Genomic DNA, 1,108,401 nt, shown 5'->3' with positions numbered 1-1,108,401 from the left:
ATTTATAATAATGTTTTCAGCAGTCTCTGGAGATACAACCTTGGTTTGCTCTCCTAAACACACCTTTTCACTTCATAAATGGACAGCCTGCAAATTCCGTATCTTTTTGTTCTGCCTTTTAATTATGTTTTATCTTTAAATCATTTCTACCTCTCACATCTTACTATATGCAGTTAAAAGAAAACACGTAACTCTTTCAGTGTTCTGCTTAGAAATTTCTTCCACCAGATATTCAGTTCATTGGTCTTAAATTCTGCCTTCCAATAAAGCCCAAGGCATGGTCACAAATTAAGCCAAATTCTTTGTTAATTTCTAGTAAGGATGGCCTTTATTCTAGTTTCCAATACCTTGTTTCTCATTTCCGGCTGAGACCTCATCAGAATTGCCTTTGCCATCCCTATATTTATCACCGTTCTGATCACAACCACTGAAGTAATCTCTAAAAAGTTTCAGACTTTCCATACAGCTCTTCTGAGCCCTCACCAGAATCACCCTTTAACATTCCACCCACAGCAATAGTCTTTTTCTAACATTCACTTCAAAACTTTTTCAGCTCTTCCCCATTACCTAGTTCCAAAGCCACTTTCAGGTATTCGTTATAGCAACTCCCCACTTTTCCAGTACCAATTTTCTGTCTTAGTCTGTTTTGTGTTGCTATAACAGAGTACTACAGACTCAGTAATTCACAGCAAACAGAAAAATATTGACTCATGGTTCTGGAGGCTGAGAAGCCCAAGATTGACAGGCTGACATCTTATGAGTGCCCTCTTGCTGTGTCATCTCATGGCAGAAGGGCAGAGGGGGTGAGAGAGACAGCAAGCCAGCAAAAGGGGCCAAACTCACCCTTTATGAGAAACCCACTCATGTGATAACAAACCCATTCCTGTGGTAACAGCATTAATCCATTCATGAGGGCAGAACCCTCATGGCCTAATCACCTCTTAACAGTCCCACCTCTTTTTTTTTTTTTTTTTTTTTGAGACGGAGTCTCGCTCTGTCGCCCAGGCTGGAGTTTAGCGGCGCGATCTCGGCTCACTGCAAGCTCCGCCTCCCGGGTTCACGCCATTCTCCTGCCTCAGCCTCCAGAGTAGCTGGGACTACAGGCGCCCACAACCGCGCCCGGCTAATTTTTTGTATTTTTAGTAGAGACGGGGTTTCACCGTGGTCTCGATCTCCTGACCTTGTGATCCGCCCGCCTCGGCCTCCCAAAGTGCTGGGATTACAGGCGTGACCACCGCGCCCGGCCTCAGTCCCACCTCTTAATACTGTTGCATTAGGGATCAAGTTTCTCCCAAAAACTTGAAAATGAACTTTGGGGGATACATTCAAACCACAGCACCTTCCACAAAATAAAAGTAAGTATTACCATAACTCCTTATTTTTAATCAAATCTCTGTAATGTCACTCTGTTCATAGATTAAGATTTGTACCTCCAAGTCCAGTTTGCTCAGATTGGGCAGATGTCATTGATTAGTCATTAATCATCTAGAATAATAAATCTTTCCCACCCAAGATTTCAGATTGCTTTTAATTTGTAAACAGTAAAATGTAACATGAGGAAGACTATTTGAAGTGCTATAGTAAAATTAGGTTTTGCTAATAGGACAGTGTGTTTCTCCTCTTAGGTAACATTTTCACATTAACAGAGGTCTTCTGGAGACAGTACATTTACTCAGAATTTCTGAAAAGTTGTTCCACAGAACACTAGTACTTAATCCTACTTGAAGGAAATGATTTTGTGAAACATGTGAGAGCTCTGTATACTATATTTCTTGGGGGAAAAAGTCATATTAAGTGCCTATCAAAATGAAAGAAAATGGAGTTTTATTTTCTCTAACTCAGTGTAATTCAGACTTCACCATAGAACTCCCATTCCCAATACCTATTGCAGATGTGATTCTACTTTGGCAGATGCTGCCATAACCAAAAGGACTTCAAAGATAAAAATGTCAGCATTATGGCAGATGTATGGTTACTTGTATGGTGAGGAAAGCAACTCCCATCATGCTTTGTAACCAACTGCTTGGTTTTTTTGAATGATACTTTTCAATAGAATAGAAAGCCCACTGGCCCTATCTCTTATATTTACACTATATGTATTTAAACTTTCTTATTGATCAATATTTAGGTGAGAAGCAATTTCTTGCTGTGAAAAATACCTTATTGAACAGGTCTGTGTTTATTACTGTACATAAGCAAGAGTTTCTCTAAGGTATTTATCAAAAGTAGAATTGCTCAGTCATAGTTAATATTTATTTTCAACCTCACTAGATACTGTCATAGAAGTAGAGAGCATCAGTATGCTCCCAGTTCACAATCCCTTCAACCAGTGAAATATGTTTTCCTTATATCCTTACTTCTGGTATGCATAGTAATATTTTCCTGGTTAATAGTGAGTTGGGCATCTTTTCACATCTGCATATTGGCTCAACACTGTAACTTGCCAATTTATGTCTTTGCCTGTTCCTTTAAAAAAGCTTTTAAAATATAAGAATTATAGGATTCTTAAAAAATAAAATTCTAGATAATAGTCCTTTATTATAAATGGACTTACCTTCTCCCATATTGTTTTTATGTTGATACTGTCATATGAATACGTTAAATGTGGATACAGTCATAGCTTTCATTATTACCTAATAATCTTTAAAATTTTACTTTTTAGTAGACTGTTGGTTTTCTAGGCAATCAGGTGTGTCAAGTACAAATAGATATAATTTTGGTTTTATCCTAAATATTTATAGTGATTATTTTTAAAATTATTGTTATTGTAATAGAGTCTCCAGAACAAGGTTTAGTATTCATGGTGATAGCAGGCATCTGTTCATTTTCTCCAATTTAATGAAAATTACTTGGTGTAATGTTTACTCTAGGTCTGAGATAAATAGATTTTGTTTTTTTTTTTTTTTTTTGAGACGGAGTCTCGCTGTGTCACCCAGGCTGGAGTGCAGTGGCCCGATCTCCGCTCACTGCAAGCTCCGCCTCCCGGGTTTACGCCATTCTCCTGCCTCAGCCTCCGAGTAGCTGGGACTACAGGCGCCCGCCACCATTAGTTTTTTTTATTTTTAGTAGAGACGGGGTTTCACCATGTTAAGGATGGTCTCGATCTCCTGACTTCGTGATCCACCCGCCTCGCCTCCCAAAGTACTGGGATTACAGGCTTGAGCCACCGCGCCCGGCGATAAATAGATTTTGTTGTGGCTTAGTTGTCTCAGTTCCTGTTTAACTTTTTTTTTTTTTTTTTTTTTTTAGAAATGTCTGCTAAATATAGTCAGATGCCTTTTTGGCTCATTGATACGATGTTTTTCTCCTTGAGTTTGTTAATGTGACAAGTTGTACTATAGTCATTAAGGCAGGTATGTTAGAATGAACAAGAATGTTCATTCATGTATGTTAGAATGAGCAAGAATGAACAAATAGACCAATGGAACAAAATGAAGAGCCCTGAAATATCTCTCTCTGTATATATATATGTGGTTGTCTAATTTGTGATAAAGTTTCCTCGGCCATGTGGTTGGGAAATGGTGGTCTTTTCAATAAAAAGCACTGGATCAGTTGTGTATCTGTTCTGATAAAAAAATTCATCTTGACCCTTACCTCACAATACATAAATCAATTCCAGATGCATGAGTGATCTAATCGTAAAAGGGAAAGCAAGAAGGGCTTCAGGAGAAAATGTAGAATATCTTTCTAGCATTGGAGAAGCAACACGATTTTTTTTTTCTTTTTTTTTTTTTTTGAGAAATTTTGAGAAAAAAGCCAAATTTTAAATGATGATATTAAATTGTTTAAAAAACCGGCCGGGCATGGTGGCTCATGGCTGTAATCCCAGCACTTTGGGAGGCTGAGGTGGGTGGATCACCTGAGGTCAGGAGTTCGAGACCAGCTTGGCTAACATGGTGAAACCCTGTCTCTACTAAAAATACCAAAAAAAAGAAAAAAAAAAAAATTAGCCAGGCACGGTGGCACACACCTGTAGCATTCCCAGCTACTTGGGAAGCTGAGGCAGGAGAATTGCTTGAACCTAGGAGGCAGAGGTTGCAGTGAGTTGAGATCACACCATTACACTCCAGCCTGGGTGACAAGAGCAAAACTTCGTCTCCAAAAATAAAAATAAAAAATTGTTTTTAAAAAACCAAGTGTGTTGGATATCAGTTGTTGTTGTTGTTTTGTTATAAGTATTCTACTGTGCCCCAGGCTCTTTTTTGTGCTACAGAGGCTGGAAGCCTCAGCACTACAGTTTTTAGACCCTCTTGCCTCTAGAATTCCAGATGTGATCTATGTTCTTCCAGTGAGATAAACTCATGCAAGATTAGGAAGACAGAAGAAAGCAGAAAGCAACAGCTTTCTCCTTCTCCTTCACCAGTGCTGATGGTATGAGGTTTTGCAGCAGCTTCTGATAGTGCCTTTGTCATGAAGGTATTTAACAAAAGTTGAGGTCATAAATTATACGATATTACCACAAATGATTAAAACACAAGGTTTGGTACATGTTGGGCCACTTTCAAAATATGCAAATTTAATGTAAAGTACATCCACAAGATATAGTTTTGGAATAAATGAAGGCTCCAGAAATATGTTGAGAAATAACATGGATTTAATTCCTGGTGAGGCACCTTTAGTTTTTATGATTTCAAAGTTAGTAAAATCATATATATGTGTGTGTGTGTGTGTGTGTGTGTGTGTATATATACACACACACAAATATAAATATGAAAAAAATTGAGTAGTTGGAATTACAGATGTGCCTCACCATGCCTGGCTAATTTTTGTACTTTTTTGTAGAGTCAGCTGTTACCCAGGCTGGTCTTAAACTCCTGGGCTCAAGCCATTCACCTACCTCATCCTCCCAAAGTTCTGGGATTACAGGCTTGAGCCACCGTGCCTGTCCATGACCTGTTAATAAGAACAACAAAAAGGTTAGAATGACAGGTTTTAGATGTACAATGGAAGGGTTTTTGGAAAGGACACTGCTCTGTGTCAAATGATGGAGCATTTGACACGTGGGTTTTTTTTTTTCTACTAAGAGAAACTGCAGATGTCTGAGAGGCAACTGAAAATATTAATAGTACGGATTTAGATACTAAGAAAAGAAATGAAACTCTCTGAAAGAAACACTCTTATTCTGCATGATTATGATGAATTGAAGATTCAAACTGCTTTTTTTCAAACTGAACAATACGAGAAAAGAAACAATCTGAAGAAAATCCTATTTCAGAAGGTCAGTGAGCATGATATTGGTCTAAGCGCGCCATCATTTGACACAGAGCAGGGCCCTTTCCAAAAATCCCTCCATTGTACTTCAGTGAAGTCAGGCGTTAATTCTCTGGTGCTGTTGGACAAGGCAAATGACCCACAGTTAGTTATGTTCACCAGCAGTCTCCTCACCAGAGAGGGTGTGAAGAATTTAGCCCCTAGTGTCAGAAGGCCTCAAAACTTAGTCAAAACAAGGCCAGGTGCAGTGGCTCAAGCCTGTAATCCCAGCACTTTGGGAGGCCAAGGCAGGCGGATCACTTGAGGCCAGGAGTTCGAGACCAGCCTGGCCAACGTGGTGAAACCCTGTCTCTACTAAAAATACAAAAAATTAGCTGGGTGTGGTGGTGGGCACCTGTAATCTCAGCTACTCAGGAGGCTGAGGCAGGAGAATCCTTTGAACTTGGGAGGCTGAGGTTGCAGTGAGACAGTATGGTGCCACCACACTCCAGGCAGGGTGACAGAGTGAGACTTTGTTTCAAAAAAAAAAAGTCAAAACAGAAAGAGAATATGGAGGAGATGTTTTAATAATTCTTTTTATTGCTTTTTTTTAATGGAGTGTTGATTTTCTTACATAAATTTAATTGATTTTACTTTGGGGCCGGGCGCGGTGGCTCAAGCCTGTAATCCCAGCACTTTGGGAGGCCGAGACGGGTGGATTACATAAATCGAGACCATTTAATTGAAACCCTGTAAAAAATACAGGTACATAGGGCACTGTGATTTTGAATTTAAAAAGACTACTTTGGGACTTCAGCCTTCTTAGTAGTTTTGTTTGTTTGTTTTTGTTTGTTTTTGATATGGAGTCTTGCTCTGTCGCCCAGGCTGGAGTTCAGTGACACGATCTTGGCTCACTGCAACCTCCGTCTCCCAGGTTCAAGCGATTTTCCTACCTCAGCCTCCGAGTAGCTGGGACTACAGGTGTGCGCCACCATGCCCGGCTAAATTTTTTTGTATTTTTAGTAGAGACGAGGTTTCAGCATGTTGGCCAGGCTGGTATCGAACTCCTGACGTCAGGTGATCCACCTGCCTCGGCCTCCCAAAGTGATGGGATTACAGGCGTGAGGCACCGTGCCTGCCGCCTTAGGGTTATATAGTAGCTCAGATTTTTCATTTATCTCCTATTTCATGCATATCCTATTCTTTGCAAAATGAAACAAGATTGCCTAGGCATTTTCAAATATCTTCTAAAGTTTTATATTCTTAAGGAAAGAACAAAGTATTTCATGTATTAACTAATATATCAAAGAATTTGGGATACAGAAGATGCCCCAGGGTGGTCCCTGGTGGGCTTATCCCATTTCTTTCCTGAAGGAACGCAGGGCAGGACAAATTCAATCTTATCTGAGACCTCTCCAGTTAGTATTTTTCTTTTGGAACGGAGTTCTGCTCTTGTTGCCCAAGCTTGGGTGCAATGGCGGATCTCAGCTTAATGCAACCTCCGCTACCCGGGTTCAAGCGATTCTCCTGCCTCAGCCTCCCGAGTAGCTGGGATTACAGGCGCGCGCGACCACGCTCGGCTAATTTTTTGTATTTCTAGTAGAACGATACATTCACAATTGCAGGAGATAGGAGACACACACACACACAGAGAGAGAGAGAGAGAGAGAGAGAGAGAGAGAGAAAGGAAGGGAGAGCGCAGTGAGCACAAGCGACCTTTCTAGGTCTAGGTCCTGCTCCAGGTTCTGGTGGGCTTTGAGAGTATTTTCATTGCATGCCTGATGTGTGCCCACTCCTTGCTTGGGTGTATGCAGTGAGTAACTGCTAGCTGTTTAGTACACGTATTAGGCACCTGCTGGTGCCAAAACTTCTTTCTAAATCCTCCGCAGCTGAGCCTGGTGCCTCACGCCTGTAGTCCCAGCACTTTGGGAGGCTCAGGCGGGAGGATCTTTTAAGCCCAGGAGTTCGACTTGGGTTGGGTAACATCGCGAGCTCTGGTCTCTATAAAAATTAAAAAAATTAGTTTGGCGTGGTGGCGCGCGCCTGCAGTCCCAGCTACTCTGGAGGCTCAGGTGGGAGGGCAGCTTGAGCCCGGGAGGTCGAGGCTGCAGGGAGCTGTAACTAATCACGCCACTGCACTCCAGCCTGGGCGACAGAGCGAGACCCTGCCTCAAGAAAAAAATAAATAAAAAAGTATTCCTCAGCGACAAAAACAAACGCAAGCCCGAGCTCGCCTCAGCCCCAGGCAGCCTGGAAAGCCCTCACGCCCCGAGCATCCAAAGCTCCAGCGCCCGCGCATGCGCACTCCGCGCAGCCTGTTGGGGCTGGAACCAGTCCCTCCCATCGGCGGACTACATTTCCCACAGGCCTCCGCGCGCAGTTCTTTCCGGCTTCCCTGCTGGTGTCGGCTCCGAGAGGTGAGTTGGTCGCGTGCACCCAGGCAATGGGCGCGGGGGCGGCGCGGGGGCGGCGCGGACCTCTGTGTGAGCCAGGAGGCCGTAGCTGTGGAGTTTGTGGCGCTGACTGGGCGCCGGGTGCCCTGTTGCGTCCTCTGCCTTACCGCTTCAGAGCCGCGCAGGTCCAGCGGCCCGGAATGGCTCCGAGTTAGATGCAGGAACCCCAGAGTGAATGAAGGCCCCCAAACAAAAAGACGCAGTCTTAAGAAGGACTGCAGATTGCACAGCTTTACCCGAGCTCCCTCCCATGGAAACTGCGGGGAACTCGGAGACAGATTCCAGCCCCTTCGTGTACCTGGCCTTTCTCTCTGATACGGGAAAGGGTCAGCTTTATTCCAGGCTCCCTGTTATTTCCATCGGGTTTTGCGCGCAGTAGACGGAGGGAGCAAGTGCGCTAGCGGGGGTGTGTCCTGATCAGCCAAGGCCGGCTGCAGGAAAGGCCTGGGGTCTCAAGATTCCCGTCTCCTTTCCCAATCCTGCTGTTCTTTAGGTTGCTGTTGCATATACACAAGTCAGCATCCAGATGAGTGTTTCCTTTTTGTTCCATGAAGTGTAATTTTTATTTTTCTGGGCGTGGGGACATTTGCTTTCCTCTTCTGTGAAGGGGTGAAAATCAGCTCGGACTGAACAATGAAGCAGCTCTGTCATTAATCAGGCTAGGAAGGAAGAGACAGATAAATCCAGTTGCAAAATTAATAGAAAACATGATTTCTTCCCAGATGGTGCAGTAGTTGTAAAATGGCATAATGACTCCCTCTTTGAGAGATTACAGTTTTCTTACCAGTGATGTTCTAGACTTGCTTTGCTGTTTTCATTCTATTACTGGGGATACCCTCTTGATTACACTCATGATTGCATTCAATATTTCATTAATTCCTGCCTCTCATAATCTCTCCTCGGAAACAACAACCATTCCAGATCGCAGCTGTCATTAGATCCTCCTTAGAATCCTTCAGCTGGAACTCAACCGTTTACAAAAAGAGCTTTTCTCCTCTCTCTCGTCCATCCTATTCCAACCCTTCCTGTGGAATTTTCTCCCTTTCTACCAGTCAATAGATATGATTTTGTCGGGCTATGCGGGCTTGTTCCCGTTAATCTTCAGCTGGTTAGGCTTTAACTCCTGAAATGTCCTGTCCACTGACCTGGTGCTTTGTCCTTCCTTCCCAGTGAATGATGGGGTGATCAGGGTAGATTCCAACTTCCTACCCCTTTCCAGTAGGTTTTTGTTTTGTTTTGTTTTGTTTTTGAGATGGACTCTGGGTCTGTTTTTTGAGATGGAGTCTGGGTGTGTTACTCAGGCTGGAGTGCAGTGACAGGATGGGCTCACTGCAACCTCCGCCTCCTGGATCAAGGGATTCTCCTGCCTCAGCCTCTCCAGTAGGATTACAGGGATGAGTCACCGCGCCCGGCTTCCAGTAGGTATTGACGTGAGCATTTGGCAGTAATTTAGTTTCTCTTATGAGCTGCCTCTTTCTAATCATTTGGATGGTCTGGAAGTAAACCTCCTGAAGAGAAGCTAACTGCAGAACTTTATTTTATTTTATTATTTATTTATTTATTTATTTTTTTGGAGACAGAGTCTTGCTCTGTCGCCCAGGCTGGAGTGCAGTGGTGCGATCTTGGCTCATTGCAAGCTCCACCTCCCGGGTTCTAGTGATTCTCCTGCCTCTGCCTCCTCAGTAGCTGGGACTACAGGCGCCCGCCACCGCGCTTGGCTAATTTTTTGTATTTTTAGTAGAGACGGGGTTTCACCGTGGTCTCGATCTCCTGACCTTGTGATCCGCCCGCCTGGGCCTCCCAAAGTACTGGGATTACAGACGTGAGCCACCGCGCCCGGCCAGAACTTTATTTTATTACTTACTTTTTTTTTTTATTTTTTTTTTTGGGGGGTGGGGACACTCTGTCCCTTAGGCTGGAATGCAGTGAAGTGATCTCCCTTCCTGCAGCCTGGACCTCCCTGGCTCAAGTGATCCTCCCACCTCAGCCTCCTGAGTGGCTGAGACCACAGGTACGTGGCCCCACGCCCAATTTTTAAAATTTTTTGTAGAAATGAGGTCTCCCTATGTTGCACAGGCTGATCTCAAACTCCTGGACTCAAGGAATTCTTCCACCTCAGCCTCCCAAAGTGTTGAGATTACAGGCATGAGCCACGGCGCAGAACTTTCATTCGATGGTGATTAGTTGAGGAGTTTACAGTTTAGATGGAATGACACACTAGGTCTCTTTGATCCCCACCGCCCTGAGTTCAAAAGCAGGGAAAGGTAAGGAGGTGGTTTGGCGACAGGATCTTTTCTGCTTTTGAGGCTTTTAAGGAGTGATAATATGATAGGGTTTTTAGTGGAGAGGTGTGTTAACAAGGGAAGGGGTTATTAGAAGGGAAGGGAAGACAGTAGAAATTTGGAAAGTGGTTTGAAGTTTTTGACAGGGTGAGTTTGTTTCAGGCCACGTATTTATCAGGTCTCATGAGATGCAGTTTAGTATAGTGACAGTCGTCTGGGTTATGGAGCTAAAGTAGCGGGGTTCTAGTCCTCAACCTGCCACTTAGAGCTGCCTGAGCTTGGGACAATTTATTTCATCTCTTTGTGCCATAGTTTCATCATCTGCAAAATGAGGATAATGATAGACCCTACTATATAGGATGGCTCTGAGTAGAGGAATTAATATATGCAAAACCCTTAGCTAATGCTTGGCACATAATAAATGCTCAGTAGATTTGTTACCGTTAGGTTGTAATTTAATATTTTTCCTCATCACCCATATCCAAAAATTAGTATCCTACCACATTTGTCTTATCTGTGTACCCTCCTTTTGTAAACTGTTGATCATCAGGAAGGATTGCCAATTAAGAGCAGGGCTATGAAGAATGTTTTTTGTTTGTTTGTTTTTTGAGACGGAGTTTTGCTCTGTCATCCAGGCTGTAGTGCAGTGGCACGATCTTGGCTCACTGCAACCACCCCCCCGCCCAGGTTCAAGCCATTCTCCTGCCTCAGCCTCCCAAGTAGCTGGGATTACAGGTATGCATCACCGTGCCTGGCTAATTTTTGTATTTTTAGTAGAGACAGGGTTTCACCATGTTGGCCAGGCTGGTCTTGAGCTCCTGACCTAAGTGATCTGCCTGCGTTGGCCTCCCAAAGTGCTGGGAAGAATTCTAAAAATAATTCTGGGAAGAAGCATATGTAGTATTCTTCATCTTTAGTAATATAGCTGACTTATGAAATGCTTATTTACTATTCTAAGTGCCTTATATGTAGTATCTTATTTATTTCTCATAACAATTCTTTCAGTTAGAAACTGTAGTTCTCACCATTTCATCTGCGGGAACTGGAAAGTAACCTAATATCGTGCAGTAAAAAAAAAAAAAAAAAAAAAAAAAAGCATATATTGGTAATTACAACAGTATACCAAATATCATCATTATGCATACTTAAAAAAAAAAATCTGGCTGGGCGCGGTGGCTCATGCCTGTAATCCCAGCACTTTGGGAGGCCAAGGCAGGTGCATTACCCGAGGTCAGGAGTTTGAGACCAGCCTGGCCAAAATGGTGAAACCCCATCTCTACTGAAAATACAAAAATGAGCTGGGCATGGTGGCACACGCCTGTGATCCCAACTACTCGGGAGGCTGAGAATTGCTTGAACCCAGGAGGTGGAAGTTGCAGTGAGCTGAGATCGTGCCACTGCACTCCAGCCTGGGTGACAAAGCGAGACCTTGTCTCAAAAAAAAAAAAAAAAATCTTCCTGCTTTATTCAGCAATCTCATGATGAAGGGAAGAGATATCAATCTGATAGATATCGATCTGATGATGGCACGCACTGTCAAGTTTTGTCCAGATTATACTGAAGCTATAGGGTCTTTATGGAGGTAACTGGATTTCATACAGATGTATGCCTTACAGTTTTTATTTTAATGATGTTATATGCAAAGTGAGACCAGTTGGTCAAGGAGACCCAACATCAGCTGGAGGGCTTCATAGGCATCTTAGCCAAAAGAACTGGTTCAGACGCAAAATAAACCTGTTTGTCCAGAAGATGTAAAAGGAAGCAGCATGGGGCTGCCTTCAGTGCTTAGAAGACATCAGTCAGGGACTTTTTGTCATTCTTTTCTAGGCCATACTCCAACACACATGGGCAAATTAAATCATAGCGTTGGTTCATGAATGGGAAGCTGAAGTGAAAAAAAAAGCCACTCAGGAAAAACAGCATCTGTTTTTACAGTATCCTTAGCTTTTTTTCTCAGTTAAAGGGAAGACTGAAAGAAAAACTTGAAGCGGGAAAGTCTTATTTGGAGTATTTGGGTATTTCAGGCTCACGCTATTTAATGTGGTGATGCGTGTTGCTGGCTGTGACTGTAAACATTTTAACTGGTCCTGCTAGGGAAACATGATTTTTTTTTTTTTCTGTCAAAATAGTTTCACACTACACATGCTGGTATTTTCTTTTTTTAAAACACACTGGCTTCACCCATTCAAAATTAAGGCAACATCATTTTTAATAGTTGCATCATTTTCAGTGGTATGGATAAACAACAGGTTATTGAATCATTCCAAAATTAGGTTCCTTTCAGCTTTAATCCATTATAAACCATGCTGTCAGCATAGCTCTGCATAAATTTTTTTTTTTTTTTTTGAGACAGAGTCTCCCTCTGTCACCCAGGCTGGAGTGCAATGGCATGATCTCAGCTCACTGCAACCTCCGTCTCCCGGGTTCAAGCGATTCTTCTGCCCTAACCTCCCGAGTAGCTGGGATTACAGACACCTGCCATCATGCCCGGCTAATTTGTGTATTTTTGTAGAGACAGGGTTTCACCATGTTGGCCAGGCTGGTCTTCAACTCCTGACCTCAGGTGATCCGCCCACCTCAGCCTCCCAAAGTGCTTGGATTACAGGCGTGGGCCAGCGGCCCTGGCCATAGCTCTGCATAATCTTTATGTACAGATACAAACAGTCCCTTTAGTGTCGGAAGTGGAGCTTCGATTCAGAGTTTACAGGGTTGAAATGCTGCTTCACATAGCTCTAAATGTGGACTGACTTAGTGTCGGCATCCCCACGACCTTGCTGATATACGACATCATCCGTCTTTGAGGTCTCCCAATGCAGTCCTTGTAAAAAGGTACATTTTGTTTAACACTCATTTTTTTCTTTTCTTTTCCTTTCCTTTCTTTTCCTTTCTCTCTTTCTCTCTTTCTCTCTTTCTTTCTTTCAACAGGATCTTACTTTGTTGCCCAGGCTTTAGTGCAGTGGCATGATCTCAGCTCACTGCAACCTCTGCTTCCCAGGCTCAAGCCATCCTCCTGCCTCAACCTCCTGAGTAACTGAGACTACAGGTGTATATGCTACCATGCCTGGCTAATTTTTTAATTTTTTTTTGTAGAGATGAAGTCTCGCTATGTTGCCCAGATTCTGGTAACTACCATTCTACTCTCTACTTCTATCAGATCAAGTTTGTTTGTTTGTTTATTTATTTATTTTGAGACAGAGTTTTGCTCTTGTTGCCCAGGCTGGAGTGCAGTGGTGTTATCTCAGCTCACCACAACCTCCTCCACCTCCCGAGTTTAAGTGATTCTCCTGCCTTAGCCTCCCGAGTAACTGGGATTACAGGTGTGCACCACCATGCTCAGCTAATTTTGTATTTTTAGTAGAGACGGGGTTTCTCCATGTTGGTAAGGCTGGTCTTGAACTGCCAACCTCAGGTGATCCGCCTGCCTCGGCCTCCCAAAGTGCTGGAATTACAGGCGTGAGCCACCACCCCTGGCCGAGATCAACTTTTTAAGATTCCATTTATGAGTGAGATCATGTGGTGTTTATCTTTCTGTTTCTGGCTTATTTCTCTTAACATAACGTCCTTCCAGGTTCATCCATGTTGTCACAAATGACAGGTTTTGTTTCTTTATCATAGCTAAATAGTATTACATTTTATATACATAGCAGATTTTCTTTGTCCATTCATCCATTGATGGACGCTTAGGTTGATTCCATGTGTTGGCCATTGTGAATAATGCTATAATAAATGTGAGAGTGCAGAGATCTCTTTGACATTCTGATTTCATTTCCTTTGGATATATACAGTAGTGTGATTGCTAGATCATATGGTAGTTCTGTTTTTAATTTTTTGAGGCCTTTCCATACTGTTTGTCATAATGACTGGCTTCCCAAAGTGTTGGGAATACAGGCAGGAGCCACCATGCCCAGCCTGTTCAGATTTTTTATTTCTTCATAATTCAATCTTGGTAGGTTGTATGTGTCAGGGAATTAATCATTTATTCTAGGTTATCCAATTTCCTGGTGTATATTTGTTCATAATAGTCTCTTGTATTTCTGTTGTATCAGTTGTAATGTCTCCTTTTTCATTTCTGGTTTTATTTGAATATTTTCAATATTTTCTGTTTTCTCTTGGTTAATATAGCTTAGTTAGGTTTGTCAATTTTGTGAGGTTTTTTTATTTTTTCAAAAAAAAAAACCTCTTAATTTTATTGATTCTTTCTAATGGCTTTCTAGTCTGTGTCATTTATTTCTGCCCTAATCTTTATTATTTTCTTCCTTCTAACTTGGGGCTATACCTGGATATTTACCTTTCCTCGGGTTTGGAAAGTTTTTTTGCTTCTCTTTTTTTCTCTTTCCTCTTTCTTTTTCCTTCCTTCCTTCCTTCCTTCCTTCCTTCCTTCCTTCCTTCCTTCCTTCCTTCCTTCCTTCCCTCCTTCCCTCCCTCCCTCCGTCCCTCCCTCCCTCCCTCCCTCCTTCCTTCCTTCCTTCCTTATCTTCCTTCCTTTCCTTTCATCTCACTCTGTTGCCCAGGCTGGAGTGTAGTGGCATGATCATAGCTCACTGCAACCTTGAACTTCTGGGCCCAAGTGATCCTCCTGCCTCAGCCTCCTGAGTAGCTGGGACTACAGGCACCCACCACCACGCCACCTATTTTTTTTGTATTTTTTAGTAGAGATGGGGTTTCACCATGTTAGCCAGAATGGTCTCGATCTCCTGACCTCGTGATGCAACTGCCTCGGCCTCCCAAAGTGCTGGGATTACAAGCGTGAGCCACCGCGCCTGGCCTATTTGAATTCTTTATCAGGCAGTTCAGACATCTCCATTTTTTTAGAGTCAATCAATGGCACTTTATGTTGTCCTATTGGTGATATGTTTCCCTGATTGTTGTTGATCCTTGTGACCGTGCGTTGATGTCTGCACACTTGAAAGGACTGTGTATTTATTCCAGTCTTTGCAGAATGAGTTTCATCTGGGAAAGCCCATCAGTAGTCAGCCCATCCAGTGATTCTGGGCAGCCTGTGTGGTTTGGTTCTTAAGGCTGGGGCTGCTATGGTGGGTATAGTGCTGGGATGCTCCAAAAGGCTGGAACCACATTCTCTGATGTTGCACATAGCATGCCCCAAGGCCAGGGCCAATCTGGCCAGTGCAGTGCTGTGGCACGCTCAAAGCCTGAGACCACTGTGAATGGTGCCATACTGTTATGTGCCTGATTGCAGAGGCCACTGAGGCCTGCCTGTTGCTGAGGGCTGTTGGAGCCCAGGGCCTCTGATGTCAGCCTGATGGTGGTGGCAGCCTGGAGGTGGAGTTCATCATGAAAGCCTGAAGCCTGGGCTTCATGATCTTTCTTGATGCCAGAGCAGGTCTAGAGGGTCAGTCTGTGGCTACTGGCCTGGAGTCTGGGGTTGGGAGTCTCCCTGTTGCTGGGCAGGCCTGGTATTAGGGAACAGGCAAAAGTTCTGTGCTCACTTTTCTGACTTCCCCAAATGGGCAATACCTTTGTCTACACTGTGCTGCCTTGAGTTGGGGAAGGGTGACATGGGTAATGTCGAACTCTCCTTCCTGCACTCTTCAGTGCTTCTTTTTTTTTTTTTTTTTTTTTTTTGAGACGGTGTCTTGCTCTGTCACCCAGGCTGGAGTGCAGTGGCTGGATCTCAGCTCACTGCAAGCTCCTCCTCTCAGGTTCACACCATTCTCCTGCCTCAGCCTCCCGAGTAGCTGGGACTACAGGCACCCACCACTTCGCCCGGCTAGTTTTTTGTATTTTTTTAGTAGAGACAGGGTTTCACCGTGTTAGCCAGGATGGTCTCGATCTCCTGACCTCATGATCCGCCCGTCTCGGCCTCCCAAAGTGCTGGGATTACAGGCTTGAGCCACTGCGCCCGGCCTTCTTTTCTTATTATTGTGCTACAACCCAGTACTGCGATCTCTCACCTGGTTGCCTTAGCTATTGTGAAGGCATTTTTGTTCATGGATAATTGCTCAAACTGATGTTTCTGCAGGTGGACCATAGATGGAGAGAACTATTTTGCTATCTTCTGAGATTTAATATTTTTTGAAAGATTATTAGCTGGGCATGGTGGTGCCCACCTATAGTCCCAGCTACTTGGGAATCTGAGGTGGGAGGCTGCTGTGAGCCAAGATCATGCCTCTGCAGTCCAGCCTGGGTAACAGAGTGAGACCCTGTTTTTGAAAAACAAAATAAAATCTACTGTTAGTTATTACTCTTTTTTTTTAGTAAATTGCTGATGATCAGATTTCTCCTGATGAAGCAGAAATCCTTGCTTCAGAGACAAATACCTGAGTTGAAAGAGAAACTGGCTTTTAGGCTGGGTGTGGTGGCTCACGCCTGTAATCCCAGCATTTTAGGAGGCTGAGGCAGGCGGATCAGTTGAGGTCAGGAATTCGAGACCAGCCTGGGCAACATGGTGAAACCCTGTCTTTACTATAAATACAAAAATTAGCCAGGCATAGTGGCAGGCGCCTGTAATCCCAGCTACTCAGGAGACTGAGGCAGGAGAACCGCTTGAACCCTGGAGGCAGAGGTTACAGTGAGCCACGATCGTGCCACTGCAGTTCAGCTTGGGTGACAGAACAAGACTCCATCTGCAACTTAACTGATTCGACCCTTGGGCATTAGTTTCCTGAGCTATTAAAAGGAGAGCACTACATTGCAGAACAGTACTGAGGACAACTGACAGTGTGTATAAAGTACCTAACACATAGAGGTTCTCAATGAATGTTGTTGACCAACTGCAGGAATCATGAATCCCTTCCGTCCCCAGCTTGGATACTAAAAGGAAAGTGGGACCAGGCGCGGTGGCTCACGCCTGTAATCCCAGCCCTTTGGGAGGCTGAGGCAGGAGGATCACCTGAGGTCAGGAGTTCAAGACAAGCCTGGTCAACATGGCGAAACCCTGTCTCTACTAAAAATATAAAAATTAGCTGGGCGTGGTGACGTGTACCTGTAATCCTAGCTACTCAGGAGACTGAGGCAGGAGAATCGCTTGAACCCGTGAGCTGGAGGTTGCAGTGAGCTGAGATCGTGCCATTGCACTCCAGCCTGGGTGACAGAGTGAAATTCCATCTTAAAAAAAAAAAAGAAAGTCAATAAAAGAGAAGGAGTGGTGAAGGATGTCAAGGTATGGGAGGCCCTGTTTGGAAAACTGGAGTGGTGAGCTTCCTGGCTGGGGAAGGCAAGGGTAGCCTCACATTGGTGGAAGATGCCAGGTTCAATCTGTGTGGTCTTTTAGTTGTTGTGTTTAGGCAGTTCAGGCAGGATTCTAGGGGCAGGATTCAGGGCCCATCTCAGTCCTGAAAAGTTGTCTTACAGTGAGGAGGAGCTGCTCAGAACAAATCTGAGTAATCCAGTGCCTGGACCAGATCCATCCACATTGCCAGAGGGCGACCTGGTCCAAAATCCTCTTGCAGAAGTAGCTAGCCTTCTACACCAAGTTCATCATTTGTCACCTATTTCTTCAGAGCTTTTCTTTTTCTTCTCTTCTCTTCTCTTTTCTTCTTTCGCTCTTGTTGCCCAGGCTGGAGTGCAATGGCACAATCTCGGCTCACCGCAACCTCTGCCTCCTGGGTTCAAGCGATTCTCCTGCCTCAGCCTCCCAAGTAGCTGGAATTACAAGCATGTGCCACCACGCCCGGCTAATTTTGTATTTTTAGTAGAGGCGGGGTTTCTCCATGATCGTCAGGCTGGTGTCGAACTCCTGGTGATCCGGCTGCCTCGGCCTCCCAAAGTGCTGAGATTCCAGGCGAGAGCCACTGCACCTGGCCAGAGCTTGTATTTCTTTAGACTCCCTATACTTTTCCCCAGTTTATGTGGGTATAGGATAGGATGGTCATAATGGTAGGTAGTAGTTTGGAAGAGCCAATGGAAGTAGTTTGGGAGAAGGAATGGAAGAGAAAAAAGTTTTCATATTTATGATGTACATCATTTTGGGAGCTCTGTGGCACAGCTTATTTCATGGTTTCTTTTTTTTCTTTCAGCTCTGGCTTATCAGGACTCCATAGTTCTCCAACAGAGAAATCTTGAAAAGGACTGACCAGTTTTTGCGCTTCTAAAACCATGGCCCATGTAAGTTAATGTTTCTCTGTCCTTTTCGAAATACTGTCAATTTCTGTATCATGTATATAGATTCATTTTTTATTCTGAAACTTCCTGCTTACCAGAGCTTCATCCAAGAACCTGCTCCATGGCTGGGCACGGTGACTCACGCCTGTAATCCGCACTTCAAATGATCCACCTGCCTTGACCTCCCAAAGTGCTGGGATTACAGGCATGAGACATCATCCACCATGACACCTAGCCTTTTTTTTTTTTCTTTTTTTTTTTTTTTTTTTGACACAAGGTCTCACTTGGTCACCCAGGCTGGAATGCAGTGGCATGATCCCAACTAACTGCAGCCCCAACCTCCCAGGCTCAGGTGATCCTCCCACCTCAGCCTCCTGAGTACTGGGGACTACAGGCACGTGCCACCACTCCTGGCTAACTTCTAAAATTTGTTGTAGAGATGGGGTCCCACTACGTTGCCTAAGCTGAACTCGAACTCCTGGGCTCAAGTGATTCTCCCACTTCAGCCCCCCAAAATATTGGCATTATAGGCGTGATCCACCGCTCCTGATCCAATGCCTTTTTTTTTTTTTAAACAAAAATAACATCCAGGAAGAATCTTGTTATATCCCAAATACAGTTGTTAGACCAATGGAACCATCTGCAGATGTTTTGAAATGTGTGTAACTATCATTCAAGGGCATATGTGTACCTGGTGCAGCTAGTGACTGAGGAGGTAGCAGCACCATCCTGAGCGTCAGCTGTTCCTGCTGTTACGTTCTTGTTGGAAACAATTTTCCATACTGTGCTTCACATGTAGCCCTCGTTTTTGTCTAGTGTAAAATGAGTTCCTAAAAGGTTGGAAAAGTATTGAAGAAAATTGTGGAGAAAGAAACAAAGCAAGTGAGAAAAATGAATTTAGTAAAAGAGATGATTAAAATACTTAAAGCAGGCTGGGTGCGGTGGCTCATGCCTGTAATACCAGCACTTCGGGAGGCTGAGGAGGGCGGATCACGAGGTCAGGAGATCGAGACCATCCTGGCTAACATGGTGAAACCCCGTCTCTACTTAAAAAATACAAAAAATTAGCCGGGCGTGGTGGCGGGCGCCTGTAGTCCCAGCTACTTGGGAGGCTGAGGCAGGAGAATGACGTGAACCTGGGAGGCGGAGCTTGCAGTGAGCCAAGATCTGCCACTGCACTCCGGCCTGGGTGACAGAGCGATCTCAAAAAAAAAAAAAAAAATACTAAAAGCAAAGATATTGTGTGTGCACTGACCCACTGTGTCCCATAGTTCTATATTGGAGGAAAATGTGCGAAGCTAGTTTGAGGGATGGAATTGACATACAACACTTTATAATGCTCTGATTTAACATAATGGGAGGCCATGTGTAGTGGCTCACGCCTGTAATCCCTCCTTTGGGAGGCCATTGCTTGAGGCCAGGAATTCAAGGTTGCAGTGAGCTGTGATCACATCACTGTACTCCAGCCTAGGCAACAGCCTGGGCAGCAGAGTGAGACCCTGTCAAAAAAAAAAAAAAAAGAAAAAGAAAAGAAAGAAAAGGGAAGGAAGGAAGAAAAGAAAGAAAATAGAAAATACGTTATGGAAAAACAGGTACCTGGTTAATCGTTAAAATGTCTGATTTTCAGGAATTGATTACTGATGTTAAGTGGGAGGTCCCTATTTTGAGCTTTCCTTAAGATCTGTGATTTGATGACAGAGAGATTTTGGTCTTATCTGATTGCTTATGGGGAAAACTCTAAACTTCTCCACAGATCTGAGTTTTTCAAGTATATAAGATAGGATTTAGTGTTGACTGACCTTGGTTTTTTTGTGTGTTGAGACCCTATGCTATGGAAGGCTTTTAGGGTTAGGTGAATTGGGTAGAGATGTAATTGGGCCTTATAAGGTAAGGCCTAAACTTTCATGTGTGCCTTGGCACCTTTGTCGAGACCCTAAAGGCCTAACCATGAGTTTCCCTGCTCTTACCCGACATGCCCACCCCCAGCGGGAAAGGCTTCCTACTCAGCTAGTTCCCCTATGAGCTGGACAAGTTACACCCCTCATGGTCCTCAACCTAATGGGTTTCACCTCCCTCCTAGCCTATGGAATTATTCAAACAAGCCAATCACATACCACTACAGGAACCAGGGAACACCTCACCTTGTTATTACTGTAAAGCCTGCCTCCCACACCCCTGCTTGTTCATGCTGTTCTTGAATGCAACCCCCTTGTGCCCCTGCGTGATGTATGATGTCCTCTCTCAGGCTCTGAATATATGCATCTAACAAATTGCTGTCAATCTCATCTGTCCGGCGTGGGCTATTTGATTGTCTTGTACTTTTTAGGGCAGGGATCCCTCCTTCACCAATAGGGTGAATAGGATGTGATCAGAATAGGACTGCAAATAGATACATCAATCAATGGAGATTTCCTCCTGCGGAGAAGAATGCCAGGAACGAGGTCCACTGTGTATTTTTACAGGATGTGCTGGTCTAAAGCAGGATTTCTCAACCTTGAAACTATTGACTTTTTTTTTTTTTTGAGACCGAGTCTTACTCTGTCGCCTAGGCTGGAGTGCAGTGGTCTCAGCTCACTGCAACCTCCGTCTCCTGGGTTCAAGTGATTCTACTGCGTCAGCCTCCTGTAGCTGAGATTACAGGCTCCCACCATCACACTCAGCTGATTTTTGTATCTTTAGTAGAGACAGGGCTTCACCATGTTGACTAGGTTGGTCTCAAACTCCTGACCTCAAGTGATCTGCCCACCTTGGCCTCCCAAAGTGTTGGGATTACAGGCATGAGCCACTGCACCTGGCCTGAACTATTAACATTTTGCTGGAGAGTCTTGTATTGTAGGAGGCTGTCCTGTGCATTGTAGGATGTCTAACAGTGTCCTTGGCCTCTACCCATTAGATGCCTGTAACACTCACACCTTTTCCTCCAATTGTGACAACCAAAGTTGTCTCCAGATATGGCCAGATATCTTTTGGGGAGCAAAATGACTCTTCATGAAAATGACTGATACAGGGGGCCAGGCGTGGTGACTCGCGTCTGTAATCCCAGCACTTTGGGAAGCCGAGGCGGGTGCCTCACGAGGTCAGGAGATCGAGACTATCCTGACTAACATGGTAAAACCCCGTCTCTACTAAAAATACAAAAAAATTTGGCCGGGCATGGGGGCGGGCACCTGTAGTCCCAGCTACTCGGGAGACTGAGGCAGGAGAATGGTGTGAACCCGGGAGGTGGAGCTTGCAGTGACCTGAGATCACGCCACTGCACTTCTGCCTGGGCGACAGAGTGAGACTCCGTCTCAAAAAAAAAAAAAAAGAAAATGATTGATACTGGTGTCCCAGTGATATCTTTATGATATCTTCATGATTCAGTATCCTGTAACTCAGCAACAAAAAAACGATGTTTGAGAGATGATAGATGGTGACAAGCAAGAAGATGATTCACATCCGTAAGGATTAGATATTGTAGACATTGAGAATTGGGGAAGACTTTCAAGATTTTATTGAATTAAAATATCTAAAGAAAAAAGAATCTAATATATTAAAAATGTAGACTGCCATCGAACAAATTTTTGAAAGTTTGCTAAAAAATTGGTTATAAAAGGGAAAGTGTTTATACTAAAACCCGAGTTTGTGATGAATTTGAATCTATCTTCTTAGAGATTTTGTAGCACATGTGAGATAAATTTTTATCAATGTTTTTAAATGATCGTTAAAGGGAAAAAGAGAGCCCAAGACCTCATATTTCTTTTTTTTAAATTTTTAAATTTTTAAATTTCTTTTTTTGTAGAGACAGGGTCTTGCTAATGTTGATCAAGCTGGTCTTGAACTTCTGGGCTCAAGTGATTCTCTCATCTGGGCCTCCCAAAGTGCTGGGATTATAGGCATGAGCCTCTGTACTTTGCCTCAAGACCTCATATTTTTAAAGAATTTATGGTGGGCCAGGCGCGGTGGCTCAAGCCTGTAATCCCAGCACTTTGGGAGGCCGAGGCGGGTGGATCACGAGGTCAGGAGATCGAGACTATCCTGGCTAACATGGTGAAACCCCGTCTCTACTAAAAATACAAAAAACTAGCCGGGCGTGGTGGCGGGCGCCTGTAGTCTCAGCTACTTGGGAGGCTGAGGCGGGAGAATGGCGTGAACCCGGGCGGCGGAGCTTGCAGTGAGCCGAGATCACGCCACTGCACTCCAGCCTGGGAGACACAGCGAGACTCCGTCTCAAAAAAAAAAAAAAAAAAAAAAAAAAAGAATTTATGGTGGAGGCACATAGTATTCAAAAGGCTTGTGTGCAATATTTCATTTAATTAGGATTTTTTGGGTTACGTACTCATTTCTAGATATGTTTGGATGAAAATGTCATCATATCTGTAGCCACAGGACTATTTAAGAACATGTAGGCTCAATGCTTCAGAAATACTGATTTTCTTACTGGCCCCTACTCATGTCACAAGTTTTCAGACCAGTGCTGTTTGCATGCCATGTTACCCCTCTCTGCAATGCAATCCTCAATCTCCCCTCTTTCCATTGTAAAAGTATTTAATTTATTTTCACAAGTAATAACTGAGTTTGTTTTTTCAGGGTTCAGTGACATTCAGGGATGTGGCCATAGACTTTTCACAGGAAGAATGGGAATTCCTGGATCCTGCTCAGAGGGACTTATATAGGGATGTGATGTGGGAGAACTATAGCAACTTCATTTCATTAGGTAAGTTTATTTATCCCAAATGATATTAACTTTCTCTGCTGTCAATTTCAGGACTATATTTAGAAAAACGATCTAAAACTTCCACTTTCTGTTCCCAAAGGAATGATTTAAGCTTTGTTAGGTTGGAACTAGGCCTCTCCATTTCATCATGTCCAGTCAGCTATGCCCTTCAGGCTTCCTTCAGACTCTGTAATTCCTGATTTCCTTAGTATCCAAGGAGATGGATTTGAATATGGCAAAAGCATTGTTCAAGAAACCAGACTTCACCATATATTGGAGCTTGGAATTGACATAAATGCTTCACACCACTTTCTAGTCCATCTGCAAGTAGAATACCTAGACATAGGGGTTCTGAGTTTCTCTAAAAATCAAAGGAGTCTGTAGAACATAGATAGTGTGAGATGGATCCAGAAAGGTTGTTTAGAACTCGTAGCCGGGAATGGTGGTGCATGCCTGTAATCCCAGCTACTTGGGAGGCTGAGGTAGGAGAATCACTTAAACCCAGGAGGGGGAGGTTGCAGTGAGCTGAGATCACACCACTGCATTCCATCCTGGGTGACAGAGCAAGACTCCATCCCAAAAACAACCCCTCAAGGCCAGGCATGGTGGCTCATGCCTGTAATTCCAGCACTTTGGGAGACCGATGCAGGTGGATCACTTGAGGTCAGGAGCTCGAGACCAGCCTGGCCAATGTGGTGAAACCCCATCTCTACTAAAAATACAAAAATTAGCCAGGCATGGTGGTATGTGCCTGTAATCCCAGCTACTTGGGAGGGTGAGGCAGGGAGAATTGCTTGAAGCTAGGAGGCTGAGGTTGCAGTGAGTTGAGATCGCGCCACTGCACTCCAGCCTGGGTGACAGAGCGAGACTCCGTCTCAAACAGAAAAAACCCTGAAACACATTCTGTTTCCTATAACAGACGTATTCAGTTCTACCTACTTCGTAATTGAAAATTAAAATCTAAAAGCCTGGCCTTTAACATTGAATGAATATCCTAGAAAAGATCTGAGAATGTCTCAATAAACCTTTTATTATGCACTCATCAAAATGATAACAGTAAATAGCTAATAGCTAATACATATATTATGTGTATATGTTAATAAACATCACCATATATTTGGGCTTAAACATTATTCTAAGCATTGTTCATTATTAATTAATCCTCACAGCAACTCTATGAAAAGATACTATTATCTTCATTTTATTTGAGGAAACATAGACACAAAAGGTTAATAATTTGCTAGGTAACACAGAAACAAAGGCAGGATGTAAAGCCAGACAGTCTGGACCCAGTCTGTGTTCTTCCCTCTACACAATACTGCCTTTCAACAGAGCCTGTGTGAGGTTAAATTATATTAAGGCCTGTTCTTGACCAGATGGTTAATATAATGGCCTTAGTATAATTAATTTAACCTCACACAGGCTATTCGTTGTGACCCTCAAGTTACCTTAATATGAGCATTCTTCAACTGCCTTGCAATTCTTTGCACTTAGGCTTTATAAAGTGTCATATTGATTTATAGTTAATTATAAATTTAACCAAATCTGAATCTAAAGATTTTTGGGTGTATAATTTCATGTCACATTTTTCTTTTAAGCAGGACCTTCCATTTCTAAACCAGATGTGATTACCTTATTGGATGAAGAAGGGAAGGAACCCGGGATGGTTGTAAGGGAAGGGACAAGAAGATACTGCCCTGGTGAGTGAGGGCTGAGCAGGCACTGAGAAATCATTACTGCAGGTAATAGCTAAACTGACTAGGGTGGAGGCACACCCTTGAGATGTTGGGATCTCTCTTCAAAAAGTCCGTGGCCTATGGAGGAAGGGCTTGGGACTTGAAGCAAATTAAGATCTTTTAAGCCTGGACTAGCAAAGGAACTTTCTATTGACCTTGATTGCAACACTGTTTCTCATCTTTCATATTTCTCTCTCACTTTAAAGAGAAGAACTATTCCTGATAGAAGAAAAAAATAATTAAATATAAGAGCAGAGATCAGCAAAATAGAAAAGAAATAAAATTAATAAAGCCAAAAATTGATTTCTTGAAAAGATCAACAAAGATGGTAAACACCTAGTAATTTATGTTCTCTTTTTTTTAAAGAACATAAATTACTAATATCAGGAATGAAAGAGGAATTTTCGCTTTAGATCCAATAGCCATTAAAAGAATAATAAGAGGCCGGGCATGGTGGCTCATACCTGTAATCCCAGCATTTTGGGAGGCCGAGGTAGGCTGGACACTTGAGGTCAGGGGTTCCAAACCAGTCTGGCCAACACAGCAAAACACTGTCTCTACTAAAAATACAAAAATTAGCTGGGCATGGTGGCGGGTGCCTGTAGTCCCAGCCACTCTGGAAGTTGAGACACAAGAGTCTCATGAACCTGGGAGGCAGAGGTTGCAGTGAGCCAAGATCGCGCCATTACACTCCAGCCTGAGTGACAGAGTGAGACTCTACCCCTACTCCAAAAAAAAGAATAATAAGAGAATGCCATGAATTACTTTATGCCAGTAAATTTGATAACTTAAATTTTAAAATTTCTGGAGAAATACAACTTACCGGAACTGACACAAGATGTAAAAGAAATTGAATACCCTTATGCTATTAAAGTAATTGAATTCGTTATCAGAAATCTCCACAAAGAAAATGCCAGCCCCAGATGGTTTCACTGGTGAATTCCATTAAATATCTAAGGAAGAAGTAGCAGCAGTATCGTACAAACTCCTTCCGAAAAGGAATGCATTTTATGAGGCCAACATAACATACCATAACCCGAAAAAGAAATTACAAAAAAAGCATAAACCCATATCTTTTCCATACATAGATACAAAAATTTTAACCAAATATTAACAAATCAAATATAATGATATACAAAAATGATGATTAAGTAGGGTTTCTTTCTACCTGTTAATTCACCATATTAACAGAAAAAGTGAAAGACCATATGATCATTATCTTAGTTCATTTTCTGTTGCTTATAACAGAATACCTTGAAATTCAGTAATTTATAAGGAAAAGGAGTTTATTTCTTACAGTTTTGGAGGCTGAGAAGTCCAGCGTCAAGGGGCTGTGTCTAGTGAGGGCCTTCTTGCTGTTGGGGACTCTGCTGAATTCTGAGGCTTTGCAGGGCATCACATGGCAAGGGGGCTGAACATGCAAATGTGCTAGTTCAGGCCTCCCTTCTTATAAAGTCATCAGTCCCAATCCTGTGATAACCCATTAATTGATTAACTCACCAGTCCGTGAATAGGTTCATCCATTCATGAGAGCAGAGCCGTCATGGCCCAGTCACCTCTTAAAAACCCCACTCTCAATATTGCCATTAGGAATTAATTTTCAACATGAGTTTTGGAGGCAACAAACATTCAAACCAGAGCAGTCATCTTCATATATGTAAAAATAGCATATGACAAAATCCACCATCCATTTATGATAAAAAGCTTTCAGCAAACAAGAAATTGAAGGGAACTTCCTCAATCTGGTAAGGGGCACCTATTAAAAAAATACACTATAAACTGCAAAAATCCATTATCAATAAGAAAAAGAAATGAGACATAAATATCAAAAAACGAAGACGTAAGTCTGCATTTGGAGATGACATGATTGTGTACATAGAAAGTCCTAAGGAATCAAGACAACAACTATTCGAAATAGTAATTGAAAAATCACAATAAGGTCACAGGCTATAAAGTTAATGTTAAAAAATTGGCCGGGCGCGGTGGCTCACGCCTGTAATCCCAGCACTTTGGGAGGCCGAGACGGGCGGATCACAAGGTCAGGAGATCGAGACCATCCTGGCGAACCCGGTGAAACCCCGTCTCTACTAAAAAATACAAAAAACTAGCCGGGTGAGGTGGCGGGCGCCTGTAGTCCCAGCTATTCGGGAGGCTGAGGCAGGAGAATGGCGTGAACCCGGGAGGCGGAGCTTGCAGTGAGCTGAGATCCGGCCACTGCACTCCAGCCTGGGTGACAGAGCGAGACCCTGTCTCAAAAAAAAAAAAAAAAAAAAAAAAAAAAATCAGGCCGGGTGCAGTGGCTCACACATATAATCCCAGCACTTTGGGAGGCCAAGGCAGGCAGATCACTTGAGGTCAGGAGTTCGAGACCAGCCTGACCAACATGATGAAACCCCATCTCTACTAAAAATACAAAAATTAACTGGATGTAGTGGTGCATGCCTGTAATCCCAGCTACTCAGGAGCTGAGGTGGGAAAATTGGTTGCACTCAGGAGGCAGAGTTTGCAGTGAGCCGAGATCATGCCACTGCACTCCAGCTCAGATGATAGAGCAAGACTCCATCTCAAAAAATAAAATAGATAGATAGATAGATAGATAGATAGATAGATGATCAGGGCTGGGCATGGTGGCTCATGCCTGGAATCCCTGCACTGTGGGAGGCCGAGGTGGGTGGATCACCTGAGGTCAGGAGTTCAAGACCAGCCTGGTCAACATGGTGAAACCCCATCTCTACTAAAAATATAAAAATTAGTCAGGCATGGTGGTGCGAGCCTGTAGTCCCAGCTACTGGGAAGGGTGAGGCACGAGAATTGCTTGAACCTGGGAAGTGGAGGTTGCAGTGAGCTGAGATCACACCACTGCACTCTACCCTAGGTGACAGAGTGAGTGAGACTCTGAGTCATAAGTAAATAAATAGCTAAATCAGTTGTGTTTTATATATTAGAAGCAAAAAAAAAAGGAAAAGTAAATAACAATTTATGGGAGTGTCAAAAAACATAAAATACTAAAAATTGAGTTTGATAAAACATATGCAAGACATCTACGCTAAAAACCATAGACCATTGCTAAGAGAAATTAAATAAGGCCTAAATAAATAGAAATAATCATTTTTGGAATGGGAAGACTCAGTATTATAAAAATTTCAATTTTATTAATTCAATATAATTCCAGTCATAATCCTAGCAGGCTTTTTTTTTTTTTTTTTGGTAGAAATTAGCAAGCAGATTCTAAGATTTATACAAAATAACAAATGACTTAGCATATCCCAAGCAACTTGAAAACATAAGAACATATTACAGGACTTAGATGACATGACATCAAGATATTTCAGGATTTAAAATTACCCGATGTTGGCTTGGCACGTGCCTATAGTCCCAGTTACTCAGGAGGCCAAGGAAGGAGAATCGCGTGAATCTGGGAGGCGCAGGGAGGTCGCGCTACTGCACTCCAGCCTGGGTGACAGAGTGAGACTCTATCTCAAAAAACAAACAAACAAACAAACTTCAGGATTTATTAAAACTACAGTGATCAAGACAGTATGATATTGGCAAAGATCACCGAACAAAACAGAACAGAGGTCCTAGAAACATACCCTGCCATGCACACACTTAAAGGGTCATTTATTGTTTGACAAAGATGCCAAAGCATTCCAATGGGGAGAAGAAAGTCTTTTCAACATATAGTACTAGAATAACTGGGGAAACAAATAAACAAACCTCTCAACCTTTACCTCATACCAAAATTAATTTGAGATGGTTTTTAGACCTACATATAAACGCTAAAATCATAAAGTTTTTAGAGGGAAACAGGACAGTGATGAGTATCCCAACTTATGACTTGGCAGTAGGCAAAGGTTTCTTGAGTGAAAACAATAACCATAAAAATAAAAAAATCAGGCCGGGTGAGGTGGCTTACACCTGTAATCCTAGCACTTTGGGAGGCCAAGGCAGGCGGATCACCTGATTTTGGGAGTTTGAGACCAGCCTGGCCAACAAGGCAAAACCTGATCTCTACTGAAAATACAAAAATTAGCCGTGCGTGGTGGCATGCCTGTAATCCCAACTACTCGGGAGGCTGAGGCAGGACAGTCACTTGAACCTGGGAGGTGGAGGTTCCAGTGAGCCAAGATCACACCACTGCACACCAGCTTGGGTGACAGAGTGGGACTCCGTCTCAAAATAAATAAATAATTAATACATTAGACTTTATCCAAATTGAAAACTTTGTCTCATGAGAATATACCAATAAGAAGATGAATGGGTAAGTCACAGACTGGGAGAGTAATAGTGGTAAAACGTATCTGACAAGGGACCAGTATCTAGTGTATATACAACTCAGTGCTAAAATGATAAGTAGCCCAATTAAAAGTGAGTGAAAGGCACACCAATACCATGAATAGACTGAGCAACAGCAAGGAATAAACTCTTGATACATGCAACAACTTGGGTGAATTTCAAGGAAATTATGCTGAGTGACAAAATCAATCACAAATGGTTATGCACTACATGACTTTACGTATGTAATATTTGCAAAATAACATAGACATGGAAAAACAAATTAGTGGTTTCCAAGGGTAGGGATGTAGGGAGGAGAGGATGGTTTGGGTTAGAAAGGGGTAACACAAGGAAGTCTTGCAGTCATGGTACGGGTGAGTATCTTGATTGTGGTGGTGGTTTTAGCAGGCTACCTGTGATAAAATTGCATAGAGCTATGCACATAAACACACGAGTGCACATAGAACTGGTGAAGTCTAAGTAAGCTCTATGGAATATACCAACATTAATTTCTTTCTTTTTTTATTTTTATTTTTTTGAGACAGAGTCTCACTCTGTCGCCCAGGCTGGAGTGCAGTGGCGGGATCTCGGCTCACTGCACCCTCCACCTCCAGGGTTTATGTGATTCTCCCACCGCAGCCCCTCAAGTAGCTGGGATTACAGGCATGTGCCACCACACCCGGCTAATTTTGTATTTTTAGTAGAGAAGGAGTTTAACCATGTTGGCCAGTCTGGTTTCGAACTCCTGACCTCAGGTGATCCACCCATCTTGGCCTCCCAAAGTGCTGGGATTAGAGGCATGAGCCACCGCGCCTGGCCACATGAATTTCTTGATTTGAATATTGTACTATACTTGCCTAAGATGTTAACACTGGGAGGGGCTGGGTGAAGTCTACACAGGACTTTTCTGTACATTTTTGTGCAACTTCCATTGGATCTGTAATTATTTTAAAATAAAAAAAATTTTTTAGGCGAGGCGCGGTGGCTCAAGCCTGTAATCCCAGCACTTTGGGAGGCCGAGACGGGCGGATCACGAGGTCAGGAGATCGAGACCATCCTGGCTAACCCGGTGAAACCCTGTCTCTACTAAAAAATACAAAAAATAGCCGGGCGAAGTGGCGGGCGCCTGTAGTCCCAGCTACTCGGGAGGCTGAGGCAGGAGAATGGCGTAAACCCGGGAGACGGAGCTTGCAGTGAGCTGAGATCCAGTCACTGCACTCCAGCCTGGGCAACAGCACGAGACTCTGTCACCAAAAAAAAAAAAAAAAAAAAAAAAAAAAAGTTTTTTTTTAAGGATGCTGTTGAGGAGAAAGGGGAAAAGATTTGACAAAGAGAGGGGCTACTCTTTTTTTGAATCAGTGACTACAGTTTCATCTCTATCTAAATCTGTATTAGTCATCTTAAGCTGCCATAACAGAATACCATAGTCTGGGTGGCTTAAACACCAGATATGTATTTTCTCACGATTCTAGAGGCTGGAAGTCCGAAATCAGGGTGCCGGGTTCTGGTGAAGTCTCTCTTCCTGTCTTGCAGGCAGCTGTCTTCTTGCTGTGTCCCCATATGACACAGAGAGAGAAAGAGGCCATTCTCTTCCTTTTTTTTTCCCTTTTTTTTTTTTTTTTTTTTTTTTTTTGTTTGAGACAAGGTTTCACTCTGTTGCCCAGGCTGGAGTGTAATGGTACCATCACAGCTCACTGCAGTCTCCAACTCCTGGGCCCAAGCAATCCTCCCGTCTCAGCCTTCTGAGTAGCTGGGTTTACCGGCACATGCCTCCACACTTAGCTATTTTTAAAAAACATTTTTTGTAGAGACAGAGAGCTCACTGTATTCCCTAGGCTGGTCTTGAACTCCTGGGCTCAAGTGATCCTCCCACCTCAGCCTCCCAAGGTGCTGGGATGATAGGCGCAAGCCACTGCACCTGGCCCTCTTCCTCTCCTTAAATTACCTGGCCAGTAATTCTAGTGGATTAGGACCCCACCTTTAGGCCTCATTTAACCTCAATTACCTCCTAAAAGCCCCATCTCCAAATACAGTTAGTTAGGGCTTCAACATTAAAATTTTGGGGAACACAGTTCAGTCCATATTTAGGACCCAGTTTCTTTCCAGCTTCTATCATGATTAGGTTGATATGTCTTTCATTGGCTAGAAATATATTCCTTCATTTATTTGGCAAGTACTTGAGCGCCTAGTCGGAACTACGTGTCGTGCTGGACGCTAGTGGAGCAGATGTGAATGAGACCGATAGGTCCCAGCAATCATGTTTCCATCTTAATAGGAGTAAGGACATTAAGTAAACAAGTACACCAATACATAACACTAGGTAGCGACAAGGATTAAGTAAAGTAAGAAGGGCCAGGCGCAGTGGCTCATACCTGTAATCCCAGCACTTTGAGAGGCTGAGACGGGAGGATCACTTGAGGCCAGGAGTTCGAGACCAGCCTGGCCAACATTGTGAAACCTGTCTCTGCTGAAAATACGAAAATTAGCTGGGTGTGGTGGCACACGCCTGTAGTCCCAACTACTCAGCAGGCTGAGGCAGAAGTATCGCTTGAACCTGGGATGTGGAGGTTGCAGTGAGCCGAGATCCCGCTGCTGCATTCCAGCCTGGGCAAGAATGGAAGTTGGCAAGTAGAGAGGGATATTTTAAATAGGGTGGTCAGGACATTTTGAGGAGGTGATACTTGAGTAGTGACATGAAAAAAGAGCCGGCCACATGAATATCTAAAGCAAGGACATTCCTGGCAGAGAACAGCAAATACAAAGGCTTTGGGTGGGGAGAGGGGAGCTTTGTATGTTTGAGGAACTGCAAGAAGCCCAAGATGATTCAGATGCTTATTCAAAAGGTAAGTGAAAGGTATAGAAACAAGATAATGTTAGGCAAAAGCAAGATCATGTAATGGTTTGTATATCATAGGAGAAGGCATTTGACTTTGTGTGTGTGTGTGTGTGTGTGTGTGTGTGTGTGTGTGTGTGTGATGGAATCTCGCTCTGTTGCCCAGGCTGGAGTGCAGTTGCGTGATCTCGGCTCACTGCAACCTTCACCTCCCGGGTTCAAGCGATTCTCCCACTTCAGCCTCCAGAGTAGCTGGGATTATAGGTGCCTGCCACCGCGCCTGGCTAATTTTTGTATTTTTAGTAGAGACAGGGTTTCACTATGTTGGCCAGGCTAGTCTTGAACTCCTGACCTGGTGATCCACCCACCTTGGCCTCAGCCTCCCAAGTAGCTGGGACTATAGGCGCATGCCCATGCCACCACCCCTGGAAAATTTTTGTATTTTTTTGTAGAGACGGCGGTTTTGCTATGTTGCCCAGGCTGGTCTTGAACTCCTGGGCTCAAGTGATTCTCCCACCTCAGTCTCCCAAAGTGCTGGGATTACAGGCATGAGCCACTGCACTCAGCTGCATCTGACATTTTTTATTTTAAGTGTGGTAGAAAGCTGCTGGAGATTTTTGAGCAGGGGAGTAACATGAGCTGGTTTTTTTTTTTTTTTTTTTTTTTTTTTTTTTTTTTTTTGAGATGGAGTCTCGCTCTGTTGCCCAGACTGGAGTGTAGTGGCGTGATCTCAGCTCACTGCTGAGCTGGGTTCAAGTAATTCTCCTGCTTCAGCCTCCCAAGTAGTTAGGATTACAGGCACACACTACCACACTCAGCTAATTTTTGTATTTTTAGTAGAGATGGGGTTTCACCATGTTGGTCAGGCTGGTCTCGAACGCCTGACCTCGTGATCCACCTGCTTCAGCCTCCCAAAGTGCTGGAATTACAGGCATGAGCCACCACACCCGGCCTACATGAGCTGATTTTTAAATATCACTCTACAGAGAATAGATTGAATAAGGGCATGATGGATCGTTGGAAGACCCACTAGGAGGCTATTTCATTTGTTCAAATTGAAGATGATACTGGTTTTGCTGAGAATGGTACTAGTGGGAGGTTGAGAGAAAATGTTAGATTCCTGATAGGTTTGCCTGGTACATGCTGGGCTGCTCTTCTCTGAATACTTCCCTTACTGCGCATGGACTGCAACAGCCTGCACTAGGCTGCCCCCATCAATGGAAACAGCATCCTATCCACAGTGTTGGTAAGGAAGATCTTTTTCTTTTTCTTTCTTTTTTTTTTTTTTTTTGGGAGATAGGGTCTTCTCTGTTGCCTCAGGCTGGAGGACAGTTACATGAACATGTCTCACTGCAGCCTCAACTTCCTGGGCTCAAGTGATCCTCCCACCTCAGCCTCCTGAGTAGCTGGACCTACAGGTGCGCACCACCACACATGGCTAATTTTTAAGCATTTTTTGTAGACACAGTGTCTGACTGTGTTGCCAGGTTGGTCTAAACCTCCTGGCCTCAAGGGATCCTCCCACCTTGGCCTCCCAAAGTGCTGGTATTACAGGTGTGAGCCACTGTGCCCAGCCATTTTTGTCTATTAATTGATGTATTTTATCCGTCTACATTTCATTAATTTTCTTATATATTTGGATTTAAATATGCTGTCTTCCCAGTGTTTTTCTGTTTGCTCAATATGTTCTTCCTTTTTTCATTCACCTGCCTTTTTTGGATTAATCAAGCATTTTTATTCTAGTTTTTCCTTTTATAACATGATCGTTATACATACATTTAGTTCTCTTCTTGTGGTTGCCTTAGAGATTAACAAATACATTATTTACTTATTGCATCGAACCTGCAATTAGCTTCTTTATATCTTTCTCAAACTTGTAGGGATCTTAATATAATTTTTTTTTTTTTTTTTTTTGAGACAGAGTCTGGCTCTGTTGCCCTGGCTGGAGGGCAGTGGCAAGATCTCAGCTCAATGCAAGCTCCACCTCCCGGGTTCACACCATTCTCCTGCCTCAGCCTCCCGAGTAGCTAGGACTACAGGTGCCCACCACCACGCCCAGCTATTTTTTTTTTTGGATTTTTAGTAGAGATGGGGTTTCACCGTGTTGGCCAGGATGGTCTCAATATCCTGACCTTGTGATTCACCAGCCTCGGCCTCCCAAAGTGCTGGGATTACAGGCATGAGCCACCACACCCGGCCGGCTCTTAATAGAATTTAAAAAAAAGTATTCATTTATTTATAGAGGCAGGGTCTCACTCCATCACTGAGGCTGGAGTGCAGTAGTGTGATCATAGCTCACTGCAACCTCAAACTCCTGGGCTCAAGCAGTTCACCCACTTCAGCCTCTTGGGTAGGTAGGACTACGGGTACACACCACCATGCCTGGCTAATTTGTTTTATTTTGGAGATGGGGTTCTCACTGTGTTGGCCAGGCTGGTCTTGAACTCTTGGGCTCAAATGATCCTCCTGTCTCAACCTCCCAAAGTACTGTGATTACAGGCGTGAGCCACTGTACCCAACCCTTAATAGTAGTTTAATTCCTTTTATGTGTCCTCAGTTTTTTGTGCATTTGTTGTCATATATCTTTTTTTTTTTTTTTTTTTTTGTGATATACAGTCTCACTCTATTGCCTAGGCTGGAGTGAAGTGGTGGGATTCTAGCTCACTGCAACCTCTGCCACCTGGGTTCAAGTGATTCTCCCACCTCAGCCTCTTGAGTAGCTGGGACTACAGGCATGCACCACCATGCCGGCTAATTTTTGTATTTTTTAGTAGAGACGGGGTTTCACCATGTTGGCCAGGCTGGTCTTGAACTCCTGATCCCAGGTGATCCCCCCACCTCAGCCTCCCAAAGTGCTGGGATTACAGGCGTGAGCCACTGTACCCAGCCATGTTGTCATGTATCTTAATTCCACAAATTAATCCCCACAGGGCATTAATTTCTAATTGTAATATGTAGTGAATGTTTGTTTACATTTGCCCACATGTTTACCTTTTACAGTGCGCCTTATTATTTTCTGCATTGCATTGCTTTTATCTGGAACCATTTTCTGTGTACCCAAATAACTTACTTAGTATTTATTTTATTGTGCCCACTGGCAATACATTCTCTTACGTTTGATTAGAAAATGTATTTATTTCGTCTTAATTTTTTTTTTTTTTGAGACGGAGCCTCGCACTCTGTCCCCCAGGCTGGAGTGCAGTGGCACGATCTTGGCTCACTGCAAGCTCTGCCTCCTGGGTTCACGCCATTCTCCTGCCTCAGCCTCCTGAGTAGCTGGGACTACAGGCGCATGCCACCACGCCCAGCTAATTTTTTTTGTATTTTTAGTAGAGACGGGGTTTTACCACCTTAGCCAGGATGGTCTTGATCTCCTGACCTCGCGATCCGCCCGCCTCGGCCTCCCAAAGTGCTGGGATTACAGGCGTGAGCCACCGCGCCCGGCCGTTCATCTTAATTTTTACAGGGTACAAAATTTTGTCTTTATTTTTGTGGAGAATAGAATTCTGAGTTGGCAGTTATTTTCTCTTAGCAAATATCCCCTCCTTGTCTTCTGTCTTTTATTATTTCCATTGAGTAGTAGTTTGTCACTTACATTGTAACTCCTTCAGAGGTAATTGTTTTACAGGTATTTTTTCCTTTTAGCTGCTTTTAGAATTTTTTTTAAACAGATTACTGTGGTGTGCGTACCTTTATATTGCAGTGAAATGTAAAAATCCCAATTATATTGTGGAATAGTTTTATAGTGTGGTGGATATTGTGGTGTTATCTGCTGGAAGTATTTAGGAAGTTTTTTTTCTGTTTGTTTGTTTGTTTGTTTTAAAGACAGGGTCTTGCTTGGATGCCCAGGTTGGGGTGCAGTGATACGATTTTAGCTCACAGCAGCTTCACCCTCTTGGGCTCAAGTGATCCTCCTACCTCAGCCTCTCAAGTAGCTTGGACCACAGGTGCACACCACCATACCCAGTGAACTTTTGTATTTTTTTAGAGATGGGGTCTCCCTATGTTGCCCAGGATAGTCTCAAACTCCTAGCCTCAAGTAGTTTTCCCTCCTTGGCTTCTCAAATTGTTGAGATTACAGGCCTGAGTCACTAGGCTCAGCTGGGAATTTTTTTAAATCTTGGGTTTGATGTCTTTTGTCAGTTTGGGAAAATTCTGGTTACTATATCTTCGGATAGTGTTTGTTTCTCATTTTTGTTCTTTTCTCTGTGTGGGTTACACATATGTTAGACACTTTAATGTTGTTCCATGTATCTTTTACATTCTTTTCTGGTTTTTGGGGTTTTTTTGGTTTTTTTTTTTGAGACGGGGTGTGACTCTGTTGTCCAGGCTGGGGTACAGTGGTACAATCTCAGCTCACTGCAGCCTCCACTTCCCCGGCTCAAGCACCACCAAACCCAGCTACTTTTTTTTTTGTTTTGTTTTGTTTTTTTGTATTTTTAGTAGAGGCAGGGTTTCACCATGTTGGCCATGCTGGTCTCAAGCTTGTGGAGTTTGAGTTCAAAGCAATCTGCCCACCTTGGCCTCCTAAAGTGCTGGGATTACAGGCCTGAGCCACTGCGCCCAGCCTATCTGTTGTTCTTTTTTATTCCTTTCAACCTTGGTATCTTCTTCAAATCCACGCCTGTATTCATTAGTCTTCTCGTGTGCTAAGTCTAACCTGTTGTTAAAGCTACCTGTTAGATTTTTAATTTTCATTTCAACATTTGTATTTATATATAATATAAAAATTATGTATTTTATATATATATATATATATATATATATTTTTTTTTTTTTTTTTTTTGAGACAGAGTCTTGCTCTGCCACCCAGATTGGAGTGCAGTCATGTCATCTTGGCTCACTGCAACCTCTGCCTCCTGAGGTTCAAGTGATCCTCCTGCCTCAACCTTCCGAGTAGCTGGGATTACAGGTGCACACCACCATGCCTGGCTAATGTTTAGTAGAGATGGGGTTTTGCCATGTTGCTCAGGCTGGTCTGAAACTCCTGAGCTCAGGTGATCTACCCGCCTCGGCCTCCCAAAGTGCTGGGATTACAGGCATGAGCCACAGTGCCTAGTCTGTAAATTCACATTTTCAAAGAGCATTAAAGAAGTTAATTAAACTGGTATATTATTCTGATAAAATACAACCTTTTTTAGTTCTAGAGGAGAATAAATTATGTTATTCCTCTTTTTTTTTTTTTTTTGGAATAGAGTTCCCCTCTTATAGCCCAGGCTGGAATGCAATGGCGTAATCTCGGCTCGCTGCAGCCACTGCCTCCTGGGTTCAAGTGATTCTCCTGCCTCAGCCTCCCAAGTAGCTGGAAATACAGGCACGTGGCACCACATCTGGCTAATTTTTTGTATTTTTAGTAGAGATGGGGTTTCACCATGTTGGCCAGGCTGGTGTTGAACTCCTGACCTCAGGTGATCCACCCACCTCGGCCTCCCAAAGTGCTGGGATTACAGGTGTGAGCCACCATGCCCGACCCTCTTCTTGTTGAATAGAATTTTCCACTGAGATACAGAGTCAGGGCATTGATAAAAAAAAATACAAGCCAGCTTAAGTTCCACCTCTTGTTTCTGGGATATCCTGGGGAGGAACCAGTTGCTGTTATTTCCTATGAGAGCTGCTTCTTCCAAAGCAGGTACAGCACTTCCTACAGGAGGTCCCAGAAGGTTGCAGCACAGGTCAAATCCTGACTCTGGAGTTCAAGACCAGCCTGGCTAACATGATGAAACCCTGTCTCTACTAAAAATACAAAGTTGGACGGGCGTGGTGGCACATGCTTGTAATCCCAGCTACTTGGGAGGCTGACGCAGGAGAATCACTTGAACCCAGGAGGAGGAGGTTGCAGTGAGCCGAGATTGCACCACTGCACTCCAGCCTGGGCGACAGAGTGAGACTTCATGTCCAAACAAACAAATAAACAAACAAACAAAAAATCCTAACTTCCCTGACTGTCCTGATAAGACATCCTCCAGAACCTACATATCAGGGAGTCAGCTGGTGTTACCCTGATAAATAGGAGCTGGGCATTCTGATCTCATGAAGGCCAACCTAGACTAAAGGGGTCAGCTTCCCAGGTTTATCAGTGACAGCTGTATATTTGTGTATTTGTGGCTTGAACACGTCAAACAGAAGTATCGACTCAAGTACCTACTCAGTCCTTTAAAAATGTACTTAAAAGCCAGTTACACAATTTCATTTAAAATGATATGTCGATCCTTAATTCAAATCCCTGTAGTATTATTGCATGGCACCCAGCTACTTATATTTCTGTTCTATAGGCTTTGCCTGTTCTAGGTGACTGTCTGGTGACCAAAGAAAGCCATTAGAAATTGACTTTTCCAAGGGAATATGTGTGGGCAAAGAGAAAGAAGACTTTTTTTTTTTTTTTTTTTTTAATCACTCTGTTGCCCAGTCTGGAGTGCAGTGGCACAATATTGGCTCACCTCAACTTCCACCTCCCGGGTTCAAATGATTCTCCTGCCTCAGCCTCCTGAGTAGCTGGGGTTACAGGCGCGTGCCACCACACCCAGCTAATTTTTGTATTTTTAGTATGACAGAGTTTCACCATGTTGGCCAGGCTGGCCTCAAACTCCCAACCTCAGGCGATCTGCCCACCTCAGCTTCCCAAAGTGCTGGGATGACAGGCGTGAGCCACTGCGCACAGCCTGATTTCATTTTTATACTCAAAGATAACTTGGAGTTTTAGGTTTTATAAAATGTTCTGGGCCACTTTAAATATAATTGAGTGCTTTCTCAAATTTTGATAATCTTCAAAATAATTTTTGGAGTGAGTCTTTCGTTACTTTTTCTTTTTCTTTCTTTTCTTTTCTTTTTTTTTTTTTTTTTTTTTTTTTTTTTTTTTTTTTTGAGATGGAGCCTTGCTCTGTTGCCCAGGCTGGAGTGCAGTAGCACAATCTCGGCTCACTGCAACCTCTGCCTCCCAGTTTCAAGTGATTTCCTGCCCCAGCCTCCCGAGTAACTGGGACTATAGGCACCTGCTATCACACCTGGCTAATTTTTGTACTTTTAGTAGAGACAGGGTTTCACCATGTTGGCCAGGCTGGTCTCGAACTCCTGACCTCAAGCAGTCTACCCGCCTCGGCCTTCCAAAGTGTTGGGATTACAGGCGTGAGCCATTGTGCCCAGCCTTGATTACTTTTTCTGTACTTTGTTAGTAATCAGCCTTGGTTGTCATAGTAGTCCATTACAATTTTCAAAATATTCTGTTTTGTTATTTACTAGTGTCCAGAACTATATTATTTCTACAACTTCACCCTACTTGCAAGCTGACAAGTTAGCTTGCCATAGTGTCATGGATGCTGGCAGGAAACACACACTCTCAGTCAAAGACAAAGGATTTGATTGTTGTCAGCACAGCCAGCAGTTCCTCCTTGCTTGCAAGTCCCATGAGGCTGGTATGGATGGGTCTAGATAGTTCCTGAGCATGCAGTGAGCTGCCTTATAGAAAAGGAACACTGAGCTTAGAGAACCCAAATCATTCATCATGGGCAATAAGTGTACGTAGCCTTAGCTTGGAAGGAGACATTACCTTTATTATCCTGAACAAGCAAGCAAACTTGCCTATTGATCCAGAGAGAGACATTATCTCTACCTTGCAAGGCCGTTTGTTATAGTATAGAAACATTCTTGAAAAGATATCCCAGAACAAAGGTAGGTAGTGCTTCTGCCAACAAGATGTACAAAAAATGTGAGAGTGACTGGGCGCAGTGGCTCACGCCTGTAATCCCAGCACTTTGGGAGGCTGAGGCAGGTGGATCACGAGGTCAAGAGATCAAGACCATCCTGGCCAACATGGTGAAACCCCGTTTCTACTAAAAATACAAAAAATTAGCTGGGCATGGTAGCCCGCGCCTGTAGTCCCACCTACTCGGGAGGCTGAGGCAGGAGGATCGCTTGAACCTGGGAGGCAGAGGTCGCAGTGAGCCGAGACTGTGCCACTGCACTCCAGCCTAGTGACAGAGTGAGACTCTGTCTTAAAAAAAAAAAAAAAAAGAGCTCTATGGTGAGTTGTCACTGAATAGCTAGTGACCATTTTTTATTTTGTTTGAATGCTTTCCTTTTTCTCTTGTTATCTTAGCTAATGGTTGTGTTCCACTGATTGTTTTTGTTTTTGTTTTCCAAACAACTTGGGTTTTTTGTTTATTTGTTTTGAGACAGGTTGTCGCTCTGTCACCCAGGCTGGAGTGCAGTGGCATAATCATGGCTCATTGCAATGTCTGCCTGCCGGGCTCAGATGATCCTCTTTCTCTGAGCCTTCCGAGTAGCTGGGACTATAAGCAAGCACCACCATGCCTGACTAATTTTTTGTAGAGATAGGGTTTTACCATGTTGCCCAGACTGGTCTTGAACTCCTGCGCTCAAGCAATCCTCCGGCGTCAGCCTCCCAAAGTGCTGGGTTTACAGGCATAAGTCATCATGCCTGGCCAACCTGGATTTTTTTATATGTGACTTTCATTTCTGTTATCTAATCAATGAAATTCTGCTTTCATTTTAATCTATTTCTTCATTCTTTGTTCCTCAGTATACTTTGTTGTTCTTTGTCTAACTTTTGAGTGGGATACTCATATTTTCCTTCATTTCTATTGCTCTAAGAATGTAAATGTATCTATGAATGTTCTTCTAAGATCCGTAGCTATTTTCATAGGTTCTTTATAATGTAGTATTTTTCAGTATTACTGTTCTATATTTAGGAAAGAGTTTTAAAATCTGAAGTGAAGATGTCTTTTGGTTTCATCATTCTGTTTTTTCCTACTTTGTTTCACAGTGATCACAAACTGTTACTTGGGTCATTTCACCAGTTTTACACATTTATTCTGTAGTCACAGAAAAAAAATTCTCCTCCTCTCCTATACTGTCTCAACCCATGTCTTTGCTTACTTCATTCAGCATTTTAGATTTTCTTCATGAAAGTACCCCATCTGGATCATGATCTTCGAGCCCACATCCAACATAGCCTTTATTTTTACTCTCGTGCATTCAGGTGACCCCAGACGCCCTTCCATTTTTGATAGTCATTCTGCTGTACTTGATATTTGCCATGACTTTTTGCTCAGGATTTCATAAGCCTTTCAATGTTAGCATGATTGAAAAAAAAAATACCTTAACTTGCGTTGGCTACATGGGAATGGATAGCACCACACAAGGGAAGGATGTGAAGGAACAAAAGTTTTGTTTTGTTTTGTTTTGTTTGAGATGGAGTTTCACTCTTATTGCCCAGGCTGGAGTGCAATGGCACGATCTTGGCTCACCCCAACCTCCACCTCCCGGGTTCAAGCGATTCTCCTGCCTCAGCCTCCCGAGTAGCTGAGATTACAGGCATTTGCCACCACGCTCGGCTAATTTTGTATTTTTAGTAGAGATGGGGTTTCTCCAAGTTGGTCAGGCTGGTCTCGAACTCCCGACCTGAGGTGATCTGCCCCCCTCGGCCTCCCAAAGTGTTGGGATTATAGGTGTGAGCCACTGCACCTAGTCAACAGAAGTTTGAGTAAGTGTAGAATTGATAAGTAATAATATAAATTCTAGCAGAGATAAGTAAATCATTATAATATGGTATAAAGCAGCAGTCCCTACCTTTTTGACACCAGGGACCGGTTTTATGGAAGACAGTGTTTCCATGGACTGGGGCGGGGGAAAATGGCAGATGGTTTTGGGATGAAACTGTTCCACCTCAGATAATCAGGCATTAGATTCTCATACGGAGTGTGCAACCTAGATCCCTCGCATACACAGTTCACAATAAGGTTCACGCTCCTATGAGAATCTAAAGTCACTGCTGATCTGACAGGAGGTGGAGCTCAGGCGGTCATGCTCACTCACTGGCTGTTCACCTTCTGCTGTGCAGCCCGGTTCCCAACAGACCATGGACTGATCTGTGGCCCGGGGGTTGGGGACCTCTGGTATTAAGATTAGAGGCAGATAAACATATTAATTAATGACTATATAATTATGAGAATTAAACTGGTAATATGTATTTGGGATTTGTTAATTAATGGCGATAATAGAGATTGTTTCTGCCCCAGGGGTAACTCAAGGATAACACTTAACAGACTAAGCTAACAGAATAATATGAGAAAATTAATAAACATATTCAAAAATCGGAGAAAGAGTTATAAATATGAAAAAGAATGTGCATGGCTGGGTACAGTGTCTCACACTGTAATCCCAGCACTTTGGGAGGCCGAGGCGGGCAGATCATCTGAGGTCAGGAGTTCAAGACCAGTCTGGCCAACATGGTGAAACCCTGTCTCTACTAAAAATACAGAAAAATTAGCCGAGCCTGGTGGTAGGTGCCTGTAATCCCAGCTACTGGGGAGGTTGAGGCAGGAGAATTACTTGAACCTGGGAGGCAGAGGTTGCAGTGAGCTGAGATTGTGCCATCGCACTCCAGCCTGGGCAACAAGAGAGAAACTCCATCTCAAAAAAAACAAGAAAAGAAAAGAGAGTTTGCTAAGAGTGTTGCTATGGTTTGAATGTTTGTCTCCTCCAAAACTCATGTTGAAACTTAATCCCCATGGGTGGGACCTATAAGGGGTGAATGGGTTACAAGGGCTTTCATGGCTTAATGGATTAATGAGTTATTATGGCAGTGGGACACATGGCTTCGTAAGAAGCGAAAGAGACACCTGAGCTAGCACACTCAGCCCCCATTACCCACTGATGGTCTGTGCACCGCGTTGGGACTCTTCCGGGTCCTCACCAGCAAGAAGGCCCTCACCAGATGCAGTCCCTCAACTTTGGAGTTCTCAGCCCCCATAATTGTTAAGAAATAAACTCCTTAATCTGTCAGAGTAGAGTAGAAATAATAATAATACATTCCTTTTCTTTATAAATTACCCATTTTCAGATACTTCGTTATAAGCAACAGAAAATGGACTAAGACAAGCGTAAAGTGCATAGACTTAAATAGGGCCAGCAGGACTAGCCTTTGTGAAGAAGTGATTTTGATTTGAGGCTGAGAATGAAAACCAGCCAACCATGCAGTGTCAGAGGATTCCTCAAAGAAGGAGCAGCCTGTGAAGAGTCCTATTTATTTGGAACAGTTGTGGGGCATTTTGTGCGTTGAAAGAGGCCCAGTATGCTATGGACAGAGAGAATAAATGGGAGAAGAGATTTGTTGACAAGCAGCAGCTTTATTATTTATGCTCAGGTATTTATATTTTATTCTAATGGCAAAGAGATAGCATTGAAAACATTTAAATAGAAAGACTCAAATATTGATCAGCATCCCAATAATGTCTTGGAGAATGTAAACAAGAACAAAACAATTACTTGCCCAGGACTTTGTCCTAAGATGGTTTCAGTCAGTTAAAAACACATCTGCATAGTTTCAACAAATCTCTAGGTGATCCTTCTCCACACTTAAATCAGGCCTTCACTGATTTGACTTGCTTTCCTAATCACCAGCCCTGCCTGCACTCCTGGACTCTATTTGCTGTGTTTCCCTTGCCCTTTTTCAAAATGATGAGACTGCAATCTGTCCCATGGTACACATTAGCAGAATAGTGACAAAAGAATTGTGTATAATGTAGAAGATGATTGGCTCATGAGTAATTGTCCTAGTCCAGTGGAGCTAGCTTAGTAGAGGTATATTTATAATGTTCAGTAGGAAAGACAAAGGCCTTCCATATGATGCTTTATTATCAGGAGCCCTTTCACCTCTGTTTTAAGAAAATTAATAATAAATGTCTGCACCCAGGGCTCCCTCCCCAGAGGAATGTACCATCAACCTTGCATGGCCTCTTATCTAAAGACAGGCTTCAGTTTACTCCCACCTTAACGACGTCCTCACTGGCTTTGGGCTTTATTTTCATGTGCAGTGTCTCAGGACCTGAAGTCTAGCATTGCTTCTTTATTTTTGTGCATTTTAATACACATGAAGTGGATTTTAGCCATGCTGAGCTGCCTTTTAGTTTATCCCTTTAGATGTCAACTAGTTTATTTATTAGTGTTCTACTGATTAAAGATGCATAGAATTGGCTGGGCATGGTGGCTCACACCTGTAATCCCAGTTCTTTGGAAGGCTGAGGCGGGCGAATCACCTGAGATCAGTAGTTCGAGACCAGCCTAGCCAACATGGTGAAACCCCATCTCTACTAAAAATACACACAGAAAAATTAGCCTGGCTTGGTGGTGTGTGCCTGTAATCCCAGCTACTAGGAAGGCTGAGGCAGGATAATTGCTTGAAGCTGGGAGTCCGAGGTTGTAGTGCGCAGATTGTGCCACTGCACTCCAGCCTAGGTGACAGAGCAAGACTCCATCTCAAAAAAAAAAAAAAAAAGATGCATAGAATTAAGTGTTCCTGCTCCGGGCCTATTTTTCCTCTGAACGCAGTAATTTTTTAGTGTATACTTTTGTAGAAGATAAAGTTTTTTAGGTACACATATGTAAGATTGTGGCAGAAATGTGTATGTTTGAGATCTGTCTCATCCATTCAGCTTGTAACAGGCATTATTTTAGTGCCTTTTATTTCTTTACAGAAGTTTTTTTGTTTGTTTGTTCTTTGTTTTTTCCTTTCTGGAACAGGAAAACAGTATGTATTTGCTTTCTTGTTTTCTTTCAGATTTGGAATCCAGATATAGGACCAATACTTTATCTCCAGAAAAGGACATTTATGAAATATATTCATTTCAATGGGATATAATGGAAAGAATTAAAAGCTATAGCCTTCAGGGTTCTGTTTTTAGGAATGATTGGGAATGCAAAAGCAAGATTGAGGGGGAAAAGCAACAACAAGAGGAATATTTTGGGCAAGTGAAAATTACCTCTGAAAAAATGACCACTTACAAAAGGCACAATTTTCTTACGGAGTATCAGATCGTTCATAATGGAGAAAAGGTGTATGAGTGTAAGGAGTGTAGGAAGACCTTTATTCGTCGCTCAACACTTAGTCAACACCTGAGAATTCATACTGGTGAGAAACCTTATAAGTGTAAAGAATGTGGGCAGGCCTTTAGACAGCGTGCACATCTTATTCGACATCACAAACTTCACACTGGTGAGAAACCCTATGAATGTAAGGAGTGTGGGAAGGCCTTTACAGTGCTCCAAGAACTTACTCAACATCAGAGACTTCATACAGGTGAAAAGCCCTATGAATGTAAGGAATGTGGAAAGGCCTTTAGAGTACATCAGCAACTGGCTCGACATCAGAGAATTCACACTGGTGAGAAACCCTACGAATGTAAGGACTGTGGAAAGACCTTTAGACAGTGTACACACCTTACACGCCATCAGAGACTTCATACTGCTGAAAAGCTCTATGAATGTAAGGAATGTGGGAAAGCCTTCGTATGTGGTCCAGACCTTAGAGTACATCAGAAAATTCATTTTGGTGAGAAACCCTATGAATGTAAGGAATGTGGGAAGGCTTTTAGAATATGCCAACAACTTACTGTTCATCAGAGTATTCATACTGGTGAGAAACCCTACGAATGTAAGGAATGTGGGAAGACTTTTAGATTAAGACAACAACTAGTTCGCCATCAGAGAATACATACTCGTGAGAAACCCTATGAATGTATGGAATGTTGGAAGACCTTTAGTAGTTACTCACAGCTAATTTCACACCAGAGCATTCATATTGGTGAGAGACCCTATGAATGTGAAGAGTGTGGAAAGGCCTTTAGACTGCTTTCACAACTTACTCAGCATCAAAGTATTCACACTGGTGAGAAACCTTATGAATGTAAGGAATGTAGAAAACCTTTTAGACTGCTCTCACAACTTACCCAACATCAGAGTATTCACACTGGTGAGAAACCTTATGAATGTAAGGAATGTGGTAAGGCTTTTAGACTTTATTCATTTCTTACTCAACACCAGAGAATTCATACTGGTGAGAAACCCTACAAGTGTAAGGAGTGTAAGAAGGCCTTTAGACAGCATTCACACCTTACTCAACATCAGAAGATTCATAATGGAATTTAATAGAAGAAAGCCTTCAAATGTATATGATGTTACAGAACATCAGAAAATTCATTTTTGAGAAAATGTGTTCCATGCTTAATTCCAAACATAATAAATTTTATATTAGAGAAAGAATATGTTGATTTAAAAGCCTTCCAACACCATTTAAACATGGTTTATCTTCAGCAAATTCCTATGAGAATAACGTAATGAATGTAGGAAAATCTTTAGCCTTATCTGTCATTATCTCCCTTTCTCCACTTTATTACCAGTGTGATTTATTGGACAAGATACTAAGCTTCTGTGCCTCATTTTGCTGACTTGTAAAATGGTAATAATAGTACTTATATGTATTAGTTATTTATTGCTGTGTAATAAATTACCACAAATGTAGTAGCTTAAAATAACATACATTTATATCTTACAATTTGGATCAGAAGTATAGGCATGACTTAATTGGGTCCTCTGCTTCAGGATCTCTTGCAAGGCTACAGATTTCAGCCAGGGCTGAGGTCTCATCTGAAGGCTCAACTGGGGAAGGATCCACATCCATACTAACACAGTTGTTACCCAAATGTATTTCCGTGAGGCCTGTTGCATTGAGATTCTCAGTTTCTAGCTGGCTGTTGGCTGAACGCTGACTGCAGTTCCTGGCCACAATAGTCTCATCAGCATAGCTGCTTGCTTCATCAAGGCATGCAAGCCAAAAGCAGGGAGAGTCTGCTAGCAAGATGGAAGTTACAATCATGTGTTATCTAATCATGGAAGTAACATTCCCTCACCTTCTACTGGTAGAAATAAGTTACTAGGATAGCCCACACTCAAGAGAAGAGGATGATACAAGAGTGTGAACAAGTCCTCAAGACAGGACCACTGGGGGGCCTTTTTAGAGTCAGCCTGCCACACTGTGGAATAGGATTGTTGCAAGGAGTAAGTAGTTAATACTTGGAGGAATCACAGTCATATAGCATGTATTCTGTAAATATTATCTATAATTGTTATTGTCATTAGTATTAGTGAATTCACATACAAGGAAGATCTGTAGATATAATAAATGTAGAAATGCCTCCTGTCACCTCTCAGAAATTATTAAACATAATTTATTCTAGGTAAAATCTAGATTGTAGTGAATGTAGGAAGTTCTTCAGCACTTGAGCTGCATTAGAAATTTCATGCCAAAAAGAAACCCTGTGAATTTCATGAATGTGAGGTCATTAGTAGTACAGCTGTTGAAGAATTAGAGGGAAACAGGAAATGATTTTCCCATAATTCCAAAAAGCAAAAGGCTTACAATCCCTGTTGTCTGACCACAGTTCAAAATTAATTAGAAACTATCAAAAATGTGGCTTAAAAGAAATGAACCACCTAGGAATTTCATATTATTGTGTATATTTATGTGTGTGTATAAAACTGCTGTGGAAAAGAAAGAAAACATCATTCTGTAAGTATCTTCAACCAGTAGGAGTTGTTTCAAGTTGAGTTTTTGATGTGATCCCACCAGTAATTTGATAGTTTACTTGATTGTGGCTGCATAATTTGGTCACCTATGGAAGATGCTAGAGCACCAATTTATATATATATTTTTTGAGACAGAGTGTCACTTTGTCCCCCAGGCTGGAGTGCAGTGGCACAAGCATAGTTCACTGTACCCTGTTCCTCCTGGGCCCACCTCAACCTCCTGAGTAGCTGGGACTACAGGTGTGCACCACTGTGCCTGGCTAATTAATTTTTTTTTTTTTTTTTTTTTTTTTAGAGAAAGGGTCTCACTGTGTTGCCCAGGCACGTCTTGAACTTCTGGGCTCAAGTGATCCTACCTCCTTGGCCTCCAAAGGTGCTGGGGTTGCAGGCATGAGCCACCACACCCAGCCCAACTAATTATTCTTGAAATCAATAAATCGGAGGAAAAATTGACATTTCATTTCTTTTTCCCATGTGAACCAAATTTCAGGGTCACCAGAAGTTCATCAGATTCAAGTGGATTTGGCCTGGCACAGGCAGGGGCTCATGCCTGTAATTCCAGCACTTTGGGAGGACAAGGTGGGTGGATCACTTGAGGCCAGGAGTTTGAGACCAACCTGGTCAACATGGTGAAACCCTGTGTGTACTAAAGATACAAAAATTAGCCAGGCATGGTGGCACGCGCCTGTAGTCCCAGCTACTTGGGAGGCTGAGGTGAGAGGATCGCTTGAACCCAAGAGGCAAAGTTTGCAGTGAGCTGAGATCGCGCCACTGCACTCCAGCCTAGGTGACAGAGTGAGATCCTGTCTCAAAAAAAAAAAAAAAAATTGAATGGGTTTTTCTTTTTTAAAGAAGTCTAATAAATCCAGAAGGAATTATAGGATTAGAAAAATCACCATTTTCTAGACCTTAATGGAATAATGGGTCCAGAAGACACGATCTTCAATGGGTACTACAACTAATAGGTGAAACATTTTATAGCGAGATTTTTTTTTTTTTTTTTTTTTTTTTTTTTTTTGAGACGGAGTCTCGCTCTGTCGCCCAGGCTGGAGTGCAGTGGCCGGATCTCAGCTCACTGCAAGCTCCGCCTCCCGGGTTTACGCCATTCTCCTGCCTCAGCCTCCCGAGTAGCTGGGACTACAGGCACCCGCCACCTCACCCGGCTAGTTTTTTGTATTTTTAGTAGAGACGGGGTTTCACCGCGTTAGCCAGGATGGTCTCGATCTTCTGACCTCGTGATCCACCCGTCTCGGCCTCCCAAAGTGCTGGGATTACAGGGTTGAGCCACTGCGCCCGGCCTATAGCGAGATTTTTATGGTGGATTTATCAAGCTGGCCACCTCTAAACCCTTTGATCTATTTTAACCTTAATAAAAATAGGTCTATCAGACAACACACATACTTCCTGACATAGTGCAATAAGAAGTCAATACCACCATCTACAAAGCCTTATTGCTGGAATAAAAAACAAGGGGACTAGATGAACAGTGTATAGTCATCCCTTGGTATCCATGGGGAATTGGTTCCGGGATCCTCCAGTGATGGTAAAATCTGAGGATGCTCAAGTCCCTTGTATAAAATGGCATTGTATGTATTTGCATATTACCTACTCACATCCTCCTGTATACTTTAATCTTTGGATGACTTATACCTAACACAATGTAAATACTATGTAAATAGTTGTTATACCGTATTTTGCAATTTGTATTATTTTTATTGTATTTTTATTTTTATTGTTTTTTTCTTCTTTTTTTGAGTATTTTCTATTTGACGTTGGTTGAATCTGCAAATATGGAGGGCTGGCTTTAAAGGGCACCACAGGAAGAAGCCAAACATATCCAGAATGTGTGAAATTCTGCAGAGCAAATTACCTGATTTCTTCAACTAACAGGTGGCATGAAAATACAAGTGGAAGGGCAACCGTTAACAGATTAAGAGAGACTTAAAGAGACATGTCAACTAAATTCAGTATGTTGGCATTACTTGGAGCCGGTTTGAACAAAACATAAAAAGCCATTTTGGAGACAGTGGGGGAAGTGTGGACATGGATTAATATTAAATGACATTTACATATATTAATTTGGTTAGGGATGATGTCAATGTGATTATAAAAAATAAAAGATCCTATGTGTTAGAGATACATACTATGAAATGAAGATTGACACATTTGGATTAAAATATTCCAGCAAAAGAAAAATAATTGGCAAAGAGAGCTGGGAACTAAATTGGCAACATGTTGATAATTTAAGTGGAGTGGTTTGTTCGTGGAGATTTATTGCTCTAATATTTCTACTTTTGTATGTGTTTGAAATTTCAATAATAAAATGTTTAAAATGAAAACTAAAATTATAGAATATGTAGAAATGAATGACAGTGAGATGCCTGCACATCTAACCTTATCAGATATCATCAAAGTTCTATTCAGTGAGAAATTAATACCCTGTAATGTGGTAAGGAAATCTTATTTGTGGATACAGTCTTCGTATTCTTCACTTACCCACAGCAGCAACACCAGGCCTGTCACACAGATGAATGTGTTGAGGGAATGAATAAGTATTTCCGTCAAGAAAAAGGAAACAACAAAATAAAACCAACCCAAGTAAAGAACAGCCAAGTGGTCAGGCATGGTGGCTCATGCCTGTAATCCCAGCACTTTGGGAGGCCACAGTGGGCGGATCACCTGAGGTCGGGAGTTTGAGACCAGCGTGACCAACATTGAGAAACCCCGTCTCTACTAAAAATACAAAATTAGCCAGGCATGGTGGCACATGCCTGTAATTCCAGCTACTTGGGAGGCTGAGGCAGGAGAATCACTTGAACCCGGGAGGCGGAGGTTGCGGTGAGCTGAGATCGTGCCACTGCACTCCAGCCTGGGTAACAGAGCAGGAGTCTGTCTTAAAAAAAAAAAAAAAAAGGAACAGTCAAGTACAGTAGAAAGTAGAAATTAAGAGAATAAAGAATATTAGACTTGATTCAATGTTAATAGTGATTAGATTTTGGCATTATAATCAAGGAAGAGAAAATGAAAGATAATACATTTAGAGTATTGATGATAAAAGACACAATTCTAGATTATATCAAGGAGATTTTTTAAATTATAAGGCAAAACTAGGCTGGGCACAGTGTCTTACGCCTGTGATCCCAGCACTTTGGGAGGCCGAGGTGGGTGGATCACTTGAAGTCAGGAGTTCGAGACCAGCCTGGCGAACATAGCAAAACCCTATCTCTACTAAAAATACAAAAATTAGCCTGTCATGGTGGCGGGCACCTGTAATCTAAGCTACTGGGGAGGCTGAGGCAGGAGAATCGCTTGAACCCAGGAGGCACAGGTTGCAGTGAGCCAAGATTGTGCCACTGCACTCCAGCCTGGGTGACAAAGTGAGACCCAGTCTCAAAAATAAATAAACATAATATGGTAAAACTATACATGTACACATGCACAAACATGCATATTCATTCCAATACAAGTAAAAATGTAGAAGGATTACATTTTTTCCCCCAAAGGAATATGTTATTATAATTAACTCACTGTAAAACCCAAATAGATTAACAAAAAATATGTGTGTGTGTGTGTGTGTGTGTGTGTGAACTCCCTGTTTAAGTAAAACATCTGATACTTATAAAAACTTTAAGGAATATCCTAAAAATTGTACCAATTAATTCTGCACAGCTAAAATAATCCTAATAAAAATTAGATGAAGATAGCTTCTGAAAGCAAAATCTAGACCACCTTCATTACGAAGATTCTGTTTTTCACAATTCTAAATAAAGTTTATTTAGAATTTATTACAAAATCTATCTTTGCTAATAGGTCAGTGTTTCTTTTCCCAAGCACCAAATACCTCCAGAAGGCCTGTGTTTGACCCCTAAATTCAACATTCTCCAGAAGTTTGCTTCAAGGAACACTAATTCTTTTTTTTTTTTTTTTTTGAGACGGAGTCTCACCCTGTCGCCCGGGCTGGAGTGCAGTGGCACGATCTCAGCTCACTGCAAGCTCCACCTCCCGGGTTTACGCCATTCTCCTGCCTCAGCCTCCTGTGTAGCTGGGACTACAGGTGCCCGCCACCTCGCCCGGCTAGTTTTTTGTATTTTTTAGTAGAGGCGGGGTTTCACCGTGTTAGCCAGGATGGTCTCGATCTCCTGACCTCGTGATCTGCCCGTCTCGGCCTCCCAAAGTGCTGGGATTACAGGCTTGAGCCACCGCGCCCGGCCGGAACACTAATTCTTGATGGTATTTGAAAAAAAGATTTGTTGGGAAAATAGGCAAATGAAGCAAAACATAAAACATCTACTTTTGCCCGGGCATGGTGGCTCACGCCTGTAATCCCAACACTTTGGGAGGCCAAGGCAAGCAGATCACCTGAGGTCAGCAGATCGAGACCAGCCTGACCAACATAAGTGAAACCCCGTCTCTACTAAAAGTACATAATTACCCGGGCATGGTGGCGGGTGCCTGTAATCCCAGCTACTTGGGACGCTGAGGCAGGAGAATTGCTTGAACCCAGGAAACGGAGGTTGCAGTGACCCGAGATTGTGCCATTGCACAATTGCCTGGGCAACAAGAGTGAAACTCTCAGCCTCAAAAAAAAAAAAAAAAAAAAATCTACTTTTGAGGAATTCAAAGTATATATGATCAGTTTGTCAAAGAGTTAGTAAAGACATTTTTATTTAACTGAGTGTATCTCAAATTTATTGTGGAATTCTCAGTCCCAATATCTGGAATAGGAACTGCTTTGGTAGATGCTGCCATAACCATAATAAATGTCTTCAAGGGTGTAATTTTAGACATTATGGTGAGTGGTGGTGTTGGGGGGTAGTAAGTCAGGGCAACTTTTTGCCGCTCACATCATGCTCTGAAAGTAGCTACCTGCTTTAATGGATGGTTAGTGCTTTTCTATAGAATTGAAAAGATTCCAGCCTGATCCTTGATGTTTGTATTAAACATGCTTATATATAATATTAAACAATGATTAAGGACATAAATGAGTTTCTGTGGTAATAAAGATGCTATATTGAATATCATTTTGTGTATTTTCTGATTTCCTTAAAGAGTAAAAAATCTAAGGTATTACCTAGAAATGAAATTGTTCGTTATAGGCTGTATACACATTCAGCTTCACTGCTTATTGCCAAATTGTGGCTCCACCATTGTTCCAGTTTTGAATCCCTTCGATCATTGAATATGAATGTTCATATTTCCCGACCTCTGCTATAAGTTTCAATATTTATTACACTGGGCCAGGCACGGTACACCTGTAATCCCAGCACTTTGGAAGGCCAAGGCAGGAGGATTGCTTGAGCCCAGAAATACGAGACCAGGCTGGGCAACATGGCAAAACCTCATATCTACAAAAAATACAAAAATTAGCTGGGTGTGGTGACATGCGCCTGCGGTCTCAGCTACTTGGGAGACTGAGGTGGATGGATCACTTGAGTCTGGAAAATCGAGACTGCAGTAAGCCGTGATCATGCCACTGCACTCCAGCCTGAGTGTTGGAGTGAGACCTTCTTTCAAAAAAAAAAAAAAAAATTATTACCTTGATTACAAGTGAGTCAAGCATCTTTTCATATGTGTTTATTGGCCAATTGTGTTTTCTTTACTGTGCTTTTTAATGATGTCTTTGCTGTTTTTTTTTTTTTTTTTTTTTTTTTGCATTCTCATTTATTGATTTTCAGGATTCTTAAAATATTTCAGGTATTGGCCGGGTGTGGTGGCTCACGCCTGTAATCCCAGCACTTTGGGAAGCTGAGGTGGACGGATAATCTGAGGTCAGGAGTTCGAGACCAGTCTGGCCAACATGGTGAAACCCCGTTTGTACTAAAAATACAAAAATTAGCCGGGCATGGTGGCGGGCGCCTGTAATTCCAGCCACTCGGAAGACTGAAGCATGAGAATCAGTTGAATCCGGGAGGGGGAGGTTGTAGTGAGCCGATATCACGCCATTGGACTCCAGCCTGGGGAACAGAGTGAGACTCCGTCTGAAAACATAAACAAAAACAAAGCAAAAATAAGCCTATTCCAAAACAAAAATAATGAAAGTATTTATTCGGATGTTTTTAAATAAAATTTTTAATCTTATGTATTCGTGTCCAAAGGTGAAGAACATAATGTACTGAAGAATGTGATGGGACTTAAGTATCTTCTGTAGGACGTGAGTCCATTTACCTAACATTTTTCTTTTACCCGGGTCAGGTTCCACCCAGACTCGCCTCTTACTGGCCCTGAGAATGCACTGACTCCATCCTTGGCATCAAGACAGGGGCCCCAGCATTTGCCCGATCTGCTCATGCGTACTCCTAGGTCAGGAGGCCACTCCCAGAAGTCTCCGGGGCTCAGGCGGTGGGCGGGGCGCCCGGTCCTCGTGGTCACTGCTGTATTTCTTGTTGGTTTTAGGACTCTGGACTCCACTTCTCAGGGGTGCCTGCCGTCCTGACTGTTCCGTCTTGGCCTACAGATTCCACGGGCGACGGAGAAATCTCGGACCTCTGGCTCCGCCTCCCTGACCTCTGCGCTGCGGGTGACCTGGTCCCATCTGAGGAAGAAGGCGGCGCGGGTCGCTGCCGGAGCCTCTGCAGCCCCAGCTCGCAGCTCGCAGCCCGCAGCCCGCAGCCCGCAGCCCGCAGCCCGCGTGGGACCCTGTGTGGCGGTGAGAGTGGAGCTGCAGGAGGCGCTCAGAGCGAGGACGCCTTGGTCGCGGGCAGGGCTTGTCTCCCGCCTCCTGAGGCCCGGGGGTGCTGGAACTGCGGAGGAGGGGGCTCATCTCTAGGGAGACAGTTGGGGAACGTCTCCTTTGTGACGTAGGGACTGAGAAGGGTGCGTGAGAGTCTTTGTGACCGGGACATAGAGTGAGTGTCCTTTGCAAAGCGTGCTTTGCTGTAGCTTTCTGGCGTCACTGACCCATGGGTCCAGGGTCTCGGTTTCCCTGTCTCCTCTCAGTCTAGTATGACTGCCACAGAGAAATGATCCAAGCGGGAAATCAGATACCGAGCCTTAGATGAAAGTTTCCAGTGAGAAGAAACAGGATGGGAAGCTTAGAGCAGGAATTGCCCTTAAGACAGTGTGATAGACTCTGTTAGAGAAAAAATATTCAGTCAAACTTCTTAAAGCATGCAAAGGAAGACTTGATTCAGGATCATCGCGATAGGTATTGGAAGTACAGCAGTGAGATTTTGCAGTGGGTGAAAGAGATTGGGTTCAACCCCAAATTCGGCATGAACGAGCGGGACTTTATAATCAAGGAGCAGGTTAGGGATCACTGGATGACAAAATACTAAGAGGAAATGTCTGCGATAAGTAGGATTCTGGCTAAACACACCTGTTGGGATTCTTTTTAAAGAGAGAGACCCGGGTGATAAGACCTCATCACCTGGGGGATGGTGGAGGGTGAAGATACGGGGGCAGAGGGTTCCTGCTAAACTGGCTAAGAAGGGGTCTTTGCTATTATTGGATTTTACAGTGAAGTGTACTGATGGGCCCATTAGAAGGAGTAAGAGCCTGAGTAAAGTTTGATCAGGCATAGTTTGTGTAGGATTCCTTCCTGGAAGGGTTATACATTCCGTCCCCATCTCCCGGTTCTTGGACTTTCATTTACATGTTTAAGAAACCGGCCTTCTTGAATTCTGACCCTAAGAACCTTCAGTGAAGGATGATTGGAGAGTCCACCCACCATACTTCTTTCTGGTTATGTGTATGAAATTATATAGCCTTGGAGGGGGAAACAGAAACACTATTTTGAGGCGTTTGTGGATTGTCCGTTTTGGACTTCTGTAGATTGAAAGCAACAGGAATATGAACTCAGTTGTGATGTGTCCTTGCAAATGAAGGAAGTGAGCCAGAATGTAAGTGTCCCAAAATAGGAATTCTTAGTCATTGGGTCCATTGTTTTCTTGGGCATGCAGGGCACCACAACCCCCCTGAAACTATATATATGTTTGTTAATTTGCATTTTTCCAGGGTTCTGTCATCCAAATTATTTAGACTTGAGCTTTAGATCTGGAATCAGAGTGTTATACCTTTGAATGGTTTTGCAGAAAACTAATGATCAAGATTATGAGAATGGTTAAGAAAATCATACAGGCCGGGCGCGGTGGCTCAAGCCTGTAATCCCAGCACTTTGGGAGGCCGAGACGGGCGGATCACGAGGTCAGGAGATCGAGACCATCCTGGCTGACACAGTGAAACCCCGTCTCTACTAAAAAATACAAAAAAACTAGACGGGCGAGGTGGCGGGCGCCTGTAGTCCCAGCTACTCGGGAGGCTGAGGCAGGAGAATGGCGTGAACCCGGGAGGCGGAGCTTGCAGTGAGCCAAGATCACGCCACTGCACTCCAGCCTGGGCGGCAGAGCGAGACTCTGTCTCAAAAAAAAAAAAAAAAAAAAAAAAAGAAAATCATACAACATTTGTGAGATTGGACATTATACTGATAATAAAATTTATGCTTATAAAGAATTTGTAGCCGGGCGCGGTGGCTCAAGCTGTAATCCCAGCACTTTGGGAGGCCGAGACGGGCGGATCACAAGGTCAGGAGATCGAGACCATCCTGGCTAACACGGTGAAACCCCGTCTCTACTAAAAATACAAAAAAACTAGCCGGGCGAGATGGCGGGCGCCTGTAGTCCCCAGCTACTCGGGAGGCTGAGGCAGGAGAATGGCGTAAACCCGGGAGGCGGAGCTTGCAGTGAGCTGAGATCCGGCCACTGCACTCCAGCCTGGGCGACAGAGCGAGACTCCGTCTCAAAAAAAAAAAAAAAAAAAAAAAAAAAAAAGAATTTGTGAATAGCTGCATACCAGGTATCAGGAAAACAAAACATAATAAGAATTTGTCATTTACGGAAAAATGGCTATGATCTAACCTTAAATAGGATTTATAGTTACAGGTCGCAGTTCTCAAAAACCATATATGCAGGCCATTTTTAAAAAATGGAAGTTTGCAAAACCTTTCGAAAGGATTGTATCTAATATGACCATTCAATTGGTTTTTCAGAAAAGAATAGAAGCGGAGAGGGCACATTTATTGAACATCGAATATGTACCCAAAATCATGTGGTCTGTTTTCTGTGTCTTTTGTCATTAAATGTGCAAAGGCCATTTTCCTGTTCATTAAGGGAATAATCTTTATAGTGAGATGTTTCTAATTATGTAGAAATGGCACAGCTAAAGGCTATGCAAGAAGACACAATGTTACCTGGTTCTGTCACGCTGATATTTTTTAATTCTAGGCCTACTATTTAGCTTTCTTATAATGACAGAAATGTACCCTTTTCCCATAATGATAGTTTAAAGTTTAATACTTTGAAATGTATTGATGTTCTATTTGTAATGATGAAATTAAGACAGGTTCATTGCAAAAATTTCATTACTGAAGGAAGTTATGAAGAAGAAATAACCCCAAATGCCCCCTGCCCAGAGAAAATCATTTTTGGTGTATGTGTTTCTAATTTTCGTGTCTGAACATCTGTGTGTAGTTTTGTCATTGCAGAAGAGAATTAATAGAGACACAAAGACTCCAACTGTTAGTTTGAAAATAGAATCTCCCTCAATTGTTGGTGTTAAACCAAAATTATGGTATGGTATTGCTTTCGACTGAGCTTCGGCACTAGGCTCCAACAGACTAGACTGAATCAAAATGAAGTCATTCATGCTGAATGCCACATTATCAAACTGAAACTTTAAGGGAGCAGATAAATTTCAAACCTGTTTTTCCTGAAAACAAGATTCCAGTCTAAATAATTGATGTTCACCAATCTTTTATTTTTATTTTTGTTTTAAAAAATTTATTTCAAAGACTGGGTCTCACTCTGTCACCCAGGCTAGAATGCAGTGGAGTGATTATGGCTCACAGCAGCCTCAAACTCCTGGGCTCAAGCGTTCCTCCCTCCTCAGCCTCCCATATAGCTGGGACTACAGACATGCGACACCAGCCCTCAGTTCTTTTTTCTCTAGTTCTGTTATTTGTTCCCACCTTACACAAAACCCACTGTTCCACCACAGTGTGTAATGAGGGCAGGGACCCTCATTCTCTTTTATACAATGGAAGCTGCCCCATTTGTGAATCCCAAATAAAAGCCCATGAGATCTATAAGTCAATTTATTGTAACTTTGTCTTTTGACATGGGTTTCCATATATCTGTGCATCTTAGGAGGAGAGGGAAGTACCAGGGACCACCTGAGGTGAAAAACAATCACGTATTTACACCTTTTAGATATTAAAAACGTCATTTAACACTCAAGAGGGCACAAATTATGAGGTAAGACATCCTCTCAGAATTAATCATTTATGCTAGGTTCATGTCTGTAAAATCCCAGCGCTTTGGGAGGTTGAGGTGGGTGGATCGCTTGAGTCCAGGAGTTGGAGACCAGTCAGGACAACATGGCAAAACCCTGTCTCTACAAAAAATGCAAAAATTAGCTGGACATGGGAGCACTCGCCTATAGTCTCGGCTACTTGTGGGGGTGAGGTGGGCGGATCACTTCAGCCCAGGAGGCCCAGGCTGCAGTGAATTTTGTTTGCGCCACTGCACTCCAGCTTGGGCCACAAAGTGAGACCCTGTCTCAAAAGGAAAAAAAAAAAAGAATAATTTAGAGATGCAAGATTACTTCAGGGAAAATGGCAGTTATATATGATTTCCAGGTGTCTTGCAACTATGAATAATATTTCCAAAGATAGTTTAAATATTATAAAACGTAGTTATTGTAATATTTACAAGTATTTACATAAATGCCCATATTTTGCAGAAAAATAAGTTTCACTATTGTTAATTTAGCACCGTATTGGATCCTGTTCATCGAACATGTATACGAGGCTGAAGGGTGTTTTCCGTAACGTCCGGGGAGTAAGGAAAGGCGCATTTTCTCCTTACCTGTCTTTTTTTTTTTTTTAACAGTTTTTTTGTTTTTGTTTTTTTAAGTAAGACTGATATTTTCTCAAAGGTGAGCCTTGAAATTTGTAAAATTGGAATTATAAGAAAGAGAAACCAGCCGGGCACGGTGGCTCACACCTGTAATCCTAGCACTTTGGAAGGCCGAGGCCGGCAGATCACAAAGTCAAGAGATTGAGGCCATCCTGGCCAACTTGGTAAAACCCCGTCTCTACTAAAAATACAAAAAATTAGCTGGGCATGGTGGCGTTTGCCTATAATTCCAGCTATTTGGGAGGCTGAGGCAGGAGAATCCTGTGAACTCCGGAGGCGGAGATTGCAGTGAGCCGAGATTGTGCCATTGCACCCCAGTCTGGGCAAAAAGAGCGAAACTCCATCTCAAAAAAAGAAAAAAAAAAAAAAAAAGAAAGAGAAACCTACAAAGCACAAACTTTAAGAAAAATAGGAAACAACAGAATTAATTTCCTTGTATACTAGTAGACTAATGGACAGGTCGTCTTTTTTATCTTCCGTGATGATACATTATTACAGTAGCTATCATGTACTTGTTTCTATGGATTATCTTGATTAATCTTCAGACCTGTCATATGTAGTGAGATGGGGAAACAGAGGCACCAAGATGTTAACATCTCACAATGCAGAGCTCAGTATCACTTCCTTAGAGGCCGAGAAGACAGCCTGTCTCCTTAATTTTACCGGGATACCACTTAATTTATGCATAGATTTTTAAAACTGTCTTTTTTCTTTTTTTTTTTTTTTTAAGAGGTCTCGCTCGGTTGCCTAGGCTGGAGTACAGTGGTGTGAACACTGCTCACTGTAGCCTCGACCTCCTGGGCTCAGCAATCCTGCTGCCTCAGCCTTCCAAAATGTTGGGATTACAAACCTGAACCACCACACCTGGCCTAACCTGTCTTCTTTACTGAGTAATTCATCCTTGATACTATTTTTCCATCAATTATATAATTTAACATTAATCTTATTAATAATGGCATAAGGCCGGGCACAGTGGCTCATGCCTGTAATCCCAGCACTTTGGGAGGCCGAGGCGGGTGGATCACCTGAGGTTGGGAGTTCAAGACCAGCCTGACCAACATGGAGAAACCCCGTCTCTACTAAAAATACAAAATTAGCTGAGCGTGGTGATGCATCCCTGTAATCCCAGCCACTTGGGAGGCTGCGGCAGGAGAATCACTTGAATGCGGGAGGCAGAGGTTGCAGTGAGCTGAGGTCATGCCATTGCACTCCAGCCTGGGCAACAAGAGTGAAATTCCATCTCAAAAAAAGTAATACTACTAATAATAATGGCATAGTATGTCACCATATACCCAAGAATAATGTTTAACCTGTTCCCACTGTGTTTTACATTTTTGATAATCAAAAATTATTTTTTGATGAATATACTAGTACATATTATATACTTCTGTAGTGATTTCCTTTAAAAAATTCCTAGAAGTGGGTTTTGTGGGGCTGGGCATAGTGTCTCATGCCTGTAATCCTAGCACTTTGGGAGGCCTATGTGGGAGGATCCCTCGAGCCCAGGAATTCAAACCTAGCCTGTGCAACATAGTGAGACCCCATCTCTCCAAAAAAAAAAAAAAAAAAAAAATCAGACTTTTATTAAGTGCTTCTGCTATGCCATACCTTCAAATTATAGTATTGAGGGTGGGACAATCAATGAAAAGAAGAGCTGCTTCCTTTAAAATATTCGTAATCTATCAAGAAGGTCATATCTAAATAGTAAGTTTAAGGCAGTATGTGATAGAGCCTACTTGAGGATATTTAGGTGACCTACCTGGTGATGTCACGTGGCAGAGACATCAGTCTGACAATAGCGATAGACTGTGAACAGATTATACTGAGTCTATGGGATCTGTATGGTGATAAACAGGTTTTATACTCTATTTTTTATACCTTGTAGTTGTCACTCTAGTGATATTGGATGGAAAACAAAGTTAATTGCAGGAGCAAATTCAGCTGCTGTCTGGAGGGTATCCTGACAAACCAGCCAGGTTTAGAAATAAAATAAACCCGTCTGTCAAGATCTGAAATAAAACTATATTGAGACCATCATTAATTCATAGAGGAAATTACTCAGGGCCAATTTACCGTATTGTTGGAGACACAATTCCAGCATCCCTGAGAACAAGTGATAAAGTGAGTTGAGGTTTTGGGATCCAAAGGAACTCACAAAAGATAAGCCATTCAGTAAAATGAGTTTAAATTTAGAGAAAAAAGAGTTTTATTGAAATCCGCACATGAAGTAACTTGAAACAACCACACATATTTCAAGTTACTATGTGCATGGTTACAAAATTATGAAGGAAATGTTAAGAAAAGTCAACATCCGCCGGGCGCGGTGGCTCAAGCCTGTAATCCCAGCACTTTGGGAGGCCGAGACGGGCGGATCACGAGGTCAGGAGATCGAGACCATCCTGGCTAACACAGTGAAACCCCGTCTCTACTAAAAAATACAAAAAACTAGCCGGGCGAGGTGGCGGGCGCCTGTAGTCCCAGCTACTCGGGAGCCTGAGGCAGGAGAATGGCGTAAACCCGGGAGGCGGAGCTTGCAGTGAGCTGAGATCCGGCCACTGCACTCCAGCCTGGGCGACAGAGCAAGACTCCGTCTCAAAAAAAAAAAAAAAAAAAAAAAAAAAAAAGGTCAACATCCAATTAAAAATCTAGGAAATGCTGATTATCAACCTCTGATTATAGAGAAGCTGCTAATCAAAGGCTTATTTTACTTCTCCTTTAGCTTTATTTAGTTGTTTCATTTGTTTAATGTGTTGACCAAAAACTGAATATACAGCAATTTATATTTACTTATTTAAAAATTTTTAAAATTTACAGATGTGTTGTCACTATGTTGCTTAGGATGGTCTTGAACTCCTAGATTCAAGCAGTTCTCCTACTTTGGCCTCTCAAAGTGCTGGGATTACAGGTATGAGCCACTGTGCCTGGCTGACAGTGATAGATGTATAATCAGCAAAACTAAAAGCAAACAAAAACTGTAAACACTGTTATAACATGGTCATATACTTTCCAGACTTTTTTTGTCTCCTGTTTGATGATTTTCTGTTTGTCATTCTCTGTGTATGAATGTATGTGTATTTATACATCTTACAAAAATAAATGTATCGGTCTGATTTTTCCATTGACCTTATTTTAGAATATTGTCCATATCCTTATATATTTTTCTCAACTTCGCATTTAATGACTCCTTTGCATTCTATGACAGTGATAGTCTATTCTACATTTACCTAGGAATTTGCATGAGGAAATTCAGCAGCTGTCTGGAGGATATCCTGACCAATCTGCCAGGTTTAGAAACAAAATAAACCCTTCTGTCAAGATCTGAAATGAAACTATATTGAAAAAAAATAGGAATCTTTGCTAGAGTCACAATGCTGAGCACTTGCCATCCATCTCCTCTGTCTTGACCAATTTCACCCAGTCTCAAGACTAAAAAGAGGTTTTGGTGTGGGTGATGTGCTCCGTCTTTGGCCTTGAAGGTGGGAAGGGAAGTAGGTGCATCTGCTCGGTGCAGGACAGAGCTCCCTCGTCTTATGTCCACATCTGCCTCACCAGAATAGTGCATTGGCCAGAATATTCCCTACTGAATTCTCTGGCTCTGGCTTCAGTGATGATATGTTTCTGTTCTGTGACTGTGTAGGTGAGACCCCTGGGAGTTTGGGGAAGAAATGAGCTTTTCCAGAATTCTAACCTTCCCAAATTGTGTGTGATGGGAGGCGGTTTGGAACCTGGAATGGCAGCGCAGGACAGTACTGTTACCCTGAGTCCTTTGGGGAACATTGAAGTCCTGTAGGGAACACTAAAGATCTCAAGATCTTCTCTTCTTTCAGGTCAGGATTCTCCCAAATCTGCTTCTCTGGTAGAAAAAACCCTGAGCACTGATTGGCTCTTGCTTGTCTAAAACCATGGCCTGTGTAAGTCAGTATTTCTCTCCATGTTGATGTGTATATGTGATTTTTTAGGTCATGCAAGTCTTGTCATCATCTTCCCTGAAGTTATTTACAGTGAGAAGGTGCTCAGTTAACCTATTCCTCAGTTCTTGCTCTTCCTGTCAAATGTGTGCCATATCACCTGGCATCTTCCCTATGTGGGCCACTGTAAATTCACCAGCACTCCTGCCATTATTGACCAAATTACTCAAGGTCCTCTAGGTGCCCATTTTTCTACTTTGGGCAGTGATAGAGAGGAAAGGAGTCAAGTTCTTTGAAGTACAGATAATATGCATTTCAGGTCAGTTGTGTCATTTGTTGAGGCCGAGGCCGTGGTTCCATTTGACCATTCATGAGAAGTCTTTGAAATTTTCCAGATACCTGAGTTTCTCAGCTGGGTAAGGTGGAAATTGGCATTGAAGGATCTCAATCTTCATGTAGGGTAAAATCACATGCTTTGTGGGAATTAGTCTATTGGATTGGAACATATAAATACAGAGGTCATGGATTTGGGTAGAAAGCCCTGAAAAATAAGTACCAGAAAATAATGATGTTATGTGCCCAAGAATCCTTCTGTTGTGTCAAAAGAAATAAAAATGCTTATGGTAAGATCTGACATAATGAAGTATTTGATGCTTGAAGAGATTATTAATTTTATGGGTAGTTTTCTATTGAGACTGGATACTATATTTTGGATAAAATATGACTAAATTTTTAAATTCCTTTCCAAGTGAAAATATTCTCAATTAGCACATATTGATTGAGAATTTATGAGGCAGATACCTCTTGGGTATTATGTATTTAATAATGATTTAACAGAAGAACTTTATTATTTTGTCATTTTCAAAAGGGTCAGATATGTAAGAGGTGTCCCAAAGCAGGCAGAAAGGTTTTTCTGTGTTGTAGTCTTCTTTGAAAATATGTAGGCATTCTGCTGAATTCCTCTCCCCTGATAGCATAGATTTCTAGTGTATGTGCTGGTTATATTGCTCTTCTGCTGCAATGCAGTCCTTCATTTTCTAAGTCTTTTCTTTAATTTCCCCAGTAATATGTGTGTTTGCTGTTTCAGGAATTTGTAACATTCAGGGACATGGCTATAGACTTCTCCCATCAGGAGTGGGAATACCTTGACCTGGTTCAGAAGACCTTGTACCAGGAGGTGATGGTGAAGAACTATGGTAACTTGGTCTCACAGCATGTGTTTATCATCTGTAGGACGTATACTTTTTCCATTGTGATTTTCAGGACTGCCTTTTAAGAAAGTAGTTAACTTGTGGGCCGGGCGCGGTGGCTCAAGCCTGTAATCCCAGCACTTTGGGAGGCCGAGACGGGCGGATCATGAGGTCAGGAGTTCGAGACCATCCTGGCTAACACGGTGAAACCCCGTCTCTACTAAAAAATACAAAAAACTAGCCGTGCGAGGTGGCTGGTGCCTGTAGTCCCAGCTACTCGGGAGGCTGAGGCAGGAGAATGGCATAAACCCGGGAGGCGGAGCTTGCAGTGAGCTGAGATCCAGCCATTGCACTCCAGCCCGGGCGACAGAGCGAGACTCCCTCTCAAAAAAAAAAAAAAAAAAAAAAAAAAAAAGAAAGTAGTTAACTTTCTTCCTCTTTTTTTTTTTTTTTTTTTCTTTTTACGGGAAGGTGTCTCACGATGTTGCCCAGGCTGGTTTCAAATTCCTGGGCTCAAGCAATCTGCTCACCTCAGCCTCCTAGAGTGCTGAGATTACAGGTGTGAGCCACGACGCCAGGCCTAAATTTGTTTTCCTTGTATTTATTGAAGTGGTTTGAGCTTTATTGAGTCAGGAATGGCAGCAGCATTAAACACTTTCATTGGTCACAAAGTTCCCTTCTCAGTGAGGAGGCTTGTGATGTGGAGAAGAAATGGGTATCTCAGCATGAGACAGCCAGTGAACTGTGTGTTTCCTTCGGTACCTACTCACCATGTTATTTTTCTTTCATTTCCCTCCCAAGGACAAGCACTGTCCTTCCAGGGTGCAGTCATTTTATGTGGATTTTGGATTCAAATCCACATATTACAATCCATAATTGCACATCAATTCATATATATGGCTCAATTCCCTAAAATACGCTTGTTTTTTTAATATGGCAAATGCTTGAATACTCTGAGCCTGGTGCCATGCTTGGCATAATCAGTGTGGCGATACGTAATGTTACTGTCCTTATGAGATTAGAGTATGTTAAGGAAGACATAAAATTCACATGAAAACAAATAAACAGATAAATCACATCAGGCATGAAATACAAAGGTCAGTAAACAAGATTAGGGCACCTTCACACAGTGTAGGGTGTTCAGGGATTCTTTTCTGTGTGGATAACATTTGTCCAGAGACATAAAGGCCTTGGGTCTTTGGAGTATTTGAGGAAGGGCGTTCCAACAAGAGTGAACAACACGTGCAAGGGCCCTAAATGGGGAACAAGGTTTGTGTGTTTAAGGAGCAGCTGGTACAGCAGAGCAGAGTTAGTGAGGGGTGATTTATAGGCTATGAAGTCAGTATGTTAGGAAGGATCAAGTCCTATAAGATTTTTTGTTTCATTATTAAGAATTAGGATTGTCTGTGAAATGTAATTAGTTGCCATTAACTGACGATATAGATTAATTTTTAAAAGATGTAAACCTTTTAACTGAAGTTTAGACATAAGCAGATATCCAGATTAAACAAATAAAAATGGATAAGTTATTGACTTTCATAGCCTTTTGGTATATTTCTTTCCTTTTGGTTTTAAAAATACTACTTAAGACTAATTGGATTTGTCTTTCTTTCGAGTTTGTAATTCTGAAATTAATATTTTTATTTTCACTATAGTCTTCAAGTCTAACACTTCAATTTTTAGTTTTTATAATCCTGATTTATGTTCTATCACATCTCAAAGTACTTTATTGTAGCGTATTTTTGAGTAGTGTGGTATTGTGTTTTTCTGGCTTGCAGCATTTGTTTGATGTGTATTTAAATTGTCTCTATGTCTGTCATTTACTATTTCTTTTTTTTTTTTTTTTTTTTTTTTTTTTTTTTTGAGACGGAGTCTCGCTCTGTCGCCCAGGCTGGAGTGCAGTGGCGCGATCTCGGCTCACTGCAAGCTCCGCCTCCCGGGTTCACGCCATTCTCCTGCCTCAGCCTCCCGAGTAGCTGGGACTACAGGCGCCCACAACCGCGCCCGGCTAATTTTTTTGTATTTTTAGTAGAGACGGGGTTTCACCGTGGTCTCGATCTCCTGACCTTGTGATCCGCCCGCCTCGGCCTCCCAAAGTGCTGGGATTACAGGCGTGAGCCACCGCACCCGGCCCCTACTATTTCTTTTATACTCTTTTGGATGGGGTTTGAACTTGAGTCTCTTTTTTGGACTTTTATATCTTTTATAACTTTTATAACTTTTATATCTATATATTTTGGACATTTATATCTCAGATGAGTTTTTCTTAACCTTGGGCAAGGTATCATAGTTCTGGGTATTCTAAGTTTGTGATTTTAGTGTGCCCTACTCTCTTATTTTGTTGTGTTCAAATTATCATGGTTGAGAGGTGAATGTAGGTATACAGCACAGTTTTCTATAGTATTGTAATTGAATTGGTATTAATCCAGTTTAAAATTGTTACAAATTAAGATGTTAATCCCCAGGGAATCCATTAACACAATAACTGAAAAAAATACATTGCAGAAAAAACAACAAGGGAATTAAAAAGCTACCCTGGAAAATATCTATTTAACAGCAAATTATGCAGTAATAGAAGAATAGAGGAATAAAGGAGATGTAAGACATATAGAAAATAGCAGAATGTCAGACATACTGTACTGTATGATTGCATGTATAGAGGTAGCTAGGGCAGTCAGATTCATAGACAGAAAGTACAGTGGTGATTGCAGGTGACTGGGTGGAAGGGAAATGGGGAGGCACTATTCAATGAGCACAAGGTTTCTTTAATCAAGATGAATAAGCTCTCGAGACATGTTGTACCATGTTTTACCTACAGTCAAAAATGTATTGTATGCTTAAAAATTTAAATGGCTAGATACCATCTTAAAGGTTTCCTACTATAATTTAAAAAAATGAACTCACTAGAAAAAATGTTGAATAAGTAGAAATGTTAAAAGGTGTTGTTCATCCCAGGGATTACCTCATGTCTCTCCGTTTTCTTATTACATTTTCCGTAAATCACAATTTGTCTGAACTTCGAAAACTGTTGCTGTAAAATGTTCCATGAAATAACAAAAGTAAAGGGATTCTTTTCATCCTTAAAAACAGTAACAGTGGATGGGCACGGTGGCTCAGGACTGTAATCCCAGCACTTTGGAAGGCCGAGCCAGGCAGATCAGCCAAGGTCAGGAGGTTGAGACCAGCCTGGCCAACATGGTTAAAACCCTGTCTGTACTAAAAATACAAAAAATTAGCCAGGCATGGTGGCACATGCCTGTAATCCCAGCTGCTCGGGAGGTTGAGGCAGGAGAATCACTTGAACCTGGGAGGTGGAGGTTGCAGTGAGCCGAGATCACGCCATTGCACTCCAGCCTGGGTGATGAGTGAAACTCCATCTCAAAAAAAAAAACAAAAAACAAAAACAGTAACAGAAATTTGGGAAATTTTATAATAGGTAGAAAGTAAACAACACAAGCCTAAACATTCAAATGGACAGAGAATAAATGAAAAGGAAAACTAGGGAATACTTTGCATTGGATAAAAAAACAAAACATACTGAAATTCATGGCATATAGCTAAAACAGTGCTAAGACAGAATTTATAGCCATAAATGCCCACATTGAGAAAGAGTAAAGATCTCAAATCAGTAACCTAACTTTCTAAAACCCAACTTTTCTTAAAAATAAGGAAAGAGCAAATGAAACCCAAAATAACTAGAACTAAGGAAATGGTAAACATTAGAACAGAGGTAAATGAAATAGAGAATAAAAGGAGAATAGAGAAAATCAATAAGTCAAAAAGGTTGTTCTTTGAAAAATACAGAAAATTGATAAACTTTAGATACACTGACCAAAATAAAAGAAGATCCAAATTGGTAAAATCATGAATGAAAGGGGAACATATCTATTGAATTTAGATAAATAAAAAGAATTATAAGGGAAAGTTAAGAATAATTGAATGCCAACAAATTAGAAAACTTAGATGAATGTTGAACTTCAAACAAAAATACAAACTACCAAATTTTACTTAAGAAGAAATAGAAAATCTGAAAAAGAAAAAAAATCTTAGTCGAGCGCAGTGGCTCATGCCTGTAATCCCAGCACTTTGGGAGGCCAAGGCATGTGAATCATGAGATCAGGAGTTCAAAACCAGCCTGACCAACATGGTGAAACCCTGTGTCTATTAAAAATACAAAAATTAGCTGGGCATTGTGGCACGCACCTGTAGTCCTAGCTAGTCAGGAGGCTGAGGAGGACAATCGCTTGAACCTGGGAGGTGGAGGTTGCAGTGAGCCGAGATTGCACCACTGCACTCCAGCCTGGGTGACAGAGCAAGACTCCATCCCATACCCCCCGGCCCCCCCGGCCCCCCCGGCAAAAAAAAAACACAAACAAGTTCTGGATGCTCAAAAAAAAAAAAGAAAGAGAAAATCTGTCTTCCTTTCTCTCTTTCTGTCTCCCGGCACTTACTCACCTCCCCTCTCTTTACTTATAAAGAGATTAAATCAGTAACCCAAAAACCTCCTATAAAAATAGGTGGAGGCTGGCCGGGTGCAGTGGCTCACACCTGTAATCCCAGCACTTTGGGAGGCCAAGGCAAGTGGATCACGAGGTCAGGAGATCGAGACCATCCTGGCTAACACAATGAAACCCCGTCTCTACTAAAAATACGAAAAAATTAGCCAGGCATGGTGGCAGGAGCCTGTAGTCCCAGCTACTCCAGAGGCTGAGGCAGGAGAATGGCATGAACCCAGCAGGCAGAGCTTGCAGTGAGCCGAGATCGCACCACTGCACTCCAGCCTGGGGCACAAAGTGAGACTCCGTCTCAAAAAAAAAAAAAAAAAAAAAAAAATAGGTGGAGGCCAGGTGCAGTGGCTCATGCCTGTAATCCCAGTACTTTAGGAGACCAAGGCAGGAGGATTGCCTGAGGTCAGGAGTTCAAGACCAGCCTGGGCAACATAGCAAGACCCCTTCTCTACGAAAAAATTTTTAGAAAATTTGCCAGTCATGGTAGTGTGCAGTCAACTATGATCACACCACTGCACTCTAGCCTGGATGACAGAGAGAACCTGTCTCAAACAAAACAAAACAAAAAGGTTGGGCCTAGATGGTTTTCCTGGTTGATTCTACCAAACATTTGTCTAAGAATTGACAGAGTTTCACAAACTTCCAAAAACAGCTGATGAGGAAACACTTCTGAAGGTACTCTTTAAGAGCAGCATTTCAATGATAGCAAAATGAGACCAGTTCAAAAAACTATAGACTAATGTTTCTTGTGCACTTAGGTGTAGAAACAACTAGAAAACCAAACGCAGCAACATATAAAAGGGATTATACGTTGTAACCAAGAGGCATTTATCTCTGGAGTGCAAGGTTAGCTCAATAAAGGAAAATCAAGGGAGTGCATTCTGTCCCTAGAATAAAGGACAACTACTTCATGATCATCCTAATAGATGCAGAAAAACACTTCCTGAAAATGCAACAGCCTTTCATGATGAAAACAATAAAATAGGAATAGAAAAAGTAGGAGTAGAAAGCAGTTTTCTTAACGTGACCAGCCCATCTACAAAAGCCCAGAACTAACATAGTTAATGGGAAGAGGCTTAAAGCTTTTATTTTTTAATTTATTTTATTTATTTATTTTTTTGAGACAGAGTTTTGCTCTTATTTCCCAGGCTGGAGTGCAGTGGCGCAATCTTGGCTCACTGCAAGCTCTGCCTCCCAGATTCCCACCGTTCTCCTGCCTCAGCCTCCCAAGTCGCTGGGATTATAGTCACCCACCACCATGCCCAGCTAATTTTTTTTTGTATTTTTACTAGAGACGGGGTTTCACCACGTTGGTCAAGCTGGTCTTGAACTGCTGACCTCATGATCCACCCTCCTTGGCCTCCCAAGGTGCTGGGATTACAGGCATGAGCCACTGCACCCTGCCTGGCTTAAAGCTTTTCTCCAAAGATGAGAAACAAGATGTCCACTCTTTACATCTCTATTTAGCTTTGTAGTGGAGGTTGTTCCCCAATCATTTAAGCAAGAAAATGAAATAAAAGGCATGCAGACTGGAAAGGAAGAACAAACAGTACCTCTGTTAGGCAATGACAGGATCTTGACTATAGAAAATACCCAGGGCTGAGTGCAGTGGCTCATGCCTTTAATCTTAGCAATTTGGAAAGTAAGGTAGAACGATTTGAGCCTAGGAATTGAAGACCAGCCTGGGCAATATAGTGAGGCCCAGTCTCTACCTAAAAAGGAAAAAAAAAAAATAGCTAGGAGTGGTGGCATGAGGAGGTGGGAGGATGGCTTGAACCTGGGTGGTCTGGGCTGCAGTGAGCTGTGTTTGTACCACTGAGCTCCAGCCTGGGCAATGGATTGAGACCCTGTCTTAGAAAAAAAAAAAAAAAAAAAAAAAAGGCTGGGCATGGTGGCTCACACCTGTAATCCTAGCACTTTGGGAGGCCGAGGTGGGTGGATCACTTGAGGCCAGGAGTTTGAGACCAGCCTGAGCAACATGGCAAAACCTTGTCTCTACCAAAAATACAAAAATTAGCTGGGCATGGTGGCATGCACCTGTGGTCCCAGCTACCCAGGAGGCTGAGCACTTGAGCCCAGGAGGTGGAAGTTGCAGTGAGCTGAGATTGTACCACTGCACTGCAGCTTGGGCAACAGAATGAGAACCCGTCTCAAAAAAAAAAAAAAAAAAAAAAAAAACCAAGGAACACACACACAGACACAGAGTACACTGTATTAGGGCTAATAAATTTGTTCACCAATATAGAATTAGTGATCATGGTAAAAAAAATATATTTATGTAGGTATGCAATCAACACAAAATCAAAATTAAGGAAATCAATTTACAATAGTATCAATAAAAATAATAGGAATGAGGCTGGGCGCGGTGGCTCACTCCTGTAATCCCTGCTCCCAGCACTTCAGGAGCTCCCAGTCACTTCATTGACCCAATTGCTGTCAATGAGAATGTATTTCTGTTTATGATTTTCATACACAAATTTAATGCCTTTTTCATCTTAACTAAGCACTTATCACACACATGGCTGTACTTTTTAGAGCTTGGGGTGCAACAAACAAGACTAACAGAAATTTCTTTTTCCTTCTTACACTTTCACCTCTAGAGGATTTGTTCTTACCATAGATTTTAGCAACCTGAGCACAGGACTTTCTTTCTTTTTTTCTTTCGTTTTTCTTTTCTTTTCCTTTTTTTCTTTCTTTCTTTCTCCTTCCTTCCTTCCTTCCTTCCTTCCTTCCTTCCTTCCTTCCTTCCTTCCTTCCTTCCTCCCTCCCTCTCTCCCTCCCTTCTTCCTTTCTCTCTCTTTCTTTTTTTTTCTCTTTCTTTCTCTTTATTTATTTACTTATTTATTGAGATGGAATCTCACTCTGCCACCCAGGTGGGAGTGCAGTAATGTGATACGGCTTACTGCAACCTTCGCCTCCCAGGTTCAAGCGATTTTTGTGCCTCTGCCTCCCAAGTAGCTGGGATTAAGGCGCGTGCCACCACGCCCAAATAATTTTTGTAGTTTTTGTAGCGATGGGATTTCACCATGTGGGCCAGGCTAGTCTTGAACTCCTGACCTCAAATGATCCACCCGTTTCAGTCTCCCAAAATGCTGGGATTACAGGTGTGAGCCGCCGCGCCTGGCCTGTATATGCAGTTGTATGCTTGCAAACATTTATATGAATCTTGGAGAACATCACGGAAAGATGTTTGTCATCTTGTTAACTGGTTATTTCAAGAGTGGAACTGGAGGGGGAATACTGCCTTTCCTGTATATTTATTTGTAATGTTTCATTTTCAATACGAACATGTGTTATTTTAATATGTTTAAATATTTAAAAAGATAGGCAAAAAATATGTTATTTTAATTCAAGCTGAAATCGTCAAGGCAATCCTGTATAATTAAATAGAGCAACAAAAACATTTAAAATCCCTGAAGGAAAAGGAGAGGAGGCCGGGCGCGGTGGTTTACGCCTATAATCCCAGCACTTTGGGAGGCCGAGGCGGGCGGATCACTTAGGGTCATAGGTTCGAGACCGGCTTGGCCAACATGGTGAATCCCTGTCTCTACTGAAAATACAAAAATTAGGCGGGCGTGATGGCGGGCATCTGTAATCCCAGCTACTCAGAAGGCTGCGGCGGGAGAATGGCTTGAACCCGGGAGGCGGAGGTTGCAGTGAGCCGAGATCGCGCCACTGCACTCCAGCCTGGGGGACAGAGCAAGACTCCCTAAAAAAAATAAAAATAAAAAGTTTGTGGGACCAATTCCAATCCAGTCCGGGGGAGCTACACACTGGCGACCAACATTACCCCTCAGGCCGCTTCAGGGTCGGGAGAGTGCGCCTGGAACAGACTGGGAAACTCCAGCAGGCAAAGTAAGGTGCCAGGAATAAAGACACCGCCTGACACATTCTCCATTCCCCCTCCGCCTACCCCTCTCCCCACCACACTTCCATCCGCCTCCAACCCTGCCCTCTCCCCAGCAGCCTCAGATTGAAACGTTGTAAGGAAGACACCGATTCTCAAAGTCACAGGCTTAGGAATCTGAGCTACAAAGAAAAATGAGCCCCTGCTTCCCCAACTCCCCGCTACTCCCCTCAGCACTGCTGCCCTGCACCTGTCCCTTCCTCCATAATTTGAACTGTCCTCCCAGAAGCTGGAGAGATGGCCCGCCCGTCAGGAAAGAAAGGACCAGCATGCGGCAAATGCCTGGGGTAGGTAGGAGCAGACGGCGAGATTAGCGCAGGGATGTAAGCAACAAGTGGCTCTCAGACCAAAGAAGACTCTGCGGCAGACGGCACACTAGACCTTCACAGATGCGTGCGCTGGACAGGAGCTCCCGTTACCGAAAGAATTGTCTGAGAAAGGCTCTGACCTGACCCGAAAGGCCCTTGGTTCCCACGGCAACGCCTCAGCGTCTTGCAGTAACAGGCTCTGTGCCCGGACTCTGGGTAGGGGGTCCCGCCTCCGCCAGCCTCTCACAGCCCAGAGGCACTTCCCATTGGCGCCTGATGGGTTAGGGAGACTTTTCTTCCAGCTGTGACAGATCCAGCCTGAGGAGCGCTCCTGGGTCTTAGTTGTTTCTTCCCGCCCACCTGCCACTCAAAGCCACAACCCACTTGCACGCCACCATGTGGACACCTTAAAGCGACCGTCTAGATCTGAACCGCGCTGAGGGAATGGTCAGCTTCGCTCCCATTAGATGGCTTGGCCCAAAGGACCTAGCGACAGCCCGGACAAAAATTTCTTCCTACAAGCTGCATGTGTCTGTGGTATGTAAGCGTCAAAACCAAACCCAAAAGAAAAAGTCAACCCACCACCTAACCCCCCCACAAAAAAAAACGCCAAAAAAACCCGCCACCAACCCACCTTTCACGTGAGGAGTCCTTGAGATAAGATGCAGACAGACATCCTGGCTAACACGGTGAAACCCTGTCTCTACTAAAAATACAAAAAAAAAAAAAAAAAAATTAGCTGGGCGAGGTGGCTGGCACCTGTAGTCCCAGCTACACGGGAGGCTGAGGCAGGAGAATGGCGTGAACCCAGGGGGCGGAGCTTGCAGTGAGCAGAGATTGCGCCACTGCACTCCAGCCCGAGGGACAGACCTAGACTCCGTCTCAAAAAAAAAAAAAAAAAAAAGATGCAGACAGACTGGGAAAGAAGGAAGTTTATTTCTGCAACCGGTTACGTGGAGAAGGGCCAAGTAACTCACCAGAGCAACTCAAAGTTACAAGTTTTTTTCTAGTGCTTATAGACATCTTCAGCTCCATGCTATGGTGGGATTGCACCTACAAGCAGGAGTGTTGCATTCAACCAACATCTAATCTTTAACTAGGGTCTAGGGTCTGGAAAGATTTCTCTAGAGTCTTGGAAAGTTTCTCAATCTTAAGACAGGCTGAGGTGAATGTGTAAAAATGCTATTATTGGCCGGGCGCAGTGGCTCAAGCCTGTAATCCCAGCACTTTGGGAGGCCCAGGCGGGCGGATCACGAGGTAAGGAGATCGAGACCATCCTAGCTAACACAATGAAACCCCGTCTCTGCTAAAAATACAAAATAAATAAATAAATAAAAATAAAAAATAATTTAGCAGGGCATGGTGGCGGTCGCCTGTAGTCCCAGGTACTCGGACAGCTGAGGCAGGAGAATGGCGTGAACCCGGGAGGCGGAGCTTGCAGTGAACGGAGATCGTGCCCCTGCACTCCAGCCTGGGCGACAGAGCAAGACTCCGTCTCAAAAAAAAAAAAAAAAGAATGCTATTATTCGATCAGACTTCAGGGTCTGAGAAGACCCAGGCAGGGTCTTAATGGGTTTGTTTTCGCATTCCATCCCTGATACTCCGGCACCAGTTTCTCCATTTCTTTGACGTTTAACTTATGCTTTCATCAAAATTACAGTCAAGGGTTAGTGGAAACTGTTCTGGTTGCTAAAGGAAACCTGGCCTGCTACACTGCGACCGGAACTAAAGCCCACTATAGAACACTGAAAATACCTGCAAACACTGACTTTTAAATTACAGAAAATCAAGTTCATGCTCCCTCCCAGCTCTGTCCTCCGGAATTGCTAGTTAGAAACGTGCACATTAGCCGGGCGCGGTGGCTCAAGCCTGTAATCCCAGCACTTTGGGAGGCCGAGACGGGCGGATCGCGAGGTCAGGAGATCGAGACCATCCTGGCTAACACCGTGAAACCCCGTCTCTACTAAAAAATACAAAAAACTAGCCGGGCGAGGTGGCGGGCGCCTGTAGTCCCATCTGCTCGGGAGGCTGAGGCAGGAGAATGGCGTGAACCCGGGAGGCGGAGCTTGCAGTGAGCTTGAGATCCGGCCACTGCACTCCAGCCCGGGCGACAGAGCGAGACTCCGTCTCAAAAAAAAAAAAAAAAAAAAAAAAAAAAAAAACGTGCACATTGTCCTAGGTTCAGTTTTGCAAAGACGGAGCCTGTCAGCGAAAGCATTTGTTTGATTTCATGCATTAATGTTTCCTTTGTCCATTTCCGTTTGTTTGTTTGTTTGTTTATTTGAGATGGAGTTTCGATCCTCTCGCCCAGGCTGGAGCGCAATGTCGCTAACTGCAATATCCGCCTCCCGGGTTCAAACGATTCTCCTGCCTCAGCCTCCCAAGTAGTTAGGATTACAGGCATGCGCCACCACGCCCGGCTGACTTTTGTAGTTTTAGTAGAGACGGGGTTTCACCATGTTGCCCAGGATGGTCTCGAACTCCTGAGCTCAGGCAATCCACCCACCTCGGTCTCCCTAAGTATTGGGATTACAGGCGTAAGCCACCGCGCACGGCCTATTTTATTTTATTTTTTATTTTATTTTAAGACGGAGTCTCACTCTGTCGCCCAGGCTGGAGCGCAGAGGCGCGATCTCGGCTCACTGCAACTTCCGCCTCCCCGGTGCAAGCGATTCTTGTGCCTCTTCCTCCTGAGTAGCTGGGATTACAGGCGCCCGCCACCACGCCTGGCTAATTTTAGTAGTTTTAGTACAGACGGGGGTTTCATCATGTTGGCGGCCGGACTGGTCTCGAACTCCTAAGCTCAAGTGATCCGCCCGCCTCAGCCTCCCAAAGTGCTGGAACTACACGCGTGAGCCACCGCGCCCGGCCCCATTTCCTTTCTTTTATTTTATTGTTTTCAGACGGAGTTTCGCTGTTGCCGCCCAGGCTGGAGGGCAGTGGCGCGATCTCGGCTCACTGCAACCTCCACCTCCTCCTGGGTTCAAGCGATTCTCCTGCATCAGCCTGCGGAGTAGCTGGGATTACAGGCACATGCCACCACGCCCAGCTACATTTCTTTAGTCTATTTTTTTATAATTTACTAGCCTGTTTGTTGATAACAAGACTGGTGGTGCACAAGGTTGGGTCTTGGTGTTCATCGGGCGGCGGGCATGGGCCAGGTGGGAGGGTCTCCACCACCTGGTGCAAATCTCCAAAGTGCAGGAAACACCATCAAGGGTGATTGTAAAGTTCTGGTTTGGCGAGGCGGGTAGGCGTTCCCACGCAGAAATGAGCACGAAAACTTTTGCTGTGGTTGTAGGCAGGTCGGCCCCAAGCGCTTCTTATTGGCTAATGTGGAGAGAACCTGCACACCCATTGGCTGAAATCTCCGTCTAATTGAGGCTGACTGAGAGCTTCCCTTCCTACTGTGTTGCCTGGAAGCGAACTGTCCGCCTAGTAACATCTGATCGCGTTTCCAATTGGTCACCGTTTACGGAAGCCCGCCCTCCCTTTTCCGGAAGCCCGGCGGACGCTGGGGCTGCAGGTGGAGTACAGGTGCACAGTGGGAAGTGTGATTGCGCAGAGTTGGGCTGTTCGGCCAAGCGCCCGCCGGACATGGGACGCTGGAGGGTCAGCGGCGTGAAGTCCTCGCCTTCAGCGTCCACGGCTGGGAAATTGGCTATCGCCACGGCGGGAACTAGGACTCTGGCTGCGTCCCGGCCCTTCCTCATCAGTCCACCGGACTCTTGGGCGCGCGCACTGGCGCGGGTGTAGTTTGCTCACCTCTGACCCGTATTGTCTTGAGATTAAAGGTAAAAACGGGGCTTTTTCAGCTCACTCGGGTAAAACGCCCTTGTATTTCTAGGCAGGTGTTTTGTTGCAGAACGCCTCGAGGGGAGGGAGTGACCGGCAGGTTGAGGTTTATTAAATAAAATACATTCCTGGTTTATATTATGTTTATAATGCACCCCAACCTTTAACAAATCTCACGTTTTGCCATTTGTATTCTTTAGTGGACTGTCTCTGATAAGGACAGCCAGTTAAAATGGCATTTTTTTGTTGTTGCTAATTAAACCAATTTTTAGTTTTGGTGGTTGTCCTAACAGAAGCAACTTGTCAGGCTTTATAAAATCATATTTCTTTTCTTTTTTTTTTTTTTTTTTTGAGGTGGAGTCTCGCTCTGTCGCCCAGGCTGGAGTGCAGTGGCCGGATCTCAGCTCACTGCAAGCTCCGTCTCCCGGGTTTACACCATTCTCCTGCCTGAGCCTCCCGAGTAGCTGGGACTACAGGCGCCCGCCACCTCGCCCGGCTAGTTTTTTGTATTTTTTAGTAGAGACGGGGTTTCACCGTGTTAGTCAGGATGGTCTCGATCTCCTGACCTCGCGATGCACCCGTCTTGGCCTCCCAAAGTGCTGGGATTACAGGCTTGGGCCACCGCGCCCGGCCTTATAAAATCATATATCTTGTGGGAAATTTCTTTGAAAGGCACAGCGAGTTAGTTTGGAATTGTTTAAAAGGAAGTAATTCCTGGTTTTGATATCTTAGTAGTAGTATTTTCCCCAGTGTCTTTAAAATCTTATTTTTGGAGCACGTGTGTAGAGTAACTTTTGTGAAAGAAACAACCAGTTAAGGAGGTTTTGGGATTTCCTTTATGAACTATAATACTGATTTTGATTATTTATTTATTTATTTATTTTGAGACGGAGTTTCGCTCTTATTGCCCAGACTGGAAGGCAATGGTGCGATCTCGGCTCACTGCAACCTCTGCCTCCCCGGTTCAAGTGATTCTCCTGCCTCAGCCTCGTGAGTAGCTGGGGTTATAGGCATGCGCCACCACGCCCGGCTAATTTTGTATTTTTAGTAGAGGTGGGGTTTCTCCATGTTGGTCAAGCTGGTCTCAAACTCCCGACCTCAGGTGATCTGCCTGCCTCGGCCTCCCAAAGTGCTAGGATTACAGGTGTGAGCCGCCGCACCTGGCCGATTTGTATATATACATATAAATCACATTCCTCTAACCAAAATGGGGTGTTTCCTTCCATGTTGAATATAGGCTGTAGACCCCTCGGGTATGGGGCATTGTTAGCAGTGAGACCACAGCAGTTTTCATGTCATCTGACAACATCTCCAAATAGCCTTTGTGGTTGTCACTGCTTCCCAAGACAGTTCCAAGGAACAGTTCCCGGTGATGACTTGCTACTTGCTATTGTTACTTAATGTGTTGAGGTGGCTGTTACAGGCACTGTTACTATGGCAGAAATTACACCAGAATTTAGTGGCTCAAATAATCATTTTATTATGTTTGTGGATTCTCATGCTCATAGTCAGGATTTGAGACAGGGCACAAGGGTAGCCCACTTGTCTCTGTTCCGTGATGTCTGACCTCAGCACGGAAGACTCAACAGCTGGGATCTGGACGCATTTGGAGGCTTTTCCCTCACAGCTGATACCTGGCTTGGGATGTTGGAAGATGGGGCTCAGCTGGGACTGAGTGCCTGCATGTAGTGTCTCCATATGGCCTTGACTTCCTTAGAGCCTGGCAGCCTCGGGATAGTCGGAATTCTGAGGTGGCACAGGGCTCCAGAGCGGATGCTGAGTGGTCTTTTATGAGGTAGCACAGCAAATCCACCCAGGATCGGGGAGACAGGACATCAATTCTGCCTCTCAAAGGGAGGAGTGGCAAGAAATGTTCAGCCATTATTTAAAACTACCACAGCAACACGCCTATGAATATATCAGAAAAATTAAAGTATCCTGATAGCTGCATTTCTAAGTAACTGGTCTCCTTTGAAATTCTATGAGTTGTGTTTTTTGTAGTTGATGGCATAATTCTGAGGAGGGGTCAAAGACTCTCCCGTATGTTAGAAGGGTCCTGCATAGAACAGGCGCACCCCCGCCCACTTCCCCCAGTGTTTGAAATGCACAGTGTTTGTTCTGGTTTATTGGTTAGGGCAGGACTTTCTCATTTGTTTTAGATCTAACAGCGGTTTAGAAATTGGCCTGTAACTTTTTTTTTTTTTTTGGCCTGATTCCTTCTGTTTCTACTGATACTGTTCTCACCTCAATAGGAATTGGGAGCTGCTTTTGCTATTCTTCTATCTTGGATGCATTGGAAGGTAAGTTTCCTTGTGAACCGTATTTTGGACTCACTTTGTAGGCTTTGCCAAATGGCCTTTTTACCCTCTTATCTTGGATTTTCTTTGGATAGTCTCATAGATTCTCAGGGATATTTCCGTATTTTACTATTCATGAGTTTAGAAGTGTGTTTACTTTCCTGAGTTTTCATTTTCTTCCTTTTCTTCTGTCGTATGTAATTTACAGAGCAAATACCCACCAGAGAGGATACTTAAGGGATGTGGAAAGTGAGTTTCTTTGCGCTTATCCAGTGAGGTTGATTTTCAGTCAATGAGCGTTCAGTATATGCCTGGGACTCTGGCTTTATTTATTAGCTTTCTGATGCCGAACCCGTCAATGAACTTCTCTGTATATTTGATTCATCATGAAATGGTGACACCGAGGGTGGCTGATTTCCAGGTTTACATCAGTTGCCCCAGGGGAAGTGCCTGGCCCTTGTGTGGTTGTTGCTGCTCTAACTTTGCCCTGTTAATTGAAGAAATGCGGCTAGAAACACTTCCTGCGGCTGGCATTTACGGTCCTCACAGTTGACAGAGAAGCCCATATTTTCAGCCTGTTCCTCGGCTTTCTGTCATTTCTAAACCATCTCACCCGACCTGGTGTAAGCTTCATTGTGTGTGAGTTTGCAGAGATGTAATTTGGGCCTACACATCTCCTCAAAGCCTAATGCCCACCTCCCACCTCCGGAAAAATCTGGAGCTCAGGACCCATCACCCTCCCCCGCCCACTGCACAACATGGTGGAAACCCTGCCCGGAGTTTGTATGATAGTGGCTTCTCTGGGGTCTTGTTCTCTGTGGGTCTGTCCTGCGCTATAGTGTGTGGAGCCGGGGGGATTTGCCCTGTGTTCCTGAAGGAGGGTCACAAGAACTTGTTGGGCAAATGGTCTGATACTTCTTTTTTTTGGGGGGGGACAGAGTCTCGCTCTGTCTCCCAGGCTGGAGTTCCGTGGCACCGTGTCGGTTAACTGCAACCTCCGTCTCCTGGGTTCTAGCAATTCTCTTGCCTCAGCCTCCAGAGTAGCTGGGATTACAGGCACCCACTACCACGCCCAGCTAATTTTTAAAATATTTTTAGTAGAGACGGGGTTTCACCATGTTGGCCAGGCTGGTCTCGAACTCCTGACCTCAGGTGATCCGCCCGCCTAGGCCTCACCAAGTGCTGGGATTACGGGCGGGCGCCTGGCCAAGGGGCTGATATTTTTTTTTTTTTTTTTTTTTTTTTTTTTTTTTTTTTTTTGAGACGGAGTCTCGCTCTGCCGCCCGGGCTGGAGTGCAGTGGCCGAGATCCGGCTCACTGCAAGCTCCGCCTCCCGGGTTCACGCCATTCTCCTGCCTCAGCCTCCGGAGTAGCTGGGACTACAGGCGCCGCCACCTCGCCCAGCTAGTTTTTTGTATTTTTAGTAGAGACGGGGTTTCACCGTGTTAGCCAGGATGGTCTCGATCTCCTGACCTCGTGATCCGCCCGTCTCGGCCTCCCAAAGTGCTGGGATTACAGGCTTGAGCCACCGCGCCCGGCCGGGGCTGATATTTCTTAAGGGCTTCCCCCAAGAAGGAAGAAGCCAAACGTACTGAGGCAAATCTTGTTTACATATTCTTCTAGGTCCAGATTTTGAAGAAATCTCTCTAGAGGTTGAACAGGTGAGGCTCACCTTTCAATAGTTACACCAAGAAAGGCCTAGCTGGTGACTTAAGCTATGGTTTTGGACTGCACGAGAGTGGTCAGGCGGACAGTGGGGAAGTCTACACATAACCCAAAGGGGAAAGAGAAAAGACCCCAAGAAATCAGGGCAAAGTCCCACAGTGTCTGTTTCTTGATGGTGTCACTGGCATGTGGGTTACCTTCCCACTGCGTCCCCCAAAGGACATGAGGCCATAGACTGCAGTGCCCGTGAACAGAGGAGCTGTGGGAGTGGTAGTTTGATCGCTCCCTTCAAACGCACACCCCGGTGTGTGCACGTCTCTTCTGATGCAGCGCCCCAATGGGTAAGCTCTGTGCTTCTCCACACAGTGGATTAAGAGTGGAAACCTTCTCTCTGTTTAGCGCTTGACGGTTTGGTTGTGACCTCAAGTCATGGTGATCAGAGCCAATGATCCTAACAGTTTAAAATTGTTGAGCTTGTGGGTAGGTTTTTGGGAGGTAGCATATGTGTTACCTGGTGTTTGTCATCTGCAGTGGTTTTGTTACTTTTTGCATAGACTGCGGAGAATGTTTACTAATTGCAGATGATAGAGAAATCAGCAGTCACTCTAAAATCCTCCCATTTCTTGGTCTAGAGCTGCTCCTGGATCCCACAGCAGCGAGGAGACCTGAAGACCAGAGGAAACACAGCAAGTAGGCCCTTTAAACCACTCATCTGTGTTCTCTTCTAATTTATTCTGTTGTATTTTGTTTCCCTCATTTTAAGGGGTTAAAATCATCTTGTTCAGACCTCAGCATATAAAATGAACCATCTGTAGACTTTAGGCTCCAGCCATACCCCAAGAGTTGTCTGGTTTGTTTTAAATTACTGCCAGGTTTCAATTGTAGATACCCCCGGAAGGAATATTCCAGATTCCCTGAGTAGTTTCCAGGTTAAAGTCCTATAGGCTTCTTCTGTTTTGAGGAGGAGTTCCTGTCAGAGAAGAACGTGATTTTGGATTTTTAACTTTAATGCTTGTGAAACGCTATAAAAAATAATTTTCTACCCCTAACTTTAAAGTACTGTTAGTGAGAAATTAACATTCCTTCAGGAGGGTTAAACTGCCATTTCAGTTACCCTAATTCCAGATGTTTTGGTTGTTACGACTCTCTAATGTTCATGAAGAAGTGTTTTATATTTTCCCTCAAGATTAATTTTCTTTTTTCTTTTTCTTCTTTTTTTTTTTTTTTAAGGTGGAGTCTTGCTCTGTTGCCCAGTCTGGATTGTAGTGTGGCAATCTTGGCTCACTGAAAGCTCTGCCTCCCGGGTTCACGCCATTCTCCCCCCTCAGCCCCCGGAGTAGCTGGGACTACAGGCTCCCGCCACCACGCCCGGCTAATTTTGTTTTTGCATTCTTAGTAGAGACAGAGTTTCACCATGTTAGCCAGGATGGGCTCGATCTCCTGACCTCATGATCCGCCCACCTCAGCCTCTCAAAGTGCTGGGATTACAGACATGAGCCACCGCGCCCAGCTGTTTTTTCATTTCTATTATGATTTGTTCTGTGGGTTGTCAGTGACTTAGCGGTATGTTTTTCACATGTTTATAAAGCTGAATAGTTCTGTATGTCAGCTCAGCACCCCTAGTGTCAGCCATGCTCCTCTCCTGCTGTGCATAGATGGGGCCTGTCCACACCCGAATCTCCTGGGTTCCCGCTGTCAGCACCTGAAGGTACCCACCAGATGTGTCTGTCACTTCCCTCCATCCACCTCTCTTGTGGTTCTCGTATTTCTGCCTCCCCAGAGACCATTTCTCTCTAGAGCAGTGGTTTCCAGTAGAAATACAATGCCAGACACATACGTCATTTTAGATTTTCTAGTAGTCACTTTAGAAAAGTTAAAAAGAGGCTGGGCACGGTGAACCCAGAATGCAGACTTTGCAGTGAGCCAAGATTGCGCCACTGCACTCCAGCCTGGGCAACAGAGTGAGACTCCGTCTCAAAAAAAAAAAAAAAAAAAAAAAGAAAAGTTACAAAGAAACAGGTGAAATTAGTTTTATTTCACCTAAAATGTTAGCATTATCCAAAATATCACTTCAACATCTTATCAAAATAAAAATTATTAATGAGATGGTTTACAGTCTTTTTTCTTGTTTTGAGACAGGGTCTTGCTTTGTTGCCCAGGCTGGAATGCAATGGCACCAGCATAGCTCACTGCAACCTCAAACTCCTGGGCTCAAGAGATCCTCCTGCCTCAGCCTTCCTAGTAGTTTGGATTACAGGCACACACCACCATGCCACGCCAATTTTTTTTTTTTTTTTTTTTTAAAGACAAGGTCTTGCTCTGTCACCCAGGCTGGAGTGCGGTGGCACAATCTCGGCTCACTGCAGCCTCAACCTCCGGGGCTGAAATCCTCCCACCTCAGCCTCCCAAGTAGCTGGGACCACAAACATGCACTACCACGCCTGACTAATTTTTGTATTTTTTTGTTAAGACAGGGTTTCGGCATGTTGTCCAGGCTGGTCTCGAACTCCAGAGCTCAAGTGATCCACCTACCTTGGCCTCTGCAAGTGCTGGGATTACCGGTGTGAGCCACTGCACTCGGCCTAATTTTTTTTTTTTCTGAAGAGATGAGGTCTTGCTATGTTGCCCAGACTGGTCTCAAACTCCTGGCTCAAGCAGTCCTTCCTCCTTGGCCTTCCAAAGTGCTGGGATTACAGATGTGAGCCACCACACATGCCCATTCTTTCTTTTTTTTTTTTTTTGAGACGGAGTCTCGCTCTGTCACCCAGGCTGGAGTGCTGTGGCCGGATCTCAGCTCACTGCAAGCTCCGCCTCCCAGGTTCACGCCATTCTCCTGCCTCAGCCTCCCAAGTAGCTGGGACTACAGGCGCCTGCCACCTCGCCCGGCTAAGTTTTTTTTTGTATTTTTAGTAGAGACGGGGTTTCACTGTGTTAGCCAGGATGGTCTCGATCTCCTGACCTCGTGATCCGCCCGTCTCGGCCTCCCAAAGTGCTGGGATTACAGGCTTGAGCCACCGCGCCCGGCCCATTCTTTCTTTTATAATGAGTATTCAGAATTTTTTTAAAATGTGTTTTCCATTTACAGCATTTCTCAGGTTGAACTAGCCATCTTCCAGGTGCTCAGCAGCCACGTGTGGCAAGTGGCTGCCTTGTTGGACAGCACAGCTCTGGAGGGTGATTTTACGTACATCCCCACTGCTCTCTGCCTCCTTTATTCCTGTCCACCCCACACTCCTGCAGTCTGTGACTATCACGTCCCTCTCTCCTCTCTTCCTGTCTCTTGTAATCCTTTAATATGGAGAATTATTTCCAATTCCGTAACATCCTGCCTTGATTTTTTTCTGTCTTACATTCAAGGTCACAGTTTTCCTCTCACCCTCATTTCCGTCTTTTCCCATACGATGTGACGTGTCTTTTTGTCTTGGTTGGGCATTTATTTGCAATACAAGAATGATTGTTTTCTTGATACATTAGTGACTTACATACTTTTCATGTTTTTTGAGTACCTCTTTCTTGACAGAATTTCAAATTAATTCTTGAGTTAAACTCTAGAAAGCTTTTTTTTTGAGACGGAGTCTTGCTCTGGCACCCAGGCTGGAGTGCAGTGGCGCGATCTCAGCTCACTTCAACCTCTGCCTTCCAGATTCAAGTGATTCTCCTGCCTCAGCCTCCCAAGTAGCTGGGATTACAGATGTTCACCACCACGCCTGGCTAATTTTTGTCTTTTTAGTAGAGACAGAATTTTGCCATTTTGGCTAGGCTGGTCTTGAACTCCTGACCTCAGGTGATCTGCCTGCCTCAGCCTCCCAAAGTGCTGGGATTATAGGGGTGAGCCACCATGCCCAACCTAGAAAGCTTATTTTATTTTATTATTATAATTTTTTTGAGATGGAGTCTCGTTCTATCGCCCAGGCTGCAGTACAATGGCGTGCCTCAGATCCCTGCAACCTCCACCTCCTGGGTTCAAGCAGTTCTCCCTGCCTCAGCTTCTCAAGTAGCTGGGATTATAGGTGCCCACCACCATCCCCAGCTCATTTTTGTATTTTTAGTAGAGACGGGGTTTCACCATGTTGGCCAGGCTGGTCTCAAACTCCTGACCTCAGGTGATCCGGCCACCTCGACCTCCCAAAGTGTGAGATTACAGGCGTGAGCCACTACACCCAGTCAGAAAGCTTATTTTAAAAGGTGTATATAGAGCCCCTTATGTTTCTGCTTGATTTTTAAAATAACATATTTAGGTCTATATATTTTAGGATGTGAGATCTCACTGTATGTGTTGCTTTGCATCATTGAACATTTTTGGTAATTATTTTTATTTTCTATGTATTTTAGATATTTCATTAAACTAATACAGAATTTCATATTCAAGGCCAGGCGTAGTGGCTCATGCCTGTTATTCCAGCACTTTGGGAGGCCGAGGCGGGCAGATCACCTGAGGTCAGGGGTTCGAGACCATCCTGGCCAACATGGGAAAACCCCATCCCTACTACAAATGCCAAATGAGCCGGGTGTTGTGGTGCGCGCCTGTAATCCCAGCTACTCGGGGGGCTGAGGCAAGAGATTCGATTTAACCTGGAGGCGGAGGTTGCAGTGAGCAGAGATCTCGCCACTTCACTCCAGCCTGGACCACAGAGCAAAACTCCTCAAAAAAAAAAAAAAATTAATATTCGCTCATATCAAAAATGAAAATTTATGTTTACAAATTTCTATCTGAGTGATTATTTTAATGTAGGAAAGGTTCATAAGAAATGGGTGTAGTGACTCTGTTCTTTCCTATGCTCGAATGGAAAATGATGAGGGGACACGATGTTAGAGCTGCAGGGAGAAGGGGTGGAAAAGAGGGATTCCGGAGTGCCAGGCACGCAGATTTTCTGGAAGGTTTCCATGAGGACTGCTGTGGTTTGAGTGTGTTCCCCGAAGTTCATGTGTGGGAAACTCAACCCCTAAGGCAGCAGCGATGACCAGTGCAGCCTTCAAGAGGTGATTAGGTGGTGAAGGCTCCGCCCTCACGAATGGATGAAGCAGAGTGGGTTAGATGTCTTGGGAGTGGGTTCCTGGTAAAAGGATGAGGTTGGCTTCCTCCCTTTCTCTCTTTCCCTTTCTCCCTCTTACATGTGGTCACTCTCTTGTCCTTCCACCTTCCACCATAGGACAGCACAGCAAGACCTTCCCCAGATGCAGGCCCCTCACTTTCCCAGTGTCCAGAACCATAAACCAAGTGAACTTTTGCTTATAAATCACCCAGTCTGTGGTATTCTGTTACAGCAACACAAACGGACTAAGACAGGGACACTCAGTGGGCTCTTCTCTCTGCTTGATGGAGCTCTCCCTGCATGGCACCTTGTATTTGTAGACATGATGCTGTAAATGCTCTTTGAGAGCCTTGAAGGCTTTTATGTTTGAGGAGTTTACAGAGAAGCCCCTACAGGCTTCAGGTCCCTTCTTCTGTTGCTGTTTGCTCCTTAGTACCTCCCCTAACCTGGTGTTAAATTAGGTCATAGTGTGGTCCTTGGGCCAACAGTATCAGTAGCCCTGAAAATCATGCTGGAAATACAGGTTCACAGGCTGCTCCCCAGAATACTGAAGCAGAAACTCTAGGGGTGAGACCCAACAATCTGTATTTAACAAGCCCCCAGGTGAGTCTGATGCACACAGAAACGTGAGCTGCGGCATTAGATGGTGTTGAGTTCATGCCAACCGAATCACTGACACACACGTCTGTTCACTGCTTGGTCTTTGCACAGTCCCTGGATCCTCCTGGAATCCCCGATCCCTGTTGCTCCCTCGGGGAGGTTTCTAGTCCCTCTGACTTGAAGCATGGCTTTCAGAGCCCGGCGCCACCCAGCTTGGGTATCTGGTGAGTTCTGTGGTCTGCACGTCCATGTTTGTGACATTCTGGGAATGGTGGCCCAGGCTGTGATTTGCCATCTACTGCTGCGGGCTATGCATGGTATTCAGAAGGGAGGGGAGATGCCGTGTGCGTGTTCTGAAGGGTTTCCCACTGCACAGACCAACCCTCTCCATAACTATTTGATTTTTACTTTATCTCCTTGTTGACTTCACAGTGTCAGTGCAGTTTGTGTAATCATCTCTACGGGGTGATGCAGGCAGATATAAAGTCTGCACGTGTGGGCAAACTCTCCACATCATGTCATTTATTGTCCATCATTACATGTCTATGGTGTCTCGCTCATTTCTCTCATTTTCTGTCATTTTACCTACTTTTACCTGAAGTACAATGACTATTTAATAACTATTATTTCATTTCAATACACCTCTATGGTATTTTTTCACCTCACATTGGACCTTCCTCCCTCACTGGACTTCAGTGGTGGGACCTGCAGGTCTCAGGCCTTCTGGGATGTCCCAGTTTTACTTGAATGTTCTCTCTGGCCGGCTCAGGCCGGAGCAGTGGGTGTTGGCGCCACCCTGTGGCTATAGGTGATAAGCCGGCTGTTGTTGACTGATCCCTGTCTTACCTTGAACCCTGGAGTTCTCACATGGGTGGATTTAAACGCTGTGTCTTTCTAAGGGCAGATTGTGCCCATTTTCCTTCTCTCCCTCCCAAGGCACTGTTTCCTGTGTTTATTGACTCCCCGTTTTTTTTTTTTTTAAAGATATATATATATATAGATAGATGAATTAGATTGTACCCCATAAATTGCATGTTTTAAAAATACTTCAAAGAATAGTTTTTCATTTTTTTCTTGCTGATTTTTACCTATCTTCTAAATTGTATATGGGGTATAAAATGATGTGATTTTTCAATGCAGTGTGGAATAAGAATCAAATTAATCTATCCGTTACCTCAAATCCTTGACTTTTTTTTGTGGTGAGAATGCTGTTTATCACTTTCACTCATCAGCTCCTGATGTCTTCCATGCCAGGGACAGGAAAGGCTCCACACTTGACTTTCCCTCCTGTTTTCTTTTTTTTTTTTTTTTGAGACGGAGTCTTGCTCGGTTGCCCAGGCTGGAGTGCAGTGGCCGGATCTCAGCTCACTGCAAGCTACGCCTCCCGGGTTCACGCCATTCTCCTGCCTCAGCCTCCCGAGTAGCTGGGACTACAGGCGCCGCCACCTCGCCCAGCTAGTTTTTTGTATATTTTAGTAGAGACGGGGTTTCACAGTGTTAGCCAGGATGGTCTCGATCTCCTGACCTCGTGATCCGCCCATCTCGGCCTCCCAAAGTGCTGGGATTACAGGCTTGAGCCACCGCGCCCGGCCTGCCCTCCTGTTTTCTTATCGCCGTCAACCCCTGAATGTGCCCTCCGGGATTGTCTTCTCCACCTTCTCCACCTAGCCTGATCCTTGTGCGTCTAGCTTCCTCTCAGGGACTGTCCTTAGGGAGTGACTTTATGCACAGACTTCACATGCTCTTCCTGCCTCCTTCATCCCCATAAGCCCCCATCCTAGCCCCATCTGATTATTTCTTCCCTCTCTCATTTCCTGTTATGCTGTTGGTTTTCTAACCTGAAGGGTAACTGCTTACTCCTTAGTTTTTTGCCGTAATTTCTAAATCTTAGGCTACTTTCAGGCTAAAAGTTTTCCTCCAGCTGTGGTTTTAGTCTCATTCTATAAGTCTTGGTAGGTAGTTTATTCATTGGAAATTTTTTGTTTTTGAGACAGAGTCTTGCTCTATCACCCAGGCTGGAGTGCAGTGGTGCCATCTCGGCTCACTGCAACCTCCGCCTCCTGGGCTCAAGCAATTCTCTTGCCTCAGCCTCCCAAGTAGCTGGGATTATGGATGCGCGCCACCACACACCCAGCTAATTTTTGTATTTTTAGTAGAGATGGGGTTTCACCATGTCAGCCAGGTTGGTCTCGAACTCCTGACCTGAAGTGATCTGCCCGCCTCGGCCTCCCAAAATACTGGGATTACAGGCATGAGTCACCGCACCCCGCCCCTTGGCACTATATTTAAGTGATATTTTTGGACACTGAGGTAGCCTCATTCCACAGGTTTAGATCTGAAGCATTTTCACTATTGCTTCTTCCCATGTATCTCCTGGTTTGCAGGTCAGTTTCTTCTTTGAACTCATCAGTGACACATTGGTTTATATGGCTTTTAATTTCTTTTTTTTTTTTTTTTTTTTTTTTTTTTTTGAGACGGAGTCTCGCTCTGTCGCCCAGGCTGGAGTGCAGTGGCGCGATTTCGGCTCACTGCAAGCTCCGCCTCCCGGGTTTACGCCATTCTCCTGCCTCAGCCTCCCGAGTAGCTGGGACTACAGGCGCCCGCCACCTCGCCCAGCTAGTTTTTTGTAGTTTTAGTACAGACGGGGTTTCACTGTGTTCGCCAGGATGGTCTCGATCTCCTGACTTCGTGATCCACCCGTCTCGGCCTCCCAAAGTGCTGGGATTACAGGCTTGAGCCACCGTGCCCGGCCTATATGGCTTTTAATTTCAAAAAATATGTTTAAAATTTCTTTTTGCTGATTTTTATCTATGTTAATTTTAACTAGACATATTCCCTGCATGGGCACCACTATTTTTTTTCACTGTTTATAATTTAGGTGGATTTTCACATCTCAAGCCAGCTAAGAGTGTGGGAAATAGGACTCCTTAAAGCAGAGATATCACAAGTGATTCAGATTCATGAAGGTAACACATTTGAGGGTGTATCATTGTACCTGGCCCACAGCACTCAGTAACTGTCACCTTTGATTTACTTTTTATTTGAGATGGAGTTTTGCTCTCCCGAGGCTGGAGTGCAGTGGCGTGATCTCTGCTTACTACTACCTCCGCCTCCCAGGTTCGAGTGATTCTCCTGCCTCAGCCTCTTGAGTAGCTGGGATTACAGGCGCCCGCCACCACACCTGGCTAATTTTTATATTTTTAGTAGAGACGAGCTTTCACCACGTTGGCCAGGCTGGTCTTGAACCTCAAATGATCTGCCCGCCTTGGCCTCCCAAAGTGCTAGGATTACAGGCGTGAGCCACCGCGCCCAGGCTGTCACCTTGATTTAAATGAATGCAGCTTTCTTAGTGTCTTGATATTTGTGAATATCTATGGAGTTTGATGCTGCTCCTTTTGCTGCTTGTTCTGTTTTTCCAGGGTCCCCTTATCACTTGGCCGCCTGTTATATTATGTTTGATTTATTACAGATACCCCATCAGCCTGGGTCTCTCTTTACAGCCTTTGTACACATAGGTCTCCACACAGGGATTTGGATTATTCCGGGATCCCACATCCTCACTGTCCCATCCCCTCCACGGCCCCCCCAATACCTTTCTGAAGTTTTCTAGTCCCTCCTTTTCGTTTGTGCTCCTTAAAGCCCAGTGCCATGCCTGACTTTGGTTCCCACTGAGTTCTGTTACAAGCATTCTACATTTGTGGAAATTAAATCTTTGGCCAGGTCATTTACCTGGGCTGGAATAGGGTTCTCGACTGATCCTCCTTCCTAAACACCCACCCAATGGGAGAGGCTGATACTCAACATGCAAACCTTGTTTTTTACTTCTCCAGGAAAGGGGATGTTGGAAGACATTCTGGAACGGGTGGGGTGTGAAGATTTACAAATAATCTTTTTTTTTTGTTGAGACAGAGTCTCGCTCTGTCACCCAGGCTGGAGTGCAGTGGCATGATCTTGGTTGACTGCATGCTCTGCTTCCCGGGTTCACGCCATTCTCCTGCCTCGGCCTCCAGAGTAGCTGGGACTACAGGCGCCCGCCACCAGGCCCGGCTAATTTTTTGTATTTTTAGTAGAGACGGGGTTTCACCATGTTGGCCAGGATGGTCTTGATCTCCTGACCTCGTGATCCACCCACCTAGGCCTGCCAAAGTGCTGGGATTACAGGCTTGAGCCACCGCGTCCGGCCATACAAATCATCTTTGAATATCTGCTTCATGATAGGTCTTGGAGGTGCCTTGTGGGTGTGGCTTGGAGGGATGGTTACAAGGAAATTGTGGATATTAAGGAAGTCAGGAAAGGAAAAGATCACTCACAATTCAACAATTCAGAGAAAGCTCCTAAGGGACTTTCTGGCTGCTTGATGCCCAGAGGCGAGGCCCTCACTTCCTATTAAGGCTCAGGACTTGATAGAGAATTTAAAGGGGCACCAGAAAAACTCGGTAATCAAGATAAATTTTTAATGTAATATATTTAAAAATACAAATTAATGCATAAAGAAAACACCCATGTTGAACAAAATGGTTACAATTGTGCCTCCTCTTCAACACTACCCCACCCTCCACCCAACCCTCGAGAAGTTTCCTTCAAGTCGAACCTGTAAGATAAAAATAAAAACCTGTAAGAGAAAAGATGAAAATGAGCTGGGCACAGTGGCTCACGCCTGTAATCCCAGCACTTTGGGAGGCCAAGGCAGGTGGATCACTTGAGGTCAGGAATTTAAGAACAGGCTGGGCAATGTGGCAAAACACCATCTCTACTAAAAATACAAAAAATAAATTTTAAAAAAATTAGCTGGGCATGGTGGCAGGCGTTTGTAATCTCAGCTACTTGGGAGGCTGAGGCAGGAGAATCATTTGAACCCAGGAGGTGGAGGTTGCAGTGAGCCAAGATCGCGCCATTGCACTACAGCCTGGGAGACAGAGGGAGACTCTGTCTCAGAAACAAAAACAAAAAACAAAAGAAAACACCTTGGGGATTTCTGGCTCAAGCCTCCGATCCTCACCACCACTATCACCAGGGGATCTTTTGCTCTTCACCCAAGTCCAGCCAGCATCCCCTACCTGGGGAAATGTGACCAGACTCTCCCCGTCTCCATTCTGGGAGTTTTCCCCAAGCCAATCTTGCTGTCCCTGAAAACAGCCTTGGGGTTCCCTATCCTGGTACACCCTCCTACTCTAGGGGACACAGGGGTGGTGTCACCCCCAAACCGGGAGCCCTGAGGGAGCATCACCTCTCCCTGAGCCGCTTCTGCCCCAACCTGGCATCTGCTCAGGAAGGGCGCACCAGGGCGGAGACTTGCGTGGTGAGCTCAGCTCACCTGCAGGTGAAGGTCAGCACACAGTGGCCACCCGGGACCGCATTTTCCAGAATCCTTCGGCGGTCCTGCGATGCTCTGACAGTCAGCAAATCTCATTGGCTTGCAGAGGAGAAACTTGTCCATGTCACTTGGGCATCTTAACAGTGGGCTCCTAAGCTTGGTTGTGTGCGCTGTGCAGATGTCCGAGGCACCCTGTGTGGGCAAAGCCAACTGCTTGCCTGCCTCTCTAGCTCCAAAACAATCCCCAGAGGCCTCTGCGGTTACATCCACTACCCACCCTACACACCTTACGTGTGTCCTATTAATGTCAGAAGCACTTCTGATCCGTGGCCCCGGCTGGTTGGCATCCGGGGAGGCCTCCCTCCAGGTCTTCCCCACACCTCCGCACCTCGTTACCTGACCGGCTTCAGGATCCACAGCATGCAGCCGCGTTCGGTGAGTGCCCTATAGGCAGGCAGCATGCCCCTCTGTGCGTCCCTGTGTTACTCACGGGGACTCAGGCTGGGAGCCGTAGATCTGTCTCAGAACTCGGGTGCTCTCCTGTGGGCACCTCCAGGCCATTTTCCTTTCACTGGAGCCCACAGGGTTAGAGACAAACCCTCACTCTGTTGCTTGGGGACAAGGGCTTCACTCCCTGGCCCGAGCTTGGGGCTGAGCTTGAGGGTGTTGGGTCATCCTGGGCCCCCTCTGGATGGGAATTGGCTGCCCTGGTGATTTCTGTGACATCCCCGACCCCAACTGTGGGGCTGTGGAGCGGACTCTGCTTCACCTTGTGGGGAGGGGTTTTCCACCTGAGAGTCAAAAAAGAGGTGAGAGTTACCTGTAATTCCATCTTGGATGTCAGCAGAATGGATCCCGTTACCTTTTCTTGCCCTGGAGGCTGCCTTGTTGGTACTGGGGAAAGTTCATTCTAGTTCTGGAAGAGCGGCTCATTCGAACAGGGGTCCTCCCTCAGCATTCCTTTCTGCTCCATCCGTACCGCAGTCACTCATGAAGTAGTTAATGGTAAACACACATGGAACAGTTTAAATAAAAGTACAGAGATGTGTGCGATGAATTGTTCAGTGATGTGGATGAAGGGCAGGGACAGCAGAGATGCCTGTGATTTCAAGTGGGTGGGGAGGACTCCCAGAAGTAGGGCTGTCTCAGCTGCCCCTGAGCAATTTGGTACCTTGGAAGTCCGGGGGAAGGCATTCCAGTGGGAGGCGGAAGGACGCCCAGTCTCAGAGGCTGGGCTCTTGCTAGTGTGGACGGATTATGGTGGCCAAGGGCCTTCCTAAGGTTGATTTTTAAATATGCTTCGGTGAAGATACAGACTAGCTGTTCACACATAGAACAAGGAGAAGCTTGATATGGGCTGACCTCTGCTCACCACAACTTCTGCCACCAGGGTTCAAGCGATTCTCCTGCCTCAGCCTCCCAGATAGCTGGGATTTACAGGTGTGTGCCACCATGACCAGCTAATGTTCTTGTACTTCTTTTTTTTTTAGTAGAGACAGAGTTTCACCATATTGGTCAGGCTGGTGTCAATCCCCTGACCTCAGGTGATCCACCCGCCTCGGCCTCCCAAACTGCTGGGATTACAAGTGTGAGACACCTCACTTGGCCAGTCTGCACTGTTTCTTAGTGTCAGTTAATGTCTTTCTCATTCGGATGTGACCTTCAGGGTCTAATTTTTGTATTTTTAGTATAGCCAAGGTTTCATCATGTTGGCCAGGCTGGTCTCGAACACCTAACCTCCTGTGATCCATCCGCCTCAGCCTCCCACAGGGCTGAGATTACAGGCATGAGCCAGTGCTTGACCTTGCCTGGCTAATTCTTTGGATTTTTCAAGAGGCGGGGTTTCACCATGTTGGCTGGGATGGTCTTGGATTTCTTAACCTTGTGATCCGCCTGCCTCAGCCTCCCAAAAAGGGATTACAGGTGTGAGCCACTGGGTCCAGCCTCAGTATAATTCTTTATCAAAATATGTAGGAAAAATTAAAGGGCACAAGCATTGTAATACTTAAGATGCAATCTGTTGCTGAAAGACTGCCAGAAACACATGAAATGTTTCATGTGGCCGGGTGTGGTGGCTCATGCCTATAATTCCAGCACTTTGGGAGGCCGAGGCAGGTGGATCACCTGAGGTCAGGAGTTCAAAACCAGCCTGGCCCACCTGAGGAAACCCTGTCTCTACTAAAAATACAAATGTTAGCTGGGTGTGGTGGCAGGCGACTGAAATCCCACCTACTTAGGAGCCTGAGGCAGGAGAATCACTTGAACCACCGGGGGGCAGAGGTTGCAGTGAGCCGAGATGGCGCCATTGCACTGCCCTGGATGAGAGTGAGACTCCCTCTCTTTTTTTTTTTTTTTTTTTTTTTTTTTTTTTGTTTGTTTTTTTTTTTTTTTGAGACGGAGTCTCGCTCTGCCGCCCAGGCTGGAGTGCAGTGGCCGGATCTCAGCTCACTGCAAGCTCCGCCTCCCGGGTTCACGCCATTCTCCCGCCTCAGCCTCCCGAGTAGCTGGGACTACAGGCGCCCGCCACCGCGCCCGGCTAGTTTTTTGTATTTTTTAGTAGAGACGGGTTTCACCGTGTTAGCCAGGATGGTCTCGATCTCCTGACCTCGTGATCCGCCCGTCTCGGCCTCCCAAAGTGAGACTCCCTCTCAAAAAAAAAAAAAAAAAAAAAAAAGTTAGTGCACGAAAGAAACACAATTTGAATAAACAAATTTAAATGAACTAAGTAACAAATGATTTCCTGTTGTTTCTTTTGGTATGTTATTTTGGGAATGTTATTAATCACTTATGTCAAGGGCATTGGGAAGAATTTCCAGATACTCTGACATGAATGACAGCTTTATCATACATAACAAACCTAGGCTATCTTAGGAAATTAGGTATCACTGCCAAGGATCTTTACATGAAAGGATAAATTAAAATTACTATCAACTTTGTAATAATCAGATGCGCTGGCAGGCAAGTTGTGTCCTCTTTTCTCAGCATTTGTTTCCTTGATTCAATAAAACAAGTGCCAGCTATCTGCAGAACACTCACTAGACTGTTTAACAATATGTGAAACGCAGCCTGCACACTCACAGATCCTTGCCACGTCTGTTGCCCATCCTTTCAAAACCTGTGTTACCCTGTGGCTAGATTTCTCAGCGAGATGAAAGAGATGAATGAGAACCATCTTCTTTGAGGTCGCTCTGCACAGCAGCTGCACGTAGACGACCTCTCTGGTGAGGTTTATCCTTGCCTAGCGTGTGGTGGCCTTAATCCTGGAAAAGACGCCTCTTAGGGTGTAGGGGGATTTAAATCCTTACGAGATCACCGTCACTCATCCAGAACCTCATCCAGATCCTCACAAACCCAAACTGGAAATGCCAGGAAAACGATTGACATCCGGCCACACCACCCACACAGAGGCATGGGAGAGGCTGAACAGAAGAAAGGCTTATGTGCAAGAAATTGCTCCTCAGTGAACAGGGCACATGTGTCCCCACGAACACGCACACACACGCGGACGGAGATAGGAAGAGAGCGCGACGGAAACAGAGAAGGCAGAGAGAGAGAAACAAGAGAGACACCTAAGTGAGCACAGACACCCACACACAGACACCCCCCCCCCCCACCCCAAGACACAGGGACATACAGCAGTTAACACCTACCCCCAGGCAGCCCCTGAAGCTGCCGGGTTTTGCTTTCCGCCACTGCGACCCAGCGGTGAGAGAGCAGCCCACGGGCACACAGGCAGACCTGTCCTCTAGATCCCTAGGGCACCACTTTTGGGGAAACTCACCGGCACAGCGTCCGCGCACGCCTGAGGCTGGGATCCCGCGCTGCCTCCCGGCGATCCGTCTGACGTTTCTTCCTCCCGAGGTTTCTTCCTGCTGCTCCACCCTCCGCGAATCCCGGCCTCCGGAGACCATCCTGGTAAGGCCCCGGCCAGGCCTGGTCTCAGCCCCGACTCGGACGCACGATCACACAGGGCTCCTACTTCGCCAAGTCTCAGGGACCCATCCCCGGGCAACGGTGGCGGTCACTGTGACCCAAGCGGCGGCTCGCGCTTCGCGCATGCGCACTGGTAGGGCCGACCCCCCCCTTGCTCCCGAGAGTCAGGCTGCGGACCCTTTAAAAAATGGCGGCGACGCGGCGGCTGCGCGGACTGAGACGCCGGTGGCCGTGGCGGTGGCGGCGGCGATGGCGGCGCAGCCCGAGGCGGCGGGTGGGAAGAGGACTGCGAGAGGGGCCTGCGGGAGACCCAGGGTCGGACCCGTAGGAGTCCTGTCGTCGGGACTTCCTTGATCGGTCTTCTGCTTCGGTTCCCGGTGGACGGGGAGCTTCAGGGTGCCGGCTGGGCTGTGCGGACCCCTCTTCGGATCCGATGATGGATCCCACCGACCGGGTGATCGGGAATGGGGTTACAATGTAGTGAGGCGGGAAGGGTCTCGCTGGGGCACAGAGAGATCCCCAGGGCCGCAAGGCGTGCCTCACTGACGGCTGAGAAGGCACCGACCCAGGAGCCCACTGCCTCCCTCCTTCCCGGCTGGAGCAGTGGCCTGCCTTCATCTCCAAGGCCCGGGGGCTGCGGCACCCCGACACTGCTTTTCGCCACATGTGCCAAGAGAGACAGAGGCGAGTCCCAGATGGAGCCAATGTGAGCACACGAGGCACTGACGTCCCCCAAGAGCAGATGGAGCGAGCGTGTGTCTTTGAGGCAGTAGGGGGCGATGGCGAGACGGACAGTCATGTCCAGCCATGCGCCCGGGGGCCACGGGAGACCTCCCCGACCAAGCTGAGGAAAGGCCAAGCACACCTGAAAACCTGCGAGACAGGGCCTGTGCCCGAGTCCAAGCCACGTTCGGGGACGCCTGCCAGAGGGTCCGTCCGAGAGGTTTCCACAAAGCACCCCCCGCCCCCACCCCGCCACCGGCTAGGTACCCCTGACGCCACCTCCCCCGCACCCAGCAAAACCCAGTCCCTTTGGCTCCCTGACATCCGTGGCAGCCAAAAGATTCAGTGCTAGGAGGCGCTTTCCCCAGGAGCAGAGGAAGCGGATGGTCCTCAAGAATCAGAGAGGGAAGTGCAGGTGGGATGCAACACCACCTTTCCTGGAAGGCAAATGTCAGGAACCGTCGGGTCGCCTCCCGCTCTTCCTGGACCGACCACGCAACCATCACGTGGGCCATGGAGACCCAGAAAGCTTCCCTGTCCCAGACAGGCATGGAAGCCCAGAGCTCCAGGATCACCACAGCTGCCCCATCATCCAGAAATAGGTTTGGAGAGGGAAACAATGGTGACACGGACCCCCACGAAGTTTCTCCCTGATGGACTGGGAAGTCTTCTTTGTTGAAGACGTTGAGCCAGACGAAGAGACCCCTAGGCTTCTCAGAAACAGGGCAGACAGAGCAAGAGGGAGGACAGAGCAGATGCCAGAGCCCAGTCAGGAAGACGGCGCAATGCCACCACCACGGGCGTCCGGGGAGGAGGGCCAAGTGGGTGACTGGGCCAGGAAGGCCAGCGTTGGAGTGAGAGAGATGCGTGCCCCATCCCGTTGCCGGCTTCCTTCTCCGTCCCTGTGTCGAGCTGTGGCTAGATTCCTCGATGAGGGCAAAGGGCGAGAGAAGTGAGAACCGTCTTCTTGAAGTTCTGTGGGCACCCTCCTGCGGGTGGACAAGGAGCACCTGGGAGGCCTTTGTCCTTGGCTGGGGTGTGGTCGTCTTGATCCGAGCAAAGAGGCTGCTCAGGATGGGGAGGGGATGAAAACCCCTGCGGGTCCGAGGCAGATGCCCACATTGCCCAGGCCTTCCCAAACCCAAACTGGAACCGCAGGGAAAACGACTGGCAACCGGCCACACGACCCAGGCAGGGTCGCGGGGAGAGGCTGCCCAGAAGAAAGGCCGACGTCCAAGAAACCACCCTCCGGCGCACAGGGCACATGTGTCCCCACGAACACGCACACACAGGCAGACGGAGATAGGAAGAGAGAGCGACGGAAACACAGAGAAGGGAGAGAGAGAGAAACAAGAGAGACACCTAAGTGGGCACAGAGACCCACACACAGACACACACACACACACACATAGACACACACAGACACACGCACACACCCCAAAGACACAGGGACATACAGCAGGTAACACCCACCCCCAGGCAGCCCCTGAAGCTGCCGGGTTTTGCTTTCCGCCACTGCGACCCAGCGGTGAGAGAGCAGCCCACGGGCACACAGGCAGACCTGTCCTCTAGATCCCTAGGGCACCACTTTTGGGGAGACTCACTGGCACAGCGTCCGCGCACGCCTGAGGCTGGGATCCCGCGCTGCCTCCCGGCGATCCGTCTGACGTTTCTTCCTCCCGAGGTTTCTTCCTGCTGCTCCACCCTCCGCGAATCCCAGCCTCCGGAGACCATCCTGGTAAGGCCCTGGCCAGGAATGGTGTCAGCCCCCACTGGGACGCACGATCACACAGGGCTCCTACTTCGCCAAGTCTCAAGGACCCATCCCGGGGCAACGGTGGCGGTCACTGTGACCGAATCGGCCGCTCGCGCGTCGCGCATGCGCACCGGTTCGGCCCACTGCTCCCTTGCTGCGGAGTCAGGCTGCGGACCCTTTAAAACATGGCGGCGACGCGGCGGCTGCGGGGACTGACCCTCCGGTGGCCGTGGCCGTGGCGGCGGTGGCGGCGGTTGCGGCGGCGATAGCGGCGCATCCCGAGGCGGAGGGTGGGAAAAGGACTGCGAGAGGGGCCTGCGGGAGACTAGGGTCGGACCCGTAGTAGTCCTGTCTTCCGGAACTCCTCGATCGGTCTTCTGCTTCGGTTCCCGGTGCAGGAGGAGCTTCAAGGTGCCGCCTGGGCTGTGCGGACTTCTCTCCCCATCGGATGATGGATCCGACCGGGTCATCGGGAATGGGGTTACAATGCAGTGAGGCAGGAAGGGTCTCGCTGGGGCACAGAGAGATCCCCAGGGCCGCAAGGCGTGCTGTCGCCTGAAAATGCACGGACCCATGAGCCATACGCTGCCCTCCTTCCTTGGTGGAGGCGGCCTCCCTTAATCTCCAAGTCCCGAGGGTTCGGGCATCCCGACGCTGCTTCCCGAGACATGGGCAAAGAGAGCCAGAGGCGGGTCCGAGATGGATCCAATGTGACTACACGTGGCACTGACGTTCCCCGAGAGCAGATGGAGTGGGCGTAGCAGACGATGGGCAGACGGTCCGTGATGTCCAGCCGTGCCCCGGGGGCCACGGGAGACTTCCCCGACCACGCTGAGGAAAAGCCAAGCACACCTGAAAACCTGCGAGACGGGGCCTGTGCCCGAGTCCTATCCCAGCCACATTCGGGGATGCTGCCAGAGGGCCCCAGAGGTTTCGACAAAGTACAGGCCGCCCCCACCCCGACACCGACACCGGCTAGGTACCCCTGACGCAACCTCCCCCGCACCCAGCAAAACCCTGTCCCTTGCCTCCCTGACATCCGTGGCTGCCAAAAGATTCAGTGCTTGAAGACACTTTCCCCAGGAGCAGAGGAACAGGATGTCCCCTCAAGGATCAGAGAGGGTGTGCAGTTGGGATGTGCCACAGCCTTTTCTCGAAGGCAAGAAGCCAGCCACAGTCACTTCCCGCTATTCGTAAAGCAATTACTCAGCCATCACTTGGGATGTGGATTTCAAGGGAGGTTCCCTGTCTCAGAAAGGTATGGAAGCCCAGAGCTCCAGATCATCACACGCGCCCAATCATCCTGAGATAAGTTTCAGAGGGAAACAACCATGAACCGCATCCTCACGAATTTTCTCCCTAATGGATTGGGACGTGTTTTTTGTCGAATACATTCAGCCAGACTAAGAAGCCCTTGGGCTTCTCAGAAACAGGGCAGGCAGAGCAAGAGGGAGGACAGAGCAGAGGCCAGAGCCCAGGCTTTATATGGCACAATGCCACTGCCTCGGGCAGGCGGGGAGGAGTGCCAAACGGGTGACTTGGCGAGGAAGGCCAGCGTTCGGGTGCAGAGGTGCTTGCCACATCCCGTTCCCCACGTTCTTTTCCTTCCTTGTTTCCAACTGCGTCCAGATTTCTCAATGAGGGCATACGGCGAGAGGATCGAGAGGAGTGACGTCGATGGGCACCTCTCATGCAGGTGGATAATGAGCTTTTGTGAGAATTTTGTCCTCTGCTGGTGTGTTGTCGTCTTGATACTAGCAATGAGGCCGCTCAGGTTGGGGAGCTGATTTAATCCCCTGAGTGTCCGATGCAGCTCCCCACATTGCCCAGGTGGTCACAAACCCAAACTGGAACCTTCGGGGAAATGAATGACAACTGGCCACGCGACCCAGGCAGAGATTCGGGGAGAGGCTCAACAGAAGAAAGGCTAACATATAAGGAACCGTCCTTCAGCTCACATGCATCCCAATATACTCGCGCACACGCGCACACACGGACGTAAACAGGTAGAGGGCGATAGTCGAGAAAAGAGACAGAAACAAGAGAGAGAAAGAGACACAATCCAGACATACTGGAGTGGCACAGTAACATTCACTCCTAGGCCGCCCCTGGAGCCTCCGGGTTCTGCTCTCCGCGACAACGACCCTGGGGTGAGAGAGGAGCCCTCGGGCACACAAGTAGACCTGTCCTCTAGATCGCAAGGGCAAGACTTTTGGAGAGACTCACCAGCACACCGTCCGCGCAGGCCTGAGCCTGGGATCCTGCGCGGCTTCCAGGCGCTCCGCCTGAGGTTTCTTCCTCCTGGTCGACCCTCCGAGAATGCTGGCCTCCGGATACCATCCTATCGACGCCCTGGTGAGGACTGGCCTTAGCCCCGAGTCCGATGCGCTCCCACAGAAGGCTCCTCCTTCGCGGAGCCTCAAGGACTCGTCTCCAGGCAATGGTGGCTGTCTCTGTGACGTGAGCATCGGCTGGCGATTCGCGCATGCGCCTTGCCAAGGCTGACTGGGCTCTGCTTTGCGTCAGGCTGCAGCCCCTGAAAAAAATTGCTGGGGCTGTGGGTATGAATCGGAGTGTGCGTATATGTCTTCGGAAGAATGTACCCTGTTCTCTGGAGGGTGGTTTCTGGCTCGTCGGCCTCTTTTTGGTGAACCTCTTTCTCCGTTTCGGCCTGGCTAGTGTAGCTGGTCGTGTGACCGGAACCGGCAGTCATTTTCCTGGCGGTTGCACTTTTAGTTTCTGAAGGCCTTGGCGAGGTTTGGTGCTGTGTCGGACCCAAAGACGTTCAATTCACCTCCCCATTCTGAGTGGCCTTGTTTCTAAAATCCTCCACCCAGGAGCAGAGAACCCGGATGTCTCTCAAGAATTAGAAAGGAAGTGCAGATTATTGCAAAGCACATGGTAGCTAACACTGGATAGATGAGGTGAACACTGGTTTGCTAATTACCCATACTTACGCCCCAGGGAAGGAGAGCCCAGCACACCATGCGGGGTACAGTGCAGCAGCACTCAGGAACAAAGTAATCAGGTGGAGGCTATCCCAGGAGGCTTTGTAGTAGCAAGAGTATGGGAGGTAACACCTGGTTCTTGAAGGAGGGTGTGATTGGCCTGTTTGAATAATTCTCCAGGCTGGCTGGAACCTGAGGCCCATTGCTAGGCAGTAAGCAGGTAATGTGCCTGGTCTCTGAGGGGAGTGGTTCGGCTAGGGCAACTTATTCAAAGGAGTACAGTGGGGCAGGGAATATTGCAGTTAATCCATTTAGGCCTCCTTGTTTTCCCCCATTGTCAGGGCACGTGTAATACTAAGCCTTAATCTTAGGCCTTATACTACACTTGACTCCTTGATGCCTTGACATCTCTTGGCAACACTGAGACTTCTAGAGTGTAGAAGTTTTACTGGATGGAAGGTCTTGACTGCAAGTTGCCCACGTTTCTGGCTCGTTGAAGAAAGAATTAAACTACATGAAGCAACAAAAGAACGAAGCCCCGAAAGAGGAAAGAAGCAACGAAACCGCAGATATATTGAAGCGAAAGTCCACTCTACAGAGCCAGAGCAGACTAGAGCAAGGGGCTCAAGAGCCCAGATTACAATATTCTTTAGGGTTTTTATTAAGCTAAAGAATTTGATAACATCCACAGGTGCCCTTTCGAGGCCTCCAATTGGTTACACCCTATGAAGGATTGGCCCGTGGCCACTCAGAAGCTGAATTGAAGACTTCTGTCTTGTTATTACAGGAGTAAGGATGTCACCTGTGTGCTGCTTAACCTGGCCTGGCCTAGAACTTGCTGCACCTGCTGTTCTTTTGCTTCCGCCTTAACCCTTGGTTATGCTAATTTTCTTTCCTTTCTTTCTTTTTTTTTTTTGAGATGGAGTCTCTGTTGCCCAGGCTGGAGTGCTGTGGCGGGATCTCGGCTCACTGCAAGCTCCGCCTCCCTGGTTCACGCTATTCTCCTGCCTCAGCCTCCCTAGTAGCTGGGACTACGGGCGCCCACCACCACGCCTGGATAATTTTTTGTATTTTTAGTAGAGACGGGGGTATCACCGTGTTAGCCAGATGGTCTCGATTTCCTGACCTCGTGATGTGCCTGCCTCAGCCTCCCAAAGTGCTGGGGTTAAAGGCATGAGCCACCACACCTGGCCAAAGTTTTTAAGTTTTTTTAAATAAAATAAAATATGTGAGTATAGGCCAGGTGCAGTGGCTCACGTCTATAATCCCAGCACTTTGGGAGGCTGAGATAGGAGGATCACTTGAGTTCAGGAGTTCAAGACCAGCCTGGACAACACAGCAAGACCCCACCTCTAAAAAAAAAAAGTGTGCATGTGTGCGTGTGTGGGTGTGTGTAAGATGACATAAACAAGTGTGGGTATATCAGTCATTGTTCACCAGTTACTGATGCTGTATAATACACCACTCCAAACTCAGTATTATAAGACAAATATTTTACCGCGCTCACTGATCCTATGGGTTGGGAATTCAGACAGCTCACAGAAGAGATAGTTTGCCTCTGCTCCTGATGTCTGTGGCCTCAACCAGGAGGATTCAAAGGCTGGAAATAACCTGATGCCTAAGGGCTGCAAACCTATGAAGCCTGATTTGCACACATGTCTGGCACCTGCGGTGAGAGGCCTCAAAGACTGGGACTAGTAGCCTCCCCACGTGACTTGGCTTCCTCATAGCATGGCGGCCCACAGCACTTGGAACTTCTTACCTGATGGCTGAAGACTTCAAACACAGGAGTTTCAGCTAATGAGGTGACGGCCACAGTGCCTCTTATGACTGAGGCTTGGGAGTCACACAGCATTGGTTACAAACAATAAACAAATCCAGATTCATGGGCAGAGGAGTGAGACTCCACCTCTTAAAGTGGGAATGGCAAGATTCTAGAAGAACATATAGGACACGCCTATTGTTGCAACTATCTTTGGAAAATACAATCTGCTGCAATCACCTTTGGAAACTAGGAAACCAATGCAGTATTCTGAAACTCATAATTCTGAAAACTAATGAATATGAATGGAAAGAATCAAGCATTTATCCTCACTTTCCTACACATACTATCCCTCTGAGTAATCAGATCGTTGATGTGGGGAGATTTTATTTTTATAAAAGGACTCCAGTAATGGAAATTCCAGTAATGGAAATAAAAGGATTCCAGTAATAGCTGAAAGAGAGACACAGTAAGAAGGTGATCGTTTTGCAACTCCTAACAACATAATGAATGTAGGCAATGATCGTCAATGAATGCATGACATTATGCAAAAGCAATCACTTTACAATGGATAAATCATATTGATGACACTTAAGCCCACTAACAAATCTGATCACAAAAACAGTGACAGGCCGGGCGCGGTGGCTCACACCTGTAATCTCAGCACTTTGGGAGGCCGAGATGGGTGGATCATGAGGTCAGGAGATCGAGACCATCCTGGCTAACACTGTGAAACCCCATCTCTACTAAAAATACAAAAAATTAGCCGGGCGTGGTGGTGGGCGCCTGTAGTCCCAGCTACTCGGGAGGCTGAGGCAGGAGAATGGTGTGAACCCAGGAGGCGGAGCTTGCAGTGAGCCAAGATCGCGCCATTGCACTCCAGCCTGGGTGACAGAACGAGACTCCGTCTCAAAATAAAAAAAAAACAGTGACAAGCAGACCTTGCCAAAATAATTGAACTTGAATTTGATCAAGCCCCTAGAGCAGAGTTTCTTAACTCTGACACTATTTACACTTTGGACCAGATAATTCTTTGTTTGGGATGGAAGGAGGCTGTCCTGTACAGTAAAGGATGTTTAGCAGCACCCTGGCCTCTAGCCAATAGGTGCCAGCAATACCATCCTTCCTTCCAGTTGTGACAACCAAAAATATCTCCAAACATTGCCAAATGTCTTCTAGAGAAACAAAAAAACCAAACAAACAAAACCACAACTGGTTGAGAATCACTGCTCTAGTTAATGACCAGATATTTTAGAGAAAATACAGAGCATCTAATTTGTTAATCAGTACCATAGGGGTGTACTCAAAGGCAGTATGTGGAAACTCTATATGAGTTAGTGTTTGATTTCTCCAAAAAATAAATAGCAAGAAAAAAGGGAAGTCAACAGATTAAAAGATATGTAAGAGACGGCTGGGTGCGGTGGCTCATGCCTGTAATCCCAGCACTTTGGAGGCTGAGGCAGGCAGATCATCTGAGGTCAGGAGTTTGAGACCAGCCTGGTCAACATGATGAAACCCCCGACTCTTCAAAAATACAAAACTTTGGGAGGCCGAGATGGGCAAATCACCTGAGGTCAGGAGTTCGAGACCAGCCTGGCTAACAAGGTGAAACCCCGACTCTACTAAAAATACAAAAAATAGTTGGGCATGGTAGTGCATGCCTGTAGTCCCAGCTACTCGGGAGGCTGAGACAAGTGAATCGCTTAAACCCAGGAGACAGAGGTTGCAGTGAGCCGATATCGCATCACTGCACTCCAGCCTGGGCGACAGAGCAAGACTCTGTCTCAAAAAAAAAAAAAAAAAAAAAAAAAAAATTAGCCAGGCCTGGTGGCATATGCCTGTAATCCCAGCTACTCGGGAGGCTGAGGGGGAAGAATTGCTTGAATCCAGGAGGTGGAGGTTGCAGTGAGCTGAGATCGTGCCACTGCCCTCCAGCCTGGGAGACAGAGTGAGACTCCGTCTCAAAAAAAAAAAAAAAAAAAAAAAAAGGAAATATAAGAGCTTTATCCTCTAAGCCCAATGTGTAGATCTTGTTTAAACTCTAATTTGAACAAATCAACTGCAACTGATTATGTGATTTTAATAAATTGTTCATTTTCTTTTTCTTTTTTTTTTTTTTTTTCTGGAAATAGGATCTTGCTCTGTCACCCAGGCTGGAATGCAGTGGTGCAATCATGGCTCACTGCAGCCTCAAATTCCCAGGCTCAGGTGATCTTCTCACCTCAGCCTCCCAAGTAGCTGGGACTAAAGGTGCACACCACCATGTCACACTAATTTTTGTATTTTTTTGTAGAGACGGGGTTTTGCCATGTTGCCCATGCTGGTCTCTAACTCTTGGACTCAAGCGATCCTCCTGCTTTGGCCCCACAAAATGCTGGGATTACAGGCATGAGCCACGGCACCTGGCCAGGAATTGTTCATTTTCTTCAGGTGATGATATGAAAATTGTCTTTTAAGAAAAGTTCTTAAAAGAACTATATTTCAGGCCGGGCGCGGTGGCTCACGCTTGTAATCCCTGCACTTTGGGAGGCCGAGGCGGGCGGATCACGAGGTCAGGAGATCGAGACCATTCTGGCTAACACGGTGAAACCCCGGCTCTACTAAAATACAAAAAATTAGCCGGGCGCGGTTGTGGGCGCCTGTAGTCCCAGCTACTCGGGAGGCTGAGGCAGGAGAATGGCGCGAACCCGGGAGGCGGAGCTTGCAGTGAGCCGAGATGGTGCCACTGCACTCCAGCCTGGGCGACAGAGTGAAGACTCCGCCTCAAAAAAAAAAAAAAAAAAAAAAAAAAAAAAAAAAAAAAAACTATATTTCATACTGAAATATTTATAGATGAAATGTCTGGAATTTTCTTTAAAATAATCGAGTGGAAATAGAGATGAAACAAAACTGGCCATATGTTAATTGTTAAAGCTGGGTTCACTGTACTAGGCTCTCTGCATATATGATGTTGGAAGTATCCATAATAAAGAGCTTGAATTTAAAAAAAATTACCTCCTTCTAAGTACTACTCAAACCAGTAAGCACTAATTTGGAAGGATGTCCGTAAGGTCTTCCCTAGAAACACAAGCTTAAAAACAAAAAAAATTACATATAATTCTAGTAAAGGCAAAAGGGAACAAAACTCACTCAATATATTTTGAGCAAGGAGAGAAGTAAAGGAAACTTACTAGACTTTTAAAATGGATAACCTTGGGGAGCTGGGAATATAAAATAACAAGAAATATATGTATATTGGTCTCTGCCCCAAGCTCCTGGTCTAGAGCTCCTTAAAACCCTTGGGTACCAGGAGGATCATTTGTTCTAATATCTGGTCTTTGACCCTAGTTCCTAACACAGAGTTCTCAAATCCCTTGGGATTTCCTGGCTGATAGGAGCGTCTTATGTTCTAATGAGGTGACTTCTTGGTGGGCTCCTGGATGGCCTCAGGATGTGATATGAGGGTTGGAACTTTCAGACCCACCCCTTGACCTCCGGGGAGGGAACAGCAGCTGAAGGTTGAGCTGACTGCCAATGGCCAATGATGTATTCCGTCGTGCCTATGTAATGAAGCCTCCATGAAAACCTAAAAGGACTGGGTTCACAGAGCTTCCAGATTGCTGAACACGTGGGGGTTCCTGGAGGATGATGTGCCGGGATGAGAGCATTGAAGCCCAGTGCCACTTCCCACATATGTTGCCCTAGGTACCTCTTCATGGAAAATCTTTGTAATATCCTTTTTATTTATTTATTTTTATTTTTTGAGATGCAGTCTCTGTTTGTCACCCAGGTTGGAATGCAGTGGCACAATCTCGGCTCACTGCAACCTCTGCCTCCCGGGATCAAGCAAGATTGTCCTGCCTCAGCCTCCTGAGTACCCGGGAATACAGGTGCCCACCACCACACCTGGCTAACTTTCGTATTTTTAGTAGAGACCAAGCTGGTCTCAAACTCCTGACCTCAGGCGATTCACCCGCCTCAGTCTCCCAAAGTGCTGGGATTACAGGCGTGAGCCACTGCGCTCAGCCCTTTTTATTTAAAAAAAATATTTTTTTGAGGCAGGGTCTCGCTCTGTTGCCCAGGCTGGAGTGCAGTGGTGAGATCTGGGCTGACCACAACCTCAACCTCCTGGGCTCAAACAATCCTCCCACCTCGGTCTCCCTAGTACTAGGACTACAGGCGTGCACCACCACACCAAGCTAAATTTTGTATTTTAATAAAGACAGGGTTTTGCTATGTTGCCGAGGCTGCCCGCTTCAGCCTCCGAAAGTGCTGGGATTACAGATGGGCACCACAATGCCCAGCTGTAATATCCTTTATACTAAATGGACTAATGTTAAGTAAATGGTTTCCCTGAGATCTGTGAGCCCTCCTAGAAAATTAATCAGACCTGAGGAGAGGATGTGGAAACCCCAAATTTAGAGCTGGTCAGAAGTACAGGTCACCACCTGGCCCTTGAGATGGTCATCTGAAATGGAAGGATCTTGTGGGACTGTTCCCTTAGCCTGTGGGATCTGATGCCATCTCCAGGTAGGTGATGTCAGAACTGAACTGAACTGTAGGACACCCAGGTGGTGTCTAATGGGGAACTGCTTGGTGTATGGAGAAAAACCCCACACATCTGGTGTCAGAAATGTTCTTTACTGAGTGCTGAGTGGTGTGAGAGTAGGAGAGACCTCGTCTAGGGAGAGGGAGAATTTTATCTTTGCAAAATGTCACTGTTTGCCCTCATTATTCAAATGAAAAAAAAAAAAAAACTTTCAGCATATGCTGCTTTAATTTGGCATCTGTCCATCCCATGAAAGTCGTTGACATCGCCCACACCACACTTGCCTGGACAGCCAGGTCCTGTCTCCCAAGACCCTGCACTCTACTGTACCCTCCTTTATCCCTAATCAATCCTGTTCCACCTCTTCTTCCTCAAGATAGACACAAAACATATTCTCCTATATCCTTACCCCAGCTTTCAACCAACCATCTTATTACACCCTGGAAATGTCTACATTGCAGAAATTACTTATGACCATGTTGTTTTCGGTCATAAACTGTAAATTTCTTTTTTCTTTGCTTTACCTGTTTTTTCAGACAGAGTATCGCCCTGTTACCCAGGCTGAAGTGCAGTGGTAAGACCTCGGCTCACTACAACCTCTGCCTCCTGGGTTCAAGAGATTCTCCTGCCTCAGCCTCCCAAGTAGTTGGGATCAAACTAAGCTAAACTATGGGGTTTGGAGGGCTCCTGGATTATTGAACACATAAAGGTTCCTGGAGAGTGGTGCAGCCAGAGAGGGCATGGAAGCTCTGCACCCCTCCCCCATCCCTTGTCCTATGCATCTCTTCCATCTGGCTGTTAATCTGTATCCTTTGCAATATCCTTTATAATAAATGGGTAAACATAAGTAAAGTGTTTCTCGGAGTTCTGTGAACCACTCTAGCAAAATACTCAAACTTGAGGGGTCGAGGGAACCCCAATTTATAGCCAGTAGGTCAGAAGCACAGGTCACATCCTGGGACCTGCAACTGGCATCTGAAGCAGGGGGCAGTATTGTGGGACTAAGCCCTTAACCGATGGGTTCTGCTGCTATCTCCAGGTAGAGTCGGAATTACACTGAACAGCATACCCAGCTGGTGTCTGCTGAAAACTGTTTAGTGTGGGAGAAAAAAAAAACCTCACATTGGTGAGTGGTGTGTAAATGTAGAAAGAAAAACACCCTGGTTGTTTCCTACCTTTAACTAAAACCGCTCATGACACTATCATGCTCTCACAACCTGGGCAACACAGACACTCCCTCTATACCTATTGACATACAGTCAACAACATAAGCAAGAGTCACACACAGTCAAGAAAAACCGTTCACGTGGCTGCAAGTGGCCACACACCTAATGCTATCACAATCATGCACGTCAAACAGCCGGCTAGCGCCACACACACACGCACACACGGAGATGCGCGCGCACACCCACTTGTGCACAGAGACGCACGCACGCACGCAGACACACGTGCGCACAGAGACGCACACACAGACACGTGCGCACACAGAGACGCAAACACAGACACACACGTGCACACAGGCAAACAGACGCGCAGAGACGCACACACAGACACACGTGTGCACACAGGCAAACAGACAAGTGCCAGAGACGCACACACAGACACACGTGTGCACAGAGATGCAAACGCAGACACACGCGTGCACACAGTGACGCGCGCACACACAGACACACGCGCGCGCACAGGTCTCGCCCGCGCCAGCTCCGACTCCAGCAGCCTTGGAGTTCCCGCCCAGCCCCGGGCTCCTGGCTCCCTCACCGACTGCATCTCGCGGGGCGATCCCGGTCGGGTTCCGCCTGAGCCAAGGCCCCGCACCCAAACCGCGACAGCGGACCCAGAAGCCCGAAGCCCGCAACCCGGCGAAGGAACCCGGACTCAGAGTAGCCTCCGGCACAGAGCCCTCCAAGAAAAGCAGCCCGGGACCCCGACAACCGTGGACAGAGCCGGGGGGGCCATAAACCCAAACTAGGCAACTCGAGGCATCATTAACGGAGGGTCCTTAAAAGACCCTGCACCCAATCACCCAGGCATCGGGGACTCTGCCAAAGCACGAATTCGGGCAGGTGGTAGCCTCGAAGCTGGGAGGCTGCATCACAAGCCTCCTCCTAGATGCGCGGTGGACCCTGGGAAATGTAGTCCAGCGCAAGCCACCACCTAGATGCGCCGTGGACCCTGGGAAAGGTAGTCCAGCGCCAGTCGCCGCCTGGATGCGCGGTGGACCGTGGGAAATGTGATCCGGGTTTTCTGCGCGGGCGCCTTAGGCGCGGAGCTTTCGGGGTTGCAGTGACTGTCCTCCCTTCGAGCCCGCCAGATCGGATCCTAGAATGTCCGGCCGCAGCCCCTTGGCTTAGAACTGGGCCTCTAACGCGGCTGGGGTCATACACGCCCTCTAGGCGCGGGTTGGTGCACGCGTTGGAATCTCAGAGGAGGCAGAAAACCCTGCAGCTCTAACCCAGGGAGCTGCCAAAGCGATTCAGAGGAGCCCGGGGGACGCGTAGCTACAGACCCCGACTCTGCGCAAATGCAAATCCATGGCTCTGGCAAGGGCAGCGAGGCTCGCCGGGTCTGAGGCCGTGGATCCCTAAACTCAAAAGAAATAAAACGTCACATGATAAAATAATTAGAGTTTCCAACCGTTTCCAGCCTAGCCACTGAACAGTAGGGATTCAAGAAAACAAAACACAATGAAGATTACCAAATAATGGCCGGGCGCAGTGGCTCACGCCTGTATTCCCAGCACTTGGGGAGGCCGAGGTGGGCGGATCACAAGGTCAGGAGATGGAGACCATCCTGGCCAACACGGTGAAACCCCGTCTCTACTAAAAATACAAAAAAATTAGCCGGGTGTAGTGGCGAGTGCCTGTAGTCCCAGCTACTCAGGAGGCTTAGGCAGGAGAATGGCGTGAACCCAGGAGGAGGAGGTTGCAGTGAGCCTAGATCGCGCCACTGCATTCCAGCCTAGGCGACAGAGCGAGACGCCGTCTCAAAAAAAAAAAAAGAAAGAAAGAAAAAAGAGAAAAAAAGAAAATTACTAAATAATACGAGAAAAGGTCCCAAAACTGACCATCAACAAGATGAAAGTCTATCGAGTACCAACCACAGTGGATGAAAAACGACACGTTCTAAGGCGTAGAATTCGACGATTCCTTTTTATTTTTTAAGACGTGCTCTTGATCTGTCGCCAAGCTGGAGCGCAGTGGCATGATCTCGGTTCACTGCAAGCTCCACCTTCCGGGTTCAAGCGATTGTCCTGCCTCAGCCTCCTGAGTAGCTGGGATTACAGGCACGCGCCATCACACCCGGCTAATTTTTGTATTTTTAGTAGAGATAGGGTTTCACCATGTTGGCCAGGATGGTCTCGATCTCTTGACCTCGTGATCCACCGGCCTAGGCCTCCCAAAGTGCTGAGATTACAGGCCTGAGCCACCGCACCCGGCCTCCTTTTCTAAAACAAATTAATTTTTTCTTAATTAGGGTCTTGCTGTTTTGCCCAGGCTGGAGTGTGCCATCCTGCTCAATGCAACCTCCACCTCCCAGGTTCAAGCAATTCTCCTACTTCAGCCTCCTGAGTAGCTGGGATGACAGGTACCCGCCACCATGCCCAGATAATTTTTGTGTTTTTAGTAGAGACGGGGGTTTCACCATTTTGGCCAGACTGGTCTCGAACTTCTGACAAGTGATTCGCCCGCCTCAGCCTCCCAAAGTGCTGGGATTACAGGCGTAAGCCACCGCACCTGGCCTTCTATTGGAGTTTTAGCTACCCTCCCAGCGCCCCCAACATGCATGTCTTCACAGGACCAGACCTAGCTTCACTTTGTGGTGAGGTGGCAAGAATAGAGAGAGAGAGAGAGAAAGAAAGAGAGGACACCCCCTGCCCCCAGCCACTCAGACACACAGACATGGGATCCATGGGTCTTTTTTCTTGGTTCGGTTGACAGCTATGGCAGTGGCAGAGCAGCCTAATGACTGGGGCTGTTGGTGCAAGGCCAATAAAGAAGAAAAACAGAAAAAAGGAAAGGCTGGGTGTGGTGGTTCACACCTATACTCCCAGCACTTTGGGAGGCCAAGGAGGTTGGATTCCTGGAGCTCAGGAGCTCGAAATCAGCCTGGGCAACAGAGTGAGAACCCTGTCTCTATAAAATGTTTAAAAATTAACTGGGTGTGGTGGCTCATGCTTCTAGGCCCAGCTACTCAGGAGGCTGAGGCGGGAGAATCACTTAAGCCTAAGGGGTCAAGGCTGCACTGAGCCAAGATCGTGCCACTGCACCCCAGCCTGGGTGACATAGCAAGACCCTATCTCAAGAAAAAAAAAAAGAACCCCTGTCTCACTCTGTCACACCGGGTCCTCTTTTGGACTCCTCTGGCTGGAAAGAAGGCGTTTCTTGTAATTTTTGCTCCCAGAACCCATCACACAGCTCTGAGACTTCCCTCCTTCCAAAGCCAGAAGATAAAGGAGGAAAATACCCCAGCAAACATGTGGTCATAGTGTCCATTCTTCACGTTTTTAACTCCCTTCACATCTGCCTGCTAGTACTTGTATTTCTGAATCTTCAAGTGGTTTCTTTTTGTATTCACTCTGGGGTGAGAGATGCTGAAATGTGCTTATCCCGTCTTGGTCAGTAATGGAAGTCTGCCTTCCCTGAGGATTTGAAATGATCCAATTTGGGCCTGGCATGGTGGCTCACGCTTGTAATCCCAGCACTTTGGAAAGCCGAGGTGGGTGGATCACCTGAAGTCAGGAGTTTGAGACCAGCCTGGCCAACATGACAAAACTCCGTCTCTACTAAAAATACAAAAATTAGCCAGGCGTGGTGGAGGATGCCTGTCATCCCAGCTACTCAGGAGGCTGAGGCAGGAGATTCGCTTGAACTTGGGAGGCAGAGGTTTCAGTGAGCCAAGATCATGCCACTATACTCCAGCCTGGGGGACAAGAGCGAAACCCTGTCTCAAAAAAAAAAAAAAAAAAAAAAGACCAAAACCAAAAACCCAACATTTACTCTCAGATAATTTCAATAGAACACAATCTTAGAAAATAACACTTAAAATGCCCTGGGTGCAATCTAAAATTATTTGAAATATAAAGAACTGGGAAAATGTGATGAATTATCAGGGAAAAAGAAAATCAGCGGATGACCATGTCAAGAAGAAACAGATACTGGACTTACACAATGACTTTATGAACATGGTTTCTTGTGCTTGCTGGACACCTCTATATCTTTTTTGGAGAAAATGATTCTATTTATTTGCCCATTTTTATTTTCATTTATTATTATTTTTTTCGAGACAGTCTTGCTCTGTCACCCAGGCTGGAGTGCAGCCTTCAGCCTCCAGTGAGGCTCACTGCAACCTCCACCTCCCGGGTTCAAGTGATTCTCCTGCCTCAGCCTCCCGAGTAGCTGGGATGATAGGCACGTGCCACCATGCCTGGTAATTTTTGTAGTCTTAGTAGAGACGCGGTTTCACCATGTTGGCCAGGCTGGTCTCGAACTCTTGACCTCATGATCCACCCGCCTCAGCCCTCCAAAGTGCTGGGATTACAGGCGTGAGCCACCATGCCCAGAAATTTGCCCATTTTTAATAGGTTATTGTTTTTTGAAATGGAGTCTCGCTCTGTCACCCAGGCTGGAGTTCAATAGCTTGATCTTGCCTCACTACAACCTCCACCTCCCGTGTTCAAATCATTCTCCTGCCGCAGTCTCCCGAGTAGCTGAGACTACAGGCATGCGCCACCATATCCGGCTAATTTTTATATTTTTAGTAGAGACAAGGTTTCACCATGTTGGCCAGGATGGTCTTGAACTCCTGACCTCAGGTGATCCACCCGCCTCGGCCTCCCAAAGTGCTGGGATTACAGGCGTGATCCACCATGCCTGGCCCAGATGATTTCTAAATATTTTCTCCCATTCTGCATGTTGAATTTGTTTCTTGATAGTGTCTGATGCACAAAGTTTTAAATGTTGACAAAGCCCAATTTATCTACTTTTGTTGTTGCTGCTTATACTTTTGGTATTATATTTACAAAATCATTGCCAAATCTAAGGTCATGAAGATTTACTTCTATGTTTTCTTCCAAGAGTTTTATGGTTTTGTATCTTGTTTAGGTCTCTGGACAATTTTGAGTTAATTTTTGTATATGGTGTGAAGCAAGAGTCCAAATGCATCTTTTTACCTCAATTACCCCAGCATTTTTTTTTTTTTTTTTTTTTTTTTTTTTTGACGCTCTTGTTGCCAGGCTGGAGTGCAGTGGTGCAATCTCGGCTCACTGCAACCTCCACCTTCTGGATTCAAGCGATTCTCCTAGCTCAGCCTGCCAAAGTGCTGTGATTATAGGTGTCCACCACCACACCCAGCTAGTTTTTTGTATTTTTAGTAGAGACAGGATTTCACCACGTTGGCCAGGCTGATCTTGAACTCCTGAACTCAGGTGATCCACCCGCCTCAGCCTCACAAAGTGCTGGGATTACAGGCATAAGCCACTGTGCCTGGTCCCAACATTTTTTTTTATACAGAGTTTTGCTCTTACCACTCAGGCTGAGTTAAATGGCACGATCTCGGATCACTGCAACCTCTGCCTCCTGGGTTCAAGTGATTCTCCTGCCTCAGCCTCCCAAGTAGCTGGGATTACTGAGTAGCTGCGATTACTGGCCCCCATCACCACACCTGGCTAATTTTTGTATTTTTAGTAGAGACAGGGTTTTGCCATGTTGGCCAGGCTGGTCTCAAATTCCTGACCTTGTGATCTGCTCACCTCGGCCTCTCAAAGTGCTGGGATTACAGATGTGAGCCACTGCCCCCACCATCATTTTTTAAGGGAATTATTCCTTCCTCCATTAAATAAATTTGGCACTCTAGTTGAAAAATCAGTTGCCCATAGTGTATCAATTGATTTGCTATCTTAGTTTATTTGTGTTGGTATAACAGAATACCTGAGTCTGGTTGAATATAAGGAACAGAAACATATTGGTTCACAGTTCGGGAGGCTGGGAAGTCCACAACTGAGAGGGTGACATCTGGTAAGGGCCTTCTTGTTGTGTCATCCCACAGAGGAAGGACAAGAGAGAGCAAGTAGGGACAAAACTTGCCCTTTTATCATGACACCAATCCCACTCATGAAAGTGGAGACTTCATGGATATCTTTTTTTTGTTTTTTTGAGATGGAGTCTCACTCTGTCTCCCAGGCTGGAGTGCAGTGGCACAATCTTGGCTCACTGCAACCTCTGCTTCCTGGGTTGGAGTAATTCTCCTGCCTCAGCCTCCCAAGCAGCTGGGATTACACGTGTGTGCCACTACACCCGGCTAATTTTTGTATTTTTAGTAGAGATGGGGTTTCACCATGTCGGTCGGGCTGGTATTGAACTCCTGACCTCAGGTGATCCATCCATCTTGGCCTCCCAGAGTGCTGAGATTACAGGAGTGAGCCACCACACCCAGTCCCTTCATGGCCATGTTAAAGGGACTCAACGTTTCATGCCATTACCATGGCAATTAAATTTCAACATGAGTTTTGGAAGGGACATTCAACCCATAGCATTTGTGGACTCTCAATTCTCTTCCTACCGATCTATGTCTCCATCCTTTTGTTTTTCCTTGTGTTTTTTTTTTTTTTTTTTTTTTTTTTTTTTTTTTTTTTTGCAACAGGGTCTCACTCTGTCACCCAGGCCGCAATCTGCAATACAGTGGTGCAATCATGACTGACCGCAGCCTCAAACTCCTGGGCTCAAGCAATCCTCCCAGCTCACCTTCCCAAGCGGCTGGGACTACAGATGTGTGCCACATGCCCAGCCAGAATCTTCTGTAGATTAGTCATAATACCTAATACAATGTAAATGCTATCCAAATAGTTGTATATTAACATTTGTATTTTTTAAATTGTTCTATATTTTAAATAATTTCCATCCAGGGTTCGTTGATTAATGGATGCAGAACCCCTGGATACAGAGGGCCAACTGTATCATAAAGAGAACGCCTTAAAATGTGAAATATGTGTGCAAAGAGGGAAAGCAGAGAAAAAGATGGGGTACATCACATTAGAAAGAACAGATTCAGACACTTAAGTATCTAATTTCTCCAAAAAGGCTAAAAGATACAGTGATGTAGTACCATTTAATAAGTTTTTTTTTTTTTTTTTTGAGACAGAGTCTTGCTCTGTCACCCAGGCTGGAGTGCAGTGGCCGGATCTCAGCTCACTGCAAGCTCCGCCTTTCTGATTCACGCCATTCTCCTGCCTCAGCCTCCCGAGTAGCTGGGACTACAGGCGCCCGCCACCACGCCCGGCTAGTTTTTTGTATTTTTTAGTAGAGATGGTGTTTCACCGGGTTAGCCAGGATGGTCTCGATCTCCTGACCTCGTGATCCACCCGTCTCGGCCTCCCAAAGTGCTGGGATTACAGGCTTGAGCCACCGTGCCCAATAAGTTTTTTCTTTAAGGTTTCAAAATCAAGCTCAAATGCTGTGTATTACTGACATTCACCATTATTCAAGAAAACCTTTAATAACACTCTTCATATTATACTGTGATGAAAATATTTAAAAATTTTCAGGAAGGGCTGGTTTACAAAACAGAACTCTGTCTAGGGTCTGAGCCATTTTTCTCATACCCGTCCCATCCTCTCTCCGTAACAGCAGTGGGAGCAGTGACATAGCTCTAGGTTAAGACCGACACACAGGTGTTGGCATCTAATGCACTGAACTGTGCAAGTTCTGCGAAGTTGTTTTCTCTTTTTAAAAATAAAATTAGCTGGGCATGGTGACTCATACCTGTAACGGCAGCACTTGAGGAGATCATGGGAGAATCACTTCACCCCAGGAGTTTGAAACTAATCTGGGCAATATACAGAGACCCCATCGCTACAATTTTTTTTTTTTTAATTAATTAGCACAGCATGGTGGTGCATGCCTGTAGCCCCAGATACTTGGGAGGCTGAGGTGGGAGGATTGTGAGTCCAGGAGACAGAGGAGACTGCAGTGAGCCAAGATCCTGCCATGGTATTCTGGCCTGGGCAACAGAGCAAGATGCAAAAAAAAAAAAAAAGATATTATCAAAAATTTAATATTTAATGCACACGTTTCCCATGTATGCAGGAGAGGAAAACTGACATTCCAAAATTAGCATAACTGAAAAAGACCAATTATATGAAGCCTGTGTATGTATGTTTAACAAAAAGTTAAAATTTTCTAAACTCATTCTGCAAAATGTTAGAAATACAAAGACAGAGGTCATATAGTGCAGCGGTGCCCAACCTTTTTGGTACCAGGGACCTGTTTCACGGAAGACAGTTTTTTCACGGACGGTTTGTGGGGGGTAGAGGAATGGGGATGGGATGTTTTCAGGATAAAACTGTTCCACCTCAGATCATCACGCATTACATTCTCTTAAGAAGCGCACAATCTAGATTCCTCACATGCATAGTTCCCAATAGGGTTCGCGCTCCTATGAAAATCTAATGCCACCGCTGATCTGGCAGGAGGTGGAGCTCAGGTGGCAATGCTCACTCACCTGCCACCCACCTCCTGCCATGCAGTTGGGGGGGAGTTGGGGACCCCGATACACTGTGTATACCATGTTAAAATAATTCAAGCATTTGGATTGTGCTGTCCTTTTAAATTTTAATAAAATAGATTAATTTCATATTACATAGAGAGCAAGTCCATCCACTCATTCATGATAAAATTTTAGAAATATTTTCTATAAAATGTTTAGTATTTGATTGGAAATGAATCCAGTATAACATGACTTCCACAGATACAGCATTCCCATCCTCACTCCCATTCTTATTTTGAGAAATTTTAAAAATACAGAAAAGTACAAAAAATAAGACAAGATATCCCTATACCACAATCCAGAATCAATCTGTATCTTCTTATATTTACTTGAAGTCTTTTGAAAGAGAAGTGGATGTTTATATAAAAAGCTGAAGTCCCCTTTAACCAATACCCACCCCACCTCCCACACTCATTACTTTCCCTTCGCCACTCTTCACAGGTGACCACTATCAAGAGTTTGGTCTGTTTCCTTCCAATCCATTTCAAAAACGTGTACATACATATATGCATCCATTACCAAGAGATAGTACTGAGTTTTGTGAGGGAATTTTTAATTCAAATTTACAAAGAGTCACTGTACTATCTGCATCCTTCTGCAACTTGATCCCCCTCAATAATTTTGGGATCTTTCTGTTAATACATGTGGATTTCATTTGTTGCATTTTACAGATATACAGTATTCCATAAGAATTTCCCATATTGTTCATGATGAGCTTTCTCCGTTGTTTCTAATTTTTGGCTACTACAAATCAAGCCACAGTAAATATCCTAGTATGTATTTCCTGAGCATTCATACTCACAAGTAGAACTGCTAAGTATTTTTGAAGTTGTTACAAGGAATGTTTCTCTATTCCCAAGGTCATATGCATTTTAGTATATAGCTTTTTCATATTTCTGTTTTTAATCTCTGGATTCACTTTTGTGTATAGTTCATGGTCTATTTTTTCCCTCTTGGAGAACAAATTACGTCCACTTAAAAAAAAATAGTTTCATTATTTCCTCACTTCCTGATGCCGCTTGTATCATATTCCAAATTCTAATAAATGCATAGGTCTTTTTCTGAAATCTCTTCTGCTGTTGAATCAATACCACAAGAGTCTTAATATTAGTTGTAGATGACCACGTCATCTATTTCTGTCTGTTCCTTTCCAATATTTACAACTTATTTTTCTTGTTACCCGCAAAGATCTCCGGATCGATGGTGGTAGCAATAAAAAACAGGCATCCATTTTCTGTTCCCGTTTTTAGTGAAAATGTGCCTAAACTTTCACCATTATCTCTGCCGCAGGTTTCTTTGTTGGACACAGGCTTTTCATCATACGCATATCTTTCTCTTCAGTACAAATTTTCTGGTGTCCTTTAAGTTTTTAGTACTTGTTAAAGTTACCCTCATTCGTGATGCTTTGCTTCAGAAGCATTATTTCTGGGGTATGATGAGGTGCAAATTTCTAATGAAAGCTTTCCCACGTTCAAGGCGTTCATGGGGTCTTAGTGAGTGTGAATTTTCTGGTGTCTAATGTGGTGTGACTTCTGGCTGAAAGCTTTCCCACATTCACTGCACTGATAAGGCTTCTTACCTGTGTGGATTCTCAAATGCAGAGCAAGGGTTGAGAACTGAGAGAAAGCTTTCCCACATTCATTGCAACCATAGGGCTTCTCACCTGTGTGGCTTCTCACATGCACAGTGAGAGATGAGCTCTGAGAGAAGGCTTTTCCACACACATTGCATTCGTAAGGTTTATCACCTGAATGAATCCTCACATGTACAATAAGGGATGTTCTCTGAGAGAAGGCTTTTCCACATTCGTTACATTCATAGGGTTTCTCTCCAGTGTGAATGTTCTGATGTTTTATGAGGTACTTCTTCTGGCCAAAGGCTGTTCCACATTCACTACATTTAAAAGGCTTCTCTCCAATATGGATTTTCTCATGCTCAGTAAGGTTGGATTTGCCACTGAAGGTTTTTCCACACTCCTTACATACAAAGGGCTTCTCTCCTGTGTGAGTTCTCTGGTGTCTGATGAGGTTTGACTTCTGAATGAAAGCTTTCCCGCAATCTTTACACTCAAAAGGTTTTTCTCCAGTGTGAATTTTCTGGTGCGTAAGGAGGTTTTCCTTCTGGCTAAAGGATTTTCCACATTCATTACATTCGAAAAGCTTCTCGCCGGTATGGGTGTTCTGATGTTTAATGACATACTGCTTTTGGCTAAAGGCTTTTCCACACTCGTTACATTCAAAAGGTTTCTCTCTCGTGTGAAAATGCTCATGCTCAGTGAGGTTCGACTTGTGGCTGAAGACTTTCCCACATACCTTACAGGCAAAGGGGTTTTCCCCACTGTAGATTCTTTGCTGGCTGAGGTGTGACATCTGAATGGAAGCTTTCCCACATTCACAAGGTTTCTCTCCAGTATAAATTTCTTGATGAGTGAGGATTTACTTTTGGCTTAAGATATTTCCACATCTCTTACATTTATAAGGCTTCTCTGTGTATGACCTCCCAAATGCAGAGTAAGGGATACGGTTTGAGAGGAAATGTTATCATACTCAGTACATTCAATGCTTTCTCTCCAGAAAAATTTTCTAATATTCAGTGAAGTATTGCTACCTTCACTGGTTTCTCTCCAGCATGAATTTTCTGCTTCTCAGTGAGACTGTCATCTAGCTACGGGCTTGTCAACACTCCTCAGAAGCACGGGGTTTCTCTTCAGCATGACTTCTACGTTCGATGAAATGTGACATGTGAGTAAAAGTTCCCCCACATTCAGTAAATTCATAGGGTTTCTCTCCAGTATGAACACTCTGGTATGAGATGAGGTACAAATGTTTTAAACCAGAGGCATTTACACTTAAAGGGGGTGAATACCATAAGGAGTAAGCTGTGGTAGAGAAGTTGCCAACTAATTCCCTTGATAATTCTTTCCTGCACAACCTACCTCATGATTTCAGTCCAGGTTGTGTTTCAAACTCAAACTTCAAAAAGCTGTGGCCTTAAAACAAATAAGGTCTGAGAACAGAGGAAGTATTTTTTCTTATATTCAATGCTCTTTCCCTCAGTCTTTACTGGAGATGGATCAACGTGCCTCTGAAGTCCTGGTGCCTCTCTCTCTGTGCATCATCTTCTCAGGCTTCCTCTAAAATAGAGTACAAAGAACCACAGCACAAAGCAGTTAATTCATAAAGTGCCCAGAACCATGGCTGGCACATGGTAGGCCCTTCATCTTGCCTTTATAATACCATCACTTTTATTTGTGAATTTTCCCATTGCTAGCAATAAAACTTTTTGAGATTAACTCTGGTAGCCCATCTTCCAATATGAAAAGAATCTATATATTTTTTTATTTTATTTTATTTTTGAGGCAGAGTCTTGCTCTGTCACCCAGGCTGGAGTGCAATGGCATGATCTCCCCTCACTGCAAGCTCCACTTCCCGGGTTCATACCATTCTCCTGCCTCAGCCTCCCGTGTAGCTGGGACTACAGGTGCCCGCCACCACACCCGGCTAATTTTTTTTGTGTTTTCAGTAGAGACGGGGTTTCATCGTGTTAGCCAGGATGGTCTTGATCTCCTGAGCTCGTGATCCGCTCGTCTCGGCCTCCCAAAGTGCTGGGATTACAGGCTTGCGCCACCGCGCCCAGCTGAGAATCTATATTATTAATGCTTCAACTAAATTATGAGAAGGGAACCCTACTTGAGGTGATCTAGGTAGAAAATAAACATTCATGGGTCTACAAAGCTGAGAGTACTCTTGAAAATTAGCCTTTCCATTTCAGAATTAGGAAGTTGTATAACAAATAATGAAAAATTGCCAAATAGAAGAAAAAGATGACTACATAAAAATTAGAAAGTCCACCTGGGATGCTAGGGAAGAAAAATAATGCTCATATTTCTTTCTTTCTTTTTTTTGAGATGGAATTTCGCTCGTTATCCAGGCTGGAGTGTAGTGGTGCGATCTCGGATCTCGGCTCACTGCAACCTCTGCCTCCTGGGTTCAAGCGATTCTCCTGCCTCAGCCTCCCGAGTAACTGGGATTACAGGCACACGCCACCACACCCGGCTAAATAATGCTCATCTTTCTAAGAAAGGGAATAAATCAACCCACAAGTGCTTCCTCCCAAAACCCCATTAAAACGATAAGAAAGGGGAAAATGGTACAAACTCACAAGAAAAAAAAATTTACAAGAGACACTGGTACACAACAATAGGTATTAACAAACTTTTCAATAATGGAAAGGACACGGAAGAGTTCAATGCACAGCAGAGTCATCTCAGGAAACTCAAATAATGCGAATGTACTGCAGAAGAGAGCGCCAGTGATTTGTACCACAAAATATCGGAAAAACTCAGAAAATGAAGTGAATTAGGTTTTTCAAAAGGAATAAAGGATGGTGGCTGAAAAAAAGTGTAAGGAGCAGTTGAATACGCACTGTCCAGTTATGAGAACAAAGGACTGGCCACATCTTCGTATGAAATGGAAGTTTATCCCCTGCAGAAATTTAATCAGAGCTCAGGGGCATCCAGCAAATGAGATGACAGGAATGAGCTGCTACACGGAAATCAGAGATTAAACCCACATATGTGGTAAGAACTGCAGCACCATTCTGCAGCTGAAGACAAAAGATGTTGGCAACCAGGTATATATACCTACGGGCAGGATACGAGAGGATCCTTCTCTGGATAAACCGAAAGGCCCACAATAAACGTCATTAGCAGCCTGGCCAACATGGCAAAACCCTATCTCTACTAAAAATACAATAAATTAGCCTGGTGTGGTGGTGCGCACCTATAGTCCCAGCTGCTTGGGAAGCTGAGGCATGAGAATCGCCTGAACCTGGGAGGCAGAGGTTGCAGTTAGCTAAGATCACAACACTGCACTCCAACTCCAGCCTGGGTGACACAGCAAGATTGTTGCAAAAACAAAACAAACAAACAAAACCTCATTAAGATGCCCCTCCAAGATGATAAGTGTCACTTGTATTCATATTTCATTGGCTAAAACAAAGGACTTGGCCATGGCTGCTCACTGGAGTCACAGTATAATCTTCTGCAAGACGGAGACCAATGGTTCAGTAAGCATTTCACTTTTCAGCCACTGAAGGATACAAGCACCCAGGCACAAAAGAGCTCATGATCACCTTTTAGTGAGCTGTTAACTAATATTCCACTAACCCCACTAACATGAAAGACATCAAAATCAAGAGAAAAAAGTTATGAGAAAATAAAGGCAAGGTCCAGCAGACAACACTAAAACCAATCAGGAATAGGTAGAAGATATTTTGTCAGTTAAAGAACAACAGGGCTTTGTAAGCAAGAAATGGAAAGAAAAGTTCCCTTAGAAATTAAGACTGTTGGAGGGAGAGGGGGGAGATAAAGCAGAGCATATCCACATTCATCAATAACAAGTCACCTTGTTCCAGAAGGCATCGCTTGCCTCACCCTAGCAAACTCAGGCATGGCTGGGTGCTCACTTGGCCGATAAAATAGGATCACAGTGACAAATGTCATTTCATGGTAGAAATTTCCATGACAAGTTCAGAGGATACACCAAGGAAACATAAAAGCTGAGTAAAAGAAGTTCCAAAAAAAGAAAACTCATTAGAGGAAATATTCAAAGAACAAAAAAACTGCCTCTACTCTAAGTCAAAGGGACAATTTGAGTAAGAATAAGACCCATACCTAGTCACATTACTGTGACATTTCAAAACAGAAAATACAGAGGTTATAAGTGTTTTCAGAAAGAAAGAAAAAGGCTGGACACAGTGGCTCACACCTGTAATCCCAACACTTTGGGAGGCCAAGGTGGGAAAACCACTTGAGCCCAGGAATTGAAGACCAGGCTGGACAATATAGTGAGACCCCATCTCTACAGAAAAAAAAAAAAAAAAGTAAAGCGTTTCCGAGACCAAAAAGTCTGAGAACAGCTGCTCAAAATATCCATTCAACAAATACTTGTCTCATTACCATGTGCATGGTACAGTTCTAGGCTCTAGGGATAAATAGTATTGAACAAAATTGATAATATCCCCTGCTCTCATCAAGTTTACATTCTAGCGGACATGCTAACAGAATAGAGATGGTTTGTTAAAAAGCAGTCCGGGCACAGTGGCTCCTGCCTGTAATCCCAACATTTTGGGCGGCTGAAGTGGACGGATCACCTGAGGTAAGGAGTTCAAGACCAGTCTGGCCAACATGGCGAAACCATCTCTACTAAAAATACAAAAAAAAAAAAAAATTAGCTGGGCATGGTGGCAGGTGCCTGTAATCCCAGCTACTTGGGAGGCTGAGGCAGAATTGCTTGAACACGGAAGATGGAGGTTGCAGTGAGCCGAGATCACACCAATGCACTCCAGCCTGGGTGACAAAGCAAGACTCTATCTCAAAAAAAAAAAAAAAAGTTTTCAGTGCTATGGAAAAAAAGGGAAGCCATAAATAGATTTAATTTCAGAAAGGATGAAATCTGAAAAGGTAAGAATCATGTTAAGACATGAAGAAAATTAAGACAATGATCCTTACAGCTATATGGAGGAAGATCTTTTTTTTTTTTTGAGACAGAGTTTCACTCTTGTTGCCCAAGCTACAGTGCAATGGCACCATCTCAGCTCACTGCAACCTCTACCACCCAGGTTCAAGCAATTCTCCTGCCTCAGCTACTCTCCCAAGTAGCTGGGATTACAGGCACATGCCACCATGCCCAGCTACTTTTGTATTTTTAGTAGAGATGGGGTTTCACCATGTTGGTCAGGCTAGTCTCGAACTCCTGACCTCAGGTGATCCGCCTGCCTTAGCCTCCCAAAGTGCTGGGATTACAGGTGTGAGCCACCATACCCAGCCTGGAGGAAGAGCTTTCTAAGTAAAAATTAAACAAGTTCACAGGCCCAGAAAAGATCCTGATGAGCTTCAGTGACAGTGATACTTATCAAACATGATGTCCTTCATGTCCTTCTTTGGCTTAGCCTGACCCCCTCCTACCTTTTATTTTTTTACAGACAGGGTCTCACTGTTGCCCAGGCTGGAGCACAGTGGCACAATCATAGTTCAGTAAAGCCTCAAATTCCTGGGCTCAAAGTGATCTTTCTACCCCAGGTTCCTGAGCAGCTAGGACCATAGGCATAGGCCACCATGCCCTGCTACTTTTAAAAACATTTTGTAGAGATGGGGGTCTCATTATATGGCCCAGGCTAGTCTCCAACTCTTGGCCTCAAGCAATCCTACCTCCCCGTCTACCTGAATGCTGGGATTCCAGGTGTGAGCTGATATATCTGGTCCCTATCTTGTAATCTTTTTTTTTTTTGAGATGGAGTCTTGCTCTGTCACCCAGGCTGGAGTGCAGTGGCGCAATCTTGGCTCACTGCAAGCTCCGCCTCCCGGGTTCATGCCATTCTCCTGCCTCAGCCTCCCGTGTAGCTGGGACTACAGGCTCCCACCACCACACCCAGCTAATTTTTTGTATTTTTAGTAGAGACAGGGTTTCACCGTGTTAGCCAGGATGGTCTCGATCTCCTGACCTTGTGATCTGCCCATCTTGGCCTCCCAAAGTCACTGCGCCTGGCCTTTTAACCTTTTTAGAATCTATACATCTTCCTGGAAGTGGCTCCCAGAATTTTTTTTTTTTTTTTTTTGGAGACAAAGAGTCTTGCTCTGTACCTTAGGCTGGAATGCATGGCACCATTTTAGCTCACTGCAATCTCCACCTCCCAAGATCAAGCAAGTCTCCTGCCTCAGTTTCCCAAGTAGCTGGGATTACAAGCGTATGCCACCACAGTCAGTTAATTTTTGCATTTTTAGTAGAGATGGGGTTTCGCCATGTTGGCTAGGCTGGTCTTGAACTCCTGACCTTAGATGATCTGGCTGCCTTGTCCTCCCAAAATGCTGGGATTACAAGCGTGAACCCCCATGCCTAGACAGAAAGAAAAGTTTAGATTTTTAAGAGATAGCAACCAGATGCAAAGCTTGAACCCTGATTACGGCCTAGAATTTAAAAAAACTATGGAAGGCATTCTGGGGACAATTGGAAAAATGTGAACATAGTCTGGGTAGTCTATAATATTAGGACAATATGGTTAATCTTCTAAGGTGTGATAATGGTATTTCATTATATACGGGGAGCTCTTTTTTTTTTTTTTGAGACGGAGTCTTACTCTGTCGCCCAGGCTGGTGTGCAGTGACGCGATCTCAACTCACTGCAACCTTGGCCTCCTGCTTCAACCTCCCAAGTAGCTGGGATTACAGGCATGCGTCACCATGCCTAATTTTTGTATTTTTAGTAGAGACAGGGTTTCACTATGTTGGTCAGGCTGATCTCAAACTCCTGAAATCTGGTGATCCGCCCACCTCCACCTCCCAAAGTGCTGGCATTACAGGCATGAGCCACCACACCTGGCCAGGAACTCCCCTTTTTGGTAGAAGATATATATCTCTAATTTTTTAGAAGTAAAACATCGTGATGCCTCAGCACACAAAATAAACACACGGATACAGACATACAAAAGCGTGGCAAAATATTAATGATTGAATCCACATGGTGGGTACATAAGAGACTGTTTTACTATTCTTTCACCATTTGTTTTATTTAAAAAATGTTCATATGAAAAAATAATTGAATGGCTGGGCATGGTGACTCACACCTGTAATTCCAGGGGCCAAGAGTTTAAGACAAGCCTGGCCAACGTGGCGAAACCTCGTCTCTACCAAAAATACACAAAATTAGCTGGCTGTGGTGGCACACACCTATAATCCCAGCTACTCAAGAGGCTGAGGCAGGAGAATCACTCGAACCTGGGAGATGGAGGTTGTAGTGAGCCCAGACTGCACCACTGCACTCCAGCGTGGGTGACAGAGCAAGAGTATGTCTCAAAAAAGAAAAGAAAAGAAAAAAGAACTGATCAATACTTCCACACAAAAAATTCATAGATTATTTAACAGCAACTCATGCATTCTCAAACTACTGATCAGAAAAATAAAACATGGACCTGCCTTTCAACAGGATTATGATGCAGACTGTAGACAGCAAAATCTAAAAATATGTTTAAGATATCATTTACTGAGGACTTGTAAGTTCCTCTGGAAAACATGAAGTAATGGACAAGCAGAGGGAAGATGAAAAAAGGCAGAAGTAACAGAAACATTTAATGAAAATTGAATTCAAGTTTATATGATAAGTAGTACCTACACAAGTAGAATATTTCATAATCAAAGGCCAAGATTCAAAAATTTTATAAACAGAAATATGTTCATATTCGTAGTCACATAATTTGTATGTTTTTTTTTTTTTTTGAGATGGAGTCTTGCTCTCTTGCCCAGGCTGGAGTGCAGTCTCAGTTCACAGAAACCTCCGCCTCCCGGGTTCAACCGATTCTGCTGCCTCAGCCTCCCGAGTAGCTGGGATGATAGGTGTGCACCACAACGCCCAGCTAATTTTTGTATTTTTAATAGAAACAGGGTTTTACCATGTTGGCCAGGCCAGTCTCAAACTCTTGACCTCAGGTGATCTGCCTGCCTCAGCTCCCAAAGTGCTGGGATTACAGGCGTGAGCCACCGAGCCTGGCCTTTTTAAAAAAAAAAAAAAAGATATGGGGTCTCACCATGTTGTCCAGGCTGGTCTAGAACTCCTAGGCTCAAGAGATCTGCCGCCTTGGCTACAGATGTGAGCCACCGTGCCTGGCCCTTTGTTCTCTATTAAAGAGAGCTTACTGTGTCTTTTTAAGGCTTGACTGATTCTATTACAAAGACCATGAGAAAAGAAATAATCCAGAAATAACATGAAACTGGTCTGAGGTAATCTCTGGATCTCGAAATAATGGGATGAAAATTGTAATGTGGGTAGCATTCTGACACAATGAGAATGAAATTAGACAGCTGTCTGTCCCATAAACAGGTAAAACTGTGTAAGGCAAGACGGAAACTCTAGAGATGCCAAAATAAGAACTGAGATTACAGTTACTTCTAACTTAAGAATGAGACCGGGAATAGTGGCTCCTACCTGTAATCCTAGCACTTTGAGAGGCAGAGGTGGGCAGATCCCTTGAGGTCAGGAGTTTGAGACCAGTCTGGCCAACATGGTGAAAACTGGTTTCCAAAAAAATACAAAAATTAGCCGGGTGTGGTGGTGGGCACCTGTAGTCCCAGCTACTCAAGAGGCTGAGGCAGGAGAATCACTTGAACCCGGGAGGCAGAGGTTGCAGTGAGCCACGATGGGCACCACTGTACTCTAGCCTGGACAACAGAGCGAAACCACGTCTCAAAAAGAAGAAATATTTATTCTTCTAAAATTGTAGTCGGCTCACAGCAACCTCTGCCTGCTGGGTTCAAGTGATTCTCCTGCCTCAGCCTCCTGAGTAGTTGGGATTACAGGCATGTGCCACCACGACCAGCTAATTTTTGTATTTTTAGTAGAGACGGGGTTTTTCCATGTTGGTCACGCTGGTCTCGAACTCTCGACCTCAGGTGATCCACCCACCTCGGCCTCCCAAAGTGCTGGGATTACAGGTGTGAGCCACCGCACCTGGCTCTCTAGCTACTTTTTATGTCTGTGAAAGAGAAAAAAAATGTTAAGAGTAGGAAGTTATAATTCTCATGTCATATGAGAGAGGATGTGAGTAGGCAGCTGCCATTACTCTTCTAAGAAAGAGTCCTTGGCCGGGCGCGGTGGCTCAAGCCTGTAATCCCAGCACTTTGGGAGGCCGAAACGGGCGGATCATGAGGTCAGGAGACCGAGACCATCCTGGCTAACACGGTGAAACCCCATCTCTACTAAAAAATACAAAAAAAAACTAGCTGGGCGTGGTGGCGAGCGCCTGTAGAAGCTGAGGCAGGAGAATGGCGTGAACCCGGGAGGCGGAGCTTGCAGCGAGCCGAGATCGTGCCACTGCACTCCAGCCTGGGCGACAGCACGAGACTCCGTCTCAAAAAAAAAAAAAAAAAAAAAAAAAAAAAAAAAAAAAGAAAGAAAGAAAGAGTCCTTTCTTATCTATTTATTTTTAAAAACAGAGATAGGTTCTTGCTTTGTCGCCCATGTGGGAATGCAGTGATTCAACCATAGCTCACTGCAGCCTTGCACCTCTGGGCTCAAGCGATCCTCCTGCCTCAGCCTTCATGTAGCTGGGACTACAGGTATGTGCCACCACACCGGGCTAATTAAAATTTTTTTTGCAGCAACAGGGACTTGCTATGTTGCCCAGGCTGGTCTCATGCAATCCTCCAACTTTGGCCTCCCAAAGTGCTGGGAATACAGGCATGAACCACTAAGTATGGACAAGAAGAGCCCTTATGTATGGTGCTCTCCACAACCATAGGACAGCTTCAAGGGCCTCATCACAGCTCCTTGCATGCAATCATGGAATCCACGAATTTAACACTGGTTGAAGGAAATTTGATGGACCCACTGACATCCCTGAATGGTAGGGAACGTAGGGCTTAGCAAGGAAAGACACACCACCCTCGAATAAAGCAGCCTGTTAGTATAGCAGGACAGAGGAAGGCACGATTTTCTTTAAAAAAACAAACAAACAAAAAACACAAATTTTAAAGTTCAAGAGGGCACAATTTTCTATCTCCCTAAATTCCTGACTTCTGTATCCAACTGTCTACTTGAATACTCATTTATATGATCAATAGACATGTCACAAGCAACAAGTCCAAAAGAAAACTCCTGATCTTTCTCAAAAATTTCTACAGACTTCCTATTTCACTAAATGATAATCCATTTTCTTCCAGTTTTTCAAATCAAAACCTCGGACTCTTTTTTCTCATATCCCACATACAATCTGTAAGCTATTCCTTTAAACTATTTTAAAAACCAGACAGATCAGGCGTGGTGGCTCACGCCTGTAATCCCAGCACTTTGGGAGGCTGAGGCAGGTGGATCACAAGGTCAGGAGAGAGAGAGACCATCCTGGCCAACATGGTGAAACCTCATCTCTACTAAAAACACAGAAATTAGCCAGGCATGGTTGCTTGCACCTGTAGTCCCAGCTACTTAGGAGGCTGAGGCAGGAGAATCGCTTGAACCTGGGAGGTGGGGTTGCAGTGAGCTGAGATCATGCCATTGTACTCCAGCTTGGGCAACAGAGGGTGACTCAGTCACAAAAACAAAAACAAAAACAGAAAAAAAATCTGACTACCTGTCACTAAACCACCATCACTTTCTCACTCAGATTTTTGAGACAAGATTTCTTCACCTAGAAATTTTTTTTTTTTTTTTTTTTTTTTTTTTTTTTGAGACGGAGTCTCGCTGTGTCGCCCAGGCTGGAGTGCAGTGGCCGGATCTCAGCTCACTGCAAGCTCTGCCTCCCGGGTTTTTACGCCATTCTCCTGCCTCAGCCTCCCGAGTAGCCGGGACTACAGGCGCCCACCACCTCGCCCGGCTAGTTTTTTGTATTTTTTAGTAGAGACGGGGTTTCACCGTGTTAGCCAGGATGGTCTCGAACTCCTGACCTCGTGATCCGCCCGTCTCGGCCTCCCAAAGTGCTGGGATTACAGGCTTGAGCCACCGCGCCAGGCCTCACCTAGAAATTTTTGAGACAAATCAGGACTTTTCTTTTGGACTTGTTACTTATGACATGTCTGTTGATCATATAAATGAGTATTCAAGTAGCCAGTTGGATACAAAAGTCAGAAATTTAGGGAGATAGAAAATTGTGCCCTCTTGAACTTTAAAATTTGTGTTTTTTCAAAAAAAAAAAAAGAAAAGCAAAAGGCCTCCAATTAACCTTATAGCCTTGGCCCCCTACATAGTTTATTTTCTATATAACAGACCTGATTATTCCTTTCAAAATGTAATTCTGATCTCATCATTCCTCTGCTGAAAGCCCTCTGATACGCCGGGAGCAGTGACTCACGCCTGGAATCCCATTACTTTGGGAGGCCAAGGCAGGTGGATCACTTGAGGCCAGGAGTTCGAGACCAGCCTTGGCCAACACAGTGAAACCCTGTCTCTACTAAAAATATAAAAATTAGCCAGGCGTGGTGGCAGGCGCCTGTAATCCCAGCTACTCGGGAGGCTGAGGCGGGAGAATCGCTTGAACCTGGAAGATAGAGGTTACAGTGAGCCAAGATCGCGGCACTATACTCCAGCCTGGGTGATAGAGCAAGACTCAGACTCAAAGAAAGGAAAAGGAAAAGGAAAGGGAAAAGGAAAAGGAAAAGGAAGGAAGGAAGGAAGGAAGGTCAGCCCTCTGTTGAGTCTCCAAAATCACTCAGAATCAATGCTGAAGATGTGATTTGACCTGTTACCTAACCACTGCTACTCTTATTCCCTTTTGCTCTCTCTCTTCCAGCCCACAGCCCTGATCACTGTTCTCTGAATGGGACAGCAAGCTTCTCCTGCCTTAGGGCTTTTAACATTTTGTTCTTTCTGGCTACTGATTTTCCACCCAATACTGCACGCCCACTCTCACACTCTTCAGATCTTTTTTCGAATGGTATTCAGTGAGACCTTTCCCCACCAGGCCGATTTAAAATTACAACCCCAACTACCCCTCTCTATGCCAGTCTCCCTTACTTCTTTCCATAGCACTTATCACTATCTGATAGTATATATTTTTTAAGTATTTACTCATTGTTTGTCTCCCCCAATTACAACACAGTCCCTAGGAGGAAGAAATTTTTGACTGTTTTGATAGCTGACATTTCCCTAGCATCTGAAATAGTACCTAGTACATATCATGCAATAAATACTTGTAGGATGTGAATATATCAGGTTGGTAGAAACATAAATGGGTTTACTTCTTTTGAGAGCAATGTGCTTATCTCAGTTAAATTTATAAACATAACTTTGACCCAGCATTCCACTTAAAAGTAAATGCTATGTACTTTTGAATCTTCATATTTCTGCAAAGCAATATAAACAAGTATACATACTTGTGTCTTCAATAGCAGAAGCCTGGAAACAACCTAAATGTCCATTAGTAGGAGGCAGGTTAAGTATATTACGTGTCAGCCAGGCACGGTGGCTCACGGTGGATCACTTGGGGACAGGAGCTGGAGACCAGCCTGGCCAACATGGCAAAACCCCATCTCTACAAAAAATACAAAAATTAGCCAGGTGTGGAGGCACATACCTGTAATCCCAGCTACTTGGGAGCCTGAGGCACAAGAATCTCTTGACCCCAGGGGGCGGAGGTTGCAGTGAGCCAAGACTGGCCTGCGTGATACAGCAAAACTCTGTCTCCAAAAAAATGAATAAATAAATAACAAATTATGTGTTGACAGAGAATTCTAAGAAAAAAACTTATGTACATAATAGAATATATACCACCATTTACATGAAAAGGAAAAATTAGGGCTTATATGTATACTTATTTGCAGCACAGATATAATATACTGGCTTATTCCTAGGCTACCTCAAGAAGGATATATGTGACACTCTTAAACATGACCACAACTTTACAAAAAAACTGCAGGACTAAGAGTCGGAGCTAAGAGGAGATTTTTTTCGGGAATCTGAGACTGGAGGATCACTTCAGCCCAGGCAGCTGAGGCCGCAGTGAGCTGTGATTGTGCCATACATATATGCCCCCACACATAAAAGTAGCATAGGGAAAACTGATTTCTAGGTCAACAACTTATGACAGTGGTACATGGTGGCAGAAGGAAGGGAGGCAGAGGAGTCCACGGATCTACGATGGCAGAGGTAAATGAGAAGACAACGGGAAGTGTGAGAACAGGTGTAAAGTATAATTCTGAGGCATTCAGTCTCTGAGAGGATGAGAGAAGGTAGTAACAAAAAGGAACTTAAATATCAGACAATATGTAAGGTCTTACAAAGTATAAAGGACAATGAGTGAGGACAGGAAACGGGACAAGGATGAAGGAGAACAGCCACCACAGTGGCAGCACAGACGAAGAAGGAAGGCTGACGTCAGAACAGCAATAGGAGGGGCGCCTGGCCCCTCTAGAATCTGGTGAAGAAGAAGAATGAAACACACAAAAATGATGACTGGAAGCATCATTCAGGAATCTAGAAAACTCACAACAAGCAATACTCTACGTCTAGAGCCTGTAAGAAAACATCCTTCAAAGCACTTCAGAGGTATTAATGCTGACTGAAAAACTGTGGCCTGCCTGTCACTGACTCACCTGCACAGAACCTTCCCACTTCTCCACCACGCAGTTTGTCTTCTGGCTTCAACAGAGGATCATAGAACCTGCTACTGGGGAAATGACAGAGCATTACAACGTTAATGCTGAGGCCAAAGTACCATCCTAGAACTCAGGTTGAGCCCTGGGGTCTCCTGGCCTTCTGAAGAATGAGGGTGCAATTTCCAAAGATGCACAGAACAAAGTAATGACCTTCTGCCTTACTGACTAAAGCACACACAATCATATGAGCAGGACTAGGGCCATTAGAATCCTAAACTTCAAAGCCATGCTCATTAAACCACTTAAAGTCTACACACATCCACAAATGGGAAAAAGCGAGAATTAACTTTCAGAATTTTACTCACACAGAGAGCTATTCACACCTCGTGTGAGTGGTTGCTGTTTTTCTCCAGCACTACACTCCCACGCAGGGTGCTGAGAGGAATTTAACTACAACCCCTATTCGTAGATGAATTCAACACTCACGTCTGACCTTAACAACATGTTCCCATCAGAACTAAAGCACATGGGCACAACGTGTAGGAAGTTGTTCTGACAGTACTCAAGAATAAAAACTCAAACATGTTCCTGGAGTCCTACTATTTACCCTCTTTGCACTATACTGAGTGAAATTCTTTCTTTCTTTCTTTTTTGAGACAAAGTTTCGCTCTTGTTGCCCAGGCTGGAGTGCAATGGTGGAATCTCAGCTCACTGCAACCTCCGCTTCCTGGGTTCAAGCAGTTCTCCTGCCTCAGTCTCCTGAGTAGCTGGGATTACAGGTGTGTACCACCACACCTGGCTAATTTTGTATTTTTAGCAGAGACAGAGTCTCACCATGTTGGCCAGGCTGGTCTCGAACTCCTGACCTTAGGTGATCCGCCCACCTCAGCCTCCCAAAGTGCTGGCATTACAGGCGTAAGCCACTGTGCCATGCCCTATTTCATATTAGAAATGTCCTGGTCCAGGTGCAGTGGCTCACACCTATAATCCCAGCACTTCAGGAGGCTGGAAGTGGGTGAATCATCTGAGTCCAGGAGTTCAAGACCAGGCTAGGCAACATAGCAAGACCCCGTCTCTACAAAAATACAAAATTAGCTGGGAGCAATGGTGTGCGCTACGCCTATAGTCTCAGCTACTTAAGAGGCTGAGGTGGGAGAATGACTTGAGCCCAGGAGTTCAAGGTGGCCTGACAAAGTGAGACCTTGTCATAAAAAAGAAAAGAAACATCCTAGAATATAGGTTTATCCATTAGTTCAAAAAACATTTTTGGCCGGGCGCGGTGGCTCAAGCCTGTAATCCCAGCACTTTGGGAGGCCGAGGCGGGCGGATCACAAGGTCAGGAGATCGAGACCACAGTGAAACCCCGTCTCTACTAAAAAAATACAAAAAATTAGCCGGGCGCGGTGGCGGGCGCCTGTAGTCCCAGCTACTCAGGAGGCTGAGGCAGGAGAATGGCGGGAACCCGGGAAGCGGAGCTTGCAGTGAGCCGAGATCGCGCCACTGCACTCCAGCCTGGGCAACAGCGTGAGACTCCGTCTCAAAAAAAAAAAAAAAAAAAAAAACATTTTTAAGCCAGGTGTAGTGGTGTGCACATGCACTACCAGCTTCTCAGGAGGCTGAGACAGGAAGATCACTCGAGCCTAGGACTTGAGGTTGCAAATACATGATCATGCCTATGAATAGTCACTGCACTCCAACAGAAAAAAAAAATATATATATATATATACACACACACACATACACACACACACACATATATTTTTTTTTTTGAGACAGATTTTTTTTGAGACAGAGACTCATTCTGTTGCCCAGGCTGGGAGTGCAGTGATGTGATCTTGGTTCACTGCAACATCTGCCTCCCGGGTTCAAGCCATTCTCCTGCCTCAGCTTCCCGAGTAGCAGGGATTACAGGCGCGCACCACTACACCCAGCTAATTTTTGTATTTTTAGTAGAGACGGGGTTTCACCATGTTGGCCAGGTTGGTCTTGAACTCCTGACCTCAGGTGATCCGCCCACCTCAGCCTCCCAAAGTGCTGGGATTACAGGCATGAGCCACTGCGCCCAGCCAAAAAAAAATTTTTTTTCTTTTTTGAGATGGAGTTTCACTCTTGTTACCCAGACTGGAGCGCAGCGGCGCGATCTCAGCTCACCGCAACCTCCGCCTCCCAGGTTCAAGCGATTCTCCTGTCTCAGCCTCCCAAGTAGCTGGGACTACAGGCATGCGCCACTATGCCCCGCTAATTCTGTATTTTCAGTAGAGACGGGGTTTCTCTGTGTTGGTCAGGCTGGTCTTGAACTCCCAACCCACCTCGGCCTCCCAAAGGGCTAGGATTACAGGTATGAGCCACCGCACGTGGCCCTCCAAAATTTTTTTAATCAATAGTAGACATTATTGGGATGACTGACCAAATTTGAATATCGACTTTGGATTAAATAATACTAATGTACCAATGTTAAACTTCCCGATTTTGATCACCGTACTGTAGTTACGAAAGAGAAGTTTTTGTTCTTGGAAAATGCATGCTAAAGTATTTATAGATAAAGGAAGCATGTCCACAACTAGTTTCAAATGGTTCAGGAAAAAAAAAAAAATCATACACATTTGGGAGAAAGAGAGAAGGAAAAATAAAACCACCAAAATGTAAATGATTGGTGAAACTGGGTAAAGGATATATGGGACTTCTCTGTACTATTCCAACTCTTCTATAAAGTTGTAATCAAATAAAAAAGCATAATCATAAAAAATTTAAGTTTCTATCACATATATACCCCCCCATCCACTATATGTTGAAAAAGCTTGATCACCAATTCCTAATGGAGTGTGTCAGAGACATAAGGCTTAGAGCATGATTTAAACCAAAACATACATGACAGGAACCTGAGGTGAGTTGGCTGGAAGCAACTTGCAGGAGGGAGATCAAGTTTGAGATTCTGTACATTCAGAGTGCAGGTTTCTGAACACATGCAGGCAGACAGATCCATTAGGCAGTTGGATATACAGATCAGGAGCTCAGAATAGGGCTAGAACAGAAATGGGAACTTGCCAGCTGTCAGACTATCACTGCTGGTGAAGACACAGGGAGAATGTTACTGTGGGCTGGATGCAGTGGCTCATGCCAGTAATCCCAGCACTTTGGGAAGCCAAGGTGGGCAGGATCACTTGAGCTCAGAAGTTCAAGACCAGCCTAGGCAACATGGCAAGATCCCAACTCTGCAAAAAATCCAGATCCAAAAATTAGCAGGGTGTGATGTGGTAAACGTCTGTAGTCCCAGCTACTTGGGAGGCTGAAACAGGAGGATTGCTTGAGCCTGGGAGGTGGACGTTGCAGCCAGCCGTGATCACGCCACTGCCCTCCAGCCTGGGTGACAAAGCAAGACCCTGTCTCAAAACAAACAAAACAAAACAAAACAAAAGAATCACAAAGCAGGAGGAGGGCTTGGTGACTCATGCCTGTAATTCCAGCACTTTGAGAGGCTGAGGTGGGTAGACTGCTTGAGCCCAGGAGTTCAAGACCAGCCTGCACAACAAAGTGAGACCTTATCACTAAACAAAAATACAAAAAATTAGCCAGGTGTGGTGGTATGTACCTGTAGTCCCAGCTACTTGCAAGGTTGAGACAAAAGGACTGCTTAAGCCTGGGAGGTTGAGGTTGCAGTGAGCCGGAAAAAAAAAAAAAATTAAGAATCACAAAGCAGATGAAAACTGAAACATAACAAAATGAACTTAAGACAAAAATTTTAAGAAGCAAGCAAAGCTACAGACTGCAAAAGAAAAACAGAGGAAATGAGTAAAGAAACAGTCACCCAAAAGAAGCGAATGGACAGTAAACAGAAGAATAGGAATGGACATCCTATTATTGTTCCATTTGATTTTTTTTTAAGGATGCAATAATGAAATTTTGAGGGATTTTTGTTTCCTCAATTAATAGATTTTCCCTGGTTGTTGCACCTGGGCTATTAGCAGTATCCTCAGTCTTTCTGCTCACACCCCCACCGACCCAGGCAGCGTGGGTAATCTACATTTATATAATCATAACCTATATCTGACCCGAAAAGCCAGTATCTTATCTAATGTAAAAACATTGAAAAGCAAATCATCATAATAAAAGTAATAGAAAAACACTGAAGGCATTTCTATTAGATTCTAAACAGACAAGGATGCCCACTGCCTCAATTATGTAATCTAATTACAAATAACTAAGTAAGGAAAACAGGGAATAATATTAATATGTAAAAATCAACAGCTTTATATATAGCAACAATGACTCCATTCATAATAGCAACATAAAACAAAATATCCAGAAATAAACTTATTAAGAAGTGTCCAAATCTGTACGAAAAAAAATTTTAAACACCCCAGACGACCCAAAAAGAAATCAGAATACATACCACGCACATAAAAAGGAATATTTAATGTCATAAAAATGTCCCTATTCCCAAGTTACATTACAAATTTAATGCAATCCCAATAAAAATAACAAAATAAGTTCTATCTTTTCCCCTTCTGGAACTAGACAAGCTAATCCTAAAGTTTACAAAGAAAAATAAACAAGCAAGAATAGCCAGGAACCACTGAAAACGACGAGCAATTAGGAGACTAACTATACCACAAAGTAAAACACAATGATAAAGCCTCAATAGTAAAAAGATAAATATTTTCCCTGGTTGTTACACCTGGGCTATAGCAGTGTCCTCAGTCTTTCTGCTCACACCCAGAAACAGACCAAATAAATGTGAGAATTTAGTATATAATCAAAGTGGCATCTTAAAAATAGTGAACATAAAGACCCTTTTTTGCACTCCAGCCTGGGCGACACAGCGAGACACCATCTCAAAAAAACAAAAACAAAACCAAAGAAAACATAAATAAAAAGCTCTTTGGTGTGGTGCGGGGATGCCTCTGTGCTCACCAACCACAGGGAGCTCATTCTAAGCATAGCTATGTTTAAAAAAAAAAAACTATTATTACTAAATTGAAACAAACAAAACCTCCTGATTCTGCAAGATTAAACAAAAAAGAAACAACCACTGTGAACAATGTCAAATGCAAATGAAAAACTTAAAAAAAAAAAAAAAAACACCACTCATTTCGTATAGGGTTAACCTTTCTAATGTATAAACAGCTCCTCTAAGGAAAAGACAACCCATAGAAAAATGGTGAAAAGGATATGAATAGACAGTTCCTAGATTAATACATACGGGTCTTTAAACATATAAAAAAAAATTCTCTCTCACTCATAAGAAGGGATGTAAATGAAACCTACACTGAAGTTCTGATTGTCTCTTATGCCCCTAGCTAAATATCAAATATTCAACACTACACATGGTGAGCTTGAGGGGAAGGTGCTCTCGCACATGTTCGTGGGAGTGTAAGTACTTACCCACTGGGCAGTGCCATTTGTATTAATAGCAGTCTAGTTTAGAGCTACTCCTGTGTCAGTATAAAATGGCACACATAAAAAAGTTATTCATTACTGCATTGTTAGCAACAGCAGAAGACTGGAAACAAACCAAATACTCAACAACTGGATTAACTGAATCAACTATGGTGCATCCAAACAATGACATCTTATTTATATAGCAGCTAAAAAAAAAAAATTATTTTTAAAGATTATGATTCAGAAGGAACATCTTGGCTGGGTGCAGTGGCTCACACCTGTAATCCCAACACTTTGGGAAGCCAAGAGAGGAGGGCTGCTTGAGCTCAGGAGTTCGAGACCAGTCTGGGAAACATAGTGAGACCTCGTCTCTTCAGAAAGTAAAAAAGCCAGGTGTGGTGGAGTATACCTGTGGTCCCAGCTACACAGGAGGCTGAGGCAGGAGGATCACTTCAGCCCAGGAGTTGGAGGCTGCAGTATGCCACGTTCACACCACTGCACACCAGCTTAGGTGACAGAGCAAGACTATTTCAAAAAAAAAAAAAAAGGAAGGGCTATCTCGAGGACATATTGTTATTAAGGAAAGTGAGATACAGAGAGGTGCCTATGGTATGCTATCTTTTATGTAAGGAGGGGGGAAATAGGAGTGAAGAAAAATATATACTAGTGAGAAAACAAAAAAAAAAACCCACTTGAACAAAAAACAAGAAGCAAACAAAAAAAACAAGACATGTTTATATAAGACAAAGAAGAATGTGACTGGGTGGGGAAGGGAGCAGAATAAGATATCTCTGTGAGACAGATCTTTGTTGAGTCACTGAAATGAATTACTTACTTCAATAGTAATCAAATTCATTTTTTAAAAAGCAGTCCCTTGGCCCGGCAAGGTGACTTATGCCTGTAATCCCAGGTGGATCATGAGATCAGGATATCAAGACCATCTCGGCTAACACGGTGAAACCCTGTCTCTACTAAAAATACAAAAAATTAGCTGGGTGTGGTGGTGGACGCCTGTAGTCCCAGCTACTCGGGAGGCTGAGGCAGGAGAATGGTGTGAACCCGGAAGGCGGAGCTGGCAGTGAGCCGAGATCACACCACTGCACTCCAGCCTGGGTGACAGAGCGAGACTCTGTCTCAAAAAGAAAAAAAAGCAGTCCCTTAACCTGAAAACAACAAATGACCGGACGCGGTGGCTCAAGCCTGTAATCCCAGCACTTTGGGAGGCCGAGACGGGCGGATCACGAGGTCAGGAGATCGAGACCATCCTGGCTAACACGGTGAAACCCCGTCTCTACTAAAAAATACAAAAAACTAGCTGGGCGAGGTGGCGGGCGCCTGTAGTCCCAGCTACACGGGAGGCTGAGGCAGAAGAATGGCGTAAACCCGGGAGGCGGAGCTTGCAGTGAGCTGAGATCCGGCCACTGCACTCCAGGCCTGGCGACAGAGCAAGACTCCGTCTCAAAAAAAAAAAAAAAAAAAAAAACAAACAAACAAAAAAACAAATGAACCCAACTGTATGTTAACTTTGCAACATAATTCCTCAGAAAAACAATTTCAAATGACTTTAGAACAGAGTGCTTTTGACTACACACATCTTCAGTGAGATGCATTTTAAAAGGTGGGCTCGGTAGCTCATGCCTGAAATTCCAGCACTTTGGGAGGCCAAGGCGGGTAGATCACTTGAGGTCAGGAGTTGGAGACCAGCCTGGCCAACATGGTGAAACACTGTCTCTACCAAAAACACAAAAATTAGCTGGGCATGGTGGCTGGCACCTATAATCCCAGCTACTTGGGAGGCTGAGGCAGGAGAATCCACTGAACCTGGGAGGCAGATGTTGCAAGTGAGCTGAGATCACACCACTACACTCCAGCCTGGGTGAAAGAGTAAGACAACATTTCAAAAAACAAAAAAAATTAGCTGGGCGTGCTGGTGGATGCCTGTAATCCCAGCTACTAGGGAGGCTGAGGCAGGAGAATCGCTTGAACCCGGGAGGCAGAGGTTGCAGTGAGCTGAGATTGCGCCACTGCACTCTAGCCCAGGCAATACCGCGAGACTCTGTCTCAAAAAAAAAAAAAAAAAAAAAAAAAAAGGTGCATTTTAAGAACAAAAATAGCTACATATATTAAAGAATTTTTTAACATGATACAGTATGTTTACAGTTACTACTATCAGCATTGTTATTGAAACCATTTTCTTTACATTGCAGGATAAAGCAAAGAAAATAAGTACTTATAACTTGTTACAAGTTTTTACTATAAAATACAACTAGGAGGCCAGGCACGGTGGCTCATGCCTGTAATCCCAGCACTTTGGGAGGCTGAGGTGGGGGGATCATCCGACACCAGGAGATCGAGACCATCCTGGCTAACACGGTGAAATCCCATCTCTACTAAAAATATAAAAAATTAGCTGAACGTGGTGGCATGTGCCTGTAGTCCCAGCTACTCGGGAGGCTGAGGCAGGAGAATCACTTGAACCCAGGGGGTGGAGGCTGCAGTGAGCTGAGATCCTGTCACTGCACTCCAGGCTGGGCGACAGAGCAAGACTCTGTCTAGAAAAAAAAATAAAAATAAACAACTAGGAGCTAAGAAATTAGGTAAAAATACTATACCATTTAAACTGAATTAGAAATACAAATATGGACTCATGATTTTTAAAAATACATTTAAAGGCCGGGCGCGGTGGCTCAAGCCTGTAATCCCAGCACTTTGGGAGGCCCAGACGGGCGGATCACGAGGTCAGGAGATCGAGACCATCCTGGCTAACACGGTGAAACCCTGTCTCTACTAAAAATACAAAAAAAAACTAGCCGGGCGAGGTGGCAGGGCCTGTAGTCCCAGCTACTCGGGAGGCTGAGGCAGGAGAATGGCGTGAACCCGGGAGGCGGAGCTTGCAGTGAGCTGAGATCTGGCCACTGCACTCCAGCTCGGGCGAAAGAGCCAGTCTCCGTCTCAAAAAAAAAAAAAAAAATACATTTAAAATGTATTTTTTAAATGTTCTGTCATTTAAACTGGCCTTAAAACAATGTTACCCCTGGGCAATGAGCACACCCTCCATCTTGTCTCTAACACCATTCTCCAATAAAAGGAACCAGAGCTCCTTGGAGAAGTGGCCAATTCCAAGTCTGGGAGGAAGGTTCAAGTAAGCCTGCAGTGCAGGAAAACCTTCCAAGATAAATGATGTCTGTCAAAATGAGACAAGAATGAACTGAAGGGGTGTCCACTGGCATCAAAAAGTGCAGCTGATTCTTTTTTTTTTTTTTTTTTGAGACAGAGTCTCGCTCTGTCACCCAGGCTGGAGTGCAGTGGCCAGATCTCGGCTCACGGCAAGCTCCGCCTCCCGGGTTCACGCCATTCTCCTGCCTCAGCCTCCCGAGTAGCTGGGACTACAGGCGACCGCCACCTTGCCCGGCTAGTTTTTTGTATTTTTTAGTAGAGACGGGGTTTCACCGTGTTCGCCAGGATGGTCTCGATCTCCTGACCTCGTGATCCGCACGTCTCGGCCTCCCAAAGTGCTGGGATTACAGGCTTGAGCCACCGCGCCCGGCCAAGTGCAGCTGATTCTAGAACACGCTAAATATACACAACTTTAGGATGACGTTTAAGAAAGAAAAAGCCGGCCGGGCGCGGTGGCTCACGCCTGTAATCCCAGCACTTTGGAAGGCCGAGGCGGGCGGATCACAAGGTCAGGAGATCGAGACCACGGTGAAACCCCGTCTCTACTAAAAATAGAAAAAAATTAGCCGGGCGCGGTGGCGGGCGTCTGTAGTCCCAGCTACTCGGGAGGCTGAGGCCGGAGAATGGCGTGAACCCGGGAGGCAGAGCTTGCAGTGAGCCGAGATCGCGCCACTGCACTCCAGCCTGGGCGACAGAGCGAGACTCCGTCTCAAAAAAAACAAACAAACAAAAAGAAAGTTTAACAATTAGCAGGCCGTGGTGGCACACCTGTAGTCCCAACCACTGTGGGCGTGGGGCTGAGGTGGGAAGGTCTCTTGAGCCCAGGAGGTGGATGGTGCAGTGAGCTGTGATCGCACCAGTGCACCCAGCCTGAGCCACAGAGTGAGACCCCATCTCAAAAAACAAAAAACAAATCTAACTTCCTCATTCCAGTTAAAAAAGGAAACATCCACAGAAAATTTGAAGTAAAAAAAATAAAATATAGAAATATCAGGCCTGGCACAGTGGCTCACGCCTGTAATCCCAGGACTTTGGGGAGGCCGAGGCGGGTGGATCACGATGTCAGGAGACCCATACCATCCTGGCTAATACTGTGAAACCCCATCTCTACTAAAAATACAAAAACAAAATTAGCCAGATGTGGTGGCAGGCACCTAAAGTCCCTGCTACTCAGGAGGCCGAGGCGGGAGAATGGCATGAACCAGGGAGGCGGAGCTTGCAGTGAGCTGACATCAGGCCACGGCACTCCAGCCTGGCCAACAGAGTGAGATTCCATCAAAAAAAAAAAAAAAAAAAAAAAATATATATATATATATATAAAAAAAAAAAAACAAGAAAAGTACATCTACATATCTTATTCTTTCAGAAATTCCTACTAGACAGTACTAATGGCGGGACTATATTTTCTGAGGAAGCATTTTTTTGCAGCTAGTAATAAAAAGTACTAGTATTTAACATTAATCAAGTACTTACTGCACACTTGGGACTATTCTTAGAATTTTACATGTATTAACTTCTGGAGCTGCACAATCACCCTTTGAATCAAATATTGCTATTATCTGTATACTATGAAATGAGCAACTGAGGCCCAAGGCTTAAGTACCTACCTGAGGTCCCCAAGGTAAAAAGTGGCAGAGGAAGGAGTTAACACAGGAAGTCTGGCTCCTTGGCCTATGTCTTCCTTTAAAAAAAAAAAAAAAAATTAGCTCACGCCTGTAATCCCGGCACTTTGGGAGGGCAAGGCAGGCGGATCACATGAGTTCAGGAGTTCGAGACCAGCCTGGTCAACATGGTGAAACCCCATCTCTACTAAAAATACAAAAATTAGCCAAGCATGGCAGCACACTACACTCCAGCCTGGGTGACAGAGCAAGACTCCATCTCAAAAAAATAAAATAAAATAAAATAAAAAATAAATTTTAGTATATATATTACATTCATAGTTAGAAAACAAACATAAATGCCTATTTGCCTTTGCCCTGTCTATTCCAGTACCCCCAGCCCCAACAGATAGCCAGTTTTATTAGTTTCTTATGTATCTTTTGAATTTTTTTTTTTTTTGAGACAGAGTTTCACTCTTGTTGCCCAGGTTGGAGTGCAATGGCGCAATCTCTGTTCGCTGCAACCTCCGCTTCCTGGGTTCAAGCAATTCTCTTGCCTCAGCCTCCCGAGTAGCTGGGATTAACAGGCATGCACGAGGCCAGCTTGCTAATTTTGTGTTTTTAGTAGAGATGGGGTTTCTCCATGTTGCTCAGGCTGGTCTCAAACTCCTGACCTCAGGTGATGGGCCCGCCTTGGCCTCCCAAAGTGCTGGGATTATAAATACATATTATTACCCCTTTTCTTATTCCAAATGCATCGTGCATCATACTCTACATTCTGCACCTTGCTCTCAGTTAACAATACATTTGGAAGTTATTTCAGTCTCAGTATATAAAGAGCTTCCTCCTCATTCTTTTCTACAGATATGTATGATTTTGTTGTATTGATGTACACCAAACTCCCAGTGATTTTGTTGTATCGATGTACACCAAACTCCCAATGATGGGCACGAACTGTTTTTTTTTTTTTTCTTTCTTTCCTCTCTCTCTCTCCTTTCTTTCTTTCTTATGACAGGGTCAGCCGGGCGCAGTGGCTCGTGTCTGTAATCCTAGCATTTTGGGAGCCCGAGGTGGGCAGATCACTTGAGGTCAAGAGTTTGAGACTAGCCTGGTGAAACCCCTTCTCTACTAAAAATACAAAAAAACTAGCCAGGCGTGGTGGCGGGCACCTGTAATCCTAGCAACTCGGGAGGCTGAGGCAAGAGAATCGCTTGAACCCAGGAGGCGGAAGTTGCAGCCAGCACAGATTGTGCCACTGCACTCTAGCCTGGGCAACAGAGAGACTCCATCTCAAAAAAAAAAAAAAAAAAAAAAAACAGGGTCTGGCTGTCAACCAAGCTGGAATGCAGTCGCCAGGATCTCTGCTCACTGCAGCCTTTACCTCCTGGGCTCAAGTGATCCTCCCACCTCAGCCTCCCAAGCAGCTAGGACTACAGGAGATCTCACTATGTTGCCTACGCTGATCTCTATCTCCTGGACTTGAGCCATCTTCCTGCCTTGGCCACCTAAACTGCTGGGATTACAGGTCTGAGCACCACACCCGGCCTGAGGCTTTATATTTTAAAATGTGTCGGGCCCCCACCTCCCCACACCTCAACGCCTTTTTTTTTTTTTTTTTTTTTTTTGAGAGGGAGTCTCGCTCTGTCGCCCAGGCTGGAGTGCAGTGGCGCCATCTCAGCTCACTGCAAGCTCCGCCTCCCAGGTTCACGCCATTCTCCTGTCTCAGCCTCCCCCGTACATGGGATTACATGTGCCCACCATCACGCCCGGCTAATTTTTTAATATTTGTTTTAGTAGAGACAGGGTTTCACCGTGTTAGTCAGGATGGTCTTGATCTCCTGACCTTATGATCCGCCCACCTCGGCCTCCCAAAGTGCTGGGATTACAGGCGTGAGCCACGGCGCCTGGCCAACGCCTTTTATTTTTCAGTTACTGGCTCTTGCAGCTTGTTTATTTTTCCATAGTAAGTCTACGATCAGTTCCCCTAGTTCCAAAAGAGAAAAGCCTGTCCATACTTTTACTAGGATCACATTATTATTATTATTATTATTATTATTATTATCTGAGACGGAGTCTCGCTCTTGTCCAGGCTGGAGTGCAGTGGCGAGATCTCGGCTCACTGCAACCTCCGCCTCCCGATTCAAGCGATTCTCCTGCCTCAGCCTCCGCAGTAGCTGAGATTACAGGCGCCCACCACCACACCCGGTTAATTTTTGTAGTTTTTTATTTTTATTTTTTAGTAGAGATGGGATTTCACAATGTTGGGCAGGTTGGTCTCGAACTCCTGACCTCAAGTAATCCACCCATCTCCGCCTCCCAAAGTGCTAGTATTACAGGCACCAACCACCGCGCCCGACCAAGATCACATTTAATTTCATACATTTACTTAAGTTTGCGTACACTTCTTAATGTCACATGGTATATTTATTTGTTCACATGTCCTGCCCCTTAGTAGTATTTTAAAGTTCTTTCCCAATAGTTTTGAACCTTTCCTAAGTTTTCTTCCACAATACTTTATCTTTTTACTGCTATTGTAAATATTAGTTTTCTTCAATTATGTATTCTAATTGATATTTGTAAATCAGAAAGCTATTTATTTGTAGATATTAATTTGGTACTCAATTAATTTAACTTTTTATAATTTAAAACTATGTCAATGACGACGGCGGGCGGGGGGTGACTTCCTTAGAAAAAGCATCTTTGGAGACGTCAGTAGTTTTATCACTTCACAAAATCCATACAACCTGAGAACGCCTCGACTCACTAAGAAATTAAGACACCTAGGATTTAGTCCAGACTCATAGATAAACACAGCAACAATTAAGCTTTCTTCAAAAAATGAGGATAACTGTGCCTAACCTAAAACCTTTGACTCCCTCATCCTGGGCGCTGTTATATGGCATTGCTTCTTAAAGTGTACAATGTTATTTAACCTAGGGCTCTGCTTAACAGCCCTATTAAAACACCCCAAAGATTTAGGGATTTGAACAGTTTGAAGCAGGCGCCCCGAAACAAAAGTTCTTCTGAAACACTCGTTTAAAAAAAAAAAAAAAGTCACGGTGATTTGCATTCCACTCCAATTAAAAATAAATGCTTTTATATAAAAACTCGTTTTTAAATTATTCAACACTTAGCTTTTCCACCCCTTCCATTTTCAAGTAAAAAAGACGCTCCAGGAAGATGGCACCGTTATAATTATCAGCACTTTCCACAAGGGAAGTGCAGCTCAAACCTTATACCTCAATGTTGGTCTCCTACATCTCCCTCTTAGGCACAATCACACACAATCCCACACCCGGTTTCACATTCACTCAACAATCCCAAGCATCGGGTCAAACTTTGCGGACAAACTCAGGGTCACACTGGCTCAAACCCGCCTCAGAGGCCCCCACCTCCGCCCTGCACGTAGGCCAGAAGCTCTTAGACCCACTCCCTGCCCTCCCGCCGCGCCCCTAAAGATCAGGAATCCTCCCCTTTAACCTCCCCGGTCCGACCGACCCGAGACGCCCAGATCCCACCTCCTACTTTGGCGCCACGTGGACCCAGGGGCCGTACTGACCCGCGGACAAAGACCAAAATGTCCACTCGGTGCGCTACGCTTGCGCACTCCGAAGGCGAGGAAGCACTCCCAGAAGTCTCCGCGGCGCGGCCCGCCTCGGTCACCGCGGCCAGGCCCAGGCTGGTACTGAATTACCTTCTATTACCAGCAACGCCGCTTCTCGGGCCTTGGACTACATTTCCCTTGAGGCTTTACTGGTCGACTCTCTGTCTCCTCCCCTCCCCCCGCGAACCTGGCTGCCTCCTTCTGTGACGATGGAGCTCTTGAGGTAAGTAGTCCTTTAGCGTTAGATAACTTCAAGCTTGCTGGAGGGGCTGGAGTGGCGACGCCCTCTCCGAAGCCTCGCGGGCGCAAAAATGTCAAAACGGGCCAGGCCCCGACTCAGAAATAAGAGAACGCCATTTTGTCTCTGGCCGATGTGGCTCTGGACTACAATTCCCAGAGCCCACAGCGGCCTGACGTTACGTCGTTCTTGACGTCGTGGCGAGCTTGTTAGCTCCGCAAGGACCCGGACGCGACCAGGGGAGGCAGAAGGTGAGGGGTCTGGGAGTCCTGGGCGGGGCCGGGGCGTGTCCGGAGCCTCGGATCTGTGCGCGCAGGCGGGAGCGGGCTGCGGATGCGCGGTTCTGAATGTGTCTTTGTGACTGTATGGCCGGGTGTGGGTGTCTGCAACTGTGCAGGTGTAACCGCCTGTCTCCAGGGTGTCTGTCTGGTGGTTTTTTTGTAACCATATGTGATAGTGAGTAGTGGGGTGCAGGGTCCTTGTGACCGGGGGTGACACTGCGTGTGTCCCCGTTGTAGATGTGGCCTGTTCGCCCTGTTCCTGGGGTGTGAGTACAGTTGTGACTGTGTGACCACTGCGGGTGTGCGGTTGTGATTCATGTCTCCAAGGTTTATGCGTGGTTTTGGTTGTCTGTGCCTGTGACTATGCGGTGACGCCGCTTGTGGGTTCCTGTGTCCCTTGGTGTGTGTGTGGCAGGGGGATGAGTGGTGCTGTGTATGCAGGAGTGGGGTGCCACTGCTTGTGTGAGTGTGACTGTGTGTATGTCCACAGTGAAAGTTCAGTTGTGACTGGGTGCCGTAAAGTACCAGTGATGGCGTATGTCCCCTGAGTGGGTGTGTGATTGTGACTACATGAGGAATTTGTGGGTGTTGGTGTGTGGGACTTGTGACTATATGGGAGTGACTGTGTATCACAGTGGAGAGTAGATTGTGTGACTAGGTGTGTCTTAGCGGGTATGTGATTGTGACTGTAGAGGTATTGTGACTGGAAAGATATGGAGGTGAAAGTGAGTCTGTGATTGTGTACTGTGTGTCTCAAGAGTGAATGTAGGGCCAGGTTTGGTGGCTCACATCAGCACTTTGGGAGGCCGAGGTGGGAGAATCACTTGAGCCCAGGAGTTCAAGACCAGCCTGGCCTGTACAAAAAAAAAATTAAAGGCCGGGCTTAGTGGCTCACGCTTGTAATCCCAGCACTTTGGGAGGCCGAGGTGGGTGAATCACGTGCGGTCAGGCGATCTAGACCAGCCTGGCCAACATGATAAAACCCCATCTCTACTAAAAGTACAAAAATTAGCTGAGTGTGGTGGCAGACGCCTGTAATCCCAGCTGTTCAGGGGCTGAGGTGGGAGAATCGCTTGAACCCAGGAGGCAGAGGTTGCAGTGAGCCAAGATGGCACCATCGCACTCTAGCCTGGGGGACAAGAGCAAGACTTCATCTCAAAAAAAATTAAAAATTATCTGAGTGTGGTGGCCCGCGCCTGTGGTCCCAGCTACCCAGGAAGCTGAAGTGGGAGGATCTCGAACTTGAGAGGTCAAGGCTGTAGTGAGCTGTGTTTGAGCCACTGCACTCCAGCATGGGTGACAGAGCGAGACCCTGTCTCGAAAATATAAAAGGGTGGATTTGTGGTTATGTTTGTGTGACACTAACTATATGTGCAGCACAAAGTGTGCTAGTGACTCTAGTGCTTGACCCATGCAGAACCTTTGAAGTTAGGACAGATTCTGGTCCTGGACAGTAGTGACCTCAGCCTTTCTGAGTGACACTGGATTTAGGCAACTGCCTGGTCTTCTCTGACCACACTCCCCTGTGTGGTAGGGAAGGGGGATGATGGTTCAAAAATGACCTGGTTGTTCATGATTCCTTTCTCTTAACCCTTCTCCAAGAAAGGTGCCAAGTTCAAGTACATCAGGTTTTATTCTATTTCCCTGAAATCCTTCTTGTTTTTCAGGACATGCTTTTCTTTCCCTCTTCTGAAACTTCAGAACCACCGCACCATCACCCTCACCCCCACCAAAGTAACCTGGTCTCCAGTATTTGCCATAGGAGTAATTTACTGGATGCCTTGGAGATGCACTGAAAGGCCTATGTCCTCTCTGCTCCCTACATACCTAATGTTCTTTTAAATTTTTTTCTTTGCTTTTCATTTTGAATTAATTTAATACTTTAAAATGTTACAAAAATAGAATTCCCATTTACTCTTGTTTTTTTCTTTCTTTTCTTTTTTTTTTTTTTTTTTTTTTTTTTTTTTGAGATGGAGTCCTGCTGTGTCACCCAGGCTGGAGTGTAGTGCTGTGATAGCTCACTGCAACTTCCGCCTCCCGGGCTCAAGCGATTCTTCTGCCTCAGCTTCCTGAGAAGCTGAGATTACAGGCATGTGCCGCCACACCCAGCTGACTTTTTATAATTTTAGTAGAGATGGGGTTTCACCATGTTGGCCAGGCTGGTCCGAACTCCTGGCCTCAAGTGATCCTCCTGCCTCAGCATTCCAAAGTGCTGGGATTAGAGATGTGAACCACCATGTCTGGTCTCCATTTTCCTTTTTGTAACTCCTTTGACACACCCAGCCAATTTTTTGTATTTTTAATACAGACGGGGTTTCACCATGTTGATCATTTATTTTGTAGAGTCTGTAGTGTAGAATGTTCCTCTCTTTGGGATTATCTGATATTTCCTGTTGATTAAATTCAGATTCTGCCTTTGGGGCAAGAATACTCCAAAAGCGATGTACCCTTCTGAGTGCATCATGCCAGGGACCCACGAGGTCAATTTGTTACACTATGAGTGGTATTAATTTTAACCGCTTGGTTAAGATGGTGATTGCCAGATTTCTCTGCTGCAAAGTCACTGTTTTTCCCATTATAATTGATACATGTCTCATGAAGAAATACTTTAAGCCTATGTGAATATCCCGTTTCTTATCCTACTTTCGTTATTAGTCTTATCCATCAATGACGCTTGCCTGAAAAAGTTGTTACCAGCTATTTGTCAAATTGTGGGGTTTTTTGGTTTGTTTCCATCATCCCTTCTATGTTTATCAATTAGATTTTTTTTTTAATTTTTTTTTTTTGTGTGTGTGTATGTGTGTGTGTGAGATGGAGTTTGGCTCTTGTTGCCCAGCCCGGGAATGCAGTGGCACGATCTAGGCTCACTGCAGCCTCTGCCTCCTGGGTTCAAGCGATTCTCCTGCGTCAGCCTCCCAAGTAGCTGGGATTACAGGCATGTGCCACCATGCCCAGCTAATAATTGTATTTTTAGTAGAGATGGATTTTCACTGTGTTGGACAGGCTGGTCCTGAACTCCTGATCTCAGGTGATCTGCCCACCTTGGCCTCCCAAAATGCTGGTATTACAGGCGTGAGGCACCTTACCCGGCCTTATTCATTAGAATCTTACTGTTAGAAAGATATTTTTCTTCTTCCCCATTTATTTATTTACTAAATTATTTCTGTAAGTATAGACTGGAATTTCTTCTGTAGGTTATAATTTTTTATTCTATAGGTTATATATTCATTGCTATCATTTTTTCGCTGAAATTATCACACATTTGGCCACTGGGAGCCCCTTCTAATTGATTCCTGTGTCCTTTCAATGTGGCCTCTTTATTTATTATTTTTATTATTTATTTTCTGGCACTGCAAGGTGTTCCACATTGATATGGTACTTTCCCTGCCCCAGTCCTGGAATCTACAAATTTCCCAGGGACTATTGGTTCCTTTTATTAGAAAATGATTTTTTTTAGCCAGGTGTGTTGGCAAGTACCTGTAGTCCCAGCTACTCAGGAGGTTGAGGCAGGAGGATTGGTTGAGCCGGGGAGGCAGAGGTTGCAGCAAGCCAAGATTATACCACTGCATTCCAGCCTGGGTGATGAAACAAGACCCTGTCTCAAAAAAAAAAAAAAAAAAAAAAAAAAAGATTTTTTGAAACCAAGGTTAGATATCTTGTTGCTTCTGAGATTTCATTGCTTCCAGGTCCTCTCAGCTATGAAATATGTTTATATGTATGTATATAGAAATAATTCATGAGTTCATATAGTATCTCCAATTTCAGTGCAACACTACAGGGTTCATTCTCGACTTCTCTCCATTTCCTTTTTTTTTTTTTTTTGAGACGGAGTCTTGCTCTGTAGCCCGGGCTGGAGTGCAGTGGCCGGATCTCAGCTCACTGCAAGCTCCACCTCCCGGGTTTGCGCCATTCTCCTGCCTCAGCCTCCTGAGTAGCTGGGACTACAGGCGCCCGCCACCACACTCAGCTAATGTTTTTTTGTATTTGTAGTAGAGACGGGTTTTTGCCATGGTGGTCAGGCTGGTCTCAAACTCCTGACCTCAGGTGATCCTCCCGCCTCTACCTCCCAAAGTGCTGTAATTACAGGCATGAGCCACCACGCCCGGCCTCCATTTCCTTTTTTTAAAATATAATTTTAAATTTTTTTGTGGAGACAAGGGTCCCACTATTTGCCCAGGCTGGTCTCGAGCTCCTGACCTCAAGTGATGCTCCTTCCTCGGCATCCCAAAGTTCTGGGATTATAGATGTGAACCATCATGTCTTGCCTCCATTTTCCTTTTTGTAACTCCTTTCTTCGACCTTGAAAATTGTGGCTCACATGAACCGTAATATGTTTTATTTATTTGCTCAGTCCTGTATAAAAAGTAATTTAAGAATTGCTGACCTCCACATACCATGCAGTTCTTTTTGTCTTTAGTCTTACAGTATATAGTGAAAATACAGTTTTCTGAAACTACTTTCTTCCCTAAACCCTTTGTATTCATAATATTTATGTGTAATATAGATTGTTCATGTGTTACTGTTTGTATTTTATTTTGGGTTCCCCACACATCCTGGTTGAGTTAAATGATTTTTCAGAGTATGTGAAACAATCACATTGTTCTAAAAGTCAGAATCAGACAAAAGGATTTACTGAGTCACTCCTCCATTATTTCTTCTCTCCCATGCCATTGCCCATTGTTTTTTGTTTGTTTGTTTGTTTTTTGGTTTTTGCTTTTTTGTTTTTTTTTTTTTTGAGACAGGGTCCTGCTCTGTGACCCAGGCTGGAGTGCAATGGCCCAATCTCGGCTCACAGCAACCTCCACCTCTCGGGTTCAAGCAATTTTCCCACCTCAGCCTCCCGAGTGCCTGGGATTACAGGCATCCACCATCATGCCCGGCTAATTTTTGTGTTTTTGTGGAAATGGGGTTTCACCCCGTTGCCGCCTGCCTCGGCCTCCCAAAGTGCTGGGATTATAGGCATGAGCCACTGTACCCAGCCCCCATTCTTTCTGCCCAGTTCCCACTTACCTATTTCAGTAACCAATATTGTTACTTTTTTGGTTTTATGGTTAAATAAACGTAGGAAAGAATTTACCATTTTAGGGTGCAGTGGCTCACTCCTGTAATCTTGGCACTATGAGAGGTCGAGGTGGGAGAATTGTTTGAGCCCAGGAGTTTGAGGCCAGCCTGGGCAACATGATGAAACCTCATCTCTACAAAAAATTAAAAACTAGCCAGACGTGGTGATGCACACCTGTAGTCCCAGCTATTTGGAAGGCTGAGGTAGGAGGATCTCTTGAGTCTGGGAGGTCAAGGTTGCAATGAGCTGTGATCATGCCACTGCACTCTAGCCTGAGTGACAGAATGAGACCCTATCTCAAAAAAATAAAAATAAAAACGCTGGGAAAAAGGCTTTTGGTTCGAGTTTTTACTCAGAGTGGTTGCTTTTTCAGGAAGAGATTACTAAGGTTAAGATGGAGATTCCTGTACCTGTCTAGCTCCCATAACTTGGCCAACTTCTCCCAGCCCCCCAGCCCAGGCCCTTGTGATGTGGGATCCTGGGCCCTAAAGAATGTCTGTGAATTGCAGAGAAAGGGAACATTTAGGTATACAGCTTCAAATTTTACTAGCTGGTGTAGAGATGGCTCAACTTTCCAGAAGGATTTGTACAAAGTTTTGATGTTGGAGCTCTAAAACAGCATGGTTTTGCTGGGTCAGAATCAACTTGTAGGCTGGGCACAGGGACTTACACCTGCAATCCCAGCACTTTAGGAGGCTGAGGTGGGAGGATCACTTAAGGCCAGGAGTTCAAGACCAGACTAGGCAACATATTGAGATCCTGTCTTTACAAAATATTTAAAAATTAGCCAGGTGTAGTGGCGTGCCTGTGATCTCAGCTATTTGGGAGGCTGAAGCAGGAGAATCACCTTAGCCCAGGAGGCTGAAGCTGTGATTGTGCCACTGCCCTTCAGCCTGGGTGAGAGTGAGATCCTGTCCCCCCGCAAAAAAAAAAAAAATTGTCCTGTAACTCACAATTCACATTTTGTTTCACACTGTGGGTTTGTGAAAAATCCCTTTGAGACATATGGAGCTGGAATTGGACAGCTCTGCTGTTATTTCTGAAGCTTCCTCTTTTTAAAAATTGCTCTTTCTCATATTGACCAAGCGTCTGAGTCTGAATTTTTATCTAGTCAAAGTATAGCCTAATTTGTGTACTGGTTAGGACAGGCTAAGTTATGCTGTGGTGGCAAACAACCCGTGAATCTCAGTGGCTTACAGAATAACATTTTATTTCTGCTCATGTGCATGTCCAGTGAGGATCAGCAGAGACAGGGTTCCACACCAAAGAAAGTCCGCCACCCTTGGCTGCATCATCTGAAACACAGATGATCACCACATGCACGAAGAGAAAAACTGTGCAGAATTGCAGAGTTTTTGCAATTCTTTCCGGTGCCTTCAACTGAAGTGACAGTCATCACCTCAGCTGAGATTTAACTGGCTAAAGCAGTGCATGGCCCTACCTAAGTGCAAGGGGCTGGAAAATGTCATTTTCTATGTGCCCAAAACTGGATAATGGTGAAACATTAGTAATGCCTACCACACTGGCTAAGACCCATTTCTTTTTCTTTTTTTTTTTTTTTTTTTCTTTGTTTGTTTGTTGTTGTTGTCATTTGTTTTGTTTTGTTTTTTTGAGACAGAGTCTTGTGCCTGGCTGAAGTATAGTACCATGATCTCGGCTCACTGCAACCCCCGCCTCCTGGGTTCAAGTGATTCTCCTGCCTCAGCCTCCCGGGTGGCTGGGACTACAGGCATGCACCACTGCACGTGGCTAATTTTTCTATTTTTAGTAGAAACCGGGTTTCACCATGTTGGCCAGGATGGTCTCGATTTCTTGACCTCGTGATCCGCCCACTTAGGCCTCCTATAGTGCTGGGATTACAGGCATGAGCCACTGCGCCCAGCCAACCCATTTCTTTTTCTATACGTAGGAAGTTGCTTCTGTAAATTAGATGTGATTTCTTTTTGGAGCAAGGAGGACGTCCCTAGACTGTGGAGAGAGGGTTGACAAGGAGCCTGTGCACAAGTGAGCGAGGGGAATGAGGAAGCTGGAAGCCTTTCAGATGAAAGGTCACCTCCTCTGCGTGAGCCAGGACACGCCCCTCAAAAGCTTTAGCACGGAGAAAATCAAGCTCCCCTTCAGTATGCAGGTTCCCAAAGGTACCTCACTGCTACTCATGAATCACTCCATTCATAGCTCCTTTTATAACCCACCCCCCTGTTGAGGATTAATTGTATTACTTATCATTATAGAATATATGCTTGCCAGGTACAGTGGCTCACACTTGTAATCCTAACACTTTGGGAGGCAGAGGCGGGTGGATCACTTGAGTCTAGGAGTTCGAGACCAACCTGGCCAACATGGTGAAAACCCATCTCCACTAAAACTACAAAAATTAGTCAGGTGTGGTGGTGCACACCTGTAATCCCAGCTACTTCGGAGACTGAGGCAGGAGAATTGCTTGAACCTGGAAGGTAGAGGTTGCAGTGAACTGAGATCATGCCTCTGCACTCCACCAAAGTGAGACCTGGTCTCAAACACACACACACACGCACACACACGTGCACGCATGCCCTTTAGGGAAAAACTTGAAAATACAGGAAAAAACAAAGATCCCCCATTTACTATATAACCTAGAGACAAATTTAAAATTTAATTGAAAATCCTTTTAGTCTGTGTTCTATGCTACATATACACAAGCTATACATGCGTACATATGTATATTTTTCCTTTAAGAATAGGATTACACTACACTTGCTGTTTTATAACCTACATTTTTCACCTAATGTTATTTATTTTACATCATTACATCAACAAATAAAGATATGTATCATTTTGTTTATGGTGACAGTGTTTCCACTATATAGATACACTATAGTTTACTTATTTATTTAATCTTCTTTCCTAGATATTGAAGTTTTCTTTAAATTCACTGTTTCATTGCCAACTGTGTCTCCATCATATACTCCACACACATGTTAATATTTAGGATAGGATTTCAGACTTGGAATTGCTTGATCAAGGGCATGTGTGGTTTAATTTCTACTAACGTTGCCTTGTTGGAAGTTGACACCAGCAATAGCTTACCGCCTGTGTCCATTTCCTCACATCATACTAGTGTGGAATATCATCCATCTTTTAAATCTTTGCCAAATTGATAACTATAAAATAGTATTTCCTTATTGCTTTTAACATTCATTCCCTTCATTACTAAGGAGGTTTAAGAATGTTTGGTAGGGCCGGGCGCGGTGGCTCAAGCCTGTAATCCCAGCACTTTGGGAGGCCGAGGTGGGTGGATCACGAGGTCAGGAGATCGAGACCATCCTGGCTAACATGGTGAAACCCCGTCTCTACTAAAAATACAAAAAACTAGCCGGGCGTCGTGGCGGGCGCCTGTAGTCCCAGCTACTCGGAGGCTGAGGCAGGAGAATGGCGTGAACCTGGGAGGCGGAGCTTGCAGTGAGCCGAGATCGCGCCACTGCACTCCAGCCTAGGTGACACAGCGCGAGACTCCGTCTCAAAAAAAAAAAGAATGAGGCCGGGCGCGGTGGCTCAAGCCTGTAATCCCAGCACTTTGGGAGGCCGAGACGGGCGGATCACGAGGTCAGGAGATCGAGACCATCCTGGTTAACAGGGTGAAACCCCGTCTCTACTAAAAAATACAAAAAACTAGCCGGCCGAGGTGGCGGACGCCTGTAGTCCCAGCTACTCGGGAGGCGGAGGCAGGAGAATGGCGTGAACCCGGGAGGCGGAGCTTGCAGTGAGCTGAGATCCGGCCACTGCACTCCAGCCTGGGTGACAGCGTGAGACTCCGTCTCAAAAAAAAAAAAAAAAAAAAAAAAAAAAAAAAGAATGTTTGGTAGGTTGGTGGGTCACTTTATTTTTTAGTGAATTTCCCATGTATATACCCTTTGCACATTTATCAAAAATTATTGCTATTTTTCTGAAAATTTATTTTATTTTATTTATTTACTTTTTTTTTTTTTTTTTGAGACGGAGTCTTGCTCTTTCGCCCAGGCTGGCATCAGTGGCACGATCTTGGCTCACTGCAACCTCTGCCTCCTGGCTTCAAACAATGCTCATGCCTCAGCCTCCCAAGTAACTAGGATTACAGGTGCTTACCACCATACCCAGCTAACTTTTGTATTTTTAGTAGAAACAGGGCTTCTATTGGCCAGGCTGGTCTCGAACTCCTGGCCTCAAGTGATCTCCCTGCTTTGACCTTCCAAAGTGCCAGGAATACAGGCATGAGCCACTGTGCCCTGCCCCTTTTAAATATAAACCAGATTATGCCATTCCTTGGCTTTAAAAGTTTAGTACCTTCCTGTTTTCCTCAAGAATAAAATCCAAAGTTCTTACAGTGGCTTCCAAGCTCCGTGTGATCTGACTTCTAGCTTTCTCTCTGACCCTCTTCCTCTCACACATTCCATCCCAGCTGCCCTTGTCTCCTTCCTCTTGTTGATCAAGGAAAGCCTGCTTCTGTCTTCAGACCCTTGCAATTGCTGCTCCTGGTGCGAGGAATGCACTTCCCCAGATACCTGCATTGCTCACTCATCCATTCAGGCTGTGCTTACCAGTCACCTTCTCAGACCACCCTCTCTTCCTCCAAAACTCCCTCTCCCCTTAATCTTCTTTGTTTTTATCTGTAGGACATTTACCACCTGATATATAATATATATATAGACATTTGTTGTTGTTGTTGTTTTGTTGTTGTTTGTGACAGTCTCACTCTGTTGCCCAGGTTGGAGTGCAGTGGCACAATATCAGCTCACTACAACCTCTTCCTTCTGGGTTCAAGTGATTCTCTCACCTCAGCCTCCCGAGTAGCTGGGATTACAGGCGTGCGCCACCACACCCAGCTAATTTTTTGTATTTTTAGTAGAGATGAGATTTCACCACGTTGGCCAGGCTGGCCTAGAACTTCTGACCTCAAGTGATCCGTGTGCCTCGCCCTCCCAAAGTGCCGGGATTACAGGCATGAGCCACTGTGCCCAGCCCCGCCTGATGTATAAACAGGAATGTCAATATCATGTCTATGCCATACCACCCCGAACACTCACATCTCATCTTTTTTCTTTCTTTTTTTTTCCTTCAAATTTTTTGTGGAGATGGGGGGCCTCACTTTGCTGCCCAGGCTGATCTTGAGCTCCTGGCCTCAAGTTATCCTCCTGCCTTGGCCCCTCAAAGTGCTGAGATCACAGGAGTGAGCTACTGTGCCCAGCCCTCAGTCCCATCTATCTCCGTATATCAGTGTTTGTTGGTTGTCTCTTCCCATAGGATGTAAGATCCAGCCAAACACAGTGGCTCGCACCTGTAATCCCAGCACTTTGGGAGGCTGAAGTGGGCAGATCACTTGAGGTCAGGAGTTGAAGACCAGCCTGGCCAACAAGGCAAGACCCCGTCTCTACAAAAGTTATAAAAATTAGCAGAGCATGATGGTGCACGCTTGTAATTCCAGCTACTTGGGAGGCTGAGGCAAAAGAATTGCTTGAACCTGGGAGGTGGGGGTTGCAGTGAGCCGAGAGCTCATCACTGCACTGCAGCCTGGGTGACAGAGCGAGATTCTGTCTCAAAAAAAAAAAAAAAAAAAAAAAACACAGAATATGAGATCAACTGGGACTTGAATTACTTTATTTCCTCGTGCCTAGAACAGTGCCAGTTGAGATAGGAGCCCAGTAAATATGAAAGAATTCTGACTTCCTTTTCTCTGCCTCCATATCTATCAGATGCCAGAAACTGTTGATTTCATCTAATCTACATTTTGAATTTATCTCCCTCCTCCTTTCTACTGTCAGTGTCCTGGATCAGGCCCTCTTTGTTTGCCTGAAAAAGTACAAGCACCTCTCAATCTTTCTGACTCCAAGGTTACACCTCTCCAAAATAACCTGGCCATATTGGTCCTGTCACGTCCATCTTTAAATTCTTTTTTTTTTTTTTTTTTTTTTTTTGAGACGTAGTCTCAGGCTGTCGCCCAGGTTGGAGTGCAGTGGCGCGATCTCGGCTCACTGCAAGCTCCGCCTCCTGGGTTCACGCCATTCTCCTGCCTCAGCCTCCTGAGTAGCTGGGACTACAGGTGCCCGCCACCGCGCCCGGCTAATTTTTTGTATTTTTAGTAGAGACGGGGTTTCACTGTGGTCTCGATCTCCTGACCTTGTGATCCGCCCGCCTCGGCCTCCCAAAGTGCTGGGATTACAGGCGTGAGCCACCGCGCCCAGCCCCATCTTTAAATTCTTAGGTTGCCTTCCATTTCATTAATAAGTGAAAACCTACTTTTTATTTATTTCTTTTTTTTTTTTTTGGAGACAGAGTCTCACTCTGTTCCCCAGGTTGGAGTGCAATGGCATGATCTCGGCTCACTGCAACCTCTGCCTCCCGAATTCAAGCGATTCTCCCTGCCTCAGCCTTCCGAGTAGCTAATTTTTGTATTTTTGGTAGAGACGGGGTTTCGCCATGTTGGCCAGGCTGGTCTCAAACTCCTGATTTCAGGTGATCCACCAGCCTCGGCCTCCCAAAGTGCTGGGATTACAGGCGTGGGCCACCGTGCCCGGCTGAAAACCTACCTTTTTTTTTTTTTTTTTTTTTTTTTTTTTTTGAGAGGAGTCTTGCTCTGTCGCCCAGGTTGGAGTGCAGTGGCTGGATCTCAGCTCACTGCAAGCTCCGCCTCCCGGGTTTATGCCATTCTCCTGCCTCAGCCTCCCAAGTAGCTGGGACTACCGGCGCCCGCCACCACACCCGACTAGTTTTTTTTTGTATTTTTTAGTAGAGACGGGGTTTCACTGTGTTAGCCAGGATGGTCTCCATCTCCTGACCTCGTGATCCGCCCGTCTCGGCCTCCCAAAGTGCTGGGATTACAGGCTTGAGCCACCGCGCCCAGCCAAAACCTACCTTTTTTGAAAGATAGAGATGAGGGCTCACTATGTTACCCAGGGTGGTTTCAGATTCCTGGGCTTTTAAGCGATCCACACACCTCAGCTTCCCAAAGAACCTAACTTTTATGTATTCAGCCTATATTTATTGGTCACCTGTGTTCTCAAGACACTGTGGCAAGTACTGGTTAGAGTGATGATGAGACCCACTGGTCCTTGCCCTCACAGTTTTTTCATTCATACACCTTCATTTTCTTTTCTTTTTTTTTTTTTTTTTTTTGAGACGGAGTGTCGCTCTGTCGCCCAGGCTGGAGTGCAGTGGCCCGATCTCAGCTCACTGCAAGCTCCGCCTCCTGGGTTTACGCCATCCTCCTGCCTCAGCCTCCCGAGTAGCTGGGACTACAGGCGCCCGCCACCTCGCCCGGCTAGTTTTTTGTATTTTTTTTAGTAGAGACGGGGTTTCACCATGTTAGCCAGGATGGTCTCGATCTCCCGACCTCGTGATCCACCCGTCTCGGCCTCCCAAAGTGCTGGGATTACAGGTTTGAGCCACCGCGCCCGGCTCTTTTTTTTTTTTTTTGAAACAGAATCTCGCTCTGTGGCCCAGGCTGGAGTGGAGTGGCGTGATCTTGGCTCACTACAACCTCCGCCTCCCAGGTTCGTTCAAGCAATTCTCCTGCCTCAGCCTCCCAAGTAGCTGGATACAGGCATGCACCACCATGCCTGGCTAATTTTTATATTTTTAGTAGAGAGGGGGTTTCATCATGTTGGCCAGCCTGGTCTCGAACTCCTGACCTCAGGTGATTGGCCCACCTCGGCCTCCCAGAGTGCTGGGATGACAGGCGTGAGCGACTGCGCCCAGCCCGTACACCTTCATTTTCTAACCCCTGATGTTATCTCCAGCATTATCTGCCTCTAGATTCTAGAGCTAATTAAATTTAAATTTAGATTAATTAAAATCAAATAAAAACTTTAGTTTCTCAGCCATACTAGCCACATTTCATATGCTCAGTAGCCACCTATGACTACAATATTTACAGCGCGGTTTTGAAGATTTCCATCCTCACAGAACATCCTGTTGGACAGCACTTATCTAGACATTTCCGCAAACTACACAACTCATTCCAAATCATTCTCAGTCTCCCAAACACACCATTCGCTTTCAGTCCAGTGTTTTTGCCATTGCATTTCACTGTGCTCACAATATTCTCTGTCCCTTTTCTGCCTATTAAACCTCCCTGAGATTTCAGAACCCAATTCCTATTCTACATTTTACGGAAAAGTTTTCTTGACACCATCCCCATCGATTAAGTTAGTCTTCCTTAGCTGGGCTCGGTAGCTCACATCTGTAATCCCAGCACTTTTGGAGGCCGAGGTAGGCAGATCACTTGAGCTCAGGAGTTCAAGACCAGCCTGGCCAACATGGCAAAACCATATCTGTACCAAAAATGCAAAAATTAGCCAGGTGTGGTGGTGCATGCCTGTGATCCTAGCTAGTTGGGAGGCTGAGGTGGAAGGATCACTTGAGTCTGGGAGGCAGAGCTTGCAGTGATCCGAGATCGTGCCGCTGCACTCCAGCCTGGGTGACAGAGTGAAACCCCATTTCAAAAAAAAAAAAAAAGTATTTCTTTTGACCCACCCCCTATGGGAAGCTTCTTGCACCTCTAATTAGATCAGATTTAATACCCTTGTTAGGCCAGGCACAGTGGCTCATACCCCGCTAATCCCAACACTTTGGGAGGCCAGGGTGGGCGGATCACTTGAGGCAAGGAGTTCAAGACCAGCCTGGCCAACATGGTGAAACCGTGTCTCTACTAAAAATACAAAAATTCAGCTGGGCATGGTGGCGTGTACCTGCACTCCCAGCTACTCAGGAGGTTGAGGCAGGAGAATCACTTGAACCTGGGAGGCAGAGGTTGCAGTGAGCTGAGATTGCACCTCTGCACTCCAGCCTGGGCAACAGAGTGAGACCCTGTCTCAAAAGGGAAAAAAAAAAACCCTCCTTAAAACTCTGACTTCTCATTCCTTTGAGACGTAGACCATTCACAGGACTTCAGACTCAGCAACTGCCAGCCTCACAGTCAATGGGGACGTGATGTTCTGCAGAAAAGCAGTAGATGGTCGGAAGGTAGTGAGTTATCTCCATTGATTGTTCACAGTCAGTTATGAATTGAACTCCTTGTTCTCTTCCCCCTCTTCTCACTACTCTACTTGTCTTTTGTTTTGTTTTATTTTGTTTTTTGTGAGACAGAGTTTTACTTTTGTAGCCCAGGCTGGACTGTAATGGTGCGATCTCAGCTCACCACAACCTGTGCCTCTCGGGTTCAAGCAATTCTCCTGCCTCAGCCTCCTGAGTAGCTGAGATTACAGGCATGCACCACCACGCCCTGCCAATTTTTTGTACTTTTAGTTGAGATGGGGTTTCTCCATGTTGGTTAGGCAAGTCTCGAACTCCCGACCTCGGGTGATCCACCCACCTTGGCCTCCCAAAGTGCTGGAATTACAGGTGTGAGCCACTGCGCCCGGCTGTCTAGTCTTAAAAAAAAAAAAAAAAAAAAATGCAGTAGGGAGGGCTCAGATGAGAAATAAAGAGTGCTGGGCCAAGAGGCTTCTAGAAATTGAGTTCCCATGGAGGGCAGTACTCTGGATGTGTGGATATGCAAACAAGAGGCCTGTATTAGTGGGGCTTTCTTGCTTCTGTCTGGTCAGTCGAACTGGGGCTGGAGGCATTGACAAAGCCTATAGTATGCATGGTGTAGTCCCATTTTGGACTTGGAAGGAGGAAGTGGAGCCAGTGAGATGCCCAGGAGGTTTTGCCTGTTGAGCCTGGAGAAGCTAGAAGACTGTTTAGGGATGTCTTTTACTCAAGATTTGGCCTGCATAGATGGTCTGTGTTCCTAGCCTGATGGTACTGTCCTCATCCTTATGCATCAAGTGAGTGTGAGTTGTAATATCCTTGCTGTAATTTGGAGCAGGTGGGAGCCTTCTAGGCCCCATCTAGGGCCAAGTTTAGCATCAACAAGATGGAGAACTGTGTCTGCCGTAATCCCTCCCTTGGTAGTGCCTGGGTTCTGTGTCAGTGCTACAGTACATCTACTTTGAAACCATCTTTCTGCTTTTAGGTTCCTTACTGTTTAGGAAGAGACTGGGTTTTGTTAACTCTGCAGTTTTGTTTTGTTTTGTATTTTGTTTGTTTGTTTTGAGACCAAGTCTCGCTCTGTCGCCCAGGCTGGAGTGCAGTGGCACAGTCTCCGCTCACTGCAACCTCCACCTTTCAGGTTTGAGCAATTCTCGTGCCTCAGCCTCCCAAGGTGCTAGGATTACAGGCGTGAGCCACCACGCCTGGCCAACTCCGTAGTTCTTTTTTTTTTTCTTTTTTTTTTTTTTTTTTTGAGACGGAGTGTCGCTCTGTCGCCCAGGCTGGAGTGCAGTGGCCCGATCTCAGCTCACTGCAAGCTCCGCCTCCCGGGTTTACGCCATTCTCCAGCCTCAGCCTCCCGAGTAGCTGGGACTACAGGCGCCCGCCACCTCGCCCAGCTAGTTTTTTGTATTTTTTTTTTAGTAGAGACGGGGTTTCACCATGTTAGCCAGGATGGTCTCGATCTCCTGACCTCGTGATCCACCCGTCTCGGCCTCCCAAAGTGCTGGGATTACAGGTTTGAGCCACCGCGCCCGGCCTTTTTTTTTTTTTTTTTTTTTTGAGACGGAGTCTCGCTCTGTCGCCCAGGCTGGAGTGCAGTGGCGCGATCTCGGCTCACTGCAAGCTCTACCTCCCGGGTTCACGCCATTCTCCCGCCTCAGCCTCCCGAGTAGCTGGGACTACAGGCGCCCGCCACGACGCCCGGCTAGTTTTTTGTATTTTTAGTAGAGACGGGGTTTCACCATGTTAGCCAGGATGGTCTCGATCTCCTGACCTCGTGATCCACCCACCTCGGCCTCCCAAAGTGCTGGGATTACAGGCTTGAGCCACCGCGCCCGGCCAACTCCGTAGTTCTTAATGTTAGTTCTTGTGTGGTAGGACATGGAGAGGTGGGAGAAGCAGATCCGAGACATTGGAAGTACAGTTCTTTTAAGCTCATCTATTTGGGAGTGCTGAGGCAAGCTCGGTTTATCAGAGGTTATCCCATCTCCCCCAATTTTGCTTTTTCAGGACTCTGCACTTGTCCAAGAGAAGAATCCAGAGAAATCAGAGCAGGTCAAATAGTTCTAAAAGCCATGGCCCAGGTATGTTGAAATTCCTTCTATCCTTAGAATAATCTGTCTTCACCCCAGATTATATGGACACTGTGTTTTTTATCCTGGAGCTTCCCTGTATCCTTTTCACAGTTCGTCCATTCCGGGAGATGAGTGATGGTGCCCAAGTCCCTCGGTGGCCCTCTCCTCTCCAGCATTGTCCACGTGTCTGTAGTCCTCTTAGCAGAGCATAGGCTGGGCGTGGTGGCACATGCCTGTAATCTCAGCACTTTGGGAGGCTGAGGCGGGCGGATCGCTTGAGGCCAGGAGTTCGAGCCCAGCCTGGACAACATGGTGAAACCCCGTCTCTACTAAAAATATAAAAATTAGCCAGGCGTGGTACTGCATACCTGTAGTCCCAGCTACTCAGGAGGCTGAGGCAGGAGAATCATTTGAACCTGGGAGATGGAGGTTGTAGGGAGCCAAGATTGCCCCTTTGCACTCCACCCTGGGAGACAGAACGAGACTCTGTCTAAATAAAGAAATAAATAATAAATAAATAAATACATGCTCTTAGCAGAGCACCAGTACGGTAGAAATACCTTCTCTTGAGAGAAATATGAGCGTCTCCCTTATCATAACTGTGGTTGAAGGGGGCCAAAGATGAAATAAAATAGTTTCATCTTTTCCATTGTCTTGGGTGGTTTCTTTCTTCTGTGTTTTTGCTTTGTTTCATTTTTTGAGACAGGGTCTCACTCTGTCACCCAGACTGGAGCACAGTGGTGCAATCAAGGCTCACTGCAGCCTCAGCCTCCTGGGCTCAAGCCATCCTCCCACCTCAGCCTCCCAAGTAGCTAGGACCACAGCCACATGCCACCACTCCCAGCTAACTTTTTAAGTTTTTGTAGAGACCAGGTCTCACTGTGTTGCCCAGACTGGTCTCAAACTCTGGGGCTCACGCAGTCCTTCCACCTCAGCCTCCTAGTACTGGGATTACAGGCATGAGCCATGGCACCTGGATTCTTTATTCTATTTTTAAATGTTACCCCCTCTTGAAAAAATCACAAGACATTTAATACTGTCAAAAAAAAATATATATATATATATATAGCTGGGCACAGTGGTGGTGGATGCCTATAACCCCAGCTACTTGAGAGGCTGAAGTAGGAGAATCACTTGAACCCAGGAGGCCAAGGTTGTCATAAGCAGAGATCATGCCACTGCACTCCAGCTTGGGCGACACAGTGAGACTCTGTCTCACAAAATATATATATAGGCCGAGTGTGGTTGCTCACACCTGTAATCACAGCACTTTGGGAGGCCAAGGCGGGTGGGTCACAAGGTCAAGAGATCAAGACCATCCTGGTCAACATGGTGAAACTCCATCTCAACTAAAAATACAGAAATTAGCTGGGTGCAGTGGCAGGTATCTGTAGTCCCAGCTACTCGGGAGGCTGAGGCAAGAGAATTGCTTGAAGCTGTGAGGCGGAGGTTGCAGTGAGCTGAGATTGCACTACTGCACTCCAGCCTGGGCAACAGAGCGAGACTCCGTCTCAAAAAAAAAAAAAAAAATTCCAACTTTCTTTTAGTTGACCAATCATTAAAGATATTTACAAAAATGTAAAACAATACCACTAAATTTTTTGATTTTGACAATAGAGTTATGTTTCATAAAATATATGTTATTGATATTAATAGGTAACAGGTTTATTTGTTGTTAAAATATTTTTAAAATTTCTCAGCTGGATGCAGTGTCTGATACCTGTAATCCAGCACTTTGGGAGGCTGAGGCAGACGGATCACCTGAGGTCAGGAGTTCGAGACCAGCCTGACAAACACGATGAAACTGTCTGTACTAAAAATACAAAAATTAGCCGGCCATGGTGGCACATGTCTGTAATTCCAGCTGCTCAGGAGACTGAGGCAGGAGAATCACTTGAACCTGGGAGGCAGAGGTTGCAGTGAGCCAAGATTGTATCACTGCACTCCAGACTGACTGATAGAATGAGACTGTCTCAAAAAAAAAAAAAAAAAAAAAATTAAATTTCTTTCTTTTAATTTCTAAGGTGGGAAAATGTTGATAGATATAACCAGCATTAAGAAAAGTTCTGGCCGGGCACAGTGGCTCACCCTGTAATTCCAACACTTTGGGAGGCCAAGGTAGGAGGATCACTTGAGACCAGGAGTTCAAGACCAGCTGGGGCAATGTAGTGAGACCCCATCTCTACAAACAAAAATTTAAATTTAAATTTAAAAACACAAAGTTAGGCATGGTGGCTCACGCCTGTAATCCCAGCACTTTGGGAGGCCAAGGCAGGTGAATTACCTGAGCTCAGGAGTACAAGACCAGCCTGCACAACATGGCAAAAGCCTGTCTCTACATAAAATATATATATACGAAATTTAGCTGCGTGCAATGGTGTGCCACCTGTAGTCCCAGCTACTCAGGAGGCTCAGGCAGGAGAATTGCTTGAGCCTGGGAGGCAGAGGTTGCAGTGAGCCGAGATCACGCCACTGCGCTGCAGCCTGGGCAACAGAGTTAGACACTGTCTCAAAAAAAAGAGAGAAAGAAGGAAAGAAATTCATTTAAGGCCAGGCGCGGTGGCTCAAGCCTGTAATCCCAGCACTTTGGGAGGCCGAGACGGGCGGATCATGAGGTCAGGAGATCGAGACCATCCTGGCTAATACGGTGAAACCCCGTCTCTACTAAAAAATACAAAAAACTAGCCGGGCGAAGTGGCGGGTGCCTGTAGTCCCAGCTACTCGGGAGGCTGAGGCAGGAGAATGGCGTGAACCCGAGAGGAGGAGCTTGCAGTGAGCTGAGATCCGGCCACTGCACTCCAGCCTGGGTGACAGAGCAAGACTCCGTCTCAAAAAAAAAAAAAAAAAAAAGAAATTCATTTAAAAGGGTGTTATGTTTTACCCAACATCAGGGTGTTTGCAGTAGAAGCCCACAGCCTTCTCTCTCCACGTAGATATGGTAGCAGTTGTAGGGATTGGTCTTGGTCTCTGTATGTGGTAACATCTGTTTTGTGAGACCTTTAAGAAGGGGCCGTGATTGGGAACTTTAGTGACGGAACACTCTTCAGTCTTGCAAGGATATGTATGAGAAATGAATAACCGTAAAATGGTCCATTTTAAGGTTGAACATATGTGTTGGTTGTAGGTCACATTTATGTAACCTACAACATATATGGAGGTACACCCTCTATCAGCTTTCTGATTTCAGGAACAAGCAGAAGTGGACAGTGAAGGAATGTGAATATTAGCAAGCATATAATAAATCCTGAAGATTTTACACATCTTGTGTTTTTAATTTTTTTTTTAATTTTAAATTTTTGTCAGTACATAGTAGGTGTGTGTATTTATGGAGTACATGAGATGTTGTGATACAGGCATGCAGTGTGAAATAAGCATATCATGAAGAATGGGATATCCAACCCCTCAAGCATTTATCCTTTGAGTTACAAACATTCCAATGACACTCTTTGTTTTAAAATATACAGTTAGGCCAGGCACAGTGGCTCACACCTGTAATCCCAGCACTTTGGGAGGCCAAGGCAGGCAGATCATTTGAGATCAGGAGTTCAAGACCAGCCTGGCCAACATGAGGAAACCCCATCTCTACTAAAAAATACAAAAATTAGCTGGGTGTGGTGGTGGGTGCCTGTAATCCCAGCTACTCTGGAGACTGAGGCAGGAGAATGACTTGAACCCCACAGCAGAGGTTGCAGTGAGCTAAGATCATGCAACTGCACTCCAGCCTGGGTGACAGCAAAACTCCATCTCAAAAAAAAAAAAAAAAAAAGTACAATTAAGTTCTTATTGACTATAGTCAGCCTGTTGTGCTACCCAATAGTAGGTCTTATTCTTTCTATTTTTTGTACCCATTAACCATCCCCACCTCCCCCTCAGCCTCCCTGTGCCCTTCCCAGCCTTCAGTAATCATCCTTCCACTCTCTATGACCATGAGTTGAATTGTTTTGATTTTTAGATCCACAAATAAGTGAGAACATGCAGTTTGTCTCTCTGTGCCTGGCTTATTTCATGTAGCATAATGACCTCCAGTTCCATTCATGTTGCAGATGACCAGATCTCATTCTTTTTGTGGCTGAATAGTACTCTATTGTGTATATGTACCACATTTTCTTTATCCATTCATCTGTTGACAGACACTTGGGTTGATTCCAAATCTTGACTATTGTGGACAGTGCTGCCGCAAACATGGAGTGCAGATATCTCTTCCATATACTGATTTTCTTTCTTTTCTTTTCTTTTCTTTCTTTTTTTTTTTTTTTTTTTGAGACGGAATTTCGTTCTTGTTGCCCAAGCCGGCAGTGGCACGATCTTGCTCACTGCAACCTCCACCTCCTGGGTTCAAGCGATTCTCCTGCCTCAGCCTCCCAAGTAGCTGGGATTATAGGCGTACACCACCATGCCTAGCTAATTTTTTGTATTTTTAGTAGAAATGGGGTTTCACCACGTCGGCCAGGCTGGTCTGGAACTCTTGACCTCAGGTTATCTGCCCACCTTGGCCTCCCAAAGTGCTGGGATTACAGGCATGAGCCACCGTGCCTGGACTACTGATTTCCTTTCTTGTATATACCCAGCAGTGGTATTGCTGGACCACAGGGTAGCTCCGTTTTTAGTTTTTTGAGGAACCTCCAAACTGTTCTCCATAGTGATTTACATTCACTAATTTACATTCCCAACAAAGTGTCCAAGGGTTCCCTTCTGTTCACATCCTCACTAGCATTTGTTATTGCCTTTTAGATATAAGCCACTTTAACATACACATCTTATTTAAGCTAAGTGCACGAAAATAGTGGAATCAACGTATCTTACAAGACATAACCTACAATAGTATGCAACCAATAACAGTCTGTGTCTTTCTGCCTGCCTGCCTGCCCTCCTTTCTAACTTCCTTCTCTCTTCCTTCTTTCATTTTTATGTATTTATTTATATTGTTTTTGAGATGGGGTCTTGCTCTGTCGCCCAGGCTGGAGTGCAGTGGCGCAATCTCAGCTCACTGCAATCTCCACCTACCAGGTTCAAGCGATTCTCCTGCCTCAGCCTCCCTAGTAGCTGGGACTACAGGCATGCACCATCATGCCCAGCTAATTTCTTTTTTGGGTTTTATTGTTGTTGTTGTTGTTTGTTTTTTTGAGACAGAATCTCACTCTGTCACCCAGGCTGGAGTGCAGGGTCACGATCTCGGCTCACTGCAACCTCTGCCTCCTGGGTTCAAGCTATTATCTTGCCTCAGCCTCCTGAGTAGCTGGGATTACAGGTGTGCACCACCACGCCTGGCTAATTTTTTGTATTTTTAGTAGAGACAGGGTTGTTTTGCCCTGTTGGCTGGGCTGGACTTTTTTTTTTTTTTTTTTTTGAAACGGAATTTCACTCTTGTTGCCCAGGCTGGAGTGCAGTGTCACAATTTCAGCACACTGCAACGTCAGCCTCCTGGGTTCAAGCGATTCTCCTACCTCAGCCCCCAAGTAGCTGGGATTACAGGCACCCGCCACCACGCCCAGCTAATTTTTTGTATTTTTAGTAGAGACGGGATTTCACCATGTTGGCCAGGATGTTCTTGAACTCCTGACCTCAGGTGATTCACCTGCCTCAGCCTCCCAAAGTGCTGGAATTACCACCATGCCCAGTTGGCAGGCTGGTCTTGAACTCCTGGCCTCAAGTGATCAACCCACCTCAGCCTCCCAAAGTGCTGGGATTACAGGTATGAGCCACCACGCCCAGCGTGGACTCGTTGTTGAAAGACATTATTATTTGCCAGGCCCACGTTTGCTGTGTGTTTTGTGTGTTTTGCTATTTCGCTTCCTTTCTTATTTATTTATTTATTTATGTATTGGATGGAACGAAGTTTTGCTCTTGTTGCCTGCCCAGGCTGGAGCGCAATGGCGCGATCTCAGCTCACTGCAACCTCTGCCTCCCGGGTTCAAGCGATTCTCCTGCCTCAGCCTCCTGAGTAGCTGGAATTACAGGCGCCCGCCACCACACCCAGCTAGTTTTTGTATATTTAGTAGAGACTGGGTTTCGCCATGTTAACCAGGCTGGTCTTGAACTTCTGACCTCAGGTGATCCACCCGCCTCGGCCTCCCAAAGTGCTGGGATTACAGGCATGGGCCATCACGCCCAGCCTATTTCGCTTATTTATGGGACCCCACTTAGCTCTTTTCTGCTCATTCCCAGGCCATGGAAGATAGAAGTGTCCTGCTGTCTGCAGACAGTTTTATCTGTAGCCACAGGAGTGCTCAAGAGTATATGAACCGTTAGTCATATAACTGTGCTTATTATGCTTCCTTCATGGCACAGGCCTGCAGCTCTAGATTCTGTCATGCTTCATTACCTCCTTCCTCCAGTGCCCTTCTTCATCTCCTCGTAAATGTCCTTGGCCGGGTATAGTGGCTCAGGCCTGTAATCCCAGTGCTTTGGGAGGCTGAGGCGGGAGGATCACTTCAGACCAGAGGTTTGAGACCAGCCTGGGTAACATAGTGAGATTTTGTCTCTACAAAAAAAAAATATTAAAAATCAAAATTAGGCTGGGTGCAGTGGCTGAGCCTGTCATCCCAACACTTTGGGAGGCCAAGGTGGGCGCATCACGAGGTCAGGACCAGTCTAACCAACATGGTGAAACCCCGTCTCTACTAAAAATACAAAAAAATTAGCCGGGCACAGTGGCAGGCACCTGTAGTCCCAGCTACTCAGGAGGCTGAGGCAGGAGAATGGCGTGAACCCGGGAGGCGGAGCTTGCAGTGAACTGAGATCGCACCACTGCACTCCAGCCTGGGCAAACAGGGTAAGACTCCATCTCAAAAAAAAAATTCTTCAGGCCGGGCGCGGTGGCTCACGCTTGTAATCCCAGCACTTTGGGAGGCCGAGGCGGGCGGATCACAAGGTCAGGAGATCGAGACCACGGTGAAACCCCGCCTCTACTAAAAAAAATACAAAAAAATTAGCTGGGCGCAGTGGCGAGCGCCTGTAGTCCCAGCTACTCAGGAGGCTGAGGCAGAAGAGACTCCGTCTCAAAAAAAAAAAAAATTCTTCTTCATCTCCTCAATATATTTACTGGATGAGTCAGCTTGTCAAAACCTGACCCTACTAATCAATTTTAACTAATCATTTAAAATGGGACAGGTGGGCTGGGCATGGTGGCTCACGCCTGTAATCCCAGCACTTTGGGAGACCAAGGTGGGCAGATCATGAGGTCAGGAGGTTGAGACCAGCCTGGCCAACATGATAAAGCTCCGTCTCTACTAAAAATACAAAAAATTAGCCGTGCATGGTGGCATGCGCCTGTAGTCCCAGCTCTTCGGGAGACTGAGGCAGGAGAATTGCTTGAACCTGGGAGGCGGGGGTTGCAGTAAGCCAAGATTGCACCACTGCACTCCAGCCCGGGCGACAGAGTGAGACTCTGTCTCAAGAAAAAAAAAAAAAAAAAAGGGACAGGAGGCTGAGCACAGTGGCTCATACCTGTAATCCCAACACTGTGGGAGAACGAGAGGGTTAGATCACTTGAGGTCAGGAGTTCACAACCAGCCTGGCCAACATGGTGAAACCCCATCTCTATTAAAACTACAAAAATTAGGGGCCGGGCATGGTGGCTCACGCCTGCAATCCCAACACCTTGGGAGGCCGAGGCAGGTAGATCACCTGAGGTCAGGTGTTCAAAACCAGCCTGGCCAACATGGTGAAACCCCGTCTCTACTAAAGATACAAAAATTAGCCAGGAGTGGTGGCATGCGCCTGTAATCCCAGTTACTCTGGAGGCTGAGGCAGGAGAATCACTTGAACCCGGGAGGTGGAGGTTGCGGTGAGCCGAGATTGTGCCACTGCACTCCAGCCTGGGCGACAGAGTGAGACTATGTCTCAAAAAATAAGAAATAAAAAAATTAGCCAGGCGTGGTGGCATGCACCTGTAATCCCAGCTACTTGGGAGGCTGAGGCAGGAGAATCACTTGAACCTGGAAGGCGGAGGTTGTAGTGAGCCGAAATCATGCCACTGCACTCTGGCCTGGGCAACAGGGAGAGACTGCATCTCAGAAACCAAACAAAAAAACAAAACAAAGCATAAGAAAAACAACAACAACAAAATGGTAAAAGACAGGCACTGTGGCTCGACTTTTAATCCCAGCGCTTTGGAAGGCCAAGGTGGGAGGATTGCTTGAGCCCAGAAGTTTGAGACCAGCCTGGACAATATAGCAAGACCTCACCTCTACAAAAAATAATTTTTAACAAAAATAGCTTAGTATGGTGACATGTGCCTGTAGTCCCAGTCACTTGGGAGGCTGAGGTGGGAGGATTGCTTGAGCTCAGGAATTTGAGGCAACAGTGAGCCATGATTGCACCACTGCACTCCAGCCTGGGTGACAGAGCAAGATTCTGTGTCTTAAAAAAATTGGAGGCCGGGCGCGGTGGCTCAAGCCTGTAATCCCAGCACTTTGGGAGGCCGAGACGGGCGGATCACGAGGTCAGGAGATCGAGACCATCCTGGCTAACACGGTGAAACCCCGTCTCTACTAAAAATTACAAAACACTAGCCGGGTGAGGTGGCGGGTGCCTGTAGTCCCAGCTACTCGGGAGGCTGAGGCAGGAGAATGGCGTGAACCCGGGAGGCGGAGCTTGCAGTGAGCCGAGATCTGGCCACTGCACTCCAGCCTGGGTGACAGAGCAAGACTCCGTCTCAAAAAAAAAAAAAAAAAAAAAAAAAAAAAATTGGGCCAGGCACAGTGGCCCACACCTATAATCCCAGCACTTTGGTAGGTCAAGGTGGGTGGATCACTTGAGTCCGGGAATTCAAGACCAGCCTGGACAACATAGTGAGACCCATCTCTACAAAAAATAAAAAATTAGCTGGGTATGGTGGTGCACACCTTTAGTGCCAGCTACTTGGGAGGCTGAGGCAGGGGGATAGCTTGAGTTGGGAGGTCAAGGCTCCCGTGAGCTACGATTGCGCCACCACACTCCAACCTGGGTGACAGAGTGAGACCCTGTCTCAAATAATAAATAAAGGCATGTCCAGTCATTATGTGCCTCCTAATGGGATGCTACAGGAAGTACACACCACCATCCCTGATATATTAATGCCCTTCCCTCGAAAATGGAAGTCAGACCCCCAGATCTAACTGCTATTTCACAGGGAATATGGAAATTAAGCACCTGTGAAACTACGTCACGAAGATGCAATCCGTCAAATCCAGAAGGTGGGAACTCTACTAATTCAAATGTTTCTTTTTTTTTTTTTTTTTTTTGAGACGGAGTCTCACGCTGTTGCCCAGGCTGGAGTGCAGTGGCGCGATCTCGGCTCACTGCAAGCTCCGTCTCCTGGGTTCACGCCATTCTCCTGCCTCAGCCTCCTGAGTAGCTAGGACTACAGGCGCCCGCCACCGCGCCCGGCTAATTTTTTGTATTTTTAGTAGAGACGGGGTTTCACTGTGGTCTCGATCTCCTGACCTTGTGATCCGCCCGCCTCGGCCTCCCAAAGTGCTGGGATTACAGGCTTGAGCCACCGCGCCCGGCCTCTTTTTTTTTTTTTTTTTTTTTTTTTTTGAGATGGAGTTTCGCTCTTGTTGCCCAGGCTGGAGTGCAGTGTCGTGATCTCGGCTCACTGAAGCCTCTGCCTCCCAGGTTCAAGCAATTCTCTTGCCTCAGCCTCCTGAGTAGCTGGGATTACAGGCATACACCACCACACCCAGCTAATTTTGTATTTTTAGTAGAGACGGGGTTTCTCCATGTTGGTGAGGCTGGTCTCAAACTCCCAACCTCAGGTGATCCGCCCACCTCGGAGAAACCCCGTCTCTACTAAAAATACACAAAAATTAGCTGAATGTGGTGGTGGGTGCCTGTAATCCCAGCTACTTGGGAGGCTGAGGCAGGAGAATCACTTGAACTCAGGACGCAGAGGTTGTGGTGAGCTGAGATCGCGCCATTGCACTCTAGCCTGGGCAACAAGAGTGAAACTCCATCTCAAAAAAAAAAAAAAAATTGAGAACATTGGGGCAATTAGAACTTAATCTGTTGATTGGGAAATTATTGATACATTAATTAAGTATGATAATGATATTCTGAGTATTATGTGTTTTTCTTTTTTTTTTTTTTTTTTTGAGATGGAGTCTTGCTCTGTTGCCCAGACTGGAGTGCAGTGGCACCATCTCGGCTCATTGCAAACTCCACCTCCCGAGTTCATGCCATTCTCCTGCCTCAGCCTCCCGAGTAGCTGGGACTACAGGTGCCCACCACCATGCCTGGCTAATTTTTTGTATTTTTCGTAGAGATGAGGTCTCACCGTGTTAGCCAGGATGGTCTTGATCTCCTGACCTCGTGATCCGCCCGCCTCAGCTTCCCAAAGTGCTGGGATTACAGGCGTGAGCCACCGCGCCCGGCTATTATATGTTTTTCTAAGAGAAGTCAATTATCTGTTGGATACTAAAGTATCTGTGGGTGAAGTATTATGATGTGTGGCATGTGAGATTTGCCTCACAGTACATGGGGAGTAAAAGATAGAAGGGAAGAGATGAAACAGGGTGCACCTTGTTAGCTGTTGAAGCAGACTGATGCATATAGGGGGTCATTACTGTATACTTTTGTACTTTTGTGCATTCTGAAAATTTTCATAATAAAAAGTGGAAAAACGTTTCTTAATATACCCAAATGTGTGGGTTTATTGTTTCAGGGACTGGTGACATTCAGGGACGTGGCTATAGAGTTCTCTCTGGAAGAATGGAAGTGCCTGGAACCTGCTCAGAGGGACTTGTACAGGGAGGTGACTCTGGAGAACTTTGGTCACTTGGCCTCACTAGGTAAGGAGATTGTATCGCACAGGCCAGACGGAAAGCAAGGCACTGGGGACTACAACCATGGGGTGCTGTTTCCATCTCTGCCTAAATGGGTGAGGAGAGGAAACTGTCACGGGAGATGCTACAAACTACAGCCATGGAGAGGGGACCAGCCAGCAATTGCTGTAGCTACTTCCAGAGCTCCTGGGTTAAAGTAGGGAGAGAGAGGGGTAAGAAATGCCCAGTGCTCGCTCTCCTCCTGTCCGCTGATCTCCAGCTGATGCTTTTTGTCTGCCAAAGCCAATGAGAACCCAGAGGGCATGGGTAATGCAGTTCTTACAGTGAGCTGTTGGGATCCCAGAGCTGGGCACAGAACAAGGCCAGAAGCATCAAGGAATAGATTGGAGGGGAAGGAGGAGTTCATGGAGAGTGGTCACCACACATCTACTCCACATAATTCAGGACTACCCTTCTGGAATTTCTGGTTTCTTCATTGTGAATTTCTAGGGTAACTTACAACTTTCTGACTGAATTTCTGGTGACTGAAAAATTGTTTTGTCCTTTGTGGAATTGGAAACAAGTCATTCCACTGGGCACCTAGGTCTTCCCATCCTTCAGACAACCTTCCGCCTGCCTTGTGATTGCGTCTTTTCCATGGTGACCAGGGAACTGGGTTTGGATTTTGGAGCAGTCTCATCACACCCCGTTTCTTTTCCTGTAAACAGGACTCTCCATTTCTAAGCCTGATGTCGTCTCCTTATTGGAGCAAGGGAAAGAGCCCTGGATGATTGCAAATGATGTGACAGGACCATGGTGCCCAGGTGAGCGAGGGCTGGTTTCGACAGGGGGAGGTCCCTGGGTGCGTCGACTGACAGGAGCAACTTGAGTTACTGTGGGAAGTTGCCTCAAAGCCCTACTGTGGAAGAAAGGCCTGAAATGTGAAGATGTGGCGAGTAAAGACCTTATTAGCATCAGCTCCCAAGAGAACCTTGGCCTACTCCCATTAATTCATCTCTCTTCTCTGTTCTCTCACATTTTCCTTCCTTTTTAAAAAGAGATGTACCTATTTCTTCCCCAGTGGCCACCTTTTTACCTGTACTTTGTATCCTTTTTTTTAGAGGCAGAATCTCACTCTGTCATCCATGCTGGAGTGCAGTGGCATGATCACAGCTCACTGCAGCCTCCATCTCCTGGGCTTAAGCGATCCTCCCACTTTGGGAGGCCAAAGTGAGATTACAGGTGTGAGCCACAGTACCCAGCCAGATCCTTTTTTCTACAAGTATCTTCATCCCTTAGAAAACTTATTTTCTTGACCAGGCATGGTGGCTCATGCGTGTAATCCCAGCACTTTGGGAGGCTGAGGTGGGTGTATCACCTGAGGTCAGGAGTTCAAGACCACCCTGGCCAACATGGTAAAATCCCGTCTCTACTAAAAGTACAAAAATTAGCTGGGCATGGTGGCGGGTGCCTGTAATTCCAGCTACTTGGGAGGCTGAGGCAGGAGAATCTCTTGAACCCGGGAGGCAGAGGTTGCAGTGAGCTGAGATTACGCCATTGCATTCCAGCCAGAGTGACAAAAGTGAAACTCTATCTCCAAAAACAAACCAAAAAAACATTTTCTTGGCTGGACACGGTGGCCCACACCTGTAATCTCAGCACTTTGGGAGGCCGAGGTGGGCAGATCACTTGAAGCCAGGAGTTCAAGACCAGCCTGGCCAACATGGTGAAACCCCATCTCTCCTAAAAATACAGAAATTAGCCGGGCATGGTGGCCGGTGCCTGTAACCCCAGCTACTCAGGAGGCTAAGGCAGGAGAATTGCTTGAACCCAGGAGACAGAGGTTGCAGTGAGCCGAGATTGTGCCACTGCACTCCAGCCTCTGCAACAGTAATTCAGCCATTCATTTATTCTCTTAACTTTTGAGCGGTAGGGTTGTGTAGTGGTTGAGGGCACAGACACTGGAGTCAGACTGCCTGAGTTCAAATCCTGGCGCTGCCACTTAGTAGCTCTGTGAGTTTGCATAAATTACTTAAATTCTCTGTGCTTCAGTTTCCTCCTTGGCAAATGGTATAAAAATATTGCCGTTAGGCTGGACGTGGTACCTCACCCCTGTAATCCCAGCACTTTGGGAGGCCAAGGTGGGCGGATCACTGGAGGTCGGGAGTTCAAGACCAGTTTGGCCAACATGGTAAAACTCCTTTTATATTTTGTAAAAATACAAAAATAAGCTGTGCATGGTGGCACACATCTGTGATCCCAGCTACTCTGGAGGCTGAGGCATGAGAATCGCTTGAATCTGGGAGGAGGAGGTTGCAGTGAGCCGAGATCACACCATTACACTCCAGCCTGTACAACAGAGGGAGACTCTGTCTCAAAAAAAAAAAAAAAAAAAAAAAAAAAAAAGAGTTGCTGTTATATGAAACATAGTGTGAAAGTGCCCAGAAAGGCAATTGTGATGACTACATAAATGTTAGTGAGTATTCTCGATTGGCACTTGGTGGACAGTATTGGAATCTGTGAATCCTGAATCACCAGTGACCCTTTCCTAACTTCTCCGCTATTGTTGTCTTTTTTATTTTTTTATTTTTATTTTTTTTGAGACGGAGTCTCGCTCTGTCGCCCAGGCTGAAGTGCAGTGGCCGGATCTCGGCTCGTAAGCTCCGCCTCCTGGGTTCACGCCATTCTCCTGCCTCAGCCTCCCGAGTAGCTGGGACTACAGGCGCCCGCCACCTCGCCCGGCTAGTTTTTTGTATTTTTTAGTAGAGACGGGGTTTCACTGTGTTAGCCAGGATGGTCTCAATCTCCTTACCTTGTGATCTGCCCACCTCGGCCTCCCAAAGTGCTGGGATTACAGGTGTGAGCCCCATGCCCAGCCTGTTGTTGTCATTTTTATTTTTCATCTAGGATCATTTTCTCTCTATCTAAAGAAGACTCTTAAAGTTTCCCTCAGTTTTTGGCCACACGAAAAGACTGGTTTTTTTTTTTTTTTTTTTCTTTAAAACTGACATTTATCAGCCTGAACAGCATAGCAAGACCCCTTCTCCTTTTTTTTTTTTTTTTTTTTTTGAGACAGAGTCTCACTCTGTCGCCCAGGCTGGAGTGCAGTAGCGCGATCTCGGCTCACTGCAAGCGCCGCCTCCCGGGTTCACGCCATTCTCCTGCCTCAGCCTCCCGAGTAGCTGGGACTACAGGTGCCCGCCACAGCACCTGGCTAATTTTTTGTATTTTTAGTAGAGACGGGGTTTCACTGTGTCAGCCAGGATGGTCTCGATCTCCTGACCTCATGATCCGCCTGCCTCGGCCTCCCAAAGTGCTGGGATTACAGGCGTGAGCCACCGCGCCCGGCTACAAGACCCCTTCTCTACAAAAAATACAAAAATTAGCCAGGCAAGGTGGCACACACCTGTAGTCCCAGCTAATCAAGAGGCTGAGGCAGGAGAATCACTAGAGCCTGGGAGATCAAGGCTGCGGTGAGCTATGATCGTGCCACTGCGCTCCAGCCTGGGTGACAGAGCAACACTCCATTTCAAAATAAATAAATAAATAAAAATTTTTTGTTGTTTTTTTCTGAGACGGTATCTCGCTCTGTCACCCACGCTGGAGTGCAGTGGTGCGATCTCAGCTCACTGCAGCCTCTGCCTCCCGGGTTCAAGTAATTCTCCTGTCTCAGTCTCCTGAGTAGCTAGGATTACAGGTGCACACTACCACGCCTGGCTAATTTTCGTATATTCGGTAGATATGGGGTTTCACTATGTTGGCCAGGCTGGTCTGAAACTCCTGAGCTCGAGTGACCTGCCCACCTCAGCCTCCCAAAGTGCTGGGATTACAGGCATGAGCCACCACACCCAGCCAGCTGATCCTCTTAATGAGTAGTTTTTTGTAAATTGTCTCTCACTTCGTGTTTGTCTAATGTTTTCTCACAGTGAGATTCTGCATTTTAGCAAGAATATCACAGAAGTGATGTTGTGTTCTTCTCTGTGTATCACATATCAAACATCAACATGCCATATTACTGGTGCTGTTCATTTTGATCACTTGGTAAGATAGGTGCTGTTCGCACTTTGGGAGGCCAAGGCGGGTGGATCACAAGGTCAGGAGTTCGAGACCAGCCTGGCCAATATGGTGAAACCCTGTCTCCACTAAAAATACAAAAATTAGCTGGGTGTGGTGGCGGGTGCCTGTAGTCCCAGCTACTCGGGAGTCTGAGGCAGGAGAATCGCTTGAACCCGGGAAGCAGAGGTTGCAGTGAGCCAAGATTGCGCCACTGTACTCCAGCTTGGGCAACAGAGTGAGACTCCGTCTCAGGAAAAAAAAAAAAAAAGATAGATGCTGTTCACTTTGATCACTTGGTAAATAGGGCCTCTCTTGTTTCTCACCTGTAAAGTTTCCATTTGTAATTGATAAATATCTTATGGCGAAATACTTCCACACTAGGCAAATGTGCTGCTTTTCCTCCTTCCACCCCCTGATTTTGGCATCCATCACTAGACCTTGTCTGCACCAGCTATTACTCTGTCACTTGCCTAATGTTGATTTTCTGTGTCCCTTATATCTTCACCATTTATTAATTGGAATTCTTTGGTAAGGAAGAGCTGTCCCTAGCCCTCTCCTATTCACTTATTTTTGTTTTGTTTTGTTTTTATTTTTGTTTTTGAGACGGAGTCTTGCTCTGTCGCCAGGCTGGAGTGCAGTGGTGCGACCTCTGCTCACTGCAAGCTCTGCCTCCCGGGTTCACGCCGTTCTCCTGCCTCAGCCTCCCGAGTAGCTATGACTACAGGCTCCCGCCACCACACCTGGCTAATTTTTTGTATATTTAGTAGAGACGGGGTTTTACCATGTTAGCCAGGATGGTCTTGATCTCCTGACCTTGTGATCCACCCACCTCAGCCTCCCAAAGTGCTGGGAGTACAGGCGTGAGCCACTTTTCCTGGCCTCCCATTCATTTATTCATTCAATGATTTCTTTATATCGTGATGAGTTCATGGGTATTTATTTTATTCTATGGGCTATAGTCACTACTTTCATGGTTTATTTCCTTGCTCCAATTGTTCAGGCTTTGGCCCTTGAGAACTCCTTAAGCTTGGCTCCTGGGTTCTCTCAACACGCCCTCATTCTCTTTTGTGTACTTCCATGTTTTCTGGTACCACAGCATGTTCCATGGTTATTTCAGATTTTTCTTGCCTCAGCCCTTAAATCAGCCAGTTCTCAAAAGAGTGCTGGCTCCTTTTATTGAAAAATGGTCCGGGAGGCAGAGGTTGCAGAGAGCTGAGATCGCCCCACTGCACTCCAGCCTGGGCAACAAGAACGAGACTCCATCTCAGGAAAAAAAAAAAAAAAAAAAATGGTAGGAAATCGTATCTTTGAAGTTTTTCTAAGCAAAGCAAGACCTTAAGATCTTTACCATCATTTACTTCCCTGTGCCCTAGACCAGGGGTTGGCAAACTGCAATCTGTGGGTCAAATAAATGCAGTCCATAACCAGTTTTTCATACAGCCCTAGAGCCAAGAACAGTTTTGGTTTTTTTTTTTTTTTTTTTTTTTTTTGAGACGGAGTCTCGCTCTGTCGCCCAGGCTGAAGTGCAGTGGCCGAATCTCGGCTCACTGCAAGCTCCGCCTCCCAGGTTCACGCCATTCTCCTGCCTCAGCCTCCCAAGTGGGACTACAGGCGCCCGCCACCTCGCCCGGCTAGTTTTTTGTATTTTTTAGTAGAGACGGGGTTTCACCATGTTAGCCAGGATGGTCTCGATCTCCTGACCTTGTGATCCACCCATCTCGGCCTCCCAAAGTGCTGGGATTACAGGCTTGAGCCACCGGGCCTCGGCCTCAGTTTTGGTATTTTGAAAGTGTTTTAAAAAAAAAAAAAGAATATGCTATAGAGACTTTATGTATTCCACAAACCCTAAAACATTTACCATCGGGCCCTTCACAGAAAAAGTTTGCTTTTATGGTTTTTTTTTGAGACAGAGCCTCACTCTGTCGCCCACGCTGAAGTGCAGTGGCACGATCTCAGCTCATTGCAACCTCAGCCTCCCAGGTTCAAGTAATTTTCCAGTGTCAGCTTCCCAAGTTCCCAAGTAGTTGGGACTACAGGAGTGTGCCACCACACCCAGCTAATTTTTGTATTTTCAGTAGAGACAGGATTTCGCCAAGTTGGCCGGGCTGGTCTCAAACTCCTGACCTCAAGTGATCCACCCACCTAGGCCTCCCAAAGCTCCCAAAGTGCTGGAATTACAGGCATGAGTCACTGCACCTGGCCTTCCCACTTTCACTTCTAAGGACCCTTGTGAATACATTGTGTCCACCCAGATAAACCAGGATAATCTCGCCATCTCATGGTGGTCAACTGATTCGCATTTTTTTTTTTTTTTTTTTTTTGAGATGGAGTTTCGTCTTTGTTGCCCAAGCTGGAGTGCAATGGTGAGATCTCTGCTCACCACAACCTCCACCTCCCGGGTTCAAGTGATTCTCCTGCCTCAGCCTCCTGAGTAGCTGGGATTACAGGCACCCACCACCACACCCAGCTAATTTTGTATTGTTGGTAGAGACGGGGTTTCTCCATGTTGGTCAGACTGGTTTTGAACTCCTGACCTCAGGTGATCCACCCTCCTCGGCCACACAAAGTGCTGAGATTACAGGCATGAGCCACTGAGCCCTGCCCTAGTTAGCAATCTGAATTCGAACTCCCCTTGCTGTGTGACATACCACTCATAGGTTCTAGGAATAAAGACACAGACATCTTTGAGTGCCGTTATCCCACCTACCACATTCTGTGTGTGTTTTTTTGAGCAAAGTTAATTGAATATGTATAAATTAACAATGTATGGATGGGCGCAGTGGCACACGCCTGTAATCCCAGCACTTTGGGAGACCGATAGGCGGATTACTTGAGGTCAAGAGTTCGAGACCAGTCTGGCCAACATGGCAAAACCCCATCTCTACTAAAAATACAAAAATTAGCCAGGTGTGGTGGCAGGCACCTGTAATCCCAGCTACTCAGGGGGCTGAGACAAGAGAATCGCTTGAACCTGGGAGGCGGAGGTTGCAAGGAACAAGATCAATCGCGTGTCTTTACTCTAGCCTTGGTAACAGAACAAGATTCCATCTCAAAAACAAAACAAAACAAAACAAAAACAAGTTTATGCGTATGACTCTACTGTAATTCCATATTAAAATATTAAGCCTGCCGGGCGCGGTGGCTCAAGCCTGTAATCCCAGCACTTTGGGAGGGCGAGATAGGCAGATCACGAGGTCAGGAGATGGAGACCATCCTGGCTAACACGGTGAAACCCGTCTCTACTAAAAAATACAAAAGAAAAACTAGCCGGGCGAGGTGGCGGGCGCCTGTAGTCCCAGCTACTCGGGAGGCTGAGGCAGGAGAATGGCGTGAACCCGGGAGGCGGAACTTGAGTGAGCCGAGATCCGGCCACTGCACTCCAGCCTGGGCGACAGAGCAAGACTCCATCTCAAAAAATAAATAAATAAAAATAAAATATTAAGCCTATTGCTGTTGATTCCACAAAAGTGTTCTTGTCTTTCACAGAATATTTGCTTGTTGTGTTTTCTAATTCCTTGCAGTTCTGAAAGAATAACAATCTTTTATTAATTAGATTTTTAAAAATTGGGATAAAATATACGTTACATAAGGGGCCGGGCGTGGTGGCTCATGCCTGTAATCCCAGCACTCTGGGAGGCCAAGGTGGGCAGATCGCCTGAGGTCAGGAGTTCCAGGCCAGCCTGGCCAGCATGGTGAAACCCCGTCTCTACTAAAAATACAAAAATTACCCAGGCGTGGCGGTAGGCACCTGTAGTCCCAGCTACTCGGGAGGCTGAGGCAGGAGAATCGCTTGAACCCGGGAGGCGGAGGTTGCAGTCAGCTGAGATCACACCACTGCACTCCAGCCTGGGCGACAGAGTGAGACTCTGTCTCAAAAAAAAAAAAAAAAAAAAAAAAAGAGAGAGAGTGTGTGAGTTTTCATCTGAGACCTTAAGGATGAGAAAAGCAGCAAAAAGCCCAGGACAGGATTCTTGAGAGATGGAAGAACCTGATGAGAGATCTGAGATGGAAAAGGCCTAGATGTATTTTACATGCTCATAGATGGCTGGTGGTTTTGTAGACCGGGAGGAAAGGGGAGAATATTCAATGTGAAGAGGACCTGCTCTTGCTGAGACAGAGTGGTGACAGAAACAAGCAGGGACCTGCTTTGCCAAGAGCCCTGAGAGCCATGGCAGTGAGTTTGTAATTTTTTTTGTTTGTTTGTTTGAGACAGAGTTTTGCTCTGTCGCCCATGCTGGAGTGCAGTGGTGCAGTCTCAGCTCACCACAACTTCTGCCTCCCGGATTCAAGTGATTCTCCTGCCTCAGCCTCCCAAGTGTTGGGATTACAGGCATGCGCCACCACGGCCGGCTAATTTTGTATTTTAGTAGAGACGGTGTTTCTCCATACTGGTCAGGCTGATCTCGAACACCTGACCTCAGGTGATCCACCCACCTCGGTCTCCCAAAGTGCTGTGATTACAGACGTGAGCTACCGCACCCAGCTTCTTTTTTTTTTTTTTTTTTCTGAGATGGACTCTTACTCTGTCCCCCAGGCTGGCATGAAGTGGTGCCATCTTGGCTCACTGCAACCTCTGCCTCTTAGGTTCAAGTGATTCTTGTGTCTCGGTCTCCCAAGTAGCTGGGATTATAGGCACCTGCCACCATGCCTGCTAATTTTTGTATTTTTTAGTAGAGAAGGGTTTCTCCATGTTGTCCGGGCTGGTCTTGAACTCCTGACCTCAAGCGATCCACTTGCCTTGGACTCCCAAAGTGCTGGGATTAAGGCATGAGCCACTTTGCCTGGCCTTTGGAATTAATTCTAAATGCACCGAAATGGGAAGGCAGTGAAATGTTTAAGCAGAGATTTTCATTTTGATTGACATCAATTTTATGTGGAAATATAGATTTCCACATAAGTGTTGAAAATATAGATGCCTTATTTACATGAAATGTCCAGAACAGGCAAATTTATAGAGACAAAATTAGTAGCTTTCTGCCAGTAATGGTTGCCAGGGACTGGAGGGAATAGGGAATGGGGAGCGACTGCTTAATGGGCAGGGGTTTCTATTTGGAGTGATACAAATGTTCTCCGCCAGGGGAGGTGGCTCACACCTGTAATCTCAGCACTTTGGGAGGCCAGGGCGGGTAGATTGTTTGAGGTCAGGAGTTCGAGACCAGCCTGGCCAATATGGTGAAAGCCCATCTCTACTAAAAATACAAAAATTAGCCGGGAGTGGTGGCGCATGCCTGTAATCCCAGCTACTCAGGAGGCTGAGGCAGGAGAATCACTTGAACCCAAGAGGCGGAGGTTGCAGTAAGCCAAGATTGTACCAATGCACTCCAGCCTGGGAGACAGAGCAAGACTCTGTCTCAAAACAGAAAACAAATTGAGAACCCCTGGCTTAATCTGTCTTCTTGCTCCCTTCTGGCACCGTGTGAGCTCTTCACATAGTGTGCTTTCATGTACTTTTTTGAAATTGTATAATATTTGAGATGTATATAAGCCATTCACTTTCTATGGTTGTTATTATTTTTTTTTCTGAGACGGAGTCTTGCTCTGTCACCCAGGTTGGAGTGCAGTGGCGTGATCTTGGCTCAACCTCTGCCTCCCGGGTTCAAGCGATTCTCCTGCCTTAGCCTCCCCAGTAGCTGGGATTACAGGCGCCCACCACCATGTCCGGCTAATTTTTGTATTTTTAATAGAAATGGGGTTTCACCGTCTTGGCCAGGTGAACTCCCGACCTTGTGATCCACCTGCCTCAGCCTCCCAAAGTGCTGGGATTACAGATGTGAGCCACCGCACCCGGCCTCTATAGAATTTTTTATTTCTCATAGAAAAGGAGCACAGCTTGTATTTATCTTTTTCTTATTTTTCAGACTTGGAGTCCAGGTGTGAGAAATTTTTACAAAAAGATATTTTTGAAATCGGGGCATTCAACTGGGAGATAATGGAAAGCCTTACATGCTGTGACCTGGAGGGCTCCGATTTTAGAGCTGACTGGGAATGCGAAGGCCAGTTTGAGAGACAAGTCAATGAAGAGTGCTATTTTAAGCAAGTGAACGTCGCCTATGGACATATGCCCGCGTTCCAGCATCACAGGTCTCACACTGGGAGCAGGGAGACTGGTGAGAAACTGATGGAATGTCGGGAATGCGGGAAAGCATTTAGCCGCGGCTCACACCTTATTCAACATCAGAAAACTCACACTGGTGAAAAACCCTTCGGGTGTAAGGAATGTGGGAAGGCCTTCAGCCGTGCCTCACACCTTGTTCAGCATCAGAGAATTCACACAGGTGAGAAACCTTATGACTGTAAGGACTGTGGGAAGGCCTTCGGTCGTACGTCAGAACTTATTCTGCATCAGAGACTTCATACTGGTGTCAAACCTTATGAATGCAAAGAATGTGGGAAGAGCTTTAGGCAGCATTCCCAGCTGATTCTGCATCAAAGAACTCACACAGGCGAAAAACCCTATGTATGTAAAGACTGTGGCAAGGCTTTCATTCGTGGCTCCCAACTCACTGTGCATCGGAGAATCCACACAGGCGCCAGACCCTATGAGTGTAAAGAATGCGGGAAAGCCTTTAGACAGCATTCCCAGCTGACCGTCCACCAGCGCATCCACACTGGTGAGAAACCCTACGAGTGTAAGGAATGCGGAAAGGGCTTTATTCACAGCTCAGAAGTTACTCGACATCAAAGAATTCATTCTGGGGAGAAACCCTATGAGTGTAAGGAATGTGGGAAGGCCTTTAGACAGCACGCCCAGCTCACACGACATCAGAGAGTCCACACTGGCGACAGACCCTATGAATGTAAGGACTGCGGGAAGGCATTCAGTCGTAGCTCATACCTCATTCAACATCAAAGAATTCATACAGGCGACAAACCCTACGAATGTAAGGAATGCGGGAAGGCCTTTATTCGTGTTTCACAACTGACTCATCATCAGCGAATCCACACTTGCGAGAAACCCTATGAATGCAGGGAGTGTGGAATGGCCTTTATTCGTAGTTCACAACTTACCGAACATCAGAGAATTCATCCCGGTATCAAACCTTACGAATGTAGAGAGTGTGGCCAGGCATTTATTCTTGGTTCACAACTCATTGAACACTACAGAATTCATACTGGTTAGAAAGCCTCGAGTGTGAGTGATAAAGAGAAGCTTTTATGTGGAGTTCACATCTGGCTCAGTACTAGGTAATTTTTAATGTAGTGTAATTAATGTCAGAAAACACCTGTCACTTCCATGATAGAACATGAGAAAACTCACACCCAAAGAAAATTCAATAAATGTGGGAATTCTTTTTGCCTCACTCAGTGTTTCCTAAGCATCAGATAATCTGTGCTAAAAAAAAAAAAAAAAAAAAAAGGAATACAGAAAAGCTGCTTCTTGCCATTCAAAATATGTTAAGTTTCTGAGAATTTCTAACACAAAATGACCCTATTAAAAGATTCTGTGGCCAGGCACGGTGGCTCACACCTGTAATCCCAGCGCTTTCGGAGGTCGAGGCTGGCAGATCATTTGAGGTCAGGAGTTTGATACCAGCCTGGCCAATGTGGTGAAACCCCGTATCTACTAAAAATACAAAAATTAGCCAGGCATGGTGGCAGGTGCCTGTAATCCCAGCTACTCAGGAGGCTGAGGCAGGAAAATCATTTGAACCCAGGAGGCGGAGGTTGCAACAAGCCGAGATCACACCATTGCATTCCAGCCTGGGTGACCAGGGCAAAACTCTGTCTCAAAAAAAAAAAAAAGATTCTGTGACTGTGCCTTTCATCATGGCATATACCTTACTTAGCAGTGCTCACTTCCCCTGATTATGGACTACATAGCATAATTGGGCAAGTTATGCAATCTCTTTGTCCCTCAGTTTACTTTTTTTTTGGTGAGACAAAGTCTAGCTCTGTCACCAGGTTGGAGTGCAGTGTTGCGATCTCAGCTCGCTGCAAACTCTGCCTCCTGGGTTCAAGCGATTCTTCTGCCTCAGCCTCCTAAGTAGCTGGGATTACAGGCACGCGCTGCCACGCCCAGCTAATTTTTGTATTTTTAGTAGAGATGGGGTTTCACCATGTTGGCCAGGATGGTCTTCATCTCCTGACCTCATGATCTGCCCACCTTGGCCTCCCAAAGTGCTGGGATTACAGGCGTGAGCCACCGCGCCTGACCCAGTTTACTTATTTTTAAGTGGTGATTATTATGCCTAACTAATAGAATTTTTATGAGGACTAAATTAGATATTTTATGTAAAGCCTTAGAAGTAATACCTGGCACACACACGTGCTCAGTAAATATTAGCTATTGTCATTAATTTTATTATCAGTATCACTGATAAGGAGTTTATATGAGGGGAGAGGCTTATGAATGTATCACATATCCAAAAGTCTTCATGACCAGTTGTTATGATCATTTATTCTGAAAAATAGTGGGAAAGCATAATTATTATGAGGCCTTCAATCAAAAGGTTAGAAATTCAGAAGATTAGAAATTAACAGAAGAGTGGCCTGGTAAGGTGGCTCACACCTGTAATCTCAGCACTTTGGGAGGCTGAGGCAGGCGGATCACTTGAGGTCAGGAGTTTGAGACCAGCCTGGCCAACATGGTGAAACCCCGTCTCTACTAAAAATACACAAATTAGCCAGGTGCAGTGGTGCATGCCTGTAATCCCAGCACTTTGGGAGGCCGAGGCGGGTGGATCACCTGAGGTCAGGAGTTCAAGACCAGTTTGACCAACATGGCAAAACCTCTCTACTAAAAAATACAAAAGTTAGCCAGGTGTGGTGGCGCGTGCCCGTAGTCCTTGAGGCTAAAGCATGAGAGGCTTGAGACTCCATCTGTACTAAAAGTACAAAAATTAGCTGAGAGTGGTGGTATGCACCTGTAATCCCAGCTGCTTGGGAGGCTGAGACAGGAGAATTGCTTGAACTCAGGATATGGAGGTTGCAGTGAGCCGAGACTACACCATTGCACTCTAGCCTGGGCAACAAGAGAGAAACTACATCCCTCCACCTCCCAAAAAAATTAGGCGTGATGGTGCACGGCCATAGTCCCAGCTACTCGGGAGGCTGAGGCAGGAGAATCGCTTGAACCTAGGAGGTGAAAGTTGCAGTAAGCCGAGATCATGCCACAGCACTCCAGCCTGGGCGACAGAGCAAGAATGAGTCTAAAAAGAAAAAAAAAAAAAAAAAAAAAAAGGCAGCAGCAGCTAATTTTAAATGAAATGTCTGAAACTTTACGTCCTGAATTAATGATGATTTCAAACTGTTGATACTTTGTCCCCATGACATCACAATGATGGGGAATAGAGCCTCTATCCAAAGTGAAATCTGGATCAGGGTTTGCCAATGAGTCTGGAATCTCAAGAAACTGATCCCCTTAGCTCTTGGGGTAGCCAGCCAATGTCTGGGGCAGGGGCCAGCTGCACTTTGATACCAGCTGTCTTACCAATTGTCTGTATGTGCTGTGGCCTATAAAAAGTTAGAAAGCAATGTTCTGTATGTCATTTTCCCTTAAGTTGTTTAGTGATTAAAATGTTCTTTCGGAGGGGCTCAAAGCTATGACATGAAAAATTGTCACTCTAAGGTCAGGCATGGTGGCTCACGCCTGTAATCCCAGCACTTTGGGAGGCCGAGGCGGGTGGATCATTTGAGGTCAGGAGTTCGAACCAGCTTGGCCAACATGGTGAAACCCCTTCTACTAAAAATACAAAAATTAGGCGTGGTGGCGCACGCCTGTAATCCCAGCTACTCGGGAGGCTGAGGCAGGAGAATTGCTTGAGCCTGGGAAGCGGAGGTTGCAGTGAACTGAGATCACACTACTGTACTCCAATCTGGGTGACAGAGTGAGACCCTGTCTCAAAAAAAAAAAAAAAAATTGTCACTCTGAATAGTTAAAGCACAGTCACAGGATAAAATTGTTAAAGTTACAATTTGTTGTTGTTGGGTTTTTTTGCTTTGTTTGTTTTTTGAGACCGAGTCTCACCCAGGCTGGAGTACAGTGGTTTGATCTCAGCTCACTGCAACCTCTGCCTCCCGGATTCAAGCAATTCTTCTGCCTCAGCCTCCCAAGTAGCTGGGATCACAGGCGCCCACCATCACGCCCAGCTAATTTTTGTATTTTTAGTAGAGCCAGGGTTTCACCATGTCGCCCACACTGGTCTCAAACTCCTTGACCTCAAGTGATCTGCCCACCTCGGCCTCCCAAAGGGCTGAGTTTAAGGCATGAGCCACTTCCTGGCCTAAAGTTACGATATGGTATGCACACATAAGTGAATCTTCACACAATAGCCCTATGCCTTTCCCACCCCATTACCTTTTATGGAACAATCACTAACACCGAGTTCTTGTATATAGTTTCTGATTTTTAATTTGCATAAACATGTAATCCCAGCATTTTGGGAGGCCGAGGAAAGCAGATCACTTGAGGTCAGGAGTTCGAGACCAGCCTGGCCAACATGGTGAAGCCTTGTCTTAACTAAAAAATACAAAAATTAGCCAGGTGTGGTGGCTCATGTCTGTAGTTCTAGCTACTTGGTAGGCTGAGGCATGAGAATCACTTGAACCCAGAAGGCAGAGGCTGCAGTGAACCAATATCCTGCCACTGCACTCCAGCCTGGGTGACGGAGTGGAGACTCCATCTGAATAATAATTATTATTAATATTTGCATAAGCATAATGTACTCTTTATACAGATATTTTACACAAGTGATAGCAAATTTCAACACATTGCTATTTTTGCTTATGCATACGTCTTGAAGATTAGACCATATTGGTACATATATAGCTGCCTCATTTTTTTAAACAACTCCTTAGGATTCCATCATCTGTGTGTTTCATAATTTATTTAACATTATCAATTTTTTTTTTTGAGACGGAGTCTCACTCTGTGACCCAGGTTGGAGTGCAGTGGCGTGATCTCAGCTTACTGCAACCTCCACCTCCCAGGTTCAAGCGATTGTCCTGCCTCAGCCTCCCAAGTAGCTGAGACTGCAGGTGCGAGCCACCATGCCCGGCTAATTTTTGTGTTTTTAGTAGAGATGGGGTTTCACCATGTTGGCCAGGCTGATCTCCAACTCCTGACCTCAGGTAATCTGCCAGCCTTGGCCTCCCAAAGTGCTAGGATTACAGGCGTGAGCCACCTCATACGGCCATTTTTTTTTTTTTTTTGAGACAGAGTTTCACTCTGTTGCCCACGCTGGAGTGCAGTGGCATGACCTTGGCTCACTGCAACCTCTGCCTCCTGGGTTCAAGAAATTCTGCTGCCTCAGCCTCCTGAGTAGCTGGAATTACAGGCACCTGCTACCACGCCTGGCTCATTTTTGTATTTTTAGTAGTGACGGGGTTTCACTATGTTGGCCAGGCTGGTCTCAAACTCCTGACCTCAAGTGATCCACCCACCTTGGCCTCTCAAAAGTGCTGGGATTACAGGCATGAGCCACTGTGCCCAGACTTTCCATTATTTTTTGTTCTTTCAAACAATCCCATAATATTTCCCTTGCACATATTTTGTACATGTGTAATATATCTTTAAGGTAAACTCCTAGAAGTGGAAATGCTAGATAAAAATGTAAATTTTTGGCCAGGCGCAGTGGGTCACACCTGTAATCCCAGCACTTTGGGAGGCTGAGGTGGGGGCGGGGTGGGGGGGTGGGGATCACAAGGTCAAGAGATAAAGACTGTCCTGGCCAACATGGTGAAACCTCATCTCTTCCAAAAATACAAAAAATTAGCTAGTGACAGCGAGATTCCATCTCAAGAAAAAAAAAAAAAAAGTAACTTTTTAAAACTTTCTGTCATAAAAAAATTTGAACATGTACAAAAATACACAGAATCTTATAATGAACCCCAGCAGCCTCATCACCAGCTTCAAGAATTATCAGCTCATGGCCAGGCTTGCTTTGTCTGTATATCCGCTTCTCTCATCTTTGTGTTATTTTTGAAGTTAATACCAGATGTATGATTTCATCCATAAACATTTCATACATTTCTCTAAAACACATGACAACATTAGAAAATATTTTCACTCCTTAAAAAAAAAAAAAATAGGCCTGGCGCAGTAGCTCATGCCTGTAATCCCAGCACTTTGGGAAGCCGAGGTGGGCACATCACCTGAGGTCAGGAGCTCGAGACCAGCCCGACTCTACTAAAATACAAAAATTAGCCAGCCGTGGTGGTGGGCGCCTATAATCCGAGCTACCCGGGAGGCCAAGACAGGAGAATCCCTCGAACACAGGAGGCGGAGGTTGCAGTGAGCTGAGATTGCACCATTGCACTCCAGCCTGGGCAACAAGAGCGAAACTGCATCTCAAAAGAAAAAAAAATGATGTTACCACCTTAATGCCATTACATGTATGATAGTGTTCAAATTTTTGTTTCATAAATGTCAGTTTTAGAAAAAATTACCAGGATCCAAATGATGTTCTCAAATTGCAGTTGATATGTCTCTTATTTCTCAATCTATTATACTCAATCTATTCTCCCTTACTGGGTTTTTTTGCAACTTCTTGTTTTTTGAAGAAACTAGGTAATTTGCCTCGTAGAGCTTCTCCAAGTCTGGTTTTTGCTGGCTGTATCTGCATGGTGTAGTTTAACATGCTCTTCTATTCCTAGTATTTCCTGTAAATTGGTAGTTGAGATTTAGAGGACTGGTCAGATTGAGGTTCTTTTTTTGTTAAGATTATTTATAAGTGGTTAATATTAGGAGCCATAATATTTAGGTGTTGCTGTTTTTGTGATGTTGGCAACCATTGATGTTTAATTGATAAATCTGTTCATTAGAGGTTGCAAAATGGTGATATCTTATTATTCATTCTTTCCTTATTAGCTAGAATATTCTTATAAAGAAAAAATTTCTGGCCTGGCACAGTGGCTCACACCTGTGATTCCAGCACTTTCGGAGGCCGAGGCAGGTGGATCACTTGAGGTCAGGAGTTTGAGACCAACCTGACCAACATGGTGAAACCCCATCTCTACTAAAAATACAAAATTAGCTGGGTATGGTGGCACACGCCTATAATCCCAGCTACTTGGGAGGCTGAGGCAGGAGAATCACTTGAACCTGGGAGGCAGAGTTTGCAGTGAGCTGAGATCGTGCCATTGCACTCTAGCCTGGGCAACAAGAGTGAAACTCCGTCTGAAAAAAAAAAAAAAAAGAAAGAAAAAAAGAAACACTTTCCTTCAGCTACTATTTAGTACCCAATGATACAGTAAAGAAACACAGCAGGCCGGGCGTTTTGGCTCACGCCTGTAATCCTAGCACTTTGGGAGGCCAAGGTGGGCGGATTGCCTGAGCTCAGGAGTTCCAGACCAGCCTAGGCAACACGGCCATCTCAATTAAAATACAAAAACTTAGCCAGGCTTGGTGGTGTGCGCCTGTAGTCCCAGCTACTCAGGAGGCTGAGTCAGGAGAATTGCTTGAACCTGGGAGGCAGAGGTTGCAGTGAGCCAAGATCACACCACTGCACTCCAGCCTGGGTGACAGAGCAAGACTCCTCCAAAAAAAAAAAAAAAAAAGGGAAAAGAAAAGAAATGCAGGATAAATGCTTCTTTCTCTTTCTTGGTTTTCATAATAATGAATTGAGGCCAGGCAGGGTGGTTCATGCCTGTAATCTCAGCACTTTGAGAGGCCGAGCCAGGCAGATCACTTGAGGTCACTAAAAATGCAACAATTAGCCGGGCAGGGTGGCACATGCCTGAAATCCTAGCTACTCAGGAGGCTGAAGCAGGAGAATTGCCTGAACCCAAGAGGCGGAGGTTGCAGTGAGCCGAGATTGCGCCACTGCACTCCAGCCTAGGTGACAAGAGAGAAACTCTGTCTCAGAAATAATAATAATAGGCCGGGCGCGGTGGCTCAAGCCTGTAATCCCAGCACTTTGGGAGGCCGAGACGGGTGGATCACGAGGTCAGGAGATCGAGACCATCCTGGCTAACACGGTGAAACCCCATCTCTACTAAAAAATACAAAAAAAAAAAAACTAGCCGGGCGAGGTGGTGGGCGCCTGTAGTCCCAGCTACTTAGGAGGCTGAGGCAGGAGAATGGCGTAAACCCGGGAGGTGGAGCTTGCAGTGAGCTGAGATCCGGCCACTGCACCCCAGCCTGGGCGACAGAGCAAGACTCCGTCTCAAAAAAAAAAAAAAAAAAAAAGAAATAATAATAATAATAATGAATTGGTTTCCCCAGCATTCTGCCATGGTAGCTGATGAATTTAGATGCAGGGGTGTGTGTTTGTGTGTGTGATGTTTAATGCGTTTCAGTTCATTTAAGTTGCACCCTCAGTGATGCTCAAATGCCTCCATGTTGGGTGTGGAAGAGCCTCTTCCAGCTGGCTCCTGTGTCCTTTTGCTATGACCCAGTCATCTTTGATCATTTGCCTGTTGTCTGCCACCACGAGATGTTCCAAGCTCATCTTGTTCATTTCCTGTCTCTCACCTTTAAGTCGCCATTTTCCAAGGAGCCCCCTTCTTTCCTTTTGGAATTTTGGTACTTTCCCAAATGGTATTTGGAAACCACAATCAGGTTGTTAGGAGTGCTTCCTGCTCCTGGTTGGCCATGTTTAAGATGTGTATATATTTTCAGCCATTCTATAGACATTGCTCAAGTGCCTTCAGGAAGATTATGCACCTGTGTGTCTCCCTTCTGTAGAAGAGATCCCAAAGCCATGCTCATCCAATCCTGGAGAATCATTTAATTTTGAACATAGACCATTGAACAGCTGAAAAATGGAAAAGTCACTTTTGTTTACATTTGCATTCCTTCAATAATGATAAAGTTACCATTTGTTCGCATATTTGTTGACCATCGGAATTTTAGCACAGTGCCTGAAACATAGTAGGTGCTCAATAAATATTTGTTAATTGAATAAATTACTTGTATGTTCATATCATTTGTTCATTTAATATGGGGAGGGGTCATTTTTTTTTTTACTTAAAAGAGCTTTTTTTTTTTTTTTTTTTTTTTTTTTGAGACGGAGTCTCACGCTGTTGCCCAGGCTGGAGTGCAGTGGCGCGATCTCGGTTCACTGCAAGCTCCGCCTCCCGGGTTCACGCCATTCTCCTGCCTCGGCCTCCTGAGTAGCTAGGACTACAGGCGCCCGCCACCGCGCCCGGCTAATTTTTTGTATTTTTAGTAGAGACGGGGTTTCACTGTGGTCTCGATCTCCTGACCTTGTGATCCGCCCGCCTCGGCCTCCCAAAGTGCTGGGATTACAGGCTTGAGCCACCGCGCCTGGCCAAAGAGCTATTTTTTGAAAGGATTACATGTGTATAAAGTTCCTAGCACCATGCCTGATGCATGCATTGCCATTTATGTCTCTGGTGACTGGCTTTTTTTTTTTTTTCTACTTTAAGAGAGAAGGGACTGGGTGCGGTGACTCACACCTGTAATCCCAGCACTTTGGGAGGCTGAGGTGGGCGGATCACCTGAGGTCAGGAGTTCAAGACCAGCCTGGCCAACATGGTAAAACCCTGTCTCTACTAAAAATTCAGAATTAGCCAGGGGTAGTGGCGTGCACCTGTAATCCCACCTTCTCGGGAGGCTGAGGCAAGAGAATCACTTGAACCTGGGAAGCGGAAGCTGCAGTGAGCCAAGATCGCAGCACTGCACTCCAGCCTGGGTGACAGAGCGAGACTCTATCTTAAAAAAAAAAAAAAGGAAAAAGAATAATAAGGAGGCCAGGTGTGGTGTCTCATTCCTATAATCCCAGCATTTTGGGAGGGGCCAGTGGAAGGATCACTTGAGGCCAGGAGTTGAGACCAACCTGGGCAACATAGCAAGACACTATCTCCAAAAAATTTAAAAATTGGCCAGTGTAGTGGCACACCTGTAGTCCCAGCAACTCAGGAGGCTGAGGAGGGAGGATCTCTTGAGCCCAGGAGTTTAAAGCTGCTGTAAGCTATGATCCTGTCTCTTGCACTCCAACCTGGGCAAGAGACCCTGTCTCAAAAAAAAAAAAAAAAAAAGAGAGAGAAAGAGATAAGGAATTTGGCCAGGCATGATAGCTTATGTCTGTAATCCCAGCACTTTGGGAGGCTGAGGTAGGCAAATAGCTTGAGCCCAGGAGTTCAAGACCAGTGTGGGCAACACAGTAAAACCTCATCTCTACAAAAAATACAAAAATTAGCCAGACGTGCTGGTATGCACCTGTAGTCCCAGCAACTCAGGAGGCTGAGGCGGGAGGACTGCTTGAAACCAGAAGGCTGAGATTGCACCACTGCATTTCAGCCTGGGCAACAGACCAAGAACGTCTCAAAAAATATATATATATATATATATGTGTGTGTGTGTGTGTGTGTGTGTGTGTGTGTATGTGCAGCTGTGCTTCTGCAAGAAGGGCCTAGACTCACCACGTCTTGAGAAGAGAATGGCCACTTCATGGGGTGTAACTTTTTCATGCTGATGGTAACCTATGTTTGCAGCAGGCTGGGTTTATCTTCCTGTCTTCCATGCACTCCATCGAGGTCAGAGTCCGGGCCTTGTGTGGAATTCTGTTGGATGCAGAAAGCACTGGAACTTGAATCTATGTTTACACTTTCGTGCAGAAAACACCAGAACAGCTTCCAATTCTGGAAGGGACATTTTTGGTTCAGTGAAGCCAGGACTTTCTGCTTTGATCATTCAACCTAAGCAGCGAGCCGAGACTGTTCAAGGACTCTTAGAGGTGGCCAAAGACGCAATCCCCTAAAGTGACTGGAACAGGACCCCAGTGGTCTTGAAGGCAACTGAAGGCAACGATAGACCTGTGCTTACTCCCAGAATGGAAGAGCCAGGCTCTGTTCTTTGAGGTAAGGGAGAGCTTCAAGAAGTCACATTTGGGCACATGCGGTGGCTCACACCAGTAATCCCAGCACTTTAGGAGGCTGAGCCAGGCAGATCACCTGAGGTCAGGAGCTCGAGACCAGCCAGCCGACATGGCGAAACCCTGTCTCTACTAAAAATACAAAAATTAGCCGAGAATGGTGACACACACCTTTAAAATTCCAGCTACTCAGGATGCTGAAGCACAAGAATTGTTTGACCCAGGAGGCAGAGGTTGCAGTGAGCCAAGATTGAAACACTGTGTTCCAGCCTGGGTAATGGAGTGAGACTGTCTAAAAAAAAAAAAAAAGTAGAAGAAGAAGAAGTCATATTTGACCAGGCACAGTGGCTCACACCTGTAATCTCAGCACTTTAGGAGGCCGAGACAGGAGGATCACTTGAGCCTGGGAGTTTAAGACCAGCCTGGGCAACATAGTGAGATCCCCATATCTACAAAAGTAAAAATAAAAAAATTAGCTAGGCATGGTGATGCGCACCTGTAGTCCAAGTTACTAGGGAGGCTGAGCTGGGAAGATCCCTTGAGCCTGGACATCAAGGCTGCAGTGAGCTATGATCGCACCACTAAACTCCAGCCTGGAGAACAGAGCAAAACCCTATCTCAAAAAAAAAAAAAAAAAAAAAAAAAAAAAAAAATCCTCCTGCCTCAGCCTCCTGAGTGGCTGGGACTATAGTCATGTGCCACTATGCCTGGAACAGTATTTATTGATTCTGATTTGAACAAATAATATATTTATGTTTTGAACAAACAAAAAATATATATGACCCAATGGAAAAAAAATGGGTATCGAACCCTGACTGGATATTTAGTTGTGTTAAGGAATTCTTGTTAACTGCTTAGGTGTGATATTGAGTTGTCTCTTAGAGATACAATTTGAAGTATTCATGAATGAAAGGATATGATGATGCCTTGGCTTTGATTTAAAAATCCATTGAGGGGAAAAGGTGGGTGAGGTGTAGATGAGGCAAGTTTGCTGAGGCTCGGTGATAGGAACGGGGAGTTCATTATTCTACTTGCTGTGTTTTTGTGTTTGACATTTCCCATGATTACGAACTGAAATATATTTCCTGAGCACCTACTGTGTGCCAGGCACTGTTCCAGACACTGGAGATCACCAGGGAACAAGACTGAAAAACTCCATGCATTCATGTAGCTTAGATGCTGGTGGGATCATAATCTTTTTTTTTATTTTTTATTTTTGAGACAGGGTCTCACTTTACTATGCAGGGTGGAGTGCAGTGGTGCAATCCTGGCTCACTGCAACCTCCGCCTCTCAGGCTTAAGTGATTCTCCCACCTCAGCCTTTCCCAGTAGCTGGGACCACAGGCGTGGGCCACCACACTCAGCTAATTTTTTTATTTTTATTTTTGTTGAAAAGGGATCTCACTATATTCCCTAAGCTGGTCTCCAATTCCTGGCCTTCAGTGGCCCTCCTGCCTCAGCCTCCCAAAGTGCTGGGATTACAGGTGTGAGCCACCTCACCTGGCCAGGAACAAATTATCCTTTTATTACTGGGAAAGGCTGGGCATGTTTTGGGGGGTGTTCTTGTTGTTGTTGGTCGTGTATATGTGTGTTGTTTGCTTTTGTATATACATGAACTTTTTCCAGACAGATACACAAGAAACAAATAAGTGGCAGTGCACGACGGCCCACGCCTGTAATCCCAGCACTTTGGGAGGCCAAGGCAGGCAGAAAACCTGAGGTCAGGGGTTCAAGACCAGCCTGACCAACATGGTAAAACTTCCTTCTCTACTAAAAATACAAAAAAAAAAAAAAAAAAAAATTAGCCGGGCATTGTGGTACACACCTGTAATCCCAGCTGCTCAGGAGGCTGAGGCAGGAGAATCGCTTGAACCCGGGAGGCAGAGGTTGCAGTGAGTCGAGATCGCGCCACTGCACTCCAGCCTGGGCAACAGAGTGGGACTCTGTCTCACAAAAAAAAAAAGAAAGAAAAAGAAACAACATAGAATAGTTTCCCCGGAAAGAAACCTAGAGTCCCCAGGGAGAGGAATACCCTGTTTTTTTTTTTTTTTTTTTTTTTTTTTTTTTGAGACGGAGTCTCGCTCTGTCGCCAAGGCTGGAGTGCAGTGGCCGGATCTCAGCTCACTGCAAGCTCCGCCTCCCGGGTTCCCGCCATTCTCCTGCCTCAGCCTCCCGAGTAGCTGGGACTACAGGCGCCCGCCACCTCGCCCGGCTAGTTTTTTTTGTATTTTTTAGTAGAGACGGGGTTTCACCGTGTTAGCCAGGATGGTCTTGATCTCCTGACCTCGTGATCCGCCCGTCTCGGCCTCCCAAAGTGCTGGGATTACAGGCTTGAGCCACCGCGCCCGGCCAGAATACCCTGTTTATCCTCATGAATTTTAAACCATGTGACTTTATCATCTATTCAGCAACTGGGAGAATAAAAGCTAAAAATTTTGAAAAGTAAGTTCTAAAACATCAAGAATGGTTAGAGTATGGGAAGGTCCAGGTGGAAACGGCGGTTGTTTCTGTACTCGCCACAAGATGGCAGCAGAGCGGCACCGAAGTCAAGTTCTGGACCCCGAAGGCCGCCCAAGGGCAGGCCCGGTTCCCAATCACAACCCGCAACTCCTGCGGGCTTCCCACCCGCTGTGTGAACCATCCACCCATTCTCCACCCACGGAAACTGAGATAATAAATACGTATTGTTTTGAACTGTGTAGCCGGGCACTGTGGCTCACGCCTGTAATCCCAGCACTTTGGGAGGCTGAGGCTGGCGGATCACCTGAATTCAGGAGTTCGAGACCAGCCTGGTCACGGTGGCAAAACCCCATCTCTACTAAAAATACAAAAATTAGCCAGGCGTGGTTGCAGGCGCCTGTAATCTCAGCTACTTGGGAGGCTGAGGCAGGAGAATCTCTTGAACCTGGGAGGCGGAGGTTGCAGTGAGCCAAGATCGTGCCACTGCACTCCAGCCTTGATGACAGAGCAAGACTCCGTCTCAAAAAAATAAATAATAAACATTATATGTTATAGCATTCCAACAACAAAAAAAATTGAATGTGTATTTATGTGTTTCTAAAATATAAGGACTTTTTTTTTTTTTTCTCTTGAGACACAGTTTCACTCTGTCACCCAGGCTGGAGTGAAACCTTGTCTTGAAAAAAAAAAAAAAGGCATAAATTTAAAAATATTTGTTTAGCTCATGATCGAAATAAGATCTCTATATTGAGATCTGTTGGTATGTGAAATCTGTGTATTTATTTATTTATTTGGCTCGATCTCAGCTCACTGCAACCACTGCCTCCCAGGTTCAAGCAACTCTCCTGCCTCAGCCTCCTGAGTAGCTAGGATTATAGGCACCCACCACTACACCGGGCTAATATTTTTGTATTTTTAGTAGAGATGGGATTTCACCATGTTGGCCAGGCTGGTTTTGAACTGCTGACCTCAAGTGATCCGTCTGCCTCAGCTTCCCAAAGTGCTGGGATTACAGGCGTGAGCCACCACGCCCGGCGATTCTGTGTTCTTTAAACCACGTATGTCTGTGCTTTTTTGTTCTAGAAGCTTCATGTAAACCGATACAGAGGAGCAGAGATGACATCCCCAGCTGGCCCTTTATACTGAGTTTGAGCTCATTTGTCCCGCAAGTTGACAAAACCATTCCTAAATGAGACCTGTGCTATGGCAGCAGCAGTTTTTGTTGTTTGGTTTAGAGACAGGGACTCGCTCTGTCGCTCAGGCTGGGATTACAGGCGTGAGCCGCTGTGCCAGCTGCTTCATTGCTTTTGACACGGACATATTGTTCCAGACCTCCTGGCACCTTGGAGTTTAATCCAGGAACTTTGTCCAGGCTGTAACCAAAGACTTTGTGTTGAGATAAGAGAAATTTTATTACTCTCTTGAGTTGAAGCAATTAACTAGATAATGATTACAGCTGTATACACGGAGAACAGAGAAGAGGCGGATGCAGCGAGCCAGAAGCGAGAAGATGATGGTGGGCAGGACCCGGGGAAGGTGCTGGGGAGGAGGAGGAGAAGTGGGTGGAATGAGACCTGGGATTCCCTCCCAGGAATTGGGATTGGAGGGATGGTAGGGAGCAGTGCTGAAGTTCCAGGCAGTTGCCATGCCAGACCCTATCCATGAGTGGCAAACTCAAATGCCTACAGACCAGGCAAGAAATAGGAATAAGTGAAATAGATGGAAGACAGGGGTTGGTGGGGACTTTGGTGAAGTAGAAATGCATGACCCTCTGTCAAGTAGCTTTTGTTGTATTAAAAAACACGGCCAGGTGCGGTGTCCTCACCCCTGTAATTCCCAGCACTTTGGAAGGCCGAGGTGAGTGGATCACTGGAGGCCAGGAGTTTGAGACCAGCCTGGCCAACAGAGTGAAACCCCATCTTTATTAATAATACAAAAATTAGCCAGGCATGGTGGCACATACCTGTAATCCCAGCTCGGGAGGCTGAGGTAGAATTGCTTGAACCTGGGAGGTGGAGGTTGCAGTGAGCCACGGCTGCACCACTGCACTCCAGCCTGGGAAACAGAGTGAAACTGTTTCAAAAACAAAAAAACAAAAAACAGGCCGGGCACAGTGGCTCACGCCTGTAATCCCTGCACTACGGGAGGCTGAGGCGGGTGGATCACCTGAGGTCAGGAGTTCGAGACCAATCTGGCCAACATGATGAAACCCTGTCTCTACTAAAAATACAAAAAAAATTAGCCAGGCGTGGTGGCAGGCGCCTGTAATCCCAGTTACTCAAAAGGCCTGAGACAGGAGAATCACTTGAACCCAGGAGGCAGAGGTTGCAGTGAGCAGAGATTGTGCCACTGAACTCCAGCCTGGCAACAAAGCGAGACTCCATTTCAAAAAAAAGAAAAGAAACTTGAGCCCAGCTTACAGCTAGTCTGTACATCATGCCGGTACCACTCAAAAGTGGACAATGGCAGCATTACAACCTCCCTTAGGGATGAACCTGAAGGGCAGTGGTCAGAACTTCATGCAGGTTGGGTGTGGTGGTGCACACCTGTAGTCCCAGCTACCTCGGAGGCTGAGGCGGGAGAATCGCTTCAACCCGGGAGGTGGAGGTTGCAGTGAGCTGAGATTGTGCCACTGAACTCTGCCTGAGCAACAGAGCGAGACTCTTCTCAAAAAAAAAGAATTTCATGCTGCACATTTAGTTGTCCAGTATGCCTGCAGGGAGAAGTGGCCGGAAGTATAGATCCATACTAATTTATGGGCAGTTGCTAATGGTTTGGGTGGATGGTCAAGTACGTGGAAGGAAGAAGACTGAAAGATTAATGACAAGGAAGCTTGGAGAAGTATATGGATGGGCCTCTCAGACTCTGCACAGACTGTGAAGATATTTGTGTCCTATAGGGGTGCCCACCCAAAGGCAGCCACTGCAATGAAAATTCCTTTTTTTTGAGATGGAATCTTCCTCTGTTGCCCAGGTTGGAGTACAATGGCACAATCTTGGCTCACTGCAACCTCTGCCTCCCAGGTTGAAGTGATTCTCCCAACTCAATCTCCCAAGTAGCTAGGACTACAGGCGCCTGCCACCACACGTGGCTAATTTTTGTATTTTTAGTAGAGACAGGGTTTCATCATGTTGGCCAGGCTGGTCTCAAACTCCTGACCTCAGGCAATCCACCCGCCTCAGCCTCCCAAAGTGCTAGGATTACAGGCGTGAGCCACCGCACCCAGCCAAAAATTTTTGTTTTTTTGAGACAGAGTCTCGCTCTGTCGCCCAGGCTGGAGTGCGGGTGGTACAATCTCGGCTCACTGCAAGCTCCACCTCCTAGGTTCACGCCATTCTCCTGCCTCAGTCTCCCAAGTAGCTGGGACTACAGGCACCTGCCACCACGCCCGGCTAATTTTCTGTATTTTCAGTAGAGATGGCGTTTCACCGTGTTAGCCAGGATGGTCTCCATCTCCTGACCTCATGATTCACCCACCTCGGTCTCCCAAAGTGCTGGGATTACAGGCGTGAGCCACTGTGCCTGGCCCAACAATTCTTAATGATCAGGCAGACAAGATGACACTTGTGTACATGAGAGTCAGGCTCTTTTCCCAGCCACCCTAATGCTTGCTCAATGAGTCCATGAACAAAGTGGTCATAGTGGCAAAGATGGATGCTATGCATGGGTTCAGCAACATCAGCTTTCCCTTGCCATGGCTGTCCTGGCTACTGTTACTGCTGAGTGCCTAATCTGCCAACACCAGAGACCAACACTGAGCCCCAATATGGCACCATTCCCTGGGGATCAGTCTGCTACCTGGTGGCGAGTTGATTACCTTGGACCTCTTCCGTCATAAAGAGGGCAAAGATTTGTCCTCACTGGAATAGACAGATATCCGGAACATGAACTTCCTTCCCTGCCTTTAATGTGTTTGTTGTCACCACCATCTGCAGACTCAAAGCATGCTCATCCACCATCATGGCATTCCACACAGCATTGCCTCAGAACAAGAAATCCATCTGAGGCTGGGTGCGGTGGCTCACACCTGTAATCCCAGCACTTTGGGAGGCTGAGGTGGGAGCATCACTTGAGACCATGAGTTTGAGACCAGTTTGGGCAACATAGTGAGACCCTGTCTCTACTAAGAATACCAAAAAAATTAAGCGAGCATAATGGTACGCACCTGTAGTGCCCCAGTTACTTAAGAAGCTGAGTTGAGAGGATCACTTTGGCCGAGGAGATCAAGGTTTCAGTGAGCTATGATGGTGCCACTGCACCCCAGCCTGAGTGACAGACCAAGACCTTATTAAAAAAAAAAAAAAAAAAATCATTTGAAAGTGAAGGAAGTGCAGCAATGGGCTCCTGCCTATGGAATCTTATAGAATCTTAGTATCTTCCCCATCACCCAGAAGCAACCGGCCTAACTGAACGGTAGAATGAGTCAGCAATGACTCCATTAAAGTACCAACTGGGAAACAATACCCTGCAAAAATGGGATTGTCTTACAGGACATGGCCTGTGCTTTGCATGAGAGACCTCTCTATCACGTTTCCCCATAGTGAGAATTTATGGGACTGGGAGTCAGGGAGAAAGTGAGTAGAAATGGTTCCTCTCTCTGTTACGCACAATAACTTGAAGAATCGCTTCTCTCCTCAATAGCTTTGAGCTCTGCTAGTTTAGAGATTTTGGTCCGCATGGAGAGGAATGCTTCCACTGAGCACACAATGGATCCAAGAACTGGGAGATAAGACTTCCACCTGAACATTTTGAGGTCCTTGTGTCACTGAACCAACAGGCAAATAAATAAATAAATAAATAAATAAATAAAATAAAGAAAAGAAAAGAAAAAGAGGCCGAGCACAGTGGCTCACGCCTGTAATCCCAGCACTTTGGGAGGCCGGGGCAGATGGATCACCTGAGGTCAGGAGTTTGAGACCATCCTGGCCAACATGGTGAAACCTCGTCTCTACTAAAATACAAAAAACTAGCCAGGCATGGTGTCATGCACCTGTAGTCCCAGCCGCTCAGGAGGCTGAGGCAGGGGAATCACTTGAACCCAGGAGGCAGAGATTGTAGTGAGCTGAGATCGTGCCACTGCACTCCAGCCTGGTGACAGAGCAAGACTGTCTCAAAAAAAAAAAAAAAAAAAAAGAGAAAAGAAAAAGAAAAAGAAAATTAAGACAGTCAAAACCATGGTATTAACTTTGTTTTTTTGTTTTTGTTTTTGTTTTTTGAGACCGAGTCTTGCTGTCACCCAGGTTGGAGTGCAATGGCACGGTCTCAGCTCACTGCAACCTCCACCTTCCAGGTTCACGCCATTCTCCTGCCTCAGCCTCCCGAGTAGCTGGGACTATAGGCACCCGCCATCATGCCCGGATAATTTTTTGTATTTTTAGTCGAGACAGGGTTTCACTGTGTTAGCCAGGATGGTCTCCATCTCCTGACCTCGTGATCCGCCCGACTTGGCCTCCTAAAGTGCTGGGATTACAGGCACAAGCCAACGCGCCAGGCCTAACTTTGTTTTTTTTTTTGTTTGAGATGGAGTCTCTCTCTGTTGCCCAGGCTGGAGTGCAATGGCGTAATCTCCGCTCAGTGCAACCTCCACCTCCCAAGTTCAAGTGATTTTCGTGCTTCAGCCTCCCAAGTATCGGGGATTACAGGCACACGCTTGGCTAATTTTTGTATTTTTAATAGAGACAAGGTTTTGCCATGTTGGCCAGGCTGGTCTTGAACACCTGACCTCAGGTGATCCACCCGCTTTGGGCTCCCAAAGTGAGCCACTGCGCCCGGCCCCCGTGGTATTAACTTTGTGTTAAGAGAATCTGTGGATACTTGGTATTTTAAGAATCTGTAATATTTAAGGCAAACTGGCCTATTCAAACGACAGGTCAATCTTGTAATTCCATTGTAAAATGTGGAATTCAGTTGGTGACTAAGACTTACTTGAAATCTGTTTATGTACAGTTTATGAATTTTTGATTCATAAAAGTTATTTAAGAATTGAAGAGTCTGGCCGGGCGCGGTGGCTCACGCCTGTAATCCCAGCACTTTGGGAGGCCGAGGCGGGCGGATCACAAGGTCAGGAGATCGAGACCACGGTGAAACCCCGTCTCTACTAAAAATACAAAAAATTAGCCGGGCGCGGTGGCGGGCGCCTGTAGTCCCAGCTACTCAGGAGGCTGAGGCAGGAGATGGCGTAAACCCAGGAGGCGGAGCTTGCAGTGAGCCGAGATCGCGCCACTGCACTCCAGCCTGGGCGACAGAGCGAGACTCCGTCTCGAAAAAAAAAAAAAAAAAAGAATTGAAGAGTCATCTGTTCATCTGGTAAGTCAGCCTACTTTGGCTTTTTTTTTTTTTTTTTTTCTGAGACAGAATCTCACTCTGTCACCCAAGCTGGAATATAGTGGTGCAATCTTGGCTCACTGCAGCCTCTGCCTCTTGTTTTCAAACGATTTTTGTGCCTCAGCCTCCCAAGTAGCTGGGATTACAGGCACCCGGGACTACACCTGGCTAATTTTAGTATTTTTAGTAGAGACAGGGTTTTGTCATGTTGACCAGGCTGGTCTTGAACTCCCAGCCTCAAGTGATCCACCTACCTTGGTCTCCCAAAGTGCTAGGATTACAGGCGTGAGCCACCACGCCTGGCCCTACTTGTGGCTCTTAAATGGAAAAACCTAACATTAAATTTACAAGCATAGTTTGAAAGTGTTAAAGGAATTTAATAGTTATAAAACCCCTCTTTAAAAGAGACTGTGGCTGGAAGTGGTGGTTTGGGCGTGTAATCCCAGCACTTTCGAAGGCCAAGGCGGGCAGATCACCTGAGGTCGGGAGTTTGAGACCAGCCTGGCCAACATGGTGTAACCCTGTCTCTACTAAAAAATACAGAAATTAGCCGGGTGTGGTGGCGGGTGCCTGTAATCCCAGCTACTTTGGAGGCTGAGGTACAAAAATTGCCCAAACCTGGGAGGCAGAAGGTTTCAGTGAGCCAAGGTCGTACCACTGTACTCCAAGGTGTGCAACAGAGCAAGACTGTCTAAAATAAATAAATAAATAAATAAATAAATAAATAAATAAATAAATAAATAAGACAGATTGTTAAAAACCTTTTAGAAGCTGGGTGTAGTGGCTCATACCTCTAATTCCACCACTTTGGGAGATAGAGGTGGGAACATTACTTGGAGGAGTTGGAGACCACCCTGGGCAACACTGTAAGACGCTGCCTCAAAAACAAACAAACATTGTCTATTGGCTGGGTGCGGTGGCTCACGCCTGTAATCCCAGCACTTTGAGAGGTCGAGGCTAGCGGATTTCTCATGCTCAGGAGTTCGAGACCAGCCTGGACAACATGGTGAAACCCAGCCTCTACAAAAAAACACAAAAATTAGTTGGGCATGGTGGTATGCACCTGTAAGTCCCAACCGCTCAGGAGGCTGAGGCAGGAGGATCGCTGAACCCAGGAGGTCGAGGCTGCAGTGAGCTATGATCACACCACTGTACTCCAGCCTGTGCAACAGAGCAAAACCCTGTCTGAAAAGAAAAAAAAAAAGAAGAAAAAAGAAAACCTTTTAGACTAGGCCAGGATCTTTCCTGGTTGCTAAAACCATTAGGACAACTGTGCCGCACCCCGCTGCCTGCCAGAATTAGAGAGCTATAAATACATATGATGTGTTTCTTAGGGTAACATAGAATACCGTTTCACCCCCAAGGACTTCAGCTTATGTTTCCTAAAAACAAGGTCATTTAACGTCTCAACAAATCTCCGAGAAAGATCCTGCCTTAGCCCTCACATTACAGATACGGAAACAGGCTCGGAGGTGCAATCTCTGGCTGTGTAGACAGAACAGGGAGTTGGAACTCGGCCTTATGCCTTTCCCTCCTCACTCTCACATACCAGCGGGCAGGGAGAGATCCAGGGAGGAGTTGCACTTGCCCCCCCGGAAATCTCCAAAAATCTGCAAAAACGGATTCCCTGGTACCGCTTTCCGCTCCTGTCCCAACAGAAATTCCGAGACCGAAAGGGGTGCGCGTTGCGGCCCGGGGTGAGGGTCTGGACCGCTTCCTCCTCGGTGGACGAATCGAGTAGCGGGACTCCCCCCACCCCAGCCCCAGCCCCGCCGCGTCCCCAGCTGTCACGCTGCGCGCAGCGGGCGGGGTCTGTAGTTCCTGGACAGGAGAGGGCCATGCGCGTCCTTGGGCGGAGAGGGGAGGTGACTCCGGCGGAAGAGGACGAGGCAGAATGCAGGCCCTGCGGGTGAGGCCCCCACGGGCTGGGCCGGGGCCCCCCACCCAGAAAACCCCGCCCTAATACGCGACTCTCCAAGTACCCCCGCATCTGGGGCCTTGGAACGTGAGCCCCCTTCAGGGCCTGGGACTCCCCGCTAAACAACCTGGGTCCCCTCCCCCACAATCCACTCTTCAGAGACAACTGGGGACCCCCACTCCAGCCCAAAGCCCCGCGTTTGAACTTAACATCTCGGGAACCCTTAACACCGGAAACGGAAACGTAACATTCTGGCCTCACCCAGGGCTTCTCAGGCAGCCTGGACGCTCCCGGGACCTCCATTCCGGTCCCCACGTTCCCGGGACCTGGTTTCCTCCCTTTAATCCAGGAAACCCTCCCCCGACAAAAATCTCAGGTCTTAGACCCCACAGAACAAAGTCCTTCTGGGTCCTCTCCCTTCCAGGACCCTCTAGGCAGCCCGGTCACCTCCAGGTCAGACTCTAGGGCGAGTCCCCTCCTCACCCAGGCTGGCAGTTCGCGGGTAATAAAATCCAAGTTATCACCCTCCTCGCCTTTGGGACGGTCGCTAGGGATGGAGCTGTTCCCACGTCCAGGTCTCAGAGAGCGGGGTCCCCCTTCAGGACACCCCTCCAGGTGTCTCCAATACCCGCCCACCTCCCACCCCACAGGTCTCCCGGGCACTGATCCGCTCCTTCAGCTCTACCGCCCGGAACCGCTTCCAGAACCGAGTGCCCGAGAAACAGAAGCTCTTCCAGGTGGGCGGGGCGGGGCTGGGGGTGGGGGGATCCGACGCGCCGACGCGCAGAGCACGGGGCAGGCGGGGCGCCCTCAAGGGAGCAGCCGGCACCCTTCTCATCAGACACCCCCACATCCAGGAGGACAATGACATCCCGTTGTACCTGAAGGGCGGCTTCGTTGACAACATCCTATACCGAGTGACAATGGCGCTGAGTCTGGGAGGTGAGCGCAGGGCACAACCCGGCCGAGCTGCCGGGGAGGCGGGGCTGGACCCAGGGTAGGAGGCGGCTGGTTTCTGGCCAGGACTGACCAGGATCTGGGTTGGGGGTTGGCGTTTAGGAAGGGGGTGGAGTACTGAGCTGGAGGGAGGGGAGTAATAGGGCTTGGGCTCGTGTCCCAGGATGGGGGCTGGGCTAGTAGTGGGACTGAGGCCCAGGGAGGAGTTGGGGAGGAAGCTCCCAGCCTGATCTAGATCAAAGCCAGGGGCCTTTACAATAGGAGTCCAATCTGAGAAGGGAGCTGGAGCCCAAACTAGAGCTGGGGTCCAGGCTGGAACTCCGGAGTCTGAAGAAGGCCTTAAAAGCCCGGGATGTCCAGGGAGGGGATTAGGTCTCATTCTGTCTCCCTCGCTTCCCCTTTCTAGGCTCTGTCTACAGCCTGTACTGCCTTGGCTGGGCCTCCTTCCCCAGGAATTAAGACCAGGAAGCCTGGGGGGCCTGAGGGACTTGAACAAGTGTCAATAAACGCTGGCCTCTGTGTGTGTGTGTATGTGTGTGTCCACCCCTTCCCCGCCAAGCCCATACTCCCACCAGCCAGCGATCTCTGCCTTGTGGACTGCGCACTACTCCCAGCCCTCAGTGCCTCACGCTGGACCAGGGCTACTCCTAGGATGTCGCTGCCTCTGGGCCCTCTGCTGGGTACCCCAAACAGCACACATAGGCTGCCCCTCGGGACCCGCGGACATGGGGTGGTGTCCTCAAGTGGGAAGGAAGACACTGACCATGGTCCATGACACAACAGAGGCAGAGGCCTCTGTTGTGGATGGAGAAGCTGCAAGAGGGGCAAACATGGCCTTGGGAGACAGGGCCAGGAGTGGTATTAAGGCCTCCCTCCAGCCCGGACTCTGGAAGCAGAAGCAGAGATCACGGGGCCTTCTGGGTCCTGTCTCAGCCTCCACAGCTCAGGATGAGAAAAAAAATACAGATAAGAAAAAGACAAGGAGATCCACAGATCCAGCCCTGGGGATGAATCTACGACCTCCCCAGTTCCCCAGGACCCAGAGCCCAAGCTCCTCCCTCCTCTCTCAGATCAGATCAGGAGGCAGATCGCATAGAGATCAGCAATCAGGTCGTGTTTATTTCCTCCTGGGCCTGGCAGTCTGGGAGCAGAATATAGACAAAGGCACTGGGGCGCCTGGGTCTGGCACGGTCTGGAGCTTGGCCGCCTGGGTGGCAACTATGAAGGGTGTGCCAGGGCGTGCAGGGACTGGAGTCATCCTCCCAGAACCGAGAGAGGGCCCTCTGGGCATGGAGGCATCACAAATGCTAGGCTTGGCACAGATACAGGGGAGAGGTTACGGAGCGGGTGTGTGCAGGGCCTGGTGGGAGTGGGGAGACCCTTGGACAGAGCTTGTTAGAGTGTTCTAGAGTCAAGAGAAACTCCAGGCAGGCATATTGGGCCCTGGATGTTGAGAAGCTGGGTAACAAGTGCTGGGAGAACAAAAGCTGTGGGTCGGCAGGCCCCACAAAGATGTGACTGCAGACAGGATGGGCCCTGGGAGAGACCGAGGCTCCGGGTGACTCCTATAGCGAGGCGGTGAGGGGGTGGGTCTGGGGCTCCAGTTCAGGAATACATAGTCAGCTGCAGCCACTGGGGAGAGGAGGGTGGAGAGTGAGGACAGGGAACCCCAGAGCACCAGCCCCTCTGCCCTCACCCAGGGACTGCTGGCAAAATAGGAGGGAGGGGACTGCAGCTCAGAGCTGGTATGAAGGGCCAAGGGGTGGGGTCCCCCCAGGCACCCGTACCCCAAGATGGGGGTTCTTACCTCCTGGATGTTCACCTGGATTTGTCCAGTGCCATCTTTGTCAAGAGATTTGAAGGCACCTGGAGGAGGAGATGGGGAGGTTTAGGGGTAGGGAAGGAAGGAGACTGGTTTTTAGCATAATAACATTACACAAATATATGGGATGACAATAATAGCAGCTGGTACTTCACTGAGTATTTACTGTGTGCCCAGCTGTGGGGAAAAGAGAGATCAGCCTGTTACTGTGTTTATATAGAAAGAAGTAGACATGGCCGGGCGCGGTGGCTCAAGCCTGTAATCCCAGCACTTTGGGAGGCCGAGGCGGGCGGATCACAAGGTCAGGAGATCGAGACCACAGTGAAACCCCGTCTCTACTAAAAATACAAAAAATTAGCCGGGCGCGGTGGCGGGCGCCTGTAGTCCTAGCTACTCAGGAGGCTGAGGCAGGAGAATGGCGTGAACCCAGGAGGCGGAGCTTGCAGTGAGCCGAGATCGCGCCACTGCACTCCAGCCTGGGCAACAGCGTGAGACTCCGTCTCAAAAAAAAAAAAAAAAAAAAAAAAAAAAGAAAGAAGTAGACATAAGAGACTCCATTTGGTTCTGTATTTGAGATGCTGTTAATCTGTGACCCTACCCCTAACCCTGTCCTTGCAAGAGATATGTGCCGTGGTGACTCAAGGTTTAACAGATTTCGGGCTGTGCAGGGTGTGCTTTGTTTAACAAGTGCCTGAAGGCAGCTTGCTGGTTAAAAGTCGTCAACATTCGTTAATCTCAAGTATCCAGGGACACATACACTGTGGAAAGTCACAGGGACCTCTTCCTAGGAAAGCTAGGTATTGTCCAAGGTTTCTCCCCCTGTGATAGTCTGAAATAAGGCCTTGTGGGAAGGGAAAGACCTGAGCGTCCCCCAGCCTGACACCCGTGAAGGGTCTGTGCTGAGGAGGACTAGTACAAGAGGAAAGAAGGCCTTTTGGCAGTTGAGATAGAGAAAAGCATCTGTCTCCTGCCCGTCCCTGGGCAATGGAACATCTCGGTGTAAAACCTGATTGTATGTTCTATTTACTGAGAAAGGAGAAAACCTCCTTAGGGCTGAAGGTGGGACGGGGGCTAGCTAGCGGCAATGCTGCTCTTTATGCACTACAAAGGTTTACGGAGATGTTTGCATATGCATATCAAGGCACAGCACTTTTCCTTAAACTTATGTCACAGAGATCTTTATTCATATGTCTCACTGCTGACCTTCTCCCTATATGATCCTATTATCCTGCCACTTCCCTTTTTCTCAGATGGTAAAGATAATGATCAATAAATACTGAGGGAACTCAGAGACGGTGCCGGCGCGGGTCCTCTGTATGCTGAGCGCCGGTCCCCTGCGCCCACTTTTTCCTTCTCTATACTTTGTCTCTGTGTCTCATTTCTTTTCTCAAGTCTCTCGTTCCACCTAACGAGAAACGCCCACAGGTGTGGAGGGGCAGGCCACCCCTTCACCCAGCTCAGTGTAAAGTGCTTTCCAGGTATTAGCTCATTTAATCCAACTCTGTGAGATAAGTGTCATTTTAAAATGAAGCACAGGCTGGGCATGGTGGTTCACACCTGTAATCCCAACACTTTGGAAGGCCGAGATGGGAGGATCAATTGAGCCCTAATCTGGGCAACAGACACCTCATCTCTGTTTTTTAAAAAAACTAAAAATTAAGAAAAGGAAAAGAAAAAAAAAAAAAAAAAAAAGAGGCAGAGAAGGGAGGGGCCATGCCCTAGGTCACACAGCAAGAAAGTGAAGAAATGAGGATTGGAATCCAAGCTGTTACCCTCCTCAATAATGGCCTCTGTGTACTGATATCACCTCTGCCCAGCTCCAGCCTCCTACTGACATCTATGCTCCATCCTCTCCAGTTCCAAGACTAACAGGCTACTAGAGGGAGGCTCTGCACTCTCTACTTCCTGCCCCTAGAGTCTTACAGATAGGTCCTCACATCTGCCCTGAAACTTGACTCCATGTTCCCCACCCACAGGGAATCTAGACACAATGACTACACTATCATCGCTCAGTTACCACAACCCTCAGGTGTCCACACCCACAGCGTCCTGCACTCCCTGGCTGCCTTTTGTTTTTTTTTTTTTTTGAGACAGAGTCCCACTGTGTCGCCCAGGCTGGAGTGCAGTGGCACAATCTTGGCTCACTGCAACCTCTGCCTCCCAGGTTCAAGTGATTCTCCTGCCTCAGCCTCCTGAGTAGCTGGGACTATAGGCGTGCACCACCACACCCAGCTAATTTTTTTGTATTTTTAGTAGAGACGGGGTTTCACTATTTTGGCCAGGCTGGCCTCAAACTCCTGACATCAGGTGATCTGCCCACCTTGGCCTCCCAAAGTGCTGGGATTACAGGAGTGAGCCACGATGTCTGGCCCTCATTTTTTTTTTTTTTTTTTTTTTTTTTTTTTGAGACAATGTCTCTGTGGCCCAGGCTGGAGTCCAGTGGCAAGATCATAGCTCACTGCAGCCTCACCCTCCCGGGCTCAAGTGATCCTCCCACCTCAGCCTCCCGAGCAACTGAGACCACAGGCATGTGCCACCACGCCCGGCTACTTTTTTTTTTTTTTTTTTTTTTGTAGAGATGGGGTCCTACTATGTTGCCTGGGCTGGTCTCAAACGATCCTCCCGACTATTAGCCTTCTTGCTGGTAGATCCAGTGTCTATTTTTTTTTTTTTTTGTAGAGATGGGGTCCTACAATGTTGCCTGGGCTGGTCTCAAACAATCCTCCTGACTATCAGCCTTCTTGCTAGTAGATCCAGTGGCTATTTCCTGGCCCTTCTTATGTGACTTTTGGCCTCATCTCCCCTTTCTGTCCACTTTCTTCACCTCCCTGCTATCTCACATACCTGCTTCTTTTCCTCTGTCACTCTTCATGCATTGTCCTGGCCATGAGATCTTTCTTTCTTTTTTTTCTTTTTTGAGATGGAGTCTCGCTCTTGTCACCCAGGCTGGAGGCTGGAGTGCAATGGCATGATCTCTGCTCATTGCAACCTCCGCTTCCTGGGTTCCAAGCAATTCTCCCTCCCTAAGCTTCCCGAGTAGCTGGGATTACAAGCATGCCCCTACGCCCGGCTAATTTTTGTGTTCTTAGTAGATATGGGGTTTCGCCATGTTGGCCAGGCTGGTCTTGAACTCCTGACCTCAAGTGATACTCCTGCCTCGGCCTCCCAAAGTGCTGGGATTATAGGCGTGAGCCACTGTGCCCGGCCTGGAGGCCGAGGGATCTTTTTTTTTTTTTTTTTGAGACGGAGTCTCGCTCTGTCACCCCGGCTGGAGTGCAGTGGTGCAATCTCAGCTCACTGCAAGCTCTACCTCCCAGGTTCACGCCATTCTCCTGCCTCAGCCTCCCGAGTAGCTAGGACTACAGTTGCCCACCACCATACCCGGCTAATTTTTTGTATTTTTAGTAGAGACGGGGTTTCACTGTGTTAGCCAGGATGATCTTGAACTCCTGACCCTCATGATCCGCCTACCTCGGCCTCCCAAAGTGCTGGGATTATAGGCATGAGCCACCGTGCCCGGTAAGGCCAAGGGATCTTTCTAAAGCCAAATCTGACCCTGTCCCTCCCTCTGCCTAGAACCTGCAATGGCTCCCCAATGTCCCTGGTAGAGTCTGAGCACCCCCAAATTTTGCACCCACAATCCTGCATGACCTAATCATGTCCACTGCTCCTAACTTCTCTTACTTAGCTCAGATCTCTGACAGATCCAAGTTCAAATTCCGGCTTTGCAACTTCCTAGCTGGGTGACTATGAGCAAGAGATTTTGCCTCCTTGAACTCTAAGTTCTTCCTCCGTAAAATAAGGACAGTAATTCCTACTTCTCAGCCATGTCTTCAGCATTCAGTACACTAACACTCAGAAGGCCACATGCAATGGCTCATGCCTATAATACCAAGGCTTTGGGAGGCAGAGGTGGGAGGACTGCTGGAGCTCAGGAGCTCAAGACAAGCCTGGGAAACATAGCAAGACCCTGTCTCTACAAAAAATTTTAAAAAATTAGCCAGGCATGGCAGTGTGTGCCTGTACTCCCAGGTATTCGGTAAGCTGAGGCAGGAGGCCTGCTGGAGCCTAGGAGTTGAGGCTGCAGTGAGCTGTGATGGTGCCACTGCACTCCAGCCTGGGCAACAAGAGCAAGACTCTGTCAAAAAGGAAAAAAAAAAGAAAGAAGAGAGAAAGGAAAGGAAAGGAGAGGAGAGGAGAGGAGAGAAAGGAAGAGAAAAGAAGAGGAAGGCAGGAAGGCAGAAAGAAAAGACAAGAGAAAAGAAAAAAGAAAGAAAAGAAAGCAAGCTAAAAGTACCAGAAGCCCCATCTTCTTTCCCCTTCTAGGCCTTTGCACAGGCTGTTCCCTCCCCCTGCAACAGTATTCCCTACCTGCTCACTAAGTTCTCTCCTCAACCCTCAGGTCCCAATGTTCCCTCTCCAGTGAGCCCTCCCTGACCCCTTGGGCTGCATCAGGTGCCTCCTGGATTGGATTTGCCCTCTAGGCTTCCCCAAGCACAATCTGAGCACACTCTGCTCACTCTTTCCCTGACCAGAGCCCCAGACCCTCAGCCTGTGCTGCCCCCATCACAACCCATCACTCTGCCCTGAGCTTCCCCTCTCAGCCATCACCAGTCTGAACTGTCACTGTCTGGGGACTCGTCTCTCCTCCACTAGACTGTGCTCTCCATGAGGGCAGAAACTGGGGCTGATTCAGTCACCCCTGTGCCCCTAGCATCGCCCACCTCAAAGTCAGGCTTAGAGGAGACTTTGGCCCATAGAGGTCATAGGAATCCCCACCCAGGAAGACAGCTGGGGCATCACTCACGGAACATGGCGTCCAGCCTGACCAAGCAGCTGATGAAGTTGTCAAAATCCATGTTCCCACTTTCATCTGAGTAGCGTCGGATGATCATGTTATAGAGATGCTCATTCAGGTGGAACCCTGAGATGGATTTAGTCCTTCAGGTGTGGGGGCCACATGGCCCAACCCACTCCCATGCCCAGGAGTCAGGCCCAAACCAGCTGAGTAAAGGTTTTCTCACCCATCCCACTCCCAGCCCCACCATGTCCCTGCCAGCCATACCTGCCGCCTCAAAGGCCCCTGGGAGTTCGCTACTGCAAATGGTCCCTGATCGGTCAGTATCAAACTGTTTGTATATGGCCTGTGGGGACAGAGAGATCGGGTCCAAGTGAGCATTGTAGAGCATGGTATCTCCGTGGCTTGGGGGTCTGGGTGCCAGGGATTTCAGAGGTTGCTACACACCTGCCACCTTTTGATGTTGTTCCACAAGTACTTGAATTCCTCAAAGCCCAGCTTCCCTGTGGTGTCGCTCTGGTGGGAGGGTGTTAAGAAGAGTGACAGCTACACCCAGATGCACGCATCACATGCACTGTGGACACGACGGTGATACAGCAAGCAGGGGAGCCAGAGCTGAAACTCCAGCTCCCGCTTGGTCCTAGTCGTATCACCTGGTGTGCAGTTTTATTTTTCATTTTATCCATACATATCGTCACTTATATTTCTAAATAAGGATTCTCTTTAAACATAACTAGGCCGGGCGCGGTGGCTCATGCCTGTAATCCCAGCACTTTGGGAAGCCACAGTGGGTGGATCACAAGGTCAGGAGATTGAGACCATCCTGGCTAACACAGTGAAACCCCGTGTCTACTAAAAATACAAAAAATTGGCCGGGCGCGGTGGCTCACGCCTGTAATCCCAGCACTTTGGGAGGCCGAGGCGGGCGGATCACAAGGTCAGGAGATCGAGACCATGGTGAAACCCCGTCTCTACTAAAAATACAAAAAATTAGCCGGGCACGGTGGCGGGCGCCTGTAGTCCCAGCTACTTAGGAGGCTGAGGCAGGAGAATGGCATGAACCCGGGAGGCGGAGCTTGCAGTGAGCCGAGATCGCGCCACTGCACTCCAGCCTGGGCGACAGAGCGAGACTCGGTCTCAAAAAAAGAAAAAAAAGGCCGGGCGTGGTGGCTCAAGCCTGTAATCCCAGCACTCTGGGAGGCCGAGGCGGGCGGATCACGAGGTCAGGAGATCGAGACCATCCTGGCTAACATGGTGAAACCCCGTCTCCACTAAAAAAAAATACAAAAAACTAGCCGGGCGAGGTGGCGGGCGCCTGTAGTCCCAGCTATTCGGGAGGCTGAAGCAGGAGAATGGCGTAAACCCGGGAGGCGGAGCTTGCAGTGAGCTGAGATCCGGCCACTGCACTCCAGCCCGGGCGACAGAGCGAGACTCCGTCTCAAAAAAAAAAAAAAAAAATACAAAAAATTAGCCTGGCGAGGTGGCAGGCGCCTGTAGTCCCAGCTACTCGGGAGGCTGAGGCAGGAGAATGGCATGAGCTCAGGAGGCAGAGCTTGCAGTGAGCTGAGATCACGCCACTGCACTCCAACCTGGGTGACAGAGCGAAACTCCGTCTCAAAAAAGGAACATAACCATGAGGAATTATATTCAACTACTCTAAAGTACACATTCCTTGCCTGAAGAGTTGTTAATTGCTCATTCAGAAAATTCTTGATAGGCCAGGCGCGGTGGCTCCCGCCTGTAATCCCAGCACTTTGGGAGGCTGAAGCAGGTGGTTCACTTGAGGTCAGGAGTTCAAGACCAGCCTGGCCAACATGATGAAATCCCGTCTCTACTAAAAATACAAAAATTGGCCAGGCGTAGTGGCACACACCTGTAATCCCAGCTATTTGGGAGGCTGAGGGAGGAGAATTGCTCAAACGTAGGAGGCGGAGCTTGCAGTGAGCTGAGATGGTACCAATGCACTTCAGCCTGGGAAACAGAGCAAGACTCTGTCTCAAAAAAAAAAAAAAAAAAAAAAGAAAAGAAAAAAAGAAAAGAAAATTGTGGACAGTAACTCAATTTCATAAATGTTAGGACATGTGAAAAACAAGTGTGTGGCCAGGCATGGTGGCTCATGCCTGTAATCCCAGCACTTTGGGAAGCCAAGGCAGGTGGATTGTTGAGCTCAGGAACATCACTTTCTCACTAAATCTTCGGGACACCAGTTCTACCAGGACTATTTCCAGAGAAAGAAACATATTCAAAGCTGAAAACTCTACCCAATATCATAGTTAAGAGCTAATGTGTACAGACCACATACTATGCGTTATGCACAATGCTAAACCTTTTGCATGTAGCTCCAATTCAGTATCACCATTATCACTCACCCATTTTACAGACAGAGAAACTGAGGCACAGAGAGGTTCAATAACATGGTTAAGAGGTACAGTTGGGATTGCTTCGCTCTATGCAATATGTCTGTGATTACGTGACATGTATATATGTGTGTGTCTGTACTGCCCTATGTGTTAAATGTGCATAAGGGCAGGCGCAGTGTCTCAAGCCTGTAATCCCAACACTTTGGGAGGCCAAGGCGGGAGGACTGCTTGAGGTCAGGAGTTTGAGACTTGCCAGGTCAATATAGTGAAAGTTTGTCTCCTTAGAAACTATTTTTTAAAACAAAAATAAATAAAAATATGCATGCATCAAAGGTCAGCTGATGGCTGGCCCATATACAGATATACGTGTGTTCCTGAGCACACTGCCTCATACACTTTCACGCATGTGGGTGTGCTCTTAGGTGTGTGTGTGTATACATGTGCATGTGGCTGTTATACATTTAGGTTCCCAAGCCCAAAAGACCTGAGTCCACAGACTGGAGTGACGAAACCTCTGCTCACTGCAACCTCCACCTCCCGGGTTTAAGCTATTCTCCTGCCTCAGCCTCCCAAGTAGCTGAGACTATAGCTGCACACCACCACGCCCGGCTAATTTTTGTATTTTTTAATAGAGATGGGGTTTCACCCTGTTGGCCAGGCTGGTCTCGAACTCCTGACCTCAGGTGATCTGCCCACCTCAGCCTCCCAAAGTGTTGGGATTACAGGCATGAGCCACCACGCCTGACCTTTATCTATAACTTGAGACAAATGACTGCTTCTCTCAGGAAACTGAGCCTCAGTTTCCTCATCTGTAAAATGGAGTATAATAATTGTGCCTGTCCAACAGGGTGGTTGTGAAGTTTCGGTCACTTTATATAATTAAAGTGCCAGCTGTAACAGCTGGCATTGTTATGATTTACTGCCACATGTCTGTAGGTGAGTGTGCTCTGATGAATGCATTTCCATATATCTGTGGATATGAAGGCTACACATTGGCTTTCCAAACATACTCTCAAAAAACTCCCTGTGCACCCAGGGCCTCTCCCACACTGCTCCCAAGGATACATCCATCACGGCCACCATGCTGCGACACGTGTCAATGCCAAAACCATCAGTCTTCAGATCAGGGTCTGTGGGCAACAGGTTGAAAGTCAGAGGCCAGAGGCCAAAGCCACTCAGGCCCCTCTGCCTCTAAACCTACCCTATTCCTTGAGCCCGGTCACTTACGTCGTGTCACAACCTTATTGAGAATGTTCATGAGTTCTGTGGCGCTGACCTCCATGTCCTGCAGGCGGAAGTTAGGGGCAGGTCAGGCGTGACTGAAGGGTCTGAGAATGTCATGGAGAATGGGAACACTGGGATTGTCACGGTCAAGGGTGTGTGCGCAAGGGCAGCCACAAGGGAAGGGATGGAAGGGTTAGGACAGGGTCAGGGAACCCCAGGTTACTTACATCTCCAGCCAGCTGGGCAAAGAGTCTCCGGAACTGCCGGACCTCCTCACTCTCGTTGGCCTCAATGTTGGAGTAATGTGTGCGTGGGGGCTGCAGAGGGAGGAGAGCTCAGAGCAGGGGGAGGGGAACCCGGCCAGGACGGCTCCCCACACCAAGGCACCCTGGGTGGGAAAGTCAGAGTGGGCTGGGCAGCTTGATGAGAAAAAGAATGAGAGGTGGTAGTGAATGGGTGCGCGTATGTGGGGCATGGCTAAGACCCATGGCGAAGCTGCGGACATGGCACGGGAGGAACTGGCAGAGGAATTTCACAAGAAGGGGAGGAAGGTGGGACTTCTCTACAGGAACAGGAATGGGACCTCGAAGAGGCCTTGGCAGGAGAAGGGGGTCTGGTTGCAGAGTGGGCTTACCGGGGGCTCCGGGTTGTATTGCGCAGCCGCCTCGCTGCGAAGAGATAAGGGGGAGGAGTTAGTGTCGGGGGCGGGGCCTCCAACGGGCAGTACTACAGAACCATCAGCCCCAACGCTCCAGACGTCAGCCGCTATCTTCCTTACTTGGTTGCTGTGCCCTTCATCTGTTCTTGTCCTCATCTGTCCCAATCCACACGGCCCTGGTCGTGCCCCTCTTCTCCCTTCCTCAGGCCAACCCCACCCTTCAGGAGACCCAGAGATCCGTCCCCTGGGAGGCTCCACTCCTGCCAGGCACACCTACCCAGTGGCAGATTCCAGTCATCTCGGCCACCCTCAACCTAAAAATCCCACACAGAATCAAAAACCCCCGCCCCTTGGAGGGCTCACTTCATAGAGGCTCTGCCCCAGCTTCCCAAGGTCTTATCCTCCTTAGGTGCCATCTGCCCAAGACTCTACTCCATGGCCCCCTTCCTAAACACCTGTCTTCCCAACATCCTACCCCAGCCATTGGTCCCCGTCCCTTCAAGGGATCACTGCTCAGTGGCCGTGACTAATTAGGCCAACCTGCCCTACCCCTACCAGGGCATTTTTCTCCATTAATCCCGCCAGTTTCCAGCAAGCCCAGCCCATTCTGGGCTATTTCCTCTATCCCATTAGGTCTTGCTTTCTCCTGGGCTCACCTCCTCATTAACCCACCTAAAACCTCTGACCACACTCATAAGTCAAGCCCCGACCGTAAAATGTCACTCAGATGCATTGGCTCCGCCCCTTTAACGTTCATCTCCAGGTTAGCCAATGCAGGCCGGGCCCAGACCCATAAGCCCCACCCTCCAAAACTCCACATCGGTCCCCTCAGGACCACATTGTCCTGGTCCCACACAATCAGACTACTCCCGTATCAAGCCCCGCTCCCAAGGACTGATATCCGCCTCATTGGGGTCCACCCCCTTATAACAGGACTCTCAAACTAGGCCACCCCGGCCTAATTCAGGTACCCAGGTTAGCCTCCAGGTTAATCCTATTATTGTTAGACCACGCCCCTCCCGGACCACGCCCCCCTGAGGCACCTCCCATTCACATTTCCAGGCCCCGCCCCTCCGATAGTCGCCGCCTTACCTGATGGCGCTGATGACTCCGCCTAGGATGCGCATGGCAGTTCCACCGCCACCGCCGCCTCCGCCGCCGCCTCCACCACCGCCGCCGCCGCCCGCGGCCCCGCTGATCAGGCCTCCAAGCACATTCCCCAGGCCCCCACCCAGGCCCCCGCCTCCCCCGCCGCCGCCGCCGCCGCCCTTCAAGAACGAGTTAACCAGGAACATGGCTGCGACTCACTGCTGGGGGGAAAAAAGGGGACCAGTGGGTGCTTCGCCCCTGAGCCCACACCCTCCCCTCAAACACGCATTTCCGGCAGCTGGACACGGGAGAAGGGATCTGAGGCCTCCGGATGGGGGTCTGAGTTTGCGAGGGCGGGTTGTCCTCGCAAGGTTTGTAACCTCCTCGGGTCTAAAAGGCACCCGTGGGCTTGAGGGAGCCTGGACTGGGTGCACGCGTTAACGGGAGGGTGTAGGTCTGGTGGGGGTTCTCTTGGTGGGGACCCCAAGTTGGCGTAAGGCGTGCCCGACGTGTCTGGGCGCTAGAATGTGAGATCCAGAGCCCAGACTGAATGTAAAGGTCCTTGGCGGGTCATGGGCGCGGAGCAAACATCCACCGCCTAAAGGGCCCCAGGGCGGGGTTTAGGAAATCCTAAATGTGGGCTTGAGAATTCAGGTATTCCCAGCGGCAGGATTCCAGTGTCACCTCTGGCTTTGTGGGCTCGGGTCTAAGATCGTGGCTGTGAGCCCTGGGTTCCCGGATAATGGGGTCCCTCGCTGGAACTGGGGGCACAGATCTACGATCGTGGTTCAAGACACCCCAAGGAAGAATTCACAGGGTATCTCTGAAACCTATGGGCCTGTATTTTGGATCATGAGACAGAGGGTGGAGAAGTACGGGACGTCCCCGGGACGGCATGAAAGGGTGTCGAACAGGTCTGAGGGTTCGAATCTGAGACCATGGATCTGGGGGGCTCCTGAGGCCGAGACTTCACGGTTCGCCAGGTCTGGGGGCCGCCAAAGCCGGAATTGCGGGGTGCGGAGGGGGTACGGGCTGGGCGCTTACCACCTCACGCGTCCGGAGGTCTGGGAGTCCGTTCCGCTGCCGCTCCCGGGCCTCCCGCAGCGTCCGGCTCCTGAGGGCGGGGCCGGTGACTCAGGCCGCAACTCTCGGGTCTGACACTGCACCGCGGCCCGGCTGTCTCCCGCGCGGTCCTAGAGCCGAAGCGGACATTGCGCATGCGCACCCCACACCGCCCTGCTAGCGGGACCCGGATTTGGGCCCCGCCCTACACGTTTCCAGCGCCGGAGGTCTTAACCCCGCCCTGACTCGGTAGGCTGGGGTCTTCCCGACACCCCTCAGGTCTGGGTGCAGGCACCGGGTGATGAGAACTCGGAGGAGACCCACACCCCCCCAGTGTCGTAGTGTGACAGCCCCTAGGGCCTGCCAATATCCTTCCAGGGTGGCAGTTTTCGGTCCGCTCACTAAGGGACTCCGCACGGGCCCTTTCCAGGTGTTGTCGCGACAAACACCTCCTGGAGGCCTGTAGTATGCTTTGGCTCACACGCAGGAGGACAATCGCCCGTGTCTGTGGCGAGGACTGAGGCTGGAGTGCCTTTCCCAGTGCCTGCAGCAGCCCGGATGGCAGTCAAACCGCAGGCAGCGCAGGCGCCGCCTCCCAGGCGAACCTTATCACGTCCCGCCCCAGTCAGGGGCCACCTGAATCATTTCTTCCTGGACTGGCCCAAAGGGTGTCCTCAGTATGCTAGTGTCTAAAGAAGGCCCCAGACACAGGAAGATTCCTTTGGCGGCGGCCGGGTTTCTTTATTTACTTAAAAAATATTGTTGTTTTGGCCGGGCGCGGTGGCTCAAGCCTGTAATCCCAGCACTTTGGGAGGCCGAGACGGGCGGATCACGAGGTCAGGAGATCGAGACCATCCTGGCTAACACGGTGAAACCCCGTCTCTACTAAAAAAAAAATACAAAAAACTAGCCGGGCGCGGTGGCGGGCGCCTGTAGTCCCAACTACTCGGGAGGCTGAGGCAGGAGAATGGTGTGAACCCGGGAGGCGGAGCTTGCAGTGAGCTGAGATCCGGCCACTGCACTCCAGCCTGGGCGGCAGAGCCAGACTCTGTCTCAAAAAAAAAAAAAAAAAAAAAAAAAAAAAAAAAAAAAAAAAAAAAATATTGTTGTTTTTACGTAATAGAGACGGAGGTCTAGCTATGTTGCCCAGGCTGCTCTTGAACTCCGGGCCTCAAGCCATCTCTGCCCTCAAGCCATCCTCCTGCCTCAGCTTCCCAAAGTCCTGGGAGGTACTGGGAATACAGGTATGGGCTACCGGCCTTTTTTTGATTTAATTTAATTTTTAACAATACTGTTTTTACATAGCCTGGTTTCTTTCTTTCTTTCTTTTTTTTTTTTTTTTTGAGACAGCATCTTGCTCTGTTGCCCAGGCTGGAGTGCAATGGCGCCATCTTGGCTCACTGCAGTCTCCGCCTCCCAGGTTCAAGGGATTCTCCTGCCTCAGCCTCCCGAGTAGCTGGGATTACAGGCGTGCACCACCACGCCCAGCTAATTTTTGTATTTTTGGTAGAGACGGGGTTTCGCCATGTTGACCAGGCTAGTCTCAAACTCCTGATCTTAGGTGATCCACCCGCCTCGGCCTGCCAAAGTGCTGGGATTACAGGCGTGAGCCAACAGGTGTCCAGTACTTTTTCAGGACTCCTCAGGGGCAGCTAAATCTGGCCCCCAGGCAGGCTGGTTGGCTCTTAGTCCCTACCCTGGAGGCTGGCTAGGCTTGAGTTGAATCCTGGCTATGCCCTGTAATAACTGCACAACCCCAAAACAGTGACTTGATGTTCCTGAGCAGCAATTTTCTCATCTGTAAAATGGGATCATGGGTTGCTCCATACCACTAGGCCCCCTATCAAAATTAAATTATATCGGCAGAGCGCGGTGGCTCAAGCCTGTAATCCCAGCACTTTGGGAGGCCGAGACTGGTGGATCACAAGGTCAGGAGATCGAGATCATCCTGGCTAACCCAGTGAAACCCCGTCTGTACTAAAAAATACAAAAAACTAGCCGGGCGAGGTGGCGGGCGCCTGTAGTCCCAGCTACTCGGAGGCTGAGGCAGGAGAATGGCGTGAACCCGGGAGGCGGAGCTTGCAGTGAGCTGAGATCCGGGCACTGCACTCCAGCCTGGGCGACAGAGCGAGACTCCATCTCAAAAAAAAAAAAAAAAAAAAATTAAATGATATCTGCAGGAATACTGATTATTAAAAAAAAACTTAAAGCAGTGGCTGGGTGTGATAGTTCATGCCTGTATTCCGTGTACTTTGGGAGGCTGAGGCAGAAGGATCTCTTGAGCTTAGGAGTTCGACTCCAGCCTGGGCAATATAGTGAGAACTTGTCTCTACAAATAATAATAATATAGAAATTAACTGAGTGTGGTGGCATGCGCCTAGTCCCAGCTACTCTGGAGACAGGTGAGAGGATCACCAGAGCCCAGGAGGCAGAGGTTACAGTGAGCCGAGATCATGCCACTGCACTACAATCTGGGTGACAGAGCGAGACGCTGTCTCAAATAAATAAATAGCTGGGCACAGTGGCTCACGCCTGAAATCCCAGAATTTTGGGATGCCAAGTTGGGCAGATCACCTGAGGTCAGGAGTTCAAGACCAATATGACTAACATGGAGAAACCCTGTCTCTACTAAAAAATACAAAATTAGCCGGACATGGTGGCACATGCCCGTAATCCCAGTTACTCAGGAGGCTGAGGCAGGAGAATCGCTTGAACCCAGTAGGCAGAGGTTTCAGTGAACCAAGATTGCACCATTGCACTCCAGTCTGGGCAACAAGAGTGAAACTCCATCTCAAATAAATAAATAAATAAATAAATAGGTGATAAATGCTTTGTAAATGCCAGCTATTAGCTCTATGTCTGTGCCTATGCTACTCCCTCAGCCTGGAGGCCACCTGTATTCCTCAGCTGGTAGACTCTTAGTCATCCTTAAATAATACAAAAACAGGCCGGGTGTGGTGGCTCACACCTGTAATCCTAGCACTTTGGGAGGCCGAGGCGGGCAGATCACCTGAGGTCAGGAGTTTGAGATCACCCTGGCTAACATGGTGAAATCCCCTGTTTCTACTAAAAATATAAAAAATTAGCTGGGCGTGGTGGCGTGTGCCTGTTATCCCAGCTACTGGGGAGGCTGAGGCAGGAGAACCGCTTGAATCCAGGAGGCAGAGGTCGTAGTGAGTTGAGATCGCGCCATTGCACTCTAGCTTGGGCAACAAGAGCAAAACTGTCTCAAAAAAATAAAAAATAAAAAAACAGATAACTGTCACTCCTCCAAGTGCTTGACGTCCATCAGCTCCCTCATTCTCCTAACAGCCCTGTGACATAGATGCTATTTATTATCCCCATTTTACAGAGAAGTAAACCCACTCTGAGGTTAAACCCAGGCAGCCACGCTCCCTAGCCTGTATCCTTAACCACTACCCTTATGCGTTAATAATATAATTAATATAATAGCTCAAATAACAAGATCACAACAGACAAAACTAGTTGCAGCTGATGTTTCCTGAGGCCTTGCTGGGGCCAGGCCAAGGTAACTGCTACGCAAGCCTTGTCTGCAAGGCAGGAGAGAGAACGGAGATTCTGAAAGGCAGGGTCACGGAGGGTGGCAGAACCAGATCTGATCCCGGGCTTGGGTGATGACAAATCTTTTGGTGATGACTAATCCAGATTCCCTTCTCACCACACCCCTCCCTGCCAGACTGCTGCAGCTCTCTGCCCTCTCCCGAGGCTCACTTGCTGCCAGCCCTCATGCCCCTGGCCAGGAACTCTCCTGCCACCTTTTTTTTTTCTGGCCTGGTTGTGTAGCTACTCAGGCTGCAGGTGTCACCTCAGGAGTCATCTCTTCCAGAAAGCCCTCCCTGTCTCCACCCAGCCTGAGACTAGGTGGAGCTTCCAGTTATATGCTTTCAAAATGACCTGTACTTTCTCATGGCACTCACTGCCAGTCGTAACCATATTGTCATCTAGTTCTGGCCCCCAACCCCTTATTCCTGGCCAGCCCCAGGTGTTAGGTCTCCATCCTCCTCTCTGTACCACTCATGCCATGGGGTGCCTCCCCTCTATGCACAGCTTAAATCCCATCTCTAGGCTATCAACGCCCAGTTTTTTGTTTTGTTTTGTTTTGTTTTTGAGACGGAATCTTGCTCTGTCACCCAGGCTGGAGTGCAGTGGAGCGATCTTGGCTCACTGCAAGCTCTGCCTCCTGGGTTCACGCCATTCTCCTGCCTCAGCCTCCTGAGTAGCTGGGACTACAGGCACCCACCACCATGCTGGCTAATTTTTTGTATTTTTAGTAGAGACGGGGTTTCACCATGTTGGCCAGGATGGTCTCGATCGCTTGACCTCGTGATCCACCCGCCTCGGCCTCCCAGAGTGCTGGGATTACAGACATGAGCCAATGCGTCCGGCCCTTAGAGGCATTTTAAGCTTTACATATCCTAAACTAAGCTTCTGACCTTCCTCCAGAACCTGCTCCCTCACCACCTTCCCCACCTAGATTAGTGGCAGCTCTGTCCTTCCAGTGACTTGAGGCCAAACACTCCGGGGTGGTCCTTCACCTCTCTCCTTCACACCCACTCCAGCCTGTCAGCAGATATTATTGGCTCCACCTACAGAAACTAAACTCTTCCCCTCCACGGTCCCCACCCTGGCGCAGCCTCCACCTGGACACCCCACAGCCTTCTCCCTGGTCTCCCTGCTCCCTTCTGTCTGCTCCCCGCTGTCTGCTCCTCTTGTGGAGCCAGAGGAAGCCTGAGACCACCTGAGTCAGGTCAGGGCCCTGCTGCTCAGAGCCCTGCCCTGGCTGCCCCCACTCCAGGAAACAGTCAAAAGTTCTCACAACAGGGCCAGGTGTGGTGGCTCATGCCTGGAATCCCAGCACTTTGGGAGACTGAGGCAGGAGGATCGCTTGAACCCAGGAGTTTGAGACCAGCCTGGGCAACATGGCAAGACCCCATCTCTACAAAAAATACCAAAAACTAGCCAGGTGTGGTGGCATGTGCCTGTAGTCCCAGCTACTCAGGAGTCTGAGGTGGGAGGATCACTTGAGCCCAGGCCCAGGAGGTAGAGGCTGCAGTGAGCCTTGATTGCACCACTGCACGACTGCACTCCATCCAGCCTGGGCAGCAGAGCAAGACTCTGTCTCAAAAAAAAAAAAAAAAGCGTTCTTATGACAGCCACCAAGTCCCTAGTGATCTTTCCCGTCACCTCCCTGCCCTCATCTCTACCCCCCGGAGAAAGTGAGAAGATGCCTGCCTGGCAGGGTCCCCTGCATGTTCCCAGCTGAACACAGACAAAACTCGGCATGGAGGCCCTGCAAGCACAGCAACACCCAAACATTCTATCTCAGGGCAGACATGAAGACATGAGGCCGCCACTCCATTACTAAGACCTTCTCCGGCCCCAGGTCTGGGGAGCAGATCTTTCAAGTCTACACATCTAGTGATCTCTGGAAGGTCCTGTCTTTTATCACCCGCTCACACACTGTGTACTTTATTTTTTATTTTATTATTATTATTATTGAGATGGAGTTTCAATTTTGTTGCCCAGGCTGGAGTGCAATGGCATGGTCTTAGCTCACTGCAACCTCCACCTCCTGGGTTCAAGCGATTCTCCTGCCTCAGCCTCCCAAGTAGCTGGGATTACAGGAGTCCGCCACCACACCTGGCTAATTTGTTTGTATTTTTAGTAGAGACAAGGTTTCACCATGTTGGCCAGGCTGGTCTCGAACTCCTGACCTCAGGTGATCCACCCACCTCAGCCTCCCAAAGTGCTTGGATTACAGCACTTTGAGCCACCACTCCCACCCCTGTGTACTTTACGTATTTATCCAGATTTCTGTCTTCTCCACTAGAATGTGAGCTTGCCATGGACCGGGATTTCTCTCTTTTTTTTTTGGAGATGGAGTTTCACTCTGTTGCCCAGGCTGGAGTGCAGTGGCGCAATCTCGGCTTACTGCAACCTCTACCTCCTGGGTTCAAGCAATTCTCTGCCTCAGCCTCCCGAGTAGCTGGGATTACAGGCGACTGCCACCACACTCAGTTAATTTTTGTATTTTTAGTAGAGATGGGGTTTCACCATCTTGGCCAGGCTTATCTTGAACTCCTGACCTCAGGTGATCCACCCGCTTGGCCTCCCAAAGTGCTGGGATTACAGGTGTGAGCCACCGTGCCCGGCTGGGCCGGGATTTCTATATGTCTTGTTCACTGCTATGTACTTACTCATAGGTATGTATCCAGTTCCTAGAACAGTGGTTGGCACATCATAGGTGCCCAGTAAACGTTTGTTGAATGAATGAATGAATGAATATATTTTGTGTGTATTTTCTCACTGGATTTTCAGCACCAGCAGTGAGACAGTAGGGCAAGCATTACTAATGCCCTCCACCATCTCCTAGGCTCTGTTGAACTCAGGCATAGTTATGTGACTTACTTTGGCCAATAAAACGTAAGAAGAAGTGTTGGATGTAGAACACTTTAAATGCTCCTTGTAGAAGTATTTCAAAACCAGTGCAACCACTGCACTCCAGCCCAGTGGACACAGCAAGACCTTGTGTTTGTGGCCGGCGCAGGGGAAGGCAGTGCAGAATGCTCCATGCTCTGTTTTCTCCTGCCCCGGCCACACTAGGAGCTGAGCAAACCTGGAGGTGCCACATGAAGGAAGAGGGCTGAGCCCTGGCATCGAGGACTTCTGCCCTCAATAGTCACCCAGACCCATAGCTAACTTTGTATGAGCAAAAAATTTTTTTCTTGGCCTGGTGCGGTGGCTCACACCTGTAATTCCAGCACTTGGGGAGGCCAAGGCAGGCAGATCACTAGGTCAGGAAATGGAGACCAGCCTGGCCAATACGGTGAAACCCCATCTCTACTAAAATTACAAAAATTAGCTGGGTGTGGTGGTACATGCCTGTAAGCCCAGCTACTCGGGAGGCTGTGGCACGAGAATCACTTGAACCCAGGAGGCAGAGGTTGCAGTGAGCCAAGATTGCAGCACTGGACTCCAGCCTGGTGACAGCAAGACTCCATGTCAAAAAAAGTGAAACAGGGTCTCACTTCATTACCCAGGCTGGAGTGCAGTGGCACAATTATAGCTCACTGCAACCTCAAACTCCTGGGCTCGAGGGATCCTCCTGCCTCAGCCTCCAGAGTAGCTGGGATTACAGGTACACCACCACACCTGAATAATTTTTTTATTTTTTGTGAGGACCAGATCTCACTGTGTTGCCCAGGCTGGTCTTGAACTCGTGGCCTCAAGTGATCCTCCCACCTCAGTGCCCCAAAAGTGCTGGGATTACAGGCATGAGTGACCACGCCCAGCCCGTGATTGCTTTATGGCCATGGCTTGCCAAGGCCTCTCACAACCCTCGGAGAAAGAAATTAACATGAGAGGAAGTGGATGTTCAGAGAGAGTCACTTGCCGGAGGCCACACAGTAGATGGCAGAGCATGGCTGATGCCAAGTTGTTATGCGATGACTAATCCGGGTAGCTGTCCGACCTCTGCCTTCCCTTCAGCAGGTCAGCACTGCTCTGTTCCCTCTCCTGTCACCAGGCTTCCTTGCGGCCAGGCTCTTGTACCGGCTGTGACCCTGCAGGATCTCCTCTCCTATTGTTTTTCTTTGGAGTCAATCCCCTGATAAAAATGATTTGCTTGGGCCAGGCGCGGTGGGTGTAATCCCAGCACTTTGGGAGGCCAAGGTGGGTGGATCACTTGAGGTCAGGAGTTCGAGACCAGCCTGGCCAACATGGCAAAACCCCATCTCTACTGAAAATACAGAAAAAAATAACCAGGTGTGGTGGCAGGCACCTGTAATTCCAGCTACTCTGCAGGCTGAGGGAAGAGAATCGCTTGAACCCAGGAGGTGGAGGTTGCAGTGAGCTGAACCAAACAAACAGAAAAAAACAAAACAGAGGTGGAGCCTGTTGCAGTGGGAGCCGAGGCGGGTGGATCAAAAGTCAGGAGATCAAACAGGTGAAAAAAAAATACAAAAAACAAAAAAGGCAGGAGAATGGCGTAAACCCGGGAGGCGGAGCTTGCAGTGTTGGGCCACTGCACTCCATGGGTGACCAAACTAAAAAAAAAAAAAAAAAAAAAAAAAAAAAAAAAAAAAAAAAAAAAAAATTATTTGTATGGCCAAACTAGTCAAGCCTCTGAATCTCCTGCTAGGCTCATCTGTGTACTTCCTTGTCAAATCCAGTTTTAGCAAAGAACCCTGCTAAGTCAGTTTAGCAAGAACCCTCTCCCATCTTTGACATCTGATCAGGTTCCTCATCCTCCACCAGCCCCCAAGTGATGTCTGATAACCTGGGCGTGTCTTCAGCAAGAATCCTGTTAGGTTGGTTGAGCCAGAATCCCCCCTTACCCCTGACATTTCGTCTTAGTAACTTTCCATCCACTGCACCCCACCCTGATCCTGGGCTGTGAATTCCCACTTCCCCATGCAGTATTTGGAGTTGAGCCCAACCTGTCTTCCTCACTGCAAGCCCCTGCCACTGTGGCCCCTCTCTCTATCGTAATGGCTCTGAATAAAGCCTTCCTTTCCTGTGCCTTATTTTATTTTATTTATTTATTTGATTTGATTTAATTTAAATTTTTGAGATGGAGTCTCGTTCTGTTGCCTAGGCTAGAGTGCAGTGGCATGATCTCGGCTCACTGCAAACTGCCTCTGGGGTTCAAAAGATTCTCATGCCTCAGCCTCCCCAGTGGCTAGGATTACAGGCGTGGGCTACCACACCCAGCTAATTTTTGTGTTTTTAGTAGAGATGGGGTTTCACTGTTTTGGCCAGGCTGGTCTCGAACTCCTGACCTCAAGTGATCTGCCTGCCTCAACCACCCAAAGTGCTGGGATTACAGGTGGGAGCCACCGTGCCCAGCTCTTCCTGTGCTTTAACAACTGTTGTTGAATAATTTTTTTTTCCTTTTTTTTTTTTTTGAGACAGGATCATGCTCTGTCACCCAGCCAGACTGGATTGCAGTGGCACAATCTCGGTTCACTGCAACCTAAGCCTCCCGGGTTCAAGTGATTCTCCTGCCTCAGCCTCCCGAGTAGCTGGGATTACAGGTGCCTGCCACCACGCCTGGCTAATTTTTGTATTTTTAGTAGAGATGGGGTTTCGCTGTGTTGGCCAGGCTGGTCTGGAACTCCTGACCTCGTGATCTGCCTGCCTCAGCCACCGGGGTTCACGCCATTCTTCTGCCTCAGCCTCCCAAGTAGCTGGGACTACAGGTGCCCACCACCATGCCTGGCTAATTTTTTTGTGTTTTTAGTAGAGATGGGGTTTCACCATGTTAGCCCGACTGGTCTTGATCTCCTGACCTTGTGATCCACCCACCTTGGCCTCCCAAAGTGCTGGAATTACAGGCGTGAGCCACCGCTCCTGGCCTAGGAATTTTCATTAATATGCCAGTCCATGATAACCTGTATAAAAGGAACCTCTTGGGCATTACTTTCTGGGTTTTTGGTTTGTTTGTTTTCAGAAACAGGGTCTTGCTGTCATCCAGGCTGGAGTGTCGTCGTGTGATCATATATCTCACCACAGCCTCGAATTTCTGGGCTCAAGCTATCTTCCAGCCTCAACCTCCTGAGTAGCTAGGACTGCAGGTATGTGCCACCATGCCCAGCTAATTAAAAAACTTTTTTTTGTACAGATAAGGTCTCATTATGTTACCTAGACTGGTCTCCTATTCCTGGGCTCAAGAAATCCTCCCCTCTTAGCCTCCCAAAGCAGTGAGATAACATGTGTACCACTGTGCTTGGCCTGAATTTTTAATTTTAAAATATATTTTGTGAGCTGTGCTTAGTAATGCACACCTGTAGTCCTAGCTACTTAAGAGGCTGAGGCAGGAGGATCACTTGAACCTAGGAGTTTGAGACCAGCCTGGGCAACACAGAAAAACTCCATCTTTACACATAATCAAAAAGTTAGCCAGTACTCAGGAGGCTGAGGCATGAGAATCGCTTGAGCCTGGGAAGTTGAGTCTGCAGTGAGCTGTGATTGCGCCACTGCACTCCAGTCTGGCTGGGTGACACAGCATGACCCTGTCTTAAAAAAAAAAAACAAAACAGTCAATTGCTGTCACCTGCAGCCCAGGTGACAGTGCGAGATTCCATATCAAAAAAAAAAAAAAAAAAAAGAAAGGCTGGGTGCAGTGGCTCACACCTGTAATTCCAGCACTTTGGGAGGCCGAGGCGGGTGGATCACGAGGTCAGGAGATCGAGATCATTCTGGCTAACATAGTGAAACCCCGTCTCTACTAAAAATACAAAAAAATTAGCCGGGTGTGGCAGGGGGTGCATGTAGTCCCAGCTATTCGGGAGGATGAGGCAGAAGAATCACGTGAACCCAGGAGGCAGAGCTTGCAGTGAGCTGAGATTGCGCCACTGCACTCCAGACTGGGTGACAAAGCGAGACTCCATCTCCAAAAGATAATAATAATAATAATAATAATAATAAATAAAAAAATAAATATGCTGAGGTTTATTTTTTATTTTTTATTTTTTTTAGACAGAGTCTTGCTCTGTCACCCAGGCTGGAATGCAATGGCGTGATCTCGGCTCACTGCAACCTCTGCCTCTCAGGTTCAAGTGATTCTCCTGCCTTAGCCTCCTGAGGATTTAGATAATACTTAATGCAGCAGTAGGTAATTGGAATACAGGTGCCTTAGGTGTCTATTACTGCTAGTACATTAACACCAAAATTTAACAATTTAGGCCAGGTGCAGTGGCTCACACCTGTAATCCCAGCATGTTGGGAAGCTGAGGTGGGAAGATTGCTTAAGGCTGCTCTGACGGCACCTGTGAATGACCACTGCACTACAGGCTGGGCAACAGAACAGATCATTTCTAAAACAAAAAAATCCCCAAACAAGGAGAGGCACAGCAACCAATTAGAAAGGGTCCAGTCAACCTAAGCAGGCATGATAGGGATGGCTCTTCTGCTTGAACAAGGAAAGTCATCTGATATGAAAGTCATCTGATATGAACCAATCTGCTTTTTTTATTTTTCTGCTTCCTTGTTCCTGACGAAGCTACTTTACAAAAACCAACCATTCTGCCATGCCCAGTGCAGCTAGGTGGCATGATGCCCAGTTCATGTATCAATAATAAATGCCAATCATATCTCTAAACTAAATTTGTTGAAAAAAAATTTTTTGGCCGGGCGCGGTGGCTCAAGCCTGTAATCCCAGCACTTTGGGAGGCCGAGACGGGCGAATCACGAGGTCAGGAGATCGAGACCATCCTGGCTAACACGGTGAAACCCCGTCTCTACTAAAAATACAAAAAAAACTAGCCGGGCGAGGTGGAGGGCGCCTGTAGTCCCAGCTACTCGGGAGGCTGAGGCAGGAGAATGGCGTAAACCTGGGAGGCGGAGCTTGCAGTGAGCTGAGATCCGGCCACTGCACTCCCGCCTGGGCGACAGAGCGAGACTCTGTCTCAAAAAAAAAAAAAAAAAAAAAAAAAAATTTTTTTTGGAGACAGAGTCTCACTCTGTCACCCAGGCTGGAGTGCAATGGTAGGATCTGGGCTTACTGCAAACTCTGCCTCCTGGGTTCAAGCAATTCTCCTGCCTCAGCCTCCCAAGTAGCTGGGATTACAGGCGCCCACCACCACACTCATGTTATTTTTGTATTTTTAGTAGAGATGGGGTTTCGCCATGTTAGCCAGCTGGTCTCCAACTCCTGACCTCAGGTGATCTGCCTGCCTTGGCCTCCCAAAGCGCTGGCTGAAAAAAAATTTTAATACATGCAATGTTTTTTTTTAAATGAATAAACATTTAAAATCCTAAGGTTCTTTTTTTTTTTCTTCGACATGGAATCTCCCTCTGTCACCCAGGCTGGAGTGCAGTGACACTATCTCAGCTTACTGCAACCTCCACCTCCAAGGTTCAAGTGATTCTTCTGCCTCACCCTCCTGAGTAGCTGGGACTACAGGCATGCACCACTATGCCCGGCTAATTTTTGTATTTTTAGTAGAGACGGGGTTTCACTATGTTGGCCAGGCTGGTCTTGAACTCCTGACCCCATGATCCGCCTGCCTCGGCCTCCCGAAGTGCTGGGATTACAGGCGTGAGCCATGGCACCCAGCCTAAAATTCTAAATTTCTAATGTGGCTAATTTCTACAGATACAACACTCATGAACCAAAGCTCTTTGAGGTCCTCAATAACTTTCAAGAGTGTAAAGAGGTCCTGAGACACAAAAGTTTAAGAGCCGCTTGTCCAGGCTGGGTGTGGTGGCTCACACCTGTAATCCCAGCACTTTGGGAGGCTGAGGCAGGAGGATCAGTTGAGGTCGGGAGTTTGAGACCAGCCTGACCAACATGGTGACACTCTGTCTGTACTAAAAATACAACTTAACTAGGTGTGGTGGCGAACACCTGTAATCTCAGCTATTTGACAGGCTGAAGCAGGAGAATCACTTGAATCAGAGGTTACAGTGGGCCAAGATGACGCCACTGCACTCCAGCCTGGGCAACAGAAAGAGGCTGTCTCAAAAAAAAAAAAAAAAAAAAAAAAAACCAGAACTGCTCGTCTAAACATCAGCTGTTACTGCAGGACCAGGACACTGAGGTGGAGAATTGCCTTTTGAGTTTAGTAACGAGGAAGGGCTTTTGCAATTATGAAAAAAAAAAAAAAAAGTTGTTTTTGTGGAGCAGAGAGAGGGAGAAGGAGGAAGTAACATATAACACCAGACCTCTTTTCTGAAGTTTGACTATGGTTTTATAATAGATGGATCAGGCTGACAATGCAATTGACAAAAATTCTCTGCTTTGCTAAACTTTAGTAATGCTTCCAAACCTTCTCCTGGGCCCATGTATTTACTTCCTTGTTTATTTATTTATTTGAGACAGAGTTTCCCTCTTGTTGCCCAGGCTGGATGGAGTGCAGTGGCACGATCTCAATCTCGGCTTACTGCAACTTCTCCCTCCTGGGTTCACGCAATTCTCATGCCTCAGCCTCCTAAATAGCTGGGACAACGCGCCACCACGCCCGGCTAATTTTTGTGTTTCTAGTAGGGATGGTGTTTCATCATGTTGGCTAGGCTGGTCTCAGACTCCTGACCTCAGGTGATCCACCTGCCTCGGCCTCCCAAAGTGCTGGGATTAGAGGCGTGAGCCACCCTGCCTGGCCTGCAGCATTATTTCTTTCCTTTTTTTTTTTTTTTTTTGAGACTGAGTCTTGCTCTGTCTGTCACCCAAGCTGGAATGCAGTGTCATGATGTCAGCTCCCTGCAACCTCCTCCTCCAGGGTTCAAGCAATTCTCCTGCCTCAGCCTCCCAAGCAGCTGGGACTACAGGCACATGCTGCCATGCCCAGGTAATTTTTTGTATTTTCGTAGAGATGTGGTTTCACCGGATTACTCAGGCTGGTCTCCAACTCCTGAGCTCAGGCAATCGGCCCGCCTCAGCCTCCCAAAGTGCTGGGATTACAGGCGTGAGCCACGGCGCCCTGCAGCATTCTTTCTAATAAAACTTTTCTTTTTCAAACTTATGCTGTCCTCAGTAAATTCTTCTTACTGTTAGAAATAAGTTCTCGGTGCCACAGAGAGAGACCAGCACTCAGGAAAAAAGTTTCTTAGCAAGGCAAAGTTTACTTCTGCAGAAGGGTGCTGCCCGGACCTGTACCAAAACCACACCTAACAAAGAAGAGCAGGGGTTTTTAACCCCATTGGCTAGGCTTGGACCTCACAATCTAAGCTGATTCCCATGGGCTATTTCAAATAGAGGCGGGTATGGGTTGCAGCGGCGAGGAGGGGCAGTTTCCCCGGGAAGGACAGTTTCCGCAGGAAGGGCAGTTCACAGAACGAAGGACAAGGAAGTTAGATATTTGAAGAGGAACTCATCCTGTCTAACATTACCAACACTTTAGCTCCCGGGGCTCTGACATCTCGCCCGGCGAAAGAGATTTCTTTTTTTAGATGGAAACGCCTTGTGCTTGAACAGGCTTGGGAGCGGACCAGGAGCCCGGGAAAGGGACCAGTAGAGATGCAGGAGGACAGGAAGGAGGCCCAGCCGGCTCCAGCCACTAAGGGAGCTCGATCGCCTCACTTCCACTGTGGCCAGAAAGTTAGCTTCGGCGCCTCCCCTGGGACGCTGGTTCCCCGCCTCGGATTAAGCTCGGTTGTCTACACTAGATGCCTCGCGCCTGCGCTGTACCGCCCTTAGCGGAGCGCGGAGCCAAATGCCTACATCCCACAATCCCCCGTACCGCCGGGAAGAGCGAGACCTCAGCTTCCAGCTTTGGGCAAGACCAGGCCCAGTTTTCTGGAAAATGCCGTTTGCGTTCCAGGCTGCTTCTGCTGTCTTTGAGACTACGCGTCCCATAATGCACCATGCGCGCAGCGTCTGAACGGTGCGCTGCTGCCCCCTCATGGCAGCTGGGCGGTCATTACCGAGGCTAGGCACGCTAAGGTTGCGGGATCTGGGAGGCTAGCCCAAGTCCTGGGAACTCCTGGGAATTCCCGCCCGACCCCAAACTTTGGGCAGGAAAGGTGGGGTGTTGACGGGAAACGGCGAAAGACTTGCAGACAGGGCCCCTGTGAGGATTAAAGGAAACCAGCCTAGTAACTGCTGGCTGTATACAATCCTTAATAATGTGACACACCATGCGCTGGTGTCGTGGTGTCGGCCCTTTTTTTTTTTGAGATGGAATCTCACTCTGTCACCCACGCTGGAGTCCAGTGGTGTGAACACAGCTCACTGCAGCTTCTGCCTCCCCAGGCTCAGGTGATCCTACCACCTCGCCTTCCAAGTAGCTGGGACTACAGGTGTGTGCCACCACACCCAGCTAATTTTTTGTTGTATTTTTTGTAGAGATAGGGTTTCTTGCCACGTTGTCCAGGCTGGTCTTAAACTCCTGAACTCAAGTGGTTTGCCCTCCTCGGCCTCCCAAAGTGCTGGGATTATGGGCAGAGCCACCATGCCTGGCTTTTTTTTTTTTTTTTTTTTTTTTGAGACGGAGTCTCACTATCGCCAGGCTGGAGTGCAGTGGCACGATCTCAGCTCACTGCAATCTCCACCTCCCAGGTTCAAGCCATTCTCCTGCTTCAGCCTCCTGAGTAGCTGGGATTACAGGCACATGCCACCACACCCAGCTAACTTTTGTATTTTTAGTAGAGACAGGGTTTCACCATGTTGGCCAGGATGATCTCGATCTCCTGCCTCGACCTCCCAAAATGGTGGGATTACAGGCGTAAGCCACTGTGCTCGGCCTCTTTTTCTTTTTTTTTTGGTTTTGAGACAGGGTCTTGCTCTGTCATCCAGGCTGGAATGCAGTGGTGCCATAACTCACTGTAGCGTCGACCTTCTGGGCTCAGGTCATTCTCCCACCTCAGCCTCCCAAGTAGCTGGGACTACAGGCATGCGCCACCATACCTGACTCATTTTTTGTATTTTTGGTATAGATGAAGTTTTGCCATGTTGCCCAGGCTGGTCTCAAACTCCTGGGCTTAAGCGACCTGCCAGCTCAGTCTCTCAAAGTGCTGGGATTACAGGCAAGAGCCACTGTGCCTGGCTGAGTTGTACATAATTTTTTTTTTTTTTTTTTTTTTTTTTGAGACGGAGTCTCACTCTGTAGCCCAGGCTGGAGTGCAGTGGCCGGATCTCAGCTCACTGCAAGCTCCGCCTCCCGGGTTCACGCCATTCTCCGGCCTCAGCCTCCCAAGTAGCTGGGACTACAGGCGCCCGCCACCTCACCCGGCTAGTTTTTTGTATTTCTTAGTAGAGATGGGGTTTCACCGTGTTAGCCAGGATGGTCTCGATCTCCTGACCTCGTGATCCACCCGTCTCGGCCTCCCAAAGTGCTGGGATTACAGGCTTGAGCCACCGCGCCCGGCCTTGTACATCATTTTTAAAGGCAAAGAATATCCCCTCCCTTCCCTTCCCCTTCCTGGTAGCTACAGCAGATGAGGTGGGAATGAGAAGATGGGGGAGTAGCAAGATATAAGGACATGGAGGCTGGCCCCTGATACAGAAGGGTCACTATTTACCCAGTGGGTCCCCAAATCATCAAGTTCTCCAAATCCTTTCCGGGTTTCTAGTGAATTTAATGCACGAGTGTCAAAAATCAATAGCAGAGGAAAAAATGAATAAAATTAAAATGGGGTCAGGAGAAAAGGGCCATGGGCACACACAGGAGGGGCAGTCAGTGGCCGAGTTAGGAGCTGGAGCAGTGGAATTCCTTGGGTGTCATATCTCGTCCAACCCGTAGTCCTCCTCTGGGAAGTCCCCCACCGTCACGACTGCTGGCTTGACAAAGGCGCCATACTTGGCCTGGCATTCGAAGTAGCGTTTCCCATTCACACTGCAGGACAGGATGGGGGTGGGTGTGGTCAGAGGATCCTCACATGGCTCCACTCCAGGTGCTAGCATGGGCAGCTCAGCCAGCAGCATGCATGGACTTACACACAAACGCACGCACAGACACCTGAGTGGGAATTCTTGTTACCTGCCATCATTTTTCCCCAGTGGCTCATCATAGCGGACACCAATCCAGTAGCCAGGCTTGAAATCTGTGAGACCTGCCCACAGAAGAGAAATCCCCATTAAACTTCTGGACATAGAAGAAATCCCATGAAATTTCAGGATCACCCTGGATCCGTGTCGGCCCACGTCTTGGTGAAAACCAATTCTTGCTACCTCCACTGCTACCACTAGAACCATCTCCATCTCCTGTCCAGACTAATATGGTAGCCACTTCGCTGGTGTCCCTGCTCCCGCCCGTCCCCCATTCACTGGGTGAAGACACCAGCCAGTGAGGGCTTCATAAAAACCTAAAGTGGATGGCACTGCTGCCTTGCCAGAGGGAGAGGCTTCAGAATAAATCCAACCTGCTGACAGCTTGATCTTGAACTTCTAGCCTCCATTACTGTGAGAAATAACTTTCTTTTAAGTCACCTAGTGAGTGGCACTTTGTTAGCAAACTAATACACAATACTCAGCGACAAAAGACAGCATCCCAATGAAAAAGCAAGCAGAGGAATATACAAGGAACTCAAAGAACTCAACACCCATCCCGCAAAAAAAAAAAAATCCCATTAAAAAGTGGGCAACACGAAGTTGAGGCAGCAGTGAGCCATGATCATGGCCAAAGGATATGAACACACATTCCTCAAAAGATGACACACTGGCCAGGCACGGTGGCTCACGCCTGTAATCCCAGCACTTTAGGAGGCCAAGGAGGGTGGATCACGAGGTCAGGAGATCGAGACCATCCTGGCTAACACGGTGAAACCCCATCTCTACTAAAAATACAAAAAATTAGCCGGGTGTGGTGGCAGGCACCTACAGTCCCAGCTACTCCGGAGGCTGAGGCAGGAAAACCATTTGAACCTGGGAGGCGGAGGTTGCAACGAGCTGAGATCGCACCACTGCACTCCAGCCTGGGCACAAAGCAAGACTACGTCTCAAAAGAAAAAAAAAAAAAACCCCGACATACTGCTGGGCGCGGTGGCTCATGTTTGTAATCCTAGCCCTTTAGGAGATCCACGAGCCTCAGGTGGATCACTTGAGTCCAGGAGTTTGAGACCAGTCTGGCCAACATGGCAAAACCCTGTCTCTACAAAAAATAAAGAAATTAGCCAGGTGTGGTGGCGCTCGCCTGTAATCCCAGCTACTCGGGAGGCTGAGGCATGAAAATTACTTGAACCCGGGAGGCAGAGGTTGCAGTGAGCTGACAGCACCACTAAACTCCAGCCTGGATGACGGAGTGGGACTCTGTGTCAAAAAACAAGAAACAAAAGGCAAAGGATCTGAATAGACAATTTCTCCAAAGATGATACACAAATGGCCATGAAAAGATGCTCAACATCATTAGCCCCCAAAAAAGTGCAAATCAAAACCATAATGATGTTCCCCTTCACACTCAGTGGATGACTATAAGCAAAAGACAGACTAAAGTGCTGGTGAGGATGAGGCCAAGATGGGACTCTTGTGCGCTGCTGGCGGGAATGAAAAATGCTGCAGTGGCTGTGGAAAGCAGTGCGGCAGGTCCTCAAAAAGTCAAGCACAGAGTTACCACGTGGCCCAGGGATTCCATTCCTAGGCACAGATAAATTAAAACAAATGTCCACACAAAAATTTATTTACTTTTTTTGAGATGGAGTCTTGCATGGTCACCCAGGCTGGAGTGGAGTGGCGTGATCTTGGCTCACTGCAACCTCCACCTCCCGGGCTCAAGCGATTCTCCTGCCTCAGCCTTCCGAGTAGCTGGGCTCACAGGCACGTGCCACCACGCCCAGTTAATTTTTGTATTTTTTTTTTTTTTTTTTTTTTTTTTTAGACGGAGTCTCGCTCTGTCGCCCAGATGGAGTTCGGCTCACTGCAAGCTCCGCCTCCCGGGTTCATGCCATTCCAGCCTAGTCTCTAAAGGCGCCCACAACCGCGCCCGGCTAATTTTTTGTACGGGGTTTCAGTGGTCTCGATCTCCAACCTTGTGACCTCGGCCAAAGTGCTGGGATTACAGGCATGAGCCACCGCGTCCAGCCACATTTTTGAATTTTTAATAGAGATGGAGTTTCACCATGTTGGCCAGGCTAGTCTCAAACTCCTGACCTCAGGTGATCTGCCAACCTTGACCTCCCAAAGTGCTGGGATTACAGGCATGAGCCACCGCGTCCAGCACTTTGGAATGTTCAGGCCGAGCATGGTGGCTCATGCCTGTAATCCTAGCACTTTGGGAGGCTGAGGCAGGATGATCACTTGAGCAGGAGGAGCTTGGAGACCAGCCTGGGCCACATAGCGAAACCCCATCTCTACAAAAAAACTGCAAACCTTTAGCTGGGGGTGGTGATGAGTACCTGTAGTCCCAGCTACTCAGGAGGCCGAGGTGGGAGGATGGCTTGAGCCCAAGAGGTTAAGGCTGAAGTGGCCAAGATCACGCCACTGCATTCCAGCCTGGGCAACAGCCACATCCTGTCTCAAATTAGAAAAAAAAAAAAAAGAAGAAGAAGGTTCATAGCAGCATTATTCATAATAGCCAAAAAGTGGAAATGACCCTAATGTCCACTAACTGGTGACTGGATAAAATGTGGTCTATGCGTTCAATGCAGGACTATTTGGTAACACTGTGGCACTGACACAGACATGCCATGGATGCAACCTGAAAGCATTCTGCTCAGTGGAAGCAGTCAGTCACAGATTGCACGATCCTATTCCTATGAAACATCCGGAATCGGCAAATTAGAGACAGAACGTAAATTAGTGGCTGCAGATGACTGGGGGATGGGTACACACAGGCATAAAGACGGAAATAACAGATAGTGGGGATGCCAGAAGCGGGAGGGTGGTGAGGGTTGAAAAATTACCTGTTGGGTACGATGTTCACAATTTGGGTCATGGGTACACTAGAAGCCCAGTCCCCACCCACTAGCAGGCAACACACCCATGTAACAACACCACATGTACCCCCTGAAATCTTTTTTTTTGAGACAGGGTCTCGCTTTGTCACCCAGGCGGCAGTGCAGTGGTGCGATCATTGCTCACTGCAGCCTCACCTCCTCCCACCTCAGCCTCCCAAGTAGCTGGGGTACCTATAGGTGCTCACCACCACACCTGACTAAAGTCTTGTGGGATTTTTTTTTTTTTTTTTGTAGAGACAGAGTCTCATTATGTTGCCTAGGCTGGTCTTAAATTCCTGGGTTCAAGTGATCCTCCTGTCTCAGCCTCCCGAAGTGCTGGAATTACAGGTGTGAGCCACTGCACCCAGCCTTTGTTTTGAGACTGGGTCTTTCTCTGCTGCCCAGGCTGGGGTGCAATGACACAATCATAGCTCACTGTAACCTCCAACTCCCGGGCTCAAGCAAGCCTCCCACCTTGTTCTCCCAAAGTGCTGAGATTACAAGCGTGAGCCATCATGGCTGGCCTGTTCTTTTTTAAAAAATCCACATTGCTCTCCACTGTGACACCACCCTGCCCATGCCCCTGACTTCACTTCTCCCCTCTCCTCCCGCTCCCCTTCCCTGGGTGAACCTCCTACGCTCTGCTCACCCGCACCGGCTACTCCTTCTGGTAGGAACTCTGCCTTCCTTTTCACCTGGCTGCTGCCCCCTTTCCTTCAGATGCTCCCAGGTGTTTCCTCTGGGCTCACACAGCCCCCTGTGTTAGTTCCCCTCACTCCCGCCCTGGTCACGCCGCCCGTTTCCCCACTGCGACTGGCACTGTGCTCCACGCTTCCAAGCGCACAGTCTGCGTGGCTCGGGCCTCTGCTGCCTCCCTCGCTGGACAGATCACTCCACCTGTGCCTCCCACTTCCCTCCACAAACACTGGGCGGTCAGTGTCGGCCGATGGTTCCACCACCTCCAGGGACTGAGATCGTTTCGAACCCCCCCACCCCGCGCCCCAAGGCAGAGCGTGAGGTCTCCGAGGCTCCACTGTGTGCACAACGTCTCCTCCCGGCCTTGCAGCCCGGGACCCCGGGGCCCGCGGACCACGCACCTACATACATGACGGTGCCCCGGCGGGGGGAGTGCCCCGCCGCCCGCACCTCACAGCGGCTGCCCACGGGGATGGAGCTGGCCTGGGCCTTCTCCTCGGCGAGGCGCTGGGCGGCCTCGGCCTCTTGCTGAGCCCGCTCCTCCTCGTTGTAGCGGCCGAGCTTGCTGCGCTTCAGGAAGGAGCGGACCGTGTCTGTGGGCGGAGCGGGCTGGAGTCAGTTAGGGTATCGGCCGGGCCTAACATGATGGCGCTCCACCCACGAAGGGCCCATGTTCATGGAGGAACTCTCTCTTCCAGGTGACAAAGGGCTGTCACCCAAGCCCCAGGTCTCCCACCACAGCCTTAGCCTCTCCCAGGACTCCTAGGGCCTCGCCACAATCAGAAACGGAAGGGGTGCCGCGTGCACCCCTCACCACAGGACCCATGGTCTCTCACCCCTTCAGCACACATCTGCCTTCATCATCCACCTTCCTTCGGCTCTGAGGCCCCGTCTCCCCCACACTCTGATCCGTCCCAGGTGCCCTCACTGACCGCCACCCTGGCCACTCACATTCCACCTGTGCTGCCCTTCACACCCCATCCGACCTCTCCATGTCTCCTTCTGACTCTGACTGCTGCCCCCAACACCCAGCCCCCACACTTACCCCTCAACTCCCTCCACTTTCCCAGCCCTCCCCCCACCACGTCTGACTGCCCACACCCCCCGACACCTCCCGGCCCCCATTCCCACCCCAGACCCCCGCCTGTCCCCACTCCCAGCCTCACCCCTATATCCTCCCAAGCTCTCGGTCCCCACTGCCCACACCACTGGCCTCCCTGCAGTGGCCCTGTCTACCCTGCCCGCCGCCACGCCTGCACATACTCCCTCTGGCCCCCACGCACCTCTCGGCGCCCACCTGCCCGTACCTTGCCTCTGGTCGTAGGCTTCTTGTGAGATCGTGTACTTCTCCACCCGGGACACGTCCTCATACTCACCAAGGCGGGCGCCGCTGTGGTCAATGACCTGTGTGAGAGGAGGGGCTCTGTGGGGATCAGGGTCTGGCCAGGGAAGCCTGGGTGCTGGGTGCAGGGACTTCAGTGTCTCCCATCTGGGAAAAACGCATCTCCCTTCCTCGCCTGTAAGGCAGCCTTCTCTCTCCTGAGCCCCGCGGAAGGGAGAAGTAGCTACCTACACTGGCCGCCTCCCCTTCCTCACCCCCATCCAAGCTCCCGGAGACGGCCTCTGTACCCAGAAGTCCCCCACTTGCCGGCATCAACATCACCAAGGGCCCCAAATTCACGGAGTCCAACCAGCAGAGCTCGGGCCTTGCCCACAGCCCTGTGCATGGCGCATCTCCTGCTGGGGCTCTGGGACTCTCCTATGCTGGCCCCAACCACAGGCCCCAGAGCATCTCTTCCTGTTCTGCCCCTCGTATTCATTCACTCATTGGGTTCTGAGCTCCCAGGGGCCCAGCTGGGCCTCATGCTGGGGACTCAGTGCAAACACAGACACACTCTGTCCTCAGGCTGTGCTCATTGTGCAGCGAGAAGGCCAACCACAAAGGAACAGGTACCTGTGAAACACCGGAGGATGGCTATGGAGAAAAATACAACAGAGAAGAGGCTTAAGGAGCGTGGGAGAGCAGGCTTCCCAAAAGAGGGGATGTTTGAGCCAAGGCCGGAAGGATGAGCATGAATGGCAGGTGCAGATGGCCACAGGTAGAAATGTCCTTCATGCTCTGGAGTGGGGGGCGTGGGTGGGGTGGAGGAAGCCAGAGCGAGAGTAGAAGACACAAGGGACTGCTGTAGACTTTGGGTTTTGTTTTGTTTTGTTTTTTTGACGGAGTCTCGCTCTGTCGCCCAGGCTGGAGTGTGGTGGTGCGATCTCAGCTCACTCTGCCTCCCCCTAAGTTCAAGTGATTCTCCTGCCTCAGCCTCCCGGGCAGCTGGGACTACAGGCATGCACCACCACGCCTGGCTAATTTTTGTATTTTTGGTAGAGACGGGGTTTCGCCATGTTGACCAGGCTAGTCTCAAACTCCTGACCTCAAGTGATCTTCCCGCCTCTGCTTCCCAATGTGCTGGGGGGGATTACAGGCATCAGTCACCGACCTGGCCTAGACTTTGGGTTTTATCTGGAGCGAGCTGCCGCCAGGGCACGGCTCTGAGATAAGAGAGCCCTGGCCTGACTCAGGTGGTCCCAGGCTCCCTCTGGCTGAGATGGGGAGCAGGGAGGCCAGGGAAGAAGTTGCCAGGATGGTGAGGTTGGGGGAAGGATGGAGGCTGGACCAAGGTCAGGGAAGTTTTTGTAGATGGAGCCGACAGGATTTGATGAGAGAATGGATGTGGGGGTGAGGGAGAGAGCGGGCCCAAGGAACACCCTGAGGCATTTGGCCTAAGCCACTGGGCTAACATGGCAAAATAGGAATGGGCTTTATTTCCAGATCAAGCATCACTGAGAATTTCTGCTATGTTGAGAATTTTCACAAATTTGAAGTTCTATTATTTTTAAACAATGAATATGGGTGATATTTATTTATTTATTTATTTATTTATTTTTTTTTTGAGACGGAGTCTTTGCTCTGTCACCCAAGCTGGGGTGCAGTGGCGCGAACTCGGCTCACTACAAGCTCCGCCTCCTGGGTTTACGCCATTCTCCAACCTCAGCCTCCCGAGTAGCTGGGACTACAGGCGCCCGCCACCTCACCCGGCTAGTTTTTTTTGTACTTTTAGTAGAGACGGGGTTTCACCGTGTTAGCCAGGATGGTCTCGATCTCCTGACCTTGTGATCCGCCCATCTCGGCCTCCCAAAGTGCTGGGATTACAGGCGTGAGCCACCGCGCCCGGCCCGGGTGATATTTATAAAAAGAATTTTAGAAAACGTAAAAATTCCCCGGTGGCTCCACCTCTGGAACTCCTTCCTTGAGTGGCCTGGGAGGTCTGTGTGTACCTGAACCACCTGGTATGAAACCTGCTCAAAGAAACCACTGCCTATGAGATACCTATGAACACCCGCACCCCTCAGCTTCAGCTGCCCAGGGTGGTCCAAAGGCTCAGTCCTGTGCACCCAGCAGAGGCCTAACCCACAGCTCCAGGCCTTGCCCCCTCATCTGAACTCTCACAGCAGCCCCCTCCTGGTCTCCCTACTCTTCCTGTCCTCCACCATCTGTTCCCCACACACAACCAGAGGGGCACCTGAGCCACGTCAGGGTCCTCCCCGGCTTCCATGCTATTTAACCACAGAAGTGGCCTGTCTTAATCCCCACCATGCTCCCTCCCACCTTGGAGTGTTTGCTGTGCCCCATTCTTAGGGCACCCCTTCTCCATCTTCAGTTAACTCTTTTTTTTTTTTTTTTTTTTTTTTTAAGATAGGATCTCACTTTATCATCCAAACTGGAGTGCAGTGGCATGATCTCGGCTCACTGCAACTTCCAGCTCCTGGGTTCAAGTGATCCTCCTGCCTCAGCCTCCTGAGTAGCTAGGATTACAGGCAGCTGCCACCACGCCCAGCTAATTTTTGTATTTTTAGTAGAGATGGGGTTTCACCCTCCGTGGGGAAAAGAAAGAGCGATCTGACTGTTACTGTGTCTGTATAGAAAGAAGTAGACATAAGAGACTCCATTTTGTTCTGTATTTGAGATGCTGTTAATCTGTGACCCTACCCCCAACCCTGTCCTTGCTGTGGTGACTCAAGGTTTAACGGATTTTGGGCTGTGCAGGGTGTGCTTTGTTAAACAAGTGCCTGAAGGCAGCTTGCTGGTTAAAAGTCATCACCATTCTCTTAATCTCAAGTACCCAGGGACACATACACTGCGGAAGGTCGGAAGGTCGCAGGAACCTCTGCCTAGCAAAGCCAGGTATTGTCCAAGGTTTCTCACCATGTGATGGTCTGAAATATGGCCTCGTGGGAAGGGAAAGACCTGATCGTCCCCCAGCCCGACACCCGTGAAGGGTCTGTGCCGAAGAGGACTAATGTAAGAGGAAAGAAGGTCTCTTGGCAGTTGAGATAGAGAAAAGCATCTGTCTCCTGCCCGTCCCTGGGCAATGGAACATCTCGGTGTAAAACCCGATTGTACGTTCTATTTACTGAGAAAGCAGAAAACCGCCTTACGGCTGAAGGTGGGACTTGCTAGTGCAATGCTGCTCTTTATGCACTAAAAAGGTTTATGGAGATATTTGCATATGCATATCAAGGCACAGCACTTTTCCTTAAACTTATGTCACAGAGATCTTTATTCATATGTCTTACTGCTAACCTTCTCCCTATGATGATCCTCTTATCCTGCCACTTCCCTTTTCTCAGATGGTAAAGATAATGATCAATAAATACTGAGGGAACTCAGAGACCAGTGCTGGTGTGGGTCCTCTGTATGCTTAGCATGGGTCCCCTGGGCCCACTTTTTCCTTCTCTATACTTTATCTCTGTGTCTCATTTCTTTTCTCAAGTCTCTCGTTCCACCTAATGAGAAATGCCCACAGGTGTGGAGGGGCAGGCCACCCCTTCAACCCTCTCTACTAAAGAGAAGTGGTGGCTCACGCCTGTAATCCCAGCATTTCGGGAGGCCGAGGCGGGTGGATCACCTGAGGTCAGGAGTTCGAGACCAGCCTGACTAACATGGTGAAACACCATCTCTAATAAAAATACAAAAATTAGCTGGTCGTAGTGGCGGGCACCTGTAATCCCAGCTACTCAGGAGGCTGAGGCAGGAGAATCGCTTGAACCGGGGAGGCAGCGGTTGCAGTGAGCCGAGATCACACCACTGCACTCTAGCCTGGGGGACAAAGCAAGACTCCATCTCAAAAATAAATAAATTCTACCCTGAAGCTAAGTTTTCTCTTCTGCAAAATGGGGATAATTACATTATCCTTGCGGTCTTACTTTATGGATTCAATTCATCATTCAACAATGATTCACAGGGCTGGGCGAGGTGGCTCACGCCTGTAATCCCAGCACTTTGTGAGGCCAAGGTGGGCGGATCACTTGAGGTCAGGAGTTCAAGACCAGCCTGGCCAATATGGTAAAACCCCGTCTCTACTTAAAATACAAAATTACAAAATTAGCCGGGTGTGGTGGTGCACACCTATAATCTCAGCTACCAGGGCGGCTGAGGCAGGATAATAGCTTGAACCCAGGAGGCAGAGGTTGCAGTGAGCTGAGATCGCACCACTGGATTCCAGCCTGGGGAACAAGGGCCGGAAACTCTGTCTCAAACAAAACAAAACAAAAAACGATTCACGGACTATCCTCCCTGTCCCAGGCACTGTTCCAAGTACTGGGGACACAGCAGTGAATTATAGTGATCAAAATTTCTGCCCTCAGGGCAATCGAATCCGGGGAGGCAGAGAGTAAATAAACCAGATGAGAGAAATCCAGAGTGTGTCAGAGGGGAATCATCGGTAAACACAAAAATCTAAAATAAAGCAAAGAAGGGAAAAAGAATGAGGTGAACATTAACACTGAGGCCAGTGAAGCCTTCGCTAGAATGGTGACACTTTAAGACAGGAAGGAAGGGTGAGGCACGCAGGCATATGACAAAAGAACCATTCAAGTAGAGGATCCAGAGGCAGTGCTCACCTGGGATGTGCAAAGAGCAATGTGGCTGCTACAGACTGAGTGAGGTGGGGAGGGAATAAGGACAGAAAGGGGCCGGGCTTGGTAGTTCACGCCTGTAATCCCAGCACTTTGGTAGGCCAAGGTGAGCTGATCACTCGAGGTCAGGAGTTCCAGACCAGCTTGGCCAACATGGCGAAAACCCGTCTCTACTAAAAATACAAAAATTAGCTGGGTGGGCGCCTGTAATCCCAGCTACTTGGGAGGCTGGGGCATGAGGATCGCTTGAACCCAGGAGGTGAAGGTTGCAGTGAGCCCAGATCGTGCCACTGCACTCCACTCCAGACTGGGCGACAGAGTGAGACACTGGCTCAAAAAAAAAAAAAAAAAAGACAGAAAAGACGTGGTGAGCGGATGCACAAAGTCCTCTGTGTTCTGGCTTATCCCAAGCTGTCCAGCCTGGTTGCTCACTGCGACCTACCTGACATTCTAGGCCTCTGTACCCCCTGCTCCCTCCTTTCCACCTCTTTCTCTTAAGTCACCCTTTCCTCATCCCTCAGCTCAGACATCCCTTCCTCCAGGAAGCCCTCTCTGATTGTCGCAGGTGGTCAGGCACCTCTCCTGGGTGGCCCCAGCCCCCTGGGATTTCCTGATCCCAGCCCAAACCACTCTAGGCTATTCCTGTCTAAAGATGGGTCTGTCACTCCTCAGGCTGCACTGGAGGCTCCACGGGGGCAGGACCTATCTTGCCTATGACTGAGGGCAAAGTCCAGTAAGTGCCTGTTGAATAGCCAAATGAATGGTGGGGCGGGGAAGTGTCCCAGGTAGAGTCCTCACGTGGATGCGGCAGCCGTCATCTACAGGGTAGGAGCCCAGCAGCGCATCCTCTTGATCCAGCTTGCTGTAGAACTTGTCATCAACACCATACAGCTCCAGTTCCATGCAGGAAGCAGGGCTGCCCACCAGCAACTCCAGTTTACACTGCGAGGAGGAGGCAGGGTGAGGAGAAGGAGGCCAGGGGCCCCGCCCCTTGCATCAATGACCATCGCCACGTCCCTGTTCCTCCAAAATACCCCCCAGTCAGGACGCACGGGGCCGCACTCCGGCCCCTCGCCTCTTGCCCCCGCCCTCTGGACCGTCGGATTTTTCGCTGGACCCGCCCCTCGTCTCTTCACTCTCGGGTTCTCTCCGGACCCGCTCCGCCGCGACCGAGTTCCCAGACTCCGCAGCCTGGGATCACCTCCAGGGCCGCCCAGTCGTTCCCCGGTCCCTCCCCGCCTCCCCATTTGGGGAACCCCCCCATTTCTTCTTCGCCCCGCCCCTCCGGACCCCGCCCCTATGGCCACACCTTGAACTCAGCGATGGTGAGGCTGCGGCTGTACCGCTTCTCTGAGCGGAAGGTGTTGAGGGAGCTGCTGATGAAAACGGTCACCGTGGGTGCCGACACCCCCGTCACCTCCATCTTGCCGCGCCCTGCCGGGGCCTGCAGCGCGGTCGCTCCGCAGCCGCCACCGCCGCCGCTGCTGGGCTATCAGCCCCGCCTCCTGTTCCGGGCCTGACCAATCCGCGCTCTCCTGCCAGGAGCGTCCGCCAATCGCCCCCGTCCCTTCCCCACCGCCAGAAAGAGGGTTCTCCTTATTCCTAGGCTAGCCCAGCCAATCCAGAGAGGCCTTCCATAGTTCACGGTTCTTCCAATAGCGACCGGGAAAGGACCACAGCAAGCGGCGAAGGCTGAAGCCGGGAGGGAGGACTGGCAAGAGCTCTCTCAGTGCGCGAAGGGCAACTCGCGCATGCGCGCTGGCCTTCAACCAAGTCAAGCGCCATGGCTTCTTTCCTGGGTGCTCAGCGTTTTGCGGCTTACAGTGCGCATCGTTTTCCTGGCTCTGGCACTCAGATCCATACTATTCTGTAAACTAAGGCGGCGATGCCCAAAAATTGGAAGCAATTACTCTAGGATATCAAAAGATTGACGCAAGCCATGAAACCTCCGCGCGGAGAGAGCCGCGCCCAAGGCCGCGGGGAGCCAGCACGTGTGCGCAGCTCCGCCCACTTTTGGCGAAGCACCTAGGCCTGGCCCCTCCCGCGACCTGTAGCGCGGCGGAGCAAGCGCAGAAGGTTGGGCGGGCTGCGCGTCGCCATGGAGCCCGACGGGACCTACGAACCGGGCTTCGTGGGTATTCGCTTCTGCCAGGAATGGTGAGGCGGAGGGAGCGGGTGATTAAAAGGGGGCGAGGAATGGCTCCAGGACTAACCCCTGGCACGTCCCCCTCCCCATAGTAACAACATGCTGTACCCCAAGGAAGACAAGGAGAACCGCATTCTGCTATACGCGGTGAGCGCTCGGGTCTTCCCCGTCCGGTCCACACAAGTGGCCCCGCCCTGCCCCCTGCCTCTGTGACCGGATTCCCTGTTCGCCCCCCGCTGCACCCCAAGTGATCCTGACTCTCCTGCCCATCACCAAAGACAGTCCTGTCGTCATACCCTCCGGGATCACCCTGCCCTCTCCTCCCAGTCTTATCTGGAATCCCGCCATGACTCCCTTATCCCCACACTCGCCCTCTGGCAGTGCCGGAACTGTGATTACCAGCAGGAGGCCGACAACAGCTGCATCTATGTCAACAAGATCACGCACGAAGTGGAGTGAGTGGCGGGCCCTGAGCTGGGGGCGGGGGTGTTGGCTCTGGAGGCTGGGTCGGAGAGTCATTTTGCACCCCCACGTGCCTGCAGCGAACTGACCCAGATTATCGCCGACGTGTCCCAGGACCCCACGTTGCCGCGGACCGAGGACCACCCGTGCCAAAAGTGAGCGCTCAGCTGGTACTGGGGAGGTAAAGTGAGGCTCGTTCTCACTGGGCGAAGGGAGGAGGGAAGGTTGCCAAGCTTCCAGTGACCGAGCTCCCACCCCCTCAGGTGTGGCCATAAGGAGGCTGTGTTCTTCCAGTCGCACAGTGCCCGGGCCGAGGTAAGTGTCACGAGGGCTTCTTAAGTATCTGGGGCTTGTTTGGTCCTTCCCCGGGGCGGGGATATCAATATGGGTGACCCAGCGCTTCTTGGAACTCTGGGCCGGACCCTTACGTATTGGTGAAGTTCTCTTGCCTGTTCTTTTGGGGTGAGGCGCTCCTGGGTCCAAACCCTTCCTAACCATGCATCATTTCTGCCAGGATGCTATGCGCCTGTACTACGTGTGCACAGCCCCACACTGTGGCCACCGCTGGACCGAGTGACCTCCCCTCTCCCCCGAGTGTAATAAACACCAGATTCCATGCGTGAGTTTCCTGTGTTTATTTGCCTCGTGGGGAGGACGCTGGCACACCGTATCAGGCTGCGCGGTGCAGGGCGCGGTGCTGTGCGTAGGTGTCCGGCCGGGAGCTGGTGAAGCCGCAGTCCTCGCACACGTGCAGCTTCTCGCGACGCTCGCGGTAAGCGTAGCTGGCCGGCTGCCCGTGCACCTTAGCAAGGTGAGCTTCCAGGGAGCAGCGCTGCGTAAACGCTTTCCCGCAAGCACTACAGCGGAAGGGCCGGATCCCTGCACAGATGGGCGCAGAGGGGAGGGCTGGACAGAGAGGGCAATGGGCTCTGGACTAAAGCGCCCCTACCCTGCTTTCCAGCCTTGAGCATTTGCGTTCCCTATTCCGAGCTCTTCAGACTCTTCCACCCATGACGCACCATCTGCTACCCTCACCCCGTGCAGACATGGGCCAGACACCTTTGTCCCCACCCTCCCTCACCAGGATGCTCTGTCCCCTGGGGGATGGAGAGGGAGGCCTTCCCTTGCCCTTCGATCTGGAGCCTGAATCGTATAACCGGCATCCGTCTGCACTCTGCATCCCTTGACAGGCCCCTATTTTCCTGCCACCTTACACCCACCCACTGGGGTCCGAGAGACATCATGTCTCGATTCCCCATACCCCACATACACAAACCCCGGACTCTCCACAGCCCAGCACCTCTCTCCATTTCCTTCCATCCCCACCTGGGGCCCAGCAACTTTTCCCTGTCCCTGCCACTGCTCACCAGTGTGAGTCCTCATGTGGCGCTTGAGATCGAAGGCGTCATGAAAGCCCTTGCCACAACAGCGGCACAGGTGGCGGCGCACAGGGCTGTGGCACTTGAGGTGCCTTGTCAGCATGCGCTGCAGAGGGAAGGCCTTAGGGCAGAGCGGGCAGCCCAGCGTCCCTGGGCCCCTGGGAGCAGAGGTCAGGTTGTCCTGTGTGGGCTGCTGGAGGGATGCAAGAGTTATTAGCCCCTCTGGCTGGACCCCACCCACCCTTTGTTACTCTGCAAATGGGTATTTACAGAGTGCCCGGAGCCACCACGGAAGATTAGGAAGGCAGGTGGGAGACAGTGATTAGTGTGTGTACCTGTCACTCTCCAGGGCCTTCCCTCACTATCCCATGGCCCTTACTTTCTCTATACCAATCCCATCTTCTGATGTGACATACACTTTTTTTTTTTTTTTTTTTTTTTAAAGACAGAGTCTTGCTGTGTCTCCCAGGCTGGCGTGCAGTGGTACGATCTCAGCTCACTGCAACCTCTGCCTTCCGGGTTCAAGTGATTCTGATGCTTCAGCCTCCCCATGAGTACACGATTACACGATTATAGGCATGCACCACCATGCCCAGTTAATTTTTGTATTTTTTGTGGAGTTGGGGTTTCACCATGTTGACCAGGCTGGTCTCGAATTCCTGACCTCAAGCAATCCACCTGCCTTGGCCTTGCAAAGTGCTGGGATTACAGGCGTGAGCCACTATGCCCGGTCTACTTTTCTAATTTTACTGGGGTTTTTTTTGTTTGTTTTTGAGATGGAGTCTTGGTCTGTTTCCCAGGCTGGAGTGCAGTGGTGCAATCTCGGCTCACTGCAACCTCTGCCTCCTAGATTCAATTGATTCTCCTGCCTCAGCCTTCTGAGAAGCTGGGATTACAGGCGCGTGCCACCATGCCTGGCTTTTTTTTTTTTTTTTTTTTTTTTTTTTTTTTTTTTTTTTTTGAGACGGAGTCTCGCTCTGTCGCCCAGGCTGGAGTGCAGTGGCGCGATCTCGGCTCACTGCAAGCTCCGCCTCCCGGGTTCACGCCATTCTCCGGCCTCAGCCTCCCGAGTAGCTGGGACTACAGGCGCCCACAACCGCGCCCGGCTAATTTTTTGTATTTTTAGTAGAGACGGGGTTTCACCGTGGTCTCGATCTCCTGACCTTGTGATCCGCCCGCCTCGGCCTCCCAAAGTGCTGGGATTACAGGCGTGAGCCACCGCGCCCGGCTTTTTTTTTTTTTTCTTTAGACAGAATCTCGCTCTGTCACCCAGGCTGGAGTGCAGTGGTGTAATCTCAGTTCACTACAACCGCTGCCTCCCAGGTTCAAGCGATTCTCCTGCCTCGGTCTCCCAAGTAGCTGGGATTACAGGGATGTGCCACCATGTCTGGCTAATTTTTTTTTTTTTTTTTTTTTTTTTTTTTTTGAGACGGAGTCTCGCTCTGCCGCCCAGGCTGGAGTGCAGTGGCCGGATCTCAGCTCACTGCAAGCTCCGCCTCCCGGGTTCACGCCATTCTCCTGATGTCTGGCTAATTTTTGTAATTTTAGTAGAGATGAGGTTTCAACCTGTTGGCCAGGCTGGTCTCGAACTCATGACCTCAAGTGATCCACCCGCTTCGGCCTCCCAAAGTGCTGGAATTACAGGCTGGCTAATTTTATTGTCTATACCTGCAGCCCCCAACCAGAATATAAGCTCCTTAAAATTGTGGATTTTTGTCTTATTCCCGCTGAATATAACGGCCCATCCCTAGAACAGTGCCTGGCTTTCATGAACATACTACATTCCAGCTGGCGCTTTCCTTCCTCCAATGCATGCACAGCTGAAATAGCCCTTATCTCCCATCGCACTCCTGTTGTCCCATGTCCTGACATAAAGCGGTTCATCCACATGTGGGGTTGAATCTTGTTCTGCCCCGCTGGACAGAGAGATCCCTGTGGCTGCCGGCCCTGGTGCCTGGGGTGGGACCTAACGGTAGAGAGCTCACTACTAGGAAAGGAGAGGCATTCCCAACAGAGAGAAGTAGGGGCAGACAGGTCTGGAGGCTGGAGGGCATGTGCAGATGGGCCTGGGGAGCAAGGGACTGTCAGCTTCATTAAGGCTGAGAGCAGGCAGGAGCGAAACAGCTGATTTTGCTGGCCAGCTACACACTCACCGCTGTCCATGGATCCCTGACACTGGACGACTGTTGTGCCGGTGGCCTCCTCAGGCTGCTGCAGTCTGAGGAGAGAAGCCAGATGGTGACGCTTTGCGTCTCTCCTGCCCCTTACCTCCAAGCATGGTGAGGGGCCCACCTGGGATATAGGCATCTCCCCGGAGCTGGTCAGGCAGGTGGCTCCAGTTGGGAGGCTGTGGACGCCGACTCCTGACCAGGAAGGCGCGGGGCATGCCCTCTGGAAGGCTCTCCACACACAGGGGCTGCCTCCACCTGCTGTCAGACCTCAGCCCCAGGATGACTATCCCTGGTGGGAAAGGAGGGGAAGCCGCTGAGGAACCTCATTCTCTTCATGCAAATTTCCTGACTGTCCCTGGGAGTGGACTAAGCTGGCTCGGGTTACTCTTGCCCAGGGACCTGCCCATCTTCTCCCAGGTTTTGGAGGTAACCGTCCAGCTTCCGGGGTGGACAAGCACTAGGACCACCAAGCAGGGCCAGGCAAGGGGAGATGGGCCTGGGGAGCTTTTGGGCATAGGAAGAGGGAACAAGGCTCCAGGGGGGTTGAGTGTCTCCCAGGGGTTGAGGGTCTGTTTGCCAGGCAAATCAGTCACCAGGGGACATCCAGCAGCCTGCCTGGTTATTCAAATCACAGCAGCTGTCTGAGGACACTGAAGGGCCCCTCTGCTGTGATTGCCCTGCTCTGTAGGGTGCAGGGAGGACAGCAGATCTGGATAAATCAGGGCAAAATGAGGATCCAGGCTGTGGCATCCTCAGGCAGGATGCCCCACCTCTCTGATCTTCAGATTCCCAGGGCTAACATTCAGCCAGAAGCACTGTTCAGGTGTAGCAGGCACTAAAATACTAATTTGTTAATAATCTAGACCCTAGTGACTGCCTGGGACAACAATCTCCCTCCCTCCCACAGTCTGGAAAGTAAAAGGGGGTTTCTCTCTTTTTTTTTTTTTTTTTTTTTTTTTTTTTTTGAGATGGAGTTTCACTCTTGTCACCCACGCTGGAGTGCAGTGTGGCACCATCTTGGCTCACTGGAACCTCCACCTCCCGGGTTCAAACGATTCTCCTGCCTCAGCCTCCCGAGTAACTGGGACTACAGGCATGCACCCCCACGCCCGGCTAATTTTTGTATTTTTGGTAGAGACAGAGTTTCACCATGTTGGCCAGGCTGGTCCTGAACTCCTGACCTCAAGTGATCCTCCTGCCTCAGCCTCCCAAAGTGCTGGGATTACAGGCATGAGTCACTGCACCTGGCCCAAAGGGGGGTCTCTTGACACAGCCAGGGGCTCCCAGGACCCTACCCCGGCACACTGGCCAAGCTCTGTTCTACATTTGATTCTTAGCCAAAAGGCCAAGAAGCAATCCAAGCTCTGTCTTTTAAATTTTAATTTTTGAGGCCGGGCGCGGTGGCTCAAGCCTGTAATCCTAGCACTTTGGGAGGCCGAGACGGGCGGATCACGAGGTCAGGAGATCGAGACCATCCTGGCTAACATGGTGAAACGCCGTCTCTACTAAAACATACAAAAAACTAGCCGGGCGAGGTGGCGGGCGCCTGTAGTCCCAGCTACGAGGGAGGCTGAGCCAGGAGAATGGCATGAACCTGGGAGGCGGAGCTTGCAGTGAGCTGAGATCCGGCCACTGCACTCTAGCCTGGGTGACAAAGCAAGACTCCGTCTCAAAAAAAAAAAAAAAAAAAAAAAAAAAAAAAAAATTTTAATTTTTGTTTTCGAGGCGGAGTCTCGCTCTGTTGCCCAGGCTGGAGTGCAGTGGTGCGATCTCCACTCACTGCAGCCTCTGCCTCCTGGGTTCAAGTGATTTCTGCTGCCTCAGCCTCCCAAGTAGTTGGGACTACAGGTGCGCACCACCCGCCCAGCTAATTTTTGTATTTTTAGTAGAGACGGGTTTTAACCATGTTGGCCAGGCTCGTCTCAAACTCCTGACCTCGAGTGATCCACCTGCCTCAGCCTCCCAAAGTGCTGGGATTGCAGGCATGAGCCGCCACACCTGGCCAACTCAACAATTTTCTAAGCTCCAGACCTAGCTTATTGAAAATGATCACGTAAGTCCATGAAGGAGGCACGCCAGTGTCAGCCCAGAATGACCAAGACAGTGAGAGGCAAGTGAGGCAGGGACCCAGCCATGACGGGGTAAAGAGGGGTACCGGGGGACCCGGACAGGCTCCTGATCCAGCCTACCGGAGCAGGGATGGCTTCCTGGATAAGCCCTGAAAGGTTTCAGATGAAAGGGGAGGGTGTGCTAGTCAGAGGGGACATCTGTACAAGGCTTGCTGGTGAGAGTGTTTCTTCATTTCTTTCCATTGCCCAAGAGTCGGTTGTGCCAATTCATTTGGGGAAGCCAGGGTGGCAGTGCTGAGGATCTGCTGGCCACTCATTGCCACTTGCTCTCTGGAGGACCCAGAGCAAGTGACTTCTTATTGAGCCTTGGTTTCTTCATCTGGAAAATGAGACTAAGGAGTCCCCTCTTCCCGGTTTGTATTGAAGATCCAGGTAGCTCACATGGAGACAATGCTTAGCATGGGGCCTGCCATGTGGCAGACATATAAGCAGTGCTTGGTTAGGAAGGCTTTTTTTTTTTTTTTTTTTTTTTTTTTTTTGAGACAGGGCCTTGCTTTGTCACCCAGGCTGGAGTGCAGTGGAGTGAACACAGCTCACTGCAGCCTCGAGCTCCTGGGCTCAAGTGATCCTGCCACATCAACCTCCCAAGTAGCTGGGACTACAGGCATGCATCACCACACCTAGCTAATTTTAAAATTTTTTGTAGAGGCAGAGTCTTGCTGTGTTGCCTAGCGCTGGTCTCAAAATCCTGAGCTCAAACTGTCTGCCTGCCTTGGCCTCCCAAAGTGTTGGGATTACAGGAGTGAGCCACCGCATCCCGCTGAGGAACCCCTCCTATGGGCAAGCATCCAGGCCTCAGTTGGGTCATCTGAAAAATGGGGTTTCAGGTGGTGTCTCCATTTTGCAATTGTTGGCTTTCCTGCAGCCCTGACTGGGATGCCTGGCACAGGCCTGAGAGCTCAGGACCCAGGAGCTGTCCTGATGGTATTGCTATGGGGAGGCCAAGGGTAGATGTGGGGGTACAAGCAGGGGGAGAGTTGCAGTGAAAGATGAACTGTTTTCCTTCCAGGGACCTAGTTCTCCAAGAACCCTCTCAGTCCTGTTCTGCCCTGCTCCGTGGCCTAGGAGGTGGACTGGGAGGCGGGGTCACCTGGGCTTCTATGCAGTCTGGCTTCCAGTAGGATTTGGACAATGGGGTGCCCTGCAGGGGGTGAGTAAAGTCAGGGTGTTGATTCTCACTCCCTCCTGTGTGGGAGTCAGGACCACAGCTCCCTCAGCACTACCCTCTCCCTGGGATTTGCCCTTTTGGGTTCTTGTTCCTTCTGTTTGTACCTTGTGGCCTGGGGGTGGTAACAGTTCCCGTGGTGCCAGTCCTGGGGTTCTGCACCAGTCCCGGTGGTTTCCCAGTCCCTGCTGCTCCTTTGCAAACGATCCCTTGGTTAAACTCTTTGGAATATCCCATCTAAGCATGCTGTCATCTTCCTGCTGGGACCCTGTCAACTCCCAAACCGCATGCACACACACTCCACCACCGGCAATGGCTTCTTAACCAGGTGGTTTGTCCGAGGAGAAAGTATGGTCCTTCCAGGACAGAGGCTGGCATTTGGAAGAGGGAAGTGGCAGACATGCTGGATCCTCTCTGATTACCAGCCCACTTGCCTTTCTTGCTGAGAGAACCTCATTGTTTGAGCCGCAACATGCCCAGGACAGGAGAGATGGTCCAAGCACATCAAAGCAATCTCCATTCCTGTTGCCTGGGACTCATCTGACCCCAGATGAAGACTCCCAGGAAACCCCTGGGAGAGATCTGCATTTCTTTTCTGCTGCCCTAGAGGGCGCCCTGCTCTGTGCCTTTGCTCCTGGTTGGACCAGGCCACCCAGCAGCTGGGACCAATAACTTGGGCCTCTGACCCTCATGGAATTACCCTTCCTTCCAATCTGTATCATAGTAGAGCCTTCCGCTCCAAGGAGTAAACGTCTGGAGCCCAAGCTGGAGGGACGTTGGTTACTCTTGATGTCATTGTGCACCTGGCCTCTTCCTCTCCTGCTGTCACCCTCTGTGAGCCCCCTGCACTCCACCTCTAACCTCAGCCTCCCCATAGCAGTACTATCGGGACAGCTACTAGGTCCTGCGCTTCCAGGCCTGTGCCAGGCCCCCCAGTCAGGGCTGCAGGAAAGCCAACAATTGCAAAATGGAGACACCACCTGAGGGTGTGCTGCTGGGTGCCCCAGCAGCCGTGTTGCAACCATGAGGCCATAAGCTGGAGACTGAAGCTTGCTCACAGAGGATGATAGAGCAGGAAAGGAAGAGGCCAGGTGCATGATGACATCAAGGGTAACCAACATCCCTCCATCTTGGGCCCTGAAAGCCAGGCGTTTACTCCTTGGAGCGGAGGCTTTACTATGATACAGGTTGGAAGGAAGGGTGATTCCATGAGCGACAGAGGCCCGAGGTGGTCTCCTGGGTGTCCGGGGCATAGGGGGCTGGACACCAAGCTTTGCCCAGGGATGTTGGGCAAGGTTTTGGGCAATGGTGGCCGAACTAGGCAGGTGGGCCTGGGCCTAGGCAGGTGGTCCAAGTTCTGGACCACCTGGACTCCCTGAGGCAAGGAGTCATGAGAAATAAGCAACACTGGACATCCCCCCAAACATTAGGAGCAGAGATTTAGAAACAAACCCCAAAAAACAAAACACTGTTCTGGATGTTTCTTGGACTTAAATGTCATGAAGCAACAAGGCCCTGCCTGGTAGGGCCCTGCTTCTCCTCACACCTCATCTCCTGCCCTCCCATTGCTCACTCCATTCGAGCTGTCCTGGCTTTGCCCCTCTTCCTTCCACACAGATCACGTGTGGCTGTCCCTGGGCCCGTGCACTGGCTGTGCTGTCAGCCTGGACATGTTCCTGATATGTCCTCTATCAAGCTTCAGCCCAAATGTCACCTCGGAAAGGCCTTCCCTGACCCTTCACCAGCAATGGATCTCCCCAGCCTACCTAGAATTACGCAGAGCTCTAATTCCTGCATCTGTTTCCCTGTATAGAAGGTAAGTGGCCATGAGGGCAGGTGCAATGCCTGATGTTCCTTCCATTACAGTGCCTGGCACCTGGGTGCGAACTGGCAGGATTTTTTTTTTTTGAGACTTGCTCTGTCACCCAGGCTGGAGTATAATGATGGCGTGATCTCAGCTCACTGCAACCTCTGCCTCCTGGGTTCGAGCGATTCTCCTGCCTCAACCTCCTGAGTAGCTGGGACTACACGTGTGCACCACCACACCCCAGCTAATTTTTGTATTTTTAGTAGAGATGGGGAGATGGGGTTTCGCCACATTGGCCAGACTGATCTCGAACTCCTGACCTCAGGTCATCCGCCCATGTTGGCCTCCCAAAGTGTTTGGATTACAGGCGTAAGCCACTGCGCCCGGCAGAATGTTTTGAACTGCAAGATTGGTCCTGATGTGTGTCATGTCATGGAAACAGAGAACCATGTCCTAGTGTTGAAGGGTCCAGCTCTGCCACCAGGCAAATTTAGGTGAGTCTCAGCTGTGTGAGCCTGGCCGAGCAGGGAAGTGCTCAGAGCATGGTGGGGGAGTGGGGTTTAGGCAAGCCCCTGCTGGCTTCCTTCCTATAGTGACTTGGGACATTGGGAATGTCTGTGTTTACACAAGAGTGGCTTTTTTTTTTTTTTTTTTTTTTTGAGATGTAGTTTTGCTCGTCACCCAGGCTGGAGTACAATGGTGCAATTCTGGCTCACTGCAACCCCCGCCTCCCAGGTTTAAGCGATTCTCCTTGATTCAGCCACCCAAGTAGCCAGGATTACAGGCGCCCGCCACCACACCTGACTAATTTTTGTATTTTTAGTAGAGACGGGGTTTCACCAATTTGGCCAGGCTGGTCTAGAACTCATGACCTCAGGTGATCCACCCACCTCGGCTTCCCAAAGTGCTGGGATTACAGGCGTGAGCCACCGCACACAGCCAAGAGTGGCTTTTTTAGCAGACACTCCATGTGGCCAGATGCCTGCTGCCTGGGGTAGCTGGTACCAGTGCCGGGAGCTCATGGAATGTAGAACTCCTGAAGGGGAAGCAGTTATCGGTCCCAGCTGCTGGTGGCCTGGGCCTGCTGCCAGGATCATACAGTGGGCAAGCCTGCCTGGGTTTCTTGTTTTACTTTGTTTTGTTTAAAGAGACGGAGTTTTGGCCAGGTGCGGTGGCTCACGCCTGTAATCCCAGCACTTTGGGAGGCCAAGGTGGGTATATCACCCAAGGTCAGGAGTTCGAGACCAGTCTGGCCAACATGGCAAAACCCCATCTCTACTAAAAATACAAAAATCAGCTGGGTATGGTGGTGGGCGCCTGTAATCCCAGCTATTTGGGAGGCTGAGGCAGGAGAATCGCTTGAACCTGGGAGGCAGAGTTTGCAGTGAGCCGAGATCACACCACTGCACTCTAGCCTGGGTGACAGAGCAAGATTCCATCTCAAAAACAAAAATAAATAAAGAAATGGGGTTTCACCAAGTTTCCCAGGCTGGTCTCAAACTCCTGGCCTCAAGCGATCCTCCCACCTCAGCCTCCTGAGTAGCCAGGATTGTAAGTGCAGGCCACCATACCCAGCTTGGGCAAGCCTGTTCATGGGTCTTCAGTTTCCCCTGTTGCAGATGGGGACACCACCACCCTGGACCTTGTGGGATCTACTGTGGCCTTGGCCCAGAGGCCCCGAGTTGTGATGTGGCAAAGCATGGGCTGCTGGGCAAGGTAGGCACATGGTGATCACAGCAGCCCCAGTGAGTTCTCAGGCACTGGCAGGGGGCAGGTAAGAGGGAGGGGCTGGCTCCTCCCTGGGGCACAACTGGGCCCCACTGGGTGAGCACCCCACATTGATCTGTGGCAGCTCTGTGGGCAGTGTGGGAGGACTGGCCCTGATCATGGCTGCAGTTCCTGAACTTCTTGGGAATGCTGGTCCCATGCTCTCCACTGACAGACACAAGTCCTCTGGGCATCACCCTCTACCCTCTCTCCCTGCTTCCACCTGAAGAGGGCTTTGTGGATAGGCCCAAACAGACACCAGGAACCATTCCTCCAAGTTGTCAGTTTATTCGCTTAAAATACCTAAGTCCTTAGAAGCAGCAGGGCTGCGGTGGAGGGGCTGCACCCTCAGTGTCCCCGTGCCTTCCTCCGCACAGCCTGCACCAGCAGCTCCGAGTAGTGTTCCAGCAGGGCCTGCAGGTCTGGGCTGGCCAGAGGGCACAGCGTCGGTGGGGAGGGGGGTCCTGGGCTGGGCAGGGTCTGGGCTGGGGCCACACTGGTCCCCACCAAGCATTCGGCCTCCAGCTGACTGTGGATCCACAGGAAAGTGGAGACCAGCTCAGTCCGTGCCTGCTGCTGCCTGGTGTCCACCTGGCCACTGGAGATCAACTGCAAGGGATGCCAGCCTTGTCAGGGGCCAACAAGGCCAGGCGGTCCCAAGAGACCCCTCAACCCTTTCCCGACTCTGGGGTTTGGCTCACCACACGGTAAAGGTCGAGGGCTTCTTGGAAGGTGGTCTGCAGCCTGTGCAAGATGTTCCCCACCCTGTTCAGCTCAAGGGGGGATGGGGGCAGGGCTTCAGCCGGCACCCAGGGCTCACTCCAGCGGGCAGGGCTGCCCTGGAATAGACCGAGTGCACCTGAGGTAGAGAGGAGGCAATAAGCAAGACGAGCTGCATTCCATTGGTGTGAGCTGCCAGGGTGGCTGGGTGGACTCCATGCTGTCCTTCTGTCTGGAACTCTTCTCTGGGTCCCCAAGGCTCCCTCCCCTTCCCTCCCACAGGTCTCTGCTCCAATGCATCCTCCTCCCTGAAGCCTCTTCTCATCCTCTGGTTTGTAATCCAACCCGTCCCCACCCTGCACTCCCTCGCCCTCCTCTGTCCCTCCTGAGCATATGTCACTTCGTGATACATATGACGGGTTCCGTAAAGGTTTAGTCTGGGCATTGCTCCCAATGAAGATGTCAATCCTCTGTTTTGTCTACCACCATGTCCCATGTCCCAGGGTCTAGCACAAAGCCCAACATGTAATGCTTATTAAAGTTAGTGAACGAATAAATGAATGGCACAGTTCCTGTGGGCAGGTCAAGTGTCCATTTTTGAAGCTGAGCCAACTAGCACACAGGATGAACTTAGGGGACAGTCCTTGCTCCAGGGCTGTACTCACTAGAAGTGGGCTCCAGGAGGGAGGCAGTGCCGCCAGGGATGCCAGGCCCGGCCTCTGGAAGCTGGGGGCTACTAGGGTGGGCAGGAAGGCCAGGGGACTCAGGAGCTGGGAGACTTGGGCGAAAGGCAGAGCCATGGAGCCTCAGGGTGCTCTCATCCACGGGGCTAGGGGCTGGGAAGCTCACTGCTGGGATGGTGATGCCAGGCTGGGCATCCACGGGGGGCAGCAGGAGCCCGTTACAGACACTTGACAGGGTCAGTCTCAGGTTGGCCCGGGCCTCGTGGTTGCCCCAGGAATGCAGGGCAGGCTCTTGGCCCTCACTGCCCAAATTGGGTGTTGCTGCAGCGGTGATGGCCTGAAGCTCCTGGCCCAGAGAGGCCAGTTCCCCAACAGACGATGGCCTACGGAGGGGCTGGGCCAGCGTGGCCACGATAGGGCCCTCGCTGTCACCGACAGAGATGCTGCGTGATATCCTAGCATGGGAGCTGGCAGTGGCCTCCATGTAGGAACAGGTGGAGGGGGTGTGGACACCCTGAGCCAGGCCTGGGGTGGACGCAGATGTGGGCGTTGGGAGCTTCCTGTCCATGGGCAGCACGGAGGAGGCAGGGACACAGGACGCCAGGCTTGTAAGGCAGGGGGCTGTAACGAAAGCAGATGGCACTGACTCCCCCACACAGAGCTGACAGCTAGGGCCCCCCGGCCCCACAGCTCGGCTGGACATCCAGCCACTTGCCGAGAAACCCAGGGTTGTCCGTCTGGGACGGGGGCACTCACGTGGTGGGCGCCAGGCCTCCAGCGTCTCTTCAGCCTTCCCCGCAGCGAGGACCTGCAGGCACAGCTCTGAGGTGAGGACAAGACCTCGGGGTTCCCAGCCCCGTGCCCTGAGGGAGGTGGCTCTAATACTCACGTGGGTCCCGTCTGGGGAGGCATAGCCAGTATCTGCTCTGGGCTGGCTTCCAACTTGGTCCATGGGCTTGACCTCTGGAGACTTCACAAGGTGCTGGGTTGCCCGGGGAGGGAGGGTGTGGGTGAACCTGTAGGAAGGAGAGGAGGGGGAATGATTCTCATTCAGCCTGCTCCGGGGCAGTCAAGGAGCCAGAGGGTGGGCTGTGCTTGGCCAGCTTCTACCTGGATGCCTTCTGGAGGCTTGAGAGGAACTGCGTGGAGATGCTCAGGCGTGGGTTGAAGAAGTACTCCTCAGCTTCAGAGGCCTCCACGTCTCCCAGAGCTGTGGGGAAGAGCTCTAGGGGAACATCCCGAGGTGACCCTCATAACCCTTCCCGCCAAGCAGCCCCAGCCCCAGGCCAGCCAACAGCCCAGTGGGGCAATCCCCAGAAACCCTTATGTGCAGACACAGGGTACAAGCAGGGGCAGTGGGCGAGGAGGCATCGTGAGGCTCAGGTCAAGAGTGAAGCAGCAGGCCGGGCACGGTGGCTCACAACTATAATCCCAGCACTTTGGGAGGCCAAGGCGGGTGGGTCACCTGAGGCCAGGAGTTCGAGACCAGTCTGGCCAACATGGTGAAACCTCGTCTCTACTAAAAATACAAAAAATCAGCAAGGCTTGGTGGTGTGCGCCAGTAATCCCAGCTACTCAGGAGGCTGAGGCAGGAGAATCGCTTGAACCGGGGAGTTGGAGGTTGCAGTGAGCTGACATTGCGCCACTGCACTCCAGCCTGGGCAACAGAGTGAGACTCCGTCTCAAAAAAAAAAAAAAAACGGAGCAGGTGTTCTCCACTCACCCTCGCGGCCCTGCTGGGGAGCCGACTCCAGGGACACCAATGCTGTGCCCAGGCTGCACAGATGGCCTTGGCAGGTGCGGGTGAGGCAGGGTCCTACCTCTGCAGGGGGACTCAGTCAGTGTCTCGAAGTGGTGGCGGAGGAACTTCTCCTGCTCCGGAGTCTGGGGTAGGGAGCTGCTGGGGACGCTGGGTCCCTCGGGCAGGGACAGCTCATCTTCTGTGGGACCTGCGCATCCTGACAGGGAAGGAGGGGAGGGACAAGAGGAGCCAACACCATGAGTCACAGCAGACGCCACCTGAAATGGAGAAAGCAGGCCCCACCCATCCCTGCCCTGTTGCCTGCAGGCTGAGAAGCAGGGATCCCCATCTTCCAGGCTCAGTGGGCTCCAAGTGCAGGGCCTGTGCTTAAACACTGTGACTGGCCTTAAGCCAGGCCCGAGCAGCGAGTCCCCTGTGTGTCTGGCCCCTGCTTACCTGGAAAATGGGGTAGCAACGTGGCAAACCGAGGGGCGGGATCAGGAGGCGGAGCTGGGGAGTGGACGGCCGCGAAGCTGCACTCCAAGTCGGCCTCTGATTCCCCCGAGTCTGAAGGAGAGAGCTGGGGTCAGGAGCCCACAGCCTGACCATTCAGGTGAGCCAGGGCCAGGGCTATGCTTCCCTGGGCTCAGTTTCCCCATCTGGAGGAGGGATGATAAAAGCACCCACCCACCATTTTATGAATGAGGGAAGTTCCACATCAAGGAGGTGGCAGAGCTGGGCTCTCAACTGTAGGCAGCTGGGCCCAGAATCCTCAGGCAGCAGCAGGGACCACATGTGTCTTCCTCGACAGACTCTGAGCTTCAGTACTGGGTCAAAGTCACCATCGGTGCCCAGAAAGGGGCCTGGCTGAACGCACAGACTGTCACAGGGTCCCTGCCTTTCCTGCACTCACCCTCAGGCGGGCTCTGGTCCTTTGGGCTGTTGGAGGACACCCTGAGGTAGGAGTCGCCCTGCTGGTCTCCAGGCCTGGCCTCCGCCTCCTTCCCACAATACTGGCTGCAGTGCCAGTGGGGGCAGAGAGGGAACAAGGACTTCAGCTGGAGACTCAATAGCCAGCCCCACCTGGAGCCCCTAGGCACCCGTACCCGCTGCTCCTGCAGGAGCACTGCCTCAGCCTCCCCGCTTCCTCCAAATGTCCCCTCCTTCCCCCAGGTCAGGCCCTCCTGTACCCCACCTGAAACCAAGGAACTAAGGCTGGGCTCCTGCCCCATCCAGGCCACAACTGTCCCCACTCCCACAAGCCCACTGGGAAGGCAAAGAACAGTTCTTCCAGGGTGCAGCTATCAGCTGGGGCTTCCTCCAACTAAAGCTCCCTTGGTAGAAAGGACACCCACCTGTCTGTCCCTGTGACTGTCACTTCTGCCTCCAGAGAGTAGAGGATGAGCTCACTGGCCTCAGATGATTCCCTCTGTTGAGGGAGGAAGGAGGGGTGCCCGCGGCCAGCTTCCTGGGGACTCTCTGACTATGGGGAAGACAGCACAGCCACTCTGAAGCAGCCATGGCTGGGGCCACTGTTACGCCAGGAACCATGGCTGGCTGCTGGAGGCTGTGACCCAGGGCCTGTGCCATGCACTCTGCTCACAACCAGCTTGTCCTGGGCTGCCCCTGCGTTATCAGTCCCTTTATAGATGAGGAAGAGGTGTGGCACCAAAAATAGGAGGTCCAACCCTCTACGTGTCTATTTATATGAAGTTCAATAATAGGAAACCCAGTCCTTGGTTAGAGGTCAGAATACTGGTTATCCTGGTGCAGGGACCTGACTGGGAGGGGCAGAAACCTAGGAGGTGGAACACACTCCAGATTTTACCCAGGGTAGTGGACACATATGAATTACACAGATAGTTCATCAACCTGTATACCTAAAATCTGTGCATGTTACTGGATGTATATTATACCCCAATAAAGATGACAAATTATAGGATAGGATAAAAAGGAATTTTGTTTGGAAAATAGTAGAGTAAGAGCTAAAGTTGCACAGGCACCTCTAAGAGCCCAGGCCCTATGCTTAAGCATGGATTCCTGTAAAAGCCCTCTGGGGCAGAAGAGATTGTTATTACCATTTAAAAGTTTTTTTTTAAAAAAGAAAAGAAAACAAAACAAAAAAATTAAAAAAATATTTTTGTAGAGGTGGGATTTTGCTATGTTGCCCAGGCTGGCCTTGAACTCAAGTGATCGTTAAGTAATCCTCCTGCCTTGGCCTCCCCAAATGCTGGGATTAGAGGTGTTAGTCACTGCCCCTGGCCCGATTATGACTACTTTTTAGATGACTGAAGCCCAGTGAGGTAAGCCTCTTACTCAAGGTCACACAACAGGAATGGGTAGGGTCAGGGCTCCATCTACCCAAATGTCCCCCACTTGGGTACAAGCCTGCTCTAGCATCCAAGCTCTTAACCCCCAAGTGACTCACTTTCCAACGACTCCCTGTCTGCCCTGGGAAGTCTTGCTGTGCAACAGTCCTGGGGCTCACCCTTCTACCCTTCACCACCTCACGTAATCCTCCCTGCCCCCATGGAGTGGGAGTCAGCCTGAGGCGCCAGGCCCTGGGGCTGTCACAGTGCCAGGGCTACAGACCAGGCTGGGGTGGAAGTGCGTACCTCACTCAGCAGGCTGGCCAGGCTTTGTGGCTCCAGTGAATCCAGAATGGAGTTCTCCAGACTCTCGGGCTTCATGGGGGTAAAGTAGCAATCCAGGTCCTGGGCATCCAGGATGGTCTTGAGGGGCTCTTGGCCAGCCCGCTCTGCCCAACGGCCGTGGGGCTGGTAGCTGCGCTTGGCATGGAAGGCCGAGCCATCTGCCACATCATCGTCCCCTAGCTTGAAGGATATGGGACAGTCAGGCACCCGGCTGAGTGCTCACTCACTGCAGGGAGCGCCACAGACATTTCACACAGCCAATCCGGGCTCCTGGCTTTCAATACCATTCAGAAACAACTTCCAGGTACGTATCTCCAGCATGAACCTTTCTCTCTCTTTTTTTTTTTGTTGTTGTTGTTTTTGAGATGAAGTCTTGCTCCGTCTCCTAGGCTGGAGTGCAGTGGTGTGACCTTGGCTCACTGCAACCTCCGCCTCCCAGTTTCAAGCAATTCTCCTGTCTCAGCCTCCAGAGCAGCTGGGATTACAGGTGCCCACCACCACGCCTGGCTAATTTTTCTATTTTTAGTAGAGATGGGGTTTTGCCATTTTGGCCAGGCTGGTCTCAAACTGCTGACCTTAAGTGATCCGCCCTCCTTGGCCCAAAGTGCTGGGATTACAGGCATGAGCCACTGTGCCCAGCCCATTTTGTTGGTTTTTGGTAGAGGTGGACTCTCACTATGTTGCCCAGGCTGGTCTCAAACCCCTGGGCTCAAGCAATCCTGCTTCGGCCTCCCAAAGTGCTGGGAATGCCCAGCTGGGATTCATGAACTTTTCTCTGAAACTTCAGAATTGCACATGCGATTGCTCTACATCTCTGTATGGATGTCTGGTAGGTATTTCAAAGTTAACATGCTGACAACTCAGCTCCTCATTTCTTCCACACAAACCTGCTCCTCCTAAAGCTTCCCCTGTTTCAGTTGTTTTTTCCAGTTGTTCAGGCCCCAACCTTGGGATCATCCTTCATTCACCTCTCTTACTCTGTCTCTTATAATCCACATTGTCTTTCTCTTTTCTTTTTCTTTCTTTTCTTTTTTTTTTTTGATACAGAGTCTCACTCTGTCGCCAGGTTGGAGTGCAGTGGCGCGACGTCGGTTCACTGCAACCTCCGCCTCCTGGGTTCAAGTGATTCTCCTGCCTCAGCCTCCTGAGAAGTTGGGACTACAGGCATGCACCACCATGACCAGCTAATTTTTGTATTTTTAGTAGAGACCGGGTTTTACCATGTCGGCCAGGATGGTCTCAATCTCTTGACCTTGGATTACACCCGCCTCGGCCTCCCAAAGTGCCGGGATTACAGGCATGAGCGACAGCACCGGCCTCTTTTTTTTTTTTTTTAAGAGACAAGGTCTTGCTCTGCTGTCCAAGCTGGAGTGCAGTAGCACAATCGCTGCAGCCTCCAACTCCTGGGCTGAAGCAATCCTCCTGCCTCAGGCCCCTGAGTAGCTGGGACTATGGATGTGCACCACCATGCCTGGCTATTTTTTTTTTTTGAGATGGAGTCTTGCTCTGTTGCCCAGGCTGGAGTGCAGTGGCGTGATCTTGGCTCACTGCAAGCTCCGCCTCCTGGGTTCATGCCATTCTCCTGCCTCAGCCTCCCGAGTAGCTGGGACTACAGGCACCCACTGCCATGCCTGGCTAATTTTTTGTATTTTTAGTAGAGACAGGGTTTCACCGTATTAGCCAGGATGGTCTTGACCTCCTGACCTCATGATCCGCCCGCCTCAGCCTCCCAAAGTGCTAGGATTACAAGTGTGAGCCACCGTGCCCAGCCATGCCTGGCTATTTTTAATTTTTTGTAGAGATGGGGGTCTCATTATGTTGCCTAAGCTGGTCTTGAGCTCCTGGCGTCGTGGCCTTTACATGTATAGGCTGTTATGACTAGAACATTCGTCCCAGTATCTCCCTGTCTCACTTGTTTCAACTCTGATCAAATATCATTTTCCCAATGAGGCCTTTCCTGTTTACTTAAAACTGCCACCCCCCAACACTCCTTATTTTCTCTATTTTTATTTTTTTTATGAGACAAGGTCTTGGCTCTGTTGCCCAGGCTGGAGTGCTGTGGTGCCATCTCAGTTCCCTGCAGCCTCGACTTCCCTGGCCCAAGCAATCTTCCCACTTCAGCCTCCTGAGTAGCCGGGACTACAGGTATGCACCACCACGCTTGGCTAATTTTTAAATTTTTTGTAGAGATGGGGTCTCACTATGTTGCTCAGGCTGGTCTTGAACTCCTGGGCTCAAGCGATCTACCTGCCTTGGCCTCCCAAAGTGCTGGGATCACAGGTGTGAACCACCGTGCTGGGCCCCTGTTCTTATTCTCTTTTTTGAGACAGGATCTCACTCTGTTGCCTAGGCTGGAGTCCAGTGGTGCCATCTCGGTTCCCTACAGCTTCAACCTCCTGGGCTCAAATGATCTTCCCACCTCAGTTTCCTGAGTAGCTGGGACCACAGAGACGCATCAGTGCACCTGGCTGACGTATTTTCCTTCTTGATTCTTTTTTTTTTTTCTTTTGAGACGGAGTCTGGCTCTGTTGCCCAGGCTGGAGTGCAGTGGCCGGATCTCAGCTCACTGCAAGCTCTGCCTCCCGGGTTTACGCCATTCTCCTGCCTCAGCCTCCCGAGTAGCTGGGACTACAGGCGCCCGCCACCTTGCCTGGCTAGTTTTTTGTATGTTTTTTTTTTTTTTTGAGACGGAGTCTCGCTCTGCCGTTCAGGCTGGAGTGCAGTGGCCGGATCTCAGCTCACTGCAAGCTCCGCCTCCCGGGTTGACGCCATTCTCCTGCCTCAGCCTCCCGAGTAGCTGGGACTACAGGCGCCCGCCACCACGCCTGGCTAGTTTTTTGTATTTTTTAGTAGAGATGGGGTTTCACCGTGTTAGTCAGGATGGTCTCGATCTCCTGACCTCGTGATCCGCCCGTCTCGGCCTCCCAAAGTGCTGGGATTACAGGCTTGAGCCACCGCGCCCGGCCGTTTTTTGTATGTTTTAGTAGAGACGGGGTTTCACCAGGTTAGCCAGGATGGTCTCGATCTCCTGACCTCGTGATCCACCCGTCTCGGCCTCCCAAAGTGCTGGGATTACAGGCTTGAGCCACCGCGCCCGGCCTCCTTCTTGATTCTTTTCCCTCCATAGCACTTATCAGCACCTAACATACTACGTCACTTCCTTATTTAATGGGGACACTGTTCCTCACCCACACAGGCAAGTGAGCCTATGAAGGGAGAGGCTTTTGTTTCCCTTGTTCACTGTTGTGTCCCTGACATCCAGAACAATGCCTGGCACAGGGCACTGATCATGAACAAAGAGCTGTCTCACTGAGCCTGGAAGGATGACAGGGCTTCTCCAGAGAAAAGAAGGACATGGAAAGGAAAAAGGGCTTCCAGAAGGCAGAGCCGGGGAGGCGTTTCCTCTGCCAGCCCCTGAGCAACCCTCTCCCTGAAGACTTACCAGCCGCTTTGCCCACAGTGGCAGCTTGCCATTGGTTAGCAGGCATCGAGGATCTGGAGAGAGACACACAGAATCCATGAAAAGAGGACAAACATCCCAACAAACAGGCCACACACATAACCGGGCAGTCCCCAAAGAGGCAACACCACACCCCAGAGGTCAGAAGGCTCAACAGCACCGGCTGTCAGGGAAATGCAAACTTAAACCATGGGACACGGTATTTGACTCACAAGACTGACCGAGGTGACAAAGCTTAATACTACCAAAGGATGGCAGGAAAAGTGTGGGGACAACGGAGAGCCTAATGCAACGCAGGGTGGAGCAGTACCGGGTTTGGAGAACTCTGGGGTTCTCTTTTTTTTTCCTGAGACAGAGTCTCGCTCTGTCACCCAGGCTGGAGTGTGGTGGCGCGATCTCAGCTCACTGGAAGCTCCGCCTCCTGGGTTCATGCCATTCTCCTGCCGCAGCCTCCCAAGTAGCTGGGACTACAGGCGCCCACCACCATGCCCGGCTATTTTTTTTTTTTTTTCTTGAGACGGAGTCTTGCTCTGTCACCCAGGCTGGAGTACAGTGGCATGCTCTCGGCTCACTGCAAGCTCCGCCTCCTGTTCATGCCATTCTCCTGCCTCAGCCTCTCGAGTAGCTGGGACTACAGGCATCCGCCACCACACCTGGCTAATTTTTTGTATTTTCAGTAGAGACGGGGTTTCACCATGTTAGCCAGGATGGTCTCGATCTCCTGACCTTGTGATCCGCCCACCTCAGCCTCCCAAAGTGCTAGGATTACAGGCATGTGCCATTGCACCTGGCTGGGGTTCTCTTTTAAAATAAAGGCCAGGCATACTGACTCAAGCCTGTAATCCCAGCACTTTGAGAGGTTGAGGTGGGAGGATACTTGAGGCCAGGAGTTCAAGACCAGCCTGGGCAACACAGTGAGACCTTTTCTCTACACACACCATGCCCAACACACACATATTTAGTTGGGTGTGGTAGGTTGAGCCTGTGGTCCCAGCGACTCACAGGCTGAGGAGGGAAAATTGCTTGAGCCCAGGAGGTCAAGGCTACAGTGAGCCATGATCGTGCTATTGCACTCCAACCTGGGCAACAAAAAAAGTGAAATAAAATAATAAAACAACTTTATAAAAGTAAAAATAACCCCCGGATCCAGCGGTGCTACTCCTCAGACTCTGTCCTGGAGAAATCCTCACATTTCGAGGAGGCCTAGGAGTGGTCTCCATCTCCATAGCCTCATTAAGAGTGATGTGAAATCAAGAAACCTAAATGGCCACCTGCAGGGGAATAACTTAAAATTTCGGAGGCCTCTGCTTTGTATTCACCAATATTCAGGTAGATGAGAGACTGTGCAGAGGAAAAAGATTTCGGACAATATCCGCAACAGAATTCAATTTATTTTTACTTATTCATTTATTTTTTGAGACGGAGTCTTGCTTTGTCACCCAGGCTGGAGTGCAGTGGCACAATCTCAGCTCACTGCAACCTCCACTTCCCAGGTTCAATAATTCTCCTGTCTCAGTTTCCCAAGTAGCTGGGATTACTGGCGCACGCCATCACGCCCAGCTAATTTTTGTATTTTAAGCGGAGACGGGGTTTCACCATATTGGCCAGGCTGGTCTCGAACTCCTGACCTCAGGTGATCCACCTGCCTTGGCCTCCCAGGGTGCTGGGATTACAGGCGTGAGTCACCGCACCCAGCCTCAAATACATTTTTGATGCCTGATCAGGTGGTGTGAGTGGATGAAGCTGACTACAGTCTGCCCTCAGAAGTGATCACATGCTCAGATGTGGACAGCTACAGCAATTGGCTCAGAAGTGGGTACACCAGTCATATCGGGAACATGAGTCACACAACCCTAAGACTCTGCTTGAGCTACTATAGGAAAGAGGTGTTCTATTCTCTATGGAGTTTTATAAGCCTGTAGTTGCTGGGGGTATCTTTTCCCCTAGTAAAGGAAGAGTCTGTCCGTCAGCAAAGCCAACATGAAGAAAAGCAGAGCCAAAAGATACAAAAAAAAAAGCTTCCTTTTATCATCTGTCTATCTGGATCCAGCCATGCTGAAAGCTAATCCTCTCCAATTTTCAGGCACCAAAAATTCTCTTCCTGACTTAAGCCTGGTTGCTTTTATACTAAAGAGTCTTGACTGATATGATTATTGAGTTTCTTTCTTTTTCTACAGACAGGGTCTCACTCTATTGTTCAGGCTGGAGTGCAGTGGTGTGATCATAGCTCACTATAACCTGGAATTCCTGGGCTCAAGCAATCTTCCTGCCTCAGCCTTCCAGGTAGCTGGCAATATAGGTGTGCACCACCAGGCCCAGCTAATTTTTTTCTTTTTGTAGGAACAGGGTCTTGGTATGTGCCAGGCTGATCTCAAACTCCTGGCCTCAAGTGATCCTCCTGCCTCAGCCTCCCATGTAGTTGGGACTACAGATGTGTGCCACTATGCCCAGCTAATTTCTTTTTTTAAATTTTTTTTGCATAGGTGGGCTCTCGCTATGTTACCCAGGCTGGTCTCGATCTCCTGGCCTCAAGTGACCCTCCCATTTCAGCTTCCCAAAGTGCTAAAATTCCAGGTGTGAGCCACCACACTAAGCCTTATTACTGAATGTTATTTATTTTATTTATGTTATTATTATTTTTGAAACAGAGTCTTGCTCTGTCACCCAGGCTGGAGTACAGTGGCACAGTGCCACTGCACAGTGGCTCACTGCAACCTCTGCGTCCCAGGTTCAAGCAGTTTTCCTGTCTCAGCCTCCCTAGTAGCTGTACTACAGTTGCACACGCCACCACGCCTGGCTAATTTTTGTATTTTTAATTGAGACAGGGTTTCACCATATTGGTCAGGCTGGTCTGGAACTCCTGACCTCGGGTGATCCACCCACTTCGGCCTCCCAAAGTGCTGGGATTACAGGTGCGAGCCACCGTGCTTGGTCAACTCCTGAGTTTTAATATGTGCCAGGCCCTGTAAACAAAGTCATGGGCAAAACCCAGCAATGATTCCCTACACTGACATAGTTTAAAATAGGGCCCCTTTTCCAACCTGGATCCAAGCTGTCTTTGGATGGTGTCTTCAGCATCTCTTCTGGCTCACACTCTTCCTCCAGATCATCCTCTGTCTGCTCTCCAGGGCTCAGGGAACGAATCTCACTAGGTGTGGACACATACGTATCCTGCCTAAAACCAGGAATGAGGACGGTAAGGAGAGAATACAGGCAAACGGGCTGGTGGTGGGGACTTGCCTAGGGCCGGGCCCTGTGCTAAGCTCCATGTTAACATATTCTTGGCTGCTGGTCAAGATGGTGCTGGCAAGTCTCTCACTTGACACCGTCTCCCCACTAGAAACACATCACCACAATAGATGAGATTAACAAAGGCCAGACTACAAACGAACACAAACTCTTTCAGGGCTACAGCAATGGGACGGAAAGCCAAGAAGACAGTGGGACTGCAGTCCTGTGCTGGGCTCCCTGTAGGTGGCAGCAATGATGGTGGCTCCTCCCGAGTACAGGAAACTAAAACTCCCTTGGCATGAGGCAGGCACTGAAGCCAGGGCCCTGGTTCATAGCTTAGGGGTGGAGTGGGAGCCTCAAAACCAAGATACCAAGATGATACCTCTAATACCACCTCAGGACCTCAGGACCAGTGGCCCCTGTTAAGGCCTGGTCTCCACAGTGCCCTGGGAGCCACATGGAGCCAATGGCAAAAACAGACACACCCAGCAGCAGGAGAGAAGAAAAACCAAAAAACCTCCCACTCAAAATGAGCAACACCCAAACCAAAACCTCAAATCAAAAACTAGAACATGAGTTATCTGCAAATAAAACTGGCTTTGCTACATAAACACTTGAAAGAACTATATTTAGAAGATTCAAAGAAGTAAGTGAAGCTACAGCTTTCAGGTGGGAGTAAGAGGACACCGCGGTCCCACTGCAGCCCTCCTCTCAGACCCCCTCCCTACCCACCCTTCCCCTTGGCTGGCCGGTCTGGGACTGCTCTGTTCCCACAGCCACTTGGGGCATCCCCATTCACAGTGCCCAGGCTCGCCAAACACTTTGCTTTTCCACTTCAATACCCTTCTCATGGCCGGGTGCAGTGGCTCACATCTGTGATCCAGCACTTTGTGAGGCCAAGGTGGGAGGATCACTTAGGCCCAGGAGTTCAAGACAAGCCTGGGTGACACAGCAAGACTCTGTCTCTATTATTTATGAAAATTAAAAAACCCCACAAAACCTTTTTGTATGTATTACTGTAACTGCAGAGTGTGCTAAGGGCAGGGCCCAGGGCTATCTTGGCCACTGCTGTGTCCCCAGCATCACTCCATGGGGCCCCAGCAGGGACTCATCCCTCTGGTGGAAGGACAGGGGCTGCCAGGACCTGGGGTGGCCGTTCTGCTTCCTGTCCTTTGTGTGCTGCTGCTGCTCCTGGTGGTCGATCTCCAGCAAGTGCTGCTTCATGCAGTTGGTGATCTCCGGGCCCAGGTGCCAGATGAACACACAGCTGTGGAGGCCAAAGAGAGACATGCAAGGCAGAGGAAGAGTGAGCATGGGAGCTGCTGCCGTGGCTGACCCTGAAGCCACCCTCACCACAGCCTGGACCCCATTCTCCAGATGCTCCTGGAAAACACACCCCTATCCGCTTAGTGCAGGGATGCTGGACTCGCCACATCCACACCCTGGGCCCAGGTCTGGGGCATCTCAGCAAACCAGAGCCTGCTCTGGAGGCCTCAAGACCTGAGGAAGAGGGCTGTGGGGAAGAACAGGGGTAAATCAAAGGGAGTTGACAAAAGGGACTTCGTTGAGCACCACCCATGTGCTAAAGAATATATGGATATCATCTCATTCATTTCTCACCATACAATTTTCTTTTTTTTTTTTTTTTGAGAGTCTTGCCCTGTTACCCAGGCTAGGGTGCAGTGGCGCGATCTCCGCTTACTGCAACTTCTGCCTCCCAGGTTCAAGTCATTCTCATGCCTCAGCCTCCTGAGTAGCTGGGACTACAGGCGCCTGCCACCATGCACAGCTAATTTTTGTAGTTTTAGTAGAGACATAATTTCTCTATGTGGACCAGGCTGGTCTTGAACTCCTGACCTCAGGTGATCCACCCGCCTAGGTCTCCCAAAGTGCTGGGATTACAGGCGTGAGCCACCACGCCTGGCCTCATCACACCATTTTTAAGGTAAACGGTGTTGTCTTTTACAGGGGAGCAAACTGAGGCTCAGGGTAAATAAGCTGCTCAAGGTGACACGAAAGTAAGTGACAGGCCTGGGATTTGTTTCTTCTTTTTAGGTTTTTATTTTTTTTTTGAGACAGGTCTCGCTCTGTCACCCAGGCTGGAGTGCACTGGCGTGATCTGTGCTCCCTGCAACCTCTACCTACCAGGTTCAAGCCATCTTCCCCCTCCTGAGTAGCTGGGACTACAGTTGTACATGACCACACCCAGCTAATTTTTTGTAGAGATGGGGTTTTGTTATGTTGCCCAGGCTGGTCTTGAACTCCTGAGCTCAAGTGATCCACCCACCTCAGCCTCCCAAAGTGCTGGGGTTATAGGTGTGAGCCATCATGCCCAGCTTAGAGCTGGGATTTGAACTCAAGGCTAGGTGTGACACCAAGACTCCCACAGTCCAAACTGGGCAGCTCAGAAATGCTTTCTACACAGGCAGGCTGAGAACAGTGCTCATGGTATCTGAGCCACAACTCTCCTAACGGTCCATGTCCTACCTGTCTCCAGATACTGTGATCAAGTGATGACAGTCATAGGTGAACTTCATGCTAGTAATAATTTCTGCAAACAAAGCAAAGAGGCTGCACTTGCCTTCGGAGTCAGAGGCTGGGGGTGGGGGTGGTGGGGCGGTGAGGAGGCCTCCCAAGCAGAGAGGTAGACCCACCTGAATGGCCAAACATCTTGGCAATGCACTCGCCCGAGTAAAAGTCAATCACTGAGATGCTTTTGTCAGAGCAGCTGGTGGCCAGGAATGTGCCTGAGGGGTCCACATGGACCTGCCAGGAAAGGGACCCACATGTCACTCCAGCTGCCTGCTTCTTCCTTATGAGGAGGCCTGGGCCCCTCCCTCCCCCATGGTGGATGTTTAGCACATGGGACCCTGGCAGGGCAGGAGCTCCTGCTCCCATTCAACAGGTGAAGAAATTAACAACCACCTCAGCAGTAACAACAGTAGCCAGGCCCTGAGCTAAGCACTGAACGTGAGCAAACTGAACTCCTCCAGAGAACAAGTCTATGAGCCAAGCTGTCTATGTGCATTTTACAGGGGATGATGAAACAGGCTCAAGAGATGATGCTTGCCCAAGGTCACACAGTCAGCCTGAGGCAGAGCCTGAATCCATAACTGTCCTAGACCAGAGGCTCTGAGAAGGTCCCCCCTTGTCCTGAGTGACCCATGGCTGGTGTGGGCAAGCCAAGAGGGGAGTCCATGCCTCTGATTCTTCCCATTATACCCTGCTGCCACTCAAAATGGAACCCACTTAGATGCCCCGCTTGGGGAAGGGCTCTGTAAATAAAGGAAACGCAGCTAGGGTCACCCTCCCCACCCTCTCGCAAGCATCCTTGTTTAACCACGCCTGAGAAGGTGCTGGCCAGCGCGGTGCACTGAGGAAGGACCAAGGCCACAGGTCTCAGGTGTGGGCCATCACAATAGGTGGCCCATCAGGGCAGCAGACAGACGGGGGTCTCCAACTCCTTACCTTCAGCAAGGACCCTTCGTCACCCTGGGAGCCCTTGTAGCACTTCTTCTGCTTCCCGTTCACAGTGTTGTAGACTCTGGGGAAGTGGGGGTGTGTTGTGACCAACAGGGCCCCGCCTACCCCACCACCTCATCCTCTGGGTCCTGCTGTCCTCCCCTCCCCTGGAAGCCCCCTGCTACCTCTTGTCCCCATCTGATGCCTAGACTGAAACTGAAACCCCATCTCAAGCTGAGGCTGTGTCCTGGGGTACCCACTGAGTTAATGCCCATCTCCCCCACACACTGCAAGCTCAGTGCTTGGCACTGAATGAGAAGGAACTGGAAAAGGGGTACAGAGCCTCTCTGCACTGCTTTGCCCCCTGCACACTCCCTCTCTGCCTCCCCCTGGCTCACTCCTCCACATCCTCCCCAGGCTCAGGTGTCTCTTCCTCCAGGAAGTCCTGCTTGATCCCCAGGTGGGGTCAGGTGTCTCTGCAGGGCCCCTGGGCTCCCCCATCTCTGACCACTCTGTCACTGTCTGTGGCTGTGAGGTGGCCATGTCCCCTCTGCTGGACTGTGAGCTCCATGAAGGAGGGCCTGGGGCTATCCTGGCCACTGCCATGATCCCAGCACCATCCAGCCCAGTTAGGTCCTCAGGGAATACAGGTGAATGAAGGAGTATATATGCCACATCAGCACCTTAGTCATCCCACACAGGCTCTAGGGAGAGCCAGAAGGAAGCCCTCTGCTGACCTGGAGGCCAGGCCTGGGAGAGCCCAGCTTCTAAGAAATACTTGCTGGTGGCCAGGCGTGGTGGCTCACGCCTGTAATCCCAGCACTTTGGGAGGCTGAGGTGGGCGAATACCTGAGGTCAGGAGTTCGAGACCAGCCTGGCCAACATGGCGAAACCTCGTCTCTACTAAAAATACAAAAATTAGCTAGTCATGGTGGCGGAAGCCTGTAATTCCAGCTACTTGGGAGGCTGAGGCAGGAGAATCGCTTGAACCCAAGAGGCAGAGGTTGCAGTGAGCTAAGATGGCACCACTGCACGCCAGCCTGGGCAACAGAGCAAGACTGCCTCAAAAAACGAACAAACAAACAAAAAACCCAAGAAGGAACACCTGCTGGGTCTCTCGATCCCCTCCCAGCTTCTTGGGAACCAGAGGAACAGAGGGAGAAAAACAGACAGCCTAGGACAAGGCAGACCAGGCCAGCTAAGGGTCCAGGGTCACCCCTTACCTCACATTGCGGTCCTGGCAGGCCACGGCCACGTACTTCTGGGTGATGTCAATGTCCATGTCATACAAGGTGGTTTTCTCTGCTACGTGGTGGGTACGGACAAAGTGTAGTCCATCTGAACCCTGGCAGGGCCGGCACGACCTTCACAGAATGCCCCAATAACCCCCCACCCCAGCCCCCAAGGAGGCCATGCCACCCTACCCGCTGGGCACTGCGAAAGTAGATGCTCTTGTCGGCCCCACAGCTGATCATCTGGATGTCTCTGTTGCCTGGGGGAGGAGGACGCTGTGTGTTAGACAGGGCTGGGCCACATGGGCAGGGGACCCTAGCTGGGGAACTCCACTGCAAGAGCCATCAACCAACTGTGCTGGGATCAAGGAAGGCTTCCTGGAAGTGGTGAGGTGGGTGCTGGGTCTGGGTGGGACTCTCAAGATATGAGCTGTGTGTGTGAGGGGGCACAGGTGGAGCTGTGGGCAAGGCAGGCTCTGCAGAGCAAGGGCATATAGAGAAACAAAGGCTGGGGACAAAGAAGGGACACCCTCTCCAGTCTGGGATTGAGATAGGTGACTTCAGCAGCAGAGTAGAGGCAGGACTGTAGCAGGGACCAGTGAAGACAGGCTGGGAGGCTCGTGCCATCAAGATCAATTGCAAGATCCACACGAGCCTTGGGCCAGGCCCCATGCATGTGGCTGGTCTTTCTGAATGCTCACCACCCATCCCACTGGACAAGTGTGAACACAGAGGTTCACAGAGTCCTTGTCCCAAGGCACACAGAGGACGGGGCAGGACTGAACCCAGGCATTCTCTGGTGCCAGGGTCAAAGGTGTTAAACACCTCTCTGAACCTGGGCCTCCCCTTTGAGCCTCAGCTTCCTGTCCGTACAAGGGGTATGGTGACAGTCCCTTCCCTGGAGAGTGGTGTGAAGCCCTTGGAACAGGGACTGCCACATGGTAAGCACTAGACACAGTCTTGCTTTTATTATTCTCATTTCTTTTTTTTTGAGGTAGAGTCTTGTTCTGTTGCCCAGGCTGGAGTATAATGCCGTGATCTCGGCTCACTGCAACCTCCACCTCCTAGGTTCAAGCAATTCTCCTGCCTCAGCCTCCCAAGTAGCTGGGATTACAGGCACGTGCCACCACACCTGGTTAATTTTTGCATTTTTAGTAGAGACAGGGCTTCACCATGTTTGTCAGGCTGGTCTTGAACTCCTGATCTTGTGATCTGCCCACCTCAGCCTCCCAAAGATTATAGGCATGAGTCACCGCCCCCTACTGTCTCATTTCTTTATAGAATAACAGTTTGGTGAGGATGAAACAACAGAACAAATATAAAACTCTTAGAGTCTCGGCACATCAGACATGCTCCTTCATGACAGGACATTTGAGAGGGTCCAGGCCTGACATACAAGTATTAGATGTTGCTCAAGGAGGAGTCGTTGGCTTACAGAAGGGAGTGAGCCCCATATAAGCGAGGAACCGTAACCTGGGAGGGACCCAGAGAAGGCCTGCAAGCCTCTGGTAATGTTCTGCTTTTTAACCTGCATGTGGTGAATCTAAGTACCGTATTTAACAATATTACGACCACGAGCAATTAGAACAGTCTCTGCTATCAACAATGTCCCAGTTCAAACCTCGCTCCTAAGAACTGTGAAGTGGATACTCGCTGGCTTTTTTTTTTTTTTTTTTGAGACAGAGTCTTGCTCTGTCACCTAGGCTGGAGTGCAGTGGCACAATTTTGGCTCACTGCAACCTTGGCCTCCCGGGTTCAGGCTATTCTCCTGCCTCAGCCTCCCAAGTAGCTGGGATTACAGGCGTACGCCACCATGCCCAGTTACTTTTTTTTGAATTTTTAGTAGAGACGGGGTTTCATTATGTTGGCCAGGCTGGTCTCAAACTCCTGGCCTCAGGTGATTTGCCCGCCTCAGCCTTCGAAAGTGCTGGGATGACAAGTGTGAGCCACCACACCTGGCCTATAGTCTTCTTCCTCTTTTTTTTTTTTTTTTTTTGAGACAAAGTCTCGCATTGGCTCCCAAGCTAGAGTGCAATCACTGGCGCAATCTCAGTTCGCTGCAAGCTCTGCCTCCCAGATTCACGTAATTCTCCTGCCTCAGCCTCCTGAGTAGCTGAGATTACAGGCGCACACCACCATGCCTGGCTAATTTTTTTGTATTTTTAGTAGAGACGGGGTTTCACTATGTTGGCCAGACTAGTCTCAAACTCCTGACCTCATGATCTACCTGCCTTGGCCTCCCAAAGTGCTGAGATTACAGGCGTGAGCCATGGCACCTGGTCATTATTCTTTTTTTTTTTTTTTGAGACGGGGTCTCACTCTGTTGCCTAGGCTGGAGTGCAGTTGTATGAACTGAGCTCACTGCAGCCTGCACCTCCCAGGTTCAAGGAATTCTCCCACCTCAGCCACCTGAGTAGCTGGGATTACAGAAACACCACCACATCCAGCAAATTTTTGTATTTTTAGTCGAGACGGGGTTTCACCATGTTGTCTAGGCTGGTCCCGAACTCCTGACCTCAGGTAATCTACCTTCCTCGGCCTCCCAAAGTGTTGGAATTACAGGCGTGAGCCGCTGCACCCGGCTCCAGCCATTATTCTTTATACTATACACAGATACTGTATTCACTTGTTTGGATATATATCTTACAGGAGAGTTGAAGAATGAATCCTTTTTTAGCAGGGTAGCTAGCAAGGCGCAGGGAGCGGGAAGGAAGGGGCTCACCAGCGAACTTGATGGCAGTGATGGAGGAGGAGTGGTCATCCAGCGTCTGCTCCAGGTTGTAGTTCTTCTCCACGTTCAGCACATGGATCAGCCGGTCCCGACTGGCTGAGGCCAGCAAGGTCAGCCCTGTGAGAGGAGAGAATAAGACTGGTTCCTGAAGGCTGCGTGGGTGCCCTGGCCTCCCAGAAGGGCAGTGTGACCAAGCTGCCCAGTTCTCGGAGAAGGGGTCTTTGGTTCTTCAACTGTAGCCAATTTGGCCCAAGCCTGGCAAGGGCCACTCCCTCAGCTCTGTGTGGTCTTTCTCAGAGTCCCCACACCCTGGCATTTCACCTCCTCACCACCAGCTCAGGAGGATGAATCTCAATAGGCGCATGGACGCTCCTCCAGGGACATCCACAGCAGACACTCCAGCAGAGCCCAGTGCTCTTGCCTGCTGGGTCCGACTCCTTGGCATGCTGGGTAAAGCCCTGGCAACCTCTCAGCCTCTTCCAAAACCAATGTCCTCTCACCCTCTGAGGTCTGGCTACTTGGGCCTTGTTCAGGTCCTATTGACTGCCTGTGGCCAGACTCCCATCTGCCACCAGCCTTCCCTACTCTGGTCACTTGCTATGTCTGAGGCCTAACAACATGATCTGAGGCAGAGGGGAGATCAGGAGAGGCGAACCGAGTGAAGAGATGTTTAAAGACAAGTTGGTAGGGCACACGGCATGGGGGATGGGAGATCGAAAGAAGAGCACGGGCAAAATCACATCAAGATATAACTCCACCATCTCCATAACTCCCAAAGTGCTGGGATTACAGGCATGAGCCACCGTGCCTAGCCGAGAAAAAATCTTGAGGAGCCGGGCGCGGTGGTTCACACTTGTAATCCCAGCATTTTGGGAGGCCAAAGCGGGTGGATCACCTGAGGTTAGGAGTTCGAGACCAGCCTGGCTAATATGGTGAAACCCCGTCTCTACTAAAAATACAAAAATTAGCCGGTGTGGAGGGGGCTTGCCTGTAATCCCAGCTACTCTCGAGAGGCTGAGGCAGGAGAATCACTTGAACCTGGGAGGCGGAAGTTGCAGTGAGCCAAGATCATGCCATTGCTCTCCAGCCTGGGTGACAGAGCAAGACTCTTGTCCCAAAAAAAAAAAAAAGCCGGGTGTGGTTGCTCATGCCTGTAATCCCAGCACTTTGGGAGGCCAAGGCAGGCAGATCACCTGAGGTCAGGAGTTTGAGACCAGCCTGGCCAACATGGTGCTGAAACCCCATCTCTACTAAAAATACAAAAATTGGCCAGGCATGGTGGCAGGTGCTTGTAATCCCAGCTACTTGGGAGACTGAGGCATGAGAATCACTTGAACCGGGAGGTGGAGGTTGCAGTCAGCAGAGATGGCGCCACTCCCCTCTAGCCTGGACAGAGTCCATCTCAAAAAAAAAAAAAAAAAAAAAAAAAAATGAGGAATTTGGGTGAAGCCTATAGGGTGTTCATTATAATATTCTCCCAATATTTCTATAGGCTTCAAACTTTTTGAAAATAATGCCTAACAATCAATCTATCTTCTTCAGTAGAAGATGAGCTCATTCACAATTCACTCATTCACACATCCACCCCTTTGGCTTGGGTGCTGGCACCAGCAGCAGGCAAGTCAAGCTGAGTCCTGCCTGCAAGTGTCTTGTGTTCTGGAGTTCCAGCCACTCTGGTCTCAGGGTCCAGCTACAGGGGCCCTTACCGAACACAAGACTCCCAGCTGTCATCCACAGACACTAACTACCCCTTTCTGTGGCCTTGCCAGGGGGGTTGCCTCCCTGCCAGACCCCCATTCCACTCCTGCTGTGGGCTCACCTGTCTCTGGCTTGGAGTACTCCAGGCACAGCACCTCAGCATCATGGGCCTCCACCTTGACCAGCTCGTCCATGAAGTGCAGCTCGTGGATCCTGGGAGACACACACCACCCGCTGAAGCCCCAGACCCCAGCCCCATGCACTCTGCCACTTCTAGAACAGGTCAGAATGGCCAGGCCGGCAACATGAGAACCCCTTATCATGGCTAAATACTCTAGAGATGTACAATCACTTTTCTCATTTAGAAACCTGCCATCGTAAAGGGAGCTGTGTTGAGACAGGGAGCCCCTCAGCAGGCAGCAGTCCCTTGTGGTGCATGCGCCAGAACATAGCCCCAGGGATCTAGGACAGTCCTCTAGGGTGACAGGCATTTACACAGGGCTGCATCAGAGGTGGTTCCTGGGGTGGGGCAGGGGCCAGGGATTAGGGGCCAGAGGTCATAGTCCAGGATAGGAGCTATGGATGAGAACATCTGATTCCAGTCTCATTGTTAAGAGTTTCAAATCTAGACCTTCCTCATTCTCCTCAAATGAAATCAGTCATCAAGTCATCCCAGCTTCTCCATTCTACCTGCATGATCTTAGTCCAGACACCTTGTGCCAATAACATCACTTACATCAGAGGGTCAGTGAGAGGATTAAAGTTAACGCAGTTAACGCAGTGCTCAGGCCTGCGTCCAGCAAGGGGGAAGAGCACTATCCCCATGTTAGCTCTTGGTACCGTTGTGCCCCTCTGGACAGTGCCATGTCAATGTGAGCAGCTCACTGACACACTGAGCTGGCCTCATACAGTGACTGGTATCAAAACAGGTGCCAATATTTAAATATTATAGAATTTCACAGAAAAAAAATCAGCACTTTCTGCTCTTCTTGACAACAGGAAGATGTGATAACTTGTAGCCTACTCTCCTGGGGCTGCCTGGTGGCTGCTGCCCCTTTATGTCCCCTCTAGCTCCCCCCAACTCTCTTCCATTCCCTAGTGGCTCCAGCACCCAAGTGGTCAGAGCAGTCATTTGTCATCTTAAACCTGGTCCCAGAGACAGGGCCTATGTCCCACTAGCACCTACTGGGTTGGTAACATCTTGCCAAACTTCAACAGGGCACATAAGCAGCCTGAACTCTCAGCTACCCCACCCTCCTAGCCCCTCTCCCAGGGCCACCAGGACCCTCCTCCAGCTGGCATCTTTGCTGACAGTTCAGCATTGGTACCATGTGGCTGGTGAAAGTATCACTCTGCCCTAGAGTCATGTGAGCTTGCCTGTGCACTCTGTAGGCAAAGTCTGCACACCCTAGCTGCTGAGGTCCTGGTAGTCACCCTGCTCTCAGCCCTTCTGGAAGCCTCTTCCGAGCTTAAGTTCCCAATGGGGGCTGTTTATGGGATTACTATTCACAGCCCCTCATTCCCAATGGGCAGCAGGAGGTGCCAAGGCCAGGGCTCCTGCCCACTGCCCTGAGAATCCGAGCTGCAGCTGGGAGGTGTACACTGGACACTGCCAGGGCCCACTTGCCTCAAATTTCCACTTCGGTCGCCTGAAGCCAAATGCTGGCCATCAGGACTGACCTGCATGACCCGCACCCCGGCTTTCACGTCCATGGGCGTCCCATTCTCACTCCCCCGGTCTGGGAAGTGTGACATGTCCTGCAGGTGCTGGATGTCATTCTCCACATACACGACCTTCAGCAGGGTCTGCAGGAAGGACAGGGCTGAGGTCAGCACCACAAGCAGCTCAGAAGCACCTCTGAAATCGTGTCCCTCCATAGCCAGTCTCTTCTTCGTTAGTAATACAACCCTAATTTTGAGCTGGGAGTTTCACCAATCAGAACAATTATTTCCTTGCCTCCCCTGCAGCTAGATAAGAATATGTGAATAAATTCTGAACAATTAAACATAAAGCAAGCACGTATTCTTCTGCTGTCTTTTCTCCATCCTGCAGCCTGGAACTCGGATATGATAGCAGGAGTCCCCACAGCCACACTGGGTCATGAGGACATAGCCTACTCCCTCAAATGACAGAGTAGAGAGCTGGAAGGCCCTTGGATCCCTAAGGGCTTCCTGCAGAACGTCTAAACTGGTTACCTCCAGACTACTTTTATGAATCAGAAACCTAACTTTTACCTCTTGAGTTTTTCTATTGTGTGCAGTCAAAAACAGCATGTATATCACAGGTACAGAGGAAATGATAGTAGCACTGGGTGGGGAATGAGGGGAGTGATAAAAGTGTACCTGTGGGGCACCTGCTACAGCCTCCTGCATCAAGGGTCTTTTTAGTTCCAATCGCACTGGCCTCTTTCAGGTTTTCCAATTCACCCAGCTGTTTTCCACTCCAGGGCCTTCATACAGGCTATTCCCTAAGTATAGACTCTCTCCCCTTCCCTCTTTACTCTTCCCAATCTCAACTTAGCTGTCCCTTCCGTGGGAAACTGCTCTGGATGTCCCAGATAAGTTCACATGCTGCTGCTCTATGTCCTACTAGCACCCTGCACATTTTCCTTCATGGTGCTTGTTGCACTTGTGATTGTGCTTAACGTGGATGGTTGTCAGTTCACTGCCTGCCCTCACTAGATTGTGTGTGCCACAGGGCAGAAAAGTCTTAGTCGCTCTTGTGTCCCTAGCATGTAGCAAAGCATGTGGCATGGACCTTAATAAGCATCTGCAGAATAAATGAATGCATGACTCAGGTCTCAGCTCCCCAGAGACGCCCTCTCACTGGCCTCACAATACTAACCAAAATTTCTTCAGCAAACTCTTCTTCCCAGCCTCCCATCATGGCTCTCGCCAGCATTCTGCCTGCACCCCGCTGAGGCCTCACTGTGTGGCAGCCAATGGACAGGGGGAGCCCCGGAATGGCCTGGCTCATTAGGTGCTCTCCCAGGGAATTCCATCTGAAGACTTAGGAAGCAATTTCACCTCTGCTGGGTGTGTTGGGCTGCTGGGAGTGGCCATATCCACACATCTGCAGAGCAGGAGCCAACTGGCAAAGAATCAGAGAGGATAGACTGTGCCACCTCAGAGAGGGAGCAGGAGAAAGAGAAACAAGAGGAAGCGATGCAGAGAGGGACTTGCCTTGGTTGCCGGCTCTTGCCCTAGTGGAACCTAACATTTCGGGTCCATCAGACTCCTTCCTGCCCCTACATTCAAGCTTACAGTATTGTTCCTCCTGAAAGATGGTTCACAAAGGAAGCCACTCACATTGCTGAAGATGTTTTTCTGCCAGTGAGAATCAGGGCTGCTGTCCAAGTTCCAGAAGCGAATGGTGTTGTCTGAAGAACAAGTCAGAAAGGATCCTGACGGCAAACAAGCTCTCTGGTCTTCAAACTCAGGATACACCTACAGTTCCCAGAGGACAAGGCAAAGGATGACTCAATGACAGCACTATGACTTACTGTTGCATTTTCATGGGAAAAAAAAAAAGTAAGTTAAAGATAAACAGGTATCCTGCAATACTTTCTATGCTAAAAATAAACAAGGGAAAAAAAAGGATACAAAATGTTACCATATGTCTATGTCCCACCTTCAGCCTAGGCCTTAATACATACCCTCAAATAAACTTTCAAGGGAAATGTGGAACTCAAACATCACTAAACACAAAAGAAAACAATGTACCATGAGCAAGAAGTAGCACAAGCAACAGAGTCTAGCAAGACTTCAAATACTGAAATTATTAAATCAAGGGAAGTGGTGCATGCCTGTAGTCCCAACTACTGGGGAAGCTGAGGCAGGAGGATTACTTGAGACCAGCAGTTCAAGTCCAGTCTGGCCAACATATGAGACTGTGTCTCCAAACAAACAAACAGACAGACAAACCAAAAACAAAATAAAAAACCCAAATTGAAATTATCAGACAGAATACAAAATAACTATGATCAATATGTTTGACGAACTAAAAGATAATTTTGACAAGATTAAAAGTATGCAGCCAACCAGAAATTATAAAGATTAACCAAGCAGGGCTGAAAAAGAACCAAACAGAACTGCTTCTAGAAATGAATAATAAAAACATATTGGCCAGGCGCAGTGACTCATGCCTGTAATCCCAGCACTTTGGGAGGCCGAGGCGGGCAGATCCCCTGAGGTCAAGAGGTCGAGACCAGCTCTCCAGACGCTAGCTTCCCCAGCGTCTCTACTAAACCCCATCTCTACTAAAAATACAAAATTAGCTGGGCATGGTGGTGCATGCCTGTAATCCCAGCTACTCGGGAGGCTGAGGCAGGAGAATTGCTTGAAACTGGGATGTGGAGGTTGCAGTGAACCGAGATCGTGCCATTGCACTCCAGCCTGGGCAACAAGAGTGAAGCTCCGTCTCAAAAAAATAAAAATAAAAAAATAAAAAATAGGCCAGACACGGTGGCTCATGCCTGTAATCCCAGCACTTTGGGAGGCCAAGGTGGGCAGATCACGAGGTCAGGAGATCAAGACCATCCTGACTTAACACGGTGAAACTCTGTCTCTACTAAAAAAAAAAAAATACAAAAAATTAGCTGGGCGTGGTGGCGGGCGCCTGTAGTCCCAGCTACTCAGGAGGCTGAGGCAGGAGAATGTTGTGAACCCAGGAGGCGAAGCTTGCAGTGAGTCAAGATCATGCCACTGCACTCCAGCCTGGGCAGCAGAGCGAGACTCCGTCTCAAAAACAAACAAATAAATAAATAAAAATAAAAACATATTAAAAACCAAAGATTAGCTCTCTGGTCTTGCCTGCAGAAGCGAGATGACGAAGGGAATGTCATCGTTTGGAAAGCGTCGCAATAAGACGCACACATTGTGCCGCCGCTGTGGCTCTAAGGCCTACCACCTTCAGAAGTCGACCTGTGGCAAATGTGGCTACCCTGCCAAGCGCAAGAGAAAGTATAACTGGAGTGCCAAGGCTAAAAGACGAAATACCACCGGAACTGGTCGAATGAGGCACCTAAAAATTGTATACCGCAGATTCAGGCATGGATTCCGTGAAGGAACAACAACTAAACCCAAGAGGGCAGCTGTTGCAGCATCTAGTTCATCTTAAGAATGTCAACGATTAGTCATGCAATAAATGTTCTGGTTTTAAAAAATACAAAAAACAAAACAAAACAAAAAAACCCCCCAAAATTAGATATAATTGAGGAGAAAATTAAGTGAACTGAAAGACAGAACTAAAGATGTTTAGAATGAAGCTGAGAAGGACAAAGAGCCACCATATAAAGAGATCTCAAAATATGGAAGATTGAGAACTAGGAAGATGATAGTAGCGGCATTAATTTTTTTAATTTCCCAAAATCTCGACATAAGAAAAACATCAACCAGATGGCAAAACCCAAACCTACAGACAACATTTATAGCAAAACTCAGTGACAAAATACTCCCATAACCCCCAAAATACAAGTGAGTGGGACAAACCACCACTAGTCACAAGACCTACATATCAGCATGCATGTGGGAGACACAGAAGCAATGAGGCATCTGACAGACCCAGCAACAGGATAATTCCAAAGTAGCCAACAGGTGTTCACTGGAAAGCACACTGGGCCAAACCGGACAGCAGCTGAAACTGGGAGGGTTTCATCCGCCCCAGCAGCAGTTGAGTGTAAGGGGTAAGGCCTAAAGGGACTGGAGAAGATCCTGTGAACTCTCAAAACTGAGCTGCCAGGGCTCCCTTTCAGGACAAAGCCCCACACTGAAGAGAAACTGCTGAGAGTAGAAACAAAACTGATCAATCACAACAGGGACAGGAGAAATAAAGTAAACAGGAGATTCAGATTAAAGGAGAGACATAACAGATAAAGAGGACCACAAAAAGGAACTATCAGAAAGCAGGCTGCCATATTTTAACACAGAAAAATAACAGAAGCCTATAATCCCAGCACTTTGGGAGGCTGAGGCAGGAGGATTGCTTGAGCCCAAGTTTGAGACAAACCTGGGCAGCATAGTGAGACCCCATCTCTATCAAAACTAAAAAATTAGCTGGGCATGGTAGTGCATGCCTGTGGTCCCAGCTACTCGGGAGGCTGAGGCAGGAGGATTGCTTGTGCCTACGAGGTTGAGGCTTCAGTGAGCTGTGATCATGCCACTGCACTCCAGCCTAGGCAAGAGTGAGACTCTTTCTCGAAAACAAACAAAACATAACAAAACAAAACAAAACAAAACATGCCACTCCACCCCCATTAAAAAACAGAAGACAGAGTTCTCTCTTGTGAAGTTGGAAAATCTGTCCTGAAGCACACCAAATTCTAATATTTCAGAAAAACTGGTATCACGTAAAAATGAACAACAGGAAAGGACCAAGGTCAAATCCAACAGTCACTCTTAAAAAGGAAGAAGAAGAAGAAGAAAAAAAAGCACATCAGAAACATATTTTCACAAAAAAGATAAAAACTATAACTTACTTTTTTTTTTTTTTTTTTTTTTTTTTTACAGAGTCTTGCCCTGTCGTCCAGGCTGGAGTGCAATGGCACGATCTTGGCTCACTGCAACCTCCACCTCCTGGGTTCAAGCAATTCTCCTGCCTCAGCCCCCCAGGTAGCTGGGATTACAGGCGCCGACCATCACACCCAGCTAATTTTTTTTATTTTTAGTAGAGACCGGGTTTTGCCATGTTGGCCAGGCTGGTCTCAAACTCCTGACCTCAGGTGATCCACCTGCCTCAGCCTCCCAAAGTGTTGGGATTACCGGCATGAGCCAGCATGCCTGGCCTACTATTTCAAAAGAAGGTAAAAGATATTTAAAAAATGATCCAAGATATGAAAAACAACCTAGAAAAACTCAGAAACAAAGTGATGTAACTTAAAGAAAGAACTAGGTCAGCCGCAGTGGCTCACGCCTGTAATCCCTGCACTTTGGGAGGCCGAGGTGGGCAGATCACTTGAGGTGAGGAGTTCGAGACCAACCTGGCCAGCATGGCAAAATCCTGTCTCCATTAAAAAAACAAAAATTAGCCAGGCGTGGTGGTGCGTCTGGAATTCCAGCTACTCAGGAATCTGAGGCAGGAGAATCGTCTGAACCTGGGAGCTTGAGGTTGCAGTGAGTGGAGATCACGTCACTGCACTCCAGCCTGGGCGACAGAGTGAGATTCCATTTCAAAAAAAAAAAAAACTTGTACTTATACGTTCATAGCAGTGGTATTCACAACAGCCATAAGGTAGAAACAACCCAAGTGGCCGTCAACTGATAACAGAGAACAAAATGTGTTCTATCCATACAATGAAATACTATTCCGCCATAAAAAGGAATGAAGTACTGACACATGCTACAACATGGATAAATCTTGAAAACATTATGCTAAGTGAAAGCCAGGCACAAAAGCCCACATATTCTATGATTTCACTTATAAAAATTATTCAGGTCAGGCATAGTGGCTCACACCTGTAATCCCTGCACTATGGGAGGCTGAGGTGAGTGGATCACCTGAGCTCAGGAGTTCAAAACCAGCCTGGGCAACATGGTGAAACCCTGTCTCTACTAAAATACAAAAAATTCATCAGGCATGGTGGCATGTGCCTGTAATCCCAGCTACTCTAGAGACTGAGGCATGGGAATTGCTTAACTCGGGAGGTGGAGGTTGCAGTGAGCTGAGATTGTGCCTCTGCATTCTAGTCTGGTGACAGAGTGGGACTCCATCAAAAAAAAAAAAAAAAAAAAAAAAAAAAAAAAAAAAAAGAAAGAGGAAAAGAAAGGAAAGAGCCGGGCACGATGGCTCACGCCTGTAATCCCTGCACTTTGGGAGGCCGAGGTGGGCGGATCACAAGGTCAAGAGATCGAGACCTGGCTAACACGGTGAAACCTCATCTCTACTAAAAATACAAAAAATTAGCTGGGCGTGGTGGCGGGCACCTGTAGTCCCAGCTACGCAGGAGTCTGAGGCCAGAGAATGGTGTCAACCTGGGAGGCGGAGCGTGCAGTAAGCTGAGATTGCGCCACTGCACCACTCTGGCCTGGGTGACAGAGCGAGCGAGACTCAGTCTCAAAAGAAAGGAAGGAAGGAAAGGAGAGAAAAGAAAAGGGAAAAGATTCAGAACAGGTAAATCCATAGACAGAAGCAGATTAGTCATCTCCATCGATGGGGGGAGTGGGGAATGGGGAGGACTGCTTAACAGATACAGGATTTTTTTGGGTGGGTGGGTGATGAAAATGTTCTGAAACTAGAGAGTAACGATGGCTGCATGACACTGTAAGTGTACTAAGTGCCACCAAATGGTAACTTTAAAATAGCTGAAATGGTAAATTTCATGTCATGTATATTTTACCACTATATATATATAATTCCCCATTCCAAAATAAACAGGGGTCAAAAGGGAGAGACTATAGTATGCAATGGCTACATATTCAGATCCTGTAAATACAGTATAACTATTTTAAAAATTGGAGAGAGTAGAGAGAACATATGCAATACAATTGTTTTAACTGTCTTCAGAACTGAAGAGCTGTCCGTTCTCAGACTGTTGCATGTAAATGTGGGAAAAAGCGAATGAGTTAATGGGGATATTCTAATTCCATCATCTCCTGTGTCCTTAAGAACTAGGCTTCTGGAAGCATCAACCCAATAGCTATGAGTATCCCTAACACTCAACTTGTGATTCTGAAATCCCAATTTTTACTAAAAAAATACACCTGGCCTTTTCTTTCTCTTTTTTCTTTTCTTTTTTTTTGTGATAGGGTTTCACTCTGTCACCCAGATTGGTGTACAGTGGCTTGATCTCAGCTTAATGCAACCTCTGCTTCCCAGGTTCAAGCGATTCTCATGCCTCAGCCTCCCGAGTAGCTGGGACTACAGGCGCCTGCCACCATGCCTGGCTAATTTTTTGTATTTAATGGAGACAAGGTTTCACCATGTTGACCAGGTTGGTCTCAAACTCCTGGGGTCAGGTAATTCCCCTGCCTCAGCCTTCCAAAGTGCTGGGATTACAGGCATGAGCCACTGCACCCAGCCCAAAAAACTAAACATGGTCTTTTCAAGAAATGGTTGATTCCTGATATGGGACAGGAAAGGTACAAGATGAGACTGGAACATATTGGCATCCCAGGCAGCAAGGTGGCTATCAAGAAATACTAGGGTCATGTCCAAAGGACTCAGGAGCCAATGTTAAGAGGCTCTCACTGGCGAAAGATGGGATGATATGAGCTCCAATAAAGTTAATAATTATAATAGATTAAAACATATCTGATATATTTAAATATATATGAGTTTATAATGATATTAAATAAAACTAGTTACCTTTAGAGGATAGGGAACCAATTCATTATCTTGAAAACTGGTAAATAAAGGGAAAGAATCAAGTATTTCTCCTGCCTTTCCTATATGAAGTATAGCACTGGGTGACCAAATGGCAGATGAGAGCAAATATCTCTTCATGTAAGTAGTCCAACTAATAAAAATAAATTATAGAATTAGAATATCACCATATTGCAACCCTCAATAAATGGGTCCAGGCATTGAGCATCAATAGCTGCTAACAGGCCAGGCACAGTGGCTCACACCTGTAATCCCAGCACTTTGGGAGGCCGAGGCGGGCAGATCACTTGAGGTCAGAAGTTTGAAACCAGCCTGGCCAACATGGTGAAACCCCATCTCTACTAAAAATACAAAAATTAGCCAGGCGTGGTGGCGGCTGCCTGTAATACCAGCTACTTGGGAGGCTGAGGCAGAAGAATTGCTTGAAACCAGGAGGTGGAGGTTGCAGTGAGCTGAGATAGTGCCACTGCACTCCAGACTGGGGCAACAGAGCAAGATTCTGTCTTGTGGCGGGGGCGGGAAGCTGCTAACGATAATTGATAAACTCTACATATCGTTTGTGTGATTTTTATGACGTTTATTTTCAGAAACATGACGAATACAGGTAGAACCTTAGAGTTATAGAAGAGAGAATAGGCCGGGCATGGTGGCTCATGCCTGTAATCCCAGCACTTTGGGAGGCTGAGGTGGGTGGATCACCTAAGGTGGGGAGTTCAAGACCCGTCTAGCCAACATGGAGAAACCCCGTCTCTACTAAAAATACAAAATTAGCCAGGTGTGGTGGTGCATGCCTGTAATCCCAGCTACTCGTGAGGCTGAGGCAGGAGAATCGCTTGAACCTGGGAGGTGGAGGATGCTGTGAGCCGAGATTACACCATTGCACTCCAGCCTGGGCGACAAGAGTGAAACTCCATCTCAAAAAAAAAAAAAAAAAAAAAAAAAAAAAGCAGAGAGAGAATAGGGTAGAAGCAGTATTGGCTGACAATTTTCTTTTTTTTTTTTTTTTTTTTTTTTTAGACGGAGTCTCACTCTGTCGCCCAAACTGGAGTGGAGTGCAGTGGCCGGATCTCAGCTCACTGCAAGCCCCGCCTCCCGGGCTTACGCCATTCTCCTGCCTCAGCCTCCCGAGTAGCTGGGACTACAGGCGCCCGCCACCTCGCCCGGCTAGTTTTTTGTATTTTTCAGTAGAGATGGGGTTTCACCGGGTTAGCCAGGATGGTCTCGATCTCCTGACCTCGTGATCCGCCCGTCTCGGCCTCCCAAAGTGCTGGGATTACAGGCTTGAGCCACCGCGCCCGGCCTGGCTGACAATTTTCTAGAACTGATGAAAAGATCTATCCACAGATACTGCTGCTGAACAGCTATATACATAAACAGTAAGGAGATGCAAAGAAAATCAACTGAAGACACATAATAAAATTGATAACAGTGAGGGTGAGAGGGAGCAGAACTGGGGGCAGGGAAGTCATCAATGTAGACTGTAGCCTTATCTATAATATTTCACCTATTTTCCCAAATTTTTAAAAATTTCATATATAAATTTTAAGTTACTAAAAAACATTCTTTGAATGGAAAAAAAGTGCTGTCAACAAAAACGTCAGCCCCATGAAGGCAGACAGACTCAACCAGAGTCATACGGCTGAATGCTGCCTATTCAAAAGGACAAAGTTCTTTGTCACGGTCCTGAATCTGGCCACTGAAAACACAATTCCTCTAGGACAAACATTTCCAGTAAGAAATTTTCAGCCCCCCTGCCATAGCCCCTGCCGAGTAGCTGCAACTATAGGCACGCCTGGCTAATTTTCAATTATTTTTTGTAAAGCCGGGGTTTCCTCATGTTGCCCAGGCTGATCTCGAATCCCTGGACTCAAGTGATCTGCCCACTTCGATTTCCCAAAGTGCTGGGACTACAGGCATGAGTCACCGTGCCTGGCTAACTTTAGAGAATTTTTTAAAACCCACAAACTCACTCTCAGAAAATAAAAACTTCAAAACCTTTTTTTTTTTTCTAGACAGGGTCTCACTCTGTTACTCAGGCTGGAGTATGGTGGCACAATCACAGCTCACCGTAGCCTTGACATCCTAGACTCAAGTGATCTTCCTGCCTCCGCCTCTCGAGTAGCTGAGACCACACGTGTGTGCCACCATGCCTGGCTAATTTTTAAAAATTATTTGTAGAGATAGGGTCTTGCGTTGCCCAGGCTCGTCTCAAACTCCTGGGCTCAAGTGATCCTCCCGCCTCAGACTCCCAAAGTGTTGGGATTACAGGCGTGAGCCACCATGCCCCGTCTTCAACTCTTTTTTTAAAAAAAGCAGTGAAATACAGAAACAATCTCCACAGCAAAGCTTTCTGCAGAGTGCACGTTCCTGCCGCAGGGCCTCTGTGCTTGTGGTTCTCCCCAGCAGTTGCAGGTCTCACTCCCCAATTTCCTGCAGGTCTCTGCTTAAATGTCCTCAGGAAGGTCTTCCCTGACCCCTCTCCTCTCTAGAATACCACCTGGATTCCCCTTCCCCTTCCCCGCCTCGTTTTTCTTCAGAGGGTTACTGCTGCTTGGCGTGTTATTCACTGATAATGTTTCCAGGTTTCCTTTCCCATACAAATGTGAGCTCTTAGGGCAGGGTTTTTGTGTCTGTGTCCTCAGCACCTAGGACAGGGCCTGACGCATAGGAGGGAGTCAATGAGTATCTTCTGAAGGAACTACTGAATGGGTTCCCAAACTGTGGAGAACTGTGCAGAGGCTGAACAGGGGCAGAGGGAGGGAGGGGGGGCTCACCTCCACGTTCCAAACGTAGGAGCTGTGGAAGAGCTCTGACCACACCTTGCCCACTCTGTTGATGTCCTTGACATCCCAGATGTAGATGCTGTGGTCCTTATACACGCAGGACAGCCACTGGTGGATGGGGTCGAAGGTCAGTGCCACTGTATCTGGGTAGATTGCTTCTGCCTTCCTGTGGAAGAGGAAGCTAACAAGGCCACATGGGTAATCAATCACCATCAATGTCACTGAGTAGTGACAGCCACCTCTAGTGACAGTGGAGCTGCCTCCCCAGCAATGCCATGCCTCATGGTATTTGTGGCCATCCATCTCTCCTGCTCCAATTCTACTTCTCCCTCTTCCCTCTTCCTCTGCTTTGCTTCTCATGTAGAGGATACAAACCGGAAACTTTTGCCTGGCCCTGAGAGCAAATGAGTTTTTGATTCCTATGAACATTTCTCTCCCATCATTTCACCCAACTCAAGCTCCTGCTCTCTCTGAGCATACAAAGATAATAGGCATGTATCTTAGGTCCCACCTCTTCTTGGCCTCACCAACGCATGATCAAAAAGCCTCTTTGCCCTAAGGAGGCTGGGGAGCTGTCTCATGGCCTGGGGTCTCCCTATGAAGGCTACAGTTTACTGAGCATTTACACTGTTCCAGGCCGAGAATTTTACCTGCAATAAATTCTCACAACCATGATAAGAGGCAGGCACTATATTTTACATATGAGAAAACGGAAGCACAGGGAGGTATAGTCACCTTCCCAAGGTCACACAGCACAACAGAAGGCAGCAGAATTGTGAGCCCAGCTACTATAACACAACACTGCCTGTGGGTTGCTCACTCCCTCCTTTCCTTCATGACACCCAGTTCCCCTGTTCAGGTCCTGTCATGGAAAAGGCACCCAGGAGCTAGTATCCAGAAATCCACAAAGAGGCAGCCCTAGGCACCCGGCACCCCCTGGTTAGGTAGCCCCCGATTCCATAAAACAGACTTGCAACAAAGGAGAAGACAAGCCACAGCCTAGCACTTCCATCCACTCTCGACACAGCAGCAGAGGGACCTAACATGTAAGGCCTGGTCATTTACCCCAATGCCCGAAACCCCCAGCAACTGCCCACTGACCTAAGGATAGACTACAGGCGCCCCACACTGGCCTCATCTCCCACCATCCTCCCCGGGCACACTGGGCTCTGGCCACACAATCCCTCACTATTCCTGCAACATGACAAGCCCAGTGTACTGTCACCTCAGTTGCTGGGACCGAGCTCTCCACACAGCAGCTCCTTCTCACCAGACACCCAATCAGCACAGCCCACCCCGGGCACTCTCCTTCCTGAGTCCTTGCTGTGTTCCCCAAAGCACTGATGCCTATCTGAAATTACCTTCTTTGTGTACTTGCTTATCATCGAGCCCCCCTGCTATACTGCACAGAGGCAGAGATTTTGCTGCTTCACTATAGGTGTATCCTGCTTCCAGCCCAGGGCTGGCACTTAGCAGCTGCTTAGTAGGGGTCAGCCATGTGGATGCAAACACTCCACCACATTCACAGCTGCTCTGCACTGTTCTTCACCATGCTGACCGCTATCTGAGATGATACTGTTTATTCCTTTGTTTTCTCACTGACTGTTTCTTCCCCTACCCAGCCTCACTTCTCACTGTGAAGCTTGCCTTGGAAGGCAAGGACTTTTCTGCTTTGTAACGCCCAGGGCTGAGAGTCATGATGAGTATTTGTGGGATGGACAGATATATGGATCTGGAAGCATGGATGAATGTCAGTCGAGAGACTCTGGGTGGGCCCCTCCCGTTCCGTTCCCTCTCCCTGCAGGGCAGTACCTGGGCTCCAGGCCCTGTGCCACATCTACCCCAAGGTAGTGTGGCTTGGGCAGGTTGGCGAGGTAGTGCAGGCTGTGGGCCTGGAAGATGCGGACTATCCCATCTGTGCAGCCACAGAAGATGAGCTCCTGGCTGACACAGAGGCAGGAAGACAGGGAGACCTGTAGGGGCAAAAGGGACCCCAGTGGATTTGGTGCTTCACGTGGCCTGGCCCAGGGACATGGGGACTGACAGAGCAGCCTTAGGCCTCCAGAGAAGACTTATAGTTCCTTGGGTCTAAGACACCCATTTTAGCATATTTTAAGATTTCTGAAATCAAGGTATAGTATACTGCTGCTATTGAAATACATGTGTCCCCAGGTAGACAGAGACATGAACGGAGACAGAGATGTCACTGCCGTCTACAGAGAAACGTAGCTATGTATGAAAAATACCTGTTCAGCAGACTGCAATTTCAGGTAAGTCACTTGTAGTAACAGGGTTGAATGTTAAGCTTAAATTTTTTTTTTTTTGAGATGGAGTTTTTTTTTTTGGTCGTCGCCCAGGCTGGAGTACAATGGTGCGATCTTGGCTCACTGCAACTTTCACCTCCCGGGTTCAAGCGATTCTCTTGCCTCAGCCTCCAGAGTAGCTGGGATTACAGGCGCCTGCCACCACATCCGGCTAATTTTTTTGTATTTTGAGATGGGATTTCACCATGTCGGTCAGGCTGGTCTTGAACTCCTGACCTCAGGTGATCCACCCACCTCGGTCTCCCAAAGTGCTGGGATTACAGACATGAGCCACTGCGCCTGGCCTTTAGGCTTAAATTTTATTCCCTTTTGCTTACAAACAACTTCATAATGACTATACTCCAAAGCAGTACAGAAAAAAGTTATAAGGCCGGGCGCGGTGGCTCAAGCCTGTAATCCTAGCACTTTGGGAGGCCGAGACGGGTGGATCACGAGGTCAGGAGATCGAGACCATCCTGGCTAACACGGTGAAACCCCGTCTCTACTAAGAAATACAAAAAACTAGCCGGGCGAGGTGGCGGGCGCCTGTAGTCCCAGCTACTCGGGAGGCTGAGGCCGGAGAATGGCGTGAACCCGGGAGGCGGAGCTTGTAGTGAGCTGAGATCCGGCCACTGCACTCTAGCCTGGGCGACAGAGCGAGACTCCGTCTCAAAAAAAAAAAAAAGAAAAAATAAAAAAGTTATAGTATCTAGAAAGGACTGTCTATCCTACTAGGAAGTGCTAGACCTCTAGACGCAGTTTAAGGAGTTTTTCCAAATCTAGAGGGACTTAATTTATGAGTCATTTAGTGTTTAGGAACTAAAATCTATCTATTGAAAGCTTTTCACTTGCTTGAAAAAGAGAAAATGATGTTTAACCAACTAGGACAAATATAAAACTTGGAACTCTTTCACACGCCATTAACCTCAAAGGTGATCTCTGGAGTGAGTTACAAAGGCAAGCAAGGAACAGGAGAGAAAACCACAACGCTCTGGCTGATAGCCAAATGGGCAACTGATTCCAGACGGGAAAATAGCTTGACACAAACTTTCAGATACTAAAGGAAAGAAGCTCTGCAATGTATCGATAGATCATGCTTTAGTTTAAAAGTTTATGGCAGGGCACAGTGGGAGGCCAATACCGGTGGATCACTAAAGGTCAGGAGTTTGAGACCAGCCTGGTCAACATGGTAAAACCCTGTCTCTACTAAAAATACAAAAATTAGCTGTGCGTTGTGGCAGGCGCCTGTAATCCCAGCTACTTGGGAGGCTGAGGCAGGAGAATCGCTTGAACCTGGGAGGTGGAACTTGCAGTAAGCCAAGACTACACCACTGCACTCCAGCCTGGGCAATAGAGTAAGACTCCATCTCAAAAAAAAAAAATTAAAAATAAATAAAAGTTCATGCATTTTGTGTAGTCTTTTTTGATTGAAAAGTTATTAAATCAATGATACCTCTGAGTTTTTAAAAATGCAATCCTCTACCAGCCAGAGTGCTCAAAGGAGAAGAGAAATGTGAAGTAGATCAAATAGTAATGGGAAAAAAACTGTCACCTTGAGCCCATTTCAGGTCACCAAGCACAGTGCTCATTGCCTATATTATCTCATGTGACTTCTTTATCAGCTCTGTGGGGAGGGCAGCAGTACTCCCATTTTACAGATGTGGAACCTGAAGCTCAGAGAGGGGGTGTCATTAACCATTAGTCACATAAGCAGAACCTGTGCGGTCAATACTGATGAACACCCCTGCAGACACATATCATGAGAAAGAGCCTGTCCAACTGATGGCAGAGAGGGAGGTGGTACCTTCAGGTTGATCCACTTCTCCAGCACCCTCTTCTCATTGAACTGGCAGAGGAGGCCCGAGTAGGACACACAGAAGGTACTGCCTGCCATCCGGCCCCGACCGCAGGCCACACCACAGAAGATATTGTTGTGTAGCTCGCCCAGGATGCCTGAGCGCCCTACAAGGGGCACTGTGCTCGTCACCTGGAGACACAGAGGGCATAGTGAGATACTGTCCACACAGCTGAGCCCCCAACAGGGCCATGATGGGTCCTGCATGACCAGATGATAGGACACAACGAAACAGGAGAACTCCAAGAAGCTCTTCCAAATGGAGGAGAAGGAAAGAAAACACTAGAACCCTGCCACTCTGGACAGGGGGGCTGGAAGCAGCAGTCCAAGAATGAGAGCTGGTCCCAGGGTCAGGGGGTTCCTGGCAGGGCCTGTGCATCAGCCCCCTGAGAGTAGGCCCAGAAGCAGCAGCTGGGCCCCTGAGAGGTCAAATGGCCCGAGACCGCTGCCCTCAAATCCCAGGGAGAAACAGGAGGCCATGCTGCCACAGATGGTGACTCCCTCAGGGCCTGGTTAAAGGGCCAGGGACAGAAACTCACCTTTGTCTCAGTGGAGACTTCCAAGAACCAGAACCTCACATGTCGGTTCCCAACAGTGACAAAATAGCTGCTGTCCTCTGAGAAGGAGAGGGCGATGACTCTACAAGATACCTTGTTGGAGGCCACTACGATGTCTTTCTGGAAGAATAAGTGCAAAGCTCGTGCCAGCACTCATTCCACTGGACTGCCTGGGCCTCCCTGCTCGTCCCCACTCCAAGTCTGTCTTCCTGGGACCCTCCAGGGAGCTGCTGTATGGGGAAACTTATGTGGGGCAACCTGCTCATTCCTCACCACAGAGGAGGGGACAGAGGCTTGGAATGGTCCCCCCAGGAGAGTATGTTCCAGAGCTCTCCCAAGGGTCTAAGCTCTGCAGCCCACACATGGTATTGGGGACAGTCATGGCTGGGATGTAATGACAACACAACCTATGGCTGTCACGGATGGGGCTCCTGCTCTGGGCCCTGCCCTGAGCCCTTCACAGGATAACCCATGAAATTCCCTCAATAGCCCCATGAGGGAGGCGCCTCTCCCCAACCCTCCTAGGCTCAGAGGGGAAGATGTCATGTGCTCAAGGTCACATAGTGGGTTATGGGCAGAGCCAGGACTTGGTACCCACTTCTGCCAGCTCCACAGCTGTTCCAAAGCCCAGTCTTCCAGTGCTTATCAACTCATTAAAGTCTTACAACTCAACAAGATAAGTAGCACTATATCCATCTAACAGAGGAGGAAACAGACTCACAGAGATGTTAAGTCACTTGGCTAAGGTCACAGCTGGTCATTATAAAAATATTTATAATTCTTCCAGCTGGGCACCTATCTTGTGCCTTACAGTAAGGGATCAGCATGTCGCAGGTGCTCAATAGCTGTCATGTGTTGGGTGAGTGAGCACTTTACTGCGTCCTCTCATGTAGCTCTCCCAGTGCCCAAGACACAGGATGCTCTGGCAGCTGGCTGCCTGCCACACGCCCGCTGGTCTTACCTTCCAGTCCCAGACGTTGAGCACCATGTCATGTTGGTAGCCCATGGACACGATGTGCTTCATATTGGGTGAGAAGGCCACACAGGCCACACCATACTTGTGGCCTAGCATCTCCGCCACCTGATTCTTCTCCTCCACATCCCAGATGCGCACAGCAGGCCTATGCCCATTCTAGGGAAGGTGGGGTCATTACTGCTGCTGGGCTCTGTACCAGGCAGGGCTAGAGGGGTTGTCAAGGCCGAAGATTGCATTGCCATAGGGTGCGCCCAAAAGCCATCTCCCCCATCTGCTATGGGGCTGTTCTGGCCCAGGAAGGAGCTATTCCAGGGACTCCCAGGCCTGCTGGGAGCGTAAGGAATGGCTCCTGAGGCCCCCCAACCCCCACTCCCACTCAATCGTGATCATGACTCACCTCCCCTGTCACTATGTACTTCCCATCAGGGGAGAAGGCCAGAGCACTCAGAGACTTCCTGGGGATAAAGAAAAGAGCTGATCACTGGTTCCGCTAAGGGTGGCCAGTCAGACCCCATCCTGGCGGCTCTGATAGGACTCTGCCCTCTCCTGCCTCCCAAGCCTCAGAAGAGGCCAGGGGAGGTGAGCTCAAGCAGCTCCCACAGAGCCAGTACTGCTGGCGTGCCCAGCACAGCACACAGAGAAATGGGGGTAAATGCAAAGCCCCTTCGACCCTGAGATACCAAACCCAAATGGGGCAGACATTGTATGGGGACCCTGCTTTCTTCTCTCTCTGCCGCAGTGGCTACCCTAAGACCCCACCCACCCTATAACACTGAGAAATAGAGATGCAGGAAATGGTACAGGCCTGGCCTAACTAAAGGGGTGGTGCTGATGGGAGGATCCTGGCAGACATCACATCAAGGTAGCCTGCAGCATGTGCTCCACTGATAAATACTCAAGATATTCTGGAAAATCCATAAACAGCCAAAATGTTTCTGATACTCCTAGCTAGCCTGCACAAGGACTTGAATGAACAGGCTAGCTGACAGGTTTCTGGCAGCAAGATTCACCATTCTGAGATTGTATGGTTTCCTTCTTCTCCCCGCTCTCTTTTAATCTTGTTTTTACCTTTGTTCCTTAACAATAATTGTCTCCCTACGTGAGATGGTAAATTGGCGTGCAGATAACTAAGTAAATGTCACTAAGTGAGACTTTGGCAACTTCATGTCAACCTGCTTCTCAGGCTTCCCGTGGTTCCTTACAGCAGCAAACAGGGCAAACTGCGTCCTGGATATCCACTTGTCTCTCTTTCCTCACTGACATAATCCCAGTTTCATGCTTGCAGCTATGCAGGTACAGCTACATGACTCAGTCTGGCCAAGGAGAAGTAAACTGACATGATGTGTGCCCCGCTTCCCACCAGTTCCCCTCCTGAAATAAGCACAGAACAGCCAGAACTCCATCTTGGGCCATAAAGTGACTTCAAGACCAGAAGCCTCACAATAAATGGGGTGGAACAGAAGGAGAGAGGAATGGAGGCTGGGTGCGGTGCCTCATGCCTGTAATCCCAGCACTTTCAGAGACAGAGGTGGGAGGTTCACTTGAGGTCAGGAGTTCACGATCAGCCTGGCCAACATGATGAAACCCCATCTCTACTAAAAATACAAAAAAATAGGCCGGGCATGGTGGCTCAGGCCTGTGATCCCAGCACTTTGGGAGGCCAAGGCGGGCAGATCACAAGTTCAGGAGATCGAGACCATCCTGGCTAACACGGTGAAACCCTGTCTCTACTAAAAAGTACAAAAAAATTAGCTGGGCTTGGTGGTGGGTGCCTACAGTCCCAGCTACTCGGGAGGCTGAGGCAGGAGAATGGCTGAACCCTGGAAGTGGAGCTTGCAGTGAGCAGAGATCACGCCACTGCACTCCACACTGGGAGAGACAGCGAGACTCCATCTCAAAAAACAAACAAACAAACAAACAAAAAATAGCCAGGTGTGGCGTTGGGCGCCTGTAATCCCAGCTACTCGGGAGGCTGAGGCAGAAGAATCGTTTGAACCCGGGAGGTTGCAGTAAGCCAAGATCGCACCACTGCACTCCAGTCTGGGCAACAGAGCAAGACTCCATCTTGAAAAAAAAAAAAGAAGTGGGGCAGGGTGCAGTGGCTCATGCCTGTAATCCCAACACTTTGGGAGGCCGAGGCGGGTGGATGACGAGGTCAGGAGATTAAGACCACCCTGGTTAACATGGTGAAACCCTGTCTCTACTAAAAATACAAAACAAAATTAGCCGGGAGAGGTAACAGGCACCTGTAGTCCCAGCTACTCGGGAGGCTGAGGCAGGAGGTGGAGGCTGCAGCGAGCTGAGATCACTCCATTGCACTCCAGGCGGGTGACAGTGTGAGACTTTGTCTTAGAAAAAAAAAAAGTGTCAAGATTCTGAAAGTCAAGAAAAGACAGAAGAGCCACGTCAGCCTGAAGGAGACTGAGGGGACAACTCAATGCAATGTGTGATTCCAGACAGAACCCTTTGGCCATAAAGGACATTCATGGGACAAAGGCTGACTCCTGAATGGAGCCCTCTGGGGAGTGAATGGGAGTGATATACCAATTTTCATTTCTTGATTTTGCTGGATATATTACAGTTTAGAAGGACTGTCTTTTTTTTTTTTTTTTTTTTTGTAGGAAATACATACTGAAGTATTTATTTTATTTTATTTTTTTTTTTTTTTTTTTTTTTTTGAGACAGAGTCTTGCTCTGTCACCCAGGCTGGAGTGCAATGGCGTGATCTTGGCTCAATGCAACCTCTACCTCCCGGGTTCAAGCGATTCTCATGCCTCAGTCTCCCAAGCAGCTGGGATTACAGGCACCTGCCACCATGCCCAGCTAAATTTTGTAGTTTTAGTAGAGATGGGGTTTCACCATGTTGTCCAGACTGGTCTCAAACTCGTGACCTCAGGTGATCCACCTGCCTCGGCCTCCCAAAGTGTATTTATTTTATTTTACTTTATTTTTCTTGAGACGAAGTCTCGCTCTGTTGCCCAGGCTGGAGTACAGTGGCGCAATCTTGGTTCACTGCAACCTCCGCCTCCCGGGCTCAAGCAATTCTCCTGCCTCAGCTTCCCGAGTAGCTGGGATTACAGGCGCCTGACACTAGGCACAGCTAATTTTTGTATTTTTAGTAGAGACAGGGTTTTGCCATGTTGCCCAGGCTGGTCTCAAACTCCTGACCTCAAGTGATCCTCCTGCCTCTGAGGCCTCCCACAGTGCTGAGATTATAGGTGTGAGTCACCGTGCCTGGCCTGAAGTATTTAGAGATATAGAGGCATCATGTCTACAACTGATTCTCAGATAGTTCAGAACAAATTAATATGTATATAGACAAAAAATGATAAAGCAAATGTGGTAAAATGCTAACATTTGGCCAAGTGCAGTGGCTCGCTCACGCCTGTAATCAGCCTTTGGGAGGCTGAGGCAGGCGGACTATCTGAGCTCAGGAGTTTGAGACCACCTTGGGCAACATGGTGAACCCCGTCTCCACTAACACACAAAAAATTAGTTAGGCATGGTGGTGCATGCCTGTGGTCCCAGCTACCTGGGAGGCTGAGGCATGAGAATCGCTTGAACCCAGGAGGTGGAGGTTGCAGTGAGCTGAGCCTGGGTGACACAGCAAAACTCTGTGTTCAAAAAAAAAAAAAGCTAACATTTGGGAAATATGTGAAAGGTACATAGGTATATATGAGCTCTTTGTACTATTCCAAGTCTGAAATTATTTCAATATAAAAAGTCTCAAAATTGCCAATGCCCAAGTTTCATCCCAGATCAATTGATTTGGCTTTCTCTTGGGGTGAGGCATAGGGACCAGGTGATTCTGATATGCAGTTGGAAAGAAAACCCCCACACTGGCCACACCACCTCCTAATGCACACCCACTGGTGGCCCAGGGTGGGCACCTGCATGCCATCTACTACAAATCCAGGCCACCCACTCCACTGCCTACAGGGATTAGGAAGGCAACACAGGTGTGAGGAACTGGCCACAACGGGCCTGACAAATGTCACTAAGCTCAGTCCATCACTGCCACAGGGGAATTTGGGCCCCAGAGGCCAGAATTTCTCACTTCTCCAAACAAGAGGGACATGTGGATTTTTGTGTTAAAAAACTTGAAATGGGCCAGGCGCGGTGGCTCAAGCCTATAATCCCAGCACTTTGGGAGGCCGAGATGGGCGGATCACGAGGTCAGGAGATCGAGACCATCCTGGCTAACACGGTGAAACCTCCATCTCTACTAAAAAATACAAAAAGCTAGCCGGGCGAGGTGGCGGGCACCTGTAGTCCCAGCTACTCGGGAGGTGAGGCAGGAGAATGGTGTAAACCCGGGAGGCAGAGCTTGCAGTGAGCTGAGTTCTGACCACTGCATTCCAGCCTGGGCAACAGAGCGAGACTCCATCTCAAAAAAAAAAAAAAAAAAAAAAAAAAAAAAAAATTGAAATGTTGTCCACTCATCCAACCTTTAAAACACACTGTATTGGGCAAGTTTGTGTGACTCTGATTTGTAGCTGCTGCCTTACGAATGCTCTCCCAATTACCAGCAGCTATTTTATTTTCAGAGGAGACCAAGGCTCTGAAAGAAGTGTCTCACCTGAGATTCCACAGTGAATAGATGCTTGAGCCAGGAATGGAACCCAGCTCTGCCCTTATCACCAGTAACAGAACCCACAGTTAGGAGCAAAAGGTCCAAAAAGCCACTTTCAAGAGGGAATGCACTTCTGCCAGATAACAAGAACCTGCCGTAGCTTAAGGACCGTATCTTAGGGACCATAAGGGCAGGAGAAAACCCACTCCTTATCCATTCACCTGGAGAACTGGGCCAAAGGAGCAGAGCCTCAGCTATGCCAAGGAGGGACACGGTATGTCTTTCAAAGGTCACAGCCCTATTGGGACCACATCCCAGGGCAACACAGTGATCAGTTCGCCCCAAGGCAGAGGAGCGGGTCCTCCCCCAATAACAGCTGAAAGGATCTTTCTAAAACCCAAATCATGTTCAGTCTTTCTCTTAGGAAATAGCCATCAATGTGCCAGACACTGCTGTTTGGTGCTGGGGACACAGAAATGAACTCAGAGAAAGTCCCTGCTCTCAGAGTGCTCACACTGAGGAATGGAGACCCACAGTGAAAACCATCAATGAGGAAATTGGACAGCATATCAGAGATGGGAGCAAATTTTGTGGAGAAAAGCAAAGCGGGGAATAGAGCTGCTGGAGGGCTGGGGGTGAAAAGCACATCCCTGGCCTGTGGCGCCCTCCTGTGGCTGCTCTCTGCACTCAGCAAGCTCTGCAGCCCCTCTCCAAGGCTGCAAGGACTACGGGATGTGGCTTCTGCCTATTCCAGTCTCATCTCCCCTGCTCCCTTTCTCCAGGCACCGGATCCCTGGCTGCTTCTAAAGCACCGAGATTCTTACCACTGCAGGGCCTTTGCCCTTGCTGTCCCCCCTGCCTGAAGCGCTCTCCCTACAGCTTCTTATGGGTCACCCTCTCACTTCCTTCAGGTGTCAGAGTCAAGGCAGCATTCCCTGAGCCTTCTGATAAGGCTTTCCTCCTATTCTCTGCCCACAAACCTGCCCGAAGACATCCCCCATCATTTCCTCCATAGCACTGATCATGATCAGCCAGTAATTTGCTGACGGGTTTACTGTCTGTCTCACTCTAGCCAGCAGAGATTCTCCTCTCCTGTGGTCACTGCTGTGTCCCTAGCACATGGAACAGCATCCAACACAGGCAAATGCTGCTGAGCCAACAGGTGAGTGAATGAGTGAGCACCTACCCATGAGTACCTCCAGGCTATGCGGGGGAGGGGAGGTGTGCCAAGCCCCTGGTTCCACCCCTGCCTCCAGGCCCAGGCCTCAGCCTACCTGGCAGTGTTAAAGATGTGCTGCTGTTTGTTCTCCTTGGGGTCCAAAATCACCACCACACAGCTGGGGAGAAAGAGGAAAATGTGCCTCAACTTCGGGGAGTGTTGGGGTCCTGGGATGATTCTATTCCCACCAGAAAAGCCCACAAATAAACAAGCTCCCTCTGCACAGAGATTCTCTCTGGTCTCCTCCTCCTCCCATTCCTCCAGGTGTTTACACTGAGAATTCTAGGGCACTTTAACATTACTATGTTCTTAAATAGAAACCAGCACTTCCTCTGAGGTAATGTCTGTCAGGCCCTAGGCTAATAAAGACCTTAGGCTGGCTACAATCCCAGCACTTTGTGAGTAGGGGGTCGGGGGATCACTTGAGCTCAGGAATTTGAGACCAGCCTGGGCAACAGAGTGAGATCTCCTCTCTACTAAAAAAAATTAGCTGGCTGTGGTGGCATGTGCCTGTAGTCCCAGCTACGTGGGAGGTGGAGATGGGAAGGTCACTTGAGCACAAGAGGTTGGGGCTGTAGTGAGCTGTTATTCACACTATTACATTCTAGCCTGGGCAACACAGCCAGACTCTGTCTCAAAAAAACAAAACAAAACAAAAAACAAAACAAAAAAAAGAGAGAGAGAGATGTAATTGTTTTAAATCCTCACAACTGCCAGGTCAGGTCAGGACTCTTTAGGCCCATTTATAGATAAGGAAACAAACCCATAGAGGGGACGTCCTTAGCACAGTGTCAGGCTACATAAGTATTTATGGAATGAACAGTTGTAGCATCTTCTTCAGTCTTCTCAACTATGCAAGCAGAGAGGGTCATGAGCTCTGTTTTACAGAGGCAGAGGAAGAGGCTCAGAGAGCAGCATACATGGCAGAGCTGGGACACAAATCCAGGTTACCTGACACCACAGCGTGGAGTTTAATCACCTGTCTTTCCCAGATCGCTGTCACCTCCCCCCTGTAGTCATAATAAAGGCTTTCATTGCACTCACTACATGCCAGGAACTGTTCTAGACAGAGAGGGGGCTATGGAATCCTCTCCACAGCTCTCAGAAGCAGGCCCCATTATCCACATTCTACAGGTGAAAAAGATGAGGCTCAGAGTGATTTACAGATGGCTTCAGGCTCCAAGTTCCAAATTCCCTAGCAATGATTGGACATCGAGGCCCTTATCTGCTTACCCTGCCAGGTAGGCCACATGGCCTGTGCCAGGATCACAGGTTAGGCCACTGCTGTTCTGGGCTGTGATGCCAAGCACCTTCTCGAGTGACACCTGCAAAGAAAAAGCCCAAGTCAGAGGCACCTGCCCCAGCTGGCACCACATGGTGCAGCTGCCTTGGCCACCCATTCAGATCCTGCTGCATTCAACACCCACTCACTGAGCTTCTGTGGCCATGCCATCCACCAGCAGCTAACACTTGTTCTCTCAACATTCCTTTGACAAATACGACGTTAGGTGAAGAGCACAGAGTGGTGAGGAAGAGACAAATCCCTGCCCTCGTGGGGCTCATGTCCTACTGGTGATGGGTATGTAGGACATAGAAAAGAAGCAGAACAAATATGTGAAACAGATGCCAAGTAATGACGGGTGCAAGAGAGAAGAAAGTAGATAAGGAGGTCAGGAGTGCAGGGGAAGGGGGAGAATGCCATGGTGAGAAGGTGACCTGTGTATAAGCTTCTAAGTACTTTTTTTTGTTTATTTGTTTTTTGAGATAGAGTCTTGCTCTGTCACCAGGCTGGAGTCCGTGGTGAGATCTTGGCTCATTGCAACCTCCGCCTTCCGGGTTCAAGCGATTCTCCTGCCTCAGCCTCCTGAGTAGCTAGGATTATAGGCGCAGGCCACCATGCCCAGCTAATTTTTGTTTTAGTAGAGATGGGGTTTCACCATGTTGGCCAGGCTGGCCTCAAACTCCTGACCTCAGGTGATCCACCCACCTCAGCCTCCCAAAGTGCTAGGATTATAGGCAAGAGCCACTGTTCCCGGCCTCTTAGTACTTTTATATGTATTAAAAGACTTGAATCCCCACAACAAGCCAAGTAGAAGGCACTATTATCACCCCTGTTTTACAGGTAAGAAGTCTGATGCCCAAGATCCTACATCTGCAAATGGCAATGTTGATATAGAAACCCAGGCAGTCTGGCTGCAAAGTCAGCACTTTGGGCTGTACAGGAGAGACGCAGTAGTGACCAAAGGTAGACAGTTTCCCCACGTCAGATTCATAGTCCCGAAGTTTGAGAGATTTGAACAAGTAAAAAAACACATGAACAGTAATATTTAAAATTTAAACAAGGCTGGGTGTGGTGGCTCAGTCAGGAGTTTGAGACCATCCTGGCCAAAATGTCAAAACCCTGTCTCTACTAAAAATACAAAAAAATTAGTCAGGTGTGGTGCCCATGCCTGTAATCCCAGGTACTCAAGAGGCTGAGGCAGGAAGATCGCTTGAACCCAGGAGGCGGAGGTTTCAGTGAGCTGAGATGGCACCACTGCACTTCAGCCTGGGCAACAGAGTGAGACTCTGTCAAAAAAAAAAAAAAAAAAGAAGGCCGGGTGCGGTGGCTCAAGCCTGTAATCCCAGCAGTTTGGGAGGCCGAGACAGGCGGATCACGAGGTCAGGAGATCGAGACCATCCTGGCTAACACGGTGAAACCCCATCTCTACTAAAAAATACAAAAAACTAGCCGGGCGAGGTGGCGAGCACCTGTAGTCCCAGCTACTCAGGAGGCTGAGGCAGGAGAATCGCTCGAACCCAGGAGGTGGAGCTTGCAGTGAGCTGAGATCTAGCCACTGCACTCCAGTCTGGGTGACAGAACGAGACTCCGTCTCAAAAAAAAAAGAAAAAGGAAAAAAAAAAGGAACCAAACAGATGAGGAAACAGAGGCCAAGAGGGGTTACCCATCCAGGAAGGGGTAGCACCAGGATTCCAACATAAACAACCAAGCCATGGCACTCATGTTGTCTTATCTGTCGATCAGCATTACTGGGCATTGGTATGAATGGTCATTTTTAGACTAGGTCTTTGCAAGACAGATCAACTCCGTACTGCCAAACAAGAAAAATAAATATTACCCCAAATACACAGTTATAGTATCAGTATTAGCTAACATGAATAGAGTACTTGCCATGTGCCAGTGTTGTTCTGAGTGCCTAGGATATGTGACCTCATTTAATCCTCACAAATACCCTATGAAAGATTTCTACATCATTCTCATTTTACAGATAAGAAAACTGAGGCACAGATAAGTTCATAACTTGGCGGGGCACAGTAGCTCACTCCTGTAATCCTAGTACTTTGGGAGACTAAGTCAGGCAGATCGTTTGAGCTCAGGAGTTCAAGACCAGCCTGGCCAACATGGCCAGACCCTCTGTCTCTACCAAAAAACAAAACAAAATTAGTCAGGTATGGTGGCATGCACCTGTAGTCCCAGCTACTCAGGAGACTTGAGGTGGGAAGATCACCTGAGCCCATGGAGGCTGAGACTGCAGTGAGTCGAGATCACTCCACTGCACTACAGCCTGGATGACAGAGTAAGACCCCATCTCAAAAAAAAAAAAAAAGAAAAAGAAAAAGAAAAAGCAAAGTTCATAAACTACCAGGAAGAACAGGACTAAAGTTTAAGCTCAGGCTGCCTGGGTCCAACCATACCAGTCTGTTCTCTTAGCCACCTTGCTATAATGCCTCTCTGAATTTGATATTGTTATATGTAGTTTAATAGCTCAAAAGGCACTTTCAGGAACATATAAGATAAAGGCTATGACGTATAGGGTGCTGGGTGAGAGATGAAGGTGGGTGTCTGCTTTAGAATGGGGTTCAAGAAGGCCTTTCCAGATAGCAACATTCAGGCTGAGACTTGAAGGATGGGAAGGAGCCAGCCAGGTAGATTGCAGCAAAAAGCCCAGGCTAAGGAGGCAGAAAAGAATATGGAGCCTCAGGAAAACCAAAAGCAGGCCAGTGTGACTGAACGTTGGTGACAGGGAGGACATGGGAGGTACAGCCAGAGCCCTATAGCCAGGAGTGGGCAGTATAATCACAGTGCAGGAGAAAGTCATGGGGCAGGAACAAGCTCCACCAGCAGCTACCAGGTATCCTCCCTTTATCTGGACTCTGTGCCAAGAAGATCACAAGTAAAATTTCATTTCTTTCCAATGCAATAGTATAATTTTTTTTTTTTTTTGAGACAGTCTTACTCTGTCGCCTAGGCTGGAGTGCAGTGGCGTGACCTCAGCTCACTGCAACCTCCGCCTCCTGGGTTCAAGGGATTTCTCCCGCCTCAGCCTCCTGAGTAGCTGGGATTAAAGGAGCGTGCTAGCTCGGCTAATTTTTGTACTTTTTGTAAAGACGGGGTTTCACCATGTTGGCCAGGCTGGTCTTGAATTGATCTCAGGTGAACAGCCCACCTTGGCATCCCAAAGTGCTGGGATTACAGGCGTGAGCCACCGCGCCCTACCAATACTATGGTTCTTATCATCTCCATTTTATAAAAACAGATTTTGTGCCTACAGAGCTGGAAAACAATTTTTTTTAATTGCCGCTGTGCTAATGGAATTCCTTCTACCTACTGTGAAATCATTTCCTTCTGTGTTTCTGTCTCAAAATTTAGGGAACTGTTCTGTGCGCCCTCCTCCCCAGGCAGCACTGCGGAGATTTTATAAATAACTTCTTACGTCTTTGTCATAGTTTTGAATGACAATATGGATTAAGAATCCCCACCTTGGTGAGGAAAAAGGATAGAGACCGCAGAAGGTGAGAGAAGGCGAGGTAGAAGCGAGGAAGAGTTGGGGCAGGTAACACTCTGGACTAAACCCTCCAAGGGACCTTAATGACCCAGCGGGGGCCAGGGCAGTGAGGCTGCAGTGAGCTATGATCGTGACGTCTAAAGGCGATAGAACGGGGGTTAAAGTATAGGAGGACTAGGCTGTGATTTGCAGAAGCAAAATGCATTCCCCAGTGGTGGGAACCAGGGAGGAACCCAGGAATTACTCCAACGCTGAGGGTGGAGCCGGGAATGCAACGAGGAGAGGGAAAGTGGGAGGGGCCATGGCTAAAGGGGCGGGACTTAGGGGACGAAGCCAGGCAGGGAACAGCCTGAGGGGACTGGCCAGGGACTGATAGTCGGGGCCACAGTTCTCAGGACGGGACTAGGGGAAACCCAGGAGGCCTGGAACTGGGGTAGACATGACGAGCAGCTTCTCACCCGGTTCTGCACCGTCTCCTCGGAGGCCGTCGAAAGTCGCGTCCGCCGCCGGAGGCAGAGCGGTGGGGCGGGCGGCGGGGAGGACTGACCCCTCCGCGCCGGAACTCCCGCCATGACAGAGGGCAGCTTCTCCCCTGCATCGTTCCGCGCACAGCCTCCGGACCCTACGGCCGCCATCGTCACGCCGGAGCCGGGCGACCGTTACATCCCTTAACCGCCGCCGCCGCCACCGCCACAACCCACTGAAACAGCGAACAGCCGCGGGAAAGCCGGCGCCGCCGCCTATTGGACACCACAGGCCCGGCCTGGCCAACCGCAGGGCTGCCGGGCGGCGCTTAGGGCCAATGGGAGCGAAGAGGCGGAGCGAGTGCCTGGCTGGGCGGCTAGTGTACTGGATGCCTGATCAAGAGTCGTGGGGTCTTTCATCCAGACTCCGTTTTCATTATTCGCTGAAACATACAGGTTTTAACTTTTACGAGGCTAAGGCCCCAGCTGCCTCACCTCGGTTTTTGCCGCCACCCAGAGGAACTATATGCGCTCCGACGGTCGCCCGGATATAGGCGTAGGGTGGAGCCGTAAGAGATTGACTGGCCAGTTGATTTGGTTGGCGCAGGCTCAGAAACGACGTGACACCGCCCCTCTACCCAACACGTGATGAAAGTCGGGGTGGAGAAGGGCAGGCTTTGCGCAGGCGTACAGTTCTCGCTATAGCCAATTCGCTACGTGACGAGGGCGTGACTGTGGCACTGGAGGGGCGCCTAATAGCCAGGCGCTCTCAGCGCTCTCCCCGGCACGTGACGAGTCTCCACGGACGTCATGTGAGGCAGGCGGCGAGCGCGCGGGCGGGGCGGGGTTCGGCGGCGCTCCACGAGAACCAAAGTGCAGCTGCTGACCCGGCAAAACTCAACGGGGCTGGACAGCCATGCCTAAGTACTGCAGGGCGCCGAACTGCTCCAACACTGCGGGCAGCTTGGGCGCAGACAACCGCCCTGTGAGCTTCTACAAGTGAGCGCAGCGCGGGGCGGGGCTTGAGGGAGGCGGGACCCTGGGAGGGGCGGGGCCCGAGCTTTAGTGAAGCTGTGCGGGCCTTCTGGTCTCGCTTGAGGGTGTTAGGAAGTGGGGTTAAAACGTGAGGAGATGGCCTTCTCGGCAGTGTCCACTGCACCTGCAAAGGTGCTGGCGTGGGAAACATCAGGAGTAGACGATTAACTACAGGTAGCGAACGAAGCGAGACGAAGAGGGAAACGGATGTAAAAAGTGAAGTCGGTGCAGGCTCTATAAGAGCCTACAGATGCCCACTTGCCCTCCCCACGCATTTGAGCCATCTGAAACTCAGAGCATCCGAAACTGAGCTTGTGATCGCGTCTCCCCCAAAACCTTCCAGTCTGTCCTTAGTAGTTCCCTGATTGCAGCCAGAGGGAGCCTGTGAACACCTGAGTCAGATCAGCGCCCTCCTCTGCCCAGATCCCTTCCCTGACTCCCACCTCACTGTAAAAAATAAAGTGAGGCTGCAGCAGGTAGAAAGCAGGCCTGCAAAGTCCTACAGAGCTGGTTCCCTGATACCAGTGTGACTTCATCTCTTTCCTCCTGCCCTTCACTCCAGTAACACTGGCCTACTTCATGTTCCTGTAGCATAGCAGGCATGTTACTGCCCTGCTATCTTTGCCTGGGCCATTCCCTCTGATTTCAAAGTTCTTGCCTTTATTACTACCACCCTATGGACAACTGTAACTGACACCGAAACACACACACGGTTCTCTCTGTCTTCTGCTTTATTTTTCCCTTTAACACATCACTGTCTGCATATCGCATTTTCGATGTATGCATTCCTTATCTCCCCCACTAGAATGTCACCTCAATCAAGCCAGAGGTTTTGTCTTTGTCTTTCTTGTTTCCTCTTGTTTGTGTCTCCAACCTCTAGAACAGTGCCTAGCACATAGTAGGTGCTTAGTAAAGATCTGTTGGGTGGATTTGATGAATGCATTTCAGATGGGCTCTCCAGGAAAGCCAGCAGTCCATGTCTCATGGATCCTTTGAGGGACCCTGGTATAGGGCCAAAGGGATTTGGGGGAACTTTAAGCCTGTATATGACTCTGGCAACTGTTGATTAATTCAGCAACTTTTTGAGTATTTCTTGGAGAAGCAAGTAAGCCCCTGCTGGACACAAAGGACCCTGACAGATCTTGTTTCTGCCATGACAGAGCTCATGGATAGGTGAGGGTCAAACATTGAGGAATTGAGTACGTGACCTGCGAGTTACCCATAATCCTTCCTTTTCATCCACCGCTAGTCCATTAACCTGCCCTTTGGCTCTACCCTCAAGACATGTCTCCATCCTGCAACAACCACAACAAAATCTCTAAAACCTTGACAAGACAGTTATGAACACGAATGAGAAAGTCCCAAATAAATCATTAAGAAATAAGGAAAGATAGGCTGGGCGTGGTGGCTCACACCTGTAATCCCAGCACTTTGGGAAGTCGAGGCAGGAGGATTGCTTGAGCCCAGCAATTCGAGACCAGCCTGGGCAACATGGCAAAACCCCATCTCTACAAAATGTAAAAATCAGCCGGACATGGTGGTGCACGCCTGTAGTTCCAGCTACACGGGACATTGAGGTAGAGAATCACTGGAGCCCAGGAGGCCAAGGCTGTAGTGAGCTGTGATCACGCTGCTGTACTCTAGCCTTGGCAACTGTGTGAGACCTTGTCTCAAAATAAATAAATAAGAAATAAGGAAAACACATTCCCAGACTACTACTCATTACATCCACTGTCGTCACATAGTCCAGGCTGCCGTCATCTTTTTTTTTTTTTTTTTTTTTTGAGACAGGGTCTTGCTCTGCCACCCAGGCTGGAGTGCAGTGATATGATCTCGGCTCACTGCAACCTCTGCCTCCCAGGTTCAAGCGATTCTCCTATCTTAGCCTCCCGAGTAGCCGGGACCACAGGTGCACACCACCACACCCAGCCAATTCTTTGTACTTTTAGTAGAGGTGGAGTTTCACCATGTTGGCCAGGTGGGTCTCGAACTCCTGACCACAGGTGATCCACCCACCTTGGCCTCCCGAAGTACTGGGATTACAGGCATGAGCAACCATGCCCAGCCCCTGTTTCCACTCTTACCTCACTCATAACAACAACAATAGAGTATTTACCTTATGCCAAGCACTGTTCTAAGTGCTTTGTAGGTAATAATAAGGGGGAATGATGACGACTGTATACAGCAGCCAGATGACTGTATGAAAATCACTTCATGTCTTCGGCCGGGCACGGTGGCTCAAGCCTGTAATCCCAGCACTTTGGGAGGCCGAGACGGGCGGATCACGAGGTCAGGAGATCGAGACCAGCCTGGCTAACATGGTGAAACCCCGTCTCTACTAAAAATACAAAAAACTAGCCGGGCAAGGTGGCGGGCGCCTGTAGTCCCAGCTATTTGGGAGGCTCAGGCAGGAGAATGGTGTAAACCTGGGAGGCAGAGCTTGTAGTGAGCTGAGATCCAGCCACTGCACTCCAGCCTGAGTGACAGAGCGAGACTCTGTCTCAAAAAAAAAAAAAAAGGAAAATCACTTCATGTCTTCATTGGCACCCAATAGTGACTAACCCATTTACACCTCAGGGCCTACCCCTGAGTCAGTCATGCAGAAGCCACTCAGTTAAGAGTTAGATGAAAAGCAGTTTCCAAAAGAGGCTTAGGAGAGGGCATGGATGCCAGGTGAGAGATAAGATGAGACACGTTGAGGGAAGTGGCTGCCAGGAAATAACTTGAAATCCTGCTTGGCAGCCAAAGGGAACACTCATTAGTTCACTCTCTGTCTCTCTCTTTTTTGAAACATGATCTTGCTTTGTCACCCAGACTGGAATACGGTGGTGCGATCATGGCTCACTGCAGCTTCAACCTCCCAGGCTCAAGCAGTCCTCCCATCTCAGCCTCCTTTTTTTTTTTTTTTCATGTTTCATTTTATTTTTATGCTAGTCAAGCATGGTTGTGTGGGGAGACAATGTTAATCAGCTTAGCAATAACCCACAACACTCAGACCAGCTCCATTTCAGCCTCCTGAGTAGCTGGGACTATAGGCATGTGCCAACATGCCTGGCTAGCCTTCATTAGCTCTGTCTTAGGCCCTTTCAGGGACAGTGGCAATGGGGTCATCTCTTATGGGGGACCTATCATTTAGAATTATATCTGCTTGGGGCCGGGCGCGGTGGCTCAAGCCTGTAATCCCAGCACTTTGGGAGGCCGAGACGGGCGGATCACGAGGTCAGGAGATCGAGACCATCCTGGCTAACACGGTGAAACTCCGTCTCTACTAAAAAATACAAAAAACTAGCCGGGCGAAGTGGCGGGCGCCTGTGGTCCCAGCTACTCGGGAGGCTGAGGCAGGAGAATGGCGTAAACCCAGGAGGCGGAGCTTGCAGTGAGCTGAGATCTGGCCACCACACTCCAGCCTGGGCTACAGAGCCAGACTCCGTCTCAAAAAAAAAAAAAAAAGAATTATATCTGCTTGGTAGTAACAAAGTCCTGCAATAAGAGTTGATTAAACAAATTATGGGGTCTATAGGAATCAGTGTGGTTAAGTTATGCTGCACGAACAAACTTCTCAAATCTCAGTGGCTTACTACAACAAAGGTGTTTTTTTGTTGTTGTTTTGTTGTTGTTTTTTTAAGAAGGGATCTCTATCACCTGGGCTAGAGTGCAACACCATCATGGTTCACTGCAGCCTCAAACTCCTGGGCTCAAGCAGTCCTCCCGCCTCAGCCTCCTGAGTAGCTGGGACTACAGGCAGACACCACCTTGTCAGGCAAATTTCTCTAATTTTTGTAGAAATGAAGTCCCACTGAGCTGGGTGCAGTGGCTCACGCCTGTAATCCCAGCACTTTGGAAAGCCAAGGCGAGTGGATCACCTGAGGTCAGGAGTTCGAGACCAGCCTGGCCAACATGGTGAAACCCCATTTATACTAAAAATACAAAAATTAGCCAGGTGTGGTGGCACGCGCCTGTAATCCCAGCTACTCAGGAGGCTGAGATGGGAGAATCGCGTGAACTTGGGAGGCGGAGGTTGCAGTGAGCCAAGATCGTGGCAGTGAGCCAAGATCATGCCACTGCACTCCAGGCTGGGTGACAGAGCGACTCCGTCTCAAAAAAAAAAAAAAAAAAAAAAGCCCCATTTCTACTAAAAATACAAAAAATTAGCCGAGTGTGGTGGTAGGTGCCTGTAATCCCAGCTACTCGGGAGGCTGAGGCAGGAGAATCGCTTGAACCTGGGAGGCAGAGGTTGCAGTGAGCCGAGATCGTGCCACTGCACTCCAGCCTAGGCAACAAGCGCGAAACTCCATCTCGAAAAAAAAAAATGAAGTCTCACTGTGTTGCCCAGGCTGGAACTCCTGGGCTCAATCAGTCCTCCTGCTTTGGCCTCCCAGAGTGCTGGGATTACAGGCATGAATCACTACACCTGGCCCAAAGGTGTTTTTCTTGCTCACACTATGTCCTTTGCAGGTCATTTGTGGTCCTACTCTACAGTATCTTAATTGGGGTCTCAGGCTGAAGAAACTGTCCCTATTTGGAATATTGCTGTTCTTGCGGGAGAAGGAAAAGAGAAAGTGGAGTGAATCATCCGGTGGCTCTTGGTCAATTTTATATTTAGAAGAGGCCCATATCACTTTCACTGGCATTCTTTGACTGGAGCAAGTATATAGCAAGCCTCAAGTCAATGGAGTGGGCATGTGAAATCCTCATGTGGAGGGAGGCAGCAGACATTCTGAACAGTAATACAGTCTATTACAGGGTTTATTTTCCCTCATATAGACCAAGTACAGAGGTTGGCAAACCAGCACTGGAATAGTAGTTCCACAGTCATCAGAAATGAGGGTCCTATCTCTCTCTCTTTCTTTCTTTTTTTTGAAAGTCTCATTCTATCACCCAAGCTAGAATGCAGTGGCACGGTCTCAGCTCACTGCAACTTCCACATCCCGGGTTCGAGGGATTCTCATGCCTTAGCCACCCAAGTAGCTGGAATTACAGAATTACAAGTGCGTGCCACCATACCCAGCTAATTTTTGCATTTTTAGTAGAGACAGGGTTTTGCCATGTTGACCAGGCTGGTCTCAAACACCTGACCTCAAATGATCCTCCCACCTTGGCCTCCAAAGTGTTGGAATTACAGGTGTGAGCTACCGTGCCTGGCCTATTTCTGCTCTGTCATCCTTAGCCTGTGGCTTCCATTCAAGGTGGCTGCCAGTGCCCCAGCCACCTTTGCTACCATTCCTTATAGGAGGAAAAGGGAAGGGAGAAAGAGCAAAAAGCGTTCAGGTCTAAACTGAATCAACTCCCTTTATAAGGCCTTCCAGAAACCCCATTCAATGGCACCTTTTCATCACTGGTCACCCCCAACTGGAAAAGAGGCTGGGAATTGTGGTCTTTTAGCTGGGCATTTAATCAGCCTGAATAAATTTTGAGTTACGTTAGTAAGAAAGAAAAAGAGGACTTCTAGCAGTATATGCCACCCCATGCTCTGGACAAGATGACCAGCAAGACTAAAATAGTTTATACAAAGGGGAACATGGGGGTATAGCTCAGTGGTAGAGCATTTGACTGCATTGAAAGGGGAACACTTGCTGTCTGCTTAAGGTAGTTTTTTAGAAAGCAATATTGCCCATTATAAATGCTGCTATCCAGAGGAACAAGAGAAAGACCAATTAAGGAGATGTTTCTTAGGATATTGACTTTCTTCCTTTCCTCTTTGAGCTGCTGAATCCCGTTAAAGCATTCATTGGCCAGAAGGTAGTCACATGGCCCCACCCAGCTGCAAAGGATCCTGGGAAATGTAGTCTTTTAGCAGGACACATTATGGCCCAAAGAAAGTTGGAGTTATGTTAGTAAGGAAATGGCAGAGAGTAGATATGAGTAGTCCATTGGCAGATTCTGCCTGGGAGATGGTGGCAATAAGAATGGGGAATGCTGTTGCAATAGATCTCGTGTTTGTGTCCAGGAAGAATGGGGCCACTGAGAACATTGGGATCTTAGAGGGAAGCTGACTGCAGCAGCCAGACTCCCTGGCTGTGTGCCCTGGGGTTCTGCTCTCTGGGTGCCAGTGCTCTTCTCTGAGTCAGCCTTTCTGTGCTCTTTCGCCAGCTGCCTGCCCCCTCCACCTCCATCTGCCTTTGTCTGAGAAGTCTTGGCTCTCCCCATCTCCGTTCATCCCATCCACCTCCTCCCCACTGGTAGCCTTTTTAGTTTCTTGTGTGTCCTTCCTATGTGTATTAGTCTATTCTCACACTACTATAAACAACTATCTGAGACTGGGTAATTCATAAAGGAAAGAGGTTTAATGGACTCACCATTCTGAATGGCTGGGGAGGCCTCAGGAAACTTACAATCATGGTGGAAGGCAAAGGGGAAGCAAACATCTTACATGGGGGCAGGAGAGAAAGAGAGCAAGAGGGGAACTGCCACTTTTAAACCATCAGATCTCATGAGAACTCACTCAGTATCATGGGAACAGCATGGGGGAAACATCCCCCATGACCAGTCACCTCCCATCATGTCCCTCCCTTGACACATGGGGATTACAGTTCAAGATGAGATTTGGATGGGGACACAGAGCCAAACCACATCACCATGGTTTCTTTATACGAATACCAGCAAATGTGAAAGACATTCTTATTTCCTTTTTTATTACACTAATAGTTTCCCATACTGCTTGTTACAAACTTGGTGGCTTAAAACAAGACAAATTATTTTCTAACAGTTCTGGAGGCCAGGAGTCCAAATCAGCTTTCCTGGGCCAAAACCAAGGTGTCAGCAGGGCTGTACTCCACCGGAGGTTCTGGGGGAGAGTCTCTTCTTTGCCTGTTCCGGTTCCTGGTGGCTGCAGGCAGTCCTTGGCTTGTGGCCACATCTTTCCAGGCTCTGCCTCCATGGTTGCATTGCCCTCTCTTCTTTTCTGTGGTAATATCTTCTCCTCCCTCTTATGAGGATACTTGTGGCATTTAGGGCCAACCCGGATGACCCAGGATAATCTCCTCATCTCAAGATCCTTAACTTAGTCACATCTTTTGTCATATAAGGTAATATTCAGGCCTGGCATGGTGGTTCATGCCTGTAATTTCAGCACGTTGGGAGGCCAAGGTGGGAGGATTGCTTGAGCCCAGGAATTTGAGACCAGCCTGGGCAACAAGGCAAAACCTCATCTCTAAAAAATATATAGAAATTAGCCGGGCACGTGGCACATGCCTGTAGTCCCAGCTACTTGGGAGCCTGAGGTGGGAGGATTGCCTGATCCTGGGGAGTTTGATGCCGCAGGAACCGAGATCACGCCACTGCACTCCAACCTGGGTGACAGAGCAAAACCCTGTCTCTAAATAAATAAATAAAGTAATAAAGTAATAGTCACAGTTTCCAGGAATTAGGACATGGATAGCTTTTGGGGGCTACCACAATGACTAAAAGCTGAGATAGTCTATTTAGAACCTTCCTTTTTTTCACATAATATGTGCCTGACAATAGTATGTCAGTTCACAGAGTGCCTCTACATTCTGTTTTATAGCTGCATCGTATTCTTCTGTGTGGATGTGCCTATGTTTATTTACCCTATCTCCTGTAGGAATTTTGTCCCTGATTCTCTAGTACTCATTAGTCTTTCTTTTCAACAAAGAGAGAGCAGGGGTGGAGTGCAGTGGCTCCTGCCTATAATCGCAGCACTTTGGGAGGCCAAGGTGGGAGGATCACTTCAGCCCAGGAGTTCGAGACCAGTCTGGACAACACAGTGAGACCTGTCTCTATCTAAAAAGAATTTTTAAATTAGCCAGGTGTGGTAGCACATGCCTGTGGTCCCAGGTACTCAGGAGGCTGAAGTGGGAGGATCACTTGGGCCTAGCAGTTCAGGGATACAGTGAGCTGTGATCATGCCACTGCACTTTAGCTTGGGCAACAGAGCAAGACCCTGTCTCAAAAAAAAAAGAAAGGAAGGAAGGAAAGGAAGGAAGGAAAGGAAAGGGAAGGGAAGAGGGAAAGGAAGGGAAGGGAAGGGAAGGGAAGAGGAGGGAAGGGGAGGGAAGGGCAAGGAAGGGAAGGGGAGGGGAAGGGAGGGGAAGGGGGGGAGAGGGGAGGGGAAGGGGAGGGGAGGGAAGAAGGGCAGGGCCTCAGGCTCATAGCCCTCAGTAGGTAATGACATCTGATGTTTTTATGGTTAGCTTTTGTTTATGGAATTGATACTGATTTTCCATTTTCAATTGTGGTATAAAGTTTCTCTTTTAAGTATCTTTGTTTAATACTTAAGATTGGTTAGTTTTAAGAAAAGTATGAAATCAGTAATATCACAGATATGGAAAACATTGTGAAGATGGGATGTGCATGAGATGTGTCTTAGTTATCTAATGCTATATAACAAACGATCCCCAAATTTAGCAGCTTGAAATAAACATTTACAGTCTCACAGTTTCTGGCAGCTGCTAAGGACAAACTGGCCAGCACTTGATCATGTGGCCACCCCTGGCTGCAAATAAGACTGGAAAAGGAGGTCTTTATTATGGGTAGCCTTGAGCCCAGGTCTAAATAGAGAGTGTGTTAACATCTAAGAGGGCAAGAGCAGATGCTGGGAACAAGTGGCACCAGGAAACCGGAGAAGTGGGGCATCTTTAGAGGGTCCCTCATCAGATAATCCCCACCCACAACCACTGAGAAAGCTTATTTTTAAAAACTTAAAACAATTTTTTTTTTTTGAGATGGAGTCTTGCTCTGTCGCCCAGGTTGGAGTGCAGTGGTGTGATCTCGGCTCACTGCAACCTCCACCTCCCAGGTTCAAGTAATTCTCCTGCCTCAGTCTCCCAAGTAGCTGGGATTACAGGGACACGCCACTAGGCCTGGCTAATTTTTGTAATTTTAGTAGAGACGGGGGTTTCACCATGTTGGCCAGGCTGGTCTTGAACTTGAATTCAAAATCACTTGAGGTCTGACCACAAGTGGTCTGCCTACCTCGGCCTCCCAAAGTGCTGGGATTACAGGCATGAGCCACTGTGTCTGGCCTATTAAAATTATTTTTAATTGTGGCAAAATACACATAAAATCTACCATCTTGATCATTTTTAAGTGTACAATTCACTAATGTTAAGTATATTCACACTGTTATATAACCAATCTCCAGAACTTTTTCCTCTCCTAAAACACTCTATCCCCATTGGACAATTCCCTCTTTCCCTCTCCACCAAGCTTTTGGCAACCACCATTCCATTGTCTGTCTCTAGGAATTTGACTGTTCTGCCTCATATGAGTGGAATCGTCAGTATTTGACTGGCTTTTTTCACTTACCCTAATGGCCCTTAGAATTCATCTGTGTTGTTGCATGTGTCAGATCAAGACTAAATAAAATTCCAGGCCGGGTGCAGTGGCTCACACTGGTAATCCCAGCACTTTGGGAGGCCGAGGCGGGTGGATCACCTAAGGACACGAGTTCCAGACCAGCCTGGCTAACATGATGAAACCCTGTCTCTACTAAAAATACAAGAATAGCCAGGTACGGTGGCAGGCGCCTGTAATCCCAGCTACTCTGGAGGCTGAGGCAGGAGAGTCGCTTGAACCCAGGGGGTGGAGGTTGCAGGGACAAGATCACGCCACTGCATTCCATCCTGGGCGACAGAGTGAGATTCCATCGCCAAAATAAATAAATGAATAAATAAATAAGCAAGCCAGCTGGGCATGGTGGCGGGAGCCTGTAATCCCAGCTACCCAGGAGGCTGAGGCAGGAGAATCACTTGAACCCAGGAGGCAGAGGTTGCAGTGTGCCAATGTTGCGCCGTGGCACTCCAGCCTGGGTGACAGAGTGAGACTCCATCTCCAAAAAAAAAAGACTAAATGAAATTCCATTGTATGTATATGCAACATTTTTCTTATCCATGTATCTGTTGATAGACACTTCCACCTTTTGGCTGTTGTGATTTATGCTGCTATGTTTCTGTCCGTCTGTTTGTTTGTTTTTGAGACAGCGTGTCACTCTTTTGCCCAGGCTACAGTGCTGTAATGTGATCATGGCTCACTGTAGCATTAACCTCCTGGGCTCAAGCATTCCTCCCACCTCAGCTTCCTGAGTAGCTGGGACTCTAGGCACACGCCACCACATCTGGCTAATTTTTGTATTTTTTGTAGAGACAAGATTTCACCTGTTGTCCAGGCTGGTCTTGAACACCTGGACTCGAGCGATCCGCCTGCCTCAGCCTCCCAAAGTGCTGGGATTAAAGGCATGAGCCACCACGCCAGGCCTGATTTATGTTGCTACGAACGCATGTGTGCAAATATCTCTCTGAGACCCTGTTTTCAGTTCTTTCGGGTATATAAGCAGAAGTGGATTGCTGGGTCATATGGTAATTCTGTTTTTCAATGTTTGAGGAACTGCCATATTGTTTTCCACAGTGGCAGCACCATTTTGCATTCCCAGCAGTGTACCAGAGTTCCAGCAGTTTCTCAACATCCTGACATACACTTTTCTTCTCCTCCTCTTCCTTCCCCTCCTGCCCCCTCCCGCTTCCCCTCCTCCTCCATCTCCCAGGCTGGAATGCGGTAGTATGATCATAGCTCACTGCAGCATTCAAACTCCAGAGCTTAAGCAGTCCTCCCACATTGCCTCCTAAGTAGATAGGACTATAGATGCACATCGCCACACCCAGCTAATTTAAAAAATATTTTTTTGTAGAGACAAGGTCTTGCTACATTGCCCAGGATGGTCTTGGACTACTGCCTTCAAGAGTTCCTCCCGCCTCAGCCTCCCAAAGTGCTGGGATTACAGACATGAGCCACCATGCCCGGCCTCTTTGTTGTTGTTGTTCAGTAGGAGCTGTTCTGGTGTTTGTCAGATGGTATTTCATCAGGGTTCTGATACTGCATTTTCCTAATGATTAGCGATGTCAAGTATCTTTTCATGTGCTTATTGGCCATTTGTATGTCTTTGGAGAAATGTCTGTTCAAGTCCTTTCCCCATTTTTGAATCAGGTTATTTGTGTTTTATTGTTGTTGTTGAGTTGTTTTAAGACTTGTTAGTGGGTGTTTTCAAGCATACACAAAAGTAGAGCCCTCGAGATCTATCACTGTGTCACTAGTTATCAACACTTTACCAATCTTCTTTACTGCCCTGCCCACACCTCTAAGTCTTTGTCCTGCCCTATTTTAAAGTAAATCCCAGACATCAGATCTTTTATCCATAATTATTTCAGACTGATTTTCTAACAGAAGACTGTTTCAGAAGTATAAACCAATACAGTTATCACACCTAGCAAAATGAATTTTTTTTTTTTTTTTTTTTTGAGACAGGGTCTGGCTCTGTCACCCAGGCTGGAGTATGGTGGTGCAATCTCAGCTCACTGCAACCTCTGCCTCCCAGGCTCAGGTGTCCCTCCTACTTCAGCCTCCCGAGTAGCTGGAACCACAGGCATGTACCACCATACATGGCTAATTTTTTTTTTTTTTTGTAGAGTTGAGGTCTCCCTATGTTGCCCAGGCTGGTCTCAAACTCCTGGGCTCAAGCGATCCTCCTACCTCGTCATCCTCCCAAAATGCTGGGATTACAGGCGTAAACCGCCATGCCCGACTGGTTTCTTATAATTATCTTATACTCAGTTCATGTTCAGTTTTCCCCAATTGTCTTAAAATGTCTTTTTACTGAATTGTTTGTTGTAGGCGAGGTCCACATCCTGCTTTTGTGCTGATGTTTCTTAAATCTCTCTTAATCCAGAAACCCCACACCCCCATGTTATACGTTTGTAGAAGAAACATTTTCACTTGGCTGCACGAACTCCCACATCGTAAATGTCTGATTTTATAAACTGCTCCAACAAGTTGATGTGGAAGAACAAATTGGGAGTGGAGGGGCGGGGCTGTGGGCAGGTAGAACAGGAAGGAGGCTAGAAGGAGGGGCAGTGGAGGGGGCAGAGGTGGGCTGATGTTGGGTGTTTAAAAGGTGGAGCTTTCAAATTAATAATAATAATAAAAAAGGCCAGGCATGGTGGCTCATGCCTATAATCCCAGCACTTTAGGAGGCCAAGGTGGGTGGATCACCTGAGGTCAGGAGTTCGAGACAGCCCGGCCAACATGATGCAACCTCATCTCTATTAAAAATACAAAAATTAACCGGGCGTGGTGGCGTGCGCCTGTAGTCCCAGCTACTCAGGAGGCTGAGGCAGGAGAATCGCTTGAACCCGGGTGGCGGAGGTTGTAGTGAGCCAAGATTGTGCCATTGCACTCCAGCCTGGGTGACAAGTGCAAAACCCCGTCTCACAAAATAATATTACTAAAAGACGAAGCTGAAGAAAGGGTTGTAGTTGTGTGTATGAGATAGAGAAAGCCTGGGCACAAGACTGGTCTACTTCCTGGCCCTAGGGAAGCACAGGCTTGGAGCCCAGAGACCTCCAGGGTGGGTATCCTCTGGGAGGGATGAGTCTGAACCTTGTAACACTGACCCCGCCCCCCAACCACCCATGCAGGTTCCCACTGAAGGATGGTCCCCGGCTGCAGGCCTGGCTGCGGCACATGGGCCGTGAGCACTGGGTGCCCAGCTGCCACCAGCACTTGTGCAGTGAGCACTTCACGCCCTCCTGCTTCCAGTGGCGCTGGGGTGTGCGCTACCTGCGGCCTGATGCAGTGCCCTCCATCTTCTCCCAGGCACCACCTGCCAAGGTGAGCACCAGGAGGTCCTGCTGCTGGAATCCGAACCCCAGACCTCCCCTCCTAAGGGAAGTCCCTCCTTGAGTCTGACCTTTGGCCCTCCCCTCCTGACGACACTTCCTCCCTGAGGTCTGGCCTTACCTAGGCAAGTCCCCCTTGGAAACAGACCCTCAATCCTTTTCCTCCTGAGTTGAAGTCTGGCTGTGGCACCCCTGCACCCTGTGCCTTGTCTTCCAGAGTCAGCAGAGGACTCGACGCACCCAGAAGCCAGTCTCGCCACCACCTCCCCTGCAGGAGAAAACACCCCTGCCCCAGGGCCCTGCCATCCCAGTCTCTGACCCAGTGCGCCTAGTGGTGCTGGACCCCACATCGGGGAGCCCCGAGACTGCGGCCACCATGCTCCTGACCCCCCTGGCCCCTGCGGCCACTCCTGAGGGGTCACAACCTGAAGTCCCTGCCCAACAGGCCCAGACTGGGCTGGGCTCAGTGCTGGGAGCACTGCAACGCCGGGTGCAGAGGCTACAACGGTGCCAGGAGCAGCACCAGGCGCAGCTGCAGGCGCTGGAACGGCTGGCACAGCAGCTGCATGGGGAGAGCCTGCTGGCACGGGCGTGCCGGGGTCTGCAGCGCCTGGTGAGTGGCACCCCAGCCTGGCAGCCCCATCCATGGGTGCTCGCCTGGCCTGCAGTGTGTTTTCATTTTGTCTAGGATCCCCTATTCAAAAATCAGAACATTCACCCGTGTTTCCAAATTTCTGGCTTGCCCAGGCTCAGTGGCTCACGCCTGTCATCCCAACACTTTGGGAGGCCAAGGCAGGAGGATTGCTGGAGGCCAGGAGTTCGAGACCAGCCTGGACAACATAGCAAGACACTGTCTCTACAGAAAATTAAAACAAATTTCTAGGTTTTCTTGAAAAACAAAATTAACCTGGCAATGCCAAGCAACTATTGGTTGGAGCTGAGTAATGATTGTTCCATTTACTAATACTAAATACTTAACATTTGAGAAGCTCTTACTGTCTGCCAGACACAGAGTTATAACATAGTGAGTTGAAAACTCACCGTGATGCTTTGAGCTGGAGCTACAAGGTTGTTTTTCTTTTCTTTTCTATTTTTTTTTTTTTTTTTTGAGACGGAGTCTCGCTCTGTTGCTCAGGCTGGAATGCAGTGGCAGTGGCGTGATCTCTGCTCACTGCAAGCTTCACCTCCCAGGTTCAAGCGATTCTCCTGCCTTAGCCTCACAAGTAGCTGGGACTACAGGTGCCCGCCACCATACCCAGCTAATTTTTTGTATTTTTGTTACAGACGGAGTTTCACCATATTAGCCAGAATGGTCTCGATGTGCTCACCTCGTGATCCACCTGCCTTGGCATCCCAAAATGCTGGGATTACAGGCATGAGCCACCGTGCCTGACCGCTACAAGGTTAATTTTTTAAAAATGCAGTGGCTAACGTCTATAATCCTAGCACTTTGGGAGGCCAAGGTGGGCAGATTGCTTGAACCTAGGAGTTCAAGACCAGCCTAGACAACATGGTGAGACTGTGTCTCACTGAAACACAAAAATTAACGTGGTGGGCACCTGTGGTCCCAGCTACTTGGGAGCCTGAGGCAGGAAGATCCCTTGAGCCCAGGAGGCAGAGACTGCAGTGAGCCAAGATCGCACCACTGCACTCTAGCCCGGGTAACCAAGCAAGACCTTGTCTCAGAAAACAAACAGAAAAAAACAAAAAAAAAAAACGCAACCAAGCAAAAAACTCACTATAGTCTGGGTGCGGTGGCTTGTGCCCGTAATCCCAGAACTTTGGGAGGCCAAGGCAGGCAGATTGCTTGAGTTCAAGAGTTTGAGACCAGCCTGGGTGACATAGAGAAACCCTGTCTCTACTAAAAATACAAAAATTAGTTGGGCATGGTGGCGTGTGCCTGTAATCCCAGCTGCTCGGGAGGCTGAGGGCGGAGAATTGCTTGAACCCGGGAGGCAGAGGTTGCAGTGAGCCAAGACTGTGCCATTGCACTCCAGCCTGGGCGACAAGAGCAAGACTCCATCTCAAAAACCAAACAAACAAAAACCTCATTATAATCTTAATACTGCTGTTGTCTCCATCTTCCAGATGAAAAAATGGAGGCACAGAGCAGTCCAGTAGTGCACCCACAGTCAGGCAGCCAATACATTTCAGGGCCAGGATTCAAACCCAGGTATCTGGCTGCAGAAGAGGCCTGTGAGAGCTTCCTGCCTGGCCCCTATAGAGCTGGAGTTTGCAATCTCTGTAATAGTGTCCTCCAGGCCCTATTTAATCCCTTTTGCCTCTATATTTTACTGCTGGGGGTGTGTGTGTGTGTGTGTGTGTGTATGTGTGTGTGTGTGTATATGTGTGTGTGTGTGTGTATGTGTGTGTGTGTGTGTAGGGGAGGAAGTCGAGGAAGGGTGTTATGTCTGTGTGTGGGGGCGGGAGGGAGGAAGTTGAGGAAGGGTCTTATGTCTCTGAAAATCGCAGTTTGACCAAGGCTTTCTCCTGTCTAAAACCCCAGGGCCAAGCTTGAGGTCCCCAGCCTAGCCCCCATGGCTTTCAGAGCCCTGCCTGGATGAGAGAGGTGCCCACACAGAGCTCTGAATGCTAGACTCACTGAAAGGGCTCAGGAAGGAGCCCCCACAGTACCTCTGGAGTTAAGGAGTGTCAGATTTTTTTTTTTTTTTTTTTTTTGAGACGGAGTCTCACTCTGTTGCCCAGGCTGGAGTGCAGTGGCGCGATCTCGGCTCACTGCAACCCCTGCCTCTCTGGTTCAAGCAATTCTCCTGTCTCAGCCTCCCAGGCAACTGGGATTACAGGCATGTGCCACCATGTCCAGCTAAGTTTTGTATTTTTAGTAGAGATGGGGTTTTGCCATGTTGGCCAGGCTGGTCCTGAGCTCCTGACCTTAGGTAATCAGCCCACCTTGGGCTCCTATAGTGCTGGGATTACAGGCATGAGCCACCACGCCCAGCCAGGAGTCTCAGATTGATAGTCAGTGGTTTGGACATGACCCACAGATATACTTTGTTTGGCCTCCGCAGTGCTTTAAAATAATTTCTAATGGCCAGGTGCAGTAGCTCACGCCTGTAATCCCAGCACTTTGGGAGGCCAAGGCAGGTAGATCACTTGAGCCCAGGGGACTGGGCAACATGGTGAAACCCTGTCTCTACAAGAAATACAAAAAATTAGCCAAGTGTTGCACCTATAGTTCTAGCTATTCGAGAGGCTGAAGTGGGAGTATTGCTTGAGCCCAGAAGGTCAAGGCTTCAATGAGCTGTGATTGTGCTACTGCACTCCAGCTTGGGTGACACTGTGAGACTCTGTCTCAAAAAAAAAAAAAAAGTCTGGTCTTTCCCGAAGGCTCTGCAGATCTAGCAGCACTGGGCTTGGATTCTCAGGTGATAGCAGTCGGCTGGAGCTACAGTGTAGCTGCCTCTGGGGGCTTAAAGTTTGAGACTGTGGCCTGGGGCACAGAGGGACAGTGGGGCAGGGACAGAGTTCAGACTCAGGCCTGGGGCTCTTTGTGGAGCCTGCCAGAGCCCCTGAGCTGACTGCCTCTCTCTGCCTCCTCTCCCATCATTCCAATCTCTGTCTCCTACTCATCTATCCCTACCTTGCAATCTCCTCCCTTTCTAACATTCATTGTCTTTCTCCCCATCATCTCCGTCCCCTACCTGTTTCCCCACCTCCTGATGTCTCTCTTCGTCTGTGTATTTTCTGTCTCCCCCACATCTCTGTGTGTACGTCTGTCTGCCTGCACATCTCTTTTCTCTACATGTGTCTGTGTCTGTCCCCCCGCATTTCTCTTCCCATTTCCCCACCCTTCTTTCCTTTCCCATGAATGTCTCTCTGGCCCTCACATCTGCTTTCCTGTCTCCTCATATCTCTGCCCACATCTCTCTTTCCTGACACGCCCCACTCCCACCTTTGCCTCCCTGTTCCTCACCATGTCTGTCTGTCTCTCCCACAACTTGCTCCATAATGTTCCCATCTCTACCACTTCTTTGCATTAGACAACGGCCCAGACCCTTGGATCTGAGGAATCCCAAACGTTCACCATCATCTGTGGAGGGCCTGACATAGCAGTGGTCCTTGCCCAGGGCCCTGCACCTGCCACAGTGGATGCCAAGCCGGAGCTCCTGGACACTCGAACCCCCAGTGCATAAGGATCAAGACAGACAATGTTGAGGGACAGAAGATAGAAGATGGAGGAGGAAAGACATTACACATGGGCTTGGCCCCAGCCCCACCACCCACACCTGGGTAGTAGCAGTGCCTCCCTCAAGGACCTGGGTTCTAGCACCCCACTCCTAGGAATCTCTTGAACCTTAGGGGTGACCTAGGGCCAAGTCTGTCATCAGCCCCCAATCCCCTGGGTACCAGGCTTCTGTCACCCCCAGCTCAGATCTTTGCAAATCAGTACGACAACTTCAGAGCAGAGCAAGGGTTGTTTGTTTGGGAGAATCATACCTGGTTCTTAGGAGCCCCATGCTTTTTGCCAAGCCTGGTACTGAGTTGACGATACCATGGTGAACACAGCTGGGAAAATCCCTGCTCTCATGGTGCTCATTCTACTTGAGTAGACAATGAACTAGTGAACAAATAAACGAGAACACTGCAAACGCGAGCGATGAGTGCTATAAAGACAACAAAAATTCGGTTTGGGCTTGTGGGAGGGCCCTCTAAGGCCATGTTTTAGCAGAAACCTGGGTAATGAGAAGGGGCTGGCCTGGAGGGTTACAGGCTCAGGTTCCAGAGGATGAACAACCCCTGCAGAGAGGGCCTCCCGTCTGGGAGGCAGTGTTGCTATGGAGAAAACCATAGTAGGGAAGGGAGATGTAGCAGGATGAGCCGCAGACAAAACTCAGACACCGAATTAAAGAAGAAAGCCGTTTATTCGGCCGGGAGCGTCAGCAGATTCGCGTCTTAAAAGCAGAGCTCCCCGAGAAAGAAATTCTTGGCCTTTTTAAAGGCTTACAACTTTAAGGGGTCCATGTGAAAGGGTCGTGATAAATCGAGCAAGCGTGGGAAACGTGACTGGGGGCTACATGCATCAGCTAACAACAAAAAGTTTTACAATGCTTTTTTCATACAGTGTCTGGAATTTACAGATAAAACAAGCAGTTTAGGTCAGGGGTTGATGTTACTATTACTTTTTTTTAACTCCTAGGGCCAGATGGTGGTGCCAAGGTTGTCTGGCTATTTATCTTACTTTTGTTTTTTTTCCAACTTTTTGCCTTCTCTTTTTCCTCCTGTCTTGTGAACTAGGCAAGGTGGGGGGAGGAGGGCAGCAGGAGTAGTAGTGGTCTCCTTCCTTAGATGAAGGGGTGCGGTTTTAGAGCAGAGAAGGTGAAAAGGCACCAACAAGTAAGATCCTAAAACAGGGCAGAGAGGGAGCCATGTAGGGATTTGGAGGAAGAACATTCTAGGCATCACAAAGAGCCAGTGCAGGCCAGGCACTGTGGCTCACACCTGTAATCCCAGCACTTTGGGAAGCTGAGGCAGGCAGATCACCTGAGGTCAGGAGTTCGAGACCATCCTGGCCAACATGGCGAAACCCCGTCTCTACTAAAAATATAAAAATTAGCTGGGCGTGGTGGTACAGGCATGTAATCCCAGCTACCCAGGAGGCTGAGGCAGGAAAATCACTTGAACCCGGAAGACAGATGTTGCAGTGAGCAGAGATCATGCCACTGCATTCCAGCCTGGGGAACAGAGTGAGACTCCATCTAAAATAAATAAATAAATAAATAAATAAATTTAAAAACAAAACAAAGCAGAGCCAGTGCAGTGGTCCTGGGGTGGGGAGGAGCAAGGAGGCCACTGTGGCTGGGGTGGAGTGAACAAAAGAGGGTGAGAGGAGGTGAGTGCAGAGATGATAGGGCGGGTTTATATAGGGCCTTGTGGGCTGTGGCTGAGAGCCTTGGCTTCTACCTGGAGTGAGGTGCAGCAGGCAGATCCCTCTGAGGGAAGGAGGGCTCCAAAACGACAGGTCTTCATGGGTCACTGTGGCTGCATGTTGGAGGAGGACGGGGACAGCAGGTAAGAGATTGCTGCCATAGTGTCGGTGGCAGATGATGAAGGATGGACCAGGGTGAGGGCCCAAGGTAGTGGTGGGGAGAGTGAGATTCTGGAAATCTTTTGGAGATGGAGCTACTGGGCCTGTGCATTAGAAGGATGAGGTATTCCAGGCTGTCACCCAGCCCCATCCAGGCTGGGATGATTTGAGGCAGAGCAGGCTACAGCTCCAGGTGGGAAACCAAGCCTTGACAATGGAGCCAGGACCCTGGGCTGGCTTCAGGAGGCCTCCGTAGGGTAGATACAGGTTCCGAGAGAGTTGGAGGGGTTGATCGGCATGTAGCATGGTGATTAAGAAAGCTGGGCACGGTGACTCATGCCTGTAATCGCAGCACTTTGGGTGGTTGGGGCAGGAGGATCCCTTGAGGTCAGGAGTTCAAGACCAGCCTGGGCAACATGGCAAGGCCCTGTCTCTCTCTTTTTTTTTTTTTTTTTTTTTTTTTTTTTGAGACGGCGTCTGGCTCTGTCGCCCAGGCTGGAGTGCAGTGGCCGGATCTCAGCTCACTGCAAGCTCCGCCTCCCGGGTTTACGCCATTCTCCTGCCTCAGCCTCCCGAGTAGCTGGGACTACAGGCGCCCGCCGCCTCGCCCGGCTATTTTTTTGTATTTTTTAGTAGAGACGGGGTTTCACCGTGTTCGCCAGGATGGTCTCGATCTCCTGACCTCGTGATCCGCCCGTCTCGGCCTCCCAAAGTGCTGGGATTACAGGCTTGAGCCACCGCGCCCGGCCTAAGGCCCTGTCTCTTTAAAAAATTATCCAGAAGTGGTGGCATGCACCTGTGGTCTCAGCTACTCAGGAGGTTGAGGTGGGAGAATGGCTTGAGCCCAGGAGTTTGACGCTGCAGTGAGCCAAAATTGCAACACTGCACTGTAGCCTGGGTGACAGAGTGAGACCCTCTCTAGGAAAAAATAAAAATAAAAAACAGACTTTACAGACTGTCTGGTTTCAAATGTTCGCTCCATCACCTACTCATGTACTTTTGGGCAAGCGGCTTAACCTCTGTGGGCCCCAGTGTGTGAGCCTTGCATTAAAATGGTAAGGATGAGATGATCATGATAGGAGTCTCTAGAAAATCACTTCTCTGAGGCACCCATTATGAATGGTGAGCTTGGAGAAGGGGTCCGGTCTAGGGTCCTAGAGAGAGAGAACATCCGTTGTCACCACGCCGGGAGACCACTGCCCTCACCGGCCTGGTTTGCAGGCGTGGCGGAAGGGGATGGGTAAGATCTGTACCCGCTCTCTCAGCCCTCTCTTTCGCCCTTGTATCTGCTTATCTCGCTCCTTTCCGTAGCCATCTCTTCCTCTCCCTGTACTCAGAGGCTCTCCCCTTTGCGTCGCCGCCTCTGGCCCCTCCATCAATGCGAGCGCCTCCCGATCCCTCCTCCTGGTCCCTCCTCCCCTCGCCGGTAAGGGGGCAGCAAGCGCATGCGCAGTCGTGCCCCTCCCTCTCCGCCCCCACCCCCCGTCGGCGCCTGGGCCTCGTCCCCTTCTCTCTGTCTCCCTCGCCTGCCCCATCACGTCCCCTGACACCGACACCCCATTGCTCCCACAGTCTCCCCAGTCTCCACTTTGGTCCCCAGCGCTGTCCGCCCGAGGTAAGATGGGGAGGGGGCGGCCCGCGGAGAAGGGGAGGGGCGAAGCATCCTGCATCCCGAGATAAACAAACCGGGGAGGGGGCGGCTGAGACTGAGGGGCCTGACGCGGGAGGAGAAGAATGGGGGGCTGGGCCTGGGGGAGGTGGCAGGCGCTGGGCGCACACACCGGGGCCCTCTGTGGGTAACGGGGGTCCCTATGGTTGCCCAAGATCCAGTTGCACGGAGGCCACTCGGGGCCCTGGAAGCTCCTAGGGGCTTGGACCCTGGAGCCTGCGGGGCACCCTCTCCAGCTGACCTCTGCCTCCAGGATTTGCCTGAAAGCTGCCCCCAACTCTGCACCTGCCCCCCGAGGGCCACCAAGGACCATGACTAAGACAGATCCTGCCCCGATGGCCCCGCCGCCCCGAGGAGAGGAGGAAGAAGAGGAGGAGGAGGATGAGCCCGTCCCCGAGGCCCCCAGCCCCACCCAGGAGCGCCGACAGAAGCCTGTTGTGCACCCCTCGGCACCTGCCCCCCTCCCTAAGGACTACGGTAACACTGTCCCCACCCTGGAATCTAGCCTGGAGCGTTGGGTGGCTGGGAAGGGTGGGCTGTGCTCTGCTGGTGGTGATGGTGGGAGAATTTCTGGGGAATTTGAAGGTGGTCCAGAGGAATCTTGGCTGCAGAGCACCCCTCGTTCATTCACTCATTCACCCATTGAAGAATGGAATTGTAATACTCCTAGTCGTTGATTCATGACACATCATTCCATCATTTAGTCTTTCAACAATCATTTATTGAAAGCGTCTGTGGACCTGGCTCTATGCTAGGGGCTGGGGCCACAGCAGGGGGCAAGAGAGAACCAGTCTTTACCCTGAGACAACTCACAGGCCTCAGTAACAGCCACACAAATAGGTATTAAACCATAATGTAATTTAGTTCACATTTAGGTTTATATGCAAGAAAGAAAAATATAATGTAATATAAATATGTAATTACAAGACATTATGAAAATTGTATTTACCAAAAACAAGCTGCTGCAAGAGTTTTTTAAGACATGGTTTCCCTGAGGAGGTTATATTTGAGAAGACTGGAGGGTGAGTTGGGGTTAACTAAGAGAGGGGTCAGGGGAAAGGGGTCCCAGGAGAGGTAACTGCTGGGTAAAGGATCTGAGGTAGGAGGGTATGGAGCTGAGAGGAGGGCCTCTTGGAGAAACTGAAAGTGTCTAATCATTGACCAAGCGATATTTATCGAGTGCTGCTACTCTGTGACAAGCCTTATGCTGGGTGCTGGAGATTTAATCCCAAGTGATCCAGGAATGATCCTCCCTTGCAGGAGAGAAGGAGAGACTAAATAAGTGAACAGATAAATAAATCAGAAATCAGATAAATTCAGATTGGAGTGAGTGCTATGAAAGAAAGAAAAGGTGGGCCAGGTGTGGTGGTTCACGCCTGTAATCTCAGTATTTTGGGAGGCCGAGGGCAGTGGATCACCTGAGGTCAGGAGTTTGAGACCAGCCTGGCCAACATAGTAAAACCCCATCTCTACTAAAAATACAAAAATTAGCTGGGCATAGTGGCGTACGTCTATAATCCCAGCCACTCGTGAGGCCGAGGCCATAGAATCACTTGAACCTGGGAGGCAGAGGTTGCAGTGAGCCAAGATCGAGCCACTACACTCCAGCCTGGGTGACAGAGTGAGACTATCAAAAAAAGAAAGAAAGGAAGGAAGGAAGGAAGGGAGGGAGGGAGAGAGGGAGGGAGGGAGGGAGGGAAGGAAAGGTGGGGATATGATCATGACTAGGGGGCAGCTACCTGCAGGGGTAGTCAGGGCTGGTCTTTCTGAGTAGGTGACATTTAGTTTGGGACCCGGAGCATGGGGAGGAATCAGCCAGAAGAGAGCTGGAAAAAGAGTGTTCCAGGCAGAGAGCAGCAAGTGCAAAGGCCCTGAGGCAGAATTGAACTTGGAACAGAAAGATCCTGGAGCTGCATTCAGGGAATGATCAAGGTTGAGGTGAGAGGTTGGCATAGGTCAGATCTGGAAAGGCTTTCAAGGCTACAGTGAGGACTTTGGTTATATTCTAAGTGGGATGGGGGAGAAGAGTAGCAAGGTGAGGGTGTTTAAAAGCAGAGGAGTGGCAGGTCTGATTTATAGTTTGAAAGCTCCCTCTGGGTACTGGGTAGAAGGGGATGGAGCGCAGCCAGAGTTGAATGTAGAAGGGGAATTTGGAAGATATGCAGGCTGGGAATCCCCAGCAGCTGTGAGGTTCAGAAACCAGGTTCAGAGAGTTAGCGTTGCCAGGATAGAGCAGGAGAGATGGCATCCATGGACATGTCACCCACTAGAGGTGGATCAGGGAGACTACAAGTTGACTTCAGTCTAAGAAAAATAAGAAAGTTGGTCAGGCACGGTGGTTCTGGCTTATAATCCTAGCACTCTGGGAGGCCGAGGTGGGAGGATCGCTTGAGGCCAGGAGTTCAAGATCAGCCTGGGCAATGGAGCAAGACCCCATCTCTACAGAAAATTTAGAAATTAACCAGGCATGGTGAGTACCTGTAGTCCCAGCTACTCCAGAGGCTGAGGTGGGGGGATCACTTGAGCCTGAGAATTCGATGCTGCAGCAAGCTAGGATTGCACCACAGCACTCTAGCTTGGGTGACACAGTGAGACCCTGTCTCAAAAAAAAGAAAAAAGAAAAAGAAAGTTATCTGGGGCCTGAGGTGTTGCCGGGGGCGGGCTGTACTTCAGAAAACTGGAAAATCTCCTTTGGAAATGCGGCTGGAGGTGGCTGGGGTCTGTGACTCAGTGGGAGGTCGGAGGGTATAGGCTGAGCCCTCCAAGCAGTCTCGCTTGCAGAGCGGGAGAGGGTTTTGTCCCAGAATGTGAAGGAATCTGGAAATGTGGTCAAGGACAGGGAAAAGGCTAAGGTGGACTCCAAGAGGAAATCCAAGTATATCTGTTAAATCTGTACATTAATTCAACAGAGATTGACTGAGCACTTACTGTGTGCCATGTGCTGTGCCTGGCCTTAGGGATAAAGGAGTGAATGGGGCAGAATGGAATCGTAGCATTTAGATCCTAGTGAGGGAAGAAGAAAGGAAATGGAGGAGGGAGAAAGAGAAGGAGTAAACATGTTAAGTAGTGATATGAGCTATGATATAAATACATAAATAAATAAATAAATAAATAAATAAATAAATAAAGGGCTGGGCATGGTGGCTCACACCAGTAATTTCAGTGCTTTGGGAAGCCAAGGTGGGAGGATCGCTTGAGCCCAGGAGTTTGAGACCAGCCTAGGCAACATAGCAAGACCCTGTTACTACAAAAAAAAAAAAAAAATAGCGGGCATGGTCGTATGTACTGTAGTCCCAGCTACCAGGGAGGCTGAGGCAGGAGGATCACTTGAACCCAGGAGTTCAAGGCTGTAGCAAGCTATGATCACACCATTGCATTCCAACAAGAACCTATCTTTTTTTTTTTTTTTTTTTTTTTTTTGAGACGGACTCCAGGCTGGAGTGCAATGGCACAATCTTGGCTCACTGCAACCTCTGCCTTCCTGGTTCAAGTGATTCTGCTGCCTCAGCCTCCTGAGTAGCTGGGATTATCAGTGCCCACCACCACGCCCAGCTAATTTTTATATTTTTAGTAGAGATGGAGTTTCACCATGTTGGTCTGGCTGGTCTCAAACTGCTGACCTCGTGATCTGCCCGCCTTGGCCTTCCAAAGTGCTGGGATTACAGGCATGAGCCACCATGCCCAGCTAAGACCCTATCTCTTAAAAAAAAAAAGAAAAGAAAGAGTAGGAGATGGAGAAGGGCGGGTGCCGATTTAGACAGTGTGGTTTGGGGAGGCCTCTCTGAGGAGATGACATTTGAGCAAAGATCTATAAAGCTTTGAGAAGATGTGTGGGAAGTCTATTCCGAGTGAGAAAAACAGCAAGTGCCAAGACCCTGAGACAGGAATTTGCTTGGCACGTGGGAGGGACAGAGGGAGCCCAGTGTGGGAAATGAGGGAAGGGGAATAAGTGAGGGGAGAGGGCTGAGAACTGAGGGGCTGGATGTGCAGAGCCCTGAGGGCCATGGGGAAGACTTTGGTCTGTTCTCTGGATGGGATGGGAGCTGGAGGAGGGTTCTAAGCCAAGCAGGGCTATGATGTGACTGCAGTTCTAAAAGAAGCATGCCAACTGATTCCTGGAGACACCTTCTATGTGGCGCTTCCCTGGGCTGTGTATAATCTGATCATTCATGTACTCGTTCATTCACCACGCACTGAGTTCCTGCCACGTGCCAGGGCCCTGTGCTGGATGCTGACGTCACAGAGAGCAGTACTCCTTAGAGTTGAGTGGGAGGAGACAGAAGTGCCTCTGGGCACCACCCTTGCTGGCCACAGGTTGATTCCTGCTCATAGATACATTTTATTTTATTTTTATTTTATTTATTTATTTATTTATTTTTGAGAAGGAGTCTCGCTCTGTCGCCCAGGCTGGAGTGCAGTGGCCGGATCTCCTGCCTCAGCCTCCTGAGTAGCTGGGATTACAGGCGCCCACTACCATGCCTGGCTAATTTTTGTATTTTTGGTAGAGTCAGGGTTTCACCATGTTGGACCAGGCTGGTCCCGAACTCCTGACCTCAGGTGATCCGCCTGCCTTCGCCTCCCAAAGTGCTGGGATTACAGGCGTGAGCCACCGCGCCCAGCCTCTATTTTTATTTTTTATATTTCTAGAGACAGGGTCTTGCTCTGTTGCCTAGGCTGGCGTGCAGTGGCACGATCATGGCTCACTGCAGCCTTGAACTCCTGGACTCAAGCAATCCTCCTGTCTCAATCTCCTTGAGTAGCTCCAATGCACACCACCACACATGGCTAATTTTAAAACTTTTTATAAAGACAGAGGTCTTGCTATGTTGCCCAGGCTGGTCTCAAACTTATGGGCTCGAGCAATCCTCCTGCCTCGGCCTCCCAAAGCATTGGGATTACAGATGTGAGTCACTATGCCCAGTCATGGATACATTTTATGTGGGCTACATGGTATTTGAAACAATCGGGAGAGTTTTATTAAAAACCAGGACTTCTGGCTTTATTTATTTTTGCTCTGGGGATTCAGCCAAACTTCACTCATACTCTCACAGGGCAACAGTGGGTGAGGTCAGTAGCAGTCCCCCTGGACATGCAGACTCCAAGGTACTGCACTCTGTCCGGCTTTTGTTTCAGGGGGTGGAGTTTCTGCTATATGGGAATTGCCTGATCTTCCAATTTTTCAAGACACACTGGGCATCAAGATTTTTATGTGAACCCACCTGAGTTTGAAACCTCATGCTGGCCACACAGAAAATGCCTGTGGGTTGACTGTGGCCCATGTGCCACCAGCTTGAGATCCCGCATTAGAGGCTCTAAGAGGCAAAGCTCCCCTACTGAGGCTGGAAGGAGGGGGTCAGTTGCGTGGGGTGACCTTGGACCTCTTGCCACCCCAGCTTTCACCTTCTTCGATCCCAATGACCCGGCGTGCCAGGAGATCCTGTTTGACCCCCAGACCACCATCCCCGAGCTGTTTGCCATTGTGCGCCAGTGGGTGCCCCAAGTCCAGCACAAGATAGATGTCATCGGCAATGAGGTAAGAACACTGGGGAAACCAGGGAGAGAGGGGATGCGGTTCCCCACATGTGTGGGTGACCCTCCCTGCTCCCCTGGTACTCACAGATTCTGCGCCGAGGCTGCCATGTGAACGATCGTGACGGGCTGACCGACATGACACTGCTCCACTATGCGTGCAAGGCTGGGGCCCACGGAGTCGGTGAGGGCCCCCACCCCCAAGTCATGAGCCCCAAAGCCTAGGCCCCCAGACCCAACACGCTCAAAACCACCCAGAACTCAGGCCCCATCTGGAACCCGAAGCCTCAGATCCCAAAGTATAGTCCCTGAGGCGCAGGGCCCTCCCCGTACACTGGGCCCATGCTCTGGAATGGGGGTTCCAAGCTGATCCCGCCTATCGCGCAGGGGACCCCGCGGCAGCCGTGCGCCTCTCGCAGCAGCTGCTGGCGCTGGGCGCAGATGTGACCCTGCGCAGCCGCTGGACCAACATGAACGCGCTTCACTACGCGGCCTATTTTGATGTGCCGGACCTCGTGCGTGTGCTGCTGAAGGGCGCGCGGCCACGAGGTGAGGAGGAGAGCCCTGGCTGGGAGGGGCAAGGACCTGGGTGAGGGATGCAGAGACCCAGGTGAGGGCCAGGCTGCGAGGGAAAGGAGGATGGCGATCTGAGGAGACAGCGGGAGGCTGGAGGCGTGGGAGAGGGGGCTCAGTGGACTACCACTCTAGGGAGGGGCGGGGCCGCGAAGGGAGAGTGGGGCTCCGAGGTGGGGGCGGGGCTCTGCGTCGGAGGCTCTGGGACCTGCAAATCAAGAAATGAGCCCCGAGGTAGGAGGAGGGCTGGGGTCCCACAGGTGCTCACCCGGAACCCCTCCTCTTGCCCACTTCCAGTGGTGAACTCCACGTGCAGTGACTTCAACCACGGCTCAGCCCTGCACATCGCTGCTTCCAGCCTGTGCCTGGGCGCCGCCAAATGTTTGCTGGAGCACGGCGCCAACCCTGCACTGAGGGTACTGCCACCCTTGCCCAGAACCCGTTACCCTCCTGCTCCCGTCCTCCCCCACTTCCCTCCAGCAGGTCTCTGCGTTTCCCGTGACTTCCCAGATACTACAAATGTCTGTACATTCAGCAAATGCAGTAACAGCTGAAATTTGCCTAGTGTTCATTACATGTCAGGTGAAGTCTATTATAAGCCTTGTTTTACAATGGGGAAACTGAGGCAGAGATTAAGGGATCTGCCCAGGGTCATCCAGCCTACCCCGTGGCAGTGCATAACAGCATTTCAAGGACATGAGGAAAGTAAGGCTAGGCCCTCTGTGAATGAGAGGGTTGGTCCCCTCCTAAGCCCTCAATATGATCTTTGATTTCCAACCCATGCATTACCAGGCTCCATCCACAATGCTAATTACTCTGCAGCTGTCCAGGCACTAGTATCTTGGGGGAACATGGCCTGTGCCCCTGAGACCCTGCCTCTCCCCATTCCCCACTGGCCCAGAGTTCGACTCCTGACTATATACCACAGGAGCCCACTCTCACTCTCTCTCTCTCTTTTTTTTTTTTTTTTTTTTTTTTTTTGAGATGGAGCCCGGCTCTGTCATCCAGGTGGGAGTGCAGTGGTGCAATCTCAGCTCACTGCAACCTCTGCCTACCAGGTTCAAACGATTCTCCTGCCTCAGCCTCCTGAGTAGGTGGAATTATAGGCACGCGCCACCACACCTGGCTAATTTTTGTATTTTTGGTAGAGATGGAATTTCACCATGTTGGTCAGGCTGGTTTCGAACTCCTGACCTCAGGTGATCTGCCTACCTCGGCCTCACAGAGTGCTAGGATTACAGGCATGAGCCACTGCACCCGGCCTACAGGAACCCATTCTTAATGTTCATCTCCCACATGTCCTCATTACAGGCTTGGGGTCTCCAGAGATTGCTTCCCTGGGGGCGTAACCTGCAGCACTGAAGTGTGGCCCTCATCCCTACTGCCTACACCCCCAGGCCCACCCTCAATTACTTGACACACCCCCAGCCCTGGGTCTCAGGGGTGGGTTTCCCTGGGGATGTGGTCTGCACCTTTCTGCCCTGCCCCTTCTTTTTTTTTTTTTTTTTTTTTGAGATGGAGTCTCGCTCTATCACCCAGGCTGGAGTGCAGTAGCATGATCTCAGCTCACTGCAACCTCTGCTTCCCAGGTTCAAGGGATTCTCCTGCCTCAGCCTCCTGAGTAGCTGGGATTACAGGCACACGCCACCACACCCGGCTAATTTTTGTATTTTTGGTAGAGACAAGGTTTCACCATGTTGACCAGGCTGGTCTTGAACTCCTGACCTCAAGCGATCTGCCTGCCTCGGACTCACAATGTACTGGGATTATGGGCGTGAGCCATGTTACCCGGCTTGCCCTGCCCCTTCTTATTCCCAGGTTGGCCCAGGGTATGACCTAGTCCTAACCCTGCATCACCCAGACTGGTGGTCTCTAGGGTCAGGGCCTCCATGGGGGTGTGGCCTCTGCCACTGAGTCCCCGCCCCCTCTTCCCATTGGCCCCCAGAATCGAAAAGGACAGGTGCCGGCGGAGGTGGTCCCAGATCCTATGGACATGTCCCTGGACAAGGCAGAGGCGGCGCTGGTGGCCAAGGAGCTGCGGACGCTTCTGGAAGAGGCGGTGCCACTATCTTGCGCCCTCCCCAAGGTCACGCTACCCAACTATGACAACGTCCCAGGCAATCTCATGCTTAGCGCACTGGGCTTGCGCCTGGGAGACCGCGTGCTGCTGGATGGCCAGAAGGTCAGGGGCTGGGGTGTGTGTTGGCGTGGTGGGTGGGGTGGGACTTAGCCCCTTAATCCCTTGGAACTGTATCCTTGGGCAGAGTGCAGTCCGTCCCCTTTGTCTGCTTGCTGTCCTAACTATCCACCCAGTATTTGATTTCGTCTCAGTTGTTCCGTGGTGTCTCCTTTGAGCCTCACCTTGTGCTGAGCTCTCCATCCTGGGGGGGAAACAACTCATCATCTGACAGTGACGGCCGAGAGCGGTCATGGCTGCCATGGGGAGGGGTGAGCAGAGTGATCTGCGCAGCTCTGTGCACCTGTGGCTCCCCCTGGGTCTTGTGGTCCTCGATCAGGCCCCTTCGCTCTCAGAGGCAAGTCTGGCTAGGAAAGTCCAGGCCAGAGTGATTGGAGTGTGATGGGGAATGCACCCAAATTGCAGATGTGGAGGAGCAAGCCAGGGAAAAAAAGGGAGAAAGGAGTCTCAGCTAGGGGGAGCGGGTATCACAGCCCAGAGGGCAGAGAGAATCTTCATTTATCCAGGGACTCCAACTTCATTTCCTGGTGTCCCTCAGGCTCCATACGGGACCCCAGTCTGTCCTTAGGGAGGGAGGGCTGTGTCTGCCCCTGCCCTGCTCTCATGGAGCTCCACTTGTAATGAAGCGGAGACAGTCAAGAAAGTAAACCTATGGTTGAGATAATTTCTGGGTTGGGCATGGTGGTTCACACCTGTAACCCCGGCATTTTGGGAGGCTGAGGTGGGAGGATCACTTGAGGCCAGGAGTTGTTAGAGACCAGCCTGGGCAACATAGCGAGATCCCGCCTCTACTGAAAATAAATAAATAAATAAAGTTCTGGTAGCAACAAGGGCTGTGAACACCATTACATGTTTGGATTTAGTAAATTGTCCCTGGCTGAATGCTGGGGTGGTTTTAGCTGGGGTGTTCTGAGAAGGCTTCTCTAAGGAGGTAATGTCCAAACTAAGACAGGAAAGAGCTTCCTCTGCAAAGGTAAGGAAGCAGAGGATACAGTAGGTATGGAGACACAGAGGCAGGAAGGGGCAGTGTGATGAGGGAGTTATGGGAAGCGGGGGGAGGTGGAGAGGTCAGCAAGGCTGGGTCACAGCAGACCTGTAGGCTACCGGAAGGAGTTTGATTTTTGCTTTTGTTTTTTTGAGACGGGTCTCGCTCTGTCACCCAGGCTGGAGTGCAGTGGCGCGATCTTGGCTCACAGCAACCTCTGCCTCCCAGATTCAAGCCGTTCTCATGTCTTAGCCTCCCGAGTAGCTGGGATTGCAAGTGTGTGCCAACAAGCCTGGCTAATTTTTTATTTTTATTTTTAGTAGCAGTGGGTTTCGCCATGTTGGCCAGGCTGGTCTCAAACTCCTGCCCTCAAGCGATCCACCCACCTTGGCTCCCAAAGTACTGGGATTACAGGCATAAGCCACTGCGCCCGGCCCCATCCAGAAAGCATTCTGATGTACACGATCTAATTGTATCCATTGCACAATTCTGAAAGTTTGGGTTGACTCTTCCCATTTTGTAAGCCAGACTATAAAAGCCTCCAACAGGTGAAAATCTTTATCTGGAGACATGCAATACCAATCACTGCCCCTTAGAGAAGCAGCATAGCACAGCGTCATGGGCTCAGGCTCAGGGACTTGCCCAGGTAAATCTCAGCTTTGCAACTTCCCAGCTGTGGGACCTGGAGCCAGTGATTCTGCCTCTCTGGGCCTCAATGTCTTCATCTGTAAATGGAGATAATAATAGTACCCACGTTGGGGGGCTGGTTGAGGTTTAAATTAATTAAAATGCGTAAGGCCATTAGAACAGAGTCCAGTGCATACTAAATGCTCTTTGTGTGTGCCAGGCACTGTTCTAGTCCCTCCACCAACCCTCTAAGATCAGCACTAATTAATTAGCCCATGATATGGACAAGGAACTGAGACATGGAGAGATGAATGAGCCTCCCATAATGATGATAACCACACTCACTAAAGGCTCACTGCAGTTAAGCAACTTTACATGTATTAAAAATGTTTCCGCCGAATGCAGTGGCTCATGCCCATAGTCCCAGCACTTTGGGAGGCAGAGGCAGAAGGATCGCTTGAGCTCAGGAGTTCAAGACCAGCCTGGGCAACATAGTGAGACCTCATCTCTACTAAAAATGAAAAAATTAACCAGGCATGGTGGCGCACACCTGTAGTCCTAGCTACTCAGGAGGCTGAAGTGAGAGGATCGCTTGTGCCCAGGAGTTTGAGGCTGCACTGTGCTGAGATCATGCCACTGCACCCCCAGCCTGGGTGACAAAGCGAGACCCTGTCTCAAAAAAAAAAAAGTTTCCATCAGACAATCACACCATGAGGTATCTTACTATCTCTATTTTACAGATGAAACTGAGGTTCAAGAAGTCCCCTGACCAAAGTTACAGCATGATAATAGCTAACAGACTGGGCAGAGTGGCTTCACACCTGTAATCCCAGCACTTTGGGAGGCCAAGATGGGGAGGATTGCTTGAGGCCAGGAGTTTAATACCAACCTGGGGGGCAACATGGGGATACTCCATTTCTTTTTTTTTTTTTTTGAGACGGAGTCTCGCTCTGTCGCCCGGGCTGGAGTGCAGTGGCACGATCTCAGCTCACTGCAAGCTCCGCCTCCCGGGTTCACGCCATTCTCCTGCCTCAGCCTCCCGAGTAGCTGGGACTACAGGCGCCCGCCACCTCGTCCGGCTAATTTTTTGTATATTTAATAGAGACAGGGTTTCACCGTGTTGGCCAGGATGGTCTCGATCTCCTGACCTCGTGATCTGCCCACCTCGGTCTCCCAAAGTGCTGGGATTACAGGCGTGAGCCACCGCGCCCGGTGGGATACTCCATTTCTATTTTTTAGAAAAGTTTTGTTGTTGTTGTTGTTTTAATTAGCCAGGCTTTGGTGGTGTGCACCTGTAGTCCCAGCTACTTGGGAGACTGAGGAGGGAAGATTGCTTGAACCCAGGAGTTCGAGGTTACACTGAGCTATAATCGCACCACTGCACTCCAGCCTGGGCCACAGGGTGAGACCCTGTCTCTAAAATAGAAAAAAACCATTTTTCTTTTTTTTTTTTGAGACAGAGTCTCGCTCTGTCGCCCAGGCTGGAATGCAGTGGCGCAATCTCGGCTCACGGCAAGCTCCGCCTCCCGGGTTCACGCCATTCTCCTGCCTCAGCCTCCCTTGTAGCTGGGACTACAGGTGCCCACCACCGCACCCGGCTAGTTTTTTGTATTTTTAGTAGAGACGGGGTTTCACCATGTTAGCCAGGATGGTCTCGATCTCCTGACCTCGTGATCCGCCCGTCTCGGCCTCCCAAAGTGCTGGGATTACAGGCGTGAGCCACTGCGCCCAGCAAAAACCCATTTTTCAATAACGAATACTTGCTGATCTTTTACTTAATGCCAAGCCTGTTCTGAGGGTTTTAATTTCTCTATAACAGCCCTGTCCAACAGAGCTTTCTGTAATGGTAGAAATATTCTGTGTCTGTGCTGTTCAGTAAAGTAAGCTACAAGCCACATGTGACAATTGAGCACTTGAAATATGACTAGTGTGACTGGGGAAATGCACTTTTAGTTTAAATTTATTGATTTTTATTTTTATTTATGTTTTTTCTTGAGACAGAGTCTTGCTCTGTTGCCCAGGCCGGAGTGCAATGGCGCTATCTGGTCTCACTGCAACACTCCGGGGTTCAAGCAATTCTCCTGCCTCAGCCTCCCGAGTAGCTGGGATTACAGGCGTGCGCCATCATGCCCAGCTAATTTTTGTGTTTTTAGTAGAGATGGGGTTTCACCATGTTGGCCAGGCTGGTCTTGAAGTCCTGACCTCAGGTGATCCTCGCACATCGGCCTCCCAAAGTGCTGAGATTACAGGTGTGAGCCATTGCGCCCAGACTAAATTTATTTTTAAATTAAAAAATTATCTGAGTCTTGTTCCTAAGGTATGCATTTATTTATTTTTGAGACAGGGTCTTGCTCTGTTGCCCAAGCTGAAGTGCAGTGGCACAATCATAGCTCACTGCACCCTTGAACTCCTGGGCTCAAGTGATCCTCCCACGTCAGCCTCCCAAGTAACTGGGACTACAGGCTTGAACTACTGCACCTGGCTACCTTTTTTCTCTCTTTTATAGAGAATAGGGTCTTGCTGCCTTTGTATTTTGGAACAGATTAAGATGAGAGGGTCCCGCCATTTTCACCCAGGCTGGTCTGAAACTCCTGGCCTCAAGTAATCCTCCAGCCTTGGCCTCCCAGTGTTGGGATTACAGGCATGAGCCACCGCAGCCTGTTTAAGTTTAAATTGTTGGCCAGGCACAGTGGCTCATGCCTGTAATCCCAGCACTTTGGGAGACTGAGGCAGGTGGATCACCTGAGGTCAGGAGTTCCAGACCAGCCTGACCAATATGGTGAAACCCCGTCTCTACTAAAAATACAAAAATTAGCCAGGCATGGTGGCGTGCACCTGTAGTCCCAGCTACTTGGGAGGCTGAGATGGGAGAATTGCTTGAACCCAGGAAGTGGAGTTTGCAGTGAGCCAAGGTCTTGCCACTGCACTCCAGCCTGGCAACAGAGCGAGACTCCGTCTGAAATAATAATAATAATAATAATAATAATAAATAAATTTAAATTGTCCTATGTGGCTAGTCACTATTCACTATATGAGACAGGGCAACTCTTTAACAATCCTATAAGGTGAGTATATTTGTTCCCATTTCACAGCAAAGGAAGTTGAGGCACAGAGAGGTTAACTCATGTAGCCAGCAAATGGTGATGTGTGACCTGGGGTTTGGGCCCAGGGTGGCCTTATGCACCCTACCTTGCTGCCTGTGTGCGAGCACTCCACGTTGGCCTCCCAGCATTCCTTCCTCAGCCATCGCCTCCCTTCTCTCCCCAGACGGGCACACTGCGGTTCTGTGGGACCACGGAGTTTGCCAGCGGCCAGTGGGTGGGCGTGGAGCTGGACGAGCCTGAGGGCAAGAATGATGGCAGCGTTGGGGGCGTTCGGTACTTCATCTGCCCCCCCAAGCAGGGTTAGTCTCACCTGGGGCCCAAGAGGGGTGCGGCCGGGGGTCCACTCAGCAGTTCTGATGCTGCTGACTGGGAAACAGGGGATGGGGGATGGGGGCTGAGGGCAGAGGCTTGGACAACACCAGGCTCGAACTCTGTACTCGTAGGTCTCTTTGCCTCCGTGTCCAAGATCTCCAAGGCAGTGGACGCACCCCCCTCCTCTGTCACCTCTACGCCCCGGACCCCCCGGATGGACTTCTCCCGTGTCACCGGCAAAGGCCGCAGGGAACACAAAGGTCAGAGAGGGGATCCCTGCGGTGGGAAGAGCCAGTTTGGGGATGTTGTGGGAGTAGCTCAGCTTCTGTGACTCAGTTTCTCCTCAGGCCCAAACTCCAGTTTTGGAAGACAAGCTCTGAGTTCCTGACTTCTGTGACTCAGTTTCCCCTTTGGCTCAGTACTGGTCCCCCCTAGTTCTTTTTTTTTTTTTTTTTTTTTTTTTGAGACGGAGTCTCGCTGTGTCTCCCAGGCTGGAGTGCAGTGGCGTGATCTCGGCTCACTGCAAGCTCCGCCTCCCGGGTTCACGCCATTCTCCCGCCTCAGCCTCCCAAGTAGCTGAGACTACAGGCGCCCGCCACCACGCCCGGCTAGTTTTTTGTATTTTTAGTAGAGACGGGGTTTCACCATGTTAGCCAGGATAGTCTTGATCTCCTGACCTCGTGATCCACCCGCCTCGGCCTCCCAAAGTGCTGGGATTACAGGCTTGAGCCACCGCGCCCGGCCCCCCCTAGTTCTTAGAAGGACCTGTGGGTTCCCTGCCCTCTGTGACTTAGTTTCCTCTCAGGCCCAAAGGTCTCCCCGAGTTTTAGGGAAGAATCTGTGGAGATACTGGCTTTGGTCATTTGATTTACTTTTTTTTTTTTTTTTTTTTGAGACGGAGTCTTGCTCTGTCGCCGGGCTGGAGTGCAGTGGCCGGATCTCAGCTCACTGCAAGCTCCGCCTCCCGGGTTCCCGCCATTCTCCTGCCTCAGCCTCCCGAGTAGCTGGGACCACAGGCGCCCGCCACCTCGCCCGGCTAGTTTTTTTTTTGTATTTTTAGTAGAGACGGGGTTTCACCGTATTAGCCAGGATGGTCTCGATCTCCTGACCTCGTGATCCGCCTGTCTCGGCCTCCCAAAGTGCTGGGATTACAGGCTTGAGCCACCGCGCCCGGCCTACTTTTTTTTTTTTTGAGACAAGAGTCTTGCCCTGTTGCCCAGGCTGGAGTGTGGTGGCGCGATCTTGGCTCACTGCAACCTCTGCCTCCCGGGTTTAAGCGATTCTCGTGCCTCAGCCTCCCAAGTAGCTGGGATTACAGGTGCCCACCACCACATCCGGCTAATGTTTGTATTTTTTTTGTAGAGACAGGGTTTTGCCATGTTGGCCAGGCTGGTCTCAAACTCCTGACCTTAAGTGATCCGCCTGCCTCAGCCTCTCAAAGTGCTAGGATTACACGCCTGCGCCACTGCACCCAGCCTGATTTACTCTCAGACCCAAATTCTCCCTTCTTTTTCTTTTTTTTTTTTGAGATGGGGTCTCGCTCCGTCGCCCAGGCTGGAATGTGGTGGCGCAATCTCGGCTCACTGCAAGCTCCGCCTCCCAGGTTCATGCCATTCTGCCTCAGCCTCCCAAGTAGCTGGGACTTCAGGCGCCTGCCACCGTGCCCGGCTAATTTTTTGTATTTTTAGTAGAGATGGGGTTTCACTGTGGTCTCGATCTCCTGACCTCATGATCCGCCTGCCTCGGCCTCCCAAAGTGCTGGGATTACAGGCATGAGTCACTGCGCCCGGCCTCTCCCTTCATTTTAAAAGGACAGTTTCTGGGTTCCTGACTTCTGACTCAGCTTTTCCTAATCCAACATATCCTCAGCTTTGAGAAAGGATTTTGGGGTTCTTCAGGTTCTCTGACTTGGTTTCCTTTCAGGCCTAAAGCCCCTTCCTAATTCTCTGGCATCTGGCATTCAGTTTCACTTCAAACCAAGAACAGGGTTTCTACCTTGGGGTTTTCCAGGTGGCATGGGGTTCCCAAAGCTGGCATCACCCCCCTACGCACCTCCTGCACCTTCTTCCCTTAGGCAAGAAGAAGACCCCATCATCCCCATCCCTGGGCAGCTTGCAGCAGCGGGATGGGGCCAAGGCTGAGGTTGGAGACCAGGTCCTCGTCGCGGGCCAGAAGCAGGGAATTGTGCGCTTCTATGGGAAGACAGACTTTGCCCCAGGTGAGGATGGGGACTCTGGGCCAGGGGCCAGGCAGGGCCTTGAGAAATCCTGACACCCTCGTGCTGCAGGTTACTGGTATGGCATTGAGCTGGACCAGCCCACAGGCAAGCATGATGGCTCTGTCTTCGGCGTCCGGTACTTCACTTGCCCCCCGAGGCATGGGGTCTTCGCACCAGCATCCCGTATTCAGAGGTGAGCCTAAACTTCTAGCCCCAACCCAGGGTACCACCTGGAGCCCTGATCCCCCGTCAGATGGCCTCCTCCTCCCAGACCAGCAGGACAGTGTGGACACCCCCCAGCCCCCAGTCAGACTCTGGCCTCTTGTGGCTCTGACCTCTCCCCCATCCCTGTGTCTCCTCAGGATTGGCGGATCCACTGATCCCCCTGGGGACAGTGTTGGAGCCAAAAAAGTGCATCAAGTGACAAGTGAGTTGGGAGATGATATGTGGGGAGTGTAAGTTTGGGGATGGGAGGAAGGGTCCTGGGTTCTCAGGTATATACTGGTGACAGTCTCTGGTATTTAATGGGGGATACAGGGTCCAGCAAAATGATGAGACAAGGTCCCCAAAAAGATAGGTGCTGAAGGGTATGAGGAAGTTAGCAACAAGGCTCTTTGGGGACATGAGGTTGAGCAGATACTGGGGAAAGGGATAGTCACTGGGGGACATGGTGGGAATTATGGACAAGGGGCCCAGATGGGTATTGGGAATGTGAGATCCAGGTAGGGGCTGGAGACATGGGGAGGTATTAATGAGAAGGAGTATGAATGAGTATTGAGGACACAGGTGGTCTGTCATCCCCTCACTTGACATCCTGACCTCCTCTTCAGTGACGCAGCCCAAACGCACCTTCACCACAGTCCGGACCCCAAAGGACATTGCATCAGAGAACTCCATTTCCAGGTGTGTGGCCAACCCCTATCCCCTCTCCTATGCGACATTCAGGGAGAGGGATCCACAAGGCAGTTGGACCCAGAGATCTGGAGCTCTGGTCAGGGCTGGAAAGAGAGGTTAGGAAAACTTGTAACTTGTTAGCATACCCAGAAACAGTCTTTAGGGTGTAGGGCCCCGCACTGAATTCTAGTGACTTCCACTTTCGGGGGGGGCAGTAAAGGAAGCAGAACACCCTTCCCTCCACACGAGCCTCAGAATAACAGCTACAGACCAGGCGGGGTGGCTCACGCCTGTAATCCCAGCACTTTGGGAGGCTGAGGCAGCTGGATCACCTGAGGTCAGGAGTTCAAGACCAGCCTGGTCAACATGGTAAAACCCCGTCTCTACCAAAAACACAAAAATTAGCCGGACACGATGGTGCACACCTGTACTCCCAGCTACTCGGGAGGCTGAGGCAGGAGAATTGCCTGAACCTGGGAGGCAGAGGTTGCAGTGAGCCGAGATCATGCCACAGCACTCCAGCCTGGGTGACAGGGAGACTCTGTCTCAGAAAACAAACAAACAAACAAACAAACAAACAAACAAACCATAGCCAGAGAGGTACAGGCAAAATCCAGAAAGTCCTGATAGCAAACACTGGGGGAAAGGCTGGGGGTGATGGGTGCAGATGTCCCCGCTGCCTGCCTAAGGGTGTGACCCTGTGATTCTCCTTTCCAGGTTGCTGTTCTGCTGCTGGTTCCCCTGGATGCTGAGGGCAGAGATGCAGTCTTAGAGGCCCTGGACACCTGACAAAGAGACAGAGTCCCCACTAGCATCTCCTGACACCCGAAGAGCCCTGAGTCACCCTGAGATAGAGATTCCCAGTAACACATCCAGAGTAGAGACCCCTGTTAGCCAGCCCTCGATCATTGAGGCCCCATTATTAACAGATAGCCCCATAATAACCCCCAAATACAGACCCCATTTCACCCAGAAAGAGATTCCCTGAGTAGCACCTTCAGGCTAGTCCCTATCCCCAACCCCGCAGAGCAGATTCCCAGATTAACAGATTTCCACATCACCCCTAATGATGGTGACCCTCTCCACATAACGCATTACAACAGAACATTCTTGAATCACCCAACCCTGGATCAGAAACTTCCCCATTAACAAACACTCCCCACTAAGTCCTCTTGAAATAAACATAGGTCACACCCCCAAAGCAAAAGAGTAACAGACGTTCATGTCATTGTTCCCCATTTAACATCAGTCCCCTCAAGATGTCGTGACCCCATGGTCACCCTGAAGCCCTTACACTCCAACCCCTCAATCAGAGACTGCCTTCATTAACAAAGACCCTTGTTCTTACCCCTCAAGAGAAACCCACCATAACCAGCCCACTGTCACCCCTAATTTACAGACACCAAAACAGTCCTGGAAGTGCTAATTACAGGACCCCCAAGTCTTCCTACCCTCTGCACCCTCAAGAAACCCCCAGTGCCTTGTACGAAGCCCACCCCACATGGCCCACAGCTCCTGTGCTGGCCAGGCTCCCAGAAAATTATCTATTTTTTAACTAACGACTTCCCCCTTTGGGGAACCCCAAAATTTGGAGGCCCCATTCTAGGACTCTGGGGATCCCAAACCCTAGAGTACACACATCCCAAACTCCCCTGTGCCCTCAAGTCCTACAGCCCCTAGAAGACCCCAATGCCCTAACTCCTAGGACCACCGAATCATGGAATCCCCAAATCCCCAGGGAATCCCAAATTTGAAAATCCAATCCCAAGCCACCAGGAAACCCAATCATGAGGTCGCTGTGCCTGGTATGGAGGAGACTGCAGTCAGGATATGCATTCCAGGCTCCCAGGCACCTCAAGCCCTATTGACAGGCACCAGGAAACCCCACACAGGAATTCCCATCCCTGGAAACTGGAGAATTTCAATGCCCTGAGTCCACGGATTTCAAGACACCAAATTCCAAGATCCCCAGCCCTAAGGGGACCCCAAATCCTAAAGCCTCCATCTCTAGTAAATGGAAGGCCCCAAGGCCCTGAGGGGATCCCAAATCCTGGAACCCCGATTTCAACCTACGTTCTAGTCACTGGCCTCAAAGGACCCCACAGCACCTGGGCCCGACCAACAGCCCGAGGGAGAACCTGAAGGCCCAGGGAGTCCAGGGCAGACCTGGGGCCCCAACCACCAAGGACAGCTCACGACTGCCCCTTCACTGCATGTCCCCAAACTCAGCATGACTCCTGTCCTCTTCAATAAAGACGTTTCTATGGCCTCTCTGTGTCAGTCATTGGGGGTTTCCCTTGTTGGGAGAAGACGGGAAAGGAAGTGCTTCCTTCAGTCTCGCCTCCCTGCGGTGTGGGCACCGGCTGGCGCTGGCCGCGGGAAGTCCTTCTAGCAGCCTCTCGTATCTTCCCGCGGCTGTCACGGCTGCAGCCCCCGTCCCGCCCATCCGGGTCCACTCGGCCGATGGCCCGGTTCGGTTCTTAAGTTCTGATTGGCCAGTGCCAGACGACGATGCCCCGCCCACGCCCTCCTGCCAATGGCTCAGAGACAAGGAGGCGCGGCCTATCCCTGGGAGAGGATGAAGTGGGAGGGCGAATACTGAGTAAGAGCGCCGATTGGGTGGAAGGCGGGCCCTTGAGGCCTCTGGGAGCTCCCATTGGCCTGCGAGCTCAGCGTCTGTAATGTGGGGCGGAAATGGCTGGGAGGGGGATGGGGATGTTGAATTTGGAAATTGGAGGGGACGCTGGTGGACGGTCAGTTTTGGGGAGTGCTGAGGGTGGAGATGGGTGTCAAGAGGGCTGAAAGTGGGGATCCGGGGGAGCCCAGAGTAGGAGTCCGAGGAGGCTCAGAGCTTGGAGTCCTAAAAGGCTCGGAGTCGGGGGTCTGAAGGATTCAGGGAGGGAAGAAGGTTTGGGAGTCAGCCTCAGAGCTAAAGATCCCAGGGTGCTGGAGTGAAGGGGCACTTAGGAAGGGAAATCCGAGGGGCGTCCAAATGGGAGGATCCGAGGAGGCTGAGGGTGGACATGTCTGAGGAGGCTCAGATTGGGGTTACAGGGGTGCACAGAATGGGATTCGGTGGGGGGCGGTGGTCGCTGAGTGTTGATAGCCGGGCTCACAGTTGCAGGTCTGAAGCGAGGTCTTAAGGTGTTTAAAGGGGTTCTGGGGTGCAACCCTGGGGGCTATATGTAGAGCTTTTGAGAAAGGCTCCCTGTGTGTGGGGCCAGACGATGTTCTCTGTGGGAGGATTGAGAGGGCATATGTGTAGTTTGATGGGCCCTTAGTAAACAGAGTAATGGGGGATTATTCTTGGGGTTCATTGTTTCCGGGCATGGAGCCTAGGGGCTCTCTGTGTGGCTTGTAAGATGCTGAAGACTCAGCTTTTAGAGACCAAGTGAGTTTCAGAAGAGGGCTGAGGTGAGGCCTGGCCTGTGATGGCATGGAAGGCTGCGTTGTGGTGTTAGGGTGGGAGGCCTAGTGACTTCAGCGTGTCCTCCCCTCCCTACAGGATTAGGTGCAAGGAGTTGGTGGTGATGGAGGAGCAGGACGCCAGAGTCCCGGCCCTGGAACCATTCAGAGTGCAGCAGGTTGTCAGAACTCGGGGTGCAGAGGGTGAAGGAGGCAGGCTGACTCCTGAGTTCTTGGGTTGGGACTGCCCCCTTCCTCCAAATTCATTCTTACTGTCAGAGTCCATTCTGGAATGGCACTGGTCCCTTGACTTCAGACCCTGACCTGTCTGAGGACATCCTGAGCCTGTCTCCAGGCATAGGGGTTGCTCTGTGATGATATGTCCTCTGTGTGGGTTGAAGGGCCACATCTTCAAGGAGGTCTGTCTATCCTAGGCACCACCTGTAATCTACTATGTCCCAGACTTCATCTCCAAAGAAGAGGAGGAGTATTTGCTTCGACAGGTGACCTCAGTGCCCTTCTGGTCTGTTTCCCCACTCTTCCCATATTCCTCCCCAATGCCCATCCTCTGTATGAAAGCCCACAAGGCTGCAGTGAAGACCCTGACAAAAGGAACAAGGAAGTTACAGAGCTCATACTGCCTCTACTGAGATAGCCCAATCCTGCTAGCTTAGAGAATAGGGGGTTATAAACATAGGCTGAGATAGGCCAGTTCAGATCATTGAGATTGGGGAGTAAATAATTTAGTGTTCAGATTTCTGTGCGGAGATAGCCCAGTAAACTCTTTCCTGTGCTAAAATAGCTCAGCATAGACCCAGAGCCTTAGGAATAAGGTTACCAAACACAGACCATCTATGCTGAGATGGCCCAGTCTGCATTCCGTTCTTAAGGTTTGGGGAAAGAAGAATTTACAAAGCTCAGAGTCCCTGCCCTTTGCAGCCCCAGAGCCTAAGTTACAAAGCACAGATCTTCCCTGTGTTGGAGTAACCCACTGATCTTGAGTCCAGGAAAAAAATTAGCTACAGAACACAGACTTCTTTTGCTGAGATAGCCCATTCCAGACCTTTGCGTTCTTGGCATTGAAAAATCTACATATTATAGAATTCCTGGGCTGAAATAGCCCAGTACAGCTCCATAACCATGAAGGGAATGAATAGATTATCAACTAGAGCATAGACTTGTTGGACTGAGATAGCCCATTCTAGACCATTAGGATCTTGGCAGTGGAAGATTTTCAAAGTACTTTCTTTGCTGTGCTGAGATAGCCCAGCTTTGCATATTCCCTTCCCCAGGCAATAGGAACAAGGAGGCTGCAGAACTCAAACTGTCCTCAGAGAGCCCAGGAATCAGGAATTTTTGTTTGTTTGTTTTTTGAGACAATCTTGCTCTGTCGCCCAGGCTGGACTGCAGTGGTGTGATCTCAGTTCACTGTAGCCTCCACCTCCTGGGTTCAGCCAATTCTTGTGTCTCAGTCTCCTGAGTAGCTTGGATTGCAGACGTGTGTCACCATACTGCCTCCCAGGTTCAAGCAATTCTCCTGCCTCAGCCTCCCAAGTAGCTGGGATTACAGGTGCGTGCCACCATGCCCAGCTAAATTTTGTATTTTTTTTTTTTTTTGAGACGGAATCTTGCTCCGTCGCCCAGGCTGGAGTGCAGTGGCGCGATCTGGGCTCACTGCAAGCTCTGCCTCCCGGGTTCACGCCATTCTCCTGCCTCAGCCTCCCGAGTAGCTGGGACTACAGGCGCCCGCCACCTCGCCCGGCTAGTTTTTTGTATTCTTTTTAGTAGAGACGGGGTTTCACTGTGTTAGCCAGGAAGGTCTCGATCTCCTGACCTCATGATCCGCCCATCTCGGCCTCCCAAAGTGCTGGGATTACAGGCTTGAGCCACCGCGCCCAGCCTAAATTTTGTATTTTTAGTAGAGACGGGGTTTCCCCATGTTGGCCAGGCTAGTCTCGAACTCCTGACCTCAAGTGATCTGCCCGTCTCGGCCTCCCAAAGTGCTGGGATTACAGGCGTGAGCCACCGGGTTTGGCATGGAATCAGGAAATTAGAATGCAGACTATTGGCTGGGCTGAAAAAGCCCTGTCCAGCCCCAGCACTCTTGAGTAGATTGTGAGACCCACAACTCTCAGACCATGGTTGTGCAGCCCTGATTGCTACATCCTGGTAGACATGGATGGGCTTTGAGGCCAAAGGCATTCCCAGGAAAGAAGGCAAATCACAAAATCCTAGGAACCCACTGCCCCAGGAAATGGTCCCACAGACACTGAGATGACCCATTTCCACCCCAGAGGTAAAGGCCCTTATGTTGACTGACCTAGGTGGGAGAATCATAGAGGGGTGATCCTGAGAAAGGAGTGACCCCCTTCCCACCTCCTAGGTTTTTAATGCCCCAAAGCCAAAGTGGACCCAGCTCTCTGGGAGAAAGTTACAGAACTGGGGTAAGTATCCCTGGCTTGGGGCATGAGTGATTCTGGGATGTAGGCTGGGGCAGGGGACTCAGGTCCAATAGACTTAAGACATCAGAGGGTCCCTGACAGCTCAAGGAGCCCCAAGAGCCAGGAGGATTTTAAAGGGGTCAGTGGAGGTCCTGAGGGATTAGCGATTTCCTGATGAGTTGGGAGTACCTGAAAGGGGCCCGTGGTCTGGAGAAGTGAGTAAACCTCTGAAGGACCCAGTGGCTATCTCCAAAGGGTCAGGGGTCCCTGAGGGGATCAGGGTGCTTCCAGCCATTGTGGAATCCCTAATGGGGGATCTGTTGCTATGGGGGAGCCCTCAGGACCCCATTGCCTTCCCCAGGTGGGCTTCCCCATCCCCGGGGGATGGTTCCTGAGCGGCTGCCCCCATGGCTCCAGCGCTACGTGGACAAAGTGTCTGACCTCAGCCTCTTTGGAGGCCTCCCAGCTAACCATGTCCTTGTGAACCAGTATCTGCCTGGGGAGGGCATCATGGTAACCACACACCCTCAGCCCGTGTCCCCCCACTCAGACATCTGAGCCATGCTGGGGCAGAGGACCCTGTACCCACCCTCACTCATTAGGCAGCCACATCTCCCAAGCAGGCATTCACCTGCCTGTCCCTGGCTTGGGAGGGACAAGCCCTCGTGGGGCTTGGGAGCCCCGTGTTGACCCAGAGGGTGGGGGTTGTGGACTCCTGCCCTGCCAGCCCTGGTGCCCACTCCCCAGCCCCACGAGGACGGACCACTGTACTACCCGACTGTCAGCACCATCAGCCTGGGCTCCCACACTGTGCTGGACTTCTACGAGCCGCGGCGGCCGGAGGATGATGACCCTACAGAAGAGGTGGGCCCCCAGACACTGCCCCAACCGCTTGTAGGCACTTCAAGAACTAAATTCCAAGATGACCTGGTCCCACGTGCCTTTGGGGTACTCCTGGCACTCTCCCAGATACCTTCCCTTGTACCCTCATGGGGTGTACCCTCATGGGGTATACCCACTTCCTCCCAGACACCCAGCCCATCTGCTTACAGGGTGCCCTACGTGCCATGATTTCCACAGGCTCCCCGATGCCCCCACCTGCTGAGTGGATGCCCCTGACTCCCTAGCATACACTGATATCCTCAGATACCCCACCGCCATTAACTCAGGGGGGCCTCACCTCCTCCCAGATGCCCTATCTGCCCCTGCTTAGGGTGCCCCAGATGTCCTGCTACTCTAGGAATGTGATTTGGAGTGCAGGACACCCCCAGATTCTCCTTGGCCCCTGACACATGATTTCTCTGAGTGATGCATTTCTAGCACCCCAGTGTTCACAGAAACACCCCTGAACACCCTGACCCACTCCTTCTTGGGGCTTGCCCTCAAGCCCTGCATGCTCCTGGATGCTCTGATACTCCCTCAGCTGTGCAGTTGTCCTCTCATGTCCTGATATCCTTGGGGACCCCCACTGCCTCTAACCTCTGCCTCACTCTGCCTCACCTGGTTCTGGCTTCAGCCATGCTCTCTCAGCCCAGCTCTGCCTGCATTTCCTGGGGACTGCTGATTTCTGGGTCCCAGCCCCAGCCCCAGCCCCTTGGAGATCCCAGCTGCAGCTCCCACGGTCCGCTGACCCTTTGACGCCCCCATCTGCCGCCTAGATCCTGCCCCCTCCCGAGGGACTGCAGAGCCCTCGCCCTCCCTTCCTGGCAGCCCCAGCCCAGGCCCCAGCAATTTTCACTCCTGAACCACCAAAGCCTCCATCATTGTGAGCGCACTTGCTCTTCAGCCTTTGCTGGGGACTCGCTGACCCCCGGAGCCTGCCGACCTCTCGCCCACCCCCCGACTTCTTGAGCCCCGCTGACCCTCAACCCACCCTGCAGCCTCGGCCTCCGCCCCGGCCCACCACCTCGCTACTGCTGGAACCGCGCAGCCTGCTGGTGCTCCGCGGCCCCGCCTACACGCGCCTCCTCCACGGCATCGCCGCCGCCCGCGAAGACGCGCTGGACGCCGCCTCCCTGCCGCCCAACGCGGCCGCCTGCCCGTCGGCGCGTCCCGGAGCCTGCCTGGTGCGCGGCACCCGGGTCTCGCTGACCATCCGCCGCGTGCCCCGCGTGCTGCGCGCCGGCCTTCTGTTGGGCAAGTGACCGCCAGGGCCGGGACCCCTCGGATTCCCGGGTTCCTGCCCTCTTGGGGCTGCTGTGACTGCGACCTTGGAACCGTGGGCAGAGGGGGCTCCCCTGGTTTATTTATTTTCCCAGTAATTTTGTGTGAGCTACAGAAGACCCCATACCAAATAAACAAAAAATCTTTCCTTGGTCTTAGATTTTTATTTTTTAGGGAGCCAGATGCTTGGGTTCCTGAGGGGCGCGGCATCTAGGGTCTTAAACGAATGGGGTAGGCCCTAGAGGTCAGATGTCTGGGTCCCCAGTGGGGCAGAATCCATGGCTCTTGAGGAGGTGGGGGAAGGGTTCTATCTGGAACCCTCTTGGATGGCCTGAAGTGATGCTGGGAGATTTAGCTACTGGCCTGCTAGGGAGGAAGCAGTTAAGTGGCTCTTCTGTCACCTGAGCTGGGCATCAAATGGCCGGGTCCAGGTTCCTCTTGGAAGGGGCGGAGCCAGACCTGTCCTGGGCCTCTCCTGCAGCCTCAGGCCCCTGTGACTACAGCGTAGGAGCTCTGGGACACCCTTGTCTAGGGAAGAGGTCTTACTGGCTGCCCTCACCTGACTTTGTGTCCCCAGGCCCCCAGCCATGGCCCTGTCCCTGCCTCTGGGCCCTAGACTTGGCTCAGAGCCCTTCAACCACCCCCCGGGAGCACCTAGGGAGCCGGACATTGTTGGATGCACCGTCTGCCCCGCATCCGGAGAGGAGGGCACGAGGTGGGGGCCTGGGCTTTGGAAGCTTGTTTCCAAGAGGGTAGGCGTGGTGGCAGGGGCCATATGAGGGTAGGAGGTGCCATGGCTGTGATCACCTGGGGACACAGGAGAGGCCGCCGGGGTTGGGGTGAGGGTAGGCTGAAAAGTGAGGTGTTGGGGTTGGGGTGAGGGTAGGCTGAAAAGTGAGGTGTTGAGACTCACCCAGTCACCGCCCCCTGCCTCCTAGCCCAGAGCAGGCCCAGACCCTGAGGCAGGACTCCTTGGACCCTCCTGAGCACTTCCAGGGTGGGCCAGGGGGCAATGAGCCTGCTGCTCAGCCCCCAAGATGGTCAACACCCTCTTCCTACAAGGACCCAGCTGGGGGCAAACACTGTGAGGTGAGCTGAGGTGACCCAGACCCCTTATGCCAGCCCTACCTCCTCTCTGTCCTCCGGAGTCTGGCCTCCACAGTGAGGACTGGGTGATGATTCTGGAAAGGTGTTGGGTGTCTGTAGGGGGAGGGACCCTCTGGAAAAGTGTTTCAATATCTGACCAACCAGGGAGACGTATTTTCTTTTTTTTTTTTCTTTTTTGAGATGGAGCCTCTCTGTTGCCTAGGCTGGAATGCAGTGGTGAGATCTCTGCTCACTGCAACCTCCGCCTCCCAGGTCCCACTGATTCTCCTGCCTCAGCCACCCAAGTAGCTGGGATTACAGGCGCATGCCACTGCACCTGGCTAATTTTTTGTATTTTTAGTAGAGATGGGGTTTCAACTTGTCGCCAGGCTAGTCTCAAACTCCCGACCTCAGGTGATCCGCCCGCCTCAGCCTCCCAAAGTGCTGGGATTACAGGCGTGAGCCATCGTGCCCAGCCATATTTCTTTTTTATTAAAAAAAGAAAAAAAAAATAGAGACGATGTCTCACCATGTTGCCCAGGCTGGTCTTTAACTCCTGATCCTCCGGCCTCGGCCTCCCAAAATGCTGGGGTTATAGGTGTGAACCACTGCACCTGGCTGAGAAGCATTTCATCATTGCACCTGATGTAGCCCCATTCTTCCGAGAATGGGTACCCCGGGGGGGTACCCAGCTCCGCTCCCTGTCCAGAGCCCCCGGGCCTCAAACATCCAAGTTTCCAGGAGCTATAAAACCTGGAGACCTTGAACTAGATGTCTCTCCTCAGGCCTGGCACCACTGGGAAGGCCCCCCAGTGGGAGCGACCCTGGTGCAGACAGACCTGGAGATGGACTGCCGCAGAGAAGTTTCCAGAAGCTTACAGAACGGGGTGGGGATGGGAGCAGGGGTGATATCTTGATTGGCCCACTGGTCCTGACCTGGCTCCTGTGTTCCCCAGCACCCCATCTCTGGCCTGGAGGTACTAGAGGCTGAGCAGGACAGCCTGCACCTGTGCCTGCTGGGGCTGGGCCGCCGGCTGCAGGACCTGGAGCAAGGCCCGGGGCGCTGGGCATTGGCCCAGAGTGGGATGGTGCAGCTGCAGGTAGGCAGGAGAGGCCAGGATGTGGGGGTGTGCAGGGCCCCAGCAGTGGGTGCCAGCTTTCCGGGATGGGAAATGGGTTGAGTGCATGTTCCAGGCCTGTGCGGAGGGGGTAACTCTAGGTTTTGGGTCTCTGGTGTGTGTGTGGGATGATGTCCAACCATGTGTCCTCAGGCCCTCCAGGCGGACCTACGAGGGGCAGCTGAGCGCGTGGAGGCGCTGCTAGCGTTTGGTGAGGGGCTGGCACAGCGGAGTGAGCCCAGGGCCTGGGCAGCCCTGGAGCAGATCCTGCGGGCCCTGGGAGCTTACCGAGACTCCATCTTCTGGCGGCTCTGGCAGCTGCAGGCCCAGCTGGTCAGCTACAGCCTGGTAGGGCCCATCCTGATACCCCTCACCCAAACCAGGCCCCAACCTCATAGCCTCCATGACCTCTGTCCTTTGACCCAGGTGTTCGAGGAGGCCAACACGCTGGACCAGGACTTGGAATTCGAGGGAGACTTGGACTGGCCAGCACGTGGTGGGGTCTGGGGGCCCTGGGCACCCAGTAGCCTCCCCACTTCCGCAGAGTTGGAGTGGGATCCGGCGGGGGACATTGGGGGTCTTGGGCCCTTGGGACAAAAGACAGCCTGGACACTAGGAGTGCCCTGTGAGCTGTGTGGCCACAGGGGCCCCCAGGGCAGGGGACAAGTCCTCGAGGTGAGAGCAGACCCCCTCGAGGGACCTCCTGCCAGGCACCCTGGGGACATCTCTGTGCACCTTCTAGCAGGATCCTGCCCTTCCAAGGAGGTGTCAGTGGCTCTGTCTCCCCCTCCATCTCTGTCTCTCAGTGTCTCCTTCTATCTCACTGTTTCGCTCTCTCTTGTCTCTTTCTACATCCTCAAGCCCGATCTCAAATTCACTCCTGAGGCCCCCAGATGATGCCCCATTCGCCTCCTGACTGTCCCAGTCTCTCCTGGTGCTGCCTGTTCAGGGAGGCCTGCCCTGACCTCCAAACATGAGCACTCCTAGTTTCTTACTTTATTTCCTAACAGCACTCACCACAGCTTGACTTTGTATATTTACTTATTTTTAAAAATTTTTATTTATTTTTTGAGACAGAGTCTCACTCTGTTGCCCAGGCTGGAGTATAGTGGTGTGATCTTGGCTTGCTGCAACCTCTGCTTCCCAGGTTCAAGTGATTCTCCTACCTTGGCCTCCCTAGTAGCTGGGATTACAGGTGTGCACCACCATTCCTGGCTAATTTTTGTATTTTTAGTAGAGATGGCGTTTCATCATGTTGGCCAGGCTGGTCTTGAACTCCTGACCTCAGGTGATCCACCCGCCTCGGCCTCCCAAAGTGCTAGGATTATAGGCATGAACCACCGCACCAGGCCGCAGTTACTTATTACGTTTTTTTTTTTTTTTTTGAGACGAAGTCTCACTCTTTCGCCCAGGCTGCAGTGCAGTGGCCGGATCTCAGCTCACTGCAAGCTCCGCCTCCCAGGTTTACACCATTCTCCTGCCTCAGCCTCCCGAGTAGCTGGGACTACAGGCGCCCGCCACCTCGCCCAGCTAGTTTTTTGTATTTTTTAGTAGAGACGGGGTTTCACCGTGTTAGCCAGGATGGTCTCAATCTCCTGACCTCATGGTCCGCCCGTCTCGGCCTCCCAAAGTGCTGGGATTACAGGCTTGAGCCACCGCGCCTGGCCTACTTATTAATTTATGGTCTGTCTCTCTCCTGTCAAATATAAGCTCCACGGAGGCCAGGAATTTGCCTATTTCCATCCCCACTGTGTCCTCAGCTCCTAGAACAGTTCCTGGCTTGTAATAGAAACTCATTACATATTTATTGAATGAATGAATAAATAATGTCTCTCCTCTCTTGGTTTCTTTGGCTCTGCCCATGTCTGTCTGTCCTGTGAGATCTCTCTGTTCCCCCAGAATCTCATCTCTATGACACCTCCTATCCTGGCCCTCCCCCAACCACATTTCTGTTTGTTGCTGGTTCTCCAGGAACCACACACCTCTCACTCCCGACAGGACATGCTGGAGTCTGGCCTCAGCTACCGGAAACACTTAGCAGGTCACCAAAGACGCTCCCTGCTCCGGAAGCCTCAGGTGAGCCAGTTCTCAAACAGGTGTAGCACTCAGGAATCTTGATGGCGAGTGACAGAAACCCAAGAAATGAAAAGGCACAAAAAAGGGAACGCTATTAAAAAATATATATATATAACGGAAAGGTCCAGGCACTGTTGAATTCAGAGCCTGAAATAACACCAGGGCCAGGCTGGGCACAGTGGCTCACACTTGTAATTCCAGCACTTTGGGAGGCCGAGGCAGGCGGATCACCTGAGGTCTGGAGTTCAAGACCAGCCTGGTCAACGTGGTGAAACCCCGTGTTTACTAAAACTATAAAAATTAGCCGAGCATGATGGCACATGCCTGTAATCCCAGCTACTCGGGAGGCTGAGGCAGGAGAATCACTTGAGCCCGGGAGGCAGAGGTTGTGGTGAGCTGAGATCACACCACTGCACTCCAGTCTGGGCGACATAGTGAGACCTTATCTCAATAAATAAATAAATAAATAAAAATTAAAAAAGAAATAACACCAAGGCTCCGTCCCTCCCTTTCTTGGGCTCTAAGTCCCCAAGGTGGCTTCCTTCTCAGCAAAATGGGTGCGCCAGTGGCTACACGGTCACTCCCACTGGTTTACCCACCCCAGGGGAGGGAGCGTGCCTCTGACCCTACTGACAGCTGCCAAAGTCCCAGGGCTGACTCCCACTCACCAGCTGAGGTCATGGGCTGCACCTTGAATAAACCAGAGTGCTCGGATTGGCCAGGTCTGGGTCACACCAATCATGGAAGTTGGGCAGGTGGGTGTCAGCTTCACCTGAACCTGAAGGTCTGGGAGTGGAAGGCGTGACAGCCTCCCACCTCCAATTGAGGCACTGTTACCAGAAAAAGAGGGATTGTGCTGGATGAAGGACAGACACAACCAGACATCCACTACGCTTGGAGATATTCCAAGTCCATGTGGGGTCCTGGGGATGAGGAGGTGCCAGGAAAGGAGGAGAAATAAGACCAGCCCTGTAGGTCTACAGTAGTAGGGTAAAGGCGACACGAAGTGTCACTTCTGGCTGGGCACTGTGGCTCACACCTGTGATCCCAACACTTTGGGAGGTCAAGGCAGGAGGCTTGCTTGAGGCCACATAGTGAGAACCGCCCCCACCCCTCATCTCTACAAATCATTAAACAAAAGTAAATGGTTGTAGTGGCATGTGCCTGTGGTCCCAGCTATTAGGGAGGCTGAGGTAAGAGGATCACCTGAGCCCAGGAGGCTGGGGCTGCCATGAGTCGTGATTGTGAAACCGCACTCCAGCCTGGGTGACTGAGCGAGACCCTGTCTCAAAAAATAATGTGTCAGCCAGGCGTGGTGGTTCATGCCTGTAATCCTAGCACTTTGGGAGGCCGAGGCAGGCGGATCACTTGAGGTCAGGAGTTTGAGACCAGCCTGGCCAACATGGTGAAACCCCATCTCTACTAAAAACACAAAAATGAGCCGGGAGTGGTGCCACCTGTAGTCCCAGCTACTCAGGAGGCTGAGGCAGGAGAATCGCTTGAACCCGGGAGGCGGAAGTTGCAGTGAGCTGAGATTGAGCCATTGAACTCCAGCGTGGGTGACAAGAGACTCCGTCTCAAAATAAGTGTCATTTCTATCCACTCTGCTGCTGGCTGCTCTCCCTCCTTAGGACAAGAAGAGGCAAGCATCTCCCCATCTCCAGGACATGAGGCTGGAGGGGAATCCCCGGTGAGGTGCCTGAGAGATGGGACTAGGGTGTGGGGGACAGAGCTCCTAGCGGCAGCCCACCTGTATGTTTAACACTGCATTTCCCTTCACAGGGCCCCCGATCCTGCATCCAGGCGGCCCCTGACCTTCCTGCTTATCCTCTTCCTCCTCTTCCTCCTCCTGGTGGGTGCCATGTTTCTCCTGCCCGTGTCAGGAGGCCCCTGCTGCTCTAACGCCCGAATACCCAGGACACCCTACCTGGTGCTCAGCTATGTCAATGGTCTTCCCCCAGTCTGATGTGTGTAATAAATGGTCACTGTCAAAGGATGTGTGAGGATACTAGGTGCCTGCGTACCCGGAATCTAGGATGTGGTCTGGATATGTCTGGATGGACCCTTTTGCCTTGAGGACAGAACACACAGAACCGCATCAGCCCATCTTGGGTGGGGCTGCTCCAGACTCTGACACAGTCAAGTACCAGTTCTTAATTCAGGCGTGGCAGGGGACTCTGGACGTGAGCTCAGGAAGGGAGAAAGCCAATACTGGGTGAGTTACTAGTTGCTGCTCTGGGCACCTGGGGTGTCATCCCATTGCTGGTTGCACCCTAGGGACAAAGAAGTTGTGGCTTTTTTTTTTTTTTTTTTTGAGATAAGAGTTTCACTCTTGCCTAGGCTGGAGTGCAATGGTACAATTTCAGTTCACTGCAAACTCCGCCGCCAGGATTCAAGTGATTCTCCTGCCTTAGACTCCAGAGTAGCTGAGATTATAGGCATGTGCCACCACATCAGGCTAGTTTTTTTTTTTTTTTTTTTTTGAGACAGGGTCTCGCTCTGTCACCCAGACTTGAGTGCAAAGGCATGATATCGGCTCATTGCAACCTCTGCCTCCTGGGTTCAAGAGATTCTCTGGCCTCACCCTCCCAAGTAGCTGGTACTACAGGCATGTGCCACCACACCTGGCTAATGTTTGTATTTTTACAAATCCTTTGAACCTGGGAGGCGGAGCTTGCAGTGAGCCGAAATCGTGTCACTGCACTCCAGCCTGGGTGACAGAGCAAGACTCTGTCTCAAAATAAATAAATTAAAAAAAAAAAAAAAAAGCAAGCAACTTCATTTGGAGAGACAGCAAACCAAGAAGATGGCAGACTAGTGTCCTAAAGAACCATCTCAAGTTAGTATAAGTTTTAGGTTTCTTTTTATGCTAGAGAAGGGTGTTGAGGTTAGGTGACCAATGACTGTAGACATCTGGATGCCAGCAAGAGTCCAGAAGAAAACTTCTTTGACTATGTAGGTCAGGTCACCATATTCTTGTAAATCTCTAGTATAACATTGTTACTTGTGTGTACAGTTTCCTGATCTCCTGGTGGCGTGGTTAGTTTTGGGAAAGGGACAGCTATTTTTTTAAAGTTGAGCTATAAACTAAATTCTTCCTATAATTAACTGGTCTACACACAAAGCTAAGCAGAAGCTTTTAACCTAAAGGATGTTACTGCAGGGCGTCAGAGGCAAACTGCAGTCAGTCATGCTAAGCCTCCCACCACTGTGACACACACACCCCATCAATTTAGCAGTCAACAGTAGAGTCATTGTTCTTCTGTAGTTCCAACCAAAGTCCCAAGGCTGGCTCCTCTGGCTTCTGTCACATGCTCCACCTTTGCTGGGGGCTGCAGTCAGCCCCACCTAAACCATGTGGACTGAAAATGGCAGAAGGGTGGGTCTCCAAAGAGTATCAAGTTGTTGCTACTAGAAGAGGGGAACAGACACTGATGGGGTGGGGGAAGCTGCAGATTCTGGGAGAGACTCCAGGTTCAGGGAAAAGTCACCATGCAAACCAGATTTGTCCTGTTTCAAAGGCCTGGTTGAGACTCTGGCATCAACCAAAGAGGAGGCATGGTCCCCCTGAGATCACCAGCAAATAGGGGGAGCAGTCTTGGCAATATTGCCCCAATAGGCCCGGTAATGGAGCACATCTGTGTCATTCGTTCATTTAACAAATATTAACTGTCTGCTGTGAGTCAGGTCCTGGTCAAGGAGCAGAGACAAGACAGTGAACAAGACGGTGCCTCTGGTGCCTCTGGAGCTAGCTGACATTCTACTTGGGGAAATTGACAATAACTAAAAGAAATAAGTGAAATATGTAGTGGTCACAGGGTGGTAAGTGATGAGGAGAAAAATAAAGTGAGCAAGAGGCGGGGGGGCACAACTAAAACAATGTGGTTGAAGGCATCAGGGAGTCAGTAGAATGGAGCCACTATGTTAAAATTTCGCCACGAGAGCAGATTGTAGTGAGGAAACAGGCCATGGGGACTCAGAATAGTGCTGTCCAATAGAAATTGAATGTGAGGCCGGGCATGGTGGCTCATGCCTGTAATCCCAACACTTTGGGAGGCCAAGGCAGGTGGATCACTTGAGGTCAGGAGTTCAAGACCAGCCTGGTCAACATGAAGAAACCCCGTCTCTACTAAAGATACAAAAATTAGCCGGGCATGGTGGCAGGTGCCTGTAATCCCACCTACTCGGGAGGCTGAGGCAGGAGAATCACTTGAACCCAGGAGGCGGAAGTTGTAGTGAGCCAAGACCATGCCACTACACTCCAGCCTGGGTGACAGAATGAGACTCTGTCTCAAAAAAAAAAAAAAAAAAAAAGAAAAAGAATAGAATGTGAGCCACAAATGTAGTTACAAATTTTCTAGCAGTCACATTAAAACAGTAAAAATGAATTTTAATAATTTATATTCTATTTAACCTGTCTAAAATATTATCACTTCAATATGTAGTCAATACAAAAATAATGAGATCTTTTACAATCTGTTTTTCTTACTAAGTCTTTGAAATCTAGTGTGTATTTCACACTTACAGCACATCTTAATTCAGACGCCAAATTTTTAACAGATAAAATGCAATACAGTCCTACTAAAACAATGAAGTCGTGTAATAAAAAATATTTTACATTCAAAATACTTTCACATTACATTTACATTTAAATTACTTCAATTTTAAAATTTAGGCTGAGGATAGCAGCGCAAGCCCTATGTTGCCCAGGCTGGTCTCGAACTCCCAGGCTTAAGTGATCGGCCCACCTCCCCAAGTGCTGGGAAACCTTTTAAAACTAGAACAAACTGCCATATGCCCTTACCCAGATTCACCAGTGGTTAACACTTTGCTTCATGTGATTTACCATCCATACCCTTGCTAATATATTTATATCAGTGCATATGTTTTGGAACCATTTGAGAGTAAGTTGCAGACACGAGGCCTTTTTACTCCTACATTCTTCAGCGTGTATGTCTTAAGAACAAGGCCATTCTCTCACACAATTACAGTAGTTATCAAAATCAGAAAATTTAACAACTCAGTTCTATTTTTAACTCAATCTGTAGTCTAAATGACTCTAATCCCTGTATGTCTTTTATAGTGATTTTCTTAGATCAGGGGATTTCTTGTTTAACAGATGGGTCAAGGGATTGAGAAACATTGACCCTGTGCCTTAGCAGAGTAAAAAACAGAACAGCAGCCCAGGGCTGCTTCACGCATATAATCCCAGCAATCTGGGAGGCCAGGGCAGGCGGATCACTTCAAGAGTTCGAGACTAGCCTGGCCAACGTGGTTGAAACCCCATGTCTACTAAAAATACAAAAAAAATTTAAAAAATTAAAAAATAGCTGGGAATGGTGGCGGGTGCCTATAATCCCAGCTACTCACCAGGGGTGGGTGGGGGGCAGGCGCTGAGGCAGGAGGAGTGCTTGAACCTGGGAGGCGGAAGTTGCAATGAGCCAAGATTGCGCCACTGCACTCCAACCTGGGCAACAGAGTGAGGCTTTGTCTCAAAAAAGCAAACAAAAAAGCAGAGCAGCAGACGCACACAGAGGGTCAGCAGAGAACTGGGCACTGGTCCATGCTTGACACATAAGCATCCTCGGAGCCAAGGACTCGGGTGATGGTTTATCTGGGATGTGATCCCAGGAAGCACGAGTGGGGAAGAGACAGGGCAGGCGGAAAGCCAAAAACAGTGCTCACACCACTGTGGGCAACTGGGGGTCCATCCCACAGGGTACCTCTGAGGAACCCTGCAGAACACATGTTCCACCAGAGGACAGGTGCTCATCCAGTGACTGCTGCCCCCTACAGGCTGAGGGTTGCCTCTGAGGACATTAACCCACCTCCCAGGACTCTCAGGAAGCCCTCAGGCAGAGCAACAAGAGATGCAGGGGCTCAGGGTAGGAGGCTGCAACCTCCTGAGAACCTGCTTCTGCAGCTGCAAGTGAACCCAAGAGGGCAGGAGGGCCATGGGTGGGGGTCAGGCCTCATCATCTGCTGTCACAACAGGGTTTTTTGGGGGTTTTTTTTTGAGATAGAGTCTCACTCTCGTCAGGCCTCATCATCTGTTGTCACAACAGGGTTTTTTGGGGGTTTTCTTTGAGATAGAGTCTCACTCTTGTTGCCCAGACTGGCGTGGTGGTGCATGCCTGTAATCCCAGCTACTCAGGAGGCGGAGGCAGAAGAATTGCTTGAACCTGCGAGGCAGAGGTTGCAGTGAGCAGAGATCGCACCATTGCACTTCAGCCGGGGCAACAAGAGTGAAACTCTGTCTCAAAAATAAATACAATAAAATAAAATAAAGAATAAAAATATTAGCTGGGTGTGGTGGTGCACGCCTGTAGTCTCAGCTACTCAGAAGGCTGAGGTGGGAGGATCACTTGAGCCTGGGAAGCTTAGGCTGCAGTGAGCTGTGCCACTGTACTCCACTCTGGGTGACAGAGACCCTGTCTAAAAAAAAAAAGTTAGATCACTCACCTGTGATCACATACTCAGTAAGTATGGGAGCTGGGATTCAAACCCTGCCTTCCCATTCCCGGGTCCGTGCTCTTAGCCATTGCTCACCTGTACAGCTCCTCCCTCAAATCAGGCATTCCTCCATCCTCTCCACTGGGCAAATCTCACTCATCTGTAACACCCAGGTTAACGTGTCTTCCCTTCCGACCCAGGATGCCTGGCCCCACTGGAAACTTGATCCCTGCCTGCAGCCCTGCCAGGAGCTCCAATCCTGGGGCTTGTCAGGGTTCAAGATCATGGAGCCAGGAGTGAGGGGGTGGCAGGAGATGCAGCTGGAGATGTAATTAGGGGGGCTGGATGGGTAGGACCCCATTGGTCTTTGGCTTTTACTTTGAGATGGAGCCAGGAAACAACATGATCACCCTGATGGAAGCAATTGAGGCTGAGAGAGATGAATGAGGTGGCTGAGGTCCCATGGTGAGGACAAACCTGAGACAAAGCTGAAGTAGAAGCCACGAGCAAGTAAACCCACAGCCTTGTGCCTGGGGCACGCCAGGCCCCAGCTGAGACCCTGCATTTCTTCCTTTTGCCCCCTCCAGGCCTTTCCCCACACTGGTCTTTTATTTTATTTTATTTTTATTTATTTATTTTTTTTTGAGACGTAGTCTCACTCTGTTGCCCAGGCTGGAGTACAATGGTGTGATCTTGGCTCATTGCAACCTGTACCTCCAGGGTTCAAGCGATTCTCCTGCCTTAGCCTCCTGAGTAGCTGGGATTACTGGTGCCCACTACCACGCCTGGCTAATTTTTGTATTTTTAGTAGAGACGGGGTTTCACCATATTGGCCAGGCTGGTCATGAACTCCTGACCTTGCGATCTGCCCACCTTGGCCTCCAAAAGTGCTGGGATTACAGGCGTGAGCCACCGCGCCCAGCCTTGGTCTTCGTGCCTAGAAGCCTATCCTGGCAATTAATTCTTCAAATTCCAATTCTACTTTATAACCATTTGGGCATGTGGCTCCCCCACTAGGATTAGAACAGCGACTGTTTCTCTTCCATCCATCCTCCCTTTGGTCTGAGGTCTATGCTCCTTACCTGTGGTCCTCCTCCCCACAGCTACATCCACAAGAACTCATTTCCACTTACTTAACTGACATGGGTGCAAATACAGCTCAGTGATGCAAACTGCATCCCTCCACAGAATGTCTAGGGCAGGCCCATATGGGGACACAGGAGGGAGTATACCTGTGATCTATGGGGTTCATCTCCCCTCCCCTGCCCCAGGCCTTGTCGTTCATTGTAGCTGAGGCTGGACCCTTCAGCTGCGTTTGAGAAATTTCCAGGTCTGAGACCCCCACTACTGCCTCAGAGGCTTTGAGCCAGTTCTCAGCTCCACCATTTCCTGTCCCACACAAAGATGTTAAACAACTTGCCCTCCATTAGGGAGCCAACTGGGGTATCTTTGGGGGTTAAGCCAGGATGAACCCCCTCCACAAATCTGCCCAGGGGAGAGAACTATGCTGCTTCAATCAATGTGCCAGTCTAGAGGACTCCGGAGGGAGTCAGATTCCCACACCTATTACCTCCCAGATGGTCCCTTCCAGGTGTCTGTGTGTGTGTGCAGTGGTGGTGGTGGTGGTTGGGGGGGGTGTTTCAAAAATCCTCAAATATATAAAAGCTTTAAGACCACCAACAGGAAAGTAGACATATCCCCAATTTTATTCCCTTTGTCCAACATTCTGAGAGGGAAGGGGCAAATGAGTCAACGTTGCCCCTCAAAACCATCAAGTAGGGCCCTTTAGTTGATCAACCAGGGTGACAGACTGCTAGCCCCTTCCTCGTGGTCCTGGCTTGTCACAATTAATGGGGGAAAGTTTTCCCAAAGGGGATTCCGGGCTTCTCACCGCTTGATCAGGGAACCTTCCCAATACTTTCTCAGCAAAAAGTCTGCACTTCTCAGAGTTAAATATAGGAGAGGGGAGACTCGAGGAGCCAGAGGTGGGTGTGTTCTCAGGGGTCAAGAGAAGGGTGTCTCAGGCTCTCCCTATCCAGCAGGGGGCGTCCTGGCTCCCCGTACCTTCGGGCAAGTAGCTCTCGGCTTGACACTGTCCAGCCCGCCGGCGTCCCAGGCCGCCCCAAGCCCTCATGGGGGAGGAGCGCCGACCTGTCTCCAAGCACCGGAAAAGGTGGGCCTCTCTTGCCGTCCATCATGAGGCTCTCTAGGCCCCCTGCGTCGCCAAGGGGCAGTCTCTGACATCCCCAATTCGTCGAGCTAGTCTCTCGAGATCTCTCACCTTAGGCGGGTTCCCCAGGCCCCCCACGCAGTCAGGCGAGCCTCCTGGCTCCACCACGCCATCGAGCGAGTTCGGCTCTTCGCCAGTCACCGTCCGTCGGGCCGGGTCTCCGGTGCCCCCGTGCTGTCGTGGGGGTTCCTTGGACCGTCGCCGTCGTCAGGCTGGGAACCCACGCCGCCAGGCTCCTCGGTCGGGGCCCGCGGGCGTACGAAGGCGCCCATGGCGGTGGCGTGGCCCGAGCGTAGCAGCTGCAGCTGGCGCCGCCCGCGGCGGTACAGGTACTCGATGCGCAGCACGTCGGAGCGCGGCAGGCCCGCGTGCTGCCGGAACTCGGCCCGCACTCGCGCCTCGGCGCCCGGTTTCCCGCGTCCGGCACGCAGCAGATCGCGGTACAGGCTCAGAACCTGCCTCTGCAGCCGGCTGTGCCGGCTCATGACCGCGGCTAGGCAGAGACGCTCAGCAAACTCCCTGCTAACCGCCGAGCCGCCACACAGCGAACCAAGGCCAAAGGGCAAAGCCACAGCCACTTCCGCCCTGCGCTTCCCTTGGCCCCCAACTCCCGCCTCCCGCCATCCGGCGCTGCCGCGTCTGATTGGCTGTCGTTGCTGTTGCACCACAGCGGGCTGGGAGAAGTGGGCGGAGTCTCTGGTCGCGGCCTCCCCTGTAGGGAACACGTGTTCTTGAAGGGACAGCAGTTCTGGGGATCCTGGCACCTGCGTGTCGTAGGAGGAGGTCGCTATGTGTTCGGACTCCTAGGTCTTGGGTCGGAGGGAACAGAGGGTCCTGACCTAACTCCTGCGTTCTGGGAGAAGAGGAAGCTAGGGTTTTTTTGTTTGTTTTTTTGTGACGGGGTCTCGCTGTGTCGCCCAGGCTGGAGTGCAGTGGCGCGATCTTGGCTCACTGCAGCCTCGAACTCCTGGGCCCAAGCGATCCTCCCACCTCAACTTCCCGAGTAGCTGGAACCACAGGTGCGCGCAACCGCGCCCCCTATTTTATTATTATTATTATTTGCAGAGATGGGGTCTCGCTATGTTGCCCAGGATGGCCTCGAACTCCTGGGCTCAAACGATTCTCAGCCTCCCAAAGTGTTGGGATTCCAGGCGTGAGCCACCGCGGCCTGCTACGGGTTCGGACTTTGGGTCCCAACGGCACGGAGCACTGGGAGAGACACTGGGCACAAGCGTGCTCTTGCCGTCAGTTACTGATTGAAACCATCTCGGGAAGTTCCATGCGTTCCCTCGTCCGGGGCAGGTCTGTGTCTGGGGTCCCAGCCCTAGGCACGTGCAGAGGGACGAGTCCCCGTAGGGAAATGGCTCTCGGCCGGTTGGACAGGCTTCTCCGTGCTAGGGGAAGACAAGCAGAGGGGGTGTGGGCGCCAAGCCCCCAGAGGCAGCGTGTGGCTCTAGGAGCTGGGTTGGTCGCGCCCTCTGCAGGTGGGAGTCGGGGCACTGGGCAGCGGTGTTTGGGTCCTCACGGACTGTTAAAGCCGGGAGTCTGGGACGCCCTGAACAGTGGACTAGACTGGCAGCCCGTTGTCCTCCCAGGGGCTTCAGGTCGTAGGCCGCAATGCCGTTGTTGTCCCCGCGGGCCGCCTGGAGGCGTCCTGGTAGCGCCAGGGAGGCCCACAAGGACACAGCATCCTCAGGCCCCACCAGCACCGGAGCTTGGGGGACCGCTCGGTGACAACCCCAGACCCCTCCACCCAGCGTGCAACTGCGGCTCACACACTTGGGCCGGCAGCCAGCTGGGGGTCCGTTCCTCTTCAGAGAGGAGAAGCTGGTCAGGGGCGGAGATTAGGCTTGGAGTTTCGGAGTCAAGGGAGAATCAGAAACCACTGTGAATCCTGCCTGTCGGGTGTATGTATGTCTATCAAAAATACATGTCCTAGAACAAGCGCGGTGGCTCACACCTGTAATTCCAGCAGTTTCGGAGACTGAGGCGGGCAGACCACCCGAGGTCAGTAGTTCAACACCAGCCTGATCAACATGGTGAAACTTCTGCCTTTAGGTTCAAGTGATTCTCGTACCTCAGCCTCCCCAGTAGCTGGAATTATAGGTGCACACCAGCACATTGGGCTAATTTTTTGTATTTTTAGTAGAGACGGGGTTTCACCATATTGGTGAAACTACAGCCTTGATCTCCTGGGCTCAAGCAATCCTCTCACCTCAACATGTCCAGTAGTTAGGATTACATGAACATCCCACCACACATGGATAATTCTTCTTTTATTGTTTTTTATAGAGACAAAGTCTCACTATGTTGCCCAGGCTTCACTCTGGAATTTTAAATATTTATTTTTTGTTTTGTTTTTAGAGACAGAGTCTTGCTATGTTGCCCAGATTGGTCTTGAACTCCGGCCTCATCCTCCCGAGTAGCTGGGATAATAGGGATGAGCCACCATGCTGGCTTGTACTCTGGAATTTAAACATCTATGTTTTTCCTGTCAAGTGACCCTTAATCTCCAAGACAACCTGTCAATCAGCCTAGGGGACTTTCTTTTTTTTTTTTTTTTTTTTTTGAGACGGAGTCTCGCTCTGCCGCCAAGGCTGGAGTGCAGTGGCCGGATCTCAGCTCACTGCAAGCTCCGCCTCCCGGGTTTACGCCATTCTCCTGCCTCAGCCTCCTGAGGAGCTGGGACTACAGGCGCCCGCCACGTCGCCGGCTAGTTTTTTGTATTTTTTTAGTAGAGATGGGGTTTCACCGTGTTAGCCAGGATGGTCTCGATCTCCTGACCTCGTGATCCGCCCGTCTCGGCCTCCCAAAGTGCTGGGATTACAGGCTTGAGCCACCGCACCCGGCAATGAGGGACTTTCTTTACCTTCCAGTGGACTCAAGGAGCTGCAAAACCTCAAAGGGAATACTATTGCCTCCTGCCCAGGGCCTGTCAATGGTTTTCTGATTACAGTCTCTCAGTTTGTCTTTGGGGAACTGGCCCACTCTCATTCTAGAGGGTTTCCTAGGTGATATCCCTGCCCTCTGACTCTGGCTCCAGCTCTGGTACACGGCCCAGCCCTGGCTACTTAGAGACAAATCAGAACATCCCATCCCCTGACCCCTGTAATTGTTTAGGGATGGGCAAATGACCTCCACTGGGACAATGAGCATCAGCCCCGGGACTCTGTTGAAACTGTCAAGAAAGAAGTGCTTGGCTGGGCGCGGTGGCTCAAGCCTGTAATCCCAGCACTTTGGGAGGCCAAGACGGGCGGATCACAAGGTCAGGAGATCGAGACCATCCTGGCTGACACGGTGAAACCCCGTCTCTACTAAAAATACAAAAAACTAGCCGGGCGAGGTGGCGGGCGCCTGTAGTCCCAGCTACTCCGGAGGCTGAGGCAGGAGAATGGCGTGAACCCGGGAGGCGGAGCTTGCAGTGAGCTGAGACCCGGCCACTGCACTCCAGCCTGGGCGACAGAGCGAGACTCCGTCTCAAAAAAAAAAAAAGAAGTGCTGTCTCCCAGCTGGGACTGCTAGACTGTACATCATCAACCTGGAGCGGTGGCAGATCACTCTGCCCGCAGACAGAGAGCTGGTTTGAAAATGAGGCTGTGGCAGTCTCAGATACCCGTTCTCCATTCCTTTCCTAGAAATAGCATTTTTTTTTTCTTTTTTTGATACGGAGTCTCGCTCTGTCACCCAGGCTGGAGTGCAGTGGCGTGATCTCCGTTCACTACAACCTCTGCCTCCCAGGTTCAAGTGATTCTCCTGCCTCAGCCTCCCGAGTAGCTGGGACTACAGGGATGCGCCACCACATCCAGCTAATTTTTGTATTTTCAGTAGAGATGAGGTTTCGCCATATTGGCCAGGCTAGTCTAGAACCCCTGACCTCAAGTGATCCGCCCACTTCAGCCTCCCAAAGTGCTGGGATTATAGGCGTGAGCCACTGTATCTGGCCTTTTTTCTTTTTCTTTTTCTTTTCTTTCTTTTTTTGAGATAGGGTCTTGCTCTGTTGCCCAGGCTGGAGTGCAGGGGCATGCTCGTGACTCACTGCAGCCTCAAATTCCCGGGGTCAAGCGATCTTCCCACCTCAGTCACCTAGGACTATAGGCGCTCCACACCATGCCTGGCTAATTTTTGTATTTCTTGTGGAAACAAGATTTCACTATGTTGCCCAGGATGTTCTCAAATTCCTAGGCTCAAGTGATCCTCCCACCTCGGCTTCCCAGAGTGCTGGGATTACAGGCATGAGCCACCACACTTGGCCCAATTAGAATCGTTAGCTGCACACATGGCCACTTAGCTAAAGATATATCTTCCAGCCCCCTTTGCAACCAGATGGGGCCCTTCCATAAAGTTTGGCCACTGGGAAGTGAATGGATGTGATGTGTGCCATTTCTGGGTTTTGTCCTTAAAGGGAGGAGGCCTGGTCTCTTTGTCCCCTCTTTTCTCCTTCCAACTTGCAGGAATGTAGCTGTGGTGAGGAACAGATGAGGGCAATACCACAGGGGAGGCAGAGCCACATGACAGATGGAGCCTGTGTTGGAGGAGGCAAGCTGGTTATACTTGGACTGCCTGTCAGAGATAATTAGGCTTCTATCACGTTTAAGCCACTGTAGGCTGAGCGTATTGGCTCACGCCTGTAATCCTAGCACATTGGGAGGCTGAAGTGGGAGGATTGCTTGCACCCAGGAGTTCAGGACCAGCCGGGGCAACACAACAAGACCTTTTCTCTACCAAAAAAAAAAAAAATTGGCCAGGCATGGTGGCACATAATTGTAGTCCTAGCTACTTGGGAGGCTGAGGTGTCAGGATTGCTTGAGCCCAGGAGGTCAAGGCTGTAGTGGCTATGATCACGCCACTGCATTCCAGCCTGGGTAACAGAGTGAGACCCTGTCTCTGAAAACAAACAAAAAGCTTAAGCCACTGTAATTTTGAGCTTTTGCTCCACCATATGGACCTGGAGCCTAACTACTATAGAAGCTAACACAGAAAAAGGAAAAGGCAAGGATGAAAGATGGAAAGAAACTAAGTTCTTAGCAACATCGTTTGAGTCCTTGAACCAGCCAGACCTGAAGGCCTCATCTTTACAGGTAAGCAAAAGTAGACAAATTCTCTTCTGTATTTAAGACAGCTGGCATCATTTTCTGTCATTTACAACTGAAAATGCTAACTGATATACTGGTGATTCAGGGTATACCTTATGATGAGGTTTGGGAGACTCATCCTCACCTTCCAGGCCTGGAGATCCCTCTCACCAGAAGGTAGCATTGTGGAAGCAGCCACAGTGGTCCTGGGACACACAGTCTGTGCCATCAATGGTGAGGCCACGCTCATAGCTCTCATAGCATCGGGAAGAACCGTGAGCGGGGTTGGCAGGCAGGACACACCCCCAATCATAGGTCTGTGCACAGATGCTATAATGGCCTTGGGGTGGGCAGGTCTGTGCTGTAGGCAGTTGGCAAAGATAAATGCCTAAGGCTCAAATTTCTTTTCTTCTTCTTCCTTTTCCTTTTCTTCTTCGTCTTCTTCTTCTTCCTCTCCCTCTCCCTCTTCCTCGTCTTCATCTTCTTGTTCTTTCTTTCTCCTTCTTTTTTTTTTTTTTTTTTTTTCTGAGATGGAGTCTTCCTCTGTCCCCCAGGCTCGAGTGCAGTGGTGTGATCTCCATTCACTGCAACCTCCGCCGCCAGATTCAAGCAATTCTCTACCCTCAGCCTCTCGAGTAGCTGGGACTACAGGTGTGTGCCACCACACCCAGCTAATTTTTGTATTTTTAGCAAAGACAGGGCTTCACTATGTTGGCCAGGCTGGTCTCAAACTCCTGACCTCAGGTGATCCACCCACCTCAGCCTCCCAAAGTGCTGGGATTACAGGCATGAGCCACCACGCCTGGCCTCGAATTCCCCTTTCCAATCTCATTGCCTCTGCCCCTAGTCAGCCTGGCTTCCCATTGGTATTTCCCCACCTCCACACCTTTGCAGCTGCAGCTCCCTTTCCCTTGGATCCCCTTCCCACACATTCTCCTCCACCAATTCCACCTATGCCAGGAATTCTTCCTGGACTCCCACCAGGGGAGGGGGCTCTTCCAGGCAACCCATAATCTTCCCTGCCTGCATCCCAGACCAAGCCAGAGCACTTATGGCAATGCTCGGGGCCCCTCCAGGGCATCGCAAGGTTCCCAGGCTCCTGGCTGGCTGCAGTATGGGCTGTGAGAGTGTCACAGAGACCACAGTGCTGGCCACTGGGATGACATGCATCCTGCAGGCATATCCTAAGGAAGGGCTCGGGGCTGATGAGGACCACACAATGGTCAAAGGGGCCATCCGGCACCTGTAGGAGGCCACACAGTTTGGGAGACTTGAAGATCTGGGCAAATTATGTGGGCAGCTGACATGAAAGACATGGTTGGGCTGGGTCAGTGGGCAGTGGATAGTGACCAGGCCCTTGGACCAGGATGTAGTATCCAGAGGCAGGTCAAGTAGGCCAATACTGCCTCCAAAGGACCCACGGAGCCCCACCAGCTGGCCTGAGAATGCAGAAGGCACCATGAGCTTCCCCAGGTATACATGAGATGCAGCCCACAGGCCATGTGCACCATGGCATGGTGACCCTCCAAGGCAGCCAACCCCAGCCTCCCGGCAGTGCCCAAGGCAGCCAGCAGTGCTCACCATCCACCTGCAGGGGAGGTAACGGGTCAGCACTGGGGCTGAGGAGGCTGAACCTGCTCCCATGCCTCCCCGAAACCCAGAGGTCCCTCCCCATTGTGCCACAGAGGAGAATGAGACTTTGGACAAGGGACTTAGCCTTTCTGAACTTCACTTTCTGTGTTTGTAACATGGAAGGACAAAAGTACCTACTTCGGGCCGGGTGCGGTGGCTCACGCATATAATCCCAGCACTTTGGGAGGTTGAGGCGTGTGGGTCACTTGAGGCCAGGAGTTTGAGACCATCCTGGCCAACATAGTGAAACCCCATCTCTACTAAAAACTCAAAAATTAGCCAGGTGTGGTGGTACAGGCCTGTAGTCCCAGCTGCTCAGGAGGCTGAGGCAGAAGAATCGCTTGAACCTGGGAGGTGGAGGTTGCAGTGAGCCAAGATGGTGCCCCTGCACTGCCTCGGGTGACAGAGTGAGACTCCATCTCAGAAAAAAAAAAAAAAAAAAAAAAAAAAGTACCTACTTCATAGGGCTGTTGGGAGAATTAGGTGAATTGACAAAAAGTGCTTAGAACAATGCTAGGCATATGGTAAGTGCTTCATGACCCCTGCTAAGATTGGCCAATCCCAACCAACCCACAGACACATGAGTTAGGAAGCTGCCTGGGGTTAAGTCACTAAGATTTTAAGGTTGTTTGTTATGCAGCATTAGCTGACTGATACAGTTGCAATAAGGATTAGATGAGATGATTGATGAAAATTGCTCAGAACAGTGCTGAGCACATGAAAAGCACTAAATAAAACACTAACTTGGCTGGGCATGGTGGCTCACATCTGTAATCCCAGCACTTTGGGAGGCTGAGACAGGAGGATCCCTTGAGCCCAGAAGTTTGAGACCAGCCTGAGCAACATACTGGAACCCCATCTCTACAAAAATTCGCAAGGATGGTGGGGCATGCCTGTAGTCATAGCTACTCCAGAAGCTGAAGTGGGGGGATCACTTGAGCCCAGGAATTTGAGGCTGCAGTGAACTGTGATCACATGACTACACTCCAGCCTGGGTGACAGAGTAAGATCCTGTCTCCAAAAACAAAACAAAACAAAACAAAAACCAACCAAACAAAAAACGTCACAGCCAGTCACTAGCATGTTGTTAATATGTGTCCAACTCTAGCTGAGGAAAGAAATGACTTACCAAAGTATCAATTCCACCTCTCTTTATTGCTTAAATGACCACTTAACTCTGCTTTGTAACCATCAAGAGTCTAGATTACCATCATTCATTTCCCAACCCCACTAATAACCTCTTATCTTTTTTGTTTTTTTGAGACAGAGCCTTGCTCTGTTGCCCAGGCTGGAATGCAGTGGCACAATCTCGGCTCACTGCAACCTCCACCTCCTAGGTTCAAGCAGTTCTCTGCCTCAGCCTCCCGAGTAGCTGGGGTTACAGGCACACGCCACGACACCTGGCTAATTTTCGTATTTTTAGTAGATACGGGGTTTCACCATCTTGGCCAGTCTGGTCTTGAATTCCTGACCTCATGATCCACCTGCCTCAGCCTCTCAAAGTGCTGGGATTACAGGCTTGAGCCACCACACCCAGTCATAACCCCTTATCTTGTCTCTACTCAGTCATGCCTGTCCTTCCTACACTCCATCCCCACCATCTAGCTAACTCTGCTAAATACCCTTTTTTTCCCCTTTTCTCTCTTTTTTCTTATTTTTTTAGATAGACTCTTGCTGTATTGCCCAGGCTGGAGTGCAGTGGCACGATCTCGGCTCACTGCAGCCTCCACTTCCTGGGCTTAAGCAATTCTCCTGCTTCAGCCTCCTGAATAGCTGGGACTACAGGCATGTACCACCACTCCAGGCTAATTTTTGTATTTTTAATAGAGACAGGGCTTCACCATGTTGGCTAGACTGGTCTCGAACTTCTGACCTTAAGTGAGTCCTGCACGTTGGTCTCCCAAATTGCTGGGATTACAGGCATGAGCCACAGCGTCTGGCCTAAACACCCTTATCTTTTAAATATATACACTTTTTAATTTAATTTTATTTTTTTTAGAGACGAGGTCTGACTCTGTTGCCCAGGCTGGAGTGCAGTGGTGGCGCCACCATAGCTCACTGCAGCCTCGACCTCCTGGGTTTAAGGATCTTCCTACCTCAGTCTCTTGAGCAGCTGGGAACACAGGCGCGCACCACCACGCCCCCTAATTTTTAATTTTTTTTGAGCCCGGGAATGGTGCGGGCCAGCAAGTCCAGGGAGAGCACAGGAGCGGAGGGGAGTGGGGGCGCAGGGGCAGGGTACCAGATTGGTGCCCAGCGGTTGGTGTCCGCCTGCAAGGAAGCAGCCGCATTCGGCTGCGGGCACTCAGAGGCGCCGCTCAGTGGGAAGGCCTGGCCACACACTCAGCGCTCCCGGCAGGGCTGTAACCCGCGCATGTGGCCAGGCAGCGCACAGCTCAGCGCCAACGCACTGGGCACCGCAACGCTGAGGCGGGCCGCGGGGGTGGGGGGTGGTGGGAGGGTCAGGGACAGAGGGCACAGAGACAAGAGAGAGGCAGGGGAGATATAGCCAGGGTCGGATGGGGGAGGCAGAGATGGAGGATGCCGGAGGAGAGCAGCACGGGGCTGCCCGGGGAAGAAACAACTAGGAACCAAGAGAAGGGGAACGGAAACGGGGAAGGGGCGGGATTGAGGGAGGTCCAGAACGAGAGACATGCAGAGAGCCAGCGGCACGGAGGAGACATAGAGACACTGAAAAAGAGACACAAAAGACAGAAAGACCTTGTTAATCAGGCCGGGCGCTTTGGTTCATGCCTGTAATCCCAGCAATTTAAGAGGCTGAGGAGGGAGAGGTGCTTGCGCCCAAGGGTTCGAGACCAGCTTGGGCAACATAGTGAGACCCCTGTCTCTATAAAAATTGTTAAAGAAGGCCGGGCGTGGTGGCTCAAGCCTGTAATCCCAGCACTTTGGGAGGCCGAGACGGGCGGATCCCGAGGTCAGGAGATCGAGACCATCCTGGCTAACACGGTGAAACCCCATCTCTACTAAAAAATACAAAAAACTAGCCGGGCGAGGTGGCGGGCGCCTGTAGTCCCAGCTACTCGGGAGGCTGAGGCAGGAGACTGGCGTAAACTCGGGAGGTGGAGCTTACAGTGAGCTGAGATCCCGCCACTGCACTCCAGCCTGGGCAAGAGAGCAAGACTCTGTCTCAAAAAAAAAAAAATTGTTAAAAAATTTAAAAAGACCTTGTTAATCAAACCGGACCAATCAAATCAAGTCAGACCCCTGTCGGTCTGACCACATCTAATCTGGTCCTAACTCTTCTCCAGTACCCACCCTTCCTCGCCTGGCCCCACTGCCCAGGCCTGAACTTCTGTTGGTCCTGACGCGACTGTCCCCTGGTGGCCCAAGTCAGAGCTCTTCAGAGCTTACCCCTCTCTCTGGAAAGCACACTGGCGACAGAAGTCAGTGTCCTCCACGGCTGCAGGCAGATGCCCAGAGCCCTGCAAGCCACAGTGTAGGCAGCCACGGCCCAGTATATGGTTCAGTGGGCACTGTGATGGTGGCACACAGTGGGCCAGGCACTTGCTGAGGAATGGGCCTGGTCACAGTGCTGCGTAGCCGGGCTCCAGGGGATCCACCGCCACTGCCAGCCACACTCATGCCCATTCCTGGTGAATAGGGCATGCACGGCTGTCTGGCAAAATCTAGGGCAGAGGGGCCCACAGACCTGGCTGCAACCTGGCAACTTAGCAACCTTCTGGGCATTGGGCAAGGATGTAATAGGGTCACCGGGGCCAGAGTCCACACAGATAGGGTTCATATGGCCATGGCAGGATCACAAGTGCCAGGCTGTCCCAGTCATAGCAAAAGGCCACAGTCTGGGGCCATGTAGAGCTGGCAGCCCCAAAGTTGGGTGTGGAGGTGGTGGCCATAAGAAAAGGGCAGTGATTCCCAAATTCCATCTACCTACACAGAGGGCATGCAGGCAGGTTGAACAGCAGAAGGAGATGGTCACTGAGTAGTGAGGGAGTCAGCAGAAAGGATCCGAGAGGGGTCAAGGAGAACCTTAGTGGCTGGTTAATGGGGGGAGTCATTAGGGATCATAGGAAGATTTGGTGGGAGGTGAGCTGGGGGCTTGATGAGGGGTCAGTATAGGATTCAAAGGGGCATCCATGGCAGAGTGGTTGGATAGCCAGAGTTGATGAGAGGTCCGTGGAAGTTCAATGAGGGGCAGTAAGAGAATGCATAAGAGTCAGTGAAGAGGGGCCAGTGGCGGGGGGCAATGGGAGGGTCTAGAAAAGGGCAATGGAGGAAGGGATGGACAACTCCATGGATCACTGAGGACCGAGGCTTAGTGGTTTTGGGTGACAACAGGGCCTCCCCTGGAGAATAAATGGGGGTGGAGTCAGAAGGGTTGTCAGTGACTGACAAATGCTGCTGGGTTTGTGGATGGCAGTTCAAGGTTAATGGGAAACGTCCTACTGGGAAGGATGCCTCTCTGATCAATGAGGGCCTAGTGAGACTTGGACAGTGCTCTAGGAGAAGGTGTGCCAATGAATGAATGGGACACTCTATAGAAAACTCAACAGGGTGAGAACATGAGTCAAAGAGAGGCTCAATTAGAGGGATAATAGAAAAGTCGGGGAATGCAGTGCAGGAGTTAGTCATATCCAGTATAGGAAGCTCAGTAGAGAATCAGTAGATGGCAGGGGTGGGGGCTTGATGGGCAGGTCCACAGGGGGTAAATGAGGACATTAATGGGCCAGTCAGTGGATCACTGAGAAGGTTAACAGACTGCTTGGAAAGCATCAGTGTGGGAGGTCGGGACAGTGGCAGGTGGGGTCAATCAGGCAGTAAATGGGATTAATGGGCAAATCTATATAACAGTAGTAGGATTGGTCAGGTATGGTGGCTCATGCCTCTAATCCCAGCACTTTGGGAGGCCAAGGCAGGAGGATCATTTGAGCCCAGGAGTTCAAGACCAGCCTGGGCAGCATAGCGAGACCCTCTGTCTACAAAAAATTTTAAAAATTAGCCAGGTGTGGTGGCGTGTGCTTATAGTCCCTGCTACTCAGGAGGCTGAGGTGAGAGGATCACTTGAGCCTAGGAGGCTGAGGCTGCAGTGAGCCGGGATCACGCCACTGGACTCCAGCCTGGACAACAGAGAGACTCTGTCTCAAAAACCAAACAAAGGTAGTAGGATCAGCTGGGGGAGGGCAATGGATGACTCAATGAATTAATTAATGGAATGTCCACTGACAGGGAGGGTCAGTGGGGAGATGAGGGCTGAGCCTGTGGGTTGAGGGGATTCAGTTAGGGAGTTAAAAGGATGACCATTGAGGACTCAGTGGAGAGTCAATAGGAGGGTAAGTGGAATCTCAATGGTGGTTAATAATGATAAGTAGATGCCCGGCATGGTGGCTCATGCCTGTAATCCCAGCACTTTGGGAGGCCAAAGCAGGTGGATCACTTGACATCAGGAGTTAGAGATCAACCTGGGCTATATGGTGAAACTCCATCTCTACTGAAAATACAAAAATTAGCCAGGTGTGGTGGCACATGCCTGTAGTCCCAGCTACTCGGGAGGCTGAGGCAGGAGAATCACTTGAACCCGGGAGGTGGAGGTTGCAGCGAGCCGAGATCACACCATTGCACTCCAGTCTGGGCAGCAGAGTGAGACTCTGTCTCAAAAATAATGACAAGTGGAGAGTTGTGAGGAGGGGTCAACAAGCAAGTCAAGGGGAAGGGGGTAAGTAGCCACTGATGCCTAGTGAGCAGGGCCACTAGGAAGTTGGAGTGGACATCTTTAAGGGCCATGGGCAGAGCTACTAGAGGGGGCATCAGTAGGAAAAGAAGAGTCATCGTGGGTGACTGGGGAGTAGACGGGACAGTGAGAAAGAGTAGGCCTTTGGAGCCTCACCTGGCTGTGGTTGAGGTCTTTCGGGCTCATGTCCTCGGGCCACAGGCTGAGAGGGTCAGGGCCTTGGGGCAGCTGTGTAGCCACAGAAGTGGGAGCAGTCCAGGCCCAAGGGCTCAAGGTTGGTATGGGCTGCGCCACAGAGACGCGCCAGGCGGTGGACACAAGAGATGAGGAATTCATAGTGAGCTCCTCCAAATGTGTGGAAACAGATGGCTCCCATGGCAGTGCAGACCACTGATTCCTCCAGGACAATGGGGCTGGACGGGGACTGGGTTGACAGGCAGCTGTGCCAGCTACCTGTGGAGGCCTCTCAGTGACCTTGGCACTTCTCAGGCTAGCGCTGGGACACCCTGGTTCCCAGGGTAGGCTTTGCAATTAGCGGAACAGGGTGGCTGCAGTGCACTGGGGCTGATGAGGTCGGCACATGTGGCTGGACATGCAGAGCCACGTGCAACAAAGCAGGAGTATTCGGGGCACTGGGGACTGGGGCTGGGACATAAGGTGGGAAAAGAAGTGGTGGGGTCACAGGACTCAGGGCAGGGTTCGAGGTGGGGGGCTGTCAGAGGGAGAAGGATCAGGGACCCATGAAGTCAAGGTCCCCAGTCCCCTCTTTCTCAGGATCCAGAAGTCACGTCCCAATCTCTCTCTCTCTGTCTGTCTGTCTGTCTCTCTCTCTCTCTCTCTCTCTCTCTGTGTGTGTGTGTGTGTGTGTGTGTGTGTGTGAGAGAGAGAGAGAGAGAGAGAGAGAGACTCGCTCTGTTGCCCAGGCTAGAGTGCAATGGCGTGATCTCGGCTCACTGCAACCTCTGCCTCCTGAGTTCAAGCAATTCTCCAGTCTCAGCCTCCTGAATAGCTGGGATTACAGGCACACACCACCACGTCTAATTTTTGTATTTTTAATAGAGACAGCATTTCACCATGTTGACCAGGCTGGTCTTGAACTCCTGACCTCAAGTGATCCACCTGCCTTGGCCTCCCAAAGTGCTGGTATTACAGGCATGAGCCACCGTGCCCGGCTTGATGCCCCAATCTTTGACTCCACTTCTGTGACCACACAACTGCACCAAAGCCACACCCATGGACACCTCAGAATTGACAGCCCAGGACTCTATCTGTGATGCCACATACCTCCCCTCTAGGACTGCCAACAGGGACGTGGGTCACAGCTTCTCCTAGCCAGCAGGAACAGGAGGAGGAAGGGACCTTGATGAGGATGGTCTGGCCAGGCTGGGGAGGAATGGGGATTGGGGGTGGTGTGGGGATGCTGAGGTGGTCATGGAGGGGGGATGCAGCTAGGGGTTCTGAGATAAGACCCGTATAAGGACAAGTCCGGGGGATCAGTGGGACGACCCAAGGGAGACTCTTAACAAAGACCGGAGAGAATGCTTGCAGGGAAGTACTGGCCATTGCAGAAGCAGGAACAGGGACACAGTCACCCCCGGCCGGGAGGACTCCATCCTTACACTTGTAGCCCTCAGCATGGGGAGTGGGGGGCCCTACCACCTCTTGCACACCTGGGTTCACACACAAGCTGTGGTGGCTGTGCCAGGAACACAGCCTGGCTTTAGAGAGGTGGCTTGAGAGGCCCAGGCAAGCCAGGGGCCCACCCTCTATTCAACCAGCACCCCCAGACGGCATCCTCCCAGGAGCCCTGCCCCTTGGATTAATTAGAGCAGCAATAATAACAACCAGCACTGATTGGGCAGTGCCTGCATACCATGCAGTGTGCTAACTACTTTCATGTGCCCTGGATATGGCAAACATAGCTTCCTTGCTCTTTTCTTGGAGGGGTCTTGCCTACTGTTCCCAGCCTCTGCTGACAGGGAGCCATGTGGTCCCACCCAGCATCATGGGTCTGTGGGGGAACCTGTCAGGGATCTCTAGTAATGAATGCCTTTTTTGCTCTCCCCACCCTCTTTTTTTTTTTTTTTTTTTGAGATGGAGTCTTGCTCTGTCACCCAGGCTGGAGTGCAGTGGCTCGATCCTAGCTCACTACAACCTCCTCCTCCTGGGTTCATGCAATTCTTCTGCCTCAGCCTCCCGAGTAACTGGGATTACAGGTGCACACCACGACGCCCAGCTGTTGTTGTTGTTGTTGTTTTGCATTTTTACTAGAGATGGGATCTCACCATGTTTGCCAGGCTGGTCTCGAACTCCTGGCCTTAGGTGATCCACCTGCCTCAGCCTCCCAAAGTACTGGGATTACAGGAGTGAGCCACCATGCCTGTCCCTCACCCTTCTAATAATAATAATACTTACACCTCCTTTTTGGCAGCTGCCCATACTTTCAGCATGTGCACTGAAGGGATTCCACATCCAAGATCCAGTGATGTGTATAGGACCCGGGGCTGCCTAATCAGCTTATTTCTCACTCCTCTGGGCCCCAATCATTGGCCAGGCAAAGCCTATCAGAGGCAACCCTGGGAAGTTTGCAGGAACCAATGGCAAAGGGTGTTAAATTTTCTCCAGGGGCTGCACATAGTGGCTCATATCTGTAATCCCAGCACTTTGGGAGACTGAGGTAGGTGGATCGCTTGAGCCCAGGAGTTCAAGACAAGCCTGGGCAACATGGCAAAAGCCCATCATTACAAAAAATACAAAAATTATCTGCACATGGTGGCATGTGCCTGTAGTCCCAGCTACTTGGGAGGCAAGGATGGGAGGATCACCTGAGCCCAGGAGGTTGAGGCTGCAGTGAGCTGAGATCACACCATTGCACTCCAGCCTAGGCAACAGAGCAAGACTCTCTCTCAAAAAGAAAAGAAAAGAGAAAAAAGAAAAGAAAAGAAAAGAATCCTTCCTGATAGAGTGGCCACATTGGGTTCACATAACCCTACCTCTTGCCATAGATGGTTAGGTCAGAGCTGGACAAAAAGTGTGTGTGTTGGGGGGTGCGAGTTGTCACCAATCTATAGCAAAAGGCAAGACAGATTCCCTCCACGAGCACTTCAACCTAGAGGCAAAAAGAGATGTGGGGAGTGGAGGATGGAGACCCGAAAAGGGTAAGTCAGGGTGGGGCCAGGAATCCATGAGGCACATGGAGGAGACATAGATATAGAGACTCCAAGTTGGTGAGAATCTGTTAAATCCATGAACAAATGTTCAGATGCCAGCTATGCCATGTTTTGGGTACACGACATCGGGCACATTCCTTAACCATCCATGCCTTGGTTTCTTTCATCCATAAAATGTAAATGGGAGGATTGATTGAGGGAGAACAGGGCTTAGAACCGAGAGAGTACTCAGTAAAGGTCAGCCGTTCCTTTTATATTATTATTGGAACTATTTTTCCATGATTGTAGTGGTGCCATAGCGTAAGAGGGTAGAGGTAGGATTCTGAAACCAGGTGGAAAGGCCAGTTCTGCTGCTTACTGTCTGTGGGATCTGGGGAATTACTTAGCTTCTCTGTGCCTCAGTTTCCTCAACTGTAGAGGGCAGACAAAAATTGTCCTATTTCATAGGGCAGTTTGAGGATAGAGGGAGCTAAATTAAGGCAGGTAAAACAGAGGTTCCCTGAAGGTTTTGTTGAAACACTGGTTTCTGATTCAGTAATTCTAGGGCAGGGCAAGAGTTTGCATTTTCCTTCCCTTCCTTTCCTTCCTTCCTTCCTTCCTCCCTTCCTCCCTTCCTCCCTTCCTTCCTTCCTCCCTTCCTCCCTTCCTCCCTTCCTCCCTTCCTCCCTTCCTCCCTTCCTCCCTTCCTCCCTCCCTCCCTCCCTCCCTTCTCTCTCTCATTCTGTCGCCCAGGCTGGAGTGCGGTGGCGCAATCTCAACTCACTGCAACCTCTGCTTCTTGGGTTCAAGCAATTCTTCTGCCTCAGCCTCCTGAGTAGCTGGGATTACAGGCACCCACCATCACCATGCCTGGCTAATTTTTGCCTTTCTAGTAGGGACAGGGTTTTGCCATGTTGTCCAGGCCGGTCTCAAACTCCTGGCCTCTTGTGATCTACCTGCCTTGGCCTCCCAGAGTGCTAGGATCACAACGTGAGCCACTGTGCCTGGCCTTTTTTTTTTTTTGAAACAGGGTCTCATTTTGTCACCCAGGCTGGAGTGCAGTAGTGCCATAATAACTCACTGCAGCCTCCAAATCCTGGGCTCCAGTGATCCTCCCTACTCAGCCTCCAGAGCTGTAGTTGGGACCACAGGCACATGCCACCACACCTGGCTAATTGTTTAACTTTTTTGCAGAGACAGGGTCTTGCCATGTTGCCCAGGCTGGTCTTGAACTCCTGGGTTCAAGCAATTCCCAAAGTGTTGGGATTACAGGCGTGAGCCACTGCACCTGGCCAGATTCTGCGTTTTCAATAAGCTCTGGGTGTTGCTAATGCTGCTGGGGGCTTTAAGAACTGCTGTCTTCAAATAGCACCTGATGTAGGTTGTGTGCCCTGTCAGTGTTAGCTAAGAAAGAAAATCAAATCTGTCTTCCCCACAGGAATCCGTGCAGGACTTGGCTAGGCACGGTGGCTCACACCTGTAATCCCAGCACTTTGGGAGGCTGAGGCAGGCAGATCACCTGAGGTCAGGAGTTTGAGACCAGCCTGGCCACCATGGTGAAACCCCATCTCTACTAAAAATACAAGAAATAGCCGGACATGGGACGTGGTGGTGAGTGCCTGTAGTCCCAGCTACTCAGGAGGCTGAGGCTGGAGAATCGCTTGAATCCAGGAGGTGGAAGTTGCAGTGAGCCGAGATTGCGCCATTGCACTCCAGCCTGGGTGACAGAGCAAGACTCTGTCTCAAAAAAAAAAAAAAAAAAAAAAAAAGATATGTTCAGGACTCCATCCTGTTGGATGCTCTATCTCCAGCCTATGCCCAGAACTTTGTAGGTCCTCAATCCATACCTGTGGAGTCACTACACACCAGACCCAGTCCTCCTGTGGGCCCCGCCTCAGCTGGCTCTATCCGCTCTTGAATGGAGACTCATGGCAGAGGTCCAGGTCCTCCAGGACAGCACACTGGTACCAGCCATCAGCTCACAGGCAGGCATGGGGCACTTTGTGGTCCCTAGGGGTGCGGTCCACTTCAGCCACACAGGCCTGGAAGAAGGGCTCTCTGGTGACAGGTGTGTGTGACAGGGTGCCAGTGGGTCCCTGGCTAGGCAAGAGGCTGCAGACACTGGACCACATCGTGTCTGTGCCAGGGTCCTCGGTGGTCACTGGATAGCCTGACCATGGGCAAGGATGCGGCGGGGTGCAGGGCTCGGGCCTCGGCAGCTGCCAAGTCATCCACCTGCCGTCTTACCTTTGCAGTTGCCATGGAGGCCACGGAGAACCAGAGGTCAGAGGCAGTGTGCCAGGACTGGGGCGGGAAGAGTGGAGGGGGATCAGATGCATGTGAGAAGGAACATGGGAGTGAGGTATGAAGAGACATGGAACTGTAGGAGAGAGGAGAGCCGGGGCAAGGGGGTTGTAAGCAACACTCAGGATGGGCATTGTGGAGTACCCCCAGGACCAGGGCAGGAAGTCAGGGGAGGGGCGTGGAGACCAACGGAGGAGGAGAGAGAGTAGTAGAGTGGGCAGGGCGGTGTGGGGGAGAGACAGAGATTAGCATTAGGGACAGGGGAGGGATCTAGGGCCGGGGAGGAGTCTGGAGGGGCTATTCTGAGAGGAAGGGCTGGTGGTGAGGGAGGAGCAGGCAGGGAAGGGGTTTGGGGAGGAGCCAATGGCAGCTACTGGGGAGAGGGGTCACTTCCAGATCTAAGAGGAGGAGAAAGAACGGGGAGATGAAGACTTGGGGCAGGAGAGAGTGGTGGGGCGTGCTGGCGTGGTGAAGCGAGGGAGGTGGGGAGTCAGGGAGACACAGCGAGACTGGGTTGCATGAAGCAGGAGGTGCGGCCAGCAGGGGACTGGCTTTAATCAGAGCAGGGCTGGCACTTTAGAATGGGTAAAAGTCCAATGTGGACCTTGAGGACCGGGCACAGCAGCTCATGGCTATAATCCCAGTACTTTGGGAGGCTGTGGTCAGGAGTTTGAGACCAGCCTGGCCAATATGGTGAAACACCATCTCTACTAAAAATATAAAGCTTAAGTGGGTGTGGTGGTGCACACCTGTAATCTCAGCTACTCAGGAGGCTGAAGCAGGAGAATTGCTTGAACCCAGTAGGCGGAGGTTGCAGTGAGCCGAGATCGCACCATTGCACTCCAGTCTGGGTGACAGAGTGAGACTCTGTCCAGGAAAAAAAAAAAGAAATAAGGAAAAGGAAAGAGGGAAAGGCAAGGAGAGAGATACAGAAGTGCAGATGGGAGAAGGGAGAAGAGTGGAAATTAGGGTGTTGGCAAGGGGAAGGGAAGGAGGGCATCAGAGAGCCACACACAGAGATCCTGTCCACCAGAACAGAGCCACGAAGGTGCTAAAAAAGGTAAATGACAGGACAAGGGGTCTCTTGACTGTCCCTGTTTACCGAAGTCCACACCAAAGTAGTGGCCATGCAGACACAGCAGCAGCACATGGCGGAGGCTGGGCAGTCCCAGGTCTCTCTCCAGCACCACCTCGAAGGGCCGCACACGCTACAGGCAGCCCAAAACTGTGCAGGCACCCAGGAGGCCAAACGTGGTGCTCCCGAAGGCACGGTCATGGAGCTGCCTGAGGCTATGCAGAGGCCTGGAGCCTCCTAGGGGATGTGACAGGGTTTGCAAGCCACCAACATCGGCAGGCAGCAGCACCAGATGGTGGGCAAGTGGCTGCCGTGGGCCCACCCTCCATGCCGGGGGCGCTAGGATCTGTCATCTGGTGCCTGCCAGGGGTGGGGCTGGAGAGTTCAGCTTAGACAGAACTGAAGCTGGAACCTCAGATCAGTAAAGCCCAGGTGGCTAACCATGTTTCAGAGGCACTGATGGGTCTCTGGGATGGGTGAGAGCTTGGGGGCTGGGCCACAATCAGGTTCTGAGTCCCTGAAGAGATAAGGGCTGAAGGGCTGGGCCATAATCAGGGCTGAGATTGGGGAAGCGTATAAGCTGGGGGCTGGCTTTAATCAGAGTAGCACTGACACTTTAGGAGGGGGAATGGTCCAGGTCAAATCTGGACCATGACTCGGGAGAGGGTGAGGCTGGCATCATGGGAAGTACAAGGTCTCAGGGATTAAATGGTGCAGTGAGGGTCTGCCATCCTGGGATAGGCAACAGCTGAGGAGCTGAACTCCAGTCGGGAGTGGAGCCAGGCTCCCCAGATGAACAAACCTGGATGAGCATGGGGCAGGGTCCAGCACCCAGACACACCTCCACCACTCAGTCTTGGAAACAGGGACTTGGTGCCAGCAACTCATGACACAGCTGGAAGGGCCCCACGGCATCCAGGAGGATGCCACAGATGTGAACAAAGTGGGCCAGAGTGCTAGTGGTTGGCAGGGTGGCACAGGGTGGTGGTCATGATGGCATCTTGCCAGAAGCATTTGGACACCCAGACAGCCCACCAAGCAGCCACAGACCCAAGCTAATGTGTCCTCAGGCAGCTTGGTGCTTGCCTCAACTCTGGGCACCCAGGGACCCCCCAGTGTAGTCAGCACCTGACTCCAATAGTCAGCGGGACCTAGCCCCACCCCTATTGCTGCTGGTAGCGTCAGTGTCGCATGGATCCTGGGGTGTAGGTCCCACACGGGCCAAAGGGGCAGCTGGCCATGGTGTCCCAGCCCCGGCAGAAGATGAGTGCACTGTTACCTGGAGCCTGGAAGTGCAGATTCGTGCAGTCACCATTCACCTGTGGGGAGAGGGCAGGTCAAGCTAGAACTTGGGGGCCCAGTGTCAGTACCAAGGATGCCTGGATTCCTGCTCTTAGCAGGGGTTCCGGGGGGGAGGTGCTGTTGAGGGGCTAGGGGTCTGTCCACAACACCTAGAAATGCTTGGACTAGCCGGGTGCGGTGGCTCACGCCTGTAATCCCAGCTCTTTGGGAGGCCAAGGCGGGCGGATCACAAGGTCAGGAGATCGAGACCATCCTGGCTAACAGGGTGAAACCCCGTCTCTACGAAAAATACAAAAAATTAGCCAGGTGTGGCGGGCGCCTGTAGTCCCAACTACTTGGGAGGCTGAGGCAAGAGAATGGCATGAACTCAGGAGGTGGAACTTGCAGTGAGCCGAGATGGCGCCACTGCACTCCAGCCTGGGCAAAAGAGCAAGACTCCATCTCAAAAAAAAAAAAAAAAAAAAAAAAAAGAAAAGAAAAGAAAAAGAAATGCTTAGACTGCTGTTCATGATCCTGACCACTTTTTCAACAAATCTTGAGAGATGAGAATTATGGATTCTGGAGGTTGGGGCCATAGTATTCCTCAATTGGAATTAATATAGTATATGTGCAAAATAGGCTGGGTGCAGTGAGTGATGCTTTAATCTCAGCAATTCGGAAGGCCAAGGTGGGCCAGTTGCTTGAATCCTGGAGTTCGAGACCAGCTTGGGCAACACAGTAAGACCCTGCCTCTACAAAAAACAAACATACGTATAGACTTGCACCTGTAGTCCCAGCTACTAGAGAGGCTACAGGGGCAAGAGGCGAGAGGATTGTTTAAGTCCTAGTGGTTGAGGCTGCAGTGAGCCGTGATCCCACCACTGCATTCCAGCCTGGGCAACAGAGTGAGACTCCGTCTCAAATACACACACATACACACACACACACACACACACACACACACACACATAAAATAGAACAGTTCTCAGCATATAGTTGGTGCTCAATAAATATTTGTCGATCTAATACATGAATGAATAAATGAATGAGGTTCATAGGTGATGCTGGGCTATAAGCATTCCAAGGATGCTGGACTTTCTAAGTAATGGCAGGGGATCCAGGGTGTTGTGATGACTGGTACTGGGCAGGGGATGGGCCCACAGCAGCTACAAATGCCTGAACTGCTGTCCGTGGTTCTGATCGTTGTTGTCCACAGCAGTTGTGGTTGGCATCTAGGATTTGGGGGCGTGTGAGGGTTTGTCAGCATTGGGGTTTGGAACTTTAGAAATCCTGGATCCTATATGGGGGTACCCAGGACCTGGACTGAGAGTGTGGTCTGAAATTCAGTTAACGTACTTAAAGAAGCACTTCAAATAGTGCCTGGAACACAGTAGATAATATATGGCTGTTGAATGAGGAAATGAAATTCTTCGGTCAGAACTGGGTGCCAGGATCCCAGAGTCTGACATCTCTGATATACTGGGGCTTGCCCTCGAGATTCTAGGATTTTTTTTTTTGACGGAGTCTTGCTCTGTTGCCCAGCTGGAGTGCAGTGGCACAATCTCGGCTCACTGCAATCTCCATATCCTGGGTTCAAGCGATTCTTCTGCCTCAGCCTCCCTAGTATCTAGCATTACAGGCACCGGCCACCACACCCAACTAATTTTTGTATTTTTAGTAGAGATGGGGTTTCATCATGTTAGTCAGGCTGGTCTCGAACTCCTGACCTCAGGTGATCCGCCTGCCTCGGCCTTCTAAAGTGCTGAGATTACAGGTATAAGTCACCGTGCCCCGCAGGATCCTGTGTCTTAAAAAAGGAAGAAGCAGGGCTGGGCACAGTGGCTCACGCCTGTAATCCCAGCACTTTGAGAGGCTGAGGTGGGTTGGATCACAAGGTCAGGAGATCGAGACCATCCTGGCTAACTCGGTGAAACCCTGTCTCTACTAAAAATACAAAAAATTAGCTGGGCGTGGTGGTGGGCACCTGTAGTCCCAGCTACTCGGGAGGCTGAGGCAGGAGAATGGTGTGAACCTGGGAGGCAGAGCTTGCAGTGAGCCGAGGTTGTGCCACTGCACTCCAGCCTGGGCGACAGAGTGAGACTCCGTCTCAAAAAAAAAAAAAAAAAAAAAAAAAAGGAAGAAGCGGTCTGCGTCACAGGCACAACTATGTCTGCAGGGTAGTGGTAACCCCCAGTGGGCCTGGCTGTGGGGGTCTCTGGACAGGATAAGCCACATGGCTCATAGTGGCTGTTTTGGGGGCACTCAATAGCTGCCGGGGCAGGAGTGGGGATGGAGACAGGAAGGAGAGGGTATTTACATCAGGACTCCCAGGTCTGGTTTCCGAGACCCAAGAATTTGGCCACCCCTATAATGCAGATGTCCCTGATCTCAACTTCCAGGAATCCCTAGCAATATCCTCACCCTCTAGAATGGAGCTCTCCAGGCAACAGACGCAGCAATCCCCGTCTCACAGAGTAAAGAAGTCCCTGTGCTCAGAAACCGGAAGTCCACTCCCCAGAACGTAAAAGTTTGGCTCAGGCGTAGTGGCTCACATCTGTAATCCCAGCATTTTGGGAGGCCAAGGTGGGAGGATCACTTGAGCTCAGGAATTAGAGACCAGCTTGGGCAACATAGGGAGACCTCATCTTTACAAAAAATAAAAATAAAAAATTATCTGGGCATAGTGGCACCCGCCTGTGGTCCCAGATACTTGGGAAGCTGAGGAGGGAGGATGGCTTGAGTCTGGGAGGTTGAGGCTGCAGTGAGCTATGATAGTACCACTGCACTCCAGCCTTGGCAACAGAGTGATGCCCTGTCTAAATAAATGAATAAATAAATAAATAAGTCTGGCTCTGGGACTCAGAGCGCTCACCCCAGATACTGGAGTAGTTACCACCTAGAATGGACCTAGGTGTTCTAGTCTCTAGAACCTGAGAACCCAGCAGCCCCAGCCCTATAGCCAAGTTGTCCCCATGCCCAGGACCCAGAAGCTCTGGCCCCAGACCCAAAGACCCCTGTCTCCAGGCCCTAGAATTGTTTTCCCCGCACCCCTCAACTCAGCAGTTCTGCCCCCAGGACCCAGAGGCTGTCCCAGGGACCCTACACCCTTGCCCCAGGAATCAGTCTCCAGAACTAAGGAGTGTCACTCCTAAGTCCCAGAATCCCCTTTTCCCAGCAGCCTATAACCCTTTCCCTTGAAGGGCCACTCACGGCAGCCAGCCCAGAAGCTCGAGGGCTCAGTGCTGACACTGAGGCCTGACAAGGTGCACACAGACAAGGAAGCACACCCAAAGCGCAGGCAGGGAGCTGGGGAAGGGGCATATCCAGGCACGGCGCTGGCCACGAAGGATGTAGGTGTCATACTTGGTGGCAGTGGCTAAGGGGCCCTTTTGGAGCTACAGGGACAGCACAGGGCCCCCAGTCTCCTGTGGGGACTAAGGCTTGGCTCAGGGCATCGGGTGGCTGCGGGGCCCAAATGCACAAAGACCAGTGGGTCTGGACTGCCCATGTCATGGTCCCGTCTGACTGAAGTCACTGCACAGTCTGCCTTGTGTGAGTGGCAACCTGCAGCCACGTGCAGTGACGTGTGTGCTGCCGTTGTAAAAGAGATTCAGTGTGGGTGGTTCTTGCACCAGACCTGCCTCTGCCCATGGTTCTGAGGTGCGGAAGTACAACCACAGCCATCTGTCGCCCAGGATAACTGACAGCCCCAGCTGCTGTGGGTTCACCTGCAGGGGTGACCAAGAGCTGGGGTCACCAGAGGGGCTGAATTCCTGAGCATCTGGGGAGGGGTGGAGGATAAGGAGGTTGAGGGGGTTGGATCCTGGGATATTGAGAGTAGGGCCTTTGCAGATCTAGGATGCCCCACACTCGTCTACTAACCAAGAATCTTTCTTCTTCTTCTTCTTCTTCTTTTTTTTTTTTTTTTTTTTTTTTTGAGACAGTGTCTCGCTCTGCCGCCCAGGCTAGAGTGCAGTGGCGCCGTCGCGGCTCACTGCAAGCTTTGCCTCCCGGATTCATGCCATTCTTCTGCATCAGCCTGCGGAGTAGCTGGGACTACAGGCGCCTGCCACCACACCTGGCTAATTTTTTGTATTTTTAGTAGAGACGGGGATTCACCGTGTTAGCCAGGATGATCTCAATCTCCTGACCTGGTGATCCACCCACCTCGGCCTCCCAAAGTGCTGGGATTACAGGCGTGAGCCACCGCGCCCAGCTAACCAAGAGTCTTTCTCTGTGTGTGTGTGTGTGTGTGTGTGTGTGTGTTTGTGTGTGTGTAAGTAGAGAAGGGGTTTTGCCATGTTGCCCAGGCTGGTCTGGAACTTCTGAGCTCAAGCAATCTGCCCACCTTCGCCTCCTAAAGTGCTGGGATTGTAGGCATGAGCCACCATGCCTGGCCTCTAATCGGGAATCTTTTTTTTTTTCTTTTTTGGAGACAGAGTCTCGCTCTGTCTCCCAGGCTGGAGTGCAGTGGCGAGATCTTGGCTCACTGCGACCTCCGCCTCCCAGGTTCAAGCTATTCTCCTGCCTCAGTCTCCTGAGTAGCTGAGATTACAGGCATGCACCACCACGCCAAGCTAATGTTTGTATTTTTAGTAGAGATGGGGTTTCACCATGTTGGTCAGGCTGGTTTCAATCTCCTGACCTTGTGATCAGCCCGCCTGGGCCTCCCAAAGTGCTGGGATATAGGCGTGAGCCACTGTGCCTGGCCTTTTTTTTTTTTTAACTGGGAATCTTGATTCTAACATCCAGATTTGTCCTAACACAATACGTGCAAGTCCTCTTCTCAGGAATCTAGATGAGTACTCCTACCAAGGAGCCAGGTGTGCCCACCTCATCCAGTAAACAGGAGAGCCTTCAGACAGGACCCAAGGGCTTCCCCCATTACCAAGAGCCTCCACCTGTGCTTCCAGATCAAGGGGTACCTCCTTTCTCCCAGTCCATGATTTCCTTCTTTTGCCTCACTTGGTGGTTCCCAGCCCACATTTCTCCTGCGTTCACCGCCCCCACCCTGGTCCAATCCCCGTCATTTCCTGCCGGGACTAGTGCAGCAGCCTCCTCACTGTTCCTCCAGGCCTCATTCCTTCACAAACCCTGTAATCTGTTCTCAACTGGCAGCCACAGGGATCTTGTTAGTGTCTGATAAAGTTTGGCTATTGGTCTCTGCCCAAATCTTGGCCGGGTGTGGTGGCTCACTCCTGTAATCCCAGCACTTTGGGAGGCTGAGGCAGGTGGATCACCTGAGGTCAGGAGTTCAAGACCAGCCTGGCCAACATAGTGAAACCCCGTGTCTACTAAAAACATAAAAATTACCCGAGTGTGGTGGCACATGCCTGTAGTCCCAGCTACTTGGGAGGCTGAGGCAGGACAATTGCTTGAATCTGGGAGGCAGAGGTTGCAGTGAACCAAGATCTCACCATTGCACTCCAGCCTGGGCAACAGAGCAAGACTCAGTCTCAAAAAAAAAAAAAAAAATCTAAAATTCCAATTAATTAAGGAAGGAATACAGGAGTGTCAGTCCTTGGAAAAGAGGGATCATGTTGGTGAGAGTATAAATCTGGGCCGGGCGCGGTGGCTCATGCCTGTAATCCCAGCACTTTGGGAGGCCGAGGCGGGCGGATCACAAGGTCAGGAGATCGAGACCACGGTGAAACCCCGTCTCTACTAAAAATACAAAAAATTAGCCGGGCGCGGTGACGGGCGCCTGTAGTCCCAGCTACTCGGGAGGCTGAGGCAGGAGAATGGCGTGACCCCGGGAGGCGGAGCTTGCAGTGAGTCGAGATCGCGCCACTGCACTCCAGCCTGGGTGACAGAGCAAGACTCTGTCTCAAAAAAAAAAAAAAAAAAAAAGAGAATATAAATCTGGAGCCCTGAGAATCTGAAGGTTCTGGATACCTGGGGTGGGGGCTGCTGGATGCTGGGGAGCCTTAAGAGCACTGGGGAACGTCCTGACCCCTGAGTGGCAGGGTGAGCTCCCAGGTGGTGTGGAGGCAGGTATGCAGCATCATGGCTTCATGTATCGGGTCCTAGCTTCGCATATTTTCTGTGCTTTCCATATATTAGCTCATGTAATCCTCACTACTGCCCTATGAATCAGATCTTTTCATCATTCTCATTTCACATATGAAGAAATTGAGGCCCAGAGAGGTTAAATAATTTATCCAAGGTCACATAGATATCAAGTGCCAAACTGGAATTTGAACCCAGGACACCTGGCTCTAGAGTCCATTGTTTTTCTATAGCGGTGCTGAGGGGTGGCCTAGTGTGGCAAGCCACGTCTCATGAACACAGGCCTCCATAACAGCTGTTTTAGCACTGACTGTGTGGTTGGGTTAGATACTAAAAGCTGATAGAGGCTGGGAGCGGTGGCTCACGCCTGTAAGCCCAGCACTTTCGGAGGCTGAGGCAGGAGGATTATCTGAGATCGGGAGTTCGAGACCAGCCTGGCTAATATGGTGAAGCCCCGTCTCTACTAAAAATACAAAAAAAAAATTGGCCAGGCATGATGGCGCACACCTGTGATCCCAGCTACTTGGGAGACTGAACCTGGGAGGAGGAGGTTGCAGTGAGTTGAGATGGTGCCACTGTGCAACAGAGTGAGACTCCATCTCAAAAAAAAAAAAAAAAAAAGTGCTGGTAGAGCCAGGGCCCTCATACAAAGGCTGGAATGTAACAAAAGGCCACCAAGAGTTTTGGCCAGGCCTTTCCTGGGCCTTGAGGCATGACAAGATCACGAAGGAATTCCTTCTTTTTTTTTTTTTTTTTTTTGAGATGGAGTTTCACTCTAGTTGCTCAGGCTGGAGTGCAATGGCATGATTTCAGCTCACCACAACCTCCACCTCCCAGGTTCAACTGATTCTCTTGCCTCAGCCTCCCGAGTAGCTGGGATTACAGGTATGCACCACCAAGCCCAGCTAATTTTGTATTTTTAATAGAGATGGGGTTTCTCCATGTTGGTCAGGCTGGTCTCAAACTCCCAACCTCAGGTGATCTGCCTGCCTTGGCCTCCCAAAGTGCTGGGATTACAGGTGTGAGCCACCATGCCCGGCCTCACGAATGAATTCTTAACAGGACCTGTTTAAGATTAAACAAGTTTTACTGGGGATCTGAAGGAACTCCCCAGACCTTCACAAATAAGCTTTATTGGAGACTAAAGGAACTCCCCAAGCTCCATGATTTAGCAGAAGACAAGATAAGGATAATCACCCCAGCACCTGGACCCATTTAGATGAAGTAAATTTACTCACCTAAGTGTGCATTCATCTAAAGACATAAGTGATTAATTTCTCCTAATATAGCCTAGAAGGTATATAAGCTCTGGAAAACTTTATAATTTTGAGTTGATCTGGGGATAATTTCCAGGCCTTCTCCCTGTAATCAGTTACAGAAATAAAAACTCTCTTCTTTCCCAGTTTATCTGCATCTCATTATTAGGCTGTGAGAATAAGCAGCCCAACCCTCGTTTTGGTCCGGGAACACTAGTACATCATAACCTTCATCAGGTCCCCCCAACCAGCAACCCGGATTAAACATATTCTAGCCCCCACAACCTTCTAACCAGAGCCGTGCTCCTAAACCTTCCTGGAGGAGAGATTTGGGACATGCTAGTGGCTGCGTGTGGTCCTAGGATATGTTCACAGCTCGGGGAATTTGGAAGCTTCAGATGCCTGTGTCAGGAAATGAGAAACACAGCAAACACCCCCTCATATGACACTTACCACGATTTGGACTCTGTTCCAAGTGCTTTTCCTGTGTTAACTCATTCTCACCTCACAGGAACCTGCTGAGGGAAGAGCCAGAGAGCCACAATCCCTTGTCTACCATCCACAAATGCAAACAACAACAACAACAACAACAAAAAGACCTGAAGATTGAAGATGTTTTCTGTGTTTGACGTTAAACCTCAATTATCAGCGAAAGCTAACCTGAACTCACGTGTGGCTGCTACAGTCTTAATTTATCCGGCTTTGTATGACTATTCAGACATTTCACTGCAGAGATATTAATGTTTGTGATTATGTAACACACACTGGGAGTGTTATATAATATGTGGCATTTGCCTGGTGTGACCATTCTAAATTCCAAAATCTGAAATACACCTGGCCCCAGACATTTTAGATAAGGGAATTTGGACCTGTATAATTGCTTCTTTTTTTTTTTTTAGACAGAGTCTCACTGTGTCCCCCAGGCTGGAGTTCAGTGGCGCAATCTCAGCTCACTGCAACTTCTGCCTCCCGGGTTCAAGTGATTCTCCTGCCTCAGCCTCCCCAGTAGCTGGGATTACAGGCGCCCACCACCACGCCCTGTTAATTTTTGTATTTTTAGTAGGGATGGGGTTTCACCATGTTGTCCAGGCTGATCTCGAACTCCTGACCTCAGGAGGGACAGAGAAGGATGGGGTCTCCTAAGATCCCATACATTGTGATTCTTATCTGGATAGAGCCATACTCATGCTTGACAGCAGTGACGGTTAATACCAAAGATGCACCCTGTGACAAAGCACATGGGCTGCCTCCCTACAGGACAGGGAACTCACAGTTGGGAGGCAGGGAGGCTGCTGAGGAAGGACTGGGGGCATCAGCTCAGCATGTAGGTGCAGACCCCAGGCATGGGGAACAAGTGGCTGTTGAAAATCTAGATGTATACTGGCCAGGCATGATGGCTCACGTCTGTGATCCCAGTACTTTAGGAGGCTGAGGTGAGCAGATGGCTTAAGGCCAGGAGTTTGAGACCAGCCTGGCCAACATGGTGACACCCTGTCTATAAAAATGCAGAAATTAGCCAGGCGTGGTGGTGCACACCTGTAATCCCAGGTACTCGGGAGGTTGAGGCAAGAGAATTGCTTGAGCCTGGGAGGCAGAGGCTTCAGGGAGCTGAGACTGCGACATTGTACTCCAGTGGGGGTGACAGCAAGACCCTGTCTTTTTTGTTTTTTTTTTAGACAGAATCTTGCTCTGTCACCCATGCTGGAGTTCAGTGGCGCAATCTCAGCTCACTGCAATCTCCGCCTCCCAGGTTCAAGCAATTCTCCTGCCTCAGCCTCCCGAGTAGCTGGGATTACAGGCACCCACCACCATGCCTGGCTAATTTTTTTGTATTTTTAGTAGAGATGGGGTTTTACCATTGTTGGCCAGGCTGGTCTCAAACTCCTAACCTTGTGATCCGGCCGCCTCGGCCTCCTAAAGTGCTGGAATTACAGATGTGAGCCACCGCTTCAGGCCCGACCCTGTCTTTAAAAAAAAAAAAAAAAAAAAAAGTCAGGCCGGGCGCCGTTGCTCATGCCTGTAATTCCAGCACTTTGGGAGGCCGAGGTGGGTGGATCACCTGAGGTCGGGAGTTCAAGACCAGCCTGACCAACATGGAGAAACCCCATCTCTACTAAAAATTCAAAATTAGCCGGGTGTAATGGTACATGCCTGTAATCCTAGCTACTCAGGAGGCTGAGGAGGGGGAATCGCTTGAACCCGGGAGGCAGAGGTTGCAATGAGCCAAGATCGCGCCATTGCACTCCAGCGTAGGCAACAAGAGCAAAACTCCATCTCGAAAGAAAGAAAGGAAGGAAGGAAGGAAGAGAAGGAAGGAAGGGGAAAGAAAAGAAAGAAAAGAGAAAGAAGAAAGAAAAGAAAGAGAAAGGGAAGGAAGGGAAGGAAAGAAAGGAAAGAAAAGAAAGGAAGAAAGAAAGTCTAGACGTATGGTAGCCCAGAGGCTCAGCTGGTGCCCCCTGTGATGGCCCCCTGCCCTTTGCTACAGACAAGTTCTAATTTTGCCACAGCCAGGGTCTTTAAGCTTGGTTTAGTCACTGTCACCACCTTGAGCCCCAGCTTGACCACGAGACAGTTTTGACCCAGACACAGATACTGTCTCGGTTTTGGACATGGTTGTAGACACTGGTTCAGCTATGGGTTTGGTAGGTGGTACAGGTGAGGGTTCAGCCACAACCAGAGCTGCAGGAGATGGTTCTTTTACAGTCACAAGTCCAGGCACTGGTGCGGCTGCAGCTACAGGTTCAGGGCAGTGTTCATTTACAGTCACTTGTGCGAGCCCCAGATGAGCCACGGCCACAGATTCAGGCTCAGGTCCCACCAGGACCACAGGCACAAGCCCTGGTTCAGCTTCAAGTGCATTGTTTGGTCCTGATGCAGCCACTGCCATGGTCTTAGACATGACGATGGACACTGTTTTGGAGTCCTGCCATCTTGGAACTGGACGAGGTCTCAGACTCACATGTGACCTGAGGGGTGGGCACACATTTAGACTTTTTTCATTTATCTATTTTTTTATATTTTAAATTACTTTTTTGTTTTTTTCTTTTTTCTTCTGCTTTTTTCTTTTGAGACAGGGTCTGGCTCTGTTGCCCAGGCTGGGGTGAAGTGGTGTGATCTCAGCTCACTGCAATCTTCACCTCCTGAACTCAACCCATCTTTCTACCTCAGCCTCCTAAATAGCTGGGACTACAGGTGCATGCCACCTGGCTAACTTTTGTATTTCTTGTAAAGTCAGGGTTTTGCCATTTTGCCCATGATGGTCTCCAACTCTTGAGCTCAAGCAATCTGCCCATCTCTGCCTTCCAAAGTGCTAGGATTACAAGTGTGAGCCACTGTGCCTGGCCACACATTTAAGCCTGTGCTTCACAAGCTGACATGTGGTCCCATCAGAGCATGTATGGCCCTCACAGGAGACCTGGAACTGGAGTGGCATCACCAGGGAAGACTCTAGGAGGGGATGGGACTCTATGGAAGGGCTTACTTCCTCCTCAGTCAGAATATCTGGAGATGAGATGGGGGAAGGATGCAATAGAATTGGATCCTGGAATTTAGCCTCATATCAAATCTGCCTTGATACCCCAGGCCTCCAGGGTCCCTGGCCCTGGAGACTCAACATTCAGAAGCTATCAGTGTTCTCAATTTAAAATAAACTGGGTCTGTATGTATCAGCAGAAAGAAGAGTGGGACTGAGGGACAAAATGATCAGCACAGTCTGGGTGTAGAATAGGTCTGCAGGGAGCTCGAGAGCACAGGCTGCATCTGAAGACAGCCAGATTCAATTATGAGAGCATCTCTATGCCAGTGCAAATGTACCATGCATTGATTCTGGCCATCGAGGACTTCAACCTGCCACATTAAGCAGACTTGAGAGTAGAATGTGTGTGTGTGTGTGTGTGTGTGTGTGTGTGTGTGTGCGCTGTGGGGAACTGGAGACATATATTCCTTCCTTCTTCCCAGGAAGGGATGTTATTTGTTCATTGTTATCAGTGCATGAAGCTAGCCACCTACAAAGTGAACCTTTATTTATTTTTATTTTTATTTTTTTTGAGACAGAGTCTCGCTCTGTCACCTGGGTGGAATGCAGTGGTGTGATCTCAGCTCACTGCGAACTCCACCTCCTGGGTTCAAGAGATTCTCATGCCTCAGCCTCCTAAGTAGGTGGGATTACAGACATGCACCACCACACCTGGCTAATTTTTGTATTTTTAGTAGGAATGAGGTTTTGCCATGGTGTCCAGGTTGGTCTCGAACTCTGACCTCCGGTGATCTGCCCACCTCGACCTTCCAAAGCGCTCAGATTACAGGCATGAGCCACTGTGCTTGACCCCAAAGTGAACTTTTAAGAATAATATTGTGTTCTGTAGAGCTTTGCATATTTTCTACCACAATGGAATACAGAAAAAAAAAAGATGGAATATAGTTTTCGTATGGACTGAACTTGAGTGTTAGCTCCCTGAGGGCAGGGATGTTGTCTGTGTTGTTCACTGTTGCATCTGCAGTGCCTAGAACAGGCCTAGCCTGAAGAAAATGAAAAAAAAAATTGTTGCAAAATAATACTGGCAAATATTTACTGCATGCCAGACATTGTGCTATTAAGTCATTTTTTAAAATGCTGGCAGGGTGCAATGGCTCACGCCTGTACTCCAAGCACTTTCTGAGGTCAAGACAGGAGGATCACTCAAGCCCAGGAGTCCGAGACCAGCCTGGGCAAGATGGTGAGGCCCCATCTCTCCTTTTTTTTTTTTTAAATTAAAAAAAAAAAAGTCTGGGTGTCGTGGCTCATGCCTGTAATCCCAGCACTCTGGGAGGCCGAGGTGGGCAGATCACCTGAGGTGAGGAGTTCAGTGCCATCCTGGCCAACATGGTGAAACCCCATTTCTACTAAAAATACAAAAAATAGGTGGGTGTGGTGGCGTGTACCTGTAGTCCCAGATACTTGGGAGGCTGAGGCAGGAGAATCACTTCAACCTGGGAGGTGGAGTTGCAGTGAGCCGAGATCTTGCCATTGTACTCCAGCCTGGGCAGCAAGAATGAAACTCCGTCTCAAATAAATAAAAATAAGGCCACGCGTGGTGGCTCATGCCTGTAATCCTAGCACTTTGGGAGGCCGAGGCAGGTGGATTACTTGAGGTCAGGAGTTCAAGACCAGCCTGGCCAACATGATGAAACTCCATCTCTACTGAGAATACAGAAATTAGCCAGGACTGGTGGCAGGCACCTGTAGTTCCAGCTACTAGAGAAGCTGAGATGGAAGATTGCTTGAATCCGGGAGGTGGAGGTTGCAGTGAGCCAAGGTTATGCCACTGCACTACAGCCTGGGCGACGAGTGAGACTCCGTATCAAAAATAATAATAAAATAAATAAATAAAAATAAAAAATTAGAGCCAGGCATGGTGGCTCATGCCTGTAATCCAAGCATGTTGGGAGGCCAAGGTGGGTGGATTGCTTAAGCCCAGGAGTTTGAGACTAGCCTGGCAACGTAGCAAGACCCCATCTCTATTTCTATTAAATAATAATAGGAATACTAAATAATTTAATTTAAAATGCCCCAAGAACCCTGTGATGTTCATACTATCATCCACCTTTAATAGAGGGGAAGTAGATGGTCAGAGAAATGAAGTGACTTGTGCAGAATCACACAGTTTGGAGCAGGATTTGCATCCAGGACTCTTGGCTCCAGAGTCCAGCTCTGAGCTGTTATGAATAAATAAGTTGAAGTCCTTGTCTCCATTTCTAAGAAACCCAGCCTCGGCCGGTCGCGGTGACTGACGCCTGTAATCCCAGCACTTTGGGAGGCCGAGGCGGGCGGATCACGAGGTCAAGAGATCAAGACCATCCTGGCTAAAATGGTGAAACCTCATCTCTACGAAAACTACAAAAAACTAGCCGGGCGAGGTGGCGTGCGCCTGTAGTCCCAGCTACTCCGGAGGCTGAGGCAGGAGAATGGCGTGAACCCGGGAGGCGGAGCTTGCAGTGAGCCAAGATCCCGCCATTGCACTCCAGCCTGGGCGACAGAGCGAGACTCCGTCTCAAAAAAAAAAAAAAAAAGAAAAAAAGAAAAGAAAGAAAGAAACCCAGCTTTTCTCTCTGAAAACTGCCTCACTTTTCTCTCATCTCCCTGGTGTCCTGCTGTTTCTGAGGACTAGAAGAGGCTGAATGGGATTTTAGGGTTACAGGAAAAGACCAGGTCCCTCGGCACAGTGTGTTCAGAACCGTGGTCAGCGTCCAGTCTCGCTGCGTCTGCGCGGAGCGCGGCGCCCTCTGAGACAACACGCCTGTTTCCCAGCAGCCCAAGCAGGCTTGGGGTTCAAAGCTGACACCTGTTCAGGGTGTGGCTTTGGGCAGTGGTTTCACGCCTTAAACCTTCAACTGACTTCTCTGTGAAATGAGGATAACAAAAAGATCCATCTCCAGGATGACTGTAAGGAGAACATTATATAATGTATGTACATTATTTATAAAAGCACTTGCCACTTAGCACATAAGTCTAGACTAGTTTATGAGTATTTGTAAGGTGGTACAAAACACAAAACAAAACAAAACTAAACTAAACTAAAAAGGTGGTTAAAAGCTTGCACTGTGGACCCAGACAGAACTGGGTTCAAATCCAGACTCTGCCACTTTCTAGCTATGTGAGCTTGGCAAGAGACTTGAGCTCTGGCCTTGGCCCCTCTCCCCAGGGAAAAGCAATCATTACAATATTATTATAGGCCGGGGGTGGTAGTTCTCGCCTATAATCCCAACACTCTCAGAGGCTGAGGCGGGTAAATTGCTTGATCCCAGGAATTTTAAGCCAGCCCGGGCAACATAGCAAGACCCTGTCTGTACAAAAAATAAAAATTAGCCAGGCATGGTGGTGCACGCCTGTAGTCCCAGGTACTTGGGAGGCTGAGGCTAGAGGATCATTTGAGCCCAGAGGTCAAGTCTGTAGTGAACCATGGTTGTGCCACTGCACAGCAGCCTGGGTGAAAGAGAAGGACCCTGTCTCAAACAAAACAAAATAAAATGGCCAGGGACAGTGGCTCACACCTATAATCCCAGCACTTTGGGAGGCTGAGGTGGGCAGATCATCTGAGGTCAGGAGTTCGAGACCAGCCTGGCCAATATGGTGAAACCCTGTCTGTACTAAAAAAAAATACAAAAATATTAGCTAGGCATGGCGGTGATGCGCGTCTGTAATCCCAGCTACTTAGGAGGCTGAGGCACGAGAATCGCTTGAACCTGGGAGACGGAGGTTGCAGTGAGCCTAGATCACACCACTGCATTCCAGCCTAGGCAACAGAGCGAGACTCTGTCTTAAAAACAAAAACAAAAACAAAACAAAACAAAAAACAGTCTGGGTGCAGTGGCTCATGCCTCTCAAATTCCAGCACTTTGGGAGACCAAGGTGGGCGGATCACCTGAGGTCAGGAGTTCGAGATCAGCCTGGACAACATGGTGAAACCCCATCCCCACTAAAAATACAAAAATTAACCTACCGTGTTGGTGGGCGCCTGTAATCCAAGCTACTGGGGAGACTGAAGTGGGAGAATTGCTTGAACCTGGGAGGCGGAGGTTGCAGTGAGCTGAGATAGCACCACTGAACTCTAACCTGGGTGACAGAGGGAGACTGCTTCTCAGAAAAAACAAAACAAAACAAAACAAAAAAACCCCACAATATTATTAGACAGTCAACCTCAAAGACAAGCGGGAAGGAAAAAAAAATGCACAGAGTTAAGCACTCAGTACTAGCTATTATTATTTTATCCCTTCTCCCACCCCACTGTTCACATTTTACACTAATAAAAAGGTGTGACCTTGGGCAATAATTTCCTCTCTGAGCCCAGTGCCTGGCATATGATGTGGTGCATATTTTACAAATTACAACCATTATTATTCCTTCCACAAATGTTTGCTGAGAGCTGGGCACTGTCACAGGTGCTGGAGATTCAATAGTGCACAAAACCTTTTTTGTAATAATCTGACCTTGGGTGGGCATGGTGGCTCACGCCTGTAATCCCAGCACTTTGGAAGGCCGAGGCGGGCGGATCACGAGGTCAGGAGATCGAGACCATCCTGGCTAACGCGGTGAAACCCCGTCTTTACTAAAAATACAAAAAGTTAGCCAGGCGTGGTGGCGGGTGCTTGTAATCCCAGCTACTTGGGAGGCTGAGGCAGGAGAACGGCGTGAACCCGGGAGGCAGAGCTTGCAGTGAGCTGAGATCGCGCCACTGCACTCCAGCCTGGGCGACAGAGCGAGATTCTGTCTCAAAAAAAAAAAAAAAAAAAAAAAAAAAAAGAATCTGACTTCGTGAAGCTATGTGGGGTGATAGAAGTGTTCTAATAGCTTTCATTTAAGTGAGGGTTACACAGGTGAACATATGTGAAAATTCATTCAGGTTGGAAACTTTAAATTGTGTAGTTAATTGTGTATCTTAAAACTTACAACAGGCCAGGCCAGGCACAGTGGCTCACCCTGTATCCCAGCACTTTGTGAGGCTGAGGCAGGTGAATCACCTGAGCTCAGGAGTTCTAGACCAGCCTGACTAACATGGTGAAGCCCCATCTCTACTAAATACAAAAAATTAGCTGGGCATGGTGACACATGCCTATAACCCCAGCTACTTGGGAGGCTGAGGCAGAAGAATCGCTTGAACCCGGGAGGCGGAGGTTGCAGTGAGCCAAGATTACACCATTGCACTCCAGCCTGGGCAACAAGAGTGAAACTCCATCACAAAACAACAAACAAACAAACAAAAACTTGACAACAGGCTCACACCTGAAATTCCAGCACTTTGGGAGGCTGAGGCGGGAGGATCCCTTGAGCCCAGGAGTTCAAAATCAGCCTGGGCAACATAGGGAGACTGCCTCAGTTTTTTTTTTTTTTTAGGTTGTTAAACAGTTAAAAAAAAATCATTGCCCTTAAGGAATGTATGTGTTGTAGAGAGATCATAGAAAACATAATTATACAGAAAGTGATATAGTCTGTAAAAAAATTCTGGGAAAGGGCTAGGTAATGTTCAGAGTGGGGGATTACAATTTTAATTTATTTTTGAGGTGGAGTCTCACTCTGTCGCCTAGGCTCAAATGCAGTGGCAACATCTCTACTCACTGCAGCCTCCACCTTCTAGGTTCAGGTGATTCTCCTGCCTCAGCCTCCCAAGTAGCTGGAATTATAGGCATGCGCCACCATGCCTGGTTAATTTTTTTGTTGTTGTTGAGATGGAGTCTCACTCTGTTACCCAGGCTGGAGTGCAGTGGCGCGATGTCGGCTCACTGCAAGCTCTGCCGCCCGGGTTCACACCATTCTTCTGCCTCAGCCTCCCGAGTAGCTGGGACTACAGGTGCCCGCCACCACGCCTGACTAATTTTTTGTATTTTTAGTAGAGACAGGGTTTCACCATGTTAGCCGGGATGGTCTCAATCTCCTGACCTTATGATCTGCCTGCCTCGGCCTCCCAAAGTGCTGGGATTACAGGCGTGAGCCACTGTGCCCGGCCGGCTAATTTTTATATTTTTTGGTAGAGATGAGGTTTCTCCATGTTGACCAGGCTGGTCTTGAACTCCTGACCTTGTCAAGTGATTCACCCACCTCGTCATCCCAAAGTGGTGGGATTACAGGCGTGAATCACCATGTCTGGCCTGGGGATTGCAATTTTAAATTGTGCAGTCAGGTTGGCCTCATTGAGGAGGTGACATTTGAGCAAAGGCTTGAAGGAGGTGAGAGAGTGATCCACCAGGATGTCATGGGGACAGCCAGTGCAAAGGGCCTGGGGTAGGAAGAAGAAAGTAAGGTGGCCAGTGTGGCTGGCGTACAGACAGTGAAGCAGGGGAGAGAGATGAGATGAGCAGGGTGCTGGGAACACATCATGTAGGAACTCGTAAACCACTGTAAGGACTGCTTTTGCTGGGAGATGGGATAATTGCCTAGGAGATTTTGAGTGGAGGAGGGACAGACTTATATTTTAAAACTACCTCTCTGGTCTAGGCGCAGTGGCTAACACCTGTAATCCCAGCACTTTAGGAAGCTGTGGCAGGTAGATCACCTAAGGTCAGGAGCTCAAGACTAGCCTGGCCAACATGGTGATACCCCGTCTCTAGTAAAAATACAAAAATTGGGGGTCGGGTGGGGTGCAAAGCAAAACAAAACAAAACAACAACAACAAAAACCACCAAACAATAACAACAAAAACAAAACCAAACAAACAAACAAAAAATACTACCTCTCTGGTTGTTATGTAAGCAATGGAATGTAGTGTTATGATTTGCTCCAACCCTAATATCCACGAATCCCATTGCTGGTTCACCTCCCGAAACCCTTGGGCCCCCAGGGCTGCTCATCTGCAGCCGGCTGCCCCACGGCCTGGGTCCCGAAGCTTGCTTCCTGGGCGATGCTGAAGCTAAACATGCCCATGGGGGCCCCTCTCCTCTCCAGGTGGTGCACTGCGCTGCACCTACGCCCCTAAGCCACCTCAGTCCAGGCGAAGCCCTGAGCCGGGACCAGCCTTTAGTCAGAATGCTGCTCATGACGCGGCTCGGGGCCAGCAGGGACAGGGCGCCAGTGCAGGCCGGGTAGTGGCTGGCAGTCCAGGAGCACCGGGGCAGGTGCAAATTCCACGTTGGAGAAGTTTGGCTGCGCCATGCTTGCGAGGCTGCGGCTGAACGCGCCCACCAGGGCATGAGCGCGAAGGAGGGATTGTAGGTGTCAACTCCCGCGGCCCACGGCGGCCTCCGGGAAAAACACCTGCATGTCGGCTGAAGAGCGCAACGTCAGAGGGTGCACTGGTCCACTGCACAGCGCAGCATCGTGCCAGGGCGCAGAGCCCACGCCCCGTCGGCGTCGCAGCACCAGAAGCTCAGGCTACCCAGACCACTACCCTCTGGGAACACGCGGTCTCGGCGCCCGGGACGCGCAGGTGCTAAGTGGGGCACCGTGTGGAGACCACTCCAGGGATCATGGGGCGGCGGTTTTCCGAACGCGTGGCCACAGGCCTTGCTTCTCGCTTGCAGACAATTGAGGCCAGCCAGCAGCGCGACGGGATGGGCAGCCACGACACGGGTGCTGGATAGGTCTCCTGCTCTCTGCAACTGCAGCGCGTCTGGAAGCCTTCAAGGCTCAGGAGATGGGGCCAGCGGGCAGGGTGGTCTACGCAGTCCAGTAGAACAGGCATAGGGGGCGTGAGGCGCCTCAAGAGCGTGGGCCCAGCGCCCGCCACCACCGCAAACTCCTTGTGCAGGTCGCCGGGCGGCAGCGACGGAGCCACCATCGAGTAGGGAGTGTCCAGCAGGTGGCGCCGCAGAGCCAGCGCCGAGTCCAGGGAGGCGCGCCCACGCGCTTTCACCACCTCCACTCCCTCGGGCCACGACGTCGCTGCTTGCACAGCGCCGCCTGCTGCGAGCCCCGCAGCTCCTCTGCGCCGGGCGGGCGCACCCACACCGTCGTGCCTGGCTGCAGGCGCGGAGCGCTCGGGGAGAGTGGCGCCTACGCAGGGAGAGCTGTCACCAGCAGCGCCGTCGGGGGCCCCGTGGGCGGTGGCGACATATATAGCTGGAAGTCGGGCTTCTCAGCGCCCCCGTTTTCCAAGAAAGCCGTGATGAAGCGGCAGCCCTGGAAACATAAGACGCAGACGTCCGTCGGGCTTGAGGGAACCAGGAGCCCAGAGGAGGCAGTCAAGAATAATCCGGTGGATTCGGAAGCTAAATGCGTCAGATTCTAATTCTGACTCTGCCACTTTCTCTCCCTCTCTCCCTCCCTCCTTCTCTCCCTCCCTCTCTCCGTCCCTTCCTTCCTTTTCTTTTTCTATTTTAGAGAGGAGACTCACTCTGTTGCCCAAGCTGGTCTCCCAGGCTCATGCGATCCTCCCACCTTGGCCTCCCAAAGTGCTGGGATTACTTACAGCCGTGAGCCACCTTGCCCAGCCGACTCGGCCGCTTTCTAGCCAAGTGAATTTGAGCAAGTCACCTCATTTCTTGGGGCCTCAGCTGCTGCATCTGTAAAGGGGGTATTGGTGCATACTTCACAGAACAATGGGGAGCTTGATGTCAAAGCCATGGCATGAAGTCATCAATATCAGTATTAGCTTGAAGTTACTGCTTTTGCACCATCTGTCCCCAAAGCCCTGCCCAGCCTCCTCAGAACCAGTTTTGCCAATCCCCTGACACACAGTCTGCTCAAATAGCCCCTTGTCCCAGCTAGCCAGGGCCCTGTCCCAATAAGTTCCACTGTGGCCAATCCCCTGTCACAGAGCCATGCCAAACAGCCTCCCAACCTGAGCCAGCACAACCAGCCCCTCCCCACCGCACACTCTGCTGCAAATCCAGACCAACTGACCAGCTTTCTGCATTCCCTCTGGGGCACTCACCCTGTAGGAAACCCAAGACACCGAGGCACAGCTGGGGGTAGAGGGAGATAGACCAGTTAGTGTGGTTCCTCCTGCCAGCCTTCCCTCCAGGCCTCCCACTGCAGTGGCAGTAGGGGGCACAAGGGAGACCTCAGAGAAGGGCTCGGCCTCAGAGCCCGGGGCCTGGGGGTCACCTGCCAGAGCAGGGCTGAGGCCAGCCACATTGCAGGGGCATTTATAGTCCTAGGTGCCTGGGCCTGGCCCTCAGCACCCACCCTGGGTCTGCACACAGATGTGCCCATTAGTACTGGCTCCAGCCTGACCTGGTGCCGCTGATCATACAGAGGCCTAAGTATAGGGGTGCTGGGTGGGGAAAAGAGGGCAGATGGAGGGACAGAGAAAGGAAAGACAGATATGGGGAGGTGGGGACAGAGATTGGCATGGAGAGTAAAAGTGGGAGAGGGAAAGATACACAAAAGTTACGGTGAAGGCCAGGCACAGTGGCTCACGCCTGTAATCCCAGCACTTAGGAAGGCAGAGGCGAGTGGATCATCTGAGGTCAGAAGTTTGAGACCAGCCTGGCCAACATAGTAAAGCCCCGTCTCTACTAAGGACCCAAAAATTAGCCGGGCGTAGTAACTGTCGTCCCAGTTACTCCAGCTACTCTGGAGGGTGAGGCAGGAGAATTGCTTGAACCGGGGAGGTGGAGGTTTCGGTGAGCTGAGATCACGCCATTGCACTCCAGCCTGAGCGAAACTCCGTTTAAAAAAAAATAAAAAAATTGAGAAAAAAAGGTTATGGTGAGATGAAGAGATGGACGAGGGGAGAGGGAGATAGGGTAAGGAATGGAGAGGGAGAGAAGGAAAAAGAGAAGGAAAAAGACCAGCTAAGGCTCCAGCGGACCGCTGGTAGACATGGCCACTTCCCACTTACCCCCAGCAACACGAACGTTAAAGCAGTTCATCAGAAGGCAGCAAGTTCTTCTCCTTTACAGAAGGATTTTCCAAACAATTCAGCAAGTTCCAAATGATTCTGATCGCAAATACCTGAAGGATTGGGCAAGGGAAGAATTCAAAAGAATTCAAGAGGATACAATTCGGATGATGATTACTCAAGGTAATATGCAGCTCAAGGAGTTAGAAAAAACACTTGCTTTAGCAAAATCTTAACTATAGCATTATTCTGAAGGATTTTCAAAAGTCTCCATGTGTTTTGTTGCATTTAGGATTAACAATGGACAACACAAAGCCCAGTCTTACTATTTGTATGTACAATATTTGGTGATAGAGAGCAAAGGAAAACACATCAAAACAGTTGCCTTAACACTGAAAAACATACCCTGCATTTTGAAAATGTTTATGGATGGCTCAGCAGTTTTTAAAAGAAGCAAAAACCACTAACAAATGGACAGTTTGCACATGAAAAGATGCTGGACACAATCATTAGGGAAGTGTAAATCTTTTTCTTTTTTTGAATTGGAGTCTCACTGTTTCGCCCAGGCTGGAGTGCAGTGGCTCAATCTCAGCTTACTGCAAGCTCCACCTCCCGGGTCCACCCCATTCTCCTGCCTCAGTCCCCCAAGGAGCTGGGACTACAGGCGCCCACCACCGTGCCCCGTTAATTTTTTGTATTTTTAGTAGAGATGGGGTTTCACTGTGTTAGCCAGGATGGTCTCGATCTCCAGACCTCGTGATCCACCCGCCTCGGCCTCCCAAAGTGCCGGGATTACAAGGGTGAGCCACCGCGTCCGGCCGGGAAGCATAAATCTAAACTACTATGAGGCCAGGTGCAATGGCTCACGCTTGTAATCCCAATACTTTAAGAGGCCAAGGTAGGTGGATCACTTGAGGTCAGGAGTTAGAGACCAGCCTGACCAACATGGTGAAACCTCATCTCTACTAAAAATGCAAAAATTAACCGGGCATGGTGGTGCATGCCTGTAGTCCCAGCTACTCCGGAGGCTGAGGCAGGAGAATCACTTGAACCCAGGAAGTGGAGGTTGCAGTGAGCTGTGATTGTGCCTACTGCACTCTAGTCTGGATGACAGAGTGAGACTCTGTCTCAAACAAACAAACAAACAAAAAACTATGAGATATCACTTCACATTCACTAGAATGGCTGTAATTAAAAAGAGAAATAATAACAAGTGTTGGTGAAGATGTGCAGAAATTGGAACCCTCATACATTGTTGGTGGGAATGTAAAATGGTGCAGCCACTTCAGGAAACAGACTGTCAGTTCCTCAAAAGATGAAACACAGCTGCTGCATGATTTAGCAATTCTACCCCAGGCCCATAACCATTATTTGGCACTAAAAAGAAACGAAGGACTGATATACTGATATATGCTAAACGTGGATAAACCTTGAAAACGTTAAGTGAAAGAAGCCAGTCACAAAAGATCACATGATGATTCCATTCATATGAAGTGTCCAGAATAGGCAGAAAGATTAGTGGTTGCCTAGGCTGGCTGTAGGTGGAATGGATTAACTGTTAATGGGTGCAGGGTTTCTTTTTTTTTTTTTTTTTGAGATGGAGTCTCATTCTGTCGTCCAGGCTGGAGTGCAGTGGTGCAGTCTAGGTTCACTGCAAGCTCCACCTCCTGGGTTCACGCCATTCTCCTGCCTCAGCCTCCTGAGTAGCTGGGACGACAGATGCCCACCACCACACCGGGCTAATTTTTTGTATTTTTAGTAGAGACGGGGTTTCACCACGTTAGCCAGGATGGTCTCGATCTCCTGACCTTGTGATCCACCCGCCTCGGCCTCCCAAAGTGCTGGGATTACAGGCATGAATGATCGTGCCCAGCCGGGTGTAGGGTTTCTTTTCAGGGTGATGAAAATATCCTACAGTTAGCCTGTGGTGTTAGGTTGCATAACTCTGAATATACCCAAATCCATTGAATTGTGTCTCAATAAAGCTGAAAAAAAAAAAAAAAAAAAAAAAAAAAAGACCAAAGACAGACAAGAAAGCAATTTATTCCGAGAAAGCCTTTTTTGTTTTTTTAAGACGGAGTTTCGCTCTTGTTGACCAGGCTGGAATGCAATGGTGAAATCTCAGCTCACCTCAACCTCTGCCTCCCGGCTTCAGACGATTCTCCTGCCTCAGCCTCCTGAGTAGCTGGAATTACAGGCATGCACCACCATGCCTCGCTAATTTTGTAGTTTTAGAAGAGATTGGGTTTCTCCATGTTGGTCAGGCTGGTCTCGAACTCCTGACCTCAGGTGATCCACCCACCTTGGCCTCCCAAAGTTCTGGGATTACGGGTGTGAGCCACCGTGCCTGGCCCCCTTTTTTTTTTTTAATGGAATCTTGCTCTATTGCCCAGGTTGGAATGCAGTGGCGTGATCTTGGCTCACTGCAACCTCTGTCTCCCAGGTTCAAGCAATTCTCCTGCCTCAGTTTTCCGAGTAGCTGAGACTACAGGTGGGTGCCACTATGCCCATCTAATTTTTGTATTTTGAGTAGAGACAGGGTGTCACATGTTGGCCAGGCTGGTCTCAAGCTCGTGACTTCAGGTGATCCACCCTCCTCCTCAGTCTCCCAAAGTGCTGTGATTACAGGTGTGAGCCAGCGCACCCAGCATCGGAGGAAGCCCTTTGAATATTGGGGAAGTGGTTGCATTTGGAGAGAGTGAGGGATCTAAGTTTCTCAGACAGAATAAGGGACTGAAGGCACAAGCTGAAGAAGCTGAGACCTGAAGACCATCTTAAGACAAGAGGGGCACAGCTGGGTGTGGTGGCGCACACCTGCAGTCCCAGCTACTAGGGAGGCTGAGGTGGAAGGATCGCTTGACCCAGGGAGATCAAGGCTGCAGTGAGCTGAGATAGTGCCACTGGACTCTGGCCTGGGTCACAGAGTGAGGCCCAGTCTCCAAAAATAAAAAAGGTCAGGCATGGTGGTTCATGCCTGTAATCCTAGCACTTTGGGAGGTCAAGGCAGGTGGATCATGAGGTCAGGGGATCGAGACCACCCTGGCTAAGAAGGTGAAACGCCGTCTCTACTAAAAAGACAAAAAAATGGCCGGGCGTGGTGGCTCAAGCCTGTAATCCCAGCACTTTGGGAGGCCGAGACGGGCGGATCACGAGGTCAGGAGATCGAGACCATCTGGCTAACACGGTGAAACCCCGTCTCTATTAAGAAATACAAAAAACTAGCCGGGCGAGGTGGCGGGCGCCTGTAGTCCCAGCTACTTGGGAGGCTGAGGCCGGAGAATGGCGTGAACCCGAGAGGAGGAGCTTGCAGTGAGCTGAGATCCGGCCACTGCACTCCAGCCTGGGCGACAGAGCGAGGCTCCGTCTCAAAAAAAAAAAAAAAAAAAAAGACAAAAAAATTAGCTGGGCTTGGCAGCAGCTGCCTGTAGTCCCAGCTACTTGGGAGGCTGAGGCAGGACAATTGCTTGAACCTGGCAGAGGCTGCAGTGAGCTGAGATTGTGCCACTGCACTCCAGCCTGGGTGACAGAGCGAGACTCTGTCTAAAAAATAAAAATAAAAATAAATTTAAAAATTAGAAAAGAGGCGGCGGGCCCGGTGGGGAGAGGGGCAGGACTCCTGAGCCTGCTGAGAGACAAGTTTTCGGCCTCTTTTGAACTTGAGGATCCTAGGAAGGGGGCTGGGAACCTGTGTTCTGAGGACGGAGGGGAGTGGAGATGGGGCTTCTGTGCCTGAGGAAGGAGGGGACTGCAGACCTGAACTCCTGAGTTTGGGGAAGGAGGAAGCTAGAGGCCTGGGCTCCTGGATTGTGGAAGTGACCAGAGGCAGAGGCAGGAGACGGCACCAGATGCCTGGATGTGGAGGTCTGGAGGATTTGAGGACAGAGGTTCCCGTGGGAAAACAATGGCCTGTACATCACTTTCTTCTTCCCAGAACCTCCTTTCAGCTTCCCAGAAGCTGAGAACAATGGAGCTACAGCCTTCCAGGAGGATCTCAGAGAGGAGGGCAAGGCTGGATCTCTAGAAATTGAGAAGCAAGGGACCCTGGGTACAGTTTCCAACTGCCTCTCCCCCAGATGCTAGGAGGTGCACTCAGGCTTCCTTCTCCCCCAGAATATTACCTTTGCTGGGGGGAATAAGGGGAGCATTCAAGAAGGAACCCATGTTCTTTTTTTTTTTCTCTTGAGACAGAGTCTCACTCTGTCACCCAGGCTGGAGTGCAATGGGGCGATCTCAGCTCACTATAACCTCCGCCTCCTGGGTTCAAGCAATGCTCCTGCCTCAGCCTCCTGAGTATCTGGGATTACAGGCACGTGCTACCACGCCCAGCTAATTTTTGTATTTTTAGTAGAGACAAGGTTTCACCATGTTGGCCAGGCTGATCTCGAACTCCTGATCTCAAGTGATCTCTCCAACTTGGCCTCCCAAAGTGTAGGGATTACAGGCGTGAGCCATCACGCCCAGCCGGAACCCACTTTCCTTCAATAGCTTCATATGTCACTTGCTTAAGATCCTCCTTCATCACAAGCAGAGGATGTGGTTAGTGTTTCCTTCCAGCCTGAGGTGGGGAACAAACATATGTGCTAGAAACAGAGCTGGGGAAGAGGGATGGCGTGGGAAGGGCTGGGATGCTAGAGGCTGAGGAGCTCAGACTGTCCCAGGAACCCTCGGGAGCCATGGGGGTGTCTATGCAGAGGAGGGTTTGGCTTTAGGAAGATCCTGGACCAGAGAAGACACTGAGGCCAGGAGCCCAGTGCAAGGACCCAGATGGGGCTAGCCCAGGATGGGGCCAGGGCAGGGAGTAAGGGGAGGTGGGAGACATTCAGGAGGCTAAATGGGGGTTGCTCTCCCAGACAGGACCTAGGAGGAGGCATGGGTCCAGGAAGAAGCTGAGGTGGGTGTGGGATCCAGTGGGTGTGTGGGGCCCCGGGGGATGTCCAAGAAGAGGGGTCTGGGAAGCTGAGGTAAGCCAGGTCTGGGCTTAGGAGAGATACTGGGGTTGAGGATGGAAATATGGAGGTTGTAACATGGTGAGTTGACTCAGGCCTATAAACTCAACACTTTGGGAGGCTGAGGCGGGTAGATCAGGAGTTTGAGATCAGCTTGGCCAACATGGTGAAACCCCGTCGCTACTAAAAATACAAAAATTAGCTAGGCATGATGGCACACGTCTGTAGTCCCACCTACTCGGGAGGCCGAGGCAGGAGAATCGCTTGAACCAGGGAGGCGGAGGTTGTGGTGAGCAGAGATCTCACCATTGCAATCCAGCCTGGATAACAGAGTCAGACTCCGTCTCAAAAAATAAAAAAAGGAAAAGAAATATGAAGGTTACCGAGAAGAAAAACAGGTGTTAGGGGTCGATGTCCCCGAATGTGAGTAAAGAAGCAGGAAGGGGCTCGTTCCCAGCTCCCCGGGGCCAAAGCAGTTAGGGGGAAGCTGAAGAGGAAGTTCCCAAGGAACTGCTGTTTTACCCAGAGGGCTGGGGAGAGTGAAGTGACCCCCACGGGGTCCATGGAGTTGAAGCCAGAACATACCCAGAAGAAAGTCCTTTGAAATCTCACATTTTATACTCAAAATTCTTGCCAATTTTGTATTCACCTCCATCAGTCTATCCATGTGAGTTTTCATATAAAAAGATTTTCAAGTACTTACCAGTGAGTGACATTCTGTAACCTACCCTTCTGCATCCCCCGTCACCCACAGTACAAATTTGCAAGTGAAAATGAGGCTCTGGGTTCATCCTGTGGTTTTGGGGTCTCCCAGCCCATCTCCTGCATTGGGATGTCTGTTACCCAAGCAGTTAAGGTTCTGGTAAACCTGGCCACGCTGGCCTCTCCTCCTCAGTATCACCGACACTCCCAGCCCCTTCCACAGGAAGCCGAGTCCCCCATCTTCTCCCTGGCCAAGTGCCCCCATCCACCCTCTCCATGGCAGCTAGATGGATCTTTCTTTCTTTTTTTTTTCTGAGACGGAGTTTCGCTCTTGCTGCCTAAGCTGGAGTGCAATGGTGCAATCTCGGCTCACCGCAACCTCCGCCTCCCGGAAGTGATTCTCCTGCCTCAGCCTCCCAAGTAGCTGGGATTACAGGTATGTGCCACCACGCCCAGCTAATTTTGTATTTTTAGTACAGACAGGGTTTCTCCACGTTGGTCAGGCTGGTATCCAACCCCCGACCTCAGGTGGTCCGCCCGTCTTGGCCTCCCAAAGTGCTGGGATTACAGGTGTGAGCCACTCCACCCGGTTGCCAGATGGATTTTTCTTTTTTTTTTTTTTTTTGAGACGGAGTCTCGCACTCTCGCCCAGGCTGGAGTGCTGTGGCGCGATCTTGGCTCACTGCAAGCTCCGCCCCCGGGGTTCACGCCATTCTCCTGCCTCAGCCTCCCGAGTAGCTGGGACTACAGGCGCCCGCCACCACACCCGGCTAATTTTTTTTTTTTTTTTTTTGTATTTTTAGTAGAAACGGGGTTTCACCACGTTAGCCAGGATGGTCTCGATCTCCTGACCTCGTGATCCGCCCGCCTCGGCCTCCCAAAGTGCTGGGACCACAGGCTTGAGCCACCGCGCCCGGCTCAGATGGATTTTTCTAAAGTGCAAGCCTGACCCTGTCCCTCCACCTTATCACCCTCCACCCTCCATGGCCCCACAGTGCCCTTCTCCCATGGTGCTCCGGCCACACTGAATTCTGGCTCATTCTTCAAGCTTGCAGTCCTTTCCCTTCCTCTTCCTCTGTTGGCTTTTTTTTTTTTTTTTTTTTTTTTAAGACGGAGTCTTGCTCTGTCACCCAGGAGAGAGTGTGGTGGCGGGATCTGGGCTCACTGCAACCTCCGCCTTCCGGGTTCAAGCGATTCTCCTGCCTCAGCCTCCCAAGTAGCTGGGATTACTGCCACCACGTCTGGGTAATTTTTTGTAGTTTTAGTAGAGACGGGTTTTCGCCATGTTTGCCAGGCTGGTTTTGAACTCTTGACCTCAGATGATTCACCCGCTTCATCCTCCCAAAGTGTTGGGATTACAGGCGTGAGCCACTGCGCCTGGCCCTCTCTTGGCTTTTGTAATAATTTTAAGATACTGACAGCAGGGCATTAAAACAAGCATAGGGTCCTTCTAAGTTTGGGGCATGGTGCAACCCCACAGTCACACTGCCATAAAGTTAGCCCTGCCTCAGGACATTTGGACTGTCTCCCCACCTCCCATCCCAGGCCCAGTCAGAAACCTCAGAAGGTTTTTGGCCTTTTGTCTAAGATCAAGCCTCCCAGGTAGCTGGGATTATAGGTGCCTGCCATCACACCCGGCTAATTTTTGTATTTTTAGTAGAGATGGGGTTTCACCATGTTGGCCAGACTGGTTGCAAACTCCTGATCTCAAGTGACCCACCTGCCTCGGCTTCCCAAAGTATTGGGATTACAGGCGTGAGCCACTGCTCCCAGCCTTGAACTAGAACTCTGAGGGCAAGGGCTAGGGCTGTGTTGGTCACCACAGTGTTCCCAGCGTCACTCCGCACAGGTCAGGACAACAGGAAGCACTGATACCTCTCCTTGCTTTTGCGAGGTACAAGGTCCTCCCCATCAGGGAGGACCCAAAGGCAGGAGGCAAGCCCAGGTTCCACCCTGAACAGAATGCTTTTTGGGAGCACCTTTTATCTGATTCTCTCACATATGTGCCCATGCAAAGAGCTACAAAAACGTGGCATTAGCCTCAGCCTTGCAGGAGATCACAGGTGTCCCCAGATACTCAGGGTCTTTGTCAGATTTAGCCACCCCAAGACACACGGGTTGGATCTGGCAGTACATAGACAGGGGAGAATCCTGGCATTGGGACTAAAGTCACTTCAAGAAAATGCTCCAGCAGCCAGAGCTTTGGTCTAAAAACTGCAGGGTCAAAGGCAGATGAGGAATTGACAGTAGAAGTAGTCGTACTCCCTGAGCTCAGGAAATTGATGGACTTAGCTGGGCAGCTGGATAAGCTAATTATTATTATTTGTAGAGATGGGATATGGCTATGTTGCCTGGGAGGCCACAGCATTTTGGAGGAAGTTAAAGTCCCTAAGGAATTGCTGTTTTATCCAGAGGGCTGGGGAGAGTGAAGTGCGCCTCAGGGGGTCCACGGAATTGAGAGGCTGGTCTTGAACTCCTGGGCTCAAGCAATCCTCCCTGAGGGTGGCCTCTCAAAGCACTGGGATTACAGTCATGAGCCACTGTGCCTGGCTGACAGGTAACTTTTTTTTTTTTTTTGAGACAGGAGTCTCGCTCTGTCGCCCAGGCTGGAGTGCAGTGGCGTGATCTCGGCTCACTGTAAGCTCCGCCTCCCGGGTTCACGCCATTCTCCTGCCTCAGCCTCCCCAGTAGCTGGGACTACAGGCACCCGCCAGCACGCCCGGCTAATTTTTTTTGTATTTTTAGTAGAGACGAGGTTTCACCGTGTTAGCCAGGATGGTCTCAATCTCCTGACCTCGTGATCCGCCCACCTCGGCCTCCCAAAGTGCTGGGATTACAGGCGTGAGCCACCAGTCCCGGTGACAAGCAACATTTTGACTTTAAATCCTAGATACACGTGATGGTGTGTATGTGTTTTTGCAGGGGGGTGGGGTGGTCCAGGCATGCTGTGGGGGAACATGGGGGACCCATGCTAGAGGGACCAGCCTGCCCTCCTCCCATCCTTCCTGCTTCCAAATTTGTAATAAGCTACTACCAAGTGTGTGTCCCCCTTCCAGCCATGCATTTCCTGTGTCCACATTCCCCCTGACCACCCACGGCCACTGCCTCTCAGCCTCCATCCACTGTCTGCCTGCTACTTGAGCCTGGAAAAGGTCCGTCATTCCCATGCTACACAGAAGTCAGCTCCCCCATCTAAGGGGTGGGGCTGTGGATATCAGAGCCCAGTGTCTCACAACTCTTCTTCTTGTCTCTCTGCAATCTTTCTGGAGAACTGGGTAGCGTACAGTAGGGTACACTTTCTGCTGCGTGGGGGGCGGGGGCCTCTGGTAAGGTCGTCTCAAATCTCTCTTCAACCACTTTAGGCGCCAACTTGGTCCCGATCACCCTTCTGCTTGGACTATTGCAGTATCCTCCTACCCGCCAGAGCTTCCTTGAGATCAGAGACTGCTACTCTCATTAGACCTCAAAAACCTTCAATGGGCCAGGCAGAGTGGCTCATGCCACCTGTAATCCCAACACTTTGAGAGGACGAGGCAGGTAGATCACGAGGTCAGGAGTTCGAGACCAGCCTGGCGAACATGGTGAAGCAGTCTCTACTAAAAATACAAAAATTAGCTGGGCGTGGTGGCGGGGCACCTGTAATCCCCGCTACTCGGGAGGCTGAGGCAGAATCACTTGAACCCAGGTAGCAGAGGTTGCAGTGAGCCAAGATTGTGCCACTGCACTCCAGCCTAGGCGACAATGAGACTCCGTGTAAAAAAACAACAAACCCCAAAAAACCCTTCAACAGCTTCTCATGCCACTTAAGAGGACAATCCAGACTCCTCCCAGCAGCCTATGGGGTCCTGCGTCATCGGCTCCCTTCCTGCTCTCCAGCCTCAACCCAAGGTCACTCTCTTCCCTTCCCTCCTCTACTTCCCTTAGCACAGGCTGTTCCATTTGCATGGAATACCCTTCCCACCCCTTTCGTGGTTAACTCCAACCTGCACATCCTTCAGGTCTCAGCCAGGCCTCCCCTCGTCCAGGAAGCCTCCTCAATCTCTCTTGCTGGGTCAGGGCCCCTGGTTACAGGGTCGCACACTTCTGTATGTGTCTCCTGCATGGCGCCCCTTGGTCACCGCAGATGCTTACACTTGCTGGTGTGATTATTTAACATCTATGGTCAGATCTGTAATCCCAGCACTGTGGGAGGCCAAGGCAGGAGAACCACTTGAGGTCAGGAGTTCAAGACCAGTCTGCAAACATAGTGAGACCCCCATCTCTACAAAAATACAAAAATTAGCTGGGTATGGTGGCACATGCCCATAATCCCAGCTACTTGGGAGGCTGAGGTGGGAGGATCACTTGAGCCTGGGAGGTGGAGGCTGCAGTGAGCCATGATCGCGCCACTGCACTACAGCCTAGGCGACATCGAGACTCTGTCTTAAAAAAACAAAACAAACAAACAAAAAAAAAACCAAAAAAAAACTCAGAAACCATTTGTCACCACCAAATGCTGAGCCCTGCGAAGGCAGCACCTGTGCTGTATTTGTTCAGCAATGAATCCCCAGCACACCGCACACAGCAAGGATTGCTCACATTTAAAAATGAGGGTTTAGGGCTGGGCGCGGTGGCTCACACCTGTAATCCCAGCACTTTGGGAGGCTGAGGCGGGTGGATCACGAGGTTAAGAGATCAAGACCATCCTGGCCAACACGGAGAAATAAAAAAATTAGTCGGGCGTGGTGACCGGCGCCTGTAATCCCAGCTACTCGAGAGGCTGAGGCAGAAGAATCGCTTGAACCCAGGAGACGGGGGTTGCAGTGAGCCGAGATCGCGCCATTGCACTCCACTCCGGGTGCGACAGGAGCGAGACTTCGTCTCAAAAAAAAAAAAAAAAAAAAAAAAAAAAGGATTTAGGAACAGTGCCCTCTGGCTCCCCCTCATGGGAGCAACTGGTAATTGTAGACAGCCCTAGGCCCCCACGACTCTCCTCCCTCCCTAAGCTCCTTTTCTTTCTTTCTTTTCATTTTATTTTACTTTATTTTTTTGAGACGGAGTCTCGCTCTGTCGCCCAGGCTGGAGTGCAGTGGCTGGATCTCGGCTCACTGCAAGCTCCATCTCCCGAGTTTACGCCATTCTCCTGCCTCAGCCTCCCGAGTAGCTGGGACTGCAGGTGCCCACCACCTCGCCCGGCTAGTTTTTTGTATTTTTTAGTAGAGACGGGGTTTCACCGTGTTAGTCAGGATGGTCTCGATCTCCTGACCTTGTGATCTGCCTGTCTCGGCCTCCCAAAATGCTGGGATTACAGGCTTGAGCCACCGCGCCCGGCCTCCTTTTCTATTTTTTTGGAGACAGGGTGTCGCTCTATGGCCCGGGCAAGAGTGCAGTGGCGCAATCCTAGCTCACTGCAGCCTCGAACTCCTGGGCTCAAGTGATCCTCCTGCCTTAGCCTCCCGAGTAGCTGGGACCACAGGCTCGAGCCACCATGTCCCCGCTCCTAGGCCCCTTTCTCCAAGACTTATGCCCTCACTCTTCTTGATGACCTCACCTGACTTCAGCTGTCCAAGGCTAACGAACAAGAAGAAGGACCTCATGATGCTGCTGGGGCCTTGGGGAGTGAGGGGTGGTCAGACCAGGTACCCCAGGACTCAGGCTGGCCCCACGACTCATGGCATAGTATGTTCAAGGCCTAGATCCCCCAGAAAAGCTGTGGCAGAATCAGACCAGGTACCCCAGGACTCAGGCTGGCCCCACGACTCATGGCATAGTATGTTCAAGGCCTAGATCCCCCAGAAAAGCTGTGGCAGAATCTAGGATGTGTGATCGCGTGAGGTCACGGTCATGTGCCCCAGGTCATGAGTAGGGCCAGTTCATCTTGGGCTCTCTTTACCATGCCCTCACGCCAGTGTCCCTCCAGGTGACAGACCCCAGGTTCCCTCCACACTCCTGCCTCTGGGGACATCACTAGTGAAGCCCTGAGTTCAGGGGATGCTATTCTTCTTACTGCCAACCCCATTCCTGGATCTCCAAGGATGCTCAACATCTCCTAGGCCAGGGTTTGGTTCTACAAACCTCCAGGCTTGGTGTGCCATGGGGCCTAGGGCAGCCCAAGACAGAGTAAGGGCCTGCCCTGCAGAGACATCAGGCTGAAAGTTCCAGATCAACCCAGACTCCAGGCCCACAGGTTGACAGGGGCTGCACCCTCTAGCTACACTTTCTTACCCCCCGCTCTCAAATCAGCTGAATCTGCTGTCTGCCCCAACTGACCCCCTAACACTGATCTCCGGGGGGTCACCACAGCCTTTATTTATATCATTGCACACAAGAGTCTCTTGGGTCTGAATTGCTTGGTCTTCTTCCCCCTGCCCCTCTCCCTGCTGTTCCTGTTTAGTCTTTGTTGGGTTTTTCTTTGCATCACCCTTAAATATGGAAAGTCCCTAGCCAGGGGCAGTGGCTCACACCTGTAATCCCAGCAATCCAGGAGGCTGAGGAGGGAGGATCACTTGAGGCCAGTTTGGGATCAGCCTGGGCAATATAGCGAGACCCCATCTCTTTAAAAAAAAAAAAGTCCCATAGTGGGGACTTGGAACCACCCCCCACAAGAGGTCGTCTTAACCCCAGCAGTGTCAGTTCCTGTCTCTGCTGACAAAGCCCTCATTTCTGTTCCCAGCTTCAGCCTCAGACCAGGGTTTCTGCAGCCTCCTGAATGCCACACCCTGGAGATCCTCAGGGCCCCTACATCTACCAAGTTCCCCACCAGGCATATCATCTTTCCCAAACCTGCTCCTCCTCCCTGGTCCTATATCAAGGCAGTCCCCACCATCTCCCTGCCCCCACCCCACGGCCCCGCAGCTCCATAACCCACTGCCTCAGCTTCCCACAGCTTCCCGAGTGTCTCTATCAACCCACTCCCTTTTCTTGTCCCCCAGCTCAGCTGATCCAACGTTGTCCTCACGCACCCAGGTCCCTGCCCCAGCCTCCCCTGGAGCTCCCAGCTTCAGTCTTCCCCTTGGGTCCACCCTCCTCAGAGCACTAGAAGGATCTTCCTAAAGCCCCAATCTGACCCCATCCCTCCCTTGCATACAACCCTCCATGGCTCCCCAGTACCATCAGGCCACAGTCTGAGCTCCTCAGCCTGGAGGTCCTAGACCCTGCTCAACCCTCCTGCCTCACCTCTACCATAGCACCCCCAGTGCCCAGGGCACACCACCACCTTGCTTGTGCTGTGCCCTCTGCCTGAAAGAGCTTTCCTTCTGCTCTTTGCCCAGTTATCTCCTTCAAATGTCATTCTCAGATCACATGTGTCCTCCTCCAGGAAGCCCTCCCTGACCACACCTGGGGCTGAGCAGGGTACCTCTTCTGGACTGTCACAATCCCCCAGGCTTCCCTCATCCCCACATCCCTGGTCACTCTGGGCTGTCACTGTCTGGGGATGTGTCTGTCTCCCATTTGACTTTAGGCCCCTGCGGGCAGGGCTCAGGCCTGTCTGGATCACCACAGCATTCCCCAACCCAGGGCATGCCCAGAGCGAACACACAGGGAACATCTATTGTCTGAATGGATCGCCATCCTCAGCCTCCCCCAGCGTCCTCAGACTGAACTGGGCAGGGTGGGGTGGGGGATGTCTCTCCCCAAAGGAGGCATTCCCCAGCTCCAGACCCCTGCTCCATCCCCCAACCCCCATAGACAGAGACGAGGGCAAGGGTCTAGGCCCAAGCTTAGAAAAATAGGACTTTCTTGTTGTGCCCTGTGTCCCCGACACCCTCCCCATCAGAGTTTTAAAAACCATGAGCAATTTGGTGAGTCTGAGGCCAGGTCCCACAGGGTGTCCGGGTCCTGCTGTCCGTGGGGCCAGAGAAGCCTTAGAGGGGGGGCGCCTGGCTAGGGTCCCACAGGTTCGTGGCCGGGCCCCCAGGGCTCGCAGTCCAGCTGGACCACGGTGTGGGCCCTGAGCGCCGCCGGCTCAGGGGCGGGCGGGGCGGGTGTGGGCTGGGGGCCCAGGGCGCCATTGGTCTGGGAGCAAACGCTGCTGACAGGCGCGGGAGTCTTGGCCTTGCCGGGGGGCTGGCCGCCGTGCACCTTGTAGCGCATCAGCAGCACGAAGATGAAGACCAGTACCGAGGCTACGATGACGCCGCCCAGCGCGATGATCATCGTGCCGCCCAGGAAGGGAGCGTGCGGCGCCCCGCATGGCCGCAGCGCGGGTTCGGTGGAGAAGCGGGCGCAGCCCACAGGCCGTGTGGCTGTGAGCCCCGTGGCGCTGTCCTCGTACACGGCGAGCACGCACAGGTCGTAGGCCCGGCCCGACGCCAGGTCCGTCAGCAGGAACGAGCGGCTGTCCGCCGGGATCATCCTGCAGGGCAGGCAAGTGGGGGTCAGGTCTCAGGCTGCCCAGCCCCCATCCTGTGCTTCCCTCACCAAACTCCCCGCGGGGCTAGGCTTCCCACCAGTCTACTGCCTCATTTCATTCTACCCAGTGAGCTCCCTCTCACCACCACCCCATCTTCCTTTGGTCTGACATCCGATTCAGCCACCTGACTGATATCCCTCCAGTGTTGGCCAATTTCACTCTAGCCCATCCTCTCACATATCCTCATAGCCTGCTGCCCAATTTCACTCTAGTCCCACCGCCCAGTTTCTTTAACAGCTCACCACATGAGTTCTTCTAATCCATCCTGTTTCTTTTCTTTTTTTCTGTTTTCTTAGAAATAGGGTCTTGCTTTGTTGTCCAAGCTGGAGTGCAGTGGCATGATCATGGCTCACTGCAGCCTCTAACTCCTGGACTCAAGTCATCCTCCTGCCTCAGCCTCCTGAGTAGCTGGAACTACAGGCATGCACTACCATGCCCAGCTAATTTAAAAAAATTTTTTTGTAGAGATGGGTTCTTGCTATATTGCCCAGGCTGGTCTCAAACTCCTGGCCTCAAATTCCTGGCTTCAAAGCAGTCCAGCCTCCTGCCTTGGCCTCCTTAAGTATTGGGATTACAGGCGTGAGCCACCACACCTTGCCAGTTTCATTTTATACCCAACTGCCCAATTTTCCTTTTGCACTGCCCATGCAATTTCCCTCCAGTCTGCAGCCCAGCTCTGCTCTAGCCTCCCTGCCCAATTTTGCCCCAATCCTCTGCCTGATTTCACTCTGGCCCCACTGCCAGTCATCTCTCCAGTTCACCACCCAGTTCTGCTTTAACCCTGTCCAATTTCCCTCTAATTTAATCCTTTTGTCTTCTAGCCACCCCCCATCCAATTTCCCTCCCATTGTACCTCCCAGTCTCCTCCAGACCCTTGCCAATTTCCCTCTGGTTCCCCTATTTCCTGCAGCCTATGCCAAATTTCCCTTTTCCAGCTGCCTGATTTTCCTCTAGTGTACAGCTAGGATTCTCTCCAATCGAACCACCTGATCTCCCTGTACCCCTACTGACCGATTTCCTTGTAACCTGCCAATAAATGTCCCCCTAGCCCTATTGCCTTATTATTATGACTGTATCAATAGCCTATTTTCCAATGAGTCCTGTCGTCTGATTCCCTTTTCATTAAACTAATGTGCCTCCATCACTGCTGCTTTCTTTTTCTCCCTGTTGCCTTATTTCTTCCCAGCTCTGTCACCTGCTTCTCTTTTATCTCTGTTGGCAGGTTTCTATTTATCTTTTTCTTTGTTGTTTCCATTTAATCCTTACCACCCAATTTCACTATAGTTTCTTTTGTAGCTAGGCACGCTGTTGGAGAGTTGACTTGTCTTGTCACCTGTTTTATTCCTAGGCTATTCTAATGAGAGAGGTACAGGGAACTCCGTGGTTGCCTGGGGCAGGGTGACTGTCTAGGAGAGCATTCATTCCATTCCCCACCTGGCAAGGTGGCCAGGACTTGTGTGACTTTTTCTTTTTTTGAGATGGAGTCTCACTCTGTCACCCAGCTTGGAGTGCAGTGGCGCAGCCTCGGCTCACTGCAACCTCTGCCTCCCAGGTTCAAGCGATTCTCCTGCCTCAGCCTCCTGAGTAGCTGGGACTACAGGCGCATGCCACCACGCTCAGCTAATTTAGTAGAGATGGGGTTTCACTGTGTTAGCCAGGATGGTCTCGAACTCCTGACCCAGTGATCCACCCGCCTCGGCCTCCCAAAGTGCTGGGATTACAGGCATGAGTCACCGCGCCCGGCCGACCTGTGTGATTTTCACGGGCAGGGCTTTCATGGAATCTTCCATGTCTGAGAAACGGAGTAGAATGAGCTCAGTGGGTTGCCAGGACTGAAATGGAAATCATGTGGCCTTTTCTTGAGGTGTTGGTCCCAAGGGAAGGAAAGGACATCCAGGTACTAGGTCCCCAAGTATCTGGGTCCCCAGGGCATAGACCTCAGCCCTGGGGAGGTCCAGTCTTTACAGCCAGGCCTTGGGACTGCACCCTTGGCCCAGCCTGGTCGTGAGGACAGGGACTCACCCACAGCCGCAGTCCATCCATGCAAGGTTGAACTTTGGTAAGAGGTGTCAATAGCACCTGGGTCCACAGCCACCACTGCTGACCACGTGTGGTCACCGCAGATGTGCTGAGTGCTCTCCAGCTTGGAGGGACAAGTTGGACTGAGCCACCTCTTGGAGTATGTAAACCCCAGGTTCTGTGTTTGCAACAACAGAAGAGAGAAGAAAATCCCCCCCAAGTGTGGCAAATTGGGTATTTCTGTTTACCTGGCAAAAGGAACTTGAACTAGGTTTGATTTGATTTAGAAAATAAAAAATCTATGCCGGGTGCGGTGGTTCACACCTGTAATCCCAGCACTTTGGGAGGCTGAGGCAGGGATCATCTGAGATCAGGACTTCGAGACCAGCCTGGCCAACATGGTGAAACCCCATCTCTACTAAAAATAAAATGTGAACATTAGCTGGGTGTGGTGGTGCATGCCTGTAATCCCAGCTACTAGGGAGGCTGAGGCACGAGAATTGCTTGAACCCGGGAAGCGGAGGTTGTAGTGAGAGACTGCACCACTGCACTCCAGCCTGGGTGACAAAGTGAGACCCTGTCTCAAAAAAAAATCTGGGCCGGGCGCAGTGGCTCACACCTGTAAATCCCAGCACTTTGGGAGGCCGAGGTGGGCAGATCACAAGGTCAGGAGATCGAGACCATCCTGGCTAACACGGTGAAACCCTGTCTCTACTAAAAATACAAAAAAATTAGCTGGGCATGGTGGCGGGCATCTGTAGTCCCAGCTACTTGGGAGGCTGAGGCAGGAGAATGGCGTGAACCCGGGAGGCGGAGCTTGCAGTGAGCCGAGATCACGCCACTGCACTCCAGCCTGGGCGACCAAACAAGACTCCGTCTCAAAAAAAGAAAAAAAAAAAGTCTGGATGTCACTATATTAGAACTTGAAACATGGAATAGTTCACACCACACACACCCGAAGCCCAGTCTCTATCGAACCTCCTCCCTGCAATTTTCATTCTAACCTCTGGTCTGATTTCTTTTTCTAACAGAGCTGCTTATTTCATTTTTTCTGGGCTCCCTGTGCTTTCCTGTTTGATCTCCTTTTCTTCCTGCAGCCCAGCTAGTATCTAGTCCTGTCATCTGGAAAACCTGGTGTTTCTCTCTTTATCTTTACAACTTAAATTTATTTTTATCCCCTTATCTCCCCCACCCACCCTTGCCCATTAACATTTTATTCTTCTGCCCTGATTACTTTCTCCTCCTGCTGCCTGGTTTCCTTTTTATGTTTGCTACTACTATTTATTCTTGCTGCCTAATTTCTTTTTACCCATGCAGCCTGATTTCTTTTATCCTTATTGCTTGATCTTTTTTAGCCCTGTAGCCTGATTTAACATTTGCTGTCTCATTTACTTCGTCCTTCTTGTCTGACTTCTTTTTATCACTGCTGTCAGATTTCATTGACCCTTTCTGCCAGATTCTTGTTATCCTTGCTGCCTGATTTCTTTTACTTTTGCTGCCTGATTTCTTTTACTTTTGCTGCCTGATTTCTTTTGGAACCTTCCAACACCATTTATCAGTTGTGCTTCAGTGTAGGGTTTTAGTAGGTGTACCCTCAACCCTCCCCCTTGCCTCACTCCCCCACCCAAGCTACCCCAGTGCCTGGACCCTGCACCTGTAGACGAGGATGTCATCAGCTGAGCTGTTGTACTGGATCTGGTACATGCGGATGCCCGGGATAGGCCGCTGATCCGGCCACTGGACGAGAGCAGCTGTGGCCCCGTGCTCAGTCACCTGGACGCCACGGTCGGTAGAGGGCCCAGTGTCGGCCGCCTTGGCAGAGGCAGAGGCAGCGGAGGGTGGGGTGAGAGCATCAGGATCCCCGTCCCGCGGGGGGTCACAGCTGGTGCTGTTGGCTAGCTGAGGAGGCGGTGGGGGGCCCACAGTCAGCTCCACAGCAGCTGTGGCCTCACCAGCTGCATTGGCCGCGATGCAAGTGAAGATGCCACCATCACCCGGCTCGGTGACCAGCAGCTCCAGCGTCCCATTGGGGAAGGCGCGGGCACGGCTCGAGTTGCCCAGCAGCCGGCCCTGGGGTGACACCCAACGCACACGGGGCTCTGGGTCCCCCACTGCCCGGCAGCGCAGGGCAGCTGGCCGACCTGCGGGCACTGCCAGGGGTGGCGAGCGGTGAGTCACCACGGGTGGCTCGCAGACAAACTCCTCCTCGCCCACCGCCCAGAAGTAGCGGCCGCCCAGAGCGGGTGGGGATGCACAGGCCTCGAGGTCATCCTCCCGCGCCAGGCGACGCAGCCACACCAGCTCGCAGTTGCAGTGCAGTGGGTTCCCGCCAAAGGCCAGCACCAGGGCAGAGGCGGGCGAGCCCCGGGGCCTGGCAAGCAGGGGCAGGCGGGAGAAGAGCGGGTCAGGTGGGATTGTGGTCAGGCGGTTGGAGGTCATGTCCAGCCGGGCCAGCTTGTGCAGGCGGGAAAAGGCGCCGGCGGGCACGGAAGCCAGCAGGTTGTGGTCAAGGCCCAATGTGTTGACATTGCCCAGGCGGCCCAGGGCCTCCCAGGGCAGCTGTTCGAGGTTGTTGTAGGAGAGATCGAGGTCCTCCAGCGTCTCGGCACAGTCATCCAGGGCGCTGGCTGCCAGCGCTGCCAGCTGGTTGTTGCTGAGGATGAGGTGGCGCAAGTTGACCAGGCCACGCAGCTGGCCCTCGCCCAGTGAGGTCAGCCGGTTGCCATCCAGGTGCAGCGCACGCAGGGCCCGTAGGTCGGCGAAGGCGCCAGCGGCCACGTGGCGGATGGTATTCCGAGACAGGCTCAGATGCAGCAGGCCCGTCATGTTGGCCAGGTCGCGGCGGCGCACGGAGGCGATGAAGTTGTCTGCCAGCCGCAGTTCGGCTGCCCGACGGTCCAGCGAGGGTGGCACGAACAGGAGGCCCGCCCCTGGGCACAGCACGCTTAGGGGCAGCGATTGTGTCTGGCAGCGGCAGCGGCGGGGACACAGGCTCGGTGTGGCTGACTGGGGTGGAGATGAGGCGGGGGCCAGCGGCAGCAGGCACAGGAGCAACGGGAGGATGGCCATCGCGGGCAGGAGTGTCCTGTGGGGAAGAGGGGAGGCGTGAGGGCAGAAGAGGGGTTCTACAGCAGATGGGGGTGGTCTGAGACCAGGAGAGAAGGTCACAGTGGGCTGAGGGCAGAAGGGCTGGTCAAAGACCATCAGATGTGACCAAAAGCCAGAGGAAGGCCAGGCGCAATAGCTCACACCTGTAATCCCAGCATTTGGGGAGGTTGAGGCAGGAGGATGGCTTGAGGCCAGGAGTTCAAGACCAGCCTGGGCAACAAAGTGAGACCGTGTATCTATTATACAAAAGTTCTCAAAAATTAGCTGGGGTTGGCTGGGAGCGGTGGCTCACGCCTGTTATCCCAGCACTTTGGGAGGCCGAAGTGGGCGGATCACCAGGTCAGGAGATCGAGACCCTCCTGGCTAACACAGTGAAACCCTGTCTGTACTAAAAATACAAAAAAGTAGCCGGGCATGGTGGCAGGCACTTGTAGTCCCAGCTACTTGGGAGGCTGAGGCAGGAGAATGATGTGAACCTGGGAGGCGGAGCTTGCAGTGAGCTGAGATTGCGCCACTGCACTCCAGCCTGGGCGACAGAATGAGACTCTGTCTCAAAAAAAAAATAATTAGCTGGGCATAGTGGCGCCCACCTGTAGCCCTAGCTATGTGGGACGCTGAGGTGGGAGGATAGTTTAAGCCCAAGAGTTTGAGGTTGCAGCGAGCTATGACTGTGCCACCACACTCCAGCCTGGGCAACAGAGCGAGACTCTGTCTCTCCAAAAGAAAAAAGAAAAAAAATGGTCAGAGAAATGACAGCTGGTTTGGGTGAGTGGCAGGAAAACCAGAGGGCTTTAGACATGGTCAGAGATGGTCAAAGCTGGCCATGGGGAGACGGAGCAGCCAGTGTGGCAGGAATGATTAGAAGTGGTCAGATATGACCAGAGAAGAGAAGGGGTTAGAGATGGTCAGGAAGATGAGTGGTGGACAAAGAGAAGGGAGGGCATGGGTTGGGCTCAGATCTGGGGGAGATGACCATGTCAGAGACACGTGGTCAGAAACGGCCCAAAGCCAGCAAGGCGGTCAGAGAGGAGGAAAAGGACAGACATGGCAGAGTCAGTGGGAGTCCAGGACAGCTGCTCAGGAGGATGGTGCGGGAAGAGGTCATCGGAGAGAGGAAAGGCAGCAGAGATGTTTGAGATGATCAGAGGGAATCGGCCAGTGAGAGAGAGAGGAGAGGTGGCCAGAGATGGTCAGAGGGCATCAGTGAATGAGAAAGAGAGGAGAGGCGGCCAGAGATGGTCAGAAAGCATCAGCGCTGAGAGTGAGAGAGAGGAGAGGTGGCCAGAGACGATCAGAGGGTATCAGCGAGCGAGAGAGAGGAGAGGTGGCCAGAGATGGTAAGAGGGTTGCAGACTGGGAGTTAGGGTCAGGGGTGGGAAGAGGGCAAGAGCAGTGGGAGAGATGGCTAGAGAAAGGGAAAGGTGGCCAGAGGAAGCTGGAGAGGAGAGATGGACAGAGGCGGCTGGAGAGAAGAGTGGTGGACAGCAATGTCGAAGATGGATGGGGACGGTCACAGACCCAGGCTTAGATTCAGGGGTGGAGAAAGAGCAAGACAGCTGGTGAATGATGATTAGAGAGGCACAGTGGACACAGATGTCAGCAATGGTCACTAAGAAGCAGCAGGCAGAGGCGACTGGAGAGAGGACCTGTGGACAGAGGTGTCACAAAGATGATCAGAGAGAGAAAAGGGGAACAGAGATGGCCATTGAGAGGACAGGTGGAGAAAGGAGACCAGAGAGAGGAGTGGTGGACAAGAGAGGTGGTGGAGATGGTAGGTCAAACAGCGAGAGGCTGTAAAGGTTGCAGGGGTCAGAGACCTGGAGGTACCATGAACTAGGGCAGGGGAGGTCAGAGAGGGGCAGGGCTGGCCAGTGTCCAGAGAGTGTTTGGAGCAGAGCAGGAGCTGAAGGCAGACCCACAGGGAAATGTCTTTTTTCTGGAGAAACCCCAAGAGTGCCAAAGGGTGCCTGGTACTGTAACCCGCAGCCACAACACTCCTCCCAGCCCCTCCCCACCTGGAGGTTTCAGCAGCCTTACCTGAGCTAGAAGCTGTCCCAGGGAGCAGAGTTCTAGCTCCAGGGGAGTCAGAGGTCAGGACTCTGGAGGGAGCATCTGGTCATGCCTTTCCTGTCCCCAAGGCTTCTGTAGAGGGACTGTGTCCTGACTAGGCTCAAATCTGTGGCAACGGAGTCTCCAGACTTTAATACTCAGGGTCCCAGACCCCAAAATATCGGGCCTCTGGGGTCCAGTTTTAGGGGTCCAGTTTGGGTTGTTCAGGGTCAGGGTCTCCCAGGTCCAGTCTTGGGATGCTAAGCAGCCAAACTGTGGGGTTTAGAGTCTGAGATCCGACCCCGGGGTGGTGCATTCAGATATTGGGGTGCTGAGTCAAGATTAGGAGGTCTCAAGTCCCAGATTTCAGCATTCAGGTCTGCAGCAAGGACTTCAGGCCCAAACTCGGGTTCAGGCCCCTTGGAATCCCACAGTCCAGATCTTGGAATTTGAGGCCTGAATCCCAGGGTTCAGGTCCCCAAGAGTGGGTTCCAGGGTACAGTACTGGAAATCCAGCCCCAGATTTCAAGGTCCCAGGCGCAGAATTGAGAGTTCAGCTCCAGGCTTGAGGTTTTATATGTCAAATATTGGGGTTCTGCGCCAAATATTGGGGTCTGTGTTCCAAATTGTGGGGTTCCGGCTCCAAATGTTGAGGTCCCAGTGACCGATGTTGAGATTCCAGCTCCATATATTGGGGTTCAGGCTCCAGATCTTGGGGTTCCACGGCCGGATCTGGGGGTGCTGGTCCCAGATCAGGGTTCCAGGCTTGGGTTTCCGGAACTCCCGGTTCAATCTCGGGGTGCAGGCCCCCGAGGTGGAGGTTAGGGCGCGGGGTCCGGGGCGGCAGCGTCCCGGCTGGCTTCCTGGGCTGCGGCGGAGGCTGACTCCGAGGGAGGGGACCGCCTGCGGTGGGGAGGGGGTCGACCGGGCAGCCCCAGGGCCGGGTGGGGCGAGGCCTGGGAGCGGAGGGACGGACAGACAGACTGGGACACGCGGGATGGAGGCACCGCAGCGCAGGCAGGGGCGCAGGGGGGAGGGGCCGCGCTCAGAGACCCCTCCCCCGCCAGGGCCGGGGCGGGGGCCGGACGGGGGCCGGGCTGGAGGGCCGGGTCCGGGCACTCCCGCGGCCTCCTCGCCGGGAACCCAGGGCCGCGCGCGCACCCGCGCTTAAAGGCGCAGGCTCCGCGCGCACCCGCGCTTAAAGGCGTAGGCACCCGCCCCTTCTCTCAAAGACGCACCCCGGCCCCACCTCCCATGGAGTCGCCCTGGCGCTGCTGGGAACGAGAATCCCTGGATATGGAGAGACTGTGAGACAGAGAGACAGAGAAGAACAGAGATACAGAGAGGCAGACAAAAAGATGGGCAGGCTTAGATTGATGGACAGAGAGGAGTAACTGGAAAGAGGCAGAGGGAGAGATTGAAACACACATATTCGAGACATGGAAATGCACAGAGACAGCGAGACACAGAGAGAGATGGAGTGACAAGAGATAAGGACAAGTCAGAGAAAGAAACAGATAGAGACGTGCGTGCGCGCGCACACACAGACACACACACACACACTCACACGCTCTAAGACGCAGCACCTGGGCTGTAAGAATGGTATGTGTGTATGTGCATTCAGTAACCATTCATAGCCTTGAGTGTAGCGCTTCATTCCAGAGCCACTGGCCCCCCAGACCTGTTTCTTTCTGCCCCCCTATCTCAGCACCACCTCCCTGGAATGTCCTTTCCACGGGTGGAGTTTCCTTACCTGCCCATGCCCAGCAACAGGCTTGATCTTTCAGGCCAGAGGGGCTCCTTCCCAAGGCTCCTTTCTCTGGCTGCAAGAGGGAAAACTTGTGCGATCTGGGATTAGAGAAAGACCTCAAGACACACTGACAGCCGGGCGCGGTGGCTCACGCCTGTAATCCTGGCTCTTTGGGAGGCCGAGGTGGGCGGATCACTTGAGGTCAGGCGTTGGAGACCAGCCTGGCCAACATGGAGAAACCCTGTCTCTACTAAAAATACAAAAATTAGCCTGATGTGGTGGCGGCACCTGTAATCCCAGCTACTTGGGAGGCTGAGGCAGGAGAATCGCTCCAACCCGGGAGGTGGAGATTATAGTGATCCAAGATCACGCCACTGCACTCCAGCCTGGGGGACAGAGCGAGGCTCTGTCTCTAAATAAATAAATAAAATAAAAATAAAAATAATAATTACCTGGGCGTGGTGTCACATGCCTGTAATCTCAGCTACTCAGGAGCCTGAGGCAAGAGAATTGCTGGAACCTGAGAGGCGCAGGTTGCAGTGAGCCGGGATCACACCGCTGCACTCCAGCATGGGCAACAGAGTGAGACTCTGTCTCAAAAAGAAAAGAAAAGAAAGACACATTGACCAAATATGCTCGAGATGGGGGAGAAGATAGGAAATGGGGTAGAGACGGGGGCTGGCCAGATTGACCCTATAATGTGTCTACTGTCTTCCTCTCCCCTTCCCACTCAGGTTCACCGCCCCACAGAAGACCCTGGATGGAACTGACTCTGCAGGAATGGGGTCTGCCTGTCCTGATGCTTGGGAGAGAACGGAGGAGGGAAGGCTGGGTTCGGGTCACAGGCTCTCCTGGCAGATGTGTCACAGAAAGCTGGCTGTGAGTGACCATCTACAAGCCTGGCCTGGGAACTTGGTTATAGCAACATGGGGGACATGATATTTTAGGAACCTGATCCAAAGGGGACATGACCTTGGCCTGGGTGGTCTGAAGGGGACGTGGCCTTACTCTGGGGAACCTGAGTGGTCCTGGAAGCCACCCCAGGATCTCCCATCTGAATGGAGGAGTAAAGTGACCTTGGGAGGAGTTTATAGGTCCTTCTACCCTGGCAGCTCTGCTGAAGGTTTCAGAATAGGCTCTTGACTCCTTTCACTTATATATTGAAAAATTGGAGCTAAAATTAACTCAGCCCCAGGGCCCGCCTTTCCAGATCATTAGCAAAGTTCATCAGTGCTCCTGGCCAAGCACAGCGGCTACTGGTCACTCAGACACTCAGAAAAAGGATGCAGAAGCTTCAGGGCTGCTACAGAGGTGGCGGAGACAGAGGGAAAGACATAGAGTTAAACCCAAGAGCAGGACTGGGATTAGAATTCAGTGGGATTAGAATTCAGGCACGGTGGCTCATGCCTGTAATCCCAGCACTTTGGGAGGCCAAGGTGGGCAGATCACCCAAGGTCAGGAGTTCGAGACCAGCCTGGCTAACATGGTAAAACCTTGTTTCTACTAAAAATACAAAAATGCAAAAAAAAAAAAAAAAAAAAAAATTAGCCAGGAGTGGTGGCAGGTGCCTGTAATCCCAGCTACTTGGGAGGCTGAGGCAGGAGAATCACTTGAACCTGGGAGGCGGAGGTTTCAGTGAGCTGAGATTGCGCCATTGCACTCCAGCTTGGGCAACAAGAGTGAAACTCCATCTCAAAAAAAAAAAAAAAGAATTCAGTAGAACTGATTGATTTGGGGGGTGATCCTGGGAAACAGGGGCAAGGGAGAGGGAAGAGGGAAGCAGAGGAGACAGACAGCTAACAGAGGACACACTGATGAGGAATGGGTCACTTCCCTGGGCAACTGGGGCTCAGTTGTGCTGGTGAACTTGAAGGAATCTTCTGGAACACATTAGAATTGTTCCCCTACTCTCCCAGGAAGTTCAGAGAGACGGAGGCATTTATCCTTCAATTCTTAACCCCCTTGGTGGATGGTTATCCCTGTGGGAGGAGGCAGTGGTACTGAGAGCCATCTGGGGTTTTTTTGTTTGTTTTTTGAGATAGGGTCTGGCTCTGTAGCCCAGGCTGGAATGCAGTGGTGTGATCACAGCTCACTGCAACTCAAGCAATCCTCCTGCCTCAGCCTCCTGAGTCGCCAGGACCACAGAAGGGTATGCCACCATGCCCAGCCAATATTTTGATTTTCTGTAGAGATGAGGCCTCCCTATGTTGCCAAGGCTGGTCTCGAACTCCTGGGTTCAAGTGATCCTCCCCACTTGGCCTCCCAAAGTGCTGGAATTCCAGGCATGAGCCCCCACACCCACATGAGAGCCATCTGAAATCTGAGGTAGAAAAGCAGAGAGGGGCCAAGCATAGTGGCTCACATCTGTAATCCCAGCACTTTGGGAGGCCGAGGCAGGTGGATCACTTGACATCAGAAGTTCAAGACCAGCCTGGCCAACATGGTGAAACCCTGTCTCTACTAAAAAAATACAAAAATTAGCTGGGCCTGGTGGCGGGCACCTGTAATCCCAGCTACTCAGGAGGCTGAGGCAGGAGAATCACTTGAACCTGGGAGACAGAGGTTACAGTGAGCTGAGACTGAACCACTGCACTCCAGCCTGGGTGACAGAGTGAGACTCTGTCAAAAAAAAAAAGAAAAGAAAGAAAAGCAGAGAGGGATGCCTTGCCTTGCAGGAGCTAGGCCAGGTGTCCTTGCAGTGCAGCCCACCAGGATCACCTGGGGGCACCATAGATCTCCAGGTCCCAACCTCAGAGTTTCTGGTTCAATGGGTCTGAGGTGGGACCCAAGCATTTGCATTTTTAACAAGTGATGCCAATGTGACATTTCAAAGACCACACTGTTTTTTTTTGAGACAGGGTCTTGCTTTGTCACCCAGGCTGGAGTATATTGGTGCAATCATAACTGACTGCAACCTCAAATTCCTGGACTCAAGCAATCCTCCCATCTCAGGCTCCAGAGTAACTGGGACTACAGGCATGCGTCACCACATCCAGCTAATTTTTAAAATTTCTTATAGAGACAGGGTCTCAATATACTGCCCAGGCTGGTTTGAACTCTTTGCCTCAGGCAGTCCTCCCTCCCCGGCCTCCCAAAGTGTTGTGATTACAGGCGTGAGCTACTATACCTAGTCAGGGACCACATTTTGAGAACAGCTGGGCTAAACCAGGGCTATCTGCACTGCACATGGGACTGTCTACCACAACAGCTATGCTAAAACCTGGTGGGTTGAAGGGATATAGCACCCCACATGTGTACCGAAGAGACAAACGTATTTAGAGACATAAAGAGGAATTCAGTCTACAAGGGACTTAAACAATGCAACAAGCAAAAAACAAATAACCCTACTTTATTATTATTAGTTATTTATCTATTTATTTATTTTTTGAGACGGAGTTTCACTCTGTTGCCCAGGCTGGAGTGCAGTGGCGTGATCTTGGCTTACTGCAAGCTCCGCCTCCCGGGTTCATGCCATTCTCCGGCCTCAGCCTCCCAAGTACCTGGAACTACAGGCCCCCACCACCATGCCTGGCTAATTTTTTTTTTTTTTTGGATTTTTATTAGAGACGGGGTTTTACCGTGTTAGCCAGGATGGTCTCGATCTCCTGACCTCGTGATCCGCCTGCCTCGGCCTCCCAAAGTGCTGGGATTACAGGCGTAAGCACCTGCACCCGGCCTATTTATTTACTCTTTTGAGACAGAGTCTTACTTTGTTGCCCAGGCTGGAGTGCAGTGGCACAATCTCGGCTCACTCCAACCTCTGCTTCCTGGGTTCAAGCGATTCTCCTGCCTCAGCCTCCTGAGTAGCTGGGATAACAGGCGCCCACCACCAGGCCCCACTAATTTTTGTATTTTTAGTAGAGATGGGGTTTCACCATGTTGGCCAGGCTGGTCTCGAACTCCTGACCTCAGGTGATCCACCCACCTCAACCTCCCAAAGTGCTGGGATTACAGGCGTGAGCCACTGTGCCTGGCCATTTTAAAAAAAATTTTTAGTACAGATGGGGTTTCACTGTATTGGCCAGACTGGTCTCAAACTCCTGACCTCAGTTGATCCGCCCACCTCAGCCTGGGATTACAGTGCTAGGATTACAGGCGTGAACCACTGTGCCTGGCCATTTTTTTTTTTTTTTTTTTTGAGACGGAGTCTCGCTCTGTCGCCCAGGCTGGAGTGCAGTGGCCGGATCTCAGCTCACTGCAAGCTCCGCCTCCGGGGTTCACGCCATTCTCCTGCCTCAGCCTCCCGAGTAGCTGGGACTACAGGCGCCCACAACCGCGCCTGGCTAATTTTTTGTATTTTTAGTAGAGACGGGGTTTCACCGTGGTCTCGATCTCCTGACCTTGTGATCCGCCCGCCTCGGCCTCCCAAAGTGCTGGGATTACAGGCGTGAGCCACCGCGCCCGGCCTTTTTTTTTTTTTTCTTTAAAAGAAAGGGTCTTGCTTTGTCACTGAGGCTGCCATGCAGTGGCACGATCATAGCTCCCTGCAGCCTCGAACTCCTGGGCTCAAGGGATCCTCCCACCTCAGCCTCTCAAGTAGCTGGGACCACAGGAGCATGCCACCATTCCAGGCTAATTGTCTTATTTTTCATGGAGACAGGAGTCTCGCTATGTTGCCCAGGTTGGTCTCAAACTCCTGGACCCAAGCAATCTCCCCACCTCGGCCTCCCAAAGTGTTGGGATTACAGGCGTGAGCCACTGCACCCAGCTGGGACTACATTTGAGGAGAAGGTCACCTGGACATAAAGGAACAGGCCTATTTAGGCAAGAAAATAATCCCTGGGTGGAGATCCCAGTGCAAATCAGGAATTTAAAGACTCCAGCTCTTGACACAAACCACTGCTGATTCAAGTGCTAATCAGAAATCTGATCTCTGTGAACAGAAACCTGCACTGATTCATGTGCTAACTATAAATCTATGTTGATTGTCAACTTTGTCCTGAAGCAGGTCTAAGTCACAAATTTGGGCAGGAACAAGTGCTGATAATCAGCGACTCAAAGAGATTCACATGTTAATGACCATCTTGACTTGATTCATGTGCTAATTACAATTTTAGGATAACTGAATAGGGTGATCAGATATTCCTGTGAAGAGGAGCACAGACTTGGAAGCCCGATAGCCTGGTTCAAATCCCAGCTCTGCCATTGACATGTTGAATGACTTTGAGCAAGTGATTTGCTTTTCTGGACTTCGGCTTCACTCCTAGAAAGGAGGGCTGATAAAACCTCGAATGGTAGCTGGGAGGATTGAATGGGCTAAGACATCTGAAGCTCAGGGAGCGGTACATGGCCTAGGAAGTGCCTACCGTGTAAGTCTTAGGTGTAACAGTAGCCTGATTATCATATGCAGCCAACAAGTGCTGCTCTGTCATTCAATCCTCATAGCGGGCCCCACCTCCAATTTCTTCATTGCTACTGCCCTTTCTTGGGCCAGCTCCAAGGGCCTTACCCTCTGGAAAATCTTCCCAGAGGTTCCCAGGGCGACCCTCAGCATCCCCAGCATCGTCCCCGCCCCTACCTCTCTGGGTATCATTCCCAAACCGGAGCATGATCGCTCAGCCACCACGTGGGGGCAGCAACGTATCGCTCAGCCGCTGCGCGCGCGGCGCATTGTGGGGTGCATAGTCTCGCGAGGGGGTTGAGCGGTGGTTCCAGCCTGGGAGACGAACTACATTTCCCAGAAGGCCACGCGACACCCTCTGCCTCACCTTGCTCCAATGTGGAGGCAGAGGCCGCACCCATTCCTAGCGCGCCTCCGGAACGGCGCGGGGGATTGTGGGGTGTAGGGACTGGGCGCTGCTCCCGAAAGGGCGGTGCTGCGCAGGCGCGGGAGGCGCTGAGCCAGCCCGGCCTCAGAACGTGGGTGGGGACCAAGTCCGGGTCCAGGACATGGAGCTGCAACCTCCGGAGCTGCAGAGAAGGCAGCCGCGGGAGCAAGAGCGAGATCGACTATTGACTGCCCTGCAGCCACCCCGGCGCCTTCTCACTCTCTTGCATCTCAACGTCCTTGTCAGCTCTGGAGCCCGTTCAAGGCGCTCCGATCTTGGGGGAAGAAAACACACACAATTCCCTACTTTTTTCTCTTTTCACAGCAGTCCCCCTTTTAAAGCCTTATTATGGTAATCTTCAGTCGTACACAGAAATAGAATAATGATCGTCTAAGTATCCATCACCCAGCTTCAACAATTACCAACATATGGCCAATCTTGTTTTATTTATTCCACCTCCCCCAGAATAAGTTTAAAGCAAATCCCAGACAGCATATGATTTCATCCATTATGTATCTCTAAAATATCAGGTTCTTAAAAGAAATTACTATAACGCTTTTATCACACCTAAAAAACTAACAAATCCTTAGTGGTGTCTTAACATTCTTCCTGTCTCCACATTTCCCTAAGTGTCATAGAAATGTCTTTAAACTGTTGGCTTGTTCAAATTAGAATCCAAACAGGGTGCCTGCATTGTATTTGTTAATGTTACCTTTTCAAGTCTTTTGTTTTATAACTGTTCCCTCTCCCTCTCATTCATCTCAGTCTAATTTTTAAATTTTTTTTAATTTTATACTTTTTTTTTTTTTTTAAGATGGAGTCTTGCTTTTGTCACACAGGCTGGAGTGCAATGGCATGATCTTGGCTCACTGCAACCTCCATCTCCCGGGTTCAAGTGATTCTCCTGCCTCAGCCTCCTGAGTAGCTGGGATTACAGGCATGCACCACCACACCAGGGTTTCACCATGTTGGCCAGGCTGGTCTCGAACTCCTGACCTCGTGTGATTCTCTGGCCTTGACCTTGCAAAGTGCTGGGATTACAGGCGTGAGCCACCGCACCTGGCCAAAATTTTATACTTTTTTTTTTTTTCTTTTTTAATAGAGACAGGGTCTCATTATGTTGCCCAGGCTGGTCTCAAACTCGAGCTCAAGCTATCCTCCTGCCTCGGCCTCCCAAAGTGTGATTTTTTTTTTTTTTTTTACAAATTTTAATTTTTTCCTTTCTTTTTGACATTATCCACCTGTAAATAATCTCTTCTCAGTCTGATTTGACTGGTTTCCCCTCTTGGTGTCCTTTAATATGTTCTGCCATCCCCTGTATATCTTGCAAACTGGGTAGATCTAGAGGCTGAGTCAGATTCACATTCAATTTAGGGTTAAGTATACTTTAGGGATAATATTAAGATCTATCACAAGGGACATAATGTGTGGTTGCCTTTTTTTATGCTGCTAGTATCTGGTGTTGATTTTCAGTTTTGTTAGCCAGATCTCTCTATTGGTGTTAAAACCACAGGCAAACTTCAGGAAGGGAGTGTTCATATACTCTCTCTCCATTCCTCTCCCTCTGCTTCTCAAAAGTGAAACTTTTTATTGCCAAAGCTCATCCTCGTTGCTAAATTCAAGAGGCAAGTCTCCACCTTCAACTCACTGTCCCCGCAACAGCAGCCACCATTCAAGGCCTGTCCTGTGCTGTCCAGTATGGTAGCCACTAGCCGCACAGGTGGCTAGTGAAGACAAGTAAGTCCTAATTGCGATGTGTTGCAAATATAAAATATACACAGGAATTTCAAAGACAGTATGAAAAAAAGAATGTAGGCCAGGCGGGGCAGTTCATGCCTGTGATCCTAACACTTTGGGAGGCCAAGGTGAGTGGATCATTTGAGGTCAGGAGTTCGAGAGTAGCCTGGCCAAAATGGTGAAACCCCGACTCTGCTGAAAATACAAAAATTAGCTGGGCGTGATGGCATGTGCCTGTAATCCCAGCTACTCAGGAGGTTGAGGTAGGAGAATAACTTGAACCCGGGAGGCAGAGGTTGCAATGAGCTGAGATCATGCCACTGCACTCCAGCCTGGGCTACAGAGAAACTTGGTCTCAAATAAAAAGAAAAAAAGAATGTAAAGTAGCTCATTAGTCATTTATAAAATACTGATAGGCCGGGCGCGGTGGCTCAAGCCTATAATACCAGCACTTTGGGAGGCTGAGACGGGCGGATCACAAGGTCAGGAGATAGAGACTATCCTGGCTGACACGGTGAAACCCCGTCTCTACTGAAAAATACAAAAAAACTAGCCGGGTGAGGTGGCGGGCGCCTGTAGTCCCAGCTACTCGGGAGGCTGAGGCAGGAGAATGGCGTAAACCCGGGAGGCAGAGCTTGCAGTGAGCCGAGATCCAGCCACTGCACTCCAGCCTGGGTGACAGAGCGAGATTCCATCTTGGAAAAAAAAAAAAAAAGATAACATGTTGAAATAGTATTTTGGATATGTTTATATAAATATTGTCTATTTATTATTATTATTATTATTATTATTATTATTATTATTTTGAGATGGAGTTTCACTCTTGTTGCCCAGGCTGGAGTGCAATGGCACGATCTCGGTTCACCGCAACCTCCGCCTCCTGGGTTCAAGTGATTCTCCTGCCTCAGCCTCCCGAGTACTGGGCATGTACCACCACGCCCAGCTAATTTTTTGTATTTTTAATAGAGATGGGGTTTCTCCATGTTGATCAGGCTGGTCTCAAACTCCCAACCTCAGGTGATCTGCCTGGCTTGGCCTCCCAAAGTGCTGATTATAGGCGTGAGCCACTGTGCCTGGCATATCTATTAATTATTAGCAAAATAATTAAATTCAAGTGAAATATTTTATTACTGTCACTTGTGGTTGGGCCCAGTGGCTCACAACTGTAATCCTAGCACTTTGGGAGTCTCAGACAGGAGGATTGCTTGAGTCTAGGAATTTGACACCAGCCTGGACAGCATAGTGAGACCCCATATCTACAAAAAAAAATCTTTAAAAAATTAGCCAGGTGTGATGGTGCACCCTGTAGTCCCAGCTACTCAGAAGGGTGAAGTAGGATGATCACTTGAGCCCAGGAGATTGAGGCTACAGTGAGCCGTGATTGCACCACTGCACTGCAGCGTGGGTGAGACAAGACCCTGTCTCAGAAAAAAAAAAAAGGTGTTTTTCCAGACCAGTGGTTTTCAAAGTGTGACCCCTGCCAGCAGCATTAGCATCACATGACAATTTGTCAGAAATGCAAATTCTCTGTTGTTCTAGGCCTACTGAACCAGAATCTCTGAGGGACCCAGCAGCCTGCATGTTAACAAGCCAACCATGCCTGTCTTTTTTTTTTTTTTTGAGTCTTACTCTGTCACCCAGGCTGGAGTGCAGTAGTGCGATCTCTGCTTACTGCAACCTCCACCTCCTGGGTTCAAATAATCCTCCTTTCTCAGCCTCCTGAGTAGCTGGGATTACAGGTGCCTGCCACCACGCCTGGTTAATTTTTGTATTTTTAGTAGAGATGGGGTTTCACCATGTTGGCCAGGGTGGTCTCAGACTCCCAACCTCAAATGATCCGCCCACCTCAGCCTCCCAAAGTGCTGGGATTACAGGCGTGAGCCATCAAGCCCCAGAAATATTATAATTAAGCATAATCAGGCTGCACTTCAGTCCACTTCCTTGTTGCTAAAAGTCAGGTGGTACTAGATACTCACCATTTGCACCCCCATTGTTCCTATAGATAGGATTTTCTTTCTTTCTTTCCTTCTTTCTTTCTCTCTCTCTGTCCCTTCCTTCCTTCCTTCCTTCCTTCCTTCCTTCCTTCCTTCCTTCCTTCCTTCCTTCCTTCCTTCCTTTCTTTTCTTTCTTTCTTTCTTTCTTTCTTTCTTTCTTTCTCTCTCTCTCTCTCTCTCTCTCTCTCTCTTTCTAGACAAAGTTTTGCTCTTGTCACCTAGGCAGGAGTGCAGTGGCATGATGTTGGCTCACTACAACCTCACCCTCCTGGGTTCAAGCGATTCTCCTGCCTTAGCCTCCTGAGTAGCTGAAATTACAGGCGTCTGCCACCATGCCCAGCTAATTTTTGTATTTTTAGTAGGGATCTGGTACCACCATGTTGTCCAGGCTGGTCTCAAACTCCTGACCTCAGGTGATCCACCTTCCTCGGCCTCCCAAAGTGCTGGGATTACAGGGGTGAGCCACTGTGCCCGGCCTATAGATAGGATTTCTGACGTTAGGGTTGTAAGATCGTTTAATTGACTTGCATCTCCATTGTTCCCACAGACAGAATCTCTGACATTAGAATCTTAAGATTTTTTTAAAAAAAGATCACTTAAGTTGTTTTTCAGACCCCCAAATTCCAGCAACCAGTGTGAAGACCCCCACAGAGGATTGCGAGTGGTATGAGAATACTGCTTCTTCCTCTCCATGTCCCGAAACTTCACCCTGCAGTCTTCCACCAACGATATCCACACTTTTTCTCACTCCAAAATCCTTAAAAATCCTTGCCCCGCGCAGTGGCTCACGCTTGTAATCCCAGTACTTTGGGAGGCCAAGGCGGATGTATCACGAGGTTATCCTGACTAACATGGTGAAACCCCGTCTCTACTAAAAATACAAAAAAATTAGCCAGGCATGGTGGCGGGCACCTGTGGTCCCAGCTGCTCGGGAGACTGAGGCAGGAGAATGGTGTGAACCCAGGAGGAGGAGCTTGCAGTGAGCCAAGATTGCCCCACTGCACTCCTGCCTGGGCAACAGAGTGAGACTCCGTCTCAAAAAATATATATATATGTATATATACACACACACACACACACACACACACACATATATGTATGTATCCTTGCCCCAGATTCCTGAGGGAGATGAATTTGAGCTTCTCTCCTATGTTTTTATTTGTTGACCCTACAACTAATCCTCTTTCTCGGCTGCAACTGGCTGACTTGATTTGCTGTATGCATCGGGTAATGGACAAACCGGTTGCACAAACTCCTGCCTGTGGCTCCCTTGGCCCTCCATCCTGTGACCACAGCAACTTCCCCATCCTTGTATCATCTCCCCATCATCCCTGCTCTTTTTGCCCCAGCCATGTCAACCTTCTCCCTGTTCCTCAGGCACTCCCAGCTCTTTCCTGCCTTGGGTCTTTGTGATGGCCATTACTCTTCTGAGAATACAGTTCTCCCAGATCTTTGCAGGGCAGATCTTTCCTTCTCTTTTGCTCTGATGCCTTCACCTCAGAGCTGCCATTGTGCCACCCCAATGAAAGCCCAAATTCCCTGTACCCACATTCACACAGCACCCACCTTTCATTCTCTGCATGGCACATCCCGCATCCTATTCTTCCTCTTCATTGGAATTTGCAGCCTGGGCATGGTGGCTCATGCCTGTAATCCCAGCACTCTGGGAGGCCAAGGTGGGAGATCACTCAAGGCCAGGAGTTGGAGACCAGCCTGGGCAACATAGTGAAATCCTGTCTCTACAATAAATAAATAAATAAATAAATAAATAAATAAATAAATAAAATAGAAATAGCTGGGTGTGGTGGCCTGTGCCTGTGTTCCCAGCTACTCAGGAGGCTAAGGCAGGAGGATCACTTGAGCCTAGGAGTTAGAGGCTGCAGTGAGCTATGATTGAACCACTGCACTCCAACCTGGGTAACTGAACAAAACTGTCTATAATAAATAAACAAACAAACAACAACAGCAACAAAAACACAGAGGGACATGAACACCTGGAGATGGAGATTGTTAAGTAGGGAAGGAGGAGCTGAGGGGCCCAGCGGGAGTCAGTGAAGAAACTGGAAATTAGCAGCAGAGGGAAGCTGCCTCCACTGTAGTCTGGAGGAACAAAGGGAGGAGGTGGTGTCACCAGAGCCCAGAGATAAGGTTTTCTAGTAGAAGCTGGGAACACAGTGGGATTGTCTGGCTGGCAGGAGCTTGGGCTCTGGAGGAGGCACAACCACCAGGAGAAGGAGGAGAATGACCCTTGGGGAGTGGAATGACCCTGGCTGCTTGTTCTGATCCTCCAGCCTCCTGCCTGAGCTTCCCATTGGTCGAATCCCAGCTGGAGGGAAGACTGGATATAGCAGCCTACGATGCAGGAAAAAAGGGGAGGGCAAGGAACAAATCCGGGGACACATATGGCTCAGGGCAGTGCAGCACAGGTTCCCCAGTGCCTCAGGACTCCCACCGCACCTGCTCACCTGCTCACCTGCACCAGGCCCAACTCACTGTTTACATTAAACATCTGGATGCTGTAGGATTAGACTGAGGGTTGAGTTTGCAAACCCAGTGTTTCAGTTGTCTATTGCTGTGCAACAAATTATCCCCAAGTTAAGTGGCTTAAAACAACTATTTTAGTTTCCCTCTGAGTTTTTGGGTCAGGAATTTAGGAAGGGCTCAGCAGGGTGGTTCTTGCTTGGTGTTACTCATGTGGTGAAGTCAGATGTTGGAGGGAGCTGGAGTCATGTGAAAGTTCAACCAGGCTGATGTCCAAGGTAGCTGATGTCCAAGGTGGCTGATGTACATGGTTGGCAATGTCACTGGCTGCTGGTTTCAAGCTCAGCTGGGCTGTTGACTAGAGCTAGAACTGGCTGAGCAATCCTCCTGCCTTGGCCTCCCAAAGTGCTGGGATTACAGGTGTGAGCCACCACGCCCAGCTGCATATTGTATTTATTCATTTATTTTCCCATTTATTCATGCACTCATTCATTCTTTTGCCAGCTATTTCTAGAGATCCTGCCACGTGCCAGGTTCTAGGTGCTGTGGATAGAGCCTGGTGACAAGATAGTAACATCATGAAGCTCACATAATTTAAAGTGTGTTTCAGAGTAAGAACAATCTTGTTGGGTAATGTACCAGAATGACTAGCCGAAGACAGAGCAGAAGAGCAAGAATGCATTATAGAACAGAAGCATAATGTCACAGCAGTTGGATTTCTGTCTTAGCCATTTGAGGTACAAATATTAATTTGGAGATTGATAAATGAAAATAAATTCCAGATGGACTAGAGTAAAATGTGGGAAGAGGCTGGGTGTGGTGGCTCACACCTGTAATTCCAGCACTTTGGGAAGCCAAGGCAAGAGGATCCCTTGAGCTCAGGAGTTCAAGACCAGCCTGGGCAACCTGGTGAAACCCTGTCTCTAAAAAAGAAAATATGAAAATTAGCAGGGTGTGGTGGTGCATGCTTGTAGTCCCAGCTGCTCGGGGGGCTGGGGCAGAAAGATCTCTTGTGCCCAGGAGATTACAGCGAGCTGTGATCTGTCACAGCACTCCAGTCCTGGGTGACAGGGTGAGACTGCGTCTCTTAAAAAAAATTTTTTTTAAAGGAAAACAAAAATAGTTAACATCCTTAAGGTAATGAAAACAGTAATAAATTTAATATGAGAATCCAATCAACCAAAAGAGAAATGGGCAAATGACAGGAAAAGACAATTCACAAAATAAATACAAATAGCCAAAAGTGATCAAAGCCAAGTTTACCCCCAGTAATAACTGAACTTGAAGTACTGAAGCCCTCCTCTTTGCCTGTCAAATCAGCAAAGATATTAGAAATCTGGTTCCCTATAGCCAAGAAGAGCACAGGGGCATGGGAGACACCATTCCCATTGCTGGCTGCAAACGAGGATGACCTTTTTGAAGAAGAACTGGGCAGCCTGCACCCAAAGCCTGAAAATGTGCACATCTGTTGATCCACTATTTCTACTTCTAGGAATTTACTTTCTGGAAGTACTCCAGCAAGTAGGAAAATATTTCACTACAAGGATTTTTATGATGCCAAAAATTATTTAAGTATTTTTTTCAGACAGGGTCTCACTCTGTCACCCAGGCTGGAGTGCAGTGGTGCAATCTCCGCTTACTGCAACCTCCACTTCCCAGGTTCAAGGAATTCTCCCACTTCAGCCTCCCGAGTAGCTGGGATTACAGGTGTGCACCACCATGCCCAGCTAATTTTTCTATTTTTGGTAGAGACTAGGTTTCACCATGTTGACCAGGCTGGTTTTGAACTCCTGACCTCAGATGATCCATCCACCTCGTAATTTTTTTTATTTCATGTATGTAGAGATGGGGGTCTTGTTATATTGCCCAGGCTGGTCTTGAACTCCTGGCCTCATGTGATTCTTCCACTGAACCCAGCCTTAAGACTGGTGTTTCTAAAGAGATTCGGGAATATGAGAAATGGATCATGTTTCACGAGCACCATTTGCTAGACAAGATATAGGAATGGTAGGATATGAACCCTGAAACAGAACTCAATATAATAGTGGCTTAAGCAAAGTCGAACTTTATTTCTCTCTCATAAATAGGCCAAACATAAAGAATGCAGAATTGGTGTGAAGGCTTCATGGCGTCAGAGATCCAGGTGGCTTCCACTTTTGTGCTACTATCCCTGGGAGTGCACTGGCCTGAAAGATCCAGGATGGCTCCCAGTGGGGGGAAAGATGAAAAGGGAAACAGATTCGCCTCCACAGCTCTTTCTAAATACAAGTGAACTGAGAAATGAAATCTAAGCTTTAGTGCTTAATTTATTCTGGGCTGGGCGTGGTGGCTCAAGCCTGTAATCCCAGGACTTTGGGAGGCCGAGGTGGGCAGATCATGAGGTCAAGAGATCGAGACCGTCCTGGCCAACATGGTGAAACCCAGTCTCTACTAAAAATACAAAAATTAGCTGGGTGTGGTGGCACACGCCTGTAGTCCCAGCTACTCGGGAGGCTGAGGCAGGAGAATTGCTTCAACCCGGGAGGCAGAGGTTGCAGTGAGCCGAGATTGTGCCATTACACTCTAGCCCGGCGACAGAGCAAGACTCCGTCTCAAAAAAAAAAAAAAAAAAAAAAAAAAAAAGGCAGGGTGAGGTGGCTCACGCCTGTAATCCCAGCACTTTGGGAGGCTGAGGCGAGTGGATCACCTGAGGTCAGGGGTTTGAGACCAGCCTAGCCAACATGGCGAAACCCCGTCTCCATTAAAAATACAAAAATAAGCCGGACATAGTGATGCGTGCCTGTAATCCCAGCTACTAGCAGGGCTGAGGCAGGAGGATTGTTTGAACCTGGGAGGCGGAGGTTGCAGTGAGCCAAGATCACACCATTGCATTCCAGCCTGGGCAACAGAGTGATATTCTGTCTCAAAAAACAAAAAACAAAACCAAACCAAAAAATTTATTCTGCCCTGGCCAGGTGTGGTGACTCACACCTGCAATTCCAGCACTTTGGGAGGCTGAGGCAGGTGGCTCACTTGAGTCAAGGGCTTTGAGACCAGCCTGGCCAACATGGCAAAATCCCGTCTCTACTAAAACTACAAAAATTAGACGGGTGTGGTGGCACACGCCTATAACCCCAGCTACTGGGGAGACTGAGGCAGAAGAATCACTTGAACCCGCGAGTGAGAGGTTGCAGTGAGCCAAGATCGCGCCACTGTACTCCAGCCTGGGCAACAGAGTGAAAAAAAAGAAAAAAAAAATAAAAGAAAAAACATAATTTATTCTGCCCTAAGGACTGTGAGGATCATCTCTTTGGTTACTTTCCAGAGCAAAAAGGTGGTGTACAACAGTGAGGTCAGGTCATATTTGAGCAGTTGAAGGAAACATAGCTGTTCATTCCAAGTTAATAAAAATTGTTTGCAAAAATGTGCCAGATGCAAATTTGCATATAGAGTATGGTCAGGATGCAAATTTGCATATACAGGATGGTCAGAATACATACAAATATGCCCAGTAAAAGACAAGAAATATAATGAAACACTAATAGAAGCTGTCTCTTAGAGGTAGGTGAATTTTCTTTTTTTTTTTTTTTTTTTTGTATTTTGCTGCTTTTTCAAATTTTTTATAATGAGCAAGCATTATTAGTTAGGTCTTTTTTTTGAGACGGAGTCTCTCTGTTGCCCAGGCTGGAGTGCAATGGCACGATCTTGACTCATTGCAACCTCTGCCTCCCATGTTCAAGCGATTCTCCTGCCTCAGCCTCCCAAGTAGCTGGGACTACAGGTGTGCACCACCACGCTCGGCTAATTTTTGTATAGTGTTTTTTTTTTTAGACAGGGTCTCACTCTGTCACCCAGATTGGAGTGCAGTGGCACAAACACGGCTCACTGCAGCCTCAACCTCTTGGGCTCAAGGGATCCTCCTGCCTCAGCCTCCTGTGTAGCTGATATCTCAGGTGCACATCACCATGCCTATGCCTAGCTAATTTTTAAATTTTTCTGTAGAGACAGGGTCTCGCTATGTTGCTCAGGCTGGTCTTGACCTTGTGGGCTTAAGTGACCCTCCCGCCTCAGCCTCCCAAAGTGCTAGGATCACAGGCATGAGCCACCATGCCTGGCTAGATCTTTTAAACTTTATCTGTTGTGACATACAGAATGCCTATAGATGAAGGCAAATGCACAGCACGGTGAATCATTGAGTAAAATTATTCAGGCATCTATTTCCACATGAAGAAAGCAGTCAGAAGTGGGCGGATCAGCTGAGCTCAGGAGTACAAGACCAGTGTGGGCAATGTGACAAAACCCCATCTCTACCAAAAATACAAAAAATTAGCTGGGCATGGTAGTGTGCGCCTGTAGTCCCAGCAACTTGGAAAGCTGAGGTGGGAGGATCCCTTGAGCCCGGGAGGTCTAGGCTGCAGTGAGCTGAGATTGTGCCATTGCACTCCAGCCTGGGTGACAGAGGGGGACTCTGTCTTAAAAATAAATAAATAAATGTCAATAAATGTCATTGATGTATTCTAGAACATTCATCTTTTGTTCCTTTTTATTCACAAAGTGTACTGTTCCCTGAAAGGCAACCACCATGTTGGTTCTGATGGAACACTTCTGATTTTCTTAATAATGTTGCTACCTATTGGCGGGGCGAGGTGACTCACGCCTGTTACTCCAGCACTTGGGGAGGCTCAAGAGGATCCCTTGAGCACAGAAGTTCAAGATCAGCCTGGGCAACATAGTGACAACCTCATCTCTATAAAAAATAAAAATTACCCAGGAGTGGTGGCATGCACCTGTATACCAGCTACTTGGGAGGCTGAGGGGAGGATTGCTGGAACCTGGGAGTTTGAGGCTGCAGTGATTGTGCCATGGCACTCCAGCCTGGGTGACAGAGCCAGACCCTGTCTCCAATAATAATAATAACACTAATAATAATAATGTTGCCACCTAGGTATGCTTCCTAAAACAGTGTAGCCTAATTTGGACTTTTTTTTTTTTTTTTTTTTTTTTGAGACGGAGTCTCGCTCAGTCGCCCAGGCTGGAGTGCAGTGGCGCAATCTCGGCTCACTGCAAGCTCCGCCTCCCGGGTTCATGCCATTCTCCTGCCTCAGCCTCCCAAGTAGCTGGGACTACAAGCGCTCGCCGCCACGCCGGGCTAATTTTTTGTATTTTTAGTAGAGACAGGGTTTCACCGTGTTAGCCAGGATGGTCTCGATTTCCTGACCTCGTGATCCGCCCATTTCGGCCTCCCAAAGTGCTGGGATTACAGGCCGCGCCCGGCCATTTGGACTATTTTTTTTTTTTTTTTTTTTTTTGAGACGGAGTCTCGCTCTGCTGCCCAGGCTGGAGTGCAGTGGCTGGATCTCAGCTCACTGCAGGCTCCGCCTCCCGGGTTCACGCAATTCTCCTGCCTCAGCCTCCCCAGTAGCTGGGACTACAGGCGCCCGCCACCTCGCCCGGCTAGTTTTTTGTATTTTTTAGTAGAGACGGGGTTTCACCGTGTCAGCCAGGATGGTCTCGATCTCCTGACCTCGTGATCCGCCCGCCTCGGCCTCCCAAAGTGCTGGGATTACAGGCTTGAGCCACCGCGCCCGGCCTGGACTATTTTTTAACTCTATGTAAGGAGGAACCATATTGTATATACTGTTGTATGTGGCTTTTTTTTTTTTTTTTTGAGATGGAGTCTCGCTCTGTCGCCCAGGCTGGAGCGCAGTAGTGCAAACTTAACTCACTGCAAGCTCCGCCTCCCGGGTTTACGCCATTCTCCTGCGTCAGCCTCCCGGGTAGCTGGGACTACAGGCGCCCGCCCCCACGCCCGGCTAATTTTTTGTATTTTCAGTAGAGACGGGGTTTCACCGTGTTAGCCAGGCTGGTCTTGAACTCCTGACCTCGTGATCCACCCGCCTCGGCCTCCCAAAGTGCTGGGATTACAGGCGTGAGCCACCGCGCCCGTCCACGGCTGCTTTCTTCTTCCACTCAACATTATCTTTGAGAGATAAGTCCATGCTCTGGCAAATGGATCTAGGGTATGTATTCCCACGGTTACATGGTAGTCCATTGTGTTATATGCCCCAAGGTATGTATCCTTTCTCCTGCGATGGGCATTTGGGTTGTTTCCTTTGAAAGGCTTTACAAATAGGGTGACAATCCTTACACAAGGCTCCTGGCATCTGTTGCACCCATCTCTCTCAGATACAGATAGGGGCGGAAGTTCTGGGTCCCTGGGAAAGAAAGTGCCAAACTGTTTTTCAAAGTGGTTCAACTCTTCTGCCTCCTTCAGAGGTGTATGAGATTTTCTGTTGCTCCACATTTCACCACATCTGATAGTGTCGGATTTTGAAAGTTTTGACATTTCTAGGGGTAGAGGGAAAGGTGTGGAGTGATTTTGCGCTACCAGTTTTGTTTGTTTTTTTGAGATGGAGTCTCACTCTAGTCACCCACGCTGGAGTGCAGTGGTGCAATCTTGGCTCACCGCACCCTTTGCCTACCAGGTTCAGGCGATTCTCTTGCCTCAGCCTCGTAACTGGGATTACAGGCATGTGCCACCATGCCCGGGTATTTTTGTATTTTTAGTAGAGACGGGGTTTTGCCATGTTGGTCAGGATGGTCTTGAACTACTGACCTCAGGTGATCCTTCCACCTCAGCCTCCCAAAGTGCTGGGATTACAGGTGTGAGCCATCGCACTGGGCCCTGCATTGTTCTAATGTTCGTTCTCCTTCTGAGGATGAGCACCTTTTCACAGCTTTATTGCGATTTAGAGTTCCTCTTTTCTAAAATGCTTGCTGGAAGTGGCTCATGCCTGCAATCTCCGAAATTTGGGAGGCCAAGGCCAGAGGACACCTTGAGCCCAGGAATTTGAGACCAGCCTGGGCAAGACCCTGTTTCTAGGCCGGGCGCGGTGGCTCACGTCTGTAATCCCAGCACTTTGGGAGGCCAAGGCGGGTGGACCACGAGGTCAGGAGATCGAGACCATCCAGGCTTACATGGTGAAACCCCGTCTCTACGAAAAATACAAAAAATTAGCTGGGCGTGGTGGCAGGCGCCTGTTGTCCCAGCTACTCAGGAGGCTGAGGCAGGAGAATGGTGTGAACCCGGGAGGCAGAGCTTGCAGTGAGCCGAGATTGCGCCACTGCACTCCAGCCTGGGAGACAGCGAGACTCTGTCTCAAAAAAAAAAAAAAAAAAAAAAGACCCTGTTTCTAAAAAAATTAAAAATTAGCAGGGCACAGTAGCCCATCCTTAATGGTCTTAGTTACTCAGGAGGCTGAGGTGGGAGGATGGCTTAGGCCAGGGAGGTCGAGGCTGCAGTGAGCTAGCATTATGTCACTCTACTCCAGCTTAGGTGACAGAGTGAGACCCTGTTTCAAATAAATAAATTAATTGGCCAGACGCAGTGGCTCATGCTTGTAATCCTAGCACTTCGGGAGGCCAAGACAGGCCAATTGCCTGAGCTCAGGAGTTTGAGAACAGCCTGGTCAACATGGCGAAACCCTGTCTCTACTAAAAATACAAAGATTAACCAGGTGTGGTGGCGCGTGCCTGTAATCCCAGCTACTCAGGACACTGAGGCAGCAGAATCGCTTGAACCTGGGAGGCGGAGGTTGCAATGAGCCAAGATCGCGCCACTTCATTCCAGCTTGGGTGACAGAGTGAGACTGTCTCCAAAAAATAAAATTAATTAATTAATTAATTAAGTGTCTACTTGAGAGTTTGACAATTTTTCTTCTGGGGGTTGCTGTTTGTTTTTAAGGAGTTACTTATGTTTGCAAGATATGTTTAGATTCATTGTATTGTGTGTTACAAATTTCTTCTCCTACTCTGTAACCATTTTCTAATGGTTATCTTTTTTTTTTAATAAAAAATCTCAAACATACACAAAAGTAGAGAGAATCATATAATGAATTCCCATAGACTTATTGCCAGCTTTGATAATTGTCAATTCATGGCTAATCTTATTCCCTCTCTACCTGAACCTATTTCTTTATTGGATTGCTTTTAACACATTCCAGACGTCTTATTATTTTACCTCCCAAATTTGTAGGAAGTACATATCTCTAAGTAATAATGACCTTTTAAAGTATGGATCTAAATATACAGCCACATTATCATTCTAAGATATCTTTTGGTGAATGTTACTTCTTTTTTTTGGGAGACAGGGTCTCGCTCCGTCACCCAGGCTGGAGTGTAGTGGCGTGATCTGGGCTCACTGTAGCCTCGACCTCCAGGGCTCAAGTGGTCTTCCCACCTCAGCCCCCTGAGTAGCTCAGACCACAGGTGTGTGCCATTACACTCAGCTAATTTAAAATTTTTTTTTGTAGAGAGAGTGTCTCTCTGTGTTGCCCAGGCCGGTCTACAACTCCTGACCTCAAGCAATCCTCCTGCCTCGGCCCCCCAAAGTGCTGGGATTACAGGCATAAGCCACTGTGGCAAGTTCTTTTTTTTTTTTCCTTGAGACAGAGTCTTGCTCTGTCCTTGTTGCCCAGGCTGGAGTGCAATGGCCCAATCAAATCATGACTCACTGTAGCCTCAACCCGCTGGGCTCAAGTGATCCTCCCATCTCAGCCTCCCACGTAGCTGGAACTACCAGCATGCAGCACCACACTCGGCTACTGTGTTTGTTTGTTTGTTTGTTTGTTTCGTAGACAGGGTCTTGCTATGTTGCCCAGACTGATCTCGATCTCCTGGCCACAATTGGGGTTCCCGATTCAGCCCCGCAAAGTGCTAGGATTATAGGCATGAGCCACCATGCCTGGCCATGACTGCATTTATGTTATGGATGAACCACAATTGATGAAACCATCAAGCATTTCTTGGATTCTACTTAAAAAGCCTTTAAAATGTTAGCTGTTGTGGTGAAAGTGGGTGCCCACAGCCAGAATAAGGGCCACATTCCAGCCAGCAGGAAGAGCAGAAAAGGAGAGAGCATACTCTTTGACTTCAGGGACACAATCTAGAAGTTGCCCGCATCATTTCTTCCCACGTTCCATTGGCCAGAAAACAGATACATGGCCCCACCAGGCTCCAAAGAGGATGAGAGACAGTCTTGGCTAGGGAATCTGATGCCCAATTACAAATTCTGTTTCAATAGAGGAAGGGGTGGCCGGGCAAGGGGGCTCACACCTGTAATCCCAGTGGATTGCCTGAGCTCAGGAGTTTGAGACCAGCCTGGGCAAGGTGGTGAAACACTATCTCTACAAAAAAATTTTAAAAATTAGCCGGCATGGTGGTGCCTGCCGGTAGTCTCTGCTACTTGCAGGGCTGAGGTGGGAGAATTGTTTAAGCCTGGGAAGTCGAGGCTGCAGTGAACTATGTTCCTGCTACTACACTACAGCCTCGGTGGCAGAGGGAGACCACATCTCTAAAAAAATAAAAATAAAAATTAGAATGCCGGGCACGGTGGCTCATGCCTGTAATCTCAGCACTTTGGGAGGCCGAGGCCGGCAAATCACCTGAGGTCAGGAATTAGAGACCAGCCTGACCAATATGATGAAACCCTGTCTCTACTAAAAATACAAAAATTAGCTGGGCGTGGTGGCGCATGCCTGTTATCCCAGCTACCCAGGAAGCTGAAGAAGGAGAATCGCTTGAACCCAGGAGGCAGAGGTTACAGTGAACCAAGATTGCACCATTGCACTCCAGCCTGGGTGACGAGAGCAAAACTCCATCTCAAAAAAAAAAAAAAAAAAAAAAAAAAATCCAGACATAGTGGCTCACACCTATAGAAGAAGAAAGGAAGAAAAAAATATTGGTGGGGCCAGGTGCAGTGACTCACATCTGTAATTCCAGGGCTTTGGGAGAATGAGGCAGGAGGATCGCTTGAGGCCAGGAATTCAAGACCAGCCTGGGCAACATAGCGAAACATCATCACTACGAAAAATATAAAAATTAGCTGGGCGTGGTGGTGCGCACCTATAGTCCCAGCTACTTGGGAGGCTGAAGTGGGAGGATCACTTGAGCCCAATAAGTTGATGCTGTAGTGAGCCATGATTGTACCACCGCACTCCAGCCTGGGTAACAGAGCAAGACCCTGTCTCCAATAAGAAAATAAGTAAAAATAGTTCATTCCTTTTTATTGCTGAGTAGTAGCCCACCATGTCGATTACCACAGCTTGTTTATCCATTCATCCACTGAAGAACATTCGGTTGTTTCCAGTTTGGGGCAATTATGAACAAAGCCACTATTCATATATTGTACTAGTTCTTGTACACACTCACGTTTTCACTTCTCTTTGGTAAATGCCTAGGAGTGGGAGTGTTGGGTTGCATGGTGTGTATATGTTTAAATTTCTTAGAAACTGTCGAACTTCCCCCAGTGTGTGATGCAAATAAGGTCTTCACAGAAGGTCCCAGGTCGCTTTAGCAGTGGAGCTGAGGCGTTTGCTCCCCATGGCAGGAGTAGGATCTGATCTGTGTAGCTCTGGGACTGATTTCTTGGCCGTCCTAGAGATTCAGTGGGTTCCCTAATATCGTTGAACACATCACACATCTCCTTCTTTTTTTTTTTTTTTTTTTGAGACAGAATCTCAGTCTGCCATCCAGGCTGGAGTGCAGTGGCACAATCTCGGCTCACGGCAAGCTCTGCCTCCCGGGTTCACGCCATTCTCCTGCCTCAGCCTCCCAAGTAGCTGGGACTACAGGTGCCCACCACCATGCCCGGCTAATTGTTTTGTATTTTTAGTAGAGACAGGGTTTCACTGTGTTAGCCAGGATGATCTCAATCTCTTGACCTCGTGATTCACCCGCCTCAGCCTCCCAAAGTGCTGGGATTACAGGCGTGAGCCACCGTGCCGAGCCTCTTTTCTTTTCTTTTTCTGTTTTTTTCTTTTCTTTCTTTTTGTCTCTCTTTCTTTCTTTTTTCTTTTCTTTCCTTCTGTCTTTCTCTCTCTCTCTCTCTCTGTCTCCCTCCCTTCTTTCCTCCTTCCTTTTTTCTTTCTCTTGAGACAGGGTCTCCTTCTGTCACCCAGGCTGGAGGACAGTGGTGCCATGATAGCTCACTGCAACCTCCAATCCCTGGATTCAGGCAATCTTCTTGCTTCAGCCTCCTGAGGAGCTGGGACCACAAGTGTGCTCCACCATGCCTAGCTAATTTAAAACAATTTTGGGGGCCAGGCATGGTGGCTCATGCCTGTAATCTCAGAAATTTAGGAGGCCAAGGTGGGAGGATCGTTTGAGGCCAGGAGTGTGAGACCAGCCTGGCCAACATGGCGAAACCCTGTCCCTACTAAAAAAAATACAAAAATTAGCTTTTTTGTATTTGTATAAAATACAAAAATACAAAAAAAACAAAAAAATACAAAAATGATGGCTTATGCCTGTAATCCCAGCTACTCCAGAGGCTGAGGCAGGAGAATCACTTGAATCTGGGACGTGGAGGCTACAGTGAACTGAGATCGAGCCACTGCACTCCAGCCTGGGTGACAGAGCGAGACTCCATCTCAAAAAAAAAAAAAAAAAAAAAAATGGGCCAGGCATGGTGGCTCACGCCTATAATCTCAACATTTTGTGAGGCTGAGGTGGGTGGATCACTTGAGGTCAGGAGTTCGAAACCAGCCTGACCAACATGGTGAAAGCCCATCTGTATGAAAAATAGAAAAATTAGGACAGCGAATGGCTCACGCCTGTAATCCCAGCACTTTGGGGGGCTGAGGGTGGTTCACCAGAGATCAGGAATTTGAGACCAGCCAGACCAACATGGTGAAAGCCCGCCTCTACTAAAAATACAAAAAAATTAGCTGGGTGTGGTGGTGGGCACCTGTAATTCCAGCTACTCAGGAGGCTGAGGCATGAAAATTGCTTGAACCCAGGAGGCGGAGGTTGCAGTGAGCTGAGATAGTGCCACTACTCTCCAGCCTGGGTGACAGAATGCGACTTTGTCTCAAAAAAAAAAAAGAACAATTTTTGTAATATGGTATCTTGCTATGTTGCTCAGGCTGATCTTGAACTTCTGGCCTCAGGTGATCCTCTCACCTTAGTCCCCTGAGGCACTGGGATGACAGGTGTGAGCTACTGCAGAATGTTTAAAGGAAACAACCAACTATTTTCCAAAGCAGTTGCTCTATTTTGCATTTCCACCGGCAATGTCTGAGATTTCCAGCTGCTCCACATTTCTGCTGACACTCGATAGGGTCAGTCTTTTTAATTTTAGTCATTTGAGTGGGTGTGCAGTGACATTTCATTGAGGTTTCGTTTGTATTTCCCTAATGACTAATAGTGTTGAGCACTTTTTCACAGGCTTCCTGGCCATTCACATTTCTTCTTCTTCTTTTTTTTTTTTTTTCTCTTTTTGAGATGGAGTCTCACTTTTGTCATCCAGGCTGGAGTGCAATGGCGCAATCTTGGTTCACTACAACCTCTCCCTCCCGGGTTCAAGCGATTCTCCTGCCTCAGCCTCCCAGGTAGCTGGGATTACAGATGCCTGCCACCGTGCTTGGCTAATTTCTGTATTTTTAGTAGAGATGGGGTTCCACCATGTTGGCCATACTGGTCTTGAACTGATCTCAGGTGATCTGCCCGCCTTGGCCTCCCAAAATGCTGGGATTACAGGCGTGAGCCACTGCGCTGGCCTCTTCTTCTTCTTCTTTTTTTTTTTTTTAATGGAGTCTTGCTCTGTCGCCCAGGCTGGAGCGCAGCGGTGCAATCTTGGCTCACTGTAACCTCTGTCTCCTGGATTCAAGGGATTCTCCTGCTTCAGCTTCCAGAGTAGACAAAATTGCAGGAACCTGCCACCGCACCCAGATAATTTTTGTGTTTTTAATAGAGATATGCTTTCACCATATTTGCCAAGCTGGTCTCGGACTCCTTACCTCAGGTGATCTGCCCACCTTGGCCTCCCAAAGTGCTGGGATTATAGGAGTGAACCATCATGCCCGGCCTTCACGTCTCGTCTTGAGTGAAGTGTCTGTTCAAATCTTTTGGCCATTTAAAAAATTAGGCTATTTGTCTGCTTTTTAAATTTAATTAATTAATTAATTAATTATTTTCTCTTTTGAGACAGGGTCTCACTCTGTGGCCCAGGTTGGACTGCCGTGGCGCAATCAAAGCTCACTGTAGCTTCTGCCTCCCCAGGCTCAGGTGATCCTTCCACCTTAGCCTCCCGAGTAGCTAGGACTACAGGTGGGTGCCACCATGCTGGGCTAACTTTTGTATTTTTTGAAGAGATGGGATTTTGCCCTGTTGCTCAGGCTGGTCTCGAACTTCTGGGCTCAAGCAATTCACCTGCCTTGGCTTCCCAAAGTGCTGGGATTTACAGGCTTGAGCCGTCACGCCTGGCCCCCAGGCTGGTCTTGAAATCCCGAGGTCAAGTAATATGCCTGCCTTGGTGTCCCAAAGTGTTGGCATGACAGGCATGAGCCACCATGCCTGGCCTATTTTTAAAAATAGAGTTAGAGCTGTGAACGGTGGCTCACGCCTGTAATCGCAGTACTTTGGGAGGCCGAGGCAGGCGGATCATCTGAGGTTGCAAGTTCGAGACCAGCCTGACCAACATGGAGAAACCCTGTCTCTACTAAAAATACAAAATTAGCCAGGCATGGAGGTGCATGCCTGTAACCCCAGCTACTTGGGAGGCTGAGGCAGGAGAATTGCTTGAACCCGGGAGGTAGAGGTTGCAGTGAGCAGAGATCGCGCCACTGCACTCCAGCCTGGGCAACAAGAGTGAAACTCCGTCTCAAAAAAAAATAAATAAATAAAAGAATTAGAGACAGGGTCTTGTTATGTTGCCAGGCTGGTTTTGAACTCCTAGCCTCAAGTGATCCTTCTGCCTTGGTCTCTATTAATCTGATGTTTTATAAAGCGTCCAGCTGCTTTGAGGAGGACAGGTTGTGGAGGGGCCAGTGTGGAAGCTGGAGAGTGGGGAGGGACTGTAGCTTCCACAGAAGTGAGCTGGTCACAGGCCGACACACTGCCTGGTTTCTGGGAAAGTCAGCGCCGGCTTCCCCAGCTCTTGGCCTGCTGCCTGGAGAGGCTGAGACACTCATCTCTTGCTCGTGTGTGGAGGCCCTCAGCTCAGCTTCCAGGAGTCTGGCACTGTCTCGGGGCAGCGCCTCGTCGCTTGGTGCCCTGAATCTCAGCTTCTTTCTTCATCCAAAGAGGGAGGGTTTTTTATTTCATTTGGTTTTATTTTGAGACGGAGTCTTGTTCTGTTGCCCAGGCTTGAGCGCAGTGATGCGATCTCAGCTCACTGCAACCTCTGCCTCCCAGGTTCAAGCGATTCTCCTGCCTCAGCCTCCTGAGTAGCTGGAATTACAGACGTGTACCACCATGGCTGGCTAATTTTTGTATTTTTTAGTAAGGACGGAGTTTCACCATGTTGGCCAGGCTGCTCTCAACCTCCTGACCTCAAGTGATCCACTCTCCTCAGTCTCCCAAAGTGCTGGGATTACAGGTGTGAACGACTATGTCCAGTCAAAGAGAGAGTTTTATCCGTCCTGTAGCCCAGAGGCCAGCCCAGACCTGCCACCTGTGGTCTGCATCAGCACAGTTGTATTGGTTGCTAAAACGTCGAAATACTGCACTCCTGGTTAGTAAAGAGCCCACATAGCCCAGAGATGTCTGCTACCACCGAGTCCACTCCTTGGGGACCCCTTGGACTTTCCCACATCTCAGCAACTAAAGGTGGGGCTCTAGGACCCTGACTCCAGCCCCTATGGCCACATCTGTGTGACTGGATAGTGCTTGGGGAATATCTTCTGGGGACAGCCCAGGCCTGACTGAAGTGGGGAAGATGAGACTAGGAGGATGATGCTCAAGGATTGAGGGAGGAATTTTTTTTTTTTTTTTTTGAGACAAAATCTCACTCTTGTCATCCAGGCTGGAGTGCAATGGCGCGATCTCGGCTCACTGCAACCTCTGCCTCCCGGATTCAAGCGATTCTCCTGCCTCAGCCTCCCGAGTAGCTGGGATTACAGGCGCCTGCCACCATGTCCAGCTAATTTTTGTATTTTCAGTAGAGATGGGGTTTCACCGTGTTAGCCAGGATGGTCTCGATCTCCTGACCTCGTGATCCGCCTGCCTCGGCCTCCCAAAGTGCTGGGATTACAGGCGTGAGCCACTGCCCCTGGCCGAGGGAGGATTTTTATCAAAGTGAGCCCAGGACTCGAGACTTTTAGCAGTGGAACATATCCAAGTCGCACAGTACTGAAGTGTGTTCGCAGCAGTGAATCCATAGGGGTCTGTAGCAACCTCAATCTTTGCCTCCTCAAAAATGAATTTTTTTTTTTTTTGAGACGGAGTCTGACTCTGTCGTCCAGGCTGGAGTGTGCAGTGGCGTGATCTTGGTTCATGCAAGCTCTGCCTCCTGGGTTCATGCCATTTTCCTGCCTCAGCCTCCCAGGTAGCTGGGATTACAGGTGCCTACCACCACGCCCGGCTAATTTTTTGTAGTTTTAGTAGAGATGAGGTTTCACCGTATTAGCCAGGATGGTCTCCATCTCCTGACCTCGTGATCTGCCCACCTCGGCCTCCCAGAGTGCTGGAATTACAGGCGTGAGCCACTGTGCCGGCCTTCAAAAATGAATTTGACCAAGGGGCATAAGGCAGAGTGAGAAACCAAGGTAAGTTTTAGAGCAGGAGTGAAAGTTTATTATTGTTTATTTATTTATTTATTTTGAGACTGAGTTTCGCTCTTGTTGCCCAGGCTGGAGTGCAATGGCACGATCTCTGCTCACTGCAACCTCCGCCTCCCAGGTTCAAGCTATTGTTCAAGCGATTCTCCTGCCTCAGCCTCCTGAGTAGCTGGAATTACAGGCATGTGCCACCACGCCAGGCTAATTTTGTATTTTTTAGTAGAGATGGGGTTTCTCGATATTGGTCAGGCTGGTCTTGAACTGCTGACCTCAGGTGATCCGCCCACCTCGGTCTCCCAAAGTATTGGATTACAGTTGTGATCCACCGCTCCTGGCCCTTTATTATTAATGTTATTATTATCGTCATTATTATTATTTTGAGACAGCGTCTTGCTCTGTCGCTCAGGCTGGAGTGCAGTGGCGCAATCTCAGCTCACTGTAACCTCCGCCTCCCGGGTGTAAGCTATTGTTTTGACTCAGCCTCCTGAGTAGCTGGGACTACAGGCACCCGCCACCACACCCAGCTAATTTTTTGTATTTTCAGTAGAGATGGGATTTCACCGTGTTAGCCAGGATGGTCTCGATCTCCTGACCTCGTGATCCGCCTGCCTCGGCCTCCCAAAGTGCTGGGATTACAGGCGTGAGCCACTGCCCCTGGCCGAGGGAGGATTTTTATCAAAGTGAGCCCAGGACTCGAGACTTTTAGCAGTGGAACATATCCAAGTCGCACAGTACTGAAGTGTGTTCGCAGCAGTGAATCCATAGGGGTCTGTAGCAACCTCAATCTTTGCCTCCTCAAAAATGAATTTTTTTTTTTTTTTTGAGACGGAGTCTGACTCTGTCGTCCAGGCTGGAGTGTGCAGTGGCGTGATCTTGGTTCATGCAAGCTCTGCCTCCTGGGTTCATGCCATTTTCCTGCCTCAGCCTCCCAGGTAGCTGGGATTACAGGTGCCTACCACCACGCCCGGCTAATTTTTTGTAGTTTTAGTAGAGATGAGGTTTCACCGTATTAGCCAGGATGGTCTCCATCTCCTGACCTCGTGATCTGCCCACCTCGGCCTCCCAGAGTGCTGGAATTACAGGCGTGAGCCACTGTGCCGGCCTTCAAAAATGAATTTGACCAAGGGGCATAAGGCAGAGTGAGAAACCAAGGTAAGTTTTAGAGCAGGAGTGAAAGTTTATTATTGTTTATTTATTTATTTATTTTGAGACTGAGTTTCGCTCTTGTTGCCCAGGCTGGAGTGCAATGGCACGATCTCTGCTCACTGCAACCTCCGCCTCCCAGGTTCAAGCTATTGTTCAAGCGATTCTCCTGCCTCAGCCTCCTGAGTAGCTGGAATTACAGGCATGTGCCACCACGCCAGGCTAATTTTGTATTTTTTAGTAGAGATGGGGTTTCTCGATATTGGTCAGGCTGGTCTTGAACTGCTGACCTCAGGTGATCCGCCCACCTCGGTCTCCCAAAGTATTGGATTACAGTTGTGATCCACCGCTCCTGGCCCTTTATTATTAATGTTATTATTATCGTCATTATTATTATTTTGAGACAGCGTCTTGCTCTGTCGCTCAGGCTGGAGTGCAGTGGCGCAATCTCAGCTCACTGTAACCTCCGCCTCCCGGGTGTAAGCTATTGTTTTGACTCAGCCTCCTGAGTAGCTGGGACTACAGGCACCCGCCACCACACCCAGCTAATTTTTTGTATTTTCAGTAGAGATGGGATTTCACCGTGTTAGCCAGGATGGTCTCGATCTCCTGACCTCGTGATCCGCCTGCCTCGGCCTCCCAAAGTGCTGGGATTACAGGCGTGAGCCACTGCCCCTGGCCGAGGGAGGATTTTTATCAAAGTGAGCCCAGGACTCGAGACTTTTAGCAGTGGAACATATCCAAGTCGCACAGTACTGAAGTGTGTTCGCAGCAGTGAATCCATAGGGGTCTGTAGCAACCTCAATCTTTGCCTCCTCAAAAATGAATTTTTTTTTTTTTTGAGACGGAGTCTGACTCTGTCGTCCAGGCTGGAGTGTGCAGTGGCGTGATCTTGGTTCATGCAAGCTCTGCCTCCTGGGTTCATGCCATTTTCCTGCCTCGCCTCCCAGGTAGCTGGGATTACAGGTGCCTACCACCACGCCCGGCTAATTTTTTGTAGTTTTAGTAGAGATGAGGTTTCACCGTATTAGCCAGGATGGTCTCCATCTCCTGACCTCGTGATCTGCCCACCTCGGCCTCCCAGAGTGCTGGAATTACAGGCGTGAGCCACTGTGCCGGCCTTCAAAAATGAATTTGACCAAGGGGCATAAGGCAGAGTGAGAAACCAAGGTAAGTTTTAGAGCAGGAGTGAAAGTTTATTATTGTTTATTTATTTATTTATTTTGAGACTGAGTTTCGCTCTTGTTGCCCAGGCTGGAGTGCAATGGCACGATCTCTGCTCACTGCAACCTCCGCCTCCCAGGTTCAAGCTATTGTTCAAGCGATTCTCCTGCCTCAGCCTCCTGAGTAGCTGGAATTACAGGCATGTGCCACCACGCCAGGCTAATTTTGTATTTTTTAGTAGAGATGGGGTTTCTCGATATTGGTCAGGCTGGTCTTGAACTGCTGACCTCAGGTGATCCGCCCACCTCGGTCTCCCAAAGTATTGGATTACAGTTGTGATCCACCGCTCCTGGCCCTTTATTATTAATGTTATTATTATCGTCATTATTATTATTTTGAGACAGCGTCTTGCTCTGTCGCTCAGGCTGGAGTGCAGTGGCGCAATCTCAGCTCACTGTAACCTCCGCCTCCCGGGTGTAAGCTATTGTTTTGACTCAGCCTCCTGAGTAGCTGGGACTACAGGCACCCGCCACCACACCCAGCTAATTTTTTGTATTTTCAGTAGAGATGGGGTTTCACCGTGTTAGCCAGGATGGTCTTGATCTCCTGACCTCGTGATCCGCCTGCCTCAGCCTCCCAAAGTGCTGGGATTACAAGCGTGAGCCACCGTGACCAGCCTAATTTTTGTATTTTTAGTAGAGATGGGGTTTCACCATGTTGGCCAGGCTGGTCTTGAACTCAACCAGGCGTTATGCTAATAGACCTCACAATATCCTCACAAATATCCCAGCAGCCTGGCCTCCCTGCTCCAGTCCCTGCCTCCACAGTCTGCTCCGCACCTGCAGCCGGAGGGAACCGTGAACCCCTGAGTCAGGTCAGGGCCCTCTTGGCTCAGAGCCCTGCTCTGGTCTCCGACTGCCCCCTCGCCCACTCTGCTCCATCACCTTGGGTGGCCTGGTGTGCCCGGGAGGACGTACAGGGTCTGTTCCCTCCATGCTCGCTCTGGACACAATGGGAGAGGCTTGGGTTTTTCAGGGACGGGACTCGGACAGGCCTGAACAGTGGTGACTGTGGCCTGAGCTGGGACCTGACCCTCCTCCAGGCTCCAAATATCCTCCCCTCCCCTCCCCCATGGGCCACTGGGCATCTGCCCTGTGACCAGAATCCAGTTTCCCCTTTTTTCTCCTGGTCCCAGGCCCAAGGAGCGGTGGATGTGACGTGTGGATGGGGGAGGGAGGCTTCCTGCAGCTGTCTCATCTCCCAGCACCCTAACCTCAGGTTCCTCCTGCCCCAGCCCCAGGCTCCAGCTGGGGGCCAGAAGTCCCCGTCTCCTTGGGGTGGCCTCCCTCGGGCCTTGCTCCGAGCCACTTCCTCATTCAGCAGGAGAGCCAGCCACCTGCCTCTCCCCAAGCCGCCAGCCACGCCTCTGTGTCTGTGCCACTGCCTTCCTCTCACCTTCTTTCTCAGCTTTGCCGCTATTTTCTCCTTTCCCATCTTTCATCTTTCCCCCCTACCCCAACTCTCCCCTAGTCAAAAACCCGCTTTTGGGTCTTGGGTTCCATTTCCACCTTGATTTGCTGTGCAGCCTTAGGCAAGTGTCTCTACCTCTCTGAACAATGGGGATGATAACAGCATGTGCCCCAGAAGGGCATTGCGGGGACTGAATGATTTAATGCTTGGGACAGAGTGCCTGCCATGTCATTAGTGCCCACATGCTGATGGCTCTTTTAATATCCTTTAAACAGCACAAGGGTCTGATGATTAAATGATAATCATCATAGCTGATGCTTTAAAAAAACTAATGAGTGTCAGACCCTGTTCTAGGAAGTTTAATTCATTTAATCCCCACAAGTGTAAAAAGTAGGTCCCGTTTTACTCCCAGTTTTACAGATGAAGAAACTGAGGCTCAGGAAGGTTGGGGCTGGGTGCTGTGGCTCACACTTGCAATCCTAGCACTTTGGGATGCCGAGGTGGGTGGATCACCTGAGGTCAGGAGTTTGAGACCAGCTGGGCAACATGGTGAAACCCTGTCTCTACTTAAAAAAAAAAAAAAAAAAAATTTATATATATGTAAATTAGCTGGGAGTGGTGGCAGACGCCTATAATCACAGCTACTTGGGAGGCTGAGGCAGGAGAATCACTTGAACCCGGGAGGCAGAGCTTGCAGTGAGCCGAGACCGTGCCATTGCACTCCAGCCTAGGCAAAGAGAGGAAAACTGCATCTCAAAAAAAAAAAAAAAAAAAGATGGAGTGACTTGCTCGAGGTTGCCCAGCCAGGTAGAGGCAGAGCTGGTTTCAATCAGCCAGAGGAAGGTCATGACACTGACCCTCCTGTTAAGACGATGTCCGACCCCTGATGGGGATGGAAATGAAGTTTGTACCTCGTGTACCCCTTGCCCTTCACGTCCAGTTGTTGGGGGGCTGTGGCATGGCCCCTGGGTGTCTGGGCCTGATTCTTTCTTGGGTGTTGTTTCTGTCTCTCCTCCCCTGTCCCCTCCTCCCTCTTGCCACCACCCGCCTCAGACTTCCTCCTTCACTTGCTTGGACGCTGCGCCACATCCCACGGGCCCTTACACTGTGGTGTCCAGCAGCATCCGGCTTCATGGGGGGCCTTGAACCCTGCAGCAGGCTCCTGCTCCTGCCTCTCCTGCTGGCTGTAGGTGGTGAGTTGGGGGCTTCCGCACCTGCCTCCCGGGTCCCTGGGCTCAGCTTGGGGCAGGGCAGGGAGCGGGGTGAAACGAGAGAACGAAAAGTGGGTGTTGGGATGGGAGCAGGTCCCCAGCCTCCCAAAGCCTGGGGGTTTCTCCCAGAGCCGGAGCTCCCAAGTTTCGTCGTCCGCTACAAGCAGCGGGGAAGAGACATCTAAGGGTGTTGCCACAGGACACATTGTGCAGAAGTAACACACATAGTCCAGTGGCCCAGACGCCAGCCCCCTGAGTCCCGCCAGACACACTCTCCCCCTTGCTAACCTCCTGGCTGTCAGGATCCACCCTCCCCAGCTTCTAAACTTGCCTCCTCGACCCCCATCATAACTCTGTGCCTCAGTTTACCTTCTTTTTCCTCCTTAGGTCTCCGTCCTGTCCAGGCCCAGGCCCAGAGCGGTAGGCCTAGACCCAGCGGTCCCCTCTCCCTTCCTCCCAGACCTCCCTGTCTCCGTCCCTCCCTCACCCTTTCCAAACCTCCCCGCCTCTGACCCCTCCCCACAGTTCCCAGCGCACGCTGACTTCCCCGACCCCTGTGCTGCAGATTGCGGTTGCTCTACGGTGAGCCCGGGCGTGCTGGCAGGGATCGTGCTGGGGGACTTGGTGCTGACAGTGCTCATCGCCCTGGCTGTGTACTTCCTGGGCCGGCTGGTCCCTCGGGGGCGAGGGGCTGCGGAGGGTGAGTGGGGCTAGCAGGGGACATCCTGAGGACTTGCCTAGATGGGGGTGGGCAGCTGGGTAAGCTCCCAGATCTCAAACACCCAAAGGGATGGTAATGGAGGTGCTGATTTGGAAATGACAAAACACGCTCAACTCACCACTCTGCCTGTGTCTGCACCTCACAACACCCCTCACCTCCAGCAGCGACCCGGAAACAGCGTATCACTGAGACGGAGTCGCCTTATCAGGTGAGAAAACCAGACTGTCCTCCTCACATTTCACTCCTGTCTGGGGATATCTGCCCAATACTCCTTCATGCCATCAGAGGGACTTCAAAGCCACTCTCCCTGAAGCACCCCCAAACCTTGAGGGCACATGGGACATCTGTCCAAAACTGACAAGCTTATGGTCAACTTAAAATGTGTGAAGAGGGGCTGGGCACAGTGACTCAAGCCTGTAATCCCAGCACTTTGGGAGGCTGAGGCGGGTGGATCACTTGAGGTCAGGAGTTCGAGACCAACATAGTGAGACCCTGTCTCTACTAAAAATACAAAATTAGCTGGGCGTGGTAACGCATGCCTGTAATCCCAGATACTTGGGAGGCTGAGGCAGGAGAATCCTTTGACCCGGGAGGCGGAGGTTGCAGTGAGCCAAGATCACGCAATTGCACTCCAGCCTGGGCAACAAGGGGGAAACTCTGTCTGAAAAAAAAAAAAAAAAGGGTGTCTTTACCTTTGTACGGGCAAGCACAGACCTTGCCAGAAGTCAGGCCAGGAATTTGCTGGAAGAAACCCAGCCCTAGGACGACTGATTTCTGGGAGATGCTCTCAGTAGGGCAGAGAATATCATTCAGCCCTACCTTGGTAACTCTAAAGGGAGGAGTCCTACAATTTCTTTTTGGGGTTTGAGGACCCTGCATCCCTTTGAGAAACTAAGAAAATCTAGAATCCTCAGAAAAATCCACACAAAAAATACAGAATTGTGTATATAATCTGAGAGCAGTGTAAGTGTTTTTTATAATTTAAAAAAAGTTTTTTTGGCCAGGCATGGTGACGCACACCTGTAATCCCAGCACTTTGGGAGGCTAAGGCAGGTGGATCACGAGGTCAGGAGTTCAAGACCAGCCTGGCCAAGATGGTGAAATCCCATCTCTACTAAAAATACAAAAATTAGCCAGGCATGGTGTCAGGCACCTGTAATTCTAGCTTCTTGGGAGGCTGAGGCAAGAGAATCGCTTGAATCCGGGGGTTGGAGGTTGCAGTGAGCCGAGATTATGCCACTGCACTCCAGCCTGGGAGACAGTGAGACTCCGTCTCAAAAAGAAAAAAAAAAAAGAAAAGAAAAGAGGGGTCTCACTATGTTGCCCAGGCTGGTCTCAAACTCCTGGTCTCAAGTGATCCTCCCAGCTCAGCCTCCAAAAATCTTGGGATTACAGGCACAAGCAAACGTGCTGGTTGCGTATTCTTGAAGCTCTTTGTTCTTTCTTTTCTTTAATTTTTTTTTTTTTTTTCTTGAGATGGAGTCTCACTCTGTAACCCAGGCTGGAGTGCAATGGCGTTGTCTCAGCTCACTGCAACCTCCACCTCCCAGGTTCAATCGATTCTCCTGCCTCAGCCTCTCGAGTAGCTGGAACCACAGGCACATGCCACCACACCCAGCTAATTTTTGTATTTTTAGTAGAGATGGGGTTTCACTATGTTGGCCAGGCTGGTCTCAATCTCCTGACCTCGTGATCCGCCCACCTTGGCCTCCCAAAGTGCTGGGATTATAGGCATGAGCCACCGCACCCAACCTTATTTATTTATTTATTTTTTAAAGTAGAGATAGGGACCGGGCGCGGTGGCTCACGCCTGTAATCCCAGCACTTTGGGAGGCCGAGGCGGGCGGATCACAAGGTCAGGAGATCGAGACCACGGTGAAACCCCGTCTCTACAAAAAATACAAAAAATTAGCCGGGCGCGGTGACGGGCGCCTGTAGTCCCAGCTACTCGGGAGGCTGAGGCAGGAGAATGGCAGGAACCCGGGAGGCGGAGCTTGCAGTGAGCCGAGATCGCGCCACTGCACTCCAGCCGGGGAACAGAGCGAGACTCTGTCTCAAAAAAAAAAAAAAAAATAAATAAATAAATAAATAAATAAATAAATAAAGTAGAGATAGGTTCTCACTATGTTGCCCAGGCTGGTCTCAAACTCCTGGGCTCAAGAGATCCTGTTACCTCGGTCTCCCAAAGTGCTGGGATTATAGGCATGAGTCACCATGCCTGGCTGAAACTCTTTTTAAAAACTATGGTGTATACAAGAGAATCTAGTCATCTATCCTCCTGTCAATGTTCCTTTTTAACCCTTTAGGGGGTCATGAGATCCTCTAAGACCTCTCCCCTGAAAATGCATGCCCAGACTAGTCATTATATATAATTTTAGGGTTTCTGTGTGAGGCTTGCCCCTGGGGGCCACATAGATCCTCTCCCCACCCCAAGTGTGAACCCCGCTGTGTGGAGTCTGATGTATTATCTGCAACCAGCTTTGCCTATTCACCTCACTTGTGGATAAAGTTTCTTTGTGAAGTCTAAGAATCTCAGGTTTGGCTCTGTGATATCCAGAAGACCAAGGGGCCTTTCCAGTTACTGGTGGCAGTGAAATTTTAGGGCAAAGCGTTACGCTTTGTATTCATGTATTCATTCCCTCTGTGGACGTGTCCAGCACCTATAAGTGCTCGATGCTGGGGACACAGTGACAGAGTTTATGTCATAGTTAAGACAAACTTGAAGCAAATGAACTAATACAATAATTTTGGGAGGCGCAGTAAAGGAAGTAAACAGGCTTTTGTGACAGTGACTGGGGAGTGTGGGGGGAAGAAACTACAGAGGGGAAATTGAGAAATGCCTCTCTGAGGAGGTGACGTGAACTGAGACTTGAAGGGAGAGGAGATCTAGGGGAACAGAGTTTCAGGTGGAGGGAACAGCACATGCAGAGGCCCTGAGGCCAGGGCGCACTGATGAGGCAGAGGAGAAGGGGGGAACATTGAACGCGCTTGAATAAAACCCAGATCTCTTCCATGGCTATAAAGCTGAAGAAGCTGCCGGGGCCTTGTAGGCCACTGGGAGAAGGCTGAAGGCTGGATTTTATTTGGTGGGTCCCTTCCACTGATGGTCCCCATCCTTTTAGGAGCTCCAAGGTCAGAGGTCGGATGTCTACAGCGACCTCAACACACAGAGGCCATATTACAAATGAGCCCGAATCATGACAGTCAGCAACCTGATACCTGGATCCAGCCATTCCTGAAGCCCACCCTGCACCTCATTCCAACTCCTACCGTGATACAGAACCACAGAGTACCGTCCCTGAGAGACCAGACCTCTCCCCAATACTGCCCTCAAATAAACATGAAGCACAAAAACATTATGCCAGATCCTTAGGCTGATGGGATGGGGGACATGTGGGGGTCCCGAGGGGGCCTTGGATCCAGAAACAGTTCATGGGAGGGAGGCTTTGGGAACGCTGGGGTTCTTTGAGGAAGAATACGACTACAGGTGTTTCAATTGTTTTATTACAATCCAAAAGGTGGGGGGGGGGGGCGTTCCTGTGGCACCACACATCATCCAGGATGAGAGGGTCGGAAGTCAAAGGTCCAAGGTGCAGGAGGGTCAGCCCCTGCCCGGCATGTTGATGTAGACTTTGCCATCTTCTGGGGGTAGGGAAAGAAAGCATGAAGCCTGACCACCCACATCTCCACTTCCCTGGGGACCCCCTGCTTCAGGGGTTTCCTCAGGGGTTCCCCCGGGCACCTCCTCCAGGGTTTCCCCAGCACCTCCTCCAGGGCTTCCCCAAGGGCCCCCTCCCTGGGACCCCCTCCCTAGGGACACCATGCACCCTCCAGGCCCCGCCCATCCCTGCCCTTACCTTGGGCGGGGCTGCGGCGTGGGCGTGCGCACAGGAACACCGCCCCCACGATGAGCAGCGACGCCACCGCATCCGCTGCCACGAGGCCTGCCAGGAGCGGCAGAGAGAGGGACCCACATCCGGAACAGGAGCCTGGAGAGCGGGGGCCGGAACAGGGAGACAGTCAGGCTCTGCGTCCTGGGGCTATGCTTTGGTCACAGGGAGACAGGAAGTCCCCTGTGAGGGGTGGGTCCCAGGTTCCCTAGGGTTGCGCTTGGGGAATGAAACAGGAGATAGAGATGCGGAGAGGCTGGGTGTCCCAGGACCCTCGGGGCTGTGCAGCGGGCACACGGGGGGACTCCTGAACAGAGGCTGGGGGTCGCCGATTCTGGGACTTGGAGAAGGACACGGATTGTCTGATTTGGGGACGGGAGGTGGGATGGTGACCTGGAGAGCCACTGGGGTGTTCTGGGAGCCTCTGGCCAAGCTTCTGGGATGGAAGTGACACCTGAAGTGCCAGGGTAAAAAGCAAGGAGTGATCTCTCACCTGGGGTCGTCTGAGCTGCAGCCACTGTGGAAAGAGAAAGAAGGTAGATGAGGATGGAGAGAAGGTCCACAGAACAGAATGCTCAGTCCGTCGCGGTGGCTTATGCCTGTCATCCTAGCACTTTGGGAGGCGGAGGCAGAAAGATCACTTGAGCCCAGGAGTTCGAGACCAGCCTAGACAACATAGTGAGACCCCCATCTCTGCAAGAAATACAAAAATTAGCTGAAGGTGTTGGTTCGCACCTGTAATCCCAGTTACTCCGGAGGCTGAGGTGGGAGGATCACCTGAGCCCAGGAAGTCAAGACTGCAGTAAGCCATGATTGCGCCACTGCACTCCAGCTTGGACAACAGAGCAAGACCCCATCTCAAAACAAACAAACCAAAAAATATGGTGTACGGAAGGAAAGGTAGTGTCCTGAGAAGTAATCTCCATGTTGGAGAGATGGAACAGGGCCACATGGGAAGGGGACTCCCAGAGACATGGAGAGTGACAAGAAATTGGAATTGGCAGCAGAGACCCAGCCACGAGAAGGGGATGCTAACAGGCAGCCCCTCCAGAACTCCCTGCCTCACCTCCTCCCGCCCCCAAGGACCCAGGCTCTGAAGCCAAATGGATCTCCCAGAAGGGAAGGGGTGCAGGGAAAAGAACCCCACTTTCAGCACCCGTCCCTACAGACGTCACCCAAGCACCCATCTCACAAACACTCTGCCTACCATCCCCTGTAACCACTGGCTTCACCTGGGAGCAAAAGCAGGAAGAGGATGTGACCCAGATGGATCATGGTGGGCTGGGGTCTGGCAGGGGTCTGGTAGAGGACTGTGGTCCAGAGAAGTCCCGAGGAACTGTGGGGGAGCAGAGAAGTAGCAATAGCGGATGTCACCCTGCTGGTGTCAAGGCCATCTGCTTCCTGTGTCTGTTGAGGGGGTGTCTCCGTTATTGCCTTTGGTGAACTGACTCAGGGGGAGGGTCAGAGAGACCAGGGAGGCTGCTGGCCTGGCCAAGTGGGAATGACAGGTGGCCAGCGGTGCAGGCTAGGGAGATCTGGAAATATTTTGGAGGTACGGCCAACAAAATTTGCTGATGAAATGGATGTGGGTGTGTTTGAGAGGGATCCTAGACAGCCAAGCCTTCTGGCGTGAAAAGCTGAGAAGATGGGAGTGTCTGCTGGCAGAGATGAAAGGTGGGGAAGTGGGTTTGCGGGGAAAGTGACGAGGTTTGGGCACACGGAGTTGGAAATGCCTGATAATCTCCCTGTGGAGATGCTGAATGACCTCACTGCATTTAGGAGTTCAGGGGATAAGGCTGGTCTGGAGATGTAAATTTGGGGGTTGATGGCTTATGGATGCTACTTAAAGCCACAAGACTGGGTGAGATCACCAAGGAAGTGAGTGCAGACAGGATTCTGCCTCCATCCCAACACACACTGAATGGGGGAAGAGGAGGAACTCTGCCAGGGAAATGGAGAAAGAGGGAGTAAGGGAGGGGACACCGGAGAGCTTGGCATCTTGAAAGCAGGGGAGAGACCACCGTGGTGGCTCATGCCTGTAATCCCAGCACTTTGGCAGGCCAAGGAAGGAGGATCACCTGAGGTCAGGAGTTCAAGCCAACATGGTGAAACCCCATCTCTACAAAAATACAAAAATTACCCAGGCATGGTGTCAGGCTCCTGTAATCCCAGCTACTTGGGAGACTGAAGCAGGTGGAGGTTGCACTGAGCTGAGATCTCGCCACTTTGCCACTGCACTCCAGCCTAGGTGACAGAGTGAGGCCCTGTCTCCAAAACAAGAAAGAAAAAGAAAAAGAATAAGAAAAGAAAAGCAAGCAAGCAAACAAGCAGGGGAGAAATAGGGCCAACGTGGTCAGTGCTGTGAAAGGTCACCAAGTGAAACTGACAGTGGCCTCCCACTGGAATGTCAGCTCCAGGGCTGGGAATTCCTGTCTACTTAGTTCACAGTACCCAGCAAAATGCCTCCTCTGCTGCAATGAATTATTTTAAATGATGGATGAGTAAATGAAACCAGACCTCTGAAAAGGGTGATGTAGGGGAGAGGAAGAAATTGAGCCACACCCTATACCCTTACCCACAGGCCCTTTCTCTGGGAGTCTAGACCCCCAGTCCTCCCCTCCCTCTGGACCCAGTAATATTCTCCCTGCCCCCACCCCTATCTCCATTCCCACTCCTACCCCTACCTCCATGGGCAGGACCCAGGAGACGAAGCCTCCAGCACCCCCTTGGACAGACTCAGAAATCCAGGCCCCAACCAGGCACCACGGCTCAAGCCTGTAATCCCAGCACTTTGGGAGGTCAAGGCAGGTGGGTCACCTGAGGTCAGGAGTTCGAGACCAGCCTGGCCAAATGGTGAAACCCCGTCTGTCCTAAAAATACAAAAATTAGTCAGGCGTGGTGTCCGGCGCCTGTAGTGTCAGCTACTCGGGAGGCTGAGGCGAGAGAATCACTAGAAAAGAAATCCAGGCCCCCCAGTATCCCCCTCCTCTTGGAGCCCAGTACCCTAGGCTCCTCCAGACCAAAGATCTGGACCCCAGCTCCCTCCTTCCCCAGGGACCTAGTAGTCCGCCTCCCAAGTCCACCCTGCCCATTCAGGGACTGCGTTCGCCGGAGCGCGACCCGGGGACTCCCAGGCTTGTGGGCGGGCCCTGCCCAGGACTGGGCGGTGCCAGAACCCCTAGTTTAAAAACTCGCGGGTACCGGACCTAAGATCGGGGACCCGGCGGCGGCTCCGCGGGGGAAACAGCGAGGCTGGCGCAGCGCCGAGGCCGCGGCCCTGGGGGCCCGCAATCCACGCCAAGGAATCCCCGAGGTAACGGGTGCGGGTAGGGCACGCTCGGCCCGCTAAGAGAGTGAGGGACTGAGGATCGAAAGACTCCCGAGGCCCTGAGGGACGGAGCTGGAGCGTCAGTCCTGTGTCCCGAGAGTGAGGGTCCTAGGTGTTTGGAGGAGGAGGGGATCGTGGATCGTGACGGAGGGGCGGCTGGGATCTCGGACTTCTGGGTCCTGGGGGTGCAGGGGTCTGGGGACCTAGGATCGCGGTGCCCGAGGGTGAAAGGGCTGGGAGGTTGGACCCCTGGGTCCTTGGAGGTGCTAAGGGTTGCTGGCAGCCGAGACTCCTAACCCTAGAAGGAGGGACTGGGCTGAGCGCTGGGGGGCGTGGTTGCTTAAAATCGGCGCGGGTCTCGGTGGGGAAGGGTCCGGAGCCTGGCCTCAGGGGTCTACGCTGGCGGTGACCCTGCCTCTGCCCCGCCCTGGGATTTCCGGATCGCCACCCGTGCGGGGCTGAGCAGGAATTCCCCTTGCGCGGGGATTCCACGAGCGCCACGCTCGGCCGCGCACCTCGCCTCGGAGCAGGACACCTGGGGCACAGGCCTAGGGGGAAGGGGAGGATGGAAGATTCCCTTGCGTGAGCGCCGTGGCGTCATTGCGCCGCGTCCGGGCGGTTTCCGAGCCGCCTCCTCCCGCCCCCGCCCCCAGCAATCCCCGCTTAACCCTTCCTCCGCCGGAACCCAGGCTCAAGGGTGAGGGTTGTCTTTCTGGGTCGTGAGAAGGAGTTTGGCAACCGGGGCTCCCAGGTCCTCAAGAGGAACGAACTGAGGGTACAGACTCCTGGGGCCTGAAAGCGAGACTGTATGGATGGGACTTTTTTTTTTTTTTTAATGGAGTCTCTCTCTGTCGCCCAGGCTGGAGTGCAGTGGCGCGATCTCTGCTCACTGCAACCTCAACCTCCGCCTCCTGGGTTCAAGTGATTCCCCTGCCTCAGCCTCCCAAGTAGCTGCAATTACAGGCGCCCGCCACCACGCCCGGCCAGTTTTTATATTTTTAGTAGAGACGGGGTTTCGCCATGTTGGTCAGGATGGTCTCGAACTCCTGACCTCAGGTGATCCAACCGCCTTGGCCTCCCAAAGTGTTGGGATTACAGGCGTGAGCCACCGCTCCCGGCCCAGGGTGATGCCTTTGACTTCTCGAGGAGGAGCGCTGGGGACTCCTGATTTCCGAGTCAGGTTCTAGGGCAAAAAAATGTTGGGAACCTGGATGTGCGTCTAGGGAGTGATGCCTGGGGTCCGACCCCCACCAACCCGCTGACTTCAAAACTGGGATATCTGGGGGTGGAATTTTTTTACGGAAGTTGGGTGGTTGCTGCAGAGGGGTGCCCTCCTCCCCCTTCCTCACTTTCCGCGACGCTGGTGGAAAGTTGGGTCAGAGGGAAAGTGCGGAGCAAAAGGAAGGAAACGGCGGAGGCGGATGCCCCACCCCAAATCTTCTAATGGCTTTGGAGGAGTCAGGCGGCATCTATGTGCCAGTTTTTCCGCTCGGGAGGGCGAGGAGGGTGCTCAAACCCACTCCCCCCGCGCCACCCCCGCCACATTTAGGTGACTTAAGGACCCTTGATGACTTCTCCCCCCGCCCTCTCCCGCACAGTGAGCAGGGGTGAGCGCAGTCACTGCCCAACGCAAACCGTGAAGAAGCTTCTGGAAGAGCAGAGGCGCCGCCAGCAGCAGCAGCCGGACGCTGGCGGGGTGCAGGTGAGGCCAGGGAGCCACAGCTCTCAGGAGGCCCCGTGCCGTCCCGTAGGGACTCAGCGGCTTGCCGGGGGCACTCGGGGCTGATGAGAGGGGTGGTCCTGACCGAAATGTCCTATAGATCCGAGACAGAACGGGGGAATCTGCCAGATAGTCACCTGGGTTCCTTTTTGCTTTTGTCTCTGCAGGGACAATTTCTCCCTCCCCCAGAGCAGCCCCTGACCCCATCTGTGAATGAGGCTGTGACTGGTAAGTTCTCTGGGCTCCCAGCCTCCCCATCCCCCTTCCCTAAGGGACTCAGACATCCCAGCTCTCAGAACTTTGGGACACCTAGGAGTCAGGCCCTCATTCTTCCCTTTTTTTTTTTTTTTTTTTTTTTTTTTTTTTGGAGACAGGATCTCACTCTGTTGCCCTGGCACTGGATGGAGTGCAGTGGCGCTACCTGGCTCACTGCAGCCTCAACCTTCTGGGCTCGAGTGATCCTCCCGCCTCAGCCTCCCAAGTAGCTGGGACCACAGGCAATGCCACCTTGCTCGGCTAATTTTTTAAATTTTTGTAGAAACGGGGTCTGGCTATGTTGCCCAGGCTGGTAGGCCCTCATTCTTGCTGGAACTCAGTAGCAGTCTGATTTCCTAGGTTCTCTGAGTCCAGTAGTCTATGCACATAGTCCTACAGAACCCCAGGGCCCAGGCTCCAGCCTTTTTAGTGCCCCAGGAGTCCAGGCCCTCAATTCCTCAGTGTCCTAGGAATCCAGATCCCAGGCACTTGGTGTCCCAGAAGTACTAATTCTCAGTACCTTGGGAGACACCAGGCCCTCTACCCCTGGATGTGAAGTCCCCAACTCTGGTAACCAGACCTGCCCCTGCCCCTCCTCTTACACGCAGGCCACCCTCCCTTCCCAGCACACTCGGAGACGGTGGGTTCTGGACTTAGCAGCCTGGGTCTCCCCATGGGCTTTCCAGACTGGGACCCCAACACGCATGCTGCCTACACAGACAGCCCCTACTCTTGCCCTGCTTCTGCTGCCGAAAGTTTCCTGCCTCCTGACTTCTACCCACCCTCGGACCCAGGGCAGCCGTGCCCATTTCCCCAGGGCATGGAGGTGAGATACAGAGTGGGTACAGGATGCTGAAGGGCCCCTAAAAATTTGCATTTGCACTCCTGCAGTATTCTGAGATGTCTGGAGCTCAGTTACGATCCACTTTTCCAGGCTGGGTGTGGTGGCTCACGCCTGTAATCCCAGCACTTTGGGAGGCTAAGGCAGGCGGATCACTTGAGGTCAGGCGTTTGAGACCAGCCTGGCCAACATGGTGAAACCAAAAATACAAAAATTAGCTGGGTGTGGTGGCGCACGCCTGTAATCCTAGCTACTCGGGAGGCTGAGGCAGGGGAATTGCTTGAACCCAGGAGGTAGAGGTTGCAGTGAGTGGAGATTGCACCGATGCACTCCAGCCTGGGTGACAAAGCAAGACTCTGTCTCCGGAAAAAAAAAAAAAAAATCCCCTTTTCCAGATGGGCAAAACTAAGGCCTAAATGTCGAAAGTCACTTGGCATAGATGGGATACCCAGGGGCTCTGCAGGCAGGTGTGTGTGTGGTGGCTTGGGATGGGAAAGTTCTCAGCTGACTGGCTCTCCCCACCACCTGCACCCTTCAGGACGCCCCGGACACCCGGTTCTATGCAGAATCTTCCCTACCACAGGCAGGACCCTGGAGAGTTTCTACACTCCCTTCGGGACCCCCACAGTTCCCCGCTGTGGTCCCTGGACCATCGCTGGAGGCGGCCCGAGCTCACATACTGGCTTTGGGGCCACAGCAGCTGCTGGCCCAGGATGAGGAGGGGGACACGTGAGTATAGGGGATGGGGTTGTCTGCAGACTCTTGGCTTGGTGGGGGCTGTTCTCACGCCTGTCCCCCGTCTGTCCTCAGGCTCCTTCACCTGTTTGCGGCTCGGGGGCTGCGCTGGGCGGCGTATGCTGCGGCTGAGGTGCTCCAGGTGTACCGGCGTCTTGACATTCGTGAGCATAAGGGCAAGGTGAGGCCTGGGGCCTGAACTCTCCTGGGTTCAGGGGAGGAGGGAGCCTGGGGCCTGGACCCCTGGATCCTAGAGAAGAGGGGAATCAGGGGTTAGCTCCTGGGGCTGAGGGGAGACGGGGCTGGGAGCTTGGTTTTCCGACAGGAGGGAGCCAGGAGCCCCGCCTGACCTCTCCTGTGACTTGCAGACCCCTCTCCTGGTGGCGGCTGCTGCCAACCAGCCCCTGATTGTGGAGGATCTGTTGAACCTGGGAGCAGAGCCCAACGCCACTGACCATCAGGGACGTTCGGTCTTGCACGTGGCCGCTACCTACGGGCTCCCAGGAGTTCTCTTGGTACGGCCAACTGGCAGGCAGGGGTTCGTCTGGGGGGTAGACTGGTTGCCCGGATTTTGGCTTCCAGGGTCAGGAGGCCAGGGGATAACCTTACCCAGCACTCTGTCTTCTCTTCCTCCCAGGCTGTGCTTAACTCCGGGGTCCAGGTTGACCTGGAAGCCAGAGACTTCGAGGGTAAGTTGGGTGTAGGCAGGGCTGGTGTGGTTGGTATGACTGGGCGAGGTGGGTGCAGCAGTTGCAGGTCCCTCACTGTCTCCATTCTGCAGGCCTCACCCCGCTCCACACGGCCATCCTGGCCCTTAACGTTGCTATGCGCCCTTCTGACCTCTGCCCCCGGGTGCTGAGCACGCAGGCCCGAGACAGACTGGATTGTGTCCACATGTTGCTGCAAATGGGTGCTAATCACACCAGCCAGGTGAGCTGGGATGTGGGCAGTCGGTCCCTGGGAGATTTTGTGGAATGGGGCCACTTTGATGTCCGGGAGCTCCAGACAAATGCTGACTTTGCCTCTTCCTTGCTGCATGCCCTTGAACATGTTACTTCACTTCTCTGTGCCTTGGGGGTTTTTTGTTTGTTTGTTTGTTTGTTTTGAGATGGAGTTTTGCTGTTGTTGCCCTGGCTGGAGTGCAATGATGTGATCTCGGCTCACTGCAACCTCCGTTTCCCGGGTTTGAGTGATTCTCCTGCCTCAGCCTCCTGAGTAGCTGGGATTACAGGCATGAGCCACCATGCCTGGCTAATTTTTTGTATTTTTAGTAGAGACGGGGTTTCTCCATGTTGGTTCTGCTGGTCTCGAACTCCTGACCTCAGGTGATCCACCTGCATTGGCCTCCCATAGTACTGGGATTACAGGCGTGAGCCACCACGCCCAGCAGGGTTTTTTTTTTTTTTTTGTCGTTGTTGTTGTTATTGTTTGTTTGTTTTGTTTGTTTTTTGAGATAGGGTCTCACTCTGTCATCCAGGCTGGAGTGCAGTCATGCAATCTCGTCTCACAGCCATCTCTGTCTCCCAGGTTCAAGCGATTCTCCTGTCTTAGCCTCCTGAATAGCTGGGACTATAGGCGCATGCCACCATACCCGGCAATTTTTTTTTTTTTTTTTGTATTTTAGTGGAGGTGGGCTTTCATCGTGTTGGCCAGGCTAGTCTCAAACTCCTGACCTCAAATGATCCTCCCACCTTGGCCTCCCAAAGTGCTGGGATTACAGGCGTGAGCCACCTTGCCCGGCCCCTAGTCGTTAACTGGGAATAATATTACTGACCTTAGGGTATGTTATCAAGCACTTACTATTCATTCATCAAGCACTGAGTTTCAGATTAGCTTTTTGAAACCTCACAAACACCCTTTGACATGTGTACTCTTTCTATTTTCTCTATTTTACTGATAAGGAAACTGAGGCACGGGAAATCAAAAATCTTTTTTTTTCTTTTTGAGACAGAGTTTTGCTCTTGTCGCCCAGGCTGGAGTGCAATAGTGCAATCTCGGCTCACTGCAACCTCCGCCTCCTGAGTTCAAGCGATTCTCCTGTGTCAGCCTCCCGAGTAGCTGGGATTACAGGTTCCCACCACCACGCCCAGCTAATTTTGTATTTTTAGTAGAGACAGGGTTTCTCCATGTTGGCCAGGCTGGTCTCGAACTCCCGACCTCAGGTGATCTTCCTGCCTTGGCCTCCCAAAGTGCTGGGATTGCAAGCGTGAGCCACTGCACCTGGCCTCAAAAATCTTTTTGAGACAGGGTCTCACTCTGTCACTCAGGCTGGAGTGCAGTGGCATGATCACAGCTTATTGCAGCCTTGACCTTGTGCACTTAAGTGATCCCCCCACCTCAGCCTCCCAAGTAACTGTGATCACAAGCATGCACCACCACCCCTGGCTACTTTTTTGTAGAGGTAAGGTCTAACTATGTTGACCAGGCAGGTCTCAAACTCCTGAGCTCAAGCAGTCCTTCCACCTCTGCCTCTGAAAGTGCTGGGATTACAGTTGTGAGCCACTGCACCCAGCCTAAAAAATCTTACAGCTTGTGAGTATCAGAGAGGGGATTAGAACCCAGGTAGTCTGACTGTAGAACCTAGCTTTTAATATGTTCTATTCCTTTCTTGTGACAGTAGCTCCTTCATAGGCTGGCTGAGATAATTAAACATCCATAAAAAATGTGTATTTATTTATTGAGATGGAATCTCACTCTGTCACCCAAGCTGGAGTGCAGTGGTGTGATCTCAGCTCACTGCAACCTCTGCCTCCCAGGTTCAAGTGATGCTTCTGCCTCAGCCTCCTGAGTAGCTGGGACTACAGTCATGCACCACCACGCCCGGCAATTTTTTTGTATTTTTAGTGGAGACGGGGTTTCACTATGTTGGCCAGGCTGGTCTCGAACTCCTGACCTCAGGTGATCCGCCCACCTTGGCCTCCCAAAGTGCTAGGATTACAGGCATGAGCCACCACGCCCAGCCAGAAAATGTTTTTTTAGTTAAAGAATATTGAACACCAATAAAATATAGAAAATCGTAGAATGAACTCCTTGTGTCCAACATCAGTAACCAGCAACTCATGGCCAGTCTTGCCCCCATCCACTCTCTCACTGTCATGTGATTTTTTTTTTTTTTTGACGGATCTCGCTCTGTCACCCAGGCTGGAGTGCAGTGGTGTGATCTCAGCTCACTGCAAGCTCTACCTCCAGGGTTCACACCATTCTCCTGCCTCAGCCTCCCGAGTAGCTGGGACTACAGGCACCCGCCACCATGCCCAGCTAATTTTTTGCATTTTTAGTAGAGACGGGGTTTCACCGTGTTAGCCAGGATGGTCTCGATCTCCTGACCTCGTGATCCGCCTGCCTTGGCTTCCCAAAGTGCTGGGATTACAGGCATGAGCCACCACGCCCGGCCTTTCACTTTCATGTGATTTTTAAGCAAATTCAAACACATATTTTTTTCAATAAATATTTGTATGTCTTTAAAGAATAGCGGTGTTTAGCAGAGTTAGCTAGATGGTGGGGATGGACTGTAGGAAGGACGGGCATGGCTGAGTAGAGACAAGATAAGGCATTATTAGCGGGGTCTGGAAATGAATGATGGCAGTCTAGGCTCTTAATGGTTGCAAAGTAGAGCTAAGTGATCATTTGGGCAATACAGAGAAGGTGGAATTGATACTTTGGTAATTCATTCCTTTCTTCACTCAGAATTTTGGACACGTATGATGTGGCTACCAGTGTGCTGTGATGGGGCATAAAGTTGCTTTTTGTTTGTTTGTTTTTTAGAGACAGGGTCTGGCTTTGTCACCCAGGCTAGAGTGCCATGGTGCTATCACGAATCACTGAAGCCTCGACCTCCCGGCCTCAAGCATTCCTCCCACCTCAGCCTCCCAAGTAGCTGGGACTACAGGCATGAGCCACCTCACCCGGCTAATTGTTTTCTATTTTTTGTAGAGATGGGGTCTTGCTATGTTGCCCAGGCTGGTCTTGAACTCCTGGGCCCAAGTGACCCCCCAGCCTTGGCCTCCCAAGTGCTGGGATTACAGGTGTGAGCTGCCGTGCCCAGCTACCTATAATGTTTTAATAAGAAAAGACCACTCTCTTGTACTTTTAGACATTACAATTTAATCGAAAAGAGGGGAGATGATAAGTAAACAAAGAACTGAACATAATTACAAATCGGGATGAAAGCTGCCTCGGAAATATAGGAGCTCCTAGACAATGAAAAGACTGGCTTTATGTTGGATGCGGGGCTCACGATGAAGGTCGTTCTGAGGAAATTACATTTAAGTTGAGTGAGAGATGATGAAGAGGAAGAATTAACTGTGTGGTAGGGTTCTGGGAGAACTCAGAAATCAGGGAGTATTTCTCTGAAAACAGGACAAATAAATTTTTCTTTCTTTTTTTTTTTTTGAGATGGAGTCTCGCTGTCACCCAGGCTGGAGTGCAGTGGTGCAGTCTCGGCTCACTGCAACCTTCCGGGTTCAGGTGATTCTCCTGCCTCAGCCTCCCGAGTAGCTGGGACTACAGGCATGTGCTATCACACCCCTCTAAGTTTTGTATTTTTAGTAATAATAACAAATAAATTAAAAAAAAAAAATAAAGATGGCTGGGTGCGGTGGCTCATGCCTGTAATCCAAGCACTTTGGGAGGCCCAGGTGAGTGGATTGCTTGAGCTCAGGAGTTCGAGACCAGCCTCGGCAACATAGGGAGACCGCATCTCTACAAAAAAATACAAAAATTGGCTGGGCTTGATGGCGCGTGCCTGTGGTCCCAGGTACTCAGGAGGCTGAGGTGGGAGGATCACCTGAACCTGGGGAGGTCAAGGCTGCAGTGAGCCATGGTGTTGCCACTGCACTCCAGCCTGGGCAACAGAGCAAGACCCTGTCTCTCAACAACAACAACAATAGTAATAATAATAATAAAAGATAAGAACTCTTTCCCTGTAATCCCAGTGTTTGGGGAGCCTAAGGTGGGAGGATCACTCGAGCCCAGTAAGTTGAGGCTGCAGTGAGTCATGGTCACACCACTGCACTCCAGCCTGGGCAACAGAGCGAGACCCCGTCTCAAAAAACAAACAAAAAAATAACTTTTGTATTTTGAGACGGAGTCTTGCTCTGTTGCCCAGACTGGAGTGCAATGGTGTGATATTGGCTCACTGCAACCTCTGCCTCCCACGTTCAAGCTATTCCTGTGCCTTAGCCTCCCAAGTAGGTGGGATTATAGGCACGTGCCACCACGCCTGGCTAATTTTTGTATTTTTAGTAGAGACGGTTTCACCATGTTGGCCAGGCTGGTCTCAAACTCTTGACCTCAAGTGATCCGCCTGCCTCGGCCTCCCAAAGTGCTGGGATTACAGGCACGAGCCCCTGTGCCCTTCAAAAAAAAAAAAAAAAAAACTTTTTAAACCTCAGTATCATTACTCTGTCTTTAAAAAATTAAAGATTTTCTTGCAATACCAAATATCCTGGCTGTAGTCAAATTTGCTTTTGGCTATAAAATGATAATTTTTTTCATTAAAAAATAAATCAAGATCCAAGTAAGCACACATATTATGATGTTACATCTTTTCAAATCACTCTTAATCTAGAGCTTTGGTTTTGTCTTCATTTTTTGGATGAGCAAACTAGGTGGTTTTGCCCTGTTATCAGCACATAAAATGTTTAACATTCATTATCATTTGCAAACTCCTTAAAGACACATAAAAAGGTTTCATTTTAGAAAATGTCTTTTATTTTCCCCCAAATATGACGGGAACAGCTCAATATTGTGGTGCAGTATTGCAATATTAGCTAGTCCACTGATTAATGCTGCCAACTCCTGTGCTTGTAGATAAAGTACAGTCTGTGTGGGTCGGGATGCAGTTTAATGTGTTGAATGGAGGGCAGGTAGCCAAGGCAGTTGCTTTGAAGAACTGGAAAAAGAATCTCTTTCCCAGACACTGGTGTGAAAATTGTCATAAGAAATGTACAGTTCTGGGAGGTGTATGGTGTGAATGGTACACCCTGAGACGGGTGTTGTGCAGTGCACAAGACATACAACTGAATAAGGCACTCTTGGTGGGGCTTGCAGAGGAGGGCCAGCATCCTATTTACTTATTTATTTGTTTATTTATTTTGAGATAGAGTGTCACTCTGTCACCCATGCTGGAGTGTAGTGGCATGGTCATGGCCCACTGCAGCCTTGAACTCCTAGGCTCGAATGATCCTCCTGCCTCAGCCTCCCAAGCAGCTGGGGCTACAGGTGTGCACCAGCACACCTGGCTAATTTTTCTATTTTTTGTAGAGATGAGGTCTTGCTGTGTTGTCCAGGCTGGTCTCCAGTTCCTGGCCTCAAGTGGTCCTCCTTCTTCAGCCTCTCAAAGTGCTAGGATTACAGGTGTGAACCACTGCACTCCGCCAAGGATCAGGGTGTCTAAAGGCTCCTGGATTCAGTGGGAAGGTGCGTGGGTGTGAGGCTGGCCCTGACCTCTGCCATTCCCCTCCCCCTAGGAGATCAAGAGCAACAAGACAGTTCTGCACTTGGCCGTGCAGGCTGCCAACCCCACTCTGGTTCAGCTGCTGCTGGAGCTGCCCCGGGGAGACCTGCGGACCTTTGTCAACATGAAGGTGGGAGCTGGGGCTGGGAAGTGCAGTTTGTGTGGGTTACAGTAGAGGGGCAACGGGATGTTAGGGGTCCTGGGGGCTGTGGACATGGAGGGGACGATGTGTGGGATTTGCAGGGGAATGTGTAGGAAGCAGACATAGATTGCCCTGGAACATGTAGGCCATGGACACAGGGATGCGTGCAGCGTGGCTGTGGCTGGGGGAGGTCTGGGATGTGAAAGGACAAGTACAGGACGTGGACAAGGCAGAAATTGAAGTGCAGTTTAGAGGCCTGGGCCAGCCGAGCCCAGATCCCCATCAGCCCTCCCCTTACTTTTCCAGGCCCACGGGAACACAGCCCTCCACATGGCAGCTGCCCTGCCCCCTGGGCCGGCCCAGGAAGCCATCGTGCGGCACCTGTTGGCAGCTGGGGCGGACCCCACACTGCGCAACCTAGAGAATGAGCAGCCCATTCACCTGCTGCGGCCCGGGCCGGGCCCTGAGGGGGTGAGTAAGCACTGAGCCTGCCTGTAGAGTGGCGGGATGACCTCCCTGCCCCACCCAGTGCTCACTTTCAGAGAATGACTTCCAATCTCGGAAGGTGACTTCAGTCAGGCAACTCTGACTCTATAATGTGCCTCTGACCTCAATGTTTCATCCCTTACCCAAGAATGGTGACTTCTCTGATCTCTACCCCAACCCTGACCTCACAGTGTGACCTGTACTCCCAATCCTGAATCTTGCTTGACCTCAAGGTGTGACCTTTGATCCCCAAGTGTGACCTCCTGTCCCCTTCCCCTTAACCTTGGCTCCTGACCTCAGATGTGACTTTTGACCTCTTACCTGTTCCCTTCAATTCCCTCTCATTGCTCACCCCCAGGTGGGAACCCCCAGCCAGTAGCCCCTTTCCCTTCACTGAAGTTCTGCTTCCTGACCTTTTCTCAGTGTATGAACCCAGGCCTTGACCTTCTTCCCACATCTTTATTTTTATTTTTATTTATTTATTTATTTTGAGGCAGTGTCTTGCTCTGTTGCCTAGGCTGGAGTGCAGTGGCATGATCACAGCTCACTGCAGCCTCGAGTTCCTGGGCTCAAGGGATCCTCCCACCTCAGCCTCTCTAGTTGCTGGTACTACAGGCAGGCAACACCACACCCAGCTAATTTTGTTTTTTTTTTTTTTTGAGATGGGATCTCACATGTTGTCCAGGCTGGTCTCAAACTCCTGGCCTCAATTGATCCTCCCACCTTGGCCTCCCAAAGTGTTGGGATCACAGGCATGAACTATCACTCTCCCAGCCTCCTTCCCTAATCTTTTTTTTTTTTTTTTTTTTTTTTTTTTTGGCGACAGAGTCTTGCTTTGTCACCCAGGCTGGAGTGCAGTGGTGCAATTTTAGCTCACTGCAAGCTCTGCCTCCCAGGTTCACGTGATTCTCCTGCCTCAGCCTCCCAAGTTGGGACTAAAGGCACACGCGCCACCATGCCCGGCTAATTTTTGTGTCTTTGGTAGAGGCGGGGTTTCGCCATGGTGGCTGGGCTGGTCTTGAACTCCTGACCTCAGGTGATTTGCCCACCTTAGCCCCACAAAGTGCTGGGATTACAGACGTGAGCCACTGCACCTGGCTCTTCCAAAGTCTTGACTCTGGACCTCTGACCTGCAAATCCAACGGGCCCCACTTAACCTCTCTTCTCTAACCCCTCCCTCTGCATGGCGTGCCTTCCCCACCTCTGCTTCCAACCTGACAGACTTCTCTCCCTCTTTTGCCTTGTCTACAGCTCCGGCAGCTGTTGAAGAGGAGCCGTGTGGCGCCGCCAGGCCTGTCCTCTTAGGACTCAAACCCAGACCCTGGACTGATTTTCCAGTCCCCACCGTCCTGCGGGACAGCCAGCGTATGCTAATGTTGCAAAACCATGATAATGTATGTGGAATATCCTGCCATTGGGGTCTTACATTAAAACCCCAGAATGGCTGCAGAGGGGTGAACAGGCCCCAATATTTGGGGTGCTGTGATACCCCTCTTCTACCCACAAGGAGCCCTCTTGATGATTTCTGTGAAATCGAGGCCCCTTGTTTGTTTCTGTGAAACACCCTGCACCCTTAGTCCTTTCCCCGCTGAGATCCTTCGGGTTCTCTCCCGTAACTCAGCTCTTCGTTCCCAGAAACCCAAATGTAATCCCCCTACATGGTGCTTGGGGCATCTCAATACCATCTCAGTAAAGCTCCTACGATGGCCTCCTCGCCCTCGCCAGGACCCACATCCTTTGGGTCCTCACCCTGAGACAGGAGGGACCCTCTGAGATCAGGGACCCTTAGGTCCCACTGCTCTCTGATTCAGAACTCAGCTGGGCCCCGTTCCAGACCCCAGCATTCCTGGTCACTCCCTCCTTAATCTGAGCATCTCTCAAGCTCTTTATTAAAGTCAATTTGGGTCAGGTGTGGTGGATCATGCCTATAATCCTAACACTCTGGGAGGCCGAGGCGGGTGGATCAGTTGAGGTCAGGAGTTTGAGACCAGCCTGGCCAACATGGTGAAACCCTGTCTCCACTAAAAATACAAAAAAAATTAGCTGGACATGGTGGCGCGCACCTGTAGTCCCAGCTACCTGGGAGGCTGAGGCAGGAGAATTGCTTGAACCCAGGAGGTGGAGGTTGCAGTGAGCCAAGATTGTACCACTGCACTCCAGCCTGGGTGACAAAGCAAAATTCTGTCTCAAAAAAAAAAATGAAAATGAAATAAAAATAAACTCAATTTGGACTAGAACCATTGTTGTCTGATCTCTGGGGGCACTGGCACAGGAGAGTGGCTGTGATGCCCGCCGAGGGGTCATATTGGGATGAATGTGCCTGAGGAGGGAGGACGTAGCAGCCACCATGGGTGCCAGGTCCATATCCCATCACCCTCACCCTGGTGACACAAGTAGGACTGGCCTTTGGGAGGCCAAGGGGTGAGGATCACTTGAGGTCAGGAGTTTGAGACCAGCCTAGGTGTCAGCCCCAAAATATTTGCCTTTGGGCAGTTTCAGACCACTGGTGCGGCTCTGCCCTGGTATGGGCGTGGCAAGTGTTGGAAGCCAGGGGGTTCGTGCCCACTTCCCACTCCAGCAGCCCTCAGCCAGTTACCGATAGGAGATGGTCCCCCACCTGTCTGTTGGGCTAACTTGGAAATGCATGGCCTCTGCGAGCTCCAGAGTTCCCCAGTGGATGAATCCCCAGTTCCCCACAGTGGTTTGGGCTTGATAAAATACCCTTTATCGTCTGCTCTCTCTTATCTGTGTCTCTTCCTGCCTCCCCTACCAATGTTCTCCATCCCTTCCAACTTTCCCTCCAATCCTTCCCTCCACAGCTGCTTTTGGAGAAACCCAAATTAAGACCTCCACAAAACCCCATCCTCAGCCAGGTGCAGTGGCTCACACTTAACAATCGCAGCACTTTGGGAGGCCAAGGCAGGCAGATCACCTGAGGTCAGGAGTTTGAGACCATCCTGGCCAACATGGCAAAAACCCATCTCTACCAAAAATACAAAAATTAGCCAGGCGTGTTGGCACGTGCCTGTAATCCTAGCTACTCGGGAGGCTGAGGCATGAGAATCACTTGAACCTGGGAGGCAGAGGTTGCAGTGAGCTGAGATTACGCCACTGCACTCCAATCTGGGCAACGGAGCAAGACTGTCTCAAAAAAAAAGAAACAAACAAAAAAACCCAAGACTGGGCGCAGTGGCTCACGCCTGTAATCCCTGCACTTTGGGAGGCCAAGGTAGGTAGACCACCTGAGGTCAGGAGTTTGAGACCAGCCTGGCCAACATGATGAAACTCTGTCTCTACTAAAAGCACAAAAGATTAGCCAGGTGTGGTGGTGGGCGCCTGTAACCCCAACTACTCAGGAGGCTGAGGCAGGAGAATCTCTTGAACCCAGGAAGCAGAGGTTTCAGTGAGCCAAGATCGTGCCACTGCACTCCAACCTGGGCAACAGGAGCAAAACTCCATCTCAAAAACAAAACAAAAGAAAACAAACAAAAACAAAAAAACCCCAAAGCCCCAAACCCCATTCTCATACCCGCTCCACAGCCTCTGCTCTGGCCTCTGCAATATAATCGCCCAAAGAGCCCCCATCCCAGAAAGCCCTCGAACCCATCATAGCCCCCGCAGCTAGGAACCTTTCATGAACCACAAACCGAATGTACATATTAGCACACTCCAGAGCTCTGGCCAGTGTCTCCACCCTAAAACTTAAGGCTTAAACCAACACCCTTTTAATTGTTTCTTTTCTTTTTTCTTCTTTTTTGAGATCGGAGACGGAGTCTCTCTCTTGCCAGGCTGGAATGCAGTGGCGCGATCTCCTCTCGCTGCAACCTCCGCCTCCTGGGTTCAAGTGATTCTCCTGCCTCTGCCTGCCGAGTAGCTGGGATTACAGGCACCCGCCACCACGTCTGGCTAATTTTTGAATTTGTTTAGTAGAGATGGGGTTCCAGGCCGGGCGCAGTGGCTCAAGCCTGTAATCCCAGCACTTTGGGAGGCCGAGACGGGCGGATCACGAGGTCAGGAGATCGAGACCATCCTGGCTGACACAGTGAAACCCCGTCTCTACTAAAAAATACAAAAAAACTAGCCGGGCAAGGTGGCGGGCGCCTGTAGTCCCAGCTACTCGGGAGGCTGAGGCAGGAGAATGGCGTAAACCCGGGAGGCGGAGCTTGCAGTGAGCCAGGATCACGCCACTGCACTCCAGCCTGGGCAACAGAGCTAGACTACGTCTCAAAAAAAAAAAAAAAAAAGAGATGGGGTTCCAGCATATTGGCCAGGCTGGTCTCTAACTCCTGACCTCAAGTGATCCGCCCACCTCGGCCTCCCGAAGTGCTGGGATTACAGGTGTGAACCATCGCACCCAGCCCCTCTTAATTGTTTCTGACTGAAATCTAGGCCGGGTTCAGCTGGCTGTTTTGCTGTCTCCCTTTTGTTCCTTATGTGGATGCAGTCAACCTGAGGCCCAACTGGCCTGGAAATCCATGACGCCTTCACTCACATGCCTGATAGCTCAGCGGAGATACTGGAGCTTCCAGGAGTGGCCAAGAGTTTCTCCATGCAGTCCAGGAGGGCAGGTGAATCTCTTCACTTCAGATAGTGGCTCAGTTCTCCAAGAGGGAGAGGTTCAAGGAGACAAGCTCCTGCTTGTATCATGCTTGTTGACATGTCATTGATCCCAGATCAGTGTGGGAGGCATTACACAAGGGTCTGAATATTGGGAGACAAAGTTATCTGGGGGCTGGGCAAGGTGCCTCACTCCTGTAATCCCAGCACTCTGGGAGGCCGAGGTGGGGGGATCACCTGAGGTCAGGGGTTGGAGACCAGCCTGGTCAACATGGTGAAACCCTGTCTCTACTAAAAATACAAATTAGCTGGGCATGGTGGCCGGTGCCTGTAGTCCCAGCCACTTGGGAGGCTGAGGCAGGAGGATTGCTTGAACTTGGAGATGGATGTTGCAGTAAGGTGAGATCACACCACTGAACTCCAGCCTGGGCAACAGAGCAAGACTCCGTCTGAAAGAAAGAAACAAGGAAGGGAGGAAGTGAGGAAAGGAGGGAGGGAGGGAGGGAGGGAAGGAGTCATCAGGAGCTCCTGATGTTAGGTTTCCCATATCAGCTGTCTTATACCAGCAGGTATGTGCCCTCATATGTATTCACACATTGGCAGCGGGTCTAGGAAAATTTCCTACAAATATGCAGTATTTCATTGATTCTAAGAAGAACCTGATTGAGATGGACGTGGTGGCTCATGCCTGTAGTTCCAGCACTTTTGGAGGCAGAGGTGGGAGGATCACTTGAGCCTAGGAATTTGAGATCAGCAACCTAGTGAGACACACTCTACCAAAATAAACAAACAAAAACAAATTAGCTGTGTGTGGTGGTGCACACCTGTAGTCCCAGCTACTTTGGAGGCTGAGGCAGGAGGCTCACTTGAGCCCAAGAGTTTTATGCTGCAGTGAACCATGATTGCAGCACGACACTGTCTCTAACGTAAGTAAATAAATAATAGTAATAGGCCGGGCGCGGTGGCTCAAGCCTGTAATCCCAGCACTTTGGGAGGCCGAGACGGGCGGATCACGAGGTCAGGAGATCGAGACCATCCTGGCTAACACGGTGAAACCCCGTCTCTACTAAAAAATACAAAAAAACTAGCCGGGCGAGGTGGCGGGCGCCTGTAGTCCCAGCTACTCGGGAGGCTGAGGCAGGAGAATGGCGTAAACCCGGGAGGCGGAGCTTGCAGTGAGCTGAGATCCGGCCACTGCACTCCAGCCTGGGCTACAGAGCGAGACTCCGTCTCCAAAAAAAAAAAATAAATAATAATAATAATAATAAAATAAAAAATTCAGAAGGACTTAATTGGGATAATCTTATAGTCAATTGTGTGACATAGTTTATACTTTGCCTTTTTTTCCCTTTTGTGGTACCTAAAATAATGCTATTTTTTATCACTGATGGCATCTGAGGTTTTGTTGACATATAAGATGTATATCTCAATTTGTATTGTTATGGAGTATATGGTTGTGTCCCTCTAAAATTCATTTGTTGAAACCATAAGCCCCAATGGGGTAGTATTTGGAGATGGGCCTTTGGGAGGTAGTTAGGTCATGAGGGTGGAACCCTCATGAATGGAACTAATGTCCTTGTTAGAAGAGACGGGAGAGTCCGGGCGTGATGGCTCATGCCTGTAATCCCAGCACGTTGGGAGGCCGAGGCAGATGGATCACCTGAGGTCCAGAGTTGGAGACTAGCCTGACCAACATGGAGAAACCCTGTCTCTACTAAAAATACATATTAGCTGGGCATGGTGGCACATGCCTGTAATCTCAGCTACTCGGGAGGCTGAGGCAGGAAAATCGCTTGAACCTGGGAGATGGAGGTTGCGGTGACCCGAGATTGCGCTATTGCATTGCAGCCTGGGCAACAAGAATGAAACTCCATCTCAAAAAACAACAACAACAACAACAACAAAAATGAAAACAAAAAAACAAAAAAGAAGAAGAGACAGGAAACAGCTTGTTTCTCTGCTGTCTACTCTGCCATATGAAGATGCAGTAAGAGGATGGCCATCGTGGGCAGGGCACGCTGGCTCATGTCTGTAATCCCAGCATTTTGGGATGGGAGGATGGGAGGATAGCTTGAGCTCAGGAGTTTGAGACCAGCGTGTGCAGTATGGTGAAACCCTGTTTCTATTAAAAAAAAAAAAAAAAAAAAGCCAGGTGTAATGGTGCACACCTGTGGTCCCAGCTACTTGAGAAAGTAAGGCGGGAGAATTGCCTGAGCCTGGGCGATCAAGGCTGCAGTGAGCTATGATTGCACTGCACTCCAGCCAGGTGACAGAACAAGACCTTGTCAAAAAAAAAAAAAAAAGAAGAAAAAGAAGAAGAAAGAAAACCATCTGCAAACCAGGAAGAGAGCCCTCATCAGACTTTGGAGCTGCTGGCACCTTGATCTTGGACTTCTCAGCCTCTAGCACTTGTGAGAAATGAATGTGTATTGTTTAAGCCACCCAGCCCACGGTATTCTATAACCCAAACTAAGATGCATATCAACACACACAAGTGCACACACCCACCCCACTAGCATGATAAAATGTCCCTCAGAAACTTTGTATATATATATACATTTTTTAAAAATAAGAACAGGGTCTCACTCTGTTGCTCAGGCTGGAGTACAGTGGTGCAATGTCAGCTCACTGCAGCCTCCACCTCCTACCTGGACTCAAGTGATCCTCCTGCCTCAGCCTCCTGAGAAGCTGGGGCCATAGGTGTGTGCCACCACACCCGGCTAATTGTTTTCATTTTTATTTTTGTAGATACAGGGTCTCACTGTGTTGCCCAGGCTGGTCTTGAACTCCTGGGCTCAAGGAATCCTCCCACCTCGGCCTCCCAAAGTGCTGGGATTACAGGCATGAGCAACTGCATCTGGCCATATATACTTATTATTATTATTTTGAGACCGGGTCTTAATCTGTCACCCTTGGCTTTCTGCAGCCTCTATCTCTTAGGCTCAAGCAATTCTCCCACTTCAGCCTCCTGAGTAGCTGGAACTAGAGGCACTTACCACCATGCCTGGCTAATTATTTTTTTCTTTTCTTTTCTTTTTTTTTTAGAGACTGTGTCTCACTATGTTGCCCAAGCTGGTCTTGAACTCCTGGACTCAAGTGATCCTTCCACCTCAGTCTCCCAAATTGCTGAGATTACAGGCATGAGCCACTGCACATGGTAGAAATTGAATTATTATAAGAAAAATTGGCCGGGCCCGGTGGTTCACGCCTGTAATCTCAACACTTTGAGAGGCCAAGGCAGGTGGATCATCTGAGGTCAAGAGTTCAAGATCAGCATGGCCAACATGATGAAACCTCGTCTCTACTAAAAATACCAAAATTAGCTAGGCATGGTGGCAGGTGCTTGTAATCCCAGTTACTTGCGAGGCTGAGGCAGGAGAACCATTTGAACCTGGGAGGTGGAGGCTGCTGTGAGCCAAGATCGCACCACTGCATTCCAGCCTGACAAGACTCTGTCGAAAAAAAAAAAATTAAAAATTAAAAAAAGAAGAATTACCAAGATCATCTTCAGTGGGAAAAGAATGGTTTAGGGGTGCAAGAACATCAGATAAGTAACAGCAAAATTATTTTTCCTGCTGTAATTTGAGTAACAACATTTTTTTTTTTTTTTTTTTTTTTTTTTTTTTGAGGCGGAGTCTTCACTCTGTCGCCCAGGCTGGAGTGCAGTGGCACCATCTCGGCTCACTGCAAGCTCCGCCTCCCGGGTTCGCGCCATTCTCCTGCCTCAGCCTCCCGAGTAGCTGGGACTACAGGCGCCCACAACCGCGCCCGGCTAATTTTTTTTTGTATTTTAGTAGAGCCGGGGTTTCACCGTGTTAGCCAGGATGGTCTCGATCTCCTGACCTCGTGATCCGCCCACCTCGGCCTCCCAAAGTGCAGGGATTACAGGCGTGAGCCACCGCGCCCGGCCAAGTAACAACATTTTAAAATTAAGTACTCGAAGTATTACCATTAAACTTTACACACTGACCATATTGAGCAAAACTGCCTTACTTTTTCTGTTTCACCTGCTTGGAGCTCCTTACTTATTGTTAGCCTGTTGATCACTCTTGGTTGTGAAAATACAAAGGCAGCTTTCAACCCCTGTGGTTCCTGTGGTGTTAGTGATAGATTTCCGCTGGGCTTATCCAAATATAACCAAAGATATAACCAGTATCAGAATGATTGTGCAAACTGACTTCTCTACAGAAACTGGCATTGCGTCCAACTTGCACCATGAAGCGTCTTCTCTTAACATCTACCAGGTGTATATTTAATATACACGAGCTATATTTACAGTTATATATTATGAAGAACCACAGCTAACTCACAGGCCCTTTGGGAGAATTAGAAATAGATGCTCCCTCCCCAAACCATCTGTCAGAAAATCATGCGAGATACTGACATTAGAACATGACACTTTACTGCCATCTGCTGGGAAGCTGTGGTAAAAAAGCAAATCTACAATGGGAGGTGAATGGTATCACTTGGATTTTATTTATTTATTTATTTATTTATTTATGGACAGGGTCTCTCTATGTTGCCCAGGATGAAGTGCAGTGGCTATTCACAGGTGCTATCCCACCACTGATCAGCATGAGAGTCTTGACCTATGTTTCCTGGGCCGGTTCCCATTCCCAGGAAGTCATCATATTGATGCTGAACTTAGTGTGGACAGCCAATTGGCATAGTGCACTACAATCCAGAAGCCCTGGGCTCAAGCAATCCTCTTGCCTCAGCCTCCCAGGTAGCTGGGACTACAGCAGTGTGCCACTGTGCCCAGCCACGTGGAATTTTGAAGCGCACAATCAGAACACCATATGGGACAATCTTGGAGTATTAAACAGGAGGTTAGCAAACTGGCCAGGAGAGTGGATGCTGGAACCAGGCTTCTTGGGTTGAATTGTTAGCTCTGACTCTTCCTAGATGATGACATAGAGCATGTGATGTAACGACTCTCAGTCTCATTTCCCAATCTGTAGATAAGAATAGTCATAATACCGATTCCATTGGATGGAAATGTGAACTCTGAATATCTGAGACAGGTCTCAATGAATTCATAAAGTTTATTTTGCCAAGGTTGAGGATGTGCACCTGTGACACAGCCTTGGGAGGTCCTGACAACACGTGCCCAAGTTGTTCGGGGTACAACTTGGTTTTATATATTTCAGGGAGACATGAGACATCGATCAACATATGTTAAGATGTACTTTGGTTCTGTCTGGAAAGGCAGGACAATACAAAGCAGGGAGGAGGCATACAAGTCACAGGTAGGTGAAAGACAAACGGTTGCCTCCTTTTGAGTTTCTGGTTAGCTTTTCCAAAGAAGGCGATCAGAGTATGCCTCTGTCAGTGAGCACAGGGATGACTTTGAATAGAAAGGGAGGCAGGTTTGCCCTAAGCAGTTCCCAGCTTGACTTTTCCCTTTAACTTAGTGATTTGGGGCCCCCAAGATTTATTTTCCATTCACAGAAGTAATGATTAAGTGTGCCAGTGCATATAAAGCCCTCAAAGTAGTGTCTGGCACAGGGTGAACACCATATGAGTGTTTGCTACCTTAATACTTTAAAATTTACTTAACAAATACTTGCTAAGTGGCAGGTGCAGTTGTAACATCTCCACAAATATTAACCCTTTTAATCCTCCTAACAACTCTCTTGGGACAGATAACAGCATATGTGGAGGGCTAACCCCAGCCAGCATAATGGGACATGTGAGGGTATAAATTCCAATACTGGGCACGGTGCTGCACGCCTGTAATTCCAGCTACTCAGGAGGCTAAGGTGGGAGGATCGCTTGAGGCCAGGACTTGCAGAGCAGCCTGGGCAACATAGCAAGATCCCATCTCTATTTTTTTTATTTTTTATTTTTTTGAGATGGCGTTTCCCTCTTCTTGCTCAGGCTGGAGTGCAGTGGCATGATCTTGGCTCACCGCAACCTCCACCTCCTGGGTTCAAGCGGTTCTCCTGCCTCAGCTCCCCAAGTAGCTGGGATTACAGGCATGCACCACCAAGCCCGGCTAATTTTGTATTTTTAGTAGAGACGGGGTTTCACCATGTTGGTCAGGCTGGTCTCGAACTCCTGACCTCAGGTGATCCGCCCGCCTCAGCCTCCCAAAGTGCTGAGATTACAGGCGTGAGCCACCGCGCCCGGCCTAAATTTTTTTAAAAAAAATTATCCAGGGGTGGTGGTGCGTGCTTATAGTTCCAGCTACTTGGGAGGCTGAGGCAGGCGGGTCACTTGAGCCCAAGAGTTGGAAGCTGCAGTGAGCTATGATTGCACCACTGCACTCCACCCTAAGTGACAGTGTGAGACCCTGACTCTTAAAAAAAGGGAGGTGGGGAAAGGAAAGAAAAATAAATTCTTCTGCATTTATATGGGCAGTAGGGGGAGAAAATAAAACGAAGTTCAGTAGGCACGTGCAGATATAGATCCCTTTCTGGGACACGTGACTGGAATCTCCACACTCCAGAGGGTTTCTATAGATTGCCCAAGAAGGAATGAAGACTTTGGGGAATGGGAAGGTGGTTCACGATTCATAATATCTTACAGGACTCTCGAAGATTGGGGTGGGCGCTGCGTGTGATTGTGTGTGAGGCTAAGCAGATGGCAGGGGAAACTCGCTGGAGCCCAGCCTCCTTGGGGTCCACCCTGGTACCCAGCAGAATGAGAGTTAGAAGGTGCGGCCAGTTCAGCACCGCGGAGAGCTCCGGGACAGGCGCTGATCCCGGGCCTCTGAGCCCAGTCCCCGGCGCTCCCAGCCCTTCCCGCAGGCCCCGCCCAGATGTAAAGCTTCGTCATCCCGTTTAAAGAGACCAGGGCGGCCTGGGCGGGGATGACACCGCGTCCAGCTGTGGTTACAGACTAATTCTCCCACAGAGACTCAGGCTGGCTTGGTAGGGAAGAGGACTTTATTGGGATGTTAGTAAGGAAACATGAGAGGGTGAATTCCAGGGAAATAGACACTAGGACCAAGGTGTCGGTCACCTTAAGGATCCATAAATTAACTTAAAAAATAAATTAAGGTGAGGAGGTGCCACATGGGGAGGCTGCTGGGACTATCTGGGAATTCTTAGGGATGGAATTTGGAATTGGAAAGGGGAAATAAGAATTTCCAGCCCTCTCACAGAAGGGTGTGAAATGATCACTTCAAGACTCCCGGCTGCCCTAGGCTGGGAGTTGGGGTTCTGGGGCTCCAGGAAGAGGGGAGGTCTGGGTTCGGCTGGAGGGGTGAAGGGGGACGGGTCAGGGTCGTTCCTCCAGGAAGCGGTAGGTGGGGTTCTCATAGCCGTGCCGCTGCAGTTCGCGGAGCTGCTGCTCCTCCAGGGTCAGCATGGGGTCCACCTGCAACCGGCAGGGGAACGACAGGACAGTGGGGTGCGGGGGCGGGACTGCCCGCAGGCCTCTCAGCCTGCCCACACCCGGGCTCAGGAACTCTTCCCACGTGCCGCCCTCGTGGGTCTCACCTCCACTACGCCATGGCTGATAGCCCCGTAGGGCTTCTTCCTGCGCAGGAGCAGCATGGAGAGGACGATGAGGGAGCCTCCGCCCGCTCCCATGATCAGCAGACCCGACACAGCCTCACGGGACACCCCTGTCCCAGCTGGTGCCTGCAGGGAGAGGAGATGGGGCAGAGGGCGTCTTTGAGGGACCCGTGTGGCTTTGGGAATCACAGCCTGGCTGCTGACCTCTGGCCTCTTCCCCTAGGTACCCGGCTGTTCCTCCTCTTACCAGCTCATCCCTCTGAATCTCCGATGAGTGGAAAGGGAAACCCCTTGGAACAGACGCATTCACCTGGTGGAGCAGGAGGTGTCAGGGACCCAGAAGCCTGGCGCCCGCCTCCTCCTCCCCAGCGGCCCAAGAGAGCGTCCCCCAACCCTCTCATTTTCTTTTTTTTCTTTTTTTTTTTTTTTTGAGACGGAGTCTCACTCTGTCGACCGGGCTGGAGTACAGTGGCCGGATCTCAGCTCACTGCAAGCTCCGCCTCCCGGGTTTACGTCATTCTCCTGCCTCAGCCTCCCGAGTAGCTGGGACTACAGGCGCCCGCCACCTCGCCCGGCTAGTTTTTTGTATTTTTTTAGTAGAGACGGGGTTTCACTGTGTTAGCCAGGATGGTCTCGATCTCCTGGCCTCGTAATCCACCCGTCTCGGCCTCCCAAAGTGCTGGGATTACAGGCTTGAGCCACCGCGCCCGGCCAACCCTCTCATTTTCTAGGATCTCAATTCCATGTCCTCAGCTCCCTCTTCCCTCAGGACAAGGAATCTAAGCCCCCAGCATCTCCTCCCTCATACCCAGCAGTATAGGCCCCACTCTTGTTCCCCTTTGGGAGCCCACAGGTCTGACCAACTTACCTTTTGCTCATACTGTTCCAGCGGGGACATCTTCTCTTTCTCAGGGGATGCAGCGTCTTGTTCTGTGGACCCTACCCCCAAGTCTGATCTCATTCTTTTTTTTTTTTTTTAGACAGAATCTCACTCTGTCACCCAGGCTGGAGTGCAGGGGCATGATCTCAGCTCACTGCAGCCTCAACTTCCTGGGCTCCAGTGATCCTTCTATGTCAGCCTCCTGAGCAGCTGGGACTACTGACATGCCCCACCACACCCAGGTAATTTTTAAATTATTTGTATGTACAGGGTCCCATTATGTTGCCCAGGCTGGTCTCAAACTCCTGGCCTCAAGGGATCCTCCTGCCTCAGCCTCTCAAAGTGCTAGGATTACGGGTGTGAGCCACCAGCGCCTGGCCCTATTTCATTCTTTAGGGTTCAGAGGAGGGGCTTGGAAAGTATATCGGACTCTACCCCAGGGAGTCTGAGGTTCCCAATGGATGGACCCTGTTTCCTTCTGGGTTCAGGGATTAGTGGGATTTGGAGGCTGGGGTTAACTACGAGACACTCACCTTTTGGAAGGGTCATGGGGGTGTCTGCTGGAAGCCAGAGGAAGCAAGGCAGTGGAAGAGTGAAGAGAGGAGGGTTATCAGCAAAGAAAGGTGGAGAAACATCCTCCCAGGGACCAAGAATGAGGATGGGGGATCCTACAGAGGCCTCCGCAACCTCAGACATTCCTCCCCATCCTCTCCCAGTCACTGTGGTGGTGAAGACACCCTCAGACTCTAGGGGATTACAGATTAAGCTGGGGCATGTTCCCCAATGTCTGGGGTCACCTATATGTGGGCTCACTCACCATCCTTGGAATCTGGAGGCTGCAGCCCACCCTTGTCCTCACTGCTGCCCCCAGGGGCAGGGGCTTCCAATTCACTGGGACCCAGGTATTCAGAGTGGAGGAGTTCCTCTGAGGGGGAGATGCAGAAAGGTGGCTGAGGTAGTGAGCATTGGGGTGAGTGAAGGGCACCCTAACAGTAGAGCAACTGGGGGATCGTGCAGACAGCAGAGTCAGCCCCAAGTGTGGGATAGCCAGAAGTGTGATCTGAGAAAGTGGGAAGCTGGAGGGAGGCACTGCTGGCAGGAAGGATGGAGGCTGAAGTTTCAAGATTATGGCTTTTTTTTTTTTTTTTTTTTTTTTTTTTGAGACAGAGTCTCACTCTTGTTGCTCAGGTTGGAGTGCAATAACGTGATCTCAGATCACTGCAACCTCCACCTCCCGGGTTCAAGTGATTCTCCTGCCTCAGCCTCCTGAGTAGCTGGGACTAGAGGCAAGTGCCACCACACCTGGCTAATTTTTTAATTTTTAGTAAAGATGGGGTTTCACCATGTTGGCCAGGCTGGTCTCGAACTCCTGACCTCAAGTGATCTGCCTGCCTCAGCCTCCTAACACGCTGGGATTATAAGCGTGAGCCACTGCGCCCAGCTCAAGATGATAGCTTTCTTAAATACCAGGAGAATCAGGGTTATGTGTGAGATATCCAGGAGGAAGCCACAATAGATCTGGGGGCTGTGGTAGGTCACACTTTCTGGTATGCATATAGGTTCCTTCCCTTGAATCTGGACTGGATTTGTAACTTGTTTTAACAAATAGAATGTGCACCCAAGCCTTAAGACCTAGTAACTTCCACTTTGATGTCTTGGAGAGCATGAACGGCCAAGTAGGGAATCCAGCTACCCTGCTGGTGAGACCACATGGAGAGGCTCCATGGAGAAGAGAGGCCGTGAGCCTCCTTGGAGAGGGAGAAAGGTCCGTTTGTGCTAGACTCCCAGCCCCCAGATGATCTGCTAGCTAAATACAACTGCATGCTTGACCACTGGCAAGACCACTAGAAGAACCACTCTGCTGAGCCCAGACTGGATGGCAGAATCAAGAACAAAGAAAAATGGCTGTTGATTTTCACTGCTAAGTTCTGGGCTGGTTTGTTACAGAGAAATAAATGAAATTGGGGGGATCAATATTTAGGAGTCAAGATCTGCCCTCAGAGTTCTGGAATGGGGGCCGGGGTAATAGGCACTCACGGATTTGGGGCCGCAGCTCCTGAGCCAGGTGAGGGTTCTGGTCAAGCAGGCCCAGGCTCTGATTCACCCTCTCCTCAATCACCTGAAGGTGGGTCTGCACCTGTGGGGAGTGGACATGAAGGATGAGCTGGGCAATGCAGGCTGGACACGAGGAAACTGAGGCAGTATGAAGGAGGAATTCAATAGCGGCCAAGGAAAAGCGGCACATGCAATGGACAGGACGTGTGGCACAAGGGTCAGGAACTGGGCCATAGGAGAAGGAAATTGAAGAATGAGGTCCAAGGAACAGAAAGCGGGGTTTGAGGGGATTCCAGAGACAGGGATTGAGGACTGGAGGGTCATACAGATGACATAGTTCAAGGCAAGATTTGGAGTTCAAGAGCACAGAACGGATTCCATAGACAGAAAGAAAACATCCAGGAAAGGGGAATTCAAATTTGAGCACACAGAACAGGGGTTCCAGGGAAAACAAGGGGAGTTATGGAGAAAGGAGGTCAAGGGACAGGAAGAGGGTTCAAGGAACAAAGGGATTCTCGACTGGGCACAGTGGCTTATGCCTGTAATCCCAGCACTTTGGGAGGCCGAGGTGGGCGGATCACCTGAGGTCAGGAGCTCGAGACCAGCCTGGGCAACACGGCAAAACCCTGCCTCTACTAAAAATACTAGATTGGTGCAAGTTATTGGGGTTTCTGGCCAGGCACGGTGGCTCGTGCCTATAATCCCAGCATTTTGGGAGGCCAAGGTGTGCAGATCACCTGAGCTCAGGAGTTCGAGATCAGCCTGGCCAAATGCTGAAACCCAGTGTGTACTAAAAATACAAAAATTAGCTGGGGTCAAGTGTGGTGGCTCACACCTGTAATCCTAATACTTTAGGAGGCCAAGGGTGGATCACCTGAGGTCGAGTTTGAGACCAGCCTGACCAATATGCTGAAACCCCGTCTCTACTAAAAATACAAAAATCAGCCAGATGTGGTGACACCTGCCTGTAGTCTCAGCTACTCGGGAGGCTGAGGCAGGAGAATAGCTTGAACCCGGTAGGTGGAGGTTGCAGTGAGTCCAGATCACGTCACTGCACTCCAGCCTGGGCAACAGAGTGAGACTCTTGTCAAAAAAAAAAAAAAAAAAAAAAAGCCTGGCATGGTGGCAGGCTCCTGTAATCCCAGCTACTCAAGAGGCTGAGGCAGAATTGCTTGAACCCAGGAGGCGGAGGCTGCAGTGAGCAGAGATCACGCCATTGCACTCCAGCCTGGGTGACAGAGCAAGACTGTCTCAAAAAAAAAAAAAAGAAGTTACTGCGGTTTTTGCCATTACTTTCAATAGCAAAAACCGTAATAACTTTTGCACCAACGCAATACAAAAATTAGCCAGGCATAGTGGCACGCGCTGGTAATCCCAGCTACTCGGGAGGCTGAGGCAGGAGAATTGCTTGAACCCAGGAGGCAGAGGTTGCAATGAGCCAAGATTGCACTGCACCACTCCAGCCTGGGTGACAGAGTGAGACCCTGTCTCAAAAAAAAAAAAAAAAAAAGAGGACTCTGGGAAAGGCAGTGAAAATCCAAGGGACAGAACATAGGATCTGCCGGGCGCGGTGGCTCAAGCCTGTAATCCCAGCACTTTGGGAGGCCGAGACGGGCGGATCACGAGGTCAGGAGATCGAGACCATCCTGGCTAACATGGTGAAACCCCATCTCTACTAAAAAATACAAAAAACCAGCCGGGCGAGGTGGTGGGCACCTGTAGTTCCAGCTACTTGGGAGGCTGAGGCAGGAGAATGGCGTAAACCGGGAGGCGGAGCTTGCAGTGAGCTGAGATCTGGCCACTGCACTCCAGCTTGGGCAACAGAGCAAGACTCCATCTCAAAAAAAAAAGAACATAGGATCAAGGGCAGGGGGAGTAAGAATCCAAGGGACAAGAAACGCGTCAAAGGCACAGTGTATGAGGGTCCATGTTTCAGGGTCAGGAAGCAGAGTTGAGAGACTGGGAAGGGGCAGAGAAGCGGTGTTCAAGGGATAGGAAGGGCTTCAAAAGACAGAAAAAGGGTCTAAGGGACAAGAGAAGAGCCTGAGGTGCTGGCGTCTGAGGAATAGTGGTGCATTTGGGAGCTGGAAGGATGTGAGCACCTGGAAACGCATCTGCTGTGCTTTCTCGGGATCCACGGCAGCCACGTGCTGGTAGTGGCGTAGCGTGTGCCTCTGCTCCTTCTGCTCCGCACGCAGGTAGTGCCGCAGGGCCGTCAGGACACGCTCCGCCTGTGGAAGGGACACAGGCTGCCCAAGCCCACCCTGATCCTTGTCACCCTCTGCTCTCTGCTCTCTGCCCCCATGGTCTCCGCACCTGAGGCGGATCCCCCTGCAGGGCCGCAAGGAAGCCCTCCAAGGCGGCCCGGCGCTGGTCGTTGATAAGGGCGATGACACGGGTGGCATGGGTCTCCACCAGGCGCTGTCGCTCACCAGACACCTGCTCCTCCAGGGTCTGCAGAATGGACTGGAAGTGCTGGGGAGCGGGTAGGCACAGGGTCAGGAGAAGAGAAGATGGGTCAAAGCCTGGTCAAAGAGAGCCTGGAAAGGCAGGGCTACATGGGGTTAGGGGGTGTTCCAGGGGTCCAGGCCTGGGCAGAACCAAAGGTTACGGACTGGAAGGGGTGGGCTACAGGGCCAGGCAGAGTGGAGGTGGGACTAGGCCCACTGGGAGCCAATGTGAGGATGTAAACTGTAAGATTGAGTGGAAACAATCTGGGAGCAGAACTGACCAATGTTAAGGTGAAAGGGACAAAACCTTGCAGGGCTCCTGGCCTGGGCAGGGTCAAACTAGAGACAGGCTGTGCATAAATGACACGATAGGGGTGGGACCAAGAGCTGGAACGGGGGCTAACATGAGTGGGGTCTCCATGGGGTAGGTCAGGTTGAAAGAGGTGAGATTGGCCGGGCAGAGCCAGAATCAGGGGGCAGGGCCTGATAGAGACATGAATGCATCAAAGAGAGACCAAGAAGGCCCTGGCTGCATCTGCAGGGGCCCCGGCTTGGGACAGGACTCCAGAGCCAGCCCTGACAGGCAAGTCAAGTGTAGATGGGGCCAAATATGGCCAATCTGAGGAGCAGAGCAGTGTCAGGTCAGATGGCGGCTAAGAGAGGCAGAGCTGCATGTAGGCATGGGGACAGGAAAGGCTAAAATAGGTGGAAAGGGGTGGAATTGGATGGGCAGGACACAGCCAGAGCCAGGTGAAACTGAGTATGCTCCAGGTGGCGGACAGGCATGAGTAGGACCCACTGGGGCTGTCCTACCTCATTCAGGGCCTGTCTGTCGGCTTTAGGCAGGTTCTTGGACTGGTTGTCGGCCATGGCCCATTCACGCATCACCTGCGTACGGAGGGGAGCTTCAGGATCCCAGAATCCACCCTCATCCACCTGGCAAGTCCCCCAACCCCTCTTTAAGATTTTAGAGGTCCCATGGCCGGGCGCGGTGGCTCATGCCTGTAATCCCAGCACATTACAGGGCCAAGGTGGGTGGATCACGAGGTCAAGAGATCGAGACCATCCTGGCTAACATGGTGAAACCCCATTTCCACTAAAAATACAAAAAATTAGCTGGGCACGGTGTGGGTACCAGTAGTCCCAGCTGGGGACTCGGGAGTACTTGGGAGTAGAGGCTAAGGCAGGAGAATGGCGTGAACCCAGGAGGCGGAGCTTGCAGTGAGTGGAGATCGCGCCACTGCACGCTAGCCTAGGCGACAGAGCGAAACTCTGTCTCAAAAAAAAGAAAAAAAAAAAAGATTTTAGAGGCCCTAGATCCCTTAAGTCTTACTGGCTCTTGGGTTCCCAAGAGGGAAGATGCAGAAGGAGTTTAAAGTGAAAGAGAGGCCAGGCGTGGTGGCTCATGCCTGTAATCCCAGCACTTCGGGAGGTCGAGGCGGGTGGATCTCCTCCCGCCAGGAGTTCCAGACCAGCCTGGCCAACATGGTGAAACCCTGTCTTTACTAAAAATACAAAAATTAGCTGGGCGTGGTGGCAGGTGCCTGTAATTCCAGCTACTCAGGAGACTGAGGCAGGGGAATCACTGGAGCCCAGGAGGCAGAGGTTGCAGTGGGCCGAGATCCCACCATTGCACTCCAGCCTGGGTGTTAAGAGTGAAACTCCATCACAACAACAACAACAAAAACCAGTAAAGTGAAAGCGTATCATAGACCAGAGTTTCCATAGAATCTGGTGGCGTCTCAGTAGGATTATAGATGGGCCATGGATCTCTGGTCATCTTAGGGGATGGTGTTGAGAGCTCAAGGTCAAAGGGGCTTAGGGAGCCTTTGGAGGTAGTATCAATGTGTCCTGGAGGAGTTTCCTGGTATTTAGGGAGCTCTGTACTGTAGGGGGTCCTGGGGCCCCCGGTATCATCACCTCATTAATCTGGCGCATCCTACGCTCCTCCAGGTCCATCTTGGCCCTCAGGAACCCCTCGTGCTCACTGATTTCCCCAGGCATGCCAAAGTAAATATCCACACCATCTGTGGGCCTCGGGGTGGGAGTGACTGCAAGACCAGGGATCAGGAGGTCAGTCTGCAGCCCACCTCCAGGTCGCCTTTTCTACTTAGAGAACCACATTTCCTAGAGTGCACCGGAGACCATCATGCACCCAGTTTAGCCACCTCTGCTGCCTGGCATTATGGGAGATGTAGTTCTGGACTGGGCCTAGCCTTTTCTTGCACAGCTTAGGAATCCATTACACCATCTTCCAAGCTTTCCTGAAATGATCCTCAGGACCTACCCAATGGCCCCTCTACTCCCAAGTACCCTCAAACCACCCCCTCCCTTGGCAGGTTAGCTCTTCTACCTCTGTTTTATCTAAAGATACTCTCATCTTTTCTCCTCAGTTGGGCCTTTCCCTCATAGGTCCCTCCCAAAAACAGCCCCCGGCAACACTCCCCCAGATGTTTCTCCCTCTATGGTGGAGAGGCCCCAGAGGTTCAGAGACTGCCTCACCTTTGCTGACCACTGCAAGTGTATGGGAGCTTGGGGGTGGGACCCTTTCCTCCTCTTCTTCCTCTTCAGCCTGTGGAGGCTCCACGAAGTAATCATCTACTGGCTGTGGGAAGGATTCCTCCTCTTCCTCATCCTCAGCCCCCTCTACTCTGCTCCCCGGGGGCCAGGACCGGGTGGAGGGGTCACTGAGGGAGCAGGAGAGGACCCAGGCAATAAGAACCCAGGCCCAGGCTCCCAGGCTTCCATCCCCTGCCTCAGGAACCTTGGGATGGGCATGGAGGGTTCCCTCTCACTCACCCAACTGCTGTCCCAGATGGGTCGGGGGTCCCTGGAGGGGGACAGCACACATACTCCACACCACGGAACCGATCCGAGCCACAGGGTAAAAGCATGCCCGAGCCGTGCAGGATGAGGCCCTGGGAGCTGCAGGCCTGTAGGAAGAGTGGACCCAGATGCCAGGATTGTGGGGTAGGAGGGGTAGATGGGGAGCTGGGTTGCCTGGGTTGGGGGTTGATGAGGCTGGGAGCCTGGATTCCTGGTTCTGGAGGAAGGGGTAGGGGGATGAAATTCTTAGATCCCAAGTGGGAAGAGGATGCTGGTGGCCCAGACCCTCGGTTCTGGTGGAGGAGGGTGTTGGGGTCCTGGTTCCTGGGTTCTGGGGGCTGGGGACGGGTGGGCCAAGGTCCTGACCTCCTGTGCCTCCTGATGCCTCCGGGTTGAACTCTCGCATTGGTCCATGCGCTCCTGGTGCAAGAACCGGCAGCCTTCAGGCACCAGCAGGGCCTCGCTCACAAATTCACCAGCTGGGGAAGCGCGGGACACCAGGGTGAGACCCTCCTACAGCACCAACCCCACCCTCCTCAGAATCCAGATATTTTATCCTCAGAGGCTTCTCTGCCCCACTTAGGACACAAGCACCCACCCCCTTAATGTGGGCCCGAGAGAGGGGCTCAGAATTTTGCCCCTCGGAAACTCCCACCTCAGTTCCCCTCTCCCCGCCTGGGACTCACGCAGGCAGCGGAAGGGCACAACCTGGTGGTGGGGGTGGGTGCAGCTGCCGCTCCGGGCACCCCCGCACCAGCGCTCCATGGGAATGGCCTGGGTAGCCTGCTCTACACGTGCGATCTGCAGCTCCGGGTACATCTGGGGGGATCAGATGGGGGCAATCAGCCCACAGCCCCGCCTCTGCCAGCCACCCCTCTCCAGTAGTCAGGTCCCCTTTCTTCCCTCCCTCCCTCCCTCCTTTCTCTCTCTCTCTCTCTCTCTCTCTCTCTCTCTCTCTCTGTCTTTCTCTCTTTCTCTCTTTCGGAGATTTGCTCTTGTCGCCCAGGCTGGAGTGCAATGGTACAATCTCGGCTCACTGCAACTTCCTCCTCCCAGGTTCAAGCTATTCTCCTGTCTCAGCCTCCTGAGTAGTTGGGATTACAGGCACGCACCACCATGCCCGGCTAATTTTTGTATTTTTAGTAAAGACAGGGTTTCGCCATGTTGGCCAGGCTGGTCTCGAACTTCTGACCTCAGGTGATCCGTCCGCCTCCGCCTCCCCAAGTGCTGCGATGACAGGCGTGAGCCACTGCGCCCGGCCAGGTCCGTTTTCAAGGCTATCTTTTTTCCTGTGCTGTTGCTTTCTGAAGGTCCCTCTAAGCCCACCTCTCTGGTCACCCCTCCCCGCAGTCAGATTCGTCTCCCCAAAGGTCTCACCCTCCTTTTAGCCCTGCCTTTTCCTCTATTTCGCCTCTTCAAAGCTCTCCCTTCCCATTACAGACTTGTCTTTTCGTGGCCACGCCCCCCAGCTCTCCGCGCTTTCATTGGGCTCCACCCCTTTCCCCATCTCGCTGGTCCTTAAGGTCTCTTTCTGTCTTAGCCCCGCCTATCCTTTCGCCACTCCCCACTACACCTCTGCTCTTTACAAAGACCACCAGATTCCTAAATTCCACTTCTTCTCTGGCTATGTCGCGGTTCTCCCCCTTTCCTGACTTAGTAACTCAAAACAGGTCCCCTGCCCTAGCATAGTTGCGCCTCTTTATTGGCCACGTCCGCTAGCGTCCACGTCTTAGATCCCGCGGCACCTTGGACCACGCCTTTTTCAAGTGTAGCTTTCTACGGGCGGCCCCGCCTCGTTTGGGGCCCGCTTTCCCGCTGGCCCCGCCCCTCCCGCTCGGCCCCGCCCACCTGTCTGCAGTACTCCAGCACGCGCTGCGGGTCCCGGAGACAGCGTCGAGAGCGCTGTGGGTCTGGTTCCCAGCGGCCGGTGCGCAGGTCCCGGTGAAGGGTTAGGCGCCCGCATAGTCCAGCCACCTGGGCCGACCCCGGGGCCTGGATGGAAGTGGAGGGGATAATGAGGGCCCGGGGGGCGTTGGCATGAGGGTCCCCTGGTTCTTTGCTCCCTAGGACCGAGACCCCCAGCACCAGCCCCCTCCCCCAAGCACCGTTGTGCACACCGCCTCCATGGAGGCACCGTTCCCTGGGAAACAGCTCCCGTAGGGCGGGGGCGCCCTAGCTCTCCCGTTGCTATGGCGACCCGGGTCCCCCGGGATTCTTTCTGCCTTGTTGCCGCGGAGACAGACTCCGCCCCGACCCCAGCTCAGCTGCTCTGGAGCCCGAAGGGGTTAAACCTGAATCGCGGAGGAGGCCTGAACCCAGGCGTTCTGGCCCCTCCTCCCTCCATCCCTTGCTCAGGCTCCGGTTGCAGGGTGCAAAGCTGATAAGGCCTGGCTTCAGGGGCCTACAGTCCTGGACACCAGGTCCTTGAGGACTGGAGAGCTACATCTGGTTGGGGTGGGTGGTGACTGAAGGACCGGACTCCTGGGTCCTGGGAGGCTGCAAGGGCCTCCATATGGGTCCAGAGAATACAAGGGGTCTGGATTATTGGATCTAAGTGCCTCGCTGCTTGGTGGGTCCTATGTCCAGGAGGGAGGGGGTTGGGACCTAGTCACCTGGGTCTGGAGAGGGGGCTGGACTTCTGGGACCAGGGGCTCTGAATAGACCAGTTCCTATGCTCGGGGTGGGAGGGGGCTGGGACGTCGGAGGATGGGGGAGCTGGGGCCTGGAACCCTGGGTTCATAAATGCGGTTGGTGGCGCCTGGGGGCTGACCACCTGGCTGGAAAGACCGCGCTTTCTGTCCTGTACATGTCCGCGCTGGCGTCCAAAGACCCGGTCCCGCCCCTTCCCCCATCCCCCAGGACCCGGCCCGGCCTCACCTCGGCCGCGCCGGGGCTCCCACCGGCCAGGCTCCCGATGGCGGGCTGCGCGCGCAGAAGCAGCAGCAATAGTGGCAGCAGCAGCGGCAGCGGCGGCTGGCCCGGGCGGCGACTTAGACCGCGAGCAGCGGGGCTGGCTGGCCCCATGTCCCGGCCCTTGAGCCCTCACGTCCCCTGCACTCCCGCCCGGCCCGGCCCCAGCGGTGACAGGAGCTCCCAGCGCCACCGCCGCCACCTCCTCCTCCCGCCGCCCCCGGGCTGCGCCGGCGCCGCCAGCCACGCCCCGCGCCGGCCCCGCCTTCCTGGCCAGGACAATAGCGTGGCGGCTCAGCGCAGAGTGGAGCAGCTCGGGAACCCCGGGCGGGAGCCTGCGCCAGGCCCCCGCCCCTGGAGATTCCAGGCGTCCCGCCCCATGAAGGGCCCAGCCAGGAGTCCTGCTATGGGCTCAGCCCGTTGTGGATTTTGAGTCCTCCCGCAGGACTCTCACCCTCTTTAGACCCAGACACTCACAGTTTTGTCCTTCTCCAAGGATGCAAGCATCAGAGACCCCCGTCCCCTAGTAAATTCCTCTGTTGAGGGCTCAGGAATACAGGCCTCCAAAATGTCCCGTCAAGATGGCAGCAGTTGAGACCCAGTCCCCTCCTCTTTCAGATCCAGAAGTCTGGCCACCTTCTCTCTTAGGACCAGAGACCAAGCCCCCAGCCCATTCTCCCTCAGAACCAGGAGTTCAGTCTTCCTGCTCTGCTTCCCAAGGGTCCCAGGGGCCTGGATCTTTAACTCCTAGCTCAAGGATCCATGAACCAAAGCCCCCGGGACCTTTCTTTAAGGATCACCCAAGCAGGCACCAGCACCATGCCCACCGTGGATGCAGCGCCCCAGGATTAGGGTCTGGATCTCCGCCCTTGCTGTAAGGACCAGGGGATTGCCATTTTCATGCCCATAGTCTCCCCTTCTCTGTCCCACTTCAGGGCTCACTCGTTTGTCTCCTCTAATGAGAGTGTAGAACTCTGTCTTTCCCAGGACCCCTGGGGCAGCCCTGTCACATGTGTGCAACTGTGTGGACATCTATGCATGTGTCTGTGCATACATGCCAATGTGTGTGTATTTTCTGTTTGCAACTCGTGTGTGTGTGTGTGTGTGTGTGTGTGTGTATGAAGATGTATATTAAAAGAGTCCATGACTGGGCACAGTGGCTCACGCCTGTAATACCAGCACTTTGGGAGGCCTAGGTAGGCGTATCACTTGAGGTCAGGAGTTTGAGACCAGCCTGGCCAACAGGATGAAATCCTGTCTCTACAAACAAATACAAAAATTAGCTGGGTGTGGTGGTGTGCACCTGTAGTCCCAGCTACTTGGGAGGCTGAGGTGGAAGGATGGCTTGAGCCCAGGATGCAGATGTAGCAGTGAGCTGAGATGGTGCCACTGCACTCCAGCCTGGGCCATAGAGCCAGACCTTGTCTCAAGAAAAATAAATAAATAAAGAGTCTAGAGTGCTTTGCAGGTAGCAAGAGGCTGAGAGGTGTCTCACAGTTTTGCTTCTACAGCCACCTTATAGGCTAGGGTAGAGGAGAGACCTTGGGACAGGTCTAATGGACCCCTTCCTTGATGGAGGGTAATAATGCCAGTAGACTCCCTAAGACACACTTGCCTCTTTGACTTTTTTTAAATTATTAAACATAAATATTTTTATCCCAAGATTCCCCTTTGCCCCAACAGTGCTAATTCTCACCATATCCCCACTCCTTGGGTCCAAGTCTTTCTGAGTCTTTAGGGAAAGTGAAATCAAGATGGTGGCCATTTTGGGTTCCTAGGGAGTACACGGCCATCTTGGCTGCATTTCCATTGGCCGAGCGAAGTTCCCCTCAGGGAGAGCCACAGTGGGGCCTGGTATGCTCTTCATTTTCATCTATCCTATGCTACTTTTCTTCTCAATGCAGATGGTCATCTTGAAATATCTTCTTTCAGTGGCTAGAAACAACTTCCATCCCAGCCCCAAACTCCCAGCACCCACTGCCCTGTCCCCCTCTCTCCTCAAAGGGCCTACCTGCCATCTTGAATCTCTTTTACACTGGGACATAGGTGGCCCTATTGGGTGGCCATGTTGCTCCCACTTGGGGCATCCCCTTTGACTGAGCTGACTGTATACAAATACTCCTGACAAATGTAATGATCTTTCCCTCCCCTAGTGTTCAATTTTGGAGGAGTAAGGTCGCCAACTTATCCTGGCTCCTCAGAAATCAGGACAATCCATTATGGAAAGTTGGAGATCCCAGGACTCTTCCACTGGAGAGATGTCACACATGAGTCTGGAGACGCGGGTGGCTAGGTGTGGGGAAGACAGCATATGGGAAAGGGGGAGTCCCGGGGGCCAGATCTGGGGGCCCAAAGGATGCGGGTTTGATGTAGCTGGTGAAAGCTCGAGGGTGGGGTGTGGTGAGGTAGCCTGCCCGGGTTCTGTAAAGTCTGCAGGGGGGTACCATGCCCAGGTGTGGGTTGAAGTCATAGAAGGTGGGGGCCCCTGGGGGCCCAATGGGGGAGGGTGGTGGCAGGAAGAGGCCTCCTCCAGGGGCTTCGCCAAGGCTCAGGCTCACACTGACTCCTCGGACCTTGTAGTAACCGTTGGTTGGGTCCTGAGGGGACAAATGGGACTCAGTAAGGTCTGTGAGCATGTAGGGGGGATGAGGGTCACTGATGGGTGACACTGAGGGTCACACACTGAAATACACCAGACCTTGAGAGAAACAAAAAGTGACAGGAATGGGCAGAGACACAGAGACACACACGGACTGGGAGAGAGAGAAAGTGAGACAGAAGAACAGTGACAAGAGGCAAAGGGATAGGACATGGGCAGAGAAAGGTAGAGACAGAGGGATATAGGCCTGCTGAGGGGTGTCAGTGTGGAAGATGCAGAAGGAACAGGAGAGAGGCACTCACCTGCCCAACAGCCTCTAGGCTTTGATTCAGTGTCATGCCCTGTGTTGCTGCTACAAGGCATGTCACTAAGATAGAACTGAACCCTGTCCTCACACCAAGGGAAAAATGACAAATCATGAGACAGTACCCAGAAGGGTCAGGGCCGTGCCTGGGAAAGTCATAGGCAGTGACAGGGGCTGTGATGGCAGAGCCCTCAGCATAGCGAGCGGGATAAGGAAGCCCAGATCAGAGTGGTCATAGTTGTGATGGGTGGAACACAGGCAGAAGGATCGGGCTGTCATGATGGAAGCATGTTGCGGGAAGTCAGGGACCCTGAACAGAGGGACCAGCTGGAGCCACGGCAGAGGAACATAAATTGTGATCACTTTAATATGGACATTTATCAGTTCCCAAATATACTTTTATAATTTTTTATGCCTGTCTTTAATCTCTTAATCCTGTTATCTTCATAAACTGAGGATGTATGTCACCTCAGGACCACTGTGATAATTGTGTTAACTGTACAAATTGATTGTAAAACATGTGTGTTTGAACAATATGAAATCAGTGCACCTTGAAAAAGAACAGAATAACAGCTATTTTTGGGGAACAAGGGAAGACAACCATAAGGTCTGACTGCCTGCGGGGTTGGGCAAAAAGAGCTTCATTTTTCTTTTTGCAGAGAGCCTATAAACGGATGTGCAAGTAGGAGAGATATCACTAAATTCTTTTCATAGCAAGGAATATTAATATTAATACCCTGGGAAAGGAATGTCTTCCTGGGGGGAGGTCTGTAAACGGCCAACTCGGGGAATGTCTGTCTTATGTGGTTGAGATAAGGACTGAAATATGCACTGGTCTCTTGTAGTACCCTCAGGCTTACTAGGGTGGGGAAAATCTCTGCCCTGGTAAATTTGTGGTCAGACCGGTTCTCTGCTCTCGAACAATGTTCTCTGTTATTTAAGATGTTTATCAAGACAATATGTGCACCACTGAACATAGACCCTTATCAGTGGTTCTACTTTTGCCCTTTGTCCTGTTCCCTCAGAGGCATGTAATCTTTGTTAGACCCTTCTAGTAGTTCTGCTTTTTGCCTTTTGAAGCAAGTGATCTTTGTACCTACTCCCTGTTCTTACACCCCTCCCCTTTTGAAACTCTTGATAAAAACTTGCTGGTCTGAGACTCAGGTGGACATCACAGTCCTACCAATATGTGATGTCACCCCTGGTGGCCCATCTGTAAAATTCCTCTCTTTATACGGTCTCTTTTTATTTCTCAGCCAGTTGATACTTACAGAAAATAGAAAGGACCTATGTTGAAATACTGGGGGGGATTCCCCCAATAGAAGCATGGGCTTCCTGGAACAAGAAATGTCTGAGCTGAGACTGGAGGACTAAAGGAGGGAATTAGGTAGACATGGGAAGGAAGGTAGGAGTGTTTCAGGCCAAGAAAATGGCATGTCGGCTGGGTACGGTGGCTCACGCCTGTAATCCCAGCAATTTGGCCGAGGTGGGCAGATCACTTGAGGTCAGGAGTTCAACACCAGCCTGGCCAACATGGTGAAACCCCATCTCTACTAAAAATACAAGAAAAATTAGCCAGCTATTTGGGAGCCTGAGGCAGGAGAATGGCTTGAACCCAGGAGGCAGAGGTTGCAGTGAGCCGAGATTATACCACTGCACTCCAGCCTGGGCAACAGAGTGAGACTCTGTCTCAAAAAAAAAAAAAAGGAGAGAGAAAGAGAGAGAATGGCATGTGCTAGGTACAGAGGAGAGAGAGAAGTGCTCTGGCCTGGGGATGGCCTGGAGTCAATGTGGCTGTCCTGAGGTAGGACCCCAGAGGAAGGACAGGTTTGGGGAGATATGGGGCCAGTGTAAAGGGGCTGAAAGGGGGCTTGACCGTGATGAGGAGAGCACAGGCATAGTGAGCCCCATCTGGGGCTGGGACAGATGTGTGGGCAAAGTCTGCAGATAGGCAAACTGAGGCTGGGAGCTAGGTGAGTTGGTCCAGGGGGCAGGAGGAGTGGGGTGAGGAGCCGAGTCCCAGTTCTGAGGACAACAGAAGGAAAAAGGAGGGGACAGGCGTGGGAGAGAGATGGAAACACAGTGAAGGGAGCCCCGCCTCTCCCAACAGCGAAGGGAGCCCCACCCCTCCCGATACTCACCTTGGTCTCCAGAGTCCCTTCCTCCTCCAGAACCAGATCACTGTGGTCAGTGTGCACAATGGGGCCCTGGGGTAGGGAACTTAGTGAGAAGGAATAGTCAGAGGATCTCCCCGCCCCAATGCCAGACCCCAAGGACCTTCAGCCAGCCAGTGGAGGCCAGGCAGGAGACAGTAAGAGCACCCGAGAGCTGGGGACTGCACTCAGGACAATAAAAGGGCTGTGAGAAGCCAGCACAGTGGCTCATGCCTATAATCCCTGCACTTTGGGAGGCCGCAGCGGGAGGATCACTTGAGGCCAGAAGTTTGAGACCAACTCGGCTAACATGCTGGAACCCTGTCTCTGCTGAAAATGCAAAAAATAGCCAGGCATGGTGGCAGGAGCCTGTAATTCCAGCTACTCAGGAGGCTAAGGAACGAGAATCGCTTGAACTGGGAGGTGGAGGATGCAGTGAGTCAGGATCATACCACTACATTCCAGTTTGGACAACAAAGCAAGACTTTGTCTCTAAATAAATAAATAAATAAATAAAAGGCCAGTGTGGTGGCTTACACCTGTAATCCTAGCACTTTGGGAGGCCAAGGCGGGCGGATCACGAGGTCAGGAGACCGAGACCACCCTGGCTAACATGGTGAAACCCCGTCTCTACTAAAAAATGCAAAACAAACAAACAAACAAACAAAAAAAACATTAGCTAGGTGTGATGGTGGGTGCCTGTAGTCCCAGCTACTCCGGAGGCTGAAGTAGGAGAATGGCGTAAAACCGGGAGGCAGAGCTTGCAGTGGAGCTTGAGTTCGCGCCACTGCACTCCAGCCTAGGCGACAGAGCAAGACTCCGTCTCAAAAAAAAAAAAAAAAAAAAAAAAAAAGGCCGGGCGCTCACGCCTGTAATCCCTGCACTTTGGGAGGCCGAGGCGGGCGGATCACGAGGTCAGGAGATCGAGACCATCCTGGCTAACACGGCGAAACCCCGTCTCTACTAAAATACAAAAAATTAGCCGGGCGCGGTGGCGGGCGCCTGTAGTCCCAGCTACTCGGGAGGCTGAGGCAGGAGAATGGCGTGAACCCGGGAGGCGGAGCTTGCAGTGAGCCGAGATCGCGCCACTGCACTCCAGCCTGGGCGAGGGAGTGAAGACTCCGCCTCAAAAAAAAAAAAAAGGGCTGTGAGGATATAGTGGGCCTAGGGAATAATCGGGTCAGGGGCATGGACTTGGGTGACATTTGGGTGCGGGGTCACTGTTAAGACTAGAGCCCTCAGGCTGGGCGTGGAGGCTCATGTCTGTAATCCCAGCACTTTGGGAGGTCAAGGCGGGTGGATCACCTGAGGTCAGGAGTCCGAGACCAGCCTGGCCAACATGGTGAAACCCAATCTCTACTAAAAATACAAAATCAGTCAGGTGTGGTGGCAGACGCCTGTAATCCCAGCTACTCAGGAGGCTGAGGCAGGAGAATCACTTGAATCAGGGAGGCAGAGGTTGCAGTGAGCCGAGATTGTGCCACTATACTCCAGTCTGGGTGACAGAGTGAGATTCTGTTTAAAAAAAAAAAAAAAAAAAAAAAAAAAAACTAGAACCCTCCTACTTAAAAAAAAAAAAAAAAAAAAAAATGGAGACAGGGTCTTGCTCCGTTGCCCAGGCTGGAGTGTGTGGTGCAGTCATAGCTCACTGCAGCCTCTACCTCTTGTGCTCAAGGGATCCTCCCACCTCAGTGCCCTGAGTAGCTGGGACTATAGGTGTGTGCCACCATACCCAGTTCATTTTTTATTTTATTTCATTTTATTTTGTATTTTTGTAGAGATGGGGTCCCGCTATGCTGCCCAGGATGGCTTCGAATTCCTGGCCTTAAGTGATCCTTGTGTCTCCACCTCCCAAAGTGGTATTACCAAGGTCAGGCACCATGCCCGGCCTTAGAGTCCTGTTTGAATTTGGGGGCCCTCTTGGGACTGGGCTATTATTTGGGTCTGAAGGCACAGTCGGGTCTGGAGACCCTGGCATCCTACCCGGTCCTCACGGCTGCCTGTCTCCTCTTCTTCAGGGCCTCGCGAACTGCAGCCGTCGCTGCTGCCGGGGATTCGCATCAGGTTCTTTTGCTCGGAGAAAGAGGCTGAGGCTGACGAACAGCGACGGGTGGAGTTAAGCGATGGGCGGGGTCACAATGTGTGCAGACCAATAAGCGGGAAGAGAGAGGACTGGGAACCAATGAGGCAGATCGGGTGGGGATGTTGGAAACCGATAAGAATCCTTCCCACCTGGGAATGTGACCCTAGGAAGGTCTGGTTAGGGCTTAAGGAGGGAACCAGAACCTGAAGGCGAGCTAAGCCCTGAGCAGAGCTGGAAATGGGACTGGAGCCAAGGCCCAAGGCCAGGTCAGGTCACTGGGCAGGCAGGGTGTGTGTGGGGCTGGGGCCTGAGGAGCTGGGGCGGGGCTCAGGCACTAACCCTTGCCGTGGCGCCAGCAGCAGAGGGCCACCCCAGTGATGACCATAAGGAGAGACGTGGTGGCAGCGGCCACTCCGGCCACTATCCGCACAGTGGGCAGCAGGTCTGCAGGGAGCAGAGGGGACATCCTGAGAAGGCTGAGGGGGAACCAGGAAGCGGGGGCTCAGGGATTGAGTTTGGGATCCCTGGGTTCAAAAGGTCGCACATTTGGAAATTCAAAGGCCCTTGAATTTGGGGTTCCCCAAGTTTGAGAGTGAGTTTAAACTCCCTGGCTTTAGGAAGTCTTGGAGTTTGAGGGGTCCTTTACTTTGCAATTTGCTTTGCAATCGTTGGAGTTTCTCTTTTTGGGGTCCCTAGGTGTGAGGAGTCTCTCGGTTTAGGATTCAGAATGTGAAGGCATTTGTGGTTGGGGGGGTCTTGGGAATCAACGAGCCACAGTTTTGAGACTCCCAAGGTTTGGAGGTCTCTGCATTTGAGGGTCTGAGGTTTTGCAACCATCGGCTGGGGGATCCCTGAGTTTGTGGGGTTTAGACTCTCCAGATTTGGGGTCTTAGGGCTGGGGTCTCACCTCTACGGCCCAGGCTGGCCCGGGCACCTCCCTCGCCCAGCCGGTTCCGGGCACTGCAGTTAAAGTTCCTGCTAAAGTCAGATTCCTGAGTCCCCGAAATGTGTAGCACAGAGATCAGGCCCGGACCCTGTCCCCCGCGGCCCTCCGGGGCAGGGAATGTCTCCACCAGGAACCGGCCCCGCGACCCCGCCTCCAGAAAGCCCTCATCCCAAGACCAGACCTGGAGGCATAAAAGAGGGAGGACACCGAGGAGACTGAGGAGGGGAGGAAGAAGCAGGAGGGATGTCTGGGAAGTCAGAGATGGTCACAGTAGTTTCAGGGGGCCAGGTGGGAGGTCAGGGATCACAGCTGGATGGGTCACGGGAGGAGTGACATTTCCTTACCACGGCATCTGGGGCGGGAGAGGCGAAAACCAGACACTGGAGGCGAGCAGGGCCCCTCAGGAAGGCAGGCTCAGAGTGCAGGGCGGTCACTACTGGGGGAGCTGGGATGGAGACGGTGGGTCACTCAGAGGAGAGGCCTTGCCCTCCCCAAAGGCTGTAACAAAGCCGGGTCTGGCCAGCGCACTCTCCGCTAACCTTAATCAATCAGGCCATGCTGCCTCCAAACTCCAATTCCCCTAAAAGCCTCGCCTTCAATAGGTCGGTCTCCAGGCCCCGCTGGGTGTAAAGCTCCTTCCAGGTCACTCCCACTGCATTAGCCCTTGCCCCCTCTGTCCACTCCCTATCCCAGGACGGGCTAGGTCCCCTAGGAAGCCCCGCCTTCTCACCGTTCACAGTCAGCCGAGCCTCCGCGACGCCACCCCCCTGGTCCGAGAGCCCAGGCTCAGCCCTGCACACATAGTCGCCTGCGTCCTCCGGCCCCACCGACGGAAGGCGCAGTGTGGCTCCAGAGCCCAGCACCTGCGACAGGGAAGGGGCGTCAGAAGCCGGATTTGCAAGGAAGCCTGGTCCCCCGTCAGCCACCGCCTCAGATTTAGGGCTGCACCTGCGCGCCACCGCGGCGGGTCCAGGTTACCCGTGGAAGCGGGTTCCCGCGCCAGGCACAGCTGAAGGAGGCGTCTTCCCCCACGTCCACTGACACGGGCTCTGGCTTTGCCTGCAGAATCGGCCCAACTGGACGAAGGAGATGAGGGGTCACAAGGCCGGGGAGGAATAGCCCCTGACCCGGGATCAGCCCCATAGAAACACCACACCCTCTAGGGCGCAAGAATATGCCCCAAGTCCACTCTCTCCTCCTCCTAATACCCCACGCCCACTCTCCCAGCCCCGCCCCTCCAAGCCCCTCAGCAACCCTGAAAGCCTCGCCCACCTTTGACCACACCCACAGCCCCGCCCCAGCTCACACAGCACATCCAGCGCAGTGCTGCGGTTGGCGCTACCCACGGCGTTGCTGACCTCGCAGGACACGGGCTCAGTCAGGAACGAGGCGTCTGCCACGACCTCCAACCTTGGCCCGCGGGCCCCGAGCACCGGGGAGCCCCCTTTTGCCCACCTGAGGAAATGGTGGCGCTGTTAGCGTTGTCCCTGCTCTCCGTCACACTTACTCAGGTCCCAGCCCTTCCCAAGCTCACTCTTGGGGCTAGGGAGAGGTGGTCTTTGTCCTCACCTGTAGCCTGTGACAGGAGGCTGGGCTGTGGCCTGGCACAGGAAAGTGACCTTCTCTCCCTCCTGCACAGTATGTGGTGAAGCAGACAGAGTCACCTCTGGGGGGTCTGTGAGGGTGGGACAATGGTCAGGTGGGCAAGGACCAGGAACACCTCTGTCACTGGCCTAGGGGTCCAGTTCCTGGTTCCTCCACCCCAGGAGTCTGGGCCCCTAATCCCTTTCTCCCTTTGAGTCAGGAGTCTGGGCTTTCAGTTCCCAATTCCCCCAGTTACTTCTATCCTTTCCTACTCTCCAAGATGTGAGAGTCAAGACCCAGCTTCCTCTTTCCCCAGGGACCCCAGCCATCTGTCCTCTCCTGCTCCGAGTCTCACTCTGTTGCCGAGTGGCACGATCTCAGCTCACTGCAACCTCTGCCTCCCGGATACAAGTGATTCTCCTGCCTCAGCCTCCCAGGTGGCTGGGATTACAAACATGTGCTACCACGCCCGGCAAATTTTTGTATTTTTAGTAGAGACGGGTTTCGACATGTTAGCCAGACTGGTCTCGAACTCCTGAACTCAGATGATCCACCCACCTCGGCTTCCCAAAGTTCTGGGAGTACAGGCATGAGCTACCATACCCGGCCCTCTCCTACTCTCTTAGATCCAGGAATCCAGGTCCCAGTTTCCTCATTCCCCAGGGGCCACAGTCCCCTCCTTCCTCATACCCAGGAGTCAGGGCCCCACACCCCTTTTCCCCAGGGCCAGCTGCACTCACACTGCAGGCTCAGTGTGATAGCTGTGTCCCTTCCCGCAGGCAGGGCCTGGCTCCGGGCCCTGCAGACCAAGGTGGCTCCATCGTCATGGCTGGAAGGGGTCAGGGTTAAGGTGCTCTCCACTGATCCAGGGGTCCTTTCCTTCAGCAGGGTCTGGAGGGATGGATAAGAATAATAATGCCATCTACCCCTTACATCAGGGGTGTCCAATCTTTTGGCTTCCCTGGGCCATATTGGAAGAAGAATTGTCTTAGGCCACACATACTAACACTAATGATAGCTGATGAGCTAAAACAGTTACAAAAAAGGCTCATAATGTTTTAAGAATGTATATGAATTTGTGGTGGGCCACATTCAAAGCCGTTTTGGGCTGCATGCAGCCCACAGGCAACAGGTTGGATAAGCTTGCCTTACTTATATACGGTTCACTATGTGTTGGGCACTCTTCTGGGAACTTATAGGTATTTATTTATTTAATCCTCACAATACCCTATGACATGCATGCTATTATTATTCCAATTGTATAGATAAGGCAACTGAGGCACAGAGAGGTTAACTAACTTAAGATCAATCAACTAGCAAGTGGCTGAGACGTGATTTGAACCCAGGTAGTCTGGCCCTAGAATCTTTACCCGGCATCATATTTCAAGAGTCCAAACCCTTGAACCCCTGCCCTCCCATGTCTTCTTCTCCTCGGGATGAGCCTGCAGTCAGAGTGTACCCCAAGTTTTCCTGAATGGGCCAAGGCTAGCACAGGAATTTGGACCTCACCTGATGGAAGGTGGTTCCATCCAACCGGACCCCATCTCGGAACCACAGCAATTCAGGGGTAGGGCGGGCATCCCCACGGCTCCGACATGTCAGGTTCACAGGAACTCCAGCAATGAGAGACACAGAGGGGCCGCCCAGCACCTGGGGAGCTTCTGGGGGGACTGCAAGGTGGATTTGGGGTCAGAGATGGATCCGGATCCTCTCAGCTCCAATTGACCACTCCCCTGGGCTCCCTGGACTCCGCTACTCACAGCTAGTACTGGTTGCCCCCTTGGGCTCCCAGGGGACAAGTGGGCGAGGTCCTTACCCAGCACGTGCAGTTGGGCTGGTCTCGAGCGGAGGCCTGCTTGTGTAGCCTGACATTCATATGATGCTTCATCCTCTAGCTCCACGGGCCTAATGTGGAGGTCATGCTGGCCATTGGCTGCATTCCCTGATATCCAGTACCGGGACCACCCTGGAGTCAGGGAGGAGGCAGCACGCCATGGTTCTGACTGGTCCACACATTTGGTGGTAAGACACTATTAAAGAGTGGGTACTGTGCCCATAGAGACTCTAACTCCCTCCCAACCCAGAGTCACTGCAAACTTGGGGGTAATAAATTCAGAAAGGAAAGCAAGAAAATGATTGCCATAAAAGTTAGGTTAGATACTACTTCTGGAGTGAGGGGGAGGGGGGCTATGATAGGGGAAAGGAATACGGGGGCTTCTGGGGAGCTAGCAGTGGACTTGGGTATTGGCTGTGTGAGTGTCTATATTATTTGGTAAACCTTCCGTTTATGTTTACTGTACTTTTTTGCATTTATGTTCTCTTTCTTTCTTTTCCTTTTTTTTTTTTTTTTTTTTTTGAGACACGGTCTCACCATTACCTGGAGTGCAGTGGCTTGATCATGGCTCACTGCAGCCTTGAACTCCTGGGCTCAAGGCTATCCTTGAGCAATCCTACCACCTCAGCCTACTGAGTAACTGGGACTACAGATGCACATCACCATGCCTGGCTAATTTGTTTAAAATATATATATTTTTTCTAGAGATAAGGTCTTGTTATGTTGCCCAGGCTGGTCTCAAACTCCTGGTTTCAAGCTATCCTCTGGCCTCAGCCTCCCAAAGCGTTGGGATTACAGGCGTGAGCCACCGCACCTGGCCTGTTTACTATTTCACAATAACATAATAATTCCAAAACTCTATGGGTCACCCCCAAAGAAGCAGCTCAAAAATCAGGACTCCTAAATGTTTACCCAAGTCCATCAATTTCCCAAACTTAAAATGTCAAAACAGAAACTGCAGGTACAGCCGAGCCCAGCAACTCTACCCCTAGCCAGCCCGTCCCAGCGTGGAGAGAACCGTCTTACCTGGCAGGTCCCTTTGGCCCCCTAGGGCCAGCCCACTCTTAGTCCACTGAACTAGCCCCCAGTAGGCGCCCAGAGCACACTGCAGCCGGGCTTCCTCCCCCAGCAGCACCACCAGGTCCTCTGGCTGTTGCAGGAAATGGGGCGACGGGCCTAGGAAAGTTGGGGGCAGCAGGGCTGAGCTTAGCACCTTCAAGAGCCCCCTCATTCAGGACCCAGGGGTCCCAGCCCCCAACTCCCTTCTCTCTAGTGAAGGGGCAGCCTGCAAGCAATCCCCCCACACCCACCCCATATTCATCCGCTCCCCTCGTGCGGTACCTGCGCTCCCTCTGAAGCAGAAGAGCAGAACGAGAAGGGCGGGGACCCGCATCTTGAGCGTGTGTCCCCCAAGGTTCACGAGATCTGCCGTCGCACGGGCCTCCCGGTCAACTTCTTCCTCGGAAGCCCTCCTCCTGTCACTCTGGCCCGGAGCCCCCGTCGCGCTCGACTCTTCTCCCCAGCCTAGAGAACCCCTGTCTCTGGCCTGGAGTCCTCCAAGTGAGCTCATCCGCAGCCTCTGACGCTCTGAAACGCCTGCCAGTTCCGCGCCCTGGGTCTCTGGGAGACCCCTAGAGGGCCCGATCCAGCTCGCCCCGCCCGGGTCCGCCTCCCAGGAGCTCCGCCCTCTTCCCATTGAGAAACTCCCGCCGCTGGACGCAGATGAATGGGGGATGCAGGGCGGGGTCCCCCGGCGGGTGGGCGCCCCCAGCTCAATTGGGGTCTGGGAGCCGGAACACCTGGGTTCGAGGAGGGAGTCCCGGCTGGGTTGGACACCTGCGCCCTGTCGAGGTTGAGGGGCAGGCATGGGGGTGAAGAGGAGGGAAGGGAAAGAGTGGAAGAAACTTGCTCAGCCCAGGTCCTGGAGGGACTGCGCTCAGTGGAAACCGAGCTATAAATGGGGGCCCCTGGGGCCTCACCAGTTTCCGCGCCCTGGGGGAGGCGGGGTCCGGGGCTCCCCTGGCTTGCGGGTCGGGAATAGGGCACGCCGATACCTGGGGGACAGTTGGGACCCCTGCCTTGACTCCCCCAGCCTCAAAACCCCTCCTCAAAGTGGGGAACAGAGGGCTGTTCCCTTGTTACTGCTGCAAACGTCCTAAGACCGAGGAATCCAGGACCCCGGCCCCTCCTTTCCCAGGACCCCGCAGTCCCGGCCCAGCCCCTCTCCCCACTCGGCCGGCCGGGCCCCTCGGCCTGGTTGCCGGGCGACGGCTGGGAGGCGGCGGTGCCGGGCCGGGGCAGGCAGGGAGGCTGGGAACCGCGCAGCTTGTCCTGACGGCTCCATGCAGCCCAGCTGGGGCGTTCCCACGCTGCGCAGCTGGCCGAGCAGGTGGGAGGGACCTCGAGCAGCCTGAAGGAGGGCTGGGGGGCTGGGACCCTGATCTGACATTCCTGGATCTGTAAGAACTGGGGGGTCCACATTCAGATTCTACGCTGTTCTTAGGCTCAGACTCTGTGTCCCTAAATGGCAGGGTGGGGTTGGGAGTAGGGGTTGGACTTACAGGATTGTAAGGGACTGGTGGTTCAGGCCTTTGCTGGCTGAGACGCTGATGGCCTGATCTCCTGGTTCCTTGAGAGGCTGGAGACTCAACTCCTAGGTCTCCTGCCTGCAGCATGGTGCACTTGGAAGAGGGTGACAGAGGTCAGAATATCTGGTCTTAAGTCTTAGAGTCGGTGGATTTAACTGCCAATCTCTCCCCACCCCCACATGGGCCCAGGAGGATTTGGAAATCAGACGGTGAACATCTGTCCTAAGTCCTGTGTGTGTGTGTGTGTGTCTGTGTGTGTGTGTGTGTGTGTGTGTGTGTGTATGCGGCCGGTGCGGGGGGTGGGAGGGATGCAGGGACGGGTAGGGTGGCCAGGAGGATCAGAGGCCCAAATTCCTGAGTCCTTGGAGAGAAGGGACTGAGACCCCAGGGTCTGAGAGGGGAGGGATCTGGGGGCCTACACTCCTGGCTTCTATGTGGCATATCTAGTGCCTGGATTTTGAAATATGATGGCATGAGGCCGGAACTCCTGAGTCTTGGGGAGGAACTCAAGTAGTGGGACTGTTTTTCCAGGCACTTGATGCCGCTTCCCCTTCCTGGCTCTCTGGGGCGACGTACATGGAAAGACGGAGAGCCCAAGGTCCCAAGAGCACTCGGAGAAAGAAAACAGACAAGGTGGAGGGTGGAAGGTTTGTGCTAATTAAAGGCCCCAGCAAGGGACAGCTCCATGCTCTGGCCTCTAGGGACACCATCTGGCAAGGGCCCCCAGGACAGAGCCACCCCCCACCAAGCTCGGCATCCAGCCCATTTCCCAGGGGGTATAGGGGGCAGTTGGGAGAGGGGAGGTGGGAGGAGGGCAAGGAGTCAAGCATGTGAGGGAAGAGGGAAGGCCAGCATGGAGGATGAAGCTGAGGGCTGGGGCCAGATGCCTCATCTCCTTCTGGGGAACGAGAGGCAGGTTGGGGGGAGGTCTTGGGGAGGTGGGGAGAAAACTAGCATTTCCAATTCCCGCAGGAGATAAGCAGGCAGAAGAAGCTTATCCCAGGCTAGTGTATGTGCATGCGGGGAGGGCAGGCCCACCAGCATATGGTTATAAAATCCAGGGATGTGATGAGGGGAGCCACTCAGAGATGGAGAGACACATAAGAGAAAGAGGCGTGGCCAGAGTGCGGCTAAGAACAAATATTTATGGAGCTCCTGTGTGTGTAAGACAGAGTGTGGGGTGAGGGGAGAGACAGAGGTGAGAACAGAGACAGAGAAACAGAACAGAGACATGTAGAGACAGAGAGACAGTGAAATAAAGATTGACTGAGATTTAACCACTTAATACAGAGAGAGAGATGGAGAAACAGATGGAGAAACATAGAAAGATAAATCAGCTGGGCACGATGGCTCACACCTGTAATCCCAACACTTTGGGAGGCTGAGGTGGGCGGATCACCTGAGGTCAGGAGTTCAAGACCAGCCTGATCAACATGGAGAAACCACGTCTTTACTAAAAATACAAAAAATTAGCCAGGCGTGGTGGCGCATGCCCGTAATCCCAGCTACTAGGGAGGCTGAGGCAGCAGGTTGCAGTAAGCCAAGATCCCGGGAGGCTTGAACCCGGGAGGCAGAGGTTGCAATAAGCCGAGATCACACTACTGCACTCCAGTCTGGGCAACAAGAATGAAACTCCATCTCAAAAAAAAAAAAAAAGAAAGGAAAGAAAAGAAAAGAAAAGAGAACAAAAAGAAAAAAAGAAAGACAAATCAAGGGCTGGGTGTGGTGGCTCATGCCTGTAATCCTAGTACTTTGGGAGGCTGAGATGGGAGGATTGCTTGAGCCCAGGAGTTCCAGACAAGCCTGGGCAACATAGCAAGACACTGTCTCTGTAAAAACATTTTTAAAAAATTAGCCAAGTGACCAGGCGCAGTGGCTCACACCTATAATCCCAGCACTTTGGGAGGTCAAGGCAGGTGGGTTACCTGAGGTCAGGAGTTCGAGGCCAGCCTGGCCAGCATGGTGAAACCCCATCTCTACTAAAAATACAAAAATTAGCCTGGTGTGGTGGCTGATGCCTGTATTCCCAGCTACTCGGGAGGCTGAGGCAGGAGAATCCCTTGGACGTGGGAGGCAGAGCTTGCAGTGAGCTGAGATCGTACCATTGCACTCCAGCCTGGGTGACAGAGCAAGACTCCCTCTCAAAAAAAAAAAAAAAAAAAGCCAGAATGGTGATGTGGGCCTGTAGTCCCAGCTACTCAGGAGGCTGAGGCAGAAAGAACACTTGACTCCAGGTGGTTTGAGGCTGCAGTGAGCCATGACCACACCACTGTAGTCCAGCCTGGGCAATAGAGCAAGACCCTGTCTCTACAAACAAATTTTTAAAAATTAGCTGGAGTGGTGGTGCGTACCTGTAGTCCCAGCTACTCAGGAGGCTGAGGCAGGAGGATCACTTGAGCCCAGGAAGTTGAGGCTGCAATGAACCAAGATCATGCTACTGCCCTCCCAGCCTGGGCAACAGAGCAAGATTCCATCTCAAAAGAAAGAAAGATAAATCAAGATGGATAGAGGGAGGGAGAGGGAGAGACATGGAGAAGGAAAGAAGAGATGGGGGAGACGGCAAGAAAAAGAGACAGAAGAAAGCTCATGCAGTCCTTGCCAAAGGGTGCCTACTCTGGGCTCACACTGCATCCATACTGAGGGCCGGCAGAATTGGACTCTGTCTTTTACTCCTGCCCACACCCTGTGCACTCCCACGTAAGACACTGTCACACACACACACGCTCTCCATGTGCTTATTACAGATCACAGTTCACTCTAACCTTCCCCACTCACACCCACGTACACACACGGATATCTTCCCTCTCTCCTACACTCTCCCAGTCTCTCACACTCACTCTTGCATACTCCCCAGCAGAGATCCCTGACATCATTTACTTGCTAATGTCTACTCAAGAAAGGAAGGGAGGCCAGGTGCGGTGGCTCATGCCTGTAATCCCAGCATTTTGGGAGGCTGAGGCAAATGGATCGCCTGAGGTCAGGAGTTCAAGACCATCCTGGCCAATATGATGAAACTCCGTCTCTAGTAAAAATACAAAAATTAGCCAGGCCTGGTGGTGTACGACTGTAGTACCATCTACTTGGGAGACAGAGGCAGAAGAATTGCTTGAACTTGGGAGGTTCAAGCCATGGGAGGTGGAGGCTGCAGTGAGCCGAGATCATGCCACCGCACTCCAGCCTGAGCAACAGAGCAAGACTACCTCGAGAAAAAAAAAAGAAAGAAAGAGACTTCCCAAGGTCATGTATCAGGGCAGGGAAGAGCTGGGGGCCCAGCTGGCTGCTCCCCTGCTGAGCTGGGAGACCACCTAGGTCTGACTTCTCCCGTCTTCCCAGCCTAAGCCAGGCCCTGGGGTCATGGAGGCTGGGGAGGCACCGAGGAACACGCCTGGCATGTGCTGACAGGGGATTTTATGCTCCGGCCCAGCTGGCTGGGAGGAGCCTGCTGGGCAGAGGCCGGAGCTGGGGGCTCTGGAGGGCACCTGGGGGAGGTTGCACTGTGAGGATGAGCTCAAGTTGGGTCGGAGAGCAGGGCCGACTCTGCCAGTGCCTACATCAGCCTCATTGCTGTCCTGGGCTCCTGGCCTGCTGGACTCTGGGCTGCAGGTCCTTCTTGAGAGGCCGTGAGTAGTGAGACAAGGAGCAGGGGTGAGGGGTGGCAGGAGAGAAGATAGAGACTGAGAGAGAGAGAGAGAGAAAGAGAGGACGAGACGAAGACAAAAGGAGAGAGAATGCCTTAGACAAGGAGAGAAAGATGGAAAGATAAAGAGACAGGCTGGGGGCAGTGGCTCATGCCTGTAATCTCAACACTTGGGGAGGCCAAGGCGGGAGGATGGCTTGAGGGAAAGAGTCTGAGATCAACCTGGCCAACATAGTGAGACCTTATCTCTAAAAAAAAAAAAGAAAAAAAATTATTTTAAAGGGACAGAGAAAGAGACTCAGAGATTGAGACTGAGAGCAAGACAGAGATAGAGAGACACTGACAGGAGGAGAGGAAAACAGAAAGGCAGGAGAGTAATGGAAAGAGAGATAAAAAGAAAAGCAGATGGCAGAGACACAGAGAGAGGGACCCAGAGAGAGCCAGACAGACGCAGGTGGCTGGCTGCGGGCACTGCGGGGGTAACAGTGGGGGTACCTGTGATGGCCCTGGGGACGATGCTCAAGGCTCCTCTCCTGCTCCTGGGGCTGCTGACTGAAGGTGAGTGGGATCCCAGCCTTGTACCCATCGCCAAGTGGCCCCCATTTCCCACTTACCTTCCCTAGACAAACCCTCTGCCCTTTCCTTGCACCCTGCTGTGTCCCCAGGCCTGGCGCAGTTGGCGATTCCTGCCTCCGTCCCCCGGGGCTTCTGGGCCCTGCCTGAAAACCTGACCGTGGTGGAGGGGGCCTCGGTGGAGCTACGGTGTGGGGTCAGCACCCCTGGCAGTGCGGTGCAATGGGCCAAAGATGGGCTGCTCCTGGGCCCCGACCCCAGGATCCCAGGCTTCCCAAGGTACCGCCTGGAAGGGGACCCTGCTAGAGGTAAGGGATCAGAGCCTGAGACCCTCAGCCACCAGCCGAAGCTGCAACCCTGACCTCCGGCTCCCCCTGCAGGTGAATTCCACCTGCACATCGAGGCCTGTGACCTCAGCGATGACGCGGAGTATGAGTGCCAGGTCGGCCGCTCCGAGATGGGGCCAGAGCTCGTGTCTCCCAGAGTGATCCTCTCCGTCCTGGGTATGGGTGACAGACCCCCAGGACCCACGAGTCTGGGCTTCAAGCCCTCCCTTACCCCAGGACCCAGGAGTCCAAGCCCCCAGCCTCTCCTCTCCCAGACCCTCGGTACCGAGCTCCAATCTTCAAATCCTTCTCAGTGCTGGAAGCTTACCCCAGACCCTTCTCACCAGTTCCTCCCAAGCTGCTCTACCTGACCCCGGAGGCAGGCACCATGGTCACCTGGGTAGCTGGGCAAGAGTACGTGGTCAGCTGTTTGTCTGGGGACGCGAAGCCAGCACCTGACATCACCATTCTCCTGAGTGAGTGAGGGTGAACTGGGGGGCAGGGGGCAGCATGAAGCCTCTGGAGTGGGAAGAGTGTGTGTTCCTGACCAGTGCCCTCCTAAGGGCCCCAGAAAAGATGTCACCCCTGGGACGGGGACCCAGGAGAAGGTGTGGGGAGATGCCGAGGCCAGTGTGGAACCCGGTGGATGGGAGGGCACATTGAGGAGGCAGCATCCAGCACAAGGCTGAGGACTAGATAGAGATATGGACAGTAGCGCTGGTGCAGACATGAGAAGCTGAGGGATGGGGTGCATGGTACAACCCAACAAGGAGTTGAGAGGAGTGGGGAGGCCCAGGACCCAGCACTGAAGATTGCAGCCTTCAGGCAGTCCAGAAAGTCGGGAGGGGATGCAGCTGTGCCCCAGGCCCTTTTCCTCTAGAACCAGGAGGGAGGGGGCATCACATCCACCCTGAGGACTTCCAGGCCATGCTCCCCAGAATCTATCTTGCAGGGAGCCCAGAACCCCTCTAGCCCTCTTGTTGCCCCAAGGTGGACGGACAATATCCGACATCTCTGCAAACATGAACGAGGGCTCCCAGCAGAAGCTCTTCACTGTGGAGGCCACAGCCAGGTGTGGAAACTGAAAAAACCCCCCAACCATGACCCCTAATTTTCCCCATGGGAACCACAGACCCCAGGGATGCAAGCATGGAGCCTGGGCTAGGTATGAACATCCGCGACCCAATGCTTCTTCATGGGGAACTCTCAAAGCTGACTCTCAAAGCTTCTTCGCGGGGAACAGGGGCGGTGGCTCATGCCTATAATCCCAACACTTTGGGAGGCTAAGGTGGGTGGATCACCTGAGGTCAGGAGTTCAAGATCAACTGGGTCAACATGGTGAAACCCTGTTTTCACTAAAAATACAAAAATTAGCCTGGCGTGGTGGCACATGCTTATACTCCCAGCTCGTCGGGGGGCTGAGGCAGGAGAATCGTTTGAACCCAAGAAGTGGAAGTTGCAGTGAGCTGAGATCACACCACTGCACTCCAGCCTGGGCGACGGAGCCAAATTATGTCTCAAAAGACAAACAAATAAACAAAAAAACTTCATGGGAACCTCAGTTCCAGAGTCCCAGGCACTGAAGTTTTGATCAGATGTGGGTCTCTCTAGGCTCCAGTTCTCACTGCTCACTCCCAGAACCTCTCCCATGGAACCCCGGATCCCAGAGGAGATTGGCATGGGGACTTAGACCAGGTGTGGGGACCAGAGGTGGCATCCCCACCTCTTCTCCCTGACTCCCCAAATTTTGGATGATGACTCTGACTCCAGAACCGTGAATTCTCATCCCAGGGTGACACCGCAGAGCTCGGATAATGGGCAGTTGCTGGTCTGTGAGGCATCGAGCCCAGCACTGGAGGCCCCCATCAAGGCCTCATTCACCGTGAATGTTTTGTGTAAGTGGAGAACTGGGCCAACTAGGGCGCTGAGGATGGGGAGCAGGCATTGGGGGGTATAGGGGAATCACAGGGATTATGGAAATTCAGGCACTCAGAGAAACATGGGGGTTCAAAAGCAGGTTGTGGGGCCTGGAAAGAGTGGATGGGCTACTCCAGGCCCATTGAGTGACTGATATCCCCCAGTCCCTCCAGGACCCCCTGTCATCGAGTGGCCAGGCTTGGATGAGGGGCACGTGCGGGCAGGACAGAGCTTGGAGCTGCCATGCGTGGCCCAAGGGGGGAATCCCTTAGCCACACTGCAGTGGCTGAAGGTGAGGGCAGACGCGGGCATGGGAACTGTGGGGAGAGCGGGGGCCGGGAGCTGGTCCTGAGCTGGCCCAGGCCTGTCCCTGTCTCCAGAATGGCCAGCCGGTGTCCACAGCGTGGGGCACAGAGCACACCCAGGCCGTGGCCCGCAGTGTGCTGGTGATGACCGTGAGGCCAGAAGACCATGGAGCGCGGCTCAGCTGCGAGGCCCATAACAGCGTGTCTGCAGGGACCCAGGAGCGCAGCATCATGCTGCAGGTCACCTGTGAGTCCTGGTGCCAGCTGCCCACCTGTCGGTCTGTGCCTCAGAGAACCATCTATGTGTGTCCCCAAATTATGCCTACTGGATGCCAAAGATCTCAGCATCTGTCTCCAGTCCTGTTGTTCTGTCTGGGCTGGTCTGTGAGAAATTCAGCCCAGCTTAGTGTCTTCCCTCACTGTCCCTGCAGTTCCCCCTAGTGCCATTACTATCCTGGGATCTGCATCCCAGGTTGAGAACAAGAACGTGACACTCTCCTGTGTCAGCAAGTCCAGTCGCCCACGGGTCCTGCTACGATGGTGGCTGGGCTGGCGGCAGCTGCTGCCCATGGAGGAGACGATCATGGATGTGAGGCTGGGGCCAGGCTCCTGGGTCTGAGCATGGGGGGTGCTGAAGGCATGACTCGTGGATTGGGAAGGGGATGGGTCCAGCAGCCTGGGGGCTTTCTCCTTGAGGACCATGGGTCCAACAGAGGGGGAGGTAGAGATGGTTCATGTGTCCCTGCTGGGGACTGGGATGGACTCAGGCCTCTAGCACGATGGATGGGGGTGCTGCAGTCCCTACATCTGAAGCTCACTCCCTGCCAGGGACTGCATGGTGGTTACATCTCCATGTCCAACCTGACATTCCTGGCGCGGCGGGAGGACAACGGTCTGACCCTCACATGTGAGGCCTTCAGTGAAGCCTTCACCAAGGAGACCTTCAAGAAGTCGCTCACCCTGAACATAAAATGTGAGTGTCTGCCCTTGCCCAACAATGCCCCCAAGCCTCAGGACCCAGCCCAGAGAAAAAGTCACTCTTCCTGCCTCTCCTCTCAGATCCCGCCCAGAAACTGTGGATTGAGGGTGCCCCAGAGGGGCAGAAGCTCCGGGCTGGGACCCGGGTGAGGCTGGTGTGTTTGGCCATCGGGGGCAACCCAGAGCCCTCCCTCACATGGTACAAGGTTGGTGCCGCGCCAGGGCTATGGGGGTGGCCAGGAATGTGGGGGAAGGACCAGGCCCCCTTCTCTCCTTCAGAATCTTGGGCAATCTTGGAAAAAGATTAAATTTCTTGAAAAGTACTAGAGATTCTGAGGTTTGGCAGGGAATTAGGAAAGACACAAATGCCATGAGAATTAAATGGAATCCTAGGAAAATTCTGGGGAAACAGTGAGAATTCCAGGATAAAAATTGGAATTCTGAATCAAGATTAGGTATTCTAGAGAAAAGGTAATTTCGTTAAAATTATGGAAAATTCTAGTGAAAAATCTCAGAATTCAGGTGAAATGTCAGGAATTTTAGGGAAAGACTTGAATCCCAGAAAAAAAGAAAAAGAAAAAGAAAATTTGGAGAAAAGCTAGTAATTCCACAGACTATCAAAAATTCATTAGTATTAAAATGGAATTCTTGGGATTCGGAGGTAAGAAAATGAAATTTCATTAAAATGAAAGAGAAGCCTAATTCTAGGAAAATCCTAGGAAGTTAGGGAGCTAGTTGAAAATTTTGGGGGGAAGACTAGGAATTATAGAAATGACCATGGAATTTCATTTTAATAGGATAAAATTCTGGGGAAGTGCTGAGAATCTGGGCACTATAAAGGAATCTGTTAAAAGACTGGGATTAGGCCGGGCGTGGTGGCTCACGCCTGTAATCCCAGCACTTTGGGAGGCCGAGGTGGGCGGATCACAAGGTCAGGAGATCGAGACCATGGTGAAACCCCGTCTCTACTAAAAATAGAAAAAATTAGCTGGGCGCAGGGGCGGGCGCCTGTAGTCCCAGCTACTCGGGAGGCTGAGGCAGGAGAATGGCGTGAACCCGGGAGGCGGAGCTTGCAGTGAGCCGAGATTGCGCCACTGCACTCCAGCCTGGGCGACAGAGCAAGACTCCGTCTCAAAAAAAAAAAAAAAAAAAAAAAAGACTGGGATTATAAGATATAATATCGGGAAAGATTCAGAATCTATGGAAAGTTTAATTTGTGCAGCAGCAACAATTAAAAAAAAAAAGAAAGTAATCTATGGAAAGACACTGGAATTAAGGAAAATTTCAAAGGAAATCTTTGGGGACAGTGGGAATTTTAAGAAAAGGAACTGAGGCATTTTGGGAAAGGCCTGGGAATTTCAAGGGAGTTTCCTGCACGTGGTGTTGGGTAAACAGAGCAGAAATAGATTTTGAGGAGTGCGCTGAGGGCCTGCAGGTGGCTGCAGAGGCGGAGCGGGGGTTGGGTGTGGTACAGAAGGCAGATTCAGATCCCCAAAACTGCCGTGCACAGGGACCCGGGGGAGGCGGGAGAGACTCCAGGGCGGGGGTCACTCAGTTCCACTCCCCACTGCTTTGCCCTAGGGGGGTGGCGCTGATGGGGGTGTTTTTCCTTATCACCAAAAGGCTTTGTCTGGGCTGGCGGCACCAACCCAGTGGGCAGGGTGTGGGAGTTGGGGGTTGGTGGAAGCGGCAGGGCTGCCTGCAGCCCCCAGTCACTCCCGGCCCATAGGACTCGCGCACCGTGACTGAGTCGCGGCTGCCGCAGGAGCCGCGGCGCATGCAGCTCGGCAACGTGGAGAAATCTGGGAGCACCTTCTCCCGAGAGCTGGTGCTGGTCACAGGGCCGTCGGACAACCAGGCCAAGTTCACGTGCAAGGCTGGTCAGCTCAGCGCGTCCACGCAGCTGGCGGTGCAGTGTGAGGGCGCGCACGGCTGAGGCCCGGGGGCGGACTCGGCGGGGGCAGGACGGGGTGGGGGACAGAGCCAGGTGGGGCAGGGACCCAGCGAACCCTGGACTCGAGGGGTGCGGGCGGGGGCGGGGTGGGGGACCCGAGACTGGACGGAGCCTGGAGTGCAGGCAGGATGGATGCAGACCAGGCCGCCCCTAACCTCTGAGTCTCGCTCCTCCAACCCCCTCTCCCAGTTCCCCCAACTAACGTGACGATCCTGGCCAACGCATCCGCACTGCGCCCGGGGGACGCCTTAAACTTGACATGCATCAGCGTTAGCAGCAACCCGCCGGTCAACTTGTCCTGGGACAAGGAAGGCGAGAGGTGGGAGTGTGAGGGACCCCGCCCATCTCTGGCCTCGCCCCCTCCACGCGTGTCCCGCCCCCGCCTAGCCCCTCTCCAGCCTCTGGCTCTGCTCGCAGCCCTGGCCTCACCCCGGGTCCACAGGCTGGAGGGCTTGGCCGCCCCGCCCCGGAGAGCCCCGTTCAGAGGCTCCGCCGCGGCCAGGAGCGTCCTTCTGCAAGTGTCATCCCGCGATCATGGCCAACGCGTGACCTGCCGCGCCCACAGCGCCGAGCTCCGCGAAACCGTGAGCTCCTTCTATCGCCTCAACGTGCTGTGTATGTGCCCTGGCCTGAAAGGTCCTCTTGATGCCTTCCTGACCCTAACCTACTCCTTGCGTCTCCCTCCCCACCCCCCTTTTTTTTTTGACGGAGTCTGGCTCTGTCACCCAGGCTGGAGTGCAGTGGTGCGATCTCGGCTCACTGCAAGCTCCGCCTCCCATGGTTCACGCCATTCTCCTGCCTCAGCCTCCCGAGTAGCTGGGACTACAGTCGCCTGCCACCATGCCCGGCTAATTTTATTTTTGTAGTTTTGGTAGAGACAGGGTTTCACCGTGTTAGCCAAGATGGTCTCCATCTCCTAACCTGGTGATCCGCCCGCCTTGGCCTCCCAAAGTGCTGGGATTACAGGCCTGAGCCACCGTGCCCGGCCCCCCCCCTCCCTCCCTCCCTCCCTCCCTCCCTCCCTTCCTTCCTTCCTTCCTTCCTTCCTTCCTTCCTCTCTCTTTCTCTCTCTCTCTCTTTCTTTTTTTGATGGAGTCTCCCTCTGTCGCTTGGGCTGCAATGCAGTGGTGCAATCATAGCTCACTGCAGCCTCCAACTTCTGAGCTCAAGTGATCCTACCTCAGCCTCCTGAGTAGCTGAAACTACAGGTGTGCACTTCCACTTTTGGCTAGTTTATTTTAATTTTTTTGTAGCGACAGGGCCTCACTATGTTGCCCAGGCTGGTCTCAAACCCCTGGGCTCAAGCAATCCTCCTGCCTTGGCCTCCCAAAGTGCTGGGATTACAGGCGCGTCCCACTACACTAGGCTGCTTTTTTGTACTTTTAGTTTTAAATAGAGATGGTATCTCTCTATATTGCTCAGGCTGATCTTGAACACCTTGACTCAAATGATCCTCCTGCCTTGGTCTCCCAAAGTTCTCAGAGTATAGGCGTGAGCCACTGAGACTGGCCTGGGTCTTTGCTTTGACACTATCACTCTATCATTAACCCCATCCTGAAACTTGAAACTCCCTACCTTCATACTGACCAGTGGTCCTGGGCCAACTCCTATCCTGTCCACTCCCATATTGCCTTTGTCCTCTCTCCTAACCCTGATCCCTATCATGACCCCTCTTTCCATCCTTCAACCTGATGCTGGCTTCTACTCTTTGCCTAAACTGTATTCTAATTTCTATCCCGAACTTTACCCCTGAATTCAGTTCTGAACTTGTTACCTTGTCCACAACCTTAAACCCTGTCGTGATCCCCCAACTTTAACCCTTGAACCTGTGCCTGATCTCCAATTTGTCCTTGACCCTGACCTTGACAACAATCTTGACTCCCTGCGGCGCCTCCTCTGAAGACCGTCCAGAGTTCCTGGGGGAGCAGGTGCTGGTGGTGACCGCGGTGGAGCAGGGCGAGGCGTTGCTGCCCGTGTCCGTGTCCGCTAACCCCGCCCCCGAGGCCTTCAACTGGACCTTCCGCGGCTATCGCCTCAGCCCAGGTGAGGGAAGTGGGCATGGAGAAGGGTCCCGGAAATGGGAGGGCCTGCCAGGTCCTTTATTCTGGCCTTCCCCAGCCGGCGGCCCCCGGCATCGCATCCTGTCCAGTGGGGCTCTGCATCTGTGGAATGTGACCCGCGCGGACGACGGCCTCTATCAGCTGCACTGCCAGAACTCTGAGGGCACCGCGGAAGCGCTGCTGCGGTTGGACGTGCACTGTGAGTCCCGCCCACCATGGAAACCACACCCATCCAAGGAACTTTGCCCAGTGTGGAGTCTCCTTACTGTGGGAGCTCCGCCCACTCGGGGATAGCCACCCATCCTGGAACCCTCCCGCTCTGGCTCTGGAAGTCCCCGCCACGGTGTAACCACGCCCACTGCGGAACCCCTTCCACTAGAGAGACCCAGTGTGAAATCTCTGCCCAGAGAGGGGGCCCACCTAGACACGGAAGCTGCTCCCGTCAGGAATGGGAGCCCGTTGTAGAAGGCCCCCCTCCCCCGCACAATTCTGGAAGCCCACCCAACCCACTCTAATTATCACAGAGGCATAGTGGAGGGTGGAGACAACTCACCAACCTTGAGAACTCTCCTCCAACTGTTTCGTATTAAGGACAGATTGTGTTCATATCTCTAACTTTCCTGGAACCCCTAAGACATCCCTCCCACCTGGGGCCCTCTCCCACGGAGACCTGTCTGGTCCCAAGTGCCTTCCCCAAGTCTCTGCCTTCCACCAGATGCTCCCACCATCCGTGCCCTCCAGGACCCCACTGAGGTGAATGTCGGGGGTTCTGTGGATATAGTCTGCACTGTTGATGCCAATCCCATCCTCCCAGGCATGTTCAGCTGGGAGAGACTGGTGAGGACCCAGCCTTTGGTGAATGGAGGTGGGGTCAAAGGGTTGTGGTTTCTTGACTGTGAGTTCCTTGGGAGTGGGGACCACGTACATCTGTATGATCCTGTATAACTATATACTCGTCAGGGCATGCTCCCAGAACGAATAACTGTTGGTGGCAAAATGAATGGATGGATGAATGGTAGACAGTCAGGCGAGTGGGTGGGTAGATGGATAGATGGGTGGATAGGTAGGTAAGTGGATGAACAGGTGGATGAATGAGTGAGTGGATGGAGGAACAGATGGACAAGTGAAAGGATGGATAAATGGGTGAGTGGATGGGTGAGAAGATGATTGAAGGAGAAAAATCAGTGGATAGATAGAGGGTAGATGGATGGATGGATACACCAGCAGAGGAAAGATATCTATGGAAGGACGATGGATGAATTGATGGATAGATGGGTGGAAAGATCAATGGAGAGATGAATAAATAGGTAGCTGGGTAAATGTCTGAACAGATGCATGTATTTATGGATGTGCAAGCATGAGTGAATAGTTGTGTGAATGGGTGGAGAGCTACAAAGGTGGATACATGGGTGCAGAGAAAGAAGACAAATGAGTGGAGAAATGAGTGAGTAAACCGATGAGTGGATGGAAAGATAAATGGATGAATGGATAGATAAGCAGATGGATAAATGAATGGATGGATGGATAGATGGTTCCAAGCATAAGTGGTTGGGTGAATGGATGGGTAGGTGGTTGCCTGGATTGGTGGATGAAAAGATGGATTGGGTAAATGGATAGATGGATGACAGAAGAATTATTATTATTTTTTTTTTTTGAGACGGAATCTCGCTCTGTCGCCCAGGCTGGAGTGCAGTGGCCGGACCTCAGCTCACTGCAAGCTCCGCCTCCCGGGTTCACGCCATTCTCCTGCCTCAGCCTCTCGAGTAGCTGGGACTACAGGCGCCCACCACCTCGCCCGGCTAGTTTTTTTTTTTTTTTTTTTTTTTTTTAGTAGAGACGGGGTTTCACCGTGTTAGTCAGGATGGTCTCGATCTCCTGACCTCGTGATCCACCTGTCTCGGCCTCCCAAAGTGCTGGGATTACAGGCTTGAGCCACCGCACCCGGCGGAAGAATTTTTTTTTTTTTCTTCAATACCTCTGTGGAGAGTGATTGTGTCTAGGAGAATGAGGCTACAAAAGGGACAGTTTGGGCAGTGATGGATCTGGGGCTAGACTGGGAGGCCAATTCTTGACTCGGGCCTCCAGGGAGAAGATGAGGAGGACCAGAGCCTGGATGACATGGAGAAGATATCCAAGGGACCCACGGGGCGCCTGCGGATTCACCAGGCCAAACTGGCCCAGGCTGGTGCTTACCAGTGCATCGTGGACAACGGGGTGGCGCCTCCAGCACGAGGGCTGGTCCGTCTTGTTGTCAGATGTGGGTATCACCCAAACACCTGACTTTAAAACCTGCCACTGAACCCACAGCCCTCATGTCTCCCACATAGCTCATGTTGACCTCCCATCCCCTCCCAGTTGCCCCCCAGGTGGAACACCCCACTCCCCTAACTAAGGTGGCTGCAGCTGGAGACAGCACCAGTTCTGCCACCCTCCACTGCCGTGCCCGAGGTGTCCCCAACATCGTTTTCACTTGGACCAAAAATGGGGTCCCTCTGGATCTCCAAGATCCCAGGTGAGCCCAGGCCCAGCCAGGCAGCACTCCAGCCCCAGGTCTGGACCTCCAGCCCCATTTCCCCTCCCCAAGTCCCTGCAGAGAAGGGCGCAGAGAAGGAAGATGAATGCGTGGAGGAATGAGTGAGTGAATGGATGAGTGGATGAAAAGATTAATGGATGAATGGATAGATAGGCAGATGGTTAAATGAATGGATGTCTGTATAGATGATTCCAAGCATAAGTGGTTGGGTGAATGAAAGGGTGAGTGGTGCCCTACCTTCTCTCTAGGTACACAGAGCACACATACCACCAGGGTGGTGTCCACAGCAGCCTCCTGACCATTGCCAACGTGTCTGCAGCCCAGGATTACGCCCTCTTCACATGCACAGCCACCAACCCCCTAGGCTCGGACCAAACCAACATTCAACTCGTCAGCATCAGTATGGAGGGGCTGTGAGGGTGTTGGGGAGGGGGTGCTCCTTGGATCCATTCTCACATCCCTGATTGGCCCCGGGCTGCCCACGTTTCTGAAACCTGAGAATATGTGTATGTGTGAGGCTGGAGTTTTTGCCTGCCCTGAAAATCCTAGTGGAGACTGGATCTTCAGGGAGACCCACAACAAAGGCAAAAGAAAAAGAAAACAAAAGACAAAAAGATGGAGATAGGGTACTTATTAGCTCAAATAACTGAAAAATGGATTTTCAGGAATTTCTGGAGCTAGGTTCAGCTGTCATCAGCAACTCTCCATTCTTTGTTGTTGTTGAAACAGACCTTTACTCTTGTCACCCAGGCTGGAGTGCAGTGGCGCAATCTTGGCTCACTGCAACCTCCGCCTCCTGGATTCAAGCGATTCTCTCACCTCAGCCTACCAAGTAGCTGAGATTACAGGCGCCCGCCACCACACCCAGCTAATTTTTGTATTTCTAGTAAAGACGGGGTTTCACCATGTTGGCCAGGCTGGTCTCCTGACTTCAGGTGATGTGCCTGCCTCAGCCTCCCAAAGTGGTGGGATTACAGGTGTGAGCCATCACACCCAGCCCTCTCCATTGTTATGTCTGCATGCCTTTGTGTTGGCTTTATTCTAAGGGCCCTCACAGTGGTCTGTTAGAATTCCTAGAGGAAACAGCATTCTTTCTCTTCCTAACAGTGGTATGAAAATACTAGGATTAGCCAGGTGTGGTGGCTCACGCCTGTAATCCCAGCACTTTGGGAGTCTGAGGTGGGCAGATCACAAGGTCAGGAGTTTCAGACCAGCCTGACCAGTATGGTGAAACCCCGTCTCTACTAAAAAAAAAAAAAAAAAAATAGCTGGGCGTGGTGGCGTGCACTTGTAATCCCAGTTACTCGGGAGGCTGAGGTAGGAGAATTGTTGAACCTAGGAGGTGGAGGTTACAGTGAGCTGAGATTGGGCCACTGCACTCCAGCCTGGGTGACAGAGCAAGACTCCATCTCAAAGAAGAAGAAAAGAAACCTAACCAAGCCAGGCGTGGTGGCTCATGCCTGTAATACCAGCATTTTGGGAGGCCAAGGCGGATGGATCACCTGAGGTCAGGAGTTCAAGACAAGCCTGGCCAACATGGTGAAACCTCGTCTTTACTAAAAATACAAAAAATTAGCTGGGCATGGTGGCGGGCACCTGTAATCCAGCTACTCGGGAGACTGAGGCAGGAGAATTGCTTGAACCCAGGAGGCAGAGTTTGCAGTGAGCCAAGATTGCACCACTACACTCCAGCCTGGGCAATAAGAGTAAAACTCTATCTAAAAAAAAAGACAGAAAGAAAAAAGAAAGAAACCTAATCTTTATTTTCCATAGAAGCAACCATTTGGTCTTGAATTTTTTTTGCTGTTTCTTTTGGTTTTGTTTTCACTCACTTCTTAAAATTATTTTTAATTGTAATGTTTAATTTGAGACAGGGTCTTGCTATGTTGCCCAGGCTGGTCTCGAACTTCTGGGCTCAAGCAATCCTCCAGCCTTGGTCTCACAAAGTACTGGGATTTTAGGAACAGTTTGGTGTTTGCCAGAGGAGTGTTCACAGTGACCTTATAGAACATGACTATACCGTGAACAATGAGAAGCGATTGTATATTTAAAATCATTCCTAGGGAAAACTTGGACAGAATCTTCTGGGATTCTTTTGTGTCCTCTGTCTGCTTTCCCATCTTTCTCCCCATAGGCCGCCCTGACCCTCCATCAGGATTAAAGGTTGTGAGTCTGACCCCACACTCTGTGGAGCTGGAGTGGAAGCCTGGCTTTGATGGGGGCCTGCCACAGAGGTTCTACATCAGGTGGGTCCTTGTTGAGGCAGGAAGGAAGCGGAGGCAGCCAATGGGCTGGGGCACTTCCCTGAACTTACTATGCCCCCTGTCCTGCAGGTATGAGGCCCTGGGGACTCCAGGGTTCCACTATGTGGATGTCCTACCACCCCATGCCACCACCTTCACACTGACTGGTCTGCAGCCTTCTACACGATACAAGGTCTGGCTGCTGGCCAGCAATGCCTTGGGAGACAGTGGACTGGCTGATAAGGGGACCCAGCTTCCCATCACTACCCCAGGTGCGAAGGAAGGCTTGGGCAGGTTGGAGTGTGCCTCAGAGGATGTGTAGGGTAGTACAGTGAAGTCAATACAATTCCCTTTTTATGATGAGTTACTGAGGCCTAGAGCTGTTAAGCAAATTGTCCAAGGTCACACAGCTAGTAAAAGATAAAGACGAGACTGAAACTCAAAAAAAAAAAAAAAAAGAAAACAGTTTGAATTAAATGAAAATGAAAACATATAAAAATTTGAGGTTGCAGTTAAAGCAGTACTTAGAGGGAAATGTATAGCATTAAGTGCTTATTTTAGTTATTTATTTTATTTTATTTTTTAATTTATTTTATTTTTTTGAAATGGAGTTTCACTCTTGTTGCCCAGGCTGGAGTGCAATGGTACGATCTTGGCTCACTGCAACCTTCATCTCCTGGGTTCAAGCGATTCTCTTGCCTCAGCCTTCCAAGTAACTGGGATTACAGGCATGTGCCACCATGCCTGGCTAATTTTGTTTTTTTTTTTTTTTTTTTGAGACGGAGTCTCTCTCTGTTGCCCAGGCTGGAGTGCAGTGGCCGGATCTCAGCTCACTGCAAGCTCCGCCTCCAGGTTTACGCCATTCTCCTGCCTCAGCCTCCCGAGTAGCTGGGACTACAGGCGCCCACCACCTCGCCCGGTTAGTTTTTTTTGTATTTTTTAGTGGAGACGGGGTTTCACCAGGTTAGCCAGGATGGTCTCGATCTCCTAACCTCGTGATCCGCCTGTCTCAGCCTCCCAAAGTGCTGGGATTACAGGCTTGAGCCACCGCGCCCGGCCTAATTTTGTATTTTTAATAGAGACAGGGTTTCACCATGTTGGTCAGGCTGGTCTCGAACTCCTGACCTCATGATCCACCCGCCTCAGCTTCCCAAAGTGCTGGAATTATAGGCCTGAGCCACCATGCCTGGCCTTATTTTTTATTTTTGAGATGGCGTCTCACTCTGTCACCCAGGCTGGAGTGCAGTGGTGTGATCTTGGCTCACTACAACCTCCGCCTCCCTGGCTCAAGCAATTCTCCTGCCTCAGCCTCCCAAGTAGCTGGGATTACAGGCATGCGCCACCACACCTGGCTAATTTTTTGTAGTTTTAGTAGAGACGGGGTTTCACCATGTTGGCCAGGCCAGTCTCGAACTCCTGACCTCAGGTGATCCACCCGCCTTGGCCTCCCAACGTGTTGGGATTACAGGCGTGAGCCACCACGCCTGGCCTAGTTTTTTTTTTCTTGAGAATAACCTCGAATGCATATTCTAAGTTTTCATCTTAAGAAAGCATGGCTCACGCCTGTAATCCCAGCACTTTGGGAGGCCAAGGCGGGTGGATCACCTAAGGTTGAGAGTTCGAGACCAGTCTGACCAACAAGGAAAAACCCTGTCTCTACTGAAAATACAAAATTATCCGGGCGTGGTGGCACATGCCTGTAATCCCAGTTACTTGGGAGGCTGAGGCAAAAGAATCGCTTGAACCTGGGAGGCGGAGGTTGCAGTGAGCGGAGATCATGCCATTGCACTCCAGCCTGGGCAACAAGAGCAAAACTCCATCTCAGAAAAAAGAAAAAAGAAAGAAAGAAGGAAACTAATAAAAGAACAAATTAAACCCAAAGTAAAAAGAAGTAATAATAATGGTAAGAGCAGAAATGAATGAATTAGAAAACAGAAAAACAATTGAGACAATCAATGAAACCAGAAGCTGGTTATTTGAAAAAAATTAGTAACATTTATAAAGCTGATTAAGACAAAAAAAGAGAGATGATACAAGTTACCAATAACAGGAATGCAAGAAGGGATGTTACCACAGACTCCACAGACATTAAGAGGATAATTAGGGAATATTATGAATGATTTTATTCCAATAAATTCAGCAAGTCGGATGAGAAGGACAAATTCCTTGAATATGATGAATATGTTACAATTCCGATAGGTACAGTATTGTAATGGTTAATCCTTACAGAGCCTGGTTCAGAGAAGCTTGGGTTCAAATCCCCTCTCTACTACCTCCTAGTTGTGTGACCGTAGGCAAGTGTCTCAGTTTCTAAAAATATATAATATATAGCACAGATCTTTGTGGCTCAGTTTCTTTTTCTTTCTTTTTTCTTTCTTTCTTTTGTTTTTTTTCCTTTTTTTTTTTTTTTTTTTTTTCTTTTGTGAGACGGAATCTTGCTCTGTCACTCAGGCTGGAGTACAGTGGCATGATCTCCATTCACCGCAACCTCTGCCTCCCAGGTTCAAGCGATTCTCCTGCCTTAGCCTTCCAAGTAGCTGGGATTACAGGTGCATGCCACCACACCTGGCTAATTTTTGTATTTTTGGTAGAGACGGGGTTTCACCATGTTGGCCAGGCTGGTCTCAAACTCCTTACCTCAGGTGATCCACCTGCCTCAGTCTCCCAAAGTGCTGGGATTACAGGCGTGAGCCACCACTCCCAGCTGCAAGCTTCTTCTTTCTGTTTTCCTCTTCCTGACAGAGCAGGCTTTTTCTCGATGTAAGGAAGGACACTTTCTCATTTCTACAATCTTCTCTGCTCTTTCCCCCACCCCATTCCTGTCTTCCCTTTGAGCACTAAAACATAAAGTATGACACTTGCCTCCTTTGCTTTAGAACTTATACTTCTATTAAGGGATCGAGAGCCCAAAGTCTTTTTTGGTTAACTCAACAAATTGATAATTCAGGTGAAAAGGATCTTGCACACCGAAAGTGCTCATCAACAATTAATTTTTGGGCCAGGCATGGTGGTACATGCCTATAGTCCCAGCTAGTCAGGAGTCTGAGGCAGGAGGATAGCTTGAGCCCAGGAGGTCGAGGCTGCAGTGAGCTATAATCATGCCATTGCACTCCAGTCTGGGCCACAGAGTGAGACTCTGTCTCTTTAAAAAATAAAATAAAATAAAAAATAAAAAAATTGGCCAGGCACGGCGGCTCATGCCTGTAATCCCAGCACTCTGGAAGGCCGAGGTGGGTGAATCACAAGGTCAGGAGTTCGAGACCAGCCTGGCCAACATGGTGAAACCCCATTTCTACTAAAAAAGTTAGCCGGGTGTGGTGGCGGGCGCCTGTAGTCCCAGCTACTTGGGAGGCTGAGGCAGGAGAATTGCTTGAACCTGCGCAATGGAGGTTGCAGTGAGCCGAGATTGCGCCACTGCACTCTAGCCTGGGTGACAGAGCAAGACTCTGTCTAGGGAAAATAAAAATTATCTGGGCGCAGTGGCTCAGGCCTGTAATCCCAGCACTTTGGGAGGCTGAGGCAGGCGGATGGAGTCTTGCTCTGTCAACCAGGTTGGAGTACAGTGGTACAATCTCAGCTCACCGACTTAGTGTTAAGTTGAAATCTTGATATCCACTCCCCAGGTCTGGACCAGCCTTCCGGAGAACCTGAAGACCAGCTGCCCACAGAGCCGCCTGCAGGCAAGTCCTCTGTCCCCGATCCCTCCCGTCTCCCCAAAGGATGGGACCTCCTTGTCTTTGACCCTACCTGCTCTGCTTGTAGTCACAGCTGCTTAACAACTTAGTTCTGGCCGAGCTCAGTGGCTCAAGCCTTTGGGAGGTCAAGGCATGTGGTCACTTGAGCCCAGGAGTTGAGACCAGCCTGGGCAACATGGTGAGACTCCATCTTTGCAAAAATAAAAAATAGCTGGCTGTGGTGGCATGTGCCTGTAGTCCCGACTACTCAGAAGGCTGAGGTGGGAGGATTATGTAAGCCCAGGAATTGGAGGATGCAGTGAGCTACGACTGAGCCACTGCACTCCAGTCTTGGGAACGGAGGGAGACCCTATCTCAAAAAAAAAAAAAAAAAAAGACTTAGTTCTCTCCCTGCAGACTTGCAGACGCCTTAGAGCTTCCTCTTTTTTCTTTCTTTCTTTCTTTTTTTTTTTTTTTTTTTTTTGAGACATAGTCTCGTTCTGTTGCCCAGGCTGTAGTGCAGTGGCAAAATCTTGGCTCACTGAAACCTCCACCTCCCAGATTCAAGCGATTCTTTTGCCACAGCCTCCCGAGTTGCTGGGATTACAGGCACCTGCCATCACACCTGGTTAATTGTTGTACTTTTTTAGTAGGGACGGGGTTTTGCCATGTTGACTAGGCTGGTCTCAAACTCCTGATCTCAAGTGATCTGCCTGTCTCAGCTTCCCAAAGTGCTGGGATTATAGGATTACATGCATGGGCCACGGCACCCAGCTTTTTTTTTTTTTTGAGACCGAGTCTTGCTCTGTCACCCAGGCTGGAGTGCAGTGGTGCGATCTCGGCTCACTGCAACCTCCACCTCCCAGTTTCTTCTCTTGCTTCAGCCTCCTGAGTAGCTGGGACTACAGGCGTGTGCCACCACAGCCAGCTAATTTTTTGTGTTTTTAGTATAAATGGGGTTTCACCGTGTTAGCCAGATGGTCTCTAACTCCTGACCTCGTGATTCGCCCACCTCAGCCTCCCAAAGTGCTGGGATTACAGAGGTGAGCCACTGCATCTGGCCACTTCTTTTTCTTTGATCTTTCTCTTGCCTGGAGTGATAAATTTTTCTCTCTTCCAAATTTAGTTTAATTCTGAAAAAATTGGCTCACTCCATGTCCTGTAAGAAGCCTGCATCAGTTAGCATTTGCTGTATAACAAACCACCCCAAACATGGGTGCTTATAGCAACATTCTTTCTCATGATTCTAAGAGTCTGGCAGAACGGTGCTGGTCTGGGCTGGCTTAAGTAATCTCTGCAGTCAGGGGCAGCTCCACTGGACTGGGTGGTCTAGGGTTGCCCCCTTCCCACACGTCTGATGGTCATCTGGCCTCTTGGTTGGAACAATGGAGATAACTGGGCACGTGTCTCTTCTTGACTTTTTCACATGAAGGTGGTCACAGGGGTCAAAAGCAGCAAGAGAGTACATTCCAATTTACTAGCTGATTCTGTCACAGTTGCTATTGTCTCATTGGACAAAGCAAGTCACATGGCTCAACACAGAGTCAGTGTGGAAAGGCCCTGCACTCAAGGATGTGACTACCAGGAGAGGATTGCAACCGTTTGGCAAACAATCCCCTTCAGAGCCTGAGAAAAAGGTTGCAAGTGACAGAAATACAGCTGTTTTGTCAACACATAAAAGAATGGCTTGGCTGGGCACAGTGGCTCATGCCTATAATCCTGACACTTCAGGAGGCTGAGGCAGGTAGATCACTTGAACCCAGGCATTGGAGACAAACCTGGGCAACATGGTGAAACCCCATCTCTATAAAACAAAAACAAAAAAATTAGCCAGGCGTGGTGGTGCACACCTGTAGTCCCAGCTACTCAGGAGGCTGATGCGGGAGGATTTCTTGAGCCCAGGAGGTTGAGGCTTCAATGAGCCGAGATCACGTCACTGCACTCCAGCCTGGGCAACAGAGTGAGACCCTGTCTCAAGGGGAAAAAAAAGGCTTGGTACATGAAATAAAAACTTCCAAGTGTGGCCACTTTCAGGTGCTCAAAAATCTCACCAGCGATCTGTTTCTCGCCCTCTCTCAACTTTGCCTTCATCTGTGGTGGCTTCTTTCTGAGTTTCTTCAATCAGAGGGGCAGAGAAGCCCTCCCCAACCTCTGTCTTCTTGATAGCTAGTAGAATTGTCCTAAATGTTTTGTTAAAAACACACGTTGGCCGGGCGCGGTGGCTCAAGCCTGTAATCCCAGCACTTTGGGAGGCCGAGACGGGCGGATCACGAGGTCAGGAGATCGAGACCATCCTGGCTGATACGGTGAAACCCCGTCTCTACTAAAAAATACAAAAAACTAGCCGGGCGAGGTGGCGGGCGCCTGTAGTCCCAGCTACTCGGGAGGCTGAGACAGGAGAATGGCGTAAACCTGGGAGTCAGAGCTTGCAGTGAGCTGAGATCCGGCCACTGCACTCCAGCCTGGGTGACAGAGCGAGACTCCGTCTCAAAAAAAAAAAAAAAAAAAAAAAAAAAAAAAAAAACACACACGTTGGGTCAAATGCCTGTGTCTAAACAATCACTGTGGAGAGAGGAATGGAGACTCTTACTGTTCAGGCCAGGCCATGTGCCCACTATGGAGTCCTCCCTGAGCCCAAGACTAAGAGTGGGGAGTGGCTGTTCTCTCCAGGGGAAAAAAGTGCTGTTAGTAGAAGATAGGGGAGATGGCCACCTAACAGATGCCTACTTAGAGGGATTCAGACTTGTCCTCAGCGATACAGCAGCCAAGTCAGCCTGATATTGACTGGGATGGAAGTTAGTGGAAAGAAGTCATTTGAGGCCAGGCACGGTGGCTCATGCCTATAATTCCAGCACTTTGGGAGGCTGAGGTGGGCAGATCACTTGAGGCCAGGAGTTCAAGACCAGTCTGTCCAACATGGCGAAACCACGTCTCTACTAAAAATAAAAAACGAAACATTAGTTGGGTGTGGTGGCATGTGCCTGTAGTCCCAGCTACTTGGGAGGCTGAGGGAGAAGAATCACTCGAACCTGGGAGGTGGAGGTTGCAGTGAGCTGAGATTGTGCCACTGCACTCCAGTCTGGGTGACAGAGTGAAACTTTTTTTTTTTTTTTTTTTTTTTTTTTTTTTTTGAGACAGAGTCTCACTCTGTCACCCAGGCTGGAGTGCAGTGGTGTGATCTCGGCTCACTGCAACCTCCGCCTCCCTGGTTCAAGTGATTTCCCTGCCTCAGCCTCCTGAGTAGCTGGGACTACAGATGCCTGCCACCACACCCGGCTAATTTTTTGTATTTTAGTAGAGCGGGGTTTCACCATGTTGGCCAGGCTGGTTTTGAACTCCTGACCTTGTAATCCACCTGCCTCGGCCTTCCAGAGTGCTGGGATTATAGATGTGAGCCACCGTGCCCAGCTAACTCTATCTTAATTAAAAAATAAAATAAAATAAAGAAGTCCTTGAGATGGGATTTTTTTTTTTTTTTCCAGAGACAGGCTCTTGCTCTGCCGCCCAGGCTGAAGTGCAGTGGTGCTATCATAGCTCACTGGAGCCTTGACTTCCCGGGCTCAAGCAATCCTCCTGCCTCAGTCTCCCGAGTAGCTGGGACTATAGACATGCACCACCATGCTGCTAAACTTTTAAATTTTTTGTAAAGAAGTGGCCTTGCCATGTTGCCTAGGCTGGTCTTGAGCTCCTAGGCTCAAGCGATCCTCCCACCTTGACCTCCCAACATGCTGGGATTACACACATGTGCCGCAGCGCCTGACCTTGAGATGGAATTTGAAAGTCAAACAGAAGTTTGCTTGAGAGGAAAGGACATTTGAGGACAAACACTTAGCTATTCCAAAGCTCTGAGGTGTGAATTTGCTTCAGTGATTCCAGAAACAGCTAGTGGTTGGTTTGGTTTGTGTGGCTGGACAGTCCAGTACCAGGGTCTAAGTTTGGTGGACATGGCTGGAGGCGTTGGAAGAGGCTGGACCACAGAAAGTCTTCAGTGCCCAGCTAAGGAGCTGAAGCTCCCTCCCGAGTCCGGAGTTCAGTTCTGAGTTTGCAGAGTTCAAGCAAAGGGAGGACATTTTGTTAATGGCTTGACTTAAGAAGCCACCTGCCCTTGGATGGCAGAAGGGTTGGGCACAGAGACCCCTCCCCATCTGTTTCTCTGACCCTGGGGGAGGGACTTGGTTCAGGAGTAGGCTTTCTCGGGGAGACCCACTCCTGGCCTACAGTCTGTTGTCTGGGATTCACGGAGGGATATCTTCCACCCCTAGGACCCTCGGGGCTGCCCCTGCTGCCTGTGCTGCTCGGTCTTGGGGGGCTTCTGCTCCTCTCCAATGCCTCCTGTGTCGGGGGCGTCCTCTGGCAGCGGAGACTCAGGCGTCTTGCTGAGGGTGAGGAGGGACCTTCCCTGCGGGGGTGGAGACCTGAGGGTGATGGGGAACTTCCTGGGACCGGGGGAGGGGCTTGTATGGGGTCACTGAGCCCTTTATTCCTGTTTCCTTCAGGCGTCTCAGGGAAGACAGAGGCAGAGTAAGTGGGGATATTTTTCTGTAAAGAAGGCTCTGAGGGAGGAGGCTTGGGGGAGATGGGTGGTGGGGGGCAGCACTCAACTGCCCTCCACACCTCCATCCTGGAAGGTCGGAGGACCGAGTCAGGAACGAATATGAGGAGAGCCAGTGGACGGGAGAGCAGGACACTCGGAGCTCCACGGTGAGTGGGGGTGGCCCTGGTGACCTCACAGTCAGGGCACCGACGGCGACTGAAACGCTGCCGTTAGCATCAGGTTGATCATTGCCCTTCCTGGGACCGTGGGGTCAGAGGATGGAAACGGCTTTGTCTGTTTTGCGTGCGGGGAACAGGTCAGCACAACAGAGGCAGAGCCGTATTACCGCTCCCTGAGGGACTTCAGCCCCCAGCTGCCCCCGACACAGGAGGAGGTGTCTTATTCCCGAGGTGAGTTAGGACCCCACTCAGAGGTACCCCGGACGCCTGGACTGGGTGCCTTGATCGTGTCTCCCTTCCACTCCAACTCCAGGTTTCACAGGTGAAGATGAGGATATGGCCTTCCCTGGGCACTTGTATGATGAGGTAGAAAGAACGTGCCCCCCATCTGGAGCCTGGGGACCCCTCTACGATGAAGTGCAGATGGTGAGGAGCTTTGCATCAGCAGCCATCCTTCCTGGCTAGTGCTGGGAGCCTACCTCCTACTGCTTGTATTAGTTAGGGCCAGCTAGCTGCTGTAACAAAGAGGCCTGACCATGATCCAGTGGTTTAAAGAAGACAGTCAGCTGGGCATGATGGTTCATGCCTGTAATCCCAACACTTTGGGAGGTCAAGGCAGGAAGATCGCTTGAGTGCATGAGTTTGAGACAAGCCTGGGCAATATAATGACTTGTCTCTACAAAAAATTTAAAAAATGAGCCAGGCATGGAAGTGTGCACCTATAGTCCCAGCTACTCAGGAGGCTGAGCCAGGAGGATCCCTTGAGCTCAGGAGTTGGAGGCTGCAGTGAGCCATGATGGCACCACTGCACTCCAGTCTGGGCAACAGAGCAAGACCCTGTCTGTGAAAAAAAAGACGGCAATCTATTTCTTTTTTTTTTTTTTTTTTTTTTTTTTTTGGAGACGGAGTCTCACGCTGTTGCCCAGGCTGGAGTGCAGTGGCGCGATCTCGGCTCACTGCAAGCTCCGCCTCCCGGGTTCCCGCCATTCTCCTGCCTCAGCCTCCTGAGTAGCTGGGACTACAGGCGCCCGCCACCGCGCCCGGCTAATTTTTTTTTTTTTTTTTTTTTTTTTTTGTATTTTTAGTAGAGACGGGGTTTCACTGTGGTCTCGATCTCCTGACCTTGTGATCCGCCCGCCTCGGCCTCCCAAAGTGCTGGGATTACAGGCTTGAGCCACCGCGCCCGGCCGGCAATCTATTTCTTTTTCACAGTCAGACACAAGCGGCCCTGCTCAAGTCATCCAAGTCTACATGAATGAGGCAGTTCACTGGGGGTTCAACCAATGGGAAAAGGTGAAAGAATGTGGAGAAGGCACAACCTTGCCTTGTGGCCCAGGCCCAGAAATGGTGCACACCACTCTGCTCTCACTCCCCTGATGAGAATAGAGTCACACGGTCACACCTGATGGCAAAGGAGGCTGTAAAATATGGTCTAGCTTGGCAGCAATGTGCCTTGCTGCAATTCTGCTGCTGTGGAAGGAAGTAGACATGAATTTTTCTAGATAATTAGCTGTATCTACTCCACTGATTAAAGGGAGAGAAAGAGAGAATTTGGGGGCCCATTCAACTGAAAAATCAAGGCATACAATTGTCATCAGGCCCAGCTGGGCCCAGAATTTTCCTCCCCAAAAATGCTATTATGGCTAGGCATGGTCACGGCTCACATCTCTAATCTCAGCAGGCTGAGGTAGGTGGATTGCTTGAGCCTAGGTGTTGGAGACCAGCCTGGGCAACATAATAAGACCCCATCTTGAAGAAAAAAAAAAAGTTAAGCCAAGCATGGTGGCTCATGCCTGTAATCCCAGCACTCTGGGAGGCTGAGGCGGGTGGATTACCTGAGGTCAAGAGTTCAAGACCAGTCTGGCTAACATGGTGAAACCCTGTTTCTACAAAACATGCAAAAATTATCCGGGTGTGGTGGCACACACTTGTAATCCCAGCTACTTAGGAGGCTGACGCAGGAGAATCGCTTGAACCTGTGAGGTGGAGGTTGCAGTGAGCGGAGATCATGCCACTGCACTCCAGCCTGGGCAACAGAGCAAGACTCTGTGTCAGAAAAAAAAAAAAAGTTTAAAAAACTAACTGGGCATAGTGGTGCATGCCTGTGGTCCCAGCTACTCAGGAGGCTGAGGTAGGAGGAACGCCTGAGCCAGGGAAGTTGAGGCTGCCGTGAGCCCTGATTGTGCCACTGCATTCCAGCCTGAGAGACCATGTTTCAAAAAAGAAAGGGAAAAAATGTTCCTAGAAAATCTAGATTTGTATCCTACGAGATTAGAAATCTTCAAAGAAAGAGAATGCCTGTTTTCCAGTGGCCCCAAATGCCCAATGCTGACACTTATTGGTCTAGTTTGGGTCACATTCTCATCACTGAACATATCCCTAAGTCAGGTGATGGAATATGCTAACAGGAGAGGCCTGGGTCAGTTCGCCATGGGATCAGGGAGTAGGGGCCAGCCCCACTCAGTTCACTGGGCTGAGAATGGGAGAGGGACAGAGAGCTCGCAGGGAAGTGAGGATGGTGGTTGTACAGGCAAAAACAACAGACCGGCACTTTGACCACCAGCCAACCCCCACCCATTGCTGCACAGTTAGGGAGATGGGACAGGACCCCTGATTTCTTGTGTGGCCTTGGCTGATGCTCTGGCACCTCTGATCCAAGGATTTCCTTCTGTCTCTGTGAACGACCTCCGATACAGGGTACTGTTATCAGATCCTAGCTCCTCACCAGCATGGTGCAAAGCGCTGTCCGTGGTGCTGGACCATATGCGCTCTCTAAAGCGCAGATGGAGGCTGCAGGCTTTTTCCGAAAAGGGCCAGATAGTAAACGCTTTGGGCTGTGAGAGACATACGGTCTTCTTCAAACTCTACACAAACTCTGCCACTGTAAAGTAAAAGCAGCCATAGACGATGCATAAATGAATGAGTGTGGCTATGTTCCTACAAAACTTTATTTTTGGACACTGTAATTTGAACTTCATATAATTTTTCTGTGTCACAAATGTTATCTCTTTTCATTTTTCCCCAACAATTAAAAAATGAAAAACAGGGCCAGGCACAGTGGCTCACGCCTGTAATCCCAGCACTTTGAGAGGCCGAGGCGGGCGGATCACTTGAGACCAGGAGTTTCAGACCAACCTGACCAACATGGTGAAACCCCATCTCTACTAAAAATGCAAAAAGTAGGGCCGGGCGCAGTGGCTCAAGCCTGTAATCCCAGCACTTTGGGAGGCCGAGACGGGTGGATCACGAGGTCAGGAGATCGAGACCATCCTGGCGAACACGGTGAAACCCCGTCTCTCTCTAAAAAAAAAACAAAAAAAAAAGCCGGGCGAGGTGGCAGGCGCCTGTAGTCCCAGCTACACAGGAGGCTGAGGCAGGAGAATGGCGTAAACCCGGGAGGCGGAGCTTGCAGTGAGCTGAGATCCGGCCACTGCGCTCCAGCCCCGGCGACAGAGCGAGACTCCATCTCAAAAAAAAAAAAAAAAATGCAAAAAGTTAACCGGGCGTGGTGGCGGGCACCTGTAGTCCCAGCTACTTGGGAGGCTGAGGCAGGAGAATTGCTTAAACCCAGGAGGCAGAAGTTGCAGTGAGCCAAGATTGTGCCACTGTACTCCAGCCTGGGCAACAGACCAAGACTCTGTCTCAAAAAAAAAAAAAAAAAAAAAAAAAAAAAAAAAAAAAAAAAAAAAAAAAAAAAAAGAAAGAAAGAAAGAAAGAAAAGAAAAGAAAAGAAAAAAAGAAAAAGAAAAACCATTCTTAGCTCTTGGGCAGTAAAAAAAAAAAAAGCAGGTGGCAGGCCATATTTGGAGCATGGGCCAATCTGCTCTAAAGTCTGCTGAACTAAAATAATCATTTTCTCCCAGCCCTAGAACAAAACACATCCCCAGTTAGGGCCACCTTTCATATTTTTGTTTGTTTGTTTTCTTTTCTTTTATTTTTCTCTTCTATTATGATTAGGGAACTGTTTTGGAAATTCATAGGACAATAGAATCATAACTTACATTCCATAGTTGCCATAGCTGATAACATGGACTTTTAAAGTTTTCACTTTTTAAAATTTTTTTAATTTATTTATTTTTGAGATGGAGGCTCGCTCTGTAACCCAGGCTGGAGTGCAGTAGCACAATCTCAGCTCACTGCAACCTCCACCTCCCAGGTTCAAGCGATTCTCCTGCCTCAGCCTCCCAAGTAGCTGGGATTACAGGCATGCACCATCATGCCTGGCTAATTTTTGTATTCTTAGTAGAGACAGGGTTTTACCCATTGCCCAGGCTGGTCTCGAACTCCTGACCTCAAGTGATCCACCTGCCTTGGCCTCCCAAAATGCTAGCATTACAGGCATGAGTCACAAAATGCTAGCATTACAGCACTTTGGGAGGCTGAGACGGGTGGATCAATTGAACTCAGGAGTTCAAGACCAGCCTGGGCAGCAATGGAAGCCTCGTCTCTGGAAAAAAAAAAAAAAAATTCAAAAATTAGCTGGGTGTGGGGGTGCGTGCCTGTAGTCCCAGCTACTTGGGAGGCTGAAGTAGGAGGATGGATTGAGCCCAGAAGGTGGAGGTTGCAGGGAGCAACCATTGCACTCCAGCCTGGGTGACAGAGCCAGACCCTGTCTAAGAAAAAAAAAATTATTTTTTGTACATACAGGATCTCACTATGTTGCCCAGGCTGGTCTTGAACTCCTGGTCTCAAGAAATCCTCCTGCTTTGGCCTATAAGTGCTGGAATTATAGGCATGAGCCACCGTGCCTGGCCTGATATTATTAAGTTAGGCAATAAGCACATGGGGTTCATCATAGGCATTCATTATAACACACTCCTTTTTTGTATATTTTGGGGGTTTAGTAAAAGCTAAAACAGTTTTTTCTGGGAAGTTAAGCAGGGGCGTGTATCCCCCAGATCTTCAGTGAAGACCTACAGGGCATCTCTCCATGGTTCTAACTCCACTTTTTGCCTGTCAGAGCCCCTGGGACCTCCGCTGGCCTGAAGACGCATATCAGGATCCAAGAGGAATCTATGACCGGGTGGCGGGAGACCTGGACACTCTGGAACCTGATTCTCTGCCCTTCGAGCTGAGGGGACATCTGGTGTGAGAGCCCTCTCAACCCCCTTGTCCTGCACCTGCAGGAATTTACACTCCACTGGTCCCTCGCATTACAGCCTGGGCCGAGCTGGTTAGGTGAGCTCCATAAAACCCAAAGGGACTCGGCTTTGTCAGGAGAGGACGTGGAGGGGGTTGAGTGACAGAAGATGGTTCAGCTGGTACCAGACTAGAAACAAGGTATATCCTGGGGTTGGCTTTAGAAACTAAACTTCTCCAAAAGGATAGGGCAGATTGTAAACGGCATCTCAAAAATTAAATGCTGCCAGGTGCGGTGGCTCACGCCTATAATCTGAACACTTTGGAAGGCCGAGGCAGGTGGATCACCTGAGGTCAGGAGTTTGAGACCAGCCTGGCCAACATGGTGAAACTCCATTTCTACTAACAATATAAAAAATTAGCTAGGAATAGTGGTACATGCCTGTAGTCCTAGCTACTTGGCAGGCTGAGGCACGAGAATCGCTTGAACCCAGGAGGTGGAGGTTACAGTGAGCCAAGATCATACCACTGCACTCCAGCCTGGGTGACAGAGCGAGATTCTGTCTCAAAAAATAAAAATAAAATAAAAATAAAAAATAAAATGCTATTCTGAGGGTCCCTATATGCTTCATGAAGTAAAGTTTAAAGAAGTGGGAAAAGACATATTAAAAACTCTGTTCATTTTGTATTCCATGACATTTAAAATAGCTAATAATAAGTAGAATTTATGAACCCATGTATCCTACCTATTATTTTATTATTTCCCACAGTTATCTAACACAGGAGACATAAACTATGACACATGTAAACATAAGTTTGCTCTATAAGCATTAAAATAAACAGACAATCAAAAGAAGCTAGAGGAAAAGAATACATACTGTATGTTTTCGTTTATAGAAATTCTAAAATAGGTGAAACTAATCTATGGTGGCAGAGAGCAGAGCAGAGGTTTCCTGGGGCCATGAGAGGAGGGTTGACTGCAAAAAGGCATGGGAGAACTTTCTGAGGTGATGGAAATGTTCTATATCACGATTGTGGTGGTGGTTGCACGGACGCACAGATTTGTCAAAACTCATGGAACTGTACACTTAAGATGGGTGCATTTTTATTATACATAAATGCTGTCTCAATAAAAGTGATTTTAAAAACAGGCTTCATAATAGAAGCCCAGTAAGAGGATTCCTCCCTCCCTCCCTTCCTTTTCTTTTCTTTCCTGTCTCTCTCTCTCTTTCTGTCTCTCTCTCCCCCCCCTCTCTCTCTGTCTCTCTATCTCTCTCTCTTTCCGCTCTCTCTATCCCTTCCCTTCCCTCCCCTCCCTTCCCTTCCCTCCCCTCCCTTCCCTTCCCTCCCCTCCCTTCCCTTCCCTTCCCTCCCCTCCCTTACTTTCTCTTCCCTTCCTTTCTTGTCTCGCTTTGTCACCCAGGAGTGCAATGGCATGATCGCAGCTCACTGCAACCTCCACCTCCCAGGTTCAAGTAATTCTCTTGCCTCAGCCTCCAGAGTAGCTGGGATTGCAGGTGCCTGCCACCAGGCTCAGCTAGTTTTTTGTATTTTTAGTAGAGATGGGGTTTCAACCAAGTTAGCCAGGCTGGCCTCAAACTCCTGGCCTTAAGTGATCCGCCCGCCTCGGCCTCCCAAAGTGCTGAGATTACAGGCATGAGCCACCACACCTGGCACCATCTTTCTGTTGAATAGCAGGATAGCTGAGAAGTCCACCTGTTTCCATGAAGAACAGACTTTCTTCAGACCACCACTTCTACTTGATTAACCATATTATCAAAACTTTCTAGTTAATGTTTTTGTCAATATATTTATTTTTCTTTGGTTTTGTTTTTTACAAATACACCCCAACTGTTGAATGACAATGTTATTTTTTATCAGCACAGACTAAAATAAGTTTTTACACCACAGCTCTGGAATACACAAATACATTAAGATCTAAATGATTTCCCTATAATTAAAAGGTGACTTCATTCCTAACAGTAGAATTTTTCTAATTGTATATTTTTTCTTTTTTTTCAAATAAATCCACAGCCAACAACATGTAATTGTATATTTTCCTTTTCAAAGAAAAAAACTACAACATTTTTTATTTTATTTTATTTTTATTATTATTATTATTATTATTTTTTTTTTTTTTTTTTTTTTTGAGACGGAGTCTCGCTCTGTCACCCAGGCTGGAGTGCAGTGGCCGGATCTCAGCTCACTGCAAGCTCCGCCTCCCGGGTTCACGCCATTCTCCTGCCTCAGCCTCCCGAGTAGCTGGGACTACAGGCGCCTGCCACCTCGCCCGGCTAAGTTTTTTTTGTATTTTTAGTAGAGACGGGGTTTCACTGTGTTAGCCAGGATGGTCTCGATCTCCTGACCTTGTGATCCGCCCGTCTCGGCCTCCCAAAGTGCTGGGATTACAGGCTTGAGCCACCGCGCCCGGCCATTTTATTTTATTATTATTTTTTTGAGACAGAGTCTCACTCTGTCGCTCAGGCTGGTAGTGCAATGGCGCGATCTCAGCTCACTGCATTCTCTGCCTCCTTGTTTCAAGTGATTCTCCTGCCTCAGCCTCCCGAGTAGCTGGGACTGCAGGCGCCCGTCACCACGCCTAGCTAACTTTTTGTATTTTTAGTAGAGACGGGGTTTCACCATGTTGGTCAGGCTGGTCTCGAACTCCTGACCTTGTGATCCGCCTGCCTTGTCCTCCCAAAGTGGTCAGGAGTTCAAGACCAGACTGGCCAACATGGCGAAACCCCATCTCTACTAAAAATACAAAAATTAGTTGGGTGTGGTGGTGCACGCCTGTAATCCCAGCTACTCGGGAGGCTGAGGCAAGAGAATCTCTTGAACCAGGATGCAGAGGATGCAGTGAGCTGAAGTGACGCCACTGCACTCCAACCTGGGCTGTGGACTCTGTCTCAAAAATAAAATAAAATAAAAATACAAAAAGTATCTGGGTGTGGTGGCACACACGTGTAGTTCCATCTACTTGGGAGGCCGAGGTTCAAAAATTGCTTAAACCGAGGAGGCGGGGGTTGCAGTGAGCCGAGATTGTGCCACTGAACTCAGCCTAGATGACAGAGATAAATTCTGTCTCAAAAAAAAAAGAAAAGGCTGGGCATGGTGGCTCATGCCTGTAATCCCAGCACTTTGGAAGGCCGAGGTGGGCAGATCACCTGAGGTCAGAAGTTCAAGACCAGCCTGATCAACATGGCAAAACCCCGTCTCTACTAAAAATATAAAAATTAGCTGGGCGTGGTGGCGCATGCCTATAATCCCAGCTACTCGGGAGGCTGAAGTGGGAGAATCGCTTGAACCCAGGGGGCAGAGGCTGCAGTGAGCCAAACCCATGCCACTGCACCCCAGCCTGGGCAACAGAGTGAGACTCTGTCTCAAAAAAAAAAAAAAAATTATGGAGAAGGATACAACCACATGTTACTAATACTACTGACTATAAAAGTGCATAACCTGAGCCAGGTGTGGAGGCTCATGCCTATAATCCCAGCACTTTGGGAGGCCAAGATATGTAGATTGCTTGAGACCAGGAGTTTGAGAGCAGACTGGGCAAAATGGTGAAACCCCATTTCTACAAAATAATACAAAAGTCAGTTGCACGTGGTGGTTTGCGACTGTAGTCTCAACTACTCAGGAGGCTGAGGCGGGAGGATTGCTTGAGCCCAGGAATTCAAGGCTGCAGTGAGCCATAATCACACCACTGCACTCCAGCCTGGGCAACAGAGCCAGACCCTGTCTCAACAAACAAACAAAGAGTCTGGTTACCTTTGGGAGGGAGGGGAATGGTTATTGAAACTGACACCAGGAAGGCTTGGGGTGAGAATGCTCATAATGTTGTTTTCTTTTCTTTTCTTTTTTTGATATGGTGTCTTGCTCTGTCTCCCAGGCTGGAGTGCAGTAGTGCGATGATGGCTCACTGCAGCCTCCAACTCTTGGGCTCAAGTGATCCTCCCATCTCAGCCTCCTGTGTAGCTGGGACTACAAGTGTGCACCACCACACATGGCTATTTGTTTTCTTTGTAGAGACAGAGTTTCACTATGTTGTCCAGGCTGGTCTCGAATGCCTGGGCCCAAGTGATCCTCCTGACTTGGCCTTCCAAAGTGCTGGGATTACGAAGTTGTTTTCTTGACTTGGGTGTTAGTTACCAAGTGTCACTTGCGTCAAATTTACTTTCTGGTCACTCTCTGAAAATTCACACTGAACACATGATATGGGCACGTTTCTTTTTTCTTTTTTTTTTTTGAGACGGAGTCTTGTTCTGTTGCCCAGGCTGGAGTGCAGTGGCACGACCTTGGCTCACTGCAAGCTCTGCCTCCTGGGTTCATGCCATTCTCCTGTCTCAGCCTCCGGAGTAGCTGGGACTATAGGCGCCCGCCACCATGCCTGGCTAATTTTTTGTATTTTTAGTAGAGACGGGGTTTCACCGTGTTAGCCAGGATGGTCTCGATCTCCTGACCTCGTGATCCGCCTGCCTCAGCCTCCCAAAGTGCTGGGATTACAGGTGTGAGCCACCGCACCCGGCCAGGGCACATTTCTTTATGTGTGCTATACTTCATTCAGAATTTTACATTACATCTCATAGGTGGCATTGTGGTTGGAATTACGATTTTTCTGATATGATGTACAAACGTTGGTACCATTCTGAACAAAAAAGTACACACTCTTCACTTTCTTTACATTAATTAGAAGCCAGGCACAGTGGCTCATGCCTGTAATCCCAGGACTTTGGGAGGCCAAGGCGGGAGGATCATTTGAGGTCAGGAATTCGAGACCAGCCTGGCCAACATGGTGAAACCCCATCTGTATTAAAAATACAAAAAATTAGCTGGGCGTGGTGGCACAGGCGGGAGGCTGAGGCAGGAGAATCACTTGAACCCGGGAGGCAGAGGTTCTAGTGAGTTGAGATGGCATCACTGCACTCCAGCCTGAGCAACACAGCGAGATTTTGTCTCCAAAATAAATAAATAAATAAAAATGAATTTACATCATAGTTTCATTTCAGAAGATGTCAATATATTTTAAACCATACCAAAATTTTGTATGTATGTGTAGATGTGTTATATTAATTAATAATTTCAGATAACTATAAACTTTTTTTACCCACAGAAGTGCCTGTAAAGACATTTACAAATTGTTCTGGATGCAGATTTCAGCCTCCAGCATTCCTGGTCCCTACCTCTAGACGCCTATAATACCCTCCAATCAATGCTGCAGCCAAAAACAATTATGCAAATTTCCCAAGCTCCCACCAGGGTGCGGTAGTGTCCCATTGGAGAGGAACCAATCCATGAGGGGATTCTGAATGAGCCTGTGTGGGGGGGGGGGGGGGGTGTGTGTGTGTGTACATTGTGTTCCAAAGCTCAGGGGAGAGGTCTGTGCTGAAGATTAAAACTGGCTGGGGTGTCCTCTGCACCTAAGCTGTCACCAAACTTCAGTATTAAGGGATAAGAAGCTGTGCAGGGGGTTGAGGCAAAGAAGACTCCAGGAACACAGTGTGGGAAGGGATTTCCCTAAAATTGTTGCTGGAGAATAACCCCGAAGGCAGGGAGTGGTAGGAATTAAGGCTAGTGGGATGGTCAAAGATAAACCACAAAGGTCATCTTATGGGTTTGTGCTTTATCCTGTGGGTGGCAGGAAGCTACTGAATTGCTGCAGCAGCAGTGACAGCATTTATGAGCTGCTCACACATGCCAGCCCACATTCTATGTTCTGTATATGTATCACCTCCTGGAACCATCAGAGTCACGCATGAGTCCAGTTTTTTGTTTCGTTTTGTTTTTAATTAATTAATTATTTAGAGACAGAGTGCACCTGTGTTGCTGCTGGAGTGCAGTTATGCGATCTCAGCTCACTGCAACCTCCGCCTCCCCGGTTCAAGCGATTCTCATGCCTCAGCCTCCCAAGTAGCTGGGATTACAGGTGCCCGCCACCACGCCCAGCTAATTTTTGTATTTTTGGTAGAGAAGGGGTTTTTCCATGTTGGCCAGGCTGGTCTCAAACTCCTGACCTCAGGTGATCCACCCTCCTCGGCCTCCCAAAGTGCTGGGACTGCAGGCGTGAGCCACCGTGCCCCAGGTAGGTTTTGTGCATTGGCTGAGCACTCTCAAGGCTCCAGAAACAGGCACAGCACCGGAGCTGGCCGAAATACCTTATTTTTCAACCCCAGTGATTGGTATGGGGTCACCTGGTGACCCAATCAGAGCGAATAAGAGGTGGACTCTCCCACCTCTGTGCCAGTGTTAGAGCCCCTTTGCCTCTTACCACAAAATGGATGATCGCCCACAGAAGGACCGGCTGGGAACTTTATTCCAGAACCTTCCATGGCTACTGTCGAGCAGCCCTTTGTGTTCTACCTGTTTTGCTGGGCACTCAGGGTTCTCCAGTGACCAGGTGTGGGTGGTTCATGTCTGTAATCCAAGCACTTTGGGAGGCTGAGACGGGAGGACCACTTGAGACCAGGAGTTCCAGACCAGCCCCGGCAACACAGAGAGATCCCATCTCTACAAAAAATACAAAAATTACCCAGCTGTGGTGGCACACTCCTGTAGTCCCAGCTACTCGGGAGACTGAGGCAGAAGGATCCGTTGAGCCCAGTAGTTCAAGGCTGCAGTGAGCTATAATCAGTCACACCACTGTACTCCAGCCTGGGTGACAGAACAGGACCCTGTCTCTAAAAATAAAAATAAAAGTCTCCTCACCTAGTATCTCCCTCTCCCACACTCTCATTTTCAACTTCACTTTCCCCTAATCCAGGTTGTGTGCTTCAGATAGGTGAGAAAAATGCTTTTCCTTCCTCTAGCCATATTTGCCATATTTGTTTCTACCTCCTTGCCCTTGTGGTCTCAACTTGGGATACCCACCCTCTTGATTCGATAGAATTGGTGGAGCATCTAGTCCAGGATACATGCTGGAGGATGCAAAGATAAATAATAGACCTCGGTATCTTCAATGTTCTGCCATTTCAGTATGATGTGTTTAGGCATGGATTTCTTTAGTGTTTGTTTGTTTGTTTGTTTTGAGATGGAGTCTCACTCTGTTACCCAGGCTGGAGTGCAATGGGCGATCTCAGATCACTGCAACCTCTGCCTCCCGGGTTCAAGCGATTCTTCTGCCTCAGCCTCCCGGGTAGCTAGGATTACAGGCACGTGCCACCACGCCTGGCTAATTTTTGTGTTTTTAGTAGAGGCGGGTTTTCACCATATTGACCAGACTGGTCTCGAACTCCTGACCTCCTGATCCGCCCGCCTCGGCTTCCCAAAGTGTTGGGATTACAGGTGTGAGCTACCACACCTGGCCTCTTTTGTTTTATCTAGCTTAGGATATCTTTGCTTCTTTGTGAATTTGTATTTTTCATCAGTCTGGAAAATTATCAGCCATTATTTTTTCCAAGATTGCCTCTCTTCTATTCTTTCTAATTTCTACCTTTTTTTTTTTTTTTTTTTTTTTTTGAGACGGAGTCTCACTCTGTCGCCCAGGCTGTAGAGTGCAGTAGTGCCATCTCGGCTCACTGCAACCTCCACCTCCCCGGTTCAAGTGATTCTCCTGCCTCAACCTCCTGAGTAGTTGGAATTACAGGCATGCGCCATCACGCCCAGCCAATTTTTGTATTTTTAGTAGAGACGGGGTTTCACCATGTTGGCCAGGCTGATCTCAAACTGATGACCTCAGGTTATCCACCAGCCTCAGTGTCCCAAAGTGCTAGGATTACATGCGTGAGCCACCACGCCCAGGCTAATTTGTAAGTTTGAGACTTTCATAAATACCTGATGTATGCCCCCCTTTCATATGTCCAACTCTTTGTCTCTCTGTGCTGGATCATTCTGATACAGCTCCGATGAATGGAGAAACACCAGGTTCTTCCTCTGGAGTTCAATTAGATAAAAGGACACGGACACACCTGGAGTAGTTTTAAGGAGCCGAGAGTTTAATAGGCCTGAAAGAAGGGAGAGGGCAGAAGCAAGAAGCTCCTCCATACAGAGACAGACGGATGAGGGGCTCCAAAGCCCAAAGAGGAGACCCCAAGTGGGGTGGAAACCAGCCAGGTATATATAGAGGCTGGGGGAGGCGGTGTCTGATTTGCACAGGGCTCAGGGGATTGGTTTGACCAGGCATGGTATTCATGTAGCCAACGAAAAAAGCTGGCCCTCTCACCCTAGTTTTTAATATGCGCCATGATGTTCTACACACATGGGGATACGTGGGGGCGGCCATGTTGCCAGGAATATGTGGGGCAAGGGCAAGAAGGCCTGGGGAATGCCATGTTTGGGTGGACCCAGTTTCTAACGGCCGGCATTTGCATATTAAAGATTGCTGGCCTGGCTCTAAAAGCTGCTTTAAAAACAAAAACCTCCAGGCCGGGCGTGGTGGCTCACGCCTGTAATCCCAGCACTTTGGACGGCCAAGGCGGGCGGATTGCCCGAGCTCAGGAGTTTGAGACAACCTGGCCAACATGGTGAAACCTCGTCTCTACTAAAAAAAAATACAAAAACTTAGCTGAGCGTGGCGGCGCGCGCCTGTAGTCCCAGCTACTTGGGAGGCTGAGGCGGAGAATTGCTTGAAACCGGGAGGCGGAGGTTGCAGTGAGCCGAGATGGCGCCGTGCATTCATTCCAGCCTGGTGATGGAGCAAGACTCTGTCTCAAAAAAAAAAAAAAACCAATTTGGGCGCGGTGGCTCACACCTGTAATCCCAGCACTTTGGGAGGCCGAGGCGGGCGCATCACAAGGTCAGAAGTTTGAGACCAGCCTGGCCAACAATGTGAAACCCCCGTCTCTACTAAAATATATAATAATATATATATATTTGTGTATATATGAATTAGCTGAGCGTGGTGGCGTGCGCCACCTGCGACTGTAATCACAGCTACTCAGGAGCCTGAGGCAGGAGAATGCTTGAATGTGGGAGGCCGAGGTTACAGTGAGCCGACATCTTGCACTCCAGCCTGGGCCTGGACGAAAGAGTGAGACCCTGTCTCAAAAAAAAAAAAAAAAAAAAAAGGTGGGTCTTATCCAGCATCTACTTGAATTGATGTGATGCAATCTACAAGTCCCTTGTCCAGCAAATGCCAAAGAAATCCATAAATTAGTTACCCATTCAACAAAAATAAGTCCATTCAACAAAAATAAGTCCTGTGCTAAGCAGTAGGGATAAATTAATGACAAAACCAAATGTGACCCCCCGACCTCATGGTGCTCACAGTCTAGCCAGGGGTGTGGGGAGAGAAACTGAGTCTTCACTCACAGATGAATAAACATGACAAGAGCTACGAGGCTGGTGTTAAAATGCGAAAGGGTAAAACTCCCCCTCATCTGGGAGGGGCTGCTCCGGGCAGACCTCCTTGAGGGCGTATCTTAAACCCTGACACCTGAGGGCAGGTGGGAGTTAATTAGGGAAAGAAGGAAGGGTGGAGTTTTCAGGGAAAAGGAACAGTGGAAATGCAACAGCAGGAATCTGGGTGTGTTCCAGGGACAGTGAAAAGCCAAAGAGGGAGGGGGAACCCCAGTTAGAGAGGCTAAGGTGCCCGATTGTAGGGGCCACGGCTCTTCACCTGGGTGAACATTTGAACCACCAGGGGATCCGCCTGCCTCTGCCTCCCAAAGGGCTGGAATTACAGGCATGAGCCACCGCCTTTCTTAATAAACTTTCTTAACAAACTTGCTTTTGCTTTGCACTGTGGACTCGCCCTGAATTCTTTCTTGCAGGAGATCCAAGAAGCCTCTCTTGCCGTAACAAGATCGGATGGTGGGTCCCTATCATTACCCCTGAGGCGCAGGGCTTGTAGACAAGCGGGAAAGGGCATATCTGCTTCAGAGGGGATGTGGAGGACAATTGAAAAGTAAAATAACATCAAGATTGCTTTGACCTGAGGGCAAGATTCCAGTAAGTACCTGCTTTTACACAGGGGTCAGCAGATGAACTGGAAATCTCGGAGGCTGTCCCAGAACTGAGGGTACAGAAGCCAGTAAGATGGATTAGCATCCAAAATGGGGCTGCTTGTGGGGCATAGTGCCTCACGCCTGTAACCCCAACACTTTGGGAGGCTGAGGCAGGAGGATTGCCTCTTGGGGTCAGGAGTAAAAGACCAGCCTGGGCAACAGAGGGAGACCCCGTCTCTACAAAAATTTAAAAACTAGCCAGCCATGGTGGTGTGTGCCTGTAGTCTCTACTACTCAGGAGGCTGAGGCAGGAGGCTCACTCGAGCCCAGGAGTTCAAGGTTACAGCGAGCCATGATCATGCCACTGCACTCTAGCCTGGGTGACAGAGCAAAACACTGTCTCTTAAAGAAAAAAATAGGGCCGGGCGCGGTGGCTCAAGCCTGTAATCCCAGCACTTTGGGAGGCCGAGACGGGCGGGCGGATCACGAGGTCAGGAGATCGAGACCATCCTGGCTAACACGGTGAAACCCCGTCTCTATAAAGAAATACAAAAAACTAGCCGGGCGAGGTGGCGGGCGCCTGTAGTCCCAGCTACTCGGGAGGCTGAGGCCGGAGAATGGCGTAAACCCGGGAGGCGGAGCTTGCAGTGAGCTGAGATCCGGCCACTGCACTCCAGCCTGGGTGACAGAGCGAGACTCCGTCTCAAAAAAAAAAAAAAAAAAAAAAAAAGAAAAAAATAGAGTTGCTTTAGCCTCTGCACTGTGTGATTCCATATATTTGACATTTTCGAAAAGACTAAACTATGGCAATGGAAAGAGATAAGTGGTTGTCAGGGGTTAGGGATGGGGTGAGGGTAGGACTGTAAAAAAGTTTTGGAGGCCGGGCGCGGTGGCTCAAGCCTGTAATCCCAGCACTTTGGGAGGCCGAGGCGGGCGGATCACAAGGTCAGGAGATCGAGACCACAGTGAAACCCCGTCTCTACTAAAAATACAAAAAAAAAAAATTAGCCGGGCGCGGTGGCGGGCACCTGTAGTCCTAGCTACTCAGGAGGCTGAGGCAGGAGAATGGTGTGAACCCAGGAGGCGGAGCTTGCAGTGAGCCGAGATCGCGCCACTGCACTCCAGCCTGGGCAACAGCGTGAGACTCCGTCTCAAAAAAAAAAAAAAAAAAAAAAGTTTTGGGAATGATGGAACTGTTCTTATCCTGATTACAAATGAGGGCAGTGTTTAAAGGAATCTATACACGTGCTAAAATTCATTGAACTGTACACCAAAGGGAAAAAATTATTTTTATTGCATAATCATTTAAAAAGTAACAAGAGGCCGGGCGCGGTGGCTCACGCCTGTAATCCCAGCACTTTGGGAGGCTGAGGTGGGTGGATCACAAGGTCAGGAGATCGAGACCACGGTGAAACCCCGTCTCTACTAAAAATACAAAAAATTAGCTGGGCGCGGTGGCGGGCGTCTGTAGTCCCAGCTACTCAGGAGGCTGAGGCAGGAGAATGGCAGGAACCCGGGAGGCGGAGCTTGCAGTGAGCCGAGATCGCGCCACTGCACTCCAGCCAGGGGGACAGAGCGAGACTCCATCTCAAAAAAAAAAAAAAAAAGTAACAAGAAAGAGGCTCCCCAGGTGATCTCAGTGGGCAGCCCAGGTGAGACACTGATATTGGGGGTGGCAGAGTATATAAGGAGTTTTTTTCTTTATTCTTGAGCACTGGAGAGTGCCGCTGGGATAGGAGCCTTCCTGGGAACCATCAGTGAGGGCGGGACGGAGAGAGGGACACTCACTCATGGGAAAGCGTCAGAGGGATGAGTGACACATCACTCTTAGTTCATTTCTTTTTCTGTTGTTGTTTTTTGTTTTTTGTTTTTTGAGATGGAGTCTAGCTCTGTTGCCCAGGCTGGAGTACAGTGGTGCAATCTCGGCCCACTAGGTTCCTCCGCCTCCCAGGTTCAAGCGATTCTCCTGCCTCAGCCTCCCGAGTAGCTGGGATTACAGGAGCCTGCCACCATGCCCGGCTAATTTTTGTATTTTTAGTAGAGATGGGGTTTCACCCTGTTGGCCAGGTTGGTCTCAAACTCCCGACCTCAGGTGATCCACCCGCCTTGGCCTCCCAATGTGCTGGGATTACAGGCGTGAGCCACCAGGCCGGGCCAACAGCAGCCTTTCCTAAAGAATAATCAAGGTAGGCCGGGCGCGGTGGCTCAAGCCTGTAATCCCAGCACTTTGGGAGGCCAAGATGGGCGGATCACGAGGTCAGGAGATCGAGACCATGCTGGCTAACACGGTGAAACCCCGTCTTTACTAAAAAATACAAAAAATTAGCTGGGCGTGGTGGCAGGCGCCTGTAGTCCCAGCTACTCGGGAGGCTGAGGCAGGAGAATGGCGTGAACCTGGGAGGCGGAGCTTGCAGTGAGCTGAGATCCGGCCACTGCACTCCAGCCTGGGCGACAGAGCGAGACTTCGTCTCAAAAAAAAAAAAAAAAAAAAAAAAGAATAATCAAGGTCCCTCACAAACTAATCCCAAAAGACTGTTTTGCCTCAGGCCTCTCTCCTCTCCCAATACATATCTCCCTCAGCTCTAGCTGTTGTGGTCTCCCAATGGTGAGTGTGTGGGGGCTTAGAACCCAGCTTCTCACCCTGTCTACTGCCATCCTGTCGAAGCCATTCATGAGCCTGGCAGGCCTAGTACCATGGTGGTTAGGGACCGGGCACTCTGGAGACAACACAGTGGTCACCAGTAGGTGGTCTGATACATTGTGCTCTAGATCAAAACTCTGGTTTACAGGAAATACAAGATAAAGGAATACATTAAATAACATCATAAGGATATAATCAGACAAATCTAATATAGGAGACATTCTACAAGACGACTGGCCTGGGCTCTTTAAAGAAGCCAGTATTGAGGAAGGGGCTATGGCTCACACCTATAATCCCAGCACTTTGGGAGGCCAAGGCAGGCGGATCACCTGAGGTCAGGAGTTCGAGACCAGCCTGGCCAACATGGTGAAACCCCGCCTCTACTAAAAATACAAAAATTAGCTGGACGTGGTGGCGGGCGCCTATAATCCTAGCTACTCAGGAGGCTGAAGCAGGAGAAACGCTTGAACCTGGGAGGCAGAGGTTGCAGTGAGCGGAGATTGCGCCATTGCACTCCAGCCTGGGTGACAGAGGAAGACTCTGTCTCAAAAAAAGAAAAACAAGACAAAAACCAAACACGCAATACTGGTTTTTTTAAAAGATCAATAAGATTGATAAAATTCCCGTTAGAGTAAAAAAGAGAAAGAACAGGGATTACCAGTATTAAGAATGAGAGGTTATCACTACAAATTCTGGAATCATTAAGAGAATACAGAGGATATTATGAACAACTTAACATCAACAGATTTGACAAATGACATTTCCTTGAAAAACACAACATACGAATGTTAACACGGATGAAACAGAAAATTCAAAGAGCTCTAAAATACAAAAAATTAGCCGGGCGAGGTGACGGGCGCCTGTAGTCCCAGCTACTCGGGAGGCTGAGGCAGGAGAATGGCGTGAACCCAGGAGGCGGAGCTTGCAGTGAGCTGAGATCCGGCCACTGCACTCCAGCCTGGGCGACAGAGCGAGATTCCGTCTCAAAAAAAAAAAAAAAAAAAAAAGAAAATTCAAAGAGCTCTATATTTATTAAAGAAATCAATCAAACTCATTATTTAAAAACCTTCCCACAAAGAAAATTCCAGGTCCAGATGGCTTCACTGGTAAATTATCAAAGACAAAAGGAAGAAATAACATAAAACCTTTCAAATTTACATCAGAGCTATATGTGCTGAGATGTCAATGATCCTTCAAAATAATTGTTTAAAAAAAAAAAAAAAGGCCGGGCGAGGTGGCTAATGCCTGTAATCCCAGCACGTTGGGAGGCCTTGGTGAGCAGATCACCTGAGGTCAGGAATTCAAGACCAGCCTGGTTAATATGGTGACACCCCACCTCTACTAAAAATACAAAAATTAGCCGGGCTTTGTGGCACGCGACCGTAATCCTAGCTACTTGGGAGGCTGAGGCAGGAGAATCTCTTGAACCTGGGAGGCGGAGGATGCAGTGAGCCGAGATCTACAGCCTGGGCGACAGAGCAAGACGGAGCAAAAAAAAAAAAAAAAAGGCAGGCCGAGTACAGAGGCTCATGCCTATAAGCTCAGCGTTTGGGAGGCCAAGGTAGGAGGATTGTTTGAGCCTAGGAGTTTGAGGCTGTAGTGAGCCATGATCATGCTGGAGCACTCCAGCCTGGGTTACAGAGTGAGACCCCCCCATCTCAAAAAAAAGGAAAAAAAATTTTTTTTTTTTTTAATTTAGCTGGGGATAGTGGCATGTGCCTATAGTCCCAGCTACTCAGGAGGCAGAGGTGGGAGGATCACCTGAGCCTGGGAGGTTGAGGCTGCAGTGAGCCAAAACTGTGCCACTGCACTCCAGCCTGGGCAACAGAGTGAGACCCTATCTCAAAAATGAATAAATAAAAAATAAAATAAAAATTTCAAAAGCAGTGTGCAAAAACACAAGTAGTGTTTTTTTCATGTATGTAATGAATAAAGATGATATATAGGTGCTGGAGAAATACAGGTGCTATAGAAACTTTAGAAAGTTCATGCAACTTTCTATGCGTGAACTATCTGTGCAAGGATATCCTGTCGCCTTAGAGTGAAGAAACTGGTGCACAGAAATTCAGGAGTGAGAGGAAGACTAACTTTTCACTCTGTTTCCTTTTGTATTGTTTTAGTTTTTAAAAATATGAACAATGCATGTGAGTTTTTTGTTTTGTTTTGTTTTTTGAGACGGAGTCTCGCGCTGTCACCCAGGCTGGAGTGCAGTGGCCGGATCTCAGCTCACTGCAAGCTCCGCCTCCCGGGTTCACGCCATTCTCCTGCCTCCGCCTCCCGAGTAGCTGGGACTACAGGCGTCCGCCACCTCGGCCGGCTAGTTTTTTGTATTTTTTAGTAGAGACGGGGTTTCACCGTGTTAACCAGGATGGTCTCGATCTCCTGACCTCGTGATCCGCCCGTCTCGGCCTCCCAAAGTGCTGGGATTACAGGCTTGAGCCACCGCGCCCGGCCGTGAGTTTTTTTTTTAAGAAAAAGCTCAAAGGGCTGGCGCGGTGGCTCACATCTGTAATCCCAGCACTTTGGGAGGCAAAAGTGAGAGGATTCCTTGAAGTCAGGAGTTTGAGACTAGCCTGGGCAATACAGCAAGACCCTGTCTCTACAGAAAAAAAAAAAAAATTTGAAAAGACTTTTTAAGCTCAGGCTTTGCTGGATTCTAACCTGGCTGTTGTCACTCGGCTCTGTGGATCATGTACTAAAGAAAAGACAGCAGAAAAAGATAGTAAAAATCTTACAGGCAGCATGGTGGCTCACGCCTGTAATCCCAGCGCTTTTGGAGGCCGAGGCAGGTGGATCACTTGAGGTCAGGAGTTCGAGACTGGCCTGGCCAACATGGTGAAACTCTGTCTCTACTAAAAATACAAAAGTTAGCTGGGCGTGATGGTGCGCGCCTGTAATCTCAGGCACTCAAAAGGTTGAGGCAGGAGAATTACTTGAATCCAGGAGGCGGAGGTTGCAGTGAGCCGAGATCATGCCATTGTACTCCAGCCTGGGCAACAGAGCAAGACTCCTTCTCAAAAAAAAAAAAAAAAAGAAAAAGAAAAAAAAATTTACAGTCTGGCGTCTCAGGGAAAGAGGTCTTAAATCTGCACTTGGCCACCAACTGGCTGTGTGACTTTAGGCAGGTGTCTCCATCTCTCTGAGCCTCCACTTTCTGTTGTTGTTGTTTGTTTGTTTGAGACAGAGTTTTGCTCTTGTTGCCCAGGCTGGAGTGCAGTGGCGTGATCTCGGCTAACTGCAATCTCCACCTCTTGGGTTCAAGTGATTATCCTGCCTCAGCCTCCTGAGTAGCTGGGATTATAGGCGCATGCCACCACACCCAGCTAAGTTTTGTATTTTTAGTAGAGACAGGGTTTCAGCAGGTTGGCTGGGCTGGTCTTGAACTCCTGACCTTAGGTGATCCACCTGCCTCGGCCTCCCAAGGTGCTGGGATTACACGCGTGAGCCACCTTGCCCGGCTGAGCCTCCACTTTTAACATCTGTGAATTGGGGGTTGTGTAGTAAAGGTTTAACCTCACTCAGCTCCTGGGAGGTAACCTCTAAGCCTTTGTACTATCCTGCTTGATAAAAGTATTTTTATTTGGGAGGTTGAGGTAGGAGAATTGCTGGAACCTGGGAGGTGGAGGTTGCAGTGAGCCAAAAATCGTGCCACTGCACTCCAGCCTGGGTTACAGAGTGAGACTCTGTCTCAAAAAAGTTTTTAAAAGAGTATCTCTGTTTATCTGGGGACCTTGGGCCATGCAGTATCAGCTTGACCTCCAGAGGAGCTAGAGACAAGATCGGTCATGCAGGCAGTCAGCCATGCCCATGTGACTGACCCCAATAAAAACCCTGGTCATCAAGGCTCTGGTCAGCTTCCCTGATTGCAATTATCCATGCATGCTGGGAAAATTGAGCGCTGATCTCTTGACTCCACTGGGAGAGGATGACTAGAAGCTTGCTCCTGGCGTCTCCTTGCGCCTCTTCCCTTTGCTAACTTTAATCTGTATCCTTTCACTGTAACAAACCATAACCGTGAGTCTCATGGCTTTTCTGAGTTTTGTGAGTCTGTCTAGAGAATGATTGAACCTGACGTGGCCTTGGGGATGCCCAAACCAGGGGTGATTAATGGTACATGCTTCATCATGAAGACAAGCATCAAAGAGATTGTATACACACAGCACTTAATGACCACAGCCAGTGCTTACTGAACACAGATTGTGTACCAGGTTGTATGTGTCCATTAACTGGATCCACACAACAGCTCTGGGAAACGGATACTATGATTAATTTTTTTTAACTTTTTTGGTGAAATGTACATTCAGGAATGTATGAACATAGGTTATAGCTTTAAAAAAAGACTTACAATGTGAGAGCCGGGTGCCGTGGCTCATGCCTGAAATCCCAGCTCTTTGGGAGGCCAAGGTGGGAGGACTGCTTGAGTCCAGGGATTCAAGACCAGCCTGGATAACACAGTGAGACTCCGTCTCTACCAAAAAAACAATTAAAAATTACCCTCGGTGTGATCACACGCACCTATAATCCCAGCTACTTGGGAGGGGGAGGAAGCAATTGCCACAAAAGCGGTTAAGTAGCTCGTCCTGGATCACAAAGCCCAATGTCCTGAACCCAGGGATCCTTGCCCTGGAGCCCCTGTTTTCCCCAGCACGTGGTGATTACCTAGTAAGTGCAGGCTGTTGTGCTGAGGATTGTTGGGGGCTGTTATTGGGGGTTCGCCTCCCGTTACCGTTACTCTGAACTCTGTCCCCATTTGTTAATAATTAATTGCCCTCAAGGAGCCTGTGATCCTGAGGCTTTGCCCAGTTAATCAGTCACTGCCCCCAGTCTGGGCAAGGGGCACTTGGTGAACCTGCTGCCTCCAGAGCACCTTCCCTGGTGTGGAGGCAGCCAGGGACCCAGGATGCTCTGGACCTGTTACCCGCTCTGTTCCCAAGCTGGTCCCCTGGCGAGGGGCTGGCAGCCCCTGAGCTTTGATGGTGGCGCCTTCCACCTCAAGGGCACAGGAGAGCTGACACGGGCCTTGCTGGTTCTCCGGCTGTGTGCCTGGCCCCCACTCGTCACTCACGGGCTGGCGGTGAGCAGCGATCCCGAGGACCAGCCTGGAGGCTCCCCATAGCCTGGTGCTGAGCCCTCGCTCTCCTTCACCCAGCTCCAGGCCTGGTCTCAGCGACTCCTGGGCTCCCGGCTCTCAGGCGCGTTTCTCCGAGCATCTGTCTATGGGCAGTTTGTGGCTGGTGAGACGGCAGAGGAGGTGAGGGGCTGCGTGCAGCAGCTGCGGACCCTCAGCCTCCGACCACTGCTGGCAGTGCCCACTGAGGAGGAGCCGGACTCTGCTGCCAAGAGCGGGTGAGTAGGGAGCCAGGGCCCAGGGAGGCTGGGAGGACGCAGGAAGGGACTTCGCAGGTCAGGACCTGACGCCTGCTGGCTGGGCAGTGAGGCCTGGTATGAGGGGAACCTCGGTGCTATGCTGCGGTGTGTGGACCTGTCGCGGGACCTCCTGGAGCCCCCCAGCCTGGCTGAGGCCAGCCTCATGCAGCTGAAGGTGACGGCGTTGACCAGCGCTCGGCTCTGTGTAAGGAGTGCAAAGATGGGGGTGCCAGGAGGGCGCGGCTGCCCACCGGGCTTCCCTCACCACCCCACCTACCACCCCATTTCAGAAGGAGCTAGCCTCATGGGTCAGAAGGCCAGGAGCTCCCTTGGAGCTGAGCCCCGAGAGGCTGGCTGAAGCCATGGACTCTGGGCAGGTAAGGATCTCAAGCGGGACTGTCGGGGACAGAGTGCCTTGGACTCAGATGCGGCCACATGGCACGCCAGATGTTCAAAATGCTCACGGCCACCTCCAGCCTTGGAACAGCCAGCAGAAATGCGGCTGTAGCTCCCAGGCATGGTTGAAATGGATGGAATCAGGGTCATCTGGGTTCTCAGGGAGGAGCCTGGAGGCTGGAGGCTCTCAGAGGAGGGACTGGGATAGAAGCTGTTTATCAACTAGAAGGAGGTACATCAATGTGTCCTCAGTCAACACAGCCGCACGGGTGTGAGCTGGCTGGGTGTAAGTTCTGATTAGGCCAATGGGATCTTAGTTTGTTCATTCAATCATTATTTCCTTTTTATCTCTATATTCTATTTCAACCCTACTCCATCTTTTTTGCTTTCTTTCTCTCTCACTCTTTCCTTTTTCTTTCTCTCTCTCTTCTTCCTTCCTTTCTCTCTCTCTCTTTCCTTCCTTCCTTCCTTTTCTTTTTCCTTCTCTCTCCCTTCCCTCCCTCCCTCCTTCCTTCCTTCCCTCCTTCCTTCCTTCCTTCCCTCCCTCCCCCCTCCCTCCGTCCCTCCCTCCTTCCCTCCCTTCCTTCCTTCCTTCCTTCCTTCCTTCCTTCCTTCCTTCCTTCCTTCCTTCCTTCCTTCCTTCCTTCCTTCCTTCCTTCCTTCCTTCCTTCCTTCCTTCCTTCCTTCCTTCCTTCTCTCTCTCCTCCCTCCTCTCTCTCTCTCTCTCTCTCTCTCTCTCTCTCTGTCTTACTGTGTTGCACAGGCTGGTCTCTAACTCATGGCCTCAAGCAGTCCCTCAGCCTCAGCCTCCCGAAGTTCTGGAATTATAGGTGTGAATCATCACACCCAGCCTCCTATCTTGTATAATGCATATCTTTTTTTTTTTTTTTTTTTTTTTTTTTTTTGAGATGGAGTCTCGCTGTGTCTCCCAGGCTGGAGTGCAGTGGCGCCATCTCCGCTCACTGCGAGCTCCGCCTCCCGGGTTCATGCCATTCTCCTGCCTCAGCCTCCCAAGTAGCTGGGACTACAGGCGCCCGCCACCACGCCCAGCTAGTTTTTTGTATTTTTTTTTTAGTAGAGACAGGGTTTCACCATGTTAGCCAGGATAGTCTCGATCTCCTGACCTCGTGATCCACCCGTCTCGGCCTCCCAAAGTGCTGGGATTACAGGCTTGAGCCACCGCGCCCGGCATATCTTTTTGTTTCTATGATTTTGTTTTGCCAGGTGTATACCATTTGTGGGGGGCATATTTTCCCCAATATTCTATTATACAAATTTTCAAATATACAGAAAAGTAAAAAGAATTGTACATGCACATCCATGTACCTGCCACCTTTAACTATACTCGTTTTAAATCATATCTATCCCTCTATTCCTCTATCCATCCATCAATCCATCTTATTTTTTGGTGCATTTCAAAGTAAATTGCAGACATCAGTATGTTTTCCCCCTGAATGCCTCATGATGTGAATAATGGGCTCATTAATTAGAGCCCAATAATTATTCCCAGTACTTTTTTCTTTCAAGGTAAAACAATGAACTACACACATTGTAAATGTGCCCCTTAATGAACCTTGACCAAAACACACACTTGAGCAATCCAAATCCCTATCAAGATTTAGAACATGGCCGGGAGCGTTGGCTCACGCCTGTAATCGCAACACTTTGGGAGGCTGAGGTGGATGGATTACTGGAGGTCAGGAGTTCAAGAACAGCCTGGCCAACATCGTGAAACCCTGTCTCTACTAGACATACAAAATTAGCCGGGTGTGGTAGCGTGCGCCTGTAATCCCAGCTACTGGGGAGGCTGAGGCAAAAGAATCACTGGAACCCGGGAGGCGGAGGTTGCAATGAGCCAAGATCATGCCCTTGCACTCTAACCTGGGCAAAAAAGATCAAAATTCTGTCTCAAAAAAAAAAAAGAAAAGAAAAAGAAAAAGATTTAGAACATTTCCATCACTGCGTAGTTCCCTCCTGCCCATCTCCATCAATCGAGAGAATGTTTTAAATTTACACAAAAGCATCTTATCAGCTATCTCACTCTACTTCTTATTTTTTCCACTGATGTTAAGATCCACACAAAGTTTTGTTTTGGTTTTGGTTTTGTTTTTATACAGGGTCTCTCTCTGTCACCCAGGCTGGAGTGCAGTGGCATGATCACAGATCACTGTAGCCTCGAACTCCTGAGCTCTAGCAATCCTCCCACCTAAGCCTCCCAAGTAGCTGGTATTACAGGAATGAGCCACCATGTCCAGCTAATTTTTAAAATTTTTTGTAGAGAAAGAGTCGCACTGTATTGCACGGGCTGGTGCCTCAAGAATCCTCTTGCCACTGGCTGCTGCATGGTTTACCTCTCCTGGGGTGAACCCCTGGGTGGCCTCTGTGTCTCCACCCTCCCAAACAATGCTACAGTGGACATGCTGATGTTTCTACTTCTAATTTTTTATTTGTAATTTTAATTTATCTATTTATTATTATTATTATTATTTTAAGACAGAGTCTTGCTCTGTCGCCCAGGCTGGAGTGCAGTGGCGCGATCTCAGTTCACTGCAAGCTCCGCCTCCTGGGTTCACACCATTCTGCTGCCTCAGCCTCCCCAGCAGCTGGGACTACAGGCGCCCGCCACCTCGCCCAGCTAGTTTTTTGTATTTTTTAGTAGAGACGGGGTTTCACCTGGTTAGCCAGGATGGTCTCGACCTCCTGACCTCGTGATCCGCCTGTCTCGGCCTCCCAAAGTGCTGGGATTACAGGCTTGAGCCACCGCGCCCGGCTTTTTTTTTTTTTTTTTTTTGTCAGGGGCAGAGGATGGCATCTGGCTCTGTTGCCTAGGCTGGAGTGCAGTGGTACGATCTCGGCTCACTGCAACCTCCGCCTCCCAGGTTCAAGCTATTCTCCTGCTCCAGCGTCCCAAGTAGCTGGAACTATAGGTGCGTGCCACCACGCCCAGCTAAGTTTTGTATTTTTAGTAGAAATGGGGTTTCACTATGTTGGCCAGGCTGGTCTTGAACTCCTGACCTCGTGATCCACCTGCCTTGGCATCCCAAAGTGTTGGGATTACAGGCGTAAGCCACTGTACCTGGCCTTATTTGTAATTTATAAAGTGTGTCAGAGAACACATAGAAACAAGATTTCATGGTTCAGAAACTCAGCTTTGGAGAGTAAGGAGTTCATCTCTTCATGAGCTTTAGTTTATTCCTGTGGGGAGAGTGACAGCAACTTCTTGGTGGTTTTAAGGATTAAAACAGGCTGGGTGCAGTGCCTCATGCCTGTAATCTGCATTTTGGGAGGCTGAAATTGGAGGCTTACTTGAGCCCAGGAGTTCAAGACCTGCCTGGGCAACATAGTGAGACCCCATTTCTACAAAAAATTGAAAACTTAGCCTGTGTGCTGGTGCACACCTGGTGTGGAGGCTAAGGCAGGAGGATCACTTGAGCTCAGGAGGTCAATACCAGCCTGAGTAATACCGTAAGCCCTCGTCTTTACAAAAACATTCTTAAAATTAGCTGGATGTGGTGGCAGGCACCTGTAATCCTTGCTACTCGGCAGGTTAAGGTGGGAGGATTGCTTGAGCTGGCAAGTTTGAGGCTGCAGTGAGCTAAAAATTGTGCCACTTCACTCCAGCCTGGGCGACAGAATGAGAGACCCCGTCTCTAAAAAAAAAAGAAAAAAGAAAAAGAAAGAAAGAGGGCCAGGTGCCGTAGCTCATGCCTGTAATCCCAGCACTTTGAGAGTCTAAGTGGGGGTGGATCACTTGAGGTCAGGAGTTTGAGACCAGCCTGGACAACGTGGTAAAACCCCATCTCTACTAAAAATACAAAAATTATCCAGAAGTGGTGGCACTTGCCTATAGTCCCAGTTACTCAGGAGGCTGAGGCAGGAGAATCACTTGAACTTACACTACTGCACTCTTGCCTGGGAGACAGAGTGAGACCCTGTCTCAAAAAAAAAAAAAAAAAAAAAAAAAAGGAAAGGAAAGAAGGGAGGGAGGCAGGAAGGAAGGGAGGGAGGGAAAGAAGGGAAAGAGAGAAAGACCCAGGCTCTGGAAAGGCTGAGGTTCAAACCTCACGTTTGCCCTGAGTTAGCTGTGTGACTTTTGACAAGTGACTTCCCTGCTCTGTGCCCCAGTTTCCCCATCTAGAAAATGGGGGACAATAACAGTTGCTACATCAGAGGGTGGTAAAGATTAAATGAGTTAAATATTTGGTGGGTGTCTGAAATAGCTCCCTGAGGGCCTGATACTATGCCCCAAGTCAAGGGGGAGACAATCCTCTGTCGGGGGAAGAGGAAACGAGGCTGCTGCCCCCAGCTTTTCCCTCCTCCAGGTGGCAGCATTCTCCCCACCATGGGAGGGCTGCAGCTTCCAGCCCAACCTGCCTCCAGATTCCATGAGCAAGCCTAGGCCTGTCATCCGTATCGACCTTATTGGATATAATAAAGCTTTCAGCCCCACCTGTTCCTCTTTCTTCCATTTCCCAACTTCTTTGAGCCCAGCCAGACTCCCTGGAGTCACCAGCAGCTCACATTCAGCCAGATGAATCTACGTAAGACTGTGAGTTAGGAATAATTGTTACTTCCATGTTACAAGCCTATCCACTCCCGAAGTGTTTGCTGAACATCTGTCTTGTTCCAGACACGGTGCTAGGGGCCGAGGAGGCGTGAAGGCGAAATCCCTGACCTCGAGGCACTTCCTTGCAAGTCAGGGGCAAGAGACAATAATTAAAACCAAAGTCAGAATCCCAGCACTTTGGGAGGCTAAGGTGGGAGGATCGCTTGAGCTCAGGAGTCTGAGACCAGCCTGGGCAACATAGGAAGACTTTGACTCTACAAATAGTAAAAAATTAGCCAGGCGTGGTGGTGGGTGCCTGTGGTCCTAGGTACTTGGGAGGCTGAAGCAGGAGGATTGCTTGAGCTGGGGAGGTAGAGGCTGCAGTGAGCCATGATCGCACCACTGCGTTCCAGCCTGGGCAATACAGTAAGACTCTGTCTCAACAAAACAAAACAAAAATCAGTACGTAACAAGTAGGGGAAAATAAGGCTGAGGAACAGGAAAAGAAGTTGCCAATGTATAGCTGGGAAACCATGTTGAGAAAGTGACATTAGAGCAAATACTTGAAGGAAACATGGCAGCAGGTAAAGGCCTGAAGGTGGGAAGTTGCCCGTCATGTTCAAAGAGTAGCAGGGAGAGCTGAGCATGGTGGCTCATGCCTGTAATCCCAGCACTTTCGGAGGTCAAGGTGGGTGGATCACTTGAGGTAAGGAGATCGAGACCAGCCTGGGCAACATGGTGAAAACCCGTCTCTACTAAAAGTACAAATATTAGGCGGGCATGGTGGCGAGCACCTGTAATCCCAGCTACTTGGGAGGCTGAAGCAGGAGAATCACTTGAATCCAGGAGGCGGAGGTTGCAGTGAGCTGAAATCATGCCACTGCACTCCAACCTGAGCAGCAGAGCAATACTCCATCTCAAAAAACAAACAAAAACTGAGGCCCAGAAAGGTTATATAACTTACCCAAGTCACACAATAGGTGGTGGAGCCTGGATTCAAACCCTGATTCTAGGCTCATAAGTCCCTCAATTAAAAGTACCTAACTGATATTGCTCATTTTTAGATTTCTAGCAACTTCTAAGCTTTTTTCCACTTCCCCTGCTGCCCCCTAGAACCTCCAGGTCTCCTGCCTCAACGATGAGCAGAACCAGCACCTCCAGGCCTCCCTCAGCCGCTTGCATCGGGTGGCCCAGGTAACCCCTCCTGCTGGGGTCTGGCTCCACTGCCCCTGCTGGACACCCAGGACCCTGACCGCCGTCTCTGTCACCCTCAGTATGCCCGGGCCCAGCACGTGCGGCTCCTGGTGGATGCGGAGTACACCTCACTGAACCCTGCGCTCTCGCTGCTGGTGGCTGCCCTGGCCGTGCGCTGGAACAGCCCAGGGGAAGGCGGGCCCTGGGTGTGGAACACCTACCAGGCCTGTCTAAAGGTGTGCAGTGTGTTCTGGGAGGTGCAGGCCGGGGTCCGCACACCCTGACCTACCAGAACGTGCCCGCGTGCCCTACAGGACACATTCGAGCGGCTGGGGAGGGACGCAGAGGCTGCACACAGGGCCGGCCTGGCCTTCGGAGTGAAGCTGGTACGAGGTGCCTATCTGGACAAGGAGAGAGCGGTGGCCCAGCTTCATGGGATGAAGGACCCCACTCAGCCTGACTATGAGGCCACCAGTCAGAGGTAGGCCTGGGCCAGCTGGCTTCTGCAGGAAATAACACCTAATGGTCAGGTGCAGTGGCTCATACCTGTAATCCCAGTGCTTTGGGAGCCTGAGGCTAGAGATTCACTTGAGAACAGGAGTTGGAGACCAGCCTGGGCAACATAGGGAGACCTCATCTCTAAAAAATTTTAACAATAGCCGGGTGTGGTAGCACGTGCCTGTAGTTCAGCTACTTAGGAGGCTGAGGTGGGAGGATCACTTGAGGCCAGGAGTTCAAGGCTGCAGTGAGCCATGACTGCACCACCGCACTTCAGCCTGGGCAACAGCGTGAGACTCTGTCTCAAAACAAACACACACACAAACAAACAAAAAACCAAAAAGAAACGCCTGCAGTGGCCTCTAAGCCCCACATGCTCTGGTCCCTGTCACTTCCCTAACTTTCTCTTCCTCTCCCTCACTCCACTGCAGCCACAGTGGCCTCCTGCATGATACCCAGGGGCTTGGCACTTCCTGTTCCCACTGCCTGGGACATTCCCACTGCAGACAGCAGCATGGCCCCATCCCTCACCTCCTTATATCTTTACTTCTTGGTACCTTCTCTGGGGGCCACAGGGACTCACCCAGGTTACAGAGCAGGTGGCCTAGCCATGTTTGGAATCTAGGCTCATGTCCGAGATCTGCAGGGGCTCCAGGGCACGTTTGTGTACCATCGGCTTAACTGGTACCAAGCCAGGCACAGTGGTGTGTGCCTGTCATCCCAACTACTTGGGAGGCTAAGGTAGGAAGATTGCTTGAGCCCAATATGAGCAACATAGCAAGATCCCATCTGTAAAAACATTAAAAATAAAAAATTACGGCCAGGCATGGTAGCTCCGCTTGTAATCCCAGCACTTTGGGAGGCTGAGGCAGGCAGATCACTTGAGGTCAGGAGTTTTGAGACCAGCCTGGCCAACATGGTGAAACCCTGTCTCTACTAAAAATACAAAAATTAGCCAGGTGTGGTGGCTTGCACTGGTAATCCCAGCTACTTGGGAGGCTGAGGTAGGAGAATCACTTGAACCCAGGAGGCAAAGGTTGCAGTGAGCCAAGATTGCGCCACTGAACTCCAGCCTGGGTGACAGAGTGAGACTCTGTCTCAAAATAATAATAATAATTTGCACTATTATTTTAAAAATTGAAATATATTCAAATATCATAGAATTCATAATTTTAACATGTACAATTCAGCAGAGTTTAGTATATTCCCAAAATTGTGCAACCGTCACCACTCTTTGATTCCAGAATATTTTCATCACCCCAAAAAGTAACCTCATACCAGTGAAAAGTCAGTCGCTTTCTGTTCCCTCCTCCTCTCAGCCCCTGGAAACCACTAACCTACTTTTTGTCTCTGTGGATTTGCCTATTCTAGACATTTCATATAAATGGAATCACACAATATGTGACCTTGTATATTTGGCTTTTTTCATTTGTTTTTTAACTTATTTTTGAGACAGGGTCGCACTCTGTCTCCCAGGCTGGAGTGCAGTGGTGCGATCTTGGCTCACTGCAGCCTTGACTCCCCAGGCCCAAGCCATCCTCCCACCTCAGTCTCCCAAGTAGCTAAGACCACCAGCGCACACCACCGTGTCCAACAATTTTTGTTTTAATTTTTGTAGACGTGGGGTCTCCCTATGTTGCCCAGGCTAGTCTCAAACTCCTAGGCTCCAGCAGCCCTCCTGCCTTGGCCTCCCCAAGTGCTGGGATTATAGGCGTGAGCCAGCATGTCCTGCCTCGACTGTGCATTTTAAAGGCAGAATAGCCTACCGATAAGGAGCCTGGGCTCTGGAGCATCAGACAGCCTGAGTTCAAATCCCAGCCTGGTCACCTCTAGCTGTGTGACCTGGGGACGAGAGATGGACCCTTCTCAGTTTCAGTCTCCCCACTCTGTAAAAAGGGAATAGGAACATTGCCTTCCGGAGCTGATTTGAGAATTAGATGAGTGATTAGCTTTTTCCAAAGGAAACAGAATTCCGCACAAAGGGTTTTAACTAAAGGAAATTTGGTGAAGGGGCTGTTTATAGAAGTGTCGGGGGCGAGGCACAGGGCCTCACACCTGTAATCCCAGCAGTTTGGGAGGCCAAGGTGGGAGGATCGCTTGAGCCCAGGAGTTGGAGGATTCAGTGAGGTGAGATCGCGCCACTGCACTCCAGCCTGGGCAACAGAGTGAGACCCAGTCTCTAAAAAAAAACAAAACGAAAAGGAAGTGTAGGCAAAGTCAGGGAAGTTATTAGGAAGGTATTTCTTTTTTTCTTTTTTTTTGAGACGGAGTCTCGCTCTGTCGCCCAGGCTGGAGTGTAGTGGCGCGATCTCGTCTCACTGCAAGCTCCGCCTCCCGGGTTCACGCCATTCTCCTGCCTCAGCCTCCCGTGTAGCTGGGACTACAGGCGCCCACCACCACGCCCGGCTAATTTTTTGTATTTTTAGTAGAGATGGGGTTTCACTGTGTTAGCCAGGATGGTCTCGATCTCCTGACCTCGTGATCTGCCCGTCTCGGCCTCCCAAAGTGCTGGGATTACAGGCGTGAGCCACCACGCCTGGCCTAGGAAGCTATTTCGACCCCTATGCTGTAGTTGAAGGAGAGGGGCCACCTTAGGGAGCTGTGGTCACACAGAGAGCACAGTCAGGGTGAGCAGGGAGGGGCCGAGGTGAGACACTCACACTCCTTCCTGCACATGACTCCATGGGGGATGTGGGGCAAAAGTGTCTCTTCCTGAGGGGCAGAGAAGGGTGGAAAACAGGTCTGGGGGGCGATGGGGAAGACCCACAGAGGATGTGAAGTACATAGGGTGGCCCGTGGCCTGCAGCATGCTTGCAAGGCATTTGCCAATCTTTTTCTTCTTCCATATCAGTACCCAGACAGTGTCTTCCTTCCTTTTCACAGTTTCCTTAGCCAGTTCCCCATTTATGGACATCTGGGCTGTTGCTAGTGATGTTCTGTTGACAACGCAGCAGTGATAACCTTGGGGAAATGTCATCTCCTGCACATGATGCGACCCTCTCCTGTGAGACCGTCGCCACTGTCCCAAAGACTTCATACCCCTCTTATCTCACACCATCCTCACAACAGTGCTGCTCGGAAACTCACAGTGACAAGAGACTAACATGGGGCTGGGCGCGGTGGCTGACGCCTGTAATCCCAGCACTTTGGGAGGCTGAGGTGGGCAGATCACCTGAGGTCAGGAGTTCGAGACCAGCCTGACCAACATGGTGAAACCCCGTCTCTACTAAAAATACAAAAATTAGCTGGGTGTGATGGTGCATACCTGTAATCCCAGCTGCTCAGGAGGCTGAGGCAGGGGAATCACTTGAACCTGGGAGGTGGAGGTTGCGGTGAGCCGAGATTACCACTGCATTCCAGCCTGGGTAAGAGAGTGAGACTCCATCTCAAAAACAAACAAACTCCCCCCCAAAAAACCCCAAAAGATGAAAGTGGCTCAGAGAAGGGATGTCCCTTACAACTGGTGCAGATGGAACAGGGTACTGGCTCCAGAGATCCCTCGCTTAGGAGCACCCCACCCACCCCAGTCCCTGGGGCCTGAGCCTTGCTCACCAGGTGAGCTGAACAGAGCATCTCCCTTCAGTTACAGCCGCTGCCTGGAACTGATGCTGACGCGTGTGGCCTGCCATGGCCCCATGTGCCATCTCATGGTGGCTTCCCACAATGAGGAATCTGTTCGCCAGGCAACCAAGCGGTATGAGGTGGAGGGACGGGCGGGAAATAGGTGCCCACAAAAGGGCCTTCGCTTCCTCTCCCTTGCTCGAATGCCAGAGATGGACAGCGGTGTTCTGGGGAGAACTTTAAAAATATTTAAAGCCGGGCGCGGTGGCTCACACCTGTAATCCCAGCACTTTGGGAGGCTGAGGTGGGCGGATCACAAGGTCAGGAGATCGAGACCATCCTGGCTAACATGGTGAAACCCCGTCTCTACTAAAATATACAAAAAAGTGAGCCAGGTGTGGTGGCGGGCGCCTGTAGTCCCAGCTACTCGGGAGGCTGAGGCAGGAGAATGGCGTGAACCTGGGAGGCGGACCTTGCAGTGAGCTGAGATCGAGCACCTGCACTCCAGCCTGGGTGACAGAGCAAGACTGTCTCAAAAACAAACAAACAACAACAACAAAAATTTATAGCCGGGCATGGTTGGCACATGCCTATAATCCCAGCACTTTGGGAGGCTGAAGTGGAGGACTGTTGGAGACCAGCCTGGGAAACACAGAAAGATCCCATTTCTATACCAAATTAAAAAAAAAAAAAAAAGCTGGGTGTGGTGGTGCACACCTATAGTCCCAGCTATTTGGGAGGCTGAGGTGGAAGGATCACTTGAGCCCAGGAGGTTGAGGCTGCAGTGAGCAGTGCTTGAGCCACTGCACTCCAGCCTGGATAACAAAGCAAGACCCTACCTCTTAAAACAAATAAACACATTAACCCCTGCTATACCTGTAGGTCCTTATAGGTCCCAGATGGACAAGATGTCGCCCCTTATTTGCTGGGGCATAAGGAGGTCTGAGAGCTCCAGGGAAGTGGCTGGGAGTCCCTGGGGGACCTTCAAGGAATGCAAAGGACTTATTATTATGTATCATTGAGTTTGGAAATACTTCAATATTTGAATTACTGGAGCTGCCATATGGGTGCTTAGTGACTGACTCTAAGCTCTAGATGCAGCCACGGTCTGGAGTGATGATGTGGTCTTTCCTGCAGCATGTGGGAGCTGGGCATTCCTCTGGACGGGACTGTCTGTTTCGGACAACTTCTGGGCATGTGTGACCACGTCTCTCTGGCACTGGGTATGTGAATGTCTCCCCCATCCCCACCAAGCCCCAGGCCTCACTCCCTCCCAGCCAGAGCCCTTCTCCTATTCCCAACCAAGGCCCAGCCTCCAGATCCTTCCAGAGAGATCTGTCATTCCAGTGTCTGCGGGCCTTCCCAGGCTGTGTCTGTGTGTCTGCCGTCTGTCATTTCTGCTGGTTCTTGATCATGGTGTATTATTTCTTGTGTGTTTTGTTATCTTTACTCCTTTTGCTCCTCAGAGCCTGACACCAGATAATTAACGTTTCCTTCTGCCAGGTGCTAAGCAGAACAAAATCACTTTATCCTAAATTCACAGCTTGAGGTTTCTTGAGACACCCCACTGGTGCAAATTTGAACTACAAATACATAAGGGGGTTAACCCATAGCCCCAACTTCACAGAGGTGGATTTTTCTGTTTTGTTCCTTGATCTGTTTATGACCAAGACCATTTCCTGGGACTGGGGGAAGGTTGCAGTGTTGACTGTTTATTAGCTCTTACTCTGAGGGTATAATTTTTTGGGTTCTGGTTTAACTTGGGGAAGTTCTCCCTTATAACTCTCACCTCAGTCAGGCTTGAAGTCTGACTCAATGTCCTCCCAAAACTCTGTGAAGTCATCAAATAGCAGCTCGGTTTTGCTTTCAGGGCAGAAGTGGCTTACTGTGTGTCCCTTCTCTCTCTGGGTTCTCATTTTCTTATTTATTTATTTATCTATCTATCTATCTATTTATTTATTTAGAGACAGAGTCCTGCTCCGTTACTCAGGCTGGAGTCTAGTGGTGCCATCTTGGCTCACTGCAACCTTTGCCTCCTGGGTTCAAGCAATTTCTCCTGCCTCAGCCTCCTAAGTGGTTGGGACTACAGGCAGCTGCCACCATGCCTGGCTAATTTTTGTATTTTTAGTAGAGACGGGTTTCACCGTGTTGGCCAGGCTGGTCTCGAACTCTTGAACTCAGGTGATCTGCCCACCTCAGCCTCCCAAAGTGCTGGGATTACAGGCATGAGCCACCATACCTGGCCTCACTTTCTCTTGATTCTTGGATTAGTAAATTCCTTACTCTCTTGGCACCATTTTAATAACTAAGATTTTTAAAAATGCAGGCTGGATGCAGTGGATCACGCCTGTAATCCCCACATTTTGGGAGGCCAAGGCATGAGGATCACTTGAGCTCAGGAGTTTGAGGCCAGCCAGGGCAATATAGTGAGATTCCACCTCTTCAAACAATAAGAACAATTAGCTGGGGCAGGGCGTAGTGGCTCACACCTGCAACCCCAGTACTTTGGGAGGCCATCGTGGGTGGATCACTTGAGGTCAGGAGTTCGAGACCAGCCTGGCCAGCATGGTGAAACTCCATCTCTACTAAAACTACAAAAATTGGCTGGGCATGGTGGTGCATGCCTGTAACCCAGCTACTGGGGAGGCTGAAGCAGGATAATCACTTGAACCCAGGAGGCGGAGGTTGTAGTGAGCTGAGATCATGCCACTACACTCCAGCCTGGGCGACAGAGCCAGATTCTGTCTCAAAAACAAAATAAATAGGCCGGGTGCAGTGGCTCACGCCTGTAATCCCAGCACTCTGGGAGGCCGAGGCAGGCGGATCACCTGAGGTCAGGAGTTCGAGACCAGCCTGGCAAACATGGTAAGACCCCCGTCTCTACTAAAAATACAAAAATTAGCCAGGTATAGTGGCACACGCCTATAATCCCAGCCACTCAGGAGGCTGAAGCAGGAGGAGAATCACTTGAACCTGGGAGGCGGAGGTTGCAGTGAGCGGAGACTATGCCACTGCACTCCAGTCTGGGCAACAGAGTGAGACTCTGTCTCAGAAAAACACCAAAAATGAAAAAACAAAACCCACTCTCCCTGCAGGGCAGGCCGGCTATGTAGTGTATAAGTCCATCCCCTATGGCTCCTTGGAGGAGGTAATCCCCTACCTGATCCGGAGGGCCCAGGAAAACCGGAGCGTGCTTCAGGGTGTCCGCAGGGAACAGGAGCTGCTCAGCCAAGAACTGTGGCGGCGGCTGCTGCCAGGACGCCGAAGGATACCCCACTAGCACCCCTGAGGGGGTCATGTGGTCAATAAAAGTCCTTAGGCACTGCCAAAGCTGCTGTCCTGCACTGACACCGCCTCCTTGTGGAAGGGCTCATCTTGACCTCAGCCAGTCCAAGCTAGGGGTTTTGCAATTCAAGAGAGAGCGTTAGGCTGGGAGTGGTGGCTCTTGCCTATAATCCCAGTGCTTTAGGAGGCCAAGGTGGGAGGCTTCCTTCAGTCTAGGAGTTCAAGACCAGCCTGGGCAACATAGCAATATTCTTTCTCTACAAAAAATTAAATCAGTAAGGCATGGTGGTGCGTGCCTGTGGTCCCAGCTCAGGAGACTGAGGCAGGAGGATCACTTGAGCCCAGGGGTTTGAGGCTGCAGTGATCTATGACTGTATCCAGACTGTTCTCCAGTCTGGGTGACAGAAAGAGACTGTGTTTCAAAAAAAAAAAAAAGATTGAGCGCGGTGACTCACACCTGTAATCCCAGCATTTTGGGAGGCTGAGGCGGGTGGCTCATGAGGTCAGGAGATTGAGACCATCCTGGCTAACACAGTGAAACCCCGTCTCTACTAAAAATACAAAAAAAAAAAAGGCCGGGCATGGTGGTGGGCACCTGTCGTCCCAGCTTCTTGGGAGGCTGAGGCAGGAGAATGGCATGAATCCAGGAGGCAGAGCTTGCAGTGAGCTGAGATCATGCCACTGCACTCCAGCCTGGACAACAGAGCAAGACTCCGTCTCAAAAGAAAAGAAAAGAAAAAGATCGTTAGACACCCACTGAGAATAGTAAGGGCACTGACGGAGGACTAAGGAAGCCTCCCCCACCTCTGAGGCAGCCCATCCTGGGTTGGGTCTGACCAGCGACTGATGCAGAACTTTCTTCATCCCAGGGGATGCCTAAAGGAAGGGCACACATGGAGAGCAGACACCAAGGCACTGAAGTCAAGGGGCTTGGCCTAGGCCAAGTGGCCAGGGAGGGACAGAAGAAAGAGCCAAGTCATTCTGTCAGTTAATAAGCATTGAATGAAACTAAGCGCAGTGGCTCATGCCTGTAATCCCAGCACTTTGGGAGACCAAGGCAGGTGGATTGCTTGAGGTCAGGAGTTTGAGACCAGTCTGGGCAACATAGTGAAACCCCATATCTCTCAAAAAAAAAAAAAAAAAAAAAAAAAAAAAGAAAGAAAAGAAAGAAAGAAATTAGCTAGCCAGGCACGGTGGCTCACACCTGTAATCCCAGCACTTTGGGAGGCTGAGGTAGATGGATCACGAGGTCAAGAGATCGAAACCATCCTGGCCAACGTGGTGAAACCCTGTCTCTACTAAAAATACAAAAATTAGCCTGGCGAGGTGGCACTCACCTGTAGTCCCAGCTACTTGGGAGGCTGAGGCAGGAGAATCGCTTCAACCTGGGAGGCGGAGGTTTCAGTGAGCCAAGATAGTGCCACTGCACTCCAGCCTGACGACAGAGCGAGACTCCACCTTAAAAAAAAAAAATTAGGTGTGGTGGGTGGCCTGTGCCTGTGGTCCCAGCTACTTGGGAGGCTGAGGCAGGAGGTTGGCTTGAGCCCTGGAGGTGGAGGCTGGAGTGAGCTATGATCTCACCACTGCACACCAGCCCGGGCAACAGATTGAGATCCTGTCTGAGAAAAACGCCAGGTACAGTGGTTCATGCCTGTAATCCCAGCACTTTGGGAGGCCAAGATGGGCAGAAGTCAGGAGTTGGAGGCCAGCCTGGTCAACATGGTGAAACCCCGTGTCTACTAAAAATACAAAAATTAGCTGGGCGTGGTGGTGTGAGCCTGTAATCCCAGCTACTCGGGAGGCTGAGGTAGAATTGCTTGAACCTGGGAGATGGAGGTTGCAGTGAGCCGAGATCGCGCCACTGCACCCCAGCCTGGGCGACAGAGTGAGAATAAAAGCACTGAATGAGGCCTCCTTTGAGCTAGGTTCTGGGGTGAACAAGGCTGTGAACACAACAGTGACAAGAACGACCCCAGGTCCTGCCTTACAGAGCTTAGTCCGGTGTGGGTAGACAGCCCCATCCTCAGACAGTGACAACCCCGACTGGTCAGGGCGACGGGTCCCAGGCCGAGTCGCTGGGCTGTGTTGGGGAAGGGGGTGCTACTGCGCAGGCGCTGCGGGAGGCCACTGGGGCTCAAGCACCTCGGATTCCCGCTCATACGGCCGGTCGAATCACGTGGCAGTCACGTGGCGACCACTGTCTAGCCCAACGGTGAGTGCAAAGCCACCTGGACTGGGGTCTGGGCCCAGAACTTTCCCAGAGCTTTCTGGTCCCACAGATCACCCTCAGACTCTTCTGCGAGCCCTCAAGCCCCTCCCACCCTGTCATTCTCTTCCGTGGCCCTCAGACCCCGCCCCCACCCGTTTAGCAAACCCTGTCCCCATTCCGCTGACCCCTTCCCCAGCCCCAGACACTGTCCTCAGAGCCCCCTTTCCCAGCCTGCAGACCCCACCCCCAACACACAGACACTTCCCTAGTCCTTAGTCCAGGCGTCCCACTCTCGGACCCTCGAACCGTCGGCAGATCCTGCCATCAGTGCCCTCTCCTCCTTCAGAGCCCGCCGGCTGCCCTCAGACACCATCCACCCCGCGGACCCCACAGACGCTGTCCCCAGAGCCTCCCCACGACCCCTCTCACCATCTCTCAAATCCTAAACCACAGACGCCTCTTCCTCCCACCACAGCCTTCAGAGCCTCCTCCCAAGCCCTTCGACTCCCTTCCCAGGCTCAGATTCTATCCTCGCAGCCCTTCTGCCACCCTGGCACGCCCGACCCCAGCCCTAAGCCCCCTCCCAGCCCTCCAATTGCCTTAGATCCCCCTCAGCTCTCAGTCTCCCTGCGACCCCAGACCTTCTGGTATGTCGCCCTCCCAGAGCCACCCCCTTTTCTCGTTCAGCCGCCTCCCTTCCCATCAGACCCCTCCTGAATCCCCTTCCCTTCTAGACTGCGCCCCCAAAACCCCCAGCCAACTCTGTCTTTATTGTTTTCTTGTCCCTAAAGTTCCGGTCCTTCACATCCCCCTTCCCTCATGAGACCCCCTAGCGGATCCCTGCCCCGGAACCGGACCCCACAGACGCCCTCACTGCCCTTTCGCTTCCCAGTAGAGCTGGGTTCCAAGAGGGATCTAGACACCCAGGTGGGCCGTCTGCACCACGTGGCTGTGGCGGGGGAGCCCAGGATGGGGCCCGGCCAGGCTCCTGCTGAGAGGTGAGGGCCTGGTTGCTGGTACATCTGTGGGGGCAGGATCAAGGAGCTGTATGGAAGGTGTGGCTTCAGTTGGCCAGTCAGCAGTGGTACCGAGCACTGACTGTGTCCCGAGCTCTGCAGTCCCTGATGGGAATTTAAGGGTGAACATGACCCTTGGACAGGGTGGACAGGTCCGCCCCCGGTCTGACCAACTGGTCTGTCCCCACAGAGAAAGTGTGCCGTGAAGTGGCTCACAGAGCCAAGACCACACCCAGGTGTGTGCCCCCTGTGATGTCCCCAGACCCCATCCCATTCCAGGTAGGAGCCAGGATGGGGCTGTGGGGGACCAAGGGAGCTGTAGGACACCTGGGCAACCCATGCCAGCTCTCTGCCATCCCTCTCTGCAGGCCCCAGAGACTCCTGCGGTCACAGGCCACAGCAGGGTGCAGCCTGGAGCTTGGGCAGCAGCTTGACTCTAGGCAGCAGCTCTGGGCCTAGCTCAGGCCCCAGCCCTGGGTCTGGCCACAGCCCCACAGCCAGGGTCAGCCTGCACTGCTGCCTGGAGCCCAGCCCAACAGTACAGATACCCCCAGAGCCTTGAACAACTGTCCCATTGCTAACCTGTGACTACCTCTGCCCACCCTCCAGTAGTCACCAACCCCAAGTTCTCTGGCTGCCTCTCCTTTGACGAGGGAACTTTAGGGTCGCCCAACTGTCCCCTCACTCACCTGTGACCCTTAACCAACCCTGCTTCCCCCAGGGCCCTTCCCTGCACTCCACCTCCAGACTCCAGGACTCAGCCTCCCTGCTGGGGACCCAGAGCTCTATGGAGCAGTTTGAGGAAGCGCTCAGCCAAGATTCCAGGCCTGCAGGGGCTGCTGTGGCACACACACAGGGTTACTCTGCTGGAGCCCCAGCCCTATGAGCCCATCCCCAGCCTGCTGACCCACAGGGAGGCTTCCCACACATTGGGAGGCTGCTGGAAGGCCACGAGGGCAGGCTAAGCAGGGGACCCCGAGCCCAGTCTGTGCCCCATCCGCCCTCCGAGGCCCGCTGGAGCGCCATGGCTACCAGGTGGCATCTCCAGCCTTCTCTCCTGCAGGCACCCGCTACTGAGCTGACTGGAGAAGGTATCTTCTCCAGCCTGCAGAAGTGAGACCTGAGGCCTCGGATGGGAGGACCCTGGGTAACCCTAGGTCTTTATCCCTGAGGTAACCCTAGGTCTGCCTGTGCCCCACTGCTTCCCAGGATGGACCTGCTGGAGATCATAGCAGAGCTGCAAAAAGGATGTCAGCTTGGAGAAAAGCCCAGCCTGAGCCCCACTCCTGACCTAGACTCCCAGGGTGCCCATGGTTCCCGCTCTGCGGATACCACCTCTTAGAGGCTCCCAGGAGTAACTCCTGCCTTGGTGCCTTCCCAGAAGGAAATAGAATGATAGAGCGCCCCCTCTGTCTGTCTTCACTCACTGAGTTTGGCCCCAGCACAACTTCAGCAGCCACATTTTCACCATTTTATTCATTAATGTTGTCAGATGGTTTAGTGGGGCATGTGGGGAAGGAAGGGTAGGAGTTGTCCCCCCATCCCCGTGCACAGGTCAGGACATGCTGGGGGCTCCTGGAGGGAGAGGAGGATGGGGTCAGCCTAGTCCCCCCACCCCAGATTTGTGCAAGGGCCCCCAGGATGGGGGGGGGATGGGCGGACCCTTCAGTCCAGGGTAGGGAAGCTGGGATTACAGGTTAGGGACCCACATCAGAAGCAAGTTACAAAGTTAGAAACCTGGGGTAGTGGTCGGGGCTCAAGAAAATACAAAACAAGGGATTTGGTTGAGCCAAGATCCAGTAGGGGTGAAGGGAAGGAAGGACGGCCCCTCCCAGCTGGTGCTCAGCAGTAGCTTCGGGTCTGGCCCTCAGAGTGGAGGGACCAGCTGGGAGTGGGGTAAGGGGGTGGGGGACCAGCCCCCTCCCCTCTTTGCCCTCCATTTCTGTACAAGGACCCTCGGTGGAGCTCGCCCCCCCTTCCATAGGCTGGCGGGGCTGCCCTGTAGAGCAGGAGAGGCTCAGGGGGGCCCCAGGGACCCGGCACCCTATGAGGGGTACGGGGGCCCCAGGGTGCCCGTTGTTTCTGGGGAAGGCGGGGGACTGGGGGACCGGGATCTGAACGGCTTCGGGGGTGGGCAGGAGGGGAAGAGGAGGAGGAAGAGGCAGGTGAGGGACCTCTGGGCCCTAGGGCTAGGTTGACGTAGAGGGGCTCAGGCGGTGTGGGGCGCCGAGCAGGGTGCTGGGGGGCTGAGTAGCCAAGGTGGTCAGGGGGAAAGCAGGAAGGGGCTGGCGGGTAGCTGAGCACTAAGTCGGGGGACCTGTGGAGTGGGGGCGATTGGCCAAGCATGCCATAGGAGGCATTGAGCCTGTCGGGGGGCATGGAGCGAAAGGGACTCCAGGAGCGGGTAGGGCCAGAATAGGGGGACCCCTCACCTGCCCCGATCTCATAGTACAGGTTCTCTCCCCTGTCGAGTGGTGCAGGGGGGCCCAGGGAGCTCCTCCAGACCGGGGCTGGGGAACTGGGCTGGAAGGATGGGGGGCCCAGGGGGTACAAGCCTGGCTTGGGGACCCCGAGGAAGGGTGGCAGGCACTCCCTGGGGGCTGGGGAGAAGAAGCCGGGGGTAGGAACCTGTGAGGGGACAGAACATGGGGACTGGGCTGCTGCCTCTGGCGCATCCCTGCCCCCCCCACCTGCCCTGAGCTGGGCACTGACCTGGGCAGGGCCTCGGAGTCCCCTCCTTGAGGTCCCCATGGGCCGCTGGCTCCTCAGCAGGCTCCCATCACTTTGTTGCCTTGGTAAGTAGGATGGGGGTCCCGGGACCCAGACACTCGGATGGGCTAGGGAGTTGGGAGGTGGCCCACTCCCTGAGGTCCCCGGGGGCTCTCCACCCACCTCCAGAGACAGCGACCGGCGGAAGGGGGATCGGGGAGCAGGTGGGGTGCCCCCACACTCCTGCTGGCTCTGTTGCTCGGCCACCTGCTGAGCCCGCTCAGCCAGGGCCAGGGCCATGAGGCGCGCTGGGTTCTTGGGGGGCGGGGGTGGGGCACCCCCAGGGCGCAGGAGAGACAGGGGAGGGGGTGGCAATGGTGACTCCATATCAGGACCTATATAAATGAATGGAGAGGGGTTCAGCTGGGGCCAGGCCCTCAGGGTCAGTGAGAGCAGGCGGGGACAGGGGTGGGGTAGGCCGAGCAGGACTCACCCAGTGGGCCCTGAGCTCCCCGGAGCTTGCTGCACATCTCCTGCTGGCAGGCATCAGTCAGCGGGGCCTCGGCTCCACGCAGCAGCAGGGGTATGAGATGGGGGCGCAGGCTCCGGCCAGGGCTGAGAGCTGGTGTTGGGGTGGCTGAGGCAGGTGCTCCCCCAGCCCCCAGCAGTTCTAGGACAGCGGGTGGCACTGATACAGCCAGGGGCTCTGAGATGTCCAGGGCAGCGGGCGAGGCAGGGCTGGTGGGCCCTCGGGGCGAGATGGCCTGGGGGGTCACCCTGGGTGGGAAGGCAGAGGCAGGGGCGGGGGGTGCTGGGCTGGCGGGAGGTGCGGGATCCCCTGGGGTGGGGCTGCTGCAGCGGAAGGTTAAGGGATCAAAGTCCAGCCCCCGGAGTCCCTCCAGGCAGCGGGGTGGGCTGAAGTCCAGCTCATCACCATCATCTAGCCAGGCTGAGGTACGGTGTGAGGGGGACCCAGAGAGTGCCCCCAGCCCAGCTGCTGAGGACTCAGAGGATGAAGAGGAGGACTCCGAGGAGGAGGACTCAGAGGAGGAGGACGAGGACAGGCTCTCGCAGGAGCCAGCAGGTGCTGGGCCCACGGGGAAAGCGTCGCTGCTGGAGTGGGGTCGCCGCAGCCTGTGCAGCCTCTGGAGGCCTGGAGGGGTGGAGTCAGTGAGACCATCCCTGAGAACAGGGCGCACAGCCCCACAGAAAGCTGGGGAAAGGACATGAAGAGGCACCTCCCCAGAGAGTGCCACAGTAGCTGTGAAGCCAGGAAAAGCTGTTTCAGATTCACGGTGGAGACCATGAAGAGGACACTTCCGGCCCAAAGCACGAAGGTCCTGTGGCCGCCCCACAGGCTGTGGGCACGAGACCAGCAGATTCACACACAGCTGCTGAGCCGGCAGGACAGTGCCTGTGCTCCTGGGTACATGGGAGGGCAGTACCCCAGGAGTGTGTGGACAGCGCGGTGGTTCAGAAGAGCCCCCAGAGGCATGGCTGGGTGGGATGGATAAGCAGCCCCTGGCAGAGGCCGGAAAGCGGCACCCAGCAGCGCGGCAGGCTGTGAGGTAGCGATGGGGAAAAAGCCAAGCGCGGTGCCCCTTTCTTATGACACCCTTTAAATAAAGTTTCCAAAATGACTAGAACTGAGCAGTATGATCCTTCCACACACACCTGTGTATGATCAAACCCGGAAAGCAAGGGCAGGGTAGTCTGCAAATTGAGAGGATGCCTCCAGTGGGGAGGAACTTGAACGGGAGAAGGAATGGAGCTGCTTTAGTTCTAGGCTGGTGGGTTCATGGATGTCCATAATGTTATTTAAAAATGTTCAACAGGAATAATAAAGACTTTTTAAAGGGCCTGTCATGGACCAATAAGTTAAGTTCGGTGTGTGATGAACCAAAGGTGATACTGTATCCAACTCATTGTACATAAAGGCCAGGTTAAAATTTTCAAAAGCCCCAGGACCCCCAAATGTGAAGTACAAAATTTGGAGGCCAAACCAGGGCCCCAATTCCTCCTGGCTCCACTTGGGTGCAGATAGTGCCCCCCCACTTCCCCCCCTTGCTCACCAGCCCCGCTGGCCTGCGATGACAGAGACTCCTCGCTCTTGGCAGATCTCAGTGTGACGGTGTCGGGTCTGCCGCCTGCAGGAGACGAAGAGGTAGGAGGGCACTCCAGCGACCACCGCTGCCCACCAGCCCATGGCCCAGCCTCTCACCTGAAGGCTGCGGTGGGGCGCGGGTGCCCCCCAGCCAGGGCAGGGGCTTCTTTCGAGGGACACTGGGGCCCCGGCCCAGTGCAAAGAACGTCTTCCAGCTGCTGCCCCCTGGCTTCCGCTGTTTCTCCCCTCTCTCCCCTTTCCTCCTGCGGTTTGGGGGAGAAATGGCAGGTCGTCTGAGGAACCAGGCCTCCACCTGCCCCTTACCACCCCCAGCATCCCACTCACCTTTCCGCAGGTGAGGCGGGGGTCTTGGGAGTTGTGGGCTCTGTGGGCATCCCCAGCCGGCCCTGCGTGCGCGCCTGGGCTTCCTCCAGCGTCAGCAGGCGGGTGGAGGGGCAGCTGCCCGCGAGGGACTTGGGCCTGGGGAGCAGGCATCGGCCTGGGGAGTGTGGAAAGGGGGCACCTGTCAGCTCTGGGGCCGCCCAAGGCCACGGGCAAAGCCAAGCGCCACAGCCCAAGCCCCGGCCCCGCAGCATGCCCACCCGGGCTGGCAAGGCAGGGGGCCGGGGCGGATCAGGAGGGAGCGGGCGGGCAGCAGGCAGGTGGGAGGAGGGTGGGGCAGGACGAGCTGATGAGGAGGCAGCTCCCGGCAGCCAGCGAGGGCAGCGGCTCTGGCTTCAGTTACCTCGGGCCAGAGGGCCCTCCGACGAGCAGAGTCCTGACTGGGCTGGGGTCCGGGGCAGGGCGGGGAGTCTGGGCGGGGCCGGGGAGGGGTCAAGTCTGGGGACCTCCCACCTCCTCCCAGGTGGACCCATGGCCCCAAGCGCCCCCAGGAGCTACAAGGGGTGAAGGAAGAGCGGCGTCCGGGCCAAGAGGTGGGAATCCTGAGCGGAGGAGCTGAAATGAGAAGGAGGGGGGGCGCGGGGAGGGAGAGGCCGGGGCGGGGTCCTCAAGGAGCCGGGAGGGAGGCCCAGCTTCAGTGGGGTGGGGATGGGACTGGGAGCCCACCTGCCCTCCCTCTGCAGCCCTGACCGTGGTGGGCAGTAGCCAGGACCTCAGCGGGTGGGAGGGCATACCTGCAGGGTCCAGGCCAGCGGAGGTGAAGGTGTCGCTGAACAGGACGTCCACGTGGGTGAGCAGAAACTCCACCACCACCGACTGCACCCGCACTTCCCGGAACGCCGCGGCACCACCCATTCCCACTGACTCCAGCTCCATGGACCTGGATGGGAGGAGCAGGAGGGAGGCCGGGTGCCTTGAGCCCAGCCAGCAGGTTCTGGCAGGGCAATGTGGGGAGCCAGTGGAGGCAGTGACTGTCTATTCAATACCTCTGATCTTCTCAAACTGATCACACCTCGCTAGGCTCTCAACCTTCCCCCAGAGCCGCCCCTCCTGCCTTCCCCATCTCAGTCAGTGTGGTTCTTCCTGTGGCTCAGTCTGTCACCCCCTCCACTGCCCCATCTGGCCCAGCCTCTGTCTTCCCCAGCCTGGACATCCCAGAGCCTCCTTCCTGGCCTCCTGCTACTGTCCCCACCTGCAGCCAGAGGGATCCTGGGACCACCTGAGTCCCATCAGGGCCTACCTGGCTCAGAGCCCTGCCCTGGCTGCACCTCGCTCCAGGCAAGAGCAAAGTCCTCACTGTGACCCATGACCTGTGAGTCACCCCTGTCTGGTCCCTGTCACCTCTCTGACCTCATTATCTCCTCTCCTTCAACCCCTCACTCCCTCAGCTCCAGCCACACCAGCCTCCCTGCGGCTCCTTCAACGCACCAGGCACCAGCCCAGGCCCAGATGTCTGCACCTGCCATTCCCTCAACCTGGCACTCCCCAGATGCACCCCCAGGGCCCTCCCTCATCCTCTGCAGGTCTTGACTCAAATGTTGCCTTCTTAGTGCAGTCTTCCTCATCCACTTTATTCAAAACTGTACACTCTCTTCTCTGTGCCCCTGGCCTTTCTCATTTATTTTTCTTCATCCATCATATGCCCGCCCTCTGACATATCACCTGTTTTACTTGATTATGTATCTGTGCCCCCAGGAGAATGTGAACTCCTGCAGGGCAGAGATCATGCCTGTCTCGTTCACCATCAAGTCCTCCAGGCTTATTCTGCTGCTGGCCACAGAAGACCTGCCAAAACCTCCCTTGCCACCCTCACTAAAAACCTCACACTGCCCTGACCCTGCACACTGCCCTTCCCTCCTCCTCTCTCCTCCTCAGCACTCATCACCATCAGACCTTACTCTGTATTCTCCTGTTGATGTTCATGGTCCATCTCCTCCATGAGAACATGAGTCCCAGGAGGACAGGGCCGTGCTCCGTGCTGTGTCCCCAGTGCTGGGGATGGGGCCAGGTCCACGGAAGGTATTTGATAGACATGTATTCAATGAATAAACAAAAGAAAAGCTGGGTGGGTTCCTGGCGTGGTTTTGGGGAAAGACCTGAGGGGTGGGCAGGCGAGCAAGCAGCTCACCGTAGCAGGTTGGGTGCCCAGACAATGGCCAGGTTGCGGGCATGCATGCTGGTGTTAGCACTGTGTCTCGCCATGCGGGCCAGGTGCCTCAGCAGGTACTCCAGGGTCCTGGGGGTGGGAGCAGAGGGGGACACCTGAGCCTCAACCCCCTTGGAATCCCACCAAGTCCCACCCCGCCCCTCCTGGTTTACCTGTAATGTGGCGGGGGCAGCTGCTGGATGACATCGTGTACCCGCACCAGACGCTCCTCCTCCCCAGGCACTGACATGGCCTCCTGAGATGGTGGGTGGGTGTGATGAGGATTGGGTCAGAGGCGTCCCGGCCCCCTCCGTCCCGCCAGCTCCCTTACTCACACTGAATTTCCCATAGAGCTGGTAGGTGAGCAGAGGGTTCGGAAGTTCTCGGAAGTAGAGCTTGCAGAGGGAGGACACGCTGTGGATGTCCTGCAGGAAGGCGGGGCCAGACAGCTCTGGGATCCTCTCGCTGTCAAACTCATGCCTGAGACCACCATGTCAAGGAGGAGGAAGATCCAGGTCAGAGGGGCTCACTCACCTGGCCGTGCTCCCCCTGCCCCTACCCCCAACTGCCTGCAGGTGGATGGAACCCTCTTCCCCAGGTCCTACACTGGGCTCTTCAGAGGCAGAACCTTACTGAACTCCCCAGCAAGCCTGTGTGGCAAAAGAGAAGGGTGCTGCATTTACAGAGGAGGATGCTGAGGCTCAGGCAGATGTGCCTCTGCCTGCAGCTACCCAAGACTGACTGACTCCAGAGCATGAGCAGCTCCTACCAAGCAGCCGCCATTCTCCTGGCTGTAAGAGGGCACTGGAAAATGTGGACAAAATCCCAGCACCCTGCTGCTCCCAGTTCTCTGGTGGGGCCCCACTGCCTGTGGTAAAGTCTCCCACCCACTGCCACTTCTTGCCTCCCTCTTGGCACCCCCGCAGGCTTCAAGCACTCCCCTCTCAGCCTCCTGCAGGCCAAGATCTCGCCTGGCTCCTCCCTACTTCTAGACCCCGCCCTGGCTCAGAGCCCTCCTGTGGTTCCCCCTTCACTTATAGTACAAGCCAAAACCCTAACATGAAGGCTTTGCCTGCACTGGCATGGGGACTCCTTGGCCATGGCCTCCTGTCGCTGTTCCCTTTGCCCCGCTGCTCCCTCTGCATGGCCTGCCCCTCCCCGCCTCCAGGCTCTCAAATGAGGTGGCTCTGCCCTTGCCATCCAAAACTGCAGGCCTCCCTCCTGGATCCTTATCGCCATCCTCCTACCCCAGTCTGTTTTCCTCCACAGAACCTGTCATCTTCTGGTGAACTCTATCCCTCCCCTGTTTGTCTCTTCCTCTAGCCTGTGGGCCCTGTGAGGGCAGGCGTTTCTGGCTGTCTCACTCACTGCTGTGTCCCCAGTGCCTGGCACGTGGCAGGTGCTCCGTGAAGACAGAGTCCTCGCTTAGATTGTGAACTCTACTCTCAAGAGAGCTGTCCCTGACCCCAGCCTTGATCCTGCAACTCCTGACTCCTGGTAACTGTGTCCCCAGCATGCGGCACGGGGCTGGAGTGGAGGTGCTGGTGCCTGTGGAAGGACAGGGTTGGCTAAGGGCCCTCACCGAAGCCTCTGGATGTTGGAAGACACGCCTGATAGCCGGTAGATCCCATCCACCACCCCATGGGCCTCAATGAACTCAGAGCAGCAGCGCAGCACCTGGGGCACTGAGAGAAAGCAAGGTCAGGGCTGGGTGGGCCACAGCCCTGGTGTGACGGGTGGGGTGGGTGGGCCCAGGCCTCACCATCCTGGCCTGAGTTGCTGAGGTGTTCGCCAAGATCGCAGCCAAACACCCTCTGTCGCAGGATTCCCCGCTGCCGCAGCCGCTGCCGAGAAGGGCGGGAGCGCATGAAGGTGCGGAGCAGGCCGGCCAGCTTCCCACGAGGCCGCGGCACAGCTGTCGGGGCAAAGGGCAAAGGCAGGCCTTGTGGGGTCAGCATGGCCAGGGGCCTGGCGGGGCAGGGGCAGGGATCTGGCAGCCTGTTTCTATTACCTGAGGTCAGAGACGAGATACCCTGGGGAGCCGGGATGCCACATGGGGGGCCATCGGCATCTGCTGGGCAAACAATGGGGTGGAAGGGATGAGTGGGAGGCAAAAGACGCAGGAGGCCCCACTTTTCCCCACCCCTCCTCACCCCTCCTGTCTGTCCATGGCACTTACCCGCCTTCAGGCCCGGACCTGGTCGCTCTGTGAAGAGTTCCACACATTCACTGGGGAAGAACCCAACCTGAGGAAGGTCAGGGTCAGTGGCTGGGCCACCCCAGTTGGCAGGTGCCCTAGCCCCACCTGTCCGCACCCAGCTGGACTCACCTGGAAGCCTCGCTTGCCCCGCCACCAGCTCCGATCCTCCGTGGGTGGCATGTCGATCACCGAGACAATGTCTCCCACCTGGGAGGGGGCGGGCGGGAGGAGAAGGGTCAGAAGGAGCAGGGGGTGTGGGGAGCCCAGCTGCAGTCTGCTTCCCCACAGCCTCACCTCAAAGGACAGCTCATCTGGTGCCTGGGCCGTGTACCGTTTGATCACGTGGGCGGCCGCCACTGCAGGGATATTGAGTGACGCCTCCTCACTGAGGAGCAGTCGCCGGCCGTGATTGTCCAGCTGAAATGGAGGTGGGATGTGGCAAGGACAGGTCAGGAGACGGTGTTAGTACAGGCATACCAAGCTCCTCCAAGCCCGGCGAGGCCACTGCCTGTCCCCTGCCAAGAGCCCCTGTCACACAGAGCTATTGGTCAAACACCTAAATTCCTGTTTGTAGGGATGCAGCCCTGGCACCCTCTGGGGGTAGGGAAACCTCTAAGACAAACCCCTTTATTTCCCCTCACATGTCCCAGGATTCTCCCACCCGAAGGCTTCCCCACCTGAAGGCTTCCCCATCCACCTCTGCACCTTCATCCTCCACAGCAGATACCGCATGGTTGCCATCTAAAAACCCTCTGTGCTGGGCGTGGTGGCACACGTCTGTAATCCCAGCACTTTGGGAGGGCGAGGCTAGAGAATCGCTTGAGCCCAGGAGGTTAAGACCAGTCTGGTCAACAAAGCAAGACTCTGTCTCTACAAAACATTTTAAAAAAAAAAATTAGCCAGAGGCCAGGCACAGTGGCTCACGCCTATAATCTCAACACTTTAGGAGGCTGAGGTGGGCAGATCACCTGAGGTCGGGAGTTCGAGACCAGTCTGACCAACATGGAGAAACCCCATCTCTACTAAAAATACAAAATTAGCCAGGCGTGGTGGCACATGCCTGTAATCCCAGCTACTCAGGAGGCTGAGGCAGGAGAATCACTTGAACCTGGGAGGCAGAGGTTGCGGTGAGTGAGATCATGCCACTGCACTCCAGCCTGGGCAACAAAAGTGAAACTCTGTCTCAAAAACAAAAGAAAAAAAAAAAACCTTCTGGTTTAAGCCACTCATAGCCAGGTGTTCTGTGAGTTACAGCCCAACCCATTTCTAACTGATATACATTTAAATCCTTGTATCCTCACAGCCGAACACCTGCTAACACACACATGTGCACACACACACTCATACACATTCTCTCACAGGCATGCGCCCACACAGACACTAAAATATCAATGCCTCCTCCACTCTGGCTCCTTTCTTTTCTATGCCCACACACACTCCCAGGCTGGTTCTCACCCCTCATACACCCCCTCACCCACTCTGAACTCCAAGCCCCCTGCCCAGGCCCACCTCCATCCAGGTGAGCACAGGCCCGCAGTTGAGGTTACTGTCCACCAGTCCTGACAGGGTCTCCAGGTACTGCAGTAGCAGTGGCACCAGCATCTGGGGGCAGGTTGTCAGGGTGGGCCTCTGTGAGTGGACGTGAGAGAGCCCACTGCCCTCCCACACTGCCCTAGTTTGCCTCTGGGCTGAAGTTCATCCTGAACGCATGGGTGCTGCTCAGCTGTTAGGTACTGAGACATGGGCATATGAATGAATAAGTAGGCTGGGCCAAGCTCTTGAGTGCCCTGGTTGGTATGACCATGGTGACCCTCCCATGGAACCCCCTGGAACTCCCCATGATCCTAAAACTTAGTGAAGCTAAATGTAGCAGAAGCCTACTACATTTCTAAGGTTTCTCCATTCATTCAGATTGGTTGGGACTTGGGCCATACCAGTATTTAAATATTTTTCTATCCTGCTGCCTTGATGATTTCATACACTGTGGATGAGGATACACTCACGAGGCAGGGGCTGAGACAACAAGCAGGTTACCTGGGCAGCCCTGGCACCCTCGGGGGGCGGGGGAAGCTCCGGAAGGCAGGAGAACCTCCGGTCAAATATGCACCGGTGGAGGTGGGCATCCAGGGAACGAAAGTCATCGTAACTCCGGAGAACCGGCCAGGAACGGCCCTGTGGGAGCAAAGGGACAGAAGGGAGCAGGGGCCCCATGACACCGAGCTGAGGACTACCGCGGCCAGTCTCCCAGGCTAGATGAGAGGTGGGGTGGCCTCACCTGACAGGTCACCTGCACCCCGAACACCAGCTCATTCTCTCCAGAGAGGCTGGGCCCTTCACGGTCTGGAGACAGCAGGAGCTGCAGAGGGAAAGCAAGGCCCAGGTGGACTTTTGTCCCATTTCCTGACCTCCCCGGGATGGCGATCTCTAGGGATAGGTTTGTGTCCCCTTTCTGGACCTCCCCGAGGACAGGGCCCTGTGATGTGCTGGTCCCTGGCACAGAGCAGATACCTAACAAAAGTTGTCGTTGAATGAATAAAAGAACAAATGGATGAATGAATGAGCAGCTCTCCCCATCTGCTGTGGCTCCTGCAACTTTTGCTACTGACTGCTCAGATGCATGCAGCAGCCAGTCACAGGGACAGGTTTCAGAAGCACAGCAGCTGATATCATTGCAAGGTTGCGTAGGATATTGTCTTCCCTCCTGGGTGCAAATGCAAAGCCCCCATACCTGAATGTGGCCAAAGTCGACGTTCTCGTAGTGGAAATGGGCACAGTCAGCCAGCCGCGGGAAGGGGCCTCGAGGAGCTGAGAGCCTGGGAGACAGGGGATGCATCACCAGCGGCTCCTTGAGCCTCCCCAGCTCCTAGCTGAGCCCTTTCCTCCCTCACCCTCACCTCTTCCCAGGCTTCCCCTTCACACTGGGCCCCCCAGCGGTGGGTAGGGGCTGTACCGAGCCCTCCCCTGGGCCATCCAGGCTGTCAGTGCTGCGTGCCTGTAGAGCAGAGAGAAGAATCAGAGGCCCCCAGAGATGGGAGCAAAGAGACAACGAGAGCATTGTTATCTGGCAGCACAGGGCCCAGAGCCCGGGGTGCTCCACACACCGCCCTGAGCATGAAGCAGGAGGGCAGGTCGGGGGAGGTTAGGGCTGGGCTGAGGACAGGACTGCTTCTTCGTGTGTGATCTGGGGTGGTGGACTGGAGAAGCAGGGACCAGACGTGAGGCAGGGCAACAGGACGGAGAGCATGCTGGTCCTATCTCTCCCTACTGAAAACCCTTCCATAGCCCCTGCAGAGTACAGTGACCTCCTACCACTGTCTGGACAATCACGGCTCCCATCTCATCAGCCTTCCTGCTTCCAGCCTCTCCCCTCCTGCCAGCTTTTCTGCAACAGCCTGGATTGTTTTCAGAAAACACAAATCTAGCTCTGTTTCTCCATAGATCCTGGGCCTTCAATGACTCCCTGTTGTCTTCAAGATGAAGTCTGAATTCTCTGGTCTGATCATCGAGACTTCCCTGAGCTGATTTCTGTTTACCTCTTCAGTCCCATCTCTTTCCATTGCCCCCGCTCGCAGAGCTCTTGAACTTCTAAGAGTCCAAAACAAGCACCCTCTTCGCATTTCCTTCTAGGCCTTTGCAAAGGCTGTTCCCTCAACCTGGAACACTTGCCCCCCCTTTCCCTGGGGTACATTCACCTCATTCCCACCCCTTAGGTCCTAACTCACATGTGCCCTCCTCCAAGAAGTTCTCCCTGACCCTTCAGACTATGCCTGGCATCTCTTCTGGACTCTCTCCATCCCCTGAAGTTCCCCCATCCCAGGTTCCATGCCTTGACCTGAGCTTCTCCCTTTACAGCTCTGATCACTCTGAGATGGCACTGGTGGTGACAAGTTCATCTCTCTCATTGGACTATGACTGGCCTCCCAGAAGGAGGGCCCCAGACTGAGCTCCCCAGCATACAGCCAGGCATGGAGTTGATGTTCAGACAGGATTGTTCCTGATTATTTTCTGGGTCCCCAGTGCCAGCCCAGTCGCACAGCAGGGGCTGGGTAAAATCTCATGAATAAATTAACCAGCTGCCAGACAGATTCACCAGACTGGGCTGTAGCATCTCCCTCCTCCATGTCCCTGCAACCCCGAGTCACCCTCAGGGTCTCACCCTCAGGGTCTTTCCCCCTCCAGCCCATGAGGTTCCCCAAGGCAGGATGGGAGCTGACTCTCTCTGTGCCTGGAGCATGGAGCCTGCACAGAGGCGGTCTCAGTGAATGTCTGCTAAGTGAGGGAATGAATGGATGAATGAGCGGGAGCAGCATGGTGAGAGAGGGAGATGGTGGGGGAGGGGGATGAGGACAAGGAGATGGAGCGGACCCGAGGATCAAGGGAGGTAGAGTGCTGGCCTGTTGGGGTGGAGTAAGGAGGGAGTGGCTGGAGAGATGAGGCAAAGGCTCAGACTGATGCTGGGCGGGGGGGATTGAGAGGAACCAGGATGGGGTGAAAATGAGGGAGAAGGAGAAGAAAAGGGTCAGGCTGGGGATGGAGCGGGTGGGGGTGGGGCCAGGAATGAGAAAGGGGCTGTGGGGAGGAGGAGGGGGCTCCGCCGGGGAGGGCTGAGGGCTGGCAGAAGGATGCCGAGGAAGGTGCTGGGATGGGGGCTGGGGAAAGACCCAGGAGCCTCAGGAGGCCTCTTCGGGGGCCACTTGGGTAGCGCGGGTCCCTTCCTGAACCAGCCCCGCCTCCTCCCAGCCCGGGCCCTAGGTCCCTGTCACCCCATCCAGGGCGTGGCAGAAGGGGATGCGCGCTGAGGGGGCGGGGTCGAGGTACGGGCTGGGACCCGGGATGGGGCCGCAGGACTGGAGGGACCACGGCTGAGCACAGGCCGCGGGCTCGGGCGGGGCCGGGGGCGGGGCGCGCGGGGCGGGGCTGCGCACGGACAGACTGACACGCGGACGGACAGGCTGACGGCCGCGTGGGACCCTCACCACCATGGTCGCGTAGCCTCCTCAGGCCCCGGCCGCGCTCGACCCCTCGCTCGCCGTTCTCGTCGCCGCTGCCGCCGCCATGGCGACACAAAGGGGAGGGCGCGAGCCGCGCGCGGGCGGCTGCAGACCCCGCCCCTAACGGCTGCCCGTGGCTCCGGCGCGCGCCCCACGGGGGCGGGGGGCAGCGGGAACTCGGCGCTGCTTCTCATTGGCTCCGCCCTTGGCCCTGGTCGATGCCCCGCCCACAAGGCGGCTTCTCATTGGCTTTACCTTGGGCTCCGCCCCGGCTCTATATATATTCGGTCCCACCCCCCCCGAAGTTTGACAGCGCCACGCCCATGACTGCTTTTCATTGGCTGTCATCGCCCTCCTGAGACATGCCCCCAGGTTCTTTATGCTTTGCTTCCGACACTTCCAACACCAAGCAACAGACCCTCCCCTTCGTCCACTCCCAGTGGCCATTCTTCTGACTTTTTATTTTTATTTTTTTAAGAGACAGGGTCTCGCTCTGTCGCCCAGGCTGGAGCGCAGTCCTGCAATCGCGGCTTACCGCAGCCTCAACATCCTGGGCTCCAGCGATACCTCCCAAGTAGCTGGGAATACGGACGCGCGCCACCACGCCTGGCTAATTTTTTTAGACATGGGGGTCTCACTATGTTACCCAGGATGGTCTTGATCTCTGGGGCTCAACAGATCCTCCCGCCTCAGCCTCCATTCAAAGCGCTGGAATGACAGGCGTGAGCCACCACGCCAGCCCCGATATTCCTTTTTTTTTTTTTTTTTTTTTTTTTTTTTGAGACGGAGTCTCGCTCTGTCGCCCAGGCTGGAGTGCAGTGGCGAAACCTCAGCTCACTGCAAGGTCCGCCTCCCGGGTTCACGCCGTTCTCCTGCCTCAGCCTCCCGAGTAGCTGGGACTACTGGCGCCTGCCACCATGCCCGGCTTGTGTGTGTGTGTGTGTGTGTGTGTGCACGCCGTTCTCCTGCCTCAGTCTCCCGAGTAGCTGGGACTACTGGCGCCTGCCACCATGCCCGGCTTTTGTGTGTGTGTGTGTGTGTGTGTGTGTGTGTGTGTGTGTGTGTGTGTCTTTTTAGTAGAGACGGGGTTTCACCATGTTAGCCAGGATGGTCTCTATCTCCCGACCTCGTGATCCGCCCGTCTCGGCCTCCCAAAGTGCTGGGATTACAGGCGTGAGCCACCGGGCCTGGCCTAATATTCTTAATTGGATTCTCCCACGGCCTCAGAGCAGTGCCCCGTTCCTCAAGCAGCTTTTCAAAGTCCCAGTCCCAAGTCTCACCTTTTCAGTCCTGATCCCGACCCCGCTCACATAATGCGGAGGATGCTCCGCCCATGGACGTTTCTCATTGCCTCATATACCATACCCAAGGCTTTCTGCGACTTGGCCTCCCCCTGCCCACTGGACATTTTCTTGTTTCCCCTTCTACTGCTTATTACGGGCCAATCTCCAGCCTTGATTTTTTTTTTTCCCCCCTAGGAAAACGTTTAGGGGGAAATGCCAGAGCATACTTATGCCCCCCATAAAGCAATCCCAATAGACCTGCTACTACTGAGCAAGTCCAGATAACACTGTAATAACGCCCTTCACAAGAGGGTCTCTCCTTGGTCATGCCCTCGACAAGATTCTCACCTCAGAGGGTCTTGGTCTGTTCATTCATTCATTCATTCACTCAAACTCTGATCAATTTGTAGATACACCAATAACCAAACCAGAAGAAAACATACCCTACCCACATTGGAGCTCAAAAGCTACTGGGAGAAGACAATGAACAAAATTAACATTAAAAAATACATAGAGTAGGCCGGGCGCGGTGGCTCAGGCCTGTAATCCCAGCACTTTGGGAGGCCGAGACGGGCGGATCACGAGGTCAGGAGATCGAGACCATCCTGGCGAACACGGTGAAACCCCGTCTCTACTAAAAAATACAAAAAAACTAGCCGGGCGAGGTGGCGGGCACCTGTAGTCCCAGCTACTCCGGAGGCTGAGGCAGGAGAATGGCGTAAACCCGGGAGGCGGAGCTTGCAGTGAGCTGAGATCCGGCCACTGCACTCCAGCGTGGGCGACAGAGCCAGACTCCATCTCAAAAAAAAAAAAAAAAAAAAAAAAAAAAAAAAAAAAAAAAAAATACATAGAGTATTAGGCCAGGCATGGTGGCTCACACCTGTAATCCCAGCACTTTGGGAGGCTGAGGCGGGCAGATCACTTGAGGTTAGGAGTTTAACACCAGCCTGGCCAGCATGGAGAAACCCCATCTCTACTAAAAATACAAAAATTAGCCAGGCATGGTGGCAGGTGTGCCTGTAATCCCAGCTACCTGGGAGGCTGAGGCAAGAGAATTGGTTGAACCCGGGAGGTTGCCGTCAGCCAAGATCACGCCACTGCACTTCAGCCTGGGTGTTGGAGTGAGACTCTGTCTAAAAAAAAAAAAAAAAAAAATGCTGGGGGCGGTGGCTCACGCCTGTAACCCCAGCACTTTGGGAGGCTGAGGCGGGAGGATCACAAGGTCAGGAGTTCAAGACCAGCCTGGCCAATATGGTGAAACCCCATCTCTACTAAAAATCAAAAATTAAAATTAGCCAGGCGTGGTGGCAGGTGCCTGTAATCCCAGCTATTGGGGAGGCTGAGACAGGAGAACTGTTTGAACCCAGGCGGCAGAGGTTGCAGTGAGCCGAGATTTTGCCACTGCACTCCAGCCTGTGAGACAGAGCAAGACTCCATCTCAAAAAAAAAAAAAAAAAAATTAGAAGGTGATTCATTCTATGGAGAATAATTAAGCAAGGGCTGGTGAAAGGGAGTGCTGAGGGAGGGGTGAATGTGCAGTTACTTATGTACTAAATTTGCTGACCTCACTCCCATCACAGGGACTTCCCACACGATATTACCTCTGTCTGGAGTGTTTCCCCATCAACCCCTGCAGTGATTTTTTAAAAAATTTTTTAATTTTCTGGGTACAAAATAGGTATATTTAGGTATATATATTGAGAGGGTACATGAGATGTTTTGATACCGGCATGTAATGTGTAATAATCATATCATGGAGAATGGGGTCCTGCAGTGATTTTAAAACAGCTGCAAATTATCTGACACTCTTCTTATCAAGATGCGGAGTCTATGACTGCTTTCTATGAATCTGGGTGGGACTGGGATAGCTTCAACCAATAGAAAACAGTGGAAGTGACACAGTGATTTCTAAGGCTATGCGATGAAAGGCAATGCAGCTTCTTGACCAATGTTCTTGTCCACTGGAATGAGCTATAGAACCATGGTGCATCATATGCGAAGTGTGACTATGCTGAAGCAGCCATGCTTTGAGGAAGCCCAAACCAATGGAGCTGTGTATAGGCATTACAGTCAGTAGTCCCAGTCAGACTGGGAGAAGACCATGGAAGAAGTTCCCGAGGATTCCACTCCACAGCCATCAAGTCTATCAAGTCACCTTTGAGTCCTTCCAGTTGAATCCCCAGACATCATGGAGCACACAAAAATTGATTCCAACTGAGCCCTGTCCAAACCTCTGACTCCCAGAATCCATGAGCATAATAAAATAATTGTTTTATGTCACTAAGTTTTGGGAGCGGTTATCCAATAAGAGTAATTAGGACAGCCCTTTGTTAACTAGATAATTTCTATCAGCTTCCGTGTAAGTTCCTCAGGAATGCTTCTAGACTCCACTAGTGACCCAGCTAGATCAGGTTCTGCTACTGTAACATCTTTCATTTCTCCTTATATCTCAACAGCTATTTTTCTTGTCGATTGCACTGTTTGTTTGTTTTTGAGATGGAGTCTCACTCTGTTGCCCAGGCTGGAGTGCAGTGGCACCATCTCAGCTCACTGCAGCCTCTGCCTCCCGGGTTCAAGCAATTCTCCTGCCTGAGCCTCCCAAGTACCTGGGACTACAGGCACCCGCCACCACGCCTGGCTAATTTTTAGTACAGACAGAGTTTTACTATATGGCCCAGCCTGGTCTCTAACTCCTGACCTCAAGTGATCTGCCCGCCTCGGCCTCCCAAAGTGGTGGGATTACAGGCGTGTGCCACTGTGCCCACTCTGATTTCATTTAAATGTATGGTTTGCTTAGAAATATTAGAAACTGGCTGGGTGTGGTGGCTCACACCTGTAATCCCAGCACTTTGGGAGGCCAAGGCAGGTGGATCACGAGGTCGAGTTCAAGTCCAGCCAGACCAACATGGTGAAACCCTGTCTCTACTAAAAATACAAAAAAAAAAAAAAAAAAAAAAAAAAAAAATTAGCCACACGTGGTGGCATGCACCTGTAATCTCAGCTACTTGGGAAGTTGAGGCAGGAGAATCGCTTAAACCCGGGAGGCAGAGGTTGCAATGAGCCGAGTTTGCACCACTGCACTCCAGTCTGGGTGACAGAGCAAGACTCCATCTCAAAAAAAAAAGAAAGGTTGGAAACAAGTATTTACCATGTCTGTGACATACAGAAGTTGCTAGCTATCCATCTCATCCCTCCATTTTATAAATGCAGATATCAAAACAACCCCAATCATATATTCTCCATCATTTTATTATGAAAAGTTTCTAATATACAGCAAAGTTGAAAAATTTTACAGTGGACATCACTTAGATCCACCACTTAGATCCTACCATGAACATTTTGCTATATTTGCTTTATCTCACGTCTACCTATTACCCTATTTATCCATCAACCCAACTCATCTCTGGATGCATTTCAAAATAAATTGCCAACATTGGTATATTGTTCCCTAAATATCTCAGTGTACATACTTTTTTTCTCTTTTCTTTTTTTTAAAGACAGGGTCTAGTTCTGTAGCCCAGGCTGGAGGGCAGTGGCATGATCTTAGTTCACTACAATACAGCCTTGAACTCCTGGGCTCAAAGTAAACCTCCCGCCTCAGTGCCCCTCTCCATCCCCAGTAGTGGGACTACAAATGGTGTGTCACCACACCTGGCTATTTATTTGCTTATTTATTTTTGTAGAGACGCGTCTTGCTGTGTTGCCCAGGGTGGTCTCAAACTCCTGGCCTCAAGTGATCCCCCCGCCTTGGCCTCCCAAAGAAGTGGGATTACAGGCGTATCTTTAACTGGCATGCAATATTTTCTTTTGAGGTAAACTTTACATACAATGAAATTCACACACTTCGCTAAGTTTGATAAGTGCATACACCTGTGTAACCCAAACCTCTTCCCAGCATGGCAACTAGTTTTTTTTAATGTGGCCCTCTAAAGCAAGTGTCAGAGAGAGAGAGAAAGAGAGAAAGATAAATTATCTTTTTTTTTTTTTGAGATGGAGTCTCACTCTGTCACCCAGGCTGGAGTGTAATGGCATGATCTCGGCTCACTGCAACCTCTGCCTCCTGAGTTCAAGCAATTTTCCTGCCTCAGCCTCCCGAGTAGCTGGGATTACAGGCACCCACCACCAATGCCTGGCTAATTTTTGTACTTTTAGTTGAGACATTTCACCACGTTGGCCAGGCTGGTCTCGAACTCCTGACCTCAAGTAATCTGTCCATCTGAGCCTCCCAAAATGCTGGGATTACAGGTGCGAGCTACCATGCCCAGCTGAGAAATCACCTTTTCTAACTGAACTTTAGAAGTTAAGCTGCATTGGCCGGGCGCAGTGGCTCAAGCCTGTAATCCCAGCACTTTGGGAGGCTGAGATGGGCGGATCACGAGGTCGTGAGATCGAGACCATCCTGGCTAACACGGTGAAACCCCATCTCTACTTAAAAAAAAACAAGGCCGGGCGCGGTGGCTCAAGCCTGTAATCCCAGCACTTTGGGAGGCCGAGACGGGCGGATCACGAGGTCAGGAGTTCGAGACCATCCGGGCTAACACGGTGAAACCCCGTCTCTACTAAAAAATACAAAAAACTAGCCGGGCGAGGTGGCGGGCGCCTGTAGTCCCAGCTACTGGGGAGGCTGAGGCAGAAGAATGGCGTAAACCCGGGAGGCGGAGCTTGTAGTGAGCTGAGATCCGGCCACTGCACTCCAGCCTGGGCGACAGAGCGAGACTCTGTCTCAAACAAAACAAAACAAAACAAAAAAATTGGCCAGGTGTGGTGGCAGGCGCCTGTAATCCGAGCTACTCAGAAGGCTGAGGCAGGAGAATCGCTTGAACCCGGGAGGTGGAGGTTGCAGTGAGCCAAGGTCACGCCATTGCACTACAGCCTGGGCAACAAGAGTGAAACTCCATCTCAAAAAATAAAATAAAATAAAATAAAACAATGGTGGAGATGGCAGGATTTGCTGGTTAACTGTGGGTGGAAGGGAAAGACAGAAGTCAAAGACAACTCTAAGGTTTTTGGTCTGAGCAGCAAAGGACAGAGCTGAAGAAAGTTGGGGAGCAGCATGCTTAGGGGGAAAGATTGGAAACATTTAGGACCTATGGAATTTGAGATGTCTTTTAAACGCTTGGGTAGAAATGGTGATGAGGTAGGAGCCCAAGGTTTCGGGGCCAGGTCTAGATTAGAGATAGATATTTGAGGATTATCAGAATACAGATGGGGTTTAGTGTCATTAAGCTAGACAAGAGCACCTGTGGGTGGGTGTAGATAGAGATGTCAACGCTATGGCCCTGGGTCATGCCAAAGTTGACATGCTGGGCTAGTGATGAGGCCTGACCAGAGAGGTGCAGAGAGAAGTGCTGGAAGCCGGGAGGGAAAGTGCTTCAAGGAGGGAGGGGTCAGCTGCATCAGACGCTGCTGCTGCTCAAGCAGGTGTGGGCTACAGACTGACCATCATCCAACACTCCAATGACCCTAGTAGCTTCTTCCCCAGAGGACAGTCCTTTGGTCCCATTTGAGCCAGGGTTCCTGAGTGAAGTCAGATAAGGTGGGTCCCCAGTCTTGCCAGAAGTCTTGTCTGAAACCCCCTCTGCCCCAAGGAAGATATAACCAGAAAGGAGATCTTGTTTCCATGGTCAGGAAAGGGGGGTGCAGGGCAGAGCCACGGGGCGGAGGAGGGTGGGGGGCATTTCCTTAAATTGGCACGACCCCTTGGCCTTTCCAAACAACCCCTTTCTCACAGATAACCAGTAACCGTGTAAAAACAAAAACAAACAAACAAACAAAAAACCTCGCTGCGTAAAATAGAATCTCTATGTACAATTCAAAGTCGTCTGGCCTCCAGGGAAGCTCCTTCCCTTCGTAGCAGCCTCCTTGGGGACCTGGGGGGCGACCTGGCTGGAGGGGAGCAAGATCCCGGGTCTTTGGCCTGGTCCAACAGGAACGATAATCGGGCATCCGCTTCCCTGGAGAAAGGCCGGGAGAGCAGAGGCTGGGATATGTGCTCAGGCTTAGGATCTGGGGCTGTGGACGGAGTGCTGGAACAGGGGATGAGGAGGGCTGGGTGCCTAACCGGGTCTCAGAGGACTCGGGGGCCCAGTGTCATAGACTCTGGGGATGGAGGATCAGTCACCTTTTCTGCCGTCTCAGCTCTGCCCTCTGGGCTCTTAGCACCTGCAGCACGGGATCGTCCTGGAATTCGCTGCCGTCGGAGTCTGGTGGAGGGAGGAAAGAATGAGGTCCAAGGAGCTGGTCTCTTAGGGGGCTGGCCCACCACCTACATCCGGGAGGGAGCGGACATCACCTTCTGCAGCCTGCAGCAGCCGGGCGGCCTGGGAGAGCAGGGCCTCCGAGGGGGCGTGGTCAGCAGAGAGAGGGGGCGGGGCCAGGGCCTTCGGAGACCCCACCTGGAAGGCAGGCGGCGAGGCCTTGACTGTGGATGCCTGCTCAGCTGGAGAGGGTGGGACCTCGGGCTGCCGGCAGGATCCAGAGGAAGGAGTGGCTTCGCTCTTCCAGATCACTGACCCCGCTGCTGGCGGCAAGGCCTTGGCTTTCCGAGACTCGGCCTTGGCCCGACACCGGGATTCAGATGGAGGGGGAGTGGCCTTGGTTTGGGGTTGTGTGGCCTTGACTTTCAGAGATACAGCCTCAGGTGGACGCGGGCCCTCGAAGTGAGAAGGAGCGTCCTCCAGGCTGTCAGGGAACAGCCGAGCTGCCACTACCTGGCCCAGGACACCCCTGAGCTGAGGGCCAGGTCCTTGGCCAGCTGCAGTGAGTCCCTCGGCAGCCTCTCGGCGAGGGGCTCTGCTCCTCCGAGACGTGGACCTCAGGCTCTTAGGCTGGGCACAGCTGCTTGGCTCAGGGATGGGCAAGCCCTGGGGAACAGCTGGGGATGCGAGGGTGGAGGCTGGAGGTGCAGGGGTGGAGGCTGGGGGAGCCGGGGTGGAGGCTGGGGGAGCCGGGGTGGAGGCCAGGGGAGCCGGGGTGGAGGCCGGGGGTGCAAGGGTGGAGGCCAGGGGAGCTGGGGGCATGAGGGTGGAGCCCAGATGTGCTAGGGTGGAGGCCGACTCCGTGGGAGGAACAGCCCCAAGGGATACCCAAGGCCCAGACTGTGGGGTGCAGAAGAACCTGTGGGGGCTGGGGGCCCAAAAGATGTGTGGAGAGGACATTGAGGGAAAAGGAGGTCTCTCCATATAGAAGGCCTCTGGTGGACCAGGTCCAGCCACACTGCTCCACAGTGGGACATGGTTAGGCTGTGTCCCCAGAGAACCGAGGGTCTCCACTGGAGCAGGAGAGGTCTGTAGACAGATAAGAGAGATCTGAGACCCTCTCTAGAGAGGGTGGAGGGTCCTCAGTCCCCCTCAGATCCAGCCCCTCCTCCAGCTCCCACCAGGCTTCTCCCTCCCTCAACTCACCAGAGTGCGAAGGGCAGGGGTCAGAGGTGGCACCCAAGCTCTGTCACCCTTGCTTCCCTGAGCCTGTTCAAGCTTCCGCCGCTGCCGCCACTGGTACAGAATGTCATCCTCTGGCCGAAGGGGTGCTTGGGAGGAGGCTGGGGCTGGAGCAGGGGTGGGGGTCTGGGCCTGGGCTGGTGCCGGGGATGCTATAGGGGATGGGAGGTAGAGAGGACAGCGTGAGGCAGGGGCCAGGGAGATCAGCAACCCCATGACAGCCTGCACACACGCCCTCCAACTGTGCAGGGGGTTACTCAGATAGGCTCTCCCAATACCGTCCCAGCTCCTCTCTAGGGTGGGAAGAAGGGAAGGGGTCAAAGTCAGGGGAGCAGAGCACTCCTGGGCTTCTCCACCTGTCATCATTCAAGTCTTTGTTATATATATAGAGAGAGAGTCTTGTTCTGTCACCCAGGCTGGAGGGCAGTGGTGAGATCACTGCAGTCTCAACCTCCTGGGCTCAGGCAATCCTCCTGCCTTAACCTCCTGAGTAGCTGGGACTAAAGGCATGCGCCACCACACCGGGGTAATTTTTATTGTTTTGTAGAGACGGGGTCTTGCTTTGTTGCCCAAGCTGGTCTCAAACTCCTGGGCTCAAGCCATCATCGTCCCACATGGGCCTCCCAAAGTGCTGGGATTACAGGTGTGAGTCACAGCGCCTGGTCTCATTCAACAAATATTTATTGAGCTGTTCTGGACATTGGAGTTACAGCAGTGACCAGAAGACATATTCCCCAGAATCCACCCACTCCCCCACCCTCTATAGCCCTCGCCCTGCTCCAGCCCCACTCACCCAACCTGGACTCTCAAGCAACCTCCCTGGCCTCTCTACTCTCCTCCAAATCTGTTCCCTACTCTCAGCCAGAGGGAGCCTGTGAATACCCGAGTCAGACCAGGCCCTTCGTGCTTAGGAACCCTCCCTTAGCTGCACCTCTCTCCTGGTAAAAGGCGAAGGCTTTGTCTTTTACACCTGTGGCTCCGTCTGCCTGGAATGCTCTTCCCTCAATTATCGCACGGTGCATTCTCTCACATCCATCAGATCTTGGTCACCTTCCCTGGCTTCCCTATTCAAAACCAGCTGGGCTCATTCTTGTAATCCTAGTGCTTTGGGAAGCCGAGGGGGTGGGGGGGATGGTTGAGCCCAGGAGTTCAAGATCAGCCTGAGCAACACAGTGAGACCCCCATCTCAACAAATGAAAAAAAAAAACAATTAGCTGGGCATAGTGGTGCATGCCTGTAGTCCCAGCTATTCGGGAGGCTGAGGTTGTAGGATTGCTTGAGCACAGCAATTACACTGTGATGGCACCATTTATTTATTTATTTATTTATTTTACTTTTGAGACAGAGTCTCTCTCTGTCACCCAGGCTGGAATGCAATGGCACAATCTCAGCTCACTGCAATCTCAGCCTCCTGGGTTCAAGTGATTCTCTCCTGCCTCAGCCTCCTGAGTAGCTGAGACTACAGGCATGCACCACCAAGCACCACTATGTACCACGCACGGCTAATTTTTGTATTTTTAGTAGAGACTGGGTTTCGCCACATTGGTCAGGCTGGTCTCAAACTCCTGAGCTCAGGCAATCCTCACGCCTCAGCCTCCACACCTGAGCCACTGCACCTGGCCTTTTTATCCCTGTTTTACAGCTGGAGAAACAAGGCCCAGAGAGGCCCAAAGTCCCATAGCTGGTCAGTGGTAGAGCTCGGATTTGCACCCAGGCTTCCCTCAGTCCTTGCCTCTCAGCCCTTACCGGGTGCCCTGGGGTCAGGGCCCTTGCTGGAGTCAGGGATGAAGGTCTCCGAGAGGGGAGAGAGGCCATCGGAACGGGTGGGGAATGAGGAAGTGCTGGCATCGCTGGGGCTGAGGGAGGAGGAGGAGATGGAGGCTTTGCTGCAGGGAGAAGGCAGGAGTGAGGCAATGGAGGTCTGGGCCATGTGGAGCTGCAGTGGGAAGGGTGATGGGGGCGGGGGTACAGGCACCTGCGTTTGAGCAGCCTGGCAGCTCTGCTCTGTAGGCTCAGCGTCTCCAGGTCCAGCAGGGATGAATTCCATGTGTTGAGATTCTGCAGGGTGACAGGGTCAGACGCCAGCCCCAACCCAAAGGCTGCTGGGAAAAGCGTTCTAAACAGAGGGCCTGGAATGTAGGCTGTGTCACCCTTGGTAACCTCACGTGTCAGCTTAGGATCTGCTCCTCCTCCTCAGGGAGGACAGACCCAGTTTTGCCCTTTGGATTAGCACCTTTTTTGGGGGGCGGGGGGCATGGAGTTTCGCTTGTTGCCCAGGCTGGAGTGCAATGGCATGATCTCGGCTCACAGCAACCTCCACCTCCTGGGTTCAAGCAATTCTCCTGCCTCAGCCTCCCAAGTACCTGGGATTACAGGCATGTGCCACCATGCTCGGCTAATTTTGTATTTTTAGTAGAGACGGGGCTTCTCCATGTTGGTCAGGCTGGTCTCGAACTCCCGACCTCAGGTGATCCACCCACCTCAGCCTCCCAAAGTGCTGGGATTACAGGCGTGAGCCACCAAGCCCGGCGGATCAGCACCTTTCATGGACAAATCATGGTTGGAGTAGGATGGATCCCACCTCCCAGATCAGAGCTAACTCATAAGAGCATTCTCTCCTCTGGTTCACAGTGGTTGGCTCAAGGATGAGTGAATCACAGTGAGCCCTGGGGCTTCGGATGGAGCAATTAGAAAAGCCCCCACTTTCCACTGGAGTCATGGAGCTGGGACCGTGGGAGCCTAGAGACCCCGAGGGCCATCCTGGCTACCATGAGGGGAAAGCCCGCCTGGGACTGAGCCCAAAAAAGAGGAGCACAGAGGTGGGCGTGGTGGCTCAGGCCTGCAATCCCAGCACTTTAGGAGGCCGAGGCAGGAGGATTGCTTGAGCCCAGGAATTCGAGACCAGCCTGGACAACAAAGTAAAATCCCATCTCTACCAAAAAAAAAAACAAAAAACACAGAAAATTAGCTGGGCACAGTGGCGCATGCCTGTAGTCCCAGGTACTCAGGAGGTGAAGGTTGCAAAGAGTTCAAGGAGTTCAAGTCTGCAGTGAGCCATGATTGTGCCACTGCACTCCAGGCTGGGTGACAGAGTAAGATCCTGTCTAATAAAAAAGAAGAAAAAGAAAAAAAAAAAAGGTTGAGTGCAGTGGTTCACACCTGCAATCCCAGCACTTTAGGAGGCCAAGGCAGGAGGATTGCTTGAGCCCAGGAGTTCGAAACCAGCCTGGACAACAAAGTAAGATCCCATCTCCACAAAAAAAACCAAAAAATTAACTGGGCATGGTGGAGCATGCCTGTAGTCCCAGGTACTCAGGAGGCGAAGGTTGCAAGGAGTTCAAGGCTGCAGTGAGCCATGACTGTGCCACTGCACTCCAGCCTAAGAGTAAGACCTTATCTAAAAAAAAAAAAAAAAAAAAAAAAAAAAAAAAAAAAAAAGGCCAGGCTTGGTGGTTCACACCTGTAACCCTACACTTTAGGAGGCTGAGGCGCGGCCGGGAGCGGTGGCTCAAGCCTGTAATCCCAGCACTTTGGGAGGCCGAGACGGGCGGATCACGAGGTCAGGAGATCGAGACCACCCTGGCTAACACGGCGAAACCCCGTCTCTACTAAAAAATACAAAAAAAACTAGCCGGGCGAGGTGGCGGGCGCCTGTAGTCCCAGCTACTCGGGAGGCTGAGGCAGGAGAATGGCGTAAACCCGGGAGGCGGAGCTTGCAGTGAGCTGCACTCCAGCCTGGGCGACAGAGCGAGACTCCGTCTCCAAAAAAAAAAAAAAAAAAAAAAAAAAAAAGCATGAGCCTAGAGAGAGTTGGGTCTCTCCCAACATTATTCAAACACCTGGATCCAGGCATTTCTGGAAACATCTACTTTTGGATTTCTCAATTACATTAGCCAGCAAATCCTCCTTTTCTGTTTTAGCTTCCTTGAAATGAGGATCAGCTCTAATTCTTTTTATTTATTTATTTTTTTTTGACACAGAGTCTTGCTCTGTCACCAGGCTGGAGTGCACTGGCGCTATATCTCAGCTCACCGCAACCTCTGCTTCCCGGTTCAAGTGATTCTCCTGTCCCAGCCTCCTAAGTAGCTGGGATCACAGGTGCGCACCACCATGACCGGCTGATTTTTGTATTTTTAGTAGAGACGGGGTTTCACCATGTTGGTCAGGCTAGTCCTGAACTCCTGACCCCGTGATCTGCCTGCCTCGGCCTCCCAAAGTGCTGGGATTACAGGCGTGAGCCACCATGCCCAGCCTCTTTTTTTTTTAAATAGAGACATGGTCTTGCTCTATTGCCCAGGCTGGAGTGCAGTGGCACAATCACAGCTCACAGCAGCCTTGAACTCCTAGGCTCAAGCCATCCTCCAGCCTCAGGCTCTCAAGTAGCTGGAATTATAGGTGCATACCACCACACCTGGCTCTTTTATTTTAATTTTTTTTTTTAAGTAGAGGCAGAATCTCACCATGTCGCCCAAGCTGGTCTTGAACTCCTGGCCTCAAGCAATCCTCTCACCTTGGCCTTCCAAAGTGCTGGGATTACAGGTGTGAGCCGCTGCTCCTGATCTAATTCTATCCCAGGGCTGGTGCTGTCAGTTCAGGCACACAAGGGAGGGAGTGAATGGGGATGTCACCTGCTTTATTTCCTGAAGCGGAGCCACAGCGTGGGATGCACTGGTCACCTTGGCCACAGTAGGGACAGCTGTATGGGGTCTTCCTTCTGGTTTGTTGACTCCTGCTGAGAAGCCCCAGTTAAGGGTATGAGGGCCAGGAGGAGTGGCTGCTGGGGGCATTGATCAGCAAAGGTTTAGGGGTGCGGGTGGTGGATGGCACTGAAGGAGGTACCTGCTGCACTTTGACTGCTAGGGTCTGGAGAGTCAGACCGCAGCCACCAAAAGTCAGCTGGGGTTGGGCCTGCAGGCTGGCGCTCCTCTCGACTGGTGGGCTGAGCCTGGCGGAACCTATTTATATACCTGTGAACATCAGGGGATAGCAAGTGAGTAGAGTGAGGAGAGCCAAATAATAATAAAAATAATCATAGCAACCAACGTTTACCGAGCACCATGGCAGAGCCTGGTAGCTATTCCTCAATATCTGCTTTTCTTTCTTATATAGTCACATAACTGTTTTTGAGACAGGGTCTCACTCTGTCACCCAGGCTGGAGGGCACTGGTGCAATCATAGCTCACTGCAGCCCCCAACTCCTGGGCTCAAGAAATCCTCTCTCCTCAGCCTCCTGAGTAGCTGGGACACAGGTGCATGCCACCATGCTTGGCTAATTTTTGTATTTTTATTTATTTATTTGTAATTAATTAGTTTATTTTTTGAGATGGAGTTTTGCTCTTGTTGCCCAGGCTAGAGTGCAATGGTGTGATCTTGGCTCACTGCAACCTCCGCCCCCCGGTTCAAGTGATTCTTCTGCCTCAGCCTCCCAAGTCCCTGGGATTAAAGATGTGTGCCACCATGCCCAGCTAATTTAGTAGAGACGGAGTTTCACCATTTTGGTCAGCTGGTCTCAAACTCCTGACCTCAAGTGATCCACCCACTTTGGCCTCCCAAAGTGCTGGGATTACAGGCGTGAGTCACCACAGCCCTGCCAATTTTTGTATTTTTAGTAGAAACGGGGTCTTGCCATGTTGCCCAGGCTGATCTGGAACTCCTGGGCTTAAGGGATCCTCCCGCTTTGGCTTCCCAAACTGCTGGGGTTACAGGCATGAACCACTGTGTCCGACCAGGAATGTAACTTTTAGCTGGGCACACAGCCGCTCTCCTATGGACTATATTTACCAGGTACCCTTGTAGCCTTGTGACCGCGTGACTAAGTTCTTGACAAACAGGGTATGAAATGTGATTTTGGAAAGCTGATGTGGTTGAAAGCCATTTGCACCATGAAGGAAAGGGCAACGGTCTAGAGTTGGGATGGCAACAAGACAGAAGAAACCTGTGTCCCTGACATCTCAACTATGGGCTGCCACGTCATCCCTGGTGGCTTCTGCCTGGACTGCAGGTGAGGGAGGAATAAATTCTATCTTGTTTCAGCCATAATGAATTTGGGACTCTTTGTTACAGCAGCTGAACCTGTATTCTACAAATCTAAGTGGTCACTATGTGAGAAGCATTGCTAGAGATCATTACAGATAGCAACTCATTGAAAGCTTAAACAGCCCTAGGGGAGGTATACTATTAGTATACCCAATTTAGGCCTGGCAGTGGCTCACACCTGTAATCCCAGCACATTGGGCGGCTGAGGCGGATCACCTGAGGTCAGGAGTTTGAGACCAGCCTGGCCAACATGGTGAAACCCCATCTCTTCTAAAAATACACAAAATTAACCAGGCATGGTGGTGGGCACCTGTAATCCCAGCTACTTGGGAGGCTGAGGCAAGAGAATCACTTGAACCTAGGAGGGAGAGATTGCAGTGAGCCAAGATCATGCCACTGCACTCCAACTTGGGCAACAAGAGTGAAACTCCATTAAAAAAAAAACCAACCAATTTAGAGATAAAGAAACTGAGGTTGGGCATGTAAGTCTGGCCTGTAATCACAGCACTTTTTGGAGGCCAAGGCGGGAGATTTGCTAGGTGTGGTGGCATGCACCCGTAATCCCAGCAATTCAGGAGGCTGAGGTGGGAGCATGGCTTGAGCCCAGGAGTTTAAGGTTATAGTGAGCTGTGATTGCACCACTGACCTCCAGCCTGAGCATAAGAGCAAGACCCTCTCTCTAAATAAATAAATAAATAAATGAAAAGAGATAAAGAAACTGAGGCCAAGATCACACATAGAGTTAAATGACAGAGCTGGGATTTGAACTCAGGCAGTCTAGCGCCAGAGTTCTTAACACACACAAAGTGCCTGGTTCTAAAAGAGTGCTGCAGAAACAGCTCTGGTTTTTGATTATTGATGATGATTATTACTGCATGCCTTCTCCCTCCCTCTAACCCAAAGCCTCTTTTTCCCCCAGGGCCGCTGGTACTTACTTGGCCACCACGGAGTCCCCGCTGTCAATCAGGGTGGGTGCTGGGGAGGCCCCCATCTGTCCCTCAGTGGTGCTGGGCGGGGAAGGCGTCCCTGAACTGGATGGCCAGGACTCCTCAAACAGCTCAGGGGAGTTGGGACCTGTGGCTAGAGCCTTGGGAACTTGTGGGAGCCTGGATCTCTGAGACCTGGATGGGCTCAGGGTCTAAGATGGGGGAAAAGCACAAAAAGAAAAAGTATGAGGCCTGATGGGTCATCCCTGCAGGGGAACCAAGACACACACGAAGTCTTAGTCCAGAGAGGAAGAAACACATCCTGTAATGATAACAACCTAGTGTGATGGGGGCTCTGATGAGGAATCTAGGTGGTAGAGAGGGGGACAAGGGCAGGGCCATGGGGAGGGGAGAAGGTCACATGTCTTCCTACCCTCTAGAGGTCATTCTCTTGCTACTGGGCCGGCACTCAGCACTCTTTGAGGGGGGTCCTCACCTTGGGACACCAGGTCTGGCTCCGGGATGGCCAGTAGTGGCTTCGACCCAGGGGCGCATCTCCAAAGGGACTATCTTGAATGGAGAAAACTGGCAGGCTGCAAGAGGAAAGTGGAGTTCAGGCAGCATGTGATTTTGCTGCAGCCCTGGGGAGGGGGACATTAGAGGAGGGCAGAACCGGACAATTGCCATAGATTCCTGGAGGAGAGGGGCTGTCATTTCCATGAAGCACCGCTCACACTCAGGATAGCGACAGTGGAAGGGTGAGTCCTGGAAGCCCGCCCCTGGAGCAGTCTTAATAGGGAGCAACTCAGGAACTAGTAGCCGGTAGTTCTCAACCCTGGATCCAGTCTAGGAGGGGCTTTTCAACGTTACAGACGCGCGGTTCCCATTCCAGACCAACAGAATCAGGACATCTATTAGTGGGGCTGGGCCTCCGTGTCTTTTTCGCAGCGTCCCAGATGATTGTGAAGTGGAGCTCAGGTTAAGAACCGGGGCTCGCCGGGCGTGGTGGTTCAGGCCTGCAATCCCAGCACTTTGGGAGGCCGAGGCCTGTGGATCACTTGAGGTCAGGAGTTCGAGACCAGCCTTACCAACATGGCGAAATCCCGTCTCTACTAAAAATATAAAAAATTAGCCAGGCGTGGTGGCGGGAGCCTGTAGCTCCAGCTACTTGGGAGGCTAAGGCATGAGAATGGCTTTAACCCAGGGGGCAGAGGTTGCAGTGAGCCAAGATTGTGCCACTGCACTCCAGTCTGGGCCAACAGAGCGAGAGACTCTGTCTCAAAAAAAAAAAAAAAAAACACCACGGCTGGACTTTATCACCGAGCATTTCCCATAAATTCTTGGGGACACGAAGGCAAAGGGTAGATGGACTACAAGCCCCAGGATCCACTGGGCTCCGCCTCCCCGAGAAAGTTCAAAGACAACGCCCAGGCGTGTCTGGGGGCCATTTCAAAATTAAGAAATTCAGATCTCAAGCCTTCCTTGGACACCTTTAGCGGAAATAATCCCTTGGGGCCACTCAGAAAGGAACATAAGACTCTTCGGGGACCCCCGGAATGCTGAAGGCTACGGCTGGAGCAGCCAACGGCTGTGGAGCATGTTGGGAGTTGTAGTTCCAGTGCGGTGGAGCCCTAGCGACTACAGACCCTATCCCGCCCGTCCCCAGGCTGTGCTGCTCTCGCCCTTGGTCCTCCCCAGCCTCCTGTATTCCCTGGAAGAGCGATCGGCCTCACCTGGGATCCATCCCGCGGCTCCCTCCGCGCTTCCGTCCGCTCTGCTCCTTTACCAAACAGGCCCCGCTCGCATCTCCGTCGCTTAGCAACGCCCTGTCAGCCCCGCCCCTCTCTGTGCCCGCGAAGGCGGTGAGCGGCCTCCAAGGCGACCAATGAAAGAGAGGAAACAAAAGTACCCGGAGGGAGGTGCTTCACGATTGGCTGGGACGACTGCCTGCCCGACAGGGCGCGTTTGATTGGAGAACCTGCCGCGTGTAGCAGTAATTGGCAAGATCGTGCACCAATGGGAAGGATCTGAGGCTGGGCCTGAGGTTAGGAGGTGATCTAAAGTACCCTCGCTTAAAAGTCCAGGTTTTTAAGCGCCTTCTTGCTGCAGAAGTCCTGTCCCGACTCCGGTGTAACTACCATTCTTTCTGTTGCAGGGGCAATGGCGTGGGGGCGGGGGGCGCTGTGTTCCCTCTCTAACAGCTATTCCCCCATCAGTTGGGCCAATCAGACCGTCCTGGTGGTCATCTAACCACTTACTTCTTGCTGCAGGAGCAGCTGGTTGCATCAGTTGCCAGGTCTGGGCTCCTGGCCGAGGTAGCGGGATCAAAATGAGCTATTTCGAGCCCCAGCGCGCGGCCCCCGGGGGGCCAGCCTGAACTGTTCATGTTCGCGCCCCCTGGCCGGTGCACACCAGAGGCTGAGTCAGAGGCACAGAATTAGGCCCGGCCTGCCGGGGGACTGGGCCCAAGGCCCGGCTGAGGATGAGGGTAGGGAGGGCCTGTTCTATGTCCTCCTGACATCCTGGCCGGGCTACCGCATTCCCCAGGAATCTGCTCCTAAGACCTCCATCTGCGTCATCCTCAGACCTGCCAGCGGGGAGGCAATGGATTAAAGGGACTGGAAACTCTTCTGTGGGCCTCTTGGGCTCTGGGCCCCAATCACCGCGCTGTGCTCCCCACACCCGCAAGGCTCCGCTGCCTCAGCCTTAGTTTCCCCTTCTGGAAATTGGGGGATCTTCATGACATCTTCTTGACAGCATTTGCCAGGCATCCAGCAAGCGCTTAATAAATGGCCAAGTCATTGTTTGGGTTTCTAAATAAGGCTCTCCTAATGGCCGGGTCTGGCCACGGTCCCAGTGTCCCTGGGCAGCCCTCCGAGGGGCCGGCACAGGGCGAACTATAAATCGGCGGCTGCGCACGCAGGAGCACTGCAACGCGGAGGAGCAGGATGGAGATCCCGGTGCCTGTGCAGCCGTCTTGGCTGCGCCGTGCCTCGGCCCCGTTGCCCGGACTTTCGGCGCCCGGACGCCTCTTTGACCAGCGCTTCGGCGAGGGGCTGCTGGAGGCCGAGCTGGCTGCGCTCTGCCCCACCACCCTCGCCCCCTACTACCTGCGCGCACCCAGCGTGGCGCTGCCCGTCGCCCAGGTGCCAGGCCTGGGGAGGGGGCGAACTCGACCACTTCCAATGCCAGGGGTCTGGGGCAGCCTGGGGTAGGAACGTGTGAGAGAATGTTCCTTGGCCTTGGGCGGGGTGGAGAGTCCGCAGCTCCGAAGGGCTTCCGGAGTTCCTGGGGAATCTCAGAGGCCGGCTCACTGCAGCGGGTGGGAGGTCCCAGTCGCTCTTAGGGGTGTGTGTGTGTGTGTGTGGCGGGGGGTTTCAGCTCCAGAGAATAGAAGGCCTGGGTCACTCTAAGGGGAGTCTTGCTTACTCTGAAGGAGGCTGGTGACACGGGAAATCTGGGGAAAAGGAGGCGGGCAGTGACTCCCAAGGGGAAGGAATGTTCTTAGTCTCAGGGAAGAGTTGAGAGACTGTGTGCAGTGGCCCGGTATCTCCAGAAGAGGAGGGGAGGGCCCTGCGACTTGAGGAAGGGTTCCTGGCCACTATGAAGTGGGGGAAGGCTACCAGTAGGTGCTGAGGTCCCATGACTCGACTGGGAGAGTAAGCAGAGGATCCTGGAGACGGGGGAAGGGTCATCTCGGCGACTTTGGTGGGACTGGGGGAGAAGGGACCCGGGGCTCTGAGGAGGGAGCTGGGGAATCAGTGCCCTGGGGGGCACGATGACTTCGGATTCGCTGACACCAGGGGAGGGCACAGGTTCCTGACCTTGCAGGGGAAGGGAGCCTTATCACTGCAGGGAAGAGGACAACCCCAGATATTACAGGGGGAGGGCGAATCCTCGTTATTCAGGGTGAAGAGGTACTGGGTGACTCCCAGTAGGAAAGCGGACTGCTCAGCTCCGGAGGCCAGAGTGAGCCGCGGCACGGAACCGACGGGGGTGGGGTCTCCCTGGGTGGGTCCCGCGAGCCTGGCCCGGCCGGGTAACAGTCCCGCCCGCGCCCGCTGCGCGCAGGTGCCGACAGACCCCGGCCACTTCTCGGTGCTGCTGGACGTGAAGCACTTCTCGCCGGAGGAAATTGCTGTCAAGGTGGTGGGCGAACACGTGGAGGTGCACGCGCGCCACGAGGAACGCCCGGTGAGCCGCGGCGGGGGCGGGGTTGGAGCGAGTACGCGCGCAGCAGGGCCAGAGGGGCGGGGCCGCTCAAGCCTCCCTCCCCTCCAGGATGAGCACGGATTCGTCGCGCGCGAGTTCCACCGCCGCTACCGCCTGCCGCCTGGCGTGGATCCGGCTGCCGTGACGTCTGCGCTGTCCCCCGAGGGCGTCCTGTCCATCCAGGCCGCACCAGCGTCGACCCAGGCCCCACCGCCAGCCGCAGCCAAGTAGGGGGCTGGGCCGCGCCCGCACCCCGGGAGCGTCCTCAGGCTCCCTCTATTGAAGCCGATCTGACTCCGCCCAGCCAGATGTCCCGAGCGCGCCAAGAACTGTCCTCTCACCCACTCCTGGATTCTGCCCTGACCTCCACCCTGGACACTGCCTTGATAACCTAGACCCTTACACTGACACCCTCGCTCTCACACCTCCTCCAGCTTTCGGACCCCACACCGACACCTCGCCGGCTTCCAGACCCTACCAGCACTACCCTAACCCTCAGCCAACAGTCTCAGCCCCACCGACCCACTTTCTTGGCATATAGCCCCACTTAAGGCCCCTTCTCTACTTCCTTCTGAGTCCTCTACGAAGATATCTGGGTACTACGTTTCCATCCCTTCCCTATTTTGACACCAAATTATGGTGTAGACAGCCCTCCCCCAACCCCAGGCCTGTCAGGCACAATCCCCCCACCTCCCAAATGTCCTGGACTGCACAGACTTCCCACTCCAGACCATCCAGGCGTGGTTCCCAAGACCTGATCCTTCCCCTATGACCAGACAGTCCACAACTGCCCCGCTCCAGCCCATTTTCTGCTGTGAAACCCCAGCCAGCCACACCAGACTCTGGAACCCTCTTCTGACCACCCTAATTCTTGGACACCTATCCCAGGCCAACCAGAACACCCAACCCCAAACTGTACAGACTCTCCCACCCAAACCTCCCCAGACTCTGCACGAATGTCCTAGGCCCCCTCCCTAACTCTAACCAGACCCCGTCCCCCTAAGTCCCTTTGTCTTGACCCCCAAGTCTTCTTCAACCAGATAATCCTCGGCAACCCACCTCTCACCCTCCTCCTCTTCTCCTTCAAGACCCAGCTGAGCACCGGCTCTGATTCCCTATAGCCTTTCTCCCTGCCACCACTCCCTTACTCTTTCCCAGGCTCACTCTCCCAATAAATGTGCTAGAGCTCTGCCAACTGCTTTGTGTCTGGGCCAGGAAGGATGGACCGGAGCAGACACCAGTGTGGAGTTGGGGGATGTTTACTGGGGTGGGGGGACCTGGGAACATCACTGTCGTTCGTACATCTCTCGTAGGATCTTCATGCTTTCTGAGTAACGAAGCTGGTTCCGATGAGAGGCCTCCTTCCACCTGGGGAGGCAGAGGGAAGACTCAGCAGTTGCAAAAGGCCCTAGGAGGGGCAAGCAGGTTGGGGGACGCTCACCTCTGGCGGATGCGTTTCCAGCGCTGCATGTTGCGATAGATCAGTGTGGAGGGTGAGGGCTCGGGCTCAGAGGGCTGCATGGACAGAGAGGCCAGGTTGAGTAGACATTCCTGAGCCCCACCACATGTGTCCCATAACCCTGGGCCAGCCTGGCATACTCACCTCATCATCAGGGGTGCCCTGCATCTCAGGCTGCAGTGGGGATGGGATGCGGGATCTGCAGGCATCTCCAGGTGGCCCGGGGGGTGTGGGTGGCGGCAGCTTGTACACATCACGACTCTTGCTGTTGTTGACCTCTGAGCCCTGGGGACACAAGGGCCCCAAGCCAGGCCCAAGAGAGTCAAAGCAGAGGGGCTGGGAATCCACATTCATCCCTCCTGCCTTTCCCAGCAACAAATGGCATGAGGGGCTCACTAAGGGACTCAGACAGGAGGCATGTCTGAAGGGCAGACACCTCAACCAGCCAGGGGGTCAAGTCCGCCTGCCCCAGGGACCCCTGTCTTCTCCTATCCAGCCCAGAAACTCCATCTACACCTGTCAGCCCAGGGAGTCACGTCTGCCTGCCTCAGGGAATCCTGTCCACGGGGTCACATCTGTGCCACCTAGGAATCTCTGTCCATTTTTGACAGCGTGAAGGGTCCTATATGTCTGTCCTGGGGACCCTTGTCTACCCTCCTGGGCCAGATGGCTTATAGACCCCCATCCGTTCCTGCCCAGCCCATCTGCTCCTCAAGGCCTGGTGGCCACTTCTGTCTGTACTAAGGACCCTTGTCTAGCCCCTCGGCTCTTGGGAACCCCTGATCTTGGAGATCCACATCTAACTGCCCAGGGTAACCCTGTTCCCTGTCCCCCAGGCCAGGTGGCTATGTATGTCTTCCCTAGGGACCTCGATCCACACCCCAGCCTAAGGGTGCACATCTGTGTGCCTGGCCTGATCCAGGATTCATGTGAGGGACCTGTGTCTGTCTACCCCTCTAGCTTAGGGGCAGGATCCTTTAAGCCTATCCACCCACTGCCCTGGCACCAGGCTGCTGGGCTGGGGTCCACTACCCATCCCACCTCCTCATCCTCAGGCAGCGGGGGCAGGGGTGAGCTGGGAGAGCATTCGCGTTCGCGCACAGAGGGGCTGTTTCGCATCCAGGCACGGCAGATCGGGTACAGTGGCGTGTTCTCGCTGAACTGGGCCAAGTCCACGCTGCGGTCGAACAGCTTGATCACATATGTGTCTGGGAGGGTGGGGATGGGAGGTGTGTGAGCATCCTCGCATAGGCCCTCAGCTCCTTGCCGACCCTCTAGGGCCACCGTCTACTCACTGGATCGCTGTGGCCCTCCCTCAGCCAGCCCGTCATCCATCTCCCTCCTCTTCTTCCTCCGCTGGTGGGGGAAGCGGGCAGATGGCCTGCGTAGGGAGAGGGAGTGTCAGGACTGGGGTAGGAGCTGAGAGCCTCTAGTCAGCTGGCTGGGACCCTGCCACCTTACCTTTTGCCAGTGGCTGCGATGGAGCAGTCCCTGTGGGGAAAGACAGTTGACCCTCAGACAAATGCCTGTGCAAAACCCTGCAGAGGGCACCCTGGGGATACTGGTATCAAACCTGAGATGCTCACATGAACCCCACTTGCCTCTTGGGCCTTTTGTCCCACCCATACCCGTGGGGGTCTAGGAGGCAAATGCGAGGGGACCTAAGCTTCTCCTGCCGCAGGGTCTTTGTACAGGTGGAGTGGTCAGGACTTTGATGGAGGTAGTGCTGGGCTGAGCGGTCAGGGCTTGGGTAAGGGAAGAAGTTACCAACCACAAACTCTCAGCTCCAAATCCAATCAGAAAAACTCACTTATTATGGGTGTCTGAGGGCGTTTTCCCAGCTTCCTCATCCAGACGCTCCCTAGAGGCAGAAGCGATCTCTCAGCTCAGGGTTCCAGGGCCCCAGAGAAGGAAGGCACCGAGCAGCCTCTCCATTAAGCACCTTCCTCCCCAAGTCAGCCTCTGGGGTCCCACCCAATCCACCCAAGATCAGAGGCCCCAACCTGCCAGGGTGCCTGGCCCTGTGACCCCACGCTGGCCTACCTGTCCATGTGACTCTTCTCCAGCAGACACTGCAAGACGGCATCCAGTTGGTTCCGGGCTTTGGCCATCTCCAGCTCTGGGGCAAGAGGGAACCCAGCAGGAGTCAGCTCCCAGGCCCCAGCTAAGTGGACAGCGGACTGGGTCAGGGAGGGGCATGCGTGCCATCTGCCCTGGCCAATCTCAGAGCCAGGCCCAGGCAGCCTGAAAGGGTGCAGCAGGCAGAGATGGCTGGAGTGATGCCAAGAGCTCTGAGTTCCAGAGCTGTCCCGCCCAATCGCACTGTGACAGGAGGCAAAGCCAATCACCTTACCTTATGAGCCTTTTGGGTTTTAAAAAAATGTGTTTTAATATGATATAAATATATTAGAAAAAATTATATAGAGGTGGAGTCTCACGATATTGACCAGGCTGGTCTTGAACTCCTGGATTCCAGTGAGCCATCTCGGCTTCCCAAAGTGCTGGGATTACCGGTGTGGGCCACTGTGCCTGTCCCAGTGGCAAGGTTTAAATACCTATGTATTATACATGATAACTCACTGAATTATCACAATAACTCTTAGGGGTAGATGTGATTTTTTTTCCTTGAGAAAGGATCTCATGATGTTGTCCAGACTGGTTTTGAACTCCTGGGCTCAAGTGATCCTGCTGTCTCAGCCTCCCAAATAGCTGGGGCTATAAGCACGTGCCATAGAGCCTGGCTCAGATAGATATTATTTTTATTCGTATTTTAAAAAGAATGAGGCCGGGCGCGGTGGCTCAAGCCTGTAATCCCAGCACTTTGGGAGGCGGAGACGGGCGGATCACGAGGTCAGGAGATCGAGACCATCCTGGCTAACACGGTGTAACCCCGTCTCTATTAAGAAATACAAAAAACTAGCCGGGCGAGGTGGCGGGCGCCTGTAGTCCCAGCTACTCGGGAGGCTGAGGCCGGAGAATGGCGTGAACCCGGGAGGCGGAGCTTGCAGTGAGCTGAGATCCGGCCACTGCACTCCAGCCTGGGTGACAGAGCGAGACTCCGTCTCAAAAAAAAAATAAAAAATAAAAAATAAAATAAATAAAATAAATAAATAAATAAAAAGAATGAAACTGAGGCACAGAGATGTTAGGCCACATGCTCAAAGGCACACAGCAAAGAAATTGCAGAGCTGATTATTTGAACCCAGGCTGTCTGGTTCCAAAGCTGAAGTTATGAGACAGAGGCTCAACCTGAGTGCAGAATCTGGTTGAGGCAGTGGTATAATTTTATTTTAATTAATTAATGTATTTATGTTTTGTGAGACGGAGTCTTGCTCTGTCACCCAGGCTGGAATGCAGTGGCATAATCTTGGCTCACTGCAACCTCCACCTCCTAGGTTCAAGCGATTCTCCTGCCTCAGCCTCCCAAGTAGCTGGGATTACAGGACCCCACCACCATGCCTGGCTAATTTTTGTATTTTTAGTAGAGATGGGGTCTTACCATGTTGACCAGGCTGGTCTCGAACTCCTGACCTAAGTGATCCGCTGGCCTCGACCTCCCAAAGTGCTGGGATTACAGGCGTGAGCCACCACACCCGGCCAACAGTGGTATAATTTTAAATCTGAATTCAATCTGAATGAGCTGACATTTAAAAATTGGGAGATTTCTTTTCTTTTGAGACAGAGTCTTGCTCTGTTGCCCAGGTTGGAGTGCAGTGGCGTGATCTCGGCTCACTGCCACCTCTGCCTCCCGAGTACAAGTGATTCTCCTGCCTCAGCCTCTCAAGCAGCTGGGACTATAGGCGTGTGCCACCATGCCCAACTAATATTTGTATTTTTAGTACAGACAGGGTTTCACCATATTAACCAGGTTGGTCTCAAACTCCTGACCTCATGATCCACCCACCTCAGCCTCCCAAAGTGCTGGGATTATAGGCATGAGCCACCATGCCCGGCCAAAATCGGGAGATTTCACCTAAAACATCCTGTTTGGACTTTTTTTTTCCCCTCAGGAAATGAGATCTAGGCCCACCCTCCTGCCCAGTGAGCCTGTGGCTGCCTCCCATCATCACAGAACTTGAGGGAGTGATGATGTTATGCTGTCCTACCTTTGAGAGGTGTTTGCTCTGCCTTTCTGACTGGTGGGAGCTCTGGCTTTAGTGCTCAGAGCCAGGAGGGGACACCTGGGAACTTGCCTGACCAGTCCAGGGACTTCCTGAGAAGGTCAGGAGACACAGGGATTCAAACATAGCTCAGAGGAAAGACAGAGTGAGGGTGGGGAAGGGAGTAGCTGAGATTGCAGCAAAGCCTTGGGCGGATGCAGAGGGTACGGATCTCTCCCCAGGCCCAGCTTCTCTCCTGAACCCCCGACTTGGACCTGAAGCCTCCCTCTCAAGGGTCGCCTCACTGTCCCCTAGTTCCTCCCTGTACCTCACCATGAATACCCCTCTCTCTCCCCTACCCCAGCCCAGCAATCCCATGACCTGTCCACTAGGCCTCCCTAGTGTCTCTCCCACCTACCTCCTCTCCACTCTACCCATGCTGGTCCAGACCTTTGCTCCCCCTGGGCTCCCACCTCAGTGTCCCCTTCTGATCCACCCTCCACAAGGCAGCCAGGGGAATCTTCCAGAAAAATAACAAACCTGACCCTGATCTTCCCCTGCTTGGAACCTTCCATTGGAACCTTCCATGACTCTACAGCACCCAGGGGTGGAGTCTGCACTCCTCAGCCTGGTACTAAGAGATGTATACCTTCCCTCACCATCATTTGTGGTCAGACCCACTTCACTTTTCTTTCTTTTTTTTTCTTTTCTTTTCTTCTTTCTTTCTTTTTCTTTCTTTCCTTCCTTCCTTTTGTTTCTTTCTCCTTTCCTTTTCCTTTCCTTTCCTTTTTCCTTCCTTTATTCTTCCTTCCTTCCCTCCCTCCCTTTTCTTTCTTTCTCTCTCTCTCTCTCTCTCCCTTCGTTTTTTGGTTTTTTCTTTGTTTGCTTGTTTGTTTTTTCAGGGTCTCAATCTATCACCCAGGCTGGAGTGCAGTGGTGTGATCTCAGCTCACTGCAACCTCTACCTCCCCGGCTCCAGCGATCTTCCTGCCTCAGCCTCCTGAGTAGCTGGGACTAGAGGCTCGTGCCACCACACCTGGCTAATTTTCTTTCTTTCTTTCTTTTTTTTTTTTTTTTTTTTTTTTTTTGTATTTTTTATAGAGACAGGGTTTTGCCATGTTGCCCAGGCTGGTCTCAAACTCCTGACCTCAAGTGATCTGCCGGCCTCGGCCTCCCAAAGTGTTGGGATTACAGGCGTGAGCCACCGCACCTGGCCTGCCACTTTGTTTTGATAACACTTTTGCCATGGGACATCCTACATCATTTTACTATTATCTTTCTGTCTAAATTCTGCACCCCTCCCACTGCCCTTACCATGCCAGGCCTGCGATCCGGTCAGCTCTGCCCCAACCCAAAATGATCTAAGTTTCAGTTTCCCCAATGACCACAATTCCTATTTCCTAGGATTACTGGAATATAGTGACTGTGAGGATTAAGAGTGCCTGTACTTCAGGCTCACAGCAAGTATGTGTGACTGATCACTGCTGGAAATGGGGAAACTGAGGGGAAGCCAAGAAAAGAGAACTTCTCGGCCGGGCGCGGGGGCTCACGCCTGTAATCTCAGCACTTTAGGAAGCTAAGGCGGGAGGATCACTTGAGGTCAGGAGTTCGAGACCAGCCTGGGCAATATAGCGATACTCCGTCTCTACTTAAATATTTAAAAAATTTAGATTAAAAAAAAAGAGAAAAGGGCCCTTCTCAGAGTTACCGGCTCAGGATTCCCCATATCTTACCACGCACCGCACTGCCTGAGCCACCACCATTCAATCTCAAAGCGACTTCAAGCGCAGACCGGGAGGGTGTGAAGGTGGCAGCCAACTCTCGCTGCCTGATACAGCGATTGTCAGGTGGGCTGCAGGGAAAAGTCGTGCAGTCCCCTTTCCGCGATACTCCCTTCTACCGGGACTCCACACCCTGTCAACCCGATGGTCCCGACAGGCCCCCGACGTCAGGGTCCTCACCTGATTTCTCCACTTTCACCTTCACGGGGAACATGGTTTGGGTCCAGGATCTGGCTAGCTGGGTCAGAGGCGCCCCAAAGGGCCTAGGGTCACAAATCAAGGCGGGAGGCGGGCGGGGACAGTTCAAAGATGAGCTTCGTGGGCCACAGCTCCTCCGCCTTTGGTTGTGTTCAGCCTGGACCATGGCCACCACCCTTCTGTGGGCGGGCCCCTTCGGCAGCAGCTTGCTCCTATTAGTTAATGCAGTCGTCAATCTTACATCCTGACCAATTGAGAGCTGCCTCCGTAGTCTCCCAGCTTTAGGTCCCACCCTCCTGGGGCTTTGCTTCCGGAAACAAACCATCGACCACCAAGCTTCCTGGGAGGTGTAGTTCCAGGTTCCCAGACCCACCCGGAGTAACAGCGCCTGCGCCGCGCGGGGCACAGTGGGAAACAAAGGATTAGGGCATCGCGAGGCTTCCCGGGACTTGTAGTGTTAGAAGGGTTGAGCAACACCAATTTAGCTCTTTACCATATTTAACCAACCGTTAGAGTCCCTTCATCCCTAAGAGGAAGACTAATGTAAAATAACGTTGGGTTCCCTTTCACTGAGCACTCTCTAGGTGACAGGTACCAGTTAATCTCTTTGCAGGTACAACTTCATTCATTTTGCAAATATTTATTAGTATACCGGGCACTCTTCTAGGCATTGGGGACACCTTGAGGAACAGAACAGACAAAAATCCCTGCCCTAATAGGGCTTATCTTTTAAAGGATGGAAGATAAACAGTAAACAAGTAAAACATTCTAAGTGAAATGTAATAGGAGAAAGAATATAGTCTGGGCAGGGCATGGTGGCCCACACCTGTAAGTATCAGCCCTTTGGGAGGCCAAGGTGGGCAGATCACCTGCGACCAGGAGTTCGAGACCAGCCTGGCCAACATGGTGAAACCCTGTCTCTACCAAAAATACAAAAATTAGCCGGGACTGATGGCATGCCCCTGTAATTCCAGCTACTCCAGAGGCTGAGGCAGGAGAATCGCTTGAACCCGGGAGGCGTAGGTTGCAGTGAGCTGAGATCGCACTTCTGCACTCCAGCCTGAGTGACAGAGCAAGACTCCATCTCGAAAAACAGACAACAACAAATCCCCAGCCCCCCACCAAAAAAAAAAAAAAAAAAAAAAAAAAAACCCACAAAAAAAGTGTAGCCTTAAACGGACATAGGAATATCAAGGTGGTGATTGAATTTTAAATAAGATGGATGGTCAAGGAAGGACTCTCTGAGAAAGCTCTTGACTATTTTTATTTTTGCCGACAACACTTCCTTCAGAAAACGGGAATCTTGGATTTATCACACATCTTGGTCCAAATAAATCCTAGGAGGTAGCATTGTGATCTACACTTCTGATGAGAATACTGAAGCCCACAGTAGGAAAGTTATGTTTTTGAATTCACGACTACCAGTACAGGGTAACAGCCCCTAGAAATGGAAGCACTAGACCAATTGTACCACTGCATTCCAGCCTGGGCAACAGAGCAAGACTGTCTCAAAAAAAAAAAAAAAAAAAAAAAAAGCAACGGAAGCACTATTCCTTTCTTAGTTCCTCATCTAATAGTTTCCTGCGCAGGAAAGTTCCTAGTTCAGAAGATTATGAGTAGTATTTACTGTAAAAAATGTACATCATGTCTAAATACTAAGCCTGGCACAAAGCACTCAACAAATGTTTTTAAATGTTAATAATCATTTATGCCTCAACTTCTAAAAGATCCCAGGAAGTCAGTATCGAAAGTTAGGGTCCTTTATTGGGTGATGTCAGCAGAGAACAGGGGAGATGAAAACAAGTCTTAGGAGTTTGAGAAGGGGCTCCCAGGACAGGCTCCTCTGCTCTAAGGAGCCTGTCCTGGGAGAATGAGCAGGGTTCCAGTCTGTGCAGAAGTTGTCAGGGGGTGCCCAGAGGTATGGTGAAGGAGAGGTAGTCCCCAAGGGCACCCCAGCGGGGCCGGTAGATCTGGAAGATGGTGATCCAGGAGGTGAGCACTATCACCCAGAAGAGGAAGCCCACAGCTGAGCGCCAGACATCTGTCATGGGAAACAGAAGTGGGAAGGGTTGGCCTCCTGCTGCTCTCCAGACTTCCCTAGACCAGCCTTCCCTTCTCACCCAGAGCCCCAAAATTCTGGATCCTCCATTGTCCCTTCCCACCAAGACTCCCCCGCTTCCCCCTCTCCCCAGCCACTGGCCTCCCTCCTCTGTACTCTGGACTCACAGCCTTTGATTTGGCTCTGTTCTGTGTAGGCTGGGACAAGGAAGGCCTCTCGGAAGAACCAGAAGATGTTGACCAACCAGAGAAAAGGCAGGAAAGCAAACCCACCTAGGGAGAAAGAAAAAAAAAAACACACAAACCCTAAAACCTCATAAGGCAATGAAGATCTCCAACTCCCACCCAGATCTATTTGGAAGAAACTCTCCCACACTCAAGTTCAAATGGAGATTTCTGCTGTCAGGGACTCAGGAATCTGCCTCCTCTTTGGGATCCAGCAATCTGATTCCTCAACCATCTCTTTCGCTGGACCCAAGAGTCCAGGCCCTCAATCCCCCTCCTCTCTTGGGATCCAGAAACTGACGCCCCAGCTTCCTCATTCCTCAGGACCCAGGCCCTCCCCGCTCAAATCCAGGAGTTGGCGTTCACAGGTGCTTCATCTCTTAGACTCACGAATCCAGGCCCCGAGGCCCTCTTCCCTCGGGTGCTCTAGTCCAGTCCCCTCTCTTTTCCTGGGACCCTAGTGATCTGCCCTTACCCAGGTAGTACTTCCGGCACAGGTTCAACTTCTCCTCATTGGACACTCGCTCCAGGTTCATAGCTGCGCTGGGGCCGGGTCGTCCCAAGGGTCTGCGGGGCAAGACCCAAGCCTTGACCCTAAGTAACAGATGCAAGGATCACGAACAACCACGCCCCTATTACAACAAATCAGAGATAAATGTAAAGGTGGGTTTGCTAAAAGCAGAGCATCCCCGCCCCCACTAGCAAGCTGGCTGGATTAAAGAGCTCTTTATATTTACTAGGGTGGGCGAAACGACCCCCAACTTACCGGGAGAGCTCACTTCCTCCGGCTGGGATGCCTTAGCCACTTTCAGTTACGGACGTATGCGCGAGATGCCCCAGGTTTCCCTGGAGATTGTAGTCTTCTTTGGGCGAGGCAACACTGCACGCATGCGTCGTTGAGAGAATTCCTGCCGGGGAGTCGCGCGTCTCCCACGCGCAAGCGCCCTGGGGCGTTTCCGAGAGCTTGGTAAGCGCCTGGAGGGAGCAACGAACTACACTTCCCAGCGCTCCTAAGCAACGGAAGTGATGTAAGAGCAGCCAGAACTGGAGGGCTTGGGTAAAAATGGGTGAATATTTAGCTTCGATATTCGGAACTGAGAAGGACAAGTGAGAACGGGCGCTGGGAGTGGACTCTCGGGGGGTCGAGGCCGGGGTACTGGGGTCCTGGGTGGTGGGGCGGTGTTTCTGGGGTGTCCCGCCTCCCCAGCCCTCGGTTCACCTCTGTCTTTGCACCTCTTCCAGGGTTAACTGCTCTTTTTACTTTAAGATCGGGGCCTGCCGGCACGGAGACCGGTGCTCCCGGCTTCACAACAAGCCGACATTCAGCCAGGTGAGACCCGGCACGGAGCTTCTGGAGTTAACGCCTCCTTGGCCCTTCCTCTTCTGGGGCCGTAGTCACCATGTCCCGCCTATTCCGAGTTCCTGAGGCCCTCCCTACCGCCCGGCTTTTTTTCTGATTGGACCTTTCTGCAGGCTCCTCCCACCAGTCTTCCTGCCCGTCTCCTGGGAACTTGGTCGCGCCCCCCTGCGTACACCCTACACACCGCGGCTGTTCGTCCTTGTCAGTCCCCTCCATCCCGTTTCTGGTTTCTTAGGGGAAAAGGATCGCCGATGCACTCACCATGCTTAGGCTGGGGTGCAAGGTTCCACCCCCAACCTTCATGCCTCACTCTCTTTGCATGCAGCCCTGCCCTCTGAGCTCAGGCCCCGCCCCTTTTAAATTCTGTGCAGACCATAGTGTTGCTCAACCTGTACCGGAATCCACAGAATACAGCCCAAACTGCAGACGGATCACACTGTGAGTAAGGGACCAGACCTGGGGGCAAGGTGAATAGTCCTCAGTAGGCTACGCCCTGATTCCACCCTACCCCCCTCCCCCAGGTCATGTGAGCGACGTGGAGGTGCAGGAGCACTATGATAGCTTCTTCGAGGTGAGGGTTGGCAGGGGTAGGTTGGGTTTCTTGTGGGAGCTCAGCTGAGTTCCTCTCCGTCTTCCACAGGAGGTGTTCACAGAATTGCAGGAGAAGTATGGGGAGATTGAAGAGATGAATATGTGCGACGACCTTGGGGACCACCTCGTGGGCAACGTCTATGTCAAGGTGCTTGCTGTCCCCCACTTAGGGCCCAGAGATGGAGGCATTTCAATGCCTGATGGTGACCACTGAAGGCTCTCAGCTTGAAGTTCATCACTAAATCCAGTCCAGCCCCAGAGCTGCTAATGAGTACCCTGAAGATCTCTGAGTTCTCCTGCTGACCCCGACTGACGTTTCCTGCAGTTCCGGCGGGAAGAGGATGCAGAGCGGGCCGTGGCTGAACTCAATAACCGCTGGTTCAATGGGCAGGCTGTGCACGCTGAACTGTCTCCTGTCACTGACTTTCGGGAGTCATGCTGTCGCCAGTATGAGATGGGGTATGGTAGTTCAAGGGTGGGATGGGCACTTGGAATCCCAGACTTCGAATGTGTGGTAGGGACTGTCAGTGACAATGGCCTCCTCCATCTCTCTACGCAGGGAATGTACCCGAGGTGGCTTCTGCAACTTCATGCATCTGCGGCCCATTTCCCAGAACCTCCGGAGGCAGCTCTATGGGCGGGGACCCAGGCGCAGGTACCTCAGGACCAGCCTGCTATGTCTCCTCATGTCCTAAGGCCCCTATATCCTCAGATGAGCCTGACCCTAAGCCCTAGTAACAACGTTCCCAAGACTCTTTTTTTTTTTTTTTTTTTTTTGAGATGGAGACTCGCTCTGTCGCCCGGCCTGGAGTGCAGTGGCATGATCTTGGCTCACTGCAACCTCTGCCTCCCAGGTTCAAGCAATTCTCTGCCTCAGCCTCCCAAGTAGCTGGGATTACAGGTGCCTGCCACCATGCCCGTCTAATTTTTGTATTTTTAGTAGAGACGGGGTTTCACCATCATGGCCAGGCTGGTCTGAACTCCTAACCTCGTGATCCACCTGCCTCACTCTCCCAAAGTGCTGGGATTACAGGTGTGAGCCACCACTCCTGGCTGACTCTTTTTTTTTTTTTTTTTTTTGAGACGGAGTCTCGCTCTGTCGCCCAGGCTGGAGTGCAGTGGCCGGATCTCAGCTCACTGCAAGCTCCGCTTCCCGGGTTTACGCCATTCTCCTGCCTCAGCCTCCCGAGTAGCTGGGACTACAGGCGCCCGCCACCTCGCCCGGCTAGTTTTTTGTATTTTTAGTAGAGACGGGGTTTCACCATGTTAGCCAGGATGGTCTCGATCTCCTGACCTTGTGATCCGCCCATCTCGGCCTCCCAAAGTGCTGGGATTACAGGCTTGAGCCACCGCGCCCGGCCTTTTTTTTTTTTTTTGAGACGGAGTTTTGCTCTTCTTCCCTAGGCTGGAGTGCAAAGGCACGGTCTCGGCTCACTGCAACCTCTGCCTCCCAGGTTCAAGCAATTCCCCTTTCTCAGCCTTCCAAGTAGCTGGGATTACAGGTGCCCACCACCACGCCTGGCTAATTTTTGTATTTTTAGTAGAGACGGGGTTTCACCATGTTGGCCAGGCTGGTGTCGAACTCCTGACCTCAGGTAATCCACCCATCTTGGCCTCCCAAAGTGTGGGGATTACAGGCGTGAGCCACCGCGCCTGGTCATTCCCAAGACTCTTACACCCTAAGAGTAGTTCTGAGCCCCATCTGGAGACCAGTACCTAAGTCCCAATCCCCAAACCAGCCTGAACCCCTAATCCACGACTAGCCTGGCCTGATACTGGCCACTGAGTACCCCGATGCTGGCCACTGAGGCCATGTCTTAGAACTCTAGTTATTTCAGCACCCTCCTGCCTCATCCCAGAGCAGAGAGGCAGGCCTGCAGGATCTCTGCACCACTCCTCAGCATTCTAACCTAACTCTCAACACTCCTATTCCCAGGTCACCCCCGAGGTTCCATACTAGCCACTGTCCCCGAGAGGGGAACCGTCGGCGTTCCCCTGATCACCGGCATGGCCGCTTCTGAGGCCCTGGCCCCCTTACCCTCTTACCCTTCACCCCGGACAGGGACAAATATTTCTGGCAGGACCTCTCCTCAAAGCCCCCTTCACTCTCCTGGCCCATCTTTCCCAGGCTCCTGGGCTCCATAATGTAATCTGTTCAGCATGGAGACTTTCTTCTACCACCCTTGTCTTGATAAAGCTCTGTGTTTTGCTTCGGTATCAACTTGCTTTTGCTGTGGTTTGGCATTTCCCTCCACCCACACATGTGACGAAAAGGGGAAACAAGACTGGGTCCCGGCCACAACTTCAGCTGAGGAACTTGGCACGGGCAGCTTGGGACCCAGGACCCTAACGGTACTGGTAGGGTGGGGACACCTTTGTGCTGAAAACCTTAGCACCTCCATCTGAGGCTTATTCAAGGGGGAGAGACCTGGTTGTGGCAGGTGGGAGGAGTCCTAGCCCCAAGGAGATGAGGATTGGAAGGTGAGGTGAGGTGAGGTGCTGGGAGGTGGTCTCAGTCAGTACAGGGCTGTCTCCTCCGTCCCTGCCAAATTGAGATGGGAGTGAGTAATGCCTTACACTTAAACATTGAGTTTACTATATGTGAGGTGCTATTTCCAGCACTTTAGCTTGTTTGTTTTGTTTTTTTTAAAGAGTTTCACTCTTGGCCGGGCTCAGTGGCTCAAGCCTGTAATCCCAGCACTTTGGGAGGCCGAGACCATCCTGGCTAACATAGTGAAACCCCGTCTCTACTAAAAAATACATAAAACTAGCCAGGCGAGGTGGCGGGCGCCTGTAGTTCCAGCTACTCAGGAGGCTGAGGCAGGAGAATGGCATGAACCCGGGAGGTAGAGCTTGCAGTGAGCTGAGATCCGGCCACTGCTCTCCAGCCTGGGCGACAGAGGGAGACTCCATCTCAAAAAAAAAAAAAAAAGAGTTTCACTCTTGTTGCCCAGGCTGGAGTGCAATGGCACGATTTCAGCTCACTGCAGCCTCCACCTCCCAGATTCAAGCAATTCTCCTGCCTCAGCCTCCCAAGTAGCTGGAATTTACAGGCATGCGCTATCACGCCCAGCTAATTTTGTATTTTTAATAGAAACAGCGTTTCACCATGTAGGCCAAGCTGGTTTTGAACTACTGACTTCAGGTGATCCACCCACCTTGGCCTCCCAAAGTGTTGGGATTACAGGCGTGAGCCACTGCGCCCGGCAGCCAGTTTTTTTGGTTTTGTTTTTAGAGATGAGGTCTTACTGTATTGCCCAGGCTGGTCTATAATTTGTGGCTCAAGCAATCCTCCCACCTTGGCCTCCCTAGTAGCAGGGACTACATATGTGAGCCACTGCACTTGGCAAAGTGCTTTGCTTTTTTTTTTTTTTTTTTTTTTTTTTAAGAGACGGGGTTTCATTTTGTTGTCCAGGCTGATCTCTCGAACTCCTGGGCTCAAGTGGTCCTCCTGTCTTGGCCTCCCGAAGTGTTGGGATTACAGGCATGAGCCACCGCACCCAGCCCCTGCTTTACTTCTAATAACGGTTCTAATTCTCCACAATAACCCTATGAGACAGCTGCTATTATTGTCTCATTTTAGGGATGGAAAAGGGAAGGTGGGTGGGTGAGGAAATGGCAGAGGTGGGATATGCATTCTTGCAATCTAGATCCGCAGTGCTCTCTCTTAGTCCCCTTTTGGCTTTGTGGGCTTCTCTGATAACCGGCTCAGTTGGGGGATGGGGACTCGAGGGTAGATTCCCGGCTTCCGAAGAGGCGTGGGAATTCTGTTCCCCGACATCATCGCGTCCTTTCTTCTGCTCGGTTTCCCCGGAAAGTGTGGCAGAGGCTCTGTGTTTGGAGGTCCCGCTATCACGGCCCCCCAGATGGGGCCTGGACGATGCCTCCTGACGGCCTTGCTGCTTCTGGCTCTGGCGTCACTGCCGGAAGCCTCCCAGTACTGCGGCCGCCTTGAATACTGGAACCCAGACAACAAGTGCTGCAGCAGCTGCCTGCATCGCTTCGGGCCGCCCCCCTGCCCGGGTGAGAATCCGAGACCCAGCCTTGCTTGGGAGTTTGCAGGTGATAGGGAGCGGGGAAGGCGTGAGGTCTGTGGGCTACGGGCCAGAGAGTCTTGCTTAGGGGTCTAAGCGGTGGGCCTTATGTAGATCACACAGGGATGGCAGGCAGAGCCTGTGCAGATAGTGCGGGCTACCGCAAGGCAACAGCGAAGGGATATGACTGGAGAGGCGGGATAGGGGCGCGGTGGAAAGGGTGGGCTTTATGTAGATAAACCGGGAGTGGGCGGAGCTCGGAGCCGAGCAGGCGGGGAATGAAAAGGCGAGCCCGGAGAAAAGTGACAGGAGCGGAGCGCACGCTGATAGGCTGGGAGCGTCCTGGAGGGGCGGGGCACGCTGGGATAGGGCGAGGGGAGAGGGCGTTGCTGAGCAGGGGCGGGCTAGACGGCCGCGCTGGAGAGCAGCTGTCCCGCTAGACTATGAGTTCCGGGAAAACTGCGGGCTCAATGACCACGGCGATTTCGTAACGCTCCCGTTCCGAGAGTGTTCTTCTGGGCAGTGCAACCCCGACGGTGCGGAGCTATGTAGCCCCTGCGGCGGCGGAGCCGTGACCCCTACTCCCGCCGCGGGCGGGGGCAGAACTCTGAGGCGCTGCAGAGAGGTGCGGATGGGACTCCCGGCCGGGCAAGGGCGTGCCGGAGGTGGGGGGCCTAGATGTAGGGAAAGGGCGTAGCCCCACGTAAGGGGTGGGGCCGTGGTTTCGGGAGGTGACTGGCCTGCAGGGGTCGGGAGCTCCTAGGTTAAGGTAGTTGGGCCTTGCGGGGCCCAACTACCTTATCAGGTACCATGTCAGATGGGATGTGGCCCCATTAAAGGGTATAAAGATGGAAAGTTTGGGAGCGGGCAGGAGTGGAGTGTGGCCTCCAGCTTTACTCCAACCCCTTATCCCCAGAGGCCGGTCCCTGCCAAGGGGCCCTGCCCCCTCACAACTGGAAACCCAGGCGGCCCTAGCTCCCAGGAGCGCAGCTCACCAGCAAGTTCCATTGCCTGGAGGACCCCTGAGCCCATCCCTCAGCAGGCCTTGCCGACTTTCCTCCCGCTGTTGGTGCTGGTCCTGCTCCTGACCTTGGCGGTGATAGCGATCCTCCTGTTCATTCTGCTCTGGCACCTCTGCCGGCCCAAGGAGAAAGCCGACCCCTATCCCTATCCTGGCTTGGTCTGCGGAGTCCCCAACACCCACGCCCCTTCCTCCTCGCATCTGTCCTCCCCAGGCGCCCTGGAGACAGGGGACACATGGAAGGCCTCTCTACTTCCACTTCTGAGCAGGGGTTAGTCTTGGAGGAGCCCCGGGGCGGGGAAGGTGGACTGGTCGCCCACCCTTCCTCCCCTTTACCCTTCCCCTTTCTTCCAGAACTGCCCGGTCTGGGGTCACAGCCCCTGTCTCGCCTCCTGGATGAGCTGGAGGTGCTGGAAGAGCTGATTGTACTGCTGGACCCTGAGCCTGGGCCAGGTGGGGGCATGGCCCATGGCACTACTCGACACCTGGCCGCGAGATATGGGCTGCCTGCTGCCTGGTCCACCTTTGCCTATTCGCTGCGGCCGAGTCGCTCACCGCTGCGGGCTCTGATTGAGATGGTGGTAGCAAGGGAGCCCTCTGCCTCTCTGGGCCAGCTTGGCACACACCTCGCCCAGCTAGGGCGGGCAGATGCATTGCGGGTGCTGTCCAAGCTTGGCTGATCTGGGGTTTGTTGGGCTTAACACTCAATAAAGAACTTTGTTGACTACTAAGCCCAGTATACAATTAGCACTGAAGTACTTCTTGAAGTACAATCCTAATTAGGCAAAGACCCAACAGCTATCCTCACTGCTCTTTGCCCTAGAAGGGCCTAATCTAACATACAAACAGGGCCACATGTGGAAGGGTTGACCCCAGGTACCTCTGGGCCACCAGAATCCCCTCTGGGCAACAGCCCTGCTACAGACACGTGCTGTGTTCTGTGTTGTTCTGAAGCCGTAACAGACCCCACGGCTGACTTCTAATTCTCAATGATGGCCTCACCTATCTGTTGAGGCTGATGAACTTCCTTGGCTTATGATGGGTGGGTGTGTAGAAGTGGGGTTCCTACCTGCCCCCATACCCTACAAATGGGAAGACCACCTCTCCAAACATTGACAGACTTTATTGTGGGGGGGTTCCCACCTGGGACCCCACCTCTTAAATAAAAAAGTGCATAGAAAAGAAGGGATTTAGAAACCTTTGTACAATATCTACATCCTGGGCCCCCAGGGCAGAAAGGGGGCGATTGCTGGGTGGGCTGGAGGGGTGGAGGCAGGGCCCTTGTCGCCTGCATGCCCACATCCACCCTGAACATGAGGATGGGGGTGAGATGCTCTGGGAGGGGCTGGGGGGCCCCCAGGCTAGGGGCAAGATGGCAGCGACGGCAGCAGGAGGTGTGAGGGGTCGTGGTGGGCAACCACGGCCTCAGTTAAGGAACCGACGGCAGCGCTTGGCGCCACAGTTGCAGGGCAGCTTGTTGCTGGCATCCTCGATGGGGAACTTGTAGTCGTAGGTGAGCTCCTCACCACGCAGGATGCGGCGCAGGGCGAAGATGACAATGTGTTTCTGGCCCTCCACGTGGATGACCCGAGAGAAGCAGTTGGGCTCACAAGAGTGGTTGATGAAGCGGGCGGCATTGCCATGCATCGTGGCGTCCACTACATCAAAGTCATCCATGCGGAACATATAGCACCCGATGCCCTGCAGGGATGAGGTGGGAAGATCAGATGCTCTGTCCCTGTGGACAGGCTCGCTTCACCCACTGTCTTCCCACGGCCACTGGGAGCCCACCTTCCCATCGTAGAACTTCTCCCGCTTGTCAGTCAGCACGGAGCGGATGACGATGCCGGAGTACTCGATGACCATCTCCCCTGCATCGATGTTGCGCTTACAGAACAGGCCTCGCCCGTGGATGGCTGATCTGCAGGGCAGGACAAACAGGGAACTCAGGGGGCAGGGGGACAGAAACCAGGCAGTACCCCCTACCCAGTGCACCTGTCCATCCACCCAAGGGGCATCCTCCCCCCCAACCCCACTCACCTGTAGACACCCACAGCTTCTTTGGACGTCTTCTTAAGGTGACGAAAGCGCATGGCCATGGGCAGCTCCAGGCTGGTGGCACGTCTGGTGAGGGACAGCAGGGTCACCCAGGCTGGTGCTCAGAAAGACCTCTCTCACCCGTGCTCACTCTCTAAGACCCTTCCAGACCACCACCTGCCCCCCAGCTCACACTCCATACCTGGTTGACCTGAGCTGCACCTCATCCTCTTCCTCGTCACAGGTGGCCCCCTCAGGGAGCACCCGGTGCTGGGAGGCCAGGAAGTTGAACATGTCAAAGGTGCACTTCCTGCAGGTGGGAGCAGGGGAAGGAGGAATATACTATTGAAGACAGGGCTAACAGGGAAATGGGTGGGGTTCATTCTTATGTCAGCTCTAGAAATAATTCTTCTTTAAATTTTTATTTTACAGATGCGGTTTTGCCATGTTGCCCACGCTGGTCTCGAACCCTGGGCTCATGCGATCCTCCTGCCTCAGCCTCCCAAAGTGGTGGGATTACAGGCGTGAGCCACTGAGCATGGCCAACTCTAGAAATAACTTTTTTTTTTTTTTTTTTTTTTTGAGACGGAGTCTCGCTCTGCCGCCCAGGCTGGAGTGCAATGGCCGGATCTCAGCTCACTGCAAGCTCCGCCTCCCGGGTTCACGCCATTCTCCTGCCTCAGCCTCCTGAGTAGCTGGGACTACAGGCGCCCACCACCTCGCCCGGCTAGTTTTTTGTATTTTTAAGTAGAGACGGGGTTTCACCGTGTTAGCCAGGATGGTCTCGATCTCCTGACCTCGTGATCCGCCCGTCTCGGCCTCCCAAAGTGCTGGGATTACAGGCTTGAGCCACCACGCCCGGCCTAGAAATAACTCTTGAAGTGACCTAGTGTCTCCTCCCCAGGCCTTAGTTTCCAACCTCCACATATATATATAAATATATAGTATATATACAGTATATAAATATATAACTACACAGTTAGGTCCCACCCTCAAGAGCTCTCATAGGAGCATCCTGACCCAGGCATCACACCCTAGACCTCTCACCGGAGATAGACCTCTGCCCGAGCAGCCCCATGGGGATTCAGGGGCGGCTCCTCCTGGCCCTCTCCCTGCTGGTGGTAACGGAACTTATAGTGCTGGCAACGCTGGGCTCCAGGAAGCTGCTCGGCCAGGAAGATGACAGCATCGTGGTGGATGCCCAGGAGTCTCGCCCCACTCATTCCTGAGAGGAGATGTTGAGGACATACCTGTCATGTGGAGGGCCCATGGTGCCCTCAGGGAGACATCCAGTCCCCAGCCCCCTGCGGGGCCCACTCCTTACCACTAAAGGAGAGATGTCTGAGTCGGGCATGCCCTCGGGCCTCTTGCACTTTCTCGATCAGAGTTCTCCACGCCCCTGGGGAGACAGCAGAGCCAGGGCTGAGTCAGGATGGTGTTTTATGGACACTCTCCCCCTCCTGCCACTGCACCCCTCAAACTCACCCTCCAAGCTCTCTGCCTCCACACTGAACCCATCCTCACTGCTGATCTCGAAGCGCAGATGTGGGCCGGTCCGTTTCGGGGCCTGGTTCTCTTTATCATCTGGGGATGGAGGCTCTTCCTCAGAGCTTGAAGCCTCACCTGGTCCCAAGAAGCAGGCTGGAGTGAAGATCACCTTTCCTGGACTCAAAAGCCCCTGAGCCCCGCTGTGCTCCCAGCAGACACCACTCTCTCCACCCCTAGGCGCAGACACAGATACTAGGGTCTAATGGCCCTCCTTCTGCTCCAATTACCCAGTGTGCGCTGCAGAATGAACATTTCTTCCCCTAAGGAGCCTGCGGCTCCTCTTCTGCAGGACTTCTCAGGTACAAGAGCGTTCCACGGAGGCTTGGGGCCTTTTGGCAGGACACGCCTAGGGCTCACTCAAACCCAGTGTCCCATACATCCCATCTACCTGTCATCATTCTGTTTCTCACACAAAATTTAAAATACCAGAGAATTATATTTTGCACGTCTTTTTTTAGATGTAGCAAATTTCTGTAACTATTACAAATATATAATTATCATTTTTTGAGACAGTCTCGTTCTGTCGCCCAGGCTAGAATGCAATGGCGCGATCTCGGCTCACTGCAACCTCTGCCTCTCAGATTCAAGCAATTCTCATGCCTCAGCCTCCTGAGTAGCTAAGATTACAGGCGCCCACCACCACACCTGGCTAATTTTTGTATTTTTAGTATAGACGGGGTTTCACCATGTTGGCCAGGCTGACCTCAGGTGATCTACCTGCCTTGGCCTCCCAAAGTGCTGGGATTATAGGCGTAAGCCACTGCGCCCAGCTACAAATATATTATTATATAGGCTCACATGCACAGAACCAAGTACACTGTATGTTATGAGCTATTTAGTGGATTTCTCGAGGGTTAACAGATTAAACAGGGCAGATGGGACATGCTGACGTAGTAGATGTGGATGTGAAGAAGCGGGTTGGGGGTCAGGACAACGCTGGGCCTGATCACCTGGAAGGATAAAACTGCCATGGACTGATAGCGAAGGTGAAAGAAGAATGGGTTTGGCGTGCAGGTGGAGGGCTCAGTTTGGGACAGGCTGACTTTGAGAGGTCTCTTAGAAACCTCCCCCTGCAACCTGCTGGTGGAGATGGTGGGCAGGCAGCAGGACGGGATGGAGGAGGCCACAGTTCAGGGACAGGGTCTAGGCTGGAGAGAGCAATGTGGAGACAATCAGAACACAGACAGTACAGCCACCAAGCTGGAAGGGAGCCCCTGGGAGTGAGCATACAGAGAAGTCAAGGCCAGGGCCCCCGCACACATCTTGACTGACAGCCGTGGGCAAGGAGGCAGGACCAGAGGTGAGAGCAGGAGCAGCCTTGGAAGCCAGGGAAGACAATGCTTCAAGGCGGGAGGGATCCGCTGCACAAAACGCTGCTGCTGCTCAAGCAGATGTGGGCTGGGGACTGACCACTGGGAGTTGGGGGCACAAAAGCTTGAGTGGAACAGGCTTTAGGAGAGGCAAAACCCACATGGCCACACTCTCCCGATGTCACCTCTCCAGGCCACCCTGCCCCACCTCCCCTGCCCCAAGGGAGACTCTAAAGCAACACTCCTGCCGTGTGACTCCCGTCCTTTCCAGGCCTCAGTGCCCCAGAGTCTACCTCTGACAACTTCTTCCCCGTGTCCCCCAACCCTCACCTCCACTGTTTCCCGAACACGGCAGGACTGACCACAGGACCCTGGCAGGTGCTCTCACTGCTCGCTTTCTCAGTGCCCACTCTAACCTGCCCTTGCTAACGTGTCTGTGTCCTGCACCAAAATGTGGTCTGGTCCCTGAGGACAGGGACCTCCCAAGGCCACTGCCATATTCTCATGTCATCTTTGAGACATAAGCAGCCTCTGAGTTAAGCAGTCTCAATCCACGTCACTCTGCTTCCCGCTCAGCAACTGAGCTCTGTGTCACGAGAAAATCCAAACATCTGGACAGGATTGGGCCACCACAAAATCCCAGCCTCAGGCTGCTTGACCACCAGCTTACCTGGCCGCAGCCATTCCCCCCACCACTGCCCTAAAGGACCAACAGAAAACTCCCCCCAGCTTCAAGCAGTCTACCAGCCACGCCTTCTCCAGGGGTCTCCACCTCTACCTATTACAGTTTCTGCATAAACACCTGCTTCCCCTCCTCTCCTTTACCTCAGAGGTCACCAGTTCAAAACCGGCCACCAGGCCTCTTCCCACTGGCTTTTCCATCCCAGCCTGCCCTTCCCCGCCATCCATGCCTCCGCTGTCTCAGCCCTCACACCAAGCACCTCCACGCTACTGGCCCACCTCCCACTCACCATCCTTAGCTGAACTCTGGCCAGGTGCCTGGGCTGTTTTGCCTTCCTCAACCATGGTCTCAATTCTGGACTCTGACACAACATCCAACTCTGTGCCACCTGCTCTCACTGGACACCAACCCTAGACTCCACAGGCCTGGCAGTCTCTGTGGCAGCTGAGATGTGATGACTCCTTTCCCCAGGCCTCTGGGACACCAGTCTTCTGATCTTCCCTGTCCCTGACCATCATCTGGGTGCTAGGTGGGTTGCATTCTCTCTGGATGATCCTAGAACTTCACCTTTGGCTACTCTACGAAGCTAACTCTCAGCCCTTGGTAGGCTAGGCTCTGAGGCCCTCCCCTGGGCTCTTGGGCATGCTGGACAAAGACCTTTAAGAGGATCCCACAGAGCTGAAATATCATGTCCATGTCTGTTTCTCCCACAAGGCCAGAGACTCCCCAAGGTCATCTCTAACTCTAGCACTGAGGCTCAGGCTTGGCCCCCAGGAGTAGATACTGGTTTTCAAAGCCGACTGATTCTGCATCTGTGAGTCACCCAGCTGAGCCAAGCACAGGCAAGGAGCGAGAGAGAGGGCAAGGCCGGTCCCTACCTGAATAGTGGTGCCACTGGGACTCAAGCAGCAGGTCTGGGGGAGCATCGGTGACTTGGGGAGGACCACCTTCCGGAAGTGGCAGCAAAGGGGACCGTTCCTGGAGGAGCCTGCGAGAAGAGACCTGTCAGGAAGGGGAAGGACAGAGGTCCCAGACCCTCCAGGGAGAGAGGCCTGGTCACTCACCCAGGACTTTCTTCCCCAGCGGGCTCCCCAGGCCGATCCAGGTCAAGGACCCCGCGCACTGTGGGGGTTTTCATCCTCACACGGCTAAACCTGGGAGGGCGAGCCCGAGAAGGATGAGCCGTATCTCCCACCCATCCGCCCCCTTGCCTGCTCTGCCAGTCTCAGCACCCACACTCACCCGCCACTGCCAAGCCCCAGAACCTGGGGGATGTCCTCCGAGGCCTCTCCATCTTCATCCAGCCGCGGGGCTTTGTATGGGGGAGGTGCTGGCGGGGACCGGCCAGAGAAAGTGGACACCCTCTTGACGCGGATGGCCTGGCGGGGCGGGCTGGCTGGCCCACTGCTCAGCACCAGCGTCAGGGGAGGGGGCGGTGGGGGCGGGGCAGGGCGGACCACCCCGACCACGGGCAGCACGCCGAGGAGGGGGCCTGGGGGCAGAGTCCAGGAGGTGGGAGCTGTTGGGGAAATGGTGGGGGGCAACGGTGGCTGCTTCACTGGGGGTGGGACAGGTTCACCCTCCCCAGCCATCTTCACAAATACTTGCCCCAGCTTGTTGACAAGGATGATTTTGGATGTGGCAGGTTTGGGGGGCTCAGGGGCAGGGCCAAGGCTTAACACCCGGACCCCCGGGGCCCCTGGGAGCCAGGCAAATGTGCGGGTGGGGTCAGCTGGACTGGCAGGCAGACCCTGGGGGGGCTGGCTGCCATTAGCCAGGGGAGGCGCCGGGGGGAGCGACTCCTCTCTAGGGCCAGCACCTCCCTCCCCAGGCCCCCCTAGGTTCTTCAACACAAAATCCACAATTTCTGATGGCAGGTCCTCAGGAGGCCGGGCCCTGTCCCCTGCAGCCCCGAGGACCCCTGCCCGGCCTACTCCTGGCCCTGAAGGAGGAGTGCCCTGGCCCCGAGGCTGCTGCACCGCCTCGGCCTCGCTGTCAGTGCCGTCGTCCACGCCGTCCAGCTGTTCAATGCGGGGGGCTCCAGGGGGGGCGCTGGGGGCCAGGCCAGGGGCGGACACCACAGTCACAGGGAAGTGGATGTAGCGGGAGGTGGGGCTGGCTTCCTCCTCGGAGCTGTCCCCTGGGCCCCCGTGGCTGCTCCCCATGGCCCCAGCGGCTACAATCTCTTCCTGGAAGGGCTCAGTCCCCAGCAGGCTGGCCGCGAAGTCCAGGTCAGCAGCACTCAGTCCTGACACCACCTCCATGTCCTCGAAGTCTGGGCCCAGGTCTTCAGGGGGTGGTGGAGATGGGGCCGGGCCAGGGGGAGCCAGCTCCCCTGAGGTAGGTGTGAGGGCTGTGACGACTGAGGTAGGAGGGGGCACCCTGAGCTGAGGGGAGGTTTTGAGAGGAGGGGAGGCCCGCCGTGATGGAGGCGGCCGGGGGGCCAAAGGGCTGGGACGACGGGAGCGTCTGGGGGGAGCTGGGAAGTCCGGGTCTCCCACTGTGGGGATGTGGTGGGTCAGCGAAGATGGACTTCCTGTGGGGGGAGGGTCGGTGTTACCAGCAGCTCCCACCTCCCCAGCTCCAACCCCAACCCCCACATGCCCAGTGCTCACCAGGGGAGGGCAGGGGGCCAAAGGAGACACCCCCCAAGGGCCTCCGGGACGGCGAGTAGTTGGGCACTTTGATTCGAGCCCCCGAGAAGGAACGGGGGGCTGGAGGAGGGGCGCTGCCTGAATCTGGCCGCAGTGGGGGGTCCAGGTTCTGAATGGGCGAGTGGCGCTCAGGAGCTCCAGGGACAAGGACATCTGTGTCCAGTGGGGGGTCCTCACCACCTGGGGGCTCTGAAGAGGCGAGAAACGGCATTGGGGTGGTAGGGGCTCTGCGCCAAAGCCTGCCCACATGCCCTCCTGCCCTCTTCCTGAGCCACTGTACCTCCCAAGTCCCCGACCCTGACCCAGTCACAACAGGCCCCAGTTTCCAGCGATCACCCAGGCCAAGCCCAACGTGGAGTCCGCAAAACCCGCACACACCTGGGCCAGGGACCCTTCAGGGCCTCTCCCTACTCGTTCCTTGCCATCTCCTCTCTGCTGCAGGCTTTGCATGCCATGGAGATATGCCCTCTCTCCAGCATGGCCAGTCCTACCCCTTTGTTACCTGCCTGGTGCATCCCCGCCACATCAGAGGCCCCCGCCCGCCCCGGCCCGGAGGTTCTCCATTACCTGGCTCCACCCAACCTCTGCAAACTGATTCCCTCCTCCACCCAACACGCCCTTGTTTCCAGACGGGATGGGTGTACCCTCCTCCTCTGTCCACTTCTTGTCATGCTCCAAACTGGAATTAAGCCCTTTCTACCATCCAAATCTCTTCCGCCTCCTGCTCTGCCCACAACAAACTCTTCCCCATTTCCAAGCCCATTCTTTGCCCTGTGCCATCCAGCTCTCAGCTACATCCCACCGCCAGCATGGCTGGAAGGGGGCTGGTTTGGGAGCTGAGCAGATCCAGGTCCAATTCCACCTCCCCCACCATGTTACTGTGTTTAGCCACTGTCCCCTTTGAGGTGTAGTATGGCAACACTGGGGAGCATTACATGAGCACGAGCCCCAAGTTAGGGAGCTATAAGCGCTCTGCTCCCTGCAGTCGCCCAAGAGCCAGCACCCGACTCAAGCAGACAGCGTGCTGCTCTCCCCACCTCACTTCCCATGAAAAGCCGGGCACAGCCCCTGGCACGCAAGGCATGGCAGTAAGCGAGCTGCCGTTACGTTACAGCAACTGAAGCAAGAGCAAACCTCCTAGAGTTTACAAAAGGGAGCAGGGAACAGAGATCTGTAGGTTTGTTTAGGGAGAGCGGCATTCAGGAAGAAGACAGAGCCAATGCCACACCTGAGGAAGGGGCGGGGCTGTGCACAATGGTCTGGTTCTCCTCTGCAGCCTCCAGGTGAGCTGGCTCTTCCCGAGGCCCCCACGGCCGATACTCCAGAATTCGGCACCGATACCAGCAGCGCCTCCGAGCATCCACCGTGCTCCAGTACAGACGGGAGCACCTGGCGTGTGGGACAAGATGGTTAGGATGCTTGGGCAATGGGATCCAGCTATGGAGTCCCCTGGCCCCACGGATCACCCCGACCGCTCACTGGTAGCCAATGGGGAAGAGCCGTCCCTCGCAGTCCGAGAGATCAGACAGAGTACCCAGGGAGTCAATGCGGATGGAGCCTGTGGTGCAAAGTGGAGGTCAGGAAAGGCAGGCAGGCCAGGGCAGGAGGACAGGGCAGAGAATAGGCAGCTTACCAATGAGCACATTGATGGCGTCAGGTTCAAGCCCTGTCAAGAACTTCCGCTTGAAGTTGATGCCCTCGAAGTCCACATAGACTCGGCGGAGAACATCAAAACCATCAGGGTTCACGATTTCCTGGAAGAGGGGGTGGCAAAGTGAGGTGGCTGAATTGGTAGGGGAGGTGGATACCAGGGATAACTTGATAGGTGAAGTCTGAGTAGTCAGGGGCTTGGCCTAAAGGCCTCTGGGAAAACAGATCAGGAGACACTGAGAGGCAATAAGGCCAGGCCTGGGGGCCACGGGGGTCCCTAAGTGAACAGGAAGATAGGTGGGGAAGGAGCTGTGTGCCCCACAGTTCTGGCCCACCTTGCCATCTAGGAGATCAGTGTGTTTCTGACAGAAGACTTTCTTGTCGTCCTGGAAGATGCAGTAGCTGGCCCGGGCACACATGAAGTGGAAGTTGCTGAGGCAGGAGGACAGGCAGCAGCCCACCGTGGCACCAGGCTTCAGGCAGAGCTCGCAGCGCTGCGTAGGGGAGGGCGGCTCAGGGGAGAAGCCAGGGCTGGGGACAGGCGCCAGGCACCACTGCCACTGAGTCTGCACGGGTCCCTGTCTAGCCTGGCACGGCACAGGCTCTCCCCAGGTGCAGCCTCTCCCCAGCTGCATCCACGCCCAGGTGCACACCAAACTCTCTCTGGTTCTTTGAAGCGAGAATGACAACAGCTAATGCTTGCTGATGGCACTGACCATCTTTGTCACACTGTTTTCAGGTCATCCTCACAGATACCCCTGCAGTGGGAATCTCTACCACCCCATTGCCCAAGAGCGCTTGAGGTCTCTCTGTACCTGGCCCAGGCACCACTCTGAGGAGTGGGGGAATTCTAACCTCACGGGGATGTAGTGAGAGCTCAACGCCACCCAGCATGGAAAGCATGCAGCCCAGGTTCAATCAATGGGCACTCTTCTCACTTTTAGACTCCCAGGCTTCAGGCCCAGATTATGGCCAGAGGGCCCACATAAGAAAAAGCTGCCATCAGCACCAACGTCCCAGGGCAACCGAGACCTCAGCCTGGCAGTGAAAGGATGCCAGGTAGGGAATGTGAAGTAACAGCTGTCTGCACCAGAGGAGGCCTCCCCAAGAGCCAGAGGGCTGCCCACCTCTCTGGGCCCACGCCCTCACCATCTGCCTCCCTCGGGCCACAGCAGCATGCACATTCTTGAGGGAACCGTCGTTCTCCTCAAAGACTTCTGCCGACCAGATAGCACAGTTGACGTGTGTCCACTCATTCTGCCCGATGTACAGGAGCCGCCCCGCCTCCTGGGGCAGAAGAGGAGTAGCATGATGTGGGGCGCCAGGGACCAGGCCCCACAACCTGGTGTGTCACAGAGCAACCCTCACCTTGGAGTCTGCATCCCCGTATTTGAGACAGAGTGCACACTGACGGGGGTCCTCCAGGTGTGAGAAGGCAGCCGGATCCTTGCCCTGGAATGCTAGAGAGGAAACGTGAAGGGAGGTCTAAGAATCAGGACCTGGAGCCAGGCCACCAACACAGGGCCCTGGCTTCTGGACCCCCACTTCCCAGTACCTGCTGAGGGATCCCCTGGAGGCTGCCCTGATTCTGGGGTCTCTGGTTCCTGCTGTCTCCACTGCGCATAGACATGATCCAGGGATGGGGGCAACACCGCGTTGGGAAGGACTCCGCTGTGGACAGACAGGGTTAGCAGCTGATGCGCCCAACAAGAGCGGCTGAATGGGGGCCCATCCACAAACCAGCCTCAACTTGCCATGACACCCACTGCTCCCTCTCCACGTGGAACTTCCTTCAGTTCACCAAATAAGCCAGGCCCTCTTGTGGCACCTTGGACATATGGAATGCTGCTCCTCACGCCTGGAATACTTTCTCCCCAGCTCTGCTCCAATGTCATCTCTTTCAGGAAGGCTTCCCTGACACCTCGGCTCCAGAAGGTACCACCTCTGGGTCCCCACTGCCCCCTGGTATTCTCCATCACTGCCCTGACCATCTGGGTCTTCAGTGCCTGCCCGGCCCCACAGTGAGGCTCTTTAAGCAGAGCCCAATTTGACTCACTCACTGCTTTGTCCCCAGCATTGCCCTGCACAAAGCAGAAACAAAGCTTTGCTAGTCTAGCACCACCAGGGAATCTCACCCGGGTTCCACCACCCTCCTCTCCAGCTCCGCTCCAGACCCTACCTCTGCTCATCTCTTCTTAGCCCAGCGTGGCCCCTGCATGCCCTGGCCTTGCCCTAACTTCCCGGCTTCCCTCCTGCTACTCCGCCTTGCTCACTTTGGCAGCCGGGTACTCCGTCGCCAGTACTTGGGGTCGTGGGCGTCGAACCAGCCGAACGCAGATTCTAGCAGCTGGAGAGTGGGTTAACAGGATGAGAAGAGCCGGCTTCCCCAGGAGAGCTGGCAGGGGCAGGGTCTGAAGGGCCCACTCCCCCACCCCACAGGCATCCCCGGAAGAGCTCACCTTCAGCAGGAGCCCCTTCATCTGGCCTCCAGCCCGGCGCTCTGGGGTCTCTCCCTCCTCTGAGTGCCGCATGAGGATGCCCACCATGTCCTCCATAAAGCTGTGCTGTAAGGGGGTTTGTCAGAGACTGAGTCACCTCTGTGCAACCCCAGCCTCCTGGCACCCATCTGCTCCTTCTGGTGTCCCACTCACCACAGACTTGTAGTGGCCATCCTCGAAGCGCTGACTCACAGCTTGCAGGCCGCAGGGTCCTGGGTGCAGCTGCTTCCCATCCGGCCCACACTGCAAAGCGGGGAAGTTAGCAGGGCTGGGGGTGGGCCTGGCCCCACCCCATCCTGCCTCCAGGGCCCTCCAGACCTGGGTGCAGAGCAGCAGTGGGCCCGCCACCTTGGAGCTCAGCAGGCCCTGGAGCACCTGGCGCAGGCCCCCCTGGAGGGCCCCGCTCAGGGCCTCTCGCCAGCGGGGCTGTGCTGCCCCAGCACACGGTCCGCAGGTGTAGAGCACCGAGTCTGGCAGTCCTGAAAGGATCTCGTAGTCTTCATCTAGGACAGCCGAGTGGGAAAGGGAAAAGTGGTTTCAGAGAACGTGAGGGCTCCCAGCAGCCTCTAGGCCAGCAAGGATCCTTAGCCCCCCGTCCTCTTGGGGCCTGTGGTGGGGGTAGGGGTCCCCACAGGGTTGAGGCTGCAGCCCAGGTGCTCCACTGACTCACCTGAGAGCCCCTCGCACTTGGCATGTACCCAGTGATCACACTGCGCGCACTGCATCATCTTGCTCTCGTAGTCGTTGTCTTCATAGCAGCGTGTGCAGATCGGACAGTAGTTTCCTGGAGGAAAAGAAGAGGAGTCAGAGGTGATGGGGTTCCCACTCAGCCCTGAGCATCTCTGCTCAGGGATTAGCTGTACCTTAGCTGTCTCTGTTATGCCCCTGCTTTGAGTCCCTACCAGTCCCTAAAAGCTGCTTGAGGATGAGGTTTTTTTTGTTTTTTGTTTTTTTTGAGACAGAGTCTTGCTCTGTCACCCAGGCTGGAATGCAGTGGCGAGATCTCGGCTCACTGCAACCTCCGCCTCCCAGGTTCAAGAAATTCTCCTGCCTCAGCCTCCCGAGTAGCTGAGATTATAGGTAACCACCATCATGCCTGGCTAATTTTTGTATTTTTAGTACAGATGGGGTTTCACCACATTGGCCAGGCCGATCTCGAACTCCTGACCTCAGGTGATCCACCTGCCTTGGCCTTCCAAGCCACTGTGCTCGGCCTTAGGATGAGACCTCTTTTCAGACTCTGCAGAACACAGGGCCTTGCAGATGTACTGCCTGAATAAGGCTTCCAAACTGCTCAGTGGAGACGTGAGGTTCCAGGAAGTACCTCAGACACCAAGATAGTGGGGTCCCAGGCCTTCCACTCCCACCACCCTCAGAGGGGCTATGTGTCCCTGTTTTACATACTGGATGGACTCCTGTGGAAGAGTTCCCTGAGTTGAAGCGATAGTCCCATAGCTAGAAGGTGGAAAGCCATGAGAAAAGAGGGTCTGTGCTAAAGCCTGTAGAGGAGCCTGGCCATTCCCCTGTGGCCCCCAGTGTCCAGTTCCCCTGCCCGGTCCCCACCTTTCTCATATAGCTGGGTGCACCTGGGGCAGAGGCTGTAATCTCCAGACCACTCGACGTCCCAGTTCTTGCCTGGAGTTGCCCCACAGCTCTTACAGCGCACACAGGCTGAACAGATCTGGGGGAGCAGGGCGATGTTAGGGGAAAGCCAGACACTGGGCTGGAGCTACATGAGCGGGAGATGGGAAAGGAGGAGTTGGGGATATGCAGGAAGCAGGCAAGGAGGGATAGGTAAGAGGAGAAGACACACAGGACAGACACTGAGGAGGAACAGGAGGAGGGCAGGAGTGGACATCAGGCTAGAGCAGGGGATTCTGAGCCCATGGAACGTGAGATTCATAAGCTCCTAAAACCACTCCACACAAATTCTGAATATAAATCTGACCTATGTGAAATTTTTAAAGAGAAAATGTTACTAATCAAAATCTTAAGAGGATCCCTAACCCCTGCTCTTCCTGAGAGCCTCAGCCTAGAGCAAGTTTGGGGGTGGTGGTGATATTTATTAGACACAAAGCTAAGGGGTGAACATCATCTCTCACCCAGTGGCGCCGTTTGCGCGTGGCCCGGGTTGGATAGCTGGGCCCCAGACAGGCCGGGTGGTAAGCATGGCGGCAGCGCTCGCACTCCAGGAGGTGCTGTTGAATGTGGAGACAGAGATGGCGAAACCTGCTGGCACAGCGATGCCCTCACCTTCAGGCCTCCACGCACCCCAGCTGGCCCCTGGGCCCAAACCTTGGATCCGCGGCCTTTGCGTCCACAGACGTGGCAGAACTTGCAGCGACGGCAGCACCAGGTGTCGTGATGCTGGGGCAGGGGCCGCTCGGCCTCCTCCAGGCAGAACGGGTGGAAAGGGTCACAGCAGACTTGGCAGAACACCAGCTGGGGACAGGGTCAGGGAGTGAATGATGGGCATAGCATGAGGCCAGAGGGCCCAAGGAATCAGGCTGTGAGGACCGACAGAGATCTGGGGGTCTGTGAAGAAAGGTGGAGATCTAACCTCGTGGAGTCCTTTGCTGGCACACAGCAAGCACACCATCGGGGGGCCCCCTGGCACAGAGGTGAGCACACTCAGGCCCCCCATCAGCCACACGTTCTCTAAATCACAATCCTCCTGGGGGAAGAGAGGACGCAGGATCAGAGGGCAGCCAGGCATACAAGGCAGACCCACCTGACTTCTCAATGACACAGTCATCAAGGTTCTTCCAACCAAAGGCTCTGTCACTCACCCCACTCAACGCCATACCTTAAAATCCACACGGACGCGGTGCACACCGTCAGGAGACTTCTGCTTTCCAGTCCAGCCATTGGGAAAAGCAGCAAAGGGGCCAGGGGCCAAAGCATCCTGGGGAGGGAAGGTGGGGGAGTTCAGAGCTGCCAGCCTGGCCGAGATGCAGACTCCTCTCCTCACCGCCCTTCCCCCAGCCTACTGGACCCAGACCCTGATCCAGACCCCTCTGCTCTCCAGACAGGCAAGGCCCGCCTCATCCCTCAGGGCCTGTCCTCTCGTGTGGACACACCACGACACTCAGGTGTGTCTGTCACTCTGACTTGCCAGGTAGCTCCTGGAGGGAAGGGGCTCTCGGAGCGGGCCGTGCTGACCTTGTCCAGGCGCCTTCGGGCCTTGAGCTGCAACACAGGCTGCAGGGTGGGTTTGCGGGGCCGGCTCTGCTCCTCAGGTTCTGGCAGTGGCAGCTCTAGTCAGGACACAATGAGCAGTGAGGTCCCTCCCCTTCCACGCCCCTCTTCTTCTACAACCCCAAATGTTACCTGGATTCCCCGGGCCTTCTTTAACTAACCAAGACCTGCCAGGACGACTCTTTCTTGTTTTTTTGAGGCAGGGTCTCGCTCTGTTGCCCAGACTGGAATGCAGTGGCGTGACCCATAGCCCACCGCAGCCTTGAACTCCCAGGCTCAGACGATCCTCCTGCCTCAGCCTCCTGAGTAGCTGAGACCACAGATGCGTGCCACCACATACAACTAACTTTTGATTTTATAGAGATGGGGTCCCACTGTGTTGCCCTGGTCTTGAACTCCTGGGCTCAAGTGATCCTCCCACTTCGGCCTCCCAAAAGTGCTGGGATTACAAGTATGAGCCACTGCACCAGGCCTAGGATGACCCTTAAGTCTCACTCATTAGGCTCACTGAGCAGCTCATAGGCCAGTTCTGTACATCCACCTAAAAACTGCCTCCTCCCCTGCCCTCAGCCACCTTCTCTATCAGACTGACAGAGCCCTGGATCTGGGTGCCTTGTCCCTCCTACACAAAAGACACAAGACTAAATAAAGGATCAACAGAGAAAGCATTAAGCAGTTCGCACCATTTTCTCGGGGGGTCCGACGCCGAGGAGCAGGGGGGCCCCCGGGCTCCGAGTCATCCGAATCCTCGAAGATATCATAGGAGGGTCGCTGTTTGACGCAGCGCCGGGCTGACTTGCGCTGCAGGAGGGAGTCCTGCTCCTCGGGCCCTGGGGGGGCCACCACCTCCTCCCGGGGCCCCCCAGCTCCCGCCCCCCGGCGTGGGCCTGGAGGACCAGGGGAGGCCTCAGGAGATTCATCGGAATCCCAGGGCAACAGCGTCTTCACTATCGTCCGGCCTGCGGGAACAGGGGACTTAGTAGGATTTGAGCTCAGCCAGGGACACGGGACACCGGGAGAGAAGCCAGAAAGAAGCAGGGCAGGGAATGAACGCGGGAGCTATGAAAGCACACAACGGAGAAGACAGAGAGGGTGAGCTGCAAGGAAGGAGAGCAAACAAACACAGCTCCCTCCACAGCACAAACTCTAACACGGTTTTGAGAAGAAATGCTCCTTAAAGCTCGTCACCTTTTTTAGCCAGTCGTTCCATCTTCCGAGCCTCTATTTTGTCACACTTCCGGTATCTGGGGAGGGGAGCAGCACGTCACCAGGGTAGGGGACTGGTGGTCTGGGGGAAGAGAGGAAGCTCTCCACAAGAATGCCAACCCCACTGCTCTGGCCAGGCAGAAGAGGAGCGAGGCAGGAAGCCTACAGGACCAACACCCACGGGAGCGAGGCCACGCCCCAGCTACTCACACACAGCACTGCTTCTTGGTGTTGGGGCCCCCAAACTTGGGCTTGTCTAGGCAGTTGACACAGGACCCACAGTCCTGCACACGTAGGCAGCCCCGACAGTGTCCACATCGAGCCATTCGCATCTTCTTGCCGTGATGGGAGGGCAGTGAGCGCCGGGGTGTGTGGGCCAGGGTCCCTCCAGACCCTGCGGGCTCTGAGTCTCCCCCAGGGCCTGCCGTCTCCACCTTTCCCCGCCGGGACCGTGACGGGACACTCTCAGTCTCAGACGCCGATGATGTATCTATTGTAGCAGGCAGGGAGGAGGGGATGGAGCCACAAAGCCACCAGGCCTTATACCTCACTTCCCTGCTTTCCGACAATCTGGCTCTGGCTTTCTCACAGCGCCAGGTTCCTGGTGCCCCCAAACGAAGTTGCTCTAGGACGTAGTACTCAAGCCCGCTTGCCACCTAATCCCCAAGCACCTGACTTGGCTCCCTCTCTCCTAGGCTCTTGGTGCATGTCACCCAAGTGTGGGGTCATCCCCAAACCTGACATGGCTGTCCAGTCTCCCCACCTACCCTCTGTGGCAAGGTCCTGCCGATCCCGGAGAGGGAGGGCACTGAGGCGAGGGACATCTTCGGGCACCATGGCCCGGGCCTGACCCAGAGCCACAGCAGCATGACGGCAGACGTGTTTGATGCGGGGACCTTGCACAGGTGACTCAGGACCCTGGGGGGAGAAATCGCAGTGTGGGTGGGCAGCTGCTGCTTGCACTCCCACAGTCCCACTCCTCCCGCCAGTCTTCTTCAGGGCCCTCCTCCCGATGCATACCGAGGGCCGCTCTCTCTTAGCTTCCACCGACTCATCTTCGGGCCGGACAGGGCCTCTGTCGGAGACCTGCTTGAGAGCCCCGGCCACCTCCTCCATCGGCCCCCCAGGGCTTGGCTGGCAGGGAATAAACAGGGTCAGGGGCTGGACAGTGAAAAAAGATAAGGACAGGGGGCCGGGTGTGGTGGCTGATGCCTGTAATCCCAGCACTTTGGGAGGCCGAGGCGGGCAGATCATGAGGTCAGGAGTTCGAGACCAGCCTGGCCAAAGTGGTGAAACCCTGTCTCCACTCAACATACAAAAATTAGCCAGGTGTGGTGGCGGGCACCTGTAGTCCCAATTACTCGGGAGGCTGAGGCAGGAGAATCTCTTGAACCCAGAAGCGAAGGCTATAGCGAGCCAAGATCATGCCACTGCACTCTAGCCTGGGCGACAAAGAGACACTCCATCCCAAAAAAAAGAAAGACAGGGACAGAGAACTAGCATGGGGAAAGGCCGGGGCTGGGGAGGAACAAAGGATGGTGGGGGATCACAGAAAGTCAGATTCTGAGGGTTCCCTGCAATGCTGGAAAGTGTCCAGGGAGGCGGGAGGTTAAGGGACTGCAGAGAATGGAGACTGGATGGCTGGGTGTGCCGCTGGGCCCAGGTACCGTGCTCACCGGCATGGAAGCTGCCACCTTCTGCTGCTGCTGCTGGTCGATCTTGAATAGCTGCACTTTGGCTCTCTTGAGGAGGCTGAACATCTTCTCCTCTACCCCAGACAGCGGCAAGGAACCCAGGCCCGCAATCCGGGCTTTTTCCAGGGGAGGCATCTGCTGTGGTGACGGCGGTGGCTGCAGCTGTGGCTGTGGTGGCGGTAGCGCCTGGGGCAGGAGCTGGGTTTGCAAGGCCTGCAGGGGCTGCAGTAGCTGAGCCTGTGTCTGTGGCCCGTTGCTCAGAGCTGGAGCCCCAGGAGGGGACACCTCGGCCTTAACAGGAGTGGCGACCACAGGGGCGAATCGAGGCAGGCTGAGGTGGTTGGTGCGGCCCACTGCCCGAGGCTCAGGCTCAGCTGGAGAGTCATCGGCAGGAGGAGGCTCTGGCTCAGGGGCTTCAGGAGCCCCAAGAGGAGGAGGAGTAAGCACCGATTCGTAGATCTTCAGGTGGGCTTCGCTTGGGGTAAACTGAGGGGCCCGAAGGAGTAGGGGCCTCCGGGAGGAGGTGGCTGGAGCAGGGGGTGGGGAGGGGGCCGGGGGAGGTGGAGGGGCTGGGGGAGGAGGGGGCAGCTCCCGGGTCAGTGAGGTCCAGCGAAATGTGGGTTCCCTTAGGATGGACCGTCTCTTCTCAGGGAGTGGGACTGGGGTAGATGGAGGAGTTGGGGCACGTGGTGGAGAGGGAACTGGTGCTGGTTCCTGGGGAACAAGTGGGGAGGTGGTGATGGGAGGTCGCAGGACAGGTGAGACCTCCACCTTTGGGGGCCTGGGGGGGTCTTCATCCATAAATCGCCGGGGTGTCTTGATGACACGGGAGGAGCGGGCACTCACCACAGGCATAATAAACTGCCGGATATTCTTCAGGAAGGTGGTGCTTTTGGGGGCCACGGTGGGACTGTCTTCCGGAGGGCCTCCCGTGGTGGTGCTGGGGGTTGGAGTGGGAGGAGAGGTACCCTCTGGCCCTGCCCGAGCAGCTTCCCGCTCCGCCCGCTGGCTGGGAGTCAGGGGAGGCCGGCCCCTCTTCCTGGAGCACGTAGCTGGGACCACAGGAGGAGGTGACTCTTCCTGCTCCTCTTGGGCAGGAGGCGGTGGAGGGGATGGTAGAGGTGGTGGGGACACGGGGGGTGGTGGTGGAGGGCAGAGTGGGGGTGGAGGAGATGTTGAAGGGGGTGGGAGGGGCGGAGGAGGTGAAGGGGCTGGAGGAGTCAGAGGCGGTGGTGGCAGCTTTGTCTCTTCCTTTTCCACGGCTGGCATCGTCTCCTCAGCTACAGCTCTTTCTTCCTTCTCTTCTCCCTCCTCCTTGTCTTTTTCTTCTTCTTCTTTCTTCTCTTCTCCCTCGTCATCCAGCTTCTGTTCCTGCTTTTTCCAGCAAGGGCTCCCTCCCTGTCCAGATCCAACTCTTCTTTGGGGGGCATCCTGCCAAGTTTCCTCATGTTGACCTTGACCCTGACCTGATTCGAGTCCCAAGGACAATTGTCCCATCTTTACTCTTTTGGCCCTTGAAACAAACTTGATCACAAAAGGAAGCCCACCACCTCGGCCTCGGCCCCTGCCTCCACGGCCTCCGCGGCTTGACTGTCCTCCACGCTTGGGGGTCCCAGGTCCTGGGCCGGGTCCCTCCTTACACTTCCAGCTGCCAGTTTGGTGTTTCACTGGAACCACAGGAGGTGGGGGCTCAGGTTTGGGGATTGTCACAGCTGCTTCTGCCACCACTACTGCTTGCTGCTTCCTCCTGCAGGGGCCTGCTGGCCGTCCTGGGGGCCGTCCCCGAGACCGCCGGGGGGTGGAGGGCTCACACGCCCGGCTCCGGGGTGCTGGGGGTGCCTGGGCCCGCCGGAGAAGTTCAGTCAGTGCCTGCACCATCCGTTCTGTGCCTTCCTCACCCCGTTTCCGGGCAGGGGTCTTTGAGGGGGTAGGAGCCACATCTGCTAGGCGAGGAGGAGGAAGGGGGGTCGTCTTATGCTTGCGACCCCGACCTCGGGGCGCTCGACCTAAAAGGAGAATAGGTGTGGGGAGATGGATCAAGCCGGCCCTGCAGACAGAGGAAAGCGCTCCAGGAGGGCAGGGACTAAGTCTTGCTTGTGTGTTTCCCCCGCTGCCCAGACTAGCTTGGACTCTGAACACAGAACACACTCGGCAACTGACAAGAGACTAGTTGAACAGGGAAGAGCTGACATGAAGGGCGAGGATAAATTCCTGTGACGCTACAGAGGTGGAGTTCCCCCGTCACTCACCTCGCTGGGATCGGAGCGCAGAGCGCAGGGAACTGGGGGCCACATCTTCATCTGAATGAAAACCCTGAAACTCCTGATTTAGGGGACCAGGGGTGGAGGGGAGAAACAGCAGTCAGTGCCAAAGCCCTCGTTCCACCTGAGGCATCGAGGAATATCCCCAGTTCCCACTTAACATACCCCTGCCTATTTAAAAAGAACAAAAAAGACTCAAAGGTCACGGGGAGTGCAAGAGAGGGTCTTTCCCTAGGGATAGAGGCGCCAGGTATTCTGAACCCCGATCCCCAGTGCTGGACCACAGCAGCACAACCAAAGCCATGGTTCACTGGCTCAGGAGAGACGACGACAGGGTCTCCTCAGGGAAGGCAGCAGGCCCCATACTCAGATTCCCTCAGAGTCCAACTGAGACCAAAGTGGGACCTCCACTGACACCCTCTCGGGCCACAATTTCTTTCTGAATTAAGTTGGGAACAGGGGCCCGCAAGTGGAGGGGCAGGGAGGGCATCAGATGGCTTTCGTACAGGCTCCACTGCAAGCCATCAGGTGGTTATTAAGCGTCCAGGGTAGCAACCCACACCTTCCTGCCTGTTCTGAAAGGCTGGGGGAGAAATCCTGAGCTGAGCTCTGACCTGCCAGGGTGCCCAGTCCCGGCCTTCATCCCACTCCTGTTCAGCCCGAGCCCCAAGAGGAAACCCTCCACCATTCCACCTGAGATGCCAAGAGGAACTGGGGCCCTGGAGAAACCAGAAGGTTGCGAGGCCCGGCAGGGCGGCCCACAGGTAAGAGCCCAGACAGCTCCAACCTGTCTGCCAAGGCCACGCTGCCGCTGTCAACCAAGACTGGCTGGGCATGCAGTCCCCACTGCCTCCTCGCCCAAACCTCCACCGCCCTAGCTCTGCCAGCTGCCGAAAAGGATCGGCCCAGGACACTTCAGCGGGACCGACATCGGGCGCGAGTGCCCGGCTGCAGCCTGGGCTCCTCTACCCACTTCCAGAGGCCCTTTCCCCCGGAAGCTGCATGCAGCCTCCCTCCCTCCGTGCCCCGTCTCTCCGAAGGAACCCTGAGGACCCGGCCTGCCCACGCCACCCCCGGGACAACCCAGACCCCTGGAAGCCCCGGCCTCCGCCCCACCCGGCGCCGGGGACGCCTCCGACCGCCTCACCTCCTCGTCGGATTCCCCGTCACTGCTCTCCTCCTCCGGCAGGCAGCCCCGACTCGGACCCCAGCCCCGGCCCCGACCCCGGCCCCGGCCCCGCTGGACCCGCGGGCCGGCCCACAGGCGGCGGAGCCGGCGCAGGCCCCGGCGGAGCCCCAGCAAACGGAGCAGGGCCGTGTCCTCCCCGGGCTCGGCTCCGCCCGGCCCCGTCGCGCCACCGCCGCGCCGCAGAGCTACCCGCACTCTTTCGGCCCCGTTGCCCCGTCCGCCGCGGCCCCCGACCCCGCCGGCGCCCCGCGGCCGGCCCGGGAAGCGGCCCCGCGCGGAGCCAGGCCCGGGGCAACTGCCGCCGCCCGCCGCCGCCGCCATCTTGGCACCGTGAGAGGGGCCGGGGAGGCGGGGGGAGGGGCGGCCCGTGCGCAGGGCCGGGGGGAGGGGAGAAAGCGGGGGCGGGGCGGGGCGGCACCGGCGCACGACAACAACCAGCGCCGCCGCGGGGCCGCCGGAGGCCGGGGGCCGGGCCGGCCACGCGCAGGGCACCACGGGAGAGGGAGTCCGCGGCCGGCCGGCGCCCTCGGACCGCGCCTGGGGAGCACAGACCCCGCGCTGCGGCCGCAGAGGGGCGAGCCGCGGGGGCCTCCGGGAAATGTAGTCTGGACGCCTCGCTTCTTCCGCCGGCAGCCAAGGCGCGAGGGCTGGGACTGCTGGGTTCCCGGCCAGGACCCGGAAAGCGGGTTGCCGGGTCTCCGGGAGGTGTGGTCCTAGCCCCAGGCTCCTCCCATTGTTCTTGGCGAGGCCGGCGGCCCGCGTGGACTACCACTCCCAGGGTGCCGCGGGCTCGGGCCCCGGGACCCCGAGGCCCTGGGAAATGCAGTTCGCGGTTGCAGGAGGCGTGGGCTGGAGAAGGAGCGGTGGAAGGCATAGTCAGTCTCCGTTCCGGGCGCGATCCGGCGGCGGTTCGGCACGGCCTGGAGGGAAGACGCCGGAGAGGCCGCGGTCTCGGGGTCTGTGTGCTCCCGGAGAGGAGGCGGGTGGCCGAAAGCAGGGTCGGAGCTCACGTTCCTCTCTCGCTCGGGCCGAGCGCTCCCAGATCAGACTCCGCGCGCCGTGGATTGCAGTGGAAGGGGCGAGTGACTTGCGGTCGCACAGCCCCCACCAGCCTAGGACCGGCATGCCGCGAGGTGTGCCCGGACACCGAGCCCTCGCGGCCGGCTGCCTCCTGGGGAGGACTGGGAGCCTCGGGGGTGGAGGAAGTGTCCACCCCGCTGGACGGCGGACGCAGGACCACCAGGGGCCGCTACAGGACAAGGGGCGTGGGCGAGGGTGTGCACAGACTAAACTTGGCTTTCTAGTCCTGAAGGGAGAGCACAGGAAACTCTTTATTATGGTGATGAGATCGACAATCCCCCCCCCACTACTGTTAACCTTCGCTTCTGCACACTTCAGTGTCCTCACCCTGTAGGGCTCGCTGGCCTGGGCTTCTGCGACCCGCGATCGTCCAGGAGAGGGCACTCGGTGCCCTTTCTGGGGCGGAATTTGCTAGGCCGCCGTAGCAGCGGTGCCAGGTCAGAAGCCGAGCCGGCCCGCTTTTCGTTCTTTAATTGGACTCTTGACTAAGACGCTACCGACACCCCGTCAGGTGGTGGAGGAAGAAGGACAACAGGGAGAGGTCGAGGGCCGAGACGGCCTCGAGGAGGAGTAGAGGAAGGTGGAGCGGATGGTCCATCCTGGCGGGAGTTGGCTGGGCGAGTGACCGCGCATGTGCGCCTGCATGGAGGCCACGCTGGGACAGCCGGCCCCGCACAGGGGGCAGCGGTACGGAGCGGCCCCGTGAGTCCGCAGATGCTTGGTCATGGCCGAGAAGTCCCGGGAGCGCTGAGGACAAAGGCTACAGGAGAAGGGCTTCTCTCCTAGAGCGGTCGGAAGGGGAGGCGGGTGAAGGAAGGAAGCGGGCGAAAGCTGGCCAAGTTAGGGGTGGATCGGGCCACGGGGTGAGGGGATTGCGCGGGAACCGGACACGCAGGTGGAGACGCAGGTGGAGACTCAGGAGCGGAGTTGGGAAGAAAGCTGACAGTTCACACAGGGCGGGGCGCCCATACCTGTGTGGACTCGGTAGTGCGTCTCCATTTGATGCTTGAGTGAAAACCTCTTTCCACAGACAGAGCACGCATAGGGCCGAGACCGAGCAGGAGGGGCCGGGGGAGGGTGCGGGCGAGGTGGGCAGCCTGCCTTGTCCTCATGACCCGCACAGGTTGCAAGTGCACCTGTGGGGACAGAGAAGGCAAAGGAGGGCAGGGCCAGGAATCCCAGCGTCAACTCACTGTACCATTCAGGCAGGAAATCAAGGGCTACAGTGGGGCTGAGGCACGAGTGCCCCGGCCCGACTCACCTGTGTGCCCCTGATGAGACTCTTCCATCTCCCCAGGGCTGAGCTGTGCGGGGCCCTTGGGGAGGGAACCTGGAGAGAACAGTGGGAGGTAGGGGCCCTGCTCAGGCTGGACTCCTGGAGCCCCACCCCAGAGAAGGCACCGTGTTACAGGTGTATGCAGGGCATCGAGGGGCTTACCTGGGGTGGGGCTGGAGGAGGCCAACTGGTTCTGACTCCAGAGCCCTTTGGGGGCATTAAGGGACAGTGGGATCCTGGGATAGGGTGGGGAAGAGTTACAGCCTTGACTAAACCTGAGAGCCTGCCCTCTTCCTGAAGAGGGGGCGTCCCAAGTCCTCTCCCCGGGGCTGGGCTTCGGCATGCCCTGTGGCGGCAGCTTCTTGTCTCATCCCCAGCTCAGGAACTGTGCAGTAGAGATGCGGTGCCTTTCCACCCAGCAGGGTTGCCCCTCCTGGGCCACACCCTCCCAGCCTGGAGGCCGGGAACTAGGCCCCTCCACTCACCTCTGGTCCCGCCAGACCTCCTGCCAGGCTCCAGTGGTGGGAGTGCTATGGTAGAAGGGAATACCATATCCAGGCGGCATCAGCAGGATGCTCCACAGGGCAGGCTGGCCCCCCACCAACCAAGGGGCCTCAGCCCACAAGGGCCCGGGGGTGACGCTGGTTTGCAGGGAGCCTGCTGGGGGAAGGGAGCCAGGGAGCTCGTGCAGACTTTCCTCAGAGCCCCCCGGATTCTCCCTCAACCACATGAGCACTCCATTCTTCCCATCTGCTCCCCTTTGGCCAACAGGGGCTTGGAGGCGTTTCTCCTTTGACCTGGTCTGTTCCCGCTGAGCCTCCTGTGTTGCTCCTGCCATCTCGGGGCTGCCTCTTGGTGCCGAGTGCTTGTGCAACATCTCCTGTTCTCTCCCACCAGTTCTAGAAACCTGCTCTGGTTTCTGCTTCTCTCCAGGGTCCCCCAGTTCTCTCTCAGGATTCCTTGAGGGTTTCTCTGGCTCCTCCTGATGTTTCTTCAGGGCTGGATCTGGCTCTTTAGCCCTGTCCGCTCGAGCCCTCCAGCATGCCTCTTCCAGGGACTGCACTCCCAAGGCCCTGGCCGCCTCCTCAAGGGGCCTTAGCTCCCCAGGCTGCAGCTCTACACTCTCCCCATACACAAAGTGCAGGAGCTGGGCAAAGGTAGAAGGGCTGATGCCTTCTCCCAGAGCCCACTGGCCCCTGCGGCCCAGCTGCTGGCTGACACCTGCTAGCACCAGGCTGTGGGCGGGGAACTGCTGGCTCCCTACGGTGATCAGAGTATCACATAGTGCTGGCCGGAGCCTGGCTGCTAGCTGTACCAGCCGATCAGAGCCATAGGGGCTGGGCAGTCTTATGGGGAGCAGGGACATTGTGCCTTGCTTGGGTACCAATCTCAGAGGCTCTAAGAGAAAGGCCACAGTGTGAGGTCCATGGTTGAAAGGGGAGGGAGGAACATCTCATCTCATTTCAAGCCTGTGGATGTGAGGGGAGAGAGTGTGAGTTGCTGGTCCTAGATCAGAGCCCTCTGTCCTGAGTGAGCAAATAAAGTAACCCAAGAGAGGATTGGAGCTTATCCAGAATCATAGCAGGTAGGCATGGTGGCGAGAGAATGGAAATCAGACCAAATTCAGGACTTAAAGAGCAAGGGCCAGTCAGTTAACAGAAATAGCTAGTAGTGGGTTTTAAGACAGGCATGTGGGAAGTCTTCCAGTTAGCAGCCTCTGACGTAAAAGATAACAGATACTGCCACTTCTGCTTCTCCAAGCCCCTGTGCAGGGAAACACCTCTGCACAAGCCAGGCTTTCTTCAGTACAGACGAGGATCACCACAAAACCCAGTCAACCCCGGCACTAAGGGATGGAACATGACACAACTTCACGGGAGAGCTTAGAAAGCTGGTGGGTCCTCCCCCAAAAGCCCGTTGTGCCTGAAAGGCAGAGAGGGCAGCATGATAGGGATCCTGGCTGCAGGAACGCAGACGCTAAGGCATCCGGCAGTCATCACCGTGAAGCTGAAGCTTCTAGAACATGTCCTCAGGGAAGGAACCAGACAGTCCCATCCAGAGAATGAGGAGAGCAGGTGCAGAAGCCACAGGAGTGGAGGCTCCTGACCCATTGATAGAGAGAGGTTTTGGAGAATGGACCCCTGAGGAGATGGGAGGAAGGGACATGGGGACTGGAGACAGGGAGGCTGTTTCCTCTCAAGATTCGGGTAAGGAGATGGTTTAATTTGTTTTTCATAAGGCAAAAAGTGAAGAATAGAAAGCACCCAACCAGGCAGGAGTTTCTCACACATCAGAACCACCACACTGGCTTTTAAAAAGAGAGCTGGGAACCCAGATACGAAAAGAACCAGAACCTCAGTGTCTTAGCACCCAGCAGGCAGAGTCCTAGGTGCAGGCTCCCTGTGAGCAAGGGCCCTTGGGGTGGGGAGGGCCACACTTGGACACCTCAGGGAGAGGGCTCCAGGTTGGCAGGGAGGGGACAGAAAGAGTTGTGATGGGAAGAAGGCCTCAGCTGGGGAGAGGCCATCACTCACCGCTTGTAGCTTCTTCCAGGACACCGCATGCTCTGAACTACTGTTGGGGCTCCTGGGGCCCCCCCTGGAGCTAGCCCCGCCCCTGACCTCACAGGCCTCCATTGGATGTCCCAAGTATCAGTCTTCCACGGTCCCCCCGAGAGGGTGTGGTTTTCTAACCCTGCCTCTGCCTTCTGCCTGCAGGAGAGACCACCCCTCTACCTCCAGAACACACACGTTCTGCCCCTAGCCTCCTGTCTCCTCACTTTGTGTGTGAACTCCTAGAGTCAAAGCAGTGTATCTGTGACAGCAAGGACCTTGGAATAATCAACCCTGCCTCTGAGTTTCATCTCTGCCATTTACTAGTTGAGTCATCTTGGGCAAGTCACTTCTCTGGGCCTCAGTAACCTCATTCATGAAATAGGGATAATATCTGCTTACCTCATTTGGAGGTGGGGGTGAAGATGAAATGACGTGACGAATATGAGCGTGGTTTGTAAGTACACAGTAGCATTCAGTGGTATGGTCGTTTCTTAGAGATGACGGCAGAGCTTACAGCTGCGGAAGTAAAAAGGACTGAAACATTTGGATCCCAAGAATAGACTGGAGGAGCCAGAAGCCAGCTTCCTCCCTCTCCCTGACTTGGTACTGGGAAACCTCATTTGCTGGCTGGGAATGACCTGGGGGCTGGATGTGTGAGTGACTCAGATCCTCCCATCAAGCTCTGAAAGGGGCAACCCCAGGAAGGACCTGTGGTGGTCTTCGAAGAGAAAAACCTCCTTTTCTTGGGCTGATGACAAATGACATTTCTCTGAAATCAGGACTTGGGTTTCTTTCACTTCCTGCCCAAGGGGTCAAGGTCCCCGGAGGTTTCCCCTCTTTTCACACTTTAGAACTCTTCAATCTGAGGAAGGGATGAAGTCTGAAAGGCTCAAGTTTCTTTTTCTGTTTCTTATTATTCTATTATCCCTGATCCTATAGCAAAATTTTCATTTATCCAATAAATATTGATGACATATTTATTTTGAGACGGGGTCTTGCTCTGTTGCCCAGTGGTACGATCACGGCTCACTGCAGCCTTAGCTTCCTGGGCTCATGTGATCCTCCCACCTCAGCTTCCTAAGAGCTGGGACTACAGGTTCGAGCCTAGCTAATTTTTAATTTTTGGTAGAGACGGGGGTCTCACTATGTTATCCAGGCTGGTCTTGAACTCTTGGCTCAAATGATCCTCCGGCCTTGGCCTCCCAAAGTGCTGAGATTATAGGCATGAGCCACCGCGCCCAGCTAATAAAGCATTTATGATATGTGCCTGGTGTATCATATACACACAGTAAATTATTGGGAGATAAACAAGTCAGGTAGTCAGGTACTGGTAAGCTGCTCTGGTGACAAGGCACGGTCTGCTTCCCCATAGGCTTCTCTTTTCTTTTTTTTTTGAGACAGAGCCTGGCTCTGTCTCCCAGACTGGAGTGCAGTGGCGCAATCTCAGCTCACTGCAACCTCTGCCTCCCAGGTTCAAGCAATTCTCCTGCCTCAGCCTCCCGAGTAGCTGGGATTACAGGGGCCCGCCACCACGCCCAGCTAATTTTTGTATTTTTAGTAGAGACAGGGTTTCCGCCATGTTAGCCGGGCTGGTCTCAAATTCCTGATGTCAGGTGATCCACCCACCTCAGCCTCTCAAAGTGCTGGGATTGCACCCGGCATCCCATAGGCTTCTCTTAAGGGAGAAGGATCTAAGAGTCCTCGTCCCCTCCCAGACCCAAATATTGTGTCTCTAAGCTCCCATTTCTCTCTTTGGCTCCAGGACCCCCAAATGTTCTGACTAGCCTCCCACTCTCTCTCTCCAGACCCACCACACCTTCCCTCCACATGGGTGCGGGCACATGTTAACCCTTCCTAGATCAGACAGGGTGTGTCAATGGGTGAGGCTGGTGGAGGGGCAACAGAGTGGGGAGAGGGGAAGATGAGTCAGAACGAAAGGGAAAATGCAAATGTGAGAGCTGTGTTCATCTGCTACTCTGAACGTTAAGTATTTTCCATTTCTGTGCTTTCTAATTCCTCACACCACCACACCCAGGGACGCATTAGACACCCATATAAAAGACACATAAAGCATCAATCCCTCTGATATGTGTGTATGCAGAGGGAAACACCCTTCCTCCAACACAGAAATACAGAGTCCCTCAAGACAAGGAAGGAGTGCGGAGAGCCCTGAAGGACTAGCCCCAGGGACAGAGGAAAGGTACAGGGGTCTGGACGATTACGTGGTCGCCTATCTAAGTATGGCCCCTTCGCTTTCCAGCCCCACATCATGTGCCTGTGACTCAGCTCCCCCGCTGGTTTGCTCATTGATGATCGAGAGAGTTGGAGACTGCTCAAAGGGCAGCATTCTGTGTAAGCCAAATGTAGTTGACAGGGAGCATCGGTGGGCTTTCGGGGAACCTAAAAGGGAGGAGGGGCAAGGGAACTCCCCTTTCAGTGAACAAAAGCCCCCAAGAATGGGGAACCCCATCTAAGGATATCCCCTTAGAGATCGCCTCCTAGAGTTATCTCCAGGGCCCTCTGCACTGCAACCCTTATGCTGATGACACCCTGAGCCCTTCTCTAGCCTTGACAGTGCAACCCAAGCCATCCCCCACTGAGCACAGATGGCAGAAGCAGAAGCAGACGGCACTTTGACTTGGAAGAGTAGGGACGCTGCTGGTGCTGTTTTGTTTTTGTTTTGAAACAGAGTCTTGTTCTGTCACCCAAGCTGGAGTGCAGTGGCGCCATCTCGGCTCGCTGCATCTTCTGCCTCTGGGTTCAAGCAATTCTTGTGCCTCCGCCTCCCAAGTAGCTGGGGTTACAGGCACGCACCATCACACCCAGCTAATTTTTGTATTTTTACTGGAGATGGGGTTTCACCATGTTGGCCAGGCTGGTCTCGAACTCCTAACCTCAGGTGGTCCACTGCTGGGATTACAGGCGTGAGCCACCGTGCCTGGTCTGTTGCTGTTCTTAAAAGGACTCCCCCTCCCTAGACTCAAAAGCCTTGCCCCTCTTCCTCTTCCTGGCTGACTCGGTAGTAATCATCTGCAGTTGTCTCTCTGGGAAGAGCAAGGAAACTACAGGTTATACGGACGCAAGCCTGTGTCCTGCCAGAGGGTAGAGTAAGTAGAGAGATTAGGTAGGGCATGGTTGGAAAGGGAGTATGTAAGAAAAGGAGATATGATATCTGCCTCTCAGTCGTTTTTAATACTTACATTACTTTTTTTTTTTTTTTTTTTTTTTTTGAGACAGAGTTTCACTCTTGTTGCCCAGGCTGGAGTGCAGTGGTGCAATCTCGGCTTACTGCAACCTCTGCCTCCCGGGTTCAAGCAATTCTCCTGCCTCAGCCTCCCAAGTAGCTGGGATTACAGGCGCCTACCACCATGACTGACTAATTTTTTGTATTTTTATTAGAGATGGTGTTTCACCATGTTGGCCAGGCTGGTCTCAAATTCCTGATGTCAGGTGATCCACCCACCTCAGCCTCCCAAAGTGCTGGGATTACAGGCATAAGCCTACATGCCTGGCCTGATACTCGTATTACCAAATAAAATTTGAAATCTTTTTTTTTTTTTTTTTGAGACAGAGTCTTGCTCTATTGCCTGGGCTGGAGTGCAGTGGCACAATCTCGGCTCACTGCAACCTCCACCTCCTGGGTTCAAGTGGTTCTCCTGCCTCAGCCTTCCGAGTAGCTGGGATCACAGGCGTACATCACCACACCAGGCTAATTTTTTGTATTTTTAATAGAGATGGGTTTCACCGTGCTGGCCAGGCTGGTCTCGAACTCCTGATCTCATGAACTGCCCGCCTTGGCGTCCCAAAATGCTGGGATTACAGGTGTGAGGCACCACGCCTGGCCTGAAATCTGATATTTCTTATTCTTACTGATAGGCTTGACCAATGGGACACTAAGGGGAAAATGTGCAAGGGGCTCGGGGCACACCCTGGCTACAAAGTCGGAGCTTCCCAGAAATCCTTGTGTCATGAACTTCAGGCACAACCCAGCTTGATGTAACAAGGTCAGCACAGCAACACAAATACCAATTCTCCTTAAATATTATAATTAAAATCAAACCATCAGAATAGACCAATGAGAGGGATGATCATTTGTTTTGTGAAAAAGTTTTCCTTCTATCTCACTTATTTTAAATATCAAGCCCTCTTCCCAAGCCAAGTTGAATAACATTCAATTTAGAAAAATTATGTGAACTCGCCACTTTCCCATGAACCCATCTCTTTCCACAAATGAAGGTGGTTAAATTCCCCACAGCATTTTATATAGATTAAGAATGATTATCCAAATCTTACATGAAGTTTAAGTATGTTCACTCTTTCACTGGGCGCAGTGGCTCACGCCTATAATCCCAACACTCTGGGAGGCCGAGGCAGGCAGGTCACCTGAAGTTGGGAGTTCAAGACCAGCCTGACCAACATGGAGAAACCCTGTCTCTACTAAAAATACAAAAAATTAGCTGGGCTTGGCGGCACATGCCTGTAATCCCAGCTACTCGGGAGGCTGAGGCAGGAGAATCGCTTCAACCTGGGAGGCGGAGGTTGCAGTGAGCCGAGATCGCGCCATTGCACTCCAGCCTGAGCAACAAGAATGAAACTCTGCCTCAAAAAAATAAAAAAAAGGCCGGGCGCCGTGGCTCAAGCCTGTAATCCCAGCACTTTGGGAGGCCGAGACGGGCGGATCACGAGGTCAGGAGATCGAGACCATCCTGGCTAACCCGTTGAAACCCTGTCTCTACTAAAAAATACAAAAAACCAGCCGGGCGAGGTGGCGGGCACCTGTAGTCCCAGCTACTCAGGAGGCTGAGGCAGGAGAATGGTGTAAACCCAGGAGGCGGAGCTTGCAGTGAGCTGAGATCCGGCCACTGCACTCCAGCCTGGGTGACAGAGCGAGACTCCGTCTCAAAAAAAAAAAAAAAAAAAAAAAAGTTCAGTCTTTCTTTCTAATTAAGGACATCCAAGACTTCCAGAAAAGAGACACCACAAGGAGTGAATTAGTTCCCTTTTTCCCTTAAATTTGTGCTCTATATGTCCCAAGAAGCAGATATAGTCATACCCAGGTGAGCTGAATCTAGGTCATAGAGACCCCTTCATAGCACACCCTTTGTAGATTAACTGGGAAAAGAACTAGACTAGAAGTCAGAAAACAGGTTTCACTACATCCATTCACAGTGAATGGCCCTTCTCTTCAGCGCTCATATAGAGCTAACTCTTCCAAGACCCTCAGTTTCCTCACAGGGGCTGTTTCAAGACCAGTACAGAATACTAGTGTTGACTTAAACCTGGGCAAAGGGTCCCACTTGGACCTCCTCTGGCTGTATCCCTTCGCATAGGCTGAGTCAAAAGGCATCTAGAAAGTGCCTACTGGGAACTGTGAGCTCCTACCTCACTTCTGGACCGTGCTCTCAGAACTCAGCACCCGGGATTTCCTGGACCAAATGACTCTGAGGCCCCCTACACAGGACTCAACCCCAGCCTGTATTCATGAGAATGGACTCTGACTGATGTACGCACATGCTAGACCCTGATTTTGTGTAAGGGATTTGTAGACTGAGCTGGGATGTGCAGGCTAGAATGTGAGACACCTTGAAGTATGGGCCAACACCAGGCGTGGGAAGAAAAGAGGGAGTCTCTGTCATCTCGCCCGGGCCCCATAAATAATATAGGAGCCCGCTTTATTCCAATGGTTCTAAATCTCTTAGGGAGTCACCATCAGGTTGAGAGTGTCAGCCATGGGACCAACTCTTCTTTTAAGACAGAGTCTCCTTCTGTCACCCAGGCTGGAGTGCAGTGGCCGGATCTCAGCTCACTGCAAGCTCCTCCTCTCGGGTTCACGCCATTCTCCTGCCTCAGCCTCCCGAGTAGCTGGGACTACAGGCACCTGCCACTTCACCCGGCTAGTTTTTTTTTTTGTATTTTTTAGTAGAGACGGGGTTTCACCATGTTAGCCAGGATGATCTCGATCTCCTGACCTCGTGATCCGCCCGTCTCGGCCTCCCAAAGTGCTGGGATTACAGGCTTGAGCCACCGCGCCCGGCCCCAACTCCTCTTTTTTTAAGACAGAGTCTCCTTCTGTCGCCCAGGCTGGAGTGCAGTGGCACGATCTTGGCTCAGTGCAACCCCTGCCTCCCAGGTTCAAGCGATTCTCCTGCCTCAGCCTCCCGAGTAGCTGGGATTACAGGCACGCACCATGACGCCCGGCTAATTTTTGTATTTTTAGTAGAGATGAGGTTTTACCATGTTGGCCAGGCTGGTCTCAAACTTCTGACCTCAAGTGATCCACCTGCCTTGGCCTCCCAGAGTGCAGGGATTACAGGCGTGAGCCACCCAGCCTGGGACCAACTGCTGACATTAGAAAATGGTAGACACAGGCTGGGAGCGGTGGCTCACGCCTGTAATCCCAGCACTTTGAGAGGCCTAGGTGGGCGGATCACAAGGTTAGGAGATCGAGACCATCCTGGCCAACACGGTGAAACGACGTCTCTACTAAAAATACAAAAATTAGCTGGGCGTGGTGGCACGTGCCTGTAATTCCAGCTACTTGGAAGGCTGAGGCAGGAGAATTGCTTAAACCTGGGAGGTGGAGGTTGCGGTGAGCCGAGATTATTCCACTGCACTCCAGCCTGGTAACAGAGCAAGACTCCGTCTCAAAAAAACAAACAAACAAACAAAAAAACCAAAAAGGAAAAGAAAATAGTAGACACTCATACCACTTGGCATACGAATGCATGACAAGACATTGACAGATTACTCTGAGCCTCATGGCTGGACAGGTTAACTATCCTCTTGCTTATTCTTTGCCCTCCCCTCCTCATAATATACATGCATACCATTAATTGTTCTTTTTTTTTTTTTTTTTTTTTAGACAGTCTTGGTCTGTCACCCAGCCTGGAGTGCAGTGGTGCAATCATGGCTCACTGCAGTCTCGAAATCCTGGGCTCTGGCCGGGCGCGGTGGCTCAAGCCTGTAATCCCAGCACTTTGGGAGGCCGAGACGGGTGGATCACGAGGTCAGGAGATCGAGACCATCCTGGATAACACGGTGAAACCCCGTCTCTACTAAGAAATACAAAAAACTAGCCGGGCGAGGTGGCGGGCGCCTGTAGTCCCAGCTACTCGGGAGGCTGAGGCAGGAGAATGGCTTGAACCCGGGAGGCGGAGCTTGCAGTGAGCTGAGATCCGGCCACTGCACTCCAGCCTGGGCTACAGAGCAAGACTCCGTCTCAAAAAAAAAAAAAAAAAAAAAAAAAAAAAAAGAAATCCTGGGCTCAAGTCATTCCCCCATCTCAGCCTCCTCAGTAGCTGGGATTACAGGCATGTGCCACCATGCTTGGCGGCTGTCTCCTGAGCTGGGTTTAACTGTACACTTCACGTGCCAGCACCCCCAACCGCCACTGCACCATAGAGGGAATGGCCAATTGAGCTGCCCCAATATTAACTGGTTTGGGGGTTAGACTTCCTTGAAGTCCACTCATAAACCAGTCCTTGCACCCTCACCCCTGGTTAAAGAACTCTGGGTGTACTGAAGGTACTCCGAAAGCATAAATACCACTGAAGAGCTGAATGAAACTAGGTATCAACACCCTGTGCCATGAGTATAAAAAGATCATCAATAAAGACAGCCTGGGTGGTTTCCTTTTATTTTATGTTATTTACTTATTTATTTTTGAAACAGAGTTTTGCCCTTGTTGCCCAGGCTGGAGTGCAGTGACATGATCTCGGCTCACTGCAACCTCTGCCTTGTGGGCTCAAGTGATTCTCCTGTCTCAGGCTCCCAAGTAGCTGGGATTATAGGCATCCACCATGCCTGGCTAATTTTTTGCATTTTTAGTAGAGATGGGGTTTCACCATGTTGGCCAAGCTGGTCTTGAACTCCTGACCTCAGGTGATCCACCTGCTTTGGCCTCCCAAAGTGCTAGGATTACAGGCGTGAGCCACCACGCTCTGCCCCAACCTGGGTGATTTCCTAAAGAGTAGAGTATCTCACACACCTCTTCCTGTGCTCCACTATGACGTCATCCTCCCCATGCACCTGTCCCACACCTACAGCCTGATATCTTCATCTTCCGGGAATGATCAGAACAGGCACGGGAAAGAGTGGAACAGGGAGACTGAAAAGCTCCAGACATGACCCAATCCCAGTTCTTTTTTTTTTAATTAATTTTTTTTTTTTTTTTTGAGACAGAGTCTCGCTTGCAGCCCAGGCTGGAGTGCAGTGGCGCAATCTCGGCTCACTGCACGCTCCGCCTCCCGGGCTCACGCCATTCTCCTGCCTCAGCCTCCCAAGTACCTGGGACTACAGGCGCCCGCCACCTCGCCCGGCTAGTTTTTTGTAGTTTTTAGTAGAGACGGGGTTTCACCGTGTTATCCAGGATGGTCTCGATCTCCTGACCTCGTGATCCACCCGTCTCGGCCTCCCAAAGTGCTGGGATTACAGGCTTGAGCCACCACACCCGGCTTTTTTTTTTTTTTTTTTTTTTTTTTTTTTAGACAGAGTGTTGCTCTGTTGCCCTGGCAGGAGTGCAATGGCATGATCTCGGCTCACTGCAACCTCTGCCTCCCGGGTTCAAGTGATTCTCCTGCCTCAGACTCCTGAGTAGCTGGGATTACAGGTGCCTGCCACACGCCCGGCTAATTTTTGTATTTTCAGTAGAGACAGGGTTTCACCATCTTGGTCAGGCTGGTCTCGAGCTCCTGACCTGGTGATCCGCCCACCTCAGCCTCCCAAAGTGCTGGGATTACAGGTGTGAGCCACCATGCCCGGCCACCCAATCCCAGTTCTGTACAGAGCCACCACAGGGTAATAATACTTCATCCAGGGCAAACAGCTTGGCTGAGATTCAGAACCCTTCTCCCTAGAATCTCCAGAGGATTACTGGCCTAACCTCTTGGCCACATCATCCAACCTGGACCCCATACTGGGAAATCTCCCAAGAACATCTCAACCTGGAGTCCAGAACATTCACTCCCAGCCCAGGCTGGCTCCAAAGACCCCAGAAGACCTTCAAGTGAACACTAGTTTCATCTCTTGGCCAGTGACTTTCTACGTAACTTTTTTTTTCCTTTTCTTTTTTTTTTTTTCTTGAGACAGGGTCTCATTCTGTCGCCCAGGCTGGAGTGCAATGGCACAATCTCGGCTCACTGCAACCTTCACCTCCCGGGTTCAAGCTGTGCTCCTGCCTCAGCTTTCTGAGTAACTGGAATTACAGACATGTGCCCCCATGCCCAGGTAATTTTTTTTGGAAACCTCGTAGAGACAGAGTTTCTCCATGTTGGCCAGGCTGGTCTCCAACTCCTGACCTCAAATGATCCACCTGCCTCAGCCTCCCAAAGTGCTGGGATTACAGGCGTGAGCCACCGTGCCCGGCCCCTACATAACCTTTGGAGGTCCTCAGGCCTCTCCTTTCAGTCACCAGATTCAGGCTCAGTCCAGAGACCCCTCGTAACCTCTCATTGTCCAGAGGCCATACCTCATGGTCAATGACCCTGTGCAAAGCTAAGGGCCTGCAACTTCCCCACAACACCCTTCGCACTCAGGCTGGCCTCAGGGGCCGTGGACCAACCCAGAGGGCAAGCTGGCTTGGCCTCTGCCAAACCTAGGCCTAAAGGTGGCCAGGAGGCTGCATTTCCAGCCTCTCAAAGGCAGAGGAAAGCCCTAAGGGCTAAAGCCCTCAACCCGCACTTCCCAATCATCAACGGGGCCAGTCAAACTCCCACACCCCAGCTTTGCCTGGGCCAGGCCCAAGCCCAAGAAAGTAAAGAAAAACTATGGCACTCACCGGCCCAGACCCTGTTCCTCCTTCCCTTTCAGCCTCACATACACTCAGGATGGCTCAAGGCCGAGTGACCGTTAAAAGTGGGGAGTGGAGCGAGGCCAGGGACGCAAGGCTCCCGCACGTGGTCACCCCCAGATCCTGAGGCGGACGCTGATTGGCTGCAGCACGGGTCGCACTCTCCCGCTCAGGCCAGCTGAGCACGCTGGGCAGCATGGGAGGCACCTAGGACAGCGCCACTCCCGCGCGTCTGTCTCTGACCTGCAGCTGATTGGCTGTGAAGAGGCAGGGCCTTGAGTCTCATTGGTCCGTAGGCTTCAGGCCTCTTAGGCTGAGATTTCATTGATTTCCAGCCGGGCTCCAGCGTTGATTGGCTGTGGAGTCTGCCCTTTCCCACTCTCTCCATGAAGAGACTGGACCCTGATTCTCCCTTACCTGAACAGCCCTGGAGGCTCCCTCAGCAAGTGCTCCGGAGTACCACTGTCCTTTTTTTTTTTAAAAAAAATTATTTCGTTTTTATTTTATGAACAGGGTCTCCCTCCGTTGCCCGTGCTGGAGTGCAATGGTGCAATCATAGTTCACTGCAGCCTGGAACTCCTGGGCTCAAGCAATCCTCCCGCCTGGGCCTCCCAAAATTCTGGGACTACAGCCGTGAGACACCGTGCCTGACCTGCCTTTCTTGCTTCTATTTTGCCTCCCTAAGTAGCTCCCATTTGCAAACCCTGTCACCTTTCTCTCAACCCTTTACCATCTGGGAAGTATGTAGGGGTGTGTAGGCTGCCGCCACACCTGATTGGCCTGGAGGCCCATAAGAGCAAGCCAAGGCCAGGCATTGTGTCTCATGCCCGTAATCCCAGCGCTTTGAGAGGTCCAGGTGGTAGTAGGATCCCTTGAGCCCAGGAGGTCGAGGCTGCAGTGAGCTATGATCACATCACTGCACTGCAGCCTGGGTGACACAGTGAGACCCTGTCTCTAATAAATAAAGATAAAATAAAAGAGCCAGCCAGGCAGGGCGCGGTGGCTCACGCCTGTAATCCCAGCACTTTGAGAGGCTGAGGCGGGCGGATCATCTGGAGTCAGGAGTTCGAGAACAGCATGACCAACATGGTGAAACCCCGTCTCTACTAAAAATACAAAAATTAGCTGAGCGTGGTGGCGGGCACCTGTAATTCCAGCTACTCGGGAGCCTGAGACAGGAGAATCGCTTGAACCCCGGGATTGCAGGGAGCCGAGATCGCACCACTGCACTCCGCCTAGGAGACAGAGCGAGACTCCGCCTCAAAAAAAAAAAAAAAGTCAGCCAGGCTTCGGTGCCTGTGGACAGCTCCCTTTTCTCTCCTCTTGTCCTCTTGTCCCACTCCACTACGACTGCTGGCACAGCTCACTCTGCCTCGCCTGGACGTGTACAGGGACAAGGAAGACACAAGAGGGGGCAGTACCTTGCCCCGTGATTGGCAGTGTGACACTCGCACTTCCAATTCCCACTGCCACCTCGACTGTATGCTCAGCCAGGAGTAACGGCGCGCGGACGTGTCAGCACTCCCGCCCCCCACCCCACCGCAGAGGGAACGGCCGATTGCGCTGCCCCAACATTAACTGGCCCGGGGATTAGACTCCCTCCAGCAGGCTTTCCCCCTGGGCAGGGCTTCGGGGCTGACAAGCTGCGAGCTCGCCCCTTGCCAATCTTCCGAGGTGCTTGTCTGCGGGCCTTCTGGCCCGGCCCCCGCGGCGGTTGCACCGCTGATTGGCTGGCTCCGCTCCTTTCTAAGTGGCTTAGCCCGGGATTCATTCTCAAGCACAGCCAATGAGACGCCAGGGCGCCTCAAGGAGGCGGGCATGGCTCCTCCGCTGCCGCCTCTGACTGGCCCTAAGGCTCGTCTTCGCTTTAAACTGACCAGAGGGCAGCGGGGCGGGAGTTCAGCGCAGCAATTTCAGGCTGCGATGCGATTTCGGTCCCTTCCCGCTACGCGGAGTGTTGGCGCGTCCTTCGCAGCCGCTCGCTGAGGAGTTCGAGCGGGGAGGAATGGGGGTGGTCAGGAGGCAGGAGAGCACCTCGCGGAAGAGCCTGGGACAACAGCCAGAGCTGTAGGTCTTGACAGAGACAGCCTGAGGCGTCCCTGGCCCCAATAGGGAGCGAAACCGCTAAAATGGGGGAAGGGGCCGGGCACGGTGGCTCACGCCTGTAATCCCAGCACTTTGGGAGGCCGAGGCGGGCAGATCACCTGAGCTCATGAGTTCGAGACCAGCCTGACAAATATAGTGAAACCCCGTCTCTACTAAAAATACAAAAATTAGCCAGACGTGGTGGGGGACGCCTGTAATCCCAGCTACTCAGGAGGCTGAGACAGGTGAATTGCTTGAACCCGAGAGGCAGAAGTTACAGTGAGCCAAGATGGCGCCACTACACTCCAGCCTGGGCGAAAGAGCAAGACTCTATCTCAAAAAATAAAAATAAAATAAAAATAAAAAGTAAAGTAAAAAGGGGAGAAGGACTGGCGCTGTGGTGGGAGTAACAGCACCTCGCGTTTATCCAGCCCTTTCCATGTGCTACGCTTGTGCATCAACTCGTTGAAACCTAAATAACCCCGTGAGGGAGGCGATTACTGTGCCTGGTTAACCTCTGAGGGCCAAAGAGGTGAAGTCGTTTATTTCAGGTCCCGCAGCAGGTACGGGCATTGCAGGGACTCGAACCCTGCTGTGAACCCTGCTGTGGTGAGAGTCCAACCTTCAAGCTACACTATGATTAAGTAGGATTGATCTTGTAGATGGGGATGGAGTCTGGTCACATTGGCCCTGGTTTTGGGAAAATGGACTGACATGTAGAAAAAGGTATTTTATGTATGTATGTATGTATGTGTGTATGTATGTATTTTTGAGACAGAGTCTTGCTCTGTCACCCAGGCTGGAGTGCAGTTGCACAATCTCGGCTCTCTGCAACCTCTGCCTCCTGGGTTCAAGCCATCCTCCTGCCTCAGCCTCCCAAGTAGCTGGGATTACAGTCACCTGCCACCACACCCGGCTAATTTTTGTATTTTTAGTAGAGACGGGGTTTCACAATGTTGGCCAGGCTGGTCTCGAACTCCTGACTTCAAGTGATCTTCCTGCCTCAGCCTCACATAGTGCTGGGATTACAGGCATGAGCTACTGCACCCGATCTAGAGAAAGGTATTTTTAAAAATCAGTCTTATAATATCTTTGCTTTTTTATTTTGAGATAGGGTCTTGCTCTCTTGCCCAGGCTAGAGCACAGTGGCAGGATCATGGCTCACTGCAGTCTTGACCTCCTGGGGTCAAAGGATCTTCCCACATTAGCCTCTCAATTCACTGGGACTACAGGTGCACAGCACCATACCTCACTAATTAATTAATTAATTTATTATTATTTTGTAGAGATGGTCTCACTATGTTGCCCAGGCTGGACTTAAACTCCTGGGCTCAAGTGATCCTCCTACCTTGGACTCCCAAATTTCTGGGATTACAGGCATGAGCCACTGTGCCAGGCCCCAGACCAGTTTTAAGTGCTTTACCTGCATCATCTGATTGACTCTTCACAGTAAACTCTATCAGATATTTACTGTTATTATGCTCATTTGACAGATACAAAAACTGAAGTTTGGCCGGGCGCATTGGCTCATGCCTGTAATCCCAGCACTTTGGGAGGATGAGGCAGGTGGATTCTTTGAGGCCAGGAGTTCGAGACCAGCCTGGCCAACATGGTGAAACCCCGTCTCTACTAAAAATACGAAAAAATTAGCTGGGCATGTGGCGCATGCCTGTGATGCCAGCTACTGGGGAGGCTGAGGCAGGAGAATCGCTTGAACCTGGGAGGCAGAGGTTGCAGTGAGCCGAGATCATGCCACTGCACTCAAGCCTGGGCGACAGAGCAAGACTCCATCTCAAACAAAACAAAACAAAACAAAAACTGAGGTTTGGAGAAGAAACTGATTTTCCTAAGATCTCACCGGGAGTAATTATCAGAGCTGGAATTTGAACTAGGCCTGTTGCAGTCTGACTCCAGAACCTAAGCTCCTAAACATTTTAATACACAGCCTCCTATCCTGCCAACTACAGCGACCACAGTGCAGGCACACATGGTCCCAGGGAATCCCCAGCCACCATAGGAAGCAGAATGATGCCAACACGCATAAGAATAGACAGCCAAGGCTCACAGAGGTGCAGCTCTTCATCTCAGCTCACACAGCTGGTCCATAGCTGAGCAAGGAGTAGAATGACACAAGACCTTCTGAATCCAAGCCTGAGTTCATCACACCTCACACTGCATTTTCCCATTTGAAAGATGAAGAAATTAGGCCAGGCACGGTGGCTCATGCCTATAATTCAAGCACTTTGGGAGGCCGAAGCGGGTGGGTCATAAGGTCAGGAGTTCGAGACCAGCCTGACCAACATGGTGAAACCCCGTCTCTACCAAAAATACAAAAATGAGCTGGGCATGGTGGTACGTGCCTGTAATCCCAGCTACTCAGGAGGCTGAGGTAGGGGAATCGCTTGAACCTAGGAGGCAGAGGTTGCAGTGAGCCAAGATGATGCCACTGCACTCCCGCCTGGACAACAGAGCAAGACTCCATCTCAAAAAAAAAAAAAAAAAAAAAAAAAAGAAAGACGAAGAAACTGAGTCCCTGAGGAGTAACCAAAGCTGGAATTCAGACCCAGATCTGTCTGACCCAAGAGATCACCCCCAAACCACATTACCTTCAGGAAGTACTTATCTGGTAGGTCCTGGGTTGGATTGGTTGAGAAGTCCTCTCACTCAACAAGCCTCATTTATAGTTAGTTCATCTTGTCCCAACTTTGACCCTAAAGGTGGTTGGGAATATACTTTACAGCCTCAGAACCTTTGGAGTTTCTCACCGATTCTCACTGAGAAGCCCTAGTGATAATTGCTAACAATTTTTTATTATTTATATTTTTCCCCTTTTTCTTTTTTTGAGACAGAGTCTTACTCTGTTGCCCAGGCTAGAGTGCAATGGCACGATCTCGGTTCACTGCAACTCCTGCCTCCCAGGTTCAAGCGATTCTCCTGTCTCAGTCTCCCGAGTAGCTGGGACTACAGGCATGCGCCACCACACCTGGTTATTTTCTTTCTATTTTAATAAACTGGTCTACAGTATGGGTTTCCTGTGTTTTGTTTTGCTTTTTTCTGGAGATAGGGTCTTGCTGTGTTGCCCAGGCTGGAGTGCAGTGGCTATTCACAGGTGCAATCATAGCACACTGTGGCCTCAAACTCCTAGCCTCAGTGATCCTCCTGCCACTTCCTGGGTTCACGCCATTCTCCCACCTCAGCCTCCAGAGTAGCTGGAACTACAGGCCTCTGCCACCATACCTGGCTAATTTTGTTTTTGTATTTTTAGTAGACACAGGGTTTCAACGTGTTAGGATGGTCTTGATCTCCTGACCTCATGATTCGCCTGCCTCGGCCTCCCAAAGTGCTGGGATTACAGGCATGAGCCACCACGCCCGGCCTTCTTTTCTTTTCTTTTGAGACTACAGGCTGGAGTGCAGTGGCGCGATCTTGGCTCACTGCAACCTCTGCCTCCTGGGTTCAAGCACTTCTCCTGCCTCAGCCTCCCGAGTAGCTGGAATTACAGGCGCCCGCCACCACACTTGGCTTTTTTTTTTTTTTGGTATTTTTAGTAGAGACGGGGTTTCACCATGTTGGCCAGGATAGTCTTGATCTCTTGACCTCGTGATCCACCTGCCTCGGCCTCCCAAAGTGTTGGGATTACAGGCGTGAGCCAGGGCGCCCGGCCGAACAGTGGTATTTCTTCTGTTCCCGAATGCCCTGCAACCAAGTTGTTTCCTTGCAATCAGTATCATCTGCCCTGGCATAGACCCTGAAAATTAAGGGGCCTTGCGAGAGCCTGGGGGCAGTGTGTTCCCAGAAGCAGTAGCAAGCGCAAAAGCCCCAAGGCAGGAGTGAGCTTAGTGTATCTGAGGTACAGCAGGAAGTCCAACTGGAGCCAGACAGCTGACTAAGACTCAGGAGCTCAGCTCAACGGCACAAGTGTTCATAACAGATGTGAAAATAACCCTGTACCTTTCAGAGAATAAAGGACTTTCCCCAAGCTTTGATCTCTGGAAAAACCCCAGACCATGATTACATTTGAGGCTCAGTGTCCACAGCTGCACAGGGATGAAGCTTAGAATTCAGGTCTTCTAGCTCTCCAGGGCCCATGCATCAAGGTCAAGAAACTTACATTCACTCAAATATTTATTAAACTCCTGGCCAGGCGCGGTGGCTCACACCTGTAATCCCAGGACTTTGGGAGGCCAAGGTTGGCTAATCACTTGAGGTCAGGAGTTGCAGACAAGACTGGCCAGCGTGGCAAAACCCCGTCTCTACTAAAAATACAAAAATTAGCCGGGCATGGTGGCAGGCTCCTGTAATCCCAGCTACTCAGGAGGCTGAGGCACAAGAATCACTTGAACCCGGAGGGCAGAGGTTGTAGTGAGCTGAAAATTGGGCCACTGCACTCCAGCCTGGGTGACAAGAGGGAAACTCCATCTCAAAAAAACAAATCAAAACAAAATTCTGATGGTGCATGCCATTGGTGCTGAGCCCTGGGGAAGACCCAGCCCCTGCCTTCAAACATTTCACCTTCTAAAGAGGAATTAGACCTCAAAACATATTCTTCGAGAGCCAAGTGGAAAGTGTAGGAACTGAAGCTGAGAAGAGGCACTTAAGCTAAGGGCAGAAGGAGTGGAGAAGGGTGAGGGACAGCTTCCCACAGGAGGCAATGATGTTTGCACATCTTTTTGGGGGTACTTACTATGTGCTAGGCATGGTGCTTGGTAGAAAGGACACAGTGGGAAGCAAAGAAGAGACTGAATGTAATGGTCTGCTAGGGCTGTGTAACAAAATATCACAGACTGGGTGGCTCAAACAACAGACATGTATTTCTCACAGTTCTGGAGACTAGAAGTCCAAGGTCAAGGTGCCAGCAGGGTTGGTTTGTCCTGAGGCATTTCTCCTTGGTTTGTAGAAGGCCACCTTTTCACTGTGACCTCATATGGCCTTCCCTCCGTGTGTGTGTGTGCACTCCTGGTGTCTCTCTTTCTATAAGGACATCAGTCCTATTGGATCAGGGTCCCACCCTTATGACCTCACTGAACCTAAGTTCCCTTCTTTATTTTCTTTTCCTTTATTTTATTTTATTTTTGAGACAGAGCCTTGCTTTGTCACCCAGGCTGCAGTGCAGTGGCGGGATCTCAGCTCACTGCAACCTCCATCTCCTGGGTTCAAATGATGCTGTTTTGGCCTTCCAAGTAGCTGGATTTATAGGCGCCTGCTACCACTCCTATCTAAGTTTTGTATTTTTAGTAGAGGCGGGGTTTCACCATGTTGGCCAGGCTGGTCTTGAACTCCTGACCTCAAGTGATTTGCCCGCTTTGGCCTCCCAAAGTGCTGGGATTACAGGTGTGAGCCACTGTGCCTGGCCAGTTTACTTTCTTAAAGTAAAGTATCTGTCTTGGGCTGGGCACCTCACACCTAGAATCCCAGCACTTTGGGAGGCTGAAGTGGGAGAATCACTTGAGGCTAGGAGCTCGAGACCAGCCTGTCCATCATGGTGAAACCCCGTATCTACAAAAAATGCAAAAATTAGCCAGGTGTGGTGGTGCAAGCCTGTAATCCCAGCTACTTGGGAAGCTGAGGCAGAGAATCACTTAAAACCGGGAGGTGGAGGTTGTAGTAAGCTGAGATTGCACCACTGCACTCCAGACTGGGCAACAGAGCAAGACTCTGTCCAAAAAAAAAAAAAGGAAAAGAAAAGATCGGGCATGGTGGCTCACGCCTGTAATCCCAGCACTTTGGCACTTTGGGAGGCCAAGGCAGGCAGATCACGAGGTCAGGAGATCGAGACCATCCTGGCTAACACGTGAAACCCTGTCCCTACTAAAAATACAAAAAATTAGCCGGGCGTGGTGGCGGGCGCCTGTAGTCCCAGCTACTCGGGAGGCTGAGGAAGGAGAATGGCGTGAACCCGGGAGGCGGAGCTGGCAGTGAGCCGAGATCAAGTCACTACACTCCACCCTGGGCGACAGAGCGAGACTCCGTCTCAAAAAAAAAAAAAAAAAGCTAACTGATGTACCCTGAACCAGAGTTGTTTTTAGACAACAAATATCGCTTGTCTTGACTCTGGGTACAGACATATGTATCTATCTTTTTTTTTTTTTTTTTTTTTTTTTTTTTTTGAGACAGGGCCTTGTTCTGTTGCCCAGGCTCCTGGCCTCAAACAGTCCTCACATCTCAGCCTCCCAAAGTGTCCTCAATTTTCTGAATGGATTTTTATGAGACGAACTTTAATACCAGGGATCCTATTTTGGTCATTTTGTCCAGCAGGGCTGGGAGCAGCTCTTCAAAAAGACCATTTTCTTGTCCCTTTACTTTGCCCATTTTGCGTGATTCTGTTTCCGTTTGCAGAGGATCTGAGAAGGCAGCTGATTCTGTGAGAAACAATGATTCCACTTCATGTTTTAAATATATCTCTTGGGTTAAGTGGCAAGTCCCTAGCTAGGCTCAAGAAGACACTGGAGAGCTATGGTCCTGCCACTGCACTCCAGCCTAGGCGACAAGGTGCAATCCCGTCTCTCTCTCTCTCTCTGTCTCTCTCTCTCTGTCTCTCTCTCTCTCTCTGAGACAGAGTCTCCCTCTGTTGCCCAAGCTGGAGTCCAGTGGTGCTACCATAGCTCACTGCAGTGTCGAACTCCTGGACTCAAGTGATCCTCCTGTCTTGGTCTCCCAAAGTGAGGAATTGTAGGTGGGAATACAGGTGTGAGTCACTGCGCCTGACTGACACCCCATCTCTTAAAGGAGAAGGGGGAGGAGAAGGGGGAGGAAGAAGGAGGAGGAGGAAAGAGGAGGAGGTAAGAGGAGGAGGAGGAGAAAAAAGGAGGAGGGAAGAGGAGGAGGGAGAAGGAAGGAGAAGGAAGAAGGAGGAGAGAGGAAGAGGGATGAAAGAAAAGAGGGAGGAAGAGGAGGGAGGAGGAGGAGGGAGAAGGAAGGAGAAGGAAGAAGGAGGAGAGAGGAAGAGGGATGAAAGAAAAGAGGGAGGAAGAGGAGGGAGGAGGAGGAGGGAGGAAGAGGAGGGAGGAGGGAGGAAGAGGAGGAGGGAGGAGGGGGAGGAGGAGGAGGAGGGAGGAGGAGGAGGAGGAGGAGGAGGAGGAAGAGGAGAGGGAGGAGGAGGGAGGAAGAGGAGGAGGAGGAGGAGGGAGGAGGAGGAGGGAGGAGGAGGAGGAAGAGGAGGAGGAGGAGGGAGGAGGAGGAGGGAGGAGGAGGGAGGAGAGGAGGGAGGAGGAGGGAGGAAGAGGAGGGAGGAGGAGGGAGGAAGAGGAGGGAGGAGGAGGGAGGAAGAGGAGGGAGGAGGGAGGAAGAGGAGGAGGGAGGAGGGAGGAAGAGGAGGAGGGAGGAGGAGGAGGGAGAAGGAGGAGAAGGCGGCCCTGGAGGTCACTCCCTGTAATGTGGAGCATAGCAGCCACCTGCTGGTCACAAGGCAGTAGGAAGGAGAACACAAAGCTCTGGAGTGAGGCAGAGGGACCCTGGCTCCTCAGTGGCTCTCCAGCGCCCTCTATTGACAAAGCCTAACCTGGCACCAGGTGACAAATGGAACTGAGAGGTAATAAATTGATTACCTACAGGTGAGTGATGGGGCCCCTGCTATTAGTAAAAACAACAGTAATAATAACGACTACCATGGAATTCTCAGTGCTTTCTGTGTCATTTATCCCAGAATCACAGGGGAAAGTTCATGGGGAGGGGGGATTGTGGTCCATTTGACCCCAGGGTCGGCTCACCTTTCCCTAGGCACAGGGTCAGGGTCTGGGTCTGAGCCTGCTCTGGGCAAGCAGCGTCTCCCTGCTCCCAGGCCAGACCCTATAGAAGGAGCTGACTCCACCCGCGCTCCAGGGGCAGGCGTGTGCCCCGGAATAAGTGCTTTCCTCGGCCCCACACGTGGTGATGGCACAGCACAGCGTCAAACCCAGACAATGAAAAACATTCCAGAGGTGGCACCAGGCCCTCACTGTATTTTGTTTTGTTTTGTTTTTGTTTTTTGAAATGGAGTCTTGCTCTGCCACCCAGCCTGGAGTGCAGTGGCACGATCTTGGCTCACTACAACCTCCACCTCCCAGGTTCAAGGGATTCTTCTGCCTCAGCCTCCCGAGTAGCTGGGATTACAGGCACATGCCACCACACCTAACTAATTTTTGTACTTTTAGTGGAGACAGGGTTTCGCCATGTTAGCCAGGCTGATCTCCAACTCCTGACCTCAGGTGATCTGCCCGCCTTGGCCTCCCAAAGTGCTGGGATTACAAGTGTGAACCACCATGCCCAGCCACCTTTTTTTTTTTTTTTTTTTTTTTTTTTTTGAGATTGTCACCTGGGCTGACAGAGTCAGTGGTGCGATCTTGGCTTACTTCAGCCCCAATCTCCCATGCTCAAGTGATCCTCCTGCCTCAGCCTCCCGAGTAGCTGTGATGCAGGCGCTTGCCACCATGGCCAGCAAATTTTTTAATTTTTTTTACTGTTTTGTAGAGACGGGGGGTCTCACTATGTAGCCTAGGCTGGTCTCGAACTCCTCAAGCGTTCCTCCCGCCTTGGCCTCCTAAAGTGCTGGGATTACGGGCTTGAGCCACTGCGCCCCGCCCTGGCTAGGTTTTTGTTTTGCTTTTCATTCTTTTATTTTTCTCCTTAGCACTTATCAGCCTCTGACATGTGTTTTTCTTATTGGTTTTATCTATTTTCCCCTCTAGAAGGTAAGCTTTATTTATCTATTTATTTGTTAAGCTCTTTTCAATCTGGGAAGAGTTCCTGTAAGCTTTATTACCTGATTCCCAGGAAGCTTGTAGCCATTTTTCTAACACCAGCCAAGGACGAGGTGACCAGAGAGGAGGAAGCAGCGGGCGCGGGACGCCTGAGGAAACGGCTGGGGTGTGGGTTTTTAGATTTTAGTTAAAAAATAAAACCCAACTTGCCCTCATGGAAGGAGCGTAAGCAAAAGTGGATGTAGTCAGAGGCATGGGCCCCGCTTGATTGCTATTAACACAGTTTCTTGTTTCTATTCTGTGACCTCAGATGGTGAGAGAGAGCGAGCTTGGCTCAGTGGAGCAGGAGAGAGAGAGATACCTGGAGAGGTGGCAAGGGGCCCAGCCACACCCGCCCCTCAGTGTGAGGTGAGGAGGGCGCTGGAGAGCCGTGGAGGGTTAGAGGCCGAGGAGGGATGCAGTCACCTGGAGGTGTGGGGGGAGCAGCCCTCGAATGGCTGCCTGTCCCTCAAGGGATCAGGGCCCTGACCTGGCCCTGACCTCTTTGCTCCCCTCTTACCCACAGGAGCCAGCCTCTCAGTTTGGGGGCTGGGGCAGACAAACCTGTCTTGCAGGCTGAGGCCCGCCTGGGTGAGGCCACGCTGCTGCCGGTCTGACTGAGACACACTCTGCAGTATGCAGTCGGATGGAGCCCGAAAGCCAAGTGGCAGATGTGGGTCAGAGATGGCGGCATGCTTACCCAACTGCCCAGAGGTCAGAGGTCAGGTCAAACCCCGGCCCCGCGGTATCTGGTAAGTCCTGGCCTATTATTATTATTATTGAGACAGGGTCTTGCTGTTGCCCAGGCTGGAATGCAGTGGCACCATCACAACTCACTACAGCCCCTACCTCCTGGGTTCAAGCGATCTTTCCACCTCAGCCTCCCGAGTAGTGGGGACTACAAGTGCACACCACCATGCCCAGCTAATTTTTAAATTTTTTGGAGAGGCGAGGTCTCGCTATGTTGGCCAGGCTGGTCTGGAACTCCTGGCCTCAAGCAATCCTCCTGCCTCAGCCTCCCAAAATGCTGGGATTACAGGCATGAGCCACTGCGCCCAGCCCTGACCTGTCTTAACTGCTCAGATAAAGTTTGAAAATGTTTCGAGGAATAATTCTCTTCTCAATGTACATTTTATGTCCAGCAGTGACATTTTAACTAAGATACGTTTCTTGATTTTTGTTAGAGGACAAAGGCAATAATCATCATAAAATATTTGGAAAATACCAAAATGCCCAAGGAATGAAACAAAAATCCCCTGCAAATGTGTCCTCTTCCTCAATAACCTTTGGAAGACCTTTAAAAAATGCAAACATGCACATATTTACATTTTTATCAGAGAAGGAATCATACTTGGCATGCTATATTGTAACCTGTTTTTCTCATGTCGCAATTTCCCAAGTATTTTTTTCATGCCATTAAATATTCTTTTGCAGTGTGATTTTTTTTTTTTTTTGAGACAGAGTCTCGCTCTCTCGGCTAGGCTGGCGTGCAGTGGCATGATCTCAGCTCACTGCAACCTCCCGTCTCCCAGGCTCAAGCAATTCTCCTGCCTCAGCCTCCTGAGTAGCTGGGTCTACAGGTGTGCACCACCATGCCCGGGTATTTTTTCTATTTTTAATAGAGATGGGGTTTCGCCATTTTGGCCAGGCTAGTCTCAAGCTCCTGGCATCAAGCCATCTGCCCACCTCTGCAAGTGCTGGGATTACAGGTGTGAGCCACCGTGCCCAGCCATAATTCAGTTCTTAATGGTTTGCTGTCATGGACCCTCTACAGAACTTGCTGGAAGCTATATCCCTAGGAGAAGGATTTTTATCACCTATAAGTCTCAACAGCCCTGTACCTGGATTTTCCTTTGATAAACAACTCCCCTTCCAACACCACCACCGCATGCATCCTTAGCATGATTACCATGCCAGGTGCTCTCCCTTTCCCAGCCTAACGGTGGGCCTAGAACCTAAGCCAAGACAATGAGATTCAACTCTGGACCTTGGCTACAGCCCTTGGGAGAGAGGCTCTTTCTCTCTGTTGCATTGCTTAGGTATAAAGACGTTAAGTATGGCGTTGCCAGAGAAATCCTGTCAGGAAATGAAGCAGGTTTCCTGGAAACTTAGATTGAACACCTGGATCCAGACATGCCTGAAGCCAGCCCCGTTGACTCAGTTATGTGAGCTGATAAATTCCATTTTACACTTCAGTCAGTGACAGTTGGGTTTCTGCCACTTCCATCAGAATAGTAGAATAGTTCTTTTTTTTTTTTTTTTTTTTTTTTTTTGAGACAGGGCCTTGCTTTGTCACCCAGGCTGGAGTACAATAGTGTGATCTCGGCTCACTGCAACCTCCGCCTCCTGGGTTCAAGTGATTCTTCTGCCTCAGCCTCCAGAGTGGCTGGGATTACAGATGTGCACCACCACGCCTGGCTGATTTTTGTATTTTTGTAGAGATGGGGTCTCACCATTTTGGCCAGGCTGATCTCGAACTTCTGACCTCAGGTGATCTGCCCGCCTCGGCCTCCCAAAGTGCTGGGAATACAGGCGTGAGCCACTATGCCTGGCCTAGAACAGTTCTTGTTCACTCTCCCTTGACCCAGAAAAAGAACAAACTCATTCATTCATTATTAATTAATTTATTTATTTATTTATTTATTGACTATCTAGTATGTGCTCAGCCCCATGCTGGGTGATGATGGGGACAGTAAAGTGACCGTGACAGAACTCTCATGGCAATCAAGGCTTCCAGAGCTCAAACGGCAATCACAAACTGTTCAGCAAGAATGGCGACGCCTGCCATGAAGGAGGAGCTCAGAGAGCTACAGGAGAGGTGTCTGTGAATGTGAGATGGGATCATGGAGAGGTCCCTTGAAAGTTGGGCAAGAACCAGCCAAGTGGAGTGAGGTCAAGGCTAAAGATACGTGCACACAAGCCCTGGGGTTTCAGGGCACACCCGAGGCACAGGAACCTGGAAAAAGATATTGGAAGTGGAAGGAGGTAAGGGCTAGGGAGGTTGGGAGGGCAGACATGAGGCAACCATCCAGGCCCCAGCGGAGGAAGCAGGAGGAGGATGTAGAGGAGGCCGGGGTGTGTATGTTGCCTTCCCGTCTTGTCCCTCAGAGCGTGGTGTAGAAATACATGGCGATCAGCATGACTGGGAGCTGGCGAGGAGGCAGAGAGATGAGGGCACTCCACCCCCCCCACCCCCAGCCCACCCAGCCTGTGGGCTCCCCGCCTCTCACCGTCCACATCAGGATGGCAAACCCAAACCACGAGATGCCCCACGTGTAGCTGTCGATGGCATGGCCGATGTGCTCAAAGCAGCCCTGGGCGGGGGGATGGGGGAGGTTTGAGAAGACGCCCATGAGGGTGGCTGCTGAAGGCGAGAGTCACTGTGAGCCCTTGGGAAAGTCACCGCCTTTCCTGAGCCTTGGTTTTCTCACCTGTGCAGTGGAGACCATGGCACTGTCCACCTCCTCGGGTGGTTTTGGGGCCCAAGGGAGCTGATGTTGAACCCAGGCCCTGCAAAGTAGGTGCTGCCCTGCTGATGGCTATGACGGTCTGAGGGTGATTTTGCTTTTACGGCTGGCTTTTTTTTTTTTTTTTTTTTGGAGACAGAGTCTCGCTCTGTAGCCCAGGCTGCAGTGTGCAGTGGTGTGATCTCGGCTCACTGCAACCTTTGCCTCCCGCGTTCAAGCGATTCTCCTGCCTCAGCCTCCTGAGTAGCTGGGATTACAGGCGCGCACCACTACGCCCGGCTAATTTTTGTATTTTTAGTAGAGACGGGGTTTCACCATGTTGGCCAGGCTGGTCTTGAATTCCTGATCTCATGATCCGCCCATCTTGGCCTCCCAAAGTGCTGGGTAAAATTACAGGCATGAGCCATCATGCGCGCCCAGCCTTGTTTTTTTTTTTTTTTTTTTTTTTTTTTTTAAGTCTCTTGCCTTTTATTAAGTCTCTTGCCTAGGCTAGAGTGCAGTGGCACCATCACAGCTCACTGCAGCCTTGACCTCCTAGACTCAAACGATCCTCCTGCCTTAGCCTCCCCAGTAGCTGGGATTATAGGCACACACCACCATGCCTGGTTAATTTTCTGTACTTTTTTATAGAGACGGGGTCTTAATATGTTGCCCAGGCTGGTCTTGAGCTCCTGACCTCAAGTGATCCTCCTGCCTCGGCCTCCCAAAGTACTGGGATTACAGGCTTGAGCCACTGTGCCTAGCTCTATTGTTTTGTTTGATGTTTTGCTTTGTTTTGTTTTGTTTGAGACGGAGTTTCGCTCTGTCGCCCAGGCTGGGGTGCAGTGGCACAATCTCATCTGACTGCAACCTTCACCTCCAGGGTTCAAGTGATTCTCCTACCTCAGCCTCCCGAGTAGTTGGGATTACAGGCATGTGCTACTGCTCTGGGCTAGTTTTTGCATTTTTAGTAGAGACGGATTTTTGCTATGTTGGTCAGGCTGGTCTTGAACCCCTGACCTCAAGTGATCCGCCCTCCTCGGCCTCCCAAAGTGCTGGGATTACAGGTGTGAGCCATCGCGCCCCGCCCTATTGTTGCTCTTATTCTTGGACAACATGAGTAAAGTTGCAGGTGCCAGGTCTGGATCAGACAGACCCTGGGTGCATCCTGCTGACTTGAGAGAGAGTTGGGAGAGCACGAGAAAATCAGAGAGGGGACCCAGCGCTGTGGCTCATGCCTGTAATCTGAGCACTTTGGGAGGCCAAAGCGGGTGGATCACTTGACCTCAGGAGTTCGAGACCAGCCTGGCCAACATGATCAAACCCCGTCTTTACTAAAAATACAAAAATTAGCCAAGAGGGTGGTGCGCGCCTGTAATCCCAGCTGCTCTGGAAGCTGAGGTGGGAGAATCCCTTGAACCTGGGAGGCAGACGCTGCAGTGAGCTATCGTGCCACTATACTCCAGCCTGGGTGACAGAGCGGGACTCGGTCTCGGAAAAAAAGAAAAGAAAGAAAAAGAAAACAAGAAAATCAGAGCGGGGAAGAGGAGAGAGAAAAAGCTAGATGGACAGACACAGGGAGGGAGAAAGAGAATCAGAGAGGGAGCAGAGACCAGAGGAAGACAGACAGATGGACGGACAGATGCAGCAGGGCAGAGGGCCACACCTTGGTGAACACGTAGTCCATGTGCCCCAGGCGGCAGCCCTCCTTGTTGAGGGGGATGAAGTTTCCCGTCCGGCGACAGCACAGTGGGGGCCAGGGGAACACCACCTCCGGAGTGGCCTCCCGGAAGGCTGACGTGAAGTTCACCCAGTCCATGGGACCAGATGTGCCACAGCACTCTTGCTGGAGAGAAGAGCAGGGGGTCAGGCGGGCTCGGGCTCAGAGAGGATAGTCGCTTGCCTGAGGTCACACAGCAAGGAGGGGCCGGGTTGGCCTTTGACACAGCTGGACCCAACTTCCCCATGTCCTGGGCCTCCAAGCGAGTGTGTCTGGTGGGTGTCTGTGTGTGAGCACGGAGCAGACGATATTTGTCCCGGGACCAGGAGGCTGATGGGGGATTTGGATCAAACCCGTACCTCTGACTTATTTTAAAATATTTTTACCAGGCATGGTGTCTCACGCCTGTAATCCCAGCTCTTTGGGAGGCCAAGGTGGGTGGATCACCTGAGGTCAGGGGTTCGAGGCCAGCCTGACCAACATGATGAAACCCCATCTCTACTAAAAATACAAAATTAGCCAGGTGTGGTGGTGGGCCCCTGTACTCCCAGCTACTTGGGAGGCTGAGGCAGGAGAATCGCTTGAACCCGGGAGGTGGCGATTGCAGTGAGCCGAGATTGTGCCACTGCACTCCAGCCTGGGAATCAAGTATGAAACTCCATCTCAAAAAATAAAATAAAATAAAATAAAATGTGCTGAAAAAATAACACAAAAAGGGCAGATTTCTGGCTTTTCCTGGCCTTGGTAAGGAATCCAGGTATTTAATTTGTGGCTCCTGAATGAGGAAAACATAGGCTTGGGCACCCTTCAAACATGGGTTCAAATCCTGGCTAGCTAGAGGACTTGGGCCACATTGACACCTCAGTTTTCCTTGAGTCGTCAATTTCTTCCTTTTTTTTCTGTTGAGATGGAGTCTCCCTCTGTTGCCCAGGCTGGAGTGCAGTGGCGCCATCTTGGCTCACTGCAACCTCTGCCTCCTGGGTTCAAGCGATTCTCCTGCCTCAGCCTCCCAAGTAGCTGGAATCACAGGCACACACCACCACGCCTGGCTAATTTTTGTATTTTTTGTGGAGACAGGGTTTCACCATGTTGGCCAGGATGGTCTCGAACCCCTGAACTCAAGTGACCTGCCCATCTCAGCCTCCCAAAGTGTTGGGATTATAGGCGTGAGCCACTGCGCCCAGCCAATTTCTTCCTCTTCCGATGCAATATCATGCTGGATTTGGTGAAGAGTGTATCTCTTCAAACCTGGAAGTCTGAGTTTGAATCCTTCCAGTTCTGTGACCTACCAGCTGTGTGACCTCATGCAAGATATTCAACCTCTTGCTTTGGTCTCCTCATCACTAAAAGGCTGATCTCCCTTATGGGGTGGTCGTGAGGATTAAAAAAGCTTTAAAAGTGCTTTGAGGCCAGGCACTTGGGGCTCATGCCTGTAATCTCAGCACTTTGAGAGGCGGAGGTGGGAGAATCGCTCCAATCCTGAGCCCAGGAGTTCGAGACCAGCCTCTGCAATAGAGCAAGACCCCATCTCCACAAAAAATAATTTAAAAAATTTAGCCGGGCGTGGTGGGGTGCACCTGTATTCCCAGCTACTTGGGAGGCTGAGGCAGGAGGATCACTTGAGCCCAGGAGTTGGAGGTTGCAGTGAGCTATGATCACTCCAGCCTGGGCAACAGAGCAAGACCCTATCTCAAAATATAAAAATACAAGTCCTTTGAACTGTGTTAAACCCAAGTTAGTGCTCAGTGAATAGTGCTGTTACTATTGTTATTATTATCAACATTTCTGTTGAGGTAGTATGTGTAGGCTAAGAGCAGGGGGTCAGGAGCTAGGCTGCTGGGTTCCAATCCCAGCTCCCACCACCTATGGACTGCATGGCCTCGGGCAAGGGACTTTCCCTTTCTGGGCTTGTTTACTCATCTGCAGAAGGGTTTACTCATCCGCAGCCCTGCTCTCCTGGAGATCTCATGAGTGGATGTCTTTAAGGCACTCACTCCTCTACAAGAGGGCACATCGGGCGCTCTATCGGCCTCTGTGGACGGAGCCCCGGGCCCTCCTGGCACCCGGGCCACCCTGCCCACCTCAATCATGACGCGGTCCCAGAGGCGGGTCAGCTCCTGGCCCTGGTGGGTGTCAGCACTGTAGAAGGTCAACATCTGCTTGGTGATCAGGGATGGGCTGGACACCATCTGCGGAGAACAGGGAAGAGCAGGGGTCGGCAGGGCTGGGTGGGGAGACGGGACAACCTCCGCCCCGCCGCACCGGGACCCTCGCCCCTCCCATGCAGGTCAGGCCCCTCCCCAGGCCTCGCCGGGCTCACGTAGTCACGGTGGGTGTAGGACGTGATGCAGGAAGCGCACTCGAAGATGTAGACGATGAGCATGAGCACCAGGTACTGGGGAGACAGAGGGAGGACGGCCCGTCGGGCAGAGCCCGTGAAGCCACACCCCATCAGGGACGCATCATTGCGGAAATGCAAGTTTTTAAAAAGTCTGGGGCAGTGTGACTAGTAGCATCCATAATATGTGGTGGGTATTCAGGCGTTCGCTGTACAAGTCTTCCAACTTTTCTGTATTTTGAAATATTTAATTTAATTAATTTATTTTTGAGACAGGCCGGGCGTGGTGGCTCACGCGTGTAATCCCAGCACTTTGGGAGGCCAAGGGGTCGATCACCTGAGGTCAGGAGTTCGAGACCAGCCTGGCCAATATGGTGAAACCCCTTCTCTAGTAAACATACAAAAATTAGGGCTGGGCATTTGTGGCTCACGCCTGTAATCCCAGCACTTTGGGAGGCTGAGGTGGGTGGATCACTTGAGGTCAAGAGTTTGAGACCAGCTGGGCCAACATGGCAAAACCCCGTCTCTATTAAAAATACAAAAATTAGCTGGGAATGGTGGCACGGGCCTGTGGTCCCAGCTATTTGGGAGACTGAGACAGGAGAATCGCCTGAACCCGGGAGGCGGAGGTTGCAGGTAGCTGAGATTGCGCCGTTGTGCTCTAGCCTGATGATGCTTGTAATCCCAGCTACTCAGGAGGCTAAGGAAGGATAACTGCTTGAACCTGGGAGGTGGAGGTTGCAGTGAGCTGAGATCGTGCCACTGCACGATCGCCTGGGCAACAGAGGGAGACTCCATCTCAAAAAAAAAAAATTATATATATATATATATATATATATATATATATATATATATATATTTTTTGACATAGGGTCTCCCTCTGTCGCCTAGGCTAGTCTGCAGTGGCAGGATCATAGCTCATTGCAGCCTCTGCCTCCCAGGTTCAGGTGATCCTCTTGCCTCAGCCTTCTAAGTATCTGGGACTACAGGCACATGCCACCATGTCTGGCTAATTTTTAAATTTTCTGTAGAGATAGGGTCTTGCTACGTTGCCCAGGCTGGTCTCAGACTCCTGAGCTCAAGTGATCCTCCTTCCTCAGCCTCCCAAAGTGCGGGATTATAGGAGTGAGCCACCGCACCCAGCCAGAAATATTTTATAATAAAATGTCAAGGGAAAATGAAATTTAAAAAGTAACATATTTGCCAAAGTTAAGTATTGACTTAGAATCACTAAATAAATGTCTACTATAAAAAGAGAAAAATATCTGGGATAAATAGATGACAGCAAAAAAAAAAAAAAAAGCTAAAGAAAAGAAAATTAAAAAACAAAGACATTTGGGGCCAGGCACAGTGGCTCGTGCTTGTAATCCCAGCACTTTGGGAGGCCAAGGCAGGTGGATCACCGAAGGTTGGGAGTTCAAGACCAGCCTGAGCAACATGGAGAAACCCCATCTCTACTAAAAATACAAAATTAGCCGGGTGTGGTGGCGCATGCCTGTAATCCCAGCTACTCGGGAGGCTGAAGCATGAGAATTGCTTGAACCCGTGGGGCAGAGGTTGCAGTGAGCCCAGATTGTACCATTATACTCCAGCCTAGGCAATAAGAGTGAAACTCTGTCTCAAAAAATAATAATATAAATAAATAAATAAAGACATTCTGTGCCAGATGCAGTGGCTCATGCCTGTAATCCCAGCACTTTGGGAGGCCGAGGTGGGAGGATTGCTTGAACCCTGGAGTTCAAGATCAGCCTGGGCAACACAGTGAGACCCTGTCGCTACAAAAAATAAAATTAGTTAAGCATGGTTACTACTAGTGGTAGTGTTAGTCCTAGCTACTTGGGAGGCTGAGGTTGGAGGATCGTTTGAGCCCAGTAGTTGGAGGCCGCAGTGAGCTATGATCACACCACTGCATTCCAGCCTGGGTGACAGAGCAAAACCCTGCCTCTTAAAACAAAACAAACAAGTGTGGGTGCTGTGGCTCATGCCTGTAATCCCAGCACTTTGGGAGGTTGAGGCGGGTGGATCTCCTGAGGTCAGGAGTTTGAGACCAGCCTGACCAATAGGGTGAAGCCCCATCTACTAAAAATGCAAAAATACAAAAATTAGCTGGGCACGGAGATGGGTGCCTGTAATCCCAGCTACTCGGGAGGCTGAGATAGGAGAATAACTTGAACCCAGGAGGTGGAGGTTGCAATGAGCCGAAATCATGCCACTGCACTCCAGCCCAGGCAACAGTGTGAGACCCTGTCTCTTAAAACAAAACAAACATAAAACGATGTTCTCAGATAATCAGAGAGATTTGTCACAGACTGGGTATTGGATGATATAAAAGAATTTGGGTGAATTTGGTGGGTTGTGCCAACGGCATGGAGGGCAGGAGAAAAAAAAAGCTTGATAGTTGATGTTTAATGCAAATTCTTTTCTTGTCCTCACCTGGCATCTTCACCTATAAAGCAACAGGAGGTTGTGTGTGGATTTGTGAGCTCCGCTGCTGGGAGATAGATGACACTGCACATTCGCCTGACTGCTTTAAAACAATGTGCTTGTCAGTCAGAGAAATGTGTGCTCCAGTATTTACTGGAGCTTATCCAGGTAAGCGACTTGGCTTCTAGAATGTGCTTCAAAATACCCAGAAGAAAAAGTGTGGGAGAATGGGGATAGAGGAGACAATGCTGGGCAGTCTGCAGCTAATGTTGTTGAAATCAAGTGAGAGGTATGCAGAGCTCAAATACCACGGACTCTACTTTAATCTACGTTAGAAATTTCCCATAAGAAATTTGGAAAAAAAAAAAGGTGGGGGAGGTGGGGGCCAGGCACAGTGGCTCATGCCTGTAATCCCAGCACTTTGGGAGACCGAGGCGGGCGGATCACGAGGTCAGATCGAGACCATCCTGGCTAACACGGTGAAACTCCGTCTCTACTAAAAATACAAAAAATTAGCCAAGCGTGGTGGCGGGCGCCTGTAGTCCCAGCTACTCAGGAGGCTGAGGCGGGAGAATGGCCTGAACCCAGGAGGCGGAGCTTGCAGTGAGCCAAGATCGCGCCACTGCACTCTATCCTAGGCGACAGAGCAAGACTCTGTCTCGAAAAAACAAACAAAAAAAGGCAGTCGCCATGGCTCACGCCTGTAATCTCAGCACTTTGGGAGGCCAAGGCAGGCAGATTACGAGGTCAGGAGTTCAAGACGAGCCTGACCAACATGGTGAAACCCCATCTGTACTAAAAACAGAAAAATTAGCCAGGTATGGTGGCTCACACCTGTAATCCCAGCTACTCAGAGGCTGAGACAGAAGAATTGCTTGAACCCGGGAGGTGGAGGTTGCAGTGAGCCGAGATCGCACCATTGCACTCCAGCCTGGGCGAAAGAACGAGACTCCATCTCAAAATAAACAAAAAAAGGTCGGGCGCCGTGGCGCACGCCTGTAATCCCAGCACTTTGGGAGGCCGAGGCGGGTGGATCACGAGGTCAGGAGATCGAGACCATCCTGGCTAACATGGTGAAACCCCCTCTCTACTAAAAATACAAAAAAAAAAAAAAAAAAAAAATTAGCGGGACGTGGTGGTGGGCGCCTGTAGTCCCAGCTACTCAGGAGGCTGAGGCAGGAGACTGGCGTGAACCCCGGAGGCAGAGCTTGCGGGGGGCCAAGATCATGCCACTGCACTCCAGCCTGGGAGACTGAGCAAGACTCCGTCTCAAAAAAAAAAAAAAAAAAAAAAAAAAAGAAGAAAGAAATTTTGGGAAAAAATGTCTTAGTTAATGACAAACTAATAGCGGAAACAGACATAGACACACTTTTTAAAACTAGTTGGGTGAATTTTTAGGGCTTTGGTTAAATTGTTATGCCCGAAAATTAAATACAGGATAAGAAAATAAGAGGGCAGGTGTGGTGGCTCATGCCTGTAATTCCAGCACTTTGGGAGGCTGAGGTGAGAGGCTCACTTGAGGCCAGGAGTTCGAGACCAGCCTGGGCAACATAGTGAGACTCCATCTCTACAAAAAATACAAAAATTAGCTGCACGTAGTGGTGCACACTTGTAGTCCCAGCTCATTGGGAGGCTGAGGTGGGAGGATCATTTGAGCCCGAGAGTTCAAGGCAGCAAAGAGTTATGATTGTGCCACTGCACTCCAGCCTGGGCAACAGAGTGAGACCCTGTCTAGAAAAACAAAGGAAGGAGGGAAAGAAGGAGGGAGGGAAAGAAGGAGGGAGGGAGGAAAGGGAGGAAGGAAGGAAGGGAAAGGAGGGAAAGGAGGAAGGGAAGGAAGTCCATGGCTCCATCGTACCCAGGATAAAGCCAAAGTCCACCATACCTGCCTGTCTAGAAAAATGAAGGAAGGAAGGAAGGAAGGAAGGGAGGGAGGGAAGGAGTCCATGGCTCCATCTTACTCAGGATAAAGCCAAAGACCACAACACCTGCCTTCCCTCCCGCTTCTTTCCCATCCCCACTCCTCACTGTTCTCCTCCCCACCTGTCTGCCTCATGTCCTCTCACCCCCCAACCTCCTCCTCACTCAGCTCCAGCTGCTTTGGACTCCTGGCCCGCTCTGGCCTCAGAGCCTTTGCCCTTGCTGCCACCTCCACCTGGAAGGCTCTTGCTCCAGTTACACACATGCCTCACCCCCAGTGTCTCTAGGTCTTTGCTTTCCCTGGCAGTGAGGTCTTCCCTCGCCCTCCTCGGCTCCTGACCTCCCCTCCTGTTCACTGTCTTCCTCCTCTGAGCACCACTCCCCTGGGTCAAGGGCTTTTATGTTTCACTCAGCACAGAGCCCCAGTGCCCAGCGCAGGGCTCAGCACGTAGCTCCTGCTCATAAGCATTTGTTCATCAAATAAGTGGCTGCTCCTGGGAATCTGGAAAACCCTTGGCTGTCGAGGAAGCACAGTGCTGTCTCTGTGTCACTGGGGCCTGGATTGGAATCCCAGGTCTCCTGGTCACCTGGGAGAGGGTGTTGGCCTCTTTCAGCCTCAGTTTCCTCATCTGGTAAATGGGTTGAAAAGCACTAACTGTGAAGGGCTTCTGGGAAGATTGAGGAAGCTCATTTTCTTTCCTTTTTTTTTTGAGACGGAGTCTCACTCTGTCATACAGGCTGGAATGCAATGGCGTGATCTTGGCTCACTGCAACCTCTGCCTCCCAGGTTCTAGTGATTCTTCTGCCCCAGCCTCTTGAGTAGCGGGGATTACAGGTGCCTGCTATCACGTCTGGCTAATTTTTTTTTTTTTTTTTTTTTTTTTTTTTAGAGATGGGATTTCGCCATGTTGGCCAGTCTGGTCTCGGACTCCTGACCTCAAGTGATCTGTCCGCCTCCGCCTGCCAGAGTGCTGGGATTACAGGCATGAGCCACTGCACCTGGCCACGAAGTTCATTTTCTAAACTGCTTACCCTAGTGTCAGGTGCATGAGAGATACTTGGGAAGTGTGGGTTATTGTTGTGGGCAGAGATTAAGAGCACAGGCTCAAGAGCTCGTCTGCTCAGGTTGAAACTGACTCTGCCTCTGTCTCAATGTGTGACCCTGGGTAAGTGACTTCACTTCTCTGAGCCTCAGTTTCAATCTCTGTCAAATAGGGTCATGATGATGATGGTACCTCTTGGTGGACTATGAGGAATAAATGAACGAATCCAGTAAACCATTTAGAACAGCTCGTGGCATGTAGTAAACCATTATTAAATGGTAGCTGTGCTATTATTGGCAGAGTTCATGAGCACAGACTCTGGAGAGCAGCTAGCAGGGGTTCAAATTCTAGTCCTGCACTGGGTGCAGGTGGAGGTGCTCAAGCCTGTAATCCCAGCATTTTGGGAGGCCAAGGCAGGAGAATCATTTGAGCCAGGAGTTCGAGACCAGCCTGGGCAACATAGTGAGACGCCACCCCCCGCCATCTTTACCAAAAAAAAAATTCCCAGCCCTGCTACTCAAGTCCTCCCACTGTGCAGAGCCCCACTCCCCTGTCTCTGCCTGTTTTCTTCATTAAATGGGGGTAACTGCAGAGCCTGGGTTACTGGGCTGTGGGAAGACTGAGTGAGATGATGCCTGGGATCCCTGACTGTGACACTGTGGGGAACTCACACTAGTGGCTGGGGCGGCACCTGCTACTATGACTCAGTGATGCTGAACTCCGTTTTCAATGTCCCCATCCTCCCACCCCCGGGGCCTCACCGTGAGGACCATGGACCGGCGGCAGCAGAGCGCGGCGCCCACACCAAAACTGGCTACCACAAAGAAGGAGAAGCCGCAGAAGATGGCGATCCAGGCGCCAGCGAAGACGTCATCCTTGCCTGAGACTCCCATCAGTGGGTATATGTGGTACTGGTCGGCTGTCACCCATACGGTCTCGGCAAACAGGGCCAGGCCTGACAGCTGGACAGAGCGGCAGGTTAGGAAGGTCTGCTCGGGGCCAGCAGCCCTGGCACCAGGCATCTCCACCAGCAAGTTCCTTCCCCATTCGGAGCCCCCACTGCCCTCACAGTAAAGTGGGCAAAGACCTCGCCCTCTATGAGCAGCGATGAGGGTGAGCAGAGGCCAGGAGAGAAGAGACCCAGCCAGACAACCAACCCTCACGCCCCAGCTGCCAGTTGCTTCGGGGATGAAAGGGGATGCCACGTGGAAAGGCTGGAGCAGTGGACTGGCACAGAGGAGATGGTTCGTTCACCTGCCCTCCCTTGACGGTGCTGTTTTTCCCCGAGGAGGGGAACATAGCCATGGCCATAAAAATTACAAATGGGCCAGGCAAGGTGGCTCACACCTGCAATCCCAGCACTGTGGGAGGCCGAGGCAAGAGGATTGCTTAAGTCCAGGAGTTTGAGACCAGCCTGGGCAATAGTGAGACCCTGTCTCTACAAAAAATAAAAAAATTAGCCAGATGTGGTGATGTGCACCTGTAGTCCCAGCTAGTTGGGAGGCTAAGGCGGGAGGATCAGTTCAGCCCAGGAGTTGCAGGCTGCAGTGAGATAGGATCACACCACTGCACTGCAGCCTGGTCAACAGAGCGAGACCCTGTCTCTAAAACAAACACAAGGCCAGGCGCGGTGGCTAACACCTGTAATCCCAACACTTTGGGAGGCTGATGTGGGCAGATCATCTCAGGTCAGGAGTTCAAGACCAGCCTGGCCAACAGTAGAAACCCTGCCTCTACTAAAAATACAAAAGTAGCCGGGTGTGGTGGTGTGTGCCTGTAATCCCAGCTGCTCGGGAGGCTGAGGCAGGAGAATTGCTTGAGCCCAGGAGGTGGAGGATGCAGTGAGCTGAGATCTCGCCACTGCACTTCAGCCTGGGTGACAGAGGGAGACTCCGTCTAAAAAAAAACAAAACTAGCCAGGTGTGGTGGTGTGCATCTGTAATCCCAGCTACTCTGGAGGCTGAGGCAGGATAATCACTTGAGCCCGGGAGTTGGAGGTTGCAGTTAGCTGAGATGGGCCACTGCACTCCAGTCTGGGTGACAGAGTGAGACTCCGTCTCAACAAAACAAAACAAAACAAAACGAAAAAACAGAAAACCAAAACCCAACGTTAATTGAAAGACACTTGTTTTTCCTTCTTGTGGCCTCCTGTGCACCAGGCGGTCACTTTATACATAGTGATGCTGATGGTGATAGCCAGCATTGGTCGGGCACTTTCTCTGAGCTGAGGACCATACATGGATTAATCCACATGACAACAGCTCATGCAATGAGGACACAATCTATAGATGAGGAAAGAAGGCACAGAGAGGGACAGTCGCTTGCTAAGGTCACAGAGCTGGGGAGAGGCAGAGCTGGGATTTAAACCCAGGCTGTGCTGATCACTGAGTCTGCCCAAGAGACAATTCTGGACCCTCATCCCCCACCCCGAGCTCAGGACTGCCCTCTCCCCACCACACAACCACTCGGCTCCCAGCACTGGGGCGAGTCTCACCAGAATAATGATGTTGCCCACAACTAGCAGGCCCACCACAACTGGAGATCCCTTCTCAGCCTCTGCTGCTGCTGCAGACGCCATCATCCTGGGACACATGAGCAAGGATGAGGCCAGGAGTGTAAAGGGCCAGCCGGACCCCCCATCTCTGAGCCACACCCCAGCTGCGAGGGGTTGCTCCAGCTCTCTGCAGGGCCCAGGCTGATACCGATGTGCCCACAGCCCTGGCGGGGAGGCATTTTGCAGAAGAGGACACCCAGGCTCCGGTGGGGCAGTCACTGGCCCGAACTTGGCACTGCCTCTTCCTGAGCCTCAGACCCCCTATGCCACACCCAGACTTCCAGAGTCCCCTCCTCACCTTCTCTGTCTGCAGCCTCTCTGGCCATCTCCACCCACTGTGGCTCCTATATATGCCCAGGCCCCTCCTTGGGCCCGTCTCCCAGGAAGGAGGGAGGGTGTGTATGTGTGTTTTGGGGCACGGCAGGGGGTGGACAAGAGGCCGAGCCGGCAGACCAGGATGGGTGAACAGCTTCTATGGGCTCCCTGCCACCCCCATGATTTATAGACTTGAAATTCCAGATTGTGTAGGACCCATGGCCTCTGGGTCCCAGGCTCCATTGGTGGTGGAGTTGGGGGTGGAGGGGTGCGTGCACCACCTGGCATCTCTCTTGCTAGGACATGGGCCTTCCTGGAAGTAGGAGCAAGATCCAAGGCCGGACGCGGTGGCTCACGCCTGTAATCCCAGCACTTTGGGAGGCCGAGACGGGCGGATCACGAGGTCAGGAGATCGAGACCATCCTGGCTAACACGGTGAAACCCCGTCTCTACTAAAAATACAAAAAAAATTAGCCGGGCGTGTGGCGGGCGCCTGTAGTCCCAGCTACTCGGGAGGCTGAGGCAGGAGAATGACGTGAACCCGGGAGGCGGAGCTTAAAGTGAGCCGAGATCGCGTCACTGCACTCCAGCCTGGGCGACAGAGACTCCATCTCAAAAAAAAAAAAAAAGATCCAAATCAGGGGAGGGCGTGGTAGCTCAGGCCTGTAATCCCAGCACTTTGGGAAACTGAGGTAAGTGGATCGCTTGAGCTCAGTAGTTTGAGACCAGACTGGATAACACGGTGAAACCCCGTTTCAAAAAAAAAAAAATACAAAAATAATCAGCCAGACTCATGCCTGTGGTCCCAGCTACTTGGGAGGCTGAGGTGGGAGGATGGCTTGAACCTGGGGGACAGAGGTTGTAGTGAGCCAAGATCATGCCATTGCACTCCAGCTTGAGTGACAGAGCCAGGCCCTGTCTCCAAAAACAAACAAAAAATCCACTTCAGACCCACAGATGGGTCCTGAATCCCAAAAGTGCCTCTTCTGCTGTGTGACCTTGGGCAGGTGGCTGCTCCTCTGTGAAGCCGGGAGCCCGTGGGGAGGCCCAGGCAGGGACCCCTGCCGAGGCCAGGGCTGCACCAAGACAGAGCAGTGGGGAGATGAGGGGACAGGTGGAAGGGGTGCTTAGGAGGCTGATTACATGGGCAGTGGGCTGAGGGAAAGGATGGCACCCAGGATAGATGTGTGAGGGGAGTCTGAGATGAGTACAAAGAGCGGGAAGAAGAACGTGCTAGAAAGTAAGAGGGGCACACTGGGCTTGATTGAAGAAAAGTCCCTGTCGCCCCCCAACACACACGGACCAAGCAGACATGTATTTCTTCAGGCTGCAGAATGAGAAACCTAGGTTCGAATCCCGATTCCGCCTCTTCTGGCCGGTGCGACTTGGCTTGTGGATTTGCCCACCTACGAAATGGGTGTCATCAGACTGCTTCCCGGCAGCGGTGGGGACTGAGCCAGCGCATGTCCCCAAGGGGCGATGCTGCCCACGGCCATGCCCCGCAGCTGGCTCCCAAGAGGCCATGGTCTCTCTGATGCCGCCCCCTTGTGGCGCAGGGCTGGCTCCACAGGCAAAAATGGTGGCCCGGGCCCGGGTCCCCATCTGGGGATGGGGACACCATCCCCAGAACTTCTCAGCCCCAAGGCCAGGCCGTGTATTGCCTCTGCTGTTGGAGCCGTGGTTCCCCACTGCGGTGCCTCCGAATTTGGCAAACAAATGACATTGAAAATCCCATCATCAACGCACTGGTTTGGTAATTAGATACATGAGATATTTTCCGATTAAAATCGTTAATTTGGTTTTAGTCAACTCACTTGAGATTTTAAAATATTTGTTTTGGCCGGGCGCGGTGGCTCACGCCTATAATCCCAGCACTTTGGGAGGCTGAGGTGGGGGGATCACCTGAGGTCAGGCTGACCAACATGGTGAAACCCCATCTCTACTAAAAATACAAAATTAGCCGGGTGTGGTGGCAGGTGCCCGTAATCCCAGCTACTCAAGGAGGGGGTGTGGTGGCAGGTGCCCGTAATCCCAGCTAGTCAAGGAGGCTGAGGCAGGAGAATCGCTTGAACCTGGGAGGCAGAGGTTGCGATGAGCCAAGGTCGTGCCATGGTTGCACTCCAACCTGGGTGACAGAGACTCTGTCTCAACAACAACAAAAATCTGAAAAGTGTTTATTCAAGAAAAGCAGCTGGCCGGGCGCGGTGGCTCAAGCCTGTAATCCCAGCACTTTGGGAGGCCGAGACGGGCGGATCATGAGGTCAGGAGATCGAGACCATCCTGGCTAACGTGGTGAAACCCCGTCTCTACTAAAAAATACAAAAAACTAGCCGGGCGAGGTGGCAGGCACCTGTAGTCCCAGCTACTTGGGAGGCTGAGCCAGGAGAATGGCGTAAACCTGGGAGGCGGAGCTTGCAGTGAGCTGAGATCTGGCCACTGCACTCCAGCCTGGGTGACAGAGTGAGACTCCGTCTCAAAAAAAAAAAAAAAAAAAAAAAAAAGAAAAAGCAGCTGAATCCTGGAGCAGTGAACTTTATGATATTTTAAAAATTTATTTTTATTTTTGCTTTCTTGAGATACAGTCTCACTGTCGCCCAGGCTGGAATGCAGTGGCGTGATCTCAGCTCACTGCAACCTCCGCCTCCCAGGTTCAAGCGATTCTCCTGCCTCAGCCTCCCAAGTAGCTGGGATTACAGGCACCCGCCACCACGCCCAGCTAATTTTTGTACTTCGTGACATTTTTAATTGCCCTAGTTCCATTTCCCCACTCCAGCTCCATGGTAGCCTTGAATATTAAGTGCCGGCATTCTCAGTGGAAACTAGCAGCCTGGCATATACCAAATGGAGCAGAAGAGGATGAAACTCCTTAAAAGCCTGACTCCCAGAAAGTCAGAATTATTTGATTCGTCTTGTGGTTCCTTGGAAGCCCCTGCTTGCAATATTGTCTATATTTGACCTTAGAGCTCATACATCGTCAGAATTATTTCCCCAGGGGCATTTGTGAAACACAATTGTATGCAATTGCTCAACTAGGCAGCTGCCTAAGCAATGAATAACAGTTGAGGCCAATAATAGGCTAATGAAAAAGTTTAAAAGATAAAGCTGGGGAATGAGAAGGCTTTGAAAAACTCCAAAATATTCTTGGAAATCTAGAAGGTTACATGCATGCATAGGGTTGTGTGCATGCCCAGGAGTATATGCAGGCTCAAGAAAGACCAGAGATGAGAACCCAGTCTTCTTACATTGGGCTGACCTTGAGGATGTGTGCCTTCCTGGGAGAAGTCATGACGATGGCAGAGTTGTCAACTGCCTGGCTCAATTGCATGGCCCACCATGCCTCAGCAAAGGCTAGGAGATTATTGGTTCTTGGAGGCTAAGGAAATCTTTGTCCAATCATTAGCTGAACACATGCTAAAGAATACCGTCTTTTTTTTTTTTTTTTTTTTGAGACGGAGTGTTGGCCAGGCTAGTCTCAAACTCCTGACTTCAAGTGAACCTCCCACTTTGGCCTCCCAAAGTGCTGGGATTACAGGTGTAAGCCACCATGCCTGGCCTAAAAGCAGAAATTATTTAAAAAGAACTAAACAGAAATTTGGAACTTGAAAATTACAGTAACTAAAATGAAAATACTCAAATGGGCCGGGCGCAGTGGCTCACACCTATAATCCCAGCACTTTGGGAGGCTGAGGTGGGCAGATCACGAGGTCATGAGATTGAGGCCATCCTGGCTAACACAGTGAAACCCTGTCTCTACTAAAAATAAACAAAATTAACCGGGCATGGTGGCATGTGCCTGTAGTCCCAGCTACTTGGGAGGCTGAGGCGACAATCACTTGAACCTGGGAGGTGGAGGTTGTGGTGAGCCAAGATCACGCCACTGCACTCCAGCTTGGGCGACAGAGTCAGACTCTGTCCCCGTGCCCCCCTCCAAAAAAAAAAAACAGCCAGGCATGGTGGTTCACACTTGTAATCCCAGCACTTTGGGAGGCCGAGGTGGGCGGATCACAAGGTCAAGAGACCGAGACCATCTGGCCAACATAGTGAAACCCCGTCTCTACTAAAAATACAAAAAATTAGCCAGGCATGGTGGCGCATGCCTATAGTCCCAGCTACTAGGGAGGCTGAGGCAGGAGAATCGCTTGAACCTGGGAGGCGGAGCTTGCAGTGAGCCAAGATCACGCCACTGCACTCCAGCCTGGGCAACAGAGTGAGACTGTCTCAAAAAAAAAAAAAAAAAAAAAAAAAAGAAAAAATCAATAGAGGGTTCAACAACAGATTTGAGTAGGCAGAAGAAAAGATCAGTGAATGTGAGAACAGATCAGTTGAGATGATCAAGTCTAAGGAACAGAAAGAAAAATGAATGAAGATAAATGAACAGAGCTTCAGAGACCTATGAGACATCATCAAACAATGGGAGTCCCAGCAGGAGAGGGAGTAAAAAATAATATGTGAAAAAAGAATGGCTGAAACTCCCAAAATTTGATGAAAAAAACATCAATCTATAGAGCCAAGAAGCTCAACAATCTTCAAATAGGTTAAATCAAAGATATCCGTCACCAGACATATCATAACCAAATTATTATTATTATTATTATTATTTTTTTTTTTTTTTTTTTGAGACGGAGTCTTGCTCTGTCACCCAGGCTGGAGTGCAGTGGCCGGATCTCAGCTCACTGCAAGCTCCTCCTCCCGGGTTCACGCCATTCTCCTGCCTCAGCCTCCCGAGTAGCTGGGACTACAGGCACCCGCCACTTCGCCCGGCTAGTTTTTTGTATTTTTTAGTAGAGACGGGGTTTCACCGTATTAGCCAGGATGGTCTCGATCTCCTGACCTCATGATCCGCCCGTCTCGGCCTCCCAAAGTGCTGGGATTACAGGCTTGAGCCACTGCGCCCGGCCTTAAAACTACTCTCTAAACCTCTACTAAAAATACAAAAAAAATTTTAGCTGGGTGTGGTGGCAGGCACCTGTAATCCCAGCTTCTTGGGAGGCTGAGGTGGAATTGCTTGAACCGGGAGGTGGAGGTTGCAGTGAGCAGAGATCACACCACTGCACTCCAGTCTGGACAACAGAGCAAGACTCCGTCTCAAAAAAAAATTTTTTTTTCATGGTGTTTAAGTTCTTTGCTACTTCCAACCCACGTCATAACCTCCTCCCACGATCCCTCAAGCTCCCTGTGTATGCACTAAGATCCTGTTTACAGCCGCTTTTTTTTTTTTTTTTGAGACAGAGTTTCGCTCGTTGCCCAGGCTGGAGTGCAATGGCGCAATCTCGGGTCACAGCAACCTCCGCCTTCTGGGTTCAAGCGATTCTCCTGCCTTAGCATCCAGAGCAGCTGGGCTTACAGGCATGCACCACCACGCCTGGCTAATTTTGTATTTTTAGTAGAGACAGGGTTTCTCCATGTTGGTCAGGCTGGTCTCGAACTCCCAACCTCAGGTTATCTGGCCGCCTCGGTCTCCCAAAGTGCTGGCATTATAGGCATGAACCACCGTGCCCAGCCCCGTCAGCCACTTTTCCTCATGAGCAGCTATTTCACAAGATCTATCTCTGGGGCCATTTCTCTCCATACAAGAATCATCTCTGCTCATGTGAATGCACCAGACAAGTTTGTCACCATTTGAAGTTTCTTTTTGTTTTTTGGGATGGAGTCTCACTCTGTCGCCCAGATTGGAGTGCAGTGGTGTAATCTCAGCTCACTGCAACCTCCACCTCCCAGGTTCAAGTGATTGTCCTGCCTCAGCTCCCTAGTAGCTGGGATTACAGGCGTGCACCACCACACCTGGCCAATTTTTGTATTTGTATTTTTATTTTTGTATTTTTAGAAGAGATGCGTTTCACCAGCTTGGCCAGGCTGGTTTTGAATTCCTGACCTCGTGACCCACTTGCCTGGGCCTCCCAAAGTGCTAGGGTTACAGGTGTGAGCCACTGCGCCCCAGTCATTTGAAAGGTTTTTTAGGACACACCAGTTCAGCCACAAGAATGTTCCAGCTGGTCATGCTGGCTAGGTCCCTGTTGACACGTCTGTTGGGGATATTCTGGGCTGTTATTATGTGGCAATTCTTTTGGGGGCACCATGAAGAACAGCTCTCAATTTGGCCTTTTTTTTTTTTTGAGACAGAGTCTCGCTCTGTCGCCCAGGCTGGAGTGCAGTGGCGCGATCTCGGCTCACTGCAAGCTCCGCCTCCTGGGTTCACGCCATTCCCCTGCCTCAGCCTCCCGAGTAACTGGGACTACAGGCGCCTGCCACCGTGCCCGGCTAATTTTTGTATTTTTAGTAAAGACGGGTTTTCACCATGTTGGCCAGGATGGTCTGGATCTCTTGACCTCGTGATCCACCTGCCTCGGCCTCCCAAAGTGCTGGGATTACAGGTGTGAGCCACCGCGCCCGGCCTTCAGTTTGGCCTACTTAAATGACTTCCAACTACCATCGTGATCAGCATGAAAGAGCAGGTCCCAACACAGGGAGAAGTTACACATCGTGCAGGAGATTGCTTATGAGATACTAAGAACTCTTCTCTTTTTTTTTTTTTGGTGAGACGGAGATTTACTCGTTGCCCAGGATGGAGTGCAATGGCGTGATCTCGGCTCACCGCATCCTCCGCCTCCCAGGTTCAAGCAATTCTCCTGCCTCAGCCTCCCAAGTAGCTGGGATTACAGGCATGTGCCACCACGCCCGGCCAATTTTGTATTTTTAGTAGAGATGGGGTTTCACCGTGTTGCCCAGGATGGTCTTGAACTCCAGACCTCAGGTGATCCGCCCGCCTCGGCCTCCCAAAGTGCTGGGATTATAGGCGTGAGCCACCGCACCTGGCCATTAAGAACTAATTTCTTAGGTGTAAATAATTATGTTAAAAAAAAATAGGTATCTCGAGGCAGGAGAATAGTTTGAACCCAGAAGGCAGAGGTTGCAGAGAGCTGAGATGACACCACTGCACTCTAGCCTGGGCAACAGATTGCGACTCAGTCTCAAAAAAAAAAAATAAATAAATGGTATCTCCAAGAGATACATATAGTTTCTTATTTCTGGATAAAATATAATCTCCAGGATTTGCTTTAAAATTATGTAGGGTGGTTGCACACATAGGTACTTAGGTTATTCTGTATAATCAACTATTTGACTCATTGACTGGCACAGAGAGGGTAGTCAAGGTTCAATAAAATTAAGTTAAAAAATGCTGGGCGCGGTGGCTCACGCCTGTAATCCCAGCACTTTGGGAGGCTGAGGCAGGTGGATCACCTGAAGTCAGGAGTTTGAGACCAGCCTGGCCAACATGGTGAAACCCCATCTCTACTAAAAATACAAAAATTAGCCGGGCGTGGTGGAGTGTGCCTGTAGACCCAGCTAGTTGGGAGGCTGAGGCAGGAGAGTCGCTTGAACGCCGGAGGTGGAGGTTGCAGTGAGCAGAGGTCATGCCATTGCACTCCAGCCTGTGTGACAGAATGAGATTCTATCATAAAAAAACAAAAACAAAATAAAACAATTAAATTAAATTAAAAAAATAAACACAAAACAGAAAAAATACTCACTGAAGCCCCTCCCTGGTCAGGGCACTGATTCCAGCCCAGCTTCTTGCCACTGCCTAGCTCATTCACACGCATGGTCTCACTTTTCCAACGAGTTTTTATTAGCAGGTAAGTCACGATTTAGGATCCCGGAGTGGGGATCACTAGGTACTAGGTCCCCCTTCACCATCCTGGGAGAAGGACAGAGGACAGGGAGGTACAGCCAGTTCAGATCTTCCCGGGAAATGTGCCTTCAGCCCGTTGCTCGTCCCAGTCTGTGACCTGTGGAAAGACAGTGTTATTCCCACCGCGGTAGGGAAACCGCATGGGGGGACTTCTTATCTTCCTCACTTTGCCCACCTGTTTGTTCAACCAATATCCACAGGTACCTGCTGTGTGCCAACCTCTATTCCAGGGGCCGGGGAATCAGCAGTGACCCCAAAAGACAGAAATCACTGTTCTGAACAAGCTGACGTGCTGGGAGGAGAGTAACGGGCAGCAGGAAAACCCCAGGCCCACTGCAGAGCTGTCGATGAGGAGATCTGTCACTGTACAGAGCTCCAAGGGTGGGCCCTGCTTTGAAAACCTCATGTCAACACTATGCTGTTTGTCCAAATAGGGGAGATGGAATAGCAGGCAGCTGTGAAAAAACAAAACGAGGCTGATTTATGTTCTGGCATGAATGGATGGATCTTCAAGATATACAGTCAAGTGCAAAAAAGGTGCCAAACGGAATACACAGTGCAATCCCACCACTGACCACAGGCAATGCTTAGTATAAATGATGATAGAGGCTGGGTGTGGTGACTCAGGACTCACGCCTGTCATCCCAGCACTTTGCGGGGCCAATGTAGGAGGACTGCTTGAGCTCAGGAGTTTGAGACCAACCTGGACAACACAGCAAGACCCCCATCTCTACAAAAAACAAAAAACAAGCGGGGCATGGTGGCTCGTGCCTATAATCCCAGCACTTTGGGAGGTGGAAGTGGAAGGATCGCTTGAGCCCAGGAGTTTGAGACCAGCCTGGTGAACGTGGCAAAACCCTGTCTCTACAAAAGATACAAAACTTAGCCAGGCATGGTGGCATGCACCTGTAGTCCCAGTGACTAGGGAGGCTGAGGTGGGAGAACTGCCTGAACCCAGGAGTTCGAGGCTGCAGTGAGCTATGATGCTACCATTGCACACTGCCCTCCAGCCTGAGTGACAGAGCAAGATTGTCTCTCTAAAAACAAAAATAAAAATAAAAATAAAAAAAAGATGAAAAGGCCCATATAAGGCCTATGTCAAATTAACACTCCCTGAAAGTAACACTCTACTCTGTGGGCCTCACAGGCAGTTACAAGCATAAACGTTTTTATATACATACGTGCTCACATTTTATGCTATAAGGCAGGGGTCCCTGAGCCCCAACCAGGTACTGGTCTGTGGCCTGTTAGGAACTGGGCCGCACAACTGGAAGTGAGCGGCAGGTGAGCGAGAGAAGCTTCAACTATATTTACAAGCACTCCCTAAGGCTCAAATTACTGCCCGAGTTCCACCTCCTGTCAGATCAGCGGCGGCATTAGATTCTCACAGGAGTGCGAACCCTATTGTGAACTGCGCATGCCAGGGATCTAGGCGGTGCGCTCCTTATGAGAATCTAATGCCTGATGATCTGTTACTGTCTCCCGTCACCCCTAGATGGGACCATCTCGTTGGAGGAAAACAAGCTCAGGGCTCCCACTGATTCTACAGTATGGTGAGTTGTATAATTATTTTATTATATATTGTAATAATAGTAGGAATAAAGTGGACAATACATGTAATATGCTGGACTCATCCTTACACCATCCCCAACCCTGTCTGTGGAAAAACTGTCTTCCATGAAACCCGTCCCTGGTGCCAAAAAGGGTGAGGACCACTGGTGAAAGGAACAGTGGATGAAAGCATGGACAATGGAGAGACTGAATCTGAATCCCTGCTCCATCACTTCCGAGCTGTGTGACCTTGGGCAAGTTACTCAACCTTTCTGGGCCTCAGTTTCCAATTCCGTAAAATGAGGATACTAACAATAGTACCTACCTCATACGGTTGTTTTAGCATGTTGACCTCATGTGATGTAAAGTGCTAACATGGCCGGGCACAGTGGCTCACGCCTGTAATCCCAGCACTTTGGAAGGCCGAAGCAGGTGGATCACCTGAGGTCAGGAGTTTGAGACCAGCCTGGCCAACATGGTGAAACTCTGTCTCCACTAAAAATACAAAAATCAGCTGGGCGTGGTGGCAGGCGCCTGTAATCCCAGATACTCGGGAGGCTGAGGCAGGATAATTGCCTGAACCCGGGAGGCGGAGGTTGCAGTGAGCTGAGATTGCACCACTGCACTCCAGCCTGGGAGACAGAGCAGCAAGACTCCATCTCAAAAAAACAAAAAAAAACAAAGTGCTAACAACATAGCTGGCCCATAATAAGTGCCATCAGTGTATGCCTACTTTATTTACATACACACACCACACCATAAAAACTCCATCCTTGCAAATTGACTCCTACTATATAGATTGTTCTGCAACTTGCTTTTCCTGTGTCTTAGCATTCTTTCCGTGTGCCAGCACGTAGATCACCACAGTCTCCATAAAGACTATCAAGATAAATGTTTTAAGTTGGGTTATTTCCAAATATTCCCCATTACAAACAGCTCTGCAATGGGCATCTTTGTACATGAAGATTTTTGTAGCATGCCTAGATGTGGAATTGCCAAGTTAAAGAAGGGTAATTTTTTTTTATTTTGAAAGATTCAGCTGGGTGTGGTAGCTCACGCCTATAATCCCAGCACTTTGGGAGGCTGAGGCAGGCAGACTGCTTTGAGCTCAGGAGTTCGAGACCAGTCTGGGCAACATGGCGAAACCCCATTTCTACAAAAAAATACAAAAATTGGGCCAGGTGTGGTGGCTCATGCCTGTAGTCCCAGCTATTCAGGAGGCTGAGGCAGGAGAATTACTTGAACCCAGGAGGCAGAGGTTACAGTGAGCCGAGATCATGCTACTGCACTCCAGACTGGGCAACAGCGTGAGACTCAAGAAAGAAAAGAAAAGAAAGAAAGAGAGAAAGAGTGGGAGAGGGAGAGGGAGACAGGGAGAGAGGGAGAGAAGGACAGAGGGAGAGAAGGAGGGAGGCAGAGGGAGAGAGGGAGAGAGAGGAAGAGAGAGAGGGAGGGGGGGGGGAGAGAGAGAGAGAGAGAGAGAGAGAGAGAGAGAGAGAGAGAGAGAGACACAGAGAGAGGCAGGCACAGTGGCACATGCCTATAGTCCCAGCTACTCAGGAGGCTGAGGCAGGAGGAACACTTGAGCCCAGGAGTTCGAGTCCTGCCGAGGCAACATCGTGAGACCCTGTCTTTAAAAACTTGTTGGCGGGGCGCAGTGGCTCAAGCCTGTAATCCCAGCACTTTGGGAGGCCGAGACGGGCGGATCACGAGGTCAGGAGATCGAGAGACGATCCCGGCTAACACGGTGAAACCCCGTCTCTACTAAAAAATACAAAAAAATAGCCGGGCGAGGTGGCGGGCGCCTGTAGTCCCAGCTACTCGGGAGGCTGAGGCAGGAGAATGGCGTAAACCCGGGAGGCGGAGCTTGCAGTGAGCTGAGATCCGGCCACTGCACTCCAGCCTGGGTGACAGAGCAAGACTCCGTCTCAAAAAAAAAAAAAAAATAAAAAAAATAAAAAAATAAAAACTTGTTTTTGTTTTTGCTTTTTAAACAAAGGGCAGGGGCATAGCAAAGAGCTATTAAATATTGACAACAGATTTGCTCAGATCAGGGCTGAAGGGACTCTCTTACTGTGTCATTATTTAGAAGTCTACACTGAAGTAGGCAGGGGTTAAATGATGTGTCTGGGACTTGCTTTAGAATACTTCAGCAAAGGAAAGAAGAAAAAGAAAAAGGGTAGATGAAGAAACTGTGGATAAATCTTGATAACTATTCACTTTGGGTGACGGATGTATTTGGGGTCAATGAATTCTTCTCTCTACTTTGAAAATGTTCATAATAGGGCCGGGCGTGGTGGCTCACACCTATAATCCTGGCACTGTGGGAGGCCGAGGCGGGTGGATCATGAAGTCAGGAGATCGAGACCATTCTGGCTGACATGGTGAAACCCCATCTCTATTAAAATACAAAAAACTAGCTGGGCGTGGTGGTGCACACCTGTAGTCCCAGCTACTTGGGAGGCTGAGGCAGGGGAATCGCTTGAACCTGGGAGGCGGAGGTTGCAGTGAGCCAAGATCGCGCCACTGCACTCCAGCCTGGTAACAGAGCAAGACTGTCTTAAAAAAAAAAAAAAAGAAAGAAAAAGAAAATGCTCATAATAAAAAAGGACAGGACTGCACAGAATTGTGAGCTATACAGGGATGGGAACCCAGTGCTGAGTGTGTATTTGGAGAGTGCATGAGTGAGCTACATCTAGCAAGATGCCCTGGTCACCTCAGCTGAGAGCCCTGACTGGTTGAGAGGCATCAACAGAAGGAGAAAGGGAGGCAATTCTAGGAGGGAGGAAAGGCATTGAGTCCTGGGACAGTGTGGAGCCCTGTCCTCCCTCTGCCCCTCACAGATGAGCTCCCACCAAGCCACCATGCTCCCCTCTGCAAACACCCCACCCCAGCATCCCAAGGGCCCTGGTAGGAGGCACATACCCAGGATGTGGGGCAGAGGGACTGGTACACACGCTGGTACCATTCGCACACAGAGACATTGCCTCCTTTAGTGGTCATTGCCTTCTGGCAGCGGTGGAAGTCTGTGAAGAAAGGGGTTCAAGTCAGCCCAGATCAAGAGCTGGAACACTTTTTTTTTTTTTTTTTTTTTTTTGAGGTAGGGTCTCGCTCTGTCACTCAGGCTGGAGTGCAATGGTGTGACCTTGGCTCACTGGAACCCCTACCTCCTCCTGGGTTCAAGTGATTCTCCTGCCTCAGCCTCTCGAGTAGCTGGGATTACAGGCACCTGTCACCATGCCCGGCTAATTTTTTGTATTTTTAGTAGAGACAGGGTTTCGCCATGTTGGCCAGGCTGGTCTTGATCTGCCTGCCTCAGCCTCCCAAAGTGCTAGGATTATAGGTGGGAGTCACCGCATCCAGCAAAATTACATTTATAAAGATGTTTACAGCCACATCATTTGAAAGAACTCCAAAATGAAAATCACACAAGTGTCCAGGCGTAGAATAAATTGTAGAAAACTGAACAGCAATGAAAATGAGCAAGTTATATGCCACAGCATGTATAGATCTGAGAAGGTATTCGAATGAAAAAATCCAAACACAAAAGAATACACACAGTATTTATAAAGTTCACAAAGAGGTGAATCTAAACACAGTGGTAGCTGCACATGGTGGCTCACACCTGTAATCCCAGCACTTTGGGAAGCCAAGGCAGGTGGATCACTTGAGGTTAAGAGTTCGAGACCAGCCTGGACAACATGGTGAAGCCCTGTCTCTATTAAAAATACAAACAATTGGCCAGGCATGGTGGCTCATGCCTGTAATCTCAGCACTTTGGGAGGCTGAGGCAGGTGGATCACGAGGTCAGGAGATCGAGACCAGGCTGGCCAACATGGTGAAACCCCGTCTCTACTAAAAACACAAAAAATTAGCCGAGTGTGGTGGCACGTGCCTATAGTCCCAGCTACTCAGGAGGCTGAGGCAGGAGAATTGCTTAAACCCAGGAGGCGGAGGTTGCAGTGAGCTGAGATTGCACAACTGCACTCCAACCTGGGCAACGGAGCAAGACTCTGTCTCAAAAAAAAAAAAAAAAAAAATTGGCCAGGCACGGTGGCTCACACCTGTAATCTCAGCACTTTGGGAGGCTGAGGTGGGTGGATCACGAAGTCAGGAGTTTAAGACCAGCCTGGCCGGCCGGGCGCGGTGGCTCAAGCCTGTAATCCCAGCACTTTGGGAGGCCGAGATGGGTGGATCACGAGGTCAGGAGATCGAGACCATCCTGGCTAACATGGTGAAACCCCGTCTCTACTAAAAAAAAAAAAATACAAAAAACTAGCCGGGCGAGGTGGCGGACGCCTGTAGTCCCAGCTACTCAGGAGGCTGAGGCAGGAGAATGGCATGAACCCGGGAGGCGGAGCTTGCAGTGAGCTGAGATCAGGCCACTGCACTCCAGCCTGGGCAACAGAGCGAGACTCCGTCTCAAAAAAAAAAAAAAAAAAAAAAAAAAAAAAAAAAAGACCAGCCTGGCCAAGATGGTAAAACCCTGTCTCTACTAAAAATAAAAAAATAAAAAAAAATTAGCCAGGCATGGTGGCAGGTCCCTGTAATCCCAGTTACTCAGGAGGCTGAGGCAGAGAACTGCTTGAAGCTGAGAGGTGAAGGCTGCAGTGAGCTAAGATGGCACCACTGTACTCCACCCTGGGTGACAAAGCCAGACTCCATCTCAAAAAAAAAAAAAAAAAAAAGCCACGTGCAGTGGCTCACACCTGTAATCCTAGCACTTTGGGAGTCCGAGGCAGGCGGACCACGGGGTCAGGAGATCAAGATCATACTGGCTAACATGGTGAAACCCCATCTCTACTAAAAATACAAAAAAATTAGCCGGACGTGGTGGCGGGTGCCTGTAGTCCCAGCTACTAGGGAGGTTGAGGCAGGAGAATGGCATGAACCTGGGAGGCAGAGCTTGCAGTGAGCCGAGATCACGCCACTGCACTCCAGCCTGGGCGACAGAGCGAGACTCTGTCTCAAAAAAAAAATTAGCTGGGTGTGGTGGCGGGCGCCTGTAATCCCAGCTACTCAGGAGGTTGAGGCAGGAGAATCACTTGAACCCGGGAGGCAGAGGTTGCAGAGAGTTGAGATTGTGCCACTGCACTCCAGCCTGGGCAACGAGAAAGAAACTCCATCAATAACATAACAAAATAACATAATATACATAACATATATACAATAAAATAAAATAAAAAACATGGTGGTAAAACAAAGATGTGAGGCCTTGTGCAGTGGCTCACGCCAGTAATTCCAACACTTTGGGAGGCCGAGGCGGGTGGATCACCTGAGGTCAGGAGTTCAAGACCAGCCTGATCAACATGGTGAAACCTCGTCTTTACTAAAAACAAAAAACACAAAAAATTAGCTGGGCATGGTGGTGGGTGCCTGTAATCCCAGCTACTCATGAGGCTGAGACAAGAGAATCGCTTGAACCCAGGAGGCGGGGGAGGTTGCAGTGAGCCAAGATTGTGACATTGCACTCCAGCCTGGGCAACAAGAGCAAAAAACTCAGTCTCAAAAACAAACAAACAAAAACAAACAAAAACAAAGATGTGATCACCCCCAGTTAGTGGGGTCACTTCTCTACTGGGGAGAGCAGGGTGTTGTGTTCCAGACAGGACATAAAGAAGGCAGGGAGGCCAGGCGCAGTGGCTCATGCCTGTAATCCCAGCACTTTGGGAGGCTGAGGTGGGCGGATCACCTGAGGTTAGGAGTTCGACACCAGCCTGACCAACATGGAGAAACCCCATCTCTACTAAAAAAACAAAATTAGCCGGGCGTGGTGGCACATGCCTGTAATTCCAGCTACTAGGGAGGCTGAGGCAGGAGAATCGCTTGAACCTAGGAGGCAGAGGTTGCAGTGAGCCAAGATCGCTCCATTGCACTCCAGCCTGGGCAACAAGAGTGAAACTCCATCTCGAAAAAACAAAATAAATAAATAAATAAATAAATAAATAAAGAAGGTGGGGAGATAAGAGTGTGGGCAATGTCTGCTTTTCTATCCAGGTTATGGTTGCACAAGGGGTTCACTTTAGAATTATTCATTTAGCTGTATATGTTTGTTATGTGCTTTCTGTACATGTTACACTACACACACACATACAGCTTAAAAAAAAAAATCATTGTAGGGGCCAGGCACAGTGGCTCACAACTATAATCCCAACACTTTGGGAAGCTAAGGCAGGAAGATTACATGAAGCCAAGAGTTTGAGACCAGCCTGGGCAACAAAGCGAGACCTCTTGGCTCAAGCCTGTAATCCAGCACTTTGGGAGGCCGAGACGGGTGGATCACGAGGTCAGGAGATCGAGACCATCCTGGCTAACACGGTGAAACCCCGTCTCTAAAAAAATACAAAAAACGAGACCCAGCTACTCGGGAGGCTGAGGCAGGAGAATACAAAAAAACAGAGCAAGACCAAAAAAAAAAAAAAAAAAAAAATTAGCAGTGCAGTAGTGTGGGCCTGTGGTCCCAGCTACTCGAGAGGCTGAGGTAGGAGGACCTCTTGAGCCCAGGAGGTTGAGGCTGCAGTGAGCTATGACTGCACCACTGCACTCCAGCCTAGGTGACAGTGAGACCCCATCTCCGGAAAACAACAACAACAACAACAACAACAAAACATAATAATAATAAAAAATTTAAATTAAAAAAAAAAAATCATTGCAGGAACTAAAGTTTATAACCCTGGCCTGGACCTGAACAGCAGGTGATGAGAGGTATGGGCCTTCCAGAGTAAGGATGTTCAGAACAAAAGGGAGGACGCTGGGGTGGATGAGTCCTCTAGGAAGAGGCAAGCGGTGAGTGACTCGAGGTATGTGGCCAGGGAAAGGTCCTGCTTACCCAGGTAGTTCTGCCAGCAGTTCCTGGTCTGGTTCTGGTTGGGGAAGCGGCTGTCAAAAGGGGCAGTCTTGTAGTTCTTGATTTTGGTCTCAATGTCTTCTTCCGCCATGGTGCTGAATCCTGGAGGCGAAAGGAGTGGGTGTTGACAGGGGCCCCAGGGCCCCTGAGCAAGCCAGACTACCCAGGATCAATGGAAGAGGGCAGGCACAGAAGAATGGGCTGAGTGTGGACAAGTTCCTGCCTCTCAACATACACAGAGATGAGGGGCAAGGCGAATTCACATATCTGAATGTGGCGGTCACGGCAGGGTTGGGGTACAACTCCTCAGCAAAATCAAGCCTGGTCCCCAAATAACATGAGCTAACACTCACTGAGTGCTTACTACATGCCAGGTGCTGTTCTACACACATTACTCCTACTTTACTCTAAAAGGTAGGAATTATTACTATCACCATTGCCCAGACGAGGAAGGAACAGGGTGTCTAAGTGACTTTCTAAGGTTAAACAGCATAAATATAAATGGTGGGCTGCCTCCGTTGTTGGCATAATCTACACTGCAAAGATTCTTAATCTTTTTGGTGCCACAAACTCCTCAGCAGTCTGATGAATCCCATAAACCTCTCGCTGAATATTTTTTTTTCTTTTTTTGAGACAGAGTCTTGCTCTGTCACCCAGGCTGGAGGGCAGTGGTACCATCTAGGCTCACGAACCTCCGCCTCCCAGGTTCAAGCAATTCTGTTGCTTCAGCCTCCCGAACAGCTGAGATTACAGGCACCCGCCACCATGCCCTGCTAATTTTTTTGTATTTTTAGTAGAAACAAGGTTTTTACCATGTTGGTCAGACTGGTCTCGAACTCCTGATCTCAAATGATCTGTCTGGCTTGGCCTCTCAAAATGTTGAGATTACAGGAGGGAGCCACCAAATCCAGCCTGAATATGTTTAAATGTATTTAAAAATTGCATAGGTTCCATGAGTACACGAAGAAGAGAAAAAAACCTGCACAGCATCACAAAGAAAACCAGTTATATCCAGCTGAGGATTCATTAAGGAATACAATTTTTGCCGGGTGCAGTGGCTCACGCCTGTAATCCTAGCACTTTGTGAGGCCGGGCGGTGGGGGGTGTGGATCACCTGAGGTCAGGAGTTCAAGACCAGCCTGGCCAACATGGTGAAATCCTGTCTCTACTAAAAATACAAAAATTAGCTCGCGTGGAGAGCAGTGGTGCGACCTCAGCTCACTGCAACCTCCACCACCTGGGTTCAATCCCAGCTACTCTGGATGTTGAGGCAAGAGAATCGCTTGAACCCAGGAGGCGGAGGTTGCAGTGAGCCGAGATTGTGCCAGTGCACTGCAACCTGGGCAACAGAGCAAAAACACTGTCTCAAAAAAAAAAAAATACAATTTTGAAGTAATCATAAATGAATATAGTACTTTGTGACATTTGCAGTTATAATGTGATATAAGAATATCTGTGATTTTGGGTGGGGCACGGTGGCTCACACCTGTAATCACAGCACTTTGGGACACTGAGGTGGGAGGATCGCTTGAGCCCAAGAGTTCAAGACCATCCTGGGCAACATGGTGAAACCCCATCTCATCTCTACAAAAAAATATTAAAATTGGCCGGGAGCAGTGGCTCACGCCTGTAATACCAGCACTTTGGGAGGCCGAGGTGGGCAGATCGCCTCAGGTCAAGAGTTCGAGACCAGCCTGGCTAACATGGTAAAACCCTGACTCTACTAAAAATACAAAAAATTAGCTGGGGTGGTGGCATGTACCTGTAATTCCAGCTACTCGGGAGGCAAGACCTTGTCTCAAAAAATAAAATTAAATTAAATTAAAATTAGCCAGGTGTGGTGGCACATGCCTGTGGTTCCAGCTACTGAGGTAGGATCGCTTGCGCAGGGAAGCAGAGGTTGCAGTGAGCCGAGATTTCTCCACTGCACACCAGCCTGGGTGACACAGAGACCCTGTCTCAAAAAAGGAGAAAAAAATAAAAAAAGGAATATATATGATTTTGATTGCTAACAAAATCACAGCTGCTGCTAGTACGACCGAGGCTGTTACCTCAAAAGGTTAGTAAAAACACAGATGTAATTCCACCCCCCACCCCAATTCAAGTACTAGCATTCCTTGAATTCTACCAACCCTGCGGACTCAGGGTTAAAAACCTTTAATATAATGTCTCTGAAGAAATGACAGTGTTCGTCAGGAACCTGAGAGAAAGCGTCTACTATATTCCAGTGAATCCTAGGAGTCGTGGGGCTATACAGAGACTTGCAGAGCAGTGTCAGATTCAAGCGACGCAAGGTGGTGGTGGGGGTCCGGAGCACTAAAACAGTCTTTCGGTGGGGAGGTGGGGTGTAAAACACCAGCTGCTGGGGCACAGACGCAATCGGTAGGATCGTTAGCGGCGAGATCTCGACCCGGTATCTGAGGATGAGGGTGCATCGGAAATGACGCTGCAGCCCCTCCAACGTCCAAAAGGGAGGATGGACTGGACACCCGGGAGCCAGGCTGCGGCCCAGGCAAGCCGCGGGAGGCCACGCCTGTGAATTGGCCGTGAAGAGCCCTGGAGGACAAACTCCTGGGTCAAATCCTGCTCGCTGTGTAGGCTCAGCTAGGTCGCTTGGTATCTCTGAGCCTGTTTACTGACAAAAGGGGATAATCGCAGGCCCTCTCTCACAGGGCTGCTGAGAGAGTTAAATGAATTAAAGTTGTTTGGGACGTTGCCCGGCATCAAGGAAGAACCGTATCATTGTTAGACCTTACGATGAACAGAACAGGGCCCCGGGGCGCAGGGAGGCCGGACGCCGCCAGCCGGAAGCCTCAACCCGTTCTCAGGGAAGCTGGGGTCCGGCTCCTCGGCCCGCTAGACTGGGGTCTCAGGTTCCAGAACCCTCCACACTCACCTAAAGGCACCCCAGATGCAACTTGCAGCTCAATGTCACCCTCAGCAAAGATACCAGAATCGGACAGGAAGCGGAACTATGACCAGCCGGAAGCTGAGCGAGGTGGGGACTAGAGGAGTCTTTCCAGAGGCTAGAGCTCCCTCGCAGGAGGAGGCCACCGAAGCCATTCAAGCCACGCCCAGCAAGAGAACTACGACTTTCTATTGAGTTGAATGCTTGTTCATCATCACTTCTGGCCCAATCGTGAGCTTGCGCGGCTGGGGCTCGGGCGCCTGTGGTTACCGGGTCTTGTCCGAGGGAGCGTTATAGATCCCTGGGCTGGCTGGAGGGTGGGTGCGGGTAAAAATGTCCCAGAGAAACTACTTTTATTCATGCAAGAAATATTTATTGAACGCTTTTTCTGTGTCGGTTCTTTCTTTTCTTTAAAAATGTTTTTTCTTTTATTTTTTTAATTTTTTTTATTTTTTGAGACGGAGTCTCGCTCTGTCGCCCAGGCTGGAGTGCAGTGGCGCGATCTCGGCTCACTGCAAGCTCCGCCTCCCGGATTCACGCCATTCCCCTGCCTCAGCCTTCCGAGTAGCTGGGACTACAGGCGCCCGCCACCGCGCCCGGCTAATTTTTTGTATTTTTAGTGGAGACGGGGCTTCACCGTGGTCTCCATCTCCTGACCTCGTGATCCGCCCGCCTCGGCCTCCCAAAGTGCTGGGATTACAGGCGTGAGCCACCGCGACCGGCCCTTTTTAAATTTTTTGAGACAGGGTCTTACTCTATGGTCTCGCTCTGTCGCCCAGGCTGAAGAGCAGTGGCGCGATCTCAGCTCACTGCAACCTCCACCACCTGGGTTCAAGCGAGTCTCCCGCCCCAGCCTTCCGAGTAGCTAGGATTACAGGTGCGCGCCACTACTCCTGGATCCATATATATGTATTTTGTAGAGATGGGGTCTTGCTATGTTACCCAGGCTGGACTCGAACTCCTGGTCTCAAGCGATCCTCCCGCCTCGGCCTTCCAAAGCGTGAGGATTACCGGCGTGACCCACTGTATTCGGCCATCAGGCACTTCTATAAGGGTTGAGAAAGCACGCTGCACAAAACACAGAAATCCCTACCCTTATAATATTAAATAATTAGAGCGCCAATTGTTAGGGGATTGAAAACGAACCAATTTCTCCCTAGGTGTCACTCGTCAGGGTATTAGGAATGCCCAGATTTTACCTCCCTGCTGGTTACCATCTTTTCCCAAACCTCTGAAAGCACAGATTAACAAAGATTTGAGTGGCCAAGAGCTCAAGAAGCAGTCTTGCATCCCAGGCAGGTGGGGTTAGGAGTTAAAGCTTGGATCTATGAAGGGTCTGGCAGAAAGGATTCCATTTGGGAAAATGGCTAACTCTGTCCTCTGGCCACAGAGTTGTCCTTGTTTCCGATCTTTCTCTCACACCTGAGAGCTGACCTATCAAGAAATCCCGTTGGTTCTGCCTGTAACTATATCCATAATCTTCCTCTAGCACATTTGGTTTAAGCCACCATCACCTTCAGACTGGACTATTGCAGCAGCCCACTCCCTGGTCTCCTGGCTTCCAGCTGCCCTCTGCAGTATGTCCATCCAGCCAGAGGAACACGGGTCTGACTTCTAGTCTAAAGCCAATGTCCTTATAAATGATCTACACAATTTGGCCCTTCTCTCCTCTCCTCCCCTCCCCTTCTCTCCCCTCTCCTCTCCTCTCCTTCTTGAAACTCAGTCTCACTCTGTCGCCCAGGATGGAGTGCAGTGGTACTATCTTGGCTCACTACAACCTCCTCCTCCTGGGTTCAAGTGATTCTCCTGCCTCAGCCTCCCGAGTAGGTGCAATTACAAGTGCACGCCACCACTCCCAGCTAATTTTTGTGATTTTGGTAGAGAGGGATTTCACCATGTTGGTCAGGTTGGTCTTGAACTCCTGACCTCGGTCTTGAACAGGTGATCTGCCCACCTCGGCCTCCCAAAATGCTGGGATTACAGGCGTGAGCCACCCCACCTGGCCAATTTGTCCTTTTTTAGACAGAGTTTCATTCATGTTGCCCAGACTGGAGTGCAGTGGTGCGATCTTGGCTCACTGCAACCTCCACCTCCCAGGCTAGAGCGATTCTTCTGCCTCAGCCTCCCGAATCACTGGGATTACAGGCATGCGCCACCACACCTGGCTAATTTTGTATTTTTAGTAGAGATGGGGTTTCTCCATGTTGGTCAGGCTGGTCTTGAACTTTTGACCTCAGGTGATCTGCCCGCCTTGGCCTTCCAAAGTGCTGGGATTACAGGCGTGAGCCACCGCTCCCGGCTATATCTGTTCTTTTAAATTATGTTTACCTCTTTTTGCCTCCCTCAATAGAAAAGAATCATCATAAAGGAAGAATTTTTGTCTGCCTTATTCACCATTGTATCTAAAGCAGTGCCTGGTACACAGGAAGTACTCTATAAATATTTGCTGAATGCAAGAATTTCTTGTGGAAATGAAGGAAGCATTTGGGGACTAGGAGAGGGAGCTATGAAAGAGAACTGCTTTCCTTCCTCCCCTGTGTGGCCTCTAAAGCTTCTCCCACACCATCTGAGGTGCAGTGTCCAGATGGAACTGGGTTAGGGACCTCTTCTTACACATTCTGTGTCCATCAACATTGTGGTTATTTGTGGAATTACCTGTTTACATGCATGTATTCATCCCCTGCAATGAGGTCTTCCTAAAACCCAAATCCCTCTCCCTGCTTAAAACACCTTGATGGGGGCCAGGCATGGTGGCTCACTCCTATAATCCCAGCACTTTGGGAGGCCAAGGCAAGCGGATCACCTGAGGTCAGGAGTTCCAGACCAGCCTGACCAACATGGTGAAAACCCCATCTTTACTAAAAATACAAAAATTAGCTGTGTGTGGTGGTGCGTGCCTGTAATTCCCGCTATTTGGGAGGTTGAGGCAGGAGAATTGCTTGAACCTGGGAGTTGGAGGTTGCAGTAACCTGAGATTGCATCACTGCACTCCAGCCAGAGTGACAGAGTGAGACTCCATCTCTAAAAACAAACAAACAAAACCCTCGATGGCTCCTCAGGAGCCCTGGAGACAAAGTCTGGGCTCCTCACCATGGCCCACAGATCCTTTATGAATTGGTCCCTGTTGCTGCTGTAGCCACATTTATTTTTAATTTTTTTTTTTTTTTTTAACAGAGATGGGGGTCTCCCTTATGTTGCTCAGGCTGATCTGGAAATCCTGGCCTCAAGCCGTCCTCCTGCCTCAGCCTCCCAAAGTAATGAGATTACAGGTGTGAGCCACTATGCCTGGCCCACATTGATAGTTTTGAGCAGTGGTATGAGATCGTCCACCTCTGGACCTTTGATCTTGTTCCTTCTGCCTGAAACATTCTTTGCCTACCTGACTTCTCAAATCAGCTGTCTCCTCCTCCAGGGCGTCTCCCTGACCCTTCTCCTCCTGGGCTAGGTCAGGTCTCTCCTTTTGGCCTCCCTCGATCCCCTGGAGTCTTCTCATCCCAGCTCAAAACATTCTGGTGATGGGTCTGTCTTCCCACTGGACTGTGAGTTCCCTGAGGGTAGGGTCCACGGCTGTCTTCGTCTCTGCTCTATCCCCAGCATCGCCCACAGGACGACCACACAGCAGGCTCTCTTTAGGAGCTCAGTGGCTCTCAGAATGGTGTAGGCTGTCTTTAGAGTGTTGGTCTGAGTCCTGTGTCAAGCTTGGAGTGGGGAAAGGGTGAGTGGTGTTGGGGTGCAAGCACTAGTTTTAATTCCTTGACGATCCCTTGCACTGGGAGGACACACAGCACAGCAAGCCCTTTTCGGAGTCTGAGTCTTCTCTTTAAGGGGACACAGCAGATATACTCTCATGATTGGGTCTGATTCCTTTACAAGTCCTGACACAGGGCAGGCACACAGTAGGCCCTATGGGCTTTGGGTTTAGTTTCTTTGCCTCTCTCATCACAGGGCGGGCACATGGCAGGCTCCCTAAGGGTCTGGGTCTCCTTTGGTCATTGCCCAGCACTGGAGGTAGGTGATTCGTTATCCCAAAACTAACCACGGAGGTGGGTGGTCCGCGAAGACTGCGGAGGGAGTGAAGGCTGAGTCGAGAGGCGGGGCCTAAGGGGGCGGGACCCGGGAAACTGACAGCGAGGGGCGGGGCTTAGGGACCTAGGCGCTTAAGAGACTTGGGGCTGGTGGCCCGCACTCCAGGGTCTTCGGGGAGGAGAGGACTAAGGCACTACAGTCTTTTAGGGAGCAAGGATCCAGGCTCTTGGATTATGTGAGAGGAAAGAGATGAAGGCCCAGACGCCTGGGGTCTCCGAGGTGGGGAGGCCAAATTCCAACATGTGGAGCTGCACACTTAGGCTCCCTAGCGCGTGTAGTCAGTATCAGCGGGAAGAATGCAGCAGAGGAGCACGCGCCAAGAGGTCTGACCGGTAATTTTTATTGTGTCTCTGCTCCCCTTCCGCCCCCCGCACAGTTCGGATAGGCTAGGCTGGGCACGCGGCCCCCGAAACGGTACGTGTACTTGCGCCCCCCGCTCTTGCGCACGATGTCGCGGCGATAGTAGTAGCGCAGGCCTCGGCTCAGCTTCTCGTAATTCATGCCCGGCTTTCTCTTGCGCTCGCCCCACAGCCGAGCCACCTAGGACAGAGGCCGGGCTCGGTCGGAGTGGGAAGGGGCGGGGCTTGGCAATAGTTGGGCGGGCCGGGCCTGGGGGCGGTGTGCAGTGCAGACCTGGGCGAGGCCCCGCGGAGCCGGGTGGAGACTGGGTTGGTTGAGACAGAAGTCCAGGCGGGAGACTGGGTTTGAGAAGGGTTGGGCGGGGCCCCAAGTGGGCCGGGGAGGGGCGGGGCCAAGGCCTAGGCGATTGAACCTAGCCCTTGGGCAGGGCTAAATTGAACTGGAGAAAACAGAGCAGGACTTGGCTGGGCGGGGGAGCTGCCCCACCTCTTTGGGGTCGCACAGCTGGAACTCGCGGCTGTTGCCAGTCCAACGGATGCAGCTGCTACGCGCCCCGTCGTGCAGCAGCTCCAGGAGGAACTGCCACAGCTGAATGGGCCCTGCGGGATGAAGGGAGGGGCACACTCAGTCTTCCCGGCCCTAGATCACACCACTTCAATGATCTAGAGGTCCGGGTCGTCCCAACTCGGGACCCAGGAGTCCGGATCCTCCCCTTCTCTGAGATCCACGAGTTCAAATCCCTCTATATAGGGGACCCAACAGTCAGTCTTGGAGACTCAAGCGTCCAGGGCCCCAGTCTCAGAGATTTAGCAGTTTGGCCTCCACATCTTGGAGACCCAGGAGTCTGGGCCTTCATCGCTTTCGTTTTATATAATCCAGCAGCCTGGGTCCTCCTCACCCCCTTGGTCCCTATAAGACTACCAGTGTCTTAGCCCTCTGGAGGAGAGGAGTGCGGGCCACCGGCCCCTCCTCCCTCGAGTCCATGGTCCCTAAACCCCGCCCCCTCGCTGTCAGTTTCTCGGGTCCTGCCCCCTTAGGTGCCTGGGTCCCAGCTCTAGACTCCAGCTTCGCCCTCCCTGCAGTCTTTGTGGTCTTCTCACCTCGGTGGTTAGTTTTGGGGCATCGAGCCAAACTGGCACGGTCCGACTGCGGGCTCGGTTCGGAGGAAACGGTGAGAGCTGAACTCTGGTACCCTTTCAAAGAGGTGGTGCCATCCGCACGCAGCCCCGGGTTCCAGGAGGTGGTACAGTCCGGGCCCGCGGGCCCGCCCCACGAAATGGTACAGTCCGTGCGCGGCTCCCCGCCCAGGCTACTGCCCCAGTAGGTGATGTCGTCGGGGCCCACAGAACAGTCCCAGGTGGTGTTGCTCCCGGCGGCCTGGGCGCGCGACCACAAGGTGGCCCCTCCCTCCGCGGGGATGCAGTTGTGGCCCGCGGCGCTTTCGGAGCCGGCAGCAGGGGCGGGGCCCGGGCCGGGAGGGGCGGGGCCCAGCGTCTGCGAGGCTCCACTCCAAGAGTCCCAGGCTGTGCACGCCACGTCTGTCCAGTCCCCCAACCACGGAAGGGCCTGAGGGTTGGGCTCTGTGAGGAGTAACGGACCCTGAGTGAGGGGAGCCCAGGTGCACCCTCAAAAACTCTAGGGGTCTAAGCTCTCAGCCCTGGCACTTGGGGCCGGGCTGTCCCTGATCCAGGCCATGCCACCTTGAGAGCGCAGGTGTTCTCAGTCCTCAAAGATCAGGGAGTCTACACCTCCAGCCCTGGTGCCTCGGGACCCCAGTCCCCTCCTCCCACCGCCTCTCCCCACACTCACCCGCCCCCCATGGAACTTCTGGGTGCAGTAACGCGGAGCCCCAGTCCAGCTGTGGAAAGCTTGTCAGGGATGAGCTTGTACCTGAGTTTATGGAGGAGTGTGAGCAATGACAGAGAACCCTCAACTACCCACTCTGTGGTCTTTACTTGTCAGGGACTGGGAGTTATGACCCCCCAGGCCCTATTTCAGCACCCCGCGCCCCCTTTTCCTTCACCCTCAGGGAGTCAAGCACGCGGCCCCTCCCCACCCAGTCCCAGGAGCCTAGGCACGCCCCCCTCCTCCCTTTTCCCTAGGATTCCACCCTCCCCGCTTCTTTTCCAGCACTCAGGGGTCCCAGCCCGCAGCCACCTTTCCAGCATGTCTCTGCTGTCGCTGTCGGCGTGTCCCCTTGGAGTGCCACATCAGGGACATAGAAGCCTAATTCGGCTCCTTCTGCAGGCGATAAGGGTTTAGGGTTAGCAGAGGCCCCACCTGGACACCCTCCCCACACACGTTGTGGCAGCCCCGGCAGCCTACCCAGCCCTGGCAGCCTACCCAGCCCTGCCAGCTTGTTCCCTGGAGGCACTTCCTGTGGGGATGCCTCATCCCAGTTCCACAGGTCCATGGATGCGATGCCTTCTGAGTGTTCTGGGTAGGGAAAAGTCCAGATGGCAATGGGTGAGCTGGTGACACTTGGAGGCCCTGGAGTCTGGGCCCCAGCCCTGGCTTCCCTCACAGCCAGGAGTCCAGGCCTCCGCTCCCTCCTTCCCCAGGAGCCTAGAATCTTGGTCCCGGGAGTAAGGGACCCCAGCTCTCTCTTCCTATCTCAGACCCAGGAGTCCAGGCCCCCGGCCTCTTGGGAGTCTAGTCCCCAGGTCCTTCCTAACCCAGACACCCAGGCATTTAGTCCTCAGTTCATGGCTCACCTCTGGCGTGTTCCTCTGCCCCCAGCCGGGGGTCTCAGCCCCATTTCATACCATGCACCCCCTCCCCCAAGGGCCCGGGCAAGGGGGAATTTTCCGAGACGTCAGAGCAGGGGTCGCAGCCAGGCTCAAGTTGCAGGGGCAGGGGCGGGGCCGAGCCGCGACCCCCGCCTCGGGGATGGGTGCTGGCCTCTGGGGCTGCCCTGCTGCAGGGGTGGCGTGGGCTTGGAGCGGGGCTTGGGGAACAGCGGGCTGGGTGAGGGCGGGGCGGAGGCTGGAGAAGTTTACGGGGTGATGGGGGCGGGGCGGGGGGCTTGGTGAACAGGCTCTCTGCCTCAGGGTCTTGATCCTGCGACATGGGGGGAGTGAGGGAAGAGGGTCTGGGGTCAGCTGGGCTGAGCTGGGCTTATCTGCAACAGGAAGAGGGATTTCCGGCCAGATTCTCCCACCCGCCCCCAGCGTCAGCTGACGTCACAATCGGCAGAGTAACTGCAGGGGGTGGAGCAGGAGTGAAGGCCGACCCAATCCCCCACCGGGCCCCTGGGGGCTGCTTCCCAGGAGTGCCAATCATAACAATATTGACAAAAACAATTTCAACAATAACGATAGTAGCAATAACAGCCAACATTAAATGAGGGCTCATTGTGTGAAACCAACTGTGCCATGCGCCTTCATTGCATCCTTCTATGAGGCAAGTACAATACATACTCTCATTTGATGAAGGGGGAAATTAAGGCAGACATCCTCCCACTGCCCTTCTCCAGACCCCATGCCTTCCGTGCTGTAATAGTTTAGGACAATTGGGGAAATTGGAGTATGAACTGAATATGAAATATAGAATTATTTTCTTAGGTTTGATAATGGTATTCAGGATAAAATATCATTTAGGAAATGAACTCAGAGATGAAATGTTATAATGTCTGTAACTTGTGGTTGGGTGCGGTGACTCACACCTGTAATCCCAGCCCTTTGGGAGGCTGAGGCAGGTGGATCATCTGAGGTCAGGAGTTCGAGATCAGCCTGTCCAATATGGTGAAACCCCGTCTCTACTAAAAATAAAAAAAATTATCCGGGCGTGGTGGCGGGTGCTTGTAATCCCAGCTACTTGGGAGGCTGAGGCAGGAGAATTACTAGAACCCGGCAGGTGGAGACTGCAGTGAGCCGAGATCGCGCCATTGCACTCCAGCCTGGGGAACAAGAGTGAAACTTCATCTCAAAAAAAAAAAAGTCTGTAACTTGCTCAAATAATTCAGCAAAAAACAAAAAAAACCCCAGCTATACATGTAACATATACATACATACATGAAATATTTAGGACATGCCTAAACTATAAAATAGTTCATTTAAATTCAATAACTGGGTGTCCTGTATATATATATAATATTTTTCCAGACGGAGTCTTGCTCTGTAACCCAGGCTGGAGTGCAGTGGTACACTCTCAGCTCACTGCAACCTCCACCTCCCAGGTTCAAGCAATTCTGTTGCCTCAGCCTTCCAAGTAGCTGGGATTACAGGCAAGTGCCACCACGCCCAGCTAATTTTTTTGTATTTTTAGTAGAGATGGTGTTTGTTTTTGTTTTTTGTTTTTGAGACAGTCTTGCTCTGTCGCCCAGGCTGGAGTGCAGTGGCGCGATCGCAGCTCACTACAAGCTCCGCCTCCCGGGTGGGCATTCTCCTGCCTCAGCCTCCTGAGTAGCTGGGACTACAGGCGCCCGCCACCACGCCTGGCTAATTTTTTTGTATTTTTAGTAGAGACGGGGTTTCACCATGTTAGCCAGGATGGTCTTGATCTCCTGACCTCGTGATCCGCCCATCTTGGCCTCCCAAAGTGCTGGGATTACAGGCTTGCCACTGCGCCCAGCCTTTTTTTTTTTTTTTTTTTTTAAGAGATAGAGTCTCTCTGTCACCCAGGCTGGAGTGCAGTGGCACGATCTCAGCTCTCTGCAACCTCTGCCTCTCAGGCTCAAGGGATTTTCCTGCCCCAGTCTCCCAAGTAGCTGGAATTACATGTGCACACCACCATGCCCGGCTAATTCTTTTTTTTTTTTTGACAGGGAGTCTCGATCTGCAACCTCTGCCTCCCAGGTTCAGGTGATTCTTCTGCCTCAGCCTCCCGAGTAGCGGGATTACAGGTGCCCACCACCACGCCTGGCTAGTTTTTGCATTTTTAGTAGAGACAGGGTTTCACCATGTTGGCCAGGCTGGTCTCGAACTCCTGACCTCAAGTGATCCACCTGCCTCGGCCTCTCAAAGTGCTGGGATTACAGGTGTGAGCCACCATGCCTAGCCTAATTTTTGCGTTTTTAGTAGAGATGGGGTTTTGCCATGTTGGCCAGGCTGGTCTCAAACTCCTGGCCTCAAGCTATCCACCTGCCTTAGCCTTAGTGCTGGAATCAGAAGCATGAGCCACCGTGCCCAGCCCATCCTGCTGTATTTTAATAAGTGCGTAATATTTACCATTAAAAGTAACTTTTGCATATAGGCATCTTTCAATCCCCACGCAGCCTGTTGATCATTAACTACTTGCTCTTCTGGAGATCGGGGGGCACTGCTCCTCCTTCCGTTTTACAGAAAGTAAACTGGGCTCCATGGGGTCCCATGGGGTGGGAGTGGGACTGGGATGGAATCAGTGTGGGGTGAGCCACAGAGCCCTGGAGCATCACTGATCCCTCTATCCATCCAGTGCGGGGGCCTGAAGGGAGTCCTGGCTTCCTGTCCTTGAAGCTGGCCTCTGACTGTCTTTCCATGTCTCCCTGTCCTCTTTCTTCAGGTTGGCATCTCTAAAGCTGGGTCTCTGTTGCCATGGGCCTGATTCCAGTGAGGCTTTGTCACTCAGTCTCTTCTGACATTTCTGTCCCTCCCCATCTGTCTTTGAGTGTTCCTATCTCATCTCCTTGTCTGTCTCCATCTGTCTCGGTTTTCTCCCCGTCTCCCTTCCCACTGCACAGTCTCTGATGGTTCTCATCTCTGCCTGAGCCTCCTGCTCACAGCGCCATCTCTACCTCCGCCTGCCACATTCTGTCTGTGTCTCTCCCTGTTTTCAGGAAGACTCATGTACATTAAAAAGAAAAAAAGATAAAACATTTAGGGGGTACAAGTGCAGATTCCTTACTGGATACATGTCACGGTAAGGCCTGGGCCTTTAGTGCACCCAAATAGTGAACAACATACCCAACTGGTAACCGTTCAGTTTCCCCCACGCTCCCGCCTTTTGGAGTCTGCAGTGCCTGTTGCCCCACTCTGCATGTCCACCTGTACCCACTGTTCTGCTCCCACTCGGAAGTGAGAATCACATGCATTTGGAAGCGTCCTTTCTGGAGCCATCCTCTCCTCCCATCTCCTCCCATGCCCCTATACTTGCAGTGATCACAAGGGGGGTCGGGGTAGGAAAGACTAGTGATGGGGGGAAGGGGCTTTGAGGATCCTGGGGCTGGGTGGTCTGGCCCAGGTGGCAGGGGGCTAAAGGGCACTTCCTGCCAGGGAGGGAGGCTCTCAGCCTCTGACCGGACTGGAAAATGTGACGTCAGAGAGGGGGCAGTAAGGCAGGGAAGACAGGAACAGGAGAAATTCGACACCTCTCCTGGGGGACCTCCATCCCTGAGAGGCCTTGGTATTGTCCATCCCCCGACTTATGCCCCACAAAGTCCTGCCCAACCTGCTCCCTCCTAATGGAGAGTTCTGATGGCTGTGTCCCTGGGAGACCCCCCTCTCCTCCCCATACTCAGACCCTGCCATCTCCCTCCTCTGGCTTGGTCCCTGCCCCAGCCTCCTTCCAGACTTCCAGCCACAGTGGTGGTCTCAGGGCTTTTTTTTTTTTTTTTTTTTTTTTGAGACAGTCTCACTCTGTCACCAAGGCTGGAGTGCAGTGGTGCGATCTGGGCTCACTGCAACCTTTTACGGGGTTCAAGCGATTCTCCTGCTTCAGCCCTCCCAAGTAGCTGGGACTACATGTGCCCACCACCATACCCAACTAATTTTTGTATTTTTCAGTAGGGACGGGGTTTCACTATGTTGGCCAGGCTGGTCTTGAACTCGTGACCTCAAGTGATCTGTGTGCCTTGGCCTCCCAAAGTGCTGGGATTACAGGCCTGCGCCACCGCGCCCAGTACACATCTGTGCTGCCTAGGACCTTGCTGCTGCTTGAATTTTCTCAGCTTTTTGGGGTTTGCTGCTGCCTTCTACATAAAGCTTAAGCTCTCAGCCTGGCATTCAAGTCCGTGCACAGACACCTCTTCAGACAGGCAGAGGCCAGCTTGGAGCTGGGAAAAGAGGGGGACAGACCCCGAGTCTCTGTTCTCTCTCTCCATCTGTGGGTCTCTCCTCCTTTTTCATTTCCCAGCTTCAAAGGAAAGAACAGAGACCAAAAGGGATATAGAGGCTTAGAGACAAGAAATGGAGGGGTACCCACAGAGACAGAGATGCAGAGGTGCCCACCGAGACTTAGAGCACGGCGAGCTGGCTGGGCGTGGCGGACTGGAGAAGCTGGAAAGCCCGAAGAGACTTGGGGGTGGACAGTTCCTTCAGGAAGGGCCCCCTCACCCACAGGTCAGTGCCCTGGGTGCCCCCATCCTGCCCTTACCACTCTGGGCTCTGTCAGGGCATTGAGCCTATTTTCTGCCACTGGACCTTGAGCTCTAAGGGTGCAAGGCCCAGGACTTTTAGTCACCATTGTGTCCCCAAGCACTGTTCAGACCCTTGGTGAGTCTGCTGGATGGAGGGCCTAGAAGGCTGTGAGCTCCAGAAGGGAAGGGCCTAGAAGATCTCCTACCTTAGTGCTGAGAACACAGGAGGTAGCCAGGACACAGGTGTGGGCCTCAGCTTGGCTCAACCCTTGCCACTGGCGCCCCCTTTCTCCTCTGGAGTAGGCGGCACTCGGCATGTGTGGAAGAGGTTTGAAGAGGGAATGGGTGCACAGGAAGGGCTCAGAAGCCCCTGCCTGGGTGTTTGTCTGGGTAAACTCTCAAGGCTCCCCGCCATTTCCACGTGTGGGGAAGCCAAGCCCTGCTCCCCACAGCGTGCTTCCATGCCCAGCCAGGGGTGGAAATGAACATAAATTTATTGAAACTGGTTTTGGGGCAGGGGATGCGTGGACAGCTGGGGGTTTTCCAAAGAGAACTGAGGGAGGAGCCAGCGCCCGGCCAGGTGGGAGCGGGTGCCTGGCCACAGACCCTATCTCAGACCCAGCTTCTTCTTTTCCTTCTGCTTCTTGCGGACCACGTCCAGATTCCGGTCCTTCCACATACTCTTGCGAAGCTTGATGGGGCGCGAGCCCACATACTTCCCTGTGGAGACAGAGGGTTCAAGGCAGGCTTGGTCAGGCTTAGGTCAGCGCATGCCGTGCCCGCAGTCCCCAGGGGAGGCCACACCCACCATTCATCTCACGCATGGCGCGCACGTAGTCGCTGGGGTCCTTGAAGCTGACGAAGCCGTAGCCCTTGGTCTTGCCTGTGCGCTTGTCACGGATCACCTTGGCCTTAAGGAAGGATGGGAAGCGGCTGAAGGCGCGTGCCAAGATGTCATCGTTCACCTCATTGCCCAGATCCCCACAGAAGATCCGGAAGTCATCTGGGGATGGGGGAGAGATGACGTCAGAGGATGCAGAGGCCTTGCCCGGTGTCTACCTTGTCTGAATGACCCCACCTTTTCGGAGGTATCCCGTCTCTGCCTAGGGACCTCTTAGTAATAATGGTCAACACCTACTGACCCTGCGCCAGGAGCTCGGCCGGGCACCTGGAGGGGTGTTTTCCATTTCTGGCACTCCCAACCATGCTTTTACACTGAGGCACAGAGAGGTCAAGTCACTGCTCTAAGTGACACAAGCAGGAAGTGGTGGAGTTGGGACAAGAGCTCAGGCATCTGGCTTGAGTTCTTACTTTTAACCTTGAACTGCACTGCCCTCCCCACCCCAGGGCCACCTCACTCATTCCCGTAGTAACACCCCTAACTCTGCCCCAGCCCTGGCCTTTCCTCTGAGCCTCGGCATCCCTTGGTCCCCTGGGCCCGTCACCCACTGGCTGCCCGTCATGGCACCTCAGGAACATGGGCTTCATCTTTCCTCAGCCCTGCTTCCCCTGCAAAGCCTGCCCTAACTCCCCCTTGAGACCTGGACATGCTGCCTGCTGCTCTGCCACGGCTGCACCCAGCTGACATTCTCACGCTGCCTCTGAGTGGGGCCTGTGCTTCCACTGAACATGCTCTGTCCCAAAGAATCCCTGTCTCCACAAGGGAGGGGAGGAGGCAGACGAGGCTTAAAAGGCTAAGTGAGCCAAATGCAGTGGCTCACACCTGTAATCCCAGCACTTTGGGAGGCCGAGGGAGGTGGACCACCTGAGCTCAAGAGTTCAAGACCAGCCTGACCAACATGGTAAAACCCCATCTCTACCAAAAAATACAAAAATTAGCTGGGTGTGGTGATGGGTGCCTGTGATTCCGACTACTCGGAAGGCTGAGGTGGGAGAACTGCTTGAACCCAGGAGGTGGAGGTTGCAGTGAACCAAGATTACACCACTGCACTCTAACCTGGGTGACAGTGCGAGACTCTGTCTCAAAAAAAAGAAAAAAAAAAAAAGAAGAAAAACAAACAAAAAAAACAGGCTAAGTGACTTGCCCAAGGTCACAGAGGTAGGGTCTTCTCTGGGCCAGGTGGACGGTCCCAGGAGAGGGGACAGAAGTCAAACACTGAGGCAGGAGGGGTCTATCTCCTTCCTCGGCCATTGCTGCGGCTGCCCCATGGTGTCTGTGATTTGGGACACTCTAAGCAGAAATTAAGCGATGCCAGAAGCAAACAACTGGCCAAACTCAGAAGGTGGGACCTTGTACATGACAACTGCCCTAGACACTTCAAAAAATATATACAAAACAACGAAATAGGAAAGAGACTGTTCTTATTAAAATATAATCAGGGCCGGGTGTGTATATGGTTTCTTTGTTTTTAGCTCAGTCATTTGAAGCAAGTTTTAAGTGATCACTTCTAAATCTCTCAATATTTATCTCCTAAGAAAAGAGATATTTTGGCCAGGCACGGTTGCTCATGCCTGTAATCCCAGCATTTTGGGAGGCAGAGGCAGGCGGATCACGAGGTCAGGAGTTCGAGACCAGCCTGGCCAGCATGGTGAAACCCCGTCTCTACTAAAAATATAAAAACTTAGCCAAGCATGGTGGCGCGCGCCCGTAGTCCCAGCTACTTGGGAGGCTGGGGCAGGACGATTATTTCAACCTGGCAGGTGGAGGCTGCAGTGAGCCGAGATAGAGCCACTGCACTCCAGCCTGGGTGATGGAGTGAGACTCCGTCTCAGGAAAAAAAAAAAAAAAAAAAAAAAACCCAAAAAGATATAATTGAGGGACATAAAACTGCATGCATGTTGATTCAGGGCAAAAATATTAACAGTTCTAACAGAGTTTTGGGACACCTAGGGAAATATGAATATAAACTAAAAATAAGATACTGAAGAATTAATTTTCTTAGAGTTGATAATGGTCTTATGATATGCAAAAAGCATCTCATTTCTTTTCTTTTTTTTTTTTGTTTTGAGATGGAGTCTCGTTCTAGTGCCAAGGCTGGAGTGCAGTGGCCTGATCTCGGCTCACTGCAACCTCCGCCTCCCGGGTTCAGGCGATATTCCTGTCTCAGCCAACCAAGTAGCTGGGATTATAGGTGCCTCCCACCATGCCTGGCTAATTTTTTTGTATTTTCAGTAGAGACGGGGTTCCACCAAGTTGGCCAGGCTGGTCTTGAACTCCTGACCTCAAGTGAGCCGCCTGCCTCCGCCTCCCAAAGTGCTGGGATTACAGGTGTGAGCCACCGTGCCTGGCCAAAATCTCTCTTTTCTTAGGAGATAAATACTGAGATATTTAGAAGTGATTATTTCACTTATAACTTGCTTCAAATGACTGAGCTAAAAACAAAGAAACCATATACGTACACAAAGAGGAAAAAAGTGAACACAGCAATATGTTAATTGCAGAATCTAGGTGGTGGGTAGACGGCTGTTTACTGTGCCATTCTTCGTTTAAAATTTTTCCCAGCCAGGCGCAGCAGCTCACGCCTGTAATCCCAGCACTTTGGGAGCCTGAGGCAGGACAATCACTTGAACCTGGGGGGCGGAGGCTGCAGTGAGCCGAGATTGCGCTACTGTACTCCAGTCTGGGCAACTGAGTGAGACTCCATCTCATAAAAAAGAAAAAAAATACATTTTTTTTTCTAAGAGTTGGGAAAAAAAAAAATGCTCTCTGAAGCCAGGCACCTCATGAGTAAAACGGGCTGCAAAGCCCCATGTCCCTGTCACCTCCACTGAGCTCTGGCCCATAGCTGGGTGAGGAACCAGCCCCTGAGCCACAGCCTCCCCTCCCCAAGGTGGGCTAACAACAGCGCCCACCCTACTGAGAGAGGTGGAGTTACCAGGTTCACCCTCCCAGTCTGCATCCCAAGGACAGCAGCCTGGTCTGACCTTGGCCGAGCCATGCCTGACCTCGAGCTTCAGCAGCTTACCTGCATCCCACTCCAGCAGGCTGGGGTCCTCCCAGCTGCTCCCTGCTGCTGTGCGAATGCAGCGTTTCAATTTCTCTGGCTTCCCCTTCTTCTTGTCTTCACCCAGGGGCTCTGGGACCTGCAGAGGAAAGGGGAGGGGTGCAAAGGGCTTGGTATTGGGGTCTCCCACTGTCCGCTGGTCCCTGGCCCTCTTGCCACCACAGTAAGGGCTGGATGTGCTTCTGGATGTGGGGCACACGTGTCCGCCTCCCTCCCCCAGGTCCTCCTGCTGCCCGGTCCGTCTGTGTGGAAGTTCCTGGGCCCCTGTCTGCCCCTTGTCCCCTCTGTCCCCTCACCACTAGGCTCCCTGCTTACCTCAAGAGCCATGAGGCCAGGGGGTGGCTCTGGCCGAGGGGGCCGGGGCCGAGGACGCAGGGACAGGAGTTCAGGAATGCGCAGTGGGGGCAGAAGGCCGCGGACGACCTCCAGCGGGAGGGGCAGGGGCTCAGGCTCGGGCAAGGGCATGGCCAGGGCCAGAGGCAGGCTGGGCCCGATGACTGCAGGGCCAGCTGGGGCAGCTCCTGCCCCCACGGCCACAGCCGCACTAGCCTCCTCCAGCCCAGCCGCTGCCGCCACCACTGCCTCTTCTTTCTCTTTCAGGCCCAACCCCAGGCCTAGGCCCAGCTCTCGGGGTGCTGCTGGTTCTTCCTGTGGGTAAGAGGAGAGCATGAGGGGGGCTGGCTCACAGGCTCAGACCTTACTCTCATCCTCATTCCATCCAACAAAGCAAGGGCCTGGAGGCCAGAGAGCAGCCAAGAGACACCCAGGCAGAGTCTCCAGCCAGACAAACACAGAGAAGGAGAAACGTAGGCAGAGAGAGACAGCCACAGACAAGAACATCAGGAACAATCAAAAGAGAAATATTCCAATAGCATGTTTCTCTCTGTACTTGCTTCACAAAAGCAGAGAACGGATTTTGCCACAGAAAGACAGATGCAGAAAGAGACAGAGATAAAGGCAGAGTGAGAAGGTAGAGAAACAGAAAGTCACGGGAGAGGCCAACTCAGACATAGCCCATTGGGCCAGGATGGATGGTCTCCCCGTCCACCGCACGTCTGACCATTAGTTCCCTGTCCACTCACCAGAGGGGGCCTCAGCGCAGCCATGGAGCCCAGCGGGGGACCTGGAGCCCGAGCCATTGGTGGCAGCATCATGGGTGGTCCAGGGGGCCCAGGCAGAGGGGGGCCCACAAGGGCCTGGTGAGGGGGCCGTAGGGCCATAGGGCGGGGGCCGGCTGCTGCAGAGGAGAGAGCGGAATCTGTCAGGGTGTTAGTGGGGAGTTCCAGGGCCTGGGGGGAGTTATGTGGCAGGGATGATGACCCTGGCCCCTCACCTGCTCTCTGTAGCACGTGGGGGACGAAGGCTGGACGCAGGATAGGGGCCCTCTGGGGGGCCACAGCTGTGGGAGAGAGAGATGGGGGTGTGTGTCATGGGGGACAGGGGCACTTGGGGCAAAGTGTGTGTGCATGTGTGCGTGTATGTGTGTGCACTCTCAGCATACAAGAAATCCTGGAGAAGAGTCTGGGGAGCCCTCCTGGGGAGTCCTGGGGGCCTCTCCCCTGGTTCACTGCATGAAAATTTACCACTGAGGAGCTCCTCCGGCTCAGCCCTGTGGCAGGCAATGCTGGGGACACACCCACAGACCCAGGGTTCTCAGGGAGCTCCTGGTCCAGAGGAGCGAATGGAGACATCACTAGAGAACGAGAGACAATGGGGACCAGGGCTGGAAGTGGGGAAGCTCAGGCAGCGGGATCAGTGCTAAGAGAGGGGAGCCCTCTGACCCAGCCAGGCCTAGGGAAGGCTTCCTGGAGAAAGGGACCTGTGAGCTGAGACCCGAGGGACAATGAAGTGTTAGGCAAAGGGTGACTGCGAATATTATTGGCAGGGAGAACACTTATAAGCAAAACCTTTCCCTTTTCAGTTTAGTGTAACTGTAATAGAAGAAGCGGGGCTTAGAGAGTGTCATGAGAAGGGCTAAGCGGCCAGCAGACACCCAAGTAGAGCTGTTTTGTTTTGAAAGCACAGCATTCTTGGCTGAACCATGGGTGTCCTCCTGAGGGCACTGGGGAGCCACAGCGGGTTGGAAGCTGGGCAGGGGGAGTAGGTCAGATTTGCATTTTGATCAAAACCATACTAAAAACTAAGAGACATTACAACTTCTCAGAGATCATCAGATTAAAAAGTTTAACAGGGTTTAGGTAACATAAGTAGCATGTTTGGTTTAACAAAGATTATACCAGAATTTTACATCCAAATAAGAACACGCATCCTTTTCATACATATAAGGAAGTAATGTCCTACAAGTTGACAGCGTGAGTAAAGGTTATTTGAAGAACAAAAGGTGGAATGTGGAAAATGGCCTGCGGGGGAGGATGGCTGGAAGATTACAGCTGGGTGACAGTGAGCAGGGAGAGAAGGGACCTTAACAAAAGCACTGCTAGCACATCCCAGAAATGTTCGGGCTGCTGGGGATCTCTCCCTGCAAGAAGCAAGGTCATGTAGGGTTTTGACTGCCAGGGGAAGAGCCTGGTGCTTGTCTCAACAGTCTGTTCATCCCATCAACAGACAGAACATAATGCTTCCTATGTGGCAGGTACTGAGACTTCTGCCCCTCATGGAGCTTGTATTTCAGAGGATGCAAAAGATGATAGCCATAGTCAATAAGAAATGATACAGCTTATTATGAGGTGTTAAGTGCTGTGGCAATTTGGAATTAGGACTGACAGCAGGAGGGTTGGTTTGCAGTGATCAGGTTAAAACAAAATTGACTTGACATCATCAGGAAGGACATGATCAGGTTTGTGCTTTAGGATGACAACATCAAGTTGGGATGAAATGCAAAGGGTGATTTAGACCAAGGATTCAGGCAAGAGGCTGAAGTCATGTAAACAAGAGTGCCTGATTAAATGTGGGGGTCCCTGGCCCCAGACTCACCTGCCCGCCGCAGGAACATGGCTTCTCGAGCCTCTGGACTGTCCAGGTGACTCCGATCACCAGGGCCAAAGCCAACTGTTGGGAGGGAAGAGGCAAGGATGGTGGGAGGAGAGTCCTGGGCACACCTTTTTACCACCCTGCCTGATTGCCCAACCCCCTCACCTTGCCACTCTTTACTTACCGGGGCCTACAAAAGGAGGGCCACCCACCATGGGAGGAACTACTGTGGCTGCAGCAGCTGCCCGGGCCTCCAGAGTCTGCTGGACCTGTCGGGGAAGAGGTCAGGGTGAGGGGCCTGACTCAGCCTTCCCCATCTGCTGAGGCTAGCTCACCCCAAGAGACCAAGAGCTTCATGCTTTATGTTCTGTATGTGACTGGCTATCTCAGGTCTCAGCTACAATGCCACTTCTCGGGGAGGCTTTTGGGATCACACTAGGGCTCTCTGAGCAGCAGCTTCTCTCACCACCTTATTTCGTCTTCCCCACAGCACTTAGCACCGACTGCAACTGTGTCCAACCTCCTTCCCATCTAACATGCACAACCTCCATCCAAGCCACCATTAGCTCCTGTCTAGATTACCGTACTAGCCCCTTCCTCCATCTCCTGGCTTCTGCCCTTGTCCTTTACAGTCTATTCCTTTTTTTTGAGATGGAGTCTCGCTCTGTCGCCCAGGCTGGAGTGCAGTGGTACAAGCTTGGCTCACTGCAACCTCCGCCTCCTGGGTTCAAGTGATTTTCCTGCCTCAGCCTCCTGAGTAGCTGGGACTACAGGAGTCCACCAACACGCCCGGCTAATTTTTGTATTTTTAGTAGAGATGGGGTTTCACCATGTTGGCCAGGCTGGTCTTGAACTCCTGACCTCGTGATCCACCTGCCTTGGCCTCCCACAGTGCTGGGATTACAGGCAAGAGCAACTGTGCCTGGCTGCCAGGGTTCTTAAAATGGCTGTAAGGCTCTCCAAGATTTGGCCTCACCTCTCTGTCCTTATTTCCTCCTACTTTCCTCTTTGCTTACTCCACTGTCACTGGTCTCCTCGCTCTGTCACCAGTCTCAAGTGCAGTGGTGCAATCTTGGCTCACTGCAACCTCCGCTTCCCAGGTTCAAGTGATTCTCCTGCCTCAGCCTCCCAAGTAGCTGGGACTATAGGCGCGTGCCACCACACCCAGCTAATTTTTGTATTTTTAGTAGAGACGGGGTTTCACCATGTTGGCCAAGATGGACTCGATCTCCTGACCTTGTGATCTGCCTGTCTCATCCTCCCAAAGTGCTGGGATTACAGGTGTGAGCCACCGCACCCAGCGCCCAGCCTATTCTCAATAATTTCTCTCTTTCTCTACTAGTCATATATAGCTGGCTACTGAGCACTTGAAAAGTGACTGAAAATAACGAACTATTAAATATGAATTTAAAATATATCAGAACATTCTCATCATTGCAGAAAGCTCTACTGGACAACATGCTCTAGAATATAAGCGCCCAAAGGGCAGAAATGTCTCCCTCAGTCATTACTGTGTTCTCAGTGCCTGGCACATAAAATATTTGTCATGCTAATTAGTCAACAAGCTAAAACGTCAACAGCTCTCTGTACACAAACACCTACCGTGTTCGAGGCATTGTGTTCCCTAACTTATATGCCTTAGCTCAGCCGTACCTGCTGGTATGTGTTGGTCGCGATAATTGGACGGATCACAGGAGCCGCTGGGACCTGCATCGCTTCTACCGTGGGGACCGTGGGGACCGTGGGCACCGCAGGCACAGCAGTTGGGATTCCGGGTACTGGAGCCCCCAGAACTTCCTGCTCAAACCTGGAGGAGAAGAACAGACACCAGCGCTCAGGACCTCGTATCAATTTTGTAACTCTGGGTATATCGCGAGGGGACCCTCACCCCTGCCAACCTCTCCCCTATCCCCGCCCCCACAATCCCGAAGGTCCCACTTCCCCATGTTAGAGCCGTATCTCTGGCCTATCGAGGCCTGGAGGCTCCGGGATTCGGTGGCTCTGGCTCTGGGACGACTTTTATTACTCCCTGTCGCGGGCCTTACAGGGCCATCTCCGCCTCCATTTCCTTCAAGCGTTCCTCGCCGCTCTTGCCCGGGATGCCAGCGCCAGGACCCGGGACCACGGGTCCTCCTGCACCCGGGAGTCCCGGGGCTGGCCCCGCCCCAGCCATCGCTGCCGCCGTCGTTGTCGCCGCTACTACTGTCTCAGCTTAGCTGCCGCCGCTGGTTCTGCTGTCTACTCTCAGTCTTCGTCTGGGTGGGCTCCCGACGATGACGTCCAGCGAAAGCGACGGGCGGTGGCGCATGACGTCATACGTTCGGGCGCGAGAGCCAATGAGATTTTTCCACACCCTCAGGGGACTACAGGCCAATCAGAGTGAGAGAAGGACACAAGAACGCAAGAACCTGGGCCTATGAGAGCACAGCGAAGAGAGGCGGCCCCGCCTTCCTGGGGGACCACGGGCTAATGAGAGCGAAGCAAAGTCAGTTGGGCCCATCCCCAATGTGGAATCTGGACCTTTGAGAACGCAGGAAACTTCGGAGGACCGTCCTGTGCCACCGCGGAGCCTGCGCCGGAAGTTTAAAAAGACGCTAAAGTCTGCGTCAACCCCAGGATTGGGCAAGGCTGGGAGGCCTGGGGTCCCCTATCCTGGAGTAGGTTGACACCCGACCTGTGGTTCCTACGAAGACCAGAGACGCCCAGGAGGAAGCGCCTGACCCGGGCTTCCTGGACGACAGCTGAAGACTTTTGAGGAGGCTGTTCAGTGTGGGAGTCAAGGCCCAGAGACTAGTGCAACTCAGAGGAGCACGTCCGTGGGCTTGGTCCCTGTCCTTTCTTGGGCCACAGCTGACCCTTTTTTTTTTCTTTTTATCCCCGTAGCCCTCACAAGTGTTTTATTCTGAGTATTTTCAAACATGCACATTAGGGGGAATAGTATAACGAACTCTTAAGTACCTCTCAAACGCTACCAATATTCAACACGTCTGGATTTCACTTGATCTATTCTTCTCTTTGTCACGCGCGTCCGTGTGAAGAGAGCACCAATTGGGCAGACTTTGTGTGGGCAACAAGGCTGTTTATTTCACCTGGGTGCAGGCGGACTGAGTCCGAAAAAGGAGTCAGCAAAGATTGGTGGGATTATCATTAGTTCTTACAGGTTTGGGATAGGCGTACAAAGTACATTCTCAAGGGCGGGGAGAATGTTACAAAGTACCTTAAGGGCAGGGGAGAATGTTACAAAGTACCTTTTTAAGGGCAGGGGAGAATATTACAAAGTACCTTCTTAAAGGTGGGCGGAGAATATATCGTTTCAGTTAGGGTGGGGTAGGAACAAATCACAATGGTGGAATGTCATCAGTTAAGGCTATTTTCACTTTTGTGGATCTTCAGTTGCTTCAAGCCATCTGGATGTATACCTGCAGGTCACAGGGGATATGATGGCTTAGCTTGGGCTCAGAGGTCTGACACTCTTATTTTGTATTTTAATTTTAATTTATGTATTTGTTTTGAGACAGTCTCGCTGTCACCCAGGCTGCAGTGCAGGTGCCATCTCAGCTCACTGCAACCTCCACCTCCCGGGTTCAGTCTATTCTCCTGCCCCGGCTTCTGGAGTAGCTGGGATTACAGGCTTGTGCCTCCATGCCTGGCTCATTTTTGTATTTTTAGAGGAGATGGGGTTTCACCATGTTGACCAGGGTGGTCTCGAATTCCTGACCTCAAGTGATCTGTCCACCTCAGCTTCCCAAAGTGCTGGGATTACAGGCGTGAGCCACCATGCCTGGCCTTTTATTTTTGTTGTTATTTTTTGAGACAGCCCAATCAACCTTTCCCCTAATAGTTTTAGTAGCCCTTCATCATCATTACTTGTATCCATCACTTAATTAATTCATGGCAAATAGTGGTTTTTGAATTCTAGTATTTTCTCTGAAGTTATTAGTTGTGATTCTTCCATAAATAACCTCTTCATCAGAAATTTGGTTACTTAGGCCGGGCACAGTGGCTCACACCTATAATCCCAGCACTCTGGGAGGCTGAGGCGGGCAGATTATCTGAGGTCAGGAGTTCGAGACCAGATTGGCCAACATGGCGAAACCCGGTCTCTAGTAAAAATACAAAAATTAGCTGGGCATGGTGGCACGCTCCTGTAATCCCAGCTACTTGGGAGGCTGAAGCAGGGGAATCACTTGAACCCAGGAGGCACAGGTTGCAGTGAGCCAAAATCTCACCACTGCCCTCCAGCCTGGGCGACAGCACGAGATCCTGTCTCAAACAAACAAACAAACAAACAAAAAAATTGGTTACTTGTACGTATAAGAAAAATAGAGAACATGCTTCTTTTATTTTATATATAAAATTTTTCAAAATAATGAATGGGTGCCTAGTATTCTTCAAAGGTGATTTCAATGAGTTATATGAGTATCAACATGAACTTACAGATTCAGGCATATTTGATGTGCTTCAAACCACTGTGGTTCTTTTTACTGCTCAACATGCCCCACCTTTGGCCAGTGAGAGCCCTTCAGACTGGCTCCTGAGTTCCTTTGACTTGGCCACAGTAGTCTTGGAGGACTTCTTTGCTTCCTGGCACAAAATATCCTGTACACATTTTGCACATTTCTTGCCCCAGACCTAGAATCAGCTGTTTTCACAAGAGTCCCTAGTTCTTAGTCAGAAATGGCACTTAAGAGACCACAGTCGGCCGGGCGCGGTGGCTCAAGCCTGTAATCCCAGCACTTTGGGAGGCCGAGGCGGGCAGATCACAAGGTCAGGAGATCGAGACCATCCTGGCTGACACGGTGAAACCCCATCTCTACTAAAAAATACAAAAAACTAGCCGGGCGAGGTGGCGGGCGCCTGTAGTCCCAGCTACTGGGGAGGCTGAGGCAGGAGAATTGCGTGAACCCGGAAGGCGGAGCCTGCAGTGAGCTGAGATCCGGCCACTGCACTCCAACCTGGGCAGCAGAGCGAGACTCCGTCTCAAAAAAAAAAAAAAAAGAGACCACAGTCTGTACACTAGTGCTGCTCAGTTACTGGGGTGTCATTATATTTAGACCTTTTCAGGGGACTTAACCAGGGAAATACATATTTTTTAGAAAGAGAAAAATCATGACTTTATTCTGATATTTCCAGTTCATATGAAAGACTACAGGTGTTTACTTCTTTGAGTTTATATTTGTTATCTTTTTTCATTCACACTAAAAATCTCGGTCCCCAATGACATTATATCACTACTTATTTGCTTTAGTATGTAATTTCAAAAAATATAAGGTAGAATCTCAAAATTTAAACGGTCTATTTTATCAAAATAAAAATGCCAGTGTTATTACTAACAATGTGACTACCGTATGAAGTTGAAGATTTTGTTGAGTTCAGTTGAAGGTGGGGGCTGGGAACTGTGATGAGGAGAGAGAGGAGGAGCAGGAACACTAAGGACTGTGCATGGGAAAGCCAACATGGAAAGGCTGGGAAATAGCAACCAGGGGCAGGAGGAAAGCTGGGAGAGTGAAGGGGCTCTGGAGGCCAACAGAGGAGTTGTGTGAGAGATGGACAGCAAGGTTTAAGATCATAAAGCTGCCAAACTTCCAAATTTGAAAACTTACTGCAACACCAGTAAAACTACCACCTGTTTTTCTTCTGGGGTCAGGCAAATTAAATCTAATGTTCACTTAATTTGGGGCAAAAAAATTACCGAGATAGGGGAAACCGTAATCCCAGTAGGCAAAGATTTGGGAGGCAGAGGCGGCAGAATCACTTGAGGCCAGGAGTTGGAGAGCAGCCTGGCCAACATGGTAAAGGTCCGACTCTACAAAAAATACAAATATTAGCCAGACATGGTGGCAGGTGCCTGTAATTCCAGCTATTCAGGAGGCTGAGACATGAGAATTGCTTGAATCCAGGAGGCAGAGGGTGCAGTGAGCTGAGTTCGTGCCACTGCACTTCAGCCTGGGCAACAGAGCCAGATTCTGTCTCAAAAAAAAAAAAAGAAAGAGAAAGAAAAAGAGCACCTAACAGCATCCAGCCGTTTCAGATATGACCATGTGGTTGGGTGTGGTGACTCACGCCTGTAATCCTAGCACTTTGGGAGGCTGAGGCTGGCGGATCACTAGAGGTCAGGAGTTCAAGACCAGTCTGGCCAACATGATGAAACCCCGTCCGTACTAAAAGTACGAAAGTGAGCTGGGCATGGTGGTGTGTGCCTGTAATTCTAGCTACTGGGGAGGCCGAGGCATGAGAATGGCTTGAACCTGGGAGGCGGAGGTTGCAGTGAGCTGAGATGACACCACTGCACTCCAACTTGGGCAAGAGAGTGAGACTCCAAAACAAAAACAAAAAACAAAAACAAAACAAAAACAAAAGAAAACAAAAACAGATATGACAATGTATCACAAGCCTTTCTATTAAGCTACTGTGGGAATGGCACATGGAGGGTTAAATACAAAGCAGTTCTGGAAAGAAGCCAGATATAATCCAATTAAACATGGACATTTAGCGCATAAAAAGGTGGCATATCAAAAGCATACGGCTTTGCTTTATAAATGGAGTAACCCATGCAGTGAAATGCACAGGCCTTAAGACTACAGCTAGATGAGCTCTGACAAATCTCTATACCTGCATCACCTCCGCTGCTCTCAACACAGCACATTCCCATCAGCTAGGACATTTCTGTGTCTCCTCCTCAGTTGATCCCAGCCGCCCACCTTCCCTCAGAGGCAACTGCCACTCTGACTAGGAATTTCAGTAAGTGCTACTAGGATATATGTAAAATAAGACAAAATTGGATCCATGTGCTAGGATAAATTCCAAATGGCTGTTTTACATGTAAAAAAAGAAACTATACAAACTAGAAGGCATTCTCATCTTTTAATACATTCCTTATCCCCAACCTATACTGTCCACCTCTATGGCCCTTATTCCAGCACATCCTGGCTCAGGGTCTTTGCATGTGCTGTTGCCTTGAGCTGCAAGCTCTTCCTCAGCCACCCCGTTGCTCCTGCTCACCCCTTGATGGAGTGTGATCTGGGCAGTGTGGCACTCAATTCAAATCACACCTCCCACCCCCTGCTGGATTTCCCACCCAGCAGTTAACCTGCAGCATACTACATGTATATTTTCCTTTTTTTTTTTTTTTTTTTTTTGAGACGGAGTCTCGCTCTGTCGCCCAGGCTGGAGTGCAGTGGCCGGATCTCAGCTCACTGTAAGCTCCGCCTCCCGGGTTCATGCCATTCTCCTGCCTCAGCCTCCTGAGTAGCTGGGACTACAGGCGTCCGCCACATCGCCCGGCTAGTTTTTTGTATTTTTTTTTTTTAGTAGAGACGGGGTTTCACCATGTTAGCCAGGATGGTCTCGATCTCCTGACCTCGTGATCCACCCGTCTCGGCCTCCCAAGTGCTGGGATTACAGGCTTGAGCCACCGCGCCCGGCCTACATGTATACTTTCCTTATCTTGTAAACTCCGTCTCCCTGCCCTAGAACTCAACTGCTGGAAGACAGGGTCTTCTGGCTCTTTTGTTCAGTGTGGACTCCCCAGCGCCTAGAGGAGGTGCTCAATTACTTTTTGCTGAGAATAAAAGTGATGAAAGGACAGGGGCCAGGGAGCTGAGCGGGGCAACAGAACAGCACGTGAGGGGACTGCAGGTGCGGGTGGGGATGACGGCCGAGGAATCCTGGCGCCGCTTTCTTCCAAATGTCCTGGGGGAGGTGAGGTGTTGGGGTGAACAGTGTCAAGTTCTCGGCTTCTGTTTGAACACTCTCTTCAGCTGCACAGCTTCTGCAGGGCCCCCTGGGCCTGAACCCAGCGCAGCCGCCACTGGGGCAGGGACAGGCCCTGGCAGAGCTCCTCAGAGAGGGCGGCCTGGCCTGGCTGCTCCCACCTGGGGAAGGGCATGGCATCAAAGAGAAGGCTTGGCCCTCCAGACCCTCGCTGGCCTCCCCGCAAAACCATGGCCTGCTCCTTTTCACCAGCCCCCCGGCTTGAGTCCTGACTTTTCTGTTTCCCACCCACAGCACGTTCCCCTCTCACCAGTCCCCCACGATCCCCTGCAGCTCAGGGATTCGCTCCAGCGCCTGTTTCAGCAGCTTCTCCAGCCTCTTCAGAGCCTGCCCCAGGTTCTCTTTCTGCTGTTTTTCCTGGGATGCCCGGATCTGCAGCAGCTCTGAGGGTGAGAAAGCCGGGAGGCAGCTTTGAGTCCTCTGGCTCGCTGGTACCTTACAGCAATGAGTCCCCAAGTCTCCAGTCCCCTAGTCTTGACCTCAGCATTTCCCACAAACTAATGATGAGTCTGTCTCCTCTTTCCAGCCTGGAAGTCCCCTTCTGAGGGACTGCCCTTGAGATGAGGACCTGTCCCTCCTCCCAGGTTCTCATCTTAAGGGCAGTCCACACCATCCCCCCGGCCCCACCCAGGCCTCCTTCTGGATGCTTTCCTCCCTACCCCTGAGAGTCCATCAATCTCCATGGCCTGTCCGCTCAGTCTTCTGAGCGTTTCTTCCTCTCCTCTGCTCCAGGCCTCGGTCTCCTGCTCTGGCTTACCCTCTGCACTATACACAGGGATCTTCCTGAAGCCTAAATCTGATGCTCTCCCTCCTGTCTGGAACCCTCCAAGGTTCTCCAGTACCCCCAAGGCAGAGTCCAAGCTCTTCAGTAGGTATTTGAGTTTCATGATGTGGCAAAACCTGGCCGATCCCCAGGGCCCACAGTAGAGAGCATCTTTCCTCCTGGAGGCCCTTCCAACACTCCTCGCCCCAAGGCTTCCTCCTCCACCTGCTCTAGCTTCACGATAGTGGTGCTTTCCTCTGGGACTGGGACTGGGCCTACTCCCTCTCCATGTGTGCAGAACAGGCCCAGCTCAGCAAGTGTCGACGAGCAGCGTGATCAGACAAGCTGGGCCTGAATCCTGACCCCATCCCATCCCTGCCCTGTGACCTTGCTCACGACACTGGCTCTTTCTTCAGCTCCGTCTGCTGTCAGGTGGAATTACTGGAGCTGTAGGCTAGTGGGGCAGAGGGCCGGGAGAACTCTGGGGATGGGACCCTTAGGGCTTGCTAAGAGGTTGAAGCTGGTGGGGGTGGGGGGATTAGGGAGATGGGGAAATTCAGGATGACTCCTGGGTTTCTGGGTGCAGCACTTGGATGAGGAGGGTGAGATAATTTAACAAGGGAGGAAACAAGAAGAGGAGGAACAAAATTGTTCTTTGGAGTAGAGAGAACCAGGAGTTCCATGATAGATGTGTAGCGTTCAAGATGCCCATGATTACAAGAAATATATAATTAGCCAAGCATGGTGGTGCATGCCTGTGGTCCCAGCTACTCGGGAGGCTGAGGTAGGAGGATGGCTTCAGCCCAGGAGGTTGAGGCTGCAGTAAGCCGGGATGGCACCACTGCACTCCAGCCTGGGTGACAGAATGAGACCTTGTCTCAAAAAAACAAAAGCAAAACCAAAAAACGCATGAGGTGGGCAGAGGGCACGGTGGGCCAAAGGCATGGTAGGCAGAGGCTGAGGTGGGCAGAGGCCATGGTGGGCAGAGGCCGTGCAGGGTCTGAGGCTGCTCTCATTGCTCCTGCACACTGCTCCCTCCCCTCGTGGAGAAGTGGAGGGCAGGGGGCCCCAAACTCAGAAGCTTGAACACAGTCTCTTCCTCCAGTGCTGCTGGCACTGCCAGTTCATTTCTCATCAATTCTCCTCTTCCATGTATTTATCCTTTCATTCTTTACTCTTTACTTCCATCCTGGGGAAACCCCTGGGATGGGGACCTTTCTCCTCACTCCCCATCAAGCCATCTGGGCCGGCACCTGGCAGACACCCAGTGAGTATCTGGTGAGTGAATCCAGGAATTAACGAACTTCTCTCACCTTCAGTATCCTCATCTGTAAACTGGGGGTCTTAAAGTCCCTTTCCTCATGGTCATGACTCCAAGAGACTGTGTGTGTACACAGACAATGATGCTAATCACACTGGAGACACAGGGTGCTTACTGCATAGCAGGCAGTGTTCAGTGCCCTGTGTGGGTCCCCTGCCTGAATCTGCCCAGCACCTCGGTAAGACATTGCTTTATGCTTACTCCACTGAAGAGGAAGCTAAGGCACGGGCAGGCCGCACAGTTAGGAAGAGACAGGGCAGAGAGGATTCCCAGGCTTTGAACTGCTGAGGTATACTACGTGACGGTGATGAATGAACACGTGGAAAGTCGACGGGCAGTGTGGCTTAGTGGTTGGGAGCACGGACCCATTTCACACCACCTGGATTCAAATTCCAGCTTTGCCATTTGGGCAACCTACTAACCTCTGCGTCTTAGTTCCCTTCTCTGTAGAATGGAGAGAACAGCAGCACTTACCTCATGGGACTGCTGTGCAGATGAAAGAAGGGAGACTGTTTAAAGCCCTTAGCACACAGTGGACACTGTGTAAGCAACGGGGTTGCTGGTAAGGACTCGTGGAGGCTGTTGGTAGTGGGAATGGGCGGGGAGGCTGGATGGGGCGGCAGGGCAGGCCTACCCTGGGTGGGAGGGCCCGGCGGCAGGCTGGTCTTCATGTGGAGCAGATCCCAGCACCAGAGGCTCTGCTGGTCCTGCAGGAACAGAAGGTCCTGGCGAAGAGAGGCAGCTGCCGGCAGGAGCAGCTCCGAGGCCTGGAAGGGGAGGGAAGGATAGTCATCTGGGGCGGGGCTGGGGAGACAGGTCACAGGAGACAGGCACTCACCTTCCCTGGGGGCAGCCCCAGCTTGTGGCTCAGTGCTATGAAGCTGGAGCCCCTTGGGGATGCGGGGTGCAGCTGGTGGATGGATGGGAGGACTGTGGGCAGGGGCTTCAACCTAGGGGTGGGGAGAAGTCTGGGTTGGGTGGGTACTGAGAAGAGGCCTTGGGTTTTGGAGCTCTGGGGACCCAGGAATTTCAAGGTGGGTCTGGGGCCTAGGATGCCAAGACCAGGGCTGCCGACCCAAGGGTGAGGTCTGGCAGCCTGGGAACACTGGGGGTCTGGGGTTATCTTTTTTGAGGAGGTTCAGGGAGCGACAGTCACCCATGGCAGGGGATGCAGGGCAGGGATGGGGCGGCCCCAGTCTCACTCTCCAGGGCTGTGCCGCAGCAGGGTGCCCAACAGAATGTGAGGCAAATGCCGGACTTCCTCCTCCAGACAGCGCAGCAGCTCCCGGCTCTGCGGTGCCACTGCCTCAGATGTAGGGACCACCTTTCGCTGGACCAGAGATACCACCTGCGGGGAAGGCGAGGGATGGGTGGGGCAGCCCATGTCCACCCAGCCCCATCTTGGCAGATCCAGCCCTACCCAGACCTCAGCCCAACGCCCATCTCACCTCCCCTGGGCTCCGGCACAGGCGGGTCTTGCTGGCTGAGTTTCCCTTGATGAGCAGGCGGATCTGTTCCTGGGTCTCCTCCTGAGGAACCAGGATACCCTGAGATTCACTCCTCCAAGCTCCCAGCCTTAGTGCGCCTCTCTACTTAGGTCCTGCTTCTGCCTGGGAGTCTCACCTGGGCTCTTGCCTAGGACGCCCAGTTCTTAATTTTTAAGTGACAGCATTCTTTTTTTTTTTTTTTTTTTTTGAGACAGAGTCTCGCTCTGTCACCCAGGCTGGAGTGCAGTGGCCGGATCTCAGCTCACTGCAAGCTCCGCCTCCCGGGTTCACGCCATTCTCCTGCCTCAGCCTCCCGAGTAGCTGGGACTACAGGCGCCTGCCACCTCGCCCGGCTGTTTTTTTTTTTGTATTTTTAGTAGAGACGGGGTTTCACTGTGTTACCCAGGATGGTCTCGATCTCCTGACCTCGTGATCCGCCCGTCTCGGCCTCCCAAAGTGCTGGGATTACAGGCTTGAGCCACCGCGCCTGGCCTCTTTTTTTTTTTTTAAGTGACAGCATCTTGCTCTGTCACCCAGGCTGGAGTGCAGTGGTGTGATCATACCTCACTTCAGCCTTGAACTCCTGGGCTCAGGTGATCCTCCCACCTCAGCCTCCCAAGGTGCTGGAACCACAGGCATGTGCTACCACACTGGGCTTAGGTCCAGTTCTTAGCCAGTTTTCAAGCCTCCCCTCTGGCCCTCCACAAGGCCCCGCCACCTCTTCCCAGGCCCAGCCTCTCACCACCAGCTGGCGCCAGTGCAGGATCCGCTGCTGTTTGGCCTGTAGCTCCCTCAGCAGGAGCTGCCGATGCCCGGCTGCATCCTCCAGCTCCTGGCTCTGAGCGCGCAGGGCCTTGAGCTCCGCCCACAGGCCACAGCCCCGAAGCCCCAGTATCAGCACTTGCCTGCAGGGCAAGCGGAGGAGAGCAAAGGACAGGAGGGCGACTGAGCCACACAAGGGACCATAAACCAGGGAGAGAAACCACAGGGAGAGGAGACAGGGATGGGAGTCACAGGGGCTGAAAAAGTCCAATGGGCTGAGACGCTCAGAAGCGAGACAGCCTAGAGGCCCCTGCTTGGGGAGCCCTTCACCTCTCACTGGATCCCAGGACGCGTCTCTCCATCTCTTCCATCAGGCCCTGGAGGCGCTGGGTCAGGACTTGCCGCTCCTTCAGAAGGGCACTCCGATGGGAGACCAGCACACCCACAGTCCGCCAGCCCTCCTGCAAGGGGGGTACAGAGTCAGGGTACACCCAGGGCATGATCCATGGGTGAGGGGATTGAGGAAGTCTTGGAATGCGGTGGGGAGGCGAGCCCTGGGGTCACCTGGATGAGATGAACCATGGACGGCAGGGTCTGGCTGGAGTCTGACTGGTCCGGGGCCTGGGGTCTGGGGTGGGGAAAGAGCTGCTGAGGGAGCCGTGCAGTGGCCTTGCCTTGGTACTCGAGGGTGGCCAGTGTCAGTCCTGCCACCCCACTGGGCAGTGGGTTTCAGTTCCACCCCGTCAGCAGGTGGCTGGGCCAGGTCCTGAGGCTATCCCAGCTCACCCACTCACGCGGCCTTCCCCAACTGTAGGGATACCCTGCCCCACACCTGGATATCTCTATATCGCCAAGCCCATCCCCACTGCACAGGGACCGAATCTCTGCCTCCCGCTCTGCAGCCAGGTGCTCCAAGGCAGCCAGGATGTGGCCCGGGGGGTGGTTTGTCAGCAGCATCTAGTGGGAGGGAGGGTGAAGTCAGGGCAGGATCGGGGCAGGGCTGTGAGCTGAGACCCCATGGGAATGGGGCTGTCGTCAAGAGTTAGGTCCTGGCACCCTAAGTTTTGATCATGGGGCGGGAGGGTGTGCCTTTCCTGAGAGCCCTGCCCTCTCACCTCCGCACAGCTCAGCCACTGCTGGTAGGAAGTGCCAAAGTGGTCTTCATGAGGGGTTCTGTAGGGTTGGGTAAGGGGACAGAAAATGTTACAAGACATGTCAATTATCCTCTAGTTATCACCACCGCCCTATAAGGTAGGGGCTGTCATCGTCCCTATGCCTGTTAGACTTGAGTTCCCCAATTATACCAACCTGCTGGCCTTGGGGCCTTTACATGGGTTGTTCATCTGGACACTCTCTGGACCCTTCACCCCAGCTGAGCCTCCTCACCAAAGAACCTCTCCCCTCCCTACCTTCTTAGCTGGGAAAGGCACTGCCTCTGGGTGCCCAGAGCCTCTCAGGCCTCCTCACTCCCCCAACAGCCCTGACCACCTGACTGTCACTGTGATGAGTCTGTCCCCTTCTATAGAACGTAGCCCAGAAGCTCAGTGTCTGAGGAATTAGTAAGTAAGAGACACCCTCCTCTTAAAACCCAGGTTCTTTGCAGGGTCTCTGGGGGCTAGGGACACTCACAGGAGGCTGCCTCTCTTGGCCTGGGGAAGCAGGAGGTTCTGCAGGAACTGGGCCCGGAGGGTGCAGGCTGTTCGAACATCACGCTAGGGAGAAGAGGAAGGGACCTGAGGGGGACCCTGGCGTCTGCCTGACTCCAGGCTCCCTGCCCCTTCTCCCATGATCGGGGACTCTTACCAGGACCACAGGCTCCAGGCCCAGAGCTGCTGATGTGAGGGATCCAAAGGTCACATCTACTTTGGCTTTCCTGGAGGGAGAAGTGCAGTTGGGGCTGGGGTCCCTGGGAAAACAGATGTCTGTGCCCCATCTCTTCTCACTGCCAGCAAGGCCAGTCAGAGGAATCACTAAGCCTAGATCCCGGAAGCCGTCTCCAGATTAGGCCACTGTCACCTCCCAGCTGGAATATCGCATTAGCCTCTCCACTGCTCTTGCCCCATGAGACTGTTCTCCACCCAGGAGTCAATGATCCTGTTAAAACCCGAGGAAGATCATGTCCCTGCTCAGATGCCTCCAAAATAATGTGATGTTTCCCCAGCACATTCAGAATAACAATGGGCGCAGTGTGGGGGCTCATGCCTGTACCCCAGTGCTTTGGGAGGCCGAGGTGGGCAGATCACTTGAGGTCAGGAGTTCAAGACCAGCCTGGGCAACATGGTGAAACCCCGTCTCTACTAAAAATACAAAAATTAGTCGAGCACAGTGGCATGCGCCTATAATCCCAGCTACTGGGGAGGCAGAGGCAGGAGAATGGTGTGAACCCGGGAGGCAGAGGTTGCAGTGAGCTGCCACTGCACTCCAGCCTGGGCAACAGAACCAGACTCTGTCTCAAAAAAAAAAAAAAAAAAAAAAAAAAACAACAAAACCCCAGAACAATAACAACAGTTAACAGGCACTTTTCTAAGCACTTCATATGATTGAGTCCACCTAACGATCATGCCTACCCGATAAGCTTGGTATTAATGTTATCTCCATTCCACAGATCTTAGAATCTGAGGCACACAGAAGTTAAATACCTTGCCCAAGGTCACCCAATTTTTTTTTTCAAATGGAGTTTTGCTCTCGTAGCCCAGGCTGGAGTGCAGTGGCACGATCTCAGCTCACTGCAACCTCTTTTTCCCGGGTTCAAGTGATTCTCCTGCCTCAGTCTCCCGAATAGCTGGGACTACAGGCATGCACCACCACACCCGACTAATTTTTGTCGGCTGGTTTCAAACTCCTGACCTCAAGTGATCCGCCTGCCTCGGCCTCCCAAAGTTCTGGGATTACAGGTGTGAGCACCGCACCCAGCCTAAGGTCACTCAATTTTAAGTGGCCAAGCCAGGGCACGAATCAGTCTCAGGGCAAAATCGCAACACATCATCCACAGTTCTCTGTCCACTCCTCCAACTTCACCTCCTCAGGTTCTCAGTCTTGCCTGAGAAACTCGAGCTGACATTGGCCCCTGGCTGCTCTTCCTGCATGCTGAGCACGCTGCCTCTGCTCTTGCTATTCCCTCTGCACAGAAATTCCTCTCCCAGTTCAATGTTACCTCCTCAGAGGCCTTCCCTCGCTAGGGCAGCATCTCCCTCTCCCTTCTATTACAGGCTTTTCTTCACAGCACTCATCTCTACCAGAAATGATAGGGTCTGTTTGGTTCCTAGTTTACTATCTGTCTTCTCCGTGTCACAGTGTAAGCTCCAGGAGGGCAAGGACTTGTTCTCTGTTTGTGGCTGTTTCCCCAGAGCTGGTGTTCTAGGTATACAGCTGTTATTCTAGGCACTGGAAATATAAGTGACTGAGATGACAAAACCTCCTGGCCTCATGGACCTTCCATCCTAATGGTGGGAGTTGAGAATTCTGGAACCCAAGAAGGGATTGGGGCAGAGCCCTGAGGTCTCTAAGAGAATGTCTGGCTGCCCAGCCTGGTGAGGGTGGGTCCCTGAGGCCCACCTCTCCATGTCCTGCAGGCGCCTCAGTTGATTCTGCAGCCGCTGCATGGGATCTCGGAGCCTATGCTGCTGTCTTCGCATGGCCCCAGCTTGGGCCCGGAGGAGGAGAGCTCGACGCTGGGTGTCTTGAGTGTGCTGAAGTGCCTGCTCCATGGCTGTGTCTGTAGGAGGAACAAGGGTGGCCATCAGCACCTTTCCCGGCCCACATTCTGTTGCCCATTTTCTGGCCCCATGGCTCACCCTGAGCCTCAGTGTCTCGCTCCATCAGCTCCAGGCTCTGGTCGAGCTCCTGGATTTCTGCCCGCAGGCGGGTCACAGTAGCTTCCAGCTCTAACTTCCGACGGACCTGGGAGGATCAGATTCAGGGTGAGATGCACGGTCTGATCGGGGTTCAGCCTGGCCTGCCTTTTGGGGGTACCAGGCTCCTCAACTGGTGGCAAAGGGTTTTTGCTCAGCAGTTTCTGTGTCTGACGCAGAAGCATTAGGGTACTGGCTCCCTCCTTCCTCTTAGGATTGTCTTACCCATACTTCCAGCCTGTTTCCTGTTTCCTGTCTGTGCTGATGACAACCACATCTTTGTCCCAGTATTGATCTCTTCCTGGAGCCCTGCACCTAGAAGTCCCAAGGACTCCTGGAAGCCTCCCCTCAGGTGTCATATGAGCCTCTTACACCCAGTAGGTCCTACACTGGCCTCAGCATCTCTCCCAAACCTGTCCCTTCATCTCTTCTCAGCAGCTTTGATGCCACATATCCATGTCCCACCTCTCTGCCCCCAGCTAATACTATCTCTTTATATTTTTTTCTTTTTTTTGACAGAGTCTCACTGCATTGCCCAGGCTGGAGTGCAGTGGAGCGATCTCGGCTCACTGCAACCTCTGCCTCCCAGGTTCAAGCAATTCTCCTGCCTCAGCCTCCCAAGTAGACAGGATTACAGGTGTGCACCACCACACCTGGCTAATTTTTTATTTTTAGTAGAGATGGGGCTTTACCATGTTGGACAGGCTGGTCTCGAACTCCTGACCTCAGGTGATCCGCCCGCTTCAGCCTCCCAAAGTGCTGGGATAACAGGTGTAAGCCACTGCTCCCAGCTGAGCTAATGCTATCTCCACTGGACTTTAAGCCCTATGAGGATGGGGATCAGGGCTATCTTGTGACCCATTGTCCCCAGCATCACCCAGCACCTGGTTGAGCTTAGAGCAGGAGATCTACAAATCATTTTTTGGATGAAAGAGAATCTTGCAGCATATGCTTCTTACCTGTGGACTGTCCTGGTGGCCATACCTAGGAAAATGAGACCAGAGTCAGTGGATGAGTGGGGCTTCCAGTGGGGAGGGTAACAGGTGTGATGCTGTGGTGAGGACAGGGCTAGATGGGAGTGGGGATAGGAAGGGATAGCTTTAAGAAGCAGTTACCAGAGTAGGTTTCCTCGGATCTTCTTGACAGTCCTACAGTGCAGAGGCAAAAGGAGGAGTTACTACGGACCTCACCTGTGCCCCCTCCCCTACTCTAGCCCAACTTACCTCTGACTGTGCACATGCTGCAAGATGTAGGCCCAGATGTCAGCCCCCTGGCCCAGACACAGCCTGTGGGGACAGTGTGTAAGCGTATGCCTGGGGCAGCACACAGGGTGTGGGATCCTCATTCCCAAGGTGATGGTGGTAGGGAGTCTTTATTAGGGAGTTCTCACTTCTTGGGGAGGGAAGGCCCAAACTTTTTTTTGCTTTTTTTTTTTTTTTTTTTTTTTAGGGACAGAGTCTCGCTCTGTTGCCCAGGCTGGAGTGCAGTGGTATGATCATAGCTCCCTGCAGCCTTAACCTTCTGGGCTCATGCGATCCTCTCACCTCAGCCTCCAGAACAGCTAGGACTACAGGCAGGCACCACTACACCCAGCTAATTGGTAAAACATTTTTTTTGTAGGGACTGGATCTTTGCACTAAGTATGGTGGTATTCTCATTCCCCGGGAAGGCGGGGGTGGGGGATGGGGGGTGGGGGTGGGGGTGAGTGGCGAGGGCTCCCTTTCTCCTGGGAGAGGGTTATCCAGTCACATTCAGAGGTGGAGGTGGGGGATGTACTGCCAGGAAGTGCCATCTCATGGCCAGATGTGGGGCATCACTCCTACAGATTCAATCCCGATGGGGTGGCCACGGCTAACTCCTGAGTGTCCTTTTTGGTTGGCGTAAGGGTGGGAAGGGGAGGTGCTGCGGGGACAGCCTCACCCTGGAGATCCTATTTCCATACGGAGAGGGGTCTTCACTAACTCGTGGAGGATTCTCACCAGTGCTAGGGACCTCACTCTGGGAAGCCTCCCAGGGCAGGGAGCCCTCAGTAACTCGGGTCACTTTCGATGGGGAATGGGGGGTCGAGTCCTCAATGAGGGGTGGAGCTCTCACTCCCGGAGACTCAATCTCCAGGGTGGGGAGTCCTCACTCCAGGAGCGGTCCTCACCTGCGCAGCGTCGATTCCCGGGCTCGGGCTGCCACGGGCACCCCCATCTCTTCGGCCGCCCAGCAACTCAGTTCCCGCGCTTCCCGCGCTAGCTCCATGACAGCGCCACAGCTGCGCCACCGCCTCCCTCAGCCTCTTCAAGTGTGGCGCCCGCCTCTGACGTCACGGACGCGCCAACAGGACGTCATCGGTTGCCGGGCAGACAGCGGGCTCCGGCGCTGCGTAGTAACCTTAGCGTGGTAAGGTTGGGTCTTGCAGCGCTCACTCTTCCCAGGTGGGTCTCCTTGAGTGGAAATGAAAAGGGCGTGGAGAGACGGCGGCCCCGCCCGCCTTCCCTCGTTCTCTCGCTCACTACCAGCTAACCCGAAAGAGGCAAAACAGTCCTTGATGCTTCCCTTTATTTTCTTCTTCTTCTTTTAATTAAACATTTTTATTTTAGGCCGGGCGCGGTGGCTCAAGCCTGTAATCCCAGCACTTTGGGAGGCCGAGACGGGCGGATCACAAGGTCAGGAGATCGAGACCATCCTGGCTAACCCGGTGAAACCCCGTCTCTACTAAAAAATACAAAAAACTAGCCGGGCGAGGTGGCGGGCGCCTGTAGTCCCAGCTACTCGGGAGGCTGAGGCAGGAGAATGGCGTGAACCCGGGAGGCGGAGCTTGCAGTGAGCTGAGATCGGGCCACTGCACTCCAGCCTGGGCGGCAGAGCGAGACTCTGTCTCAAAAAAAAAAAAACAAAAACAAAAAAACAAAAAAATAACATTTTTATTTTAATAGAGATGGGATCTCACTATGTTGCCCAGGCTAGTCTCAGCTTCTGGGCTCTTGAACTCCTGGGCTAAAGCGATCCTCCCGCCTCAGCCTCCCAAAGTGTTGGGATTACAGGTGTGGGCCACCGTGCCCGCCCCCTTTATTTTGTTGACAAAATGGGACTTGCAGCCTAGGAGGACTGGAACCAGGGAATGAGATCCTGGACTTACTGCTCTTTGATTTCAGAAACAGGTGTCCCATGTCTGAGTGGAGGGTAGGGGCAGATAGTATGACCCTAACATTTCCCTGGCATGCATTTTCCCATTCATTTGTGCTTACCATTCCATAAACTCAGGGAGCTGACTCTGTGCTGGGTGATGCTGGGGACAACATGGTGACCACGACAGCCCTGGTCCCTATTGTACAGAGCTCACAGTTCAGTGGGGAGACAGACACACCACCAGGTAGGGATGGTAAAAATAAGCAGCAGGGGTGGGTCAGTTTGGGACACAGCAGGTGTGAGAGGTCTGCGGGATGCCCAGAAAGCAGTAGGGCTGGAGTTCTGGCGAGCCTGCTGGGCCCCGTCAGAGAGCTGAATGCGCTGTGGGCATCAGTATGAGACCAGAGCAGAGGAAGACGGGCCCTGAGGAAAGGCAGTATTTATGGAACTTTCACTCAGCGGGCTTGCCTAGGCCATCACTTTCTCCTTGGTGTCCAGTTCAGAGCCTGGCTTTCGAAATAGTTGTTGAATTAGGCCGGGCATCGTGTTTCACGCCTGTAATCCCGCACTTGAGAGGCTGAGGTGGACAAATCATTTGAGGTCAGGAGTTCGAGACCAGCCTGCCCAATATCGTGGAACCCTGTCTACAAAAAGTACAAAAATTAGCTGGGCATGGTGGCTTGCACCTGTAGTCCCAGCTACTCCACTCAGGAGGCTAAGGCAGGAGAATCGCTTGAACTCAGGAGGTAGAGGTTGCAGTGAGCCAAGGTCCCGCCACTGCATTCCAGCCTGGGTGATAGAGCAAGACTGTGTCTCAAAAATAAATAGTTTTTGAATCAGCAAGTGGGGAAAGATGGTGGAGTGAGACTAGAGCTGGGTACCCAGGGAGGAGGCTGGAGCAGGATGAGGGATGGAGGGTGAGGACAGTTGCTGGGCCAGGGTGGGGCTGTGGGGAAGGAAGGAGGAGGCAGAGTAAATGGGTCATAAGTTTGATGAACTGGAAGAAGGGAGGGGATTCAGGGTGAGGCTCAGGGCTCTGGCCCAGGGATTGGATGGGGTGGACTTTGAAACAGGGACCTGTGAGGAACAGTTGTTTTGGGAGAGATGCTGAGGACAGCGTGGAGTCTCGGGAGTGTGAGGAGCCAGGGAGACATCCAAAGGGCGCCTCAGGTCTCTGACCTAGGGGACAATGATCAGCACTGAGATAGGTGTGCAGGAGAAGCTGAAGCCAGCTTCACACACCTGTCAAGGATTGAGAGGCAGAAGAGAGTGCCATGGGCTGATGCAATCCTGGTGGGCTTCCTGGAGGAAGGATTGCCAGCTGTGACTCCTGGATGTCTGGTTTCTTAACAGCTGCCATTTCCCCCAGATATGCCCATTCTTCTACCTGTGTAGAGAATTTTTTTTTGCTATTTTTTAAGAAAATCAATTAGGCACCACATCTGCCTTGGGTCTATGAGCTTTTCAGGGGACTCTGAATGTGTTTGAGACCTTTAAAACATGTTAAGAGAATGAGGTCGGGTGCAGTGACCTGTGCCTGTAATCCCAGCACTTTGGCAGGTCAAGGCGGGAGGATTGCTCGAGCCTAGGAGTTTGAAACTAGTCTGGGCAACATAGAGAGACCCCATCTCTAAAAAAAAAATTTTTTTTTAAGTTAGGTGAGTGTGGTGGCGTGTGCTGGTGGTCCCAGTTACTTGGGAGGCTGAGGCTGATGCGGGAAGACCACTTGAGCCAAAGAGTTCAGAGGCTGCAGTGAGCTAGGATTGTGCCCCTGCACTCCAGCCTGGGCAACAGAGCAAGACCCTGTCTGAAAAAAAAAACAAAAAACAAAAACAAAGAATGAAAAGACGAGTCACAGACTAAGAGAAAATATTTGCAAAACACTTATAAAGGAGTATCTAAAATACATAAATAACTCTTAAGACAACAATAATTGGCTGGCCACAGTGGCTCACACCTATAATTCCAGCACTTTGGGAGACCCGGGTGGGAGGATTGTTTGAGCTCAGGAGTTTGAGACCAGCCTGGGCAATATAGGAGACCCCATCTTTACACAAGAAAAAGAAATTAGCCAGGCATGGTGGTGTCCGCCTGTGGTCCCAGCTTCTTGGGAGGCTGAGGCAGGAGGATGGCTTGAACGCAGGAGTTTGAGACTGCAGTGAGCTGTGATTATGCCACTGCACTCCAGCCTGGGTGACAGAGCAAGACCTTGTCTCAAAAAACAAAGCAGGCTGGGTGCAGTGGGTCATGCCTGTAATCCTAGTACTTTGGGAGGCCGAGGCAGGTGGATCACTTGAGGTCACGAGTTGGAGACTAGCCTGGCCAACATGGTGAAACCCTGTCTCTACTAAAAATACAAAAATTAGCTGGGCATGGTGGCAGGCACCTGTAATCCCGGCTACTCGGAAGGCTGAGGCATGAGAATCGCTTGAACTTGGGAGGCAGAGGTTGCAGTGAGCCAAGATCGTGCCACCGCACCCCAGCCTGGGCGACAGAGTGAAACTCAGTCTCAAAGAAAAGGAAAAAAAAAAAAAAAAAAAAAAAAAAAAAAAAAAACAAAAGCAAAACAAAGAAAATAAACCAGCTACATAAGCATTCTATTTTTAAAGGATATGAGCTCTTCTTTTCCATACACTTTGTGAACTGGCATAATTTTATTACTTTTTTGGTTCATTACCAGCATGTTAGTAAGCTTTGGCAGAAACATAAGATCAGTTTGCCTAAGAAACTGTTTTTACCCTATTGGCTATCTACATTCTTTTTTTTTTCTTTTTCTTTTTCTTTTTTTTTTTTTGACAGATCCTCACTCTGTTGCCCAGGCTGGAGTGCAGTGGCGCAATCTCGGCTCACTGCAACCTCTGCCTCCCAGGTTCAAGCAATTCTGCCTCAGCTTCCTGAGTAGCTGGGATGACAGGCATACGCCACCATGCCTGGCTAATTTTTGTATTTTTAGTAAAGATGGGGTTTCGCCATGTTGGCCAGGCTGGTCTCGAACTCTTGACCTCAGGTGATCTGCCTGCCTTGGCCTCCCAAAGTGTTGGGATTACAGGCGTGAGCCACCACGCCCAGCCTGGCTATCTACATTCTATTTCATGTATGATGTGGCTGTATAGTTATATGTTTGAACCAATGATAGTAGGTTATCAGAACATATTAGTGCCACTAAGTTGGTATACAACCCCCATTGCTAAATTTGACTGGCTTAAAAAAATATGTGTGGTGGGCAATGTATTAGTCCATTTTCATACTGCTATGAAGAAATATCCAAGAATGGGTAATTTATAAAGAAAACGAGCTTTAATGGACTCACAGTGGAGCATAGGTACATCTTACACGGCTGCAGGCAAGACAGCATGTGCAGTGGAACTGCCCTTTATAAAAATCAGATCTTGCCGGGCGCGGTAGCTCACGCCTGTAATCCCAGCACTTGGGGAGGCTGAGGTGGGTGGATCACGAGGTCAGGAGATCGAGACCATCCTAGCTAACACGTCTCTACTAAAAATGCAAAAAATTAGCTGGGTGTGGTGGTGCACACCTGTAGTCCCAGCTACTCGGAGGCTAAGGCAGGAGAATGGCGTGAACCCGGGAGGCGGAGCTTGCAGTGAGCAGAGATCATGCCACTGCACTCCAGCCTGGGCGACAAAGCGAGACTCCGTCTCAAAAAAATAAAATAAAAATAAAAATAAAAAAAGATAATAATAAAATAAAAATCAGATCTCATGAGACTTACTCGAGATCACGAGAACAGCATGGGAAAAACCCACCCCCGTGATTCAACTGCCTCCCAGTGCGTCCTTCCCATGAAATGTGAGGATTATGGGAGTTACAATTCAAGATGAGATTTGGGTGGTGACACAGCCAAACCATATCAGACAAAGAGTGTGGTCATGGTGGGCTGTTGTTGGTCTTGGGTGCCTGGCATCTTAGTTCTCTCTGTCTGTCTGGGAGGCCATCATCTCCCCAGATAAAACCCTCCTCACACTCTCAAGGAAGATGGCAGTTATGAAATCTCACAGCCTCCCTTGTAGCCAGGGCTCCAGCCTAGCCTATCTGGTTTTTCTTTTCTTTTTTTTTTTTTTTTTTTTTTTTTGAGATGGAGTTTCGCTCTGTTGCCCAGGCTGGAGTGCAGAGCTGCAATCTCGGCTCACTGCAACCTCCGCCCCTGGGTTCAAGCGATTCTCCTGCCTCAGCCTCTCTAGTACCTGGGACTACAGGCATGCATGACTGTGCCCAGCTAATTTTTGTATTTTTAGTAGACACAGGGTTTTGCCATGTTGGCCAGGCTGGTCTTAAACTCCTGACCTTAGGTGATCCGCCTGCCTCGGCCTCCCAAAGTGCTGGGATTACAGGTGTGGGCCACCGTGCCTGCCCTGTTGTAACCTAGTTGTTCCTACACCTGATTCATCTTTTTTTTTTTTTTTTTTTTGAGACTGAGTCTCGCTTTGTTGCTCAGGCTGGAGTGCAATGGCACAATCTCGGCTCACTGCAACCTCCGCTTCCTGGGTTCAAGTGATTCTCCGGCCTCAACCTCCCGAGTAGCTGGGATTACAGGCACCCGCCATCATGCCCGGCTAATTTTTGTATTTTTGTAGAGATGGGGGTTTCACCATGTTCGCCAGGCTGGTCTTGAACTCCTGACCTCAGGTGATCCACCCACCTCGGCTTCCCAAAGTGCTGGGATTACAGGCGTGAGGCACCGCGCCCGGCCACACCTGATTCATTCTTATTTCTTTTTTTTTTTTTTTTTTTTTGAGACGGAGTCTCGCTCTGTCGCCCGGGCTGGAGTGCAGTGGCCGGATCTCAGCTCACTGCAAGCTCCGCCTCCCGGGTTTACGCCATTCTCCTGCCTCAGCCTCCCAAGTAGCTGGGACTACAGGCGCCCGCCACCTCGCCCGGCTAGTTTTTTGTATTTTTTAGTAGAGACGGGGTTTCACCGTGTTAGCCAGGATGGTCTCGATCTCCTGACCTCGTGATCCGCCCGTCTCGGCCTCCCAAAGTGCTGGGATTACAGGCTTGAGCCACCGCGCCCGGCCCATTCTTATTTCTTTTTTCGGTAAGTGGACACATTTTATCAAAAGATTCAAATACCTCTTAAATTATCAAGAATATAATTGCAGACCAGAAAACAATAAAGATTGGATAATAAAGACTGGTGTAAAAAAAAAAAAAAGTAATGGCTACTTCCACTTCTAAAAATGGAGGAATAGGGACCAGATGAAACAGTCTGAAACAATTTAAAAATGGGACAAAGTGTTGGCAACAATAGACTTGAAGACATTGGTTCTTAGGCAATAAACGACCACGGTCCCTCAGAAAAGGAAGACAAGGTGAGCCCTAAGATTGCCCTAGCTTGCCCTAGCTTACTGCCTGGAAAACGTTTCCAGGCTTAGGGCAAGGAGCAGGGACCCGGATGGAGCCCGCAGTCTCCCCAGGTTGGGATAATGGAGCTAAGAGTCCAGAGAAGCTGAGGCAGCTTGAGTTCACGGGCAAGGTACTGGAGAGGAGGGAACAGCACAGGGAGAGAACTCCAGAGATCTGCGGAGGATCCCCTCAAGTGATCAGTGGAGTGCTGACAAATACATAAATAGATGTGGGTGAGGAAATTATCTGAGGGTGGAGAAAGTGCCATCAGAAAATAGTAGAGGGAACAATCTCCAGAGCCCACAGAGGGCCACGGAAAGTGGATGTTCATAATCCTGTGGGCACTGGGTAGAGGAGCTGGCCTCAGCAGCAGCGAAAGGTTAGCCCTAGACCAGTGGTCCCCAATCTTTTGAGCACCAGGGACTGGTTTCATGGAAGACAATTTTTCCACAGTCTGGGGGACAGAGGGTGGGAGCACTGGATGGTTTCGGGATGAAAGTGTTCCACTTCAGGTCGTGAGGCATTATATTTTTTTTCTCTCTCTCTCTCTCTCCTGTTTTTTTGAGGTGGAGTCTCCCTCTTTCACCCAGGCTGGAGTGCAGTAGCATGATCCCAGCTCACCACAATCTTTGCCTCCGGGGTTCAAGCGATTCTCCTGCCTCAGCCTCTTGAGTAGCTGGGATTACAGGCGCCCGCTACCACGCCCAGCTAATTTTTGTATTTTTAATAGAGACAGGGTTGCACCATGTTGGCCAGACTGGTCTCGAACTTCTGACCTTAAGTGATCAGCCCGTCTCAGCCTCCCAAAGTGCTGGGATGACAGGCGTGAGCCACCATGTCCCGCCTAGGCATTAGATTCTCATAAGGAGTATGCAATCTAGATCCTTCATATGCGCAGTTCACAATAGGGTTCGTGCTCCTGTGAGAATCTAATGCCATTCTGAACTGGCAGGAGGTGGAGCTCAGACGGTGATGCTCGCCCATACGCCACTCACCTCCTGCTGTGCAGCCTGGTTTCTAACAGGTCATGGACTGGTATTGTTTCATGGCTTGGGGTTTGGAGACCCCTGCCCCTGCCCTAGATGAAATACTTCTCTGATGCTAACTGACCATGCTTAAAAGCAAGGCCCAAAAGGATCAAGCTATTATTTAGCTGCATTCCATAACAAAATTCAATAATATGTATAGAGACAAAAAAAAAAAAAAATCCAGCATCCAACACTGTAAGATTAACAATATCTGATGTCAGTAAAAAATTGTAAGGCAATGGCCGGGCGTGGTGGCTCATGCCTGTAATCCCAGCAGTTTGGGAGGTCGAGGTGGAAAGATTGTTTGAGGCTAGGAATTTGAGACCAACCTGGGCACCACAGCAAGACCTTGTCTCTATTAAAAATTAAAAAAAAAAAAAAATAGCCAGGCGTGGTGGTGCACACTTGTAGTCCCGTCTACTTGGGGGATGGAAACAGGAGGATCACTTGAGCCTGGGAGGTTGAGGCTTCAGTGAGCTATGATTGCACCACTGCACTCCAGCATGGGTGTGACCCTGTCTCAAAGCCAAAACAAAACAAAACCAAACATAAAATAAATATCTGTATTCATGTTTTATAATATCCTCAGTGGGTTTGTGCCTTTTTGGTACAGTTGTCAAGCAGCTCAAGAAAGTGGTGGGCTGTATCTGCTTAATGTAACTGGCCACTCTTGACTCTGGTTCCCAGGAAGACCTTCAACCTGGCCCTAGTCAAAAAGGCTGCAAGCTGGCCCCCAAGAACTCACACAGCTTTTCCCAGTTCAAATGGCCCCAGGATAGCATGCCCACCGGCTTCCAGGAATCACTGTGGTTACTGTGCCCGGGTGCCCGAGCCTCACAGTGTTGTGCATGGGGAAAAGCCTCTGTTGGGTGCTGACCGACAGGCCAAGGATGGGCCAGTTTAGGTAAATGGGAATGAGGAAGGAACACCCGGCCCCAGAAAACTTCCCTTAAAGTTCAGATGACCACAGGAAGCTCCCTGTGCCTGTCACCTGCGTCTCAGTAGGTCACTGCAGGCACCTGGTCTCGCTCCCTCCAGTCTGGCAGAGCTTATTACATCACCTAAGACAAAGAAGGAAAAAGTGACCCCTTCAGAGGAAGGCCCTGAGCACCTAGGGTGCTTTCTGCCCCCAGAACCCAGAGTGAATACCACGAAAGCCAGTTGTCTGGTTGGTGGTAACAGCACGGTGCAGGTTGACAGTCCCAACATCCCATTGTTATGCTGGTGCTCAGCAGATGGTGAAGAGCCTCCAGGCATGCCCCACAGCAGTCCCTGCTGCCTGCTTCCTGGTTGGGGTAGGACACACCCCTGTGACTTCCTTTCCTGCTATGTCTCTGCCCATCCTGCCCCAAACACACATGTAGGTAAGACTGGGTCTCAGACCGCAAAGTCAAGAGAGAGGAGGAAGTTCTCGGTAACATGCAAGGCAAGCCTTACTGCCATGATTTGGAAAGTTTCACCAGTCTCCGCTTTGAGGAGACTTGATCTGTCCCTGTGATTTGGTCACAATTGCCTTTGGACTGAGACACCACCAAAGGACAATGGATGACCTGCACCCTCAGGAGCGGTCACCCAGGGTGCCTGTCTGGGCGAGTCTCATTCTCATTGCTACCTGGGCTTTTTTATTTGTTTGTTTGGGAGACGGGATCTCATTCTGTTGCCCATGCTGGAGCCATGACCCAATCATGGCTCATCACATCCTGGAACTCCTGGGCTTAAGTGATCCTCCTGCCTCAGCCTCCTTAGTAGCTGGGACTTGAGCCAATTCTCCCAGCTAGATTTTTTCAGTTTTAATTTTTTGTAGAGATGGGGGTCTCACTATGTTGCCCAAGCTGGTCTCAAACTCCTGGCCTCAAGCAATCTTCTTACCTTGGCCTCCCAGAGCACTGGGATTACAGGCATGAGCCATTATACCTGGACACTTTCTGCTTTTTTATTATTTTATTTTTTATTTTTATTTTTTCGAGACAGAGTCTCCCTCTGTCACCCAGGCTGGAGTGCAGTGGCACAATCTCGGTTCACTGCAACCTCTACCTCTTGGGTTCAAGCAATTCTCCTGCCTCAGCCTCCCGAGTAGCTAGGATTATAAGCATGCACCATCATACCCAGCTAATTTTTGTATTTTTGGTAGAGACGGGGTTTCACCATGTGTTGTGGGAAGTCAGGGACCCCTAACGGAGGGACTGGCTGAAGCCGCAGCAGAAGAACATACATTGTGAAGATTTCCTGGACATTTATTAGTTCCGTAAATTAATACTTTTATAATTTCTTATGCCTGTCTTTACTGCAATCTCTGAACATAAATTGTGAAGATTTCATGGACACTTATCACCTCCCCTTGTGATTTCCTGTGCCTGTCTTTACTTTAATCTCTTAATCCCGTAATCTTTGTAAACTGAGGAGGATATATGTCACCTCAGGATCCTGTGATGATTACGTTAACTGCACAAATTGTAGAGCATGTGTGTTTGAACAATTTGAAATCTGGACACCTTGAAAAAAGAACAGGAAAACAGTGATGTTCAGGGAACAAGGGAGATAACTTTAAATTCTGACTGCTTGTGAGCCAGGCGGAAGAGAGCCATATTTCTCTTCTTTCAAAAGCAAATAGGAGAAATAATCGCTGAATTCTTTTTCTCAGCAAGGAACATCCCTGAGAAAGAAAATGCGTCTCTGAGGGGAGGCCTCTAAAATGGCCACTTTGGGGATGACTGTCTTTTACAGTTGTAGACAAAGGGATGAAATAAGCCCCCGTCGCCATTAATGCCCCTGTAATCCCAGCTACTCAGGAGGCCAAGGCAGGAGAATCACCTGAACCTGGGAGGCAGAGGTTGCATTGAGCCGAGATCGTGCCACCGCACTCCAGCCTGGGTGAGAGAGCGAGATCCTGTCTCAAAAAAAAAAAAAAAAAAAGAAAAAGAAAAAAGAGAAGAAAGGCCAGGTGCAATGGCTAAGGCCTGTAATCCCAGCATTTTGGGAGGCCGAGGCAGGTGGATCACGAGGTCAGGAGTTCAAGACCAGCCTCACCAACATGGTGAATCCCCATCTCTACTAAAAATATTTAAAAAATTAGCCGGGCATGGGGGCAACCACCTGTAATCACAGCTACTCAGGAGGCTGAGGCAGGAGAATGGCTTGAACATGGGAAGCCGAGGTTGTAGTGAGCCAAGATCGCACCACTGCATTCCAGCCTGGGTGACAGAGCAAGACTCCATCTCAAAAAAAAAAAAAAAAAGCACCTGAACCTTCTCCTAGGCCCATCTGTGCACTTCTTTGTAAAATCCAGTTGTAGCAAAATAACCCTTCTACGTCAGTTTAGCTAGAAACCCTCATCCTCTGTATCTGATAAACCTCAGCATCTGATCAGGTTCCTCAGCCTCCACCATCCTCATTGTGATGTCTGGTCACCCTGGCCTGTCTTCAACTAGAATCCTATTAGGTTGGTTTAGTCAGAATCCCCCTTACCCTCAATGTTTTCTCTTACTAATTTTCCATCCACTGACCCCTACCCTGCTCCTTGACTAGGACTTCCCGCTTGCTCATGCTGTATTCAGTGTTGAGCCCCATCTTTCTCCCTCAGTGCAAGCCCCTGTTTTGCAGCGTTCCCTCTGCATATTGCAATGGTTCTGAATAAAGTCTGCCTTACTGTCTTTTTTGTTTTTTTTTTTTTTGAGACAGAGTCAGTCTTGCTCTGTCCCACAGGCCAGAGTGCAGTGGTGAGATCTTGACTCACTGCAACCTCTGCCTGCCAGGTTCAAGCAATTCTCATGCCTCAGCTTCCTGAGTAGCTGGGATTACAGGTGCCCATCACCATGCCCAGCTAATTTTGTATTTTTAGTAGAGACAGGGTTTCACCATGTTGGCCAGGCTGGTCTCGAACTCCTGAGCTCAAGTGATCCGCCCGCCTCGGCCTCCCAAAGTGCTGGGACTACAGGCATGATCCACTGTGTCTGGCCTGCCTTACTGTCTATAACGAGTGTCATTGAACAAGTGTTTCTTTAGTAATGCTTCCCCAGTTTTCTTCCATTATATATTGGACCACTCCAATTGTCACTGTCTGGCGGCATGTCTGTCTCTCACCCCAATTTATATGTTCTGAGGGGGTTAGGTTGAATTTGAAGTAGTCACTGCTAGGTCTCCAGGGTTAGGTAGCACAGCCAAGGCCCTTGGTAGGCAGAACTAGACTTCTGATGTGAATACATGAATGTGGGCAGGCTGTCCTCGAGCAACGGGTTCCTCCTCTCTCTCCCATGGCCCCCATGCCATGGCAGGGTCCCAGAGTTGGTCTTGAGTTCTGGTCGAGTGGGCTGCTGGAGCTACCACTTCCTTTCCTTCAAGCTGCCGACCCAGGCTGGCAACACTTGTGTGATACTGTGAAATATATATTGGTCTAGGTCCCATTTTGTGGCCCAGAGCTCCTAAAACCCTTGGGATCTCTGGCGTGATAAGAGTGTCTTTTTTTAAAAAAATTTTTATTTATTATTATTATTATTTTGGATGGAGTCTCACTGTGTTGCCCAGGCTGGAGTGCAGTGGTGCGATCTCAGCTCTCTGCAATCCGGCCACTGCACTCCAGGGGTTAAGTGATTGGTGCTCCTGCCTCAGCCTCCCAGGTTTAAGTGATTCTCCTGCCTCAGCCTCCTAAGTAGCTGGGATTATAGGCGTGTGCCATCACACCCGGCTAATTTTTGGTAGAGACGGGGTTTTGCCACATTGGCCAGGCTGGTCTCAAACTCCTGGCTTCAAGCGATCTTCCTGCCTCAGCCACTCAAAGTGCTGGAATTACAGGCCTGAGCTACTGCACCTGGCCAGCTGGAACAAATTAATCAGGCTTGAGGAGGGGGGTCATGGGAACACCCGATTTATAGCTTGTCACATTTATAGCTTGTCAGTCACAAGTCTAGGTAACAACTTACCACTTGTGGCTGATATCCAAAGTTATGGGGGAGTCTTATGGGATTGAGCCTTCAACCTGTGGGATCTGATGCCATCTCCATGTAGACAGTGTCAGAATTGAATTAAATTACAGGACACCCAATTGGTATCTGCTGGAGAATCTGGTTGGTTGATAGGTGGGGAAAGTACCCCTGCTCCCGGCTCTAATATTTGGTGTTAAAAGTGTTATGCTGAGGCCTGGTATGATGGTTTACACCTGTAACCCCAGCACTTTGGAAAGCTAAGGTGAGTGGATCACCTGAGGTCAGGAGTTTGAGACCAGCCTGGCCAACATGGTAAAACCCCGTCTCTACTAAAAATACAAAATTAGCTGGGCATGATGGATGGTGCGCACCTGTAATCCCAGCTACTCAGGAGGCTGAGGCAGAAGAATCGCTTAAACCTGGGGGGCAGAGGTTGCAGTGAGCTGAGATCACGGCACTGCACTCCAGCCTGGACAGAGCAAGACTCTATCAAAAAAAAAAAAAAAAAAGCAGTGTTACGTTGAGGGGCATGTAAGAATAGGAAGAATACTTTGCATTTTGTTTTTCTAATCTTAGATAGCTTGGCACTCCAGACATTGAGGAGCAGGTGTTCCGTTCAGCCCAAGTAGATGCTTAGAGCCAAGGTAAATTGCACTGCGGTGTGTATTTGGTGGTTTGTCCAAGAGCTGGGAAGCAGTTTACTATCTAAGTAAGTATAATAGGTAGGTGTACAAGATGGTGCCTAAGATTCCCACAGTGATGCTCGTGATGGCCCAGTAGAAGGCTTGTTTGGAGGTCTTGGCTGCCAGCTCATAGTCACTGGATTTATTGTACTTCTTTGTCTGAGTTTTAGGAGAGAGGGAACAGGGAAAGATGAGTATAAAAGAGTTATTGCATGGCTGGGTATGGTGGCTCACGCCTGTAATCCCAGCACTTTGGGAAGCTGAGGTGGGCAGATCACCTGAGGTCAGGTGTTCAAGACCAGCCTGGCCAACATGGTGAAACCCAGCTCCACCAAAAATATAAAAATTAGCCAGGCGTGGTGGTGGGCGCCTATAATCCCAGCTACTCAGGAAGCTGAGGCAGGAGAATCGTTTGAACCCGCAAGGCAGAGGTTGCAGTGAGCTGAGCTCGTACCACTGCACTCCAGCCTAGGTGACAGAGTGAGATTCTGTCTCAAAAAAAAAAAAAAAAAAAAAAAGAGTTATTGGGTGAGGGTGGGCTGTGGAACTGTAAGGACTCAGGGTGGAGGTCTGAACCCACAGAAGGTGCTGGTGTTGCTCAGGCTCCTAGTTCAGAAGGGAGAACAGGCCGGGCGCGGTGGTTCATGCCTGTAATCCCAGCACTTTGGGAGGCTGAGACGGTCGGATCACAAGGTCAGAAGATCGAGGCCATCCTGGCTAACATGGCGAAACCCCGTCTCTACTAAAAATACAAAAAATTAGCCGGGCGCAGTGGCGGGCGCCTGTAGTCCCAGCTACCCGGGAGGCTGAGGCAGGAGAATGGTGTAAACCCGGGAGGCGGAGCTTGCAGTGAGTGGAGATTGCGCCACTGCACTCCAGCCTGGGTGACAGAGCGAGACTCCATCTCAGAAAAAAAAAAAAAAAAAAAGAAGTGAGAACAAGGAAGAAGTTGGGTCAGGGGCAGGGGTGAGATGGAGAGGGAGGGTGAGGATTGGCATGGTGCAGGTGCCCACCAGGCAAGAAAAGATCACGGCTGGGATGGCGAAGGGAAGGCAACAGAAGAGGCTCAGGATGGACAGGCAGAGATAGTCGCTGGACTCATCCTCATCAGACATCAGTGTAAACACCTGGGGGGCAGAGAGTTGGATATGTCTCACTGTGGCTTCTGAACTCTAACAATCCTTTCTCACTCTCTCCCCACTTACCCTAACTCATCTCTCCTTGGCAGCTATATGATCTTCATTGACCCCATTTAAAATTTTCATTGACTTTCTCTAACCCCCACCATGTCTCCTCTAACCTCTCTCTATCCCTTTTATTTTTTGAGACAAGGTCTTGCTCTGTCACCCAGGCTGAAGTACACTGGCATGATCATAATTCACTGCAGCCTCGAACTCCTGGGCTCAAGCAATCCTCCTGCCTCAGCCTCCCGATAGCTGGTAGTACCATAGGTACAAACCACCACACCCAGCTGATTTTTGATTGTGTTTTTTTTTTTTTTGTAGAGATGGAATCTCATTATGTTGCCCAGGCTTGTCTTCAACTCCTGGCCTTAAGTGATCCTTCTGCCTCAATCTTTCAAAGTGTTAGGATTATAGGTGTGAACCACCATGCCTGGCCTCTGTATCGCTCTTATCTATTTATTTATTTATTGAGACAGAGTTTCACTCTGTTGCCCAGGCTGGAGTAAAATGGTATGATCTCAGCTCACTGCAACCTCTGCCTCCTGGGTTCAAGCAATTCTCATGCCTCAGCCTCCTGAGTAGTTGGGATTACAGGCATGTGCCACTATGCCCGGCTAATTTTTGTATTTTTAGTAGAGATGGGATTTCACCACATTGGCCAGGCTGGTCTTGAACTCCTGACCTCAGGTGATCCACCTGCCTCGGCCTCCCAAAGTGCTGGGATTACAGGCGTGAGCCACCACACCCGGCCCATAGCCCCTCTTGTAACCTGTTAAATGTATACGTTTAGCCACCCTGTCATCATATCTCCACAGGAGCTCCAGGTACAATTGGCAGCTGGGAATGTGCCTGACAAATGTACACATCTCAGATAATTCAGTAAATGTCTCAATAGCCCTGAGAGACATGCACCAAAAAAATCAAAGCTATGTCTGACCCCACATTATCACCAGGTCAGTGGTTGGCATCCTGTTGCAGGTGAGGACTGCTCTCACCTGGACAGAAGCTCCTTACAACTTTGGCCCTAGTTGCAATGATAGACATACTTCTCTGCTGTGGATTTTTCTGCTGTTTCAGTTTCTGTATGGGAATGCAAGACAGACTTTCCCAGAGACTTTCCAGACCTTATACCATATTAGTCCAACTAACTACTCATAAATATTTCCAACTCCAAGTGGATCAGTTCCATTCTGTTGATCAATCACAATGCCCTCTTTCAGCAGGAAGCAGCCAGCATGAATGTGGCATTGAAATCCCATAGAAATGGAATGGAATTTGACAGTGGGAAACTATAATTGAGTACCCCCCCCCTTTTTTTTTTTGAGGCAAAGTCTCGCTGTGTTGCCCAGGCTGGAGTGCAGTGATGCAATCTCAGCTGCAACCTCCGCCTTGTGGGTTCAAGCGATTCTCCTGCCTCAGCCTCCCAAGTAGCTGGGACTACAGGTACCCGCCACCACGCCCAGCTACTTTTTGTATTTTTAGTAGAGACGGGGTTTCACTGTGTTGGCCAGGCTGGTCTTGAACTCCCGACATTGTGATCCGCCTGCCTCGGCCTCCCAAAGTGCTGGGATTACAGGGTTTGAGCCACTGCGCCTGGCCAGAGTACCCCATTTTTAAAGAAAAAAAATGATTTTTTTTTTCCTTTTTCTTTTCCCCCCATCTCCTACTTAGCTCTTTAGGAATGCAATTGTAACCTCCCTACATGGCAAGCTTATCTAATTATATGTTTACTTAGAAGTTCCAGGGACTGAACCTTGAAACAAATCAGGCACCCCCAGAATTCTCTCCCATCAGATTGCCTTGAGACAATGGTCAATTTCTCTGCTCACGGTGGTGACAGCTAGAGCACCTGATAGATAAGACATCAAAGCATGTCACATAGACCCCACACCTCCTTGCCCCCCACCTTTATGTCATTCACATCAAGCCCCCCTTTAAAAGTCCCTGCTTTCTGTCCTGAAAGCTGAAGCAATACCCCTAAGGCAGGAACCTGTACCTCTTCCCCTCAGCTGAGTTGTGGAATAAAGTCACCTTCTTTATACCAGAACTTGCTCTTGTTAATTGGACTCTCCAAGAGTGGAGTGACTGGACCTGTATTTGGGTATAAAACCTTCATTATAAATTCACCGTTCCCTTATAAAACTCTTACCCTATAAAACTTCTTTGTCTTTTGTGTGTGTGTGTGTGTGTGTGTGTGTGTGTGTGTGTGTGTGTTTAGAGACCGGGTCTTGCTCTCCCAGGCTGTAGGAGTGCAGAGGCACTATCATAGCTCACTGCAGCCTCAAACTCCTGGGCTCAAGTGATCCTCCTGCCTCAGCTTCCTGAGTGGCTGGGATTACCGGTGCACACCACCATGCCCGGCTAATTAAAAAAAATTTTTGTTTTTTGCTGGGTGCGGTGGCTCACGCCTGTAATCCCAATACTTTGGGAGGCCGACATGGGCGGATTACCTGAGGTCAGGAGTTTGAGGCCATCTTGGCCAACATAGTGAAACCCCGTCTCTACTAAAAATACAAAAATTAGCCGGGCGTGGTGGCACACACCTGTAATCCCAGCTACTCGGGAGGCTGAGGCAGAACTCAGGAGGTGGAGGTTGAAATGAGCCGAGATCCTGCCATTGTACTACAGCCTGGGTGACACAGTGAGACTCCGTCTCAAAAAAAACCAACATTTTTTTTTTTTTTCTTCTGGTAGAGACGGGGTTTTGCTATGTTGCCCATGCTGGTCTTGAATTCCTCGGCTCAAGTGATCCTCCCACCTCTGCCCCCCAAAGTAAAACTTCTATTAGCTTTCTCACTGTTCCTTTTATAATATCCTTTACTTCATCCCTATGAATCCTGCTGTAAACCTTTCCGGTTCGCCCATGAACTCCCTGCTCCTTTAGCTCCTCTAAGACCTTATTTGACCACCTATTCACTCCTCTTGCTGGGACTACAGGCGCCCGCCACCACGCCCGGCTAATTTTTTTTTTTTTTTTTTGAGACGGAGTCTCACGCTGTTGCCCAGGCTGGAGTGCAGTGGCGCGATCTCGGCTCACTGCAAGCTCCGCCTCCTGGGTTCACGCCATTCTCCTGCCTCAGCCTCCTGAGTAGCTAGGACTACAGGCGCCCGCCACCGCGCCCGGCTAATTTTTTGTATTTTTAGTAGAGACGGGGTTTCACTGTGGTCTCGATCTCCTGACCTTGTGATCCGCCCGCCTCGGCCTCCCAAAGTGCTGGGATTACAGGCTTGAGCCACCGCGCCCGGCCTAATTTTTGTATTTTTAGTAGAGACGGGGTTTCACTGTCTCTACTTCTCTGTCCCCTTACAAAGTCCTGCCCTGTCTCCCTCGAACACCTCTCAACTTCTGAAACCAGCTTCCTGACCTTTTGAACTCCTTCTCCATCCACGTACAGCAACCTTCCTGTTCTAAACCCTTGCCCCTCTAACATATGTCTCTGTCCACTTGTATCACCCCTGAGGTTCCTTTATGATACCCTTTCTGCTCTCATCATTTCCCCTCTACTCTCTCTAACACTCCTCCTCCTACTCCTACCCTCCTCGAACATTCCCAGGAGGGCACCTGGATCTGGCACTACCAGTGCTACATGGAAGCTCTTCCTTGATCACCAACCACAGGGGATTACCATGGCGGCCAGGCAGGCCCCACCTCCTAGCCCTTCTCTCTGCTTCTATTGGCCAATTGGAGGTGGTATGTCATAGGGTGGGAACCAATACTTGGCTTCTGATTGGTATGATGGAGTGACGGCTCCTCCTACTCACACAAGTCATTGGCCAATCGAGGAATCCCTGGTTCCACCTTCAAAACAGACCTATAAATAAGCTTCATTTCCTTGATCATCTTTGTTTAAAGATTCCTTCTGAGCATCTTGAGAGAAAAACACTACTCGAGGCAAGAGTGATGTGGGCCTCCAAGTCTTGTGTTTCAGGAAAAACACAGTGCATTTTCTCTGCTCTCATACCACAACAGTCAACACAGAAGAGTTCTTTGATCAAATGTGTGGGTTCCCCCCCTTTTCCCCCATCCCCTCAATCCCCTCCAACACCAAGCAAGCAATCATTTGTTTCCTTCCTTCCTTTCCTTTCCTTTATTTTTCCCTCCCTTCCCTTCCCTTCCCTTCCTTTCCCTTCCTTTCCCTTCCCTTCTTTTCTTTCTTTTCCTTCTTTCCTTTCTTTTCTTTCTTCTTGCTCTGTCATCCAGGCTGGAGTGCAGTGGTGTGATCTTGGCTCACTGCAACCTCCGCCTCCTGGGTTCAAGTGATTCTCCTGCCTCAGCCACCTGAGTAGCTGGGACTACAGGCATGCGCCACCATGCCCGGCTAATGTTTTGTATTTTTAGTAGAGACGGAGTTTCACCATGTTTTCCAGGCTGGTCTCAAACTCCTGGGCTCAAGTGATCTACCCACCTCGGCTTCTCAGAGTGCTGGTATTACAGGCATGAACCATTTAACCTGGCAAATTTTTTTTTTTTTTTTTTTTTTTTTTTTTTTTTTTGAGATGGAGTCTCCCTTTGTCACCATGCTGGAGTGCAGTGGTGCGATCTCGGCTCACTACAACCTCCGACTCCCTGATTCAAGCGATTCTCCTGCCTCAGCCCCCCGAGTAGCTGGGATTACAGGCATGCGCCACCATGCCCAGCTAATTTTTGTATTTTCAGTAGAGACAGAGTTTCACCACGTTGGCCAGGATGGTCTCCTGACCTCGTGATCCGCCCGCCTTGGCCTCCCAAAGTACTGGGATTACAGGCGTGAGGCACCGCGCCCGGCTCTGGCTATTTTTTTTTAAGTGCATTACGAAAGTATTTTATAACTTGTGTGTTTAGATCATGTGCCTTAAATGTGATTATTGGTATGTTTTGCTTTAGGTCTACTATTATTTGTTTTGTATTTCCCCTTTTCTGTGTTTTGTTCATTGTTTTCCCGTTTCCTGCTTTCTTTTGGATTATTTGAATATTGTTTTAATACTCCATTTTAATTTATTCATTGTGATTTTCACTATATATCTTTGTAAGTTTTAAGTGATTGCTCTAGGGATTATGGTAAACACATTGAAACATTTTGTAGTCTACCTAGATTGAATATTTTGCAACTTCAAGTGGAATATGGAAACCTTCCACCATATTGGTCCCTTCACTGTCTCCCATTTATGTGTTGGCTTTCACATGCATTATGAAGACATGCATTGAAAATACATCCATCCAGGGCGGTGGCTCACGCCTGTAATCCCAGCACTTTGAGAGGCCGAGGTAGGTGGTCAGGAGTTCAAGACCAGCCTGGCCAACATGGTGAAACCCCATCTCTACTAAAAATACAAAAATTAGCTGGGCATGGTGGTGGGCGCCTGTAATCCCAGCTACTAGGGAGACTGAGGCAAGAGAATCGCTTGAACCCAGGAGGCAGAAGTTGCAGTGAGCCCAGATCACACCATTGCACTCTAGCCTGGGTGACAGAGTGAGACTCTATCTCCAAAAAAAAAAAAAAAAAAAAAAAAAAGGCCGGGCACAGTGGCTCATGCCTATAATCCCAGCACTTTGGGAGGCTGAGGCGGGCGGATCACGATGTCAGGAGATCAAGACCATCCTGGCTAACATGGTGAAACTCCATCTCTACTAAAAATACAAAAAATTAGCTGGGGCATGGTGGCAGGTGTCTGTAGTCCCAGTTACTGGGAGGCTGAGGCAGGAGAATGGGGTGAACCCAGGAGGCGGAGCTGGCAGTGAACCAAGACCGCGCCACTGCACTCCAGCCTGGGTGACAGAGTGAGACTCCATTTCAAAAAAAAAAAAAATGCCCCCCCAAAGTGCTGGGATTACAGGTGTCAGCCACTGCGCCCATCAGTCATTCCTTTTAATGGCAAAAACCGCAATTATTTTTGCATCAGCTACACGCACACACACACATACACACACACACACACACACATCTCGTGTCACCTGCAGATATAGTTTTATTTCTTCCTTCCCAATCTACATGCCTTTTTTTTTCTTTTTTGAGACAGAGTCTCACTCTATCCCTCAGGCTGGAGTGCAATGTGGAGTGATCATAGCTCACTGCAGTCTCAAAGTCCTGGGCTCAGGTGATCTCCCTGCCTTAGCCCCCTGAGTAGGTAGGACTACAAGCATGTGCCACCATGCTTGGCTAATTTTTAAATATTTTTTGTAAAGATGGGGTCATGCTGTGTTGCCCAGGTTGGTCTTGACCTCCTGGTTTCAAGTGATCCTCCTGCCTCCCAAAGTGTTAGGATTACAGCCATAAGCCACTGCGCCAGGCCCTGTTTGCCTTTTTTTCTTGCAGTGACTAGAACTTCCAGCACTGTGTCAAATAGGAGTGTCAAGAGCAGACATCCTTTCCTTCTTGTTGATCTCATAGGGAAGTATTCCGTCCTTCATCATTACGTATGATATATATTTGGTGTATTTAAATCTATTATAGTTATTATTATTATTTGAGATGGAGTTTTGCTCTTGTTGTCCAGGCTAGAGTGCAATGGCACCATCTTGGCTCACTGCAACCTCCGCCTCCCGGGCTCTAAGCGATTCTCCTGCCTCAGCCTCCCGAGTAGCTGGGATTACAGGTGACTGTCACCTCGCCCGGCTAGTTTTTGTATTTTCAGTAGAGACAAGGTTTCACCATGTTGGCCAGGCTAGTCTCGAACACCTGACCTCAATTGATCCACCCGCCTCAGCCTCCCAAAGTGCTGGGATTACAGGAGTGAGCCACCGCACCTGGCCGTTATTAATTTTTTTTTTTTTTTTTTTTTTGAGACGGAGTCTCGCTCTGTCACCCAGGCTGGAGTCCAGTGGCCGGATCTCAGCTCACTGCAAGCTCCGCCTCCTGGGTTTACACCATTCTCCTGCCTCAGCCTCCCGAGTAGCTGGGACTACGGGCGCCCGCCACCTCACCCGGCTAGTTTTTTTTTTGTATTTTTAGTAGAGACGGGGTTTCACCGTGTTAGCCAGGATGGTCTCGATCTCCTGACCTCGTGATCCGCCCGTCTCGGCCTCCCAAAGTGCTGGGATTACAGGCTTGAGCCACCGTGGCCGGCCTATTAATATTTTTGATGTTCAAGTTGTACCACTCTGGGCCAGTGAGCGCTCCTTCAAGTCAGCTTCTATGTTGAAAATGAAAATTATTTGTTAAAAGAAAGGTAAGTTATTAAAAAGTGATTCCAGCAGGTAAAAAGATTGAATTGCTACTAACGGTCGATGGGAGGCAGTGTTGTCCACCCAGTGCTTAAGAACATGGCTTTTGGTGGCAGATTTCCTGGTTCCCAATCCTGGCCCCTCAATGGATTCACTGTAAGACCTGCACTGTGTCTTTCCAGCTCCCTGTGCTTTATCCTCAGTCTGTAAGATTGCAGGCTATATGGTTAGTGTGGAGATCAAAAGAATCAATGCTCCGAAGGTGCTCATAACAGTGCCTTGCACTTGACTCCCAGAGTTCCTGCTTTCACCATCATTATGAAGACAAAGTACTCAAAATCTACTACATGAAAAAGATTACAGGCCCTGGAGATTTTGCAGGCATGTTCATTCCAACTTTTTTTTTTTTTTTGGAGATGGAGTTTCGCTCTTGTTACCCAGGCTGCAGTGCAATGGCGTGATCTTGGCTTACTGCAACCTCCACTTCCCAGGTTCAAGTGTTTCTCCTGCCTCAGCCTCCCGAGCAGCTGGGATTACAGTCGTGTGCCACCATGCCCGGCTAATTTTTATATTATTAGTAGAGATGGGGTTTCACCATATTGGCCAGGCTGGTCTCGAACTCCTGACCTCAGGTGATCCACCCGCCTCAGCCTCCCAAAGTACTAGGATTACAGGCATGAGGCACCACGCCCAGCCAACTCCAACTTTTAAGAAGCAAATAATTCCCATGACATAGAAATGTTTCCAGAACACAGAAACACATAGAATGCTTCTCAACTCATTCTGCATTGCCAGCACTGCCCCAATGCAAAGGACTGAGAACAGCCCCCAAATGAAAACTATATACGACCCAAATAAGGCATAAGCAAACCATATCCATCACATATTAAAAGAATAATAGAGGCCCGGCGTGGTGACTCACACCTATAATCCCAGCACTTTGGGAGGCTGAGGCGGGTGGATCACGAGGTCAGGAGATTGAGACCATCCTGGCTAATATGGTGAAACCCCGTCTCTACTAAAAATACAAAAAATTAGCTGGGCGTGGTGGCAGGCGCCTGTAGTCCCAGCTACTCGGGAGGCTGAGGCAGGAGAATGGCGTGAAACCGGGAGGCGGAGCTTGCAGTGAGCCAAGATTGCGCCACTGCACTCCAGCCTGAGTGACAGAGCAAGACTCCATCTCTAAAAAAATAAAAAATAAAAATAATAGATTGTGAACCAGTAAAGTTTTCCCAAGAGTATAAGAATGGTTCATTGTGAATAATTTTGTTAAAAGATTGAATTAAAATCTCATATGATCATGTTAATAGGTGCTGAAAAGTATTTAATATGATTCAACACAATTTTTAGGGTCTCACTGTGTTGCCCAGGCTGGAGTGCAAGGGTGTGATCATGGCTCACTGCCGCCTCTAACCCATGGGTTCAAGTGATCCTCCCATCTCAGCCTCCTGAGTAGCTGAGAATACAGGCACCAAGCCTGGCTAATTTTTTTTTTTTTCTTTTTTCAGTAGAGACAAGATCTAGCTATGTTGCTCAGGCTGGTCTCAAATTTCTGGCCTTAAATAATTCTCCTGCCTTGGCCTCCCAAAGTACTGGGACACAGGCATGAGCCACTGTGCCTAGCCTCAACATAAAATTCTAATTTAAAAAATCTTGACAAGCCAGGAATAGAAGAAAACATAACAAAATTGATGAAATTTTGGTTGGTCATGGTGGCTCATGCATGTAATTTCACCACTTTGGGAGGCCGAGGCAGTCAGATCGTTTAAGGCCAGAGGTTCAAGACCAGCCTGGCCAACACAGCGAAATCCCCTCTACTGAAAATACAAAAAACTAGCCCCACGTGGTGGTACGCGCCTGTGGTCCCAGCTGCTATAGAGGCTGAGGCACTAGAATCGCTTAAACCCGGGAGGTGGAGACTGCAGTGAGCTGAGATTGTGCCCCTGCACTCCAGCCTGGGTGACAGAGCCAGAGTCTGCTTTAGAAAAAAAAAAAAAAGATGAAATTTTTGTCAGAAATCTACATCAACTGCCTGACTTAATAGTAAAACAATAGAACAATCCCATACGAGGACGGAAACGAGGTTATGATGCTAATTTATATTTTGCTGAAAGGTTTAGCCGAGGAACTAAAAGAATACATATATAATGAGGTATTAAAATTGTTAAGAAATAATTCAAATTTAGCATAGACAATCTAAGCGTGTAAAATGATGAATTATTACACCCAGAAATTTCAGTAAGTTCGCCACACAAGATATCAACATTGGGATACTCAGTACCTTTCTTCTACCCCAATAATAATTTAGATTATGTAATGGAAAAAAGGATTGCTTATAATACATAAAATAAAGCTAAAGAGGTATAAGTCCTATTTGATATGTCATATTTATGAATAGGAAGGCTTATCATAAAGATGTTAAATCTCCCCAAACTGAGAACTACATTTATTGTAATGCAATCAAAGTCAGATAAGATTTTTTTTTTTTTTTTTTTTTTTGAGATGGAGTTTCACTCTTTTGCCCAGGCTGGAGTGAAGTGGTGCAATCTCGGCTCACTGCAACCCCCACCCCCGGGTTCAAGAGATTATCCTGCCTCAGCCTCCCGAGTAGCTGGGATTACAGGTGTGCACCACCACACCAGCTAATATTTATATTTTTGTAGAGACAGGATTTCACCATGTTGGTCAGGCTGGTCTCAAACTCCTGGCCTCAGGTGATCCTCCCGCCTTGGTATCCCAAAGTGCTGGGATTACAGGTGTGAGCCACTGCACCTGGCCTTATTTTTTACACTTATTTGTTTTAGAGACAAAGTCTAGCTCTGTCCCCCAGGCCAGAGTGCTGTAGCATCATCATGACTCACTGCAGCCTCCAAATCCTGGGCTCAAGTGATCCTCCCACCTCACCCTCCTGAGTAACTGAGACTACAGGCATGTGCCACCACGCCTGGCTAATTTTGAAAAATTTTGTAGAAAACAGTTATCGACTTGCTGCCCAGGCTGGTCTCAAAGTCCTGGGCTCAAGCCATCCTCCTCTCTCAGCCTCCCAAAGCATTGAAATTATAGGCACAAACTACTGTGCCTGGCCTCATTTTGTGTTTACCTGGTGCTAAATACCAATTGGATGCCCAAGAGTGAAATTCAGGTTGGATGAAGTCTGCGAGCTGAAGTAGAGGAGGCTGGCTGGCTTTCTGAGGCCTGTAGCAGAAGATGACACTTGGGTCTGCCTGCTTATGTTGACATGGGCCATCCTAACCTGACATGGTTTTGCAGCTGAATGTGACAGGCCCCGCCTGGGCTGGATCTGGAGAAGGACAGGGATAGCTAACCCTCTAGATCCACTAATATGACAAACAACTAGGCATCATCCTGTCTCCAGGCATCCCCATAACCCAGAGCATTGTCCCACAAACACACGGGACCTGCCCAGACACCCAGGCCCACAGAGGAGACAAACTCAGCATCACAACAGTTACAATTAAGGTGGACTAGGGCCTTTGTTATTTCCTTCTATTATTATTTCCTATAAACCACCTAATAAGATGGTTGTCTCTGTTGGGCATGAACTTGAAGCTGTAATCCCAGATGTGCAAGAAATAGAACTCTATTCTCCTGCATCTGCACTGGTTCGGGTGGGTTGGGCTGTGGAAACAGGCCAAGCATGTCATTTGTCGACACGTAGCCTATGTTCTGCTTGACCACATGAGGCAGTTGGGGGAAGGGATACTGTTCCCAGAATGATTCAGGGACCCAGGCTAATGGGGTTTTGCCATGTCTATAACGTGTGGCCTTCTAAATCATCACATGGGTATCACTTGTCTCGTTGGCCAGGGGAGGAGGAGTTTAGAGGAGTGTCCCAGGAGACATTGAAAAGCCAGCTTTGGCCAGGCGCGGTGGCTCAAGCCTGTAATCCCAGCACTTTGGGAGGCCGAGATGGGCGGATCACGAGGTCAGGAGATCGAGACCATCCTGGCTAACACGGTGAAACCCCGTCTCTACTAAAAATACAAAAAACTAGCCGGGCGAGGTGGCGGGCGCCTGTAGTCCCAGCTACTCTGGAGGCTGAGGCAGGAGAATGGCGCAAACTCGGGAGGCGGAGCTTGCAGTGAGCTGAGATCCGGCCACTGCACTCCAGCCCGGGCTACAGAACAAGACTCCGTCTCAAAAAAAAAAAAAAAAAAAAAAAAGAAAAGCCAGCTTTGTTTGTGGTACATGTCAGTTCTGCTCACATTCCACAGGACCAAAGCACATTTCATGGCTGCAGAGGGGAACCTCTGAGATGTGGCCAGGCAATGTTCCCAGGACAAAGAGGTGATGGACTCTGGGGGACAGTGAGCAGTCTCTTCCCCAGCAGCTCCATTGAATTTCTACTGAGAATCCCCATTCTCCATGGTGGTGGGAACTTAGTTCTGCTAAATATTGTGCTAAATATTAATCTGGTTCTGAACTTGGGTTTGTCCATGAAGCTTGGGCATCAGAAGCAGCCCCTGGGTATCTGTGGCCCACATTGTCAGTCTAGATCTCTGTTTTGATTCATGCAGGATGGCTCCCTGCTTATCCCTAGTTTTCTTCTATAGTTCTCTCTCCACCTGACACTTGGGATTCCTATGGAAGCCATCTTCTTCTCACTAGGCTGGGCCATGGGGTATCCTCCTTGGCTGTCTGAGGTCATTTCTTTGTAAATGTCTACACCATGTAGCATATCATCTTTGAGAACTTGGAGGCTTTCTAGGCCTTATCTGTGAGGAGGGAATACAGATAACAGCTGGGGTCTCTGACACCCCTCTTCCTCAGATGCAGGTTCCAGGAACCTTATGGATGTACTATTATCCAATCTCTCTCCATATTCCCTTTTCCATGAATGGTGAACAAATGCCTTTCTGGAGTGGGGGAGAGGTGGTCTTCATCAGCTATTCTGCCAAAGCTATTTGCATTTCTTGGGGACTTTCCATTCTTCCCCTAAGAGCTTGACATTTGGATGGCAGAAGCTGGAAGAGGTTTCTGTTTTCTTATTGCTGCTCTGAGACACTAGACATCTCCAATCCCAGCTCAAATGAGAAGACTCCTAGAGAATAAACGTCAATTCAGATTTCTAAATATCATCCACACATTGGCAATTATGCCTGCTTTACAGACAAAGGAACTATGCTCAAGAAAAGTATCTGTTCAGGGCTATACAGTTTTTCAGTGTCAGAGGTAAGTTTTTAACCCCCATCTGCCTGAATTCTATGTCTGTGGGCTTCCCCATTGGGACATTCTGATTTTCACAGTCTAGGAAATAGCTCCAGGGAAACAGAGACACTGGTCACTGACCCAGAAACAGAATAACAATCGTGGGCATGTTGACACACACACACACACACACACACACACACACACACACACACCCCCCCCCCCCCACAGGAAACCAGAACATTCTATTCCAGTTTTTTGGTTTAAAGATTCCTCTGAAAGAACAACCCAGTGTCAAGGAGTTAAAGGGATCTAGGGCATGAAGTGTGGACCCCTAGGGTGGATGAAGACAGCTCTGGAGCTGAGTGAGTTGAAGTAGCACAGGCAGGTGGTCTGGGTGTTCCTGGGTTCGTGGGTTTCTTGAATGTTGAGTTCGTTGGTTGGAGGATTTCTTGGCTAGATGTCTCAGCAGTTGAGTTTCTTGCTCGATGGCTGACTTGGCTGGCTAGTGTTTTGGTGAGTGGCTCGGTTGGGGAGCGGACCCTTGGGTTGCTATGCCTAGCCTTCATTAAAATAGGACTAAGCCATAAATGATGCCTAAGCCGATCATTACCGCAAATGCACTGAGCCAACCAGTTCGGCCTGAGTTGGTGTAAGCCTCTTCCCATTCGCTTTTCTTGTTGGCCTTCATAGTCTGTAGGGGTTGAAGCACAGATGTGGGTTTCTGTGTCTAGGAACCCTGGGGAGAACGGTTGGAGACCTGCAGTCACTGAGGGAAAGCCCCTGTGCAGGTCCCAGGACAGGAGCAGATGCAGGGGCCAAATGGAGGACGGGGCAGGCTGGGTGCAGTGGCTCACGCCTGTAATCTCAGCACTTTGGGAGGCCGAGGCGAGTGGATCACCTGAGGTCAGAAGTTCGAGACCAGCCTGGCCAACATGGCAAAACCCGTCTCAACTAAAAATACAAAAATGAGCCAGGCGCTGTGGCCCGTGCCTGTAATCCCAGCTACTCGGGAGGCCGAGGCAGGAGAATCGCTGGAACTAGGGAGGCAGAGATTGCAGTGAGCCGAGATTGCACCACTGCTCTCCAGCCTGGGGGACAGAGTGAGACTGGGTCTCAAAGGAAAAAAAATAATAAAGGACAGGGGCTATGACTTGGGCATTATTTTACCTGGTAAGAGAAGTACAAAGCTGGCAATCCAAATGGAGGGAATAAAAGTACAGCAAAGATGGTCAAACATAGGTAGTTTGGGGCGTAAAACGCCAGTTCTTCTGGTGTCTGTGTAGGCTCTTGCGGCTCTTTGGGCACCTCACCTGGGGCACCTGGACCACCTGTGGTAGGGGAGCCATCTGGATCACCTGTGGTAGGGGGCTCATTGGGAGCAGAAGGTTTCAGGGCCATGACCTTTCCCCTTAGACAAAGACGGACTCCGAGTGTCTTGAAAACGGAGCGCCAGACCCACTAGGCTTCCCCTTGTACTAACCAGAATCCCAGGACCCAAACCATCAAAGGCTGAAACTTCACAATGGAGAAACCAGCACCCCACGTCCTGATTGGCTGCCTAGTTAGGAGGCATTGCCCCACCATTCTAGCCCACCCCAAGACTCAGAGCGTGCAGCCAATCAGGATGTGGGCTCCGCCCACTCTGATAGGGATTGGTTGGAAGCCTAAGTGGTGGCTCTTGGCTCCTCCTCCTCCCACTGATCTCTCTCTGCAGGCCGCGCGGATGGGCGGTGTCAGGAGGGTCTCCCAGGAGTTGCTGAAGAGAGAAACTAGACACGCCCAGTAAGAGTAAGAAATTTACTGAGGGGAGGAAAATGAGTAATGTCAGAAGTGGATTGTAAAGCTTTGAGTTAAAAATGAATTCCGGCTGGTCGCAGTGGCTCATGCCTGTAATCCCAACACTTCGGGAGGCCGAGACGGGCGGATTACCTGTGGTCAGGAGTTCGAGACCAGCCTGATCGAAGTGGCGAAACCCCGTCTCTACTAAAAATACAAAAATTAGCCGGGTGTGATGGCGGGTGCCTGTAATCCCAGCCACTAGGGAGGCTGAGGCAGGAGAATCGCTTGAACCCGGGAGGCGGAGATTGCAGTGAGCCGAGATCACACTGCACACTCCAGCCTGGGTGACAGAGTGAGACTCCATTTCAAAAAAAAAAAGAATTCCTTGGTTTATGCTGACAGAAAGACTAGAGAAAAAAGGGGAAAAGGGGGAAAGTCTTTCTTTTTTTTTGTTTTGAGACGGAGTCTCGCTCAGTCGCCCAGGCTGGAGTGCAGTGGCGCGATCTCGGCTCACTGCAAGCTCCGCCTCCCGGGTTCACGCCATTCTCCTGCCTCAGCCTCCCAAGTAGCTGGGACTACAGGCGCCCGCCACCACGCCCAGCTAATTTTTTGCATTTTTAGTAGAGATGGGGTTTCACCGTGTTAGCCAGGATGGTCTCGATCTCCTGACCTCGTGATCCGCCCGCCTCAGTCTCCCAAAGTGCTGGGATTACATGCGTGAGCCACCGCGCCCGGCTGGGAAGGTCTTTCTTAAAGTAGCACACAACCTAGTGGAACGATGAAACAGGAAATCTCCAATGTGATAGGCAGAACTCTGAGATGACCCCAAGATTCTTGCTCCCTGGTGTACACACTCCTTCTCCAGTCAGTCAAGTACTAGTCTGTATACCGCTGGGAAGGTGTCTTGCAGACGTAGGTAGGGTCTGAAATCAGTTAACTTTAAGGTAGGAAGAATATCCTCTGTGGGCCTCACCTAATGAGGTGAGTTCTTGAAAGGGACTGAGTCTTCCTGGCAAAAGAGGTTTCAGGTATAAGAGGATTCGAGGCAAGCAAAGGTCTCCATTGCTGGTATGAAGATGTCGCCGGGGCCACCTAGGGAGGAATCCAGGCAGCCTCTGACTGAGAATGGCTCCCAGCTGACAGCCAGCAAGGAAACGGGGTCCTTAGCACTGCAACAGCAAAGATGCGAATCCTGCTGTAATCACATTCATTTGGAAGAGGATCCTGAGCGCCACATGAGAATCCAGCCCAGCGGACACCTTAATTTTAGCTTTGGTAGATCTGAGCAGAGAAGCAGTCATTCTGACTTACAGAACTGTGAGTGAATGACTGTGTGGGAATTTGTTACGCACCATTAGAAAACATTTTCAGGCCAGGCGCGGTGGCTCAAGCCTGTAATCCCAGCACTTTGGGATGCCGAGGCCGGTGGATCACGAGGTCAGGAGATCGAGACTATCCTGGCTAACATAGTGAAACCCTGTCTCTACTAAAAATACAAAAAACTAGCAGGGCGTGGTGGCGGGCGCCTGTAGTCCCAACTACTTGGGAGGCTGAGGCGGGAGAATGGCGTGAACCCGGGAGGCGGAGCTTGCAGTGAGCCGAGATCAGGCCACTGCACTCCAGCCTGGGAGACACAGCGAGACTCTGTCTCAAAAAAAAAAAAAAAAAAAAAAAAAAAAAAAAAAAAAAGAAAACATTTTCAAATACCATGGTAATTGCTGATTCAGGTAGGAGCTTTTAATGAATGCTAATACTGTGGGGTTTTAGCTGATGCTTCCTTTAGCTGGTGGTTCTAGGGGAGTAGAGGGTTTGAGGAGTCACTTTTCAGGAAGTTGGGAGTGGATGGGAGATGACACTGTGCAGTCTACAAACGTAGACCTCAGTATGGCTTGTCCAAGACACAACCTGTGTATGTAAGACCAGTCCTGGACCTAGAAGTAGTTAGAAGAACAGTGACAACACATGCAATCCAGAAGTCAGGATATTCTTCATGGAGGAAATTGGTTCAGAGCCTTTCAAAGGACCAAGTGGATATTCCAGGACAACAGAACATGTGAAGGTTGGGTGAGATAAAGCATGTGTATTGGTTGCTGGCAAGTCCCTTGGATGGTGGAACAAACAAACTAAGACAGGCTTAGAAAGGAGCACATGGACAAATGTGTCAAGCGCTGAGACACGTACTCCAGCTCTGAAGGCGGGAATGAATTAGCTCCTTTGGTAAGGGCAGTGTCAGAGGATCAGCAGAAGCAGTGGCCATACTGCAGGGATCCAGGCAGTGAGCAAAAAGGGGGTCGTATAGACAATGTAGACATTTATTCCAAGAGCTTGGAGGCGAAAGAGTAAGGAGAGCAGTGCCACAGCTGAGAAGAACATGGGTTCCAGTTTCTGGAATGTTGTAAGCCAACACCTGGTTTCAGAGAGCCATGGATTGAGTGTGAGGTGTGGAACTGGAGAGAGTGTACACATTTGCTTCACGAATTTTGCCTATGGCTGGGTACAGTGGCTCATGCCTGTAATCCCAGCACTTTGGGAGGCCAAGGTGGGTGGATCACGAGGTCAGGAGTTCAAGACAAGCCTGGCCAAGATGGTGAAACCCCGTCTTTACTAAAAATACAAAATTTTAGCCAGGTGTGGTGGTGGGCGCCTGTAATCCCAGCTACTTGGGAGGCTGAGGCAGAAAATTGCTTGAACCGGGAGGTGGAGGTTGCAGTGAGCCGAGATCATGCTACTGTACTCCAGCCTGGGTGACAGAGTGAGACTCCATTTCAAAAAAAAAAAAAAAATAGTTTGCCTATGAAGAGCCAAGAAAGGCAGGACTAGGGTAGATGCAAAAGGGTGAGAATGATGATTTTGCTTGTTTGTTTTAAAGATAGGAGAGACTTGATCATATGGAACTGAGATGGAGACTGCCAAGATGGTAGCATGGGTCTATGTTCTGCCCCCTTTTTTGTCTCTGGAATTAAAAACCGAAAACCAGATTCATAACTTGAGGGGGCTGAGTGATCAAAGGATTTTGCTTTTTTGAAAAAAAATTTTTGGTGGGAAAGGTGAGACAGACCATGTCTCAATAAGAGAGAATGGAGATATGGGAGAAATATCTTTTTTTTTTTTTTTTTTTTGAGATGGAGTTTTGCTCTTGTTGCCCAGGGTGGAGTGCAATGGTGCAATCCTGGCTCACTGAAACCTCCACCTCTCGGGTTCTAAACGATTTTCCTGCCTGAGCCTCCTGAGTAGCTGGGATTACAGGCGCCCACCACCACACCTGGCTTATTTTTATATTTTTAGTAGAGATGGGGTTTTACCACGTTGGCCAGGCTGGTGTTGAACTCCTGACCTCAAATGATCCACTCACCTTGGCCTCCCAAAGTGCAAGGATTACAGGAATGAGCCACTGCACCCAGCCAGGAGAGATGTCTTAATGGGGGTGAGGTTGTTCATTTGTACTGTCTACAGCTCCAACACCTAGAACAGAGCCCAACACATAGTAGTAGGTGCTCAGTAAACATGGGCTGAATAAACACACCTTCGAACTAGACTACCTAGGTTTGGATCCCCGCCATGCCACTAACTAGCAATATCACCTTGTGCAATCAAAAGCTCTCTGTGTACCAGTTTTCTCATCTTTAAAATGGGAATAATAATTATTTATCTCTCATTTCATTGTGAGGATTAAATAAATTAATGTATGTAAGTGGTTTTGAACAGTGTATGGCACAAAATGTGCACTCTGTAAGATGATGATGGCTGAGGGGAGAGGATCGTGTGAGACCAGGAGTTCAAAACCTAGCTCGATCAATACAGTGGGACCGTGTCTCTAGAAACACACACACACACACACACACACACACACACACACACACACATATATATATATGGCATATATGGCTCTGAGGGCAGGCTTCTATATTCTCAGCTGCTTGGGAGGGTATGGTAGGAGGATTGCTTTTGCTTAGAAATTTGAGGCTGTGTTGAGCCATGGTCGCACCCCTCCACTCCAGCCTGGGCAACAGAGGGAGACCCTGTCTCAAGAAAAAAAAAAAAGATAATAATGATGAATGAGTGGGGTTCAGAGCATGTGAGAATCATTTGAAAATAATGGCCAGGAGTTTAAGATTGGCCTGGCCAACATGGTGAAACCTGTCTACTAAAATACAAAAATTAACTGGGCGTGGTGGTGGGTACCTGTAGCCCCAGCTACTTGGGAGGCTGAGGCAGGAGAATCACTTGAGTCCAGGAGGCAGATGTTGCAGTGAGCTGAGATCATGCCACTGCACTCCAGCCTGGGTGACAGAGTGAGTCTCCATCTCCAAAAACTAAAAATAATAATAAAAAAAGAGAGATCCAATTGTCCTAGCACCATTTGTTGGATCTCCTTTTCACATTGAATGTTTTTGCCACTTTTGTCAAAAATCAGTTGACCACAAATATAAAAGCTATTTCTGGACTCTCAATTTTGCTTCATTGAGCTATATGTCCATCCTTATGCCAGTACCACACTGTCTTTATTCTTACAGCTTTGTAATCAGGAATAAATTTTGAAATTGGGAATTGGAAGTCCTCTAACTTTATTTTACTTTTTCTTTTTTTTTTTTTTTTGAGACGGAGTCTCGCTCTGTCGCCCAGGCTGGAGTTCAGTGGCACCATCTCAGCTCACTGCAAGCTCCGCCTCCCGGGTTCACGCCATTCTCCTGCCTCAGCCTCTCGAGTAGCTGGGACTACAGGCGCCCACCACCTCGCCCGGCTAGTTTTTTGTATTTTTTATTAGAGACGGGGTTTCACCGTGTTAGCCAGGATGGTCTCGATCTCCTGACCTCGTGATCCGCCCGTCTTGGCCCCCCAAAGTGCTGGGATTACAGGCTTGAGCCACCGCGCCTGGCCTTACTTTTTCAATATTGCTAGATTATTCTGCATCCTTTGCATTTCCACACAACTTTTAGGATCAACTTGTCAAATTCTGCAAAAAAACAAGCCAGTTGAGATTTCGATAAAGATTGCATTGACTCTTTAGGTCAATTAGGGGAGTACTGCCTTTTTGCTGCTAATATTGAGTTTTCCAAACCATGAACATGGGATGCCACTTCATTTATTTAGATCTTTAAATCTTTAAAGGAAAGATTTATAGTTTTTTTTTTGTTTTTTGTTTTTTTTTGAGATGGAGTCTTGCTCTGTCGCCCAGGCTGGAGTGCAGTGGAGTGATCTTGGCTCACTGCAAGCTCCGCCTCCCAGGCTCATGCCATTCTCCTGCCTCAGCCTCCTGAATAGCTGGGACTACAGGCTCCTGCCACCACACCCGGCTAATTTTTTGTATTTTTAGTAGAGATGGGGTTTCACCGTGTTAGCCAGGATGGTCTCGATCTCTGACCTCGTGATCCACCTGCCTAAGCCTCCCAAAGTACTGGGATTACAGGTGTGAGCCACTGTGCTCGGCCAAGATTTATAGTTTTTATTGTACAACTCTTGTACTTCTTTTGTTAAATTTATTACTTTTTTTAAATTGAATTTCTTTTTCTTTCTTTTTTTTTTTTTTTTTGGAGATGGAGTCTCTCTCTGTTACCCAAGCTGGAGTGTGGTAGCACGATCATGGCTCACTGCAACCTTCACTTCCCAGACTCAAGCAATTCTCCTGCCTCAGCCTCCCAAGTAGCTGGGATTACAGGCACCTGCCACCATGCCTAACTGATTTTTTGTATTTTTTTAGTAGAGACGGGGTTTCACCATGTTGCCCAAACTAGTCTTGAAGTCCGTCCTGACTTCAGGTGATCCGCCTGCCTCGGCCTACCAAAGTGCTGGGATTACAGGCATAAGTCACCATGCCCAGCCCGAATTTATTATTCTTTTTGATCCTATTGGGAATGAATTCATTTTATTAATTTCATTTTTTTTATTGTTCATTCCTGGCTTATTGACATACAATTGATTTTTGGATATTGATCTTGTCTTGTGCAACATTGCTGGACTCATTTCTTCTAGTGGTTATTTGTGGATTCATTAGAATTTTCTACATGCAAATTTAAGTCAACTGTGGATCAAAGCAGTTCTTCCTTTCCAACCTGGATGCCTTTTATTTCTTTTTATTGACTAATTGTACTGGCTAGGATCCCCACTACACTGTTGAATAGAAGTGGTGAGAATGAACATTCTTGTTTTGTTCTCTATCTTAGCCAGGAAGCATTTAGTCTTTCACTCCAGCCTGGATGACAGAGTGAGACTCTATTTCAAAAACAAAACAAAAAAAGTGTCTTCTTTTACAGGGGTAGGTGCAATGGCTCGTATCTATAATCCCAATACTCTGGGAGGGCAAGGCAGGAGGATTGTTTGAGCCCAGGAGTTTGAGGCTGCAGTGAGCTATGATCTCACCTGGGTGACAGAGTGAGACCCCATCTTTAAAATAAATGAATAAAATTTATTCGTTTACTATGGTGTGTTACATTAATTGATTTTCAGAACTTAAACCAATCTTGCATTTCTGGGGTAAATCCCACTTGATCTTGATGTATAATCCTTTTTATATATTGCTGTATTGGGCTTACTGATATTTTACTAATGACTTTTGTATCTATATTTATGAAAGAGATTGTACTCTAGTTGTCTTGAGATGCTACTGTCTGGTTTTGATATTAGGGTAATACTCACCTCATATAATAAGCTGGGAAGTGCTCCCTTTCTCCATATTTTGGAACAGATTGTGAAGAATTAATATTACTTATGCTTTAATGTTTTGTGAAATGCACCAATGAAACCATCTAGGCTTGAGCTTTTCTTTGTGGGAGTATTTTATTTTATTTTATTTTATTTTTATTTTTATTTATTTTTTTTTGAGACGGAGTCTAGCTCTGTTGCCCAGGCTGGAGTGCAATGGCCGGATCTCAGCTCACTGCAAGCCCCGCCTCCCGGGTTCACGCCATTCTCCCGCCTCAGCCTCCCGAGTAGCTGGGAGTACAGGCGCCCGCCACCTCGCCCGGCTAATTTTTTTTGTATTTTAGTAGAGACGGGGTTTCACCGTGTTAGCCAGGATGGTCTCGATCTCCTGAACTCGTGATCCGCCCGTCTCGGCCTCCCAAAGTGCTGGGATTACAGGCTTGAGCCACCGCGCCCGGCCTGTGGGAGTATTTTAAATTACAAATCTCTTTTTGTTATACATCTCCTCAGATTTTCTGTTTCTTCTTGAGTTGGTTTTGGTAATTCATCTTTCTAAGAATTTTTATGTCATCTAAGCTGTCCAATTTGTTGCCATACGTTGCTCGTGATATTCCCCTTTATTTATTTATTTATTTTAAAATTTGTCGCCCAGGCTGGAGTGCAGTGGCACAATCTTGGCTCACTGCAACCTCCGCCTCCCAGATTCAAGAGATTCTCCTGCCTCAGCCTCCCGAGTAACTGGGATTACAGGTGCATGCCACCACACCTACCTAATTTTTTGTGTTTTTAGTAGAGACAAGGTTTCACCATGTTTCCCCTGGTGGCTGGCTCCCCTTGTACTTCAAGTCTCAGCTCAGATGTTCTCTTTTCAGAGGGGCCTTTCCTGTCTACTCAGCCTCGTCCTCCAGTTCCTTGTGATCTTCCAGAGTCCCTCTCCCCTCCTCATTTTAGTTATTTCCTCCATAGCTCTTGGTTCTGAAATAATTTCTATTATAACCCTGTCTCTACAAAAAATACGAAAACTAGCTGGGTGTGGTGGTGTGCACCTGGGGTCCCAGCTACTTCGGAGGCTGAGGCAGGATCACTTGAGCCCGGGAGGTGGAGGCTGCAGTGGGCCAAGATCATGCCACTGCACTCCAGCCTGGGTGAAAGAGCGAGACCCTGTCTCAATAATAATAATTATTAATATGTATTAAATATAATTATAATCATATGATAATTATTATTTCCATTATTTAGGTGTTTTTCTTCTTTCTCTCCCTAGAATTCCAGGATAGCTATGGTCTTGTCTCCCTTAGTTACCACGTGGCCCTCAGGGGCCAGCCTGGGCCTAATGTACAGTAACCTCCTAATAGTGATAAATCTGCCCATTACACTTATATTCAATCTGGATGTGAGATCCACACACTATATATTAAACCCATCAGGCGTTCAAACTGGCAACAACAACAAAAAGGAGTGACCGGGCACAGTGATGCAAGCCTGTAATCCCAACGTTTTGGGAGGCCGAGGCAGGAGGATTGCTTGAGGCCACGAGTTCAAGACCAGACTGGGCAACATAGTGAGACCTCTACCAAAAAAAAAAAAAAAAAAAAAATTATCCTGGTGTGGTGGCGCATGCCTGTGGTCCTAGTTACTGAGGCAGGAAGATCATTTGAGCCCAGGAAGTTGAGGCTGCAGTGAGCTATGATTGCACCACTGCATTCCAACCTGGATGACAGAGTGAGACCCTGTTTCTAAGGGAAAAAAGAAAAAAAGGAAACAGCGAGAAAAAAATTTAAAAAGGACAAGTTTCTACAACCCAGTCCCTTTATGCGTTGAATCAATCCCAAGGGCAGGAAGAAAGGAAGTGGCTGGGCCACGCCCCTTTACACACATGGAACCAATCAGAAGCCAGATTGAAGCACTGGAGACCCGCCTATAAAGAAGTAGCCAATCATAATGAAAGAGTGGCCCATAGAGGCCACGCCCTTTGACCGAAATCACCAAAGCCGCCTCAGTGAAGGGAAGCCCTAGGGTCATTTAGGTTTATGACGGGTTATCAGAAAACAGTGGGGGTGTGTGAGTTTGAGGGGCGAGGAGGGGTAGGGAGAGTTTAGAGGAGGAAAGTGGAGGCCGGGCGCGGTGGCTCAAGCCTGTAATCCCAGCACTTTGGGAGGCCGAGACGGGCGGATCACGAGGTCAGGAGTTCGAGACCATGCTGGCTAACACGGTGAAACCCCGTCTCTACTAAAAAATACAAAAAACTAGCCGGGCGAGGTGGTGGGCGCCTGTAGTCCCAGCTACTCGGGAGGCTGAGGCAGGAGAATGGCGTAAAAACCCGGGAGGCGGAGCTTGCAATGAGCTGAGATCCGGCCACTGCACTCCAGCCTGGGCGACAGAGCGAGACTCCGTCTCAAAAAAAAAAAAAAAAAAAAAAAAAAAAAAAGAGGAGGAAAGTGGAGCAGCCAGAGGGGAGCAGGGAGGGGGTTGTGAGAGGCTAGAGGAGGGTGGCATGGGTGTTCCGGAGCCAGCAAGGCTACTGTGGTGGGTTCTGGCTTGGGGCGCTGTCCCCTGGCTTGGGGCAGTGTCAACTTTCAGCACCTTTCTAGCCAGAGGAGTTGGTTTGGGTGGTCTCAATTGCTCGGGGACTCAAATGTCCCCTTCCCAGATCCATGACCCCTGTCTGCAGATTCCACCCACCCAGCATCTCCTCCTCAGGCCAAGACCCATGGCTACTGCAACGAGCCCCAGGGACTTGAAGTCACCGGTCACTCCGATGCAGCCACTCATCCCAGTGCAGCTGTTCACCCCAATGCAACCAGTCACCCTGATGCCTTTGCGTCCTCCAGAAATAGATTATTTGCTGCTCGCCATCATATCCTTCTTCTGCATCCTGCTGGCAATCCCCGCTCTGGTGTTCTCCCTCAAGGTGGGCACCACCCAGCTACCACAAACTCTCTTTGTCCCCAGATCTGCCTTCTCTTTCCTGCCGATGCCCTGCTTCTCCCCAGGGACCTCTTCTCCCCAGGGACCTCTTCTCCCCAGGGTGTTTCTTGGGGATTTGCCTCCTCCCTCTTCACCATCTGCGTGCCCTTGCCCCTCTCTAGGGCCACCTCTCTGCTCCTCCCTCTGGGTTCTGCCCAGATCTACTCCCTCATCCTGGCACCCTGGTTTCTTCCTTTTTCCCCTGGTAGACTGAGCCCTGCCCCCCCTGCCCTCCCTCAAGCCACCACCCTGATCTTCCCCTCTTCGCCTCTCCCCAGGGGTTTTCCTCCCCCGCCCGTCTTGGAAATATTCACACCAGCTTGTCTTTACCCCCACAGACCCGGGAAGCCAACTTCCTTGGGAATCAGAGAAAAGCACAGATCAATTCCAGACTGATTTTGGGCTTCAGCATTGCCAGCATCCTGGTGGGCTGCATTGTGATCATTTGCTCCATTGTAATCAAAAGCTTGAAACAGAAAATATGAAAACCTGCCTCCCTCAGTGACTAATGGACTGTTCCCCCTGGAACTAGGACATCAGTAACTGCCTGTGCTGGAGGAAGTCCCCCTCCATCAGCATTTTTAAGAGCAGTAAAGTTTATGAGGTTTCCACTTTCTGATTCATCTGCTGCATGCATGTACGTGTGCCCACATGTTCACATCTCCTGTGTGTCCACATTGCCAGGTACCATGGGACTCTCATATATATAATGAACATTTATTGGGTAACAGTGCCGGGCACTGTTTTAAGCCTTAGTGGTTCAGCGCTGATTCAGGCAGATGAGGTATTTGCCTCCATAAAATTTACATTATATTGAGAGGACACAGGAAAAAAAGAATAAAAGAGTAAAATATAAAGCAACAAGATAATTCTAGGTCAGTGCTGTCTAACAGGACTTTTTTTCAATGATAGAAATTTCTATAATCTACTTGGTCCAATATGGTGGCCACCAGCCAAACATGGCTATTGGCTCTTGAAATGTGGCTAGTGCACCTGAAGAACTCAACCTATTTTTTTTGTTTAATTATAGTTGAATTTAATTTGCCACATGTATTACTGGCTACTATACTGGAAAGCACAGTTCTAGGTGGTGAAAAAACAGAATGAAATAGGAGCATCAGGCCGGATGCGGTGGGAGGCAGAGGTTGCAGTGAGCTGAGATCCTGCCACTGCACTCCAGCCTGGGTGACAAGAGCAAACCTCTGTCTCAAAAAAAAAAAAAAGAAGTTAAATTATTGTAAGCTAAGGTCAATTTATTATTGCAGAAAGAAAAATGTTTATAAATTTAGTGTAGGCTAAGTATAGTGTTTGTAAAGTCTATGGTGGTGTGCAGTAATGGCCTAGGACTTCACATTCACTCACCCCTCACTCAGTGACTCATCAGAGCAACTTGCAGTCCTGCAAGCTCCGTTCATCGTAAGTGCCCTGTACAGATGTTGTATTAGTCCATTTTCCCACTGCTGATAAAGACATACCCAAGACTGGGTAATTTATAGAGAAGAAGAGGTTTAATAGACTCCCAGTTCCATGTGGCTGGAGAGGCCTCACAATCATGGTGGAAGGTCAAAGGCACGTCTTACATGGTGGCAGAGAAGGGAGAATGTGTGCCGGGGAACTCCTCTTTATTAAACCATCAGATCTTGTGAGACTTATTCACTATCACAGAACAGCATGGGAAAGACCTGCTCCCATGATTCAATTACTTCCCACTGGGTCTCTCCCACAACACATGGGAATTGTGGGAACTATAAGATGAGATATGGATGGAGACATGGCCAAATCATATCAGATGTGTACCACTTTGATCTTTTATACTGTATTTTTACTGTACCTTTTCTATGTTCAGATATGTTTAGACATACAAATACTTACCATTGTGTTAAAAATTGCCTACAGTATTCAGTACAGTAAGATGCTGTGTAGGTTTGTAGCCTGGGAGCAATAGGCCATACCATATAGCCTAGGTGTGCAGTAGGCTGTCCATTTAGGTTTGTGTAAGTACATGCTATGATGTTCAAACAATGATGACATCACCTAACAATGCATTTCTCAGAACTTTTTTTTTTTTTTTTTTTTTTTTTTTTTTTGAGACGGAGTCTTGCTCTGTCGCCCAGGCTGGAGTGCAGTGGCCGGATCTCAGCTCACTGCAAGCTCCGCCTCCCGGGTTCACGCCATTCTCCTGCCTCAGCCTCCCGAGTAGCTGGGACTACAGGCGCCCGCCACCTCGCCCGGCTAGTTTTTTGTATTTTTTAGTAGAGACGGGGTTTCACCGTGTTAGCCAGGATGGTCTCGATCTCCTGACCTCGTGATCCGCCCGTCTCGGCCTCCCAAAGTGCTGGGATTACAGGCTTGAGCCACCGCGCCCGGCGCATTTCTCAGAATTTATCCCCATTGAGTGACTGGATTTCTCAGAACTTATCCCCATTGAGTGACTGGATTAAAGCAATGAGTGACTGGATTTAAAATCCAAACTGAGCATTTTTCAGACTGAAAGGGGAGTTCTGAAGAACTTGCTAGGACCAGACCTAACTGGAAGCACCGGCAAACCAAGAGGTAGTGCTTACTGGAGAACAGGGATGGTTTAGGGAGACAGAAGACAACAGGGGTTGTGTGCGGTGGCTCACGCCTGTAATCCCAGCACTTCGGGAAACCAAGGCGGGTGAATTACTTGAGGTCAGGAGTTTGAGACCAGCCTAGCCAACATAGTGAAACCCTGTCTCTACTAAAAATACAAAAATTAGCTGGGCATGGTGGTGCAGGCCTGTGGTCCCAGCTACTCAAGAGGCTAAGGTGGGAGGATCCCAACCTGGGAGGTTGCTGTGAGCTGAGATCACACCACTGCACTCCAGCCTGGGTGACAGAGCAAGACTCTGTCTCAAAAAAAAAAAAAAAAAAAAAAAAAAAAAAAAAAAAAAGCAGCCAACAGGATACTTTGAGGGTGTTATAGGGCCAGCAAGGGTATTATGGGGTCAGTGGGGGCATTGCAGAGTTATTTTCCTACAAGAAAGGCCAAGTTCACTGTGGGTTGAGTGTTCCCAGCACATTCCTATTGATGGGGTTGATTCTATCGATCCCCATTCCTTGGCGTCTGCCGATCCTTCTCAGTCCTTCTGCAGACCCCGCCCCTCCCTCCACTGGGGTTCATGCCTGTGTGACTGATCTCTGGAGCCCAGAGGTCAAGGTCATGGAGACGACCATCTACAAGATGCCCTTAAGTGTTCCTGTGAATGACTGCCTGCATCTCTGCATCTTTTTCGTCTTTTGTTTCTTCCTGCTGGGAATTGCCACTGTGTCATCCTGCTTGGTGGGTGGGGACTGACCCTCCGTCCCCCACAGTGAAACATCCCCCGCCCCATCTTGTACCCCTTTCCACGGGTGCCTCAGAAGCTTCCCCTCTTCTCTAGTTGCCAGCCCCAACCCCTTCTCCATCCCACCCTTCCTACTGCCCTGGGACTTGTCCTCACTTTGTTCACAGTCCTGCCAACCCCACTTCTTCCCAAGGTCTCCCAGCATGCCCTCCTACCTGGGCGTGCCCAGGACCCCCCCCCCCCCCCCCCCCCCCCCCCCCCGCACTGTCTTCCTGCATTTCCTCCTCCTCTCCTCTGCCGAATCCTCCCTCCCCCAACCCTGATCATGGCCTTCAGTTTCACTCCAGGTGGCCCTTCGGCAATTTCACCCCTTCTTAGAAAATTTCACCCCCATCAGCCTGTCTTCATTTCCATAGGCACAGATAGTGAGCCGTTTGGAAAACAACGTCAGTACAAAGAGAAATTGCAAGCTGGCTTTGGGCTTCAGCATCAGGGCCATCATTCTGAGCTTGTTAATGATCCTGCAGGTTCTTGTGACAGCAGACAGCCCAGAAGCAGGAGACCCATGATCCAGAAGCCCTCTTGTAATTGCCCTGTACCCTTCACAGTTCCAGGCACCACAAGGCCTCCTTGCTCCCCTGGGAACTTCTGAGCTTGGATTTGGACATCAGCACCCTGCCCTTGCCCCGTCCCATGGAGGAAGTCTCTCCACCAGTACTTTTTTTTTTTTTTTTGAGCTGGAGTCTCACTCTGTCGCCCAGGCTGGAGTGCAGTGGCACAATCTCGGCTCACTGCCACCTCCGCCTCCCAGGTTCCAGTGATTCTCCTGCCTCAGCCTCCCGAGTAGCTGGGACTACTACAGGTATGTGCCACCATGCCTGGCTAATTTTTGTATTTTTAGTAGAGACAAGGTTTCACCATGTTGGCCAGGCTAGTCTCGAACTCCTGACCTCAGGTGATCTGCCCTCTTCAGCCTCCCAAAGTGCTGGGATTACAGGTGTGAGCTACTGCGCCCGGCCCTGAATATGATTTTTTAAGATCCCAGAGTGAGGACGGCCTGGAAATTTCCTGAAGAAGTGAAGGGCTCTGCATCCAGCCCAGGACGGCTGACCTTTCCAATGTGCACAAAGATGGGAGAGGAACAGAATGCAGGGGCCTGGCTGCCAGCTTAGCTGGGCTGGGGGCCAACTCCTTGACTCCTTGACAATTTTTTCAATTCTGACCATCTGCCCCTGCACCTGGCCTGGAGAGGAGGGAGAAGCAAGGTCCCTGCATGCCCAGCCCCTCGCTTTCATCCCCCCAGGGTTGAAAGGGTGGGGTGACCTGCTCAGGAGGTGAAAGGCATTGCTGGGCCCATTATCTTATCAGGGAGACGCAAACACTGTACCCAAAGTCACGGTCACAGTGACTCCTGTCACTCGGCAAACACTCCCCGAGGCCAGCTCGGGCCGGGCAATGCAGGGCACACAGTAGTGACTGAGACATCCTGGGCCCTGCCCTCATGGATCTGGAGGGGGAGATGAAATGTCACCAAAACATGACAGCCCAGAGTGGTCAGGGCTGTGATGGAGGAATTATGGGGTCAGACTTGTCAGGACTGGGATGGGGGAAGCACAGGCAGGGAGGTAGGGGCTGTGATGGGGAGGCCCAGGGGTCGGTGGAAGCCCAGGGAGGTGCCTGACCCAGCCTGGTGGGATGTCCAAGGCTTCCTGGAGGAAGGATCGTCTGTGCTTAACAGGAAAGGTGAGGAGGGGTTGAACATGGGGAGGAGGTAGGGTGCACGCTTCAGGTAGAGGAAATTGCATGTGCCGAGGTTTTGAAATGATCGCTTGGAAAAGCAGAAGGCCTGGGCGGGCAGGATCCCAAAGCATGAAAGGGAAAAGTGGAACATGGGAAGGAAGAGGATTAGCCAGGGGTCTGATTTCATCAAGGTTTACAGGGTGCTGGGTCCCTAAGAGTGTGTATGGCCGCAATTCTAGGACGCTATTGTTCAAATTCCCCTTCAAACCCATGTAATGTTCACCATCCACCTTTTTTTTTTTTTAGACGGAGTTTCGTTCTGTCACCCAGGCTGGAGTGCAGCGGTGTGATCTTGGTTCACTGTAACCTCTGCCTCCTGGATTCAAGAGCTTCTCCTGTCTCAGCCTCCTCAGTTGCTGCGACTACAGGCGCCCACAAATTTTTGTATTTTCACTTGGCAAATTTTTTTTTTTGGAGACACAGTCTTGCTCTGTCGCCCAGACTGGAGTGCAATGGCGCAATCTTGGCTCACTGCAATCTCCACCTCCCGGGTTCAAGCGATTCTCCTGCCTCAGCCTCCCGAGTAGCTGGGATTACAGGCATGTGCCACCATGTCCAGCTGATTTTTGTCTTTTTAGTAGAGACGGGGTTTCACCCTGTTGTTCAGGCTGGTCCTGGACTCCTGACCTCGTGATCCACCCGCCTTGGCCTCCCAAAGTGCTGGGATTACAGGCATGAGCCACTGCGCCCGGCCAAATTTTTGTATTTTTAGTAGAGACAGGGTTTCACCATGCTGGCCAGGCTGCTCTTGAACTCCTGACCTCCAGTGATCTGCCCGCCTCGGCCTCCCAGTGCTGGGATTATAGGCATGAGCCACCGCTCCTGGCCCACCATCCATTTAATAGTCTGTCCTCTGCCCCCTCTTTCGCAAGAAAAGAAAAATTTTTTCAATTCTGACCGCTAATTGTTCTCAAAAAAGTTTCCAGTGTTCTATGCGCCCCAGGCTCAGAGAAACTTGCACTACTGTGGACCGTGTCACGCTTGCAACATTCTTGTGAGAAGTTTCTTTGCCCCTGAGTTGTGCTAGAGGCTGTCCACCTGCCTGAAATGGCATCGTGTGGTCCACCCAGGCTTCATTCCAGGGTGCCAAAGACTTGGAACACTTCCCAACTTATCCAGATCCTGCCTGTGGACTAAGGCCTCTGTGTTCACCTCCCAGAGACAGGGGTTAGTATTGCTTAGACACACAGTGAAATAATAAGTTGCACAAGCAAAGACCCTCCCCACAAAAACACAGAACTTGCGTACCATCTGAGGACTACAAAATCAAGGGAGTAGGTAAAAGTATTTACCCATGAACCCAGCTGAGCAGGGGACGGTCAGAATGGACAAAAGTGGCTGGGTGTGGTGGCTCATGCCTGTTATCCCAGCATTTTGGGAGGCCGAGGCGGGTGGATTACTTGAGGTAAGGAGTTGGAGACCAGCTTGACCAACATGCAAAACCCCATCTCTACTAAAAATACAGAAATTAGCTGGGTGTGGTGGTGCCCGCCTGTAGTCCCAGCTACTTGGGAGGCTGAGGCAGGAGAATCGCTTGAACCCAGGAGGTGCAACCCAGGTTGCAGTGAGCCAAGATCGCACCACTTCAGCCTGGGTGACAGACCAAGACTCCGTCTCAAAAAAAAAAAAAAAAAAAAAAAAAAAAGGACAAGGCCTTGGGGCTGGCACAGGCATCCACTTTAAGGGGTTGGGTGTGGGAGGTCTGGAGTCTTAGGGGAAGTGCTGGGGGCTCAGGCAATGGTTGTATTTCAATTACTTTAACCACCAGGGCAGCTGGGTGCCAGCCCTGGCTGTGGCACTGTTTTGAGTAGAAAGTAAAGATGGCATAGAATGGTTTCCTGATCACTCCCTAAGGCTCTTGAGACCCCTCCCCACCATGTCCACCCTGCTCTAGACAAGTTACAGACTCAAAAATGGGGCATGGCCTGACACGGTGATGTTCTGGGGCGGGAGGTTGGGGGGACACACATCCCTTCTGTGTTCCTGCCAAAAGCACACAACCCGAACCTAATCACGAAGAACCAGCAGCAAACCCACACCAGGCGAAGTCTACAAAATCACTGACTCATACTCTTCCAAAACGCCAAGGTCATGAAAGATAAGGAAAGACGGAGGAATCGTCACGCAATGGAGGAAGCCAAGGAGACACAGCAACAGAATGTGAGGTGTGGTCCCGGACTGGATCACGCACTAGGAAAAGGACATTAGTGGGAAAACTGGGGAAATTCAAATAAATCCTCTAAATCACAGGTGTTCAATCTTTTGGCTTCCCTGGGCCACATTGGAAAAGAATTGTCCTGGGTCACACATAAAATACATTAACACTATCGCTAGCTGATGAGCTAAAAAAAAAAAAAAAAATCGCAAACAAATCTCATAATGTTTTAAGCAAGTTTACGAATTTGTATTGGGTAGCATTCAAAGCAGTCCTGGGCCACATGCGGCCCGCAGGCCATGGGTTGGACAAGCTTGCTCTAGATTATTTACTAGTGTTTGATTAATGTTAATTTCCTGAGTTTGATCATTAGACTGGGATTATGTAAGGAAATGTCCTTATTCATACAAGACACATGCCTAAGTATGGATAAAGGGGATCCTGTCTTCAACTTGCTCTCAAATGATTCAGCCAAAAATTTAAAGAATTCTGGCCAGGCACGGTGGCTCATGCCTGTAATCCCAGCACTTTGAGAGGCCGAGGCGGGTGGATCACTTGAGACCAGGAGTTTGAGACCAGCCTGGCCAACATGGTGAAACCCCATCTCTACTAAAAATACAGAAATTAGCCGGGCATGGTGGCAGGTGCCTGTAATTCCAGCTGCTCGGGAGGCTGAGACACAAGAATCGCTTGAATCCAAGAGACAGAGGTTGCAGTGAGCAACCAAAAAAACAATTCTATCTATCAGTCATCTATCATTTATCATTTATGTATCCATCTATTTGTCTAACATCTATTCTCTATTCTTTTTTTTTTTTTTTTTTTGAGACAGTCTCACTCTGTCACCTAGGCTGGAGTGCAGTGGCACGATCTTGGCTCACTGCAACTTCCACCTCCCAGGTTCAAGTGATTCTCCTGCCTCAGCCTCCCAAGTAGCTGGGATTACAGGTGCGCACCACCATGCTCAGCTAATTTTTGTATTTTTAGTAGAGACAGGGTTTCACCGTGTTGGCCAGGCTGGTCTCAAACTCCTGACCTCAGGTGATCCATCCGCCTCGGCCTTCCAGAGTGCTAGGATTACAAATGTGAGCCATGGTGCCTGGCCCAGTCCTCCTTCTAATGAACACCAAACAAATAAAAAGGAGATACAGTGTCGGGTTGGAGTAAGAGGTGTAGGTACAGTGGGGTAAAGGAACAGAACACAGTAGGGTGCAGTATTACAGAGTGGACTCTCTGAAGAGGTGACATTTGAGCTGAGACCTGAAGGAGGTGAGAAAGCCAGTGCAGACATCTAAGGAAGGGGGCCCAGGCAGAAGGAGCTGTAAGTGCTAAGGTCCTGAAGCAGGAATGACCTTGGTCTGTGCAAAGTGCAGCAGCGAGGCCAGTGCCCCTGGAAACCTAGTAGCAATGGAGGCAGGACAGGTGACCAGGGCCAGATCTTGCAGGAAGGAATGCAGAGTTTATTCTGAGTGGGAAGGGAAGGCTTTGGGGGGTTGTAAGCAGAGGGGGTGACACAAGCTGTCTAACACGGCTCAGAGCTGACGGGTGCCCAGTGAGTGGGCAGATTCACTGCAAAGACAGTGTGCGGCCCCACACCACCTCCTCTTTGGAGGTTTCTTCTAGCAGGCTGGGGATGACCAGCCATGTGGGTGCGGGGAGGAGCTCCGGCTGCCCAGCAGCTTTGAGTTTCCCAGGTGACCTGCCCCAGCGGAGAAGGACGTTGCCAGCGCAGTTATCTTATCAGGTGCACTCTCACCTGCTCCTGGAGACATGCCCACCCCTTAACATACCAAGATCCCCACCATTCCACTGGCCCAGCCCCTCACTGCTGCCCATGGAGGTCCCTACCTGAGGGATGAGGAGGGAGTCCCCAGGCTTCCTGGCATCTGTCACCAAACACCAAGCTCAAGTCAAGACCCTCGGACACATCCTTTCCCCATGTTGCACCTTGGTTTCCCCATCTGGGGTAGGGACAGGGAACGCTTGAGAGCTATAAAGGCTCTAGCTGGGTATGTGAGTCCCTCTGAGCCTCAGTTTCCCCCTCTGCACAACAGGAATGATAGTGCCACCTGCACAGGGTTTTTTTGCAAAGACCCGTGAGGTCACACGTGCAGAACATGGCATGTGTATGGTGCTGCTGTGGTGAAGTTCGGGTTTTTCCATTGGTGGTGCCATACAAGAGCCAGGCTCTGGGGTCAGGCCTGGGCTGGAACCCTGTCCCTAATTCTTAGATGTTGAAATCTTCTGCAAAGTCCCTGGTGGGGGCTAAGAAGAGAACATCGCTTTACAGGGCTGCTGTTAGATGCTAAGGAAACCATTCGAGTGACACACAGAGCATACCCAGCCCACAGTGAATAGTCCGAGTTCAGTAAACGTTCAGCCACCATAGAGAGTGTTGTAAGCACTGCAGGGTGTGGTGGCTTCTGCCTGTAATTCCAGCACTTTGGGAGGCTAAGGCGGGTGGTTCACCTGAGGTCAGGAGTTTGAGACCAGCCTGGCCAACATGGTGAAACCCCGTCTCTACTAAAAGTACAAAAATTAGCCAGGTGTGGTGGTGCGTGCCTGTAATCCCAGCTACTCAGGAGGCTGAGGCAGGAGAATCGCTTGAACCCAGGAGGCAGAGGTTGCAGTGAGCCGAGAGTGCACCATTGCACTCCAGCCTGGGTGACTCAATCTCAAAAAAAAAAAAAGTGTGGGAGCACCCTCCTCTTCCATGCCTCTTCAGGCATGTGCTATTTAGACTGAAAGAGGACACTCTGCAGCCAGCCGATCTGGTTCTCACTCCATTACATCCTAGCCTGTGACGGAGCCATATGAGAGTGACTCAACCCCTCCATGCCTCAGTTTCCCCATCTGTAAGGGGTCTTGTCGCCTCAAAGGGTTATTGGAAGGTTAAATAAGTTAGCACACGGAAGCCCTCAGCACAATGCCCATAGGAACAAACCTTGTGTTTGCTCTTCTTGTTGCTGAGGTTATTCCCAGGGGCTCCCTGATCTCAGGGCAGGTTGACATGGGGGGATCTGGGCGGGGGGAGCAGCCCAGGAGGGAATGCCTGAGGCACCCAGGCCTAGAGGTCACCCCAAGGAGCCCTGTAATCAGCTGTGGTCGGGCGGTTCTGTTCTACCCCCCCGCCCTCCCTGGATATATCAGGACTGGACCAGGCCCAGGCTCTGTCGGGTGGGAGCACAGGCACCGGGCACCATGGGGAAGGCCGTGAGTGGGGCCCAGGGGTCCGGGGTGTGGTGGGGACAGGGGTTGCAGTGGAATCTGAGGCCTCCCTCCCTCCATCCCATCCATCCCCAGGAGAACTACGAGCTCTACTCGGTGGAGCTGGGTCCTGGCCCTGGCGGGGACATGGCTGCCAAGATGAGCAAGAAGAAGAAGGCGGGCGGCGGGGGTGGCAAGAGGAAGGAGAAGCTGGAGAACATGAAGAAGGAGATGGAGATTGTGAGCTCTGGCTGGGGAGGGGCGGGAGCTGGAGGGTGGGCTGGTAACCAGGCAAGTGGGTGGGGAGGGGGCCAGGAGAGCCCAGAACAAGCATCCTGCCCCACCCCACCACACAGAATGACCACCAGCTGTCAGTGGCGGAGCTGGAACAGAAATACCAGACCAGTGCCACCAAGGTGAGCTGGAGACTGGGAGGGTACAGAGAGGGGAGGGGGAGAGAGGGAGGGAGAGGGAGATGGAAGGAGGGAGATGGAGAGAGGGAGAGAGAGAGGGAGATGGAAAGAGGGAGAGAGGGAAAGGGAGAGATGAAGAGAGGAAGATATGGAGAGAGGGAGAGAGGGAGGGGGGAGAGGGAGAGGGAAAGATAGAGATGGAGAGAGGGAAAGGGAGAGATGGAGAGAGGGAGAGAGGGAGAGAGGGAGGGAGAGAGGGAGAGGGAAAGAGAGAGATGGAGAGAGGGAGGGGGAGGGAGAGAGAGGGAGAGAGGGAGGGAGAGAGGGAGAGGGAAAGAGAGAGATGGAGAGAGGGAGGGGGAGAGGGAGAGGGAAAGAGAGAGATGGAGAGAGGGAGGGAGAGAGGGAGAGGGAAAGAGAGAGATGGAGAGAGGGAAAGGGAGAGATGGAGAGAGGAAGATATGGAGAGAGGGAGAGAGGGAGGGAGAGGGGAGGGAGAGAGGGAGGGGAGGGAGAGAGGGAGAGGGAAAGGAGATGGAGAGAGGGAGGGGGGAAGGGAGAGAGGAGAGAGAGATGGAGAGAGGGAGGAGGGAGAGAGGAGAGGGAGGGAGAGAGGGAGAGAGGGAAGGAGGGAGGGAGGGAAGGAGAGAAGGAAGGAGATGGAGAGGGGAGAAAGAGGGAGAGAGGGAGAGAAGGAAAGAGACAGGGAGGGAGATGGAGAGAGGGAGAGAGACAGAGATGAGAGAGAGGAGTAAGATGAAAAGAGATGGAGAGAGGAGTAGCTGAAAAGAGATAGCAACACAGAAAAGGCAGAGACAAATACGGAGAGAGCAGCAGGAGAGAGACACACAGAAAGGTGAATGAGGAGAGACAGACAAAGAGAGAGATGAAGGAGGGAGGGAGAGACGGGGTGGGGGCTGGAACCAAGAGACAAAGAGATGAGAAGGAGCAGGACAGACCGAGCTGGGGAAGTGAAACCGAGGCAGGGGGCTTCCTTCAGGGTGTGCATGTGGAGGAAAGTCCCCAGCACTGCCTCGCCCTACCCCTCTGTCCCAGGGCCTGTCTGCGAGCCTGGCTGCCGAGCTGCTGCTGCGGGACGGGCCCAACGCGCTGCGGCCACCACGGGGCACCCCAGAGTATGTCAAGTTCGCAAGGCAGCTGGCTGGGGGCCTGCAGTGCCTCATGTGGGTGGCTGCCGCCATCTGCCTCATTGCCTTTGCCATCCAGGCCAGTGAGGGGGACCTCACCACCGACGACAATGTGAGTCATGTTGCGGGGGCAGGCTCGGGACATGGGGACCTGGGAATGCAGTACACTGAGAATGGGACTTGGGACAAGAGGGGCAGAGGAGGATGGGGATAGAGGAACACGAAAGGCAGTCTCAAGACAGGGGTCACGGCAGGTGGAGGACATTGGGATATGGATGGGGCAGACCTAAGGACACAGGGACACTGGGGTGAATCTCGGGTATGGGGACATAGGTGGGGGCATAAAGAGTATGGCAATGCAATACGTAAGAGATGGGACTTGGAGGCCAGGTGCATGGTTCACGCCTGTAATCCCAGCACTTTGGGAGGCTGAGGCAGGCAGATCACCTGAGGTCAGGAGTTTGAGACCAGCCTGGCCAACCTGGCAAAACCCCGTCTCTACTAAAATTACAAAAATTAGTCGGGCATGGTGGCGGGCACCTGTAATCCCAGTTACTCGGGAGGCTGAGGCAGGAGAATCATTTTTTTTTTTTTTTTTGAGATGGAGTCTTGCTCTGTCACCCAGGCTGGAGTGCAGTGGCCGGATCTCAACTCACTGCAAGCTCCGCCTCCTGGGTTCCCACCATTCTCCTGCTTCAGCCTCCTGAGTAGCTGGGACTACAGGCGCCCACCACCTCACTCGGCTACTTTTTTGTATTTTTTAGTAGAGACGGGGTTTCACCGTGTTAGCCAGGATGGTCTCGATCTCCTGACCTCGTGATCCGCCCGTCTCGGCCTCCCAAAGTGCTGGGATTACAGGCTAGAGCCACCACTCCCCGCCTTGGAGAATCATTTGAACCCGGGAGGTGGAGGTTGCAGTGAGCCGAGACCGTGCCACTGCCACTCCAGCCTGGGTGACAGAGTGAGACTACATCTTAAAAAAAATAAAACAGAGATGGGACTTGGAAGCAGAGGACATGCAGTGCAGACACAGAACAGACTGGGGCATGCAGAACAGGAGACCCTGGGACTCAGACATGGGACACCACGGCAGGGATATAAGCCTCAGGACAACAGCACATGGAGAAACACAAAACATGAGACATAGAAGCACAGAGACAGAGAGAAAATGGAGGTGCAAGGCAAGGGACATTGGACATATGGCAGAGATCAGGGCAAGGGACATGGGGACTCAGGGACATGTGACATCGGACAGAGGCTCGAAAAGTCATGGCTGTGGGACACAGGATGGGCACCTGGAGATACGCAGACATGGGAGACACAGGACACAGTGACTGGGGAGCTGGAACACGGGGGCCATGGCCACGGAGGACACAAACCATGACATACAAGGTCTGCAGCACATGCAGGGATGGGGATGTGAAGACGCAGGGACAAGGGGGCCCAGGGGACACAAAGGTGGCAGCAGATTATGGAAAACCCAGGATGTGAAACTGGAGACACGGGGAATACAGGCCATGGGGACAGGAGGAGACATGGGACAGTGGACATGGGGAATGCAAGGCTTGGGGACACAGGAGAAGGGAATGTGTCAGACCAAGGCACACAGCGATATGGGGCACAAGTCACAGATATGGGGACACGGAAGATTGAGGATTCAGGGCCACAGGATATGAAATATACACAGGAACACAAGACACTGAGAAGACAGGGCAGGCCGAGTGTGGGGTATGAGGGACGTGGGAAGGGGGCTAAAGGCTACAGGGAATGGTGCATGAGCTTCCTAGTAGGCGGGGAAAAGCATGGGGAAAACCAAGAACACCAGAGCCCCAGGGAGCAGGCGGGTGGCCTCAGGTAGGCAGCTTCCAGCCCCTCTGAATAACCCCAGCCCTGTCCCTGTCCCCAGCTGTACCTGGCAATCGCTCTCATTGCTGTGGTTGTCGTCACCGGCTGCTTTGGCTACTACCAGGAATTCAAGAGCACCAATATCATCGCCAGCTTTAAGAACCTTGTGCCACAGGTGGGTTCCCCAGCACCCAGCCACTCCAGATCCCAGAGACTCCAGACTGCTCGGGTAGCCTCCTCCCATCAGGCTCAACCTGCCCCTCATCCGTGGCTTCCATCTTTCCCCATGGGTCCCAGTTCTCTCCATCCTCTACCTCTCCACATGCAGCAGCTCCCACCCCCTCAAAGTCCACCTCAACTTTGGCGTCCCTGCCCCGCAGCAAGCCACTGTCATCCGCGATGGAGACAAGTTCCAGATCAACGCCGACCAGCTGGTGGTGGGCGACCTGGTGGAGATGAAAGGCGGGGACAGAGTGCCCGCCGACATCCGCATCCTGGCGGCCCAGGGCTGCAAGGTGGACAACTCCTCACTGACCGGGGAGTCCGAGCCGCAGACCCGCTCACCCGAGTGCACGCACGAGAGTCCCTTGGAGACCCGCAACATCGCCTTCTTCTCCACCATGTGCCTTGAGGGTCTGTCCACTGGGCCTGCCCGCCCAGTAACTGCTGCCTCCACTGGTCCTTCTCCTCTACCTTCTAGGACAGGGGGCTTCTGCCTCCCTGTCTCTCCCCTGCATGACTGCCACCTCCCCGGGGCACACTGCTTCTCTGTCTCCCACTGTCGCTCCCTTCTCCCCAGGTCACATCCTCCACTGGTGGTGACTGACTGTCCGTCAGCTCACACGGCAGTGCACACCCCACTGCTGCCCCCTATGCCTGAGTCACTCCTTGGCCCCCCTGCAGGCACCGCGCAGGGCCTGGTGGTGAACACAGGCGACCGCACCATCATTGGGCGTATCGCGTCACTGGCGTCGGGGGTGGAAAACGAGAAGACGCCCATCGCTATCGAGATCGAGCATTTTGTGGACATCATCGCAGGCCTGGCCATTCTCTTCGGTGCCACGTTTTTTATCGTGGCCATGTGCATTGGCTACACCTTCCTGCGGGCCATGGTCTTTTTCATGGCCATCGTGGTGGCCTATGTGCCTGAGGGGCTGCTGGCCACTGTCACAGTGAGTGGGGGCAGGCGGGAATGCAGGGAGCTGAGGGGCCTACCCAACCATCTGTTCTTTCCTCCACACTTCCCCCATCACCTCCCTGCCTGTCCATCTGTTCACTCAGCTCCCATCCACTCTCCCACCTTCCCATCATCCACTCATTCAGCAAGTGCATCCTGATGCAAGCCTGCCACACATGGAGGGTACAGAGACGATGAGGCCAGGTCCTTAACTGGAAGAGGCTGAGGTCCTGTGCAGGCAGCCAGCATATCACAGGGCCTCCCACAGTCAGCACCCAGCCCCAGACCAGCCCCCAGGAAGGTGCGGGGAAGGTTCCTCTTCTCATTTTGATTGTGTGAAGAGAATTTTCAGAACCTCAGCTGGGACAGCTCAGAGAGGGGCCTGGCTACTGTATCTGGGCAGACTGGGGAAGGAGTCCCAAACAAAGCACAGGCTCAACAAAAGCTGGGGCCAAGAAACAAACACCTGGTTTTTGCAGAAGCACGTTGCACACGCAATCCCGCGGCTGGGGTAAAGCCTTCCAGGTTCTGTGAGGTGGGGAAGAGGACTGGAAGCAAGGGTGGATCCCCAGCCTGCGGTGCTCACCCCTTCCCCAGGTCTGCCTGTCCCTGACAGCCAAGCGCCTGGCCAGTAAGAACTGCGTGGTCAAGAACCTGGAGGCGGTGGAGACATTGGGCTCCACCTCAGTGATCTGCTCAGACAAGACAGGGACTCTCACTCAGAACCGCATGACTGTGTCCCATCTGTGGTTTGACAACCACATCCACACAGCTGACACCACAGAAGACCAGTCAGGTGTGGGGCAGGGAGGGCACAGGCGCCAGGGCAGGATCTGGTGGATGGTGGAGACCTGAAGGGGGCTAGGGAGGTAGTGAGGGCTTTGTACGAAGGCAGGGCGGCTCGGCTCCAGGTCTCAAAGGAGACTCGCTACTGGGTCTAGAGGGAAGGGTCATCCTGGGGTTGGGTCCCTCAGGGTTGGGTGGAACCCAATCCCACCCAGGTCTGGGGAGGGGGCCTGCGACATGAGCCTAGGAGGAGGGGGCTCTGTTCTGGTCTGGGAGAGCCGCCATGCGGGACCCAGCCTGGACGCCTGGTCTGCAGGGCAGACGTTTGACCAGTCCTCGGAGACGTGGCGGGCGCTGTGCCGGGTGCTCACCCTGTGCAACCGCGCTGCCTTCAAGTCCGGCCAGGATGCAGTGCCCGTGCCCAAGGTGAGAGCCAGGGGGCCTCCAGGGAATCCCGGGAGGCAAGTGTAGCCGGCTTCGCCCCTGACACCGGTCCCCGCTTCCAGCGCATCGTGATCGGAGACGCGTCGGAGACGGCGCTGCTCAAGTTCTCGGAGCTGACGCTGGGCAACGCCATGGGCTACCGCGACCGCTTCCCAAAAGTCTGCGAGATCCCCTTCAACTCCACCAACAAGTTCCAGGTGCGCAGCCGGCCCCGCCCACGGCCTGGTCCCGCATCTCGGGCCCCGCCCCAGGCCACACCCACATCAGGAGGGCCACGCGGGGCTTCGCTCCCAGTTTCCTCTCTCCGCAGCCAAACCCACCCCATCTCCCGCTCTGCCTATTGCCCCGCCCACCAGAGGCAAGGTCCCGCTCACCACCCAGCCCCGCCCACAGCTTCTCCTCGGCGGGACTCTCCATGAGGAGCACCTCGCTCTCTAAATCCCGCCCCCAGCCCGCAACTCCGCACCCTAATTCTGTTCATTCCCTGCGCCCAGGACCCCAAATATGCGCCTAGCCCCGCCTTAAAGCTCACCTTCTACCAAGGACCTCTCTACACAACGCCCCCATCTTCCACCTTCACCCTTCCCCGCAGCTCTCAGGCCCCGCACCAAGCTCTCGGCCCCGCCCCTCTCCTCAGCCCCGCCCTGTTCCTCCGCCCATATCCCCGCCCCTCCCCGCCCACAGCTGTCCATCCATACGCTGGAGGACCCGCGGGACCCGCGACACTTGCTGGTGATGAAGGGCGCCCCCGAGCGCGTGCTGGAGCGCTGCAGCTCCATCCTTATCAAGGGCCAGGAACTGCCGCTGGACGAGCAGTGGCGCGAGGCCTTCCAGACCGCCTACCTCAGCCTGGGAGGCCTGGGCGAACGCGTGCTCGGTGAGATCCCTGGGCAGAGGAGGAGACTCTAGGTGGGAGGAGGAGCTAGCACAGACTCTGCCCACCCCGCCAGGCCCAGCCCTGACCGTCCGCATCCCTGGCTGCTGGCTGATCTGTCCCAGTCCACAGCCTCACCCTTGACTTTCCTTGTACCAGTCCTGACCCCTGTCTGTCCTCACTTTCTACCTTGACCCCAGTCCTCACCTGGACTTTTCATCCTTATCCTGACCTCTGACCTCTCCCAATTTTTGTCCTGACGCCTTAAACTTCCCTGCCTCTACCCTAGAAAACAGATCTGTGGTCCAATTCTGGGCCTTTTACTTGCTGTGTGACCTCTGGCAAGAAATGTCCCCTCTCTGAGCCTCAGTTTCCTCATCTGTAAGATGAGAATGGGCCTCAAGGGTGGTTGTGAGGGTAGATTCAGATAATGTGAGTGAAGGGGTTAGCACAGAGTCAGGCATCCATAGATGTTTGGTGCAACGGGCCTGGTTATTTTACTCATTTCCTGGCCCTGCTAAGGAAGGGTCTGCCCAGGGCTCCTCCCTGACTTCCCCGTTTCCGGCCAGGCTTTTGCCAGCTCTACCTGAATGAGAAGGACTACCCGCCCGGCTATGCCTTCGATGTGGAGGACATGAACTTTCCATCTAGCGGCCTCTGCTTTGCGGGACTTGTATCCATGATTGACCCACCCCGGGCCACCGTCCCTGATGCTGTGCTCAAGTGTCGCACGGCAGGCATCCGGGTATGCCACTGTGGGGAGGAACAAGTGGGGTGAGGACAGAAGATGGCAGCAGGATTTGGGCTGAAGAACCCCATGACAAACCCACCTGAAACTGGCTTGAGCAAAAATGCATTGGTTTATGATACTGAAAAATTCTGGGGAATTAAGCTTCAGGTATAGCTGGATCCAGGAGCTCAGGGTCATTAGGAATTTTCCTTTCTCCATGTCTCAGCTCTGCTCTTTGCTCTGCTGGCTTTATTTGCAAGCACTCCCTCCACTTGGGGACACACACACCCCTGCTCAAGCAGCTCGAACTTAACTCCCACCTGTTTAGCCACCCCATAAAAAGAGAGTGCCTCTTTTTCAGTAGCATCAGATTGGGTCACTCATTCATCCCTGAGCCAGTCACTGTGGCTGGGGGATGGAAGACCTTGATTGGCCAGATCTGGGCTTTCTTGCCCAGTCTTAGCCAGGGACTTCACTGCAACCGATGGTCTAGGGAAGAGGAGTGGTTCCCCAAACACAAAACAAGGGTGGGAAACCCAAGGCCAGGCAGGCAGTGCCCAAGCCCTTCCTATGTCTCTAAGGCCCTGTTAGATCAGGGCCTTGTTACCTTTCTAAGCTCGTTCCTTAGCCCTCTTTGCTTGTTCACTCCTCTGCGGTTATGCTGTCCTCCCTGCTGTTCCTCCGACAGTTTGGGCCTGTCCTCACCTCAGGGCCTTTGCACCTGCTGTTCCCTCTCCCGGGAGCACTCTTCCCCCAGCTTTCCATGTGGCCAACTCTCTCGCCTCTTACAGGTCTCTGCTCAGATGTCACCTTCTCAATAAGCCCTTCCCTGGGTACACTTAAAATCGAGTCACCATTTTCTCCACCAAGCTTAATATGTTTTTCCCACCTTGTAACATACTATATAATTCATTTCTTTATTTTCTGTCACCTGCACTAGAATGTCAGCTCCTCAAGGACGGGGATTTTTGTCTCTTTTGTCTCTGCTATATCCCAGACATGTAGCAGGTGGTCACGCTTGGTCAAGTAAATGAACATGTGTATCAGCAGATGTCTCCCAGGGAGGACGGGGGATTGGGCTGATCTGAAGGGGTCAGGGATCCACTGGTTCCACCTACAGGTGATCATGGTGACGGGTGACCACCCTATCACCGCCAAGGCCATTGCAGCCAGTGTGGGCATCATCTCGGAAGGCAGTGAGACGGTGGAGGACATCGCTGCCCGCCTCCGTGTGCCCGTGGACCAGGTTAATCGCAAGTAAGCCCCCCTCAGACCTCTCGGGGTTCTCCCCACATCTGGCACAGACTAAGGTCCCAGTGAGGTCTTCCCATCTCCTCCCCAGGGACGCCCGTGCCTGTGTGATCAATGGCATGCAGCTGAAGGACATGGACCCATCGGAGCTGGTCGAAGCCCTGCGCACCCACCCCGAGATGGTGTTTGCGCGCACCAGCCCCCAGCAGAAGCTGGTGATCGTGGAGAGCTGCCAGCGGCTGGTGAGCCCTGCTGATGAGGGCGGGCAGGCGGGCAGAGGGGCGGGGCTGGTCCTGGGCCAGCCTCTCACTGACCACCCGCCCACCCGCCTGCACCCGCTGCCTGCAGGGTGCGATTGTGGCCGTCACAGGGGATGGTGTGAATGACTCCCCAGCTCTGAAGAAGGCAGACATCGGAGTAGCCATGGGCATCGCTGGCTCGGATGCTGCCAAAAATGCAGCTGACATGATCCTGCTGGATGACAACTTCGCCTCCATTGTGACAGGCGTGGAGCAGGGTCCGGGCCAGGCCAGGGAGGGGGTAGGCGGTGTGGGCACAGGCGGGAGAGGGCTGTGAGGAGGCTGAGGTGCCTGCCCGACCCCACAGGTCGACTGATCTTTGACAACCTGAAGAAGTCTATTGCCTACACGTTGACCAAGAACATCCCGGAGCTGACGCCCTACCTCATCTACATCACCGTCAGCGTGCCCCTGCCCCTCGGGTGCATCACCATCCTCTTCATCGAACTCTGCACTGACATTGTGAGTCCATAGCCCAGGGTACCCATCCACAGGGTGCCCAGAGACACTTGCCCACAGATGGACAGGAGGGGCAGAGACCACCACAGACACTCTTGGGCACAGAGTGACAGACAAGACCTGTGTGTGCAATGACAGCCAGTGCAGGACACACGGCTGGCAGGCAGGTGGACAGACCTAAATGGACAGACCTACAGCCATGCACACACAGGTGGACACTCAGGTAGGCCCGGGCCGACATGCACACACGGGGACTCAGATACAGATACACAGACAGAGATGGAAACAGAACAGGTATCTAGCCTAACCTGAATCACAGACACGTGCCCCTAAACAGACATGGACAAATAAATGCCCTCAGATAGACCCCATCGCAGACAGACGGAAAAGAGCCACAGATACAGTCATGAATGCAGACAGAGGTATGGCTGGGTTGACAGGTATTTATTCTGTAACATTTACATAGTGCTTTTTCTGGGCCAGACACACAATCATTTCCTTAATATTGTACTCCTAACCACGCTATGAGATGAGTTTTCTTACTATCACCCCTACTTTACTGATGAGCTCATCGAGGCATAGACAGGTAGAGTGGCTTGTCCTAGGTCACTGGGCAAATAAGTGGCCTGGCTGTGCCTTGAGTCCGGGCAGTCACAGGTCCCACAGCCTGTGGTCGTGGTCAGTATGCTCTGCTGCCACTCTAGGCACAAGCAGATAAGGGGGCACAGTGACACCAAGAGACTGAAGATACACAGAGATAGGGAGTAACGCAGAAACGCACAAAAGCAGAGATACAGTCACAAGAGAATTATATCGGAGACAGGGACGGCGAAACAGAGTGAGGAACAGAAAGAGAGAGAGAGGGAGACAGAGGGAGAAGATAAAAGCAGATGTTCTTATGAAGCTGGACACCAGGGGCCCAGGCTGTCCAGGCTGGTGTAGCTGTGCCATCCCTGCAGGTCCTGCCTGCTAACCTCAGTCCTGTTCCTGCCCACAAGTGGGGGAAGGGGGACCCGGAGTGGAGGGGACAGGGGCCCAGCCAAACCCTCAGTCCCAGTTCCTTCCACTCCTGGCCAGTTCCCATCTGTGTCCCTGGCGTATGAAAAAGCCGAGAGCGACATCATGCACCTGCGTCCACGCAACCCAAAGCGCGACAGATTGGTCAACGAGCCTCTGGCTGCCTACTCCTACTTCCAGATTGGTGGGTGCCCATGGGCCAGGGAGCCTGGAGGTGGGGGGCTCTGCGCTGGGCTGCTCGCCTGCCCCAGGCTCTGCCTTGGGCTCTGGCTGGTTCTGGACCTGGGTGTCTGCATTTGGTCCTGGGTCTCCATTGTCCTCCGTGTCCCTCTCTGTGACGATCTCTCTGGTTCCACTGTGTCCCTGCTCTGTCTCTGACCTTGCTCTCCATGACCCTGTCATTGCCTATTTCTGTCTTTTTGGGTCCTGGATGTGTCTTTTTCTCTCTGTCCCTGCTTCTGTCTCTCTCTGCCTCTGTGTCCTTTCTGTTGACCAAGAACATCCCGGAGCTGACGCCCTACCTCATCTACATCACCGTCAGCGTGCCCCTGCCCCTCGGGTGCATCACCATCCTCTTCATCGAACTCTGCACTGACATTGTGAGTCCATAGCCCAGGGTACCCATCCACAGGGTGGATCCGTCTCTGTGTCCTTGACCTTCTTTGTGTATCTGTGTCCCTGTCTCTTCATATCCTTGTCTCTCTTCCCGTGTCCGTCTCTGTATGTCCTTGACCTTTGTGTATCTGTGTCCCTGTCTCTCCATGTCCCTCTCTTCCCATGTCCCTGTCTCTGTGTCCATCTCTGTCTCCCTGTGTCCCCTTGCCTCTCTCCAGGTGCCATTCAGTCCTTTGCTGGCTTCACTGACTACTTCACGGCCATGGCCCAGGAGGGCTGGTTCCCGCTGCTGTGCGTGGGGCTGCGGGCGCAGTGGGAGGACCACCACCTACAAGATCTGCAGGACAGCTACGGCCAGGAGTGGGTGAGCCTCGCCCCATCCCTCCCATCCCTGGGCTCCCTCCTTCCCAGGGCCACTTGCCTTATGTGCAGTCCACTTGTTCCTCCACATGTGACTGAGTTCAGCCACAGTATCCCGGACACCCAGACTCCCTGCCAGTTCTGGGGGCCAGGACCTTTCCCACCATCTCCAGCTGCAAACTCCTGCTTCTGATGATGGCAACTGCAGATGGGTGTCTCTGCCCTGACACTAATGCATCATCTCAGATGTGGAACCAGGCCTCTAGTCTGCTATTTTCCCTACAGCATCACTCCACAGGGTATTTGCACATGTGGCCCATTTTAATGAAGGTGTGGAGCACAGTGAGGCTAGATTTGGCCAGCAGATGTGTTTAGTTCAGCTGTAGAGTTCCATACAGATGAGGATATTTCCCTTAAACATTTTCTGTCATGGTTAAGATAGACATTGAAGCCAGACCGTTTGAACTCATGGTCTGGTACTGCTCCTCACAAGCTGTGTAACCCTGGGCAGGTTGCTTTGCCTTGCTGTGCCTGTTTTTTCACCTGCAAAGTGGAGAGAATACCAAAGTCTACCTCAGTGGTTTTCAGTTTGTTCCCAGACCAGCAGCATCAGCATCACCTGGGAACCTGTTTGAAACGCAAATTCTCAGGCTCTATCCCAGCCCTCTGGGAGCCCTTGCGGGGATTCTCATGCATGTTCAAGTTCCAGCACCACTGATTTACCTCCTAGGGTTACCCAGAGGATTAAATGAGCTAATGCACATGCAACACTGGAGCAGTCGGGGATCCCCACAGTTAGCTGGTCTTAGAAGGAGCTGTGTTGCCAGGCATGGTGGCGCATGCTTGTAATTCCAGCTACTTGGGAGGCTAAGGCAGGAGAATCTCCTGAACCTGGGATTTGGAGGTTGCAGTGAGCTAAGATCGCACCAGTGCACTCCAGCCTGGGTGATACAGCGAGACTCCATCTCAGAAAAAAAAAAAAAAAAAAAAAAAAGAAGTAGCTGTGTTGAAGAAATGGGCTACATAGTGGCTGCCCCCTTTAAATGGGGCACGTGCCCTCTGTTCCCCAAAGGACCGCGGTGCCTGCCTCACCTATTTTTGCCATCCGCCTGGCCCCTGGAGTCACTGGACTTTGCAAATCCCATCTGAGGATTTCAATTCCCCTTTCCCAGGCCCTTTCTTTTGGGTGCCTCCCCACTTCCACTATGAAAGCAGTCGGCCCAGCCTACTGTTTTCCCGGGCACTGTCATCTAAGCTCTGCTAGGCTGAGGTTTCTGGGCCCCAGTCTGGGGTCCTGCACACCTGACAGACTCTGCCTCTCGCCTTCCCCCCACCTCCCACCCTCTGATGCAAGGCAGAGAGAGCATTTAGGGGTTCACGGCCCTGGGACCCTATGCCTGGTGGGCTGCAGAAGCTCTCCGCCGGGACTCAGGCTGGACTCAGGCTGTTTCCGTTTGCCCCTGGCCTGCAGACATTCGGGCAGCGCCTGTACCAGCAGTACACCTGCTATACCGTGTTCTTCATCAGCATCGAGGTGTGCCAGATCGCTGACGTCCTCATCCGCAAGACGCGCCGCCTCTCTGCCTTCCAGCAAGGCTTCTTCAGGTGTCCCTGGCGGGCCCCATTTCTGCCCTCCAACCCCTGGTCCCAACTCCCATCAGATCCTGACTGTGGTTTAGAACAGCCGGCAAATGCTAGCGGGTGCTGGTGCCAGATGCTGACATGCCAAAAAACTTTTCTAACTGACCAACAGCTCCCCCCAACGGCCCCCTCATTTCACTAAAGGGGTGGTGCTGAGAGGCCTGGGCCACTCCAGTGTTCAGCGTGTAGAACACCTCCCTGCTGCTGCTGACATCTGACCTACTTTGACCCACAGTATCCTGATTTGCATCACGTCCCCAATTCTTAATGGCCTGTCCTATCCTGCCCACCCCCAGGAATAAGATCCTGGTGATCGCCATCGTGTTCCAGGTCTGCATTGGCTGCTTCCTGTGCTACTGCCCCGGCATGCCCAACATCTTCAACTTCATGCCCATTCGGTGAGAGGCTGTGAGGGGCCAGGAGAGGGAGGGGGCTGTGAGGCACAGGCCTGGGATGGCCTTCACCTTGCCATGTGCCTTCAGGTTCCAGTGGTGGCTGGTCCCCCTGCCCTACGGCATCCTCATCTTCGTCTATGATGAGATCCGGAAGCTTGGAGTTCGCTGTTGCCCAGGGAGTGAGTGTGGAGACTGAGGGCCTGGGGGCGGGGGACTGAAACGTTTTCGAGCAGCTGCACCCACCTTTGATCCTCAACACTTGGCCTCCAAGCCCTTGACCCTCCATAGCAAACAGCACCAATCTCTGACCTCTCAGCCCCTGGCCCTGCCTAAGTGGCACCCCCAGCACTGAGTCTCCTTTCTCCCTCTTTCTCCCAGGCTGGTGGGACCAGGAACTCTACTATTAGAGGGACGGCTGCCTTCAAGCATCCCTGCAACTGCCACAGCAGGTGGGGGCGGGGCTCGTGGGAGCCTCTGGACAGCCACCAAGTCATCTGAGCAACCAAGAGTCCCAGCCCCACCAGAATCTGCTTCTGCAGCCCACGGCACCCCACATTTGGAGGGACCTGCCCACTCCCCTCCCCCATCCCCAAGTTTGCACCTCCCGGAGCAGCAGCACCTGGGCAGTCCTCTGAGCTGGCCTTGGGAAAGCCCCCACCTACGGTGGCGGTGGGGCTCTGACAGGGAGTACAGCTGGCCGCTCCTGCAGGGTGTTTCTGTCCTCAGGACTCCAGTCCAGGCAGGAGGGCTGCCCGGGGGCCCTTCGGTAAAGACATGATTGTGTCCTGGGCGATGGTAATAAAACCAACTCATGCTGACTGTGCTGTATCCGGTGCCAGGCACTGTTCTCAGCGTCTCTCATTAGTACTTGTGATCTTCCACAGTCCTACACGTGGGGGCTGTTTATTCAGGGCTATATCTTCAGTGCCTAGGACACAGCCTGGCACATGGTAGGTGCTCAATAAACCTGCCTTGGGGGAAATGATTCCTATTTCTTTGCCCAGGGTCATGGCATCTAAAGGCAAGCTGGGCCGTGACCACAGGTGCCCCCCATCACCTCTGGGCTTTCTCTGTTCTCAGCACCTTTCTCCCTCCTGGGGGCTCCCAGACACGAGGGGGCCCAAGTCATTTCCACATCAAGCATCCCTCACCCCCCACCGGTGTCTCCTCTCTGAGCCTACCTGCTTACTCCTCTGTCCCAGAAATGGCCAGTTCCTGAACAACTCCTGGAGGTCCCCTCCTCACACCCCTCACCTGAAAGGTTAACCCCATCCCCCCACCTCCCACCTCTGCTGCTCCTTTCCTAGCCTCTCTGTTCACTTCTCTTCCTCTTTCTTATGTAGCTTTCTCTGGCTAGGTCCTAGGCTTCTCCTTCCTTGTGACCACAGCCCCCCAGACCCGCATGGCTTCAGTTGTTTCTGCTGTGAGGTCCACATCTGTCCCCAGCTTCCCCCAGTGTCGGAGGTGACCTACACTGGCCTCTTCATCATCCTCCATATCCCCCATACCTGTACCCATGCACTGACCCAATCTGATAGTCCCACTGTCTCATCAGTGTGGTCCCTTCTCCCTTGGAAACGTGGTAAACCCTCGGGCTTACAGGCCCCAAACTCCAGTTATCCTGGAACTTTTTGCTCCTCCCTTACCTGTTACCACCCCACGGCGCCCCCTGCCGGTAAATAAATACACACAGCCCACTGATCACCAACACCTCCGCTTGGCTTCCAGTCGCTACCCTAACCCCACCAGCCCCGCTCTAGTCCAGCCCTGGCCTCCTGGCCTCAGCCTTCCCACTCCAGACAACAGCCATGCAGAGCTTCCTAAAGCCAAATCTGACCCTGTTCTTCCTCTGCCTAGAGCTCTCCATGGTTCCCAAAGCCTTCTGTGATCTGACCCCTGCCAGCTTCTGTAGTCTCACAAGCCTCCTTGAACTCATTCCAACCAGTTATGTTCCCTTGGGAAAAACAGGCCTCCTCTCTGACCTCAAGACCATTACCTCTGCCTTGCCCCAGTCACTCATTCTTTAGGTCTCAGCTCACATGTCCTCTGCTCAGGGGAGCCCGCACTGCTTCCACGGCAGGCCAGGCGGCTCCTCTGGATCCCCACAACCCGGTGTTTTCCCATCATAACCCTGATTACCTGCAGCCTGGCTCCCCACAGTCCAACCGCCCAGGCTTCACCATCTTCTGCCAACTCAGCCCTAACCACTCCAGTCTCTCTCCCTGAACCCCATGTAAGCTGGGATTATTCCAGCTGGTAATTTCTGCAACCTACACTTATCTCAATGTGTGTGAAGAGCTATGTGGGGCATGGAAGTGTGGGAGAAAGTGACCTTGTCACAAGTCCACCCAGATAGACTGCCCCATCTACTTCGTTTCCACATCAAAGTCAAAGCGATCAATCACTCCCAGCTCCCGAGACCCGTGGACCCTGTCTTTATTCCAAACAATGAGAAAGAGTGGGCCTAGATGGCGGCTGCCCTGTCTGAGGGCAAATGCTCCCTCCGGAAACACTGAGACAGTCCTAGCGAGCTTTCCTAGGCCTAACCTTAAAAAAAAATCATGGGCCGGGCACGGTGGCTCATGCCTATAATCCCAGCACTTTGGGAGGCTGAGGCGGACAGATCACAAGGTCAGGAGATCGAGACCATCCTGGCTAACTCGGTGAAACCCCATCTCTACTAAAAATACAAAAAAATTAGCCGGGCGTGGTGGCGGGCGCCTGTAGTCCCAGCTATTCGGGAGGCTGAGGCAGGAGAATGGCGTGAACCCAGGAGGCGGAGCTTGCAGTGAGCCTAGATCGCGCCGCTGTACTCCAGCCTGGGCGACAGAGCGAGACTCCGTCTCAAAGGAAAAAAAAAAAGAAAAAAATCATATGGAACCTCAACAGCCTGGAGGAAGAGGGGCAACTGCCCTAACCTACTCCCTGGGGTACCCCACTGGGAACGTCAGGGCTGGGGAACATCTTCCTGAGTGGGGAAGGTGTGCATCAAAGTGGAGCTTAAACATGACATTCAAAACTTCTGACACATCCCCCTCAGAGAGAGGCGGGGAGCTGGCTTCAGTGGACCAAGGAAGGCTGAGGATGGAGGGGGGCATCCAGGACAAGGTCAAAGCTGGGGGCCCCACTGCTCTGCTCCTTGGCTGCAGCTGTCTCTCCACTCCACCCTGAGAAGGCTCAGGCTGGGATCTGAGCTGAGGGCCATAGAACTGAGGAGCTCACAGTCACAACTCTCCCCCCAGCCTCATGCTGACCCCATGGCTTGAACGATGTTAAGAATCTGGCTGGGCAAATTATTCTAGGGAGCAGTTTCAGAAAAGCTGATTTTGCTGGTTGGATAAAACCAAAGGCCGAGCAATTGGACTGTCCACTGTGTAACAAGGGGCTGCAAGTGGTTGCAAGCAGGAGGATGACCCGGTTACATGGGTTTCAGATAGATCCCCTGGCTGCCATACAGAGGATGGATTGGAGGGGGACACTGGGGCCGGGAGCCTCAGAGGTAACCAGCCCAGGAAGGACCTGTGAGGAGAGGAAGAGCCCCCAAGGGCCTTCTCTTGGATTCTAGCTCCCCTCTATCACCTGTTCCCTGAGGGCCCTGGCCTCTGCCATTGCTCAAAGATCATCCAAACATTGTCTACTCCTGACAAACTAGGAGCCTGAGGAACAGGACATGGGACAAGCCAGTGACTGGCTAGCTTCCAGCTTGTCTACCTGGCTCCTGAGCCAGAACCAGGGCCTCTGGGACCCAGGTGGGCACGGTATTGGGAGACAGTTCCCAAGAGAGAGAGAAATGGAGGCAGCAGCAACTTTCCAAATACTGTTTACTTCACTAAAACCTGAAGCGAGTCAGGGAAAGGGTACATCAGTATCTGAGACACCAAGCCTAGGAGTGCACATTGACAACGGCGACGTACAGGGCCAAGGTGCTGAGGGCCAGCAGCCCCGTTACCACTGCTCGGGCCAGTAGGGCTGTCCAGCTACCCAGTGAGCAGAGGTGGACGAAGGTCCTGCAGGAAAATGTCACCATGAGGGAGGGAGACTAGATAACCCACCCCACTTTGGACCCAGCCCTAAACCCCACCCAGCTCACTCCATCACGAAGGCCTTGTAGACACTGAGGAACATCAGTAGGAGGACAGCCGGCCGGAAGGTGTGGTACAGATCATAGCGTGTTATCATCCAGACCTGAGCAGATGCGACGATGTAATGGACCTGGAGGGAGGCAGAAAGTTGGGGCCAGGCCTCGATAGGAGTATGGCCGCCAGCAGAAATGTGTGTGTGGGAGAGCAGGACTGCCTACCAGACTGATGTTGGAGTCTATGCTCATCTGGATGTACTTCCAGTCAAACTCAATGCCCCGGGCTCCGACCCATAGGGGAATGCAGCTGAGGAAGGCAAAGGATGGGATTCTCCAGTACCCAGACACCTTCAGTACCAGGCTGTGAGCCCCTGCCCTCCAGCACCCCCGTGGAACCCAGGTGTCCCTTCTCAGGTGTCTGGGTTCCAGGCTGCTGCACGCACCGGGACATAATAAGCTCGGCGGTGGCCCAGCCCAGGGCAGCAACCATGATCTTGTACTCCCCCTTGCCGGCATTCCGGGACATGACAAGGTTTAGACCTATCAGGTCTGCCACATCCACGCTGGCCTTCATGAACTCCTGCGGGTCAGGTTGAGGCTTAAGTAAGCACAGGGGACAGGGAGCCCCGCTCCTGCATGCCCTGCCCTTCCCTGGCCCCTCTCACCCCAATGAAGTCATAGATGCCGCCTTCCCAGGTGGGAAAGAAAGTGGCCAAGAACAGCATCTGAGAAGAGAAAGCAGAAAGAGGTCACTTCAAGGTGAGGGGATCAAGATAAACCACGTGGGATTTGTGGGAAGTTCGTGGGTATGAGGAGGGCAGGACAGGTTCTGGGGACCCATCTGGAAGAGGAACCACCAGATGGTGGCAAGATTACAGGAATGGGGGAGATAGAGGATAGGTCCCCGGGTCCCCGAGGGGGCTGGAAGTTGGAGTTCTGGGTGATCACAGGGCATCTGAGTCAGGTTTGAAGGTGCTGCTCCTTGGGCAGTGTTAACAGCATGTAGGGAATCAGTGATCACTCTTAATCGCACCAAAAAAAAAACACCTCTTAGCCAACCACACTACTGACGTTTTCTCAGTTTTACTAAGTGCGACGCAAAAGTTGCTTTTAGGCCTCTTCTCAGGTCGTGCCCTCTTTAAAGTCTATCCTTTCTAGGTATCCTGACGCCTCCCTACGCTGAGTCCCGAGGGCGGTCCCACCGTGGCGGGGGATACGCAACGGGGGCGGGTCCCTGGGTCTGCAGAGCCTGGGGGCCAGAACACGTGGATTCCGGCGGCCCTTACCTTGCAGAGTTGGACAAAGAGGTAGGTGACTCCAGCCTGGACGCATTTCCAGAAGGCGTTGTACTCGGACCTGGAGAAGCGGGAGGTGAGGCTCGGCCCGGGCCCCGCGCCCTCTCCGCCCCGCGCCCTTCCCGCACTCACAGGCCGCTGCACTTGTAGGTGATGAAGTAGGGGAAGTAGGCGAGAGCGAAGCAGTTCCCGAAGTGAAACAGGGTCATGACGCCGGCCGCCCGGTCCCGCCCGCGCGGGGATCGCGAGGCGGCGTCTCCGGCAGCGGGTCTCCGGCTCCGCCGGTACTTTCGCCACGGCCAGGGCCTGGCGCCCACCTGACTGGCGGGGGCCCGCGCGCGACCTTCTGGGATCAGTAGTCTCGGCGCGGGGCGTCGCGCCCAGTGACGTCAGAGCGCCCGTGGCCGGGCCCGTTTGCCAGCGCTCCCGGCCCAGCGCTGTGGGGAGTGACTTCCGGCCATGCGGGACCTCTCCCGCTGCCATCGCTGTCCCCGTCTCCCGAAGTGGAACCCGGCTTGACGTCAAGCGCGACCCCTCGCCCGTGGGCGCAGGCGATCGAGTAAGGGTGGGGCGGGCCTCAAACCCGGATCAGAACCCGCCGTGACCGGCGCAGAAATACGGGACGCAGCTGTGAGCACTGTTTTTTATTTCACCATGGACCCAGCGGCGTGGGGCGTCCGCCCCGGGTGCCCTTCCTCCCCCGGGCAGCCAGATGCAGGAACGGGAGGCACATGTACCGGCCCTGGCCCCTGGGAAGGAAAGAAGGGACCTTTCCGTTTCACTTGTCTCGGCTGAACATGTAGCGGAGGAGGTCGACCACCCGGTGACTGTAGCCATATTCGTTGTCGTACCTGTGGAGGAGGGATTGGCAGGCTCAAGGGGGTTCCTTCCGACTACCCCTTAGTTCCCCTGCAAGTCTCCAGCTCCTTTCCCCTTACCATGAAATGAGCTTCACGAAATTGTCATTGAGCGCAATGCCGGCCTTAGCATCGAAGATGGACGAGTGGCTATCACCGACGAAGTCCGTAGAGACGACCTGGGCGTCAGAATTTCAAAGATAAGTGTGTCCGGCAGAGCAAGGACTTCCAGGAGCTGACAGTGCTCTTAGCTCTATCGCCCATCCATGCATTCATCTATTTTTGATGTAGCCCTACTGTGTTCAGTCTCTGGGGACAGGGACCAAGGCACTCTACTGGGGTCTGACCAAAGGGCACAGGTCACAAACACCCTCATGCTGTACCAGTACATCCCTTTCCTAGGAATAATGCAAGCATTTGAAATGGGCCAGTATGGAGGGCCTCTCTGAGGGGTGGCCATGAGCCTGGGTCTAGATGACTAGGAAGATCTCACTGGCTCTGGCCCTCAACACAGCGTCTGAGGTGGAAGGAGCTGCAGGAACGGAGAACCTGAGGGTTTTAGCCCTAGTGTCAGGAAAGGCCACAAGAGTGTTTTCACTCCTGAAAATGGGTGATGCAGTGTGATTCCATTAAAACAAAAGATCCTGGCGACTGTGGGAAAGTGGACCTGCAGGAGTTAATGCAGGGAGACAGCACCAAGGTAGATGTACGGGGTCCACCATGACCATGGCATCCACTCCTCACAGAGAAGGCACCTGGCCATGGCCTGGCCCTGAACAAGTATTGAAAAAAATGAGAACTGTTGTCTTTTGTTCACTAAGCATGTATTGGTCACCTGCTGTCTGCCAGGTTGGAGCCAGAAAAGTGAAAACGCAGCCCCTAAATCCCTGTTTTCTTGGAATGCACACACCATTGGGATCAACAGTGACTGACAAGAAATTTCAGGTGAGGAATAGGGCCACAGAAAGAACATCTTTTGAGGGGGTGCCTTGCTGAAGAGGGAGGTTGAAGTAGAGACTTGGAGGAAGTAAGGACAGACTGTGTGGTCATCTGGGGGGGCAAGCATTCCAGACCAAAGGAACAGGAAGTGCAAAGGCCCTGAGGCAGGGAGATCTCCCTTCCCGCCCTGCAGTTTCTGTCTTGACACATTGAGAGCAGCTCCCTGGCAAGTGGAAATCATGTCCCTCCCCAGAGGGCTCCTCCCAGGGTCTCCTCTCCTCAGCCCCTACCTCATCCTCGGTGTAGGCAAGGATGCCAGCCATGGGCCCCTTGGCTGCTGCTTTTATAGCCTCCTTGATGGCTGAGTAGGGGGCAGGCTGGGCGAGACGGCAGGTCAGGTCCACAACAGACACATCCGGGGTTGGTACCCGGAATGCCATCCCTGTCAGCTTCCTGGAGAATCCCCCATGAAGAACAGGAGTCAGAACTTAGGGACGTTGCCCTCCAATCCCCCTTGCCCTGTGGCCGGGCCAGGCTCCTGCTTTCCCCTTAAGGACTGAGGGCCAGTCCAGTCCTCCCGGGGTATGCCCCCACCCTGGTTGCGGCTTCTTGTCCTCATACCCTTTGAGCTCTGGGATGACTTTGGTCACGGCTTTCGCAGCCCCGGTGGAGGCTGGGATGATGTTCTGGTGGGCACCCCGCCCATCTCTCCAGGCCTTCTTTGATGGCCCATCCACTGTCTTCTGGGTGGCCGTGTAGGAATGGACTGTGGTCTTGGGGAAGAGAAGGACCAAGATGAGGCCTTCATGGTCCTAAGCTCCCATACCTCTTTTTTTCCAGGACTAGGGTAGTGGCCTAGGTGTGGAGGCTGGTGGGGCCACCACCACAGACCACAGGAGGGGACGTGTGCAGGCCAGGGTCCAGCCTTGACTGAGGGTTGTACAGTGTTTTAAAAGACTTCTGCACTGGTGGGCCTCTCCTCCCGAAACCAATCTCTCCCTCTTAACTCCATATAGTAAGCAAGGCCTGGGAAGAAAAGGTTGGGGTTTCCCTGCCATCCTGCCCCAGCCCCTCATCCTCAACTCACCATCAACCCTTCCACGATCCCAAATCGCTCGTGGATGACCTTGGCAAGGGGGGCCAAGCAGTTGGTGGTGCAGGACGCGTTGCTGCAACAGCCAAGGTGTGCACGGGCACTGTGAGGTGAGTTGCAGAGCCACCCCTCCACCCTTACCCCTCTTGGGGTATGCACGCAGACTTGGTTTTGTGAAACGTCAGGATGAGGGTGAGAGGGATCTGTGCAGACACCGTCAGACTGAAGGAGGCACCGAGATGCAGCTGGGGAGGCTCCCCAAGCTTGTCCTCCAGAAGTCATGCGTGTTTAGCAGATAGTTTCGGGAAGGAGAAGTAGAAGCCGAGTGACCAGGAATCCAGTGGAGCTGCGAGTGGGGAGGACGAGTCTACCCTCCCTTCCACACATTGCAGGATGTCGCTGCCCCCCTTACCTCACAATGTTCATGGAGCCAGGGTTATAGTTGTTTTCATTCACACCCATGACGAACGTTGGTGCGTCTGGTGAGGGTGCGGAGATGACCACACGTTGAGCACCTGCTGAGATGTGGTTCTGGGGAGGAAGCGCGGTGTCAGGTGCTTCTGGCGCCATCATCCCCCCAGCTGGCCCTGGACACCTCTCCCCGGCTTACCGAAGCTGCCTCTATGGAGAGGTACACGCCTGTTGACTCCACCACGTAGGGGCTCCCGACATCCCTCCAGGGGATCTGTTTGGGCTCCTTGCTGTGGGGTAGTGGCAGGGCTGAGTCAGTCTCCCCTGCTTGAGCCCCACCTTCATAGTCCACGGCCTTCACCATTTGAAACGTTGAGCAGATGCTGGCCCACCTGCAACTACCTGCGTCCCCCACCGACATACCTACTTGCTCCAGATGAGCTCCACCCCGCTGGCCTGGCTTTTCACCACTGCCCCACTTCGGACCACCTTCCTTTTGTTGATTGCACCACCTCTGCTATGCCTGGGTACAGGCGGTGACCTCCCCAACTCAGGCCTCAACCTCCTTAGAGGCGCCAACCCTGACTGCTGTCAGCCAGCTCAGACCCTTTCTCTGTATGCTGCCCGGGATGTGGACTCTGTGACTGTGAGGCCTGCCCAGCTGCTTTCTGGTCCCCAACCCCGACAACCTCGCCACGAACCCTCCTAGATCCTCAGTTCCTGCAATAGGAAGCTGGCTGCCAAGGGCCAGGAGAGTCCCTGAAAACAGACACTGCATTAAAGAGAAAGCTCCTGGAGGACGCCTGAAGCCTGAGGCAGCCTTGGGGCAGCAGTGGCTCGTGGTTTACATTAGAAAGGTAAGTGGGGGGAGGTTTCTGGTTTCCTGTTTTATAAATTTACGTTTTTTTATTTTTTTTGAGACGGAGTCTCGCTCTGTGGCCCAGGCTGGAGTGCAGTGGCCGGATCTCAGCTCACTGCAAGCTCCGCCTCCCGGGTTCACGCTATTCTCCTGCCTCAGCCTCCCGAGTAGCTGGGACTACAGGCGCCCGCCACCTCGCCCGGCTAGTTTTTTGTATTTTTTAGTAGAGACGGGGTTTCACCGTGTTAGCCAGGATGGTCTCGATCTCCTGACCTCGTGATCCACCCGTTTCGGCCTCCCAAAGTGCTGGGATTACAGGCTTGAGCCACTGCGCCCGGCCCTAAATTTACGTTTTAACTTGGCATTTTGACAAACGTTTGTATTTGAAACACATTAAACATCTAGTATTGCCATTATCTACTTGGCTTTAGCAAACAAGCATTAAGTGAATATACCTTCCCAGGTTTATTGCGAGTAACCGAGTAACCGAGTGCTTTCCTTCTGTGATTCTCGGTTGTGTGGGTCTGTTTCTTTTGCGCTTGAGCCTGCCCCCCTCAATGGGGGGTTCAATCAATGTTTGTGGCTTTTGTTTGTTTGTTTTGAGACAGGGTCTTCTTCTGTCGCCCAGGCTGGGGTGCAGTGGTGCAATCAGAGCTCACTGCTGCCTTGATCTTCCTGGCTCAAGCCATCCTCCTGCCTTGGCCTCCTGAGCAGCTTGGGACTACAGGCGCACACTACCATGCCCAGCTAAATTTTAATTTTTTTTGTAGAGATGGGCTCTCACTTTTGTTTCCCAGGGTGCTTTAGAACCCCTGGGCTCAAGTGATCCTTGGCCTCCCACATTGCCGGGATTACAGGTGTAAGCCACCGTGCCTGGCCTCATGGGTTTTCTTTGTTTGTTTTGTTTTGTTCTGTTTCGTTTTGTTTTTGAGACAGAGTCTCACTCTGTCACCCAGGCTGGAGTGCAGTGGCACGATCTTGGCTCACTGCAACCTCCACCTTCCAGGTTCAAGCAATTCTCCTGCCTCCGTCTCCTGAGTAGCTGGGGTTACAAGCATGCGCTACCACACCTGGCTAGTTTTTTGTTGTTTTTTGTATTTTTAATGGTCACGGGTTTTGCTGTGTTTGCCAGGCTGGTCTCAAACTCCTGACCTGAAGTGATCCGCCCACCTCAGCCTCCCAAAATGCTGGGATGACAGGCATGAGCCGCTGCACCTGGCCTCATGTTTTTTTTTTTTTTTTTTGTCAGCCATTTTATACATGTTTACTGAACACCTGTCCTGTGCCCATATTCTAAGTGCCTTACCTGTATTAAACTCACGTAACCTTCACAACCCAATGAGGAAGTGCTACCACTGCCATTTTTTGCATTTTTTAACCGCTGTCGGGGCGGAGGGGAGGGGAGTGAGAGGGAGAGCCTGCTGGAGTGCAGGTGGCTGGCCCCAGCTCGGGTCTGCACTCCTGTTTCCACTGCCTGAATGAATGGATGAATCGGCCACCAGGCAAGGCCCCAGGCAAGGCCATAGTACATGGTTATCCTCTTCCTGTCTCCTGCTCTGTCAGTCCGCTTTCCATCATCTGGCCCAACTAGCTCTTCTCAGCTACCCCCGTTTCCTGCCTTCCAAATTAGGGACACTTCCAATTCCTCTGCAGCAATTGCTGACTTGGCCTGAGGCAAGGAATGTGCCCCAGAAGACCCCAGGCCCTCCCCAAGGCTGCCATGGGCCCCAGCCTCCTGCCCACCGGCTGTTTTGAGGATTCCATTTGTTTATTCAAAGGAAGTTCTTCATGTCTACCAGGGCCTGTACCTGCTAATGCCAGAGCAACTGTGGTGGCACCAGTTGACAGAGCCCTCCCTGCAAGGCCATGGCCTTGTGGGAAGTGCCTGTTTAAGTGTCCACAAACACGTGTTCACGCCACTCGTGCTCCCAGCTACTGCTGTGGTGGGTTCCCCATCACATCGGGGAACTGAGGCTCAGGCGAGTTTGGTCCCTTGCCCAAGGTCACCCAGCCAGCTAGCGGCAGCGCAGGGCAGAGTGCAGGCACACAGCTTGGCTTATGCAGCCCAACAGTGCAGGGGTGGAGAGGGGGCTGGAGGGGCGGGGAACCACGTTGCATTGCACGAGTGACCAGAGAAGGCACCACCCGGGTTGGGGCCGTGGATGGAGGGGGCAGCTAGGTGGGGAAGGGGGATGACTCCAAGTGGTAGGAATGGTGGTGGCCACGTTGAAGTCTGCGTGATAACTACGGTGCTGGAGTTGTTTCTGCTGTGTTGATTTCAAACTTGGATTAAGCAGCTTTCTTCCGTTTTCGCTGACTCTCCTGTCTCTGCCCCCCACCCACAAACTTCCTGCCCCCATCCCTGCTCGTTTATCACTCACCCTACCCCCAGTAACTACAAGCAGAAGGGCTGAGATTAGATCTGTGGGGAGGGGCGCTGGGGAGGCTGCAGACCCTGCCTGGGCCCGGACAGGGTTCACTAGTGTGCCTGTGTGTATGTGCATGTGTGCGTGCCTGTGGGTGTGTGTGTGTAAAAGCCCCAGGCAGCCACAGAGCCAGGTGTGGCTAATAGTTTACATTAGAAAGGTGAATGTCAGCCAAAAATAAAATTCTAAGCTCTCCCAACTAACTGAATGCAGCCCTTCTCTCGGCCCAGGGCATTCTCAAGTAAACCTGAAACACTGGTTCAGGCCATGATGGGAATGGATGTTCGGATGTTCGCACAAGCCTCATTATACCTTCCTCTCTTTGGATTTCAGGCACAGTTGACCAGCAGTGGTCAGTGGGAGCTGAATAGGTGTGGGGGTGAAGGGGAATCAAGAGTTGAGTTCTGGACATGTTGATATGCCCACGAGAAAACATACCAATGTGTGTTAAAGCAAAATGTGATGGCTCGTGCCTGTAATCCCAGCACTCTGAGAGGCCAAGGTGGGAGGATTGCTTGGGGCTAGGAGTTTGAGACCAGCCTGGGCCAAATGGCAAGACCTCATCCTACAGAAAATTTGCCAGGTATGGTGGCTTGTGTCAGCTACTCGGGAGGCCGAGGTGGGAAGATCACTTGAGCCCGGGAGGTCAAGGCTGCGGTGAGCTATGATTACACCACTGCATTCCATACTGGGCAAGAGAGTGATACCTCGTCCCTAAAAAAAATAAAAATAAAAAGCATTCTTGAGTACAGTGAGATATCTTTTTAGATTAGTGCTTCTTAACCATTTTAGGGGTGAAGGACCTATCTGAGACTTCCCTCTTCAAATTAGTACCTAGAGGCATGCACATGCAATTTTGGGGGCGGTTTCAGAACCCCATGTGAGAGGCTGGAATCCCATTTTAGCCACCTCCACATCCCCTGTCTCACTATGTCACAGCCGTGCATCAGACAGATGCTCTCCTTACCACTGGTAGACAGAGATCTCGTGGTTGTCCACGACCAGCTGTCCGTTCCTGAATTCCACACTTCCCTTGTATCGGCCGTGGGTGGAGTCATACTTAAACATGTACACCTGTGGGCGATGGAATGGCTCCCAGTCTTGGGGTGGCAGGGCGAGGATCCCTAGAGAGTCCCCTCTTTGGTGAAGGCCTCACATTGCAGCTGAGAGCCTTCCATACGGCTTCCCTGAGCCCCCTTCCCACCCTAGTCCCACCCTGCTGTTCCTGCCCCCTGCCAGCTACTGACCATGTATTCCGGGTCAATGAATGGATCATTCACAGCCACCACCTTAACACCCTTCTCCATGCAGGCGCGCAGGACCAGGCGACCGATGCGTCCAAATCTGGCCGGGGACAGACAGGAAGGGATGGGAGAGAGGGGATAATGGAGAGGAGGCTGATTGGGAATCCTTAATCCAGGGGAAGAAGGCAACCACCTCTGTGCCAGCCATGGTCATCTCTTGCTAAGATGACCTCACCAGCCCCTTCACTGCTTTTTCAGCTCCCTCTCCCAATCCGTTCCCTAACCCCTATATATATATATATATATGCTGGGTTTACAGGTGTGAGCCTGGATGGATCTTTTAAAGCTTCAAGACAGATTATGTCTCTTGGCATGAAAACATCCATGAATGTCCATTAGTAAAACAAGATCCACATTCCTCACTGTGGTGTAGCAGCTGCCCTTCTGGGCTTCCCACCGGCCTCCCTCCTTTTTCCTTTGCTTGGTGGACACCAGCCACTGTGACTTCCTGGCTGTCCCTGAACACATGGAACTTGCCTATGCCCCAGAATCATTGCTTGTCCCGCTGCGTGGAAGACTTCTTCCCCGGCAAGGTGTCCTGAGAACTGGCTGCGCCTCATCACTGTGATCCAACTCCAATGACACCTTCTCCCTGAGGCCTTCCCTGATCACTGGCAAAGGCTGCCCTCTCCAGCCTTACTTTTCCGCTGGGTTCTGCGCTGTTCCCAGCACACTCTACTGAACAATGTCGTTTCTTTATTTGATTACTGTCTTCCCCACCAGAATGTGGGCTGGGCGTGGGGCCCTGTCTGCCTTACTCCGGGCTAATTCTCCAGGGTCGTCGGAATGAAAGCATTGATGGGGGGGCAATGTGGAGGTGCCTCCAGTTAGCAGCCAGAGGAAGGGCTGGGCTCTAAGGCTTCAGACTGATCAGGGGCTGGAGTAGACTCACCCATTGATGCCCACAGTCAGCTCCCGGGGCGCAGGCCCCATCTTAGGAGGAGGAGTAGCAGGGCGAGGAGGCGGCGATGGTGGCGGCGGCGGCTTTATTTCCTCCCTGACTGGTATAGGCTCTGGTTGTGGCTGGGGCTCTATTTCAACCTTGGGCTCAGGTGGAGGCGGTGGTCTGGTCACTATGCGGGGAAAGAGAGGGAAAATGGGTTGCGCGACCACCAAAGTGAAAGAGAACAAACTGTCTTCGCTGCCCAGAATCTGTTGCTGGTTCCTGGCCCCTAGTGACCAACTATTTAGCCCAGTGTTTCCCAAACCCACTTTCTCTACAGAATAAACTTGTTTAAAATATCGATCCCAAGGGCTCTTTCCTGAGATTCTAATTCACTGGGTATGTACTTTCGTTTTCTTTTTTTTTTCCTGAGACGGAGTATTGCTCTGTCACCCAGGCTGGAGTGCAGTGGCCTGATCTCGGCTCACTGCAACCTCCGCCTCCTGGGTTCAGGCGATTCTCCTGCCTCAGCCTCCCGAGTAGCTGGGATTATAGGCACCTGCCATGGCGCCTGGCTACTTTTTGTATTTTTAGTACAGGTGGGGTTTCACCATGTTGGCCAGGCTGGTCTCGAACTCCTGACCTTAGGTGATCCACCCGCCTCGGCCTCCCAACGTGCTAGGATTACAGGAGTGAGCCACCGCACCCGGCCTGGGTATGTACTTTCAACATAGATCGCTTGGGGTGACATTCTCTGTGCCTCAGTTTCCTCCTCTGTAAGGTGAGATAATAGTACTTTTCTTAGAGGGTTGTTGTGAAGATTAAATGAGGTAATACATAGAGTGCTTATGACCAAGCCCAGGAAACGTTTGACATGCATTAGTATTTTGGAGATTGTTCCCCGAACTTGTCCAATAATTGATTTAGCCCAGTGGTCCCCAAACTGTTCCAATGATAGGAATCATCAGAGTGGTCAGGCGTGGTGGCTCACACCTGTAATCCTGGCACTTTGGGAGGCCAAGGTGGGTGGATCACTTGAGGTCAGGAGTTCAAGACCAGCCTGACCAACGTGGAGAAACCCATTCTCTACTAAAAATACTGTAATCCCAGCTCCTAGCGGGGCTGAGGCAAGAGAATCTCTTGAACCTGGGAGGCAGAGGTTGCAGTGAGCCGAGATTGTGCCACTGCACACCAGCCTGGGCGACAGAGTGAGACTCTGTCTCAAAAAAAAAAAAAAAAAAAAAAAAAAAATCACGTGAGGAGGGCTCTTCCTAGAAAAATTGGACTCCATAGGTCTGTATGGAGGCCCAGAAATCCTGTTTTTAATAAGCACTCCAGGCCAGGAGCAGTGGCTCACACCTGTAATCCCAGCACTTTGGGAGGCTGAGGTGGGTGGATCACCTGAGATCAGGAGTTCGAGACCAGCCTGACCAACATGGAGAAACCCTGTCTCTTCTAAAAATACAAAAAAAAATTAGCCAGGTGTGGTGGCGCATGCCTGTAATCCCAGCTACTCAGGAGGCTGAGGCAGGAGAATCGCTTGAACCCAGGAGTAGGAGGTTGTGGTGAGTCGAGATTGCACCATTGCACTCCATCCTGGGCAACAAGAGTGAAACTCTGTCTCACGCACACAAATAAATAAATAAAATAAGCACTCCAGGTATTTCTTATCCCCAGGCAAGCTTAGAGAGTGCTGTGTATCATACTCTGTGAAGCCCATGGAAGCTCGCATTGGCTCCCACCTTTCCACACACACTCCCACTCCCAGACTGCACTTACAAACACCTGCACCTGGTGGTAGCAGCCACCTGAGCTACAGAGGAGGGCTTGAGAAGAGGGGAGAAGTGGAGACTTGGGACCTGGTGGCAGAGAGTTTCAAGCTGGAAAGTCAAGCCTGGCTCAGTCCACACAGACCTGCTGCTCTGTGGACTTGAGCAAGTTAATGAACCTCTCGGGGCTGATCCTCTGCGTTGGGGCTGCTGTGAGGGCTCAGTGAGATCTCAAGGCCCACACATAGGAGCTGATTTTAATAGAGGAGGGAAGTCTGATCCTACACAGATTCACGAGGAAAGGAAGATAGCAGAGGGTAGAGAGGGGCTGGAAGGGGATAGTGGGAGTCCAAGTTCTTGGCACCACATCAAAGGCATCTGGGAGGTGGTGGGGCTGGGAGCTGGGGGCCAGCTGGCCTGTGTCTCCCTGACCTCTCCCTGCTGCCACAGACCTTGTGGCCTGAGGCTGGACTATGGGTGTTTCCAGTGGCTGTCCAAGTTCATGAAAGTGTTAGTGTTATCGGTGAACTTGAGGATGTTAGAATCCCTGGGGGTTGTTTCTGCTATCGGAGGAAGGGGATTTGTACATCTGGTTCAGGGTGGGAATCTGAGCCCAATGGGTGACCTTTCCGAAGAAAGCTCAGATGCTCCTCCTCTCTCAGCACCCCCAGCCTTGCACTTTCTTCCCCTCCACTGTAGGGGTGGGGTCCCTGGGTTGGAGAAAAGCCTGGGGGCTAGCTGGGTGCTGTGCGGAGCTCCTCACTGCTGTCCTCCCACTGAACCCCGAGAGGCATGCGCTATAAACCCACTTTACAGAGGGGAAAATAAAGCCCGAGGCCACGGAGCAGTGATGCGCAGGGCAGGGGTTCAAGTCTCATGGCTGTTATGGCTGTTAAGCCTGTCTGCTCCTATGTCTTCCAGAGTCTCCTGGACCCAAGCCCTGCCCACACCTACCCCTGCGGCCCCCGCCCGTGGGAAGTGAGGGAACAGTGTGGGAATGGGGGCAGCCCACCCGGAACACCTGGTTCCTCCGGCTAGAATGAGTGAGTGTATGTGTGTGTGCGCGCGCCACCCTAGTTGAGAGACTGAGGAAGTAGTTTGCCCTCTCTTAACCTCTGTTGTCCGCTCTGCAAACTGCGGGCACACACTGGCCTTCTCAAGTGGTGGTGAGGCTTCCCTGAGCTCTCGCCTGCGAAGTGGTCAGTACGTCCCCGGCAAGGTTGCAAGTGTCCTTGTTTTGTGCATCACAGGGAGGGCAAAGCCCACCTCACGCAAAGCGCCATGAACATCACTTTTACGTGGAAGCCCAGCACCCCTGGGTTCTCCATGAGCCCCTCCTAAGCCCTCCCACTTTCCGCCACTTTCAGGCTGCAGCCTCCGGTGCGCGCTGGTTTCTGCTCTTTCCACCGCCTGATAGCGGCGCAAAGCCCACCCAGCCCTCGGGGCGGAGGCCCAGTCTCCCCGCCATCGCGGTAGACCCTAGTCTGCCAGCACACTGGCGGGTGTGGAGGGAGGGAGGGCAGACGATCCCCTTGTCCCTAGATGGTGCACACGCCAGGAAGGGCGGTTGGGATGCGGCACAGGTGTGAGGGTGCAGATGCTCCCCATTACCCTTTCCACCCCTCCCCCGCGCCCTCCGCTGCTTCCCTCACCCGGGCACGGCTGTCGCAGCAACTGGACAACAGTGACATTAGTGAGGACGATGTCTCGCTTCGACATGGTCTCTTATAAGGTTATCATTGGCCTGGCTGCCCCGGGACCTGCCGCGATGTTACTGAGGTGCGTGCGGAGCGCCAGGGCTGGTGGGTCCGGGGCTTCTTGCCGTGATGTCACAGTGCCCAGTGATGTCACAGTACACAGTGACGTCACAGTATCCAGTGACGCCACCCAGGAGGCAGTGCCCAAGCCAGAGGCCTGAGACCACCGCATCCCATCCCCAAAGAGGCATGGGACCTCAGCATGCTATGCACCACCGTTCCATGGCCACGCTCTGCCGTCTGGAGTGGAATCCCACTTTTTAAAATTATCATTTGTTTATTTATTTTGAGACAGGGTGTCACTCTGTCTCCTAGGCGGAGTGTAGTGGTGCAATCATGGCTCACTGCAGCCTTGAACTCCTGGGCTCAAAGCGATCCTCCCGCCTCAGCCTCCTGAGTAGCTGGGACTACATGTGCAGCCTTCACGGCAGGCTATTTTTATTTTTTATTTTTTTGTAGAGAGAGAGTCTCACTCTTTTGCTCAGGCTGGTCTAGAACTCTTGGGCTCAAGCGATCCTCCCACCTCAGCCTTCCAAAATGCTAGGATTGCAGGAGTGAGCCACCACACCCAGCCTGGAATTCCACCTTTTACACCGTCCTGAAAGCTTACACCATCCTGAAAGCCTTTTCCTCCTCTCTGTCTCCTGAAGTACACAGTCTCCATACTGTTCCTTGGCTTCTCCCCCCGGAGTGACTCTAGCTGCCTCCATATCCCTGGAAAACCCACCCAGGGCTTCCCTTGGCTGCCTCTTGGTTTCCCACCCTTTAAGAGAGGCTTTCTAGACTCCCCATCTAAGTTCCCTCCTTTCTCTGTCACTGTCAGCCGTCACCCCCTTCCCCCCAATCTCTGCCCATCTTCCAGGAAGCCTTGTCTGACTTCTGCATTCTGGGTTATGTTCCAATGTGCAAAATTTCTCTAGGGCTACACTGTCTATGTTTTTATTTTCCTTAGAGCACATGTCTCTCTAAAAATTGTTTTCTTGCCAACTGTCTTTGCCCACTAGACTATAAGCTCTGAGAGACCAGGGACGTCATCTCTGTCACTTCTATATCCCATTGACAAGAAAAGTGTTTGGCACTTAAAAGGTGTTTGTGAGCTGGGCGCAGTGGCTCATGCCTGTAATCTCAACACTTTGGGAGGCCGAGGTGGGAGGATCACTTGAGCCCATGAGTTTGAGACCAACATGGGCAACGTGGCAAAACCCTGTATCTACAAAAAATTAAAAAATTAGCCAGGTGTGTTGGTGCACACCTGTCGCCCCAGTTATTAGGGAGACTGAGGTGGGAGGATCACTTGAGCCTGGGAGGTCAAGGCTGCAGTGAGCTGTGATTGTGTCACTGCACTCCAGCCAGGCGACAGAGCAAGACCCTGTCTGAAAATCGGAAAAAGGCATTAGCCCAATAAACTATGCCTGAATGAATAAATGTCAATTCCTGAGGTTTCATCTGATCGCTAATCTTTTCTTTTCTTTTCTTTTCTTTTTTTGAGACAGAGTTTCTCTCTTGTTGCCTGGGCTGAAGTGCAATGATGTGATATTGGCTCAGCACAACCTCTGCCTCCTGGATCCAAGTGATTCTCCCGCCTCAGCCTCCTCAGTAGCTGGGACTACAGGCATGCGCCACTACACCTGGCTAATTTTTTTTTTTTTTTGTATTTTTAGTAGAGATGGGGTTTCACCATGTTGGCCAGGCTGATCTCAAACTCCTGACCTCAGGCGATCCATCTGCCTGGGCCTCCCAAAGTGCTGGGATTACAGGCGTGAGCCACCTTGCCCGGCCCTGATTGCCAATCTTATCACACTCTTCACGTCACATCTTCTCGCAGCACCCATTCTTTTCCTTGTAGCTTTTCATGTAGTTTGTCATGATCTATTGATTGGTTTATTTGTTCGATGTCTCCCCCTTGGGCTCTAAGCCCCTCACAGGGCTCCCGTTCTTGTTTGTTCACAACTGTGCCTCTAGCACTTAGAACAACACAAAGCAGGTTTTCAATAAACATCTGACAAACCACAAGTGGACAAACAGCTCCCTCCCCTGCAGCCCCGGGGTAGGGGTTTGCTTGCACCTCAGTGACTCACAGGCAGGCACCCTCACCTGCACAGCAGGTTGACACGCAGCTGTGACCAAGATTCGGGGGAGTCGGGGTTTGCGCCAGGAAGGAGCCACCATCCCAGAGAGGGATGGATGCAAGAAGGGGCAGAATGACATAACCTCTTCCTTCCGCCAACATCCATAGGAAATTCATTTGCCAAGCACCTGCCATGGGACTGGGGCAGGGGGAGGTTCTCCTTCTTTGATAGCCTGGGAGAAGAAAGTAAACTGGGTGTACAGGTGAGGAGGTTTTAATGAACTGAGACCAAAACACAGATGATTAATTAAACAAAGGGGGCTACATTTTGGTGTACAATCAAGGAGGTGAAAAATATAACATCGACAAAACCAGGATTAAAAAAGGGCTGATTTTGGCTGGGTGCAGTGGCTCACGCTTGTAATCCCAGCACTTTGGGAGGCCGAGGCAGGTGGATCACCTGAGGTCAGGAGTTTGAGACCACCCTGGCCAACATGGTGGAACTCCATCCTACTAAAAATACAAAAATTACCCAGGTGTGGTGGCGTGTACCTGTAATCCCAGCTACTCAGGAGGCTGAGGCAGGAGAATTGCTTGAACCTGGGAGGCAGAGGTTGCAGTGAGCTGAGATCACGCCGCTGTACTCCAGCCTGGGGGATAGAGCGAAACTGTGCCTCCAAAAAAACAAAAAGAAGATGGAACACAGTTCAAAGTGGGAGAAACGCCACCTCTTGATCTCCGGGTGGATTAGGATTCTGACACTCATCACCCACTCTTCTCTGCCCAGCCACCTCCTGGTGTGGGAAACTCCATCATTTCAGCCCTGGACCAGGGCAGAAAAACCACACCTGAGTTTGCCCAGGAAGTTGGCTTTTTCCCTGGAGTGTGAAACCGGGAAACAGATTTGATGAACTCAAGCTTGGAGAGGTGGCACACTTAGTCACCCTCTATAGGCAGAGCCCAGAGAAGGCAGAAGCTTCTGGGTATCTGTCCTGGGATGCCTGTCTTTGGGTGGAGTCAAGTGTCCAGGAGCTGGAAAGGAACCCTGGGTCCTCTGAGGGGAGTGGGCCTTAGCACTCTTGTTTGAGCAAAGCCTGAAAACACGTGCAGATTCTCGCCACACCTGGGCACCCACACACATAGCTCTGCCACCTCCAGCTGCTCACACCCTGCACATTCCTTCCTGCCTGGCCTTCCCACCAGCAATCCCACCTCCACCCCTCTCTCAGTCTCTCCCCTTGGCACCAAAACCCAAATATCTTTCACCCTTGCACCCACTGTAGCCACCCACTGGCTCTTGTTCTGGTCTTAGCCTCCTCCAAACCGGCTCCTAGATCCATCTGCTGCCCCAAGCCTGCCCACCACCACCTGCCCTTCCTTCTAATGCCCTTTTCATGCCCAAGGTCAGACTCTCAGCTGTTTCCCCTCCAACCTGAGCCAAAATGTCAACGCTTGGAGCTTCAGGTTGGGGCTTAGGAGGGCCCATGCGGGGAGGGCAGGAAGGATGAGCGCCTGGCCCCAGCCCAGGTTCTGTCTCACAGGCTCCTGCTGCCCCGGGTCTTCGGCCCCTCCCCGTGGCTGCCTCGACCGGCTTTTCAGGAGACACTGCGTCCTGTTCCAGCTCATGGCAATCAGCCCCCTGCCCTTGCCCAAGGGCTGGGAGGCAGGCGGTCTGGGTTCTGTGACAGGAATGGGATCCCGCCTCCAAAATCCGCAACACTCCCCAAGAGACCCTATGCTGTCCTGGCGACCCAGGCGCCCTTCCCTCCAGCACCCTGTGAAACCCAGACTTGGGCTTGGAGTCTCTTCCTTTGGCTTCCTTGAATCTATCCATTTGTCCAGTCAATAAATATTTACTGAACCCCAGGCAGTGTTCAAGAAGCTATGAATACAGCAGTGACCAACATGACCAATTTACATTCCTAGTAGGTGAGACAAGCAATAAAAAATAAAGATAATTTCAGAATTTTTTTTTTTTTTTTTGCTGTGAAAACAAAAGGGTGATACTACAGAGTATAATTAATGTCATGTTATGGTCAGGGGAGGTTTTCTTTCAAAGTTGGCATTTAAGTCAAGTATGGATGAGGAGGAGCCAGCCATGTAAAGATCTGGGTTCTGCATTCCAGGCAGAGAGAGGAGCATGTGCAAAGGCCCTGCAGCAAGAATGAGCTTGGTGTGTTTGTGGAACAGGGAGAAGGCCTGTATGGCTGGAATGGAATGAGCGAAGGGCAGGGGCCGGCCCACAAGAATGAGGTCTGATGACTCCCTCAAACCCCCTAGGGTTCTTCCCTCTCCAGACGGTGCCTCCCATCATTGTAGCCCCTCACTGCTGGGGGAGCTGGAGGCTTAGATGCCTGAGAGGAGTGAGGTGTTGAGGAATCCCCTGCATCCCAGGGACAGAGAGTGGTGGAAGGTGGGTTTGAGAGAGAGGAGTCCTGGACAGTGGGTGAGGAATGAAAAGAGGAGGTGGTTGGAAGGGCAGACACCCATCTCTGGGGTGGAGGGCAAGAAGCAAAGATGCCAGAGTTCTTCTCCATCCATGACTCACCCTCTCTTCCTCCTCCTCTCCATTGCTCAACTCCAAATCTCCCTGGGAAACACCTCCTTGACTGAGGACCAAGTCAGTGCCTCACAGAGGTAATTGAGTCATGAGGGGTGGAGAAGAGGGCTAGAGGGAGAGAGAATAAATAGCAGTGTGGCTTCCCAGGCTCCTCTCTGCATCCTCCCCGACCTTCCCAGCAATATGCATCTTGCACATCTGGTCAGCTCCTGCTCCCTCCTTCTGCTACTGGGGGCCCTGCCTGGATGGGCGGCCAGCGATGACCCCATTGAGAAGGTCATTGAAGGGATCAACCGAGGGCTGAGCAATGCAGAGAGAGAGGTGGGCAAGGCCCTGGATGGCATCAACAGTGGAATCACGCACGCTGGAAGGGAAGTGGAGAAGGTTTTCAACGGACTTAGCAACATGGGGAGCCACACCGGCAAGGAGTTGGACAAAGGCGTCCAGGGGCTCAACCACGGAATGGACAAGGTAGCCCATGAGATCAACCATGGTATTGGACAAGCAGGAAAGGAAGCAGAGAAGTTTGGCCATGGGGTCAACAACGCTGCTGGACAGGTTGGGAAGGAGGCAGACAAACTGATCCACCATGGGGTCCATCACGGGGCCAACCAGGCGGGAAGTGAGGCAGGGAGGTTTGGCCAGGGGGCCCACCATGCTGCGGGGCAGGCTGGAAATGAGGCTGGGAGGTTTGGCCAGGGTATCCACCATGCTGCAGGGCAGGCAGGAAACGAGGCAGGGAGGTTTGGCCAGGGGGCCCACCATGGTCTCAGTGAGGGCTGGAAGGAAACAGAGAAGTTTGGCCAGGGGATCCACCATACTGCTGGTCAGGTTGGGAAGGAGGCAGAGAAGTTTGGCCAGGGGATCCACCATGCTGCTGGTCAGGTTGGGAAGGAGGCAGAGAAGTTTGGCCAGGGGGCCCACCATGCTGCTGGTCAGGTTGGGAAAGAGGCAGAGAAGGTTGGCCAGGGGGCCCACCATGCTGCTGGTCAGGTTGGGAAGGAGGCAGAGAAGTTTGGCCAGGGGGCCCACCATGCTGCTGGTCAGGTTGGGAAGGAGGCAGAGAAGTTTGGCCAGGGGGCCCACCATGCTGCTGGTCAGGTTGGGAAGGAGGCAGAGAAGTTTGGCCAGGGGGCCCACCATGCTGCGGGGCAGGCCGGAAATGAGGCTGGGAGGTTTGGCCAGGGGGCCCACCACGCTGTGGGGCAGGCCGGAAATGAGGCAGGGAGGTTTGGCCAGGGTATCCACCATGCTGCAGGGCAGGCGGGAAATGAGGCAGGGAGGTTTGGCCAGGGGGTCCATCATGGACTCAGTGAGGGCTGGAAGGAGACAGAGAAGTTTGGCCAGGGAATCCACCATACTGCTGGTCAGGTTGGGAAGGAGGCAGAGAAGTTAGGCCAGGGGGTCCACCATGCTGCCAGTCAGTTTGGGAAGGAAACAGAGAAGCTCGGCCATGGGATCCACCATGGGGTTAATGAGGCCTGGAAGGAAGCAGAGAAGTTTGGCCAGGGAGTCCACCATGCTGCCTCGCAGGTGGGGAAGGAGGGAGACGGAGCGGTCCAAGGCCTCCATCATGGCATTAGTCAGGCTGGAAGGGAGGCGGGGCAGTTTGGCCACGACATTCACTATGCAGCAGGGCAGGCTGGGAAAGAGGGAGACATAGCAGTCCACGGTGTCCAACCTGGGGTCCATGAGGCCGGGAGGGAGGCTGGGCAATTTGGCCAGGGAGTTCACCACACCCTTGAACAGGCCGGAAAGGAAGCAGACAAAGCGGTCCAAGGGTTCCACACTGGGGTCCACCAGGCTGGGAAGGAAGCAGAGAAACTTGGCCAAGGGGTCAACCATGCTGCTGACCAGGCCAGAAAGGAAGCAGACAAAGCGGTCCAAGGGTTCCACACCGGGGTTCACGAGGCTGGGAAGGAGGCAGAGCAGTTTGGCCAGGGAGTTCACCATACCCTTGAACAGGCCGGAAAAGAAGCAGACAAAGCGGTCCAAGGGTTCCACACTGGGGTCCACCAGGCTGGGAAGGAAGCAGAGAAACTTGGTCAAGGGGTCAACCATGCTGCTGACCAGGCTGGAAAGGAAGTGGAGAAGCTTGGCCAAGGTGCCCACCATGCTGCTGGCCAGGCCGGGAAGGAGCCGCAGAATGCTCATAATGGGGTCAACCAAGCCAGCAAGGAGGCCAACCAGCTGCTGAATGTAGGTGAACAGGGATGGGGAAATGGGGGACATGGGGGTTGGGGGAGGGAAAGGTTAAACCCCTGGGACATTTGGGGGGGTCCATGTAGTCTTCGTTTGGTGAAAGAAGCTTGGGCAGCTGTATCACTGTGCTTCTCCCCTTTCCCCATCTCCCTTACAAAGGAGCTGGTGGTAGCTGGTCAGATAGGGTGAGCCACCTTATCTGCAAAGTATGTATCAGACAGGGTGGTGGGCACTCCTGGTTAAGGGGGCCTCAAGTGGGGACCGTGAAGCCCCTCCTGGGGAATGGGAAACAGTTCCTGAGATCAAGATCTAGTATAGGCACTCACTGCAAAGGCATTGAGTGTTGAGAAAACCTGGTGAGGAGAGTGAGCATGAGGAACAGCTTTTGCAGATGAGCCTTGGCCTGTGCAATCTTCGTAACTACCCTCTGATGTGGTCAAGATGAGGCTGCTGGCGCCCTGATTCTCAGATAAGGAAACAAAGGCTCAGAGAAGTTAGGGGACGTGCCAAGGTCCTGTGGCTAGTGCCCAGCTTTGGCGGAGGGCAGGCCAGTGTTTTATTCCCCTACACTGCCCAGCCAGGAGAGTTTTTCTGGAAGGTTTCTCTCACCCATTTATGCAGAGGGAACAGAAGCTGGGTTCAGTGGCTCATGCCTGTAATTCCAGCACTTTGGGAGGCCGAGACAGGCGGATCGCTTGAGGTCAGGAGTTCAAGAGCAAGCCTGGCCAACATGGTGAAACCCCGTCTCTACTAAAAATACAAAAATTAGCCGGGTGTGGTCGCGGGTGCCTCTAATCCCAGCTACTCAGGAGGCTGAGGCAGGAGAATCCCTTGAACCTGGGAATCGGAGGTTGCAGTGAGCCAAGATCGTGCCATTGCACCCCAGCCTGGGCAACAGAGTGAGACTCTGTCTCAAAAAATAATAATAATAAAATAAAATATGTAGAGGGAACAGAGACTGGAGGCAGGCAAATAGCGCCACTCACAACAGAACAGACACCAAGAAGGGAGCGTGGGGAGCAGGAGAGGGTGGACTCCTGTGCGCCCTCACTTTCCAGGCTCCATGAGGGGTCCTGGGATCTGCAAGATGTGACTGGCTCCGAACTCAAAGCCCAGAGCCGCATCTGCCGCCAGACAGAGCCAGGGTGGGGAGGAACGGTGCAGTAGAGGAGTGGGCGCGGCAGGCTGCAGGGTGCCGCAAGCAGAGGTGCACTGTGGGAGTTGGGGCTCGCAACAGCAACCGGGGTTGGGGGCGCTGCTGGGGTGCATGGCTGAGTGTCTGGGGCTGGGTTAAGGATGAGGATCAGTGGAGTTAGGGATGCAGCTACACAGGGCATAGAAGGGTAGATGTGAGGTCAGGGCTGAGGTGAAACTAGGTCCTGCTAATGGCATGGGTCCTCTACCTTCCCTTTCCACCAGCCCCTCCTCCGTGACTGAGGGCACTTCATTAAGGAAATTAAAAGGGGCTTTGGGGAGGAAAAGGTAGCAGGAGGCAGAATGCCCACGGGAGCACAGGCTTTGGGTTTTCTTCTGGATAGTGAGGAGGCAGTGGGTTAAGCTGTGCCTCCCACTCCAGCCCCAGTCACCCTGGAGGGGACCAGGTCACTGGGGAAGGGGAACTGGGAGACCCCCAGGATTAAGGGTTTGTAACAAGAGTCTGGGCTTTGTCCACAGGGCAACCATCAAAGCGGATCTTCCGGCCATCAAGGAGGGGCCACAACCACGCCGTTAGCCTCTGGGGTAAGTGCGGACTCCGGGGTAGGGGAGAGAAGGCCCCTGGGAGTTCCCTAGCATGGCTGTGGGTCGGACACTGGAAACTGACCTTCTTGTCCTTGGATTGCAGGCCTCGGTCAACACGCCTTTCATCAACCTTCCCGCTCTGTGGAGGGTGAGTGCCACACGGTGTCTCCTTTCTGCTCTGCGTCCTGATAGACACTCTCACCCTGATCCCTTCCCAGTGTCTGTTGGACCCCCCAACCTGATACCCAGTCCTGGGCTTTCCTCTCTCCACCCGCTCTCTCCCCTTTGCACCCTGCCCTCATCTTTTGGGTGCTTTTCATTTCCACCAAGGCAAACACAAGCTGGCAGAGAAGACCTCCAGGGCCCTGGTGCCCCTGGGAGCCAGGGAGTGGGGAGGGGCTGCTGACTGTTCTCATTCCCTCTCTCTCCCTGTCCTCGTTCCTGACTGACTTCCCTCCTGTCCCCCCACCCTGCTGCAAATGCCTTTGCTTCATGCTGAGAGGAGGAGCCTGTGGCTTTGTCCTCTCCCTGGTGCAAGGTCACCCCAGTGTAGAGGCTCCTGTGGAATCCTTGTTCCCACTTGGGGCTCAAAGTAACCTCCTGACTCTCTTTCTTTATTTTAATTTATTGAGACAGAGTCTCACTCTATCTCCCAGGCTGGAGTGCAGTGGCGCAATCTCAGCTCGCTGCAACCGTCACCTCCTGGGTTCAAGTGATTCTCCTATCTCAGCCTCCTGAGTAGCTGGGATTACAGGTGTGCGCCAACATGCCCAGCTAATTTTTGTATTTTTAGTAGAGACGGGGATTTCACCATATCGGCCAGGCTGGTCTCGAACTCCTGATCTCAAGTGATCCCCCCCTTCCTCGGCCTCCCAAAGTGCTGGGATTACAGGCATAAGCCACTGTGCCCAGGCTTTTTTTGCATTTATTATATCTGCTGCCTGAGACCGGGTGCAGGCCAGGGTGAGGGTGTGTTACGGAGGAGGAAGGCCCACCCTTGTGTATCCTGGGCTATGGGGGCTGCAGAGCATCCTCTGAGGCTAAACACACGAGGCTTGCTTGTTCCTGCAGAGGCCCCAGCCCCTCTGGCTGCGGGAGCTGGCTTCCTCATGTTCTTAAGTTTAGATGCTGCCTTCCTGAAGCTGTTCCTCAGAACCTAACTCCGGGGCCAGAGCAGCCAGTGCCTCTTGCGCTTCTCCTGAGGGGTGGGGCTGAGGTCTCAGGCCCTCGTCATGACTGTAGACCCAGCATTCACCCTGCTCTCCTTCTCTCTTCCAGAGCGTCGCCAACATCATGCCCTAAACGGGCACCTGCCCTTGCTGGGAGACTAATGTTGCCGTTGTCACATCAGCTGACATGACCTGGAGGGGCTGGGGGTGGGGGACAGGTTTCTGGAGTCCCTGAAGGGGGTTGTACTGGGATTTGTGAATAAACTCGATACACTATGCTGTCTCATCGTGGTCCCCTGGGCTCCCTAAGGAGGGATGGAGAGGGAGGCGGGAGGGGCTTGTCTTTTCTTGTTACTTTGCTGAAGGAGTCAGGGTGTCTGATGCACAGGGGGGTTGGGCTGGAGATTTCAGGCTGATCAGCCGTAAAAGGGCAGGTAATGGGGGCAAACTACACTTTACTGGGGCGCAAAGTTCGTGCTGGCTAATGGCAGGAGGACTCGTGCAGGGAAAAGCACTGCCGGCCACTGGTGGGGACAGACACACCGGGAGAGAATGGTCTGGGTCCAGGAGGTAGCATCCTCAGTCAAGGGGGTGGGGCGCCAAAAGAATAACAACAATAACTTGTATTTATTGTGCAGTTAAGACATGCCAGGCTGCCTGCCAGGCGCGTTACCTGCATGACATCATTGACTCCTCCCAACCACCCAGTTAGGTGAAAGGGACTGTTATTGCCCCATTTTATAGAGAAGCACGTGGGGGCTTGCACACATTAAGAAACATGACCAAGTTTACACAGTCAGTGAGTGGAGGGAGAGAGACAGTGAAGAGCTACAAAGGATATTCTGGAAAAACAGAGGTCTTTGCCCTTTGGCAGCAGCGGAGACGGGGAATCGGTGAACAGGAAAAGTGAGACACGGGATGGGGCCGGGGATCCTCTCAGGGGAAGGAGGGGGAAGGATGGAAGGCTCAGGTGGAAGACATGTTGGTGACAGGAGCCACCGAGTGGGGGCACAGAAGGCCCCATTTTCAGATCTGTGCACCATTCAAAGCCCAGAGGAACAACGATTACAATTACTGAGTATAGAGCACTTGCTAGACTCAAGGTACCGGCTACAGAGGTGTTCATATTCTCTCTCTCTTTTTTTTTTTTGAGACAGAGTCTTGCTCTTTCGTCCAGGCTGGAGTGCAGAGATGCGATCATGGCTCACTGCAGCCTCGACCTCCTTGGCTCAAGCAATCCTCCCACTTCAGCCTCCTGAGTAGCTGGAACTACTACAGGCACGCGCCACCACATTCAGCTAATTAAATTTTTTTTTTTTTTTTTTTTTTTTTAGAGAGGGGGTCTCACTAGTCTCACTATATTGCCCAGGCTGTTCTCAAACCTGGGCTCAAGGGAGTCTCCCGCCTCAGCCTCTTGAGTAGCTGGAACTATAGGCACGCACCACCACACTTGGCTAATTAAAAATTATTTTTTTGGCCGGGTGCAGTGGCTCATGCCTATAATCCCAGTATGTCTCTACTAAAAATACAAAAAAAAAAAAAAAAAAAAAAATTAGCTGGATGTGGTGGTGGGTGCCTGTAATCCCAGCTACTCAGGAGGTTGAGGCAGGAGAATCACTTGAACCTGGAAAATGGAGGTTGCAGTGAGCTGAGATTGTGCCTCTGCACTCCAGCCTGAACGACGAGGCGAGACTCCGTCGCAAAAACAACAACAACAACAACAAAAAAAACAGGGCCTCACTATATTGCCCAGGCTGTTCTCAAACTCCTGGGCTCAGGGGATTCTCCCGCCTTGGCCTCCCGAAGTGGTGGGATTACAGGCAAGGCCACTTCATCTGGCCCGTTCATGTTCTTTAAGTCTCCCACAACCCAAAGGCAGAAGCCCTCTTCTCGTCAACACTGTATGGATGAGGACGCTGCAGCTCCGTGGGACGAGGGCACCCACAGAGAAAACAGCAGGCCTGGGTCTGGCTCCATCTATCGCCAGCACCTGACTTCTCATGGTTCCCCGTGAAGTCTCTGTAACCCTCCCAGGCACTAGCCTGGGCGCTGGGAGACTTGCGTTCCAACCAGGAGCAAGATGCCTGAAGGCAGCGTATTTCCCGGAGGCAGGGATTCCACAACTGTTGCTTCCAGCTCCAAAATTCCGTCAGTGGGGGACTGGAACTAAGAGACAGTGTTCTTGCCCTTGGGGAATTCACAGCTTTCCTCGGAGGCAAGGCCTGTAAACAGAATGTGAATGCAAACACACAAAGCCACGCATCAATAAGAGCTCAATGACTGGCAAGGGGAGGGGCCTACATTTGTGCAAAAAACGTGAGGTTCCTCACTTTATAGTCACTGCATTTTCCCTTATTCTGTGGAATACCATAATTTCATTACATATGCTCCTTCCCTCCCCCTGCGATATTTTATTTTGATAACATTTCAAACATCATGAAAAGATGAGTTTTATAGTGAACACCAACATTCTCACCACTTAGATTTTACCATACTTGATTGATCACGCATCTGTCCATTTAGCCCCATATCAAACATTTTTGATGTATTTCAAAGTAAACTGTAAACATTATGTTTGCTGCATTTTGTCTTCTTTATTTTTTGAGACAGAGTCTTGGTCTGTTGTTCAGGCTGGAGTTCAGTAGCAGGGTCACGGCTAACTGCAGCCTCAATCTCCTGGGCTCAAGGAATCCTCCCACTTCAGCCTCTCAAGTAGCTGGGACTACAAGCACACACCACCATGCCTGGCTAATTTTTAAATTTTTTTTTGTAGAGATGGGAGTCTCATTATGTTGCCCAGGCTGGTCCTGAACTCCTGAGCTCAGGCAATCCTTCCGCCTCAGCCTCCCAAAGTGCTGGGAATACAGGTGTGAGCCACGGCACCCACCTGCTTGCTGCACTGATGTAAATAGAACCTTCCATTCATGTCACATACTGAGTGAGGGTCTGCTCTGTGCTGGACTTCGTTTCACAGGTATTGGAGGAGGCTCTACTTAAAGGAATCCTACAGTGGCGGCTTTTGAAAAGGCAAAATTGAAGGGACTCTTTCTTTTGTGAAATAAAAGCTTTCATTGACTTTATTTATTTTTATTTAAAAAATATATACATACCTATATGTATACATATGTGTGTGTGTATATATATATATTTTTTTTTTGGAGACAGGTCTCACTCTGTCATCCAGGCTGGATTGCAGTGGGTGATATCAGCTCACTGCAACCTCTGCCTCCCGGGCTCAAGCAATTCTCCTGCCTCAGCCTCCCTTACAGGCGTGTGCCACCACACCCAGCTAAATTTTTGTATTTTCAGTAGAGATGGGGTTTCACCATGTCGGCCAGGCTGGTCCCGAACTCCTGACTTCAGGTGATCCGCCCGCCTCGGCCTCCCAAAGTGTTGGGATTACAGGTGTGAACCACCGTGCCTAGCCATCGCCCGGCTGATTGACTATTTTTCAGGCACATTTTCTTGCTGGGTTTGCTTGGATGGGGGTCCTGAAAATACCAAAGAGATACAAGATAATTGATAGACACTGAGTCAGTCCTGGGAGGCCTCTGAAAAAGCAGAGCTTTGAGTCTGTTTTGAGGGTAAAAGAGGCTGGGCTGTCTCCTGTCTGAAGGTCTTGCATGCTGCTCCCTCTGCTAGCAACACTTTCCATGCCCCTCGGCCCCCCATACTGGCTCTTCCCTACCCTTTGCATCTCAGCTACCTTGACCGCTCAACCTGAGCTACAGCCACCCTGTCACTCTCTCTCATAGCCCTGATCTTGTTTTTCCTGTTGGTTACGACAATCTGTAATCATATTACAAATATCCTATCCATTTCCCCCCAGACGAAGAGGTTCAAGCAGTGATGTCAAGGCCAGGTGTCAATGTCTGCCAAAAGCAGAAGGGAAGCCACTGGCTTGAGCAGGTTGGGAAGGGCCATGGAATGAATGTGAGCAAGACACAGGCTGCTTTGCCTGAGACGGGTGGAGCCAGGCTAGGGAGAAACACGGAGAGGAAAGGCCGGTTTCTGAAGATGTTGAAGAACAGGGAGAGGAGTTTGGGTGTGGCTCTCACTGGGCAGCTTTTATAGGGTCTGTGCTAAGCACTTACAGGCATGATTCATTTCATCCCCACAACCACCTAGGAGGCAAGTACCATGATCATCGCCCTCACAGATGTTGAAGAAGAGGTGCACAGAAGGGAGCGTGTTGCCTGAGGCCACCCAGCTAGTAAGTGGTGAAGGCCAGGCTCCTGTTCAAGGGCACTTCCCTGCTGGACATCTCTAGCAGTGAAGTGGCCTGCTGCCCTTGCGACTCCCAGGAAGGGGGAGGGGGCTACATCCAAATGAATGTTGTCTTGTTTGTTTGTTTTTCTGACAGAATCTTGTTCTGTTGCCCAGGCTAGAGTGCAGTGACACGATCTTGGCTCACTGCAACCTCCAAATCCCGGGTTCAGGAGATTCTCCTGCCTCAGCCTCCCAAGTAGCTGGGATTACAGGCGCACACCACGCCTGGCTAATTTTTGTATTTTTAGTAGCGATGGGGTTTCACCATGTTGGCCAGGCTGGTCTTGAACTCCTGATCTGAGGTAATCAGCCTGCCTTGGCCTCCCAAAGTGCTGGGATTACAGGTGTGAGCCACCCCGTTCTGGTTCCAAATGAGTGTTCTTTAAAAGTAAGTTTCTGTATCTGGCATTTTTTTTTTTTTAAATTGAGGCAGGGTCTCGCCCTGTCATCCAGGCTGGAGTGCAGTGGCGTAATCATGGCTCACTGCAACCTCTGCCTCCAGGGTTCAAGCGATCCACGTGCCTCAGCTTCCCAAGTGGCTGGGACTACAGGCACATGTCACTACACCCTGGTAATTTTTGTATTTTTTGTAGAGACGGGGTCTCACCATGTTGCCCAGCGTGGTTGGGAACTCTTGGGCTCAAGCAATCTTCCCTCCTTGGCCTCCCAAGGTTCTGGGATTACAGGCGTGAGCCATGTATCTGGCATTTCAGGATGTGTGCATGTGTGTGTCTCAAGATTAAACAACTGCCAAGAAAGCATTCCAGGAACAGCAATGTGATCAGCACTGCCGAGAAATATATTGAGTGCTTCTGAGTGGCAGACACTTCTCTAAGCAATTTACTTGTATTGCTTCACTCAATCCTCACATTCACCCCTCTTTACAGATGAGAAAATTGTTGCACAGATGGGTTAAGATCATGGTTAGTAAGCGGTGGAGCTAGGGTTTGAATGTAGGCTCTGGGATAGGCCCCATGGAAGAGGTGAGACTGTAGGTGCCAGTTTGAGACCTGGCATCCCACAGAAGGGAGCAGAGACATCACCCACCCCCAAGGCCTTATCTTCCCACTAGACTGAGTCCAGCCTCCAATCTCCCTCCTCCCTGGTTCTCTGTACTCCACAATCCCCAACGATCTGTTCCCCAGGGGAATGCTGTTAGCACCCATGGCAGCCCAGAACCCTTGGCTGGTTCCACCTCATTCAGAGTACAAATAAAAGTCAAAGTTGGCCAGGTGTGGTGGCTCACACCTGTAATCCCAGCACTTCGGGAGGCCTAGGTGGGTGGATCACTTGAGATCAAGGGTTCGAGACCAGCCTAGACAACATGGCAAAACCCCGTCTCTACTAAAAATACACAACTTAGCCAGGCATCGTGGCAGGCGCCTATAATCCCAGCTACTTGGGAGGCTGAGGCAGAAGAATCACTTGTACCCTGGAGGTGGATGTTGTGGTGAGTTGAGATTGTGCCATTGACCTTCAGCCTGAGCGACAAAAAAGAAAAAAGAAAGGCCGGGCGCGGTGGCTCAAGCCTGTAATCCCAGCACTTTGGGAGGCCGAGACGGGCGGATCACGAGGTCAGGAGATCGAGACCATCCTGGCTAACACAGTGAAACCCCGTCTCTACTAAAAATACAAAAACTTAGCTGGGCGAGGTGGCAGGCGCCTATAGTCCCAGCTACTCGGGAGGCTGAGGCAGGAGAATGGCGTGAACCCGGGAGGCGGAGCTTGCAGTGAGCTGAGATCCGGCCACTGCACTCCAGCCTGGGTGACAGAGCGAGACTCCGTCTCAAAAAAAAAGAAAAAAGAAAAAAGAAAAAAGTCAGTCTTCATAATAGTCCCCAAGACCCCAGGATCTTTCCCTCTTTGACTTTAGCTTCTCCCATCCCGACACTGCTCCAGCCACAATGGTTCTCAAATACAGTAGGCAGGCTCCTGCCTCCAGGCCTTTGCATGGCTGTGCCCGCTGCTTGGAATCCACTAGCCCCAGCTAATCCCCACGGCTCACTCTTCCACTCCCTGCAGGGCTCAGCTCACAGGTCACATCTCAAAGAGCCTTTCCCGAGTACCCTATTTAAAACACCTCTCTGTCACGTATTGCCCAACTCCCCCCACCGTGAATGTAAACTCTGCAAGGAGAATGCTTTTTTTTTTTTTTTTTTTTTTTTTTTTTTGAGACGGAGTCTCGCTCTGTCGCCCAGGCTGGAGTGCAGTGGCCAGATCTCAGCTCACTGCAAGCTCCGCCTCCCGGGTTTACGCCATTCTCCTGCCTCAGCCTCCCGAGTAGCTGGGACTACAGGCGCCCACCACCTCGCCCGGCTAGTTGTTTGTATTTTTAGTAGAGACGGGGTTTCACCATATTAGCCAGGATGGTCTCGATCTCCTGACCTCGTGATCCGCCCGTCTCGGCCTCCCAAAGTGCTGGGATTACAGGCTTGAGCCACCGCGCCCGGCCAGAGAATGCTTTTTTTGAGACAAGGTCTCACTCTGTCACCCAGGCTGGAGTGCAGTGGTGCGATCATAGCAGCCTCAACCTCTAGAGCTCAAGCGATCCTCTCACCTCAGCCTCTGGAGTAGCTAGAACTATAGGCGTGCACCACCACACCCAACTACTTTTTCAAAAACATTTTTTAGAGATGGGGTCTCTCTGTGTTGCCCAGGCTGGTCTCGAACTTTTGACCTCAAGTCATCCACCTGCCTCGGCCTCCCAAAGTGCTGGGATTGCAGGCATGGGCTGGGATTACGCGGTGTCACTTAGCTGGAGAATGGTTTCTAGGCTGTATCCCCAGTGTCCGGAATAGGCGTGTCACGGAGCAGGTAGTCATAAACATTTGCTGAATGAATGATGTGGTGAATTAATGAGAAGAGCTGAGACCAGAGGGCCTTGGACATGACATAGGCATGTCAGATTTGTGGGTGCCATCACGCGTAAGAACACGGGTGGCATGGTGATGGAGGAGAGAAAGCTGTTTGGAGTCAGACTGACCCGGCTCAAGTTTTTGTTGTTGTTGTTGTTGTTGTTTTGAGACGGAGTTTCGCTCTGTTGCCCAGGCTGGAGTGTAATGGTGCAGTCTTGGCTCACTGCAACCTCCACTTCCCAGGTTCAAGCAATTTTCTTGCCTCAGCCTCCTGAGCAGCTGGGATTATAGGTGCCTGTCACCACACTCGGTTAATTTTTGTATTTTTAGTAGAGACGGGGTTTCACCATGTTGGCCAGGCTGGTCTTGAACTCCTGACCTCAGATGATCCACCTGCCTCAGCCTCCCAAAGTGCCTGGCTCAAGTTTTGACAACTCTATTTTACCACAGTCTTTTCACATATGATTTTGTGTGTGATGCTGAGCCACTTGGGCCTCAGTTACCTCATCTGTATAATGGAAATAATATTAACCTCTTGTGGTCATACTGAGGATTCAATGAGATCATGTATCTGAAAGCACCTAATATTTTATTTGGTTCACACTAGGTATTTAATAAGGATGCCCTAGGGCTGACCTGAGGTGGCTCCTCAGGTCCGGCGACGTCTGAGGGCAATTTTTTCCTAGCAGTAGAACATGGGCCTGTTGGTGGCGTGGGAGAATTGAGGTGATCCGTGGACACAGCTTTGAATAACTGAATCACACAGGGAGAAACTTACTTTCTTCTCAATTTTCTTTTAAGCTCTCTGACTGTGTTAAAGAGAAAGACTTCATTTATGTTTATTTTTGAAAAAATTTATTATTAGTGTTATTTTCTTGAGGCCTGGACCTACCCTTGAGAAAGACCCCATGTCCAGTTGTGCTGGTGAGTCAGAACACCTCTTTCATCCTTGCTAATCTTCCTTCTTAACAAACAGGGCACGTGGCCGGGCGCGATGGCTCACGCCTGTAATCCCAGCACTCTGGCACTCTGAGGTGGGCGGATCACTTGAGGTCAGGAGTTCGCCACCAGCTTGTCCAATGTGGTCAAACCCCATCTCTACTAAAAATACAAAAATTAATTGGGCATGGTGGTGTGCACCTGTAATCCCAGCTATCTGGGAGGCTGAGGAAGGAGAACTGCTTGAACCTGGGAGGTGGAGGTTGCAGTGAGCCGAGATTGTGCCACTGCACTCCAGCCTGGGCGACAGAGGGAGACTCCATCTCAAAACAAAACAAATAAACCAACAAAAAACAAAGAGTGCAGGAGCTGCAGCAAGTATGATGTAATACCACATGCCTGTCATCCCAACACTCTGGGAGGCCGAGGCGGGCAGATCACGAGGTCAGGAGTTCGAGACCAGCCTGGCCAACATGGTGAAATGCTGTCTCTACTAAAAATACAAAAATTAGCCTGGCATGGTGGCGGGTGCCTGTAATCCCAGCTACTTGGGAGTCTGAGGCAGGAGAATCGCTTGAACTTGGGAGGCAGAGGTTGCAGTGAGCCAAGATTGTGCCATTGCACTCCAGCCTGGGCAACAGAGTAAGACTCTGTCTCAAAAAGAAAAAAAAGAAAATTAGCTGGGCGTGGTGGTGTGCATCTGTAGTCCCAGCTACTTGGGAGGGTGACGGGAGGATCGCTTGAGCCCAGGAGGTCCATGCTGCAGTGAGCTACGAGTGTGCTACTGTACTCCAGCCTGGGCAAGACCCTGTCTCTAAAAAAAAAGAACTATCTCCTAGAGTTGTATAATTCTTAAACTGCTTGTGCTTAGTCCAATGCTGGGTACATCGAGAAGCGCTGATAAGCTGGAGCTGTAATTATTATTATTGTTGTTATTATTACCACCATTATTATTATCATCATTAACGAGTAAGAGATGGAATAACAGGGAAGTAGGAGCTGAGGAGGACAGATGGGGATTGTGTTTACAAGGTAAGAAGTGTTGGATGTTACAAGCTGGGGTGCGGATATTGGGGTGGAGAGAGGAGGGAGAGACTGACTGAGAGACATTGAGAAAGGCTGATGGAAACTGGCCCCTCCTAACTGGGTGATGAACCCCAGTGATACGAGACAGTGGGAGAACCTGTGGCCCCTGGGAATAGAGAAGCAGCCACATTTGCTGGGCAGAGGTGAGGCGGGGGGAGGCTCCCAGGTTCTGTATCACGAGCTGGGACTGGGGAGAGGGCTGTGGCACTCACGGATGACTTCTGACCTTGTGTTACCCTCTCCTCGCTTCCCACTGCTGCCCTGGCCCCTGGCCTGGGGGATGGGTGGGGTGAGCTGGCCCAGTCCCGCCCCTCATAGGTGCTCATACTCACACGTGCCCCTCCAGGGCTGCGTAAACAGGATGGGCGCCTGGGTCAGCGGCTCCCTCCCTTGGCCTTCCCTCCCACTCGTTCCCTGGGGGTGGCTGGCGCGCCCGGCCGTCCTGCTCCGCGCCCAGCTTTCTCAGCCGGGAGCAGCCCGAACGCTGAGACACCCTGCTGACCACTCAAAGGGCGACAGCCACCTCCCTCCCCAGCACTGAGGGTCCCCCCGGGGGCTCTCCCCAGAACGTCAGAAGCTGACACGCAGCCAGTCTCTCTCTCGGGCTGGAAGGTGTGGAGGAACAACAGGGCAGTCACCTGTAGGTGGCAATGCGGGAGGGGAGAGGGAGAGGAGAGGCTGAGGTGCTGAAACCAAAAAAGGCCGACGATGGGCTATGCCTGTCACTCTGGAGCCCCTGAGCCAGGCTGGCTGAGCCTGGGTGGGTCCTGTCCCCTGGGGCTTCCCTGTCCTTACTCCCCTGGTGGGGTCCTGCCAGTAACTCCTCTTTTCTAAGTCTGCCCCCACCCCACCGCCTCCAGGAGCCACTGACAACCTGTCTCCTTGAATGCCCCTGCCCCCACCCAGCGCCCCGAATGCCTGGGGTTGGGAAATGGGAGCCCTTTTGCATCACCTCATCCGTTTCTCCCTCCCTCCCTGATGCAGTTCACTCTCTGTTTCGACAGAGACTCTCAGACTCACAATTACCGCTCATTACCCTATCGGTAGCTGGGCCCTGAGTCACTGAGGGGAGGGACCTCAGGTTGCCCAGCCCTGTCACCTTCTCCCAGCCTAGTATAAGGAGTAGTGACAGGGAGGTGGACTCTGGGAAGGCCGGGAAGTTGAGGACAGGAGACAGAAGGCTGCAGACCCAGAGGGAGGGAGGACAGGGAGTCGGAAGGAGGAGGACAGAGGAAGGCACACAGACGCAGAGCAAGGGCGGCAAGAAGGAGACCCTGGTGGGAGGAAGACACTCTGGAGAGAGAGGGGGCTGGGCAGAGATGAAGTTCCAGGGGTCCCTGGCCTGCCTCCTGCTGGCCCTCTGCCTGGGCAGTGGGGAGGCTGGCCCCCTGCAGAGTGGAGGGGAAAGCACTGGGACAAATACTGGGGAGGCCCTTGGCCAAGGGACCAGAGAAGCAGTCGGCACTGGAGTCAGGCAGGTTCCGGGCCTTGGCACAGCAGATGCTTTGGGCAACAGGGTCGGGGAAGCAGCCCATGCTTTGGGAAACCCTGGGCATGAGATTGGCAGACAGGTGGAGGATGTCATTCAACATGGAGCAGATGCTGTCCACGGCTCCTGGCAGGGGGCACCCGGTCACAACGGTGCTTGGGTGAGTGGCTGTGGGGCCAGGTGTGGAAATGGGAGGCTGTGGGCTTCTGGGTTGAGATTCTTGGGAAGTGGTTGAAAGGATGGATGGATCTCTTACTTGCAGCCTTCTGGGGCAGCTTTCTTCTATGTTCTGCCCCCCTCCTATGCCACCCTGGAGTCCCTCTGCCTGTCCCTCTCCCGGTCTCTCTACCATTTGCTCTGGCTCTTCTCTGTCAGGGTCAGAGATGGTCCCACTAAGTGCAGGTTTGTTATTCTTGCAGGAAACTTCTGGAGGCCATGGCACCTTTGGCTCCCAAGGTGGTCTTGGAGGCCAGGGCCAGGGCAATCCTGGAGGTCTGGGGACTCCATGGAACCAGGGATACCCTGGAAACTCAGCAGGCAGCTTTGGAACCAACCCTCAGGGAGCCCCCTGGGGTCAAGGAGGCAATGGAGGGCCACCAAACTTTGGGTCCAACACTCAGGTAAAGTCACCCCCCAGACCTGCTACCTGCCACCTCCCTCCCTCCAAGCCCACACACTCCACGTGCCTCTCTGGTCCCTCTGGATCCTACACTCAGTCTCACCTTCTCTGCAGGGAGCTGTGGCCCAGCCTGGCTATGGTTCAGTGAGAAGCGGCAACCAGAATGAAGGGGTAAGAGGAAAGGGCTGCGAACGAACGAAGAAGCCACTGGGTGCAGGCTACCGAGAGCTGGGGAAAGAGAAAGAGGAAAGCAAGATGCGGGAGTGGAGGGATTGGGGTGAGAGGAAGAGATGGGGCTGGGCGAGGAGTCTCACGCCTGTAATCCGAGCACTTTGGGAGGCCGAGGCAAGTGGATCACCTGAGGTCAGGAGTTCAAGACCAGCCTGGCCAACATGGTGAAACCCTGTCTCCACTAAAAATACAAAAATCAGCTGGGCGTGGTGGTGTGCGCCTGTAATCCCAGCCACTTGGGAGGCTGAGGCAGGAGAATCACTTGAACCTGGGAGGTGGAGGTTGCAGCGAGCCAAGATCGCATTACTGCACTCCAGCCTGGGCAACAGAGTGAGACCCTGTCTCAAAAAAAAAAAAAAAAAAAAAAAAAAACGAAGAGACGGGCTTGGGTCTGGGCCCGGGGAGGAGGCAGATGGGAAGGGGAGGTGGGAGAAACATGTTAAGAGAAAGGAAGCCAAGCCCTAAAGAACAGGAGAGGCCTGGCCTGTGTCCACGGCCGAGGCCGACATCTCCAAACTCACCGTCCCCTTCCCTCCGCAGTGCACTAACCCCCCACCATCTGGCTCAGGCGGAGGCTCAAGCAACTCTGGGGTGAGTGGAGAGGGGCAACCCGGGAGTTTTGCACCAGAAGGAAATGGAAAAGTTCTGCTCCCCTTAGACTGGGCACCATGGAATTTGGCCTGGGTGGAGAGGGAGAGAGGTGGGGCCTGTCTTGGTGCTCTGTCTTTAATCCTGGCCCTGCTCCCTTCCTGCCCCTCAGGGAGGCAGTGGCTCACAGTCAGGCAGCAGTGGCAGTGGCAGCAACAGTGACAACAGCGGCAGCAGCAGTGGCAACAGTGGTGGCAACGGTGGTGGCAGCAGTGGCAACAGCGGCAGCAGCAACAGCAACAATGGTGGCAGCAGCAACAACAATGGTGGCAGTAGAGGTGACAGTGGCAGTAGAGGTGACAGCGGCAGTGAGTCCTCCTGGGTGAGTTTGGCACCTCTGTGGAAGACTGAGATGGGGTAAGGCCCTAGTGGTCCCTGCCAGGAGAGGGCTCCAAGTTTCTCTGAAAGCTGCCGCTGCCCCAGGATGGGCAGTCTCCCTGGCAGTCGTCACTCAGGGGTTCCCTCAGCCTCCTGTTCCCCACCCATGCTGTGCCCCTGACACGCGCACTATTATTTCTGCCAGAGCCACCCCACAGCTTCTGACTCTGTATCCCTATTTTCCACTCTGTGATGGTGGGGACGTTATCCCACCTGTCTAAGCTCTTGCAGTCAAGTCCACTTGGCAAGTCTCAGGAGATCCTGGGGTGGTGGAGAAGAGGGGGGACATGGGAGAATATGACACTTGTCTGGGAAGCTTCCAGGAGAATGGGGGCAGGACTGTGATCCGGGAGACCTACGGACGCTGACAGAGCGACGGTGCAGACGACATTCACACATGGGGCCCCTGCATGAGTGTGAGGGCAGGAAGGGGCGTTGTGACCCCGCAGCTGCCACCCCAGGGCCCCGGGCCTCACTGACTCCAGAGCCGGCAGTCCCTCCAGCCTCCTGGCCAATGGCCTGTCCAACCCCTTGGCTGATGGCATCTCCCATCCCGTGTCCTGGAGTCGAGCTGGAGAGGGAGCCACATCTGGCTTCCTCGGGGGTCTGGGAAAGGTGTCAGACAGGAGGAGGTGCGTGAACACAAGACGCCAAATAACCTGAGCTGCTCTCATGCCCCGCTCCCGGTACAATCCTCTTCTCCCCCATCTAGGGCAGTTCTGGGAATGGTGACCAAGGCAGCTCCGGCAGCTCCCAGGTGAGGGCTCTCGGGTCCCTTCCACTTGCTGCCCCCTGGTGGCAGGATCGCGGCTACTGCGCGGCCGGGCTCCAGGGGTTCCCACCCCTGGCCTGCGGTGGGCGGCAGCTTAGGTTCCCCAAATCATTGCATAGTTCCGAATACCCTCGGCCACACCTGGCTTTCTCCATGCTCAGAATAACTTTCTGCAGCGACCAACAGGCTAAAGACAGGGAAGGTGTGGAGGCTGGAAAGAGGACTGGAATCTGATTGGGGTTCCAACAAATCTGCAACACCGCTGGGAGCGACTGGGTCCCCTTTAGGTCCTTTAGGACAGCGTTTGAAATCTTGCTTTCCCCTGCAGGGATCCAGTACCGGCTCCTCCTCCGGCAACCACGGTGGGAGCGGCGGAGGAAACGGACATAAACCCGGGGTGAGTGACTGGCGTGAATCTCCCACCTACCGCGGGAAGAAAAAGGAGAGCAGCTGATGTCACTTGCAGGATCGAGGAGCCAAGGCTCCGCGGAGATGGGGCTGGATGGCCGCGGAGTGGAGCGGAAGAGGCTCGCCCCAGGGTTAAAATGCTCCCATTTGGGGGCTGGGACTGGTCTGGGAGGGGACTGAGAGAAAGCCTCCACTTTCTTCCCCCGGCAGTGTGAAAATCCAGGGAATGAAGCCCGCGGGACCGGGGGATCTGGAATTCAGGTGAGAGCCAAAGTCTCTTGGGGACTGCAGTTCCTGCCCGGGACTGCGCCCGCTCCTCCTAACTCAACTCCGCTCAGCCCCCTCCTGCCTTGTCTGCGGGGAACTATTTCAGCAGAAGAAACCAAAATGCACTCCTAAAAATGCTAACAATTTCCAAAGTACTAATTAATTGCAAATCTTGCTGTGATATACCTCACCTTATACCACAGATGGGGCTGGGAGAAATCCCAAGTAAACCGATCCTGGCACAATTGTCTTAAATGTCCTCTATCCAGCCAGGGAACAGACTGTGGTGAACTCTGGGGGATTCAGAGTGTTTTGGAAAGAACATTCCCCCCAGTTATGCTGGAAATGTGGGCTTTATGTCAGCAACCGTGGTGCTGAGAGTTAGTGTTACTGAGATCTTGTGAAAGTGCGGGTTGCTCTAACAGGGTTGAGTAAGGCTGAGCTCCGCGTTGCTAACAAGCTCCTGGGTGAGGCTGGTGGGAAAGGACTCACCTGGCCAGGAGTAAGGCCAGACCGGAAGTGCTGGGGCTGAGTAGAGACAGCTCTTTTTAGATCATCTATGAGGGATACTAACCTTTTATGGGAACAAACTGGATTTTAAAAAACTTTCCCTCTTTCTAGTTTTTTTTTTTTTTTTTTTTTTTCCTTTTTGAGATGGAGTCTCATTCTGTTGCCCAGGCTGGAGTACAGTGGTGCGATCTCGGCTCACTGGAACCTCCACCTCCGGGGTTCAAAAGATTCTTTTGCCTCAGCCTCCCGAGTAGCTGGGATTACAAGTGCCTGCCACCACCCCTGGCTTTTTTTTTTTTTTTTTTTTTTTTTTGTATTTTTAGTAGAGACAGGGCTTCACCATGTTGGCCAGGCTGGTCTCAAACTCCTGACCTCAGGTGATCTGTCTGCCTCGGCTTCTCAAAGTGCTGGGATTACAGGTATGAGCCACTGCACCCGGCCTTTTCTAGTTTTATAATATACCACAGTTTTAAGTATATAAGTAGTCAAAAAACAGCCATCTTTTCCTCTATGGTTTTTGCTCTTGGTGTACTGCTTTAAGGTTTTTATTTTCTTCTAGCACTATGCATAGTCCTGTAATTTCATTTTTTCAGTTTAACTGGGATGCATCTGGACTTTGTTTTCCCGTATGCTGTCTAGTCCCACCCCTCCATCTAACCAGACTTACCCTACACTTTGTATCCGAGCTGTGTGCTCCTTTATGAGGGGGAAAACTGGTTAAAAACAGAGAGGAGGAAACTGATGAGCTAGAACTAAAATTTTCCTCCAAAATACTTCACTGATATTCCCAGTCCCATGTATTCAAACACTTCAGCCTCTGACTTAAAATGCCTCTTATAAATACCTTAGTATTTTGGGGAGCTTCTGGGAATTCTGTCAGACAAGGACCACACTGCTTTATTTATGGTAGCTTTAGAGTATGTTACTATCTTCCTCTTATCTTCACTTACCATTTATCTTTTCCAGTGTTTCCTTACCTATTCTTAGACTTTTGTCCTTCCAAAAAAAAAGTCAGTGTTTGAACCAGTTCCAAAAGACAGTGCCATTAGGATTGTTAGAGGAATCATATTAAATCAATACATTAATTTTTGGTGGTGGCCTCAGGATCTTAAACAGGGGTCTGTGTTTCTTTGTCTCACCCTGCAGGACTCCAGAGGAGAGAGAGTTTCCAGCAACACGAGGGTAAGAGGATGGCAGACCTGGGGGCAGAGACTGTACCAGTAGTAAGTGGGATAGAGGTAGGTTCTCCAGGAGCAATACTGGCAGACAGGTGGTCCCACATCCCTGCCAAGTCTACATGAGAGCTCTGGGAACGAGGAAGTACTTATGGGTCTGGAATTCACCACGTTTCACAGCAGATAAAGCAGGACTCCAGAGGAGCCCACCTCTCCCTTAAGAGGGGACCAGCCGGTCTACTCTACGCCGCCTCAGCCGCTACTGGCTCTCCAGCTAGCATCCCCTTTTCTTACTAATGCCAATCAGCCCAGACAGGGTCCTTCAGTTTGAATCAATTTAGTGCAACAGCCTGGCTCACTCCAGCTCCCAAGCCAGGGGAGAATTCAGATGCCTTGCTGGAAAAGCCCTCCCTGATGGATTTTGGGTGGCTTGCAGAAATGAACATAAACAGAGATGGCAATGTTATCTCTGGACATTGTAAGTGAGCAGCCACCCGACCCACAGGAGCTCGAAATAAGATCGAAGGGCAGATGGAGCTTCCCTGAGACAAGGACCTCTTTCTCGGGGCTCTGGGAAGTCCTCTGTCATGCTCATGTCTCAGTCCCCCGATTCAGGAACCCCTTGCTGACACCCTGCTTCTCTGCCCTCTCGTCCCCCTGCCCGCCTGCCTCCCCATCAACTCCTCTCCATTTTCTGTCTCCCTAGGAAGTAAGCAAAGAGGGCAATCACCTCCTTGGAGGCTCTGGAGACAATGATCCGGTGAGCTTAGGGGCAGGCAGGGTTGGCTTTAGGAGAAGAGATGGTGAAGCATGCTAAGATCCTGGGAAAAGAAACAAAAATGTCAGTTTCTTCTTGCAAGCTGCTCTAAATCTGTGTCCAGTAACCATCAGGAGACCAAAACAGGGGACTGGGATCCCCATCTCCCTTTTCGGTTCATTCCTTCCTTCCTTCCTTTTGATTTGGATCAGAGCCATGTTACTTTTGTAACGGGAAAAAAAAGATAAAAGTAACAGAAGAATGGCCAAGGGGATTTCCATACTTAGGGAGGCAGTGTTGAGAAGGAGAAAGTCGGCCGGGCGCGGGGCTCAAGCCTGTAATCCCAGTACTTTGGGAGGCCGAGACGGGCGGATCACGAGGTCAGGAGATCGAGACCATCCTGGCTAACATGGTGAAACCCCGTCTCTACTAAAAAATACAAAAAACTAGCCAGGCGCGGTGGCGGGCGCCTGTAGTCCCAGCTACTCGGGAGGCTGAGGCAGGAGAATGGCGTAAACCCGGGAGGCGGAGCTTGCAGTGAGCTGACATCTGGCCACTGCACTCCAGCCTGGGCGACAGAGCAAGACTCCGTCTCAAAAAAAAAAAAAAAAAAAAAAAGGAGAAAGTCACTGAGCTTTGAGGTAGAAGATGGGGTTTCAAAAGCCAGCTCTGACCAGGCATCAGCATAACTGTAATCCCAGTGCTCTGGGAGGCTGAGGTGCGGGGATCATTTGAGCCCAGGAGTTTGAGACCAGCCTGAGCAACATAGCAAGACGCTGTCTCTACTTTACAAAAATAAAATAATAGGCCGGGCACAGTGGCTCACACCTATAATCCCAGCACTTTGAGAGGCCGAGGCGGGTGGATCACCTGAGGTCAGGAGTTCGAAAACAGTCTGGCCAACATAGTGAAACCCCACCTCCACTAAAAATACGAAATTAGCCGGGCATGGTGGTGCATGCCTGTAATCCCAGCTACTTGGGAGGCTGAGGTGTGAGAATCGCTTGAACCTGGGAGGTGGAGGTTGCAGTGAGCCAAGATCGTGCCATTGCACTCTAGCCTGGGCAACAAGAGCAAAACTCCATCTCAAACAAACAAAAACAAAGAAAGGAAAATAAGTTTTTTTTTTTTTTGAGAAGGAGTCTCACCCTTGGCCCAGGCTGGAGTGCAGTGGCGCAATCTCGGCTCACTGCAAGCTCCGCCTCCCAGGTTCACGCCATTCTCCTGCTTCAGCCTCCCGAGTAGCTGGGACTACAGGCGCCTGCCACCACGCCCGGCAAATTTTTTTTTTTTTTTGTACTTTTGGTAGAGACGGGATTTCACCATGTTAGCCAGGGTGGTCTCGATCTCCTGACCTCGTGATCCGCCCATCTCGGCCTCCCAAAGTGCTGGGATTGCAGGCGTGAGCCACTGTGCCCAGCCTCAAAAAAATTTAAGATATATGTTAAAAACACCACCAGCTCTATCATGTCATCTGTGTATCTTCAGGCAGGTCAGCTAACCTCTTCTAGCCTGAGATACCTCCGGTAAAATGAGGACAGTGAAGCCTGACTCACGTAGCCTTCAGTTACCATACAGCTTTCTGTGTCACCACCAGACCAAGGTGTTGTGGAGTCCAGACTCTGGAGGCAGATGCCGCATAAGGCACGGTGCTTGGCGTGCCGTGGGACTGTGTGCCAACTAATCTCATTACTTGGGGTGTTTTGGGGACAGAAAAGGGTGAAGGCAAGAGTCTGAATATTGAGATTCAGGGGACTGAGTGGGGTTCCATGGGAGCAAGCCATTCTAAGAAGGCCTTCCTAGGTGAACTTTTAGGGGCTATGTAAGGAAGAGAAGGCGGCTTTACAGAGAGGAGGACAGGAAGCCTGGACGGAGGTGGGGATGAAGCAATCCGGGGCAGGTTGACAGGTGGCAGGCATGATAGGACGCATAAGCCTTGGACATCGGTCCCCCTTTTCCCCACCCAGGGGCAGGGGTCCAGCTGGGGCAGCAGAGGAGGTGACGCTGTTGGTGGAGTCAATACTGTGGTGAGTGGAGGCGACACTCCACCTTGGGCTGGGACCATGGTGTCACGCAATCCTCGCCTCCCCTCCTGCCACTCATATCTCCCGCCTCTGGCTCACAAAGTGGGTTCTTCGTCTCATCCCATTTCTCCTTGATTCCATAGAACTCTGAGACATCTCCTGGGATGTTTAACTTTGACACTTTCTGGAAGGTGAGTTCTGCAAGATGGCCCTGTTCACTTGCATTTGGAAAACCCCTGCCCTTGGGGTCCTCTTTCTAAACCAACAGTCAGCAGTGGCCCTTGACTTCTCTCGGCCAATTACCTTATGACTCAATTTGGCCATTCTTCTTTTTGTTTCCTCTGCAGAATTTTAAATCCAAGCTGGGTTTCATTAACTGGGATGCTATAAGCAAGGTAAGGGCTGGAAGGCCGTGTGATCCCAATCTCTGTCGGAGAGGGGTATAGGGAAGAAAGCTAAACCTCCGCTCGGTGAGCTGGGGAAACAGTGACCCTGGCTACTAAGGGAGCATTTAGGCCAGTGCTAAAAACAAAAACTAAACCCACTGGGGGTGGAGGAGGGAGGACAGAGGAGGCCTGAAAAGAGGGGCAGAATCCGGAGCAGTTGGGATTGGGGATGAGTGGAGGGGATGGGCTTCTTTGCTGCTTCAACACATAGACCCGAGCAGGTCCCGAACCTCAGTTCCCCCTTTGAGATGGGGAAGGTTAAGGGGAGAGTAGGTTGACTCCTAGAGGGTACACAGAATGAGGAGGGAGGTGGAGCTAAGACGCCCCGAGAGGATGGACACCCAGAGAAAGGAACCAGCAGTGGCCGACAGCCTCAGGGGTGACAGGCATTAGTCTCTCCCACACAAACAAAAACACAGCTGGGGTGCAGAACCCCTCCCTCCTTCCTCCCTGCCCACACTTCCCTCCTGCAGGGGAACCCCTGGCCAGGCTGCTTTGATATCTGAGTAGCAGAGGCACCTCTAGAGGAGAGGGGGCTGGACTGGAAGGGAGGGGAGGAAGGACAGACAGACAACCCACACAGACACTGCCCCGGCAGAAGCTGCGACTGGTGATGAGAGGATGGGTTTCTGAGCCACTATTTTTTTTTTTTTTTTTTTTTTGAGACGGAGTCTCACGCTGTTGCCCAGGCTGGAGTGCAGTGGCGCGATCTCGGCTCACTGCAAGCTCCGCCTCCCGGGTTCCCGCCATTCTCCTGCCTCAGCCTCCTGAGTAGCTGGGACTACAGGCGCCCGCCACCGCGCCCGGCTAATTTTTTGTATTTTTAGTAGAGACGGGGTTTCACTGTGGTCTCGATCTCCTGACCTTGTGATCCGCCCGCCTTGGCCTCCCAAAGTGCTGGGATTACAGGCTTGAGCCACCGCGCCCGGCCCACTATTTTTTTTTTTAAGAATATGAATTAGTTTAAACATGGAGAGACTTCACATAATGATTTGGATTTCGGGTTTCTTTCAAAAACTTTGGCAACACTGGATTCCATTTCCACGGGATGGGGTTAGGCGAGAGCTGAGAAACAGCTGCTGCTTGGCCCAGGTAGGGTGTGTTGGGAATAGGTGGGAGGGTCACTCTCTAGTGGCCAGACTGTCCCTACCTGTCACAGTCATTTTAGCCACCCAACTGATCCCTGTGAGCAGTGGAGCTTCTGGCCTTTAATGTAAAAGAAAGAAGACTGGGCTCAGGAAAATCGAAGTCTGACGTTTTAGGAAGAAGGTTGAGGAGAGAGGAGAGTACAGATGTTCCCACCCAGCTACAGTGGATTCATGTTCTCTCTTTCTTTCTCTTTTATTTATTTATTTATTTATTTATTTATTTATTTATTTATTGTGAGACTGAGTCTCGCTTTGTCACCCAGGTTGGAGCGCAGTGGTTTGATCTCGGCTCACTGCAACCTCTGCCTCCCGGGTTCAAGCGATTCTCCTGCCTCAGCCTCTCTAGTAGCTGGGTTTACAGGTGCCCACCACCACGCCCGGGTAATTTTTGTAGTTTTAGTAGAGATGGGGTTTCACTATGTTGGCCAGGCTGGTCTCGAACTCCTTACCTCCAGTGATCTACCCGCCTTGGCCTCCCAAAGTGCTGGGATTACAGGCGTGAGCCACTGCATCCGGCCTCTCTGTTTCATAGAGAATGGTTTCTGGTAGAAACAAGACTCTTTCCCGGGTCACAGGGAACTTAGGGTCTGATGGGAGCCGGGGCACATACAGACACTTCCCAGAGAACCAGGACCGACACCGTGCCATTTTTGCCCATCTAGGGCGGCAGTCGAGGGAGTGATCGCAGTGAGTCAGGATTCATCTGGGCCAGCTCCTCAGGAGGCAGATCTCCTAGAAAGCAGGCAGGGTAGAGGTGGGCAGGGCAGAGGGTGGAGCCCCGCTCTCCACAGTGGGGCGAGGGAGCTGAGGACTTCAGCCAGAGTGAGGAGGAAGCAGAGGGGAACGCAGTGTAATGTTTCTGACGAGGCAGGGGGTTCTCAAGCCCACGCCGGGGTATCTGGGTTTGTTTGGATAGCGGGGCAAAAAGGTCCCTGTAGATTTCTGGAGCAGGGGTTTTTTATACCCTTGTGTCGGCTCACGATGTCCCGGAATTCCTGTTCCTCAAGCTCTCTCTTTAGAACCTATTTCTGGCCAGACGCGGTGGCTCATGCCTATAATCCTAGCACTTTGGGAGGCCAAGGCTGGTGGATCACTTGAAGTCAGGAGTCTGAAACCAGCCTGGCCAATGTGGCCCATCTCTACTAAAAATACAAAAATTAGCCAGGTGTGGTGGTGTGCGCCTGTAGTCCCAGCTACTTGGGAGGCCGAGGCAGGAGAATCGCTTGAACCCAGGAGGCAGAGGTTGCAGTGAGCTGAGATCGTGCCACTGCACTCCAGCCTGGGCAACAGAGTGAGACCCTGTCTCAAAAAAAAAAAAAAAAAAAAAAAAAAAAAAGAACCTATTTCTTTGCCCAGGACCAGAGGAGCTCTCGCATCCCGTGACCTCCAGACAAGGAGCCACCAGATGGATGGGAGCCCCCTACTCCCTTCTTAAAACACCACTCTCTCTCATCACTAATCTCAGCCCTTGCCCTTGAAATAAACCTTAGCTGCCCTAAACTCCTGGTCTCTGCTCCTTTCTTACGTCTCCGCTGTTGTCCGGGGTGGTGTGGAAAGGGTGACTGCAGCCCACAGCTTTGGGAAATGGGATGGAGGAGGCCCAGCAGGTGGAAAGGGGATGCTCTCAGGCAGGTCCTAGTCTTGAGGTTTTGCTAGAATTAGGTTCTGCTGGAGGCTGGCAGACTTGGGATAGAGAACATTGTATGCTCTGGGACAGGGAGAGTTGGTTAGTGCCTCTCTCTCTCCCTGTGTTTCCAAACATGGTTTTCTGGTGTCCCTAAAGACTCCCAGCTCCTCCCGTTCCAAACCTTAGTCACAATGACATTCTGAAGGCTGAGAAAGGGCAGTAGCAGGAGGAGGGGTGGGTGAGCGTGCCCAGGCTCTCTGCTAACCTGCTCACCACCTTTCATCCACAGAACAAAGTCCCACCCCCCAGCACCCGAGCCCTCCTCTACTTCAGCCGACTCTGGGAGGTAGGAGAATTCTTGCTGTTTGAAGAATGGAGGCCTGGCCCTCCCGACTCCCCAAGCCTCCCTCAAGGCAGCCACCCTCTGCTCCCACCACCTGTCTCCAAACTCCCCCTCTTTTCATTTTTGAGATAGCTCATCCAAATCTTATCGCCCAAATCTTATCACCAATACCATCTCAAGTCCTGCCACCCTCAATCTCCCACGTGCTTACCTTCCTCCAACCCCAAACCACACCCAAAAGCTCCTTCCTAGCTGGAGACTACCCCAATTTGCTGCACAGACCACCCCCTGGGTTCTGCCTCCCCGGCCCACTCCGCCCTCCTTCTCCCCGCAGGATTTCAAACACAACACTCCTTTCCTCAACTGGAAAGCAATTATTGAGGTAAGCGGGGCAGGACTTCTCAGCTCTGGGACACGGGGTTTGGGGCCCTGGGCGAGCCGCTGACCCAGGTGTCTGTCCCAGTTTCTTCCCCTCCCTTCCCACTTTCTCAGGCTTTGTGCAATCCCAAGTGGGGGCGGGGTGAGAGGGAGAAGCTGTGAGTCACTGAGGAGCAGGGTGGGAGGACCTCCTAGGATAAAAGCCAAGGCCAAGCGCTGGGGCTTCCACAAGCACATGAACATGAAGCTGGCCGCTGCCTCTGCTCTGCTCCTGCTCCTGCTGGGCCTGGCCTGGACCCAGGGGAGCCACAGCTGGGTGGGTACCGCAGCGTGCGCAGGTGCGGGGAGACCACGTCGTGGGGAAGAAGGGGCCTAGGCTGGGGCATGGGGAGGACAGCTGAGGGGGAATGGGAAGGCGGTATGCAGGGGTCAGGTCCCTGTCTAGTGGAGGCAGCTGCTGAGGGTCTGAAGACCTGGGTCAGGGAGGATGGGCCGGACCTCTGGACCGTGCCAAAGACCACACTCCAACTGTGCATGGCCAGTAGCCTTTGAGAAACAGGACCCGCGGGCACTGAGGTAAGGGCTGCCTGCTCCCGCATCTACATGTGCCAAGTACATGAGGCTGGACAGGTGGGGCCCTGCGAAGGGGGAGGTCGACTTCAGCTGAGTGCGGTCATGCATGTGTGTGTGAACAGGGTGGCAGGTCGTCTGATGTTTCACGAAGAACCAGGATGCTGATCTCTAATTGTAACTAATTTAATTTTTAAGTGGACCAAGCAAAAAATATCTGGAGGCCCATGGTCAACCAGTTTGTGACCTCAGGGTTAGGGCTTGCAGTGGGGTTTAGGTTCAAGGTCAGGTATGGATAAGGCAGAGTTAATGCTGGAGTCAGGACTTCACTGTCACTGTGTGTGTGTGTGTGTGTGGCGGGGCGGAGGGTCCAAGTGGAGAAGCTGTGATGGCTTTTCAACGCTTAGTTTCTCCTCCTGTGCTGGGGCTGGGGGTGTCCGGCGCATCTGCAGTGCCTTAAGTTGCTTTATCTGTTTTCTTGTATTTCTTTTTTTGCTTCCTGCAGCCTAGAGCTAACCTAAGCATGCAGCTTCTGCAGATAACAGCCCCTCCTTCAAGCACCCTGTGGGGCATGGCATCGGTGTGCAGGGACTAAGGGCCTACGGGCATAGCAGCAGGACTTGGTACAGGCAGAAGGCGAGCTGGGCTGCGGTGCCTGGGTCTGCCCCAGAGGAGCCTGCGTGGCTGCAACTCACTTGTTCTAGCTCAGTCTCAGGCTGGAGCTGTCAACTCTCCCAGGGCATGGGTGGGGAAGGAGTTGCCAAACCTGGTTCTCTCCCTGGCTCCCAATGCTGAGTGTGGAAATCTGTCGTCTATCTATCTGGGCCAACAGCTTCTCCAGGCTCACTGCCTTCTCTATAGGTAGCACGTGGAAAGGGTGGGGTGAGGGAGAAACTGGGGCTCCGGAAGCCCGGCAAGGCCCGCACGACTGCAGAGGCAAAAACTGTGGCCCCTTTTTCCTTTCAGGGTGCGGACACGTCATCACTGCAGAAACGTGCAGGCGGCGCCGATCAGGTGAGTCTCTGTCCTCAGGTTCCCCTGCAGGGCCCTTGGTCCCCCTTGGCCTTGCTCCCAGGTCTGGGCAATCTGAAATTCTCTTTGCCCCCACCCCCCACCCCATTCAATGGCGTTCTCAGCCGGGTGCAGGCTGGTAGGAGGTGGCAGCTGTAACTTCCAAGGTGAGACATCTACCACGGACCCACTGGGTTAGGTCCTGGAGCTTCTTTTCTTGGTCTCCTACCCTCATCTCCCAAGTAACACTTGAAGAGTTGGGAGAGGACTCGAGGGCAGGGTGAGGAGGAGGAGAAGGTGGTGGCCATTTGGGCTAGGACAGTAAAGGCAGGTGAGGGTGTGGGCCCTAGCTGGCTGGAGGAGATTCTATAAAAGAAAACACGTGACACGAGGGGAGAAGGCAGGCGTTTTAAGAAAGGTTCGGTCCAGGCAGGAAGGTGGCATGTTTATTCCAGAGCAAAATGGCCTTCTTCCGTCTGTTCTAACCCCCACACCCACTTCTTCCACAGAACTACAACTATAACCAGCATGCGTATCCCACTGCCTATGGTGGGCAGTACTCAGTCAAGACCCCTGCAAAGGTGAGACCTGCAACCGCCCCGTCTTCCCACTGGGGGCTCTGCATGAGGGATGGGGAGAGAGGCTTTCACTGCCGGGTCCTCTCGGTTGGTTGCCTTGCCTGAGGCTGGATCCCGCTCTCTTTGAGTCCAGGCCTCCCCACCCTTTTGCAAGGGAGACTCGGGTTCCCTGAGACAGTTTGGAAGTGAAAGGCAGGAGGGTTCAATGCTCCTCACACCCACCCAGTCAGAAAAGGTTAAAAAGGAGCAGCAGCAACAGAGAAAACTGAGAACCAACACCCTCTCCAAGAAGAATATAGGGTCTAAAAACTCATGACACCGGCCGGGCACAGTGCCTCACACCTGTAATCCCAGCACTTTGCGAGGCCCAGGCGGGCGGATCACGAGGTCAGGAGTTCAAGACCACCTGGCCGACATGGTGAAACCCCATCTCTACTAAAAACACAAAAATTAGCCGGGCATGGTGGTGGGCGCCTGTAGTCCCAGCTATTTGGGAGGCTGAGGCAGGAGAATTGCTTGAATCCAGGAGGTGGAGGTTGCAGTGAGCTGAGATTGCGCCACTGCACTGCAGCCTGAACAACAGAGCAAGATTCCGTCTAGAAAAAAAAAAAATAACGACACCTGCAAAACACACGAGCAGCTCTTCCTCACAGGTTCCCTCTCTGTGGACGTTTTTTGGGGAAGATGGAATGGAGAGTGAGGAAAACAGACTCGCGCTTAGGGGCCAGCCAGGGAGTGGATGGTTGGTGGAAAAATGGATGCTTTATTCCACAAAGGAAATGAAAGGAAAAAATACGTGAAAATATGGTTTCATTCTGTTGCAATGAAGGCAATCTCGTAACATCAGTAAATGAATATGCTAAGTGCAAATTCGGCTGACAAAGCGACAGCAGGCTGGGTATTTCCATCTCTCACGACAATAAAGTCCTCGCCTTGGGGAGTGGACTTTCCACTGAGAGAAACCACAGGCCGGTGAGAGGAGGGACGTGCAGCTTCTACTGCCTGTGGCTTCCACTCTGCCGGGTTATCTGTGGCCAATGTCGACCCACCTGGCAGGCCGAAGGGAGGCCTATCCTCTTTTGACCCCCTTGGCCAGTACGTGCCCAGGAATCATGTTCAATATCATCTTGGATCAAGTACACTTAGGATAATAAATGTGCTGTGAAACCAACTCCACAGTCTGAATGTCCACAGTCAGACTGGAGAACCTTGGTGATAGCCCCGGTGTGAGCCTGCCCTTGCCGCTGGGCCCTTCGTGAGCCCGGAGGCCATGGCAGGGTACAGGGAGGCCATGAGCCCCACATCACTTTCCTTTGATTTTTTCGCAGGGGGGAGTCTCGCCTTCTTCCTCGGTGAGTATGGGGGCCTGATCTTCATCTGGCTGGAGAGAGAAGGGGCCTGAGGCCAGAGGGTGTGGAAGGGACCCTGTGGTGACCACTCAGATTTCTCTTTTTCTGGCAGGCTTCCCGGGTGCAACCTGGCCTGCTGCAGTGGGTGAAGTTTTGGTAGGTGAGTGTCAGAGTGGGCCGCACCAGGCCACATCCTGGGAGCGGATGCATAGTCACCCCAGGGCAGGGCCAGGATCTTGGTATATCCTCAGATCTCAGTGGGCAGCGACATGAAGTCAGGTATGCTCTGCGTGGACGCTCTAAAGGTGTTAAGGCAGAGGGGAGCTCATGGTGGGGTGTGGAGAAAGACCCATAATAAAATGATCTAGGGCCGGGTGCGGTGACTTATGCCTGTAACCTCTGTGCTTTGTGAGGCTGGGGTGGGAGGATCACTTGAGGCTGGGAGTTTGAGTCCAGACTGGGCAATATAGCAAGACCCCACCTCTAGAAAAGCAAAACAAACCAAAACAAACCATTCCAGCCTGGGAAACATGGCAAAACCCCGTCTCTATTAAAAATACAAAAAATTAGACAGGTGAGATGGTGCATGACTGTAATCCCAGCTACTCTGGAGGCTGAGGTGGGAGAATCACCTGAGCTTGGGAGCTGGAGGCTGCAGTGAACTGCAATCACGCCACTGCACTCCAGCCTGGGCAATCAGAACGAACAAACAAACAAATGAAATGAAAACAAACAAACAAACAAACAGAAAGATTAGCCGGGCATGGTGGCACCTGCCTGTAGTCCCAGCTACTTGAAGGCTGAGGCAGAACGATCGCTTGAGCCCAGGAGTTGAAAACTGCAGTGAGCTATGATCACACCACTGCACTCTAGTCTGGGCAACAGAGGGAGACCCTGTCTCTAAAAAAAGAACGAAAGAAAGAGAGAGAGAGAGAGAGAAAAAGAAAGAAACAAAGAAAGAGATAAAGGAAGAAAGAAAATGACCTAGGACCATCAGAAAGCACCCTAAGGTGGGACCACACAGGCACAGCTCTGAGAAGAGAAGATGGTGTTCTAGATGGAGCACAGGGACCGGGATAGAGATGTTGCAGGGGAACTGTAGAGAAAAGAGCCTCCTGGTGGAAAGGTTCAGAGGCAGGACGCAGCGAGGCTGCAGCGGCGAGAGGTGATAGCTTAGCTCGGCAGAACCACAAACTTTGTTTTAGGTGAAGCAAAAGTGAGGGGCACCACAGGTGAACAGGTTGGACAGCAAAAGAATGGTGGGCGCCCAGACGCTGGGTGAAAAGATGCCCCATTTCTGTAGGCTTAGGAATGGCCACATGCTACCATTTGATTTTCTTTCTTCTAGGCAATTTCTTCCAACCACCACCGAGGCCCCGAAAAACACTGGTAGTCAGGGAGCTCCTCCCCTTGGCTCCCAGCCTGTACCAGCCCTGGCCCGGCTGCTGCACCTCTGTTTCCTAGGCTGGGGACCCAGCTTGTGTCTCCTTATTTCCTCCCACTGCACTGTGGGGCCTCAGTGACCACCAGCCTCATCGGATACACCAGCATCTTTCTCTACCTGCTCCCTTTTGTGACCTGAAGTCACTGTGACAGTTCTCCGGGAAGGAGGAGCTTCCTACTTTTGAGTCTCTCTGTGGAAATAAAACATGAGTCTTGTTTCCCTACGACTTTCTCAAATTTTATTCTTTAATGCTATGTTGATGGCCTGGCTCAGGGAGGATGGAAGAGTGATTTAGGGGCAGCTAATCTGCCTGAAACTGGTATAAGGCACAGAGGCCGAGAGAGATGAGACCTGGGTTTTATTTCTGACAAGCAGCCTGCATCGTGCATCAGTTTCCTCATCTGTTAAAAAAAAAAAAAGATCATTAACCAACCTATATCTGAATACCATTCTTTTCTTTTTTTTTTTTTTTTTTTGAGACGGAGTCTCGCTCTGTCGCCCAGGCTGGAGTGCAGTGGCGCGATCTTGGCTCACTGCAAGCTCCGCCTCCCGGGTTCACGCCCGTTCTCCTGCCTCAGCCTCCCGAGCAGCTGGGACTACAGGCGCCCGCCACCGCGCCCGGCTAATTTTTTGTATTTTTAGTAGAGACAGGGTTTCACTATGGTCTCGATCTCCTGACCTCCTGATCCGCCCGCCTCGGCCTCCCAAAGTGCTGGGATTACAGGCGTGAGCCACCGCGCCCGGCCGCCATTCTTTTTTTTTTTTTTTTTTTTTTTAAGAGTGAGTCTCACTCTGTAGTGCAGTGGCACGATCTTGGCTCACTGCAACCTCCACCTCCTGGGTTCATGCAATTCTCCTGCTTCAGCCTCCTGGGTAGCTAGGATTACACGCATGCGCCACCACACCTGGCTAATTTTTGTATCTTTAGTACAGACGGGGTTTCACCATGTTGGCCAGGGTGTTCTCGAACTCCTGACCTCAGATGATCCACCCGCCTCGGCCTCCCAAAGTTGCTGGGATTACAGGCGTAAGTCCCCATACCCGGCTTGAATACTGTTCTTTTTGCACTTGAAGCAGCCACAGGTGTTTTGGTGGCCTGAAAAAGCGACAATGGAACTATTCAAGTCAGGAGGCAGGGGGAAAGAGGTTGTTCAAAGTGGGAGGTCAGTCCCAGAAGGTCAGGGAGAGGGCAGGAAACAGGAGCCAGGTGCTGGTGGAGACTGTGCTTCACCACCTGGACAGGCTGCCGTGGGGATGGGGGTGTGGCTGGGGAGACGCGCTTAGGAAGTTGGGGGCACTGGATTAACCCAGGGCCTTATCATAGGCACTGCCCTGTGTTTCCAGGATACAGAGGGAGGGAGGAGAACACTTCCACCCCATCACTGTATCAATGAAACAGGAGAGGCTGCGGCGCAGGCTGAGCCAGGCGTATTCCACGCTGAGGAGCCCTTGGGATGGGGCTGGGGGTCTGCAGTTGGAGCCCCTAAGCCCCACCAAGCTGGTCCAACACGTCCGGATTAAGGATCCCCCACCCCTTTGTCCCCCTGGCATCCCTGCAAGGGACAGGAAGTAAAAGGTGGACAGGAGGCGCCCTGCCAGCCTAAGTGACTCCCTCCCAGGTTTGAGTTCCCTGAGGGCATGGCCCCCGTCTGCCTAGGTCACTCTCCACCCACAGGACAGGCACAGGGCCTCACACAGTGGATGTATACATGAAAGAAACCCGGCCCAAAACTGACTTCAGGAAACCAAGCTGACCCAGTCCGCCTGCCTGGGAGAAGGCTCGGCCTCTCTTCCGCTCGGCCTCTCCTCTTCCGCTCGGCCTCTCCTCTTCCGCTCGGCCTCTCCTCTTCCGCTCGGCCTCTCCTCTTCCGCTCGGCCTCTCCTCTTCCGCTCGGCCTCTCCTCTTCCGCTCGCCTCTCTTCTCTCCTGGGTCCTGAAATCCTGACGCTGGTTTGTACTTGTCCTCCGGGGTTCAACGCCGTAGGAGAGCCTTGCAGTACCTCCTGGAGGCCACAAGGGGGAGAGCGCGGGGCTGTCCCAAGGAGGAGGCTGCATCCTCGCTGCACAGGGAGCTTCCCGGAGCGTGGGTGGGGGTGGAAACCCGCGGGGAGCTCAGGTCTCCTCGGCCTAGTCCCTGAGGCACTGGGAGACGCGGGGTGAGCACGGTTCTTGGCTCGTGGGGTGCTCGTGGCCCAAAAAGCTGAAAGCAGCTCTTGAAAGCTTAGAGTGACACCCGAGGCAGGCTAAGGTCCCCTGGCATAAGGGGCCCTCCAACTAAGGGTGGGTACCCCTTTCTCCTTTCAGGGATCCTCCAGTGACCTCCTGAAGCCACAGCTTCCATCTTATTCCTTAGATCCCATTCTTCCACAACTCCCGGAAGGAGCCCGTGCTCCGAACCTACCACCAGCTTCTCATTAGCCCTGGAATAAAATCCCTATTCCTCACCACGGCTCTATGCAATGGGCCTGGCCTCCCTCTCTAAGGTCCCTCTGGGCCTACTGGCACAGGCCATCAGGGAACAAGGGCGGCTGTTACCAAGGTCTTCAGAAAGCCAGAGCTTCATCTGCTTTTAGGACTAATTTCAAATTTCTCTCCCTGGGCCACCTTTTTAAATTTGTATTTTAATAGAGATGGGGTCTTGCCATGTTGCCCAGGCTTGTCTGGAATTCCTGGGCTCGAGTGATCCTCCTGCCTCAGCCTCCTAAAGTGCTGGGACTACAGGTGTGAGCCACTGCACCCGACCCTCAGGCCATCGACCAATGAAGCCCTGTCAGCATCATATGGCTGTCAGCATCATACGGTTTTCTTCGCAGCACCTGTCCTTCTCTGAAGTAATCTTGTTTGTGTGTCTATTTTTTGTTGCATTATGATGTCTCCTTCGCTAGGATGTGGACTCCGTAGGGCAGGTCTTTTGTCCATCTGCAGTCCCCAGCACCAAGAGTAAAATAAATATTTACAAATTAGCCAATGGAGAGAGGGATTGGAATTAAGTGGGACCAATCCGGGAAGACTTCCCGGGACAGGTTTAAGCACAGGGCACATAGGGTGGGTGGCAAAGGAAGAAACCGGACCTGCTGGTGGATGAGGCTGCTTTCTTGGGTGTGACAACACTGACGACGGGAGGAAGGGACGGGACAGGGATGCCCTGAGTTCTGCCCCCTAATACTCCACACCCCAGCCCCCTTTCTCTCCCAGGATTCCTGGCTTTCCACCTAGTGTTCACTAAGGCCCCGAAAACCCAGTGTCTATCTCTTGGAATCCCCACTCCCTCCCTAGACCCAAAAGGCTGGCTGCCAGGCCCTAGGTGTGTCTCACAATGGGGCAATCGGGGCTGGGCCTCGCCTCCTACCCACGCTCAAGTTCTGGCAGATTTGGGGTGGGGTGGGGGCAGGCCTGTGGGAAAACAGGGGTTTACTGGTATTCTCAGTGAGGGAGCTAGGAAGTCAAGCCAACCTGGAGATGTGATGTTGCAGAGCCAGTCTCTGCGGCTGCCTGACTCCATTAACCCTCCGTGATTCATCCAAAGCTGAGCTGCATATCGGGCAGATTTTCCTGCCACCCATCACCTGAACTGCTGGGACCCTCTCCCAGGGAGAACCCCCTGCCCCTCTCTTTCCCCATCTGCCCAACCCAACTCAGGGACACAAACTACTGAGGCAGCGTAGATGGAGGAAGCTGGAGGAGTCTGGAGAGAGACACTGGCTTCTAAAGCTGGCACAGCAAAAATCATGTCAGGATGGAACTAGCTGGGCGCTGTGGCTCACTCCTGTGATCCCAGCACTTTGGGAGGCCGAGGCAGGGAAATCACTTGAGGTTAGGAGTTTGAGACCATCCTGGCCAACATGGTGAAACTCCATCTCTGCTAAAAATACAAAAATTAACTGGATGTGGTGGTGCATGCCTATAACCCCAGCTACTTGGGAGACTGAGACAGGAAATCACTTAAACCTGAGAGGTGGAGGTTGCAGTGAGCCGAGATCATACCACTGCACTCCAGACTAGGTGACAGAGCAAGACTCTGTCTCAAAAACAAAAAACAAACAAACAAACAAAACCCCAAAAAATTACCCTCAGAAAATCTACCAGGAAGGTGCCAAGTGGAAACAAATCATGAGTCCAACACAGACAGCTTTTTTGTCCAGCATAGGAACAGAATTTCTTTGGTTGAGCACACAAAGCAGTTGGCCTGTGTTTAGAGGCACGATACAAAAAGTACCTATTTTTAAACACCAGAATGTTGAACACTAGAGCCAGAACCAGAACCTTATCTGTAAACACATACTTGGTGTGGCAAGATGATTATACTACTGGAGGCATCTGGAAACTGAGGCAATCTCAGGTTCATTCGGGGGCTGATGCCACTAACCTTAGTTCTTCGTTTTCATTTTGTCAAGAGCGTGTAGTTTGATTCATTTAAATGAATGCACCTATGCTTGGAGCTGCCATGTCTGATGGTGCAGGCTATGTATCACAAAGGACACTGTAAAGGGGACCTGTGGGGGTTTGATGCAGTCTGCCCCCCACTCTCAGGGCATAGGTCTAATTCACACAGGGTGTTACATGGGCTGTAACATAGCCTGTCCAGCATAGAGAGGAGCGATACAGGTTCAGGCTCTGGAAGCCCAGCGTTCTAATGCTGGTCCTGTCACATTCTGGCTGTGTGACCTGGGGTGAGTTATTTAACCTCTATATGCTGTGGTTCCCCCGCCTATAGAATGTGAGTAATTATAGTACCCACCTGTGTCAGAATCACTGGGACATTTCAATGAGATCACGTATTTGGAGCACTTAGTACAAGGTCTGCCACATAGTAAGCCTCAGTAACTCAGCTAACATTCTTATCAGTACCATGAGGTGGAGAGGAAAATATAGGAAGGGCAATTTATTGTCAAAGGACAATCACAGACTAGACTCTAGAGCCAAACAGAAGATGGCGTTGGATTGTTTGATGCTCTAGATCACCTAGGCCAAAACTGGCGCTGGGTCCCCCCACCCATCTGTCAAATCATAGCTGATTACACATCAGTTCTCTTTTGTCTGATTCTTCACTCCTGGAGTTGACCCTATGCGGATGGAACGGTGGCTAATGAGCTTTTTCAGTCACTGTTCGTTAATTAGTAAGATTCATTACACAGAACTTGTGTCCTCCAGAAAACCTTTTGGGAGGTGCTCCACCCACCTCAGTCATTCTATAACTCGTCCCTTCCAGGAGCACCAACTCTGTGACATCTACTACTGCATGGCCATCTGGGCTAAGGGAGTGTTCTCCAAGCAGTGTTCCCTCAGGTAGCTCTGCAAAGGGGAAGCTGCCGTTATAAAATCAGAGGAGGCTGAAGAGGGGCAGGATGTCTGGGACTGGGGTGTGGGGGCAGCGTGAGGATGGAGCCGAGGTGCCCAGCTGCTGGGGTTCGTAAAGGTTATTCATGGACACCGTCCAGCCCTCCCACCCAGGGCCGCCGCCACGGTGCATTGCATCAGGTTGGGTTGATAAGGTCTTGCTTTGCCCTGGCAGTGCCGGTCCATGTCCCAGCCCCTCCCTGTTACAGCAGGAGCCGGTTTGGCCACCTGAACTTCACTGTGGAGAAGGCTGCTTGACTAGGACGTTGTGTCACAGTGAGGTGATCCAACTTCCAAACGGGGGGTGGGGCGAGGTGGGTTAGGGCAATGACATGGAGTGGGCACTCCAAGTTCAGGGTACCTGGATCCCATCTCCAACTGGGCACCCTAAGACCTGGTTTTTGTTTCCCTGTTCCTTGTCGTCTTAGCTCAAGACAGTCATTTCTCTGAAGACCCAAGAGTAAAAGATGGGCAGTTGGAAAATGGAAAGGTTCAGCCCCATGGAAGAAAAATGTACACTGTGGCAGAAGGATGCTTGAATACTAAGTCTAACATATCCGGTCTGACTAATGCTGACTCTACCTGGGTTCTTTTTTTTTTTTTTTTTTTTTTTTTTTTGAGATGGAGTCTCGCTCTGTTGCCCAGGCTGGACTGCAGTGGCCGGATCTCAGCTCACTGCAAGCTCCGCCTCCCGGGTTTACGCCATTCTCCTGCCTCAGCCTCCCGAGCAGCTGGGACTACAGGCGCCCGCCACCTCGCCCGGCTAGATTTTTGTATTTTTTTAGTAGAGACGGGGTTTCACCGTGTTAGCCAGGATGGTCTCGATCTCCTGACCTCGTGATCCGCCCGTCTCGGCCTCCCAAAGTGCTGGGATTACAGGCTTGAGCCACCGCGCCCGGCCCTCCACCTGGGTTCTTTGTGAGCCGTGGTACTAGGGGGATGTAAAGCTGGTCAAGATACAGCTCCTGACCTCAAGGAACTTGATATTCTGAAAGGGAAACAAGGCAAGAACATGACTTACTTAGATACAATAGACACACTTAGATACAGAGACATAGAAACGAATGAATATGGGAATTCTGTGAAAGGAAAGGTGTGGAGAGAGGGACTGGGCATGGCAGGAAAAATCTGGGAAGCTTCATCCAAGAAGAGTGCTGGGTTCTGAGAACTGGAGATGAGAGAAGGCCATGTTAGGAATAAGGGACAGCATGGCTAGATTCTTGAAAGAGGAAAAAAGAAGGATACAGTTGGTAAGGAGTCCAGTTTGGTCAGAATGTGAGGTATGTACAAAGGGAGTAATGGAAGAAGTTATAAAGGTGGGTTGAGTTCAGAGCATAGACCGCCTTCACTGCCAAGCTAAAGAGTTTACATAGATTTTGGTAGGGTGAAAAAACGGCCTGAATTAGTGTGGAGCGCGGGCTGATACCTGTAATCCCAGCACTTTGGGAGGTCAAGGCAGGTGGACCACTTGAGTCCAGGAGTTTGAGGCCAGCTTGGGCAACATGGCGAGACATCTTCATCTCTACAAGAAAATTTTAAAAAAGCTCCAACATCTCTACAAGAAAATAAAAAAATTAGCTGGGTGAGGTTATGCGTGCCTCTAGTCCCAGCTACTAGGGAGGCTGAAGTGGAAGGATTGCTTGAGCCTGGGAGGTCAAGGCTGCAGTGAGCCATGATCACCTCACTCTACTCCAGTCTGGGCAACGAGTGAGAGCCTGTATTAAAAAAAAAAGGGGGGAAAAAGCCTGAATTCTAAGAGAGGAATAGGGATATAAGGAAAAGAGACAAAGACAAAAGGAGAGGTTGCTTGGGTACCACTGCCAATCCCTCGGAGGGACAGGTCCAACCTGTCTCTGTCCCAGCCCCATCTGCATGAAGAGACCCATTGCAGTCTCACCTTCCACGTGCCTGGGGCAGAATGCGAATTGAGAAATCCAAGGCAAATGAGGAACAGTCCATGCCTCCCCCTCCCAGAGCCCCGGGGGTGGGCGACAGGCTCTGAGGATGAGTCAGTGGGGTGGGGACCCCATTTCTGTGCTCATCTGCCTCCTTGGGAATATAAAGAGCAAGCACTGAGGCCCCGCCTCAGAGCACCCCAAACTTGATGCCATGAAGATCCCGGTCCTTCCTGCCGTGGTGCTCCTCTCCCTCCTGGTGCTCCATTCTGCCCAGGGAGCCACCCTGGGTGGTTCTGAGGTGAGCACGTCACCTGCATTTTTATTCTTATACATGTTACCCACCTACCCCTCCATCTCTCTACCTTCTGTCCATTCCTGGATAGGTGGCTCTTAGTTTTGGATTCTGATGGGGGCTGAAGAAGTTGGGGCTCTGTGGAAGGGAGGAGGGAACAGAGCATCCCTGGGGAGACATTTGGGACAGAGATGCTCCTCTTTCTGGAAGGGATGGTGAAGTGTGTGAGGGAGGCTCGTGTACTGAACCCTGGGAGGAGACAGGACTGAGTGGGTCGTCTGGGTTCAGACGATCTCCACCGTGGGCCCTCAGAGTGTTCACTCATTCTGTTCCAGCGCACACGTGCCTGGGGATGTGCAGGGGAAGAGGGGGAACTGGAGAACGGCAATGTGAGACAGAGCAGCTCCAAACCCAGGCCTGCGTCCACATGGACAGCAGGTGGAGAGGGTGGAGCAAAGCGAAAAACTAGCTAGTGCTGCCTGCAGCTGACTTAACTCTAGGAGGAGTGGGGCTGGGGTGTTCTGGGATACCCCTGCCTAGCCCCTCTTTGCTCTATTTGTGCCCCTGTGAGCGGTGCCCTGGTGACGGGTGGCTCCTCACTGTCTCTGGAGCGCAGACCACGGTGAGAATCTTTACCATCCAGTCCTCAGCCAGAGAGGAATCCTGATGCCTGCTCTGGATTTAAAAGTCTAAGACAGGGGCACAGGCTCAGCGGCCGACGACCGAGCCAGTGATGTCACTGAGCTGGGGGACTGTCGGGGCCTCAGGGGAAGGGGGGCTGACTTCCCCAGTCTGAAAGGGCAGCTTTCACACTACCTGACACCATGGAGTGGGAAGACGTGCCTAGAATTTTAACAATTTTAGGGGAAACTAGAAATCGGGATGAATTTATGAATTCTTACTAATTCAAAATGTCCAATTCAAACCAAAAAACAAATGAGCCAAATTTTTATGAGATCTGAGCATCTGGATCCAGCCTGCGGGTTCCGTGTTTGGCTGTGTCCTGGGGAGGACACGATGGGGCACACTGAGGCCTGGGGTGGGTCCCCATGGAGGGGGGTAACTGAGCCTCCAACAGTGGTGGCAATAAAGCCACAAAGCAAAGCAACTTCAGTGAGAGGCAGGCGGTTCACCTCAGCAGCTGGGCTCCCACCTGCACGCGAATCTTTCCCACCCAGCTATATGGACTGAGCATGGGTGTCTCCAGAACACCCCACCTCTTAGAATTAAGTTAACTGCGGGGCAGCACTAGCTAGTTTTTCCCGAGCGAATGCTCCGCTCCAGGCTTTCTGCCTGCTGCCCATCACGACACCGCTCACATGTACCATTCTCCAATTCCCCCTCCTCACCCTGCACATCCACCAACCATGTGCGCAACTGGAATGGAGACCATGGTGGAGAACAGGCTGCGTTCTTTCGGGGACTGGCCTGTGGATGAAGGCAGAGCTGGCAGACAGGGATGTGGGTGAGGGCCCTGGCGTCACGTGACCACCTGCCTCCTTTTCTCCCTCTCCCTTTCTAGGAAGAAAGCACCATTGAGAATTATGCGTCACGACCCGAGGTAAGCCGTCTGTTTTCCCCGGCCCTCCAGCCGTGAGTCTGTCCTTTCTCTCTTTGTGCTTCTTAGCAACTTTCCTAACACCCTGCTTTTCCGCCTAGGCCTTTAACACCCCGTTCCTGAACATCGACAAGTTGCGATCTGTGAGTACGCTTCTCTGGTGCTGCCCCCGTGAATACCTTCATTACAGAGGGGATAAACGCCTTGGTGGAGAGCTTGCAAAGCTGCCACGGTTCCTTCACCTTCTCCAGAGGGCTGGGGGCTAAGCTCTGGCCTCCCCTGGAGCTGACCTGCTTCTGCTGTCCCTCTTCCTCCACAGGCTTTTAAGGCTGATGAGTTCCTGAACTGGCATGCCCTCTTTGAGGTGAGTGCTCGGGCGCCCCTTGCCCTCCTTGGTTGTCTGCAGTCATCCCAGGGTAGTGGCAGCACATTTTGGCTTTAAATGTACGGGTTGGTTCCTGAGCTCTGGGAGGGAGTGACTGCCCTGCCTGGATGCTGCCCAATGGGCTGTCAATCGAAGAAAGCTTCCCCCGGCGTCTGTCCTGGCTGGCTACCCATGTTTTCCTAAGATGGTGGTGGAGGAGCAGAGCCCCAAAGACAATTGCAGAAGAGGAAGAGCCTAATCGGTCAAGATTTTATTTGAATCCCCTCATCCTCTATGGAAAAACTGGGGCCCACCCAAACTTAGAAGGCAAAGTCAGTGACAGAGCTGGGGTCCGCGTCTCCTGACTGCACTCACTTCACACGTGGCCTCATGCGAATGCCTTCAGCTCCCTCGGCCTCAGCTTCCTCTGTGATGTGGGGATGACAATCCACCACAAAAGGTTGCTGTAAAAACCCACTGAAATCATGCTTGTGCAAGGCAGACACAGAATGAGTCCTCAGGAAATATTAGCTCTTGATAAAGTAATGACAAAATAATAACATTATTGTTACTATGGTTACTGTGGGAGTTCATTAAGGGAATGCTTACTGATCCATGCCCGGCTGACCCGCAACACAGCAATCTCTTTCTCTTTCTTTCTTTTAGTCTATCAAAAGGAAACTTCCTTTCCTCAACTGGGATGCCTTTCCTAAGGTGAGAGGTGTGGGCATTAGGAGGATATTGGGGGTAAGGGAAGAAGCAGAGGATATGGGAGAGAGAGTGGCGACAGGGAAAGGAGGATCAACCTTCTCACCAAACTGAAGGGAGATCTTAACTACTACATATAGACGAGAACGGGAACTCACATCGAGGCAGAAATTCCTTTCCATCCGTGCCATCCTATACTGGGCACCCAGGGGTTTCCCCATCTAACCCTGACCCCTCTCCCTCCAGCTAAAAGGACTGAGGAGCGCAACTCCTGATGCCCAGTGACCATGACCTCCACTGGGAGAGGGGGCGAGTGTGAGCGCTGATTCTCAACCTACCATAACCCTTTCCTGGCTCAGGAACTCCAATAAAATGTTTTCCATCCAACAGCTCCTGTATCTGTGTCTCTGTCCTCCTACTGGGCTTTACAAAGGAGTTAAGATGGAATGGGCCCCAAGGCTGGTAGGTAGAAATCTTGACTTCCAAGAGGAGAGTAAGTAGGGAAACAGGAGGAAATAGAAAGGACACACCAAGATGGCAAGAGACCTCCTTGTGTTTTAGCTCGTTAGTGTTGACTGGGATCCTTGAGGAGCATGAAGCTATGGCTTGCTTAGTAAGATGCTCAAGAAATTTCTAAACCAAAAAGTAACTGAGACAGGTCTCATTCTCTTGAGGGGGAGCTCGTGGACCCAGAAAACTGTCCTGTTGGTTTGAGCAATAAAGACAGCTCAAACTAGTGCCAAGCACCGATAGATTTGTCAGAGGTCAGGGTCACCTCCACTCAGAGGCCATTCGTTGGTTGCCAATTTGTAACCCAAAAAGTATCTGAGACAGGTCTCAATCAATTTAGAAGTTTATTTTGTCAAGGTTAAGGACAATGCCCAGGAGAAAAAATACAGAATCAGAGGAACGGTCTGTGGTCTGTGCCTTTCTCCAAAGATGATTTTGAGAGCTTCAGTATTTAAAGGGGAAAAGCGGGGAAAGAGGGAGGGTATGGTCACATTACTGAATCCACATGTTATAAGAGAAAAGGAGCAGGTAGGGGAATAGTCCATTATATATTTGTCTCATGCTCAGTAAATCCAGCACTTTACATAAGATATGGTGAACATAGAGTCGCTATCTGTTGAGATAGTTAACCTTTCACCTGTAGCTATCTGTTTAGGAACAAAAGGAAAGGCAGCTTCTGGCATGTCTCAGCTTTCAGCTGATCTTTTTGCCTTTCGATAGAGTGAATTGGGGTCCCAAATTTTCATTTTCCTTTCACAGATCAAACCTACTCCCTGAACTGTTGGCATTCTCCCCCTACCTACCTTCTGAAAACCTGATTCCCTTTGTAGTGGCGATTTTGTATAACAGAGCTATCTGAAATCCAAGGTTCAGGACCCAGCTTAAATCACATGAGCCCATCTGAAATCCTTTTTTGGAATTAGGTAGGCTCTAAATAAAGAAAACTAGCAGTGTGACCCTGAGTTTCTTTCTAAGCCTCTGCTTCTTTATCCGTGAAATGAGTATGGGAATAAATAAGAATGATAACCACCATGTGGTGTTGTTATGAAGGTCAAATGAGATAAGTATGTAAAGCCCCTTGCACACGGCCAAGCATATAGTAGATAATGTATTGCTACTCCCCCAGTTTCAACCAGAGAGCTGCCACAATGATCCAGATTCACTCATTCACTCACTCATCCATCCATCCACCCATTCATCCATCCATCCACCCATCCACCCACCCATCCATCCATCCATCCATCCATCCATCCATCCATCCATCCATCCACTCCCCCACTCCCCCATCTACCCATCCATCCCTCCACCCATCCACTCATCCACCCATTCATTCACCCATCCACCCACCCCTCCACCCACCCACCCACCCACCCATCCACCCATCCACCCATCCACCCATCCATCCATCCATCCATCCATCCATCCACTCCCCCACTCCCCCATCTACCCATCCATCCCTCCACCCATCCACTCATCCACCCATTCATTCACCCATCCACCCACCCCTCCACCAACCCACCCACCCGCCCACCCATCCATCCATCCATCCATCCATCCATCCATCCATCCATCCACCCATCCACTGCAAAGATCTTGAAACATGAAATGGATTTAGTTTTGTTTCCTGTAGATGTATTTTTCTATGACCCAATTTGTGTACTTAAAATACTAAACTAGTTGGAATTATTTCTGGTTTCTCTTGAAAACTGGGAAAATTAGAGAACAGTGGATCTGTGACTGACTTAAAGCCAAGTAGCAGCTGCCCTCTTTACATAGGACATGGCTTCCAGGGAAGTTTCTACTTGGCAAGCTTCACTTGTTTACATTGCCTTTGGCCTTTATAAGCAACTGAGTTTGTAAACCATGAACTGCAGTTTAATTGAGGAAGTGCACTACAAGGGAAATTAAACTTGGTTCCTACTTTCAAGGCGCTTACAGACCAGGTGAATAAGACATGTAAATGTTCGGCCGGGCGCGGTGGCTCAAGCCTGTAATCCCAGCACTTTGGGAGGCCGAGACGGGCGGATCACGAGGTCAGGAGATCGAGACCATCCTGGCTAACAGGGTGAAACCCCGTCTCTACTAAAAAATACAAAAAAAAACTAGCCGGGCGAGGTGGCGGGCGCCTGTAGTCCCAGCTACTCGGGAGGCTGAGGCAGGAGAATGGCGTAAACCCGGGAGGCGGAGCTTGCAGTGAGCTGAGATCCGGCCATTGCACTCCAGCCTGGGCGGCAGAGCGAGACTCCGTCTCAAAAAAAAAAAAAGACATATAAATGTTCGTGGCCGGGCACGGTGGCTCACACTTGTAATCCCAGCACTTTGGGAGGCTGAGCTGGGTGTATCACTTGAGGTCAGGAGTTCGAGACCAGCCTGGGCAATATGGCAAAACCCCGTCTCTACTAAAAACACAAAATTAGGTGGGCGGATCACATGAGGTCAGGAGTTCGAGACCAGCCTGGCCAACATGATGAAACCCCATCTCTACTAAAAATACAAAAATGAGCCGGGTGTGGTGGTGTATGTCTGTAATCCCAGCTACTCAGGAGGCTGAGGCACAAGAATTGCTTGAACCCGGGAGGCGGAGGTTGCCGTGAGCCAAAATTGTGCCACTATACTCCAGCCTGGATGACAGAGCAAGACTCTGTCAAAAAAAAAAAAAATGTTGCTTATGCTCTTCCTTCCAATACACACAAAGGAGAGGAAAGCTATAAATGGGATGACCAACAGAGAGGAAAACTATGGACACTGGTGAAATGCCACAATCAAATGAAATACTTAGTGAAGATTGGCCGGGCGTGGTGGCTCAAGCCTGTAATCCCAGCACTTTGGGGGGCCGAGACGGGCGGATCACAAGGTCAGGAAATCGAGACCATCCTGGTTAACATGGTGAAACCCCATCTCTACTAAAAAATACAAAAAAACTAGCCGGGTGAGGTGGCGGGCACCTGTAGTCCCAGCTACTCGGGAGGCTGAGGCAGGAGAATGGCGTGAACCCAGGAGGCGGAACTTGCAGTGAGCCGAGATCTGGCCACTGCACTCCAGCCTAGGCGACAGAGTGAGACGCTGTCTAAAAAAAAAAAAAAAAAAAAAAAAAAAGAAATACTTAGTGAAGATTGTGCACTCACAAACCAAGTGATAGGAAAGGGAGTACAGGAAGAAGAGGGGAGGTGCTTAAGGGACACCCATCGAGTGACTAGGTTTTAGGGGAGGAGTAAAGCATCCCCAGGGAACTAGGAGTCATGATACACAAGTTAAGAGTATCTCTGAGATAAGACAGTAGTTCTCAAAGTGTGGTCCCCAGGCTGGCAGCACTAGGATCCCCTGGGAACTGAAAAGAAATGCAAATTCTTGGGCCCCACTCCAGATCTAGTAAATGCGAAACCAGGGTTGGGGCCCAGCAATCTGTGTTTTAACAAGCTCTCTAAGCAAGTCTGATTCACTAAAGCCTGAGAACCACTTCAAAAAGGAAAGTCACAGGACTTAAGATTAACCCAGAATCAGGATAGTAGTTGCCCCTTAGACGGAGAGATCCCATGTGATAGGAGAGTGGCACACAGGAGATAAGGGGGGTGAAAGAAGTCACCTCTACATCATGTTTCATTTCTTCTTTAAATACGTACACTTTATACACACTTATGTGTGTTGTATTCCACAATAACGATAACATATGATTAAAGCCAGAGAACACTAGACCAATTTGCAAGTGCTGACAGAATGCAGAGTCAAGAAACAATTGGAGCCGGGTGCGGTGGCTCAAGCCTGTAATCCCAGCACTTCGGGAGGCCGAGACAGGCGGATCACGAGGTCAGGAGATCGAGACCATCCTGACTAATTCGGTGAAACCCAGTCTCTACTAAAAAATACAAAAAACTAGCCGGGCGTGGTGGCGGGCGCCTGTAGTCCCAGCTACTCGGGAGGCTGAGGCAGGAGAATGGCGTAAACCCGGGAGGCGGAGCTTGCAGTGAGCTGAGATCTGGCCACTGCACTCCAGCCTGGGCGACAGAGCGAGACTCCACCTCAAAAAAAAAGAAAAAAAAAAAAAAGAAAAAAAAAAAAACAATTGGAGAGAAACTGCAATCTGAAGCAAAAAGAAAAAGACAAAGTGAAGTGTAGACGAGCTGTGCATGTGAGTGACAGATGTATGCTAGATCATGTGAAATTGACAAAATGCACAAACATGGGTCAGGCCATTCAGAGGATTCAAAGAATGGCAGACACAGCACCTGTGCTCCCCGAGGATGACCTGTGCAGGATGAGGAAGAAGCCAGGGGGTAGTCACTCTTTATTTTATACTTTAGAAAAACAATAACAACAAATACATTTTTTTTCCTTTTTTTTGAGATGGAGTCTCACTCTGTTGCTCAGGTTGGAGTGCAGTGGTGCAGTCTCGGCTCACTGCAACCTCTGCTTCCCAGGTTCAAATGATTCTCCTGCCTCAGCCTCCTGAGAAGATGGGATTACATCTTCTACATGGGTGCCTGCCACCATGTCTGGCTAATTTTTGTATTTTTAGTAGAGATGGGGTTTTGCCACGTGGGCCAGGCTGGTCTTGAACTCCTGACCTCAGGTGATCCACCTGCATTGGCCTCCCAAAGTGCAGGGATTACAGGTGTGAACCACCATGCCTGGCCAACAAATGCATCTTGTATGGACACTATACCACCTGTTCAACAGGACCTAGAGATACACACTGAGCTATGAAACAATCTCCAAGATAGAGTAAAATGAAAAAAGAAAGTGGCAGATCATTATGCTGCCACGTGGTTAAAATAAAGATATGGTACAAATATATGCTATTATCTGCATATTATCTGCCATTATCTGGAATAAAACTTGAGAAGTAACAGTGATCACTTCTGGAGAGTTAGATACTTTCGCTGTGTACCCCTTTGGATTTTATGAACAAAAATGCTTTACCATGTGAAAATTACATATTTAAAAGAATAAATTAAAAATCAAAACTCTCTAGTAAAGCAAACAAACACCAAAAAATGCTTTGCATTGTAAAGTGGTAGGGCCTAGTCCATGCACTGACCCAGAGTAGGTGCCTCTTAACTGAGTGAATGAAACTGATTTCTCACATTTACCACACCCTTTTGCTACTCAGAGTGTGGTCCCCGAGCCAGCGGCATCAGCATCACTTGGTGCTTGCTTGCTAGAAATACAGAAGCTCTGCTCACTCAGAGCTAATGAATCAGAATTTTAACAAGACCCCTGCCCCAGGATGATTGACATGTGGAATAATGTTTGAGAAGCACGGCCTTAGGCATGATGTTGAGTGCTATGCAGAAGGCCTTCAAGGAGTTATGATTCAGTTGATGCTTACGACAAAGGAAGCGCACAGGGAGAAGGCACTAGATACCTTAGAACGATATGTTTAAATCTGACAGAAGGGAGGAGATAGTTTTGCACCAGGGTAAGAAAACTAGGGAAAGTAACTTTGAGTCTGGCATTCATAAATGAACTTAAAAAAAAAAAAAAGTCCCTGTCATACTCAGCCAGGACATAAAGGGACTAAAAACCAAAGCCAAACTCACTGATTACCTTGGAAGGCTGCTGGGAATCAACTCATTTTAAAAACTGGTAAATAAAGGAAATGAATAAAAGATTCATCCTCACTTTCCTCTATGAACTATACTTCAGGGTAAACAGTTTCTCTCTCTCTCTCTCTCTCTTTTTTTTTTTTTTTTTTTTTTTTTGAGACAGGGTCTTGCTCTTTTACCCTGGCTGGAGTGCAGTGGCATAATCTTGGCTGGAGGTAGCCTTCACCTCCCTGGCTCAAGAGATCCTCCTGCCTCAGCCTCCTGAGTAGTTGGAACTACAGGCACAAGCCACCACACCTGGTAAATTTTTAAATTTTTTGTAGGGTGGGTGTCTTGCTATGTTGCCCAGGGTGGTCTTGAACTCCTGACTTCAAGTGATTCTCTGTCCTTGGCTTTCCAAAGTGTTGAAATTACAGGCATGAGCCACCATGCCCGGCTGGCAAAATTTTTCTTTATACAAGAATTTGAAGCTAATAAATGCAAAAGAAATAATAGAATATTTTCATTTTTCAAAATTTAATTAAATAACGAATGTAGGCTAGCATCTGTAGGGAAGGAAGAAAACATTTTTTAATACTGTCTTAGGTTCAGTGACTGTGGCAGGCTAATTAAATTAACAAAAGAGTCCACACGCAGTGACTTACGCCTGTATTCCCAGCACTTTGGGAGGCCGAGGAGGTGGATCGCCTGAGGTCAGGAGTTCGAGACCAGCCAGACCAACATGATGAAACCCCATCTCTACTAAAAATACAAAAATTAGCTGGGCATCATGGCGCATGCCTGTGTAGTCCCAGCTACTCAGGAGGCTGAGACAGGAGAATCGCTTGAACCTGGGAGGCAGAGGTAGCAGTGAGCCGAGATCGCACAACTGTACTCCAGCCTGGGTGACAGAGTGAGACTCCATCTTAAAAAAAAAAAAAATAACAAACAAAAGATAGATTAGCAGGAGAAAAGGCTTATTATGCATGCATCCAGGAGCTTCACAGAAAAGAAGTGGAAACCTAAAGAAGTGGCCAGGCTTGAGGCTCATATACTGTTTTAACAAAGGGTGATAGATTGTGGAAAAGTAAGCTGGGCATGGTGGCTCATGCCTGTAATCCCAGCACTTTGGGAGGCTGAGGAAAGTGGATCATTTGAGGTCAGGAGTTTGAGATCAGCCTAATCAACATGGTGAAACCCCATCTCTACTAAAAATACAAAAGAATTAGCCGGGCATGGTGGTGCACACCTGTAATCCCAATTACCCAGGAGCTGAGGCACAAAAATCCCTTGAACCCAGGAGGCGGAGGCTGCAGTGAGCCCAGATCACACCACTGTCCTCCAGCATGGGCAACAGAGTGAGACTCTGTCTTAAAAAAAAAAAATGTGGAAAAATGACAAAACAATAAAAAAGGGATTTGGACATCCAGGGGAGGTAAATTGTTGGAAGGTAAGTAAAATATACAGGGGAAATTAATGGAAGATAAAGGTTATTTAGCAAGATTTGCTGATGCAGATTCAAGTCTCCAGTGTTGAGTTATCTCCTCTACTTGATGGGAAATGTATGCCCTGCTTTAGGCAGACAGGGGGACAACAGAGAGTTCCTCTTCTGTCTGCCGCTTCTTAATTGTCTTCAGCTCAAAATAATCTTTATGCGAAAGCAGCATACTTTGGAGTGGCACATGCTAATCCCCTTCACATTAATGACTGAAAAACCCGGCAGGTGAAACGCTGATGGGGAACTTTATGGTGGTGGATCAGGCTCACAACCCATGAACCCATGGATCTATCCAACACCCAGAGAGAGGAGACAAGCTTCTGTGGACCTGATGCAACAGAAAGCACAGGGCCCCACATAGAACGCATTCTTGCCAAAACTCAACTCCAAACCTGATTAAAACTCTAGACTCTAGATCTAACTACCAGTTTGCAGGGGGATGAAAAGGCACAGGGGAACACAGTAAAGGATTCTACAGGAAAGACATTAATAACTCCCCCCACCTTTGGCATTTCCTATGAGAAATTCTAGAAACTGATAACCCAGTTTCTTCAACAAAAACACTGTAGAAAAGTCAGGCGCGGTGGCTCACGCCTGTATTCCCAGCACTTTAGGAGGCTGAGGTGGGCTGATCACCTGAGGTCAGGAGTTCGAGACCATCCTGACCAACGGGGGGAAACCTTGTCTCTACTAAAAATACAAAATTAACTAGGCATATTCCTGTAATTCCAGCTACTGGGGAGGCTGCTGAGGCAGGAGAATTGCTTGAACCCGGGAGGTGGAGGTTGCAGTGAGCCGAGATTGCGCCATTGCACTCCAGCCTGGGCGACAAGAGCGAAACATCATCCAAAAAAAAAAAAAAAAAAACCACCACCACCACCAACAACAAAAAACACCACTATAGAAAAAAAAGAGAAAGGGGGAAAAATATAAAAATTGAGGGGGCCGGGCATGGTGGCTCACGCCTGTATTCCTAACACTTTGGGAGGCTGAGGGGGGTGGATCACCTGAGGTCAGGAGTTCAAGACCAGCTTGGCCTACATGGTGCAGCCCTGCCTCTACTAAAAATACAAAAATTAGTCGGCTTGGGGGTGCATGCCTGTTATTCCCAGCTATTTGGGAGGATGAGGCAGGAGAATGTCTTGAACCCAGGAGGTGGAGATTGTGCCACTGCATGCCAGCCTGGGTGACAGAATGAGACTCTGTCTCAAAAAAAAAAAAAGTTCATTGAAGAGACACATCACTTAAATGCAACATATGAATCTTGTCTATATCCTAATTTGAACAAACCAACTGGGAGAGAAAAAGATTTAGGAGACGATGAAGGAAACCTGAACACGGACATATTGGTAATAAGAAATTATCATCTTTGGTTTGGGCATGGCGGCTCACGCCTGTAATCTCAGCACTTTGATTTGGGAGGCCGAGGTGGGTGGATTGCTTGAGTCCAGGAGTTCAAGACCAGCCTGAGCAACATAGTGAGATTCCGTCTCTAAAAAATAATTTAAAAAAGAAACAATCAAAAAATAAATAAAAAGAAATTATATTTTTAGATGTGAAAATGTTATTGTAGTTATGTTAAAAAAGAGTCTTTACCTTACAGATACATAATGATGAATTTATGTTTGAAGTAATAAACTCTTTAGGATTTGCTTCAAAATATTCCAATGGGGGGAACAGGTTGGGGTACACAGGAAATAAGTTCGGTAATTACCTAATAAAAAAAGAGGTTCATTATATTAGCTTTTCATATGTGCATATTTTGAAATATTCTACAGTAACAGTTTCTTAAAATATTCAAAAAATTTCAAGAGTATGCTTTTAGAGGAGGGAGGGGGGAAGAGGGCCCTCCAGTGGGCAGAGCATGAAGAACTGGTAGTGCGGGATTCTGGACTGGGAACGCTGTCATTCAGCCTGGCTATCCTGTAGGCGTGGAGGCCTGGAAATGCAGGTTAGGTCAGATGATGGGGGGCTGAAAATTTTCCACTCAATCCTGTGGTCAGTAAAGACAGTCCCGAAGGTGGTAACAACCACAGCCACAATTCAATAGCAGCCATTCTTATTTGGTTCTTAACACGCGCCAGGCTTTATGCCAAGTGCTTTGCATATATTATCTAAGTTGATGCGCAAAACAAACCTATTAGGTTGGCATCATTATCCCCATCTTACAAACAAAGAAATTGAATCTCAGAGAGATAAGCACAGTCATGCTCTGTATAATGATGTTTCGGTCAACAACAGACCGCATAAACAACAGTGGTCTCAAAAGATTATATCATATTTGTACTGTACCTTTTCTATGTTTAGAAACACAAATGCTTATTGTGTTACAGTTGCCTGCAGCATTCAGACCAGTGACATGCTGGGCAGGTTTGTAGCCTGGGAGCCATAAGCTATACCGCACAACCTAGGTGTGGAGTAGGCGATGCTGTATAGGTTTGTGTAAGCGCATTCTGTGGTTCTTCATTTCTCAAAATGTATCTCCATCATTAAGTGATCCATGACTGTAATCTGTTCAAGCTCACACAGTCAGGACCTGGAAGAGCCAGGATTGAACCCATACCTACTTTACCCCTGCTTTAACTGGTGTAATTTGGCCTTCGCTTGCTTTACAACCTATGGTTTCATTTAAGACTTTGCTTGGGAAAAAAATGCTTCCATTCCTTAAAAAACGTTTGGAAACCACTGCTAAGGATCTGCTGTAGGCATTTAAGGTAGTACAACTTAGTGGTTAGAATATGAGTTATAAAATCAGTCAGACCTGATTTCAAATTCTGTTCCTACCGCTTTACTAGCTATGTGTCCTCTGGGTGGCCACTCTGTCAGGGCCAGAGTTTCATCATTTGTAAAGTGGGAATAATAGCAATACTTCACAGGGGTTAAGAAAACCTCAGTAAATGGTAGCCTAGCTTTTTTCATGTTAATAAAAGGTAGCTGTTATTATTATGCTATAAAACTCCACTTAGATAATGACTCGATAGAGTCATACTTAGAGAAATAATATTTGCAACTGTATTCACTTGCTCTCTTCGGACAGATGAGGAAACTGAGGCCCATAAAGATGAAGTGACTTTCCCAAGAGCACCCAGAGAAGAAATAGCAGAGCCAGGCTTTCAACTCAGGTTCTGTTAGACTTCAGAGCCCTAGAATTTTCAGCTATTTTAGTTTCTTGTGTTGGCTGGGTGCGGTGGTTCACATCTATAATCCTAGTGCTTCCGGAGGCCAAGGCAGGTGGATAATTTGAGGCCAAGAGTTCAAAACCAGCCTCAGCAAGATACTGAGACCCCTGTTTCTCCAAAAAAATCATTAAAAAATTAGCCAGGCATGGTGGTGCATGCTTGTAGCCCCAGCTAGTTGGGAGGCTGAGGTGAGAGGATCACTTAGCCCAAGGAGTTCAAGGCTACAGAGAGCTATGATGGCAACACTGCACTCCAGCCTGAACCAGACCTTGGCTTACAAAAAAAAAAAAAAGCAGGGGGCAGAGGGGGCCGGGCATGGTGGCTCATGCCTGTAATCCCAGCACTTTGGGAGGCTGAGGCGGGTGGATCACGAGCTCAGGTGTTTGAGACCAGCCTGGCCAACATAGTGAAACCCTGTGTCTACTAAAAATACAAAAAATTAGCTGGGCATGGTGGCAGGAGCCTGTAATCCCAGCTACTCAGGAGGCTGAGGCAGGAGAATCGTTTGAACCCAGGAGGTAGAAGTTGTAGTGAGCCGAGATCATGCCACTGCAGTCCAGCCTGGGGGACAGAGACAGACTCCGTCTCAAAAAAAAAAAAAAAGCTCCCAGGTATTGAGTGCCTACAGTGTGTATGATACTTACGGTCTCATTTAACTCTTATGACTTTATGAAGGAGCCATCGTTATCATGCGCACTTTACAGAAAGGAAAATAAAACGCAAAGGGGCAAAGCATGGTTGGGTTTAACTTTCTGTCACTGAAGTTTCTCATCAGATTCCTGAATGCCAAAACCAAGATAGCTGTAGAGTCATGGATGGTACACCCCAGCAACGACCACCCTAGGGATACACTAGAGAGAAATTCTTGCATATATATGCAAAGAGGCAGGTGTAAGGATTTTCACAGAAGCAGTGCCTGGAATAGCTCCAAGCTGGAAACCATGAATAAAAGAGTGGATGTCTAGGTTGGGCACAGTGGCTCATTTCTGTAATCCCAGCACTTTGGGAGCCCGAGATGGGCGGATCGCTTGAACCCAGGAGTTCAAGACCAGCCTGGGCAACATGGTGAAACACTGTCCCTATTAAAAATGCAAAAATTAGCTGGGCATGGTGGCAGGCGCCTGTAATCTCAGCTACTTGGGAGGCTGAGGCAGGAGAATCACTGGAACCTGGTGGAGGTTGCAGTGAGTTGAGAGCCGAGATCATGCAATTGAACTCCAGCCTGGGTGACAGAACAAGACTGCCTCAAAAAAAAAAAAAAAAAAAAAAAGAATGGATGTGTAAAATAGGGTGGACCACCTGGTGGAAAGGTAGCTGTCCAGCAATGAAATAAGAGTGCAGGCCGGGCGTAGGGGCTCACGCCTGTAATCCTAGCACTTTGGGAGGCTGAGGTGGGCAGATCAAGAAGTCAGGAGTTCAAGACCAGCCTGACCAACATGGTAAAACCCCGTCTTTACTAAAAATACAAAAATTAGCTGGGCATGGTGGTGTGTGCCTGTAATCCCAGCTACTCAGGAGGCTGAGGCAGGAGAATCACTTGAATCCGGGAGGCGGAGGTTGCAGTGAGCTGAGATTACACCACTGGACTCCAGCCTGGGTGACAGAGCGAGACTCTGTCTAAAAAAAAAAAAAAAAAAAAAAAAAGCAGAGGAATGCGTACACAGGAGTTTCTTAATATGGTTTCTCGTATCTTTATGTGTATTTGAAATACTTCATAGCATAATATTTTATTTTATTTATTTTTGACACTGGGTCTCACACTGTCATTCAAGCTGGAGTGCAGTGGCACAAACATAGTTCACTGTAGCTTCAACCTCCGGGGCTCAAGCAATCCTCCTGCCTCAGCCTTCTGTGTAGCTGGGACTTCAAGTGCATGCCACCATGCCTGGCTAATTTTTAAACTTTTTTGTAGAGATGGGGTCTCACTATGTTGTCCACGTTGGTCCTGAACTCCTCAGCTCAACTCATCCTCCTGCCTCAGTCTTCCAAAGTGCTGGGATTACAGGAGTGAGCTACCATGCCCAGCCTAACATAATATTTTAAGGCAACCACAATAAAGACACCTTAACTTCAAACTGTCCAAAGCCATTCAGCTGTGAGGGACAAGGCTGAGAATTCTGGTGGCTGACGGGGTGCTCTTCATGTTACCTCCTAAACACAGTCCCTCCTGAGAGCCTGATTTACTTGATTACAAACCTCAACAATGGTGGCACTGTGGAGGCGGCCCGAGAACTTCAACAGGGTGAAATGGCCTCAGATGCTCCTGAGAAATGAACATAGCACCCCGCCCTTGATGACTATCATCCCATTAAGATCTCCCACTACATTTTCTGATACCCAACAGACCAACCGACCACAACATTCCTGGGTCCTCCTCCCCTAAATCAGTGACAACCCAAACAAACAAAAATCCCCAGGCCTCTCCCTTGGAAAGATGCCTCATTACCCTCGCCTGCACCTGAGTCTCCTTCGCAGGCTGGTGACCTGAGGTAATGCTCCTTAGCGCCCCCTACAACAAATGACCGCTTTTGTACTTACCCTCCTACTGAGCCTCTATCACCCATGGGATACACAGTCCCTTCCCAGAATCCCCGACAGCCCTTTTTATGTTAAATCAGTTCATGCTCTCTCTCTACTGTCTACACTCTACCCTCCCATGATTTCCCATTCCTTCATAATAAAACCCCAAAGATTTTACTATGGGCCTCATCTCCTACCTCCCCCTCCCATCTTGATCACTTTGCTCCAGCCCTCCGCACCCCATTCCAGCCTCCTTGAGGGCTCTTCAAAAGGCCACACTCCCTCTGCCTGCATGACTCATTCCCTTCTTCCCTTGCTCCCTCACTTTATCTAGGTCTCTGTGGCAATGACACCTCCTCCAAGAGGCCTTGCCAGTCTGATTATCCAACCTAATCTTGCTTTATTTGTTGTTCTAGCCAGAAACCCTCGCACATTATGAAAAACCTCACTCCCCAAACAGAGCATCCCCCATCACTCATTCCCAATGTAGCATCGGAGACGGAGTCTGGATGTTCCTCCAGCACTGCTGATCTGATGAGAACATCCCTCAGGACATCCAATTATCACAGATTTCCTCTTGCGGCTTATTCTCAGGGTCATCCTGCTTACTAATTCCTAACAGAACATCTGGGGCTCCTCACGAGTAAGGGCAGAAACTAGGAAGACTTTCAATTTTCACTCCTTAAATTTATCTCGAAATGAGATTTTTCAGAGAGTCACAGAGGTAGGCTAACTGGATTGGGACTACGAAGTCTCATTCACTGTACAACTTAAAAACTGTCTCTCATCGGCTGGGTGCAGTGGCTCCCACCTGTAATCCCAGCACTTTGGGAGGCCGAGGTGGGCGGATCACCTGAGGTCAGGAGTTCGAGACCAGCCTGGCCAACATGACAAATCCCCGTCTCTACTAAAAACACAAAAATTAGCTGGGCATGGGGGCACATGCCTGGAGCTACTCGGGAGGCTGAGACAGGAGAATCGCTTGAATCTAAAAGGCAGAGGTTGCAGTGAGCCAAGATCGTGCCACTATACTCCAGCATGGGCAACAGAGCAAGACGCCATCTCAAAAAAAAAAAAAAAATTGTGTCTCATTAACAGGTCACCTCGTTATTTCTTATAAATCCAATCATCTGCACAACTGTATTGCCCTGAGTATATTTTCGTATAATTCATTTATTCAATGTAAACATTTATAACACGGCACAATTTTTGGAACAATTTTTGCTTTGGCATCTGTTCATTTCTCAGCATTTCATTCTCAGTATTCAGTTTCTCAATGAAGCCTCCCAAGACCTTACTGGACTTCCAAGAAGCCTTGTCCAGATGCCTTCCCGAGAAGACCCTACCTAGGAATAAAATTTCCTCTCCTTGAGGCCCAAATTCACAGTTCTTACTATTTGTGGATAAGTCAATTTTCAGTTCCAACTTGATTTCCGATTCAATGGTTCAAAATCTGTGTCCATCACTCTTCTCATCACTCACCTCAGCCCAAACTTCCGCTTCCCTTCTGTCCTCGTGCACTTCCAGTCGCGGCTAATGTGCGCATGCGTCCTGGTTTTGGATGCCCTTTTTTTTTTTTTTTTTGAGATGGAGTTTCAATTTTGTTGCCCAGGCTGGAGTGCAATGGTGCAATCTCAGCTCCCAGGTTCAAGCAATTCTCCTGCCTCAGCCTCCCGAGTAGCTGGGATTACAGGCATGGACCACCACGCCCCGCTAATTTTGTATTTTTAGTAGAGACAAGGTTTCTCCGTGTTGGTCAGGCTGGTCTCGAACTCCTGACCTCAAGTGATCCACTTGCCTCGGCCTCCTAAAGTGTTGGGATTACAGGCGTGAGCCACCGCTCCCGGCCTGGACGCTCTCTTTTTACCATCCACTTCCTGCTAAGACCTCCCTGAGGTGCCTCAGCCCCTGGGAGGCATTCGTGGCCTTTTGTCACACCTGTTTTGCTTGAGCCACTGCACTGATAGGCACCTTGAGGCCTCGCGGGAGGACAGCCCTCCCTTCTCTGTGTGCAGGCCCTGAAGGGCACATCACATGGAGACAGGTACAGAAAAGGAGGGAAAGCCAAGACGCAGCGTCTGGGGCATGGAGGCTGGGTCTTGAAGTGTAAGCCCTTGAGTCCCCAAACAGCAACGCAGCTGCTGAGCTTCTCAGAACGCAGAAAAGGCATAGAGTAGGAGCTCATGCGCACACATACACACCCCAATGCATCCGTCTGTCATCTATTCATATCTTTATTAACCAATTACATGTTGGGATGATAATCCTCTGAACATGTTGGTTTAAATAAAATATATTCATTTCGTCTGTTTCTTTTTACTTCTTTTAATTTGATTATTAGACAATTAAAGATTGTTTAATGGCACCTGGAGCTACTCGGGAGGCTGAGGCAGGAGAATCTCTTGTATCCAAGAGGCTTGGATTTTTAAAAAAATAGTTTACATTATATTTCTTTCTTTTAATTTTTTAAAGCTATTTTGAATTTTAAATTTTTTTGAGACAGAGTTTCGCTCTTGTCACCCAGGCCGGAGTGCAATAGTGCAATCTTGGCTCACTGCAACCTCCACCTCCTGAGTTCAAGCCATTGTCCTGTCCCAGCCTCCTGAGTAGCTGGGATTACAGGTGCTCGCCACCATGCCCAGCTAATGTCTGTATGTTTAGTAAAGATGGGGTTTCACCATGTTGGTCAGGCTGGTCTCAAACTCCTGACTTCAGGTGATCCACCTGCCTTGGCCTCCCAGATTGCTGGGATTACAGGCATGAGCCACCACCCCTGGCCCCTTTTAGTTTTTGAAGAAACAGGGTTTTGCTATGTTGTCCAGGCTGATCTCGAACTGGTGACCTCAAGAGTTGTTCTTGCGTCAACCTCCTAAATTGCTGGGATTACAGGCATGAGTCACTGTGCCTGGCCTTGGCTTACATTGTATATCTATTGGACAATGTTGGGGTTGATAAAAGGATTCATTGCAAAGCTCCTAATCCAGTGACTGGCTCATAATAGATATCTGATGGATTCTCTAAACATATTTTTACAGATTGCTTCCCTGTGAAAAGGTTTCTGCCCCATGGGGCTCAGCCTTAACTTGGGAGACACACAACAGTTGAGTGAACAGGCAAAGGCACTTTCAGATCATGATAAATAAGTGTCGTGAATGGAATAAAACAGCAGGAATTGGCAGCATTTAATTAAGGTGACCGAGAGGGCCCCTCTGAGCTGGCGGCCTTTGAACTGAGCCCTGAATGACTGACAAAAGGAGGCTCTGGATGGCTTGGGCAGGGGTTCAGGGCTGTGGGAACAACTTCTGCAAAAGCTCTAAGGCAACGATGAGACTTCTACGATTGAGGTAGGGAGAAGAGGTCTTGTGCTTGGGAAAAGCGTAGTAGGAAATGCACCTGCAGAAGTCAAGGTGTGGTGAGTGGCAGGTCACAGGGGCCTTGTAGGCCATGGTCACTGGTATTTGAAGTGTGACAGGAAACTTTTGCAGCTGTCTCCACCCAGTTCTCGGTAGACTTAAGCCCTCAGACTCTAAGGCATCCATTGCATGTAATGAATTAAGTTACCTCCTACTGTAGTAATGGTATTAGCTAGTAGCATCCTTGCGAAAATCAAGAAAACAATTACTCAAACCTTTCTCTGTGGGGCTTAATTATCTCCCAAAACCCTAAGAAAGGTTGCAGGAGAGATATTTAGCAAAAGAGTTGAAAAAGCTCACTCTGACTGCAATGTGGATGGGGTGGGGGCAATAGGCAGGAATGGAGGGAGGGAGTTCAGTAGGAAGTCCTTCAAACTGGCCTGGAAGAGAGATGGCGGTGGCTTCCATGGGGCCTGCAGTAGTCAGACAGTGAGAAGTGAACATGTATTTTGAAAACTGAAGCCAACTAGAAGAACCAATGGATTAGATATGGAGGAAAAAGAAAGAGGAGTCAAGGATGGCTACTGAGATTTTGGTCTGATGCTGGATGGATGCCGGTGGTTTGGGTTCTAGTCTCAATTCTGCTGGATGACCTTGGTTAAACAAGTGACTTCTCTCTGCTGATGCTCAGTTTCTTCATCTGTAAAATGGGGGTTGCCATGGAGATGTGATGAGATTATACATGAAATGCACAGGGCTGGCACATAGTAAGCACGTAAACTGCTGTTATTATCATTGTCATCATTCCTGTGCTGCTAACATACTGGTGTGGCTACACGCATGGGCTCAGGAACCAGTCAGGCCTAAGTTGAGTTCCTAAGTTGTTATGTGACCTTAGGGAGGTCACTTCACATTCCTGAGCCTCAGGGTCCTCCTCTGTGAAGGGAGTTAATGAAAATACCGGCCCTCCAGACCCAGTTGTGAGGATTCAGTGACATCTTGGATGTGAAGTGCTTAGCCCTCAGTGTGGCTCACAGTAGTTGCTCAGTTAACAGGGCCTAAATGCTAGAGTAATTTAAGTTTTGTTCTCTGTGTATGTTTGGTGAGCAGTGTTGATGAAAAGAGTCAAACTCTGTAAAATATTTTGAAGAGATTTATTATGAGTGACTGTGGCCTGTGACACAGCCCCCAGGGGGTCCTGAGAACATTTGCCCAAGGTGGCCAGGGTGCAGCTTGGTTTTATAATTTTAGGTAGGCATGAAACATCAATCAAATACATTTTTTTTTCTTTCGAGACGGAGTCTCGCTCTGTCCCCCAGGAGTGCAGTGGTGCGCTCTCGGCTCACTGCAAGCTCCACCTCCCAGGTTCACGTCATTCTCCTACCCCAGCCTCCTGAGTAGCTAGGACTACAGGTGCCCGCCACCATGCCTGGCTAATTTTTTTTTATTTTTTTATTTTTAGTAGAAACGGGGTTTCGCCGTGTTAGCCAGGATGGTCTCAGTCTCCTGACCTCGTGATCCGCCTACCTCAGCCTCCCAAAGTGCTGGGATTACAGGCGTGAGTCACCATGCCCGGTCTCAAATACATTTAAGAAATAAATTGGTTTGGTCCAGAAAGATGGGACAATTCAAAGTGGGGCGGGGCTTCCAGGCTATAGGTAAATTTAAACATTTGCTGGTTGACAATTGATCGAGTTTGTCTAAAGACCTGGGGTCGATAGAAAGGAAATGTTCAGGTTAAAAGATTGTAGAGACCAAGGTTCTTTTGAAGTCTTACAGTGGCTGCCCTTAGAGACAATAGATGATAAATATTTCCTAATCAGATATTTAAAAGGTGCTAGACTCTTAGCTAATCTCTTCAGGACTGGGAGGACCTGGAAGAAAAAGATCTAGTTATGTTAATAGAGATTCTTTGCAGATGCAAATTTCCTCCACAAAGGACAGCTTTGCAGGGCCATTTCAAAATATGATTTTGGGATAACATATTTTGACCTTCTTCTTTGTCAAGTAATGTTATGCCAGGGTAAGACTGGAAAGTAAGTCACCATATATAGGGTTAAATAAAACCCATCTGATGAGAATTTATGGTTTTTAGGGCATGATTCCCTGGGTCCCTTTGATAGGAATTTGGGCAGGATTAAAAAATCAGAGCTTAGTCCTCAGCAGAATCAACTTAAAACAAGCCTTTATATGTTTATTATGAAATAATATGCTCACGGGAAAAATGTAAACAGTACAGAATTATGTAAAGTAGAAAATGAGGCCGGGTGCAGTGGCTCATGCCGTAATCCCAGCATTTTGGGAGGCTGAGTCGAAACAATTGCCTGAGGTCAAGAGTTCCAGGCTGCAGTAAGGTGACCGTGCCACTGCACTCCAGACTGTTTTTTAGTGACAGTCTCACTCTGTCACTAAAAACCAAATTTGTTAATGAAAACAAAAGAAAAAAGAAAATTGACCTAACCTCCCCTCCTCCCAATTTCCTAAGTAACCATTGTTGACCGTCGAATAGCCTTTGATATTTTCACATACATGTGTACACATCCATGCTTTCCTAGCAGAGGCTGAGAATTCAGACTCCGGAGTCATACAGATCCAGATTCTAGTCCTGCCCTGCCACTTATTTGCTATGAGATATAGGACACGTTATTCCACAATCACTCTAAGTCTCAGTTACTTGTTTTTTGGGAGACAGGGTCTCACTCTGCTGCCCAGGCTGGAGTGCAGTGACTCAATCTCAACTTGCTGTAATCTCCATCCTCCCACTTTAGCCTTCTGAGTAGCTGGGACCACAGGTACAAGCCACCATGCCTGGCTAATCTTTTGTATATTTTGTAGAGATGGGGTTTCACCATGTTGCCCAAGCTGGTCTTGAACTCCTGGGCTCGAGCGATCCTCCCAAAGTGTTGGGATTACAGGCGTGAGCCATGCACCTGGTCAATTTCCCTTTTTGTAAAAAGAAAAGTCATGGCAATACCTATGTCGCTATGCTTCGGTAAGAATTCATTGAACGGTGCATGCAGAGAGTTTAGCTGTGTGCTCACATGTACGAAGGTCTCAAAAACACTCAGCTGCTATTATTGTATATAAATAGTAATGCAACACATAACGACATTCTGGTCATTGACAGACTGCGTATACATACGATGGGGGTCCCATATGATTAGAATGGAGCTGAAAAATTCCTATCACCTAGTGACATTATAGCTGCTGTAACATCATAGCACAATGCATTACCTTTTCTATGCTGAGATACACAAATACTGTTGGGCTCCAGTTGCCTGCGATATTCAGTATAGTACCATGGTTTGTAGCATAGGAGCAATAGGCCAAACCATTATAGCCTAGGTGTGCAGTAGGCCATCCCATCTAGGTGTGTGCAAGTACACTCTATGATGTTTGCATAACGACAAAATTGCCTGTATTTCTCAGAACATATCCCCATTGTTAAGTGACACTTAACTATACGATTTTAAGATTATAGACGGTACTGTTTTCTTTATTCTCTTTTGCAACTGCTATTGTAGCTTCATAAGATGTCTCAGACCTCTTTCCGTACCAAGACTCATCTTGAAGGCCGGGCACAGTGGTTCATGCCTGTAATCCCAGCACTTTGGGAAGCAGAGGAGGGTGGATCACTTGAGCTCAGGAGTTTGAGACCAGCCTGGCCAACATGGTGAAACCCCGTCTCTACTAAAAATACAAAAATTAGCTGGGTGTGGTGGCGGGCACCTGTAATCCCAGTTACTTGGGAGACTGAGGCAGGAGAATCTCTTGAACCTGGGAGGCGGAGGTTGCAGTGAGCCGAGATTGTACCACTGCACTCTAGCCTGGGCGACAGAGCAAGACTTTGTCTCAAAAAAAAAAAAAAAAAGACTCATCTTGATTTGATGCAGGGTTAAAAGACCCCCTCCCCCTTGCCAACCTCCTCATCCCTAAGTTTCTGCTTCTGGGCGATTTCCAGTGTCTGGGTGTGGATCACAGAGGCACAGCAGCCTGTGTGGTGCTTGGACCTGCCAGGGTTTGCAGGAGGGTGGTAGCCTTATCTATCCAGGAGGTGGCAGGCAGAATCTGAGGAGGATGGCAGGTAGCACAATGAGAAAGTGTGGGGTGCTTTACAGCCTTTATCTCTGTGACCTATACCCTTGGGACCTGGTGTGACTTTTGAGTCACATCATGCTTCCCGAAGGGGCCATGTATCCTACCTTCCCTTTTCCCTGGGGATCTTAGGGCAGAGTTCAGGCTATCCAGAAACTAAGTTAGCAGATCCCAAAAGCGGATGTTATGGTTTTACAGAACCTATTGTCTAGAATTTCTTTCTTTTTTTTTTTTTTTTTGGTGAGACAGGGTGTCACTCTGTCACCCAGGTTGGAGTGCAGTGGCACAATCTTGACTCACTGCAACCTCTGCCTCCCAGACTCAAGTGATCCTCCCACTTTAGCCTCCCAAGTAGCTGGGACCACAGGCTTGCCACCACACCTGGCTAATATTTTGTATTTTTTGGTAGAGATGGGGTTTTGTCGAACTTCTGAACTCAGGCGATTCTCCCGCCTCCCAAAGTGCTGGGATTATAGGCATGAGCCATCCCGCCCGGTCTGTCTAGAATACTTTTTAACTGGCTTTGTGATTATATTTTAGGATATTTTTCATTTAAAAAAAAAGGGAGTCTATGGTTATGGTAAATGGTTAATTTCATCCCACCTCTCTCCCCACTGTGTTTATGCCCCCTCTCCTTCCTTCTCCATCCAGCTCTTCTCTAAGGTGCTACTGATCTGAGAGTTCCACGTTTCTTCTTTTTTTCTGCTTCTGTAACATCACAAAACTCAGATGTCTTCTTTGCTCCAAGGCCCTTAGATGACTTACCCTTGTCTGTACCCATTTCCCTCTTTATGAAGGAGCTAGTCCTGGATTCTTGGGGACCAAGTCCTTGAGAGATGACAAGCCTTAACAGTCCCGTCTGCAGAGGAGGTGATGGAAAGGCCCACATAAATGACAGTGGACATGGGTGACAGGTCAGCAGCAGGGGCGGTGATTTCTTTGGTCCAGGATAGTTCCTGTCAGGGATCATTGCTATATTAGGACCAATAATAATTCTTTTACCATCTGGCCCATGGGCTGACGTCGGGATCAAATGAGATAAGATTTCTGAAACCATTTTTACCAGGTGAAGCACTTTATAACCTGTCTGATGTCATTAATTAGCAAAATTACCCATACCCCACCCATGCTGTGGTAGGAAGGACATTGCCTGGAAAGTTAGGAGACCTGAGTCTGCTACCACCTTGCTGATGGTGAGCAGTACATTTCTTTTGCTAGCAAATTGGTTCATTCATTTGTTTAACACTGACTCTGTGTCAACCATGGTTCTGAATGCTGGGGATGCATAGGTGTACAAAATGGAGCCTGGCGTGGTGGCTCATGCTTGTAATCCCAGCACTTTGGGAGCCAAGGCAGGCGAATCACCTGAGGTCAGGAGTTTAAGAGCAGCCCGGCCAACATGGCAAAACCCCGTCTCTACTAAAAACACAAAAATTAGCTGGGTGTGGTGTCAGGCCCCTGTAATCCCAGCTATTCAGGAGGCTGAGGCAGGAGAATTGCTTGAACCCAGGAGGCATAGGTTGCAGTGAGCCGAGATCACGCCATTGCACTCCAGCCTGGGTGGAAGAGTGAAACTCTGTCTCAAAAAAAGAAAAAAAGAAACAAAAACATAAGTAAAATAACCAAAGTAGATGTGAGTTATCCTGGAACTTCTATTCAAGAGGGGAAGATAGACAATACGCAGGAAATCAAACAATAATAATAAACAGTAAATACTTGGAGCTAATAACGGTGGGTCGAATCCATGAACCTCCTTTGGCTGCCTCCTGAAATCACACTGTAATGACAGTAATGAGATCTTTTAGACAGGAGTCCCTGTAAGTACAGGGAGAACATAAGAGGATACAATACCACCAAAATTTTGTCAACTGGACAGCGGATGAATGAGTGGCAACTGGTGACTGACTGAGCAGACCTGTGAAAGTTGGATCATAAGCCAACAGTGGGAAAAACCAAGATTCAGTGAAGTTTCTACTGTAGAATCCACACAAAGCTCATGAACTGGTGGCAACAGGTTCCTCTGGAAATGAGACAAAGGACAAGCTAACATAAGGAAAATAGGCTGAAAGTCTTCTTATTCTTAGAGACAGCATCTTGCTTTGTTGCCCAGGCTGGAGTGCAGTGGTGTGATCATAGCTCACTGCAGCCTTGAACTCCTGGGCTAAGTGATCCTCCTGCCTCAGCCTCTTGAGTAGCTAGGACTGCCAAGTAGGCAGGGACCACCATGCCACCATGCCAGGATATTTAAAAAAATTTTTTTTTTTGGCCAGGCACAGTGGCTCATGCCTGTAATTCCAGCATTTTGAGAGGCCGAGGCAGGCGGATCATCTGAGGTTAGGAGTTGGAGACCAGCCTGACCAACATGGAGAAACTCTATCTCTACTAAAAATACAAAATTAGCTGGGCATGGTGGCACATGCCTATAATCCCAGCTACTAAGGCAGGAGAATCGTTTGAACCCGGGAGGTGGAGGTTGCGGTGAGCCGAGATTGCGCCATTGCACTCCATCCCGGGCAGCAAGAGCAAAACTCCATCTAAAAAAAAAAAAGTTTTTTTTTTTTTTTTGGATACAGGGTCTCACTATGTTGCCCAGGCTAGTATGGAACTCCTGGGCTCAAGCAATCGTCCAGTTTGGCCTCCTAAAGTGCTGAGATTACAGATTACTAGGTGGCAGACACCTGTAGTTCCAGCTACTCGGGAGGCTTAGGCAGGGAGAATTGCTTGAACCTGGGAGGTGGAGGTTGCAGTGAGCCGAGATTGCACCACTGCACTCCAGCCTGGGCGACAGAGCGAGACTCTGTCTCAAAAAAAAAAAAAAAAAAGGAAAAAAAGGAACTGTCATTTACTATAGAACTCCAATGTGAATAACGTTGATGTAGTCATGATCATGCAAACACTGAATATTTTCTAACATAGTGACAATGGGAGTAGATCGAGAAGACAGGGTGGGAAGGGTGTTGCACGTATTGGGAAAAGAATAAGAGCATAATCTTCATCCGCCACAGGATAATTTAACAGATAAAACCTGATATTGAGAAATGAAGAAATACAGTAAAATATGCGAGTCCCTTAAAGGCATGGAGGGATAAATATTTTGCTGACAAGAGGTAGCAGCAGCTGCCTCCAGGAAGCGGTAAGTGACTGTGGTGGAGAGAGAGGGGAAGGAAGCTGCTTTTCACAGCCAACCATTTGATGCATTAAGGGGTGTGCAAGTCTAACGGATAAAAATAACAAGTAGACAAAAATAGATGCTATCAGCTAGCGATACACTCAGCGAAGTCAGCAACTCGGGATTATGTGAATGTGTCCAGAGGGACGCGGCTTAGGAGTGGTGGAGGGGGAAGTACTTTGAGGAAATGAAATTTGAGTCACAGGCGGCCTGAAAGAGGGGAAATTCAGCTGGATGAGTACCTGGGGAACGAGGGCTCCATGAAAAGGGAACCACAAGGAGAAGGAGCTTAGTGAGCTGTCGGTAACAAAAAAGGAAGAGTGAAGGGAGCTGGAGGAGGGCTTGGAGGAAGGGAGTAGGGATGAGCTGGGTTGGGTGAGAGCCAAGTGTCAGATGCTTCAGGGCCCTTGCTGAGCTTGGGGAAGGCATGGGATTTTACTCTGAGGATCATGAGAAGCATCGGGAGGCCTTCAAGCAGAAGAATGGAATTACATTTTTAAAAGATTTCCATGGTTAAACATGTATTTGGCATCTCCAGTGCTAGACACTTTTCTAAGTGCTTTGGAGGTACAATATGAAATTCGTTTCATCTTCCTAATAACAGGATGATGTAGGTGCTGTTAGCCCTATTTTTTCTTCTTTTTATTTCTTACTTATATATTTTCTTACTTATATATTTTTTGAGTCAGGGTCGCACTCAGGCTGGAGTACAGTGACTCACTGCACCTTCCACCTCCTGGGTTCAAGCAGTCCTCCCTCCTCAGCCTCCCAGGTAGCTGAGACCACAAGTGTGTGCCACCATGCCTGGCTAATTTATTTTATTTAATAATTTCATTTTTTTCTTTTTAAAAATTAACTACTTTATTTATTTATTTATTTATTTATTTATTTATTTATTTATTTATTTATTTAGAGATGGGGTCTTACTCTATTGCCCAGGCTGGTCTCAAATGTCTGGTCCCAAGTGATCCTCCTACCTCAGCCTCCCAGAGTGTTAGGATTATAGGTGTGAGCCACTGCACCTGGCTTTTTTTCTTTTTTTTAAATCTTGTGAGAGGCCAGGCTCAGTGGCTCAAGCCTGTAATCTCAGCACTTTGGGAGGCTGAGGGGGGCGGATCACTTGAGGTCAGGAGTTTAAGACCAGCCTGACCATCATGGTGAAAGCCCGTCTCTACTAAAAATACAAAAATTAGCCGGGTGTGGTGGCGCATGCCTGTAATCCCAGTTACTCGGGAGGCCGGAGCACAAGAATTGCTTGAACCAGGGAGACACAGGTTGCAGTGAGTTGAGATGATGCCACTCTACTCCAGCCTGGGTGACAGAGCGAGACTCTGTCTCAAAAAAAAAAAAAACATTGTGAGAAAATGAAAGCACAGCAAAGTTGAGTTACACAGTGCTAGGACAGGATTTGCACTGGCAGTTTTGGAAACTCCTCCAGTGGCTCTGGAGTGCAGCCAGGGTTGAGAAGTGGACCCAGGCTGGAGGCCTGCTCGCATCCCCTGAGCTCTACGCTTCTGTCCTCACACCTTCATTTCTGTTGCAGGCCAGTGGACCTGGGACAGCATAGGATGGCTCTTGGTGACTCCTTGGCCTCCCATCACTTTCTTGGAGCCCAGGCCCCTTCTTCTCCCCGGCCACGACTCCTCCTAGAAGCTCGGTTTCTTGCTGGTCTCTACTCTGCTCTCAGCACCAGGCATCTTACCCCACCCCCGAAGCCTTTCCTTTCTGAGAACCTTGATGGAGGTCAGTCTCCATCGCTCTCCCCAACTTTCTATACCAAACAACTGCACACCGCATGAGTCACGATTGCTGCCCTCTTTTCTCTTCCTCAGTGAAGTAACAGATTGAGAGAGAGTGTGCCTGTGGTTTTGAGAGGGAGTTGGGAATCGTGGAGGAGGGGCCAGAACACCATCTCACTGAGGACTTGTGTGTGTCACTTTGCATTGCTGAGCCTCAGCTTTTCGTTTTTCTTGTTGTTAAGTAGGGAGAGGATATCTGTTGTGCTTTTTTTTTTTTTGATGGCATTTCTCTCTGCTGACAGGTTGGAGTGCAGTGGTACAATCTCGTCTAACTGCAACCTCCGCCCCCCGGGTTCAAGCGATTCTCCTGCCTCAGCCTCCTGAGTAGCTGGGATTATAGGTGCGTGCCACCACGCCTGGTTAATTTTTTTTTGTATTTTTAGTAGAGATGGGGTTTTAGCATGTTGGTCAGGCTGATCTCAAACAAACAAGGTGATCCGACCGCCTCAGCCTCCCAAAGTGCTGGGATTACAGGCATGAGCCACTGCACCCAGCCTGTTGTGCTTCTTAAAAGCCTTTGAGTCTCCCTGGATCTGACACTTGCTGGCTCTTCAGCTGTCACTAAGCTGCAGCCACCTTGGCCTTTCTTTTCCTGGCACAAATTCAGCCTGTTCAGGCCTTGCGCAGGCCTGGAGCCCTTTGCTTGGGACATTATTCCCCCAGTTCTTGGCATGCAAGATTTCTCCTTGCCATTCTAGTCCCAGCTCAGATATCACCTTTGCATGGCCTTCTCAAGCTGTGTGTTCAAAAGTAACCACCTACTCCCTTCCTGGGAGTCATGCTCTACCCCAGCTTGGTTCTACTGTCTTCACAGCACGTAGCACCAGTGCAAAGAATCTTGCTTATGGGCCTTGCTCTCCCTGCCTGCCCAGGAATGGGAGCTGCTCGAGGGTGGGAATCTTATCCTTTTTGTTCACGGCTGTATCCTTAGCACCTAGAACAGGGCCTGACACATGGTAGGCCTCCATAAATGTTGGTGAATGAAGGCTATGCCGCGGAAACTCAAATGGTGTAACGTTTGCCATGGCCCTTTAGAAATTCTCGACTGCAGCCCACATCGGTGGGCTTTTTATTTAAAATATCTAGATTTGGGAGCTGCATGTTTACTTTCCTAACTCTGTTTTCTCGAGGCTGGTCGTAGCTCAGACTGACAGATGGCAGAGGACAGTGTCTGCGGAGAGGGAACCGGGGTTAGCGTGTAGCTTGGACAGCCCCTCCTTGGGTAAGCTGCTGGTGGCCAGCTGGCTGTGGCCAGCGTTTGCAGAGTCGACTCCCCTCCCACATTGCTTGACCTCACATCTACTTTCCCAGACCTTTGAAACTTTGCCAAATGGGTTACTGGATGACCGCTTCTGAGGGCTTAGAGATCTTTGGCCCAATTTTCTGATTGGATGTGCAATTTGTAGATGAGAAATGTCCTCATTTCCTGTGACTGGAGAAAAATAATGAAAAGGAAAAAACAGAAAAAGTGGGGCAAAAGCATTTACCCACAGGAGGCAGGGCAAGGTGAAAAGAAGGACTAGCAGAGACCCAGGGCTGAGAGGCAGGACGTTTAAGGGAGTGAGGCTGGAATCATGGCTGTGTGTTTCCTCCAGACCCCCTCCACGCCCACCGCCCCCGCCACTCCTTTTCCATCCATAGTATTCACCACCAAGCCACACTGCACTTGAGTTCTGGTTGTGTGGGCTGATGAGAAGTTCTGAGGAAGGGGCCCAGGAGCATCTTTTCCAGAAAGGGGAAGTGAAATAATGCCAGGTTCCCTTTTCCTGTTGGTCAGAGCCCCAGGTTGGGCCAGGCCAGCTCCCTCCACCCCTGTTTCCTGGTAGCGGCACTAGGCTGCTGTCTGTGTTATTCATTAACTAGGCACTAATATTTCTGTTTACCCATCTGTCATCCTGCTTTGGGGCAGGGGATTCAGAGGAGCTGTGCAATCATACAGCCACCCGGATGCTTTGGAGCAGGCCCAGCCAGCCACATTTAACTAGTGTTTACTGTGTCGGAAGCACTGTGCAAGAGGCTTGCATGAAGCGTTGGTAGGGAAGGAGAAAGTTTTCTCAAGAAGGATGTGATCTGGCTGCCATTTGAGCATATGTGCTGTGCATGCAGGGATATGTCTGAGCTCATTACAGCATAATAAGAGCCCATTATTAGCATCTCTTGCCAAACCCACGTTCAAGATCTTTATTGGTAGCAATGATCCCTGGTAGGAGTGTATATGCCACAGAAATTGGCAAATGCAATAGATCAGGGCTTCCTATCCTCCTATCTATCTATTATCTCTCTATCTATCTATCTATCTATCTATCTATCTGTCTGTCTGTCTGTCTGTCTGTCTGTCTGTCTATCTATCTATCTATCTATCTATCTATCTATCTATCTATTATCTGTCTACTATCTACCTGTGTATATCTATCTATCTATCCATCTATCTATCTATCTATCTATCTATCTATCTATCTATCTAATCTAATCTATTATCTGTCTACTACCTACCTGTGTATATCTATCTATCTATCTATCTATCTATCTATCTATCTATCTATCTATCTATCTAATCTATTATCTGTCTACCTACTACCTACCTGTGTATATCTATCTATCTATCTATCTATCTATCTATCTATCTATCTATCTATCTAATCTATTATCTGTCTACCTACCTACGTATCTGTCTATCTAATCTGTCTTGGTTCTGTTTTTCTGGAGAACCCTGACCAATATCCCTACTGATTCTGAAGCCCTGGGGGGGTGAGGACAGTCATCTATGGTTCAGCAAATGCTTCAGGTGATTCCAATATTTGCTTACATTTGAAACCGCTGTTCTAGCCCTGCACTGGCCTTCTCTCTGGCCTTGAGGGATGCTAAGGTTTTCTCTCTTGTCAGAGCCTTTGCATCAGCAATTTCTGTCCCCAGAATGTTCCTGCGGGCCTTTGTATGTCAACTCCCTTTCATTGTTCAGGGCTCAGCTGAACACTAGTAACTTGGGAGATTCAACTTCTGAATGAAGAAGCAGGCCGATGCGTCAGGTAGCTTATTTCCAGGTGATGCAGCAGCTGCTGGCTCAGAGACCACACGTAGAGAACCTCTGGGTTGGAACACTGTGAATGCGGACAGAGTGAAAGAAGGTGAGGTTGAGGAGTTGAGCAGGGGCTTCTAGGTCACGGAAAGGAATTGGTATTCTAAGCGCCTCTAGAAGCCATTTGAGGATTTGAAGCAAGAGAGTGGAATAATCTGATTTCCATTTTAAGAAGTTCACTCAGGGAGCTGTGCCTACCTGAAGGGAACTGAAGGGAAACGTTTGTTAGGATCAAGGAGACCATGTGCATGAGAGTTAAGAAACCATAGACTACTATGCAAACACGCAGGGCTTTCAGCAGGATAGCAGCTCCCTGCAAAGACGGTGCAAAGTATTTTAGGTCACAGAAAGGAGTTTGAATGAGCTTCTGAGAGCTTCTGGAAGCCAGGTGAAGGTTTGAAGCAAGAGAGTAGAACGATCTTCTAAACCTCCTCAACCTCCGCTTATAGTTTCTCCCATGACCTTGTTTCAGTTCCTTTGTAACTAGTTTCCATTTGTCACACTCTGAAATAACCTTGCTCATCTATTTGTTTACCTGTTCTTTAACTATTTTCCCCTACGAGAATGGAAGCCCAACAGGGAAGATACTTGTCTCTTGTACACTCTGTATCCCCAGACCCTAGAAAAGTATCTGGCCTGGAGTTGGTAATCAATACATATTTGTTGAACAGATGATCGACTGATTTCCCACTGAAGAAATGGGCTGCTATGTCAGGTAACTTGATGGAGGTCAAACACTTGTAAGTCAGCAGCTACAGCTTCACTTTGAAAGTCTTAGACCAGGTCCAGTGATTGATCTTCTTATAACCCCATGAAAACAAAATGACTTCTTTTTTTTTTTTTTTTAGATGGAGTCTCGCTCTGTTGCTCAGGCTGGAGTGCAGTGCTGCAATCTCGGCTCACTGCAAGCTCCCCCTCCCGGGTTCAAGTGATTCTCCTGCTTCAGCCTCCTGAGTAGCTGGGATTATAGGCGTGTACCACCACACCTGGCTAATTTTTGTATTTTTAGTAAAGATGGGATTTCACTATGTTGGTCAGGGTGGTCTCGAACTCCTGACCCTGTGATTGGCCCGCCTCAGCCTCCCAAAGTGCTGGGATTACAGGCGTGAGCCACCGTGCTCAGCAAAATGCCTTCATTTTGTACTTTCCTGGTTAGTAAGAGAAGTTGTGCCCCTAGAGAACCTGAGAATCACCATGTTGGCCAGGCTTGTCTCGAATTTCTGACCTCATACAATCCACCCGCCTCGGCCTCCCAAAGTACTGGGATTACAGGCATGAGCCACTGCTAAAAATACAAAAATTAGCCAGGCGTGGTGGCGCACGCCTGTAGTCCCAGCTACTCAGGAGGCCAAGGCAGGAGAATTGTTTGAACCTGGGAGGCGGAGGTTGCAGTGAGCCGAGATCACGCCATTGCACTACGGGCTGGGTGACAGAGCAAGACTCCATCTCAAAAAAAAAAAAGAACCTGAGAATCATAGAGTTGGAAGATGTTTGGCATTAAACTGATTCAACCCTCATATGTGTGAGTTTCCTCAGTGTCCTAGGATAGATGTTTGCTACCTTCTTGAACATTCCTGGAAATTGAGGAGTGACTTCTTTGCTGAGATAGTCAGTACCATTGAAATGGCCATAACTATTTGAAATGTATCTCTGTGCCTCTTCCACCTGTGGTCTTTGTTCTTTCCTGTGTGGCTACATAGAATGTATCTTCTAGTGGTCGGGCGTGGTGGCTCAAGCCTGTAATCCCAGTACTTTGGGCGGCCGAGACGGGCGGATCACGAGGTCAGGAGATTGAGACCATCCTGGCTAACACGGTGAAACCCCATCTCTACTAAAAAAATACAAAAAACTAGCCGGGCGTGGTGGCGGGCGCCTGTAGTCCCAGCTACTCGGGAGGCTGAGGCAGGAGAATGGCGTAAACCCGGGAGGCGGAGCTTGCAGTGAGCTGAGATCTGGCCACTGCACTCCAGCCTGGGCGACAGAACGAGACTCTGTCTCAAAAATTAAAATAATAATAATAATAATAATAAAATGTATCTTCTAGCTAGGGATGGTGGTGGACACCTGTAATCCCAGCTACTCGGGAGGCTGAGGCAGGAGAATTGCTTGAACCTGGGAAGTGGAGCTTGCAGTGAGCTGAGATCGTGCCACTGCACTCCAGCCTGGGTGACAGAGTGAAACTCCATCTCAAAAAAAACAAAAACAAAAACAAAAACACCCAGGAGAATGTGTTGCTCAGTTCTGAACCTGCTGCTGAGTAGACCTAAGTGGAATGAGGGTTACTGAAGTAGGAGGTGGAACTCGACCCCAGGGGTGGTGTTCGCACATTGGACTAAATTGAGGACTAGCTAAAACAGGGAAAAGGTGAAGCAGCTTTTCATAAAGCATGCCCACCAGAGTGTCATATTTACTGTGGCTATGGTAACACCTGGGAGTTACCACCCCTTTCCATGGCAATGACCTGGCAACCCAAAAGTGACTACCCTTTCCCTAGAAATTTCTGGGTTAACTGCCCCTTAATATGTGTGCAATTAAAAGTAAGCAAAAATATGACTGCACAACTGCCCTGAGCTGCTACTCTTTGCCTATGGGGTAGCCCTGCTCTGCAGGAGCAGTCACGGAGCTGCAACAGGACTGGAGCTGTAACAGGACTGCTTCAACAAAGCTGTTTTCGTTCACCATCGGCTCGCCCTGAATTCTTTCCTGGGCAAAACCAAGAACCCTCATGGGCCAAGCCCCACTTAACACACCTGCCCTGCCTCAGTATCATCAACTTGTCTAGACATGATTTATTTTCTTTTTATTTTTGAGGCAGAGTTTCACTCTTGTCACCCAGGCTGGAGTGCAATGGTGCTATCTCGGCTCACTGCAACCTCTGCCTCCCAGGTTCAAGCAATTCTTCTGCCTCAGCCTCCCAAATAGCTGGGACTACAGGCGCCCACCACCACACCCAGCTATTTTTTTGTATTTTTAGTAGAGATGGGGTTTCACCGTGTTGGCCAGGCTGGTCTCAAACTCCTGACCTCGTGATCCGCCTGTCTTGGCCTCCCACACTGCTGGGATTACAGGCGTGAGTCACCGTGCCTGGCCGACATGATTTCTTTTCATGTCATCCAATCAAATTAGCTTTTGTGGCAGCTGTAATACATCATAGACTCATAGTGCACATCCAGTCAGCTGAGAATCCCAGATTTTTTCTCGTGTTATTACTGCTATGCTATCCGTAGTTGACTATCCACTATGTTATTTCTTTTTTTTTTTTTTTTTTTTTTTTTTGAGACAGAGTCTCTCTCTGTTGCCCAGGCTGGAGTGCAGTGGCACGTCCTCAGCTTACTGCAATCTCTGCCTTCCAGGTTCAAGCAATTCCCGTGCCTCAACCTCCCGAGTAGCTGGGATTACAGGTGCCTGCCAACATGCCTGGCTAATTTTTTTATATTTTTAGTAGAGATGGAATTTCGCCATGTTGGCCAGGCTGGTCTCGAACTCCTCACCTTAAGTGATCTGCCCATCTCGGCCTCCCACAGTGCTGGGATTACAGGCATGAGCCACTATGCCCGGCATTATTTCCATTATTTTTAATGTTTACTTATTATATTTCTAATAAGTGAGGGTACATCTGTGTACGTGGATTTATATCTTAGAACTACTTAATACTCTATGATTTCTCAGCAATTTTATTCATGGAGTCTTATTTTAATCCACGGGACAATCTTGGGAGATATCTAGTATCCTAATCACTATGATTTAGAAATAGAGGCTGGAGGCAGTGGCTTGCTTCAGGCCATCCATTTAGTAAGTGGAATGGATACTGAATTCAGGGTTCTTATGGCACCTGTCCAGTCTTCTTTTGAAGGAGGAAAATAGAAAATGAGCTTTCAGTTCAGTGGGACTGATAAGGAAAGGTTTTCTGGAGAAAGTGAATATTTAGTGGATTTTTGTAAGTGAGGAAGAAGCAAGCACCAGAAGATGGGGGAGGGTCGGGCACGGTGGCTCACACCTGTAATCCCAACACTTTGGGAGGCCAAGGCAGGAGAATTACTTGAGGCCAGGAGTTCAAGACCAGCTTGGGAAACACCCATCTCTACATAAAATAGAATAAAATAATTAGCTGAGTGTGGTGGTGTGCACCTGTAGTCCCATCTACTCAGAAAGCTGAGGCAGGAGGGTGACTTAAGCCCAGGAGTTCGAGGCTGCAGTGAGCCATGATTGTGCCACTGCACTCCAGCCTGGGCAACAGAGTGAGACCCCAACTCTAAAAACCAGCCAACCAACCAACCAACCAACAAAAAACAGGTAGAAGAATGTGGGATTGAGGTGAGGGGGGATGAATAAGCAGGCAAGGTGTTTGAAGAACAAGTTCTTGGACAGATTGGGCTTCTGAGATGAGACAGATTCACGACCCCAGCTGGCCACCTGGGGTGCTTTTCTGAAAAACTCACTTGCTGGGGCCCCACCTGCAAAGATTCTGTCAGTAGTTTGGAGGTGGCTCTCTGTATTATTTTCACATCTCCACCTGTAATTCTGATGTACAGCCTGGGTTGCAAACTACTAGGTTAGGGGCTGGAGGTCATTTAACTAGAGAGAATGGTCTAGGAGTCCTTATTGTGGAAAAATGAGCTAGGCAGGTAGAATTGGAAGGGGAGAGAGGGGACAAAGCAAGGAAAAGAATGGTACAATACGAGTTCTTTGGAGGAAGCACTTTTTTTTGTTTTTGTTTTTGTTTTTTTTTGGAGACGGAGTCTCGCTCTGTCGCCCAGGCTGGAGTGCAGTGGCACGATCTTGGCTCACTGCAACCTCCACCTCCCGGGTTCAAGCAATTCTCCTGCCTCAGCCTCCTGAGTAGCTGGGATCACAGGCACATGCCACCATGCCCGGCTAATTTTTTTTTGCCTTTTTAGTAGAGACAGGGTTTCACCATGTTAGCCAGGCTGGTCTGGAACTCCTGACCTCAGGTGATTCGCCCGCCTCGGCCTCCCAAAGTGTTGGGATTATAGGCGTGAGCCACCGTTCCCGGCCAGAAGCATCTTTTTAAATTAAATTTTTAAAATTGAGAGACATGGTCTCACTGTGTTGCCCAGGTGGGTCTCCAACTCCCAGGCTCAAACGATCCTCCCACCTCAGCCTCCCAAAGTGCTGGGATTACAGACATGAGCCCCTGCACCTGGCCAAGGAAACATTTTGATGGAAAGCTCTGCAGGTTTCTGAGCAGGAGGGTAACATGTTTTAAGTCCCTGTGGCAGACACATGACTGTGAGTCGGAATCACCCCGCATCCTTTCTAAGGCCGGACTCTCTATTCATCCCTCGAAACAGGATTCTGTCAGTGCCCTCACTTCCCTTGCCCACACCACCTCTTTATCTTAAGCTGTTTCTGTGGTTTCAGATGCATCACTTTTCCCCTTTGCTGCTGAATCTGGTTCTCCCATTTTTGCTCTCCCTGTGCTTGCAGCAGTGTTACAAAAATTGTGGACATTCACTTCAGAGTTTTATCATCTTTATTTTCAATTTGCTAGACCAGGTTGCTTTCCCCTGTATGAGGGAGTGCTAATCTCTGATTGCTGGGTACCAAGCCACATCCTGGCCTGTGTGGGGTACTATGGAGGAAGGAGATAAGACCCAGACCTCTGGCAGCTCCCAGTTTAGCAGGGGAGACAAGATAACACGTGAAAACAAACAGAGCACATTGAAAAGGCCACAGGTGAAACCGATGCAGGGAAACCCCTATCATTAAAGATCTAAGCCCTGAGGCCTCCCTGCTCATCTCCAGGCTCAGAACCTTTTTGAGTCTTCTTTGACCTCATTTAGTCTTTCTCTTCCATCTCTTTCCTGTTGGTTTATCTCCAGCATCAACCGCTAGAGCAGTGTCTAGGTGTTGCTTTGAAGCTTGTATCAAGATTTCTCTAGGACTCTCTGCTTCAGCCTGGCCATCCCCAACTACCAACCACATCACAAGGACTGGACTTGTATTAGCTACGCTGCTTCTCCAGTCCGATGGTGCTTCTTCTTCTTCTTTTTTTTTTTTTTAGATGGAGTCTCGCTCTGTTGCCAGGCTGGAGTGCAGTGGTGCGATCTCAGCTCACTGCAACCTTCGACTCCCAGGTTCAAGCAATTCTCCTGCCTCAGCCTCCTGATTAGCTGGGATTATACGCACGTGCCACCATGCCCAGCTGAGTTTTTTGTATTTTTAGTAGAGGCAGGGTTTTCCCATGTTGGCTAGGATGGTCTTGATCTCCTGACCTCAAGTGATCCACCCACCTCAGCCTCCCAAAGTTCTGGGATTACAGGCATGAGCCACCGCGCATGGCCAGTAGCTTCTATACCTAACTAACTACTTCTTCCTGCATCTCTGAGTTATGCTCCTTTGAGTAGGAAAAATCAGTCAGGAAGGGATACCAAGCTGGTGAAAGGCATTTTTTCAAAGTCCCAGTCCTGGGCTGGGTCTGAGGATTTCTGAATCCGGACGGGAGCCTTCCTGCTCCGCCTCTCCCAGGCTCCCCAGCGCCTGTGTAACCCTGGACATCTCCGAAGGTCCAGGGAAACTGCTACTCCGTAGTGAAGTCCGAACTTGGCATCCCCTCTCCCTGACTCACACCCCTGTCCTCATTTGTCCCTTCTGCTGTGTCTTTGCCTCTGCGTCCCAACATGGAGGAGCCCTGATTCCTTAGCACCTGCAGCCCTCTCCCAAATGCCCTGCGCACCACTGAAGAAGAGAAATAGAAGAGCAAGGGGTCCAGACTGGCATTGAGTGAACTGAACACCACCGCTATTGACCGCCACCAGGGGCTTTTTCTCTGGTGATACCCCACCAGGTGGGACACGTTGTACGGTCCGAAGCACACCAGGAAATTGAGCAGCGTCACCACAGCCAGCCCCACGGCTCGGCGCCGTTTCTGGGCCCCCACATGGGGCTGGGAGAGCATGATCCACACAAAACGCCAGTAGCAGAAGATGGTGACCACCATGGGGATGAAGAAGAGCACCAGGCACAGCTCCAGCCGCACGGGCAGCACCATGGCCAGCTGGTCACTGGTGAAGTTCTCGTAGCAGGTAATTTCATTGCCACTTCTGGCCTGCTCAGTCGTGTTCAAATACTGAACAATGATCACAATGGTGCAGTGACCAAAGGACATACCCCAGGCCACCAGAGCTGCAATCACTCCATACAGAGGCCGGCGGGAGAGCTTGTACTGCACGGGGAAAGCCACGCCCAGGTAGCGCTCAATGCTGATGCCCGCCAGCAGCCACGTGCTGCAGTAGATGCTGCTGTAGAAGCCGAAACTCGTGAGGGCACAGACGATCTTGGGCAGGTACCAGCGGAAGTTCGATGCGGCCTCGATGATCTTGAAGGGCAGCAGCAGCAGCAGGAGGAGGTCCGCCAGCGTCAGGCTGAGCAGGAGGATGTGCACGGGTGCAGGCTGGGGCTGGCGGACCCGCCCCACAAAGGCCCGCAGGGCTAGGAGGTTGGCAGGGAGGCCAGTGAGGAAGATGATGATGTAAGCCATGAGGATCAAGGAGCTCTTCCAGTCTGGCGGCATCCTGGAGGGGAACAAAAAAGGGCGGGGTCAGGGGGTCTCACTCACAGCCTGTGCAGCCAGCTCTTGTTCAGGATGCAGACATCCTCCCCGGCACCGTCCCCTTCCCAGGACAGTGCTTTCTGATGCCACCACGGCTTGCTCACACCACCTGCTCAAACTACCCAGAGCAATTATTGACTTTGCCTTGGGCGGGATATTAAGCAGTAGTGATGATGTTTGCCATCATGTGTCTCTGGGGGAGACCAACCCGTGGCTTCCCAAGGGAATTCCCCCTCCATTTTCCCTAGCCTTTCTCCTCCTATCCTCACAGATACAGGAAGTTACTGTTATCAGTTTCTAACTTTACCCAAGTCCCTTTCTCAGACAGAGACCTGCAGGAGAGAAAGGCATCAGTGTGGGGAGAGAGCTGTAAGACATGTGTCAGGATAACGAGGCTGTGGGGCCCCAGGTGCTGATGCCTAGTGCCAGCTCTCCACAGGACCCAGGTGCCCAGCCACCAGCCCAGCTTCCTACTTCCCTTCCTCTGTTTTGCAGGGCACAGATTCTCCCCCACCTTGTCCTCCTCTGTCCAACACCAAACTGGGACTCTCTAGAAAAGGGGAAGCTGGAGCCGGACGCAGTGGCTCACACCTGTAATCCCAGCACTTTGGGAGGCCGAGGTGGGCAGATCACCTGAGGTCAGGAGTTTGAGACCAGCCTGGCTAACGTGGTGAACCCCATCTCTACTAAAAATACACACACACACAAAATATTAGCCAGGCAAGGTGGCGGGCGCCTGTAATCCCAGCTAATTGGTAGGCTGAGGCAGGAACCTGCTTGAACCTGGGAAGCGGAGGTTGCAGTGAGTCAAGATCGTGCCATTGCACTCCATCCTGGGCAGTAAAAGCAAAACTCCATCAAAACAAAACAAAACAAAACAAAAAAAATGGAAAAGGGGAAGCTGAGAGGCTTAGAGGAGGGTGGAGGGGAGGAAGGATGAACCAGCACTAGCCTTAGGAGGAAGGCTTGTCCCCAGAAGACCTTAGAGAAATATTCAGAAAAGCCCACAGGCTTCACCGGCCCTTGAGCCTGACATTCTGACCATAAATAGAACTCGTCTTCTTCACAGGGTAACTCAGTTTCCACTTGGGGTGTCACCCTTGCTGGCCCCCAGCCCTGGTCCTGTCCCTCCATCCTCTCTCCACCCTTGATTTCCTGGCTGTTTCCTTGCTCCTCACACTAGCTCCTGTCCCTGGATATGAGCCTTCCATTTGGTTCTGACATCCTTCCTCCAGTCCCCTAGAACCTTCCCCTCAAATCTGATCCTGGCCTCTCTTCCCAGAGCACAAGTACTACACTAGCTGCCTTGCCTTGTGTTGTTCCGGATAGATGGCTTCTTGGGATTGGTTCTGAAGGGAGGTCTGCAAGTTTCCGGGAGAGAGGAACACAGCTTTAGCCCCTGCTTCTGTCCATGCCATGCAGGAAAAAATGGTGAGGAACCTGGTTGGTAGGAAGCATTTATACCAGCACCAGCCACGTGACCAGAGAAAGGAAGGTCAGTCTTTAAGCAATATTTCCTCTCAAACCCAAAGGAAAGGCCCAGCATCTTTATTCTCTCGAGAGAATCTTCACTCTTGACTTCCAAATGCAGATTTTTCTGTCCTTAATTCCTGATTGAAATAAAAATTGCCAGGCATTTTTCTTTTTTTACTTCTCAAGTCAGATTATTTTCTCTTCTCAGGCAGTTTCTTCTGTCATTCTGCTCATTCTCAGAAATGAGCTTTCCCTTTTGAGGGTGAGTCTTGCTCTGTCGCCTAGGCTGGAGTGCAGTGGTGCCATCTCAGCTCACTGCAACATCCGCCTCCTGTGTTCAAGCGATTCTCCTGCCTTAGCTTCCCTGGGATTACAGCCACCTGCCACTACGTCCAGCTAATTTCTGTATTTTTAGTAGAGACGGGGTTTCACCATGTTGGTTGGTCTTGAACTCCTGACCTCAAGTGATCTGCCTGTCACGGCCTCCCAAAGTGCTGGGATTATAGGCATGAGCCACTGTACCCGGCCCTCCTTCCTTTTCTTCTTCAATTTTTTTTACTTTCTCTATGGTCTCCTGCCCTCTGCCCCCAACACATTTCTTTTGCCCGTCCTGGCCTGCATCTTGTTATGATAGAAATGGTGTGGGAGTTACAGTTATGCAGATAGATATGGGCTCAAATCCAGGTCCCTTCATTACAACCTTGGGGCAGATCAGTTTCCTGAACTCTAGTTTCTTATAGTCAAGTGAGCATGTGAATTCTGACATCCGAGGACTTCTGCGAGGATTCAGTGAGGTTGTGTATGTAAAGCACTTACTAGATGCCCGTTAGTGTTGCCTCGTCCCAAGCCTGTAACACAGCTTCATAGACAGTGAGCCGCTTGGTGCAGCCTCCAGAGGCTCAGGGCATGGACGTGCCATCTCTCTTGGGAAAGTGTCAGGAATTCAGGAGGCCCGAGTTCACGTGCCCGTGTGGCTTTTCGTCAGGGAGTGGCACTCAGGCTCCATTCCTTTCCCTGATAAAGTCTCACTGTTTCCCCCTCTCTGACCTCGGTAGCCCCAGGTTAAAAGCTCCTGAAGGTCTCTTTGAAAAGCACACCTGAGGAAGCAAGGATCGTCAGAACGTGTTTTCCTCTTGACCTAGGGAAGAAGTCTAGGGAAGAAGTTTCTGTTCTGCCGTCTGTGGCCTGATTCCTGCTCACAGAATCCCCATTCTTTCCCTAGGACATACCTATTTCCTATTGTTTGCCATTCATTCATTCATTCATTCAGTCAGTCAGTCAGTCAGTCAGTCATTTATTCTTTTTGTGGTCTATAAGGGTCCACATATTTTGATATTTATCTTTTCTTTCTCGTCCACTCTACTCTCCTCTGAAGGTGTTCTAGTTCTTTATTTCCTTCCCCCCAGCACACGTCACTTCTCAGATCAACAGGAGAACTAAGAGAGACCGTTCTCTGTTATTGCCACCAAATTTATTTGTGTCATTTCGCTTTTATGATTTTCTATAAACATGTGTGAGGATCTGGATTTAATTGCGGAATCCAGGAAACTCATTGGAAAACAAGTGTTGAGGAGTGGGACTGCCTCTCTGTCTCTGCCCGTCCTTCTCCCCCCCACCTCCTGCCTTTCGCCGTCACTATCCTGTGTCCCCCTGTGGAAGATGCCCCAGCGAAACCCCCTCTCCGTGTTCACAGCAGTTATGAAGGGAGCATCACCAAAGAAGCTTTCAGTCTCACAGTTCACGATGTCCACTTACGTCACAGGAAAAGGAAATCCAACCTCTCAGACGGAGTTCAAGGGGGCAAACTTTCACAAGAGCAATATCCTTCACAGTTCCTTCCAAGTGCAGTTTTCTCTCACCATCTTTATAATGCGGCTTGCCATCACAGGAAGTTGGATCCATTGTTTAAAGTTCTATGTAATCACTTTCTCCACATTCTTATTTCTCACTCGCCCCTCAGTCCACCCTAATCCGTGTTCTGTGCCTATTTTCCATGGGATCTTCTCTTCCTAATGTTAGCAGTGACCTCCATGTTTCCAAATTCAGTGGACTTATTTTTTTCTTATTTTATTAGCATTCAACACAATATCCACGCCCTTCTGGAAACATCCTCTTTTCACGAATTCTGATACGTTATGCTGCTGGCTTCCTTCTCTTTCCTTTGGTCACTTCTCGTACCTCTTTGCTAGCTCACCATTCCCCTACTCATCCCTGAAATGGTGACTTCCTTCAAGCTTGGTTCCGGGTTCTTTCCTGTTCTCACCTGTGCTCTCCTGCTAGTTGACTGCGTCTGTTTCCGTAGTTCCAGTTACCACCTTCATGACACCCCTGGTTTGAATCTCCGTCCTAGGTTTCTATGAGCTTCACATGCACACGCCCAACTGCCTAGTTGACACTGCCATTTGGGTGTTTCACAGGCATCCCAAGTCAAATGTGTCCAGACCTGGCCTTAGATCTTCCCTAACAAATTTGGCCTTCATCCACCCTTCCGTGTCTTAGGGCATTTTTGAGACAGAATCTCGCTCTGTTGCCCAGGCTGGAGTACAGTGGTGCATGATCTCGGCTCGCTGTCACCTCTGCCTCCCGGGTTCAAGCAGTTCTCATGCCTCAGCCTCCCAGGTAGCTGGGATTACAGGCATGCACCACCACACCCGGCTAATTTTTGTATTTTTAGTAGAGACAGGATTTCACCATATTGGTCAGGCTGGTCTCGAACTCCTGACCTCAAGTGATTGGCCCACCTCGGCCTCCCAAAGTTCTGTGATTACAGGCGTGAGCCACTGAGCCTGGCCTAGAGTCAGTCTTAAAGTGAATCTCGATACTATCTTCTTCCTTATCCCTAGAATGCAGTCTGATGTACTCCCCAAATGCCTATGGATTCCAAATATGAATCCATCCATCCGTCTCCATCTCCATCATCCCATCTCAGTGCCATCATCCCTACCAGGATTTTAGCAGGGCCCTGACTCACTGCCTCTCATCCATCAGCTTTCCGGGCAGTCAGTTCTCCATTCTGTGTTAGTGGAATGGTTTTAAAAATGTCAATCCAATTATACCACCTTCTTGTCCTTTCAGAGACTTCTCACTGCTTTTAGGAGAAATATCAACGTCCTTAACAAGGCCTGCCTGGCATGGCCCTTGCCAGCTTCCACTCACGTCACTCTTCTCTCTCTTTGCTGTCTGGGCAGGGCCTTTTTCCACTTCTGTGAATGTGTCATGTTTTCCATCTGCCACGGGGAGCTTCAACCAGCCCCTGCCTGGTACGTCTTTATTTCTTTTACCCATTCCAACGTTCCCAGTTAATTTGTAGCTTTCTTTCAGATAACCACTTACTTCCTTAAGAAAGCCCTGCCTGGCTGGGCACAGTGGCTCACGCCTGTAATCCCAGCACTTTGGGAGGCTGAGGCAGGTGGATTACCTGAGGTCAGGAGTTCGAGACCAGTTTGGCCAACATGACGAAATTCCATCTCTACTAAAAATACGAAAATTAGCCAGGCATAGTGGTGCACGCCTGTAATCCCAGCTAGTTAGGAGGTTGAGGCCGGAGAATCACTTGAACCCAGGAGGCGGAGGTTGCAGTGAGCCGAGATTGCGCCACTGCATTCCAGCCTGGGAGATAGAGCAAGACACTGTCTCAAACAAACAAACAAACAAAAAAGGCCCTGACCTCCTAGATTGTGATTCCCCTCTTACAGGTTCTTATAGCATCTTTTCTATTGCTGAGTAGTATTCTGTTTTAAGGATATTTCACATTTTATTCATCCATTAATCTGTTGATGGATATTTGGTTGGTTTGGGTTTTTTTTTTTTTTAAAGTTTTTGGCTAGTATGAATACAGCTGTTAAGAACATTCTTATTTAGGTCTGTGTGTGGAAATGTTTTCAGTGCTGTTGGGCAAATACCTGGCAGTGTATTGGCCAGGTGATATGGTAAACCTTTTATTAACTTTTTAAGAAACTACCAGTTTTCCAAAGTAGCTGTGCCATGTTGCATTCCCACCAGGAGCCTATGAGCATTTCAGTTGCTCCACATCCTTGCCAACACTTGACATTTGCTAGTTTTTAATTGTAGGCATTTTAATAAGTATGCCATGGTATCTTGTTGTGGTCTTTTTTTTTTTTTTTTTTGGAGACAGAGTCTTGATCTGTCACCCAGACTGGAGTGCAGTGGTGCCATCTCCACTCACTGCAACCTTCACCTCCCGGGTTCAAGCCATTTTCATGCCTCAGCCTTCTGAGTAGCTGGAATTACAGACACGTGCCAACACGCCTGGCTAATTTTTGTATTTTTAATAGAGATGGGGTTTTGCCATGTTGGCCAGGCTGGTCTTGAACTCCTGACCTCAGGTGATCTGCCTGCCTCGGCTGCCCAAAGTGCTCAGATTACAGGTGTGAAACATCGTACTTGGCCTTTGTTGTGGTCTTAATTTGTATTTTCTTGATGATTATTGGTGTTAAGCATTTTTTCAAGTACTTATGAGTCATTTGCATACCTTCTTTTGTGAAAAAGAAGTGGGCCTGCTTAAATATGTTGCTCATTTAAAAAATTTTAGGCTGGGCATGGTGGCTCACACCTGTAATCCTAGAACTTTGGTAGGCTGAAGTGGGCCGATTGCTTGAGGTCAGGAGTTTCAGACCAGCCTGGCCGACATAGTGAAACCTCATCTCTACTAAAAATACAAAATTTAGCTGGGCATGGTGGTGTGCACCTGTAAGCCCAGCTACTAGGGAAGCTGAGGCAGGAGAATCGCTTGAACCCGGGAGGCAGAGGTTGCAGTGAGTCAAGATCGCACCAGTGCACTCCAGCCTGGGTGACAGAGTGAAACTCTGTCTCAAAAAAAAAAATTGGATTATTTTTCATATAGTTGAGTTCTGAGAGTTCTTTAGTATATTCTGGGTACTAGTCATTTGTCAGATGAATATATTACAAATATTTTCTGCCATTCTGTGACTTTTCTCTTCTTCTTTTAATTTTTTTTTTTTTTTTTTTTTTTAAGACAGAGTTTCACTTTGCTGCCCAGGCTGGAGTGCAGTGGCTTGATCACAGCTCATTGCAGCCTTGACCTCCCAGGCTCAGGTGATCCTTCCACCTCAGCCCTCGAAGTAGCTGGGACTGCAGGCACCTGCCACCATGCCTGACTAATTATTGTATTTTTTGTTGAGATGTGGTTTTGCCATTTTGCCCAAGCTGGCCTCGACCTCCTGAGCTCAAGCAGTCTGCCCACCTCGGCCTCCCAAAGTACTGGGATAACAGGCATGAGCCACTGTGCCTGGACTTCATTTTCTTAATTGTCTCTTGAAAAGCAAAAAAGTTTTACATTTTGATAAGGTCTAATTTATCTAGTTTTTCTTCTGTGGTTTGCGCTTTTATGTCCTAAGAAGCTTTTACCTCCTTATCCAATTATTCCAGATTTTCCTCTCCCTGTTGAATTACCTTGGCACCTGTACTGAAAACCCATTGGTTGTATATGTGTGGCACTATTTCTGAACTCTCTATTCTTCTCTAGTGAACTCTGTGTCTTGCCTTTCATCATTTGCACACAGTCTTTTTAAATTCTATTTATTTTTATTATTTTTTAAAATTTTTATTTTTAGACGGAGTTTTGCTCTGTCTCCCAGGCTACAGTGCAGTGGCGCGATCTCGGCTCACTGAACCCTTCTCCTCCCGGGTTCAAGCAATTCTTCTGTCTCAGCCTCCTGGGTAGCTGGGATTACAGGCACTCACCACCATGCCCGGCTAATTTTTGTATTTGTAGTAGAGACAGGGTTTTGCCGTGTTGGCCAGGCGAGTCTCGAACTCCTGACCTCAAGTCATCCATGTGCCTTGGCCTCCTGAAGTGCTGGGATTACAGGCATGAGCCACTGTGCTCAGCCTGCACACAGTCTTGATTACTATAGTTTCATAGTAAGTCTTGAAATAGGGTAAATCCTCCAACTTCCTTCTTTTCTAAATTTGCTGTGGCTATTCTGGGTCATTTGCATGTTCATATAAATATTACAATCAATTTCTACAGAAAAGCCTGCTAGAATTTTGACTGGGCTCACACTGAATCCATAGATCAATTTGGGACCATCAACACTAGACATCTCTCTCCATTTATTTAGGTCTTTAATTCCTCTCAGCAATGCTTTCTAGTTGTCAGCATAGAAGTTTCACGTGGTTCTAAATATTTTGGAGGCCGCTGTAAATTTAATTTTTTGAGTTTATTTTCTCATTGTTTGTTGCTCTCATAGCATCTTCTACTCTTCCTTCCTATGTCCCACGTCTCAGTTTATTATAATGTGTTCATTAGCATGAGGATTTGCATTAAGATGGATGTGAAGTCTACATCCCCTTATGAGACTGTTCACAAAGGCAGGGAACACAGCTGCTTTGCTCACCATTTCATCCCCAGGCAGGGCCTGGCGTGGAGCCTGGTACGTGTTAGGCCCTTAGTAACAATTTCCTGGATGAGAGTGGAGGATAGATGGACGAGAACGGCTTCAGAATGGAGGTAAGTCCGTTTCAAAAGCTCAGAGGACACTTGTCCTCAGATGCCTCATTTATCTTTTTCTGGGACCTGTTAAGACATCCTGGATGTGTAATCACTTGAGAGCTGTCTTGTGGTTTAACGGACTTGCAGCAAAAGTCGCAGGGACTTTTTCCTCATGGTCAGCACTGACGATCCAGGCTATATACCTTTCTTTTTTTTTTTGAGATGGAGTCTTGCTCTGTCATCCAGGCTGGAGTGCAATGGCACGATCTTGGCGCATTGCAACCTGGGTTCTCTCTGCCTCCTGTGTTCAATTGATTCTCCTGTCTCAGCCTCCTGACTAGCTGGGACTACAGGCGCCTGTCACCACGCCCGGCTAATTTTTGTATTTTTAGTAGAGACAGGGTTTCACCATGTTGGCCAGGCTGGTCTTGAACTCCTGACCTCAGGTAAACCGCCTGCCTCGGCCTCTCAAAGTGCTGGGATTACAGGCGTCAGCCACTGCGCCTGGACCCATTTGCATTTTTCGACCATGATATTTCCAATGCTTGGCACAGATCCTGGCACATTCTAGGAGGTGGATATATATTTGTTGAATGAATGAATGAAACAATTGCCAGCCTCCCAAATGCTAGGATTACAAGTGTGAGCCACTGTACCCAGCCTTAAGACTCCATTTTTGAGCAGTGGGAAGTCACTTAGGGGCATAAGAGGGGAATGATGTGATGTGATGTATGATTCTAGAAGATCAAGCCCAATACTGTGTGAAGAATGGTCCCTAGAACAGAACTGGAAGCAGAGGGTGTTGCAGTCACCAGGGGTTGAGGGATTGAGGATGGCATGGATTAGGGAGAATGTGCACCCGGGGCAGAGAAGATCACTTGGGATTTGAGATATGTAACTTTGTTTTATTATTATTATTTTTAAATGTTTTTATTATTTTTATTTTTGGTAGAGATGGGGTCTTGTTATGTTGCCCAGGCTGGTCTCAAATTCCTGGCCTCAAGCCATCCTCTCACCTCAGCTTCCCAAAGTTCTGGGATTACAGGCGTGAACCACCATGTCTGGGCTGATTATTATAATTTTTAGAGATGGGGGTGTCTCGCTCTGTCACTCAGGCTGGAGTGCAGTGGTGTGATCATAGCTCACTCCAGCCTTGACCTCCTGGGCTCAAGCAGTCCTCCCACCTCGGCCTCCCAAGTAGCTGAGACTACAGGCTTGGCCACCACACTCAGCTAATTTTTTGTAGAGACAGAGTCTTGCTGTGTTTCTCAGGCTGGTCTCAAACACCTGGCCTCAAGCGATCCTCTTGCTTTGGCCTCCCAAACTGCTGGGATTACAGGTGTGATCACTGTACCCAGCATGCAATTTGAAATAAATGACAATTAATAAGGAAGTACAGGATGCCAGAGAGAAATGGAACTCTCCTAGGGGCGAAGAGGGAAGGTGAGTCTAGACCAGCACGTGGTGATGGACTTTGAGACGTCATGGCTCCTGTGCCCGTGCAGTTCACCCGACTTCATTTGTGTATCACCCTTTTTGTGCCCTGCAGAGGCCTCACCAGAGGAGCTCACCCACTGTGAAGGTAAGAGTTTATGCCCAACCCCCTCAGTGCATCTTCTTTTTTAGTTGTCACTTATGCAGCCTCCCCTGTCACTTGTCATAGGGTCCTTCACTTCCGTAGTCCCTACATAGCCCATCGCCTGGCTGGTGCATTGCTGAAGAAGAAAATTAAAAGGAGTGTCTTGAGGCTAGCTTCTTGGGAGAACTCTGCAGACTCTGTCTCTGTGGCCTCTGTGGTGGCCTCTGTGGTTGTTCCCACCCACTGCCAGTAGCCATACCCCAACCTCTCTCTGCAGAGACCTTTCCTTCCTCCACTCTCTGTCCACCTGAGTCCTTTTTATCAGACTTCACCCCTGTCCAATCATACCAGCTGTGATGGCCAAATGATGGTCCCCGCAAAAGAGACCCATGTCCTAATCCCTGGAACCCGGGATTTTCATGGGCAAGGCTACTTTTCATGGGCAAAAAGGACTTTGCAGTTGGGATTAAGAAGCTTGAGATGGGGAGGTCATTTTGGACTATCTGAGATGGCCCTAAACATAATCACAAAAAGAAGGAGGCAGAGCCGGGCATGTTGGCCCACGCCTGTGTTCCCAGCACTTTCAGAGGCCGAGGCGGGCAGACCACTTAAGACCAGGAGTTCGAGACCAGCCTGGCCAATATGGCAAAACCCCGTCTCGCCTCTACTAAAAATCCAAAAACTTAGCCTGCCATGGAGGTGTGCATCTGTAATCCCAGCCATTCCGGAGGCTGAGGCAGGAGAATCACTTGAACATGGGAGGTGGAGGCTGCAGTGAGCGGAGATCGTACTGCTGTACTCCAGCCTGGGCAGCACAGTGATACTCCGTCTCAAAAAAAAAAAAAAAAAAGAAGAAGAATCTTTAGATGGGGAGATCATCTTGGACTATCTGAGATGGCCCTAAATGTAATCACGAAAAGAATGAGGTAGAGGGAGAAATCAGACAGAAAGGGAGAAGATGCTGTGATCACGGAGGACCGCAGTGATGTGGCTGCAAGCCAGCGCCCACCAGAAGCTGGAAGAGGCAAAGGATGGATTTTCTCAAGAGCCTCCAGAGAAATGGGATCCTGCTGACACCTGTGTTCCATCCCAGCCGGATCCGGCTGGAGTCACCCCGAAAAGCTGTGGCAAGGGAGTTTCTGCCAAGGAGTTCCCCAAACCATCCCAACATGGGGCCAGATGGGTTCCCAAAGAAAGAAGCACCAAACGCCAGGGTGATTAGTGCAAAGCATTTCGGAGGGAAATTTGCAGAGTGGGCTTCGGCATCCTGGACACTGAGAGAAAAGGGAGGGGGCAGGGAAGGGGTTTGCATGAGGGTTTAAGGAATTTGGCCCAGGGCCAGGGCTGGTTTCTTTCAGTGTCTTGGGCAACAACCTAAAGACCTTTATCAGTGCCTGGGAATGTTCAAACTCTGGCTTGGGTTCAAGTCTGCAGAGAAAACACGCAGCTGGCTGTGTCGCAGGTTGGTCAAGGCACTCTGCTTCTTGGTCAGGATGGAGAAAAAAGGAGGGAAAGTTAGGAGACCCTGCACCTTGATTTCAGCCCCGTGACACTGGTTTTGGATTTCTGGTCTTCAGTACTGTGAGAGAAAAAATTGCTGTTATGTTAAGCCACCAAGTTTGTGGCAATTCATTACAACAGACAGAGGACATAGCAGACATAGCAGCCAACATTTATTGTATTGTATCACATTGTGTATCAAGTGCCACGCAAAGAGCTTTGCAAAGATGAACTCACGTAAACCTTAAAACATCCTAGGAAGTTACACACTCATCCCCTTTAATGGACGAGGAAGCTGAAGTATGTAGAGATAAGAAGTGATTTGCCTGGAGTCATGTATCTGGTGGATGGAGGAACTGAACTCTGAACTAAAAAGTCCATGGCCTTTTTTTATTTTTTATTTTTTTAGACAGGGTCTCGCTCTCTTGCCCAGGCTGGAGTGCCGGGGCACAATCATGGCTTACTGAAACCTCTGCCTCCCACGCTCAAGTGATTCTCCCGCCTCAGCCTCTGGAGTAGCTGGAATTACAGGTGCATACCACCACGCCTGGCTAACTTTGTTTTGTTTTGTTTTTCTTTTTTTTTTTTAAAGACAGGGTCTCACTGTGTCACCCAGGCTGGAGTACAGTGGCACCATCTCGGCTCACTGAAACCTCCAACTTCAGAAATCTTCCCACCTCAGCCTCCCGAGTAGCTGGGATTACAGGCGTGCGCCACCATGCCTGACTAATGTTTGTATTTTTTGTAGAGACAGGGTTTCACCATGTGCCCAGGCTGGTCTTGAACTTCTGGACTCAAGTGATCTGCACACCTCGGCCTTCCAGAGTGTGGGGATTACAGGCGCGAGCCCCTGTACCCGGCTGGAGTCCATAGTCTTTACCACCACACTACACTTGCCACTGTACTGTGAGGGCCCGGGTTAGACCCTACTTCCTTGGCAGCCCCTGGAAGTCCTGTGCATCCAACAGAGGAGGACATTGGGGACAGGTTAGGGTGTGAGATGGTGTCACCTGCTTCCTGCAGGGTGGGTCTGCGTGGTCACCAGGCTTCTTGCCAGTGGCCTTCACTCTTTCCCTGAAACCATGAAGGAATAACCTTCAACCCCAGACCCCCAAGACCCAGGCAACTCCCAGCCTTCCACATGTCCTTGTTCCTGCCATAGGCCCAGATCCCAGATGCTGCGATCTGTCGTCAGTCCCCACTCCCTGTCTGTAAACATTCTGGATACACAGGAAGTAGAGGGAAGATTCTATTTACTGTTTCTGTCTACCGTTTACCAAGTTGTTTAGCTTTCATGGTTTCCATGAATGTTTACAAGACTCTGGATTTGATTGTGAAACAGAATGAAGAACTTGGGAGAAGGAATGTTTATTTCAGGAATCCTGGAGAGGTTGCCTGACATTTTCCTCCTTCCCCGAGACCCCTTCTCCATCTGCTGTCCAAGCAGAGGTGACCACTGGACTAGGCACGGGGCTAAAAAGCCCTCCCACTGCCGCTTCGAGGCCAGACCATTGGGTAGTTTGCGTGGGTTCACACCACCCTTGGTAAAGGCCAGAAGGCCGCTGGTCGTTTCCTTGGGCTGCCTTTCAGTGCTGACCCTGAGCAAGGGAGGAGAGGCAGCAGAGTGTCTGGAGGCAGAAACTTGCAGTCAGTTGCTGGCTGATCCTGCAAAAGGCACACCAGATGGGGGGCAAAACTGGTTGCTCTGTGTTCCTCTCCCCAGTCCGACCTTGTCTCTGTTTTCCTCCATTACCTGCTTCTGCCACATACATGACTCATCTTCCCCTCAGAGTTGTGGTATCGCTGGAGTCACCAGGGTTTCTGTCTACTTTGCAGAATCTTAAGAAACTTAAGTTAGACCGCGGATTTTCAGGAAGTGCAGGGAGGATATCAGAAACTCCCGGGTGTCGCAGCGGGGGAGATGGCAGCACATTTGAAAATGCTTGGAAATTTCCCGAGAGAGAGAGAGAAAAGCCCTGGTTTTCTTAATGCAAACCAGAAAGTAAAGTTTCTGTTTATCAGAAGTGGGAGGTGGTTAAAAATAGATTGAGAAACAGTGATGCAGTGGACGTAACACTGTCAGACCCGCTCTCGGGAAAGTTGACGTGAACCGAGATCCTCTTCACGTTGAGCCATCTTCCCTGAGCCCTTTCCACTGCCAGGAGACTTCAGATTCCACAGGAAGCAATGAAGGCTGCTATCAGGAGAAGGTGGGAGGGGAGCATGTAGTCTTAATTTTGGGAGTGTCTTGGGGATCCCTTCCCCCACTTTTTTTTCCTTGAGCCCTTGCTACACGATGATATGAAGCCACAATGAATTAACATCCAGAAGCTCACTTCTGTCTCTAGAAGTCTTTGCCATTTATGAAGATAAAAGCCTTATATCTCATTTGAGGACTGTCAGATGTGCCCAGATAACAGAGACTTAAACACGTAGAGATTTATTTTTCTCATGGGACATGAAGGAATTAGGGAGCCCACGTCCAGGGCTGCTGCTCAGGATTACTCATCCGTCCACATCCTGGGGTCCTTTGGCTGTCTCTTTCACTATCCCCAGATCTTGGCTTTCGCTTCATGGTCGTAAGAAGCGTCTACATTCTGAGCAGAAAAATGGGGCAGGGAGGACAGAGAGCAAAAGATGTATGAGAGATGGATCTATCCCGTTTTCAAGCAGGAAAATGACAGCTTTTCTAGATGCAGTGGCTCACGCCTGTAATTCCAGCACTTTGAGAGGCCGAGGCAAGAGGATTGCTTGAGGCCAGGGGTTCAAGACCTGCCTGGGCAACAGAGTGAGACCTCCCCCATCTCTGCAAAAAAAAAAAAAAAATCTAGCTGGGTGTGGTGGTGAACTCCTGTAGTCCCAACTACTTGGGAGGCTGAGGTGGGAGGATCGCTTGAGCCTGGGAATGGGAGGCTGCAGTGAGCTGTGATGGCACCACTGCACTCCAACCTGGGCGACAGAGCGAGACCTTGTCTCTAAAAAAGGAAAAAAGAAAATGATAGCTCTTCTGGAAGCCCTACCCAGCAGACGTCTACTTATTTCCGACTGACTGGCATTGTATCTCATGGCAACTCCTAACTGCAAGAGAGTTTGGGCAAATGAGTATTAATTGGGCATTTCCCTAACCTAACAAAATTGGGATTCTGTTGGTAAGGAAAAAGGAGAGAATTCCAAAGTTATACAGATCTTGAATAGCAAATATGGGGAGCAAAACCAATTCTGAGCCTAAAATATCTGTGGTAACCATAGGAAGATGTGGGATTTTAGAGGGGGGTTTTATCAATTGCTGTTATTAACAGGTAACATACATACAAAAAGATGAGCTCATCTTAGGGATACAGCTTGATGCATGTTGACATATCTGTACAAATCTGTATGACCACCCAGGTTGAGATGGAGGCCGTTTTCAGTGCCCTAGAGGCCCTTTTGTTCCCTCTCAGTCAGCAAACCTTCCACCACCAAGATAACCACTTTGCCAACGTCTACCTCTTTTTTTTTTTCTTTTCTTGTGAGACAGAGTCTCTGTTGAGTGAGTGCTCATATGAGCGCTCCCAGGCTGGAGTGCAGTGATGCAATCTTGGCTCACTACAACCTCTGCCTCCTGGGTTCAAGTGATTCTTCTGCCTCAGACTCCCGAGTAGCTGGGGTTACAGGCGCATGCCAACAAGCCCAGCTAATTTTTATATTTTTAGTAGAGACAGGGTTTCGCCATGTTGGACAGGCTGCTCTCGAACTCCTGACCTCAAGTGATCCGCCCACCTCGGCCTCCCAAAGTGCTGGGATTACAGGCATGAGCCACCATGCCCGGCCTTGTTTCTATTTTCTTTGACACAAGCACTGTTTATCTTCCAGTGTAAAAACGCAGTCAACCATAGCACTGTGGGATAGCAGCCAGGGGGCCAGCTGTATCCCGCTGCAGCAGCCAACGCACACGGAGGGTGGACGGACAGCCACCCTGTTGCGTAGCTCTGTGTGGACCGGCTGTGTCCTTCAGTGCAGGTCCAGTCAAGAGCCGTGGGCCACAGAGGACGCTGGTGCAGAAGCAGAGGGCAGACTAGGCAGAGGCAAGGCTTTCCTGTGCCCTGAGCTATCAGAGATGGGCCAGAGCCTTCAGCTTCCTCGATAGGGCAGAAGTAACCACGCTAGCTCCATTCAGCAAAGGACGTGGACAGAACTGCCGGGCTTGCCTGAGAGGAGGAGAAATGTGGAATTGAGTGAGGCTTTCTGAGAAGGTTCTGCTGGAGTTGAGAAAAATTAGGGTGAGGCACCTCCCTGATTTTATGTCCCTTTTCCTGGGTCCAGCCTCCTGAACAGCTACCATTTGCTTCTTTGAAACACCTATCAGTACCTCCTTTTCCAGCCCTTAATGGAACAGTGAGTGAGGTTCCCTGACTGGGGTGGAGTCTGCTTGTGAGTTTCCCCATCCCATGTCTCTCTGACTCCTGCTCCAACTCCTCACCTCGCCAATTCCTCTCCCAGCTGCCTCAGACTCCCCATACCACCCTCCCTGGACAGGAAGTGTTCTTACAGGAGTTTGAAGCTTCAGGAGTGCCCTCCGGCCACGTGAACACCAGGCGCTAACAAACTTCTGCAAGTTACACCAACGCCAACTCCTGTCTTACTCTCGCAGAGGCCTCCTGGGCTCTTCAGAGAAGGGTGAACTTGGTTGGAGGGAAGAGAGGGGTTTGGTGGCTCTTAGTAAAATTGCTTCCCACAGTGACCTTTGGCAAGTTAGCATAATAACCTGTGCAGAGAGAGGGTCTCCTGTCCTGAGGTCACAGCCCAGATCTCCAGGCCAGCTCTGCCGCCTCTGAATGGTTTGTGGGTCACACACGCCGACAGTGTCGCCAAGGGCTGGCATCAGCCTGCTTGAGCCACAGAAACTGAGTGGACAAGGGTGAGTTCCCCAGCACAGAGGGAGGCCTTCTCTGTCAGGACTGTCTGTGCATGTGCTGTGCAGTCTCCAGTCTGCACTGCGAGGTTAGTGCTTCTTCCTCCCTCTAGAAAGTGTAATGAGGGACAGTTGTGGTGGCTCACGCCTGTAATCCTAGCACTTTGTGAGGCCGAGGCTGGCGGATTGCCTGAGCTCAGGAGTTCGAGACTGCCCTGGGCAACATGGTGAAACTCTGTCTCTACTAAAATACAAAAAAAAAAAAAAAAAAAAAAAAAAAAAAAAATGTAGCTGGCTGTGGTGGCGGGCACCTGTAATCCCAACTACTTGGGAGGCTGAAGCAGGAGAATCACTTGAATCCGGGAGGCAAAGTTTGCAGTGAGGCGAGATCGCGCCATTGCACTCTGGCTGGGGCAACAGGGCCAGACTCTGGCTCAAGGAAAGCGAGCGTCACAGAATACTCATAACTGACAGTGATGTTTTAACAGCTTACCTTGTATCCTCTCATTTCTTTATTTACTTAAACTTCCAAAGCCGAGTTTTTTCAGGAACCGTGGACTGACATTTCTTGCCTCTTGGTGTGTTGCCATATCGCAGCAGTGTGTCTCAATGTGCTTTTGAGAACTGCTTCAAGCGGGGACCAGATGCGCAGAGACAAGCTTCCAGCCTGGCCAGGGATGGACCCTCTGGGGGGGATGCTCCTCTGGCTGGGCACCAGTAGAAGCACCTGCCTCCATCCACACCCAGACACCATTCCCTTTTCTTCACCGCTGCTTCCCATCAGATGGTCCCCAGGAGTGGCACCCTCCCACCTGGTCTCACAGGAGTCCCCGTGCTTCTCAGGTGTGTGTGCCACATCCCTCTTCTATGGACACACAGTGGTCAGGATGCCTGCACAGGGAAGGGCACCACAGTCCACCCCGGGAAAGGTCTTCAGGCTTTCAGTAAAGAACCTGTAAGCACCTCGACTGCTCTTCTCCCCTAGGGCAGAGAACTTTCTTACCCTAGGGGTCCTTTGTCAGAGAGAGGGAGAGCATCCGTGAGCTCTTTCAGAGGCAGCCGAGCCCTCTGCCTCTCCCCAAATCCCTGCTCCTATGAGTCGAATTGATCTCTCCTAGAAATCTAAGTCCTGACTTCCTCCAGGCCTTTTTACATCCGTCTGCGTAGCCCACCCTTTCTTCTTTGGAGGGACCCCTCAGGTAACTTCCATCTGCTCCTCAGTGTGTCTTACCCCTTCCTTCTGTTCTTTCTTTACCTCCCTCCCTCTCCACCTCCACACTGGACTATAGCAAGTTCCTGTTCGTTTTTTAGCATGGTCCAGTCAAAGCAGGTTAATCTCTCGGTCTTGGCCAGCAGAGGACATTTCACAGAAATATTCTCTAAGTCCAGGGCCAGCCCAGGAAAAATGCCCCAAGTCCAGGCAGCCTCCCAGAGTCTGCTGCCTTCTGGAGAATCCGGCTCAGCTCTTGCCCCCGCACATCTTCTCCTTTCCAGTGCTCTGTGTCTGGTTCCTGCACCATCTCCTCTCCTGTCCCCGGTGTCTTCTGTCTAAATTCCGTGGGCCCAGGACAGTCCCAGCCTTCTCAAAGGCGCCAGCATGTCTCTTGGATTAGGCAGCTGAGTGCAAGATGACAACCAGATCATGCATTTTCATCTCTCCATGGATGGATGGGGATAACATCACAAGACAGGTGGCTGGGTGTGTTGGTTCATGCCTGTGATCCCAGCACTTTGGGAGACCAAGGCAGGTGGATTACTTGAGCTCAGAAGTTCAAGACCAGCTTGGGCAACATGGTGACACCCCATCTCTACAAAAAAATACACAAATTAGCCAGGTGTGGTAGTGTGTGCCTTTAGTTCCAGCTACTCAGGAAGCTGAGGTCAGAGGATCACTTGAGCCCAGGAGATTGAAGCCGCAGTGAGTCTAGATTGTGCCACTGCACTCCAGCCTGCGGGACAGAGTGAGACTCTGTGTTTTTTTTTTTTTTTTTTTCCAAAGGCAGACATGGTTCTTGCCTTCTTGGAATTGACACTGTAGTTGTGGGGAGGGGTGAGACACTAGTACAGTCTCTACCAGAATATAGGAGGTAATGTGTGGCATCCTTTCAGAAGAAAATAGAATTGGATGATAGAATAGAGTAACCTATGCTGGGGGCAGCAGGTAAGTGTCCCTGAAGAGGTGACATTTGAGGCGAGGCCTGAAGGTGCTCTCCATGGAAGAGCCGGGGGAGGAGCACTCGGGGCAGACAGGACAGTTTGTGCAAAGACCCTGAGGCGATACGAAGCTTGGTGCGATGGAGAAACGAAAAGGAGGCCAGTGTGGCTGCCGGGGGGAGTGAGCGTGAGAGAAGTGATGGGAAACTAGGTCAGAGACGTGACAGCGGAGGGTGGAGGGAAAGCACATTGTGCAGGGCCCTGTTGTCCGAGGTAAGGATTTGGATTTTATTCCCAAAGTCTTAGGAAACTCTTGAAGGGTATAAGGCAGAGGAGTAAGTGATCTGATGTATGGGTTTCATTTATTTTATTATTTTTTATTTTCTTTCTTTATTTTTGTATGATGTGTGGGTTTTAAGGATTCCTCTGGCTGCTTGTTTGTGTGCGAGTGTCTTGCCCTACTGTCTGTCAAAACTTTTATCTTTCCCTGCCATTAGGGAAGGCCTCGTGATTCAGCAGCTGCTCATTTCTCTCTCTCTCTCTCTCTCTCTCTCTCTCTCTCTCTCTCTCTCTTTCTCTCTCTGTCTCTCCTGGCTTCACTGTCCTCCTGTAGTTGAATCCAAAGCTCATACCACTGTCTGCACAACAGCCAATAAATCAAGAGACAAGGTATTGGTGGAAGGAAAATGACATTATTTCAGAGAGCCAGCAGACTGAGGAGATAGCAGACTAGTGTCCTGAGAACCATCTTCAGTAACAGAATTGTAGGTTCCTTTTACATTAGGGATGGGGGAGGAGGGTGGAGCTTAAGATCAAGAGGTGACCGATGATCGCAGACATCTGGGCGGCAGTGAGTGTCCGAGGTGGGGCATTGTGCAACTTCTTTGTCCTTGCTGAGGTCATAATGCTCCTATAAATCTTTAACATGAAATAGCTGCTAGTGTGTACCCTCCTTATCTCCTCGGGGGTGAGTGTTGGGAAGGGACTATTGTCACCCTCACTTTAAAGTTAAACTGTAAACTAAATTCTTCCCATGATTAGCTTGGCAGATGTGCAGGAATGACAAAGGCCATTAGCTTGTGAGGTTAGAAGCAGGATGGAGTCAGCTATGTCAGATTCCACTGTTACACTCCACGCAGACCCACTTTCTAGATGAGGAGGGGGAGCATAAGGGTCCTTTGAGTCTCTTGACTGTCCTCACATTATCTGCTTTTATTATTTTCTGTAAATGTTTATGATGTCCTGGATTTGAGTGAATACCACAAGCTTCCTGGCAAGGAGATGTTGATAAGAATGAGTGTGGCTTTCCCCTCGAGTTCTGTCTCGCCCAGCCTCCTGCCCACTCTTGACTAGATCAAAGGGACCACAGGCGCTGAGGATGATGGAGGAATCTCCACTTGGGGAAGAAGTCAAGCCACACATGGTCTCGCCATCCTTAGACCCCTGCAGTGTCCTCCTCTCCGCTCTGGTCACCTAGGGGGCATTCCTACCCTGCCCCTTTCCAAGTGTTCAGCCTGGGTAGGTGGGAGGAGGAGGAGGCATTTCAGGTGTGGGAGTATGAACCTGGAGTAAGGCTGCGTTCCTCTTGCTTTCTGCCAGCTGGCCTCAACTTCCCCCTTTTACAACCCTCCCGTCTGATCTGGCATGGGGAACATCAGGCTTCCATGATGCACTCCGCCCCTGTCCCGAGCACATCTTTCCTGGGGTTAATGGGCGATCTTGCTGAAGACAGACTCTCCTGTGGCCTGCGGAGTATTCAGAAGCCTTTACGTTGGCCAGTGTTTGTCCCCAGCCCTGCTGAGCCACCCTGTCTGGTATCTCTGAAGATGCTGGAGTGCGGTGACACAATCACAGCTCACTTCAGCCTCGACCACAGAGCCAGACTCTGTCTCAAAAAATCCCGTATGTATGTATGTATGTGCCTGATACAAAGCAAGTACTTAGAATTGCTGGCTGTTACTATTATTAATATTTGATTTTTGTTTAGGGTAAGGCTAAATTATATGTGAGAAAAATAAGTCAATTAAAAAAGCTGAAAAACAAAAAACAAAAAACAGTGGCTCTGCCGGGTGCGGTGGCTCACGCCTGTAATCCCAGCACTTTGGGAGGCTGAGGTGGCTGGATCACCTGAGGTCAGGAGTTTGAGACCAGCCTGGCCAACATGACGAAATCCTGTCTCCACAAAAAATTACAAAAAATTAGCCAGGTGTGGTGGCGGGCACTCCACCTCAAAAAAAAAAAAAAAAAAAAAAAAAAAAAAAAAAAAAAAAAAAAAAAAGCGAGTTTGCTCTCTCTATTGAGTTGGGATGTCCATCTTCTCCTGCCCTCAGACATCAGTTCTCAGGCCTTCAGATTTGGACTGAATTACACCACCAGCTCTCCTGGTTCCCCAACTTGCAGACAGATGGTACTTCTCAGCCTCCATAATCACATGAGCCAATTCCCACAATAAACCTCCCTCTCTCTCAGAATAAGTGAGGTAACACATGTGAAAACACTTTGCAAAACGGCAGAATACTCCTGTATTGTAAATTGTGTGAGAAACAAACTCTGCCAGGTGCCGTGGCTCACACCTGCAATCCCAGTACTTTGGGAGGCCAAGGCGGGTGGATCACCTGAGGTCAGCAGTTCGAGACCAGCCTGACTAACGTAGTGAAACCTGTCTCTACTGAAAAGACAAAACTTAGCCAGGTGTGATTACAGGCGGGTGCCTGTAATCCCAATTAGTCGGGAGGTTGAGGCAGGAGAATTGCTTGAACCCAGTAGGTGGATATTGTAGTGAGCTAAGATCATGCCACTGCACTGCAGCCTCGGTGGTAGGGTGGGAGTGGGTGGTTAAAGAAGCCCTGACTGATAGGGGCCTGGCAGCTAGATGAAAGGGAGAAAAAAAAAAGAAAGAGAAAAAGAAAAAAGAAACAAACTCACTCGTCCAAACCAAAGAAAGGACTTAGGGACGGGAGAACAGGAGAAGCGAGACCTTAATGGCTGTCTTGCAAGATGGGGTGTTTGGCGTGCAGGCACACCTGGAACGATTTCAACAAGCAATGTATTCCCAAGTGCGCAAGTCCCTCCCCCAGTTCCTCATTGGCTGAGTACTACTGGGTTACAATCTTTCTGGATGTTGCCTGTTAGCAGTTGGGTTAAGGCTTTCAGTATGTTCTTTAGGGTCTTTCTGCTGCATTTTATTGCAGCCCATAATGCAATGCGAGTATCTCAGGACTCTTCAAACATTTGCGTTATGGCCATAGTGGCTGAACTTAGTGGATAAGAAAGAGTAAAATTATTTATGTTGCAAGCTAGCCTAAACTAAATTTTTTTTTTTTTTTTTTTTTTTTTTTTTTTTGAGACCAAGTTTTGCTCTTGTTGCCCAGACTGGAGTGAAGTGGCGTGATCTCGGCTCACTGCAACCTCTGCCTGCCCGGTTCAAGAGATTCTCCTGCCTCAGCCTCCTGAGTAGCCGGGATTACGGGTGCCTGGCTAATTTTTGGATTTTTAGCAGAGACAGGGTTTCACCATGTTGGCCAGGCTGGTCTCGAACTCCTGACCACAGGTGATCTGCCTGCCTCGGCCTCCCAAAGTGCTGGGATTACAGGCATGAACCACTGTGCCTGGCCCAACTAAATTCTTTGGTGGAGTGGGAGGGGGTGGTTAAGGGGGCCCTAACTGATAGGCGCCTGGCTGCTAGATGAAAGGGAAAGCAAGAAGCGGGATGGGCGGGGGGGGTGACTTAGTACATTCTGCTTCTTTATCTCTTTGTAGCCTGTTTAAACCTATATTAAGGCACTTAGAATTGAAAATGGACCACCACACATAGGTTGTTTTCTGTAATTGTAACCAGAAAACTGAACTTTTTTTTTTTTTTGAGACAGGGTCTCACTCTCTCACCCAGGCCGATGTACAATGGCTCCATCAATCATGGCTCACTTCAGCCTTGGCTTCCCAGACTCGAGCAATCCTCCCATCTCAGCCTCCCAAGTAGCAGGGACTACAGGTGCACACCACTACGCCTGGCTTAGTTTTATATTTTTTGTGGAGTTGAGGCTTTGCCATGTTGCCCAGGCTGGCCTTGAACTCCTGGGCTCAAGCAATCTGCCTGCCTTGGCCTCCCAAAGTGCTGGGATGATAGGCATGAGTCATTGTGCCTGGCCTCAACTGAACTCTATACAGGAGAGTTTTTTTTTTTTTTTTTTTTTTTTTTTTTGAGACAGAGTCTCAGTCTGTAGACTCCAGGCTGGAGTGCAATGCGTGATTTTGGCTCACTGCACACTCTGCCTCTCAGGTTCAAGGAATTCTCCTGCCCCAACCTCCCAAGTAGTTGGGACTACAGGCATGCACCACCATGTCTGGTTAATTTTTGTAATTTTTTTTTTTTTTTTGAGATGGAGTCTTTCTCTTTCGCCCGGGCTAGAGCGCAGTGGCACATTCTCGGCTCACTGCAAGCTCCACCTCCCAGGTTCACGTCATTCTCCTGCCTCAGCCTCCCAAGTAGCTAGGACTATAGGTGCCTGCCACTATGCTCAGCAAATTTTTTGTGTTTTTAGTAGCAACGGGGTTTCACCATGTTAGCCAGGATGGTCTCGATCTCCTGATCTTGTGATCCGCCTGCCTCGGTCTCCCAAAGAGCTGGGATTACAGGCGTGAGCCACTACACCAGGCCTAATTTTTGTATTTTTAGGAGAGACAGGGTTTTGCCATGTTGGCCAGGCTGGCCTTGAACTCCTGACCTCAAAGCGATACTCTTGCCTTGGCCTCTCAAAGTGCTGGGATTACAGGTGTGAGCCACTGCGCCCAGCCTAGGAGCGGTTCTTAACTTCTTTCCAGTGACAACACAAGGGGCAGGTTATATCCACATGCTTGATAGGCTCGCAAGCAATCTAGCTGCAATTTCTCCCATCCTGCTCCTGCTCAAGAGAGGGAATGTTAACACCTCTCAGTCAGAAGTTCCAAGGGGCAGAAGAGATGCCTCTGTGCCTGTGGGCACGCCTTAGCTGTTCCCAGCTCCCCAGCTCCAGCCCAGGAGAGCATCACGCCGTCTCTCCCTTAGAAGCTCTCCACTCCTGTTCCCTTTCTGCGATCTTTGCCTTCCCTGGTTCTGTCTGTCCCTTGGGAGTGAGCCCCTTGCCTTGCCCCCAACAGTGTGGCCCTCTCCCGATTCCTTCTCCACCAACATCCTTTTCCAGAGTACAGGCAGCTGCCTGGAAACCTTGCTCTGCTCTCATTTTTTTGTTGGGGAGTGGACTGGTAGCCTCCAAACAGAAGGCTTCATGCTCCTTACTGAAGTTGCACAGTTGGAGCTGGCTTTTTCTCCTCTGGCTCTGCTCTAGGGACAGCCTTTCACACTAAGATGGGCTGTGTCCATTGGAAAGTTGGTAGTTGATTACCTCTATGAAAAAAAAAAATCTGAAAAATTCCGCCTTTTCTCTAGAACTGATTCCGTGAATCTAATGTACGGATTCCCAAATGCAGACCTTGGTTGCTTCCCCAGTATTCCTTTGACTTCTACAGTTAGGTATCTGGAGAGGCATCTCGTGAGGCTGTGTAGAGTGGCGGGCGAGAGCATGGACTGGACGCAGACTGCCTGGATTCCAGCCTTGCTGGGCTCCCTTCAGCTGTGTGTGCTTGGACAAGTCCCGTAGTCTCCTGGGCTGTGGTTTCCTTCCCTCTGAGTGGAGGAAATGATAGTGCCTACCTCATGGGCTTTTGTGAAGGCTGAATGGATCGATATATCTAAAACTGCTGGGGAGCCAGGTGCGGTGGCTCACGTCTGTAATCCCAGCACTTAGGGAGGCTGAGGTGGGCAGATCACCTGAGGTCAGGAGTTCGAGACCAGCCTGGCCAACATGGTGAAATCCTGTCTCTACCAAAAAATACAAAAATTAGCCTGGCGGGGTCGGGGGGGCTCCTCTAATTCCAGCTACTCGGGAGGCTGAGGCAGGAGAATCACTTGAACCTGGGAGGCAGAGGCTGCAGTGAGCCAAGATCACACCACTGCACTCCAGCCTGGGCAACAGAGTAAGACTCCGTCGCAAAAATAAATAAATAAATAAATAAATAAGTAAATCTCTTGGGTCAGCATCTGGGATGCAGTCAGCGCTGTGTGTTTTGTGTTTGTCCTTCCTCGTGGTAGCCTGGATTCCTTGATGTCCCGGTAGGTCCACTCCTTCATCACAACCAGGACTACTCTCTTATTTGTTCCCTCCTATCCTGAGTCCTAGTAGGTTTTCATTTGCACTCCAGGGTTCAACTGCAGACCCACCAGTGAAGACCGACCAGGTATGTGTATGGGCAGTGGGATTACGTGGCTTGGACCCGAGATCTTTTCTTCCACTTGGAAAAGGTTTACTAGTTCCAGCTTCATCCAGGTATGGTTCCAGGGGAATTGATGGCCTGCTGGCCTGCATGTTCTCTTTCCCAGCACACCTTGCCCTGCTTCTGGGCCATGTATCTCCAGTGCACCTGCAGGAGACCTCTGTGGATGCACCGTGTCTCCTAGCACTGTCTCCAGCCCACACTGAGCTTGTCTCGCGTGGAAATCTTTGTCCCTGCTGTTGCCTTTGCCTGAAGCGTCCTTGCCCCACACTCTCTCGCGGCTGCCTCTCTGTCATCTTTCCAGTGTCTGTCCTCGGAGAGCCCTTCCTGGCCACTCCATCTAAAGGTGTCCTTGGCCAGGTGCGGCGTCCCACACCTGTCATCCCAGAACTTTGGGAGACGGAGGTGGGAAGATCACTTAAGGCCAGGAGTTCAAGACCAACCTGAGCAACATACTGAAACCCCCATGCCTATAAAAATAAAAAAGGAAAAAAGTAACCAGGGGTGGTGGTGCACACTTATAATCTCAGCTATTCTGGTGGGTAAGGCTTGAGCCTAGGAGTTCAAGGCTGCAGTGAGCCAAGATCGCACCACTGCACTCCAGCATGGGCAACAGAGTGAGACCCTGTATCAAAAAATAATTAAAAATAGTCTGGATGCAGTGGTTCACTCACGCCTGTAATCCCAGCACTCTGGGAGGCTGAGGCAGGCAGATCACCTGAGGTCAGGAGTTCAAGACCAGCTTGGCCAACATGGTGAAACCTCATCTCTACAAAAATACAGATAGTCAGGCATGATGGTGGGTGCCTGTAATCCCAGCTACTCAGGAGACTGAGGCAGGAGAATCGCTTGAACCTGGGAGGTAGAGGTTGCAGTGAGCCGATATTGCACTATTGCACTCCAGCCTGGGTGACAGAGCGAGACTCTGTCTCAAAAATAAATAAACAAATATAAAAAAAGGAATTCCCCTCTTCTTATTACACTAATTGATTTGTTTTCTTCACTATGCTTTACCAAAATCTGAAATTGTTCTATTTATTCACCTTTTGTCAACAATTCCTGGTAAGAGGTGCTACCAGTCACAGAACTGGTTTTACATTGCTCCAGTAAAAACTTTTTGCTGTCCTTAGCAAAAAGAGTTGTGCACATAGACATGCTTTCAGGTGAAACCAACACGTGTGTTTTTAATATGCTACCCCTCACCACCTCTTGGCCTAGGAACAGGGAGGAGGAAGCCACGCTTGCATTATTATTAACTATCTCGGGCCTTTTATCAGTTTGATCAAGTAATAATCATCTAAAGTGCATCTCCTTTGTGGGGAGTCCAAATTCCAGGCCGGAAAAGGTCCAACCACTGTTCCTCCACTGCCGGTGATTTTCCAGAATATGAACTTCACGAGAGCGGCAGCTTCCTGTCTTATTCACCAAAATATTCTCAGCAGCTTGAACAAGTCCCGTCAGGGAGCAGTTGATGAAGGAGTGAATGACAAGGAGGCAAATTGGGATGCAAGCAGGTGTCTTTTTCTTCCCAAACCCCTGCAACAAGAGCCTTTGAGGAGAGCCGATAGAGTGCTGTAGAGCACAGGAAACCTTTGAAACAGCGCCGAACCGTTGACAGAAATGTAAATTAATACAGTCATTATGGAAAACAGTATGAAGGTTCCTCAGAAAAGTAAAAATAGCACTGCCATATGATCCAGAAATCCCTCTGCTGGGTGTAGATCCAAAGGAACTGAAATCAGTATGTCAGAGAGATGCCTGCACACCCATGTCCATTGCAGTGTTATTCACAATGGCCAAGATGAGGAGGCAACCTAGATATCCATCATCAGATCAATGGCTAAAGAAAATGTGGGCCAGACGCGGGGGCTCATGCCTGTAATCCCAGCACTTTGGGAGGCCAAGGTGGGAGATCACTTGAGGTCAGGAGTTCGAGACCAGCCTGGCCAACATGGTGAAAGCGCATCTCTACTAAAAATGCAAAACTCAGATGGGCATGGTGGCAGGCACCTGTAATCCCAGGTACTTGGGAGGCTGAGGTGGGAGAATCGCTTGAACTCAGGAGGTGGAGGTTGCAGTGAGTCAAGATCGTGCCACTGCACTTCAGCTTGGGCAACAGAGCAAAAACTCCATGTCAAAAGAGAAAAGAAAAGAAAATGTGGTGTAGGTATACAATGGAATACTAGCCAGCCTTGAAAAAGAAAGAAACCCTGTCATTTGAGCCTGGAGGGCCTTCTGCTAAGCGTCATAAGCCAGGCACAGAAAGACAAATACTGCATGATCTCACTTACATAAAGAATCTTAAAAAGCCGATCTCCTAGAAGCAGATCTCATAGTGAGAAGTATGCCGGTTACCAGAGGCTGGGGGAAGGGGCTGGATGGGGAAAGGGAAGATGCTGACTGAAGGCTTCCAAGTTTCAGTTAGGAGGAATCAGCTTTAGTGATCAATTGCACATAATGGTGTCTATAATAAATAATAATGTAATGTATATTTCAAAGCCATGAAAAGAGATTTTAAATCTCTTATCTTGCAGTTTACACTGCAAGAAAAGGATAAGTATGTGAGGTGATGGATGTGTTTAATTAGCCTGATTTAATCATTCTGCGTTGTAAACATGGATCAAAACATCACATTGTATCCCGTACATAGATACAATTATTATTGGTTAATTAGGATGGAACTGTGCTGAGCCCACAGTAAGTACTCCACAATGTTTCCTGCTCCCCCAGGACCCAGGCAGAAACTCCAGCAGCTTCGATTCCCCTCCAGGATCCTGGGCATTCAATCCTTTAGTGTTCCTGTCACCACACCCCATGCTGTAGTACAGAATGCGCACAAGGGAGTGGAGACTGGCAGATTCATTCGTCGTGGGGCCAGGACCATGGTGCGAGGCGCAGGCAAGCACAGGGAAAGCCCTGTTCCTGCGCCAGATTCCAGCTGGTAGCCGCTGCCCCAGGAGAAGCCAGACTGACAAAGGCACAGACCACGAACCACCGTGGGAGCTGGAGCAGCCTGGCCATCTCGCATAGTGGCAGTTGCCACAGCAGGTGCAGCAGGGCAGCATTCTTCCCGGGCCACACACATGGCCAAGAAGCTGGCAGAGGGACCGATAGCACAGACAGGATGCAGCTGCAGAGGACTGTCAACCTGGAGACCCTGGATGCTCTCCTGATTGTGTCCGTCAGCCTTCCCACTACAGGCAACAGACTCCTCTTGCCAGGCTCTCCTGATTGTGTCCGTCAGCCTTCCCACTACAGACAACAGACTCCTCTTGCCAGGTTAAGCAGGAAAGGAATTTTGTTCTTATTCTATTTTATTTATTTTTTATTTTTTTTGAGACGGAGTCTTGCTCTATCATCCAGGCTGGAAAGCAGTAGCGCGATCTCGGCTCACTGCAATCTCTGCCTTCCAGGTTCAAGCAATTCTCCCACCTCAGCCTCTCAAGTAGCTGGGATTATAGGCACCTGCCATCACACCAGGCTAATAGTTGTATTTTTAGTAGAGACAGCGTTTCATCATGTTGGCCAGACTGGTCCCGAACTCCTGACCTCAGGTGATCTGTCTGCCTTGGCCTCCCAAAGTGCTGGGATTACAGGTGTGAGCCACTAAGCTCAGCCTATTTATTTTATTTTAAAATTATTTTTATGGAGATGGGATCTCACTATGTTGCCCAGGCTGATCTCAAACTCCTGGCCTCCAGTGATCCTCCCACTTGGAGCCATCCTCCCATCTCAGCCTCCCCAGACACTGTGATTACAGGTGTGAGTCATCCCACCCAGCCTAGGAATTTTGTTTTTAAAGGGTATTAGGTAGCTTGTGGAATCTCCAGACCAGCCAGAACACCAGGCTTGGAGGGTATGCCTGGATGTTCCCCTTGCAGACACCACTGCCTCCACCACTGGCACAGACTCTGCCGTTTACACACATGTTGGGCACTGCTGCCGCGCCCTCGGCACCTCTCTCTGCCGCCCTGGCAGCTGGCTGTGTGCTGCCAGCTCCCTAGAGTGGCCTCCCGGCCTAACGCCACAGTTGTGCAGCACTGCCCCCAGCTGGGCTTGCTAATTGGCTGGACTTTGGTCACATGCCTGTGCCCTAGATGGGAGCCGACTCTGAGAAAGCAAGTTTCTGCTTCTCCCTTGGGCAGGCATAGATTCACAAGCAGGGAGTTCAGAGGTTCCGGGTGGCCAAAAAGAATAACGTAAGTCCTTGATAGAAGAGGTGTAGTCAGGGCCAGGTGCAGTGGCTCAGGCCTGTCATCTCAGCACTTTGGGAGGCCGAGGTGTGCAGATCATTTGAGGTCAGGAGTTTGAGATCAGCCTGGCCAGCATGGTGAAACCCCGTCTCTACTAAAAATACAAATATTAGCTGGACATGGTGGTGCACACTTGTAATCCCAGCTACTCAGGAGGCTGAGGCAGGAGAATCGCTTGAACCACGGAGGTTGCAGTGAGCCGAGATCGTGCCATTGCACTCCGGCCTGGGTGACAGACCAAGACTTTGTCCCCCCACCCCTCACAGAAAAAAGGCATAGAAACTAACTTCATCAGATTGTTTTACGACTGAGGAGTGATAATATGTGTGGAAACTTCCAAAACCGCAGAATGCACTTCTGATTGAAATCGTTGTTAAGCAGGCATCTGATTTATTGGTGCAGGGAGGGCCGTCGCCAGCACACTGGGGTGAAATGCCATGCCTGGCCCATGGGCTGTGACTCTAACCCTTGCATGTCAGAATGTGAGTGCATTCGTGAAAGCATTACGCAGCTAGCTTTGAATCTTCTCTTATTTCTTCTCTTATTTTTTAAAATCATAAAAGATACAATTCAGAAATGCCTTTATTCTTTTTCTTTTTTGAGATGTAGTCTTGCTCTGTCGCCCAGGCTAGAGTGCAGTGGTGTGACCTCAACTCACTGCAACCTCCGCCTCCCAGGTTCAAGCGATTCTCCTGCCTCAGCCTCCCAAATAGCTGGGATTACAGGTGTGTGCCACCACACCTGGCTAATTTTTGTATTTTTAGTAGAGACGGGGTTTCTCCAGGCTGGTCTGCAACTCCTGACCTCAAGTGATCTGCCCGCCTCTGCCTCCCAAAGTACTGGGATTACAGGTGTGAGCCACCACATCCGGCCCTGGAAATGCCTTTATTCTTTATTATTATATTATTTATCCTTTATTATTATTTACAAGTTATCTAAAAAACGTTTGTGTTCATTGCTTCTAGGTAACAAAACACCTTGCTTCAGCTAATTGTGCAAAAATGGGAATTTATTAGCTAAGCTATGAAATTGAAGAGTTGAAAGTGGCTTCAGGAATGGTGAGATCCATATGCTGAAATGAAACTCTCAGCCTCCTGTCTCCATGTCTCAGCTCCGCTTCTCTATGCTGGCTTTGCTCTCAGGCACATTCCTCCTGCGTGGTGGCAGCAAGCTCCAGGATTACCTTCTGCCTTCGTCACCACCCTGTGGAAAGAGAAAGCTGCTTTCTGAATTAGTCTAGAAGAGTCTAGAAAAGATCGACTCTAGATGGACTGAGGTTGTGAAGTCTGGGTTGCATGCCCTGCAGTTACAATGGGGCCAACCTCCCCTTCTCCCCCGTCCCCCTCCCCACATCCCACAGACCAAGAGTAGAGGAGGAATGGTTAACTAGAGGAAAATTGGGATGCTGCTACCAGAATAAGGACGGATGAACTCTAGGCAGACAGCACCCAGGTACCACTCATGGTAGGTCGCCACACAGAGTGTGAGGACTGTCATATCACAGGCGAGTTGAATGCCAGGGCATTGCTCCACTCTGAAGAGAAATCCAGGCAGAATAAGTGATGAGGGGAGCAGATCTGGATCCCAATACCACTTTTGGCAATTCCCAGCTCTGTGACTTTGAGAAAATGATATAGCATTCTGTGCTCAGGGCAATTCTCTGCTCTGAAGAGGATTGGTGCCTTCCCATTTCAACCTCTGTCATCCCTCCACCAATTTCTCTCCAAGGTTTTGTTCAATTTTCTTAATCTTTTACTATTCTGGTTTCCCTCCTGCACTGGAAATGAAGGTCAGAAAACCTTGTTCCCCAGTAAAGTGAACCTGTGGTCACCTGGGTCTCTCCTCCTTTTCCTTTCCCAGGTGGGAGCTCAGGGTGTCGTCTCCCAGGACGTGCTGGGAGTGTTTTAGGTATCTAGCTTCATCCTGTTTCTAAGCAGACAGCTCTTAGTGATCAGCCTTAAGTGGACTTTTACCAACTTGTTGAATAATGTGCATAGATAGAGCCACCTCTGCCATTTCAGGGTCTCCCAGGAACCAAGAACTTTTACACTTGAGCTTGCTATGTGTTAGGAAGAGAAAGGTCAAAAGTTGAGCTATTTCTCAGGCCACTTAGCCCTCTGTTTCCCCTGAAAGTCTGTGCCCACAAATCTCATTGATCCTTTCTAGATCTTAAGCCCTGATTATTCTTTCAGACTTTGTTCTGCTTTCATAATTCATTCAGGCATTCTGTTTCATTTCCTCTCTTGGTGGATGTCTAAAGCAGCATTGCCATGCTGGCGAAGAATGGGAAGTGATTTAAATTTCTATCAATAGTAGAATGGAAAAAAATAAAACTCGTTTTATTAATATGAAGGACTGTTAGAGCAGACAAAAGAAATCAATGAGATATGTAAGGTTCAGTGATGGAGGCCAGATAGCAAAAGCACGATGTGGGGTAGAAAGTAGCTAATTGCAGAATGACTTGTACTATAGGTATTTATGGATATTTGAAGTAACACAAAAGAATACTAAACAGTGTTTAGGTGCAAAGTATATTTGCAAGGTACAATTTAAAATCATGGACAGGAAGGATGAACTTAAAGTCCAGTATGATGCTGCCTCTGATGAAGAAGGTAGGAGATTCAGTGAGGGAGAAGCATAATGGGAACATCAACCACAAAAACCTAAAGAAATACGACTCAGTGTTGGCCGGTGCGGTGGCTCACGCCTGTAATCCCAACACTTCGGGAGGCTGGGGTGGACTGATCAACTTGATGTGGTCGGGAGTTCGAGACTAGCCTGGCCAACATGGTGAAACCCCATCTCTATTAAAAATACAAAAATTAGCCAGGTGTGATGGCGCACACTTGTAATCCCAGCTACTCAGGAGATTGAAGAGGGAGGATCACTTGAACCCAGGAGGCGGAAGTTGCAGTGAACTGAGATCATGCCACTGCACCCCAGCCTGGACAACAGAGAGAGACTCTCTAAATAAATATCTCACAAAACTCAATAGCAAAACAAATAAAAAACCAAGCAATTCAATTAGAAAATGGGCAAAAGGCATGAATAAAATGGGCAAAAGGCTAATCTTTAGAACAAGGACGAGCATAAAGCAATGAACATACATGACTGTGCAGAGCAATTACATTATGTCCATCTCGGCTTCAAACTGGCTTTAAGCTAAGGAAGTAGAATATTTGGTTTTCAAATCTAAAAAATCCCCAGAGCAGATCTGCTTTAGGACATCAAATGCCTGAATGTGGGGTTTTTTCTGTTTCACCTTCCTTTAAGTTGACTTCAGGCTTAGGCAGCCTCTCTTCACAATGGCCCCAGAAGAGAGGGACCAGCCTTCAAGTTCAAGTTCAGTAGAAGAGATGTTCTTTCTCCTAGTGGTTAAAAGAGAAGGGCTGACTGAGTGCAGTGGTTCATGCCTGTAATCCCAGCACTTTGGGAGGCAAAGGTGGGCGGATCACAAGGTCAAGAGATCGAGACCATCCTGGCCAACATGGTGAAACCCCATCTCTACTAAAAATACAAAAATTAGCTGAGCGGTGTGGTGCGCGCTTTTCGTCCCAGCTACTCAGGAGGCTGAGGCAGGAGAATCGCTTGAACCCGGGAGGCAGAGGTTGCAGTGAGCCGAGATTGTGCCACTGCACTCCAGCCTGGCGAGACTCTATCTCAAAAACAAAAACAAAAACAAAAAACAAAACAAACAAAAAAATGGCTGGGTCCAGAGTGGATGCACTCTGTCACTCGGGCTGGAGTGCAGTGGCATGATCTTGGTTCACTGCAACCTCTGCCTCCTGTGTTCAAGCGATTCTTCTGCCTCAGCCTGCCAAGTAGCTGGGACGAAAAGCACGCACCACACCGCTCAGCTAATTTTTGTATTTTTAGTAGAGATGGGGTTTCACCACGTTGGCCTGGCTGGTCTCAAACTCCTGACTTCAAGTGATTCACCTGCCTCAGCCTTCCCATGTGCTGGGATTACAGATGTGAGCAACCACGCCCAGCCTAGGTCCATCTTTCATTGGTCTGGATTGAGTCATGCACCCAAGTGTGAACCATCACTTGGTCAGAGGACGAACTGCAGTTGATCAGGGTCGTGGTTTCACATGTGCCCCTGGAGCAGGAGCTAGGGGTGAAGTCAGCTCCACCAAACCACATGGTAGAGGGCAAGGGAGGGATGCAGTTTCTAAGGAGGAAGGGATGCTGCCAAGAAGGCCAAACCAACCAGTGCCACCTCTGATTACTGGTTCATTTTTGAAAAGAGACTGTAGAGCATACTATGATAAAATTGCAATCCTCAGGGTCCACCAATCAGTACACTCTTCCACCCCTTCCTCTTGTTTTTTTTTTTTTTTTTGTTTGTTTGTTTTTTTTTGTTTTTTGTTTTTTGTTTTGACGGAGTGTCTACTCTTATTGCCCAGGTTGGAATGCAGTGGCGTGATTTTGGCTCACTACAGCCTCTGCCTCTCAGATTCAAGTGATTCTCCTGTCTCAGCCTCCCAAGTAGCTGGGATTACAGTTGCATGCCACCATGCTCAGCTAATTTTTATATTTTTAGTAAAGATGGGGTTTTGCCATATTGGCCAGGCTCATCTCAAACTCCTGGCCTCAGGTGATCCGCCTGCCTCCGCCTCCCAAATTGCTGGAATTACAGGCATAAGCCACTGTGCCTGGTACACCCTTCCCTCTTATCACTGTGTCTCACCCCTAGGAGCAGGACTTCCCCAAGGTCATTGAGAGTAACATTGTAAATGGTGGCATCTTGAGCCCATCTTTAGGAGAAAGGTCTCCCATAAGTTTACAGAAACCAAGTGACCTGACTTCACATCACAGTCCCTTTCCAGTGGACACTCACTCTCCCCACCATTAACCTGCAAACCAGAGAGGGCTGAGGGGAGCCTTGCTGGTAACCTTCAAACTTGTGTTCCTTGCTTAACACAATGCCCCAGGAACCATTTATTTACTGGGGAGGTGCAACGGAACTAGTTGAATTGCCCTATATTATATGAAGTAGATGCTATCAAGCAGTCTGACAGTAAAATTGAGGCTTTCACAAAGGCTTTGTGAATTCCCCCGTTCAAAATAAAACACACTAAGCCTGTTCCTAACTTTTGCCCTGAAAACCTTTCTTTAATCTTTGCTGACAAGAATTAAATGTGCACTTTCCCCAGGATGACATAGGACAAATATAATTAGTATTACACTTTCTTCCTTCGCCAGTTCCTATAGCCTCTAAGATTGGAAATCCTACATACAGTTTGGGTTAATATTCCACCTAATTGTAGGTGAAGTAATCCTTCCCCATAAAACAAGAAGAAAAACTCCAATTTAAAGAATCCTCAGGCCGGGCACGGTGGCTCACGCCTGTAATTCCAGCACTTTGAGAGGCTGAGGTGGGTGAATCACTTGAGGCCAGGAGTTCAAGACCAGCCTGGCCAACATGGTGAAATGCCATCTCTACTAAAAATACAAAAATTTGCCAGGTGTGGTGGCGCATGCCTGTAATCCCAGCTACTCAGGAAGCTAAGGCATGAGAATTACGTGAGCCTGGGAGGCAGAGGTTGCAGTGAGCCAAGATCATGCCACTTCATTGCAGCAGCCGGGGCGACAGAGCGAGACTCTGCCTCAAAACAAAAACAAAAAACAAAAAAACAAAGCAAACAAACAAACAAAAACATCTTTAGAACAGGAACTAGCATAACGTGGTGAATACAGGTCTGTGCGGAGAGATTACATCCCATCCATCTAAGCCAGTTTTGGCTTTGTTACTTCTTTATATCCTCATGAAATAGTTCTGTTTGTTAAGTCTCATATTTAATACCTCAACAAGCTTTGCATTTTACCAGGCAGACTTTAAACTCACTTTGAGAGCTTAAGTGGCATTGGACTTTATGAAATTTTGAATCATTAAACACATATCAGGTAGCAGAATGTTTTATATGTGCACAATTGCACTTAGCAGAGTAAGCCTGTCTGTCATTTCACCAGCTCAGCAATTCTCAAACTTGTGGATCTCAGGGCCGGTTTATACTCTTGAAAATTACTGAGGGGGTGGGTGTGGTGGCTCACCCCTCCAATCCCAACACTTTGGGAGGCTGAGGCAGGCTGATTGCTTAAGCTTGGGGAGTTTGAGACCAGTCCGGGCAACACGGCAAAACCCCATCTCCACAAAAAATACAAGAATTAGCTGAGCATGGTGGCGTGCACCCGTAATCCCAGCTACTCAGGAGACTGAGGTGGGAGGATCGCTTCAGCCTGGGAAGACGAGGCTGCAGTGAGCTGTGTTCATGCCACTGTACTCACCCTGGGTGATAGAGTGAGACACTGTCTCAAAAAAAAGAAAAGAAAAGAATAAAAGAAAATTCCTGTGGGCGCCATGGCTCACGCCTGTAATCTCAGGACTTTGGAAGACTGAGGTGGGCGGATCACGAGGTCAGGAGTTTGAGACCAGCCTGACCAACATGGTGAAACCCTGTCTCTACTAAAAATACAAAAATTAGCCAGGCATGGTGGCATGTGCCTGTAATCTCAGCTACTCGGGAGGCTGAGGCAGGAGAATCGCTTGAACCCAGGAGGCAGAGGCTGCAGTGAGCCGAGATCACGCCACTGCACTGCACTCCAGCCTGGGTGACAGAGCGAGACTCCATCTCAAATGAAAAAAAAAAAAAAAAAAAAAAAAAAGGAAATTCCTGAGGACCCCAAAGAGCTTCTGTTTAGGTAGGCTATATCTGTTTACATTAACCATATTCAAAGTTAAAACGGGGCCAGGCACAGTGGCTCATGCCTGTAATCCCAACACTTTGGGAGGCCAATGTGGGTGGATCACCTGATGTCAGAAGTTTGAGACCATCCTGGCCAACATGGTGAAACCCCGTCTCTACTAAAAATACAAAAAAATGGCCGGATGTGGTGGTGCATGCCTGTAATCTCAGCTACTTGGGAGACTGAGGCAGGAGAATCGCTTGAACCCAGGAGACAGAGGTTACAGTGAGCCGAGATCACACCACTGCACTCCAGCCTTGGCAACAAGAGTGAAACTGCGTATCAAAAAACCCAAACCAACAAAGTTAGAACAGAAAAATTTTAAAATGTGTATTATCTTATAATAATAATAACCATAAAGACATTACATGTTAATATAAATAACACGTTCCTAGAAAAAAACAACTATATCTTCAAAAAATTCGTGACAGTGGCATTGTTTTACATTTTTGCAGATCTCTTTAATGCCTGGCTTAATAGAAGACAGCTGTATTTTCCTATCTGGTCTGCATTCATTCCGTCATGATATCACGTCACGTAGCTCTCAAAACCTCCACTGTGCACATTATTTGTGCGATAATGAAGGTGAAGAGAGCAATCAGCATCTTAATAGCATTATGAATAGTTTTGACCTCACAGACCGTGCTTTGAGAAATGCTGCCCTAGATTCACATAGTTTGAAGCCACTTGGGTTGGTTTTTCCTTGATGTGTGGTATCAAAGGGAAGAAGGAAGGGAGGGAGGGAGGAACTCACCGAGGAAGTCCTAACATCTTACAGAGTTTAAAATAACCACCAAATAATGGAAACAGAACATACAGTTTCGAAGTCAATGGAGGAATAAATGAAATGAGAAAGAAAAGAAATAAACAAACTGAATCCCAAAAGAAGGCTAGAGAGCAGAAAAAAAGAAACATTAAAAGATGAGGGACGGCCGGGCAAGGTGGCTCACACCTGTAATCATAGCACTTTGGGAGGCTGAGGTGGGTGGATCACCTAAGGTCAGGAGTTCAAACCAGCCTGGTCAACATGGTGAAATCCCGTCTCTACTAAAAATGCAAAAATTAGTCAGGCATAGTGGCACACATCTGTAATTCCAGCTACTCGGGAGGCTGAGGCACAAGAATTGCTTGAACCCAGGAGGTGGAGGTTGCAGTGAGCTGAGATAATGCTGTCAAACTCCAGCCTGGGCAACAGAGTGAGACTGTGTCTGAAAATAAAATAAAATAAAATATACAATAAAATAAAAGATGAGGGAAATAAAAAGTACAAAATAAGATGGTAGACATTTCGCTTTTTCTTAAATAGGTGTGTTCACTCTGTGATATTTGTGATAATTTATTTGGCCTATACACTTGTTATTTGGCTATGCATGGTGATATGGTTTGGCTATGTCCCCACCTAAACCTCATCTTGAATTGCAGTTCCCTTAATCCCAAGTGTCATGGGAGGAACCAGGTGGGAGGTAATTGAATCGTGGGGTGGTTGTCCTCATGCTGTTCTCCGATGGTGAGGGAGTTCTCAGGAGATCTGATGGTTTTATCAGATGGCTTCCTCCATTTTGCTCTGCACTTCTTGCTGCTGCCATGTGAAGAAGGACCTGTGCACTTTCCCTTCTACCACGATTCTGTTTTCTGAGGCTTGCTCAGCCCTGTGGAACTGTGAGTCAATTAAACCTCTTTTCTTTGTAAATTACCCAGTCTCGGGTACGTCGTTACTAGCAGCGTGAGAATGGACTAATACATACGGAATGCATCTATATTTCAATATATGTACATACTTCACTAAAAGAATTTAAAATAAGATGACAGAAATAAATTCAAATATATTGGAAATTATTATTTTATAACTATACATGGACAAAATAATATAGTTAAAAGACAAATATTGTCCAATTGTCAGACTGGATTATAAAAAAATCCAACCTCTCTATACACTGCTTAGGAAAAGCACATTTAAAACATAAAGATGGCCGGGCGCGGTGGCTCACGCCTGTAATCCCAGCACTTTGGGAGGCCGAGGCGGGCGGATCACAAGGTCAGGAGATCGAGACCATGGTGAAACCCCGTCTCTATTAAAAATACAAAAAATTAGCTGGGAGCGGTGGCGGGCGCCTGTAGTCCCAGCTACTCGGGAGGCTGAGGCAGGAGAATAGCGTGAACCCGGGAGGCGGAGCTTGCAGTGAGCCGAGAGTGCGCCACTGCACTCCAGCCTGGGGCACAGAGCGAGACTTTGTCTCAAAAAAAAAAAAAAAAAAAAAAGATATAGCAAGGTTGAATGTAAAAGGATGGACAGAGATGGACTAGGCAAATAATAACTAAAAACGAAGTCGATGTGGCTCTGTTAATATCAGACAAAATCAGTGTTAAGGCAGAAGGAATTTTGAAAGTTTCAGTTCACCAGGGAGACAGAACTACAAGGAGAAATAGACAAATTACCATGATAGAAGGAGCATGTAATGCACCTCTTCATGTAACTGATAGATTAAATAGATGAAAATGTTTACAAAGGTTATGAAAATTTGAACATCATAAATTAACAAGTTCGATCTAAGATATATACAGAGAAGATGGCACCCAACAATTGCAGAATCTCTCTTCTTTTCATTACTGGAATACTAGAATACTGTTTATATTCCAAGCCAAAAAACAATTCTCAGCAAATTTCGAAAGACCGATACCATTGAAACAGCACTCTCTAGTTAGAAATGAGTAACAAAAGAATAAAGGGGAAAAAATTCTGTGTTTGAAAATTAAGATACATTTCCAAAGTCGAGAGTCAAAGAAAAAAATCACATGGAATTTGGAGCCTATTTAGAACTCAAAATAATGAGAATTCTGCAAATCAAAACTTGTGACATCCCACTAAAGCTGTTCTTAGAGGGAAATCTGTCCAATGCACTAAATGCTTACATTAACAAAGAAGAAAGGCTAAAATGAATGAGCGCTCAAGTTAACATGTTAGAAAAGGAGCAACAGAGGAGACTGAATAAAGTAAAACGAAGGAAACAATAAAGATAAGATTAGAAATTAATGCAACAAGAAAACAGAGATAAATGCCAGAAAGGATCTTGGTTTTCTGAAAAGACAGATTAATGGACCTCTTGGCAAGACTGAGAAAGGAAAAAAGAAGGCACAAACACAATAGGAGGTAACCACTAAAAAGTATCATGACCTGTTTCTTCCCACCACGTGGACTCTGCTCTGAAGGACTGTTGCTTCTCTTGCCCAGTTTGTCCACCTGTAACAGTCACTGCTTTGTTTTGGGTGCTGGTCCTTTGAGTCCACATGCAGGCTCCTGCCTTGCTCCCCAGACTTGCCTGTGCTGGGTTGTTCAGATCCAGCATGAGGAACCCCCCTTTCTGAATCGGAGCCAAGGATAGAATTAAGAGCTCTGCGGCAGATAAGTGAATGCTACCATCTTCTAGATACAGAATAGGGAAGATAAAGAATTCCAAGATTCTGATATTACAGGATAAAAAGGCTTGTGGTTTACCACGAGGTAGTACCAGCCATAATGAAGAAAATGTTATAGGCTGGGTGTGGTGGCTCACGCTTGTAATCTCAGCACTTGGGGAGGCCCAGGAGGGAAGATCGCTTGAAGGCAGAAGTTGTTGAACATCCTAGGCAACATAGTGAAACCCTGTCTCAATAAAAAATAAACAATTAGCCGGGTATGGTGGCGTGCACCTGGGGTCCCAGCTAATCAGGAGGCTGAGGCAGGAGGATGGCTTGAGCCCATGAGTTTGAAGCTGCAGTGAGATGTGATCACACCACTGCATTCCAGCCTGGGAGACAGAGGGAAACCCTGTCTCTAAAACAAACAAACAAACAAAACAAAGCAAAACAAAAAAGAAAAAAAATAAAAGAAAATGGAATATATCACAGACACGAAGGAACACTCACTCAATGGCTGAGTTGGCTTTGAGCTATCTACTACTCTCCTTTACCTCTGAACTCACCTTAGTTCTGTTTCATCATTCCTCTTTTTGAGCCCTTCTTCCCCAAAAAGTTACCCCAAGCTGGCGCCTCTAATCTCCTGTGAAGGTGACATTGGCTATCCCTAAGATCTGCATCTTCTCTCTGCACCTGGCTCTCCAGCGCTTTCACCACTACCCAGACAGTGAGACCCCCCATGCTGCCGCCTCTGTGGCCCTCTGTCAAAGGCTTTGTGCACGTGGAGGAAGAGAAACAGAAAATCAAAGGGTTAGGCTGGGCATGGTGGTTTATGCCTGTAATTGCAACACTTTGGGAGGCCAAGGTGGGTGGATCACTTGAGGTCAGGAGTTCGAGACCAGCCTGACCAACATGGTGAAAACCCGTCTCTACTAAAAATACAAAAATTAGCCAGGTGTGGTTGTGGGGGCCTGTAATCCCAGCTACCCAGGAGGCTGAGGCAGGAGAATCGCTTGAACCTGAGAGGCAGAGGTTGCAGTGAGCCAAGATCACATCACTGCACTCCAACCCAGGCGACAGAGCGAGACTCCGTCTCAAAAACAAAACAAAACAAAATAGAAACAAAAACAAAAATAAAGAAAATCAAGGGGTCAATGCAGCATTGAGAGCACTGAGCAACACTGCGCCCGCCCACCAATTTGACTCTTCCACTGGGGGAACCCACCATGGTAGACAAAGTGTAGGGTCCAAACAGACCAGGAAGTTGAAGAGGATCATGGCAGCCAGTCTCCTGGCTCTCCTGCACCTCCAGGTCCCCACTTGGGGCCAGGAGAGCATGATCTGCACAAAGTGCCAGGTGGCAGAAGGTGGTGACCACTATGGGGATGAAGAAGAGCTCCAAGCACAGCTCCAGCTGCAGCACCACGGCCAGCTGCTCTTGGGGGAAGTTCTCATAGCAGATACAGGGCCCTCTGGCATATCTCATCGTCTTCTTGGTTGGTAAAAACTAGACAATGAGGCTAGGCGCGGTGGCTGATGCCTGTAATCTCAGCACTTTGGGAGGCTGAGGCAGGCAGATCACTTTAGGTCAGGAGTTCGAGACCAACCTGGCTAACAAGGTGAAACCCTGACTCTACTAAAAATACAAAAATTAGTCGGGAGTGGTGGCACGTGCCTGTAGTCTCAGCTACTCGGGAGGCTGAGGCAGAAGAATCACCTGAACCCAGGTGCTGGAGGTTGCAGTGAACCGAGATAGTGCCACTGCACGCCTCTCCTCGACCTGATCATTGAAAGGTAGACATTTAAAATAAAACTTGTGGCTGGGAGCAGTGGCTCGTGCCTGTAATCGCAACACTTTGGGAAGCCAAGACGGGAGGATTGTTTGAGTCGAGGAGTTCAAGACCAGCCTGGGCAACACAGGGAGAGCCTTTCTCTACAAAACGTTAAAAAATTAGCTGGTATGGTGGTATGCGCCTGTAGTCCTGGTTACTCTGGAGGCTGAGGCAGGAGGATCACTTGAGCCCAGGGTTTCAAGGTTACAGTGAACCATGGTGGCACCACTGCACACCAACCTTGGCGACAGAGCAAGACCCTGTCTCAAAAAAAAAAAAAAAAAAAAAAAGTTTAAAAATGAATAAAATAAAACTTGAGGCCTTAACCTATGATAGATAACATATCACCGCTGGCCCATCTGTACGTTTCATTCTGCATTCCAGAATTTCAGAAGTAGAGGACCAGATGAATGGGAGCGGTCCTGCTGCCGTGGGGCTGAGCTCCACCGCCTTCCTCCTGCTCCTCCCGGCCAGGCCCTGACCATCTCTCCACTGACTTGTCCTGGCCCCTTTCCCATTTCTGTGGCCTTTTCCCTCTCCTCCTTGGAGAGTAGCCCTGTCCTCTGCTCCCTGCATGCTCTCCTTCCATCCTGTCTCTCCCTGGGGTTATGGTCCCAGCAACCTCTTCTCTGAGCCCAAGCGAGGTCAGATCCCTTGCCTCTTCCTGCAGGTAGATGGATGGGTTTTCAAAATGTCTGGTTTCAGAAGCAGGCAGCATCTGGTCTAACTGGACCACCTTTTCCTTTTCCACCAGCGGCAGGCTTTTATACCTGGAAGAGTCATGTGGTCAAAAAGAGGAAAGTCAGCAGTTGAGCTCTTTCTAAAGCAGCTTGACCTTCTGGGTCTCCCACCACATTTTGCCCCCAGCAGACTTATTTCACCCAGAGTCCTATTTGTTTGTTTGTTTATTTATTTATTTATTTTGAGACAGAGTTTTGCTCTATCGCCCAGGCTGGAGTTCAGTGGTGTGATCTCAGCTCCCTACAAACTTTGTCTCCCTAGTTCAAGTGATTCTCCTACCCCAGCCTTCCGAGTAGTGGGATTACAGGATTGTACCACCACGCCTGGCTAATTTTCGTATCTTTTGTAGACGGGATTTCACCATGTTGGCCAGGCTAGTCTCGAACTCCTGACTTCAAGTGATCCGCCTGCCTTGCCTCCCAAAGTGCTGGGATTACAAGCGTAAGCCACCATGCTTGGCCCAGAATCCAAATTTGAACAGCTTTTTCAGGCTTCCTCCTACCCCTGCATTCCAAGAGGCTGCATTCTGTTTCCTTCCCACAGGCAATTATCCCATACGACTGCACACACACATCCATCTCTCACCTCCTTCCTTCCTTCTTTCCTTCCTTCCTTCCCTTCCTCCCTCCCTCCTTTCCTTCCTTCCTTCCTTCCTTTCTTCCTTTCTTCCTTCCTTTCTCTCTCTCTCCCTTCTTTCCTTTCCTTCCTTCCTTCCTTCCTTCCTTCCTTCTTTCTTTCTTTTTCTTTCTTTCTTTCTCCCCCTTCTTCCCTTCCCTTCTATCTCTTTCTTTCTTTCTCTCTCCCCCTTCTTCCCTTCCCTTCTCTCTCTCTCTCTTTCTTTCTCTTTCTTTCTTTCTTTTCTTTCTTTCTTTCTCTCTCTCTCTCTCTCTTTCTGTCTCTCTCCCTCTCTCTCCCTCCCTCACTCACTCACTCCCTCCCCCTCTCTCTCTTTCTTTCTTTCTTTCGTTGTTGCTATTGTTGTTTTGAGACAGGGTCTCACTCTGTTGCCCAGGCTAGAGTTCAGTGGTGCGATCACAGCTCACTGCAGCCTTGACCTTTTGGGCTCAAGCGATCCTCACACCTCAGCCTCCCGAGTAGCTGGGCCACAGGTGCACGCCACTGCATCTGGCTAATTTTTTGTATTTTTGGTAGAGACAGGGTTTCACCACGTTGCCGAGGCTGTTGTCGAACTCTTGAGCTCTGGCAATCCACCTGCTTCAGCCTCCCAAAGTGCTAGGATTACAGGTGTGAGCCACCATGCCCAGTCCGAAGTTGGTTTTTAGAAAAAAAACCTAGCACTGTCCCTTGCCTATAACAGACACTCAAATCCTTGTGGAATGTAAGGATGGAGGCTGGATGTGCCTGTGAGTGCTTGGTAACTGATGACACAAGCAAAGAGTGTGTCAGAACCTGCGCCTTTTATCTTCTGTCCTTTATCTGCATTCTGTTGCCCAGGCTACTGGTATGGGGCCATCTTTGGTGCTGAGGTCTAGGTTCCAATGAGGTCAAAGGGAGAATTCAAACTAAGTTGTTTGGCAGCACCCCAAGGCTGTGCTGACCTCACACACAGCTGCGTCATGGGAGAGGGCAGTGCAACATCTCAAATCCAACTCAACGGAGCAATCGTTCAGGCTGAGTCACACCATGTATGAATGGGGGGGCGGGGGTATGTGGCTCCTCTCCAACAAGCCACACTGCTTCCCTGTCACAAAACACAAGGGACCCTTACTCTGTGCGAGGTACTGTTCTAGGAGATAGAGACAAGAGTAAACAGGATGGACAGAAAACAAGTAGACAAACCAGCAAGGCAATTTCACAGGAAGAAAGGAAGTAGGCCAGGCAAGGTGGCTCACATCTGTGATCTCAACGCTTTGGGAGGCCCAGGTGGGAGGACTGCTTGAGGCCAGGAGTTTAAAACCAGCCTGGTCAACATAGTGATACCACATCTCTACAAAAAATGAAATAAAAAGTCAGGCGTAGTGGCTCACACCTATAATCCCAGCTACTTAAGAGGCTGAGGCAGGAGGAGAATTGTTTAAGGCTGGGTGTTTGAGACCAGCCTGGGCAACATAGTGAGACCCTTGTCTCTACAAAAGAAAGATAAAAATAAAAAGTTAGCCAGGCATGGTGATGCACACCTGTAGTCCCAGATACTCAGGAGGCTGAGGCGGGAGGATCACTTGAGCCTAAGAGTTGGAAATTAAAATGAACTATGATGGTACCACTCCAATCCAGTGGTCCTGTCTGTGGGGGGAAAAGGGAGAGAAAGAAAAGAAATTGGCTAGGTGTGGTGGTTCACACGTGTAACCCCAGCACTTTGGGAGGCTGAGGCAGGCACATCACTTGAGGTCAGGAGTTTGAGACCAGCCTGGCCAACATGGTGAAATCCTGTCTCTACTAAAAATACAAAAATTAGCCGGATATGGTGGCGGGCACCTGTAATCCCAGCTACGTGGGAGACTGGGGCAGGAGAATCACCTTAACCTGGGAGGCAGAGATTGCAGTCAGCCAAGATTGTGCCACTGCACTCCAGCCTGGGTGACAGAGGAAGACTCTGCCAAAAACAAAAAACAAAACACCAAACAACAATGACAACAACAACGAAAGCAAGCAGGGAAATTGAGAGAGAGAGCGATGGGCAGGGCCTGTCAGGAAAGGCCTGAGACATTTGAATGGGTGAGAAGGAGCCACTATCTGAAGAGCGTTCCAGGTAGGGGCACCAGTGGGAACTTAGCCTGAACCATGGCTCAGTTGAATTGGACTTGAGACGTCGCACCGCCCACTCCCATGATGCAGCTGTACGTGAGGTCAACACAGCCTTGGGATGCTGCAGAACAGCTTAGTCTGAATTCTCCTTTTTTTTTTTTTTTTTTTTTTGAGATGGAGTCTCACTCTGTTGCCCAGGCTGGAGTGTGGTGGCGATCTCGGCTCACAGCAACCTCCACCTCCCTGGTTCAAGCAATTCTCCTGACTCAGCCTCCTGAGTAGCTGGGATTACAGGCGCTCGCCACCACACCTGGCTAATTTTTGTATTTTTAGTAGAGACAAGGTTTCACCATATTGGTCAGGCTGGTCTCAAACTCCTGAGCTCAGGTGATCCACCCACCTCGGCCTCCCAAAGTGCTGGAATTACAGGCATGAGCCACTGTGCCTGGCCTGAATTCTCCCTTTGACCTCATGGAACCTAGGCCTCAGCACCAAGGATATCTGAAGCCCTGAAGCTCTGAGATGGGAGAAGCTGCTGTGTTGGAAGGATGGAAAGGAGGCTGGAGGAGGGGCCCTGGCTGCTCTGCCTGCGGCCACAGGGAGAGTGCACTGGAGCCAGCTGGAAAGTGCTGACTTTACTTTGAAGCTGTTTGCCCTCAGTTGATGGTTGACTCATCTGTTGATTATATCGTCCTCTCCTGATCTGTGATACGTTCTGATAAGCTACTACAGCCAGTCAGAATCTGACAGCCCCCTTCTGGTTCCACGCCCTTGTGGTATCTTGACAACAGAAACCCACTTTGAGCAGCCACACCGTCCTTGTCAGCATCCTGCAATGACAGATACGGTAAAGGTCAGAGATGGGGCACCCCAGACAGAATGACTGGGAAGCATTTTAAGATAAAAGGGGGCCAGATGTGGCGGCTCATGCCTGTAATCCCAGCACTTTGGGAGGCTAAGGCAGAAGGATTGCTTGAACTCAGTTGTTTGAGACCAGCCTGGGCAGCATAGCGGTAGCTCATCTCTACAAAAAATTAAAAAAATTAGCTGAGGGTGCTGGTGCATGCTTGTCTTCCCAGCTACTCAGGAAGCTGAAGTGGGAGAACTGCTTGAGCCCGGGAGTTCCAGGCTGCAGTGAGCTACGATCGTGCCACTGCACTCCAGCCTGGGCGACAGAGCCAGACTCCGTCTCTTAAAAAAAAAAAAAAACACACACACACAAAAACACGCTGGGCCCACGGGCTCATGCCAAAGTGCTGTAATCCCAGCACTTTGGGAGGCTGAGGCAGCAGATCACTTGAGGTCAGGAGTTCGAGACCACCCTGGCCAACACGCTGAAACCCCATGTCAACTAAAAATATAAAAATTAGCCAGGCGTGATGGCAGGCACCTGTAATCCCATCTACTCAGGAGGCTGAGGCAGAAGAATTGCTTGAACCCAGGAGGCGGAGGTTGCAGTGAGCTGAGATTACACCACTGTACTCCAGCCTGGGTGACAGAGTGAGACTCAGTATCAAAAAAAAAAAAAAAAAAAAAAAAGGAAGAGAACACAGGTGTCTCCAGCTGTATGGGCACCTGGGCACCAGCATGCACCAACAGGGGAAGGAAGTAGAGGGAAAGGAGGAGTGTGGGCCTAGCTGGGGGACAGGATTTGAGTTAGTTACTGCCCTCATTTGCCTGTAGGCTGGCCCTTCCTTACAGTTCAGCCTGCTGCAGTCCAGCTGTACCTGTTTTGAAATCACCCTGACAGGCTAAGATCAGGAAACCTTATCAGTTGAGAAAGGGAGTTTACCAGATGCCTCCCCTCTACCAGCTGCTGCCCCTGCAGGCCCATGGTGCCAACATCTTGGGAACGGGGCACCCATTACACAGACTCTTCCACCCCGTCCTTCCAGTTGCTCAGGCCCTGAGAGATCTCTGATTCTTGTCTTTATCTGACACTTACCCCACCAGCAAATCCTTTCCACCCTGTCTTCAGAATAGCTCCCCAATCCAGCCACTTCTCAGCACAGCCCTGGTCCAGGCTGTAAGCACTGTGTCTCTTCAGCGTCTACTCTCTGGCCCCCTACTTCACACCACACAGCAGCCAGAATGGTCTTATAAAAGCACAAGCAGGGCTGGGTGCAGTGGCTCACACCGGTAATCCCAAAACTTTGGGAGGCCAAGGCGGGAGGATCGCTTGAGCCCAGGAGTTCAAGACAAGCCTGGGCAGCATAGCGAAACCCTGTCTCTACAAAAAATAAAAAAAATTAACCGGGTGTGGTGGCACGTGCCTGTAGTCCCAGCTACTGAAGGGGCTGAGGTGGGAGGATCACTTGAGCCCAGGAGGTTGAGGCTGCAGTGACTCGTGATTATACCACTGTTCTCCTGCCTGGGTGACAGAGTGAGAACTTGTCTCAAAATAGATAAATAAATAAAAACGTAAGTAGGCCACATCCATTCCCTACTCAAAACCCCACAGAGGCTCTTCACCTCTCTGATCAAAGCTAGAGTCCTCCCAGTGTCCTGTAAGTTCTGCTCCACGGGCCTTCTGTCTGCAGCAGTGTCTGGCCTCATCTGCTCCTCTTTTCTCCCATCTCCCTGTGACTCTGGGGATTGCGATTCTCTGGGGACTTCTCTGGGGACTGTGATTTGATGACATCTTTCAAAATGAAACACTCCGGCCCGGGGGTAGTGGCTCATGCCTATAATCCCAGAACTTTGGGAGGCTGAGGTGGGCAGATCACTTGAGGTCAGGAGTTCAAGACCAACCTGGCCAACATGGCAAAACCCCGTCTCCACTAAAAGTACAAAAATTAGCCAGACATGGTGAGGCACACCTGTAATCCCAGCTACTTGGGAGGCTGAGGCAGAAGAATCGCTGGTATCTGGGAGGAGGAAGTTGCAGTGAGCTGAGATTCCACCACTGCACTCCAGCCTGAGTGACAGAGAGAGATTCCATGTCAAAAAAAGAAAGGAAAAAAAAAAAAAAAGAAGGAAAGAAAACAGAACAAAACAAAAAAAACTGAAATGAAACATTCCATACTATTTGATCCAAGAAGCTGATATCTACAGATTTATTGTATGGATATACTTTTCTGTTTTTTATTGTTGTTGTTGTTGTTGTTGTTTGTTTTGTGATAATAAAAAATCGGGAGCAAAGTGTCTATCAGTAAAGGCTCTGGTTAAATAAAGATCGTGGAGCTTCCACATGGTAGGAATCCCACACACCTGTTACAAAGAACGAGGCAGGTCCACGTATGCCAATGTAGACCAGGCCCTGACATGTACTGTTCAGTGGAAAAAAGCAAGGCAGGAGAATGGCCACGCGTCTCCACACCCATTCAGCGAGGACTTGCTGAGCAGCCCCTGTCACAGCACTCGCCGGTGCTGGGGATTCAGCGGTGGACAAGGCCTGGCTCCATGTAGCTGACCATTGCAGCAAGACAGGCCAGAGACTGATAAACAGCGATCACTTAAAACTCACTGAATTTATACACGTAGAAAAGGGGAGGAGACTGTGATTTCCTTTTTCTCTTTCCTCCTTTCTTTCTCTTCTCTTCTCTCTGTTCTCTTCTCTTTTCTCTTCTCCCCTTCTCTCTTTCTCTCTCCCTCCCCTCCTTCCTTCCTTTCTTCCTTCCTTCCTCTCTTTTCTTTCTTTTTCCTTCCTTCCTTTTCTTTCTTTCTTTCTTTCTTTCTTTCTTTCTTTCTTTCTTTCTTTCTTTCTTTCTTTCTTTTCTTTCTTTCTTTCTTTCTCCATCTTTCTTTCTTTTCTTTCTCTCTCTCTTCCTTCCTTCCTTCCCTCCTTCCTTCTTTTTTCTTTCTTTTTTTTCCACAGGATCTCACTGTGTTGCCCAGGCTGGAGTACAGTGGCACAATCATAGCTCACTGCAGCCTCAACCTCCTGGGCTCAGGTGGTCCTCCCACCTCAGCCTCCTGAGTAGCTGAGACTACAAGCACACAGCACCATGCCTGACGAAGACTTCGTTTCTTATAAAGGGTTACAGCCTGCAAGGTGGCTGTCCCACAGGCTGGGAAGTGTGCCTTTGGCCAAGAACAAAGACAGGCACTTCGAAGAAAGAGGGTTTGAGGTAGGAGTTTTATACTGAATGGGTTGGCTAAGTATACATATTCAACAGATTACAAGAAAAACTATGAATATTCATGAGGTAGTCATGACACATGCATATTCAACAAATATGCATGTAACATACGACCTATGTTGGCCAGGTGCAGTAGCTCATGCCTGCAATCCCAGCCCTTTGGGAGGCCAAGGCGGGCAGATCACTTGAGGCCAGGAATTTAGGACCAGCCTGGCCAACATGGCTAAACCCGTCTCTACTAAAAATTAGCCAGACATAGTGGCACACCTGTAGTCCCAGCTGCTTGGGAGGCTGAGGCATGAGAATCGCTTGAACCTGGGAGGCAGAGGTCACAATGAGCTGAGATAAAGTCACTACACTCCAACCTGGGAGACAGAATGAGACTCTGTCTTCAACAAACAAACAACCAATGTTCACCTTGGAGTGGAGACTTAGCATTTAAATGTTATTACAATTAGGTCCTATATATCAAAAGGTATTTTCAAGACAGGAAGGCAACCTGTGTGCAACCTCTGTAAACCAGCAAGGACCAGTCCATGTTCTTCTTACCAGGAGAAAGTGGCTGAAATCAGTCTCTTGTGCAGTCAAAGCTGTAGTTGTGGCTGGTGGAACAGAGGCTGGAGGTCAGTTATTCAGCATCTGCAGGAACTTCCAAATGTTTCAGCGTTGCTTATCCTGAGACCAGTGCTTGCTTATCTGCTAGAGAAAAAGAAAAGCCTCGTGGCAGTTAGAACGTAAGCTATTCTTTAAGTGTAGAGGTGAGTGACTTACCCCTTGTCTGGAATGACCTTAGTCCTATTTATAATTTGGTATCTTACTTCCACGAAAGGTCCGTTCTGTGAGTGTCATGACCTCTATTTTAACACGAATGCTGGTCAGTGTCTGAACTATAAAAGGTGAAGAGGTATAAAGAGGCATGTCTGACCTCCCATCCTTTCACGGCCAGGAACTCAAGTTTTAAGGTTTTTCTGGGGTCCCCTTGCCCAAGAGGGAGTCTGTTCAGTCACTGGGGGGACTTTGGATTTTTTTTTTTTTTTTTTTTTTTTTGAGAGACAGAGTCTTGCTCTGTCACCCAGGCTGGAGTGCAGTAGCGTGATCTCAGCTCACTGCAACCTCTGCCTCCCGGGTTCAAGCCATCCTCCCACATCAGCCTCCAAAACAGCTGGTACTACAGGCTAGCTCCACCACGCCCAGCTAATTTTTGTATTTTTAGTAGAGGTGAGGTTTGGCCATGTTGGCCAGGCTGGTCTCGAACTCCTGGCCTTAAGTGATCTGCCCGCCTCGAACTCCCAACGTGCTGGGATTACAGGCATGAGCCACCACGCCCAGCCAGAATTTTAAGTTTACAGCAGTTACCTTACCATAAAGCCTGGGGCTGCGGTCTGGAGTCGCGTAGGAAGCCTCAGACTGGGAGGACAGAGGAAGAGGGCGCAGGCAGCCCAGGAAGGCCCCTCGGAGGAGGTTGTATCTGAGGAGAGAACTCCAGCAGGAGAGTCAGAGGCTGGAGCCTGTAGGGACATTCTAGGCAGAGGTACAGCAAGTCGTGAGATAAGCCATGGGGTGTCAGTGGGGGCCGGGGAGGCCAGTGCAGCTGCAAGGGGTCGGGGTGGGGGAGAGCCGTGGGAATGAGGCCGGGGCAGACGACTGGTCCAGATTACGCAGGGCTTTGTCGCCACGGTAGGATGTAGAATGACATCCGAAGAATGATGGGAAGCCCCTGGAGGGCAGCGGTTGTGCTGTAGTCTGTGTCACATTTCTGAAGGACCCATCAGGATGCTGAGTGAGGAATAGACTTGGGGAAGGGTCACCCACGAACCTGTTCTCCGCGGCTGTCTCTGGGAAGGGGCTCTGGGCATCGGTGCGGGAGGGAAACTCACCTTTCCCCGTATATCCTTTTCTGCCGTTGAAGAAATTCTCTAAATATGTAAGTATGTGTGTGAATGTTTAATGTTGCTAAACAAAATGAATTAAAAGCAAGAAGAACGTGACCTATGATTAAGGCGGAGGCAAGCGGTGTGGCCCATTCCGTCCAGCCACAGCCCTTTCTTCTGTTGAGCTGTTGAGTGTATGGAACCCAAATAGACATAAAAATAGACATAAAAAAGAAAAAGGGACCAGGTGCTGTGGCTCACACCTATATCCCAGCACTTTGGGAGGCTGAGGTGGGAGAATCATTTGAGCCCATGAGTTTGAGACCAGCCTGGGCAACACAGCAAGAACCCTGTCTCTACAAAATAAAAATTAAAAAACTGGGCGTGATGGCATGTGCCTGCAGTCACAGTTACTTGGGAGGTGGAGGCAGGAGGATCACTAGAGCCCGGAGGTAGAGGCTGCAGTGAGCTACAATTGCACCACTGCACTCCAGACTAGGCTACTGACTGTCTCAAAAAATTAAAATTAAAATTAAAAATTAAAAAAAGAAAAAATTTTAAAAAGCAAACTTTTGTTTGTTTTTTGATAGAGTCACTCTGTCACCAGGCTGGAATGCAACGGTGCGATCTCGGCTCACTGCAACCTCCACCTCCTGGGTTTAAGTGATTTTCCTGCCTCAGCCTCCTGAGTAGCTGAGATTACAGGCGGCCGCCACCACGCCCGGGTAATTTTTGTATTTTTAGAAGAGACAGGGTTTCACGATGTTGACCAGGCTGGTCTTTAACTCCTGACCTCAGGTGACCCACCTGCCTCGGTCTCCCAAAGTGCTGGGATTACAGGTGTGAGCCATCGCGCCTAGCTGAGAGAACACATTTTTTTTTAAAAAGGGAAAAGGGTATAGTTACTGGCCACAGGGCAATTGGATCTCCGAGCCACACCCCCACCCACTCTTGGCATTATCCAGCGCCTGAGATTTTGCCAGTCACATGGATATCAAATAGCGCCTCCATGCTGTTTTAGTGCCCTCTCATTTTTCTGATTTCTAATGAGCTGCCCATCTCTCAGCAGAACGCAGGCTTCCTTGCTCATGATCATTGCGCTGGACTCGTGTCTCAGCAATGGCTCTTAATTGCAGCAACAGAGACCAACTCTGGCTCATTTAGGGATTTAATGATAAGATATTGAGTAGCTCAGAGATGTGCCAGGAAGGCTGGAAAACCAGGCTTCTAGAATCAAGGAAGCTGCACAGCCAGGGCCACATTAAAAGTCATGCCATTAGCTCAGTCCAGGGAGTACGTGGGAGTCCCCCCACCACCGCACACTAGGACCTAGAGCCACATTCTGTTTGCCACCGCTACTGCCACTGCCAGAAATAATTTTCCACTTTTCCTCCTTTGTGCCATTAGCCTCAGATTCAGAATTTGGGGCAGGTGCACCTGATTGGCTAAACGCAGGCATCAGGGATGCTTGGAAAATAAGGTCCCTGCATCAGTAGTTTCTCTAGTGGGAGATGGGCTCTGCCTCCTCACAAGGCTCATACGTGGCCAGTTCCCTAAACACAGAAGTGGTTCAGAAGCCAGGAAACCAAAAGATGGCCCGTGTCCCCTCAGGGCCCTTCAGAGGTCAGAACAGCTTACACCACTTCCATTTTTTGTTTCCCAGTATATGAAAAAAATGATGCAATACCAAAACTGTGAGATTTATGTATTTGTGTGCTCATTTGGGGTGACCAAAACCATGCTGTCGGCTGGGTGCAGTGGCTCATGCCTGTAATCCCAGCACTCTGGGAGGCCAAGGTGGGTGGATCACCTGAGGTCAGCAGTTCGAGACCAGCCTAGCCAAGATGGCAAAATCCCGTCTCTACCAAAAATACAAAAATTAGCCCCGGCGTGGTGGCTCACACCTGTAATCTCAGCTACTCGAGAGGCTGAGGCAGGAGAAATGCTTGAACCTGGGAGGCAGAGGTTGCAGTGATCGCGCCACTGCACTCCAGCCTGGGCAGTGCACTTCAGAGCGGGACTCGGTCTCAAAAAAAAAAACACAAACAACCAAAACCAACCAACCAAACAAACAAAAACAAAACACACACACACACACACACACACACAAAAGCCAAAACAAAAACAAAAACCGTGCTGTCTTTACAATAACAGAGCAACATTTTTAATGTGAAATAAGTAATGTATTGTTCACGAAATAATTTTAGGGTGTTATTTGTTTGGTTTTTGACAGAATTCATCACAGTATAGAGCCAGAAATAGGCCACAGGTTTAAAGTTGGGTGCTGTCAAGATAGCCCTGTGACTGTATGTTTACCTTCATTCAGTATTCATGACAGAAGAGTGATTATGAGGCCGGGGCCAGATGGCCCAGGACTGCGATTCAGCGTTGCTGTGAGTACAGGACTTGTCCTTGGTCAGCGACCCCTCCTAGCACAAGCAGCCTGATCTCTCCGCCAGCCCAGAGCTGCACTGGATGTCGTGCAGACACTGAATGCCAAAGAGGTCAATTACAGCACAGCACCCTCCTGCTTAGAGAAAACACTCCTGTTTTCAATGCCTGAGGCTTGGGAATGGTTTAAGCACCTCTTTCAATGCCTGAGGCTTGGGAATGGTTTAAGCACCTCGCTCCTCCCCAGTCCCAGGGATGGGCACTTAGAAGCCTGAGCACGTTAAATCATTTATTTACACCCATGATTCCAGCTACCCTCACGGAGACCCTGGAGGTCTCCAGGCAGTTTGAATCCCTGTGCTACCTTATCTGCTCTTGCTTGGTCAGAATCAAGGTGCTGAATGGTTTCCCATTATTATTTCTCTAATTTAAAAAAATTACATTATAATGCATGAATATAGCCTTTTAAAAAAAACCCAACGGTACAGAAGTAAAATGTGAAATGCCAGTTCGCTTCTTCCTTCCCACATGAAACCACTATTTTGTTTATGTCCATATATGTACATATACAAATATTTGACTTAAAAATGAATAAGTGAGGCCGAGTGTAGTGCCTCATGCTTATAATCCTAGCACTTTGGGAGGCCAAGGCAGGCAGATCACTTGAGCCCAGGAGTTTGAGACTAGCCTGGCCAATATAATAAAACCCTGTCTCTACTAAAAATACAAAAAATTAGCTAGTGTGGTGGTGCGCACCTGTAATCCCAGGTACTTGGGAGTCTGAGGCAGGAGAATTGCTTGAACCCAGGAGGCAGAGGTTGTAGTAAGCTGAGATCGGGCCATTGCACTCCAGCCTGGGCGACAGACCAAGACTCCGCCTCAAAAAAAAAAAAAAAAACAAAAAAACATAAATGGGGCTGGGCCCGGTGGCTCGCGCCTGTAATCCCAGCACTCTGGGAGGCTGAGGCAGGTGGATCACCTGAGGTCAGGAGTTCGGACCAGCTTGGCCAACATGATGAAACTCCATCTCTACTAAAAGTACAAAAATGAGCCAGGCGTGGTGGCAGGCGTCTATACTCCCAGCTACTCGTGAGGCTGAGGCAGGAGAATCACTTGAACCCAGGAGGCAGAGGTTGCAGTGGACCGAGATGGCACCACTGCACTCCAGCCTGGGTGACAGAGCAAGACTCCATCGCAAAAAATAAATAAATAAATAAATAAAAAATGCGTAAATGGAATCATACTCTATATATTTTTGTGAAATTTTATTTTTCACCTTATAATGTGCTTTCGTAATCTTTTTATGGCAGCCTGTACCAATCTAGAGTCTTTCTAATGGCTACGTGGTACTTTGTTTTAGGACTGTCCTATAATTTATGTAACCATTTAGGATTAATTTACATAGTTTATAGTTCTTTTGGTATAACAAACAGTGCCTCTGCAAATTTGTCTATTATCTATCTATCTATCTATCTATCTATCATCTATCTATCTATATCTTTCTAGCTAGCTAGCTAGCTAGCTATCTGAACAGGTGTGAGTATTTTGGTTAGACGAATCTTTAGATCCATAATTTATGTAATTTCTAGGTCAAAGAGATGTGCCTTGAAATTATTGATAGATATTTACATATTACCTTCCGGATAGTGTTTGATAATTTACATTTCCACCAGCTGTACACGGCATAACCCCTTCCCCTGCACCTTCTCCAACATTGAATGTTTGTATCTTTAATATTTTTGCTAATTATGGGTAAAGATGGGTAAAAATGATGAAATCTTGTCATTTTAGATTACATTTGGAGGATTCTTTCTACTTAAGTGATCTAGGTCCATTTCAAACCACTGTGGGAAAGGATGGACCATTCAGTAAATTATGTTGGGATAGCTGACTATCCACTGGGAAGAATTACAGCCAGGTAACAAGAATAAAAGGCAGGTGCATTCAAGATAAAAAATGGTTTTAAAAATTATAAATGTTATGTAGATATCGTGTAATTTTAAAAGTCTTATAAATAAGGAGGTTTTTTTCCTAGTATGACATAACGTAGAAGTCATCAAAAAATGATCAGACATTTGAGCACATAAAAAGAGAAAACTTATGAAAAACATTACAATCGGCCGGGCGCGGTGGCTCACGCCTGTAATCCCAGCACTTTGGGAGGCTAAGGCAGGTGGATCACGAGGTCAGGAGATTGAGACCATCCTGGCTAACACGGTGAAACCCTGTCTCTACTAAAAATACAAAAAATTAGCCGGGCGTGGTGGTGGGCGCCTGTAGTCCCAGCTACTCCAGAGGCTGAGGCAGGAGAATGGTGTGAACCCGGGAGGCAGAGCTTGCAGTGAGTGGAGATCGTGCCACTGCACTCCAGCTTGGGTGACAGAGTGAGACTCCATCTCAAAAAAAAAAAAGAAAAAAGAAAAACATTACAATCAACAAAGTAAAAGGCCACTATGCTTCTACTTACATACCTGATATGGGGTTTGTCAGCCAATATTCAAAGAACTCCTGTAAGTCAAATAAGAACAAAGCAAGTATTGGGAGAAACACAAATGACTCTACACAATATGCAAATATTGTCTATCTCATTTTTAATCTGGGAGATTAATATGAAAATAATACAGAGTATGATGGTTAAGTTTATGTGTTGGCTTGGCCAAGCCACAGTGCCCAGATATTTGGTGAAACATGATTCTGGGTGTTTCTGTGACGGTGTTTTTGGATGAGACTGACATTTAAATTGGTGGACTCTGAGAAAAGCAGATTGCCCTCCAAAACGTGGGGGCCTCTTCCAGTCACTGAAGTCCTGAACAGCACAAAAGGCTGACCTCCACATGCAAAAGAGAATTCTCCTACACACTGGATTCAGACTTTGTCTGTAGCAGTGGGTCTTCCTGGCTCACCATTAGGCTCTCTTTAGACTCAAACCATAACTTCTTCCTGAGCCTCGAGTCAGCCAGCTTCCTCCATCAGATTTTGGGCTCATCAAGAGTTCACAATCACATGAGCCAATTCCTTAAATAAATCTCTTTATACACACACGCAGACATGCACACACACACACACACAAACACACACAGACACACAGAAACACACACACATGTACATAGAGACACACACATAGACACACACCTCCCACCTCAGTCTCCTGTATATCTGGGACTACAAGTGCATGCCACCATGCCTGGCTAAATAGGAGGTTGAGTGTGGTGGCTCATTCTTGTAATTACAGTACTTTGGGAGGCTGAGATGGCAGGATCAGTTGAGCCTAAGAGTTTGAGATCAGCCTATGCAACATAGTGACATCCTGTCTCTACAAAAAGTTTAAAAATTAGCCAGGCGCGGTGGCATGGATGAAGCTCAGTGACATTGTGCTGAACGAAAAAAGTCAGCTAGCCAGGTGCAGTGGCTCATGCCTGTAATCCCAGCACTTTGGGAGGCCAAGGTGAGCATATCACCTGAGGTAAGGAGTTTGAGACCAGCCTGGCCAACATAGTGAAACCCTGTCTCTACTAAAAATACAAAAATTAGCCTGGCATGATGGCACATGCCTATAATCCCAGTTACTCGGGAGGCTGAGGCAGGAGAATTGCTTGAACCTGGGAGGCAGAGGTTGCAGTGAGCTGAGATCACACCATTGCACTCCAGCCTGGGCATTGCAGTGAGATTCTGTCTCAAAATAAATAAATAAATAAATGAATAAATAAATGCCAGCTCAAAAGGTTACACACTGTAGGATTCTGTTTATGTGACATTCTTTTTTTTTTTTTTTTCTCATTAAACTTTTTTAATGGGTCTCAAAATTCTGTGACACATTTTTGGTCAAGTTGTTTCCATTAAAAAGCACTGATTTTAAACACTAATAAATTAAAACTGCCACACGCAAAAAAGAAAACCAAAGTGGTCCACATAATATTATCCTTTCCTCGAACTGAAAGTTTTACGATGCATTGTTATCATTAACCAGTCTTTTAATACTAAACTTAAATGGCCAACTGAAACAGTTCTAAGACCATTCTTCCAGCACTGATTAATACCAGGGTGGCAGGTATTAGGGATAATATTCATTTAGCCTTCTGAGCTTTCTGGGGAGACTTGGTGACCTTGCCAGCTCCAGCTGCCTTCTTGTCCACTGCTTTGATGACACCCACAACAACTGTCTGTCTCATATCACGAACAGCAAAGCAACCCAGAGGTGGATAGTCTGAGAAGCTCTTAATACACATGGGCTTACCAAGCACCATATCAATGATGGCAACATCACCAGATTTCAAGAATTTAGGGCCATCTTCCAGCTTTTTACCAGAATAGCGATCAATCTTTCCCTTCAGCTCAGCAAATTGCATGCAATGTGAGCCATGTGGCAATCCAGTACAGGGGCATAGCCAGCACTGACTTGGCCTGGATGGTTCAGGATAGATCACCTGAGCAGTGAATCCAGCTGCTTCCATTGTTACCATGACGAACATCCTTGACAGACATGTTCTTGACATGGAAGCCCACATTGTCCCCAGAAAAAGCTTCACTCAAAGCTTCATGGTGCATTTCGACAGATTTTACTTCAGTTGTAGAGTTGACTGGAGCAAAGGCAACCACCATACCAGGTTTGAGAACAACAGTCTCCACTCGGCCATCAGGAACAGTACCAACACCACCAATTTTGTAGACATCCTGGAGAAGCAGGCTTGTCAGTTGGACGAGTTGGTGGTAAGATGCAGTCCAGAGCCTCAGGCAGCGTGGTTCCACTGGCATTGCCATCCTTACGGGTGACTTTCCATCCCTTGAACCAAGGCACGTTAGCAGTTGGCTCCAGCATGTTGTCACCATTCCAACCAGAAATTGGCACAAATGCTACTGTGTCGGGATTGTAGCCAATTTTCTTAATGTACTGCTGACTTCCTTAACAATTTCCTCATATCTCTTCTGGCTGTGGGGTGGCTCAATGAAATCCATCTTGTTAACACCAATGATTAGTTGTTTCACAGCCAGTGTGTAAGCCAGAAGGGCATGCTCTTGGGTCTGCCGATTCTTGGAGACACCAGCTTCAAATTCACCAACACCAGCAGCAACAACCAAGACAGCAGAGTGAGCCTGAGATGTCCCTGTAATCATGTTTTCGATGAAGCCTCTGTGACCTGGGGCGTCAATGATAGTCATGCAGTACTTGCTGGCCTCAAATTTCCACAAGGAGATGTCAATGGTGATACCACGTTCACTCTCAACTTTCAGTTTATCCAAGACCCAGGCATACTTGAAGGAGCCCTTTCCCATCTCAGCAGCCTCCTTCTCAAATTTTTTAATGCTTCTTTTGTTGATGCCACCACATTTGTAGATCAGATGGCCAGTAGGGGCGGACTTGCCCAAATCTACTTGTCCACTGACGACAATGTTGATATGAGTCTTCTCCTTTCCCATTTTGGCTTTTAGGGGCAGTTTTCACGACACCTGTGTTCTGGTGGCAAACCTGTTGCGAAAAGCTATGTGACATTCTTGAGAAGATAAAACCCTAGTGATAGCACATCTGTGTTTCATAGTGGCTAGGGGTGAAAGGAAGGTGTGATTATCATTGGTCTTTATCTTGATTTTGTTGCTGGTTACGGGAATCTGTCTGTCTGCTTGATTCACAGAACTGTACACATTTCCTGAAAATGTTCATTTTATTGTGTGATCATTTTAAAAATTAAAAAAAGAATCGAATCTCTAAAAAAAGAAAGGACTGGGCATGGTGGCTCATGTCTGTAATCCCAGCACTTTGGGAGGTTGAGGCAGGCAGATTGCTTTAGCCCAGGAGTTCAAGACCAGCCTGGATAACGTGGTGAAATCCCATCTCTACTAAAAATACAAAAGTTAGCCAGGCATGGTGGTGCATGCCTGTAATCACAGCTACTCAGGAGGCTGAGGCAGGAAAATCACTTGAACACAGGAGGTGGAGGTTGTAGTGAGCCGAGATCACGCCACTGCACTCCCGACTGGGCAACAGAGTGACTCTGTCTCAAAAGAAAAAAAAAAAAGAAAAGAATGAATGAATGAATGAATAACATCTGGGTTTCTGGTGTGGGCAGACTGTGGGTGGTGTTGCCATTTATAGAGGTGGAGTAGGCTGGGTGGTGGGGCCAGATTAGGGGGAGGAAGTAAGGAGTTAGGTTTGGTCTTGAAAGTCTAGAAGTTGAGACGTCTCTGTATACAGGTGGATACACAAGAGTCTGGTGCTGGCGATGGAAATGTGGGAGTCACGGATGTTTACAGCCATTGTGATGGATTAGAATGCGTGCAGAGAGGAGAGAGAAAACGAGCAAAGGTGGGCGGGGTCCGAGCCTGAGGAACACCTGCCTTTAGTGCCAGTTGGGAGGGGGAGTTGGGAGGGGAAGGAGGGAGAGCCAGCATCAGTCCTCGGAGCTTCCCTCCCTGCCTGGTCTGTGGCCTCCAAGATCTTTTTGTGGATGAGGGAGACAGCTTTCAGAGAACAGCTGTAGGGGCAGGGAGGGACCGCAAAATAAGAACGAGGGACGAGGAAGAACGTCTTCAGAACGCCAGCAGGTCTCGTCAACTGCCTGTCTTGGGTTCTGAGCAAAAGTATGGGCTGTGCTTACTGCAGAATCACACTTCCTCATGCTCCTTCCCCTTCCCTCCTGACCTCTGAGCCCTCCTCCACCTCAGCTGCTGCAGAGGTCACAGGCCGGAAACCTAGAAGGCAGTCCGCAACCCTCAGGCCTGATTCACTTTCCCCACACAAATACTTAAACGTTTTCAATTTGTTATCAGTTTAAAAAAAAAATGTAAGATTTCAAAAACAGCAATAACAACTGGATTTTCAGCTTGGAAAATTGGAAAGTATGACAGAGCTGCCCCTACAGCCCCACGCGGTGACAGAAGGTGAAATGAACCATTGCACTGTCCAGTTGCCACCCTTTCCACCACGCCCTGCAGATCTCCAGCACCAAGATAAAAGCTGGTTGCCATGTAGCATTTGTTTGCACATGGTTTCTACACTTTTATGTAACCTGGGTTATCATCCAGCAGTCACAGCCTCTGCAGAGCAGCCCAGCAGAAGCAGAGACCCGCTTGGCTGAAGGAAACTTAGCAAGATTTATATTAGGTACACAAACACTACAAGCCAGGAGGTGAGGTGACACCGGCTTTTAAAAACATTATTGAGGCTTCATTGACACACCATAAAATGCACCCGTTGTAAGGAGAGAGTTCAATAAGTTTTGACTTCTTGTGTGACCCCCACTGCAATCAAGTAATCTAACATTTCCATCACCTGAAAATGTCCCTCTGATATCTTCCCAGGCAACACCCTCCTCTCTCCCATCCGCAGCCCCTGGCAACTACTGGTCTGCTTTTTGTCAGAGGCCACACTGTGAATCAAAAGAAAGTTAGCTGGAAAAGCTGTAAGCAGAAGGGTTCACTGCAGAGTGAACAAGCAGACCAGCAAATGTGGGCTAGGGAAGCAGTCTGCTGGCCTGCACTGGCTGGGGATGCCTGGCAGTGTTCCTGCAAGTCATTGGATTGTTCACCAAAGGATTCACAAACAAGGAGTTATTTTTATGGAGGTTTTAAGAGAGCATTCTAGACTGTTTAAAAAAAAAAAGATGAGAGTAATGCTCTAAGCATAGAGAACCACTGGAGATTATCAAGGCTAGGCTTACGCCTTTCATGCCAGCACTTTGGGAGGCCAAGGTGGGAGGATCGCTTGAGCCCAGGAGTTCGAGACCAGTCTGGGCCACATAGCAAGACCCCATCTCTACAAATTTTTTTTTCTTAGCCAGGCATGGTGGCATGTACCTATAGTTCCAGCCAGCTACTTGGGAGGCTGAGGTGGGAGGATTGCTTGAGCCTGAGAAGTTGAGGCTGCAGTGAGCCATGATCACGTAACTGCACTCCAGCCTGGGTGACAGAGCCAGACTCTGTCACAGAAAAAAAAAAAGGGAAAAGAAAAGAAAAGAAAGAAAGAAAAAAGAAAGGGAGGGGAGGGAAAAGGGAATCATCTAATTGTGTGCATTAATTGTAAGTAGTAAATTGGGCATCCAGGACCACATATCCCCATCCTCATGTGGGCATTGTGTGTGTTCAAGTGATTCCACAGGCACAAGGACTGGGTAGCTCTCCTGTGCCCAAGAACACTGAACAGAGACAAGTACTTTTCCATAGGATAACATTGCTCATGGTCCACATCCTACTCTTTCAGCCCTCTCTTGTTTCCATGGCATCCAAGAGCCCATAATAAGTATGAGATTTTTTTTGTTTTTGTTTTTGATTTTTTGAAACAGAGTCTCGCTCTGTTGCCCAGGCTGGAAGGCAGTGGCATGATCTCGGCTCACTGCAACTTCCATCTCCTGGATTCAGGCAATTCTCCTGCCTCAGCCTCCCGAGTAGCTGGGATTACAGGCGTGTGCCCCCACACTCAGCTCATTTTTGTATTTTTAGTAGAGACAGGGTTTTGCCATGTTGGCCAGGCTGGTCTCGATCTCCTGACCTCAGGTGATCTGCTCAAGTATGGGAATTTTTATTAATAAAAGTGCAGGCTTGCAATTGAGATTGTCAGTCAGATGAACATTTTATCTTAAAAATATCCCATCTAGCATTTTTTTTTTTTTTTTTGTCTTGGAAAGCTATGTTCGTGCAGCCCCAGCCAGTCAGCTCTCAAAAGCCTCCTTCTGAATGAGGAAAGTCCAGACATCTTGGTGCTAGAGCTAGTGTCTAGAACAATAAGACATCTGAGTTCAGCCTTAACAGATAAGGCAAACGCTAACATCACATAGCTTCTATAAGGCAAATAGGCAGAGTTTAGAAACCCCAGGACGTTAAAATATTTTAACACGAGAGAAGATGTCATTGGGTATGTTCTAGTAGCATATAGGCTGATCTACTGTGTTCACCTGTAAGTTAGAGGGTATCTGGCCAATAGTGAGTCAACATTTACTACAGTGACTTTGGAGGTTGGTGGTCCCACCTCAACAGGGTCAAGGACGCAGGCCCTTTACATCCTGCTGCTCTGCTGTCCTTAGCTTGTTTGTCTTCTTCCTCAAGTTTGTAACCTCGTGGCCCCAACATGGCTGCTGTAGCTCCAAGTATCACATTCTTCCATAGAAAGTTCCAGATCAGAAGTGGGAGAGCAGCTCCTTACGCATCTATTTTTTTTTTTTTTTTATGAGATAGAGGAAAATCTGTCCCAGAGGCCCCCAGCAGACTTCTTTCTTTTTGTTGGCTGGAACTGGGTCGCATTTCCATCTTGAGACCAATCACCAGTAAAGGGGGTCGAGAGCATCATGATTAGTGCCAATCGCGATTTGACCCCTGAGACTGGGGGATCTGCAACAGGGGATGATTGATTGGGTTATCTCACTGTACTCTTCTTTTAATTTTAATTTTTTTTGAGAAAGGGTCTCACTTTTTCGCTCAGGCTGGAGTGCAGTGACCTGATCATGGTTCACTGCAGCCTCAACCTCCCAAGGTTCAGGTGATGCTCCTACCTCAGCTGAGACTACAGGTATGTGCCACCACACCCAGCTAATTTTTGTATTTTTAGTAGAGACAGGGTTTAGCCATGTTGCCCAAGCTGCTCTGGAACTCCTGGGCTCAAGTTACCTACCTGCCTCAGACTCCCAAAATGCTGGCATTACAGGCACGAGCCACCACATCTAGCCACTATATTCTTCTAAATCCACTGAAAGCACCCTCTCCTTAAAAAATATTTCTGTATCCCATTTCCTCTTTTGCAACATTTTCTCTCTGCTAGTTCCACCCTGGCTCCCATGGGAAGTGAGCTTTGCACTTCCCCACTTCTACCAGTGTTGATCAGCTTTCTTCTTTTTATGGAGACGGAGTTTCTCTCTTGTTGCCCAGGCTGGAGTGCAGTGCTGCAATCTCAGCTCACTGTAACCTTGCAACCTCACAACCTCAGCTTCCCAGGTTCAAGCGATTCTCCTGCCTCAGCCTCCCGAGTAGCTGGGACTACGGGGACATGCCACCATGACCAGCAAATTTTTGTATTTTTAGTAGAGACAGGGGTTTCACCATGTTGGCCAGGCTGGTCTCGAGCTCCTGACCTCAGGTGATCTGCCCACCTCAGCCTTCCAAAGTGCTGGGATTACAGGCGTGAGCCACCTCACCCAGTCACGTTGATCAGCTTTCATTCCTTCTATCCCATCTTTTCTCTGGAATGTGATCCCAGCATCCTTTTCCCAGAACACAGGCTGCTGCTTTGATAGTTTGATTTGCCTCCGTATGAATGGCTTTTCAGAACTGGCCTCAGAGGAAAGTCAGAAGGCTTCCCACAGATGTTAACGAAGTTTTGGGAACCGCAACCATCAGTATCTCTTGGGGACTTTTTACTGTTGTTTTCTAAATCAGAAGAGTCATGTCCTCAGAGAGGAAGGTCAAAAGTTGAGCACCTTCTCACACTGTAACCCCACAATAAAAACCTCTATCTCCCACTTGCAACTCCCAGGAACAGTGGCCTCACTTTTCTTCCAGGTGTCTTTCAGCTTTTTTCGATGCTCTGCTTCCTTTTTTTGGAAGAGTCCTGCAACTAATTTTGTAGACTCCCAGGCTTCTTGCTCTGCCTGTCTGGTCTTTGCCTCCCTTCTGACGTAGGGCAGATGAGCCCTAAATTGGGGCTTAGCCTGGGAAGTTTCTTGGCTTTGCCCAGGAAATAATTTATTTATTTATTTAATTTTTAAATTTTTATTTTATTTTTTTGAGATGGTGAGTCACTCTGTCACCCAGACTGGAGGGCAGTGGTGTAATTTTGGCTCACTACAACCTCTGCCTCCTGGGTTCAAGCAATTCTCCTGCCTCAGCCTACTGAGTAGCTGGGATTACAGGTGCGGGCCACTACGCCTGGCTAAATTTTGTATTTTTTGGTAGATACTGGGTTTCACCATGTTGCCCAGGCTGGTCTCGAACTCCTGATCACAAATGCTCTGCCTGCCTCAGCCTCCTAAAGTGCTGGGATTACAGGTGTGAGCCACTGCACCCAGCTCACCCAGGAAAGAATTTAAAGGCTACCCAGTGGTAGAAGAAAATGGCTTTATGGAAGCGGTGGTGTTATAGTTCCGGCAGTGTGACAGCTCCATGATTGCCCTTGCAGAGCAGGGCTACCCCATAGCCATGTGCTAAGAGTAGCAGCTTAGGGCAGTTTTGCATTCATATTTATATCTATTTTTAATTACATGCAGATTAAGGGGCGGTTAATGCCCAAAGTTTTAGAAAAAGGGTGGTAATTACCAGGTGTTACCATGACAGTGGTAAACTGTCAGGGGACACTGGTGGACGTGTTCTATAGGAAGCCGCTTAAGCCCCGTCCCTGTTTCCCTGTTTTAGCTAGTCCTCAATTTGGTCCAGTGTCTGAGCCCCACCTCCAAAGTCAAGTCCAGCCTCCTGCCTCCCTTCCACCTCCCCCGGCCCTGACCAGGTCTATGTCTGTCCCCTCCCATTGAACCCAGTTGAAGCCGACTGACGGATCCTGTTTTGTAGCACAGCTTCCCATGCCCCACCAGGCACATTCACAGCCTGAAAGGCCACTTACTGCACTCTCCAGTGGATACATGTTTAACTCCGGAAAAAGCACTGGCATCCTGTCTCCCAGTGGGGAGTTCCTGCTCTGCCTCCTGCCTGCCACTGCCACTGGTTTACTGAGTAGTCTGAGCTTAATGGGCTCAACCCTGCAATGGTCTTACTGCCTTCCCTGGGATGGACTGAACCATCTTTGTCAGTTTCTTAGGTGGCTTCCAAAGGTTTCTGGTTACTCTTGGTGATTTTTTCTTTTCTTTTCTTTTTCTTTTCCTTTCTTCCTGTCTCTCCTTTCTTTCTGTCTCTCCTTTCTGTCTCTCTTTCCTTCCCTCCCTCCCTCCCTCCCTCCCTCCCTCCCTCCCTTCCTCCCTTCCTTCCTTCCTTCTCTTTCCTTTGTTTTTTTGTTTTAGGGTCTTGCTCTGTTACCCAGGCTGGAGTGCAGTGCTACAATCACGGCTCACTGCAGCCTCGACCTCCTGGGCTCAAGCGATCTTCCCGCCTCAGCCTCATGAGCAGCTGGGACCATGGGCACGTGCCCCTATGCCCCTATGCCCAGCTAACTTTATTTTTCTTAGAGGAAGGAGTCTTGCTTCAAGCAATCCTCCCACTTCAGCCTCTCAAGGCACTGGGATTACAGGTGTGAATCAGCGCACCCAGCCAACACTGGGTAATTGAAAATTTCTAGTTTCCTGTCACTCCCCTGTAAGCTGAGACTTGACCTGTGGCCCCGGGAAGCTGTAGCCGAGATGGATTGAGTCTTCCCTTCCTCTTGTCCTTCTGGGTTGACCTGCCCTTGGTTTCAGTAAAGGATGATCTCTCCTTCTAAAAAAGTTCCTCTTGTAAACCTTTAAAAACTTGTTTTGCTAATTAACAAAAAGATATTGCTAAAAAACCTAGTTCTCAAAAGTCAAAGATACTCGGATGCATGAGATCATGAGTAAGAAAGGAATATGTACTTCTGCTTAGAGGATCAGAGTCTCTGACACAGAGATGCAACCTTGATTTTCAACCCACCAGAGCTTCAGATAAGGAGTTTTTCAATACAGGTTCTACCTTTATCTTTGCTTCATATTTTCCAGAGAAACAGGATCTTGAGTAGTCTTCCTGACCTCCACCTGACACTGGCCTGTTTCCACACATCCCTGCTTTGTGTTGAGGCCATCACACACCTCTTCATCTAAATTCACACTACCCTTAGCTCAAATTCGATGATAACTGGCTCTCTTCTCTTGCACGAGGCCCCACACTTCTTCCGGAGTGTGATCTCCCTTCCTGTAGCAAGATCTTCAGCCTAATTTTGTTGGGCTACAGTTCTGTGAGACAGGCTCTATCAGTATATGAGATGGGACCATTTCCGTGGCTCAGACATTCTCAGCAGCAGCGATGTTGGTCCCAAATAGGTGAAAACTAGTTCTTGGGGAACAACAGCAACAAAAAATCTCACAATGATTTGTGTCTTGTCTTATCTTGTCTTTTCTCTTTTCTTTTCTCTTTTCTTTTTTTTTAAATTTTTAATTTTTTTGAGATGGAGTCTCACTCTATCACCCAGGCTGGAGTGCAATGTTGTGATTTCGGCTCACTGCAACCTCTGCTCCTGGCCTCAAGTGATTGTCCTGCCTCAACCTCCTGAGTAGCTGGCATTACAGGTGCGCACTGCCACTGTGGCTAATTTTTGTATTTTTAGTAGAGACGAAGTTTCACCACGTTGGCCAGGCTGGTCTCGAACTCCTGACCTCAAGTGATTTGCCCGCCTCAGCATCCCAAAGTGCTGGGATTAAAGGCGTGAGGCACTGCGCCCAGCTGGTTTCTGTCTTTCTAAAGGGCCACAACATGTAAACAGACAGTGTGTTGGTTGCACTGAAATTGCATAAGCAGGCAGAGGAATGTGCTATGTAGGAAAGATGTATGTCCAAACAGGCTCCTGAAGGGGGCAAGGATGTAAAAAGTTGAAGAGATCTTGCGTTAGCTAAGATTGAGGAGCATCGGGTGCCCATGTGAGTCACCTGCCCAATCATTGACTCCAATTATCATAATCTATATTTTTCAAGAAGGCTTCTTTACTGGGGAGAGGATGCACCCACACAGATAGTCACTGTGCTTTGCATTTAGTTCTGTTTCTTATCATGGCCTGTTTACATTTGTCCTGCTCAGACAGCCTTATCTGACTGGGCCAGGTGACCACAGGTGACACAAAGCTGGAGAACAGCAGGGTGGCTTAGGGCATGGGTGTCAGAGTCAACTGACTCCAGCTTCCCATCCCACTTCAATCGCCCACCAGCTATAGGATCTCAGATAGGAGATGTCGCCTCTCTGGGCCACTCCCTCTTCTGAAACTGGGGATAATGCTGGTACCTACCACAAGGCTATTGAGAGATAGAAGGAGATGATGTGTCAGGCTAAGTCCTCTAGACAGGGCAGCTGTTATTTTCATCCCTGCAAGCCAGATCCTCTCCCAGCATCCAGGCGTCCCAGTGTTTGGCCCTTTTCCTCCAGTCTGGTGTTTTCTCCTTCCATCCACCAGTCCCACTCGGCCCAAGCACACCACCAGAACAAAACCGGAGAAAAGGAAACACTGTTCTCTTTTGCTTGCTTCCACATTTATTTGGGTAATTTTTCTTCTGTCATTCTTCATAAATGACTCTGATGATCCAAATTTATTGAGCAATGGGAACTTTCTGAAAAAGGCATTGTGGGAGCAGAATGTGGCCTCATTCCTGGCGTCCTGTCTCCCCCGCTCCTGACTCGCTGGCTTGGAGCAGCCCTGAGGATAGGGTTCTTCCCTCTCCTGCCCCTGTCACTCACTGGGCAGCCCCTCAGACCCTGGGCACTGCTCTTAGCTCCTCTGCCACCCTCAAAAAAGCACAAGAGCTGCCTGCTGCTACGAGAACCTCATTGTTCTCCAGAGCAGCCTCTCACCCTGACCCCTTTCCAGAGCCCAATCCATGGTGTGTGGGTGGATGGGGATGGAGGTGAGATAGAGAGTTGGGCTTTAGTGAGCACACCCTTAGGAAGGCTACATGTCTATTCTGCCCCCAAGCCCCATCGGGCCCCAGCTCGCCACTCCAAATCCCTCCTGGCGTGAGCGAGGAAGTGCCCTGAGGATGACACGCCAGCTACACCCTCCTGCCCCGGAGGACCTAGCTTTCAGCATAGGCCACCTGGCCACCAGTTCCACAGCCCTGCTATAGTCCACTACTCTTCCTTTCTTCCGTGAGGTCCTCCTGGTGCCCCTCCCCTCCCTTCTGCTCCTTCAGCTCCACGCTGCCCTTCTGCTGCCACTGGCCCCAGAGCCCACACAGCCTCCTCAGCAGCCCGTGAAAGTTGGCTTGGAACCCGGAGGAGTAGACAAGGGGGTCGACATAGGAGTTCAGGGTGCTGAGAAGCATCATGTAGATCCTCCACACCGTGCTTTCACCCTGGACAAAGCCCATGACATGGGACATGTGCAAAGGCCCAAAGCAGACAAGAAAGTTGAGCAGTGTGGCTGCCACCAACCCCGCCACCCTTCTCTGCCAGCGGTGGCTGCCCCGCCTGCCGAGGATCCACACCAGGCAGCTGTAGCAGCAGTTCGTGATGGTCAAGGGGACCACAAAGAGGGCCACGACCATCTCCAGCCACACAGGCAGGAGGATGACCAGCTGGTCCTCCTGGAACTCCATGTAGCAGGTGTCAATGGTATTCTGCCTATGGGAGGAGTTCCTTGAGAATTCCATGACATAGACCACGCTGCAGTGAGCAGAAGACAGCAGCCAGCAGGCCACACTCACCAGACCCGCCTGTCCCAGCCTCGGCCGGGTCTTGTACCATAGCGGGTGGGCCACGCTCAGGAAGCGCTCAATGCTCACGGCTGTCGGGAAGAGGGCAGTGACATAGACGGCAGTGAAGAAGATGAATCTGGAGAGAGGGCAGAGGATGAAAGGCAGGGGCCAGCGCATGCCACTGGCTGCCTCCACCATGCGAAAGGGAGGCAGCAGGAGCAGGTCCGAGGCGGTCAGGTTGAGCAGGAGCACGTCCATGGCCACCGGGCAGCACTGCAGCTTGCCCACGAAGACCACCAGGGCCAGCAGGTTGAGGGGGAGTCCCACCAGGAAGGTGAGAAGGTACACAGAAAAGGCGAGCCAGGGATTGCCGGAGAAGTAGGACTTGTCGGGGCCTGCACCATGGTGGTGGCCACTGGTGAGAGAGAGTGACATGGAGTTGGTAGCGGGGGGCCTTCCTGCCCCTGGCCAGCAGCATCTCACCCAAAAGGGCACGTGGTCACCATGCCCACCCCTCTTGTCTCCGGGTATCTTCCAGGCGGGGTCAGCCTGCCTGTCTTCCTGAACATGCCCTGTCCCCTGTCTCTTCCCCAGCAGAGAAGCACCAAGATGCTCCTCCACCCAGCCCCTCGGGCCCAGGCTCACCTGCTGCTTTGAGACCCAAATGCTCCGCCGCACAGCACCTTGCTGTCTCTCCGGACCTAGAGCAGTTGGCTATTTATCCGGCAGAACTGATAAAGACCGGGCCGTGCCCATGATATCACTCACTGTTGAGCAGTGGCACAAAGATGCCTTGAGCTCCATTGCCAGGGCTGGTCAGTATGCAAAAAGGGGAACAAATTCCATGACTGCGTGCCTCCCTCCTCATGCAGCCTCAGCTGGGATGCTCTAAACAGGCCCCAGCCGACGTCTTCCTCCCCTCCCCTCTCCTCCACTTGAATTCTGTCTGCTTCTCAAGAATGGCACTTATCCAGTTTGCCTTGTAAGGGCACAAAGCATGAGGCAGTGACAGACTGGACTCCGTGAGGTCTGTTCCTTCCTGACTTTGTGATTTGGGGGAAGTGATGTGGCTCTGCTTTCTCCCCTACAGAACAGGGATCGTCATAGTACCCGTATCATATTTCAAAGCATGAACACATGCAGATTAAAACATATATACAGATAGATTAAAATGTTAATAATATAGGTCAATTGCTTTTTGGAAATATTTATTTTAGATTTGGGAGCACATGTGCAGGTTTGTTATATGGGCTTATTGCATAATACTGAGGTTTGGGCTTCTATTGAACCCATTATCAAAATTGTGAACTTGGTACCCAACAGGTAGTTTTCCCACCCTTGTCCTCTACCCTCCCTCCCCTGCTTTGGAGTCCCCATTGTCTATGGTTTCCATCTTTAATGTTTGTGTGTATCCATTGTTTACCTCCCACTTAAAAGTGAGAACCCAGCGTTTGATTTTCTGTTTCTGTGTTAATTCACTTAGGATCATTCACTTAGGCCTCCAGCTGCATTTATGTTGCAGCAAAGGACATGATTTCATTCTTTTTCATAGCTGCATAGTATTTCATGTTGTATACATACCATTTTTTCTTTATCCAGTCTACCATTGATGGGCACCTAGGGTGATTCCATCACTTTGCTATTGTGAATAGTGCTGTGACAAACATACGCACGCAGGTGTCTTTTTGGTAGAATGATTTCATTTTGTGAAAAATGACATTGATAATTTGGTAGGAATTGGGTGGAATCTGCAGATTGCTTTGAGCAGTATGGACATTTTAATGATATTGATTCTTCTGATCCATGAACATGGAATGTTTTTCATTTGTTTGTGTTTTTTAGTTCTCCTTGTAGAGATCTTTCACTTTCACTTCCTTGGTTAGAGGCATTCCTAGGTATTTTATTTTTTGTGTGTGGCTATTGTAATTAGGATTGTGTTCTTTATTTTTCTCTCAGCTTGACAATTGTTGGCATATGGTAATGCTACTGAGTTTTATACTCTGATTTTGTATCCTGAAACTTCCAGTCTCATTTATCAGGTCTAGGAGTATTTAGGAGGAATCTGTAGGGTTTTCTAGGTATAGAATCATGTCATCAGTGAACAGAGATAATTTGACTTTCTCTTCCTATTTGGATACCTTTTATTCCTTTCTTTTGCCTGATTGCTCTGGCTAGGACTTCCACTACTATGTTGAATAGGAGTAGTGAGAGTAGACATCCTTGTCTTGTTCCATTTCTTAGGGAGAATGCTTCCAACGTTTGCACATTCAGTATGATGTTGGCTGTGAGTTTGTCCTGGATGGCTCTTATTATTTTGAGGTATGTTCCCTCGATGCCTAGTTTTTTGAGGGTTTTTATCATGAAGGATGTTGGATTTTATTATACTTTTTTTCTTCATCTATTGAGATGATCATATAATTTCATTTTTAATTTTGTTTATATGGTGAGTCACATTTATTGATTTGCATATATTGAACCATCTTTGCATCCCAGGAATAAAACCCACTTGATCATGCTGAATTATGATTTTGTCGTGCTGCTGGATTTGGTTTGCTAGTATGTTGTTGAGGATTTTTGGATCTATGTTCATCGGGCTATTGGCCTATAGTTTTCTTTTTTCACTGTGTCCTGCCAGATTCTGATATCAGAATGAGACTGTTTTTGTAGAATGAGTTAGGGAGGAATCTCTCCTCCTCAATTTTTTGATATAGTTTCAGTAGGATTTGTACCATCTCTTCTTTGCAGGTCTGGTAGAGTTTGGCTGTGAATCCGTCTGGTCAAGGGCTTTTTAAAGTTGGTAGGTATTTTATTACTTATTCAATTTTGTAACTCAATATTGGTCTGTTCAGGGTTTCAATTTCTTTCTGATTCAATCTTGGTTGTGTGTTTCCAGGAATTTATTTGTTTCCTCTAGATTTTCTGGTTCATGTGAATATAGATGTTCATCGCAGTCTCTAAGGATCTTTTGTATTTCTGTGGAATTAGCTGTAATGTTGCCTGTGTTATTTCTCATTTGCTTTTTTGGAGGTTTTTTTTCCTTTGTTAATCTAGCTTGCAGCCTATAAATCTTCTTTATTCTTTCAAATAACCAATTTTTCATTTCATTGATCCTTTGAATGGCTTATTGGTCACAATTTCATTTAGCTCTACTCTGATTTTAGTTATTTCTTTTCTTCTACTAGCTTTGGATTTAGTTTGCTCTTGTTTTTCTAGTTCCTTTAGGTGTAATGTTAGGTTATTAATTTGAGAGCTTTCTAACTTCTTGATGTAGGCATTTAGTGATATAAACTTTCCTCTTAAAACTGCTTTTGGCCGGGCGCGGTGGCTCAAGCCTGTAATCCCAGCACTTTGGGAGGCTGAGACGGGCGGATCACGAGGTCAGGAGATCGAGACCATCCTGGCTAACACGGTGAAACCCCGTCTCTACTTAAAATACAAAAAAAATTAGCCGGGCGAGGTGGCGGCGCCTGTAGTCCCAGCTACTCGGGAGGCTAGGCAGGAGAATGGCGCGAACCCGGGAGGCGGAGCTTGCAGTGAGCGGAGATCGCGCCACTGTACTCCAGCCTGGGTGACAGAGCGAGACTCCATCTCAAAAAAAATAAAAAATAAAAAATAAAAAATAAAAATAAAAATAAAAAAAAACTGCTTTTGCTGTATCCCAGAGGTTTTGGTATGTTGTGCCTCTATTTTCAGTTGTTTCAAAGCATTTTTTGACTTCTGCCTTAATTATTTGACTTCTTCCTTAATGACTTACCCCAAAGTCATTCAGGAAATAGTTGTTTAGTTTCCATGTATTTGTGTGATTTTGAGAATTCCTTTTGGTATTGATTTCTATTTTTATTCCACTGTGGTCTGAGAATATGGTTGGTATGATTTTCATTTCTTTAAATTTATGGAGATTTGCTTTGTGACTAAGCATTGGGTCAATCTTAGAGTATGTTCTGTGTGCAGATGAGAAGAACGTATATTTTGTGGTCGTTGGAGTATTCTGTAGATGTCTATTAGGTCCATTTGATCACGTATCCAATTTAAGTCCAGAATTTCTTTGTTAGTTTTTTGCCTCAATGATCTGTCTAATGCTGTCAATGGCTGCTGAAGTGTGGCTGTCCATCTCTTTTCTTAGGTATAGTAGTAATTGTTTTATAAATCTAGGTACTCCGGTGTTGAGTGCTTATATAAACAGGATGTTAAATCTTCTTGTTTAATTGAACCCTTTATCATTAGGAAGTGCCCTTATTTGTGCTTTTTTACTATTGTTGGTTTAAAGTCTGTTTTATCTCATACAACAATAGCAACCCTTTGTTTTCCATTTGTGTGAAAGACCTTTCTCCATCCTTTTGAGGGTTTGGGTGTCGTTATATGTGAGATGGGTCTCTTTAAGACAGCAGAAGGTAGGGTCTCATTTTTTTAATCCAGTTTTCCACGCTATGTCTTTTAAGTGGAGTGTTTAGGCCATTTATGTTCAAGGTTAATATGTGAGGTTTTGTTCCGGTTGTGATTTATCATAGTGTTGTTAGTTACTTTGTAGTCTTGATTGTGTAGTTGCTTTATAGGGTCTGTGGGCTTTGTACTTAAGTTTGCTTTTGTGGTAGCGAGTATCATTCTTTTGTTTTCACGTTTAGAGTTGCTTTGAGCATTTCTTATAGGACCAGTCTGGTGGTGATGAATTCTCTTAGCATTTGATTGTCAGGGAAAGAGTTTATTTCTCCTTTGTGATGCTTACTTTGGTAGGATATGAAATTCTTGGCTGGCATTTTTTCTTTAAGAAGCCTAGAAGGCTGGGAGCAGTGGCTTACACCTGTAATCCCAGCACTTTGGGAGGCTGAGGCGGGTGGATCACAAGGTCAGAAGTTTGAGACCAGCCTGGCCAATATGGTGAAATTCTGTCTCTACTAAAAATACAAAAAAATTTAGCTGGACATGGTGGTGCATGCCTGTAATCCCAGCTACTTGGGAGGCTGAGGCAGGAGAATTGCTTGAACCCAGAGGCAGAGGTTGCAGTGAGCCAAGATCACGCCACTGCACTCCAGCCTGGGCGACAGAGCAAGACTCCATCAAAAAAATGAAGCCTAAAAATGGCACCCAATCTCTTCTGAATTGTAAGACTTCTGCTGAGAAGTCCACTGTTATTCTGAGTGGACTCCCTTTATAGGTAATTTGGCTCTTTTCTCTAGCTTCCTTAAAGATATTTTTCTTCCATGTAGTCTCATGACTATGTGCCTTGGGGATGGTCATTTTGTATAGTCCCTCTCTCAGGCATACCCTGAATTTCTTATATCTGCATGTTGACCTCTTTAGCAAGATTGGGGACATTTTCCTGAATTATACCTTAAGATGCATTTTCCAAGTTGCTTATTTTTTCTTCTCTGTCAGGAATAAGTCATTCCAGGGCTGGCAGAAGGATGGGGAGGAGGAAGGCAAGGGACGGGAGCAACCTCCGCTGGCCGGCACTGGAGGACCCAGGCAGTGGCCTCAACTCCAAGGACTCTTCCCGGTGTGCGTGGCTGGAAATATTGGGTGTCCCTCCCTGAGGCACAGGGGATTCAGCCCCAGCCGGCTACGCAGCTTCCTTCCCTCAACCCCGGGAATCCCGTCGGCTGTTCAGCTCCCCGGTGGGGTCACTTGGACCTCCCAGGAGGACCTAAGGAAGATTTCTAACCTCTCCGGACGCTCTCTCCGGTGAGAAGGCAGCTCTGCTCTATGATTCTGTCTGTGTCTCTCACTGTGCCCATGCCTCTGTCTGTCTGTCTCTGTTTCCTCCCTCAGAATGACAACACAACCTCTCCACATCTGTTTTCTCAGGCATGTGTGGGTTCCAGGTCCCCCATCATCAGCCTCTCTGTGCGGCCTGGCAGCTCCAGTTACCAGGCTTCAGCGGGGACAGCAAGAGGGTCTCAGGCTATCACCACCTCCCTCCAAAGATGCCATCTCCCTCCCTCTCCCGTTCTCTGACAGCCCCTTTCCCTTGGCTTCTGAGATGTAAGGAAAATGCTCACCCCCACTCCCACGATCGCTCACACCCTGATGGCTTTTCATCTTCACCACCCCTGGGCTTTTGCTTATACAGACTGGTCTGAGCTGGGCAATGGCTGGGGACAGCAAAGCCCATGAAGCTGCCTCTGATTCCCTCTTATAAACCCTGGGAGAGGAGTGAGACTCCAGCTCTTCATGGCTCTCTTTCCACTGTGGCGTTTTCAGCTTTTCTGTTCTCTGCCTTGGGGTGGCAGTGCCCATTCTGAAGTTGCAGGATTCCACAGCAGCTTTGTCCCCTTTCTGAGCCATGAAGACCCCTACTTGCATCCACTTCTTTGCAGCCACCAGGGCTGAGTGCCCCGGGGATGGACAGGTGAGCCATGGGACCGAGAGACAGCTCGTGGCTTCAACTCTCCACAGAGTCCCTCTCCTCCCACCTGAAATCCCGTTCTCCACACACAGCCCGTCCTCATTCTTCCAGCATACTTAACCCCAGGGAGGAAGCAGATATTTAAAGACCATGGTGTCGAACTCCCCAACGTTCTGAGCCCAGCTGTCTGCATGCAATAGGTGTTCAACAAATGCTTCTGAAATACTGCCGACAGCAGGCAAACAGGGGCTGGTGAGTCTCAGGTTGGGGAGCAGGTCCTGAGCAGCTATTTCTCATGGGCCACCACTCGGGGAACATGAAAACTTCCTGAATGGCCACACTTTGATGAATAGAGCTCTGAGGAACATCCTTCTGACTTTGCAGAAACCTGAAGTCCATTGTACTGACTAATAATCTTTTTAATTTCTTTCCAAGAGGACTTTTTTTTACTGGGAAAAGGTTGAACCCACACAGATAGCCAATATGCTTTGCATTCAGTTCTGTTTCTTATCATGTCCTGTTTACATTTGTCCTGCTCAGATGGCCTCATCTGACTTGGGACATTTGACTGGGTTAGGTGACCACAGGTGACACAAAGCTGGAGACCAGCAGAGTGGCTTAGGGGCATGAGTGTCAGAGCCCACTGATGCCAGCTTCTGGTCCCACTTCAATCACCCACCAGCTATGGGATCTCAGGTAGGAGATGTCACTTCTCTGGGTCACTCCCTCATCTGAAACTGGGGATAATGTTGGTACCTACCACAGGGCTATTGAGAGATAGAAGGAGATGATGTGTCAGGCTAAGTCCTTTAGACAGGGCAGCTGTTATTTTCATCCCTGCAAGCCAGATCCTCTCCCAGCATCCAGGCATCCTGGTGTTTGGCCCTTTTCCTCTGGAGTCTGGTGTTTTCTCCTTCCATCCACCAGTCCCACCCGGCCCAAGCACACCACCAGAACAAAACCGGAGAAAAGGAAACACTGTTCTCTTTTGCTTGCTTCCACATTTATTTGGGTAATTTTTCTTCTGTCATTGTTCATAAATGACTCTGATGATCCAGATTTATTGAGCAATGGGAACTTTCTGAAAAAGGCACTGTGGGAGCAGAATGTGGCCTCATTCCTGGCGCCCTGTCTCCCCCGCTCCTGACTCGCTGGCTAGGAGCAGCTCTGAGGATAGGGTTCTTCCCTCTCCTGCCCCTGTCACTCACTGGGCAGCCCCCTCAGACCCTGGGCACTGCTCTTAGCTCCTCTGCCACCCTCAAAAAAGCACAAGAGCTGCCTGCTGCTACGAGAACCTCATTGTTCTCCAGAGCAGCCTCTCACCCTGACCCCTTTCCAGAGCCCAATCCATGGTGTGTGGGTGGATGGGGATGGAGGTGAGATAGAGAGCTAGGCTTTAGTGCGCACACCCTTAGGAAGGCTAGATGTCAATTCTGCCCCCAAGCCCCATCGGGCCCCAGCTCGCCACTCCAAGTCCCTGGCGTGAGCGAGAAAGTGCCCTGAGGATGACATGCCAGCTACACCCTCCTGCTGCAGAGGACCTAGCTTTTGGCACAGGCCACCTGGCCACCAGTTCCAGAGCCCAGTGAGTGTTCACTGCTCTTTCCTTCAGCTGGACGGTCCTCTCTCTGCCCCTCCCCTCCCTTCTGCTCATTCAGCTCCACGCTGCTCTCCTGCTGCCACTGGCCCCAGAGCCCACACAGCCTCCTCAGCAGCTCATGAAAATCGGCTTGGAATCTGGAGGAGGAGAAGTAGAAGACAAAGGGGTCGACACAGGAGTTCAGGGTGCTGAGAAGCATCACGTAGGTCCTCCATGCCGGGCTTACACCGCAGATATAGCCCACAACGTGGGACATGTTGTAGGGCCCAAAGCAGACAAGGAAGTTGAGCAGTGTGGCTGCCACCAGCCCCGCCACCCTCCTCTGCCGGCGGTGGCTGCCCCCTCTGCCGAGGATCCACACCAGGCGGCTGTAGCAGTAGCTGGTGATGATCAGGGGGACCACAAAGAGGACCACGGCCATCTCTAGCCGTACGGGCAGGAGGAAGGCTAGCTGGTCCTTCCGGAACTCCAGGTAGCAGGTCCCATTGATGCTCTGGCTGTGGGAGGTGTCCCCCGAGAATTCCACAATGTAGACCACGCTGCAGTGAGCAGAGGCCAACAGCCAGCAGGCCACACTCACCAGACCCGCCTGTCCCAGCCTCGGCCGGGTCTTGTACCATAGTGGGTAGGCCACGCTCAGGAAGCGCTCAACACTCACAGCGGCCAGGAAGAGGGCGGTGAGATAGACGGTGGTGAAGAAGATGAATCCAGAGAGCGGGCAGAGGATGAAGGGCAGGGGCCAGCGCATGCCACTGGCCGCCTCCACCATGCGGAAGGGCAGGAACAGCAGCAGGAGCAGGTCCGAGGCGGTCAGGTTGAGCAGGAGCACATCCACGGCCACCGGGCAGCGCCGCAGCTTGCCCACGAAGACCACCAGGGCCAGCAGGTTGAGGGGGAGTCCCACCAGGAAGGTGAGGAGGTACACCGAGAAGACGAACCAGTGATTGCCGGAGAAATAGGACTGGTCGGGGCCTGCACCCATGGTGGTGGCCACTGGTGAGAGAGACAAGGAGTCGGTAGCAGGGGGCCTTCCTGCCTCTGGCCAGCACCATCTCACCCAAAAGGGCATGTGGTCACCATGCCCACCCCTCTTGTCTCCAGGTGCCTTCCAGGCGGGGTCAGCCTGCCTGTCTTCCTAAGCATGCCCTGTCCCCTGTCTCTTCCCCAGCAGAGAAGCACCAAGATGCTCCTCCACCCAGCCCCTCGGGCCCAGGCTCACCTGCTGCTTTGAGACCCAAATGCTCCGCCGCACAGCACCTTGCTGTCTCTCCAGACCTAGTGCGCTTGGCTATTTATCCGGCAGAACTGATAAAGACCTGGCCGTGCCCATGACGTCACTCACTGTTGAGCAGTGGCACAAAGATGCCTTGAGCTCCGTTGCCAGGGCTGGTCGGTATGCAAAAAGGGGAGCAAATTCCACAACTGCGTGCCTCCCTTCTCATGCAGCCTCAGCTGGGATGCTCTAAACAGGCCCCAGCCAACGTCTTCCCCTCCCCTCTTCTCCACTTGAATTTTGTCTGCTTCTCTAGAATGGCACTTATCCAATTTGCCTTGTAAGGGCAGGAAGTGTGATGCAATGACAGAGAGCGAGCTCCGTGAGGTCTGTTCCTTTCCGACTTTGTGATTTGGGGGAAATGACTTAAATTCTCCACGTCTCTGCTTTCTCCCCTACAGAACAGAGCTCGTCATGGTAGTCATCTCATAGATCAACGCATTAACACATGTAAATTAAAACAATATGTAGGTAGATTAAAAGACTACTAATACATGTCGAATGCTTTGACGGAAGCCTGGCATGTGGTGGTGAGTGGGCAGCTGATGCCAGCTGCTATTTTCCCTGTCATTGGTTCAGGATTATCTCTGGGGTGATAATAATAATAATAACAATAATAATAATAATAATAATAATAGCAGTGGTGGCGATGATGACAGCAGCTGCCTTTTCGTGGGCACATAATCCGTAGCAGACACTTTGCTTCTAGAGCAACGCTTTTATGTCATATCCTTGTCCCTCACCGTGGTGAAGTCACTTGTTCCAGGTGATACAGCTTGTGAAATGTCACCACCAGGGTTCAAACCCAAGTGCTGTCCAGTTTCACGGGTGATCTCTTAGTTCATTCAAACAATCACGGGGCACGATGAGATATGATTTCACACCCACTAGAATGGCCACAAGCAAAAAGTTAGACAATGCCTATGGTTGGCGAGAATGTGGAGAAACAGGGGCCTCATTCGCTGCTGGTGAGAATAATGGGAGGTGGTGCCCCCGCTTTGGAAAGCAGGTGGCAGTTGCTTAAAAAGTTAAACATAAATTCACCATGCGATCCAACAATTCCACCGTAGGTATTTACTTAAGAGAAGTGGAAACTCAGGTCCACTTAAAGACTCAGTCCTAAATGTTCCCAGCAGTGTTGGTCATAGTCGCCAACAGTGGAAATGTCACCTGGCAGCCCATCAGCTGGTGAGTGAATAAAGAAAGGTGGCACATCCATATACTGGAATTCTATTTGGCAATAAAAAGGAATGAGCTACCCATATACACTACAGCCTTATGCTGAGTAAAACAAGCCAGACATAAAAGACCATATATTGTCAGATTTCATTTATATGATATGTCCAGATTAGGCAAAGTTATAGAGTCAGAAAGTAGATTCGTGGTTGTCTGGGGGATGGAGATCGAAATGAAAATTAAGTTGGTTTTTTCCTTTCTTTTTTTTTTTTTTTTTTTTCCTGATACAGGGTCTTGTTCTGTCACCCAGGCTGGAGTGCGATGGTGCGATCTTGGCTCACTGCAACCTCTGCCTCCCAGGTTCAAGAGATTCTCATGCCTCAGCCTCCCAGGGCGCTAGGATTACAGGTGTCCACCACCACGCCTAGGTAATTTTTGTATTTTTAGTAGAGATGAGGTTTCGCCATGTTGGCCAGGCTGGTCTTGAACTCCTGACCTCAGGTGATCCACCCGCCCCAGCCTCCCAAAGTGCTGAGATTATAGGCGTGAGCCACCCTGCCTGGCCCAATATTAAATTTAAATGAACATGAAGGATTTTTTTTTTTTTTTTTTTTTTTTTGAGACAGAGTCTCGCTTAGTCGCCCAGGCTGGAGTGCAATGGCGCGATCTCGGCTCACTGCAAGCTCCGCCTCCCGGGTTCACGCCATTCTCCTGCCTCAGCCTCCCGAGTAGCTGGGACTACAGGCTCCCGCCGCCTCGCCCGGCTAATTTTTTTTGCATTTTTAGTAGAGACGGGGTTTCACCGTGTTAGCCAGGATGGTCTCGATCTCCTGACCTCGTGATCCGCCCGCCTCGGCCTCCCAAAGTGCTGGGATTACAGGCGTGAGCCACCGCGCCCGGCCGAACATGAAGGATTTTACTAGGGTCATGAAAATGTTCTAAAACTAGCTGGTGGTAATGGACCCACACCTGAGTCAATTTACTAAAAATCATCGAATTGTACACTTAACATTGGTGAATTTGATGATATGTACATAATATCTCAATTAAGCTGTTACAAGTACAGCAGCAGGCTGTGTACGGCAGCTCAGGTCTGTAATTTTAGCACTTTGGCAGGCTGAGGTGGGAGGATTGCTTGACCACAGGTTGTTTGAGACCAGCCTGGGAAACATAGGGAGACCCTGTGTCCACAGGGAAAAAAAAAAAAAAAAAAAAAAAACAGGAAAGAAAGAAAAAAGACATTAGCTGGGTGTAGTGGCATGTGCCTGTGGTCCCAGCTACTTGGGAAGCTGAAGTGGAAGAATCGCTGGAGCCCAGGAATTCAAGGCTGCAGCGAGCCATGACTGTGTCACTGCACTCCAGCCTGAGCAAGAGTGAGACCCTGTCTAAAAAAAAAAAAAAAACCCGCAGTCGTGAACGAAAAGTTTTTGCTGTCATGCTGTTTACATTACGTTTGGTGGTGAGGGCTTGGGGGATGTAGAGGAAGGCTCATGAAGACATGGATACTGAAAAGGCAAAGAGCCACTGGAGGGAACACTGGGGTGGGGGAGTCATGGGTACACAGGCTTGACCTGCTGGGTTTGGTGATAGGAGGTTTGGGTCTCACAGGAGTGAGAGGCACCTGGGGTGGATCTCACTGAGTCTCCTGGGTCCCAGGGAGGCACTGGATTTGCCCTAAGTGGGAGGAGGCAGGAGGAACGGGGAGAAGCAGCCCAGTACCCAGCAGGGGCTGTGGAGCAGGAGCCAAAGTGAGTGGGCCCTGGCGCCCCACGGTGCGGGAGGAGGCACTGGGGCTCCCTGGGGTGGAGTTTGGGGTTTTACTGAAATTCCCTGGTGTTGTCACTGCACAGGGGTCGGGCTTGTTACTGGCTTCCAAAAGAAGTTACTTAATTTCTCTGGCCTGTTTCCATATTGATAAAACAGATGTAGAACTTTCTTTGGAAGGCCAGTAGAGGCATTCATTTATTCATTGAGCAAACATTTACTGAGCACCTACTGTGTGCCAGTCTCTCTTCTGGGTGTTGGGGGTATATCATCAGTTACAAGAACAATCCTTGGATGCGTAGACATTTCAGCCCGAACAGAGCTCATTTGTAGAAATTGGTGTGTGCACGCCAGCTGGTGGCTGCCATTTGTTGTGCTCCAATACATCATCATGTGCATGGCATTGCTGTCACTTAGAGCAGGTGCCCAGGTGTCTGTCTCCTTCACAGCCACAGCCACTCCCCTCTGCCCTCCCTCTCATGGATTTGGGATGCCATCCTTTGCAAAATGGACCACAAATACAGGGTTAACTTCCACACGCCCAGGTTTCCCAAATATCCCCTGGCCCTTGGGGGTCCCGCTTGGAAGGATCACATCCTGCTTTTACCCTGTCCTTGCTGTAGGGCCTCAGGCAACTTTCTTCATCCTGTTCCAGGATCGCAGCTACCTGGTGCAGCACCTTTGTGCAAACTGGGTGCTCCCTTTCCAGAGGAGCCCACCCCGCACCAAGTGCTGCCTAAGGAGTGGCTGGTGCATTTCTTCAAATTAGAACACAATACTCCTTCCCTTGATGCAAGCAAGACAGGCATGTGGCTTGCTGAACAAAGCACAGGCTAGAATTTAGGCAGTGTTTGCCCCTCTGCCCAGTACCCTCGTGTAGTGAACACCCACCCATCTGCACAGAAGTCACATGGCTAAACCACAAGGTTGTGTGAAGCTGAAGTGAGACAACACTCATTGCAGACACTCAGCATGGCACCTATCACATATTACAGACTATATAGTTGACCTTTGAATAGCACAGGTTTGAATGTGCAGGTCCACTTACTTGTGGATTTTTTTTTCAGTAAATATATTGGAAACATTTTCAGAGATTTGCAACAATTTGATAAAAAACTTACAGAGGAACCACAAGCCTAGACATATATTTTAAAAATTAAGCAAAAGTTAGGTATGTCACGAATGCAAAAAATATATGTAGGTACTAGTCTATCTTATCATTTACTGCCACAAAATGGATGCAAAGCTTTTTTTTGTTTGTTTGTTTTTTGTTTTTGAGACAGGATCTGGCTCTATTGCCCAGGCTAGAGTGCAATGGCATAATCTCGACTCACTACAATGGCATGATCTCGGCTCACTGCAACCTCCGCCTCCCAGGCTCAAACCATCCTCCCACCTCAGCCTCCCAAGTAGGCATACACCACCATGCCCAGCTAATTTTTTTGTATTTTTGGTAAAGACAGGGTTTCGCCATGTTGCCCAGGTTGGGTAAATCACTTATAGAAAGTTAAAATTGGCCGGGTACCGTTGCTCATGCCTGTAATCCCAGCACTTTGGAAGGCCGAAGCGGGTGGGTCAACTGAGGTCAGGAGTTCGAGACAAGACTGGCCAACATGGCAAAACCCCATCTTTACTTAAAATACAAAAAATTAGCCAGGTGTGGTGGTGGGTGCCTGTAATACCAGCTACTTGGGAGACTGAGGCAGGAGAATTGCTTGAAGCCGGGAGGCAGAGGTTGCAGTGAGCCGAGATCACACCATTGTACTCCAGCCTGGAAAAAAAAAAGTTAAAATTTATCAAAAATATATGCACACAAACACAAACTCTACTTGGTGCCATTTGAAGTCAAGAGAAATGCAAGCAAACATAAAGATGTGCAGTATTAAGTCATAAGCACATAGTTACTGTAGATATACTATACTCCTGTAATAATTTCGTAGCCACCTCCTGTGCTGTCTCCGTGAGCTCAGCTGTTGAGTATCTGCTTAAAACACCACGTGAAGCTAATCGTCTCCTGGTGAGCAGTTCTCACCAGCACATTGTGTGTAGAAGTAAAAAGCGATGTCTCGTAGTTATTGCGTATTTTCCACCACGTTTAGTGCAATACGGTAAACTCTGAATAACCCCCTGGGCCTCATATGCGGGGCTGCTAGTGATGCCAGACTGCTTCCAAGAAGCAAAGAAAAATTACAACATTACAAAAAAGGGTTGAACTGCTTGATATCTACCATAGATTGAGATCTGCAGCTGTGGTCACTGCTGCTTCAGACAGCCACTTTCTCTTATAAACAGACAGCATAAACTTACGGTATGGATAAATACAGCACAGTGCTGTGAAGGTATTTTCTCTTTCTAATAATGTTTTCAGTAACATGTACTTTTCTCTAGCTTACTTTCTTGTAAGAATACAGCACATAATACATATAACATACAAAATATGTCTTTTTTCTTTTTTTTTCCAGAGACAGGGTCTTGCTCTGTCACTCAGGCTGGAGTGCAGTGGTGCGATCACGGCTCATTGCAGCCTCGATCCTGGGCTCAAGCAATCCTCCCACCTCAGCCTCCTGAGTAGCTGGGACTACAGGCACGCACAACCACGCCCAACTAATTATTTTTATTTTTATTATTTGTAAAGGTGGGGTCTCACTATGTTGCCCAGGCTGGTCTTGAACTCCTGGCTTCAAGCAGTCTTCCCGCCTCAGCCTCCTAAAGTGCTGGGATTACAGGCATAAGCCACTGTGTCTGGCTTCAAATTGTCTTACTCAATTGTTTATATACTGAGTAAAGCTTTTGGTCAACAATAGGCTATTAGTAGTTGAACTTTGGGGGGAGTCAAAGTTATGCACAGATTTCCCACTGCGTGGGGGTTCGGCACCCCATCCCCACGTTGTTCAAGAGTCAACTGCGTGGCCGCTGCCCATCACTGCGGGACCTTGCATTTTCCCTCCCCGGCTGAAACATCTTTTCCGGCCAGCCTCCGTTCCCAGCTCCAAGGCTGCCCCCTTGCGAGTTTCACGTGGTATAACAGTGTCATTATCCTGCCTCCTGCCTCCTCTCCTACTCCGAAATCAAATGTTCTCACCTGGCAACTGATTTCAGCGTAGCGTGTCCTCAAGTGCATCACCGGAGTGACCGCTCGTGTGGGTCAGAAACAGATTGCCTCCTCCTTCCCGTAAGTACAAGGCCTCTGCTCGCGGCCCACTGAAGACAGGCAGGTGAGGACGTGCAGAGGGCAGAGACAGACAGACGAGAAAGGGGCCGACGTGTGCGGGGGCAAGCTTACCTCCCCCTGCCGCCTTGCTTTGGCTCCGTGCTCCTCTCTTGACTGGGGTGCTGCCCTCAGCAGGCGCCGCTCTCCGCTTGAGTGGCTCCAGGGAGGCCTCCGGGCCAGGCTGCCCTGCAGTTCCTCCGAAGCAGCCCTCCGCAGGGGCCTGGAGACGCAGCCGGGCCCTCCTGCCTCATGCTCCTTCCCCCGAGCGATGGCGTTACTTCTGGGACGTGCTCCCTTGCGTTCTTGCCGCACACACTGTCTTCAGGCCAGGACCCCTTCCCAAGTAACCGGTCACCAGCGGGTTGAGCACCACACTCCAGGCACCCGTGATGAGCCCCAGCTTCCGCCAGGAGCCTCCCAGATTGGGGTTCAGAAAGCTGGCCACATTGGAGGCGTTGTAGGGTCCTACGCAGAGCAGCAGCGTGAGGAGGGCCCCGCCGGCTACCCAGGCGGCCCTCAGCTTCCGCCTGTGCGTCAGGCCGGAGTGGGCCAGTGCCCGGAGGCAGCCCACGTAGCAGAAGGCTGTGATGGCCAAGGGCAGGAAAAAAAGCAGGAGAGAGAGGCTGAAGCGGGCCGGGCCGGCAGAGGCCGGGTCCCAGGCCTCCAGGCAGACGGGAGAGCCGTTGACCGGTGTGTTGATGCCCAGGGAGGTGTTGCTGTGGTCCAGCCAGCCTCCCGGAGCCTCCAACACAAAGACCAGACCCAGGTGACACAGGACGAGGGCCCAGATAGCCGCACACACCCCCCAGGAATAGCACGGCCTCCGAAAGGCTTGGTAGCCCAAGGGGAAGGCCGCTCCCAGGTAGCGGCCTGCACTCAGGGCGGCCAGGAAGCCCCCGCCGGCATAGAGTGGAGCAAAGTGGGCCACCCCGAAGACAGGGCACAGTGAGGCCGGCAGAGGCCAGGCCCCGGAGGCCAGCGCCTCCACCGCCTTCAGGGGCAGGGAGACTGTCAGCAACAGGTCGGAGCAGCCCAGGTTCAGGGCGTAGACCAGGCTGGGGGTGAGACGGCGCCGGGCGTGGGCCCTCGCGCCTCGGATGGCCAGGACGTTGAGCGGGAAGCCCAGCGCAAAGGCCGCCACATAGAGGGCAAAGGAGAGCTGCGGGGGCAGGTCCATGGGGCCACTGTCCTGGCCTGCAGGGCTCCTGTGTGCAGCTGGCTCCCTGGTCTCAGATCTTGGGGCCCCTGAGAGGAGGGGCTCCTGGGATCACTGACGGGTTCCAGCCCTGCCTGGAGGATTAGAATTCACCTGATGGGATCACCGAGGAAACGGAGGCCCACAGTGGAAGGCAGCAGCCAGGGAGCCGCCGAGCCTGGATGAGAAGCTGGGACCTGTGGCCCCTAGTCCTGTGCTTTCTCTCCACCATATCACTTCTTAAAACCAGGGAAGCTCCTGGAGTGTCACAGGAGATAGGATGTGGCACAGATGTCCAAGCCGACTGCCCCAGGGTGCATGGCTGGGTGGTGCAGAGGAAGAAGGCTTCTCCACTTCTGAGACTCTGTGGGGAGAAGGAGTGGAGAGAATTCAGAACAGGGCTGGGCCCCACAGCCTGAGCCTTCCCTGGGAATGGGAGTTTGACTCCTGAGCCCACTGCCCTCCCCGGTTCCCTGGCAAGGCAAGAGCTGCTCCCCCACAGTGGAAAGCCAGCAGGGCAGCAGGGAGGAGAAGGGTGTGGATGAGGTGAGGGTGTGGCCAGGGGCAGGAAAAGGGGGTCCCCCAGGGAGAGCTCAAGGGTCAGCTGGGCCCCATCCATGTCATGGTTGAGCTTAGCAGTTCTCAGGGGCCACCTGGGCAGGGGTCTGGAGGTCTGGGGAACAGTTAGGTGAAGAGAGGAACCACAGAGAGAGGGACCCACCTCCTGGCGCCGCCAGATGTCTGTGAGGCTCAGCAGTCCCCTCAGCGGGCTGATGGAGGATGCCCGGGATGAGCAGTGAGCCGGAAGGGGAGGAGGGCGGGTGGCAGGGCCATTAGCCTGAGGTTCTAGCAGCTTGGGTGAGCAGCTAATGGGGCATCCCGGCTGGAGGTGAGGCCACACCAGAGGAGGTGAGGGGCTGGGAAGATGCTGGAACACAGAGGGGCCAGGGAGGAATCGGGGTCCTGTCTGGGTAGGGGCCGGGTGTGTAGCCAGTGCCTTGCAACAGCAGGGCTTGGGGGCTCGGCCACAACCCAGTGCTAGTCCCTCCCCAGCCCTCCTGCTTGTTTATACCCGCGCTGGGGCCAGGTCTGCTCCACCCTCGATGCACCCCTGGGCAGGCCCCGGGTCTCACTGGCTCACCTCTGACAACACAGGGTGCCCCGTGACCACAGCCATGAAGCCATCTCCACGTGGCAGTGGGTGTGTGGGATAAGGAGTGATCACACCCAGGTGCAGCTCTGCACAGGTTGTGGGCTTGTTTTCGTTTTTGCAAGGAGGGGCCCCTCTGTTCTGCCTCTCCTTCCCCTCTAGTTCCAGGATGGTGGCTTCTGACCTTTCCAGGGCTGGAGAAAGGAGCAGGAGGAGGAAGGCAAGGGATGGGGGCAGCCTCTGCTGGCTGGCACTGGAGGACCCAGGTTGTGGCCCCCACTTTGCCTGACAAGGGGTGGCACAAATGTCCAAGCTGACTCCCCCCAGGGTGCATGGCTGGGGACATTGGGGGGCACTCCCTGAGGCACAAGGAATGTGGCACCGGCCGGCTGCGTAGCTTCCTTCTCTCAGCCCTGGGAATCCTCCCAGCCTTTCATGTTTCCCATTTGGGTCACCTGAGTCTCCCAGGAGGACCTAAGGAAGATTTCTAACCTCTCTGGATGCTCTCTCAGGTGTGCCCATGCCTGCTGGTGAGAAGCCAGCTCTGCTCTGTGATTCTGCCCCTGTCTCTCACTGTGCCCATGTCTCTGTCTGTCTGTCTGTCTGTTTCCTGCCTGAGAATGACAACACAGCCTCTCCACATCAGTTTTCTCAGGCGTGTGTGGGTCACCTGACCACTCGGCCCCGTCCAAATTCCAGGTCTCCCATCATCAGCCTCTCTCTGTGCGGCCTCCTGGCAGCTCCAGTCACCAGGCTTCAGGGGGAACAGCAAGGGGGTCTCAGCCTGTCACTAACTCCCTCAAAGACACCATCTCACTGCTTTTCACACCTCGGAGTCACTAAATTGGTCCATGCTCTCCTTTTTCTCCCCCAGCGGGAGCCGCGCATGGGGTGTAGCACCCGCTGTGAGCAGAGAATCGGCCTCCTACTGTTCCGTCTGTTGTTGGGAACCGAGAAAGGGACAAAACCGAGGAAGAATCCAAAGCAGTGCCATTTCCCCTCCTATAGCAAAAGTGAAGCCCCGGGGAGCTGTTGGGTTTTCCAGATCATCTCTGCTTTGGCTCCACCCACCTGGCGTCTGGATCTTTGCCCAAGGTCACCTCCTCCAAGGGCCTTCCCGGGTGCCTCAGCCACACTGATCCCTCCCGTGAATCTCACTTTTGTTGTCTGTCTTCAGTGCGACATCGTCTTGGCTGGCTCCTGAGCTAGAATGCCGGGCCTCCTGAGGGCAAAGGCTTTGGTCTGCTTTGTCTACTGCATGTTGCACAGCAGGTGTTTGGGAACCTAATTGCACGATCCATTATCTGGACCCTGGGAGGACGGTGAGAGCTGGGGTTGTGGAGGGCAGCGGCTTGCATCTGGAGTCCTGGCCGCCCAGCTTCCTGGGCACCTGTTCTTCATGCTTCAGCAATGTCTATTGATGGCCACATCTCATGGTCAATCAGCCATGTAGTAGGTTTATGTCAGCAGCTGTGCTGAGGGACAGGGTGGGAAGGGGAAGACGCTCGATGGTTGCCAGGGAGCCTGAGCCAGGCCCTTCAGGCTTAGGACTGCCTCAGCTCCCTTCAGGGGGTCTTGCCTTAAAAACCCTTGGCAGCCCTAGACTACAGATCCCCAAGGTTGGTCCTATGCCTTATCTTTTTGGTGCCCTAACAACTGGCTCTGTACTGGGTGCATTTCCAGGTGCTCAGTATCTGTGTGCCGAGTAAATGAAAAAAGGGTTGAATGACATCAGACCTCATTTTGGGCACAGACACCCCAACACCCTCCCTGTCTCATTTAAACAGTTGTTGTTGTTGTTGTTGTTGTTGTTGTTGTTTTGAGACGGACTCTTGCTCTGTCACCCAGGCTGGAGTGCAGTAGTGTGATCTTGGCTCACCGCAACCTTCACCTCCCGGGTTCAAGCGATTCTCCTGCCTCAGCCTCCCAAGTAGCTGAGATTACAGGTGGGAACCACCATGCCCGGCTAATTTTTGTATTTTTGGTAGAGAGAGGATTTTGCCATGTTGGCTAGGCTGGTCTTGAACTCCTGATCTCAGGTGATCCGCCTACCTCGGCTTCCCAGAGTGCTGGGATTACAGGCGTGATCCACCACGCCTGGCCTTTAAATAGTTCTTAAAGTCTCACCTGCCTCCAGAAAAGTTAATGGTGCTCATGAGAAATCAAACAAGGGACAAAGTGGATTGATGGGGAGATCAAGGCCTCCCTGCACCATAATTCCTAGAGTTACCATCCAGGTACTGAGCAGAGATGGGAGGGAAAGGAGGATGGGAAAGGAAGGTGGCAGTTTGGGGAAACCTGCCACATGCCAGGAGCCGATCTCCTTGATGGTCAGATAATCACACCCCTGCCCTCTAAGGAGAATGGGCCCCTTTGCCGAAGCAGGTGAATGGGTGGAGAAAGATCAAACCTGAGAAGCGAGAGGGGAGCTGGGGCACCTAACTGGAAAGTCTGAATCAGTGAAGAGAATTAGGGAACGGGTGCAGAGGACCTTGAACGACAGATAAGCTGTGAGGTTTCTCAGGGTGGCTGGTCTTCAGGACTTTCTCTGGCAGCTATGGGTTGTGCAAGAACTGAGTAGCGTCACTTTTGGGAAGAGCCGATTTGAACTGGCTTCCCCTTTTCACATTCTTTGAGAAATGCAAATAAAGGACGGGGGTTTGTTTTCTGGGGGACTTTCAGTTTCTGTGCTGGGTCTCAGTGTGGCTCCAGCATATATAAGACGATGCCTCACTTCCTATCGTGGGCCACCTGCGTGGTAGGCAGTGGTCTCTCCCTCTCCACTTTACAGATGGAGAAAACGAGGCTCAGGCAAGCTGGTGAACCCTGCCAAGATCACCGGGCTAGTTAAGCCAAAGAATCAAGATTCAAGCTCTCACGCTTGTCTGCCTGCAGAGCCAGTATGCTTTTCCTAACAAGACACCAGACTCTCTAATCTGCTGGTCTGATCACTAAACCACGGTGACTCCATTTCCTTCTCCCCAGGCCCCGTGAAGCCTTTCCCCTCTCCTCATCCCCACTCTGACTCCACAGACTGAAAAGCGTTCGCTGGTTCTTTGAAGTGGCATCTGAGCCATTTTTATTGTGAGCTCTGTCTCCATGGCATGTTAATCCATACCAGTGTGTCCGTCTCAAACCCGGAGTCCTTGGAGTCAAGGGGCTGCTGTTATGTACGCCTCCCTGTGCAATGCCTCACTTCCAGAGGGGAAGCCAGGCCAGAACCGGGCCCTTTCCTACTTCATTTCTGTCCTTTTCTGGGCTCTCCCCCAGAGGCAGAAACTGGGCATAGTATTTGTGACTGGGGATGTCAGATCAGGGGTAGGGGACCAGAGAGATGTAGAAGGGAAGGAAAAATGATGACAAGCAGATCCCAGGAGGGACACAAGCTGCTGGGGGTGGGGGTGGCCAGTGGCCGTGGTGGGGGCAGGGGGAGGTGTGCATGTCAGGGCAGGTGTTTAGATGGGTTTCTGGGTAGCAAGGAGCTGGGTGGAACAGAACAGGGACAGGAGCTTTGGAGTGTTGGGGTTACCCTCACCGAAAAGGCTGGCTCTGAGCCAGGCACAAGGTTCTCCACAGTGAGCATGTGTGTGGTGTGTGTGGTGTGTGTGGTGTGGCGTGCGCGCATGCGCATGCGCGGAGGAGGAAGCCATGTGGTGGTGTCTGGGGAAGCTCTGGGACTTCCCTGGCCCCTGCTGCCCCCAGCGCCTCCGCCGCAGTCCGTCCGGTGTCAGTGCTTGACGATCACATAGTCCACATTTTCTTGTGCCTGAGGCCGCTCCCCGAACCCAAACTGAATCAGCTCTGAGTAATGAATTCCCTCATCTTCTGGAAAATCTGGAATGACGTTCTCATAGTCGCCCTGAGAAAACCACGTGGTGGTCAGCCTGGCCCCGCTGTCGCCAGCCTCCACCGCTGCTTTTCTCTGCATTCTCTCCTTCATTCCACCCGGGGCTCCAAAAGCCCAGGCGGGCGTCCTCGTGTCAGGAAACTGGCTGTGGCCAGTATCCAGGACCCAGAGGTACCTGCCTGGCTCTGACCCGCTCTGCCAGAGCAACCGTCTCCAACACCCAACCTCTGCCACGATGGATGCCTACCCAAGTCCTTCCTATGTGGGACCCACCGCTGAAGCCAGGCGTCTGTCCCCAGCCTTCCACAGCCCCACCCTCCTTACCACCTGACGCTTCTGCAACACTGAATAAGTGACTGTGTCATCGCAGTCTGGGGGAGGTCTCTGTAGCTCGGAGGTCTCTGCATCTCTGAGAGAGAGGGCAGACAGATGACCACGTATGAAGCATCTCCCATGAACTCTCCTCCCTCTCAACACCCAGAGCCCCCAACAGCACCCCAACCTCAGCCCCTTATGTAAAACCTGAGGCCTCCCCAGTGCCCAAAGCTCACAGCAGGAGCTCGTGCAAATGTGTGTGCAGGGAGTAGGCGTGGGTGTGTATCACGAGGTCTTGACCTTTGTGATAAGAACGGACTGGGCATGTGCGCTGCTGACTTGAAGAAGCAGGTCCACTTCCGGAGACTGGCCCTTACCCAGAGGTTTGTTACGGAGCCAGAATGAGGCAGTGCATGTATCAGGGTGCCTGGCATGGGCCTGGCACAGAGGGCAGGCGAGACAAGAGCTTTTCCTCCCGCCTCCCTCCCAGGGTGCAGGGTCACCCTCCTGGTACCCTCAGTACCCAGTTCGTGGTGTGTTCGTCTCGGGAAAGCGCAGGGTGGCGTAGCTAATGCCATCTTCCATCATCGGATTGTAGCATCCCAGGGAGTGGGGACCTTCAGAGAGGGGGGTCCTTCTAACCTGGGAGGGAGACGAGGGTGAAGTGCTAACCACCTGTTACCCAACCCTCGTCCCCTTCCCTGGCCTCTGACAGCCCAGGTCTCCCCAGAGGACATTTTATCTCCTTCCTTCACCTTGTTTCCCCACTCAGCTTCACGGTCTGCCTCGTGCCTATCCTTTTTTTTGGTGGTGGGGGGCAGAGTCTCAGTCTGTCACCCAGGCTGGAGGGCAATGGCGCGATCTTGGCTCACTGCAACCTCCGCCTCCCGGGTTCAAGCGATTCTCCTGCCTCAGCCTCCTGAGTAGCTGGAATTACAGGCGTGCACCACCACGCCCGGCTAATTTTTAAAATATTTTTGGTAGAGACGGGGTTTCACCATGTTGGCCACGCTGGTGTCAAACTCCTGACCTCAGGTGATCCACCTGCCTCAGCCTCCCAAAGTGCTGGGATTATAGGCATGGGCCACCGCACCCAGCTCCATCCTACCTTTTTGTTCCTCACAAAGAAGCTCTGGCCACTGGAATTCTCCTGAAGCCCCTGCTGGCTCTGTGTCCTCTTCCAACTGAGAAATAAAAGCACAGGTGTGAGGGTCAGGGACTCCACAGGCTGGAGGCTTCGAGATGGACACGGGTCTCTGCCAACGGAAAGAGGAGGTGGTGGGGGGCAGCAGGAGCTCACCGTCGCTGGACCTTGAATCCACACATTGCCAGGATGAGGATGGCCAGGCAGGACCCGAGTCCCACAGCCACTCGCCTGCCAATGGTCTGCGGGCTATCTGGGTGGAGAAAGGAGAGACCTTAATCAGCTGAGAGGCCAGCTCTGCCTGGCAGCCTTTGCCTGGAAGGCATCCTGGACTTCTCTCCACAGCCAGACTTGTTCTTCTCCCCTGCATGCATGGGACAGGGGTGCAGAGGAAGAGGGTGACACCGGCCCCTGCTTGCTCTGGGCCTCCCTTTAGGAGGAAGGCACTAATTCTCCTGAGGAGCTGCTTTTCCCACAGGCACGGCACGCCCAGAGCCTGTGACCCACACTCGCATGAATGGGTGCAGCTCTTCACAGCAGTATGGCTGTGTGATCAGCTCTGAAAATGCACCTGTCTTCCACCCAGCAATTCCACATGGGAATGCATCTTGCAACTGTCCTTGCAAGCATGCCCAAAACAAGAGGCTGCAGACCTAGGCCCTGAAGAGGGCACTGGGAGGAGGACGTATGCAACCTTCATATGCGAGGACTCCATGGCCCTGGGAAAAAGAGGAGGCTGTCAGGCTGTCTGCAGAGGGGACACCCAGGGAACAATGGTTTTATATGATGGGATGTGTCTGTTAGATTTCTGATAACATGTTCCAGATATTTTCCTTTGGCCTTCAGTTGTGCTGGTGATGGTTCCCTAGATTGACTGATTGATTGATCGAGACAGAGTCTCGCTCTTTTGCCCAGGCTGGAATGCAGTGGTGAGATCTTGGCTCACTGCAACCTCCACCTCCCGGGTTCAAGTGATTCTCCGGCCTCAGCCTCCTGAGTAGCTGGGACTACAGGTGCGCACCAGCACACCCAGCTAATTTTTGTATTATTGGTAGAGATGGGGTTTTACCATTGGCCAGGCTGGTCTCGAACTCCTGGCTTCAAGTGATCCACCCACCTCAGCCTCCCAAAGTGCTGGGATTATAGGCATGAGCCACTGTGCCTGGCCAGGTTCCCTCAATTTAAGGCCATGTTTCCAATTATTAATCTGAAAAAGTACAATGAATTAATTAAATATGTTTCCTATGCTTCCAGATTCTTTTCTGTTGTTGTTATTGTTTTGTTTGTTTATTTTTTAAAAAATTTTTTGGTATTTTTTGTAGAGATGAGGTCTTGCTATGAGGTATGGGCTATGTTGCCCAGGCTGGTCTCGAACTCCTGGGCTCAAGTGATCCTGCCACCTCGGCCCCTCAAAGTGTTGCGATTACAGACATGAACCACCATGCCCAGGCTCCAGACTTTAGACACTCTGTGTATGCATAGATACAGAACAATGTCCAAGCAGTATTATTACATGGAAAAAAGCAAAGAAAATTCCTGGGCAAAGTGTGAGCTCTGCCTCGTCTGTGTCACGAGGAAGGGCGTATGTGCACAGACCTCTGTATGTGAATTGTGTGTATGAAAAATACCCCTGGGGGGAGATGGGATGACTGTGTGCAGTGAGGACCTTTGGTGGGGATAAGAGTCCTTGGGGATCAAGAGTGAGCCGCATCTGCCTTTCCACTATTTACCCTTTCATGCTTACATTTTATTTTTTTACCGTGTGCTTGTATGATCTGTTTAAAAATCACTCAAGTCAACTACTCTGGAGGTCAAGGCAGGAGCATCACTTGAGCCCAGGGGGTCGAGGCTGCAGGAGCTGAGATTGTGCCACTGCACTCCAGCCTGTGCAACAGGGTGAGACTCTGTCTCAAAAAAAAAAAAAATCATTTACATCTTAAAAGATAAAAACAAGGAGGTTGTCAGGGCTGAGAGAGACAGAGTAGTCAGAGAGAGAGAGAGAGAGAGAGAGACAGGGACTCAGTAGGCGCTCAGGACATCTGGAAGGTGGAGCAGCCTGAGAGGGGACCCTAGACGGAGGCAGGAGAGACTGCAGGGGAGGTAGAAAAAGAGAGAGACTGATGACGCAGGACAGGATGACTTCTCCAGCACAGTGGCAGGTGGCCTGGAGCAAGGGGTGTGAATGGGAAAGCGGACAGTGAGGTGGGGAAGAAGGGGCCAGCTGGTCTGGAAGGCTTTTGGGGAAGTCACAGGAGCAGACAGGGCCAGAGCGGAACCTGAGAGGAAACAGGGAGGAACTAAGGGCACAGTGGCTCATGCCTCTAATCCAAGGGCTTTGGGAAGCTGAGGCAGAAGGGTCACTTGAGGTCAGGAGTTTGAAACCAGCGTAGGAAACATAGTAAGACCCCATCTCTACAAAAATGTAAAAATTGGCCGGGTGGTACATATCTATAGTCCCAGCTACTCAGGAGGCTGCGGCAAAAGGATTGCTTGAACCCAGGAATTGGAGGCTGCAGTGAGGTGTCATTATGCCACTGCACTCCAGCCTGGGTGACGGAGTAACACCTTGTCTCTATAAGAAGAAGGAGAAGGAAAGAGAAGAAGAAGAAAGAGGAGGAGGAGGAGAAAGCAGAAGAAGAGGAAGAAGAAGAGGAAGAAGAAGGAGGAGGAAGAGGAGAAGGAGTCAAAAGAAGAAGAAGAAGAAGGAGAAGAAGAGAAAAGAAAGGAAAGAAGGAAAGAAGAAAGAAAAGAAAGAAAGAGAAAGGAAGAAAGGAAGAAGAAAGAAAGAGAAAGAAAGAAAGAGAGAAAGAAAAAGGAAGAAAGAAGGAAAGAAGGTCACCACCAAGAACAAGAGCAGGAAGAGGCCTTACAGTAGACGGTGAGGGTGATGAGAGGCGAGTGGCCCTTGCCCACTCTGTTGGTCCCCTGGCACCAGTAAGCACCGGAGTGCTGGACCTTCACCGGCTCCAATCTCAGCATCCGGCTGGAGTAGGGAAGGCTTTGGTTATTCCAGTCAAACCAGGCGTAGCTGTAGACGGGAGGGTTGGCGTCACTCTCACAGATCAGGGTTGCCGTCTTCCCCTCCATCACTTGGTTCCCCTGGCTCATGGACACACGCAGCCTCCTGGGTGCATCTGCATGGCGGGCAGGGGGAGGGGGTGCAAAGTCACCACCAGGCAGGCCACTGGTCCCCGCTCTGCTCCACTCCCAGCCTCTGGCCCCAACTCACACAGCACTTCGAGTGTCCAGGCCTTGGACGCCGTCTGTCCTATGGAGTTGTTCACCCAGCAGCTGTAACTCCCAGCATCTTCTGGGGAGATGGAGTCAAAATTCAGCTGGCTTTCTTTCCCCAGAAGGCTGCCATTTTTCTCCCAGAAGAACTGGACTTCTTTGGGGTGGCTGCTTGAGAAGTCACATTGGAGGCTGACCGAGTTCCCAGAGTGAATCTCAGAAAGGGGCTTGATTTTCCGGACCCTCACGCCTCGGGGGGCATCTGGAGGGCAAGGGTCCCAAGCTGACCTCTCCGCTCCCTGTTCCTTTTGCTGTCCCCAGGCCTCCCCTCCCCTTGGCCCTGAGGCTGGGCTCCTGCCCCTCAATTCTCTTGAAGACACTGGCCCAGGCTCTGGCCTCGTCCCCTTCTTCCCCTCATCCCAGCCGGGACACCTCCCAGATCCCCCTGCCTAGCCCAGAGACTCACACAGGACATTCAAGGTGACAGGGGAGGCCCACGAGCACCAGTTGTTACAAGCTGCGCAGGCGACGGCTGTGTTGTTCCAGCCAATGTTTTGGATCTTCAGCACCCCAAGCGATGGCTCCTCCCAGGCGCCACGGGGTCTCCATTCATAGTGGTTAACAATGGGGTTACTGGAACTGTAGTTACAGGAAAGGGTCACCGTGTCTCCTTCTCGAATCGGCGTGGGGTTTTCAATCACCATGGTCACCTTCTTGGGAGGATCTGGAAGAAAGCCGGAGAGGTGAGTAAAGAAAAGCCAGCTGTCCATAGTACCTCTTCCCTCCTGCTCCCTCTTCTCCCGTTACCTGTCCCGGGCATCTGCACAGGTCCTAAATTAATCTAAGGGGGGCTTGTGCTTCCTTCCTGTATCTGTGCAAGAACAGAAACCTTGCCCTGGCTCTCTGGCCTGGCTGTGGTTTGGTGCAGGGGTTCGGGGCACAGTGCTGAAGCCAGACGGCTGCCGAGAGGTGCACGGGCATGGGCTGCGGGTCTCAGTTTATGCATCTGTCAAACGGGGTCCTGAGGCCGGGCACGGTGGTTCACACTTGTAATCTCAGTACTTTGGGAGGCCGAAGCGGGCGGATCACCTGAGGTCAGGAGTTCTAGACCAACCTGGCCAACACAGCAAAACCCCGTCTCTACTAAAAAGTTTAAAAATCAGCTATGCATGGTGGTACATGTCTATAGTCCCAGTTAGGAGGCTGAGGCAAGAGAATCGCTTGAACCTGGGAGGTGGAGGTTGCAGTGAACAGAGATCAAGCCACTACACTCCAGCCTGGGCAACAGAGGGAGACTCCATCTCAAAAACAAAAGGCCACGGAGGGTAGGTGGGGGGTGAGTCCTGAGAGTTCCTAACCTCCTGGGAATTGTTTCAAGAAGGAAATGAGACAATGCCCTTTGAGCAGAGTGTGGCGTGTGGCAAACACTCCACAAACATCGCTGCGGCTGTTGCAGTTGCACATCCAACTGTCTGAGATGCTCAGGATTTGGGCACCCTGTCCCGTTAGCACATATGACATCTCAGGGTCCAAGGATGAAGCCTATGCGTTTTTTTTTTGTCCTGTGCCCTACTCGGTGACAAGATTCACTGTGTTAAAGAGGGTCTCACAATGGAGAGGTAATGAGACAGTTTGCCCCAGTTTTTATCAAAAATTTCAAGACCTCTTTTAAGACTCAGGCACTGCCTAGGTTGGCTAAGTCTCTGTTTGTGTCCCTCATGGAGTCCTGGTATCTTGCAGTTAATTATTCTTTGTTTTTTTTTGGAGACAGAGTCTCACTCTATCCCCCAGGCTAGAGTACAGTGGCCTGATCTCGGCTCACTGCAACCTCTGCCTCCTGGGTTCAAGCGATTCTCCTGCTTCAGCCTCCCGAGTAGCTGGGATTACTGGTGCCCGCCACCACACCCAGCTAATTTGTTGTATTTTTAGTAGACACAGGGTTTCGCCATGTTGACCAGGCTGGTCTCGAACTCCTGACCTCAGGTGATCCGCCCACTTTGGCCTCTCAAAGTTCTAGGATTACAGGCGTGAGCCACATGCCTGGTCAATCCTTCTTTTTTTTTTTTTTCCTTTCCTTTTCTTTTCTTTTCTTTTTTTTTTTTTTTTTTTTTGAGACAAGTTCTCACTGAGTCATCCAGGCTGGAGTGCAGTGGTTCAATCACCAGCTCACTGCAGCCTCGACTTCCAGGCTCAGGTGATCCTCCCACCTCAGCCTCCTGGGTAGCTGAGACTACAGGCGTACATGACCATGCCAGGCTAATTTCTTGTAGAGATGGGATTTTACCATGTTGCCCAGGCTGGACTCGAACTCCTGGCCTCAAGTGATCTGCCCACCTCGGCCTCCCAAAATGCTGGGATTATAAGTGTGAGTCATCATGCCCAGCTCACACCTATAATCCCAGTCCCAGCATTTTCTTTTTCTTTTTCTTTTTCTTTTTCTTTTTGAGACCCAGGTCTTGCTCTGTCACCCAGGCTGGAGTGCAGTAGCAGGAACACAGATCACTGTGCAGCCTCGACCTCCTGGGCTCAAGCAATTCTCCCACCTCAGCCTCCCCAGTAGCTGGGACCACCAGCACGCACCACCATGCTCAGCTAATTTTTGTATTTTTTTGTGGAGATGGTATCTCGATGTGTGGCCCAGGCTGGTTTCAAACTCCTGAGTTCAGGAGACCCTCCTGCCTCAGCCTCCCAAAGAGCTGGGATTGCAGGTGTGAGCCACTGCACCTGGCCTCATTCATTCAACAAGCATCTACAGGCTGGGTGCGGTGGCTCACGCCTGTAATCCCAGCACTTTGGGAGGCCGAGGCGGGTGGATCATGAGGTCAGGAGGTTGAGATCTGGCTAACACAGTGAAAGCCCATCTGTACTAAAAATATAAAAAATGAGCCGGGCGTGGTGGCGGGCGCCTGTAGTCCCAGCTACTCAGGAGGCTGAGGCAGGAGAATGGCGTGAACCCGGGAAGGCGGAGCTTGCAGTGAGCCAAGATCACACCACTGCACTCCAGCCTGGGTGACAGAGCGAGACTCCATCTCAAAAAAACAAACAAACCAAAAAAAAAAAAAAAAAAAAAACCCAAGCATCTACCGAGCACTCTCCGTGAGCTAGGCACACAGCTGTGAACAGCAACAAACAACAGAGCCCCTGCCCTGAGAAGCTTACAGGTCAGGAGACTCTGGCTGCTCCTTGCTCTTGACTCTAGGACCCTAGAATGCCCTGCACCCCATCTGCCTTCCGCCTTCCCCATCCATCTTCTCTCCCTAGAACCAGAGACTTTGTGGCTACTCACACTGGACATCCAGCTCAGTTCCCGGGCCCCTCTCTCCAATACCAAGAATGTTTTCCGCCTCACAGGAATAAGTCCCAGCGTGCCAGGGGAGGATCTTTTGGATCTGGAATTGCTTCTCTGTCCTTCCCTGCACTTCTTTGCCATTGTGGTACCACGTGTAATTTGTTGGAAGAGGATTGGCTGGTGATATGCAAAGAAAGTTGACTTCACTTCCCTCCACAGCCGGTGACTGGGAGATCTGAACCCTGGAAGGTTCCGGGGCATCTGGAAGAGGGGGCAGAGGTGAGTGGAGGGGTGAGGAGAGCACCCCCAATCTGTGCACACGGTCCTGAGAGCCCCCGTAGCTTGCCTCTCCGGGTCCACCCCTGCTACCTCCCTGCCTGGCCCATCCCCAGCTGCGAGGGGCTCACACTGCACTTGCAGGAACACTTTTTCCGACGTTGCCGGGCCCACGTCATTGGAGACCCTACAGCAGTACCTCCCAGTCTGGGACTTGGTCACTTCGTGCAGGGTTAGCATGAGTGTATTCTGCTCCTTCAGCGGGATGCCATCCTTGAGCCAGGATACCGTCGTGTACTCCGGGTTGCTGCTGTTGACCTTGCAGGTCATGGTCACAGAGTCCCCCTTCCTCACTATGGTTTCATTGGGAGTGACCTCGATCGTCAACTTTGGGGTGTCTGAAGGAGCAGAGGGGCAGTCAGGGAGGGGGCGGGGAATTCTCAGAGGGCGGAGGGTGTGGAAAGTGCTTTTATTCTGACAAAGTGGTGACCTGCCAGTCCCTTCACCCAGGTGATGGTCACGGCCTCCTAACTCGGCTCTCAGCTTCCCCCTCCCACTTCCTCTACCTGCTAGTCTCCACCAGCAGCACGCAGGGTTCCTAACACCATCCACCAGACCTCACCAATTCTGCTGGAAACCATGAGTGGTTTCCGTGCTTTGCATAGAATCCCAAACCCTCACCTCAGCCGTCGGGATCCAGAGTCCTGCTCCATCTCCTGCCTCCTGTCCTACCATGTGGCCCTCAGAGGCCGTGAACTTCAGCCTCTGAGGTCCTCCCACTCCCAGCTCCTGCCTCAAAGCTTTGAACCTGCTCTGCTCTTTCCCTGAAATCCTCCTCTCGCAAATATTTGCTGGCCTCAGCCCCTTCCTCCATTCCAGTCAGCTTAAGTGCTCACCTTCTTAGAGAGGTCTCTCTCCATCACTCCCCTCTCCCGGCCTTATTTTTTCCCTAACACACATATCACTACCTACAATAGTGTTGTATATTTCTTTGTTAACATTGCTTTGTTCCATATTCTAATGTCTTGGCTCATGCTGTGTATTTCTTTGTTAATCCATTTGTTGTCTGTCTCTTTCACTGCAGTGCCGGCTCCGTGTGGGGCAAGAGCTTTGCTCACTGCTGTACCCTGCCCCCCACCCTGTGCCCCCCACTGGCAGCCGTAATAAGGCCTGGTGCCTAGTAGGTTCGTGATATATATTTATTGAATGAATGAGGCACAAGATAATGATGCGAAAAAAAATCTCCACCAAGAGGGGAACAAAAAGACCTAACCAGATAATCCCCAAATCATGTCATGGCTTGAGGATGGACCGTTTTATTCTGTTAGGCTAAAGCAAATCTGTTTCCCAAAACACCAGGGCGGCGTGACCGAGGTTGGAGGATGCCACCGTCTGTGCAGGCTTCTCGGTGCACTGGGTGTGTGCCCCCTGCAGGGTTGGGGAGAAGGTGACACAGACCTTGCCCTTCCCATAGACACGTCGGGGAGACTCACGCTTCACGTTCAGCTGCACCGTGTCTTCGGAGAGGACCTTCCCGTCCACATCGTGAAGCTCGCAGGTCACGATCTTCCCATGGTGACTCCACTGTGGCGAGAACTTGAGCTCGCTCCGGGTGAAGACAGACTTGGTGCTCAAGGAGGTCGAGGTGACAGCAGCCTGCCTCATTGGAGCCCCCTCTAGTAACCACTGCAATTGGATCTGATACCCATAGCAGGAGAAATTCAGCAAGCAGGTCAGAGTGACTTCCTGGGATTCTTGAAGTTTTGGAGGGAGCTGGATACGAGGTGGAAAAGGCCTTTCTGCAAAAGAACAGAGTCCACGCTGGAGCCTGGGGGACTGAAGATGTGAGCGTACACCTGGCTTTAGATGTCCTGTCCCAAATCACCCCTCAGGAACCCCTTGCCACTTCATTCCACCTCTCTCCAGTCCTGCCTTTTTTTTGTTGTTGTTTGTTTGTTTTTGTTTTTGTTTTGTTTTGTTTTTTTGAGATGAAGTTTCCCTCTGTCACCCAGGCTGGGGTGCAGTGGCGTGATCTTGGCTCGCTGTAACCTCTACCTCCCCAGTTCAAGTGATCCTCCTGCCTCAGCCTCCCAAGTAGCTGGGATTACAGGTGCCCACCACCACGCCCAGCTAACTTTTTGTATTTCTAGGTAGACACAGGGTTTCGCCATGTTGGCCAGGCTAGTCTTGAACTCCTGACCTCAAGTGATCCTCCTGCCTCAGTCTCCCAAAGTGCTGGGATTACAGGTGTGAGCCACCACACCCGGCCTCGATTTTTTTTAGAGACAGGGTCTTGCTCTGACACCCAGGCTGGAGTGCAGTGGCACAATCCTAGCTCACTGTAGCCTTGACCTCCTAGGCTCAAGCAATCCTCTCACCTCAGCCCCCTGAGTAACTGGGACTACAGGCATGTGCCACCACACCTAGCTAGTTTTTTAAACATTTTGTAGAGACAGGGTCTTTCCATGTTATCCAGTCTAGTCTCAAACTCCTGGGCTCAAACGATCCTCCAACCTCAGGCTCCCAAAGTGCTGGGGTTAGAGGCGGAAACCACTGCACCCAGCCCAGTCCTGCTTTTCTCCACTTTGAATCACTTTTGCTCACCTGAAATCCTCTCTGAAAGGCCTTGACCACACTAAACCTCCTTGGGAACTGTAATCCACTCTTTTTTCATTCTCATTGCCAGATGTCTGCTTTCTGAATGACTGCAAAGTTCTATTCCCACCACCTCTAAGTGAATTTTATCAGTTTAGTTCACAGGCTTTTCAGCTTTGACAAACCTGTGTTGGTTTCATGGCTTCCTTCAGTATTGCAGCCATCCAAACACCGCATTCCTTTAGTGGGGTGGGTCTGTGTGCACCCAGCCTCAGCTCTCCCCAAGGCTGGACCACCTCCTTCAGACAGCGGAGTCTGAAACTGCATTGCTCACCCCAAACTTAAGGCTGCTTAGAACTGCCCATCCAGGAAACGGTGTGGAACGGAGTGCCCACACTCCCTATGGCAGGGGCCCCTCACACCTGTGTTTCATGGGTCAAAGCCACACCTACATATGCAGTGCTATGGCTGAACTTATGTTATACAAATTGTAAGATGTTCGTTTTGCTTCTTTTCTTTTCTCTTTGTCCTTTTCTTCCTCCATGCAAGATTAGTTACATTTGGTCATTTCAGTAGCAGGTAACCATTAATTCACTAATAATTGTTTAACTTACATCCTGACCCCCCGGCAGCTGCCTGCAAGATAAATGAACTTGTCTCTCTTTCAAAGAACAATGATCCTTAGGTCACACAGACCTCCTTGATGACATCCAGAAATTTGATGAGCCGAGAGACACAACAGCTTTAATGATCAGGAGGTCACCTGCTGCACACCTACTTTATTCATAAAAGCCCCCAGTAACGCTCAAAGTCGGGTCAGATTTGAGAGTTTCTCTCTTCTGTCCCCTCGCTTTGGTTAAATTAAATAATCCTTTCTTAGCTTCTAAGCACTGATGTGTCAGTGTTTGGCTGACTACGCATCGGGAGCTCAAACCTGGCCTGTGGGGTTCGACAACAGTGTCATCTAACCTTGAAGAGCTCATGAGAACTTGCCATGAACATTAACACACTGAGAGATTTCACTGGAAAATCTAGATTTCCATCATCTCTTGAAAAACCAGAAGATCAGGCCGGGTGCGATGGCTCACGCCTATAATCCCAATGCTTTGAGAGGTTGAAGCAGGAGGATTGCTTGAGGTCGGAGTTCAAGACCAGTCTGGGCAACATAGGAAGACCCATTTCTACAATAAATTAAAAAGTTAGCCGGGCATGGATGGTGGCATGCACCTGTGACCCTAGCTACTTTGGAGGTGGGAGGATAGCTTGAGCCCGGGAGATCAAGGCTTCAGTGAGCTGAGATCGCACCACTGCACTCCAGCCTGGGTGACGACAGTGCAAGACCCTGTCTCATAAAAAGGGAAAGGAAGGGGAAGGGGAAAAGAAGAGAAAAAAAGTTAAAAAATATTTTATGATTTTTATAACACAGGTTCAGTTATGGCACTGCACATGTAGGGGTGGATTTGACTCATCAAACACACGTCTGGGGCCTCTGCCCCAGGGAGTGTGGTTACTCCGTTCCACATACAGGTTCCTCTATAGGGAGCTCTGAGCAGCCCTAAGTTTAGGGTGAGCGATGCAGCTTCAGACCCCGCTGTCTGAAGGGGGCAGTCTAGTCTGGGAGAGAGCTGAGGCTGGCTACATGCAGACCCACCCCGCTAAAGGGATGCGGTGCTTGGATGGTTACCGTACTAAGGCCAACACGAGTTTGTCACAAAAGCTGAAAAATACACGGTAAGAAAGAAAGAGAGAAAGATCAGGAGATCCGACAACCTTGGAATCCAGGTCCCAGAGGGGCAGGAACTGAGGGTCAGATGGGACATCCGAGGTCCCGCAGCTCCGACTAGTGCTGATGCGTCGCCATCGTCACCCGCTGGCGTCCCCTGCCTGAGCTCTGCAGGAAGCTCGGTTTGTGAGCTCTCTGCCAGGAGTCAGGTATTTCCTGCCTCCCACTCACCCCTGCCCAGAGCAGAAGACCTGCTCCCCGAAGGCCTTACCGGAGACATTGAGGTGTATTTCTTCCATCCATTTCTCAGTCTTGGACACCATCCTCAGCCCCAGCTGACCACTGTCATTGACGTGCACTGGGTGGATACTCAGCGTGCAGTTGTTGTTAATCTTGTTCCCCAGGAATTGCACCCTTTTCTGCCCTGAAGGAACCTTCCCATCCTTTGTGCTTTCATAGAGTCTGGTCCCTTCGAACTTCGACATGTTCTGGTTATACTCAGGATTGTGGAACAGGATGAAGGTTTCCAGGGCACCATCTAGGACTCTGTAGGTGCAGGGGACCCAGACGCAGGCCCCCTCCCAGGCGTAGATGGTTCCAGGGTGATCAATATTCCATTTACTTGAGTCAGAGAAAGCCAAGTATTCTAGAACTCACCACAGTGATCAGAAAGCATTACTGAGGGGGCACGAGAGCCTTCTTTTACAAATTATTCTTTATTTTAAAATTTGTTTAATTTTTAATTCTTTTTAGAGATAGGGGTCTTGCTAAGTTGCCCAAGCTGGCTTCAAACTCCTGACCTCAAGTGATCCTCCCACCTCAGCCTCACAAAGTGCTGACATTTCAGGCATGAGCCACTGCACCCAGCTGAGAGCTTTCCAAAAACTAAAGAATTCTCTCTGAAGATAGTGGGAGAAATACAGAGATACACAAAGACAGCAGGATGCAATGAGAGAAGCGTATGTATATATGGGAAACATATATATTTGTATGTACATCTATCTATACACACTGCCACCCCCACCCTACCCTATGTTGACGCCTCTCCGCCCGGGTCTTTCCTCCTCCTCCAGTGCCCACTGACATCCCAGAACCCCAGTACTGGCCCAGGCCACAGTCCTTACCCAGGAGCAGGAGCCAAGGGCCGAGGAGATGCATGGTGTCGTGTCTGGGTGGAAGCCTGAGCAGGGGAGAGTTTGTCTTTGAGCCATCTGGCCACTGACTTCTTCCACATGGCTTTTCTTGCTCACCCACTGAGCTCCGACCCTTCCCCTAGATCTGGGAGGACTGGGTCTGGTTGCATTATGGGGATGTGGCATTTGAGATGCTCACAGAGTTCTTTCATTTTTTTTGAGACAGAGTCTTGCTCTGTCTCCCAGGCTAGAGTGCAGTGGTGCAATCTCCGCTCACTGCAACCTCTGCTTCCCAGGCTCAAGCACTTCTCTGGCCTCAGCCCCCCAAGTAGCTGGGTAAAGGCAGGTGTCACCACGCCTGGCTGATTTTTGTATTTTCAGTAGAGATGGGGCTTCACTATGTTGGCCAGGCTGATCTTGAACTCCTGACCTCAGGTGATCTGCCAGCCTCGGCCTCCCAAAGTGCTGGGACTACAGGGGTGAGCCACCACTCCTGGCCGGGAGTTTTTTCTAGGTATGCTGTGCCTCTCCTTCAAACTGAGAGCCCTGTGAGGGCAGCTTCTCTCTCTTCGCAGAACTCCTTCCTTTCTTCCTTCCTTCCTCCCTTGCTTCCTTTTTTCCATCCATCCATTCATCCATCTCTAATTTTACAAACTTCCTGCCTGGCTCGCAGGCTTTGAGTGGCACCAGACCACTGAGTGCCTTGAATGCCAGGCCCCGGATAACATGGAGCTCTCTCTGGTGCTACTCATCAAGGATTATACTCAGGGACAGACATGGTCAAAACTTGGTTTGAAAGACCAGGCAAAAAGGAATTTTAAAACCAGTAACAAAGTATGGGTGAGCCAGGTGCAGTGGCTAACACCTGTAATCCCAATACTTTGGGATGCCAAGGCAGGCAGATCACTTGAGGTCAGGAGTTCAAGACCAGCCTGGCCAACATGGCAAAACCCCATCTTACCAAAAATGCAAAAAATTAGCTGGGCGTGGTGGCGCACACCTGTAATCCCAGCTACTCGGGAGGCTGAGGCAGGATAGTTGTTTGAACCCAGGAAGTGGAGGTTGCAGTGAGCCAAGATCGTGCTACTGAACTCCAGCCTGGGTGACAGACCCAGATCCTGTCTCAGAACAAAAACAAAACAAAAAATAAAGTGTGACACCAGGAGAGCATTTTGAGGGGTCTGGAAGGTCTCTGGAGAATGCCCCACAGGCCAGGTAGGAAACGTAAATCAACCAAGTGGGGACAAAGGTTGTACCTCCTCTAAAGGTGGTAGCTGCCTCAGTTCTAGTCAGTTATTGCCAGACAGAACCTGAGCTCAGCACTGTCTGATCTTCCACTGTAAGAGAAGTAAGAAGCTAAACTTCTAAGTGGAATGACCTACTTAAAAAGAAAAATAGACCAAGGAGAAGTGGCCAATGTGGGAGGATTACTTGAGGTCAGGAGTTTGAGACCAGCCTGGCCAACATAACAAGACCACGTCTCTACAAAAAAAGTTTAAAAATTAGCCAGGCATGGTGGCACACACCTGTGGTCTCAGTTAATTAGGAGGCTGAGGTGGGAGGATCAGTTGAGCCCAGGAGGTCAAGCCTGCAGTGAATGGTGATCTCCCCACTGCACTCCAGCCTGGGCAATAGGGCGAGACCCTGTCTTGAAAAAATAAAAAATAGGCCGGGTGCGGTGGCTCACGCCTGTAATCCCAGCACTTTGGGAGGCTGAGACAGGCAGATCACGAGGTCAGGTGATCCTGACCATCCTGACTAACACGGTGAAACCCCGTCTCTACTAAAAATACAAAAATTAGCCGGGCGAGGTGGCGGGCGCCTGTAGTCCCAGCTACATGGGAGGCTGAGCCAGGAGAATGGCGTAAACCTGGGAGGTGGAGCTTTCAGTGAGTGGAGATCGCGCCACTGCACTCCAGCCTGGGCGACAGAGCAAGACTCCGTCTCAAAAAACAAAAAAAAAAAAAAGAAAAGAAAAAAGAAAAAATACACAAACTAAAAATATGCAGAGCTGGTCAAACAAAACCTATCTGTGGGTTAGGTTCTGTAATTGCTGCCCGTCTTTCTCTCTTTCTCTGCAATGAGCTTATCCTCCACCATCCCTGACCTCTGCATAGAGTTATATTTACATAGAGTTAAATTTAAGTCCCAATTTACATGATCGTGGCCCTCCGTGCTGGCCCCCGGGGACCCCGAAGGATGTGACAGCAGAGTGTGTCTCCGGTCTCAGCACCAACCCAAGTCCCTCCCACTCACCTGCCAACATTTCCCACGCATCAGTGTTCCTCTCTCTCTCTGTGTTTATCTCCTTGGGCCACACGGCTCATGCCGAGGGCTGCCAGGTGTCAGTTCATGGGTGTAGGGAAAGCTAAGCTGCTTGTGGACAGCAGGAAGGGGGTCTCGCTTGACCTGAGCATGAATTTGGGGTGCAGGGTCTGAAGCTGAGGCAGATTCCCCAGGCAGAGTTGACATGAGCCCTGCAAGTGCTCATAATGTCACATGCAAAAAACGTCTTCAAGGTCACGTACACTTGAGAAAGGCAGGGTTAAAGAGTTAAGTAAAATTATTATTATTATTATTATTATTATTATTATTATTATTTTTGAGACAGAGTCTCATTCTTCTGTCACCCAGGCTGGAGTGCAGTGGTGTGATCTCAGTTCACTGCATCCTCTGCCTCTAGGGTTCAAGTGATTCTCCTGCCTCAGCCTCCTGAGTAGCTGGGACTACAGGCATGTGCCACCACACCTGTCTGATTTATTTGTTTGTTTGTTTGTTTGTTTTAGTAGAGATGGGGTTTCACCATGTTGGCCAGGCTGGTTTCAAGCTCCTGACCTCAGGTGATCCCCCCAACTTGACCTCCCAAAGTGTTGAGATTACAGGTGTGAGCCACCGCACCTGGCTTAAGTAAGATTCTTTACTGCAGGGCTTTAAAAACGTTTTAGGAAACTCTATCTACACCATTAATCTCTAGATATGGAGATTAGAGTATAGTATAATACATTGTCCATACTTCTTTGACCATGGGATCTATTTTACATGTTCCATAAAAAACTTTGCAGGGTTGCAGGACCAGTGTTCTCTGAAATCCCCTTAAGGTTACCTAAGGGGTAACAAGGGCTGTGGGACGGAATAGACTCTTTTCCTGCAGCCAACACTTGCCTCCAGGAGCCGGGCCATCGTCCCTCCTCTGCCGGCACCCTCCAGCCACAGCCTGCTCTGGGCCGGGCTGGAGCATCCCAGCATGAGTGGGATATGAGTGTCTCCAGAGCAGGGCTGTGTGCTGCCTCAAGGAGCTCCAGGAGTCTCTGGAGCACAGGAGTAGGGCCCCAGGCCCGGGAATTGGAAGGCTGAGGGTGGGGTGGAGGTTAGGGACAGCAGTTATTATGCACAGAGGCTCAGGACAGGGCCATGCTGTCCAGACCTCCTCAGTCCATGCCTGTTGAGGGCCTTGCAGAACCTTGGGGCCGGCCTCCCTGGCTCCTTCTTCCTTCCTAGGCATCCAGTAACCTACCCTACTCTCAGAAGACTCAACAGGCCTGACAAGGAGGATGCTCAAGACAGGGGTCTGTCTACAACCTGTTGTAACACAGGTAAGAGAGAGCCAGGGAGGTCCCCACTGTATTCCCAGCTCTGGGAGGTATGCCTGGCCTATAACTGCTGTTCCATAATAATTTGCTTGTTGAATGCAAAATAAAAGCAAAATGGTTTTTACCTCTTTCCGCGTGTCTTCCCTCTTCAGGGACCCTGGCAGCATCTGAGAGCAAAAGGAGAAGTACAGTAAAGTCTCTGATGACAGAGGTTTCCCCTCCATGGCCACACCCCCTGCTTCTCTATGGCTCTGAGGGGGACCAAGTAGCATCATGATCTGGGGAGTGGGGAAAAGAGACGAATGAGGGGGATGCGGGCTCGGAGTCAGATCGGAAGACTCGAGTATGTATGGGCAGTTCTTCCTTTCAGTGTGTGGGTTTGCAATATCAGATCAGTTTCAGAATGGGCTCCTTCACAACTCCCCCTCTACCCAGCTCTCAGGAAATGCGAATGACTCAAGTCAAGCAGGAGAACTGGAGCCCGCTGAAAAAGGCACAGGCCCACCTGAAAGTATTTGTAGTTTAGTGACACCATCCAGTTATTACCATTTCCACTCCTTTCATCAGAGGCATAAATGGTGGGGAATCTGACCACCTACACTGAAGCCCCCAAAGGTTGAGGGAGGAGCACATAGATATTGAGGAGGAAAAAGATATCTTGGCCGGGAGCAGTGGCTCATGCCTGGAATCCCAACACTTTGGGAGGCTGAGGTGATGGATCGCTTGAGGTCAGGAGTTCGAGACCAGCCTGGCCAACATGGTGAAATCCCGTACCTACTAAAAATACAAAAAATTAGCTGAGCGTGTTGGCAGGCGCCTGTAGTTCCAGCTACTCAGGAGGCTGAGAAGGAGAATCACTTGAGCCCAGGAGGCGGAGGTTGCAGTGAGAAGAGATCGCATCACTGCACTCCAGCCTGGGCGACAGAGTGAGACTCTGTCTCAAAAAAAAAAAAAAAAAAAAAAAAAAAAAAGAAAGGAAGGAAACGAAAAGATACCTTGTAGGGCTGGGCATGGTGGCTGTGCCTGTGGTCACACCTGTAATCCCAGCAGTTTGGGTGGCCAAGGTGGGCAGATTGCCTGAGCTCAGGAGTTCAAGACCAGCTTGGGCAACATGGTGAAACCCCATCTCTACTAAAAAAAAAAAAAAATCCAAAAATTGGCTGGGCATGGTGGCAGGTGCCTGTGGTCTCAGCTGCTCAGGAGGCTAAGGCAGGAGAATCACTTAAGCCTGAGAGGCTGAGGTTGCAGTAAGCAGATCGTGCCGTTGCACTCCAGCCTGGGCGACAGAGCCAGACCCTGTCTCCAAACAAAACAAAACAAAACAAACAAAAAAAGATATCTTGTAGGAAGTGTTATTGAATGGAGAGTCTTGAGGCTGAAACCTCATCACTTTTATAATCTTGTAGCCAGCGAGTGTCTCAGGAGCAGAACAGATAGCAGTGGAAGCCATGCACATCTTACAGATGATGAGGGATGCGCTGAGAGGTCTTCACTCCAGCACCACTGCCCTCTACAGGCAGCTGGCCATAGGGAGGGAAACAGAGAGAGGGAAGAACACCTTCTTCCAAAAGCACCGATGGGGCTGGGTGTGGTGGCTCATGCCTGTAATACGCTTTGGGAGAGCGAGGCAAGAGGATCGCTTAAGGCCAGAAGTTTGAGACCAACCTGAGCAACATAGCAAGACTCTGTGCAGCTACCCAACAAAAACAAAAAATGAAAAGTAGCTGGGCATGGTGGCACGTGCCTGTGGTCCAAGCTACTTGGGAGGCTGAAGCAGGAGGATCACTTGAGCCTGGGAGTTTAAGGCTGCAGTAAGCCATGATAGCACCACTGCACTCCAGCCCAGGCAACAAAGTAAGACCTTGTCTCAATAAATAATAAATAAATAAAATGAACAAAAAGCAGTGATATTCTGGAAAGATGGACTAGATGTATTTATTTATTCTGCCAAGTATAACTGAAAACCTTGAACATGATAAGACAAGCATAAGAAGACTGAAAGATGGAGAGAAGCAGACTGGTCAGGGACCTCGGGACTTAAGGAACAGTGGTGAATTCCCTGGGATTTCTCTTTGCCTCATATATCTCCGGGTGAATATTGAAGAAGCCAACAACTGAAAATGCCAAGGGGCACAAATAAAACAAGTCCCAACAAAACAAGTTCTAGCAAAACTATGATTTTCTAGCCAAAGAACAAGGAAAGGGGCATCGTAGAAAGACAGAGTCTTTTAGTCAATACCTGCTCTGCTCCTGCCAAGTTCCATCCTCACCCCTGTCAGCAAAGGCTGGCTGGGAAACCTGGACTTTCACCCTCACCAGGCTGTAACAAAGAACCCTAGGCCACTCCCATACTCAGTCGGAGTGATGCCTGAGTTGGAGCTGGGACCTTCACCCCTACTGGGATCACCCTCCCCCAGTGTGGTGTTGGTGGAGACCATGTGGGCAGCCTGGACACCCACTGCCACCCCAATGCAGAAGTGAGGGCTTTCCCCCACCCCCACTGGAGTAGTGTCAGAGGAGGCCTAGTGGAGAGTTGGGACTTTCGCCACCACTCAGTGGTAACAAGCGCCACTCTCTCTCTCTGCCACACACAGTGTCAATGAAAGCCACATAGGGAGCAGTAATGAAGCAACCTTCCCACTCCCAGCCTGGGAGTTGTCACGGATTCCTAGTGGGGAACCTGAACTTCTACCTAACAATAACATGGAGGCCTCATCTCTCCCAATCCCCCAGGTTCAAGAAAGGCTGAATGGAGAACCTGGACTTTTATCCCTGTCTGGAAGCAATGAGGCAGTGCCCCACTTTATTTCGCTGGAGCAGCATAAAGGGAAGCCCGCTAAGACAAAAGACTTAAATAAGATCCAGACTCTTATAACAGTGCCCAGAATATCCTGACTTCAATGGCAAATCACTTGTCATACTAAGAATCAGGCATTCTCAGACTGAGTAACAAAAGATAATTAACAGGCACAAGCATCAAGATGACACAGATGTTAGAATAATCTGACAAAGATTTTGGAGCAGCCATCATAAAAATGTTTCACTGAGAAATTATAAATGTGCTTGAAACAAATAAAGTAATAAAAAATTATCAGCAAAGAAATAGAAAATATAAAGAAGAACCAAATGGAAACTTTAGAACTAAAAAATACAAGAGCTGAAATAAAAACCATAATGGATTGGCTCAATAGCAGAATGGAGAGTGTAGAAGAAAGAAGCAGTGAAACAAAACAGATAACAATAGAAATTACCCATTCTGAACAATGGAAAGAAAATAGATGAAAGGAAATGGAACAAAGCCTCAAGGACAAGTGTAACTATAATAAAAGAAGATCTAACATTTTGTCACTGAAGTCCCAGAAGGGGAGGTAAAGGAGGGTGGGCCTTAAAAAAATTCCAAGAAGTATTGGCTGCAAATTGTCTTCATTTGACAACATACATGCACAATATATGTCTACAGATTCAAGAAGCTAAGTGCATCACAAACAGGATAAATCCAAAGAAATTCATGCCCAGACACATCATAGTCAAACTTCTAAAAACAAGAGGCAGAGAAAATTCTTGAAAGCAACCACATAAAAATGACACATTACCTATACCAGGAAAACTGTTCAAATAACAGTGGGTTTCTCATCAAAAACTATGGAATCCATAAGAAAGTGACACAATATTTTTCAGGTGCTCAGAGAACTGTCAATCTGGAATCAGTCCTGTATCTAGTGGAAATACCCTTCAGGAATGAAGGGGAAATTGAGATATTCTCAAACGAAGGAAAACAAAGAGAATTTTTGTTCAACACAGACCTACCCTAAAATTATGGCTAAAGGCAATTCCCTGAACAGAAAGGAAGTAATTTTTTTAAAAAAGAATCTTGGAATACCGGGATGGAAGAAAGAACACTTGTTGAATGCAAAAAAAGAACAAAAATGGTTTTTACCTGTTTCCTCACATCTTCCCTCTTCAGGGACCCTGGTAGCATCTGACAGTAAAAGGGAAAGTACAGTAAAGTCTCTGGTGACAGAGGCTTACCCTTCATTGCCACCCCCTGCCTCTGGAAGAGCAAACCTATGGGTAAATACAATAGACTCTTCTTTTCCTCTAGAGTTTTCTAAATTACGTTTGACACTCAAAGCAAAAACTGTAACACTGTCTAATTCTGTTCTCAGTGTATGTAGATAAAATATTTAAGCAATTATCCTATAAATGGGAGAGGAAAAAGGGTTGTAAAGGGAAGTAACTGGTAGAGTGTTGAAACCAGTAGACTCTGATAAATTATGTATATTGTAATACCTAGAGCAACCTATAAAAAAGCTATACAAAGTAATATACTCAAAAACACTACAGATAAATCAAAATGGAATTCTAAAAAACTGTTCAGGAACTCACTAGAAGCTGGAGAAAAGAAAAAAGAATCAAAGAAAACAAAAAATAAAATGACACGCATCAGCCTTAGCATATAAGTGATTACATTAAATGTAAATGGCCTAAATAAATGCTCTTTACAAGAAAATAGCTTGAAGGCTAGGTGCAATGGCCCACACCTATAGTCTCAGCACTTTGGGAGGCCAAAGTGGATGGATCACTTGAGGCCAGGAGTTCAAGACCAGCCTGGCAAACATGGCAAAACCCTGTCTCTACTAAAAGTACAAAAAAAATTTGCCAGGCATGGTGGTGCATGCCTGTAATCCCAGCTACTCGGGAGACTGAGGTGAGAGGATTGTTTGAACCTGGAAGGCAGAGGTTGCAGGGAACCAAGATCATACCATTGCACTCCAGCCTGGGTGACACAGCAAGACCCTGTCTCAAAAATAATAATAATAATAATAACTTCAAATATAATGGAAATATACCATGCAAAAAGTAGTCAAAAGAAAGTAGGAGTGGCTATATTAATAACAGATAAAGTAGACTTCAGAGCAAAGAAAATTACCAAGGCCAGAGATGGACATTATATAATGTGGGAAAAGTCAATCCACCAAGAAGACATAACCATCCTAAATATGTATGCACCAAACAACAGAGCTGAAAAATATATGAAGTAAAACCCAGTAGAAATAAAAAGAGAAATAGGCAGCCGGGCTCACACCTGTAATCCCAGCACTGTGGGAGGCCGAGGTGGGTGCAGTCAGGAGTCTGAGACCAGCCTGGCCAGCGTGGTGAAACCTCATCTCTACTAAAAATACAAAAATTAGCCAGACATGGTGGTAAGCACCTGTAGTCCCAGCTACTTGGGAGGCTGAGGCAGGAGAATCACTTGAACTCAGAAGGTGGAGATTGCAGTAAGCTGAGATCGCACCATTGCACTCCAGCCTGGGTGACAGACTGAGACTCCATCTGAAAAAAAAAAAAAAAGGAATAGGCAAATTCACAAACATAATTGGGAACTTCAATATTCTCTCTCAACAATAGAACAATCAAGCAGAATATCAACAAGAATATATAAGAACGCAATGACACACCATCAACCAACAGCATCTAATTGACATTCATGGAATTATCTACCCAACAATAGCATAATACACCTTCTTTTCAAGCATCTATGGAATATATACCAAGATATATATACCAAGATATCTATGGAATATAAATCATATGCAAGGTCATGAAACAAACGTCAGACATTTGAAATAACTGAAATTACGGAGAGTATGTTCTATTACCACAATGGACTCAAATTAGATACCATAACAGAAAGTTAAAAGAAAAATCTTCAAACACTTGGAAACTAAACAAAGCACTTCTAAATAATCCAAGGGTCAAAGAAGAAATCGCAAGTAAAACTTTAAAAATACACTGAATGGAATGAAAATGAAAATAGAACTTACCAAATTTTAGGAACCAACTAAAGCACAAGAGGGAAATTTATATCACTTTGGGAGGCCGAGGCAGGTGCATCATAAGATCAGGAGATCGAGACTATCCTGGCTAACACAGTGAAACCCTGTCTTTACTAAAAATACAAAAAATTAACCAGGCGTGGTTGCGGGTGCCTGTAGTCTCAGCTACTTGGGAGGCTGAGGCAGGAGAATGGCATGAATCCGGGAGGTGGAGCTTGCAGTGAGCCAAGATCGCACCGCTGCACTCCAGCCTGGGCGACAGTGCGAGACTCTGTCTCAAAAAAAAAAAAAAAAAAAAAAAAAAAACAGGAAATGTCAAATCTGTAATGTAAGATTTGATCTCAAGAAACTAGAAAAATAAGAGCACATTAAACCCAAAGCAAGCATAAGGAAGGATATGATAACGAAAAAGGGAGAAAGCAATGAAACTGGAAACAGAAAAATAATAGAGAAAAGAAAATATCTTTTCAGATCAACAAAGTTGGCAACCTCTAGCAAGACTGACAAAAAATAAAATAAAAACAGATTGCTAATATCAAGAATGAAATAGGGGATAGCACTACAGACCCTGCAGGTATCAAAAAGATAATAAGGGAATACTATGAACAACTTTACACACATAAATTTGACAATTTAGATGAAATGGATCTATTCTTCAAAAAGTACAAACTACCACAACTCACCCAATGTGAGTTAGATAATTTGAACAGCACTATAACTATTAGGTAATTTAAAATGAGAAAAATAAATCTTCAGACCTATATGTTTTCACTGGAGAATTCTGCTCAATGTTTAAAGAAGAATTTACACCATTCCATATAATCTCTTCTAGAAAATATTAGAGGGAATGCTTCCTAACCCTTTCTATGAAATTAGTATTAACATTAAACCAAAAAAGGAAAGTACAGAAAATAAAATTATAGGCCAGTATTCCTCATGAATATAGATGCCAAATCCTTAACAAAATATAAGCAAATAGAATTCAGTAGTAGTCCAGGCACGATAGCTCACGCCTGTAATCCCAGCACTTTGGCAGGCTGAGGCGGGAGCATCACTTGAGGCCAGGAGTTTGAGACCAGCCTGGGCAAAATAGTGAAAGCCCTATCTCTACAAAAAGAAATGTTTTTAATTAGCTGGGCATGGTGGCATGTGCCTGTAGTCCTGGCTACCTGGGAGGCTGGGAGGGAAAATGATTGCTTACACCTAGGAGTTTGAGTTTGCTGTGAGTCATGATTGCACCACGGCACTCCAGCATGGGTGACAGAGCAAGGCCTTATCTCAGAAAAGGAAAAAAAAAAATCAACAATATATAAAAATAATTATACAGCATGACCAAGTGGGATTTATTCATTCCAGGGGTGCAAGGCTGGTCTAACAATTGAAAATCAATCAGTGTAATCTTCCATATTAACAGGATAAAGAAGAAAAATCACATGATCATATCCATTGCTGTGGAAAAAGCATTTGATAAAATGAAACACCCATTTATGATTTTAAAACTCTTTGAAAACTAGGAATAGAGGGGAAATTCCTTGACTTGATAACCTACAACTAACCTATAAAAACTACAGCTAGCATACTTAACTAACACTGCAGTCCTGAATACTTCTCCCCTAAGATCATAAACAAGACAAGGATGTTTACTGTCATCACTCCTATCAACATAATGCTGGAAGTTCTAGACAGTGCAATAAGATAAAGAAAGGCAATAAGAAGGACATAGATCTGAAAGGAGGAAAGAAAACTATCTGTATTTGCAGATGACATGATGGTCTAAGTAGAAAATTCCAAAGAACCAAAAACAAAAAAACAAAAAAAAAAACCCACCTAAAAATAGTGAGTTTCACACATTTACAGAATACAAGATTAACACAAAGATTAGTCACATTTCTTTATATTAACAATCAACATGTGGAAACCAAAATTTAAAATGCAATTCCATTTACAATGGCTAAAAAAATACTTAGATGTAAATTCAACAAAACACATATGACTTATATACTGAAAACTACAAAACACTGCTGAAAAAAGTCAAAGAATAGCTAAATAGAGAGACATACCATATTCATGGATTGGGAGACTAAACATAGTAAAGATATCAATTCTCCCAAAATTGATACACATACAGATTTAATGCAATTACTACCATAATCCCAGCAAGATTTTTTTATAGATATAGGCAAGATTATTCTAAAGTTTACATAGAAGGAACTAGAATAGGCCAGGTATGGTGGCTCATGCCTGTAATCCCAGCAGTTTGGGAAATCAAGGTGGGCAGATCACTTGAGGCCAGGAGTTTGAGACCAGCCAGGGCAGTATAATGAGACCCCATCTCTACAAAACAAAATTTTTAAACAATAAAATTTTTAAAAAGAGAACTTAAAATTTTTTTTTAAATTTTAAATAAAATTTTTTTAAAAAGAACAGTAAGAATATTGTTTTCTTACCTATGGGAGAAGCAAAAAATAGTAATAAAAAGAGCTAGAATGGAAACCATTTCTGAAACAGAAGAATAAAGGGGGAAGAACCACTATACTTGATATCAAGGTTTATTATAAAGTAATATACAGTAATCAAAACTGTGTGGCCCTGGTGAAGATATAGACACATCAATCCACTGAACAAACTAGAGAGCCCACAAATAGACCCACACAAATATGGCCAACTTGTTTTTAACAAAGGAGCAAAACCAATTCAATGGAGGAAAGACAGTCTTTTCAACAAATGATGGTAGAGTAATTGGACATCCATACACAAAAACATGAACCTCAACCTAAACCTCATACTTTCTATAAAAGTTAATTCAGAGTGGATCATAGATTTTCATGTAAAATATTAAGCTATAAAACCTCCAGAAGGGCCAGGCGCCATGGCTCACACCTGTCACCCCAGCACTTTGGGAGGCCAAGATGGATGGATCACCTGAAGCCAGGAGTTTGAGACCAGCCTGGCCAACATGGCGAAACCCTGTCTCTATTTAAAAATGCAAAAACAATTAGCCAGTTGTGGTGGTGCGTGCCTGTAGTCCCAGCTACTCGGGAGGCTGAGGCAGGAGGATCACTTGAACGCAGGAGGCGGAGGTTGCAGTGAGCTGAGATCATGCCACTGCACTCCAGTCTGGGCAACAGAGTGAAAATCTGTCTCAATTAAAAAGTAAAATAAAATAAATTGAAAAAGAAAACCTCTGGAAGATAACATAGGAGAAAATCTCTGAGACCTAAAGCTTGATGAAGCATTCTTAGACATGACACCAAAGGCATGATCCCTAAAAATATCAATCCAACTTCATCAAAATTGTGATTTTTTTTGCTCTGTAAAAGACCTAGTTAAGAGAATGAAAAGACAAATTACAGACTCAGAGAAAATATTTGCAAACCACATATCTGACAAAGGACTCATATCTAGAACAAATATATAAAGAACTCTCAATTCAACATAGAAACGCCACATAAAAAAATCAGATAATCAATTAGAAGACTGGCAAAAGACATAAAGAGAAATTTCAGCCAAGGGGATATATGGATAGAAACTAATTATCTAAAAAGATATTCAACATCACTAGCCTTTAGACAGGTTAAGACCACGATGAGATATCACTACTACACATCTATAAGAACAGCTAAAATAAAAGATAGTATCAAATACTGGAGAGGATGTACAGAAACAAAATCATTTATATATTGCTAGTGTGAATATAAAATTGTCCAGCCACTCTGGGAAAAAGTCTCAAAACAGTTCCTCCAAAGATTAAGCATAGAATAACCATACACTCCTGCATCTCCACTCCTACGTATATAACCAAGAGAAATAAGAACATGTTCACCCAGAAACTTGAACACAAATGTTTACAGCAGCATTACTCATGAAAGCCAAAAAGTAGAAACAACCCACATGTCCATGAAGAGATGAATGAATAAAGAAAATATGGGAGGCCTAAACAATAAAATATTATTTGATAATAAAAAGGAATGAAGTACTGATAGATCCTACAACATGGATGAACTTTTTTTTTCCCCTGAGACCGAGTTTCACTCTCGTTGCCCAGGCTGGAGTGCGGTGGCGCCATCTCGGCTCACTGCAACCTCTGCCTCCTGGGTTCAAGCGATTCTCCTGCCTCAATCTTCTGAGTAACTGGGATTACAGGCATCCGCCACCACGAACAGCTAATTTTTCGTATTATTAGTAGAGACGGGGTTTTACCATGTTGGCCAGGCTGGTCCTGAACTCCTGACCTCAGGCGATCCACCCGCCTTGGCCTCCCAAAGTGCTGGGATTACAGGCATGAGCCACGGTGCCTGGCCATGGATGAACTTTGAAAACATTAAGTGAAAGAAGCCAATCACAAAATGTCACATATTGTATGATTCCATTCATGTGAAATATTCAGAAAAGGCAAATCTGTAGAGACAGAAATAGATATAGTGGTTGTGTAGGGCTGGGGTGGGGTGGGGAATGTGAGAGGAAATGAAGAGTGACTGCTAATGGATGTGAGATTATTTTGGGGGTGATGAAATGTTCTAAAACTGGTTGCGGTGAAGGTTGCATAACTCAGTGAATAGACTCAAAACCATTCAATTGGACATTTTATATGGGTGTGTTTTATGGTATGTGAATTGTATCTCAGCAAATCTGTTATGTATGTAGAATAAATGTAATATATAACAGCTTTATATACAGTGTGTGCATATATGTGTGTGTATGTATATTGTGTGTGTATATATATATAAAATAAAAATTAGGCTGGGCGTGATGGCTCACCCCTGTAATCCCAGCACTTTGGGAGGCTGAGGCAGGCAGATCACCAGAGGTCAGGAGTTTGAGACCAGCCTGGCCAACATGGCAAAACCCCATCTCTACTAAAAATACAAAAATTAGCAGGGCATGGTGGTGTGCACCTGTAATCCCAGCTACTCAGGAAGCTGAGGCAGGAGAGTCACCTGAGCCTGGGAGGCGGAGATTGCAGTGAGCGGAGATCCCGCCACTGCACTCCAGCCTGGGCGACAGAGGGAGACTCTGTCTCTAAATAAACAAATAAATAAAAACCAGTCCAATTAGAAAATAGGCAAAAGACATGATAACATGTCCCTGAAGAAGGTATATAGAAGGCAAACAAGCACATGAAAAGATGTCCCACATCATCAGCCATTAGTGAAATGCAAATTGAAACCCATGACAAGATACCGCTTTAGAACAGCTAAAATTAAAATACCAATAATGACAACACCAAACACTGGTGAGGATGCTGTGAACTTGAATTGTTCACACATGACCGGTGGGAATGCAAAATGGTCCAGCTACTCTGGAAAACAGTTTGTCAGTTTCCTGAAAAACTAAACAAAATATACCTACCAGATGACCCAGCAATTGAATTGCACTCCTGGGCATTTTATCCCCAAGAAACGAAAACGTATGTCCACACAAAAACCTGCACACAATTAATTATTCACAGCAGCTTTATTTGTAATAGCCAAAAACTGGAAACAGGCTGGGCGCGGTGGCTCACACCTGTAATCCCAGCACTTTGGGAGGCTGAGGGCGATCACCTGAGGTCAGGAGTAATCCCAGCATTTTGCGAGGCCAAGGAGGGCGATCCCCTGAGGTCAGGAGTTCGAGACCAGCCTGGCCAACATGGTGAAATCCTGTCTGTGCTAAAAATACAAAATAAGCTGGGCGTAGTGGTACATGCCGGTAATCCCAGTGTAAAAAGTAAAGTAGAAGTTCCTCTTCAGAGACTCTCCTCCCCATCTAATTAAGAATAAATAGTAATTTCTCTTAGAAGCAAAATTTATTCAAAGATCTGTGCTAACATTCTTAAATATCTTCTAGCCGTAATAAAAAAATCAATGTACTTTATGTTCTTAACTCCCACAATTTAGCCTAAATACTTCCCCTAGCGTGCTTATACTAGTCCAAGAAAGCATTAAGTCATAGCCTGTTCCTCTTCCTTATGTAGAAATGTTTTTATCTTTCTCAGCATTCCACAAGTTACTTCCTCCTTCTTTTTGTTCTCCTCTGCCTTTGCCTCTTTTAAAAAGTTCTAAGTTGCTAGCCAATCAGGACAAATACAGAATGTGAGGTCCCGTTCCAGCCAATAGAAACCAGACGTAGCAATAAAGCAGCTGTGTCAAATTATAAACGACCCTGTCTCCTTTGTTCGGTGTACTTTTGGAGCCAAACCGCCAGCGAGTATACCCTTTCTGCAGAAAGTAAAAATAGCCTTGCTAAAGAAATTAAATTTATATTCAAGTGCTATTTCTTTACAGCACCCAAAAAACAAGCATTTCTAACACAGGCTACTCAGGAGGTTGAGGCAGGAGAATTGCTTGAACCTGGGAGGCGGAGGTTGCAGTGAGCCGAGATAGCGCCATTGCACCCAGCCTGGGCAACAAGAGCGAGACTCCATCTCAAGAAAAAAAACAAAACAAAACCAAAAACTGGAAACAACCAATGCGTCCTTCACTAGGTGAGTGGCTTAACAGATTACGCTACATCCATGCCATGGAGTACTATGCAGCAATAAAAATGAGTGAGATATGAAGAGGATACAGGTAACAACTTGGACGATTCTGAACAGCAGTACAGAGTGAAAAAAGCGTCTCTAAGGATCACATGTGTTACAACATTCTTTTTGTTTGTTTGTTTTTTGAGATGGAGTTTCACCCTTGTCCCCCAGGTTGGAGTGCAGTGGCTCGATCTCAGCTCACCGCAACCTCTGCCTCTTGGGTTTAAGTGATTCTTCTGCCTCAGCCTCCCCAGTAGCTGCCTGACACCATGCCTGGCTAATTTTTGTATTTTAGTAGAGATGGGGTTTCACCATGTTGGCCAGGCTGGTCTCAAATTCCTGACCTCAAGTGATCCACCTGCCTTAGCCTCCCAAAGTGCTGGGATTACAGATGTGAGCCACCACGCCCAAGCGTAACATTCTCAAAATGACAGAATGATAGAGGTGGAGAAGATGAAAAGTTGCCAGGAGTTAGGGATGGTGGGGGAAAGTGTTTGACTATGAAGGGCGTAGCACAAGGGAGGTCTTTGTAGTAACAGAATAATTCTGTATCTGGACTGCAGTTGTCATTATATACATCCAGATGTGATAAAATGACAGAACTGTACACACATATTATACAAATGTCAAATTCCTGGTTTTGATACTGTCCTGAATGATTTAGTCGAAGTAACCATCAGGGGATGCTGGGTGAAGCACACACCAGACTTCTCTGTTCTATCTTTGCAACTTCTGTGAATCTATACTTACTTTTTTTAAAAAAAGAAATTTAAGACAGAGTCTCCCTCTGTCACCCAGGAAGGAGTGCAGTGGTGCGATCATAGCTCATTGCAGCCTTGAACTTGAGGTGGGCTCAAGCAATCCTCAGCCACCTGAGTAACTAGAACTACAGGCATCAGCCACCATACCCTGTTAATTTATGTTTTATTGTTTGTTGAGTCGGGGTCTCTCTACATTGCCCATTCTGGTCTCCATCGCTTGGCCTCAAGCAATCCACTTCCTCGGCCTTCCAAGATGCTGAGATTACAGGTGCCAGTCACCGCACCTGGACATAAATTTTTATTTTCTTAATTCCAGCAATCTTAATGGGGGACTCCAGGCCAGGTGGCCAGGTCACCAGGTCCCAAAGGTCTCAGGCAGGGGACCCTTTGGGACTTGAATTCCTGCTCCTCACCTAGAAGGAGTAGCTGAGGTTTCTGCTGGCCACGGCGCCAGGTGTGGCTCATAGTCTTGCTACAGGAGGGGATTGGACAATGGGTCTGTGGACGTGTCTTGATTTCCGGAGGCCAAGGGCTGCGTGGAGAGGGCAAGGGAGGAGGAGCACAACTCCTGAGAATGCAGCCTCGGCGCTTTCACTCTTCCTCCCCGCCGTTCCTCCAAACAGGTCGTTGGTCTCCTTTTTTGGTGACTTGACTGTCACCCCCTTACCAGGGAAGCATTGAAAGCAGGCAATGAACAGAGTCCCTGAGAGCCCTGGGTGGCCACTCCCTGCCTGGCTGTGTCCCCCTCACCCCCCCACCTCTGCCCAGGACGGTAAGATGGGAACAATGATAGTGCCTTCCTCACAGGGCTGGCGACAGCACACACAGGACACGCTCGGCAACCCGAACATCCCATGACAAGCATGTGGTAAACAGACGTAGGTTCCAGTCCCAGGTCTGCCATGTGTTTGCTGTGACATCTGTCGGTTTCCCCTCCCAGGGTGATAATAAGATTGCTGTTACGACTTCAGGGCTGTGCTGCGACAGGTCCCCAGTCCTTACAGCACTTTGCACGGTGGCTGCTATGGAACGGGCTCTCTGTGAAAGTGAGCCGTCATTATTCCAGACATTGTCAGGTACCCTGCTGACCCATCACTCCCTGCAGACATCAATTCACGCACCTCTGGCTACTCAGCCCCAGCCTGAGCTTCACAGAGAGACCCTTTGAGACGAAACTGTCATTTCCTTCCCGCTCCCCGGGCAGATCACGCTCTAGGGTGGGAAGGGGTCTTTGGCTCAGCTGCCACCAGACTTCTCTGTTCTATCTTTGCAACTTCCTCTGATAATTATTTCAAAATTAAAAGAAAAATTTTTTAAAATTCGCGAGGTGAGGTTGTCACCTCCTGTTGAAGGAGCAGCCTGGAGTTGAGAGCGAGAAGAGTGGGGAAAGAAAGAGGCTTGGCTACTTCTCCTCCCTTTTTTTTTTTTTTTTTTTTTTTTTTTTTTGAGACCAAGACTTGCTCTGTCGCCCAGGCTGCAGTGCAATGGTGCAATCTCAGCTCACTGCAACCTCCAGCTCCCGGATCCAAGCAATTCTCCTGCCTCAGCTTTCTGAGTAGCTGGGACTACAGGTGCGCACCACCACGCCTGGCAAATTTTTGTATTTTTAGTAGAGACAGGGTTTCACTATGTTGGCCAGGCTGGTCTCGAACTCCTGACCTTAGATGATCTGCCCACCTCGGCCTCCCAAAGTGGTAGAATTACAGGCATGAGCACCACAGTCGACCTTTTGTTTTCTTTTTTAGCGACCGAGTCTTACTCTGTTGCCCAGGCTGGCGTGCAGTGGTGCAATCACAGCTCACTGCAGACTCAAACTCCTGGGCTCAAATGGTCCTCCTGCTTCAGCCTCCTGAGTAGCTGGGACTACAGACATGCGCCACTGTGCCCAGCTTATTTTTAAGCATTTTTTTCCTACATACAATGTCTGCTATGTTGCCTAGGCTGGTCTTGAACTCCTAGAAAGCACTTCTCAGCAGTGCAGTGCATCTCCATCCCTGGCCAGTCGCAAGAGCCCAGCCCTGCATGATCACCCACCTGGGGAGGAGGCTTTGGAGTGGCCAGTGCCGCTGGGAGCTCTTTCATCAAGGAGGATAATGGAGCTGCCTGCCCCAGGCACCGTCCCAGGGACAGGGTGGGAGGCGGGCCAGGGATGGATCGGTCATCTCCGTCAGGAGTGACTCAGGAGGTTGGCAGACCGGGAGGGACAAAGAGACCCGTGTCATGACCATGGCCTGGTGCCTGGGTGTCCTCCCTCCCGCACATGGTGGCCCAGCCCTCCTGGCACGTGAGGCCGTGAGACCTTCTCACCTCCCTTCCTGCCTGGCCAGCCCTCATCTCAGCATCTGCCCCCATCTCTCTGAGTCACTATGTCATGTGTTCTGATTCTTCCTCAGCTTGGCATTTCAGAGGGAGGGGGTGCCATCTGTCTTCCCTGTCCCTGAGGGCCTCCCTGGGCGTGAACTCGGCCGGAGTAGGTCACTCTTGCGTTCTGCACTGAACCTGCCCCTCGCGCTTTCTTCGACCTCTTAAGGAAGCAGCTGGAGTCACCTTTGACTCTTCAAGTGAGTCCTGCCACTTCCTCCTCCAAAATGGGTCCTGACCCCACTCCTCTCTCCATCTCCACTTCCTCTCTCTTGGACAATGGCCAGGGCCTCCCAGCCCTGTCCCTGCCTCCACTGATAGCCTGTGTTCACTGTCCACGCAGCTGCCAGTAGGCCTCTGAAGCCTCAAGCCCTCCATCACACCCTCTGAGCTCACTTCTCCAGCGGCTTCTCAACGTGCTCTTTGAAAGCCCAAGTTCCAGCTGGGCGCGATGGTTCACACTTGTAATCCCAGCACTTTGGCAGGCGGAGGCAGGCAGATAACTTGAGGTCAGAAGTTCGAGACCAGTCTGGCCAACATGATGAAACCCTGTGTCTATTAAAATACAAAACTTAGCCAGGCGTGGTGGTGCATGCCTGTAATCCCAGCTACTTGGGAGGCTGAGGCAGGTGAATCACTTGAACCCGGGAGGCAGAAGTGGCAGTGAGCTGAGATCACGCCACTGCACTCTAGCCTCAGCGACAGAGCAAGACTCCATCTCAAAAACAAAACAAAACTAGAATTAAATTCCATTGCTGGATGGGGTGGCTCACGTCTGTACTCCCAGCACTTTGGGAGGCTGAGGTGGGTGGATCACCTGAGATCAGGAGTTCAAGACCAGCCTGGCCAACATGGTGAAACCCGGTCTCTACTAAAAATATAAAAATTAGACTGGCGTGGTGGTACATGCTTGTAATCCCAACTACTCAGGAGGCTGAGGCAGGAGAATCGCTTGAACCCGGGAGGCAGAGGCTGAAGTGAGCTGAGATTGTGCCACTGCACTCCAGCCTGGGCAACAGAGCGAGACTGTCTCAAAACAAACAAATAAACAAGCACCAGTCCTGCCTGTGGTCTACAAGACCCTGTGTGATCAAACTTCCTTGGGCAACCAGTCCACCTCCATCACTCCACTCAAGCATGCTTCTTTCCTTCTTGTTCCATGAACGTAACAAGTGCATTCTCGCCAGGAGTCTTTGCACTTGATTTTGGCCTTCCCTGGACCCACATTCCCCAGGAACCCACAGATCTCCCTCCCTCACTTCCTTCCGGTCTCAAGTCAAATGACTTCTCTTTCTGAAATGGCAGCCTGACCCAGCACAGCCTGACATTGCACCCCTCTGTGGTTCCTTCACTGTCAGAGGTCATGTGTTTGCTTGTCTTTCGGATCATTGTCTGTCTCTTCTGCAGAACGTCAGCTCTGGGAGGCCAGAGAGTGATTTTTGGGGGACACTGCTGTGACCCTGAGGCCCAGCATAGGCCTGGCACACAGAGGTGCTCAGTGAGCATGTGTTGAATTCTGGTGTTCTGGTGGGATCCAGGAGCTGGGTGGGGAAGTCTGAGAGAGTGAACTCGAACTCAGGTCCTACTTGTTTGTTTGTTTGTTTGTTTTTTGAGACAGGGTCTGACTCTGTTGCCCAGGCTGGAGTGCAATGTTTCAGTCTCAGCTCACTGCAAACTCCATCTCCTGGGCTCAAATGATCCTCCCACTTTAGCCTCCCGCGTAGGTAGGACTACAGGCGCACGCCACCGTACCTGCCTAATTTTTGTATTTTTTGTAGAGACAGGGTCTTGATATGTTGCTGAGACTGGTCTCAAACTCCTGGGCTGAAGCCATCCACCAGCCTCAGCCTCCCAACGTGCTGGGATTACAGGCATGAGCCACCGCACCCGGCTCGGTCCTACACATTCACCATGGTTGAGTGCCAGTCCCTCCTAAGGGTGGTCTTTGTGTCAAATTCCTTCATTGTTTCCCAAACTTTACAGGTTTGCCTACAACCTTCAGGACTTTTGTCCTGTCTATGAGTCACCTGCAACATGTTTATTGAATACATTTTAAAAATCAATTCAGTTGATTGATTTTTTTTCTTATTTATTTATTTATTTATTTATTTTGACTTAGCCTCATGTGAAGCCGGTTTGGCATTCTGGTTTCCTGTTGTTCTGGCGCATACTAAATGAAGCATACACAGTAGCGTCACAGTGGCTCCCGGGGCCCTCAAGCTGCACTTTGGGCAGAGCGGGGTTACTCCCCGATCCCTGGTTATTGACAATGTTCTGCTCCTGTGGGCGAAGTCCTCCCAGGCCAGACCTGCTGGAGCCAGGATCTGTCGTCGGGGGACAGGTGTGTCAGGGCAGGGCTGGTGAGCATGTATGCAGCGGATCTGGAAGGGGCTTCCCTCCCGGCTGCCGAGAGGGCCCTGTGTATCCCCAGCCCCATCTCATGCCTCTCCGGCCTTGCTTCAGCTCCTCGAATTTTGCAGTTTTGCTAAACATGTTCCCACTTGGGGCCTTCACACATATGTGAGTTTCCTTCCATAGGGAAGCCTCCCCTGGCCCCTCAGACCTCAAGTCACACTTAGATTCTATGCTGTAAAACAGCGGTCCCCAACCTTTTTGGCACCAGGGATCGGTTTCATGGAAGACAATTTTTCCATGGACCTGAGAGTGGGGAGGGAGCTGGGGATGATTCAAGCACATTACATGTATTGTGCACTTGATTTCTATTATTATTACATTGTGATACACAATGAAGTAAGTCTACAACTCACCATCACGTAGAATCAGTGGGAGCCCTGAGCTTGTTTCCCTGCAACTAGACGGTCCCATCCGGGGCTGATGGGAGACAGTGACAGTTCATCAGGCATGATCTGTGAGTACGCAACCTAGATCCCTCGCATGCACCGTTCACGATAGGGATCGTGCTGCTACGAGAATCTAAAGCCGCTGCTGATCTGACAGGAGGCGGAGCTCAGGCGGTCATGCTTGCTCGCTGGCTGCTCACCTCCTGCTGTGCAGCCCAGTCACTAACAGGCCACAGACCAGTATCAGTGTGTGCAGTACAGCACTGGGGACCTCTGCTGTAAAAACTCTGAGCTACCCCTTGGGAGCAGGTGTCACAGTTGTGGTTTGATATGTGCATGAGATTCTTTCATGTCCTTCTCCCTGCAAGACTGTGAGCCCCGTGCGGAAAGGGCATGCACTCTGCCAGCTTGGACAGGCCCCACAGAGTGCCTCCCTTCCCACTGCCCACGGCCCGGCCCCCACCCATGTCTGCTTTCCTCCTGCATGTGGACTTCCCGTCCCAGCCAAGCAGCCCCATGTCACCTCCCCTCCCGACCTGGTTTGTTCATTCCTGCCTCTAGGCCTTTCTTTTGGTCTCTGTGCTGCGTCCTCTGCCTTCTTCAAAATGCAGGGAGAGGCGGGGCATGGTGGCTCATGCCTGTCATCCCAGCACTTTGGGAGGCCGAGTTGGGTGGATCACTTGAGGTCAGGGGTTCAAGACCAGCCTGGACAACATGGTGAAACCTCGTCTCTACTAAAAATACAAAAATTATCTGAGTGTGGTGGGCGCCTGTAGTCCCAGCTACTCAGGAGGCTGAGGCAGAAGAATCGCTTGAATCTGGGAGGCAGAGGGTGCAGTGAGCCAAGATTGTGCCACTGAACTCTAGACTGGATGACAGAGTGAGACTCCATCTCAAAAAAAAACAAAAAACAAAACAAAACAAAAACCAGGCAGAGCTGCCGTATAGGAAACCCTGCCCTCACTGCTGCAGCCCACGGCTTAACCTTACTGCTCCTCCAGCACCCGAGCTCTGTGAGCAGCCTTTGGTTCTCACCAACACAGCCGTGTAGCACAGCGTCGGAGTGTGGCCTCTGCAGCCAGTGGTTGGGGCTCAAATCTGGGCTCCACTGCTAACAGCTGGGGACCGCGGAACTGATATAACTTCTCCAGGCTTCAGCCGCTTGTTCTCAAACATGCACGTGCATCAGAATCCACCAAGGACTTCTCAAAACACAGATTCCTGGGCCCCACCCCAGGGTTTTTGATTCCTGAAGTCTGGGGTGGGGGCTGAAAATTCGCCTTTTTAGCAAGCTCCCTTGTGCTGCTGATGCTGCTGCCTAGGGACCACACTTTGAGAACCATTGTCTAGTTGTTAGGGAAGGTAAATGAGGTTAATGGAGATTAATTAACGCAAACTGGGTAGAATCATAGAAAGCGTTCAACAACTGTTAGTTACTAATCCCATTTACACGAGACACTCTGGCCCTTTTTTACTTCCTGACAGGTATTATAGAAAAAGTGCAATTGATACAAAAATTAGCTGGGCGTGGTGGCAGGTGCCTGTGATCTCAGCTACTCGGGAGGCTGAGGCAGGAGAATCGCTTGAACCCAGGAGGCAGAGGTTGCAGTGAGCCGAGATCGCACTACTGCACTCCAGCTTGGGCGATAGAGCGAGACTCCATCAAAAAAAAAAAAAGAAAGAAAGGAGAAAGAACGAAAGAGAGAAAGAGAAAGAAAAAAAGAAAGAAAGAAAGAAGGAAAGAAAAGAAAAGAGAAAAGAAAAGAAAAGAGAAAGAGAAAGGAAGGAAGGAAGGAAGGAAAGAAAGAAAGGAAAAGAGAGAAAGGAAGGAAGGAAGGAAGGAAGGAAGGAAGGAAGGAAGGAAGGAAGGAAGGAAGGAAGGAAGGAAGGAAAAGAAAAGAGTGCATTTGAATCAGAAGAATTGACCCCAGGGCCTGGCCACACCATTTCTGAGCTCCGGGACCCCGGGAAAATCACCTAACTTCCCTAAGTCTCAGCGTTCTCATTGTCACAGAGTTGTCCTCGGAGACCCTTCTCAGGATAGCCTGAGCCTCTGGAAAGTGCTTGGTATACAGCTGGTGCTTAATTAATGTTTCTTGAACTGAATGTAGGGATGTGTAAAATTTGCTGACACTGCAAATTGCAGCATGAATATGAGAGATGGGGGTGAAACCAACATGGGCTCGTGAGACCTACATCTGCGGCTCACACTCCAAGCTGCAGGGACCAGGAGGTAATCTCAGTGTAAGAAGCCGGCCAGGTGTGGGACAATAGGGAGTGGTGAGGACTGTGGCCAATGCACAGGACCCTCCCTTTCAGCAAGCCATGGCCACGTGCAAGTGCAAGCCTGGTGCTGTCAACTGATCTGACTGCAACAGAAACCAGCATGAGGATTTTTATGTGAAATCACCCAGAAGTCAAACCAGACCCAGCCCGCAGCTACCAGCTCAGAGTGGGAGCAACTTAATGGCCACTGACCCTGGGTTCAAGGCTAAAATCCCTGGGCCCTTGCCTGCACACCAGGCTCAGCCGAGGGCAAGGAGAAATTCTGTCATCGTTCTGTAGACGGTGGGATGGCAGACTGCCCAAAGACGGGTCAGAAAGCATCAGGATCTAGACTGGCTTTAGCTTCGGGGCATTTATTTCATGTCCCTTTTGTACAGGCCCTGGGGCCAGGTGTCGGGGCAGGAGACCAGGCAGGAAGTAGCAATAAATAACACGGACAGACAGAGCTCCTCTCCGGACAGATGAGGGTAAAGGTGGTTGGAGAGGAGCCGTAATGAGGGCGTGGGGGTGTTGGCAGGGAGGGGCAGCTGGGAAGGAGGGGGAGGTCAGGTCCCCAGGACCTCACTGTCACCTGCCTCATTCCCCTCCTGCCCCAGCCCCCGCTACTTTTGGGAGGAAGGGAGCCCGCAGCCAGTGGGGGCCAGCGAGGGTCCTGAGGGGGGTCAGCCACATGGGCTGCCCCCAGCTCCTTCACTTGACCCGGATTTCAGCATACTCAGCTAGCTCCTCCGTCAGTGTGTAGCTGTCCTTGGTGGGCCGTTTCCCCAGGTCCGAGTGAGAATAGCTCAGGTCCAGCTCTGGGGGTTCTCCCCGAAGGCCCAGCAGCCTCCTCTCAGATCCCAGGCGCCTCTCGCTCTAGGAGGGGAAATCACCCATTAGCAGGGTCCTGCTCCCTGCCTTTTCCCCATGCAGAGGCCAGAGTATTTGCACCCTCAGAGCTCCTGAGTTCCGTACCAAGTAAATCCCTGTGTCAACCTCCTTTCTCAAGGACCGCAGGCCCAGCAGGCCCAGCGCTCACCAGGTCCCACTCTGGAGCTTCTGCCAGTGTTAATCATTGCTGAGCTTGAAATCTGCCTACAAATTCAGTCTATCCAGGAAGCTTTCTTCTTCTTTTTCTTCTTCTTCTTTTTTTTTTTTTTTTTTTTTTTTGAGACCCAGGCTGGATTGCAATGGCTCGATCTCGGCTCACTGCAACCTCCACCTCTGGGGTTCAAGCGATTCTCCTGCCTCAGCCTCCCGAGTAGCTGGGATTACAGGCGCCCGCCAACACGCCTGGCTAATTTTTTGTATTTTTAGTAGAGATGGGGTTTCACCATGTTGGCCTGGCTGGTCTCGAACTCCTGACCTCAAGTGATCCAACCGCCTCAGCTTCTCAAAGTGCTGGGAAGCCACCTAGTCAGGACCCCATCTTTCCAAATTCCTGGAAATACCTGGTTTGGTACGTATCCCCCATGTTTAGATCCGGCATGGGTTCCCCCTCCATCTGGGAGGTCCTGCAAGTGACACGTGGGTTCCCCTCATGCTTCCCACCCCCCAGTCACAGGAATTTGGACACACAGGACGGGGGCCACAGACAGAAGGGAGCTGCAACAGGAGAGACTAGACAAGGCCAGCACCGCCGGGCAGGCCCAAACTTCACCAGAGACCACCTTGACACCTGACAGGGACACACGGACATGCACGCCAACCCCAGGGCCCAAGGAGGGCCCAGAGGAGGGCACACTGAGGCCCCCGGAACCTACCTCCTGGGGCGCTCAGTGAGAATCCAGGGTAGAGACCTCTTTGGACTATTGGAGAAGGAAATGCAGTCACAGACGCAGGCAGGGGGAGGGAGGGGTTCCTTGGGCCCCATGTCCCATCGCCCTCTACAGAGCTTCAGCCTGGGCACCTCCTCCCCAGCCTCCAGGTCCAACCCAGCCCTGGAATGTCCTTCCTCTCCTCCTCTGAGAGGCCACCCCACTCCCCTGCCCCTTGGCCTCACAGGCCCCTCCCAGGCCCTCGGTGATCCTGGTATCCAGGTTCCCAGGCCAGCCTGGCGCTGCAGGGCTCCGGTCCTTACCTCGTACTTCTCTGGTGCCCCCGAGATGCGGAAGTCGCTGCTGAACAGGACGGCAGGGCTGTCCCCTGCCGAGAAGCTGGGGCTCTCTGTCACGTTCTTTCTGTAGGGCAGGACTCGTCAGACCTCCCTCTGCCCTCCCTTTCTGCACCCCCATGTGTTTTAGGAGTTCGGCTCAGGGGACCTCAGAGTTCTCCCACCCATCTCTAAGATGTGGCAAGCAGCCCTTTCAGAACCAGCCTCTCCTGCCCACACAGCCCATCCTTCCCACCTCTGCGGCCCCTGCCTGGCTGGGGATGAGCCACCAGGCCGCTGGGCTCTGCTGTTTTTCAGGACCCCCGTCTGGATTCTCCAGGTTCCCCCTCATAGGCTCTGGGTCTGTCTGCCCCTCTTGCCGCCAGGATGTGGAGCAGAGAGGTGAATTTATTTCTCAGGACAGCTGATGTGTGTACACCACAAGGAAGAAACACAGCTGCAGTTCAGTTGGGCCAGGTAGCTGTGGTTTGGGGCTGGAGAGGTTTTCTGTCTGTTTATTTGTTTGCTTGTTTGTTTGTTTTTAGAGACAGGGTCTCTCTTTGTCACCTAGACTGGAGTACAGTGGTGAAATCATAGCTCACTACAGCCTCAACCTCCCAGGCTCAAGCGATCTTCCCTCCTCAGCCTCTGGAGTAGCTGGGACCACAGGCCCGTGCCACTATGCCTAGCTAATTTTTTCATTTTTTTGTAGATGGGGTCTCCCTATGTTGCCCAGGCAGGCCTCTAATTCCTGAGCTCAAGCAATCCTTCCACCTCAGCCTCCCAAGTAGCTGGGACTACAGGTGTGTGCCACCATGCCTGGCTAATCAAAAAAAAATTTTTTTTAGAGATGTGGTCTTGCTGTGTTGCCCAGGCTGGTGTCAGATTCCTGGCCTCAAGCAATCCTTCCGCCTTGGCCTCCTAAAGTGTGGGATAACAGGTGTGAGCCAATGCACCCGGCCAAGGCATATATTTTTTGCCACAGATGTGTGTAATCTTTGGGGCTTCTGGCGTCAAGTGGACCTGCTGTTGTGGCTGTAGGGGGTACCTGGGCTTTCCCCACCACACTGGAGTGTGTAGCGGAGAGTTACTGGAGATAGGGAGGCCGTCAAAATAGAATGTGGGGAAACAGGCCTCAAATGATGTGTGTAAAGGGCTCAGCCCAGGCCCTGGTGTGCCCCTGACCAGCAGGGGCTGGAATTAACAGGAACCCTCTCTCCTCTGTCCCGCTGAACATCCCAGAGCAGAATTTGCCTTCTCTACACTTAGGGTGCTGCCTTCCCCCGCCCACTCCAGGCCTCCATCTCCCACCAGGTCCCCTTTTTGGATCATCCCCAGATCAGCCCCGGCTGGCACTCACTTCCTCCGTGTCTGGGTAATGTAGCAGACGATGGCAATCAGGATGGCAAAGGCGACCACAGCGCCCACAGGCCCAATCTTGGCCCACATCAGTCGATCTGAGGACAGAGAAGACCCAGGCGCCCTTAGGGCTATGGGTGGTGGTGACAACACCTGAGAACTTTGGAGACGTGCTGGGGTGACAGTCAATGTATTCACGCAGCCGGGGCATCCTTGCACTGACTGACTGGCACGGAGGCTCCTGGCGCCAGGGCAATCCCTTTTGTGCTGGAGAGGCCCTGGGGAAGGGCTCATACCGCCAAGGTCAGAGCAAACTCGGGGCAAACTCAGGGCGGCTTCTCCTCTCCACCCGGAAAGGGAGAATTTGACCTTTTTCTCAATCTGCATAGCCCATGCTCTGTGGCTGTTGGTCAGCCTTGGGAGCTTGGATCCAAGAGGAGCCCGCTGCCTCCTGTGGCTCCCACCCCAAGTCCATGCCACTCACGGGCTCCCTGGAAGGGCAGCTCCAGGCTCTTGGCGCCATAGAGGTTCCTCGCAGTGCAGATGACGCGGGGCGGGGCCTGGGCCTGCCCCCGCAGCGTGAGGATGCTGGTGAGCACCAGGCCGCTGCGCTCGGAGTACACGAACTCCCGCTCGCTCTCGTTCACGGTCACATTGCGCGACGGCAGCTCAAAGGCCACGGATGGCTCCGGGTTGGACTTCACCACGCACAGGCACTGCACCGTGTCTCGGGCTGCCGCGCAGTGGGACTCCAGGAGGAGCACAGGAGCGACTGCAGAGGCAAAATCAGGACTGAAGGTGGCCAGGAACCAACGAGGCCCGGCCCGGGAGACTCCTTGGCTCAAGGCAAGGCCAGCGTGGCCAAGGATGGGGGCGGTAGCTTCAAGTAGAGCCCTCCAATTTCCCCCTCCTTTTTTCTCTGTCCTGACTGAGAGTGCCTTGACCTCACTACGACCCTGCCGGCTGCCTGTTTTCACTGCAAGCTTCACTAACCCACGCCAGGGGCCTTGAACATTCCCAGGCACTGATAAAGGTGTTTAGATTGTTGCTCAAAACACTAAAAGAGGTCGAGCACGGTGGGTCACAGCTGTAATCCTAGCACTTTGTGAGGCCGAAAAGTGGATGGATCACCTGAGGTCAGGAGTTCGAGATCCTGGCCAAGATAGTGAAACCCTGTCTCTACTAAAAACACAAAATTAGCCAAGTGTGGTGGTGCACACCTGTAGTCCCAGCTACTCGGGAGGCTGAGGCAGGAGAATCATTTGAGCCTGGGAGGCAGAGGTTGTAGTGAGCTGGGATCTCGCCACTGCACTCCAGCCTGGGTGATAGAATGAGACGCTGTCTCAAAAAAACCCCAAACAACAACAACAAAAATGAAAGAATGAAAGAAACCAGCCCCAGCCCTGGGCCAAATTCCTTAAACCCTCATGTAAACCCATACCCTGACCCTCACAGACATGTCTGGGTAGAACCTCCCTTTCTCTCACTGTAGCACCGTGCCAGTTCCCCTCCCAAATGCTTTGGACTGGTGATCACCTGGTGTTTAGTGCCTCTCTCTTTGGAATCCCAAGTGGCCTCATTTCAGGATGGTTTGGGGTGCTCTCTTGGGGCGATTCTTCTGGTGCCGCTTTTGAGGCGACTCTAGCCTCAGGTTCGGCCTGGACGGAGCACTATGTCACAGGGATGGGCTGTTTCTCCTGGGCCCTGGCTCTTTCACTCTCTCTAACCTCATTCACTTTGAAATACATAAATCAGATCACAGCACTCTGCTCAAAACCCTCCTTCTGTTGCTCCGCGATTCACCTAAAATACAAATCCTTTATTTTTTATCGTTTTGAGACAGGGTCTGGCCCTGTCGCCCAGGCTGAAGTGCAGGGGCAGTACTATAGCTCATTTGCACTCCTGGCCCCTAGCGATCCTCCTGCCTCAGCCTCCCAAAGTGCTGGGATTACAGGCATGAGCCACTGCACCCAGCCACATTCGACCATTTTTGACATGCAGAAAAAATTTCACATAGTTCAATGTAGTATATACAGCAAAAAGTACGAATATTCACCCTAAATGAAATCAGTACAGATTGCAAACAGCCTTGTGTTCTTTAGGGCAGATTTTGCCATCAAATCAGGGTGTTGCCAAAATTGCAAAAAGCCTTTTGATTTTAAAGCTTTATGTTCAGAACTGCAGAGGACGGTAAATCCATCTTACTCATGACAGTTACTGGAGGGTTTTTGTTTGTTTTTGTAGAGACAGGGTCTTGCTATGTTCCCCACGCTGGTCTTGAACTCCTGAGCTCAAGCAATCTTCCTGCCTTGGCCTCCCAAAGTGCTGGGATTATAAGGTGCAAGCCACTGTGCCCAGCCCAAAATACAAAGTCTTTCATCTACAAGGTCCCTCAGGCCCTGCCTGACCACATGCTCTCTCCTTCTCTTCCCCTGGCTTAGTCCTTTCCAGCCACACCGGTTCCTTGCTGTGTCTCAAAATCGTGGAGCTTTCTGCCACTCCAGGATCTGTGTGTTTCTCCCTCAACCTGGAACACTTCCATCAATTGCCTGTGGAACGCCCTCCCTCGCTCCACATCGGCCTCTACCCACGCGGCATCTCCTTCTCTGACCACACAGGGAAGCTGCACCTCGCTCCATGCATCATTCACTCCCTGCCTAACTCAGCTCTCCTCTGCAGCACTAACCCTCCCTGCATCACACGCTGATATAAGGGGCCCCCTGTTTTCATCAAGACAGGGGCTTGCTCCATCTCCACTCTGGGCCTCACACATAGAAGGGAGGAACTATGGAAATCTCCCAGCCCCCGGTCTCCCCAGACCCTTGGGGCTCACAAGGTTCAGACTATCCCTTCCTTTCTGGCTTCCAGCCTCTGCTCCTTCCTTTCAGTCCCTGCTGCAGATGCCCCCTACTTCCTCCCCTAAAGCCCCCTTGAACCCTGGCCCCCCCTCACCCGTGGGATTCCCTTCTGCCACTAGCACCAAACACCACCCTCCACCCAAAGTCACTTGGTTGAGCTTTGCTTTGCTGCCACTGGATTACAAAAATAGTACTGGTAGGCTTTTTTTTTTCATTTTCAAAAATAGGAAATTATTATTATTATTATTATTACTATGATTTTTTGAGACGGAGTCTCTCTCTGTCGCCCAGGCTGGAGTACAGCGGCGCGATCTCGGCTCATGGCAACCTCTGTCTTCCAGGTTCAAGTGACTGTCCTGCCTCAGCCTCTTCAGTAGCTGGGACTACACGGGCGTGGTGATGCCCGGCTAATTTTTGTACCAAAATACGAAACTGTTTCCCAGCACCGAATGCTGCTTTTTAAACTATGTTCTCTTTCTTTTTTTTTTTTTTTTTTTTTTTTTTTTTTTTGAGACGGAGTCTCACGCTGTTGCCCAGGCTGGAGTGCAGTGGCGCGATCTCGGCTCACTGCAAGCTCCGCCTCCCGGGTTCCCGCCATTCTCCTGCCTCAGCCTCCTGAGTAGCTGGGACTACAGGCGCCCGCCACCGCGCCCGGCTAATTTTTTGTATTTTTAGTAGAGACGGGGTTTCACTGTGGTCTCGATCTCCTGACCTTGTGATCCGCCCGCCTCGGCCTCCCAAAGTGCTGGGATTACAGGCTTGAGCCACCGCGCCCGGCCTAAACTATGTTCTCTTTCTCGGCCGGAGAGTCCAGCACCCTCCTTGGCTTGCTCTAGACTGAGCACGGGTTCTCAGTGAGTTCTTACCAAAACCCACTTCCACACAGGCAAGAGACCCTTGGCTCACCTACCCCACCTATTTTCAATTTCCAGCAAAAAGAATGTGCCGGTAATGGTGGTGAGAGTCATACGGGCACACGGATTCACGGCGGGGATGGGAACCTCTGTGCATACGTCTCTAAGTCTACTAAATAAAAAGTCCTCTTCGGGCAGAGATGCAATATGCTTGCTATAGTGTTAACCAGCTAACACACCATAGAGTACATTAATAACAGCGAACCTGAATGGACAGACTTAAAACTTTTTCAAAGCACTTCCACTCAAGACAGCATCACTGGTACTCTGGTGACAAAGTGTCCGACCTGGATGTTGGCGGAATGCCGATACCCTGCTGGTGCACGTGCTTAGTATCTTTGCAGGCAACCTGTGAAGCTGCAGAAACTGTTATGGGGCTCTAGACAAACCTCAAAGACAAAGGTACAAAGAATGAGGAGTTTGCAATGGGATGGATTTGGCTTGAATCCCAGCTCTGCCATCTACTGGCTGGATGAGGCCACTCAGCCTCCTGGACCTACAGGATGGAGTTCTCATCTATGCAAACCAGGGGGTTACAGTCAGTAACTCACAAGGGGCTACAGGACTCCAAAGATAGGCGCGCAAGTGTGTTGTAAACACTTAACATCCCATCCGGGCGTGGTGGCTCACACCTGTCACTCCAGCACTTTGGGAGGCCAAAGCAGGAGGATCACTTGAGCCCAGGAGTTTGAGACCAGCCTGGGCAACAGAGCAAGACCCCATCTCTACAAAAAATTAAAACATTAACTGGGCATAGTGATGCATGCCTGTAGTCCCAGCTACTCAGGAGGCTGAAGTGTGAGAAACAGTTGAGCTCAGGAGGTTGAGGCTGCAGTGAGCAATGATCATACCATTGCATTCCAGCCTGGGCAACAGGGCAAGACCCTGTCTCTAAAAAATAATAGTAATAATAAATATGTTTAAAAAATAAAATAAAAACACTTAACGTCCCACCCAAGTACTCATGGGTAGATAGACAGAACCATTCCAGCCGAGGGGTCACATGAGCAAAACCTCAGCAGCAGAACACACACAAATATTTAACCTGGAGTCCAAAGGAAAAATCAGTGAGAAAGATGATGACATCCAATATCCACAGAGTACGTAGCACTATGGACACTCAGTATTGTTCTCTTAGTTCTTCTTTTTTTCGGGGGCAGTGGAGGGGTGGGACAGAGTCTTGCTCTGTCATCCAGGCTGGAGTACACTGGCTCCATCTCAGCTTACTGCAACCTCCACAACCCCCAGGCTCAAGCGATTCTCCTGCCTCAGCCTCCTGAGTAGCTGGGACTACAGGTCTGCACCATCACGCCTGGCTAATTTTTGTATTTTTAGTAGAGATGGGGTTTTGTCAAGTTGGCCAGGCTGGTCTCGAACTCCTGGCCTCAAGTGATCCACCTGTCTCAGCCTCCCAAAGTGCTGGGATTACAGGCGTGGGCCACCATGCCCAGCCTAATTCTTTTAGTTCTCACAGCCATCTTTGTGGTAAGATACTGTTATAAACCCTTGCTAAGGGTTGCAAAACTGAAGTCACTTGCCTGAGCTCTTGCAGGAGGATGGGGACAGAGCTGGGATTCTGGCCCAGGTCTGTTCAGCCCTATTGGGACTGGATGCCAGTCAAACTTCTGTTTCCTTGTATTAAACTGGGGTGAAGAATGGTATCCTCCCCCCAGTCACATGGTTGTAAGAACAAAATAGGTCAATATGTGCAATGTGGCCGGGCGCGGTGGCTCAAGCCTGTAATCCCAGCACTTTGGGAGGCCGAGACGGGCGGATCACAAGGTCAGGAGATCAAGACCATCCTGGCTAACACGGTGAAACCCCGTCTCTACTAAAAATACAAAAAAATTAGCCGGGCGTGGTAGGGGGCGCCTGTAGTCCCAGCTACTCGGGAGGCTGAGGCAGGAGAATGGCGTGAACCCAGGAGGCGGAGCTTGTAGTGAGCCGAGATCGCACCACTGCACTCCAGCCTGGGTGACAGAGCAAGACTCCGTCTCAAAAAAAAAAAAAAAATATGTGCAATGTACTCAAGCTAGTTCCCTAGACATCTCAGGCACTCGGCAAGTTTGCACGCTTCCTACATGCCCCGTGCCATTCAGGGCTCTGGGGTGGGCAGGTAGGACAGAAGGCCCTGCTCAAGGGTCACCGCCATTGTCAGTGAACATTGGAGCCCTGGTGCTAGGGAACATTGACTGTATGCAGAGGGAGGGAGCCTGAGGGTCACACTCTCCAAGGGCAAGCACTTTGACACAGCCCTGGGTGAAGAGTGGGGAGCTGGCAGGTGGGGCAGGGGACAGGGCCACTGCTCCCCTCAATTCCAGCAGGGTGAGGCCTGCACACTCCATATCTGCCTGTGTGTTCGTTTTCAAGAGAAGCCAGATTGAGTCCTGGAGTGCTAAGAGCTGTGAGGGAGGTGAGGCAGCCAGAGGTTTAACAGCTGGGGCAGACAGGAGTCTGGAAGTATCGGGCTCGGACCAATTTTATAGCTGCCTGGCCTCAGGGAATTCCGCCCCTGAGTTTTCTCCTTGGTGAAGGGGAGAATGATAACACACCCCTGTTTCACAGGGTGACCCTAGGATTGAAACTGAACCAGATAGGCCGGGCGTGGTGGCTCACGCCTGTAATCCCAGCACTTTGGGAGGCCGAGGCGGGTGGATCACTTGAGGCTAGGAGTTGGAGAACAGCCCAGGCAACATGAAGAAACCCCATCTCTACTAAAAATACAAAAATTAGCTGGGCGTGGTGGTGCACGCCTGTAATCCCAGCTAGTTGGGAGGCTGAGGCAGGAGAATCGCTTGAGCCTGGGAGGCAGAGGTTGCAGTGAGCCACGATCGTGCCCCTGCACTTCAGCCTGGGCGACACAGCGAGACTCAGTCTCAAAAAAAAGAGAAAAAAGAACTGAGCCAGAAAACAGCTGTAGGGGATTCAAGGTCTGGCCCAGGGCAGTCCCCTAATGCCCGCTTGCTGCCCACTGCTCTTACTATAAAGGAGAGATCTGCACCCCACCAGAAAATGTATGCAAGGTGGTGCTGCATGCTTGCTCAAGTGCTCCCATCACCTCCTCTCTCTGACTCTTAAACTTAAGAATCACTGGTGTGGGGTGTAGCAGGGGACAGGGGACAATAAGAGGGGGAAGCTGGCCCAGGATGGCACGCACAGATGGAGGGAGCAGGGGACCACGCAGTCCCGCACCAGGATCACATCAACCCCACTAGGGAACAGAACCAGGAGGGAAAGTGCCCAAAGATTATAGGTCAGCAGGGAAGGGACGGCTTTGCCACGAGAGGTGGCCCCACAGGACTAACCTATATCTGCCATGTACTGATTGTCACCATGTACACAGCACAGAGCATATACCGTGTAGCAGACACTGCATTGAATTCTTTGCATGTTGAATGTCATCAAACTTTCTGACAAATTTGTGTGGTGGGCGCCATTATGGGCATCGTGAAGACCAGAAAGGTGAAGTTTAGAGAGGAGTGCTAGAAGCCAACAGGAACTTGGGGGGAAGCAGGGGAAATGGAAACAGGAAGGCGACATTCCAGAGGGAGTTGCTTGAGGAAGGGGAGTCAAAACTGTGACTTGGCTGCTACAACCTGGAGTGATGGCTGTGGCGGTAGGGGTGGTGGGAGATGGTGGCACAGTCCATAGTGAGGAGATGAGAAGCGCTGGCCAACCATGCAATGGTGAGTTTCATTTCCAAGACAGTAGCTTTCTATGTGCATCTATGTCATCTCTCCAGCTATTCTCTACCTGTTCATAAGCGTGGTGTCTTCTCAGCCCTATCCTCCACCTTTCACAGAGCCGCACAGTCTTTTGTGTATAACAACTACCCCATCAATGTATTCTGCTGTCATAACATAGGATGAGGTCAGCCTTGGGCAGGGAAGAAGAATGGGACCAGACTGCCTGGATTCAAACCTCAAATTCTGCCATTTCCTGGCTGTGGGGACTTAGGCAAGTGGCGTAACCTCTCTGGGTCTCAGCTTCCTTCTCCATAAACAGGGGAACAGTAATAGAACCTCCCTCATGAAGATGTCATGAGGATGAAATGAGTGGGTTGCTGTACAGCGCTTCCAACAGTGCCTGGTACATAGCGACACTCTACACAGGTTAGAGATCATGGTCATTGTTTTGGTTAATGCAGAGGGGCAGTAGCCACAGGATCCAGAAATTTCATTGGTCAAAAGTCCACCCCAGGCTGGATGCGGTGGCTCACGCTTGTAATCCTAGGACTTTGGGAGACTGAGGCGGGCAGATCATCTGAGGTCAGGGGTTCGAGACAAGCCAGGCCAACATGGCAAAATCCTGTCTCTACTAAAAATACAAAAATTAGCCAGGTGTGGTGGCTGGTGCCTGTAATTCCAGCTTCTCAGGAGGCTGGGGCAGGAAAATTGCTTGAACCCAGGAGGCAGCGATTGCAGTGAGCGGAGATTGCGCCACTGCACTCCAGCCTGGGTGACAGAGCAAAACTGTGTCTCAAAAAAAAAAAAAAAAGGAAAAAAAAGGTCCACCCCTGGATGTGGGAACACAGTATTCTCAGATGGGATTTTATATTCCTGCTGTGAATTCAGCTTCCCTTCCTCGTCTCTCCGGAGGACAGGCAAAGCCAACACTGATTGGGATGCATGGGCACCCACAGTAACCCTGGTGTCCCCCACGGAACCATCCATCCCCGGCATAGGGGAGTGAAAGTTACTCACACTCCACAGCCAGGTTGAAGGGGAGTGGAAGGTACTCACACTCCACAGCCAGGTTGAAGGGGAGCGGAAGGTACTCACACTCCACAGCCAGGTTGAAGGGGAGCGGAAGGTACTCACACTCCACAGACAGGTTGAAGGGGAGCGGAAGGTACTCACACTCCACAGACAGGTTGAAGGGGAGCGGAAGGTACTCACACTCCACAGACAGGTTGAAGGGGAGCGGAAGGTACTCACACTCCACAGACAGGTTGAAGGGGAGCGGAAGGTACTCACACTCCACAGACAGGTTGAAGGGGAGCGGAAGGTACTCACACTCCACAGACAGGTTGAAGGCGGTGGCCCTCTGGCCATACTGGTTCTCAGCCACGCACCAGTACTCTCCATCATCCTCGGGTGACACGGCCGGCAGCTCCAGCTGCAGCTCGCTCTCGTAGATGACTGTAGCCAGGATCTGCTTCTCCTTGAAGATGGTGAGAATAGGGTCCGGGTTGCTCTGCGTAGAGCACAAGATAGAGACCGTCTCCCCCTCTACGGCCACCATGGTCCCGTTCACCGTCGGCTTCCAGGGTGCATCTGAGGGGCGGGACAGGACTGATGGTCAGAACCCAGTAGATGTTTCTGCCAGCCACCCCCAGATAGGACCCCAGATCCCACCCCAAACCTAGCACACCAGTTCAGGAAGGCTCAAGTGACCCCAGTCCCGGCTATCTCGTTTCCAAGAACAGCAGCTCTGTAGCCAGAGTGCTTGTCTTCAGATCCCGACTCTACCCCTGCCCAGTTGTGTGTGCCCACGTCTTAACCTCTCTGGGCCTCACTTTTCTCATCTGGAAAATGGGCTTTATAATAGTTCCATCTTCATAGGGGCAATCATCTAACATTCACTGAGAACCTGCTGAGTGACAGGCATTGCTCTAGCTTGAATGCCTAAAGCATGTGGAAAGAGCAGATGTACTTAAATAAAATATATACTTTGTAAGATGGGAAGAAGTATGTAGAGAAAAATAAAGGGGCTGAGGGTATGGCAAATCAGGGTAGTTATAGTTTGGGATAGGATGATGGGGGAAGGCTTCAGCGAGCCTAGCAGGTGGGCAGAGCCAGCCATGGGAATACTGGGGGGAAAAGGGCATGTCAAAAGCACGCAGGAGGCCAGGCATGGAGGTTCATACCTGTAATTCCAGCACTTTGGGAAGCTGAGGCAGGCAGGTCCCCTGAGGTCAGGAGATCGAGACCAGCCTGACCAACATGGTGAAATCCCGTCTCTACTAAAAATACAAAAATTAGGCCGAGCTCGCTGGCTCATGCCTGTAATCCCAGCACTTTGGGAGGCCAAGGCAGGCAGATCACGAGGTCAGGAGTTTGAGATTATTCTGGCCAACATGGTGAAACCCTGTCTCTACTAAAAATACAAAAATTAGCCAGGCGTGGTGGTGTGCGCCTGTAATCCTAGCTACTCGGGAAGCTGAGGCAGGAGAATTGCTTGAACCAGGAAGTGAGAGGTTGCAGTGAGCCAAGATTGCGCCACTGCACTCCAGCCTGGTGACAAAGTGAGACTCTGTCTCAAAAAAAAAAAAAAAAAAAAAAGCCCGCAGGAGCTATGGAGCAAATGTTGGCTGGGGCTGTCATTGTTAATATCCCCAGTGCTGGGCACTTTGCCTCAATACACATTTGTGAATGAATGAATGAAAGAATGAATGGTCTCTCCTTGGTTCACAGCTAAGAATCCTCTTCTGACCAGCTCCCTTCTTGCAGGCCCAATAATATAAATTTGCATACAAGGGGCTGGATGAGGCCTGAAGTCCCCTCAACCCTCTCATTAGAACTACAATGAAATTCATTTAAAAATGCGGATTCCTGGCCAGGCGCAGTGGCTCACGCTTGTAATCCCAGCACTTTGGGAGGCTGAGGCGGGAGGATCACTTGAGCCCAGAAGTTTAAGACCAGGCCAGGGAACATATCCATTCTCTGTCTCTACAAAAAAATAGAAAAATTGGCTGGGTGTGGTGGCTCCTGCCTGTAGGCCCAGCAGTGCAGCAGGCTGAGGTGGGAGGCTCGCTTGAGCCCAAGAGTTTGAGACCAGCCTGGGCAACATAGCAAGATCACAACTTTACAAAACAATTTAAAAACTAGCCTGGCATTTGGTGGTGGTGCACACCTGTAGGCCCAGCTGCTTGGGAGGCTGGGGTGGGAGGCTTGCTCAAGCCCAGGAGTTTGAGGGCAAGGGGTGCTATGATGGCACCACTACATTCCAGACTGGGCAACAGAGCAAGACCTTGTCTCCAAAAAAATTTCATAAAGTAAAATTTTCTGGGGCCAGGCCCACACCAAGTCCCAGAACAGCCAGGAGCTGCCCTCAGGAAGCTGCAGCTAACAGGCTTCCCTAGGAGGCAGGCCTGGGTCTTATCCTGGGAAGGAGGGTGAGGCAGAGCAGGTGTTCCCCAGATTCTTGTGCAAAGAACGAAGGTGCACATTGACCTGCAACCCTCCTGTCCACCTTGGTCTCGACTGTGTTTATGGCCCGTCTCCTGCGGGGCTCAGCCCCTAATCGCCCTGGATGAGGCCTCTTCCCTTTGTCTCTCGGCTGCAGGTGGGCGTGTGGACACACAGGGCAGGCCACTCACACATGACACTGAGCCCCACGGTGCGGTTGTCCTGGCCGTAGGCATTCTCGGCCAGGCAGGCGTAGACGCCGTCCTCGGCGGGGGTCACCTCCTCCAGCTCCAGGAGCAGGCTCTCGGCCACGGCCTCCCGGAGCACCGTCCCGTCCCGCATCCAGGTCAGCAGCGGCGGCGGGTTGCTGTCAGCCCCACAGAGCAGGCTCACGTGGGAGCCCTCGATGGCTTCCACCGAGGAGTTCATCTCCACAATCACCGGGGGGTCTGAGGCCCGCGACACAGCGACTTTAGTGAGCAGGTGCTGGGGACTTGGCCCAGTGCCCTCTCCCCGCCAGCCCGGCCCAGCTTCCAAAACTGCCCGGCCTCGCCCTCAGCCTTGGCCCCACCCCGGGACTGCCTGGTTCCGCCCCCACCCCACCCCCCAATCCCTGTCTGGCCCTGGCCCTGGCCCCGCCCCCATCACTGCCCGGCCCCATCCCCAGGTCCATCCCCTCCCTGGGCCCCGCCCCACCCCGCCCCACCCCGTCCCACCCCGCCCTGCCCGCACCCAGGCTCACACTTGACGTCCAGGCTGGCGTAGCCTTCGAACTGCAGGGTGGTGTTGGGGAAGGAGGCCTGGCAGCCCAGCCGGTGGCCGTTGGCCTCCCTCGTGGGCACGAAGTGCAGCAGCGACACCTGCACCCAGGTGCCCTCGTCCTCCCGCAGCCGGCCCAGCACAGCGGGCTCCCCCAGCCCCTCGTGGCCCAGCCAGCTCAGCTCAGGACGCAGCTCTGGGCAGTTGTCTGGCACCATGCAGCTGACCTCCACTTCCGTGCCTGCCACCACCTCTGGGGGCACTACGATGTTGGGGGTGTCTATACGAGGCGGGGAAAGGGAGGGCTGAGGAAGCAGCACTGGGCTACGGTCCCAGTCCCACCCCACCCACCCTCGTCCTTGTCCACCTCCATTGCTGGCAATGGTACGCCTCAAGGGTACCGCCTCCGCTCCCTGCCTTCGGATCCAGAGTTCCCCTCACCCTTCCTCTTCTTGGTCACCCCGGAGCCCTCCACGGAGCCATCAGAGCACCATCGTAATGAAAATCACAGTGTCGTGGCCAGAGCACTTGACAGCGTTTAACTTGCCAGTCCCTCCCACGAAGTGAGAGGGCAAGTACTGTAATTTTGCTTATTTTGCAGATGAAGAAACTGAGGCTGCAGCTGGCACCAGGTAACACTGGCTACAAACCCCGTAGCTCTGGCGTCAGTGTGGGCTCCCCACACCTCATCGCTTCCCAAGCGGCTCTCCTCTCCCATGCCTGCTTGGTTTAACCCTCTGCCTGGCACGTGAGTGTGTGTGTGCAGGGGGGTGTGTGTGTGTGGTGTGGGTGTGTGGTGCATGTGTGTAGTGTGATGTGTGTGGTTTGTGTAGTGTGTGGTGTGTTTGTGATGCATATGTGTAGTGTGTGGTATGTGGGTAGCATGTGCATTGTGTGGTTTGTGTGTATGGTATGTGTGCAGTGTGTGTTGTGTGTGTGATGTGTGGTTTGTGTGGTGTGAGTTTAGTGCTGGTGTATGTGGTGTGTGGTCTGTGTCATGTGTGGTGTGTGTGTGATGTGGGGGTAGTACATGTACGTGTGCAGTGTGTGGGGGTGTTGTGCAATTTGGGTTGTGTGTGGTATGTGGTTTGTGTAGTACATGGTATGTGTGTGTGGTGTGTGGTGTGTGTGGTGTGGTGTATGTGGTGTGAGTGTAGTATGTGGTGTGTATGTGGTGTGTGGTTTGTAACATGTGTGATGTGTGTGCTATGTGTAGCACGTGGTATGTGTGTGGTGTGTGAGTAGTGCATGTATGTGTGCAGGTATGTAGGGTGTAGTGTGTGTGGTTTGTGTAGCATGTGATTTGTGTGTAGTGCGTGGTGTGTGTTTGGTGTAGGGGTAGTGTCTGCAGTGTGTGTTGTGGTTTGTGTAGTGTATGGTGTGTGTGTGCAGTGTGTGGTGGGTATAGTGTGTGGTTTGTGTGTGTGGTGTGTACATGGTGTCTGATTTGTGTAGTGTGTGTGGTGTGTGTTTGGTGTGTGGCGTGTATTTGGTGTGTGGGTAGTGTGTAGGTAGAGTGTGCAGTGTGTGGTGTGTGGTTTGGGTAATGTGTGGTGTGTGTGCAGTGTGTGGTTTGTGTAGTGCATGTTGTGCATGTTTGTTGTGTGTGGAGTGTGTGGTTTGTGTTGTGATGTGTGGGTAGTGCATATATGTGTACAGTGTGTATACATAGGGTGTAGTGTGTGCATGGTTTGTGTGGTGTGTAGTGTGTGGTGTGTGGGTAGCATGTTCAGTATGTGGTGTATGTATGTGGTGTGTGTACTGTGTGGTGTGTGTAGTGTGTGTGGCGTGTGGGCAGTGTGTGCAGTGTGTGGTGTGTAGTTTATGTGGTGTGTGGTGTGTGTGTGGTGTGTGGTTAGTATGTGCAATGTGTGGTGTGTGGTTTTTGTAGTGTGTGGTGTGTGTGGTGTGTGTTTGGTGTGGTGTGTGTGTGTGGGTTCTATGTGTGTAGCATGTGCAGTGTGTGGTGTGTGGTTTTTGTAGTGTGGTGTTTGTGTGTGTGATGTGTGTTTGGTGTGGTGTATGTGTGGTGTGTGGGTAGAGTGTGTGTAGCATATGCAGTGTGTGGTGTGTGGTTTGTGTAGTGCGGTGTGTGTTGTGTGTGTTTGGTGTGTGTGTGTGTGTTTTGTGTGTGGGCAGTGTGTAGGTAGCATGAGCAGTGTGTGGTGTGTGGTTTTTGTAGTGTGTGATGCATGTATAGTGTGTGATGTGTGTGTGGTGTGTGGTTTGTGTAGTGTGTGGTGTGTGTGGTGTGTGGGTAGTGTGTAGGTAGAGTGTGCAGTGTGTAGTGTGTGATTTCTGTAGAGTGGTGTGTGTGTGTGTACTGCACCTCTGCAGTCCCTTTCCGCACCAGGGTGAACCCGGCTGTCTCATAGGGACCCAGCACTGAGGGCTCCAAGCAGCAGCGCCACTCAAATGAGTGACTGCCTCATTTGAAATGAGGCAGGGGGATCCCATGAAATCAGGCAGTGTGCCCTATTCTGATTGCCGTGTCTGGCCATAGCTGTATTCTATTTGGCTTAAAGGATTAAAAAAAAAAATCTGAATCAGCAGCCAAAATTCAAGAATTAGGAGATTACACCAAAGAATCCAAAATTCTGGTTTATCTTGAAAACTCAGAACGCCTGACAGCCATGGCCCTGCTTTCTGTTGGCCAGAGCTAGAGGCCACGTGCCAGGTGCTGCCCTGGGCACTTGACAGCATTTTACTCATTGCCTTAAGTGCTGTTCTTATCCCCATTTTCCAGAAGAGAAAACCAAGGCCCAAGGAAGTTAAGTCACTTGCCCGAGGTCACTACGCTGAAGTGGGGACCCAGCAGCCTTGCCCCTACCCACTGGCCCCACTGCCTTTCTCCAGGTGTTTCCAAAAGAGTAGGAGCACCTGTTTCCCTCTGAGGCTAGCAAGACTATTCTGGGGCCCTGCTTTGTTCATGTGTGTCATCTGCATGGTCTGCGTGGGCCTTGAGGTTTGCACCCCCAGCCAAATCAGCACCTCCCAGATCTGCCATCCAGGCCTGCTGGGGAAGGTGTGGGGAGGCCTTCCGGCCACACTCCTTCCTGCCCCGCTGCCGCAGCCCCCGGTGCCTGCACAACCGCTGGGGACTCACTGATGATGTCCAGGACGCTGTGCTCTGAGAAGGTGTACTGGTTGTAGCCGCCCAGGTCCCCACGGAAATAGTACTTCCCGCCCAGCTCGGGGCTGACGTTGCTGAGCAGGAGGGTGCAGTTGCGCAGGCCCAGGTCCCCCAGGAGGCGGCTGCGGCCCTGGAAGCTCTCGTGTACGACTTGGGTGCGCGACTTGAAGACCACCGGAGGGTAGTTCTTGGGGTAGGGGCTATTGAAGTACCAGACGCCATGCACCACGGCGGGCCGCAGCTCATCCGGGAAGTCAAAGCGGCAGGGGATGGAGACGCACGTGCCTTCGAAGGCCGAGATGGACGAGGGCATCCAGGCACCCCAGTGACCCCCTCGGGAGGCTGCAGGCAAGCAGGAGAGCTGAAGTTCAGGGACACATCCTACCTGATCACCCCCTCCAGCTCCCATCCCCGACCACGTGCCAGGGGGTGCAGGGACCCACCTCCAACCTGCTCAGGGGCCAAGGCCCTTGGGTCCCCAGCACCTGTCGGCCATTACCTGAAATCATAATCCAGAACAGAGGCAGTGCCGTGAGGAATATCATTCTGTACAGCAAGTGAGTGATCGCTGGAAAGGGAGAGGAGAAGGTTAAAGGCTGGGGGAAGTGAAAGGGGGTGTTCCATGCGGCCTTCAGGAAGGGGCTCATTCACATGCTAGCTGCTGCTGCTATTATTATCTATTAATGCCTTTATTTACTTGTTTTTCTGAGACAGGGTCTTGGCTGGAATGCAGTGGCACAATCACAGCTCACTATAGCCTCGAAATCCTGAGCTCGTGTCATCCTCCTGTCTCAGCTTCTGGTATGCTCCACCACACCCAGTTAATTTTTCTTCTTTTTTGTGGAAATGGGGTGGGAGGGGTCTCACTATGTTGCCCAGGCTGGTCTTGAACTCCTGGCCTCTGGCAATATTCCTGCCTTGGCTTCCCAAAGGATTACCGGTGTAAATCACCTTGCTGGTCTGCTGATATTTTTTAACTTTTTACTTTTTGAGATGGGGTCTCAGCTCTGTCGCCCAGGCTGAAATGCAATGGTGCAATCATGGCTCACTCCCTGAGGCTTCAATCTCCCAGGCTTACGCGATGCTCCAGAGTAGCTGGGTCCTCAGGTGCGCACCACCATGCCTGGCTAATTTTATTGTAGTTTATTTATTTTGTTATTTATTTATTTATTTATTTATTTATTTATTTATTTATTTTTAGAGATGGGAGTCTTGCCATATTCCACGTTGCTCAGACTGGTCTCAAACTCCTTGGCTCAAGCGATTCTCCTGCCTCAGCCTCCCAAAGTGTAGGGATTACAGGCGTGAGCCACCTCACTCGACCTGCTGCTATTACTTATAATTACAAACCCTTCGATGGCATTGGCCATGCGCCAGCCCTCATTGCTTATTCTGCTGTCTTAACTCATTTGATCTCTTTGAGGAAGATGCATTATCCTCATTTTATAGCTGAGGTCCAGAGAGGTTAAGTGACTCGCCCAAGGCCACACAGTCGGTCTGCAGTCTTAGCCGCATGCCCTGTCTCTGTGCAGTGATGATGTGCTGATCAGTATCTTTGTCATTATGATGGCCCTGGAGAGCTCCAGCAAGTAAGAACCAGAGAGCCAAGGCAGGGCCAGCATTGCAAAGCGGAAGCAAGGGAAGAGAATTGGTATCCTGCCCCTCACCTGAGTCTCCCTGAGTTGGGAACGTCTTCTGGGTCCACCTGAAGCTGCCAGACAGCCTGCAACAAGAGTCACTCAGGTGCAAGGGGGTGGGATCGGGGCCCCCAACCCGCCCTCGCTTCAGTATCTCCTGCATGGGTTGTGATCTGTTGTCAGGCTGCCCGTGTGGCCTCCCATCGTGCCTGGGACCCTCCCACACAGCCTCGAAGCCACTCTCTGGCAACAACTCCCCACAAGCTGGGGTGTGGGAGAACTGTGGGGAGGGAAGGGGGGAACGGCCGCATTGGGGTACGGGGGTGAGGCAGAGGGGTGTGGCGAGTGGAGTGAGGGAGCAGATGTCCCACGGCCGGGGCCTGGGGGTGGCGGGCAGGGACCCAGCGCCATCAATGACTGGGTTTCACAACATCAGCATTCCCGACATGCCGTGTGAATTCCTGCCGCCCTCTCCCACCCCACAGACGGCCCCTGGTGTCTGCACCCTCACCAGAAGCTGGTCCCCGGTACAAAAGAGTCCTGTTCCCTCGGGGAGGGGATGCTTTAGCCTGCGGGGGGCTTTCAGGGTGGGTGGGGAGTGAGAAAGGGGTCAGGCACTCCTGACTGGGCTTTGCGTGGGGCCAGGAAGGCCCAGGGCGGGGGCTAGCGAGCCCCTGGCACCCTGCTGCTCCGTGGGTTGCCTTGGGGTTGGAGCCAGGGTTTCCAAGTGATTGCTTTTCCCAGTCTCCACCACCCTCTTCCCACGGACAGAGACGCGTGCACACACATATCCAATCGCCGGGATGAAATGTGACAGATGTAGCCCCAGTCAGAAGGGGCAGGCACACACAGCAGAGACTCACGCGGACACCCAGACAGGACCCTGAACACACAGACAGGCATGGGGACCCCTGTGCCCACAGAGATGGGCTGGCACTCACACAGTTCCCGAGGCATGCGTGCAGTGCCCCTGCTGCTGTCCACACACACCTGGACAGACATAGACCTGGCATTCGGCGCGTACACACACACACACACACACACACACACAGCCCTGCATGCACGGCAAGCTGACCAAGATGCAAGGAACTGCACACACACACTGAGGATGGCTACACACAGGTCCAGCCAGACACGCGCCAGTGGACACCTGGCCGACGCTGCCCTTGCACCTGTGACGGGAAGGTACAGGTGAGAGATGCAGATAAGGATGAGCACGTGCCTGGGCAGACATGAAACCATCAGGTAAATCATGTACTCTTAACAGCGGGGAAAGCCAGTTCTCGGGATGGGGGCCAAATCAACCTCAGCTGTTACAATGTGTGTGGTCACAGTCCATAAACATATGTACAGCAGATCTGTTGGGTTAAAATGTCAAGGGAAGGATGAGATGAGGACAAATGCATCTAGAAAGTTTCCTTAGTTGGGGCCGGGCGCAGTGGTTCACGCCTGTAATCCCAGCACTTTGGAAGGCCAAGTTGGGAGAATCTCTTGTGCCCAGAAGTTTAAAACCAGCCTGGGCAATATAGTGAGAGTACTGTCTCTTAAAAACATAGTAATAAAAAATAAAAAGTTTCCTTAGTGGGGATTAATGAATAAAAGTTGACTGAGGCTCACAGAGGAAGGTGCATGGGCAGCCGTGTGTGTGTGTGTGCGCGTGCACACACACACACACACACACACACACACACACACACTGTTGGGTGCCCAGGTGCTAGAATGCAGTCACTTACAGTCCATTGCCCCATCCACCTCCCCGATTGCAGACTGCAGGTATCTGATCACATGGACATCCTTCCATTCTTCAGCCAGACCCAGACCTTCTCCACCCCATCTGCCCCACACTTGGGAACCCCAAGGAAACCTCTCCTGCAAAACCTTCACCCACAAGGGGTGCTGAGGGGGTCCCTTTGTTCTTTCTCTCTGCGGTTTCTTCCCAGAGCCCCATCGCTGCCCCAGTGATGGTCCCAGCCCATCCCCAGAGCAACTCCAAGCCACACCCTCCTGCATCCTAAATCAGTGGCGGTGCACAGCGACGCTTCCTCACCCAGAGCACCTGACTCTGCTCACGTCTGGGTGCCACTGCCCCGGCGCCCTGCTCCCCATGCCCCGGCCTCCCTGCCATCGTACTCACTTGGACGCAGTTGCTTCTGCACCTCTGCTCCGCCGGCCCAGCTCACAGTCCCCTGCCTCCCAGGGTCTAGGCCCCCACTTGCCAGCCCCTCCCCTCCCCCTGGGTGCCAGGGGCCGCCTGCCTCCAGGGCCCAGCTCCTCCCTACCCCCGGGGGAGGGGGGCACAAAAGGGCCCTTGTCACCACAGGGCTCGGACTGGGCAGCCTGACGCTTGGGTTCTCCTAGCTCCTTCCTGGAGGGGTTGGGGGTGGCTGCCTTGCTCTCTCCCCATCCTCCATCCCTGAACACCCTGATTCTGGGTCCTGGGGAGGGGGGGCAGTCTAACCTCTTTGGAAGTCCCAGGCTGAGGGACAGAGGCATTGTCCTCAGGGAATCTTAGTGGCAACATTAGGTGGGCAGCAGAAGGAGACAGGTCCTTTCCACCCTCAACGTCAGTGCCACCTCCTCTTGCCATCTGAAATGACCTTCCGTGTTCACCAGCTCCTTTCATGAGAACATGACCTCCACCAGGCCAGAAGCCTTGTCCTGGAGATTCTCAATCCATCCCCACTCATAGACAAGTTCCTGGCAGGCAGTTGAGCTTAATAAACAGCATGGGTGGTTGAATGTGTTCTCCAGAGCCCCGGGGTACCTTCAGACTCAGGGCCTGGGCACCTGTTGCTCATTCTTCGTGGAAAGCAGTCCCCACTCCATAGCACTCCCCGCTCTGGCACTGGCTGCCGTTCACCCGTCCTGTAGGCTCAGCAGCCCGGGTGCCGCTTCCCCGGGAAGCTTTCCCATCTTCCCCCATTAGCCAGGCCCCTCCATTGCAATGCTGTCCTTTCCTTCTGTAGCCTTGGCAGGCTGGCCCGTGTGCACCCTAGGTCTGCCTGCCTCTGCCTCCCACTAACCCAGGAGCTCTCAGAGGCAGGGGCTCACCAGAAACCTATCTGCCACTCTGTCTATCATGTGCACTCTTCTGTCCCCTGGAGCAGTGTGCTTGGTGCACAGAGGACTGTGCTGACCGAGTTGGGCGAGGACCTTCTGAGTGCAGATTCCACCCCTTGGTCACGACTTTTGCCAGGTGGGTGGGGGCTTGGGACAGCTGGAGGTGGCGTGACAAAGTGCAGCAGTGATTTCACCATGAGCTGTTCAGCCGCACTGGGACATCTCCTCTCCTCCTTCAGGCCAGAGCAGTGGGGAGGGGGGGTCCTCGCTCTCAAGGGAGAACCCAGGGGATGAGGGGCGGGGAAATCCCTCAGACCAGGGAGAGAAGTGTTGTGGGGATGTGGGGGAGTTGGAGGGGGAGGGGGAGTCCCACCCCCACCCCAGGCTTCATGATGTCAGACTCTGCCCGTGCCTTTCCCAGTCCGGGACAAAGACCCATTGAGAGTTGGGTGGGGCTTGAACGCCTGGGTCCTGGAGAAGAGAGGGGCCTGGTGCCTGGGCTTTGGTGGTGGTGGTTGGGGTGACAAGGAGATCCTGGAGGTATTTGCATGTCCCAGCCTTCAGCATCAACACCCACCTCGTTGGAGCTGGAGTTGTGTACTGGTGTAGTGTGAGGCTCCATCTCCTCCCTGGGTGTGAACTGAAGGCTGTTGCTGGGGAGAGGACAGTGTCCCACAGGAGCACTCGCAATAGTCGCTGACATCTGCAACTTGGGTCTCCAGGAGCCCTGTGGAAGCAAGGCAGCTGGAGCCCATGAGAGGAAGGGGCTGGGTGAGAGGACCTGTGACTGGCGGGCAGGTACACTGTCTAAAAGGACAACCGACCTGCAGATCCAGTGGCCGGTGCTGCCGCATCAGCTGATCTCTTACGAGAAAGCAGGTGTATCAGTTTTCCAGGACTGTTACAACAAAGTTTCACAAACTGGGTGGCTTAAAAACCAGAATTGAGGCCAGGCACGGTGGCTCACACCTGTAATCCCAATGCTTTGGGAGGCCGAGGTGGGTGGATCATGAGGTCAGGAGATCGAGACCATCTTGGCTAACACGGTGAAATCCTGTCTACTGAAAATACAAAAAAATTAGCTGGGCGTGGTGGCGGGCTCCTGTAGTCCCAGCTACTCAGGAGGCTGAGGCAAGAGAATGGCGTGAACCCGGGAGGCAGAGCTTGCAGTGAGCGGAGACTCCTCCACTGCACTCCAGGCTGGGCGACAGAGCAAGACTCCAACTCAATAAATAAATAAATAAATAAATAAATAATTTTTTTTTAAAACCGCCAGCATTGAGCTTGAATTCCAAGATCAACAAGATCAAGGTGCTGGCAGCATTGGTTCCTTCTGAGGGTGTGAGGATCTTTTCTGGGCCTCTCTCTGTATGGCATCTTCATCTTCACATGCTCTTCCCCCTGTATTCACCCCTGCCCAGATTTGCCATTTATTTATTTATTTATTTTTGAGACATAGTATTGCTTTGTCATTGAGGCTGGAGTGCAGTGGTGCAATCATAGCTCACTGCCACCTCGACCCTCCAGATTCAAGCGATTCTCCTGCTTCAGCCTCTCAACAGTAACTGGGACTACTGGCTTTTTTTTTTTTTTTTTTTTTTTTTTTGGTAGAGACATGGTCTCACTATATTGCCCAGGCTGGTCTTGAATTCCTGAGCTCAAGAGGTCCTCCTGTGTTGGCCTCCCAAAGTGCTGGGATTACAGGCGTGAGCCCCTGCACCTTGTCAGATTTCCCGTTTTTATAAGGGAACCAGTTCTTTTTTTTTTTTTTTTTTTTTTTTGTTCCGAGTCTGATCTTATTTATTTGTTACTCAAAAAATCTTATTTCTGACTGGATTCAGACTTAGAAGTAGAAGCTCGCAGAGAGGAAAGTCTGCGTCTCTTTGCAATTTGTTCCTGGCGCTTCTCCTTAGCCTCCTTCATTCTTTTGGCCAAAAGTTTAGCATATTCTGCAGCCTCTTCCTTGTTTTTCTTAGTACGCTGCTTCTTCAGAGCAATACGCCGCCATTTGTGCTGCAGGACACGTGGAGTAACAAGACGCTGAATCTTGGGTGCTTTGGTCCTAGGTTTCTTACCTTCTTTGTTTAAGGGCTTTCTTACAACATATTGGCGGACGTCATCTTCTTTAGAGAGATTGAAAAGTTTGCGGATTCTGCTAGCTCTTTTGGGGCCCAGGCAGCGAGGCACTGTAGTATCAGTCAGTCCAGGAATATCCTTCTCTCCTTTTTTTACAATAACCAAGTTGAGAACGCTCAGATTGGCATCCACAATGCAACCACGAACTGATTTTCTCTTTCTTTCTCCCGTTCTCCTTGGTCTGTAACAGGAATGCCCCTTACTCAGTAGCAGGCGGACACGGCCATGGGTCAAGACACCCTGCTTCATGGGGAAACCTTGTTGGTCGTTCCCACCACTGATTCGGACCACATAACCCTTCCATTCTTCACCCAGAGCGTCAGCAGCAACTTCTGTGGCCATACGCTTCTCATAAAAAGTACGAAGTTTGCGTTCATCGTCCACTTCAATGAGTTTCTGGCAGCCAGTGGCTGGGAAGGAGATGTTCAGCTTCATCTTGAAGCAGCTGAACGCCTCCAAGGCGCCACGGAAAAGAGCGGAAACCAGTTCTATTGGATCAGGATTCACCCATCTCGTTTTAACTTGATTACCTCCGTGAAGACCCTGCCTCCAACTAAGGTCACATTCTGAGCTACTAGGGGTTAGGACTTCAATGTGACTTTGGAATTCCTAGCAACAGGAATTCAGAAGGAAGCTCTCGGCCATGGGGAGCTCTCACTTAAAGCTTAAAGCTCTCATAGACAGGGGCTGAGGCTTGATCCATCCAAGGGTCCTTGCTGTCCTCAGACAATGCTGGCAGCTTCACAACCAGTCCTCCGCAGGACTGTGGCTTGCTCAAAATGCAAGTTCAAGGGCCCCACCTTGCACCTGTGGAATCAGAAATTCTGGAGGCCCAGTTATCTGCATTTTGTATGTTTATTTATTTTACAGACAGAGTGTCACTGTGTCACCCAGGCTGGAGTGCAGTGGTGCCGTCATAGGTCACTGCAGCCTTGAATTCCTGGCCTCAAGTAATCCTCCCGTCTCAACCTCGTAAACTACTAGGATTATAAGTGTGTTCCACCACACCCAGCCTTATCTGCATTTTATTTTTATTTATTTATTTATTTGATTTTTTTTGAGACAGAGTCTCATTCTGTCACACAAGCTAGAGTGCAGTGGCATGGTCTTGGCTCACCACAGCCTCTGCCTCCCAAGTTCAAGCAATTCTCATGCCTCAGTCTCCTGAGTAGCTGGGACTACACGTGTGTACCACCACCACCACATCCAGCTAATTTTTGTATTTTTAGTAGAGGCGGGCTTTCACCGTGTTGGCCAGGCTGGTCTCGAACTCCTGGCCTCAAGTGATCCTCCAGCCTCAGCTTCCTAAAGTGCTGGGATTACAGGCTTGAGCCACTGCACCTGGCCCCATCTGCATTTTTACAGGCCCTCCAGGAGATTTTGAGCACGCTGAAGTTTGAGTATCTCTGCTTTATATGTTCTCCCGTCTCTCTAGGACCACCCCAGAGAACTGCTTGCTCGGGAGAGAAGAGCACCCCATGTCATTAAGTGTAATTCCTGATTTCGGGTTTCCCACCAACCAGGAGGGAGGCCTCCACCATCCCCTGTCAATATGAATCCTTTACATTGAGGAAGCACTGGACAGTTTCCAAAGCAATTTCACACTCATCCCCTTTGTTGAGCAACTCTAGAGCCAGATAAGCTAAGTCCTGTACAGACGCTTCTGTGGTTTTTTTTGTTTTTTGTTTTTGTTTTTGTTTTTGTTTTTGAGATGGAGTCTCGTTCTGTCACCCAGGCTGGAGTGCAGTGGCATGATCTTGGCTCAGTGCAACCTCTGCCTCCCGGGTTCAAGTGATTCTCCTGCCTCAGCCTCCTGAGTAGCTGAGATTATTTTTAGGTGTGTGCCAACACGCCCGGCTAATTTTTGTATTTTCAGTAGAGATGGGGTTTCACCATGTTGGCCAGGCTGGTCTCAAACTCCTGACCTCAGGTGATCCACCTGCCTCAGCCTCCCAAAGTGCTGGGATTACAGGCGTGAGCCACTGCGCCCAGGGCTTCTGTTCTTTTAAAGGTAAGGAGAGGCCAGGCATGGCGGATCACACCTGTAGTCCCAGCATTTTGGGAGGCTGAAGTGGGAGGATCATTTGAGGCCATGAGTTTGAGACCCACCTGGGCAACACAGCCAGATCCACATCTCTACACAAAATACAAAACTTTAGCGGGGTGTGGCGATAGGCACCTGTGGTCCCAGCTACTCAGGAGGCAGAGGTGGGAGGATTGCTTGAGCCCAGGAGGTCAAGGCTGCAGTGAGCCATGATCACACCATTACACTTCAACCTGGGCTATGGAGCAAGACCCAGACTAAAAAAATAAAATAAAAAATACGGATGAGGAGGTGGAGCTCCGGATACGAAGAAGATGCATGCATGATGTTATAGCTCATAAGAAGCCAAGCTCACCACAACTCCCCTCTCCCTAACCTCCCCTCCCAGAGGACAAGCCTCCGTGGATTCCAAAGCGAAGGCAGACGTTGGTGGTGCACCGGGACTCATTTGGCTCCCAGCTGGGCTTAGTTTGGCTCACAGAATGTTAATGTAAAAAGACAAATTCCTTTGCTCAGTTGCCAATACTGTAAAAGCAAGAAATCGCAAATAAAAATAGGTATTCCCACCTTCTCTTGACGAAATCAGAAGCTCTAGCCAGGTTTGCCTGCCTTGGGCGCGGCGGCCGTGTCTTGGAGCCCTCTCCCGCCAAGCCTGGGCCTTCCCACTCTCTGCCCACACCCAACATTGAGGCTGAATGACCAATGCCCTTTACCACCAAGTGAGAGCTGTTGCTTCCTAGGAGCTAAGAAGACGGTGAAATACAGCTCCTATCTCTGTTTCTATCAAATGTGGGCGGGCTGGGCACGGTGGCTCACGCCTGTAATCACAACACTTTGAGTGGCCGAGGCGGGTGGATCACTTGAGGTTAGGCATTTAAGACGAGCTTGGCCAACATGGTGAAACCCTGTGTCTACTCAAAACATGAAAATTAGCCAGGCAAGGTGGCGGGCGCCTGTAGTCCCAGCTATTCAGGAGGCCGAGGCAGGAGAACCACTAGAAACTGGGAGGTGGAGGTTGCAGTGAGCCGAGATCGCACCACTGCACTCCAGCCTGGGCGACAGAGTGAGACCCTGTCTCGAAAATAAATAAATAAATAAATAATAGAAATATTTTCGCAGTTTCAGTTTCTAATACATCAGGCAACTAGAGGTATAGCCCACTTCAACAAGAGCTTTTTGGAGTCCTCAATAATTTCTCACAACGTAAAGGGGTCCCAAGACGGAAAGGTGTGAGGGCCACGGCCTTCAGAGGCCATCCAGGTGTAGTGAATGAGCGAGATACAGGGGATTGTTACATGAGAGCATCTTAAGTTGTATTCTTCCAGGAAGGGCGCACTTTGCACGTGAAACATATAGGAATATGGTTCACCTCCACAAGACACTGAGTTCCTGCCCATTCTTTTTTTTTTTTTTTCTTTCTTTCTTTTTTTTTTTTTTTTTTTTTTTTGAGACGGAGTCTCACGCTGTTGCCCAGGCTGGAGTGCAGTGGCGCGATCTCGGCTCACTGCAAGCTCCGCCTCCCGGGTTCCCGCCATTCTCCTGCCTCAGCCTCCTGAGTAGCTGGGACTACAGGCGCCCGCCACCGCGCCCGGCTAATTTTTTTTTTTGTATTTTTAGTAGAGACGGGGTTTCACTGTGGTCTCGATTTCCTGACCTTGTGATCCGCCCGCCTCGGCCTCCCAAAGTGCTGGGATTACAGGCTTGAGCCACCGCGCCCGGCCTTTTTTTTTTTTTTTTTTTTGAGACAGGGTCTCACTCCATCACCCAGGCTGAAGTGCAGCAGTGCTATCTTGGCTCACTGTAACCTCCACCTCCAGGGTTCAAGTGATTCTCCTGCCTCAGCCTCCTGACTAGCTGGGATTATAGGCACATGCCACCATGCCTGGCTAATTTTTGTAGAGATGGTGTTTCACCATGTTGGCCAGGCTGGTCTTGAACTCCTGACCTCAAGTGATCCACCTGCCTCAGCCACCCAAAGTGCTGTAGGCATGAATCACTGTCCCTGTCTCCTCCCATTCTTAAAAGCTGTATCACTCTCATTTTGGTTGCCCGACTTTTTTCTTTTTTGACACCGAGTCTTCTTCTGGAACTCCCAGTCTTTAGCGATCCTCCCACCTCAGCCTCCTGAGTAGCTGGGACCATGTAACCGCATTGGGCTAGAAACTGGGACATTTAAAAGCATGAGATACACCAGCACACAATCCATTAGCCATCTGGTGATGATGCCATCAGGTGTCACGGAGCCTCCTGGAAACTCCATTGTATACTCATGAGAGAACCACGGTGAAAAAGGCAAATAAACATCTTTGTAGGCCGGGCGTGGTGGCTCACGCTTGTAATCTCAGCACTTTGGGAGACTGAGATGGGTGGATCACTTGAGGTCAGGAGTTCAAGACCAGCCTGGACAACATGGTAAAATCCCATCTCTACTAAAAATACAAAAATTAGCCGGGCTTGGTGGCGCATGCCTGTAGTCCCAGCTATTCAGGAGGCTAAGGCAGGGGAATCGCTTGAACCCAGGAGGTGGAGGTTGCAGTGAGCCAAGATCGTGCCACTGCACTCCAGCCTGGGTGACAGAGACTCTGCCTCCAAAAAAAAAAAAAAAGAAAAAAAAAATGTCTTAGTAGTTTCCACCTTCAGGAGCCCTACAAAAGGAGTCCCCGGATCTTACTTTGAGAACCTTTATAGTAGTGTCCAATGTTTTGGCTTCCCTGAGCCACACCGGAAGAAGAATTGTCTTGGGCCACATGTAAAACACACTAACACTAATGACAGCTGATGAGAAAAACAAAAAAAAGTCACAAAAAATTATCATAATGCCTTAAGAAAGTTTACGAATTTGTGTTAGGTGCATTCAAAGCCATCCTGGGCTGCATGTGGCCCACGGGTGGAACAAGCTTGCCTTATAGGCACTGATTTCTACGGCTGTTTTAGGAAGATCTCAAGGAGAGGAAACATTAAGTTTCATCCCCCGTTATTGCAACATGAAGGGGGAGAACAGAAACGAATTTTCTTCACCAACTTTCCTGGCAACTTCCAGGACACACCAGCCCCACATGACCCACCAAGCACTGGCGCTTGCAAGGCAGGGTCAGGACAAGCTCTTAGCACAGGCCCTTGGCAGAGAGAAAGGACAACAGACACTCTGGTTTGGAAAACAAAAGAATCAGCCGTTTTATTCCAAGACCTGTGTTCTGGGGCAGCAGGAATAAATAAGGAAGGGAGGGGATGGGGGCAGGGCAGGAAGGTTCTACGTCCTGCAGCACATCCCACACTTTGATCGATGACAGCAGCCGCAGCAGAAAATGCAGATGGGGAAGTGGGTGTCTCGCCTCCTTCGCCTCTGGAGCATGGGCTGTGAGAAGGAAGGGAGTGTGAGCAGGGAACCGACCTGGGCATGCGGAGGGAGCAGGGGGCTGGGAAGGGCGTCACTGGTGTGCTCACCGTCCAGCTGGCCCTGGCTCCAGCTCTGTCCTGAGGTTGCAGCTCTGCAAGTTGTCCCGTCTGTGAAAGCAGAAGGGGGTGTTGAGGATGGCAGGGGGCCCGGCGGACCTCTGAGACTGGCTCCCAGCAACCTGCTCCTCTCCAAGTGGTTTAAACCCAGAGCTCAGTTGGACTCCTAGGAGGGGCCTTGCTTTCTTGCTTCTGCTCACCTTCCCATGGGCGGCTCTTCCTAAAAAAAAACCTCCCAGATCCGCCTCCTCCTCTTTCCACAGCTCCTACTCTTCTTTGGGACATCATCTTCCCTTGCCTGGATGACAGTACCAGCCTCCTAACACATCTCCCTGCATTCTTGCCCCTCAATCCATTTGCCACACAGCAGAGTCACTTTTTTTGTTTGTTTTTTAGACAGTCTCCCTCTGTCGCTCAGACTGAAGTGCAGTGGCACAGTCATAGCTCCCTGCAGCCTCGACCTCCTATGCTCAAGCGATGCTCTCACCTCAGCCTCCTGAGTAGCTGGGACAGCAGGTGCACGCCACCACACCCGGCTAATTTTTAAATTTTGTGTAGAGATGGAGTCTGGTTGTGTTGCCGAAGCTGGTCTCGAACTCCTGGGCTCAAGTGATCTTCCTACCTTGGCCTCCTGAAACTCTGGGATTGCAGGCGTGAGCCATGGTGCCCGACTGGCAGACTAATTTTTTAAAAAACGTGGCCAGTGAGATTGTGGTTTTCTCCATTTAAAAAACCTATAGGAGGCTGGGCGCAGTGGCTCACGCCTGTGATCCTAGCACTTTGGGAAGCCGAGATGGGAGGATCACCTGAGTTCAGGAGTTCAAGACCAGTCTGGCCAACATGGTGAAACCCTGTCTCTACTAAAAGTACAAAAATTAGCTGGGCGTGGTGGCGGGTGCCTGTAATCCCAGCTACTTGGGGGGCTGAGGCAGGAGAATTGCTTGAACACGGTAGGCGGAGGTTGCAGTGAGCCCAGATGATGCCATTGCACGCCTGCCTGAAAGACATAGCAAGACCCTGTATCAGAAAAAAAAAAAAAAAAAGCCTATGGGGGCTTCCTCTTTACTCCAAGGAAAAGTCAGCGTCTGTACGGTTGCCCACAAGACTTTGGGACTCTGCCCACCCCTCGGCCTTATCCCCAAGTCCCACCGTCTCCTCTTGCTCAGCCTGACCCTGGGCTATGCCAGTTCGTCCTCTCCTCGGGTCTCTGCTGCCTCCATCTCTCACCCTCCAAGACGAAGGCCAACTGTCACTTTCTCCTGAAACACTTGCTTGACTGCCAGCCCCTTGACCGTGCCGTGGGCCCGCCACCCGTGGCATGTGCCTGCTGTCCCAGCTATTTGGGAAGCTGAGGTGGGAGGATTGCTTGAGCACAGGAGGTCGAGGCTGCAGGGAGCTATGACTGCATCACTGCATTCCAGCCTCAGCAACAGAGCATGACCCTGTCTCTAAAAAACAAACCAAAAAAGTGACTTTACTGTGTGGCAAATGGATCACGGTCACTCTACCACCGTCTGTTATGTGATTCATGAATAGCATGTACTAGACACAATTATTTGTTCATGTTTTCCTCAGTCTTTAACGAATTCCCTGACCAGGATGAGAGGTCTCCTCTCTCATCTACCTTGTTCATAGCCTTGTCCTCACTGTCTAGAATAAGACTCCACACAGCGTAAGGGCTTCGTAGATACCCACAGAATTAGGACCTTCCAATCCCTGTCACTTGGTGCTTCATCGATTTCTGTTCTTTTTTGGAGATGGAGTCTTGCTCAGTTGCCAGGCTGGAGTGCAGTGGTGCAATCTCAGCTCACTTTGCAACCTCCACCTCGCAGGTTCAAGTGATTCTCCTGTCTCAGTCTCCCGAGTAGCTGGGATTACAGGCACCTGCCACCACGCCTGGCTAACTTTTGTATTTTTAGTAGAGATGGGGTTTTACCATGCTGGCCAGGCTGGTCTCAAACTGACCTTAAGTGGTCTGGGCATGAGCCACCATGCCTGGCCTGGTTCCTGTTCAGCTGCCAGCCCCCCGAGCTGTCCTGAGCTCTACTCAGTGCTTGGGTGTCTCTAGTGCCCTAGGCTGGGGCCTGGCTCTCCCATCCCTGCTGCCCTTCTAAGGACCCAGGCCACTGGGCTCTCACCTGTTGTGGGAAAACGGAGCCACTGGTCAGGCTGGCGAGGAGGAGAAGGAGGAGGAGGCAAGTGGCCCAGATCTGGGAGCTCAGTGCCATCGTGCCGTCTGTCTGGCTGTCCCACTGCTAGGTCTTGAGCTTGCTCTGGTGTCTGGGACCCAGTGACAGTCGCTTTTATGGGGCCTGCCAGGGGAGGCAGTGGTCTGGGCCCCCTCCCCTTTGCTCTGACTCATTTCCAAGAAGGTGGTGGCGCCGAAAAGGCGGGAGAGATAAGCGGGAACAGAGCGACAGGGAACAGGGTTGTGTCACCCTCAGCCGGCAGAGGTGTGTTCAGGGGGTGGGGCAGACGGGGTCACAGACACACACTGCTCGCCAGCCATCTGGGGAGCCCTTTCCCCATCATGATGTCATTCTGCTGATTGAGAAAAAGTTACCCCTTTTGCTTCAGCGGTTAAGCAGTTTGATGATCTGAATCAAGGTTCCGTTCTCCTTCACCCACTTCCCTACCGCCTGCATGCACACAGGGCATGGCCAGCAGCTGCCAGGCTCCTCAGGAGTGTCCGGCATATTGGGGGAAGCATCCATTGCTTTAAGCTCTCACCACACATGTATAGGTTCTGGCAGGGAACAGTGGATAGCCCTGAGCATGGCGAGCATCAGCGTGTGCCCCTGATCCGCACGCGGTGTTTTCCCAGCGTCAGACCCTTGAGACGTGTCTCTGGTAACTGGAAAATGTTTGAGCAAACTTTTGGCCATAAATGACAGCAGTAATATGGCCCAGTGCGGTGGCTCATGCCTGTAATCCCAGCACTTTGGGAGGCTGAGGCAGGAGGATCGCTTGAGCCCAGAAGTTCAAGACTAGCCTGGGAAACGTAGGGAGACACCATCTCTACAAAAAAAAATTTTTTTAAACAAATTTAGCCAGGCGTGGTGGCACACATCTGTAGTCCCAGCTACTTGGGAGGCTGAGGCAGGAGGATCACTTAAGCCCAGGAGGTTGAGGCTGCAGTGAGCTACGATCGTGTGACTGCACTCCAGCCTGGGTGACAGAGCGAGACCCTGTCTATAAAACATAAAATAGCAGTAAGAGGAATAGCTGACATCTGCTGTCTGATGAGTACATTTTATACGATGGCACGTGTGTTGACTCACTTCTGCACCAACTTAGCCTGCGCCGCCTGTTCTCCCAGCAGCACTTGCTGCCCCACCTTCAGCTCTGCTCTGTGTTCAGGGGCTGCCTTCTCGGTCACCCAACCCCAGGGGCTTGGGCTCCCCAGACCCCACTCCCTTTCAGGAGCCTCCTCCACGCTGGACACTCATTTCCTTCACTTTACAGAAAAGGCACTGAAGGCAGAGATCACGGCATGGCCCAAGCTTGCCCAGGCAGAGGTAGAGCTGGGATTCTGACCTGGACAGCCTGAACCCAGGGCCTCTGCTCTTACCCACCAGGCTTCCCCATCTCCCCTAAAACACAGCAGGGTACAGTGGCATGCTAGAACTGGCTCAACAGAGCAGACCGTGCACATCTCGAAACTCTTCATTCACTGGCATCATGCCGGTACCCTGAAATCAGCAGTGGTGGGAGTGTTGACACCAGGAAATGGGCAAACCCTACAAGCCAGGGACATTTTTGGGGAGCCGGTTCCTTAGGACACCACTAGCTGGGGGATGAATCCAGGCGGCCTGACTGCAGTGCCTTCATTCCTTTCCACTACCAGGCTGAGCTCAGGGTGCACACGGCCCAGGGGATCCACAAACCTTGGTTCCAGATGGGCCCTTGGACATTTTGCCACTTTGCTTTTCATTCCAGGGCCATCCAGTGTCAGCCCAGTCACCAGAGCCTGGGGATGTTGCTGTCGAGGAGTGAACACTTCTTCCTGACTGCTGAACCGCTGCCAAGGCCCACTCAGGCACAGAAATGGACAGGCCCTGCCATCTGCCTCCTCATCCACACCACGTGGGAAGTTCCTCTTGTCACAGCTTGGGGAACAAAGCGCGACCCCATCGGTACAAAAGCCTGACTGTGGTGCTATGCACCTGTAGTTGGTCAAGGCTCCAGTGAGCCGTGATCGTGCGCCACTGCGCTCTAGCCTGGGTGACAGAGTGAGACCCTATCTCTAAAAACTAAACGAATAAAGATGGCCTCAGATGGGAATAGCTAGGAAACAGAGACAGGACTCTTGAGGCAAGAGACGATTGGGGGGAGGACATTTGGGAGGAAAGGCAGAGCATGGAGCGCCACAAGTTGAGCAGAGTGGCAGGCCCAGCTCCTGGGAGTGGATGGAGTTGAAGGGGGCTGCAGGATGCGGCAGGGTCCAGTGAATAGGGGCGTGCTCACCCGGGGACTCGGCAGCAGCCCCCAGCCCTACCAGGCATCACTGCATCTCAGCTCAGGACAGGTTTCATCATCAGCAGGGGCAGGGGTCACAGCACAGGCGCCAGAGCCTCGGTGCAAGGCGACAGGCTGACGGGCCAAGCTTGGCGCCCTGGCCATCTGCCCTTCCTGGGGGTGAGGGGCTCAAGGCCGGGCCCCACTATTGGCTGGTGCAGAGGGGAGGGCTTCAGCCCAGCAGAGTAGGGCCAGGGGCTGGTTGTGTTTTCAGAACTGCTGACACGGAGACCCCCGCCTCTCCTCCAACATGGGACATGTCCTTGACCCCAGCTCCCCACACCCTCATGCATGCCTAGGGCCTCAAAGGGGACATTCATTCCCTAATTCCTTCATCCATCCAACCAACCACTGGGTACCAGGTGGTGCAGCTGGCAGGGACTGCACACAGCCATGTGCACAACGGCGGAACCATGCCGCGTGGAGCTCTGTAGACCCCAAGCCCCTCCCCGTTCCCGAGATGGACAGACACACAAGCAGACAAGGCGGGGGCCACATGGGGCCAGTTTATTGCAGTTAAATACCTCTCTCTCTCTATTTTTTTTGTCAATTTTTCCATAAAGAAAATTAAAACACACACACACACCCAAAGGGGAGCAGGGACCCAGAAACAAGAGGTGGGGTGGGACGTGGCCTCCCTGCATAGGTCCAGGCCCCGGGTGGCCCCCCAAAGGCTCCCCTCCTTCCCATCAGCACCCTGTCTCAGTACCTCCAGAGAGCAGGAGGCAGCGGGACGCGGAAGGGCCTCTGTCCCCCTCCCTCTTGCCTCCAGGTGAGACCACTAGAAGTGCCGGGGCTTAGTGAGGGCCGGGAGAAGGGCGACAGACAGATGGATGGGGAGGGAGGATACCGTTTCCAAGTGGAGGAGGGTGGTGGGCACTGTATCCACAGAAATCCATTATTTCTCCCCGTTTTTTGTTAAAAATCTACTATAAAAAAACGCAGCTGGGGGAGGGGCGTGTGTCCCTCTCTGTGCTAAGGGCTGGGGAAAGGGGCAGCAGAGGCCGGCGTGGGCGGCGGCGGCTGCGCGGTGGCGGCGGGCGTCACTGCCGGGTGCTCTCGCCCACCATCTCCAGGTTGTGCTGCTGCAGCTGGGCTCGAAGCAGGGCGTTCTCATTCTTCAGCTCCTCGATCTGGCGGACACGACGGAGGACAAGGGAGCTGAGGGCCAGCGCCTTGCATGTGGGGCTCCTGGGCCCCGACCCGCTCCAGGCCCTGCACCCACCTGCTGCCTCAGGAGCTCGTTGTCCATCTGCAGCCGCTCGGCCTCTTTGAAAGTCTCTTGCATGCGCTGGTTGGTCTGGCGCAACTCCCGGATGTAATCGCAGGCCTTGGACAGGATCCCTCCTTTACTCTGGGGGGCGAGGGGACCAGGAGCCTTAGGGCGTGCACCACCCACTGGCCTCCACCCCAGGGAAGACTCCTGAGCCCCATGGCAGTTGGACTTTCTGCATGCAAGGGTTGGGGGCCAGGCCCACCGCAGCCACTAAGGGTCCGGGATGCTCACCGCTCCCGTCTTGCTGTTGTCTGCATTACAGTCTGGAATGATTTTCGAAAGCTGGACGATCCAGTTGTTGATCTTGTCCCTTCGCCTCCGCTCCACTGCGGGAAACAGAGCCACAGCCACGGCTTCGCTGACAGGGCTCGTGCCCGAGCGGCCGTCCTCACAGGGCAGAGGCTCAGCCCAAGGACACCCAGGCACAGCGCAGGCCCCACTGAGACCACAGCCCTGGGAAGTGAGGGGCCGCACCCTGAGCCCAGCCGGCCCCCACCCCAGCTTCTCAAGAGGAACAAAGAAACCTGGGCCCTCCAGTGCCACACACGCTTTTAGGACGGGCGTCAAAGGTCAGGCACTTTGAGTTCGTTTTACGGGCCTGCCCCGTCACACTTGTACAAATTTGAATCGACAGTTAAGAATAAGGAAATATCTCATGGTAATTGGCGTCACTGGCTTCTTTTGAGAAATGGAGCTCTGGTCACAGTGGGCACGTACTGGGAGGCAGGGATGGGCAGAGCCGCTCTTCGCAGGACTAGTGCCCCTCACTGGCTCCCGTGGCCCCTGCACTGGATTCTCCAGTCTCCCCAGAGACTCTGGGCACTGTGATTTTGTTTTTTAACTCATCTCTAATTCCAAGTCTGACCATGTTTCACCCCTGCTTAAAATCCTTCCACAGGGTAATGGCAGATCCCAACTGGTATTTGCAGTTCCCAGGCCTGGCCCACAAGGCCAGGAAAGACACAAACCCTATGCTGAAGGCCAGAGATGGCAACTTATAGAAGATTTTACTTAAAAAACCCAGATTTGTGATTTTACTCCATAAAACTCCACAATCTCACGCCAACTGTGTCGGCCGGGTAGCAGCTGTCCCCAGACAGAGCACAAGCCTGTCTCTGGCCACATGCCGTCCTGATACCTGCCTGGGGTCTGTGTGCCACGGAGCCTGAGACCCCTGACCCAGGGCCTGCTAAAGCCAGGCTGTCCCAACCCTTCACCGCCTGCCAAGCCCCAGCACCAGGCACCGTGGGGACAGGAAAGAACGCTCAGCTACCCCCATTTCCTACCCCACGGAACCCCAGCCCCCTGCCAGGGTGGCCCATGCTGTCTGTGGCATTGGCGGCGGGGAACAAAGCCTATAGCTAGGGCGGAAGCGGCAGGAAGGCCGGGAATCTTTTCAAAGCCTTGGATAATGGTGATGGGATACCAGCCTGGGGTCCAGTGAGCCTGAGAAGGAGGGGTGGGCCACAGCCTGCCCATTACCCTCACACCCGGAGATCAGCTGCTCCCCGGCCCCGCCGTTCCCTCGAGAAGGCTGAACCCACCCATCGGCAAACCCCTCTGGGCTGTGGCCGTGTGCCGCTGACTGGCCTCTCCCTGCCTCCTGTGCCTCCCACTCAGGCCCGAGTGACAAACCCCCCGAATGACATGGACTTTCCTCCTCCCACCGTGACCACTCTTCCCTGGCCCCTCTTCCACCCTTGAGCTCCCTCTTTCCTCCAAAACCAATACCCGAAGATCAGAGCTCGCTATGGAGCACGGTCCAGGCCCTGCACTGGGTTCAGCGAGTGCTTGCTCCCCTGTTACTATCACGGTGCGCCGAACCCTCCCACCAAAGACAGCCACACCTGCCTTTGGGAACTCTGGCCAAAAGCAGCAGCGGAGCTGACAGTCCAAGCCCGGAGACACCGCTGGCACAGTCCCCAGCAGAGCGCTCCTCGCCCAGGGGTCCGTGGAGGAACTCGGCAGATGGCCTTGTTTTGGCCTCTGCCTTCCCTCAGCCCTCTCAAGGACTGGGCGCCGGCTGCAGCTACATCCTCTCCAGCGCGCGTTTACTTCTTACACACCTACTGTCTGCCCTACTGTATGCCAGGCCCTCCGCCAGGCCGGGGTCCAGGGTGGAAGCAGCCCCACTGTGCCCCGTTGGCACCCGCAACACCACTGTGGGCAGGTGGCACTAATCCCATAGCATTTGTGTCACCACTGAAGACGGTACAAAGTGCCTTGGGAACGCCAGGCGCCGAGCCATGGCCTCTGCACGGGAATGGGGGTGGGACGAATCCTCAGAGATCCAGGAAACATTTGGGCTGGTTCCTGAGAGAAGGGCTCTAAGGCAGGCAGGTGGGAAGATCCCAGAAATGTTGGCTTGAAAACCATTTCAAGGTGTGCAGGGGTGGGAAGAGGTTGTAAAGATCGGTTGTCAAGGCCTTGCGTGGTCTGCTCGCACATCAGGACCAAGGTGCTCTGTTCTATAGTGAATTTCAGATTCTCCTCTAGAGGCCCAGGCCCTTGAGTCTAGGCCCTGACTTCAGCAGGTGGTGATGCTGTCCAGCCTGTGGCTTCGGAACACCATCATGGCACATTTGAAATACAGGACCAAGGCCACGTTCATTCCACAGAAGCACTTCAGTAACTCCATAGGACACTTAAAATTCAGAGGCTAGGCGGGGTGGCTCACGCCTGTAATCCCAGCACTTTGGGAGGGCGGATCACATCAGGCCAGGAGTTCGAAACTAGCCTGGCCAACATGGCGAAACCCCGGCTCTACTAGAAATACAAAAATTAGCCAGGCATAGTGGTGTGCGCCTATAATCCTAGGGACTTGGGAGGCTGAGGCATGAGAATTGCTTGAACCCAATTGCACTCTAGCCTGGGTGACAGAGAGAGACTCTGGCTCAAAAAAAAAAAAAAGAGAAAATTCAGAAGCGAAACCTTCCAGGACTGAAGAAAGAAATGGACAAATCCACAAACATAGTGAGAGACACGGACATCCTTCTCAATGATTGGTAGAACAAGTAAACAAACAAACAAAAAAATCAGAATAGAAAACCTGAACACTTAACCAGCCTGACCTCACTGACCTGGGGGGACATTCTGCCTGACGGCAGCAGACACCTGTCCTCATCAATGCCCCAGAAGCTTCCGCCAAGCTAGGACACATTCAGGCCCGTCGGGTAAGTCTCATCAAATTTCAAGGAACTGAAATCATACAGAGTATGTTCTCTGACCATAACAGAAATTAAAAATCAGTAACAAAAAGATATCTGGAAAACCCACAAATATTTGGAAATTAAGCAATCTGCCTCCAAATAACAGAAAGGTCAAAGAATAAATCACAAGGAAAATTGGAAAATACTTTAAACTGAATAACAAAAACACAACACATCCCAGTGGGATGTAGCTAAAGTGATGTTGGAGTGAACTGGCAACTCTAAATGCTGTTAGGCAAAGACAAAGCTTAAGAATCATCTCAATCCCTGCTGTGAAACATAAATCCTGTAAAATAAAGATTTTAGTAGAAAATTGAAAAAAAAAAAAAAACCTTAAAAAGCCAGGGTTGGGTCATGCCAGGGGAGCCAAAGCACAAAACCTAGCAAACTGAATCCAAAGTGAGTAGAAGGGGCCGGGTGCAGCGGCTCACTCCTGTAATCCCGGCACTTTGGGAGGCCCAGGCAGGTGGATAACCTGAGGCCAGGAGTTCAAGATCAGCCTGGCCAACATGGTGAAACCCCATCTCTACTAAAAATACAAAAACTAGCTGGGTGTGACAGCGGGCACCTGTAGTCCCAGCTACTTGGGAGGCTGGGGCAGGAGAATCACTTGAACCCCGGAAACGGAGGTTGCAATGAGCTGAGATTGCACCCTGTGACACAGCAAGATTCCGTTTCAAAACAAAAAAACAAACAAAACAACAAAGTGAGCAGAAGCATGAATTAGTAACATTAAGAGCAGAAATCAGTGAAACGGAAGAAGCAATCCAATCTGGCACCTAAAAATCAGATTTCACATAGAAGTCTCGATTTCTGGCTTCTCAGAGTTTCTGACAACAGTGGCCCTAGATTCTGACAGGGCAGCAAGGGGAAGGTACTGGGCAAGGGCCACCCTTCAGGCAGGACACACGTGCCCCAGATCATTGGGGGCCCCCCACACCCTTTCCTATTTTTTTCTGAGACAGGGTCTGGGTCTGTTGCTCAGGCTGGAGTGTAAAATCAGCTCACTGCAACCTCCATCTCCCGGGCTCAAGTCACCCTCCCACCACAGGTTCCCAAGTAGCTGGGATTGTTACAGGCATGTACCACCAGGCCTGGCTAATTTTTAAATTTTTTTTGGTAGAGACAGGGTTCTGCCACATTGCCTAGGATGGTCTCAAACTCCTGGGTTCAAGTGATCCGCCTGTCTTGGCCAAAATGTAATCCCAAAAGTGCTGGGATTCCAGGTGTAAGCCACCACGCCCAGCCACATGCCAAGTGCACCTCCCTCCCTCAGGCCCCTGCAGGCATTTGAGTTTGTGACACTGGGATGATCTCCTGCGGTACCAAGAAGTGGTGGGAAGGAGGGAAAAAGAAGTGAGAGAAGCGGATCTGAAACTCACCATAGAACAGAAACTTGGGGTTTGTGGCCATAAGGGAAGAAGAGGGCAGGGCTGAAAGCGGCTCTGGTCTTAAGTTTCTGGCTTGGGCAGTTGTGACAGGGGTAGCTTTTGCTGCTCTGCAAAGAGGAATGTTGCATGAGAGCCTTTGGAGAGGGGAGATGGCACATTCTGTTTTGGGCGAATTGAGTTGGAGGCATTACAGGGATGTCCGAAGATGGAAATCTTGAATGGGTAGTTCAGAATGTGGGGCTGGAGTTGCAGTGAGAGGAATGGAATGGGATGGAAACACAGTTCCTTGCATTACCAGGAGCCAGGTGGTGGGCAAAGCCTGGGAGGACATCAAGGAACAGTCCTCAACTTTTTGTGAGTCACACACTCTTCTGGAACCAAGAAGAAAGAGGACCACCTACAAGTGGGAACGGAGTTTGGGGGATACTGACCAAGAGCTTCCAAGCCTGTCGCTGGGCCTCACACATCATACACCTGAGGCCGACGGAAGAGGGGCTGGACCTTATGAAACACCAGCAAGACTGGGCGTGGCAGCTCAGGCCTGTAGCCAAGGCTGGAGGACTGCCTGAGGCCAGAAGTTCAAGACGAGCCTGGGCAGCATAGCAAGACCTCCACTCTACAGATAAAAAAAAATGACCCCATGTGATGGCACCTGCCTGTGGTCCCAGCCACTCAGAAGCCTGAGGTGGGAGGACTGCTTGAGCCTGGGAGGTCAAGGCTGCAGTGAGCTGTGATTGTGCTACTGTACTCCAGCCTGGGTGACAGAGTGAGACCCCCTTCTCAAAAACAAAAGAAACACTCGCAGCTAAAGCAGTTTCTCAACTTGTCCACTATGACAAATCACCTGAAGAGCTGATGGAAAACACAGATTCCCGGCACCCCCACCTACTCACTTGGAACGGGGAGAGCCCTGGAAATTTCATTGTTAACAGTGGGGCAGGAGAGGCAAAGATCACAGGAGAATCAGAGAGGGTGCAGGAAAGGAAGATTCCAGAAAGGAACAGAGGGAAGCAGGCAGCGTCAGATGCTTGGAGCCCAGACAGCAAAGGAGGCCAGCTGATGTGGCAATGGGGTCACCATGGGTGACCTGAGTGGAGCTGTTTTGGTAGAGCCATGAGCCAGACGGCCGAGGGTACTGGGAGGATGAGCAGATGGGGCAGATGCTCTGCAAGTCAGAAAGCAGACAGGACGGGGCTGGAAAAGTGGGCAGGTGACGAAGACTGCTTCACAAGGACAGAAAGTCTCAAGACTGCCTGGAGTCACATTAACCGAGGGAGAGGCAGGGGTGAGAGTGGGGTGGGAGGGTCCCGAGTCCTCTCCTCAGCCTGTGTGGCCACCTCGACTCACTGCATCCCCACCAGGTGTCGGAGGCAGCCGTGCTTCCAGCATTTCACAGTGGGGAGACAGACACGGAGATTAAGAACCACCCTGATGCCCCACCATAGGTAAGTGGTAGCGTGGGGGCTGCTCTGGGGGCCCCTCAAACTCACTGCATCCCAAAACCAAGCTCAGATGCACCCCTTCCCTTCCAAGCATGGAGGGGAGTTCAGCACGAAATCCTGACTCTCCAGCCATGGAGTCCTCCCCCCATTCCCCTCAACCCCTGCCCTGTCTCAGGCCTGACACCTGAGTGGTGTCCTATCTCCCAGCCTCTTCCCACCACCATTGCCAGCAGCCTCCACGCACAAACCCCTCCGCTGGCTTCTCATCACCCTGGAATAAAACCATAGGAGTCCAGACAGCCACACTAGGGACTTCTTCCAAGGTCCTCCACCATCTGGCCTGGGCAGCCCCCTCCACTGCGCCGACTTCCTCTTTCTTTTCCTGAATTCTGCTCTTCTGCAGACACACCACGGCGGTCCCGGTTCAGGGCCTGGCCTGTGTCCTAGCTCTTCCCTCTGCCCAGCACTCTCCTGAGGTTCTCAACAGGCCCCTTCCCTCAGGTCCCTTCAGGACTCTGCTTCAATGTCACCTCTCGAAGAGCCCTTCAGAGCACAGTGCCATGCCGCCATCACCCGCCACCTCCTTCCCCAGCTTTCCTCTCCTTCCTGTGCTGCCTGATGCCTGCTTTGGCTGTGTATGACTCCCATCTCTCCCACCAGAACACGCACAGAGAGCTGAGACCTCGTCTGGCCTATTACCTGCTGCACTGCCATATCTGAAGACGCAAAACGGGGGCTGGCCGTAGTATGCACACGCTGAATGAATGCCTGAACTCAGAGAGGAACTGCTCAGAACACAACGACCTGGGCCACAGACCCCAGCCCCATGGCCACCGTTAGGACTGAGATTCAGCGCCTCACTCAGGCATTTAAGGCCTTCCTGATCTTCCCGATCTTCCCTCCTGAGGCATTCCAGATGGAACTTCTCCCACAACCAAACCAGCACCCCACAAAGTAACCTGACCCAAACTCCCCTCTCCCTGGGGAAGCCTCACCCCAGCCCACTCCCCATCAATGTCCCACGAGACCCGTGAGACATGAGCCCGCCGGCCTTCGAGCCTCCCCAACGCTCCAGGCCAGACTCCAGACCTGGCACAGGGCTTGTGCCGCTCGGCCCAGAACCCATGGGCAGTAAATATTTGTTGAATGATGGTTGTTTGGGTATAAGCACTCCCCTGGCACTTGCACGCTGCTGTGCCCACTACAGTGGCTACTGACAGGCGGGGTGGGGGCGAGGGGACAGTGTCGAAGGCCAAATGACCTGAGGTGAGACTTGGTGTTTCGGGAAAGGGCAGGATGCTCCGGCCTTAGGCAGCCAGAGGCAGAGCTTCATGCAGTTTCTGCCTCAGATGTGCTCTCTGGGGGAACAGACCTACTTCTGGAGGCCAGGCAGGCATGGGAATGAGGGATGTGAGCATGACAGCTGCCACATGGAAAGGTCAGCTCAGGTGAGCCCGGTCAGCCCAAATTTTCAAGTGGGGCAGGCAATCCGTATGGGAACGTGAAATCCACCATCTTAGATGTGGGCCATGAATTCAAGATCACCAGCCGGGTGGACACATGGCCAGTTCCAGTTCACACTCCCTGTCCCTCTATTTCTGACACTGTACTCTCCCCTCGTTGCTCACTTTCTACCTTTACAGCGTCCAGCAAAGCCCTCTGGAGCACTTGTGGCCTGCCAGGAGTGGCTTCCCTCTCTGTCACTCCACACCCCGGGGCTGGCTGAGCCTGTGAGGGCGGTGGTCAGGGGGGACCCGGAGCCACACCTTGTCCTCACCTTCATTGTGCTGGGCTCTTCTCCTCTCATCTCGGGGTGTTCTGGTTCCATCAATTTTTCTAGAAAAGGAGGGAAAAAAAAGGGGCATGTATTATCACAGATTTGTTTGCCCAAGCATTTGTTAAGTATTAGACTTAAAAATTATCTTTTTCAGGTAAATCCGTGTGCAGAAACGAGATGATACTTTATGTGCACTAAAGAAGCAGAAACAGGCAAAGAAAAAAAAATTACACCATGTGCCCGCTTCATGCTAACTGCCCAGCTTCTACTCCAGAAACCCCTCCCTTCAGTTCCAATGCCAGGCCCGCCTGGTGTCCCCTGCACATACGGAGAGTAGGGGTGTGTCCGGGGGGCGATCGTCCTCTGTGTTCCTGTCTGAAGCACATCCTGGGGCGTCATCATGACGTAGAACTGGCCTGCAGGGATAGTGGGGGTTAGTGGCAAGACAGGGTGAAGTCAGAACTGGTTGCAGGGGCTTCCCTCCCTGCTGGGCCCGCTGCCTCCCCCACCTGCCAACCTGGCTTCTTCCTCTCCTCACCTCCAGCCTGCAAGCTCTGGTCTGTGGTCTGTACGGACACAGCCGTAGTATCTCCCACACTGGACGCTGGGAAATAGGCAAATCGTGCCTCCCCGCTGACAGCCTCGGCCGCAGGGCTGCCACCATTGCTGAAGGGATTTTGGATCACAGCCTGGGGAGTAGGAGGACAGAGACTACCCTTAGCTTTCTCTGTTCCTCTATCCGGTCCCCTCATTGCTGTGCTCGGGGTTTACTGCATTCTCCGCAATTAACAGGAGTGGGGACTCCTTCTGCGAGTAGCATTCTGTCCTGTGTCTCAGACAGCCCTGGAACATGGCAGGAGGTCAGCGATCACTTGCTGAGCCAATCCGTTTTGCACTCTAAGAAACTTTCCTCTTAGACACATCATTCCCATTTTGCAGAAAAAAAAAATTCCAAGAGCACCGTCCCCAGGTTTCAAGGTGCACAAGAGGGATCTGACCCCATGCAGCCTGAGGCTTGAAGGCAGCATCTCCTGGGCGACACCTGCCCCACCCCCGGGGATCCCCAAGAGCAGAGCCAGTGTCCCCTCTCCACCCCCCGTCCAGGGGTGGCAGGGCACCTACCAGCGGGAAGGGCGCTGCAGGACCTGGGGGCACAGAGGCAGCGGCGGGGCCCGGGCGCTGGGCTGCCCCGTCCACACCCACCTGGGTCACAGCCTGCTGCCCCCCCGCGAAGGCAGCGGTGGACACGACGCTGACGGCGCCAGTCGTGTCGCCCTGGCCGTCCAGCTGACCATCAGTCACCTGGACTACGCGGTATGTCACCTGCAGGGGGCGGCAGAGCGGCGAGGCCGGCGCTGGGGCCAGGTCCGAGCCTTCCCGGCGCGCCCGCCCGCCCGCCCGCCCGCTCGCTCGCTCGCTCGCTCGCCCGCCCTCGCGGCCCGCAGCTCACCTGTCCTCCATTTGTCTCTGTGCGGAACTGGTACTGGATGTTGTGGTCGCCGAACGCCGCCTGCTGGACGCTGGTGATGGCCACCGCTGTCTGCTCCTCCGCTCCTGGGCCGTCCCCGCCTGGGGCCGAGGAGGGTCGGGGCACGATCACGGCCGCGCCGGGCGCCCCCAGCCCTCCCCGGGCGCGGCCGGCCCCGCAAACACTCACCTTCCTGCAGCTCGACACCCTCCTCCGCCTCGGGTCCCTTGTCGTGGCTGCCGGGGGCACAGGAGGGAGCGGGATCAGCGCGGCTCGCGCCCCCGCCCCCGTGCCCAGCTGCAGGGCCCCCGTCCCTCCCGGCTGCGCCTGAGGCCGGGGGCGCTGCCGGGGCCGGGGTCCGGGGGCGGGAGACGCCGGGTCCCCCCCCGCCTCGGCGGCCTCCATTTTGAGCCGGGCCCGCGGCCGCTCGGGATCATGGCGGCCCCGGCCTGCAGGCCGCGGGGCCGGGGCCGGGGCGCGGGGGCACGGCCAGGCCGGGGATCTTACCTGGCGGCGGCAGCAGCGGTAGCCGAGGCAGCGGGATCCAGACCCGGGTCCAGCATGTCCATGGGGGGGGGGGGGGGCGGGGGGGGCGCGGGGCCCGGGGGGGGGGGGAGGGGAGGGGAGGGAGGGAGGGGAGGGGGGGCGGGCGGCCGGGGGGGCCCGGAGCCCGGCGCTCACGCCGCGCGGCAGGAGGGGACGGAGGAGATACGGGAGCCGCTCGCGCTGATCACGGGGACAAACAGTGGGGTCATGTGAGGAGGAGATGCCGCCGCCGCCGCCGCAGCCGCCGCCGCTCCTGCAGCCGCTGCAGCCGCCGCCGCCTCCGCCTCCACCCGCCCGCCGGCTCCGGGCGGCCCGAGGCTCCGGGACGCCGCGCGGCCGCCCCCAGCCCGCCCGCCCGCCCGCCCGCTGCACGCGGCCCTCGGGCCTCCTTCCCTGAGCAGCCGCCGCCGCCGCGACTTTTTTTTTTGAACACGGCCCGCCCTGGCTGGCCGCCGCCGGTGCCCTGGATCGCCGGCTCGCGCAGCCGCCGCCCGGCCTGGCCCAGTCCGGCGGCGGATCGCTGCTGCAGCCGCCGCCGCTTTCTATTTTTCCCCCTTTTTTTTTTCCTCCTTTACTTGAGCTGCGCGCGCGCGCGGCGGCGGCGGCGGCGGCGGCGGAGGCGCGAGCCCGGGGCGGACGCGCGCTGGGGGAGGCGGCCCGGGAGCGCGCGCGCTGGCTGTCTCCGGGGGCGGGCGGGCGCGCGCAGGCCCGGGGCTCCGCGGGGCGCGAGGTCGCCGCGCGCCGCCCGGGTGAAACGAGGGTCCGGATGGAACGTCGGGGAACCCGGAGCAGGGGCTCGGGTCGCCGGGGGCCAGGTGGGCTGCCTGAGTTTGGAGACAGTAAAGTAGGTCGGTGGGGGGTGGGGGGATGGGCTGGAATGGGAGAGGGGCGCGCGCGCGCGCTCCCGGCAGTCGGCCTGCGGAGCGCGAAGGCGGAGGACCGGGGCGCATGCGCACGCCTGGGCGGGGCTGGGGCGCGCACGCAGGCGGGCGGCGGCTGCGCGGCGGGGCACGTTCTCCGGCCGGCTGCGCGGGCGCGGGCGCGGGCCGGGCCAGGCTGGGTCTCTCCTTCCCGGCCCGGGACTCCGGCGCCCCCGGGACGCGGGGCTTTACAGACACACACGGGAGCAGTCCCCGTTCCCCGCCCTACGCGGCTGAACAAATGGTTCTCTCCAGAGCTTGTGATTATACGTTTTATTAGACTCGGGAGGGGCATGGCAGGGCTTCATCAGTGTTCCTTCAAATTAAAAAAAAAATACAAAAGCTACGTAGAAAACGTCAGATCAGACGACTAAACTTTCCCGACTCAGGGCCAGGTTCTGCAAGGGAGAAAGGAAGAAGGGTATGAGCCGCGGGGACCGGCTGGGGACCCAGGGACGATCTGGACGCCAGGGAGGGCGGCCCTCACCTTCTTGAGCCTGCGCTCGCGGGACGCCTGCGAGTCGGTCTCCGAGTACGGGGGCGGCGCGGGCGGATAGTAGGCCTCTTCCTCCTTGTAGGGTCTCCGTCTCTCCCCCGACCCCTTCTTCTTCACGGCCTCCTCCAGTAGCCGCCCATCATAGGGGGGGTCCCCGGACCTGGAGCCGTTGTCCCGAGGGTCCCGGGTACGGTGGTAGTGGGACCTGGGGTCGGCAGGGAGGCGCTCCCGAGACCTGATGTCGTCGTAGTGAGGGTCCCGGGAGCGTGGGAAGTCTCTCGAGTCTTCTTGGTCATAGAGGTCGTCCCGGCTGCGGCTCCGCGGGGGCATGTAGGCCCGGCCTCTCCTCCCACCACTACTCGGGGGAGATCTGCTCCCTGACTCGGCGGAGCTTGGCGGGGTGAGGTCGTCCAGGGCGTCCACGGAGCGGGCCCGGGGCCGCCTGGCCCGCCAGCCCCCGCCTGCCTGCTCCCTGGGGGTCTCTGGGTCCCATCCCCTGGGACTCCGGGGGGAGTGGCCACCCCACTCCTCATCCCGGATCGGGGTGAGGGCAGGGCCCCGAGGAGGCCGAGATCGCCAGTCGTCCTCATGGAGGGAGGTGACTTCACTCATGGCTGCAGGGAAGGGGGGTGTCACTGACTACTGGAGGAGCCCCGGTTTGCCCAGGTCCAGGGTTTGCACCAAGAGTCCCTGGGGCAGGTATCAGGGAGACATGCTTCCCCCCTCCCCCCCGCAAGCTTAAAAGCCCTCAGACCCCAAGGTTCCTGCTCACCCCGCTCCACACGGCCATTGGGGGGGCCAGGCCGAGAAGGGTCGAAATTGGCCAGCTCCTTCTCCATGTAGTACAGGACCCGCATGGAGTCGTCTTGCTGGCTGGCCTGAATCCTGTAGCCACTGCGGACTTCTAAGGACAGGGTGGTGGTGGTCGGTTTGGGAGGATGGATCCTGGCCCAGCCCTCTCCCTTACAGGCACATCCAACTTTGGGATGATGGATTCTCACCAGAGGCCACACTGCTGTCTGTGTCCCGAAGCAGGGGTACGTAGGAACCTTGGCCACCAGCTGGGGGAGAGTGGCTGTCAGTTGCTGCTCACCAGGAGCAGAGCCCCTCCTCGGCTCCCAAGACCCTCTTCCTTCCAGCCCCTGCCCCTCAGTGTCCAGATGCCCAGCACACCCCCACCAGCTGTTCCTGCTTCCCCCAGCCTCACCTGAGCTACTCCTGTCGAGGTCCCCAGGGTACCCTCCAGGGTACCCGTTGTAGGCAGGGCCCATGGGAATCACAGTTGGTAGGGGCGGGGTCTTGGCGGGAGACAGGTGGGCATAGGTGCTGGGGGCATAGATGCTGGGAACACCTGAGGTGGCTGCTTTGCCGGCGGCATACACTGTGAGGACACAATGAACATGAGAAGGCAGGTGGGGCAGGAGCCAGGCTGCCCCATACCCATTGGCTTTCAGAAGGACCTGGGCCTGGACCTCCTTCCCAAACCGCCCTCTCCACTGTAGAGCTTCCGTGGGCATCTGAGTCCCTGCTGGTCCTCATTCCATTTCTGCAGCATCCCTGAGGTTGGGGGACACCAGCTTCACAGAGACCCCACCCCACTTCCTGTGTGGTTTTTCAGAGGGTGCACACAGGCAGCCCACGGCCCCAGGGTGGCAGGACAATGTTTCATTTAACAGCATGGTGATTTGCCAACGTTTGCCAATCAAAAGGTTTTACCTAAACTTCCAACTCCCCAGCTAACTTACTGGAAGAAGTGGCCACCCATGGTCTGTGTGTTTACAGGGCAACAAAGCTGCCCCTTTATATAAAGCCCAGGTGCTGCGTCCACCACTGTCCCCACAAGCCAAAATCATGTATCCTCTTTGGCGGCCAAGCCCCTGCTCTAGAAAAAATGAGTCATCTGGGAGACGTGCATCCTGCCCACCTGGTCTTCCAGACCAAGATGCAATGGCAGGAGCCTCAGGAGTTAACTTGCCTGCCCTGGCCAAGCAGCAGTGTCTCCTCCAGTGTTTCTAACTCATGGACTGCACCCATTCCTACCCGCCCTGTCAGGGTCTAGGCTTGACAGCTCGAGGTAAGATCCTCCTCCCTAGGGCAAGACGCTTGCAAAGTTCCTGGGCCCTAGGCAAGTGGCTTCCTCCCTGGGACCCCAACAGGTAAATGGAGGAAAGAGATGGGCCCAGAGAGGGTGCCTCACCTCTGATTTGGTTTGGAAGCAGAAGGCTAAGTGCACAGCCTAGAGGAAGCCCATTCATTAGCGCAGGCAGCCTGCAACTTCATCAGTGGCAGAGGCTGTGGCAGCAGCGGATGTAACAGGGCCTCTGCCAGAGAGTTAATGGGGTGCCAGGTTGGGGTAACAGGGTCTCCAGATGGAGGAAATGTGGTGTTGGGACCAGCATTTACAGTCCTGGCCCTAGCTCTGGTCTTAGTGGGTTCACTGCAAACTTGGTTGCAGCCCATCTGTGAAATGGACCTAACACTCACTGCCTGGGCAAAAAGCTGTCAGCTAAACACGACAAGAGGCGGGGGATGAAATGGCCTGCATAAGCCTCCAGGGAGCAGTGGAATTTTTTCAGGAAAGTGATCCTTTGAGGAACCAGGTTGCACACCACTGACTTCAATGACTATAAAATTAGCCAGTGACTTCCTTAATACCCACAACACCCCATGAAGTGGGGACCTAACAGAAGGAAACAGGACTCAGAGAGGGAAGGCTGCTTCTCTGGGGTCACTCTGTGTGCACCAGGGATCTGACTGGTGCCCTGGCCCTCAGTCACTACCGAGGCTGAGAGTGGCAGTGCCCAGCAGCTGGCAGACGTAGAATATTTTATATAGATCAGGTCCCATGCTCAATGGCGTGCACATGAGCTCACCGAATCCCCAAACGCACCCAGAGCGGTGAGCTTTGCCATAAGCCCCATTTCACAGGGGACGACACTGAGCTTTAGGGAGGGAAACTGCTCACTGGGCTTCTGAGCAGGAAGGTGTCAAGCAGGCCTCAGCTCTCCACCTGCCCACGCTTGCAAGGATTGCCTGGTACTTCACTGTTCATGTGTCTTGGACTGTGCAGAAAGGCCAGTCTACCCAGACACCCTCCTGAAGGAAACCAAGGACTGGCAACAGCTGTGGTCCCCGAGGAGGGGAAATGGGACAGCAGTTGGAGGGATGCTGAAGTGTCCATCAGTGCCACTTAGTGTACACGCTGTGGCCTGGTGTCCCGGGGCTGATGGCTGTGACCACGTCTATCAGCTCCTCTGTGAAAGTGTCCCGTTGGGATATCACAAACATTCACAAAAGAGAGGCAGGAGCAAGTCTTTTTCAATTGCACATGTCTGACTCCTCTCATAGAGTTAAGTCTCTCTCTCTCTTCTGTCTTCTCTTACCTTCCCCTGCTTGGTTTGCTTACTTCCCCTTTAGCTCTAGTCCCACAGCCAGTCCCAGCTCTCCACAGTACCCATGCTGGTGTGCTAGATATGACCCTAGACGTAGTAACTGGGCAAAATGTGCAGCATTCCTGTGGATATGTTTTCAAAAATTTGCTTAAATTTGGCCAGGCACAGTGGCTCATGCCTGTAATCCTAGCACTTTGGGAAGCCAAGGTTGGGGGGCGGGGCGCGGATTGCCTGAGGTCAGGAGTTCGAGACCAGCCTGGCCAACATGGCAAAACCCTGTCTCTACTGAAAATACAAAAATTAGCCAGGCGTGGTGGCAGGTGCTATATCCCAGCTACTCAGGAGTCTGAGGCAGGAGAATAGCTTAAACCCGGGGGACGGAGGTTGCAGTGAGCCGAGATCACGCCACTTCAGTCCAGCCTGGGCGACAGAGTGAAAATGTCTCAAAAAAATTGCTTAAGTTTAAGGCCAGGTGTGGTAGCTCATGCCTGTAATCCCATCACTTTGGGAGCCTGAAGCAGGATCACTTGAGGTCAAGAGTTTAAGACCAGCCTGGGCAACATAGCAAGACCCTGTCTCTACAAAAAAATTTTAAAAATTGGCTAGCATGATGGCACATGCCTGTAATCCCAGCACTTTGGGGAGGCTGACTTGGGAGGATCACCTGAGGCCGAGTTTCAGATCAGGCTGGGCAACATACTGAGACCCCGTCTCTACAAAAAACAACAATCAAAAAATTAGCTAGGCATGGTGATGTGTGTCTACAGTCCCAGCTGCTCTAGAGGCTAAGGCAGGAGGATTGCTTAAACCCAGGAGTTGGAGGCTGCGGTGAGCTATGATTGCACTACTGCACTGCCTGGATGACAGTGAGACCCTTTCTCTAAATAAAAAAAAATTTTTTTTGCTTAAATCATGTAGTGTTGTAAACCTTGTTTGGTTTCTTACCTTTTTCACTTAAGATTTGTTTTCTTTTTTCTTTTGGGGGGACAGTCTCACTCTGTCGCCCAGGCTGGAGTGCAGTGGCGTGATCTCAGCTCACTGCAACCCCCACTTCCTGAGTTCAAGCGATTCTCATGCCTCAGTCTCCTGAGTAGCTGGGATTACAGGCGAACACCACCATACCCAGCTAATTTTTGTATTTTTAGTAGAGAACGGGGTTTTACCATGTTGGCCAGGCTGATCTGGAACTCCCGACCTCAAGTGATCCGCTCGTCTTGGCCTCCCAAAGTGCTGGGATTACAGGCGTAATCACTGGGCCTGGCCAAGATTTGGTTTTTTAAGAGGGCTTTACTTTCATGTGAATAGTATCTTGTACTGTTGAACATTTTTACCATGTGTATGGATTATACTTACAAAAGAAAAAAAAAACATACATAAAAAGAAACTGAAAGTTGGAGGAAGTAAATGACAATCTAAAGCAGCAGACCCTCCTCAGCCTACTTTCTCCCCACTTGCTAAATTCACACCCTCCAGACCAATGCCACTGTCCTGGGGGCAGGTGGATGGCCAACTCCTTCCCTCGGACTCAGGATGTTGCCCGAACCAGGGTGGCCATGAGCAGGGCACTTACGGGCCTCAGGGCAGCAGCACTTGTCTGGGCAGCAGGGGCACCTGACGTAGCAGCAGCAAGTGTGTGGGCAGCACTGGCACCAGCAGATGCCCAGGAGGAGGAAGACGAGGAAGGCAGCCAGGCACACCACAACCACGAAGAGCCAGTCTGCAAAGAGAGAACAGGCCCTGAGCCCGGAGGCTTGGGAGGAAACAGGGCACAGCAGGGGCACACAGTGCGCAACCAGCACTGAGGTCGGTGACTATTTGCAAAGCTCACCAAGGAACCTGCAGCCCTGGCTGGATTCTTTGTGCTAGAGGCTGCGCATGGCACACTCCCCATTCTACCATCCCGGCCAGTCCCCAGTTAGGGCCCTCCCGCAGGTGCAAATACACAAGGCAGAAAACAAGAGGCAGCCTGCCCAGAGGGAGGCAGACTGCAGCCCCCAGACCAAAGAGAGCCAGCTGCCCAGACGCCACGCCCTCAAGAGCACCGCAGGTGCCAGTCACAGAGCCCCGGCCTGCACCCCGGCTCTCCTCAGCCCAGCCCAGCCCAGGCCACTAGATGCCTCAGAGCCACAGTCAGGCCAGGTTAGTGAGGGGTCCACAGTGAGCAGGTTTTAGTGGGGAAGGGGATACTAACTAGAGTCAGAAGCAGTAGGTGATGTGTGGGAGCTCCTCAGAAGCCCAACACAGGATCCACCCCCCGTACCTTCCATGGGCCCCGCCTGAAAACCAGGTAAGAGCTCAGCCACCCCTGAGGTCCTCCCTGGAGGGACAAAAGAGAAATAGATTATGCTGGCCAGAGCCAGCCCAGGCTGCGCCGCCCCCGAAAGCCCAGTTCCAGGCTGGCCAAGTGGAAGGTGTGCCCTGAAGTGGGGAGGGGCTGAGGACTGAAGCCCTAGCGCATGGCTCCTGCCCTCCACCCGCCCACATGTGGGTGCTCATAGGAAAGAAATTCCCATTGCATAATCCACCTGTGTCTCATGCCACGAGGACTCCAACACAAATCCCAGGGGGTTCTGAGGGCTCTGCCTCAGCTTGGGCACCCTAAGTTTTCCTCATTCATAGGTTTTAGCACCCCAAAGGGCTCCAACCACGGTGATAGGGATGTCCTGTTCCAGCAGGCACAGTGCCCTAGGGCCCACGAGATAAAGAGACAGACAGGATCTCAGCTCTGTCGCCCAGTCTGGAGTGCAGGGGTGCGATCATGGCTCACTGCAGCCTCAACCTCCTGGGCTCAGGCGATCCTCCCACCTCAGCCTCCGGAGTAAGTAGCTAGGGCTACAGGCACGTGCCACCACACCTGGCTGAAATGGTTTAATTTTACTTTACAAATCTGAAAAAAAATAAACACTGAATATATAGTAATAAACTGTCTTTGTGAGAACATAATCACAAATTTTTGTTTTAAAACAGGAAGGGACCCATTGAAGCAAAAATGCCCACATATGAAAGTCATACGCAGTCCTGGTTCTGGGGCCCACAGGGTCTCCATCTCTACTCAGGCATTATCACATTCGCGCATCTCAGACCAGGTTCTTATCTTCCCTCGAGTGCCCCCTGGAGCTCTGAGCCCCACCAGCATTGTGTCTGAGGGGCCTCCACAGGCCCAGTGCTGCACCCATGAAGCCCTCCCCAGAGCTCATGCACTTGGCACCGTAGGCCCTCGCAACAGGACAGAGGCATGTCAGTCACGGCTCTCAAAGCATGGTCCTGTCCACAAGGCCAGAAGAAGTATTTTTAGAATAACACTAAGATGTTATTTGTCTTTTTCACTTGTTCTCCCATGAATGTCCAGTGGAGTTTCCCAGGCTCCCTGAAGTCATCATGGCCCTGATGCCTAATGGACTATATGCTTGTGTATGTGTGTGTTTCTTGAGCCAGGGTCTCTGTCACCCATGCTAGAGTGCAGTAGCATAATCACGGCTCACTGCAGCCTTGACCTCCTGGGCACAAGCAATACTCCTGCCTCAGCCTCCCAAGAAGCTGGGCCCACAGGTGCATGCCACCACGCCTGTTAATTTTAAAATTTTTTGTAGAGTCAGGGTCTTGCCATGTTGCCCAGTCTTGCTTGTGTATCTTGGGCTTGAAAAATTTCCCCATTTTAATTCCTAATATATTAAGCAACATATAGACATAAAACCCACAGGAACAAACAAAAGCTCTTGGAGACCCTCGATAATTTTTTAGAGTGTAAACAGACCCGGAGACTAAATTTTGGGAACTGCTGATGCAAATGGTGCATTTTACCAAAGAACACGAAGAGGTTCCTGGGTCACTGGTGCACGTGTTCCGTCCCCCACACATGAACTCTGTCTTGCAGCCCAAGTACTCCCCAGTCACGTGCTCACTCACACATGTGAAGATGGCAGTGTACAGCCCAGCGGCGTCACTCCTGCAGAGCACATGCCACACGAGACTCCGTGTGTTGGCTTACAGCAGGGTACCTGGCGGATGGCAGCATCCCCCTAACACATGGAGGGAGGCCTTCCAGCCACACAGACACCCCGCCCTGCCCCTGGGTGTCTGGAATCGGCTTCGTTTCAGCTGCACTCACACACTCTCTGTGTGTGCCATGCAGCGCCATCCCAGCGGGGCACACGGCAAAGCCACTGTGCTTTAGCGAGGGACTCAGGTGAGATGAGGCCTTGGGGATGTAGCAGGAGGTGGGTCAATTTTGCACACCATCAACTGTCCTCATTCACTGCCCATGGACTCTGACCATGTCTGGAATTTTTTTTTTTTTTTTTTTTTTTGGGACGGAGTCTTGCTCTGTCGCCCAGGCTGGAGTGAGTGCAGTGGCGTGATCTTGGCTCACTGCAACCTCTGCCTCCCGGGTTCAAGCAATCCTCATGCCTCAGCCTTCTGAGTAACTGGGATTACAGGCATGTGCACCACCACGCCTGGCTTTTATGTTTTTTGTAGAGACGGGATTTTGCCATGTTGGCTAGGCTGTTCTCGAACTCCTAGCCTCAAGTGATCCCCCCGCCTCCGCCTCCCAAAGTGCTGGGATTACAGGCATAAACTACTGTACCCGGACCCCAAGTCTGGATTTTTTTTTTAAATGAGACTTTGAAGAGGCAGAGTCACCAATTCTCTCCACTCTTAGTTTGGCTTGGCTGATTGGAGGCACCGTGAGCCAGTGGTCCCTGCCTGGGGTGCAGGGCACAGGGGGGCCTAAGTGACTGGCAGAGCCTGGGGGAGAGCAGAGCAGGCGACAGAGCCCAGAGGGTAAGCTGGAGGGCAGAGGGCGGACACGGGGGAGGACAGACAGAACAGAAGTGGACAAAAGGAAGGGCCATGCCTCCCCGTTCCCAGGCCCACTCACCAAGGACGATGAGCTCTGCGTAGGCCTCATTGTTCCCCTCGAGGTCCTGGGCTGAGACCACAGAGCAGTAATACACACCGCTGTCCCCCCACGCCGTCTCATCAAAGGTCAGGTCAGCATCTGGGTCAGGATGAAAAGGCGTGAGGGCACCTTAGAGGCCGGGGCACCTAACCCCACAAGGGTCAGAGCCCCCTTCCCAGCACATCCAGGAGGGGGCAAGCGGTGGGCTGGGCAGGCTGAAGATGATCAAATGCATATGCATATGCAAAGGCACGCGGCCTTTTACGCCCCGTTCGAAACACCTGGACTACTACAAGAAGTCTGTGAGGCAGGGCCGTTATCACTCCTGTTTTGTGGATGACGTATCGGGTCTGGAAAAGCTGCATAGCTCCTCAGTGTAGAGCAGTAATGGTGCCCTCAGAGCCTGAGGTTGGTTTTTTTTCTTTCTTTCGAGACAGGGTCTCACTCTGTGGCCCTGACTGGAGTGCAGTGATGTAATTATAGCTCACTGAGGCTTCAACCTCCCAGACTCAAGCAATCCTCCCACCTCAGTCTCCTGAGTAGTTGGGACTACAGGCACACTCCACCACACCCAGCTCTCTTTTTTTGTTTGAATCAGAGTTTCGCTTTTGCTGCCCAGGCTGGCGTGCAATGGCGCGATCCAATCTTGGCTCACTGCAATCTCCGCCTCCCAGATTCAAGCGATTCTCCTGTGTCAGCCTCCCATGTAGCTGGGATTACAGGCACCTGCCACCATGCCTGGCTAATTTTTGCATTTTTAGTACAGATGGGGTTTCGCCATGTTGACCAAGCTGGTTTCGAACTCCTGACCTCAGGTGACGCACCCGCCTCACCTCCCAAAGTGCTGGGATTACAGGCGTGAGCCACCACACCCAGCAGTCTGTGCTTCTCAACTTCCAGCCATCTCTGAACCACCTCTCAGATCCAAAGTCTGAACTCCCCTGATGTGAACTGCCACCCACAGGGCCTAGTGTACACCAGGGATGGGTGTGGAAATAAACAGTCCAGATTCTAGGTACCAGGAGATGCCCAGGCACCCATAAGGAGTGGGTGTGTCTGTGTGGGGGAGAGAGACTTACCCCCCCCAGGGCCTTGGTCCCTCCCCCTCCCCTTCCATCCCCACATTCCAGGTCAGGCCCAGGGCTTGGGGACGCTCATGTCTGAAGCAGCTGCAGACAAGGAGCCTGTTAACTCTGCCAACCATCAAAGTGTTTTGGCACATCCTGTTTCCTCTCTGCTCCTCAGGCCCTAATTAGTTAAATACCTTCAGCCTTTCACCAAGGTGGGACGCGGGCACCTACCAGGCAACTCCGCCTTAGGCCAGTGGGGAGAGAAGTACACTACACTGGGCATCTCGGGCAGGAAACGCCCTCAGCTTCCCAGCCTCTTTCCTGCCAGCCTGACCTGCCTGCCACCTTCCCAAGGACGCGCTGCCCTCCTGCACGACAGCTCTGTGATGGCGGCAACCACGCATGCCAGTCCACAGCGCCTGGCACCCCCAGGAATGAAAGAACCCTTTCCTTCTTCTTTCTTCACAAGGAAGGCCTCATGTCTACAGAAAAATTCTCCTTGCAACCGTGTCTCACTACAGCATTCCCGACGCCTTCCCTAAGGTTCCACGGTCCCCAAGGCCCTTGGCACAACATGGTCTCTAGCTACCATGCCAGCCTCACCCCTGCCATCGCCTTGGCTCTAGATTCGCACTGTCCCCCAATGGGCTGGGCTTCTCCCACAGCTCCCCCAACCAACTGGTGAAGTCTATCTCCCAGCTTAGGGGCCGACCATCCCTTGCCTGGTGAAAATGTGGGCTCCACGAGGCACAGCCCTGTCACTGCTGGGTCCCCAGTGCCTGACACTATACCTGGCCAGGAGTAGAAATGAACACCCTCTTTGCCGGACACGGTGGCTTACACCTGTAATCCCAGCGCTCTGGGAGGCTGAAGCGGGTGGATCACTTGAGGTCAGGAGTTCCAGACCAGCCTGACCAACACGGTAAAACCCTATCTCTACCAAAAATGTAAAAAATTAGCCAGGCATGGTGGTGCGTGCCTGTAGTCCCAGCCACTAAGGAGGCTGAGGCAGGAGAATCACTTGAACCCAGGAGGCAGAGGTTGCAGTGAGCTGAGATCGCGCCAGTGCACTCCAGCCTGGGCAACAGAGCGAGACTCCATCGCAAAAAAAAAAAAAAAAAGAAAAAGAAATGAACCCCCTCTCCCGTCATGCTAAAGTCCCTTCGCTTTTGTCATCTGTCCTGTCATTCTGGGCACATGGCTGGATTCAAAGACACATTTCATTCATTCATTCATTCATTCTTCAACAATAATTACTGAGTGCCACCTACGCTCTAGGCAGTATTTGAGACACCTGGTATACCACAGCAACAGTTCTCAAACTGCAGCCTCTAGACCCTGGGGTTCCCCAAGACATTTTCAGGAGATCCTGAGGTCAAAGTTATTTTCCCAACAATACTAACTGGAGTTTTCCAGAGGCTACGTGACATATGACAGACATCACAGCAGACCGAAGCAGCTTTGAGAAGCCAGGCTCTTCTCTCCAGCCAGGCTTCAGAGATTTGCAAAACAATAAAACCATGGCACCTTCTCATGCACAATATTTTGTCTGCTTTCAGAAAATGACTGTTTTTCATAAAAATTATTTTATTTATGTTAATCTATAATGAGTTGTCATTTAAACTATTTTGTAAACTTTTCTCAGTCTGCTACCTTTGAAAACAAACTCTTTGAGCTCTTATTATTATTATTATTATTTTTTTTGAGATGGAGTCTCGCACTGTTGCTCAGGCTAGAGTGCAGTGGCGCGACCTTGGCTCACTGCAGCCTCCGCCTCCTGGGTTCAAGCGATTCTCCTGCCTCAGCCTCTTGAGTAGCTGGGATTATAGGTGCCAGCTACTCATAACTGGCTAATTTTTATATTTTTAGTAGAGACAGAGCTTTCACTATGTGGGCCAGGCTGATCTGGAACTCCTGACCTCAAGTGATCTGCCCGCCTGGGCCTCCCAAAGTGCTGGGATTCCAGGCATGAGCCACTTTGCTAGGCCTGAGCTCTTAATTAACCTCAAAATCAAGAGTGTAAAGAGGCCTAAGCCCAGAACCTTTGAGTTATAAATCCTTGCCCTTGTCCTTCTAGAGCTCAGATTCTAACTGGGAAAGAAAGACAAATAAAAAATGTAACTATGTCACATATCAGACAAAGATAAGCTGTATGGAGAAAACGAATCAGGGACAGCAGACAGAGAGTGCCAGGCGTGGAGTGGGGGCTGTGCCATTTTAAACAAGGAGGCCAGGGAGGCTTCCAGATATGGTGACCTTCAGAGCAGATGTGAAGGGGTTGAGGACACGACTTCCCCTAATGATCAGGCATCTAAGCCACTGTCAAGTGATCCACCTGCCTCGGCCTCCCAAAGTGCTGGGATTTTACAGGCATGAGTCACTGCCCTGTGACCCCACCATTTATTGAGCTCTTACTATGTGCTGGGCCCCTCTGCACACATTCTTTCATTGAATCCTCATAGAATTCTAAACTAGGTTCTCCTAAATCCTCCAGGTTTGCCACAATGCCCTCTTCGTCCATCATTTTTCCACCTGTATCTTTTCTGAGAGGGCCTAGCTTTGTCGCCCAGGCTGGAGTGCAGTGGTGCGATCATGGGTCACCGCAGCCTCGAACTCCTGGGCTCAAGCAATCTTCCTATCTCTAGAGTAGCTGGAATTACCAGGGTGCACCATCATGCCCCGCTAATTTATTTTTTGTAGTGTCTGGGTCTCACTGTGTTGCCCGGGCTGTTCTCCCAACTCCTGTCCTCAAGCAATCCTCCTGCCTCAGCCTCCCAAAGTGCTGGGATTATAGGCATGAGCCACCAGTGTCTTCAAATGAGACCCTGACTATGCCTCTCCAACAATGGAGCTCAAGAGCTGGTCCCCGCTGTAAGCAAAAGACGTGGACAGGAACCCCCTGACATAGCAAATGGATCTTATAGGCCAGGGGTTGAAATCTGGCATCTCATAGGCCAAGGCTGGACCTCACTGTGTTTTATTTGACCTGTCTGACGTTTTCAAAACCCACAAAAAATATAGTTTTCTGGCTTCTTTTGATCCATCCTAAGGCCTGGGCACACCTTCTTCCTGCAGGGCGTACCCTGTTCCTGGTCCTGGGCTGGCGCTGATCTCACCCAGGCTGAGCGTTGCTTTCATTGTTTTAGGTTAGGGGAGGAGATGCCAGGTCTCCAGGGGGAACAGCAGCCAGGCCTCCTCCACATCTCCAATCTCTGGTTCCTTTATACACTGCAAAGGTGACCTTCATGATTTCAGAGGTCCCATGGGCTCTCTGCTGCAGTGCAGCTGGAGTTGGGGGCACTTGGACCCCAAGGAGCCTGAGGAGGTGGAACAGGGCCTCCTGTCCAGGTGCTGGTCTATCACCCAAAGCATGAAAGGATGAAGCAGGGCATGAGCCACCTGACCTGAGGGACACCTGGAGTGGACGGCCTCCTAGTTCACCCAGGACTATTTTCACTTTTGAAACCAGGATAGGCCGGGGATGGTGGCTCACATCTGTAATCCCAGAACTTTGGGGGGCCGAGGCAGCAGATCACCTGAGGTCAGGATTTTGAGACCAGCCTGACTAACATGGCAAAATCCCATCTCTACCAAAAAGATACAAAAATTAGCCAGGTGTAGTGATGTGCACCCGTAATCCCAGCTACTCCGGAGGCTGAGGCAGGAGAATCGCTTGAACCTGGGAGGCTGAGGTTGCAGTGAGCTGAGATCACACCACTGCACTCCACCCTGGGCGACAGAAAAAAAAAATAATAAAAAATAAGCAGCACAGTGGGTGACCCTAGGAACACCACGGGGAGTCCACTTTTCCCCATCCTCAAAGCTGAAACGGAGGAAGCTCCTTTGGCTACGGGTTTTCCTGAAAGGACACACACACAATGGATGTTTACACTCAGGGCCTTGATCAAACACGGGCCCAGGTGGGGGTGGTTTGAAAGACCCAGGCCTGTGAGGCCCCTGAAGCATGCAGGGCCCCTTTCCCCAGACAGAGCCTGGGGGGTCATCCTGGACTTTTGTGCCCAGCAGAGGAAGCACCCTCAGTATTTGGCTTGTCCTGGCAGGAGCTGAGCAGTCATGCCCAGTCCAGGCAGGCACAATCCCTGGGTTAGAGGGGAGGGGGCCTAAGAAGCTCTGTGACCTCAGTAACAGTAGGATGCTCATGGCTGAGCTGCCCACAGAAATCCAGGGCAAGCAAGCCTGGTGCGTCCTCTGAAACAGAACTGACACAGGCTCAGCCCCTGGAACCCTGCTTCCCATCGATCCTCCAGCAGAATGTGCTCCAGTTCCTGGCTTCCTGGGGTCTGCAAAGGGATGCTCCCTTCCCCCTTCTGTCCCATGCCCAACTTTAAATGCTTGTTTAAGACAGTGAACACACACTAAGACATGAGGTAGATGAGCCCTCATCCCTGGCACCCTGCCCCTCCCCTTCCTCTCTGTCTTCTAGGTTCTGTAGGGCCCAGGCCCAGGCCCTCCTCAAATCATATTCACAGCCCAAGTCACTCCATGTAGCACATCACCCAGTGCTATTTTCTTTTCTTTTTTCTTTTTTTTTTTTTTTGCAACGGAGTCTCACTCTGTTGCCCAGGCTGGAGTGCAGTGGCACAGTCTTGGCTCACGGCAACCCCCGCCTCCCAGGTTCAAGTCATCTCCCTGAGGACAGAAACCAGCCATCCCAATCACCTCTATCCCCAGCACCAATGACACATAGTAGATGCTTGATAAATACCAAATGAATGAATGAATGAATGAATGACTGCCCTTTACTTAGTCCCAACAGGCACATCCTATCAGGAGGCAAGCACTACAGTTAAGAACAAGGGTTCTCAGGGCTGCCTGGGTTCAAACTCCAGCTCCAGACTTTGACTTCCTATGCGCCCATTTGAACAAGGTAACCTCTCTGTGCCTCAGCTGTCGGGAGGGTAGAGGAGAGGACTCAGTGGGAGAAAGTGTGTGCAGTTCCTGGCACGTCGTAGGCTTTCTCCATTAAGATCTCTTGCCCCTGCAGTTCACTCCTGCCACCTCCTCTGAGTTCTGTGGACCACCCTAGGCAAGCAAAGGGATTAGGAACTTGGCCACTAGACCCGAAGCGGCCGAGTTAGAATCCCAGCCCCTTTACCAGCGATGTGATACTAGGCAAGTCACTTTCTCTCTCTGGGCCTCTGTAAGATGACAGTAATAGAATCTATTCAAATACTATGTGGTCTGAGTTAATCCTTGGGAACCTGGATGGGAGCTTAGCACGCAGTAGACCCTTTATAAGTTGTTACTTAGATAAATTTTACTTCTTACTGCTCGTGTTATTAATATGATTATAGAACAAACCCTGGTGTCCTCTCTCCATTACCTAGTTTTGTTTATCTTCAAGCACTTGAGAGTGTGTGTTGTGTTTGTCTCTCTCACTGCAATGTGGGCTCCATGAGGGAAGTAGTTTGATGTTTTTTTGTTTGTTTTTTTTTTTTTTTTTTTTTTGAGACGGAGTCTCGCTCTGTCGCCCAGGCTGGAGTGCAGTGGCCAGATCTCAGCTCACTGCAAGCTCCGCCTTCCGGGTTCGGGCCATTCTCCTGTCTCAGCCTCCTGAGTAGCTGGGACTACAGGCGCCCGCCACCTCGCCCGGCTAGTTTTTTTTTTTTTGTATTTTTTAGTAGAGACGGGGTTTCACCGTGTTAACCAGGATGGTCTCGATCTCCTGACCTAGTGATCCGCCCGTCTCGGCCTCCCAAAGTGCTGGGATTACAGGCTTGAGCCACTGCGCCCGGCCTTTTTTTGTTTTTTTTTTTTTGAGACGGAGTCTCGCTCTGTCGCCCAGGCTGGAGTGCAGTGGCCGGATCTCGGCTCACTGCAAGCTCCGCTTCCCAGGTTTACACCATTCTCCTGCCTCAGCCTCCCAAGTAGCTGGGACTACAGGCGCCCGCCACCACGCCCAGCTAGTTTTTTTGTATTTTTTAGTAGAGATGGGGTTTCACCGTGTTAGCCAGGATGGTCTCGATCTCCTGACCTCGTGATCCGCCTGTCTTGGCCTCCCAAAGTGCTGGGATTACAGGCTTGAGCCACCATGCCCGGCCTGATGATTTTGTTAACAGCTGTATTCCCGGGGCCCAGAACAGCACCTGGTACATGACAGGTACTCAAAAAAATCTTCGTTATTAAATTAAGGAATGGAAAGATTAGCAGAAGGAAGAATAGTAGAATAGAATTGCTCCCTTTAGGCTGGGTATGGTGTCTCCCAGCACTCTGGGAAGCCAAGGCGGGCAGTTCATTTGAGGTCAGGAGTTTGAGACTAGCCTGGCCAACATGGTAAAACCCCATCTCTACTAAAAATATAAAAATTAGCTGGGCGTGGTGGTACATGCCTGGAGTCCCAGTTACTTGGGAGGCCGAGGCAGGAGAATTGTTTGAACCTGGGAGGTGGAGGTTGCAGTGAGCCGAGATCACACCACTGCACTCCAGCCTGGAAGCCTGGAGTCCAGAGCAAGACTCCACCTCAAAAAAAAAAAAAAAAAAAAAAATTGTTCCCTTCATTGGTCCTTTCAGACACTGGCACTCAAGAGCTTTCAGATGGGGACTCCAGGTCCAGTACAAGGATGCCAGTCCCACCACCCGGGCAAGCCCAGCCTCATCCCCCTGCCCCGCCCAACATACTTCCGGTGATGGTAATCCTCCGACCCTGGTAGTAATCTCCCAGGGTCACAGCGTTGCCCTGCTTGGTGGCCACGACCCTGACGGTGCGCACGCTGTCCTGGCACTCGACGTAGGGGTTGTAGCCTGGGTTCCCGGCTACCAGCTGGGCATTGAGCTGGTTGTCGACGCTGGCTGGGGAGAAGGCATCAGCGATGCGGTCCCGGCAGAAAGACTTGTACTTCCAGATGACGATGGGTTGCGTGGGGGTCGAGGTCATCTGGTAGGTACAGGGTAGGGTCACGGGCTGGAAGAGGATCACCACGTGGTAGGGGTCGGACACGGTCACCTGGATGGCCCTGGCAGGGGCTGAGGGCAAGAGGAGAGAAGCAGGGGTTGCTGTGAGCTCAGGGAGGTGTTTCAACAGGAACGCCACCTGTCACCAGCTTGACACCTGCAAGTGTGTGGCTTACTTACAGAGTGCCTGGCACACATTGTTCCTTAATCGCCAGGACCACTGAGGTAGGCAGGATAATCATGCCCATTTTATAGACCCGTGGGGCTGAAGTGGCAGGTGCACGGTGACACAGCCAGTTTCCTTGGACTCATCTGCCATCCCTCTTCCCAGCCTGTGGCCTCTGAATCACACCAGTCTCCTCTTCCCTTTGCCATTCACCCACAGCAAGGGGCCTCTGTGTGGCCTGGGCAGGCAAGCCCAAATGGCCATGTCAATGCCCCCAGCGCCCAAGGCCCCACTTCAAAACCGACTACCAAGGATTCCAGGTTATCCGGGGTCTTTTGAATTTGGAGGGAAAACCGCAGAGTTGTTTGCCTGAACTGCTTTGCCATGGAGGGACTAAAGCCCCCACAATATCTCCATCAGCCTCCCACCACCTCACCCTACTCTAAAGTCATTTCAAATGACTTCACCAAAAGCGTCTGCTGAAAGACCTCATCACTACCCAAACATCCCATCCTGGTGAAAGCCTGCCAGCAGAAGTCGGTTTCAAGTCCGTAAATCCACCCCATCAGACTCTTACGCACGTATAATCCGGAACCCGCGGGAGGTGGGTGGGGTGCGGGGGATGGGAAGTCCCTAGTCCCACACCCACCCGAGGCCTGGGCATTGTTCCTTCGTCTCTGTCCCTCTAGGAAGCGTCTGATCCAGCCCTCCCGTGCCCTCTCCCCGTTACTCCAACACTTAGAAAACCCCGGGAGCGCCCAAGCTCCATCCCGGCTTTTCTTTTCCTAGTGATCGGGCGGTCCTCCACTCCCTCCCCACAAAGAGTTCCATTCTCCCTGCCGCTCCGGGTCTTACCGTCCAGGGAGTTTCACTTCCTGCTATCTCCCAGATAAGGGCGGGGGGAGCGCTCCCAGGCACGGATGGGGAATTCCTCTCACTCCGGCACGCAAGAGATCGCCCAAGACCCAGGGGATCGTAAGGACCCAGCCTCTGAGACCTCCCGCTTCCCGCGCCCTAGGCGCCCCCGCCGCCTCCAACTCCATCCATCCCCCTCTACGGTGCCCTCCGCCGTTCCGCAGCGTCAGGGGCCCCGTGCCCCGTACCTGTGAACCAGGTGCTAAGCAGGAGCCACACGAAGACTACCGCGTCCCGGCCTGGGGCGGCCGGGTGGGAGCCCAGCCCTCTAGAGAGCCCGCCGGCCACCAGCGCCATCGCGGCCGTCTGGGCGCGTCCGGCCCGCGCGTCCCTTCCAAAGTATCTTAGGGGGCGCGGGGCGCACCAAGGCCAGGAGGGGTGCACGCTCCTCCCCTTCCCACTTCCGTTCCTTGTCCCTACAACAAGTCCATCCTGCTGCGTTCTAGAAGTTTTAATGAACGTAAACGAGGTGGACAAAGGGCACGCTTTCAGATATGGGGAAGAAAGGTGCTTGACCCGCCGCGGTTCTCCGAGCCACACTCCACCCGCTGCGCGCTCCGGTGAATGGTTCGGCCCAGGTACACAAGGGTGGGAGCCGAGGGCTGGGCTTGGGGGTGAGTGGCGGGGAGGGGTTCCTCTGCCTCCCTCCCCGGAAGTGGGCTGACCCAGGTGCGCTCCGGCCCCCAGGGCCCGAACCAAGTGACTGGCCCGCTGGGAGGGCGCCTGCGGACCACAGGTCCCGTCCGGCCCCCATCTGCTCCGGCCAAACTAAGCGCACCGAGATCCACGAAACCGAGACCCACTTGGAGCGATTCACCTGTTGAGATAGGGCAGGACCCGCAGCGCACCTGTTCCCTCCCTACCCACACCCCTCTCCCCGGCGGGCGATGGACCCGCCTAGGTGCGCCCTGCCGGGAGGAGCGAGTCTAAGCAAAGTCCTGGCGGGGAGAGGTTTGTCGGTGGCGCCTGACTTCTCCACTTCCACTGGGGTTCGTCCGGACCGGGTGGAGGGGGGCACTTCAGGCCCCCTGTGTCTCCCAGTTAGATGACCTGAGGAACCCTCTGAAGTCCCCGGAAGGGAAGCTCTGCCCCCTCAGGGATGCCCGAGGGGAATCAGGCCCAGGAAAAGTTGG

At 50.7% G+C, this 1,108,401-nt stretch overlaps 58 protein-coding genes, 2 long non-coding RNA genes and 3 pseudogenes across 176 annotated transcripts in view; 22 read left to right on the top strand and 41 right to left on the bottom strand.

Moving 5' to 3' along the window:
• LOC126942129 (60S ribosomal protein L37-like) overlaps positions 1–283,058 on the top strand; it is a 303,593-nt gene extending 20,535 nt beyond the window's left edge. For 2 of the 14 annotated variants that reach the window (XM_050769373.1, XM_050769375.1), the window contains exon 2: positions 282,690–283,058. In XM_050769373.1, the coding sequence (XP_050625330.1) occupies positions 282,717–283,010 (294 nt within the window). In that variant the 5' untranslated portion in view covers positions 282,690–282,716 and the 3' untranslated portion in view covers positions 283,011–283,058. Of the gene's footprint in view, positions 1–8,045; positions 8,050–37,279; positions 37,284–41,419; positions 41,424–115,285; positions 115,290–115,514; positions 115,520–143,434; positions 143,439–187,435; positions 187,440–211,272; positions 211,277–224,831; positions 224,836–259,291; positions 259,296–272,323; positions 272,329–277,962; positions 277,967–282,689 lie in introns of those variants that run through there. The other 12 variants (XM_050769385.1, XM_050769378.1, XM_050769376.1 and 9 more) reach the window with 12 other exon arrangements.
• On the top strand, positions 7,561–47,902 carry ZFP14 (ZFP14 zinc finger protein). 3 transcript variants are annotated; one of them, XM_050769057.1, is made up of 5 exons: positions 7,561–7,607; positions 17,902–17,989; positions 22,556–22,682; positions 24,284–24,382; positions 44,101–47,902. In XM_050769057.1, exons 2-5 carry the CDS (start codon positions 17,981–17,983, stop codon positions 45,465–45,467), a joined length of 1,602 nt encoding a protein of 533 aa, XP_050625014.1. In that variant the 5' UTR covers positions 7,561–7,607; positions 17,902–17,980; the 3' UTR covers positions 45,468–47,902. The 3 variants fall into 3 exon arrangements, with proteins under 3 accessions (XP_050625014.1, XP_050625013.1, XP_050625015.1); XM_050769056.1 differs by having other exon boundaries at positions 7,563–7,607; positions 24,281–24,382; XM_050769058.1 differs by lacking the exons at positions 7,561–7,607; positions 17,902–17,989; positions 22,556–22,682 and adding an exon at positions 42,385–42,687 and having other exon boundaries at positions 24,291–24,382.
• LOC126942109 (uncharacterized) lies at positions 89,469–95,080 on the bottom strand. Of its 4 annotated transcripts, none has more exons than XR_007721496.1 (4): positions 91,160–91,526; positions 90,626–90,879; positions 90,340–90,531; positions 89,469–89,616 (listed from the first exon to the last, which is right to left on the bottom strand). XR_007721496.1 is itself a non-coding variant. In XM_050769334.1 (4 exons), the coding sequence occupies exons 1-4, from the start codon at positions 94,248–94,250 to the stop codon at positions 89,569–89,571; spliced, it is 465 nt and encodes a 154-aa protein (XP_050625291.1). In that variant the 5' UTR covers positions 94,251–95,080; the 3' UTR covers positions 89,469–89,568. The 4 variants fall into 4 exon arrangements, 2 of the variants coding, with proteins under 2 accessions (XP_050625291.1, XP_050625292.1); XR_007721497.1 differs by having other exon boundaries at positions 90,626–90,743; XM_050769334.1 differs by lacking the exon at positions 90,626–90,879 and adding an exon at positions 94,121–95,080 and having other exon boundaries at positions 89,469–89,637; positions 91,160–91,233.
• On the top strand, positions 94,737–95,367 carry LOC126942096 (uncharacterized; annotated as a pseudogene). The gene has a single exon (XR_007721495.1). The product of XR_007721495.1 is annotated as an uncharacterized LOC126942096 (transcript).
• On the bottom strand, positions 95,367–98,497 carry LOC126942101 (proline-rich protein 2-like). The gene has a single exon (XM_050769328.1). The coding sequence runs from the start codon at positions 97,324–97,326 to the stop codon at positions 96,781–96,783; it is 546 nt and encodes a 181-aa protein (XP_050625285.1). The 5' UTR covers positions 97,327–98,497; the 3' UTR covers positions 95,367–96,780.
• On the bottom strand, positions 115,575–144,404 carry ZNF146 (zinc finger protein 146). Of its 11 annotated transcripts, XM_050769267.1 has the most exons (5): positions 144,281–144,378; positions 140,769–140,842; positions 130,603–130,676; positions 129,585–129,687; positions 115,575–118,662 (listed from the first exon to the last, which is right to left on the bottom strand). In XM_050769267.1, exon 5 carries the CDS (start codon positions 117,896–117,898, stop codon positions 117,020–117,022), a length of 879 nt encoding a protein of 292 aa, XP_050625224.1. In that variant the 5' UTR covers positions 117,899–118,662; positions 129,585–129,687; positions 130,603–130,676; positions 140,769–140,842; positions 144,281–144,378; the 3' UTR covers positions 115,575–117,019. The 11 variants fall into 11 exon arrangements, with proteins under 11 accessions (XP_050625224.1, XP_050625225.1, XP_050625223.1 ...); XM_050769268.1 differs by lacking the exon at positions 129,585–129,687 and having other exon boundaries at positions 144,322–144,402; XM_050769266.1 differs by lacking the exon at positions 129,585–129,687.
• ZNF565 (zinc finger protein 565) lies at positions 144,393–183,178 on the top strand. Of its 3 annotated transcripts, none has more exons than XM_050769070.1 (5): positions 144,393–144,589; positions 160,943–161,016; positions 171,653–171,779; positions 172,481–172,576; positions 181,667–183,178. In XM_050769070.1, the coding sequence occupies exons 2-5, from the start codon at positions 161,008–161,010 to the stop codon at positions 182,926–182,928; spliced, it is 1,494 nt and encodes a 497-aa protein (XP_050625027.1). In that variant the 5' UTR covers positions 144,393–144,589; positions 160,943–161,007; the 3' UTR covers positions 182,929–183,178. The 3 variants fall into 3 exon arrangements, with proteins under 3 accessions (XP_050625027.1, XP_050625026.1, XP_050625028.1); XM_050769069.1 differs by lacking the exon at positions 144,393–144,589 and adding an exon at positions 144,774–144,855; XM_050769071.1 differs by lacking the exons at positions 144,393–144,589; positions 160,943–161,016 and adding an exon at positions 144,792–144,855.
• Positions 190,167–203,947, bottom strand: LOC126942152 (uncharacterized). The gene is made up of 4 exons (XR_007721505.1): positions 203,772–203,947; positions 199,212–199,330; positions 192,135–192,275; positions 190,167–190,504 (listed from the first exon to the last, which is right to left on the bottom strand). It is a non-coding gene; the product is annotated as an uncharacterized LOC126942152 (long non-coding RNA).
• On the top strand, positions 202,668–204,764 carry LOC126942121 (cytochrome c oxidase subunit 7A1, mitochondrial). 2 transcript variants are annotated; one of them, XM_050769359.1, is made up of 4 exons: positions 202,668–203,279; positions 203,939–204,025; positions 204,146–204,230; positions 204,652–204,764. In XM_050769359.1, exons 1-4 carry the CDS (start codon positions 203,265–203,267, stop codon positions 204,702–204,704), a joined length of 240 nt encoding a protein of 79 aa, XP_050625316.1. In that variant the 5' UTR covers positions 202,668–203,264; the 3' UTR covers positions 204,705–204,764. The 2 variants fall into 2 exon arrangements, with proteins under 2 accessions (XP_050625316.1, XP_050625315.1); XM_050769358.1 differs by having other exon boundaries at positions 203,939–204,230.
• Positions 205,339–216,414, bottom strand: CAPNS1 (calpain small subunit 1). Its single transcript, XM_050769285.1, has 10 exons — positions 216,200–216,414; positions 215,084–215,117; positions 214,677–214,766; positions 214,453–214,510; positions 214,291–214,355; positions 211,313–211,381; positions 211,133–211,211; positions 210,875–210,991; positions 206,053–206,111; positions 205,339–205,877 (listed from the first exon to the last, which is right to left on the bottom strand). The coding sequence occupies exons 1-10, from the start codon at positions 216,400–216,402 to the stop codon at positions 205,851–205,853; spliced, it is 801 nt and encodes a 266-aa protein (XP_050625242.1). The 5' UTR covers positions 216,403–216,414; the 3' UTR covers positions 205,339–205,850.
• On the bottom strand, positions 233,281–421,336 carry TBCB (tubulin folding cofactor B). Of its 6 annotated transcripts, none has more exons than XM_050769303.1 (7): positions 421,333–421,336; positions 244,563–244,733; positions 244,052–244,195; positions 238,591–238,687; positions 237,685–237,876; positions 233,698–233,770; positions 233,281–233,553 (listed from the first exon to the last, which is right to left on the bottom strand). In XM_050769303.1, the coding sequence occupies exons 2-7, from the start codon at positions 244,674–244,676 to the stop codon at positions 233,439–233,441; spliced, it is 735 nt and encodes a 244-aa protein (XP_050625260.1). In that variant the 5' UTR covers positions 244,677–244,733; positions 421,333–421,336; the 3' UTR covers positions 233,281–233,438. The 6 variants fall into 6 exon arrangements, with proteins under 6 accessions (XP_050625260.1, XP_050625261.1, XP_050625264.1 ...); XM_050769304.1 differs by lacking the exon at positions 421,333–421,336 and adding an exon at positions 392,896–392,899; XM_050769307.1 differs by lacking the exon at positions 421,333–421,336 and adding an exon at positions 341,606–341,609 and having other exon boundaries at positions 244,563–244,704.
• On the top strand, positions 245,304–246,484 carry POLR2I (RNA polymerase II subunit I). Of its 3 annotated transcripts, none has more exons than XM_050769339.1 (6): positions 245,304–245,410; positions 245,492–245,546; positions 245,781–245,854; positions 245,942–246,016; positions 246,125–246,176; positions 246,376–246,484. In XM_050769339.1, exons 1-6 carry the CDS (start codon positions 245,352–245,354, stop codon positions 246,436–246,438), a joined length of 378 nt encoding a protein of 125 aa, XP_050625296.1. In that variant the 5' UTR covers positions 245,304–245,351; the 3' UTR covers positions 246,439–246,484. The 3 variants fall into 3 exon arrangements, with proteins under 3 accessions (XP_050625296.1, XP_050625295.1, XP_050625297.1); XM_050769338.1 differs by having other exon boundaries at positions 245,727–245,854; XM_050769340.1 differs by having other exon boundaries at positions 245,304–245,546; positions 245,727–245,854.
• On the bottom strand, positions 246,482–249,670 carry OVOL3 (ovo like zinc finger 3). Its single transcript, XM_050769400.1, is given in 4 exon segments — positions 246,482–246,740; positions 247,229–247,433; positions 249,394–249,486; positions 249,489–249,670. Coding segments are annotated over 4 exon segments (645 nt in total). The 5' UTR covers positions 249,627–249,670; the 3' UTR covers positions 246,482–246,531.
• WDR62 (WD repeat domain 62) lies at positions 256,548–307,299 on the bottom strand. Of its 2 annotated transcripts, none has more exons than XM_050768882.1 (32): positions 307,223–307,299; positions 302,710–302,801; positions 301,532–301,594; positions 296,082–296,139; positions 295,670–295,840; positions 294,691–294,828; positions 294,101–294,283; positions 291,806–291,966; positions 289,985–290,174; positions 281,201–281,338; positions 279,519–279,697; positions 278,013–278,104; positions 276,185–276,310; positions 273,655–273,722; positions 273,454–273,575; positions 272,237–272,312; positions 271,423–271,534; positions 271,256–271,319; positions 269,913–270,035; positions 268,579–268,712; positions 265,520–265,572; positions 262,039–262,257; positions 260,779–260,906; positions 260,337–260,440; positions 259,880–259,990; positions 259,503–259,640; positions 258,793–258,907; positions 258,572–258,698; positions 258,439–258,490; positions 257,665–258,303; positions 256,981–257,138; positions 256,548–256,888 (listed from the first exon to the last, which is right to left on the bottom strand). In XM_050768882.1, the coding sequence occupies exons 5-32, from the start codon at positions 295,778–295,780 to the stop codon at positions 256,628–256,630; spliced, it is 4,122 nt and encodes a 1,373-aa protein (XP_050624839.1). In that variant the 5' UTR covers positions 295,781–295,840; positions 296,082–296,139; positions 301,532–301,594; positions 302,710–302,801; positions 307,223–307,299; the 3' UTR covers positions 256,548–256,627. The 2 variants fall into 2 exon arrangements, with proteins under 2 accessions (XP_050624839.1, XP_050624838.1); XM_050768881.1 differs by lacking the exon at positions 307,223–307,299 and adding an exon at positions 306,722–307,077.
• On the top strand, positions 307,586–324,999 carry THAP8 (THAP domain containing 8). The gene is made up of 4 exons (XM_050769284.1): positions 307,586–307,726; positions 320,188–320,380; positions 320,606–321,001; positions 324,390–324,999. The coding sequence occupies exons 1-4, from the start codon at positions 307,644–307,646 to the stop codon at positions 324,540–324,542; spliced, it is 825 nt and encodes a 274-aa protein (XP_050625241.1). The 5' UTR covers positions 307,586–307,643; the 3' UTR covers positions 324,543–324,999.
• On the top strand, positions 327,883–346,811 carry CLIP3 (CAP-Gly domain containing linker protein 3). 2 transcript variants are annotated; one of them, XM_050769050.1, is made up of 14 exons: positions 327,883–328,049; positions 328,357–328,580; positions 333,497–333,636; positions 333,723–333,816; positions 334,020–334,181; positions 334,503–334,621; positions 336,151–336,387; positions 341,282–341,417; positions 341,562–341,690; positions 343,505–343,648; positions 343,718–343,841; positions 344,011–344,075; positions 344,479–344,551; positions 345,260–346,811. In XM_050769050.1, the coding sequence occupies exons 2-14, from the start codon at positions 328,415–328,417 to the stop codon at positions 345,312–345,314; spliced, it is 1,644 nt and encodes a 547-aa protein (XP_050625007.1). In that variant the 5' UTR covers positions 327,883–328,049; positions 328,357–328,414; the 3' UTR covers positions 345,315–346,811. The 2 variants fall into 2 exon arrangements, with proteins under 2 accessions (XP_050625007.1, XP_050625008.1); XM_050769051.1 differs by having other exon boundaries at positions 327,893–328,049; positions 328,259–328,580.
• Positions 347,204–352,698, top strand: ALKBH6 (alkB homolog 6). 8 transcript variants are annotated; one of them, XM_050769287.1, is made up of 7 exons: positions 347,204–347,295; positions 348,048–348,126; positions 348,382–348,450; positions 350,331–350,391; positions 350,750–350,901; positions 351,136–351,252; positions 352,269–352,698. In XM_050769287.1, the coding sequence occupies exons 1-7, from the start codon at positions 347,237–347,239 to the stop codon at positions 352,530–352,532; spliced, it is 801 nt and encodes a 266-aa protein (XP_050625244.1). In that variant the 5' UTR covers positions 347,204–347,236; the 3' UTR covers positions 352,533–352,698. The 8 variants fall into 8 exon arrangements, with proteins under 8 accessions (XP_050625244.1, XP_050625251.1, XP_050625250.1 ...); XM_050769294.1 differs by having other exon boundaries at positions 351,174–351,252; positions 352,269–352,380; XM_050769293.1 differs by having other exon boundaries at positions 351,174–351,252; positions 352,175–352,294.
• Positions 352,985–358,824, top strand: SYNE4 (spectrin repeat containing nuclear envelope family member 4). The gene is made up of 7 exons (XM_050769396.1): positions 352,985–353,266; positions 353,490–353,640; positions 354,594–354,737; positions 354,909–355,430; positions 356,727–356,831; positions 358,463–358,521; positions 358,614–358,824. Exons 1-7 carry the CDS (start codon positions 353,139–353,141, stop codon positions 358,795–358,797), a joined length of 1,293 nt encoding a protein of 430 aa, XP_050625353.1. The 5' UTR covers positions 352,985–353,138; the 3' UTR covers positions 358,798–358,824.
• On the bottom strand, positions 364,973–366,127 carry SDHAF1 (succinate dehydrogenase complex assembly factor 1). Its single transcript, XM_050769360.1, has one exon. It carries the CDS (start codon positions 365,997–365,999, stop codon positions 365,652–365,654), a length of 348 nt encoding a protein of 115 aa, XP_050625317.1. The 5' UTR covers positions 366,000–366,127; the 3' UTR covers positions 364,973–365,651.
• LOC126942135 (LYR motif-containing protein 2-like) lies at positions 406,046–407,010 on the top strand. Its single transcript, XM_050769388.1, has one exon. The coding sequence runs from the start codon at positions 406,234–406,236 to the stop codon at positions 406,486–406,488; it is 255 nt and encodes an 84-aa protein (XP_050625345.1). The 5' UTR covers positions 406,046–406,233; the 3' UTR covers positions 406,489–407,010.
• Positions 419,604–428,637, bottom strand: LRFN3 (leucine rich repeat and fibronectin type III domain containing 3). The gene is made up of 3 exons (XM_050769006.1): positions 427,457–428,637; positions 423,966–425,396; positions 419,604–420,235 (listed from the first exon to the last, which is right to left on the bottom strand). The coding sequence occupies exons 2-3, from the start codon at positions 425,378–425,380 to the stop codon at positions 419,764–419,766; spliced, it is 1,887 nt and encodes a 628-aa protein (XP_050624963.1). The 5' UTR covers positions 425,381–425,396; positions 427,457–428,637; the 3' UTR covers positions 419,604–419,763.
• A 32,917-nt stretch (positions 428,638–461,554) lies between these two features.
• Positions 461,555–465,797, top strand: TYROBP (transmembrane immune signaling adaptor TYROBP). Of its 2 annotated transcripts, none has more exons than XM_050769327.1 (5): positions 461,555–461,704; positions 462,110–462,142; positions 462,288–462,422; positions 462,608–462,651; positions 465,566–465,797. In XM_050769327.1, the coding sequence occupies exons 1-5, from the start codon at positions 461,644–461,646 to the stop codon at positions 465,629–465,631; spliced, it is 339 nt and encodes a 112-aa protein (XP_050625284.1). In that variant the 5' UTR covers positions 461,555–461,643; the 3' UTR covers positions 465,632–465,797. The 2 variants fall into 2 exon arrangements, with proteins under 2 accessions (XP_050625284.1, XP_050625283.1); XM_050769326.1 differs by having other exon boundaries at positions 461,557–461,704; positions 462,605–462,651.
• Positions 465,798–465,929: 132 nt separating this feature from the next.
• Positions 465,930–470,246, bottom strand: HCST (hematopoietic cell signal transducer). Of its 5 annotated transcripts, none has more exons than XM_050769370.1 (6): positions 470,177–470,246; positions 468,474–468,597; positions 467,566–467,669; positions 466,827–466,850; positions 466,301–466,432; positions 465,930–466,085 (listed from the first exon to the last, which is right to left on the bottom strand). In XM_050769370.1, the coding sequence occupies exons 2-6, from the start codon at positions 468,479–468,481 to the stop codon at positions 466,045–466,047; spliced, it is 309 nt and encodes a 102-aa protein (XP_050625327.1). In that variant the 5' UTR covers positions 468,482–468,597; positions 470,177–470,246; the 3' UTR covers positions 465,930–466,044. The 5 variants fall into 5 exon arrangements, with proteins under 5 accessions (XP_050625327.1, XP_050625325.1, XP_050625328.1 ...); XM_050769368.1 differs by having other exon boundaries at positions 468,474–468,601; positions 470,177–470,245; XM_050769371.1 differs by lacking the exon at positions 470,177–470,246 and adding an exon at positions 469,540–469,813 and having other exon boundaries at positions 465,930–466,082.
• NFKBID (NFKB inhibitor delta) lies at positions 467,703–482,206 on the top strand. 7 transcript variants are annotated; one of them, XM_050769133.1, is made up of 12 exons: positions 467,703–468,007; positions 471,260–471,363; positions 471,549–471,609; positions 472,245–472,462; positions 473,061–473,206; positions 473,288–473,393; positions 473,581–473,727; positions 473,850–473,901; positions 473,994–474,142; positions 479,683–479,799; positions 480,118–480,282; positions 481,549–482,206. In XM_050769133.1, the coding sequence occupies exons 1-12, from the start codon at positions 467,908–467,910 to the stop codon at positions 481,600–481,602; spliced, it is 1,419 nt and encodes a 472-aa protein (XP_050625090.1). In that variant the 5' UTR covers positions 467,703–467,907; the 3' UTR covers positions 481,603–482,206. The 7 variants fall into 7 exon arrangements, with proteins under 7 accessions (XP_050625090.1, XP_050625088.1, XP_050625087.1 ...); XM_050769131.1 differs by lacking the exon at positions 467,703–468,007 and adding an exon at positions 469,530–469,646; XM_050769130.1 differs by lacking the exon at positions 467,703–468,007 and adding an exon at positions 469,530–469,646 and having other exon boundaries at positions 473,016–473,206.
• Positions 482,207–491,726: 9,520 nt separating this feature from the next.
• Positions 491,727–524,149, bottom strand: APLP1 (amyloid beta precursor like protein 1). Of its 3 annotated transcripts, XM_050768740.1 has the most exons (18): positions 524,140–524,149; positions 503,406–503,598; positions 502,377–502,520; positions 501,215–501,347; positions 500,895–501,007; positions 500,502–500,635; positions 500,205–500,389; positions 499,623–499,753; positions 498,516–498,590; positions 497,569–497,727; positions 497,355–497,483; positions 495,235–495,334; positions 494,015–494,122; positions 493,731–493,757; positions 493,186–493,256; positions 492,565–492,627; positions 492,300–492,443; positions 491,727–492,177 (listed from the first exon to the last, which is right to left on the bottom strand). In XM_050768740.1, the coding sequence occupies exons 2-18, from the start codon at positions 503,550–503,552 to the stop codon at positions 492,079–492,081; spliced, it is 1,962 nt and encodes a 653-aa protein (XP_050624697.1). In that variant the 5' UTR covers positions 503,553–503,598; positions 524,140–524,149; the 3' UTR covers positions 491,727–492,078. The 3 variants fall into 3 exon arrangements, with proteins under 3 accessions (XP_050624697.1, XP_050624696.1, XP_050624698.1); XM_050768739.1 differs by lacking the exon at positions 524,140–524,149 and having other exon boundaries at positions 503,406–503,744; XM_050768741.1 differs by lacking the exon at positions 524,140–524,149 and having other exon boundaries at positions 493,731–493,754; positions 503,406–503,676.
• KIRREL2 (kirre like nephrin family adhesion molecule 2) lies at positions 505,700–516,549 on the bottom strand. Its single transcript, XM_050768863.1, has 15 exons — positions 516,283–516,549; positions 515,968–516,117; positions 514,924–515,073; positions 514,617–514,777; positions 513,848–513,998; positions 513,093–513,198; positions 512,830–512,978; positions 512,472–512,599; positions 512,254–512,386; positions 511,868–511,968; positions 511,485–511,704; positions 510,917–511,021; positions 510,478–510,587; positions 508,483–508,548; positions 505,700–506,035 (listed from the first exon to the last, which is right to left on the bottom strand). Exons 1-15 carry the CDS (start codon positions 516,509–516,511, stop codon positions 505,700–505,702), a joined length of 2,295 nt encoding a protein of 764 aa, XP_050624820.1. The 5' UTR covers positions 516,512–516,549.
• On the top strand, positions 521,030–548,384 carry NPHS1 (NPHS1 adhesion molecule, nephrin). The gene is made up of 29 exons (XM_050768862.1): positions 521,030–521,724; positions 521,832–522,047; positions 522,120–522,242; positions 522,413–522,541; positions 523,056–523,137; positions 523,857–523,960; positions 524,147–524,274; positions 524,363–524,534; positions 524,719–524,876; positions 525,116–525,260; positions 525,347–525,471; positions 526,995–527,181; positions 527,409–527,538; positions 527,662–527,834; positions 529,122–529,262; positions 529,338–529,478; positions 529,995–530,116; positions 531,365–531,536; positions 531,635–531,791; positions 532,061–532,212; positions 533,947–534,058; positions 534,146–534,327; positions 537,679–537,735; positions 541,992–542,111; positions 542,226–542,250; positions 542,358–542,430; positions 542,580–542,673; positions 542,756–542,868; positions 547,403–548,384. Exons 1-29 carry the CDS (start codon positions 521,544–521,546, stop codon positions 547,532–547,534), a joined length of 3,846 nt encoding a protein of 1,281 aa, XP_050624819.1. The 5' UTR covers positions 521,030–521,543; the 3' UTR covers positions 547,535–548,384.
• On the top strand, positions 525,003–617,261 carry HSPB6 (heat shock protein family B (small) member 6). Its single transcript, XM_050768837.1, has 4 exons — positions 525,003–525,006; positions 615,289–615,497; positions 616,423–616,545; positions 616,633–617,261. The coding sequence occupies exons 2-4, from the start codon at positions 615,300–615,302 to the stop codon at positions 616,792–616,794; spliced, it is 483 nt and encodes a 160-aa protein (XP_050624794.1). The 5' UTR covers positions 525,003–525,006; positions 615,289–615,299; the 3' UTR covers positions 616,795–617,261.
• On the top strand, positions 564,797–580,787 carry PRODH2 (proline dehydrogenase 2). Of its 2 annotated transcripts, XM_050768784.1 has the most exons (10): positions 564,841–565,117; positions 565,193–565,389; positions 565,477–565,615; positions 565,701–565,787; positions 571,466–571,546; positions 571,627–571,782; positions 571,861–572,027; positions 575,628–575,738; positions 576,743–576,828; positions 578,701–580,787. In XM_050768784.1, the coding sequence occupies exons 1-10, from the start codon at positions 564,944–564,946 to the stop codon at positions 578,883–578,885; spliced, it is 1,383 nt and encodes a 460-aa protein (XP_050624741.1). In that variant the 5' UTR covers positions 564,841–564,943; the 3' UTR covers positions 578,886–580,787. The 2 variants fall into 2 exon arrangements, with proteins under 2 accessions (XP_050624742.1, XP_050624741.1); XM_050768785.1 differs by lacking the exon at positions 575,628–575,738 and having other exon boundaries at positions 564,797–565,117.
• On the bottom strand, positions 583,573–596,798 carry ARHGAP33 (Rho GTPase activating protein 33). Of its 5 annotated transcripts, none has more exons than XM_050768709.1 (21): positions 596,653–596,798; positions 594,571–594,668; positions 594,405–594,489; positions 593,952–594,032; positions 593,711–593,848; positions 593,186–593,278; positions 591,971–592,093; positions 591,806–591,883; positions 591,656–591,722; positions 591,488–591,550; positions 591,239–591,391; positions 591,059–591,161; positions 589,812–589,956; positions 589,650–589,732; positions 589,459–589,566; positions 588,065–588,210; positions 587,274–587,427; positions 587,046–587,191; positions 586,897–586,971; positions 585,318–585,977; positions 583,573–585,219 (listed from the first exon to the last, which is right to left on the bottom strand). In XM_050768709.1, the coding sequence occupies exons 1-21, from the start codon at positions 596,656–596,658 to the stop codon at positions 583,958–583,960; spliced, it is 3,867 nt and encodes a 1,288-aa protein (XP_050624666.1). In that variant the 5' UTR covers positions 596,659–596,798; the 3' UTR covers positions 583,573–583,957. The 5 variants fall into 5 exon arrangements, with proteins under 5 accessions (XP_050624666.1, XP_050624667.1, XP_050624668.1 ...); XM_050768710.1 differs by having other exon boundaries at positions 591,488–591,547; positions 596,653–596,760; XM_050768711.1 differs by lacking the exon at positions 596,653–596,798 and having other exon boundaries at positions 583,573–584,743; positions 584,828–585,219; positions 594,571–594,680.
• Positions 591,890–634,091, top strand: IGFLR1 (IGF like family receptor 1). Its single transcript, XM_050768368.1, is given in 6 exon segments — positions 591,890–591,894; positions 630,646–630,687; positions 632,154–632,358; positions 632,810–632,994; positions 633,286–633,661; positions 633,745–634,091. Coding segments are annotated over 4 exon segments (1,065 nt in total). The 5' UTR covers positions 591,890–591,894; positions 630,646–630,687; positions 632,154–632,201.
• On the bottom strand, positions 602,433–614,176 carry PROSER3 (proline and serine rich 3). 6 transcript variants are annotated; one of them, XM_050768734.1, is made up of 11 exons: positions 614,085–614,176; positions 612,848–612,944; positions 612,361–612,563; positions 610,229–610,356; positions 610,018–610,121; positions 607,365–607,447; positions 607,136–607,275; positions 605,354–605,541; positions 604,243–605,236; positions 604,072–604,153; positions 602,433–603,904 (listed from the first exon to the last, which is right to left on the bottom strand). In XM_050768734.1, the coding sequence occupies exons 1-11, from the start codon at positions 614,093–614,095 to the stop codon at positions 603,763–603,765; spliced, it is 2,172 nt and encodes a 723-aa protein (XP_050624691.1). In that variant the 5' UTR covers positions 614,096–614,176; the 3' UTR covers positions 602,433–603,762. The 6 variants fall into 6 exon arrangements, with proteins under 6 accessions (XP_050624691.1, XP_050624688.1, XP_050624687.1 ...); XM_050768731.1 differs by having other exon boundaries at positions 607,136–607,245; positions 614,085–614,173; XM_050768730.1 differs by having other exon boundaries at positions 610,018–610,118; positions 614,085–614,173.
• U2AF1L4 (U2 small nuclear RNA auxiliary factor 1 like 4) lies at positions 604,528–630,356 on the top strand. 5 transcript variants are annotated; one of them, XM_050768833.1, is made up of 7 exons: positions 604,528–604,538; positions 627,398–627,491; positions 627,627–627,714; positions 628,385–628,483; positions 628,661–628,794; positions 628,895–628,990; positions 630,272–630,356. In XM_050768833.1, the coding sequence occupies exons 2-7, from the start codon at positions 627,448–627,450 to the stop codon at positions 630,354–630,356; spliced, it is 546 nt and encodes a 181-aa protein (XP_050624790.1). In that variant the 5' UTR covers positions 604,528–604,538; positions 627,398–627,447. The 5 variants fall into 5 exon arrangements, with proteins under 5 accessions (XP_050624790.1, XP_050624787.1, XP_050624789.1 ...); XM_050768830.1 differs by lacking the exons at positions 604,528–604,538; positions 630,272–630,356 and adding exons at positions 628,116–628,182; positions 628,266–628,315 and having other exon boundaries at positions 627,392–627,412; positions 628,895–629,106; XM_050768829.1 differs by lacking the exons at positions 604,528–604,538; positions 630,272–630,356 and adding exons at positions 628,116–628,182; positions 628,266–628,315 and having other exon boundaries at positions 627,401–627,491; positions 628,661–628,782; positions 628,895–629,106.
• LIN37 (lin-37 DREAM MuvB core complex component) lies at positions 617,805–624,476 on the bottom strand. Its single transcript, XM_050768805.1, has 9 exons — positions 624,084–624,476; positions 620,066–620,141; positions 619,833–619,883; positions 619,484–619,513; positions 619,318–619,403; positions 619,064–619,230; positions 618,167–618,307; positions 618,005–618,078; positions 617,805–617,931 (listed from the first exon to the last, which is right to left on the bottom strand). Exons 1-9 carry the CDS (start codon positions 624,424–624,426, stop codon positions 617,850–617,852), a joined length of 1,050 nt encoding a protein of 349 aa, XP_050624762.1. The 5' UTR covers positions 624,427–624,476; the 3' UTR covers positions 617,805–617,849.
• On the bottom strand, positions 625,848–646,368 carry PSENEN (presenilin enhancer, gamma-secretase subunit). 6 transcript variants are annotated; one of them, XM_050768845.1, is made up of 5 exons: positions 646,359–646,368; positions 627,151–627,179; positions 626,860–627,016; positions 626,328–626,432; positions 625,848–626,142 (listed from the first exon to the last, which is right to left on the bottom strand). In XM_050768845.1, exons 3-5 carry the CDS (start codon positions 626,918–626,920, stop codon positions 626,003–626,005), a joined length of 306 nt encoding a protein of 101 aa, XP_050624802.1. In that variant the 5' UTR covers positions 626,921–627,016; positions 627,151–627,179; positions 646,359–646,368; the 3' UTR covers positions 625,848–626,002. The 6 variants fall into 6 exon arrangements, with proteins under 6 accessions (XP_050624802.1, XP_050624799.1, XP_050624800.1 ...); XM_050768842.1 differs by lacking the exon at positions 646,359–646,368 and having other exon boundaries at positions 627,151–627,255; XM_050768843.1 differs by lacking the exon at positions 646,359–646,368 and having other exon boundaries at positions 626,860–626,978; positions 627,151–627,255.
• Positions 628,203–814,884, top strand: ATP4A (ATPase H+/K+ transporting subunit alpha). Of its 3 annotated transcripts, XM_050768716.1 has the most exons (23): positions 628,203–628,207; positions 800,569–800,608; positions 800,699–800,842; positions 800,959–801,018; positions 802,072–802,275; positions 804,070–804,183; positions 804,389–804,641; positions 804,912–805,180; positions 805,783–805,981; positions 806,288–806,397; positions 806,478–806,612; positions 807,100–807,292; positions 807,859–808,034; positions 809,140–809,276; positions 809,362–809,512; positions 809,619–809,787; positions 809,877–810,031; positions 811,106–811,229; positions 811,879–812,024; positions 813,492–813,625; positions 813,958–814,059; positions 814,144–814,235; positions 814,435–814,884. In XM_050768716.1, exons 2-23 carry the CDS (start codon positions 800,597–800,599, stop codon positions 814,461–814,463), a joined length of 3,108 nt encoding a protein of 1,035 aa, XP_050624673.1. In that variant the 5' UTR covers positions 628,203–628,207; positions 800,569–800,596; the 3' UTR covers positions 814,464–814,884. The 3 variants fall into 3 exon arrangements, with proteins under 3 accessions (XP_050624673.1, XP_050624672.1, XP_050624674.1); XM_050768715.1 differs by lacking the exons at positions 628,203–628,207; positions 800,569–800,608 and adding an exon at positions 800,120–800,250; XM_050768717.1 differs by lacking the exons at positions 628,203–628,207; positions 800,569–800,608; positions 800,699–800,842; positions 800,959–801,018 and adding an exon at positions 801,778–801,871.
• Positions 634,495–655,654, bottom strand: KMT2B (lysine methyltransferase 2B). Of its 4 annotated transcripts, none has more exons than XM_050768705.1 (37): positions 655,276–655,654; positions 654,117–654,189; positions 651,850–653,873; positions 651,194–651,307; positions 650,941–651,091; positions 650,384–650,663; positions 650,156–650,211; positions 649,651–649,926; positions 648,932–649,026; positions 648,576–648,674; positions 648,330–648,443; positions 648,065–648,211; positions 647,872–647,967; positions 647,333–647,450; positions 646,440–646,553; positions 646,088–646,272; positions 645,923–646,012; positions 645,731–645,835; positions 645,545–645,618; positions 644,827–644,942; positions 644,640–644,731; positions 644,421–644,558; positions 643,607–643,765; positions 643,255–643,375; positions 643,101–643,179; positions 642,850–643,010; positions 641,583–641,810; positions 640,210–641,503; positions 640,032–640,121; positions 639,846–639,955; positions 636,913–637,050; positions 636,752–636,826; positions 636,475–636,652; positions 635,630–635,737; positions 635,431–635,514; positions 635,182–635,311; positions 634,495–635,091 (listed from the first exon to the last, which is right to left on the bottom strand). In XM_050768705.1, the coding sequence occupies exons 1-37, from the start codon at positions 655,636–655,638 to the stop codon at positions 634,816–634,818; spliced, it is 8,151 nt and encodes a 2,716-aa protein (XP_050624662.1). In that variant the 5' UTR covers positions 655,639–655,654; the 3' UTR covers positions 634,495–634,815. The 4 variants fall into 4 exon arrangements, with proteins under 4 accessions (XP_050624662.1, XP_050624665.1, XP_050624663.1 ...); XM_050768708.1 differs by having other exon boundaries at positions 651,194–651,334; positions 651,850–653,807; positions 655,276–655,335; XM_050768706.1 differs by lacking the exon at positions 654,117–654,189 and having other exon boundaries at positions 651,194–651,334; positions 655,276–655,342.
• On the bottom strand, positions 656,628–670,110 carry ZBTB32 (zinc finger and BTB domain containing 32). 5 transcript variants are annotated; one of them, XM_050768765.1, is made up of 7 exons: positions 670,004–670,110; positions 660,208–660,744; positions 658,159–659,142; positions 657,836–657,909; positions 657,659–657,727; positions 657,369–657,533; positions 656,628–657,179 (listed from the first exon to the last, which is right to left on the bottom strand). In XM_050768765.1, exons 3-7 carry the CDS (start codon positions 659,037–659,039, stop codon positions 656,905–656,907), a joined length of 1,464 nt encoding a protein of 487 aa, XP_050624722.1. In that variant the 5' UTR covers positions 659,040–659,142; positions 660,208–660,744; positions 670,004–670,110; the 3' UTR covers positions 656,628–656,904. The 5 variants fall into 5 exon arrangements, with proteins under 5 accessions (XP_050624722.1, XP_050624725.1, XP_050624721.1 ...); XM_050768768.1 differs by having other exon boundaries at positions 658,159–658,203; positions 660,628–660,744; XM_050768764.1 differs by having other exon boundaries at positions 657,659–657,909; positions 660,628–660,744.
• UPK1A (uroplakin 1A) lies at positions 683,641–696,283 on the bottom strand. Its single transcript, XM_050768810.1, has 7 exons — positions 696,200–696,283; positions 694,467–694,667; positions 688,301–688,375; positions 688,062–688,169; positions 685,927–686,106; positions 684,045–684,128; positions 683,641–683,963 (listed from the first exon to the last, which is right to left on the bottom strand). The coding sequence occupies exons 1-7, from the start codon at positions 696,281–696,283 to the stop codon at positions 683,919–683,921; spliced, it is 777 nt and encodes a 258-aa protein (XP_050624767.1). The 3' UTR covers positions 683,641–683,918.
• On the bottom strand, positions 703,084–763,906 carry LOC126941943 (cytochrome c oxidase subunit 6B1). Of its 8 annotated transcripts, none has more exons than XM_050768852.1 (5): positions 763,903–763,906; positions 715,559–715,610; positions 712,645–712,764; positions 708,741–708,841; positions 703,084–704,361 (listed from the first exon to the last, which is right to left on the bottom strand). In XM_050768852.1, exons 3-5 carry the CDS (start codon positions 712,751–712,753, stop codon positions 704,308–704,310), a joined length of 264 nt encoding a protein of 87 aa, XP_050624809.1. In that variant the 5' UTR covers positions 712,754–712,764; positions 715,559–715,610; positions 763,903–763,906; the 3' UTR covers positions 703,084–704,307. The 8 variants fall into 8 exon arrangements, with proteins under 8 accessions (XP_050624809.1, XP_050624812.1, XP_050624808.1 ...); XM_050768855.1 differs by lacking the exon at positions 763,903–763,906 and adding an exon at positions 742,574–742,577; XM_050768851.1 differs by lacking the exon at positions 763,903–763,906 and adding an exon at positions 742,152–742,155.
• ETV2 (ETS variant transcription factor 2) lies at positions 719,977–722,881 on the bottom strand. 2 transcript variants are annotated; one of them, XM_050768800.1, is made up of 7 exons: positions 722,731–722,881; positions 722,360–722,452; positions 722,174–722,257; positions 721,826–721,906; positions 721,117–721,596; positions 720,503–720,615; positions 719,977–720,196 (listed from the first exon to the last, which is right to left on the bottom strand). In XM_050768800.1, the coding sequence occupies exons 2-7, from the start codon at positions 722,427–722,429 to the stop codon at positions 719,996–719,998; spliced, it is 1,029 nt and encodes a 342-aa protein (XP_050624757.1). In that variant the 5' UTR covers positions 722,430–722,452; positions 722,731–722,881; the 3' UTR covers positions 719,977–719,995. The 2 variants fall into 2 exon arrangements, with proteins under 2 accessions (XP_050624757.1, XP_050624756.1); XM_050768799.1 differs by having other exon boundaries at positions 722,174–722,452; positions 722,731–722,844.
• Positions 727,766–736,491, bottom strand: RBM42 (RNA binding motif protein 42). 3 transcript variants are annotated; one of them, XM_050768773.1, is made up of 10 exons: positions 736,231–736,491; positions 735,839–735,992; positions 734,370–734,454; positions 734,189–734,263; positions 732,588–732,653; positions 732,337–732,512; positions 731,570–731,902; positions 731,216–731,333; positions 728,098–728,292; positions 727,766–728,009 (listed from the first exon to the last, which is right to left on the bottom strand). In XM_050768773.1, the coding sequence occupies exons 1-10, from the start codon at positions 736,356–736,358 to the stop codon at positions 727,897–727,899; spliced, it is 1,443 nt and encodes a 480-aa protein (XP_050624730.1). In that variant the 5' UTR covers positions 736,359–736,491; the 3' UTR covers positions 727,766–727,896. The 3 variants fall into 3 exon arrangements, with proteins under 3 accessions (XP_050624730.1, XP_050624731.1, XP_050624732.1); XM_050768774.1 differs by having other exon boundaries at positions 732,337–732,491; XM_050768775.1 differs by lacking the exon at positions 732,588–732,653 and having other exon boundaries at positions 732,337–732,491.
• On the bottom strand, positions 740,562–752,452 carry HAUS5 (HAUS augmin like complex subunit 5). Its single transcript, XM_050768744.1, has 19 exons — positions 752,292–752,452; positions 751,366–751,428; positions 751,258–751,290; positions 751,102–751,126; positions 750,086–750,191; positions 749,847–750,006; positions 748,095–748,164; positions 747,921–748,003; positions 747,407–747,464; positions 747,124–747,248; positions 746,856–746,919; positions 746,622–746,752; positions 746,272–746,434; positions 745,491–745,571; positions 745,245–745,390; positions 744,881–744,992; positions 744,677–744,809; positions 742,209–742,341; positions 740,562–742,059 (listed from the first exon to the last, which is right to left on the bottom strand). Exons 1-19 carry the CDS (start codon positions 752,387–752,389, stop codon positions 741,942–741,944), a joined length of 1,902 nt encoding a protein of 633 aa, XP_050624701.1. The 5' UTR covers positions 752,390–752,452; the 3' UTR covers positions 740,562–741,941.
• On the bottom strand, positions 765,099–770,182 carry LOC126941957 (uncharacterized). Its single transcript, XR_007721471.1, has 3 exons — positions 769,997–770,182; positions 766,264–766,377; positions 765,099–765,409 (listed from the first exon to the last, which is right to left on the bottom strand). It is a non-coding gene; the product is annotated as an uncharacterized LOC126941957 (long non-coding RNA).
• PMIS2 (PMIS2 transmembrane protein) lies at positions 778,975–807,090 on the bottom strand. Of its 2 annotated transcripts, none has more exons than XM_050768841.1 (2): positions 779,915–780,261; positions 778,975–779,438 (listed from the first exon to the last, which is right to left on the bottom strand). In XM_050768841.1, exons 1-2 carry the CDS (start codon positions 780,143–780,145, stop codon positions 779,313–779,315), a joined length of 357 nt encoding a protein of 118 aa, XP_050624798.1. In that variant the 5' UTR covers positions 780,146–780,261; the 3' UTR covers positions 778,975–779,312. The 2 variants fall into 2 exon arrangements, 1 of the variants encoding a protein (XP_050624798.1); XR_007721459.1 differs by lacking the exon at positions 779,915–780,261 and adding an exon at positions 806,948–807,090 and having other exon boundaries at positions 779,366–779,438.
• A 2,976-nt stretch (positions 814,885–817,860) lies between the features above and the next one.
• TMEM147 (transmembrane protein 147) lies at positions 817,861–953,976 on the bottom strand. Its single transcript, XM_050768827.1, has 8 exons — positions 953,973–953,976; positions 819,562–819,755; positions 819,421–819,490; positions 818,800–818,859; positions 818,578–818,714; positions 818,357–818,441; positions 818,147–818,268; positions 817,861–818,063 (listed from the first exon to the last, which is right to left on the bottom strand). Exons 2-8 carry the CDS (start codon positions 819,636–819,638, stop codon positions 817,940–817,942), a joined length of 675 nt encoding a protein of 224 aa, XP_050624784.1. The 5' UTR covers positions 819,639–819,755; positions 953,973–953,976; the 3' UTR covers positions 817,861–817,939.
• GAPDHS (glyceraldehyde-3-phosphate dehydrogenase, spermatogenic) lies at positions 820,061–831,908 on the bottom strand. Of its 2 annotated transcripts, XM_050768788.1 has the most exons (11): positions 831,623–831,824; positions 828,211–828,391; positions 827,262–827,358; positions 826,982–827,088; positions 822,929–823,019; positions 822,731–822,849; positions 822,313–822,394; positions 821,847–821,998; positions 821,516–821,678; positions 820,368–820,465; positions 820,061–820,280 (listed from the first exon to the last, which is right to left on the bottom strand). In XM_050768788.1, exons 1-11 carry the CDS (start codon positions 831,687–831,689, stop codon positions 820,208–820,210), a joined length of 1,230 nt encoding a protein of 409 aa, XP_050624745.1. In that variant the 5' UTR covers positions 831,690–831,824; the 3' UTR covers positions 820,061–820,207. The 2 variants fall into 2 exon arrangements, with proteins under 2 accessions (XP_050624745.1, XP_050624744.1); XM_050768787.1 differs by lacking the exons at positions 820,061–820,280; positions 820,368–820,465 and having other exon boundaries at positions 821,225–821,678; positions 831,623–831,908.
• SBSN (suprabasin) lies at positions 836,061–841,741 on the top strand. The gene is made up of 5 exons (XM_050768864.1): positions 836,061–837,456; positions 837,565–838,554; positions 840,232–840,297; positions 840,401–840,445; positions 841,576–841,741. The coding sequence occupies exons 1-5, from the start codon at positions 836,539–836,541 to the stop codon at positions 841,597–841,599; spliced, it is 2,043 nt and encodes a 680-aa protein (XP_050624821.1). The 5' UTR covers positions 836,061–836,538; the 3' UTR covers positions 841,600–841,741.
• DMKN (dermokine) lies at positions 851,935–867,503 on the top strand. Of its 8 annotated transcripts, XM_050768790.1 has the most exons (17): positions 851,935–852,264; positions 852,524–852,724; positions 852,838–852,894; positions 853,495–853,545; positions 855,081–855,149; positions 855,371–855,421; positions 857,084–857,119; positions 857,819–857,872; positions 859,837–859,896; positions 860,037–860,084; positions 860,241–860,288; positions 863,404–863,460; positions 863,792–863,839; positions 865,372–865,419; positions 865,926–865,997; positions 867,323–867,346; positions 867,456–867,503. In XM_050768790.1, exons 1-17 carry the CDS (start codon positions 851,935–851,937, stop codon positions 867,501–867,503), a joined length of 1,302 nt encoding a protein of 433 aa, XP_050624747.1. The 8 variants fall into 8 exon arrangements, with proteins under 8 accessions (XP_050624747.1, XP_050624746.1, XP_050624748.1 ...); XM_050768789.1 differs by lacking the exons at positions 857,084–857,119; positions 857,819–857,872; positions 859,837–859,896 and adding an exon at positions 853,715–853,924; XM_050768791.1 differs by lacking the exons at positions 863,404–863,460; positions 863,792–863,839; positions 865,372–865,419; ... (1 more) ...; positions 867,323–867,346; positions 867,456–867,503 and adding exons at positions 853,715–853,924; positions 862,844–862,983.
• KRTDAP (keratinocyte differentiation associated protein) lies at positions 876,145–879,333 on the top strand. The gene is made up of 6 exons (XM_050768849.1): positions 876,145–876,320; positions 877,837–877,875; positions 877,974–878,015; positions 878,192–878,236; positions 878,903–878,950; positions 879,191–879,333. The coding sequence occupies exons 1-6, from the start codon at positions 876,234–876,236 to the stop codon at positions 879,227–879,229; spliced, it is 300 nt and encodes a 99-aa protein (XP_050624806.1). The 5' UTR covers positions 876,145–876,233; the 3' UTR covers positions 879,230–879,333.
• On the bottom strand, positions 913,142–915,292 carry FFAR2 (free fatty acid receptor 2). Its single transcript, XM_050768807.1, has one exon. The coding sequence runs from the start codon at positions 915,197–915,199 to the stop codon at positions 914,207–914,209; it is 993 nt and encodes a 330-aa protein (XP_050624764.1). The 5' UTR covers positions 915,200–915,292; the 3' UTR covers positions 913,142–914,206.
• Positions 953,977–954,582: 606 nt separating the features above from the next.
• Positions 954,583–955,494, bottom strand: LOC126941924 (uncharacterized; annotated as a pseudogene).
• A 16,148-nt stretch (positions 955,495–971,642) lies between these two features.
• LOC126941911 (putative elongation factor 1-alpha-like 3) lies at positions 971,643–973,088 on the bottom strand (annotated as a pseudogene).
• Positions 973,089–982,292: 9,204 nt separating this feature from the next.
• LOC126941704 (G-protein coupled receptor 42-like) lies at positions 982,293–985,503 on the bottom strand. The gene is given in 3 exon segments (XM_050768367.1): positions 982,293–983,328; positions 983,559–983,614; positions 985,420–985,503. Coding segments are annotated over 3 exon segments (1,176 nt in total).
• Positions 985,504–990,242: 4,739 nt separating this feature from the next.
• FFAR3 (free fatty acid receptor 3) lies at positions 990,243–992,443 on the bottom strand. The gene is made up of 2 exons (XM_050768806.1): positions 992,076–992,443; positions 990,243–991,849 (listed from the first exon to the last, which is right to left on the bottom strand). The coding sequence occupies exon 2, from the start codon at positions 991,836–991,838 to the stop codon at positions 990,798–990,800; it is 1,041 nt and encodes a 346-aa protein (XP_050624763.1). The 5' UTR covers positions 991,839–991,849; positions 992,076–992,443; the 3' UTR covers positions 990,243–990,797.
• Positions 992,444–997,153: 4,710 nt separating this feature from the next.
• Positions 997,154–999,684, bottom strand: FFAR1 (free fatty acid receptor 1). Its single transcript, XM_050768809.1, has one exon. It carries the CDS (start codon positions 999,455–999,457, stop codon positions 998,555–998,557), a length of 903 nt encoding a protein of 300 aa, XP_050624766.1. The 5' UTR covers positions 999,458–999,684; the 3' UTR covers positions 997,154–998,554.
• A 3,993-nt stretch (positions 999,685–1,003,677) lies between these two features.
• Positions 1,003,678–1,021,940, bottom strand: CD22 (CD22 molecule). 5 transcript variants are annotated; one of them, XM_050768719.1, is made up of 14 exons: positions 1,021,894–1,021,940; positions 1,018,170–1,018,225; positions 1,017,317–1,017,697; positions 1,014,221–1,014,526; positions 1,012,859–1,013,125; positions 1,012,449–1,012,712; positions 1,009,629–1,009,886; positions 1,009,161–1,009,424; positions 1,008,802–1,009,065; positions 1,006,088–1,006,184; positions 1,005,896–1,005,971; positions 1,005,311–1,005,429; positions 1,004,797–1,004,881; positions 1,003,678–1,004,484 (listed from the first exon to the last, which is right to left on the bottom strand). In XM_050768719.1, exons 2-14 carry the CDS (start codon positions 1,018,201–1,018,203, stop codon positions 1,004,353–1,004,355), a joined length of 2,547 nt encoding a protein of 848 aa, XP_050624676.1. In that variant the 5' UTR covers positions 1,018,204–1,018,225; positions 1,021,894–1,021,940; the 3' UTR covers positions 1,003,678–1,004,352. The 5 variants fall into 5 exon arrangements, with proteins under 5 accessions (XP_050624676.1, XP_050624679.1, XP_050624678.1 ...); XM_050768722.1 differs by lacking the exon at positions 1,018,170–1,018,225 and having other exon boundaries at positions 1,021,894–1,021,932; XM_050768721.1 differs by lacking the exon at positions 1,018,170–1,018,225 and having other exon boundaries at positions 1,017,317–1,017,691; positions 1,021,894–1,021,932.
• On the bottom strand, positions 1,020,132–1,027,098 carry LOC126941927 (uncharacterized). 2 transcript variants are annotated; one of them, XM_050768812.1, is made up of 3 exons: positions 1,026,981–1,027,098; positions 1,025,706–1,025,747; positions 1,020,132–1,021,935 (listed from the first exon to the last, which is right to left on the bottom strand). In XM_050768812.1, exons 2-3 carry the CDS (start codon positions 1,025,745–1,025,747, stop codon positions 1,021,282–1,021,284), a joined length of 696 nt encoding a protein of 231 aa, XP_050624769.1. In that variant the 5' UTR covers positions 1,026,981–1,027,098; the 3' UTR covers positions 1,020,132–1,021,281. The 2 variants fall into 2 exon arrangements, with proteins under 2 accessions (XP_050624769.1, XP_050624768.1); XM_050768811.1 differs by having other exon boundaries at positions 1,025,706–1,027,098.
• A 15,559-nt stretch (positions 1,027,099–1,042,657) lies between these two features.
• On the bottom strand, positions 1,042,658–1,080,194 carry MAG (myelin associated glycoprotein). The gene is made up of 12 exons (XM_050768747.1): positions 1,080,171–1,080,194; positions 1,064,312–1,064,350; positions 1,062,208–1,062,263; positions 1,061,040–1,061,108; positions 1,060,514–1,060,882; positions 1,057,391–1,057,687; positions 1,056,840–1,057,097; positions 1,054,534–1,054,794; positions 1,046,231–1,046,518; positions 1,045,748–1,045,844; positions 1,044,376–1,044,475; positions 1,042,658–1,043,171 (listed from the first exon to the last, which is right to left on the bottom strand). The coding sequence occupies exons 4-12, from the start codon at positions 1,061,083–1,061,085 to the stop codon at positions 1,043,007–1,043,009; spliced, it is 1,881 nt and encodes a 626-aa protein (XP_050624704.1). The 5' UTR covers positions 1,061,086–1,061,108; positions 1,062,208–1,062,263; positions 1,064,312–1,064,350; positions 1,080,171–1,080,194; the 3' UTR covers positions 1,042,658–1,043,006.
• LOC126941928 (40S ribosomal protein S6-like) lies at positions 1,067,024–1,067,849 on the bottom strand. The gene has a single exon (XM_050768813.1). It carries the CDS (start codon positions 1,067,806–1,067,808, stop codon positions 1,067,059–1,067,061), a length of 750 nt encoding a protein of 249 aa, XP_050624770.1. The 5' UTR covers positions 1,067,809–1,067,849; the 3' UTR covers positions 1,067,024–1,067,058.
• HAMP (hepcidin antimicrobial peptide) lies at positions 1,072,567–1,075,330 on the bottom strand. The gene is made up of 3 exons (XM_050768859.1): positions 1,075,009–1,075,330; positions 1,072,862–1,072,921; positions 1,072,567–1,072,772 (listed from the first exon to the last, which is right to left on the bottom strand). Exons 1-3 carry the CDS (start codon positions 1,075,096–1,075,098, stop codon positions 1,072,668–1,072,670), a joined length of 255 nt encoding a protein of 84 aa, XP_050624816.1. The 5' UTR covers positions 1,075,099–1,075,330; the 3' UTR covers positions 1,072,567–1,072,667.
• USF2 (upstream transcription factor 2, c-fos interacting) lies at positions 1,077,868–1,088,664 on the bottom strand. Of its 3 annotated transcripts, none has more exons than XM_050768803.1 (10): positions 1,088,459–1,088,664; positions 1,088,141–1,088,187; positions 1,087,934–1,088,052; positions 1,087,606–1,087,806; positions 1,087,022–1,087,172; positions 1,086,812–1,086,899; positions 1,086,484–1,086,542; positions 1,078,896–1,078,990; positions 1,078,614–1,078,742; positions 1,077,868–1,078,521 (listed from the first exon to the last, which is right to left on the bottom strand). In XM_050768803.1, exons 1-10 carry the CDS (start codon positions 1,088,518–1,088,520, stop codon positions 1,078,432–1,078,434), a joined length of 1,041 nt encoding a protein of 346 aa, XP_050624760.1. In that variant the 5' UTR covers positions 1,088,521–1,088,664; the 3' UTR covers positions 1,077,868–1,078,431. The 3 variants fall into 3 exon arrangements, with proteins under 3 accessions (XP_050624760.1, XP_050624761.1, XP_050624759.1); XM_050768804.1 differs by having other exon boundaries at positions 1,087,687–1,087,806; positions 1,088,459–1,088,563; XM_050768802.1 differs by having other exon boundaries at positions 1,078,373–1,078,742; positions 1,088,459–1,088,563.
• Positions 1,088,665–1,089,675: 1,011 nt separating this feature from the next.
• On the bottom strand, positions 1,089,676–1,108,200 carry LSR (lipolysis stimulated lipoprotein receptor). Of its 2 annotated transcripts, XM_050768752.1 has the most exons (10): positions 1,107,457–1,108,200; positions 1,105,915–1,106,259; positions 1,098,185–1,098,304; positions 1,095,566–1,095,622; positions 1,094,876–1,095,022; positions 1,091,121–1,091,294; positions 1,090,915–1,090,974; positions 1,090,686–1,090,817; positions 1,089,905–1,090,527; positions 1,089,676–1,089,815 (listed from the first exon to the last, which is right to left on the bottom strand). In XM_050768752.1, exons 1-10 carry the CDS (start codon positions 1,107,563–1,107,565, stop codon positions 1,089,780–1,089,782), a joined length of 1,803 nt encoding a protein of 600 aa, XP_050624709.1. In that variant the 5' UTR covers positions 1,107,566–1,108,200; the 3' UTR covers positions 1,089,676–1,089,779. The 2 variants fall into 2 exon arrangements, with proteins under 2 accessions (XP_050624709.1, XP_050624710.1); XM_050768753.1 differs by lacking the exon at positions 1,095,566–1,095,622.
• Between the last annotated feature and the right edge of the window lie 201 nt (positions 1,108,201–1,108,401).

The sequence above is a fragment of the Macaca thibetana genome, chromosome 19 (assembly GCF_024542745.1).
Source record: "Macaca thibetana thibetana isolate TM-01 chromosome 19, ASM2454274v1, whole genome shotgun sequence".
In the NCBI taxonomy this organism is placed as follows: Eukaryota; Metazoa; Chordata; class Mammalia; order Primates; family Cercopithecidae; genus Macaca; species Macaca thibetana.
The sequence above is the reverse complement of the archived record's forward strand: the minus strand, read 5'-3'. Positions and strand labels throughout refer to the sequence as shown.

What these genes read in the sequence shown, in the direction of transcription:
- MAG (XM_050768747.1), bottom strand. Translation starts at nt 1,061,085, where the DNA reads ATGATATTCCTCACGGCACTGCCTCTGTTCTGGATTATGATTTCAG. An exon ending in CGCCAGCCTGGACGTCAAGT is followed by an intron (nt 1,057,098 to 1,057,390) that starts GTGAGCCTGGGT and finishes CGCGGGCCTCAG; the next exon opens with ACCCCCCGGTGATTGTGGAG. An exon ending in GCTGCCCTTCCAGGGAGCCC is followed by an intron (nt 1,045,845 to 1,046,230) that starts GTGAGTGGCATG and finishes CTCTGTCCTCAG; the next exon opens with ATCGACTGATGTGGGCCAAG.
- LSR (XM_050768752.1), bottom strand. Translation starts at nt 1,107,565, where the DNA reads ATGGCGCTGGTGGCCGGCGGGCTCTCTAGAGGGCTGGGCTCCCACCCG. An exon ending in GAGGATTACCATCACCGGAA is followed by an intron (nt 1,098,305 to 1,105,914) that starts GTATGTTGGGCG and finishes ATCCTGACCCAG; the next exon opens with ATGCTGACCTGACCTTTGAT. An exon ending in TCAGGCGGGGCCCATGGAAG is followed by an intron (nt 1,095,023 to 1,095,565) that starts GTACGGGGGGTG and finishes CTCTCTTTGCAG; the next exon opens with ACTGGCTCTTCGTGGTTGTG.
- GAPDHS (XM_050768787.1), bottom strand. Translation starts at nt 831,689, where the DNA reads ATGTCGAAGCGAGACATCGTCCTCACTAATGTCACTGTTGTCCAGTTG. An exon ending in GCTGCGACAGCCGTGCCCGG is followed by an intron (nt 828,392 to 831,622) that starts GTGAGGGAAGCA and finishes TTCCCCGCATAG; the next exon opens with TGACCAGACCACCGCCTCCA. An exon ending in GGATCGTGGAAGGGTTGATG is followed by an intron (nt 821,999 to 822,312) that starts GTGAGTTGAGGA and finishes CTCTTCCCCAAG; the next exon opens with ACCACAGTCCATTCCTACAC.
- FFAR3 (XM_050768806.1), bottom strand. Translation starts at nt 991,838, where the DNA reads ATGGGTGCAGGCCCCGACCAGTCCTATTTCTCCGGCAATCACTGGTTC.
- KMT2B (XM_050768705.1), bottom strand. Translation starts at nt 655,638, where the DNA reads ATGGCGGCGGCGGCGGGCGGCGGCAGTTGCCCCGGGCCTGGCTCCGCG. An exon ending in ACCAAGAAGCAGTGCTGTGT is followed by an intron (nt 650,212 to 650,383) that starts GTGAGTAGCTGG and finishes TCCCCTCCCCAG; the next exon opens with ATACCGGAAGTGTGACAAAA. An exon ending in TCGGACCCCCCGAGAAAATG is followed by an intron (nt 649,027 to 649,650) that starts GTGCGAACTGCT and finishes TGTCCTGACTAG; the next exon opens with AGCTGCCACTGCCAGAACCT.
- TBCB (XM_050769303.1), bottom strand. Translation starts at nt 244,676, where the DNA reads ATGGAGGTGACGGGGGTGTCGGCACCCACGGTGACCGTTTTCATCAGC. An exon ending in ATGACGGCTGCCGCATCCAC is followed by an intron (nt 238,688 to 244,051) that starts GTGAGGACTCTA and finishes CCTCTCACACAG; the next exon opens with GTCATTGACCACAGCGGCGC. An exon ending in CTGGGGAAAAATGATGGCAG is followed by an intron (nt 233,554 to 233,697) that starts GTAACAAGAATT and finishes CCTGTCCTGCAG; the next exon opens with TGTGAATGGGAAACGCTACT.
- PSENEN (XM_050768845.1), bottom strand. Translation starts at nt 626,920, where the DNA reads ATGAACCTGGAGCGAGTGTCCAATGAGGAGAAGTTGAACCTGTGCCGG. An exon ending in GTGCCGGAAGTACTACCTGG is followed by an intron (nt 626,433 to 626,859) that starts GTAAGGGCAGAT and finishes CTTTCTCCCTAG; the next exon opens with GTGGGTTTGCTTTCCTGCCT. An exon ending in ACAGAGCCAAATCAAAGGCT is followed by an intron (nt 626,143 to 626,327) that starts GTGAGTCCAGAG and finishes TTCCCATGACAG; the next exon opens with ATGTCTGGCGCTCAGCTGTG.
- ARHGAP33 (XM_050768709.1), bottom strand. An exon ending in TCCAACATCCAGAGGCTTCG is followed by an intron (nt 589,957 to 591,058) that starts GTGAGGGCCCTT and finishes TGGTGGTCTCAG; the next exon opens with GCATGAGTTTGACAGCGAGA. An exon ending in CGCCCCACCGCAGCCTTCAG is followed by an intron (nt 586,972 to 587,045) that starts GTGAGAGGCTGG and finishes CGTCTCCTGCAG; the next exon opens with GCGGCAGACCCGACACCGTC.
- ETV2 (XM_050768799.1), bottom strand. Translation starts at nt 722,429, where the DNA reads ATGGACCTGTGGAACTGGGATGAGGCATCCCCACAGGAAGTGCCTCCA. An exon ending in CCCCAAAACTAACCACCGAG is followed by an intron (nt 720,616 to 721,116) that starts GTGAGAAGACCA and finishes TTCATCCCGCAG; the next exon opens with GGCCCATTCAGCTGTGGCAG. An exon ending in AGCTGTGCGACCCCAAAGAG is followed by an intron (nt 720,197 to 720,502) that starts GTGGGGCAGCTC and finishes CCTCTGTCCTAG; the next exon opens with GTGGCTCGGCTGTGGGGCGA.
- USF2 (XM_050768802.1), bottom strand. Translation starts at nt 1,088,520, where the DNA reads ATGGACATGCTGGACCCGGGTCTGGATCCCGCTGCCTCGGCTACCGCT. An exon ending in CAGAGACAAATGGAGGACAG is followed by an intron (nt 1,087,807 to 1,087,933) that starts GTGAGCTGCGGG and finishes CGCCCCCTGCAG; the next exon opens with GTGACATACCGCGTAGTCCA. An exon ending in AAGAGCCCAGCACAATGAAG is followed by an intron (nt 1,078,991 to 1,086,483) that starts GTGAGGACAAGG and finishes TGTTTCCCGCAG; the next exon opens with TGGAGCGGAGGCGAAGGGAC.
- POLR2I (XM_050769338.1), top strand. Translation starts at nt 245,352, where the DNA reads ATGGAGCCCGACGGGACCTACGAACCGGGCTTCGTGGGTATTCGCTTC. An exon ending in ACCGCATTCTGCTATACGCG is followed by an intron (nt 245,547 to 245,726) that starts GTGAGCGCTCGG and finishes CTCTCCTCCCAG; the next exon opens with TCTTATCTGGAATCCCGCCA. An exon ending in GAGGACCACCCGTGCCAAAA is followed by an intron (nt 246,017 to 246,124) that starts GTGAGCGCTCAG and finishes CCACCCCCTCAG; the next exon opens with GTGTGGCCATAAGGAGGCTG.
- HAUS5 (XM_050768744.1), bottom strand. Translation starts at nt 752,389, where the DNA reads ATGGAGCTAGCGCGGGAAGCGCGGGAACTGAGTTGCTGGGCGGCCGAA. An exon ending in CGCCTGCAGGACATGGAGAG is followed by an intron (nt 748,165 to 749,846) that starts GTGGGCCTCAGG and finishes TTCTCCCTCCAG; the next exon opens with GAAAGCCAAAGTAGATGTGA. An exon ending in GCCAAGAGAGGCAGCCTCCT is followed by an intron (nt 747,465 to 747,920) that starts GTGAGTGTCCCT and finishes CCAACCCTACAG; the next exon opens with AACCCCTCATGAAGACCACT.
- WDR62 (XM_050768881.1), bottom strand. Translation starts at nt 306,898, where the DNA reads ATGGCGGCCGTAGGGTCCGGAGGCTGTGCGCGGAACGATGCAGGGGAG. An exon ending in AGTACATAGTGACAGGGGAG is followed by an intron (nt 295,841 to 296,081) that starts GTGAGTCATGAT and finishes CACCTTCCCTAG; the next exon opens with AATGGGCATAGGCCTGCTGT. An exon ending in GTTGCTACCCCATTTTCCAG is followed by an intron (nt 259,641 to 259,879) that starts GTAAGCAGGGGC and finishes CTTCCCTGTCAG; the next exon opens with GATGCGCAGGTCCCACAGAA.
- APLP1 (XM_050768740.1), bottom strand. Translation starts at nt 503,552, where the DNA reads ATGGGGCCAGCCAGCCCCGCTGCTCGCGGTCTAAGTCGCCGCCCGGGC. An exon ending in GGATGCGCCAGATTAATGAG is followed by an intron (nt 498,591 to 499,622) that starts GTGATGATACCG and finishes CTCCGTACGCAG; the next exon opens with GTGATGCGTGAATGGGCCAT. An exon ending in CACAGCAGATGCGTTTCCAG is followed by an intron (nt 495,335 to 497,354) that starts GTGCTCACATCC and finishes CACTCCCCACAG; the next exon opens with GTGCAGACCCACCTTCAGGT.
- TYROBP (XM_050769326.1), top strand. Translation starts at nt 461,644, where the DNA reads ATGGGGGGCCTTGAACCCTGCAGCAGGCTCCTGCTCCTGCCTCTCCTG. An exon ending in GGGGCGAGGGGCTGCGGAGG is followed by an intron (nt 462,423 to 462,604) that starts GTGAGTGGGGCT and finishes CCTCACCTCCAG; the next exon opens with CAGCGACCCGGAAACAGCGT. An exon ending in AGACGGAGTCGCCTTATCAG is followed by an intron (nt 462,652 to 465,565) that starts GTGAGAAAACCA and finishes CCATCCTTTTAG; the next exon opens with GAGCTCCAAGGTCAGAGGTC.
- CAPNS1 (XM_050769285.1), bottom strand. Translation starts at nt 216,402, where the DNA reads ATGTTCCTGGTTAACTCGTTCTTGAAGGGCGGCGGCGGCGGCGGCGGG. An exon ending in AATACAACCCGGAGCCCCCG is followed by an intron (nt 214,767 to 215,083) that starts GTAAGCCCACTC and finishes CTCCCTCTGCAG; the next exon opens with CCCCCACGCACACATTACTC. An exon ending in AGGGGCCTTTGAGGCGGCAG is followed by an intron (nt 210,992 to 211,132) that starts GTATGGCTGGCA and finishes AATCCATCTCAG; the next exon opens with GGTTCCACCTGAATGAGCAT.
- LOC126941927 (XM_050768811.1), bottom strand. Translation starts at nt 1,025,804, where the DNA reads ATGAAGGGTAAGCCTCTGTCACCAGAGACTTTACTGTACTTTCCCTTT. An exon ending in GGGAAGATGTGAGGAAACAG is followed by an intron (nt 1,021,936 to 1,025,705) that starts GTAAAAACCATT and finishes TTTTGCTCTCAG; the next exon opens with ATGCTGCCAGGGTCCCTGAA.
- CD22 (XM_050768719.1), bottom strand. Translation starts at nt 1,018,203, where the DNA reads ATGCATCTCCTCGGCCCTTGGCTCCTGCTCCTGG. An exon ending in AATACACCTCAATGTCTCCG is followed by an intron (nt 1,014,527 to 1,017,316) that starts GTAAGGCCTTCG and finishes GTTCTTTTGCAG; the next exon opens with AAAGGCCTTTTCCACCTCGT. An exon ending in GGTGCAGCTGAACGTGAAGC is followed by an intron (nt 1,013,126 to 1,014,220) that starts GTGAGTCTCCCC and finishes CTGCTCCTTCAG; the next exon opens with ACACCCCAAAGTTGACGATC.
- HCST (XM_050769370.1), bottom strand. An exon ending in CTTCCTGCTTTTGCTCCCAG is followed by an intron (nt 466,851 to 467,565) that starts GTGAAGCCAGTG and finishes CTCTTTCCACAG; the next exon opens with TGGCTGCAGCTCAGACGACC. An exon ending in ACGCCGCAGCCCCGCCCAAG is followed by an intron (nt 466,086 to 466,300) that starts GTAAGGGCAGGG and finishes CCCTACCCCCAG; the next exon opens with AAGATGGCAAAGTCTACATC.
- PRODH2 (XM_050768784.1), top strand. Translation starts at nt 564,944, where the DNA reads ATGCTCTGGACCTGTTACCCGCTCTGTTCCCAAGCTGGTCCCCTGGCG. An exon ending in GCTTGCATCGGGTGGCCCAG is followed by an intron (nt 571,547 to 571,626) that starts GTAACCCCTCCT and finishes TGTCACCCTCAG; the next exon opens with TATGCCCGGGCCCAGCACGT. An exon ending in TATGAGGCCACCAGTCAGAG is followed by an intron (nt 572,028 to 575,627) that starts GTAGGCCTGGGC and finishes ATCTCCCTTCAG; the next exon opens with TTACAGCCGCTGCCTGGAAC.
- SBSN (XM_050768864.1), top strand. Translation starts at nt 836,539, where the DNA reads ATGCATCTTGCACATCTGGTCAGCTCCTGCTCCCTCCTTCTGCTACTG. An exon ending in CCCACCATGCTGCTGGTCAG is followed by an intron (nt 837,457 to 837,564) that starts GTTGGGAAGGAG and finishes GCTGTGGGGCAG; the next exon opens with GCCGGAAATGAGGCAGGGAG. An exon ending in CCACGCCGTTAGCCTCTGGG is followed by an intron (nt 840,298 to 840,400) that starts GTAAGTGCGGAC and finishes CTTGGATTGCAG; the next exon opens with GCCTCGGTCAACACGCCTTT.
- PROSER3 (XM_050768734.1), bottom strand. An exon ending in TAGCAGTCAAAGTGCAGCAG is followed by an intron (nt 610,122 to 610,228) that starts GTACCTCCTTCA and finishes GGGGCTTCTCAG; the next exon opens with CAGGAGTCAACAAACCAGAA. An exon ending in CCCCTGCCCTTCGCACTCTG is followed by an intron (nt 605,237 to 605,353) that starts GTGAGTTGAGGG and finishes ATCTGTCTACAG; the next exon opens with ACCTCTCCTGCTCCAGTGGA.
- DMKN (XM_050768789.1), top strand. Translation starts at nt 851,935, where the DNA reads ATGAAGTTCCAGGGGTCCCTGGCCTGCCTCCTGCTGGCCCTCTGCCTG. An exon ending in GAGGCTCAAGCAACTCTGGG is followed by an intron (nt 853,546 to 853,714) that starts GTGAGTGGAGAG and finishes CCTGCCCCTCAG; the next exon opens with GGAGGCAGTGGCTCACAGTC. An exon ending in GTGCAGGCGGCGCCGATCAG is followed by an intron (nt 865,420 to 865,925) that starts GTGAGTCTCTGT and finishes CTTCTTCCACAG; the next exon opens with AACTACAACTATAACCAGCA.
- ZBTB32 (XM_050768764.1), bottom strand. Translation starts at nt 659,039, where the DNA reads ATGTCCCTGCTCCCCATAAGACTGCCCAGCCCCTATGGCTCTGATCGG. An exon ending in GAGGTCTGGCGGGACCAGAG is followed by an intron (nt 657,910 to 658,158) that starts GTGAGTGGAGGG and finishes ACCCTATCCCAG; the next exon opens with GATCCCACTGTCCCTTAATG. An exon ending in GTCTCATCAGGGGCACACAG is followed by an intron (nt 657,534 to 657,658) that starts GTGAGTCGGGCC and finishes CTGTCCCCACAG; the next exon opens with GTGCACTTGCAACCTGTGCG.
- UPK1A (XM_050768810.1), bottom strand. Translation starts at nt 696,283, where the DNA reads ATGGCGTCTGCAGCAGCAGCAGAGGCTGAGAAGGGATCTCCAGTTGTG. An exon ending in GCCGGTCCATGGTCCTCACG is followed by an intron (nt 688,376 to 694,466) that starts GTGAGGCCCCGG and finishes CTGTCTCCCCAG; the next exon opens with TACCTGGTGCTCATGCTCAT. An exon ending in TTGCCATCCTGATGTGGACG is followed by an intron (nt 683,964 to 684,044) that starts GTGAGAGGCGGG and finishes CCTCCTCGCCAG; the next exon opens with CTCCCAGTCATGCTGATCGC.
- LOC126942101 (XM_050769328.1), bottom strand. Translation starts at nt 97,326, where the DNA reads ATGGGTCCGTGCATTTTCAGGCGACAGCACGCCTTGCGGCCCTGGGGA.
- U2AF1L4 (XM_050768829.1), top strand. Translation starts at nt 627,448, where the DNA reads ATGGGTGAATATTTAGCTTCGATATTCGGAACTGAGAAGGACAA. An exon ending in AACTGCAGACGGATCACACT is followed by an intron (nt 628,183 to 628,265) that starts GTGAGTAAGGGA and finishes CCCCTCCCCCAG; the next exon opens with GTCATGTGAGCGACGTGGAG. An exon ending in CGGGAGTCATGCTGTCGCCA is followed by an intron (nt 628,783 to 628,894) that starts GTATGAGATGGG and finishes CTCTCTACGCAG; the next exon opens with GGAATGTACCCGAGGTGGCT.
- HSPB6 (XM_050768837.1), top strand. Translation starts at nt 615,300, where the DNA reads ATGGAGATCCCGGTGCCTGTGCAGCCGTCTTGGCTGCGCCGTGCCTCG. An exon ending in TGGCGCTGCCCGTCGCCCAG is followed by an intron (nt 615,498 to 616,422) that starts GTGCCAGGCCTG and finishes CGCTGCGCGCAG; the next exon opens with GTGCCGACAGACCCCGGCCA. An exon ending in CGCGCCACGAGGAACGCCCG is followed by an intron (nt 616,546 to 616,632) that starts GTGAGCCGCGGC and finishes CCTCCCCTCCAG; the next exon opens with GATGAGCACGGATTCGTCGC.
- FFAR2 (XM_050768807.1), bottom strand. Translation starts at nt 915,199, where the DNA reads ATGCCGCCAGACTGGAAGAGCTCCTTGATCCTCATGGCTTACATCATC.
- NPHS1 (XM_050768862.1), top strand. Translation starts at nt 521,544, where the DNA reads ATGGAAAGAGAGATAAAAAGAAAAGCAGATGGCAGAGACACAGAGAGA. An exon ending in CCTGGGGCTGCTGACTGAAG is followed by an intron (nt 521,725 to 521,831) that starts GTGAGTGGGATC and finishes CTGTGTCCCCAG; the next exon opens with GCCTGGCGCAGTTGGCGATT. An exon ending in GCTGCGGTTGGACGTGCACT is followed by an intron (nt 529,479 to 529,994) that starts GTGAGTCCCGCC and finishes GCCTTCCACCAG; the next exon opens with ATGCTCCCACCATCCGTGCC.
- LIN37 (XM_050768805.1), bottom strand. Translation starts at nt 624,426, where the DNA reads ATGGTTTGTTTCCGGAAGCAAAGCCCCAGGAGGGTGGGACCTAAAGCT. An exon ending in CCCTCAGACACCCATAATAA is followed by an intron (nt 619,514 to 619,832) that starts GTGAGTTTTTCT and finishes CTTTCCCCACAG; the next exon opens with GGACTGCTCCATCGCAGCCA. An exon ending in ATCGCAGCCACTGGCAAAAG is followed by an intron (nt 619,404 to 619,483) that starts GTAAGGTGGCAG and finishes CTCCCTACGCAG; the next exon opens with GCCATCTGCCCGCTTCCCCC.
- ZFP14 (XM_050769056.1), top strand. An exon ending in TAGCAACTTCATTTCATTAG is followed by an intron (nt 22,683 to 24,280) that starts GTAAGTTTATTT and finishes TTTTCTTTTAAG; the next exon opens with CAGGACCTTCCATTTCTAAA. An exon ending in GACAAGAAGATACTGCCCTG is followed by an intron (nt 24,383 to 44,100) that starts GTGAGTGAGGGC and finishes GTTTTCTTTCAG; the next exon opens with ATTTGGAATCCAGATATAGG.
- LOC126941928 (XM_050768813.1), bottom strand. Translation starts at nt 1,067,808, where the DNA reads ATGAAGCTGAACATCTCCTTCCCAGCCACTGGCTGCCAGAAACTCATT.
- RBM42 (XM_050768773.1), bottom strand. Translation starts at nt 736,358, where the DNA reads ATGGCTGGGGCGGGGCCAGCCCCGGGACTCCCGGGTGCAGGAGGACCC. An exon ending in CCCTCCTTTTGTAGGCCCCG is followed by an intron (nt 734,264 to 734,369) that starts GTAAGTAAAGAG and finishes CCCTCCCAACAG; the next exon opens with TTGGCTTTGGCCCTGGTGAT. An exon ending in CCTGCTGGAGTGGGATGCAG is followed by an intron (nt 728,293 to 731,215) that starts GTAAGCTGCTGA and finishes CCCCATCCCCAG; the next exon opens with ATGACTTCCGGATCTTCTGT.
- LOC126942135 (XM_050769388.1), top strand. Translation starts at nt 406,234, where the DNA reads ATGGCCACTTCCCACTTACCCCCAGCAACACGAACGTTAAAGCAGTTC.
- ALKBH6 (XM_050769287.1), top strand. Translation starts at nt 347,237, where the DNA reads ATGGCTGGGAGGGGGATGGGGATGTTGAATTTGGAAATTGGAGGGGAC. An exon ending in GGAGGGGACGCTGGTGGACG is followed by an intron (nt 347,296 to 348,047) that starts GTCAGTTTTGGG and finishes CCCTCCCTACAG; the next exon opens with GATTAGGTGCAAGGAGTTGG. An exon ending in GAGAAAGTTACAGAACTGGG is followed by an intron (nt 350,392 to 350,749) that starts GTAAGTATCCCT and finishes TGCCTTCCCCAG; the next exon opens with GTGGGCTTCCCCATCCCCGG.
- PMIS2 (XM_050768841.1), bottom strand. Translation starts at nt 780,145, where the DNA reads ATGGCCCTGAAACCTTCTGCTCCCAATGAGCCCCCTACCACAGGTGAT. An exon ending in CTTTGTACTTCTCTTACCAG is followed by an intron (nt 779,439 to 779,914) that starts GTAAAATAATGC and finishes CAACCCCTACAG; the next exon opens with ACTATGAAGGCCAACAAGAA.
- ATP4A (XM_050768715.1), top strand. Translation starts at nt 800,209, where the DNA reads ATGAGAGTGACTCAACCCCTCCATGCCTCAGTTTCCCCATCT. An exon ending in CACCACAGAAGACCAGTCAG is followed by an intron (nt 805,982 to 806,287) that starts GTGTGGGGCAGG and finishes CCTGGTCTGCAG; the next exon opens with GGCAGACGTTTGACCAGTCC. An exon ending in ACTCCACCAACAAGTTCCAG is followed by an intron (nt 806,613 to 807,099) that starts GTGCGCAGCCGG and finishes CCCCGCCCACAG; the next exon opens with CTGTCCATCCATACGCTGGA.
- SYNE4 (XM_050769396.1), top strand. Translation starts at nt 353,139, where the DNA reads ATGGCCCTGTCCCTGCCTCTGGGCCCTAGACTTGGCTCAGAGCCCTTC. An exon ending in CTGGGGGCAAACACTGTGAG is followed by an intron (nt 353,641 to 354,593) that starts GTGAGCTGAGGT and finishes TGTGTTCCCCAG; the next exon opens with CACCCCATCTCTGGCCTGGA. An exon ending in GTGGGATGGTGCAGCTGCAG is followed by an intron (nt 354,738 to 354,908) that starts GTAGGCAGGAGA and finishes ATGTGTCCTCAG; the next exon opens with GCCCTCCAGGCGGACCTACG.
- TMEM147 (XM_050768827.1), bottom strand. Translation starts at nt 819,638, where the DNA reads ATGACCCTGTTTCACTTCGGGAACTGCTTCGCTCTCGCCTACTTCCCC. An exon ending in TCTTTGTCCAACTCTGCAAG is followed by an intron (nt 818,860 to 819,420) that starts GTAAGGGCCGCC and finishes TTCTCTTCTCAG; the next exon opens with ATGCTGTTCTTGGCCACTTT. An exon ending in TACAAGGCCTTCGTGATGGA is followed by an intron (nt 818,064 to 818,146) that starts GTGAGCTGGGTG and finishes ATTTTCCTGCAG; the next exon opens with GACCTTCGTCCACCTCTGCT.
- FFAR1 (XM_050768809.1), bottom strand. Translation starts at nt 999,457, where the DNA reads ATGGACCTGCCCCCGCAGCTCTCCTTTGCCCTCTATGTGGCGGCCTTT.
- LOC126942109 (XM_050769334.1), bottom strand. Translation starts at nt 94,250, where the DNA reads ATGGTCTCCGGAGGCCGGGATTCGCGGAGGGTGGAGCAGCAGGAAGAA. An exon ending in CATCCAAGATGGAATTACAG is followed by an intron (nt 90,532 to 91,159) that starts GTAACTCTCACC and finishes TTGCCCACACAG; the next exon opens with GGTGCCTCGGACATCTGCAC. An exon ending in GTGCTGACCTTCACCTGCAG is followed by an intron (nt 89,638 to 90,339) that starts GTGAGCTGAGCT and finishes TTTCTCTTACAG; the next exon opens with GTTTTTATTTTTATCTTACA.
- HAMP (XM_050768859.1), bottom strand. Translation starts at nt 1,075,098, where the DNA reads ATGGCACTGAGCTCCCAGATCTGGGCCACTTGCCTCCTCCTCCTTCTC. An exon ending in GCTCCGTTTTCCCACAACAG is followed by an intron (nt 1,072,922 to 1,075,008) that starts GTGAGAGCCCAG and finishes CTGCTTTCACAG; the next exon opens with ACGGGACAACTTGCAGAGCT. An exon ending in GAGCCAGGGCCAGCTGGACG is followed by an intron (nt 1,072,773 to 1,072,861) that starts GTGAGCACACCA and finishes TCCTTCTCACAG; the next exon opens with CCCATGCTCCAGAGGCGAAG.
- KRTDAP (XM_050768849.1), top strand. Translation starts at nt 876,234, where the DNA reads ATGAAGATCCCGGTCCTTCCTGCCGTGGTGCTCCTCTCCCTCCTGGTG. An exon ending in CCACCCTGGGTGGTTCTGAG is followed by an intron (nt 876,321 to 877,836) that starts GTGAGCACGTCA and finishes CTCCCTTTCTAG; the next exon opens with GAAGAAAGCACCATTGAGAA. An exon ending in ACATCGACAAGTTGCGATCT is followed by an intron (nt 878,016 to 878,191) that starts GTGAGTACGCTT and finishes CTTCCTCCACAG; the next exon opens with GCTTTTAAGGCTGATGAGTT.
- LRFN3 (XM_050769006.1), bottom strand. Translation starts at nt 425,380, where the DNA reads ATGGCCATCCTCCCGTTGCTCCTGTGCCTGCTGCCGCTGGCCCCCGCC. An exon ending in GATGACATCCTCGTCTACAG is followed by an intron (nt 420,236 to 423,965) that starts GTGCAGGGTCCA and finishes CCTGCCCTGCAG; the next exon opens with GATGATCCCGGCGGACAGCC.
- CLIP3 (XM_050769050.1), top strand. Translation starts at nt 328,415, where the DNA reads ATGACTAAGACAGATCCTGCCCCGATGGCCCCGCCGCCCCGAGGAGAG. An exon ending in CATCTGCCCCCCCAAGCAGG is followed by an intron (nt 341,418 to 341,561) that starts GTTAGTCTCACC and finishes CTGTACTCGTAG; the next exon opens with GTCTCTTTGCCTCCGTGTCC. An exon ending in AGGCCGCAGGGAACACAAAG is followed by an intron (nt 341,691 to 343,504) that starts GTCAGAGAGGGG and finishes TTCTTCCCTTAG; the next exon opens with GCAAGAAGAAGACCCCATCA.
- NFKBID (XM_050769133.1), top strand. Translation starts at nt 467,908, where the DNA reads ATGAAATGGATGTGGGTGTGTTTGAGAGGGATCCTAGACAGCCAAGCC. An exon ending in TCTGCTGGCAGAGATGAAAG is followed by an intron (nt 468,008 to 471,259) that starts GTGGGGAAGTGG and finishes TCTCCCGCACAG; the next exon opens with TGAGCAGGGGTGAGCGCAGT. An exon ending in GTGCTAATCACACCAGCCAG is followed by an intron (nt 474,143 to 479,682) that starts GTGAGCTGGGAT and finishes CCCTCCCCCTAG; the next exon opens with GAGATCAAGAGCAACAAGAC.
- KIRREL2 (XM_050768863.1), bottom strand. Translation starts at nt 516,511, where the DNA reads ATGAGCTCACTTGGAGGACTCCAGGCCAGAGACAGGGGTTCTCTAGGC. An exon ending in CACTGCGCTGGATGTGCTGT is followed by an intron (nt 512,600 to 512,829) that starts GTGAGCTGGGGC and finishes TCCTTCGTCCAG; the next exon opens with TTGGGCCGATTCTGCAGGCA. An exon ending in AAGGGACTCTGGAGACCAAG is followed by an intron (nt 506,036 to 508,482) that starts GTGAGTATCGGG and finishes TTGTCCCCTCAG; the next exon opens with GACCCAACCAACGGTTACTA.
- ZNF565 (XM_050769070.1), top strand. An exon ending in TGGTCACTTGGCCTCACTAG is followed by an intron (nt 171,780 to 172,480) that starts GTAAGGAGATTG and finishes TCCTGTAAACAG; the next exon opens with GACTCTCCATTTCTAAGCCT. An exon ending in GACAGGACCATGGTGCCCAG is followed by an intron (nt 172,577 to 181,666) that starts GTGAGCGAGGGC and finishes CTTATTTTTCAG; the next exon opens with ACTTGGAGTCCAGGTGTGAG.
- ZNF146 (XM_050769275.1), bottom strand. Translation starts at nt 117,898, where the DNA reads ATGTCACACCTCAGCCAGCAAAGAATCTACAGTGGGGAAAACCCCTTT.
- LOC126941943 (XM_050768852.1), bottom strand. Translation starts at nt 712,753, where the DNA reads ATGGCGGAAGAAGACATTGAGACCAAAATCAAGAACTACAAGACTGCC. An exon ending in CTGCTGGCAGAACTACCTGG is followed by an intron (nt 708,842 to 712,644) that starts GTAAGCAGGACC and finishes CTTTCTTCACAG; the next exon opens with ACTTCCACCGCTGCCAGAAG. An exon ending in CCCTCTGCCCCACATCCTGG is followed by an intron (nt 704,362 to 708,740) that starts GTATGTGCCTCC and finishes GTCTTTCCACAG; the next exon opens with GTCACAGACTGGGACGAGCA.
- THAP8 (XM_050769284.1), top strand. Translation starts at nt 307,644, where the DNA reads ATGCCTAAGTACTGCAGGGCGCCGAACTGCTCCAACACTGCGGGCAGC. An exon ending in CGCCCTGTGAGCTTCTACAA is followed by an intron (nt 307,727 to 320,187) that starts GTGAGCGCAGCG and finishes CCACCCATGCAG; the next exon opens with GTTCCCACTGAAGGATGGTC. An exon ending in CCCAGGCACCACCTGCCAAG is followed by an intron (nt 320,381 to 320,605) that starts GTGAGCACCAGG and finishes CTTGTCTTCCAG; the next exon opens with AGTCAGCAGAGGACTCGACG.
- SDHAF1 (XM_050769360.1), bottom strand. Translation starts at nt 365,999, where the DNA reads ATGAGCCGGCACAGCCGGCTGCAGAGGCAGGTTCTGAGCCTGTACCGC.
- LOC126942121 (XM_050769358.1), top strand. An exon ending in AATGGCGCTGAGTCTGGGAG is followed by an intron (nt 204,231 to 204,651) that starts GTGAGCGCAGGG and finishes TCCCCTTTCTAG; the next exon opens with GCTCTGTCTACAGCCTGTAC.